The sequence below is a fragment of the Delphinapterus leucas genome, chromosome 21 (assembly GCF_059928025.1).
Source record: "Delphinapterus leucas isolate spDelLeu-1000000601 "Yukka" chromosome 21, BTC_Dleu_Yukka2, whole genome shotgun sequence".
NCBI lineage: Eukaryota > Metazoa > Chordata > Mammalia > Artiodactyla > Monodontidae > Delphinapterus > Delphinapterus leucas.
Window position 1 is genome coordinate 33,895,455 of NC_143149.1, and position 1,153,433 is coordinate 35,048,887.

General features: G+C 41.6%; 4 protein-coding genes, 1 non-coding gene and 1 pseudogene across 19 annotated transcripts; 2 read left to right on the forward strand and 4 right to left on the reverse strand.

The window, feature by feature from the left end:
* Window positions 1-2,863: 2,863 nt before the first annotated feature.
* Window positions 2,864-87,939, forward strand: CSGALNACT1 (chondroitin sulfate N-acetylgalactosaminyltransferase 1). Its single transcript, XM_022571380.3, has 7 exons — window positions 2,864-3,744; window positions 46,347-46,563; window positions 59,956-60,057; window positions 74,056-74,234; window positions 75,087-75,181; window positions 83,354-83,435; window positions 85,865-87,939. Exons 1-7 carry the CDS (start codon window positions 3,135-3,137, stop codon window positions 86,152-86,154), a joined length of 1,575 nt encoding a protein of 524 aa, XP_022427088.1. The 5' UTR covers window positions 2,864-3,134; the 3' UTR covers window positions 86,155-87,939.
* Window positions 87,940-93,002: 5,063 nt separating this feature from the next.
* Window positions 93,003-170,798, reverse strand: SH2D4A (SH2 domain containing 4A). Of its 10 annotated transcripts, XM_089903819.1 has the most exons (11): window positions 170,079-170,320; window positions 169,548-169,687; window positions 165,481-165,855; window positions 150,484-150,643; window positions 149,031-149,202; window positions 133,864-133,944; window positions 127,450-127,561; window positions 125,889-126,090; window positions 120,733-120,863; window positions 100,375-100,595; window positions 93,003-99,612 (listed from the first exon to the last, which is right to left on the reverse strand). In XM_089903819.1, the coding sequence occupies exons 3-11, from the start codon at window positions 165,659-165,661 to the stop codon at window positions 99,514-99,516; spliced, it is 1,359 nt and encodes a 452-aa protein (XP_089759945.1). In that variant the 5' UTR covers window positions 165,662-165,855; window positions 169,548-169,687; window positions 170,079-170,320; the 3' UTR covers window positions 93,003-99,513. The 10 variants fall into 10 exon arrangements, with proteins under 10 accessions (XP_089759945.1, XP_089759948.1, XP_089759947.1 ...); XM_089903822.1 differs by lacking the exons at window positions 169,548-169,687; window positions 170,079-170,320 and adding an exon at window positions 170,545-170,798; XM_089903821.1 differs by lacking the exons at window positions 169,548-169,687; window positions 170,079-170,320 and adding an exon at window positions 170,388-170,505.
* Window positions 170,799-365,045: 194,247 nt separating this feature from the next.
* PSD3 (pleckstrin and Sec7 domain containing 3) lies at window positions 365,046-937,431 on the forward strand. Of its 4 annotated transcripts, none has more exons than XM_022571390.2 (16): window positions 365,046-365,640; window positions 497,758-497,866; window positions 551,303-552,407; window positions 555,342-555,737; window positions 628,093-628,296; window positions 628,402-628,482; window positions 630,456-630,568; window positions 633,106-633,164; window positions 664,276-664,365; window positions 769,527-769,570; window positions 823,210-823,403; window positions 849,870-849,940; window positions 887,460-887,617; window positions 890,535-890,679; window positions 906,398-906,541; window positions 926,495-937,424. In XM_022571390.2, exons 1-16 carry the CDS (start codon window positions 365,317-365,319, stop codon window positions 926,711-926,713), a joined length of 3,456 nt encoding a protein of 1,151 aa, XP_022427098.2. In that variant the 5' UTR covers window positions 365,046-365,316; the 3' UTR covers window positions 926,714-937,424. The 4 variants fall into 4 exon arrangements, with proteins under 4 accessions (XP_022427098.2, XP_022427100.2, XP_089759954.1 ...); XM_022571392.2 differs by lacking the exon at window positions 365,046-365,640 and adding an exon at window positions 423,450-433,243; XM_089903828.1 differs by lacking the exons at window positions 365,046-365,640; window positions 497,758-497,866; window positions 551,303-552,407; ... (1 more) ...; window positions 628,093-628,296; window positions 628,402-628,482 and adding an exon at window positions 628,489-628,731 and having other exon boundaries at window positions 926,495-937,431.
* On the reverse strand, window positions 418,989-420,052 carry LOC111173571 (protein phosphatase 1F pseudogene; annotated as a pseudogene).
* On the reverse strand, window positions 837,572-837,710 carry LOC115803238 (small nucleolar RNA SNORA70). Its single transcript, XR_004023922.1, has one exon. It is a non-coding gene; the product is annotated as a small nucleolar RNA SNORA70 (small nucleolar RNA).
* Window positions 937,432-1,095,741: 158,310 nt separating the features above from the next.
* Window positions 1,095,742-1,109,996, reverse strand: LOC111173572 (arylamine N-acetyltransferase 1). Of its 3 annotated transcripts, none has more exons than XM_022571395.2 (3): window positions 1,109,944-1,109,996; window positions 1,099,216-1,099,294; window positions 1,095,742-1,096,737 (listed from the first exon to the last, which is right to left on the reverse strand). In XM_022571395.2, exon 3 carries the CDS (start codon window positions 1,096,730-1,096,732, stop codon window positions 1,095,860-1,095,862), a length of 873 nt encoding a protein of 290 aa, XP_022427103.1. In that variant the 5' UTR covers window positions 1,096,733-1,096,737; window positions 1,099,216-1,099,294; window positions 1,109,944-1,109,996; the 3' UTR covers window positions 1,095,742-1,095,859. The 3 variants fall into 3 exon arrangements, with proteins under 3 accessions (XP_022427103.1, XP_022427104.1, XP_022427105.1); XM_022571396.3 differs by lacking the exon at window positions 1,109,944-1,109,996 and adding an exon at window positions 1,108,155-1,109,888; XM_022571397.3 differs by lacking the exon at window positions 1,109,944-1,109,996 and adding an exon at window positions 1,106,391-1,108,095.
* Window positions 1,109,997-1,153,433: the final 43,437 nt, after the last annotated feature.

Consider the following 1,153,433-nt stretch of genomic DNA (forward strand, 5'->3'; position numbering starts at 1 on the left):
TAAAAAATAGGAGCACACACCTCCCTTCACCCACACTTCCTAACGTTGGTCACTGACAGGGCTGTATCTCGCGCTCCAGCCACCCCAAAGATGGAGCTCCTCTGAAATCTGGGTGCCTTTTCTAAGTTTTTAAAATAGTAGCACAATGCTGCTGGGATGGTACAGCTGTATTTTCACTGTCGTCTCTAACTTGTAATAGTGCTTGGTAATTACATGGTGTTCTCCATCTGCAGCTGTAAACACATTATAAAAGTTAACTCTTTAATTCTCCCAGCATCTCTGCAGAGAGCGGGAGAGGTTGTACCTTTGCGGTTTGGCTGTACGTTTGGTCAGGGTTACATCTCATTGAGGCCATTCTTTCCTGTATGTGGTAGAGCTGGGAAGGTCAGATCTTTGCTGCAGGTGGAAAACCCGATGTCTCCACAGAAGCAAGAGTGCGAAGGATGAGCCTCCTGACTCTAGCAGACAGATGTGTGGCCAGGTGTTACTATTATCATCACAGGTTAGATTGCTAGAAACATCCAAAAAACACTGTGTGTTAAAAGATCTAGAATTTTGTTTCTGACATACATTATCTGCTCTTGACATTTAAGGAGAAATCCATCACTGCTTCTTTGGCAGTAATTTTTACGGCTTTTATTGCTTTTAAAAAGTCATTTCTTCCTAGATCTGTTGTTTTCTCCTTTTACATCCAGAAGAATGGAATACCAAATAACTTTGAAATTTATACTAGTGAATTTCAAAAGCCAGACTAGACTTTCAAGAGACTTATGGAACAGAACTAATAATTGTTGTACAGTTTTAAACTTCTTTAGCCATTGCTTTAATACATTGCTTTGGTTAACCAATGTGATTTCAATTTATTATGCAAACATAACCATTATTCCGTTAAAAATATGTTAGAAAGATTGCATACTTTGTTTCCACAGTACAACAAATGGTGTTAAACCTTCCATTTTTGTTATTTGATTTGCTTATTTTGTCTTTAATGACAGTCCATTTAAAGTAAAAGTCTTTAAAGTAGCCGCATAACGTGATAACATGTCTTCACTGGTAATTTAATACTTGGATATAATGAGTTCATCGGAGCGATTTCCTTAAAAACAGCAAGGTGCCTGAATACCAAAGCTGAGATGTTTTAAATCACAAAATTATAGTAATTATACAAAGCCTGAGATTTTCATCAGACAGAAAAGGCTCCCACGGCTAAACATACACTTTAAACTCAGCACTGATAACCATGTATTGTGCTAAATTATAGGAGAGAGAAAATCCTCAGGCCAAGGGAAATATTGGAGAGAATGTTATGTGTTGAATTTTAAAGGAAAATTGGGAAATAAACTATTTTGATAGCATAGTGATATATGTAAGAGGCACATCACCAGGGAAATAGGAGAGGAACTCGAGAGTGTGGCCATAGGACATGGCAGGTGACTACTCAGACCATCAGTGAGCCTTACTGTTTACGGTATTTTCAGTGTAGAGAGGATGCCAGAAGGATCATCTCTCCCTACTCCCAGGGGTCCTGAAGTTGCTAATTGACTGGAGTCCTTCCAGTCAGTAAAGGGGACAGCCCACCAGTAAATGAGGTGAGAATCTGGATTTCTAGGTCGGGTGAAGACTGTAAAAAGTAATTTAGGGAATTCCCTGGTGGTCCAGTGGTAAGGACTCTGTGCTGTCACTTCCGAGGCCTGGGTTCAACCCCTGGTCGGCGAACTAAGATCCCACAAGCTGCAAGGCACAGCCAAAAAAAACCCCCAAACAAACAAAAAACCTTAAAAAAAAAGGTAATTTAGTTTTCATGGGGATTTTTTTAATGTTGAATTTTTATAAAATGGCCAGGACACAGTACCCTCAGGGAGGTTGTTTCAGAGAAGTGATATAAAAAGATGCATCTAGGAAAATTTTATTAAAATCTCCCTACAACAAGAAATCTTATTTGATCCATTTATCATTCTTTTTTTCAGCTCAGATGGGCAGGGGAGCTGAGGAAAGGGGATTAAGGAGGGGAGGGCACTGAGGAAGGAGTGCCGGGTGGAGGAGGGTGGGGCTTCCCGGGGGAAGGGGACAGCGGGTGAGAGCCAGGTGGCTCCTCATTTGTTTGGGGGGGCGGTGGAGTTGGATGAAAGGCCCTGTGGTCTGGCTGGGTGTTTCTGATGAGCCGCCAGGACACGAAATTGCTCCCAGAGGTTGAGCAGAGGCATCCTGGGTTTGAGTCCTGACAAAGCAGTCTTTCTGGTCTACTTCTCCCGGCTCCATCCCTTTCTGTGGTAAACTCATCATCCCCTGTCCTGGAAGCACTGTCCGGATGCATTCTGAATGTTATCATCCACACTTAGCATTTGCATATTTGGGCCTCCAGGTGCTTCTTCACTTCCTCATCAGAAAGTATGAGGACCACCCTGAGCCACCTTGCAGGCCTACCCTGGTTGGGTGGCCTCAGGAGCCCGGGATGCTCACTGTCTGCATCCAGGGGTGCTGGGAAGGCCCTGTTCTGCAATTTCATTGTCATTCAAGTTTTGCTTTCTCCTTTTAACCATGAAAATAATATGTGCCATTGTGGACAATTTGCAAGATAGAGAAAATTACAGAGAAGCAGAAAAATCACCATTAATCCTTCCACCCAGAGAGAATCCACATTTTGCCATGTTTTCTTCCAATCCTTTTTCCGCATCCTTTGTTCTTTGTGTGCGCTACTCTGCAGATGCACATTTGCATTCTGATTTAGAAACACTGAACAATATTTAATCACCTGTTGTAAGCATTTTCCGTAAACTCCATTGAATATTGATTGCCGTGGTGAACACAAGGGGGTTATTGTCCTAAGTGTTATTGTCATTGGTCTCCCCAGGTTCCCTCTGGAAGGCTATGATGGGAATGAGCGTGACAACTTGGACGGTTCCCCTGACTCGTTGCCTCTGCCTAGAAGTTCATCCTTTAGAAGTCAGGAACCTGCTGCCCTTGGTGGTGGACTCCCAGGAACAAGACGCAGTGTAGACCGAAATGGATGAGAGCAGCTCGGGGACCCCCGGATGTGTGCTCCCTGTGGTCTAGTCCAGGGACACCCCTCACGGGCCGGGTGGTCTGGGATGAACGCTGCGGCTGCTGGACGCGTGGCTGATCCCTGAGCGAGGATGGTGCGCCGGGGGCTGCTTGCCTGGGTCTCCCGGGTTGTGGTCTTGCTTGTGCTCCTCTGCTGCGTCGTCTCTGTCCTCTACATGCTAGCCTGCACGCCAAGGGGCGACGACGAGCAGCTGGGGCTGCCCCGGGCCAATGGCCCCACGGGGAAGGACGGGTACCAGGCGGCGATGCAGGAGTGGGAAGAACGTCACCGCGACTACATCAGCAGCCTCCAGAGGCAGATCACACAGCTCCAGGAGGAGCTGCGGGAGAGGAGCGAGCAGCTCAGGACCGCGCAGCGTCAGGCGGGAGACCCCGCCGGCCCCCCTGGGAGGGCCCAGGCCGACCTGCTGGCCTTCCTGCGCTCCCAGGTGGACAGGGCGGAGGTGCACACCGGCGTCAAGCAGGCCACCGAGTATGCCGCTGTGCCCTTTGACAGCTTCACCCTGCACAAAGTGTACCAGCTGGAGACGGGCCTGACCCGCCACCCCGAGGAGAAGCCCGTGCGCAAGGACAAGCGGGATGAGCTGGTGGAGGTCATCCAGCTGGCCGTGGAGGCCCTGAACAGCCCGGCCGAAAGCAGCCCCGACCAGCGTCCTTACACGGCCTCGGACTTCATCGAAGGTTGGCCCGCTTGCGAAAGGGGTGGAAGGTGGTCGGAGGGGCACCCGGGTCTGGGCCCAGGCAGAGCCCGGCTGCAGAGGCTGGCGGTGGCTTTGGGGATGGCGCGTAGGCAGCTCTGTATGAGCGACTGAAGGCAAGGCTTGGCTTTTTGTATTTTTCAGAAATATCTGCTCCCATTCACTTCCTCGTGGAAACTGCAGTCACTGAGTGGACAGGTTCATTGTTTCTTGGCAGAAAAAGGTGGAACTTCTTTCTCTCAATAAAAAAGAAAGAAAACAAAATATAAACATGAAACATTGAAACCCAAATAGAGTGTGATAGGCAGTTTTCGTTTTATGCCTTCTCCCAGGCACGTCTAGAGACCGGGCCCTGTCATCAGGCCCCGGACAGGACAGTGGTCGCGAACATGTACGTGTAGCACTTAGGTCCGTCCAGCTCTGTTCTGGGAGCTTTACACTTGCAGTGACCCCTTTTGCGGGGTTAGGGAATGGAGGCTCAGATTAATTAAGTAAATCACCTAAGGGGGCTCTGTTAGCAAGTGACGGAGCTGGGATTTGAACCCAGAAGTCTGATTCCAGCGTCCACGTCCTTAACCGCTAGGTCATATTGTAGAGGTGGTCAGAGCACATGGAAACTAGGAGGGTGAATGCCTCACCTTTCTTCATGGGCACAGAACAACCTAGTATTAATTGTGTTTGTGTCAATTTTAGAAGAAAGCAGCCTCATCTTGGAGTTTCTTGGAAGAGTCTTCTTACCAATTTTTCCATTGTTGCTGATTCAAAAATTAACTAATAATTTGGAAGAGGAACTGCCTTCGAGGGCATCCAGCTCTTCCTCCTGTTTCCGGAAAGGAGATACTTCCCAGACACATGGCTTGTCCACCTTATCCCGCTCCCTACTTGGGTTCTATAACCACCATCTCATCAACCTGTAGGCAAGACAAACCCTCTTTAGTCATACCAGAAACCCTCCCTCTGCTATTTATGCCTGTTCTCTCTGGACGCTTTCCTGTCTTATGGTTTTTTCCCCTTTACATGTGAACTGTAAATTAATGCAATTTTGGTATATTATCATTTTTCATATACCTAGAGCTAGGTAAAGAAATCTTTTGCAAGATCAAGCTTTTGGTTTGTCGACTGAAAAAAAAAAAAAAGCACAATGTGAGAGTAGTGAGTTAAATTTTATTTGGGGACAAAATGAGGACGATAGCCCGGGACAGCATCTCAGACAGCTCTGAGGAACTGATCCGAAGAGATGGGGTGGGGGTCAGCATATGTGTGACTTTGGTGAAGGGGGTCCGTGCAGTGAAGCACACATTCCGGCAGAAGGTGGCTGCCATTCGTGAGGAGCACATGTCACCAATTCATGATTTTAGTGCTTTTCTAGATATGAGAAGATGCAAGAAATTGGGCTCATAAAATCTCCTGAAAATCTCTATCTGAAGGCCTGTTCTTCCAGTTTTTCCCAGAGCAGAGGGCCTCGTTCCTGATCTCCACCCTGAACTCCTTTCAGGGTGAATTGAAGGTCAGCGGCTGCCGTGGCTAGTGACTTCATATCCTTGTAGAGGCAGATGGCAAGTGACAGTTTTTCGTTCACCGATGTCAGGATTTTACTCATTTATATGAGGTATTAAAAGTGCCTACTGCACTGGGGATCTAGCAAGTATAAACACAAGGTAAGCACTCAGTAAGCGTTTAAAGTATCATGAGGGTGTAGCATCCCATTTTATAGTGCTTTAGAGTTTATGAAACATTTCCACAACTATTACTTGCCTAGCTGACCCCCAGGGAAAATCATTAAACATCCTTGAAAAGGAAACCCTGGTTGTGGAGTACGCTGCCAGACTGCCCTCGCACAAAGCACTTTCAAGAGAACTTGATTACAAATCAGTGATTTTTAATCTGCATTCATGTTTGAAATCCCCGTCTGCTTTTCTGTGTACAGGATCTAAAGTGCAAGGCCTGTGGTTCTCGGTGACTCGGGCCTCTTGTTCCTGAGCTGAGGTGCTCTGTGGTACGTCTGACTTTCTGTCCGAAACCCTCTTGTCATGCTGCCCCGTGGGGCTTAACACAGCCTGTGTGTGAAGGCAGATCAGTCCATACACACACCTTCCAAGTTTGGGGAAAGTCTTGTCAGCTATTTTCATATGATGAGTAAATACATGCAAACACTTTAAATATGTTTCTATATATTTGACTGTCATACACAGTTGATCTCACTTTTTCATTCTTATCACAAAAGATGGTGGAGGGGATCTTTTATATTCCCAGGAATTGGGACATCATGAAAGGCTTCACTAGTCAGGGAGCTGCAGGAAGGCAGAGTTAAATTCAGCAAAAGAAATAACTGTCAAACAGTGATGTTTCGGAGCAAAGTGGGATTCCCGTCACTGCAAGGATTCTGTCATCAGCTGGATGGCCGGAAGGTGATAATTCATGACTCTAGCATCAGAGAGGTGGTTGGACTGAATTACATTTGAAGACCTTTGCAGTCCTGGCTCACAATTCTTTGACCTACACCTAGTTGAGGAGAACGAAGGGAGCGGAAAGGGTCTGATTTGAAATCTGTGTTTTATAACACGTGAGAACAAGCAATGGGACCCTGTAAGGATGAAGTGTATCTTTAACATAACGTATTTGGATTTTTAAACATAACCTTGGAGAGACCATTTTGTGTTTGGGTGTCAGTAGTCTAAACGTTGGGGCAGTTGAGTGGAAGTCCATGGGCAAACCTGGGTTCCACACCCTCAGAGAGCTCTACACGAGGGCCACGGATTCACTGAACCCTGAACTAGTGTGATAAGGATGGGGGTTCTTTGTGTTTAAACGAATAATAATAAAACCCTGTGGAATGCTTCTGGATGATAACAGTTGAGTAGACTTAAAGCCAACCGGGGGGCAGGAGGCGTGATGACACAGCAGAGGCTCTGTGACTCTGGCCCAGACCCCTCACCTCCTGGTGGCTGGGGAGAAGTTGACTTTCATGTCCCCCAAGGCCCCCCCGGCCCAGCCTTCTGCAAAATACAAATCACCGCTTTGGCTTTCTTCTTGGCTTTGCCGAGGAACTGTCCCTGAGGGGTACCCTGCCCCCCCTCTGCTGGGTGACAGGATATGCCCCACCCCTTGGGATTCTGCTCTGTGGAAGAAGGGATTCATACAGATGATCTGTAAGGTCTGCTCTGACCATGGCCACTTCCTACAGTTCTGTGAAGCCTGCGGAGGGCGAATGCCTATTGATGACCATCTAATTTATTATCCATGTTGATTGAATTATTATCTATCTCTGAAACATAGAGGGAACAACATTTGCCCCAGCTTCCCTTCACCAGATGTTTCACTGGCACTGATTCTTGCATTGGATTCTCACATAATAACATGAATTTTTTGTACAACCGTCTGGGAAAAGAAGATAAAGTAGAAAAGCATGATCAGATCCTGTGCTTTCGGAAACCTAACTGTTTATCTCCTCAAGTGAACAGAAAACCTCTCTTTGTGTTTGTGGTTCATGATTCCTGTGTGGGATACACAGACTCCTGTTTAAGTCTGAGTGGCACAATTTTGGGCTTTGATGGCACATTTAAATAGAGCTCCGGGGCCTACATTCGACATCATTTCATAAAAGTTTAGCCTCCTGAATTATTCCCCTTTTACAACGCAAACACCCAACACCGTGAGTCCTGTGTGAGGTGCTGTGTCTGCTGTCTCCATGGGGAGGTTCCGTACCGGCCTGGGCAGCTGCCCTCCTCCAGCTTTCGCAGGGTTAGTGGTGGCAAGAGTGTCTCAGACGCCAAAAGACTTGATTTTACGGTGAGATGGAGTCAAGCCACCAGCCACAAGAAGCTGAAGGTTTTGAAGGCACCCTGAGACGCGTTTTAAAACAAGGGGATACGGGAATAGCTCTAAAACCTTAGTGACCACCGCCTGCCCAGTAAGCTCCCACCTCCTGTGCTCCACAGCCAAGACCGCGTGCTTCCTGGGTGGCTGAGGCACCGAGTGAGGGCCCGGAGATTTTTATGTCCATTGTTGGTGCCTCTGCATAACCTTGAAGGATGCCCTGTGACCATGTTGCTAAGCTTTTCTAGACAAGCTGAGTCCAGTCCCAGGGCCAGATGCTTGGAGACCCGGGTGCTCGGGACCATGATGCTCGGCGTGCATTTCAGGGAGATGCTCCTTTGTGACTTGGGGAGGAAAGGTAAGGCAGGCGTTCAGGTGCATTGCCAGGCATTTGGGGGCGCCTGGGGATCTTGGTGCAGAAATAAGGGAGAACAAGTATTCTGCGCAGTGGACGGGGTGTGGAGGGAAGAGAGCAGGTGGTGCAGGGAGGTTGCTGTGGGCAGGACATAGGGCTTCAGGTCCTGAGCGGGGCCCCAGTTCTCAGCCAGCATGTCCAGGGAGGCGAAGGCCGTAGAACCCAGGACAGCCCTTCCCACCCACCCTCTCGTCACGTGCACGGAAGGACCATGCGTGTTTACTGTCCAGTTCCCACCGGGCCTGCGTGGTGTTAGTTTCCTCTGTCACCGCAGCCCGTTGCGTCTGTCTGCTTCCTCCCTGAGGTCTCCTCGTGTGTTTGCTGATGCTTTACGTTCCTAAAGAGGGAGAAATGCTTTTTATTCTGAAATCAGAGATAAGAGGCTTAAATGGCAATAAATGTTTTGAGGCTACACTATAGAGGGATTCTTCCTGGGGGGATGGCGAGAAGGAGGGTAGCGGCCTTGCCCTTCTGCGGGGGCGGGACCCTAGCCCCCCTTCTGGGGAGTGGATGAGCCTCCTGCCAGGGTAGGTGCTCTGCTGTCTCAGAATATTTTGAAATTCTCAGTAAGTTGTGAACAAGGGGCCCTACCTTTCCATTTTGCTCTGGTCCCTGCAAACTGGGCAGCCAGTCCTACCGCCGAATAGAGAGGCCAGGAGGGAGGGTGAGGCGGGGAGACGGAACTAGGACACTGTGCAGCCTGACACCATCGCTGAGGCCAGCTCTGTGGACCCGCGGCAGACCGGGACAGGCGCGACCTTGGTTTGACACCCATCCTGTGCGTGTGGAGTACTTTCTAGCAAGACTGCGGAAACCGGCAAGTCTTAACTTTGTTTTACGATAACCTTGTTGTTAGAATTTTTTATTGGACTCATTTGAAGCACTTTCGTTCCCAGGGGATTTTTCTTAAATTGAGGTGTCGGGCTTCCCTGGTGGCGCAGTGGTTGAGGGTCCGCCTGCCGATGCAGGGGACACGGGTTCGTGCCCCGGTCCGGGAGGATCCCACATGCCGCGGAGCGGCTGGGCCCGTGAGCCATGGCCGCTGAGCCTGCGCGTCCGGAGCCTGTGTTCCGCAAGGGGATGGGGCCACAACGGTGAGAGGCCCGGGTACCGCAAAAAAAAAAAAAAAAAAAAAAAATTGAGGTGTCACTGTTCTTCCTGCCTCGCGTTTCCTACTAGGGATGTGCTGTAAGAGGGAGCTGGGGATGCTGTGGGAACGTCCAGGATGGAGGAACGTGGCTGCGTTAGCGGGAGTGCTGAGCAGAGGCGTGATGGGCGGAGCCCTGGACCCGGGCCTCGGGCTCCGTGGGAGGTGCGGCGGGGAGTCGGCAGGCAAGGGGTGCAGCCCAGTGGGCCCAGTCTGTCAGCCACGTTGGGGAGGAGCTGGTGTTTGCGGAAAGGAGCCATAGTTTTTTAGCCAGACCCCGAGTTTGTCCTATGCGGGGTCGTGGATGAGGCCCGGTGCCCAGGCTTAATCGACGTGCGTGGACGGGACACCTGCTCTGCGGGCAGAACGTCCCCAGTGGCCTGAGGGGCGGGGGAAGGAGGATGAAGCCAGGTCTCTGGCCTGAAGGACCCGGTTCCCCACATGGGGAGAGAAAGCTCTCAGTGACTGAGGTTCAGTGGCGGAAAGTGGCCGTTGGTCCGAGAGTGTGAGAATCGGTGCCTGAAGGCCCCTGGGGCTCGGGAAAGACCTCAGAGCAGGTGGGACCTGAGCCAGCCTCGAAGGGGAGACGGGGTTATGGGGAGGGGCGAGCGAGAGGGGAACAGATGGCAGCAGAGGGCGGGGGCCAGAAAGCCGACTGACCAGGGAATAGGACCGGGTGGGGTTAGGGGGAGCTCAGCCCAGCCAGCAGGCGTGACCCAAGAGTCACTGGGGATGTTGGACACGAGGACCCTGAGGCCTGGGCCAAGGGCTTTAGCTCACAGAGTCGCCTGGATCTGTAGTCAGACGGTCCCTCATTTGGGGGGCGGTGGGTAGTGAGCTCAGCTCCTGAGTCCCGCTCAGCCCACGCCCGCCTCCTCACACTTGCTGTGGTTCTCAGGTGCTCAAGCAGCCGTGGCATCTTGGAGGTCCCGTGGTCGGAGATGGGGACCCCGTGGTTTATCGTAGCTGGTCTTGTGTCTTCGCACCAGGCCCTGTCCTGACATCTCACCAGCACTGGTTCATCTCATCCCCTCTTCCACCAGCACCCTGGATTCATTTTACCTCCGTTTTGTCAGTGTGAGTCTGGAACTCGGAGGTTAAGTAACAGCCTCCAGGCCACTCAGGTGGCAAGTGATGGGCCCAGATGCCAGACCTTCAGATCGTAGCTCCTGGCCATGCCACCTCGGACCTCCGAAGGTCTCTGATCTGTCCACACGCTTCTCTGGTCCCGGGTGGTATGGGGGAAACCTAAAAGCACGTCCAAGGGGTGCAGACGGTTGGGAGAGGCCCCACCCGGGTGAGCTGTGTAAATGTTCTTGGGAAGAAGTTTTTAAAGGAAGAGAAGGAAATTCACGAGCTCCTGGGGGAGACGGGCAGACAGCGGCACGGGAGGGGCCGCATCATTCAATTAAGGGGAGGAGGTCATGCGGGGCTGGGCGCCTTCAGCATGAAACGCTTTACTTGAACTGATCGGGGTGCGTTTCTTCTGAGACTCCTACAGCAGTGTGGAAGAGGGGTGGGAGCTGACGAGTCAGGAGAGAAGATGGAGTGCAGAAGAGCCAGTTGGGAGCTGTCAGGGAGCCGGGTGGCAGGCGTGTCCCGTGCTTAAGGGAAGAGACGGGGTTTACGGTCCTGTTTTCTTCAACATACGCACTTTATGTGAGTTCTGGATTGGATGAAAGCCCACGGTGCGGGCAGTCCTGTGGGCCCCCGCCCACCTTCTGATCCCAGCTTGCCTGCCAGCTCTGTTCCCGCTGCTTCTCCTGCCCTTCCCCCCCTCGCCCAGTGCCCAGCTCTCCTGCCTGCCCTGACCCTCCTCCTCCCCATGCGCCATCCTCTGCACCCAAGGCCCTGCCCCCTGTAAGCCTTTCCCCTCTGCAGTCTTCAGGTTCTTCCAGCCAGAAGTTCCCTGTCATCTTCCCGAGGCCGTGCGATGAGCTCGCGGACCCTTTTCCCTCTGTCACTCTTGGTTTATCAGACTCAGCTCGTCTTCCTCACCACATCCAGCAGCAGTGATGGGTGCACAGTGCTTTCCCTGTTCAGTGGCTGCACAGCCCTCACAGTGGTGTTTCCCATTCGGGAGCCTCGCCTGGCCAGAGTCTGACTCCCCCGACCCCACTGGCCCTGGGGGGCTCGGCCTCCCGCTCCCCGTGCCGGGTGAGCAGCGTGGGCCTGGGGCACCAGACCCGCGGCCCATTCAGCTCCTGTCTCTGAGTACACCCTGCCGGTCCGTGTGTATAAGAGAGATGGCTCGAACCTTGTGGAAGAAAGTTTACAGAAAACCCAAGGTACCCAGTTTTCACCGCGGCTCTTCAATTTCCATTGTAAATTAGCTGTTTGTGGGAGGATATTTTCCATCAAAACAATACCGTAAAGAGTACTTGGGTTCCTGGGACCCATCACAAATCAGAATTAAACTCTAAACTCAAGGACATAAATGTCAGAGGTTGGGGATGAGTGGAGAGGACGTCTTTAGAAAGTTATCTTCATTTTCTGCCCTGGGTGTTACTAGTACATTCTCAACAGAGTACCTAACACCAAAACCACTTTTAAAAAATGCTGTGTTTTGCAGTCATTTTGGAATTACAGAAGAGTTGCAGGGAACAGCGCAGGGTTCCCGCCTGCCTCTCCCCAGCTTCCCTGCGGTCAGCATTCTGCACGTGTGCAGGCAGCAGCCCTGGGGAGCAGCGCTGGTACGGCACTGTCTCCTCGGTTGTGCCTCAGCTTTGCTTCGTTTTTGTGTTTCTCCTGCCTGGTGTTCTCGGGACTGCTTAGCTGCGTGGTTTGGTGTCTGTCATTCATTTGGGGCGATTCTGAGCCAGTATTTCAGCCAGTCCTTCTTTGCCCCGTGCCTTTTGTCTCATTCTGGACTCCACCTGTGTGAATGTCTCACAGCTAGTGGATGTTCTGTTTCTTTTTTGTTTTCACTTTTTTTCCTCTTTGTGTTTGGTAACTTCCATTGACCCACCTCAAGTTAACTGATTCTTCCTCAGCAGAGAGACTACGCATCAAGGCGTTCTTTATGCCTATTACTGCGCTTTTAATTTCTAGCATTTCCATTTATTTCTGATCATTTCCACCTCTGCTGAAGTTGCCCATCTGATCGCACGTGTTGTCCACTTTTTCCACCTTTAACATATTAATCATAGTTATTTTAAATTCCCTGTCAGATGACTCCAGCATCTGTGTCATCTCTGAGTCCGGTTCTGATGATTGCTTTGTGTCTTGGATTTTTTCCTTGTCTTTTCCAAACCTCATAACTTTTGTTGAATCTGGTGTAGCTAGTAGAGACTGAGATAAATAGTGTTTACGCCTGGAAATGGCACACTTTTCCCTTTCCTGTGCTGTGTGTATGCATGCAGGGGTGCAGGAGTGGGCGGGGCTTGAGGTTTGTGGTTGCTATGGTTACCCTCAGTGCCTCCCAGGCTCCAAATTCCTCGGTCATACCTTGTGTTAGGGTGGAGGCAGTTCTGCCTGAGGGCTGTCCGTCCAGCCCTGTGACCCCTCGGGGAAGGTCTCCTTGTGCTCCTGTCCTGTCCCCTTCCAGCATTTCTGCTGTCACTTGCTATTCAAGCTTGTTAGCTTAGTGCAGGGCAGTGGGGAGTGGAGCTGTCTCTGATGTTCTGATTAAATCTCAGTCCTACCAGGTCTTTGGTTCTTGGGGTGTCTCCTGTCCCACCCCAGGAATAAGGCGTTTTATTCCTCCCTCCCCAGCTGCAGGGAGCTTTCACCACTTCCTGAGGGTGAGAATGTTTGTTGCACATTCCCCAACAATAGGTTTTGGTTCCAGAGAAGGGGACAGGAGGAAAGGGCCCCCTGACATGGCTGCTGACCCCCACCCCCGGGCCTGCACCTCGTGGACACTTCTAAGGCTCTGATTTTCTGTGAGTACCCGAGGAGGCTTCTGGAGGAAGAGCCGCGGGGGTACAGACCTCTCCATTCTCTGGAGCCCCAGGGCGTCCCTGTGCCGCCAGCCTGTGCTCGGCCTTCTTTCTTCGGCCCCATGTCCTCCGCCCCTCTGGGCCAGCGCTCCCCGCTCTCCGCTCCCTGCAGGCTCCTGTCTCTCCTCAGATTTGGGACCAGCCGTTTGTTCTGTGGCCTCAGCTCTCCCCGAAGTTCAGAAAAGTCCTGCATTTGAAGGGAGTCTGGCTCTTTTTCATTGTGAGCAATGTGTCTTAAACTCATCATACCCTGGAGTGGAAGCAGAAGTGTGAAACCACTTTTTAAAATAATAATTTAAGATCTATTGATTACTTCATCTACTTCCATTTCTCTATGAATCAGTAACCTCTTCTCACAATCTGTTGATGGTTTCACCCATCATGCTCAAGCCAACAGTTTAAAAGCACTGAATTGCATTGATTTTGCTCATGAGCTGGAAGTTTGGGACATCCCACACCTGGGTCCTCTGAGCGGAAACCTTGAATGCTGTGGTCTCTCCTCTGCGGCCATGAATCAGAGAAATGGCAGGTTGCTTAAGCCTATCTGGTACCATATGTCTATTCTTTGAGTTTTAATGTTTCAGTGTTGGCCACTTGGATTTCTTCTATCAAATGTCACACGATCATAAAAAGTAACAGTATTGTGACAATCGATCATTTCCAAGCACACTTCCCCAAACTGGCGTGTGGAGCCATCCCTGCCTTCTGCGTTGTCAGAACTTGGGGTTACTGTTTTCCATCCCTTTCTGCCTTTCACCTTGGTCTGCCTGGGATCCCCGTCACCCTCCTGCTGGTGTTGATGCGGGTCCTGTGTTAGCTGGGTGGGGGGAGTTAAGGGGAAATGGGGGAAAGGTGCTGTCCTGTTCCCACATCAAACATTTGCCTTCTTCCTGCATTCCACCCTCTCCCACACGTCCCCGCAGGCCTGGGGACACTTTGGTGGCTGAAGCTGGCACCTGCCGCCCCACCTCTTTGTCACTCTACACAGACCGTTGTTTAGGAAATAAAGCCAAGACTTGGAAGCGCTGGGAGGCTGTGCTCTCCCCTCTGTGTCCTGTCCTGCTGCTTCCTCTGGGGCTCTGTCCCTGGCTGTCACCTGGCTCCTTCCTTCCTTCCCTGCAGCCAGTGCCCCTTGTCCCCGGTCTTGTGGGGGAGGGAGGGATGGTCCCCTGTCCCATCCGATGTCTGTCGTGCTGACTTGTGGAGCCGTAACTGGGACTGGACCTCACGGCCGTGGACTCGGGCTGGTTCACAGCACTGGGTGTGTCTCCGCAGGCGCGTGGTGGATCAGGGCCCTGTGGCTGGCCCAAGGACGTCACCACCACAGATCCTAGCGTTCCTGTGCCTTCGGAGCGATTTACACGTGCACTCTTGAACGCAGCCCACTTGTCGATAGGGGATCCCCCCCCATTTCCTTTGCACTGTAAATGTTTCTGTCAGCAGCAGCCAGCACTTCCTGCACTACAAGCCAGACCCCATCCGACTCACCCAGGGAAAGGGAGCATATGGGTGACAGTGATGAGGTTATCTTTTATATTTTGCTTAGAGTTGTAAGTGGTCACCAGGGTCTCTGAACCGTCTCTCCTCTCTCTCCATCTGTTTCCACCGAGGCTGCTGATCAGAAGTCGGCATCCGCAGGGAGATGGGTTGGAAGGGCTGCTGAGCCTTTGCCCCGATGACTTTATTCTCATTGTAGGACTCATAGGAGCTAAGGTGGGGGAAGAGAAAACACCAAGGGGCGTGGCTCCATCTTGGAAACGCTGGCCTGCGTCCTGCCTGGCTCTCCTTCTGCCCTCAGCCCCCTGTCTTTGCTGTGGACGTAGATGAAGGGAAGGAATAGACTTTTCTATCCTTGGAGGTTCCATTGGTTTATCAGTTGGTCTGGAAAACACGATTTTGTGAGGTTTCATCACGTGCAGGTTCTTGTAGGGAGGATGCTGAAGGTAGAGGACAGAGCCGAGAGGAAATGAAGTTCCAAGAGGAAGTGATTGTGTTAGGCGTGACCTGAAGCGTCATAGCTTCTTAAATGTAGGAGTAGATGGGTAACGGGAGAGTTATGCTTTGAGGTTTTGAAAGACTTGAGTGTTCAGTCTGTTCATCCATTGGCCGTGCCCTCTGTGCCGGCATCGTCCGTGCTAGGGGTGGACACAGTCACACACCAGGTTCCTGCCCCTCACAGGCGATGACGGCAGAGTCACACCTTAAACAAGTGGTACAGGGGGGAGAGATTGGCTGTAGGTGGCGGGGTCAGAAAGGGCATCACGGAAAAGACTTTTGAAAGACGATTCGAGTTGTCTCAGGTCAAGAGCATGTGCTCTGGGGCGGGGGAGTGCTCCAGGCAGGGGGAGTGACATGGGCAGAACCGGAGGCGTGTGAAAGCTTGGGGCAGTCGAGGACCTGCAGGCAGTCAGAGGATGCTGGAGTATCAAGTAGGAGGATGTTGGTCTGGGTGGGAGGAGGTGTGGCCAGATGACGACCCTGAAGGATTAGGACCAACATCATCAAGGGTTTATATGCATTTTAGAGTTTCTAGTTTATCCTGCAGGCCATAGGCCTGTTGACCATTTTTAATAGTGGTTAGATTGGCTTTCCAGCTGGGTCACTATGATAGCAGGGTAGAGGGGATATTGGAGTGGGCTGGGAGTCAAGGCAGGTTTGGGAAATAATTTGGCAGTTCCTCAACATGGGAAATGTAGAGTTACTGCATGACCCAGCAGTTTTACTCCTAAGTATGAACCCAAGAGAGAGGAGAGCGTACATTCACACAAAAACGTGTTCAGGATAGCCAGATGGTGGAGACAACCCAGATGTCCACCTGTGGATGGACTAATAAACAAAATGTGACTTATCCATACAAAAGTATTTGCCGTAGAAAGAAATAAAATACTGATACACGCTACAGCACAGATGTCCCTTGAAAACATGATGCTGAGTGAAAGAATTCAAATACAAAAGACCACATATTGTATAATTCGCTTACATGAAATGTCCAGAACCACCTAATGGGTAGAGACAGGAAGTAGATTTGTGGTGGCCTAGGACTCCAGGTAGGTGGGTGGGTGGGTAGGTGGGGATGAACAGTGACCACTAACAGTGAACAGTTTCCTTTCAGGGAGATGAAATGCTCTAAAATTAGATTGAGGTAGTGGTCACACAGCTCTGTGGCTATAGTAAAAACAGTGACTTGTGTGGTTGAAGTGGTGAATTGTTTGGTATGTGAATTATATCTCAATAAAGCTACTTATAAATAAATAAAAATAAATATGACATAATCTCTGTCCTTAAAAGAGCGTGAAGGCTGGGAGACTAATGACAAGGCATTATAAACAGTTGAGGTGGTGAAGGCTCCTGCACCGAGGCTGCAGCCGTGGGACGGGAAGGCAGGGCGGGGGGTGGGGGTGGGGGGGGTTGTGGAGCTGAGTATGTTGGAAGGTGGTAACTCCTTGGGTCCAACCATAGAATCCTGGGCTCTTCCATAGGCATTTCTCCGGAGTGTGTAATGAACAAGCTACCAGGAGCATATTTACTTACATCATGGCTTTTTCAAAAGGGAATTTAAGGCAGCAGTGGTATTTATTGATGTCAAACCTCTTTCCCCCGTATGTAAGTGCTAAATCATGTCCTTCTTATATGAGACACTATTATGGGCAGACACTGGGAGGGGAAGTAGAACAGAGGCTGAAAAAAGGAAGACCCACATCTTAATTTTACTGTAAGGTTAATTCAACAGACAGAAATACGAAAAATCTCTGTTTACGTGTTTCTGACCATAGTCAACTGACTGCCTTAAAAACGAATTTCCAGTTTGGGAATCATCGTCCAAACACGCTGTCATTAGTCTGAGGCCAAACATTCAAGCATAAGAACCAAAAGTGTGTGTGCCATCGCTGGTCAGTGGCCATCAGCAGAGGCCTGGGAGCTGGGCTGCAGGGTGGACCCGCGGTGAGACCAAACCACAGCTGGGCCCCCAGCTGGTGTTGAAGGGGACAAAAGCCTTTAGGGCAAAACCTGGTCCAACTGGGGTGTCAGGCCCGATGCAGGCAAGGTTTGGCACCAGTTGGCAAGGAGGCCCAAGCAGGGCAGGAGGTACAGAGTTCAAGGGGCTCAACAGGGATAAAGGCCTGGGGTTCAGCTGGACACAGGGAACAGGCAGGAGATGCGATCTGAGTCAGGTCAGGAGCAGTGAGCTCGGCACCCTGGGACAGTTATTTATTCAACAAACACTTACTGAATGTCTACTGCGTGTCAGGCAGAGCCCAGGGGTATGTTGGCTGATCTCAGGGTGAGGGCTGTGTGCTTCTCTGAAAGGAGCCTTCACAGTTCTCATGTAGATAATATTATGTTCCTAAAATCCTCTAAATTTCTGGACATTTTCTTAGGGATTCTCACTAGTTACCAATGTTCCTAAAAGGCTGTAGTTTAAACATGTTATTATTTTCAAGTTCATGGCTGAACCTCAAATTATGAATATGTTGATGGTCAATAAGTAGAGTTTATTAATAGTACGGAGTATACTTTGGCCTTCTCTACATGTTTAATGAAATCATTAATCTCAGTAACCTCTAGCCACAAACTAAATTGCACTGGGATTCATGAAAAATAGCAGACTGTGTGGCCGCACGTCAAGTGTGTGGATATAAAAGTATGTCTTAGTACCCTTCAGTTATGTACCAGATTTATTCAGAATCAGTCATGTCCTTTGCAGATTATTGGATAACAGAGTGGCACACATCAAATGCTAAGGGTGAAATCTAAACAGACCCTGCTTTATTTGGCTAAAGGTACAATGAACCTGATATAAGTTCTTGCTTAAACTTAAGTCCAGACAAATATTATGAAAGATAAATGCACTAAAGATATGTACAGATCACAGAAGAAGAGACACGGGTGCCTGAAATACACATTAAAAAGTGAAAAACAGTTAAAAATGAAAACAAAAATTGAATATTAAATTGCCATAATTTAAAAAATGGCAATACATGGCATTGGTGACAGTGAGGTGAAATGAACATTTATACCTAGTAATGTGAATATCAGTGGGTACAACCATTCTGTAAGGCAGTTTGTATCAAGAGCCTCTAAAATGTGCATACCTTTTCCCAGTATTTTCATTTCTGAAAACTTATTCTTGGTGAATATTATATCAAGAATGTACGCCATAGAGATGGTTATAATAGTGAAAAAATAGAAACAACTCAGATGCCTGACGGTAGGAGACTGGTAAAATCATGTATCTTTAAAGTAGGATGTTGTACAGCAACTAAAAATCATTTATTCAGTAACTATTAAGTAAAATGGGACAAAGTCTATGTCATGAGCAAAACTGTAATTTTACCTGTGAAAGTAATGATAAAGTTTACACGTAACTATGTAAAGAAAAAAGATTAAGAGGATGAAAATGCTATATCAAAGCATTTATGGATTTATTCGCAAGTGGTGGAATTATAGGTGATGCTTTATTTCCAGATATTCTACTTTGACAATCTGTTGCTCTTATATTTTGCAAAAGGATATAGCAGTGCTTGAACGATGTTGACATGATTAAAAAAGAAAGTAGTGTTTGATCTCCTCAAAGTGACAAAATCTGGTAGTTGAAACAGAGAATCCAAGGTGGTGGTGGTAGTGCATTTCTGTCCTGCTTCTGTAGACTCAAGAAGAGAAAAACACATTGTAGGTCGCTTCTCAGTCTTGACCAATCGTTACCCTAAATACCAATCCTGGAGAAGACAGCCAGCCCACAGAAGTGAGGGTCGTTCTTAGAAAGGCAATGGCCAGCCTCTTGGAAGAGGCTTGAGCACAGCTTCTTCGTGCCCTGAGTTCCGTGTCCATCCTCATTATGATGGATCGCAGGTGTTCAGGCTGGAGGGAAGGATTCGGCAGGGAGCCATATGTTCACCCTCGTCACCAGCTCTGCAGGACGGTGGCCCTGGGTCCTGTGGCCCCTGGACAGCAGTTTGGCGGAGCCTGTGTTCCCGACATCCCCGCGGCTCTGGGGCTCTCCGTCCGAGTCCCTGTCCCCATGACGTCTTATTCTGTTATCTAACTTTATTTTTTTTTCCGTATCAGACAAAATAGACTTTATTTTTGTTGTTGTTGTTATTCTGTATACATAGCTGTTTTTTTTTAAAAAAAAACCTTTTATTTTATATTGGAGTGTAGTTGATTAAAAATGTTGTGTTAGTTTCACATGTGTGACAAAGTGATTCAATTATACATATACATGTACAGTATCTATTCTTTTTCAAATTCTCACTTTCTTCAAAGCCCTCCCAGGACTCCTGTGAGAGGAACAGGAGTTTCAAATATCAAGAAGGAGAACAAAACACCTCTTCTTCCTCCTCTTGGAAAAAGACCTTACTGTCAATGGTTTCTTTTTTTTAAGCCTGTCTCTCCCCTTTCCCTTCTTTTCCAAAAATACGTCTTGCAGTCAGTCGGTTTGTGAAAGACAGTGTGAGCTGCGGCAGCCTCGCATATGTGGCTTTCCATCTGTAGCTTGGTGTGTATGATGTGCCATATATTTAGCTGCCTAAATTGGGACTGTTCCGTGTGCTGTTTCAAGAGTAGCTGGAAAGTCAGATGGGAGAGCAGGGCTACTGATGGGATTGGCTGCTGAATGCTGTTGGCTCTTACCTGAGAATCCAGAAGTTAGAGATATTTCGGGACATCAAGAGAGCAGTTGGCCCGTGAAGGCAGCTGGCCCAGGCGGTAACTAGTCCGTGGATGCAATTGGTCATTTTCTGAGCTCGGCGCAGAATTTCGCGTCTGTGCCATTCAAGTTGTGGACAGAGGCTTTGGGTAGAAAATGTGTGTAAATGAATCATCACAGCTGAGAGATAACAGCTCTTCTTGGCTTCCCAAATGAAAAGTTCCTAGCAAAAAGATGGAAGGAGAGGGGTTTTGTTTGTTTGTTTTAAATTTGAAAGTAGAGATACTCAACTCTTTAATTGGGGTAGAGAAAGATGTCTTTGTCAAGGGAGCCAGCAGAAACCCAAGCTGGGGCATTTGGTGCTGACCCCATGCACTTCTCTTTCATAGCATTTGTGTCCTGTGATTGCTACGTTTTCCTACTAGCCTGAGATGAGGGACCATTTCTCATACCACTTTCTAGCCCTAAGACTAAGTGGGGTGCCTGGTACATAGACGCTGACAGGTGTTGGTTGAATGAGTAAATTAATTCACAGGAGCACAGGTAGAGGGATTAGCCTGCCCAGGAAGAAGGAGGACGCTTCCTTTGAACTGGAGGAGGGGGTGGCCCTGCAGTGTGATGAGTAAACTTTTGCTCATTTGATTTTTTTCGTCTAAGAGAGAGACTAGCAATTTAAGGTCTAAACACATAAAAATAACCACTGTACTTACTATTCAATAAATGTTTGACAGTGATGATTTCATATGCACTTTTATTCTTCCATATCTCTATGTATTTGAGTGTTTAAAGTAGAAAGCTAATTTAATGTGTGTTTGGCATTTCTATTTTAGTAACCATCCTGGTTCTTGCCCTTGGTCCATCTTCCTTCTCTTCCAAGGATGCCTCACCCCGCTGCGATTCACAGCAGTCTCTTTGCTGTTAACCTGTCTTAGGTGACCTGGCATTCTCTTGTTCATCTCCATACTGCACCAGTAGGAGATGCATCTTCTGCCCTTCAAAGGGGGGCCAGTGTGGGCCAGTGTCATAACTGCATATAACTAATTTTTTACAATCTTGGTCTATGTAAAATGCAAACCTTCTCATTCTACTGTGACTCATGGGCAGGTAAAAGGGTTCTGTGCCCAATTCCAATGTGTGTGTGTGGTTTTTCCCATACCTCCAGCAAGGAATTCTCCAACACCAGCTGGGCATCATAGAATTCAACTCAGTTCTGATACTTTCTACCTGGAGAGAACATCAGATCCCAGAGGTTGGGGGCTCAGTCCCACAAGCCTGCCCCCTTCCGCAACTTCAGATGCCAGTCGAAACCCAGGTTACCACCTGTGCTTCCGACTGGCCAGCTATAGATTGGAGGTTCCAATGCCCCCACTGGGTTCAATTAATTTCCTAGAGTAGCTCACAGAACTCAGAGAAACATTTTACTTACTAGATGACTGGTTTATGATAAAAGGATATGATAAAGGATACAGATGAACATAGAGATTGGAGAGAGATGTAGGGCAGGATATGTGGGAAGGGGCAGAGTTTCCATGGCCTCTCTGGGTGCCACCTAGCATCTGTACCTGTTCGCCAGCCTGGATGCTCTCTGAACCCCCATACGTTTGGGATTTTTATGGAGGCTTCATCACACAGGCATGATCGATTATTAACTCCATTTCCAGCCTTCCTCACTTCTCAAGAGAATGTGGAGGTGGAGCTGAAAATTCCATGCTTCTAATCATGACTCTGTCCTTCCGGTGACCAGGCCCCATCCGGAAGCCCACCCAGAGTCACCTCATCAAAACAAAAAACACTCACGTCACCCAGGAAATTCCAAGGGTTTGAGGAACTCTGTGCCAGGAACCAGGGCAGAGACCAATATATATTTTCCATGATCTCACAGCGGGAAACATGTATTGATATTAGACTATCCCATCCCTTTGCTGTCTTCTTTCATAAGTATGGCTTTGGAGTCGAGCTGCCTGGACTTAAATCTCAGCTGAAGGGACTTCCCTGGTGGCGCAGTGGTTAAGAATCCGCCTGCCAGTGCAGGTGACGCGGGTTCGAGCCCTGGTCCGGGAAGATCCCACATGCTGTGGAGCAACTAAGCCTGTGTGCCACAACTACTGAGCCTGCGCTCTAGAGCCCGCGAGCCACAACTACTGAGCCCGCGTGCCGCAACTACTGAAGCCCACGCGCCTATAGCCCATGCTCCACAACAAGAGAAGCCACCTCAATGAGAAGCCCACGCATCGCAACAAAGAGTAGCCCCCGCTCGCTACAGCTAGAGAAAAGCCTGCGTGTAGCAACGAAGACCCAACGCAGCCAAAAATAAATACATTAATTTTAAAAAAACTGTTAAAAATTTCAGCTGAGCCATCTAACTAATTGTACCTGTAGTCGTACAGACAGAAACCACTCCCGTTTCTCTTATCTGCACAGTGGGCATTACTAATACCTCATGAGATTGTTGCAAGGAATATATGGGTTAATACACATAATGCTTTTATAGTGGCCCCTGGCACAGTAAATGTTAATTATTATTACTGCTTTTGCTATTTGTTGGTAGGCCTGGGGGAAGCATTTTTATAGCCCCAGAAATTTCTTAGACTCCTTCCCTGGTTCCTCATACCCTCCTGAATTATAGTTGATTTTCTCTAAGACACCATTGAGATAGTGGTGAGTTCATTTCCCTTTCCTGACTCATCTCCAAAATATCATTTAGGGCTTCCCTGGTGGCGCAGTGGTTGAGAATCTGCCTGCTAATGCAGGGGACACGGGTTCGAGCCCTGGTCTGGGAAGATCCCACATGTCATGGAGCAACTAAGCCCGTGAGCCACAACTACTGAGCCTACGCATCTGGAGGCTGTGCTCCGCAACAAGAGAGGCCACGACAGTGAGAGGCCCGCGCACCATGATGAAGAGGGGCCCCCACTCGCCACAACTAGAGAAAGCCCTTGCACAGAAACGAAGACCCAACACAGTCAAAAATACATAAATTAATTAATTAAAGTACCCTTAATTAAAAAAAATCATTTAATGCAAGCAAAATTAAAAGTTTTCCAGTGAAGAGGTTTTGAAAAGTTCTCTTCACAAAGTTAGAGCTCTCATCTAACCCAGTGTTAATATTATGGTTATCAGTGGCCATCTTTAAATGTCAGTAGTACCCTAATCATAGTTTTGTGCGTCAGAATCTATTGAAGTAAGAGGGTGTCTCTTGGGAAAGGTGTAGTGTGGAGAATTGTGGATCTCGGATGATTATCAATACATTGATCTCAGCACATCCTGGAATGTGAGTTTGCGTTCTCTGTCATTTCTCTCTTTGGGCAGCTGTGTTCCATTCTCAAACCCCAAGCCTCCTGTTGCTGGAGAGCCCAGTGATTTCGCGACCCCTGCAGGATCTTCAGGATGAGAATCCTCTTAGGAGATGGTGGCAGAGGAGGGGTCTCGTGGTTGGCATGTGAAAAGGCACTTCTGTGCTGAGAGCTACGGTCAGCAGCGGGCGTGGACCACGCCCTGTAGCTGAAGCTGCAGGCAGATTTGTTAGTGCTGTGGCTTCTTGCCTGTTGGAGTTTATGAGTAGCTGAATCTTTCAAAGCCTGACCATTTTTCTTGTCTGGAATTTCACCCATTAGTCTTACTGACTTTCCATTCACCGTGTTCATTGCGATTAGATGCTCCTTTCTCTGGCCCCAGACTCATGTGTTCCGCCTGTTGAACTCGGTGCAGGTTCTGCCATGGCGGCCCCTCCTCCACGGGGGGCTGTGTCCAGACCTCTCTGTCACGAGACTGGGCGGCCAGTGCTCTTGGGACCTGGGACCAGTGGGACCAAGCAAGAGCAGAAATAAAGTAAATTCATTCTTTTATTTCAGTACCCCACAGCTACCGTGGGGAGGTGGAATGGTCATAACTTGGGGGTGTCGGTTGGAATAAAATTGTTTGTCTTTCTAAAGCAATACTGGGCTTTAAGATATAGTTTATTTCATAGTGCTTTTCAAATATTAACCTGATAGATAAGTCTCTGGGTCAGATGATAGGTAAATGTTAAAGCACAAGCTTTTGGAAATAAAATTTAAGCTCTTCAGAGTTGTCAGCTTGAGGGAAAAAAATGAGGTAATAACTTCAGAAAGGAAGCATCATATAGAAGTGTGAGTTGGCACCTGAATATAGGTTAACTTTCTTCCCCAGAAATAATGGTGAAAGGATTTCTCTTTACCCTGGCTTCCTGACGCAGTGTGGTAAATCCTGAGATGTTCGCACAGGCGTTAAACAGCAGACGGCCTTTCCGCTCCCGTTCATCCCGCGGCATCACTGCGCGCCTGCTGTGTGCCAGGCGCCATCCCAGGCACTGGGGGCCCAGAAGTGGAAACCCAGACACGGAGCCTGGCTCGTGGAGTTTACGTTCTAGCTGGTGAAGAGAGTCAACGTAAACCTAAAGGAGCAAATTATGCGGCAAGAGTAAAGACAGGCCCCTCTATCGGGGAAAAATACAGGAGTTTAAGAGGGGTGGGGGGCTTCCCGGGAGAGTACTGCAGTCTGAAATAAGGCGGTCAGACGAGGCCTTGCTGAGCCGGTGACAGGTGGACAGAAGCGTGCAGAAGGCGAGGGAGCTGGTCCTCCACGTACCTGGAGGGAGAGGGGTCCAGAGAGGACAGGCGGGGGGCGCTGGCGCTGCCCGGTGCCCGGGAGGGAGGTGTGGGCAGCCGGTGAGCCGGGCAGAGCTGCGCGGGAGGAGAGGGGAGATGGAGCCGGGGGGAGGGTGTGCGCCGCATCTCACGGACCGTCGTGGGGACTTGGCTTCACGTGCCTCGGTGAACTGGGGAGAGCCGGCTGGCTCTCAGCTGAAGGGTAGCACGGTCCGACTTGAGTTGTGGAAGGGTTATTTTGGATCCTGTGTTGGGAGTAGACCGTGGGGTGGGTAGAAGCCGAAGACCCGTCGGGGGCTGTCTCAGGGACCGCGCACAGGTGGAGTGGTTGGACCAGGGTGGTGACAGGGGAGCTGGTTGACAGTGGTCAGATGCTGGGCGTATTTTGAGCATGGAAGCGGCTCATTGGCCGGAGGATTGACAAGCAAAATAGGGGAGTCAGGGATGGTGCGGGGACTTCAGCCTGAGCATCCAGAGGGCACGCTGCAGTTGACGGAGATGGGCCGACTCTGGGCAGAGCGTGCATGTGTGTGTGTGTGTGTGTGTGCACGTGTGTGTGCTCGTGTGCATGTGTGTGTATGTTAGGGGGAGAAGAGGGGTCTGTTTTGCAACTTGCAGATGTCTTTCTCGTGTCTAAACTACATGAAGCTTGTTTTTGAGAAAATGATAAGAAACGTACTCTGATAATAGATTTCCCGAACAAGTACACACACGCGTGCGCACACATGAAGCCCGAAATGTTCAGGGAAGGTAGAGCCCCTTGTAACTGATGGTGGTCATTGTTGACCCCAGGGCTGCACGACAAGTACCATAGATGGGGGAGGGGCTTAAACAACAGACGTTCATTTTCTCACAGGTCTGGAGGCTGGAAGTCCAAGATCAAGGTGTAGGCAGGGTTGGTTTCTTCTGAAGCCTTTGTCCTTGGCCTGCAGGCTGCCACCTACCCGCCCTGTCCTCACACAGTTTCTCCTGTGCACACACATTTGTGTTGTCTCTGTGTGTCCTAATCTCTTCTTTAAGGGCACCAGCCTCTCTGTAACATAATCACTTCCTTAGAGGTCCTGTCTCCAAACACAGTCACATCCTGAGACACCCGGAGGTGATTAGATATGAATTTTTGGAGGACAAAGTTCAGCCTATAACGTTGGTCATCTATGGTATCTGGAAATCTGAAGGCGTGTGGTTAGACTGTTTTGCAGCCGGGAGAAATGACCCCTGGAATGAGAATGTCAATAATATTCCTTATGTTAAAGGACAAAACATTGAAATAAATGCTCTTGCTGCATATACTCATCTCACTCGCTCAGCACTGTGTTAAGTGCGTCTGACGAGTTAGGCATCGAAACAGAGATGAATGAGATAGTGCCCCTTGTCCAGATGGGCAGCCAAGTCCACAGTGATCACTGACAGTGGCGAGATTCCATAGAAGGAAGGCCACCAAGCCCACTCCTGTAGGGCGTGGGGAGGACTGGCTCCTGCAAGAGATACTCTGTGCTGAGTCTTGAGGGATGAATGGGAGCTGGGTGGGGACTGGGGGAAGGCAGACTGGAGGTGGGGGGCCAGGGCCAGTGTGGAGATATTCAGAGACCTGGGGACAGGCAGAGCTGGGTGAATTCATGGGCTGGAACCCATTTTGACTGGAGCTTTGGGTTGGGGTCAGGTGTGTTGAGATCAGGCTAGAAACGTCACTGAGAACCAGATGACCAAGTGTCTTAGCTTTACATGCCTGGGAGCTTGACCTTGATGACACTGGAAAGCCACTGGACGGGGCTAAACAGAAGGGTGATACTGTCAGAATTTAGAAGTATCACTTGCCTGCTGTGTGGAGGATGAATCAGAGGGACTCAGCCCAGTGGGACAGAGATCTGTTGTAGTAATTCAGGGCTGGGATGATGCCAGCTGATCTGTGCTAGCAGAATTGGTGATATGAGATGTGGACGGTTCCAGAGATGGTGATTGATTCCATGATAGTAATACCCGACATTTAGCTGAAGCTCACTGTGTGCCAGGCAGGGCATAGAGAGGGAGGGGTTAAGGTTGAACCTCAGGTTTGGGCAGCTCTTTTAATGCTGGTGCCATTCAGTGCTCCTCAGAAGAGGGAGAGCAAGGGGAGACGGTCAGCCCAGCTTTGATGGTGACTTTGAGGTGTCTCTGGGACCCGTGGGGGGAGATGGTCAGGACTGTTGGAATATGGGTTTGGAGCTCAAGACAAAAATCAGGTCTGGAGCTACAGAGGTGGGACTTACTAGGGTGTTGATGTCTATCCAATCTATGGAGCGGAGTGAGATGCTCTGGTGAAATACCTGAGACCAGAAGTCTGGGCACCCAAGACCCACATTGAGTGACCAGCAGAGGGAGGGCACCTGTGCAGGAGGCTAGAAAGGAACAGCCAAGGAAGTTGGCAGAAAACCAGGAGAATTTGGTACCTTGAAAGCCAAGGAAAGGAGGCAGTTTTTGATGGAGAGAGTGGGCATTCTTGTGGGATGCTGGTGAGAGGCAGGGCAAGATAGGGACTCACAGCATCCCTGAATTTGCCCCAGGAGGTCACCGATGCCCTGGGCTAACAAGAACGTTTTCAGTGGTGTGGTGGGACAGGAATAAGATCGCAGTGGGTGGAGGAAAGGGAGGGGAAGAGATGGAATCCTCGGACACAGACATGGTCTGGAGCTGCTCTGCCAGCACAGTGGCCACTCACATATGTGGCTACTTCAAATGAAAGTTGAGATGATATCAGATTAATATTCAGTTTCTCACTTTCACTAGCCACATTTCAAGTCTCCAGTAGCCACCTGACAGCACAGATTCAGAACATTCTCATCATCGCAGAAAATTCTGTTTGACAGTCATGGTCTAGATGCTGAGCAGTGAAGGAGTGGAAAGAAATGGAGCAGTGGCTGTTCTGAGCTGTGTGTGTGTGTGTGTGTGTGTGTGTGTGTGTGATGAGAGAGACATAAGATACTTAGAGCTGGGTGGGAAAGAGCTCATGTGTGAAATATATGTTTGCCTCTGCCCCATCAGGCAGCTGTAGTGAATAGAAAAAAGATCCCCTCTACTCCTGCCAGCATTGTGATACCCTTAGAAAATTATTTTGAATACTTCTAGGTGTGTTTAAAAGTTTACTTGGGAAGAGAAAACATGGTTTTATCCCTGTACCTTGATAATTTTTAGCTTTGCATGTAAAGTGGGGTTGGTACCTGTCTGTTGAGTTAAACTCTGAACTCCTCCTGGGGCATTGGTGCTGGGTGACATACTGCACGGCGTGATCACATGGCATCGTGTGCTGAGTGCGTTCTGTCCTCCAGCTCCTGAGCTGGGCGTTGAGGATGTGGAAATAAATTTTGACCATAGGAATGCATGTGTGTCCCCAGTTTTGCACTCTCTTTCCCCAGGGTGGTTTCCAGGTCCACTTGGGTGTTGCCCTATGCCATAGGTTGGGGGTCTAGAGACCTATGATGTTACATCCCTGACTACATGGCAACCCCTAAGGTCACCCCTGTCCGCACATGTTTCCTGAGCTCCTGCTAAGTGCCTACCCGTTTACTTCTCAGCCCCGGACCCTCCAGACCACAAAGTTTCAGCATCGCTGCTCTTTGCTAGGTTTGTATAAAATATACTGCTTATTTCCTACTCAGAATTAGAGAAGGAGGCAACTGAAATATGCACTGCTGTAGGTATTTGTAATTCAAATTTGAGAAAATAAGCCTGCTGTCCTGAGAATTACTCTTTAAGGCTCTGCTATCAGGTATCTGTCGTTCCTTTGTTTACATCACTCCTGCTTTTATATATATATATAAATTTATTTTTATTTTTGGCTGCATTGGGTCTTCGTTGCTGTGCGTGGGCTTTCTCTAGTTCTGGCGAGCGGGGGCTACTCTTGTGGTGTGCAGGCTTCTCATTGCGGTGGCTTCTCTTATTGCGGCACATGGGCTTTAGGCGTGTGCGGGCTTCAGTAGTTGTGGCTCGCGGGCTCTAGAGCGCAGGCTCAGTAGTTGTGGCGCATGGGCTTAGTTGCTCCGCGGCATGTGGGATCTTCCAGGACTAGGACTCAAACCCATATCCCCTGAATTGGCAGGCAGATTCTAAACCACTGCACCACCAGGGAAGTTCATGCCTGCTTTTTTAAGAGTTTCTTTATAGCTGTGGCCCTTGAGGTGTCATATTCTGTGTCAGTGACAGCTGTGATGACCTCCATTATTTTTTTTTTTTTGCAGTACGTGGGCCTCTCACTGTTGTGGCCTCTCCCGTTGTGGAGCACAGGCTCCGGACGCGCAGGCTCAGCGGCCATGGCTCACGGGCCCAGCCGCTCCGCGGCATGTGGGATCTTCCCAGACCAGGGCACGAACCCGTGTCCCCTGCATCAGCAGGCGGACTCTCAACCATTGCGCCACCGGGGAAGCCCATGACCTCCATTCTTATTGGAACGGATGGGACCCTGGGCCCAAAAGACAACTTTTGCACAAGCTTTACAGATGGGTCCCTGTCCTGAAGGATGATATTTTTTCCTATCTCTTCCCAACTGCATCTCTTCACTATGACAACCCACATCCCATAGTAGCCATCATGCATAAGACTTTTACCCTGCGGGGCTTTCATGCTGAATTCCATGTCTAAACACCATCAGACAAGCCATCTCCAGGCATTCATGGTGTCCTTGTGCCCCCAGGGTTCCCCTCCATTTCTTCTCACAGAAATGTCCACCATTCACACACTGGCACCCTAAAGTGGATTTTATAAAACGGGGAAACCCGGGGCTTCTCAAGCCCCTTATTATTACACACGCGGTGAAGATACACAGCATACTGAACAGCCATTTTAAGGAGGATGACAAGCAGTGAGGGCAGGAAGCTCTTCTTGGTTTTGGGGTTGTTCGCACCAGTTCACGTGAAAGCCAGGCCTCCAAAGGATGAAACCTCTGCCACATCAGGCCCCTGCAGCCGGGATGCTCCTTTCCTGGTGCAGTTTAGAGTGAAGCGTCAGAGCGGTTCAGGGTGGAGAAGGGGGCATCGTTCCTGTCCTTACCTCCTAGAACTGCTCTGCAGTGCAGACCCCGCTCCTGCGATGGCCTTGCTCCATTTGGAAATCACTGGCTTCTGGAAGCGCTGACGTCATAGTCCCTAAAGCAGTGCTTTCCAACCCTGGCTGCACGTTGCAATCTCTTGGGGAATCCAGGGCACGCTACAGACTAACTAAATCGGGATCTCTAGGGGCGGGGTGTGGGCATTGCTGTTTTTAAAGCTCCCCGGCTCACCCCAGTGTGCAGCCGTTGTTGTGAACCGCTGCCTTGAAGGAGTCGCCAGCCCTAGAGCTGGAACATCCTCCCAGGTAATAGTTCTCAAGCCTGTGCCCGTTTGGGGGCTGGTCTCTGGAAGTTGTGATACTCTTTGTGGAACATTATGAAATATATTTGACCTTCTCTCTGTAACTAGCACATGACCTTCATTTGGTCCTTTCCTTCTCCCCAAATAATACTCTAGCTAACACTTACTGAGTGCTTCAAGCATTTTGTGTATTAAGTGCTCTATGTGTACTTCAGTCCTCACGAGGACCCCATGAGACGGGTCTTATATTACAGTCCTGCGTATTTACAAGCGAGGACACAGAGGCAAAGAAGGCTTCAGTCGCCTACCCAGGATTACAGAGCTGGCACTTGAACCCAGGTGCCCTGGCTCTGGAGTCTGTGCTCCTGCCTCCTGCCTCTCAGTCCACGGAGAGAAAGCGAAGCACTGATTCATTCAGTAGGCATTAACAGAGCCCCTACAGTGTGCCAGGCCCTTACTCATACTTTCCATTGTCGTGAACTAGGGGTGGCTTAACCGATAACAGACCTGTGTAATGCTGTCAGAAAAAAATGACTTAAACTCAATTTCAAAATAATTATTCTTGGTTGATGTCCTATAACACCAACTCTTCTATATCTAACAACCTCAAACAGCAAGTTAACTATCTAATTGAATGTACTTTGTTTTACTTTCTTTGAGATGCCCTCTTTGACCCATGGATTATTTAGAAATGTGTTGTTTAATTTCCAAGTGTTTAGTGATTTCCTTGTTTTTCTGTTAGTGGTTTCTACTTTGAATTCATCATGATCAGAGAACACACTGTATAATTTCACTTCTTTTAAGATTGCTGGTTTGTTTATGGCCTAAGATATAGTCTATCTTATTGAATGTGCCATGGGTGCTTGGAAAATATGTGTATCATGCTATTGTTTGGTGGAGTATTCTATATATGTCAGTTAGATCCTGTTGCTTGACTGTATCGTTCACATCTTCTGTACCCCCTTTTTTTTTTTTGCGGTACATGGGCCTCTCACTGTTGTGGCCTCTCCCGTTGCGGAGCACAGGCTCCAGATGCGCAGGCTCAGTGGCCATGGCTCACGGGCCTAGCCGCTCCGCGGCATGTGGGATCTTCCCAGACCAGGGCACGAACCCATGTCCCCTGCATCGGCAGGTGGACTCTCAACCACTGTGCCACCAGGGAAGCCCTGTACCCCCATTTTTTTTCTTCTGTATCCTTTATGATTTTATGCCTAGTAGTTCTATTAGTTGCTGACAAGGGGATTGAAGTCTCCAATTATAATTGTGGAATTGTCTGTTTCTCCTTTCAGCGTTATTGGTTTTTGCTCTATGTATCTTGAGGCTCTGTTGTTTGGTGCGTATGTAATTAGGGTCATTATGTCTTCCTGGTGAATTGATGCCTTTATCATTTTATAATGTCCCTCTTTGTCTCTAGGATTTTCTTTGCTCTAAAGTCTACTTTATCTTATATGGCCACTCCTGTTTTATTAATGTTTGCGTGGTACATCTTTCTCCACCCTGTTTTCTTTCAGTTTATCCATGTCATTTGTCAAATTTGAAGTGAGTTTCTTGTAAACAACTGGAGTTGTGTTACGTTTTTATTAATCCACTCTGCCAATCTCCTTTTTAAAATTGGTATATTTAGGCCATTTAGACTTGAGGTAATTATGATGTGTTAAAGTTTGTCTCCCAAGTTAACAGTTTACATAACCAGGGTACGTTTTCTTTAGAGATCTCACCAAGAGATGAAATTAACAACAGCTGTCAGTGGGTACTTGACCAAGGGATCTTTGTTTATTTGCATGATTTTATGGCCAAAGTAAAAGTTTGATGTCATCCTCTTGAAAAGTTTTCTAAGCTAAATTTATTGAGATCACACTTAATTGCATGGGGTTTTAGCATCTCAGCTAAACTCAGCTAATGCCCATTGGTTCATGTGTTTGGTGGACCCAGAACTTTCTTCTGAGGAATATTTGGTCCCATCTGGGGACTCCCTGTGTGCAGCTCCTTGCTGAGGTCAAGTGGCCGTCTGTTCTGGTATGTGCCCTGTGTGTCATAGGAGGATGTCAGTAATACTGCAGTCATGGTGGCTGACAGTGTTTGTATCTGCTCGTGGTGACCAGCATGGTGTATTTTCGTGTCTGCACGCCCTTATCAGTTGCTCTCACTCCATTATTACTGCTGCATTGCAAACTATCCTAGAATTTAGTGGCTTTTGATCCCCATTTTCACATACTGACAGATTCTCTGCGTCCAGAGTTCAGAAAGGAGCCAGTGGGGATGACTGTCCCTATTCCAGCTCCTCTGGGGCCACATCTGGGAAGGTGGGAAGGCTGGGGTGACTCAACCCTTGGGAGACAATCACCCAAGCGTACCTTCCCTTGCAAATCTGGCAGCTGCACTGTGGTGGCGTGAGCACCAGGACAGTCCCTGGAGCTTGGCGACCCTGGGGTAGTTGACCTCTTACGTGGTGGTCTGGGCTCTAGGAGAAAATGTTCCAGAAAACAAAGTAGCAGCTACATCACTCCACGGTCCTCTCTTGGACAAAGTAGCCACAAGCCCACTCAGATTCGAGGGGATGGGCCCTCCCTTGATGGGTACCTCGTCAGATAATTTGGGGGTCATGACATACTTGAGAAAAAATATTTATGGAGTACTGCCACCTAGATAGGTTAAGTGGTATCTGTTCTTTTACATTCTCTAAGTTAAAAATAATTTATATTAACTATCATTTGAAAACTGCATAGCCTGACAGACCACCCTGTTTTGATATGCTGTGGAATTACTTTATGCTTGACTAGTAGGTCAGTTCCAGGCTATGTGAGTAAGGTTGCTGTAGGAATTCTCTAGAGGTTCATAACCCTAAGATGTGTTTCGCTGGGTGTATTGTGATTTCACGGACACAGTGAGTCATGTGCTGTTTGTTGTGTGTCCTGTGCAGTTGGAGAAACTGAAGCTTTGAGAATTGACTTTGTCCGAAGTCACAGAGCAAGTTAATCGTTGACTGGAATTAAATTCAGTGTCTTTTTCTCCTGGGGCAGTGTCTGTGTAAGAACGTCCCTGGCTCTTTCATCTAAGGTGTCCCGTTATGACGTGCCACCTCACGGGGTGATGGACACATAGCTCGGCGTTCTGAGCAGATTGTTTTATTAAATGGGAGGTTCCTATTGGGTGACAGACTTCACAGCTCCCAGTGGTTGGTGTTCCATTAGTGTGCTGTTCACCCCAGAGGAGAAGCGTGTTCACTTCCTCACAGTGTGCGTTTCCCTGATGATCAAGCTGAGGCGTGTGTCCGTGTCTGTTTCTAAGGATGGGGAAGAAAGTGGGGCATAGGATTCGTTCTTCTAAAAGAAAGCTAATCTCAACGGGGTTTTCTTCACAACCCGTTATGGCGATTAGGACATACTTTTTTACAGTTTAGGATCGAGATTGTTATATTTTAGCTAGAATGATTGTCAAAAAGTAAAAGAAAATCCACAAACCAGGATCCAAGCAAAACCAATAACCTGTGTGTTCGTCTGGGGACCCACCTGGACCCTCTCCCAGCCTTAGGACTGTCTGAAGCTTTCTGCATGGACACGTCCACCTCCTCTCCGTTACTCAGTCCCCATGTCTCCTGGACAGAGCCAGGGGCTTCTCACCGCCACCACACCGCCCCCGACCACAGTGCTCTCCAGGCAGGCCTGGGTCTTATTCATCTTCATGGCTCTAGTCTGTTACCGTGATGGAAGGTGCGTATCAAGGGACCGTGGAGTGAAGGAGCGACTGGATTGATGGTTCACAGAAGCATAACCCATCACTCACTAGCCTCTTGCCTTTCCTTCTGCCCTTGTGGCCCCAGAGTGTTTGCAAGAAATGATTCATTATTCACATTTCATTTAAAATACTGCTAAAGTTTGGGCCATAGCTCCAAACTCTCTCATGTTATGAAGGAGATGTTCAAATAGAAAAAAAAAAGGGGGGGGATTGGGGTCTGAAAAGTGCTTTCTTTCCGTGTTAGTTTTCCAGGCTGTTGTGGCCTCAGTTCCTCTCCCTTTCTGTGACCCTGGAAGCAGCGGGGGTCTCAGGCCAAGCCGTGCTCTGGGGCCTGCTCCGTGGGCCTCTGATCATGGCCCCCTCCCAACAAAGCTCCATCGATTCAGAACATTATTATTTATTGCAATGGCTACTTCTGGTGTTTACTGTCTAATGTTGGTACCAGTTTGGGGGTAAACCAGTGGTTCCCCAATTTAATAGGTCTGGTGGGGGGGCCCAAGAATCTGCCTTTTCTAAGGCTGACCAGTTCCTGCCAGCAAAGACAAATGCAGGTGGACCAGTGTCTGTTGTGGTGGAAAATGGTGACCTGTATGCCAGGCCTTCTGATTCTTTTACTCTTCAGCTTGCTGTGGTTGATCTGTCTTGTGGCAGTTCCACAGAAACATACATGCTTTCCCCCAGATAGCCAGTGGTTCAGTGTTACAGCCTATCTGTAAAGCTAAAGTGAATTCTTACCACTGACTAATTGGATAAGTTAGCCAAATAAAATAAATGCTTACAGGAGGTCCAACTTAGGATATTCCTTGAGGCACAAAGCAGTCGACATGGATGCTTTGACCTTACCCTGTGATTCGATTTTTAAGACCAGGAAGTAAGAGCTTGGTCTCGTGAAGTATCTTGTTTAAAGTGTTGTGAGGTGAGTGTGAAGCCAGGGTTAGACCGGGGTCTCTGGCTTAGGTGCTGCCAAGCACAGTGACTGTCAGGACAGCTCGGGGCCTGGACGTGTCCGCAGCGGGAAGGAGGCTGCTCTAATTGTGATGATGATGGAAGGGGTGTAGGCATGCTATGGTGCAGGGTGGTGCTAACCACCTCTGTGTAGGGGTGTAGTCAGATAAAGGGTTGTGGTATCTAATAACTACACGTCAGTGATTTGAACATTCCAGTTGGTATTATACATTAGAAATGGGTTTCTCAAGCAACGGGTAAAAAAATTCTGTGGCGATATTGCTAAGAATCTGCCTTGACTCAGATTTTATATATGCTAGCTTGTATATCACCAGGCCTTTTACCAGAATATCAAGAATCCTGGTCTCATACAGATGGCCGAAAGGCACATGAAAAGAGCTCAACATTGCTAATGATTAGAGAAATGCAAATCAAATCTACAATGAGGTATCACCTCACACCAGTCAGAATGGCCATCATCAAAAAGTCTACAAATAATAAACGCTGGAGAAGGTGTGGAGAAAAGGGAACCCTCCTACACTGTTGGTGGGAATGTAAATTGATGCAGCCACTATGGAAAAACAGTATGAAGGTTCCTTAAAAAACTAAAAATAGAACTACCATATGACCCAGCAATCCCACTACTGGGCATATACCCTGAGGAAACCATAATTCAAAAATAGTCATGTACCACAGTGTTCATTGCAGCTCTATTTACAATAGGCAGGACAAGGAAGCAACCTAAGTGTCCATTGACAGATGAATGGATAAAGAAGGTGTGGTACATATATACAATGGAATATTACTCAGCCATAAAAAAGAAAGAAATAATGCCATTTACAGCAACATGGATGGACCTAGAGATTAGCATACTAAGTGAAGTAAGTCAGAGAAAAAGACGAATATCATATGACATCACTTATATGTGGAATCTAAAAAATGACACAAATGAACTTATTTACAAAACAGAAACAGACCCACAGACACAGAAAACAAACTTACAGTTACCAAAGGTTGGAAAGGGGGGGAGGGATAACTTAGGAGCTTGGGATTAACAGATACACACTACTATATGTAAAAAAGATAACCAACAAGGACCTACTGTAGAGCACAGGGAACCCTACTCCATATTTCATAATAACCTATAATGGAAAAAAATCTGAAAAAGAATATATGTATGTGTATAACTGAATCACTTAGCTGTACACCCAAAACTATCACAACATAGTAAATCAACTATACTCCAATAAAAAAATAAAATTAAAAAAAATAAAGAATCCTGGTCTCTTGGGTCCACAGTGACTTAAGTGAATGAGTTATTGGATCCAGCTTCCAAGCATATTTGATGCCATTGTATTGATATATAGCACAGCAAGAGGAGGGCTTGCCCAAGCCCGGACCCATCTGACTGAGAGCAGTGATGCAGTCAACGACGAATGGGGCAAAGGGGCATGATGTCATAGTATTGATAATAATAGTAATGACGTCGTTATTGTTATTACCACTGCTGACATCACCAAGTGCTTCCTGGGTACCAGGCATGTTTACATGTGTTAATTTATTTAATCTTCACAATATCCGTATAAAGAAATATGGCTGTATTTTTATTGATCCCATTTCTTAAAGATGAGGAAAGTGGTATCAATGAATCAATCCATAATACGTTATCTCAATCTTCAAAAGTGAGTCTTGAGACTGACTTTTCTGATATACTTTGGACAGTTATTGTCTTTCTGAAGTATCTTTATTGATGTTTTTCTGTTCTCAAAAGTCAATCTCAAAAAGAAAGGAAGAACAGAAAAGAAAGAAGACTTGTAAACAGCCTTTTGATGGTGAAGGTTGATCGACCTTTAAGAGCTTGGGCATGACAGGCTCTTGGATTCACAGCCGTCCTGCCCATCACCCTGTGAGCAGCATGTCATTCGTAACGTGGAACAAGTTACTCACTTACCTTCTGGAAAGGCCTCCATTCTCCCGTCCGTAAAAGGACGTGGTAAAGGGCGGACCCTCTGGAAGCCTCCTTCGAATCGAGGTGGTATTTGTGAACATGGTCTGAGCAGCCACGAGCAGGCACAGCTGTTTGGGCTGCGTGGCCTCTGCTTCGGGGTGAGCTGGACGAGTGGTCGTGTACACACAGCTCACGGTCCCCAGAAAAACGGCGAGGTCACACATGCCCTGCTCTCTGACCCTTAACCCCTGCGCATTGCTGCTGCTGTATCTTGAGTTGCTGCTTTTCCCACATCCTGGACGTGCCATCCGCAGCTGGTGGGAAGCGTGATAACGGTGTCCGAATTCCTGTCCCTGGGTTTGCTCTGGAGCCTTGAGACCCCCCTCCCTGGTCCCCGCTCCAGGCCCCTCAGACTCTGCTCAGTCGGGCAGCGTCGCTCTGTGTGGCTTCCACGTTGGTTCCCTAGAGGGAGAAGAAGGGTGCATCCCCTGAGACCCCGTCCCCGCAGAGTGAGAGCTCGGGTGGGGTTGCGGTCTGTCCTGCCAGTGTGGAAGCCTGGCCTCCCCGGGAGCCCGCTTTTCCACGAAACCTAAACGTCCTCAGGAGCCTTTTCCCGTGACTCCACTGTCACTTCTGGCCTCGGCCCCTGAGCTGCGGATGCTCACTTGGCCCGATTTCCCCCCCTCCGATCCTGCATTGCCTTCGGCTCTCCCCCGCACCCTCGGCCGGACCCCAGTGAGTCCCCTCGGCCACTTTCTTCGCGGTGCCGACCCCCTGGCCCTGCACGTGTGTCCTGCAGAGCCAGCCTGGATCCACAAGTCCTGTCTCCCCGTCCTTGCTCTGCTCCTCCAGCTGCCGGGGACAGTCCCCTCGTGCACGTGCTCTGTCGGGGCTCACGGGGGCCCCCTGTGCCCTCGTGCCCGGCTGTGGACCCCTCTCACCCTGCCTTGTGCCGCCCCGGCTCTCCCGTGTCGCCCCTAAACCCCATTCTCAGCCTGGCCTTCCTCCTGCTGCAGGAGAAACTGGACATTCGTCCTCGTGCTTCCTTGAGTTCCTCGTCCCACCCCTGCGTGGTCCGCACCCTGCTAGCCTCCTGCCCTGTTCTGGGGGGTCGGTTGCCCCCTCTGTGTCCCTGGCCCTTCCCTGTGTGGGCCCCCCCTCCTTCCATCCGTGTGTCCTCGTGATCTCTTTCTGTTTTGCTTCTTCCTCTCAGCGCGTGACGGACTTTTTCTTTCTCCTACTTTTCAAGTCTTTCATGAAGGACTTCAGGGACTTTCCAACCCTCTGAGTTCCTCTGGCTGCCACTCTGCTGGGCCCGCCCCTTCTTACCCCGCACCTCCCCACCCCACCCGCCTTCTGTGCCGCAGAAACAGAGCTCTGGCTCCCGTGGAGCTCAGCTATGGGGGTGCACAAGGGCGAGGAGGGTGAACACCCTCAGGTAACGGGCGGCGACGGCACTAGAACAGGGCGCATGGAAGAGGGGACCGAGGGGGACGGGAGACGGCCTCGTGGAAGGGGTGCATTTGGGTCGAGACCTACAAGGGGGGAAGGATCCGGCGGTGCCCAGCCTGGGGAGGCATCCCAGGCAGAGGCGGAGGAAAGGGCAAAGGTCCTGGCGCAGGAAGGAACTTGACAACTTCCAGGAAACAGAAGCAAGATGCTTTCCTCACCTAGCTCACTCCTGCCCCTCGACCTCTCATCCTCTTTCAGATTTGCTCCAGACCCTGTCGCTTCCGGGAACGTCATGGCCGGGGCCACCGTTGGGCTGCTTGCCATCCAGTGGGCTTGCCCCGTCCTCATCTTACTTGACCTTGACGCAGCAGCGGGCGCTGAGCTGCCCTGGCCCACCGTGAGCTTCCCTGCCGCCCAGTCCTGCGCCTGACCTGGCAGCCTCCCTGCTGGCTACGCAGCATCTGCCTCCGGGACCCCTCTTCTCACTCTCTACACTTCCGCAGCCCCCCAAACTCTGGGGCATCTCACTCTGCAAAGGGCCCGTCTGCTGAGCTTCAGACACAAGCTCCTCAAGTCAGCATTTCAGACTTTTAACTCAGGCCTCGCCTCACCTGCAGCTCACTCCCCTCGCCTGCCCTCTCACCTCTAACTGGTTCTCTCCAGCCTTTGCCACTTGCCCTCCTCTCGCTGGCGCTGTCTCAGCTTCCTGCTGAGTCACAGGATTTCTTCCCTCAGTGCTCTGATATCACCCCCGTCCTCCATCCACACCGCTGTCAGGAGATGGCACTAATGCCACTTCGCCTCTCCCCTGAGCTCGGGGAGGGTTTGCTCCCTAGGAGGCCCTGGTGGCCAGCGTGCTGTGCCCTTACCTCACTGCCCAGCTTCACCTCCTACACCTGCCTCTTGTGCCCCAGCCTGGCTGAACTGCTGCAAGTTTGCCAAACATAACAAGTTGGTTTTGTTTGTTCAGTATCTTTGTTATCTTTCCGTGGAATGTTCTCTCTGATTTTGTAGTCTTGGCAAACGCCCAGTCTCCAGTTCTGGTGAAATATCATCTGTCAGCCTGTCCACACTCTCAGCAGGTGGAGACGCCCTCCTTTCTGCTCCCTGCACCGTGGGCAGACTCTCAGGTGCTTAGCATGTTATACGTGCCTTTTTGGTTTACCTGTCTGCCTTCTCTCTAGAATGTGAATTCTGAGAGCACAGTGATTTTCTTTTTTAATCTTTAATTTATTTTTGGCTGCATTGTGTCTTCACTACTGCATGGGCTTTCTCTAGTTGCGGCGAGCGGGGGCTACTCTTCGTTGCGGCGCGTGGGCTTCTCATTGCAGTGGCTTCTCTTGTTGCGGAGCACGGGCTCTAGGCATGCGGGCTTCAGTAGTTGCGGCACGCGGGCTCGGTAGTTGTGGCGCACAGTCTTAGTTGCTCTGCGGCATGTGGGATCTTCCCGGACCAGGGCTCGAACTCGTGTCCCCTGCATTGGCAGGCGGATTCTTAACCACTGTGCCACCAGGGAAGTCCCCACAATGATTTTTTTTTTATCACAACCCTCTTTATATCTCTAACGGAGAACACAGTCCATGGTGAATGATACCCATAAGGAAAATCAATAAGGATAAAAATAACCATGTCATGTGACTATGAATTGTGCGTGACTGGTGGTACACCTGGTGAGGAGCCCAGCCCACTGCTGCGCTGGGTTCACAACACGTCTTCGCTTCCCACTTAGTATCAGGTACATGACTGTCTTCATGGAGTTGATCTGTAGCTTTGTGGGGAAAAGATGGCTCTGAAAAGAAGTCGACTGCCAGTATCAGTGATGAAGTAAGGAGGAACCCTCAGTAAGTGAGGTTCTTAGAAATTCTTGATGGATTAAGAACGAAGTGTTGGAGCCCGTGCTCCACAACAAGAGAAGCCACTGCAATGAGAAGCCCGCGCACCGCAATGAAGAGTAGCCCCCGCTCGCCACAACTTAGAGAAAGCCTGCACGCAGCAACAAAGACCCAATGTAGCCAAAAATAAATAAATAAAAGTGATTAAAAAAAAAAAAGTACCAAGTGTTGAGTTTGTCTGCATGGATCTATAGCATGAACAAATGCAATAAATAGGAATAAAAAAGGGGATTCATGAATTGTTTCAGCAAGGACATCAGTCGGTGCAGCCGTTTCTTATCAAAAGAAATGTTTAGTGAAAGTTAATGGGGATGAACCAGAGTCAGGACGAGTACAGAAGTGGCTGTGAGCTGATGCCCTGTGATGCAGGAGAAACAAGGTGTGTGCAGGCGTCCCGTAACCTGGCAGAGGTGGAAAGCTGTAAAGTGGTTACTTTTTACTGTCTTTATGGGGAGAATTATTTACATTGTGGTCTCTGAGCATTTGGGGATTCACAGCAGTCTTTCGCAAATGTCAAATGTCTGCTACTTTCCCTAAGAATATAGAGCTGGCAACAGATGGCACTGTGATGATGTCTTGTTATCCCACGTGGCCTGAGAGTGAGACGTTTCATCTAAGTGGAATTCTCTAGATAACTGAAGCACCACAATAGTAGAAAATTACCATTGTGAAATAAAATCTTTCTCAGGTATGTCCCAGTTTCTCTTTCCGAACAGACTAAGGAGATTAGGTTCCTACGCTGATGTCTTCAAAGGCAGTTTACATGGGTGGAGTATTTTTTTTTCTTTATATTAGATGATCCCAGACATTTCTGTTAAATTAAAAAAAATAATAACATTCTGTCTCCCCCTGCTGTTAGGAGGTGACCTGTCACTACTTACTACTGTCAGCATTTCTGCCTGTTACACCTTTTCTTTCCGCATATACTTTCCTTTTTCTGGAAATTTTTTTTTCATGAAAATCCCCCCCCTTTTCAAAATTTACTACTTTTAATGTGTTGTAGACTCTGAACTCAGATAATTGTTATTTAGCAGCTGTTAGACCTATGTGTAAAAGAAAGAGAAAAGCTCCAAGGGGGCCTGTAAGGGTTATCCGAGGGTAGAGGAGCTATGAACTGTGGTTTTTACCACAGACCTTATGTCGTTTGTCTGGCTTCTCAGACGCTGCTGCTGCTTCCTTTGCTCTGAGGGGTTCGTGTTGGGTATGGAAGACGACCTCGAGGGAGGAAACAGCCTCCCTGGGTCTCGGTGTACTTGTCTGTAAAATGAGAGGCTGGAGTAGACCATGTCTGGGGGCACATGTGTCACGGGCCAGGAGGGCAGCTCCACACAGAGGTGTTTAAGCTCTCAGATCCGCGTGTCTGGAGGAGCGAGCGATCACTTAGGATTGAGAAAGCCTGGGAATCTTCCCAGGGGAGGAGGGTCCTGTTTAGAAGGGGTGAGGGGGGACCAGTGGGGACCTGTGTCTTGAGAAAGTGCCAGGCCTTTTCACAGGACAGCAGTTACTGCGGTAAAATACACATAACGTAAAATTCACCACTTTAAGCTTTTTTTCTTTTGGCGCCACACTGCGCAGCTTATGGGATCTTAATTCCTCAACCAAGGATTGAACCTGCGCCCTCCACAGTGAGAGCATGGAGTCCTAACCACTGGACCACGAGGGAATTCCCTATTTTAACCATTTTTAGGTGTACAGTTCATTGGCATTAAGTACACTCACATTGTGTGTAACTGTCATCCCCACGCATTTCTAGAACTTTTTCATTATGTCGGACTGAAACTCCGTGCCCATTAAACACTAAGTCCCCTCCCCCTGCCCCACCCTCTGGTGAGCCCCAGTCTACTGCCTGTCTCTGTGAATTTGACTACTTTAGACTCCTCGTACGAGGGGGTTCATATAGTCTCTGTCCTTTTCTGTCTAGCTGACTCCACTTAGCTCGTGTTTTCGGGTCCATCCATGCTGTAGCATGTGTCTGAATGCCATTCCTTTTTAAGGCTGAGTAACATTCCATTGCATGTATAGACCACGCTTTGTCCATCCATTCACCTGTTCATGGAGGTTTGAGTTGTTGCCACGTTTGGCTGCTGTGAATGATGCTGCTGTGAACATGTGTGTACACGTGTCTGTTCAAGTCTCTGTTTTCAGCTCTTTTGGGTGCACACCCAGAAGTGGAATGGCTGGGTCAGATTATAATTCTGTGTTTAACTTTTGAGGGAACTGCCAGGCTCTTTTCCATGGCTGCACAATTTTACATTCCCACCAGCGTTGCACTTTCGGTTCCAATTTTTCCAGGGGGAAGAGTAGTTGTATATGCTACATGCTCGACATAAACCCAGTTTCATTTGAGGCAGGGGCAGGACGTACAATTAGGACAGGAGTTCGGAGCCAGATGAGGGAGGGTTTGAAGGCTTGGCTGTAGTATCGGTGCTTTGCTCTCTGGGCTGTGAGAAGCTAGGGGGCTTCTGAGCTGGGCCAGAGCAGGAGTAGAGTGATGCTATAGGAAGCTAAGGGCCCCAGGGTATGTGCAGGATGGACCGGGCCCTGGAAGTGGGGCAGGGGTGTCAGAGGCGGCAGGTATCTAGCTGGGGGACCTGGGCTCCATGCGGGAAGATAGGAAAGGCGGGGATGAAAGTGGAGGCACCTGTGGGCTCAGCAGTGCAGCACTGGCCGCAGCCATGTCCACTCGTCCTGAGTGAGGGTGGGGACGTGAGGGCGGGGACCTTCGGCATCATGATTTCTGAGGTCCTTAAGTGGAAGGCAGGATGGAGGGGTCACGTCCGCATCTGGTAAGCTCCTCGCCTACTGAAGGAGCAGACATTTGCAGCAGACCGAGGAGCTGTATCTTGGATTCCTGGAGGTGTCCGCATCTAGTTGTTGGTCCTGGGGCCTGGACCCCTGGAGGAGAGCAGGTCAAGCACGGGTCTGCCTGAACGGGGAGCAGAAACAGCAAACTCACAGGAAGGTCGGCACCTAGTGGCGGAAAGAGGGAAAAGGCGTTAGACTAAGCTCTAAGCCAGCTCCAGAGTCCTTATTTATTTATTTATTTTGCCGTACGCGGGCCTCTCACTGTTGTGGCCTCTCCTGTTGCAGAGCACAGGCTCCGGACGCGCAGGCTCAGCGGCCATGGCTCACGGGCCCAGCCGCTCCGCGGCATGTGGGATCTTCCCGGACCGGGGCACGAACCTGTGTCTCCTGCATCGGCAGGCGGACTCTCAACCATTGCGCCACCAGGGAGGCCCGTTTGGGGTGGATTTTATTCTTTTTTTTTTTTTTTTTTGCGGTACACGGGCCTCTCACTGTTGTGGCCTCTCCCGTTGTGGAGCACAGGCTCTGGATGCGCAAGGCTCAGTGGCCATGGCTCACAGGCCCAGCCACTCTGCGGCATGTGGGATCTTCCTGGACAGGCGGACTCTCAACCACTACACCACCAGGGAAGCCCAGTCCTTATTTTGATCTTTAATTTGCATAGTGGATAAGAATGATACTGCCCTATAAAATATAACCAGGGAGGTATTCGCGTGGCCAACCTGCTTTGCCTTTGCCATTGTGCGTGCAGCTCGTTGGCTGAAAACCCAATCCTGCCGCGGTGCTTCTGCTCCCTTTCTCTCAGAGGGAGACTGTCCGACTTTCCATCCCTGAAGGTTTCCAGGAGGCACAGGCTTTGTTTAGGTGCTGTCCTTATGTCACAAGGAGACTGGGGTGGGGGGACGTACCTGTGGGTGTGGTGGACGAGGGCTGGGGCAGGGTTTTGGTGGACACAGGCTGCAAGAGAGCTTTAAGTAACTTATTTAAAATAGATGGGATTAAGGGATCTAAAATCAGGTTTCTAAGACATAATGAATTGAATTAGGCAGAGTACGGGGAAATATGCTAAAAAGTTGCTGCTGTAATAGCTGTTTCAAGGCACAGGATGCGGGTGATGCCGACAAAGCAGCTGGAGCTGTGGCTGAGATCAGCCTGGTCCACTGGCTCCTGGTGGTCCCGGAGGTGTTGGGGGAGGGTGTGTCCGGGAACCAGGAAGGCAGGCTGCTCCTGTCCCCCAGGATGCTGGTGCGGCTCCCTGCAGGCATGGTCGTAGGAATCATTATTAATAAGGACTGCTATGTTCTCTGGTTCTTTATAAATGCACGCCCATCTCTTGAGACAGGTGCATACCTGCATCTTCAAATCTGTGGATTTAGATTTTATAAGTTAATGATTCTGATCCTGGTGCTGAGAAAGAAAATGACTCCAATTCTGAGAAGCCATCCCGGCCCGCATACTTGCTATCTGCAGGTTCAGCTGTAGCAGCCTTGCGCGGGGGTTGCCATGGAGAGCAGGGGTACTTGCCGGCCCCGGGTCACAGCTGTGTTTCCGTCCAGCAGAGATGCTGTTAACTGAGCCTACTGCTTCCTGACTCAGCCCCACCTCACCTGGGCCCCTGGGAGCTGGTGGCTGCCCAACTGCTCTGGGCAGCAGAGGTGGGAAGAGCCCGTGTCCTCTGCGAGGACCAGTTGCCTGAAAGGGTGAACAGGCTTCGAAGGGAGCCACTTCACGTTTTCAGAGACATCCTCCGAGCCTCGTGAGAAGTGCCCCTCCCTTCTCCCATGAGTGGTCCCGGTGGGGATGCTGGGACCTCGTCCCAGCAGGAGCTCGGCAGACCTTCTCTCAGCTTCCCCGACCTGCACTGGGGAGCCCAGGGGGCTTCAGGTGGGAGCTCTGCCCCATCCTCGTAGCCCTGCACCCAGGTCCTCGAGTCCCCGAGCCGCCGGTGTTGGGCTGTGCGTGTGAACCTCTGGGTGGTGGCAGGTGAGGCCCCCTGGAAGATTCGCAGCCCAGGCTCCTCTCTGCGGCCCTGGAGGGAGATCAGAGAGGCCGCAGAGCCAGGGGTGTGCGGTGAACAGCTCCTGGAACGGGAAGAACAGAGGCGTTTGTGCAGCAGACCTGTGGCCCCCACAGAAGAGAGGAGAGCGGGGGTGAGGATGAAAAGAGAAGGGCTCAGAGAGGCCTGGAAACCGGCGAGCCCAGGAGGATGCCTTCTGTGGAGTCGCCTTTGTAGCTACTCAGGGCCTAGGGTGCGGCCCAGCCAAAGTAGGGGCTCAGAGGAAGGGAGGACGAGAAAGAGAAAACCTGGCCAGTCAAGAGAAGAGAGACGAGGACGCTTCTCTGGTGACTTGTCGAACTGGATGGGTTTTTCTGCCGGTAGGAAAACACCCACAAGCCCAGTGACACGGGGAGGTGTGGAACTTAGGCCCCAGCGGATGGTTGGCTCGCGAGGTGGGGAAGTTCCGTCTGGTCAGGCCTGCGGAGCCTCATCCCGTTGTTGAGCGAAACGCTGGGTCACACGGTCCGCCCAGCAATGAGACAGTGGAGTTCCAGTGATGGCGACACTTGGGGGGCCCATCGTCGCCCCAAGTAGGCTGGCTCTGAGGTGCTGGCTGTGCTGCTTCCCAGAGGGGAAGTTATGCAAGACGTGCACCTGCCGCTGTGCTGGTACTGTACATGCCGTCTGCTTTAGTGCTTCCGGAAGCTTCCTTGGGGCCACATGACCCATGGGAGCGGCCCGAGTGGCTCCCAGTGCCCCGAATGGACCACTGTGGTCACTTCATATGAAATGGCTGTCGTTTCTCAGAGATCGTTTTAACACACTTCTTAAATTAAATATAATATTAAAGTATGTATCTTATCATATTGTAGAAATGTAGATAAATAGCAGAAAAGAAAAAACACATAACCCTTCTCCACAGCACAGCCAGTCTTATTTTGACGTATTTCCTTACAGTCCTTTTTTAAATGCCTCTGAATAGTATAAATGCAGGTTTGTATCCAATGTTACAAACTTTTTTTTTAACATCTTTATTGGAGTATAATTGCTTTACAATGGTGTGTTAGCTTCTCCTTTATAACAAAGTGAATCAGTTATACATATATATGTGTTCCCATATCTCTTCCCTCTTAGGTCTCCCTCCCTCCCACCCTCCCTATCCCACCCCTCTAGGTGGTCACAAAGCACCGAGCTGACCTCCCTGTGCTATGCGGCTGCTTCCCACTAGCTATCTGTTTTACGTTTGGTAGTGTATATATGTCCATGCCACTCTCTCACTTTGTCACAGCTTACCCTTCCCCCTCCCCATATCCTCAAGTCCATTCTCTAGTAGTTCTGTGTCTTTCTTCCCGTCTTACCCCTAGTTTCTTCATGACCTTTTTTTTTTCTTAGATTCCATATATATGTGTTAGCATACGGTATTTGTTTTTCTCTTTCTGACTTACTTCACTCTGTATGACAGACTCTAGGTCCATCCACCTCACTACAAATACCTCAATTTCATTTCTTTTTATGGCTGAGTAATATTCCATTCTATATATGTGCCACATCTTCTTTGTCCATTCATCCAATGATGGACACTTAGGTTGCTTCCATGTCCTGGCTATTGTAAATAGAGCTGAAATGAACATTTTGGTACATGACTCTTTTTGAATTACAACGTTACAAACTTTTTGCCATGTGTTTTTTTGAGGTCTTCATAACCGATTTTTAAATTGATGGTATTTTCATTTCTTTTGCTATTTAAGTGGGAGCATTTTGAGTTTTCTAATAAGTATTAGGTGTGGAGGTTTAATCTTAATTTTTTAAAGTAAGGCATTTTGTGCTAGCTCTTGGCTATTAAAAACACTCAGCAGCCACGGTTAATTTTTAGAACTGTCTCTCCTTGTGTCTGTTAACAGGGATCTACCGCACAGAAAAGGATAAAGGCACTTTGTACGAGCTCACGTTCAGAGGGGACCACAAGCATGAGTTCAGACGCCTTGTCTTGTTCCGACCGTTTGGCCCCATCATGAAGGTGAAGAAGGAGGATTTGAACATGGCCGGTACGCTGGTCAATGTCATCGTCCCACTGGCCAGGAGGGTGGACAAGTTCCGGCAGTTCATGCAGAATTTCAGGTGGGCCTGTCGGCACGTGTGTGTGAAACCCTGATGGCGCGTCCTGTCCCTCCCTGGTCCCTGCCCAGCACGAAGGCCCCTGTCTCTCCCGGGTAGACTCTGTTTTCTGCCTGTAAAGTTTATCGTTGTATCTGCCTTTCCCTAAAGCAATTAGAAAGCTGCCAGATAAGCGGATTTACCTTCAGAAGCGAAGGTTAGGAGGACTGGGTTTTCATCGGGATCTGTAGGGTCACGCCTGCTGGGTTCCATTCTGACTGCAGTTGGGGGACCACAAGGCCGTGCTGTCCCCTCACTGGACTGGGCCCCTCCCAGCCTCCGAAAGGCCAGCACCCGCGTGGCCATGGACCTGTGTGCTCGGCTGCAGCCTGGCTTCCTTTGGTGTCCTGCCCTGGCAGTGGCTGGAATGCATTCAGTCAGAGTCTTTTTTATTTTAACCTGTGTCTCCTCGGAGATTACATGTAAAATTATGCCGAGAAGCCTCCCAGCACTCATTTTTGTAGCTACTCAAGAAGATTTAAGCGGGTTTTATGTTCCGACGCAGTGTGTAGTTTTTACACGTGTCTTCAAGCTCCTGACGGTGCGGTGTCAGATCTTACACTCTTGTGGACGACACTCACGCGCTGCTTGAGGTCAATCGGCTAGCTGACTTAGCCAGCTTATTTTGAAGATAGAACGTCATGTGTGCCTAATGATAAATATCAGAAGATCAAACTTATTTTTAATCTTTTATCATTAAATTCGCTTTATTAAAAGCCAGTAAGGCTCAGTATAAGGGTGTAGTTGATGCTTCTCAAAATTCTGGATAATGAACACGTTTGAAGAGTAACCCGTTTCTGGCCAGGCTTCAGAGATGGGAGTAAATGAAGTCCAGCACTTATGTATCTGGGTCCCTTTCTGTCTTGTAACCTCAGTCTGAATGTGTCCTTCAAGCAAAGATGACAGCTCCTCTCAAGATGGCCCTTCCCTCAAGATGGTCTCATTCCAGCTTCCAGAACCTTCTCCACTAGCATATTCAGGCCTGGAGATGATAACAGCTCTGCAGTCAGTAGGAGGGGATATTGCTCTCATCCCCGTGTCCTCCTTACACCCTATCATTAAGCTTTGTAAATAGGTCCTTAATACATCTTCTCCAACTAAAAAGAGTAACCCTTTTCTAGCTACATTTTAAGGTCAGAACCCAAGAGTCTTTGGGGGGCCCTCTGACCTGGTCTTCCGTGAGTTCAGAATCCCTCAGCGGCACTCCTGATACGGCTGTGTGCGTGTGGTGTGTGCACATGCGTGCCAGGGCGAGCTGCAGCTCCGGGTAGAAAGCTCGCTGTTACTTGCACCTGAAGTCTGCCTCCCTGTAATTTCTACCCAGTGGGTCTAGTTGTGGCCTTTGAAGCAATGGCTGCCTTTGTCTTCTCCGGGTTTGGGAGCTGGGCCTTCACATGACGTCCTGTGGAGCTGGCTGAGCTGATCTTCCCACACCCACACCCCATCAGTTTGGAGAACACCCTGGCGCACAATCCCACGACTGTTGGCAGCGCCCCTCTGGCTCTGGCACTGAAGTGTCTGTGTGGCTGTGGCTCCCTTCAGCCCCCCTGGGTGCGTCTGTGTCCCTCTCTGCCTTCTCTTCGGACCGGCCGAGTGCACTGGCCGATGAAGCCTCCATCCTGGGAGGACAGACCAGGCCTGAAGGCAAACCCTGACTCCCAGCCGCCAGTGTGCCTGTTCCCAGGACAAGTTTATAGAAAGTTCCCTCGGCCAGGAAGCTGCCTGGAGCCTGGGGCGGGGCCCTGAGGTTGGCTTTAGCACACAGGCCGGTCGCTAGAGAGCTGAGCTTGGCGAGATGGTGCCCCCGCCGGAGGGCTGTCTGCTCAGGGGACAGCCAAGTCCTCCTTGCAGGACTCCGGAGCCTGGAAGAAGGATTCTCTTGGGTGCATATGACTAATTATTATGACTGATTATTGCCTTAGTGTCACAAGGATGGAAAGTAATTAACAGTAGGAACAAAATTAGAAGGGAAATATTGTTGAAAAAAGAAAAACCTTTACAAGTCTCCAAAGTGGAAGTGCTGAAATGAATGTCATTCTAGTTAATGTTTTAAAAACAAAAATCCAGGGGTCCTTTCTCTTGCCTGTCACTGTTCAGATGCCTGCTGTAGCACGTGGGCAGGAGAGGGTGGTCAGGGAGACTGGTTCCTTGGGGACAAGGAGGGCCTGTGTGTGCACCGGACACTGGACCAGATGGAGGGATAAGAGGAACCTGGCTTCATGGAGAGAAGAATCTTAGTCCCACAGAGATAGAAATAGAGACCAGGACAGTGGGCCAAGAAAGGCTTTCCAGATGGAAGGCGCTTGAGCAGAGGCTGGCAGGGGGAGTCTGCTCCGTGGACCAGGGGCTTCCGAGCACGTTGAGGTCTCTGAAAAATTGGGATGATAGAGGGTACTCAAGCCTGGGGTATTTAATTCCGGGTCAGAACTTGGTAAAGGTGGCATTTCAAGTTGGCCAGCAGAGAATGGATTGTTCAGAGCGTGGCTTTAGGACAACTAACCAAACAGCAGAAAAGATTTAATTCTGACTTTACACCAAAACCCAAAGTAACCTCTGGTCAATTAAATATTTAAATGCCATTAAATTGACCATAAGAGTATTGGGAGAAAATATAAGGGGCTAATTATTCAATATTTGATGTTGTCTTTATGAAGTCCTTTCCATCCCAGGAGTGGAAACTGTTAACTGTGATTGGCACTGAATATGGAACTATGAGTGATTTTTATTTCCTTCTTTTGGATTCTCTCCGTTTTATAAATTTTTGTATTTTGTAAATTTTTATATAGTTAGCATTTTTTAATGTTTTCTTTAAAAATTCAACAAAATATATTTTTTGCTTTTATAATTTAAACCTGACTTTTAAGTTTATAAAAGTGACACGTGGCTATTATGAGATGTTTAAACAGTAGAACACAACCAGGAGTAAATTATTTAAAAATTCACTTTTGGCCCTGCTTCCCTAAATTAGCCATTTTTAACATTAATTGAACATTCTAGGCACCTTTCTTTGCATATACACAGATAGAAAAATAACATGCTTGAAATGTAATTAAGCATGAGACATGCAATATGTTCTATTTTTAATTAAAGTATTAAATTTTACTTTACTTAAATTTATAGAAGAGAATCTGAAGTATAACAGAAGAAATTGCTGATCTTTGAGAAAATGTTTCTATGCTATAAAAGATCCCTCTAAAATTAAAAAAGTGACTTTACAAACCAGAACATACTGGAATCATTATGTATTTTTACTCCATATTTTAGTTTTAGACTACATTGGTTGAAAAATTATAATAAGAAGAGGAGAGCAGCACAGTTATATTTTCTCGCTCTCCTGGTCCCATCTCCGCATTTGCTCTATCATTTTTTTTTCCTTTAAAGTACTTTTTTTTTTTTAACATCTTTATTGGAGTATAATTGCTTTACAATGGTGTGTTAGTTTCTGCTTTATAACAAAGTGAATCAGTTATACATATACATATGTTCCCATATCTCTTCCCTCTTGCGTCTCCCTCCCTCCCACCCTCCCTATCCCACCCCTCCAGGCGGTCACAAAGCACCGAGCTGATCTCCCTGTGCTATGCGGCTGCTTCCCACTAGCTATCTACCTTACGTTTGGTAGTGTATATATGTCCATGCCTCTCTCTCGCTTTGTCACAGCTTACCCTTCCCCCTCCCCATATCCTCAAGTCCATTCTCTAGTAGGTCTGTGTCTTTATTCCCGTCTTGCCCCAGGTTCTTCGTGCCTTTTTTTTTTTTTCTTAGATTCCATATATATGTGTTAGCATACGGTATCTGTCTTTCTCTTTCTGACTTACTTCACTCTGTATGACAGACTCTAGGTCCATCCACCTCACTACAAATAACTCGATTTCGTTTCTTTTTATGGCTGAGTAATATTCCATTGTATATATGTGCCACATCTTCTTTATCCATTCATCCAATGATGGACACTTAGGTTGCTTCCATGTCCTGGCTATTGTAAATAGCGCTGCAATGAACATTTTGGTACATGACTCTTTTTGAATTATGGTTTTCTCAGGGCATATGCCCAGTAGTGGGATTGCTGGGTTGTATGGTACTTCTATTTTTAGTTTCAACATTGTGAAAATGACTCTATTACCCAAAGCAATCTACAGATTTAATGCAATCCCTATCAAACTACCACTGGCATTTTTCACAGAACTAGAACAAAAAAATTCACAATTTGTATGGAAACACAAAAGACCCCGAATAGCCAAAGCAATCTTGAGAATGAAAAACAGAGATGGAGGAATCAGGCTCCCTGACTTCAGACTATACTACAAGGCTACAGTGATCAAGACAGTATAAAAACATAAAAACAGAAATATAGATCAATGGAACAGGATAGAAAGCCCAGAGATAAACCCACGCACATATGGTCACCTTATCTTTGATAAAGGAGGCAAGAATATACAGTGGAGAAAAGACAGCCTCTTCAATAAGTGGTGCTGGGAAAACCAGACAGGTACATGTAAAAGTATGAGATTAGAACACTCCGTAACACCATACACGAAAATAAACTCAAAATGGATTAAAGACCTAAATGTAAGACCAGACACTATCAAACTCTTAGAGGAAAACATAGGCAGACACTCTATTACATCAATCACTGCTCTATCACCTTTACCTCGTCACGGTTTGCAGCCCTTACACTTCGCATTGTAACCACAGCTCCTGTGTGTTAAGTGGATTTCGTGCATTCATCAGCTGTCCTCCAACGGCGGCTTCTTCATTCCTGAGGTTTGGGTTGTCTGGATTTCATGGTCAAGACATTTCTTCAAGGAGGGTCATGAGTGCTTGGGAATAGAATGTCTGCTTGTTATCTGCACAGTTTAAGAATGACGCGACTGGGCTTAAAACTCTGGATACACTTTCTTTCTTTAGGACCTTGTAGAGGTTCTTCTGCATCTGTTGATACAGTGGTCTGATGATACCGTGGAGAAGTGTTAGGAAAGCTTTATTTTGTCTCTCCTGAAAATGACGGAAGAATGCCTTCCTTCGTTGTGAATCGTGATCACTTAATCAGCATATGTCTCACTCAGCTCAGTGCCTGTTGTTCTCTCTCCTGTAATTCAGTTTCCTTGTTTGTTTTGTGGATTCTTTCATTTCAGGGAACTTTTTCTGGTGTTCTAATTTTGAGTACTTCTCCTGCTTTGGATTTGATTTCTCTGCTTCTCAGACCCAGTTGTGCATTCCATAGGTTTTCTCCACTTACTAGCTTCTCTCTAGTTTTTAATGCATTAGTCTTTTATCTGCTTTCATGTAAGCCTTTCCTTTATGTGAGTAATCTGATTTTCAGATACATCTATTCTGTACCTCGCTGTTTCTAATTTACTTCTTCTGTTTCTTTTGGTTATCACGTTATTTTTCTGAGCACAGAATGTGCTTCTTAATCATAATCTGTTATTTATATCATTTCCTCTTTGAACTTTTTTTATTGAATTCACATTTTTATTAAGAAAGTGTGAAACATTTGTAAGATGTTTTCTTCAATTAGAGTTATAGTTTCTCTCAGACTAGGTTTTTCTTTCGCGTTTTGAACACTCTTGCTTTCTGAATGCCCTCTCTTTCTTCCTTTAACTTTGCTGTTGTCCATCAGATGTGGCTCTCTGCTGTTTGTCTTCGTCCCTCTTGCGTGCGGCGTGCTTTCTGCCGCTCTGACGTTGTAGTGGTGGGTTGTCCTTGGCTGTCCCCCACCCTGACTGAGGGCTGTGTCACACTCCCAGCTGTATTTTGTGTTCTCCTCACGTTCTTCGTGGTCTGGAAGAGCAGGTGAAGGAGGAGACAGCTCCGCTGGCCTTTGTGCACCTTTCTTAGAGGCTCCAGATTCCTGCAGCCCCTCCGGGCCTTGGGGCGGGCGTGTGGTGGTACCAGCCTCACTCTACCTGGTTGTGGGTGGACCTTCGTCCTAAACGGTGGAGGGGGGATCCTTTGGCTCCCAGCAGGGGCCTCTGTTAAGGGCTGAGGCTAAAACGTCAGAGGGAATCGGCCTCCGTTTGTTTTCCTCTCTCATCTTACCCACCGGTTGTTTTCAGCTCTTTCCACTCCCACAGGTAAAAATGGGGAATAAAGATGAGGTTTTGGCCCTGTATTTGCTGGGTGGGCGGGGAGGGGTCTGGCTGTCAGTGCCCCTCGCCCCGGCTCCTCTTCCGGCTCTTATGAAGGATATTGACTTAATACGATGCCTTTTCCCCTCTGGTCCTGCCACACCTGCCTCTTTGCGGGGGTTAGTTCACCGAGCATCATTAGGATGGCCCTGCTTCCTTCGCCACTTCCCACACGATGTGGAGGGACCAGATACCCCGCTGCGGCCGTCCCTGCGTGGAGACCCCGCCCCGGAGCCGGGGCCCCTGTCCCCCAGCCTTCTCGTCTGCTGCACACCTCCAGCCCCTCTTCTGCAGCACTTGTGGAGCTGGAACCACGAGGCTCCTGTGGACTCTTCCATTTCTTTCCTTGGCCTCCTCTTTGTGACGTTTATGGCAGATTGTATCTCTTTTCTTGGCCATTTGTTGGCAAGATTTTTGCCATTTTCCACTATTTTGGGTACATGGTTGCAATGATCACCACTTGAGGTTATTTAAAACATTATTCTCCCAGTGCATCTCCTTTAAAATGTAAACAACCTTTGCTCTGACACCATTTGGCTGAGGACTTTTACAAGTCACTTCATACATCTGGGCTTTAGCATCTTCTATAACATCAAAGTACTGGTCCACATGAGTCCCTTTCACCTCTGATGCTGGTTGTTAGGTTTTTAATTTCCCACTTCAGTATCAGTTTGCTAAGTATTCAGCTAGAAAAGACCCATATGGCTAAGAATTATAACAAATATGTCTTCTTGGACAGAAGATATCGATGTAGAGCCTGGAATCCCCCAGAGAGAGCAGGCCTGGTCACAAGACACAAAGAGCTCTGAGGAAGGCTGGATCTGAGAAATCGCTCACTTGGGGTGATGACTGGGCATGGGGTGCCATCTGCAAGGACCAAGGACCAAGCTTTCCTGGTCCAGAACTGTGTCCGGGGTGGGGTGGACCCCCGTGACAAAATTGATTCCTGGGTTTCTGGAGTTCATGGCCTAAGGTATTTATTATGATTGCTCTTCTATTCTCATGATTATTAGAACCACCTCAACAAATCCTAAGAATTATTTGTGTTTATAAAAAATACAAATTCCATAAAACCATTTTTATAAAGGTCAGTGGGCAAGTACTCAATAACAGTGTGGAAGGGGGGTCAAGCACACCTGGGCGCTGGGACTGAGGGGAGCAGTGCAACTTGTCAGAAACACCAGCTCTGAACCCCCTGGCAGGCAAGGGGGAGAGAGAAAAAGAAAGCCTAGTTTCCGTCAGCCTCAGCGGTGAGAAGGAAGCTGCTATTTGTTGGGTGAGACAAGATTTTCCTAGCCCTAGACCCTAAGGGCCTTTATTTAAGAGGCCATGAACAAGAAAGAGTGATGTTCTGGGATTTACAGGAAGTTAGGAGCCTAAGCACAGGGAGATCATCTTGGTGCTCTGTGACTGCCTAGACGGGGGTGGGGGGGGAATAGGAAGGGTGGGAGGGAGACGCACGAGGGAGGGGATATTGGGATGTATGTGTACGCATAGCTGATTCACTTTGTTATAAAGCAGAAACTAACACACCATTGTAAGCAATTATACTCCAAAAAAGATGTTAAAAAAAAAAGAAGTTAGGAGGCTAAAGCTCCTCATAACTTGTCCCCTTCCTGAATGGCAATGACACCCGGATGTGCCCTGAGGAGAGGTATGGACCCTCTGGTCAGTTGCTGTGGGGCTGCTTTGGGGCCTTCGTGCTCCGGGCTCCACTGTTGCTATGGAGATAAGATGGCGCTTTGCTCCAGCAGCCTCTTCCTCCCTTGCTCTCTGGTGGTCCTGATCCCTGGATGAGCATCGCAGGCTCCACGTGCCATTTCCCCTCCCAGGACGGCTTTACGTGTGGCCAGGAGTAGAGGGGGTGCCCCCAGGAGAACTTGCTTCAGATTCAGTTCCCTTTGCCCAGTGGTGTGTTGCTTAAACCCACCTCCCCCTCCTCCTTCTCTCTTTTTTAATCCCCTCATTCTGCCTTTCTTGAAACTATTCTCACGTTTGCTTTTTGGCTGCTGAGTTTCCCTTGGCATCTGGCTTATCGGTTTTAAGCTCATCTATTGTTTTATTGTGTACTTTGTTCGCAGTAGCAGGAGGACCCTCACAGTAACAAAACTATAGATGGTCTTAGTGTCTTTGTCTCTGAGCCTCTCCTAGAAAAAAAGGATTTCTATGGAAATGATTTTTTGTGATTTTCAAAGATCTTTCTCGGTTAATTCCAAGTTTGCTTGATTTTTATTCTGACTTCTTCCAGCTGGACTGAGAACCCTTTTCTATGTTGCTGTGGGTCTTCTCAGACTTTGCTGGTTATTTCTGTTTTAATCTGTCCCTTTCTCCTTCCTCTGACACTTCTCTTGGTCCCTCCCTCGGCATTTATGACATTTAAAGGTAGTATCAGGGACATCTTTTACTTGAATTTTCTTCAGCAATTTTTAAAATCCTTTTCCTGCTTAGCACCGTTAAGATGTTTTTGTGGACACTTCTGGATCTTGAAGAAACAGTGACTGTGGACTCTCTGAGACTGAAGTGGGGCTGCAGCATGGGCTCAGCCGGCATGTGTGCTGTGGACCAGCTGAGCCCTGCCGTGCGGTGTGCTGGGCCTCACCCGCAGGCTGCGACCCAGGAGGTGCTCGGTCTTCGTTGTGTTTCCCAGAAGGAAAACTAGCGTACCTTTCCCAGTACCGTCCCCCACCCCTGCCTCGCTCCACTAGCTTTCGTCAGGCAGCCCCTTCTCTGCTCAGACCCCAGTGTTGCACCCAGGAAAGTTTTATGGTTTACATGTTTGAGAAACGCGAATCTACATCATTCACCTTATTTCCATAAAAGTTTCTCTGTGGGACCTGCTAAAAGTTGTTTTTCACTTCATTTGAGCCACAGATTATGTAGAAACATCCATTCAAGAGAAGAAAATGGTCAGTTGGCAATGGTCCCATTTGCTGTTCTGAAACGTGCAACCAGGAGAGCACGTCCCGATGGCTTGGCTGAGGGTCACTGTTCACTCCCACATCTCAGCTTGTCAGATAACGGTGTCCAGGAGTTGTGTGTCACTTCAGCGTGGGGTGCAGGAGCGGGGAGAACCCACCAAAGCAAAAGAAGAACGTCATTTTCTAAAGCCTGATGATGACAGGCCCCCACCACTTTCTGTTCCCTCCTCCGTCCCTTTGTGCCTGAACACATTTCTTCCTGGTGTCCTCGACGACCAGAGGGAGAGATGGTAGCCTGACAGGCTGTTATGTGTTATTTCATTTGCATGGGACATAATTAAAGCCTAAACAGGGTTTCTTCTCATACCTGATATACCTGAGTAGCAGATTAGAGAAGAATCGGGACGTGATTTCCTTGCATCTGCGCCTTCTCAGCCAGGAGAGCCCTTTCCCTGGTCCTCTCCAGTTGCGTGGCGTCTACTCACCTGTCCAGGCTCGGCCTGGATGCTGCCTTGGCCTTGGTACCCGTCCCCATCACCCATCAGAAATGAGTCACGTCTCCGCCGCACTCCCCTGGCTCATTAGACCTGTTACTGCCGTTATTCTGTCCCGCCTTGTCCTGTGCTCTTCAGGTGCCCATTCCTTCCTGTCAAGTCCCTGATGCAGGAAGGGTGACCAGTTGTCCCAGTTTGCTTTGAGGTGTTTCCTGGGATGTGGACTTTCAGTGCTAAACCCTGGAGAATCCCAGGCAAACCTGGATGGTCCCCCTACGGGGCCATACACGATGATTCTTTTAAAATCTTACTCCAATGAGAATTACGCATCACACAGCAAAGGGACTGAATAATGTTTGTCATTGAAACTGTGTTTCCACAGGCTACTCAGCCCAGGGTATAAGAACAGGTCACGTAACTATGAGAAACATGGTTTTCCTGCTCTCTCTCACCTTCTGTGGCGAGATGTTCAGACTCCTGTGCCCTCTGGTCTTTGTCCGACTTACCAGGGAGGTCTCACACAAGGTCAGATACACTTCAGCCTCCGCTAACTGCCGGGTCGGCTGCGTGGTGCAAACTCAGTGCTTCTCACAAGAACAGCATCGTTGGTCCTCACGGATGCTGAGGGGCTTTGGTGCTGCCATGCTCACTGCCAGCAGCATCTGTCCTCCACTTGGCCATGCCCACTACCCAGCTTTGTGCTGGGGTCCTGAGTGGTAGGACCAGAGCCATGAGGCATCCTGGGTGCATCCCTCACCCTCGCCAAGGAAACCTGAGGTACCAATACCGGGCTGGTCCTGAGGGAAAGTGGGCTGCATGCCTAGGTGTGCAGGACATTGGAACCCCTTTTCTTACCTGTACAGGTAGGGTGTGAATGACAGTCAAGGGCCTCTTTCCACGGTGCGGTTGTACAGATTAGTAGCAGAACTCAGAGACCGTGATGTGCTCTCAGCCTCTTGGGAAATAAAAATATAGGTGTTTAAGTGGCTGTGATCCATGTGTTCTGGCTGAAACGATATCTTATTTAGTCTCTATACTCTGTGTTACAATATCCTGGGTGAGAAGGAACTGTTGTTTCCTCTCTAAAGTCCTAAAAAGATAAGGTCTTGGTGACATAGAAACAGAATTTTTAGGCTTCCAGGTTAAGGTGGAAGATAGTCCAGTGCGGAGCTAAAGCAGTGGAGCCCGGCGAACCGAAGAGCTTCCCAGAGGGTTCTTAGGAAGTTGGGTTCCCTGAGGTTCGTCCCAACACCGCCACCCTGCTGTTACAGAAACGAGCTAACAGGGCACCTGAGTTGGCTCCAAGGACCTAGGCAGTGTGGGTCCAGGTACAGATAATTACACCAGAACACATCTCTGTGCCCACAGTCACCCATGTGCACAACTCTTGCTTACACATCTTTCTGGGGATGGAGTCCAGTGAGAAGTGTTTTGAAAAATATGAAAGTTACAAGATCATCAGACATTTGGTGATGGTGTTTCTCTCCAGCAGTGTGTGTTGGCTGCAGTGTAGATAGCTTTAAGCATGCAATCTCCAGTCAGACGGAGAACTACTCAAGGGTGGAAATGGCCTACTCCTTTTTTAAGATTTATTGTTTGGTTAGGGAAGGAAGGAATAAATGAATAAATAGAAAGGGACCTGGAGGTGGCCCTCAGAACAAATTCTGCTTTGCCTTTTCGGGAAGCCTGAGCTGGTGAATGAAAAGTAAAGGTCCAGTGTGTCTCTATTTTATTCCTTGAAAACAGGAAGTCCTTTGATGGATTTTAAAATGCCAACAAAGATGTTACTAGAAAAAACAAGAATGTTTTTTATTCAGGCTCAGCGGGTGACCCTCTGCTGATTCTGGGATGGATTTGTCCAACTGCCCACACTTTTAAAGCATAGTTTTTCGAGCACTTGGTGCTGTGTGTGGGCTTTTATTCTGCCCTGGCAAAGGAAGTTACAGCGTCATCTGGCAGGTTTGCAGAAGGGATCTTTTATGTACAGGGAATTTTGTGCTCGGTGGGTGGTAGCTCTGTCTGCAGGGCTGAGGCTGGGGGAGCACGCAGTTCTGAAGCAGGAATAGCACCTGGCCCCATTCCTGGTCCCTTGTCTGCTTCTCGGAGCCCCGCCCTCCATCTGCTTTTAGAATCAGCTCTTCCCTTCCTTCCTCTGGAAAGAGAGGGAATTCTCCGAGCCAAACCTCTGACCAGGTGAGCCCTGGTGCCTCTGCCCAGGGTCAGTAGAATCTTCCCCAGTACTTCTTCCCTCTGGATTCTCTCCTCCTCCTCTCTGCCGTCCCCAACCCGGCCCATCCTTCAGGGTTCCAGCCATCCAGCCCACAGGCTTGGCCGTGCTTTCTGAATTCTGTGAACTTTTTTTTTTTTTTTTTTTGTGGTACGCGGGCCTCTCACTGTTGTGGCCTCTCCCGTTGCGGAGCACAGGCTCCGGACGCGCAGGCTCAGTGGCCATGGCTCACGGGCCCAGCCGCTCCGCGGCATGTGGGATCCTCCTGGACCGGGGCACGAACCCGTGTCCCCTGCATCGGCAGGCGGCCTCTCAACCACTGCGCCACCAGGGAAGCCCTGAATTCTGTGAACTTTTATCAATGCCACGATGTGTCTGATAATTTCATTTGAGCTCATTTATTTCTCAAGTAAGGTTTTTGAGTGCAGGAACAGTATCTTCTCTGATCTTCCCAGAAACACCAGGTAGGCAGTCCCTCCTTCTTGATGTCACGATAAAAATCACTGCATAAATGGGCCTCTGCAGTTAGAGATCGGAGACCCCGAAAGACTCTGATATGGATTGTTGTCAGGGGTTCAGGGAAGTTGCAACACAGCGATAAAAGGAATGAAATGGGAGGGCATGCAGAGTATCAGCGTATCACAAATACCACCCTGCCAGCAGAATCATTCCATTCATTTGCTTTCAGAAATCTGCTAAAATCACACACACACGTACACATCTGTACACACATATGTTTTACACATAAACACATTTTTATACACATATATTTACATATACATCCATATACACACATCAACACACATTACGCACGTGATACACACATGTATATGAAGTAAACCCTCAGCAGAGGACAGGGCCTGGGCAAATAACAGATATGCTTTGGTGGGGAAGGCAGGTGTAGGCCTGGCCCCGCCCAGGAGGGCTGCTGGGAGCCTGGCGTGTGTGTGCCGGGTGCCTGGGACCAACAGCCACAGAGAGGAGCAGTGAAGGAATCTGCCTAGGGAGGGTGAGGTACAGCAGCTATGCTTTTGGACCATTGCCCCTCCACACAGCCATGACACTGGGTGTCCCCAGGGTTTCTAGGGTCCCAAACAAATAAATGTCTTTTTACCTTTGCTCGTTCAGTCTCTAAGACTGTTTGTGTTGCACACACGAGAAAAGGCAAGGATGAGGAATACAGCCTCACCCTCGCTGGACTTCAGTGTTCTCATCTGTACATTGGGCTTTGTGTCTTCTGTACTTTGTAGATTTCTTGTGGCAGAGAAGGGTACAGACCCAGGGCCATTCTAGACACTGGATCCAGGCCCTGATGGGCTGGACCTGAGGCAGGTTGAGCCTGTGGCCTCTTGCATCTTGAGTTTTCATTGACCAGATCTGCATGTTTAAATTTCATGGTTTTCTTGGTAAGAGAAATAGGAATACAGGTGATGGCGAGAGCCAGCCAGAATGTCCTGTCCCCTCTCTGCTCTCCTGGCAGCCCAGTTCCCTCCCTGGACTCTTTTGCACTTTACAGAATAGGTATTTGTTTCAGCTTTGCCTGTTGCTGTGAACACAGGACCAGACATCCATGTTTTGTTTTCTAGGGAGATGTGCATCCAGCAGGATGGGAGAGTTCATCTCACCGTCGTTTACTTTGGAAAAGAAGAAATGAATGAGGTCAAAGGAATACTTGAAAACACTTCCAAGTAAGTCTGATGTGGAGCCATGGTGGGGAGTCTGGAACCTTAACGCGGGAGGAGATACCTGAGCTCATGCAAGCCGTTTTCACTGTGGGCGACCCAACCCGAGAGAGTGACGGGCTGGCCTTTTGTGTGTGGTGGTGTCGGGGGTGGGAGTTCTGCGCCCTCCTTCCTGGGGACCACCTGCCTCACACCTGCCCTCATTGTGAGGAGTGTCAACTCGGACAGTGGAGACAACTGCCCGGAGCACCCGGGGTGGGGGGCAGGGCTCCTCCGGCCCCTGCCTGACACAGCAGGTTTGGGGACCGCACATGGCAGGGGTGGACTTGGGGAGCACAGCCATGCAGGGAGCTCCTTCTCAGTCCCCACTCGTCAAGGTTCGCTCTCATCCACTTAGCAAATGGCCTCACCCTTCTGACTGTCACTCGTTCTGCATTTTGAGAGATCGGGGCCAGTGATGCTGGGGAGGGACCCTAGATTAACAGAAGCTGTTTAACCAACACTTTTGGACCGAGAGCTCTGGATTTTTACCTCGTTCATCAGTTACGTGGAGGATGAAATGTATTCAAAAGCAGAAGAGAGGGGTTTTTCTTACGAGAAGAAATGGACAAGCACGTATTTAATGAGTACATATCTGTGGCATTTTCTACTGGTGAGGAAGCTGGCGGCACTGCCCACTCCCTCTGGTTCGCAAGCTGCAGGTGAACGACGAGGTGGGTGGTTTCTCCATAGGTGCAGCTTGGAGGGTGGTCAGAGGTACTGGGGGCAGAAGTCGTCTGAGTAGGTCCGTATGGTCTGAATATAAGCAAGTCCCTCTGTTTTGAGTCTTTGGTAAATGGTAATAGGATGATATTCAAAGGATAAGATGCCGACACTGAGTGCACTTTTTGTATTTATTTTCAGGCTTTGTTACCAATTTTGTGTTACGAGCACAAGATCAGAATGCTAATTATTATTCAAACATCTGAAGCAGTGCACTGGTCAAATTTTGTCCACACTTTTGTAAATAAAGTTTTATTGGCTAGCAGGCGTGCTCATCTGTTTCTGTATTAGTTATGGCTGCTTTCGGGCTACAGCTGCAGGGCTGAATAGTTGTGACAGATACAGTGTGACTCGCAAAGCTGAACTCTTTACTATCTGGTCCTTTACAGAAAAAGTTTGCTGACCTCTGTTCTAAAGCAATAAGGAGTTAAAAGAGTTTAAAACTAGCACCAGCTTAAAGCTATGGCACCTGTTGAAGGGAGATCAAAGGGAATAAAATAATTCAATATCCTAAATGTAAGTGAAGTAGAAATCTCTCGACTCCATTGCATTGCAATATCCTTTTCATCTCTGCTTAGGAGTGAGGAGTGTGTTATTAGAATTCACGTCCTCTGCCCAGTGGATAGGGTTTAACATCTCTGCAAGTAGCCACCCCCTGGGTGTGGACCTTTTTCAAGTTTCCCAGATGATTCTGACATGCAGCCAGGATTGAGAACGATTGTTTGGGAAAGTGGCGCCCCCCCCACTCCCCGCCCCAGGGGCTGCCCGAGGGAGGCCTTGGCTGCAGCCAGCTGCCTCCTTTCGGGGTATTTTGAAGTAGAGATCCAGGCGATTCGAAAGCCCAGCCAGGACTGAGATATCAGTCCTGTTGGCTCTGGCACCTTCCGAGGACATCAGAAGGTGATCAGATGTCTGATAGATACGTGTAACCAACTTTCCACGAGTCTGATGGACGAGTGGAAGGCCAGTTGAGACAGTGTTACAGGGAATACCCTTTCTAGTGACCGGAGCGCCCAGGATTCTATCAAGGCATTCTCCGCCGTATCACATGACCTGGCAAGCTGAATTCGCAATCAGAAGGTTGTGTGGTGAGCAAAGAATGAATCTGAACGAGAAAAGTAAAATCATTTGAGGGGTAGGGGTGGCTTGGAAAGTTTCCAGAGATGAAGCTACCCGTGATGGGGACTTCGTCTGGAGCCCGAGTCAGCACAGAAGCTTCGGCGAATTCATTGGAGCGCCATTTTCCGTGTTGATTCCTCTTTCTGTTCACTGGCGACACTGCAGTGTTGATGTCACTGATGCCGTGGGGTGTGTCCTGCCCCTTCCAGGGCGTTGCTATAGGAATGCCCTGCCCTCTGCCCCCAGCCTGAGCTGATTTCCCACGGCCGCCTGCAGCCCCACCGTCCAGATGAAGTTCCTCATCACCCACTGTCCCAGCCTGGTACCCAAGCTGGCTCTTACTTCTAACTTTGTTTTGATGACTTACTGCCCCACAGCCAGATGGGGGCGCAGTTTACCCTTTGTCTTCACGCCCATTATTCTCTCAGGTTTGGCCTTCCCTCCATCCTCCTTCCTATTTCCTCAGACCCCCTACCTGTGCGTCCGCACCCAGGTCCCCACTCTGGAGCTCATCCTGACCTGTCCTCTCCTCCCTGAACTGTAACCATACGCCCCTTCAGCATCTCTTATCTGTGGCGCTTGGCATATGATTTGCCTGCTGTCCTCACCAGATTATAAGCTGCTTAGTAGGACTGTGTCGCATGCTTCTGAAACTCCAGCCCTTGGCACTGGGCCTCACTCAGGTTTAAAATGTTCAGCGTTCATTCATCAGGAGAAGGACAATGTCAGGTGTGTAGTAGATTTGTACACATTGTAATCTATATAAAACACATATACGAAGCTTTAATTAAATACCATTTTTGTCATTCTCTTAAGATGCTAGAGCTTTTATTCAAATGCATCTTATCTTTGAATAATATAATAACCATTGTTATTAACGTGAGTGATGTCATTTAATATTCACAGCAACCCTATGAGATAGAAGCTGTTATTAACCCCACTTCTTAGATGAAGAAACGGAGGCTTAGAGAGGTTGTTACTCAGGCTGCCACCCCTGCCCAGGCAGACAGCTAGATCTGAACCTCGTCTGTAACTCCTGGACTCCCAGTCTTAACATTGCACCAAATTCTCACTCCAAAAACCGATCATTGTTCATTGAGAATAATAAGATTTGAAACCAGTTTAAATGAAATTTATTTCATTTGGCTATCAGCATTGTGATCAAACTGTTCTAAATCTAGCTAATGTATATATTTTAAGAATATCTTGAAAAACCCCGGTTTAGTGACTAGCATGCAGTGTCTGTGTCTCTCGGTTTACGCTTACTCTGTCGAGCTTTACGTCTCAGTTGATTGCTGTAGAGCAGTGTTTTGCAAACTACGGTTTGTGATTCATTAGAGGGTTGTGAAATTGATTTAGTGGGTTAGGTGCAGTGTTTTTAAAAAATCAAAGTAGAATAGAAGATTATCAGAATACATCACAAGTATTAAAGATAAATATTGTTTCATGAAACTTTAATTTCAGAGTGTGTGTGTGTGTGCACGTGTGTGCATGCGCTGTGTCATGATTTATAATATATTCTTTAGAAAGGGTAAGGGCTGTGGTCAAAATATTTAGAAGCCACTGACGTAGATAACAGTACAAATCAGTTCTCAATATCTGATTTTTATTCCACAGAGTTTTTCATACTAAGCTTCAGTTAATCTCAGATTACACCCTAGCTCAGTGGTTCTCACATATAAATGTACTTTGAATAACCTGGGGTGCTTTTTAAAATACAGATTCCTGAGATCCAGCCCCAGAAATTCTGAGTCATTAGGCCTGAGATGAAGCCTGGGAACCAACACTGAGAATGAGCTCAACCTGTGATGCTGATGTGGGTGGTCCATGGCCCACATTTTGAGGAATTCTGGCCTAGGTGGACATTTGCTTGGAGCTATGTATTAGGAAATTTTAAAAAATTCATACTGGTTGGTGGATTTGCATGAGTTATAATTTACTGCATGGTATCTTCATCTTTGTCCACTCGTCGGGACACAAAGGCATATTTCAGTAGAATCACCTCTGACATTGAAGCACTAGAACTGAGACACTGCCCTGTCCTGCAAGTATGTGTCTGAGAGAGGGTTTTTGTGTGTGTGTGTTGTCAGGAAAATGCTCTGTTGCCATGGTGCTGTCCACATTTCATGCCTCTTTGAAGGGATTTGTTTGACGTGTACCCTCAGGAACATTTTATCAGGACATCCCAAAAGAAAGTTGGGGGAAAAGTTGTCTGAAATTTGAGAATTGTTGCTTTGTTTTAATTTTTTTTTTTTTTTTTTTTTGCGGTACGCGGGCCTCTCACTGTTGTGGCCTCTCCCGTTGCAGAGCACAGGCTCCTGACGCGCAGGCTCAGCAGCCATGGCCCACGGCCCCAGCTGCTCCGCAGCATGTGGGATCCTCCCGGACCGGGGCACGAACCCGCGTCCCCTGCATCGGCAGGCGGACTCTCAACCACTGCGCCACCAGGGAAGCCCTTGTTTTAATATTTTTTCATAAACAAGGACGTTTTAGATAAGAATCTCATCTGCTAAAATGAAAAACGCTGCACAGTGAATTCCTTCCTAGAAGATAAAGAGTCTTGGACCCCAGGAAGCACCTCACAGGTGAAGGCAGCACCTAGGCCTGTGGCCATCCCACTGGGCATCTGCCAGAGAAGGGGCTAAGCATGACTCTGCTTGGTGACCAGCTTTTTGTGGAGATGTGCCTGTATTTTTAGGTATTCCAGGTTGTTCTTTGGGGGATTCAAACATGGCATATAGATTATAGTATTGTGACAGTGTTAACTTTCTTGAGTGTCATTATTACATTGTTACAATGTTATAAAGGAGAGTGTCCTGGTTCTTGGGGAGTACTTATCTTTGAAAGTGAAGTTGCCATGATGTCTGTAACTTCAAATGGTTCAGAGGAAGGAAGGAAGGAAGGGAGGGAGGGAGGGGGGATATATGGCAAAACTTTAACACTTGGTGAATCTGGATGATGGTATATGGGTACTTTACTATGCTTACAACACTTCTAAAGGTTTAAATTTTTTCCAAGTAAAACATTGGGGGAAAATATATTATGGAAAAAATTAAATGATATTAAGTTCATACAATGGAATATAATGCAACAGTTAAAAAAAGGTGATATCAGTGAAAATGGTGGAATAAAGAACTTGCAAAATTCTCCTCCATAAAAGCAGTGAGAAAATTACTAAAAATTCTCAGAATCAACTTTTTTAAGAACTATGGAAATTAAAGTTTGCAACAGTCTGGAAAGTGTTTATCCAAATGACTGAATTTTGGTGTGAACAGGGAGCTTTGTGAACTTTGACTTGCCCCATTTCACCTCTGCCCCCAGCTCTTCAGTAGCCTTGAGGACCAGCAGCCCATAAGAATCACAGCCGGGCAGACCCTGCTCACAAGGTTGTCTTCATTTGACCTGACTCAGAGGCCTCCCCGTGGAACCTTTTATCCAGGGGTATTTGACAAAAAAACAATTATAGGAAGTTTTTACCTTTGTGGCTGCCTGAGGTGTAGATAAGAGTTGGGGCAAACAGTAGACTAACCAAAAAGCTCAGAAGGTGAATCTGAGGAGTGAGATCTCCAAAGGGGCTTTGAAAGCTCCAGCACATTCCTGGGGATCCAGAGGCTGTGCTCATACTTAGGAAAGACCTGAGCAGGCCCTTACTTTTTACCTCTGACTGATCTTAAGGCTCTGTGCAAGAAGGAAGTAAAGGCTCAGGTAAGTTGTTACCTGCTTGGCTGTGTGTTGATGACATACCCCACCATGCTCACAGAGTCCCCACCATGCACAGAGTCCCCTGGCCAAGACTGGGAGACTTATTGGTTCCAGACATTTAAGGAAATCCCTGCTTAATCATTAGCTTACCACTAAGTGGTCACACACAAGAGTACACTTTACAGAATTAGTTCAGGAAAGTCACAAAACAAACAAACAGCAACAATAGCAAAACCCTGAGGGGGGTGGAGATTCTGATTTCCAGGGCTGCCACATTACATTATTTAAAATGTTTAGCTTTAGGGCTTCCCTGGTGGCGCAGTGGTTGAGAGTCCGCCTGCCGATGCAGGGGACACGGGTTCGTGCCCTGGTCTGGGAAGATCCCACATGCCGCGGAGCGGCTGGGCCCGTGAGCCATGGCTACTGAGCCTGCGTGTCCAGAGCCTGTGCTCCACAACGGGAGAGGCCACAGCAGTGAGAGGCCCGCGTACCAAAAAAAAAAAAAAAAAAAAAAGTTTAGCTTTAAACAAAAAATTATGAGGGATGCAAAGAAACAAGAAAATATGGCTCATGCACACAGAACAAAATCAATCATTAGAAATTGTTCCTGAGGAAGCACAGGTGTTGTACTTACTAGACAAAGACATTGTCAACTGTATTAAATATGTTCAAAGAGACCATGTTTAAAACACAAAGAAAAGTATGAGAACCATGTCTCACCAAATATAGAGAGATCAGTTACAAAAAGAACCAAAAAGAAAGTCTGGAGTTGAAAAGTACAATATTTAAAATAAAAAAAATTCACTGTGGGGCCTCAACATCAGGTTTGAACAGGCAGAAGAAAGAATCAGTGAACTTTAAAATAGGTCAATTGATATATGATATAGTTTGAGAAACAAAAATAAAAAAGAATGAAGTAATAGAAAACCTCAGAGACCTGCAGGATACCGTCAAGCATGCCAACATAGACACAATGGGAGTACCAGGATAGGAGAGAAAGAGGCAGGAAAAAATATCTGAAGAAATAATGGCCCCAGACTCCCTGTATTTGATGAAAACATGAATCTACACATCCAAGAAGCTCAAAAACTCCAAACAGGAAAACTCAAAGAAATGCACATTAGACATATCACAGTCAAATGGTTGAAAAACAAAGAGAGAAAGAATCTGTGTTACTGAGTCCAAGCTCGTACTGCTTACTGCACAACAGGCCAATAAATCAAGAGACAAATTGTTGGGGCAAGGAAGGAATAACGACTTTATTTGGAAAGCCAGCAGACCTAGAAGATGGTGGACTAGAGTCCTAAAGAACCATCTTTCCTGAGTTAGAATTCAGGTTCCTTTTATACTAAAAGGGGAGGGGGTGTGGTTAGTTGTTGCAAACTTCTTAGTGCTGGAATCCTTTGTTCTTGCAGCTGTCCATGTAGGTCAGGTAGGTCAGGTAACGTTGTTCCTGTAAACCTCCAACAAGACAAATGTTCTCTGTTCTGCAACTTTTTATCTCTATATGAATGGAAAAGAGTTATACCTTTAAAGGTCAGAGCCTTGAGAATGGGCTACCCTGTATATTTCAGGCTATAGCCAACGTATTTAATTTCTAGCAAAAGCAGTAGAATACAAAGAAAGTAAAAGAAACAGATCCAATATGGAATCAGATTTGTTCTTCCCTATTACATAAGCAGCAAGAGTGAAGCAACTCATCAGGTCCATGGGATCCTTAATGAGATGGAAAGTGGGGTGGCATATTCAAAGTGCTGAAAGTAAAGTACTGGCAACCAAGAATTCAATATTCAGCAAAACCATCCATCAAAACTGAAAGAAAAATTAAGACATCCTCAGTTAAGAACTGAAAGACTTTATCACTAGTAAACCTACCCCACAAGAAATAATGAAAGGAGTCCTTGAGGCTGACATGAAAGGACACTGGACACAAACTCAAATCCATGTGAAGAAATACAGAGGGCCAGTAAAAGTTACTACATAGGGAAATATGAGACACAGTATAAATGTGTTTTTTGCTTATGCTTTTTTCCTGTCTGATGTAAAAGTAAAAAGATAACTGCATAAACCAGTAACTATAAATCTGTATTGATAGACACACAACTGATTTTTTGTATGTTATTTTGTTTCCTGCAACTTTACTGAATTCATTTATTAGTTAAAATGGTTTTTCGGTGAAGTCATTAGGGTTTTCTATAGATAGTATCATGCCATCTGCAAATAGGGACAGTTTTACTTCTTCCTTTCCAATTTGGATGCATTTTATTTCCTTTTGTTGCTTAACTGATCTGGCTAGGACTTCTAATACTGTACTGTATAAAAGTGGCGAGAGTGGACATCCTTGTCTTGTTCCTGATATTAGAGGAAAAGCTTTTAAATTTTTACTGTTGAGTATGATGTTAGCTGTGGACTTATACTATATGGCCTTTATTATGTTTAGGTACATTCCTTCTATTCCTAATTTGTTGAGAGTTTCTATCATAAGAGGATGTTTGAATTTTGTTTGAATTTTTTCTGTATCTATTGAAATAATAATATGATTTTTATTCATCATTCTGTTAATGTGATGTATAACATTTTTAAATTTGTAGATGTTGAACCATCCTTGCATCCCAAGGTTGGATCTCGCTTGATCATGGCCTATGATCGCTTTAATGAACTCTTGAATTCAATTTGCTAGTATTCTGTTGAAGATTTTGCATTACGTTCAGGGATATTGGCCTGTAATTTTCTTTTCTTGTTGTGTTTTTGTTTGACTTTGGTATCAGGGTAATGCTAGCCTCATAAAATGAGTTTGGAAGTGTTCCTTCCTCTTCAATATTTTGGAAGAATTTGAGAAGGATTGGAATTACTTCTTTAAATGTTTGGTAGAATTCATCTGTAAAGCTATCTAACCCTGGGCTTTTATTTGTTGGGAGGTTTTAATCTCCTTGTTCATAATTTGTCTGTTCAGATTTTCTATTACTTCATGATTCGGTCTTGAGTGTTGTGTGTTTCTAGGAATTTATCCATTTTTACTAAGTTATCTAACTTGTCAGCATGTAATTTTTCATAGTTGTCTCTTATAATATTTGGGATTTCTGTGGTATCAGTTGTAATGTCTCCTTTTTTGTTTATAATTTTATAATTTGAGTCCTCTCTCTTATTTTTCTAGATAATGAGCTAAAGGTTTGTCAATTTTATTTATATTTTCAAAAGAAACTGGCTAAAACAATTGTATAAGCAGGATTGTATATAAGCTCAGAAACTAGAAAACTCTAAATTGTTTAAAATGCCTACTATGAACAACTGACTGAGAATATGTTTAGCCTTAAATTACTTACCGCATTCAGATCCCTTTAGTAAATAGAACTCATAAGAAATGTCAATATTCAGGGCTGTTAGATTTAAATTTTTAAGTTATACATCAAATATAATATTTCTATGTAAAATTTTTAAGGTTTTTTCTTCTTTTTTATGAAGGGTTCTTGTGGGAAGTGTCACATTAAGAGAATTTCCTTGCAGGGGTGGGAAGAAATTTGTATTAGAGTAAATCATGTTGGACAGCAAGATCTTTTATCATTGTTAAGCCAGCAGTTCTGGGAAATGCATGTCAATTAGAGAAATGAAATCTCCAGTTGAAACAGTGGCTGCCTCAGGTCATTTTAACCTCTGTCAGCATGACTACATATAACCTGGAGGAGACCCAATGCATCAGACTTATGATATAAAGGAAAGGAATTGAATGAGAGACTCAAGAGTTTCATCAGTTGATAATACAATTCAAGAAGAAAAGAGAAGAAATAATTATAAGTAATCCTGGGGCCATTTGGAACTGCAGACTCTGATTCATAACAGGAAGTTACATAGTAGAGAGTGTAATGCCCACATTCTACCGTGAAAAAGCCCATTCCTCATGAGGCCATTACTCTAGACATGCCGCTAATATGGCTAAATTAAATATTTCAAACCAAATTGCATTTTATTTTCTTCAGCTCTCTTTTTTTCTGTTACTTATTTGCCATCTTCTTAAAAGCTTGGTTTGTGCCTGTCCTTGGGAACGTGTTGGTTGGAGCCTCTTTCTGATGGGGGAGGTGGGCTTAGGATGTGTGTGGGCCTCTCCGGTGCCCACCTGAGGGGATGAGGTGGCGTCTTGGGGCAGCATCTCCCACAGTGACAGGTCTGAGACGCACTCTGTGTTTTCCATTGACTCGTCTCTTGATTCACTCAGTGTTTATTGAGCTGCACTGTGTCCCCGTGGGCGCCACTTACCGCACAGTGCTGATAATCTCTGAAGATAGAGATAAGAAAATAAGGCAGTCCCTGTCCTCCAGGGTTTAGAGGACAGACCAGGTGGTCCAGTGCACAGGGCACAAGAATGCACTGGGCCCAGGAGAACAGAGGCGGGACTGGCCCAAATGCCTGGGGGCCCAGAGAGGCCACCTTGGTCCACAGGAGGGTGAAAGGCAGTGACACTCGATATGGGCTGTGAGGATTGGGTGGGATCTTCACTGGAGTCAGGGGAGGAGGTGGATTCCAGAGAGAGACCACTGAGCTGACACAGGAGGCCCCAGTGTGTCCATGCTCTTGGTGCCCCAGGTCGCTGCAGAGGGGATGGGGATGAACAGAGAACTAAACAGGGCCCCTGCCTGTGTAGCTCTGCGGCCTGCATCTGGGGTTGTGGCCCTGTGGTCGTGTCATGCACATTCCCAAACCCCCGACCCCACGGGCCAGTCAGTGTTCCGTGTTGAAATGTGTCCTTGCTTCTGCACAGCCTCTTAGTATGCTGTCCACGTGCTGCTGGGCAGGACGCTCGGGCCCAGCGGGCAAGTCCCTCTGCGGGAAGGTCGGGGGCCTGGTTATCCTGCAGAAGCTGGTGTCCCTTCATCCCGTGCACCCTGTGCTCCGGAGCTGGGCTGATGAGTCCGAGATGGGAGGGGCGTCCTACTCCCAGCCCAGATGCTTCGCGGTGTGTTCATCTCGCCATTCTGGAGAAGAGGGGAGGAAAGTTGTTCTGATTTGGTTTCTGGCGTCTCCAGCTCAGCCCTCTTTTTCAGCAGAGATCACGTGTCAATTATCAGAGGTCCTTGCTGACGGCAAGAGAGGAGAAGGAGGGGTCCTGGTTAATTATAGGGGGTGCTGGGCTGAGTGATCAGGAAGAGGGCAGCACCGATATCCACCTACAGACAGACGTGTAACTGAGCACAGAGACCTGGCCGCCCCACTGGGAACCACAGATGGTGACAGAGTTACCCTGCGCCTCTCCAGTGCCCAGGACCACCCAATGGGGCTTCCCGGGCCAGCAGGGACTCCGTCCCCACCCTGCCTCGGTGTGCAGTCTTGTCCAGGTCCCTCATGTCCCCTGCCGGCCGGTGTTGATCAGGGTGGATGGGAAGCCAGGGTTCTGTGGGGCGTGGGAAGCAGAGACGGCCGGGGCCCGTGGGGCAGAGGGGCTGCTGTGTGGACAGCAAGTGGCAGGAACTGTGTCCTGGGGCTTTGCGTCCGGCCTGTGGACGCGCTGGAGAGTGGGTTTAAAGTGCACATTCAGGTTGGGTGGTGCCGTGGGTGTAACATGGCTTGTCTCATCCTCGTTGGGAGGTTGGACGAAGAGAGAGGAGGCAGATTGCGTGTGCATCCGGCCATGGACCTGGCACCCGTTCCCCAAGATCTCTTCCTCTACAGACCACACACTGAAGCATGGAGGCTGATGTTCTAAGACTTTAAAATAAATTCTACATCAAGGTCATCTCAAGCACTAGGACAGTGAGCTGTCCCAGCCTCCTTTCCCAGGGACGGTGACCAACAGGCAAGCTCCCTTCCCTGCCCTCCCCTCCCCCACCCCTCCCCCGCCCCTTTCCCCCTCTTCCTCCCCTCCCCTCCCCCCTCCCCTCCCCCTCTCCTCCCCTCCCTTTCTCTCACCTCCACCCACTGCAGCAGGGCAGAGAAGAGCAGTCCATCAGCAGAGTTCAGACCAGGGCTTGGGGAATTGGGGGACAGAACAAACGAGACTAAGCTCTGTGTGGGGTACATGTGTTCCCCCAGTCACCACTCTCCCTGGACCTGTAGCCCTCTGCTGCCTCCCGACTACTCACTCAGCCCCCTGGCTGGTCATGCCTTCGATGCTGTTAGTTCAGCTTCTAATGCTGCCTGTATTCTTATTTAAGTATTAAACACGACTCCACTTTGTGTAAATGTTTGATATTCTACACAGTAAATAGCAAATATACTATTTGTGTGTAAATATTTGATATGTCAACACAAATGGACTGTAAGCTGTTTGGGACAAAAATCCTGCTTGTCTTTAACACAGTGAATTAAGGACCTGCCTTCCCCTACTCTTGGCGAAAGTTTCTTGCCATTGTTCAAACGTGAAGCGTTTTTCTATTTGCAATCTCTAATGATAGACCCTGGGAAACCTCTGGGAGGAGCCACCTGAGTCATGAGTCAGATACACGTGAACAAGGATTTGGTGCTTGGGCATGTAAGCCCTCCCTGCCCTGGAAATTAGTCCCTGTGGTCTCACAGAGTATGAACTGTGAGACAGTTGAGAAAAGAGACCTGCTACAGCTGTGAGAGAAAGCCGGCCCACTGGACGGTGGACAAGTTCTGTGAGGCTAGCTTAGATGAACAGGTGAAAACCCAGGCATCTCCCAAGGGTAGAACTTGCCTGAGAACTGATCAAGTAAGGCAGGGGGAAGTGGGCTGTAGAAACCTCCAGGGGATGCAGAGGTGCTGCAAAGGTCTAACTCCACCTGGATGTCTTCTTTGCAGACAAGGGGGCAGCGCTGTCCCTACCAGGGAAGGCTGGGGCATAACCCCCAGGCGACTCACAGAAAATAGGAACTGTGGCCCGCCTACCCAGAGAGAAGAGTCAAAACGGAGTTCTGAAAGCGTAGAACCGGGTAGAGCAGTGCTGGGCTGAATCATCCAACAGTAGAACCTTAGCATGTAAAGGGCCTGAGGTCTGTATCATGAGGCTTTGCAGCAAGGAAACTGAGGCCAGAGAAGTGAAGTGACTGCCCCAAATAATGAGAGGCAGTGCTGGATTGCAGTCATTCATCTGTGGACACGTTTAGTCACCAGCATCCATTGGGTACCCAGTGGGGCTGGGCAGCTCCAGGCCCTGGACCTGGGCTCCTGGCTTACAATCCAGTTCTCCTCCAGGCACCAGGCCTTCTGCCTTAATCTGAAAAGCATGTTTGGCCTCAGACTCAGACAAGCTTGGGCCCAGATTCCCAGGATAAAAAACCCAAGCTCATTGCCAGGTCTGAAAGGAGGTGACAAGTCAAGGAAGGGGTAGCAGAGCTAGTTTCACTGATTAAATTACCAGATACATTTGAAAAGTTTATGACTGTATTTGTGGTGACCTTTACCCGAGATAGTTACAGACTTTAAACAATGGAGATGGGTTTTGAACGTCTTTTGAGGCATCAGGATTAGAGAGAATTGGGGGATGGGATAGGCTGGGTGGGGGGAGGGCTCTGAGCTGGGGGCGAGGAAGCCATCAGGACAGGAAGGGTGTGTCACGGGAGAGGGGCTGGCCAGATGCCAGGCCTGTACAAGTGGAATTGAGAGTCCAGTAGGACCCAGAGTGGGCCTCTGGGAGAAGACAGTCCCTGTCCCACTAGGTACTAGATGAATTCCTGGAATTTTTGCTCAAGACGTGCCGCATCTCAGAAGGTTCTGGGAGAGAGCAGCCAGGTGAAGAAGCACCTGGACTCCATTACCTCAGGCCTGTGCTGGTAACAGACTGGCTGATGCTCACCTGGTGCGCGTTACGCTCTTAGCGTCACTTACCACGCTGATCACTCTGAGAGCAGTTAAGGAAGGTGTCGTTATTTCTGTTTTGCAGATGAGGCAGCCGAGGCTCCAGGAGATTAACGCTTGCCTAGATCACAGCGTTAATCCACAGGGGAGCCAGGTCCCAAACGTCCTCATCTTCTGAATCCAAGTGTCATTTCCTTACTGTGCTCGGCTGTTTTACCTTCGGGTGGGGAAGGGATCCAGGTGTAAGCGTGTCTGGGGATAGACATACACCTGGACCACGCTGCCGGGTTCCTGGAGGGAATCCCGATGAGAAGCTGCTCAGTGGGGCCATTGCAGTGTGGCTTTATTTCCTTGGCCACTGGTTTCATTGGCTCCAGAGGCATTGGGATTTTTCTGGGTTCTGTCACCTGGTCTTTACTGGCTCACGTTCTCCCCCTCATGAGGAGCACACATTAGCCGTGACAGTAGTTTTCAATATGGGGAAACTGCTAGAAAAAGAAAAAATAAATTGGTGCTAAAACTTCTCGAGTGTCCTTGGTACCCTTAATCCCAGTGCCCTCGGGTCACAGAAGACACGTGGTGAGATGTCGTGGGCCTCGGTTGTGTGTTTTCCAGGGGATTCCACCGGCAGCAAGCCCGGGCACCTGAGTGACTGTGTGTGGTCTCACCTTTCAGAGCCGCCAACTTCAGGAACTTCACCTTCATCCAGCTGAATGGGGAGTTCTCTCGGGGAAAGGGGCTGGACGTGGGCGCCCGCTCCTGGACGGGGCGCAACGTGCTGCTCTTCTTCTGCGACGTGGACATCTACTTCACCTCCGAGCTCCTCAACACCTGCAGGCTGAACACACAGCCAGGTGGGGCTCCCCTCCCGAGCATCCTCTTAGCTCGCCCCAACGACCCGCTCCTGGATCTGCCTTATTTACCCCGCTGACAAAGACAAGGATGCCGTCTGCTTTGATTCCTCCTTTGGTGTCGTGCTGTGGGCCTGTCAGCCACCATAGCTCTGGGACTCTTGGTCCCAAGTTCGTGTGTACAGCCCCTTTTCCATTCTCCCCTAGGAGGTCAGCTTTAGGGGATGACCCGGGAGCAGGTGTGGTGGGGAGGATTGGGCCTGGGAGACACTACTGAAACCGAAGGGAAGGAGTGGCTATGGGCGTTTACCAGGGCAGGAGGGGCTCCAGACAGAAAGAACCCACAGTATGAAAATTGTTCTCATAGCTTTGACTCGGCAGCAAGGCCGATACTCAGCTGATAACCACTGGAATGGCCATGTCCGTTGTTCAGATACTGAAATTCTTCTGTGAAAATTGGTAAAGAGCAGCTACCCAGGGCTCCCGAAGTCTTTTCCTGCTGCCTGAGGTCACCCTGGCTGACTGCCCCACGAGCCAGCAGTTAAAGGGTTAAGGTCTGGCAGGACGGGGGCACTGGGGCCCTCTTTCACACCCACTCCCACTAGTTGTGCCCAGTGCCAGGTCCACTGGCCGTCAGAGCTTGGAACATTACCCTTGTGCTGGGAAGTCAGGAATCCGTGCGTGTCCATCTGGTCTACCTGCCGCAGTACTGCTAAGGTCTGTGTCAGAGACCAGTGGAGGCAAAAGGGACAGTGGACGCAGATCCCTAGGCTGTTTCTGACGGTCGCATATAAATGAACAAACCTAACAGCTTTATCTGTCGCTTAGCGCATATGTTTGTTTTCTGGTTTGCAGGGAAGAAGGTATTTTATCCGGTCCTTTTCAGTCAGTACAATCCTGGCATAATATACGGCCATCATGATTCGATCCCTCCCTTAGAAAAGCAGCTGGTGAGTGCTCCCCCGAGGGGCCTTGGTGGGGCTCTGTTTCATGTCTTTCGTCACCAGGGGCACCTGACCATGAGTGGAGGTGAGTGGAAACCTGTGGATTGCTTCCCAGAGTAATTTGTAAGTGTGACAGGTGTTCTGGCCTTTGTTCCCAGCGCCTCGTTGATTAAAAGGCTTGCAGTATTTAAAAGTGGAAAATAAATAGGAACAGTACCTTACAGAAAGGTAATTTCATAGTTTTCTTCTACAGTTTTGAAAACCAGTATTATTGCATTATGGTTGCAGCACATTTCCCCTTTATTATTACAATCCTATGAGGTAAGAAAGGTGAGATTTAGGTTCCCATTGGACAGGTGGAAAACGGAAGTCAGGAAGAGGTGGCTGACGGGCCCCCCCCCCCACCAGGCACACAGTGGGGCAGGGGCCAGATCCCTGCTCTCCGTCACCATTCCCACATTAGCATCAGAAGTGTCACCAGCAAGGTGGCTTTCACAGGAATATGGGAGGGACTTCTGTGCTAAGATCCCAGCCGCACAGGTGATGGGTAGGGGACCCACACAGCACCCAGGCTCTCTGGAAGCTGAGATGTCTTCGCTGGTCCCTTCAGCAGAGACTGCAGGCAATAGGAGGACAGGGTGAAGCCAACAGAAGGTCCCTGTGCTGCTGGAAGGTGTGCCCCTCCGAGGCAAAATGTCCCACTGTTTTCATCGCCAAGCTGGGCTGTGATCTTCTGTAGAGACGCCAGCAGGGCTTATCTGAAGCTGTTGCCAGCTCAGGCTGAGCCTGGGGGGCGGCGGTAGGAATTGCCTCAGCGGCTGTCTCTCCTGTTGAGGTGGCGAAGCCGTGTTTCTTTACCTCTCAGGGTGGAGAAAGGAAGCCGCTGTCTGACCATGAGGAGGTGATGGGACTCAGTCTTCCATGCTTCCCTGCAGTGGGAAAGTAAACTGATTTTCATTGAAAATGTGTTCTGTGGAATTCTTTGGGAAGACTGATTCTGTGTTGAAGCTTCCAGAAGTAGGAAAACCTGTTCTCTCCCACCCCATCCTGGGTCCCCCTCCAGTTAACCTCTGGCAGCTGATGTAATGATCTTTTCCAGCCTGGGTTCCTCTAGGCTGCACCAGGTTCATTTCTCACCATGTCTTAGCGTGGCTTCACTTGCAGCGTGAGGCGCACAGCACAGTAATAACACCGTTCTCTCTTCCCCCAGCGAAATTGTAATACCGCACATTCGTTGTGTATCTGTACATACTGTGTGTATGCATGTGCTTTATACATAAACACAGTAAGAGTTTTTCACTCCTGCTTAGAGGTGATATCACTCCTGTTGAGACAGAAAAACTTCATGTTTCCTTTCCATAGAGTTCTAAGCTTCTAATAGGGATTGAGGCGGGGAATGGGATGCAGGATTTATTTTCTTTCAGCCAATCAGAATAAAAGTTCCTTTGATTTTAAATAAAGTACTGCTTTACATTTGACATTGAATAGGATTAATGTTTCAACTTCAAATCAAGACCTTATTTGCTTTCAAGGAATTCATTTCATTTCACAATTTAAAAGTTTTATCCTTTTATTGCCATTCCTGCAGGGAAGCTCAAGGTCTGGCATGGTCCAGCCAGCTTCTCAGGTCCTCAGAATTAGTGGTCAAGTCAGAAACAGAACTCAGATTGCTGTGTCCACAGCTCCGAGGCCTCTGAGTTATCCTGCAGCCTTTACCAGTCACCTCCGAATACAGCTGAGACATTCCACAGAGCACACGGGTCTGGTATTTTAGGAGTCAGTATTTATGGCTATTTATCCTAGAAAGAGCAATTGTCTCTGAGACAAAGGGGTCTCCGTCAAAAAAGAAAAGCATCCATTATGTTCTTACTGGATGAGCCCTTTCTGGAGCACTTGCTGCCCATAGAGAGCTAGTTGAGGTGTGCGTGGGGCAGTCAGGGACTGGAGCAGTTTCCTGTGCGTGGCAGTGATGCCCCAGATCATTTCACTCACTCACTTCTTTCTCCTAGAGTCGCCCAGGGTCACACGACCAGCTAGAGCTCAGGCCAAGACCAGGATTCCCTTATCTAGTGTGGCAGAGACAGAGTTGCTTAAGTTCTAGGTGAGAGCGGAAATAGAAAGGGAAGTGGCCAGAGGAGAGCCTCAAACTCCTGAAGTTAATATGGTGGAGAGAAAACATGTGGGTGCAGAGAAGGTATAAAATAACAGGTAGTGATTGGAGGTGGGTAAATTAGGAGAGACTTCGTGCCAGTGGTTCCTTTTGGCTCAGTCTTGAAAGATACGACACATATATATTAATAATGACGGGAAAGCCCAGGTCCGGAATGCGGCTGTGACAGATGACTGCCATGTGCAAATGGGAGCCTTGGCCAGCAGCCCTGAAAATACAACCTTGGTAGTCAGTGTACCACTTATTACTTCTGGCTGTTGCCACTGACAGTTGATAACGTTTGCCTGCAGATAGAGGCGAGAAACCAAATTTACGGGGATTTTTTGTGTGTTCAGGTTACTTCTTTCTTTACATTTGAGTACAGACCGTTAGTAATCAGTAGTAAGTGAAATCATGGGATTTCATACTAATATTAATTTGTAGAGTTTTAAACCTGAGGTGAAACTTGCTGATGCTTTAATGTAGAAACAGCCTTCCGAGAAAGGAATAACCCTCATGTATGTAACTGCTAACTTTAGACATCCCCTCTCTTGGTTTGAGCCTTGTCAGTTCCTGCTGAGGCCACTGCAGGAGCCATCTAGATCCATCTCTCCCTCACACTCCAGTCTCTCCTTCACCCTTGGCCAGAGATGTGTTTCCAAAACACAGATTAATTCCACTAAAAGAAAGCCTTTGAAGGCATAAAGTCAGTGGCGTGCTCAGAAGTGTTTAAAGCCCACTCTCCGAAGGGGGAAGGAGCTGCCTCCCAGCGTTGGCTGTCTATCTTCAGGGAGTCAGTCCTCCTGCAGGGCCTGGTGCAGGCTCCCCCTGTGACGTCTCTGGACAGGGCTGGGAAGAGACTTCCTTGCCCAGGTGGTGGGCTGGTCCAGGCCATGCCAGCACAGCCCTGAATCCTGATTCTTTGGGGGATGAACTGCCCTCCACAATCTGACTCTCGTACTGATCACCGAGGAAATGTCTGCAAACCCGACCCCAGCACCTGGGCTTGACGCCAGCCGGAGCACCCCTGCCCCGTGTCTCCTGAGCTGCCCTCCCCCGAGGGCCATCTCCTCTCCGGCGCTGATGCCCACAGTGCCTGGCCGCTCCCTCTGCCACGTGGTCCTGCCCGGCACTGTCTGACGACTGGTCAGCGTACGCCTGGTCCGCGGACCCTGTCCTCACCTCTCTCTCGTTACACCCTTCTCTCTCCTTTAGTCCAAAGAGTACTTCACCACTGGCCTGCATTTCAGTTTAAATTTCTAAAAAGTGCTGGCTGGGCCTGGTCCATCCTTTTAGTCTGTTTCTGTTTGTTCAGGAAGCAGACATTCGCTGAGAACAGAAGTCACATTAACAGATGCCATGTCCAGCCGGCACTCTGCCCACGTTGTCGTATAACAGTCAGTAAGGTGAAAAGGAGTGCTACGCTCATGTCACGGATGAGAACGTTGAAGCTCAGAGGCACGTGTCACTTGCTCAGACGCCCTCAGTGCTGGGTGGCAGGTCGGGAACTCAAGTGATGGGACCAGACTGTGGCAGCTGGGGGCAGGGGCACGTTCTCCACATCCACGTGCTTCCAGGGGGCAGAGGGTCTGACTTTGGGTTGCAGGCTCCCTGGGCAGAGTCCTGGTCCAGCACGATGCCCTTCAGAAGACACTTCATTTTTTTTTTTTTAACTTATTTTTGGCTGTGTTGGGTCTTTGTTGCTGCATGTGGGCTTTCTCTAGCTGCGGCGAGCGGGGGCTGCGCTTTGTTGCCATGCGCAGTCTTCTCATTGCTGTGGCTTGTTGCAGAGCACAGGCTCTAGGTGTGCGAGCTTCAGTAGTTGTGGCTTGTGGGCTCAGTAGTTGTGGCTCATGGGCTCAGTAGTTGTGGCTTGTGGGCTCTAGAGTGCAGGCTCAGTAGTTGTGGCACATGGGCTCAGTTGCTCTGCAGCATGTGAGATCTTCCCAGACCAGGGCTCAAACCCGTGTCCCCTGCATTGGCAGGCAGATCCTGAACCACTGTGCCACCAGGGAAGTCCCAACACTTCACTTTTTCATGCAGATGCCGATGAAAGGAGACTTGTAGAAAAGTGTGGGTTAGTACAAATCCTGGAGGAGGTGGCAATTGAGTCCATTCTTAGACCAATTCTTTGAAAGCTGTGGCTTGAGAAACACCTTATTTGTCAAGAAATGGACACCATCATGGCCAGCCTGGTGCTGGTCTGGGCTCGGCCTCGACTGGCTGAGTGATCGCGGGCAGGTCATGCTGCCTCCCAGCCCGAGGCCCGTGCACACCACATGCAGCCCCTGGGATCCTGTGCATGTGACCCCTGAGCCTCAGGGCCCAGCCCACGCGGGGTGTATGGGGGGTGGCAGCCCGGCCTCGGGACCCCTGCAGCCCAGGCTGTCTGCCGCTCACTGCGTGACTGCACAGCCCGGTGCACGGTGAATTCACAGGCCCAGTACTCAGGATTTACTAAGACTTCAAGGCAACAACGGCAGAGCCTCACATCAGGCACAAGGCCTGTAAACCCGGGGCCCATGGGGTTTCCGGTGACGTGAGGAGGGCCAAACGCAGCCTCGGTTCCTGGGAGACTCTCTCCGGTTTAGAGGAAATACTCTGCCTGAGAATTTGTAACTGATTTTATTTTCCGGCCCAGATTGCTTCCCCGGCATTTGCCAAGTCAGCCACGTGGAGCCCCACAGGTGCGGCTGAACCTGTGGGGCCTCAGGGAGGAGCCTTCCCACATCTGTGGGGAGAGGCGCTGATTTGTGCTTTGTGTTTTGGTCCTGATAGGAAGTTGTCACTCCCGTCACATGACCTCCCCCAGAGCGCGTGTCTGGGGGCTCCCCGAGGGAGGGCGGGCCTGACCACTGTCCAGTTGTCCGGTTGTGATGTGTCATGCCGGGCAGAGCCTGCTGGGATCCGGGTGCAGAGGGTGCTGGGGGTCGGAAGGGGGCATGGTCTTGAGGACACAGCCCTGGAAGCAGAGGAGTGAGATCCAGGGCAGGGGGATGGTCCTCTTAGAGTATCATCTCCATCTCCTTCACGGTAGTAGACGTCACACGCATGTGTAGCTCCGTGTAGAAGCTTGGGGCAGAGGTTCTAAGAAGTCGAGCCGTCTGCTTAGAGCCCAGGAAGGGGAAAGCGTTTCTGCCTGTGGGTCCAGAGCCCAAGGTTCTGAGAGCTTCCTCAGTGGACTCTGAGGCCTGGGCTGAGCCCCTCGCTGCTGAGAATTCCCTACCCCAGCCGTCTCCGTTTCCACTGGCCGGTTGTTCCTCACCTGTTCCTTGGAGAAGGAGTGACTGAGTGCCTGCTGGGTGCTGGATTGGACCTGCACATCCAGCCTGAATGAGACCAAGGCCCTGAGCTTACGTTCACCAGCGGTGGTGGGTGAGGACAGCAGGCGGAAACAGCCCCTCGACAGGAAGGTTTCAGAGAGCCCTCACATTACAGAGAAAATAAACCAGCTGATGTGACGTGACACTGGCGGGGGGTCAGGGTGACCGCTCTGAGCAGAGCCCAGTGGTGAGCAGGAAAGGGTGACCCCAGCCGGGCAGACTGCGGGTGTCCAGCCTTGGAGACCTGTGAGCTGGCACATTCGAGGGGACAGGGGATGGACAGGGCAGACAGGGGCAGGTCACGTGGGGCCTCTGCAGGCCGGATGTTCCTGTGGATTTTATTCTGATTGCCTGGGGGAGGGTGCAGTTAACCCACCGAGGGCTCGGAAAGGGGCCGCGGCACGCTCGAGACCTCATGGGCTGTTGAGGGCACTGCTTCAGTTAGCGCCCAGCCCACCTGAGGGGCATGGACTTGGCACGCATGCCCGTCTTGCCCTCATGGTACATGCCGACGGCACCACTGGATCTCTTCCCACCAAGGGCTGAACTTCGACGTGCTGTTCAGATACTGGCTTTTCATGGCCTGCCGACTTTAAAGCCCCCGTTAGTAAGTGTGTAGCTCATTCCCCGCTCACAAGTCAGTTTGCCTCTGTCACACTGTCCCCAGGTGAGGGTCATACCTTGCCGGGCACTGTGTCCACTCAGTGGGTCCTGGGAGGCTACCTCTGCAGCCCCTCTAGGGTTTCTCCCTAAGCGCTGGCCCATTGTTTTCCCTGTGTGGAGCTTTCTCTCTTAAATGCAAGGTAGACCACTGCCAAATATTTGAAGTTCGAATGCTGCACGGCTCTTTGACTGCATTTTTTTATATATAAATTTATTTTATTTATCTATTTTTGGCTATGTTGGGTCTTCGTTGCTGTGCACGGGCTTTCTCTAGTTGCAGTGAGTGGGGGCTACTCTTTGTTGCGGTGCAGGGGCTTCTCATCGTGGTGCTTCTCTTGTTGAAGAGCACGGGCTCTAGACGCAAAGGCTTCAGTAGTTGTGGCATGTGGGCTCAGTAGTTGTGGCTCGCAGGCTCTAGAGCACAGGCTTAGTAGCTGTGGCTCACGGGCTTAGTTGCTCTGAGGCATGTGGGACCTTCCCGGACCAGGGCACGAACCCATGTCCCCTGCATCGGCCAGGCAGACTCTTTAACTGCTGCGCCACCAGGGGAGCCCTCTTTGACTGCATTTTTACTGAGGCCATGTCTGTGTCCTGGCCACCAGAAAGGACAGTGAGCCATTAGCTGTGGCAGAGACAGTGTACCTGCCATGACTGGGATGGAACAGAAGCCATTTCTAAAAAATGACTCAGTGGAAAAATTTCCCGACTTTCCTGCTCTGTGAAATCTTTCCAGTTGATACTAATGACACTTGTGGCTGGGGAGCTACCGTACAGCAGGCCTTTGTTCTGGAGTCGAGGGGGAGAGACAGGCCTCTCCCGGCCCTTCTTCTCCTTGGTCTTGATTTGTGCTAACCATAGTGTAAGTGACATCCATGTGTAGGTTGTAGTGAAATAAGACGGTTTCATAGGTTGCAGAGTACAGGAAATGTTAAGTCCATCGCCGCTTCTGCAGGCCATTTGTCAAGTGTAGTTTAGCCTGTGGTACAGGTGGAGTGAACCCTCGGGAAGGTGGAGGGCAGCGAGGGGGTGAGTATTTGGGTGTCAGGCTGGGAGAGCCCTTGGGGCGACTTGGCTCAATCTCCTCATTAAAGGAACAGAAACAGAGGGACTGAGAGGCCTGCCTGAGGCAGACATGCCGGCCAGAGGTCTCGCCCGGGCGGGATGAGCTCTCTCCAGTTAGGGGTAACAGGCAGCGCGGGGGCCCTGCTGCAGGGCCTCCTTTCCTCCTAACACCTACGCGAGCGACCAGGACAAATCCGGAAAAACAGCCATTAGGGTCGCAAACCCACTCCCAGGATTAGTGCAGCCAAAACTACGTAAACGACAAAAACCATTTTAAAATTAGTCTTGCTGCTCCAGCAAATACGTTAGAAACGTGCTTGCAGAGTGAGACATGGGGCCGGGCCAGGCCCGGCTTTTCATAGCCGGTCCCTGCCTGGAGGCCCGGCACGTGCACGGGGAGCAGCTGATGTTAAAACGGACGGCGGATGAATGGACAGAGCGTGTCCTCAGGACCTGGCCTCTCGGTGCCCTTGTCCAGGGCCAGCAGCGCAGCCTCGGGTTTTCTTTTCAGTCCCTGAGGGAGTCCGGTTCGTGCCCCGGGCCAGGGCCCCTGAATTCTAGGTGGTTCTCTCTCCTTCTCTCAGCTTCCTGAGCCCTTTGCTGGCCGCCCACCTGGCCTGTGGGCCCCAGGCCTCCTTCTTGCCGGTGCAGGTGTCAGGCCAGATGTGTAGGTGGCTTTTCCATGGCGCTGCCCCAAACTGGCTCCCCACCCCGGACCCCACTGCGCTGTGAGAGAGAGTGTGTGTGTGTGTGTGTGTGTGTGTGTGTGTGTGTGTTCAAGCCTCTGCCCTGGAAACATTCCGGCCACAGGTGCCCAAAATCACAGAGCCCCTTGGGGACGGGTGGCTTGCTGTGTCCTGACTGTTGTCCACGTCCCCAACCAGGGGGTGGCTGTGTGTCAGCGACACGCCCCCCATGTGTGACACCCCCATCCACGTTCACTCTGTCCTCCTCCCTCAAGTGATGGTGCCCTCCCTGCAGGTCATAAAGAAGGAAACTGGGTTCTGGAGAGACTTTGGGTTCGGGATGACGTGCCAGTACCGGTCCGACTTCATCAACATAGGTGAGCCCGGGGCCCTGGTCCCTAAGGAGGACGCTCTCCAGCCACGGATGTGGGCGCTGGGCTGAGGGCGCCCGGGGCAGTGGGGACCCTGTCTTCTCCTTCAGCATCTCTCAGTGTCCCTGGGGCAGGACAGAAATGAGGGCAAAGTCAGGCTGTTGCATAAAGGTGGCTTCGAAGCAAGTTGTCCAGGGCCTCCCTCCAGCCGGGCCGGGCTCATGTGTCCTCCGCACAGAACGTCCTCCACGGAGAGGGGATCCACCAGAAAGAAGGGCAGCACGGAGGACTGGGGAAAATCACACAGCAGGAGGATTCCGTTTTCTCTCTGCTGAACCTGTGAAAATTCCAGATGTCACTTCAAGTCTGGAGTGTGCAGTCACTGTCAACAGGCACACAGGCACACATACATGTACACAGATGCATGGACACGTGCACACGCACACACACGTACATGCACAAGCGTGCTCAAACACACACACACACACACACACACACACGGCTCCCAGAACACAGAGAGGAAAGGCCTTCTGGTTGCAGATGAGGGACCGAGTCTCTCAGAGGCAGATGGACCTCACAGCCATCAGGGGGCATAGTCAGGCTCAGCACCGAGGGTCTCCTGTCCCCTGGGAAATAGCACACCCCCCTCCCCACGGCAGCACCTACTCAGGTGCCTCTGGAGGCAATAGATCTGTGGATTGTACATGACCAGGGATGAGTGAACAGGCCCAAGCCTTGACCTTGGGCCCAGAGGCTCGGGTGGACCCTGAGCCTGGTGGAGCTAGAGGCCCACCCTCACGTGGAGATTCCCACCCCTGCATCCCCCTGGGGCCCCTCAGCCCCCTGTCTTGCTCTCTCCTGGCCCCGTCCCCTCCTGCCCAAGGCTTAGGGCTTCTCTCTGTAAGGTCAGTGAGTCGGTCTGAGGAGGCCAGTTTCTTTTGCTCAGAAGTGTGGTGGACATCAGGGACTACAGGACCCTTGAAGAGACCACCAAGTTAGAAAGATTAAAAAAACCCAAACATCTTGAAGTCAAGTCCTGTTAGAAGCAGCAGGATGTGGGGGACATGGGTCTCTGAGTGGTGGGTTTGCTCAGGTTCCCAGCAACTCACCACGGGTGCTCCTTGATTTTCTTAAGAAGTCATCCTAAATGATTATGTGCAAATCTAATTTCCAAAAGTGACGTATTTTTAAAATGTTCTGAAGGAAATTTCCATTTTGAGAAACTCTTGTTTCCTCGCTCTGTGTACAAGCAACGGTGATTTTGAGATGATGTACATTTATCAGTTTTGGAGTTATAACATGCTGGATTTTCCTAACGATAGAGCATAACTGTCACAACCATGGGGGTGGCAGGTGGGAAGGGGGCTCGTGCTCAGAGCCTCTGGGTCACATCTGGACCCCCGTTGCTCTTTGCCATCCTGTGCATATTTGCAGGTGTCTCACTTGTACGCCTTCTATTTAATAAGTAGTAATGATACCGGTGATGAGAAATCCATCACAGCCAACCAAGCACTGCCCCTTACCCTACTGCCTCATCTGGTTATGGCACCTGCTGCATTTCAGGGTAAAGAAACTAAACTTAAGAGAGGGAAAGTGGCCGCCGGTATGATAACCAAGACTCGAATTCAGGCCGTGACTCAGGATCTTCCTGTCCCACGTCCGGTGGCCACACGGCACCCGTGTTCACCGCCAGGGGTGCAGGCTGGGTTCCCCACTTCCCCCTCCAGTGGAGGTCTGCATCGGAGCAGCATGGCCTGGGGACTGCAGGGAATCAGGGGCTGCACGACAAAGACACTGAGTCACTTCTCCACAAAAGGTCCAAGAAATCTCCTCAGTGAGAAAGGAACGGTGATGACAGCAAGGCCAGTGCTTCTTGGTTCCGTCTGGGACGCCGTGGCTTGAAGTGAAGAGAAGATGTGAGGCCGTCTCAGTTTTCAAAGGTGACCCTTCCTCACTCTGTGAAGGAGTCACTAGAATGTGACACGAGATTCAGAACTGTGAGCCAGTCCCTTTAAAATGACTCCTTTCACCAGCCTGTGGAGGGCACACAGCTTCGGGGACCCCCTTTAGTCGATAGGAGGAACACTGCTTTAGTGGGATGTGAATTTTTCACACCGCAGGGCCCTGGTCTGCAGGAAGAGGCCACGTTCAAAGAATCCCACGAGGTTTCGTTCAGAGGTTTTGGTTGGGACGTTGGGACGCTGCGGCAGCCCTTGGTCTAAGGCTGGGGTATCGCTGACCCCAGAGCTGTTATAATTGCGGCCCGCCACGCTGCTGGGGCCTCCTGTCTGAGCTCTCTGACCCCGGTGGACGCTCGTCACTTGGCGGGGCGGGGAGACCTCCCCGAGATGCTCCTACTCTCCACGCAGCGTCCTGTTCTGGCGCGGATCAGGGGGCCCCTGGCAGCGTGTTCAGCAGTGTGTTCTCTCCCACAGGTGGGTTCGACCTGGACATCAAAGGCTGGGGTGGCGAGGACGTGCACCTTTACCGCAAGTACCTGCACAGCAACCTCATTGTGGTGCGGACGCCTGTGCGGGGCCTCTTCCACCTCTGGCATGAGAAGCGCTGCGTAGACGAGCTGACGCCCGAGCAGTACAAGATGTGCATGCAGTCCAAGGCCATGAACGAGGCGTCCCACGGGCAGCTGGGGATGCTGGTCTTCAGGCACGAGATAGAGGCCCACCTCCGCAAACAGAAACAGGAGACAAGGAGCCAGAAAACATGAGCTCCCAGGGGCCCATGTGGGGAGACGGTTTATTTTTTTCCTTTTGCAATTACCAAATGAATGGCTGCAACAAGGAAAAGATTGCCCTGAAGAGCAAGAAAAGAATTTGACTGATGAAAAGTATTTGATGAGTAAAGCAGGCGAGGGGAGAGCCTCCTGTTTCCCTCTGCCTGTTTAGCTTCTGCAACAGGAGCTGAAACCCCTCAACCTGGCTTGCAAAAACAGCCCAAACGCACCCGTCCGGTGTCTGACAAAGGCGGCCTGATCGTGAGATTGTGAGCCTAATGGTGTGTTTACAGCAAAGCAAGAGCTGTTTGTTTTCTATGCTTACTGAAATATTCATGAACAAAGACCAGTTTTGTAAAAAGTTCATTAGAATGGAAGGCCAGCACATCCCTCCCCATCTGAGTGACTATCAGCGGGGCTGTAGTGTCTGGGATGCTGAAATGTCAGGAGGCCGGTGAGGAGAGACCGTGTGAAATTCAAAGATACGCTCATCGTGATCTTTGTGACTATATCAAGCAAAACCAAATGGACTAAAAACGAAAAAGAACCCATAGCTATTGTATCATCTCTGCCCAAGATTAACCAAAAATAACCTGCTCATCCATATTTTTGGTTGTAGTTTTAACAATCTGTTAATTTTATTTAAAATGCACTTTTTTGGCTTATGAGTTATATTCTGCTTATTTAATTACCAGTTCGCAAGCCTTACTAAGAGAGCATAAGTAGCTACATTTTTACATTTTTTTGAGAAGATACCTTTAGCTGCATTGTGAGAACTTTCAGTTCAGAGCATCAGATTGTCACCCACATCCGAGGACGTGGCAGTGCCCTGCGGGCACTGGACGGCAGACGGTCACCGTGGGGAAGGCGTGGCCTGGGACTGCTGACCGAACGAGACACACGGATACTTTATCTGAAGAGTATTTCCAGAGAGGAGCAACTGAACACTGGAGGGAAAGGAAAATGTACTTTTTACCTTAACAGAAAAGGAAACATTCAGACTGGTGATAGAAGTCAGAAAACACATTTTCTCCTCAGGGGAACTGGGGACCACTTTCTTACCTGTTTAAATAAACCAAAGCTGACTGTGTGAACCAAACATTCTCTTTTCCAAGCAGGGTGCTGTTCCTGGCTTCTGGCTTCCACGAGAAGAAACGCAGGAAAATGTCTTTTGTGAAAGGTCACTCCATCTGCCGGCATCCAGCGGGACGGAGGACTGTGCTGTGTGTTCACCCACCCCAGCCAAGGGGCAGTAACTAATTATTTTTTAAATTAAGCTGTTCTACCCAGTCAACCAAGATGCTTCTGAAAATTGCCTTTTATTATAGTTTCCAACTATTTAAAAACAAAATAAACGCAGTTAACATTGAGTGGTTTCTACATTCATGTGAAAATTATTAGCCAGCACCAGATGCATGAGCTAATTATCTCTCTGAGTCCTTGCCTTCTGTTTGCCCACAGTCAACTCATTGTTTAAAAGCTTCAGGAACATTCAAGCTGTTGGTGTGTTAAAAAAAAAAAAAAAATGCTTTGTATTGATTTGTACTGGTAGTCCATAAAATTTAATTAAAACCCAGGACATGAATGGAAGGTGGCATTGGACAACTAATAAAATGTGATTTGTGGGTACGATTTCTTCTTGGATTAAGAACACCACATCTTTAGTTTTTGGAGAACGGTTTTCTGTGTGTGTAGACCAGGGTTCCCTGGCTGTGGCCCTATAGCGTTTCAGGCTAGATCACTCCCTGCCGGGGGCTTTCCTGTGCCCCCAGCATCCCTGGTCTCTCCCCCCTCGAAGCCAGGAGCACCTCTCACCCAGGGGGACACCTAAACTGGCTCCTGTCACCGCCAGGTGTCCCCTGGGGGAACTGGTCTAGAGAGAGGAGAGAACTGTAGTGAAGAACTTGGCAGTTAATACAGTCCGCCCGTCTTTTTGATTAGGAAATGTTGAGGAATGGTTTCCAGGAGCCCTTTTGGCTGTACGTGCGTTTCGTACTTCCGGAGCTGGGAGAGGAGGCTCCGGGCACCTGTCTGTCTCTCCACTGGGTCCTGGGCTTGGTGGGGCCGACCTTGCCCACTCCTTCTGTCCTCCTCTGGGTCGGGAGGTTGCTGTCCCAGCAAGGCCCGCAGCGGGAGCGAATGTCTGATTGCGGAATGAGGTCTCGGGGTCCCGAGATGGGGGCTCCAGGACGCACTGTGCGGGGACCAACCATTTGTGCGGGTTTAAATTGGATATCATGGGTGCCTCAGGCAGGGGTTAAAAATGGGATTTTTTTTTTTTTTTGCGGTACGCGGGCCTCTCACTGTTGTGGCCTCTCCTCTCTGGCACTCCCTCCCGCTCCACACTTGTAACCTAAAGACACGTTGGCAGCTTGCAGTCAGCCCCGGCAGGGGGACAGTCCTCTGCTGGCATCCACGGGGGCTGCTTTTGTGCAAGTCTCTTATGTAGGATGCATCGTATTTGCAGTTTCAGTTCAGCGTGGGAATTAGTATCAGGGTTTCCCCAGCCACATGCCTGGGTTCACATGCAGTTCTTTCACTTCCAGCCCATATGATCTTAAACCTGACACTCATCTCCACCCGTTTCCTCGTTCAGGTTCATGAATGCAATCACATTTATATCATACGACTGACCATGGAATTAGGACACGTCATGCACGTAGCAGGTATTCACATCCATTTGTTATTATCTGATACCAATTTTGCATTCACGACTGTGTCTGCTGTACTTCCCAGTGCACCCCGCACCTCTTGGGTATAATCAGACAGTGGGTCACACAGTAGAGATCATGAACCCATCATGCGTGCACCACTGTCATTTATTTCTGTCATTCCGAAAACAATTTCAGTCTATCCACAGAAGTGCTAGTAGGAGTGTAAAATATAATGAATAGTTCCTCCCTTAAATTCTGTGCTCAGTGATTTGGAGTTGGTGACCCCCTAGGCAGTTGAGAGACATTAGAGGTTTTTGAATTAAAAAGCATAGCCAGGCACCTTATATACAGAACGCCAACCTTCTAAGGCAGCTAATGTCATTACTTCCATTTTCCAGGTGCAGAAAACCAAGGCTCAGAAATGGTCAGGAACTTGCCCAGAGGCCTGGCCAGAAATTGGCATCATGTTCCCTCCCAGGACCAGCTCCAGAGGGCTTGATGGTCTCAGGGCAAGGGCAGGAGCTTTGGCCCAGGTGGAGTCCAGCACCTGTCCTCTTGTGCCTCGGGTTCCCACTGCCCCTCCAGCTCTGGGTCATCAATGGCAGGTTGGAGGCCTCAGAAGCCAGCTCTCCAAGCAGGATCCCAAGGTGTTAGATGTAAAGTCTACCTTGGGTTGGAGGGGAGGGCAGGTGGGAATTCTTGCTTTTTGGAAAGGATCTGACACTGTTTCTGAGGATTGCTGATCAGAGAGAATGCCCTTGGGTGGGCCCTTGGAAGGGTGGGTGTGTTTTACTCCCAACACCCATCAAATAGCTGGCAGCTTTGTGTGGCCCCTATTCTGATGCGCTTTGTATCTGAGTTCAAAGCTGTTTCTCTTGGCAGGACTCAGGGCTTTGCTGTTGATGCTGCCAAAAACTATGGGGCCTGTGCCAGTTGGTTGGGGGATTTGGGTGGTGTTTTTTTTCAACATAGAGAAAAAATGTTCTCTTCAGTCAGCAGAGGTGCCCTTCAAACATCTCTGCATCACTGATCCTCTGACACACCCTCTGGAGTAGCCAGCCCAGTGCCCCTTGGCTGTGTCTGCCTTGTCCACTCTTCCAGGGGTGGGGAGACGAAGTGACACTGTGCTGCCTCAGGCTGTCTATCCTCCATCATCACACAGAGGTTCAGAGAGGGCCAGGCCACACTCATGGCCTCTGCTCAAGACTCACCTGGTGGCTGGCTGTGCAGATGGCCTGCCTTCTACACACAGGCAGTACCCAGGGTGCAAGTGGGGACGCTGGGTGAACTGTACTTATTCTTCATCTACTTGAGGGTCAGACATGTTAGCTTGAATCAAGGTGAGTACGGCACCACTGGCAACTCCCTACCTCAGTCATCGATCCCCCAGCTTGTAACCCCACCACCAAAACCACCTCCAACTCCAGTGTTTACAAATCTACAACAATTAACATCACCTCTTTGGCTGGAATGTCAAACCTCATTTGAAAAGGGTAAGAAAAATAAATGAAAATTAAAGACAGACCCCACAAACATGTCTTGATAAATTTAAGAGGATTGAGATCATATCGAAGATCTTTTCTGGGCATGAAAGTATGAAACCAGAAATTAATTACATGAAGAAAACTAGAAAATCACAAATATGTGGAGATTAAGCAACATACTACTGAATAACCAATGGGCCAAAGGAGAAATTTTAAAAATACCTTGAGACAAAAACGGAGACATAATATACTAAAATCTATGGGATGCAGCAAAGGCAGTTCAAAGAAGGAAGTTCAAAGCAATAAATGCCCACCTCAAGAAACAAGAAAAGCCTCAAATAAAAAACCTAACTTTACACCTCAAGGGACTAGAAAAAGAATGAAGTTTAAGGTTAGTAGAAGGAAGGAAATGACAAGGATCAGAATGGAAACAAATGAAATTGAGACAAAAAAGATAATAGAAAAGATCAATCACATTAAGAGCTGATTTATGGAAAAGATAAACAAAATAGACCAACCAGTAGCTAGCCTCACCAGGAAAAAGAGAGGACTCAGATAAAATCGAAACGAAAGAGAAATTACAACTAATACATCAAAAATACAAAGGATCACAAGAGACTACTGTGAACAATTATGTGCCAACAAACTGCACAACCTAGAAGAAATGGATAAATTCCTAAAACATATAACCTACCAAAACTGATTCATGATGAAACAGAACATTTGAACAGAATGATTAACAAAGAGATTGAATCAGTAATCAAAAACCTCCCAACAAACAAAAGTCCAGGACCAGATGGATTCACTGGTGAATTCTACCAAACATTCAAAGAAGAATGAATACCAATCCTTCTCAAACTCGTTCAAAATATAGAGGAGAGGGGAGCTCTTCCAAACACATTTTACAAGGCCAGCATAACCCTGATACCAAAACGGGACAAAGATGTCACAAAAAAAAAACGAAAGAAAAGAAAATTACAAGCCAATATGCCTGATGAACATAGATGCAAAAATCCTCAACAAAATATTAGTAAATCAAAATCAGCGGTACATTAAAAGGATCATACAACTGTGACCAAATGGAATTTATTCCAGGGACGCAGGGATGGTTCAATACCTGGAAATCATTCAAAGTGATACACCATATTAACAAAATGAAGGATAAAAATCATATAATCATTTCAATAGATGCAGAAAAAACATTTGACAAAATTCAACATCCGTTTATGATTAAAAACTATCAATCAGCAAAGTGGATAAAGAGGGAATGTACCTCAACATAATAAAGGCCATATATGACAAGCCCACAGTTAATACCATGCTCAATGATGAAAAGCTGAAAGCATTCCCACTAAGATTAGGAAAAAGACAAGGATGCCCACTTTTGCCACTTTTATACAGCATAGTATTGGAATTCTTAAAGCAGTAAGGCAAGGAAAAGAAACAAAAGGCACCCAAATTGGAAAGGAAGAAGTAAAACTGTCATTATTTTCAGATGACATGGTACTATATATAAACCCTGGATATTCCACCAAAAAAACTGTTAGAACTAATGAATGAATTTCGTAAAGTTGCAGGATACAAAATTAACATAGAGAAATCAGTTGCATTTTATACACTAATAACAAACTATCAGAGAATTTAAGAAAACAATCCCATTTACAATTGCATCTAAAAGAGTAAAACACTTAGAAATAAATTTAACCATGGAGGTGAAACACCTGTATATTGAAAACTATAAGACATTAATGAAAGAAATTGAAGAAGACATAAATAAATGGAAATATATTCTGTGCTCATGGGTTGAAGAATTACTGTGGTTAAAATGTCCATACTACCCAAAGCAGTCTACAGATTCAATTCAATCGCTATCAAAATCCCAGTGGTATTTTTCAAAGAAATAGAACAAACAATCCAAACATTTTTATAGACCCATAAAAGACCCCAAATAGCCAAAGCAATCTGGAAAAAGAGGAACAAAGCTGGAGGCATCATGCTCCCTGATTTCAAACTGTATTACAAAGCTAAATTAGTATGGTATTGGCATAAAAACAGAAACTTAGCTCAATGGAACAGAATAGAAAGCCTAGAAATAAACCTATGCATATATGGTCAATTGATTTACAACAACAGAATCATGAATATACAATGGGGAAAGAATAGACTCTAATAAATGAACTTGCGAAAATTAGCCAGCCACGTGCAAAAGAATTAAACTGGATTACTCTCCAGCACTGTACACAAAAATTAACTCAAAATGGATAAAAGACTTGAACTTAAGGCCTGAAACCATAAAACTCCTACAAGAAAACACAGGTTGTAAGCTTCTTGACATTGGTCTTGGCAATGATTTTTTAATTCTGACAGCAAAAGCAAAAGCAACAAAAGCAAAAAGGAACAAGTGGGAGTACATCCAACTAAAAAGCTTTTGCACAGCAAAGAAAACCATAAACAAAATGAAAAAGCAACCTACTGAATGGGAGGAAATAATTGCAAGTCATATATATATATATATATATATATATATATATATATTATTTTTTTTCTGTGGTACGCGGGCCTCTCACTGTTGTGGCCTCTCCCATTGCGAAGCACGGGCTCCGGACCCGCAGGCCCAGCGGCCATGGCTCACGGGCCTAGCCGCTCCTCGGCATGTGGGATCTTCCCGGACTGGGGCACGAACCCGTGTCCCCTGCATCGGCAGGCAGACTCTCAACCACTGTACCACCAGGGAAGCCCAACAAGTCATATATTCTGATAAGGGGCTAATACCAAAATATGTAAAGAATTCCTACAACTCAATAAAAAAACAAAAAAATCTGATTTTTAAATAGGAGGTAGATCCGAATAGGTATTTTTCCAAAGAAGGTTTACAAATGGCCAACAGGCATATGAAAAAATACTTAACATAATTAATTATCAGAGAAATGCAAATCAAAGCCACAATGAGATACCACCTGTTAGAATGGCTATTATAAAAAAGTGTAGAAATAGTAAGTGTTGGCAAGGATGTGGAGAAAAGGGAATCCTTGTGCACTGTTGGTGGGAATGTAAATTGGTGGAAAACAGTACGGAGGTTCCTCAAAAAATAAAAAATAGAACTACTACATGATCTAGTATTTCTACTTCTGGGTATTTATCTGAAGAAAATGAAAACACAAAATTGAAAAGATATATGTACCCACACATTCATCACAGCATTATTTACAATAGCCAAGATAAGGAAACAACCTAAGTGTCCACTGATGGATAAAGAAGATGTGGTAAATATACACAGTGGAACATTATTCAGCCATGAAAAAGAATGAAATTTTGCCATTTGCAACATGAATGGACCTTGAGGGCATTATGCTAAGTGAAATAAGTCAGAGAAAGACAAATACCATATGATCTCACTTATATGTGGAATCTGAAAAAAAGAACCAAACAACAACCCAAGCTCATAGATATGAAGAAAAGATTGGTGGTTGCATGTGGCAGGGGGTGGAGGGGAGGATAAATGGATGAACTGTTTTAGTTTTTTTTGGGGGGTGGGCATAAAAAAATTAAACAAAAGCAAGCGTTAGAGCCTGCATATGCCTATACTTTACCCCAGTCAGGACAAATAGAATAGATAAAAGAGAAAAAAGCTCACACCCACAGTGTGTGGGCTGCCAGGAATGTAGGGAGTGGCCTGGTTAAGAAGCCTTCTCCAGAGCTCGGTCACACCATCAAGAGCACCTTCCAAAGGTGAGGCGCTCGCTGTGTTGTGGGGTGTTGAGGCCCAGTACGATGGATGGGTACCATGTCTGGACTCAGGTGGTGGGAAGACTCATGAAGGAACATCCTTTCCGTGGAAGAAAAGTAAAAGCTGATTTAGACTGACAAGAGTGTTGGGCCTTGCCCCCTCCCTGGCCATCTGGCTTAGCACCAGCACTGCCTGACCTCTTCGCAGGCAAGGCAGAGTTAACTCCCAAGCGATCTGGGTTTGTAATAAGTCTTCTGGTCAAAAAGAGAGGCAAACACTTGCGGATTTGTGACCAGGAATGCCAAGGCAGCTGAATCTGTTGTCAATGGCCAGCTTTGGGGTGAAGACAGGTGACTGCTAACTTGGGTGATGTCAAAATCAGACGTTAGAGAATGCCCTTTCCATACCATTTCAAATCCAAACTAAGTGAGCCATTTCTCTGCAAGTCGACTGGCTGATATATTGTGTGATTCATCATTAGGTCCCTTACTCTATAAAAGTTTCCCTTTCCCCCTAAATTCATCCCAGAAACTCTAGCAAAGGGGCCATTAGGATACACAGCCCATTGGTTATATGAGCTGAGCTGATAAAGGGGGAGATGGATCCTGGGCTCAGGACTCACAGGAATAACTGCTATTTGTGGAGAATTTTGTATGTTCCAGGCACTTTACAAATTTCTTTTCTAAACCTCAGAACCCAAAGGGTGACTTTAGAACTCCTGTTTCAGAGATGAAGCTGAAGCTCATACAGCTTAGCTTTTTTTTTTCTTTTAAGATTCCACACAGCTGGTTAATGAAGTAGCCAGGATCCAAACCCAAACCTGCTGGGCTTTCCCTCTACTATACCAAGCTACCTCATTACCAAATAATGCATTTTTACCACACAATAAAAAGATCTTTTATGCTTCCTGGTGGCTTTCAGTCTGGGGCAGTAGTAGGACATCTACAGATTCCCTGAACAGGAAGGTAAAGAGGCAGAGCCAGTACTTCTGGAAACAGAATTATTAATGTCCACACTGCAGGCTGTATGGGCAGAATTAACACTGCAGAGAATGTAACCTGTGAGTGGAAAAGAAAGAGTGAGCAGTTCTCCTAAAATACAAGGAAGAAGATGGAGAGAGGAAAATAATAATGAGGAGATTACAACAATGGAAGGCAAAGGAGGGAAATCTAAGTAAGGTGTATAGTGATAAATGGAATATTTATGAACGGAATATTTCCTGCCATATCAGTAAACAAAGGATGTCACAGTCACCTATGATTGCAAGCCCTGCAACGAGAGCCGGTGAGCCCGGAGGAAACTCAGGGCTGAAAAGAATACCTGCCATCTAGCAGCCAACGGACGGCAGCCACTCCCTGCGGTGAGCCCCGAGGAAACTCAGGATGTGAAAACAAAGGATACTGGCCCCAGATAGTTCAAGTGCATATCAAAGGAATGATTTCAGTGAGCCCAGACTCTTGCATCTTCCCATACATAGAAAAGCGCTAAATTCTTTAACTTGAGATATCTGGTTTTCTTTAAATAACAATAATCCTTTGACGTTCCGGACTACCTGCCCTTCGTTGCAAAACTCCTATGTGTCCTGGCTCCCCCCTCGCCTCCTTGGAGCAGTTTCTCAGAGTTATCTGAAAAGCCGTGTCCAGGGCTGCAGTCCTTATTTTGCCCCAAATAAAACTTAACTCACAACTCTCACGTTGTGTATTTTTTTAAGTCAAAAATAGTTACTCCGGAGGACGGGAACACATAATTCAAACTGAAGTATTATTTAAAGATATAAATGTAGAAAACTTATGTTCTAAAACAGAAACCTGTGCAATGCAGTCTGGAACATGTTTTTGACAAAATGAAAGCAAAGAGGCCCCATGAAAACACATCCGAGCATCCCCCACAAATCACTTCTGGGTCTTCTCTGTGCACCAAATGCAGGAGTCCCAGGGTATATATATGTGAGATATGTGAGGACATAACCAATGTTTGGATGTGTGTGCGTGAAGAAAGCCGCCCCTGCAGAGGTGGCAATTGCAAAAACGTAGACCATAATTTTAAAAAATTAATTAATTTATTATTGGCTGCGCTGGTCTAGTTGCGGCGAGCGGGGGCTACTCTTCATTGTTGTGCGTGGGCTCCTCATTGCGGTGGCTTCTCTTGTGGTGGAGCACGGGCTCTAGGCGCGCAGCCTTCAGTAGTTGTGGATCGTGGGCTCTAGAGCACAGGCTCACTAGCTGTGGCGCACGGGCTTAGTTGCTCCACCGCATGTGGGATCTTCCCAGACCAGGACTCGAACCTGTGTCCCCTGCATTGGCAGGTGGATTCTTTAACCACTGCGCCACCAGGGAAGTCCTGACCTTAATTTTTTAACCTAAAAACAGACCTCATGCCACATCAGCCATGACCTTACGCTAAAAGGATGGTCAATTCCAAAGCATTAGCTCAGAGAGGCAATTTCTGGTGCAAATGCGCCTGAGATATCTCAAGTGATCTGCCCGTGCCCCGGCTTCACTTTATCTCTGGCTGTCCCTGTGTCTTCCTCTTCTTGGTGTGAGGTTTGAGCCAACTGACACTTCTGCTTGTCGCTTAGCCTGCTGGTGATGCCAGAGTACAGAGTGACTCTCTGGTGCACCCTCCTGTGCCTTGATGGGGGTTTGGTGGGAGTGTGAGGTTCCGGCAGTGGGGAGGGGCAGCGGAGGGTCTGGGGCAACTGTAGGAGACCCACAGTCTCCCTGGGGAAGAGAAGAGTCACCACGGTCAGGGAGCGGTATTCAGCACAGTCCCACGGAGGTGGGCAGGTTGCAGCGCCTGGGGCTGGGGAGCATCCCAGACCAGGAAAGCTCGGCAGGCAGGTCTGGGTGCCGGCCTTATCGAGGCCACAGGAGGGCGAGAGCAGGCCAGAGGCTGGACGTCCTCTCCTTCAGCCTTAACCAGGCTCAGACCCTGGGACACTGAGTCTAATTGCAGAGCTGGGATGAGAATTCAGGCCCCCCCCAACCCCATTTAGTGGTAAACAGTTTCTAAGTTATGTAAACCACTCTCCCTCGGAATATCAAGTGCTACTCTTGGCCATCATATCAGCAAACACTGGACAGTTTCTTCCTCTGAATATCAATAGCCAACGAGGTAAGAGTAGAGAACTCAAGTCTGCCCCTCCTGGTAATATTAGGTTAATTCAGTCTGGTCACCTGTTTTCTAAGTCTTCCTCCAGTAGGGTTTCACTCTGTAGTTATATCCGGATAGGACTGTACTTATTTCCTCCAAAATAACTGTAGGCAGAGGGTGATGCTAGAATCTTATATGTCTTCATAATTACTAGTGGCTATAGGGTATTTTTCTATTTATTCCAGAACCTTAAGATTTCAGAGATGGATGAAAATAATAATTACCTGGTTATCCCACCTTGTTTAGCTAGAAGTGAAAAACTGAAGTTCAGAGAGGTAGAGGGACCTATCCAAGGTCACACAGCTAATGGTGGGAAGAGATGGGAATGCAAGTTTTTCTTTTCTTTTTAAAATTTTTATTTATTTTTGGCTGTGTTGGGTCTTCGTTGCTGCACGTGGGCTTTCTCTAGTCGCGTGAGCAGGGGCTACTCTTCGTTGTGGTGCGCGGGCTTCTCATTGTGGTGGCTTCTTTTGTTGCGGAGCATGGGCTCTAGGCCCACGGACTTCAGTAGTTGTGGCACGTGGGCTCAGTAGTTGTGGCGCACAGGCTTAGTTGCTCCGCGGCATGTGGGATCTTCCCCGACCAGGGCTCGAACCCGTGTCCCCTGCATTGGCAGGCGGATTCTTAGCCACCGCGCCACCAGGGAAGCCCGGTAACAGAAGTTTCTGACTTCCAGCCCTGTGTATGTCTGCAATTTTATAATGTCATGACTGCCGGACTACTGTTAGAAATGAAAGCTAAGAGACAGGTTCTCTTAGACAACTGACCATTGTCTCTCAGACAACAGAAACCACACGGAACATTTCAAGAAACACCTGACAATGATCAGTTTAAAAACTTTCTCATTAAAGCACACATACACCCATGCACACTCACACATATACGTGCACCCCACCCTCTTCTCTGGCTACATTTTACACTGTCCAGGTGTGTCTTGCGCAGACAACAACTTCACGAACAGACTGCTACAACCCTATGCGTCCTTTAAATGAATGCCGCCACAGGAACCAAGCCTGGAGTACCAGCAAACCCCATCCTCCTGCGTGATCCTGGTGGCCGCCCAGAGGCCGTCGCCCTGCTGGGCTGGCCCGGGAGCTACTGCATGAGATGCCTGACTGACTGAGCAAATCTGCATCTAGAGCCGAAGAGCCAGGGGGAGTTATCTCCCGCCTTCCCTTCCTCAGGAGGCTGGCGGGCTGTACGGCAACCAAAGGTACACAATGCACATCAGGGTCTGCAATTACATAAACGTCTATATTAGTTGCCTAGGGCTGCCTTAACAAATTACCATAAACTCAGTGGCTTAAGACAAAAGACATTTATTCTGTCATAGTTCTAGAGGCTACAAGTCTGGAATCGAGGTGTCCGCAGGGCCATGCTCCCCTCCAGGGCTCTGGGGAGTCTGCTCCATGCTGCCCCCCCGGCCCCCGGCGTCCCCTGGCTTGCGGCTTGTCACTTGGGGCCCTGCCTCTGTTGTCCCCTGGCTGCCATCCCCTCTGCGTGCGCACCTCAACTTCCCAACCCCTCTCTCCTTATAAGGACGCCGGTCGTTGGCTTTGGGGCCCGCCCTAATCTGGCCTGACCTCGTCTTAATTTGATCACATCCACAAAGACCCTGTTTCCAAATAAGGCCACGTTCACAGGTGCAGGGGGTTAGGACTTCAATGTCTCTTTGGGGGACTCGACCCACAGCACCTAGTGTCCACAAAGCTCACTCTTCTGCCCTTGTCTATCCAAGGCACGCATGTGGCTTCACCCTCCTCGGCGAGGTCCTGGGTAGAGCCCTGCCCCGCTCCCCAGAGCCAGCGAACCCCTCACACAGGGCCCCTCACCTCCTGCCATCGTCCGGAGTATTTCTGTACATGTGAAGGCTCTCGTCCTACACCTTCAAACTCCTCATTCAGTTCACAACACCCGCAACTTGTGTTCCCTGTGTGTCTTACACCCTGGCCCACACATGCACCACAAGTGAGGTGTGCAGGGCCGTGGGCTCAGCCACCAGTGCAGGCTCTTTCGCCAGTCCCTGACGCCACCGAGGAACTTCATAGGAACAGGACCCCAAGACCTTCCGAGATGAGGCAGAGAGGGAGTGCCAAGGCCATGGAGGACTTCTGGTTTTGAGGTGCCCCTTAATTCCTAAAAGGTTCCAATTTCTTCTTCGTTTATTCCATACATCACTAGGGTTGTAGCCTTCATGTTGGGAGCTGCAGAGATGGGGGTTCTTCTCCCTTTACTGCTGGGGTGCGTACAATGCAGAGGTGATTCCCTCTTAGCGTTAATTAAACTCCAGCATTTGTGCAAAAGACAGGTCGCCATGGGACCCCCAAGGGTCCTTTCACTTGATCGGGATCGGCTCGCTGCAGGGCGATGTGGCTTCATACACAAGTGTCCATCTCCACGGTGTCTGTCTGTCCAGAGGACGGCCAGCTGGCAGCTGCAGGATGACATGATGAGGCTGTCACTCAAACAGGCCCTGGTAGTCGGGCGGCTGTTCCTGCTGACCGCAGGGGTACAGAAGGAGCTCCTTCCCCAGGGAGGTGATGGGTTCCTCCTGTGAAGCAGAGGGTACAGGTCAGGCTGTGCCCAGTGACAGCAGCACAGGTATTAGGCGGCTCCTGAGTCTTATTTATAAGACAGTTTAATAGGAAGCCCTGCCCTCCCTACCCCGCCAGAGCACATAACTTCTGGTCTCCCCTTGGTGTTCACAAAGCTTTCTTGGCTTAGGCAGCCTTGAAAGAGATTTTTCTTGCCCGCAAACTGCCACGTGGTCTCCCTCCCTCCTGGGCTTGTGCTCTAACTTAAGAGTGTTCTCATGATGGAAAAGAATATATTAAAAAAAAAAGAATGTATATATATGTATAACTGAATCACTTTGCAGTACGGCAGTAATTACCACCACATTGTAAATCAACTATACTTCAAAAAAAAAAAGGAGTGTTCTCAGATGTGATCAGAGTGCACAGATTTTGTAGCATCTCCTGCATGCTCTGCCCCAGTGGGTTCTCCCTGAGCATTTGAGGAGGAACTAGGTTCAGTGATAAAGGAAATGCCATTGACAATCCTGATTTTCAGGAGGGGTCATCAAAGGCTAATCCCTCACTGCTTGTGTCAGTCATTTTTCTTGGAATTGCCTTTCACTGTCAGAGCTGCTGCAGGACCCCTATCACGAGCCAGTGAAGTCTGCGCATCGCTTCACCTTGTGGTACTCCACCAAGTCAGCCAGGCTGGCGTGCTGCAGCTGGTCTGCACCCAGGAAGCTGTACGAGTCCGTGGAGGCATCTATGAGGAAGTGTTTGCAGCCATCCTTGGACAGATAGGACAGGACGTAGCCCTTGATCCTCTCGCTGACCCGGATCAGAAAGCTGCCTGGCACGCACGTGCTCAGAAGCTCATTCGCTCTCTGTACGGTGAGAATTCCTGTGGGAAAGAAGAGGTGTTTCAGCCAAATCATTTCCAAAACTCCCCTCTGTTAAACGCAGCTGTGTGGATAAAGCTAATAAAAATCTGAGCAAGTTTAAGTCCAGTTTGAACTTCTTAGGAATACGGTATAGTATCATTCGTCATCTGGTATTTGGTGACTGGGCCGGGGTAGGTTACATAAGCAAATGGATAGTATAAACAAGAGCTGAAACGTTTACCCCTCAGAACACATTTCCACTCGCACACCCACTGACAACAGCACAGGCGTCAGGTGGCTTCTGAGTGTCGTCAGACCCTTGACGGTCGTCCTGGGAGGGTGAGCTCTCCCCAGTTGACTGATGGGGACTCTGTGGCCTGGGAATGATCCTGCTTGATCTGGAACGGTAGTTCTCACCCAGGGCAATGTCTGGAAATGTCTTGAGACATTTTTGGTTGTCCTGGGTGGGGGGCTACTTTCCTCCAGTTCGTTGAGGCGGGGATGATGCTAAACCTCCCACCGTGAACAGAACAGCCTCACTACAAAGAGTGATCCGGCCCCAAATGCCGTCAGTGCTGAAGGTGGACATCCTGGTCAGGTGTCAACAAGTTAGTGACAGAACCAGGATGGGCCCAGGCCTACCCAGTGCCCTCTGCTGTGGCTACTCCTAAATGATGCTTCATTTACAGGAATGAAGGTAGATACATAGGTATATGCATGTACATGGGTATATATATGCTTATCTATTAATATTTATGTCTTCACATACATTCAAAAGAGTGAAACCCTTCATATATATACACATGAGTTTTATACACCTATGTATACATGTGTATAGTTTGGATGCCTCATGAATTCTTACTGATTCAGACCGGCCTTTCCCCCAATGAGTCCACACTCATGACGTCTGACTCGTATTCCCGGTTCCCCTTCTCACGCCTAGTGTAATTCTTCAGATGAACCAGCAATGTGATGAGACAGCCAGAAAGCGCACAGACACGTCTTGGCAGGGTGGTGAGGGCGGTGAGCGACTCTGACCTCTGACCTGGGGAGCAGCGTTCTCTGTGCCCTTTCCAGCATCAGCAGATGGGACCCCCTGCCTTCTCCCATGCTGGTCCTCAGTATCGTTATCAGGAAAACCCAGAAAACCTCCTGGTGGAAAGGCAATGGATTATCACAGCCCTTTAGTCTAACATGACTAAAGGTGGTAAAGTTAATTGAGAATTAAACCTAATTATCCAGGGTGAAGCCTAAACTAAAACTGTTTCTATGTTCTCTTTTGTAAGCAGACGTTTAATAAAGGGAGGACTGGAAATCCGCTGTTCTCCCCCCGCCGAGACCAGCTGACCGGCCCGCCTCCTGCCCCGTCCCCCCCTGCAGGGCCCGCACCTGCACGTCCCGGTGCGTGAGGCTCAGCCCCAGGGCGACGCCAGGATGGGGGTGGGAGTCGGGGCGCTGGACAGGAAATGAGCCTGCTGCCTCTCCTCTGGCCCCAGCTCTGCTGTGTCCCTGCCCCACGGGGCACCTTCTCTGTCCTCTCCAGTCACCTTCCTGCCCTTCCCCAGTGAGACTGAGCCACTGGACACGGCAGGCACCGTGACCGTGAGGATCCCCTGGGTCAGCTGCTGGGTGTCCGCATCAGGTGCCCAAGTGACGCCCAGGTGAGCTCCCCCAGCTACGACCGCTTCTGTCTGCCTGTTGTACCTTCTGCACACACCGGTCCCACGGAGGGCAACCGGAGGCTGAACCAAGGCCACAGGTGACCAGCCTGCCCGGGGCCTGCAGGAGACCAAGGTTTGAAGACTCTGGGTCTGTCTCTGAAACCAGGGGTATTTTTCACTGACTTCAGAATCGAGCTGAGGGGCTCATTCTGAAAAGATTTCTCTCCCCTCCCCGACTTACTGACAGGCTGACTCTGAGATTCCAGATTACTTCAACAGATGGGACAGATGTTATAATGTATAATGTCTGGATTTTATCAAGATGGATTTGGATTCCTAAAATGAAAGCTATTCTGGAAAATTATAACCAGAATAAGGCAAATTCCTCCTAAAATCAGGTCATATATTAGCTGTAAATCAAACCATCCGAGAGCCTCCCAGTCTGTAACTATTCCTCATTACACACAAGTCCTGGTGCTGTCTCACCTCCAGAGACACCAGAACTTGGTCCTAATGGGGCCTCCTTCCACTCGGTGGTACCCACGGCAGGTGCAGAAGGTGAATGCTACGGGGACTAGGCTGTGTTCTTTTTGCTTTACAACTGGGTCACCACGCCTGAAGGGCATGCTCTCTTGGTGCACCTGTGATACAGGTCGATGGACAGTTTCTCACGATTCCATCGAGGGCAGCGGGTGCCTTCAGGGAGGCCTGACTGAGGTCACTGTCAAGCTCCCCCGTAAAGGGAGCTCTTGAATGCAATGCCAAAGTCCGGCATCAGATATTAATCACCACGGACTCGTGTCCCACGCACAACTCTTAAGAAATTAATTCTAGAGCAGTGAGTGGCCTTCCTCCAGTCCCTGAGGCTGTGACACCTCCAGGCCACCTCCCTCCCACCAGCTCTCCTCACACAAGAACCAAACCTGTCTGAGAGCATAGAAGGATCTCCGCACTAGTGGAAACGGATACATAAAAGCTTCCTTCTGCTTCACCAGTTTTTTGAAATGAACCAGCTCTTCACCCAGCGGTCTATTTTGGAGCTGAATCCAGGCCGGGTGGGGCAGAACGGCGGTGGCCCGGGGGACAGCAGAGGGCATTGTGCCAGGGGAAGGGGCTAAGCTCCCGAGAGCCTGGACCCCCGGCTTGGAGGGGAGCAGAGAGAAAGGTCCCACTTGTCCCGGTCGTCTGCGTGACGCCCGGCGCCCTCAAGAACAGTCCTATTCAACAGAACTTTCTGTGACGATGGAAATGTTGTCTGTGCCGGTCATGTGTGGCTACTGAGCACCTGACATGTTACTGAGGGACTCAAGTGTTAATTTTAATTAATTTTGATGTAAAGAGCCAGGCATGGCTAGTGGCTCCATATCGGAGAGCACAGCCCTAAACCCCTGTGAGTGTAGGTTTAGCGCTCCAGGCCAGGCCCAGGAAAACTGTTTTTGCACAGGAGATGATAAATGGACCCCAGGAGACCTGAAACAACTCAGAAACCCCCGCAGGACCCTCACTGGAAAGCCAAGTGACAGCGACTCCCCTACAGAAGGAGGGCAGGTAAATGGGATGCCCTTTGCCGGCCCTTCCTCCGTATTCTCCAAGATTCAGCCCAACAGCATGAAGCGTTCTCATCTCTCCCTGAGCAATTTGAGGCTCAGGGTCCACCAGGCCCGGTGAGCACTCACTCAGCCTCTCCAAGGGCTCACCTGGCCCGACCTCCACCTGGGCAAGCGCCGTCCACAGCTCTGAGGGGACCACGGCACATTCTGCTTTGTGTCTCCCTGCTCCACCGCGTGAGCAACGAGCGGGCAGCTACCACTCCTTATTTATTTTCACAGCCTCAGCACCTGCCACTCAGGATGCCCAGAAAAGGTCTAACGAATAATTTTGTCTTACTTCTTTCTCTAGGACACTTCTAGCAACCACTACCTCTGGTCTTAGAACTGTTACCATGGGGACAAGGGGTGCACTCATGTTTCTCCAAGGCACCGCTAGGTCTAGCTCTGCTGATACATGTACATCTGTGTGACCTGCTTCCAGTGTCTGGAAAAGCTGTGTTTAATAACCAGATGAAAGATAACCCAATAACAACAGCACTGAGGGTTCTTTGTGTCTGCCTGGCACTTCTCCAGGTGTGCCTTCCCTCATTTAATCCTCACGGTGGCCTGAGGAAGAGGCACTGTCACTGCCTTTCAAGGACAAACGGGAAGGCCCGTGTTGCAGAGTTCCTGACATGCGTAAGGTCTCTCGGGTGGGCCCGGAGTGCTGGCTGGACCAGGTGCCTGACCCGAGGCCAGGATCACACACCCCCATCCAGAACACCTGTCCCCGGCGGGCATGTCGGTTCTTCCAGGCAGAGCCCTGCAGACTGCGAGTGTACACGTTATCCCCAGGGAGTCTTAAGCTTGGGAGAGAGCTCCTTCCTACTTTACACTCTCTGACCCTGCAGTATGTAAAGGAAGCACATTCAGAGAGCTCTGGGTCCTGCCCTGGTCCTCTGTGTAGAAGGAATGCTGACATTCACCCTTGACGTCTCAGGCACCTTAGGGATGAGGAAAAACGGTCAGAGCTCTTAAAGTATTATTCATAATGTTTCCTTAATAATTCAAAGGTTAAAATTACATCGTTTGTTCTCACTTCATCACCATGGCTAACACTTACTAACCAGGCCTGAGTATGCATCACACACAGTTCTAAGTACTTTATGTATTGTACCTTGTTCAGACCAGCCCTGGGAGGCAGGTAACGTCGTTATCTGCATCAGACTGATGAGAGTCAAGTGCAGGAGTCGTGCGACTTGCTGAGGCCACACAGCCGGTTGGTGGGGGACCGGGAGCTGAGCACAGGCGGCCAGGCCCCAGAGTTGCGCTTGTCGCCAGCGTGCTCGCCTACCCACACCGGCTCAAGAAGCAGCGTCTAGCCTGCTCTGGCTGTGGCAGCAGAAGTCCAGGACACAAGGCACGTGACAAAGAAAGTCTGACAACAAAAGCGTGGACTTAAAGCTACTTCTCTAAAGAGTAGAATGCCCCTTTCCAGAAACGCATCCCAAGTAAACCCCCAAGCAGAGCCACTCCCCTTGGTGGGACCCACTCACTGCCCTCTCTCTTGCCTCCGAGGTCCCTCCAAGACCACAGTGGAAACCGCAAGCCCAGAGCCGAGGGCGTCAGTGATGGGAAGTGTGAGGCTCCGAGTGCAGGCAGGCCCTGACCCCGGTGGCCAGCAGCGTCAGGGTGAGGACCCAATTGCATCATTTGAAAAACTCAAGGAAGAGAGGGTTTGTGGTTAATGGACTGTTCTCGGCATTATTGGAAGAACATACTAAGCCCTGGGTAATTTATGAGAAAAGCCAGGGTCTCCCAGAAAAACAGCAATGTGTAGTATTCGCTGCAGAAAAGACAGCTCTTCTCAAATCTGAATAAATACTGTAGCTTTCACCTCTTTATGTTTCATCTTCAGGTATTTCAGAAATCTGAACTAACACTACACAGGCACATAGGAGAACCGCAGAGAATAATTTGGACAAAGTGCTTGGATGCCTCATTGTAGATGAAGCTTTGATGCTGAACGGAAGTGACTCCCAGGGCTCGTGGCTCAGGCCCTCCTGGTCCCTCCCAAGGTCAGGGCTTCCCCGTGCCCTCCCCTGCAGAGGCTGGAGATAGGTGGGCCCCAAGCCACACATTTACAACTGGCCTCCCGTTTACATTTCAGCGGGCAGGAAAAAGTGGGCCTCAGGCCAGACTAGTCTTCTGTTTGCATTTCCTGAGACAGGAGAATGATGGGTTCTAGGTTAGACATTTAAAATCAGCCTCCTGTTTGCTCTCCGCAATGGAAGTGACAACAGAAACAGTGTAGATGGCCCGACTGTCTCCTGTGGATGCCTGAAGATAACAGCCGTGGCAGGAACAGAGAGGGGCTAAACTTTGTTTGGGTAAAGGATCAAGAGGTCACATATGTCCCACCCTTGGGGCAAGGGAGATGCTGCACATGTGCAGAAAGCCTCCTTGGGGGTCAAAAAGGAGGGGGCACTACCCCATAATGGGTGATGCTAAGGCCGTCCCATAGGCCTCTGGGCTGGAATCCATCTTGGAAAAAAGTTGCGCACACACGTGTTAGGGAGGGCCCTAGGGCAGGGCAGGTGCGGAGAAAGAAACCAGATAATTGGTCAGAGGTGAACAGAGATCCAGAAGAACTGCCCTGTATAAGTGACTTCACCGCCTCTTTACTGCACTCCTCATTAGGGAGGACGCCCACACCCGTTCTCTCTGGGTGTGCATCTCTGCCTTGTTTCTGTCTTAACTAAACAAACTGTTTCCCTGTGTGCTCTCCCACTTGCTGTGCTGTGTCTCTAATAATAAACTTTGTGCCTGTTTTTACAGTTTTTGCCTCTGTGAGAAATGCATTTTTCACTGCGGGCAAGAGCCAGGGGTGTGGTGGCTTGGATTCCTGGTTTTCAGCCAGGCTCCCCAGGTTCAGTTTCTGGGCAGGGAACTAAGATCTCGCTTCACGCCACCACTCCCTGCTGCCTCTGCGAGATCACTGCCATGCACAGGCACCGACATCCTCCTGCTTCCGACCACAGCCTCTTCCACTCCATGAGGTAGCCGAATCATAGATGTAAGTGAGGCAGGGTGAATACATTTGGGTGACTTTGAAAAGTCACACAAATCAGTAATTTGTGCTTAAGACAGAAGCTTGAAAAATCCCTTTGTGAGAGATGAGTAGAATTTTGATGGCCCCCCAATTAAGAAATCTCCACTCCTCAGCAAAATAGCTGAAGGACAGATTATCGCTTATGGATGCCAGTTTCCAGGTTAATTAAGGTTTTATCCTGAAAGAAATCTAGGGAGGCTTCTGTGAGACTTTCTCAATGCAACCCATCCAGGTATATACACTCAGCCCTGGAGGACTGTGCTGATGGAGCCTGGATGGCACACTGCAGGTATAATGGAGAAGAACAAACCTGACTCCATATTGGACCTATTCCTTTAGCTCTAACCTTTGAGCTCTGTGGCCTGTGCTTAGTCATACAGGCTCTGCACCTTTGTAAAAAAGAATGCTGCCTATATCCTGAAATATACAGGGTAGCCCATTCTCAAGGCCTGACCTTTAAAGGTACAATGCTTTCCATTCATATAGAGATAAAAAGTTGCAGAACAGAGAATAACCTTTGTCTTGTTGTGACCTGACCTATGTGAACGTCCTGACCTATGTGGACAGCTGCAAGAACAAAGGATTCTGACACCAAGAAGCACACCACCTCCCCTTTTAGTGTAAAAGAAGCCTGAATTCTAGCTCAGGTAAGATGGTTCTTTGGGACACTAGTCCACCATCTTCTCAGTCTGCTGGCTTTCTGAATAAAGTTACTCTTCTCTGCCCCAACACCTCATCTCTCAATGTATCGGCCTGTCATGCCCTGAGCAGTATGAGCTTGGACTCGGTAACACTGGGAAGACAAAGACACAGGACTCCTCCTGGACAATCATCTCTAGGGAACTTAAGTTCCAGAGAATAACTGCCTCCACAGAAATGGACAGGATTTACTCCCAATGGAGGACGAAAATTTGGAGGGTGTAGCAAATATGGAAAGAATCAAAATAGTTGCAGTATGAACTGTGTTGGTAGCCCATGGATGTTAAAAGGATTTGCTTTTTAAGTAGCTTAAAATGTAAAGTTTTAAAAAAATGTAAAGCATTTGGAGGGCACGTTTGATCATATGCCACGACAGCAAAGACATCCACAAGAAATAAATCAGGTGGAAATATTTCATCAACAGTCTAAGCATTTCCAATTTTGGATAGGAAGCATAAATTACATTTCAGAGGAATAATGATCAGCTGTTGATGCATAAAGCAAGCATGTGAATTATCTAACAACAACAGAAGTAATTAGAAATTTCCTAAATCAGAAATCTGTTTATACATTTACTTCTATCTTTTTCCCACCTTCCCACTCCTAGTTCCTGCTGGTTCCTAAGCTCCTGACACTGTTGCGTATTTAACAGGAGTAGGAAAATGGACGGAATGAAGAAATGGGTCTGTGGGTTTCTGGATGGACCTTCAAACTTCAGTTTTATTTATTCCTTGGCCCTTTTCTCCAAGAAGTGGTACGATTAATTACATATCTACCCACATTGAAGACTCACAGCAGGAAACAGAATGAGTGAAATGACTTTGCTCAGAGGGGTGTTAAGTTTGGCCAGGAAGGCTCCCCAACACTTATCACCAACTGCACAAACGGTCCAGACCAAAAGGCGCTCTAATAGGGTGGCCACACACAAGAATGAAATGGATAAAAACAAGGATCATATTTGAGGGTCAAGACAGTCCTGAACTCAACACAAGCATGTGAGGAGATAAGCAGTGAGGAACAGAGAAGAAAACAATCCCTCTTAAGGAAACAAAACCAAATAGACTTAACAATTACACTAAGAAAATTATAAATCTAGAAAAGAGAAGACACTGCTTCAGTGACCCTAGGACTCACTGCCATCTCGCCACACCTCCCTCCTAACCCCACGCTCAACCCTAACTGCTTGTTATGCTGAACTTTCCACACAGCTTTATCCCGTTTGTGGGGTGGCTGTCCGTTGGTCCTTCCAAATTACTGTCACCTTCTGGGGTGACCTCCTGGGCTCTAGGCTTTTAAAGGACAGGCCCTAAGTAAATACCTGAGGAAACAGCGTAGGACGGTTTTGGCAGTAATTAAGATCTATTTTGTTGAAGTGCTGCCTCTTCCTCGTATGTGATGCTGCTACTCAAGACAGTACTTTGTGGTGGGGTGAGGGTGATGAGGAACAGAAAGGCAGGGAGGACAGGAGGTGCGAACTTCCAATAGGAAACTGATCGGTTCTGCTTACAACAGAAACACTGCACCAGGCCCTAAGCACTTCACGCACGTCACGTCAGCTGACTTACTTAGAAAACAATGCCGTGGTGTAGACATTTACAGAGGAGAAAACACAACTGAAACCCAGTGATCCATCTTGGAGTCTGGTACTAAGCCTGCACCATACTACCTTTCCGAGCTAGGAGCTAAGAAAACTCTGTGCTGCTTTGGGGCATTAAATTTTTTAAAATCAGTTTGAGATATCATTTACGTACAGTAAAATTCACCAATTTTAAGTGGCTGTAGATCAATTCTGACAAACGCATACAGTTGGGTAACTACTGCCACAATCATAATAAGACTGCACGTCTGTTACTCCAAACCCTGTGGCTTTGGAACATTTGTATGTCAAATAACTGCTTCTTGGAATCCCACCTGGAAGTGAGCAAAACAGTGTCCAGACAAAAGCGTGCTTTTCCCTTATTCTCAGAGGTAGGGATGGGGCAAGACATAACTGAATGAGGTCTCTTTGACACTCCCATTTCACCACTGACTGTGAAACTGAGTGACCTCGTTCATTTATCAGAGAAGCACATCTCTGTGGTATTACTCTTCACTGATTTAAACTTCACAGGTTAATAAAAAGCACCACATAGGTGTTCTCACTTGTCCTAGTGCAGACACACTGCGGCTTTGAAGTCAAATAGATCTGGGTGTGAATGCTGCCTCTGCCACCACAGGTGAGGAAAGAACCTACCATCTTATTTCCTGGGTTCTTCTTCTATGGAGTGGGAATGAAAGTTACCTTCTTCAAGAGCACAGTGCAATGCTTGGCCCATGTTAGCCCTCGAAATATAGCTCCAACAGAATACTCTGACAGTAGAATTAATAAGAGGTCAACAGTGTTACTGGACTCAAGATCAATATATAAAAACATAACTTCTTTACACCACCAACAACCAATATATAATTTTAAAAATCTCTTTCAAAATAGAAACAAAAAATATAAGTACATACAACTAAAGTCTGGTTTGCTTTCTTTAAAGTGCATGTCATGTATGGGGAATTTATTTAATGATTTAAAAAGAAATATAAGGAGACATTTACCATGTTCATGGGCGGAAAGATATGATAACATAAAGATGGCAATTGCCTCTCCAAATTAATCTACAAGTTCAATGCAATTCCATTAAAAATCCCAACGAGAGTTTTAAAACATTACAAATCAGTGGAGAAAGGAAGGACTATTTAAGGAATGATGTTGGGACAACTGGCCACTCGTATGAAAAAGGATAAATCAAGCCTCTATACCACATATCATATATAAAAATAAATTACAGGGTGGAGTCAAGACTAACAGCTGTTAGTTTCCTAGTCTAATTTTACTTTTTACATTTTTTTTTTTTTTTTTTGCCACCCAGTGAGGCTTGCGGGATCTTGGTTCATGAGCTGGGGGTTGGGTGGAAGCTCCTGGGGTGGGAGCTCCGAGTCCGAACCACTGGACTAACAGAGAACCTCAGACCCCAGGGAATATTCATCGGAGTGAGGTCTTCCAGAGATCCTCATCTTAGCACCAAGACCCAACTCTACCAAACAGCCTACAAAATGCAGTGTTGGAAGCCTCAGGTCAAACAACCAGTAAGACAGGAACACAATCCCAGTCATAAAACAAAGGGGAAAAAAATGAGATGCAAAAAAATATGCCACAGATGAAGGAGCAAGGTAAAAACCTACAAGACCAAAAAAATGAAGAGGAAATAGGCAATCTACCTGAAAAAGAATTCAGAGTAATGATAATAAAGATGATCCAGAATCTCGGAAATAGAATGGAGGCATGGACTGAGAAAATACAAGAAATGTTTAACAAAGATCTAGAAGAACTAAAGAACAAACAAACAGAGATAAGCAATACAATAAATGAAAAATACACTAGAAGGAATCAATAACAGAATTACTGAGGCAGAAGAACAAATAAGTGAGCTGGAAGACAAAATGGTGGAAATATCTGCTGAGGAGAAGAATAAAGAAAAAAGAATGAAAAGAATTGAAAACAATCTCAGAGACCTCTGGGACAACACTAAATGCACTACAGGGGTCAAATTACAGGGGTCCCAGAAGAAGAAGAGAAAAAGAAAGGGTCTGAGAAAATATTTGAAGAGATTATAGTTGAAAACTTCCCTAACATGGGAAAGGAAATAGTCACCCAAGTCCAGGAAGCACAGAGAGTCCCATATAGGATAAACCCTAGATAACACACACCAAGACACATATTAATCAAACTAACAAAAATTAAATTCAAAGAAAAAATATTAAAAGCAGCAAGGGAAAAACAAAAAATAACATTTAAAGGAATCCCTATAAGGTTACTAGCTGATATTTCAGTAGAAACTCTGCAGGCCGGAAGGCAGTGGCAGGATATACCTAAAATGATGAAAGAGAAAAACCTACAACCAAGATTACTCTACCTGGCAAGGATCTCATTCAGATTCGATGGAGAAATCAAAAGCTTTTCAGACAAGCAAAAGCTAAGAGAATTCGGCACCACCAAACTAACAACAAATACTAAAGAAACTTCTCTAGGCGGGAAACACAAGAGAAGAAAAAGACCCACAAAACCAAACCCAAAACAATTAAGAAAATGGTACTAGGAACATACATATCGATAATAACCTTGAATGTAAATGGACTAAATGCCCCAACCAAAAGACACAGACTGGCTGAATGGATACAAAAACAAGCCCATATATATGCTGTCTACAAGAGACCCACTTCAGACCTAGGGACACATACAGACTGAAAGTGAAGGGATGGAAAAAGATAATCCATGCAAATGAAAATCAAAAGAAAGCTGAAGTAGCAATACTCGTATCAGATAAAATAGTCTTGAAAATAAAGACTGTTACAAGACATAAGGAAGGACACTACATGATGATCAAGGGATTAATCCAAGAAGAAGATATAACAACTATAAATGTTTATGTACTCAACTTAGGAGCACCTCAATACATAAGGCAAATGCTAACAACCATGAAAGGGGAAATCAACAGTAACACAATAATAGTAGGGGACTTTAACACCCCACTTACACCAATGGACAGATCCTCCAAACAGAAAATAAATAAGGAAACAGAAGCTTTAATGACACAATAGACCAGATAGATTTAATTGATATTTATAGAACATTCCACCCAAAAGTGGCAGAATATACTTTCTTCTCAAGTGCACACGGACCATTCTCCAGGATAGATCACATCCTGGGTCACAAATCAAGCCTCAGTAAATTTAAGAAAATTGAAATCATATCAAGCATCTTTTCTGACCACAGTGCCTATGAGATTGGAAATCAATTACAGGGAAAAAACGGTAAAAACCACAAATACATGGAGGCTAAACACTGCACTACTAAATAACCAAGAGATCACTGAAGAAATCGAACAAATAAAAAAATACATAGGGCTTCCCTGGTGGCACAGTGGTTGAGAGTCTGCCTGCTAATGCAGGGGACACAGGTTCAAGCCCTGGTCTGGGAAGATCCCACATGCCGTGGAGCACCTAGGCCTGTGAGCCACAACTACTGAGCCTGCACGTCTGGAGCCTGTGCTCCGCAACAAGACAGGCCATGATAGTGAGAGGCCCAAGCACCACAATGAAGAGTGGCCCCCGCTTGCCGCAACTGGAGAAAGCCCTCACACAGAAATGAAGACCCAATGCAGCCAAAATAAATTAATTAATTAATAATTTTAAAAAAAGAGTAGCTATTATCATCATTGAAGGAAAGTAAAAACTTAAAAAAAAAATACATAGAAACAAATGACAACAAAAACACAATGACCCAAAACCTATGGGATGCAACAAAAACAGTTCTAAGAGAGAAGTTATATCAATTCAATCTCACCTCAAGAAACAAGAAAAATCTCAAATAAACAATCTAACCCTACACCTAAAGCAACTACAGAAAGAAGAACAAAGAAAACCCAAAGTCGGTAGAAGGAAAGAAATCATAAAGATCAGAGCAGAAATAAATGAAATAGAAATGAAGAAAACAATAGCAAAGATCAATAAAACTAAAAGCTGATTCTTTGAGAAGATAAACAAGATTGATAAACCCTTAGCCAGACTCATCAAGAAAAAAAGGGAGAGGACTGAAATCAATAAAATTGGAAATGAAAAGGGAGAAATCACAACTGATACCACAGAAATAAAAAGGATTATAAGAGACTACTACAAACAACTATATGCCAATAAAATGGACAAACATGAAGAAATGGACAAATTCTTGGAAAGGTACAATTTTCCAAGATGGAACAAGGAAGAATTAGAAAATATAAACAGACCTATTCCAAGTAATGAGATTGAAGCTGTAATTAAAAATCTTCCAACAAACAAAATTCCAGGACCAGGTGGTTTCACAGGCAAATTCTATCAAACACTTAGAGAAGAGCTAACAATGATCCTTCTCAAACTCTTCCAAAAATTTCCAGAGGGAGAAACACTCCCAAATACATTCTATGAAGCCATCATCACCCTGATACCAAAACCAGAAAAAGACATCACAAAAAAAGAAAATTATAGACCAATATCACTGATGAACATAGAAGCAAAAATCCTGAACAAAATAGTAGCAAACAGAATCCAACAACATATTAAAAGGATCATACACCATGATCAAGTGGGATTTATCCCAGGGATGCAAGGATTCTGCAATATATGCAAATCAATCAATGTGATACACCATATCAACAAGTTAAGGAATAAAAACCATATGATCATTTCAATAGATACAGAAAAAGCTTTTGACAAAATTCAACACCCATTTATGATAAAAACTCTACAGAAAATGGGCATAGAGGGAACCTATTTCAACATAATAAAAGCCATATATGACAAACCCACAGCAAACATCATACTCAATAGTGAAAAACTGAAAGCATTTCCACTAAGATCAGGAACAAGAGAAGGATGTTCACTCTCGCCATTCTTATTCAACATAGTTTTGGAAGTCCTAGCCATGACAATCAGAGAAGAAAAAGAAATAAAAGGAATCCAAATTGGAAAAGAAGAAGTAAAACTCTCACCGTTTGCCGATGACATGATACTATACATAGAAAGTACTAAAGATGCAACCAGAAAACTACTAGAACTAATCAATGAATTTGGTAAGGTTTCAGGATACAAAGTTAATGCACAGAAATCTCTGGCATTCCTATACACTAACAACAAAACATCAGAAAGAGAAATTATGGAAACAATCCCATTTACCATCATAACAAAGACAAGAAAATACCTAGAAGTAAACCTAACTAAGGAGACAAAAGACTGTACTCGGAAAACTATAAAACACTGATGAAAGAAATCAAAGATGACATAAACAGATGGAGAAATACACCATGTTCTTGGATTGGAAGAATCGATATTGTGAAAATTATTATACTACCCAAAGCAATCCCTATCAAACTACCAATGGCATTCTTCATACAATTAGAACAAAAAATTTTACAATTCGTAGGGAAACACAAAAGACCCCACATAGCCAAAGCAACCTTGAGAAAGAAAAACGGAGCTGGAGGAATCAGGCTCCCTGACTTCAAACTATACTACAAAGCTACAGTAATCAAGACAGTATGGTACTGGCACAAAAACAGAAATATAGATCAATGGTATAGGATAGAAAGCCCAGAGATAAACCCATGCACCTAATTTACAACAAAGGAGGCAAGAATATACAATGGAGAAAATACAGCCTCTTCAATAAGTGGTGTCGGGAAAACTGGACAGCTACATGTAAAAGAATGAAATTAGAACACTCCCTAACATGATACACAAAAATAAACTCTAAATGGATTAAAGACTTGTAAGGCCAGACACTATCAAACTCTTAGAGGAAAACATAGGAAAAGCACTCTTTGACATAAACCACAGCAAGATCTTTTTTGACCCACCTCCTAGAGAAATGGAAATAAAAACAAAATTAAACAAATAGGACCTAATGAAACTTAAAAGCTTTTGCACAGCAAAGGAAACCATAATCAAGATGAAAAGACAACCCTCAGAATGGGAGAAAAATTTGCAAATTAAACAATGGACAAAGGATTAATCTCCAGAATATATAAACAGCTCATGGAGCTCAATATCAAAAAAACAAACAATTCAATTAAAAAATGGGCAGAAGACCTAAATAGACATTTCACCAAAGAAGACATACAGATGGCCAAGAGGCACATGAAAAGACACTCAACATCACTAATTATTAGAGAAATGCAAATCAAAAGTACAAAGAGGTATCACCTCACACCGGTCAGAATGGCCATCATCAGGGCTTCCCTGGTGGGGCAGTGGTTGAGAGTCCGCCTGCCGATGCAGGGGACACAGGTTCGTGCCCCAGTCTGGGAGGATCCCACATGCCATGGAGCGGCTGGGCCCGTGAGCCATGGCTGCTAAGCCTGCGCGTCCGGAGCCTGTGCTCCGCAACGGGAGGGGCCACAACAGTGACAGGCCCGCGTACAGCAAAAAAAAAAAAAAAAAAGTTAAAAAATCTACAAACAATAAATGCTAGAGAGGGTGTGGAGAAAAGGGAACCCTCTTGCACTGTTGGTGGGAAGGTAAATTGATACAGCCACTATGGAGAACAGTATGGAGGTTCCTTAAAAAACTAAAAATAGAACTACCATATGACCCAGCAATCCCACTACTGGACATATACCCTGAGAAAACCATCTTTCAAAAAGAGACATGCACCACAATGTTCATTGCAGCACTATTTACAATAGCCAGAACATGGAAGCAACCTAAATGTCCATCGACAGATGAATGGATAAAGAAGATGTAGCACATATATACAATGGAATAGTACTCAGCCATAAAAAGAAATGAAATTGAGTTATCTGCAATGCGGTGGATGGACCTAGAGTCTGTCCTACAGAGTGAAGTAAGTCGGAAAGAGAAAAACAAATACCGTATGCTAACACATATATATGGACTCTAAAAAAAAAATGGTTCTGAAGAAACTAGGGGCAGGACAGGAATAAAGGCTCAGATGTAGAGAATGGACTTGAGGACATAGGGAGGGGGAAGGGTAAGCTGTGACAAAGTGAGAGAGTGGCATGGACACATATACACTACCAAACGTAAAACAGATAGCTAGTGGGAAGCAGCAGCATAGCACAGGGAGATCAGCTCGTGCTTTGTGACCACATAGAGGGGTGGGATAGGGAGGGTGGGAGGGAGACACAAGAGGGAGGGGATATGGGTATATATGTATAAGTATAGCTGATTCACTTTGTTACACAGCAGCAACTAACAACAACATAAAGCAATTATACTCCAATAAAGATGTTAAAAAAATAGTACATTAAAAAATATCATGGTGAATAATATTTGATTTTTTTAACCAATAAAGAAGTAAATATAAGGCTTTTCATGGAAATTAATGTAAGAATTGGAAAAATAAATTCTTTATAAACTAATTTAAAAAAGGCTAACTGGACAACAAATCAATGCTAATTGAATTAAGGTGGTTCCACCGCAGGCTGTTAGATTAACAAAGAAGTCTGGCAATACCACGTATGTCAAGTATATAGGAAGAAAAACTCTCAGGTATAGCTGGTGGGAGTATAACTTTGTATAATCACTTTGGAAGGCATTTGGCAATATTTAATATAATTAAAGATGCACATACCCTACCTCCCAGCATTTCCACTTCTAGATGTATACCCTGAAGAAATTATCATGAATGTCTACAATGAGACATGTTCAGGGTGTATACCACATCATTTTCTGCAATAGCAATAAAATGTACCAAATGTAGGAGAAGGGATGAATGAATAATGATATGTGTGTGTAATAAAATATATATCATCGTTAAACACAAATAAAGCATTATGTGTTTTATAGTGTGTGTATTATAAATATTTAAATAACATATATCATATAACACTGCACTACAGGTAAAATGAATGAGCCAGTCTACATTTATAAACAAAGAAAAACCCAGATAACATAATGTTGAGAGAAAACACACGTTGCAGAAGAATGTCTATAACATGATACCCATGTAAACGTTAAACACAATATTCTGTTTTATAGAAACATACATATACCTATGTTTTATATTTTTAAAATATATTTTATAGAAACACACAGGTATGCATATATATAATAAGAGTATAAAATATGGATGGAAAGGACAGCTTCAGAAGAGTGGCTCACCCATTGGGAAGGAGAGAATGAAACAGAATCAAAAAGGGAATAAAAAAGGATCCTTAATTCTCTCTGTCAGGATTTATTTCTTAATAAAAGCAGATGTGAAGTAAATATGGTTTTTAACATTCACTGTATCTGGAGAGTAGCTATAACATGTTTCATCACTGGCACTAGATATATTTCCCTCTGTACTGTTCTTGTTTAAAATATTTCATAATTAGAAAAATCATGTTTAGGGACTTCCCTCGTGGTCCAGTGGTTAAGAATCTGCCTGCCAATGCAGGGGACATGGGTTTGATCCCTGGTCCGGGAAGACCCCACATGCCACAGGGCAACTAAGCCCATGTGCCACAACTACTGAGTCTGTACTCTAGAGCCGTGAGCAGCAACTACTGAGCCCATGAGCCACAACTACTGAAGCCTGCGTGCCTAGAGCCCGTGCTCCACAACAAGACAAGCTGCTGCAATGAGAAGCCCGTGCACCGCAACAGAGTAGCCCCCACAACTAGAGAAAACTCACGTGCAGCAATGAAGACACAGTACAGCCAAAAAAAAAAAAAAAAAAAGAAAGAAAGAAAGAAAGAAAAGAAAAATCATGTTTAAACGAGGAGAGAAAATCCTCCATAATGTGGGTGGGCCTCATCTAATCAGTTAAAAGCCTTCACAGGACAAAGACTGACCTTCCCTGAGCAAGAAAGAATCTGCCAGGGGGTGGACAGCCTCTGGATCTGAGCCACCAATCTGGCCATTCTCCCTCTGGCTGGCCTGCCCAGCAGGTTTCGGACCCACCAAGCCTGGGACAGAGATGGGGGGGGTCTCTGCTCCTCTCTGCCACTGCGCTGAGTGGTGGCTGGCACTCCCTCAGGTTCTGTGCCTGGTCTTCCTCTCTTACCATCTTCCCAACTCACCCCTGGAAAGTCTCATCCCCTCCATGCTTTTAATTATGGGCTAACGATCCACTATTATCTCGAGGGTTGACCCATTAATCTGATTGCCAAATGGATACTTTCACACAACGGCCCCCCAAAACATTCAAACTCATCATATCCCAAACGAGTGCACGGTCCCCCTCCCCTAAGTCCCTGCATCCTCCTGGGTTCCTGTCTCACCAACAGCATGCAGCTTCCACCCACCCCACAAGCCAAAGGCCCAGCAGCCCTCACTTCCCTGGTCTCCTCCTACCCAGCCCCATCCTTACCCAAAGCTAATTAAGAGAAAGGGGTGAAATAGAAACTTCTGTGGGGTGGAAGATTAGGTGGCCAAAACAGTAATTTAGGAAGGGTGATTAAAGGAGGGTAATTTAGGAAGGGTGATTAAAGGAGTGCATGACAATGAATGGAATATGGCAAACCAATAAAGAAGAGCTTCCATGCCGCTATTTCAAAACAGGCTTCCTGATAAATAAACAATTATATTTCCAAAAGATAAGATGTGATCCATCTTCTCTTTGTGATAGAAATGTGAAATTTTGTCTTCTTAAAACTGAAGATAATGATTTACATTGACTACCTGGCTGTGTATTTATTTATATTACCTTATTTTATTGTATCATATTATTTGCTTTGTTTATAACTATGATGTTTGTATAAATGAAAATAACTCAATAACAATTAATAAATTATATGTAAAACTCAAGAGTCTTATTTTTTAACCAAAGCTTCAACTAGATTTTTAGTCCGACTGTGTCTTCCTAGCTTGTAGCAACTGTTTCAAACAGATCTGCCCATTGAAGTATCAGGATTTTTAATAACACCAACACTTTGAATTTCTCACTCCCTGCTGTTAAAAAAGCTACCACCCTTTCAATCAGGGATGACAGCATCTTCTGCCCAGTGACACAGAAGCTACAAAGTGGCTGATTTCCTCACTGCTTATCTTAAAAAGGAAAAAAAAAACAGGCAATGTGGGGCAGCGGAGTTGACCATGACAGACGGGTCACTGACCATGTTCTTTCTATTCATCTTCTGATGCTGTCGTCACTCTTTCCCCCAGTGTCTTCAGAGCAGAATGGAAAGGAAGGACCTAGTCCCGGGAGGGCTGGGCTGGGGGGCTCCTCTGGGGATGGACAATTACAAAACCTAAATCGCCAAAGAACATGCACTTTCCAGGAAAACTAGGCTGCTGTGCTGTACCTGTAAAGGCAGCCCTTTGGCAATGAGCCTACCGCAGATAACGTGGTTCTTTTTAGAGGAGTTTGCCATGCTGTGTGTTTGGGAGCTTGTTTTTGTGGCTTTATTTATGTGTGAGACGATCCTACTGAAAAGAGAGTAGCCTTAAACATAACTCAAACCGAGATACCCATTAGGACAAGTGTGTTCCATGAGAGGATGTGATCTCTGTCTTAAAGCTGTCGTTGGGACTTCCCTGACAGTCCAGTGGTCAACCCTCCGTGCTTCCGCTGCAGGGGGCACGGGTTCAATCCCTGGTTGGGGAACTAAGATCCAGCGTGCCGCACCGTGCGACCAAAAAAAAAAAAGCTTTTGTTGTCTACGGGACCAGTGAGTCCAACCCAACCACAGACCTCGTGGAAGCCAATCGAGGCAGGAAGCCACCTCCTTCTCTTGAAGTTCAAGAAACGGAGAGGTCGGTGAGGCAGGCGCTGGGTAAACAGACGTCTTGGATGAGCCTAGCTTCGAGGGTCGAATGAAGACGTGCTTTACGAGCTGACCTCTGCTCAGCCCCCAACAGACCTACTTCGCAGCCTTAACCGCATGGGTCAACTTTTAAGTCCCACCCCTTCACTTAACAGATGAGGAAAGTGAGGCTCAGATAAACGGAATCACTGCGGAGAACGATGATCTGCTCAAGGTCACTCAGCCCGAGACCTTCCGGCCACCCACAGAGGCCACACCAGCCCCTCCCTGGGTGGGGGACGGATGATAGCGCTGCCATCTGGGGCTGTCCCAAGGGGCCTGCCTTCCCTCCGCCCTGAAGATAACTACTGGCCCCACACAAAAGGAGATCTTTGTTTTTTATTTTTCCATACTCCTAACAGAGAAGGATTTTTAGTTTTTATTTCAGAGGAAAAGGCTTTAGACAGTTGTGTTTCATTAAATGAATATTTTATTTCTCTTGGTCATTTTAAATATCATCTTTCTCCACACCAGAATATGAAAAAAATCATGTAATAGCAATAACCAGGAGAAAATAATTTTATAATTAGTGAAAATAAGGGATGGGGGTTTCTGCTGTGATATCACTGCATTTTTCTTTTTTCTTTTAACATCTTTATTGGAGTATAATTGCTTTACAATGTGGTGGTGTCCGTCCGGGGTGATGAAACACCCCCGTGCTGGGAGCCACCGTGGCGTGGGCCTCTGGTTGTGAGACTGCAGCTCCCTGAGAAAGCCGGGAAAAGCTGCTCTGTGAGAACAAGGTCAGAGCCTCTTCGGGGGCAGCTCAGGTGAAAGGCAGCCCTGACCCTGCATGCCTGGAGGCCGAGCCGGCTCACCCACTACCAGGGGCGGGGCAGTGCACTCACCGTGGAACCATGGGGCGATGCTGTCCGAGGTGCCCAGGTAGCCGGCCCGCAGCGGGAGCTGCTCCTCCCGGAACCAGCGCACGATGTCCCCATGGGCCGAGCGGGACGCTGGCCTTGACACTGCCTGGTTTCTGACATTCATGAAGGGTTTCAAGTTAGATTCAACTTATTGGAAAATAATGCTTTCAAAAATCACACACACATGCAGAGAGTATAACACGTCTGAAGATCTGGCCTCGCAGCTGAGCTCACGGGGTGTGACCCTGTGCACGGCTGTCACACGGTTCCTTCAGGGCAGGGAATAGAAGGGAGCAGATCTGTCACCTGCCCTTCCAGTCCTGCAGGCTAGCCATGAGCTGCTGCTGTACCGACACACAGATTTTAATTCATTTTTAATATGAATGAGAAGCTCCATTAATTAAAATTTGACAAGGTGAGCATTAAAAGTGAAATACACCCCCAGCCATATTTTCCTGGAGAGCATGTACTTGCAAAAGGAGGAAACCAGATGCAATAGAATAAACTTTCTCCCTAACACTTTCATCAATTTCCTCATCTTTCTGTTGCCACTAACCTCTCTGACTTGCTTCCTTCTCTCCCATACTTTGAAGAGTTCTGCTAAAAGGCAGTCTCAGAAATAAAAAGTAAAAGCAAGAGGAGTGTTTGAAGATAGGTTAAGAGAAAGATACAGGCAGCAGAATGGATTTGAAATAAATTCAGTAGCAGAACTTAAGTCAATTTCCACTATAAAAACTAATACTGCAGTGTAACAAATGTATTCCCAAGTTCCAGGCCCACAAATTCTGAGCAGAATTCAATGTAAAAACAACGAGTTTGGATGAGCTACCGGAATATCCTGCCATGTAAATTGCGTTCTTTATGCTTTTTATGGTAACACATGCTACCAGGAGTTACATGTGACATACATGTCAGATATATACACGTGATGTACATGCATGTACATACATACATAGCATTTTGGAGAAAACAGCTTATAATACTTGACTTTCCAAGGGAGCAGACACTGCACACACATGAGATTACATGTTAAGTTCTCCTCCCGGCCTTCAGATTAGGCTCTTTTCTTCGGGAAATCTTTGGAGGTAAAGCAGAAACTCCAAGGACAGCCTCACAAAAAAGCACTTCATGCAAGTGGCTTAAGTTGGAAAAAATGAGCTACTGGAGCTTAAAACATCATCTTAAAACCCTCATTAAAAGGCACCTTCAGGGCTTCCCTGGTGGCACAGTGGTTGAGAGTCCGCCTGCCGATGCAGGGGATACGGGTTCGTGCCCTGGTCCAGGAAGATCCCACATGCCGTGGAGCGGCTGGGCCCATGAGCCATGGCCGCTGAGCCTGCGCGTCCAGAGCCGTGCTCCGCAACGGGAGAGGCCACAATAGTGAGAGGCCCGCGTACCGCAAAAAAAAAACAAAAAAAAACGGCACCTTCATTGCTGTCAGTCACATAAGTTGTGCTCTAAAAATACTGTGGGTGTATGACAAGCTGTATTCCACCCTTGGAGGAGCCTGGAGAGGCACATAGCCTGCGGGGACCTGCGGCCCGACACAGTGACAGGCTCGGATGTGGGAGGCACCTGCGCAGGAGTTCACACTCCGTGCCCCAGGCACAACGTTAAGGGGCCTCTCTTGTTGTCATAAGGAAAAAATCGTTCCCCAAACTGTCACTCTGTAGAACATGGTCAGTTAGTGCTGGTCCCCAAGTCCCCAGATGGAACCTTTCAACTGAGTAAGTATAAATAAGCATAGAAGAGGAAATGGTCCACCTCCTGCTTCCTCTGAGGACAGAATCCCCATTAGGAAAAAGCCCTGAAGATAACTACTGACCCCACACAAAAGGAGATCTTTGTTTTTTATTTTTCCATACTCCTAACAGAGAAGGATTTTTAGTTTTTATTTCAGAGGAAAAGGATTTAGACAGTTGTGTTTCATTAAATCAATATTTGATTTCTCTTGGTCATTTTAAATATCATCTTTCTCCACACCAGAATATGAAAAAAATCATGTAATAGCAATAACCAGGAGAAAATAATTTTATATTTAGTGAAGATAAGGGATGGGGGTTTCTGCTGTGATATCACTGCATTTTTCTTTTTTCTTTTAACATCTTTATTGGGGTATAATTGCTTTACAATGTTGTTTTAGTTTCTGCTGTATAACAAAGTAAATCAGCTATATGTATACATGTATCCCCATATTCCCTCCCTCCTGAGTCTCCCTCCCACCCTCCCTATCCCACCCCTCTAGGTGGTCACAAAGCACCGAGCTGATCTCCCTGTGCTATGCGGCTGCTTCCCACTAGCTATCTGTTTTACATTTGGTAGTGTATATATGTCCATGCCACTCTCGCACTTCGTCCCAGCTTACCCTTCCCCCTCCCTGTGTCCTTAAGTCCACTCTTTACGTCTGCATCTTTATTCCTGTCCTGCCCATAGGTTCTTCAGAACCTTTTTTTTTTTTTTAGATTCTATATATGTGTGTTAGCATACAGTATTTGTTTTTCTCTTTCTTACTAACTTCACTCTGTATGACAGATTCTAGGTCCATCCACCTCACTACAAATAACTCAATTTTGTTTCTTTCTATGGCTGAGTACTATTCCATTGTATATATGTGCCACATCTTCTTTAGCCATTCATCTGTCGATGGACATTTAGGTTGCTTCCATGTCCTGGCTATTGTAAATAGTGCTGCAATGAATATTGTGGTACATGTCTCTTTTTGAATGATGGCTTTCTCAGGGTATATGTCCAGTAGTGGGATTGCTGGGTCGTATGGTAGTTTTACTTTTTTAAAAAACCTCCATATGGTTTTCCATAGTGGCTGTATCAATTTACATTCCCACCAACAGTGCAAGAAGGTTCCCTTTTCTCCACACCCTCTCTAGCATTTATTGTTTGTAGATTTTTTGATGATGGCCATTCTGACCGGTGTAAGGTGATACCTCTTTGTAGTTTTGATTTGCATTTCTCTAATGATTAGTGATATTGAGCATCCTTTCATGTGTTTGTTGGCAATCCATATATCTTCTTTGGAGAAATGTCTATTTAGGTCTTCTGCCCATTTTTGGATTGGGTTTTTTGCTTTTTTGATATTGAGCTGCATAAGCCTCTTGTATATTTTAGAGATTAATCCTCTGTCAGTTGCTTCGTTTGCAAATATTTTCTCCCATTCTGAGGGCTGTCTTTTTGTCTTGTTTATGGTTTCCTTTGCTGTGCAAAAGCTTTTAAGTTTCATTAGGTCTCATTTATTTTTGTTTTTATTTCTATTACTCTAGGAGGTGGGTCAAAAAGGATCTTGCTGTGATTTATGTCATAGAGTGTTCTGCCTATGTTTTCCTCTGAGAGTTTTATAGTGTCTGGCCTTACATTTAGGTCTTTAATCCATTTAGAGTTTATTTCTGTGTATGGTGTTAGGAAGTGTTCTAATTTCATTCTAATTTCAACTGTAGCTGTCCAGTTTTCCCAGCACCACTTACTGAAAAGGCTGTCTTTTCTCCATTGTATATTCTTGCTTCCTTTATCAAAGATAAGGTGACCATACGTGCGTGGGTTTATCTCTGGGCTTTCTTACCTGTTCCATTGATATATATTTCTGTTTTTGTGCCAGTATCATACTGTCTTGATTAATGTAGCTTTGCAGTATAGTCTGAAGTCAGGAAGCCTGATTCCTCCAGCTCCATTTTCCTTTCTCAAGATTGCTTTAACTATTTGGGGGTCTTTTGTGTTTCTATACAAATTGTGCAATTTTTTTTCTAGTTCTGTGAAAAATGCCATTGGTAGTTTGATAGAGATTGCCTTGAATCTGTAGATTTCTTTGAGTAGTATAGTCATTTTCACAATGTTGATTCTTCCAAATCAAGAACATGGTATATCTCTCCATCTGTTTGTATCAGCTTTAATTTCCTTCATCAGTGTCTTATAGTTTTCTGCATTCAGGTCTTTTGCCTCCTTAGGTAGGTTTATTCCTAGGTATTTTATGCTTTTTGTTGCAATGGTAAATGGGAGCGTTTCCTTAATTTCTCTTTCAGATGTTTCATCATTAGTGCATAGGAATGAAAGAGAGTTCTGTGCATTAATTTTGTATCCTGCAACTTTACCAAATTCATTGATTAGCTCTAGTAGTTTTCTGGTGGCATCTTTAGGATTCTCTATTTATAATATCACACCATCTGCAAACAGTGACAGCTTTACTTCTTCTTTTCCGATTTGGGTTCCTTTTATTTCTTTTTCTTCTCTGATTGCTGTGGCCAAAACTTCCAAAACTATGTTGAATAACAGTGGTGAGAGTTGGCAACTTTGTCTTGTTCCTGATCTTAGTGGAAATGGTTTCAGTTTTTCACCATTGAGAATGATGTTGGCTGTGGGTTTGCACTGTAGTTTTATTCAGGGATTTTCCAAAACAAATTGTTCTGCCTAATTCCCCCCACAGCCTAGGAGGCAAAGGGACCACCATGGCCAAATAAAGTCTTCATTTAAAAAAGAAACATTTCCAGCTGCTGCATAGCACAGGGAGATCAGCTAAATGCTTTGTGATGACCTAGAGGGGTGGGGTAGGGAGGGTGGGAGGGAGGCTCAAGAGGGAGGGGATATAGGGATGTATTTATACATATAGCTGATTCACTTTGTTGTACAGCAGAAACTAACACAACATTGTAAAGCAATTGTACTCCAATAAAGATATTAAAAAAAAAAAAGAAAATTTCCAAATTCTCAATCTATGAGCTTGGCTGTATATCCCAGAATGAGAATTATCATCAAATCTTTAATCCTGAGCAGAGGAAATGTAGCTCTGCTCATGATGTGAAGCCTGGCAAGCCTGGGTTCCTACTGTGATGACCCCCCAGTTGTCCCCCCTCCCCTCACTGGCTGTCACCAGGTGGGGGTGAGCTGGGCTGGCGGCACAGGACCTCGCTGAGCACCTTCACGAAATTCCTGGCTGTGTTAATGGTACCCACAGCGGGGATTTTACAGATGAGGGGAGATGAAGGGCTGCCCAGGTGTCTCAGAATCACAGACTCAGGGGTGGAGCCGGATTGAATGGCACCAGTAGGCTCTCTCCCCGCAGCGGCCACGCAATTCATCTATTTTAATCAGCCATTTCACCACTTATGCTTAAAGCCACCTACATGGCTTCTTACCTGAGAGGTCTGCAGGGGTGTCCCGAAGGGCTCAGGAACTGAGGCTTGGGTGGAAGGGGGGGCCTCCGAGGCTTCTGGGGGCCGCCGGGGGGGCTCTGTGGCCCCTCACCGCCTCTCCCCCTCTGGGACAGCCTCTTGTAGTCCTCCCGCGCCTGTCTCGCCAGGGAGCGCCTCCTCTCATCAGCTGCCTTGGATTTTCGCACTAGAGAAACAGTGGGTTTGAGAAAGGCCCTCATGAGCCACGGAGATGTTCAGAAGAATCAGCACCTCAGACGGCGAACAGAACGGACTCTGGTAACAATGAACAGGCACCAGCAATGCCTAGCATTAAAGACCCTAATGCAGGATATAAGAATAAGCTTTACTGAGTGTATCTGTACTTCAGGCATTATTGATCAGAATCTGTTATGTTTGATTTCACAGAAATGCCTGAAGTCTTCCATTACACCAAGATTTCACTGCATATAAGTGATTGGATCTGGTAAACATTTTCACTTCACAAAAATTGTCATTTTAATGGTGTTCATTGTGATGGAATTCCCAACATTCTGCAAACACGGCCGCCCCTGTTCTCCTCCTGTTGCTTCAAGGGATGACCGGGCAGTTAGGGTGTCTTTGTCCAAGTCAGACGGAAGCTCTAATCCTGTTTCAAACCCAAATCCTCCCAGCATCCTCACACATGCTCTGCTCTGCCTTCATCTGCACTGGCCTCTCCCTAGGAGGACGATCTCTGGGCAGTGCTAACTCAGAATGGGGCAGGGTTGAGCCATAGGTGTGGAAGGGATGCTGACACATCCAGCCTGTTACACATGTGTTCTTCTGATTACAAAGTTAAGATGCGTTCACTGTTGAAAACTGAGAAAAATACAGAAAAACGAGAAGAATTCCAATAAATAACCTTGAATCCTGCCTCTCCAAGAAAACTAATGTTAATATGTTAACCTGCCACTTCTTTTCCCTCATATACTTAGACATTTTTAAGTAGGGATATTTTTCATACTATTTTATAATGATTTTTCTTCTCCAAGCTAAAAAGATATAAACACATTCCAAGGACTTTAAACACTCTTCCAAAACATTTTTTCATAGCTAAATACCATTTCATCATATACATACATCATAATTTTGATGGTACAAAGATGAATTGAGAACCTTTCTGCCATTCAATGTTTAGATGAGAACCTTTCTGCTATTCAATGTTTAGATGGCTCTGTAGCCTTTGAGTAATAGTTTAGTGTTAAAACATCTCTCGGGCTTCCCTGGTGGCGCAGTGGTTGAGAGTCCGCCTGCCGATGCAGGAGACACGGGTTCGTGCCCCGGTCCAGGAAGATCCCACATGCCGTGGAGTGGCTGGGCCCATGAGCCATGGCCGCTGAGGCTGCACGTCCGGAGCCTGTGCTCCGCAATGGGAGAGGCCACAACAGTGAGAGGCCCGTGTACCGCAAAAAAAAAAAAAAAAAAAATCTCTCAACAACCACTCTAAGTGCTTCCTAGATGGATCATCTTATTCTGTGAACAAACTAGCTTAGTGTCACTGTTATGGAGGCCTCTGGGTACTCACAAGAGGCCTGCCACTCCGAATCTTCTTTCCAGCTCTTATAAATCTGCTTGGTTCTCTCTTCATCTATTTGTTTTACTTCTTCATCTTGTGTTTTCTTCACAGATTCTTTCTTCTGTTTAAAAAACCAAAAACAAACACTGGTGAGGGACTCTGGCAGTTTCTGGCAGTGAGGCAGGCACTAGGCATGGTATGGGCACAAAAATGGGCATATAGATGAATGGAAGAGAATAGAAAGCTCGAAAATGAAAACACAACCTTACAAAATCTATGGAAAGCAGCAAAAGCAGTTCTAAGAAGGAAGTTCATAGCACTACAGGCCTTCCTCAAGAAACAAGAAAAATCTCAAATAAATAACCTAACCTACCACTTAAAAGAATAGAAAAAGAAGGACAAGCAAAATCCAAAGTCAACAGAAAGAAGGAAATAATAAAGATCAGAGAACAGATAAATAAAATAGAGCTCAGAAGAAAAATAGAAAAGATCAACAAAACCAAGAGCTGGTTTTTTTGAAAAGATAAACAAAATTAACAAACCTCTAGCCAGGTTCACCAAGAAGAAAAGAGAGAGTACCCGGATAAACAAAATAAGAAATGAAAGAGGAGAAATAACAACTGATACCACAGAAATATAAAAAAATCATAAGAGAATACTACGAACAATTATATGACGACAAGTTGGACAACCTAGAAGAAATGGACACCTTTCTAGAAACATGCAGCCCACCAAAGCTGAGTCAGGAACAAACAGCTAATTTGAACAGACCGATCACTAGAAGTGAAATAGAATCTGTAGCTAAAAAAAGAACTCACTGCAAACAAAAGTCCAGGACCAAATGGCTTCACTGGGGAATTCTACCAAACATACAAAGAAGAACTTACACTGATCCTTCTCAAACTCTTCCAAAAGACTGAGGAAGAGGGAACACTCCCAAATTCATTCTATGAAGCCACCATCACCCTGCTGCCAAAACCAAAGACACTACAAAAAAAGAAATTTACAGGCCAATATCCTTGATGAATATAGCTGCAAAACTCAACGAAATATTTGCACACTGAATCCAACAACACATAAAAAGGATCCTATACCATGATCAAGTTTGATTCATTCCAGGGTCACAAGGATGGCCCAACATATGCAAATCAATCAATGTGATACACCACATCAACAAAAGAAAAGACAAAAAACCCATGATTATCTCAATAGATGCCGAAAAAGCACATGACAAAATTCAACATCCATTCACGACAGAAACTCTCATCAATATGGGTATAAAGGGAACATATCTCAACATAATGAAGGCTATTTACAACAAACCCACAGTCAACATCATAGTCAATGGTGAAAAGCTGAAAGACTTCCCAAAGGAACGAGACAAGGATGCCCACTCTTACCACTTCTATTCAACATAGTATTGGAAGTCCTAGCCACAGCCACCAGACAAGAAAAATAAATAAAATGTATCCAAGCTGGAAGGGAAGAGTAAAACTGCCACTATTTGCAGATAACATGATACTCAATATAGAGAACCCTAAAGTCATAACACAAAAACTACTAGAACTAATAAATGAATTCAGCAAGATAGCAGGATACAAGATTAATACACAGAAACCTGTTGCACTTCTTTACACTAACAATGAAATTTAAACATGATTTTAAAATCATGTCAAAACAAAAACAAAAACCTAGGAGTAAACTTAACCAAGGAGGTAAAAGACCGATACACCGAGAACTATAAAACATTTATAAAGGAAACTGAAAATGATTCAAAGAAATGGAAAAATATCCTATGTTCTTGGATTGGAAGAATAAATATTGTTAAAATGGCCATACTACCCAAAGCAATCTACAGATTTAATGTGATCCCTATCAAAACACTCAGGGCATTTTTCACAGAACTAGAACAAATAATCGTAAAACTGATATGGAACCAGAAAAGACCCAGAATTGCCAAAGCAATCCTGAGGAAAAAGAAAAAAGCTGGAGCAAAAATCTTCCCAGACTTCAGACTATACTACAAAGCTAAAGTAATCAAAACTGCATGGTAATGGCACAAAAGCAGACACATAGATCAATGGAACAGAATAGAGAGCCCAGAAATAAACCCTCACACCTATGGTCAATTGATCTATGACAAAGGAGGCAAGACTGTACAACGGAGAAAAGACACCTTCTTCAACAAGTGGTGTTGGGGAAAGCTGGACAGCTACATGTAAATCAATGAAATTAGAATACTCCCTCAAACCATACACAAAAATAAACTCAGAATTGCTTAAAGAACTACATATAAGATACGACACAATAAAACTCCTAGAAGAGAACATAGGCAAAACATTCTCTGACATAAACCGTACCAATGTTTTCTTAGGTCAGTCTCCCAAGGCAAAAGAAATAAAAGCAAAAAATAAACAAATGGGACCTAACCAAACGTATAAGCTTTTGCACAGTAAAGGAAACCATCAACAAAATGAAAAAACAACCTATGAAATGGGAGAAAATATTTGCAAACGATGCAAACAGCAAAGGGTTAATATTCAAAATATACAGACAGCTCATAGAACTCAATATCAAAAAGGTAAACAACCCAATCAAAAAAGGAGCAGAAAACCTAAACAGATTTTTCTAAAGAAGGCATACATATGGTCAACAGGCACATGAAAAGATGCTCAACTTCGCTAATGATTAGAGAAATGCAAATCAACCACAATGAGCTATCACCTCACACTAGTCAGAATGGCCATCATCAAAAAGTCTACAAATAATAAATGCAAAAGAAGTTGTGGAGAAAAAGGGAACCCTCTTACACTGTTGGTGGGGATGTTAATTGGTGCATCTACTATGGAGAACAGTATGAAGGTTCCTTAAAAAACTAAAAATAGAGCTACCATATGATCCAGCAATCCCACTCCTGGGCATATATCTGGAGAAAACTCTAATTCAAAAAGATACATGCACCCAATGGTCATAGCAGCATGATTTAAAATAGCCAAGACATGGAAACAACACAAGTGCCCACCAACAGATGATTGGCTTAAGAAGATGTGATATTTATACACAGTGGAATATTACTCAGCCATAAAAAAGAATGAAAGATTACCATTTGCAGCAACATGGATAGACCTAGAGATTATCATAATTAGTGAAGTAAGTCCGACAGAGACAGACAAATATTATATGTCATATATATGTGGAATCTAAAAAGTAATACAAATAAATCTATATACAAAATAGATTAGAAATAGAAACAGGCTCACAGACATAGAAAACATATTTATGGTTACCAAACGGGAGAGGGAAGGAGGGAGGGAGGAACAAATTAGGAGTATAGGATTAACAGACATAAACTGCTATATATACAACAGACAAACAACAAGGATTTACAGTATAGCACAGAGAATTATACTCAATATCTTATAATAATGTATAATGGAATGTAATCTGAAAAAAAAACTTAATCATTTTGTTGTACACCTGAAACTAACACAATATTGTAAATCAACTGTACTTCAATAAAGAAAAGAAAAAATAAAATATACAAAAATATCTTTTAAAAGCATCCTTTTTGAGAAGGAAAAATATAGAATAAGAAACATGAGTCTTCCTTAAAAAGGAAATATCTTATTGAAGTATAGTGGTCTTACAATACTATTTACTGTGGTAAAATACATATAACATAAAATTACCATTTTAAATTTTTTAAAAATTGTGGTAAAATATACATAACACTAAGTTTACCATCTTAACCATTTTGACATGTACAGTTCTGTAGCCTAAGTACACCCAAGGGAATTTGTTTTTAACCAAAGAGAAAACTAACACACCAAAGCACTTAAAAATTCCTTTGTTTCTTTGAGGACAACCTTCTGAGTGTTCATGAGAAAAATGAATTTACAACTTGGTGCGGCAAAAAGCCTCATCAGCTGAGTCATGAAACAGGCTGAGGGGCGAGAAAGACGGGCCGTGCTTTGCTCTGCACCACAGAAATCATGGTTTTTTTCTTTTGTGTTTTCCTATAGAAAGATAAAGACTTTCTTGTGGTTAAATTATTTCACCACAAGTAAAATATGAACCTCGATGCTGTGAAACTGGTTTCAATCACCATTAAAGCACAGTTAGCACAGAAGATGGTGATAATTCATATTATGCACTTCACCTCAGATGCAACAAAACTTTTGTGGTTTCACTGTTTTCACTTTTTTTCTTACATTCTTTTCCTGCCTAGAGCTAAGCCCCCCTTCTTTAGTCAATATTATAAAACCAAAGAGCAGCTTTTGGTGTTTGAAATGACTTAAAATTTGCCATTGCCTTATTGAAGCTGTTGGCAAGCCTGAAAATATCAAAAGTGCTGGTAGAAATTTCTAAGCTCAAACAGAAAAAAATTCAAAGGGAGCTTTGTTTGTCTTCCACACACATATTTTTAAATGATTTTAAATAATTAGAAAAATATAGCTACAATATTAAACTATGCTATCATAGCATACTGTTATACTAAGGATACTGTTGCTTAGGAAAAGCAAGAAGTTTACAAAGTGAGTCTACTTAAAGAAATATATTAAGTAAATAATAATTCGGGCGGTACTTGGCTGCTAAGTTGATACTCCAGTGTCTGAGAGAGCTGTGTTTAGTAAGTCTCACTCCTTTTTCATCCACAGTGTCATCATGTATGGGCACAGTGAGAAAGGAGACAAAATTAATGTTTCACAGAGTAATAGCAGATGAGAGCTGACCCTGGCCGCTGTTTTTATTCAAAGTAGCTAGAACACTCAAGAACTTGTCCCAAGTTTCTCTAAGGATTCCTCCAGAAAATTTACTTTTAGAAAAGTCTTTACAAGTTGATCTTTACTTTCTCTGTGTAGAAAACCATCATTTCTTCTTTAGAAGTGTTCTGCTGAAGCACACAGGTCCAGGATGAAGGCCAGGGAGTGGAGGGGCAGCAGGGCTGAGCCTGGACACTGGTCCAGACGCCCAGGGGCCGGGGTGTGGAGCCAGAGATGGGAAGACGGAGCTGTCAAAGGTCCCTGACACAAAGCCGCTCGTCCCGGGCTGCTGATGCAAATACTCCCACCAGCTCCCTCATCAGCCCCTCACTCCGTCTCATTACTGACTTCTGTGCGTTCCTCCACCATGTCCAAGAGCTCTTGCCTCTGTGCCCTCCTACGTGCTGTTCCCTCTGCCTGGAACACACTTCCCCAGCCATCCCCATCACCCCGCCCTCATTCTTCAGGTGTCTGCTCCAATGTCAACTTCTCTGGCCACCTCTATAAAATCCAATTCCCACCCTCCCTGCATTCCTCAGCTCCCTTATCCTGCGTGATTTTCCTGCAGAGCTCTTAGGACCTGAGTTCACACACAGATGTATCATCTGTCTCCCCATCAGGAGTAGAAGCTTTCCGAGGGCAGGGACTTTATCTGTTTTGTTCACTGTGTCTCTAGTGCCCACAGCAGAGCCTGGCATGCAGGAGGAACTCAACATAGGTCGTCTGAACGAACACACAGATCTTCTGTCCTTTCTTCCTCACCTGCCCTCATTTAAAATGACATAATGTAATCAGGGTAGGGTCACTGGGGAGTTCCTTTAGGGACTATTGCTGCTGTTTTATAAAGAGACATGTATTACATCAGCGTCTGCACACCAGGCCCACAGCTCCAGACCTCCCCATGACTGACGCCTCAAACGTGTGAGCTCTCCAGCTCACACGTGGCCCTGCAGAGGAGTCCGGGCCTGGGTCACCACCCAAGGTAACCAGCCCCAGCCGCCTCCTGACAGCCTCCATCCCAGCCTGTGGCCCCCAGAACCTTCATTTTACAGCCTCATCTCTCGCTCCACTTTTTCAGACCATCTGTGGGCCAAACCCTACAGGGTTTCCAGTCTCTGCCTCAGTTATCCTGAGCCACATGTATGGTAACACGGCAGTAGGACGGAGGGAGCAGAGAGGTCCCTGCCCAGATGGACCCGGAGACCTGAGTGCCTGGAGGCCCTGCGGGCACCGTGGGCACAGTGACCCAAGCAGCTGCTCAGCGCAAAGGGACAGGCTCGAGAAAGAGTGAACACCTAGGGAACCTAATGTGAATTCACGATTTCCGCCAAGTTTCATGCTTCGTTTATCTCTCTCTGAAATCAGTCTCCCCAGTGTTTGCCTCTGTCCGGGATGCTATCTCACGTCAGATCTTCAGGGAGGAGTCCGATATGTCCTGACGAGCAGATACGTCCTGGTACATCCTTTCCATGATACTCAAGACTCTTCAACTCCAGATAAACAGGTAAAGATGAACAGCTGTGCTCACAAGCTTTTCAAAGATAGAGTTCACAGTCTGCTGCTTAATTTCATTTCTGCATGAGGCTAATAAAACAATTTGTGAAACATTAGTGGAACTGGCTCTGCACTTAGCCCCTGAGACGGAAGGTAAGTCTTTTACCTGGTGAAATCCATATTCCTTCATACGACTGATAGAATCTGCCAACATTTGGTGAACACTTCTTGAGGAACTGGAGGGCAACTAAAAATTAAATGAAACACAATTTTATGCCATTTAGAGCTGCAGTGCAATTCCAGAAGATAATCTGTTAATGCTTCCCTCATGTCAATGTTCCCAAATGCTGCCCCCCACACACAACTGGATCCATCCCTTTCCCACCAGCAAGTGAGCTCCTGAGCCCATCCTGACTGAGGGGGCAGGTATATGAAGTCCCAACCTCTGCACTCAGTAGGGTTAGAGATGAATCACTGCCCAGCAGCCAGGAGCTGGTGGTTTGCTCATGTCTTGCTCCCAGCTGGCCCCAAGGTCCCTGGGATGACTTTAAGACATCAACACTACTCCTTAATCTCAATTCCCTTCTTTCTCTCTTAATCCCTGCTCTACCCCAACCTGTGTTTTAGGTCGGACCAGAGAAACGCCTTAGTTTCGACCACTTAACTGCATTCGCCTCTCTCCCCTTCTAGGGCTGGAGACATACCTGGAACACCCAGTGCCTGGGAGCCCTGCCCACCCTCCCTGCCCGCTCACATTCCCCCCTGTCTCCCCACTTCCCCCACTTCCCAGTTCCGGTTTCTGCTGCTCTAGATGGATTTCCTAGGAGCCAGCTCCTGCCAATGGGATTCCTAGTTCTGCTGCCTGGATTCCCTGGGACCATCCTTGTAGGCCACCTGCCAACCCCTCTGGCTCAGTGACTGAGCTGGCACAGCACACGGGGCGGCTCGTAAGACCAGGTCAGTTACACTGGCCCCAGTCACCCGGTCCCTGGCCTGAGTGCAGTCTGGGCCAAGGCCAGCATGGCAGCCATGTGACCTGTGTGGCCGATATTAGACACCCTCAACCCACGGTACCACGACTCATGAGCCTTGTGCCTGAGGACTCCTTCCTGGGTCCTGGCATAGAAGAGAAATTGCCTGCAAAGTTTCAGCCAAAGGTCTGTACCAAGATTCAGCGTGGAGCACAGTGGGTACTTTAGGGTCACTTCTATGCCATGAAACGAACCAGCATGGCTACCTCAATCCTGCCCCTGCAGTTAGGTGCCCATGTGAATAATTATCTCCAAAATAATACAGGTGATAACTGGTATTGGCCACTTCTATCCGGGCCCTTAAAACCTCCTTCACATGTGTCTCCAGGCCATTTCCCCCTTCTTTGGGCTGGAATGGTGACAGCAGTCATGCTACTAGAAAAACAGCAGAGCCTCCAAAGCCTGAGTCCCTGAACAGCTGTGTAGACCTGAGCCTTCCTAGACCAGAACACCCATCCTGGATGTTACAAGGGAGAAAGATGAACTTCCATGATGTTTTGACCATTGCCTGTTTGTTCTATTCTATCGTAGCTGATAAAGCTGGCCACAGCAATCGCTGGCGGCCCTGGACTCCAGCTCTCTGCTGAGGTCATTTACTGATCACGGGGGTACAGTCGATGCTGATTTCCCTGATGGCTGAGGGTCACTGGAGCCTGTCCTGCCCAGGCTCTGCATCAGGGCCTTAGTAAGTATCATCTTTACTGCCCACAACATCGCTGTTGGAGGGGCAACATTACGCCCATTCTCAGGTGAAGGAACTGAATCTCAGAGGAGTTGTGCAGCTTTCTGGGATCACACAGCCAGCCTGTGCCAGAGTTCATGCTTTTTCCACTATATCAATATTGTCATGATATAATGAGTTGCAGGTCAAAAGATTTCTTATACCTATTACTTGGCAAAGTAATGAATCCTATAGGTTTCACAATTGCTACTTGCCATATTCTGTCTCATTTTTTCCTTATTCTGGTATTATAAAAGGATATGTAGCTGCCCTGCATCTAAAGCAGAATAGGACAATAACCAGTTCCTCTACTGATGAACAGATTAGAACTCTTCCAACAGGTTTTGTATGTCTGTCTGTTCAAAAGTCTGAGATGGCTTTGAAGGGCTCAGGCTTGTGGTCTCTGAATACATTTCCACTATAAGAACTGTGAACTTTAAAAACAGGCTCACTCTCCCTTCCCTCAATGATATAAGATCTGTGGGGCATCATTTTGCAAAAAGGATGTTTCTTCTATGCTGAAAATTAGGAGGCAGGTGACTGTGCTCCACGGATACCTCCTCAAGTGCTGTAGACAATGCTGCAGCCCCCGCTTCTCCACTCATGTGTTTCAGAGGGACCTGGGCTTTTGCCACTAGCAGAGCTTTGGACCAAGGTTTCATCAGCAGCACCTCCACCACGATCAGCTCCTGAACAAACTCTTAGTTGTTTCCTGAATTAGCGTCAGGCTAATAGATATCTGACGTTGTTCTTCTAAGTCATATATCCCAAAGTGTGGTCTATTTTGTCAAGCATTTTCCCCCATCACTTGCCAATTACTGTCCTCTGCTTGGACATAACACCTTCAACACACTGTACAAGTTATTCTTTGTCCCTTAGCAGTATTCCTTCAATGGAACTATCGATCTCATGTAGACACACAAAAGTGTTTTCTCACCACTTGCTTTTTAAGGAATTACACTCTGGATTTTTTCCATCACCATGTGCCCTTTCTCACTAGCACTTTCAACATGCTCACTGCTTCTTCACTTGTCAGATATTACAGGGTCATCAATATTTTTAAAAGAGCTCAAATCTAAGCACAGATGCAGGAACAAGACAATTTTCAGGACTTGGTGCCGGGGACTGAAGGGACCTCTGTGACCGTCAGCACCGCCTACTGGTGCCGCTCAGAGTTGACAGCCTTTCCTTGTCTGAAGGTTTAGGTTTTGTTTTTAGTGCATCAAAGCTCACAAGTTGGTTCTTGAGTAGATAAGATTTAGCATAAGCAGCTGATTAATTTAACAACCACCCCAGAGATCAGTACTTCTTTTCAAATCCTTCCATGTGTCCAAAACATACTGTCAACTCTAAAACCATTCACACATACTAAGAACCACATTTATAAAAATTCTCATTTTAAGGGTGAGCGAAGATGCGCTCTTATTCCAAAATGTTAAAATAATATGAAGAAGTTAATCAAGACTTGCGTAGAACTTACCCTTCCCCTCCGCATATCCTCAAGTCCATTCTCTAGTAGGTCTGTGTCTTTATTCCTGTCTTACTGTGACAAAGTGAGAGAGTGGCATGGACATACATACACTACCAAATGTAAAACCGATAGCCAGTGGGAAGCAGCCGCATAGCACAGGGAGATCAGCTCTGTGCTTTGTGACCACCTAGAGGGGTGGGATAGGGAGGGTGGGAGGGAGGGAGACGCAAGAGGGAAGAGATATGGGAACATATGTATATGTATAACTGATTCACTTTGTTATAAAGCAGAAACTAACACACCATTGTGAAGCAATTATACTCCAATAAAGATGTAAAAGACTTGCGTAGAGCAGTTCATTCAGATACACTTACATGCTTACAAATCCACAAAGCACACCATGTACAATGGAATAGACTGAAAGCAGTGTGAGCCAGATCTCCCTTACTAAAAAACAGCCAGATCCATGGCTCAAAAGTGATAATTCGCGATGTCAATACCAGAAGGAGACAGCCTCAGGAATAGCACCCTGAGCATCCCCAGCTCAAGGATGTAGAGGAGTCCTGAAGAGGGTGCCGGGCCCTCTCTGAAGCTTCCATAGGACGCTGGGTCCCAGGGAATAGACTCTTTAGCTATTCCAATTTGCAACACAAGGAAGGTTGGAAAACTACCCACCTCCCTGCATAATTTTTTCTTACAAAGAACTTTCAAGTCCATGCATCATGTGACCTTCATATCAACACCATAAGAGTATCAAAGCAGGTATTATCCCTTTACCAAAAATGTAAGGCGACCTGTTCATAGGTAGGAAAGCAGGGTCTGAAACCCTTGCCCTGCTCCTTCTGTGGGGTGTCCCGGAGAGAACATCTGTCTGCTCTCGTGCACAGAAGCCACGGCAGTCCCCTCCCACCTGCTGCGTCACAGAGACTTCTGCAGCTGCTGAAGCCCTATGGGCAGAGTTAAAGCTACTGTATCCTCTTCATATTTGTTTTATTTAAAAATGAAAACTGCCATGGAATATTTATGCAAAAGCTCCAAAAAAATAGAGAGAAAACTTGGAAGGCAATGACATCACAAGCTAGTGGACTCTCTGCAGACACCAAGTCAGAATGGTCCTCTCCAATCAATGTGGGCCAAGGAGACCTGGGAGTGGAGCCCCTCCACAATGACCAAAGGATTTTATAAGTATATATAAATTACCATTAAACTTAGAAGTATGGCCATTCAAATCTATATAAGCAATGGGTAAACAAAAGACGCTGCCAGCAACATCAATATTATATGGTTACAAACTGTATTTCCTCCAGAGACTATGTGTCATGTGAGAATTATTCTAATTATATTCACTTTTTAAACTGGTTTGAAAAATGGTTCATTCTGGCTTCTAACCTAATATTCACTCTGTTTAAAAGTAGGACTATACAATCAAACAAACGTCAAGAGCCTTTGGAATAAACACGAAAGCTCCAGTGAACAGAACATTTTTAGCGCTTATATTTTAATGGTGAAGAAGAAAATGATGAATTAAGGCAGGCGTCCCCAAACCGCAGGCCGCAGACCGCTAAGGGTCCCTGGCCCGTTAGGAACTGGGCCGCACAGCAGGAGGTGAGGAGCGGGCTAGTGAGCGAAGCTGCATCTGCCGCTCCCCATCGCTCCCCATCACCCGCATTACCGCCTGAACCATCGGCCCCATTGCTCGCATTACCGCCGGAACCAACCTCCCCACCACCCGCATTACTACCTGAACCATCCCCCATTCACCCCCCATCCGTGGAAAATTGTCTTCCATGAAACCAGTCGCTGGTGCCAAAAAGGTTGGGGACAGCTGAATTAAGGGGCTAAAATCAAGTTTTCATTTGAAAACAAACTGCTAGGTTAAGTATTGGCTCATCCTGATCTTACACCTCTTAAATCCATGTTATCCCTTGACAGACTGATGGTCAGAATAGTAACCTCTGTGAGTGCAAAGATCACATCAGCTTAATTAATTCACGATACCTGGAGCCCCAGCAAAGAGAACAGTGACTGGGCACTTACTAGGGCCTCAATAAGTATTTGGTGAATGAATGAACACACTATATATTCATGAACACGTTCTCAATCATTAAAAGATATTCAGTCTAGGGCTTCCCTGGTGGCGCAATGGTTGAGAGTCCGCCTGCTGATGCAGGGGATGCGGGTTCGTGCCCCGGTCCAGGAGGATCCCACATGCTGCGGAGCGGCTGGGCCGGTGGGCCGTGGCCGCTAAGTCTGCGTGTCCAGAGCCTGTGGCCACAACAGTAAGAGGCCCGTGTACCACAAAAAAAAAAAAAAAGATGTTCAGTCTAGTTTTAATACTAATAAGAGAGACTTAATTCAAATTCTCCAAAAATCGATGGCCTGTCCCCACGCTTTGCTAACCAGGTCGCTGGAATAATCAGATTCCTATTTCTATTCTCAGCCATTTTAAGTGAAAAGGGAATTTCCCAGTGATGACTATAATAGTAAGCTTTTGAGCATACTGGGGTTTAGCATTGTTTTTTTTTCTTTCTAAAATAGTGAGAGAGGCAGAATAATGAAACCATGCTTTGATAAAGTGACAAAGAATAATAATATAGAGAAAATGGAGATACTTTCCTAAGGCCAACTAGACTAACAGGATGAAAAAGGGACATTCAGTTTTACTGCTGAAGATATGTTGTGTGGTCCTTGTGGAGAGATTTTACTGAAACATGAACTAGGACAACGGAGAACTTAGGGAATCTTTTCCCCATTTCTCTAACATTGTTCCTAGCAAAATCTATGCACAATGACTACTGGAGAGTCCGACCTGAAAATACAGTGGACTCTAGTATGATGTGTAACTTTATGGCACCTCTTTAAATAATGCATTAGTCTTTAGTGCCTGAGTTTATTCTGAGCAGAGCAGAGCAAGGAACTGTCATGCTGCATGAAGGTCTGTCCGCCGGCATCGCACCTCACCCACGACTCCTCCAAACGACGTGCAAACAGCAGAACTGGGCAGTAACATCCTCAGGAAATGCAATAATCAGAACTAATAAGGGCTGTTAGGGCAAAGTGTTTCAGATATGAAAGAGTTTCAGAGGCCGCTCTTACAATTTCACCAGGGAGAATATGATCCATGAAGGAGAAAAGGAAGACAGCAAGAGAAATAAAGTAATTGTTAAATGTAAAGTTTAAGGATATTATAAATATATAAATATTTACATATTTATTATATTTATATAGCTGTAATATGTATAAATATAAAGTATAAGGATAGCAACAAAGATTGCTAGGAGAGTAGTCAAAGGGTCTTAAAAACATGGTTGATTTGGGAAGTCTTAGGAGCCTAACAATAAATAACAATAGAAAATAGTATTTACATATATAATATTTTACTCACATCCAACCCAGTGATTTGTAGCTACTGTAACCTCCATTTTTCAGACCAGGAAACTGAGCTCCAGAAAGGTCAGCTAGGCCCCACAGGGTTCCATATTTTTCTTCCCAGCATGCTACTCCAGTGAGGGATAAATGAATCTTCGCCAACATCACGTGCATCACACAAAATGAAGTTGTGTTACCAACTTTGTAATGTACAACTCTCAACACCAGAACTGTTTTTCTCTTTTGTAATTCACTTTATATGAAGCTTTTAATATAACATACTACTTTTAAAACTCCAACAGCTTAAAAGGCTTTTAAGGGCTTACGATTCTGTGATTCTATCTTATGTAAAATTTTATTCTACAAACTACCATGAAATTCTACTACAGTTACACAAACACTACTGGGGTAACTGTGTAACTCTCTGATTGTGGCTCTTCTCTTGAATTAATAAAATGAGCACGGTTAATTCCTCGTCTGTTTTTACCTGGTATACGCAATACTTTCATCTCTCACAAAAATAATACTGAAATGCTTCCTTCATGTATACTAGGAGGGAATATACATCAAGAGACAAACGGTTACTGGTTTGGGATTATCTCTCTTTTTCTCTTCACATTCAACTCAACCCTCAAAATTCCACTTGCATTTCAAGAATACATTTCCCCTTCTGTTTGCAGTGGTGTCCTCATTATTAGTGTGACCCCTACTCCCTCTGAGGGACTGGTAACATGTCTGTCTGCAGACAAGAGCCAGCCTTCCCAGGATGGCTCCACCAGGCCCTGGCACAGGGCGTCTACCCCTCGGTGGGGGAGGGTTCTCCACCCGCCTACTCCCCTAGGTTAAGTCACCTAAGGAGCTGTGCTCTAATACTACTTTTCACTCTTAATAGAAAGCCGGTGCCACATAGAACCCCAAACTTTGGTTGCTATGTAGAAGCACCTCGAGATGAATAAGGGTCCAAAAGTAGCAATCAAGCATATTCTTTTCCATTCTCTTCAAGTGGTCTGATCTCAGTATCTTGCTTTTGAATCTCTCCTTTATGAAGGCAAACAATCAAAATCCAGTTTTAGAGAACTGCTGGCTTCTGAGTAGACAGCAAGCTTAACAACTTCAGTCTAGAAGGGGTGAAGGAGGTAAGGAAGAAGGAAAACCTAAGTGGAAGCCTTCCATTGTGTCTGAAAATCATTACCCAGGTACCCCTTCACTGTTCTCTACTGAAGGGAACATAATGCTACAAGTTAGAATAACACCTAAAAACACAACTGAACACTACCACAGTTTCAATGCCAACTTTACAATTAAAATGCACATTTTAGTGCCATGTTTTTGTTATCAGTTGTTATAGTGAAATGACAGATGTAAAAGCAGGTGCCAGAGCCTTGGGGCAGTGTGGGAGGGGTGTGTGTGTGTGTGTGTGTGTGGTGGAGAGGTGAGAGGTCTCATGTCTAGCTCCATTTGGTTAAAGAAGATACTATGTATGACGGGGAAGACTCTTGCTCAAGGGTTTTTAATCTGCTAGCTTCGAGGTCCTTTTCGGGGTTTTTTGAACGCTTTGAATTCCAAATGTTTGCGTTCTAATTTTTTTTAATCTCCTGGTTTGCAATGTGGTCCACTTTGAAGGCCATTTCTGTTAAAAACAAGTAATTCTCTGGAAATAAAAATCTAAAAGCGAGCAGATAGTTTTATCCAAGGTCCCCTTTGGGGCAAAGGACAGTCAGTCTACTGATGAATGAGTCCCCAGCCTACAAATCACCTGACACAGAGACACACAAGGGCTTATCTCATTTTTTTTTTTTTTTTTTTTGCGGTATGCGGCCCTCTCACTGTTGTGGCCTCTCCCGTTGCAGAGCACAGGCTCCAGACGCCCAGGCTCAGCGGCCATGGCTCACGGGTCCAGCCGCTCCGCGGCATGTGGGAGCTTCCCGGACCGGGGCATGAACCCGTGTCCCCTGCATCGGCAGGCGGACTTTCAACCACTGCGCCACCAGGGAAGCCCGAGGGCTTATCTTTTAATTAGCATCCCACCCACCACCCTCAAACCTGTTCTTTTCCCTCCCAAATTCTCCTGTGGGAAGGGGTTAAACACTGAATGCTTTTGGAGGGCTGTCCACGCCAAGGGTCCCTAAGGATCTCTGCTCAGCAGAGGGGTACTCCTAGTTCTTACCCAGAATCCCCCAGGGAGGGGCGCCTGCTCACACAGGGCCTCGTCTGTCCTCTTCTCTGGCTCTTATTAACTCCTCATCAGACTTGTCTCTGCCTGGGAATGGCCTCTGCTTCCCAACCTGCATGTCTCAGAACATGGCTGGGTGACAGCTAAATTCTCATATTTACCATCACCTCCCACTCAGGGACAGGCTCCCAGCAACACTGAATGTTTGCTGTGATCCACTGAGAACAGAACACTGTCACTAGATATTAAGCAGAACGTCATTTCTGAGTTTCCCAAGTGCTGCCACTGCTGCCAAAAACAAGGAAAGGGAAGTATTTTGTAGAGGGCAACAGCTTCCAGAAAAGAAGCCATGCAGGCAGCTCTAATCCAGGGATCATTTCTGTCTCCTCAGATTGCACCAGCCACTCAGCCTCCCTCTGCCTCTACCTCCTCAACTGAAAAATGAAAAGGACCAAGCCTGGGCTCATGGTAAGAATAGCATCTCATAACTGAAGGACTTCAGGGGCAATTCTTGCTGTCTCCATCAGATGGTATTAGGCAAGCAACCTCATAAATTTTTTTCAGCTTCCTTTGTAAAGAAACAATGTTGCTAATTTAATCCCTATTTTATAGAGGGAACTGATTCCTGTAGGATGGAGCCGCAGGTCACAGAGCTGCTTCTAAGGATGGAAACCTCCATTCCCAGACTAGAGGTATTCTATGTCAGCTGCACTGTTTCAAGGTATCTGGTACTTAATTGGGCAGTCTTACTTTTGGTTATCCATTTGTTAAAATGAAAATTTTAAGGTAACATAAATATATAAGAAGTATTTTGTAAAGATTATCCTCAGTGTGTAAAAAGATGCTGAGACTGGACCCCAAGTTTTCCAAACCCTGAGGCAGGCATCAAATAACTCTTCTCAAATCCCCCAGGTTTGCTTCTTGTGGATCTAAGGGTTAAGCAGAAATTCTCTACCCTTAGAATTGGGACAAATCTTTCACTGTTCTAGAAAAGATCTGCTTGGATGAAGCCATCTGCCAATGAAGGTATAAAATAAATCACTGTTACATTGGTATAAAATAATCCAAATGCAAACCTAAAGATTGGGCTGTTTACTGTTCTGGTTCCATGGAGGGAAGGGTACACGTCTCTACAATTTTTTGTATGTGAGAAGATTAAGTAGACCCAGGTGGGTCAAGAGGTATAGTTTACAATCTGGGGCTGGAGGGCTGTGGTGAAAAGCTGAGGATAGGCTAGCCAATTGACTAAGGAGGATGTAATATGCACTTTATTTCCAGGAATGGGGCTGGGTTAACCTCAGCCCTGTACTGCTGGGCTTGGACCTCACACCCCTGCCTAATTTCTGCTTGGATGTGAAAGTCCAGCCCTGGTGATGTGATTTTTCCAGTGAAACTGCATGGAAACTCTCCTTAACAGCCATAAAGACATGAGAAAATATTCGCCTTCAGGCCACACAGGCATGGGTGTTGTTTAGGATCACCGGCATTTACAGCTGGAAGGCTAGGAGGAGTCATCTCAGCAAATAGATTCCATCTCTAGCGCTCGCTCCCAGGACTGAGCACGAGACATCTGTGGACAGGACGCGAGGGTGCACGTGCCCTGGGTCGGGGGAAGGAGAGCTGCGATCCATTAGTGATGTCTGCCCAGGTGTAGGTGCGTAAGAGGTCTTATGCTTTGTGTCTACATACCTTTTAAAAGCCTCTCATTTTATAGATAAGAAAAAACGAAATCCTGCAGACACACAGTGAGAATGAAAGCCCAGTTCTTCTGACTACGTTTACCATGCTTGCTCTCATTATGTTACCACAGGGCAAAAACCTACCATAAGTCCACAATCCCTTATTAACAATTCTGAAATCCAACAAGCTCTGAACGTACATAACTCATATTGAGGGGAAAACCTGACTTGGACTAACATGAGATCATTTACAGTATTTACAGTAACTGATTGCAGAGTGTAACCAAACCCTGCCGGGGACACTATCTTATACAGTATATACACAGCACTTCTTCTATAAAATCTGAAAAAATGTGAAATCTGAAACACATCTGGCCCAGGGGTTTGGATAAGGGAGGGTAGGCCAGTGGTACTGAGTCCACTGCCTAGAGGCTGTGGCAGGTAGAGTAGCCCCCAAATGTCTACACCCTCATCCCCTGGAACTTGTGTCTGTGTTATGTAACACAGGAAGTTTGCAGGTATTCATTATAAGCTACAGACCTTAAAATAGGGAGACTTTCCTGGATTGTTCTATTGGCCTCAACTAATCACATGAGCCCTTAAAAGCAGAGAAGTTTCTCCAGCAGGAGTCCGAGAGATGCAGCAGAAGGTCAAGTCTAGAATCTTAGCATCTCTCTAAATTCCAAGCAGGAGAAAGACTCCACCTGCCTTTGCAGGAGGGGCCACACTGGCAGCACGAGAAGGCAGGCAGGCAGCCCCAGGACTGTCCCCAGGCTGACAGGTTGACATTCGCCAACGACCTGAATAAGCATGGAAGTGATTCTTTCCCAAAGCTTCCAGATAAGATCCCTTCTCAGCCAACACCTCGATTTCTGCCTCGTGAGAATGGAAGACCCAGCCAAGCCATGTCAGATTTCTGACCTGGGGGCTGTGAGATAACAAGTGGGTATTAAGTTCATAGTAATTTGCTACGGCAGCAACACAAAACTAAACAGGACAAGCCTGATTCCTCCCCCATGATACAGCCTCTAGACACCCTCCCAAAGTGCCTTCCCCGCGTCCCAGCCAAGCCCCGCCTGGGTCAGGCCGCTCCCTCCCTGGACCCACTCAAGATGCTTTCACTCTGACACCCTCCTGGCCCCCAGGCTTCCCCCGGCCAGCTCCGCCCTCCCTGGCCAGCCCCGCCCTCCCCACCAGGAACTTGACTCTGTCCTGCCTCACTGGGTGCAGTGCTTTCCAGGGGGTGTCCCTTCTTCCTCCCAAGTCTTGAGACACCAAGACTCAGTCGGGTGCCTCCCTTATGGCCCCGTAACACTTATCACTACACGTATGGAGCCCCTGACAAGCCTTAGCTTACAGAAGGACCGATTCACCTCAGTCGGCCTCACCGTGCAGGGTGCACGCAGGGCAGGCCGGGTGTAGGACACTGTCACGCAGACCAGGCAAGGCTTTGCGTGTTTCTGGTTAAAATAACCCCTTGGAGTTGTAGTGGGATTTGCAGTTTTCCAAGAGTTTCCAAATATATTATCTCATGTAATTTTTACAAAATAAACCATGAGATAAAACAAGGCAGGTATTTTTAATTCCCAGTTTTTACAGGTGAGAAGACAGAGGCTCTAAAAGGTTCTGAGGTTTGTCCGCTAGCCCACGTGAGAAACCCTGCCTCACAGACTCAGTGCTGCCACGCGCAGGGCAAACACAACTCTGAGAATCTAGCCGAGGCAGCAGCAGGGCCACATTGCGAGCTCTGGGGACACTGCCGTGGATCCGCTCTGGCAGGTGTCCAGGCAGTTAGATCTCATTGCGTCTGTTTTCTCCGCTCTCCTCTTTCTCTTTCTCCATGTTTTCTTACAGAAAAAAGTCTACTGTTTAATTTGAAAGCCAACAACATCTGGGTCTAAAGCACTCCTGCTTTGGGGGCACAAAAGCAAAACCTCTCTTGCCAGCAGTGTGATGGTGACGATGCAGCCATGATAGCTTCCCCGGGGCAGACGAGATGGCCCAGCTCTGCCTCTAACACAGGCTCTGCACAAGCCACTGCTCTCTTCCTCCCCTCGGAGAACAGACCCTGTTTCACGTCTCCAACAGCTGCTGAGAGGATGGAGTGAGACAGTGCATCTAAGTCATTTGGCAACTGCCCAGGGATGCATGCACGTGAAGTGTCAAATTCCTCCCCCTCGCTGTGATCACCCCAGTTACCCACATGAAAGCAAATCTGCCTTCTCACCAAAGAATATCCCAGGCTCCTGGCTATGCTCTTAGGATGTGCTGTTTTCTCCTCTTGAAGCTGGCTTTGGCATTCTTTTAAGCTGATTTCATCTTATTCAAAATATTAGTGGGTAAAGAGGGAGGATAATGAAGGAATTAACTGTGGGATTGGCCCCCAAGTCCTACACAGGCCCAAAGGGGTCCCTGACTACATGTTCTCCTCCATTCACAAGATAATCAGAGCAGAGCTGAAAAGACACTGGCTGATACAAATGCAGAAACCCAGTCCACTCTTATACCCCAGTTAAATCATTAACTAAGAAGCACCACCTCCTATGAGTGACTGACTCTTACACAAGAGCTTCCACGGTGCTGAAGGCACATCAACATTTGGGTTGAATTTAACTTTTATCTCTTCTTCATAACCCTTCAGAGATTTTAGATCAGACCCGTAAGGAGTGCTTTCAGATTCAGGTCTGGAGAACTTTCTGAGCATATGGGGCACATTTTCTGGTGATGATCTGTCATGTGGAAATTCATTACAAGTCCAACAAGACCATTTTATTCTAGTAAATCTATAGCTGATTTTCCTTGAATACTTTTTATAATTCTGGAAAACTGATGGCTCTTTAAATCCTCCCATGGTTATTCAGATAAGCATTATGATCACTAACATCAATAAAAATGGCTTGATGATTTTTCCTTTTATAATAAACTTTAGGCCTTGTGTAGGCAATGCAATTTTAAAGACATGACAATATCCTTCTAGATACTATGGTTAAATTATGGCCGAAACACGGAAATCTTTACAGCGCAAGCCTGGATTGCATTTGGAAACATGCACTGGGTGACTTCCAAAGCTCCTGCCTTGGTTTCTCACTAGAGTTCTTGTCCAAGGAGCAGATCTGGAGAAGACAATCTGTTTTAAGTACATCAAAGTTATGATGGGAGTGGAAGTTCAAGTAGATATACAAAAATGAGGACTTTCTGAGATATGGGGGGCAAATCAATCTCTCTTTGGGCATTAGTTTGTTCATCTGTACAAAAGAAATCATACTTGCATTGTGTTGTAAAATGAACTAAATCCATGAGGAAAAGCTCTGTGAATGCTAAGTCAAATTGTGTGTGTTTTATTCTTTTGTATAAAATCAACTTACATCTCCACCTGGAGGAGCATGAGAAGTCCCTGATGTTTCTAAACCAGACTCATCTTCTTTAAAACCAGCAACTGCTCCAGCAGTTCGTTCCTGTTTATGCTGATGACACACCCACACCCCCAGGCATCCAACCTTGGAAACATGGGCTGTGCTAGAAACCTCACTCCCCTGCTCACTGGGATGCCCGATCAGTTCCTTTCACAATATGAATCTGCTTAGGTCAGCCCCTTGCTCAAAAATCACTGACAATTTCCAGCTGTTCTTGCACAAAGGGTCAGAACACGTAAGTCGCCCCCAAGACCCTGTCCTGTCTGGCCTTGCCCAGCCCCTCACTCTGTCATTCCCTCCGCATTCCAGCCACACAGCCCTGCCCAACTGTCCCTTTGCTGGAACCTCCAGCCCCAGGCAGCCTCTGTGGTCACCTCCAGCTCTGAGTCCCCGGCAAAGCCATTATGCACGCCCCGGTAGTGCTCACGTCCTGGGGTGAGAGAGGCACAGAAACATACCCCAGTCCTGGAGCACAGCCATCGTTTGAAATGAGATTTTATGTGAAGTCTTTCCCTGCTTCCCCAACTATGAAATTCATGACAGCAGTGATTCTGTTTTCACTCCTGAATTGTCATCTCAAGCCTAGCACATAATGGGTACTTGTTCATTGCATGAGTAAACCAATCATCTTGGGATCTTCTCTTCAATACACCTCCCACTTAACAGCCTCCAAGAGGTAGAGAGCACACACAGCGTCATAGAGCCACAGACCTAATGGAAGCCACACAGCTGCAAATCCCGTTAGTTCTCAGGGTAATTAAATTGTTGGCAGAAGAAATACTTCACCATATAGCTTCATTATTCTTCCAAACCATAATCCAAGCCGCAAATTACGTTTGAGCTTTTTAAACCACCTGACCTAAGAGAATCATCCTAGTTCTGAGTATAGAATGCTGTTGTGTTGAGGCAACAGCTGTTCCACAATCCCAGGCAGAACCTACGAAGCCAAGAGACACTGATGCTTTGTCCTCAACAAAAGGGGGGGCCCATTAGGACATATCTAGGTCCCGGAGGTGCCCGTGTTACAGGCAGGCCCAGCAAACTGCAGCCCGAGCACCAGACCGGCCCCAACCACCCTGGTGAGTAAAGTGGCCACAACCTGTGCACACCTGCGACAGAGGCCGCAGGGCCCAGGAGCTCCATGGTCCACCATCTGGCCCTTCAAGAGTCTGCCGAGCCATTATAGAAGGCACATAACACGGAAAAATAACCCCGGAAATGTCTTAAAATGCACAGTTTTGTATCTAGAGTTCTTTCCTCACACCTTCTCCCGTGGAAAAGGGTGCCTTATACTGTTTGTGAAAAGGCAGGTGAGCCAAACCCCCGAATCTCCCAACAAGGAGTAACAGCAGGGCCTTCAAGCTGAGAGGGATTTGTCCCAGAAAAGCCAGTTTAGGATCCTGACGCTCAGTGACCCCAATACCTCCATCTCCCCCGTCATGAAATTCCGCACATTTACAGACAGGAAAGACTCACGGGCGTTTTCTGCTCTTCTAGGGGTGAAGCTGGCCCGCGGCCGCGCCCGTGTCCCCCCTCTTCTGCCGCCTTCTCACACACGCTCCGAGGCTCCCGGTCACCTGGTGCCCGCACATCGGAGGAGTATGACTTTGGTTTCAAGCTGCTGGTGAATTCTCTGGACTGAGTTTTTCTGAAGAGAAACAAATGTGGAATTATCAAAGACAGTCTTCAACAAAGACAGCTTTCCCAAAGTAGAGGTCTGCATTCAAATTACGTGGAAACCAGTAATGGGTACCATTTACTGAGCGCTGATGGTAGGCTGAGCCCTTTGCTAGGTATTTAAAGACATTAACTTAATCCTCATAACAACCCTGCGAGGAAGGCGCTGTTATCCTTGCTTTGCTGTAAGAGGCTCAAAATAATGGTATCACTCATCCGAGGCCACGCAGCAGCCAGGACTGAAACCCAGGTCTGCCTGGCTCCTGGTTCGGAAGCTGAACAGCCAGGGCACACGGCCTTTGTGTCGTCAGAAGCAGAGTCCCTTTCTCTCCGTGTGCCCACTTACGGCTGTGAAGTCACAGGACCGCGGCACGGAAGAGAGGACCGCGTGTCTGTTCCTATTTCCCCGCTCGCGCGGGGCTGCCAACACTTCGCAGAGGCCACCCTGGCACCCAGCCCAGGGGACCCATCCCCTGCCTCACTGCTCCCACCCAAGCTACCTTCCTGTCTCTGCAGTTGATTATGTCGCTTCCTCATTCACCACCTCCTCACTGTCACAGAATAAGGTCCAAACTCCTAAACCTGGCCTTCCAGGCACTTCAGAGCACGGCCCCCCTCACCCCTGTGCACCCCAAACAGGCGGAAGGACTCACCATCACCCAAAGTGCCATACATGCTCCATTGAGCGGTCTTAATGATCCCTCTGCCTGCATTGTCCTGCCTGACCTTCTGTAGCTGGAAAACTACTTACCTTTCAAGGTTCACCGCCGTGGATCAGGATGATGGGCTCGGGGAGCCCTCTGCCTGACCTTAGTCCCAGCGCACACCACAGCCTGTGTCTCTGCCTGTTTCTCCTCCTGAACTGCAAGCTCCTGGCCCATCCCTGAGCTCCCAGCACCCAGCACAGACAAGCACCCTCGGGCCCGCTTCCTCTGGGCCCCCCAGAGCCTGAAGCCCGAGGGGTCCCCGCACCTCACCCCTCCCACAGCTGCACTGTTCCAGCGCGAGGCTAGGGAAGCCCGGGGTCACTGGGGAACCACCTCCACGCCCAAGCAGGAAAGCGAAACGGCCGACATGGTGGCGCTGTGAAAATGAAGGGAGTCGCCGGAAGTCTGAAGGAACTTTCCAGAAACTGGGAGTCACCGTGCGCCCTCAAGTCCCACCAGGCCCCCCACAGGGTCTGAGAGCGAGAGGCCTCGCAGCCCCATTGTGTGGTGCCTGGCCAGTCCCGCACGGGCCTGCAGGTTCATACCTGAGCTCCCGCACCTCCTGCCCCGACTTCAGCCGTGCCCTCTGGGCAAGGATCTCATCACAGAGCGTGTCGTAGGGTTTATCGAGGTGGTGCTCACCCATCACCCACACCCAGACTTCCTCGTCGGCTCCCAGTTTCCAATGAACCGATTTGCCGTTGTCTGCAGGCAAAACAGAATTTGGATGAACAAGTATCTTTAGCCATGGGTTAGGATGTTTTCCATCATTAAAGTATCTGAAAATCAGATGAGGCAAAGCCCGTCCAACCTGCTCAGAATGAGCAGCATTCCCAGGGCGGCGGCAGTGGGCTGCAGTACGTTTGTTTGAAAATATGATGAATGTGGTGCCCATTTTCTAAGTGAAGATGCAAGATGGGAAGAAAGCAGGCATTGTCTGCATTATGTTTAGGGTACCAAAGCAGCATCAGGCACCAGAACATCTACAGCCTAAGAATCTCCCTGCAACCCGGCTGCTCCAGGGCTTGGGGTGTCCACTACATTTCTAGGTTTCATTGCTGAGTACAAGGCAAACACTTGAGAGTCAGACCGGCTTTAGTCTAAATCCTAGCCCTGCCACTTAGCTGTGTGGCTTGGACAAATTATTTAATCTCCCTAAGCCTCAATTTTCTTATCTGCAAAATGGGAATGCTAACATCTACTCAGGAGGATGGCTGTGGGGAGGCGGCGACAGCTGTGCAGGCAAGTCCCCAGGTGTCTGATACACGACACATGACGGACTCACAGGAGAGGCTGGCGCCACTGTCCCTCTGTACTGTTGACAGACGGACGTGCCAGCTCAGAGACTCGGGCCAGCCCATGAGAGATGACACGCCCGAAGTGTGAGACGCGGGGAAGCTACTTGAATAACTGAACTTGCGCCTGCTCCCAGCAGGGGTTGTGTTACATTCTCTCTAGTTCCTGCTCCTCAGATGCGGCCGCACAGGTCATGTTCCCTGAAACCTGGGACGGTGGACCATTCCCAGGAGAGGGGGTGGGCAGTCCTAAACCTGAAGGCCCCAGAGGGGACTCACCAGGGCTATCATGGTCCACGGCTGGTCAAGATGCCTGGGCCTGAGGACCCACACTAGCCAGTGGTGTTGAGTGTGTGACATGGGCAGCAGCTGGCATGCAGGCCGGGCCGTGGCCATGTCACAGGAAGTAGAGTGAAGGTAAAGAGGCAGAGGCTTTGGGGCAGGAAGAAAGGGAATTAGATAGGATGTGTCAGATTCAGCGGCCCTGACAGGGGTCTCTGCTCTGAAGACACTGGGGTCCTCCAGGGGGCCCACACAGCTCCCTGAACCCAGGGAGGGGGAATCATTCCCGTAAACTGAGTGTTGGCCTGGTGCCCTCTGCTTCGTACCAAGATAGGGGGGCTAGCAGGGCCTCTGTGTAGCTCCTTCTACAAAATCCTACTGCGTTCCTAACGCTGGCAGGATGCAGAGCTGGGTGCTGCGGAGATGTGGGGTGAAACATCCTCCTGCAGGTCACCCAGAGCCTGGGAGAGAAAGAGTAGGGTGGTAGGTCACTGACTTAATGAACTTCACTGCGTATCTGCTATGTGCCAGGCCCTGAGGTAGACACGCATGAACACTTACAAACAAGACAGACCAGTCCCTCCTTCTAGCTGGGGGAGGCAGGTGCTGACCAACTAGTTACCTAGAAAAGTCGCAGTAACTGGGGAGGGGTGTTGAAGTGCTGCGGGATGTGTGGAGGGCCGGGGACATACACCGTAACCACGAGAGATTTAAGTCCATTGAGGATTCAGAGGATGGAGGATGCTTCAGAAGGACAGGGAAGAAATAAGAAGTTCTTTGTGTTCAGTTTGGGAGGATGGATATGGAATCTGGACAGAGAATAGGGGTGGGTTTGGTGCTGGACACAAGGAACAGCATGACCAAGATCAGAGAAGGGAATCAACATGGGGCCATGAGGAACAAGGGTCTCCGTCAGAGCCGAGAGGCTTTAGAAGCCACCTGGCCATGGGCTGAGGATCATGCAGGGGGAGCAGGTGGCCGCCTGGCACAGGTCCCAGACACCAGGCTGAAGGGTTTAAATTTAGGCCCTGTGTTGCATAAAGCCAGAAAGTGGTACTAAAATCCCAGTGCTTCTACCAACTCTTTACGTGACCATGTATATATCACAATATTTCTCCGAGCCAGAGTTCCCTCTTTGATAAAACAGAGGTAATGAGTCTGAACTCACAGGCCTGTCACATGACAAGTGTTCAAAAAGCATTAGCTCCATGTTCTTGGTCTGAGTGACCAAGCAAGAGTCCACACCTGTAAGACATGACACCGTAAAACTCCTAGAAGAGAACATAGGCAAAACCTCCTCTGACATAAATTGTACCAATGTTTTATTAGGTCAGTCTCCCAAGGCAAAAGAAATAAAAGCAAAAAATAAACAAATGGGACCTAACCAAACGTATAAGCTTTTGCACAGTAAAGGAAACCATCAACAAAATGAAAAAACAACCTATGGAATGGGAGAAAATATTTGCAAACGATGCAAACAACAAAGGGTTAATATTCAAAATATACAGACAGCTCATAGAACTCAATATCAAAAAAATAAACAACCCAATCAAAAAAGGAGCAGAAGACCTAAACAGATGTTTTTCTAAAGAAGACATACAGATGGTCAACAGGCACATGAAAAGATTCTCAACTTCGCTAACTATTAGAGAAATGTAAATCAACCACAATGAGCTATCAACTCACACCAGTCAGAATGGCCATCATCAAAACGTCCACAAATAATAAATGCTAAAGAGGGTGTGGAGAAAAGGGAACCCTCTTACACTATTGGTGGGAATGTAAATTGGTGCATCTGCTATGGAGAACAGTATGGAGGTTCCTTAAAAAACTAAAAATAGAGCTACCATATGATCCAGCAATCCCGCTCCTGGGCATATATCTGGAGAAAACTCTAATTCAAAAAGATACATGCACCCAATGGTCATAGCAGCATGATTTAAAATAGCCAAGACATGGAAACAACCCAAGTGTCCATCAACAGATGAATGGCTTAAGAAGATGTGACACACACACACACACACACACACACACACACACACACACACACTGGAATATTACTCAGCCGTAAAAAAGAATGAAATATTGCCATTTGCAGCAACATGGATGGACCTAGAGAACATTATACTAAATGAAGTAAGTCACACAAAGAAAGACAAATACTATATAATATGTGGAATCTTATATGTGGAATCTAAAAATAATACAAATGAAACCATATCAGAAACAGACTCATAGACATAGAAAACAAACTTATGGTTACTAAAGGGGAGAGGGATAAATTAGGAGTATGGGATTAACAGATACAAACCACATAACAGGTACATAAAATAGATAAACAAGGACCTACCATATAGCACTGTATAATTATTGTACTGTATAATTATACCTACTGTATAATTATATTCAATATTTTATAATAATCTATAATCAAACCTAATCTGCCAAAAAACCCCAAAACCAAACCCTACGCTGTACACCTGAAACTAACGCAGTATTGTAAATCACCTCGACTTCAATTATAAAGAGTCCAGGACAGTCTCTGTGCAGGTGGTGCCAGGACCAGGAAGCCCTGCAGCACGTCTGCACACAGGGAGGACCTGGACCAGGCGGTGTGCAGCGGGTGTACAATGATGTTGCAGGAGACAAAGGGTGGAGAGAAGAGGGGTGAGGCCAGCCGGGCCTGCGCGAGGGGAAGACGGACTCCAACGGGGCGATGGCATCTGGGCGGCCGAGGCAAGGAAGGACTCAAAGATGAGGCCGAAGGTTTGAGAACGTGGGATGATAAACAGTGACGTCAAGAAAATACATGTGTTTGAGGAGTTAGGTAGTGAACGTTTTGGGAAACGAAGAATAAACTATTTTCAGTTTTACTAGAAACCCAGATGGCAAGGTTGAGCACATACCTGAAACATGGAATTGAAGTTTAGAGTGAGGTGGAATGCACAATGTGAATGTGGGGATTACTTTACAGATGCCATCGTGGACACCGCTGGCCCGGAGAATGAAACCCAGGAGAGACCCTTGGAAAAGCATGTGCTTCTTCAGGACACAGAAGAAAAGACAGGGGAAGGAGAGTCCTGATTCAAAAGGAAAAAGAGGGAGAGGGAATTCTGACTCCTAAATAACTGGAAGGAGAGTGGGGAGGATGCCTTGCCTCCAGGAGAGGAGAGGTTCCGACCTCAGAGACGGTCACTTCAGACAGACGGGGCAGGTTGCATGGGGCACAAAGGACTGGGCACAAGTTACTAGGGGAGGAGCAAAGAGGGTTCGGCGGGGCTCAGCAGGCATCACTGAGCTCCTGCCATGACCTGCTGTGCCCGTGGGCAGGACAGAGCAGCCCAGGCGCTCAGGGGAACGTGGACGCTTCCACTGGGTTGCTGCGAGGGGAAGGAGTATGGACGCCAGGGACCAGGCCGGGGATGGGGACACAGGGACAGGAGAGAGCAGGGAAAGAGGGTGCTTTTGAGGAGAGAGAAAAGCTCGGCTGCTTAGAGTTGAAACCTGGCTGCACGGAACCACGTTCAGTTCCCAGTGTGCGTCCTTAAGGTAAAGGTACAAGCATGAGGGGTGTTAACAGGGCAGGCACTGCAACTCGTCCTGACTTAATGCTCTCCAGGTGTCCTGGGCCTCCTGCTGACTTCAACTCAGAGGACAGTGAGAGAGGGACCTGTTACAGCACCTCCATTGAATTATGAGCTTGTTTCCCAGTCTTCAACTCATGTTTCTATGCTGCAGTGCTCTCAAGTTTGCTCTTAGGGACTCAAGAGGCAGTGCTGTAGAATGTCACACAAAAACAGTGACGGGTCACGCACATCCTGGCAAGGCCATGGCCAGGCCCATTCCGCTCTGACGGGGGAGCGTGACGCCGCTCATGCAGCGCGTGTTGGGCCCGCAGGGGGCAGGAGGCAGCACTCGGAGGTGTGGTGTGTGTGACCTCCACTGAGGTCAACGCGACCCCTGGGGCTATGACTGTGCCTCAGAGTCAGCACCTGGTCTCCACTCCGACTGATCCACTTGGAGGGACGAGCACAGTAGCAGGTGCGCATGAGAGGGAGAGGGATGGAGAGAGGGAGAATTGCATGCTCTACCCCCACTGAGAGAAGACCATGGACTTGGAGAACAGAAGCCGGAAGAGCAACAGAACCAGGGCCCCTAACGCATCACGCATGAACTACACCAGGGCTGACGGAAGCAGGGCTCCTACCAACCCCAGGCTGCCGTGTCCATATGCTCCCTGAACTCACAACATCCCAGGACTCTCCCACCACTCTGGCCGCTCCTCTAGGTCACCCACCTCCAACCCAGAAACCAAAGGGTGAATGAATGCCTGGCCGGTGGGGCCTCCGGGACTCGGGTGCTATGGCCATGTCCCTTCTGACTGATGCCCGTGCCAGGTCTGCCTTGAAATGCTTAGAGCACCACCGAGGCTGTTACTAACCCTACTTGACCACAAGGAAATTGACGCTTAGGGAGGGTAACTTGCCCAAGATCATAGAGGCGGTGAAACTGGAACCAGAATTCAAAATTCAGCTGTGAGATGGTAAAACCTGTGTTTAGAGCCACCTCTGATGCATTGTCCAAACGGAAATACTTTTGAGAGCAAGAAAGGAAACCCGCCAACAGGAATGGCAGGAAATGAAGAACGTGCAGGCTCTGCTGAGCAAGCTGGGTGTGGGGTCACTGGCATGTGCCCTCACGGCCCTGCAGAGCTGGACAGCTCCAGCCTCATGTGCATTTAGTGAAGGACAAGGCCCAGTCCTACAGGCACTTCCTGAAGTTAACCTGGTAAGAATCCTGCAGTTACTAACACAGGTCCATCCTTTAAAACTTCAAAAATATTTATGCTTACTATAGAGACAAAAGGACAGGAAGGAAGTTGGAGAATGTGCATGGCACCATGGTCCAGGGAAGCAGGCGGTGGCACAGACAAGTGAGAAGGTGAGCCAGGAGGGAGGCCCGCTGAGTCCACAGCTCGTGGAGGTGAAAGGGAAGGGCAGCCGGTGAGCATCTGCATCCGGTGCTCAACGCATAAGACACCAAGTCCGTTACACTATCCAGCCCAGAGTGAGGGGCACAGACAGGGCTGGGACCAGTGGCTCAGAACAGACCTGGAGTAGATCTGCACCTGAGTTCAAACCCTGACTCCACCGGTGACCCACACAAGTTACTTTCTCCAAGTTTGTTTCCTTATTTGTAAGAATAAGGGGGGCAACGTTCACCTCCCTGGATTCTTGCGAGGATTAAATGAAACAACATAAATACAAGGCTTCTGGCTGGCACACACTAACAGACAAGCAGGTTGGTGGGGGAAACCTCCCTGGGATGGAGCAGGTGGGGTGCAGTGAGGTCAGGAGTAACCAGGGGACTCCCGGGTTTCTGGCTTTGGTGACTCAGGGCCACAGATCATGGTGGAGATTGAGAGGCAGGACCAGGCCTGGGGGGTGGGGAGAACCATGGTGATGGTGATTAACTAGGTTTTGCATCAAGTTTGCAGGGCCTAAGGGTCTTCTAAGCGGAGATGCTCATTGGGTAACTGACATGGAAACCAAAGCTCAGGTGAAAGGTCTGGCTTTGAAATACAGGTGTGAGAGTCTGACATAAAGAGCAGAAGAGATGCCCCAGGGAGAGAATACAGAGACCCTAACCTTAACCTAGTCTCTGAGTCTGTGAATGAGCCTCAGGGAGTCTGTGAACATTGGGAAACTACATGAAACATCCTCTGTGTGCATTTTCCTGGTCCAAGCTTTTCATAAGTTTTCCATGGAGTCTATGGGCCCCTCAATCCCACCTCAAGGTTACCAACCACCGGTGTAGAGTGAGACTCCCCTGGGGAACACGGGTATTCAGGGTCAGGCAGAGACGAAAAAGAAGCCGTCATGGAGACAGCAAGTGACCACGACACCAACAAGAGACTCTGAGAGGCAGCTCACAGGGTCAGACGCAGCTGAGGAATCGACTGACGTAAGAACTGACTCTAGCAGCAGAGGTCACCGTGCTGGGTCAGGAATGAAGGGAGGGGAGGAAGTAGACACGGCAGGTGGCACAAAGCAAGGCTTTATCATCATTTCATGAAAAAGGGAAGGTTTTGCATAAAGGAACTTGCCTGAGAATCCACAAATGAAATTTCACAAGCCCGAGTCTGTTTCAGGGGCACACGTGGAGCCTCTCGGGCACCACACACGGCGCCCAGAGCCCAGCCTCCTGCGTGAGGCTTCTGCCAGCTGGAGAGAGGTCCATTGCTAGGCAGCCTCCTTTGTGTGTGTTACCAGAGAGACTCTTACAGAATAAATGCTCCACGGCAGGACGCCGATGCAAGCACGTGTTCAGACGCGAGCAGGGCACCTGAAGACAACAGGAACTGTTACAAAGCTCCAGGTAAGCTGAACAGGTGGTATGTTTGTCAACAGCATTGGCTCCGGGAGAGTCAGACTCAGGGTCACTTACTAGCTGCTGGCCTGGGCAAGTTATTAAGGTCCCTCGGCCTCATTTTCCTCACCTGTAGAAGGTGAGCGGTAACTCAGCTCCAGGCTTGGCTGTGATCATCTAATGAGATGATATATTTAATCACAGAGTTCAGGGTCTGACATGCCGTCAGCTCAATCAGTGCTGGCTGGTGCCATGTTTACTGTCTAGAGCAGTGCTGTCCAATGGGCGCTCTGCCTGTCATTATACATTTTCTAGTAGCCCAACTAAAAAATCAAAAGAGGAGTTTGCCCAAGATGATGGAGTAGAAAGACCCTGACTCACCCCCTCTCACAAGCACACCAACGTCACAGCTATCTGCAGAACCACTGTCCATGGAAAAGACCAGAACCTTCTACAACTAAAGACATACAGAAGGAGTCACAACGAGACATGTACGCCAGGCGGGTGACCCATAGGCTGGAGAACAATTGTACTGCAGAGGTTCTCCCACAGGAGTGAGCATGCCGAGCCCCCATCAGCCTCCCCAGCCCAGAGTTCCTACACGAGGAAGATGACCCCCAGAGCATTTGACTTTTAAAGGCCAGCAGGGCTTAATCTCGGGAGCCCCACAGGAGTGGGGGAAAGAGAGGCTTCACTCTTAAAGGGCACACACAAAATCTCACATGCACCAGGACCCAGGGCAAAAAGCAGTAATTTGATAAGAGCCTGGGCCAGACCTACGTTTTGGTCTTGGAGAGTCTCCCAGAGAGGTGGGGGTGGCTACGGATCACCCTGGGCCCATAAATACTGGTGGCAGACATATTTGGGAACATTCTATTGCGAGAACATTGCTGTTGGTGGCTGCCATCTTGGCTCATGAGCGCCAAGATCTGGTCCCACCCAACAGCCTGTAGGCAGCACTGCTAGGATGCCTCAGGCCAAACAACCAACTGGATGGGGACATAGCCCCACCCATAAGCAGGCTGCCTAAAGACTTCCTGAGCCCACAGCTGACTCTAGACACACCTCTAGACTTGGCCCTGCCCACCAGCGGGCCAAGACCTAACTCCACACACCAGTGGGCAGGCACTGACCCTTCGCTCCAGGAAGCAGGCACTAGTCTCTAGACCAGGCTCACTGGCCAGGAGGCAGACACCAGAAGCAACAAAACTATGATCCCACAGCCTGCAGATCCAGCCCACCCACAGCTCACCAGACCCTACTGTGGGACCAGCTGGGACCTGGCCCTGCCCACTAGCAGGCCAGCACAAGCTTCAGGACACCCCAGACCCCAGATCCAACTGTGCCAGCAACTGGCTCCCCAACCACCAATGATTTGAAATGGGTTCTGGGATCCCTGGGCCCTGCAGCCAGACTCCAGGACCTGGCTCTGCCTGCCAGCAGTCCAGCACTAGCGCCAGGACCTATGTTCACCTGTCAGTGGGTGCACAATATCCCTGGAGTCTTTGGTACCCTGATTCCACTCACCAGTGAGCCAGCACTAGCCCCAGGGCCCCCTAGGATTCCTCAACCAGTCACCTCATGGCCAGATCCATCTACACAGCAGCCGGCAGCATCCACACAAGGCAGGGCCTGAGAACCAACCAGGCTGGGGACCAACCAAGCCCCCCAGATGGCCTGCACACTCAGCCCCTATGACAGAAGGGCTGACACAGTCCTCTTAGGGGGCACCCCTAGAGCCTATACCTTGAGTGACAAGGTGGGAGTGCGCTGCTGGGACACATAGGACATCTCCTATAGAAGGCCACTTTTCCAAGGCCGAGAAACATAACTAACCTACCACATACATAAAAATACAAATAACAACTTAGACAAAATGAGGCAACAGGGGAACATGTTCCAGATGAAGGAACAAGATAAAACCTCAGAAGAAGAACTAAGTGAAGTGGAGATAGGCAATCTACCCAAGAAAGAATTCAGGGTAGTGCTCGTAAAGATGATCAAAGATCTCTGGAGGAGACTGGATGCACAGAGCAAGAAGTTCGAATTTTTTAACAAAAGAGTTAGAAAATATAAAGAACAACCAAACAGAGAAGAATACAATAACTGAAATGAAAAATACACTAGAAGGAATCAATAGTAGACTAAATGATACAGAAGAATGGGTCAGTGAGCTGGAAGACAGAGTAGCAGAAGTCACTGCTGCTGAACAGGAAAAAAGAAAAAAGAATGAAAAGAAATGAGGACGGTTTAAGAGACCTCCAGGACAACATCAAATGCACTAATATTCTCATTATAGGGGCCCAGAAGGAGAAGAGAGAGGGAAAGAGTCTGAGAAAATATTTGAAGACATAATAACTGAAAACTTCCCTAACCTGGGAAAGGAAATAGTCACCCAAGTCCAGGAAGCACAGAGAGTCCCATACAGGACGAACCCAAAGAAGAACATACCAAAACACACTGTAATTAAAATGACAAAAACTAAAGATACAGAATATTAAAAGCAGCAAGGGAAAAGCAACAAATAACATACAAGGGAAGTCCCATAAGACTATCAGCTGATTTTTCTGCAGGTCAGAAGGGAGCGGCACGATATATTTAAAGTGATGAAAGGGAAAAACCTGCAACCAAGAATACTCTACCCAGCAGAGCTCTCATTCAGATTCGATGGAGATATCAAAATCTTTATAGACAAGCAAGAGCTAAAAGAATTCAGCACCACAAAAGCAGTTTTACAACAAATGTTAAAGGAACTCCTCTAGGTGAAAAAGGCCACAACTAGAAACAAGAAAATTACAAAATGAAAAAGGCAAACATACCGTAAAGGTAGGAGATCATCCACACACAAAGCTAGCAAGGAGGTTAAAAGACAAAAGTAGTAAAATCATCTATATCCACAATAACCGGTTAAGGGGTACACAAAACAATTAGATGTAAAATATGATATCAAAAATAGTAATTGTGAGGGAGGAAAGTACACAAGCAGGGTTTTTAAAATGCATCTGAAATTAAGAGATCAGCGACTTAAAACAATCACGTATATATATATATAGGCTGCTATACAAAAGCCTCCTGGTAACAGCAAACCGAAAACCTATAATAGATATACACACGAAAAAGAAAAAAGAATCCAAACATAACACAAAGACAGTCATCAAATCATGAGAAGAGAACAAAAGAAGAAAGGGTGGGGGGGAAGACCTAAAAATAAGAATCCAAAACATTAACAAAATGGCAATAAGAACACACATATTGATAATTACCTTAACTGTAAATGATGGACTAAATGCTCCAACCAAAAGACGTAGGCTGGCTGAATGGATGTAGAAACAAGACCCATATATATGCTGCCTACGAGAGACTCACTTCAGATCTAGAGACACATACAGACTGAAAGTGAGGGGATGGAAAAAGGTATTCCATGCCAATGGAAAACAAAACAAAACAAAAGCCAGAGTAGCAATATTTATATCAGATAAAATAGACTTTAAAATAAAGACTGTTGGGCTTCCCTGGTGGTGCAGTGGTTGAGAGTCCGCCTGCCGATGCAGGGGACATGGGTTCGTGCCCCGGTCCGGGAAGATCCCGCATGCCGCGGAGCAGCTGGGCCCGTGAGCCATGGCCGCTGAGCCTGCGCGTCCGGAGCCTGTGCTCTGCAACGGGAGAGGCCACAACAGTGAGAGGCCCGTGTACCACAAAAAAAAAATTTTTTTAATTTAAAAACTAAAATAAAATAAAATAAAGACTCTTATAAGAGACAAAGAAGGACACTACATACTGAGCAAGGGATCAATCCAGGAAGAAAATATAACAATTGTAACATTGTTACAGTTGTATATGCACCCAACGTATGAGCATCTCAAAATATAAGGCAAATGTTAACAGACAAAGGAGAAATTGACAGTAATGCAATAATAGTACAGGACTTTAACACACCACTTACAGCAATGGACAGATCAGCCAGACAGAAAATCAATAAGGAAACACGGGCCTTAAATGACACATTAGACCAAACAGCCTTAATGAACATACAGAGGGCTTTCCATCCAAAAGCAGCAGAATACACATTCTTTGCAAGTGCTCATGGAACGGTTTGCAGGATAGATCTTGTGCTAAGCCACAAAACAAGTCTCAGTAAATTTAGGAAAACTGAAAACATATCAAGCATCTTTTCTGACCACAATGCTATGAGACTAGTTCTATCAGTTTTTCACAACAGAAGTTCATTACTCCCTTAAATTTAACACTTGGAACAATACATTTTGCACCACAGTGGTTCCTCTTTGGCTACAGAAAAGGAAAAGGTCTGAGAGTCTTTCTCCACTCCCCCTATAAAGACAGGTCTCCTCTGTGTCTCATCTTGCTCTGTCTTTGGTGACCAAGCCACAGAAAGTCAAGGCCGTGTTATCATGGGTGGGGCTCCCCAGGCTGAACAAGGCCCCAGCTGCTGCTTGTCGAGCCCTCAGCATGCGTTCCTCCTCGACGGTCTGGCTGACTTAAGTGCTACTTTTCCTTAGTGGTTCATAGCTGGGCTGTGGCTTTGAGCTTGTCCTTTTCTTGGCTCATAAATATATCTATGTCCACCCCATTCCTTTACCATTCTAGCTCACCACTTAGCAGTTCTTTCACTGTCATCCGGTCATTTTTTTCTCTATATAACCTACTGTGGTGAGTTTTCAAAAAGCATCACTAGACTTTTAGTGATAACTAGCATATTGTGTATTCCAGGACCATGTCCACCTTACAGTAATCCTCAGGCTAAAGTAGGAGAGGCTAAAAAACAATCAGAAGTATGGATTTAACTCAGTAATAGATCAGAAAATCATTTCAAAATGTAGCATGAAAATATGACTGTTAGAGAGGGACAGAATTCTGGACCTCGTCTGCCTGCTGGGGCGTAACGAGAGGGCGGAAGCTGCAGGGTCCAGTCTGGTAGCCGCTGGCCACAGGTCACTACTGAGCACACGAAATGAGGCTGCTCTGGGCTTAGGTGTGCTAGACAGGTAAATGACCAGAGACTTGGTAGGAGGAAAATTAATGCAAAATACCACATTAATACTTTTATATTCATTATATATTGATATAATATTTTGGGCACCTTGGGTAAAATAAATATATTAAAATTAATTTCACCTTTTTCTTTTGATTCTTTTCTGATTTTAATTTACTTTTTAAAATTTTTATACAATTTTAAAGGTTACAATCCATCTACAGTTATTACAAAATATTGGCTCTATTCCCCGTGTTGCACACTACACCCTTGTAGCCTGTCTTACCCCCAGTAGTTTGTACCTCCCACTCCTCCTCCCCTACGTTGCCTCTCCCCCCAACCGGTAACAACTAGCTTGTTCTCTACGTCTGTGAATCTGCTTCTTTTGTTATATTCACTAGTTTGTTGTATTTTTTAGATTAGTTAAGTGATCATTTAAAAAGTATGTTGATATACACCTATTCCACTGTGTAAATCAACATACATTTTTTATGATCACTTAACTTATAAAGTAACATAGGTTTTTGAAGAGGTAGATTCAAACCCTGCAAAGGAAGAACTTAAGCAAAGAAACGGAAATTATTGTCTTAAGTCAGCACGAGGAGAACAATTCAGCAAACATGAGAAGCCCAAAGTGTTTCAAAGAGCCTGGGCCAACGATTCCAGGGGCAAGAGCCCTTCTGCTGTCACCAGGCTTCAGAGTCACGCACCACATCTGTGTGTTATGTTCACAACCAGCATGGTGCCCAGTGGCCTGGTTATACCTGGTAAACTCTGACTGAAGGATGCAAGGAAATGAAGGAGCCAGTTCGGAAAGATAAAAGCTCATGCTTCAGTTTGGACGCGTTACCTCTAGAAGGAAAAACAAGTATCTATTTGGAGAGTGTAGGGTACTGTGAAACCCAGAAGATCTGGGCACTAACTGGTGGTGTGACCTTGCATTTATTACTGAACTTCTCTGATTCTAAGATTTTCCATCTGTAAAACAGGACAACTGATACCTATTTTGCAGAAATATTGTGAAGATGACAAATAACGTATGTAAAAGTGCTTTGCGTGGTGTCTGACAAAACAGGTGTTTAATAAATTGCCATGATGATAGTAATAATAAATGAGATGCTCATATTTATTTCCGTATCACTGTAAAGGCTTGATTCTAAAAGATGCCGCATGCTGCAACTAAAGATCCCGCATGTCACAACGAAAATCCAGCACGCAGCAACGAAGACCAGCGCAGCCAAATAAATAAATATTTAAAAGAAAAATAAAGGCTTAATTGGAAAAAGGTTTTAATGAAAGGCAGTACAAGGTAAAGGTCACTAAACTGACTTCCTTTTTGAGTCTGTGTATACAAGTTAGATTCATGTTCTCAATCTTTGAAACCCTGAATGGCTTTATCAAATTTAATTTTTCCTGGCTTAATGAAAAATGAAGAGAGATTGATCTTGAATACCTCTCTGTAAGTGACCTTGAAAACTGTGTTGTTTTTTTCCAAATGATAACATTTTATTACAGAAAAAGCATCCCAAATATAGGATTTCATAAACACTGATAAGTGAACAAGTGCAACTTTAAAAGTAAATACAAAGTAAAGAGGCAAAACCTACAAGCATTTTGCCTTTAAGAGAAAATGTAATGCTCTCCTACAGAGGTGATCCCACCCAGAGCACAAATGTGGCTCCATCTCCTGTAAAGACATCAGGTTTGCTTTCTGAACTATGCCCAGTTTAACAATTTCAAAATGATAGCAAGAAGTGACACGGAATAAATCACTAAGACCAATTAACTTTCTATTGACTATTACTCAATAAAGGCTCCCCATCACACTTTGACAATTTAAAGCCGAAAACTGTGCTTTTTTTAAACAAAATAGGTATTCATCCATAACAGAATGTGCGTGTGTGTGTGGGGGGGGTGTTAATGTGTGCTTTTCCACATCTGTGTGTGTATATGCTTTAAGCCTGATGTACAAGGAATTCCTCCTCACCCATGGTCCCAAAAGGCCTTCTCAAGTTACCAGGGATTCCTTGAGTCAGGAAGACGTAGTACATCTGAAAAATAATCTCACACTAAAAAATTAGTATTATGACTTTTTTCCTGTTAGTAGTATTTGCATTTTAAGAGTGAATCTCCCTAAAAAAGAAAACTCAAAGAAATATCTCTTAGAATCTAGGAAATGCAAACAGCACTGCTACAAAGATTTTGACACAAAGACTTTGTATGCTGGTAGCAGAATATTAGTTGTCTGTGACAATATGGGGATGGAACTCTTCCTTAATTCCCCTCAGGTCCAGCTCCACGGGTGACTTTTTACTGCAGCTTAAGATCAGCCTGGTTTCGAGTAAGAGATCTGCTTTTGGCCTCACAACTCCAGGGTAATTGCCATGTGCGTGCGTGTGTGTGTGTGTGTGTGTGTGTGTGTGTGTACATGCACGAGCATGGAGACTTCAAGTCAATAAACTGCACCATTAAAATCTCAGTAACACTGAGGGTCCACCTGCCAAATTAGACCTCACACCTGGCTTGCTTCTGACTGGTGTGAAACGTGGGAAAGAGCGGGGAGGCATCCCATGTGCAGGCTCCCAGGCAAGGCGGGCTCCGCTTACCTTTCTTTGGTCTGGGTTTCACTGGCAAGGACTCCTGTTTTTCCATTGCTGCTTCTCTTTCTTTCCATCGGCGGACCTGCTCCTCCCTCATCTTGAAGAACAGGATCTGTTTCTGTTCTTCGCTGAGCTCTGCCAGCAGATCAGGATCTATGTACATCTCCGACAGTATCTGTTTCAGCATCTTTGCAAGGGTGGAGTCTTTTACACCTGTGGCAAAAGTTCTTGAAAATGGCTTCCAGGGCTGCCTTCACCTGGGCTGGCCCTGGGAGGCACCCACAGACCTTCCCCGAGACTCGAGGGGCTGGGACAGTAATTCAACAAACTGGCTCTGGGTTCCCGGCACCAAGCATCCTGTCCAAAACGCCACTCATGAACCTGCAAAGAGCAACAGGCAAAATGCAGGCCGTGTTAAAAAGTGTTAAAATGTGCAGACATGGGGCCAGGACAGGCTTAGGAATAAAGCTTGGAGGAAATACAGTATTGCTTTTCATTTCACAAGAAAGCTGAAGCAAGCTTTGTTAAGAGTTTGTGTAACCTGTATCCTGTAATTTCCAAAGATACTTTATCAAAAAACAAAACAAACCCTAACAGGTCAATCTCAGGGAAACAAAAAAATGAACAGAGGTTTGGCCTTCTCCCAACTAAGCAAACATACTATTACCTCAGAGCCCAACAAACCACTATGTCCATGGCTAAGAACAGAGTTAAAGAGACAAAGGCACAGGGAAAAATTAAAAGAAGTTATTTCAAAAGGAAATACCGTTTTTGAGATTTCTCAGAATTACCCACCCAAACCCAAACCAAACCTAAGCCATGCTCAAGGAAGGAAAAAGAAGAAATAAACATTAGACCACAGTGCCATTTTCCCATTTCTCCTTAAAAGTAGCACTAAATAAACACAATTATGTACTTTCATCTTCACAAAAGGACAATACAATGTTCAGACAACACACTAGAACCATGAAAACTGTGCAGGTGCAGGAGAGAACATTCATGTACATTTTGGAAGGTCACCAGGTTTTAGGTGTACCTCTTCCAGATAACCTAATTTAATAGGATCTAAATTTACAGACCAGATAAACTGGGGGAGTGGAGGTGACCAGGCTCATCACAAAGGGTCCTGGCTCTGTAAGAGAGTTTCTCAGAGGAAGGAACCTTGGACCTAAGCACACAGGTTGTTTCATGGGGGTGCCTACCCCACTGCGGTTTCATTCTACTTCACATGTTTCTATTTGGTCTATTTAAAAAAATATACCAAACCTTCATATTTTTGTAATCAGAAGGAAATAATGTATAGATTTCCATTCTGAAAAAAAAAAAGATGTTTATTTGGTTCCAGTATAATAGAATACACAAAAAAAGCTTACTTATTTCGACTTTCCAGGATCACCTATGTTCTAAGAAACTGACGAATCCTTTTGTGCTTACAATGCCTCAATAATCCCACCACCTAGCCACGCCCTCTCAAATATCTTTTTCTCCAAACTAAGTTCAAATGCTCTTAAACCTCAGACTAGTCACTTAGCCATACCATGGCTCTCCCAGTTCCATCACCTGGTCCTTCTCCAGCCAGACTGTGATGCTCCTCTCACCCCTGGGAGGCCCCTGCAGCTTCACCTTTTCATACTCCTCCTCACGCATCTGTTTCTCCATTTACACCCGTCTTCCGAGAGAAGCATGAGCAACAGCCCAAGAGCCAGGGTACCCAGAGTGGTTTGCATACACAACACATAGCTCGATTCACTAACGAGTCATTGTGTAGCAGGGACCTTTACTGAGGCTACCACGACTCCCGTTAACTGCATCCTACAATCTGCCACATTCAACTACCAAAACTCAAATGGAACACAACGTTAAGAGAAAATTTTAATTAAAGGCACTGTCTGACTTTAACTCAGTCAGCCATGCCCGCCCCCGGCTCCCTGGCTAGCTTTGTATTTTGCTTTGAGGTGATCTTCAAAGGCTGTAACGGCCACAGTACTGAAGTTCTGTGATGCTTTCTTGACTCTCGGGTCTCACAGCTTCTCCAGGGGTGGGCCAACTAAATCCACACTAAAGGGTGGTTTCCGGAGGCTGAGCTCTTATCTGTAGGTGTCAGAACCGCAGAAAGAATGCAGGTCCTCAGCTCACTGGACTCCGGTGCTCCCAGACCAAGTGGTAAGAAACCAAAGTGAAAGAGTCCTTGACATTCCAGTAAATGTCCTTATGCTGGCACATTCCTTGAGCAGGGGCTGACTTTCACAGAAATTAAACATGGGGAGGGGAGCAGCCCAGTGAAGCTGGAGGCTTCCACTCTGTTTCCCAGTTTGAATCGGGTGACTCCCAGCAACAGGGACAGTGTGGGTTGAGCCTAAAAACTAAAACCCTGAAAGGGCCAACCCCCCCCCCCACTTCCCCACCCAGAGCGCTCCTGGTCACAAGTGCTGACACCTGCCGCGCAGCCACTACCTTAAGCGCTTGACATGCAGTAACTAATGAATCTTTGCCATAATCCTGGAGTTCAGTCCCTCACTATCCCCATTTTATAGAAGATGGAAAGGCGTACGCCGGGCGGTCTGGCTCCAAGTCAATACAGCAGAGTCTGTGAACCCAGAATCAGAGCATCATCGGGATGCGGTACAACTGGTGAAGTTTTAGAATGAAAACCAGCAAGTTCTCGCGAGAGCGGAAACGAACCGAAAGCACATGAAGCAGGGTCCCTCTCGGGGGCAGAAGCCTCACCCCTGCAACTGCAGGTGAGCTCAGAGGAGGCCAGGTATTGAAAAGCCCCCACCCCAGGAAGGACAGCGGGAAATGACCGCCATGCCGGCCCAGGCGTGGACGATGCTGCCCACGGCATTCACCGGGCACTCAGTCTCCTTGGCTCCCCCTCCCACTGTCCCTGGGAGCAGCGCGGGCGGGCCGTGGGGTGCAGGGCTGCTCTGCACCTCGGGGATGACACGTTCAATCTCTCACAGCTTCCATTTTGTGCTGTTTCGCCTTTTGTAGCAAACATGGGTTTTTTTGGCATTAAAGATAACTAATGGCCCTTAAGGGAAAGACACTGGCTTCCCTCTGTCCTCAGAGAAAACTTGGGGACCCAGCTGACAACATGCTTGTGGGGCGAGGCTGCTGAATAATATGCACTGCCTGCCACGCTGACGCTGTGGACTCCCAGTGGTGTGAACGAACGCCTTCCTCAAATCCAGCTCAGGCCACTTACGGGACGGCCAGCTCTGCCTTGCGGGCTGTGAGTCTCTGGGCTGTCACTTCACTTCCCTGTAGGGAGTTTCCTCACCGTGAAATAAGCCTGAACTGTGACTCTTTGTAATCTGAGGTCTAGGCCATATAATCTAGCGGGGAGTTACGGAGACAAGTGGAGCCGGGGTAGAGGAAGTAGAAATGAGGAAATTAGCTGACCAGGGTTTCCCCACTTTATCCCGGACAATCAGTGCTGCTACTGATTCAAACGGGCATGACTTTCCGTGTCTAACACACTGAGGGCAGGAGGCTTCCACTTATGCAAGATCCAGTAAAAAGGAAAGCTCGGCTAACTCGGTTTTCTTCTTGTACAACACTTTTCTTAAAAGACAGAAATGACAAGCAACAAGTCCACGTCTGCTACTTTTTCCAAAAATAAATTTCTAATGGTTCACAGTTGTCTTTCAGGATGCCTAGAGATGTGGCCTAGCTCTCACACTTTCCAGAGCCACTGTCCTATTTTTTTTAATTGTATTTTTAATGACTCTGAGACCTTACCCCAAATGCCAGAGATACAGCCAAATCAATAATAAAAATAGTGTGATATGGACGGTATAACTTTAATGGTAAGAATATAGTTTGAATTCTAATTCTTTTAAAACAGCCAGCTCTGCTTTCAGACTTTCAGTTATCTTACTCAACTTTATGTTATTAATCTATCTGCACAAGGGCTATCTTTGAGGATAAAATGAATTGCCAAGGGTGACAGCAATTTGGTAAATTTTGTAAATATACACCCCTCTTCAGAAATTTGAAATCACTGTACACGGATTTACCCAGAAACTCCACTCATGCCAGATCTATGCCCGCATACGCCTTCCACTTACTTCTTCACTCAAAAAAAAAAAAAAAAAAAACCTGTATCCAAGTCCTTGTTCTATTAAGCAGGCAGTCAAACAAAGCCCTTCAGGAGGCGAGCAGGGACTAAGTTTAGAAAGGGGAGCTCGCCTGCCTCCTTCCTGTGACTCTGGCGGGGGAAAGACGACTCTGAGCGAACCTGCACAGTGACTCGCCGCTGCCCCTAACGCCACCCCAGGGGCGCCCGGCGAACCCGAGGGCGGGGGAAGGTCACCGCCAGGCCGCCTGCGGCCACCGTCCGGGCCCGTCTTCTGGGGGCGGCGCGCCCACCCCGGGCCCCGCGCCTTTCCCCCGCACCCACGGCGCCCTCGAAGGAGGGAAGCGTCCCCGCCGCCCGGTCCGCGCGCGCCCGGCAGGCCGTCCTCCCCCGCCCGTGACCCCCACGCGACCCCACCTCGCCGCCCGCGCGCTCCCTCCCGGACAACCCCGCGCGCGCCCCTCGGGGACCCGGCCCGGAGCCGGAGCTGGCCGTGCGCCCCGCGGCCCCGCGCGCCCCTCACCACGACCACCGGCCTGAACCTCGGCGCCGCGGCTCTCCCGCCGTTGCTGCGACACCGGACACCCGACACCGGACACCGCTCCGCCGGCACCTGAGCCCGCCGGGCGGAGGAGCGTGGGGCCGGCCGGCGGGACCCGGACCCGCGGGAACCCCCACGCTCGCTGGCTCCTCCCGGCCCTTCCCGGCCGCCTCCAGCCTACGCGGGGCTGGGCCGCCCGGGGCCGTCGGGCGCCGAGGGAGGGGAAGGCGTGGGCCGAGCACGTCCCCGCCCACCCCGCCTGTGGTCCAGGCCCGCCCGGGCCGCCCGCACCTGCGGCCGCCGGGGCTCATCCCTCCACGCGTGTCCCGCGGGCCGCGGCGGGTCCCGGGCGGGCGCCGGGCGTCCTGGCAGGTGGGGCCCAGGCAGGCGGGCGGGACCTTCTCAGCTGCACGGGCTGAGCTTCTGCTACGGCGTCGCTGGAGCTCACTTTTTTTTTTTCTTTCCCTTTTGTTGACCTGAAGTAAATTATCAAACTCTCCGGCGCTTGTCCGTATGGGTGTGGCTTCGTAGGGAGCCAGGACCAAGGAGGAGAAACGTTGGAAAAGATGAAGACAGCGGAGAGAGGGGAGAAAATAAAAGAAACGCGGCGAGAAGGAAAGAGGGTAAAGGAAGGCCGTGGACTGTGGCCAGGCCAGGTCGGGGTGTCGCACGGGGGAGGAGCTGGCTGCGGACGGAGAAGGAAATCTGGGAGGACAGTTCAGCAGAAGCAGAGCGGAAACGTTGGAGGGCATTTTACGTCTAGAGGAACGTTCAGAATGTGTGAAGCAAACAGCCTGCTTTGGTGACGCCCAGGTCGCAGGTGTCCGGGAGAGAGGCTGTAAACGGCGAGTGTGGACCTCGTCTACGCAGCCCACGTGACTTGCTCCTTCAGAAATGAAACCCATTTCTAGCCTCTCCAGACCTCGGAAGATACTCAAAGGTAGAACCTGGGGGCAGAGGTCAGGACTCCCTAGGAGCTATTTAAGAACTATTCTAGGGATCCTATCAGGGAAGAATTTCTGGTTGGGTTTGGTTCCCACTGCTTATTAAATGAATGGCCTGTAGGGTGTTTCTGGCTGGAGTGTCATTCCCCCCCCCCCCGCCCCCAGCTGGCTGCTGTGGCCAACTCAGAGTGAACCCTAACACTGTATGGTGGAGCAGTTGAAGAGCTACGAAGTTAGCATTTGACACATCCGAGAAGCATTTAATGAATACCTGCTGGATGCCAGGCCCGTCGTGACACTGGGACCCACAGGGAGCAGACAGCCGGGCCCTGCTGCTGTCCTCGGGGCAGCACTGCCTTGTACAGTGGCTGTGTGTATGTTTTATGCCTCGTTGAAATCATAAACGTGATGCCAGGACTGATCCCAGGCAAGTTTGAATCCTACCTGACACCCAGGCACACAACAGGCACGCAGTACACAGGTTGAATGGATGTTAACAGCCTGACTGAGCACAGACTGTACACTGCATCATTCTCTCAGTTAGGAGCCCGGCGTGTCTTTCCTTTTCTCTGCCGCCTCCTCTGCATCTTCCTTGCCATGGGCCTCGCTCCTGTATTGGTAAAATATCTCTTCTCCTCCTCTCCTTTCTCTGCTTCCCCCTTCATCCTCTTCACCTTGTCCCCCTCTCTGACACCACATTCCCTTTCTGTTCCTTCTCTCCCATCACCCGTTATTTCCTCTTTCCACTGGCATAATCTGATACAGAAAATATATTTTTTCATTAATTTCAAAAGCAGACAGTTAAAATGTTTTCTATTGCTCTAAAAACAACAATGGCTCTGTTACTTAATTATAAGGCCCTCAATTATTTTCCCTCTGGGCCCATGCCCTCAGAAGAAAGCATGTCCCCACCCCGTGATCCAAGATGAGTTGTGGGAGGGTTGCCGCCTTCACATGCCAGCAGTGCCCCTGTCGAGTGTGAGGTCTGGGCATTGGCAGGGGCTGGGGGCTGAGCCTCTCCTGCTTGCTGGCCACAGGCGAGTCACAGACCCCTCTGAAAGGAGTGTTTAGGAGTTCCCGATGCCCATCCAGGGCAGTGTTCCAAGAGAAGAGCTAAATATCTGTTTACTTTATACTAATTTTTAAAATTAGTCATTTGTTTGTAGTAATGGATACCATGAAGCAGATGGCCTATGTTTTGATGAACACGTTCCGTGGCATTCCTTTTAGAATTTTGCTTAAGATCCCTGCTTGTAGGCTGCCATGTACAGCCACGCGGCTGGCTCTGTGCAGCTGGAGGGGCGCCGAGCAGAGGCGACAAAGCATAGGTCACCCCCCAGCTGTGAGACACAGCAGCCCCAGTGCTGCCAGGAAGACCAAGAAGACCACTTTTCATAAGTGTGTGAGTTTTATAGAAAATGAAAGCTACCTTCAGATGTTTTCTTTAGAAAATAGCATAAACACCAATAATGTTTTTCCTGTCATATTTTATCATCAGTAACAGAAAGTCCAGCCATGCTTTTAATTCTCCAAGAAGTAAGCTATACATTTGTCCCTTAGTGACTGTGAAGTAGATGTGAAAGAAAAAGACTAAGAAATTTTAATTTTACTAAAAATTGACCAAATCTCAAAATAAATCTTAGTCATCAATTTTTTTTTTAAAGTATTGAAGGGCTACTTTGTCTTCAGTTTTTTGCCAGCAGTTAGATTTGATTTTGAACGATTTTCATTCCTTTATGACTCTGTGTGGCTTTTATTTTTTCATCTTCATGAATATCAAGATAAATTATTGGTCTTTACATCATTTTTAAATTAATTCGATTACTCTAATTTTTGATGTTTCTGCTGAATGACCTTTATGGAATTGTTTCCTCCAAACCCACCCTATGGGCTGGTGACAAGACCATAGCGTTCCTCATTTCTTGTGTTTCTGTAAAAGCCGTTGCTAGCATCCTGGCATCCTTGGATCTTCCCAGGCAGCTTGGAGTAGGTCTCCTAATGCAAATAAAACCAAAGTCTCATCTCTTAATCTTGGACCAGATTCAGAATCAGGTTTGGTTTCCTAACCTCTTTCTTATGTGCCATCTTTTCAAAAATTACACAGATTCATTTTAGTTTTATAAAGCTTTACTGCCGGGATCCCAGAAGTAATTCTCAAGCACATATTAAAATAACCTAAGGGAGGTTTGAAGTTTGCCCCTTTGTCCCCTCCCCCAAGGGGTTCTTTTTTTTTTTTTTTTTGCGGTACGCGGGCCTCTCACTGTTGTGGCCTCTCCCGTTGCGGAGCACAGGCTCCGGACGCGCAGGCTCAGCAGCCATGGCTCACGGGCCCAGCCACTCCGCGGCATGTGGGATCTTCCCGGACCGAGGCACAAACCCGTGTCCCCTGCATCGGCAGGCGGACTCTACCACTGCGCCACCAGGGAAGCCCCTCAAGGGGTTCTTTTGATGGGGATGAGATGGAGCACAGACATCAACATTTTTCCAGCGCATCCTAGGAGGTCCTAAGGTGTGGCCAAGGGTGAGAACCACTAAAATATGTGGGAACAAAGTTAATTGGTTAAGGGAGATTTTGAAAGAGTAGTAACGGCAGCCCCTAGACTTTCTTAAAATAAACATAAAACTAGATGTTCACCTTCTTGGTTCAGGTCTTGAAGTTAGTCCCACAACCTTGTCTGGGGATGGACAGCCTCACATTTCATAAATGCAGTGTCTGGCTCGTCACTGCTGCTCAGTAGGCCTGAGTTTTGCTTCTTTCCTTCCATTCACTACTTCCTGGTTGTGAAACCCAGATGTTCCCTCTGGCCTTTTAGTTGAGGACAGGGCTTCGCACTCTGGCCCAAAGACTCCCACCTAGGCTCCTGGCTCCAGGCGTTCTTCTCTTCACGTCCTTGCCTTTCCTGGGGATAGCTCTTTAGTTCTGCCCTCTAGGGCCATCTCCCCCATTATACTCTGTCTGCCTAAATACTCTTCTTTAGCAGCAAGGAGAGCCTTACGCTGGGGTAAAGTAAGCTACTATGCCTCTTCCCCTAAGTGTATGTTTGAAGAAGAGCCAGTTTATGGCCTCAACGGTGAATGCCATTGTTTTAAGTTTGAAACTGGAGAGTTGATTTTATTGGCATGTCAGCATTTTAACAAGGACATTTGTATAGCATCCAGTATAATGGAAGGTTATGGCCAACAGATAACAGATCATGCTTTATAAATAGGGAATATGAAAGAGGACAGACTCCCTTTGGAGAAAGGAGTCTGTATTCATAGAGTTTATATAGCCACACTGGGAACCGTCATTGGGAGTGCATGCTACAGCTCTGTCCTCACTAAAGGATAGTACATCATATACAATGTTTAGGGCTGGAAGGAATTTGGACGTTATCTGGACCTCATTTTGCAGCTGAAAAAAATGGGGGGGAAAGCAAGGTTAACCATAACAGAGCTTTATTGGTGAAAACAGAATGAAAACAAAGAGTTTCTGACATACAGTCTTTACAGAGTTATTATACTATAATAAATTAACCAGATCATTTACTTTACTGAGTTCAGGAGTAAGAATGAAGGGAACCATCACCTGTGTTTCTCTTCCAACATAAGCACCTCTGTCTGGTGATGAAGGGGCAGACAGGAGCCTCTTCGGGGCTGCACCAGCTCGAGGGCAGCTATGGGGCACAGGTCTCCCCTCTGGGCTCTGCTGGCCGTGCTCATAGCACTTGCAGAAGGAGACTTGCAGGTGCCACATCGAGATTTTCAGCCCCTCTGGAGAAGGCAGACCTGAGGCTGTGACCCTCCCTCTTTCTTCAGTGCAATAAGCAGGTACTGATGGAACCATCAATCAATTCTGAGTGTTTCCTTGGGTCAAACTCTGCCCAGAGGAAGAGATGTAAGAAGAAGGAACAGAGGAATCAATGCCAGAAGAATAAAGAGAGTGGAGGTGATTTTTTTTAAACGTCTACATGACTCAGCTGATTTCCTAAGTGAGCTTTGCTTCCCATTGGTGCTTCCTGGGGAGCCTCACGTCTGTACTCCTTCCTAGCAGGGGAGGGGTTCACACATGAGAGGGGGAAGAATGCATCCAGCATCCAGAACTTACTTTGAGTCTTTAATGGAAGAGGAGAATTTCTGGTCAATACTTGGGCTTGAAAGCATGAATTTTATTGCTAGTTTTGCTGTGTGGTGAGCAGCCCTCCCAAAATGGCTGAAAAAAAAGTCTAATCAAATGCCTGGGAAACAAAAGACTCAAATCCTACTGTTTTTTCCTTTCAATAACATTTCCTAGTTAGACTCCAAGGAAGTAACATATGTCACTAAAGAGATGACACTTAATGTCAGATAGAAATGGTTTCTAGTCCTCCGAGTGTGCACTAAATCATCATGACACCGTAAATCTGTACAGACCAACATTTCAGAGCACTTTCAAGCTATGATTTCCTTCAGTCCTCCCAACATGTTTGGTGAGATAGGCCTTTTGATCTTAATTGACAAATGGGGACACTTGGGTTCAGGGCAATTCCATGATTTGCCTGGTTTATACATTAGCTTGGGTAGTAGTGGACCAGGGCTGGGACTCGGGTCTTCCCACACCTAGTCCAAGGCCCTTTTCCCCACACCCTACTGCCTCTGTCACCCTGTCATTCTCCCTGTGTGCATAGGATGGCTGGAGCTTTGTCTCATTATTTTTGCAGCCCCCAAGCCTAGCCCAGGCTGTGATATAGAGTAGATACTGAACACATGTTTGTTGACGAGCTGAAGGAATCTAAATTTGGGCTTGCCCAGAGAGAATCAGTGCCTCCCTGCAGAGTCTGGGTAAGCTTATTTTTGGAAATTAAGGTTAAGTAGCTTTGCAGCCTAAGAACTCATCAGTGTGTTTTGAGGAATTATCTTAACCCCAGGAATGGCTCATGTAACTTGAATGTTCTGACCTGAGACGCTAGTCTGTATGAAAGGAGGGGATAATCTCATGGGGATTATATTATTATCCTGCCACAGAACCATATGCCTTATTTTTATTTTCCCTTAATGCTTTTTTATTTTTCTAACTATTATTCATTATGTGCAATGATGTAAATCTTTTATCCCTATGATGTGAATGACACACACGTGAGCAACTATTGTTTTGAAATACATAGCATTTTCTGACCCAGAAGGATGATTATTTACATGATCAATCTTGCAATTTTAGGAATGCACCATCTTGAGTTATTATTCAACTGTTTCATTGCTGTTGGTTCTCCAGCTAGATTATAAATTCCTTCAGATAGACTCGTGCATTTTATGTATTTTATCTCCCTCATGCCTAATGAAGGACCAACACAAAACATGGATTTCTGAGTACACAGATCATGGCAAAGAATGTAGATTCCCTTGATGGAGCTCTTGGTGTAGTCTGGCAATGTTTGCTAGAGAATTTTTTTTTTTTTTAGTTTTCATCTTGATCCAACTTAATATTGTAGTTGGGATGGAATTCTGTTTTATTAAACTCATCGTATTTCCTAAGAGTTATATATTTGTATAATGAAACTTTCTGTTGGTAGGGCAAAAAAAGTAGACAGAATTGAGGGAGCTGCTTCTAGGATATTTGCATTAAGAAGAGAAGCCACTTGTGACCTCACCTTCTCTTCCTGCTTTTCCCTCTCTTCCTTCTCAAATAGCACGTGAAAACCTACAGATGGGAATTTCCATTGCTAAAATGAAAAGGAAATGAACGATTGCATCTGCTGGCTTGTCAAACATTTAGTAAACACGTGTCTTTGCGGGGGGGGGGGGGGGGGGGGGGCGGGTTATGAAAAGAAACAGTCCCTGATGGCCATTAGCAAATACCTACAAGGGGGAGATGTCATGAATAAAAACAATTAAAATAATTTTAATAACAAGGTTGAAAATATAAATACTACAAAGGCCACAGAGATAAAGGTGTGAGCATTCATGAGAAGACAGATTACATCAACCTGAGGGACTTTGGAAACTCTGATGGTTATCAGAGAACTCATCGTACATTCCTTCCTCCTTCCGGTAGCTTAGTCATAGGGGATGGTAGGAATTCGTGGGACAGTCACAGAGGCACTTGGGGTTGTCAGTGAGGCTGAACACATAATAGGATTTTATGAAGGTTTTCTTAATTAGAAAGTTTTAGTCCTCTGGTCTGATCTTTCCAGCTTATGTCAGTTATCTCTTGCTGCAAAAAACAGTGACTTTAAACAATAACCTTTAACATTCCTCATGGGTCTGTGGGTTGCCGGGAGGGTTATCCTGCTGGTCTTGCCTGGACTTGTTCTTGCGGGGCAGCTGGACCCTGGGGCAGGCATGTGGCCTTTGACTCTCACGGGGTCCAGGCGGATTTCTCCACCAGCAGCAGCAGCATTCCAAGAGGCCACAGCCTGGTGTGTCACAGCACATGTGCTTGTGTCCTGCTGGCTGAGGCAAACCCAAGGCCACCTCCAGAGTCAATATAGGAGGGGCTACACTGCACAGATTGTAGGAAGTGTGACTCACTGGGACCATTACTGTTACAGTGTACCACACAGTCCAGCACAGAACTCTCTAGAACATGGACAGCTTGCCCAGGAGAGCTCCGAGTTCTATAGGAGTTTATTCCGCTGTTTCCTGCATTAGCTTGTTTCTGTAGATGTCTCATGTGGAGTGTCTGGACGACCCCTGGACTGGGATAAACCACTGGTGACACTACCTACGAGAACCTTTTCTTCCTTTTCTTTTCTTTCTCTTTTTCTCTCATTCTTTCTCCCTTCCTTCCTTCCTTCCTTCCTTCCTTCCTTCCTTCCTTTTTCTTTCTTCCTTTCTTTCTTTCTTTCTTTCTTTCTTTTCTTTCTTTTCTTTCTTTCTTTCCTTCCTTCTGTCTTTCTTTCTTTCTTTCTCTCTTTCACTCTCTCTTTCTCTCTCCCTTCCTCCTTCCCTCCCTCCCTCCCTCCCTTCCTTCCTTCCTTCCTTCCTCCCCCCCCCCTTCCTTCCTCTCACTTGCCCATGCTAACTTAGGGAGTGTTAAAGACTAGAATTCAGATCTTAGTCTAATGATCTCTGCATAAGCCACCTCCCTCCCTCTCCAGCCCCTGTGGATATCTTGTCTCCAGTTTCATTTACTTTGTAACATTTGAGGACTTCTTGTCTAATATTTTATGTGCTTTTCAATATTTATAATTAATTTATTTGCTGTTTCCTCTACTTTTCAATGCTATGAATACTCCTTATTACTTCACAATCTCTCATTAATTTCATTTTTACCATGTTTAACATTAACTAGTAGAGACACTACAGAGGAATGACCCCAAACCAGATCCTGCAGCCCTGAACCTTACATTCCCCAAACTGTGTTTCCTCCTGTTTATTATTAACTTTGATTTACTTTGCTTTAGCTGGTATTCTGACCATGAGACTATGTCTGACACTTGATAATGTCAGTTGTTTTTCAGAAAAGAGGTGATAACTCCACATCAAACTTACAAAGCTTACAAAGCTCAGCTTGTAACTGTAAGTGAATTCAGAGCACATTTCTTATAGGCTTTGTTTTTCATTAAGCCTAAGGGTTTAACTTAACAAACAGCAGAGTGCTGAACAGGGACAGGATGTTGAGTACTTCTTTCTGCTGTGCCTTTTCTCTGACTCTCAGTTCCCCAGGCTGTCAGCCACTATGCAGGGATAGGTGGGCATATCTGGGAGCCACAGTAATGCTCTCAGCTTGCTTGCACTTCTGACTCAAGCCAGGAAGTAAATTGGCATTAGGATAGCAGGTCCCTGAGCAAGGCACATAGTCTTTGTTCTGTGTGTAAGGTTCAGGTTAAATAAGCAAACAAATCCAAACCTATGGGTTCCCTTCCTCAGGAGGGCTGGTGCTGGGTCTATGCAGTGCTGTCATCCATGGGTTGCCTTGAGCCTCGTCATCACCCCCGTCATCATTATTCATATTGTTCTCCTCACTTGTCATCAGGCAGCACATTTTTGTTCAGGCTCAAGTGCATGTGAAGGGCATGGAGAGAAGAAGAGGCGGTGTCACAGGAAATGATGTCAGGGTTTTTCTTTTGGCTCAGTTTCAGGCTGTTGGAAGGAAAGTTTGACAATTTCACTGTATCCTCCTTCGGTCAGGTTGCCTTTGGGAAATTTCGTTTGAATTTGAGTGCCACAGTTAAAGGTGACATCAATCATGGACAAGTGTAGCTTTTCCAGGGAAGAATGGATAAGTACAGTTAAAGGAATTGGGGGGTGATTAGCCTGAACCCAAGAAAGCTTGGGGGTATGTGGGAACCTCCTCAAATATCTGAAGGAGTCTCACATACTAGAGATACCTTGGACAAATTAGGACATTTGAAATTTGAGGTCAGTTATTGCTCACGACATCTCATCTCTTCTGGTAATCATCATTTAGCAAATGAAGGACAATGGAAACTTACCACCACCTTCACTCTGTCCTGGTCCATTTTCTTATTTATGGCTACACTGGGTTTCACAGATGTCAGTTCCGGCTGTGTATCCTTTCAAGATATGTTCACCCACAACTGCTGTTTCCAATCTATTATGTTTCTTGCATTAAAGCTCATTTTACGGTGTCAGACTGTTTCATTAAGCTGTCCCATCTCATCCCTTTCACCACTGTCACCTACTCAGCTCCCAGGCACTGCCCCTCACTCACAGACTTTGAGACCTGTTACAAAGTCTTCCCCTCCACTCCCATTCCTGCCAGCGACCTGGAAAATCTCACCGTCTACCTAGATAGATGATCCATCCCACAGCATAGCTCACCCTTTCCCGGGTCTCTTTAATTCCGAAGACATCCACTGCTCCTTTGGCTCTGTCCACAGCCTGTATCTTCTGTACCTCTTAAATTTGGTATTTGAACATAGCAATTTCTGGCCACAGCCTGCTGTTCTCCCAGTTTTCTCATGAACTCACACTGCACTGCTCTTTTAGCTCAAAGGAACTTTTATTCCCTGATTCCTTTCATTTTATTGGCTTATCAGCTACCTCAGCCCCTTCCTTCTTCTCTTCCCAGCATAGTCCTCCTTTGCTGATTTCTCGCCACCACTTTCCATTCCCTTACTCCTCCCTCATTTTGCTGGAGAAGGAAAATCACACAGTGATGAGGATAAGGGCTACCTAGAGTCATGGCTCTAACTTCAGCTGGACCTTAAGTCTGCCGCTAGTCTTGGGTTAGCTTCCTCTTCCGCTGTTCCTTCCAACTACTCTAATAATACTATCATAATCACACTCTTCAGGCCTCCGTCTCTCAATTTCAGCAGATGACCTGCCTCCTGTCTTGAGAAAACTGATGCTTTTAGATATGTTGGCTGCATCAGTCAGGGTTCTTTGTTACAAACAATGGAATCCAATCCACTGGTTGAATGGCATGTTTGTTAGAAGTTACTTTGCAGTTCAGAGAATCTGCGGAAGGACCTGAGAGCCCTTGGAAGCTATTCGGCCCCAACCATGCCATGGGGGCTGTTATAGTAAACACCACTATCAGAATCCAAACCTTAGCTCGCACCACGCACTGACAATGATCACAACCGAAAGCCGGAAGTTCTGTTCCTACTGTGCTTGAAGAGGTAAACACTTCTCCACTTCATTTGCCGAAATATGGAGTCTGCGTGTACCTACCTCCTTATGCTGCTCCCTTCCAAGTCAACAGAAGCATCTGACCCGTGGGAGCTGGATTCACATGCCTGCCTCTCAGCAGCAAGGGATGCCAGGAGAGTGAGTTCTGGTTTCTACCTTGTGGAGGCAGGATTCATCATATGAGAAATTCTCCAATACAAGAGGGGTGACCAAAGACATTTGGCAGCTACAAACATGATAAACAGCCCCTGTGATCTTTTCACCTTTCATCCCCCTACCTGAAAATTTATCTACCTCCAGACCCATTCATATCTTCCTTCTTCCAATCATAGTGCCTCTAGTTTTGAAGGTCACCCTCTTTATTTCTGCACTTAACTCTACCCCTTTCTGCTTCCATGTCCTCTATCTATCATACCCTCTCCTTTCTTTCTGAATCTTTCTCTATTTTAACAACTATCCTCAATCAATGAATATATTCAAGCTTCTTCCATCCCCAAATCCCTCCCTAGACACCCTCAATCTGCACTCCCCTGCTTCTCAAGCTAACTTCTTGAAATAATAAATTAAATCAATCATTTCCATTTCTTCATCAACTATTCCCCTCGACCTATTGCTGTCTGGCTCTGGCCCACTCCTCAATGCTCCCAGCCTTGCCTCCACTGAAACTGCTCTTATTATGGCAAACAAACGTGCACCAATTTGTCAAACCCAAAGGACACAGATTAGTCCCTGATTCACAAGTGCGGAGCTGCTGCTTTCGACCCTGGAGATGCCTCCTCCTTCCTGAAACTTCCTGCTCCTTTAGCTCCTGTGAATGCCCTGCTGTCTTAGTCTTCCTTACCTTTCTAATCAGTCCTTCTCTGCTTCTTCATGGGCTGTTCATCTTCTGCTTTCTGTTTAAATGTTGGGGCTCCTAAGTCCACAACTTTGATTCTAACAACTCTAGTGGACTCTGCCTGGGCTCTACTTGCATTTTTTTGGACCACATATATGTGGATGTCTCCTAAACTGTACCTCTAGTCCATACCTGTTCCCTGAAATCTAGACTTGGATAGTAAAATGCCCAATGCACACTGTCACCTGAACATCACACCTGATGTCAGCTCTCATCGCACACACAGGATTAACATTTCTCCTTTATTCTAATCTCTTTTAGTTGGTGATTTCAACCAGTCCCTCAAGTTATTCTTACCATTTCCTTTTTCTTTACTATCCCCCATCCCATGTTAATTCTAATCTGGCCATGTCGGTCCTAATGCCATTTCTCGAATTCATCACAGCCTTTCCAGCTTTGCTGTCATTGGTTGAGGGTCTCATCATCTCTTTCTGAATTTCTAACTGGCCTCCTTTCTTCCCATCTCATCATCTCTAAATCCATACTCCACAGAGCCACAAAAGAGGATATATTAACCAACTGTGCTGTGACATCTCAAAGCCCATCACTGACGCCCAGGGGGTGTCCTGCCTCTCCAGCTTCATCCCTCACACTATGTGTCCCATAGTTTCGACCTCAACAGCACTAATGATTTATCTAGTTTCTTGCATTTTCATGCTATTTTTGGCTTCTCTGTCGTTGTGCACGCCCTCTCTCTTGCCTGGAATGTTCTTTCCTTTCTCCTCTCTATATTGACCCTCACCCCACCCCCCAAAACCACCATTTAACTCTCCCTCATCCTTGCATGCTCAGCTCAGGCATCAGCCCCTCCGCAAAGCTTTTTGGGCCTCCTTTTTCGTCCACTGCAGAGTTAGAGGCCCCTCTGCCTGCTCACGTAATGCCGGTTACATGCTCCTCAAAGCACTCACTGGATATTTTATACGATCAAGTTATAATAGGTCTTTTTCCCTGTGAGAGTGTAACTTTCTTAAGGGAAATAGTGGTCTCATTCCTTGCTGTAACCTCAGAACCTGGTAAAGTGCCTGACAGCTGGTAGATACTTCATTAACGTTTGAGAAACAAATGAAATAATGGATCTCCTTTACAAACCCTAGAGTCAGGTTTTGGTGCCAAGATGCTAACCCTCTCATTGTCCCCTGTCACCTCCCCGATAGCACAGGAAAAATGGTTCTACCGTTAGACAATGGTTAAGACTTGCAATGCTGCCTACACACACTTCTGAAGGTACTTTAAAAGCTAAGTTTACACAGTTGCCCCATCAGTATCAGAAGCGTGGCAGAATGAAGACCACCCTTTGTCTAAAATCATGAAGCAATGCTAACACTGACCCATGGGCTCAGTGGGTAATCAGAGCATGTCCAAGGTTGGAAGGTAAAATAAAGAGAAAGACTATGCCAAGGGAGAGGAAAATAGCTGATGTGCTGCACTGCAATCTTTGGGCTGAAATTAGAGCAGGTGAGAGTTTCAAAGACCAGTTGTTAAATATTCCAGCCTGTAAATATTACAGTAAAATGAAGATAACAAAAATGTGTTACGGTGAAGTAATATAAAGTATTTTAGGCACACATTTTATGTTTGAATTGGAAATGTATGATTGGCTTCCACTAAGGTAGCTTGAAAGGGTTGGTGGGTTATTTTAATCTACGGGATGCATAGCTCAGGGTGAACTGGCCGCTCTCGGCCACGATTGCAGGAGCCTTTGCTCTCAGCCTGTGGAATGACGTCCACTCTGGTTCTTGCTGTTTTGTTAAGCTCATTGGAACCCCCAATGGAGCCACTCCTTCCACTCCCTGGGGACATGCCAGCTCTTGGCCTGAGGCCACCGTCCCCAATTCCCTGCACTGCCACCATGCACTACCCTCTGTCCGGCATGGTGGGAGCAGTATTCACCATGGCTAGGAGCGCCCCCTTCTCCCCCCAGCTGGGTCCTCGTGTGGCCAAAGACACCACTGGGACTGGTACCCAGTGTGGCTGTGTCTCTGGGAGGGAACGGACTTCATCAGAGGACAGAAGCAGCTTTCTGCAGCCCCCCTTTTGGAAGTGGTGAGTTAGTCATTAACTAAAACACCTCTGCTTCTGGGAATCAGTCCTGACAAGATGAATGCTGTTCTCTTGTAGAAGTGGCCCGTGACTGAAAGAGGGATGGCAGCTGGGAGCAGAACAAAGACCAACTGAAGAGTGGAGAGAGGAGAAGGACCACGTGGAGACTCATCTCAGCTCTAACAGAGCAGAGGGGGCCCAGGGCCTGGCAGCTCCTCTCTCCCTCCCGTCCTTACTACATAACGAAAAGCTTATAAGGGAAGGGGCCTAAAAGTCCAAAATTCTACATATCCATGAAACTTGAGAAGCAGACAACTAATTAGCCTGAGAATCTGAGTTAAATGTAATTAAGGGCGTATGCAATGAATTTCAAGTTCCAACAAATATTCTATACAGATTTATAATAAAGAATAGATGGGGAAATTTTTGAAGATGCCAATAGTCTGTTTTTTCTGGCCCATGACAGGGTTTATCCAGTTGTCAATCTATTTCTTGTTCTTTTCATAAATCAGACACCTAATGGTTTGAGGTTCAAGTGTGGAACATTTCAAGACTAGAAAATTCGGTTGTGTTAGTCGGACTAGAGCTGTGTTCCTATAATCACTTAACTTTTTTGTTTCATTCTTAAAGATCAATCTGAAATCCAAAGACTGGCCAATTATACTTATCAGCAATGGCAGTTTGCTGGAGCCTCACTAAAAACAAGGGTCTGGGAGGAGCTAAAGGTCCTTCCCACGTTTCTTGTGAGGAGGCACCTGGATGAATCTCAAAACTACTCTGCCATCTGCCAAAGTCAAATGACATCAGATCCAGGCCCCATCACATGGCGGTGGTTAGCAAGAGGCTGGTGACATATGAGGCTTTGGAGACCAGATCCCCTGATGGGTTTCCAACACTTGGAGAGCCTTCCCAAGTGCACTGCCTGTTCCCCAGCATGTCCCCCAGCCCTTCCAAGGGAAGGGGTGCAAATGCACGGGCTCCTATGTAGACCTGAACTATTTGGATGATTCTGTTACAGGTTTTCAGGATCCGATCCAGCAGTCAAAAACTATGTGCCTAGTGCTAGCACGTCTGAAGCACAGTGCCAGGTTGGGGAAGATGTGAAAAAGCAAGAAGACAAGGCTTCTGCCCTCAAGTTTTCAGAGCAGTGGGGAAGGATGCCATTCTCCAGGTTGACGTGACAAAGATTCCAGGTAGATTTCTACGAGGCTCCCGTAGCAGAAGATCAGGATTAATTGGGTAAAAACATCACTCAGACTGTAAGTGTCCTGGTCACCACCTACTCTTCTAAAAGGCCCATTGGCCAGAGAGATAGCACGGGATTGATTTAAGAACTCAAAGCACTGGGAAGGTGGCATCTTCCCTCATCTTGCTCAGGCTCCCATGCCCCCTCTTCTCTCTTTGCCTGGCTCTACTTTTGTCCTCTGTGTACACATACTTTGAGATGGAAAACATTGACTCAATGACTGTGGTCTATTAGCTCCATCCTGGAGGTTATCTACCTTGCAGGTGGTGTGGTCCTGGATCACGTAGTGTGGGTAGAAAACAGAATGTAAACACCAGTGGACAAAAGTCATGTGTAAAGGGGATGCAGGGAATACTCACATGGACTCTGTCATTCCTCACCTTTCCTTTTCTCCAGCTGATTTATACAACTGGATGTAGTCCTGAAGAAAAGGGGTAAAAGGTCCAGAGACCACTGACCCATGTGGACCAGCGTATTCTTTACGAAACAATTCAAATAGCCTTCAGTGAAAAAACAGCTTACATCGATTGCGTGTTTACCGTGTGCCAGGCACCACATGTCTCATAGTTAAACCTTCTGTTATCTGCACGTTACAAATGAGGAAACTGAGGCAGAGAAGTAACTTGCCCAAGATCACACAGCTAAAGAGTGGTAGACTTGGGAAACCAACTCAGGCCATTGGACTCCTAAGTTTGTGTCCTTAACCATTACAGGTTCTTCCGTCCTGGAATGAAAATAGATTGGGAGTCTTCTTTGTCACATTCCACATTCCTCTTGAATTTGTGTCAACCGTGTTGCCATCTGAAGTATGCCTGGCGTCCATGGGAACAAATCAATCTGCAGCACCAGCCTCCCCTGCCATGAGGCAGCAAACATGACCCTGAGTGGGTCACAGTGTGAGCATCTGGCTGAGCTTGTGCCTTCCGGGCCAATGAGTCTGGGAGTGAAGCCGTCTAACTGGCTTTTCCACTGACATCACACAGGGAAATAATTTTTAAGGCATCTCTGTACTTTTCCAACTTCCTTGAATAATGGTGTTATTTATGTGGTTATGAAACATGGCTTGAGAATTATTCTTCTTTGATTTAAATAAAAACGTCATTAATGAAGCATGTCAGTTTTTAGCGTCATTGCATAATGTGTTGCCTTCATAAAGTGTGCTTCATAATTTGGATTGTGGAATATTCCATCAGTATCATGCTTTTGAGAGGGAACCAGTCTCTGAAAATCATAAGCAGGTTTATATAAACATCTCCTGCTTCTTGACCTCCATGGGATACAAATCTATCCATCTTAGGTTGTTATTTGATTGTTTTAGGTGAATTTTAAACTCCTTAAGGATACCTCAAGATAGCTGGGGACACAGGAAGTGCAATACTTAATAAATATGGTTGCAGAACTGCACAGGAAATATACAGGTACTAACTTATCATTAGGTACTAAAAATCAAGACTTGAATGATAAAACTTCAGAATTAATTTTGAAAACAAATATTCTCCTTCACTCCCCAAGGGACCACAAGTCTCCTTTTCTATTTCTGTTTTAAAGTTCAAATTAAATGATCCATCTTTGTGAATATAATGGAGTAGTTATTGTAAAAAGGGATCTTAAAAACTCAGAGTGAGTTTCTGAAAGACATTAAGTCCAATGAACAGATATCCTACCTTTCTCACAGAAGAATTTAAAATAAATAAGTAGTCAGAGTTTATATTTTAATCTATTCTATTTTATTATTTTTACAGAGAGGGAAGTTTCATTCCCTTCCGTGTTGCAGCCCCACTCCCCAACCTTGGTAGAGTTGGAAGCTTTGAAGGTGGCCTTGAAAGGGGGGCAGTCTAGACATAATGCCGTCCTTCAGCCACAGTCCTACAAAAAAGAAGAACTGCAAATAAAAACCTAAATCTTCCAGCTGGAAGTGTCAACTATTGTCTGTTGTTATGGAACCCAGAACTTGGCTGTTAATTTTTGGGGCCGGCAAAACGCATGCAGATCAGCGATGGAGTCTTGTTCTTAAATAGTGCTTTTCACGTTCCTGGATCTCAGCTCGGAAGCTAGTGAGCAAATGGCCTTGAAGGATGACCGGTGATGGATGGCTGTGGGGAGAGCAAGGGCAAAAGCCATAAAGGCAACGTGTTTTATAAGCTGCCTCCCTCGAGAAATAGGCCCGGCAGTGGGGGAGCGGAGTGAGGTGCAGCATATGTGCCCAAGGACAGCCCAGGCTCAGCCGGGAGGAGTGCACGGTGGCCTGTGTGCGAGCGCGCACCAGGGCGGGTGGTGGGATGTAGGCGAGGAGGGAGACGGCAAAGAGACAGGTGCCAACTAGTGCAAGAAGAGAGGACAGACCTGCCCAAGAAGGGAAAGCAGCTGTCTCCAGGCCTCGAGTTTTCCAATCTTCAAAACGAGGAGACTGGCTTATGTCTTAGCTTGATAGTAGTTCATAGGAACTCACTCTTGCTGACTAATGCAAAAGCGAGAAAATACTGGAAGGATGCTGGGGCGTGGAGAATCCAAAGAAGGGGAGAAAACCCAGGCCTCAGAAACAACAGGGACCAGGAGGCTGCAGAAAGCTAGGCCGCTGCATCTGTGGCATTTCTCTTTAGAACATTGTTGTGGACGAAAGTCAGCAGCCAGGACCCTCGCCTCAACTGCCCACCCCCACCCCCAGAGCTCCGTGTCTCTCAACTTGAAGTTTCTAGTTTCTGGGAGAGACAACTGACAAGCTTAGGTTGGGTCAGCCGTCCACGCCTAGATTGGTCACTTCTGACCAGGAGATAGGGTCTCGGGAGCACAGCCAGAGCTGTTGGGTCCCACCCTGTGTCTTGGGAGGGAACAGAGGTGGACAGAGGCAAATAGACGAGAGCTGGGTGGCCACACCCATATCTTTCAGTTCCACCTAAGGTTCTAGTGAAACTACTGCAGCTCACAGGGATATTTATGTAATAGCTTTCACGGTGCAACTAGAGCCAGGTGAGTAGATCAGGAAGGAGTTCTCAGAGGGGAGCAGGCCTGAATGGGGATTTAAAGGGCCCTGCTCGGTTCAATGGTGGGAAGAGTGCACAGACGCTCAGAGTGAACAGAGCTTACAAGCGTAAACAAGTCATGTTTGGGGAGAGGAACCACTTTGTTTGGTCAGAAAAATTAGAGACTAAAGCATTGAGATAAAATGGCTTAAAGGTGAGATCATTCGTCCAGAGCCTAGAGTTGGGAGGCAGCCTGGAGGAGAAGAAAGAGCAGTGTGGCATGGGAGCCTGGGAGCCTGGGATCCACCACAAATTGGCAGTTTCTCCTTGAGTAATCGAGTTCCCTTGGCCTCAGGTATTCACCTGTAAAAGGAGTCTATGTTGCTACCACTGGCGATCGTGTTTCATTTATTCATCCAAAAAATGTTTATTGAGCAACTACTATGTGCAGGCACCTCTAAGTGCTGAAGATTTGACAGTAAACAAAACATAGTGCCTTCTGTCCTGGAGCTGTGTACCCAACTGATAAAGTAACCATCAAAACAAAGTTTGATTCAGACCGAGGATGGTAAGTCTTGCCTTATTGTCCTGCCCCTGCATTTCCTGCACACACTTCCTTTCATGGAGCCCCTTCCTGGGGCTGCATCATTCCTTTGCTAGCTCTCCCTGTTGTGTCAGATGGCAAGTCATCATCGCAAAATATTGACCTGACTCTTAAATTGAAGTGTTTGAGGAGTCCTGAAATAACACCTTTCTTTCCTTTCCACGTTCTGAGCCATTTAAGAAATAAGACAAGAGTAAGGCAGATGGGAGAACCAATCTTAACCCCTAATCACTGATAAATGCCAGGCTTAGTTTACGTCTGCTGTGAAGCAGGCTTTCTGACACTGAGCTCCAGAACCAGACACCCCCTCCCCCGCTCCATCTGCCGGCCTGCCCTGAAAGGTCTCCTGGCGGAGGAGAGGGCAGATTCCATGCTTTCTGCGGGCAGCAGGCTCCGGGACAGGGGACAGACCCTGGCCTGGGCATGCCCAGTGTCCCTCCCCCGTCCCCCGTCAGGAAGTCACTCTTCCCCCTGAACTTACTCCCTATTGCTACGTTATTATCCATTTGCTAAATTCCTTCCTATTTGGATAAAGGGGGAATTTTGTTGCACTTTCCCAATGGAAACAAGGCAGAGATGGGGACGCCAGGAAGCAGGTCCTGTGTCACACTGCTCCACATCCCCGCCTACAGGAGGGCCAGGGTCTCATAACTACTAGGGCACAGCCTGCTTCGCCGCGTTGTCTAAACTCTCGGGTAATGTTGTTGTAAGTTCTGGGGGTTACAGTGAGTTTCCCATCAAAAACGTGGAAATTAGGAAAACTGCTTCCGTAAGAGATGAGACACAGATATGTCACCTGAAGGACAAGTAAATAACTGCCAGGCCAGCAGTAGTTGGCTGAGTGAGCGGCTGCCCTGGGATGTCCAATATGGTGGCCACATGTGGTGACTTAAATTAAAATTAATGAAAATGGAATAAAATTAAACCGTTCCCCAGTTTGACTAGTCACATTTCAAGTGCTCACGTGGCCAGTGGCTATTACGTTGGACAGTGCAGATCAAGGACATTTCCATTGTCACAGAAAGCTCTGTGGGTCAGCGCTGATCTAGAAAAGCTCCCGTGATCTGGAGAAGAGTTGGCCAGCTGATTAACCTTGCAGACAATGGAGAATCTCCAGTTAAACACTGGTAGTGAGGTTGCATCCGCCTGGGTCCTGGGAGAAGTCAGATGGCGCTTGAAGGGTTAACTGAAGAGGGTGTAGTAAGCAGATTATTGACAAAGATAGGGCTACACTGATCTAAAATCGAACCCACAGAGCTGGTGAAGCATCTGGGGCCTTTGCACAGCAGTGAGCTAGCACCACGCTGCCGATGAGAGGTCTGAGGGGGTATGACGTCACTGGGCCCAGTAGCTGCTGTCAAATTGATGGTCCTGCCATGGGCATTTTGAGGGAATACCGTGCTCTTCCTGCCCTTCATCTGTCTGGCTGGCGCCTCCTGCTGGCGTCCGACTGGAGGCCTGAGGGCACGAGAGCCTGGGGATGAAGGATGCCCCCGGGGTTGGGGGGGGCGCAGAGAAGAAAGCGAATAGAAACGGAGGGGCAAGGAGAGGGGCCAGCCCTCCCTCCAAGCGCTGCCCTGGGGCCAGGGGGTTTGACCTGGCCGAGGTGGTCCAAACCTCAGGCGGGGTTCCTAACGTGGAGATGGAAGCCGGAAGGTTGTATGATGCTGCGATGGTTTAGTTTCCATGTGGGTCTGGCTACACGGGAAAGAATATCCACAGCCTGTGGTGCTCATGCTTGTTGGTGGGGCAGTTTTCTCTCTTGCTGTGAATTTGAAGTTTGAAACACCTGGCCAAGCGTCTACAAGGCTGCAAGGCCGCAGGCCTTGGGCCAGAGTAAATTGACCAAAATGATGGGCACTGCCTTGTGAACGCTTTTGGGAAACATCCAGCTGGCCTTGCCCTGAGAAGGACTCCAAAATATCACATGGGCTTAAGGACAAACATTTAAATTCCTAAAATAACACCTGCCCCACGGAATTGCTGAGAGAGTTCCAACACATGACTTAAGTGAAGCACCCGGCACAGACCAAAGAACACAAAGGGCATTTGTTCATTCACCTGATAATGTCTGATAAGCGTTTATGAATGCCTGCCATGTGCTGGGGATGGAGCAGTAACTAAACAGGCAAAATGTCCTGCCCTCGTGGAGTTGGCATTTTAGTAGGGGAGAAGGATGGTCAACAATGTAGATAAGTACACCATATATTATGTTGGACAGTAGTAAGTGCTGAGGGCAAAAATAATGCAGGGCACAGGGATATGAAAAGGGGTGGCCTTTTATACAGAGAGATAGGGTGGCCAGGGAAGGCCTTCCTCAGAGCATGGAACTGGGGAAAAGCTAAAAGAACATGAAGGAACAAGCCAGGGAGACCTCTGGAAGAGGGTGCCAGACAGTGAGGGTAGCTTATACAGGGCCCTGGTGGGAGGGCCCTGACATGCTCGGGAACAGGGGGTAGTCAGAATGATTGGAGCAGGGGAGGGGCAGGGAAGACCAGGTCGGAGCCATGGCAGGAGGTGGGTGGAAGATCACGTGGCCTTGCAGTGGATGGGTGCTTGTGACTGCCACGTGTCAGCCTTATACCCCGCAACCTGTCCTCACATATGGGACTGAATTCTCCTGTCCTTATGTAATGTTCCTTCTGATCTCAGAGGCTCACTCAGAGTACTCTGGAAGCTAGGCTCCTGTCGTGTGTGTGTGTGTGTGTAATGTGTGTATGTGAAAGTGTATGTGTGTGTATGTATGTAAGTGTTGTGTGTGTATATGTATGTGTGTGTGCACGTGTGTGTGTATTAAACTGCTTTGTCCAGCATAGTACCTGACATCAAGTTGATGCCCTATGGATGCTGACTGACTCATGTAGAAATTCCCGTGTGGTCTGCAATTTGCTTAAAAAAAAAAAATCTGTGATGTCCCTGTCCCAGTGTCATATGAACTCCTGGAAAAGACAGCACAGCTTTTTAATCTGACAGCAGATTAAAGTAAGCTTTGCTTATCTGCATAGTAATAAAAACCCGGGCCATATCCTTCAGGAATATCTTAGGTTATCACTCAAGTAATAAAAAAACAGAATAATTTTAGTGTCTATTTAAGCTTTCAAACAATCTTTGAACAGGACCAAAGGCATCTGCAGCAGCCTGACAACAGAGGCTGGATGTGCCAGCTGAGGCCGAGATGGATGGGCTCGGAGCTGGCAGGGCAGCGAGCACACGGCTTGCGGAAGGCGGCTGCACTCATACATCACCTGTGTCTCTCAAAGAAATGACAACTTGAGTGCTGTGCTATGCTAAGGACTTGATTGAAATTTCTCCAGTAAATCAAAATGAACAAGATATGTTTGCACTTGAATCAAAATGAGGTTTCCTAGTTCCCCAAATGGAAAGCAGGACCATGAAGCCAACTAAACTAAACTCCATTTAGTTTATGTGATGCTCTTATGTCTCCAGGTTCTGTGGTCCACAGGCTCCCTATCTTCCCAGGATGTCTTTTTTATGTCTCCCAGCCCTATGGGCCCCTGTCCCTTCTCTTCTCATTTCCTTCTCCTCCTTTATCTAGTAGAACGCTGGTCTCATTCGTTCTTTTCTTGCTTTACCTTCATAGCCCCACTCTCGTAGCCCCTCCCGTCCACCCCGTCTCCCCTACCAGATGTTAGGCACTGTGAGGGCAGGTGCCTTGTTTAAGTGTCTACCACTCAACCCCACCGGAATGCCTTTGATAGTGCTGGGCATACAGTAAATTCTTGTTGTTGTTTTTTAAATCTAGATGTTTTATTTATGTAGATAATCATCTTGCTCCAGTGGGAATTTGAGATGACTTATAGAAATACACAGAGTTCCGTAGGTTATTTTTCATCAGGATGTTGTAGTGGAGATTGGAAACACTGGTCTTTATCCCACATATGATTCTTCTTTGGGTCTTTCCCACACAGCGTCCTCCCGTGATACAGCAAAACCTCGGATCCCCTGAGGCAGGTCTCCTCCTGAGCGCTGCCCTCCCTAGAATCCACCCCTCGTGGGGAAGCAGCACAGCCCCCTGGCTTGACTGAGTGGGTGTGCAGGCCGGCCTGCTCTATGCAGTGGCCGCTTTGAGACAGAATGTTTGCTTTCATTTAATTTGTTTGGTTTCCAAGACATTCCAAAAACGTTCAAGAAATGTTTTTTTCTTCTTTGGCACTGTGCCTGCAATTAAGGAAAAAAACGAACAAGTGAATAGTGATATCTGGCAGGCCAAAACTTCTTGCCTTTCATTTTTGATGTAGTTACTCCAATCACAAAGAACAAAGTATGCTTTTCTAATTCAACTTTGCCCTGATTTTACTTTCTTTTATTATACCAGGAAAAGTGTACCACATTTAGTACGGAGAAAGTCACCTGTTACCCTAACTCATAAAGTGTAATTTTTTAAACCTTTGCTTCTAAGATGTTTACTAGTTTTAACAATAGAGCCTTGTACTGTGCTTTGTTCCTTGATGTTATTTTCTGTTCAGTAATTTTAATATCTGCATAACATTCTTTCTATGATGTACTATGATCATTCTTCATTAGTTGGCGTTTAAATTGCTTCCAATTTTTCATCGTTATAAATACTGCAGTGAGCAACTACGAGCATATGCTTTTTCTTATAGTTTGGATTATTTCCTTAAGATAGATTCCCAGAGGTGAGATTATGGGCCAGAGGGCTTTAATATTTTTATGATTCTTTACAGATATTGCCAGATAACTTTCCAAAGGATTGTACAGCTTTACAAAGCCACCATTGATACAGGAGGTAGCCGACTTCATAGCTGCCTGCCAACTCTGGAATTGTATTAAATCTGTAAATTAAATATGGGGGAAAATTTACTAAATTCAGTCTTGCAATTAAGAAGTCTACCTATTGCTGTATTAGTTATCGTGCATTTTTTATTTGGCTATACATATGCATATGTGGAATATATGTATCTACATACAACTGGCATCAGGGAAATCCCTGACTCTGTTTTGGAGCAGGATGGACCCTGGCTGCCCAGAGTGTCCCCCTCAAGCCTCCACCTGTGGCCCTGGCCTGGGACTGATCCCAGGGAGCCTGGTCACCAGCCCGAGGGGAAGGGCGCATGTGCAGTTCCCTCCCTGCGCCTCCCACCCTCAGGAATCTAGTACCTCTAGGCTGTGTGAACAGGAGCAGAGCAAGCCCAGCAGGTGACACCCTGGAACTAGGTGCAGAGTGGGGAGGTCGTCGGGTCAGAGCCCAGAGGATACACAAGGCCTCCATGGGAGGCAGGTCTCCCAGGTAACTCTTACTGAAGGGCTCCCCGGGATTACTTCCTAGAGGTCCCATGAGATCTGGCATCAGTGGAACCGGCAACCCTGTTCTGGAGGCTGTGGTGGACCTTGGCGTTGCTGAGAGTCCCCAGAAGTCCCGACCGGTGGCCTGGCATATCCCTATAAGTCCTGGATCCGGAGAGGATCCCACGTTGCCTGGATGCTGAGTCACAGATGCCTGCCCATGCGCAGTTCACTCCAGCGCCCCTGCCCTCAGGCATCGTGGATGGCAGGCCTGTGTGGACAAGGGCTGCTCCCGCCCAGTGGGCGTGTTCCTGGTGCCAGCGTCCCAGCACTGAGCTCCTGATGCGGAGCCTGGAAAGGTCATCCAGGGGTGACCTCCCCTGACCCTGCCGCGGGCCGTTCTAGGGCTCTGGCCTCCCCGGTATCTCACGCGCCATCTGTGGTCCTGCTGGCACTGCATGGCTCCCCGATATCGTGAGATATGCATTCGGGCGAATTGGCATCTCTCTTCAGAGCAGGCTGGACCTTGGCAGTGTGATGTGCCCTCCAGAAGCCCCTGCCTGCCATCTGGCCTGTCCTTACCCGTCCCAGACTCAGGGGCAGCTCTCAGGGAGACGGCGCCCTGAGTTCACTGCGTGCGCTCACGGAGGTCGCTGCAAAGCCCCTGCCGCGCAGCCCGGCTCTCCCACCCGGACTTACATATGATCAGATGTGGGCACAACAAGGTCCCTGGGGCCACACACCCCTCTCGTCTCCTTGCCTTCTACGTGCTCCCTATCCTCCTGTCTTCGCCCACCAACCTCTCCATAGTAATAATTAAAACACAATAACCCACCCACCCCAAAAAACACCCCAAAACACCCACAATCACCCAGTGGCAGAGATAGTGATTGCATCCAGCCTGGTAAAGCTCGGCTAGAGGCTGACTATCTGGGACACACGTGTCTTGAGTAGGTCATGCCCACCTGGAATTAGATGGGGGGGAGGTCAGATTCACAGCACATTGGCTGGCATTGGAAACTGGCGTGTCCTCAGGGAGGTGTCCCATTGTACCTGAAAAGAATCTTGGTCCCCCTGGTGCGAACGCGTGCACAGGCTGCATGAGTGTGAACTGATGAAGGTGAGTGTGCTTCCTCAGCGCCGTGCTCTAGTCTCAGGGGCAAACTGTGTTCTGTTGGCAGGATGGCACTTCGCTGCTCTGGGCCAAACGATGAAGGAGGTCACCTTTGTGATGCTCCCATACCTGCCTCGCTTCCCCTTGGCTGGCCCCTGACTCTCCTCTCTTACTCCAGCCCAGGTAGAGAATGTCTACACAGGGCAGCATCCCAAGGTCTGAGTTGCAGAATCTCAGGGCTGAAATGTGTCTCAAAAATCACCTAGTCCAATCCTTTCCTTTTGAATAGATGAGGAAACTGAATCCAAGAGAAGTAGCGTGGCTTGACTCAGGTGAGTCTGTGGCAAAATCAGCACTAGAACCAAGGTGTCTGGGAAGAAAGGGCCTGAGATAAAGGGTCAAAAGATGGACTGGGTCTGAGCCCTGCCTTGTAGGAAGCGCATGGCTTAGGGCAAGTCAGTTACATAGACTTGCTAATTTCCATAACTGTTTTGGACCAGATTAAATAATGGATGTGACAGAGGACTTTAGAAACTGTAAAGCATCCCACCAATGAAAGGTTTTACTATGCCCGGTCAGTGGTGTGCCAAGGTCAGCCATCAAGAAGGTGCATTGTCCGTAAAGAACTTAAAAACAGCTATAAAACCAACTAAAAGTGAGCTTCCCTTTTGTTATCACTGTGTTTGGCAATTCTAAATAATGTCAGTGATAAAATACTCTTTCCTGAAAAAGTCTTTCATAGGTCTGAATTCCAAGCAATTCTTATGGTTCTATTGAATTTTAATAACATATATGAATGCTTCAACTTACCACATTTTTGTTTCTTATCCTTTAATAAACCTAGTCTTCTCCATGAAAGTTAGTCAAAGATCTCCCAGTTAGGGTTGACAGATTGATTAAAGAAAAATAGAGGGCACCACATAATTTTAATTTCAAATAACAATGATTAATTCTTTAGTATAGCTACGTCTCATGCTTACTTGGGACATACTTATACTAAAACAAATTTATTGTTTACCTGAAATTCAAATTTAACCAGGCATCCTGTATTTTGTCTGGCAACCCTACTAGTTATATGTGAGGATGCAGCTACCCGCTTAGGTTCAGAGAATGAATTCATAATGGTTTAGAATGATTTGAACTTACTTGGAGCACAGTTTGTAACTCCAACCCTGGTACCTATACACGTACTTTATTTAAACAGTAGATTTTAAATAACAATAGCACAGGAGTGGTAAAAACAAAGAAACAGAGCGTGAGTCCTTCAACTCTGTCATTCCACATGACCACTTGGAGTTTTTATACGGTTTTAAAAATTTAAGAGTAAAATAGAGTGTGAACTGCAAGGTGTAATATTTTTGTTTGGTAAGTGCAAATTTTATTTCGCATGACATGTAAGATTGTTTTAAATTAATTGATTTATTTATCTAGGCTGTGCCGGGTCTCACTTGTGGCACAAGGGATCTTTGTTGCGGCATGCAGCCTCCTCAGTTGCGGCCTGCATGCGGGATCTAGTTCCTTTACCAGGGATCAAACACAGGCCCCCTACGTTGGGAGCACAGAGTCTTACCCACTGGACCGCCAGGGAAGTCCCAACACTTAAGATATTTTACTAAATGCTATGAGTTGAATTGTGTCCTCCCAAAAGATATATTAAAGTTTTAACCCCCAGTACTTTAGAATGTGACTTTAATTGGAAAGAGTATTGTTGCAGATGTAATTAGTTAAGATGAAGTCGTACTGGAGTGAAGGTGGGCCCTTAATCCAATATGACAGGGGTCCTTGTAAGAGGAGAGAGACACACGTGGGGAGAGGAAAGCCATGTGAATACACAGACACCCACAAGGATGCCATGTGACAATGCAGGTGATGCAGGTGACGATGAGAACGATGACATTGCATGGCAAGGAACACGGAGGCCTGGGGACCCGCCAGGAGCTGGGAGAGGCAAAGAAGGGCTCTCCCCTGTGGTCTCACAGGGAGCACGGCTCTGCCCACACCTTGACTTTGGACTTCCAGCCTCCAGAACTGTGAGAGAATACATTTCTGCTGTTTTAATCCACCTAGTTTCTAGTACTTTTTTATGGAGACCCTAGGAAGCTAGTACACAGAATCGGAATGACATCTTTAAAGTTAAATGTGTTCCTCTCTTTAAAAATCCTCATTTTCTCTAATTTGTTGTTTTTGAACTTCAACATTATTTATCACATGTTCATTCCCTTAAAAAACCCATTAATATAGTTAATATGAATCTATTTTTTTTCCTTTTTTTGTACTGTACTATTTCATCTTTTATTTATTTAAAAACTTTTTAATGGCATAAATAAGTATAGGGTTCGATAAGAGACAATTTTCATTGCCTATTTCTTTTCTGGTTTTAAAATTCTTTGTTTTGTGTCGTAATTATTACTAAACATAATTTTGCCACATAGAAGAGGGGTATAAAAAATGACCCCCTCGGGAGTGTTAGGTGAGCCACATACACAGCTGTGCCCAGTTCAACCATCTGTTCATTGTGGGGCTTTGTCAAGTTTCTTAATCTACCTGAAGCACAGTTTCCTTATGTACAAAATGAAGCTACTAATACCCACCTCAAAAGTTGTTAGAATTAGATGAGATAATGCATGCAAAGGGCCCAGCACGGAGCAGGGCATAAAATGAGAATGTGAATAATATTGACCGCTCTCTTTACGGTGCTGCTATTTTAATAGCTGAAGGTGTGATTATCTAAGAGTAGCACATTTTTGAAGACCACATGCTCAAGGTGCAGAAAGATGTACCGCAGCTGGAAGAACAGGAAGAGGTGACCTGCCTATGAACGCAGCGTTGGAGAGGAGGGTCACTACCTGGACCTGAAGAGGGAGCTCTCTGACCACACGATTCTCCTTCCCACGCTTCACACAGGGCCTCCAAATTGAACAGCTTTGAGCAGTGGTTCGAAATGTTCCTACCCCCAAGAAGACTGGTTATTATGCTTGGGGGTGCCCTGAGACTGGGGAAGCCACTGGGAGAACAACATAAGCAGCATGAAGCCAGAATAATAATAACAGTAATAACATTATGATAATGAAGATGACAGCCAAAATGCTGGCATTTATTACGCTTTTACTGTATACTGTGCTGTATTAAATATATATTACTGAACTTAATCCTGCCAACAGCTCTGTGAACTCGTGACTTCCACTTCACAGATGAGCGCCCCGAGCCTCAGAGGGGTAAGTGATCTGCCGAGGGACCCAGGGCTGGTCAGCGGCTGGACCATTGCCACTCTGAGTCATTGTCCTGAGTGGCCAGACGAAGAGGAAGCATCAGAGCCGCCCAGGGCCTGGCTCTCTCTGCTCACCCTTGTGCCCTGGACCAGCGACTCCATTTACCATGTCCCACGTGTCCTGTGCCATGCCTGAAAGGACCGCGAGGAAGCCCGGGATCCAGGGCTGACCGCCGTGGCCCCTTCTTTATCCTCGTCCGGGACCCTTCAGACCTCCTACTGGTTGAACCTGTCTTTTCCTCCACCCCGTCAGCTGCTGGCCTAGCAAGCCCATGCAGGGAGAGACCAGGTGGGATCTGCTGTCTCCAAGGAGGTACCTGGAAGAGGCTCAGGGCAGGATTCAGGGGGTGGCACGTGTGCCAGGGGACCTCCTGCCTGGCCTCACTCTGCCAGCAGCTCCCAGAGGGGTGGCGCTCCGGCTTGTGTAGGTCCACCAGCCCCAGCGTGTCTCTTGACCTCTCTTGCTTCCTTGGCCATTTTGCCCAGCGAATCAGGAGAAGAGCACCACCAATTTCCTCCTGCTGTCCTGCACTAACCCCGTATGCCCCGGACCATTACCACCTTCCTTCCGCAAGCCTGGCACCAGGCTCTGCATATCATATGCTCTCTCACTGATTTCCCCAGGAAGAACTCATGAGACAGGCACCGTATTATTCCCATTTTGCATATGAGGAATGATGATGTTCAGAAAGATTAACTACTTTTGCCTGAGTTACCCAGCTGGTAAATGTCAGAGCTGGGATTTGAACCCAAGTCTCCCTGACTTCAAAGCTCACATCCTTTATGTTACCCTACACTGATATTTAGACCTGTTCAAGCTGAGAGTAGCAGAGGAAGAAAAGGAGTACGATTACACATGGATCCAACCTTTAAAGTTATTTTCAGTGGTCTGCCCTTGCCTTTTCTTTCAAGGCTGGAGTTGCCCAGCCAGCAGCAATAGGACACATCCTAAGTTTTTTTTTTCTTTACCATTTTTTAAATTGGAGTAGAGTTAGTGTACAATATTGTGTTAGTTTCAGGTGTACAGCAACGTGATTCAGTTATACATATATGTATATATCTATTCTTTTTCAGATTCTTTTCCATTTAGGTTTTTACGAGATATTGAATATAGTTCTCTGTGCTGTACAATAGGTCCTTGTTTATCTATTTTATATATAGTAGTGTGCATCTGTTAATCCTAAATTCCTAATTTATCTCTCCTCCTCTCCCTCCCCTCACCCCCCCGCTATCCCCTTTAGTAACCATAAGTTTGTTTTCTATGAGAGTGAGTCTGTTTCTGTTTTGTTAATAAGTTCATTTGTATCATTTTTAAAGATTCCAGATATAAGTGATATCATATGATATTTGTCTTTCTCTGTCTGACATAACTTCAATTAGTATGATCACCTCTAGGTCCACACATGTTGCTGCAAATGGCATTATTTCATTTTTTTATGGCTGAGTACTATTTCATTATCCACATCTTCTTTATCCATTCATCTAGGACACATCTTATTAAGTAACACCACAGAACCTGAGGGAGGTTCCAGATCCTTCTAAACAAATGAGGTGGCACAGTCTGAGAGGCTGAGGAAGCTCTTGAGAAAACAGGGACTTCACAGGAATTTCAGTCTCTGTGGAAACTCTAAATAACCGTTGAAGGGCCTTAGATTTTCCTAATGCACAATTTGAGAGCCAAAGATCCTTTGTTTTGAAAAATTCTAACATTTTCCCTCCCCAATCCACTCTATTCTCAATGGCATTCTCAGCCCAGTCTTTCGTAGTAATTCAGTTACTGTTGCTGTCCTTAGGAAATCTATGCTACTGAAACGGATAAACAGAACGAGTAACTGTAGTAGGTAAGCATGAGGAAGTAAACACCAGGTTTCAGCTCCTGCAGCGCCCAGGCCCAGATGCAGCGGGAAATAACCAGCTGTTCCAGCAGGCGGCGCTGTAGGCCGCCGGAGGCTTCGGGACCAGGTGCGCGCCCTACAGTCAGGAACGAACTCGCTTTCTGGGTTCATTCAAGGACAGGGTGGTGTGCCCAGGATTTCATCCTGGGATCCAGCAGCACTGTCGTGTGATCCTTCTACAGACAAGACAGTAGCGGCCACGTGGGGACGGGTGCCCGCAGCCTTCCTAGGACTGCAGTCCTGGAGAGGGAAGGGCACGTCAGCCCAGGTGCCCTGAGGATAATCCCGTGAGGCCCCAGAAATGCTGTGTGGACAGAAACTGCGCTAACAAGCAAGCCGACTAAACCAAACAACTTCAGGGCAAACAAAGCCTCTGGTGATGCAGCGGTTCTTAATCAGAGGTTCGCTTCAGCATCACCCTGAGAGCAAAATAAGCATCCCTGGGTCCCGCTGTTGAGCTCTGGTGGGTCCGGGCGGGCTGGGCGTCTGTGTTCTCAACCTCCACGGTGATTCCCGCGCGGGCTCCCGGCACCTCCGCAAAGCTACCCGCCGTCGTGTCATCCGTGTCCCTCGGTTAGTGTGATACAACGGGAAGAACACGTCACAGCTGTTTCCCCATCTGTAAAATGGACCAAGTGGCCGAGATGGGCTAGTTCCTCAAACCCAGAGATCAGACTTGAGCTATGATCAGGGGTCAGAACTCTTGGTGTGCCCCGCCCCCACCCTTGAAGCAAAGCTCGGCACCATGCTGAGTGGAGAAACATCGCTGTTGAGATCGCCGCCTTCCTCAGTAACCGACTGTGATATAGTGATGTCAGCAAGATGAGCTTGGTCCCTTCCCTGAGGCTGGGAAGTATTAGGAAACTGAGCCTCTTTCATTTTATAGTCTTAAAAACAGTGCTCATTCGGGTCACCCATTGTTTGATGATTTGGGACTCAGAGACTCCTCGAAGGAATAATTAAATCTGTTCACGGTAGGAGGAAAAGAGGAAAGGAGAGGACATTTATGATTTTGTTTACTCTTTTCAAGAGAACAGAGGAGAAGAAAGACTTCCTGAGGACACAGGAACGGGGACACCTCCAGCTGACGGCCGCCAGCCCCGGGCTAAGCCCAGTCCCCTTGTGAAACCGTCCTTTCGCCTTTCCTCCGCTCCCCCTACCCGACACTGGCCTCCACACCCCTCACCTGGGAGTCAGAGCTCAGCATCCCGGGGGGCCTTCCGCCTCCGCACCTCCCCCAAGCCTGGTCCCACCCATCCTGGCCGGTTATGTTGTAAAGGCGTCTCTCCCTCAGACTTGGAGCTCCCTGAGCGCACAGGCTCTGACTCATTCGAAGTAGAATGAATGAATTAATGACGCAGGATTAACAGACAGGGAGAGTTTTCCTTACCTGCAGGGAATGTGGCTGGTCATGTCAGGGCTATGCCTGAAATAAAGAGAATTTACAACACCCCCACCTCCCAGTATCCCGTATAGCAGCCTAGCAGGTATTTAATTTTGCCAATAATTTATTTCTTCGGGTTAAACATTGCCCGTGCCTGAGGGCCTCTTTGAGAATAGAAACATCCCCAGGAAGGATGGACTACCCCCTTGGAATAAGTGTGATTCCCAAATCTCAGGTGGGAGAAAGGGCTTAGGATGACTCCTTGAATCATGCCTGGGAGCCAGGGTTTGAAAGACAAGTGTCACCCGGGATTCTGCAGGGAACCAGCTCTGGGCAAAGGGATGTCCTGCTAGGAAGGCCCAGCTCTGATCCTGTGGGGCGTCGGGGGGGAGGGAGGGCCTGCAGTGGGGTTGTGAATGAGTAGGATTCCAGGTGGAAAGAGCATCAGAACCTTCATTTCGTAGAACCAGCGGCTGAGGCCCAGGGAGAGGAAGGACGTTGCCCGGGGTGGGCGTGGGGATTCAGAACCCCCAGGCAGGATGCTTACAGCAGTGGCGTCTGCAGTGCCCTTGTGCTGCCCTGGTGCCACCAGGTGGCCACGTTCCTGATGCCAGAGCTTTGCTGGGCATACCCGCAGGCTGCTCATTAGAATCCTCCAGGGCTCTTTTTTCAAAACCCAGGGACTGTATTTTTAACACAAATCTGCATTTTTAACAAGTGCTCCCAGGTGATTCTGATGCACAGCAGGTGTGGGAACTATCGGCCCAAGTTATCAGGACTGTTTGTATAGATGGCCATAGAGTTCTTTTAACTGCTTAAAAGGACCTTAGACATAGCATGGATCCTCTTTTTTTTTCCTTTTAATTACAGAAAAGTTTTTTTTGTAAATTTTATTGGAGTATAGTTATTTACAATGTTGTGTTAGTTTCAGGTGTACAGCAAAGTGATTCAGTTATACATATATTCTTTCTTTTTCAGATTCTTTTCCCATACAGGTTATTACAGAATATTGAGTAGAGTTCTCTGTGCTATACAGTAAGTCCTTGTTGTTTATCTATTTTATATATAGTAGTGTGCATATGTTAATTCCATAGTCCTAATTTATCCTCCCCCCCCACCATGTTTCCCCTTTGGTAACCATAAGTGTGTTTTCAAAATCTGTAAGTCTGTTTCTGTTTTGTAAATAGTTCATTTGTATAATTTTTTAAAAATTAGATTCCACATGTGAGTGATATCATATGGTATTTGTCTTCCTCTGTCTGACTTACTTCACTTAGTATGATCATCTCTAGGTCCATCCATGTTGCTGCAAATGGTAATATTTCATTCTTTTTTATGGCTGAGTAATATTCCATTGTATATATGCACCACATCTTCTTTATCCAGAAAAGTTATGCATTACTAAACACAGTCTACTTCCATGAAAAAACTATAGAGACCAAAAAAGGCAGACTAAAGAAGAAGTCAGAGAAAAAAATAAGCTTATGAATACTGTATCTTAGTGTCTCCTTGGCCCTTTTTTTTTTGCGGTATGCGGGCCTCTCACTCTTGTGGCCTCTCCCGTTGCGGAGCACAGGCTCTGGACGTGCAGGCTCAGCGGCCGTGGCTAACGGGCCCAGCCGCTCCGCGGCATGTGGGATCTTCCCAGACCGGGGCACGAACCCGTGTCCCCTGCATTGGCAGGTGGACTCCCAACCACTGCACCACCAGGGAAGCCCTCCTTGGCCCTTTCATTTCCCAAAGGAGAAAACTGGATTGAGAGAAGTTAATGATTTTTCTCAAAGTCACACAAGAAGCTTGTGACAGAGCTGGGCCTGGGAAGCCAGGCCCTCAGGCTCCACTCCCCCAGCCCTGAGGGGCTGTTTGAGCTCAGAGAAAAGGCCTGTGGGAAGGAGACCACGAGGTCGCAGCGTTCACCTCTGGAGGCCGAGATCACCCACGCGGCCTTTCATTCTGTCTTGTTTGACCCTAGTCCAGTTATAAGCAATGCAGAAGGCTAGGTTACCTGAAATCCTCCACTTCACACACTTCACTGGGCAGTATCGCCTGTCGCAGACAGCCCTGTCAACACAGAGCTGAGTGTGCAGAAAAGTAAAGGGATGCTTCAGCGCTGAAAACCAGGTGGATTTGCCTGGTGCCTCGCTGCCCTGGGGGTGTCGGCCTGAGCCGGGAGGTGATGCTTCTGGCCCCGCAGCAAGCAGACGTCTGGGTGAGAACCCCACACAGGCAGGCCTGGGAGGGCTGAACCCACAGGAAGAGGAAAGGTATCCCTGAGAACTTGCAACCCATGATTTATTCAAGTAGAAATTGTAGTTTATTCAGGAAAATTAGAAGTTAATAACAAAGGTATAAGTTTTTAAAAAATCCTCTATGTTTGGAAATTTAGTAAACCATTACTAAATAAGCCTTGGTTTTAAGAGGAAATAAAGTAAACGAATACATGCTCATAATTAAAGGATAATGAAAACATGACATGTTAAAATGTGTGCAATAGCTAAAGAAGTACTTTTAGGTGAAATTATAACCTTAAATATGTTTAATAGAAAAGTTTAAAAGGTTAAAAATTACAAGCTAACTGTTCAACTCAAGAGTTTGGAAAAGGAGCACTGGAATAAATACAAAGAAACATCATGAAAGAAAACAAAAATAAGGACAGAAATCAATGAGCTGGAAGAGGAAAAATAACAGAGATGAACAAAAACAGCAGCGGGTTTATGAAAAAGATTAATAAGAAAGGTATCTGGAGGTAACAAGGGAGAAAATGCAAATATGCAAAATGTGTAATGAAAAGGGGGGACACTTGAAAAATTTTAAAGGTGATTGTAAATGAATATATACAAATGAATTTGAAAAACTACCTGAATCAGATAAATTCCTAGAAATGTAAATGTGTAAAAATTGGCACAAAGAGAAATTTTAAAATTAAACCAACCACTGAGTACACAAGGTTTTCAAATGGAATTAATGAACTGTCACTCTCAAAGCACAAGTGCCCATGTACACACACACACGCACACACACACACACACACGCACACACAGGACAGGTGGGGCTAATCAAGCCCCTCGGAGTCAGCGTCAAGACTGTGTCACAGCCCCTCTTTTGTTTCCGCCGTCCTGAGACATACGGTGGTGGGTGGCCTCTGAAGTGGCCCTTGTGACCTGTCTCCTGGGATTGGTGCCCTTGAATGTGGGCTGGACCTAGGGACTCTCCTAATGAATCGAGTATGGCAAAGTGATTGGATGTCACTAGGTGTTTGGCCACAGGGAAGCTAAGGCCCATTCTGCTCCTGCTGTCCTCCTCTCCCTCTCAGCCCTGCTCTGGGGAAGCAGGGCGCCTCGCTGGGGGTTCCCCAAAGGAAAGGCCCAGAGCCAAGGACTGAGTCTCCTGCCAACAGTCAGTGAGGACCTGTGGCTTCTGAGCAGCCGTGCTATTGGGCTGGGAAGTGGATTTCTGAGTCCTGCCAAGAACCATGTGAGTGAGATGAAAAGCAGATTCTCCCTCGGGAGAGAGCTGACCCACACCACATCGACGGCTACTTTGTGAGAGACCCTGAGTGAGAAGCAAGTAGGCCCACAAAGCCGTGAAGTAACAAATGTGTGTTGTGTGAAGTCACTAAGTTCTAGGGTAGTTTGTCATATGACGAGAGATAACTGATACACGCACAGACAACACACCTGATTGATTTTCCTGGTGAATTCTGCCAACGTTCAATGAGCACTTGTCTCCTGTCTTATAAAAGTTGATCCAAAAAATAGAGAATGAAACTACGCAGTTCATTTGTGATGTTAATATCATCATTTCATTATGATGATGACGACAATGATGATAAAATTTAAGGCAGACGTGCACAGACCTTCAGTGTGCAATCAGGTGGGCGATGACGAACACATACTCCTGTGTATCGATGCACCAATTAAGACAGAATATTTCCATTACCCCAGGAAGTCCCCCTGTGCCCCTTTCCAACCAATCTCCCTTCTCATAGGCAACCCTACCCTGATTTCTATCACCATAGGTTATTTTTGGCTGTTCTTTGGAGGAATCGCATAGATATGTACTCTTTTGTGCCTGGTTTATTTTCCTCAACACAATGTTTTTAAGATTAAGCCCCATATTCCCCTCTCCTATATTAATGCCAACTTCCTTCTATTTTCCAGACCCATCTCTGCTCACAAAGCCAAAGTACCAAATTAAAACGAGATCAAACATTCAGTCCAATTGAAAAACATTTAAGCTGGTCTTTTAACTACAGACTAATGACTAAGTTGGAGATGTATAAAGAATTAAAATTGTCTGGTAGCTTAAAGTCAGGTGTAGGGGCAGGAAATTATTAGAGCAGAAGGTTAGAATTTTCTATCTTTTTGTAGAGCACAACACTATGATGAAACAAGGCAGGTTGTGTGAATAAGACTGCTAGTCAAATTATATTGAATAATTTTGTCTTTGGCATATACTAAAAGTAGCTTATCTATAGAATTTTATCTGAGAATTAGTATGTGGATGTGTATACCTCCTTGTAGATTGTTTTTTCTTTTTTTATAATTAGAGTTTTATTTTTTTAATAGATCATTGAGGGAGGTGAGGGGACCACTGATCATTGTAGAAATGTAAGTAATTAAGAGTTAGTAATCTTGTGTTATCTTACAATAATCATGTTGGGGATGGAGGATCCTGGGCACTGAGGCCACAGCACCTCCCCTTCCATGCACATGATGGACGTCACTAGCCCACCACAGCACTACACAGACGTCACTAGCCCATCACAGCACTTCGCTTTCACAGAGCTGCCTAAGAACCCTTCCCAGACAAGTGCTCCAGGCAGCCACCATCCGTCTATGGAGTTGGCACAGGGGTGGAAACCTACGGGACAACTATTCCCAAACCTATGAGAAACCTATGGGAACACACTGTGCACAGGAGTATGTTGAGATACAGGTGCTACTTCATTGAAATGTTACAGTGTAAGTGTGTCGAGGGAAAAGCAGGGACATTGGCGTCTAAGAGCCCTGGATGTGAATCCTGCCTCTGCACTTGATTTTCCAGGTGGCGTTGGCCAACCACACCCCCTCTTCAAAGGAGAAATGATCACTGTTATCTCACTGAGTTCTTGTGAAAAATGGAAATAACTTTTTAAAGTGCCGAGCAAATACTAGGGGTTCATTAAATGGTGACTGCCACTCTCATCACAGCGCAAAGAGTATAGGTTTGGAATCAGGCAGAGCTAAACTCAGATCCTGCCTCTGCTCTTTTGCTGTGACTTTAGATAAGTTACTCACTCACTCTTAGTCTGTTTCCTCACAGACAAGAAAAGGATAATAATAATGGCCTTTATGGGTTCTTTTGTAAGAATCAATGCTAATATGTGGAAATTGCCTGAAACTTGGCCAAAGCTTGGCCAATAACAGCTTTTATTTTTATTTTAATGGTACTGTTGTTATTATTCTTCCCTCCTCCCTCCCCCCAAAATATGAAAAAGAATTGAGAGGCTGTGCTAAACCGTTGATGGGGTAAGGGTGCAGGCGGGGAGGGCAGAGAACTTAGAGAGCTTTCAATATCTCCAACTGGTGTTTCTGTATTGTTTGAATTTTCAAGATTTTGATTTATATCTGAAGTTAAAACCCAATATAATAGTAAAACTTAGAAAAGTAAAATGCATATTAACTATCTATAAAGAGTTTTTCAAATATTGACTCAACCATAATAAATAAGACTCCAAAAAAGAAAAGATTAAGCCATGTTGTTGCATGTATAAGTAGTTCATTGTTTTCTTTTTGTTTTTAATTCATACGTTTTTTAAGGCTTTATTTATTTTATTTTATTTTAATTTATTTTTGGCTGCATTGGGTCTTCGTTGCTGCATGCGGGCTTTCTCTTTTTGCAGCGAGCGGGGGCTACTCTTCATTGCGGTGCACAGGATTCTCATTGCAATGGCTTCTCTTGTTGTAGAGCATGGGCTCTAGGTGCATGGGCTTCAGTAGTTGCAGCACGCAGGCTCAGTAGTTGCGGCACGCCAGCCCTAGAGTGAGTGGGCTTTAGTAGTTTTGGTTCGCGGGCTCTAGAGTGCAGGCTCAGTAGCTGTGGTGCATGGGCTAAGTTGCTCCACGGCACGTGGGATCTTCCCAGACCAGGGCTCGAACCCATGTCCCCTGCATTGGCAGGCAGATTCTTAACCACTGTGCCACCAAGGAAGCCCAGTTCATTGTTTTTTATTGCTATATTCCAAACAATTTGTTTATCCAATTTCCTCTTGATACACATTTGCATTGTTTTCATATTTTGGTTATGATGAATAAAGCTGCAATAAACATTCTTGTACAAGTCTTTTTGTAAATATGTGTTTTCATTTCTCCTTGATAAATTCCTAGGAGTTGAATTACTGGTTTATATGGCAGATGTCTATTTAACTTTATAAGGTATTGCCAAAACTATCAGTTTTCTAAAGTGGTGAAACCATTTTACTTCAGCCAGTAAAGTAGGAGAGATTTGTTGTTCTACAACGTCACCAACAATTGACGTTGTCAGTCTTTTATATTTTAGCCACTATTATGGGCATGAAGTAGTACCTCATTGTGGTTATACTCTACATTTCCTTGGTGACTAATAATATTTAGCTTCTTTTCGTGTGTTTATTTACCATACATAGATCCTTCTTTGTGAAATTAATTTCAAATCCTTTCCGCATGTTTTAATTTGGGTTGTTTTCCTTTTATTGTTGACTTAAAGCTCATCACATATTCTGGATAGCTGTATCCAAGTCCTTTCTCTATGTATATCTTCCCACAGTCTGTGATTTTCCTTTTCATTTTCTTAATGGAGAGCTAAATTTAAAAATTTTTATAAGTTCAATTTATTTCATAAAGGTCAATACCTATTTATAAGTCTTTTTTGTAACAGTAACTTATGAATACAACAGAACTTCTTTACCTTGGTGAAGGTTTTATCCAAAACCTATAGGAAGAATTACACTTAATGGAAAAACTTTGAAAGAATTCCCTTTAAGATAAAGTCCACAATCCCCAGTATAGTTCTGGCCAATACTATAAGGGGAAAAGAGGAAGTATAACCTGTGAAAGAAAAAGAGATAAATTTTTACTATTTGAAGATCATATGATTATCTATTTACCCAATGAAAACCAACAGAATCAATATACAAATTAATAAGAACCAATTAATAGAACCAATAAGAGAGTTCAGCAAAAGTGCCAAGAAAACATCAGTGCAACAAGAACTACATTCTTCACACCACTGATATAAAACTAGAAAAATATAATAAAAATGAAGTGTCATTTACATAGTAACAAAGATGGATAAAGTGTCCAGGAACTAACCAATTTATTCATACAAGTTCCCAGTAGAAAACAGATAATACACTCAAATTTGATAATTGAGAACAGATTAATAAAATGATTATTTATCAAGGTGGGAACAGAGTGTAGGGAAACCCCCAGGTTTGGTAAAACATTTTAGAGCTTGTAATATCAGGAGGCCACCACTACTCCTAGGGCTACAGTTTTTGAAGTTCTAATTTTGCATTTCGTTGCTGATATAGTTCAAGGTGGCTTATTTCCTTGTGTGTTTTGTGATTTTTTATTGTGAGTTCATGTCCCTTGGAAATTTATTTGTGAAAAATCAAAAAGACCAGGATTTGAAAATGCTTTCCTTGTTTTTGACAGACACCTGTCATCCTGAGACTTCCTTAGACTAAATTTTGACTTTTCTCCTCCATGAGTAATGTGGCTTCGGGCCCCAGATCCACAGTGGTCTGCTGTGGTTAGGGATTCTGAGTGGAGAATTGTTTTCTGTTTCTTGTTTTCTCTTTTCCTTCAGAGCCCAGACTTACCCAGGCAAATATTCTTACCCTCTCACTCTGCATGACAGATTGTTGTAATTCCCGTTATTGTGTACTTTGTTTTCTAGTTTACCAGCTGAGGGTGTGGCTGTCGAGGGGTGAATGTTCCCATGTGTGGCTTCCACCCACCTGCATGGCGGGCCCTCCTCTTCCTCATTGCCCTTTCTTGACTCCCCTCCCTGCTCAGCTTCCTGAGCTCCTTTGACAGTTTGATCTTTAGCAAAGGCTCTTGCTCAAACCTGCCTCAGTCTGGCAGCTAGTTTCCTTCTAGCCTTATCTACGTCCAAAACGTATTGATTGATTAATTAATCCAATGAATATCTGTTAACCATTCTGGGGATATAATAGTGAACAATACAGACAAAAATTCATAAATTTACAGATCTTACATTCCAGTGAGGGCAGATAGACAATAAATACATAAAAATATATAAGTAAAATAATTTCAGATACTGATGAATGCTAAATATTTCTAAAACTAAGTAATGGTATAAAGAGTGACTGGACAGGGATGGGATGACTTTAGTTAGAATATTGAGGAGAGTTCTCTCCAGGAAGATGATACTTGCTTTGCTTTGAGAAAATGATGAGAAAGAGACAGATGTGAGACAACCTGGAAGGTAAAGCTCTCTGGAAAGAAGAGAGAATAGGCAGGAAAGCACTGGTGTGTGAGGAATGCAGAGGAGACAGGTGTGGGAACCTAGTGGTGAGAGTGAGGAAAGGCCGGGAGATCAGGGGATGCTTGTGAGCAGGGTAAGGAGTTTGGGATTTTCTAGTGCTTAGAAGTAAACAGTTTCAAGAAGGGGTGTGGCATGATCTGGTTTCTGTTTAATAAGCATATCTCTTGCTGCTGTGTCTCGGAGCGTATTTGGATTGTGGTGAAAAATGGAAGATCCATCCAGAAACTCAAAGACAGCTTCTAAGTGGCTTCACAGACATGTCTGCTGACTGAGGAGAGCTGTGGAACGGGAACAAAAAAGGGGAGAGCTTCTGCTAGGTGTTGGCAGTTGTGCTTGCCCAGACACCTAGGAAGACTGCAGGAAGACACTTCTGACCGCCTTGAAGATGTATAGGAGTATGGAAGGTCATTAGGGCTGTCACCAGTATTCTGCATCTCCTCCTTCCTGACCCCTCTCATGATAGATGTGGCCATGTGACTCTGTCCAGTTAGTGGAAGTATGTGATTTTCCACAGCCATTCCTCCAACATAGTGAATGGAGGCATTCCAGACAGTGGAAGCTCTTTCACCCTGAGTCCCTGACTGAAGATGAGTATATAGCATGAGCAAGAAACAAAATTGTGTCTTTAAGCCACTATGATTCTAGGGTTCTCTGTTGTCAGAGCATAACTTGGCTTGTCCTGAATAAATAGGGAATGACAGTGATAGGAGATTTTGTTGTAGTTTGGACTAAGGGTCAGTTTTAGTTCAACAAACCCTTCTAAAGAGACAAGTCTGGGGAATTCCCTGGTGATCCAATGGTTAGGACTTTGCACTTTCGATGCCAAGGGCCTGGGCTCCATCCCTGGTAGGGGAACTAAGATCCCACAAGCTGCACAGCCAAGGAAAATAAAAATAAACACAGTACTCTGCACAAGACACAAAAATATGAGTCTAGACTAATCCTCACGGTGCCTGCAGTCTACAACTGGAGAAAGACACAAAAGCACAGTAATTGTGTTAAGTGGAAAGATTTATAACATAGCCCTGTCCCTCCCATCTTAAAAAACAGACACCTATTTATAACTCTATGTCACCCAATAGTGGTGTGGTCTACACAGCCAGATTTCTTGAGTTATTACCTTCTGTCCCCCAGCTCTGTCTTCCTCTGACTATGCTCTGACCTCTGAACTTGCTCTTCCCAAAGTCATCAATAACAGGCATTGCTAAGTCCGATGGCATTATTTTTTCAGTTTTTATCTCATCTGAGCTCCCAGCAGTGTTTAACTCTCTTGAGCACCCCTTCCTTCTTGAAATACCTTCATCTATACCACAACCCTCTCCTGCTTTATGTCCTGTCTGCCTGGCTATTCCTTCTCAGGATCCCCTGACTGTTTTTTGCTTTTGTTTTTACATCTTTATTGGAGTATAATTGCCTTACAATGGTGTGTTAGTTTCCGCTTTATAACAAAGTGAATCAGTTATACATATCCATATATTCCCATATCTCTTCCCTCTTGCGTCTCCCTCCCTCCCACCCTCCCTATCCCACCCCTCCAGGCGGTCACAAAGCACCGAGCTGATATCCCTGTGCTATGCGGCTGCTTCCCACTAGCTATCTACCTTACGTTTGTTAGTGTATATATGTCCATGCCTCTCTCTCGCCCTGTCACAGCTCATCCTTCCCCCTCCCCATATCCTCAAGTCCGTTCTCCAGTAGGTCTGTGTCTTTATTCCGGTCTTACCCCTAGGTCCCTCCTGACATTTTTTCCCTTAAATTCCATATATATGTGTTAGCATACGGTATCTGTCTTTCTCTTTCTGACTTACTTCACTCTGTATGACAGACTCTAGGTCTATCCGCCTCATTGCAAATAGCTCCATTTCGTTTCTTTTAATGGCTGAGTAATATTCCATTGTGTATATGTGCCACATCTTCTTTATCCATTCATCCGATGATGGACACTTAAGTTGTTTCCATCTCCTGGCTATTGTAAATAGAGCTGCAATGAACATTTTGGTACATGACTCTTTTTGAATTATGGTTTTCTCAGGGTATATGTCCAGTAGTGGGATTGCTGGGTCACATGGTAGTTCTATTTGTAGTCTTTTAAGGAACCTCCATACTGTTCTCCATAGTGGCTGTACCAATTCACATTCCCACCAGCAGTGCAAGAGTGTTCCCTCTTCTCCACACACTCTCCAGGATATATTTTTTCTAGATTTTTTGATGATAGCCATTCTGACCGGTGTGAGATGGTTTCTCTTTGTAGTTTTGATTTGCATTTCTCTAATGATTAATGATGTTGAGCATTCTTTCATGTGTTTCTTGCCAGTGTGTATATCTTCTTTGGAGAAATGTCTATTTAGGTCTTCTGGCCACTTGTGGATTGGGTTGTTTGTTTTTTTGTTATTGAGCTGCATGGGCTGCTTGTAAATTTTGGAGATTAATCCTTTGTCAGTTGCTTCATTTGCAAATATTTTCTCCCATTCTGAGGGTTGGCTTTTGGTCTTGTTTATGGTTTCCTTTGCTGTGCAAAAGCTTTGAAGTTTCATTAGGTCACATTTGTTTATTTTTGTTTTTATTTCCATTTCTCTAGGAGGTGGGTCAAAAAGGATCTTGCTGTGATTTATGTCATAGGGTGTTCTGCCTATGTTTTCCTCTAAGAGTTTGATAGTTTCTGGCCTTACATTTAGGTCTTTAATCCATTTTGAGCTTATTTTTGTGTATGGTGTTAGGGAGTGATCTAATCTCATACTTTTACATGTAGCTGTCCAGTTTTCCCAACACCACTTATCGAAGAGGCTGTCCTTTCTCCACTGTGCATTCCTGCCTCCTTTATCAAAGATAAGGTGACCATATGAGCGTGGGATTATCTCTGGGCTTTCTATCCTGTTCCACTGATCTATCTTTCTGTTTTTGTGCCAGTAAAATACTGTCTTGATTACTGTAGCTTTGTAGTATTGTCTCATGTCAGGGAGGCTGATTCCTCCAGCTCTGTTTTTCGTTCTCAAGATTGCTTTGGCTATTCGGGGTCTTTTGTGTTTCCATACACATTGTTAAATTTTTTGTTCTACTTCTGTGGAAAATGCCAGTTGTAGTTTGATAGGGATTGCATTGAATCTGTAGAGAGCTTTGGGTAGTAGAGTCATTTTGACAATGTTGATTTCTTCCAATCCGAGAACACGGTATATCTCTCCATCTCTTTGTATCATCTTTAATTTCTTTCATCAGTGTCTTATAATTTTCTGCATACAGGTCTTTTGTCTCCTTAGGTAGGTTTATTCCTAGATATTTTATTCTTTTTGTTTCAATGGTAAATGGGAGTGTTTTCTTGATTTCACTTTCAGATTTTTCATCGTTAGTGTATAGGAATGCCAGAGATTTCTGTGCATTAATTTTGCTTCCAGCTACTTTACCAAATTCATCGATTAGCTCTAGTAGTTTTCTGGTAGCATGTTTAGGATTCTCTATGTATAGTATCATGTCATCTGCAAACACTGGCATCTTTACTTCTTCTTTTCTGATTTGGCTTCCTTTTATTTCCTTTTATTCTCTGATTGCTGTGGCTCAAACTTCCAAAACTATGTTGAATAAGAGTGGTGAGAGTGGGCAACCTTGTCTTATTCCTGATCTTAGTGGAAATGTTTTCAGTTTTTCACCATTGAGGACAATGTTGGCTGTGGGTTTGTCATATATGGCCTTTATTATGTTGAGGATAACATCCCTCTATGCCTACTTTCTGCAGGGATTTTATCATAAATGGGTGTTGAATTTTGTCGAAAGCTTTCTCTGCATCTATTGAGATGACCATATGTTTTTTCTCCTTCAATTTGTTAATATGGTGTATCACATTGATTGATTTGCGTATCTCGAAGAATCCTTGCATCCCTGGGATAAATCCGACTTGATCATGGTGTATGACGCTTTGAATGTACTCTTGGATTCTGTTTGCTAGTATTTTGTTGAGGATTTTTGCATCTACGTTCATCAGCGATATTGGCCTGTAGTTTTCTTTCTTTGTGACATCCTTGTCTGGTTTTGGATATCAGGGTGATGGTGGCCTCGTAGAATGAGTTTGGGAGTGTTCCACCCTCTGCTATATTTTGGAAGAATTTGAGAAAGATACATGTTAGATCTTCTCTAAGTGTTTGATAGAATTCGCCTGTGAAGCCGTCTGGTCCTGGGATTTTGTTTTTTGGAAGATTTATTTATTGATTTATTTTTTGCGGCAGGCGGGCCTCTCACTGCTGTGGCCTCTCCCGTTGCAGAGCACAGGCTCCGGACGCGCAGGCTCGGCGGCCAAGGCTCACGAGCCAAGCTGCTCCGCGGCATGTGGGATCTTCCCGGACCGGGGCACGAACCCGTGTCCCCTGCATCGGCAGGCGGACTCTCAACCACTGCATCACCAGGGAAGCCCTGTTAGAAGATGCTTAATCCCAGTTTCAATTTCAGTGCTTGTGATTGGCCTGTTCATATTTTCTATTTCTTCCTGATTCAGTCTTGGCAGGTTGTGCATTTCTAAGAATTTGTCCATTTCTCCAGGTTGTCCATTTTATTGGCATAGAGTTGCTTGTAGTAATCTCTCATGATCTTTTGTATTTCTGCAGTGTCAGTTGTTACTTCTCCTTTTTCATTTCTAATTCTATTGATTTGAGTCTTCTCCCTTTTTTTCTTGATGAGTCTGGCTAATGGTTTATCAATTTTTTTTATCTTCTCAAAGAACCAGCTTTTAGTTTTATTGATCTTTGCTATCATTTCCTTCATTTCTTTTTCATTTATTTCTGATCTGATCTTTATGATTTCTTTCCTTCTGCTAACTTTGGGGTTTTTTGTTCAACTTTCTCTAATTGCTTTAGGTGCAAGGTTAGGTTGTTTATTCGAGATATTTCCTGTTTCTTAAGGTAGCATTGTATTGCTATAAACTCCCCTCTTAGAACTGCTTTTTCTGCATCCCATAGGTTTTGGGTCATCATGTCTCCATTGTCATTTGTTTGTAGGTGTTTTTTGATTTCCTCTTTGATTTCTTCAGTGATCACTAGTTCAACAAACCCTTCTAAAGAGACAAGTCTGGGGAATTCCCTGGTGATCCAATGGTTAGGACTTTGCACTTTCGATGCCAAGGGCCTGGGCTCCATCCCTGGTAGGGGAACTAAGATCCCACAAGCTGCACAGCCAAGGAAAATAAAAATAAAGAGAGTACTCTGCACAAGACACAAAAATATGAGTCTAGACTAATCCTCACGGTGCCGGCGGTCTACAACTGGAGAAAGACACAAAAACACAGTAATTGTGTTAAGTGAAAAGATTTATAACATAGCCCTGTCCCTCCCATCTTAAAATACAGACACGTATTTATAACTCTATGACACCCAATAGTGGTGTGGTCTACACAGCCAGATTTCTTGAGTTATTACCTTCTGTCCCCCAGCTCTGTCTTCCTCTGACTATGCTCTGACCTCTGAACTTGGTCTTCCCGAAGTCAGCAATAACATGCATTGCTAAGTAAGATGGCATTATTTTTTCAGTTTTTATCTCATCTGAGCTCTCAGCAGTGTTTAACTCTCTTGAGAACCCCTTCCTTCTTGAAATACCTTCATCTATACCACAACCCTCTCCTGCTTTATGTCCTGTCTGCCTGGCTATTCCTTCTCAGGATCCCCTGACTGTTTTTTGCTTTTTTTTTTTACATCTTTATTGGAGTATAATTGCCTTACAATGCTGTGTTAGTTTCCACTTTATAACAAAGTGAATCAGTTATACATATAGATATATTCCCATATCTCTTCCCTCTTGCGTCTCCTTCCCTCCCACCCTCCCTATCCCACCCTTCCAGGCGGTCACAAAGCACCGAGCTGATATCCCTGTGCTATGCGGCTGCTTCCCACTAGCTATCTACCTTACGTTTGTTAGTGTATATATGTCCATGCCTCTCTCTCGCCCTGTCACAGCTCATCCTTCCCCCTCCCCATATCCTCAAGTCCGTTCTCCAGTAGGTCTGTGTCTTTATTCCTGTTACACCTAGGTCCCTCCTGACATTTTTTCCCTTAAATTCCATATATAAGTGTTAGCATACGGTATCTGTCTTTCTCTTTCTGACGTACTTCACTCTGTATGACAGACTCTAGGTCTATCCGCCTCATTACAAATAGCTCCATTTCGTTTCTTTTTATGGCTGAGTAATATTCCATTGTGTATATGTGCCACATCTTCTTTATCCATTCATCCGATGATGGACACTTAAGTTGTTTCCATCTCCTGGCTATTGTAAATAGAGCTGCAATGAACATTTTGGTACATGACTCTTTTTGAATTATGGTTTTCTCAGGGTATATGTCCAGTAGTGGGATTGCTGGGTCACATGGTAGTGCTATTTGTAGTCTTTTAAGGAACCTCCATACTCTTCTCCATAGTGGCTGTACCAATTCACATTCCCACCAGCAGTGCAAGAGTGTTCCCTTTTCTCCACACCCTCTCCAGGATATATTGTTTCTAGGTTTTTTGGTGATAGCCATTCTGACCGGTGTGAGATGATTTCTCATTGTAGTTTTGATTTGCATTTCTCTAATGATTAATGATGTTGAGCATTCTTTCATGTGTTTCTTGCCAGTGTGTATATCTTCTTTGGAGAAATGTCTATTTAGGTCTTCTGGCCACTTGTGGATTGGGTTGTTTGTTTTTTTGTTATTGAGCTGCATGGGCTGCTTGTAAATTTTGGAGGTTAATCCTTTGTCAGTTGCTTCATTTGCAAATATTTTCTCCCATTCTGAGGGTTGTCTTTTGGTCTTGTTTATGGTTTCCTTTGCTGTGCAAAAGCTTTGAAGTTTCATTAGGTCGTATTTGTTTATTTTTGTTTTTACTTCCATTTCTCTAGGAGGTGGGTCAAAAAGGATCTTGCTGTGATTTATGTCATAGGGTGTTCTGCCTATGTTTTCCTCTAAGAGTTTGATAGTTTCTGGCCTTACATTTAGGTCTTTAATCCATTTTGAGCTTCCTTTTGTGTATGGTGTTAAGGAGTGATCTAATCTCATACTTTTACATGTAGCTGTCCAGTTTTCCCAGCACCACTTATTAAAGAGGCTGTCCTTTCTCCCCTGTACATTCCTGCCTCCTTTATCAAAGATAAGGTGACCATATGTGCGTGGGATTATCCCTGGGCTTTCTATCCTGTTCCATTGATCTATCTTTCTGTTTTTGTGCCAGTACCATACTGTCTTGATTGCTGTAGCTTTGTAGTATAGTCTGAAGTCAGGGAGGCTGATTCCTCCAGCTCTGTTTTTCGTTCTCAAGATTGCTTTGGCTATTCGGGGTCTTTTGTGTTTCCATACACATTGTGAAATTTTTTGTTCTACTTCTGTGGAAAATGCCAGTGGTAGTTTGATAGGGATTGCATTGAATCTGTAGAGTGCTTTGGGTAGTAGAGTCATTTTCACAATGTTGATTCTTCCAATCTGAGAACACGGTATATCTCTCCACCTCTTTGTATCATCTTTAATTTCTTTCATCAGTGTCTTATAATTTTCTGCATACAGGTCTTTTTTCTCCTTAGGTAGGTTTATTCCTAGATATTTTATTCTTTTTGTTGCAATGGTAAATGGGAGTGTTTTCTTGATTTCACTTTCAGATTTTTCATCATTAGTGTATAGGAATGCCAGAGATTTCTGTGCATTAATTTTGCTTCCAGCTACTTTACCAAATTCATCGATTAGCTCTAGTAGTTTTCTGGTAGCATCTTTAGGATTCTCTATGTATAGTATCATGTCATCTGCAAACAGTGACAGCTTTACTTCTTCTTTTCTGATTTGGCTTCCTTTTATTTCCTTTTTTTCTCTGATTGCTGTGGCTCAAACTTCCAAAACTATGTTGAATAAGAGTGGTGAGAGTGGGCAACCTTGTCTTATTCCTGATCTTAGTGGAAATGTTTTCAGTTTTTCACCATTGAGGACAATGTTGGCTGTGGGTTTGTCATATATGGCCTTTATTATGTTGAAGAAAACATCCCTCTATGCCTACTTTCTGCAGGGATTTTGTCATAAATGGGTGTTGAATTTTGTCGAAAGCTTTCTCTGCATCTATTGAGATGACCATATGTTTTTTCTCCTTCAATTTGTTAATATGGTGTATCACATTGATTGACTTGCGTATCTTGAAGAATCCTTGCATCCCTGGGATAAATCCGACTTGATCATGGTGTATGACGCTTTGAATGTACTGTTGGATTCTGTTTGCTAGTATTTTGTTGAGTATTTTTGCATCTATGTTCATCAGTGATATTGTCCTGTAGCTTTCTTTCTTTGTGATATCCTTGTCTGGTTTTGGTATCAGGGTCATGGTGGCTTCGTAGAATGAGTTTGGGAGTGTTCCTCCCTCTGCTATATCTTGGAAGAATTTGAGAAGGATACGTGTTAGCTCTTCTCTAAGTGTTTGATAGAATTCGCCTGTGAAGCCGTCTGGTCCTGGGATTTTGTTTTTTGGAAGATTTATTTATTTATTTATTTATTGCGGTAGGCGGGACTCTCACTGCTCTGGCCTCTCCAATTGCAGAGTACAGGTTCCGGACGTGCAGGCTCGGCGGGCAAGGCTCACGGACCAAGCTGCTCCGCAGCATGTGGGATCTTCCCGGACCGGGGCACGAACCCGTGTCCCCTGCATCGGCAGGCGGACTCTCAACCACTGCATCACCAGGGAAACCCTGTTGGAAGATTTTTAATCACAGTTTCAATTTCAGCGCTTGTGATTGGCCTGTTCATATTTTCTATTTCTTCCTGATTCAGTCTTGGCAGGTTGTGCATTTCTAAGAATTTGTCCATTTCTCCAGGTTGTCCATTTTACTGGCATAGAGTTGCTTGTAGTAATCTCTCATGATCTTTTGTATTTCTGCAGTGTCAGTTGTTACTTCTCCTTTTTCATTTCTAATTCTATTGATTTGAGTCTTCTCCCTTTTCTTCTTGATGAGTCTGGCTAATGGTTTATCAATTTTGTTTATCTTCTCAAAGAACCAGCTTTTAGTTTTATTGATCTTTGCTATCATTTCCTTCATTTCTTTTTCATTTATTTCTGATCTGATCTTTATGATTTCTTTCCTTGTGCTAACTTTGGGGTTTTTTGTTCAACTTTCTCTAATTGCTTTAGGTGCAAGGTTAGGTTGTTTATTCGAGATATTTCCTGTTTCTTAAGGTAGGATTGTATTGCTATAAAGTTCCCTCTTAGAACTGCTTTTGCTGCATCCCATAGGTTTTGGGTCATCATGTCTCCATTGTCATTTGTTTGTAGGTATTTTTTGATTTCCTCTTTGATTTCTTCAGTGATCACTAGTTCAACAAACCCTTCTAAAGAGACAAGTCTGGGGAATTCCCTGGTGATCCAATGGTTAGGACTTTGCACTTTCGATGCCAAGGGCCTGGGCTCCATCCCTGGTAGGGGAACTAAGATCCCACAAGCTGCGCAGCCAAGGAAAATAAAAATAAACACAGTACTCTGCACAAGACACAAAAATATGAGTCTAGACTAATCCTCATGGTGCCTGCAGTCTACAACTGGAGAAAGACACAAAAGCACAGTAATTGTGTTAAGTGGAAAGATTTATAACATAGCCCTGTCCCTCCCATCTTAAAAAACAGACACCTATTTCTAACTCTATGTCACCCAATAGTGGTGTGGTCTACACAGCCAGATTTCTTGAGTTATTACCTTCTGTCCCCCAGCTCTGTCTTCCTCTGACTGTGCTCTGACCTCTGAACTTGCTCTTCCCAAAGTCATCAATAACATGCATTGCTAAGTCCGATGGCATTATTTTTTCAGTTTTTATCTCATCTGAGCTCCCAGCAGTGTTTAACTCTCTTGAGCACCCCTTCCTTCTTGAAATACCTTCATCTATACCACAATCCTCTCCTGCTTTATGTCCTGTCTGCCTGGCTATTCCTTCTCAGGATCCCCTGACTGTTTTTTGCTTTTGTTTTTACATCTTTATTGGAGTATAATTGCCTTACAATGGTGTGTTAGTTTCCGCTTTATAACAAAGTGAATCAGTTATACATATCCATATATTCCCATATCTCTTCCCTCTTGCGTCTCCCTCCCTCCCACCCTCCCTATCCCACCCCTCCAGGCGGTCACAAAGCACCGAGCTGATATCCCTGTGCTATGCGGCTGCTTCCCACTAGCTATCTACCTTACGTTTGTTAGTGTATATATGTCCATGCCTCTCTCTCGCCCTGTCACAGCTCATCCTTCCCCCTCCCCATATCCTCAAGTCCATTCTCCAGTAGGTCTGTGTCTTTATTCCTGTCTTACCCTTAGGTCCCTCCTGACATTTTTTCCCTTAAATTCCATATATATGTGTTAGCATACGGTATCTGTCTTTCTCTTTCTGACTTACTTCACTCTGTATGACAGACTCTAGGTCTATCCGCCTCATTGCAAATAGCTCCATTTCGTTTCTTTTAATGGCTGAGTAATATTCCATTGTGTATATGTGCCACATCTTCTTTATCCATTCATCCGATGATGGACACTTAAGTTGTTTCCATCTCCTGGCTATTGTAAATAGAGCTGCAATGAACATTTTGGTACATGACTCTTTTTGAATTATGGTTTTCTCAGGGTATATGTCCAGTAGTGGGATTGCTGGGTCACATGGTAGTTCTATTTGTAGTTTTTTAAGGAACCTCCATACTGTTCTCCATAGTGGCTGTACCAATTCACATTCCCACCAGCAGTGCAAGAGTGTTCCCTTTTCTCCACACCCTCTCCAGGATATATTGTTTCTGGATTTTTTGATGTTAGCCATTCTGACCGATGTTAGATGATATCTCTTTGTAGTTTTGATTTGCATTTCTCTAATGATTAATGATGTTGAGCATTCTTTCATGTGTTTGTTGGCAGTGTGTATATCTTCTTTGGAGAAATGTCTATTTAGGTCTTCTGCTCACTTGTGGATTGGGTTGTTTGTTTTTTTGTTATTGAGCTGCATGGGCTGCTTGTAAATTTTGGAGATTAATCCTTTGTCAGTTGCTTCATTTGCAAATATTTTCTCCCATTCTCTGGGTTGTCTTTTGGTCTTGTTTATGGTTTCCTTTGCTGTGCAAAAGCATTGAAGTTTCTTTAGGTCGCATTTGTTTATTTTTGTTTTTATTTCCATTTCTCTAGGAGGTGGGTCAAAAAGGATCTTGCTGTGATTTATGTCATAGGGTGTTCTGCCTATGTTTTCCTCTAAGAGTTTGATAGTTTCTGGCCTTACATTTAGGTCTTTAATCCATTTTGAGCTTATTTTTTTGTACGGTGTCATGGAGTGACCTAATCTCATACTTTTACATGTAGCTGTCTGGTTTTCCCAGCACCACTTATCGAAGAGGCTGTCCTTTCTCCACTGTACATTCCTGCCTCCTTTATCAAAGATAAGGTGACCATATGTGCGTGGGATTATCTCTGGTCTTTGTATCCTTTTCCATTGATCTATCTTTCTGTTTTTGTGCCAGTACCATACTGTCTTGATTACTGTAGCTTTGTAGTATAGTCTGAAGTCAGAGAGGCTGATTCCTCCAGCTCTTTTTTTCGTTCTCAAGATTGCTTTGGCTATTCGGGGTCTTTTGTGTTTCCATACGCATTGTGAAATTTTTTGTTCTACTTCTGTGGAAAATGCCAGTGGTAGTTTGATAGGGATTGCATTGAACCTGTAGTGTGCTTTGGGTAGTAGAGTCATTTTCACAATGTTGATTCTTCCAATCCGAGAACACGGTATATCTCTCCATCTCTTTGTATCATCTTTAATTTCTTTCATCAGTGTCTTATAATTTTCTGCATACAGGTCTTTTGTCTCCTTAGGTAGGTTTATTCCTAGATATTTTATTTTTTTTGTTTCAGTGGTAAATGGGAGTGTTTTCTTGATTTCACTTTCAGATTTTTCATCATTAGTGTATAGGAATGCCAGAGATTTCTGTGCATTAATTTTGCTTCCAGCTACTTTACCAAGTTCATTGATTAGCTCTAGTAGTTTTCTGGTAGCATCTTTAGGATTCTCTATGTATAGTATCATGTCATCTGCAAACAGTGACAGCTTTACTTCTTCTTTTCTGATTTGGCTTCCTTTTATTTCCTTTTTTCTCTGATTGCTGGGGCTAAATCTTCCAAAACTATATTGAATAAGAGTGGTGAGAGTGGGCAACCTTGTCTTATTCCTGATCTTAGTGGAAATATTTTCACTTTTTCACCATTTGGGACAATGTTGGCTGTGGGTTTGTCGTACATTGCCTTTATTATGTTGAGGATAACATCCCTCTATGCCTACTTTCTGCAGGGATTTTATCATAAATGGGTGTTGAATTTTGTCGAAAGCTTTCTCTGCATCTATTGAGATGACCATATGTTTTTTCTCCTTCAATTTGTTAATATGGTGTATCACATTGATTGACTTGCGTATCTTGAAGAATCCTTGCATCCCTGGGATAAATCCGACTTGATCATGGTGTATGATGCTTTGAATGTACTGTTGGATTGTGTTTGCTAGTATTTTGTTGAGGATTTTTGCATCTACGTTCATCAGCGATATTGGCCTGTAGTTTTCTTTCTTTGTGACATCCTTGTGTGCTTTTGTTATCAGGGTGATGGTGGCCTTGCAGAATGAGTTTGGGAGTGTTCCTCCCTCTGCTATATCTTGGAAGAGTTTGAGAAGGATACGTGTTAGCTCTTCTCTAAGTGTTTGATAGAATTCGCCTGTGAAGCCGTCTGGTCCTGGGATTTTGTTTTTTGGAAGATTTATTTATTTATTTATTTATTGTGGTAGGTGGGCCTCTCACTGCTGTGGCCTCTCCCGTTGCAGAGCACAGGCTCTGGACGCACAGGCTCGGCGGCCAAGGCTCACGGGCCAAGCTGCTCCGCTGCATGTGGGATCTTCCCGGACCGGGGCACGAACCCGTGTCCCCTGCATCGGCAGGCGGTCTCTCAACCACTGCATCACCAGGGAAGCCCTGTTGCAAGATTTTTCATCACAGTTTCAATTTCAGTGCTTGTGATTGGCCTGTTCATATTTTCTATTTCTTCCTGATTCAGTCTTGGCAGGTTGTGCATTTCTAAGAATTTGTCCATTTCTCCAGGTTGTCCATTTTATTGGCATAGAGTTGCTTGTAGTAATCTCTCATGATCTTTTGTATTTCTGCAGTGTCAGTTGTTACTTCTCCTTTTTCATTTCTAATTCTATTGATTTGAGTCTTCTCCCTTTTTTCTTGATGAGTCTGGCTAATGGTTTATCAATTTTGTTTATCTTCTCAAAGAACCAGCTTTTAGTTTTATTGATCTTTGCTATCATTTCCTTCATTTCTTTTTCGTTTATTTCTGATCTGATCTTTATGATTTCTTTCCTTCTGCTAACTTTGGGGTTTTTTGTTCAACTTTCTCTAATTGCTTTAGGTGCAAGGTTAGGTTGTTTATTCGAGATATTTCCTGTTTCTTAAGGTAGGATTGTATTGCTATAAAGTTCCCTCTTAGAACTGCTTTTGCTGCATCCCATAGGTTTTGGGTCATCATGTCTCCATTGTCATTTGTTTGTAGGTATTTTTTGATTTCCTCTTTCATTTCTTCGGTGATCACTTTGTTATTAAGTAGTGTATTGTTTAGCCTCCGTGTGTTTGTATTTTTTTCAGATCTTTTCCTGTAATTGATATCTAGTCTCATAGCGCTGTGCTTGGAAAAGATACTTGATACAATTTCAATTTTCTTAAATTTACCAAGGCTTGACTTGTGACCCAAGATATGATGTATCCTGGAGCATGTTCCATGAGCACTTGAGAAAAATGTTTTTTCTGTTGTTTTTGGATGGAATGTCCTATAAATATCAATTAAGTCCATCCTGTTTAATGTATCATTTAAAGCTTGTGTTTCCTTATTTATTTTCATTTTGTATGATCTGTCCATTGGTGAAAATGGGGTGTTAATGTCCCCAACTATGAATGTGTTACTGTCAATTTCCCCTTTTATGGCTGTTAGTATTTGCCTTATGTATTGAGGAGCTCCTATTTTGGGTGCATACATATTTACAATTGTTATATCTTCTTCTTGGGTGGATCCCTTGATCATTATGTAGTGTCCTTCTTTGTCTCTTCTAATAGTCTTTATTTTAAAGTCTATTTTGTCTGATATGAGAATTGCTATTCCAGCTTTCTTTTGGTTTCCATTTGCATGGAATATCTTATTCCATCCCCTTAATTTCAGTCTGTATGTGTCCCTAGGTCTGAAGTGGGTCTCTTGTAGACAGCATATATATGGGTCCTGTTTTTGTATCCATTCAGCCAATCTGTACCGTTTGGTGGGAGCATTTAGTCCATTTACATTTAAGGTAATTAACAGTGTGTATGTTCCTATTCCCATTTTCTTAATTGTTTTGGGTTCATTATTGTAGGTCTTTTTCTTCTCTTGTGTTTCTTGTCTAGATAAGTTCCTTTAGCATTTGTTGTAAAGCTGGTTTTGTGGTGATGATCTCTCTCAGCTTTTGCTTGTCTGTAAACGTTTTAATTTCTCCATCACATCTGAATGAGATCCTTGCTGGGTAGAGTAATCTTGGTTGCAGGTTTTTCTCCTTCATCCCTTTAAATATGTCCTGACACTCGCTTCTGGCTTGCAGAGTTTCTGCTGAAAGATCAGCTGTTAACCTTATGGGGATTCCCTTGTGTGTTATTTGTTGTTTTTCCCTTGCTGCTTTTAATATGTTTTCTTTGTATTTAATTTTTGACAGTTTGATTAATATGTTTCTTGGCATATTTCTCCTTAGATTTATCCTGTATGGGACTCTGTGCTTCTTGGACTTGATTAACTATTTCCTTTCCCATATTAGGGAAGTTTTCAACTATAATCTCTTCAAATATTTTCTCGGTCCCTTTCTTTTTCTCTTCTTCTTCTGGAACCCCTATAACTCGAATGTTCGTGCGTTTAATGTTGTCCCAGAAGTCTCTGAGACTGTCCTCATTTCTTTTCATTCTTTTTTCTTTATTCTGCTCTGCAGTAGTTATTTACATTATTCTATCTTCCAGGTCACTTATCCGTTCTTCTGCCTCAGTTATTCTGCTATTGATCCCATCTAGAGTATTTTTAATTTCATTTATTGTGTTGTTCATCATTGCTTGTTTCATCTTTAGTTCTTCTAGGTCCTTGTTAACTGTTTCTTGCATTTTGTCTATTTTATTTCCAAGATTTTGGATCATCTTTACTATCATTATTGTGAATTCTTTTTCAGGTAGACTGCCTATTTCCTCTTCATTTGTTAGGTCTGGTGTGTTTTTATCTTGCTCCTTCATCTGCTGTGTGTTTTTCTGTCTTCTCATTTTGCTTATCTTACTGTGTTTGGGGTCTCCTTTTTGCAGGCTGCAGGTTTGTAGTTCTTGTTGTTTTTGGTGTCTGTCCCCAGTGGCTAAAGTTGGTTCAGTGAGTTGTGTAGGCTTCCTGATGGAGGGGACTAGTGCCTGTGTTCTGGTGGATGAGGCTGCATCTTGTCTTTGTGGTGGGCAGGTCCACGTCTGGTGGTGTGTTTTGGGGTGTCTGTTGAGTTATTATGATTTTAGGCATCCTCTCTGCTAATGGGTGGGGTTGTGTTCCTGTCTTGCTAGTTGTTTGGCATAGGGTGTCCAGCACTGCAGCTTGCTGATCATTGAGTGAAGGTGGGTGCTGGTGTTGAGATGGAGATCTCTGGGAGATTTTCGCCGTTTGATATTATGTGGAGCTGGGAGGTCTCTTGTGGACCAGTGTCCTGAAGTTGGCTCTCCCACCTCAGAGACACAGCACTGACTCCTGGCTGTAGCACCAAGAGCCTTTCATCCACACGGCTCAGAATAAAAGGGAGAAAAAGTAGAAAGAAAGAATTAGTAGAAGTAGAAAGAAAGAAAGAAAGAAAGAAGGGAGGGAGGGAGGAAAGAAGGAAGGAGGAAAGGAAGGAAGAAAAGAAAGAAGATAAAGTAAAATAAAATAAAGTAAAATAAAATAAAGTTATTAAAATAAAAAATAATTATGAAGAAAAAAATTTAAAAAAAGAAAGAAAAAAATGGACAGATAGAACCCTAGGACAAATGGTGGAAGCAAAGCTATAAAGACAAAATCTCACATGGAAGCATACACATACTCACAAAAAGAGGAAAAGTGGAAAAAATCATAAATCTTGCTCTCAAAGTCCACCTCTTCAATTTGGGATGATTCGTTGTCTCTTCATGTATTCCACAGATGCAGGGTACATCAAGTTGATTGTGGAGCTTTAATCCGCTGCTTCTGAGGCTGCTGGGAGAGATTTCCCTTCCTCTTCTTTGTTCTCACAGCTCCCAGGGCTCAGCTTTGGATTTGGTCTCGCCTCTGCGTGTAGGTCGCAGGAGGGCGTCTGTTCTTCGTTCAGACAGGACGGGGTTAAAGGAGCAGCTGCTTCGGGGACTCTGGCTCACTCAGGCCGGAGGGAGGGTGGGGTACGGAGTGCCGGGCGGGCCTGCGGCGTCAGAGGCTGGCGAGATGTTGCACCAGCCTGAGGCGTGCCGTGCGTTCTCCCGGGGAAGTTGTCCCTGGATCCCAGGACCCTGGCAGTGGCAGGCTGCACAGGCTCCCCGGAAGAGGGGTGTGGAGAGTGACCTGTGCTTGCACACAGGCTTCTTGCTGGCGGCAGCAGCAGCCTTAGCATTTCATGCACTTCTCTGGGGTCCGCGCTTTTAGCCGTGGCTCGCGCCCGTCTCTGGAGCTCCTTTAAGCAGCGCTGTTAACCCCCTCTCCTTGCGCACCAGAAAACAAAGAGGGAAGAAAAAGTCTCTTGCCTCTTTGGCAGGTCCAGACTTTTCCCCGGACTCCCTCCCGGCTATCCGTGGTGCACTAATCCCCTGCAGGCTGTGTTCACGCCGCCAACCCCAATCCTCTCCCTGTGCTCCAACAGAAGCCCGAGCCTCAGCTCCCAGCCCCGCCCGCCCACCCCGGTGAGTGAGCAGACAAGCCTCTCGGGCTGGTGAGTGCCGGTCGGCACCGGTCCTCTGTGCGGGAATTTCCCCGCTTTGCCCTCCGCAACCCTGTTGCTGTGCTCTCCTCAGCGGTTCCGAAGCTTTCCCCCTCCGCCACAGCAGTCTCTGCCTGCGGAGGGGCTTCCTAGTTTGTGGAAACCTTTCCTCCTTCACAGCTCCCTCCCAGTGGTGCAGGTCCCGTCCCTATTCTTTTGTCTCTGTTCATTTTTCTTTTGCCCTACCCAGGTACGTGGGGGGTTTCTTGCCTTTTGGGAGGTCTGAGGTCTTCTGCCAGCCTTCAGTAGGTGTTCTGTACCAGTTGTTCTACGTGTAGATGTATTTCTGGTGTATCTGTGGGGAGGAAGGTGATCTCCGCGCCTTACTCTTCCGCCATCTTCCCCTCGTCCGCTATGGTTTCTATTTCTTCATTGAACTTATTGTTTTGTTCATGCACTGTCTTCCTAATTTTGTTTAGTTGTCTGTGTTTTCTTGTAGTTCACTAAACTTCCTTAAGAGGACTGTTCTGAATTCTTTGTCCAACAGCTCATAGATCTCCATTTCTTTAGGATCAGTTATTAGCGCTTTATTAGCTTCCTTTGGTGGTGTCATATTTTAATGCTCCTTGATTCCTTACATTGGTATCTGCACATTTGAATAATTGTTCTTCTCTTCCAGACATTGAGGGTTCTCTTTGCAGAGACAGTTCTTTACCAGTCAGCTCAATTTGGGTTTCTGGACATGTCTTCTGGTAATGTCCTTGAGCAGGTGGGGCCTGCTATTATGGTCTATTTTGGGGCAAGGCAAATATTCAAGCTCTGAGATTGGGGGTAGGGGTGGGTGTCACTGGCTGAGAATGACTGGATAGGATGGCTGGCTTGGTTCTCTGCCCAAGTGAGGCTATAGGATGGTCTCTGTGGTTGCCTAGATTCTCTGGTCAGGCTCACTAGACGATTGGGACTGGGTATCGTACTCAGCAGTAGGTGACTTTTTTCCTGGGATGCAATAATAATTCAACGTACCAAATCAATAATTGTGATACACCACATTAAGAGTGAAAGATAAAAATCATATGATCCTTTCAATAATTCAGAAAAAACATTTGACAAAATTCAACTTCCTTTCATGATGAAAACTCTCCATAAATTGGGTATAGAAGAAATATAATCCAGCTAATATTATACTCAATAGTGAAAGGTTGAAAGTTTTCCCTCTAACATCAGGAAGGGTATCTACTCTCACCACTTCTATTCAACATAGTATTGAAAGTCCTAGCCACAGCATTTAAAAAAAGAAAAAGAAATAAACAGCATCCAAATCAGAAAGAAAGAAGTAAAATTGTCTCTATTTGCAAATGACATGATTCTATGTACAGAAAATCCCAAATTCTTCACTGAAAAACTGTTAGAACTAGTAAATGAATTCAGTAACATTGCAAAATACAAAATCAACATGCAAAAATCAATCAAGTTTCTGCACACTAACAATGAACTCTCTGAAAGAGAAATTAAGAAAGCAGTCCCACTTACAATAACATCAAAACCAGTAGAATACTTAGGAACAAATCTACCCACGGAGGTGAAAGATCTGTATACTGAAAACTATACAGTATTGATGAGGATTCTTGTTCAGGATGGTGATGATCGTGAACTCACCTCCTCCCGTGGGCACACCGAATCTACAGCTATGTATGGAAAACTTCCTTTAATAAAGCCCTAAAAACTGGCAGAGCAAACCTTCACACTGGGCAAACAAGAGGGAAACCACACTGAGTGGTAGGAGAGGCAGAGACACTCTCGCCATAAAGCCCACCCCACACAGTGCCCCACAATCGGGAGGGAACTCAAAACCCAGAGCTCCTCCCTGAGGAGGGAAGGATTCCTACCCCACCTCAAGAACCCCAACTTTTAAGACTGGTGCCTGAGAGAAGAGCTCCCAAAACATTCAGCTTTGAAGTTCAATGGGGCTTGTGTCCAGGAGACCCACGGCGCTGTGGTGAACTGAGGGCTCACACACAGACTCACACACCCTGGGGCCCAACACAAAAGCAGCTCTTTGAAAAGCACCAGGACTTTATGTGAAAGAGACCCATTTCCTAAATTTAAAGCATGGGTCTGTGGGGCGGGGACTGAGGGGATATTCTCCAGGGCAGGGGCTGGTGGGCACCATCTTCCTGTTCTCCCTCTGCCTTGCTACAGCCAGCAGGTGCCATCTTTTTTTCCTTTTTTTTCTTTATAGTTCCCTTTTTTCTCTTTTTCTTCTTGTTTTTTCCCTTTTATCAGTCAGTACAATGTTTTCACTCTCCCTCTGCCATGCTCCAGAGTGCCAGTATCTGTCAGAAGGGAGCATCAACACACATCTGGCGCCCTGGGTTTTATGACTACCATGTCTTGTTCTGGAGACCGGGGGGGTGGGTTGTGTTCCTGGGTACCACAGGACTGCAACAATCGGAGTGACAGTTCTTGGCAGGCTACCACCCCCAGGGCACTGCACCGAGGACTGACACACCCCCAGCCTTTCTGTGGAAGAGGTCTACTTGCTAGTCCTGCTTGGAGGCAGGCTTCAGGTTTACACACATGTAGAAGATACAGAGGTGCTCTCAGGGAACATAGGCCAAGAATGTCAACTTTGTGCTCTCCCTCTGTCTCACTATACCTCACCAGTATCTCCCAGAAAGGAGCTTGTAAGCCCATCTAGAACCCCAGTTTTTGTGACTGCCGCCCAGGGAACACCTCAAGAGCACCCAGCTCTGGGGGCCACTAGGGCTTATGGTCCCATAGGACTGTATATATTTGCTTTTTTTTTTTTTTAAGTTGCTACCTGAAGGTCTGTCTTTCAATCAGCCTGAATCTAGGTGCTGACTAAGATCCTCCCCTTTGGGGAGTGATGTTGAAATCATGACAGAGTGAGATGCTTCCTTTGTTTCCCACAATTCAACACATGTGTCTCTGCCCAACACACCAGGACGCAGGAGAATTCCATACATCTGACATACATCTAAAGGTGAATGGATTGTAACATATAGAGGAGGTGGAATGAGGGGAACAGTGGAGCACTGCCTGGAATCCTGCCCCCCACTGCCAGAAGTGGGAGCTGAGCCCACAACCCCAGGTAGCAGCAGGGGAGGTGGCATACTGGCCTACCAGCTGCCATGGCGCTCATGGCCACACATAACTGTGCAGCAGCAGCAGCAGCAGCAGCAGGACCTGTGGCCCCATCCCTGCAGCCATGGGGGCACCAAGACTCTGGCCCCCAACCCCCACTTGCAGCCGCAGCACCCAGGAACCCAACTCAGGAAGCTCAGGTAAGAGGAGCCAAAAATTTGTGCTATAGCGCCACCTACTGGAAACAAAAGCAAGCCTTCTTGCTTCTAACCTGTTGTCTCATTAGAATCAAAGGAAAACAAAAACTTTACCTAAAGAAGAAAAGCAGAGGAGCAATTCATCAAGCATCATGAAGGACCAGAGTAATACTGTATTACAAAAAGAATGACAATTTTCCAGAAACTAAACTTAAAGTCATGGGATATTGCAATGTATCTGATAGAGAATTAAAAATAGTCATCATGAAGATACTCAATGAGCTACAAGGAAACTCAGAAAGTCAGTTCAATAACCTCAGGAATAAAACTAATTAATAGAAGAAAAACTTTACAAAAGAGATTGAAACTCTAAAAAAGAACCAAACAGAAATACTGGAAATGAAGGACTCAATAAACAAGATAAAAAATGCATTAGAAAGCCTTGAAAATACAGCAGACCATATGGAAGAGAGAATTAGCAAGCTTGAAGATAGAAAGCTAGAAATAATACAGATAGAAGAGGAAAGAGAATTAAGATCTAAAATATTTCGGAAATTCCACGACAATTATCTGACACTTTTAGGAAGTGCAACATTATAATAATGGGTATCCCAGAATGAGAAGAGAGGGAGAAGGGAACAGAGAGTTTACATACAGAAATTACAGCTGAGAACTTCCCAAATCTGAGGAAGGAACTGATATACAAGCCCATAAAGCTTAGAGAAAAACCAGTTATCTCAATGTAAACAGACCTGTTTCAAGACACATCATATTAAAACTGTCAAAAGTCAATGACTGTCAAAAGTCAATGACTGTCAAAAGTCAATGACAGAAAAAAGTTTAAAGGCAGCAAGAGAAAAAAGGATGGTAACTTACAAAGGAACCCCCATTAGTCTATGAGCAGATTTCTCATCAGAAACCCTATAGGCCTGGAGGGAGTGGAATGACATTCCCAAAATACTAAAAGATAAAAATTGTCACTCTATCCAGCAAAGTTATCATCCAGATATAAAGACTTTCCCAGAAAAAAGCTGAGGGAATTCATCGACACTAACCTGCCTTACAAAATGTTGAAAGGAGCTTTTCTACCAGAAACAAAATGGCCAAAATATACAAACCTCTGAGCAAAGTGATAAATAGAAACAGAAAATTGCAACTCTTTATTAGAATAGGTTTTAAAACACTTTATTACAGCATAAAAATTAAAGGGGGAAAAGGTAGGAAAAAAATAACTATACCTATTTCAATTTAGTAATAAACTCACAACATAAAAAGGGATAATTTGGGGAAACAAAAACACAAAATGGGAAGAGGAAAAGGATGGAATCTGTATAAGCAAATGAAGACAAGATGCTGTTAGCAAAAAAAAGGACAATTTTATCTATGAGATATTTTATACAAACCTCATGTTAACCACAAAACATAAATCTAGAACAGAGACACAAAATATACAAAAGAGGAAACTGAGAAAAATACTATAGAAAACCACCAAAACAAAATGGCAGGCAGAAACACAAGAAAAAGAAACAATGGAGGGACTTCCCTGGTTGTCCAGTGGGTAAGACTCTGCACTCCCAATTCAGGGGGCCTGGGTTCAGTCCCTAGTCAGGGAACTAGATCCCACATGCATACCACAACTAAGAAGTCTGCATGCTGCAACTATGAGCCTACATGCCGCAACTAAGGATCTTGCATGCTGCCATGAAGACCCAGTGCAGCCAAAATAAATAGAAAAGAAAAAGAAAAAGAAACAATGGAGATATGGAGCAACCAGAAAACAAAAGATTAAATGGAAGTACTAAGCCCTTGCTTATCAATAATCACCCTAAATATAAATGGATTGAATTCACTAGTCAAAAGACACAGAGTGGTAGGATGAATTAAAACACAAATTCCAACTATATGCTGCCTCTGGAAGACTGATCTCAGCTCTAAAGACAAATATAGGCTCAAAGAGAAGGGATGGAAGATGATACTCTGAGCAAGCAGCAGCCAAAATAAAGCATGTGTAGCCATACTCATATCAGACAAAATAGATTTCAACCAAAAAAGGTAACAAGAGACACATGTGGACAGTATATAATGACAAATGGAACAATTCATCAAGAAAACATAACAGTTATTCATACACAGGCACCTAACATAGGAGCACTAAAATATATAAAGCAAATACTAACAGACTTTAAGGGAGAAATAGATAGCAATACAATATTAGTAGGGGTGTTAAAAGTCCCCTACATTTTTGGAGACAAACAAAAAGGGAAATACAACATACCAAAACTTACAGGATGCAGCAAAAGCAGTTCTAGGAGAGAAGTTCACAGCAATAAATTCCTACCTCAGGAAACAAAAATCTCAAGCAACCTAACTTTACACCTCAAGGAACTAGAAAAAAAGAACAGATGTAGCTCAAAGATCTGTAGTGAAGTCCTCTTTCATTTCTATTAAAGTAATTTGTGTCTTCTTTTTCTTAGTTAGCCTGGTTAGAGGCTTATCAGTTTTATTAATATCTTCCAAAGAACCAGCTTTTGGTTTTGTTGATTTTCTCTGTTGATTTCCTGCCTTCAATTTCATTGACTTTGCTTTAATTTTTATGATTTTTTTCTTACTTACTTTGAATATAATGTTTTATTCTTTTTCTAGTTCTCTAAGGTGAAAGCTTAGATGATTTATTTTAGATCTTTCTTCTTTTCTAATATATGCATTAAATCCTATAAATATCCCTCTAAACACTGCTTTTGCTTCATCCCACACATTTTGATAAGTTGTATTTTCATTTTTATTATTTCAAGGTATTTTAAAATTTCTCTTACAATTTCTTCTTTGACCCATGTGATATTTAGAAGTGTGTTGTTTAATCTATAAGTATTTGGGGATTTTCTGGCCATCTTTCTAGTATGAATTTCTACTTTAATTCTATTGTCACCTGAAAGCATATATTGTATGATTTCTATGCTTTAAAATGTGTTAATGTGTATTTTATAGCCTAGAATATGATTTATCTTGGTGAATGTTCCATGTGAGCTTGAAAAGAATGTGTATTTGGCTGTCATTGGATGAAATAGTCTGTAGGTGTCAGTTATATCCAGTTGATTGGTGGTGGTGTTGAGTTCAACTGTGTCCTCACTGATTTTCTGCCTGCTGGATTTCTGATGAGGCGTGCTGAACTATTCAACTATGATGGTGGATTTGCCTATTTCTCTTTGCAGTTCTATCAGTTTTTGCCTCACGTACTTTGATGTTCTGTTGTTAGGCACATACATGTTAAGCATTGTTATGCCTTCTTGGAGAATTGACCCCTTTATCATTATGCAATGCCCTTCTTTATCCTTGATAATTTTCCTTGCTTCAAAGACTGCTCTGACATTAATATAGCTACTTCTGCTTTCTTTTGAGTAGTGTTAGCATGGTATATGTTTCTCCATCCACTTACTTTTAATCTATATTTAGCTTTATATTTAAAGTGGGTTTCTTTATATTTTTTCTTATAAATTTATTTATTTTATTTATTTTTGTTTTTGGCTGTGTTGGGTCTTCCATGCTGCATGCAGGCTTTCTCTAGTTGCGGCGAGCAGGGACTACTCTTCGTTGCTGTGCGTGGGCTTCTCACTGCAGTGGCTTCTCTTGTTGCGGAGCGTGGGTTCTAGGCTCGTGGGCTCAGTAGTTGTGGCTCGTGGGCTCTACAGTGCAGGCTCAGTAGTTGTGGCGCACGGACTTTGTTGCTCCGCAGCATGTGGGATCTTCCCGGACCAGGGCTCAAACCCGTGTCCCTGCATTGGCAGGCAGATTCTTAACCACTGCACCACCAGGGAAGTCCCTAAAGTGGGTTTCTTAATTTATCCCTCCCCTCACCCACCTCCCACTTCTCCCCCCATATGTTGGGATTAACATACACACGCTACTATATACAAAATAGATAACCAACAAGGACCTACTGTATAGCACAGGTACTATACTCAATATTTTGTAATAACCTATAAGGGAAAAGAACCTGAAAAAGAATATATATAACTGAATCACCGTGCTGTACACCTGAAACTAACACAATATTGTAAATCAACTATGCTTCAATTAAAAAATTTTTTTAAATAAAGTGAGTTTCTTGTAGACAGCATATAGTTGGGTAGTGGTTTTTGATCCACTCTGACAATCTCTGTCTTTCAATTGATGCATTTAGATCACTGGCAGTCAAAGTGATTATTGATATAGCTGAATTAATATCTACCGTATTTGCTATTGTTTTCTGATTTGTTGCCCTTTGTTCTTTGTTCCTCCACTCTTTTTCTTTCTTTTGTAGTTTTAACTGAGCACTTTATATGATTCCATTTTCCCTCCTTACTTAGCATATCCATTATACTTTTATTTAGTGTTTGTCCTAGAGTTTGCAGTATATGTTTACAATTAATTGAAGTCCACTTTCAAATAACACTTTACTGCTTCACAGGTAGTGCAAGCATCTTATGATAAAATATATTCCATTCCTCCCTCTCATCCCTGTATCGTTGCTGTCATTTATTTCACTTGTACATAAGCATATATAGCCTAATATATTGTTTCTATTGTTATTTTGAACAAACTCTTATTTGTTAGATCAATTAAGAAAAAGAAAAATAAACATTTTCACTTATTCCTTCTCCAACACTCTTCCTTTCTTTATGTAGATCTGAGTTTCTGATCTATACAATTTTCCTTTTCTGAGAAAAACTTCTTTGAACATGCCCCACCAGGCAGGTTGACTGGTCACAAATTCCCTTAAAATTTGTTCATCTGGCAAAGTCTTATTTCTCCTTTACTTTTGAAGGATAATCGCACAGGGTACAGAATTCTACATTGGTGGGGATATTTCTTTCAATATTTTAAACATTTTACTCTACTGTCTTCTTGCTTGCATGGTTTCTGAAGAGAAGTCAGATGTAGTTCTTATCTTTGCTTCTCTCTAGGTAAACTGTTTTTCCCTCTGGCTTCTTTCAAGATTTATTTCTTTATCTTTGATTTTCTGCATTTTAAATATGCTATGCCTAGGTGTAGGTTTTTTTTTTTTTTTTCTTTTTCGGCATTCATCCTGCTTGTGTTTCCCTAAGCACAGCTTCCTGAACCTGTGATTTGGTGTCTGATGTTAGTTGCTGGAAATTCTCAGGCACTATTGTTTCAAATATTGCTTCTGTTCCTTTCTCTTTCTTCTCCTTCTGGCAATCCCATTCACATATTTACTCCTTTTGTTGTAGTCCCACAGTTCCTGGATATTCTGTTCTGTTTTTTTAAAGTCTTTTCTTTTTAGTTTTGGAAGTTTCCTTTGGAATAGACTCAAGCTCAGACATTCTTTCCTCAACCATGCCAAGTCTGTTAATGAGCACATCTGATGAACTCTTCATTTCTGTTAGTGTTTTTTACTCTTGTATGTTCTTGATTCTTTATTAAAATGTCCATCTCTCTTACATTATCCATCTGTTTTTGCTTGCTGTCTACTTTGTCCATTAGATCTCTTAACATATTAATCATAGTTTTAAAAAATTCCTGGTTTATAATTCCAACATTCTTGCCATACCTGATTCTGCTTCTGCTATTTTTTCAGTTTCTTCAAACTGTGTTTTTTCTCAGTTTAGTGTGCTTTGTGATTTTTCTTGGTGGCCAGATATGAAGTACTGCGTAAAAGGAACTGGAGTAAATAGTTCTTTAGCAATATGGTAGTCAAGTGTGTGTGGAGAAGAAATGTTCTTTAATCTTATGATTAAATAAATCTTACTCTTTTAATGAGACTGTGCCCCTGAACGTCAGACTTCAGAAGTGCTTCTCCATTTCTGCTCTTCCCGCCCTTGCATGTGACAGAATAGCTAGAGGGGGATGAAATCTTGTATTTTCTGTCCCCCATGTGGAAGAATAGAGGGAGCTGGAGTATCCCCTTCCTGCAGCTCAGTTGGGAAAAATGATTTCTCCTGAGGGCAGCCCTTGAATACTCTGGGGGGCAAGACAGAGAACTCACACATGGTTCAAAATGGCTAGCCTCCCTCCCCCCACCCCCCCCACCAGAAGCATGAGGAGGTCTTTCTCCAGTCTTCACTTCAAGAGGTTAGTACTCTTAGAGGTAAAGGGAGGCCCTCCTTGACTGTGTCCCTCTGGAGTTTTTAACTCAGAATTACTCACACTGAGCCTCCAGCAATTTGTCAATTTAAGTTCAGTTTCCCCTACCTTGGTATTGGTTCCTGAGGGGGCTTCTGCTCTAGTAAGCTGTGATTCTCAGTATCCACATGTCTGTCTCTCTGATTTGGGGAGCAGCAGGTTACTTTGTGACCTCACTTCTCTGATAGACTAAGAACAGTTGCTGATTCAGTTTGCTTAGCTGTTTACCTGTCAGAACACAGTGACAATTTCCAAGCTCCTTACATACTTAACCAGAAATGGGAAGGCTCTTCTTACTCTCAGTGCATGTATGTAATGTCAAACAATGTAATAGTCATCCCTTTAGATTTAAGCATGTCTTACAAAACTCATTGCTCACCACTGTTTCTTGTACTCTTTAGTTTCCTTATCTAAGCCCTTTGTTCAGATTTCTTTTTCCTTTGGTTAGGTTACTTCCTGAAGTGTTTTGCTTGGATAGAATATGTGGGTGGTGTGCAAGTGTAAAGGACGATGTCTTCACTGGGTATATGATCTTGGGACTTATAACTGTTCACTCAGTAGATTACAATGATTGTCCACTATCTTCTAGCTTCCCATCCTGCAGAGAAGTTGAATCTTCTTTTCTTTATAGGTATCCTGTGATTTCTGGCTAGAAGCTTACACATATTTTTTTTCTTTATCATTGAAGTTCAGAAACATTGCCAGAATATGTCTAGGGTGTGTCTTTTTTGCCCAATCCTGTTTGGAACTCCCTTTCAGTAAAATGATTCGAACACTTAAAAAAACTTTAGAATAGTTTTATATTCTATTTTACCCTTAATCATCACTTCTCTATTTGTTCTCTTTTCCCATAAAAATCCTATTATTTGTATAATAGATTTCTTAGGTTTGCTTTCCAAGTGTCTTATTGTTTTCCTTATGATTTGCAATTCTTTCCTTTTTTCCTCTGTGGTGTGAGTTGTGAATTATTTGTCCCTTTTAGTTATCTGCTCCATTAATTGAATTTTCACAACAGCCATAATAATTTTTAGTGTTTCTTGAATTTTTAAATCCGAAGTCATGTTTTGTACTTACAGCAAATCTTTTTTAAAATTGTATAATTGCATCTATTTGAGATTCTTGTTAAAGAATCTGTTAAATTTCTATTAAATTTTCTTTTGTCTTTTTTGCCTCAGTGAGATCCTCCTTCTCTTGGACTTGGCATTAATTATCTATTACTGCATAACAAATTACTCCAAAATGTCGTGGTTAGAATTCTAAACACAACTCACAGAATAGCTCACAGAAATGAGCAGAAATGCTCTAAACACAGCTCACAGTTGCTGTGGGTTGTCCAGGAGTGGCTGAGCTGGGTTGTTCTGGTTCCAGGGCTCTCACAAGGCTGCAGCCAAGGTGCTGGTCAGGGCTGCTGTCCTCTCACGCACAGCTGAGAAAGGGTCTGCTTCAGGCTCCCTCACATGGCCTCTCCACAGGCTGCCTCAGACAGGGCAGCTGGTTCCCCCAGGAGTAATCCAGACAGAGCCATAGCATGCTTCTAACCCAATTTGGAAATTATATCTCATTTCTTTTTTACATCCTATTCCTTGGAAGTCAGTCAGTAAGGCCAGGCCTTCCGCACAGGAGGGGATTACACAAGGATGTGAACACCAGGAGGTGAAGGTCAGTCCTCCCTCAAGCTATGAAGACCCTCCTTAGAAAGCTGTACCTTACCCTGTCTGTTCATGAATGTGAGTTCCCTTGAGCCTGTTCATGTCAAGCTCATGGGAGGTTCTTGGGCAATGGCAAACATGAAGAGGTTGAAGACAGGATGGTCTTTGTTCTAGAGGCAAGTAAGCTGTCCCTGGATTTCAGTCAGCCAGAATCCTGGCCTCTTATCCCACCCAGAAATAGAACCAGAGCAGCCCAGAAAGCCACAGGGAGTCCCTGAAGAGCAACACATCAGGTTTGCTTTTCAGGAAAAAAAAAATTTAGTAAAGTTATGGAGGATGGATTGCAGAAGAGGTAGGAGAATCCATTGTGGGGCTTTGGCAATAGTTCAGGTGAGAGATGATGGGCTGAATTAGTGCAGTGGCATTTGAAAGGGGTGTTTTTGATATTTAGGAGGGAAATTTTACTAAATGTGAATCTGGATGTTGGGTGTGAGGGAGAAGAAACATAAATGAATTCCCAATCATTTGGCTTCAGCAGGTAAGTGCAAGAAGGAACTATTCACTGGAAAAGGACATGCAATTAGGAGAACTCAATATTTTGTGTGGGCTGTGGGGAATAATTAATTCAGTTTATTTTTTAAATAAATAAATAATTTATTTTTGTCTGCGTTGGGTCTTCATTGCTGTGCACGAGCTTTCTCTACTTGTGGCGAGCAGGGGCTACTCTTCGTTGCGGTGTGCGGGCTTTTGGTGTCTTCTCCTGTTGCGGAGCAGGGGCTCTAGACGTTTGGGCTTCAGTAGTTGTGGCTCGCGGGCTCTAGAGCGCAGGCTCAGTAGTTGTGGCGCACGGGCTTAGTTGCTCTGCAGCATGTGGGATCTTCTTGGACCAGGGCTCTAACCTGTGTTCCCCGCATTGGCAGGCAGATTCTTAACCACTGCACCACCAGGGAAGTCCCTACTCCAGTCTTTAAAATGCTTTGCTTAGGATGCTGGTGGAACATCCAACTGGAATTCTTCAATAGGAAGTTGTGTTACAAAAACCTGCGTTTCGGGGATTCCCTGGTGGCACAGTGGTTAAGAATCTGCCTGCCAATACACGGGACACGGGTTCAATCTCTGGCCCAGGAAGATCCTACATGCCGCGGAGCAACTAAGCCCGTGCACCGCAACTACTGAGCCTGTGCTCTAGAGCCTGCGAGCCACAACTACTGAGCCCGCGCACCACAACTACTGAAGCCTGCGCGCCTAGAGCCCGCGCTCCGCAAGGAGAGAAGCCACCGCAGTGAGAAGCCGGCGCACTGCATGGAAAAGTAGGCTCCGCTCTTGGAAACACCCCACGCAGCTAAAAAACAACAACTAAAATGGAAACATCACCCCGTCCTAAAAGAGGGTTGGGGGGGGAACACCTTCCCAGTTCTCTGTGGCCGGAGGGATGCAGGCGCGGGTGTGGGCGGAGGCCTTCTTTTCCCGTCAGCTGAGAGGCTTCTGCCCTGGAGCTAGTTCCTTGGCGCTATAGCAGGGCCCTGGGGGGATCTGATTCCAGCCCCCGGTGGGGGGAAGGCGGGGGGACAGGGTGTGGGCACGTGAGGGTTATGGACTCACAGGCTAACGTCCCGCTCTGGAGGGGTCCAGACTGGAGAAAGATGGGAAGAACTGAGTCAGAATAAGAACGAGGCGGGGTCAGCGCCTCCTCCCCCACCTCCCGGGGGTTCTCAGGTGCTCAGGCGGCCGCCATCGCCCTGCGGCCCGGCTCCCCGCGCTCTCGGGACAGGCCCACCCCCCCACACACCCCGCGCACACAAACGGCGGTCCAGCAGGGCGCAGGCGCCGGCCTCGGGGCACGACTCCCCGCGGGGCGCCCCTGCGGCTGCGACCGGCTTCCCACGGCCACCATCACCGGCGCCCCCCTCGCCCGGCGCCCGCACCGCGGCCCGGCGGGGCGCGTTTCCTCACCTCCTTCCCCTTTTCCCCAGCGGCCCCCAGGCCTCTACCTGCACCCCAGCCGCTACCCCCAACTCCAAAGGGCCCCCTTCCAGTTCCGGACGCCACCACCCCACCCGCGGCACCCAGTCCTCCTTCCATTACAGAAGGCGGGGCTCAGGATGCTCCAGAGACACGCAGAGAGAAAACCCGCGGAGACCCTCCCCACCCCACCCCACCCCCCGTGAGAACGCCGACAGTGGCCGCCACCACTGGCGGCGGAGAGACTGCGAGGCAGGCAGCGGTCGGAAGGCTTCCTAGTGGACAGGAGGCCCTGACCCCAGGCTGTTGACCTGGGCAACAAGCCAAGCATTCTTCGTGGTTGATTTAGGAAGAATATTTGGGATTCCCCGGTTGTTCCAGAGTTGGAAGCACGGGACGGGGCGGGGAGGGGGGGAAGTCGGGGGCGGGACGTTAAGGAAGCTTGCGTATCTTGATCAAATCCTCACCGTTTTGGTCTGGTTGCTGCAGGGATTGCGGGTCAGAGTTGCCTATTTATATACGGTCTCCCGCCACTCATCCGCTTGTGCTTCGTCTGATCACCTACGCCTTCCCAAGTGGAAGCTGTCGGTGGGAGTTCTCACTAAGCTCCAGCCCGCTAAATAGGGGATTAGCATTTTCTTAGGATTCTCCTAGGAAGCTTCAAGCAGTAGGCATGTGCCCAGGGCTGCGTCTTCTGGGCTTTCCGCTCTGTAATGCAGATGGTGGCTGAGCTTTCTGACTTTATTATTGTGAAACCAGCACATCCTCCGCTTTGGCTCTATGGCAGGGCAGACACCCAGAGGTTACAGAAACGTTTACTGTCTATATAGAATCATCATCTTCTCATGAATGGCACCTAAAAACCACATGCCAGGCTCCCTGCTACACAAGTGGACGAGGGAGGGTGTGCTGGATGTTCTGTGGCCACCAATTTGGTATTAATCAGGTTCTGTATTCACAAAGCCTCCCAATTTCATTTTTGCTATGGTCTGCTTCCGTGCCTGGATTTTCCCCACCGTGAGATGTGCGAACGTCCTGCTACCCAGAGCTTTCGAGCACCTTGCAAAGCCTGCTAGTAATGAAGAGTGAGGTCTGTCCCTGTCTTTGCTTGCTTCCTGCGTCCAGTTAGCAGCAATTGAATGGTCAGCTGGTGAGTCACTGGCCGCTATTTAGTTTGTTCTGTCAGCTGTTTATTCATCTGTATCTTCCTGTTAAGATGCAGGGTGTGCTTTTTAAAGAAGCCTTACACAGCATAAGTTCTATTTTGGGACTGGACGTACTAATATATAAAGAGGATCTCTGAGAGTTATTTAGCCCTGTAAGCTATTTTCTTTCAGCAAAATTTTGTGGGCGCTCACTAGGTGCCAGGCACTGTTCAGGGCACTGGTGGTACAGCAATGAATGAGATGGTCTCAGCTTCCAGAAGCTTACCATCCACTCCAGGGAGATGAGCATAAGAAAGTGCTGCATAGCACAGGGAGATCAGCTGGATGCTTTGTGATGACCTAGAAGGGTGGGATGGGGAGGGTGGGAGGGAGACGCAAGAGGGAGGGGATATGGGGATATATGTATATGTATAGCTGATTCACTTTGTTGTACAGCAGAAACTAACACAGCATTGTAAAGCAATTATACTCCAATAAAGATTAAAAAAAAAGTGTGGTGAGTGCAGTAAAGCATGGTAGACAGAAAGAGGGGATGCAGTGGAGATCTGAGAGTTTCTACAACAGGAGGGGATGGTGGGAGGTGAGGAAGAGTCGAGAGAAGGTTTTTGTTTTGGACTCTTGGTTAATGGTGTTGCTGTTGAGAAGAATGGAAAAGAAGCAGCAGGTGTGTTAGGTGATGGCTGTGGAGACACGGGCTCATTTTTGGACCTGTTGCAATAGTTTGAGAAAGAGGACTGGGCAGGAAATGCAGATGTGAGCTACATGTAACCATTTGGAAATGTGTTTCTACTAAAAATAGATTGTACTTTATGTTTATGGCACCTGACAAATGACTAGCACTTCAAAAGTATACGGTGTTTATTTTAAAATGTAGTTTTCAGATAAAATGTAAGTGGATTCCAGATCATGGCTTTTTTCTTTAATGGTGTCATCTTTTATGTCGGGGATTCAGCATATCAGTTGGGAAGAGGGCAGTACAAACTGAACACAACCTACAAAGTGAACTTCAGGGTGTTAACAATGACATTAAAAGTGTTACTTGCCCTTTCAGGATTAGAGATTTAAAAAACACTCTGATGAACTATGGAAAACTGTATATTGAATTTGATCTTGAAATGCTGTAGAATGAAGGTTCTTTCCAACAGTGCCGCACTAGTTCCCCGGAAGTCGGTAAAAATGTGTCCTTTATCATACAAAGAATTTTCAAGAACACGTTTTTGTGAAATCATCCTTGTATCCAGGAATCTAGCCTAACCCTAACCTTAACTCTAACCCTAACCTGTCCCCTTAACCCTAACTCTAATCCCAACCCCCAACCTGCGTGTCGCACTGTCGACTTAAAAAAAGGCACCATCTGACAGTTGCGAGTTAAGTTTTATTTGGGGCAAAATGATGACTGCAGCCCGAGAGACAGCATTTCAGAGAGCTCTGAGAAACTGCTCCAAAGAGGTAGGGGGGAATGTCAGTATATATGTGATTTTGGTGAAGGGGAATACATGTAATCAAGCACAGATTTTTTGTAGAAGGTTTCTGCTAGTCTCGTGAAGCTTACTGCTAGTCACGAGGAGTAGATGTCACCATGAAGGATTTTAGTGCTTTTCTAGATATGAGGAGATACAAGAACCGGGCTCATAAAGTCGGCTCCTGAAAATACCTAACTATCTGAAGACCTGTGCTGCCAGTTTTTCCCAGAGCGCAGAGTGCCTCATTTCAGCTCTCCACCCTGAACCCCTTTCAGGGGGTGTTGAAAATCAGCAGCTGCAACAGCACATAGCTTAATCCTTGTAGAGGTGGATGGCAAGTGCCAATGGCGAGCGCCACTCGTAGTTGACAACACTAACACCAACTCTGGCATGCATCTGCATCTGCACATCGAAACTGACGCCTCATCCAAAGCTGAGCCTTAACTCTGACGGTAACCTGAACTCTAACCCTAAATGCAGCACTAACCCTTAACTCTAACGTGAACCCCATTTCTCGTCACTAACCCTAACCTTATCCCTAGAACTGGCTTAGACCTAGACTTATTAGGGTAAAATGTTCTTTAGGTCTCTAGAAAACAGGTAATCAAAACTGAGAAATGAATTTCAGATTAAATGAGTAATTTATGAACAGATCATCAGTGGACCATCTTCAACAGCATTTCATGGTCAGGTAGCCTGATCTTTCTGATAAAGATACCCAAGGTGTGGATATTGTTCCCGGATGTCTACAGGACATCCTTGCCTCTGTTCTCTGATGTCACTAAATGTACTTAATAAGGGTCATTGTGAAAATTCAGTGAAGATCTCTGGAGAGGCAAGATCCAAATTGAGAGTACATTTCCATAGACTCACAAAGGCGTATGCTAACCTTGATCCCAGTCTTCTAGGACTCCCCAAAGTGTAAGACTTTCCTACTCCAGAAGACCTACAGAAGCCTGGGCTCTTCCCTTTGTATCTAAATTCCACTGTGACCCAAATCCAGCTAGAATTTATGTGGATTAGACCAGCAGTCTTTAAGACAGCGTGCTGTGTTAGGCTCTGAGGGTTATGGAAGTGAGGTAAGGTACTGCCTTGCATTCAGAGACTTCACAGCCAAGTTGAGGGAAAATGATTACCGTACATGAAACAACGAGAGAGTCTGATGGGACAGGACGTAATTCAGTGCTACACTGCGTGGTGCAGACCTGGATGCTGAACTGGCCCAACGCATGGACGGTATTGCCTCACATTTGCCTAGCACTTTGCTGCTACCAGACCTTTGTGACGCACATTCCGTCCTTCCTAGGGTTCTGGGAGGTTGGCAAAGGGCAAGTATTAGTATAATCATTTATCTTTGCATATGCAAAAATGACTCAGAAAGGTTAACTCTTTCTCCCCAGATCCCCCAGCCAAAGCAGCAAAGCAGAGCTTTGACCTCAAGTCAGCCAACTTCAAATCCAATGGGAAGCTCACTCTATTTCATGGAGTAAATGAGACTTGAGCTGGGCCTTAGAGGCCTGAGTAAAATTTGAAGAGATGAGGGGAAATGAGAGTATTCTGCTTGGGGTAAAGAGTATAAGGAGAAGGCAGGGAGCCAGGAATGGGAGGGTGAGCAGATGAGGGGCGGGGCCCGTGGATGAGGTAAGACCGGAAGGGAAAATGGGGCTTTGAGAGCCAGGCAGGGGTTCATGTTTCATGTAGGGTTTCACTACCTACATGAGGAGTCAGTGAAGCTTTGAACTGGCTTAGTGGCTTAAAGAAAGACTCATCTGATACTGGTGTGCGGGGAGGTTTAGAACAAGGGGGGTCCAGAGGCAGGAAACCCATTTAGGTGGCTTTGGGGTGGCTACAAGGACAAGCCTGGAACCCAGTGGCAAGAGCTGGTATAAAATAAAAATAAATGGGTTTAAGAAAAGGCAGGTCAAAAGGACAGACTTAGTGTTTGATTGAGCATGAAAGATGGAGAAAGTGAAAAAAATCAAAGATTCTAAATTTCAAATAACCAGTTATGTGGCTTCAGGGAAGTGATAGAATCTCTCTGGGCCCCTCAACGGAAGGAAATGCAAGTGCAACCCCTCACCTCACAGGGGACTGAGGCTTGTATGTACATAGAAGGACTGGATTAATTGGTTGTTTTGACAAAGAGGGGCAATTTTATTTATTTATTTATTTAAAAAGATTGCTTTTATTTATTTATTTATTTTTGGCTGCATTGGGTCTTCGTTGCTGCATGCGGGCTTTCTCTAATTGCGGCAAGCTGGGGCTACTCTTCGTTGCGGTGCGCGGGCTTCTCATTGCAGTGGCTTCTCTTGTTGCGGAGCACGGGCTCTAGGAGCGCGGGCTCAGTAGTTGTGGCTCGTGGGCTCTAGAGTGCAGGCTCAGTAGTTGTGGTGCATGGGCTTAGTTGTTCCGCGGCATGTGGGATCTTCCTGGACAAGGGCTTGAACCCATGTCCCCTGCATTGGCAGGTGGATTCTTAACCACTGCACCACCAGGGAAGTCCCGAGGGGCAACTTCAAAATGTCTAGAGAGACATTCTCAACGACATTATTTAAAATAAGGAAAAATTGGGAAATGTCTAAGTGCCTCCCATGGGGGAAGAAGTAAATACATTATGAGTATTGTATAGAAATTAAAACCACATTTAAATAACATGGGGACATAAGTATTCAAAATATAGAAGTAGGTGGAGGAAAGAGGGCGTAATACTATCTGAATATTATGAAGAAATAAATACATGAAGAATAAATACACGTAGAAAAAAAGGACTGGGAGAGTGATTGTCTTTTGTTGATGGTAATGTGGCTGATTTGTATTATCAAGTTTTGTACTTTGGATTTTTCCGCAATTTCCAAATTTTGTGCAATGAGCCTTATCACTTTTATAATGAGAAAAAATATTTCAGAAAAAAGAACAAGAAATGAGTTCAACTACTACTGAAACTGTGCAACTCAGATTGGGACTTCAACCCATGGTCTTTTAATTAAGATCACACACCTGGTCTCAGGACTTAATGAAACTCAGGTTCTTGATGTCTCCTTGCAGAAAGAATTCAGTGAGAGACAAAGTGATAGGTAAGAAGTGGATTTATTTAGAGAGAAACACACTCCACAGAGTGTGGGCCATCTCAGAAGGTGAGAGGCCCCCAAATATGGGGTGGTTAGTATTTATGGACTGGGTAATTTCATAAGCTAATGAGTGGGAGAATTATTCCAACTATTTTGGGGAAGAAGTGGAGATTTCCAGGAATTGGGCCACTGCCCACTTTTTGATCTTTCATGGTCGGCCTTGGAAGTGTCATGGCACTGGCGGGTGTGTCACTTAGCTTGTGCTAATGTATTACAATGATGCTAACGTATGAGGCTCAAGGTCCACTGGAAGTCAAATCTTCCACCATCTTGGACCTAGTTGGTTCTAACCAGTTTTTATCTTATCCTATGGCTATGTCATTCTTTTAAAGGTTGTACCCTGCCCCATTCCCTCCTGTTTCACTACTGTTTAAAATCTTTAGATATGTTGTCTCCCTTATAACTGTTTCAAAAGAAAATAGCATATAATAGGTAGAGAGGTGGCATCCTTCTCTATCTGAGTTAAAAAATATCAGTGGAGTGGAATAGATCCTGAGACATGACAGAGAGGGAGAGGTGACCTTCATAGGAAAAAGGGAATAGGGCTGAAGAAAATAAAATACAGCAACGATAGAGCAGAGATACATGCCTTCACAGAAAGGAAATCAGAGTTCTTCCCTGTAAAGTAGTCTGACCTTTGGAAGCTGTTTACAACTCAGATAAATACAAAAGCAACTTTGGAAGTAGATAAGAATGCAGTTAAGTCACAATTGCAAACAATGCTTCATTGTACAGTATTTTATTAGGTTTGCTAACCTCCAGGAAACCTCTGCCAGGATTCCTCTTGGTTTTCCACCAGGGCTGCAAAATGTTTTCAGTGAAACTGCATTCAGGCATAAATAAAAACTGACCATCCAGTGACATCATGAAACATTTATGTGTTGAGAATTTTTTATGAATTTACATGTAACTAAATAAAATACTTCTAGGAAATAAGACCATAAATGTACCCCGAGGAAAATAATAATTGAAAACCAATAGAATAATTATCTTAAAATCTTGGATCAGTGAAGGTTCCTGGCTTTGTGCTTAATAAACAGATAATATGACATGACACGGCTACTGACTGGAGGCAATATGAGGGGGAAAACGGTCTTTGACACCAAGTTTTCTGCTAAATGTATGATCTCACATGACCTTGTATTATCACTTAAATTGAAAACCCTGGGAATTACCTTTAACAGATGAGTTTCTGACAAATGGAGCCTTCCTTTTGGCTTATCGTTTTTTTCGTTTTAATTTATTTATTTTATATTTTGGCCTCGTGGCGTGCAGGATCTTAGTTCCTGGACCAGGGATCAAACTCGCGCCCCCTGAAGTGGAAGCATGGAGCCTTAACCACTGGACTGCCAGGGAAGCCCCCTTTTGGCTTATCTTTGACTGTATTTTACAGTTACCTGTGTATTGTTGTTTTCCACCAAAGACATGCTACTCAAAGTTCAGAGAACTCCTGAAATATTTTTTCTTCTCCCTACAATTTACATTGGCCCGCGTGTCCCCTCACTGTCCTGGATCTCACTCTACCTTATCACAGGTGAGCACACGAGGGTCTGCCTGGTAGAGGGTCAGAGGTCTCTGAATAGCACGGTCCCCAAGCCCCAGTAAATACTAGATCTGAAAAGGGTCAGGGGGCACGCTCTCTGGTTTTCTTTAGGATCAGCTTGTTACTAGGTTTTGGGTAGACCCGCATGTGCTAATTTTCTTGGCTATGCTCACATTTGTAAAAATGGCATAAAAGAAAAGAAATGAACATAGCAAGGATTGGAAGAACCTGAGTTTCTCACTACCTCTCACCATCCCCCAGTGTTTGTGCTGCCTGCCTATATTTTATGTGGCAAGTGGGCAAAACTGCTCCGTGTAGAGATGGAAGATTTTTCCCGGTTATAAGATAGTTTTCAATATAGGTTGTCAAAGTAAATACTGTAATATCTTTTTCTTATGATATTCCTATGGTAGAGAATGCCAGAAACATTAGGAAAACAAAAATTCACATGTCGATACTAATTGTTTAAAAGTTAAACCTCATTAGAGTATGTTTGCATATTTAAAATGTCTCCGAGGAGGAAGGTAACACGCTGGGAAGGAAGGATGAGGATAAGAACATTATGGAACTTTTGGACTTTATTCATAAAAATGAAATAATTAGTCCTGAGATGGCTTTTCAGTTGTAGGCCTCTCATCCCGTATTTCCCTTTGAATGACTGTCACAATAAGCTACCAGTCACCACACCGTGTGTAATCAGTGTGACATCTGGCTCCATAAGAGGCCACTGTTTCTCCAGCGTTAGCTAAACCAGTGTACTTCCTGTTGTTGGATTAACTGTCAGAGCCACAGGGTCTGATTTCCCTCCTGCTGATTTAGAGTCCCTGTCCCATTCTCTGTCAGCACTTGGATATCATTCCCGCTTTGAAAAAACTTACTCCTTTGACAAATATATACAAAACAGAGAGCTAATGGGGTGACTAATCTATTTGAAGAAACTTCTACATCCTTTTGTGATCGATGATTCCTACTTGGCTTGACACATGTACATTTGGCACCTTTTCCTTGACAAGTAAACCAAGATTGTGCGGTTTTCGTTGTGGCCTACGGTGTAGAAGCGGAGAATGAGGAAGAAAATAATTTGAAGATTTGCAGAGAGAAGGGATTGGATTTCACCCTGTCGTGAGTCAGTCCATTGGGATAAACCAAGTCACTAATACCAGGCAGCGGAAGTGACCGAATTTTATATTTTGTGTCAGACACAACCTCAAAACAAAGAGGAACCACTCCAAGGACCTGGCCAGATGCAAGCCTGGTAAGTCGCTGCTTAAGATTGAAACTTTCTTGTGAGGCAAAACACCAGCAAGAATATATTTTAGGAAGAAATGTTTGGGTCTTTGAAAAGTTTTATACTTTCTATAACTGTGACTGTATTAAAATAAGAATTCTGACATGGTGGGAGATGTGATTTGGGGTATTTTGCTGGGCTGCTTTGGGATATGTTTTCCTTTGGAAGAAGAAGAGTCAGAAAAATGTTCTTGGTTTTACCAACTAAAGCTATTCTAGCATAAAGTCAAATTGCCAGAGACTTGGTGTTTGAGGATCTAGGCAGGTTGATGACCTTGAATTGTGCTTTTCTTCAATATATTCTGAAATGTCAACTGGTTGGATGTGTAGAGTTCTTGCTGAACATTCACTGACGGAAGATTGTATTGGAAGACTCAAGTCTATTCTGATTTAAAGAGCTATAGTTCCATAAAAAAAAACAAAAAACAAAACTTTGCTTTTTGCCCTTTATTTAATAATATCTTTAGTGTTAAAGAGACAAAACCATAACCAAAGCAGTTGATGGCAAATACATTACGAAGAAAACCTGTAAACAGTAAAAATGTTAGAATAAGATCGTGTATTTCCAAAGAAAAGCTGAAGATTTAAACTTCAAAAAAACAGAGATAGAAAAGGTAACTTTTTAGTTCTGCTTATCCATAAAAATTGCTGCTATTTTTGCAATCACACCTACTAAGATGGCCTTTATATGGTGTTTTTGCCCTCATCAAGCGAGGGGGGAAATACCTAAATGTGAAATCACTGCAGTTTATTAAATGTCAAAGAGGAACTTGTTAACCAGACAAATCAGATAACCAGCTGCTGTGCAGAGCAGTTGCCAACCATGGGAAATGGCAGCACTCCCTTTAGAGAAAGACAGCCGATGACTACACAAAATGCATAGTTTATAAATAATTAGAAAAAAAAGATTAGAAGGTGTGCCACTCGTGTTAACCTATATGTTCCTCAGAAGAATAAATATTAGAATGTGTCATTAATAACAATGATCAAATATGATTGTGTTAGAAAATGAGAATGTAGACTACATTTCTGCCTAATTCCAGAATCTCAATTAGATACACTGGCAGGATATGAGCAGAGGATTGAGATTTCAAGGACAAGTGTTGGGGGAGGGGAGGCTGTCCAGGGAGTGGTCGAGGCCCCTTTGTGTTTATGAACTGAAAAGACAAGTTTCCCAGGAAGGAGTCTTTGTCAGCAGATGGGATTTTTCCACTTTCTCTCCCGGGAATTTCTCTTCCCTGAAATGAGGGCAGATGGAGCCTTCCATCTCCTTTCTGGATGCTCTCTCTCTCTCTGTCTTTGAAAAGGAGGAAATAAAATTCCCAGGAACGGATCCTGGCCAAGAAACCCTAAGGGGATCTATGGGATTCTAAGAGGTGGACCTAAGAAGGCCTATGACCCCCTGCAACTTGTGCAGAATTGCTGGTTGAAGAACCACTCCTTTGCATGAGCAGCGTGTTCGAAGGGAAGGACTCACACAGGTGGAATAGAGACATGTCTTTGAACTATGCTGCCTTGGAAGCTGGACTTCTACTGCTCCGGCATCTCAGGATATTTAGGAGAAGAGCAGGCCCGGTCCAAGACCCTTGTGCTTTGTGTGCAGTGCCTGTGTAGGAGAGAGAGTAGAAAATGTTTCTTGCCCTGTGTGAACAAGTATGGGTCATCCAGAGAAATCTGAGAACCCTATAACTGGGTTAGTCTTGCCCAAGCGGTGGTAGAGAGGGTCCTGACCATGGAAGGAGCCAAGGCTTACTGAGGCATCTCTGACCTCCACCCAGGAGGGGTGAGTGGGAGACTCACGTGGAGACCCAGAACACTGAGCGTTAAGAGCACAATAAGGACGAGAGGTGCGTGGCTCTGAGGATCAGGGCGAGGACAGAAGTAACGTTGGTGACGAGTTCAGAGCAGAATGGGGCTGGTGGAAAGGAGGGAATTGTGAGAAATGACTCTGAACTTGTTCTGCTCACAGAGCCTGTGCACTGAGGCTGGGTGAGCGGGGCAGGGCCACGGTGGCCTAAAGGTGCTGCAGCACTTGGGCAAACTGGATAAAATCTCATATTATGGACTAAAAGTTACCCTAAGAAATCTTCTATTCCATGTCCCTCATTTCACTCACTTGGAAAGTGAAGCCTAGAGATGAATCCGCGATTCCATAACTAATCATGGCAGAGCCTGGCCAGAACCTGCCCATTGAGTGGTCAGCTGTGCCTTGAGGCTGTCACGACTAATCTCATTGTTCCTTTTCCCTTGTTTACATCTGTCACCACGAGGAGCCCAGCCCACAGGGCCCTAGTCCCCTCCTGGACTCTATTTACCATGTGGTTCTGCAGAGCCCCTCTTCCCCTGTCTCTCAGTCCTCCCCAACTCCTGGAACCTTCCACAATGCCTCTGCAACTCGCTGCAAGCCATCAGCTTATTTCTTTGTATCCCTCAGCTTTCCTTTTTGGATGGTCCCCTCACTGCCTAACTGAACCCAAGTCTCCCCGGAGGACCCTGCAGCTCCTCAGGTAGCAGGGGGTCGATGTCCTCTCCACCGCCCCCCATTGCTCCTTCCACACCCTTTCCCCCTGTCCTGACATCTCCCAGCCTTAAACCCCATCTCATCAGACTCTGCCACCCACTCCCTCTCATTGTCAGAGTCATCAGCTGGGGTCAAGTGTACTGTAAAGCCTAAAACTTCAAATGCTGCCTTGACGCCTTGGAGCCTCACAGGTCCCAAAGGCCTGATCCTGAGTTGCCCTGCTCTTGCCAGATATGCCTCCCACCCCAGTGGGAAAGGCTTCCTGTCAGTTGGGTCAGCTGCGCCCCACGTGGTCCTCAAGCTAACAAGTTCACTTCCCTGAAAAATTACCCAAACAAGCCAATCAGCCCCTCCCACGGGGCACAGGGGCACCACCCCCTCTTGTTATTACAAAGCCTGCCCCCAGGCTTCGCTGGTTCACTGTAATCTTGAGAGCAGCCCCCATGAGACCCTGCATGGCACGCGGTGCCCTCCTCCCCCAGCTGTGAGTGTGTGTGGCTGGTGAACCACTGCCCTCTCCTCTGTCCCGTGTTGAGCATCCTGTGTCCCATGCTATTCAGACAGGGACCCCTCCCTCACCCATGAGTGGATGGAAGGGGATCACAACAGTCAAGTCCCCTCATTTCTGGATCATTTTAGTTCCCAAATCACTATCACTCTTTTCAACACTTTTCTCATATTAACTCTTGTTGATTTCAACGTACACATCTGTGATCCTTGCAGTGCCCTGGTCTTCAGGTCCTTTCATTCTTGTTCCCTATAATCTTGTCCTCCACCCTCCGTCAGCCACTCACTTCCACGTCCTTACCTCCCATGACCTCCATCTACGCCTCCCACTTCCTGCCTCCATCCCCTGTCTTTTCAGTTACTCATACAGCACCTTGAGCCCAAAAATCCTTTGACCCCAATGGGACCTTCATTCCATCAACTCTGTCACCTATTCCCTGTCCCTCACCCCCTTTCTTCCCTCTCTGCCCAGTTAAATGGCCAATTGTTACAATCCCTCTCTTGTGCACACCCTCACCCCCCCTTGTTTTTGTCTTTTTCATCCTTCTCATTCAACAAACCTGCCTGACCCTGCCCTCGTTCTCTCTGTACTGTGTCTGCACAGCTGAGAGTGGCTCACGCACATTCACACTACACATGACATTCAAGACCACCGTCCCCAAGTGGGCCCTGATGCTGCCTTGAGAACACCCTATATTTCCCTGGTCTGTGTGCTCTCCTCACCTAGAGAAATATTTCACGCATTTTCCTCTCCTAAAACCCCCAACACCTTTTCCCTGTGCTCTGTCTCAGCTGATGGCTTTGTTTTCTACTCACTGAGAAAACTGAGGTCATTGGAAGAGAGCTTCCAAACTCCTGACACATGTCCAATCAGGAAGCATGTGACCCCATGTTCCTGCCCCTTCACAGGGCGTCCAGGCTCCTGCGGCCAGGGGCCCTCCCTGGGAGCTAGACCCTATCAGCATCACTTCTCAAGGACACTCCTCCAGCAATCGGGCCCTTTCTCTACTGGGTCATTCTCACCAGAAAGCAAATAGGTTTTGTTTCTCCCAACTTTAAAAAAACAGCAACTTTTTATTGACGTCATTTTTTCCTCATTATTTCTCTGCTCTCCTTCAAAAAGAAATGTCTCAAGAGTGTTCTCCAATTTTTCTCACCCTATTTCCTCTTGAACCTGCTGTAATCAGATTTTACTCCACTTCAGCAAATCCCTCTGGAAAATGTCAATAATAATAACTTCAAGCACAGCGGTCATCTCTCAGTCCTCATCTTACCTGACACGGTCGATCTCGGTCTCCTCCTGACATTCCTTCTTCCTTCACCTTGAACTGCGTGTGCTCTTCTGGTTTTCCTTCTATCTCACTGGTAGCTCTCAGTCTTTGGCTGTTTCCCCTCCGACGTTTTTACTGTGGAGCTCCCAGGGTCCTGGGCCTTGGACTCATCTCCTATTGGAATGCTCTCTCTTTGGGTGATCCAATCCAGTCTCAGGGCTTCAAATACCAGTCATATGACGACAACTCCCAGATTTACACATCCAGCTGGGACCTTGACCTTGAGACTCACGGCCAACACTTACCCAGCATCTCACTTGGATGCTGTAGCAGAGTCTAATCAGAAGGGCAGGACCACTATGAGTGATAGGAAATTGGCAGGGGGGGGATTCATTGCAGGGATTCGAATTTCTGCAGTTGTGGAGTTGCTGAAGGGTCTGTGAAGAGCTGTTGACTCTGCCCCTGGGGGCCTTCAGGTGCCATAGGTCAGCTGTACCTGCAGTTGGGAGGAAGAGCTGGACCTGGAGTGGGAGGGAGCCGGACGACTGGGACCACATCTGCCTCTCGCTGCCTCTGACCTGGACCACAAGCTGGCCTGCACCCCGGCCCCGGGGTCAGCAGAGCTGGGGAGGGGTGGGGCTAGGGAGGCTGCAGGACCTGCTACCCGCCCTGGCAGCGCAGTGGCCAGCGCTTCGGCCACAGTGCAGGCAGGTCGTGGCCTGACCTTAGACGCTGCCTCATCTGCACCTTCCAAACTCAGCGCAGATTTACCTGCAGCCTGACCAGGAGCCACAGGAGGGAATGGGCTCTGTCTTAGCTCAGCGATGCAGCTCAAAGCCCTCATCGTGTCTAATGGATTCTCACACGACATGTTCCAAACTTTCCCCTTAAATCTTCCCCATCTACCATCTTTCTCCATCCTTCCGAGAATCTGAGTCATTCTTGATTCTTCTTTTTTTCTCACCCCCCTCCCCCATATTCCATTTTCCAGGAAGTCTAGTCAGCTGTGTCTTCAAAAAACCCAGAATCTGACTACTGGGTCCAAGCGCCATAATTTCCCACCTGGACCATTGCAGGGACTGCTCTCTGCTCCCTCACAAGCCCCCTCCCCGTATACTTTCCACCTGGCAGGCTGGGTGGCCCCTTTGAAGCAAAAGTCAGATCACACCGTGCTGCCACACAAACCCTCCAAGGGATCCCTGTCTCACTTGGAGTGAAAACCAAAGTCCTGCCAGCGAGCCGCCTCCAAGTCCCTACATCGGCTGTCCTCCGGGCCGGCGTCGCTCCTGCCGTACTGGCTCCCGGGCTCCTTCCGGCTCTCCAAGCGCGCCAGGCACGCTCCGGCCCGGGGCTTTCACGCTGGCCTCGGCCTTGCCTGCCCGGGACCTGATGCTCCCTCCCCTCCTTCAACTCTTCACGCCCCTGCGATGCCCACCCCGACCAGCCTGTTTTCAATTGCAGTCTCCTGTCCCGGTCACCCCTGGCGAGCTCTATTTGCTAAGTAGCTCTATTTTTTAGGAGCAATTATTACATTCTAAGACAGGCTCTGTGCATTATTACGATGATTGTCTGCCTCCACTAAGTAGAACGTAACCGACTCAGGGCAGGGATTTTGACTGTTTTGTTTACTGATGTACCCCTGGGGCTTCGTCGATGTTTGTTGTATGAACTGAACGTTCTTAGTGTTTGCTTCCCCCTAATTGGAGGAGATGGATCTTGAGAAGGTTACCTTGTGCATTTCTCCATTTTTAGGAGACATTCTTTCTACATCATTCCAAGGAATTTCTGCGGGAAAGAGAATCCTCCCCATTGTTTTAGGGCTTCGATTATAAACATCTTTTCTTTTTACCTAACTAGATCTTAACTATGAGAGTTGTCATCCCTTTAACTCACCCTGGGAGCATGTGATTAAGTATTAGAGACGTACAGAGATGTAGTGGGACACACTCCTCAGCCTTCTTCTAAGGACTGAGTTCTGGGTTCCTTTCACCTAAGCCCTTGAGAGAGCTTTCAAAGTTGGGAAAAGAGGTCACTTGCTTGGGAACTTGATGGAGTTCGCTGTCCCTGCAACAGAGAGGTCTGAAGGAAGAGAAACCACTATCTGATGTGAGAGGAGGTTCCTAGAAAGTGAGGTAGGTGCCTTGGTGCCAGTTATGAATCTCCGAGATGGTGTTCTCTGGCAGCGGACGCAGAACAAGGAAAGGTTTAATCACGGAGGGTTTGCAGCTTGAAATGAAATGTTACTGAGCCTTTTTAAATGTCATGTGCCTCTCCCTTGGGGGGCTGCATCACACTGTACTCCGGTGACACCTTTATGGGACTGTCATCTAACCAGTCCGAGTGCCACTCCAGAGCTGGGGTGATGTTTTTCCTCTCACCTCCCAGAGCTGGCAGGTGCCGGGACCAGGAAGCAGCTCGCTGAGGGCCTGTTGGGTGGACAGAGAATGAATGAGACATCTCCTGGATCAGCATCAGGAAAGAACAAGGAAAGGGAAGGGGCAGGGGGAGAGGAGGTGGCCCTTTGAGAGCCCCTGTGGGATTTGTGTAACGTAATGTAACTCATGCATTCCTGGCATGTGCTAAACGGTAGCTATTTGTATTTCATTTAATTTTACTAACTTCATGAGGTGTATGTTATGGTCCCTTTTTGACATGTAAGGAAACATTGGATCCGAGGACGGGTGTGCACTTTAGCGCCACTTAACTAGCGCTGGTGGAGCCAGGATTCAGCCTCAGGCCACGCACCTTCCCTCATCCTATCTCTCCATGTGGTCCCCAGAAAGGACACCCGGAAGCACAAGGCAGTCGTATGTATGTATGTAAAACGCACACTGTGCACGTAGGCGGGCAATCTTCACCACAGACATGAATAGGAAACTGGAGAGAACTTACCTTCTTTTAATCACCAACTTCCACCTGGCCCCTGGACCGCCATGCATTGTCTTGTGGTTCCAGATGTCCTCACCCTGGGATGGAATGCAGTCGTATTCCATCATTTAAACTCCGAGCCTCAGTCCTTTCACCTGTAAAACTGAAATAATTATATCCCCCCACCATGGGTTCATTGTGAAGATTAAGTAAGAATACAAGGCAACATTATTGAGGGCTCCCTATATACCAGACACTATTCTAAGCATAGTGCGTGGATTAGTTTATTTAATCCTCACAACCAGCCTATGTGGTGGGTATAATTATTGTCATCATGATCATTTAGTGAGTGAGGGGCTGGACATCAGAGATTAAGTGACTGGTATAAGGCTACCCAGCCAATGGCAAAGATTCAGACCTGGGCTGCCTGACTCCATGGGTCCCTGTGCCATTTCACCTCTGCTGTCTTAATTTAAAAAACAACAACAAATAAACAGAACCTCTAAAATAAGATAATAATTAAAATAATAAAGATCATAATAAAATAGCTACCACTTACTAAATGCCAAGTTGTACAAAGCTCCATGCTTGCTACCCTCCCCTGGTCTCACTGTGAGCCCCCAGCACCTCACAGAGCTAGCGGGGGTAAATGACATGACAAGTGCCTCACATAATAGGACATTAATAAATATTTGGTCTGGTTTTCACCCAGAGACAACCAAAATTAATACCTTTATATAGAAACTTCTAGATATTTTTTCTATACCTATTTACAAGTAAATAAATGTGGATTGTATCATACAACCTTTTTTTTTTACTTTCCCAAATATCATAAACATTTTTCCATGTCAATACATATCAATCAACAACATGCTTTCTCAATGAGTGAGAATGAGCCCTCAAGTTGGAAAATACTGGCTCTTAGGGGTGAAAAAAATCTTAGATATTACGATGTATTGTGACCCTTCAAAGGACCACAGTACATAAACAGATGTACATCATGGTATTAAAATTTCATGGGGGCTGGGACTTCCTTGGTGTTCCAGTGCTTAGAACTCCAAGCTTCCACTGTAGGGGTCAGGGGTTCGATCCCTGGTCAGGGAACTAAGATCTCCACAAGCTGCATGGCATGCCCCCTGACCCCCACCAAAAAAAAAAGAAAAGAAAAAATTTCATGGGGGAAGGAGGTGGGTGAGAAACTATTAAGGTATTAGGGTAAAAAAGTCTGAAAAGGCTCCTTACAGGGACAATATTGGAAAGAGGTCGAGAAACAATGATCTACATCATTTTACATAATGGATAGTATTCCTTTGTATGAATGTGCCATGTTTATTGAACTGAAATATTGTTCAATCTGTTATTGAAAACTGAGGATGTTTCCAATTTTTAGCACTATAAACAATGCTGCAGTGAGCATCCTTGCAGCTAATATTTTGTACATCTTTTTAATTATTTAAGATCAATTGCTAGAAGAGGAATTACAGGTCAAAGGAGGTCTCAAAACTTCCGATATATGTTCAAGACTCTACTTCAGGCAGTTTTCAGAGAAATTTCCAATTATGTATCACTTATACAGAAACTGGAGGAAGGGGGAAGACATTTCTTCATACAACTAAGGTTAATAAATTCACTATTAGTGTGAGTCCATGCTTTAAAAAGTCACTACAAGTAAATGTTTCTCAAGATGTCTTTCGTCTGGAATGTTCTGAAATATATTTTTGCAGCAAATATAAAGGCAGACTAGTGCACTTCCGATCCCCGATCTCATCTTGCTCTCCTGCTGGGGCCCCACCTGACACCCAGAGAAACTGGTGTGACCCACCCAGGAAGAGGGGGTGAGGCACATATAAGCTTTTGTGGTCCAGCTCCAAGCTCGTGTGTGGTTGCTCTCTAAGTGTGTGGGTTCCTACAACTGAGGCCTTTTGTTGGGGATGAGGGAGCATCCATGCTTTTTAAAAGAATCTGCTCTGGGTACTTCCCACTGAATTCTGGTGAAGAGGATCTTGACTCGCCTGGCTGGTCGTTTTTAACCTCTTTTAACCCTTGGCCCCTTGATGGAGGTCCTCCTCCAGTTTGGTTCTGCTGAGGCGCCATAGGCCTGCCCCTGGAAGCAGGCCTTGGGCAAACACCCCTTTTGTCCATGACACCGTCCACTACCATCTCCGGGCATCCTGACCCACGGGAGGAAGGTGCACCTGTGCCTGCAGGCGGGGGGTGGGGGGGAGGCGCAGCGCTGCAGCATCTCTTCTGCTCAGGCCAACCCAGCGACACCATCTCGGCACCTTTGCGCTGGCGCCAAGCCCTCACGTGGTTCTGCTGGAGCCCCTCTCCCACTTGGCTTGTGGCTGGGCTGAAGCATCCTCTCCCCTTCCCCACGGCAGGTGAGGGCAGTGGAAGGGAAGCCCCCCACACACACACCTACATCCAATTGTCTTCACATTCAGTCTCATTACAGCTCGCCTTGGGGGCGGGCGAAGCTTTATAAAAGCGGTCTTCAGCTCTTATGCATCTTGTCTAGGTGTGAAATTTGGCAGTCCCTAGAACCTATGATTTCTCAGTCTTAACTAAAGCAAGTCAAGTCACATCCTAATTTTCTGTTAAAATTAAAAGTAAGAACAACACCCATTAAATATGATGAAATGTGCTGAGACTCCAAAAGCTTTCAGAAGAAAAACACATGAACCATCTAGAAGATTAAACACTTTTTTTTGAATAATTGAATTACAGCAGCAGTGACATCTAATGCCTCAGTAATTTAATGCCATTTCTATGCTCACAAGGCAGCTCACATATATATCTCCTCTGTATCAAAAGTGTATAACCCAACATTTTTATTGTTGCTTACTACTTCAGTCAAGGTAAGAGTTGGTGCTATTTTAAATACAATAGAATAAAAGTATTGGAAAATATACCCAGTGACTGTTTTGGCTCTTGGAAAATCAAATGATAGAGATTAGGGCTTTCAAAGCTTCTGTCAAGTCCCAACTTTTTAAAGATAAATTTGGCTAGTTATGCTTAAAATGGATATTTTTTGATTCACAGAATAATTTCTATCCACTGACTTCTTTAACATTTCCATTCAGAGCAAAGTTTATAATAACTGATGAATCTCTGAGAACAGTCGTTCCAATTTTGTTCCTAGAGTATGTCCGCTTTTGATAATGTTGTTCTTATTATTGGTTATCCTAATTTGTACTGACTAGATTTTTTTAAAACCTAGCTTAATTTTATGGGAACAATTGAAATCTCATATCAAGTAAATAAATGTTGACTAGAAAATTCAGGCATTAAGTCCCATCGTTGTAAATTGGAGCGTAAGGCAGTCAGATAACTTTAAATTACAGATGATGTGTAATTTTAAATTAAATTTAAATTAACCAACATCTCTTGTGCTCCAGAATGAATTTCTAAAATTTGAGCTGTTTTTCAGCCACCATTCCTGAGGGTGTTTTGTTTTGTATTAGTTTAGTTTAAATTTAGTAGAGAATTAGATTTTTTCTTACTTTGAGAGCAGGGATCAAAATCTGTTCCAGCTATCTAGTGCCCAAAATTTCGTGTCTGAAAACAAGGACTCTTGTGTAGTGTTTCTCATGGATTTTGTGGATCAGGAATTTGGGTTGGCTCAGCTGAGTAGCTCTGGTTGATAGCATCTGGTGTGGTCAGTCTGAGGGTGGCAGCAGTGGGATTAGCAGTGTGTGGAGCATCTGGGGACTGGCCAGGTGTTTCTCTCTTCACACGGTCTCTGCTTTTGACTAAAGAAGTTTGTGCTTCCTCATAGCATGGCAGCCTCAGACTTCTTACATGTGGTGCAGGGCTCCAAAAGCAGGTGTCCTGAGAGAGAGAGACAGGAGGAAATTATATTGCCTATAATGACTTTGCCTTGGAAGTCATCCTATGTCACTTCTTCCATAGTCTATTCATTGAGACAGTCATCAAGTCCCACCCAATATCCAGTGGAGGAGACATAGACTCCACCTCTTGATGGGAGAGCTGAAAAGTTCTGAAAGAGCATGTGGGGGTCAGGAGTGTTGTCATGGCCATTTTTGGAAAATACAATATGCTACAGTTTGTCCTCTGGCTACTGTCATCTGCATCCCTTCCATATGCAAAATGCATTCATCCCCTCTCAGAAGACCCCTAGATCTTGCACATTAAGGTACCAGGCTCAGGCTTGAGGTTCAGGATCAAGTTATTTAAATCAAGCTTATGTACAGCTGAGGCTTCTCAAGTGCGTTTCTTCACATACAGCTCGTTGTGTAATATTCCTCTCAATCTGAAGTCTTGCAAGCTAGAGAGAACTTACCTGCCCTCTGCATGTGCAGCCTACAATAGTGAGACAGCATAGGATAACTGCTATAGATGCTCCCACTCAAAAGGCAGTAACAGGAGAAACACAGCAATTCTAAAATCCAGTCCCGCACCTGCTGCCAGGTTCTTGGTTAGGGGTCAGGCCTATGATTCTAGGAACAATTCCTGACAGCTCTTGACTCTGCCCTCCAGGCTCTTCATTCCTCCCTGGGAGTAAAATGTAGCCCATGTTTGCAGCTGAGTGGTTTTCCCATCCTGCTTTTTGTGTACAGAAGTTTGTGGGTCCAAAGGGGTCTCTTTATTTTATAACATTTCTATGCTTTTCTGTCCCAGTTGATGTTATTTTCTGCTACCACAATTCTCCTAAAATCTTTGTGGGTTTCCTATAAATCATACTGAAGTCTATTCTATAGGAAGATGGCAAAATATTGAAACAGAAAATTCCACAGAAAAACATACAAATGGCCTTTAAATATATGAAAGGAAGCTTACCCTTGCTCAAAGTAAGAGAAATGCAACTTGCAACTCACTAAGTCAGCACGAGGGGGCTTCTGCAGTGCTAATAATTTTTCTGTTTCTTCATTGGTGTGCTGATTACAAGGATGTGCTCAGTCTGTGAAAATTTACCATCTCTGCACTTCTGATAGGTACACCTTCTGTATGTACATTGTACGTAAATAAGTTAACAAGCAAACTGCCCTGAGAAACCACATCTCACTTAGGCAGGCAAACATCCCAGAGTTAGACAACACATCCTGTAGAGAAGGTGATGGGAAACCGGCCCACTCATCCAGTGCTGGTGGGTGTGCCAGCTGCTGGCACCCCTGGGGGGCATTTCACAATATCTAGCAAAGTTATGTGTGTGCTCATCCTTTGACTTTGCAGTGCCATCTCTAGGAGTCTGTGTCAGAGACATGCAGGCAAAGTTATGACATGACAACATGCACATGGCTGCTTAATGCTGCTCTATTTGAAATGGCAAGAGATTGTCAAAAACCCAAATGTCTGTCAGTAGGCGTTGGTAGCTGTTACTTTCACACAAAGGGTCACTCTGCAGCTGTAAAAGGAATGCGAATGGTCTGTACACCCACCCTGGAGGGAGCTCCCCATGTGGTACCTAAAACCCTGAGCTATGGAACAGTGTTAAAGAGGGACAGAGTGAAACAGCATATGAGTTCACCCATAGTTTCAAAAAGAAACAAGTGAAGAATAAACAAAACTAATAAAAAATGTTTACCTTTGGGGAGGGGGGAATTAGGGTGGAGGGAACCAAGATGAACCTTTACTTCAGAAACATGAAAATGTTTTACATAATTTTAAGAAATTGAAAAGCACCTTTAAAACAATACAGAAGGAAGCAAATGAACCTAGTAATTGTATATCAAGTGCATGAAGGTTAGACTGAGTGAGTATAGTGACCATAAAATGTGTCATCCTAGTTGGGGCGCTTTTGAGAGTGAAAAGGGGTAGTTTTAATAATTATTCCCAGACAACGAGTATAAACCAGACTGACCTTGGCCAATCGGGACTGGTGACTACCCCAGGTTGGATGTTATTAAGGAATTACTCATTTCTGTTTGATGCAATAATATCACTTATAGATGCATATTGAAGTGTTTACAGGTCACATGACCTCATGTGTGGAATTTGCTTGCATACATTGCTTCTCAGACTGTGTGTGCATCAGGATTACCCGGAGAACCTGGGAAAACATAGAATACTGAGCCTCCCCCCAGAGATTCTGATCCAGTGGGTCTGCAGTGCAACTAAGAATTTGTATTTCCAAAAAGTGCCTAAATATGCTGGCTTTGCTGGGTTTTAGATAGTTTTGAGAAACTATGTATCTGCACACACAAACACATCAGCTCGTCCTCTCTGCCCCCGTGTGTGTGTGTGTGTGTGTGTGTGTGTGTGTGTTAGTGGGGGAAGGCTGCAGCGAGATTGGCAATGTGTTGATCATTATTGAAGTTGGGCCATGAGTCCATGAAGGTATTTTCCTATTCTCTCCACCTTTGTGTATGCTTGAGAATTTCCTTACTATAAGTTTATATATGTTTTTCAATTCAGGAGGTTGAGGTCCAACTCAAATGGAACCTCCTGTATTGCCTTGATTCCTTTAATTGGATCACACTGATTTTTCTTTATTATTATAAGAATCATATTTATACTTCTGCCAAAGTAAAAGCCAATAAAAATGAAACACATAAAAAATTCACCCTAAATGCTCTTATCTGTGATCCACATTTTATGATTTTACTTACAACTGTGACCCGATGCAATAAAAAAAAACTACAGAATTTAATCAGAAAATGAATTTGAAATAGATATAGAAAATCATTTTCTTATTTTTCTTTAATGCAGAAGCAACTCTTTTAATCATTCTCTTGTATCGCTTGTCTCTGTTATAACTTTCCTAAAGTTTTCTCTTCCTATACTTCCTCTTCTCTGCTTTTTCCTTCTCTTTTCTTCACCCCCTTCTGCCTCCTTTGTCTTTTCCTTCCTGCTCTCTGCCTTTCTAAATATATTTTAGATTTTGGGGCATTTTTGTTTTTAAAGTAAGGTCGTGCATCATTTGGTTTTAGTTTGCAAAGTGATTATGTTATTTTATATATTTCTCTCAAAAATTGAAATTGCTTTGAATTTATGTGAACTCTTTAATTGGTTTCTTTTCTTTTTTTTTTTTTTTTTTTGGCTGCGTGGCACGTGGGATCTCAGTTTCCTGACTGGGTATTGAACCCAAGTCCCCTGCAGTGTAAGCACAGAGTCTTTTTTTTTTTTTTTTAATATTTATTTATTGGCTGCGCTGGGTCTTAGGTGCAGCATGCAGGATCTAGTTCCCTGACCAGGGATGGAACCCGGACCCCCTGCACTGGGAGCGTGGAGTCTTAACCACTGGACCTCCAGGGACTTCCCTAGTTGGTTTCTTTTTAAACACCTGAGTATCATCAGTACACCTCCATAGGAAATAAAATCCCACCATTGCGGTGAGAGACCACATCTTCGGGCCTCTCTAAGTGGTTTGGTTTCTTCCTAGGTGTGCTCCCGGGGAGCCTGTGGTCTGACTGAAACATGTACTTTTACACTAAACCCCGAGATGCCCACTCATGACAGGCTTCACTGCCCACTCCCTGCATTCTAAAGACTGTGTAATTTAGCACAGTAAGGGGAAATGCTGCAATACTTTATATTCTTTACAAAACTTCATATTTTGTAGCAGTTACGAAAGAACAAACCATGACTCACACAGTTTTACTGGCGCCGTGTGTACTTGAGGTGAGCTCCCAAGTAACATGACCTCACCGTGTTCTTTTGGCTGAAACATCAGCAGAAGCTGATAATTTAGATACTGAGAAATCTGTTTAGGAGATAGTGGCACACATAAAGTCCCTCTGTAGCTCACAGCCTTGCAGTCTGTTCTATTCCACATACGTTTGTCTGAAGTTTTAACAGGAAATGTTTGGTTAACCACAATCCTGCTCAACTTTAAACAACTAATTTAATATCTTTAAAAATCTGGCTTTGAAATAGCTTCTCTGAAAAAAGAAAAAAAGTCATAGATTTCTTAGATAGAACATACAGGCCAACTATCAGAACAGGTGATCACTATTTTCTTAGTCAATCCTGAAATAATGGTAATAGTAGCTAACATTTTTATAGCCCTTGCTCATTTGTAAGCACTTTCCTAAGTGTTTTACATTATATGTAATTAATTTCCATTAATCATATAATTTTCACAGCTATCTTATGAGGCAGGGACTTTAAATAATGATTGGAGATAAAAATAAGTTTGCCTCAGTAGATAAATAAATTTAGAGGGAAGTAAATTCGCCTGAATGTACTCATGTGTAAAATAGGTATAGTCAACAAATTTGATGGTGGGAAATAACGGAAGGTATAGCAAAATGGCTTAAATTATTTTTTCTAAATAAGTATTTTTAAAAACTACTGAATAGCTCGGCTTAAAATACTTCTTGGGTGTGGTTTTATCTTAAAATGTTCAGAAAAACAGAAAAGGTTTGACCCATTTGGGAAGTCTCTTAATCACTTCATAATATATGAAATGAAGTGAAATGAAATCATTAGGCTGTACACTTTAAATGTATATAGTATGTCAATTACATCTCAATAAAACTGCAAAAGTTAAAAAGAAGTCTCAGCACTAAACGTTGTAAGGTTAAGCAAGGAAATTATTCGATGTAACATACAATTTGGAAATAAGAAAGACATTCAAAGGAAGTTAGTAGTGTATGCCATGGTGTTTTCTTTCTTTCTCTCTTTCTTTTTTTTTTCCTTTTTTCCTGCTAGCCATAAGGAGGTGAACACACAGGAAGAAAAGTAACTTTCTCCTAGAAAAGAAGATTCAGGGAATTTAGATTCCTGGGATAATTAGGAAATAGATACAGATAAAGTCCTAGTAATTAGAATAAGGAAGTAATTAAAGGCCTGACAGCTAAAACAATAAGCTTTCTTGTCAAGTGAGATTGTTCTGTGTGTATAATGTCTTAGGTAATTTCTGATTTTAAGAAAAGGCTCAGTCAGTCTTACCTTAAAGTCAGAAGTGTTAAACTTGAATTCTAGTTCATGTAGTACCAAAATATATCTGGGTGTTTGAGTTTCTTTAAATCTTGCTCTGTATCAGCTTATGTTGGTTATAAATGAGTTAGTAAACAGTTTTCCTCTCTTACTATATTTTTGGAAAAGAATATTTGGCTGAATTGTGACTAAGTGTATTACTTCTTAGCTAAACAGTATACCCAGCTCACCTGTGTACCCAAACTTAAAGCATCACTCTTTACCTCGTGGCAGCTTTTCCATTGGAAACATAATCAGTGTTCTAGGCAAGTGTTTGTATACTCAACCCTTTTGTGATAGTGCACATTTTAGGCTTAATATTTTATAAGGGGTGGTCGCACATGTTGTGTCAGTATCTATATGGGAAGCTGAATATTTTCCTTTTTTTTTTTTTTTTTTTGCGGTACGCGGGCCTTTCACTGCTGTGGCCTCTCCCGTTGCGGAGCACAGGCTCCGGACACGCAGGCTTAGCAGCCACGGCTCCCGGGCCCAGCCGCTCCGCGGCATGTGGGATCTTCCCGGACCGGGGCACGAACCCGTGTCCCCCGCATCGGCAGGCGAACTCCCAACCACTGCGCCACCAGTGAAGCCCCTATTTTCCTATTTTTAATAGCTTCTTGGAGCTTACTGTTTTCTGAGTGTGGCTGGAAGCACCAGAAAGCAGTGTCTGTTACCTGGTGCTCTGCCGAGACTTGTTTATTTCCTTGGGCTCTCGACTGAGGTTCGCATAGTTTTCCTCTTGCCCTGGCAGAATCCAAAAACCAGAGCCTTGAAGGAGATGGAAATGTGGCTCCTCAGTTGCCCCTTTCAAGCCAATCAAGCAGGCCAGGGACACCTGAGGTGAGGCAATGACAAGCTTCCTCTGCAGTTCTTGCCGAAAGAGTCCAAGAATGAAGGTAATAATCACCTCACCTGGCGGATGTCCCTTTGTCCCTATGAGAGCAATTGAGACAACCACGTCCCATGTTCAGACCTAAGGCTGCAATTAGCTGTTGTGTCTCTTTCAGAAAAAGTGGTGCCTGTGAATGTCACTCTGCTCTGGCCTGAGCATCACTTTTCTCCTTGTTTTAAGTGCTGTTTTACCAGGAAATGTCGTGATTGAAGGAAGAAGCTTTAAATAAATAGCAAGTTTTTTTTCCTTTTCTTAAGATTTGGTCCCTAAAAACCAGTTTCCATAGCATCTCTGGAGCTTGTTACATGAACTCAGTTTCCTCTTGTTCCCATCCCCATAAGCACATCTGCAGAGAACCTGCTCCCTGGTGTCAAAAAAAAAAAAAAATCAATAAACAATAATAGCAATAGAAGAGTTTTATTTGAGTCAAACAGGACTAGCCTGGAAGCACACTTCCCACAGTAGTCTGAGGAGCTGCTCCAGAGAAGCGGGGTTTCCACCACAGTCTTATATCTTGTCAGAACAAAGAACATTAAACAAGTCAGGGATATATTTTTTCAAGGTCAAAACTAAGCAAAACACAAGCAAACAAACAAACAAAAAAAGGTCACACAGGCCAGCACATACACAGCAAGTCAGCATGGCCTTGGCACCTGGGAAGTTGGTCTTATCATCAGGGAGGACCAGCAAGAGATGCCAGGAAGAGATGCGTTTAATCTTTATTTTTAATATGAACATTTTTTTTTGGCTGCATTGGGTCTTCGTTGTGGTGCGCAAGCTTCTCATTGAGGTGGCTTCTCTTGTTGCGGAGTACGGGCTCTAGGCGCACAGGCTTCAGTAGTTGTGGCACGTGGGCTCAGTAGTTGTGGTGCACAGGCTTAGTTGCTCCACGGCCTGTGGGATCTTCCCGGGCCAGGGCTTGAACCCGTGTCCCCTGCATTGGCAGGCGGATTCTTAACCACTGTGCCACCCGGAAGCCCTGGACAGTCTTCACTTCTGGTCAAAGTTCCCTTTTCTCTAATAATTAAAGCAGATGTACAACGTATGTTTGATAGGCCACAAACAAGCTATTTTAGTTAGCATAACATTCAAGTTAGCTCGTGTATAAGAATGACTTCCCTATCTCTTGACATGTGAAAATTTCTTTTAGCAGAAGCTATTGGGCAGCTTCGTGCCTCAGTTTTCGTCTTGTCCACTTCCTTACCCATCTTACTCTCCCTCCTACCTAAGAGGAAAAGAAATCATGTCTCTCCAAAGCCAACTGTTTTCATCTTTGCTAATGGTCTTTCTCTTTTCCTACCTTCCCTGGGGATTTATTTCATCAGTTTCCTACTCTGTTTCTCTCATCTATTTATTCCTCTCCCCCAGCCTATAACTGTGTACAACACCCCCAGGTCACACTCTCCATCCAGTTACTCCCCGCATCCTCTCCTTTGTTTCACTAAAGGGTTTTCTACTGTCTCTGCTCCCTCTCCTCTCCTGTATTTCCTGCTCCCTTGAAACCTGGTTTCCGTCCTCACCGCTCGACTGAATTGTCACAGCAAAGGTCATCTGTGACCTCAAATCCAATGTCCTTCTGAGTGGTCGCCTTACAATGTCCTTCGAGTGGACCTCTCGACAGCCCTCCCTCCTGACACCTCCTCCCTGGGGATCATGGAGCGCTCTTCCCCTCCCTCTCTGGTCTCAACTTCAGGTGTTACCATGGTTCTTTGCTGGGGTCGATTTTCCCTGGGGCTGGGGAGAGGGGCTCGGTCATGGGCTCCTGTCGTGTTCTCTCCAGTGACACTTCCAGGCATGGCTTGTCTCTTGGTTCCATTTCTCTTCTTCCCTAGGGTATTAGAGATATGAGAAGGCTTTGAAATATCTGACACAAATTCAGAAGTTGCCATTTTTGTTGCCCTGCTTGCCTTGCCCTAATAAAGGAAGGAGGCCACTTTTAGTGGCAAAGGCCTTGGTCATTCTCTGTCCTGTACCAGCTATTGACATGAGTCACAACAAAAGAGGGTTTTATGAGGACATGTTAAAACTCAGAGCAGCTCCTGTTTCTGGCCCTTTAGGTTTCTGCTGCCCCATCCACGTGCCTCAGTGCATCCCGGGTTCCCGCAGGTGAGGCCCACACTCCCTCACGGGGGAGAGTCACTGCGTGAAATAGTTTTGAGGCACAAGTACGTATCTTCTATTTAGGAAACGGCACACAGCACCCCTTCACCACGCGTTGAGAACTGTCCAGGGAAATCTTTCTGTGGGCTTGGGGTAATCCCTGAAAGGCAGTCTCCAAAGTTGGACAATTCATGCTACGGATTCTGGGCAGAGACTGTAGTTACTTGCTCACTTCTCCTTTCAGCAAAGCCTTCCTTCCTCTTCCACTTTTTTTCTTTTCTGCCCTTCCTTCCTTCCTGCTCATGGGCTGTTTTACTGGAAACCATGAATAACCCCTAAAAATTGCATTTTCATCTTTCTTCTGAAGATCAGAGGACACAGTGACAAAAATCGTGCAAATACTGAAATGAAAGTAGCAAAGGAGCCTGAGTAAGATGTGAGCTTTGTGCCCTGAGGGAGACAGGAAGCAGAGAAGCTGTCAGGTTGGCGCTGGGATGCCAAGGCCCTTCCTGCCCTCGAGGTATCGGGAAAGGGGACACACACCTGGGCCCCCCCATCCAGGGAGGTGGCTGAGAGTTTCAGAGTCTCAAAACTCAATGCCACACTGACCCTGTGTCTTAGTAAAGCTTATTTCCAGCACTCGTTAAAACTCCAATGTACTGGTTTTTGGAAGAAGAGAAGATACTGATTTTATCAGGCTCCAAACAGTCCTTTGGTTTTCTTTTCTTTAGACTTAATTTTTATAGGGATGTGAACACTTGATAATTTTCCAAGGAGCACTTATCCACAGGTACACTGTGAGGTTGGAAACGTTTATCAGAGGACTCCTCCTTTTCTTTACCTTATTTTCCACTTTTGCATATTCCAGACAATTTCAAGTGTCTACCCTGGAATAAAATGCGGCTTTAATTTAAAATGGAAGTGACCTGGGGGGAAGAGGTTGGTCCCACTAATGATACTGTAAGGCGCTGTGCTTCCCTTGAGTATCCTGAATATTCCCATCCATTTATATGCAAACAAAAAGCTGCGGAATTCCCTGGTGGTCCAGTGGTTATGACTCGGTGCTTTCACTGCCAGGGTTCGGGTTCTATCCCTGGTTGGGGAAGTAAGATCCCACAAGCCGTGTAACGCGGCCAAAAAAAAAAAAAAAAGCTGCGATTTGTTCCTGTGTTGAGTTTTGCGTCACGTTTCTTTTTGGAGTCAGAGCCCTGGCCAGTTACTGCCCAGGACAATGAAGTGCCATCCAGCATCTGAAACCACGTAACATGCATCCTTTAGAATAATCCTCAATGTTGGCAACTCAGCTGCGAAGGTTTTTTTTTGGATCTAATGTCTCTGCAGAAGCTGAAAGGCAAACAGCAGGAAATCTATTGTTTCAGAATTCCATTTTCAGTGGAGTGAGTCCAGGATTTATGTTTGAGATACATGTGGACACAGCAATTCCTAACTTATCTATCTTGCTGAATAGCAGATGTGAGAACAGACCCCAACATGTGCAACTCCGTGGTTTCCTTTTGCTTAGTTTATAATGATGTCACGGTAATCATTAATAAACAATGACAAGATTTTCCTCAAACTTTTGCCTTGTGTCAGGATCGCCTGGAGGGCTTGCTGGTGTAGATGGCTGGGCTCCACCTACAGGGCTTCTGAGTCAGGGGTTCAGGTAATGCTCAAGGATCTGCAGTCCTAACCGGTTCCCAGGTGGTGCTAATGCTGCTTGTAGTGAGACCGTGCTTTGAAAACCACTGCTCAGATTACCAAGTGCCAGTATGATCATTACACATGGGCACGGAAACCTGTTTTATTTCACTCTCTGCATATGCAAGAAAACCTGAAAAATTACTATGGGGACTGAAATACTTTTTTTTAATTTAATTTATTTTTCTACACAGCAGGATCTTATTAGTTATATATTTTATACATATTAGTGTATATATGTCAGTCCCAATCTCCCAATTCATCACACCACCACCACCATCCCCCTGCTACTTTCCCCCCTTGGTGTCCATACGTTTGTTCTCTACATCTGTGTCTCTATTTCTGCCCTGCAAACCGGTTCATCTGTACCATTTTTTAGGTCCCACATATATGTGTTAATATACAATATTTGTTTTACTCTTTCTGACTTACTTCACTCTGTATGACAGTCTCTAGATGCATCCATGTCTCTACAAATGACCCAATTTCATTCCTTTTTATGGCTGAGTACTATTCCATTGTATATATGTACCACAACTTCTTTATCCATTCGTCTGTCGATGGGCATTTAGGTTGCTTCCGTGACCTGGCTATTGTAAATAGTGCTGCAATGAACATTGGGGTGCATGTGTCTGTTTGAATTATGGTTTTCTCAGGGTATATGCCCAGTAGTGGGATGGCTGGGTCATATGGTAATTCTATTTTTAGTTTCTCGAGGAACCTCCATACTGTTCTCCATAGTGGCTGTATCAATTTACATTCCCACCAACAGTGCAAGAGGTTTCCCTTTTCTCCACACCCTCTCCAGCATTGGTTGTTTGTAGATTTTCTGATGATGCCCATTCTAACTTGTGTGAGGTGATACTTCATTGTAGTTTTGATTTGCATTTCCCTGATAATTAGTGATGTTGAGCAGCTTTTCATGTGCTTCTTGGCCATCTGTATGTCTTCTTTAGAGAAATGTCTATTTAGGTCTTCTGCCCATTTTTTGATTGGGTGGGTTGTTTTTTTAATTTTGAGCTGCATGAGCTGTTTATATATTTTGGAGGTTAATCTTTTGTCCATTGGTTTGTTTGCATATATTTTCTCCCATTCTGAGGGTTGTATTTCCATCTTGTTTGTAGTTTCCTTTGCTGTGCAAAAGCTTTTAAGTTTTATTAGGTCCCATTTGTTTATTTTTGTTTTTATTTCCATTACTCTAGGAAGTGGATCAAGAAAGATCTTGCTGTGATTTAGGTCAAAGAGTGTTCTTCCTATGTTTTCCTCTAAGAGTTTTATAGTGCCCGGTCTTACATTTAGGTCTTTAATCCACTTTGAGTTTCTTTTGGTGTATGGTGTTAGGGAGTGTTCTAATTTCATTCTTTTACATGTAGCTGTCCAGTTTTCCCAGCACCACGTATTGAAGAGACTGTCTTTTCTCCATTGTATATCTTTGCCTCCTTTTTCATAGATTAGTTGACCATAGGGGCATGGGTTTATCTCTGGGCTTTCTATCCTGTTCCATTGATCTATATTTTTGTTTTTGTGCCAGTACCATACTGTCTTGATTACTGTAGCTTTGTAGTATAGTCTGAAGTCAGGGAGTCTGATTCTTCCAGCTCCGTTTTTTTCCCTCAAGACTGCTTTGCTATTCGGGGTCTTTTGTGTCTCCATACAAATTTTAAGATATTTTGTTCTAGTTCTGTAAAAAATGCCATTGGTAGTTTGATAGGGATTGCATTGAACCTGTAGATTACTTTGGGTAGTATAGTCATTTTCATAATATTGGTTCTTCCAATCCAAGAACAGGGTTATCTCTCCATCTGTTTGTATTATCTTTAATTTCTTTCAGCAGTGTCTTACAGTTTTCTGCATACAGGTCTTTTGTCTCCTTAGATAGGTTTATTCCTAGGTATTTTATTCTTTTTGTTGCAATGGTAAATGGGAGTGTTTCCTTAATTTCTCTTTCAGATTTTTCATCATTAGTGTATAGGAATGCGAGAGATTTCTGTGCATTAATTTTGTATCCTGCAACTTTACCAGATTCATTGATTAGCTCTAGTAGTTTTCTGGTGGCATCTTTAGGATTCTCTATGTATAGTATCATGTCATCTGCAAACAGTGACAGTTTTCCTTCTTCTTTTCCAATTTGTATTCCTTTTTTTTTTTTTTTTTTGCGGTATGCGGGCCTCTCACTGCTGTGGCCTCTCCCATTGTGGAGCACAGGCTCTGAACATGCAGGCTCAGTGGCCATGACTCGCGGGTCCAGCCACTCCACGGCATGTGGGGTCTTCCCGTACTGGGGCACAAACCCATATCCCCTGCATCGGCAGGCGGACTCTCAACCACTGCACCACCAGGGAAGCCCTGTATTCCTTTTATTTCTTTCTCTTCTCTGATTGCCATGGCTAGGACTTCCAAAACTATGTTGAATAATAGTGGCCAGAGTGGACAGCCTTGTCTTGTTCCTGAACTTAGAAGAATGCTTTCAGTTTTTCACCATTGAGAATTATGTTTGCTGTGGGTTTGTAGTATATGGCCGTTATTATGTTGATGTAGATTCCCTCTATGCCCACTTTCTGGAGAGTTCTTTTTTTATTTTTTAATAAATTTATTTATTTTTCGCTGTGTTGGGTCTTTATTGCTGTGTGCGGGCTTTCTCTAGTTGTGGCGAGTGGGGCTAGTCTTCGTTGTGGTGCACGAGCTTCTCATTGTGGTGGCTCCTCTTACTGTGGAGCATGGGCTCTACGCATGCGGGGTTCAATAGATGCAACACACGAACTCAGTAGTTGTGGCTCGTGGGCTCTTGAGCACAGGACCAGTAGTTGTGGTGCACGGACTTAGTTGCTCAGCGGCATGTGGGATCTTCCCAGGCCAGGGCTCAAACCTATGTTCCCTGCATTGGCAGGCAGATTCTTAACCACTGCACCACCAGGGAAGTCCCTCTGGAGAGTTTTTGTCATAAATGGGTATTGAATTTTGTCAAAAGCTTTTTCTGCATCTATTGAGATGATCATATGGTTTTTATTCTTCAATTTGTTAATATGGTGTATCACACTGATTGATTTACATATATTGAAGAATACTTGCATCCCTGGGATAAATCCCACTTGATCATGGTGTACGATCCTTTTAATGTGTTGTTGGATTCTGTTTGCTAGTATTTTGTTGAGGATTTTTGCATCTATATTCATCAGTGATATTTGTCTGTAATTTTCTTTCCTTGTAGTATTTTTGTCTGGTTTTGGTAACTTTGTTTGTCTTTGTTTGGTTTTGGTGGCCTCATAGAATGAGTTTGAGAGTGTTCCTTCCTCTGCAGTTGTTTGGAAGAGTTTGAGAAGGATGGGTGTTAGCTCTTCTCTAAATGTTTGATTAAATTCACCTGTGAAGCCTTCTGGTCCTGGACTTTTGTTTGTTGGAAGATTTTAATCACAGTTTCAATTTCATTACTTGTGATTGGTCTGTCCATATTTTCTATTTCTTCCTGGTTCAGTCTTGAAAGGTTATACTTTTCTAAGAAACTGTCCATTTCTTCCAGGTTGTCCATTTTATTGGCATAGAATTGCTTGTAGTAGTCTCTTAGGATGCTTTGTATTTCTGTGGTGTCTGTTGTAACTTCTCCTTTTTCATTTATAATTTTATTGATTTGAGTCTTCTCCCTTTTTTTCTTGATAAGTTTGGCTAATGGTTTATCAATTTAGTTTATCTTCTCAAAGAACCAGCTTTTAGTTTTATTGATATTTGCTATTGTTTTCTTTGTTTCTATTTCATTTATTTCTGCTCTGATCTTTACGATTTTTTCCTTCTACTAACTTTGGGTTTTGCTTGTTCTTTTTTCTCTAGTTCCTTTAAGTGTAAGGTTAGATTGTTTATTTGAGATTTTTCTTGTTTCTTGAGGTAGGCTTGTATTGCTATAAACTTCCCTCTTAGAACTGCTTTTGCTGCATCCCACAGGTTTTGGATTGTCATGTTTTTGTTGTAATTTGTCTCTAGGTATTTTTTGATTTCCTCTTTGATTTCTTCAGTGATCTCTTGCTTATTTAGTAATGTACTGTTTAGCCTCCATGTGTTTGTGTTTTTTACATTTTTTCCCCTGTAATTGATTGCTAATCTCACAGTGTTGTGGTCAGAAAAGATGCTTGATATGATTTCAATTTTCTTAAATTTACTGAGACTTGATTAGTGACCCAAGATGTGATCTATCCTGGAGAATGTTCCATGTGCACTTGGGAAGAAAGTGTATTCTGTTGTTTTTGGGTGGAATGTCCTATAAATATCAATTAAATCTATCTGGTCTATTGTGTCATTTAAAGCTTATGTTTCCTTATTAATTTTCAGTTTGGATGATCTGTCCATTGGTGTAAGTGAGGTGTTAAAGTCCCCCGCTATTATTGTGTTACTGTCGATTTCCTCTTTCATAGCTGTTAGCAGTTGCCTTATGTATCGAGGTGCTCCTATGTTGGGTGCATATTTATTTATAATTGTTATATCTTCTTCTTGGATTGATCCCTTGATCATTATGTAGTGTCCTTCCTTGTCTCTTGTAACATTCTTTCTTTTAAAGTCTATTTTATCTGATATGAGTATTGCTACTCTAGCTTTCTTTCAATTTCCATTTGCATGGAATATCTTTTTCCATCCCCTCACTTTCAGTCTGTATGTGTCCCTAGGTCTGAAGTGGGTCTCTTGTAGACAGCATATACAATGGGTCTTGTTTTTGTATCCGGTCAGCGAGCCTGTGTCTTTGTTTTTTTTTTTTTTAATATTTATTTATTTATTTGGTTGCACCGGGTCTCAGTTGTGGCAGGTGGGCTCCTCATTTGTGGCATGTGAACTCTTATTTGCGGCATGTGGGGTCCAGTTCCCCGACCAGTGATCGAACCAGGGCCCCCTGCATTGGGAGCGCAGAGTCCTATCCACTGCACAACCAGGGAAGCCCTGAGCCTGTGTCTTTTGTTTGGAGCATTTAATCCATTCACGTTTAAGATAATTATCGATATGTATGTTCCTATTACCATTTTCTTAATTGTTATGGGTTTGTTTTTGTAGGTCCTTTTCTTCTCTTATGTTTCCCACTTAGAAAAGTTCCTTTAGCATTTGTTGTAGAGCTGGTTTGGTGCTGCTGTATTCTCTTAGCTTTTGCTTGTCTGTAAGGCTTTTAATTTCTCTGTCAAATCTGAATGTGATCCTTGCTGGGTAGAGTAATCTTGGTTGTAGGTTCTTCCCTTTCATCACTTTAAATATATCATGCCACTTCCTTCTGGCTTGTAGAGTTTCTGCTGAGAAATCAGCTGTTAACCTTATGTGCGTTCCCTTTTATGTTATTTATCATTTTTCCCTTGTTGCTTTCAATAATTTTTCTTTGTCTTTAATTTTTGTCAGTTTGATTACTCTGTGTCTCAGTGTGTTTTTCCTTGGGTTTATTCTGCCTGGGACTCTCTGTGCTTCCTGGACTTGGGTGGCTATTTCCTTTCCCATGTTAGGGAAGTTTTTGACTATAATCTGTTCAAATATTTTCTCAGGTCCTTTCTCTCTATATTCTCTTTCTGGGACTCCTATAATGCAAATGTTTTTGCATTTAATGTTGTCCCAGAGGTCTCTTAGTCTGTCTTCATTTGTTTGCATTCTTTTTTCTTTATTCTGTTCCGTGGCAGTGAATTCCACCATTCTGTCTTCCAGGTCACTTATCCATTCTTCTGCCTCAGTTATTCTGCTATTAATTCCTTCTAGTGTATTTTTCATTTCAGTTATTGTATTGTTCATCTTTATTTGTTTGTTCTTTAATTCTTCTAGATCTTTGTTCTTTAATTCTTCTAGGTCTTTGTAAAATATTTCTTGCATCTTCTTGATCTTTGCCTCCATTCTTTTTCCGAGTTCCTGGATCATCTTCACTCTCATTATTCTGAATTTTTTTTTCTGGAATGTTTCTTATCTCCACTTCATTTAGTTGTTTTTCTGGCGTTTTATCTTTGTTTCTTCATCTGGTACATAATCCTCTGGCTTTTCATCTTGTCTTTCTGTAAATGTGGTTTTTGTTCCACAGGCTGCAGGATTGTAATTTTTCTTCTGCTCTCTGCTCTCTGTGGATGAGGCTATCTAAGAGGCTTGTGCAAGCTTCCTGAGGGGAGGGACTGGTAGTGTGCAGAGCTGGATGTTGTTCTGGTGGGCAGAGCTCAGCAAAACTTTAATCTGCTTGTCTGCTAATGGATGGTGCTGGGTTCCCTCCCTGTTGGTTGTTTGGCCTGAGGCAACCCAGCACTGGAGGCTACAGCCTCTTTGGGGGGGCTAATGCTGGACTCTGGGAGGGCTCACACCAAGAAGTACTTCCCAGAACTTCTGCTTCCAGTGCCCTTGTCCTCACAGTGAGACACAGACACCCCCTCTTACAGACAAGCCTCTGTAGGAGAGCCTCCAACACTAGCAGGTATGTCTGGTTCAGTCTCCTATGGGGTCACTGCTCCTACCCCTGGGTCCCAATGTGCACACTACTTTGTGTGTGCCCTCCACGAGTGAAGTCTCTGTTTCCTCCAGTCCTGTCAAAGTCCTGCAATCAAATCCCACTAGCCTTCAAAATCTGATTCTCTAGGAATTTCTCCTCCCATTGCCGGACCCTCTGGTTGGGAAGCCTGACGTGGGGCTCAGAACCTTCACTCCAGTGGATAGACTTCTGTGGCACATGTGTTCTCTAGTTTGTGAGTCACCCACCCAGCAGTTATGGGATTTGATTTTATTGTGATTGTGCCCCTCCTACCATCTCATTGTGGCTTCTCCTTTGTCTTTGGATGTGGGGTATCTTTGTTGGTGAGTTCCAGTGTCTTCATGTCGATGATTGTTCAGCAGTTAGCTGTGATTCCAGTGCTCTCACAAGAGGGAATGAGCACACGTCCTTCTACCTGGGGACTGAAATTTTTGAGGAGGAATACATATTGAGAAAAGTTATATTTTTAAAAACCTACTATCTCCTGTGACCTCAAAAGTGTAACACAGCACATACAAAACACCTGGGACAAAGAAGCCAAATCACCTTTTTCTCAGTGATTTGCCGCTATGAGTCATCTCTCTGTGTTTTTGCCTTTGCAAACAGACCATAGATTTTGTGTCAGACAGTTAACTGTTGAGGCTGGATCTATTTACATAGGAAGCCTGTCTAATCAGCAGTCCCATTGGCCTTTTGACACGACAATATTTCATTCACTGCCCTCCACCCCTAACAAGCTTGAATCACTACCTCCTCTGTGGCCAAGGGACAGGGCACTACGTGTAATGCTCTGGAAATTTCGCCTTTGGAATTCAAACCCAACTAAGATTCCCTGCATCACTGTTCAAGGAAATGGTACAAGAGTACCCCAGAATATACTCTTCTTGGTTTGGCCTCACTTTTTCTTTTTTAAATTTTAGTTATGTATGGCTTTTGTAGAATCCTCAGAGCATCAGTTTTCTCTTTTAGTAACCTCCACACGATGCTTCAACTTTGCTAAAACCAAGTATCAAAGGAGGTAATTGATGGTGGAGCTGTCCAAGCTCAGCTCAGACACCATAAAGGAAGTGAGCCATGACCCCACAACTGAGCCCCAGGTGGCTGAGGGCGTCTGCAGCAGAGCAGGAGGATGAGGGCCTGGGGACTGTGCTCCCAGGGCACACTAGCTCCACAGGGGCTGATGAGCAGCAGTGGCGTTGGTCTGAGTGTTAAATGCACACAGCAGTGGCTGTGCCTAAATATTTTTCTTTTGGAACACTTGGTGTCCTGTGGCCTATAGCCTGAGTCTAAGAGAACGTGCAGCCCTACAGTTGGGCCTGGGTCTATGTTAGCAAAGTCGTCTCTGGGAAACAAACCAGCAATATTACATCTGGTTCCAACTGTCAGGTGTGTTCTTTCTCGACCTGCCTCCCTTCCCTTTGCAGTGGAACTGAGTGCCACCAGGAAGAGGCAAAGAGAGCAGAGGAAGTCCTCCCAGCCAGAGCCTCTTCCCTTCCCTTCACTTTGGTCTCTTGTTCTCTCTCCTGATTCTTCCTCTTCTGACAGAGAAAATGACTACCAAGTCTTATACTGGTTATCCCAACTGCACATGAGAAACTGTCCCTTTATCTTATAGCTGTGACTAGAATAGACCTATTCTCAATTATGTTTTCCAGGTTATTCAGTCTCATGGTTTTTATTTTTCATTTTTTCTTTTTTCTCAGTCTCAAACTGAAGTCTCCTCTGGTTCCCAACAAACTCTCAGGTCACTTTCTTTATTGCCCAAATTTATGTGCTCAAATAATGTAATTCAATACTAGCCTCTCCAAAATACAACTTTAAAAATAAAAGATCTGCAAGCATTATATGCAAAAGCCAATAAATATATGACTTTTAATATTATCTGTGATTTTAGCTTATGAGTGACTGTTCTCTATGATAATTGATAATAGATATTGCCTCATATTTTTAGTAGGCATTAAATTATTGATTGGTTGATTGTCCCTCTGTCTTACTAGTTTAATGATGCAGAAACTGAAAGAATATGAGTGTATTTTTATAATTGTTCTCAACCCAATGGTCTATTTAGTAAACCACATGGTAACAAATTTTTTTTTTTTAATGTATTGCACAGGTTCATTAACTTCAGAGTAGCTGTGCAGGAAATTCTCTAATACAAATGTAATTTATATTTATGTTACAGTACATAAATACTGTAGCCTACATCAAAGCCTATGATTATTATACAAAGATCCCAAGTGACCAAGTACTGGTACCACAGTTAACATTTGAGAAGAGTAATTAGTTGACTTTTCTCTACACAAAACAGATTTCTTGTTTTTTTTAGTTAAAAACAAATTTTAAAAATTGAAGTATAGTTGATGTATAATATTAAATAAGTTACAAGTGTACAACATAGTGATTCACAATTTTTAAGATTATACTCCATTTATAGTTATCATAAAATATTTCCTGTGTTGTACAATATATCCCTGTAGCTTATTTATTTTACATATAGTAGTTTGTACCTCTTAATCCTCTACATCTATATCCCCCTTTCTCTCTTCCCACTGGCAACCACTAGTTTGTTCTCTATGTCTGTGAGTCAGTTTCTTTTTTTATTATATTTACTAGTTTGTTTTATTTTTTGATACCACATATAAGTGATATCATACAGTATTTTTCTTTCTCTGTCTGACTTATTTCAATTAGCATAATGCCCCTAAGTCAATCCATGTTGTTGCAAAAGGAAAAATTTTGTTGTTTTTTATGGCCGACTATATTCCATTTTGTGTGTGTGTGTGTGTGTGTGTGTGTGTGTGTGTGTGTGTATTCATCTGTTGATGGGTTGATGGGCACTTAGGTTGCTTCCATATCTTGGCAATTATAAATAATGCTGCTATAAACATTGAGGTGCATGTATCTTTTCTAATTAGTGTTTTCATTTTTTTTTCAGATATATACCCAGGAATAGAATTCCTGGGTCAGATGGTAGTTCTATTTTTAGTATTTTGAGAAATCTACATACTGTTTTCCACAGTAGCTGCACCAATTTACATTCCCACCTATAGTGTATGGGGGTTCCCTATCCTCACATCCTTGCCAACATTTGTTATTTATGTTCTTTTTGATGATAGCCATTCTGACAGTTGTGAGCTGATAGCTCATTGTGGTTTTGGTTTGCATTTCTCTGATGATTAGTGATGTTGAGCATCTTTTCGTGTGCCTGTTGGCCATTTGCATATCTTCTTTGGAAAAATGTCTCTTCAGGTCTTCTGCCTATTTTTTAATTGGGTTGTTTGTTTTTTTGATGTTGAGTTGTATGAGCTGTTTATATACATAACAAAATTTCTTGGGCATGACAAAAGGTTAAATTATTTTTCTTTACCAGCTCCAAAGGCTATAGTTTTTCAGTTATTTAAAAACAATGTCCTTTGAGAGTGCTAAGACTAAAGACCAATAAGCAAATCAAGTTGAAAACAGAAATAACATGGATTCAATCTATTAATGAGATATAAATGAATAACTAATAGCCACTAGACTCACATATTAGGGCTTGAAGTAAAAAGTCAAGTCAGGAAATTCTCTTTCTTTCTTAAGCATTCCTATTTGGAACCACATAGACAACCCATAAAAATTTTCAGTCATCTCCACACAATTTGCTGCCTTGTTCTGACTTGACTTCACACCCAAACAGTGACTTTGAAGGAGTGATTGCTCAGGAAGGAGACCAACCATGAAGTTCTATTTTGTCCTGACAGTGAAGCTGAGCAAACCTTGAGCAGTGGAAGGTCTCTCCTGAGAGTTGCTGGGGCCGTGGGCCCTCCCTGGCCTGCTTAGATGCACATGGCACACCACCTGCTTGAGAAGGACAACTCTTGCACTCTTGTGAAAGAGGGGCTCTGAGTTAGGCTCAGAGGTGCAGACCAAGACTCTTTGGGGAGAGATCCCATAAGCCCTGAGAACTCTCCGAGGTGAAGGAGGGCAATGTCAGGACAGGCTGGAATTCTCCAGAAGTGACATTTTAGAGAAGGGCTCCGGGTGAGGACCAGGGGCTGAGGTCATCGGGGCCAGGTTTCTCAGATCCTGCTGGCTTAACTTGGAAGATACTGCCACTAGGGCCAGCCTTTCAGGATGGTGGCTTGTGATCTTCAGAAGTTTGAGAGTGACTTGTCAGAATGAGATACAGTGGTGGTAACACACTACATGTTTCCAATAGAAAGAAACATCTCATGAGATGAGTGTGAGGTCCCGAGTTGATTTAAAGTTACCTTTTCCATCAAGAAAAAAACCTGATGTCCACTGGTTTGATGGCCAAAAAGGGAAAATTAGAAAATCTGTTGTTTTTTCTCTGGGCTGTAGGATCGGAAGAGACTGTGGGGCAGGCTGGTGGTGAGGGACAGGGAAGGGACTGAGGAAACTTAACCCTCCGAAACATTTACATTCTGTGTTTATTTATGGGAGATGCAGATTATGATGCTGAGAAATACTGAGAGTGGAAAGGAAAGAGCAGATTTTGTACATTATTAGAGAACACTGCAAACACAGGAGCTATGCCCACTCTTACAAAGGAAAATAGCAGAAGATGTAGAGCCTAGGCTGAGGCCAATAAGGCTCTCACCTTGCATGCTTACAGGGGATGCCAGAGACCTCAATGATCAAGATAAGTAATGTCTATCTAATATATTAGACACACAGTACCTAATATCTAGTAGATTACTTATCTTGATCACTGAGATTTTGGGCACTCGCTTAAATTTTGTGCCCTATGCAAGTGTCTCAGTCCCGTCACCCTATTCCCAGTGATGGACCCTCTGAATGAACTGGAGTCATCTGCCATGGAGAGTGTTATAGGAAGCAGACTTCTCAGGGCAGGGGCCAGCGAGGCTGTCCTCAATTGGTTTTTAATTTGTAACGGGGACATCTGGGATATAAGTATGTTAAGTGTAAGTGACTCAACAGGATCTTTAAAAATGTAGCACAGAAATCCCACACTTTCAAAAATATAATTAGAAAATGTAAGCTTCACTTAATATGTGTAGTGGGTTAAATAGTGGCCCCCAAAAAGATCTGTCCAAGTCCTGACCCCTGGGACCTGTGAATGTGACATTACTTGAAAAAAACAACAAAACAAAGTCTTTGCAGATGTAGTTAAGGATTTTGAGATTAAGAGCTCATCCTGTGTTATCCTGGTAGGACATAACTCCAATGGCAGGCATCCTTATAAGGATGAGACCGGGAGCTTAACATAGACAGAGGAGGAAACCGCGAGGGGAAGAGGCAGAGACGGGAGTGAGGTGGTGACAGCCGGGAACATGAGGGCTTCTGTTGCCAGGGGGAGCTGGAGAAGGGGAAGATGGGCTCCCCTCAGAGCTTTAGAAGGGGTGCACACCAGCCCGCACCCTGATTTTGGACTCCTAGGCACCAGAACTGTGAGCCAACAAATGTCTGCTGTGTTAAGCCACCAAGTCTGTGATACTTTGTTACAGCAGCTGCAGGAAGTTAATACAACATGGCGATGAACTGACAGATGACAGCACAGACATCGAGATTTTAATGTCAGCGAAGGTGCTGCTTGAGTGTTGTCATCTACATACCGAGAGTCTTGAAGATCAGACTGATAGTGGGTCTTAAGTAGGGCGACCATATAACTTATGGACCAATCAGAACACTACTGAGAAAGGGAGCGGGACTACCAGTGACCACAAGTCCTGGACCAACTGCCCTGGGTGATTAATGGCTTAAGCTATTCATTTTCAGCAAATTGGTTGTCGCTGGTGAGTTTGCAGCTGGAGCCACAATCTCGGTTTATAAAACTTCAGATGTGCCAGGCGTTTGGGTGTGTGATGCAAACCCTTCAGGGCATTTTTGTTAAATAGTCAATTAGAGAAATGCATACTGAGTGGCCTTTAAAGTAAGGATTTCATGCTGCAAAAATCACCACACGGACATACTTATGAAAGCAGAGAATCTGACTGCTGGTGAAAAGCGCTTTGGAAACCAGAGGACCCACAGTACCTGTCTGGGGAGCTCTGGACCCACTCTCTGCTTTCTTCAGAGGTGGTGAAGCTGAGGCATTTGGGCATGTTTGTCATAAGTGGTGCCGTTTGTCATTTTAAGTCTCACAGTGATTTAATTACCCAACAGCCTGAGGAGCTTCAGCATTTGGGCAAGAAAAGTAGAACAAAAAATGTATTTTTGTAATATTAAGGAGTATACAGGATCCTTATTGGAATCCATTTAGTAGGGAAGGATTATAACCTCATACTCATACAGCACTATATACCTTGGCTATAATATTCTTAAATAGAACAATGAGTTTTAGGTTTTGGCTTAGAAACCCGAGTTCCTTATGACAACATAACACTTTAAACTTTGATCATATGTTTGGTACTTCTCTGGTTTAAACTGTGATCAGTATGCTGTAGCAATGCTAAAAATGTTTTCTACCATTCTAGGGTACATCAGTGAGGAATATCTAAGGTTCAGTAATTCAATCAAAAGTATTTCTGTCTACCGGCTGTGTGCTGAGCGCCCTGCTACATGCTGGGAATGCACAGATTTGGGCACGTCCTCCATTTGTCCTGCTCTCTGCCCTGCCCTCCCTGCTCTGCCCTGGGAGGCTGACCCTTGCCTTCTGGCTTCTGGTTAGGGTTGGCTCCTGTCGGCAGCTGTGCCCATATGGCTTTCTCTGTTCTGGAAGGGTTCCACTAACGGGTCAGGTCTGTGGTGTGTGTATGTAAATACATGGGTGGGGGGAGGGAAGGAAAGATACTGTATGATTTCTTTCTTTTGCTTAAATCCTGGTCCCATCTTTGTAAACAGTCCCTTTCTTAAACTTGCTCCAAATTATTAATTTGAGGGGCCAGGGTTCTAATAGAAGAAGATATAGACCCACCATTAAGGAACTCATTCTAGCTGGAGAGACAGACCTATAACAGCTAACTGTAACATGAAGTGAAAACTTTTAGTAAAGTCCTGTGCAAAGGGATGTCAGAGCATGGAAGGAAGGGTGACGAGTCTTCCCTGGAAAGGGAGAGACAGGGAGGTAGGGGGAGAGCAGTCTTCACCCAGAAGGTGGCATTTGGGCTGTTGGGGATTCGGAGGTCATGGAATTTCCTTGCAGTTTTATAGACCTCAAGACCTCAGAGATCTTGTGCTATTTGCGTGAAGAAAGTGGTACAGACCAGGAAGAAAGAGGAAACTCCTGGATACCCCATCATGCTGGGGTTTCCACCATCACCATTTTAGGATAATGTTACAAGGTGACACGAGCAACAAACCAAGGCAGAAGGCCATGCGAGTCCTGAAGTCACTAAATGACTGCATGGATGGAGGCAAGTTTCCTGAACCCTGTGTCTCCACTGCCCCATCTGCCTAACACAGAGGGTAATTCCTGCCCTTCCCCTTGAAGGATTGCTGCGAGCCTCAGAATGAAAGAGTGTTTGTAGACATGCTGGGACTAAAGCACTCGGCCATTGGGGCATGTGGGGTTAGTGAAGGATGGACTGGGAACAGCCATGAGTTGATAATAACTGAAGTGAAAACAAGTGAAGCTAGATCATAAGATTGTTACGAGGATTAAGTGAGATGATATTTGTAGAGAACACAGCACAGCACCTACTGGAAGTAAGTGCTGTGTATCTAGGTGTAAATTTGAATATGTTGTTAAACTAACTGTCATTTACCTCTTAGAATCATTTTCTCTCTGAATTCTGGGGTATTTCCTCAGGTCATTCTTCTCTTCCATTGTATCTGATTTGTTATTTAACCCATATTTTGAATTTTTAACTTCAATAACTACATGTTTCATTTTTAGTTCTGTTTTGATTCTCCTTTCTTTAGTGCCTGATCTTTCATATGGCTTCTATTCCCTCTTTTTAACTTTTTAATGATTTAAACATAGTATTATATAGTCTCTTTCTAATATTTCAATTCGGTGGGGAGCACATAGTTTCCTTATGATGATTCATTTTCTTTTGTGGTTTATAACTTTTCACCATGAGTTCATCTTCAACTGAAGTTGTTTGTTTCTGTGGGTGTCCCATGAGCTTGGTAGGAAAATGTCCCTACAGACTTGTTTTGCATTTTCTTTTGCCAAGTGCTCCATGGGTTTCAATGATCTGGAAACCACTTTTTTGTTAATTATATGGGTTATGAGCCCATAAATGAGGACTCTATACTTTGCGGGGGTTTCAGGATTGGATTTTCATTCTCACTGAAGAATTTTTGTTGTTGTTCATTTATTTGATTTTTATTCCAAAATCCTTTCAAGGAACAAGCTACTAGTAGAGTTTTTCTAGAACTTCTTTCTAGGGACTTAGCTGTATAAGGTATTTCCCAGTTTCAGCTCCCTCCTTTGCAGAGCCTAAGACCACATCAAAATGCCCTTCTTGGAGCATTAAAACCTCACTCTTTTGGACCTGTATTCAGGTTGATGTCTCGGGGGCCACCCAAGGCAGCTTGTAAGCCTCTCACCCTGCCCAAGACCTTTCTGCTATTGCTGATAATTGAAGAAAGTCCATTTGTTTTTTTCAATATTGGCTATGTGTTTACAATCTTTGTTATATTTTATGTTTGTAGGTGAGATGGAGCTTATTTTAGTTCAAATGCCCATGTTGCCAGAACCAGGACTCTGTCACTTAATATACTATAGATACATAGATACCTGGATATGGGTATAGATTCACAGACAGACCCAGCATGGACATCTTCTTTTTCTTTATTTATTTTTGGCTGTGTTGCGTCTTCGTTGCTGCACATGGGCTTTCTCTAGTTGTGGCGAGCAGGGGCTACTCTTCGTTGCGGTGTGTGGGCTTCTCATTGCAGTGGCTTCTCTTGTTGCAGAGCACGGGCTCTAGGCATGCGGGCTTCAGTAGTTGTGGCACACGGGCTCAGTAGTTGTGGCTCGTGGGCTCTAGAGCACAGGCTCCGTAGTTGTGGCGCACGGGCTTAGTTGCTCCGCGGCATGTGGGATCTTCCTGGACCAGGGCTCAAACCCGTGTCCCCTGCATTGGCAGGCGGATTCTTAACCACTGCGCCACCAGGGACATCTTCCTGAAGAATATGCAAACTATCCTTTTTCCTGGGTCCCCAGCTTGCTGACTGACCCTGTAAACCTCGGGGCTTAGCCTCCATCATCACATGAGCCAATTCCTTATAAAACACCTCTTAATACATATATTACAAACACAAAAACACACACACAGTTGGTTCTGTTTACCAGGAGAGCCCTAATGCCTGACTACACATTCTCCGATCTCCTGCTGGTACTTTCCACTGACCAAGTCCAACCATCGGGGGACCCAGGTGATGTCACCTGCTGGGGCTCAGAGCAGTGCCACAGAGGATGTGCATGATTCCCAGGTTTTGTGTGTGTGTGTGTGTTGAGGGGATGGCAGGGGTTGGGGGACAAATAGAGACAAATAAAATTCTATGGTGGTTCAGAGAAGAAAGAGATTGGAACCAATGGAGAAAACTTTATGTAGAGGTGGATTTTAAGGTATTTTTCTGAGGATCAAATGGGATTATGACTGAAAATTATTTAATAGCTGTAAAGTTCTGTAATATGCCAGCTCTTATGAAGATTTGGGTACATAGTATTACACACTGTAGGATAGTACTACTTACACAATAAGAATCATAATACTTATATTAATAGTTAATGGTACCTACCACTTACCATGTGCCAGGCACTGTGTTAGATGCTTTGCATTAGCAGTTGGATATTTCATTTTTAAACATTAGGTGATGATGCAGAGACATGGACCCCTTCACAGAGCCCTGGGTGTACATGTGAAGATTCGGGGGGCAGTTGGCCGGGTAGTTGCTGTCTGCCCAGGCTCCTGGGAAGCAGGGCCTCTGAGGACTGGGGACACTGTGCTGGGTTCCGTGTTTATTGGTTGCAATCTGGGTTATGCCAGAGCAACATTGCCCGGTGGTCTAGCCAAAGGCACTGCATGTATAAAGAAAACAAATACCCACACCAGCTCCAGGGATGGTTCATCTCCCCCCATTGGGTGTCCTGTTCATCACCGCCCCCCGCTGTGGCCTGAGGCCAAACCTAGGAAGTAACACAAAGAAGAAAGCTCAGAAGGACGCTAATGAAACATATATTGTCCTGGGAAGGAGATGGGAGGGCCCAGCTTTCTGCTGATATGAATTCTATTCTACCTGTTCTGTCCACGTCCTGCCAGGTCCTCGGAAGAATGAAGTGGTGTCGTCATGCTGTCAGGTGCCCAATGGAAAGAGAGAAAGTGCAAGGGAAAGGGAGCCCAGTGAAACGGACCAGGTGGTCCTGTGCTGGGTGATGATCCCGTGGCGAGGCAGGGGAGCTGCTCCTCTGTTTCTAGGCCTCTCATAGGCAGATTGCTCTGAAGGTCAGCCCAAGGTCAGCCTGAAACCAGGTCTGACTCATATGTGCCCTCATGGGCTCTCGCTGCTCACAGACTGGAAAGAAATGTGGGCTTGTTCAGGGTTCTCCAGATGCAGGTCAAGAACATCCCGATTCAGAGCTCACATGACAAATGACACTGCTTTCCAGCTGAGCCCTGACTGGGCACTTCAGAGCCACCTTTGTTGCTGTTCCTGAATTTCAGTGCACCTGTGACCCACTGGACCCTGAAGGACAAGAGGATGTCAGGCCTTTGACACCAAAATGAAACAGGAACAGAACCAGTGAGTGTAGATGGCCAACAGCCCAGAGGTTGAGTATGTCCACTGATTTAGGGCTAATCTGTTGTGGCTGTGAAGGACCTGGGACCAGTGTGCAGGTGGGGGGTTGAGGGGGCAGGTCTGGGTGCCAGGGAGCTTGGGGTCTGGTCCCAACGCTGCCTCTAAGTTGTCTTATGGCTACAGTGGGTGAAATAGCTTCTCTGGCCTCAGCTTCCTCATAATCGAAATGATACAGTTGTGTAAAAAGACCCCTAAGGCCTCCCTGTAGTGGATACGGCTCTATGGCATTCCAGAGCCTAAGGAGGGGGGCGCCTACAACATGGGTTCCTGGTCTCTTGCTCCCTTTAGGGGAGGAGCAGAGAGTCTCAGCCCAGAACCCCAGTCCTGGACGTCCACACTGCCTGGAGTGTGTTGGATCCTGACCAGTAGCTGTGGTCCAGCAGCTTTGCAAATGGCAGACAGGCTGTCGCTGGCTTGTCCTAAGCCTTGGCAGACGTCACTGATGGATCATGGTATTATCTTTCTCAACTGAGAGCTCCAAGCAAACACTACTACTAAGTTAGAGTAGGCTTGCTAGATGAAGCTTACTTGTCATCCCTGCTCTCATCTTTTTCTTCCCAGCTTGACATTCTTCATTGGACAGCATCAAATTAATTGGCTTGCATGGAAAATTCAGCTACTGTATGAGATGACTGCGTTTTAATTAGGGCTTTAAGTAATTAAACTCCCTAGTCAACAGTCTTTACATTTAAGTATTATATTAATGAAGAAATTTGTTCTCATAATTTAGCACTGGGTAAGCAAAGATGCGATTCCCGCAGAATCATAGCTTGTGGAAAAAGAAAGAGTAAACACGTATCTGGACATCCCTTTAGTGCCCTGGAAGAAGCACAGCACAGTTACTCATAACGCATGCAGTGATAATATTGTTTTTTCAGTTCTGAGTAATGGTGTTATTTGCATCTCCTTTGGGAGATTTCCATAACCTAATGGAGTTTCACAATATTTGGCCCTAATTATTTTTTACTTAATTTAATTCACTGATTGAATTTAGACTGCTTTGCACCAAGCGAAGTTATTCATCCTTTTCCTTGTAAGTAGACACAGCAATTATTGAGGGCAGCTATCACATCCCATCTCAAATGTCACAACTGGGTTAAAAATTCTTTGGGGTTTGCATTACATCATCTATGCTGACGTTTGATGCTCTTCCCAGAATCACTTACAACTTATCTACATTATGATAAATCACATTATATACTTGGGGACTTTCTTCTCTTGTCGTCAACATGCAAAGTTTGTGTAGCTTCCTAGAATTTTGCCTGAAAAAGTTTGTTTAACTTTTCATGGTCTTCGCCTAATGATAGTTTCTTCCATAACTCGGAGCAAGGACCAAGGGAGCTCTGGTTATCAGAACAGGCCAGGAAGGGACATGCTTGCATTAAGCTGTTCCCACCTGGGAGACATTGGCAATGCCATGCCGAGGTGGGAGGGGGCTTGAAGATAGGGCCCCTCCACGTTGATGAATGCTCCTGCATACAAGGAAGACAAAAGGTGCCCCCATCTGGGTAAAGGGCACAGGGGCTGGGCGAGGGATGCCCTGACACAAGGGAGAATTGAGACGTCTGGGCCAATCCTGGAACCCAGCTCAAGCTGACCTCAGAGTAGGGGCGGACCCACTGTGAAGCTAGTAAAGCTTATGCATTAGGAACCCTCACCGTGTGGGCCTCTTCCGAGACTCTGGGAGGGGCCCTAGCAGTGTGCTCACATGGTCACATGTTCTTGTAAAATATACCCACAAAAGGAAAAATAAGAAATTTTAAGCACCGTTGGTCCAGCCCTCTGTCTCTGTCCCCTCCCGCTGTGCCTCTGTGCTTTCTCTCGTGTCCAGGGTGTGACGAGCATGCAGGGAGTCTTGGTGCTCCATCTAAGGGGCAGTTGAATCGGGGATGTGTGCAGCTGGGTCGTGGCGTATATTTATGGGGCTCACTGTCACGTTTGTGCAGGGTTAAGTGACTGGGAGCTGTCCCCTGGGGTTCCCTGCTTCCACCCCGGCTTGCCTGCTGTGATGTCATGGTGCAGGGCCAGGGTCAGGTTGTGATAAGTGTGTGTCCCGCGGTGCCTGCACTGGTACAACCAGATAGCAGAGCAGAAAGTAGGATTTAAACACTTGGAGACAGAAACAGGTCCTTGGAAAGTTCTCCCAATTATCAAATGTGTAAGATGGTAGGTAGAGGATTCCACTTTCAATAGCACCTGGTCAAAAGGGAAATGTTCTTCTCTCAGGAACAGACGCAATAACCCAGTGTATAAAATGATAAAATCCCTGTGCAGTATTTTTCTTTGTTGGCAGAAACCAGTGAGAGGAATTGATCAGACTTCTTGTGCGTGAGGACACAAACCTACCCACGGGGAAACGTGTGTGTGTGAAGCCATGTGCTCATGCATCTCGACAAACCACACCCTGTGGGCAGCCTCCTCGTAGGTCTTGTCCTAGCAGAGTCTGGTTGTTCCAGAGGAAATAATGTGCCAAACAGTCACTGACACAAGTGGTCCAGTGACAAAACTCCTGAGCTCAACCATCAATCAGTCAATGTATGTAGCAGAAGAGTGATTTGATTAAACAGCTACACAGTTCAATGCAACAAAGCAGCATCATAACCATTTAAAATTGCCTTTGGGACTTCCCTGGTGGCGCAGTGGTTAAGAATCCACCTGCCAATGCAGGGGACACGGGTTTGAGCCCTGGTCCAGGAAGATCCCACATGCCACGGAGCAACTAAGCCCGTGCACCACAACTACTGAGCCTGCTCTCTGGAGCCCGTGAGCCACAACTACTGAGCCCATGAGCTGCAACTACTGAAGCCTGCGCACCTAGAGCCTTTGCTCTGCAACAAGAGAAGCCACCATAATGAGAAGCCCGTGCACCACAATGAAGACCCAACACAGCCAAAAATAAAATATAAATAAATTTATATTAAAAAAATAAAATTACCTTTGCTCTACTGTAGGCCTTGATTTCAAATTAATTAGGTATATTTCTTCAGATTTATTGTTCATACTAAAATTCAAATACAATAAGAAAGAAGTAGCCCAGTGGAAGCCCACATTGTAAGAAAGAAAAACTGACAGAGTTTAAAATGTCAAAACCTCTCTGATATAGCACATTGGGAACTAAAAAACTCCCAAAACTTTAATAATTAAACTCGTGAAGATAAGGATAAAATGAGTTAATAAAGGCAAGAAAATACAGGTAATGAAAATGACACAGAAGAATTTTTAAAGATAAAGAAGGTCAGGACACTTAAGTAGGAAAGAAAAAAAGAAGGAGGATTAAAATAAGAACAAAGTAAAACAATTTGTACAAACAGTACATAAAGGCCAACAGCAGCTTAATTTTGATGAATTCGCTGACTTTGATAAATTCTGTGACCTCAGCTTGTTACAATGAGTAATAATTTTTGACACCATTTAATGAAAACATTGGTTTTCTTTTTTCCCCCCAAATTATTGTCCCATTAATATTTACAGAAAATCAAACAGCACACACAAGCACACACACATATACACGCACACAAAGATGTTTTGAAAATAGACATTCTGGAAAAAAATTTTAAACGATCAAAACTATCATGAGACTCTGGCTGGCCTATTCCAAGACTGCATGTGTCATTTTATTTCTAAACTGCTTTGAAAGGGACAGGTATTCCCTATAGGAGACCAGTTTTTAGACTGGATGTGTATGTGAAGAAAGAACCTTCAAAAGTCGTAAAGATTCTATGAAGCACTAGAAGGCTGTACTTGGATCACGTATCAATCAAATAAGAATGTTCTCTGTCTCAAAGAACAAAGAAATACAGTATTACCTTGATTGCTTGACAGAGTTGTGTTTATTATTTTTTAATGAAAAGTTTGTTCTGATGTTGCAATGAAAAGCGGCTGTCCTCAAATAATGCAACTTCCATGGGAATTGTTGAGGTAATTACTGAATTTGATTCACTTTTGCATGAGCAATTGGCAGTTAAAAAATTTTTAAAGTGACTTCCTTATCCAAAATAGCTTACATAATATTAACAAAAATAGCTTGAAATGTATAAAAAAGAGTTAAGACAATCAAATAAATAAACCAGAAAACAAATGGACTCCATTACTATAAATTATTATAAATTCTCCATAGGAGATGACAGATGCTTTATCAGCTGCTATATTACTCTTATAATAGAAAACCCAGTGCATGATTTTTAACTTTTTTGCCAACTGAAAATCATTTATCTGTGACCTTATTCAATAAAGTAAAAGAAACGGTCAGACAACACGTAGAAGGAGAATACAACAGCTGCAAGCACTGTTTCAAAATATTAAGGATTATGTAGCGCATGTGGCATACGCAGCTGGCTTCCTAATCTCTTCAGAGAAAAAGCTGCCCCAACAGTATGACGTTGTTGATGGCTGCGGTATTCCTGTAATAGTTAGTATCTGTGCTTTCCAGGTTTGTCTGGCACAGTGCGAGCCACTGGAAATACAATGTGAGCCATAGTAAATATTTCTAGTGCCACAATTGAAACAAGTAAAAACGAAAAGTTGAGATTTTTTCATGATACGTTTTATTTAACGCTATGGATCTTAACATGTAATCAACAGAAATATATTTGAACATTTTACATTCTAATTTTTTTGTATTAAGTCTTTGAAATCTGGGGTGTATTTTACGTCACAGCACTCAATTCCGACCAGCCCCATTTCAGGTGCTCACAGCCTCGTGAGGTTAGCACCTGCCCTGTGGAACAGTGCAGGTATAGCAGGTGGTGTGTTTCAAACACAGATGACAGCTCGGATTTTTCTTTAAAGGGTTTAAAATGCAGTGAAACCGTTTGCTCATCACAAACTTGCAACTGGGGTGCAAGGTACCAGCAAGCTGAATTCACTGCCGGCAGAGCATGTGGCTGACTCCAGGGGCTGGACCTCCCCGGGGGATGAAAATGGAAAAGCGCAAGCAGCTCGGTGGGGCTCTCAGAGGAGAGCAGCGCGGGGGCGGGAGCATTAGCAGGGGGTCCCAGGGAGAGCTGGAGACCCCTGCAGCCGAGCCCCAGGCTCCCAGAGGGGCGCCCTGGGCGCTGACAAAGTAACAAGGCCGGTAGGAGACGCCGGGCTCACGGGGACCAACAGACGCCAGCGAGGGGCGCCGGGGCCCTGGATCCTGTCTGGGTGCTCCTGACCCTCGGGACAGTCCTCAGGCGCTGTCATCCTGGATTGACAGCCGACACCCGTGGGGGGGGCCTCTGACGTCCCCCGGGAGGAGCGGAATCGGGGTTTGAACAGTCGGGGAGGCGGGGCGGGGGTACGGATGGGAGGGGGCGTGGATCCCGAGACGTGCAGAGGTCGCAGAGCCGAAACACAAGCCGTACAATCCCAGCTTGACTCCCCGTCCCTCGTCCGGCGTTGCCTGAAAATCAAGGGTTTTCTTACGGCTACACTGTGCCTTTGACCAGGAGCGGCCTGGGAAGCAAGGATTAGGCACCTCCAGGTACCAACCGACGCCGCTTAGGGGCTTCCTAGAGACCCTGTGTCCTGGGAGCAGGGACCACCTCCGCGTTGCAGCATTGCTAAATTCCATTTGAACTAGGTCAGCTTTTATTTCCCTCAGACCCGTGTTTTCCAGAGCTCTTCTGAGAAAATTGAATCCATGGAGTACAATTGAATTGAATTGAATTGAAGCCTTCTCACTTTTCCCTCTTGCTTGTAGATACACTTTTTAAGCAGGAAAATGCTTCCAAAGGAAGAGATGGTAAAAGCACATGAAATGAATCTTCCTCTGAGAGAACAGCCTCCAAGTAATTAAAAGCCGATTGTCTCCTCCTGGGCCCTTTAGTTTCTGGTTTCTGCCTGAGGACTTTAAGGTTTAGGTGTGAATAAAAAGACAAAAGTGGCTTGGAGGGTCACCTGGATAACTGTTGATCTGAGCCTTCACGGACTATGTCTCCAGGGAGAGGCATGAAGAACATGGACCCCCTCCTGCTTCCCTGCTAATGAAATCAGGTAAAAACTGCAGGCACCAGTTCTGCCATTGGCTGCGACGCATGTCAGGTGGGTGACTGCCTATCCTTGACTCCGCTGTAAACGAGAAAAAATCGCCCATTCTGGGATTATCGGGCGCATTGACCGAGATTAAATGACATGGCACGTGAAGGGCCTCCAGCTGTTCCCAGCTCATGGGAAAGAAACCTCGAATGAATGAACAAATGAACATTTGGGGCTTTTCCCCCTCATCATTTAAAACCATTTAAAGAATAATTATACCAATTTATTATTAAAAATACTCAATTCATTTCCCACATAGCTTTCCTCCCTTACAATATATAGTTTATTTTCCTTGTAGGCTGGACACACTTTTGTTGAGCGCCTCTTACGGACAGGCGTTGTCAGTCGCCCTCAGTGTTGGCTATAACATTCTTTTTTTTTTTTTTTTTTGGCCACACGGTTTGTGGGATCTTAGTTCCCCGACCTGGGATGGAACCCAGGCCCACGGCAGTGAAAGTATGGGGTCCAAACCACTGGACCGCCAGGGAATTCCCGGATCTAACATTTTGATGTAGGAGAGATTCAAGGGCAGAGTTCTGGTTGTGGGAGAAGAGTACACAGAGGACTTGTCCTTTTATTATTGAGTCATAACATACAATATTATATTAGTTTCAGGGTACAACATAGTGTTTGGATATTTATATACATTATGAAATGATCACTGCAATAAGTCCAGTTACCATCTGTCACCGTACAAAGTTGTTACTGTATTCTTGACTATATTCCCTATGTGTACATTACATCCCCATGACTTATTTATTTTGTGGCCAGAAGTTTGTACCTCTTAATCTCCTTCACCTGTTTCATCTGTCCCACATCCTCACTCCCCTCTGGCAACCACCAGTTTGTTCTTTGTATCTATGAGTCTGTTTCTGTTTTATTTTGTTTGTTTGTTATTTTTTTTAATTTTAATTTATTTATTTGGCTGGATTGGGTCTTAGTTGTGGCACGTGGGCATCTCTCTAGTTGCAGCACATGGGTTCTCTAGTTATGGCTTGTGGGCTCCAGAGCACACGGGCTCAGTAGTTGCAGCATGCAGGCTTAGTTGCCCCGTGGCATGTGGGGTCTTAGGTCCCGACCAGGGATCGAACCCACGTCCCCTGCATTGGAAGGCGGATTCTTAATCACTGAACCACCAGGGAAGTCCCTGTTTGTTATGTTTTTATATTCCACATATAAGTGAAATCTTACGGTATTTGTTTTTCTCTGACTTTTTTTACCTTAGCATAATACTCTCCAGGTCTATCCATGTTGCCATAAACAGCAAGATTTCATTCTTCTTTTATGGCTGAGTAGTATTCTATTGTATATACACGACATCTTCTTTATCCATTCATCTGTCGATGGACACATAGGTTGCATCCATATCTTGGCCATTGCAAACAATGCTGAAATGAACATGGGGATGCATATAAATTTTTGAGTTAGTATTTTCATTTTCTTCAGATAAATACCCAGAAGTGGAATGCTGGATCGTATGGTAGCTCTATTTTTAGTTTTTTGAGGAACCTCCATACTGTTTTCCATAGTGGCTCTGTTGAGTTTCCTTCACCATGCAAAAGCTTTTTAGTTTGATGTGGTCCCATTTGCTTATTTTTGCTCTTGATACCCTTGCCTGAGGAGACATATCTGAAAAAATATTGCTGACACCAATGTCAAAGAGGTTATTGCCTATGTTTTCTTATAGGAGTTTTATGGTTTCCGGTGTTATGTTTAAATCTTTAATCCATTTTGAGTTTATTTTTATGTGGTTTAAGAAAGTAGTCCAGTATCATTCTTTTGCATATAGCTGTCCAGTTTCTCCCAGCACCATTTATTGAAGAGACTGTCTTTTCTCCATGATATATTCTTGCCTCCTTTTCATAGATTAATTGCCCATGTGAGTGTGGGTTTGTTTCTGGGCTCTCTATTCTGTTGCATAGATGTACATGTCTGTTTTTGTGCCAATATATTACTATTTGGATTACTATAGCTTTGTAATATAGTTTCAAGTCTGGGAGTGTGTGATACCTCCAGCTTTGTTCTTCTTTCTCAAGATTGCTTTTGCTATTTGGGGTCTTTTGTGGTTCCATAGAAATTTTTTTTTTATACAATTTTTTTTTTTTTTTTTGGCTGCACCATGCGACATGCAGGATATTAGTTCTCCAACCAGGGATTGAACCTGGGCCCCCTGCAGTGGAAGCGTGGAGTCCTAACCACTGGACGACCAGGGAATACCCTGTATATTAATTTTGTATCCTGCAACTTTACTGTATTCATTTACTAGTTCCAACAGTTTTTTTGGTGGAGTTTTTGGGGTTTTCTATATGTAGTATCTTGTCACCTGCAGATAGTTTTACTTCTTCCTTTCCAATTGGGATGACTTTCATTTCTTTTTATTGGCTAATTGCTGTGGCTAGGACTTCTAACTATGTTGAATAAAAATGGTGAGAGTGGGCATCTTTGTCTTGTTTTTGATCTTAGAGGAAATGCTTTCAGCCTTTCACCATTGATGTTACCTGTGGGTTTGTCATATGTGGCCTTTATTATGTTGAGGCATGTTCCCTCTATACCCACTCTGCTGGGAGTTTTTTTTTTTTAATCATAAATGGATGTTGAATTTTGTCAGATGGTTTTCTGAATCTATTGAGATGATCATATAATTTTTATAGTTCTTTTTTTTTAATGTGGTATATCACATTGATTGATTTACTTTATTATTTTTTTGATTGATTTACTTTAAATCATCCTGTACCCCTGGAATGGACCCCACTTGATCATGGTGTATGATACTCTTGATGTATTGTTGAATTTGGTTTGCTAACATTTTGTTGAAGATTTTTGCATCAATGTTCATCAGGGATATTTGCCTGTAATTTTCTTTATTTCTGGTGTCTCTTTCTGGTTTTGGTATTGGGTAAATAATGCCAGCCTCATAAAAGGAGTTTGGAAGTGTTCCTTCTTCTTCAACTTTTTGGAATAATTTGAGAAGGAAAAGCATTAACTCTTCTTTAAATGTTCAGTAGAATTCGCCTATGAAGTCATCTGGACCTGGACTTTTGTTTTGGGGTTTTTTAAAAATTCATTCATTCATTTACTTGGCTGCATCGGGTCTTAGTTGTGGCATGCGGGATCTTCGTTGCAGCACGTGGGCTCTTCATTGCGGCATGTGGGCTTCTCTCTTGTTGTGGCACACGGGCTCTAGAGCTTGCTGGCTTAGTTGCCCTGCAGCATGTAGGATCTTTGTTCCCTGACCAGGGATCGAACCCACGTCCCCTGCATTGGAAGGCAGAGTCTTAACCACTGGACCACCAGGGAAGTACCTTGGGGGATCTTTTTGATTATTATTTCCTTTTTTTTTTTTTTTACTAGTAATTGCTTTATTTAGATTTTCTATTTCTTCATGATTCAGTCTTGGAAGATGTATGTTTCTAGAAATTTATCCATTTCTTCAAAGTTGTCTAATTTTTGCCATATAATTTTTCATATTATTCTCTTGTGATCCTTTGTATTTCTATGGTGTTAGCTATTTCTCCTTTTTCATTTCTGATTTCTCTCTCCTTTGTTCTTGATAAGTCTTGCTAAGGGTTTGTTGATTTGTTTATCTTTTCAAAGAACCAAGTCTTAGTTTCATTTACATTTTCTTTTTTTTTTTTTTTTTTTTTAGTTTCTATTTCATTTATTTCCACTCTGATTTTTATTATTTCCTTCCTTCTACCAACTTTGGGCTTTGCTTGTTATTCTTTTTCTAGTTCCTTTAGGTGTAAAGTTAGATTGTTTGAGATTTTTCTTGTTCCTTTTTAAATAATTGTTTTTACTGGAATATAATTGCTTTACAATGCTGTACAATGAAGTGAATCAGATATATGTATACCTATATCCCCTCCCACTTGGACCTCCCTCCCACCCGCCCCCATTGCACCCATCTAGGTCATCACAGAGCACCAAGCTGAGCTTCCTGAGCTTTATAGCATGTTCCTGCTAGCTATCTAGTTTAGTGGTATATAAGTCAATTATATACATTGTATAGTATATATGTAAGTAGTATATATACACTCTACATAGTAGTATAGTAGTATATAGTGTATATGCATGGTAGTGTATGTATGTCAATTCTAATCTCCCAGTTCGTCCCACCCTCCCCTTCCCCCTCTGTGTCCACATGTTTGTTCTCTATGTCTACCTCTCTATTCCTGCCCTGCAAATAGGTTCATCTGTACAATTTTTCTAGATTCCACATATATGCATTAATATATGATACTTGTTTTTCTCTTTCTGGCTTACTTCACTCTGTATGATAGACTCTAGGTCCATCCACATCTCTACAAATGACCCAATTTTTTTCCTTTTTATGGCTGAGTAATATTCCATTGTATATATGTACCACAACTTCTTTATCCATTCATCTTTCATTGGACATTTAGGTTGTTTCCATGTCCTGGCTATTGTAAATAGTGCTGCAATGAACACTGGGGTACATGTGTCCTTTTGAATTATGGTTTTCTCTGGGTATATGCCCAGTAGTGGGATTGCTGGGTCATATGGTAGTTCTATTTTTAGTTTTTTAAGGAACCTCCATACTGTTCTCCACAGTGGCTGTATCACTTTGCATTCCCACCAACAGTGCAAGAGGGTTCCCTTTTCTGCACACCCTCTCCAACATTTATTGTTTGTAGATTTTTTGATGGTGGCCATTCTGACCAGTGTGAGGTGATACCTCATTGTAGTTTTGATTTGTGTTTCTCTAATAATTTGTGATGTTGAGCATCTTCTCATGTGCTTCTTGGCCATCTGTATGTCTTCTTTGGAGAAATGTCTGTTTAGGTCTTCTGCCCATTTTTTAATTGGGTTGTTTGTTTTTCTGATATTGAGCTCCATGAGCTGTTTGTATATTTGGGAGATTAATCCTTTGTCCGTTGCTTTGTTTGCAAATATTTTCTCCCATTCTGTGGGTTGTCTTTTCGGCTTGTTTATGGTTTTCTTTGCTGTGCAAAAGGTTTTAAGTTTAATTAGGTCCCATTTGTTTATTTTTGTTTTTATTTTCACTACTCTAGGAGGTGGGTGAAAAAAGATCTTGCTGTGATTTATGTCAAAGAGTGTTTTTCCTATGTTTTCCTCTAAGAGTTTTATAGTGTCTGGTCTTATATTTAGGTCTTCCCTCTTAGAACAGCTTTTGCTGCATTCCACAGATTTTTGAAAGTTGTGCTTCCATTTTTATTTGTCTCAAGGTATTTACAAATTTCCTCTTTGATTTCTTCATTGACCCATTCATTGTTTAGTAGCATATTGTTTAGTCTCCATGTGTTTTTGTTTTTTTCCAGTTTTCTTCTTGTACTTGATTTCTAGCCTCATACCATTGAGGCTGGAAAAGATGCTTGATGTGATTTCAGATTTCTTAAGTTTATTGAAACTTTCTTTGTGGACTAACATGTGATCTATCCTGGAGAATGTTCCATGTGTACTTGAATGTATATTCTGCTGCTTTTGTATAGAATGTTCTCTCTATAACCATTAAGTTCATCTGGTCCAATGTGTCATTTGGGGCCAGTGTTTCCTTATTGACTTCCTGTCTGGATGATCTATCCATTAATGTAAGTGGGGTATTAAAGTTCCTTACTATTGTATTCCATCTATTTCTCCCTTTATGCTGTTAATATTTGCTTAACATATTTAGTTGCTCCTATGTTGGGTGCATAAATGTTTATAAATGTTATAGTCTTTGTTAGGTTGACCTCTTTATCATTATGTAACACCCTTCTTTGTCTTTTATTACAGTCTTTTTTTTTTTTTTGCGGTACATGGGCCTCTCACTGTTGTGGCCTCTCCCATTGAGGAGCACAGGCTCCGGACGCACAGGCTCAGCAGCCATGGCTCATGGACCCAGCCGTTCCGTGGCATGTGGGATCTTCCCGGACCGGGGCATGAACCTGTGTCCCCTGCATCGGAAGGTGGACTCTCAACCACTGCACCACCAGGGAAGCCCCAGTCTTTTTTTTTTTTTTAAGTCTATTTTATCTGATAGGAGTATTGCTTTCTTTTCTTTTCCCTTTGCATGGAATATCTTTTTCCATCCCCTCACTTTCAGTCTGTGTGTGTCTTTAGATCTGAGGTCTATATGTAGGTGTAGTGTAGATTCGGTGTGTCCGAGGGAGGAGGTGAGCTCAGGGTCTCCCTATGTCACCATCTTGGGCCCCTCCCAGAGGACTTGTCATAAGCTACTTTACATAACATTCTGCTTGAGAAACATCAGTTTTACACACCAATGACTAGGGAGGGTAGACTGACAGAAACCATAGGTGCTGCTCCTAAACCACCACTGTGGCCACAATAGTAGGTTCTATAGAGAATGCATACACATGCCTATGTAACTGCCATTGTGCTAGAAAAGAATATGGTATAACATCACCTTTAAGAGCCTAAAGTGTACATGCAAATAAATCATATGGTAGGAGACTTTCTGAGGAAAAGAACTTACCAATCACTGTGGCAACTTGGCAGAGGGAGCTGACAATGTTCTGCGGTGTTGGCTTCAACATCACAGATGTCATATTTGAGTTGGGTCTTGTAGGATGTGTAACAATACGCTATGTGGAGAAATGCAGGGCCAGCTATGCAAAGAAAACAGCATGAACAAAGGCCTTACAGCATTTAAAGGACTGGGAAATTCAGGAAATGGAAACTTGGGGAATGGCCTAGGAGTCAGTGTGGCTGTAATTTAGGCTATAGATTGGGGGGCAGAACACCAGGAGATTAGCCCACAAGGATAAGTTGGACGAGATAGTCTGCTGGGGTAAGGCATTTGGACCTCACTATTTAGGCAATGGCTAGCTCCTGATAATTTTTAAACAAGGAAATGCTACGATCAAATTGTTCTTTTAAGGATATAAAAAGATCAGTGTATAGGGCCAACTGAGAGAACCCCTCCAATTGTATTAGTCAGAATATGCTAGTTTGTGCTGCAATAATAAACAAACCCCAAACTTTAAAGTCTTAAAAAATGTTTATTTCTCTCTCTCACAAGACATGTCTCACATGAGTCAACAAGAGTCTTGCAACATATAATCCCTCAATATTCTATCTTGTAGCTGCACCATCTGGATGGAACACAAGGCATCCATGTCTGCAAGGAAAGAAGGAATTAGTCTCACAGCCTTGCTTAACTGCTGGAGAGCTGGGATTGTCAATGAGCAAACAGAATACTTGGTGAGCCCTAACTGTCTCTGCCCCACCAGGAGAAAAGGAATTTTAGAACTACCCAAATAGGGCACCATAAGAACCACTGGAAAGGCAGTGGTGAGGTTGGCTGTAACACCTAGAACTTGTGGAGCTCTGCCGGGGCCAGCCAGCCATGGAAAAGTCAGTCCTTCTGTATCCCATCCACATGTCTCTGCTCTTTATCCATCCCTGCTCACAGATGGGTGTCTGCTAACCTCTACAGAGATGGTTGTGGGAAATTAAGAAATAAGCTGATCAGGATTCTAGGTTATCGGGGCTGGGAACACATGGTGTGTGGAGATCCAAGGCCAGGTGTGTGGATCCCATTGTACCCGTTCCCCTCTTTGCCCTTCTGTCTCATCTGTGAGGGAAGATGAATGAGGCAACCTCTGGATGAGAGAGTGAAAGAAGGGGACAAAAACAGAGGAGAAAGAGGTAGAAAGAGCAAAATACTTAAATGGGGAAAAATAACATGTTAATAGTGGTTGTCTGGAGGTGGTGAGATTATGGATCACCTTTTCTATCTTTTACCACCTTCCTTTTCTGTATTTCACATTTTAGGCAACTTTAAAGGTAACTTGATTTATTTAAAACACTATGTAGAAGTTTTACTGTTTATTCTGAGAATGGCTTGTGAGGTTGACACTCTCATCATTTTGATTTAATTATTTACACTATGCAAGTGAAGATTAGAAAAGATTAGCAAAGAATGCTCTCAACTTCTCTGCTAGTCACGTAGTAGGTTTGATTAAGGATCTGAGGACAGTTTGGACCCCTGCCTGAGAGGGGTATCTCCAGGGAGGGGATGGAGCCTGGCCTTGGTGCAGGGTTCACAAGCCACTGACTGTGGTACGGATGGACGAGGCTGAACCTTCAGCAACTGAATCAGACTCTGCCCCACCGCGAGCACATTTCTCAGGGCTGGGTCAACACCAAGCCCTGTATTGTCTGGAGAAACTCCTCTCCCCTCTGCTCGTGACTGAATAATGGAAATAATTGTTTTTGATTGTTAAAAATTTTATATTGATATGCATATTTTTTTAAAAACCCTTTGTAAAGATAAAAAGGATGTTAGTTATGTAATAATTAACACTGTGACAGGAATTGGCAGCATGGGGTAATATTAATTTGAACAGACGTAAAAATGAACACTGAAAGGATGAGAAGTTTGGGGCTTGTAGCTTAGTTAACGCAATTTTTCCACTTGTGAGTCAAGCCAGGGTGGTGACTTGTGGTTCTGTCACTTGAACATTCTTTCCCTCTGCATCACTGGAGAGGTTACGCAGTCATTCTGATCTTCCAGCTGTTTCTAATCAAACTAAATGAAAACTTGGAAACAGGCTCTGAATGAACCCACACCATCTCCAGACAGGTCTTGCTTCAAGGAGCCCTGGGGGAGTGGAATCTTCTTATCACCTGTTTACACACATTTATTTCATTCCTGATGCAGAGAAACACATACCAAGAGCCTTTAACTAAACCGAAGATCTGTTCTAATTGCTGTCCAGCCCCCTGTCCTTTGTAGGTCCCACTAGAGGGACTGTGTACAAGCCTGTTTGAAGCAGGCCAATCAAATATGATAACTGAGGCCTCAGAAGACACAGGCAGAGCCTAAATGTAGCTCAAACACCACGGTTAGGAAACATGTCCATTAGGAAAACTGCACCACAGCCTCACCTTTGACGATAGATGCAAACATCTAAAATAGAATGCTAGCAAAACTTCTTCTATAATATAATAAAAATAAAACAATTATGTTCCATGTAAATCGGTACAGCGTGGTGTCCAATTCCAGCTCCATTTACCAAGTACCTCTGCACAAGCAATTTCCCCTGTCTAAATATCAGTTTTCCCATCTGCATATTGGGAGTGTACTTCTCTCACTGCATCGTTGTGTGCCTGGCTTATAAGTGAGGAAACAGAAGGAAGGGAAATTCTCACAGCCAGTGAAGGGCAGAACCAGGATTCAACTTCACCTTCACCGGACTCAGAACCTGGGCTCTTAACCTCTAAGCTGTAAGGGAGCCAGGAAGCAGATATAAAAAAATATAGGGCTGCTTTTCTGAACTAGGATAGAAAGAACTTTTTAGTAATATAAACAAATGAAGAAAACATAAGGTGATTTAACAACATGAACTTTAAAAACTTTTAAATATAAAACATACTTTTTTAAAATTTAAGAAGTTAATAACAAACTGAGCAAAACATTCACAACATATATTGGTTAATATTCTAAGAATATTAAAAAGTGCTTAAAAAGATGAATATTCAATTTAAAAAAAGACAAAATATGTACACTGAAAATTCACAAAATAAGAAATACAACTGGGCAATAAACAGAAAAATACTCTAAGACAGAAAGACTCTCCAGAATAGTTCCTAGGTTGAGAGAATGTCCACGTTCCGAGAGTCCTTCTCCGGTCCCGTTTGTCCCCAGGCTCCCAGCCTGTGGCGAACTGGGGATGTGAGGCCTTTCAGCAGGACACAGCGATCTCCTGCGGTCCTGCATTTCACTTTCCCGGTGTTGACTGTTTGGGGCTGCTCTGCTGAGGCTTGAATCTGGATCACAGTCATTCAGCTGGTGAGCGAGCCTGCCTGATGCTAACATCCAGGTAGCTGTGCTTCACTGCTTCATACTCATTGTTAAGCGTTCTCATAAAGCAGTAAAAACTGTTTCTTTATGCAAAGGGATCAAGAAAGAAAGAAAGCAGCATGGTAATGAAAGTGAAGTCAAAGTGTGCAGGTTTTAGGAAGTTTCGGTTCTTGGTCAGAAGAAGAAGAAATCTTGAGTATAAAGCCTACCATTGAGCAGCAGCTAATACAATATTCACAAGCAGATATTCTAGAGGCGCCTGGACTTATCCCTTTAGCACGTTAAGGGGTCTGTTGCACTGCCCTTCCCTGAATGCATGTTCCTTCAGGATTCTGTGCCTTCTCTTTTCCTGTTTCCACCCGCCTTGCTTCCCTTCTCCACCTCAAGGCCAAGCCCACAGCACATCCTCTAAGAAGCCTGCTCTGCAGTGGGCAGAGTGGAGCGCGTCTTCTCCGTGTGCTTGTCACATTTTGTATCTGCACAGCGTAGCCGGAGGGTGACAGCCTGGACTTGGGAGCCGGACTGTCTGCGCTCAGTCCCAGCCCCGCCGCTGATCAGCTGTGTGACCCTGACCCTGTTGCTTCACCTTTGTGTCTCAGTTTCCTCACCTGCAAAATGAGGGTAAAAATAGCACCACCTCATGGGAATGTCTAAGCCTTAGACGAGTTAACGGATGCTCAGCGCTGGGGCAGGGTCTGACATGGCAGCAAGCATGGTTCTGTCACTCTCCCTCAAAACTTCCCGCGCTTCATCGTGGTTACCTGTTTACATGCAGTGCACAGTTCAAAAACAAAGACTGCCATAACTCAGTAAGGCAGATAAAGTGTAGTCTCTTTCATTTGTTTATAGATTTTCCTGGACTTCCTCATGAGCTGGCCACCTCTACCCCTCCTGCTCTGCGAGAGGAAGCTTTGTAGACCGAGTGTGATCCAGTAATTTAAACAGCCCATTGATAATGCTGTTTGGGAGGTAGTTGCTTAGACTCTGACCTGAAGTTCTCCAAACCCCATCCAGCTCCTCTGAGAGAGAGGGGGACATCCTGCCTCTGATGGGGGAGCTCAGGGGCATCCGATCCAGGCCATGCTCTCTGTTATCCCAGCTGATAGGGGCTCTCCCTCGTGCCCTGGGGGACTGCTCCCACTAGCCTCACTGTCTCTCAGCTCAGGAAGACCTAGTGCCTCTTCCCATGACTTAGCCCCACCAGCTGTGGACTTTCCAAACCTCTGTTCCATCTTCCATCCTGTCCCCTGTTCCAGGGTCTACCCCCAGCTCTTCTGCTGTGAGCTTGCTCTCAATTCACCATCCCCCCACAGGAGACGGGCGGGAAGCTTAGTTTCCCAAACTAGACACTCTCTCTGCCCTTTGATCAATGCTGGGACGGAGACACTGAACCCCTCCTGCCCCCGATTCAGGTTTCCAATTTCTATCAAGCACACAGCTGCCTCTGATGGCCATGTCATCCCCACCCCGACTACCCTTGGGAGGAGAAAGGGGGCTGTCCTCGATTCTTCCTGATGGGCTGTCTCCCACCCCCATGTGGACGCTGGGCTGGACAGCCAGCCAGGCTCTAATACAGCTTCATTCCCTTCATGTCATATTAAGCCTGTCTCGTAAGCAAAAAATCCAACTTTGAATGTTAGAATTTAAATGCTAATATTTTCTTTTCCCTTTGACATTCATGTGACAGCAATTTAAATCCCCTCAAGGCAGAGAAAGAAAGTAGGTTAAATACAGTAAACTCCATCCCCACCCCCCCAATCCCAAACATCCGCCCCGTGGTTTGAGTTGGTCTCCAAGTTTGCGCTTGAGCTCCAGGGACAGACTTTGTCCAGTCCATTGGGCTGGGCTCTGTCTAGACTCAAATTCTGACCCTGCCGTTTACCCTGAGACCTTAGACAAGTTATCTATCCTGTCTGTGTCTGTATTTTCATCTGTAAGAATATTACCTTGTGAGGTTATTTTGAGGGTTAATTGACTAATGGGAAGTTTTCAGGACAGTGTCTGGCACATAAGTACTCACAAAAATTGTGCTTGAATGCAAACTACCAATACTGTTACCTGCCCCAAACTCATCTCTACCTTTGAATCTGCCAATAAAGCTCCATGGGAATAAAAGGACTAGGCAGTGGTTTGTACTGAGCAGTCTCTGCTGAAATATTATTGCTTCTCTTCCTGATGGAAAAGCCCGCTAACTCTCTCTTCTCTGAGTGACCCACAGTCACTTGTAATCTACGGGGCAGAGTTAACTGATCTAAGAGGCAAGTCTGCAGAAGATGACGTGGTTCTTCCAGCATTGACACCCCCTTTGTGTGTGTGTAACTATAAAGATAAATTCTGAATCAACCCGTAGGAAGATGAATAAAATTAGCTCCAATGGACTTTGAACAAAACGTATGTTATTAGGAGAAAAATATTTTTAATTCTAAAGGATTCAGTCATCAAGCTATCAATCTAAAAGTTTCATGAAAAAAAAAACAGTGGAATCAAAGAGTGGCAGCTGGAAAGGGCCTAAAGATTATTTAGAGGCCCATGCATTTCAAGGATGAGGAAATGAGCTCCAGAGGCAGGAAGGGACTTGCCGGAGCCTCAGGGGAATTCCTGGTGGAGCCAGGAGTAGACCCAGGGCCACCCCAGTACTCCCCACTGGTGTTGCTGGAGATGCCAAAATCAGTTGCAAGGGATTGTACTGACCCTTCTGGAGACCTAGAGATTATCCTAAAATTGACTGAAAGAAACTGGAGAACGTATTTTCCTATTATTGTGACTTCATAAAAATGTACCGAAGTAAAAGTTAAAATCCAGACTGTCAAAAATGCCTGTATAATTTCCACCATGGTTTTGAGTCTTTCAGTGTGTGTGTGGTCTGTTTTAGTACATCGTGTTAAAGGTACATTCAGGTTTTCTTTATTACAAATGTACTTAAAAAAAAAATGGAGTGTGTGGGTAGAGATGTTTGTTTTTTTGGTTTTTTTGGTAGAGATGTTTTAATAGAAACATTTGGGAGGAACTTCCTCATTTCCAAAGCATGCCTTCAATATAGAAAAAAGCAAGGGTGTTGATTTTTCTTTAGGGTTTGATGTTTCTTCTTGGCTCTTGGTCACAGCACAATATATGGAAAACTCATCAGACTTTATTTTAGCAAATGGAATAAAATGGAATAGTTACCTAAAGGAACAAGACACCTGGGCAAGAACCCAAGCATCTGGTTCTCTGAGATTATGGCCTCATTTGGAAGAGCTGCCCCCTTCCTGTGTGCACTGTGTGACATTCAGGGGCTCAGAAACCTAACTGCCTATATTTTCCTATAATTAAAACTCAAGTCTACCTAAGCCCCCATCCTTCCTGAATCTAGAAAATCTAGTCAGTTTCAACTAAAACTATCACCACAGGGCTTTCCCAGTCACTTTATGATTTCTCTGACCCCTTCCTCCTGCTCTGAAGGGCGACATCAGCCCCAGAGGCTTGTCTACATTGTAGCCAGGGCAGAGGGCGCCTGTGGGGAAAGCAGGAGCTCTCCAGCTCTCCTCTGTCTACAGTGGCACCCGGTGAGAACAATCTATATACTATTGGGTTTTCATTTCCTAAAATAACTGATTATGGAAATGTCACCTCTTTAAAGAAGTTCTGTGATTCCTCTGAGTCAGAAATAATCTCTTTCTGCTCTACAGCTCTTACATTTTATATTTCTTGTGTCACTCACCACATATTTTGTATTTTATTTGTGTCTTTTCCTATTTTACCTTCTAGACGGAAAGGTGCCTGAGAATAGAAGAGATTGTCTTATTCCTTAAAGAATAACCATGAAATCTAATGCATGGCAGTGCTCCAAATATGTTTTCTGAATGAATAAAGTGATGGTTGTATCAGTCAGCTTTCACTATGATAATGCTGCGTAAAGAAAATGTCAGCGGATTGCAGCACTTATTTCTCCCTTGCAGTCATGGGCAGTCGGGTAGCTTCTATTCTGCCCCATGTCCTCCATCGGGGACTCATACTGAGGGAGACACTATCTTGTATGCTCACTTCCCATGGTGGTAGTTATCAGAGGGCTGGTGGGAATTCTCTCAATGCGTTTTCCAGCATCCACTTGGGATAAGCAGGAGCCACTTCTTCCCTCACTCAATTAGCCAAAGTGACCCACCCAGCCAAACCCAACTTCCCTGGGAAATGCACTTCTCCTGGCGTGGGGGAGGGATGAGGTAGGACAGACTTGGAGGTGAGAGGGAATATCTGCTGAAACATAATGTAACCCACCACAAAGACATGAGGAATATAGAATGGAAAAGAAGCAGATCCATAGGGGATATTCCTGCTGCAGCAAAGGTACCACTGAGCCAAACAACAGCCATGAAAAGGATTTTTCACATTAATTTCCCATCCTTGTAAATTTTTTGATTGGGCAGTTGTCATACATATATAGTTCTAGCCTGCATGGAAAATATACACCTAGGAACTAAACCTCAGCTGTAGAATGACATGCAGACTTTCCCAGGAGACTAAGATACAATAGCTCCTTTTCTTCTCACAGAAGAAATGGATAGGGCAGTCTTAATGGAATGAAGTCCCTTAAATTATTTCAATATCTTTATTGAGATATAATTCATATGCCATAAAATCCACCCATTTAAAGTGTACAATTCAATTCAATGACTTTAACATATTGAAAGAATTGTGCAAGCATCATCACTGTCTAAATTTAGAACATTTCTGTCACCTCAGAAAGAACCCCTGTACCCATTAACAGTCTCTGCCTATGAACCATCCCCCAGCCCGAGGCAACCACTAATCCACTTTCTGTCTCATTAGATTTGCCCATTCTAGACATTTCCTAGAAATGGAATCATATGATATGTTATCTTTTGTGACTGCCTTCTTTCACCTAGCATATGTTTTCAAGGCTCACGGCTGCTGTAGCATGTATCAGTACTTCATAATTTTTTTGTGGCTGAATAATAGTCCTTTGTGTGGATGGACCACATGTTGCTTATCCGTTCATTGGATGACGGATATTTAGGTTTTTTCACTTTGGGACTACTATGAACGTTGTGTATAGGTTTTTGTGTAGACATATACTTTCATTTCTCTCTTTTTTTTAAACAATTTTTAAAGTCTTTATTGAATTTGTTACAATATTGCTACTGTTTTATGTTTTGGTTTTTTGGCGGAGAGGCATGTGGGATCCTAGCTCACTGACCAGGGATCGAATCCGCACCCCCTGCATTGGAAGACGAAGTCCCAGCCACTGGACCACCAGGGAAGTCCCTCATGTCTCTTGATTATATACCGAGGAGGGGATTGCTGGGTCATGTGGTAGCCCTATGTTTAACCTTTTGACGAACTGCAAACTGTTTTCCTGAACAGCTGCACCATTTTACATTTTCATCAGCAATGTACAGGGCTCCCAATTTCTCCCATCCCCACTGACATTTGTAATTATCTTTCTTGATCCTAGCATCCTTAATGGTTTTGATTTGCATTCTCTTAATGGCTAATGATGTTGAGCATCTTTATTGGCCATTTGTATATCTCCTTCGGAGAAATATCTATTCAAAGACTCCTCATTTTTAGTTAGGTTGTTTATTTCTTTATTATTGAGTTCCAAGAGTTCTTTGTATATTCTTAACACCTGTCCCACATCAGATAAGGGATTTGCAATTATTTTCTCCCATTCTCTGGGTCATTTGTTAACCTTCTTGGTGGTTTCACAGAAGGAAGCCCTTTTGCCTGAACTCTTAAGCTTTTTTTGTGCCAGCACCTCTGTGCTTCCTTAACTGGACTTCAGGGCAGCCAGAGCCTTTCAGCTTAAAGTAGAAGCATCACTGCTAGCTCTCCTCAGGGTCATATCACCATCAGAACTTGCTTTCTGATGTGTTAAGAAATTATTTAACTCTCTCCATCCAGTCCCAGATAGTCTTACTGGGGACAGCACAGTGCACGTCGCCTGGACTTTATTTATTTAAATTTTGATGAGGTCCGATTTATTTTTTTATTTTTAATTTTTTGACCACGCTGTGCAGCATGTGGGATCTTAGTTCCCCGACCAGGGATCTAACTCGTGTCCCCTGCCTTGGAAGTGCAGAGTCTTAACCACTGGACCGCCAGGGAAGTCCCCAAAGCAGGGGGTTTTGTTGGTTTGTTTGTTCGTTTGTCACCTGGACTTTAAATCCAGTTCCTCCCTTGGAGTGGTTCCCAGGTACCCGAGAAATTGTCATCAATCCCAATAAATGTCCAGGACCTTACCTGCATGTTCTCAGTGCTCCTGATCTACAACCTAGAGATGAGATGACCTAACTGAAAAAACTAAACCTATAAATCTCCAAGCACGAATGTGCCTTTGTAAACCTGAACTCTACTGAGAGCCCTTTGTTTCCGACATGCAAGAAGGCTTTGGTGTGCAAAGCCTGCTTTTAGTGTCAAGCAGTCTTTCAATCAGCAAACTGTAAGTGCACACAGAGCTTTTATAGATCAGGTGTTCTTCAGTTCTCTGATAAACTGACCTGTAGCACAGAGGATGGAGGTGCCAGTTATGGGGATCTCGGAGCTGTCCATCTGTTGGCGGATTCATGGGTGTCAGTTTCACCACCATTTCTTCCCAATTTCCTTTTTTAATACATTAGAAACTTATTTAAAAACATGAAGTTGTATGCAAGTAGCCAGCCTCCATGGACGATGACAGTGCTTACTGTCTTAAGGAGGGTTTCCCGGATCATGTCCTGAGACAGAGACAGCGCTGGAAGGGAGGTTTGTAGGGAGTCTCTCCGGGGCCACTCCCGAGAGCTGTGGTCCAGTGAAACCACAGAAGCGTGAGGCATGCAGGCTCATGCACGCAGGCTCATGCTGTATCCTCAGGGCTGGGTTACGCTGAAGCTTAACCCCAGTTATAGGACTAGGGTCAAGAGGTGGGTGGGAGGAGGTCCTGATGGGACACGTGTCTTGTGGGTGGAGGTCTTTGCATTGTCTGCAAGGTGGCGGTGAGGGGGCAGGAGGGCCACTCTTTATAGGGAGGGTGGCTTGCTTCTGCAGGCCCGGAGGGTTTGGGGAATTAGGAGTTTCAAGACAGAAGGGGGAGCTGAAACCATCCCAGGGGTCCTTGGCTGGACCCTTCCCCTTCTTGGTTCTGCTGTTCCGACAGTTAGGTCCTGAGTCTGGTGGTCATCTTCCTCTGCCTTCTCTCTCTGGGAGGTGAGACCCTCGTTGCTGTTGTAAGGAGGGTCCCTGGCTTCCACATTGACTCTCCATCACCGTAAATCGCTCGCAGGTTTTCATGACGCGTGTCGACTTTGCCATAGTAATAGCTGTTGAATTCCACTGTCATTAGAGTCGCTGTTTCCTCCAAACTTTTCACACATCTGGCACTTTACACCAGCATTTCCTTCCACCCTCTCAACTGGTCCCTGGCAAAAGTTTTAACGACTAGACCAGGCATTAGTTTCCCTGGGCAGCCATGACAAACTGGGTGGCTTAAACAACAGTCATGTGTTGTCCCCTGGTACTGGGGACCAGAGGTCTGAAATCAAGGAGTCAGCAGAGCGGGCTCCCTCTGAGGCCCCGAGGGGAGAACTCTCCTCGCCTCTTCCCGTTTCTGGTGCTCCTGGCGCTCCTTGGCTGTGGCTACGTGGCTCCAGTCTCTGCCTCCATCTTCACACGCCTTCTTCCCTATGTCTCTCTGCCTGTAGGTTTCCCCGCTTCCCCTTGGCAAGGATGCCATCATTGGATTTAAGGCTAATCCTAAATCTTATTTTGAGGTCCTTAGCTAATTACATCTGCAAAGACCCTATTTCCAAGTAAGGTCCTATTCTGAGGTTCCGGGTGGACGTGGATCTCTGGGGACACTCATCAACCTACTACCAAGAGCCGCTTTGTGGCAGGGGCTATTCGTGCTTGACTCAGCACCAGTGAGAGGTAAGTCAGGTAGCAAGTGAACCAGTTCCAAACCCCACATTATTTTTGTCACCCCCGTCCTGGTACCAGCTTCATGGGGTGGGTTCCCCAGGAAGCAGACTGGGTGTTCACTGGGGAATGTGCTCAGTGCCTGCGGAAGGAGGGCAGCCAAGCCTCAACAGCCTCGACCCCACCCCACCCCCTCACCCAGGGAGCTTTGGAGTGAACATCACCTGTCTGAGCTGTCCTGGGTTGGGCCAGATTGTTGGCTGTTCATGCACCCACCTGTCAGTCACTAGGTATGGGCTGCCCTGGAAAAGGCTTGACCTTGAATGAGGTAGCTCTTTGCAGCTGAGTGACCCACGGACGGCTGGCAGCTGAAGGCCGTCTGCTGAGAGTACTCAGCAGCGGCAAGAAGTCCTTCCTTCAGGGAGGCCCAGAGGTGAGGGTAATGGGGTGAAGATGGAGTCAAGCCTCCCTGAGCACCCAGCTTACCAAACCCTGAGCCTTCTCCTCCCCTTCTGGGCCCCCCTAGCTGATGAGTCAGCCAACCAACCTCAGTCAGAATAGTTCAGTAGCTGACAAGGTTGGACACACAGCAGGAAAACCTCTGTAGAGTCAGGAAATGCAGCAGCCATGACTCTACGACTTGGGAATTAACACCGTTTAGAGAAAAATGAACTGATTCAGGAAAAGTTAATTACCTTGCCCCAAGTCATCAGCTATGGAAGTGAAGATGAATCTTGTTAATTTTTCTTTTTTACTCATTTTTTTAAACTATGCTTATTTATATGGAAGAATAACAAATGATCCCAATATTTAACAATGGAAGAATGGGTGAAATAAATTTGATTACAGTTATATAATGCTATATAGCTATAAAAAAACACATCTGAAAAAAATTTAATGACATGGAAATAAGTTAATGATAGAGTCTTAGGTGAAAAAGGCTAGTTAGAGCTTCCCTGGTGGCACAGTGGTTGAGAATCTGCCTGCCAATGCAGGGGACACGGGTTCGAGCCCTGGTCTGAGAGGATCCCACATGCCGTGGAGCAGCTAGGCCCATGAGCCACAGCTACTGAGCCTGTGCATCTGGAGCCTGTGCTCTGCAACAAGAGAGGCTGTGACAGTGAGAGGCCCGTGCACCGCGATGAAGAGTGGCCCCTGCTTGCCACAACTAGAGAAAGCCCTCGCGCAGAAACGAAGACCCAACACAGCCAAAAATAAGTAAATTAATTTTTTAAAAAGACCAATTAAAGCAGTGTATATAGTTTAATATTATTTTAGAAAGAAAGGTAAATAGACAAAATAATCTGAAAAGTTATTTATTGAACTATTAATGGTTGTTATCTCTAGGTCATGAAATTATGAATGGATGATTTTATTTTCTACATTTAATGTTTTACTTTTTAATAACAAAAATGGAAAATTATTTAAAAATAATCATTCCAAGGATTGATTTGTGTGTGATTAATGAGGAATAAGTCACTTTTGTCACCTGGTACTATGATTAGAAGATCAAAAGCCCAGAGTCTTAATGACAGAACTGAAGTCAAACACCCTTCCCGCAGTCCTCCCTCCTTATGTGGCCACTTGTCCCGATGTGGGGTTCAGAGGATGTGATTCCCATTTCCCAAGGTGATGGACGCAGAGGCTGGCTCAAACCAGGTTGAGTCTCAAGGCCACATTGTAAACCCTTTAAACCAGATTTATTTTTACAAAAGTAGGATTCAAACTTGTGTCGATGCCTGGAGTTTGGAGGTAAATGTAGGCATTCTAGCAGCTGTGAAAGATGTTTTCTTCTTAGAAAAGAGGCAGGAAGCTTCTTATCACATAGGGAATGTCATATATGATTTGAAGACATTAGCCGTTGAAAATGTTTAATAAGTAGAAGGTCCAAAGTTTTCTCCCAACCCAAATGAACCAGGTTTTCTCAAAAGCCTGACCTTTGGTTGGCTCTTTCTGAGATATGCTTTATTTTTTCACCACCAGCAAGACACACCTTCAGGATGCTTTGTGCAAAATGCATAATGCTGAAAAATTAGATATAGAATTTTAATTTTTATATTTGAAAAGTTTAAAAAGTATTTAAAAGTTCCAAGATTAACTTAGTAGATACCCAGTGGTCAATGTTAACAGCCAACTCTCAAGAGGAAAACAAAGCTCTGATTTGTAGGACTTGCTGATTTCTGTGAATTGGTGTGAATACTTCCAGCTATCACGGTGATATCACTGAATGGGGAGCTGGGAGGATCTGCACACAATCTACCCTTCCTGGGGTGATCCAGCTGTAGCTCACCACTGAGTGGACCCAACAGCCATAATTAACAAATGTTAACAATTTTCGCATGACACCTTTTCACAGAAGAAATAAAACGTTGTGAATAATGTTGAAACCTTCCTTGCTTCTCTCCACAGATCCATCTTACCTTCCTTCCCCAGAGACAACCGTCTCAAGAATCTGGTATGTGTTCTTCCAGATTACACTTTTATACTTTTACCACATATATATGTAGTCAAAGCAATACGTCTTTATGCTTTGCCTACTCTGAATTTTACCTAGTGCTATCATATTATACATATTCTTCCACTTTCTTTTCAATATTGTGTTTTTGAAATTTATTCATATTGATGCATGGAGGCAGTGCATCCGTTTTAAGTGCTGATTGTGCTCAATTATGTGAAAATATCACAACTTATTTATCTATCCCCTTATTAATGGACTTTCAGGTTGCTTTCAATTTTGCTAATAAAAGTGATGTTGGAATCACCCTACAGACAGTCTCCGTATGCAAGTTTACTGTCCCTAAAAGTGAAGTGAACAGATTGTAGGGAGCTCATTTTCTACTTCAGTAATATTGACAAATTGTTCTCCAAGTGGTTATACCAATTTACACTCCTGGCAGAGCTATATGCAGGTTTCTCATTCCCCATAGTCTTGCCGATTTTTAGTATTATCAGACTTTTAAAATGTTGCCATCCTTAGGGCATGAGATGACATCTCATTTTAACCTGAATTTCCCAATTACTAGTTAGGTTGAACATTGTATTAGTTAGGGTAAAGCTAAGCTGATGTAACAAAGAGGCCCCAGGTACAGTAGTTCTCTCTTGCGTAACCACCTTGCGTTGGGCAGTCAGGCTGGTATTCAGGGATCCTTCCCTTTGTCACACTGCCATCCCTTAGGTCATCCTCCTCGTCCCCATGGTTGAAGTTGGGTAGTTGCCACACACTAACTTTTGGAAAAAAATTAGAGAGTTTCTGAGAAAGCAATTGTCTTATAGGCAAATAAGGCAGAAGCTGCACACACTCCTTCAACTCACGTTCCATTGGCAAAAGTTAGGCACATCCTTAGGAGGCGCTGGGAGTCATGGTCCCTGGCTGGGCAACTATGTGTCCAGGAGGAAGCGGGGAGTGGGACTAGCTTTCCTTCTCAAGCAGGTATTTGTGTGGCTTCTGGGCCTCCTTTTCCATGACTCAGCTGGTAAAAGTTTTTGTCCATTTTTATTTTGTTTGCTTTGTCTTATTGATTTATAGGAATTCCTTACATATTCTAGTTTGCCTGTTTAATTTATACAATAAATTTGATCATTTAAATGCACCAGTGCACATACATCAATAAAGATCTTTTAAAATATTTTAGCATACATTTAAAGGAGTTTGTTATTTAAACAAGTCATATATTCTTTTGATAAATTAAGATTCTTTTTATAAAATGAATAATTACCATTTTAATGGCAAGATTTTTAGGCTAATATAAGTTATTCAAAGTTAAAACTTAGGGAAAGTGGTTTCTTAGACTCAGTTGAACCTACTGAACCCACAAGAGAATCTGACAACACCTATGACATTGTGGTCAGTTTCTTAACCACTCGGAGTTTCCATTTTCTTGACTGTAAGGATGATATTATTTGCTCTGCCTCCTATATGAGATTGTTATAAGGATCAACAAGGTAATATAGAGAAAATGCCCCATAGGGTGCAAAGTTTATACCATTGTTAGGAATTAGAATTACAGATAGGACTTCAGTAGATGCGTTGGATTTCATCTGAAGGTTCCTGAATCTATTTTCTGGTTCCCCTTGACACTCTCTATGCACTGTCTACACCTTACTCCCTACTCCAGACCAGGGTGGTCCTGGGTTTGTGGGCTGTATGGTTGGAGAATCCATGTGAGATTCAACGCCCCTGAGGGCAGCCTGGCAGCTTGGCTTTCCAGCCTGTTTTCAAGCAGTTCTCAGCTAAGCCTCTCGTCCAAGTGGGGCCGTGCAGTTTCTCTCACTGGTTCAGGCCAACCCAGCTTGTCATCCATTACCTCCGTCACAGGGAACAGTTTTCAGTTTCTCAGCATTTGCACCCAGCCTGGCACACACGCTCGGAGCCCATCCCGCTGGGTGAGCAGTGCCTCCACCTGATCCCCCAGCTCTTCTCCCTGTGTCTCTGCTCCAGCTCTGTGCTACATGGGGGCCCTCAGCCTCTGCCAAGGGAGTGGGGGCGGGCAGAGAGGGAGAGTATGGAGGATGCCCTGGAATGTGATTTTGCTTTATTCGTGATAAACCAACTTTTAAAAGTTAGAAAGGAAAATTTTAACCATGTGTTGAAGAAATGAGTATATAGTATAAGTCTCGATCTTTCATTGCTGTGTTTGAATTTTGTTTTAAAAAGGAGAACAGTGGTGCTTTTGTGACAAAATGCAGGACATCTTTTTACACTGTGCAGCCTAAACCTGCAGGTGTTAGGCAGGCCCGGTGGGGTAGGGGCTGTGAGCTGAGGTGGTCATGTGGCAACCAAAGAAGGGATGAGCAGGGTGGGGGTCTCTGGCCTCCCTCCACCCGGGGTGGGGTTCAAACTCATTCATTTCCTAAGCGTTTGCTGAGCAGCTCCACATGCCAAGAGATGTCCCAGGCGCTGTAGCACAGGCTGAGCAGGTGACATCCTGCTCTCATGGAGCTTAAATTGTAAGGCCAGAGACAGACAAAGACACACATGATAATGCAAATATGAAAGTGTCAGTTACTGGTAAATGCTCTGGAAAGATTTTTAAAAGAGTGATGAGAAAGAGACTGGGGTCATCAGGGAAGGTCTTTTTGAAAAAGTGACATATGAGCTGAGATCTGCACAATAAGAAGGAACAACTCATGTAAAATTGGGTGGGAGAGCACATAGGGCAGAGACTCAGCTACTGCAAAGGATCAAAACTAGGATCAAGTTTAACAGGTCCCCGTGGGATGAGGAGGGAGGTCAGTGGGCCTGGAGTGAGGGCAGAGGGTAAGGAGGTGTGTGTACAGAGGGGGCTGGGGCCAGGCCATGCAGAGCTGTCGGGGAGGGCCTGAATCACAAGTCCAGAAGTTTAGTTCAGAATGGGATCCACCTTGGGGGCGCTCCTGGAGCCATGAGGGAGCCGTGGTTCTCAGAATCAGGGAGTTGGCTCAGGGGCCAGCCTTTGGGGGTCAAGGACAGATACTGGGAAGATAGGAGCTCTTACAGCAATGGTACCTGCCCTGGAGGAAGGGACTAGCAGGTACTGGGTGAGTTGCTGATGGTCTCATGTGGCCAAAGTGAACCCCCAGGACAAGGCAGGACAGACAGACTCCCCCTGGGTGAGGACTGAGGAGGGCCCCGTGGCTCTCACCTCCACGAGCATCACAGAAGCATCAGCTCTGCCCCTTGTAGCCTGCACCACAGGCCCAGGGCAGGGAACCAGCTCCAGAGCCTGCTTGCTTGAGCACAGAGCTCCAAGTGGACTGCAAGCCTCCTCACCTGGGCCAAGCCTGACGCTGGCAGGACACTTTGGCAGGGAGGTGGCAGCTATACGGTGCTGGGCAGACTGGGAGAGACCACCAAGATGGAAAGCATCTTGCTTCTGAAGAGTCGGGATCAAAGTCAGTGTTCTACACCTTTGGGTTGAGGCACAAACCAAGCCAAGACTTTCACATCCTTTGACATTGTAGATCAACCACCTGGTGAAGGTGGTTGTTCATTTTCAGATTTGATTATGCATCTCACCTGGTGAAGGAGCACAGGTGGATGTTCACCTTAAGATTTGATTATGCATCTCACCTGGTGAAGGGGTGCACAGGTGGATTTGGTCATGCATCTCACAGGCAGATGCCCTGCATTAGGTCAGGAACAAACTGAGGCTTTGCATGCCGAATAACACCCCAGCTATTTCAAGGGCAGCACCATGTCTAACTACAAGGTCCTTAATTTTTGCAGCCAAGAACTCCAGACAGCCCCAAAGCTCATACTCTTCTTACTAGACTGTCCTGTTCTCCTGAGTAAATGTGTCCCTAAACTTTTTATTTTTTGTAGTAATATTAGTCCATGATTTAGGAGTTCAAATGAGGCATCTTTCATGGAGAGATACTATACAATATTAAATTAAAAGTATATTCCTGTTTGCTCAGTGGAAACTATATAGACAGATAATATACGTGACTATGACATCACATTAGGAACTTTCTATAAAAAGTTAACAATGGGGACTTCCCTGGTGGCACAGCGGTTGAGAATCTGCCTGCAAATGCAGGGGACACAGGTTTGAGCCCTAATCCGGGAAGATACCACATGCCGCGGAGCAACTAAGCCTGTGCACCACAGCTACTGAGCCTGCGCTCTAGAGCTCATGAGCCACAACTACTGAGCCTGCGTGCCACAACTACTGAAGCTCACGTGCCTAGAGCCCGTGCTCCACAAGGGAAGCCAATGCAATGAGAAGCCCACGCACCACAATGAAGAGTAGCCCCCCACTCACTGCAACTAGAGAAAGCCTGTGTACAGCAATGAAGACCCAATGCAGCCAAATATTAATTAATTAATTAATTATTTTAAAGTTAACAACAAAGCTATTATTATTTTTAATAGCAGCTCTCACTTCTTGGTGCCTGTGTTCTCGGCCCTGTGCTGAGCACATTTTACATGACCTCATACTCCCTCTCTTGTGCCATTGTTTCTGAGTAAAAGTAATGTACTCAAGGAATCCCAGGGCTTGGACAGTCATCTGGTCTGACTTACATCATTTGACTTACAGCAGATTTTCCATTAATGTAACCTGCTTCACCTCATGGGACTTGGGTAATCACTTATTTGTACTTCTTTCTTTTTCTTGGGAGGAATTGTGCAATAACAAATTAAGTGCTTGGATCATAGAGATAGAAGGGGCTGTGAGAGGCCTGAGCTGGCCTCCTGCCTTTAGATGACTGCGCCTGGGGCAGGGTGGGTGGCAGGCAGGAGAGGTTAACTCACCTCAAGGCCACAGTCTGGGTCTCCTTCTAAGATCCTGTCTCCTGCTCAGATCTCCGTCCCCTAAACTGAGCTTCCATGTGGCAGTGAGTGTTAATATGTGTTGAGATGTAGCACATCTGTGCCCTTGGTTCTCCTTGACAAGCTACACTTTCAGAGCATGGATTGAAGAGGTGAGGCTGAAATAAAAAATGCTTCCTGCAAATGGTATATTGTGCTTTTAACTGGCCAATTTGGAAGAATTTAGAAAAGGCAGCTAAAATTAAAGCCATAGCTCAGAATAAGCATCACCCCAGGGACAGGATCACAGCCGTCTTCTTCCAGCCCCACCTGTGACAACATTCTACCCAGATGATGAAACAAACATGCTCCCTCCGGCTTCACTTCTATTCAAGCACATCTGCTTCATCCCTCCCATCTGCTAACACCCCAAACCGCAGGGCAGGGCGGCCTGAGGATGCAGTGCAGGATTCAGGGAAGGTGTTGAGGGGACCTTTCTGCCAGTCTCAAGTGGTTTTTAAATTGCAGAAATGGTATTTAGCATAGAGAGGGCTCGTTTTATGGCGTGTGTGTGAGTGTGTGTGTGTGTGTGTGTGTGTGTGTGTGTGTAGGGAGCACTCCCTCTGATGATTGTGCCTAAAAGCTGGTCTTTCCTGACCCACTAATGAGGTTTCCTGAATGGCTGAGAAATAGCCTCTCCCGCCATGAAAAAAGCCAGTCCCAGAAAAATCTCTTGCGAGATAGAAAAATCTGAACAAACATAAATCAGACACAGATCTAATGCAGATGCTGACACCAAAAGGAGCATGAGGAAAAAGGGAAAATTTGGGGAGAAGCAGTGACATCTCCTGAAAGGAAGGAGAAAGCAAAAGAATAAACCAAAAGACCAACAACTGGTAGCACGGAATTTATCTTGTACCATTCATAACCCTGTCAACCAGAGTGTGTGCAGAAGTGACTCTGGAAGGGGTAGGGGAAGCATGGGGCTTTAGTAGAGGACAAAGAACCCACTCAAAACATGAGGTCCACTCACCCAGTCTGTGAAGCTACCATCTCCCTGCTTAGGAGGGATGAGGCTCAAACTGCACTTATGCTGGCAGATTTATTTACAGATAAATTATATCCCTGTAATTAAGCACATAGACTGAACTGAAATGTGTAGTCACAATATTACCCATCCAACTTGTTGGTTTATACTTAAAAGACCCCTTTGCGTTTAAAGTGACATTAGGGAGCTGGGTAGTTGGGTGGAGGGCAGGAGGTGGGGATGGAGAACCCCAAGGACAAGCTGCATCCTGCCCAGCGAAAGGCCATCCTAGGCTGCAACTCTCTTTACCAACCTGCTGGAGAGCAGGGTGGGACGGAGTTAACGCCCCACATGGACGTTCCATCAGCAGGTCTGGGAGGCGCTGGGGGTCTGAGTCAGTGGGTGAGTCACATCCCCACTACGCCCAGGATCAAACACACAGTGGAGCCTTTCAAGGCAAAGGTGTGAGTCATGCCTGCACGTCGAGCTGGCAGTGCACACCACGACCTCACCTCTGCAGTACTACTGGCCCACCCGACGGCTGCGGAAGCAGTGACTGAATCTGAATTAAATTCAACTCTATTAAGTGAACTTCTGCAAGGTCAACATCTGCTACTTGCTTTTTGGCCAGCCGGCAATCTCGAAATGAGTGCAGATGGCTTGGCTAATGAGGCTTTGATAATGGAAACCTGGGTCCTGATTAAATTTTGTGCAGCCTGTGTTTGTGGACACCAGTGTATCCTGCTGGGTTTCTCAGACTTGTCAATTATATATCAAAAATTATAACAGCAATTGCCCTTTTGAAATGTATCCTACAGATAATTAGCATGAAGCCTGTATATGAACAGCTTTGTGTATGTATACACATATATGCCTATATATACATATACATACAAATACATATAGTAATATGTATACATACAAATACCTATTGTACTTAATGCTAATGTATCTGTATATATAGGTATATATATGTGTGTACATACACAAAGTTGTTCACTCTAGCATCTTTTATTGCAACAGTAAATGTCTAACCGTGAATACTCAGCAGTAGGATGTTTTAAATTAGGTTATAGCCCATCTATACAGTGGGATGTTATGGAGGTATTAACGAGAAAAAAGTATACTGATATGTATTAGCTATTTTACATGCTATAACTTTTTAAGCATGCTTAAGATATGTTAAGTGAAAGAAAACTATGTGACAGAAAAGATAACGCAGTAGGGGCCCATTTATGTAAAAAAAAAAGGATAGACATAAATATAAATTATGAAGGCTTAGTTCTGAAAAAAAATGAGGAAAATAGCTGTTAACTGAGTGCAGAGAGGGACTGGAGGTCTGGTGAAGGTGGAGAGGTGTGGGTGAGAATTTGTTTGTTAAAATTAGTTATTTACTTCATGTTTCTTTTAAAATATGCCAAACACTAAAGAAAAACACGTTAAATGCATCCAATATTCAGAGGCCAAACTATCATAACTAACTCACTGGCTGCTGAAAAAATACTTTAAAATGGTTCCAAGTTTCCATAAATAAGGCTTCAAGTGCCCCCAAAGCAACTTCACTGTTCATTGTTTATACGGCCATGTGTCCTCTTTAGCACCATTTTCAAGGAATTGGGGCATTCTCTTTCCAGATAGTTCCTTTCTCAAGAATTCAACCATTGATCTAATAATAAAAGGAAGCTATTAGAGACTCTGTGTGCCAGATACTACTCATGCTTGATAAATCGCATGCCCAAGGGAATATGAAAAAAAGCACACCAACAAAAATAGAATTTAATTCACATTGATTAAAATAATGTGTGCCAAACAGCTCTTTTTGTGGGAGAGAAAAAATAGCAACATATATCAAGAAATCTAACAACTGAACATAGGAGATTATGGCCCCAATAGGTTTGAATTATTCGATAGACTTTTCTTGATTATTTTGTATCAGGCATTATGCTGAGGATGAGTAGCAGGACAGTATGATGAAAGGAAGAGAAAAGATAAAACAATAATTACAATGCAATGCAATAAGAGGTAAAGTGGAGGCCAAAAGGAAAGTGCATCTAAGCAAGTGCAAAACCCACATAAACACGAAAGAATGAGGTAAGGAGGGAAAGGTGAGAACACTGCTATTCCTGGGTGTGAAGGGGGCGCATCTCAAGCTGCCTCTTCAACATTCATCTCAAACCTAATACCCCCCGAGTTGAACTTCTTACCCTCTCCACCTCCTCCATTGGCCCATCCCATGGTCTGCCTCTTCTTAGTCATGGCAGCCACATCCTTTAGTTGCTCAAGCCACATGCCTAGGAGTCACGATGGAATCCTCTCTGTAATCCTCTCTCCAAAGTGTCAACAAATACTTTTGGCTCCACTGAAAGGATCCAGAACCCAATCACGTCTTACCAGCTCTGTTGCTTCCACCTTCATCCAAGCCACCATCATCTCTCGCAGGGCTGCCCCACTTCAATCCATTCTCAGCAGAGCGGACAGGGCAATCGATCCACGTATATGGTAAGACAGATCATGTAATTCTCCAGCTCAAAAACCCCCATGACTCCCATTTCACTAAGTAAAAGCTGAAGTCCTCACTGTGGCCGACCAAGGCCCTGAATGCCTGAGAGACCTGAGCACCCCATCCCTCCTACCCCCTTCTACTCCCCGACTGCCCACTCCCCACCACCCCCGGGAGCCTAGCGCTCCCCCCAGACTCCCCGAGCCACACTTCTCTCCCCCTCCATTTTTTATTCAATGACCCTTCTCCGTAGGCCTTCCTAATCCTCTTACAGAAACTTGCCATCCCTCCTCTTACACCCTATCCTCTTATTTTTTATTTTCTCATATCACATATAACTATCAAACACTCTATATTCTACCTATTTAGTTTATTATTTGCCACCTACAACCCATCCCCAGAATATAAGCTCCAGAAAGGTAGACATTTTTGTCTGTTTTGTTCACTGATGACTCCTCAGAACTTAGAATAACACTCAGAATATTACAGGTGTTCAATAAAAAATTTGTGAAATTCATGAATGAATGAGTGGGGTCTGAATGGGGTTTGGTATTATCAAAACTGAGGTTGAAGGGATAAACAAGGGCCCAGTTCTAGAAGGTGCCACCATAAGAGCTTTGAACCTCATCAGACAATAGAAAATCACAGGAACAAGAGAGATGGTTATACCATTTGTTTGCATGTAAATATATACAAAACATTAAGAATGCAGTGGGGTGCGGGAAAGCACGTCTGGTATTTTTGCCATAAACATCTTTGCTGTGAGCAGTTTCATTGCACAACTATCTGGCTGTAGGACAGTTTTGCTCTAAAAGATAAACCAACTGGTTGACAGTTTGGTTTCAGTGCCATTCAAGACAATATAAAAGATGCACCTAGTTATTCACAACAGTCTTCAAGAGCATTAATGATCCATTCTTTGGCTGATTTAGATACACTGCTTGTTCTCTCCTGTACTTTTAACAAAATTTATGAATATTAACAATATTAGAAGTTGGAGGCAAAAGAAGCATCAAGGTCCTCCTACCCACTCAAAAGAAATAGTTATGTGATTCCCGATGAGTGTAGGTTTCTTGAAAATGCGAAATTTTTTGCCATTTGATAATGGAGAACATGATGTAGATGGAATTTTGGTATTTGGCACAGAATGTGGCTTCCTTGATTTGGTGGAATATAAGGACTAGGCATGTGATAGAACATTTCAATATAGCCCAGCTATGTTCTAGCGGTTACATATGTTCCATATACTGATGAAAAATAGCAGTGTCCCTGTCTGTTTGTTTTACTTCCAGGAAAATCTGGAGAGACTTGCAGCAAATATTTTTATATCATAAAGAATTTATGTCTGACATTAGATCCTGAATCCTTAATGATAAACATTGAGAAACTATCATCACTTTCTCTAAGATATACCCCAATACAACATAACCCTGAATCTACACATTTTAAAGGTAGTCAAATTTTTTGTGTTTTCATTTTTTACAATAAAATCTTAAAAATTTTTGTTATTAATTTTTCATGTTTCATTATGTCCTTTTAATCTTTTTTTATTATGTCCTTCTTATCTTTTACAATAAAATTGTCTTACAGCCAACTAGTTATGCAGCAAAACTCATTGCAGCAAAGATTCTTACCACAAAAATACCTGGAACTGGGGAAAAGGCAGGGAAAAGAAAAGCTTAAAAATTATTGCAATGATATTTGACAGTGAGGATGGAAATTGTGACAGATTCCAGAGACATTTCAGAGTAGAATTCATGACATGTAGTAGCTAAATTAATGTGGAAGGTGAAGCAGAAAGAGGACCCAAGGTAACTGAGTTTCTAGCCTGGGTGAAACAGGAGGGGAGGGAGCAGGACACAACTTTTGAAAGAATGGCATAGCCCTAGGACATGACATAAAAGGATTAGAACCAAATGGGTCCAAGGTGGTGGACATGTCGACTTCCACTAGACATTGAGCCTCAGTATATGCTCATTGTAACACATCAGCAAGCTAAATGACACACCCACAGGAGCCATGACAGTTCCAAGGCCAACCATAATCAAAAAAATGGGCGGTGGCCCAATTCCTGGAAATCCCTGCCCTTCCAGAAATAGCTGGAATACTCCTCCCATTCATTAGCCTATAAAATTACCCACCACTATAAAAACTGACAACCCCATACCGAGGTGCCTTTTCTCGCCTTCTGAGATGGCCCACGCTCTGTCTGTGGAATGTGTTTTTCTCTAAATAAATCCACTTCTTACCTATCACTTTGTCTCTCACTGAATTCTTTCTGCGATGAAACATCAAGAACCCGAGCTTCATTAAGTCCTGAAACCAGGTGTGTGATCTCAGTTGGAAGGCTGTGGGTTTTGGCCAGGTTCAAGTCCTGGCCATGTGGGTTCAAGTTCCAATCTAGCTTTAAGCTGGGTTTGAGTCCTGGCACATGGGTTCAAGTCCCAATCTGAGGTGCACAGTTTCATGGGTGTTTGGGAATGTGTTTAAATGCCATTAAGTAAAGGTACAACATATGACCTGCAAGGAATGTACTCAAGGCCAATCAGGAGGAAATTCAGGCTGACAGGCCTCTGGACTTTATAATCGATTTCATGCTCTGAGTCAATTTTTACATCTTGCACAAGTGACTTCCTGTGGCAGATGGTAGACAACTGTCTGTCCTTCTGGTCCTTAAATTCATATTCTCTTATATGAACTGGAATTTAAGGCTGGAAGTGTGGGGAGGTTAAAAATAAGCAATTCACACTTAAACTGGAGACACTTGATACTTACTGGATAATACTACAAAAATGTTATGATAGAGGGCTTTAGGGTCGCAGAGGGATGTAATGACTGTAAAAGCAATTCCTATCCTGCTAAGTAGAGAGAGGAGGAGAAATAATAGATAAGGAGACGCTGACATAATATCGCTAACACTGCCTGACATGTCGAGTCCTGTCACAGTATTCAGGCTGGGCTTGTTTCATAAAGGCATCTTAGGACGTGCTTTGAATACAGATAGACTTGTTTACATAGTAAACACAGAAACATTACTTAGCTTCTGCAAAGAAACACAATTCCTCTCATTTTTTCTGAGCCTTGCAACCCTCTCAGTCTATCTTTCATTTTCTAACTTTTGATGAAGACTTGAATCTAAGAAATGCTTCACTATTTCTTCACTCCATTACAAGAAAAATAAAAACAAGAGGTGGCCCGATGAGGAGCAGTGGCCCAATGATGAGCGGTGGCCCGATGATGAGCGGTGGCCCGATGAGGAGCGGTGGCCCCATGATGAGCAGTGGCCCAGTGATGAGCGGTGGCCCCATGATGAGTGGTGGCCCGATGAGGAGCGGTGGCCCAATGAGGAGCGGTGGCCCAATGATGAGCAGTGGCCCGATGAAGAGCGGTGGCCTGACGAGGAGCGGTGGCCTGATGATGAGCAGCAGCTCTCACCTGGTCTCCGTGTTAGGTGGGCTGTCCTGATGTTCCTGCTCCCTGGAATGTCAGTAGAGGGCTGCCAAGTAGAGGCAGAAATCCAAGTTCCATATGAAAGCCTCTTTCTAAAAAGGTTAGCAAGCAGGTAAAAAATGGTAATGCATGGTGTAGGTCAACAGGGTACACGGAAACTAAACAGGCTTGAGCAGAAGTTTGAATCCGCTTTAGAGTTTACGAAACTCCTTCAGGTACGTTCTCTTGCTTGACTTCACGATGACCTGGTGAGGCAGGAATCTTATCATTTTTCTTTTCTGATACAGTGGTAACCTGAGGGAGAACAGCTTACCCCGATTACATAAATCCACCCTTCTCACATCTGAGCCTCCCAGCCCAAACCTCATGCTCTTTCCTCTACTCCATTTTGTTGTTTTAAATGTTGAAAAAGTTTGAGACAAACTTTACATTCTGGTTACCTTCCTTTTCTTTTCCTAGTTCTACAAATTATTTGAGACCAAAATAAATTGTATATTGGGAATGTAAATTGATACAGACACTATGGAAAACAATATGGAGTCTTCTCAAAAAACTGAAACCATATGACCGAGCAATCCCACTCCTGGGCATGTATCAGAGAAAAACCAACAACACTAATTTGAAAAGACATGTGCACCCCAATGTTCATAGTAGCATTATTTACAATAAGCAAGATATGGAAGCAAAACCTGTGTCCATCAACAGATGAATGAACAAAGAAGATGTGCTACATATATACAATGGAATACTACTCAGCCATAAAAAAACAATGAAATTTTGCCATTTGCAACAACATGGATAGACTTGGAGGGCATTATGCTAAGTGAAATAAGTCAGGCTGAGAAAGACAAATACTGTATGATATCACTTATATGTGGAATCTAAAAAATACAACAAACTAGTGAAATAACAAAAAAGAAATAGACTCACAGATACTATAGAGAACAAGCTAGTGGTTACCAGTGGGGAGAGGGAAGAGGGGTGGGACAAGATAGGGGGAGGGAATTAAGAGGTACAAACTACTGGGTATAAAATAAATAAGCTACAAGGATACATTGTACAGCATAGGGAATAGAGCCAATATTGGATAACTATAAATGGAATATAACCTTTAAAAAATAAGTTGTGTATGTGTAATTTCATTGAACTCACCTTATAGATTATGAGAAAAAAATAGATTAATCATGAAAAATGCAGCAAAGTTTACTATTCTTCAAAATCTTAGATAACTTGATTAGTTAAGCACTTGCTACTCTTGTCACTAGCCACAGGTAGGTAAGTTAAGTCTAACCTTAGGGGAGTGATGTGTGTTTGTCTCCTCCTGTAACATGTAGACTTATGTCTCAAAATATAAGCACAAGAAAAATAAGGTACTTAACTATCTATAGCCTGTCAAGAAGACAAATGAGAGACTTCATATTACATTGCATTAAGACTTTAGACATCCTTCCTGCATACATGATCGTATTTAATCACATTGATCCTATCTGAGGCTATTGCTGTCCCCTGGAGGGAGATGAGGAAGGTGAGGCTCAGAGACATGTGTTTGCTGAGTTCATACTGTTTGTGAGCAGAAACCAGAGACTAGACTCCAGGCTCAGATTTTCATACAAGCTCTGCCACTAAATAGCTCTATAACTGAGGCAAGACACTTTCCTCTGGGCTTTAGTCCCCTTTTAAATTAAATAACAGATTTTAACAATACAATCTCTAAGCTCCTTCGAGCACTGACATTGCAGGGTTCAATGACCAGTCCCCAGGCCTCTGATTCCTGTTCCATCCCTCTTTCCACCACCCCATCCTGCCTTCCTTGCTCCAACCTGACAGGCTCTTACTCAGCTAGGAGAACTGTGATGTCTCGGACCAAACTTGGACACAGGGGCACTGCCCTAAAACCTGAGGAGCCATGGGGTCAGGACAGTCCAAGAGGGCTTCCCACTGGCCACAGCTCAGAAGAGATATAAGTAAGATCCAGAAGAACAAGGCAGCAACGAAAAACACCGGGTTAACAACAGCCAAAACAAGATAAACACTGAAAGCCAAGGATCTCAGCTAAGACTGACGGTCCTGTGCAGCTGCCAGCCATGAGCCGGCCAGAGGTCAAGAAAGAAGGGGTCATGCAAAGAGGGAGGCAACCATGTGTCGGAAATCAAGAAAGAAAAGTGGCCAGATGGACACCAGGTGGAGAGCTGACCCGTGATGCCAACAGTCAGATGGCCAGTGTGATTCAGATGCTGGATCAGGACAAGGATGGTCTCCTCTCTGCTCTTTTATATTTTGCTTTTAATCTTTTAGAGTGTAGGGTATAAACTAAAGTGATCATGGTGACCTAGCAAGCCAGAACTTTCTGGATAAAGGAGCAGTGGAATTACAGGTGGAGAGGAGTGGGATTGCTAAATGGATGCGGTTCTTGTCGCTTCCCACACCCAGGCACACCACACCACGTGCACTATTACAGCCTTCACGTGGACGAGACTCTGCGCTTCGCGGAGCTTGGTGACGGTCTGGCACGCTGGTGACCCGTGAGATAAGCCTGCTTGCCTGCCTGCCTCTGTGACAAGGTCAGTCTTCCTTCCGCTGAAGCCTGTTTCCCCTGAAGTAAACAAGTGTGGAGAAAGGACTTGAGAATTTGGGGTTTGTGAAGAAAGCTTCGCAGATGTGACTGTGAAATTATTTACTTAAGAAGCCTACTTCTTTAGGGGCAGGGGAGAAAATCCTACATCTACTGGACGCTGTAGGGGGCGCTGTGATGCACGACGCAGACCCCGCCCGCCAGGGACTAAAGAGCTCCTCCCCGCCGCGGAAAGCGTGGGCGGCGGCAGCTAGCAGCTCACTCCGTGCCCCGGACCGCCGCCCTCTGCAGGGGCATCCTCGTCCGCGGTCACGCTCCCCTCGCTGGGGAGCCCACGTCCAGTGACTGGCTGCTGTGGGCATCTAAAAGTGCAGCCCCCTCGCTCCAGCTGGGGCTACTCTAGCTCCAGAGCCCCCCACCCCCATCCCCGGGGCTGTAGAACTGGTCCTCCCGGGCCGCCTCTGTCTGGTCCTGCCTCACTGATTTCCCCACGTGATTCTCTGCAGCAGACACTCCATCAGGTGAGGAATAATTACTTAAAACAAGATGACTGACTGGGATTTATCAAGTAACAACAACAGCAAAAAAAACCTAATAGTAATAACAGCTACTTTAAATGAGCTCTTACTATGTGTCAGGCATAGTCTGTTGTCCCATAAAATCCTCACAGCAGTGCTACTGCATAGATATTAGTATCTCCATTTTACAGATGAGAACACTGAAGTCTAAAGAGGTTGAAGTACTATTCCCAAGGTCACAGAACTGATAAGATCTGTCTGGCATTTGAACTCAGGTCTGTCTGGTCACAAAGCCTGCGCACCACCTCTATTCCAGTATCCACACTGGAAGCACTTTTGCCGTCAGATAGAACTGTGAATCCAAGCAGTTATTATGCAGTGATCACCTCGATATTCTAAGAATCGCATTGCATTGGGAAAGCAGGAAGGGTAGGAGAGAAAGGGAGTGTGAGCAGTGTTTCCTTTGCTTTGTTCTAATTGAAATCAAAGATAAACAGACTTCATTAAGTTCGATCTTATAAGGAATCTTACCTAAATCTATTCTTCGTTAGTAATTGTTGAGTTGAATTGTGTCCCCCCAGAAGCTATGTTGAAGTTCTAACCCCCAGTGTGTGACCTTACTGGAAACAAGGTCACTGCAGATGCAATTAGTTAAGAGGAGGCCATCCTGGGGTGAAGGGGCCCTACTCCAACATGGCTGGCGCCCTCAAGACAAGACAGGGTGAAGGCCCAGGGGAGAAGCCATGTGACCACAGAGGCAGAGATGGAGAGGGGCAGCTCCAAGCCAAGGAGCACCAAGGATCACCAGCCACCCCCAGGAGCTAGGATGAGGCAGTGAAGGGTTCTACCCAGACCCTCAGAGGGGGCATGGCCCTGCTGACTCCTTGGTCTCAGACTTCTAGCCTTCAGAACTGTGAGAGAATGAAGTTCCGTTGTTTTAAGACACACTCTTTCTAGTACTTTGTTATAGCAGCCACAGGAAACTAGTACAGAATCATGTAAACACAGAGAAAAATGACAAGGATATAGCATTTTCTGCCCATCAAGTTTATGTCCACCAAACTTTTTAATTGGAAAAATTCACATCTGATAAAACCACCACAAGCAGTAGTGTATCAGTAGATGTTTAACAACCAGCTCCAAAAAAGAGGTATTTGTAGGTACGTGTGTGTCAATATATATCTATAACTGATATAAAGGATATGTAACACAATTTAGAAATAATAAAATATACAGTGCTCTTTATCATCAATTCCATTTAGCCAACTGATTCTCACAGAAAGCTTTCTGTTGATTTTTGCTAAATTCTGAATCCATAGCCAGCCCGGAGTTATAACTGATGAATGAGTCATGACATGAATGTCACTGGTAAGATTATATTTAATTCAAATTCTAGTTAGTAGGCATCTTTCACTGAAGTGAAATGGGTTTTAATAAATGATTATTGTTGCTACTCTAAAATAATAATGGATAACACTTACTGAATATTTACTATGTGTCAGTCTCCACACCAGGCACAGAGGACACAGCAGCCCCCAGACACAGTTCCTCCTTTGTGGAGCTTAGTCTAAGAGAAGACAGACACTAAAAGAAAATTTAGTGTGCAGGAGATGCATGGCACCGTTCAATTTAGGATGCTAAGATACTGAGAGTTTCCTCCCCAGCTGAGGACTGAGTCAGAGGACTGACACTGCAGTCCTAAGGAGAAAGGATGGGTTGGAGATACCTTTGGTGGGATTTTTGGACATGATTTGGTGATTGGATATAAACACAAAGGAAAAAGAGGAAGGATTACATACTCAGCTTTGTGGCGTAAAGTACTTTCATTCAATTATCAATTTAACGAATATTTATTGAGCACCTACAAATGACAGGCAGCATTCTAGGTATTAAGGGTGCAGTGCTGAGCAAGAAAAGGCACCTTAGTGAGACGTGGGGAGGAGACAGACAATCAATGGGTCAATTACTCAATAAATCGTTAAGTGATGGCTGCTAAGCAAAGCATTAAAATAGGCTGATGTGATAGAAGAGGAGACTTTGGATTGGACTGGGCGGCCGGGGGGACCTGTCTGAGGAGATGACATTTAAACTAAGTTCTGAAGAACAAGAACAAGACAACCGTGCAAAGTAGGAGAAACAGCATGACAGGAAGAGGGACTATTTGCTGAAATTCTCCAAGGCAAAAATGAGCTTAGTGAAATGAGAAATTGGTAGGGTTGCCAGATATAGAAATAAAAATACAAGATATCCAGTTAAATTTGAATTTTAGATAACCAGCTATTTTTATTTTAGTATTAATATGTCCCATACAATATTTGGAACATACTTATACCAAGAAAAAAATAACTTTGTTGTTTATCTGAAATTCAAATTTAACTGGGTGCATGTAGAAAACTCCTAAAGAATCAACCACAAATTCTTAGAACTAATAGAAATTACATGAAGATTTGGGACACAAGTTTAATATACAAAAGTCAACTGCTTTCCTATATATCAGCAATGAAAAATTGGAATTTTATTTTATTTTATTCTATTTATTATTTAATTTTTAATTTTTTGGCTATACCACACGGCTTGTGGGATCTTAGTTCCCCAATCAGGGATCGAACCCCATGTCCACATTAATCACTGGACTACCAGGGAATTCCCAACAACTGGAATTTTAAATTAAAAACACAATATCATTTGCATTACCACCAAAAAAAAAAGAAAAGAAAAAGAAAAAAAGAGAGAAAAAGAATAAAGAAAGAAACACTTAGACTTAGGAATATATAAACCTAACAAAATATGTACAAGATCTATATGAAGAAAACTAAAAAGAGCTTTGATGAAAGAAATCAAAGAAGATCTAAATAAGTTCAAGGATAGGCAGAAACTATTGTCAAGATGTCGGTGCTTCTCATCCTGACCTATAGAGTCAGTGCAGTACCAATGAAAATACTAGGAAGTTATTTTGTGGTTATCAAGAAACTGATTCTAAAGTTTGTATGGATAGGCAAAATACCCACAATATCCAACATAATATTGAAGAAGAACAAAGTTGGAGGACTGACATTACTCAACATCAAGACTGTAAAGCTACAGTAATCAAGACAGTGTAGTACTGGTGAAAGAATAAACAAATGGCCAGTAGAACAGAATAGAGAGTTCAGGAATAGACCTGCATAAGTATAGTCAATGATTCTTTGACAGAGATACAAAGGCAATTCAACAGAGAAAGGATAGTCTTTCCAACAAATGGTGCTAGAACAACTGGACATCCACATGCAAAAAATTAATCTAGGCATAGACCTTACACTCTTCCCCAAAATTAGCTCAAAACGGAACATAGACCTAAATATAAAATTTAAAACTATAAAACTTCTGGAAGATAAGATATAAGAACATCCAAGTGGTGCATTTGATGATGACTTTTTAGATACAACACCTAACAGCACAGTCCATGATAGAAAAATTCGTTAAGTAAAATTTCATTAAAATTAAAAACTTCTGTTGAGGGCTTCCCTGGTGGCGCAGTGGTTGCGAGTCCGCCTGCCGATGCAGGGGACACGGGTTCGTGCCCCGGTCCGGGAGGATCCCACATGCTGCAGAGCGGCTGGGCCCGTGAGCCATGGCCGCTGAGCCTGCGCGTCCGGAGCCTGTGCTCCGCAGCGGGAGAGGCCTCAATGGTGAGAGGCCCACGTACGGCAAAACAAACAAACAAACAAACAAAAAACTTCTGTTGAAAGATATGGTTAAGAGAATGAAAGAACAAGCCAAAAACTGAGAGAAAATATTTGCAAAACATCCAAGTAAAGAATTTGTATTCAAAATAGCACAAAGAACTCTTAAAACTCAACAATAAGAAAACAAATAATCCAATTATAAAGAAGGTAAAAGATCTGAATAGACACTCATCAAAGAACATACACAGGTGGCAAATAAGCCTCTGAAAAAATGCTCAACATCTTATGTCATCAGGAAATTGCAAATTTCCTAACAACTATACAGCTATTAGAATGATTAGAATCTAAAACACTAACACCACGAAATGCTGGTGAGACTGTGGAGCAATGGGAACTCTCATGCATTACTGATGGGAATGCAAAATGGTACAGCCACTTCAGAAGACAGTTTGGCAGTTTCTTACAATGCTAATCATACTCTAACCATACAATCCAGCAATCCTGCTCCTTGATATTTACTCAAATGAGCTGAAAACTTTTATCTACAAAAAACCTGCACGAGTGTTTATAGCAGCTTTATTCATAATTGCCAAACCTTGGAAGCAATAAAGATATTCTTCAATAGGTGAATAGAAATGAAGTTTGATATATCCATACAGTGGAATATTGCTCAGCAACAAGAAGAAATGAACCATCAAGCCACAAAAACATGGAAGAACCTTAAATGTATTCTGCTAAGTGAAAGAAGCCAGTCTGGAAAGGGTACATATTGTATAATTCCAACAATATGACTTTCTGGAAGAGGCAAAACTATAGAGAATAAAATGGTCAACAATTAGCAGGGGTTGGAGGGGAATCAGAGGGGAGTTGAGTAGCTGGGGCACCTGGGATCATTAGGTCAGTGAAACTATTCTGTGTGATAATGTAACTCCAAAAAAGATAAACATGTGCCATTAAGCACATGTCATTATACATTTGCCAAAACCTAGAGAAGTGTACAACATAAAGAGTGAACTATAGACTTTATTTAATAATAATGTGTTAATATTGATTCACCAGTTGTAACAAATGTATCACAAGATATCAACAGGGAAAATTGTGTGGGAGGGTGGAGGGGGTATGTGGAAACTCTACTTTCTGCTCAATTGCTCTAAAAATCAAAGTATATTAATTAAAAAAAGAATTTAACTGGGCATCCTGTATGTTATCTGGAAACCCTAGGAACACAGAGAAACCCCTGTGGTTGGACTTAGTGGGTGAATGGAGAGTGGAATGGGATAAACTTAAAGAAGTAGAGAAGGGCCAGAGTACAGAGAGCTTTGTAAACCAGGAGTTGTGATTTCATTCTAAGTGTAATGCGATGCCCCTGGAAAGATCAGTATTTTAAAAATTCTCTCTGGCTGCCATGTGGAGAATGGATGATTCCTGCCGTGGAAGCGGGAGACCTTTCCAAGGAGCTTGCATTTGCCCAGGCGGGAAGTGAGGGCGCCTTGGCTTGTGGCAGAGGAGGTGGAGAACAGTGGTCAGATCTCGAAAGTGGGGACAGAAACAACAGAGTTTTGTGCTGGAATTGGGGACGGAGAATTGGGGATGGAAGAGAGGAGACAGACCTTTTTACGGAGATGGTAAAGACTAGGTGTAAAAAGTCAAGAGTTTTTGTCCTTTGAGATGTCTATTAAATATCCAAGTGGAGGTGTCAATTTTACTGAGCTAGGGAGTGATGTCATTAACTTATACTGGAAACAATGGCAAAGGAGCAGTTTGCATGGGAAAGGTCATAAACTGGATTTTTGACATGTTAAATTTGTGACACTGTGAGAGATCTGAATGCATGTGTTGAGTAGGCAGCCACATGTCTTAGTCTAAAGTTGAGAAGAGAAAGTTTGGCCTGGAGATACCATTTGGAAATTGCTGGCATGTAAGATACAACTGGAGTCATGGTGTTGAATGAGGTTGCCTGTTGAGGCTCACATGTCCTAATCTTTGCTTTATAACCCAAGATGGCACAGAGTAGGGTAAGCAGTCTCTCCAAGGCTGGCTACTGCTCCCCATAGGCTACAACCCAGGTCTTTTCTCCTTTGGACCCCCAAACTAGTTTCCACTGGGTCCCCACCAACTTGTTCTGGGGGGTGGAGATGGGGGCACAGAGCTTGGCCTTTACACTACTTCTCATTGTATTCTTCCTCTCATCCCATCTCTCCCTCTCTCCCTCTCTCCCTCTCCCCGAATCTTTGAGCTCTTTAAAGAGTCGAGGGGATGAAACGGGACCTGTTCCAGAGTCACCATCACCTCACTCCCAGGTTATTAGTGCTTTCACTTAAAATTTGCCTCATTTCTGACAACACTCTTCCCAAGGCAAGTGTTGGTCTGCATCACATAGTCCAAGTAGGGCTGGGGTAGAAGAACACAACAAGCTGGTTAAATCCCAAGTACAATTTCACTAGCTATCTGTTCCTTATTGTGGGTCCCTTCTCCAGTCTGCACATGTGTCTCCTTCCACCTTCTTAAACAGCCAACTGTTTTGTTTATCAGTGCACTGACAGAAGCCTCCCATCATTCTTGAGATATTTTCTCCTTTAGTTTCTTTAGAGTGAGAATCTAAGGTGAAGATTCTCTAGGAATGAGATAATAGTTAGTAGGGAGGTACAATCTGCTTTTGTTAAATCACTCTTGCTTTTATTGACCTGGACAATTACCTGGGATTTGTGCAGCTACTTATTTTCTAATTCTTCTGTCTACCAGAACTCTTTTTTATGTCCAAATTTTAAAATTACTTTTCAATTGAGGCATAACATGAATATAGTAAAGTGTCTAAATTGCCCAGTTCTTATATGTACGATGAATGATTTTTAAACTTGTATACAACTATGTAGTCCATACTGTTTTTAACCTTTTGTTTTCTTCCCAGAATAGCGAAAATAAAACATGTCACAGAAAATATAGTTAGTTATGTTATTTAATCTCTTTAGACCAACATTTACAAACTTTTGGATCTCTGGACCACTTTACACTGCTAAAAATTATTGAGACCCTTAAGAGCTCTTTGCTTGTGTTACTTGAGAGATAGGTAGGTAGGTAAGTAGGTGGATAGATGATAGATAGATAGATGTATATTAGATATATATTATAAATTAAATCTGAAAAAGTTACAAAACACAAGAGTACAAAAGCACACATTCCATTAGATTTTGTAATAATGACACCATGGGAAACTTTTCTGTATACTTGTGAGAGGATGAGGGTGAAAAGGGCAAATAATGTCTTAGAATTATTATGAAAATAGTTATTATTATTACGGAAATAGTTTTCACCTCACACACTCCATGAAAGAGCCTTTAAGCTCTCCAGCAATGATCAAGAGACAGCACTTTGAAAATGACTCTTCAAGACCTCAGTTTTTATTTCTACATAATATGACATTAGACTGGATAATCTTTAATAGTCTTTTTACTCCGATTTCTATGATCTCTGACTTCCATTTTTTGATACCCCTTTAAGTTCACAAAACACTTTCCCACATTCACTTATTTTCTTTCTCACTGCTGTGAGACAGTAGAATAACCCATGTGTTATGTAGATCACTGGGAAAGGTGAGGAGTGCAAAGCTGATATTTAGAGATCAGCTCTAAAAGCTTCCGGGACCTCATCAGATGCCATAGAACCTGATGTGCTGGAAGGCTTCCTGCATGATCAGATATGAGATCCCCATTTCTGCTTCACCGGAGCGCTTTTTATGTAGTGGCGTTCCACATAGATTTAATTTTTTTAAAAGAGGGTATTCCAAGCAAACAAACAAATGAAAAAGATAAACTGAACCTCCTCAAAATTAAAACCTTTTGTGAATCAAAAGACACAATCAGGGACTTCCCTGGTGGCGCAGTGGTTAAGAATCCGCCTGCCAATACAGGGGACACGGGTTCGATCCCTGGTCTGGGAAGATCCCACATGCCACGGAGCAACTAAGCCTGTGAGCCACAACTACTGAGTCCGTGAGCCACAACTACTGAGCCTGCGTGCCACAACTGCTGAAGCCCACGTGCCTAGAGCCCGTGCTCCACAACAAGAGAAGCCACCGCAATGAGAAGCCCATGCACCACAGCGAAGAGTAGCCCCGCTCGCCGCAACTAGAGAAAGCCCGCACACAGGAATGAAGACCCAATGCAGCCAAAAAAAAAAAAAGTCACAATCAAAAAGTGGACAGAATAGGAGAAAATATTTGCAAGTCATATATATGACAAGAGTATAGTGTCCAGAATACGTAAGGAAGTTGTCAACTCAATAATAAAAAGACAAATAATCCAATTTTTTAAATGGACAAAAGATTTGAATAGACATTTCTTCTAAAATATATATACCAATGGCCAAGAAGCAGATAAAAAGATGCTCAACATCATTAGTCACTAGGGAAATGCAAATCAAACCCACAGTGAGATACCACTTCACACCTACTAGGATGGCTATAATCTAAACAAGAGGTAATGATAAGCGTTGACGAGGCTGTGGAGAAACTGGAACCCTCCCACATTCTTGCTGGGATTGTACAATGGTGCAGATGCCGTGGAAAACAGTTTTGCATTTGTTCGAAAAGTTGAACATAGAGTTACCATATGACCCAGCAATTCCACTCCTAGGTATATATCCAAGAGAATTTAAAATATATGTTCACACAAAAACTTGTACACAAATGTTCATAGCAGCAATATTTCAAAATAGCCCCAAGTGGAAACAACTCAAATATCCGTCAGCTGATAAATGATTAAACAAATTTGGTATATCCATACAATGGAATATAATTCAGCCATGAATAAAGTCCTGATTCATGCTACAACATGGATGAACCTTAAAAACATTATGCTAAGTGAAAAAGCCAGACACAAAAGGCTACATATTGTACGATGACATTTATGAAATGTCCAGAATAGACAAATCCATACAGAGAGAAAGTAGATTAGTGGTTGCTAGGAGATGGGGAGAGGAGAGAACGGTGAGTAACTGGTAACAGGTATGGAGGTTTTTTTGAAATAATAAAAATGTTCTGGTATTATACAGTGGTGATAGTTGCATAACATTGTGGATAAACTGAAAACCACTTTATTAGTATATACTTTACTATATGAAAACTACTTTATTCGTATATACTTTAGTATATACTAAAAAACACTTTACAATGATGAGTTTTGTGTTCTATGAATTATATCCCAAGCAAGTATTGTGGAAAAAGTGTTGTCCTCCAGAAATTATTATTTGGAGCTTTAGAGACAACTTGAAACAAACTTTGTGATCCAGAAAATAAACAAATGGGTGGAGGAGACTGTAGTGTAGATTTCTGCTGAGGAGGAGTTTGTGGAGAATCCTTGTTGCCAGATTGAGTGCAGCATTGGGCTTAGTTCCTGGGTCACTTCGCTCCCAGGGCAACTGCTGTTGAGCTCAGAGTTTGAAAATGCAGTTGTCTGGGACTTCCCTGGTGGTCCAGTGGTTAAGATTCCAGGTAGGCTTCCACTGCAAGGTGCGTGGGTTCGATCCCTGGCTGTGCCGCATGCTGCACGGCACAGCCAAAATATAAATACATAAAATATTTTTTTTTAATGTCGTTGTTTAAGCTGAGTGAATACAGTGCTGGTGGGGCAGATGCAAACCCGCAAGAAGGTATAGACAAGCCAGTTTAAGGGCTGCCTACCACGCCCTAAGCCTGGGTTAGGGCGGAACTTACATGTGTTCTTGTGAAACTCAGGCAGAAATGAAAGTTTAGAAACTATTAGAAAGAAGGAAACAAGAACAAAACCCAAAACACCAGCTTAACCATGACAGCACATGGGTCCCATACGTCATGGAAAAGTCATCTGCTTCCTCATGGAGTGCCTTTTCTCTGGTCACCTGTGGAGTTTGGGAAGGCTGATCCAATCAAAGCAGCCCGCATTTGAGTTCATTCCCCAAAGAAGAGCACAAAAGGCAGGAGAATGGAGCTTAATGGCAAAAGACAAATTTTTAAATATGACAGAAACACATTAGATGGTGTGAAGTGGGGTAAGTCCAGGAGCGAATGGACAGATGAACTTTCTCCTGAAGCCATGCCTGGATCTACAGCTGGAGTAAGAACTGGGAGACGGGAGAAGCAGAGTGAGACTCAGGCTCCAGGTGGTAGCTCCACGGGGAAAAGGAGACCAACCGGTCCTAAGGTAGAGGGACTTCCAGAAAAGGACCACAAGGGCGGGTCTCGACATCCCAGGTAAGGGACCGGCCTGGTGTCAGTGGGGCTGCGTTCAGGTGTCGACTTCCTGGTGTTGCAGAGGTGCCACATCAGTAGGTACCCTGGTCTGAATTTTCAAGGCACGACTAAGATGACCCCACGCAGGTGGGAGGGAGGAGGCCCCAATAGGCTGGCGTGCAGGACTTCTGCAAGGGGCACAGAGTTTGAAAGGTATGTCATGTCTTGTGTGTTACCTAGGCTGATGATCCCAGAGTTCTGAGTTTACACTGAAGCAATGATATTCAAATGCAAACAAAGAGTAACTGGACAGATATATGACTGCAACCACTGCATAGCATAAGCTATATATAGATTTACGTATTTACACTCCCAGGGAGAGAGAAGTGGAAAGATTTCTTTAAAAAAAAAGAAAGAAAGAAAAGTATACAGCCTTTTGATTAGTTTTCTCATGTTCTGTCTTCATGTAAAATGAAATATAGGGCCAAAGGCTGTAAACAGTAACAAATATGCAACATCCATCTGGAGTGGTATATGAATAGTCACTAAGGAAACGTTTCCAAGAAAGAAACCATAAATGCTTTCACCAAAGCCAGATAATTAGAAGTGTTGTTAAAGAAACAGTGTAGGATTTAAAAAAAAAATCCCTGGTTAAGATAAAACAGATTTGATTACATTTTAGTTGCCAGGTCTCCCCCAAATCCTTAAAATCTTTCATGAAAATGAATTAAAATCGTAATTCTTAATAGGAAATTTGAGAACAATCAAGCTCTCTCAATAGATTAGAATGTTGCAAATTTCTGAAAATAATGTATAATCTTAAGAGTACAATACGTCACACATTATTTTCTTCTCCTAACTCATGGGATGCTTTTTCCCTTTGCAGTTATATGAAAAAGATCCTCTATATTCTTTTTCTGTTTAAGTAAGTTTAGAGAAGGTAAATTTCATTACTATAATTTCATGTAGGCTTGCAAACAAAGACTGGCCCACATCATAAAGAGAACCACGGGGTGTCTGAAACATATCTGGCAACTGTGGTTATCCACAAAGTGCCTTTTGAGTTGGGGCAGGATTGTGTGGATGAGGAACTAAAGCACAGAAGGGAAAAGTAACCCTGGGATAAGAGCCTGAGTCAGGAGAAAACCCTGGTAGGTGGAGAGCTCTGGTACTCCCTGCCTTCTGGGCTGTGGTACCCGCAGGTAGGCTCACAGTCCCTTCTCTGAGATTCATGGGGTCAGATGTGTTTCCAAGTTTTGAATGTTTGGGGCTTCATGAAGGTAATCTATTTTGCATATACTGTGACAGATGGTGTGACACCCCAGGGAGGCTGGGGCAGCAGCTCACAACCCAACACAGCAGCACGTCTGCAGTTTCTGTATGAACATCACACTAACTGGGATAAAGGGAGACTAAGAATAGCCTCCAGTCAGTTCAGACCAGGTTTTGCCTTCAAATGAATTCTGAAAATCTTTGGGTTTTCAGGAATTTCTTTGGAATTGTGGGCAAAAGATGGTGAACCTGTAATTAAACGTAAGAGTCTGTGCCCTCTTCCTCTGCACGGAGGGAAACCCTCTCTGGGCTCTGGGTGGAAAGTCCTCTCCAGTGGCTCCTTCACTCTGTCCCCCTCGAGCTCCACAGCAGAGCTTGAACAAGAGACAGCAGCGCCCCGACCCCTGTGCGACCCTGGCTGGACCATCAATGAGTCTTGAAAGAGATGTATTTGACTTTTAGTCAAATGTGGAGATAGATCCTCATTAGTTACACCCCAAGAGAAGGATTTTGTATTTGCTGGATCTGGTGCAGCATGGTGAGTATGTGAGTATCCAAATAAACCTGGGGAATCTTTCACTCTATTGCTCACTTTTACCTAAATTAAGTGTATCGTTTGTCTCAATAGTTGATTAAAAAACATCCTAGTTTCTTAATGAACTTAGATGGATAAGGATCCCTGTCTGTTCTCCTTCTATCTGCTCCCTTTCTCTCCCCACTGAGCCCTCTGCCCCCAATCCAAGTTCAATGGAATTAAAAGTATGAGCAAATTTTGAAAAACCTTATTTGGGATATTGAGATAACTAGCACTTTGTTTTCAAGCATAACAGATGTAGCCAGTGTGAAGTAAAGTCATCTTTTTGGCTGTGAACCAATTTTTAAGTTTGAAATGGCCAAGTGGTCAGTTTAAGAACTGAAAATGACATTTTCTTGGTCTTCAGACCTACTCAATGGAGGAAAATAATGAAGGAAAGAAATATGTGAGCTACACTTGCCACTTAAAATGTTCTAGTAGCTGCATTTAAAAATGTTAAAGGAAGCAAGTGAAATTAATTTTAATAATGTTTTATTTAAGCTAATATATCAGGAATATTAACTTAATATAAAAAATAATGAAATAACTTACATTCTTTTTTTCACACCAAGGCTTCAAAGTCTTGTGTGTATTTTTTACTTAAAGACCATCTTGAATTGTACCAACCACATTTCAAGTGTTCAGTCGCCACATATGACCATCAACTACTGTGCGGGGAACGTGAAAGTTTAGAAAATAGAGCCAGCACCCAAACCCTCAGCAATTTGTGATTCTTCTGGGGAAAGAATTGCTCCTACTTAAACTAATGAAGCACACAGGATTCAGGAAGAGAATCGCATGCCATTCCTTGGCTAAGCAGAAGTCACAATTTGAACCCCAAATTGGAGGAAACAGTGCAATGGAAAAGTTTTGCCCATCAATTTTTTTGCAAACCCAGGTATCTCTGTTGACTTTAACCCTGGTAGCAATGTAAACCGCTCTGAGGAAAGCAAACGTGAACATGGTAAATAACTGTTGCAATGGTTCAAAAGTAAAATTCAAGCGTGTTTATGCAGTTAGGCTTCCTGCCCTCAGGAGCCAGGGAATTTGGATTGTGCAATCTTGTTTTAGAGTAACCAGCTGCATCTAGATTTTCACCACTATAAAATGAGAATAATATACAGTGTTTGTTACAGGCATTGTTCTCAGTGTATTACATGCACTGATTTGTTTAATCCTCACGATAATTGTATAAGGAAGACACTATATTTTATTTCTGCTTGAAAGATGAAGAAACTGAGACCAAAAAGGTAAAGTAACTTCCTCGCAAGGTCACAGAGCTGAGGAGAAATGAATTAGAATTCAAACCCATGTTATTAATCATTATTCTCTAAACTACTAGATCTACAATGTTAAAATAAGATGAAACCTCATTATCTTAAATAGAAATTACAGTATAAATGCAATATATTAATATTCAGAAACAACCCTTTATTAATGAAAATGACATTTGTTAAAGGAAATCCTATTCTGCTTATGTTTAAATTATATGTAGTTTGTCTCATGTTGTACTCAGACAGCTAAAGTTTAAACTCATCCATTCATTTATTCTGCTCAAATATCAACTCTCAGTGAGACTTTCCCTGATCACTTAAGGTAAAGTAGTAACAACCTCCCAGCCCTTGGCAATCTCAATCTTCCTTAATTATAAATTTATACATATAAATTCCTCAATATAAATTTATATATAAATTCCTTATTATAAATTTACTTACATGTTTGTGCTGTCTCTCTCCATCCTTAATAATATAAGCTCCACACAGGCAAGACTTGTTTTCTGTTTTGTTCACTACTATATTGCCAGTACCTAAAAACAATGTTTGGATCTTAGTAAATTCTCAATAAACATTTATTAATTGAATAAATGAATGATTTTTATATTTATTCATTTATGCTGAAACAACACACATAGCAATTATGTACATAGACTGTGGAGCAAAATATACTTGTGTTAGGGGTATAGTTGCCATTTACTATTTGTAAAATATACAAATAATAATAAATATATTGACCTTGTAAGGTTATAGGGAATAGGATACCACTTTCTAAAAGTGACATAGAGGCTGACACACTGAATGTGGTTGTGTTGTTATTTTTGTAACATTTTTATTACTTATCCATTCCTTAAATAAATACAGTGTCAAACACTGTGCTGGTTGCTGAAGGACTTTGCATTGAAGAAGACATCTCTTTTGAGATACCTCGTAGATTGTAGGTAGATTGCTGGACTGATGAGAAGGAAAGGAACTCTTCAGGATGCCACAGCCCTGCAGGCTTTAGCCCTGACCCCAGCCCTTAACCACAGAGTGAGCTGAAAGCAGAGTCAGGAGCTGGGAGCAGTAAGCAAATGAGATGTGCAGTGTTTCCCTGAGGGCAAAGGCTGAGAGCTGTACTGCAGTCGGGAGCTCCAGCCTTGGGCCAGTGCCAGGAGGGCGAGGGAAGCCTGTGTTCTGACATCAGCCAGGGGGTTTCAGAGAGGACTGAAGTAGACAGTGCCAGCTTCAGTAGTAGCAAAAGGACTCACAAGTTCTCTCTGATGAAGTTTGCATGACTTCCATGCACTCAAGCAAATATGAGTTCAAAAAGTTCACCAAACACACAAATAAACAAGACATCATGTCATAGAAAAAGGAGATAAACAGACTTAGACCCCAAAGGATTTCATATTTTTAAATTCTCAGATAAAGAATACATAATTCTTAAATACAAAGTATTTATGGAAATAAAGAATGGGATCATAAATTTGATCAAGAAACAAAATGATGGGTTGATTTACAAAACAACGTAATAGAACTTTTTTTAATTTTTAGTTGATTTACAATGTTGTGTTAGTTTCAGGTGTAGAGCAAAGTGATTCAGTTTATATATATATATATTTATTTATTTTTATTTATATTTATATATATTTATATCTATATACACACACATATATAATGTATATATAAGCATCTATGTAAAGTATATATATAAGTATATATATATACATATACAAAGTGTAGATATATACTTCTTCAGATTCTTTTCCATTATAGGTTATTACAAGATATTTAATATAGTTCCTTGTGCTATAGAGTAGGCCCCTGTTGTTTTTCTGTTTTATGTACAGTAGTGTGTATCTGCTAATCCCAAGCCCCTAATTTATCCCTCCCTCCCCTTCCACTTTGGTAACCATAAATTTGTTTTCTATGTATGTGAGTCTGTTTCTGCTTTTTAAATAAGTTCTTCTGCATCCTTATTTTTAGATTCCACATGTAAGTGATATCATGTGATACTTGTCTTTCTTTGTCTGACTTCATTTAGTATGATAATCTCTAGGTCCATCCATGTTGCTGCAAATGGCATTATTTCATTCTTACTTATGGCTGAGTAATATTCCATTGTATACATGTACCACATCTTATATATATACCACATCTTCTTTATCCATTGATCTGTTGATGGACACTTAGGTTGCTTCCATGTCTTGGCTATTGTGAATAGTGCTGCTTTGAACATTGGGGTGCATGTATCTTTTTGAATTAGTGTTTTTGTCTTTTCCAGATAGATGTCCAGGAGTGGGATTGCTGGATCATATGGTAACTCTATTTTTAGTTTTTAAAGGAATCTCCATACTGCTCTCCACAGTGGCTGCACCAATTTACATTCCCACCAACACTGTAGGAGGGTTCCCTTTTCTCCACACCCTCTCCAGCTTTTATTATTTGTAACCTACTTGATGATGACCATTCTGACCAGTGTGAGGTGATAACCCATTGTAGTTTTGATTTGTAATAGAACTTTTTAAAATGAAAAGTATAATTGTTGAAATTAAAAACTCAACGGATAGATTAGTGTATTAATAGTAGCTGAAGAGAGACTATATGATTCTAAACGTATAAACTATGGGAAAGAGATAAAGGGATGTGGAAGATAGAAGGAGAAGTCCACCAAATGTATAAGCGGAGTCCCAGAGGGAGAGAATAGAAAGAGGTGATACTTGAAGAGAAAAGGGGACTTCTGATGAGAGAAAACTTACCAACAGGATAAATGAAATTATTTGGATACGCCATAACGAACTACAGAATATCTAAGCAAAGAGAAGGCCTGATAAGCAGTGAAAGAGAAAATGCAGGTTTCCCACAGAGGAATAACAACTAAACTTACAGCAGCCTTCTCAACACACAAAAAGGAGCCAGAAATGGTGGAATGGTATCATCAATAGCTGAATAACAACGTAGAAAAACTATTTTAAGAATAAGAGTGAAATAACAACCTTTCGAGATGAAGGCCCAGTGTTCCTAGGAGCAGAACTTTATGAAAGAAACTTCTAAAGAACCTACTTCAAGATCAAGGAAAGTGATCCCAGAAGGAAGGTCTGAGACACAAGAAGGAATTGCAGGAAAATAAAGTAGAAAACATGCAGTTTATAATAAAAACGATGTCTAATTGTGGAATTAGAACCAACACAAGGTTCTTGCATTTGGGGGAAAAGATTAAGATATTGACTACATTTAGGCTTTGTTTACTCCAGAAATATCATTGGCAAAAATAGTAATAGAATATTTAGCTTCCAAAACAGAAGAAGAAAAAAAGGGGATAAAAAAAGTGAATAAAAGTTCTGTTAATTTTTTTAAAAGGCAAGGAAGGGGGAAAAAGTGGCATAGAAAAAGTAAGACCAAAATAATAACGTAAGATCGTATAAACAAATCTAAATATATCAGTTATCACAATGAATATAAGTGTTATCATCTTACAAGTTAAAAACAAAGTAAACCAAAGAGAGGGGGAGGGAAAAAATTCCAACTATATACTATTTATGAGACATACCTAAAACATTAAAACACCAACAAGTTGAAGTAAAAGAATAGAAAACAATATAACAGATAAACACTTATTTAAAGCAATATTATATTCAATACCTTTTTGAATAAAGAAAACAAAACGCTGCCCCAAATCTTAACCACAATTATTTTCATTTTTATAAATCCCTCTATCTTTTGTCCCAATCTTCCATATTTTTATATTACTGTATTTGTGATATCCATTTAATTTTAATTCTGTTTTTTATTTTTAAAATTATAACATCATAATTTCCCAAGCTTTTATGTAGTTTGTATAATTTCATAATAGCTATTTTGACCTTTTTATAATTCAATTATGTTTCCTGCCCGACCTTTCTAGTAGTGCATTTTATAAGCTTACTACCAACTCAATGAAGTAAAAATTCATTTTATTTGTTGCTTAATCATTAAACTTTAGAATCCATGTGTCATGTGAATATGTCTAGATTTGGGGGGTACCCATGTTTCTCTTACACAGGCCACTCTGATTTTGTGGGTTTTGTGGTCCCTCTTGCAGGCTGAAGCCGTGCCCTCTTTTGCACATCCTCACGTAGCACCACCTGTCCTGCTGATCATCTTAACTGACTCTTCCTGTTCTTTTCGAAGAGGGTAGAGGGCTGCTCAGCTGGTTAGGAGTTCGAGTGGGGATACAGGGCCTTTGGACCAAGTCTCAAGACAGTACAAGACTGAAGCAGAGGCCCTCAAAATACCAACACCAGGGACAACAACAAAAATGAGTGTTGTCTGTGCAGGACTTCCTATGCGCTGTGCACTGTTTAATCATCTTACAGACAGCATTGCTTAGTGTGAGCCCATGAAGGCCTTGAACACCTGCTCAAGTCCTCTTTCTACTCCTCCCTTTGTTTCCAAAGAAACCAGAGCCAAGTGACTAGGCATTCAGGCCTCTTGCCTGTTTGTAGAAGCTGTAAAATTGGCATCAATACTTCCATTCATCTGCCTCTCTTCTGGGTCCAGAGGGCATGATGACAGGATGGATTATGAAACAAAGGGGTGTTAACTTGGGAGCAGAAGGCCAAAAAGAAAACTCCAAACAAACAAACCATAGAGGTCAATGCTAATGAGTAGAGAGGCTTGTAACTAAGACTCTCCCAGGCTTTGAGGAACTTAATAAAATTAGATTATGTTTCAATGACAGGCATTGCAGCAAAGCTGAATAATAATAACACATTTAGTGCAGCACATAGAAATTACTTGTGTGCATAATTATGGATTTACACAAACTAATGGACCAGTTGAACTCCTCCCTGATCTCTGACTACAAACCTTTGTTTTCCTTCTAGGAATTGGAAAAAAGTCAACGTGTCAGCAGTTCATCTATTTCTGCCTGTTGGTTCATCATGCAGAAATTAAATGAGGTGCATAATGTAAATTTAGATGTCAACATTCTGTTGAATTCTAGAAAGATGCATTAAAATGTTTAGTTTGCATCATATTTCAACAGATTTGTGTAATTCTAAGTTTGTTAATTTTGGCTTATGGAACACTGAACATTTGCATAAATCTAAATTCTACTAAGGACCCTGTGCTAATACCCTGTGCTTCATATTATTTTTCCAAAGAACAAGCTTGATCTGTTCAATCCAATCTTTAAAATCTTCATTATATACTTTGGAAAGCAATATTCTCTTCAATCTTCAGTATTCTGCCATTAAATCAATCTTGTGAACTGGTCTTAGTAGTTTTATCTTGCAGGCTAATCATTTGACACCAACATTGTCACGATGTATTAAAAACCAAACCAAATCAAAGCAAAACAAAAAAAACAAGGTTCATGTTGCCAATCACACGGTTGGTCTCTGCTAGAGTAACCTCCTGACAAAGGGCACACATCTGGGAGCAGAGACTCGCCAGGCTGGAGCTCTGGAGCTCAGCTGTGGATGAGCACGTCTAAGTGGGCTGTCCTGGGCCCTGCCCAACCGATAACGGCAAGCATCATGATTACTGTGTAAAGAAAGTGAATTTTAACGTTGTGCAGCACGATATGCAATGATAGCTTATGAAAGCAGCCGACAGCGTGTGCTGCATGAGGGCTCATGAATGGAAAGCTTACCTTGAAACTGGCCCCCTACCCTCTTAACATCCCCACGTATCTAATCTAAGCCTCATCCCCAGACTAAGGCCACTGTAACCCTTCCTTTGTTTTCTTGCTTCAGTCTCATCCCATTTCAACTGCTCTCCACAATCAATCTTCCTACAATAAAGCTACTGTCCTGTCCTGTCCCGATGGGACGACTGGAGTTCACACGTTAACCTGTTGAATCAGGTCCAAGTGCCTCGATCTGGCTTTACATCACTCTCCCTTTCTCCCTTCCTTCTTCCTTCCCTTTTTCCTTTCCTCCCTCCCTCTCTTCTCTTCTTCTTTACTTTTGATCTACTGAATTATAATCTACACGCAGAAAAGTGGACGCATCGTAAGTGTTGCCTGGCTCAGGGGATTCTCACAAACTGGACACACCCAGGTGACACCCAGATCAGGAAGGAGAGCCTGACTGGCCCCCAGAAGTCCCTCCTTGCCCCATCACGGGAGCTACTCACACAGTCTAAAGGGAAACACTGTCCCACCTTCTAAGAGCTGACATTAGTTTGGTCAGGCTTCCTACATGCAGGACTCAGGGGACGGCTCTGACTTGGGGGCCTGAGGATGCCTTGGCCCCCAGGCCTGTGGCAGCGAGTCTAATTCAAGGCCCTGCTCTGGTGGATCTGGATGCCCTGTCATCTGCCTTCATCAGAACTTGCTCAGGAACTGCCAGCCGGAAGTGTCAGGGTGACAGCTGGTGAGAGCTGGGCAGGGAGGGACTGGGGACGAGTTGGGTCTGATGAGGAAGACATGGAGCTAATGTCACAGGCAGCGTGGTCCCCTCCCACCCCCAGGCCTGCTCTTCAGCCACTTCTCTACCCTCCCACGCAATTGCACGTCCCCGAACAAAGTCACAAAAGGCACCTGCAACAGTGGCATTCAACCCATAGAGTCCCCAGTTGACACCAGGGCTTTTGCATCCCAAGTGGAATGCCTCCAGAGAGGGGCTGGGGATTCCCTAACGCTGCTCCCATCTCAACAACTGTCTTCCTGTCTTCCAGCAGCAGAGACAAGAAAATATTGTTTACCTGTGATTCTTTTTAACAGCTATTTAACAAGTGCTAACAGCTATTTAACAGCTTTTTAACAAGTGCTATTAGTTGTTGCCTTATTCTAAAGTTGAGATTTTCTTAGGCATCTATTGAAAATGTAACATAAAAATAATAAGTTAGGTATCAAAGAAAAGTCAGGAGGTTTATCATAACCCCAGCCTAACTCTACAACCACTTTAATTTGCAGATCACCTCCGGGTCCTGTCCACACCCACTCCAAGTCTTACCCTGTGGTTACTACAGGTTTACATGAGGACATTGTCTTTAAGTGGCCTTTTGTTTATGCAAACAAAAGGGATCCTTTACAGAAAATGATCTCTCTACCAAAGGGACAGTTTTAATACAGAATCATAAAATTCTGCCTTTCTTTTCTGACATAGCCTCAATCTCTGTTCAGGGAAGCTGTGTAGCTGGGGAAAACAAATGGCAATGACGCCAGTCCCTGCGGAGCCTGGGTTTTGTTCCTGTCAGTTACTGTTTAAATAAACATATGGATGTCAGCTTAACCTTCTTATGCCTCAGAATCTCCAGGAGTAAAGTGCAGAGGATGAGACCTATCCCACCCACCTCACAGGATGTTTGCTTCACTCAGTAAACCTACACCGAGTCCCAACCGCACAGGCACCAGGCCCCTCGCTGGGGACTGTGGACACGGCAGTGCCAGCACCTGCATCCACCAGGCATCGGACAGGTGCCGGCTCCGGTCCAGACGGACGATGCCCCCTCAGGAGGGGCTGCAGTCAGTCCCTGCCCGTCCTCACCCTCGTGCTCCCTGAGAGCAGCTCCCGGGCCTCAGGATGGACGCAGGCATGTGAGCTCTCGGAGAGGCCCCTGTCCCTTTCCCCGGACTCCCTCCATAGTCCCTCCCCAGTTCACCCTGACCTGCCTCAGCTCTCCTTCACCAAAGCCTCAGGGGGGGCCCAATGCTCCCTTGGCCTGGAACCCCCATCCCGGGCAACACAAAACCCATTCCCCTCCCCAGAAGGGAAGCATGGGGGCCTTAGAAACACAGGGGTCCCCCTTTGAGATACATCACCTCCCTCAAAAATGCACAGAAAAAAGGTTTTCTGCTGAGCAGGGGAAAAATTGTTTTGAAACATTCCATTTCGAATTCCATTTCATTCCACTGACATAAATCCAGAAGCCAGAGTGGTTGTTTCTGATTGGAAGTGACTTGCAGGATTTTGCAGAAAGGGTGGCTTTTGTGTCAGGCGTTGAAGACAGATGGGACTGAAATAGGGCATCTCCCATGGGGCGCTGGGGGCAGAGGGCAGAGGTGGGAGGATCCAGAGTGTGCTTGGGGACTGTGAGGACCCAGAAGCACACAGGGCACACTGGAAGGGCAGCCGCCCTGGATGACAAGGGCTGTGGCCCGAGACGGCCAGGCTGAAGCCCACCCTCTAAGAGGCCAGCAGGCTCATCGCTGTGCACGCAGCCAGAGGCCCTGAGTCCCCACCTCCCTTCACCTGAGCAATCACCGTACACCTCTGTACAGGTCCTGATGTGCCTGAGTCTGCCTTATGTTCATGGCCTCTCCTCTGAAATGGGGAGGTTCTCTGAGATGGCTCTCCCACGGACACTCAAGGCTGTTTTTCCTCCCATATGCCATGTAACCGGGGCCCACAGGAAGGGGGGTGGCTGCCTCCGTGCCCACCTCTGCTACCTCCACACAGTTGCACCCATTTTCCTGTCAGACCTTTGCCTCTGACGTTCATGTGACTCGGACATACTACCCACCCCCTCCCTGGGCTTCTCCCCGGTTTCTGTCATCTCTCAGTCACCCTCTTCACTCACTGGTTCCTGGGCTTCCTTCCACTCAAATTCCATCCTTTTTGTGACTTAGACATTCCCAGGGGAGGCCATCTAGTTTCCCCAGCATCTCGGTTTTTTCATGTCGTGTCTCAAATGGTCTTTTCTTCCCTCTCCAGCAGCTGCCCACTCTGACAGCTGCCCCCGGACACTGCCCCTGGACACTGTACCACTTCTGAAAGCTTGAAGGCCAACCTCCAGCTCCCAGACCATCCATGTCCTTCTAGTTTAGTTATTCAAGTATCCCTCCTAGTGGGCTTCCAATCTCATCATGACTCACACTTCATTGAATCTCCCATTTCTTCCCTGTCCATCAGTAGCCTCATGAATGGCTCCCCTCTTGCTTAGATTCAATCCCATTCTCCACCATTCTAATCATCGTTTACAGATGCCATAAATTCCTTTATCTGTCATGGCTTCATGCATGTGCTATGGGCAGGTATCCCAAGCAGCAGCATAAGGGATGGATTAAATCAGAAAGAAATTGGAGGCAAAGCTGCTGGGAAGAAAAAATGATTCAGCAGATAAGTATATTTATATACATATATATTCTTTGAATATATATATACACATGTATTCTTTAAAAAGGTAAATATGCTGTGTAAACATACGGTTGAACTAAGTTACATATAGTAATTAATTATATTCTTCATGAAGAATTAGCAATATTTGACTTGACCAAATAGTTCAGCCTTGGATATGTCATGTTCAAATGATCAATTTTTGAATGACTGCCCCAAATTATCTCAAAAATATTTATGCCCACAAGCTGTAAAACATTTATAGTTGTGGTCTGGGGGCTAATCGGGCCTGAAAGTATCTTTCCACAGTAATTGGAAAAAATCTCCCATATTCAGCTGGCTATTTTTAAGCACAAGCAACGTCTCACTCCTTCCAAATCAGATTGCTTTAAACTTGGAGAACAAGGGCCCTTATTCAGGACATGTGTGTGCCAGCTCTAAGGCCCAGTTTCTTCAAAGTATCTGGATTGAAACAGTGCCCGGAAAAAGTGATTAAAGTAGCTATGAGTTTTGGAAACTTCGAAAACAGTCATACAGATTTTAAAGATGTATTTAAAAACAAATAAACAGAAACTAATTCTACCCAAAGTACCTGGAAAAAGAAAAAGGCCAAGGAACAGCTTAACTCTAAGTGCCAAGAGAAATGAGCAGTGGAGAAAGAAAGGGGTTTCACTGACTCAATGCCAAGAGGCCACCTCTGGCAAAGCGCTTTAAATGGCTATTTTATTCATGTGTTGTCTCTAAATCCAGAAATGTTAAGTGAAGCCAGCACACCCCGGAGTGTTTGGTTCTACGTGGTGATGCTGAGGGCAGAGCTTGCTGAAGCTGCTGCACGGTTAGGGTACCCGTCTCATGCCCACCTCCTGGGCATCCCCAGCACGGTGGTGACCAGGGAAAGTGCTGGGAAAAGAGCAAAAATGACAGAGCGCCTGTGAAAGGCAGCTCAATAAATTAGTTTTTGTTTTAATTGTTAGGGCAGAAAGCATTATATTAATCCCTGGTAGTTCTGAGACTAAGAGTGGTTTATATGAAGAAACTGTAGTGAAAAGAAAGGGAACAAAATAGTTCTGGTAAAAGAAACTTGAGAGATTTCTACCACAGATATTCAAGATTGACTAAGTAATTTTGTGCTGGTATAAACGCTGTACTGATGACGTGCCTTTGCCACGTTCTCGGACCAGGACTACCTCCCGGGCGTCTGGATGGCAGTGGGACCTGCGGAAGTCCCCGCCGCCACAGCTGAGACGGGTTCTAGCCAGGCCTCCATCTATTTCAACTCTGTGACCTGGAACAGGTAGCCTCCCTTCGCTGACAGTTCTTTCCTCTTCTTAGACTGACATGTTGGCATCCACCCTAGGAAAGAGGAACGCCATCTCTGGAACTAATTAGGACAGAGTGTGCAGACGTGGATGTGTTAGGATGTAGCCAAGGGCCAGCCCAGCTTGACTTCATCCTTTTTGTACACTCATCCACTGGGGAAGAAGCAGGGCCCTTGAGAAGAGGAGGTTGGGACGGGGTCTTGGCGAGCAGACAGAGGGTCAGGAAAGGTTGGAAAAGCACAGTAACATTTACAAGCACAGACATGCAGTGACCCTGACGCTGGCTCCCTGAAGTGGCAGCATTTCCCAACTGTGGAGCTAGAAAATGGAAACCCTGGTGCAGTGGGCGTTCCAGAGAGGGCAGGGTCAGAAAAAGGTCCTCCTGTCAAACATGAAGAAATACGGCAGAGTGCCTGCCCTTGTTGAAGCTTCATGGAGCACCTTAGCATAATAAAGGCTCTGACAAGTCCTGCAGCAAAGAGGATTTACTATTTAATCCTGAACTTGCTGGACTATAGAAACTTTAACAAACATGTCTGTTAACATTTCATTGAACACAGTAGATAAACATTGCTCTAGGGAATAAAAATCCAAGCTCCCTAACATGGCACGTGATGCCCTGCGGGGTCAGCTCCCGCTGCTGTCTGCCTCAAACCTGACAGGGCACCGAGCCCAACCCCCTTGAGACTCGTCGCTGCCCCGCCTCGCAGTTCCGCAAGCCCCGGCCGGCCCTGCACATTGCAGACCTCGGGTTTCTTTGCATGTTTTGTTCATTGCGAACACAAATGCTGTCCCTCCTCTTTCACTGGCTAATTCCTATACGTTTTTGTTTGTTTGTTTTTTGCGGTACTCGGGCCTCTCACTGTTGTGGCCTCTGCCGTTACGGAGCTCAGGCTCTGAACGCGCAGGCTCAGCGGCCATGGTTCACGGGCCCAGCCGCTCCGCGGCATGTGGGATCTTCCCGGACTGGGGCACGAATCCGTGTCCCCTGCATCGGCGGGCGGACTCTCAACCACTGTGCCACCAGGGAAGCCCCCTATACGTTTTTAAGACTGGTGTGAGCCACGTGCAGGAGGACACATCTTTCAGGGATATATTGTAACCTTGAGTGGAGCCATCTATGCATCCGTGCACAGCAGTATCCATCCTACAAACTGCTTCCTTGTATAGTATCTCATTTAGTCCTTGCTTCTATTCCGCAAGGGAGACATCATTACCATTATCATTTTACAGATGAGAAAACGAGGATCAGAAAGCCCAGTGACTCGCCCAAGATCACCTGTCGGGTCCGGAAGGGGCAGAGCCTTCTCCCTCCGAGCCGGGGCTGCCAGGGCGGCTCCTCGGTACTGGAAACCCTCAGCCTTGAGGAGCCTCTTCCATCAGGACTCATCAGGAGGCTCTCTCTCCCTTCTCTCCTCCGACACCATCCTGCCCACACCATGGCCGCCTATCCGATGGGCCTCTGGTGACTCGGAGGACTGAGGACAGAGTCTCGGGGCGGGGGGGGGGGGTGGGGAAGGAAACTCCTTTGTACCCGGTGTGCACATCTCTTCTCACAGCTGCTGCTGTTCCCAATTTTCTGCTTGGCTGGACTTTTTTTAGTGTTAACTGTTTTTTTCCTCTTGCTAAACTCAAAACAAACCAAAAAAGCACAGTCACATAAGTGTACACGTGCGAACATGTTTCTTTCAGAAGCAAATATTTGTAATAACAAAGAGCTGGAAAGGATGAAAATTATCTTTAAAATTTTTTACGTCACTTACGCTATTTTAGAAGTAGAAAGTGACTAAAAGAAAAGGCTGCAACTACAGCTGGAAACACTGAGCTCATTAACACTTTATCTTCCTCAGCTGCCCCAGATCCTCGGCTTGCGGGGAGCTCCCTGGGGCGGTGAGTGAGGCTTGTTCCTCCAGTCTGCACCCCTGGGCCCTCCTAAGGATGCAGCCTAAGAAAACCACTTGCACCGAGACACTAGGGTGTGGTGGGTTTGCTCCTCCCAGAGTAATTAGTGCTTTAAAGGAGAATCCACCCTCACCCCCAAGGCAATGATTAACCCAGAGAAATGAATCCATGGGGATAGATCTTTTGGGTCTCTGTCACTCTGATAAGCATAACTTTTAGGCCAAGTAGGCCTTCCTGGCATCTTCCAAGTTGCTTCACAAGCAAGGACCTTTTCCTCTCCCCTGACTACCAGGTGGAGATAAGTGAAGCGAAGTTTAAAAAAAGGGGTTTTAATGCCTATGTGTGTTAAATGGAATAAACAGTCATTTTCCATTATTTAAGCAGCTGCACAGACCTAATGAAAAGCATTCTGTTTTCAAACAGTTGCACTTTTAAGTGTTTCTTGCTGCCCTCTACCCCTCACTCCTCTTGTACTTGACGTGGCCTTTCAAGATAAATAAGGCCTTTTTTCTGCTATTGCAGGATTTCCTTCTGAAATGCAGAGAGCATGGGTGAGAAGCAAATCCACGCATGCCTGGTTGGGTTGCTGATTCTGCCTGGTCCGCCAGGCGACGGTGAACCAGACCTGCACACCTGAGTCATCTGCACCTGCCTGCTGGGCATGACTACGTGCCCACCACACCTTGATGCTCCATGCTGGCTCTTATCTCACCTATTTTATACACAGTAGTTTGTGTCTCTTAATCCCATACCTGCATCGTGCCCCTCTCCCCACTGGTAACCACTAGTTTGTTCTCTATATCTGTGAGTCTGTTTCTGTTTTGTTACATACATTTGTTCTATTTTTTAGATTCCATATATAAGTGATAACATACAGTAATTGTCTTTCTCTGACTTATTTCACTAAGCATAATACCCTCTAGGTCCATCCACATTGTTGCAAATGGCAAAATTTCCTTCTTTTTTATGGCTAATATTCCATTGTATACATATACCACATCTTTTTTTTTTTTTTTAATGCGATACGCGGGACTCTCAGTGTTGTGGTCTCTCCCGTTGCGGAGCACAGGCTCCGGACGCGCAGGCCCAGCGGCCATGGCTCATGGGCCCAGCCGCTCCGCGGCATGTGGGATCTTCCCGGACCGGGGCACGAACCCGTGTCCCCTGCAACGGCAGGCGGACTCTCAACCACTGCGCCACCAGGGAAGCCCTATACCACATCTTCTTTATCCATTCATCTGTTGATGGACACTTAGGTTGCTTCCATATCTTGGTCATTGTAAATAATGCTGTTATGAACATTGGGGTGCATGTGTCTTTTCAAATTAGCGTTTTCGTTTTCCTTGCATATATACCCAGGAGTGGAATTGCTGGATCATATAGTAGTTCTATTTTTAATTTTTGAGGAATCTCCATACTGTTTTCCATACTGGCTGCACCAATTTATATTCCCACCAATTGTGCACCACGAGGGCTCCCTTTCCTCCACACCCTCACCAACATTTGTTATTTGTAGACTTCTTGATGATAACTATTCTGACAGATGTGAGATGATCTATCATTGTAGTTTTGGTTTGCATTTCTCTGATGATTAGTGATGTGGAGCATCTTTTCATGTGCCTGTTGGCCATCTGTATGTCTCCTTTGGAGGAACGTCTATTCAAGTCTTCTCTGACGCAGTTCACACTCATACTAATCTACTTATCAAACAGTCGCCTGGCCACACCCTAAGTGTTCTCTTCCAAACATGCTTTCTCATTTTCTTTGTAATATGATAATTTTTCAAATCTTCAAGTTCTAGTTCCTTTTTGCTTAATAATACCATCTTCAAGCCATTTCTCTCTTCTCACAATTTACTATAAGAAGTCAAAAGGAGCCAAGCCTTTCCTTTAACACTTCACTTAGAAACCTCCTCAGCTAGGAATTCCCTGGTGGTCCAGTGGTTAGGACTCCAAGCTTCCACTGCAGGGGGCACGGGTTTGATCCCTGGTTGGGAAACTAAAATCCTGAAAGCCATACGGCCAAAAAAACCCCTCCTCAGCTGAATATTCAATTTTATCACTCCCATGTCCTGCCTTCCACAAAACACTAGGAAACAAACACAATTCAGCTAAGTTCTTTGCCAATTTATAAGGATTGCCTTTTCTCCATTGTCCAGTAACACATTCCTTGTTTCCATCTGAGACCCCATCAGAATGGCCTTTTCCATCCATATATCTGCCAACATTCTGTACATGATTATTTATGTGATCTCTAAGGAGATGGAAGCTTTCTCTACAGCTCCCCTTTCCTTTCTGAGCTTGCACCAGCACTGCCTTTAAAAGTTCCTTTATTGCCCAGTTTCAAAGCTGCTTCCATATTTTTAAGTATTTATTATAGCAGCACCCCATTTCCGTCTCAGCTTGGGCTGCTATCACAAAATACCATAAACTGAGTGGCTTATCAACAATAGAAACGTATTTCTCACAGCTCTGGAGGTTGGGAAATACAAGATCAAGGTGCCGGCCAACTTGGTGTCTGGCGAGATCCCTATTCCTGGTTGCCCACTGCTGACTCTTGGTGTGTCCTCACGTGGCAGAAAGAGCAGGAACTGCCCTCTGGCCTCTTCTTGTAAGGACACTAATCCCACCAAAGGGGCTCTACCCTCATGAACTGATTACCTCCCAAAGGCCCCACCTCCAAACACAATTCCTCTGGGACCAGGTTTCGATGTGAATCTTGGAGGGACACAAACATTCAGCCCACAAAGGCCGTCTTCTATTGACTCTTCCCACTCTGATATGATGTCCTTTCTTCTGAGCCCTGTGGCACTTTGGTTTCACGGCCTCTAAGGACGTTTACTTGCTTGTGCAGTTTGCACTCCACAGGGTCTAAGCTGCTTTGGGCACTGACAGTGCAGTCTCACCTCTGTAGCCCTGTCACACAGGACTCACAGCACCTGGCACACAGGAGATGCTCGGTAGCATTTGTTAAAATAGTGAACTTGTGTCACTTCCTGGCAATGACATCAGTTGTTCAATCTAGTTGTCTTATCTTAGAAGAAAGCATCAGGATTCAAATTCCCTTCTATGGTCCTAACATGGTAATTATTCAGTAACACTATGAAGTAAAATATATTCAGTAACATTCTGAAGTTAAAATATAAAAATTAAAAAAAATTTTACGTGCAGAAGTTGAACCCTCACATCTGTGCTACTGGTAAGGTGTGAGGCTAGTACTGCAGTCTGGCCCATGGCTCCTTCCTCTCCATCACTCTCTCCAGACCAAAGCCTAGGTCTGTCTCTGGTAGGGGACAGTCCTTCAGCCTGAAGCTCCTGTCAAGAAGTACAGCAGAGGGCTTCCCTGGTGGCACAGTGGTTAAGAATCCACCTGCCAATGCAGGGGACACGGGTTCGAGCCCTGGTCCGGGAAGATCCCACATGCCACAGAGCAACTAAACCCGTGTGCCACAATTACTGAGCCTGCGCTCTAGAGCCCGCGAGCCACAACTACTGAGCCTGTGAGCCACAACTACTGAAGCCTGCGCGCCTAGAGCCCATGCTCCACAACAAAAGAAGCCACTGCAATGAGAAGCCCGCACACTGCAACAAAGAGTAGCTACTGCGTGCTGCCAACTAGAGAAAGCCTGCGCACCTGAGGACCCAATGCAGACAAAAATAAATAAATAAAATAAATAAATTTATTTTAAGAAACTTGAAAAAAAAAAGTACAGCAGAAGCTGGGAAATCCTAAAACTGAAGCTGGGAATCCATTGGACAAGTAAGGATCCCCAATATTATCCAGCCTTATTAATTCTAGATTTCTCCCTCCCTATTGCTTAAGTGATCACATTGTACCTTTTTTGGGACAGAGGTTCTGTTTAACACTGATCCAGGGGACTGGTTCTTGACTTCTGGATCATTCTACCCTTTCAGGAATTAGGGAGTAGAGCAAAAGATCAAACTCCCCAACAAGGGCTGAGGATCACTGTGTTTTCCCTTCAAAGCCTTCATGCAGGGCCGTTACCAGAGGGTGAAAAGAGGGTGCTCATCATATGGGTACAACTGTTCCTATTAAGACCTGATAAAACCTCCTTCACTTCTATGTAAATGGTGCCTCACTATGCAAGTATATCAGACACATAGCTTTTCAAGCTCACTGCTGAATTAGTCATAGTTCCATAGAGTCTCAATAAACTTTGTAGTCTGGTGTATATTAAAAAATTACCAATGTGTAGTTCTGATCTGAGTTTACAATTGAGCCTAATATTTTACTTATGGGAGAGGAGTTGCAACATTAAAATATTTCAGATGGCTTTTGAGACTGTGTCAGGAGTTAGAAAAAAGAAAATTTCTAAAGCCTTTTGAAAACTTCCTTCTTTCCTGTCTTTTCTTCCTTACTTCTACCATTGGCATCAGAATGAATGTTTTTGGCAGAAAGTGCTAGAAAAGGAAGTATTACTGATGGCCAGAGTGTCTAGCAAGGATGGGGAGGACAGGGAAGGGGAGAGCTCAGCCAGGGTCCGGGTGGAGGCTTTGCACGGTGGCCCCGGGGAACCTGTCCTGTCTGAGGGGACCCCACAGAGGAAGAGTGGGAGGAGAGTCTGGGAACGCAGGGATGGCGCAGGCAAACCACTGTCTGTGGAGTTGACAACGCTGGAGACACTGGGGGCCTAGGCTCATAGGCGCGCAGGCCTGCGGCTTGGAAGACGGGTGCGGAGCATTAGCATAGTCGGTTGGCCAGGATGCGATGGGGTGGCAGGGAGTGTGGCCTGGGTGGGTCTGGGAGGCACCTGGTGCCATCAGGGCCCTGTGTGCAGTTATGACAGAAGGGCTGAGGGCTGGCTTTGCCTCTGGTCAGCAGCAGTGGACAAGTTGACCCACCTCCCTGGGCCTCAGGCTCTGCATCCCGAGGACTAAACGGGAGAGCAGGTGGGAGGTGCTGGGCACGTGGGATCAAACTGCGCCGTCACCAAGTTCACCTGGAACTTACAAAATGTGCACTTGAAATCATTGCTACTCAACTAATCAAGCTTCCGTGAAGCCTCCTTCCAGTAAACTCACAGCCCTATGAGGATGGCATCCCCAAGGGACAATTACAGACCAAGTGAAGAGGTACAGCCTCTGGCTCTGGCCCGGGCCTCAGCGAACACAGACCCCAAACACACTCCTCCCTTTCAAGCCGCCCTTCTCCTCCCCCCACCCCAGTCCCTCGGTGGAGTGGTCCTGCTCCCTGCAAGGACCCCACCTCTAACTGCCCAGCGCCTCGTAGTAGAAAGTGTCTCAGAACCGTGAACGAGAGGATGGCCGTCTAAGCTCGACACAGGACAGAGCGTTCAAGTTCCTCAGGCCAGTGCTCTGATCTGTTCAAGAAATTTTTCCATTTACTTCAAAAGCATCAGCCTGTGTGATCAGATGCCAGTGTAGACACATAGCAACTTAACATACAAAGAATCGCTCAGAACACACCCATGTGTGTATGGAGTTGGGTGGCAGGCAGTAAAGGAAATAGAAGCAGGATGGAAATGAAAGCCTCTTTCTAATCAGAGCATTTCCCAAGCGTTCCCATCTGGTTCCTCCATAAATAGTCATCACAAGGGGACTATCTGACACAGTGTCATCTCCTGAAGAAATGAGCCCGGCTTGCTTTTGGAGGAGAGGAAAAAATAGTCACAGGGGACTGGGTTTGGAGAAAGTAAGGAGTGGAGGAGTTGAGGGGACCACGTGCCCCTGGAACCTGGGTAGGATGTGAGAAAATTTTCTTTTTTTAACCTCTCCAAATCTCAAGTCTTTGTCTGTAAAATGGAAGATAACATTGTCCTCTAAATATATGCATTGGGAGGCAATGTGGCATTGTGGAAAGGGCATGGACTTTGGATCCTGAAAGACCTGGGTCCACCTCATTGCTATGTCACTTTGGGAAAGCAGTTTAACTTCTGCAGATTTTGTGTTCCTGTCTTTGAGACAGAGTCTAATATTTACCTTGTTCTGGGGGTGAGAAGTCATATGTATAAAGTGCCCTTGGCCATGTCAGGCATAAAAGAGATTTTCCGTAAATGGCAGCCCTCACTGTCACCACCATCAAGCTCACTATCAGGCAAATCTCCTTATGATAACGGAGGAAACCAAGCTACAACTGTGAAGGTGCGTTTCTAACCAGTAGACAGAATATTCTGGAAAGTCCTGAAGCTTTATTTGTACAGCCTGAGCAGGAATGCTCGGTGCTGATTCCTGCCATCACTCTTGTTACTGATCTCAGGTCTAGCTGCTCACCACCCAAAAATCAATACCCGAGTATGGAGGTTCCTTAAAAAACTAAAAATAGAATTACCATATGACCCAGCCATCCCACTACTGGGCATATACCCAAAGAAAACCATAATTCAAAAAGACACATGCACTCCAATGTTCATTGAAGCACTATTTACAATAGCCAGGTCACGGAAGCAACCTAAATGCCCATCAAAAGATGAGTGGATAAAGAAGATGTGGTACATATATACAATGGAACAGTACTCAACCATAAAAAGGAATGAAATTGGATCATTTGTAGAGATGTGGATGCATCTAGAGACTGTCATACAGAGTGAAGTAAGTCAGAAAGAGAAAAACAAATATCGTATATTAACGCATATATGTGGAGCCTAGGAAAATGGTACCGATGAACCGGTTTGCGGGGCAGAAATAGAGACACAGATGTAGAGAACAAACATACAGACACCAAGGGGGGATAGTAGCAGGGTGGTGGTGGTGGTGGTGTGATGAATTGGGAGATTGGGATTGACATGTATACACTAATTTGTATAAAGTAGATAACTAAAAAAAAAAAAAAAAAAAAAAAAAAAAAAGTAGATAACTAACAAGAACCTGCTGTATAAAAAATAAATAAAATAAATTTTAAAAATTCAACAAAAACAAACAAACAAACCAAAAAATCAATACCTGAGAGACAGTGGTTGGTAGAAAGGAAAAATGCTTTAATCAGAAAAGCCCGCAATCTGGGGAGAAGGTGGACTCATGTCCCAAGACCAATTCTGAAGATTCTACTCAGCCATGACAGTTTTTAAAGGGAAAAAAAGGGGCATAATTTCAGTTAATCATTTAGATAGGGGGTCAGAGTCATCACCCTCCCCCACTTTGTGCAGGCTTCTCAACTTCTTGTGATTTTCTTTAGATGCTGTCTTGTTCACACAGTCTGTTCATAAGATTACTGAAGGGGAAGCTAGGGAAGAGATCTGATCATCTGTTAATTACTTATTCTTCATTTCTACTTCTCTGATCTAAGGAAAGAACCAACAAGTTAGGCAAGGTATTGTGTGATCACAAGATTTGAAAATTGTGCTTGGGCTGGAGATGAGCAGAGCATGGGGGTGCCTGGTTTAAGGTTAGTTACAATATATTGGCTTAGCCAAAAAGTTTGTTCGGGTTTTTCCATAAGATGCTTTGCTAAAGTAACAAGAAAGGGGGTTTCCTGCTGAGGACAGTTTCCTGCAAAGAGCTACTTACAAATCCCCCCCACCCCCACCCCCACCCCCGCCCCCATCAGATATCATTTCTTTTCTATGGGATTAGGAAAGAAGGTACATCTTCTGTAACTTCTTCCTGCTGAGAAAGGGCGTTGAGGTCTTAGAGTGGAAGATGTTGACATGTGTCTGTAGTATCTCTTTGCTGACAGTTTTGGTTGCCTGTTTATGTATACGGGCAGAGCAAGCTATAATTACTTTAATGCCCACAAAGGTATAGATGATCATGAGCAACAGTGCTAATCCCATTCTCTTGAGGCCAGTTCTTGGAATAGTGCTAGCCATAGACTCAGTACTGCTCAGGGTGTGGCAGTTATGTCATGGCTGCAGTCTGGTCATCATGCAGTGAGCTTTTTCTCTCTGGTGGCAGTTATAGTATCTGTAAAACAGCTCAGGAGTGTGCATCAGACATTGAGTCTGGGACTCTATTGTCCTGATCATTAGCTGCTTGGGCTCACTCTTTTGGACTTAGGGAGGCCTGGGAGACTTCAGCTTTTCTACAAACAAGAGGCAGGGGACATGGAGAGGCCTTTGTAATTGGGGGCCGCACAGAGTTCTGCTCGGGTCCACTCTCTCTGCCTCCCTAACCATTCAGGCTTCATTTCTGCCAAGCTCTCCCTCAGGCCCACCCCCACCTCCGCCTTGTCTCTCATTCTTTCTTGAACCAAGAATGCATTTTCCAGGAATTCCCTGGTGGTGCAGTGGTTAAGAATCAGCCTGCCAGTGCAGGAGACATGGGTTCGAGCCCTGGTCCGGGAAGATCCCACATGCCGCTGAGCAACTTAAGCCCGGGCACCACAACTACTGAGTCTGCGGTCTAAGCCCGCGAGCCACAACTACTGAAGCCCTCACGCCTAGAGCCCATGCTACGCAAGAGAAGCCACCGCAATAAGCCCACATGCTGCAACTAGAGAAAACCCACGTGCACACAGCAATGAAGACCCAATGCAGCCAAAAATAAAAAAGAAAAATTAAAAAAAGAAGGAAGAAAATTCTTGGAAAATTATTTTTAAACAGTGCATTTTCCAAAACATATCCATTGGCAGGAGAGGACTATAGTTACCACCTTCTTCTCTTCTTATCAGGCGCTAATGCCAGAAGGTCACGACCAAACTGGGCACAGGGACTCCAGAAGGCTCCAAATTTAGTTGCCAAGGACGGGTGGCGTGAACTCCCCTGAGAGAATGAGTGCGTGTGGAGAGGATGTCACTCCTGAATGGAGTATTTCCAGGAGCCCTTGGGAGCCCCGGGACATGGTCCTCTAACACTCTTTCTCTGGAATCACTACTCTTGGGAGAATTACTTTTCTTCAATTCAGACAACAGATCTTGATAAGGTACCATTTTGTACAATCTTAAATCATTTAAGCTCTTAAGAACGCTAGAGAAACAACTTTAGCGAGTAGCTCCCTGGGCAGCGAGGCAGCTCATGTGGGTGGTTGGGCCTTTCCAGGGAGCCCAGGTTTGGAGAGAAGAACAGATGGGCTGGACCAGCTGTGTGCACTGTCCACCGGTCTAGAGAGGGGAGGAGGGAGCCAGACCCGATGAAATCTCTGCTGCTGCGCCCGAGCCCCGGACCCCGGTGCTCTCAGTCTCTTTCTGCGTCTCTGGAAGGGGGCTCAGTTGCCGACTGCATGAGGTTGTCACAAGGTTGGAGAGAGAGAAGCCCTGACATCTCTCCTCAGTGCCCACTCCCCACTCCACCCGTGTTAAGTTTCTAGAATCTTCTTTTCTCTCTAGAAGTGATGAGAAGAGGTCATTAGCAGAAATGGAGTCCAGTTTAAATTATCTGTTGTTTGCCTTCACACCTTATGAATCTTGAAGGTCAGTGGTGGTGGAGAAATATGAAATCAATTTAGAATCCTTTCAGACAAAGAGATCTTGAGTTTTCAGAGAAATCAGACGATGGTTAAGTTTAGAGTTATTATTAATGATATTATTATAACAACACCCATCCTGATGTAAAGACTTAATAAATATTAATTTTGTGTTTACAGAGTACTCTTACACAGATTATCCCCCTTGACCTTCAAAACAATTCTGTAAGACAGAAAGGGCAGAAATATATTTTGCTCAGGTAAGTCCACTGAGGGTCAGAAACTTGCTGTGAGTCACAGCTAATAAGTGATCATGTCAGACCTCCAGACCCCAAACTCACTGCTAACCCTAACCTTAACCCTTCCCTCATCGCAGTGACTTCTTCAGTTCTCGGATGCTTACTCATCAGATAGGAAGCGTACAAACTTGCATATGATTGCCATTGCAGGTTAAAAAAAAAAAAAAAGATTTTATGCAACAGCTCAAATTGTTCCATTGGGTCAACCAAACTTCCTAGGCCTGAAAAGTGTGTGCATATGCATTCTAAGAAATGCTAACATTTATCGAGAAACCTTTTTGTGCCCAATACTATGCTAAACAAGGCGTTGAGAGACACTTCCACTTCATCCTCTCAGCAACCCTATGAAGTGGGTATTGTTAACGCAGAGAAGTGGAAACTGATTATCAGAGAGGCTAAGTAACTTGCTCAAGGTCACAAAGCCACACAGTGGGCTCAGAAAAATGTCTGTGTAGCACCAAAGCTCGTGCTCTCATCCCTGTGCTATTTACATCACAGCAGAAACCCATGTTTTTCTGGCACCTGCCCCTACTTCTCACAGAGAACCCCAGCTCCCTAAAAGTCCCCCCAATACTAAGGAGGTGTCTTACACGTGTCCTCCAGGTAAGTCCCTCCGCCCTCCTGTCAACCCCCCAGTGGCATCCCCGCCATTTGTTTACTCTCCTCCCAGGCCAGCCCAAAGAGCCTAGACATGAAACATTTGGCAGTAATCACCTCTGCGGCAGCCTTGCTAATAACAAGTCAGAAGAGAGAATTGTCCTGAACTCACCACCACCACAGACTTTGTGGTACATTTCTTTTTTTTTTTTTGCGGTACGCGGGCCTCTCACTGTTGTGGCCTCTTCCGCTGAGGAGCACGGGCTCCGGACGCGCAGGCTCAGCGGCCATGGCTCACGAGCCCAGCCGCTCCGCGGCATGTGGGATCTTCCCGGACCAGGGCACGAACCCGTGTCCCCTGCATCGGCAGGCGGACTCTCAACCACTGCGCCACCAGGGAAGCCCCTGGTACATTGTTTTATTTGCAGGTTGGAGCTGAAGTGAAACTTCTCTTCTGATGGTTCCTTAAGCCCCTGCCCATCTGGGGCAGTTGTGGTAAAACGGCAATCATTTCCCCTCCCCGAGCTCCACCTTCCTCACCTGTGCAGTGGAAACACTGCCCCCTGCCTCTCAAGATGGGGTTGAACTGTGAATAACAGAAATGCAGAGCACCTAGTGTGATGCTTGAACCCCTGGAAGCTAAGACAAGACAACGGTACTTCTCCCCAAATTCCTGTTCTGCAGGAAGACAGAGCTCCCCCCTGGCCTTATTCAGAGTTAATCGGTTAACCAACTAGTACGATACTTGTTGAGTGGTTACAATGTCCAAGTAAGTTCTTTTATAGGAGAGTGAGTTACATAAAAAGGCCTAGACATCACTCACATGGGATTTTTGTTTAAAATAAATATAATCAGATCAATATGTCATCATTTCAATGGATAAGTCTGAGACTTGGACATATGTTTTGCTGCAATTTTCTCTGTCATGCTGTTTGTTATAAAAGGGTTACAGCGTCCAGAGCCTGGCCCAGACAGCTCTGGACACATGTAGACTGAGTCATTTATGAGCTGTCTGGAAACAAGGAGAAGCCTCCATAAACTTGGGTGGAAAAGCTGTGTGAAGATGTTTAAGAAGGAAAGCAAACACAGGGCCCCATCTACCCAGGCTGAGAATTTCCAAGGAGCCGCCCCGGCCAGTGGTGGTCAGCCAGGGCCGGTGCCCTCGGCCACTGAAGATACACTGCCCGTGGGAGGCCATGGTCAGGAGTTGGAAGGCTGTGGCTCACGCTAGTTTGCTGCCAGCTCTCCAGGCCACGTGCCAGTTTGTCTCAGAGGATCATTTCCTGGTTCCCTCCCAGTCAAGCTCAAATTGATAAAGAAAAGACCTTTTCCACTCACTGCTATGCTCTCCCCAGGATCAAGGTCAGCAGGACTCAAAGGGCTCTTTTCCATTGTGAGGGATATTGAGCCTGTAGTAGCCCACTAAATGTGAATTACTGGATGAATTTTCAGGTGATTTCCTGTTGTTCTCACAGTTTAAGAAAACTAAAGTATTTCTTAAAATAATTTAACAAAAAACCTCCTGCTTGATTTGCCACCTGGATAGATTTTCTTATTTCATCTTTCTCTCTTTCTTATTTTCTCTTTTTCGTCTTTATCTCTTTATTTCTACTTATCTATTTGTGTGTGTGTGTGTATGTGATGCCTAGTATTTTGCTGTGGGACTATGGGACTACCCCTGGGGAATTCCTGAATAACCACATGATTTCAAGTGGAAATTCATTAAGTTGTCTACAACTGTGTGTCACTGATGCGAGAAAGGTAGATTGAAAGTGAGCTTTGAAGAGTCCTGGGGGCTCATCTTTACATGCATCCGTCTCAGTGTCAGACACCAAACAACAGGTGTCGCTAATATGGAGTTTAGGATAAGCATGGAAACTAGTAACTTTAGTGTCTTCAATTCAAACATGGGGAGGGGGCCGGATAACAGAAGGAAAGCCGTCAGACACACCAGGGAGAGGGCAGCCGAGTCCCAACTGTCCCCTCCCAGCCTCGCTCCCCCAGACTGTCTGTTCATGCACAGTCCTGACCCGCGGCTGGGTCACCTCCATCCCCACTCCTTCCCCACTCCAGGGGGAAGATTCCCCCTGGGCTGAAGGTGTATCATTTGCTTCCTCAGGCCGTCGTGGAGCCATGGGGCCAGGTCACGCCTGCCCACAGCTGCCGGCCTTCGTATCCCTGGGCACCGAGGTCTGAAAGTCGACCCGGCTGGACCAGCCGAGCCCCTGGAGGACATGGCTGAGCAGCAGCAGATGAAAACTTCCTTCCTCTCCGTGCAGCTGCGGCCCACCCCGGCGCGCGCCCGCCCCGCCCTGGCTCCCGCCCGGACTGCGGCCGCAGGGGGCCCGGAGGAGGGACGCTCTCTCTCGGGTCCCGGGACAGGCTTCTCAGCAGGCCGGGCCCTCGGGCTCCCGCGGGGCCCGGCTGGCCCTCCCCCGCAGAGGCAGGGCCGTGGGACAGAGGCACCAGCTGCTCCCATTTGCTCCGCTCCCGACGAGGGGAAAGAGGGAGAGAAGAAAACCCGGGACGTGGATGCAAGGAGGGGGCGCGCTCGCAGATCCCCTGCCTCCGGGACCCGTGGACGGCGGCAGCCCCGGCCATGCAGACCCCCTAGCCCGGCTCGCGGCATGGGCGACGGTGGTCGCAGTCCCTCCGCGGGCTGGAAGCCCTGGCCGGGCGGTCCTGCCCCGCTGCACGTGTGGGGCACGGACCCGCAGGCTCAGGACGCCGTGGGAGGCTCCCTTCCCCAGCTCCTGGCTGCCGCCGCCGCGGCTGAAAGCCACCGGTCCGGGGGAAGTGGCGAGGCGCCGGCCCCCTGCCCGGGGCGCCCGCGGAGCGCTGAGGGCTCAGGCACGTCCACGCGGCCCAGGAGCGCCAGGCTCGGCAGGCATCGTGCGCTCCTCCAGACCAGCAGGAGCTGCCCGGCCCCGCCTGCCGCCCTGCCTCTCAAGGTAAGAAAGTGCGCGTGGCTGAATCCCTGAGACCCGAGCTTTTCCCAGAGAAGCGAGAGTGGAGAGAGGGGGCCGATGTGCCCGCAGGGCCCCCAGTTCCTCACGCTGGGGTCTCCTGTCCGCTGTGGGCCTGGCTCCTTCCTCTGTGCTCCGCCACCTTCCCTGCACGAGCGGCTTATCCTGCGGAAGGAGAGAATGTATCGTTCCTTCCCAAGATTTCTGCCAAAGACTAGCGTCCTTTATGGGAAAGCGGAGAGGGAGGTTGGTGGCGGTGCACGGACACTTGTTGAGCCCTGTGCTGTGCCAGCCCTTATGCTGGGTGTTAAGCTGCATAGCCACCCGAAAAACAAAGGCTCCTATCCCCAACTCCAGATGAAGGAATTGGGAAGTGAGTAGGCAAAAATCCTCCTCTTGCTCACAAAAAGGAAAGGGCAGAAGCAAAACCTGTTCTCCGGAATGGGCGAGGGGGACTTGGGGAGCCTTCGGTGGGTTTTGTGGAGGTTTCCAGAACTGGAGTGCAGTCTTGGAACTCAGCCCCATCTGTACCCAGTGGACCACCTTCCACCCCTGCCGGCAGGTCGATGTTTTTCTTCCTGGCGTCAGCCTCCAGGCCCTGCTTCCCTTCCCACCAGAAGGGAAAGGGTAGCACTGGGTGGTTTCCAGCGTCTCTTCCAGCTCCAGTCATGGCCAAGCCTACTCTTTGCTCTTCGCATTTTATTCTCTGCATCTCCACTCAGCCTCCTCTCTGGGCTGGTGCTTGAGCCCAGCCTCCCCTCTCCACCCAGCTCAGATGTACTGATCCCAAAATGGGTGGACAAAATTAAAAATTATGCCTTTGTTTTCTCTTTCCCGATAGCACGGACATCTTGCTATACTTTGTCCATATACAGGCAATGAGGGTGAGGGAGGGGTTGGTGGGATAAGATGGAGGAGGGGCCTCTTGCTGGACTGTGTGGAAGGTCCACATGGAGGGACGCTTGGGGAAGTCACCAGAGAAATGGATGAAATTCACAGCATCGGGAGAGGGGCCTCCCAGAGGTGTGGACGTGATGCTGCATCATCTGGAGCCTGTGCCTCCCTCCTGCGTGCCTCTACACCCTCCTTCCTGCCCCTTTCCCCGTAACAGGCAGCCCTTACAGCCACAGTAGAGAATCAGGGAGAAAAGATGAGCTCAAGTTCTCTTTGGAGGGAAACTCTTGGAAGAAGAGAAATGCTAGCATGCTTCCTTAAGAAATGGTTTACATTCCATCCTAGTCCTTGTATCTTGCGTTTCCTACAGGGATTTAAGAGGAATGACATATCCGTGCGTCAGAGCCCAGTCTCTGAATGTGGGGTCACACGGTAGTTGTTTGTGTACTTTAATGCTGCTCTGATGACTTGAAAACTCCATCTCCCCTCCTTTCTCCTCCGCCTTCCAGGTATAAGAAAACCTCAGAGCTGTTGCCAGTCCTCTAGGGAGAGGCACTGTGGGACTTGTTCCAAGTGGGTGGATTTCTGCCTGTCTGCCCCATTTAGCCACTTTTGCTAATGGATCCCCAGACATCTGCCCCATCTAAAGCAAGGATGGCAAGATTCCTGGCTAAAATCCTGGAAACCCCAGGTTCAACTCCTAACCTTGAGCAAACCACCAGAGCTCTCAGTTTTCCCATCAGAAAGCCCTGAGGACGCCACCTGCCTGGCAGTCGCCACGGGGCCAATGAGGGTCCCTCAGTAGCCCTATCTTAGGGGAGAGAAGAGAAGCAAAGTCAGTGGGACAGCAGGTAGGACCGGGAAGCATGGAGTTAGAGGGGTCAATTTGGGGGCTCTGGGGTCAGGGGAGAAAGCAGGGCTAAACTTAACCTTGACCATGCTGGTCAGACTGTGTGACAGTCTCTGTCACAGCAAAGAGGGAGTTGGAAAATCAGCACCTTCAGAACTACAAGTCCCTCAGGTGCCTCATGGCTGTTATTAGCCAGGTGACCCCTGCCTGGCCTTGGGTGTTAGAGAAAGGAAGAAATCAACAAAGAGAGGTTTCCATCCGCCCAGCCCTGGGCACATGACTGTTTCCCTGGGTCTGATAGATTGGTGCGCAAGCACCGCCCTGTCCTCGCATGAGTTGGAACTTAGCTGTGTGAGTCACCGCATAGTGACAGCAGACTGGTTAAAAATGTCTTCTGTGAGCTATCAGTGAAGAGGCCTTTCACTCAATACACTCATACAAATGTGATTATTTACTACATTTATTAAAGTGAAATATTGATTACGTGGAAGCAAAATCTATTCCTACATGCGTATCATAGGATGGAGGTCCTTGTATCAACTTCTAAAAAAGTCTGGATCCTAAGTGTAGACTTTCTTCTCCAAATGGCTAAATTTACTCCCTTATTGTTGAAACAAATGGGGTCCAGAGAGAACATTGCTGATGTATCCAAGTATCACAAGGAGCGGGTACAGCAATCACTTAGTTCTTCATCCAAACCATGACTAGGCTTTAGTGAAAACTACAGCTCTCTGTGCCCTACAGAGAGCTTCCAAAGCATGATTCCTTCTTATCAGAACCTCACAACTCTGTGAGGTTATACATTATCATTGTGCCCACTTTGTGGATGAGGACACAGATGCTTGAGGACGGTCAGTGACTTGCTATGTCCTGAGGCCAGGATGCAGCAGCTTGGACAGAGCTCCTGTGGTCCATGCAGAGGCTGGAGCTCTGCTCTCACTGCCTTCTGAGAGGGCGAGGCTTCCTCAGAAGGCAGCCCACCAGCCCCGGGACTGGGGTCCTGTAAGCACTCCTGGGACATGGGAGAAGGGGCTTCAGGACTATCAGGTCTAGTGACCTAGCCTTGCTGATATGTGACTTGAGTTTGGGGCTAAAGATACAAAGACACAGAAAACAGACACAAGTCAAACGAGAGGGGAAAATAGCTTTCTCTACAATCATTTTGGGAATTTTCCATTTTTTTAACTGTCTTCCTATCTTACATATTTTATGTTTTGAAATTACAATGACTTTGGGTGTGTAAATGACATTAGAAAGACTTCTCTGGTGGTCTAGTGGTAAAGAATCCGCCTTACAGTGCAGGGGACGTGGGTTCGATCCCTGGTCAGGGAGGTAGGATCCCACATGCCGCGGGGCAACTAATCCCACGCGCCACAACTACTAAGCTTGTGTGCCTCAACGAGAGAGCCCACGTGCTGCAAACTACAGAGCCCATGCGCCCTGGAGCCCACGTGCATGTCACAGCTAGAGAAGAGAAAACCCGCACGCCACAACTAGAGAAGCCCGGGTGCTGCAACAAAAGATCCCGCATGCCTCAACGAAGATCCCGCGTGCCACAGCTAAGACCCGAAGCAGCCAGAAAAAAAAAAAAAAAAGAGCCATTTCACAGCTTCCCTTCCCAAGAAAGCAACTTAAAAAAAAAAAAAAAAAAGGAAAGAAAATTAGCAGTAAGTAATATTAAAAATTTCCCCCAAATGCCATTTCTACAAACCCCACCTGTAGCTTTAAATTTCCCAAGGATTTTACCTCTTTATTTTGGTCTTCCTCTTCTCTTCCTCTCTCATCTCAAAAACAATTAGCTTTTTGAGTTTTCATCACCAGCTGCTAGGAGTGTTCAGGGTTTAGAAGGCAGAGTGAGAATAAGCAGGGCAGAAAGGGCCTCCCTGGAGGCTGGGGGCGGGGGCACAGGGACGGGGTAGGGGGCAGTTATTCCCTGAGGTGCTGGGGGGAAGGGGGGGTCCATTTGTACACAGCAGATCAGAGAGAATAGCTTTAACCCTCTGTGTCTTGGATTGTTTTGCCTTAAAATAAAAACAGGGTCTGAAATATGTCTGTAAAGTGTATCAATTTTTGATAGATTTTATTTAGAGAAAAGGTCACTGTCACTGGGATTCAGGAGGTGAAATGAAGCTCTGGTTCTGCCAGCCAACTAGCTAAGCGCCCTGACGACTCACTGAGCAAAGCAAGGTTACCCCGTCTGACCTCTGAGGTCTTTCCAGCTCTGACCTTCTGGGATAAGTATGAATCTTCGAATCCAGAAAGGGAATGAAACTGTTTAATGAAATAAAAGTATGAAAATAATTTAATTTCATCTACCTCCGCTTGTCTCTAAATATTAATTATTTTGTCAAACGGCTCCAGGGCAGGGAAGCTACCCTCAGCGGGCTTGCATCTCTCAGGGGATATGGGATTTCAGCGGGAGCTGGGATGTTCTCTATAGGACCAGCACTGAACAATCAGTTGAATGAATGAAACTTGGAAGGGGGTTAACATCCAGTGATAGGAGTCAGTGCCATCTTTGGGCAGTAACACAAATCCCCACCACAAAATTTTAGGGCCACAATCGTTTGCTGTCTATTCCCTAAAGCCTGATATTTCTTTCTCTGACCAGATTCGAGTTGAATGAAGTTCTCTTCTGAAGTTCAGTACTGACCCCCAGGTACACCTAATCCCCAGGAGGAGGTCATTGATCTCATCTGGAGTAAATGCTTAATTTCTTAAGCCAATTTGACTTTTCTGGCCTGTTGTGAGTTTAGAAACTGTTATGCTCATAGAAAGATAAAATTCTAGATAATTCTGTCATTATATTAGTCATTCTTGGTGAGCAATTTAGAAGTTTTAAAAGAAGCTAGAACAAAGAGAGAGCTTGCACAAATGCCATATAGTAATTTGAACAGTGATGTAGATAAATGTGCAGTGGTATCCCTTTTAAAGGATTCTGGTATTTAGAAGACAGTGTTGATCAGATTCAAAAGCTTATCTTTAGTTTGTTTTACACTGCATTGGTTTTGACACAGATGTCTTGATTTATTATTTCAGTAAATAAAACCTGAGGTAGCAGAATGGGTTTCAACTCTTTTTCATCTTGTGGTTTGCCTCGGCGTTCCCATGACAATGTTCTCTTACTCTTTTTCTCTCCTTACCCCTTCCTTCGACGTTCACACAGACGTCCTGTCGTCATTGTGCAGGAGCTGCCCTCATGGCCCCATCTCACCTCCACATCTTGATGGGAGAAGAGGGCGGAGAGCACACGGACCACTTCACACATTGCCTCTGAGACTTGTAGAAATGATTCGGGGTAGGAGCTGGGACCCAGGTCTGGCCCCCTCTTTGGTTCAAGTTAGCTAAGTAAGGGCGACCTCCTCACGCTGGGTCTCAACTTCTCATCTGAAATGTGAAAAGATCAGACTGTGATTTCCTTCCCACTAGCTCAAGATTCTAAATTCTTGCCAATCCTTTTGCACCTGTGTTTGTGAAAACTCTACCAAAGCTACAGCTTTTGATGACAAATCTCTAAAAATCCATCATATTTAGAAGTCACTACTGTTGGGAAACTCCTTTATTGGTAAAATTAGATACCTCTCCAGGATCCAGAGGTTAAAAAGGAACCAAAATACATTTTTAAACAATTTACACCAATATATACCCAATTTTCTAATCTCAAGTGTTAAATTTCTCTACAAAATATTGGTAGCACGAGTTAAGTATTAGGTTTGCCCTGAGAGATTTGGACAAAATACTGAATTGAGTTTTTTATAACTATACAAAAAGGAGTTGTGTTTTGTTATTCCCCCATATTAAAAGGAAATACATTCGATGAAAGGGATTGTTTTGTATTTTTAGTCCCGTGATTTAATTACTTAGCAAAGGGAATATTGGAAATCGATTCCAGAATTAAGGCCCAGAATGAAGAAGAGGCTTGTCCGCACTCAGCCAGCTGGAATCAGTTCCAACAATTGCCTCAGTTTAACTTTCAAGTTTTGTGCCCTTGAACAAAAGTGTTCTATCACTTGTAGATTAGTTAGGATTCTTGGTTGTGTGTAATAGAAACCCTCAAGGCTACTTAACCCCAATGAGGGGGATTCATTACGAGGAGAACCCTTGCCTGTAAGTGTTGGGTGTGTAGAACCAAGGTGGGGGTGCAGCTGCATCAGGATCACCTGGCATGAGGGCTCCAGGGCATCCAGTTCTCTTTTTTGTTTCTTTTTTTAAATTTTTGGCTGCGTTGGGTCTTCGATGCTGCGCGTGGACTTTCTCTAGTTGCGGCGAGCAGGGGCTACTCTTTGTTGCAGTGCGCGGGCTTCTCATTGCGGTGGCTTCTCTTGTTGTGGAACACGGGTTCTATAGGCGCTCAGGCTCAGTAGTTGTGGCACACAGGCTTAGCTGCTCCGCGGCATGTGGGATCTTCCTGGACCAGGGCTCGAACCCATGTCCCCTGCATTGGCAGGCAGATTCTTAACCACTGCGCCACCAGAGAAGCCCCAGGTCTCTCTTTTCAACTCACTTGTTGCTCTCTGCCCTTCCCAGCACTCTTCTCTGAACTATTCTTTCTCTTTTTGCACATCTGCTTCCCCTATTCCAGGGGGAGGAATATGGTCACCCACAACTCCCAGATTTATATCTCCTCTCCTTAAAGATTGGGATTCCTCAGACCTGCTTCCCAATCCCCCTGCAAAGAGGCTTCTTGGTCCAGTGCAGGTTGGGGGTTGGTGCCCACCCAACCTACTGTGGTGGGGACAGCTCATATGGTGCTATCAGGTCTACTGAGAGCCCAAAGGTGGTTATAACCATGTAAACCTGTGTGAGGGACAGGTCCTAGAAGTTGATGGGACGTGGAGAGAAGGGGGCAGGTGTGGACGGCCAACTCAATAGATGACAAAGACACTTTCAGGGAGTTTCACTTAAAATTTACAAAGTCACTGCTTTCTATAAATGTCCTATCTGAGCCCTCTCTGATTTTAGGGAAGCCAGTTTTTATAGCTCTTAAGGAGATTTTTTTAAAAAGCATCCCTGAACAAGCAATGTATTAGAATCAAATTATTGCCTGATATGATTTATAAATAGATTTGTTTCCAGAATCTGCTACTGGGCATAATATGGTAAGTTTTCTCTTTCAAAGACTTTTTTCCTTGTAGATTTTTAGAGACTGTAAAATGCTACATGATTTACATAAATATAAGTCCTTCAGTGAAAGCAGGGTTCTCTAGCCCTTTGGGTTCTATGTGTGATCTGTTCAACATTACAGCCACTCCCTGGGCTACTCACAGAATCCGAGAAGTCAGGACAGTGAGGGGAAGCCATGTTCCTTGAACTGAACTGTATCAGTGAAAACACGAGATGGGCAAAGGAAAGAACCCTGGCTCCACCGTGTCACCACTGCTGGGCCGCTGCAACCTGCTTTGTGAGGAAGTTCGCTCTCCTTCGTTCTAAAGGAATCAGCAGCTGTGGCTCTTTTTTGGCTGCCCTTTGTGTTGTGCACATATCCTGTGATTATATTTAGTCAATTTTAACTTTTTGGAATTTAACTTTCAATTTTCAGGATGTGTGATTTTGTATTAACCTTTCAATTACCAAGTCCAGCCGATCGTGAGCTAAAAAGCTCCAGGACCCTATTCAATCACTTACAATGTTCTGTCATTTGAAAATTCCATTTTATCTGTAAGAAGCTTGGTTACTCTTGACTGAGTTCTCAATCTGATTGTATGATGAAGTAACAGTTAAAATGTCACTCCATCCATCTCATGCCACAAGCAGAGAGATCTCAATCTTTTTCCATAAAGGATTTAAAGTGCCCTACAACTATAGCACAAATAATAAAAATAATGTTGAAGGTAAATAGTAATAAAGAATCAGTTCTAGGAAAACATAAATAAGTGTCAAGATGAAGAAAGGTCAAGATCAGGAAAAGAACCCAAAAGAACATAAAGGCCAACAGAGCCAGTATGTTTGAAAGTCACATTTGGCTGTGTGCTTTCTAGCTGCTCAAGGTAAAAGAGACATGGTTAGCTACACAGTTCTGTGAGAAGGGACGGAGAGAGGGAGGGAGGGAGGGAGGAAGGAAACAAGGGAAGGAGGGAGGGAGGGAGGAAGAGGTCCTCTAACATGTTCCACAGAAATCAATTCTCTTAGAAAACTGAATTTTGCTTGCCCTTTAAAATAACAGTAAAAATAGCATTTTGGATAAAATCTTTTCGAAGGAGGACTTAACATTTACTATTTCCCTGTTTCCTTAGATACATATACATGTATACGACATAACTTAATTTTCTTGATAACTTAAACAATTACTGTAACTGCAGTATTGCTTGCTGGCAACTTCAGATCTGTGAGACTGTTTGCTTCTACACTTAATGCCCCAAATACTCTGTTTTCTCAGTTCTTTTTGCCTTTTAGTAACTTTTTAGTTTTCTCCGTGCTGGCCTATCCCTTCTTGCTGCTATTAGTGTGTCTACCTCTAATATACTTCTTTTAATCTACCACAGGCCAGGAAACTAGACAGCAGATTTGTTTAAATTGTAAGGCAAGTTTGTTAATTGCATAAAGTAAAAGTTGAGTGGCTCATCTAGCAGAAGGACTGAGTGGGCTCCTCCAGCGGAAGGATTGAGTGGGCTCATCCAGCGGAAGTTCTGAGTGGCTCATATAGCAGAAGGATTGAGTGGGCTTATCCAGCGGAAGGTTTGAGTGGGCTCAACCAGTGGAAGTTTTGAATGGGCTCATCCAGCGGAAGGATAGAGTGGCTCAGCTAGCAGAAGATCTCACAAGTTTTAGAAAGGATTTTTTTTCCTATGATATTTAAAAAATTAATTTATTTGTTTATTTTTGACTGCATTGGATCTTCGTTGCTGCTCGGGGGCTTTCTCTAGTTGTAGTGAGCGGGGGCTACTCTGTTGCGGTGCGCGGGCGTCTCATTGCGGTGGCTTCTCTTGTTGCGGAGCACAAGCTCTAGGTGCGTGGGCTTCAGTAGTTGTGGCATGTGGGCTCAGTAGCTGTGGCTCGTGGGCTCTAGAGCTCAGGCTCAGTAGTTGTGGCGCATGGGCTTAGTTGCTCTGCGGCATGTGGAATCTTCCCGGACCAGGTCTTGAACCCATGTCCCCTGCACTGGCAGGTGGATTCTTAACCACTTTGCCACCAGGGAGGTCCCTCTTCTGATTTTGTGTGTTCAGAGATGATACTGTTGCTTTCTGTGACTATGGCCATGCTAGGGATGAATAAAGTTGCTGAACAAATAACTTCCAGATTCATTCATTCAATAAGTATTTCTTGACCACCAGCTATGTGACGAGCAATGTTCCAGGCACGGGTGGTACAGCAGTGAGTTGACAAAGTCCTTGCTCCTACTGGGAATGAGGAACAAACAAACAACACACGGGCATAGGACTTCACATGGCCACAAGAGCTTGGAAGAAAATAAAACAAGGGGTGATGAGGGGAGGGTGCTCGAATGAATGGTTTAGTTTGTGTGATGACAGAAGGTGACCTCAGAGTTAAGCCTTGAGTGACAGACAGGAGGCAGCCACGAGAAGATCAGGGAGGGAAGGTTCTAGGCAGGGTTAGCAGAAGAGTCCCCTGCACCTGCAGGGTCACTGGGGAGCATAAGTTACTGTGAAGCTTACTCAGAGCTATAGGCAGGGCCAGATCACACAGGGCCTCTTAGTCATAAATTTAGCCTAGTGGTGTTTCTATGAAAATGTATTTCTCTTGTGGCTTAGACTAATATTTAAGGAGTTCCTGGGTGGCCCCGTAGCCAAAGAATTAACAGTGGTATTTCTGGCTGAGCTTGGTGACCTAGTTTTCTGGATCTGCTTTGTGAATAATCTTTATGAATAATGACCCCCAATAGCGGTAACTATTCTCCTAATGAACCAGCTTTACTCCATGCTTTAAACAACCTGTAAAATAACTTTTTTCTATTTAAATAAATCAGTCTACTTTTCGTGCCATTTTAGAAAGCTCATGGCAAAATTCTTTCCCTTCTCATCCTCGATCTGTTTTACTAAATGAGCTTTTCCTTATAGTTCTCTGCAAACTGCTCTCCTACCACCTTTATGCTGTTTTGTGAGCCACTGAGGACCGGCTGCCTTTGTTTATTGTGTCGTCTTGTTGTTCGCAGCTTCTGGAGCCCTTTGAGAAAAAAGCATCACATAAATCCAGTTAGAAGTAATGGCAGGAATTACACTGTTGACTACCTGTAAGTTACTTCAAGCATTATTAAATGTTTCTGTAGGTCCTTTATAAAGCACAAAACAGAGGCAGAAAATTCTTTTTCTGCTTTCTATAAGCTTAACGTTTGTGGTAGACAAACATATATGCAAAGAGGCATTTTTAGACATATATATACAAGAAACAGCAGAATAAAGATAAAGGTCTACTACTTTATGTAATAATCAGTGTAGGCCTACAGTGGGGTGATTTAGTCAGGAGAAGATCCTTAATGGAGATGGGCCATCTGAATGAAGGGAGGAAAGCTTGGATTGATAGAATGTAGAGAGGGTTTGAGTTTGTGGTTTCTCCTGAGTTCATGTGTGAATTTCATGATTCATTATGAAGGAACGTAACAACTATGTGGTCACATATTTAGAGAGTGAATGCTTTTCAAACTGAAAATATTTAAGGTTTCTGGCTTGTTAGTTTATATCTTTTATTCGAAAGTATAAAAAATAAATTTAAATTAGTCAACTACATTTACTGAAAAGAATAAAATATCATGAGAGAAGCACACATTCCAGGATTTAAAAATAAGCATAATTTAATGCAACACTGGAGAATTTGAAACCAAGACCAGAAAATCTGGACACAGAGTCCCATGTCTGTGCATTAGAGAGTGGTGGCTCCGCACCGGAGCTGGCCAGTTTCCTTTCCCAGGTGGCAGGTGATGATGGCAACTGAACAGGGCCACTTTGGGAGGCGTTGCTAAGAGACACAGAGATGCAGGAAAGGGCCCTGCATGCCGGACCAGTCGGTGAATCAGAAGCTATTTCTTGCAGGAAGCAGGGAGGCAGTTTGACTCTGGGACGATTCTGTGAATGAGCAAATGTGCAGGGACTGTATCTTGCTGTAGACACAAAGGATCCTGCTGTTTGGACAGCAAATCAAAGCAGGTGATCCAGGCTGTGACTCCTGAACAAAAATGACGTTTAGAAATCTGCGACGGTAACAACCTGTCGGTTCACAACAGTAACGTGTAGATTGGCTTTCCTGCCTCATTCCCACCCAGACGGAATCGTTATGATTATTAAGGCCTCTTAGGCCTCTTAATCACGAAGACCAGGCCAAGAACTTGAAGCACTCATTTCCCTCCCTTTACAACCTCACTGGGCCTGTCTATGCTTCTCCTGGAGCAGTCTTTGCCTTCTCTTAAGGGCAGGAAAAAGACAAAATAAGTTATTCCTGACTGTAGCAGGCCTCAGAATCCATCAACATGCTCAAAGAGAGAGCCATTTCATTCTTTTGTTAAAATCACGTTAAAAGCTAGCTGCAAACCCCCATCCTATTGGAACTCAGCTATGCTCAGGGCTCCCTGTCTGCTAACTTTGGGCCAAGGATCCAGAAAGGTCATGACAGGAGAAGTTAATGAAGTCTTGCCCTCACATCTGTCCTTCAGCACGTGGTCAGCATGAGCGCAGCCTTGAAGAGCTGCCCCAGGGCCCCGACTCTGGTGAGAGGCTGACTCTGCCTGCCCCTTCCTCCAGGGTGGCCTTGGTGAGTTACTTAATCTCTCTGTGCCTCAGTTTCTTCATCTGTAAAACAGAGGTTAAATGAGAACCTGCCTGATAGAAAATAAGGATTAAGTGTGTACTAACATTTAAAGTACTTGGAACCATGCCTGGCATGGAGTTTGTAGATGCTGGGGGACCCCTGCTTGGATTAGCTCTCTGTCTGCTGGAACTTTCCCCAGACTGCGTCCCACCCCAGGCCCTGTGCTGCTTCTGTGCCGCAGGCTGGGGGCTGGACTCTGCACTTCTGGAAGAATGACAGCACAGAAGTAGGGGGTGGGGTCTTCTCTCTGAATGCCTGAATACCCTCCCCCATCTCCACCCATAAAGATGGGGCTATATTTTCTTTGTTTAATCATAAATTCTGTTATATATACGCTTAATATCTGAATTCACTATCATTTCATCACCCACTATCCAGAACTGATGGGACCTTGAGAAACAGAAAATTGTTTAAGCTTAGAAATGTAGGAAAGCAAAAGAGCTCTCTGTAGTTGGAAGAGTAAAGCCATGTGCCTCAGGGTCCTGAAGACAAGGTTAGCAAGTGGGAGGTAAGATAGCAAAGCCTGAAAAACCCTGGCCAACAGCTTCATTGCGCCACTTCATAACCAGGACGGCCTCCCCTTAATTCCCGCCCCTTTTCCCCTGCTTAAAACTCCCCAGCCCTGAGCTTCCCTGGTGCCTCAGTGGTTGAGAGTCCGCCTGCCGATGCAGGGGACGCGGGTTCATGCCCCGGTCCGGGAAGATCCCACATGCGCCGCGGAGCGGCTGGGCCCGTGAGCCATGGCCACTGAGCCTGCGCATCCGGAGCCTGTGCTCCGCAGTGGGAGAGGCCACAACAGTGAGAGCCCCGAGTACTGCAAAAAAACCCCAAAACAAACAAACAAAAAAACTCCCCAGCCCTCACCCTCACCCGCGCCCCCCAGGAGTCACAGGATTCTCTTTCTGCCCCTTTCCACGCACAAGCATCCTCTCCTCCTCTCCCCGGACACTTGTTACCACTCTTCAGTGTGTCTAACCGAAGGGAAGGGTCCTGAGGAGACCTGTGCTCCTGATACAGAAACCTCCCTGGGCACAAGTGCGTGTTAATAAAGTATCCTGCCACTCAAGAATGTTTTGAAGAGGTTTTCATTGTTAGACCACATTCTAAAAGTAAAACACTTCAGCCAGGTGTACCTAGAGTTAAAAAAAGAGTTAAAGAAAACTTGGATTTTACAAAAATGTATTGGATAAAACTCTAGTGGTTCTCTGGGTTTAAGTTTGCTTGGTTAGTTCCAGTGTCCTTTTTATTTATTTTTTAAGGAGGGAATACCAACCTTTATTCATACTTGGGTTCAGGTTCAGAGGTATCTTAGAATATATAGCAAAGCAGGAAAAAGCACAGATTCTGGGATCAAGTCTCAGCTTCCAAAACAAGCATATTAACTGTGTTACAACAGGTAAATGTTACCCACAGTTTCTTCGGTAAAATGGGGGGAGCATCACCCCAGCTTCCAGCATCTGGTACAGCTGCCTCCCCTCCCACCTCAACTCCCTCACAGGCAGCCCGGGTGAGAGAGCACAGCTCTGCAGGTCTCAGCTCTGCTGGTTAGGGTGGGACTCGGTGAGTCACTGAGACTCTGAAGTAGCCCCTCACCCCAGTATTCACCAAAGGCAAATAGGGGGCTCGTGAACTGGTACAAGGACCAAGTGAGAAAACCACACATAGGTGTTCACTAAATCTTAGTTATTATGAGTCTTGCCCAGGACAAGGATGGGGCCAGAGTGTCCAGCAGTGTCCAAAGTGGGTGCTCAGGACAGTCTACTGGGTATAGAAAGAAAGAGGTGGTACTTCTTCTTATATTTTTATATCTCATCTTTAACATTTTTATTTTGTGCTTTAAAATGTACAAGATATATTAATATGAGAGTATTAACGTATCAATCATAAATAAATATGTGTATTTCGGGGACAGATGCTCAAATGATTTTGCTGATGGTGTTGAGGGGAATGGTTTAAACATTGTGAGGCTTACCACACTGAGAGCTGTTTAAAAACAAAATTCAACTTAGTAAATTTTAAAGATCTTAGTGGTTTTCTTCAATGATTCTTGAATCAGGCAGCATCCCATCTAAGCAGATAGAAAGGGGCTCCAAGGTGCTGTACAAAATGAAAGACTTTTATAGGCCCAAGGGAGTGGGAACAAGGAAGTTATACCAGCCAAGAGTGGGGTGCTTGTGTCAGGTCACTTTCCCGTAGGGGCTGCAGGGGTCTATCAGGCAGATGACCTCACTAGTGCTGACCAGGTGATCCTGATGGATGGGTTTAAGACTCCATTCCTGGGAGAGGCTGAAACTGTAGTAAAGTTAAGCCTGGGTTTGGTGATGTGAAGCTCAGCAGAAGTAATTCCATTTGGGGCCTGTTGCCTTGTGTTTAACAGAACAAATATTCAAAACAAATATCATCTACATGACAATTTTGTCTAAGTCTTATGCCTCTTGCAGCTACCACGATTCATCCAAAATAGGGCTGGAGCACCTATTTTACTATGGCCTACTTCCACTCCAAATTCCACCCTGCAGATGTTTTTCCCGCACCACCAAGCAATTCTCAGACACCAGCTGGGTGTCCTACAGTTCAATTCAATTCTGACACTACCGACATGGAGATGGCGTCAGATCCCAGAGGTTAAGGGCTCGGTTCTATAAGACTGCCCCTTCCCCCGCTTCAGACATCAGTCACAGGTCTAGACTGTCACTGGTGCTTCTGACCCACCGGCTACAGATGGGAGGTTCCAGAGGGCCCCTCCTCAGGTTCAATTAACTTGCTCAAGTGGGTCACAGAACTTAGAGAAGCATTCTACTTACTAGATCGTCAGTTTATTATAAAGGAGATAACTCAGGAACATCCAGGTGGAAGAAATGCAGAGGGGACAGTCTGGGGAAAGGGCACGGGGCTTCCATGATCTCTCTGGACACCACTCCCCCGAATCTCCAGGTGTTCACCAACATGGAAGCTGTCTGAACCCAGTCCTTTTGGGGGTTTATGGTGGCTTAATTACATGGGTATAATTGACTAATCATTGATTGAACTCAATCGCCAGCCCCTCTCCCTCCCTAGATGGGGTGACGGGGAGGGACTGAAAGTTCCAACTCTGATGGAGAGAGAATAGGTTCCTCTGGCACCAGCCGCCTTCTTTAGGAGCCTCCCCCAAGTCACCTCAATAACATAACAAAAGACACCTCCTTGGATCTTACCTTAGGAAATTCCAAGGGTTTTAGGAGCCCTGGGCCAGAAACAGGACAAGACCAAAGACATATTTCTTACTATAAATCACAATATCACATATAGGCAATAGACCATTTCACTCCTAACCAGAATTCCATACAAATAGCTTCAAAGGATGAGATTTGGAGAAGGGTTGCCAAATTTAGCAAATAAAAATAGCAATATTTGGGACATACTTTTTAGTACAATTATTTGTTGTTTATCCGAAATTCAGTCTTAAGCAGTGCCCTGTATTTTATACAGCAACACTTGTTTGGAGTTGGGTCTGGTGTTGAAGACCCATTAGCTAAGAGACCTTGGGCAAATGACTTAGCTTTTCTGAGCCTCACTTTCTTTGTGCCCGCCGTTGCTGTGAGCATCCTTTTTATAGTGGATATCAGCACTTAGCATGGTTCCTGCACAAAGGAGATAAAGGTCTAAATTATAGGTATTTCATGATAGATGGCCCTGTTAGTTGCAACTCAGATTCAAGTATTTACTATAAATCTTACCTCCTTTGCCTGAAGGTGGGATCCACATTTGCACAGACTTGCACTTAACTTGTGTACAGTTTGTTGAATTTTGCATAAGTACAGCTTCTGCCCAAGCACTTCCACTGAGTCTGGTTGACTGGCTCTTGGCTGGCCCCCTCTTCCTATTCTCCTATTCCCTTTTCCTTCCCCGTAGGAAGAATGAAGCTTTGTTCTCAAGTTATTTCAAGCAGGCTAAGCCCTTGTGGAAACTGCTTCAATCAGTTTTTATAGGCCAGTAGGTCCCACAGGATGTATAAGATTTATCGTTCACATCAAATTGAAAAACTCCCCTGTGTAAATCTTTGAAACTACAGATGAAAATGAATGGCATTCACTGCAACCACTGTAAAGATTTAATGACATTTGCATTCAAGCTGCTGAAAGTAAATGATTATGGATGCCGGGCGGCTATTCTTTTGCTGAGTTAAGACCGTTTAGAACAACTTGCCCAACGTTAGCTTGATATTAATTCAGGGTGTGTGAAGTGTCCCCCTCAGAGCTGTGGGTTGGATATGATGGAAACTTAGACATTTCTATACAGTTATGAAGCATAACAAGGGTTTGGGGGAGGGAACCCGGGACAGCGATAGGGACAGTGGGAAAGACTTCCTGGAATGCTCACCCACCCAGACCATCCCCTGGGAGGAAGCAACGGTGCCCAGGAGAGAGTGCCAGCACAGTCCTCACAGTCAGAGCACACCGGCTCCCAACGGTCTGTGTGTCGCTGCACTGAGGCACTTTGCCCGCCTTCCGCTTGCTGTCAAGAAGGAAGATTAAAGTGAGAATTAAAGACTCTCTGAGTCTGACTTTATTTTTAAAAGTCCCTGACCTTAGCTCCCCACCATTTCAACTCTGCTATTACTAAGCATCCCCCTGGGCCACCCACTCTGCTCAGGTGTTCTGGGGCCTCTGCTAGGTAGGTATCCCCCATATGCAGGCTGCAGAGGAGTCAAAATCAGGGGACTGGGCAGTCAGTCCTGTATTCCCAGTGTGTGGGCAGATGAACTGGACTGAACTTTCAGGCATGTGGAAGACCATTCTCTTCCACATCATTATCAGAAAGCATTTCCCATGTGCCAAATGATGGAGGGATTTTCCTTCGGACCCCCGGGTGTTCCACATTGGGAAGCTAAAGGGAGGTATCTGCAGTGGACAGAAGAGACAGAATGCTGGGCACGCTGCTCCAAGCCGGCTAGATGATGCACAGTGCACTGAGCTGATAAGCCCAACTGTCACCTATTGGCTCATATGAGGGAGATCAGTCACCCAGCCGCAACTGCTGCAGGTCCCTCCGGAGCAGCTCTTGCCTGCATGGCCCTGGGGGCTGTGGTCCACTTCAGCATAAGACAAAGCTCCCACCCTGGGCCTTGAGCATCACTCCTTATCTGCACCATCCAATTGTATTTCCATCTTCTAGTTCCATCTGCCCATTTTTGTGCAATTTCTTATCCCCTCACAAGTTATGATTCAAGATTTTGAGCTCATAGAACACACGGTCAGAGTCCAAGGGCTTTCCTGGTGCTCTTTCTGTAGGAGGCATTTTGGAGGATGCTGTGACTCTGGGTAAGTGACGGCTTTCTGTTTCCCTATCTCTCACATGGAGCTTTGAATGAGATGGCTCTGGAGTTTCTTCCAGCTTTCGTATTCTTTGAGCCTCTGAGATGGGGTAATAGGTATGAATACACTATAAAGCAAAGAGGGGACAGAAAACTTAGGTACCACTACTGTTATTATTATTTTTCTTCCGAATTATGTCTCAAACTGAGGTGTGGCACAATACCAATTTCTCTCAATTCCTAGTTCCTACAGATTGACCAATTTTAAAAACTGATAGTTGAATGTCTGCCCAAAGAACCCATTAGTTTTACAGCTTCAGCAATCAACTTTCACTCATTTAACAAATATTCAGTTTCAGGCTCTGTGCTAGACACCAGGTAATTAAAAAAAAAAAAAAAAAAAAAAAGACAGACCTGCCCTTGTGGTGTGTATAATCTAGCATCTAGCTGAGAAGATAGACATTGAATAGGTGATTAAAAGTATAACAAATGTTACAAGGAAGGTCAAGATGCTGTAGCAATGTGTAGTGGGAGCACCCTACCTGGTTTGAGTGGGTAGGAAAAGCTTCCTGCCAGGAGGAACTCTCCAGGTTAATAATAAGAGCTAACATATATTGAGCCCGTTTTATATGTCATCATGTTATGTGCATTATTTCATTCGGTCTTCATAAGAACTCCATCAAGTAGGGTCTATTCTTGTTTCTACTCACAGACAAAAGAAATCAAGGCACAAGCGGTGACAACCATGCCCTCACAGCTAGTTGGAGATAGCCTTGCTTGTGGGTGCAGGAAGCTGTACCCCAGTCTCGGCCGACTGGTAGGAAGGAAGCTGGACAAGCCTGGGGCAAAGGCTGGGGCAGGCCCCGTGCCACCTCGTGGGCTTCGTGAGCTGACGCTGCAAGGAAGCTCCAACAGCCTCGTTGTCCGTTTGTCCTTCAGATAGTAACGTGCTTCTGAAGGAACAACTGCTTTTCTAATTCAGGAAAGGGGCAGACGGAATGGTTCATACACAGTCAGAGGTTACTAGGGTTTGTGAGAAGTAAAATATCCTTAAAGTAAAATTTCCTCAGAAGTGGGAGGGGTTGCATAATCTAATTTTCTAATAAGCCTTAAGTGAGAAAACTCTTTAATTATTTTAATGCAGTTCCACCTGGTGTTCAATCAGGTGGCAATAATAGTAGATGTTCAGTGTTTTAATGATAGAATGATTCTAGCCACAGTTGCAAAGGCATTGATTCTAGCAGGTTATTTTTCTCCATTCTTGGAATCACATGCTTAGGGGAAATGTAGAAATAATGAGGAAATATTATAACGGTGGGAGGAGGACTTTTCGTCCTGACACTGTGAGCGGTTCTACAGGGTTAACCTGGACATGTCTTGGCTCAGGACGACTTCACAACATTCAGGAGAAGGGTCTGCTGGGCCACATTTAGATTCCTCCAGTGTTATTAAAGCGTTTCCACCTTAACTTCAAAAGAAGCAATATAAGCATGACCATGTCCAATATTACTTTATCTGGGTGCACACAAAAGCATCTTTAATTATTAGGAATGACATGCTATTAAAACTTAATTAACTAGAGTTCCGCTGCCTGGAGTTCTCAATTAACTTGAATTACTTTTTGTATTGTATCTAAGGCTTATGGGAAATTGCCAGATGATAACGGGTTAAAAGAAAAATAAAACCCAACTCAAACATTTTAAGACGAATGAATCTCACGTTGATGGGGCACCTTAGGCCAGGATTCTGGGCACACCTGTTCTGCTACACTTGGTATTGTGAACTTGGAAATCAGATGGGTGTGTCTGAGAGTCCTCGTTATGCTCACTGTTTTGTCTCCAGACGAGTTATTTCATTTTTCGATGGTTCAATTCATTCATCTGCACAAAGTGGGTCATAGTACCTGTCTCACTCTAATGTGGGAAGAGCAGAATGGGATCACATGGGTAAAGCAAAGGGCCACTCAGAACAGGTACTCAGGAAACAGAAATCATTGAAAATGATTTAGCCTGGGCCACCACAACATCACAAATCATCAAAGAAATGTTACTTACATTTGCTATTCTGTGCTAACGTTGACAGAAATTATGCCTTCATATTTTCAAAAGTTATTTTTGATAATGACTTTTGAAAATATGAAGGCATATTAAAATTCATTTAATAATGAATTTTAATATTTTTAAAATTAAAATATTTTCTGGTTAACCCTTGGTAAGCTATAATTAAAGTCAACTAACTAGAATGCCCAATTTAAAAATATTCAGATTAATAAACACTTGATTTTTCCTGTATCAGAAACTACAATGTTTTATCTATAGAGAAATAGGAGTATCTCTCAGATACTGTCTACTCTGATTTTAACAAAGTTTATTTTAACAAAGTTAAATAATAGAACTGTCAGCTCTGATTTTAACAAAGTTTAAATAAAGTGCCAGCCAGGAATTAGTGCTGTTTTTCTCTGCCTTTTAAAGCTAATTTGGAATCCTTCAAGTCCAACTGTCTCACACATGTTTTCTACTTGATGTCTTAGTTTTGTTTTTTGCTGAATACCTATTAGCATGTTTACTTTTGTAGGGCTAATAGACTTTTTTCTTGACTAATTTTGAATGGTAGCAAATTTTCTTTTCTCTTGCATTTGGGGAAAAACAGATCAAATCAAATAAATATGACTCCTTGAAAAGGTTGATTTTTCAAAGGTGGGTCCTAACATATGTATACAGTAATATCTATGTGAAATATAGGCTAATCTATCTTACTGGTCAATATGGATTTTGATGTAATATAATGTTTCCCAAAAGTGTGGACCTTAGGTAGTAACACAATTTTACTATTTTTATTTTTAAAAGTTTTGTATTTTAAAGAATATTTGTAAATACCTCCTACTTACAGAAAATGATACTGGTTTGCCATTTATTGATAAAAATTCTAAAGATTCCTTTCAAAACTATTTAAGTTAGGGACTTCCCTGGTGGTCCAGTGATAAAGAATCCGCCTTCCAATGCAGGGGACGCGGGTTCTATTTCTGGTCGGGAACTAAGATCCCACATGCTGCGGAGCAACTAAGCCTGCGCGCCACAACTACTGAGCTCGCACGCCTCAACTAGAGAGAGAAAAACCCTACGCCACAACTAGAGAGAAGCCTGTGTGCTGCAACGAAAGATTCCACATGCTGCAACTAAGACCCGACACAGCCAAAAATAAATAAATAAATAGTAAATAAATCTTAAAAAAAAAACTACGTTAAAAAACATTAGGGGGGCTTCCCTGATGGTGCAGTGGTTGAGATTCCGCCTGCCGATGCAGGGGACATGGGTTCGTGCCCTGGTCCGGGAAGATCCCACATGCCGCAGAGCGGCTGGGCCCATGAGCCATGGCCGCTGAGCCTGCGCGCCCGGAGCCTGTGCTCCGCAACGGGAGAGGCCACAGCAGTGAGAGGCCCGTGTACCGCAAAAACAAACAACAAGCAAAAAACCAAAAACATTAGGAATTGAACAGATATTATCCCTATGCAATAAAAATTGGGCAGATGGCGCATAAGGGGTGAAACTGGGGAAACAGTGGTCTCTTGCTGCATCTGAGGAAACAGGCCACGGTTTACTCATCCTCCTCCCCCAACTACCAGCACAGTGCGAGGAGCACCGCAGCGCAGCTCAAGGCAGCACTGGAAGATTCAATACCTTAACTATCCCCTCCACTTCTGCCATTTGAGGGCCCCTCTATGTCTAGAGGAATCAGCACTTTCATTTTCTTTCCAGTTGTCTACTGAGAGAGATACATCGTGTAGCCACAAGCTTGAATATTTAACAATTGATTGAGTTTATTTGTGCCTTGGACGTACAAAGTGCAATGAAAGAAACAGAGAAGTGATAGGAATGGTGACTGTCCCCAGAGGGTTTGCAGTTCCCTTGTGAAGGCACTTAGAGGGCAAGTTAGGCGTGTAGGTCAGCAAATATCACTGGATGTGGCGAATCTTATCCAGGATGAGGGAAGGAGTTATCAGTTATCGGCAAGTTTGGGGAGGAGATGGGGCATGACTTTGAAGGAAGAGGTGTTTAAAATAAGGGATAAGAAGAAGGAGAACATTCTAAGCTGGGTTAGCCATGTGTGTAAAGTCTGCAAAGTGATGTTTTTAATGCATATTTAACAAATTCACCAGCAGACAAACACAATAGTAATACCTTTCTCCTCCTGATTGAAGCCCAGTATTTATGATCTAACATACTTGTTGGTTGAGACATTTTGTTAATTTCGTCTTGCTGCCAATGATTAAATTATTGGCCATGTTCTTTTTTTTATTTTCTAAAATATTATCTAGCTGTAAGGCTCCTGACCAATTAGATTACTCTATCATCTCTTTGGCTTGTTTGTTTTGTAAGTGTGGTGTGGTCATGTGTGTTTATTTATAAAGACTGCCAACTATGATTTCACTTATTTCTTTTAGGAAGTTCTCTGCTGTGATGGGAAACTGGGAAGCAGTGAGGACAAATGGGGCATGAGCAGATGCCACTGGTGGGAGGCATGCACCTGGCTGATGTCTGGGAAGCCTGCCAAGGCTATGGAGGAAACCCAGGCTGATGAATGTGCCCTACTATGCTTTGTGGATGATTGAAAGGGGCCAAAGAAAGGGCCAGTCAGAGAAGGTAGAAGCCAGGACCCTTCAGCTAGGGGCAGTTGTCACCTTGCCAAAGAGACATCTAGACACCAGGGTGGGCACCTCTGAGCCACCTGCCATTCCTCAGCCTCAGGCCCTTGAAGGCCTGTTGCTTCCATGTATCACATGTCATGTCCCTCTTTCCTCCTTTAGTTGACTTTATAGTTGAGGATATCATAAAGCAGAATTCCATCTTAGCAGTGAAAAATAGCAGTGAGATGAGACGATGGTCAGTGGGGCTTCAGTATGGACACGTATGTGACACTGATAAGCTCTGCTGGTTGTATTGATAGGCTGATGTTGAGCTGCGTATGAAGGTCCAGGTCTCCATGATGACAGACACAAGGAATTAGTAATCCTACACATGAAGCTGCAGTTTTCCATATATTGATAAATAAGAGGTAGTGACAGCAAAATCTCTATATAGATATTCCTACACTTCTTGGAAACTCAAATTTTACAGTGTTTTTTAAAACTTTTCCTCTCGTCACCTGAAACACATATTCCTTAAATCCCCAAACTTCAAAATGCACGCACTTCCTTCAGCTGCCATTATTCACAAATAAGGAGGAAGACAAACCCCACCTCCACAAAACCTGACGTTGCAGGGAGTCAGGGCCCTCCAAGCATCATCTACAATACAGAGGCTGTCATCTAAAAGTCAGCTACATTTAGGGCTCCTCTGGTCAAAAACACTCACATCAAGCACAGGTGCGACAGCAGCCCACGTAGACTTGCTCTTCCATCGGTTCTCAAGGCAGTGGCTCGGGATGCGGCGCTGGGCACAGAGCAAGGTCAGAAGTTTCCATGGTTATAGGAGACAGAAGTCGGCTGGGCGGGTACCCTGGACGGGAGGCCGGTCACAGAGAGCTGCAGGGGACTTGGGCAGGCTGGAAAAGAGGAAGATGATCCAACAGAAAGGAAAGCCTGGCACTTTCCATGACTTGTCATTTCTTTCCCATCTCTTGCTTTTTGTTTTCTCCAGAATCTCTTCCCGAAACTTTCTGCTTTCTGTCGTGGGAGTGATTGAAGGTCTCAACTCAGCACTACACAAACACAGAACATTTTTAATGGTTTTGAATACCTGATCATCAGCTTGCTCTCATAATCTCCCTAGGTACTGGGGCAGGTGGGGAGGGGTCTGTTTCATCTCATTGAATAAAATACCTCAGTCCCATCTGATACTGGTTTAAACCCTAGACTTTTCTAAAAGCTTCAGTCTCTCCCCATCCTGCTCAGGCTAGTTTTCTGTCCTGGAGCACCTGCTGCTCTGTGTTGGAAATAGACAGTTGCAGAGCTTGGCATGCCCTGCTTACCTGGTCCTGTTTTTCCTTTGAGCTGCACTGTCTACAGAAGCAGCAATAGAGCTGGAGGGCAGGGGACCATCTTCTTATGAGGCCTATGGCGATCTACAGAATCTAGCAGCCTGGGCATGGCCACTCCTTTCTTGGCCCCTGCTCTGGTACCATTCCCTGGTCTAGCTCCCGGCACAATGATGCAGACTCGGCCACAGCTGGATACCACCTGGGTGGAGGACGCGCTCAGGACTTAGACCTTGATCATTCTGTTTTTAATGGTCTCTGCTAAAATGGAGATTTCACTGTAGGTGGCATACAGAGTGTTCATGGTCAGCATTCAGCTCCAATACAGCTAAACCAAAAGACCATTGGAGAGTAGTCAAACTTTCCTGTGGCTTCTGCCCTCAGTACGCACTATATCCTTTCAGGCCCTGCAACTCTGCTTTGCAGAGTGATCACAAGGGCAAGCTCTGGGCTCCCATCCCTCAGTTAACCTCACCTGGGTCACAGAGACCAGCTGGGTTTTTGCCTTGATCCCCAAAGCTCTGGAGAACTGGGATGGCCACGTCCTCACTTTCCCTTTCCTAAGCGTGCTCCACACTGCGGACCCCTGTCACTCTCCTGGCCTAGGTACCGATCAGCCACTCACCATCAAAAATATCTAGGTAAGGAGCCGGCACCATTCCCTAATTTCCAGAAACATCTCCAAACTTCAGAGAACTTTTATAACAATGTGCTTAACACTTCAGTTCAGGGAAAGGGAAAGGATACTGGTAGTATTTTAGTTGGGCCTCACTGGTAGAGTAGGCAACACTTTAAAAAAATTATCATAAAGTAAAATTAGCATGTGTGCGTGTTTGTGTGTAGTTCTATGAATTTTAACACACACACATATATACATATATAATACACACACATACACACATAATTATGCAAACACACCCAAAAAACACATGCTATCCCTTTATACTTACTCCTTCCCCCACCCCTAGTCCCTGGAAACCATTCATCTGTTCTTCAGTACAATGGTTTTGTCTCTTCAAGAATGTCATAAAAATGGAATCACAAAGTATGTAACTTTTTGAGACTTGCTTCTTTCACCCAGCAAATCTCAATATTTTGAGATTCAGCCGAGTGATTAGTTATTGCACGTTCAAGAGTTTGTTCCTTCTTACTGCTAAGCATTCCATTGCATGGATGATCCCCAGTTTGTTTATCCTTTTACCCTTTAAAAGGCATGTGGGTTATTTCCAAGCTTTGATGGTGTGAATAGAGCTGCTGTAAACATTCACACACAGGTTTTGTGTGAACATGTTTTCATTTCTCGGGGAAAATAATCAGGAGGGAGATTGCTGGGTCATATGGTAAGTGTGTGTTTAACTTTATAAAAATAACTGCCAAGCTGTCTTTCCAGAATGACTCTACCATTTTGTACTCCCATCAGCAATCTATGAGAGATCCAGTTTCTCCTCATCTTTGCCAGCATTTGGTATGTTCACTGTTTTTTATTTTTGCCATTCATGATGGTGTCTCATCATGGTTTAGTTTGCCCTTCCCTAATGGCTATCCTTATAACCTCTTTAGTGAAATAATTGTTCAACTACTTTGCCCATTTTTTTCTTTGTCCATTTATTGAGGTTTTTTTTTTTCTTTTTGTTGAACTTTGAGTGTTCTTTATATATTCTGGATACAAGACCTTTGTCTGATATATGGCTTGTAAATATTTTATCAGTCTGCCACTTGTCTTTTCATATTCTTAACATTGTATTTCAAGCATGAAACTTTTTATTTTTTTGATGAACCGCAATTTGTCACCTCTTAAATTTTACAGATCATGCTTATGGAATATCATGTCTAAAAACTCTTTACCTAATCCTAGGTCATGACATTTTTACTTGATTTCTTCCAGAAGTTTTATAGTTGTAGGGTTTACATTTAAGTCCATTTTTAATTTTTGTTTAAGTGTGAGATTTAAATTGAGGTACTTTTTTTTTTATAAAGATGACCTACTTTTCCAATATCATTTGCTGAAAGAGCTACAGTTTCTCCACCGAATTGCTTCTGCCTCTTTGTCAAAAAGGAAATAGCCATATTTGTGTGGGTCTATTCCTGGGTTCTATTCTGTTTCTTTGACCTAAGTGTAGCTCTTCAACAATTCTGCTCTCTTCTTATTACTGTAGCTTAAAGTCTTAAAACTGGATACTGTGATTCCTCTAACTTTATTCTTCTTCAAAAGTGTTTTAGCTTCTAATTCGTCCACCATCCATATAAATTTTAGAATCAGCTTGTCTAAATCTCCAAAAAATTCTGTTTGGATTTGGACTGGTATTACATTAAGTCTATAGATCAGTTTGGGGAGAATTGGCATCTTTACTCTGTCCTCCAATTAATGAACACAGTATGTCTCCATTTTTTTTGGTCTTTGATTTCTTTTATGGACATTTTGTAGGTTTCAGCATCTAGCTTCTAAACATTTTTTTAGACTTTTACCTAAATATTGAAATTATTTTAAACAGTATATGTTTTTTTTTAGTGCCGGTTTTTTCCTTTCTAAAATTGTCATAAAATACATGAAACATAAATTTTACCAATTTAATCATTTTTTAAATTTATTTATTATTTATATCTTGAATAAATATACACAAATATATATTAGGAGAGTTGAGTCAAACTTATTCATAGATTCTACCTTTTAAAAATTTATGTTTAGTTTTTGTTTGTTGTGGTTTTGTTTTGCTTTTTTAATATTTAATGGATTTATGTTTGTACATGGTGGGGATAGAGGGGTTGCTGATTCAACTAGCTAATTTTTATTGGAGTTCTAAATGAAATAATAATAATAAACTAATTGTTTTCCTATACTGTCTAAAACTCTTTCACTTACTCTTTAATTGTACAACTCTTTCATTTATTCTTTTTTAAAAAATTCTCATTGAAGTATAGTTGATTTACAGTGTTGTATTAGTTTCAGGTGTACAGCAAAGTCATTCAGTTATGCATATACATATATCCATTCTTTTTCAGATTCTTTTCCCACATAGGTTATGACAGAATATTGAGTAGAGTTCCCTGTGCTACACAGTAGGTCCTTATTGATTATCTATTTTATACATAGTAGTATGTATATACTAATCCCAAACTCCTAATTTATCCCTCCCCACCTTTCCCCTTTGGTAACCATAAGTTTGTTTTCTATGCCTGTGAGTCTGTTTCTGTTTTGTAAATAAGTTAATTTGTATCATTTTTTTACATTCTACATATAAGTGGTATCATATGATATTTGTATTTGTCTGAAAGGTGCATTTACTCTGCTTAGTATGATAATCTCTAGGACCATCCATGTTGCTGCAAGTGGCATTATTTCATTCTTTTTTATGGCTGAGTAATATTCCATTGTGTGTGTGTGTGTGTGTGTGTATACACACACACACACACACCACATCCTCTTTATCTGTCAATGGACACATAGTTTGCTTCCATGTCTTGGCTATTGTGAACAGTGCTGCAATGAACATTGGGGTGCATGTATCTTTTCAAATTAGAGCTTTTGTCTTTTCCAGATAATATGCCCAGGAGTTGGACTGCTGGATCATATGATAACTCTATTTTTAGTTTTTTAAGGCACTGCCGTACTGGCCTCCACAGTGGCTGCACCAGCTTACATTCCCACCAACAGTGCAGGAGGGTTGCCATTTCTCCACATCCCCTACAGCATTTATTATTTGTAGCCTTCTTGATGATGACCAGTCTGAGGTGCTACTTCATCGTAGTTTTGATTTGCATTTCTCTAATAATTAGCAATGTTGAGCATCTTTTCATGTGCCCATTTAGGTCTTTTCATGTGTATTTAGGTCTTCTGCCCATTTTTTTGATTGGATTGATTTTTTTTTTGATATTGAGTTGTATGAACTGTTCGTATATTTTGGAAATTAAGCCCTTGTTGGTTGCAGCATTCGCAAATATTTTCTCCTAGCCCATAGGTTGTCTTTTCATTTTGTTAATCATTTCCTTTCCTGTGCAAAAACTTGTAAGTTTGATTAGGTCCCATTTGTTTATTTTTGCCTTTATTTCTTTTGCCTTGGGAGACTGACCTAAGAAAACATTGCTTTAATTTATATCAGAGAATGTTTTGCCTATGTTCTCTTCTAGGAGTTTTATGGTGTCAGGTCTTTTATTTAAGTCTTTAAGCCATTTTGAGTTTATTTTTGTGTATGGTGTGAGAAGTGTTATAATTTCATTGATTTACATGTAGCCGTCCAGCTTTCTCAACTCCACTTGCTGTAGAGACTGTCTTTTCTCCATTGTATAGTCTTGCTCCCTTTGTTGAAGATTAATTGACTATAGGTGTGTGGGTTTATTTCTGGGCTCTCTATTCTGTTCCAATGATCCATATGTTTGTTTTTGTGCCAATACCACACCATTTTGATTACTGTAGCTTTGTAGTATTGTCTGAAGTCTGGGAGGGTTATGCCTCCAGCTTTGTCCTTTTTCCTCAGGATTGCTTTGGCAATTCTGGTTCTTTTATGTTTCCATATAAATTTTGGGATTCTTTGTTCTAGTTCTGTGAAAAATGTCATGGGTAATTTGATAGGCATCTCATTAATTCTGTAGATTGCTTTGAGTAGTAGGGCCATTTTAACAATGTTAATTCTTCCAATCTAAGAGCATGGAATATCTTTCCATTTCTTTCAGTTGTCTTTAATTTCTTTTATCAATGTTTTATAGTTCTCAGCTTATAAGTCTTTCACCTTCTTGGTCAGGTTTATTTCTAATGTGTTTTTTTTTTTGGATACCATTTTTAAAAGGATTTTTTTTTATTGTCTCTTTCTTATATTTCACTGTTAGTGTAAAGAAATGCAACAAATTTCTGTATGTCAATCTTGTATCCTTCTACCTTGTTGAATTCGTTTATCAGTTCTAATAGTTTTTGTGCGGAGTCTTTAGGGTTTTCTATATGTAGTATCATGTCATCTGCCTATGACAATTTTACCTCTTCCCTTCCAATTTGGATACCTTTTATTTCTTTTTCTTGTCTGATTGCTGTGGCTAGGACTTCCAGTACTATGTTGAGTGGGCATTTTTGTCTTGTTCCAGATTTTAGCAGGAAGGCTTTCAGCTTTTCACCGTTGAGTTTTATGTTGGTTGTGGGTTTGTCCTAAATAGCTTTTATTATGTTGAGATATGTATTCTCTATACCTACTTTAGTGAGAGTTTTTATTGTGAATAGATGTTGAATTTATCAGATGCTTTTTCTGCATGTATGGAGATGATCATGTGGTTTTTGTCTTCTCTTTTGTTGATGTGGCGTATTGCATTGATTGATTTGCTTATGTTGACACATCCTTGTGAACCTGGCATGAATCGAACCTGATCATGGTGTATGATCCTTTTTATGTATTATTGGATTCGGTTTGCTAATATTTTGTTGAGGACATTTGCATCTATATTCATCAAAGCTATTGGCCTATAAATTTCTTTTTTGTAGTGTTTTTGTCTGGTTTTGGTATCAGGTTGATGGTGACTTCCTAGAATTACTTTGGGGAGGGTTCGGTCTTCTTCAATCTTTTGGAAGAGTTTGAGAAGGATTGGTATAAGTTCTTCTTTGTATGCTTGGTAGAATTCCCCAGTAAAACCATCCAGTCCTGGACTTTGGTCTGCAGGGAGTTTTTTTAATTACAGATTCTATTTCATTTTTAGTGATTGGTCTGTTCAAATTATCTATTTCTTCTTGATTCACTTTTGGTGGGCTGTATGTTTCTAGAAACTTGTCCATGTCTTCTAGGTTGTCCAATTTGTTGGTGTGTAATTGTTCATAGTATTCTTTTATTTTTTTTGTAGTTCTGCAGTATCATTTGTTATTTCTCCTCTTTCATTTCTTATTTTGTTTATTTGGGTCCTCTCTTTTTTCTTCTTGGTGAGCCTCACCAGAGGTTTGTCAATTTTGTTTATCTTTCAAAAAACCAGCTTTTGGTTTTATTGATTTGTTTCTATCATTTTCCAAAACTCTATTATATTTATTTCCTCTCTGATCTTTATTATTTCCTTCCTTCTGCTGATTTTAGGTTTTGTTTGTTCTTCTTTTTCTAATTCTTTTATGTGGTAGGTTAGGTTGTTTATTTGAGATTTTTCTTGTTTTCTGAGGAAGGCCTGTATCACTATGAATGTCCCTCTTAGGACTGCTTTTGCTGTGTTCCATAGATTTTGTATGTTTGTGTTCTCATTGTCATTTGTCTCAAGAAATTTTTAAATTTCCTCTTTGATTTCACCATTGACCCATTGTTTCATTTTAACCATTTTAAAGTGTATAGTTCAGTGGCATCAAGTACATCCACAGTGTTATACAACCATCAGCACTCTCTATTTCCAGAATTTTTATTACCCCCAAAGTAAATAGTATTGTTTTTTATAGTTCAGTTTCCAACTGTATATTGCTACTATATAGAAATAGGACACGTGTGTGTATACTTTGTATCTTGTGACCTTCCAAAATTCACTTATTAGTTCTATGAGTTTTATTACAGATTTCTTGGGATTTTCTACATAGACAATCATGCAGTCTAAAAAGAAAGATAGTTTTATTGATTCCTTTCCATCCACTGAGCTTTTAAATTTAGATTGTTTTACTTTTCATTTTTTAAATTCCCACTTCGTTCTACTTTATATTTTCTGATATGTTCTATTTAATATTTCTTTCAAGAATGTTTGCAATTACTTATTTGAGCACTTTTATAATAGCTGCTTTAAAGTCTTTTGTCAAATAATTCCAGGATCTATGTCATCTTATTGTTGTCATTTGTTGATTATGAGTTGAGATTTACTTGGTTCTTTGTAGGCCAAGTAATTTGGGTTGTTTGTATCCTGGATATTTTGCATATTACTTTATGAGACTCAGATTTGTTTAAATCATATGAAGAACATTAATTCTGTTTTAACAGATAACCAACCTAGTTAAGTTCAGGCTGCAAATTCCAACCCTCTTTTTGTGGTCTGTGACTGAAACATCAGTTCAGTTTTCAAAGCTTTTGCAGTGAGCACTGATTGAATCTGTCCTATTCGTGCACCATTCATATCAGTGTGGGACCTGGGCAGAGTCTATGCTTTAACTTAGTTCTCAAAGTCTTTGGTATGCTAATTAGGACCAAACCCATATATAAGCATGTCAGGATTGAGCCTAAGAGTTCATAAACAATATGTTCCCTCTTCACTGTCTCTCTGATGTTTTCCAGTTCACTAGTCTCCCCTTCTGGTCCCTTAGCCAGAAACTCTCCACTTCCACAACTGCATCATGTCTGGGGTCATGTGGTAGGAGGAGTGGGAGTGGGGGAACTATGTATTTGGTTCCACCTCTTAGAGCTGCAACCCCACTGAGCAGAAAGTTGCCTCTCCTTGTAAATCTTGAAGTTCTTCTCAAGCCAGACCTAGAGTGCTTCTCTTGATCGCTCTCTGTCTGCACCATGGTGCTCACTTCCACAGTTCCAGCTACCTCAAGTTCAGGTTGGGGAATACTGAGGGGAAATGAAACTGTAAACTCACCACCAAGTCCAGCACTACTTTGAATTCTAGCATTTCTGCCCGATCTGCCTGCTAGTATATACTTCATTTTTAAGGTCTTCAAACAACCGAGGGAGGCACATTGTCTAGGTTTTATAGTTGCATTCAGTGAGAGAAAGTGTGGCATGCACTTACTCCATCATACCTGGAACCAGAACTTCTGGCTATTTTTTTTGCATGACATAATTTTTTTTTAACCCAACCAATTTTGTTTCGAAGAAGAACTGTCAATAAGGCATCATTATTGAATCAGAATAATAAATTACTAGATCCAACTGGAAGAAAAAAATTACTAGATCTATAATCTCTCCATGCCTCAGCTTTCTCTTGTAAAGTGGGGATAATAATAATTCTCACTTTACAGAGTTGTTATAAGGTTTAGATGAGGTAATGTATGTGTATCTCTTAGAACTGTGCCTTAAATATAGTATCATACAGGCACTTGGTATCATCACCATACAGCATTAATCAAAAAGATATTAATCATTTTTGTAAGATGAGATCTATTTTTGATATTTCAAATATATATGCAATGAGAGGTAAAAAGACAAATTTTAAGTAATTATATAGATTGTAGGAAAAATGTACAACAAACAAAATATCAATTTTGTACTTACGTGTGAAGGTTAAGCATGTAAAATTTATATGTGAAAGTTAAACAACTGAAACACAAATGAAAATTTGGAGTTTTTCCTTTACTATAGTTGCCGATTTATAAAAACAAACCATGATTTTCCTTGAAACTTACTGCATATGTGAGTTTTCTTATTAGATGAATATATAACTTACTGTTTCTCTGAAGAACAATTTAGCAAGAATCCAAAAGTCACTCAATTCTAAATGCTGAAAATATTAGGATTCCCTATAACCTCTCCCCTGATTTGGGAAAGCACTAACAGACTTACTTTTCAAATCTACAACAGTTATATATGTTCAGTTGCATTTCCCTAAAAATGTTCCGTCCGTCCATCATGTGGGTGTCGCTCTCCCCTCTGCTGATGCCCACTTTGCACCTAGGCACGGTCACAGTGATAGTTCTCTCTCCTGTCGCTCTGTCTCCTGCTCTCACGCGTTCCTGGGCATTGGTCTCAGGTCATGGACAGGGCACCGATTCGCTAACCCATAAAGTCTCCAAATTGTGCCTATAGTATGTACAGTCTTGGTGGAAAAAATGACTGGTAATGGGAAAAATTCACAGACACAGTGTGTATTTTGGAGTCTGAATGGAATGCTTGCTGCCTGTTGAAATTTTAAAATGATACTAAGTGCCTCGCTGACTTGGACTCCACTTAGCCATAGCTTGGTCTGCCCGAGCATTTCTCTCTGCTTATCAGATTGCAAATGAGGAATCTGTCCAATCTTTCCATCAGTAGCCTTCTCTTTACCTTGTAATTGTACAACAAGTCAAAATTCTGGCTTACTTCTCTTCTACTGAGAGGAACAGTTCCAAGACACATTTTAGTTTTAATACAAATGTCCCAAATAATACAAACATGCAGATTCTGCCTGGTCTGATTAATTATGGTAGAGGAGGGTCAGATTTCCTCATTTGCAAAGCTGCAACATAGCAAACTAACCAGAGACCGGAACTGGTTTCCTCTGTGGCTTCTGAGTTTTAGATTTTGCTCTGAAATAACATCTTTTGTTGGCCTGTATTTGAGAAAGATGAAAGGGAAGGAAGTTCTCCCATGAGAAAGTTGCTGTAAATGATCACATTTAAATGAGATTAAAACTCAAACAAAGAACAGCCACAAGAGGCAGTATTTAACATCAAGGAAGAAAAAAAATCAGACCAAGAAACATAGATTTTCAAGATAATAGAACTACCTTTCATAGACTGTATCTTTGATAATTCACGTGGCAACCTTTTTAGTATGAGAGCAGATGATCTTGGGAATCAGTGTGTTCTCTTGCCACATCATTGGCATGGAGACTAAAGCTGAACTGTGTTGAATTCTGTGTCTGCCTTTGTTTGGTGGAATGTCTTTCCAGTCATGTTTAGTGTAATCTGAACACAGGAACAGGGACCATTGAGAAGATTAAATCTCTGTGGCCACAGGTCACAGAATGAGGTGTGGATTCTGTTGGGTCTAAAATTTCAACATACTGGTCCTAACTGTGTAATTTTGCTTTGTCAACACCCTTTACCCTGAGCACCATCTACACTTACCATTTCTGAACCTTTGCCTTTCCTTGCTATCTCGAGACTGAAATACATAGCTTAGTTCTTTCAGCCCAGGACTAGGGATGTAGATCAGTGAAAAAGGCTACAAGTCGTCTAGGACGTACACGTGTCGTGGGTTATGTATGAACTCCCGTTTCAGCTGTTGTATTAGTCAGGCTAGGCTAAACCATTCCTTGGCAACACAGCAACCCCTGAATCTCAGTGGATCAACACAACCAAGGTTTACTTTTCGCTCATGCAAAATCAAATAGGCAAAGAGAAGAGAGATCAAGAGGTCAAGCAGAGGATTTTCACTGTTGCAAACCCAGAAGTGACACGCATCTCTTCCACTCACACAAGCTGAGGCTAATCACATGGTACCTCCTACCTGCCAAGGAGCTGAATGTGGCATCTTCCACATGCCCAGGAAGGAGGAGAAAACAGGGTAGAGAAGCTTTCAACACAAATGTTCCTTCTGCTGGCAATGTATGTAATACCACATACATCTATCATGTACAATGTATATAATATCACATACATCTACAATGTATGATATATATACATCTACAATGTGCAATGTACATAATATCACATACATCTACAATGTACTGTATAATATCACATACATCTGTAATATATAATGTATATAATATCACATGCACCTACAGTGTACAATGTGTATATTACATACACCTAAAATGTATAATGTATGTAATATTCTTGCTTTCTAAATTATTAGTTCAAAAGTCCCTCAAGCCTAGAACTGCAGATGTATCAGGATTAAAAATCGTTTGCATTATTAGATGTTATTAAGGGGAAAATTTATGATCATGATTCCTGTTTGAGAATAGGCCTTTTTAAGATCCTATTTCTATAAAATAGGTTTAGATTCATTTAATCAGCTCACAGGTATTATTAAAACTAAATTTACCAAAAATATGAATTCCCCAGACTACATTTGGCAAATGCCCAGGTGAAGATTCCTCACTGCATTTTTCAGCATAAAGAGAAGTTAAGGAGATGGGAGGAAGCAAATGGAGGCACATGGGGCAGAGGAGTTGGCTCCATGCAAGACGATTACAGAGCTCTGGGGACACAACTTCTTTGCTCCTTTCCTTCCTCCCTTCATCCCTTTCTCCCTCCCTTCCTTCAACAAATATTATTCAGTCTCTGTCACATGCCACAAACTCTGCCAGGCACCAAGGAGACAATCATCAACGAGTAGTCACTGTTCCTGGATGAGTTAGGGTAACACTGGGTGCTTAACAGATAAATCCCCAAATCCTAGTGGCTCAACACAATAATGTTTACTTTTAATTCATGTACCATCCAAAATGTATGTGCAGGGCAGGGGGAGGCTATTATCAGTCATGTGATTCACATGGCTCCACAAATAGTACATGAAGCTTCCAAGATGTGTGACTGCAACAAGCCAGCAGAAGGGGGAAGAGTGTGGATGTTTCCAGATGGGAGATTTCTACAGGCCTGGCCCAGCGGGGCTGTACACCACTCCATGTCCCAGTGCAGGTGGGAGGGTCAGAGCGGAAGAGACTTAATGGACCAGAGAGACACAACTGAAGGAGTCCACTTTTAGCTTAGGGAAACAAAAATAAAAATTTTATTCATTAGTCCAACAAAAACTCATTTGCCTTATTTTCTTTTTTCTTTTCTTTTCTTTTCTTTTCTTTTCTTTTCTTTCCCTCCCTCCCTTCCTTCCTCCTTCCTCCCTCCATTCCTTCCTTCCTTCCTTCCTTTCTTCCTTTCTTCCTCCTTCCTTCCTTCCTTCATCCTTCCTCCCTCCCTCCCTTCCTTCCTCCTTCCTTTCTTTCTCCCTTTCTTCCTTCCTTCCTTTCTTTCTCCTTCCTTCCTTCTTCCTTCCTTCCTCCTTCCCTTCCTCCTTCCTCCTTCCTCCCTCCCTCCCTTCCTTCCTTCTTTCTTTCTCCCTTTCTTCCTCCCTTCCTTTTTTCCTTCTTTCCTTCCTTCCTTCTTTCTTTCTTTCTTTCTTCCCTTCCTTTCTTCTCCTTTCCTCCCTCCCTCCCTCCCTCCCTCTCTCCCTCTCTCTCTCTCTCTCTTTCTCTTTCTTTCTTTCTTTCTTTCTTCTCTCTTTCTTTCTTTTTCTTTCTTTCTTTCTCTCTTTCTTTCTTTCTCTCTTTCTTTCTTTCCCTCCTTCCTTCCTTCCTTCCTTTCCCTTTCTTCTTTTCCAGGCAATGCTCTAGGTACAGGGGCTACTACAGTGAACAAAACAGACAAAAATCTTTCCACTGTTCCTACCCTCAAATTCTACTTTTAGGTCTTACACTCTTAAGAAAATCTTGTATATGTAAGCAAGGAACCATGTACAAAATGTTTATTACATTATTGTTTGTAAAAGCAAAAAAAAAAAAAGGAAACAAATGTCCATTGATGGGAAAAAATGGTTAAATTATAATGTGTTTATTTAACAGAATAATACTACAAAGCAGATAAACTGAAAAACTTTGAGCTACAACTATCAACATCTCAAAAACAATTTCAAAAAATCTCAAAATCAAGTCTGAAAAACGATCTCAAAAACTTTTCAAAAACAAAATACTGTGTGAAAAAAAGCAAATTGCAGTTGATTAGTAATAGACCCAGGTTACGTTTAAAAAAGTTTTAAAACCCTGAAAAACAATACCACGTGCTCTTTATGGATGTGAATTTATATTAAAAGTTAAAAACACGCATGAGCAGGATGAACACAGAATTCAGGATAGTGGCTGTTACTCCGAGGAGGAAGCAACAGAGAGAAATGGATGAGGAAGAGATACACAGAGGGCCTTAGGTGTATCTATAAATTATGATCTCCCTTAGAAAAATCTGAAGCAAATATGACATAACGTTTCGATTGGATAAAGCCGGAGGTAAGCATGTGTGTGTTCAGCATGTCGTTCTCTAGTTTGTAGTTTGTTTTTACATTGGAACTGTTTTTGGTACCCTTTTAACTAGACTCATTTCCTCCTAGCCTCTTCCCAAATTGCCCCGTCCCCAAACATCCTATGCATCCCCTGATTAGTGTCTCAACTACTGGTCCTGACCAGGGGAGATATTTTCCCTTCTTGCCCTTAGGTGATGCATCTGAGGCAGTGCAGGGAGGCCACTAGTGGGAAGGAGGGAGGACAGAGAAGGAGAGAGGGAATTTGGCTTCCAAGTGGGGAGAAGCGGGTAGGTGGGAACAGGGTCAGGCAGCTTACCTCCCCTGTCTGGCTGCAAAAAGGTCATCCAGAATCCAGCACCCTGGGTGCTTCTATAACTCTTCTAATGGGAGGGACCCCACTAATTTTATTATTTTCAAAGGATTCAACAAATTGTGACTTTAAGTGTTCCTGTCACCAGGTTGTTCTCCTTGGAATATCTATCTTTTCTCTGGGCAGGTGCCAAACCACCGCAGTCACCTTGACTGCAGGTTAACTCTTGTATCAGCAAAGTGAGTCTGGCTCCCTGATCTCTATTACATAACCGTGCTCGCCACCAGAGTGACCTTGTTCTCCTTGAGCCTAGGACAACACAAGCACAAGCCAGGTGATCCGAGGTAACTTTGTGGGCAGACACCAGTTTACCAGCTCCAGCTCCAGACATGTAGCCCTAGACTAGGATCAGCCAAGATGATCTTGGTCCAAGCTGCTTCTTAGTAAAATGGTTTCATCATGGGGTATGTTCTCTCTTGATTGTGCTTTGGGTGTTTTCCATTTTACTGTACATCTCTTTATATCCTTACTTCATCTCTTAATCTTATAAGAAACTTGCCTTTCTTTAAATAACTCTGTCCTGGGACCTGGGATTCTCTCCCATGAGGACCTTATGTTCTCCTATTCTCTCTGTCAGGAGGAGAGGACTGTGTGTGTGTGTGTGTGTGTGTGTGTGTGTGTGTGTGTGTGTGTGTGTGTGTGTGCATGTGTGCATGTGCATGGGTGGGCTCCTCCCACTTCCCATGGACCATCTCTCCCCTGCTGGAGTCACTGGTCTCCTTCCCCAGCTGGGACCCCTTGATGAGCTGTATTAACCCCGAGCCTCCACGCCATTCGTCAAGCTCTGGATTTAGGTATTGAAGCACAGCTGAAGAAATCCCAAGAAATGGTACACATATTTATAGCAAGCCAATTCTCAGCCCTTGACACTTGCTTTCATAACTAACTCTCTATAGTTTTCATGAACCTTCTGGCTTTCTTACACAGTAGCTTTCCCAGACCGTCTCTGCTCTCTTCAAGTACGTCTTTTTTCCCATCCACTCTCACTCCCACTTGAGGATCTCACCAAGGAAAGACTGGAAGGAGGCAACATAGGCACCTGGAGCAAATACCCCCATCCCCATCATCTTTATTTTTATTTCCAATTGTTCCCTCTTCCTTTGTTGTGGTATCAAGGGAAGAGACTTTCCTATTCCTTCCTGGAGTTAATCCAGCTACGTGTGCTCTAAATTTCTTGACATCTGAGCTGAGAGATCTTATTCCTGTATCATGCCATCTCTTTCCAGCATCTTATGTAGCTGTCATTTTCAGTTAGCTCTTTGTGTTTTTCCTCCTTCAACAAGTGTGTGAGTGCCTGCACTGTGCTAGGTGCAGTGCATCTAATAAAGGATAAAGTATGGCCCCTGCCCTCAGTTGAACAGGGGTAGATGGTAATGTGCTATTCACCTGATTGTAAGTCAGCATGACACAATGACAAATAGTTCTACAGGCATTCCCAGGGAGGAGCAATTATTGTGATGGGGGATTTTAATTTCTTCAAGCCCTTCTACTGCCCCAGAGCCAATCTCCCTATTCCAGCAGCAAAATAAATAGAAAAGGAGAAAAAGCATGCAAATACACTCATTAATCCATTCAAAAAATATTTATTAAGTGTCTACTATGTGTCAGCACTACCGGGGTGCTGGAGGCCCCCTAATGAGTGAAAACAAACAAGGTCCCTGCACTCATGGAGTTTGTAGATAATCAAAGACTAGCCTTAATCACACAAATAAGTATGAGCTGTGGAAAGTGCTGGAAAGGAGCAGTGCTAGGTCATATGCAAGTGCATAATAGAGGGTATGGTCTAATCCCAGAAAGCAGAGAAGTCTTCCCTGGACCTGGGACAATGGAACTAAGAACTGAAGGATGAGTGCTGGTCATCAAGGTAAAGATGGAGGCCCGAGGAGGGCCAGCCTGCACAGAGCTCTTGTGCAGGGAGGGGGCTTGACCAGGACTCAGGCCTGGAAGGAGGACAGCAAATGGAGGGGTGCAGACATGGAAGGTGAAAGATGCCAGGGAGCAGGGTCTCACAGATCAGGATAAGAAGCTGTGTGTTTATTCTAAGAGCCATGGAGCTGTTGAAGGCCTTGAAGCAAAGAGGAGACTTGATCAGACATGGGCTTAAATGAACACTCCAGCTGCAGGGTGGGTAGCAGGATGGAGGGCTTGGGGTCAACTCTGGTGAAACTGGAAGAGCACTGGATTCAGAATCAGACATCACAGGTTGTATTCAAGTCTTATGAGCCAATGAACTTGGGCAAACTCTTCCTGAGGCTTGGTTTCCTCCTCTGGACACTGAGGCAGTTGGGAGAGGATGTGTGTGACTAAGTCCTGGCTCACAGGAGGCCTTCAGCCCATTTGTTTAATCCTATACCTTTTTCAGTGTTTCCTAAGCCTCATAGCCATTATTTGTCTGCCAGGAGGGGATGTAGGTGAAGGGTGTAGACCCAGTGCATTTCTGTGTCTAGTTCAAAGAGCACACTCAGGCTCACCTCGCAGGCCCTGGGGTGGCGGGGTCACTTAAATTATATCACTTTCTTTTTTCTCATTTGCAAATTGCAGACCTCAAAGACTATCTAGAGAGAGCTGACATGGCCTCCTTGACCTGCATCCTAAGTACTGAACTCTTGATCTAAGAATTGTTGCAATCTCCATCACAAATTGGCTGGCTTGTTCAAACAAAAGTGTTATGTTTTGGGACTTCCCTGGTGGTCCAGTGGTTAATACTCCACACTCCCAATGCAGGGGACCCGAGTTCTATCCCTGGCTGGGGAATTAGATTCCAAATGCCACAACTAAGACCTGGTGCAGCCAAATAAATAAGTAAATAAATATGTTTTTTTAAAGTATTATGTTTCCAAAATCTGGGCTTCTTTAAGAGTTTCAACTCTCTGCCAGGTGCTGGCTGGAATTGAGGATTTTAATTGTTCCATCCCTTCCCTTGTCATGGTTGTTTTTCACTAATGGGTTAAGCTAATACTTGGCAGGCATAGGATTCAAATGCAGGGAGTCTGGCTTCACACCATGGGTTTTTCCAGGACACCCTGCTGTCCCACTATTCAAAGCAGGCTCAGGAGCTGAGGAGAGAAAATATCTAGGTTTCCACCTTTTAATTAGATGAGGAAATAAAGCCATCTTTGTCACCATCCTCTGTCACAGATCTTAGAGGCACAGGAAAGTCTTAGAAGCATCGGAAGCTCATCATACGTGTGATTTAGGTGTAAGGGATTCCTGGTACAGTGATGGGGGAGGTTCTCCTCCCTCCTCCTTGGAGAATGTCCCCTCCTTTTAGGGCCTGAACTATTTCTCCACACACCTACCCAAATTTGTATGTTGAAGTCCTAACTCCCAGTGCCTGAGAATGTGACTGTACTTGGACACAGGGCCTTTAAAGTGGTAATTAAGGTGAAATGAGGTCATATGGGTGGACCCTAATCTAATAGGTGTCCTTATAAGAAGAGATTAGAACACAGACAACACACAGACGAGGGCAACCCTGAGAGGACACAGGGAAAGGTGATGCCTACAAGACAAGGAGAAAGTCCTCAGAAGGAAGAAACACTGCTGACACCTTGATCTTGGACTTCCAGCCTCCAGGACTTTGAGACAACACATAGCTGTTATGGAAGCCATCCAGTCTGTGGTACTTTGTTGTGGCAGCCCTAGCAAACTGATACAGAGCCTAAGGCAGCCCTACCAAATCTTCATAAAGTGAGAAAACCTGATTGCTCTTTGCTTCCCTGCTCATATAGACTAGAGTGGACCCTAGCAGTGAGTTTTCTCTATTTTGTGAACGCAGCTGCTTACGGATTCACAAGCACCTTTCAACCCAGTATCTCACAGGTCTCACGTTTACTCACCACGCTGTTGATGTGGGGTCTCTTCCTGTCTTTCTTCCCTCCTTTCTCCACAAGGATATATGAGGATATATAGCATTCTGGCAGTTAAGCTGCTAGGAGTACATAAAGTATTAATTCAGCAGCTGAGCACCTTTCACTACTTTATCCATATATCTTTGTGAGCTAAATGGTTTTCACATGCTCAAAGCTATATACCATTTCTTCAGGAACCTGACTTTCAAAGGTGTGGGCTTTAGATGGGGAGAAAGTACACTCTGCCCTCATAAAAGATCCCATAAAAAACATCTCTAGGGCTTCCCTCGTGGCGCAATGGTTGGGAGTCCGCCTGCCGATGCAGGGGACGCAGGTTCGTGCCCCGGTCAGGGAAGATCCCGCGTGCCGTGGAGCGGCTGGGCCCGTGAGCCATGGCCGCTGAGCCTGCGCGTCTGGAGCCTGTGCTCCGCGGCGGGAGAGGCCGCAGTGGTGAGAGGCCCGTGTGCCGCAAAAAACAACAACAACAAAAACCAAAAAACGAAAAAAAACCCATCTCTAACTGCTCTTTCCTCCTAAGTGATAGGTCTGCCAGGACTCTGTGCCCTGTAGGAGAGGGCGGGGCCGCTTCTCAGTGAAGGGCCAGGAGGTTGGCTCCATCGTCCCACCAGGCCCACTGGCATTTGGGTTAATTTTAGTCCTGGGGGCGGTCATCAAGCCTGGCCTCACCTTGGCTGCCACTTCTTGTAAGGCTTCAGGAGAATGAGTTAGAGGTGTCTGCCCTGTTCTTTGGAAACTCTGGATGTGCAAACGCTACTTGTCTCCAGGTTTGGGCAAGCCAAGGGTGCTGCCAGGCCGTTCCGTGGAGAGGCTGCATAAGCAAGGATAGAAGGCGAATGTGCATGAAACTTCACTAAAAAAATCCAACCACAAGACACTCAATGACACTAGGCTGTGTGTAGGTGTTACCTACAGCAGAAACTTCAGAGCAGGAGGCCCACCTGGCCACAGCATTGGCCCTGGGGGAGATTCTGCCAGGAGCACAGGCACCTTGGGATCCTTGTTCTGATGGGTTCCTGTTCTTAGGCAGGAGAGAGCTGGTCCTCTGCCTTTTAAGTCACGTCATTCAGCACGTCCCTATTGAATACCCACCTTGTATTATGCAAGAAGCGGGGGAATGGCTGATAGACAGACGTGCTCCCTGACCCCTGGGCTCAGCAGTGTGCTTGTGCATGCAGCATAGGCTGTTTCCTTCCCTCACCACACTCTGTGTCTCCCTCTTCTTTGTCCTTTCTTCCATTCATCTGCCCCCTGCATGCTCCACCTCCCAGAGGCTTGCATCGGAGGAAGACGCTGCAGGAAGAATGATGCTTATCTCAGGGCCTGAGTCCCTAATGGCAGGATTATATCATCCGGCTAGGAGATATTTTACGATAAATGACCATTTTATGGCCTCTCCAATTACAGGATCCTGAATCCCTTGCTTGTAATGAAATCTGCACAATGCATCTTACTGCTATAGCCTGGAGGCACATGAGAGCTACCCCAGAGTGCCAAGGACTGCGCAGTTAGAGACCTCCACGCTTGCAAATCAGCAATGCATTTTGTCATTAGCATATAAACAGCTAAGTAGCACTGCATTGCTCACCTGAGGCTCTTAAGTACATCTACTCAAGCACCTAGCTTAGTTCCTGCTTCCTGCAAACAGATTCATGTCCCCACATACACAGGAATAAGAGGCCTGCTGGCAGTGAGCCCCAGGGAGGTAGTGGGGTTTGCAGAGGGTATGCTGACAAATGTAATTGCTGGCAGCTGTTGGTCCCAGGGCTGCCAACCCTAAGATTTAACCCCTAACTCTCCAGGTGCTATGTGAGCTGAGGATAGATAGAGATCACTCTTGATCAAAAGCAGGTGCTCACCTGAGGAGAGATCACTCTTGATCAAAAACATGTGCTCACCTGAGGCCCACACCTGAGAACTTTGTCCCTATTCCTATTTAATGCCTTTTCTTCTATTGCAAGACCAACCAACCATTTCACTTGCCAAGACTTGAATGATAGTAAGCTTCAGTATTAAATACTGTTTAGCAGTGTCAACAGTATTTCTTTGAAACTTCCTTTGTCAGCTTTAACAAAACCTCATCAGATCTTACTAAAAAGATTAGCATCCTGGTGTTTTACTTGGGTAATCCAATATTGCATCAAACTTGGAAGAAAAAAGAGGTTTAGCTTGCCTTGGAAATTCAAGGCAAAGTTACACTTGGGTGTTTTAAGAGGCAGATGGGAACGATAAGGGGTAGAGTGCCAGGACTGAGTGAGAAAGAGTAGGCATGGCCCTTTGCTAAGTCTGACCTCAGCCAGATGCATGGTGCCAGGAACTTACCTCATATTTGCTGAATGAATAAGTGATAGCCCAAGGAAGGAAACTGATCAATGCTAAAATCAGAGTCCCTGTCAAGTCCGAAAGTATAAGATCTAGTTATTTCATCTTTGTTCTACACATATTTTCTTGTTTCCTATTGGATAATTCCAGTAAAATTTGTACCCAAACTAAACTTGAACAAGATGTAAGGGATGTTGGTTATGGACAAAAAGAAGATTTAAAGGAAAATATTTGAGAAACTAGTAATTAGACTGATGAAAGCCCTGAATTCAACTGGGAGTAAAAATATCTACTTGGTAGGTTATTGTGAGGATTAAATGAGATCATGTGTATAAAGCATCTGGCATAGTGCTGACACCTAGAAGGTGCCCAACAATTGTTAGTAGCCTCCTCTCAACACAGCCAACCTCAGTTGATTTTGAGCTGAATCAGAGGGCTGGTTTCTTTTACTTTCTTCCATTTCTAGAATTTCCTTCCCCTCTTAATGGAGAAATGTTACGGGGGAAAGGGATTATTACCTTTCTTTTGTTATGTAAAGAGACCTCATCTTTGCAAGAGCAAAGAGTTTTCTAATCACTTGGGTAAACTTCTGTAGAATCAGTCCTAGAAAACAGCTACTGGGAACTGCTATTTTCAAGAGCTTTATGCTGTTGCTTAGAAATGCTTCTTATTTTTCCAGGAAAGATACTTGGCTGTGTTCAAGGGAGTTTGGCTACTGTCAGTCTCAACTCCCTTAACACTTCTGATATATTCAAAATAAAAGACATATAAGAGAAATACCCAGGCCCTTTGGTGAACTTTTTCAATGGAACTGTGAATCTCTTGGTTTCATTTCATTCTCTCCTTAAAATGTTCTCTCAATTACCTGTAACAAAGTCCTAAACCTCTATAATGGTATTCAAGGATTTTCACAATTTGGGCCTTAACTTCTTCAAAAGTCTCATCTGCCTGTCTCCCCGGGTCATACCTAAGCCTTCACATTTTTCTATATAGCCTTCCCCATCTCTCCACCAAACTCCTATTCATCCTTGGAGAATCTCTTCTGTGAATCTTTGTGGTACACCACAGAGCAAGGTTCTCATAGAACTTTCATAGTTCTTTGGCTTTCACAGTATTTTTCATGTTTTATTGTATTTCATGTTGATATAGTAGGCTTGTACAGTATCTAGTATCTATTTGACACTAACTCTGTGTTTGTTGAATAAATGTTGTCTTGAATTTGGTCCGAAAAGTGGGGGAATACACCAATGTTTTACTGTTTGCACCAGACTGCAAACTCTAGAGAAAAAGACCTGGTCTTGGTGACTAGATTAAAGACCATGGAATGAGTTGACAAAGAACAGTAAATATAGTGAAAAAGAACAGATAATAATTTACATTCATTTAATATCTGCTATAAACCGGGTACTAGATGCTTTCAAGGATACAATTGATATAATCTTATTTAATCTATTTGATAACCAGGTGGGGATTAACACACAAGTTAGTAAATGGGTTTAAGGGTAGAGTGACTTGGTTAGTGACTTAATTAATCATGGAGCCTAGATTTGAATCCCATCTGTTGCTCCAAAGTCCAGGCTGTTTGCATTACCCCAGTCTGGCTCAGAGAAGGGAGGCTACCATTGAAGCTATAGGCTGGCACTTGTTCGCAGCACGGGTTTGAGGGGGGAAGGCAGCCAGGAGATTGCAGGAATTAGTCCGTTGTGAGGTGATGAGTGCCTGGGCAAGAGTAATAAGCAGAGTGATCAATACATGTGATAGGCCCTGACAGGGAGGAGCCGGGTGCAGCACAGCATCTTACTTGGTCCTGAATGCAGTTGTTTGAGGTGGGGTGGGGGGACTGCAGTAGGGGCAGGGCACAGTCCTCAGCACAGATCCCCAGATGCAGCTGCTCCAGGCCCTGAGCTGGGAGACTGGCCAGCAGCGTGGGGAGAAGGAGACAAAAAAGACTCAGGTCCTGCAGAAAAATCATAATGTGGTTAATGCCTCTGTGAGTATCTGAGCCCTGACACAATATGTGGTCACGGTAGCTCCCCCCAGCTATGAACCTAAACATGGCCTGCAAAAGTAATAGGTTGGATCCCATTCTCCTCCCAGGTGGGAGGGATTGTAGAGTCCACAGCCCCACAAAAGCATGACCAGATGAGAGGATTGTGTGGGAGCTGTTTGGCTGAATATCACAGTAAATTGAAAGGCTTTTGACCCTGAGCTACCACTAAAACTGCTTTGAGATCCTGTTTATGTAGCATGATTCCATACCTGTGAATTCTTATCACAATCATTTTGGCCAAATATGCTGTTTGCCAGTCTATGATATTTGGCAAAATGTGTGGTCTGATGCTGAACATAGAACTGGCCTCCTGGTTAACATGCGTCAAGTCTTGGGTCTTTACTCTTTTTTTTTCTACTCTTTTCTGTTCCACCCATTTTCTATAAGGTCAAAGTAGTTTATGGACATGTACCAGATTCCTGGGGACAGGCGGTAGGATATGTAAGGACCCGGTCTTTTTGTAACTCCCTCCCTCCTACCTGCATTACTGGCCAACTCACTGGCAGCATATTCCTTTATTCAAATTTACCAAGATGGAAGTTGTATTTAACTGGAGATGAGAGTCATCATTCTTCTCTTGTAAAGTTGTGCTTTCTTTTTAGGAGGTATGATTCCTTTATAGGTATTTCATTCAATTAAAAAGAAAGAGAGAGAAAATTGAACTTTTGGCAGCAACATCAAGTGTTACGAATGAAATTAAAACACCCAAGCCAGTGCTCAAGGCTATTATGTGGATTTATGATATTCCTTTGAACTCTTCATAAGTTCAGTGATTTTGAGTTTCAGTGACCCATGAAAAAAGTACTTTCATGAGGTGCTTTTGTTTATGTCCCAGACTTTTTTTTAAAGAAAACTGAAGAAATTCTGTTGGTGTCTGGACCTGGTCAACTTATAGACAACCTTTGCTGGAATAGAATTGAAGGTTTTTGATATGTCAATCATTGATATTCTGCTGTTACGTATGATTTTCTTCACTTTATATATTATAGACCTAGATTTATCATGCCTGACATTTTGGTTTTAAACATACACTTAGGCTTGCTTGGAGAAGGACATGTTGGGGGCTCACTCATCTGGGAGCCTCACCCCGCATTTCACTAAGCATGTGGAGGGAAATAAGTTTGCAGAATGTAATTCTAGAAGGTGGGTCACCTGTGAAATCACTTTAGAATTTGATATCCTTTAAAAAGTGGGGGGAGGGGTGCTGTAGGGATGAAATACCATATGTTAGGTGCAAAGTGGGAATCTGAATCTTTTCCTCATTTATTATGTAACGGTTTTGAAACCACATGTTCATCCAGCTGTTTCTCATCAGATTTGTTTTGTTTCCATATAAACACATACACATAAAATAAAACAATTTTAATGAAAAGAGAAATTCTCTTTTCCCCTTAAAGTTTCTTTGATGATGAAATTCATGTAAAGGTCTGAATTATGACAATGTACAAGTTAAAGAATTCAGAAGAGAATTAGAACAAAATTCAGTTTTGATTATCTCTTGTCTCCCTTTTTCAAATATGTTTCTTCATTCCTTTGCTCTCTATAAAACCACATGGGAGGGCTTCCCTGGTGGTGCAGTGGTTAACGATCCGCCTGCCAATGCAGGGGACATGGGTTCGAGCCCTGGTCCGGGAAAATCCCACATGCCGCAGAACAACTAAGCCCATGCACCACAACTACTGAGCCTGCGCTCTAGAGCCCGCGAGTCACAACTACTGAGCCCACATGCCACAACTACTGAAGCCCGCGTGCCTAGAGCCCATGCTCTGCAACAAGAGAAGCCACCGCAATGAGAAGCCCGCGCGCCACAACGAAGAGTAGCTCCCGCACGCCGCAATGATGAGTAGCCCCCACTTGCCGCATGAAGACCCAACGCAGCCAAAAATAAATAAATAAATAAACTAATTAATTAAAAAAATAAATGGATGTTTTTTTAAAAAACCACATAGGAAAAGCACAATTTTGAAATAATATTAGAAATCACAGTTTTTGGTTTCTTTTTTGTGAGAAAAGATAAAATGGCAGAAAAAGTGTGCTGATGACATCAAAACAGAGGAATTCTGGTTCAGAGCATGTTGGGAAACACTTACTTCTTACTCTTACCCTTGTCTCATTACTGAAAATTTGCCTGGGCGTATAGTCCAGTGTGTTTGTCTGACACATATTAACTTTGTATACAAAGACACATAGCTGCCCTTGAGTCTGGCCCAGCAAGTTCAAGAAGTGTAGCATTTCCAGCAGTTACAGCTTTGCAAAGGGACAGAGCACATTATAAGACATTTTATTGTACTTTTGCACTGAATTTCATTTAAGTAAGAATAGTAACTTAGATTTCTATAAAAATTCATACTTTTTAGTAACTTAGATTTCTATAAACTTTATACATTCCCTCATTTAATCTTCACAAATTGATACCCCTTTTACTATGAATTTAAGGCTCAGGGGATTCTGACTCCACATAGATAAGTAAAATGGGTGTCATGCATTGGGGCTCATTCGTTATGGCGAATCACCCTACTACACTGGGGACCAGTCAGCTCCTAAAGGTAGGATAACTAGCTAGACCAGCTCCAGTTAGCTCTGACCTCTGCGTTAATGCCTGTCCCTTTTGTCTTCTGACTTACAGGGTTATGGGGCCATATAAAAAGTAGATAAGGCAGATTACATAAAATGGAATCAAGTCTCATAGAGTGTAGAATGTTGGCGGTAGCGAAACCTTCCATACCATGTTGTCCAAACCTGACTCATGGGCAACATCCCTGATTTCCCCCCTTTCCAGGATACTTCCAGTAATAAGGGACACAGCCCCTCACACGTAGCTTCTTCAGCAAGCTCGTCACCTGCATGGTTATTCTGGTCCAAGCCCCAAGACTCTCTTACCTGACAACTGAATCTTATAGGTCTTCCTGTCATCACTCTTGTCCTGCTGCAAACTCCATGATCTATTCTCCACATAGCAGTAGGTGATCTTTTAAAATGTAATCAGGCCAAGTTATTCTCAGGCTTAAAATCCTCTAAGGTATCCTCACCAGTTAAAATCTAAATCCAAATTCTGAGCATGGCCTTCAGGCCCAAAGACCTGGACTCCCACCTTCATGCTGAGCTCTGGTCCTTAGTGCTCTGCACCAACCACGAGGATCCTCTCACTGCTCCCATTTCACGACCTTTGCCCTCTCCCCAGGCTCCCCTCCCGTCTTTGTGGTACGTTCCCTCATTGTCAGGTCAATGCTCCAACATCATCTCCTCAGACCACCCTAACTAAAACATTTCCCACCAAGCCGCTTGCAAACCCTTGACCTGCTTTCTTTTTCGTCATGGCTCTTTTTGTTCCTTTATATTATTTAAAACGTTTATTCATGCAAATGTTTACTGTCAGCCTCCACTCACTCCATGAGGTAGGGACTTTGTCTCGTTCATTCTCCACTGTGCTTCCCAGTGTTGTCATCTTGTAGGTATTCTATAAATAAATTAAATTAAAATTAATTAATCAATTATTAGAAAAATTTCCTTTCCATTTCAAGATTGAATACATGCAGGGGTGAAAGATGACTCTAAGATTCCATCCCTGGGTACCTGAAAGAGTGATGGATGTGGGACATGAGGAGCTGTAGGAATACAGAGTGGATGGCATCTAATGCCACTCATTGAACACCCCCTTACTCGAGAGATAGGGTTCATACAGCCAGCATGTCAGGGACTGGAATCCACATCCCCTCATTTCCCTGCTTTGTGTTCTTTCCAGGACATGACATCATTTCATCAGCAGGAAGTGAGGTTGGTGTACAAATAAAGGAGAGATGATGAATTTGGCTTTGGACATGCTGAGTTTGAGGTGCCCCTGGGACGTTCACCAGTTAGATATAAAAACTGAAACTCAGAAATGAGCTCAGATACCTGCATTGATTTTGTAATTGAAATGTGGGAAAGGATGAGATTGCCAAGGTAGATAAAGAGCAAAAAACAAGAAAAGGGAGAGAAGAAGATGGAAAAAAAAAAAAAAAGCAAAGGCCAGAACATTTGCATATGGAAGAAATTTGCAGATAAAAAAAAGGATGCACATGGTCTCATGAAGTCAAGGAAGAAAGAAGGTCAATGGAGGGAAGGTCAAGTAGGACAAGGACAAAGCAGGAGGAGGGGCAGTTTCAGCAGTGCAGGGTCAAAGGTCAGATTGCCAGGGACCCAGGTCCTGAGGATGAGGCCTTATTGGTTAAGATCACTGGAGTTAAACTGCCTGGATTTGGACCCAGACTTCAGCATTAACTGTAGGGCCTCAGGAAAGATTTTTAATCTCTCTAAGTCTTATTGCCTCATATACTAAATAGGGATAAAAGTATCATATTAAAATATTATGAGAAATAAATGAAATAATCCACTTAAATTGTTAAGCCCAGTTCCTGATGCATAGCAACTGCTCAATAACTTTAGATATCATTTCTCTCTCTCTTTTTTTTTTTTTGGCTGCGTTGGGTCTTCGTTGCTGTGCGTGGGCTTTCTCTAGTTGTGGCGAGCAAGGGCTACTCTTCGTTGCGGTGCGCGGGCTTCTCATTGCGGTGGATTCTGTTGTTGCGGAGCACAGGCTCAGAAGTTGTGGGTCGCAGGCTCTAGAGCGCAGGCTCACTAGTTGTGGTGCACGGGCTTAGTTGCTCCGCAGCATGTGGAATCTTCCCAGACCAGGGATAGAACCCATCTCCCCTGCATTGGCAGGCAGATTCTTAACCACTGCACCACCAGGGAAGTCCCAGATATTATTTCTTTTGGTAAGAGTTTGGAATATAAAGGAAGAAGAAAGATAAGATATAAATTGGGGAGATTAACGGAGTTCAGGGAAGACCTCTTGAGTGAACAAAATCCTGTAAAGAAAGGAAAAAGGTTCATATATTTAGACACAGGGCTTAGTGTTAGGGAAGAGAAGATAGATGTTGAGATAGGAGCACAAAACGGATGATAAGGATGAGAAGAGAGATGGGTATTTTGATAAAGAGAAGGTCTTTCAGTGCCACCTTGTTAGATCAGCCCATGGCCCCCACTGTTGAGAGCTTGTGAGTGCCTCTTTCTCACTACGCCACATGGGGCTGATAATTCCAACTTTCTGAACTGATACTGTTTGATAAGCACTGCCAGGGCTAAGGACAGAGCTCTGTAGAGGTGTAAGAAAGCCTCTCCAAGTGGCCACTGACCAACAGTGAATCGAGCCGCCATTCATGCAACACAATCATTAAGAATCTCAGGGCTGGAGGCATCTGAAAGGCCATCTGGCCCAAGATCACCTGAATCCCCTCCACAGCATCTCCAGCAGGCGGTTACATATAAGCTGCATTTGAACAGCATCCCATTTGGTATCTTGCAAGCCAGACCTTTCTTTCTCAGGTTAGACTGTTCAGCACAGGAATTCTCCCACTGATCTGCCATAGACTTGAAATTGCCATTTTCAATCACTCCTTAGGCTTAACAGACTGAAGGATTCTTTTAAACCACAAATACATAACCTGGGGATGGAGATGCTGGTGATGCCTTTTCTGTAAGAGTCCTTGTCAGTCACAAAGGATGACTCCAAGGAGGGGTAAATCTAACGTGCAGTGGGAGGGCTGCAGATGTTAACATCTGAGAATGCTTAACACCAAGGGATGTTAAAGAGCATTAGACACTGCTACAAAAGCCAACATGCAAGCACAGGGTATTCAGAGGAAGGGAAATATTGAAGTCATGTTCATCCTTTGTCTTATTCTGGCCCCAGGTGGGCACTGGGGTGTGCCACCATCTAAAGAGGAGCCCGGGCTTCCCTGGTGGCGCAGTGGTTGAGAGTCCGCCTGCCGATGCAGGGGACACGGGTTCGTGCCCCGGTCCGGGAAGATCCCACGGGACGTGGAGCGGCTGGACCCGTGAGCCATGGCTGCTGAGCCTGCGCGCCCGGAGCCTGTGCTCCGCAACGGGAGAGGCCACAACAGTGAGAGGCCCGCGTACCGAAAAATAAGAGGAGCCCAGGCCTGAGCATTCGCTCCTTGCCCTCATGTAAACGAGGACATTTCAATTACTGGCAATGAGGTAGTCCATTGAATCCATTTAAATGGACCCAGCCAGAGGTTCATGGATCTGGTTTAAGCTAGGATAGCGGAAGGTATTCTCAGTCTACCTGAGGATAAGACTTCCAACCAGCCATGTAACCATACCACAATCCAAATGGAGCCCAGCCCAGCCCAGCCCAGCCCAACCCAGCCCAACCCAGCCCAACCCAGCCCAACCCAGCCCAGCACTCTCTCAGTTCAGCTAACTCTGAACTTTGTTTTTCCTCATCTGTGAAATACCTCAGCTATTAGAATGCAGGGAGCTAGAGTAGAGGGCCTTGGGTGGGTCTTCCCACTTCTAAATTCCATGATAGTAGCTCAGCTACAAGATCTCCCTGGAGACTCAAGAGATCATAGCAAGGAGGCAGGTAGGAAAGGAGCAACGGCAGCTCCAGAATTTCAACCTATGGCAGACCTGGAGCCCATCTGTTTGGAGGTTTGACAATCTGGAGAGCTTGTCACGTAGTTCCATCTGCATGGCAAACAGCGGTTTTTACTTCGATTGCATAAGCATTGGTGGGAGTTAAGGGAGGTTGACAAGCTCCCTGCAAACAACCCTTGTGCCATTTTGGGAAATAGGTCCTGGCGGATGATGTGGCCATTCCTCCATCTCTCACTCGGGGCAATCTCCATACCCTGCATTCAGCTTTAGGAAACGGAAAGGCTCAGCAGTGGCATTTGAGTATTGTCACCACCATCAGAAGATATTCCTTTTTCATCAGGAAACTTTGGTTATCACTAATTTTCTCTTCTGCCTGAGTGTATGATGTGAGTTGGTTAAGATTTGGCCAAAAGAAGCATAAAAGAGACTAGACAATTTGTTAAAAATATAAAGGGTGATAAAAATTTTTTTAAATCCTTTTCTTAATTCAATGATGAAATATGGCTGTTAATGGAAAACGAATTGGTCTACTCCGGCCATAAACACTTTACGTTTATGTTAATCACACTAGCGTTAATACCAAACACTGTAAATCTATTAATAGCAGTTTTCATCTTCATAGTACTTTACCAACAACTAATTAATTAAGCAAACCTGTTTTAACTGGTTGCCATGGTAGCAGAGATGCACAGAAATGGTTGCATCCATCAAATTCATTCTTAGCTCCTGAAATATAATTCAGTTTGGGCAATAAGTTATCATTATGCAGCACTATAATGTGTTTAGAATGATAATTACTATGTTAGTAATGAAAAGATTTGCGAGTACACATAAATACATGCAGTAGTAAATATTTAAAAAGATAATTTTTATGCTTATTACCTATAAAATCTTTTCCTCCACTGAATCTGGTAGCCAAAACATGACAATTTCATCTGTAATTATTACTCTGTTTATACCTTATCTACTGTGTTTGCTCTTCAGTACCCATCCTGAGAAGATGGTCATCCAGATGAAAGAGGCTTCCAAAAATTTGCCGCTGAATAAACAGTGAGGAGAGGAGTTGCGGGGCAGGGTGGGGAGATGACAGTTGCCATCTTCAAGGGTCTGAAGGCTATTGGAGTGGAAGAGGAATGGGAGTGGTGGCTTGACCGCTGGTGTCCAGACCAGCGTGAATGGCGAAGCTACAGGGAGGCATGTGTGACCTGCGGCCCCATGGCACAGGGGTTACATAGGATGCTCTGGAGTCAGGCTGGACCTAAATCCAGACCCCGTCCTTGCTGTGGTGGGGTTAGTTGCTCGGAGCCACCGGCCTGCTGCATGGGGTCGTGTGGGGATTCCCAGCTAATACACGGAGGCCTCTGCCTAGCACAGAGTAAATAGAACATGAGTGTTAGCTCTTTATTAGTGGAGGACTTTTACCTGAAGTTTGTTAAAAATAGAATGGGTTGCTTTGTGAAGCAATGACTCACTTCTCTGTCAACCGGAAGTAATGAAGCAGAACCTGGATGGCCACCTGTTAAAACTGCTGTATAAGGGCTTCCTGCCTTGAGGGTAAGGTTGAAATAGATGATTTCCAGGTCCACGATTCCATGAATTTGGGGAGGAGGGGAAGGAGGAAGGACTTCTATTTTCATCCTTCAACCTTTGCTTCACTGGATTCTTACTATAATGTAATACTTGGGTGAACTAGGTTTGTGACGTAGTGTTATTGGTAAAATGGTATTATATGGAGCAAACTGTTCTCTTTCAGAAAGAAAGTCCTGAGCTAGCCTTAATTCTAAGAAAGACACTCACTAATTTGACTGTTTAGTCTCTGCCAAGTTTTCCTCCGAGGCCCTTTAGGTCCTTTTCAAATGGAGATGTTTTTCCAACTAGTTTCCTTAAGTCTGTGGCTCACTGTGTTCTAAAATTACGTTATTTCCCTTATTATCCAGAATGTCATCTGTCTACAGTCATATTTCTCTAAATATTTGTACCTATCTTTACCTTGTCCTTTAAATCCTCATCAGTGAGCAGGCAATGAACCAGCCTAGGTGTGTTTTTTTTTAACGTCTCAGCAAAGGTGTTTTTAATAAACACAGCCTAAGCTAAAACAGCTCTGCTTCAGAGAATTCTTTCTTGACTAGAGTGGCAGCCCTGAGCTCCCGGGTGGCCGGTGGCGGGGCTCCCAGCTTACAGTCTTAGACCTGGAAGGTTTTCTGTTCAGATTCAAATGCAGCCTTGTTAATTCTGGTGAGGTCTGTGCTCAGAGCATCTGATGACGGTGCCTAACCACCCCCCCCCCCCCACCCCGCGTCTCCTCCTGCCTTGTCGACTGGGCCAGGCCTCAGCTCTCTGGGCCTGTTTCCCGATCTCAGAAATGGACACGATCTTAGTATCCACCCTGCTAGGAGGACCCCCGAGGTTCCGAGGTGAGGTTCAGTGGGCGGTAAGGTCACAGAGGGACCAATGCGTCCTTTCTTCTTTCAGAAACAAACGCGCCTCATCGCGCTAACTGCCGACACCAGCAGCCTAGTGACACCTTCCCCGTGGGAGGTGTTTGGAGGGTGGGGAGGGTCAGGTGGACCTTGTGTTGCTGCTTCGCTTTATTGCCCTTCGCAGATGGTGCGTTTTTCACAAATTGAAGGTTTGTGGCAACCCTGCGCCGAGCAAGTTTATTGGCACCATTTTTCCAACAGCATTTGCTCACTTCCTGTCTCTGTGCCGCATTTTGGTAACTCCTGCGATATTTCAAACTTTTTCATTATTATTATTCTCTGTCTTGATGATCTGTGAGCAGTCATCTTTGATGTTCCTACTGCAAAAAGATCACGACTGGAAGGCTCAGATGACGGCTAGCATTTTTTAGCAATAAGGTGTTTTTTACCGTACATGTGTTGTTTTAGACGTAATTCTGCTGCACGCTTATAGATGAGGGTACAGTGTAAACGTAGCTTTTATCTGTACTCTCGCCGGGCTTTCCAGAGGAACATATCATCGGTGCAGCGGAAGGCTGCTCGCAGGGCCCCCGCGGGGTCAGTGGGCATCTCCGGCTGGTGGGCAGCAACAGCGTGCATGTGCACAGACGCGTACCCCGCGGCGTCCACCCCTCCGTGCCCATCGAACACGGCAAAGTAGGCGCCGTCCACAGAGTCCGATAGGCCAAAGAGCAGGTTGAAGGCTGGGAGGCACACGTGCTGGTCCTCCATCCTGAGGCGCGCATTACGGATGGCATGCACGGAGACAAGCCACTGCCGCTGCGGGACCCAGACAGCCACGGGCACCTGCTTCTGCCACTGGCTGCACACTTCCCAGAGCCGGTCAAAGAGGCTCCGCACCAGGCCCGCAGCGTCCAGCAGGTTCACAGGGGCCTCCTCCTCCTCATCGCGATCCTCCTCCACCTGCTCCGGCAACTTCCGCAACTCAGAAAGGTTCGTCCGCAGCAGCCAGGCAGGCAGCAAGTGGCGGCCGAGCGCTCCTGCTGTTCAGGAAGCCCATGGCCAGCTCAGCTAGCTCGCCTTCCACCTCCTCCTGGATCAGCATTGTACCTCGGACCTTCCATGGCAACGGGCTCTCCGGGCCCAGCGGGGCTGGGAAGTCGCGGAGGAGTGCGTCCAGGAGGCTGGGGTTCTCCTCTGCCTTCTGGCTGTTCTGCTGTGGGGGTCCCGAGGCCATGCCCAGAGCATCCCCGGGGGCTGCTGCCAGGTCGTTGGTCTTCATTCTGCCACTCGGCCGCCCGGTGCCCGCTAGCCGCTCCCCCCAGCCTAGGTTTTTAACAGTGTGGGCTTCTTTCTCGTTTTTCTTTTTTTCTCTCTAACAACACCGTATGGTGACAGCTCTGGCCTAGCTGCTAAACGTCTGCCCAGAGCCGCTGAAGTCCACACAGTTACAGGCTTGTTTGTGGGACCTGGTGTCAGGTCCATCCCAACCACTCATGAGACTGCTACTCCTGGGAGTGTGGTTGTCACTATGACAACAGGCTGAGAAGACTAGGGATAGACTGAGAACTTTACAGCGAGGCTGAGAGGGAGCTCAGGGAAAAGGAAAGAGAAAATAAATCCTAGGGAGGTCACCAAGGCAAGGGTGCAGGGCTGGGTGTAAGCAGTACAGGTAGAAAGGAGACAGAAGGAGAAGGAGAGCAAGAAAGAAGAGGTTTAAAATCTGTCCTGATTCTCACTTTTAAGCCCTATGTCTACATAGATTCTTTAGATGCAATAGAAACCCTACTCCTTAGAAGAAATAAAAATTAAGGTTTGAAAAACAAAATATATTCTAAAAGAGAAAAGAAAAATGTCCTTTTACGATTAACCATTCTAGAATCAATCATTTACTATAAAAGCACCATAACAGCATCAGCAATATAAACTAGTATGGGCAATTTCTATAGAAAACCACAAAGGAGAAAAAAATTAAACGAGAAACCAATCTCATATCCAAAAATATGATGATTGTGTATCTTTAGCTATTAAATAACTTTCAGAAATCACATACAAAGTCTTTTTTTCCGAACAAAATGGATTTGAAGATGTCCTGTTGTTTTGTGTGTGTGACAACTACGTGACATTTTAACCAAATGACAAAATTTAGAGCATTAAAGTAGCCCTCCTTCTTATTGTTAAAAGTTTCAGAAGTTCTTCAACTGTAATATGTGCATATTCAACTTATATTCACAATGAAATGAGAGGCAAGTTCTACAGTCTGACATTAATGTTGAATATCCATCAACTACAAATTACTAACCTTTTTTGGAAATATTTTTCATCTGAAAAAAATCAGTAGCAGGTTAATATAGCTTAAATTACGAAAGAAATCAACTTGGCTTTCAATTTTGTTTCTAAACATTATATTTAACAAATAAACATAAGGGATAGATAAAACCACGTCTCATTTCTGAGGTGGGTGTGTGTGTGTTTGGGGTTAGTGTAAGAGGATGAAATGTTGATTTTTTTAAAATATTAAATTGCTCTACAAATCTTAAAGCATTTTATTTGTAACTCATTTGACAAGTGAAGACAGTGGCTGGAGTGAAGGGCCCAGATAGGACCCACTGCCCCCAGGTTGGCCTCCTCCAGTGGTCCCCCCCGTCTGGGGTCCAGTGGCCTGAGCATCCATCCCCAAGTCACGCTGAGCAGCAGGAAGGCCCCCCTAGAAGGTGATCATTGCTCCAAAATAGAGCAGATCATGGCACGTGTCCACCTAGGACATTTATAAAGTAAAATATTATGACGACGGTACTCAAATAAGTGTCTTTCAAGCTGTGCCAAGAGTCTGTAAAGGGTTTCCCCACCTGTAAGGCAAAGAGGTCGGGTTACATCATCTCTAGTGTTCCTCCTAGTCCCCTCTATGACACTGAGACTTTTACTCATGGTTTTATCTTCCACTCTTATTTAGTTAGCATACACAAAAGGCCAAAATTTTTTTTAAATTGGTAAGATCAATGCAATAGAAGAGAGTTCAAAAATAGACCCACACATATATGCTCAATTGATTTTCAACACGATAATTATATGAGGAAAGGGTAATCTTTTCAAGAATGGTTTTAGAACAATTGGCTATCCATGTAGGAAGAAAGGAACCTTGACTTTTAACTCATACCACATAAAAAAATTCAGTTGTAATGTAAACATAAGAGTTAAAATTATAAAACCTCTAGAAGCAAACATAGGAGAAAATCTTTGTGACATTATATTAGGCAAAGATTTCTTAGGAAACAAAAAAACACAAACCATAACAGAAAAAGTGGCAGATTGGATTTTTAAATTAAAAACTCTTGCTCTTCAAAGACACTTAAGAAATTGAAAAGACAAGCCAAAAACAGGGAGAAAATTATATGTATTTACAAATACAAATACATTTATAAATATGTATTTACAAAATACCTATCTGATATAGAACTTGGATTCAGGATATATAAAGAATTCTTACAACTTAATAAAAAGAAGACAAAAAGATTCCATTTGAGAAAATGGGCAAAAGATTTAAATAGACACTTTACAAAAGAAGACATACGAATTGAAAATAAGCACATGACAGGATGCTCAATTATTATTTATCATTAAGAAATGCTAGTCAAACTACAATGAGATACCACTCTACGTACACAAAAGGCCAAAAATTTTAAAAAACTGATAATATCAAGTGTTGGCAACAATGTAGAATACTGGAACTCTCAAACATTGCAGATGGGAAAGCAAAATAATATGGCCACTTTGGAAAACTGTTTTGCGTTTAAAAAAAAATAAACATACATTAACCATATGACCCAGAAATATCGCTTCTGGATATTTATCCAAGAAAAAAACATATGCACTATACACAAAAACTTGAATATCGAAGTTCATAACATTTTCTTTGTAATAGCCAAAAACTGGACACAACCCAAATGTCCATCACCTGGTGAATAAACAAATTATATTGATATATCCATATAATGGGACACTACTAAACAACAAAGAGGAAAAACTACAGATCCATATAAAAACATGCATGAATCTATGTGAACGCAGGCAGAAAACAAAAGATTTCATACTGCATGATTACATTTATGTGGGATTCTAGAAAAGAGAAAACTACAGCGGAGAGAAAAGCGAGTTAGTAGTTGTTAGGATCCAGGGTCTGGAGGGAGGGGTTGACTGCAAAGGGGCATGGAAATTTGTGGGGAGAGAAGGTGTGAAATGTCTTTTTTTTAAAATTTATTTTATTTTTGGCTATGTTGGGTCTTCGTTGCTGCGCGGGTTTACTCTAGTTGGGGTGAGTGGGGGCTACTCTTCGTTGCGGTGCGCAGGCTTCTCATTGCGGTGGCTTCTCTTGTTGCAGAGCACAGGCTCTAGGCGCACAGGCTTCAGTAGTTGTGGCACGTGGGCTCAGTAGTTGTGGCTCGCGGGCTTTAGAGCACATGCTCAGTAGTTGTGGCACACGGGCTTAGTTGCTCCGCTGCATGTGGGATCTTCCCGGACCAGGGATCGAACCTGTGTCCCCTGCATTGGCAGACGGATTCTTAACCACTGTTCCACCAGGGAAGCCCTGGTGTGAAATATCTTGATTGTAGTGGTGATTTACAGAACTAGATACATTTGCCAAAGCTCACTGAGCTCTGAACTTAACAATTCTTATCACCAGTTCCAACGTGTGTGGGTTTTTCCTCACACCACTAAGCCGTTCCCCAGTGCCAGCTGGGTGTCCTACAGTTCAAGTCAATTGTGACACTATCTACCTGGAGATACCATCAAAGCCCACAGATTAAGGGCTCATCCTTAAGGAACGAAAGGCAAGATTGTGTTCCTTGTGTTCTCCAACCCAGAACCTCATCCTTTTGTTTTTTTTAAGGAGGCTTCATTACATAGGCACAGTTGATTAAATCACTGGCAATTGGCATCAATTCAACCTCCAGCCCCTCTCCCCTTCCCAGAGGTCAAGGGGTTGGGACTGAAAGTTCTAGAGCTTTTTTTTTTGTGGTACACGGGCCTCTCTCTGTTGTGGTCTCTCCCTTTGCGGAGCACAGGCTCCGGACGCGCAGGTTCAGCGGCCATGGCTCACGGACCCAGCCGCTCCGCAGCATGCGGGATCCTCCCAGACCGGGGCACGAACCCGTATCCCCTACATGGCAACGGGACTCTCAACCACTGCGCCACCAGGGAAGCCCAGGTTCTAGCCCTTTAACCACAGGGTTGGTTCTCCTTGCAACCAGCCCCCACCCTCAGGTGAGATTCTAAAGTCATGCCATCAACATAACAAAAGACGCTTTTGCTCTCACCACTTAGGAATTTCGAGACCTTCAGGAGCTCTGTGTCAGGAGCAGAAGGAAGACCAAGTATATTTCTTATTATAAATCACAGTACCACAGCAATAACATTGGTGAGTTTTACAGTATGTAAACTATCCATCAGTAAAGCTGATTTTGAAGGAAAGAAACCCTTTTCTCCAGGGTTCCTGATTGTGGATTTATATGAATCAATAGGGCCAAAATAGCTGGGCTCACAGAGTTCAGAAGTAAGGTGACTCGAAAAGAGCCACTCGGTCAGAATTCAGCCCCAGAAACTTGTCAACTCTTGCAGGTAATTCAGCAGATGTGTCCAGAATGAGGGTCTTTAATGGGAAATGGAGAGAGAACGGGTAGATTTCTCTCCTTTCATGAACACAGTTACAGAAATTTTCAAATGTAAGAGTTCCTAAAGCAGATCTTTTGAGATGAGAGTTCTATTGGAAGTTCTCTTACCTGCTTTGTTGACAGTGTTCACCAACATTTCTCTCTGTAGAGCCACTGAAATCAAAGGAATCCCTAAACCACATGCTAGTCCCTCCCAAAATAAGGAGAGAGAATTCATTCATCTATGCATTCAGGGAACATTTGATGGGCAACTCCTCTGTGCTGGGCAATGTGCCTTGGGCAGGAGAAAAAAAGGAAGTAAATAAAGAAGGTGTGGTCGTCTCTGCACCTGAAGGCTAGTCTGGTCTGAGTTTCTTGGGGTCACAATTCAGAACATTTACAGATTCAGCTTCTGGGATTTGCCATTATCACTAAAGCCTTGCCAGAATGTGAGGATTGTGACAATAAAGACTGCTTTTGAACACCAGAGTACTTTTACAATGTGAACACACTCAGGCATTGGTAATTTTCATAGGTCGTTTCTACTCTGGAAAAATATTATACGTGAAATGCTTATTTCAGCAAAGTAGTTTTTATATGGAATCCCCCTTCAATACAAACACTGCTTTTGAAACAATTCCTTTTCACTGGAATAATTCTGAAAAAGTAATTTGTCTTTTGAGGGAAATAGGGACTGTCCCCCAAATATTTTCAGTAATTATTTGGACAGTAAAGCATTTTCTAGTGGAGTAGGGGGATGCAGATAGGTTTTCAAGTGTGAAATAGAAAAGCAGCTATACCTATGTACCTTGGTTTTTGTTCTTGATGGTTGAGTCAGTACTTAGTACTGTACTAAAAAGCTTTATATTCTCAGAAAAATAAACCAGGGCAATCATATGGTATTGTTAGGGAACCGTTGGCCGAAACCACTCACCTTGGCCAGGCACGATAATAACCACTTGCATGAGTTGTCTCACAATAGGAGGTCCTGATAAGGAACATGGTGCTGCCACCTAAAACCAACCTGGAGAATTCGGGAGGGGCCAAAAGGAGGGAGGAGATGCCAGCCCGTAATATGTCCTGCCGACCTCCCAGAAACCCTCGTGCTGGAAACCGTCTTGGCTAAGAGATGCACATACCATCAGGAAGGACAGTGAGTCAGACCAAATATGGGCACAAGCAAGATGATTGGCCAGAGACAACCCCCAAAGCTAACCCCCATCACCATAAAACCTGAGACTGCAAGCCACATGACAGAGCAGTTCTACTGGGTTCCCCTACCCTGCTGCTCTCCACCTGGGTGTCCCTTCCCAACAAAGTCTTTTGCTTTGTCAGTAAGTGTGTCTCCTCGGACAATTCATTTCTGGGTGTTAGACAAGAGCCCAATTCTGGGTCCCCCTTCTGGTAACAGTATCTTTGGACCAAACTTTCACTTGCCATTCAGTGCCTCCTATGAGCCAAAGCCCTTGTGAGGCCGTGCTGTCCAGCAGAACTCTGCAATGATGGAAAGGTTTTCTATGACTGCACTGTCTAAATATAGTAGTCAGGCTCAGAAACTGGGTTTTAATTTAATTTAATTCTTTTACATTTAAATGGCTACATATGGCTAGTAGTTACCAAGTTGGACAGGTTGGGTATGAGGAATAGGTAATATGAAGTGTCCCAATATGCACAATGTGGTCGTGGTGAATTGGGCTAGGTGTAGATGGAGGAATTTTTCAGTGATTTCTGTCCACAAGGGTACCAGTCTTTCAGTCATCACCTTCAAACATATAAATCTACAGTGGAGGTGATTAAGGCTATATCCAGAGGTACACTATGTAATGTATATACTTAAATGTCCATGTAAATATATGTGCACATGTATTTATAGCAAGAAAAAAATGCTTTGGCTCTTTCAAGTCAAGAAAGGTAAGAGGATGGTAGGTAGAATGGGGCTCTTTCTGTCTCAGGTTCTACTGAGGTGTCAATGCATTAGATATGAAAGTGTACAAAGTGAATGTGAAACAGACCTCCACCCCATGTACAGATTTTTAAGGAAATGGTCCTGAGATCCTGCTCCACAATCTTGGATCCCATAGTTAGATCAAAGCTGTAAAAAGAAGTGAGTGTGAGGAGATTGGGAGGACATGGTGACTAGAGCTGTCGCCTGGTTCTACTCCCCATTAGGGGAAGGTGGGAGGTTCTACTCTATGACCCCAAGACTCATAAAGGGACTTCAAAGAGACTCGTTGGAGAAATTTGAAGTTGTTCCCTGTAGCTGGAAAACACTGAGGATAGTGGCCTCACTCATGCCCCAGAAAGCTAATGGAGACTGTTGCTTTCCAGGAAACTCAGTGGGAGAGAGAGTTGAGTGCTCTAGGGGCAGGGCCTGAGATCCCCTGCTGTGTGGTTGGGATTAGCTTGCACTTCCGGAGTTGCTGAGCAAGGGCCATGAGTGTTCTTGTGGACCAGACGTGGGCCACATGCAAGAGAGTTGGCCTGGGGTCTACCTTCCTGTGGTCTATCCATTGGGGTGGGCTGGAGAGTATCAGTAAGAAGAGGAGGTGTCCCAGTGGGTACTTAGGGCTGTGGAACAGGAGCAGAGGTTGTCACCTACACTCTCCTTCCCATAGCACACTTCCAGCTAAGCAGGGAAGAAGATCTGATGTCAGGTCAAGTTTGGGCTTTCCAGGATGGGGTAGTTTAATTACTGAACTGACCCTGTGTCTAGAGTGAGCTGAACAATTTCTGGGCCTGCCAAGTTTTCATTTAATGACAGGGAAGAGTTTCCCCCACCGAATGAGATGATTGTGGAGGACAGTTTTGGTTATACCAGGAATGGAACTTATTCAACATCCTGGTTCTAATGTATATAGTCATTCCATTCGATTTTTCTTGGTATAATTCCAAGAAGCTGTGGTTGACACTTCTTTTGTAACAAAAAATACAGAAATTAAATACAAATTAATTAAAAAACAATTTCTATCAGCCTGGAAACCTATATATTAATTAAATATCTTTTTTAGTGAATTCTAGAAGTAATTATTTTTGCAAAAAATAGTAAACAAATATTAGTAACTAGGTCAGGCATAACAAATTAGCTTGAGACAAACTGAGAAATTGCTAGAACTATAGGTATAAACACTCTCTTCCATTCTTCTTGAAAATGATAGAATGAACGTGTTGATAAAAAGAGAAGTGATGATTGTAGGGTGTAGGGAGACAGCAGAATAGAGAAAATGCTAACTGAAAACTTTAGAGAGGAAAAACTTTCATGTAAAAATAACCTGACAATATTCCATTAAGAGCATCTACCTGCTCTCCTCCTATTTTTTCAACCTCCTCTGCTGGTTCTTACTCATCCCCCTAACTTCTTGGTGTTGCCTTGGACTTTCTCTTTCTCTTTATCCGCCTCTTTGGTGATCTCATCTCATTTCATGGGTGTAAATACCACTTCTACTCTAACTTCCAAATTTATAGCTCCAGCACCAACCTCTTCCCTGAATTCTGATCTCCAACTGCTTATGCAGCACTACCATTGGGTGTCTGAAAGATGCCTGCAACTCACCATGTCCACAGCTGAGCGCTGACGTCCCCCGCCTAGTCCTGCTCCCCTGCAGGTTCTTCCCAGCTCAGTTTCCCAACTCCATCTTTCAAGCAGTTCTCCCCCAAACACTTGGAGTCATCCTTGACTCTCTTTCTCTTCCACCCTCCATTGATCAGAAAATCCTGTCAGCTCAGCCTTCAAAATACGACAGAATCTGAACAATTCTCACTACCTCCTTTGCTTCCACCCTGGCCTATGCCACCCTCGTCTGCTTGGATTGTTGCATTAGCCTCCTAATTCACTTCCCTGTTTCCGACACCCCATACAAGGTGATCCCGGTAAAAGAGAAATCAGATCCCGCTACTGCTCTGCTCAAAAGCTTCCAAAGTCACTTAAAATCCCAGATCCTCTCAGTGGCCTGTAAGACCCCACACACCACACCTCCTGCCGTCACCCGTCCTCACTCGGCTCTTGGCACACTGACATCTTTGCTGTGGCCCGAACACGCCAGGCGAACCCTCGGGGCCTCTACACTCACAGTTCCTCACCTGTCTGTCTGTGAGGCTGGCGCCTCACCTCCTTCAGGTCCTCACTCAGATTTCCCCTTCTCAGGCGCATCCTTCTCCAAACACCCTTTGCAACCATCCACTCCCCACACCCACACTCCAAACTCCTTGTCCCTCTTCCTTGTTTTATTTTTCTCTAAAATGCTTATCACCATATCAGGTCTTATAAATATTAACTTATCTTGCATATTTTCTGTCTTCCCAAGGTCATTAGACTGTAAGCTTCGTGAGGACAGGGATGTTTCATTTACTGCTAAAGTCAGTGAACTATACCTAGTACAATACATGCAAATGTTCAAGAAATATTGGTCATATGAATGAATAAAAGAATAGCTATCCATGAGAAAGATAATAAAAAATAAGCTGAAACCTTTGTTATTTGTGTTTCTTCTTCTCCTTCTCCTTCCTCTTCTTCTTCTTCCCAGACATAGCCTAACTTATTTGGATCCTGGGGAAAAGGTGAACTGGGTCCAGCCTATGATCTAACATTTCTGTGCATGCAGCACAGGGAGCCAATGTCAATTCCTCCTTGATCTTCCCCTGATTCTCTGCTCTTCGAAATCACCTCAGCACAGTGACCAGATTTTTACTCTTTGCTTCTTGTCTCCCAATCCTCTTATCCATCCAGCATCCATTCAGTATTCAGTAGAGTCACATGCCAGGTGAATTTTGTCTTAGATCTGTCCTTTCAGTTTCACCTTGGGCTACTGAAATTCAAGGACAGATGATTTTAGATTGTTGTATATTTGAGTTGAATATTTGTTGTGTATGTAAGTTGAATAATTCTACCTTGGATAAGGGCAAATTTTAACTCAACAATTATTCACTGAGTCTTTACTATGGACCAAGAACAGTGCTAGAAGCTAGGAATTTGACAATAAATAAGCTAACGTTCTCCACTCTAATATATCAGTTATTTGTATACAACAGATAAATGATTAATGTGTTAAGAGGTCTTCTAATTGAAAATATTGTAGAGGTTAGAGTTTGTGTATTTCAAATAAAAACTTTAAAAATGCATGTTTTAAGACTCTTGGATTGTTTGAGAATTCGGGTAAAAACGAGGAGTGAACCGTAGAACGCAATGAGAAATTTTCTTTTTCTCTTTTGACATGAAATAACTGACATCTATGAAATGATAAAATTCACAATATTAATAAAGATGAATTTAAGAGCACTTAATGTTAATCACTGCCTAAATAACTTGAAATGTCCCCATATCCTACGGCTCACATATGAAAGAAACTTGAGACGTCTTCCTAAATTCGACAACACAGTAAAATTGTACATGTTATTTTCAATAATGAATGTGAGACAGGAACTTTTCTAAAGTGTCAATTAAAAAAACCAAACAACTTTTGATCAACTATGCTGGAGAAAAGACTTTTTATTCTACCCATCAGAAATGATGTTACAGAATTATTCTACCACTTCACACTCATTAGAACGGCTATAAAATCAAAATACAGACAATAACCAGTGTTGGTTAGGATGTGGAGAAATTGGAACCCTCATACATTGCTGATGGGAATACGAGATGGTGCAGCCACTGTGAGGCACAGTTTGGCAATAAAATTAAACAGAGTTACATATGACCCACGAATTCTACCCAAGAGAAATGAGAATATAACATCCACACAAAAACTTGCACAGGAGTGTTTATAGCAGGAGTATTCATAAAAGCCAAAAAGTAGAAACAACACAAGTGTTCATCAGCTGATGAATGGGTAGTAGAATATTATTTGGCAACAAAAGGAATGAAGTTCTGATATATGCTGGTCCCGGATGAGCACTGAAAACATTAGGCTAAGTGAAAGAAATCAGTCACAAAAAGACCACATAGTGTATGATTTAATTTATATGAAAAGTCCAGAATAGGCAAGTCCATAGAGACAGAAAGTAGATTAGTGGTTGTTTGGGGCTGAGGGGGTTAGAAAGAAAAGAGCAGTGACTGCTAAGAATATAGTGTTTCTTTTTGGCGTGATAATATTTTTATAAAATGCACAACTCTGTGAATATACTAAAACCCATTGAATTGTACAGTTTAGATGGGTGAGTTGTGTGGTGTATGAGTTATATCTCAATAAAGCTATTAAAAAAAGTCATTCCAAAGAGATGATCAAAAGTATGCAGCCAAAACACATGGGGGAAAAGTACTGTAAAGGTATTTTAGGAAGTTAATTAATAAAAATATGTGATTTTTCTGGATTTGGTGGTGTGCGTGTAACTTGTCAACTTTCAGAAATTTGTATTACAGTTTTTTTCCATTCTAAATAAATATTCACTCTTGTACAAAAAAAAAAAACCAAAAAAAAAAATCCACAATCTGGTTCTGCAAACTGGCCTTCAGAAATAGTGGGGATTGGCCTTCCCTGGTGGCGCAGTGGTTGAGAGTCTGCCTGTCGATGCAGGGGACACGGGTTTGTGCCCCGGTCTGGGAAGATCCCACATGCTGCGGAGCGGCTGGGCCCTTGAGCCATGGCCGCTGAGCCTACGCGTCCGGAGCCTGTGCTCCGCAAGGGGAGAGGCCACAGCAGTGAGAGGCCCCTGTACCACCAAAAACAAACAACAACAACAAAAAAGAAATAGTGGGGATTAATTGTATGCATGAATCATGCATGAGAGAATTTCCATTTCCTTTTCATTTCTTCTTTTGACTGCTGGTACCTAATGTCTTGCCTAAGTTATCTTTCTCTCTTTCCACAACACAATACGGGGCTCATGGGCAGAGTTCAGGGAGGGATATGGCATTGGATAAATACAGACCAGCCCATACCTCTTTCGAAGTGGTTGCTCCTCCCTGGCCAGTGTGCCTCCTTCCTACTTTTACAAGGTGGATGTCTGTGTATTCTGACACCGAACTTGAGCACAACTGTGATCTTTTGAGCTGGGTGCCTGGGATCTCTGTGGGCTAGAGTAGCAGAAATGCGAATTCATACTCTATTTCCAATATTTCAAGAAACCTAACAAAATATTTATCCACAAAATACATGCTGGCAAAATGCGATGTCAACCTTTATTTGATTTGCTTTGGGCTTTATCAAATCAAAAGTGGCAACACTGGCTAATTTATGCCGATCAGACTCTCCAACAATTATGCCTTTGATTATTTAAGGTGGGAAGAATGAATGATCATTTAATAGGTGTGACCAGCTTTGTAAGTAAAATCTTAAAACATGTTGAATTCAGGGAGAAAAAAATAAAAACTTTGCTTTGTGATGAAAATGTTTCTGTTGCCTAACTTTTGAAATGCCTCTTTATTGAACATTTACTATGGGCCAGGAACCTTACATAACTTGTCATGCTAATAATAGTTCTTCAAGCTATTATTATCCTCCTTCAGTAATTGAGGAAACAGAGCCTCAGATTATAGATGTCCATTACCACGTCCCTTAACTAGTAAGCTCATGCAAATCTCCGTCTACTCTGCCTCTTCTATGAAGAGTTATGTCTGGGCATCGTTGGTATGGGTTTAGATTCAGCTCAAAATCCTGACCTTCTTCCATGTATGAGCTGTTGGTTGATTTTCCAGGTAAAGGCCACCAGGCCAGCGGTCAAGCCCTAGGTAGCAACAGCATTTCCTACTTGGTTTTACTCCTGATTCTTTGCCAACAAAGTCATCAGACCCCCGGGTTCAGGGAAGGTAGGAGTTTATTGAGAATAGGCACACAGGGACTGTCTTCTTTGCGTCATTCTGTTAAGAGGGGAGGATCCATAAAAGAGAAAAATGCCCAAGTAATTGGGGTGCTTTAGAACCTACACATCTGACCAAACTTCTGCTCTGGCCGGGTAGCATGGACTACGACCATTTTCAGAAGCTGGACTGGATCTGCATAAATGCATCCACCCCCTCATTCTGGTTCCGCTGGTGGGCGCCGCTGGCTGACCGGCAGCTGTGAATGGGGCAAGGCAAAGCAGGAGCCTCAGGGGCCTCCTGCACCCTGACCTGGTGGGCTGCCTCCTCGGGCCACCAAGGAGCCTGACCCTCCATCCTCGACTCAACGCTTGGCCATTGTTAGCCATTTCCCTTTATTTGGGCATCTTCCACCGGTCACAGAAGCCAGATTTTAAGGCTGCAATACCCTCATACCATAGCACCGTGCAGCCGGCCACGCGGGGCTCTGCTCCAGGTGCTGAGCGCGCTCTCCGCGGGTAACGGACCTCTGGGGTCGGGGGGTCTTAGGTCTCCCCCTCCCTCGGCCAGAGGAGGGCGCCTTCCCGGCCCCGGTCTCTGCCGCAAAAGCTCGAGGCGAAGAGGAAAAAGGGCATCGGTGTGCGGCACTTCGGTTGGAAAATGCAGTTTTACGCCGAGATCCCCCGGCACGCGCATTCGGAGCCGGGACCGTGGTGGCCGCGAGCGCGGGATCTGCCCCGAGGGACTGGACTTGGAAAGGGTCGGCGGGTCGCCGGCGAGCAAACCCCTACACGGACGCCAGAGGCCCCCCGCCCGGATGCCGCGACCCACTGGGACGCGTGGGCGTGTCGGGCGCTAGTCCCGGGAGCACGCGAGACGCCGCTCCCCTCGCGGCGCTTCCTGATAGGAAACTCCGTCGGAAGCGCGGCTCACTTTCCTCAGGGAGACGAACGAAGCAACAGGCAGGCTTCCGCTGGAGGCAGGCGACTGCGAGCTCGGCGCGGGGCCCGCCCCGCCCCCTTTTTTCCCCCTCCCCCTCGTCTCTCCCCTCCCTTCCTCTGGGGCACCGCCCACCTCCCCGCTCCTGCCCGCCCCCTACCTCTCCGGCTGCCCCGCCCCCTTCCCGCTCCCCCACGGGGCCCGCCCCCATCTCCCGCGCCCCTCCCACCCTCGGCCCCGCCGCCCTCCCCCTCTCTTTCTCCTCCCTCCACTCGCCCCTCTGGCCCCGCGCCCGCCCCCGCCGTCCCTGGGCCGCGGCCCGGCCGCAGCCTCCGCCAGGGAGCGGGCCCGCCGCCCGCCGGTGTCCCGGGAGCCCGACAAAGAGCGCGCCTGAGGCTCCAGCAGCTCGGCGGGCGATGGGAGATGGAAGGAAGCGACGCCGCGGTGAGGCTCGACCCGGAGGGCGGGCGGGCGGGCGGGCGGGGGCGGGAGCGCGGGCGGCCGTCGGGGCGGCGGTGCTTTGTGGCTGCTCGGTCCCGGGGTCCCGGACCGCTGGACGTCGGGTTCGGGAACTGCTTCCTTTCTGCCCTCTCTTTGTGCGGGTGAGGAGGCGGAAGGCTCGCTCTGTGGGGTGGCTGTTCGGGGGGTTCACCCCGACCCCCGAGGCCGGGACGGCGGGGGAGGCGGGAGGGGGCCCGGCGGCCGAGTGCGCGGCGCTCTGGTTTCTGTTAGGAGAACAGGGAAGCCCAGCGCAGCGAGCGGGCGCGCGGCCGGCGGGGGGGATTCCGCACCTTGAAAGACGTTGCAGCCCTTGGGTGGTACTTGCATTTAACTTTGTCCGCGGGTTTCTGCAGCGAGTTCTGGCAGGCGATGTTGTGAGATGTTAAAAAAAAAGCAGGCACCACTTGGAGGACTTGGGTTTAAAATGCTGTCGGTTGCCTGGATGACAAATGTGTAGTGTTACCGCTCCCCTCGGAGGACGCGACGCATGCGACGTCATTGTCCACAGACACTGGGGTCCCGGGTTTCCACCCCGGAATAGCTCTTAATGGGTCCAGGTGCTGGTGTAGGGAAGACGAGGTCTGGAAAATTCCGCTCATTGGGATTCTGGGAACAAATGCTTGCAATTCATGAGCCATAGTTGAGTATCTGCAGATGATTTTGCGGAGTCCCGTAGCCAGGTGAGTGCGACAGGCTTGCTGCTGTCAAGGAGCTTGCCTTCTAGGAGGGGCGGCTTGGGCAGAGCTGTGAAGGAGGAACCCAGAGGAGGGCGGGGTTCTGGCGAGCGAGGGCCTGGACGGCCTCTGCGGGCAGGTTGGGGTGTATCTTGAAGGGGAGGGTTGGGGCGGCCGTCGCGTCGGGGGGGAAAGGATGCTCCCCGCTGGAGGAAAGCGAATGCACTTTCTAGTTTCTTCCGAGACAGGCTTTACCGTCCTTCCTTAGAGTGTTTGCAGATCAAGGGATATTCTTTTAAAAAGTCGTTAAATTCCTCTTCACCGCTTAAAAATAAGTGCGGCATGCTAAACAAAACCAGCAAAACAAAGCAAAATAAAAGAACACCTTCCCAAACAGTTGTTTAGTGGCTCGATGCATGTCCTTCTACAACTCTCTATATCCTCTCACAAGTCGTATGGCAGCTCTGTGGGTTTGTCTTGTCTGATATTTCATTAATACACACTTTTTGTGCTACAGGAGCAGAGTGGGTACCATGGAAAGTGCTTAGACACCTGGCTTGTAGGTTATATCACTGACTGGGTGAGCCTTTGCCACTGTCTTTGGCACATCCTTTAGCCCCTGGAGCTGAAATTTCCTCCTCTGTAGGTTAAGGGGATTGGGTGGATAGGTGCTCCCTCGGAGTCTTCCAGCCCCAGCATTTTATGGTTTCATGCTTAGACGTGTACATGCACTCCTTATTCAGTGATGTACTCTCAGCTTCACCTTCTGAATCGCTCTCAGTTTATATGTCCTGTGAACGGATCAACACATCCTGGCCGTTGAGTGGGGGAGAGTGATGGAAGCTGCAAAGCTAAAATAACCTTATTTTAAGGTGAAATTCCACAGTTGAATTTTATTTTTTAAAATGCAAGTGTAAGAAGCTCGATTTGCCAATCTGAATGAGTGTTGGCTTTAAAAAAGGTTTTGTTGACACTGTTCATTTCATTTGTGACCAAAGAATAATACGTGCTTTTGTGTACGTGTGTTAAGAGCTTCAATTTTGCTCTTAATTAACTACTAGCACTTAAAAAAGTGAGATATCTCAGAAATCCTTTTAGGCTAGTAAATCTTGGGAATTTGGAAATAAAAATAATATAAGACGGCAAATAGTTCCCTGAAAAAGGGAAATTCAGCAATACTTTCCATCCATGGTTCTGTTTACTTTCTAAAACCTTGGTATTTGTTTGCTGACCCTGGTGGAAAATATGAGTGGGATTTAGCCTGGCATTTTTCTAAAAAACATGTCCAAGGCATTACTCCTTTTAGAGGTGATTTTTCTTCTTTAGAAATTCTGGAGTCATCTGTCATCATTCATAAACTAAGACACCAGTGTGGTAATGGATTAGGCCCAGTCTTGATTAAGAAGTGCTGGGGCAAAAAACGTGTGAATGTTAAAATGTGTATGTACTTTGGCCTCCGGACTGGTTTGTTTGAGGTTTACCTGACGCAATGTTGTCACTTGCCAATTATGAAAAGAGCATTTCTTTGGGTTTGGGTTGGATTAAGAAATAAGTAATGGATGATGATCCTTCTCAATTTTTAGAAATGAATTCAGACACGATTGAGGTTTAGGCAGCCTGTGAGAAATAATCTGGTGATCAGTAGGTGACCAAAGCCCCCTTACCTGAGCATGTGACTCAGGCTTACAGATACCTTGGGGTCCAGGCTCACCTCCAGTCACTGCTGCTTTGATAGTTCTCAACATTTAGGACTCTCCCCATTCAGTGGTGGCCAGGCGCAGAGGTCCTTGGCTTCCCTTTGCTAAGAGTGGAGACATTTCCACCTAGGGTACTGCCTCTCAGCTCTTCCTAAGTTCTTTCACAGTTAAATCAGCTGAACCTTAGTTTAGGGTAGTGCACCATCCAGGTGAAATTCCCCAGAGCATTTGTTCATAGTGTCCATGTCTGGACAGTTTTCGTTTGTGGTATTGTTTGCAGTTTCAGAGATTTGCTGGAAAGAATTTTAGCAGTGGCATTATTTTTTGAGAGCGTTTCCCTTTGTACCTTTCCTGTGTTTCTTTTTATTTTTTCTAAATTGGAGTATAGTTGCTTTATACCTTTACACTGCTGTGCCCAGAAGGTCAACAAACTGGGGCCCTGTTCGTGCTGAGCGGGCAGGATTTTGTTGACACTCCAGGGCACAGAGGTGGCGAGGCGTTTTCTCTTTCGGGCACACCTGTGGTGTGAGGGAGTCACCAGCTTCTCTCCCCATCCTCCGTGTAAGCGCCAGGCCCTGGCCACAGCTGACCACTCATTTCTCCAGGCCTGTTTAACTGTGAACAACCATCTAGTTTGAAATTCCCTTTTCGCTGGTCACAGGCCAGTGAGATGAATCAGAATAACTTGTACATGTCGATGGACATTTTTGGAAGTTTATCCTTGGGGTTAGGGTAAGAGGGAAAATGAACATTTTGGCCTGAGCCTCTTTTCTTACCTAGTAGCTTCGTGTGGGTTGCCTGAGAAGCAGCATTTTCCTTTAAGTTTCAAATTATGACCTAACTTTTGGAAAGTGCTTATTTCATGTGATATTTTCAAGCATGATGCATTGTTACAGTCACAGCTAATATTTATTGAGATCTTATTGTGTGTTTTCACACAGGTTACCTCTAGTCCCCATGACAGCCCCATGCGGTCAGTACTGCCATTATCTCCAGTCTGAAGTCTGGAGAGGTTAAGTAACACAGCTAATAAGGGGCAGAGCTGAGATTTAAACTTGGCGGTCCAGTGGTCTTAACCACCATTCTGCTTCTATGTACTCAAAGTTAGCATTGTGTTGGGGCTTCCCTGGTGGTGCAGTGGTTGAGAGTCCGCCTGCCGATGCAGGGAACACGGGTTCGATCCCTGGCCCGGGAAGATCCCACGTACTGCGGAGCAACTAAGCCCGTGTGCCACACTACTGAGCCTGCGCTCTAGAGCCTGTGAGCCACAACTACTGAAGCCTACGCGCCTAGAGCTCGTGCTCCACAACAAGAGAAGCCACCACAATGAGAAGCCAGCGCACTGCAATGAAGAGTAGCCCCCGCTCGCCACAACTAGAGAAAGCCCGTACACAGCAACGAAGACCCAGTGCAGCCAAAAAACAAACAAACAAATAAATTTATTAAAAAAAAACATTTAGAGGCACTAAGGTCATATTTCAGAGTGTCAAACCTCACAGCCTGTAAATACTGAAACTACTGTATTTAAGAACCCTTTCATGGAATACTTTCATAGAATCAATGAGTTACCTCCAAATCAGTATTGTTCAATAGAACTTTCTGCTGTGATGGAAATAGTTTATATCTGTGCTGTCTAATATGGCAGTCAGTAGCTGCATGTAGCCACTGAGAGCATTTGAAATATGGCTAGTGAGATTTAGGAACTGAATTTTAAATTTTATTTAATTTCAGTGAACTTAATTAGCCTCATATGGCTAATGGCTAATATATCGGGATAGCACAGCTCTAGACCAGAAATGCTCTGCTAGATGGTAATGGTTGTCCTGGGCAGTCAGTTCCCACTTGACCGTCTGGTTGCTTATGGTATGTTTACTGACTGGGCTTTGCTAAGTTTTTAGTTTTGTATGTGTTTACCCCATCATGTCTGATAAATACAAAAGCAGTGAGAGTATATGGGGGCATGGGATTTTAATGGAAATGAAAGTGGAGATAGAGTCATTGAAAGTGATGAGAAGAAGAAAAATGTATTCAAGAGTAAGAACTATACTAAAAAAAAAAATTGTGTAACAGGTAGTGTGCAGTTGACAGTACTCAGCAAGATGGAGGAAAAGCTTTTGATAAAATAGAAGGACGAGTGTCTGGCTGAGATCCACTATTATATTAATTCATGAGCTGGCTGTGAGTTGTTTGAGAACTTAGAGATGGCGAGAGCACTGCCGTTGACTTTTTTTTTGTTGCAAGCTGTGGATAGTTCAGTAGCTCCCAGCTCCCTTTGAATCTGCATAGCATCACAGTCCTGGTGGGTAGTGCTGGATATTCAAGTGGCTAAGGTCTTTCCTGGGACCCCTCAAAGCTGTCTTGGAGGCCCAATAGATTTTCAAAGTAGATGAAGCTGAGTAAGATTTCTGTATTGCATGAATTTTGGCAAGGAGCATGCCTAGTTTTAAAAGTACATGTTAGTAGAGGTGCTTCAGACCACAGAATGGAGAAAAAAATCTTACTCTTTATCCCCAAATACTTTTCAGTCTGGGAGGTAGACAGCCACATTTACAGATGCCAGGGTTTCTCCAGGGTCAGGCGTGTAGGAATAGCCTTGAGTATAACAGCATGTGTGAAATCATGAGAGAATTCTCATGGTTAGGCTTCTGTTGGAATACCTGACTATTTTGAGTTTTCTAACTTGTGGTGAAAACACAATGATATCAAGGCATAACACTGCAAAAATGTGGGGATAGGAAGAGGAGAAAGAATAACATGTATTCTGTATTTACTGTGTGGCAGGCACCATGTGAAACAGTGTGTGTGTGTGTGTGTGTGTGTGTGTGTGTGTACGTGAATTTACATATTCTTTTTTTTAAAAATGAATTTATTTACTTATTTTCTTTTGGCTCTGTTGGGCCTTCGTTGCTGTGCCGTGGGCTTTCTCTAGTTGCGGCGAGCGGGGGCTACTCTTCATTGTGGTGTGCGGGCTTCTCACTGCGGTGGCTTCTCTTGTTGCACAGCAAGGGCTGTAGGCGTGTGGGCTTCAGTAGTTGTGGCATGCAGTCTCAGTAGTTGTGGCCTGAGGGCTCTAGAGCGCAGTCTCAGTAGTTGTGGCGCACGGGCTTAGTTGCTCCGCGGCATGTGGGATCTTCCCGGACCAGGGCTTGAACCTGTGTCCCCTGCATTGGCAGGCGGATTCTTAACCACTGCGCCACTAGGCAAGCCCAGTTTACATATTCTTATATGTTCTTTACAATGTTGTAAGCTAGGTAGTATCCCCATTTTCAGAGGATGAAATTGAGGCTCATGGAGGTTAAATGGGATTCCTTTTAAAAACAAGTTTATTGAGATAAAATTCACATACCACACAGCTCATCCATTTAAAGTGTATATTCATTGATTTTTAGTACATTCACAGAGTTGTGCATTCATACTCGTAATCAACTTTAGAGTATATTCATCACCCCAAAACAAACTTTGGATCCATTAGCTGTTTCTCCGTAATCCTACTATTGCCCCCATTCCCTGACCGAGGAAACACTATTCTATTTTCTGTCTCTATGGGTTTGCCTGTTCTGCACGTATCATATAAATGGAATCATAGAGTATGTGGCCATTTGTGACTGGTTTCTTTCATTTAGCAAAATGTTTTCAGTGCTCAGCCATGCTGTAGCATGTGTCAGTACTTCATTCCTTTTTATTGCTGAGTAATATTCAATTGAATAGCCAGGACATATTTTATTCATTCATCAGATAGTGGTTCCCTCCCCCCCCCCTTTGGCATTTAGGAATAATGTTGCTGTGAACATTCATGTACAAGTTTTTGTGGGGACATATGCTTCCATTTCTCTTGGGTATGTACCTAGGAGTGGAATTGCTGGGTCATATTGTAACTCTGTGTTTGACACTAGGATGAACTGCCAAACTGTTTTTCACAGGGGCGGCACTACTTTACATTTCTATCAGCAGACTATGCGAGTTCCCATTTCTTCATATCCTCATCAACACTTGTTATTTTCTTTCTGATTTTAGCCATCTTAGTGGGTATTAAGTGGTATTTCACTGTGGTTTTGCGTTTCCCTAATAATGTTGAGCATCTTTTCACATGCTTTTTGGCCATTTGTTTATCTTCCTTTGAGAAATGTCTATTCAGATCATTTGCCCTATGAAAAATTGGGTTGTCTTCTTCTTATTGAATTGTAAAAAAGTTCTTTATATTCTGGATGCAAGTCTCTTGTCAGGTATATGCTTTGCAAAAATCTTCTCCCATTCTGTGGGTTGTCTTTTCACTTTCTTCCTGTCCTTTGAAGTAAGTGAAGTTCTTTTTCTTAAGCAAAGCTTGGGTGGGCATAGCACACTTATAGGTCCTCACATATTTGCTGAAGTCAGTCACCATAATAATTTGTAAAATAGATTGTATAATGAATATCATTGTTTTGGGGTTTCTGGTTGGAAAAAAGGATGGATTTAACTTTTGCCTAAGTTACTTAAGAGAAAAGCAAAGCTCTGAGGATTTGAGACCTTTATGTGTATTGAAAGGAAAATTTCGAAGTAGTTTCTTTGGAGTCTTTTATGTACAGAAAATGCTGCTTTCCTCTTGGATTAGAGAACTGCTTGAAAGGAAAAGGACACCCTGCCTAAAAGACCCCTCTTGTAGGTCCTGTAATTTTATGATCTGAATAGAGGTTCCCAAACTAATTTATCGCAAGAATCACCTGGTTTTAGATTTCTAGGGCTGCCTGAAGGTGTGGTTCAGTAGTTCTGAGGCAGCACTTTTCATAATCACCCCACATGATTAAGAGCAGGAACACTTGAGAAACTCTGATCTAAACTGGTGATAATCATGACCTTTTAGTGGTTGCCCCTAGAACTTAATTAGACTCTTTAGTGGGTGTGGTCTCTGGGTGGCAAACATCCCTCCCTGAGGGTGATTACAGAGAGCTGATCCAGCCATTCTGGCTACTTTGCTTAGGGAGCTACAGATCTTGATCCAAGGCAACCCACATTCTCTTCCCCTCCCCTCATATAGTAGAGGTGGTTCCACTATAAAAATTTAAACCAGGTTCACAAACATTTCAAGTCATAAGGTTGCCACTACCCTCTTGAAAGTATTCCTCCCTCCCCTTTCTTCCCCTTTAAGATGTGTCCCTGTTTTCTTACCATTGCTGAATCCCTGGCGGCCTTCCGTAGCCACACAGATCTCTGTGAGACCCAGTGGTGAGAAGAGGTCATGGAAAGGAAAACAGTTCGAATTTTACATAATCCTTACTTACACTTTGCTTGTTTTGGGTGGGTGGTCAGGGTCTCCTAAAGGATTTGATAAATGTGAGGTTGGGCCAGCTTCATTTAACAGGGGATGGGGACACTCCTGTGCCTGGGTCACCAAGTGAGAGGCAGTGCAGTATATGGTTAGAATGTGGCCTTAATAATGCTTGAGAGGGGCTTAGTGCCTGCAGTAAAACAGTAAGTGGACAGTAAATGTGACCTGGATGGTAGGTTATACTTATCTGGGTAGGAGGTGGAATTATTTCCATTCTTAAAATCACACAGCTGTTAACTAGTAAAACTGGTTTTTCTTGTTCCCTATATTGTGATTGCCTGTAGATACGCAGTGTGGCAGCCAAGAGGAAAATTCTGGCACTTTGAATGGTGCTTTGGCACATAGTAGTCACTCAATGAGTTAAACACCACAGGCTATTGAATCGCTAAGCCCAGGAACCCTTCCAATCATGTGTGGACAGAATAGGTGCTCTGATACTGACCCTGGTCTTGTGGTGGAGTAGAATTTCCAGAGTCAGCAGGGTTTCTGGCCTGATCACTTTTTGCCATTGCTTTGGTGTGTGGTCTTCTTGTACCTCCTGCTTTGGGGAAGTGGAATTTCCCCCACTTTGCAGATGTTCATGGGCTGCATTTAGTGCTCCAGGTGTGTGACTTTCATTACAGCCTTCTTGCAAATGACAACCTAGGGCATAAAGGTAAGAGTAATGTGTTAACTGTGAACTTCCTCACATAGGTCTTTCCCTTCTGGCAGAGGCATTTAATAGAAGTAGATTACAGGTGTAGGCTGTGTTTGCATGGTGTGATATAACGGTCTCAGAGACCTGATTCATTCATTCTTTTGATTTTATCACTTTTTAAAATTCTTGATTCATTTCTTCCTACCTTCCTTGTGTGGCTTATATGTCAGTCGATTGTCTCTTGTATTGATAGGTTCTATCTGGGGAAAAAAATCTAATTAAATATAGTGTAATAGTCTAAAGCTGGAGCTTTAAGTAAAGATATATTTACTTAAAAAATACTTATATACTTTACATTTTATTTTATTTGTATATAAAGATATTTATATATTTAAAAGAACTTGATAGCTTCAGAGTAATTAAGGTCAATATTTTAGAAGCACTACTAAAATACATATATCTGTGATTATTTAATGAGAAAATGTTTTAATTTATAATATCATTATATACCAAAAAGTTCACAGGGGAGTTAAAAGGATAATGGTAATTTCTTGGTGTATGTAGGGATAATTGCATTATGAATCTTCATATATGACAAATATTTTATAAATTTTATTTTGCCTCTATTTAGTAAAAACAATTTAAAAATAAACCACTGTTGGTAGAATTCTTTTATGGTCATTTAACGGCTTATTTCTAAAGCATTCCATTTAGCTTTCATGGAAACAACTCTTTCTTGTTATACACATATATAATCGCTCTACATAATATTTAATTAAATTACATAATATTGGCATAAATCAGTTTGGGAGCAAACACAATTGATTCTGGTAACCATCAGTTCAGTGATCAGAGCAGAATTTCAGAGCCTTGATTACTAGCCGTGAGCCCCAGGTTATAATGGGCTTCAGCTCAGATGTTTCACAGGGTGCCTGATCATCCTGGAGCTGGCTAACTGCCGGCTGGTGAGAACTTCTGCTGTATATGTAACTTTAGAAACCTGATAGACTATGTGAGTATTGATAAGGTAGAGAAATTGGGACACTTTCCATTTTGTTGTAGAATCACTTTTAGCTGTTATCTGACTCATATCACTTCCATTTGTGTACACAGTTACTAAACTCCTAAATAATTTATTTCTGCATCTAAATGTTTTTGAAATTAGTTGGCTTTCTTTTTACCTGGAAGATACTTTTAAGTTCTTTTAAACTATGGTTTATAAAAATATGACCCACCCATTTCTTTCTGTTAACTGAATGCACTGCTGACAACAAAATAACTTTTTTTCTGTCTCATACCGTTCACTGGTTACACCCAGATTTTATACAGCATTAAAACATTAAGTGCTTTGTACTTTGTGTCATAATTTCTCTATCATTTGAAGAAATTAAAGTCCATTATATTGGCCTGGAGACTTTCACCTGCTTCAGGAAGGGTGTACCTATTGAGACCCATCTTTTCATTGTGCTCTGGTGAAGTAAGATCTAGGGTTTTGAGAAATCCTACTACCCTTGGAGTGTTTTAGAGTATCTCTCAGTTTAGAGAACTATTTCTTTACAGTTATTCAGGTTTTGTATGAGATTAATTTAATTATCAAGTTGGAGCACCTTTGTTTTTCTACAGTATCTGAATATGTATATGCATATAAAGTGCCATATTAAGATACAACCCTTTTATAAGGCTGCAAGATATACTATCATAGTTCACATGCAGCTCTGTATTACTGTAATCTTTCATTCATTCATATATTCATTAAACAAATATTTATTGAGTGCCTCCTAAGTATCAGGCATTATTTTAGGTACTGGGGATACTGTGGTCAACAAAATAGACCCCAAAATTCTAACTCTTGCAAGGTGAGACAGACTCTGTGTGTGTGTGTGTGTGTGTGTGTGTGTGTGTGTGTATGTATGTGTGCATGCTGCATGCGCGCTCCTGTATATGTGTGTATAGTACTTTGGAGAAAAATAAAACAAAGGAGGGAGGTTAGGAATTGGGAGGGAGTTGAAATTTTAACTAGGATGGTCAAGGATGGCCCCCCGGTGGTGACTTGTATAATGAAAGGCCTGCAGAAGGTGAAGGGAGTCATGTGGCTGTCTTGGGGGAAGAGGGGCCAGCAAATGCTAGTCTTGAGGCCGAGGCATGCTTCCCGCCTTCTGGGAACTGCAAGACTGGTGTGGATGGCATAGAGGAGGCAGGGAGGAGAGCAGACACCAATTCCTGTAAGGCCACTGGTCCCATAGGCTGTTGCAAGGCCTTTGGCTTGTACTCCAGTGAGCAGAGAAGCTGGTGGAGAGTTCCACATAAAGATTTGACATGATCTGGCTTATGTTTTAAGAGGACGCATTGCTGTTGTGTCTCATGAGACTAGACCTAAGTGGAGAAGGGCAGAGATAGGGAAAGCAGTTAGGAAGCTATTGTAGTAATCTAGGTGAGCGATTGTGACCGCTTGGACCAGGGTGGTCTGTTTTGAAGATAGAGTGCAAAAGATTTCATGATTGACTGGATGTGAGATGTGAGTGAGAGAAGTCAGTGGTGAATTGCAAGGTTTTGACCTCTGCATCTTGAAGGGGGTAGGGAGAAGCTGATTTGGAGGGAAGGATCAGGAGCTCAGTTTTGGAGATTCCCAGTGGGCAGTGGATATGCTAGTTTGGATTTCAGAGGAGAGGTCTGGGCTAGAGATAAACATTTGGGAGCTGTCAGAATGTAGAGACTGGAGAAATCCACAAGTGAGTGAGTGTAGATAGAAAAGAGGTTCAGGGCCAAGAACCTGGGCTACTTCTGCACTGAGGTTGGGGAGATGAGATGGAACCAGTAAAGGAGAATGAGAAAAAGCTGCTGATGAGGTAGGAAAACCAGGAGAGTGCCATGCCTTGGGAGCCAAGTAAGTGAAGACACTGTTTCAAGGAGGATGAGTCAGATACTGAAGAGGGGAAGTACAGTGATGGTCAAGGTCTCGAATTGACTTAGGGATTTAGCAATGGGGAGGTCATTGGTGAGCTTGACAGCAGCAACTGTGATGGAGTAGTGGGGACCTACAATTGATGGTGAGGACAAGAGACAACAGGAGTAGGAAGTGGGAACATCAAACGTGGACAAATATTTCAAGGATTCTTGTTGTAAAGGGAAGGTGAATAAATACGGCTGAAGGGAAATTGAGGTCAAGAAAGGTTTTAAAATGTGGAAAGTAGCAGCATGTTTGCTGATAGCAAAGACAGTGAAGAGGAAAAATGGAATGATCCTTCATGTAGCAGCATAATTCCCTTTCAGAAGAACTTTGGTTTAGTTTAAAACAGCTAAAATCATTTAGCTTACTATTGTGAACACCAATTTTTGTTAATGTAGCCTATATTTTCAACGTACAAAATTCTTATCTTCCCATCTCTATCGAGGGAGGTCCAAGCTGGAGAGGATATATACATATAGCTGATTCACTTCGTTGTACAGCAGAAACTAACACAACATTGTAAAGCAATTATACTCCAATAAAAAAAAATCAAACTTTTTCTTTTCTCTGAGCCTTTAAATAAATGTTGTTTTTTTTTTTTTGTATGGATCGTTTCTGTTCATCTTTTTCAACCTAAGGGAGTCCCTATTTCTGCAACAGTATGCATGGGCCTGAAGTATACTCTGTCCATACACTTCAGTAACTGCTGACTTTTTTTTTTTTCCAGACTTCAGTTTTTTTAAGAGCAGTTTTAGTTTCGCAGCAAAACTGAGAGGAAGGTACAGAGATTTCCCATGTACTTCCAGCCCACACACATGCATAGCCTCCCCATTACCAACATCCCCATCATATGGTACACTTGTTGCAATTGATGAACCCACATTGACACATCGTGATCACCCAAAGTCCACAGTTTACATTAGGGTTCACTCTCGGTGTTGCGCATTCTTGGGTTTGGAAAATGTATAATGACATGTATCCTTCATAATAGTAGAATATTTTCACTGCCCTAAAAAGCCCTCCCCTCTACCCCAGCCTCTGGCAACCACTGATCTTTTTACCATCACCATGGTTTTGCCTTTTCCAGAATGTCATACAGTTGGAATCATGCAGTGTATTGCCTTTTTCAGATCGGTTTCTTTCACTTAGTAATATACACTTAAGGTTCCTCCATGTCTTTCCATGGTTTGATCGCTCATTTCTTTTTAGTGCTGAATAATATGCCATTATCTTATGTACCAAAATTTATTTATCCATTCACCCAGGACAGTATGGTTGCTTCCAGGTTTTGACATTTATGAACAAAGCTACTATAAACGTCCATGTGTAGGTTTTTGTGTGGACATAACTGCTTGGGCAAATAACCAAGGAGTATTGTATGGATTGCTGGATTGTATGGTTAGAGAACGTTTAGATTTGTAAGAAACTGCCAAACTGTCTTCCAAAGTGGCTGTACCGTTTTGCATTGCCATCTGCAATGAATGGGAGTTTTTGTTGCTCCATAGCCTCATCAGCATTTGGTGTTGTCAGTGTTCAGGATTTTGACCATCCAGATGACTGTGTAGTGGTATCTCACTGTTTTATTGATCTTATCTCTGGCACAGATTTCCCACAGTCCTTTAAGCAGGTATGGAATCCTCTGGGTTTTCCAAGAATATATTTAGTCAACAAAATAGTCATTGCATGCATTATACATATATGGTCCTGTGTTTACAGATAACAGCCACAGGGCAACAGATGGCTGATAAAAAACAGGAAGAATCTAAAGATACAGATGTCTCTGGCTTTTGTGTGGATTAGTAGTGGCTTCTGTGCATGCTGTGCAAATCATCTTGAGACACTGTCGAAATGTGGATTTTGACTCTTTAGGTTTGGGGTGGGGCCTGGGATCCTGCATTTCTAATAAACTCCCAGGTGATGCCAGTGATGCTGGTGTACCTCATTTTGAGTAGAAAGATATCAGAGGTACTACTTCTGAGCTTAAGTTTTTTCCTTAAGGTTTTGCTTTTGTTCTCTTCCTACTTTCTCTTATTTCCATACTGGGTCCTCTCTAGTGGGAATTCTCAGAACATACAGCATTTCAGTATTTTCTGCTTTCTGACTTTGCATTTTTATTGATCTCTGCAAAATGCCTACTGGCTTCTGGGTGTTTGTTTAGTAAGTAGGTAGTAATGAGGCAAGTGTCATAAGTATTATCTGTGGAAGGCCAGACTCTCAGGCTCGTAAATCCCCAGGCCCTTTTTCTCCTGGGCATCTGAACATATGCTTATGTGCTTTGAAGACCCAGAGGCAGGGTCCAGCACTGGGGCCAAATTGCCAGTTCAGGTGTGTGTTCAAGCGTGGTCAGCTGTCTGATGCTCTGGACACTTCCGTGCTAAGTCTAGCTCTCCTGATGGAGGTTAGTTGCTGAGCTGTGTTATAGAAGTAAATTCTGTTAGCTTGTGGAAAGTAGAGGAAATCTCTTAAATTCAGCACATGCTGATAAAAAGCTTCTCAGACGGCTCTAGAATTGAAGAGTCACTCATCAAAGGTCATTTTTGGGGGGAGTGGGGGAGAGTTTGAAATTAATTATATGTAAACTGAAAATTTATTTAAGTTCTATGTTTCATTTCTGCTGTGATTTAGATCATATATCTTGTCCTGAATTTAATTTTCATGAGGCATATTCTTTAGGATCATCTATGTCAGTGCTGTCCAATAGAAATATGTGTTATATATATAATTTAAAATTTTCTAGTAGTCACCTTAAAAAAGTAAAAAGAAACAGGTGAAATTAATTTAAATAATATATTTAACCCATTGTATCCGAAATGCTGTCATTTCAATATGTAATAGGTATAAAAATTATTAATGAGATAATCTGTTTTCTTCTTCTTCTTACCCTAAGTGTTAGTGATCTGACATGTATATTTTATTCACAGCACTTCTGCCGTATTTCAGGTACCAAATGGCTCCATGTGGTGCTGTATTGGACAGTGCTGATCTATATGCAGAGCAGTTGCAGGTGTAATAAATACAGTTTTGTTTGTACCTTTATTTCATCATTCTCTGTGTATCTCAACATACTATTTGCTATAGTGATAGCATTTATGGCTAGCTAAATATTAAAATTGGGGTGGAATTTTTTATATTAATTTAAAAATCTACCCTAAAATGAATAGATGAATGTATGGAAAATAGAAAATTATAAATATGCAAAAAAATGCTAAGCTGCCAACTGACTTCAGCAATGGCTAACAGAGGTGAGGGTCTATATAAATTAGAAATGGCTGAGACTTTCAGATAAGTTTTAGCAAAATTATTTAGGATAATTTGCTTCTTCAGATGATTTCTGAGAGGTAGTTACAACATCAGTAAGAGTTTTGAAAGGTGAGAAGCACCATTCTTAACACATTTCTTGTCCATTTTCATTTGATTCCCACAAATCCCTATAAGGTAGGTAGGTACTGTGATGACTTGCATTTTGAAGATGGGGAACCTGAGACCAGAAAGGTGTAGTAATTTGCCCCAGGTCACCAAGTGGGTAGACTGTGGATCTAGGATTTGAACTCTAGACAGTCTGATCCCAGAGCTTACTTATTTCAAGTCTGTGCCAGATGGCTTCCTCAGCATGCCCCAGTGATGCCTTGTTAAATTGTGTGATTCAGGGGTAAAGAGTGGGGATTGCTTGATTTATGAAATCGTTGTGTTCTGAAAACTTGAGTATAAATTAACTCTTTAAATAAATCTTTTGCCATTAATTTGTCTTAATTTCAGAATTGCTTTATCTTGACTTCTGACTGATCTTCATTTTAAGTTGGGCCTCAGCACTTAATTTCTCTGCCCAACCCTGACTTGGGGAAAGAACAGCTAATGATATATAAGGGAAACCTTCCTTGTAGTAGAGGACTAGAGCTTACAGCTTGATTGGGAGGATACGGCTCTAATACTAGTAAAAGATTATTATAACTTACTGTTAAGTGCAGTCACAGCAGCATTTATTTTTATACTCATTATCTTTTTAATCATTAAAATGATGCTGTAGGGTTGGTTTTATCTTCCTCAATAAATAAGTGCCAAAAACAGTGCATTGTATCTGAAACAGACTCCATGTATTCAATTCTGGGTGTCACCTTTCAAGACAGACATTAGCAATGAAAGGACAGCTAGGTATGTGAGTGGTGGGTGAGTGGTCAGAAAGGTTGTAGAAACTTTAATCTTTAGCTTAAGGAAAGAAGACTTAGTGGCAGAATAGTTGTTTTTAAGTATTTGGAACAAGGACTGTGGTCTAAAGAGAAACCTGACTACAGAAAAGGAACATGTACACTTACTCCATCTTTCTCCAAAGAATTATGAGAGAAATTTACAGAAAAGCAGATTTTTACTTCGAAATAATAAAGAACTTTTTCACAGAGCTGTTTGAAAAACTAAACCACTTTCTGTTTACATGTGTTTGGACAGAGAATAGGTCCCTACCTGGATATTTAGATTAAATGCTTGCATTTGGAAGATTCGGATTATAGGAATTGGCTGTTGGGTGAATTGTCCAGTTGGTCAAATGAAAGACCCTTTAAGTTCTTTCCAGTCTTGGGGGTTTGTGATTTTGTTATAAATTGTGTTCTAAAATCAGATTTTTTGTAATGTAAATAATTACTACCTCAGTTTTGGAAATTAAGTTGGAGATTGGAAATTAAGTTGGAGATTGTGATTTAATAATAGAATGTCAGAGCAAAGGAAGGACCTTAGAAATCTTGAGGTCTAACCTCATTTTGCAAATGAGGAAACTGAGAAAGTTAGAGAAAATAAAGACCCAATTGGACAAGTACTCAGCTCGTATTGACTTCAGCTGCACTGCTTTTTTTTCTCACTACAATTACCAATGTATAGGTGGAACAGACTAAATCACCTATAGCACATTTTTAAAGGTCCTTTTTAATCTTCTCTAGAGCTAACAGAATAAAGCAGCCTTAAGTTCATTTTGTTCTAATTGGGGCACACTTGAGTCCTTTTTTTGTTACCTCATCTGAACTTGAAACTCAGTGATTTTCCTAAAGACAAGCTTTCTGTTTCTTCAACTTATTTAATGCCACAGTGTTTTATTTCACTGAGAACATAAGCATTTTCACATTGAAGGCAGAAAGAAGGCATACAGTGGCTCTGATAATTTATCGTTCCTTCAACAAATATTTATTGAAGGCTTCGTGTGTGCCACATGCTTTTCCAAACACAGTTGTGGGATTTTACTCTGAGTTGGGAAGCCATTAGATAGTCTAGGACAGAGGATGAGGGGATGTGCTATTTTTTTTTTTTTTACAGTATCACTAACAATCTAAAAGGATTATCTGGGAGTTTCAGCCAGCTGTAGTCTGCTTTGATTTAGTAAAACACCTTTTGTCCAGTTGGCACACGTTGGAATTACTGCAGTTAGAGCTTTGATCCTTGTTAGTTACATAAGCAAGTTATTCTACCATTTACTGATTTGAAAAACATTATAACTTCATGATGGAATCTGACAGACCTACGTTTGAATCCCATCTTTCAATGGTGATCTGATTCTGAGCAAATGTATTAATTGTGAGCTTCAGTTTTGTCATTGGTGAAATGGGGTTAAAGCCGTTTCATGGGGTTTTTTTGATGATTAAATGATTAAAAGGAGAACATGCTTATGAAGTGCTCAGCTCAGTGCTTGGAATGTTGTAAACATTCAATAAAAGCACAGCAATTACTATGATAATTTAGAAAAGGGAATTTTAAGAATGGGTAAAAGTTATTTTAAAGGTAGATTTAGGGTGCTAACTCAGCCTTTATGTTTAGTTTAGACTAAATGTATTAAATATCTTTGTCTAAAAGTCCTAACATTGAAACAGTACTTAAAATAATACCTCTGTCTTAGCACTATTTCTTTTACATGTGTATGAATTCTTTTAAATGTCACTAGCTGTTTTTGTGGTGTCACAATTTGGCACATTCTAGAACTCTCTTCCCATTCCACAGGCGTTATCAGTTTTGGACAATTCTGGAAATTTGGCTGTTGATTAAAGCAGGCAGAGAAGGTCCTGCCTGTGGGTCACAGTTGACCTCTAGCCAAAGGACACGCAGGGAAGTGGTTCACTGTGAAGCCTCCCTGGGTTTTAGGGGTGCGCGTGCGTGCCTCTGTGTGTGTCTGTGTGTGTGTGTGTGTGTGTGTACTCTGTTATGCAGGATCTTTGTCCTCCCAGAGTGTAAACACAGCATCTTATGATTCTATGGACAAGTTTACCTCTGATGTTTTTTCTTTACATATGTTTTACACCTGGAAATTCAGTCTGACTTTTACTTCAGTGTTGTATCTAATAGCAGTGTCTGGTTAAAAGCATTACAAATTTGATTTGCCAGTCTGCAAGTGATATTAGGAGAGAGTTCTATGTGTAATTGGATTGGACCTCTGTAAAACCTGTCTTTATGTTGCCCTACTTTTTTTGGGTGATGGCCTGCTCATTTCTGCATCTCATTTTCCTGGGTCTTTAGGTGTCACCTAGCTGACTTGAGAAATACATCTGGGTTATTGGGAGAGGGATAGAGGACCATGTGGACATTTTAACTGTCTTTGGAGGCAATATTTTGTCTCCCTCTCCTCTTAATTATTTGACAGTACTTTGGCAAAAATAAGGCCACTGTCTTAATGTAATATTTCAGCATTATTTTCAGTTGGCCCATGAGTGAGTGTGATCATTAGGAGAATTCTAGATCATGGAAAAGGTGGGTACATGGCAGGCCTCTGGTGAAGATGTGGGCATGTGCAGCTTTTTTTCTTGGATTGTGTAATTAATTGTTAAAATTCCATTTTAAAATATAAAATTTGAAATGTTTTTCTGATTATGAAAAAACGCCTGGCAATTGTAAACAGGTTGGGATATACAGAAATATTTAAAGAAGAAAACAAAAATCAACTATAATTCCTCTACTTAGAGATAAAACACTGTTTACCTTTTTTGAAGCATTTCTATTTCTTATTCTGAGCGTGTGTGTTTGTGTTCATACAGTATATATGGTTTTACATGTTTTACTTTGCTTAATATTGTATTACAGACATTTCCCCATGTTATTAAAACTACTTGCAAATATGCTTTTTTAAATGGCCACCTACTATTTAGTGTTAGGGCCCTTCTGTAACTTATTAAACCAGTTCTCTATTGTTGGATACCTAGGATGTTTCCAGGATCTCATTGTGATTTTATTTCTACATATATTGAATATACACACACATACTTTATATATAAACTTTTGTCTGTATCTCTGATTATTGCCATAGAATATTTTCCTATAAGAGGAGTTTGAGAGTTATAGGTGTGAACTTTTCAAGTCCTCCACATCTATATTTCTTTCTGGAAAGGTGGCACCATTTACATTTATATTTTACTCACCATACTATAGAGTCAGAAAGAAACTTTTGTGATTTTTGAGTGATACAGGTTAGGACTAGCTTTGTCATAGCTGTTATCTAAGTTCATACCTTTAGAAGGAGGTTGTGGAACCACAGAGCTGAAATCTTTAGATCTACATCTAGTACATATTAGTCCTACTTTGATATTTTACAGATGAGGAAACTGAGAACTACAACAGTTATTTAATTGATTTACCCAAGTTCATGTGGTTGGTAATTGGCTGAGCCAGATTTAGAGACTTTGACTCCTTGTCCTGCATCTTTTCTTTTTCATCTAGATCTTGATGCACCAGAGATAGTTGTCCCCCAGGACTGAATTAGAGGGTGACATAAATGTCACCAAACATTTTTTTGCCATGACATAGCCTCTGCTAGGCATATAGAACCATTCATTAATTATCATCTGGTCCAGGACATGCCTCTTCCCTATATCTCCCCCAGAATCTCGGCTTAATGTTGATAGGCCTGGCTTGACTTATGTGTCTGTCCCTGTGGCCAGTGTCTTAGCTCGGCCTGAGTCACATTCCCAGATGCATGGCCCTGGGTGAAGATGAGGGGAAGATGCCAATTTAAGCCTAACACATGGAGTGAGACTAGAGGAGAGATTATTTAAAGAAGAAAAGAGGTATTCTGTTATAAGAAGAAAGAGTGCTGGGCAGGCAGAAACAACAGCTGTCCATGGCTGATGAAATGGGGCTGGCCAGAGGAAGCGTATGCCTTATAGAGGGATAACAGTGCAGAAGGCAGGGGCAGGCAAGAGCTTAGCACAGGAGGAACTGAGGAAGGCCTGGAGCCTGGCCAAGTGAGGAGGTGTTGGGAGGGGGAGATGGGGAGGGAGGGAAGGGAATTGGAAAGGTAAGCTGAAGACAGATTGGGCAGTGAAGTAGGATGCTTGGATTTTGTCCTATGAAAATGGGAATTCAAGTCGTTGAAGGGGTTTAAGCAGTTAGCTTTTAAAAAAGGTCACGCTCCATTCCTTTCTCCTAGGCAGAAGGGAAGAGGGAGAGTGTTAGGAGGCTTTGTAGGAGAGAGATGAAGATTTCTTGGATGGGAATACAAACAAGTGGAAAGATAAGTGAGCCACAGTTTGTGTAGATTAACAGAATCTGTTGAGTGATGGGTAAGGAGAGGAGGAATGACAGATTTCCAGCTTGATTAGCACAGTGGATGGGGCTGCCATTGTTGAGATTCAGCTCTTTTATGTAAATGGAATTATTCAGTATTATATTTTGTGTCTAGCTTCTATGCTGAAAATTGGGAGGTTAATGTGAGTCATTGCATAATAGCGACACCACTGCTATTACCCTGGATAAATATTCTGCCAGTCATTGAGCCCTTCTGTTGAGGGATATTTGAGTGGTTTCCCACTTTAGCTAGCATGGCTAGTGGTGCTGCCAACACTTACGTATATGGTGCACATATATGTGCATTTCAGTAGGTATATGTATCAGGTCATAGAGTGTATGTCCTGGGTTGAATAGTGTCCCCCCAAATTCATGTCCACCTGGAACCCCTGACTTTATTTGGAAAAAGGATCTTTGTGAGTGTAATTAGTAAAGATGAGGTCATAGTGGAGTAGCGAGCCCTAATCCAGTGACTGGTGTCCTTATAAGAAGAGAAAAAGAGACACACAGACACAGAGAGGAGAAGGCCGTTTCTCATTGGATACTGCTTTGTGTTACTCAGTTCTTCCCACCCAGACTGTAAACTTCTTGAGAACAGGGGTTAGACATATCTCGTTTTTCTTCGTTGATTCTAGCACAGTGCTGAGGCGTATAATAGGTACTTGGTTGGACATAGATCAGGGGGAGCTGATCCTAAACCCCACTCTCAGGGTGGACCTTGAGCGGAGGCTTAAAGGAATGAGAACAAATCCCATTTATTAGGATATTTTTTGTTGATGGTTTTTAAACTTGTTTAAAATGGTGTAAAGTATGTGGGAAGAGGTGCATGAACTGCATTTCTTAGAAAATAAAGAAATCTGCCCTAGATAATCTTTTGATAGTGCTTTAACATTTTCTAATCCCTGGTATTCTCATTAAATCGTCTGCCCTATTTTTGTGCTTCCAGGTAATTTTTTTCTGCCTAAAATTAGTGTTTCTTTTTTCTTTGGTGTTATTCCACATAGTGAAAAGTAAAAACATCAAATAACTAGCTATGTCATCTCTGGGTGGTCTCTGCCCCTTCGATGCTGCTTTGATTCTCTCAGTTCCTTGGTCTCTTTTTTTTCTCCTTTACTAAAAAAGCTCATTCTGAAGTGCCTGTGAAAAGAGGTCAAGACTGGAAGAAATCAGTCCAGTGGCCCAGCTCCCTGAGGTTATAGGGCAAACAAAACCTCTTCACAGAATGTGCTCCTGGCCTGGAAGCCCAGTGCTTCGCTAGGCTCAGGAGATGCTCAGCGATGCTGGTTTCTCAAACTTAACCACTGCTGTGGTTTGCTTGGCCCAGACTGGCAGGTGGTTCTGCAGGCCAAATGGTGGGCTCCAGCCCAGCAGGTACTAATCACCTGGGGCAACAGTGTGCTTTTTGTTATGTCATTTCTCCATTTACTACAGATTTTAAAAACGATGATTAGGAGAGTCTCAGAAACCAAAGCTATTTTCCATACTTTATTTCCATACTTCTGAAGGACTGTTAGAACTTTTAGTTCTGTTCCTTAAGTTTCTAAGGAAAAAAGTCCCCAAACGTCAGGGTCACTTTTACACCTCCAAATCAATCCTTGCTTTTTACATGTGGTCGTGTCATTAAATGTTCCTGTGGAAGCATTGTTTAAGGAAATAGAGATGTGGAGGGGCTTGGCATATGGGGGTTGGGGGAACATTTTTAACTTGGGTAATTAGGCGGCTACAACCATGTGACAGAAGTGGTGATTAGACTGATTAGTTAAGCCATTTTGTAAGTGCCCTGTCGACCCAGGGGTAATGGCCTAGAAATGCTGCCTTTCCTGATTTATTTGATTGATGGAAAGCAGGTTTTACACTTGGGAATTTTCTTGTTTTTAAAAGTAGAGATCTTTTTGCCTGGTTTTCATCTGTTTCAATTTTGTTTCTCTGGTAACAGAGAGGCAGGCGTATCTTGGGAGTTTTGGGACAGGGCTTCTCTGCTTTTTGTTTTCCTCTCCTTCACACACTATTCTAGTGGAGCAGATTTAACTGAGCACCTTTAGTCAAGTGTATTTATCTAACATTCCTTGTTGCCTACTGTGTATCAGGCACTGTTCCATGCACAAGGTACAGGGATATCTAGCAGTTAAAAGAGTTTGTTTTATTCAGTGTTACTTCCCCAGCTGCTTGGTGCATGGTAGGGACTACGTAAATAATTTTTGAAAGAATGAGGGGGTTAACGGGTTGGCCCTTGTTTTGTGTGTATGCTCAGATTTAGCTCATGCAGTTGTAGCTCATTTTGCAAAACAGATTTTTTTTAAAAAAGGAAAACGAATTTCTGTGCACTTAATCTCATTTCCCTGTAGTTTTAAAATTTAAGCTAAGTCTTTTCAAGGAATTTGCTTCTAAAAATAATAAATAAGAGCAGGAATACTGTAGACCCTTAAACATAAAAATATGAAGTTAAAAATGTTTTGCCAAATTTTAATATGGTGCAATACTTTTTGCACATGTTGTGTTGTTTGATCTTGCCGTCATCTCTGAGGTAGGCAGGGCGAGTATTAGCATCCCTGCCACAGCACTCGTGTAGTGGGCGTGTTGTGTGGGTTAGAAGAGTTAGCTGGCTTCCTCAAGTGTCCGCAGCCAGAACATGACAGAGACAGCACAGCCCCTCCTCTTCTCACTCCTGACCCACGTTAGTCTTCCCTTCAAGGGACAGCCTCTTGTGTACCAGCTCCCAGATGGCTGGATCAGCCCCACTGGGGTTAACGAACCCTTTAAGGACGGGCATTCAGCAATAAGTAGTGTCTGACTCTTCAAAAACAGCATTAGTTATATATATACTATATGTATATATATATATTGTATATAGTGTATATACACACACACGCTAATCAGATAAACAGAATATTTAAAGATGCTTGTGAGACTTTTTACAACATAGAACATTTTGTGACGATTTGACTATTCTCCTTACCTCAGATAAGAGCTTATGGGCTTGTAATGAGGAAGTGAGCCAGAGAGACCTTTTTGAACCCTTTGATCCCTGAGTATATTTTAAAATGTATAATGGGGTAGTAATACCAACCTTGCAGAAGTGTTCTGAGTATTAAATGAGGAAATCCATGTAAGCATAGCACTACCATATGAAGCACTCAGTATTTGATAGCAAAAACAAAATAAGACAAAAACAAGAAAAAAACCCCTAAATACCAAAGGGTAAAATAAAACTATTTTCATGTGCCTTTGTATACTTTATAGTTAAAATTTTAATTACAATAACTTATCTATTTATTAATGCAGTTTCTCCAAGGACCTCTACTGTTAACCTAATTTCAATTATCCCATGTATGTGAAGGATCAAAATAATTTTCTTTTTAAAATAAAAACTCCCAATTGTGTGTGACCTTTAACAGTTAATTAGCCTTTGTTACCTCATTGCCAATTGAGTATTTTTTTCTTTTAATTTTTTGCTGTATGCGGGCCTATCACTGCTGTGGCCTCTCCCGTTGCGGAGCACAGGCTCCGGATGCGCAGGCTCAGCGGCCATGGCTCATGGGCCCAGCTGCTCCGCAGCATGTGGAATCTTCCCAGACCGGGTCACGAACCCATGTCCCCTGCATCGGCAGGCAGACTCTCAACCACTACGCCACCAGGGAAGCCCCAGTTGAGTATTTTAAAGACCTGTTGCTGCACCTACACTACATATCATGGGTTAGAGGTTTAAGACACAACTGGAATTTCTTAGTCTTTAAAATAGAACATTGGGTAATAAAATGAGGTAGATTATCAGAACAAAGCTTGATAAATGTGATTATTAATTTAGAGTTACAAGATAGTCATTAAATCAGACTAATTAGGAAATATTTAATTGGCTTCTAGGAAGAAATTGAAAATGTTATAGAGCGAATTGCCACCCAAAATCAGGAACAGAGAAATAGAATTGATTCTGAGACCTTTTCATGCTACTAAAATACATCATTCTAATATTTTATTATTTTAGAGAGAAAAGAACTCCAGAACAATTGTTTAAAATTTGTCATCTGTGACATGATACTATACATAGAGAATTCTAAAGATGTCACCAGAAAACTACTAGAGCTAATCAGTGAATTTGGTAAAGTTGCAGGATGCAAAATTAATGCACAGAAATCTCTTGCATTTCTATACACTAATGATGAAAAATCTGAAAGATAAATTAAGGAAACACTCGCGTTTACCACTGCAACAAAAAGAATAAAATACCTAGGAATAAACCTACCTAGGGAGACAAAAGACCTGTATGCCAAAAACTATAAGACATTGATGAAAGAAATTAGAGATGATACAAACAGATGAAGATATATACCATGTTCTTGGATTGGAAGAATCAATATTGTGAAAATGACTATATTACCCAAAGCAACCTACAGATTCAGTGCAATCCGTATCAAATTACCAATGGCAGTTTTTACAGAACTAGAACAAAAAAGTCTTAAAATTTGTATGGAGACAAAAAAGACCCCAAATAGCCAAAGCAGTCTTGAGGGAAAAAAACCAGAGCTGGAGTAATCAGACTTCCTGACTTCAGACTATACTACAAAGCTACAGTAATCAAGACAGTATGGTACTGGCACAAAAACAGAAATATAGATCAATGGAACAGGATAGAAAGCCCAGAGACAAACCCATGCACCTATGGTCAACTAATCTATGACAAAGGAGGCAAGGATATACAATGGAGAAAAGACAGTCTCTTCAATAAGTGGTGCTGGGAAAACTGGACAGCTACATGTAAAAGAATGAAATTAGAAGACTACCTAACACCATACACCAAAATAAACTCAAAATGGATTAGAGACCTAAATGTAAGAACGGACACTAAGAAACTCTTAGAGGAACACATAGGAAGAACACTCTTTGACATAAATCACAGCAAGATCTTTTTTGATCCACCTCCTAGAGTAATGGAAATAAAGACAAAAATAAACAAATGGGACCTAATGAAACTTAAAAGCTTTTGCAAAGCAAAGGAAACTACAAATGAGATGAAAAGACAACCCTCAGAATGGGAGAAAATATTTACAAATGAATCAATGGAAAAAGGATTAATCTCCAAAATATATAAACAGCACATGCAGCTCAATATTAAAAAAACAAACAACCCAATCCAGAAATGGGCAGAAGACCTAAATAGACATTTCTCCAAAGAAGACATACAGATGGCCGAGAAGCACACGAAAGGATGCTCAACATCACTAACCATTAGAGATGCAAATCAAAACCACAATGAGGTATCACCTCACACCAGTCAGAATGGCCATCATCAAAAAATCCACCAACAATAAATGCTGGAGAGGGTGTGCAGAAAAGGGAACCCTCTTGCACTGTTGGTGGGAATGTAAATTGATACAACCACTATGGAAAACAGTATGGAGGTTCCTTAAAAAACTAAAACTAGATCTACCATAAGACCCAGCAATCCCACTACTGGGCATATACCCTTAGAAAACCATAATTCAAAAAGAGACATGTATCACAGTGTTCACTGCAGCACTATTTACAATAGCCAGGACATCATGGAACCAACCTAAATGTCCATTGACAGACGAATGGATAAAGAAGATGTGGTACATATATACAATGGAATATTACTCAGCCATAAAAAGGAATGAAATTGAGTCATTTGTAGAGACGTGGATGGATGTAGAGACTGTCATACAGAGTGAAGTAAGTCAGAAAGAGAAAAACAAATATCGTATATTAACGCATATATGTGGAACCTAGAAAAATAATACAGATGAACCAGTTTGCAGGGCAGAAATAGAGACACAGACACAGAGAACAAACGTATGGACACCAAGGGCGGAAAGTGGCAGGGGGAGGGTGGTGGTGTGATGAATTGGGAGATTGGGATTGACACATATACACTAATATGTGTAAAATGGATAACTAATAAGAACCTGCTGTATAAAAAAATAAAATTCTAAAATTAAAAAAAAAAGTAATGTTAGAAGTTTAAAAAAATAAAATTTTTCATCTGTCTTATGGGATAATAATGAATAATTGACTTCACTATTTGGATATATTTTTGGAGAATGTGGAAATTTAAAACACTCTACACTTTTTATAGCTACAATTAAGGAATTATAATAAAATTCAGTAAGACTGCAAAATTCACAAACATATTATTACCTCAATAAAAAAATTGAAACTTGTTCCTTCAAATGCTCAAATGGTTCTTTTAGATCATATTTTGATAGAATTCTTTAAACGGTATATTATTACTCCCTTTTCTGTATTTTTAATGCATGTACTTAATGCTGTTTAACTTTTTTTAGTTATCCATGTTGATTTCCAGTATTGAATTACAGTGATGTTCTCCTCATGGGCTTATAGGTCTGTACCTAATCATGTCAAGGCGTTATGGTAAATTATTATAATGTATAAATAACCTGGTTTTAAATAATAACCTGGTTTTAAATAAAAGCCTAATAACCGTTTTAGTTACATTATGCTCTTAAACAACTAGACATTCAGCAGACATGCAGACAGAATCTTAAAAGGTATTTTAAGTACTTTTCACGTATTAGCTTATTTATTCCTTAAAACAACCTCATGAGGTTGGTTTCTTGTTATCCCCATTTTCCAGAGTCACAGGGAAGTTAAGTACTTGTGCAAGGTCACCTACTAGTAAGTGGACAAGTCAGGATTTGAATTCTTTCCGTCTGGCACCAGAGCCTGCCTCTTTATCACCATGGTGGTCTTTTTGTTTTACAAGGAGTGGACTGTTTTTCGTCTGTGGCCTGTTTTGCTTTCATCCTGATTTTTGTATGTTTTGAAACTTTCATTCACTCATTTGTTCATTCAGCAAATATTTACTGAGCACCCATCATGTGGTGCAGCAGTGATCCAGCTGGGCCCTGATCTGCGGGACTCTGGTGACCTGCAGGCCTGATGTTGCAGCTTAACGTCTAGGAGGGAGGGCAGATGGAGCAGAGTGAAGCTTACTGTGTTACTGAGAGACAAGGACCTGAGAGGTGAGCAGGATTAAGCCAGATTGGAAAGCAAGTGTGAGGAGAAGAGGAGGACATTCTAGGTAAAGGGAGCAGCCATGTGCAAAGGCCAGAGGATGTGTAAGTAGTTTAGAGAACTTCAGACAAATCCATTATGGCTGAAGTCCAGTGTTTTGAATTGGAAATGGAGTGAAGAAGGGTGTAGATAGTGTTAAAAGTGTTCTAAGATCAGACAGAAAACTGAAAGGATTGATTAACTTTATACTTTATTGTAATTTCTGACAGTAAAAGCATAGAAACCAAGTGTATAGCTTCCAAACTTGTGGGGGCATGGGATAATAAATCACTTCAAAAGGAAGCAAGAAAGGAGATTAAAATAAAATAGATGGGACAGATAGCACAAAATAAGATGATAGATATAAACCCAAATGTGTTTGTAATTACTTTAAGTGTATATGGACTAAATGCACCAAAAAAAGACAAGGATTTTCAGACTGATAAAATCCAACCAAACACGGGCTTCCCTGGTGGCGCAGTGGTTGAGAGTCCACCTGCCGATGCAGGGGACATAGGTTCGTGCCCTGGTCCGGGAGGATCCCACATGCCGCAGAGCGGCTGGGCCTGTGAGCCATGACCGCTGAGCCTGCGCGTCTGGAGCCTGTGCTCCGCGGCGGGAGAGGCCACAGCAGTGAGAGGCCTGCGTACCGCAAAAAAAAAAACCACCAAAAAACTAACCAAACAAATAAACAGATATACTTGACAGAGAATACCACAATACAGGAAATGACCAGAAGTGACCATGAGATAATATACCCCCATCTCCTCACCTCTCCCTTTATCCTGAAGACACTACCTTCCTGGGAAGGGCACTGGACGTTCCCCTGCAAGTGCAGTGGAGGTCACACTGGGAGCTGGCAGATTAGCTGTGCCTGGGTTACGCAGTACTGGCTCCCACCAGCTTGTGAGAGCTTTATGGCAGAGGGGGAGTCTTATTCACATCCCTAATGAATTATGTAGTGTTCAGCAAACATAAGTATAAATAGACCTTGACTTTATTTTGTATATACATTGATTTCCATGTGAGATTGTAAACTCTTTGCAGGCAGGGAACCTGTAATACTTCTGACTTTTCCATAATACCTGCTAAAACATATGTGAGTAAATAATAAATATTTCTTGTTTAATTAGTTCAGTCAAGGTTAAATCTGACTTCTGCATAAGGATACTATTGTACCTCTCAGTGCTTTGGAGATTTGTTTTCACAACAGAGGAAAAAAAAACATGTTTTTATACAATTAAGGACCAAATGACCTACTTTTTCATAAATACATTTTACAAGTAGAAGAGAATTCTTTTGTACTTTGAAAAGCATGATTTATTTAATATCAAAGAAATGCTTTACTCATATAAAAGCTGTAATAAAATATTGGTAGTAAAATAATACAAATATTTTTCTATTATTTGGAGGAAAAATTGGGCAGAGCATACAAAAACAGCAGTTCCTTTTCTTTGGAGTGAAAGATACTCTTGATTCTATTAGTACAAATGCCTGAAGTTCTCTTGTTAAGGAAGAATGTGCTGCTGAAGAAAAGACTCAGTTGATCTCATGTAAGAGCTTCTCATTATGAATGGAAAGAATGACAGAATTCAGTTTTTACTTACAATGTATAAAAATTAAAACATGGAGCTAGGGTCTAGTTGGATATATTTCTTTGCAATAGATATTTTGGAAACTGAGAAATAAAGATGCTGTATGCTGCTTCCCCCCAGCATCCTGGTGGTTCTCCTGTTTAGTGACCTTAGTTAGCTGTGGTGGAATCACAGAATTTTGAAGCAGGAAAAGGATCTCAGGAATCTCTTCTCATCCTATCATCCTCCAGATGAGCAAAATAGGCCCACAGTGGTGAAGGGACGAGACGTGGGTCATATGGCTAATTCTGGAAGGAACTAGGCACTCGGACTCTATCTGGCTTGCTTGCTTTGAGACTGCATTGTGTGTTGCTGCCCAGCAGTTCTGCTGTGGTTGCCGACCTTAGTGTAGTGATAAGAGGGGTGGGAGGTAGGGGAAGGAAGGGAGAGAGTCAACATCAGTGAGGGAGACGAGAGACTGGAATTGAGGGGAGGAGAGACGGAAGACCATAGAGAAAGAAGTATGCCTGCTTTGCTCCTTTCTCAGCAGTGGTACCAGTAAAAGCAATGGTCTGAAGCAGGGTCTTGCTGCATACATGAAGTGAGGGGAGACTGGTTCAGGTGGGACCTAGGAATGTCCTATACCTGCAGCATAAACGCCATTCTGAGCTTCTGTGTCTGTAGGCTTGTTGGTGTATCTCAGTCCAACAAGTAGAGCCAGCCTCTCAGGTTACAAAGAGATGTTGGGGAGAGAAGAGTCAAATCGAAATTTGTGTGGCTGATAATTTGTCAGTTTTCAGGTTTTTCTTAGCAAGGGGGTATACTCTCACATTTCCCTTTCTGTTTTCAAGTCTGAGCAAAATCCTGTGACACTTCTTGCTTAGTTAGTTGGGGTTTGACTTTTTAAGAGAAGTCAAAATGCAAACTGATTTTCAAAAGGTATTTGGAATGTTTCAGTCATCCTTTCCCAGTTCACTCAGGGTCTATTGCGGATTTGCTGGTGTAAAACAAGTGTTGAAACACCAGTGTGTGGGCGTGTGGCCCACAGTGCCCCTTGGACTTTCACCAAGCTTATGCATTTCCCTCGGGCCGGATTCAGGTTCTTAAATCCCAGCACACCTCCCTGGAGTCAGGTGGGAGCTTGGCCTGATCGAGGTCCCCAGTCCTAGCCACTGATTATCAATTGTGTTCCTTGGTATTAACGTGATATCTGACTTACGGTCCTCAGGAAGACATGTTCTGTTTACTTGTTTTTACTCTAAAGCCCGTCTTTGGTTACACCATTAGAAGTGTCTCAGTTCCATCTCTTTCTTTGTAGGTTCTATAGTTGGAAATAAATTATGACAGTTAAAATTTTATTATTATACAAGTAATGTATGTTCATTTTAGGAAAATTAGAAAATAGGGAAAGCAAAAAGAAGAAAATATAAATAATCTATAATCTACCTCAGAGAAACCACTGCTTGGTAACATTTTAGTGCATATCAAAATGCTTTTCTATGTACATTTATTTGCATAATATTAAATATTTTAATAAAAATGAGTTTGAGCTGTACATACTGTTTTGTGCTGGGATTTCTCATTTGACATGTTCTCTACATTTCTCATATCAATAAATATAATTTTGAATTTTCAAAAGATGAAGCTCTTTGTCTCTACCTTTTAAGATACAGATAAGTACAAAAAACCCCAAAAAGTCACATAACCTCACAACCTTTGTTGACATGTTCAAATGGTTAGTAATAAGACAACTAACATTAAGTGGTTGCTTACTGTATGCCAGGGACTGTTTTATCAGTTAGCTCCTTTAACCCTCACAAAAGCTATGCAGTAGATACTATTTTTAATCCTGATTTACAGATGAAGATACTGAGGCTAAGTGTTTAAATACCCTCCCAAAGCTGTAGAGCTGGTAAGAAATTAGCTTGGATTAGGACCCAGTCAGTCTTGCTCCAGAGCCCATTTCTCCACATTCTTAGCAACACCTGTTATCTCTTGTCTTTTTTTTTTTTTTAAGTGTAATCGACCTACAACACTACAACACTATTAGTTCCAAGTGTACAAGTGATTTGATATTTCTGTACTTTACAAAATGATCACCGTGGTAAGTCTAGTTACTATCTGTCACCATACAAAGATATAATTATTTGCTGTATTCCCCATGCTGTACATTTTATCCCCAACTCATTTATTTTGTAACTGAATTTAGTACCTCTTAATCTCCTCACCTGTTTCCCTCATCCTCCTCCCCTCCTCCCCTCTGGCAATCATTTGTTTGTTCTCTGTATCTATGACTCTGTTTCTGTTTGTTCATTTGTTTTGTTTTTTTTAGATTCCACAGATAAGTGAAATCATACAGTATTTGTCTTTCTCTCTGACTTATGTCACTTAGCATAATACCCTCTAGGTCCATCCATGTTGTTGCAAATGGCAAGATTTCATTATTTTTGATGGCTGAGTAATATTCCATTGTGTGTGTGTGTGTGTGTGTGTGTGTGTTAGACACACACACACATATATTAATACATACCACATCATCTGTCGATGGGCACTTAGGTTGCTTCCATATCTTGGCTATTGTAAGTAATGCTGCAGTGAACAGGGATGAGTTTATCTTTGAATTAGTGTTTTCATTTTCTTTGGATAAATACACAGAAGTGGAATTGCTGGAGCATATGGTAGTTCTATTTTAAATTTTTTGAGGAACCTCCATACTGTTCTCTATAGTGTCTGCACCAATTTACATTCCCACCAGCAGTGCAGGAGGGTTCCCTTTTCTCCATACCCTCTCCAACACTTGTGTTTCTTGTCTTTTTTTTCCCCATAATGTCAGATTTTATTATACAGCTACATTTGTCAAGAATGTGTTTAGAATAAGAATAGACATACACATCAATGGAACACAGTAGAAATTCCAGATATAGACCCATACATACTGGGTTAATTGATTTTTGAAACAGGCATTGAGGCAATTTAATGGGGAAAGGATAGTCTTTTCTTTCTTTTAATAGCTCTTTATTGGAGTATAATTGCTTCACAATACTGTGTTAGTTTCTGTTGTACAACAAAGTGAATCAGCCATATGCATACATATATCCCCATATCCCTTCCCTCTTGAGCCTCTCTCCTACCTTCCCTATCCCACTCTTGTCTTTTTGATGATAGCCATTCTGACAGGTGTGAGGTGATATCTCAATGGTTTTGGTTTGCATTTCCCTGAATACGAGTGATGCTGAGCATCTTTTCACATATCTGTTGGCCATTTGTATGTCTTTTTCAGAAAAATGTCTATTTGATTCCTTTGCATTTTTAAATTGGATTGTTTGGGGTTTTTTTGCTATTGAGTTGTATGAGTTCTTTATATGTTTTTGATACTAATCCCTTAATAGATATATGATTTGCAAATAGTTTCTCCCATTCCATAGGTTGTCTTTTCATTGATGGTTTCCTTTCCTGTGTGGAAGCTTTTTAATTTGATGTAGTCCCACTTGTTTATTTTTGTTTTTGTTGTCTTTGCTTTTGGTGTCAAATCCAAAAAATCATCACCAAGATTATGTCAGGGAGCTTACCCTTTATGTATTTTTCTAGTAGTTTTATGGTCCAGTCTTTAATCCATTTTGAGTTGATTTTTGTGTATGGTGTAAGATGAGGATCCAATTTCATGGATAGTTTTTTTATTTTAGTTTTTTTTAAAAAACGCTTTTTATGAGCTGTCTATAAAATAAGGAAATTAGCCCTTCAACTTTCCTATGCTTTGCAAATATTTTTCCAACATTAGCATTTTCGATGGCTGTTATATGATATTTTCCATTATATGGAAATACTGTGATTTATTTGAATGGTGGGCCTTTTGCTTCCAGTTTTTCATTACAGTGCTGTCAAGAACATTCACTTAATAGTTTCTTAGGAAATTTCTTAGAATTGTAAATGGTGAATGGAAGGGAATCCACATTTTTAAGACTTTGATTCCTATTGTTCTGTTTCTCTCTAGAAAGATTGTGTGCACATTGACTGGCAGTATATGATAGAGTGTCTGTGTCCCAATAACTGATGATAGTACTCGGTGTTATTAAAAAAATTTGGCTAAAGTGTACTCCTTTGATTATGAGTTAAAGTTGAGATATTTCTATATGATTATTAGGAGTTGGTAATTCTTCTATTGTGGCCTCTTTTAAGGCCTCTTCATGCCTTAAGGAAGATTTTGATCATGTACAATTTTTTCAGTTCTATAATTCCAGTTATCTACCAGTGGAGCAAATTGCCTTCCCTTCCTATCACTGATGGTGTTAAAGCTGATGTTAAAGATATTAGAACTGTTTAAGGCTGGGGAATGAATACTTATTAACTTACAATTAAAAGTCAGCCGTTAGGCCTGTTATCTCTTTAATCTTTCTGTTTTAATCTTACAGATAAAGAATAAGAAGTTTAGATAGGCCAAGTAACTTATCCAGGGTCCCCTAGTTGTAAGTGGCAGAAAGAGGACTTAAGCTCTGTTCTGCCTGACCTCATAGTACAGGTTTCTTCCACTCCTGGGCCATACCTTGTTTATAAGAAGACATACTTACTTTAGGTGGTAAATTAGCTGGTTGAAACCTAAGGTACATTTTGACCAAAAAGAGAAAATTTTCAGAAAATATCTGTTTAGAAATATTCTAATGTGATATAGAGTACTTCAGAAACTTGATGTGTTTTTATTTTTATTTTTCTGCTGACTGTTCCATAAGAACCCTGATCTGCTAGGGGTGTGTAGAAAATGAGTAGGGATTAGGCAAAAACCTTTTCCTTAGTAGCTCTGACCTCTTCCCCTTCCCCTTGCTTCCAGCTCCTGCCACTTTTGAAAGCTTTCCTTCCTGCCTGCCGCCCACCCTGGGAGTGAAACCTCTATGCCTTTTGTCATCTCCTCACTGCTGCATTTCTCTTCATGCTCTGGTGGTGGAATGCTTCTCTCTCTGTTTCCTCAGTGCTATGGCAACAGTTCACAGATAACTACTTTTCCTTGCCTTTAAGGAAAAAAAGGCTTCACCCATTTCTTTCTCTGTGACCCGGTATTTGCAATTAGCACTGTGGTCCACCCTTTCCTCCAGTGAAAAGCAAGGAAGTACTGAACTGTAGTCAAGGCTATAGGGCCTGATGGATGTAATAGCTAGCAGGCCTGCTGCACTTCTGTGCAGCTGTTTAACCCCCTTCCCCCCTCCAACAACTGGTTGTAAAACAGCACCTGCTGCATCCTCTGACCGTGTTCCCATGCCCCTTCACTCTCTGTCTTTTTGTTTTAAACTTGTCGTGTTCTATATTAGAAGTTTGTTTAGTCTCCCCCCACTAGAATGAGGGTCTGGGTGAGTGGGATTTAATCTGCTTACTGCTCTCTGCATGTTCCCTGGGACTAGCACATAGCAGGGGTTCTGTTAGTATTTGTCAGATGGGCCACAGGACTTGGTGGAGAAAAGCCTGATTTTGTTCCCTAGGGTTTGCTCTCCTTGGCTCTCTTGCCCTTGAAGGCAGGTTTGGAATATATTTGCCCCTCCCTGTGACATTTGGTCCACCCCGTCAGGTCCCAGAGCCTGAGCTAAGTGAGAGCCCAGTAGGAGTGGAGGATTATAGTTGACATAAATAATTTGCACGTGGAATAGCCCAGACTGGTTTGAGTTCTGACCCCAGATGTTTTCAGTCAGTGTATGAGTTTGAGGAAGGCTTTCTGAGTCTGTTTCCTCATCTGTGAAATGGGCATAATACCTGCCTCCTTGGTTTGTGGTGAGATGAACTCTGACAATGTATGGAAACAACTGGTATCTAGGAAGAAAAATAAGCATTGGTGGTGATGTGGTTGTTAATGTTATAGTTTTCTTCTGTGTGATTTTCTATTGATAATTGGAGTTATTTACTCAGTTGTATTTACTGTCCTTTACTAATTTAGGGAGACTGTTCAGTTTAATGTTCAAAGGTGGGTAGGTGACTTTGGCATTTGACTGCCTAGGATCTGGTGCTCCTTCTGCCACTTGCCAGCACTGTGACACTGGGCAAGAGTGAGCCTAATTTATAAACAACAACAAATGGCCATAATAGTAGGATTTACCTCTGAGTGGGTGGAAAGATTCAGTGAGATAGTACTTAACACAAAGTCTGGCCCATAGGGAGCACCCAGTAACTTATAGCCTATAAATGACAGTTGCTGTAATAGTTGTTAGAGTTGAAAGAAGCTTAGATTTCATTTTGTCCACATCTAGTACTCTTACCCTGTTTCTAATTTTTCCTTATAGAGTAATAAAGAATAAATTCGTATCATTTTCAGTCAGTCTTTCATATACTTAAGGTTGGATGCTGCTGTGGACTGAATTTTGTCCCCCCAGATTCATGCTGAAGCCCTAACTCCTTACATGACTCTGTTTGGAGACAGAGCCTTTAGGGAGGTGATTAAGGTCAAATGAGGTCATGAGGGTGGGGCCCTAGTCCTATAAGACTGGTGTTCTTAAAGAAGAGGGACAGACACCAGAGATTTCTTTCTGCAAGGGCCTTATGAGGACATGGCCAGAAGGCAACAAGCCAGGGATAGAGGCTTCACCAGAAACCAACCCTGATGGCACCTTGATCTTGGACTTCCAGCCTCCAGACCTATGAGAAAGTTCTGAAGGCTGGTTCTTAAGATACCCAGTCTGTGGTATCTTGTTATAGCAGCCTGAGCAGACTTATGCAGATCCTTTTTCTTTTCTTGCATCATCATCCATATCTTCTCTTAGTTCTCCTCCTGCGACAGTTTTTACATCTTACCATCCTGGTCACTACTGTCTAGATACTTTCTTGTGTGCACATGTCCTTTTTAAAGTGGGGAACCCCAAGATAAACTCAGGACTCCTGTGTGGCCTCAGCAGTTTGGGTACTGGACTCTACCCTTCTAATGAAATATAAGATTGGGTTAGGTAGTCACCTGAACAAGCCTTTAACACTCATGTCTACCCCATCCTGTACTTGGTCTGATATTTTAGTACAAATTCAGAATTTTATCTTGTTCACTCCAACTCTCCAGCCACCCCCCCCCACCGCCCCCAGACTATAGGAATCAGTTTTTTAGAACCCGAGTTGGATAAGACTTTAGAAGTCTGAACCAACCAGCCCACCCACTTAGTGCTGGCAGTTTTCATGCTGTTTAGTTAGTTTGGGCTGCTATAACAAATTACCATCTACTGGGTGGCTTAAACAATAAACATTTATTTCTCACCATCCGGGAGGTTGGAATTCCCAGAGCAAGGTGCCGGCGTGGTCAGGTTCTGTTGAGGGCCCTTTAACTGGTTTACAGGGGCTGTCTCTTGCTGTGTCTTCACATGGTGGAAAGGGAGCTACCCAGCTTTGTGGCATCTTCTTGTAAGGGCACTAATTCCATTCTTGAGGGCTCTACCCTCATGACCTAATTACCTCCTAAAGGCCCCACCTCCTAATACCGTCCCACTGGAATTAGGGTTTCAACCTATGAATTTTGGGAGGACACAAACACATTGCACTGTGTTTCGAACAGTAGCTGCCTAATCTGCTCCTATACTTCCAGTGGTTGGGAGCTTGCTACTTTGCTATGGAACTTATTCATTCCATTGTTGGGTTCCTTCACGTATTTGGAAGAATTATGAATGTTGAGTCAAAATCTGACTCTGTAGCTTCTATTCTTTGATCACACCTTTGTTCTCTGGAGTGTCAGAAAATGTCTGTTCTGCCTGCACATGACAGTTTCTTATATAGATTGCCCCCTTCTCTCCTGTTATTTGCTCTAAATATTATAACAATATTTTACTTTAGTATCATTGGGGAAAATCAATTCTGCTTGGTCTTCACATGCCTGAGTTAGATAGGTAAGTGAATCTATAAACACATAAATAAAGGAGGAGCCTAATTGACAGAGGAGTACTGTATTTCATTTATTTTAGTGAGTAGCTTCCATTAGATAATTCTCTATGAAAATAGATTGAGGAAGTAGGCTATTCATTCTTCATTATTTGAATCGGTATGATTCATATCTTTCTTCTCTGTTTAGTATGATAAGCATTAAATCTTTATCTGAACTCTTCATAGTATTTTAGTCCTGGAAGGTACCCTGTATACAACCTTGATACCGCCTACTCTTTCCAGTGACATATGTACTTCATATTGCAATAATGTGACCTTTATATTTTAGCCATAGCAAAGCCTTAAAAATACTGCTATTTCATTAAGTTTGGAGTGCTTTTAATAAGTTATTTATACCTGAAACATGGCTACTGTCTATTCATTTCTCCCACCCTTTATTTCTTATTTGTTCCAAGTTATGTTATGTAGCAGAAATTCCTGGGCAAGATGAATGTAAGGAACTAATCAATGATTCTGATTTTTAAATGTTTTGATGGTCTCTACTTACCTTTCCGAATAATTTTGAAAAAAGAGAATTGAATTTGTCTTCTTGATGCTTTGTATTTTGTTTCTTGCTAGTCAGGTATGTATAAAATAAGAAGAAAAAACAACTAAGGTTCATAAACTGGGAACCCATAGAGAATGTGGTATGTGCCTAAGAAAAGTTTTGAAGGAAATTTTTAGTTTCAGAAGCAGAAATTAGGGGGGTCAAGTTCTCTGTGGTTTGTAATGTTTGGGAATACATATGGTATCTAAGCATAACTTTTCCAAAGATCATGGCAGATCTTGGCTCCACTGGGCCTGCTGTGGCCTTTAACCTTTCTATGTCTCCTTGTCTTCGAGACAGGTGTGACAGTAGAACTCAAGGGTTTGTGAGGGTTAAGAAGATAATTCATGTAAAGTTATTAGACAGTGCCTGGCTCATAGTCTGCAATCATACATAAATCTTTTTAATTAAAACATATTTTTTAACTAATAAAAGCTGTCTAGGCTAGTCAGTTCTTCAGCATTTGGAGATATTTGAACTTTGGGATGCTGTGGAAGGATTCAAGCACCAGCTTGATAGACCGGAATAACTGCATTACCCTGTTAAAAAAAAGAGACATCTCGCTGGGGATACATTAGCAATATGATTTGCCATTTTTCTACAACAACATTATTTCCCCCCCACCACCTGGAAAAAAAATCCCTTTTGCTGTATGTCTGTATTGTCATAGATTCCCAATTTGAAAGCAAACCAAAGATTTCTAAGTTTTTTAATCTTGGAGAGGTTTTTTTTTTGGCTGCTTCACCCAGCATGCGGAACTTCCCCATCCAGGGATCAAACCCATGCCCCCTGCATTGGAAGCACGGAGTGTTAACCACTGGACTACCAGGGAAGTCCCTTGGAGAGTTTTAAAAGGGAATTCCTGATAGGTATGATGGTGATGATGGAAGTTGACCTATCTTCGTTTTGAAACTAACATAAAAGTTTTGCAAAATGAAACTCAGTGTCCTAGATTTTACATGATTTCATCAGAAAAGCAGGCATAGTTTGGGGCTTGAAGGCATGAGCTCCAGGCAGTGGAGGAAGCACATACGCATTGACTAGGACTTAGAAATAGTTTTGTTAGGCAGATATCTGATTTATCATGCTGTTTGACTCAGGACAAATAAAATACCTTTACGGCAATTTTGAAGACCGATATCTCTAGAGGACTATTTATATCTACAGATACCTTCTGTATATATTTAATTTTTATGACTTTTCTATTGTTGTGTTTTTGTCTTTTGTCTTTAGATAGCTTAAATTGTAACCTTCTCTATCTTATGTTGCTGTTCCATCATGTTGACCACTGTGTAGACTCCAGTACTGAGTTGACTAATTAAAAAAGATAGTGTTGTTTCTATCACTGCTTCATTAACAGTGCTTACACTTAGTTCCTCCTTCATATTTAGCTAAAATTTCTCTGTTCCTGAATTTCTCCATTTTTCAGTACACTTGTAAAATGTCTAATTACTATGTTCTAACTGCTAGTCTTCAGTAGTATGATTACATCTCAGAAAAGTTTTTATATTTGCTAAACCTTTTTACTCCCTCCAGAAGTCTCATTTTCACCTCCTTAAATCAGCGATCCCCAACATTTCTGTCACCAGGAACTGGTTTTGTGGAAGACAGTTTTTCCACAGATGGGGTGTGGGGAGGGGCGGAAGAGGGGGGATGGTTCAGGTGGTAATGTGAGCGATGGGGGGGATGCGAGTGCATTAAACAAGCATTTAATTTGAACATGCCAAGGTTTATTTAATACAAATCCAGTATCTCCATTTGCAAGACTGCTTTACAGAGGTTCAGGGTTTGCTCCTGGAGTGTTCACCAAACATCTCCTGGGAGGGCAGTGTTGTCCTCAAGCCCTACGGCGGGGGGTGGAGCACACCGGCCAGGAGGCTCAGGTCCCTGCGTCCAGCAGCCCTGGGCTGACATGGGCCCGGGGCTCCGCCTCAGGTCCAGGCCCAACATTGCAAGAGAAGAGCAGAACCGGAGCGCTGGCCTCACCAGCTGCCGATCCCAGACTGGCATAAGCTGGCCTGAGAGTGGCCTTCACTAAGCTCTGGGCCGGCCTCAGGGGAACACCAGGAGAGGCCTGTGGAGTGGTGGCTGTGGATTCACGGACCTGCCAGCACCTCCTCGGCATGTGTGCACTAGGTACAGCCCCCAGGGGAGGTGAAGTTGCAGTCCTTCTCCCTCTACATAAGGACCTCCCCCTGTGCCAGAATGAGGCAGTGGTCGTTTCTTACAAAGATGAGCAAGATGGGCATCTGTCTGAATTCCTAACACTGAAAGGATGGGACAGCTGACACCATGGCCTGGCCCATCATCTTGGGGTCCCTGAGAGGGAGGGCTCAAGGCCTGCAGAGCAAACACACACCTTACACGCCCTGGGGGCAGGGACCACCCATGCTCCTGTCTGCCAAGTACTCGGGATGGTGACAAAGCGGGACACACAATCAAATCACACTCACTCTTCAGGGATAAGTTGAATCTGGCTTCAGTAAAACCTGACTATTCTTAAATCAGCAGTCACTGAAAAGGGACACTTTTCTAGATTTAGCCTACTGATAGAGTCTGGTAAACTTTTTGCCTTTTAAAGAAAATACACAAATCCTAAACATCCTCACTATTCTAAATTGTATTTGCAACAAACCCTGAACAACTTGAATGAAATTCACTATTGATATCATTAGATGGTTGCTGTGGAGTTCTAGAAAGCCCTAAAATCAAGATGGGAACACGTGTGAACAGAACAGGAAGGCAACACAGATGTAGGTCACCTCGGTGCTGACTGATGAGCACGAGCTCGTGCGCACGAAGCACCCTGTCCGGCGAGTCTGGAGGCCTCTCCACAACTCTTCAATGATGAGCCTTGAGAGATGCAGAATTCTTTTGTATTTCAAACTGATACCCAAACACGTCACACTTATCTTCCCATTACAGGATGCAAGGGGGGATGGTTCAGGCGGTAATGCGAATGATAGGGAGCGATGGGGAGCGGCAGATGAAGCTTCACTCACTTGTCCATCGCTCACCACCTGCTCTGCAGCCCGGTTCCTAACAGGCCAGGGACAGGTACTGGTCTGCGGCCCTGGAGTTAGGGAGCCCTGCCTTAAATCATCTTCATTATTCTTTTCAATTAGGCTTGGAACTCTAATAAGGATCTAATTGGGATCTGTTAGATATATACTTAGAGAGTATAACAATGACTTATTACCCTCCATTTTTAACAGCCCTGTTATGTTAGCAACATCATGGAAGCAGCATTTTATTGTCAGCTAGTGACCCATGGCAATCCTTAGTGTATATATGTATTTCCTAATCTGTTTTCATGATTTGCTTTTATTCAGCTGTTCTTCATTGGACAGCTTTCCATTATTTTACGATTTCTGCTTTAACTTAGTACTCTGATATCTGAAGAACCTTTTCCAGATCACAGGTAAATAGCTGTAGTTTCCCTCTTGCTGCTTCTTTGTGTCTTGTATTCTAGCCAGATCTGCCATTGAATATTAATGTTTAGAAAACACTTCTTGATTATGTTTCCCCCTTAACTGGGATTCCTTCTTACCTATCAAAGACTGCACTCCACATTCTGACAATAATTTTTCAAAATCAGTGGATAGCTGAGTGTTGTCTTTGTTCAGTGGAGGTGAGAATTCAAAGAGAGATAAAATAGAGTCTCAGGATCAGGGGACTTACTGTCTATTTTATCTTAATAGACTTCTCATTAGTACAAGAGATGTTATTGTAAATGTAGAAACAAGAGAGTAGCACAGGCATTAAGTGCTATAGGAAATCCAAGGAAAGGATAACATGGTAAGTGTTGTGTGGGATGGGATGGTTTTCAGGTCAGGGTGGGATGTGTACTGTGCCTTGAAAAAAAAGCAGTTGATACTAGAGCTAATCAATGAATTTGGTAAAGTTGCAGGATACAAAATTAATGAACAGAAATCCCTTGTACTCCTATACACTAACAACGAAAAATCTGAAAGAGAAATTAAGGAAATACTCTCATTTACAATTGCAACAAAAAGAATAAAATACCTAGGAATAAACCTACCTAGGGAGACAAAAGACCTGTATGCAGAAAACTATGAGACACTGATGAAAGAAATCAAAGACGATACAAACAGAAGGAGAGATATACCATGTTCTTGGATTGGAAGAATCAACATTGTGAAAATGACTGTACTACCCAAAGCAATCTACAGATTCAGTGCAATCCCTATCAAACTACCAATGGCATTTTTCACAGAAACAGAATAAAAGATTTCACAATTTGTATGGAAATACAAGAGACCCCGAATAGCCAAAGCAATCTTGAGAAAGAAAAACAGAGCTGGAGGAATCAGGCTCCCTGACTTCAGACTATACCACAAAGCTGTAGTAATCAAGAGAGTATGGTATTGGCACAAAAACAGAAGTATAGATCAATGGAACAGGATAGAAAGCCCAGGGATAAACCCATGCACATATGGTCACCTTATCTTTGACAAAGGGGGCAGGAATATACAATGGAGAAAAGACAACCTCTTCAATAAATGTTACTGGGAAAACTGGACAGCTACATGTAAAAGAATGAAATTAGAACACTCCCTAACACCATACACAAAAATAAACTCAAAATGGATTAAAGACCTAAATGTAAGGCCAGACACTATAAAACTCTTAGAGAAAAACATAAGCAGAACACGCTATGACATAAATCACAGCAAGATCCTTTTTGACCCACTTCCTAGAGTAATAGAAATAAAAACAAAAATAAATGAGACCTAATGAAACTTAAAAGCTTTTGCACAGCAGAGGAAACCATAAACAAGACGAAAAGACAGCCCTCAGAATGGGAGAAAATATTTGCAAATGAATCAACGGACAAAGGATTAATCTCCAAAATATATAAACAGCTCATGCAGCTCAATATTAAGAAAACAAACAACCCAATTAAAAAATGGGCAGAAGACCTAAATAGACATTTCTCCAAAGAAGACATACAGATGGCCAAGAAGCACACGAAAGGATGCTCAACATCACTAACCATTAGAGAAATGCAAATCAAAAGCACAATGAGGGATCACCTCACACTGGTCAGAATGGCCATCATCAAAAAATCTACAAACAGTAAATGCTAGAGAGGGTATGCAGAAAAGGGAACCCTCTTGCACTGTTGGTGGGAATGTAAATTGATACAGCCACTATGGAGAACAGTATGGAGGTTCCTTAAAAAACTAAAAATAGAACTACCATATGACCCAGCGATCCCACTACTGGGCATATATCCTGAGAAAACCATAATTCAAAAAGAGTCACGCATGGAAATTCCCTGGTGGCGCAGTGGTTAAGAATCCACCTGCCAATGCAGGGGACATGGGTTTCATCCCTGGTCTGGGAAGATCCCACATGCCGTGGAACAACTAAGCCTCTGTACCACAACTACTGAGCCTGTGCTCTAGAGCCCATGAGCCACAACTGCTGAGCCCACAAGCCACAACTACTGAAGCCCTCGCACCTAGAGCCCGTGCTGCACAACTGGAGAAGCTACCGCAATGAGAAGCCCGCACACCGCAACGAAGAGTAGCCCCCACTTGCTGCAACCAGAGAAAGCCTGTGCTCAGCAATGAAGACCCAACACAGCCAAAGATAAATAAATTAAAAAAAAAAAAAGTCACGTACCACAATGTTCATTACAGCACTGTTTACAATAGCCAGGACATGGAAGCAACCTAAATGTCCGTTGACAGATGAATGGATAAAGATGTTGCACATATATACAATGGAATATTACTCAGCCATAAAGAGAAATGAAATTGAGTTATTTGTAGTGAGCTGGATGGGCCTAGAGTCTGTCATACAGAGTGAAGTAAGTCAGAAAGAGAAAAGCAAATACCGTATGCTAACATATATATATGGGATCTAAAAAAAAAAAATGGTTCTGATGAACCAAGGGGCAGGACAGGAATAAAGACACAGACATAGAGAATGGACTTGAGGACACGGGGAGGGGGAAGGGTAAGCTGGGACAAAATGAGAGAGTAACATTGACCTAGATACACTACTAAATGTAAAATAGATAGATAGTGGGAAGCAGCTGCATAGCACGGGGAGATCAGCTCTGTGCTTTGTGACCGCCTAGAGGGGTGGGATAGGGAAGGGATTTGGGGATATATGTATGCGTATAGCTGATGCACTTTGTTATACAACAGAAACTAACACAACATTGTAAAGCAACTATACACCAATAAAGTTGTAAAAAAAAATGAAATAGAAAAAGGAAAAAAAAAAGCTATGTACTTAAAAAAAAAAAAAAGAAAAAAAAAAGCAGTTGAATAATTAGTGAGGCAGCCTTCGTTTGCCTGGCCTGGTGTTTCTAGGCAGAAGGATCTCCATGGAAGTGGAGTTGCTTGTCTGATTGGGGAATTGGGAGAAAAAGTGAAGATCTGCAGCTCATTGCCTGCCGGCCCTCTCTGTTCAGAGTCAGCCGGCACTTGGCTTTTTCTGCACTAACAGACTTGGCCCTGCTGGGGTGGCCTGAAGTTGTCTAGCTGTGCCAGTGACTGGGGAAGTCAGGTTGATTCTTGCCACAGGTCTGTAGCTGTTTTCTCTTGTCTACTTCATCAGTGATAAGGATGGTGTCTTGATTCCCATTTCGCTCTTGGTTGGATGAGAGCTTGGAGAGGGTTGGAAGGACAGGTTTGGTGGAGTTACACACAGTAAACCCTTGAATGGATGAACACTGTTGTTAGTGTAGGGGCAGTGCTGTAGCTCACTACAGGTTGGAATGGAGATTGGAGTCAGATTGTGCAGGGCTGCAGAATGTGTCCTTTATTTTGTAGGCTGAGGACCCATTCCAGTTTTTTGAACGCTTTAAGAGAATAGTTTTGTTTTAGTAACATGAATCTGATAGTGCCGTGGAATGGGTTCCTCATTTTACAGTTAAAAAACCCTTTTTTAAAAACCTTTACATTAAGGCTTCTTCAGTTGGGATACATGAAACTTCTGGCTTTGGAAGTTCTGAAGGAAGATGCCATGAAATCACATGTAGGGTCTTTTAAAGGTTTATCTGCCAAAAACTGGTTAAGAGCTACCAGTAAACACTTTTGTCTTGTTTACTTATAGGACGTCTAGGAAGGGAACTTCACCAGTAAGTATGATGTTTATTCTGGATTGTGTTGTAGGGCCTTTATCAGATTATAGAAGTTCCTTTTAATACCTAGTTTGCTAAAGCTTCTTTTAAAAATAATGAATTGATGTTGCATTGCATCAGATAGTTTTCTGCATATTCTGATAATCATGCAGGTTTTTCTCCTTTGATTTGTCAATGTGATGAATTATATTGAGCTTTAAAAGTAAAACAGCTTTGCATTCTTGGGATAAAGCCAAGTTGGTGGTAATGGATTATTTTTTTAATATATCGTTGAATTCACTTTGCTAATTTCTTGTTTAGGATTTTTTTTTTTTTTTTTCCTGGTACGCGGGCCTCTCGCCGTTGTGGCCTCTCCCGTTGCGGAGCACAGGCTCCGGACGCGCAGGCTCAGCGGCCATGGCTCATGGGCCTAGTCGCTCCATGGCATGTGGGATCTTCCCAGACCAGGGCATGAACCCGTGTCCCCTGCATCAGCAGGCGGACTCTCAGCCACTGCGCCACCAGGGAAGCCCTAGGATTTTTACATTTAGTTTTGTGAGATTGACCTGCAGTTTTTCTTCACATGAAAACATGTAAATGTTTTCTGTAACTCCTGAATGCTCAGAAGGAATCCATGCTTTGGGGAAAAAAAACAAACAAACCAAAGAACCTCCAAAATTGGAAATAATAATACATGGTGCATGATAAATAAGTAAGTAAATAATCAATAAATACAAAAAGGTAGGAGCTATAAAATGAAAGTCTTTCTCTAACCCCAGACACCCAGTTCCCCATGCAATATGTTACCAGAGATTTTGTGTGTGTGTGTACGCACATGTGTGTATGTGTGTATGTACACACCTCCTCTCCCATATATGTTGCATATTCTAGATACTGTTTTCCATTTTACTCTTTTTACTTACTAATATATCTTTTATATGTTTCATTTTTTTATTAAAATTAAAAAAAATTGAAGTATAGTTGATTTACAATATTGTGTTTCAGGTGTACAGCAACTTACTAATATATCTTGGAGATAGTTCTTGGACAGTACATGAAGTCTTCCTCATTCTTAATATCTCTGTTGTGTTTCATTATATCCCAGTAGAGTTAATTAGGTCCTTTAGATAGACATTTAAGTCGTTTCTCATTTTGCTGAAATGAACATCATTTCACCATCTTATTTGGCATGTAGATTTTTTTGTGGAATAAATTCCTACAAGTAGAGTTGCTAAAAGGATATGCACTTTTCAGATTTTGATAGAAATAGTCAAATTATCTTACAAATGGGTTACATCTCTTTACACTCCAACACTGTTTGAGCTTGCCATGGCAAACGTCTGAAGTGTCGTGGCCTCATAAGACTCCTTTACCACTGCACAGGTCACTCGGTTTCGTGGTCATGCTGACTGCACCTACACTTCTGCCCACGTGCCAGTGTGTTCATCATTAACTTTGTGATCTCATGAGCTTTGGCAGGCAGGGATTTCCTGCTAGAGAGCCTCACGAGAGCCTTGGAAACTGCTGTGTGTTCTGAAGTATTACTGTGAAGATGAGAGGAAGTCCAGCAAAATGCTGAGATCAGGTGTTGAGTTCAGCCTACCTACCTATCTCTCTCTCCTTTACATCCCCCCCGCACCCCCTTTCCAGGCCATAATGGAGTAGTGGAGAGAAATTCAGCAAGTGCTGGCTTCTGTCCCTGTCATCTCTCCAGTGCTAGTGATGGATGGAGAGGACAGAGGAGGATGGGATGGCATGGAATGAGCTCTTGGGGATTTGGACTCTATTGAGGCCGTTCTTATCTTTGTGTTTCCCTGAGTTAGATTAATTTCTTTGGTTGTGTGCAGTCAATCACTCTTCTTTCCTGAGTTATTACTCACTCTGAGGCTTAGGCATCTTGAGGTGATATGTGCTCCAAGAATTGGCACTCATCTCTTACTGAATTTGAAGTAGTTGTAGTTGTAGTCATGGTTGGGGTGTGGGGACGTGGTAGGGGAGACTTGACTGTTGGTTTACCCCTGTGTCATTTTTATAAACAGGACCCCTGCTTGCCACCAGAAACAGTCATAAAGCAGTGACCAGGAGCTTTGGGGTATGGTCTGTGCTGAATGGGCCAGAGAAGATAGGGGTGGGGAGGTAAGAAAGAGCAAAACCCTTCATCCTTTTGCTTTTATTTGTTGATTGTCTCTTCCATTATTAAAAAAAAAATTAATCTAGAGAGGGATATATGTAAAGCACTGATACTTTGCCAAAATAGCCTCAAGTTTGTGTACAATGTTAAGCAAAACTGAGAAAATATTAAAGTGACAAAACAAAACAAGCCATCTCCTAAGAAAGACTTGGTAGGTAATTTGGTATAAGGATTTTTCTTACTTGATTTTTGTCTGGTGATTAGATCTCTCTTGCTCAGAAGCTTCTAATATAACCCCTCCCTTAAACTGATGACCAAATAATTGAATACCAAAGTCCAAACTGTTAAACCTGACGTTTGAAACTCTAGTGCTGATCTGCCTCTTCACTGCTTCTTTCTTATTTGAAGTACAGTCCATGGACTAGCAGCATCAGCATCACCTGGAAGCTTGTTAGAAATGCAGATTCTCAGCCCCTACTTGGATCTGTGGAATCACAACTAGAATTTTAGCAGATCCCCAAGTGTGTGGAAGCCCACTGCAGGGTGAGAAGCACTGATCTGCCTCATTCTTCTCAGCCTCCATTTTAGTCCTACAGTCAGCTTGCCTGGACTAGCTGTCATTTTCTGAACACGTTCTGCACTTCTCCAGTGGCCTGCCTTTCTTCAAATTATATCATTTTCCCAGAAATGTCCCTTTCTATCAACTTCCTGTCTTTCCTTCCATTCATCGGATTTACTAGGTGTCTAAATGTGCCAAGAACTGTGATTTGGATCAGGTTTCGGACATGGCTGGACACACAGTTCCCCCCACTGCTTGTACAGGCTCCCTGGAGGACAGCTCCTTTGACCCCAAAATTCCACTTCTAGAAGAGTTTCCTGAAGTAATCATCAGAAAAGAATGTAAAGAAATGTGTAGAAAGTTAATCACTACAATATTATTTATAATAGTAAGAAATAGATAAATTAATAAATTCTGTTAGTCATATGGTAGACTTACATATTCAAGAAAGTAAGATATATATTACTGAAATGAGAATATATCAACAATGTTTTTGAGTATCAATTATGTTATTAAAGAATACACACTTAATTCCTGTGGTCCAAGGGCTTATAGTTGAATAAGTAAGAGAGATGTATAAACCAAATAATACAGAAATACAAATGTAGTAATAATGATAATGATGACAGTAGCAACTAACATCTCTTGGACACTTGAAAAGTTCCAGACACTTCTAAGTGCTTCACATGTTATCTTCCTTTATCCTTTCAAAAACCTTATAAAGTCAGACTACTGTTAATTCCATATGAGGAAATTATGTTATTTTCATATATTTTAATCTTTGCCAATATGATGGGTGAAGTTTGGTAACTTTTGTTTTAATTTGTATTTCACTGATTATTAGCAAGGTTCAACATCTTTTAATGTATATTGGTCATTTGTATTTACATTTCTCAAATAGTCTTTTTATCTTCTGTTTTTCTGTTGTTTGTCTTTTTCTTATTGATATGTTGGAATTTGTTATATTTTGGATATTTAAATATATGTTGCAAATATTTACTCCCCAGTCCATGCTTGCCTTTTATCTTTATGTTGTCTTTTATTATTTGTCTTTCCTGTCAGACTTGTGGTTGTCATTTTTTATTTTTGATAGTGTCTGCTTGCTGTTAGTCCTTCTCCCTAATAAACTGTTTGGAGTCTTTTAAGAGTTAGAAAATAATGAAATTTCCCCAAATTGTCCATTTTTAAGGACCCCCCCCAAGGGGAGAACCCTTGGGGCTCTCCTGAATTATATATATATATTGCATGGATTTTTAAGATATGTACTTTGACCATTCTGAAAAATCTACTTTCTATGTTCTGAATATATGTTTGCTGGTTTATGGTGTTCCAAATAAAGGAAGTGTTAATAATACTACCATTCCTTATGTTTTTAATTAATTTGCTCTTGTACAGAAGATGACTGTTCTCGGCTCCCCCAAGCAAAATTAGGGATCTGTAATCAGAGTCACATGAGTAGTCTTTGTTCATCAGTTGATGTGAGCTGTCAACCTCAGTTAAATGTATAGGTAAATAAAATGTGTAGGTAATCTCTAACTTTCATATGTGAATTTCAAAAGTTTATAGTTTAATTAATTGGAACTTTACTTTTATTTTTGCACAGAAACAAGTCAGTTTCTAGGTTTCCAGCAAGCCCAAACGAGCATTCTTAAAATTAACTCCTAACAATATTTAATAAAGCACTGTTACTTGAACTTAACATAAAAAATATAGTGTACCACATTAATTTCATATTCCAATTATAGATGTAAAAATAGCACAAACCTCTCATCTTCAGACGCTCTGGTGATCAGACTGTGGGATGTGTGGGTGGGTGTGTGGGGAGTAGGGTAAATGCCTTTAAAACTCTAAAGTGCAGAAACCTTTGGTGAATCATTTATTCTCCAGTGTTCTGCATTTAGGAACAAGAACAAAGGTAATTTGCATTTACTCATTATTCTTTAGCTCATGCACTGTCTGTTGAAAATCCAGCGTTTTTGAGGATGATTTGGCCTGGTTAGTGTAGCAGGAGCATTTCCTCATGCTGTATTCCTTGCATTGCTTGGGTCCGAAAGCAACTTTATGACTGATAGCATTGTTCTCACTCACTACACAAGTTTAAGGCCATTGGTAAACAGCTTTAACATCAGCTGTAAAATGCCCACAATAAGCCAGGAAGCTTGCTAGTACATTTTCCCAGGTGTTTTGTGGTTGTGGTTTGTGTTGTAGGGATGATGGAGGTGACCTAAGAGGAATGGGCTTCTTCATTCCTTGCTCTCAGCTGTCCTGCTGTTCCTTAGTCTTTTTGAGGACTCACTTGTATACCTCATAGAGCTCCAGAATAGTAGTGCTCAAAACTTCAGCATACCTGAGAATCAGCTAGAGGAGTTAGGTACAAAGTCAGCTTCTCCTGTGACCCCTTCAGGAGTCTGATTCAGTGGGCCTGAGGAGTTCAGCAGCCTGTGGTTTATCCACAAGCACCCTGGGGACTATGTTGCCAGACATCCCTGGGCCAGCAGAAATAATGCTCTAGAGTGTTTCATTCCTCCTGTGTTCTCTCTCTCAAGTATGAGTCAGAGTAAGACAATTCTCAGATCCCTTGCTTCTGTGAGTGAGGCTGATGAACTGTCAGGGCACCAAGCATACATAGTTTGATGTCTCCAAAGAGGTAATTGACCAAATGGGACCTAAAAGTCCTAAAGTCCTGGAAGAATTTTTATCATGTTTACGTAAGCAGTTTGTTTCCGAGAAATTTACTTATTTTGGCTTATGATGAATAGTTTGTGTCTTTTTTTTTTTTAAATAAATATATTTATTTATTTATTTTTGGCTGTGTTGCTTCTTCATTGCTGCGCGCTGGCTTTCTCTAGTTGTGGTGAGCGGGGGCTACTCTTTGTTGCAGTGTGCAGGTTTCTCATTGCGGTGGCTTCTCTTGTTTCAGAGCAGGGGCTCTAGGTGCGTGGGCTTCAGTAGTTGTGGCGCCCGGGCTCAGTAGTTGTGGCTCATGGGCTCTAGAGTGTAGTCTCAGTAGTTGTGGCGCATGGACTTAGTTGCTCCGCAGCATGTGGGATCTTCCAGGACCAGGGCTCGAACCCGTGTCCCCTGCATTGGCAGGCGGATCCTTAACCATTGCGCCACCAGGGAAGTCCCAGTTTGTGTCTTTATTAAAGCTAAATATGTAAAATGGGCACATTTTAGTATTGCAGGTAGTGTGGGTATCCTGACAATATTTAAGTTTAAAGAATGGAGATCTTCTGAAATCAAAATACAGGTCACCGTGTCAGTTTGTGCCTTTTACCTATTGACTGCCCCTCGGACTTGCCTGAAGCTGGGATGCTGAGAAATCTTCAGTGGAAAATCGGGCAAATGCCTTGTCAGGTCACTTTGAAGAAATGGCTTTACTGGTAATTAACAGGGCTATTAGGCACCCACATAATATATTTCACTTTCTGTATCATTTTAAATTAAAATTAAAAATTTTGGGTCTTCCCTGGTGGTTCAGTGGTTAAGAATCTACCTTCCAGTGCAGGGGACACGGGTTCTATCCCTGGTCGGGGAAGTAAGATCCCACATGCTGTGGGGAAACTAAGCATGCATGCTTACAAGTAGAGAGCCCACATGCTGCAGCGAAGATCCCGTGTGCTGCAACTAAGACCTGATGCAGTGAAATAATAAATAAATAAATATTAAAAAAATTAAATCAAGACTATAGATAACTAGCATTATTTATCTGAAAATTGACTTGGAATTTTTGTTAAATTTTTATTTTTAGGACCTTATGCTATGTTCTCTTTGGTGTCCTTCTTTACCTTGATATGACAGATACGTGTTATATAGATCCTTTTACCTTAGTGCATGCATATTTCTTCATAATAGACATCTGTTAACACCAGGATGAGATGCTTGTATCATCTGGTCAGGGTTTATGTCCTGCAGGCAGAACCAGATGCTTTCCAGGGGGATGACCTGACTCTTCTGATTTTCTTTGTGATATCAAACTTGTGGTCATTTGGTGTTTTTCAAGAGGGGCCTGTACTTGGAGATAGTTTACTTTGGTAAAATTTCGGTGGATTGTATATTTTCTTGTAGAAATTAATGCAATGATTATATTATTTCTAATATTTCATGTGCTGGTTTAGCTTAAATTACAGCCTGGATTTTATGACTTTCAGAATGTTTGTGTTTGTCCTGAGACACTTTTTTCTCCATACATGCAGTAATTTTCTATATACATACAAACATAAATATGTATATTGGGTAAATGACTTATATTTTGCACATAGAAACTAATTTATTTGATCACTCACATACCTTCTTTGAGAAGAAAATTATGGCTGGTTTTCTTACCTTAATCAAGAATAGTCTTTAGCATGTCTTACTGCAAGATCCAGTTCTAGGTATTACATGTTCTACTAAAACACAGAGCTGCCATCCAGGGGTGACTTTCAAGTTAAGGGAAATAAAGATGTAGCAAACCAGGTGAGAAGACACTTACTTTTCATGATTCCCACCCCGAATTCACAGTTAGCACCTATTTTTCCTTCTTGGCAAAGTACCAAATGACATGTTTTTAAAAAATTAGAGTAGATTTAATTTTGTTTCAGAAGTTAGTAGAAAATTTGAAAAAACTGAAGATACTTCGGTATTTGTGAAGCTTAGATTTTGGTGAATAGGCTGATACTTAGTTTTCATTTATGTAATTTGTGGTATTCTGCCAAAGTTTCAAGGCTTTTTTGGGTTGCTGAGTTTATGAGGACTCAGCAAAAATATTTATGAACGCTCACTGTGAGCCTGTAGTCTGTGTCAGCTTTGCTACCACTTGTTCTGATTGTTCTCAGTACCTAGCCTTCCTCCGTTGTTTTTTGAGTACACAGAGGAACATTTGTGAATGTTGTTATTCAAAGTCTGGTTGATTTCCTCCCAGGGATCCTGGTTATGCTGGGCTGACTTTTAAAGTTCTCTGTGGCTTTCCATCATTCCCTCTTGTTTACCCAACTTAAATCCTGACTTGCTCCAGCCTCCTGGGTGAGAGCTCTAGCAAGTAAGGACATGTGTTCTGAGGCTTACAAATGTGTGTTTTTCTTTTTAAAACCTGGACCTTTATATTGTCTGTTTTGTTTATTAGTTTTAAGCATTATCAGAAGCACACAGATCCAGAGCCTGAGGAAGGTAGAAAGGTAGGTAGTAGTAGGCAGGGAAATGAGAAAAGCAGAAGGAAGACTTAGATCACTGGGTCTGTACACTTGCCATCAAGGGTCTCGACCTCTGTCATTATGGATTGTGAAATGGTGGGAAAGGCAGAGGATGTATTGTGAGTGCATAATATATGATTGCTAGTTTTCTTTTAAATTCTTTCTTTGAAGCTCTCCCAACACTTTAGTCCCTTGGTGCCTTAGTGAAGGAGTCGTCAGGAAAACTTGATCCCTGTGTCTTACACTAGTTTTATGGGAGGCTTTGCTACAAATGAATGTTTATCATCCTAGTTTCTTAGCCCCTAACTTTCTACATCACACTCCAAAAAAAAAAGGCACTATCACCATTTGTAATAAGCCATAGAATATATTGTGAATAAGCCAGGGAAGGCGCAGTTCCTAAAAGGGCATATAATCTTTCCATTTGGTCGGAAGACAACTATAAAATGGGTCCAAGATGCAGATTATCAAAGAAGGCGCCTTTGCATTGGCCAAAGGCTTGCTGTCATACCCCTCCCTCTGCCTTTACATGCATGTCAGTGGCAGGCGGGGTGGGGACTCTGTGTCTCTGCTCTGGTGCCTCCTGCACCCTGCCCCCCAGACTGGCTTCTGTGTCTGGAGGAGCAGCAGAGCCCCCACTTGCCCTTCCCAGGGGAGTGTGCTTTCAGGAAATGGGCTGAGTAGATGGATGGCAGCTGGTGGGAAGATGAGAATGGACCTCCAGGGGCTTTTAAAAAAGCTGTGAATTCAGCCCTTGTCTCTGCGCTCACACAGTTAAAACAGACTGGCAGCAGGTCTGGCTAGTGATGAGATGAGTCCTGCCTTTTCCCCCACAGTCTTCTCCTTAGCCTGGTAGTCCATTCCTGCTTTGCCCTTTGCTTTGGATGCTGTCTCTAACCTTTAGAAGTCAGGATTTGGATGTTCTGTTATCCCATTTGTCCCCTGGCAGTTTTTGGACTCTTTCTGCTCTTGAGAGGCTCTCAGTCCCAGTTTTAATTGGTTACTGTTCCTGGCTTTTGGATTATCTATCCAATTAGCCTTTCAAGGGAGTAGGAGCTGGTTTTAGGGAATTTCAAATTATGTGGGCCATCCCCTTATTCTCAAACACTGGTGTTTTTTCCACTTGTTTATGTGCAAGCGTATGTCAAATATATTTTTAGAGGGAAAAATGCTGCACATGACAGGATTTGAATCTCTCTCTTTATAGCCAGGCAAGCTGAAGGAGTGGATAATTTTGCTTGTTTGTCTTTCAGCTATACAAATTTCTTAATTATAGTGGAAGAGCAAAGTATATTTGGATGAACTTCAATAACAGGGAACAATATAGGTGGAATAACAATTACTCATTAAATCTTTGATTATTTAATTAATAACTCATTTGTACTTGAAAGCATTACAAATATACTTACAGTATACGTGTCAGTGTGAACTCACGGTTTTTTTATTGGATAGATACAGAAATAAACAGATATAAAAGTATGTATTTGTATATACATATTTTCTGTGTGTCTGCATTAATTTCCTATGGCTGTTAAAGCAAAGTACCACTAACTTGGTGGATTAAAACAACAGAAATTTATTCTCTCATAGTTCTGGAGGCCAGAAGCTTGAAATGAATTGTATGGGCTAAAACCAAGGTTCCAGGAGGGCAGTGGTTTTTCTGGAGACTGTAGGGAGAGTTTGTTTCCTGGCGTTTCCAGCCTGGAGTTCCATTCCTTGCATTCCTGGGCTCTTAGCTCCTTCCTCCATCCAATAGCGTGGCATCCTTTCTCTTACTCTGCTTTCCTCTGACTTTTCTTCTCTCCTGCCACAAATCTTGGCCCACCTGGGTAATCCAGGTATGAAAGAACTTAATCACATTTTGAAAGTCTTTGCCATATGGTGCAGCACTCACAGGTTCTGAGGATTAGGATGTGGACATCTTGGGGGACCCTTTTAGCCCACTGCAGTGTGTGAGTGTGTGCGTGTGTGCACACGCACGCACACGTGCACGCATGTGCAGGGTCCTATTTAAAATTTCTTAGGTCTGTCCCCTGAGCTGGTCGACAAGCAGGTACCCCCAGTAGCAGTGGGCACACCCAGCTGCTCAATGTCCAGTTCTTTTGTATCATACTAAACAATATTCTTCATTGAAAGGGACCAGGTTTTTGGGTTGGTTTTTGTTCGTAGAGAAATGGCTGATTCCAGGGAGAGGCCTGGAACGTCCTGTTGTACCAGAAAGTGAAGAGGTGCTCAGAGAATACAGGGGATGTGTCAAAGAGAACAGAAGCCAGCTGGAAAGAGCTTTCACTGGCCAAAATCAGGCAGCTTGAACATTGAAGTAAATAACGAAAGTAGTGGATCACAGCTCATTGGATAAAATAGTAAATTCAGTCCTTATTGATAAAAATAAATTTATAATTTGCAGGTTTGATGAGGAACAGAATATTTATAGTAAGTCCCCTACATGCGAACTTTCAGAGATGCGAACGTGCGTTCCATCAACGGCAGGCGTAAGTGAAATTGCAGCTTTCCCTCTGTCTCCTATTGCTGACTATCCTTCAGCTCTACCATCTCCCACCTCCTCTCCCTCCTCCAGTCAGTAGCTCTTCTTGCCTGTTCACTTGATGCCAGCCCCTGTATGCCAGCTGTTGTACTGTACTACTATAAGATTAAAAATGTTTTCTTTACTTTTTGTTTTGTTTGTTTGTTTTTTATGTATCATTTGTGTGAAAAGTATTATAAACCTATTACAGTACAGCACTGTATAGTCGATTGTGTTAGTTGGGTACCTCGGCTAACTTTGTTGGACTTACGAACACATTGGACTTATAGATGTGCTCTCAGAATGGAACTCGTTCATATGTAGGGGACTTACTGTACATAGTTTCTAAGTCTTTCCACAGAATACTGATTAATTACAGAGAGAAAGTTCTCAGTTGACAGTAGAGAGGCCTGGCAGATCAAAGTGAATATGATCAGGAATGGGACAAATTGAAATCCTGTGTCTCTAAATAGGATGCAGAGTGGATAGCATCACTTCTGTGACATTCCTGTCAGAGATGCATAATCTGAATGTAATCATGAGGAAATGCACCAAAAACACCTTAAATTTTGTATGGAAACACAAAAGATGTCAAATAGCCAAAGCAGTCTTGAGAAAGAAAAACAGAGCTGGAGGAATCAGGCTTCCTGACTTCAGACTATACTACAAAGCTATAGTAATCAAAACAGTATGGTACCGGCACAATGACAGACTTATAGATCAATGGAACAGGATAGAAAGCCCAGAGGTAAACCCATGCACCTATGGTCAGTTAATCTACAACAAAGGAGGCAAGAATATACAGTGGAGAAAAGTGAGTCTCTTCAATAAGTGGTGCTGGGAAAGAATCTAAAAGAATGAAATTAGAACATTCTCTAACACCATACACAAAAGTAAACTCAAAATGGACTAAAGACCTAAGTGTAAGGCTGGATACTATAAAACTATTAGAAGAAAACATAGAACAGTTTTTGACGTAAATCGCAGCAATACCTTTTTGAACCCACCTCCTAGAGTAATGAAAATAAAAACAAAAATAAACACATGGGACCTAATTAAACTTAAAAGCTTTTGCACAACAAAGGAAACCATCAACAGAATGAAAAGACAACCTACAAAATGGGAGAAAATATTTGCAAATGATGTGACCGATAAGGGATTAATATCCAAAATATACAAACAGCTCATGCAGCTCAATATAAAAAAAAAACAAACCCAAACAACCCAATCAAAATCAAACCCAATAGACATTTCTCCAAAGAAGATATACAGATTGCCAGCAAACATATGAAAGGATGCTCAACAGCACTAATCATTAGAGAAATGCAAATCAAAACTACAATGAGGTATCACCTCACACCAGTCAGAATGGCCATCATCAAAAAATCTACAAACATTAAATGCTGGAGAGGGTGTGGAGAAAAGGAAACCCTCTTGCACTGTTGGTGGGAATGCAAAGGGATACAGCCACTATGGAGGACAGTATGGAGGTTCCTTAAAAAACTAAAAACAGAACTACCATATGACCCAGCAATCCCACTACTGCGCATATACCCTGAGAAAACCATAATTCAGAAAGAGTCTGTACCACAATTCATTGCAGCTCTATTTACAATAGCCAGGACATGGAAGCAACCTAAGTGTCCATTGACAGATGAATGGATAAAGAAGATGTGGCACATATATACAATGGAATTTTCCTCAGCCATGAAAAGAAATGAAATTTAGTTATTTGTAGTGAGGTGGATGAACCTAGAGTCTGTCATACAGAGTGAAGTAAGTCAAAGAGAAAAACAAACACTGTATGCTAACACGTATATATGGGATCTAAGGGAAAAAAAAAGGTTCTGAAGAACCTAGGGGCAGGACAGGAATAAAGATGCAGACGTAGAGAATGGACTTGAGGACACGGGGAGGGAGAAGGCTAAGCTGAGACGAAGTGAGAGAGTGCCATTGACATATATACACTACCAAATGTAAAATAGATAGCTAGTGGGAAGCAGCCGCAAAGCACAGGGAGATCAGCTCGTACTTTGTGACCACCTAGAGGGGTGGGATAGGGAGGGTGGGAGGGAGAGGCAAGAGGGAGGGGATGTATGTATACATAGAGCTGATTCACTTCGTTATACAGCAGAAACTAACACAACAATGTAAAGCAATTATACTCCAATAAAGATGTTAAAAAATAAATATTGACCTTTAGGTGATTATATGCATATTAAATTTTTTAGAAGGAAGTGTACTTGATGTCTACAAATATTTTTTGAAATATACTGATATAAAAGGAAGGATTGAACTATACGTAGATGGAAGGATAAATAATAAAGTGAGTATAGTAAAATATTAAAAAAAAATGGGCAGAAGATCTAAATAGACATTTATCCAAAGAAGACATACAGATGGCCAAAAAGCACATGAACAGATGCTCAGTATTGCAAAGTGTTAGAGAAATGCAAATCGAAACTACAATGAGATATCATCTCACACCGGTCAGAATGGCCATCATCAAAAAGTCTAGAAACTTGTTTTTATTTATTTCTAGACGAAAGTCTAGAAATAAATGCTGGAGAGGGTGTGGAGAAAAGGGAACACTCTTGCACTGTTGGTGAGAATGTAAATTGATACAGCCACTGTGGAGAATGAACTTATGATTACCAGCAGGGAAGGATGGGGGAAGGGAATAGTCAGGGAGTTTGGGATCGACATGTACACACTGCTTTATTTAAAATAGGTAACCAACAAGGACCTACTGTATAGCACAGGGAACTCTGCTCAGTGTTATGTGGCAGCCTGGATGGGAGGGGAGTTTGGGGGAGAATGGATACATGTATATGTATGGCTGAGTCCCTTTGCTGTGCACGTGAAACTATCATAACACTGTTAATTGGCTATACTTCAATATAAAATAAAAAGTTAAAAAAAAAGTCTACAAACAGTAAATGCTGGAGAGGGTGTGGAGAAAAGGGAACCCTCCTACACTGTTGGTGGGAATGTAAATTGATAACAGCCACTATGAAGGACAGTATGGAGGTTCCTTAAAAAATTTAAAATATAACTACCATGTGATCCAGCAGTCCCACACCTGGGCATGTATCCAGAGAAAACCATACTTCAAAAAGATACATGGACCCCAGTGTTCACTGCAGCACTGTTTACAATAGCCAAGACATGGAAGCAACCTAAATGCCCATTGACAGATGAATGGATAAAGAAGATGTGGTACATATATACAATAGAATATTACTCAGCCATAAAAAAGAACGAAATAATGCCATTTGCAGCAGCATGGATCAATCTAGAGATGATCATACTAAGTGAAGTAAGTCAGACAAAGACAAATATCATATGATATCACTTATATGTGGAATCTAAAAAAATGATACAAATGAACTTGTTTACAAAACAGAAACAGACTCACAGACATAGAAAACAAATTTATGGTTACCAAAGGGGAAAGGTGTCAGGGAGGGATAAATTAGGAGTTTGGGATTAACATATACACTACTCTGTATAAAATAGATAGTCAACAAGGACCTACTGTATAGCACAGGGAACTCTACTCAATATTCTGTAATAACCTATATGGGAAAAGAGTCTGAAAAAGAATGGATATATGTATAACTGAACCACTTTGCTGTACACCTGAAACTAACACAGCATTGTAAATCGACTACACTCAATATAAAATAAAAATTTAAAACAAAAGTATATGACTGTAATCATGAGGAAATGTAAAGACAAACCCATGTTGAAGAACACTCTGCAAAATAATGGGCCTGTAATTTTCAAATAGCTCATAGTCATGGAAGTTAAGGAATCTAATGTCATGTAATAGTGGGTCTAAATAGCCAGTTGGAAGTTCTGAGCTTCACTGTGGGGAGGAGCTGGTTAGGCCATTCATCAGTGGACCCCTGACATAACTGTTTAGGTCTTTCTTCGTGAGGTGGTTGCTTTCTGCAGAGAAAGCTCTTCAGATCTCTTGCCTGCAGGGTAAAGTCCAGGGTGCAGCACTCCATAGGTTGGGTGAAATAAAAGAACTGGATGTTGAGTGGCTGGGTGTGCTCATTGCTACTGGGGGTACCTGCTTGTAGACCAGCTCAGGGAACAGAGCTGGAGAAGTCTAAGCATCTTAGCATACAGCAAGCAAGTCCCCTTGCTACTCTGGTGTCCTTGTATCAGTTGTGCTTGGTGTCCCCCAGGCCAGAGATGTTCTGTGAAAAATCTCACTCATGAATAAAATTCCAGTCTTTTGCCTGGATGAAGTGGGGGGTGGCAAATTTTCCAGTGAAGCAGATCTGGGGATCTAACTGCTTGAAAACCTTTCCTTTTCACCAGTCCTGCTTGTGTTGACCCCTCCTCCTTCCACCTTCCCCCTTCCCCCTTTCCTTTGCCTTTGAGTATTCTTTGGTGTGGCTTGGTTGGTTCTGTTCCCTTTTAACAGACCTAAGTTACCTGTCATCTTAAACAACTTCCCATTTGCTCTTAACTCTTTCAGCTTTCCCTGATGATAGGCTGCTGTAATAAGGTACCACAGACTGGGTAGCTTAGCCAGAGGGAAAATTATGCTCTCACAGATCTGTAATCTAAGAAGTCCAGGCTCAAGGTGTCAGTAGGGTTGGTTTCTTCAGAGGCCTCTTTCTTTGGCCTGCAGATGGCTGGCTGCCTTCTCCCTGTGTCTTTGTATGGACTTCCATGTGTGTCTGTATCCTAATCTCTTATAAGGGCACCAGTCATATTGGATTAGGGCCTACCCTAATGACCTTATAGACCCTGTTTCCAAATGCAGCCACGTGTAAGGTGCTGGAGCTAGGACTCAACATATGAATTTTGGGACACAGTTCTGCCCATAACACCCAACCATTGTCTTTGGCAGCATTGGCACTAAGCTTCTAGTGCTGCCTGTACTTGAGTTGCTGCACTCGGTGCCCTGCTTCCGTGGGCCTGACTTCTGGGTGATGGAATCAGATGGCACTGGGTGGGATCAGGCATGGAATGTGAATGTTGGAATCATATTAGTTTTGAGTGAGTTGTGAAACATTTTTATAGTCGTTAGTTTAGCTTTAAATATTCTCTGGCTTAAAGCACTTTATAATATTCAGCCCTGACTGACTTTAGAGGTCTCATATCCTCTGAACATGATCCTGGAATTGAAATGATAAGGATGTGAAGGAGCATGCCACCCTCCTCAGACTACCCTCAAGCCCTGTCTCCACCTCTCCCACCCCTGACCCCATACGTCCCCTCCCAAGTCAACTGAAATTACTTCTAAAATTTGCTTGCAGCTTTCTGCTTTCTCCTCTTGATTTTTTATACTTAGGCAATTAAAAAAATTATTTTACGTCAGTAGTGTTTCTCTTGTATCTGAAATTGGTAATTATAATCAGCAACATCTTGAGACTTGGATGATATTAGGTGAAAACTCTTTGTAAATTTGAAAAGCCATGTAAAATGTAAGGTTGAGATTTTACTTGTCCTGTGCATTTAAAGATGGACTGCCGACTTACATATTATGGTGACCATGTCATTGTAACTTCAATACAAGGAAAAGACTTGTGTTATTCCTCCTTAATGAAATATCTGTGAAGGTGGCTCAGAAGTGTGAAGAATCTTTGTGCTTCAGAATTAGAAGGGACCTTAGAGATGAATTTGAATATCTCTTTTTACCAATAAAAAGAAGCTGAAGTGTAAGACGGACTGAACATTAGTGTGATTGAGTGGGAGTCTCACCTGGGATTCAAGTCTGGATCAGCCGACAGTCCCTTTGCTAATGTTACTTCATATCCCATACTTTATCACAGTGGCTGTGATAAAAAAGAATATATATTTTTCTGTTAGTAATACAGAAGAAAAAGAAGTGCTGAGTATTTCAAGTAAAATTTTTTTGACCTGCAAAAGTTGTTGTGGAGATAGGTGGGTGAAGAATTGTAACCCTTGCCATGGGAAGGGCAGTGGGGCACCTAGCTTTAAGAATAACTAATATAAGCCGAGTGAATTTTATTTCACTGGGCAAGTCAGGGGAATGGTGGTGCTTTGACTGGGCCTGAATGTTGGGTTTTGGGGTTGCCCACAATTTTCAGAGTATGGAGTGCTTTATTAGAGTGGAGCCCTGTAGTATCTTTTACTCTTGGTTAGAGCATCCTTTTCACAGGTGTTTCTCTTCTGTGAGAGTCTGTGCTTTGAACAGCGCTTCACTTCCAAACCTTAGCACAAGTGTGCTCTGTGGACCAGCATCAGCATCCTCTGGGAACTTCTTAGGAATGCAGAGTCTCAGGCCCCACCCCAGACATGCTTGATCTGTGTTTTAACAAGACTCCCAGGCAGTTCATATATACAGTAAAGCATGGGAAACACTGGTCTAGAGCAGTGGTTCACAAAATGTGGTCCCTGGACCAGCAGCATCAACATCGCCGGCAAAGTTGCTAGAAAACACACATTCTCAGGCCCCAAATCCCAGACCCCCTGAACCAGAAACTCTGGGTGAAACCCCAATATGTGCTTTAACAAGCCCTGTAGGTAATGCTAATTCATGCTTAAGTTTGAGAACCACTCTGGAGCACTGTGTTTCCACAGTTTTGATCTGGACTCACGGTGAAAAACATATTTTACATCATGACCCAAAACACACACACACACACACACACACTCTAGAAGTTTCATAAAACAATGGTTATCTTACCAAGTTCTATATCTACTTTGGTATTTTCCATTTTATTCTGTTAAATATATATGTGTGTGTATAAACTTATTTATAAAGAAAATCTGGCCATAACCCACACAGCTGATTACAAAGCCACTAATAGACCATGCACTGCAATTTAAGGACTGATGCTCTTGAACAGGGTCTCTTAACCTTCTTCTGTGCTGTGGCCCCTTTTGACAGTCTGGTAAAGCTCTGGATCTCTTGTCAGAGTAATGCTTTTTAAGTGTATACAGTAATATACATGGAGCTGTAAAAGAAACCAATTATATAGGGTACCAAAATATTAAACAAATGTGTGATATGGTGATATATTGTATTTTCTTATTCATAGTGAGATTTAGTGGTGGGTCTTGTAACTACTGTCATTTCAAAGTAGGGATGGGTATAAATGATAGTTCAAGTTATTTGCAGTCATTGTTATATGAAGTGAAAATGGCTGTGATTTCAATTGGTGACAAAGTTACGGTTACTGATAATAATACTGTGGTTTGTTGAGTACATGCATATTTGAAAAAAAAAGCTACATTTCGGTTTAAGTTAAGTGAAAATAAAGATGTAATTTTTTTCCCTGTCTAACTTCAGACTTCCAAAATTCTGAGGTTAAGCACTCTTGCTCAAGAGGAACCTTTCTTTGGAGAATAGTTCCCAGGCTTTAAGACTGTGTGTCAGAAAATTACCTTCCTGGAATTCCTTAAAACTGCTGCTTCATCGATGGCATTTCTTATTTTCTAGCACCATGGTAATGGAGTTCTGTTTTGTTTTTTTCCTCACCAACAGGGTAGGAGGTTTCCCTTTTCTCCACATCCTCACCACCATTTATTTTTTGTGTTCTTTTTGATGTTAGCCATTCTGACAGGGGTGAGGTGATACCTCATTGTGGTTTTGATTTGCATTTCCCTGATGCAGAAATCAGCATTTTAAAATTTAATTTAATTTTTGTTTTACTTTGGAGTATAGTTGATTTATATTGTTGTTAGTTTCAGATGTACAGCAAAGTGATTCAGTTATACATATACATGTATCCATTCTTTTTCTTTTTTTGTTTTTGGCCACGCTGTGCAGCTTGTAGGATCTTAGTTCCCTGACCAGGGATTGAGCCCCAGCCCTCAGCAGTGAGAGTGCAGAGTCCTAATGACCGTCGGGGAATTCCCCATATATCCATTCTTTTTCAGACTCTTTTCCCAAGTAATGGAGTTTTCCTTTAAAATCTTCTTCTCTATTGTTTTCCTGAGGTTACCTCAGGCCCAAATGCAATCTATTGACAATGTTTCTTCTCTAGTCTCCCCCATCTCAACACACCACCCAGCTGCTCAAACCAGATTCCTGGGATCATTCTCTGGGCCATGGGTTCTGGATTCAGGTTCTGAATCTGGGGTCCACGGTTTACTAGCTGTGTCACCTTGGACAAGTGACAAGCCTCCCTTTCTCTGCCTGTGAGACTGGGATGGCAGCAGTGCCCCCACCTCATAGGACTGTTCTGAGTATTGCATGAGACATCCCAGGTATTGCACTGGAACAGCCTGGCATGGAGTTAAGTGGTTAGTAAATGTTATCCATTACAGTTATGCTTGATTTCTTCCTTTCCCTTATTCCTTAAACCCAGTTTGTCAGAAAATTTATATAGAGTCTCCCTACAGGTATATTTCATATTTATCTACTTCTATCTGTTTCCATTGCCGTCATCCTACTCGAAACTTTCATGCATTCTCATTGGCACTTCTGACTGGTGTCTCTCCTTCCTCTTGACTGACTCCAATCAGTTTCCCCTATAACAACCGTATGATTTTTTTTAAAGTGTAAGTGAATGATCTAATCAAAACGTTAGTGACCACCGTACATTTAGAACAGTCCAGTGGCTTCCCGTCAAGCCTTTCCCTGACCTGCAGCCTGTGTTTTTGGCCCCTGCCTCCTTTCAAGTGTTTGCTCGTGCTGTGCTGTTTCTCTGGTCTGCCTCTGAACTTGCCCGTGTACCCACTGTTCTGTGGCCACGTTGGCTTCCCCTCAGTTATTTGGGTAGCCTGGTCCTTTCATACTTTGAGGCCATTGTGTGTGACCCTCCCTCTGTTCAGCTGCATGTTTCTGCCCTTCCTCAGCTCCCATCCTTCTCATCTCTGTGGGTATTGGTTCCTTAGAGAGCCTTTCTTAACCACCCCTACCTAAATTAGGGCACCAAATTCCTCCTTTATCAGCCTGAGGCTCCCTAAACACATCAACAAGTGAATATTGCCTCTCCATCAGGGAAAAGGATAATTAACAGCCTGTGATTATGAAACATGCAACTCCAAGAGGAGTGGAATAATTTTACACATTGTGAACATTAAGTGATTGTAGAGCTATTTTAAGAAATTGCTATCTTGAAATTGTTCGAGAAGGTCTTTGATATTGTTATTCAAGAACAAAGAGAGGCCGGCCCACTGAACCTGTCTGCAGAGGGTGATGGAGGTACTCATAACCCAGCCATGCGCCTCCTCACTGCTGTCAATCATTTCTGCTCCAAAGGGTAAAGCAGATGTCATAAAATTTCCCTCCTTGAAGTAGCTGCCTGGTTGCTGATAGAACCCTTCGTGCTCCTCTCTCCTAAAGTGAATGGTCAGTTGCTGCTCAGACATGAGAAAGATGCCTCATGATTAGACGGTAGAAACCAGTGTGGTAATATCTGGATCCTGGTTTTAATTTTTGAGTTCGGAGTGAAGAGGCAGCATAATGACTCCCTGATTGGACTCGGTCAAATTTCTTTGTGTTTTGAAATTTCTGCCTCGTTACTTATTTTTAATTAATCCTAGGCCAGAGAAAGGAGGCACTCCTGATTTTTGGCAGTTGCCTAAAGCAGCCAGGAGAAGGGTGATAGGAGTTGAGAATCATGTTGTGAACCACTTCAGTGACCTTTTTAGTTTTTCTTTCAAATAAGTGTCCCAAAGGACACTGGGACAGATGCTTGAATTTAGGATAATAAGTATAAACGCCTGGTACTCCTGTTTGGCTAAATGGTGTTCCTGATTAAATAAAAATGTGGTCTCTTTTGGGGAAAGACTACTTTTTGTTGACATACTTTAGCAGAACCCATGCACAGAAGTATTCCTGGTATGGACTGTGGGTAATGATAATCATTTGGAAAATGATGTGTCTAAAAATAAAATACAGTTTTTTTATTGCAAAAAAGTAACATATACTTAATTTTTAGAAATTCTACCATAATTCTGCCCTCCAATCAAGCCAAACTTTTCATATTTTTCTTGTTCCCCTATAGATGTTTATATGTTTATCTTTCTATATAGTTGTAATCTTGCTGTGATCATCTTGTATTCTGACTTATGTTATGTTATGATTTTTATGTTTCATTTTTAATGGCTGTATAGCATTCTATCAAGTAGAAATGTCATAACCATTCTCTTGTTGGTTGATTTGCTTTATGATGTATTTTTTATGATATACTTTTAATGATGTCTTTGTTTTGCTCTAATTTTGCAGGCAGAGACATTTGTTTGGGTTAACAGTGCATCAGCACATTCCCAGAGTGTTGCCAAGGCCAAATATGAATTTTTATTTGGCAGATCTGAAGAGAAAACTCCAGATACTAGTAAGTGTTTCCCTACCTTCCTCTTTCAGGTAACAGATAGGAAGTGCTATTGAAATTTCAAATCTCAGAAGCTGAGAATTCTTCAAATCAAGAAGTGACTTGAAATTACCTAAAGCAGGCTACTAGAATCACATCCTGTATTTCTGAGTTCTACACCTTAGGAAGAGGTAGAATTATTAGTGAATAATTAAAGCAAACAGGTTTCACAGAGGTAGGAAGGCAGCAGTGCGGATGGAGAAAAGGTACTCAATCAGCAGGAGATAAAGGCCATAGGAGTCCTGGGAGTCAGGCAGAGAAGGGTACTGAATGTGGTTAAGAGCTTTGGCTCTTTAGCTAGGCTTCTTGAGCGTCAATTCTGGCCTTGTAACTTATGAGATGCGTGACCTTGAGTAAGTTGTCCAAGCTATTTTTGCCTCAGTTTTCTCATCTGTAAAATGGGATTATAATGATATATGTCTCAGAAATCTTTTGAGGATTAGGTAGATTGACGTATGTAAGGATCTCAAAACCATACTTGGCATGTAATAAATGATATGGAAGTGTTTGCTGCCATTATTATTTATTATGATCATTATCATCATCATATTCCTGACCTTTGAAGCTGACATTTAGAAAAAATACAATCCTGACTCTCCTCAACTCCATCACTGACACTGATTTTCTGTTTTGGGTAGACAAGGAATCTGACCTAATGTATTGGTAGCTGTTGTTCAGTTGAAGAAGTCAAATGCTAACTATTCATTTGGATTTATGTGTTAGATGGGATTATATAATGGGCTCCCTAATACCTGGGGCTAGCAAGAATGCAGTGTATATCAATAATTCCTTTTATCTTAATAATGAATATTTATTCGATATTTCAGTAGTTGGGGACTCTTAATGAAGTATAAAACAGCTAAATTATTTTAAAAAAATCATTCTGCTTTTATTATGTAGCATAAATACCTAACATTCTAGGCTAGAGGTTTGGGGCACTTAATCATTTATTCACTTTGTCTCAGGGAGTACTGACTGTCATCACCCCGAGACTGTGTAAAACTCCTCCTTGGCATAGCCTTAACTTTGTGATTTTGTGCTAATTAAGCTGTTTTTAACTTTGATAAAACATGATTTTTACTTCACTATATAGAGATACTATCAACTGTCTACATAGTCCTTTGACTTATTGGTGGGTGAGTTTGGGTCTACCTTACTCATAGGTTTTGTAGTTTTCCAAGTGTACCTGAGGAGAATCAAAATGACATTTTAAATCTCCTGTTCCTTATTTGCCTTGGTAAAAATGGTTGGTGTTATTTATTTCTAGTGTGATGTTATTCTGCAGGCGTGTAAGTGTGCATGCATTTATTAAACAAATCTATTTAATGAACACTTATTATGTGCTAGTCACCTGTGCTGGGCACTGTCGTGGTACAAAGAAGTAGAAGACAGTCCTTGCCACATGGGGGCTAATTCTTTGGTCAGAGAGAGGGAATGATCATTTTCAGCTGTGCTGGTGATGGCTTCATGGAGGAGGTGAAAGTTGCACTGTTCTTTATTATTATTATTATTATTATTTTTTTTTTTGCGGTACGCGGGCCTCCCACTGCTGTGGCCTCTCCCTTTGTGGAGCACAGGCTCCGGACGTGCAGGCTCAGCGGCCATGGCTCACGGGCCCAGCCGCTCCGCGGCACGTGGGATCCTCCCAGACTGGGGCACGAACCCGTGTCCCCTGCATCGGCAGGCGGACTCTCAACCACTGCGCCACCAGGGAAGCCCCGCACTGTTCTTAAAGAATGACTAGTATTCTGATTAATTGAGTTTTGGGGAGGGCATTTCAGACTGAGGGAAGGGTATGACCAAGGGTGTGGTGGCAGAAAATAACAAATTTTTTGGAGAACATGGAGGAAACTGCCCAGGTTTGGTTTGCAAAGCATATCTGTGAGAGATAGGTTTAGAAAGATAACCATTTAGAAAGGGGCAGAATCATGGAGGGTGAAGAGTGTGCATTTTAATTTAGGTATGCAGAGATGAAGTGCCAGGTATTGTTTTTTTTAATCTATTTTTTATTTTTATTTTTTTATTGGGGTATAGTTGCTTTACAATGTTGTGTTAGTTTCTGCTGTAAAACGAAGTGAATCAGCTATATGTATATATATTTCCTCTCCCTCTTGGACCTCCCTCCACACCCCCTAATCCCACCCATCTAGGTCACCACAGAGCACTAAGTGGAGCTCCCTGCGCCATACAGCAGGTTCCCACTAGCTATCTGTTTTACATATGCTAGTGTATACATGTCTCCCAATCTCCCAATTCATCCCACCCCCACTTCCCTCCCCCCTTGCCCCCCCGCCCCCCGGCCTGTGTCCACACATGTGTTCGCTATGTCTGTGTCTCTGTTCCTGCTCTGCAGATAGGTTCATCTGTACCATTTTTCTAGATTCCACATATATGTGTTAATATACATAATTGTTTTTCTCTTTATGACTTACTTCACTCTGTATGACAGTCTCTGGGTCCATCCACGTCTCTGCAAATGACTCAGTTTCATTCCTTTTTATGACCGAGTAATATTCCATTGTACATATGTACCACATCTTCTTTATCCATTCCTCTGTTGATGGACATTTAGGTTGCTTCCATGTCCTGGCTATTGTAAATAGTGCTGCAATGAACATTGGGGTGCATGTGTCTTTTTGAATTATGGCTTTCTTAGGATATATGCCCAATAGTGGGATTGCTGGGTCATATGGTAATTCTATTTTTAGTTTTTTAAGGAACCTTCATACTGTTCTCCATAGTGGCTGTATCAATTTACATTCCCACCAACAGTGCAAGAGAGTTCCCTTTCTGCACACCCCCTCCAGCATTTATTCTTTGTAGATTTTTTTTTTTTTTTTTGCAGTACGCGGGCCTCTCACTGTTGTGGCCTCTCCCGTTGTGGAGCACAGGCTCCGGACGCACAGGCTCAGTGGCCATGGCTCACGGGCCCAGCCACTCCGCGGCATGTGGGATCTTCCCGGACCGGGGCACGAACCCATGTCCCCTGCATCGGCAGGCGGACTCTCAACCACTGCGCCACCAGGGCAGCCCCTCTTTGTAGATTTTTTGATGATGGTCATTCTGACCAGTGTGAGGTGATACCTCATTGTAGTTTTGATCTGCATGTCTCTAATAAGTGCTAATAATAATTGCTAATAATTAGCAATGTTGAGCATCTTTTCATGTGCCTCTTGGCCATCTGTATGTCTTCTTTGAGACATGTCTCTTTAGGTCTTCTGCCCATTTTTTAATTGGGTTGTTTGGTTTTTTGATGTTGAGCTGCATGAGCTGTTGGTATATTTTGGAGATTAATCCCTTGTCAGTTGCTTTGTTTGTAAATATTTTCTCCCATTCTGAGGGTTGTGTTTTCATCTCGTTTATGGTTTTCTTTGCTGTACAAAAGCTTTTAAGTTTAATTAGGTCCCATTTGTTTATTTTTGTTTTTATTTTCATTACTGTAGGAGGTGGGTCGAAAGAGATCCTGCTGTGATTTATGTCAAAGAGTGTTCTGCCTATGTTTTTCTTGAAGAGTTTTATAGTGTCTGGTCTTACATTTAGGTCTTTAATCCATTTTGAGTTTATTTTTGTGTATGGTGTTAGGAAGTGTTCTAATTTCATTCTTTTACATGTAGCTGTCCAGCTTTCCCAGCACCACTTATTGAAGATGCTGTCTTTTCTCCATTGTATATTCTTGCCTCCTTTGACATAGATTAGTTAACCATATGTGCGTGGGTTTATCTCTGGGCTTTCTATCCTGTACCATTGATCTATATTTCTGTTTTTTGTGCCAGTACTGTCTTGATTACTGTAGCTTTGTAGTGTAGTCTGAAGTCAGGGAGCCTGATTCCTCTAACTCTGTTTTTCTTTCTCAAGATTGCTTGGCTATTTGGAGTCTTTTGTGTTTCCACACAAATTGTAAAATTTTTTGTTCTAATTCTATGAAAAATGCCATTGGTAATTTGATAGGGATTGCACTGAATCTGTAGATTGCTTTGGGTAGTATAGTCATTTTCATAATATTGATTCTTCCAATCCAAGAACATGGTATATCTCTCCATCTGTTTGTATCACCTTTAATTTCTTTCATCAGTGTCTTAGAGTTTTCTGCATACAGGTCTTTTGTCTCCCTAGGTAGGTTTATTCCTGGGTATTTTATTCTTTTTGTTGCCATGGTAAATGGGATTGTTTCCTTACTGATTTTTTGTTGTTAGTGTATAGGACTGCAAGAGATTTTTGTGCATTAATTTTGTATCCTTCAAGTTTACCAAATTGATTAGCTCTAGTAGTTTTCTGGTGGCATCTTTAGTATTTTCTCTGTATAGTATCATGTCATCTGCAAACTGAGAGTTTTACTTCTTTTCCAATTTTTATTCCTTTTGTTTCTTTTTCTTCTCTGCTGTGGCTAGGACTTCCAAAACTATGTTAAATAATAGTGGCAAGAGTGGACATCCTTGTCTTGTTCCTGATCTTAGAGGAAATGCTCTCAGTTTTTCACCATTGAGAATGATGTTTGCTATGGGTTTGTCGTATATGGCCTTTATTACGTTGAAGTAGGTTCTCTCTGTGCCCACCTCCTGGAGAGTTTTTATCATAAATGGGTGTTGAATTTTGTCTAAAAGCTTTTTTCTGCATCTATTGAGATGATCATGTGTTTTTTTTCTTTAATTTGTTAATATGATGTATCACATTGATTGATTTGCTTATATTGAAGAATCCTTGCATTCCTAGGATAAATCCCACTCGATTGTGGTGTATGATCCTTTAATGTGTTGTTGGATTCTGTTTGCTAGTAATTTTTTGAGGATTTTGGCGTCTATGTTTATCAGTGATATTGGCCTGTAATTTTCGTTTTTTGTGATATCTTTGTCTGGTTTTGGTAGCAGGGTGATGGTGGTCTCCTAGAATAAGTTTAGGAGTGTTCCTCCCTCTGCAAATTTTGGGAAGAATTTGAGAAGGATCGGTGTTACCGCTTCTCTAAATGTTTGATAGAATTCACCTGTGAAGCCACCTGGTCCTGGACTTTTGTTTCTTGGAAGATTTTAAATTACAGTTTCAATTTCATTACTTGTGATTGGTCTGTTTATATTTTCTACTTCTTCCTGGTTCAGTCTTAGAAGTTGTACCTGTCAAAGAATTTGTTCATTTCTTCCAGGTTGTCCATTTTATTGGCATATAGTTGTTTGTAGTAGTCTCTTATGATCCTTTGTATTTCTGTGGTGTCATTTGTAGTTTCTCCCTCTTCATTTCTAATTTTATGGATTTGAGTCCTCCTTTTTTACTTGATGAGTCTGGATAAAGGTTTATCAGTTTTGTGTATCTTCTCAAAGAACCAGTTTAGTTTTGTTGATCTTTGGTATTGTTTTCTTCATTTCTGTTTCATTTATTTCTGCTCTGATCTTTATGATTTCTTTCCTTCTACTAATTTTGGGTTTTCTTTGTTCTTCTTTCTCTAGTTGCTTGAGGTGTTAGGTTAGATTGTTTATTTGAGATTCTTCGTGTTTCTTGAGGTGAGATTGAATTGCTGTAAACTTCCCTCTTAGAACTGCTTTTGCTGCATCCCATAGTTTTTGGGTCATCGTGTTGTCATTATCATTTGTTTCTGTGTATTGTTTTATTTCCTCTTTGATTTCTTCAGTGATCTCTTCATTAGTAGCATTTTTTAGACTCCATGTGTTTGTATTTTTTACAGTTCTTCCCTGTAATTGATTTCTTTTTTAAAAGAATTATTTATTTATTTATTTATTTATTTTGGTTGTGCTGGGTCTTCATTGCTGCATGTGGGCTTTCTCTTGATGCAGCGAGTGGGGGCTACTCTTTGTTGCGAGCTAGTCTGCACAGGTGTCTCATTGCAGTGCCTTCTCATTTTCGTGCAGAGATCTAGGCACATGGGCTTCAGGAGTTGTGGCATGTGGGCTCAGTAGTTGTGGCTTGCTGGCTCTAGAGCGCAGGCTCATTAGCTGTGGCACACAGGCTTAATTACTCCGCGGCAAGTGGGATCTTCCTGGATTAGGGATCAAACCCATGACCCCTGCATTGGCAGGTGGATTCTTAACCAACCACTGTGTCACCAGGGAAGTCCCTGTAATTGATTTCTAATCTCATAGCTTTGTGTTCAGAAAAGATGCTTGATATGATTTCAGTTTTCTTAAATTTACTGAGGCTTGATTTGTGACCCAAGATGTGATCTATCCTGGAGAATATTCTGTAAGCACTTGAGGAGAAAGTGTACTCTGCTGCTTTTGGATGGAATGTCCTATAAATACCAATTAAGTGTGTCTGGTCTGTTGTGTCATTTAAAGCTTGTGTTTCCTTGTTGAGTTTCTGTCTGGATGATCTATTCATTGGTGTAAGTGGGGGGTTAAAAGTCCCCCACTATTATTGTGTTACTGTCAGTTTCCCCTTTTAAGCCTTATGTATTGAGGCAGTCCTCTGTTGGGTGCATAAATATTTATAATTATTATGTCTTCTTCTTGGATTGATCCCTTGATCATTATGCAGTGTTCTTCCTTGTCTCTTGTATCAGTCTTTATTTTAAAGTATATTTTATCTGATATGAGTATTGGTACTCCAGCTTTCTTTTGATTTCCATTTGCATGGAATATCTTTTTCTGTCTTCTCAGTTTCAGTCTATGTATGTGTCTCTAGGTCTGAAGTGGGTCTCTTGTAGACAGCATATATACGGGTCTTGTTTTTGTATTCATTCAGCCAGTCTATATCTTTTGATTGGAGCATTTAAACCATTTACATTTAATGTTATTATCGATATCTATGTTACTATTACCATTTTCTTTATTGTTTTGGGTTTGTTTTTGTAGGTCTTTGTCTTTTCTTGTGTTTCCTGCCTAGAGAAGTTCCTTTAGCATTTGTTGTAAAGCTTGTTTGGTGGTGCTGAATTCTCTTAGCTTTTCCTTGTCTGTAAAGCTTTGGATTTCTCTGTCAAATCTGAATGAGATCCTTGCTGGGTAGAGTAATCTTGGCTGTAGGTTCTTCTCTTTCATCACTTTAGGTATATCCTGCCAATGCCTTCTAGCCTGCAGAGTTTCTACTGAAAAATCAGCTGATAACCTTATGGGGATCCCTTTATATGTTATTTTTTGTTTTTCCCTTGCAGCTTTTAATATTTTTTCTTTGAACTTAATTTTTGTTAGTTTGATTAATACGTGTCTCGCTGTGTTTCCCCTAGGGCTTATCATGTATGGGACTCTCTGCACTTCCTCGACTTGGGTGACTATTTCCCATGTTAGGGAAGTTTTTGACTATAATTTCATCAAATATTTTTTCAGACCCTTTCTCTTTCTCTTCTTCTTCTGGGACCCCTGTAATTCAAATGTTGGTGTGTTTAATGTTGTCCCAGATGTCTGTGAGAATGTCCTCATTTCTTTTCATTCTTTTTTCTTTATTCTGCTCCTCGGCAGTTATTTCCACCATTCTATCTTCCAGCTCACTTATTTGTTCTTCTCCCTCAGTTATTCTGCTATTGATTCCATCTAGTATATTTTTCATTTTAGTTATTGTGTTGTTCATCACTGTTTGTTCTCTAGTTCTTCTAGGTCCTTGTTAAACATTTCTTGTATTTTCTTGATCTGTGCCTCCATTCTATTTCTGAGATTTTGGATCATCTTTACTATCATTACTGTGAATTCTTTTTCAGGTAGGTTGCCTATTTCCTCTTCATTTTTTTGGTCTTGTAGGTTTTTACCTTGCTTCTTTGGCTGTAACATATTTTTTTGTCATCTTATTTTTCTTTTGATTGGTGGGGCTGTCTTCCTGTCTTGCTGGTTGTTTGGCTTGAGGTGTCCAGTACTGGAGTTTGCCAGCAGTTGTGTGGAGCTGGGTCTTGGTGCCGAGATGAGGACCTCTGGGAGACCTCACACTGATTAATATTCCCTGGGACCTGAAGTTCTGTTAGTCCACTGGCTTAGACTTGGTGCTCCCACCACAGGAGCTCAGGCCAGAGCCCTGGCCTGAGAACCAAGACCCTGTAAGCTATACAGTGCAGCAAAAAAAAAAAAAAAAAAAAAAAAAGCAACAAACAGAAAAGAGCAGAACAATAACAAAGAATAAAAAATAGAGTTAGAAAAGTTAAAAATATATTAGAAAAAATAATAAAAATGAAACAACAAAACAGAACCACAATAGCAAAAGCAAAAAAGAAAAAAGAAAATAAAGAAAAAAAAAAGAGATAAAAAAAGTAAAAAAATAAAATATTCCCTGGTGCCTTCTCTATCAGTGTCCTTCTCCCGATTGTGAACTACAGCCAACCCCCACCTCCCCAGTGGGCCCTCCAAGACCTCTGCGTAGGTCTCTGGACTCACTATGTCAGCCCTACGTCTGTGTGTGTTCCTTTCGCCAGCGTCTGTTCCTGGAGCTGGCCTGGAGCACACGTGCCAATGCAGGCCAGCTGGGGCACAGGTGTTCACAGGCACACCCACAGGGGCTGGAGGAGGCCTTGGAGGGGGGCAGCGTTTGGCCCACCTGGACCCACGCGGCCAGAGGAGGCTTTGTCAGGGGCGGGCCTCAGACCTGGGACCCGTGCAGTCGGAAGAGGCTTTGGCCGGGGCCACTCAGGTCCGGAACTCATGCGGCCGGAAGAGGCCTTATGTTGGGGGCTCAGGCCCAGGACTCGTGCAGCTGGAAGAGGCCTTGGTGGGGAGGAGGAATTCAGGCCCAGGAACTGTGCCACCGGGAGAGGCCTTGGTAGGGGCAGGAGTTCAGGCCCGGGACCCCAGCAGGCTCATGGGGGCCCGAGGGGCTGGGGGAGATGCTGGCCGCATTACCCTCCAGTCCCCTGATTCTGTGAAGGTCCCTCTCCTTCCCTGCTGATCCTCTTGCTGTGAGTCGGTGCCTCTGAGCGTGGGAACCTCTCCCCTCCCCCAGCCCCCCCACAGGGGTGCCAGTCCCATCCCACCTCCACTTTTCTTCCCCCACTCCTTCCTTCCCGTGTCCAACCTGGTCGATTGGGGATTTCTCCCATCCTTTTAGGGGTCCAAGGTCCCTCACCAGTGCCTAGTTGGTGCCCTTTTTGTGAGGAGATGCGAACTCTTTGTCTTCCTACTCTGCCATCTTGACTCCACCTTTCTTGTTGTTTTTCTAACGCTCCAGCCTGGGGTAACTGTATTTCTCCAGGTGCCATTTTAGAGAGATAAATCAAGATGGGTTGATCTGGAAATTGGAAGGGGCAGCAGAAGTTGTTGCTTATCGTAGGAGGGGTGTAAGATGCAAGTTTATATTGACTTTTGGAAAGTACTTTTTTTTTCTAATCTTCACAAAGAAATGATGGCACATTTTTATCATTTCAAAAATACTCTTGAAGTTTCATTATATTGACCATTCATCTATTGTCAAAACACTGCCCAAACTCAGAAGACCATAGGGAAAGGTAGTAGAGAGAATAGGACAGTGTTTTTATTTGAATTTTATTGATAGGCATACCTCTTCCCACTTGTTTTTGTTTTTCCAAGTGGATTAAATAAGTTACTGAAACTGACTAAGTGCTCCAGAAACAGCCTGCTGGAGAAATGGAAATGCTGACATTGCGTTTTGAATGCATCCCCAGTAATGTTCAGGTGGTAGCCTCTTAGTAATGCAGCCAAATCAGTGAAGGTCAGTTGACTCATGACTCCAGTTAGGCCCAAGGAAAGTGTCGCTGCTCTAGGGACAGGAGGCTTAGGCTTTGCCACTCAGTGGGGACTTAACATGGGCTGTGGGTGGGAGTTTCTAGGGAAGACAATACAAGATAATTTGCAAAGTGTTGCTTATTGCAGGGGTTTTGAATCTGTGACAGAGTTTGGGGGTGTTGGATGGGGTATGGGAGAACATGAGAACAGAGGAAAGAGTCCCTTGACTGGGAATTAAGGTCTGGATTCTGTGATCTGTTCATCAGTGTAGTGAAAGAGGTGACCTTGCTTCTCTCTATTCCCTGCTGCTTTCTGGGAGCTGTCGCAGCTTTCAGGAGCTCTTCAAGGGCAAGTCCGTAGTTGGTAATTGCTGAGAAGCTTTGAGCTAGTGTGGTATCAGTTGTGCTGTGACTTAATGAGGAACAGGGAGGCGAGTCACCAGAGGTTCCCCTCTTCCATTCTGATCAGCTCTTGGAATATTTGTGGAGCTGCATTGAACTACAAAGAGGTAAAAAAGAGGTGCCACAGGAACCCACCTGGGGCCACCTGTGAAGCAACACCTCCCAGACTTACCCCTTGCCCCTCGTTTTCTCTCCTGGCTGTTGCACTGAGGCTGCTGGCTTCTCTCAGCTAGTCAGATGGAGTCCGCTCTAACAGGAGGAGGCTTCATTTGGGGGAAGTACATTCTTTGAGGTGTTCCTAAGGCAGTGTCAGATGGCTGAGGTTGGCATGTCTTTTGGGGCGAAATCCAGAGGGAAGAAATGCTTGAGAAAGTCTTTGAAGAAGAGTGAGACTGTTCCTTGGCTTGTGGGGAGGACACATGACTTGTGGAAGCGTGTGAGGGGGCAAAGGGCCCGTGGTATCCTGAGAAAGGGAACAGACTTCTCGTATTAGCTCTTGGAAATTTACAGACTCTCACTCCTACCTTCTCTACTGATTTTTAAACTTTGAGATAAGTAGGTAGGAAATAAGCTTCAACAGTATTGAAGAAATTGTCCAAGGGCATGTAGTTTAGATGCGTTCAAGTCAGGTGGAGGCCAGGGAAGAGGTGGGGGGTTGGCGGTTGATGAACTGGTTTTCCAGAGCTCTGATGGGCAGAGTCACTCGTGTGGAATTGAAGCCCCAGCCTGCAGCCCAGATGGGGTAGACGTCCAAGTGTATCGTCTCTTGACATCTGGAAATTGACACAAACGTGCTGGGCTGGTGAAACCCCACGAGTTACTGCTGAAGTACATGCAAAACCGCCCAGAGGGGCTCTTTCACAGCCCAGGACATAGAAGACCCTCATATTAATGAATAGATCAGTGACCCTAAAATGGACAAGCTCACAATAAAGTGGTATAAACTGCAGAAAGGAAGGAGCTTCCATGGGAGGGAAGGTCAGCATACACAGCAAGCAGGGAAATCAAGACCCACAGAGCCAGAGATAGTAGAATATTCTGAAACTATAATAGGTTTGTTTAAAAGATAAAAGAGGGAACCATTATGATAAAAGAGGAAAGTATGAAGTAGAGAACAGACATATATGAACAAAAAATAACTTACAGAAAATGAAAAATATAAAGAGTGAAATTTATTTATTTATTTATGTAAAAAATTTTATTTATTTATTTTTTTTGCGGGCGGGCCTCTCACTGTTGTGGCCTCTCCCGTTGCGGAGCACAGGCTCCGGACGCACAGGCTCAGTGGCCATGGCTCACGGGCCCAGCCACTCCGCGGCATGTGGGATCTTCCTGGACTGGGGCACGAACCTGTGTCCCCTGCATTGGCAGGCGGACTCTCAACCACTGCACCACCAGGGAAGCCCCATAAATAGTGAAACTTAGGAAAGCACAATGGTTGAGTTAATTTTACTTTTGGTGGGGGCTGATGAACTTTTTTCTGATCCCTGCTTTTTTTTTTTTCCTGCTTTTCAAATGTTATCTGCAGAAAAGTGAAAAGAAGGAAAAAAACGAGCATTCGTAATTCCAAGCAATATGTTCTCATCTTGGCAAAGCTTACTTCCGATTTTTTTCTGTTTGTCTGTTCCATCCCCCAAAGGCACACACATTTCTTCGTTATTTAGTAAACATACAGGCGGTTACTCTTTGTCAAGCATTGTTCTAGGTCTCGGGGTGGAGTGTTGAACAGAACTAAAATCCTGGTTTGACAAATTGCTTAACAAAGATTGTTCCAATTCCGAGTCTCCTCTGTGGTACAGGTGTCACCTCCTCTTCCTCATATTACTGTCTGAGACAAAGCACCGCACCACATTTAATAGGGGAAAATGCACTGGTTAGGCTTTATTCCCCCAGATGTAGGTATTTATTTTTTATTTTAAATATGAATTTAAAGTTTTTATTATCAAAATAATATGAGTGTATAATCTGAGAAATATAACTGTTACTAAAGTATGCACGGCCCATGTGCGGGTCCCCCGCCTTGCTTTCTTCCCCTAGTGGCAGTGACTTTTGACTGTTGCTGTTTTCTTCTACTCTTTTTCCTTCTACTTTTGCTTTTGTTTCTTAAGCTTTAATGGTAGTTGCCTTATAGATAATATGCTTGCACCTGTATTTCTTACTTATTCAGAAAAAGTATAATAAAAATGAGGAATTTGGCTCACTTTCACCCCCTCCCCCCCCAGCACCACAGGTTGTATTCTTACTTTTAGGTTTTTACTTGGTTACATTATGGTTGTTAAATCTCAGGACACTCTTGTGTAAGATAAGAATGCAGCACCCCTGCAGCCTGCCTAGCTTTCCTTCCCCCAACTCGGCCTCCTTGCGTCTCACCTTTACTTTTACAAGGCTGTAGGCATTTATATACTGTTCTGTAACTACAGGATAGCAAAATCTTTTCTGCTTTTACTACAGGTTGATTCTGAAAATTAAAAACCTGGCATCAGCATTTACAGAGTGCAGAATCCAGGTGGTGTAGTTGGAACTGAAGTGAGAGAAGCGAGTCCTATTTCCGTGACCTCCGCTGCTCAAGGGGTGATACAGTCAAGGAGAGCAGAGAGGAGACAGAGTGAGGTTAGCTGTATTATTTGTAACAGGCAGGTTGTTTTCATCTTGAAGGCTTTCTTAGAGTCTTCTGACAACCTGTTCTCAGTTGTGCCATAAGTTTTCTAGGCCTCTGTACAGCTGTTCCCCTTTGACTTTGACAGAATTCTTCATTGCATTCTTGATTAGATGCACTGTATCTTGGATTACATGCCTCATTCTTGGAATCTGTTTTTTTTTGCTAGAGTATATCTATCCTTTAGTAATACTTCCTGAGAGGTTCTGGGGTTGGTAACGTTCCTAAAGCTTTGTATGTCTGGAAACGACCATTTTGTTTTTATGCTTCATTGCTCACTCCCCTGGAACTGAGTCTAGATCCAGCTCAGTTCCCTTCAGAATTCTGAAGGCGAGCCCGCTTTCCTTGGCATCCACTGATCCTGATGTGACTCTGAGGCTTGCTTCCTTGTGCGGGACCTGCTCTCCTTAGACACTTTTGAGGTCTCCTCACCTCAGCCCTCTGAACTGTCAGGAGGCACACATCGTTAATTGTTCTTTCTGTGCACTTGGTGAGCCCTTTAGGTCATACCTTAGCTCTGGAAGTATATGTTCTATTTTTTTTTATTATTATTTCCCCTCCATTAAAAAAAATGCTTTTTACTTCTAAAAGTCCTGTTCATTTTTTTTCTTTTTTTTTTTTTTTTAAAGCAGCTGTTGAAAGCTGAGGAGCAGGATTTGACTTTCTTGAGATCAACTTTGGAGCAGCACTGCAACAGTGCATCTCAATTAGACTAGAGAGCTTTTATCTCCAGAAACTTGCGGCACCAAATGTAATTGAGGTCAGACTTTTTAATGTACATATTAGCTATCAAGGCTTTGTTTAAGATTTTCTTCTTCATGTGTTTTTTATTGGAGAGCTAGTCTTTCCTTGACGTACAGAACTCTTTGAGTGCCGTGAGGGTGTTTTAGAGTAAATTTGGGTCCTCAAGATGGGTCCCTGAGCAGAATTTTTCATTTTCAGGTGTAAGAACTACTTTTCTTTTTCCTTTTTAAAATTTTTTTTTATTTTTCCCCTTTCCTTTTATTGGTGCACCATGTGGCTTGCAGGGTCTCAGTTCCCTGACCAGGGATTGAACCCTGGCCACATCAGTGAAAGACCAGAATCCTAACCACTAGGCCACTAGGGAGCTCCCAGAACTACTTTAGAAAGTCTGCTTTTAGCAGAACGTCCCTTCACCATTCCTAAATCAACTATCCAGTCTTAAGTTTCCTTTTATTTTTAGGTAGGAGGTATCTTTTCCCTTTTATTTTGTAAAGGGGAGGTCATATACTGGCATCTTACATGCATGTTTTATTTGACCTGGCCAGTGTTTTAATGAAAAATTGAGCTGACCTGAAAAAAACGTTGGGGGATTTCATGTAAAAATCCAGACTTCAAGCGTCTGTAGGGAAATCTGGGGTGCACCACTGTGTGGGTGTTGCAGCTGGCCCTAGATAGAACTCAGGTGCTGCAGGCTCCTACTTTGCCTGCTTTCCGTTTGTGTTGCCTCCTGAAGCTTGTAGGCGTTTGGGTTTAAGGTCTCTCTGCTTTAAAGTCATACTAGTGTATGGCTTGTTATTTTGACATGTTTTCCAGTAATAATTCTCATTATGTCCTGCTTTGCAACCCTGACTAGCATCCAAAGGTGGATATATCATGAAGTATGCCTGGGAACTTTCCAAGGCCTTCTGAGGCCTAGCAATTTTTTCTTCTTTCGCTTAAAGAGAACATCCCAAATTTTGTAAATTTCAGGAGCCACAAAACTGGATTTGCCCCTGCCAGCATGAGAACCACCTGTAGACTTTTTAAAAGAAAAAAGATTCTTGGGCCTATGCAATCACAATCTGTGGGCAAGGGACCCAAGCATCTCTCAGTTTTTAGGCAGCTCCCCAGTGGAAGATTATGATGCACATACAGGCTTAAGAACTTCTGTATTTAAAAAGGTAGTCACCTGAGCTATTTGTAAACTATTTTAATATTAACAAGATTCATTGTGGGATCCTTTAATACATTTGAACTATAGTTTGATGTATTTTACTGACATTCGAAACTGAAGTGCTTAGGAACCACTCCCAACTGAAGATCAATCAGATAAGTTAAGAGGGCATCTCTGAAATTAAAATTGTGATGTAAGTATGAAAACATTGATTTGATTGTTAAGAAAATAGTGTGCATTATTAGTTTTTCAGGAATTTTTGAGGTTTCCTATATCTGTAATGTTTGTCCACTCATGTGGAATTTCACTGGCAATTTCTGTTATCCTAGTAGTCACGTAAATATTTGCTTTGGAAAACATTATTGTATAGGTGAAATCAGGCAGAGATTCTGAAGTCATTATAATGAAGATACAGCAGACAAGGAGATATGATATTGCAGCCTGATACAAGTGCCTCTGCTCTTATTGCTTGGGTAGGTTGAATGCTTGTTTTAAAGCAGTGGTTTTGGAAATTTGTGGAGATGATTTTAATTGTTACAGTGACTGGGAGTGAGGCCTGGCTACTGGCCTTTAATGGGTAAGTGCCAGGGATGCAAGGCATCCTGTAGGGCATGGGATAGTACTGCACAAGGAAGAATTGTCCCAAGTGCTCATGACTTCGAGTGTCCTGTTAGACATTCTCGTAGGGGAAAAACATGTTTCTAACGATCTGGGCATAGGATATGTAACCAAAAGGTTTTTCATGTCATTTTAAATATCAGTGAGTTTTCTAGAACTATAACTACCATGTGAATCGAGGGAAGATTCTACTTCTTTTTGTTTGGAAATTCACTAAAAATTGTTCACCATTTCAAAAGTCATTACCACAAGGTAATGACTGTGCTGTTGAGTTGTCAGTTCAACACACCTGCGGTCTGTGCTTGAGCCTAGCTTTCAGGGTGAGGCTGCATGTAGATACAACCTGAGCATGTACATCATGAGGAACATTTTAATTCTATTTCTCCTTTGTGTTACGTTTAGTAAACCACTGAAGGCGCACCTTTAGTAAGTCATGATATTGATTTTTTTTTTGATATTGTTTTGATTTTTATATTTAGCTTTGAATTTCACTTGAGGATAATAAAGGAGGCATTGCCAAATATTTGTTGTGAAAAGGTATTTTTGCTCTTAAAAAGTTGAGAATTGCTATTTTAAAGCAATGGCTCTTAACCAACAGTGCACATCACGTTGACCTGTGGACGTTTTGAAAATGATCATTGTGAAGCTCCCCTGGCAGTACTAATTTAATGGTTTCCTAGGAAATTCTAGGAACTCTACAAACCGTTTCCAGTTCATGGCATACTTGGAAAATGATATTCTTCATATCGTACACTAGGGGGAATGAAAGCAGCTGCTTAAGGCTGCAGGTGACTGCCTGGGGATCCTGGCAGCTCCCGCCCTGCCCTGCCAGCAGAGATGTACTGACACTTTGGAAGCTTGGGATGCTTATTAAAAATTCAGATTTTTCTTTGCACAATGTATATGTATATCAAATCATCACCTCATACACTTTAAATTCTTAGGATTTTATTTGTCAGTTATACCTCAGTAAAGCTGAAAAAACAATTTGGCTTCTTGACCCTCACCCCAGTAATTCTGATTTTGGTGTGTGACCCAGAAATCTACTGTGATGAGCTCCCCAGGTAATTCAGACCGGCAGTCTGCTTGTAGGGGTAGGTGCAGTAGCCATGCGTTGTCTGATGGACACAGAACAGGAGGGGCTAGGCTCCTTTCTGAGGACGTGTGAGGTGATGGTCAGAGATTTCTGAGAGAAAGTGGGGAAGTGAGACCCCTGCTGGAAACAGTGGAGCAAACACTGCTGAGAAGCCCAGGGAGAACTCCCCTTGCTCCTTTCACATGAGGGAGCTCTGAGGGAGCTGAGCACATCGACAGGTGAAGAACAGACCCCCTCAAGGTACTCTTCAGATGTCAGGAAGAAAGGGGTAGATGCTAACATATTTTGAGAGATAAAACGTCTATTTTTAGAAAGGAGAATGGAGAAGATTGTAGAGACTGGTGAGTTTAAGGATGATCTTTAGCCAAATTTTAGAGGATTATTAGAAGTATGGGAGAGTAATGGTCCTCCCCAGGTGAGAGCTGGCGCTGGAGTGGAAAGGATGAGAGGTGGGAACGGGGGTGGGGGTAGGGCGCTGAGGTGATAGGCCTTCTGAGGGTGAGGGACTTGGGTGGGTTGGTGGAACTGAAAGTTGTCGGGGGTGGCTGGAAACCCACGTGTTATTAACGTTATTAACATTCCCTAAATGGATGTTATTGGAACACAGTTAGGGAAATGCTGATATACTAGCAACAGGCCTGGGCAAACAATCTAGAGGCCTGGGTTTTCATTTATGTCAGGTATCAGATGCCACAACTTGCTTCAAGATGAGTGAAGGCACTCCTGAAGGTGTTTACTTTTTCAATATACAGCAAATACCTGTAGTTGCTAGGCTGGAGGTGTGGAGATAACAGTGTACAGTGTGACTGTGAAGGCTGGTTGGGGAAACAGACAAGTAATGTGATGGTTCTAACATTATATGATTCCTGCTACAGTAGAAATAAAAACAGGGAGTTTTGGGAAGCTGGGACAGCTTCCCAGGAGAGGTGATTATCTGAGCAGAGTTTTGTTTTTTGTTTATTTTTGCGGTACATGGGGCTTTCACTGTTGTGGCCTCTTCCATTGTGGAGCATAGGCTCTGGACGCGCAGGCTCAGCGGCCATGGCTCACGGGCCCAGCCGCTCCGCGGCATGTGGGATCTTCCCGGACCGGGGCACGAACCCGTGTCCCCTGTATCGGCAGGTGGACTCTCAACCACTGCGCCACCAGGGAAGCCCTGAGCAGAGTTTTTGAGGCTCAGGTGGAATGGGTGCTGGCAAGACAGATGTTTCAGACAGTGGAAGAAGTATATGTAAAGCTATGGTGCTGTGAAAACCATGGATTGTTCAGAGCAGCTGGTGTCAGTGGGCGTAGAGGGTGGGTGTGAGGGAGAAGGCTCGGGACAGGCAAGGGCCAGGCTGTGCACAGTGTTATGTGCCCTGCTAAGGAGTATGTGTTTCATTGGATTTTTTAAAATAATGGATTGATTCTTTATGTTTGGGATTTAGGGAATCAGTCTGAAAGCAGTGTGGAGATTGGATTGCAGTTATGGAGAGGTGAGATTGGAAGCAGTGTGCCTTGTTAGGAAGGTGCGTGCGCGCACACACATGCACACACACACGTACGCACACACGCACATACAGCGCACACATGCACGCGCACGTGCACCACACACACACGCAGCACACACACGCTCACATGCGCGCGCACACACCCCTGTGGCTTAAAGAAAATACAAGTTTACTCTTCTCTTCCGTGAAAGGGATCCAGACAGATGATAGAGAGCTCGGGCGGTGGTTCTACAGTGTCAAATGAGCCACACTCCTGTGGGCTATTTGGTCTGCCATCCTTTAAACATTTCTTATCTTCTAATGTGGTTGGTTGAGTTCCAGGCAATTCCCGAGAGCACAGAAGAGGAAGAGGGCAATCAGAAGGGCAAAGGGGCATGTGTCATCTGTACTTTAAGGATATTTTTGAGAATATCCTTACCACAGAACATTTTCAGTTACAGCTCATTGCTTATAGTGTGGTGCCATGGAAAATGCAGAAAATGTAATCTTTAGCCTTGTGCCCAGCTAAAAATTGGGAGTTCTGTTTGTAAGGCAGGGGAGGTGGGCAGTGGGCTCAGACCACCTGTGTGATTGCCACAGAGAGTAGTACAGGGATGCAAGGGGCTCATGATGATGACGGGGCTGAGGCAGTGGCAACAGGGAAGAAGGCAGAGTGCAGAGAGGGAGGCGCTGCTCTCGGCACCTGATTGGGTGTGGAAAGTAGGAAAGAGGGAGGCACTGAGGGTGGTTCTGCTTTGGGCAGCTGGGTGGATGGTGGTGCCTTTCAACAAGGTACAGGCTGGAAGGAGGAGCAGGTTTGGGGTGGTAAGGAGAATGGTGACAGCCCACTATGCTGGGTTTCGGACACTGGCACTTTCATGTAGGGATGTCCGGTGGGCAGGGGGTGTGTGGGGCTCCTCCAGGGAGAAGAGACTTTGGAAGTGGATGTATTGCCCAGGGAACATGTGCACCATGGGAAGACTGCAAGTGGCACCTTGAAGAAGATAAATATTTAAAGGGTGTTTAAAAGGAATTCAGGATGATGAGCCAGGGAGATAGAAGGAAAAGCAGAACAGAAAGGTATTGGGAAATAAGAGGGAAAAGATTGTAATAAGAAGGGAATAATTGGGCCCAGTAAATAAAGGCTGAAGTGTCTAGCAATTAAGAAGTGATTGAATGCAGTAAAATAGAGAAATAGATGTGTGTGTGTTTCGGTATCTCTGTCTATATGTATCAGATATGGGCGTGTGTATATGTGTAAGGTTGTTTAGATCAACACATGATTCAAAATGATCATAATGACTGTTAAAATCACTCAGGGTAGATGGCTGCTGAGCTGATCTCTAGGAGTAGAGTCTGCATATCCTGTGCCCCCCCTTCCCCCTTGGCAGCCCACTTTGGGTTTTTGTCACTGTGATAGGGCAGTAACTAGGTCTCTCAAGCTAAAATTCTGTATATATTTATTGCTAAGTGAGAATGTTTTTATGGGCAGAGAGGGGTAGATATTTAATACAAGGACTGGTGTGCCTTGAAAAACATGAAATGGTTTAAAAAATGTGATGAAATTAGGGTCCCAGCTGCCACTGTTCACCCCTTCTTTGAGCTTTAGCATCAGGCTGTGAGTGAGGATGGGGGACTGCTTAGGACTGCAGCGGCCTTGGTCAGGTGGAGCTGGACATGATGTTTTTTTTTTTTTAATTTATTTTTGTCTGTGTTGGGTCTTTGTTGCTGCGTGTGGACTTTCTCTAGTTGCGGCGAGCCGGGGCTACTCTTCATTCCGGTGCGCGGGCTTCTCATTGCGGTGGCTTCTCTTGTTGCAGAGCGCAGGCTCTAGGTGCGTAGGCTTCATTAGTTGTGGCACACGGGCTCAGTAGTTGTGGCTTGCGGGCTCTAGAGCACAGGCTCAGTAGTCGTGGCGCACAGGCTTAGTTGCTCAGTGGCAAGTGGGATCTTCCTGGACCAGGGCTCGAACCTGTGTCCCCTGCATTGGCAGCCGGATTCCTAACTACTGTGCCACCAGGGAAGTCCCAACATGATGATTCTTTGTTCCTTTTAGGACAGTCCTACATCTAAAGGTATGACAAGTTCACCGGCACAAGTGATTTTGAAAAGTGTACTGTATTTTATGGTATCATTTTAACCTGATTTACAGATACCTAATGGCAGATTTCTGCATTTTCCTTCAATAAGTATATATATGTTTTTCCCTGAAAGCTTGGAAAGAAATTGTTGGGTTGGCCAAATCGAATTTTTTTGTACAAAATTCTATGTTTAGGTTCTGCTGATAGTTAGACAACACTTCCCTCTGGTGGACGGAGTTTGCGACACTTTTTAATTTTTATTTATTTATTTATTTATTTATTTTTTGATTGTTTATTTTTATTTTTTTTGCATCTTTATTGGAGTATAATTGCTTTACAATGGTGTGTTAGTTCTGATTTATAACAAAGTGAATCAGTTATACATATACATATGTTCCCATATCTCTTCCCTCTTTTTTTTTTTAACATCTTTATTGGAGTATAATTGCTTTACAATGGTGTGTTAGTTTCTGCTTCACAACAAAATGAATCAGTTATATATATACATATGTTCCCATATCTCTTCCCTCTTGCGTCTCCCTCCCTCCCACCCTCCCTATCCCACCCCTCCAGGTGGTCACAAAGCACCGAGCTGACCTCCCTGTGCTATGCAGCTGCTTCCCACTAGCTATCTACCTTACGTTTGGTAGTGTATATATGTCCATGCCTCTCTCTCGCTTTGTCACAGTTTACCCTTCCCCCTCCCCATATCCTCAAGTCCATTCTCTAGTAAGTGTGTGTCTTTATTCCTGTTTAACCCCTAGGTTCTTCATGACATTTTTTTTCTTAAATTCCATATATATGTGTTAGCATATGGTATTTGTCTCTCTCTTTCTGACTTACCTCACTCTGTATGACAGACTCTAGGTCTATCCACCTCATTACAAATAGCTCAATTTCGTTTCTTTTTATGGCTGAGTAATATTCCATTGTATATATGTGCCACATCTTCTTTATCCATTCATCCGATGATGGACACTTCGGTTGTTTCCATCTCTGGGCTATTGTAAATAGAGCTGCAATGAACATTTTGGTACATGACTCTTTTTGAATTATGGTTTTCTCAGGGTATATGCCCAGTAGTGGGATTGCTGGGTCATATGGTAGTTCTATTTGTAGTTTTTTAAGGAACCTCCATACTGTTCTCCACAGTGGATGTATGAATTTACATTCCCACCAACAGTGTAAGAGGGTTCCCTTTTCTCCACACCCTCTCCAGCATTTATTGTGTCTAGATTTTTTGATGATGGCAATTCTGACTGGTGTGAGATGATATCTCATTGTAGTTTTAATTTGCATTTCTCTAATGATTAGTGATGTTGAGCATCCTTTCATGTGTTTGTTGGCAGTCTGTATATCTTCTTTGGAGAAATATCTATTTAGGTCTCCTGCCCATTTTTGGATTGGGTTGTTTGTTTTTTTGTTATTAAGCTGCATGAGCTGCTTATAAATTTTGGAGATTAATCCTTTGTCAGTTGCTTCATTTGCAAATATTTTCTCCCATTCTGAGGGTTGTCTTTTGGTCTTGTTTATGGTTTCCTTTGCTGGGCAAAAGCTTTGAAGTTTCATTAGGTCCCATTTGTTTATTTTTGTTTTATTTCCATTTCTCTAGGAGGTGGGTCAAAAAGGATCTTGCTGTGATTTATGTCATAGAATGTCCTGCCTATGTTTTCCTCTAAGAGTTTGATAGTTTTTGGCCTTACATTTAGGTCTTTAATCCATTTTGAGCTTATTTTTGTGTATGGTGTTAGGAAGTGATCTAATCTCATACTTTTACATGTAGTTGTCCAGTTTTCCCAGCACCACTTATTGAAGAGGCTGTCCTTTCTCCACTGTACAGTCCTGCCTCCTTTATCAAAGATAAGGTGACCATATGTGTGTGGGTTTATCTCTGGGCTTTCTATCCTGTTCCATTGATCTATATTTCTGTTTTTGTGCCAGTACCATAGTGTCTTGATTACTGTAGCTTTGTAGTGTAGTCTGAAGTCAGGAAGCCTGATTCCTCCAGCTCCGTTTTTTGTTCTCAAGATTGCTTTGGCTATTCGGGGTCTTTTGTGTTTCCATACAAATTGTGAAATTTTTTGTGCTAGTTCTATGAAAAATGCCAGTGGTAATTTGATAGGGATTGCATTGAATCTGTAGATTGCTTTGGGTAGTAGGTTCATTTTCACAATGTTGATTCTTCCAATCCAAGAACACGGTATATCTCTCCATCTGTTTGTATCATCTTTAATTTCTTTCATCAGTGTCTTATAATTTTCTGCCTACAGGTCTTTTGTCTCCTTAGGTAGGTTTATTCCTAGATATTTTATTCTTTTTGTTGCAGTGGTAAATGAGAGTGCGTCTTTAATTTCTCATTCAGATTTTTCATCATTAGTGTATAGGAATGCAGGAGATTTCTGTGCATTAATTTTGTATCCTGCTACTTTACCAAATTCATTGACTACCTCTAGTAGTTTTCTGGTAGCATATTTAGGATTCTCTATGTATAGTATCATGTCATCTGCAAATAGTGACAGCTTTACTTCTTCTTTTCCGATTTGGATTCCTTTTATTTCCTTTTCTTCTCTGATTGCTGTGGCTAAAACTTCCAAAACTGTGTTGAATAAGAGTGGTGAGAGTGGGCAACCTTGTCTTGTTCCTGATCTTAGTGGAAATGCTTTCAGTTTTTCACCATTGAGGACAATGTTGGCTGTGGGTTTGTCATATATGGCCTTTATTATGTTGAGGAAAGTTCCCTCTATGCCTACTTTCTGCAGGGTTTTTATTATAAATGGGTGTTGAATTTTGTCAAAAGCTTTCTCTGCATCTATTGAGTTGATCATATGGTTTTCCTCCTTCAGTTTAATATGGTGTATCATGTTGATTGATTTGCGTATATTGAAGAATCCTTGCATTACTGGAATAAACCCCACTTGATCATGGTGTATGATCCTTTTCATGTGCTGTTGGATTCTGTTTGCTAGTATTTTGTTGAGGATTTTTGCATCTATGTTCATCAGTGATATCGGCCTGTAGTTTTCTTTCTTTGTGACATCTTTGTCTGGTTTTGGTATCAGGGTGATGGTAGCCTCATAGAATGAGTTTGGGAGTGTTCCTTCCTCAGCTATATTTTGGAAGAGTTTGAGAAGGATAGGTGTTAGCTCTTCTCTAAATGTTTGATAGAATTCGCCTGTGAAGCCACCTGGTCCTGGGCTTTTGTTTGTTGGAAGATTTTTAATCACAGTTTCAATTTCAGTGCTTGTGATTGGTCTGTTCATATTTTCTATTTCTTCCTCATTCAGTCTTGGCAGGTTGTGCCTTTCTAAGAATTTGTCCATTTCTTCCAGGTTGTCCGTTTTATTGGCATAGTGTTGCTTGTAGTAATCTCTCATGATCTTTTGTATTTCTGCAGTGTCAGTTGTTACTTCTCCTTTTTCATTTCTAATTCTATTGATTTGAGTCTTCTCCCTTTTTTTCTTGATGAGCCTGGCTAATGGTTTATCAATTTTGTTTATCTTCTCAAAGAACCAGCTTTTAGTTTTATTGATCTTTGCTATCGTTTCCTTCATTTCTTTTTCATTTATTTCTAATCTGATTTTTATGATTTGTTTCCTTCTGCTAACTTTGGGGTTTTTTGTTCTTCTTTCTCTGATTGCTTTAGGTGCAAGTTTAGGTTGTTTATTCGAGATGTTTCCTGTTTCTTAAGGTAGGATTGTATTGCTATAAACTTCCCTCTTAGAACTGCTCTTGCTGCATCCCATAGATTTTGGGTCGTCGTGTCTCCATTGTCGTTTGTTTCTAGGTATTTTTTGATTTCCTCTTTGATTTCTTCAGTGATCACTTCGTTATTAAGTAGTGTATTGTTTAGCCTCCATGTGTTTTTATTTTTTACAGATCTTTTCCTGTAATTGATATCTAGTCTCATAGCGTTGTGGTCGGAAAAGATAATTGATACAATTTCAATATTCTTAAATTTACCAAGGCTTGATTTGTGACCCAAGATATGATCTCTCCTGGAGAATGTTCCATGAGCACTAGAGAAAAATGTGTATTCTGTTGTTTTTGGATGGAATGTCCTATAAATATCAATTAAGTTCATCTTGTTTAATGTATCATTTAAAGCTTGTGTTTCCTTATTTATTTTCATTTTGGTTGATCTGTCCATTGGTGAAAGTGGGGTGTTAAGTCCCCTACTGTGAATGTGTTACTGTCGATTTCCCCTTTTATGGCTGTTAGTACTTGCCTTATGTATTGAGGTGCTCCTATGTTGGGTGCATAAATATTTACAATTGTTATATCTTCTTCTTGGATCGATCCCTTGATCATTATGTAGTGTCTTTCTTTGTCTCTTCTAATAGTCTTTATTTTAAAGTCTATTTTGTCTGATATGACAATTGCTACTCCAGCTTTCTTTTGGTTTCCATTTGCATGAAATATCTTTTTCCATCCCCTTACTTTCAGTCTGTATGTGTCTCTAGGTCTGAAGTGGGTCTCTTGTAGACAGCAAATATATGTGTCTTGTTTTTGTATCCATTCAGCCAGTCTGTGTCTTTTGGTGGGAGCATTTAGTCCATTTACATTTAAGGTAATTAGCGATATGTATGTTCCTATTCCCATTTTCTTAATTCGTTAAGAAAATGGGAATAGGAACATACATATCAATAATTATTGTAGGTCTTTTCCTTCTCTTGTGTTTCTTGCCTAGAGAAGTTCCTTTAGCAGTTGTTTTAGAGCTGGTTTGGTGGTGCTGAACTCTCTCAGCTTTTGCTTGTCTGTAAAGGTTTTAATTTCTCCATCAAATCTGAATGAGATCCTTGCTGGGTAGAGTAATCTCGGTTGCAGGTTTTTCTCTTTCATCACTTTCAATATGTCCTGCCACTCCCTTCTGGCTTGCAGAGTTTCTGCTGAAAGATCAGCTGTTAACCTTATGGGGATTCCCTTGTGTGTTATTTGTTGTTTTTCCCTTGCTGCTTTTAATATGTTTTCTTTGTATTTAATTTTTGACAGTTTGATTAATATGTGTCTTGGTGTATTTCTCCTTGGATTTATCCTGTATGGGACTCTCTGTGCTTCCTGGACTTGATTAACTATTTCCTTTCCCATATCAGGGAAGTTTTCAACTATAATCTCTTCAAATATTTTCTCAGTCCCTTTCTTTTTCTCTTCTTCTTCTGGAACCCCTATAATTCGAATGTTGGTGCGTTTAATGTTGTCCCAGAGGTCTCTGAGACTGTCCTCAGTTCTTTTCATTCTTTTTTCTTTATTCTGCTCTGCCTTAGCTATTTCCACTATTTTATCTTCCGGGTCACTTATCCGTTCTTCTGCCTCAGTTATTCTGCTATTGATCCCATCTAGAGTATTTTTCATTTCATTTATTGTGTTGTTCATCATTGTTTGTTTCATCTTTAGTTCCTCTATGTCCTTGTTAAATGTTTCTTGCATTTTGTCTATTCTATTTCCAAGATTTTGGATCATCTTTACTATCATTATTCTGAATTCTTTTTCAGGTAGACTGCCTATTTCCTCTTCATTTGTTAGGTCTGGTGGGTTTTTATCTTGCTCCTTCATCTGCTGTGTGTTTTTCTGTGTTCTCATTTTGCTTATCTTACTGTGTTTGGGGTCTCCTTTTTGCAGGCTGCAGGTTAGTAGTTCCCGTTGTTTTTGGTGTCTGTCCCCAGTGGCTAAGGTTGGTTCAGTGGGTTGTGTAGGTTTCCTGGTGGAGTGGACTAGTGCCTGTGTTCTGGTGGATGAGGCTGGATCTTGTCTTTCTGGTGGGCAGGTCCACGTCTGGTGGTGTGTTTTGGGGTGTCTGTCGAGTTATTATGATTTTAGGCATTCTCTCTGCTAATGGGTGGGGTTGTGTTCCTGTCTTGCTTGTTGTTTTGCAATAGGATGTCGAGCAGTGTAGCTTGCTGGTCGTTGAGTGAAGCTGGGTGCTGGTGTTGAGATGGAGATCTCTGGGAGATTTTTGCGGTTTAATATTATGTGCAGCTGGGAGGTCTCTTGTGGACCAGTGTCCTGAAGTTGGCTCTCCCACCTCAGAGGCACAGCACTAACTCCTGGCTGCAGCACCAAGAGCCTTTCATCCACATGGCTCAGAAGAAAGGGGAGAAAAAGTAGAAAGAAAGAATTAGTAGAAGAAGAAAAGAAAGAAAGAAAGAAAGAAGGAAAGGAGGGAGGGAGGGAGGAAGGAAGGTGGGAAGGAAGGAAAAAAAGAAAGACGATAAAGTAAGATAAAATATAATAAAGTTATTAAAATAAAAAACATAATTATTAAGAGGAAAACCAAAAAACAAAAAAACGGATGGATAGAACCGTGGAACAAATGGTGGAAGCAAAACTATAGAGACAAAATCTCACACAGAAGCATACACATACACACTCACAAAAAGAGGAAAAGGGGAAAAAAATCATAAATCTTGCTCTCAAAGTCCACCTCCTCAATTTGGGATGATTTGTTGTCTAAAGGAGGGAAGGAAGGAAAGAAAGAACAAAGATAAAGTAAAATAAAATAAAGTTATTAAAATAAAAATTATTAAGAAAAAAGTTAAAAAAAAAAAACAGACAGAACCCTGGAACAAATGGTGGAAGCAAAGCTATACAGACAAAATCTCACACAGAAGCATACACACTCACAAAAAAAGGAAAAGGGGAAAAAGTAATAAATCTTGCTCTCGAAGTCCACCTCCTTAATTTGGGATGACTCGTTGTCTATGCATGTATTCCACAGCTGCAGGGTACATCAAGTTGATTGTGGAGCTTTAATCCGCTGCTTCTGAGGCTGCTGGGAGAGATTTCCCTTTCTCTTCTTTGTTCTCACAGCTCCCAGGGGCTCAGCTTTGGATTTGGCCCCGCCTGTGCGTGTAGGTCGCTGGGGCGTCTTTTCTTCGCTCAGACAGGACGGGGTTAAAGGAGCCGCTGATTCGGAGGCTCTGGCTCACTCAGGCCGGGGGTAGGGAGGGTCACGGAGTGCGGGGCGGGCCTGCGGCGGCAGAGGCCGGCGTGACGTTGCGCCAGCCTGAGGCGCGCCGTGCGTTTTCCCGGGGGAGTTGTCCCTGGATCACGGGATCCTGGCAGTGGCGGGCTGCACAGGCTCCCCGGAAGGGGGGTGTGGAGAGTGACCTGTGCTTGCACACAGGCTTCTTGGTGGCGGCAGCAGCAGCCTTAGCGTCTCATGTCTGTCTCTGGGGACCGCGCTTTTAGCCGCGGCTCGCGCCCGTCTCTGGAGCTCCTTTAAGCATCGTTCTTAATCCCCTCTTCTCGGGCACCAGGTAATAAAGAGGGAAGAAAAAGTCTCTTGCCTCTTCGGCAGGTCCAGACTTTTCCCCGGACTCCCTCCCAGCCAGCCGTGGCGCACTAACGCCCTTCAGGCTGTGTTCACGTTGCCAACCCCAGTCCTCTCCCTGCGCTCAGACCGAAGCCCGAGCCTCAGCTCCCAGCCCCGCCCGCTTCGGCGGGTGAGCAGACAAGCCTCTCGGGCTGGTGAGCGCCGGTCGGCACCGATCCTTTGTGCAGGAATCTCTCCGCCTTGCCCTCCGCACCCCTGTTGCTGTGCTCTCCTCCGCGGCCCCGTAGCTCCCCCACTCCGCCACCAGCAGTCTCCGCCCGCGAAGGGGCTTCCTAGTGTGTGGACACTTTTCCTCCTTCACACCTCCCTCCCACTGGTGCAGGTGCCGTCCCTATCCTTTTGTCTCTGTTTATTCTTTTTTCTTTTGCCCTACCCAGGTACGTGGGGGTTTCTTGCCTTTTGGGAGGTCTGAGGTCTTCTGCCAGCGTTCAGTAGGTATTCTGTAGTAGTTGTTCCACGTGTAGATGTATTTCTGGTGTATCTGTGGGGAGGAAGGTGATCTCCGCTTCTTACTCTTCCACCATCTTCCCGGAAGTCGCGACACTTTTTTAGTAGCAGTTCTCGAATTGTCAAGTGCTGTTTCCTTTTCCTGCTACAGATTTCTTTTACATTTGTTTTGGAGGTCAATTAATATACTTTTGCTTAATCTAATCTGAAGGTTTATAAAAATTCCAGTGGTGTACAAATATGCCTTAAATATGTGATGCTTTAATCTCATTATGATGTTATGAAATTAAAGATTTGGAATTTTCATGGCAGAAACATTCATGTGGTTGAAATAGAAATGTTAACCACCCGTACTCTCAGATGGACATTTTGGTATGCCTCTGATAATTATAATGCTTGAATATAAGATGCATTAAAATAATATATGAGCCATGGCCGCTGAGCCTGTGCGTCCGGAGCCTGTGCTCCGCTACGGGAGAGGCCACAGCAGTGAGAGGCCCGTGTACTGCAAAAAAAAAAAAAAAAAAAAAAAAAAAAAAAAAAATATATATATATATATATATATATATATATATATATATATGAAAGCTAGTCTGGAGTGTTCTTTTTTCTTATATGTAAATTTTGCAGAAACTTCTGAAGAAGTCACTACTACTGTAATAATTGAAAGACTAATGTGGAAGGTCCTAAATTGGCTGTTTCTTAACTGATAGTTTTTTAGTTGCTGCATTTGTTTGTCCTGTGTTAAATTATGGCTGACAAAGTGAGTGGGACATTTTTATTAATTTTTTGGTTCAATCCTGAGTTCTCTGTTTGCTTTATATGTGTATACACACACACTTACTACGTAACAGGTACTCTGCTAGGAAATTTTTATGTTAGCTATTCTTTAGACCTCAGAGGAGTCCTCTGATGCTAGGTCCCCAGTAAGGTTTAAATAATTTAACCTCAGGTTACACAGCAAGTAAGTTGTGGAACTGGCATGTCCACTCGAGTGTGACTTCGGAGCCCAAGTCTTCCCACCACATCCTACAGTATCACAAAGAATCAGAGTGAGATGCCACTGTACCCCCATTGCCAGCCTACTAACTTCAGATGAAAGTGGGCTGTAATTCTGACTTTGTCATTAATTGGTAGTATGATATTGAGTAATTGACTTTCCTAGCTCCACTTTTTAAAAAAATCTTTAAACCAAGGTCTTTGTGTCTCCCTGAGGGTTGGGGAATGAGGAGATAGTGGTATGAATCCATGCCCCACTCCAGTCAACTAAAGGCTCCCCCTCTTATCTGTTTTACATATTGGGCTTCTATGTCAGACATCATTTGAAGGCACAATTTCTCTGCTTAAAAAAAAAAAATTAAACTGTTGGTCAATATGATTTCCCAGGTCTTATCCAGCTCATTCTTTCTTGAGGGATGTTGATCAGCACAACAGCTCCTTGTTATTTTTCCTTTGGCAGGGAAAGCAGGTGTGGCCTGAGGCACCGGATTATTTAGTACCTGCTCCTTTCACTTGACAGCATTAGGGTGCTGAGGACAGGGCCATTAAATTAGGAGGAAAGCAGGCTCTAGATGGGCAGTCCTCCGAATCTCAGAATACTGAAGCATTTAAATTCTTTACCCACTGTAATCAGAGCACCCAGCTGCCCCTTTACTTTGCAGTGAAACTTTCAACAACGCACTTCCCACATCCGAGCAGAGGGAAATTATAATGCGAGGAAGATGACAGAAGTAAAAAATACATAAAACACTGAAACATAAATTTCTGTTTGCATTCAACATTGTAGAATTAGAGAAGATTTCTTGGCAACATGCAAAATAACAGTGAGCAAGACCCAACACTCTTTCATCCATAGCTACGTTGTCTCTGCCTTCCTGAAAATTTCTGTTCCTTGTTGTCCTTATGCTGTTCATATATTGAAGTATGCAGTCAGCCTTACTTCACTGATACAAACAGTGGTATCATTGAGGACAGGGTCAAATCTTAACTTTTATTTCAGTACACCAGGAACATTGCAAACTATTTAAAAAAATGTTTCTGTTGGTTAAAAGGGAGTCTAGCAAATGAGTAGGGACCACTTAGTGCACTATCCAGCTGTACCAGGAAAAGCAATTTAGAGAGCTCGCCCTTCCAATGACAGATTGTTAAATATCTTAAATTGGGCCCCTTAGCTGTCCTTGGAATAACTGCATGGGGAACTCTGATCAAAATGAATAGAATGAAAGAAAGAAGATTAAGAACCTGTTTTAATTTTGTGGTTAAAGGAAAAATGATTAGAGATTCTTTTTTTTTTTTTTTTTGTGGTGGGAGGCTCCCCAGAATTTTTTGGGAACTGAGATTTGTATAGGTTTGGTTCTTATATCTAGGTATAGTGGGGGAGAAGAGGAGGGGCAGGAAATAAGTTTTTCTTGTTTAATACACTTAGTTAATTTCTACAGATAGTTACTATTTGCTATGTACCCAATTCTGCTAATCACTGCTTATGAGAAACTTATGAACTTATAGGCAAGATAACATTCATACTAGGAGCCATTAAATAGATGATGATGTGTGATTGAGTGCCAGATAATTAGTATAAGTCTCATGAACAGATGACTAATTCCATGCTAATGATCCTGCATGGTGATAGACATATGTTCTTATCAGGAGACGGACTATTGAGATCAGGAGCAGCCTGGGAGGTCAGGGGTATGTGGTCATCATATTAGGTACAGTAGAGGGGAGAGCACAGCAGGGTATGAAGGCACACTCAGAGGCTTCTAGGAGGGATGCTCGTTTGTTCTGTGCCTGGCAGGGTAGGTAGTATTTGAATATATGGAAAGAATAGGCAGGATGTTCTGTTCTAGGAGGAGATGAGAGTGATGTTGTGGAGGACAGCAGAAAACTGGCTTAGCTAGAGAAGTGGATTAAGATGTGATCGTGGAAGACCTTAAATCAGTTCAGCAAGTTGCCATTGGAAGTGTATGTCTTGAGAAGCTTTATTTAATCCCTATCAGTTTGATTGATGACCCCTTTCTTTGGGGGGTCCCCACTGTACCTTAGAGTCTGCCTCTGTTATTGAACCAGTCATTCTGAAAGGCTCAAATTTATTTACAGGTTTTTCTTTCACTGAATGTGACTGAGACTGTACCTGGTTACCTTGATTGGAATTTGGCTCTTTTTGAAATTCCATATTCATAAATTTACCTATCAGAGTGGGTTACTTCTACAGATAGTTTGATTTTAACCATTTTATTTTCAATCTTAAAATTTAGATTTTTATGACATCTTGCTTTCATTGTCATATGCTCAGCACAAAAGACATAAAAATTAAATCCTATTTAGCAATACATTTAACAAGTTTGTTTTAAATAAAAAGATTAAATGAAAGGGAATTAGAATTCAGCAGCTATGTATGTATCATTAATATTATTGTGTTTGTCACTTATGTGCTGTTGCATTCACAGTGTGTGTGTATTTATTTTAGGAACTCATTTTTATTTCCGAATTTGAGTTTTATTTATTTAAAAAATTTATTTATTTATGGCTGTGTTGGGTCTTTGTTGCTGTGCGCGGGCTTTCTCGAGTTGCGGCGAGCGGGGGCTACTCTTTGTTGCAGTGCACGGACTTCTCATTGGAGTAGCTTCTCTTGTTGCTGAGCACAGGCTCTAGGCGTGTGGGCCTCAGCAGTTGTGGTGCGTGGGCTCAGTAGTTGTGGCTCGTGGGCCCTAGAGCGCAGGCTCAGTACCTGTGGCACACCGGCTTAGTTGTTCCGCAGCATGTGGGATCTTCCCGGACGAGGGATTGAACCCGTGTCCCCTGCATTGGCAGGCAGATTCTTAACCACTGTGCCACCAGGGAAGTCTCCCGAATTTGAGTTTTAAAGGACATTTTATAATTAGTTGCTCATGCTGATTTTCTTAGCATGAGTGTTTTAGGATGTGAAATTGCCACTTCTGCTGTGCGAGGTCTTATGGTGACGTGTGCTACCCTAGGAGCCCGGGCTGATGCTCCTCCAGCGTGGACGTGTGTCCAGGCCACCAAGTTTTCCTTGCAGGCAGTGATGTGAAATTGAAATCTCTGTCATTGCTGATATTTCCCCCTCTCCCCTCCCACCCACTTGCTCTTAACCATAAATTTCCCCATTTCCGCTGTTTATGATCTTTGACATCTTCTAATTTGGGTGTGAGTTTGCTCTATAAAAATAAAAAAAATTGCTGCCAGATCCTTTTGGTGCATTGAAATTTATGTGAATAACTTGAATTAAAAGGAAAATTTCTTAGGTGAGTGAGGGCTGTGAGTGCCCAACATGAGACCCTCTGAGAGGGTTTCTTAACTTCAGAGCGTCTGTGAGCCCCCAGACATTTAATGTGAAGTTTGTATGAATATTTATCTGGATTTTTTTTTTTTTGGCTGTGTTGGGTCCTTGCTGCTGCAAGCGGGCTTTCTCTAGTTGTGGCGAGCGGGGGCTACTCTTCGTTGCGGTGCACTGGCTTCTCATTCCTGCGGCTTCTCTTGATGCAGAGCACGGGCTCTAGGCATGCGGGCTTCAGTAGTTGTGGCACACGGGCTTAGTTGCTCCGCGGCATGTGGGATGTTCCCAGGCCAGTGATTGAACCCGTGTCCCCTGCATTGGCAGGCGGATTCTAAACCACTGTGCCATCAGGGAAGCCCCTATCTGGATGTTTTTATTGGGAGAGGATCCATAGCTTTCTCAAAGAGGTCCATGATGCCAAAAAAGTTAAGAACCACTTCTCTGAGGATTATATTTTCCTAGTCCTACAGATTCAACTATTACCCTAAATCAACTACATTAATGAGGTGTTTACCATAAAGTAAGCTCTTTTAAGTACTTGAATTAGTGAATCTATTGATATATTGTCATAATTGTTTTTGCAAGATGTACCCCATACCAGAAAGGTCAAAGGGATTAATTTATATTTTTAGTTTTTTTCCCCATTAAATTGACATATTTACTGTACAGAGACCACTTGACATAATCTTTATAAATATGGGGTGTGATGAAAATTATTTTAGGTTCATATATCCATGGATTACCTTGTAAGTTAACATCATCATCCTAGTAAAGAATTAATGAATCCTAGTAAAGAATTAATGAATATCTTTTAACTTCTGAACACTATGATACTTGTCTAGTCTATAGAAAATGTAACATAAGAAGTAGGTTGGGAAGCCAGTATGAAATCATGAGTATATAAGGACCCAAAGAAAAGTACAGGCAATACATGTTTTAAGAGTAGAAAGGAGGGAACGGTCACTGTGAGTTGGGTCAAGCATGCAGGACTTCAGTGAGAAGGGGGATTTGAGCGGGGACTTGAAATATGGGTAAGACAGAGTTTGGGGAGGAGGGAATAACTGGTTGAAGCAAGGTCCACAGGCGATTTTGCCCCTTAAGGGGACACTGAGTTGACCAATGGAGAGGCAGCAGTGGGTAGTGGCTCTTTCCCTGGCTTCTAGTCCTGGCTGGAAGCTGCTTAACCACTCTGTTCTCAGTATTTTAATTTGTAAAACTAGTACTTTTCTTATAACATTGTTAATTTATTTGGTATGTGTTATATTTGAAAAGAAAAACCTAATATACAGAGCCATCAAGATGGCAGTATGGGAATAAGGTGAGAGTAGTTAGTGGCCAGATTGCTAAGGGTCTTGAGTAACAGGGTTAAGCAGGAGCTGGCAAACTATGGCCCTTGTACTCATTTCTTGTCTTTGTAGATGACGTTTTATTGGGACACAGCCATGGGTTAATTTATCATCGTCTCTGACGACTTTTTATACAGTGGCAGAGTTGAGTGTTTGCATCATGACTTTATGGCCCATGAAGCTTAAAATATTTACTCTTTGGTCCTTTACAGAAAAAGTCTGCTGACTCCTGAGTTAAAGAATTACAGCTTTAATTTAGTTGCATTGGGGATCCATTTAAAATTTCTGTTTTGTTTTGTTTGGGGGAAGGAAAGGTATATAGTAGACAGTAGTAACAACAATGCCACCGGAAAAGTGTATTAGGAAGATTAATCTAGTGAAGTTGCCTAGAATGCGTTGGAGGGTATGAATTCGTGTTGAGGTGGGTAGGCTGTTTAGGACCAGTAGTTAATTCCTGAAGCAAGCTAGAGAAGAGATGGTATCCACTGTAGGAAGAGATAGTAATAAGAAGAATGTAAATGGAGGGATAGATGCATGAGACTCTAAGAAAATAATAATAGTCTTGGAGACGATATGGGGAGATACGAGGGAATATATGAGGATCTAAAGTATGTCACTGAAGTGACCGGAGGGGTTAGTGGTGCATCTGAAATAGGAGCTAGTTTTATAGGGAAGTTCATCACTATGGTTTTGGCATGTTGAGTGTGACAATACATCTGTCAGGTAGTTAGAAGTTATTGACTCTTTGCTTTTTTCTGCTTCTCTGGCCAGACCCAACTTTCTGGGAATGGTAGGCACAATTCAGAGAGTAGGCCGCCCTTAATCACTCAGAACCCCCCCTACAGGGTCCCAGGAAAGAGAGAATCTGTTTCCTTAGTCCAGTTTTTCTTCTTCCTGGTAGTGCCTTCCAAGAGTGACGGTGGTGGGTTGCATGGTGAAATAATGTGGATGTGTAGCACACGGCTTGTAAATGCCAGCGACTTGATCACTGTCTGTGGGAGAAGCACGGGGCAGTTCCCAGAGGCTCTCTTGAGCATGTTGGCTCAAGTTAGTTCTTCAGACAAAACTCACAATCTTCCCTTCCACTCTTAGCCTGAGACACACATCCCTTCTAGACTCCTGAGACCTCCACCAGAGGTGAGCTAATTAGACTGTATGTGAGCTGCTTCTGGCTGTGGTTTACTTTGTATTTTTTTCTTATTATGTTGTCATTATCATAAGTTGGGTGGTTCTTTTGCCAACACAGATCGGAATGTAGCCTTGACACCTTTAACTTGGTAAGATTTATTTTCTGTTTGGCTTTCTTGAGGCTTGTAATTAAAGGATACAAACTGGTCTAGAGTTACTTTGTTTTTTCTCCTTGTTCTGTCATCCCAGTCCAACTCTAGGCCCTTGCCTCAGAGGTCTGGTCTGGCCAATTACATTTTCTTCTGAATTAACTAAATTCTTGACATCTTTCCCTTTTCCTGTATAGTAGTCTCCGTCTGATGAGCACTTCCAGTCAATGGAAGTGTGAGGTGGACTGAAGCTCAGGGCAGATGTCAGATCTGGGAACCTGGAATGATCAGGGCAGAGCCTTCCTTTCAAATACAATTTTGTAGTTTTCAGTTAACTTTTCAGGCAACCTTCTCAGTTTAATCTTACAACAGCCCTGTGAGGTAAACATCTTGTAATTAATTGTTCAAATTATGTTGAAAATTAATTGCAAATTTTTATTTTAGTGAGTACAAAAGGCTGGATAAGTTGACTTTTAGTGAGAATTTTTAAAGTAATAGATGAAAGCTGAGGCTCAGGAAGGCAAAATTACTTGTCCCAATCACATGGTAAGTAATGGAACAAAGGCCGATCCCCAGTAGTAGTAGTAGTGACATCAGCTAGATCTTACTGACTGTTCCCTAAGTGCTGGGCACTGTTTTAAGTATTTTATGTGTATTAACTCATTTAGAATACTTTTGCCACAATACCAGTTTGTCTGTTGGGTGATAGATGTTCCTTCCAAGCTCTTGCATTTTAAAAGGTGAAGAATACAAAGTGAGAAGAGCAGTGAGCTGAGAACTAATCAATTTTTGGGACAACCTATAATTTAAGGGCAGAAGAAATGCCAGAAGCCGGGGAAATAGCAGAATGGCAGAAGCGATAGAACAACGACTAGGGTAGCATATTGTCACACGAGCCAGTGGATTAGAGGGATTGTAGAAGAAATTCCTACCCTTCCATCCCTTGACTGACTGGACTGCACTCTGCTCTTAGGGCTGGATCTAGAGTCCATGTGATCCTGCTTCCCTGCCAAGGGGTGGGATGTTACATTTTACTGTAACATAGCTGATACAAGGTGAGAGTTTATGAACAGAATCTCTTACTGAAAGAAAGAAAATAAAAAGAAACGGCAAATAAATAAAGGAGTTCTCATAGGAGAGAGAATTATAATCCTAATTTAACTAAAGGCTAGCCAGAAATCGGCTTGAAGAGTACAGATCCTAGGGCCCTCTGGCTACTTCAGTTGCCCACTTCAATGTCGTTTGGATAATTATTGACTTTTCTACTTTGGGGAAGATTCAGTTCCTCCTAGAATTTGCTTTCAAGTTTTACCTTTGGGTATGGTGTCCCCTTTAGCCCAAGACTCTGGAGCATTCTTTCTCCTCCAGTGCTATTCTTGCACCCTTGGGTTCTGATTCCATCCCAGGCCCCATACATGAGGATGGCAGTTTCCTGACTGACCATAGAAATTCTCCTTGCCTGTTACATGCAACCTGAGTTTTATGCCATCTTAACCTGACTTTGCAGTTTGACATTTGTGCTTCCTGGGTATCTCAGTGATATGGGGGTACAGCAGTGAACAAAACAGATACAAATCATTTACTTCGTGGAGGTTTCCTTTGAGTCAGTGGGGCTTATAGTTTGATTACATTCTGAATAATATTAATTAGCCAGTTGTCAATATAAGAATCTACCTAAGATAATATTGGGAATAACCAGAGTAGTCAACAGTAACTGAATTATATTACTAAATGGCATGTTGTATGTTCATTATAACTGATGTTTACATGGTTTATATAATAGAAAATAACATAAGTATTATTGTAAATAAGTTAATATGCACAACAAGGGAAAAATGTTTAAATTCCCAAACTGTGGTAGAATAAAAGACAGGAATGAAGTACAGCCCAGTGTGGAGTAGAAGCTTTGTTTCCTTCTGCTCTTCTTAGACTCACATTTGGGCTGCCAACTAAATTCCTTTCCTTCTTTTTTTTTTTTTTAATTTGATCTGAGGGATGTTTCTTGCCCTTCTTATCTTCTAATTGTATGTTGGCCAGGTGGCTTAAACTCTCTCTATGCTCTTATCTGTAAAAAAGGAGTTAATATTCTCCATACCCTGAGAACCCTCTTACACTGTTTGGTGGGAATGTAAATTGGTGCAGCCACTCTGGAAAATAGTATGGAGGTTCCTCAGAAAACTAAAAGCAGAGCTACCGTAGATCCATCAATCCCACTTCTGGGCATATACCCAGACAAAACTATAATTTGTAAAGATACATGCACTCCTATGTTCATAGCAGCACTATTTACAATAGCTAAGACATGGAAACAACCTAAATGTCCATCGACAGATGAGTGGATAAAGAAGATGTGGTACATATGGAATGGAATATTACTTAGCCATAAGAAAGAATGAAATAATGCCATTTGCAGCAGCATGGATGGACCTAGAGATTATCATACTAAGCAAAGTAAGTCAGAAAGAGAAAGACAAATACCATATGATATTACTTGTATGTGAAATCTAAAAAATGACACAAATGAACATATCTACGAAACAAAAACAGACAGGTGTAGAGAACAGACTTGTGGTTGCCAAGGGGGAGGGGAGTGGGGGAGGGAGGGACTGGGAGTTTGGGATTAGCAGATAAAAACTGCTAATAGGGTGGATAAACAACAAGGTCCTACTGTATAGCACAGGGAACTATATTCAGTGACCTGTGTTAAACCATAAAGGAAAAGAATGTGAAAAAGAATACGTATACATATAACTGAGTCACTTTGCTGTACAGCAGAAATTAAACACAGCATTGTAAATCAACTATGCTTCAGTAAAATTTTAAAAAATTAAAAAAAATATCCTCTACACCCCCAAATTATCAGAAAAGGAGGAGTGGCTTTATATTCAAGTTTTTACCATTTCTGAATTAGGGATGTTTGATTGTTTTTGAATAACAAAGAACTTTTGGAAAATACGTATTAGCTTGAAATAACTACAGATAATTCTAGTTGGGATGCTTACAGAGATCACTAAAACAGGTTTAAACAAAGAGGAGGAAACAAATTTAACACACATTTATTAATTATACCTGAAGAAATGATCCTGGAGTTGCAGGTGTTGGATGTCACTGTAAACTGGCTTTTAAAGGTGACTTTTAAAGGTCAGACAGTGAGTGTAGCACTGAATGGATTCTGTGCATTAGGATAGAATTTCCAGCTACAGCATCACACAGATTTAAAAATTGCTGAATCTCAGCTTAAAGCAGAACCCAAGATGTAATATAACTGAAAATGAGACTGTAGTGGTAGCAAAGATTCTAACGACAATTGCATGTGAAAAGCTTGACTCTGATAATTCCCAGAAATGTAAGTCAGAGCAAGTATTTTTATTGTTTTATGTAGTATGTTATTTTATATATGTACACAATTAACATAAAATATTATGAGAAGCTATTTGTTTATTTAATGTACATCCTTAAAGTGTAGCCGATGACTTTTTGTCCATTGGGTTGCCTTATATTTAGGTATACCTGGTCTTTACTTCTTAGGAGATTTTAAGGGTTAAATGAAACAGTTAATTGGGTGTCTGCTGTGTAGTAAGCACTGGGTAAATAGGGACTGACAACAAGACCTGCTGCAGTTCTGTTTCCTGCTCTTTCCTTGTCAGCACAGCTGGTGGGGGAGCAGGAACACAGTGGGGAGTAGCTTGGAGGGTGACAGGGTGGCTTTATAGGTAAATAGCATCTTGCCCGGTCTCTCCTCCTCCAGGTCTCCACCCCCACCCCCCACCCCGCCGCCTCCCCACACAGTCTGTAGCGCAGAGAAGGCGCAGTGGTTCTGCACTCTGAGAGGGCTCACCCTCTCCTCACCAATGCAGACCCTCAGGTCCACTGACTGTGGTCGTCCTGCCAAGCAGTCCTGGGAGAGTTGGAGAGTTTGTAGGTGATTTTAAATTATATCCTTACTGAACAGGAGGTTTCAGACATACACACTTTTTGTAAGGTATGTTTCCCTACAAGCTTACTAGGAGGGCTGTGTATATATTTCTTATAAGTTACAAGTGAATTTTTGTTTTGTTTTTTTTTTAAAACAATGTTCAGAGTATAAAGCTCTGGCATAACTGTCATTATTTCTAGTCTTGGTGTGCACACCTGTCCTCTCTCCTCACTTGGATTTATTTTCATGTTATGTCTTCCTGGATTCTGTTTTCTATGTTAATCTTAAACATTCAGATGTACCTTATAATAGAGACAGTAGACTAATATGTAAAAACTAAATTTTTATAATCCTGAAATTGGCACTGAGTATGTTTGTTAACATCTAAGAACCAGAATTAAAAAATAAATAACTTGAGATAGGAAAACTGGCTTCTTTTTTTTTTTTTGCGGTACGCGGGCCTCTCACTGTTGTGGCCTCTCCCATTGCGGAGCACAGGCTCCAGACACTCAGGCTCAGCGGCCATGGCTCATGGGCCCAGCCGCTCCACGGCATGTGGGATCCTCCCGGACTGGGGCACGAACCCACGTCCCCTGCATCGGCAGGCGGACCCCCAACCACCGCGCCACCAGGGAAGCCTGGAAAACTGGCTTCTTATTTGTTGAAATTTGCTCAATAAAACGAAGTTATTTCAAATAAGGAACTATTGTTACCAGTTCTTCTGATAATCTTGTCTCCTCATGGATTTAGTAAGTAATAAAGGCAAATAATAAAATATCATATGTTGTGATAAAATTGGCATTATACAGTCTTTATTTGTAAAATATCTTTAATTCTAAAATTTTGTACTAAATTGGATAACAGTAGTTTGCTTGCCTGTTTGTATTACTTTGTTGGAAATTTTTGAGAAGTAACACGTTATATCAAATAGCAATTTATTACCTACAGCTTGTCAGTGCTAGTGACAATAAAGTCTAGAAATACATTACTGATTTGAAATTTTGTTATTCAAGAATAACTAATTATTCATTTCTCTTAAAACTTTCTTACAAGATTTGTATTTAGGATTTGATTTAATCAGGTATGGTAAGTCACACAGACACGGGAATAATTGTCATGAAGAAAGAAGTGTACTCACAGATCTCTAGAAACACCTGCAGGGCCACATGGGGATAGAGGGGGGTGGGGAAGAGCACAGCCCAGCCTTTAATGGAGTTTTTGCTGGAAGGAATGGGTAAGGCAGGGTAGATACCTACATAAGCTTAAGATTATATAGTTTGAATAATTTCAAGGGTTAAAGCCTAGGGGTAGTTCCTAGTTGTCCCATGCCAGGCCCTTGGGTGATTTAGAGCCGGGGAATATTGGCTTAGGTGGGAGAGGTTGAGGAAGGAGATGCATGGGGTGTGGCTCTGGATCGGTTGATTGGTGCATCAGAAGTGTACTCCCAGGGGAGTCCTTTGCTCTCTTCAGGAAATAGCTAGCCCTGGGAGGGGCTGCCTCTCCAAGATCAAGGCCCCAAATGCCAGAGCATCAACACAGAAAATAAGAAGATACAGTCAATACAAACTTTATGTTAACACTCAAAATACTTTATAATTTAAATTTCATACTTTCATTAAAAAACATTGGTTGCAGTTGGCTGTTGTATACTTTTGTTTAGAAGATCTTAAATTTTAATGAAAAAGTGTATTTTATAAATCTAGCTTTTTTGATTGGTACAGTCTGTCCGTGATATTTCTAGAAAAACAAATTATCTTTTACAGAGGAGATATAAACAGAATATTGGTTGGTAAATTTTTTATTGGTTCTCTCATCTGAATATTATTGATATTATCTGTCTTTCAAGCAGCTTTATTAGGTTACATTTCAGAAACAAAACAAAACCAGACAGTCAAAGACTTCAGGATGTCACTGCCAACCCAGTCGTAGACTCAGGTGCTGTTTCCATATGTATATTTTTTAGAGATAGTGTACATGAGAGACTAGAGAATATGTAATAAATTTATTTTCAAGCTTTACTTTTTAAAATGGTGAGTTGTAGGATGTCTGTCAAAGATATTGTTAATTAAAGCCTAATGTGAAATGCTAGACATTTGGAAATGAGACAGTTGTGTGGTTGAGACAGTTTCATTTCCTCACAGTCACTGGTAGATGCATTTAAGGGGATCATCTTAGTTATGCAGCCTTTTTATAATCTCAGTAACTTTATTCAGCACCCTCATTCGTGTATTTGAGTTTTTTCCCCTTGTAAGGAGCTTTCTTGGAAAGCACACCCAACAACTTCAGCTTATATCTCACAGAGAGTTGGTGATTCATGGGTTGGTTAATGTTTGTATGACACCAGCAAAGGTTGTCCTTTCTGCTTTTCCTACCAACTCTGGAAAAATCGCAGCTCTTCCTGGAGAAGTTTTTGAAGAGGGAGGAAGCTGGCAGTTGTAGTTTAAAAATGCAGTAATAATGCTAAAAGTAATGATGATTATAGTAACAATAATAATAATCTTGAGCTTTTATTATATACTAGTTGCTAGTATGAGTGCTTTATATATTTATATGAATAGTTAATTTAATTCTCAGAACAACCTCATTGTTTTCCTCATTTTTTTTGGATGAGAAAATTGAGCCCCTCAGAGGTTAAATCTTGCTTGAGGGACATAATTGGAAAGTGATGGAACCCAGACTACAAATCTAGATTGTGCGCTTTAACCGTGCTTTTATAATTTAAAAATCTATAGCTCAGAAGTAAGGAAACTAAAGCCGAAAGATTTAAAGCCATTGGCCCAAGGTCGCTGGAGCAGTCAGCACTGAAATTCCTCTCCTGGGTGTCATTTTCACTATCTTCGTATGCTTTCTCTAGGTGTACTCTCTGCCTTTATCCTCTTATATTTGGGTGAATCTTCTTGCTATTTTTGACTTGCTGTGGTTCCAAATTCTGAAAATTATATTCTTCCTTTGGAATTGTTTTACTTGACAAGGAAGCCCCCAGGAGTCAGTGTAGCTTTATGGACTGAGAGGGTGGACTTTGCAGCCTTAGTGCCTGTAATTGAATCCTGCCTGTGCCGGTTTTAGCCATGTGAACTCATACAAGTCAGATACTTCTTGCGTTTCAGTAGTTTTATCTGTAAAATGGGTTAATTATGGTAGCTATCCCACAGGGCTGCTGGTAGGAATAGATAAGTTAATACAATAAAGCTGCTTAGTGTGGTGCCTGGCACATAGTAAGCATTTTATAAATATTTTCTATTCTGGCTATATTATTTATGAGAAATGTATACCCCAAATTAAACCCAGCACATTATCTCACACCTATTAGGTACTCAGTAAATGCATATGGAGTGAATAAAAATACTCATCAATTGCTTTGTATTGGCCTTTGCTTTTCATACTGGTTGGAAAATTAAGGTTATAGAAGATGAGATATTTTCAATGTTTGTATTAACCTCTGTTACTAAGACTAAGGACCAATATTACATTATGCTCTTCATCTCGTGCTATTTTTCACTTCACTTTTCTCATCTACAAAACCATTAGTTTTTCATTTAGTATTTTTATTGAGATTGTGTAGAAAGGTATTGCATACATCTGAGGTACCATTGGTGATGTAAAAGTTTATGTCATCATATTTAAAACTAAATGTTAATGTCTTCGAATTTTTTCATGTCACATTTTCCAAGTAATATCAGCTACCCATTAAATAAGAATTTAATTGCAGGAATGGTAATGCAGTCGTCAGTAAAATGACTTTAGTTGGCAGCGTCATTTAGCCGTGAGATGAGGACCGGGAAAGCAGGATTGAGATCCTCCCACAGCAGTTGTTCAACATTACATTTGCTTTTGCCTTTTCTGGTTAAATAACACAAGAATTAAATCCTCTAAAAGGGAGCCCATCCATCTCCTTTCACGCGTGTCCTTCTTGCATCAGAGAAAATGCTGCATAATTCTGAGATGACAGCCCCACCTCTGATGTCACTCGGGGTGGTACAGTCCTCTCCGAGGCTTTGCTGGGGTTCCTGCTGCTGCACTGGGGAAATGGTTACATTAAAGCTCACTCCCGTCATCTCCATTATCTCCTTGGAAGTAGTTTTCACAAATATAGAAAGGCCCTACGGTGGTTGTTTTCGGTAAGCTACCAAGGTGGAGAGCGCAGAGGCAGACGGGAGCGTGAGGGCAGGCTGCTGTGCCTTTGTGACACAGGGAGAGGCGGCAGCTCGCTCAGCCGGGCTCCTGGTGCTCAGAGCGCTTCCATGGACATCACCCTGTGCATTGCAGGGCCACAGGGGCTGCCAGGAAATCTGAAACTCATTTGCTTCCAGTTACTAGAACGGCAGATTTTGAATTAGCCAGCTTCTTTTCTAGCTAACTTTTCTCAAGCGTTAAGCTGATGAACTGGGCATTTTCTATGATCAATGGGTAACTGCTGGAGCTACAGTAATCTCTGTGAGTAACCTCTATTTGTAGGTCTATGCAGGCAAATATATTTTTATATATCTTTTGTAAAATGCTGCTGTAAAATGATCCGTCTGTATTATTGACTGCTTTTGCTTACTAGTCTTGTCTTTTGACCATCCCAGTAGGAGACTGCTGGGGCTGGATGAGGTTTTGCTGAATCCTGACTAGAGAAGCACATACTGCATTTATCCGGGGTGTCCACGCCAGCCGTTCTTTAATTCCCCAGCCGCCAGAAAGATACCACCTGCCCTCCGAGTGCTGTTGCCCAGAACCTCCCCTGGCTTTAACGTGGAAGGTTTATTTTAGCATCTGACATTGGATTTTTCAAAATTTTTATTTTTAAATAGAAAACAGAATATTATTCTTACCTGTAATTTTATTTCCTTTCATTGTTTTTTGTTGTTGTTCAAACGGCTTTCCTGGGAACACAGAATTCTATCATCCTGTTTCTCCCTGTTTCTGATGTATTATATAGAAAGAAAGAGGAAACCAGCTACCCCTGTAGTTTTAGAAAGCCATCATGTTGTGGCACTGGATGGGAATGGGGAGGAGTTTCTCTTAAAGAGCTCAGACTGCTTTCCCCCTGCTCTGCCGGAGTCTCTGGAGGAGAGCCTGGCTAGCCCCAGGCAGCACCACAGCCGCTCCTTGAGCACTGTCCTTGAGGCTGAGGTGGTCTCTGCTGGAGGTTTATTTTTCCTCAGTTTACACATGGGGGTGTGTTTTTCTGATCTGTGGAAAGTGTCACTTTTAGAGTAGTTCAAGATTTATTTCTCTCTCGCCAGGGAACTTGACTTCGGTGAAATTTGCATTTTCAGAGACGCTTGGAATTATTGCTCATGTCAATTTGCAGCCTGAATCCTTAGCAAAACTGTGGGTCTCTTATTGAGCATGAAAACTACTGAATGCAAATATGGATCAGCTGAGGCTTGTGACAGGCTGGAGGCTGAGTGGAGCTGTTGTTTTCCACTGCACTTGACATCTGTCTTGGCACACAGCGGTTTAGGGAAGTCCACAGCTGTAGTGGATCATCACTGCTAGGCACTCCAGCTGCTTGGCATTTGTGATTTTTAAGAAAAAGAATTGTATAGTATTTTGAATTTCAACTTAAGTATTAAATTTCTTTAATATTTCAATTTTAAAATATTAAAATATTTAATAAAATATCTTAAATAAGAACTTATATTAATACCACCACATCTGTGTTAACTTTAGCAGAAGAGAGCCTGCTATAAACAAGACTGTGGAGTTCTTTAAAAGCTTAAACTTTTGCTTTTAAAAATAAAGAGAAAACAAAAAAAATCAGTGAAGATCAGAGAAATTTAAAAATTGGGTTTTCAGAGAGTAAAGTGGTGGTGACCAGGGGCTGTCAGGGTGGGGAAAATGGGGAGATGCGGGTCAAGGGTACAAACTTACAGTTACAAGATGAATAAGTTCTGGGGCTCTGATGTAAAGCATCGTGATTATAGTTAATAATATTGTATGATGTACTTTGAAGCTGCTAAGAGAGTAGATCTTAAATGTTTTCACCACAAAAAAGAAGTAATTGTGTGATGTGGCGGAAGTGTTAGCTCAAGCTATAGTGGTGATCATTTTTCAATCTGTAAGTTTATCAAATCAACACCTTGTATACCCTGAACCTACACAATGTTATATATCGATTACATCTCAATAAAGCTGGAAAAAATTAGAACGTAAAATTGGGTTTTTAAAAGTGTGGATTCCTAACAGGAGGAGGTAGAAAAAGGATAGAATGGGTGAAATCAGAGGAGCAATGATGATCAGAAGCGCTAAGACTGGAAGGAGAAGCACAAAGTGTGGATATAAGAAGAAACAAATCAGAGTGGATGATAGGTCAAAGTGGAGAATCCTACTGATTGAGAAAAGGAAACCAGCTTTTAAAAACAATGATTTTAAAGATAGGTCTAAATTCAGCTCTTGCAGCTTAGAATTTCTCCTCCGTGATGAGTGCCAGGTCTCTGCATGCTGGCAGAGGCCTGGGTTAAGGTCGCTGGGCTGCTCCTTAGCGCACTTGTCTTACCTTCCGTGTGTTGTGTGCTGCTGCTCCTAGCCCACAGAGCTCCTCTGCGGTTGACTGGAATGGAAAGCTAGTCTCATTTCCCCAGGGACTAGAATTGAAGGAGAAAAATTGGGTTCTGAATCATTAGTATGTGAAATTTAGTTTGTGATGAGCACAGCTGCAACTATTAATCACTTGGGGAAAGAGTGTCCAATTAATAGAACTGTCTCGTGTGCACATGCTAATAGCTTGTGTAGTGGTTGGCAGACCTTTTCCTGGGTTTTGTAACATAAATACCTTAAATATCTGTGCTTTTAGAGAGTTATTAGTGACCAGGTAATAGCCAGCATCCTCAGCTACATACTGTAGCCATCTCCAAAGTGGGACTTTTATTAAGAGTGTGTACCAAAATATAATGTGCTTATATTACTAATTTAGCAAATTATCATTACTCATACTCATTTTATATCACCTTTATCATACTAAATATATTTTCTATTGCTTAGTAAAAATGGATTATTCTCCTGTTTGTTTCCTTTTTTTAAGTAAAACTTTTTCTACTGCACTGCAAATCGAAACCATGCATGCATCACTGTGATACTGGAGGGGTTTATTGATTGTTAGAGACATTGATCATTGTTATTCACAGTTAAGGATTATGATTACTTATAGATAAAATGTATTTGAGATTTTTTACTCTGCAAGGCTTACTTTTTATGTTGCTTTGTAAATTGGACCTTTGTCTTCAATTTATTTTTATTGATTTATGAAATTTCAGACTAAAGGGGACAATCAGGCACCCTTCTGTCCATGGGATTGAATTCCTTCCTGACAGGTCGGGGGCAGTGTGTCTTTAAGGTTGTTTCTGAAAGTTTTCCAGTGTTGAAATAACTTAAGAACTTATAGTTCTTTTATCACACTAACTGATTATATACGTTTTAATATGTTTGGTAGCTGATATTCATTAGGGAACAGAGAGCACCAAGGACATTACTGCATTTATGAACAACCTACAAGGGAAGGAGAGAAACTGACTTCTAGTGGCTGGGTTAGCCATGATTTATAAAGGATTGAAAATGTGCTCAACTGTACTTATAAAAAATAGTGCTGTCTTGAAAGTGCCACACGAGAGTGAATTTGCCTATGCATTTTTATTTTACAAGTGATATATCCAGTGACATGAATCTTGAAAGTCTGGGAAAATCTCCCAGTTTTTAAAAACAGAAAAACCTTACCTTTCCCTCAGCTTCTTTCTTTTAAGCTACAATGTAATTTCTTTAAGGCTATGTACAGATGTTAATGTACAGGCATTTACTAATGCTCAGTTTTACATTTGTAGGTTTTTTTTTAGGACTTTATGGTCTTTTGCCTAAAGGTAGAGTCATTGACCATTCACTGTGGGAGAAATTCACTGTGAGCTATAAACTAAAGACAGGTCCCATCACAGTCGAGGTGGTTCTCTTCCTCTGCTGAAAGGATCCTGGATCAGCTGGATGGCAAACCCAGACCAGAATGCACAAGACTTTCTCTTGATTGGAAGGAGAGGCTGCATGTTTTCTTTACCTCTTGTTTACTTGATTGAACACTTGGACCTTTCGGTTAGGAGGTAGGAACTCTTAAGATTATCTTTCAGAATAAAAATTAACCATTTAAATGTAGTCAGAACAACTTCTAGATATTGTTGTAGTTCTCTGGAGAAGTACTACCATATTTTAGAGTGTATACAGATTACCTGGGGTTCTTTTTAGAAATACAGATTCTGATTAGGAAGGTCTGAGATGGTCCTTGAGTCTGCATTTTGAACAGACTCCTGGGTGATACCTATGCTGCTGTCCCCTGGCCACATTTTGAGTAGGAAGGTTCTAGGGCAGTGCTTTCAAACAGACTTCTCTGTGAGCATGGAAAAATGTTCTGTATCTGTGGTGCAATATGATAGCCACTAGCAACATATGGTATTGAGCACTGGATTTTCAGTTTAATTTTAATTAATTTTTAAGTAGTTATATGTGGCTGTGGCTACCATATAGGGCAACATAGCATTTAGAGAGTAAGATAAACAATTGAGAAATTAATGTTTAATGGTAACAGCCCATGTAGGATCATGGTGAATTCTAGAACTATGGCCAAGGTTGTCCCCACTTAACTTTACCACTGCTTAAACTTTGTCTGCAGAGAAAATATATGCAGATAGAGTTGCTGGACTGCAAGCTCCTTGTTAGGAAGGACGACCCCGCCCCCCACCCCCACCCCCCGCAATGTTTCCAGCATTCTCTTCAGCCTGTACTTGGGAGTAGGGGACAGAACTTAGGTGGCATTGACGTGTAGTATTTTGCTTGGGTTTTGGGAGGCTTCTTTCTGTTTCTCTTTTGAGGTTCTATTAAATGGTATCCTGTTGGTTATAGGACATTCTTCATTCATTCATTGATTCAACAAATATATCCATTTTGCTCGGTACTGTTATTCTAGGCTCTGGGGATATAATGGTAAAGAAATCAGACAAAGTGCTTTTCTTTTGGAGTTTATATTCTAGTGGCAACAACACAAAATAAGATAAAACAAACAAAGAATCTTTTCCTAAAAATGACTGGGCCTAGTTCCTAGGGAGTGTGTGTATGATTCGTAATTGTGGTTTCATGGACGTGGCCCCCATAGTCTTTTGGGAAACCTATATCCAGTTGCTCAGAATCCCTTATGATAAACTTCTTTACTTCACATTTCTACTGTGAAGCTGTGACCAAGTCTGCAGAAGACTTGCCAAATAGTTCTTTTTCTTCTTCTTTTTTCTTTTTTCTTTTTTTCCTTCAGCCATTTTCTTTTAAGGAGTTTGCTACTCAGAGTAGAAAGAAATCCATTTCATTTACTGGGCCTCAAGCCGGGTCAGTCTTAGAAGGGCCACGGTTTTTCTGAAGCTCATCTTTTGGAGCAGGCTTGTTTCTCCATAATTTCAAGAATTCTTTTTTGAAGTATAATTGACATACAATATTATATTAGTTTCAGGTGTACAATGTAATGATTCATTATTGTATATGTTGTGAAATGATCACCACAATAAGTCCATCACCATACGTAGTTACAGAAATTATTTTTCTTGTGATGAGGACTTTTAAGATCTACTCTCTTATCAACTTTCAAATATGCAAGACAGTATTATTAACTATGGTCCCCGTGCTGTATATTACATCCCCATGATTATTTTATAGCTGGAAGTGTGTACCTTTTTAATCACTTTACCTGTTTCACCTCCCCCCACATCCTTCTGACAACTTCCAGTCTCTCTTCTGTATATGTGAGCTTGTTTTTGTTTTTGTTTTTTTTTTTAAATTCCACATGTAAGTGAGACCATTCAGTATGTGTCTTCCTCTGACTTATTTCATCTAGCATAATGTCCTCAAGGTCCAATCATATTGTTGCAAACGGCAAGTTTTCATTCTTTTTTATGGCTGAATAATATCCCATTATATAAACTATATATAATATATATATACCACAGTTTCTTTATCCGTTCATCCATCGATGGGCACTTAGGTTGTTTCCGTATCTTGGCTATTGTAAATAATGCTGCAGTGAACATAGGGGTGCAGATATCTTTTCTAATTAGTGTTTTTGTTTTCTTCAGGTAAATACCCATAAGTGGAATTGCTGTATCATATGGTAGTTCTATTTTTAATTTTTTGAGGAACCTCCACACGCTGGAGGTTGCACTAATTTACGTTCCATCAACAGTGTACTAGGGTTCTTTTTTTTTTTTTTTTTTTTTTTTTTTTTGCGGTGCGTGGGCCTCTCCCGTTGCGGAGCACAGGCTCCGGACGCGCAGGCTCAGCTGCCATGGCTCACAGGCCCAAGATCTCCGCGGCATGTGGGATCTTCCCGGACCGGGGCACGAACCCGTGTCCCCTGCATCAGCAGGTGGACTCTTAACCACTGTGCCACCAGGGAAGCCCTCAGAAGATTTTTTTAAATTTCAGGGAAAAGATTGAAGACACATACTAGGGTATCTCAATACCAATAAAGATGGAGGGCAGGGGAGGGATGTAAAGCTTAGTAGAGGTAAAATAGATAAGCTCTGGTTTTTATTTGTTGTATCATGTTGGCAAGTACATCATTCCTTTGAGCCTGTTTTCTTGCTAATTATGTTAGGTAGCCAAATTAATTCTTTGATTCCTTTGACTTTTGCAGTTTTATATTCTGTGATCCTCATTTTTTGTAAAGGCATACGCTAACTTAAATAAAAGCATTATAACATCTATAGGAAATATTTCCCACTGTGATCTAAGCACTTCTCTAACAATTTAAAGCTATTTTACTAAGTTAAAGAAAAAAGCCCATGCTTTTGGATTGTATACTTTTTTCTTTCATTGCATGTTAACAATAAATTTATAACTTTTAAACTATGGAGGAAATTAAGTCCCCTGAATTATTAAGGAAGAGAAAACTGATAAAAGCCTAAAAAGTGTAAAATATGAAAAATGTTTTTTAAAAAAGGTGTAAATAAATGCCAATATAGAATATTTCCCAATTCATTTTGTTAAGCCCACATTACTACCCAAACCAGATATAGCACAAGACAACTACAGACCAATATTGTTTATGAATATAGGTGCAAAAATACTAAAAAGCTGAATCTAGCAACTTTTAAAAAAGGATTATGCACCATGACCAAGTGGTATTTATTCCAGGAATGCAAGGTTGGTTCAGTATATAAAAGTCAGTTAATGTAATGCACTCTTACTAGATTAAAAGACAAAACCCACATGGAAATCTCAATTGACAGAGAAAAAACATTTGACAAAACTTGGCACCCTTTCATGATAGAAACACTTGACAAACTGGGAGTAGAAGGGATCTTCCTTATGCTGATATATAGGGCGTTTGTGAAAAACCCACAGCTAATATCATACTTAATAGTAAAAGACTGAAAGCTTTCTCTTAAGATCCAGAACAAGACAAGGATGTCTAGCTCTTACCACTTCCTGTCAACATTGTACTAGAGGGTCTGGCCAGTGCAGTTAGGCAAAAAAAAGAAATAAAAGACATTCAGATAAGAAAGAAAAAAAGTAAAATTATCTCTGTTCACAGACAACATGATCTTATATATAGGAAATCCTAAGGAATCCACAAAAAAGCTATTAGTACTAAATAGTAAGTTCGGCAACCAGTTGTATTTCTATATGCTAGCAGTGAATAATCTGAAAATGAAAAAATTTCTGCATACTATAGTATCAAAAAGAAAATACTTAGGGGAGTAAGTTTAACAAAAGTAATGTAAAACTTGTACATTTAAAACAAAAACATGTTAAAAGAAATTAAAGAAAATTAAATAAATGGAAAGACATCCTATAGTCATGGATCAAAAGACTTAATAGTATTATTGTTAGGATGCAGTGCTACAGATTCATCCCAGCCTCTATGAACATTTCAGGTGTCTGGCAAGCTGATCCTAAAATTCATATGGAAAATGCCAGGGTCCCAGAGTAGCCAAAACAACCTGGAAAAGGAAGGACAAAGTAGGAGGACTCACACTTCCTGATTTTACTTCTGCAAAGCTACAGTAATCAAGATGGTGTTATACTTGCTGCTAGCTCAAAGGAATAGAATTTAGAGTACGGGCATAAACCTTTACGTTTATGGTCAGTTGATTTTCTATGAAGGTATTAATGCAGTTCAGTGGGGGAAATAATAGTTTTTTTCAACAGTAGTGCTGGGACAGTGGATATCCACATGCAACAGAATGACGTTGGAGCTCCACTTTACCCCATATACAAGAGTTAATTCAAAATGGATCAAAGGTCTACATGTAATAGCTAACACTGTAAAACTCTTAAAAAAAAAGGAATAAATCTTTGTGACCTTGGATTAGACAATAATTTGTTGCATATGACACCAAAGACACAAGCAACAAAATAAAAAAATAGATGTTGGATTTTATTAAAATTTTTAAAAATTGTGCTTCAAAAAAAACACCATCGGGCTTCCCTGGTGGCGCAGTGGTTGAGAGTCCGCCTGCTGATGCAGGGGACACGGGTTCATGCCCCTGTCCGGGAAGATCACACATGCCGCGGAGTGGCTAGGCCCGTGAGCCATGGCCGCTTGGCCTGCGCATCCAGAGCCTGTGCTCCGCAATGGGAGAGGCCACAACAGTGAGAGGCCCGTGTACCGCAAAACAAAAAAACAAGAAAACAAAACACCATCAACTAAGGGAAGAGACAACCCACAGAATGGGAGAAAATGTTTGCAAAGTATGTATATGATAAGGAACTTCTGTCCAGAATATACAAAGGACTCTTACAACTCAATAATAAAAAGACAAGTAACCCAATTATAAAATGGGCAAAGGATTTGAATGGATATGTCTCTGAAGAAGACATACAAATGGCCAACAAGCATGTGACAAGATGCTCAATATCATTAATCACTACCACAGTGATTAATGATATTGAGCAAAATCAGAACCATAGTGAGATAGCATTTCACATCTACTAAGACAGCTATAATAAAAAATATGGGCAGTACTAGAACCCTCAGACTTTGCTGGTAGGAATGTAAAATGGTGTAGTTGCTTTGGAAAACTGGCAGTTTCTCCAAACATTAAAGAGAGAGAGTTACCATGTGACCCAGAATCCACTCATAGATATATAACCAAGAGAACTGAAAATAAATGTAGACACAAAAACTTGTACACAAATGTTCATTATTTATAATAGCTAAAATGTGGAAATAACACAAATGTCCATCAGCAGATGAATGGAAAGAAACTGTGGTATATCCATACAATGGAATATTATTTGTCAATAAAAAGAAAAGAAGTTCTGATACATGGTACAGTGTGGATAAACCTTGAAAGCATTGTGCTAGGTGGAAAAAAAGACAAAAAATGCCACATATTGTGTGATTCTGTTGATATGAAGTAGAACACGTGAATCCATAGAGACAGAAGGTAGGTTGGTAGTTACTAGGGGCTGAGGAATGGTGGCTAATGGATTGGATATAGGTTTTATGGTGGTGGTAGGAGGTGATGAAAATGTTCTGGAATTAGGTTGCGGTGATGGTCACACAATTTTGTGAATATATTAAAGACAACTGAATCTTAAAAGTCCTATCACAGTCTTTATTGAAAAATTTAAAATGTCAGTGTGCCACAGGAAGAGGAATCTTTATTGCTTTTAACTGTCTTCCTTTTCAAAATCAGGGTTTGAAAGTTGCTTCCTCCTCAGATTTCAAGCAAGCCACATCCTCTTACTTCTGTCTTGTGAAGGTACTATCAATACTACAATCACAGAGAAGTGCTTCTTGGATTCCATCAATACTGATTCAAATTTAATTTAAAAAATATATTTCAAATTATTTCAAAAATGAAATATGAAACTGAATACACTCTTAGATGTATTATTATTTATCAGATTTTCCACACTGTGGGATACTATACATTAACTTATGTTTCCAAGTTACCTCATTTTGTACATGCCTTGGAATCAAGTCTTTCATGTCATTTCATTGTATATATTCAGACAGTCATCAAACATTTCACTGAATAGGAAGGTGGTAGCTGGCAATGCTTTAAAAGCAATAACAAAAACAACAGGTGTCCTCTGTCATAAAGTTATCCAAGTGAGGACCCTACATTTCCAGGGTAGATGAGGATATTCTCAATACAAAGTAACCAAGACCAAGTTCAGAAGGAAATTGGATCCTGGGGTGATAGGACTGTAACTGTTATCCATAAATCCTCAATTTAAAATTCTGTTATCAGAATGTCTTCATTTTTCTCATTGACTGCCATTTTAATAAGAAAAGGATGTAAATTTGATCCTACATAGTAAATATATGCTAATTGTTTTTACTGCTTCATATATTGGGGTTCTGCATATGATACCATTTAAATTTTATTCAGTTGGGATCCCAGAGATCTTTCTTAACATACTAAGTTTCCTATTCCATTTTGACTTCAGTCTCATTCCCCAGGGATGTTCTGAAAGCATTCCCCCCCACAACAGAAATCCAACAGTGAAGGGGAAGCTTCCAGCCAAAAAAATATTTACTGACTTTAAATAGATCGTATCTTTTTTCTGAGGCTTCCATCTCAGAGATTGCACTGCACAGATATTGTTGGCTGGATCGTAAGACTATTTGTTGTTGTGCCCAATATAAATACTTTAGTTGCTATTTCATGAGTGGTATTTGGAAAATGATACATATCCTTATTTTCATCTGTTCTTGCATATGCAGCAACCGAGGTGCATATGTGGGACTTCATCAGAAGCAGGGTTGAATAGGGCATGTGTCATTAGATTGTCTCTGTCTGTGCCAAAACCTTTGTGGGTACTCTCGTGTAAGCTAAGTGGAAGGGCCCACCGGCAGGATTATGAGAAGCAAGTGTTGCAGAGGTGGGGGCAGGAGACAGTGAAAGGATCACATAAGGATGACTGAATGCCTAATGCGTATGGAGATTTATTAACACACATTGGAATCTGTTGTTCAGAACAAGTCATGTGTCCATTCTGTTCTCTTTGTAGGTGATCATGGAGGAAGCACTTTACTCCCCCCGAATGTCACAAATGAATTTCCAGAATATGGGACCATGGAGGAAAGTGGAGAAGGCCTAAGAGCCTCTCTCGAGTTTGATGCCGAGTCTCTGCCGTGCTGCCCTCAGGTGCAGCAGAGGGTCCAGTCTCTTGCTGGCCATCCCTCTGGGCTTCTCAGTGTTACCGGAGGACCAAAAGATGTCAGAGAGGTCCCCTCTCAGAGTCATCTCAAGGAACAGAGTTTACAACCCATTGACTCTTTGATTTCAGCTCTGAAAGCCACAGAAGCCAGAATAGTTTCAGGAACATTGCAGGCTACAAAGGTACTGGATGGAGATGCGGTTTCTACTTTTTTAGTTCAGCAGGTGGAACAAGAACCAGACCCTGCCAGTCATAAAACACAGAGAGCCAACACACTGTTCCCTGCTGGCCGAGAAAAGTCACCCGATATACCTCTTTCAGCTGAAGTTACGACTGAGGAAAGTTTTTATTTGAGCATCCAGGAGGACCTGACTGCACTATTAACTGGAGAAACTCAAGCAGAGCTTTCCCTAAGAGCTAATAATGGGAGAAAGGGGGCTGTCCATGTGCAGGAGCCAGCTTGTCCAGCATCCTCCGTGGGGAGCCCCGTGACCCACAGCTCAGTGGGAAGTGCTGGTTTATTGAGAGAGAGGAGATCTGATCAGGGGAGAGAGCACCCAGAGCAATGTGGTCGAGGCAGCTCCTCAGGACGCCCAGGCCAGGTCAAACATGTGGAATTTCAAGGGGTGGAAATATTGTGGACAGGAGGGGAGAAAAGAGGGACATGGCAACCTGTGGATTTTCAGACATCATTGGAAAGGACAACCCCTCCTGAAAGCAAAGAGTTTTCTAAAGTGCCAAGCCATCTCGTCTCATCTGCTGGTTTGTGGGATTCAGCTGGTTTAACTGAGAGTGTTTGGGATGACACCTGGAGAGCTCCTTCAGAGAGGCTGGCCACTGGCTCAGGGCCATTTCTGCCTGAGCCTCTTCTTGAGAGTGGAGAGGATGAAGTCTTCCTAAGGGAAAACAAGGAACATCTTGAGATGAAACCTGAATTGGAGAGAGACAGGGAAAGGTGAGCTCGCATAGTATCCTGCTGTCTGTGATGCCAGTGAGAACTCGATTCACAATATCCTGGGTCCTTGTTTACCACAGAATGGAAGAGAAGTGACTGTAAGCTATGTTGCTTCTAAGGTTCCGAGATGTTAAAGTGGTCTTGTTATAAAGTTGTCCATATGGGGAGACTGTGAACTCTAAACTAGGTGAATCCATTTCTGATGTTTTATTGTATTTGACAGGTTGCAACTTCTCCAACATCAAGGTAACTAAATACCCCACGATTATCTTTAACAATGTGGAAAGGTTTGAACTCTTTTTGACATCCTGTAGTCGTTACATCTTAACTCAGGCATTTCTTCTGGGTGCAGCACTGTTGCCTGCATACAGCCTTATACATGTAGGAACACAGAGGCTGGCTCAGTTTTCTAGATTGAAAGAGGAGATCAGGAGGTCAGAATTCAGTTCTTCCATGGCACTCACATGGGTCTCCCTTCTCACAAGCAGCATGTTTTGATTACAGCCCTGATGAGTAAACTTGGCATCATATGGTATTTCCTGGTCTCTCCCTACATTTCTGGCATCCATACCGGCTGAGAGACTGGAAAAATGGAAGCCATACCTGTCTGTCTTCACTTCCTTTGCTTGTAGTCTGACTGTAGAGTGTTCCTTTTGGCAAAGTCATTTCAAATGTGTGCCGTCTTGTCAGTCCTCCACCTGTAGTAGTTCACATGGGAAAACATCTGTGTCATGCCTGAAGGGTTTTGTTTGTTTGGTGTAAGGAGATGCCATTTTCTCCACAGTTAACTAACAGATCCACGAAGAGATGCTCCTTTAGGTTGGCTGTCAGGACTCCTCTCCCTCCTGTCCCCATCCCCCCTACGAAAATCTCCAGACTCCTCTCAAAAGGAGCCCTGATATGTGGCACATGGCTCGGTAATTATATTCCCACTGGGGTATGCACTTCTGTGCTTGTGCAGATTATTAATTCATTCCTCCTTTCCTCCCACCCTCCTTCCCTTCCTGTCCTTCCACAAATGGTTTTCAGTTGTCTGCTCTGTCCTTGATACGGCTAGAGATGCTGGGCATAAAGGAATGTTCAAAATAGACATGGCCCTGGGAATTCCCTGGCGGTCCAGTGGTTAGGACTCTGTGCTTCCACTGCAGGGGGCATGGGTTCCATTCTTGGTTGGGAAACTAAGATCATGCAAGCTGTGCGGGGAGGGCAAAAAAAAAAAAAAAAAACAGTGGAAAATAGACATGGCCTGAGGTCACTGACCTCATGGAGTTTACTTCTGAAGATCAACACATTAATAATGCTGGGACCTCTAATTGTGCTGGGTTCCGTAAAGGAGAAGAAGGGAGACATACTAGAAAGAATAGTTTTGTTTTGTTTTAAAGTTTTTTTTGATGTGGACCATTTTTAATGTCTTTATTGAATTTGTTACAGTATTGCTTCTGCTTCACCTTTTGGCCCTTTGGCCCCGAGGCGAGGCACGTGGGATCCCAGCTGCCCAGCCAGGGTTCAGACCCTCACCCCGGCATTGGAAGGCGAAGTCCCAACCACTGGACCGCCAGGGAGGTCCCTAGAAAGAATAGTCTGAATGCAGGAGAGAGGCTGATTCGGTTGATGGCTTGGGGAAGGCCTTTCTGTGGAAGTGATAGTTACGCTGAGACTTCAGGAATGAATACGTGTTTGCCCAGCAGAGAATGGGGAGGAGGATATTCCAGGCAGAGGGAACCACCTGGGCAAAGGAGGACTGCTTGTCGCTAATGGAGCATGCTTCCTGGATGCTGGGAAGCAGAAGCCTCCAGGTGCCTTTTAAGATGTGACCCTCCGTCCGCCCTCCTCCCCGTGTGGCTGGAGCCTGGGGGCTGGGGGAGGGTGGGAAATAGGTGAGCAGAGGTAGGGAGAGGCCTCATCCTGAGCTTCCTGTTTCACTGCAAGCGCCCTGAGGAGCCATTTAGAGGTAGAACCCACAATAGTACTTGGTGTGGGGTAGGCCTTCAGTAATTTAAAAACAGCAGAGACAACTGTACTGTTGAACGTGAGTCCTGGTAATACCTAGAAATGTGGGTTACCTACCAGGTAGTTTTATTCCTATTTCTGTTTTGTTCCTGAGGCTCAGCTAGTAATTGGCACATCCAGATTCAGCTCCACGTTTTTCTGTCTCTTGTCTTCTTTCTCTTACTGAGTTTTAAAATTTTATTTAGTTATTCTAATGTTCATTTTTAATATTTGAAGAACATGCTGCATATTAATTAATTAACGCCCCAGGTATATTAACTTGTACGTTTTTTGTAGGTTGTCACTGTTTTGGTTAGCCCTGTAGTAAACACGTTTGTTGGCTCTTACTTATTTATTTTTTTAAAAGGTCGTTTACTGGCTGGCTGTTTCTGGACCTGAACCCTCTCTGCAGTGCTGTCTTATTGTCACCAGGGGACGGCCCTTGGATTATAGAATATTTATCTTCTTGAGGGCGTTTGGTCTTTTTTAAATCAGAAAATATTAACAGACTGATGAAAGTTTAGTGTATTTTTCGTCCATTAAGTTTACACAATATATTTATCTTCTAACAGGTCATTTACCTGTTAATGACCTCTTTCTGTTAAAATTAAGAATGACAGTAGCTGTTAATTTGGATTTTTGGAGTTTAGTTGGCTAGATGAAAATTCATTATTTTAACATTTTATTGAAATATTCTTTGGACCTGATTCACATATTAGGAAATAGTTCAAAACTATATTAAATTATGTAGAGGGTAGCATAGCGTATGTATGCTAAAGAGTTTTTTCAGCCTGAATATGTTTCTATGAAATCTTCCTTCCCAAATGTATTGACATAAGCCCACTGAATACAAGTGTTAGCTCTATAGAATGTTCCCTTTTTTATATGGTTGGAGGGGAAAGAATAACCTGATATTGAAATTCGTCCGTTTTATGTGCTTTCCAGGATTCTTGAGCAAGAGGAGCACTTTCGGGCCAGAGATGATGATATCCTTGGGTCTGGTTGTGCAGAGGACTCCACTGATGTGTACAGCTCCCAGTTTGAAACCATTTTGGACAACACTTCTTTATACTACAGTGCTGAGTCCTTGGAGACTTTATATTCAGAGCCTGATAGCTATTTTAGCTTTGAAGTGCCCCTCACTCCCATGATACAACAGCGCATTAAAGAAGGTGGTCAGTTCCTGGAGAGGACATCAATGGGAGGACAGCAGGACGTCCTGAGCATCTCTGCAGATGGTGGAATAGTGATGGGCTATTCTGGTGGGAACACCAATGGGCTGAGTGGCTCCAGTAACTCCACCTACGCGAAAGGCACCCCAGAGATTGCTTTCTGGGGAAGGTACTGGTCCCATTCTCTTAATTTTGTGCTGGTGGTTTTTGTAGCAGTTTTTCTTTGGGAAATCTGAGTGTGGAACATATTTGAAAAGCATTTGGCTGGTTTCTGTGGATATAAGTGAATGATGTGAGTGAAAAGTAATTTGGGTTTTGGGGGCAGGTAGAGTACAATTTAGTGGTTTGCCAAATTGGCAACCTGTGGACATTCTATTTGGCAGTATTTCTTGTATTACCGTATGTAAATTGGATCCTGAACAAATACTTGTGGGTGATGAGTATGTATTGGCTCCCATGATGCAGCTTTGGTAGCAGTGGCCTGGTGCTGGGAAAAGGACACTGGGAGATCTTGGCTTTCATTCTGCCACTGGCATTGGTTGATTACTTGGGGCAGGTTGTTTGATTAGGCCAGAGATTCCTTGACTGTAAGTAGAGGGTGTTGGATTAGATGGTCACTATAATCTCTTTTGGCCGTTTGCTCTGTGAGGTCCCATTCTGCTGGGAAGTCTTCATGTTCCTGAGATGGTGGGGGAAGATCTAATTATATGGGTGCTTGGTAGAGCTGATCCCTTGGTCAACGCCATAAATACTTATTTTCTCTCTCTACTTTAGGATTTAACTCTCCCTAGAACACAAAATCACAAATTATGTAGGTTTTATGTGCTGTACCTGTCATTTAGTGATTCCCTGTCTCTTTATGGATTATCCAGCACTTCATCTCTTGTCATTCATCGTTCTAGGGTCATTTACCTGTCCTTCAGCATCTCCATAAGTGGGAAGAGAATGCTAAACTTCTTAATCATTTTATGAATTTAGTTTTAATATGTTTTTCCTGAATTAAAATGTGTCAATTCACATGTTTGGGGAGGTGCAGGGGAGGTTAAATGGGGATAAACTATTTTAAAGTTGTATGAAAAAATGTCAGTGTTTCTTTTTTTTAAAAGTCAGTATACATATTACAGATTTCTTTTTTTTTTAATATATAAATTTATTTATTTATTTTTGGCTGCGTTGGGTCTTCGTTGCTGCATGCGGGTTTTCTCTAGTTGCGGCGAGCAGGGGCTACTCTTCATTGTGGTGCACGTTCTTCTCATTGAGGTGGCCTCTCCTGTTGCGGAGCATGGGCTCTAGGCGTGTGGGCTCAGTAGTTGTGGCATGTGTGCTCAGTAGTTGTGGCTCGCAGGCTCTAGAGCCGCGGGCTCAGTAGTTGTGGCGCACGGGCTTAGTTGCTCCGCAGCATGTGGGATCTTCCCAGACCAGGGCTCGAACCCATGCCCCCTGCATTGGCAGGCAGATTCTTAACCACTGCACCACCAGGGAAGTCCCCATATTACAGATTTCTAATGAGCCTGTTTTTATGATCAGTCTGTTCTATGTTAAGTGTTTCCTATAAGCAGTTTATAGGTTTATAGTTCATTGGCTGAGCACATTCAAGACTGGCACATGGTAACGTTGCAGCTATGCATTTCCATGTGAAATAGACCATGGATGTTGGTTGTCTTCTTGGGTCACACAACTCTCAGAAGCAGAAGACCTTGGTCTGAATTTCTTGGACAAGCCACTTATTCTTTCTGAAACCCCCTTTATTTATTTGCACAGTAGGGTTAATGATACTTAGTATGCTGTGTGGCCATGTGATTTAAAGAGTTAATATAGATTAAAGCACCTAGCACAGTACCTGGTACCAAGTAAAAGCTGGAGCAAATGTGTGAATCAGAACTGGCTGATAAACCCGCATTTATACCCGATCTCTAAGAGGTGGTATCCCTGAGGGAAGGGGGGCATCCCTGAGAAGGGGGTGTTTCTAGAAGGGGCCAGAGAGAGGGGTGTCTCTGAGGGGACATCCTTGAGAGGGGGTGTCCCTGGGTGGATGGTGCTACTTTAGTCGTTTAGTTTCACCATCATCTCGGGTAACTGTAAGTTGTGGTAAAATGCAGATAATTTCATTGAAATTCCAATCCAACTTGCTGGAGTGAGTTGAAGTTGTCGGGGACCTGAGGTGTTTTTGGCTGAGAGGCCTTGCTGCAGAAGCCACAGGGAGGGTAAGTAAGTAAAGACAAGAAGTAAACATCAGCAAGTCAGAACAGGAAGGTGAAAGGTTTATCAAAAGTGTGGTTTGCACACTCAGAATAGGAAGCAGCCATCATTGGGGCCAGGGTGAGTGCCAGTCATTAGTAGGGCAGAGCTGGGTAGTTAAGAGAGAGTATTGGGGTAGGCTATAGTATTTTAGCATCTCAGATGTGGACAGTGGTATACTTCAGGCCAACTTGAGATAAGGTTTCAGCTGTGTTACCTGCATTGTCAAACCATGAGATCTTGCCCAGCCATGAGACCGAATTCCAGTACTGAATGAGAAGCATGTTAGATATGGGCTCTGGCACTGTCCACATGATTCCTGACCAGTGGTCATTCACCCTTCCTTGAGCACTGCTAGTGATGTGGACAGACCAGCTTGGCAAGGGCACGCCATTTGTGTTCTTCGACTTGGCATAAGATAATAAGCAGTTACAGGTGGAGGAGGTTTTTTGTTTGGTGATTCACGGTTAAAAATTAGGATGGGCTCAATCATTCTAAGAAATTTTAGGGAATCGGGAATAATTTTCATATTTTTCTCTACCTTCTCTGCCTTCTTGGTGCTTTGGAGAAGTTGTAGCACCAGAGGAATCGTGGGTTGAAGAATAATGATATTTTCCAGCTTAAAGGGGGTCTTAGATAACCCTGTTTTACAGTAAAGAATCTGAGTCCCAGTTGGGTGGGATAGAATTACCTGGTGACAGATCTTGCACCAGAATTCAAATTGCGTGACTCCTAGACCAGGTACATTGACTGTTCTAGGCTGCCTGGTTTCATATCTGTATTCTTTCTTTCGATCTAATTTCTCTCATGCCATATATTCATGGAGCCGTAAGTCTGAGTTGGTAATTGTAGAGCTGGTGGTTGTTGTTGGTGTATGTGTTCAATTTTAGAAAAAAATTTCCAAATTGTTATCTAAAAAAATGGTTCTGAAGAACCTAGGGGCAGGAGAGGAATAAAGACGCAGATGTAGAGAATGGGCTTGAGGACACAGGGAGGGGGAAGGGTAAGCTGGGACGAAGTGTGAGTGGCGTGGACATATATACACTACCAAATGTAAAACAGATAGCTAGTGGGAAGCAGCTGCATAGCACAGGGAGATCAGCTCTGTGCTTTGTGACCACCTAGAGGGGTGGGATAGGGAGGGTGGGAGGGAGATGTAAGAGGGAAGAGATATGGGGATATATGTATACATATAGCTGATTCACTTTGTTATATAAAGCAGCAACTAACACACCATTGTAAAGCAATTATACTCCAGTAAAGATGTTAAAAAAAAGAGAAAAAATTCCCAAATTGTTAATAAACCTGTCTCCATAAATTTTTTAATGTAATCAATGATCAGGCTTTTAAAAATTTCTTCTGCATTAAAACATCCCTCTGCAGAGGTAAGGAGTAGATACTGAGGTACTGAGTCTGTTAAGGAAGTCCAGACTAGGACGCTGACTGCACAACTGTCACCCCGATTGACTCCCTTCTGTTAGGCACTCAAGGCCAAAGTGTTTGGCTTCAAGGAGAAAAAAATTCATTTATTAATAAATGTTGTGATAAAGCAACACAGCAAAAGTGATAAATAAAACAAGTGCATGTGCTTAGCATTCCACCTGTACTCACTGGTCTCTCCTGTTTCCTTGGCAGTGGACTGGGGGGTCTGACTGTGTTGGATAAAGTGAACACTGAGGAAAGCACAAAGGAAAGGGAATGATAAGACTAATCTGCGCTGATAATGCTGCTTTGATTCTAGCTGGACTTGAACCAAGAAAATTAAGCCCATTCCTATTGAGGTACTGCTTTTGATGTATAAAGTATTAGACAGTATTATAAGATCACTTTAGGTTGTTTCTAAACACCATCTTATGTCCTATGCATCATATGTATTCCATAGGTTTTCTTTCTTTAGTAAAGACATGGTGCTTAATTCACACAATAAGCTAAGAGAAAGGAACATTAATGTTCTAATTTTCCAGGTAAGGAAACTGAGGCTCAGAGCAGTTGAGTAACTTGCTCAAAGTCACACAAATGGTAAGTGCCACACCCAGTATTTGAACCCAGGCAGTCAGGCTCCAGAGACCATTTATTTTTGATCTCAAAACAAAAATATTTTTGCTTGACATTGCCTAGGTATATTTTTAAATACTTTTCTATATCAGTATATGCTTTTACATCATTAAAGATTATTTCAGTGGGGGTATCTGACAGTGATTTCTTTTGAACACAGGATGACACTGTTCTCAATTGTGTTGCTTCCTGTAAGAAAGGTGGAGTGGTTGGGGAGGGTGACGAGGACCTGTGGCACTTCAACACACCTTAGTTCCCTCTCAGGAACACCTCCCAGGCCTGGATTTAGCCAGGCTTTGTGGCCAGAGCGGGACTGAGCTCCACGTAAGTCAAAGAAGAAAATACTTCAAATCTGTAATATTCTAGAATAGGGTTGGAAAGGACGTTTGTAGAGAGTATGTGTGCTGACTCTGTCTTTTAAAGGGTTATGTACCTTTGCAGTATCAAATAGATCGCTCATTATAAGCTGAAAACACCTCTTAAGATCCTGGAATCAGTTTGGCAGGAATAGTTAATTCTCTCAGGTGCTCTGAACACTGATGTTGACCAGAGAGCCGCATGCCAATGCGGAAATAGCTCACCCTGTGAATGTAACACAATAGTTTAATGAAGGAGCAAAGAGTAGCATCCCCTCCCTTTGTGGTCCAGCTGCAGAGCACTCAGGCTAGCTAGCGGGTTCAGTGGTGCTGTGTGGAATCCAGTCACGTGGCTCCAAAATTAGAAAGGATAATTAGAGACTTACAGATACCCAGGGCCAATGGGTTCCTTTGTGTCTGGGTGCTTCTCCCTCTCCGGCCCATCAGCTGAAGACTGCAGCTCCAGTCAGTAAGTCCTGACCTGAAGCCTGCAGGGCACAAATGTGGTCACTGTGACCATTAGCAGGGCTGAATATTGTTTATTTCTATGGAGCTTGGGTTTGGACAGATGGGAAAAGGGACAGCAAATACAGCCATATGGCAGGGATTTCTCTTTTGATTCTCTGAAATACACACAACTGCCTTTTAAGATTACATTTTTGGTGTAACAGATATATATACTCCACGTCTAGGCTTCCCAGTTTTTCTTTCGGAGAGCGCTCAGGATCCCGAGGAGCCCCGCAGAGGGGGTGGATTACGTCTGTGTGCAGCTCTTACGCCTGGGGAGTGCTCCGCTCAGTTGGGTCCACTCCAGCTGGTAGTTGCCGGTTTTCTGCCTTCTCACCTTTCTCAAATGAAGTGCAGACATTGGAAGTATCTTTTCTCTTCCTGTTTTTCTTTTTCTTTAGTGTCTTTCTGTCTAGGAAAAGTCACATGAAACAAGATTAGTACTTAGAGAAATTTGTTGAAGTGTGATTTCAAATACATTTTGACATCCCAACTTAAAACCTGCAGGTATTTAATTAAGTAATTAACTAATTAATTAATTATTATTTTTGGCCAGGCCACGCAACTTGTGGTGTCTTAGGTCCCCAACCAGGGATTGAACCTGGGCCCCGGCAGTGAGAGTGCTGAGTCCTAACGACTGGACCGCCAGGGAATTCCTTGCAGGTATTTTAGTATAATGTAAAATATTAAAATCATGTGACATTAGTTAAGCTGGTGACAGGAAAAGACCTTGATCTTGTGAACTTGTTTGGGGGGATCTGGCTGACCTCCTCTGTCCTCCAGGTGGGGAGCTCCTGCCTCTCAGGTTCATTCCTGCTGCTCTGGTGATCTCTTCAGGCCTTTTCTCTCATGTTTTAAAACTTGTTCTGTAGAAGATAGGTTCTTATTTTTCTCTTTCTAGCTTTCTGAAGCAGTTGTGATGATGATTTTTTTTTTTTTTCTTAACTGCAAAGGAGCCCCTGCTCATTGCTGAGGGCAGGGGCTCTCCTGGCTTCAGAGCCGGTCATATCTGGGTTCAGATCCTGCCTCAGGTACTTACTGGGGGTGTGATCTTGAGTAAGTTACAGAAAACCTGGGAACCTTTCCAAGTGTAAAATGGAATGAATAACACCTATTCAAAAGCAAATGAGATTAAGTGAAAAAAAATCAAGAATAGAAAATCAAGTGGTTTCACAATGCCTAGCATGTAGTAGGAGATAACTGTAAACTAATGATAATACGAACAGCAGTGGTAACCTGGAGAAGAGTTGTTATGCCAGTCTATCGCCTGCTCAGGCCCTGGGTCAGCCTCTGAGCTGTCTGAAACACCTGGTACTGGATGTCCTGAATAAAATTCAATGTACTGTGGTGGGGTGGCATAAATATGGGGATTTGGGATCAGAAGACAGGAGGTCAGATCATCCTCTCTACTGGCTGCTTGGTCCAGGGTAGGTTATTTCACTTCTAGGAACCTCCCATTCCTTACTGGTAAAATGGAAATAACCTTATCACCCAGTTTACAGTTCTGTTGTAAGAATTTGCTAAGTTCTAGTTTGTGGATATTCATTTTTATCATGAGTTTTGCAGTAGTCTGAGTAATAGTCTAAGGAATATAAGAAAATAAATAAGAAAAAGCCTGATAAAGAAGGAAAGACGCAAGAATTTGGTGAGTGTTTGAATCTAGGACACGGGGGCTGCATCAAGGTGACTGTGAGATTTCCAGTGTGGATGACTTACCAAGTCAGGAAACAATCAGCGGGAGTTGGGGGGAGCAGCAGGGTTTGTAAGAGGGCGCCTCCCAGTGGTGTCTGTTTACACAGATTGAATTTGAGGAGAGGGAGGACCCTTCATATGCAGAGACATGGAGTCACCATTTGGAGGGGAGGCTCGCAGTGAGCTCTGGGAGGGCGAGGAGCGGCTGAGGCCAGGCTGGAGAGAGGTGCACACGGGAGCCCTTTCTGATGCCACCTGGGTAGGACGTATGCCTCTGACCGGAGTTTCCAGGCGGCTCTTTGGTGCTCACCTTCAGTCCCCAGCAGTGTCCAATTGTCAGGGAGCCGGTGTGGCTGTCCTGTCAGGCAGGCCTGGCTCTGGCTCTGTGGGTTTGGCCTCTCCCTGTTTGCTGGGGTCTCTTGTATAACTCAGTGATGACTTCAGGAAATGGTCCTGGATTTGAAACAGGGTTTCCCAGAAGCATTCTAATTCTGTAGTTTAAACCTTAAGACATACAAAGTAGTGACCTGGACGTTGGTGTGAAGGGTGCTGTGGAGTGCTGGCTAAGTGGGTGATCTTTCATCCAAGACTATATTGCAAGACCTCAAATGATAGAGGACGTTGGAGTTACATGTTATTACAAGGAGAATCATAGCTCTAAATAAAAACTGGATTGGCGGTTATTTTAACTGGTCAGGGTGATGCAGCAATCTTTCTATTCATATATCAGTGCAATATTTAACTTTTAAAGGCAGCAATAACGTTTTCTCTCAGCAGAGGTCACTTAACACAAGACTTGCAACATTGGATGAGAAACGTTATCCATTGATCCGCTGGGGAAGAAAAAAGACAGAGACCTTCTCCAAATAAAGTTCTCTGAAAGTCTTTTACATAGAAGTACCAATTTATCAGAGCCCCAAATGGGTATCTTTCCAGTGCTTTAATCTTGTTTTTCTTTTTCTCCCGTGTGTCTTAGACACTTTCTGTAAACTGTATTAAATTGGCACAAGCTCCTAGCAGAGCCCTGCTATTCAGTACCATAGGGCCATGGTGCCAGGCAAGTTGAACATAATCTTTCTCATGCATGCTAATGAGGATTAATGTAAACTCCATCTAAACCATCTAGCGTCTAAATGTTAGAGAAATCCCTTGACAGCTTCTCATGCCCTTGTGCTTGGGCCTCTGTCCCCAGGCACTTTTCTCTGAATCTGGAATTAGGAGGCACTCTCCATGCTTTGCCACCACAGATTATGACTCTGCTGGTCGAGGGTGGTACCCAGGCAGTGACAGCTTCGGAAGCTTTTCGTGGAAAGATGCTCATGTTCAGCCTAAGTTGTCAACCTCTCATTTTTGAGCTTGTTAGAAATGTGTAATGCAGACCTCATCCCTGACCTACTCAGTCAAAATGTGTATTTTTTTAACAAATTGCCAGGTGATTCATGAGTACTTTAAAGTTTGAGAAGCACGGGAAACTGTTAAAGGCAGAATAAAAAGCTGAGTAAGACAGTCCATGTTCTCGGGGGCGGGGGGGGGGGCGGCAGGCCTGTTATATGTCACTGTGCTACTGACGGAGAAATTTCTTAACAGAGGTTCATAAAAGTGAGTGGCCCTGGCTATGAACTTTGAAATGATTTCTTGTGTCACCTTTGGTGTAGTGATCACAGGGTGCCCATTCCTGCTCTAGAAATATAGAGGTTGACCCATTTTCCTGCTAGGAAACAGTATGGTTTCCTAGTGAAGAGTGTGGGTTAAGTCAGACTGCTTTGGCTCATATTTTGTGAATTATCTCTACTAAACCTCAGCTTACTTATCTGGGAAAAGGGATAATAATTTACTGTCACTTGATGATTACTCAGAAAATGTTGGCTCTTATTTTCAGTAATAACACTGCTTGAACTGTTCTCTTTAAAACTTCCTCAGAGTCACCTGCTGTGAGTGTACCATGGTCAGATCAACTTAGGATGTTGTTTATCTGTAATAATAATTCTAAGAGCCTTAGATTACTTGAAGGTGAGGAGTTTTAATGATAGTTTATTTTCTTCATAATTATATAGCAGCTGCACCTCGACACAACGGTGACATTTTCTAGTCAAGAGTAGTAATATGAAATCTTTAGTATAGAGAAATTAAGAGGTATTGAATAATTATTATTGCGAAACAAAATTATAAATGTTCATTATTCACACTCCATTCACTTAGCAACTATTTTAGGGTTCATCATATAATATTACACTTAGGTCTGAGCCTGTCCCTCCTATTAGGCAGTGAACTTCACAAGTCTTTAGATTTAAGACTCAGAGAACCTGTTACAGAGTCCAGCACATGCTGGGTGCCCAGTTTTTGTTGAATGAGGAACTCAGTTAGCAGCTGCTCTATACTAGGTACTAGGTGTCTCCCAAAGAGGGGGCAGATAACTTACAGATCACCCTGGAACAGGGCCTAGTGGGTGGGGCACTAAGGTTCCGAGGCTAGGACTATTCCAGCATTGGCTTTGGAGGACCCGGTGGGTGTGTGGACATGGCTGTGGGCTGGGGGAGACTTTCCAGGTGGAGGTAGAGTTAGGAACATCTGCTTGGATTGGGGGCTTGAGAGTGGGGAGTTGAGGGCTTATTAATCTCTTTGCCTCCTGTTGTGTTAATTTTCTAGATTGAGGCCACTGAATCCACTTGAAAGGCAGTCATCATGCAGTTGACTTTTACAACTTCTGCACGTCCTAGGCACACCCAGAAGTGTAAAAGTTAATAAACACCTTCCATCTCGCCAGCCAATTTGAGAAATAAATTGTTGCAGTCAGTGCCTCTGTGGTCCCATCTCTCTTGTTCTCTTCCTAAAGGTCACCATGACCTGTGGGCGTGTATTGTGCCTATATAGGTGTGAACCCATAAACAATATATGATATTCTTTCACATGTTTCTGAACTTTATATAAGTGCTATCTTGTTTCCTTTTGTAACTCACTTATTTGCTCAACATTTCAAATTCATTCTTACTGATTCATAAAGCCCTAGTGTATTAATTATTTGGTGAATAATATTCATTGCATGAATATACACTGTAACTAATTTTCCCATTTGTCTAGTTATGAACATTTTGGCTGTCTTGTATTTTTGTTATTTTAAATGGCATGGCAGTGAACATTCTAATTAGTGGTTTATTGTGCACATGTGGAGAGTTTCTCTAGGCTAGGTATATATTTAGGAATAAAATTGCTGGACAGTAAGTTATAATCATTTTCTGGGTGAACCAAGGCATTCTTGAAAGGGCATATTACATTTTCTTTGAGAGTATGTAATTTTATCTACTTCTGTTTATAAAGTAATTTTTAGTTATTTTACCTCCTGATCCTTATAATTCCCAAATCCCAACAAAAATAGCAGGAGCTTAAAGAGAAAGCATGGGAAAAAAATGAAGCGAAACCAGTCTCCTCTCCCTTCAGGAGCTCTGATGTGGACTCTGTTATCCATTAGTTAGGCCTGGTGCGCGTCCATTCCGTCCGCCCCGCCCCCGCCCCCCACCCCCAAGTCCCGTAGGTTGCAGTTTCTCAGATGCCTTGGTGGCAGTTGTTGCCTGCGTCTGACAGCCCTGAGTGTTGTCTGTCCCCTTCTGGCCGTCTAAAGCAGGGTTTGAGCAAAAGGCCAAATGAGTCTTTTCATTTAAGGATAGCAGAAAAACAGAAACAAAACTAGAAAATAGGAAAACACAAATCACATAAAATTAAGTGTGAATTTTAACACAGGTGAATTTTATATAATATAAATGAATCAGATCTATTTATTGCCTATTTCAGCCATTCCCTTATAGCCAGAATGTGTGTGCTGTAGGAAATGATGGTCTTTAAAAATAGGACCTCAAAAACTGTAGTGCTACTTAAGAAAAACAATGCTGAGATTAACACTTTTTTTCTTCTTTTTCAAATGATGTTTGAAAGACAAACTCTCTTTCTCACATAAGCAGCAACCACTCCAGATAAGCTAGCACAGTTGTCCTTTCTCCCTGTAGTCAGCTGGCCTCCTGGCTTCTAAAGAGTTAAGCTGGAGGTTTGTGAGGTCATGCGTGGCTTCCCAGGATCTGGACTTCTGAAGCTCTCTTGGAGGGGGGCTGCCTGCGGAGAGGGGAGGCGGGGCAAGGGGAAGTACTCCTTCAGCTTCTTCAAGTTCTTACCCCGCAGCCCTGAGGGAACAGTGGCGTTCTGGGAGAATGTCGCTGCCCAGTCAGGGTGCAGCAGTCTGCGCTCCCAAAGGAAGCAGCTGTAGAAGTGCATTGAAAGAGCCCTTTCCGATGATGAAGTTCTGCTAAACAAATGGGACCAGGGGATGTTCTTTGTATTCGTGACAAAATTACGGGCAGGCTGTTTGCTGGCAAAGGTAACTGGAATTGACTTTATGTTCTTTGTCTGGTCCCAGGCAGTGCTGGATTATGTGTGATTGTACTTACAGAAAATTCCTTGGATTTTAAACTTTTATTTCAAGTGAAAAACATTGTAAGAAAGTCTTAGAAGAAACTTAGGAAAATGATAATTCCTGTATATTGTTTTCTAAACAAGGATGTCCGAAGTGCGGAGGGTGTATTTGTACAGGGCTGTGATGTTTGGGCAGTGAGATGCTCCCTTGATGGAGCTGTGCTGCCCTTTGAGGCCAGCAGGTGTTGCTCTGTGCTCCTGCACCCAGGGCGGTGCCAGCCGCCTTCTACTAAACTTCAGGCGTCGGGAGGTCACCAGCTTGAGCTTTGTCATTTCAGTGGAGTCCATTCTGACTGCTGCGCAAGGCTCCCACTCTTATTTTGGTGTATCACTGCTCTAAAGGGAAGTTGGCTGTGCTGTTAGTGTAGAGACATGATCTGTCTTAGAATTTGGCGTTGGTTTTGAAACTTCAAAGACTAGTCCGTTATCTAAAGAAAAAAGGTAAAGGGAGTTTTTATCTGGAGCTGAGGGAACGAGCTCCACAGTTCTCTCTGGGAAGGTCTCTCTTCATGTTCAGGCCAGGGCATATGCTGGGCAGCTCTAGGGTCAGATGGTGGAGAAGGGCCAGAGCCAGTGCGTTGATATTACTTCCATTCTTGAGATGCTTGGAGTTAAAAGATTCATGGACACCCCAAGGCCGGTGAGAACCTCAGGGCTTGGATGTCTGGGGTAGTCAGCTGAGTGTAATTGGTGTGTTGGTGAGTATGTATGAGCCTGGACTGAGGAGTCATAGTCTCAGCGGTTTAAGTTTTACCTCCGTTTCTTACCGTTTGACCTCTAGTGAGTTACTTCACTACCCTGACCCTCAGTCTCTTCACACGTGAAGTATGAACGGTGACCGGAGCGAGCACGGGGTGGCGGTTGTGAGGGTTAACAGAGGTGCAGTGCGTGGGCGAGTTCAGCAGCCTTTCTCCTGTCTTAGTCAGAGCTCAGCAAGTGTGAATAAAGCACGGCTATTACTGTGTTTAAGTCGTTCTCCCTTAGATCAGACGTGAGAGGGCCTGGGCCTGGGCCTGTAGACCGGTGGTCACAAACATGGACTTGTGGGTACGCTCACACAGTAAACGCGTCAGGGCTTCTTTGCGCCAGGGTTCCAGGCGGTGCCTCCTCAGCGCCTGTGGCCCCTTGCCCCGCCCTGCCCCCCTCCCCCAGTCATCTGTCAGATGGAGCCTTTGTGGAAGGCTCCACAGAGGGAGGGAGGAAGATGGGTAGATTGGTACAAAACCATCAACACTGTGAAAACGTCTTTATGCTCAAGTCCTTTCAGTGAGGGTTAGTTTCATCATCTTTGAACGGGGAGAACAGCACTGAGTGCACTCACGTGCCACTCAGGGGCCACGCAGCCCACACTGGGAGTGCAGTGGAAACGTTGTTGGGACCTGGCCGCTCCTTCTGGTTCTTCCTGTAGGTGCAGGTCGTGCTCTGCCTGGAGCGGTGGCCACTCTTACCGGGTTTTTCTATGTTCACAGGTTGACCCGCTCTGTCTTCATGCTCCAGGAGTTAGTGGCTGGGCGAAGCTCCTTAGCTCCTATTTCCTGGACTATAGCTTGTGGATGATGTCTTTTTTCCGTGGTTATTGAAGACATTAAATGAGATAAAATATGTGAAAATGCCTAACAATTTGTTTGCTCCTTTAAGAATTGCTCTATGTTTTTCCGTTACTATGAGGGGAAAAATCATACAATTTGTAAATGAGTCTCTTTTCCCCTGTTTTGCTTTTATAAAGGTTTCATGTCTAGATTAGTGTTTCTAAGGCTTTTGTTTAATTTAAAATAGTTTAGTCAGTTTCTGTTTGCCTGCATGACTTTCCAGTGCAGCTAATCCTTATAGCTTTTAAATTTAATTTTGAACTAGTTTTCAGAAATACAAAAGGAATATGTGCCGATGGTAACAATTCAAACTGAAGTCCCTGTGGTCCCACTTTGCCGAAGAGACCTCCTGATGGTTCGTAGGGTGTCCTTGCAAGGCATGGTCTGTGCAGCTCTTTGGGGACCAATTTTAAACTACCTTACAGTGTGAAAGCACAAACGATGGAAAGTTCTTTCGGAGTTGCCAGCCTCCTGAAACGTGGTTCCTCCCTACAGCTCTACCACGCAGCGCTGGAGTGTTTAGCAGCCCCTTGGAGGGCGCGCGCCTGCACAGCTGGGCTGTGTCACCAATGCTGAGTGCATTCGACAGGGCCAGCTGTAGCCACACCGTGGTTCCTGCCATCAGGCCAGAGTTCCTGCAGGAGAGTGAGCCATGGGCCTCTCTCAGCAGATGCCAGGGCTGACCCTGCTCTGAAAATGCCCAGTCCTGACGTTCTAGGGAGGCAGAGCCTGTGTTGGGTTCCAGCAGGGATATTAGTGATTATGTAGCTGGCCTGAGGGTGTGGTTCAGTCACCCCACTGGTGTACGGTTGTGTTTGGCTTTTTGTCATTAGTAACGTTGGGTTGAGGGAGCGTCAGAGAGGTGTGCTGAGTGTGGGCTTGGAAGATACGGGCTCAGCTGCCAGCCTGGCTGATTACCAGCTGTGAGCCGGGGCAGAGCTTCCTTGGTCCTCAGTTTCTTTACTTGGAAACTGGGACCATTGTGAGGTGTGAAGTAAAATAATGCACGTGACAGTGCTAGGTAGACTACGAAGTGCTCTGTGGATTCTTTAAGTCTCTTAAGTGTTTGGTGTCCTTGACCTTACCCAACCTCTTTGTGAGTATCGTGTGTCCCATCTGCTCCTGAGTGGTCCCGGCATGCCTACAGCCTGTCTTCAGAAGCAGGGCGGGCAACAGTTTCTGCGCTCAGCATGTTCTTCAACAAGCTACTCCCTTTTGTTGATTCAGCTGGTCCTCTGTGGAGGCCCTGCTTTTCAGCCAGGGAGACACTGGGGACTGAGGCCCAGAGCACCTCTGTTGGCCCAGCTCTGCTACTGATCCTGAGACCCAGTCACTTCCTCTCTTGATCCCTGCATGTCCTCATCTTTAAGACATTTGTATTTGACATGGAAATGATGATTCTCTTCCTTTTTCTGTCTTTCCTCAACCTTGCTGTGTCCATCAAATTACTGAACAATTTCTGCTTCCCCTTTTAAACAACTTGGGACAGTTATCCTCAAAAAGATAAGACAAGTGAGTAATGAGGCTGTGAACAGCAAGTTGAGGAATGCTGTGTTGACTTTTGAGCCCTAAATGTGGAAAAGGGTGATGGGGTGTTCAGGGTAAGTATCAAATTGTCCTGCCCATAAGCCACTGACCTTGACATTGGTTTGTTTTATATTCATCCAGAATTGGTCACCTTTGATTAGGGCTTCTGTGTCTCAGACCTGTTGTTATGGGAGCTGTGAGAACCTGAAGGGGAAGAGAAGGATGCCCTGGCAGCTGAAATGGAGATGCCACCAGGGGAAGAAATGGAGAATGAATTTCTTGGAGCTGGAGACAGTGATCCCTTTGGGTCAGGGAGGGCCTTTGGCCAGGCTGTGTGTGCGAGATGTTTGCGTTGCTGTGGTTTGGTTCTCAGTGCTATTCATCCATCCTGGTTTCCTAAGTTCTTTGTCTAAATCTTGTTGAATAGAGGAGCACATCTAGCAGGTGTGGACATTTTAGTCTGGCTTTCCCAGGACAAGACTGCATTTCTGGGTGACAGAATGACAGGGAAACATTTGTATTTCTTCAGTGTTTTGCTGCTAAAAGATAAGCAAAAAGACAGTTAAAAACTATCTCTGCAGCTTACAAATCAGAAGGCTCAGGACTGGCCCAGGTAAGGGGAGACAGTCACTGACCGCTGGAACTTGTATCTCTAGTGAGTCCCTTGGGGGACCCATCAGATGAGCCAGCTGTTAGAGACTCATGAGTTGTCCTTCTGGTTGAAATAGGTCACCTAGAGAGTTCCAGCACTTCTGGCTTTTAAGGCAGTGGTTGGTAGGAGGAACACAGATTTGTCTGTGATTGGCTGAATGATCTGAGTGTGTGACTGTGTGTTACAGGAATTATCTCTGCTCTAGACCCTTTCAGTTGCAATGTGAGTGAAGATTCTGTTGCTCAAGGCTTGACACTTCTTGCTAAATTCTGAAGGGTGGGGTCTCACAAACTGACCTACCATAAACGTTGTAACAAGCAGATCAGTATCTATTTAAGTGCCAGGTGTTATAAGTGCTGCTTCAGGATTGGAGGTGGGGACATGGCCAACAGGTTTAGAAGGTAATGGAGAGTACCAAAAGTAATGGAAATAAAAACAAAAATAAGCAAATGGGACCTAATGAAACTTAAAAGCCTTTGCAAGGCAAAGGAAACTACAAACAAGACAAAAAGACAACCCTCAGAATGGGAGAAAATATTTGCAAACAAATCAACAGACAAAGGATTAATCTCCAAAATATATAAACAGCTCATGCAGCTCAATATTAAAAAAACAGACAACCCAATCAAAAAATGGGCAGAAGACCTAAATAGACATTTCTCCAAAGAAGACATACAGATGGCCAAGAAGCACATGAAAAGCTGCTCAACATCACTAATTATTAGAGAAATGCAAATCAAAACTACAATGAGGTATCACCTCACACCAGTTAGAATGGGCATCATCAGAAAATCTACAAACAACAAATGCTGGAGAGGGTGGAGGGTGTGGAGAAAAGGGAACCCTCTTGCACTGTTGGTGGGAATGTAAATGGATACAGCCACTATGGAGAACAGTATGGAGGTTCCTTAAAAAGCTAAAAATAGAATTACCATGTGATCCATCAATCCCACTACTGGGCATATATCCAGAGAAAACCATAATTCAAAAAGACACATGCACCCCAATGTTCATTGCAGCACTATTTACAATAGCCAGGTCACGGAAGCTACCTAAATGCCCATCGACAGACGAATGGATAAAGAAGTTGTGGTACATATATACAATGGAATGTTACTCAGCCATAAAAGGAACGAAATTGGGCCATTTGTTGAGACATGGATGCAGCTAGAGACTGTCATGCAGAGTGAAGTAAGTCAGAAAGAGAAAAGCAAATATCATATATTAACGCATGTATGTGGAATGTAGAAAAATTGTACAGATGCACCGGTTTGCAGGGCAGAAATTGAGACACAGATGTAGAGAACAAACGTATGGACACCAAGGGGGGAAAGCTGTGAGAGGTGGGGATGGTGGTGTGATGAGTTGGGCGATTGGGGTTGACATGTATACACTGATGTGTATAAAATTGATAACTAATAAGAACCTGCTGTATAAAAAAATAAATAAAATAAAATTCAAAAAAACCTGACAAACATATGTGGCCAATGGTAACTTTTACACATACAGAATCTAGTCCTGTGGCAGCCATGAAAAAAAGAAAAGACACATGCACCCCAGTGTTCACTGCAGCACTATTTACAATAGCCAGGTCACGGAAGCAACCTAAATGCCCATCGACAGACGAATGGATACAGAAGATGTGGTACATATATACAATGGAATGTTACTCAGCCATGAAAAGGAACGAAATTGGGGCATTTGTAGAGACGTGGATGGATCTGGAGACTGTCATACAGAGTGAAGTAAGTCAGAAAGATAAAACAAATATCGTATATTAATGCATATATATGGAACCTAGAAAAATTGTACAGATGAACCGGTTTGCAGGGCAGAAATAGAGACACAGATGGAGAGAACAAACGTATGGACACCAAGGGGGAAAGTGGCAGGGGGGTGGCGGTGGGATGAGTTGGGAGATTGGGATTGACATGTATACACTAATATGTATAAAATGGATAATTAATAAGAACCTGCTGTATAAAAAATAAAATTCAAAAATTCAAAAAAAAAAAGGTAATGGAGAGTAAACCTAAGGAGGAAGTTGGTGTAAGGTGGATTTTGCCTTGAATTTTCTGGCATCTTGACCTTGCGAAGCTGGTGTATCCCATCCTTGGCTGTGACTTTGAATTCACCATGGAAATTGCATAGCTGAGCATTTTCTGAAGTTTAAAAACGAGGGAACTCAAAAGCCTCCACCTGAAAGACAGCCGAAGAATGTCACTTGTGGCATTTAACATAATGACAGACTGCTGAGCCCACGGCCCCACCTTCGCTGTGGGATTCTGTCATCCTGGGCTCCTCAGTTGGTAAGCAGTGTGGATTTCACAACCCATTCCTTGGAAAGAAACCTTTTCTTTTGAAATGAGAAAAACATTTTTGCTAACAAAATATTTTACTGGGAAATTTAGATTGAACAAAACAGATACCCACCACCACACACACACACACACACACACACACACACACACACACACACACAGATACACACAGACACACACACACCCCCCTCAGGCAGCCTCAGTGCAGCGTGTGAAGTGTCATCTTGCCCTGCTGCTCCTCCTGGGGAGCTGCCCCTCCTGAGTCAGTCGAGCCCTTCCTGTGGCGCTGGGTCTTCTTGGGAGGCTGCGAGGTCCATCTGCAGGAGCTGGGCCGAGTGCCCAGGGTGGGCCTGCCCCGCCCAGGGTGTGGTAAGGATCCCGATCCACCCAGGGTCGGCCGGTGTACAAGTAATATTTATCTTGTGTTGCTCTCAGTTTTATGAAAACAGCTGAGGATAGCAGCCTGCTGTAACTGTACACCAAGTTGGTTAAAAGTGTCATTATAAAGGAAGTAACAGGATTTAGGGATATTTTTTTCTCACAGTACTGTATATATTATGTGACCAGTGGTTGTCCTTTCTGTGCTTGGATGCCATTCTTTTCACCTGTTTTCTTGATGGCGTATTTTCTTTTCCTGCTTCCTTTCCCTCTGTCTTCAGTGCCTTTCCATCATGCTGAGCCTCCACAGGCACAGATGGACAAGGCCTTTAAGCTGCCGTGTTGCCGTGGCCATTGCACACGTGAGGCCAGCCTGACTCTGATGAGCCCAGGGGTTGTCTCCTGACCCGTCTGTGCAGGGTGGGCCTCTGAGGTTGTCCCGTGTCTGCTGGTGATGCCGGGGGGCCGTAGGAAGAGCGTCGTGCTGGGAGTTGGGAGGCGTGGGCTGTGGCCCTAGTTCTGTTCATATCCAGATTCTTAACCTCCCTCCGAGGCCTTCCTTCACTCATCTGGGAAATGAGATTAGATTTAGCAATTCACGAAGCATATTCTCAACTCAAAAAATTCATTATTTGGCTCTATGAAATCGTACTAATTCTGGCTCCTGAGATTAGCTCTTTGTGACCAGTTAGGATTTTCTACCCAAGAACAGATTGAAAAGCAGCTAGGAGACTGGAATTGGAGCGGGTAGAACTACTCCAGGGCTGAGCACCGCATATGTCGCTCTCTGGCCGGCTGGGAGGCCAGAAAGCAGATGCATGAGGGAGCAGGGTCCACTCTTCCCCGACTTTCTTGGGCGGCTTTGCACAGCCTGACTTTCTGCATGTTCTTCCATGAAAGCAACAACCACTCGTTACCCTTCCTCAGTCTGAACTGCTTGGGAAGAAATACTTATTCTGAAACCCAAATGCCCCTCTTCTAGGAAGGCGAGTGCAGAGATGGTAGGAGACTAATTCTTCTTCTCTTGGCTGAAGTAAGGAACTAAAGATTGCGTCTTTTCCGCCCCTTATCAGAGGGTCCCTGTTTCTCACATGAAGGCAGAAGTGTGGGCCCCAGCGGCTGAAATGAAACCAGGACAGTCCACGTAATCCTCTCTGGAGTCTCAGTGTTCAGTGCGTGTATGTTGCAGGCCTACACTTAGGGGACATATTCTCTCCGTTTGGAACTGAAGAAGCGTGGACGTGACCATCTGGAGCCTGGGTTTTATCGTGCCTCACATTAGCTCTGTGACTCCGGGCATGTCCCTTACTCTTTTTTTTTTTTTTTGTGGTACGCGGGCCTCTCACTGTTGTGGCCTCTCCCGTTGCGGAGCACAGGCTCCAGATGCGCAGGCTCAGCGGCCATGGCTCACGGGCCCAGCCACTCAGAGGCATGTGGGATCCTCCCGGACCGGGCCACGAACCCATGTCCCCTGCATCGGCAGGCGGACTCTCAACCACTGCGCCACCAGGGAAGCCCCCTTACTCTTTTCTGAGCTGGTGTCATGTTTAAAATGAGGGAGTTGGGCTAGGCAGGGCAGTATTTAGGGTTGTTTCCAGAGCCAGTGTGCCAGGAACTTGAGATCCCCCTCTTCATTTGCAGGATGTGGGAGGGGAGTGGCCATGTGGGAAAAGGAGAGGAGCAGCCAGCTTGTGCGGATGCCTTGTATCCAGCCTGCAACCTCCTTGGGCAGAGGCTGTCTTATAATTTTTGTGCAGCACTAACTCCCAGTTACCACAGAGCGTCTTACAGTTGATGTTGTCTTTGGTCAGTGTGCAGATTTTGGTGTTTATTTATCAAGGTGTCACAGCCTGAGGCGCCCAGTTAGGAGCACAGCCGCCCAGGAACAGGAGAGGCCTCCCCGTCTGAGTTGTTCCTTTGTGGCCATGGAACTTTTGAACTGTCTGTCCCTTCACAAGGAGTGTCTCCCTCCAGGGGTGGCAGAAATGTTTCTGTCCATCTCCCTCTTTCTGTTTCTTTGTTTACCTTCAACATAAGCCTTAAGGACACTCGTCCCCCAGCCCGTGTTAACTGCCTGTTCCCATTCAGGTTGAAGAGCTGCTGGTGCCTTTGAACCTCGAGGGGAGGTTTAGCAGGGACAGCCATGCTTCTCCAGGGAACTGTCTGCCTTTGCCTTCTTGTTTTAATGGTAGTGCCAGTCAGAACGCTTATATTCCATCCGTAAGGCCCAGCACATGCACTGAATGGCTTACTGAGCATATTTTCTGGTCACGATGGGATCTGAAAATCTCCTTTTCCTATCCTTATTCTTTCAGTACCGCAGGGCAACTTTAGAGTTGGCAAATTACCTTGTTTAAAATACATCCCAACTTGGTGAAGGATCTCACTCTTCCCAGTCCTGGAGAATTCTTTTATTGAGGCTCATCCCACTGACTTAACTGAAGGAGATCAGTACGAGTGCAGGTCATTACAACTGCATTTAGTTATCTGTGCTGGTGGTCAACAGAGTTATAAAGGATTCATTTATATATGTTTATTTTATTCAAAACAATAATTTTAGTATTCTCTCCTGTCAGATTTTTAGACAAGGAGATAGTTTGATTCATCTGAGTTTCTCTCTTCTGACATTTCCTAACTGATGTAGTAATGAGACCTTGGAACTTTCACCTGTGGGCAACAGGGAGGGAGAGGAGAGAGTCAGAGGGCTCATGGAGCCCCCAGCCACCCCACGGGCACAACTGACAGGGTGCTGATGTGGTGATTCCAGAGCCCTCTCAACTTGGAGTACTTGAAACCCTGAAACCCTGTCCTGTGCCCCTGGAAGTGATGACTGAGGAGAGAGTTGCCACCCCGCTTATGTCACTAACTTTGGGACCGCAAGCAGGACTGTGTCGGTGGGATGGCGCAGCTGCCGAAGGCCCCGGGTGTCCACTCCAGGAGACTGTGCGAGCCCGGATCGCTCCTGCTGTGATGGCCTCTCCCCGCCAAGGTGGTGTCTGCCTCCATGTGCCAAGGACCTCCAACTAGTATAGTCTCAAACCAGAATGGTATTAGTGCAATATGCTGTTTACTTCTGAGGAAATGTTCTAGTTTACTAAATATCATATTCTTACCTCCTGCTGTTTTTACATTTCGAACAAACTTACCCTCAAGTTAAAACTTTAAGCAACAAGGTTTTAGAAAATCTAGGTTAGTTTGTGAACTCATATGATGTGCTTTGAGCCTTCCATGGCTGTACATTCTTAGATTTGAGTGCAAACCTTTCCCCACCAATTTGGAATGAACTGGGCATTGTAGCTGGTTTTGTATGGAACAGTTATTTCAGATCCCAACCCTGTAATGACGTCATTTTCTTTATACCCAAAGTAAATGCTGTGCAGACTAGATGATTCTGGAATTTGACCTCCCTGTATTTCTCCTGATTAAACTCTTCTCTTGCAGAGGAGCCACGCTAGTGCACAGGTCCTTATACGTTATTGTTTTTGTGCCTCTAACTTCTTTGGTAATAAATCTTATTTTTCTGTGAGAAAGCAGCCCATCCTCGTTGAGGGGGCATAGGGGTTGTGGCTGAAATTGCAGATGCATCCAGTGTTCTGTTTTGATTTTCTAACTTCAGAGTGCCTTTTCAGTGGAAGTGATTCAGTCTTAATTGTTATTATATTTAGCCAAGATAAAGCATACTTCAAGTTGTTTACATGTAAGGCCTTAAATTAGAGAGAGGAAAAGTGCTCGAGCCCCAGGGAGTCATTCGTAGAGTTTTCAAGTTTCTGAGGGAAGACAGAAGTGTATCTACCTCAGATTTTTTGTATGTGCTTGAAAAAGAATAGGGGAGAGATCAACCTGTAGAAAATTCCATCCTCTCTAGAATTCTCAGGGGCCTGAAGTAGGGCCATTCCTTTACTTTCTTTCTATGATATCTTCATATTTTAAGAATAATTACTCTTGTAGTTTTTCCCTGTGTAGATTTAGATCTTAATTATGGGTAAATTGTATGATTCAAAGGGTATTAATGCAAGTCTTCCTATGATTATGTTAACATTTGTAATCCCATCAAGCTAACTGCTGGACCTCTTTTAGGGCCAGAACTCTATCTATGCAACGGATAGAATTGTGTGTAGGGTTAAGAACCTAGTTCTTTACCAGCGGATTTGTCTTCCCAGCCTAACTTGTCCATTTCCTGTTAGTGTTACCTTGGGCAAAAAACCCTCCTTTCTGTCCTTTTTGAAGAGGTCGCAGTAATACCTACTTTCTAGAGGCATTACCAGGATCAGTTGAGATATAATGCTTATGAAGTGCTTGACACAGTGCCTGGAGCTAGTAAGTGTGCAGGAGATGTTGGCTGTCATCAATGTCTTCACTGTCACCGTCACTGCCAGGTCCTTCCACAGAGGCACATGTGCCTCTGCTTTTTTTTTTTTTTTTTTTTTTTTGCAGTACGCAGGCCTCTCACTGTTGTGGCCTCTCCCGTTGCGGAGCACAGGCTCTGGATGCGCAGGCTCAGCCGCCATGGCTCACGGGCCCAGCCACTCTGCAGCATGTGGGATCCTCCCGGACCGGGGCACGAACCCGTGTCCCCTGCATCAGCAGGCAGACTCTCAACCATTGTGCCACCAGGAAGCCCGTGCCTCTGCTTTTATCATGCGTTTTATGTTAACCCCATCAAGCTCAAAGCTCAGTTAGCAACAAGGGACAGTGTCCCATGCTCATCCCTTTCCTACTTCTCCTCTCTACCTTCTGCCTTTTTTGGTGCCCTTCTGTCAGGGATGCTAGGTGAGGACTGAGGTTATATCTCAAAGCTATTATTAGAAGAGGAGAAAGAACTACAGATCCAGAATACGGAATGTCTGCAGGTGTCCCTCCAGGAAGAAGAAACTTCCTAATGCCTCTTTATTGTACAAAGGGAAAAAAAGAAGAGAAATTCGAATAATGTCTGACTCTTGCTCAGAGTTTTAGGTACGGTGATTCTGATTCCTCATGCTGGAAGTTGGCTGTATAGAAAATTAACTTTCAGTAAGGGGTCACTATAATCCTTCTGATGATTTTATTTTTTTATTAACAACTGTAGCAGAGACATAGTCTTCTAGAGAGTTGCCTTGACAGTGGAAAAACCAACACGGAAACTGAATATCTCCTGATAAAAGTTAGAATAATAGGAAAATTTATGGTTCTCTGCTTAAGTGAAATCCGTGCCTAGTTCCACATGTTCTGGCAAAAAGGAACATCAGAGGAAGGCTTCTGTGCCTTCACATTGTACCAGATTTTCTTTAGTGAATGTCCTCCTTCTCTGATATATGTTATATCTAAATCCTTTGCTGAAGAGCTCTCATTGACTGGATATTAACAAAGTCTTTGTGTAAATAACACCACACAATTTTTGTGAGGTCTAACTCATCTTAAAAGAAGACTAAACAAAACATCTGCTAGCTGTGAAGAACCAAAAAAGTTTTTTTCCACTTAAGCCCCTGGTGGGAGCATTTTTATGTCAAAAATAGATCAGCTCCGTGCTTTGTGACTACCTAGAGGGGTGGGATAAGGAGGGTGGGAGGGAGGGAGACGCAAGAGGGAAGAGATATGGGAACATATGTATGTGTATAACTGATTCACTTTGTTATAAAGCAGAAACTAAGACACCATTGTAAAGCAATTATATTCCAATAAAGATGTTAAAAATAAATAAATAAGGGCTTCCCTGGTGGCGCAGTGGTTGAGAGTTCGCCTGCCAATGCAGGGGACACGGGTTCGTGCCCTGGTCCGGGAAGATCCCACATGCCGCGGAGCGGCTGGGCCTGTGAGCCATGGCCGCTGAGCCTGCGCGTCCAGAGCCTGTGCTCCGCAACGGGAGAGGCCACAGCAGTGAGAGGCCTGCGTACTGGAAAAATAATAATAATAATAAAAAATAAATAAACTACCTTTGATAGATGGCCTCTAAGCAGTCTCTGCAGCACAGAGGAATTACAAAAAGGCGTGTAACTTTGGCGTTGTGTGGCCTTGAGCTGCTGTGGGCTTATGGGGATTCACACAGTGATGCTGCAGAGAGTAGCTGTGGTTTAGGTAAAGGAACCCTGGCTGTGGGCTAAACACTAGCTGGGGTGATCCTCAGTCAGCCGGCTCAAGTCTCCTTGTGTATCCAGCAGTGGACTCTAGGTACTTCTCCCTTACTGAGAGTCTTAAGAATTTCAAGTACTGGCTAAAATGGGAGAAGAATGGGGAAGTCCATTGTATTGTTGGAAACAGCAGAAGAGGGCTCCCTCAGTTGCCCTTCTGCTCCTGTGACTTGTAGGTAGGTTTCTTTATCAGCTCTACCTTTTCTACCCCTGCATTGGTCTCAAGTCCTCTGCTTACAGATAGAGCAGGTTCTGATTAAACAAAGGAAGGGACAGGTACCCTTTGTTGGTTTATGCTTTTAAATTCATTCTGTTACCCTCCTGCACTGAGTTAGGCAGGGCTTCCATCCCGGTGGTGCGGCTCAGGGTGGCAGACTGCCTGCCCTGCTCTTAGACTTCCTGAGGGTAGCAGCAGACAAGGGTCTCTCGAAAAACTTAAAAGAATTTTGGCCTTCATCATTATTGAGTCATCTGGGCATGACTGGTTGATACCAGCTGGCTGGGTGCAACCCAGAAAAGCCTACCCACTCACCAGCATCCTTCCTCCTACCCAGTTCAGACAACGCCCGTACTTCCTCTCTTCCTAACGTGTGGCATCCAGGCAGCCCTTTCTCTTTATAGCAAGTAAGGGCACTTACTCCATGCTAGTGGGTGTTAAAATTCGTGTGCTTGTGTGTGTGTGTAAATAGACTTTTTTTTTTCACTAAGGGATTACAAAGAACTCCCAGTTTTATCACACGGTTGGAAGTGGACCTGCTTTGTCAGAAGCTTGACTGGGGGCGATACTGTGCTCTACCCTGGGCACCCCCAAGGGGCTGCTTTAGTGGGTTATCCTCACTAAGAACACTCCGTTTCCGTGCTGTGCCATGAGCATGCACAAAGACAGGTACCAACAAGTAGCACATCCAGTTAGTGTGGGCATGGCCAGGGGTTCACCAGGCAGTTTAGGTTGTAAACTTGATTTTTATCCAACAGAAATCATGAGACTTGTTTTGCTTTCTCTTCCCTCCTTAGGTTCTTGTTTATTACTTTTTAAATGTCGTACAGTAAGTAATATAATAACCTTATCAGGTGTAGTAGGCTGTTGTGGAATTTTAGAGGTAGAAGGGATATTCATCCAGCCCTGCACCCCCCCAGAGCTGTGCAGATGAATGAATATACTGAGGCCAAGGAAGTGAGGTACTTGCTCCGAGTCTCATGGTTAATTCACCTCTCTTGGCTTCCATATACGTTGTGCTCTTCCAGAGCGTCTTTGCCATGTGCCTCCCGTCTAACCACTGTTGGTGAGTCTGCGGTACTGCACTGGCGCCACGGACCTCTCCCAGGGAGACGAGGCAGCAGTGGCGCACAGTGTGGTATATGGAACTACACTGCCTGGATGCACATCCCAGCTCTGCCATCCTGCTCACGCGTACCTCAGTTTCACCATCTGTCAAGAGGACTTGTTAATACTACCTACTTCGTAGGGTTGATATGAAGATTAAATGCGCTAATTAATGCCTGTAAACTTCTCAGAACCATGCCTGGAACATTGAAAGTGCTTAATACATATTAACTGTCGTTTTTGCCTGAATGCTTTGAATGGCAGTGGAGAGGAATTAAGTAGAGACCATTATGGCCTGAACACTGAAGTGTTTACCTCAGCCTGGCAGACCAACTGGGGTTCATTTAGTAGCAAAATATACACCAACCGCCCAGGTCGTCTCTGGGAGGCCACTGTGTTTGTCACAGGTGTTCCAAGACATTTTGGCTTAGCTTCTCCTCCAGCAACCCCTCCCAGGGGGAGTGACTGGGGGCATGTGACTTAGCTGTTAGCATGATATCGCAGGACATTTCCAGGCAAAAGGTAGTTCTCACTAAGTTCTTCTGGTTTATTCACTTGGTAGTCACATTCCTTTGAAATAATGCAGGCTCATTTTGTTCAAGATCTAGAGGACAAAGGGATCAGCAGTAGGATTCCTAAAGGCCCATGGGATGATTATTTTCTGCTGACCTCAAGCCAGTGTTTTGTTCCTCAGTGTAATAATGTAAATTATCATGTGGAGTTTAACAGTGTGTGGGCGGAGAGAGAGAAAAGTTTTTATGGAACGATGGCACAGCGTTGTCTGTGAGTGACGTGGGGTGAGACGGCCACCGGGAGCTGGGGAGGCACCGCGTGCGTTGGCTGTGCCATCACCGCGTCACGGGGGCCACAGCCAGGCTCAAGCCTTGCTTTGAGTAAGACACTTGGAGACAACCCGTCGCTACTTTGGGCTCAGTGTTGAGTTGATTTACAGCAGGTGATGGCTGTGGAAAGTGATGTGTTCCAGAACCACTGGAACTGCAGAACCTTCTTAGGAAACTGTTTTTCTCCAGGTGAGTAATTCTGGTTCCCACACCATTTGCGGAAGTGACTCCTTGCAGCAGGCCCCCTCTGGGGCTGGCCATAGCCTGTCACTGTCTTTGCTTTTCTGTATGGAACAGAGGCTCCAGCTTTAAGGGCCAGGAGCTGTATGAGGAAAGCCAAGCTCAGGGTCCTGGGGTGGAGAGCTAATGCTGGGGGCTGGAGGGTTGATCGAGAAGCCAGGGAAACTTGCTTTTTGACAAAGGATCTTTTAAGAGGAAAGCTTTTGCTCTGCTGTTTTTGGTCTTTTTTCTCTTTCGTGCTTAAGAAAATATTTTCCCTTAAAAGTACAGTTAGATTTGTGTATAAAAGTTCAGTGGAGAAAATGTATTTGGACTAGGGGTGTCTTTTCTGCCTATGCTCTGATGAAATAACAACGCCAGAAACTGATGGACTAACCTTTGGAATTTGTGTTTCTTCTGGTTAGAATATCGTTGAGAGAGCTGAGCGCAGGAAGTGGTGTTTTGAGATTTAGTTCCCTTTTCAAGGACCTCTCCCTTCTGTTTGTTTTAAAGTGGGTTTTGAGTTTTCCATTTCTATGATAAGCCCATTTCCTCTGGGACATTTGTAGAATATTCAGACACAGATTGAAATTACTGAGAAACAAATAGGGCCTAGAGTCAAAACATTTTTGAAATGCAGTTAACTGAAATAGGTTGTCAGCCACTGAAGGCGTACATTTGTTTTACTGAACATTATTATTTTAAAAAATTGAACTTTGGTTTGCACTTTCTTAAAGTTTCACAAAGTCCATTCAGTTTTTTTTAATTTTTTATTTATTTATTTTTTTAAAAGAGGCCAGGACACATTTATCAAATAATTAGACTTAACCAATATACAGAAATGCTTATGGAAAGCAGAACTGAGGAAGCGAGAGTCAGACCATTTCCTTTCCTGGAAACCCACGTTCTCTCTCTTGCCCAGAGTGGTAAAACAATGCAGACCTTTAGGTAATTTTTTATACTTAATGTTTCTTGATCATACCATGAAGCTATGGCTTTACATGAAATCAAAACGAAATCTCTAGTGTTATTAGCAAAATACTGTTTTAGAAATAAAAGCCCTGTTCAGGGCTGTGAGGTGATTCCATGTATGAGCTTTGTCAGATGGCATTACAGGATTAACTAGCTGAGCCATATGATTCATTCAATACATGAGCCAACTTAAACCCATTCATAATTATGTTCTTTATTAGAGAGATGGGAGAGCTGTGTCTAAACACGACAGGCATTTAGAACAGTCCTCTATTGTGTCTTTCCCAGAGTGACTCTCCTGTCCCCAGTAGCTGTCTGCCTGATGTACAGCAACAATGTCTTGCAGACAGAGTTGTGGATCTGATTAGGTTAGAGGAGAGTCATCCTAGCTCTTAAGGTGGAGGATTACTTGAAAACCTCAGAGCTTTACCAGAGCACTTTTAAAGTTTAGTCTCATTTCATTTACTGTGTACATTTTATGGTCTTTTGCTAGTTAATAATAGAGAGTCAGGAACAATGACACTTTGATAACCCAGCTAAGCGGTTTGACCTAAAAACCTCCACTGAATCCTAGTTACCTATGCCAATATACCATTAGGACAGAGAGGGGAGGCACAATCAATTTCTTTTAGAGCCCACTCTGATTTTTATTGAGCTTGCTCTACACCTCTTGAGGTCTGTGTATGCATACTTATGTTTATTTTACCTGGGTAATGTTTTAGATGATGTTTATGTAGAAGAATTTGAGCAGTTTATTAAAATATGCTGTCATGGGTCAACCGTGTATTAAAAAATCCCATCCACTTAAAAAGGAGTCTCATTATAGAATTAAAGTATATGTTCATTAAAGACAATTTGAAAAGCACAAAGAAGTAAATAATCTAGGAACCACCACTGAGAAATCAGTTACTGTTGCCATTTTGGTATATGCATTTTCAACGTGTGTGTGTGTGTGTGTGTGTGCGCACGCGCGCGTGCGCATGTGTGCACTTCAGGTTTATTTAAATGAGTGCTTCCAAAAGTCTGGTGCAGACACTATTGGTGGCACATGAAATAATTTAGGAAATATATGAATGAGCATGTTTTGTTAATGGTTATATATTCTAATATATATTATAAAATTATAACAACACATCAAACCTATGATTTCATGGTTACAGTTACTCTGGATGACCTTTAGATGTTGGGAGTCCTCAGCCCTTCTTCAGCACCTCACTCATTAGGTGATTTCACTAGGTCTTCAATATCCAGCACATCAGTGATCTGGTCAGCTCTACCATCAAAATCTGTTCCTGATTCAACTCTTCACCACTCCTAATGCCACCAGGATTCAAATGATCCAGGTCACCATGGTTTATGACAATATCCGTTTTTTAAAAAATATATTTATTTATTTGGTTGCGCTGGGTCTTACTTGTGGCAGGCGGGCTCCTTAGTTGCGGCTCACTGGCTCCTTAGTTGTGGCATGCAAACTCTTAGTTGTGGCATGCATGTGGGATTTAGTTCCCTGACCAGGGATATGACAATATCCTTTTAACTAGTGTCCTACTTCAGTCTTTTGTCAATCTCTGTTGGCTTCCCATCTCAGAGTAAAAGCCTGAGTCCTTACCACCAACCCACAAGTCCCTGCATGGTCTGCCTCGTCCCTGTCCCGTACCTCTGTGACCTCATCTCCTCCTATTCTTCTTGCTCACCTGCTTCTGTCACATCTTTGAACATACCAAGCATGCTTCCACCTTGGGTCCTTTGCTCTTGCTATTACATCTTCCTGGAATGCTTATCCCCCAGGTACTCCCATGGCCAGCCCCCCAACTTCAGGTCTTCAAAGGTTCCTTTCTAGCAAGCATTTACCTGGCTACCTTCTTTAAAATTCTAACTCCTTCCCCCACAAGCCTCGTGTTCCTCTTGCTTGTTTTATTTTTTCTCGCTAACCATGTCACTAATATGGTTATCTTATTTTATTATGTTTCCCCACTTAAACGTAAGCTCTTCCAGGTCAGGGATTTTTGTCTGTTTTAGTCATTACTGAATCTACAGCACCTAGTATAGTTCCTGGCATATAGTAGGCATTTAGTAAAAACTTGTTGAAAGAATAGCTTAAATAAAAGTCATGGGCTGACTTAATGAACAATATTAAATAAATCAGTACCTCTAGTACAGGGATATGCAAAAGTCATGAAAGTGATGAATGGATAATGTTTGAGAAACACTGATTTAAATAATCTTTGAGTCTTTTTCTTTTGTGTTATTATAAATAGCACTGCAGTAAATACCCTTTAGTAATTTTCTTGTATATATTTATGATTATTTCTTTAAAATAAACACTTAAAAGTCTCTTTGCTGATTCTTAGTATATACATATTTTTAAGACTTACTGAAGCTAGACAGCATATTGGTTCATACCCCTCTCCAATCTATGAGCACTTATATTTCTTCCTAAACCTTGTGGTGCACTATCTCAGTGCCTTTTTATCTTTGCCAGTTTGATAGCTGAAAAAGCTGAGTGCCTGAGCTTGTACTTCATCGATAACTTATATGTATGAGTATTTTCCCACCTGTTTAATTCTGATCTTTTAATCTTTTTTTTGTGACTTGCTTGCTCTTGTCTGTTTGGGCTGGGCTCTGATTGCAGGGGACTGAAAACCTCCATGAGCTGGTTTTATTGGATGGATGTCATAGGCACTCTGGTTTATGTACAAGGAAAGAATACGAAGGACAGGCAGACCTCTCAGAGACAGGAAGGGGAGGGTTCCTGCTTCCTATCATTTCCACTCCAGCTTTTCTTTCCCTACTGGGTTTCCCTTTCCTCGCTCTCCGCAGGGCCTCTGCTTTTCTGTAACTGTTTATACCACCTGGCTTTGGTTTGCCATGTCACTCAGTTCAGCCCTGACTCTTAGCAGGACCTTTCAGTTCAGATACCCATCATCATCCAGGTGCCATGGGCATGTGTGTCCCAGATTTCTAGGAGTGAGCAGTCAGTTGGCTCCATTTCATTAGGTGGTTGCCTCTGGTCCAGCTAGCTGAGATTAGGGTTGGCGGCGGGGGTGGTTGAGGCACTTGGGGACTGTTCTGTCCAGGGGCTGTGGGTGAAATAGCTTCTCTAGGAAGGATGAAGTGACTGGAATGTTCAGTACCATGTCTTTTGCCCATTTTTTCGTATGATGTGTTCATCTTTCTCTTATGGGTACACAGAAGCCCATTACATACGAAGACTAGTTTTGTCTTTTGTCTCATGGGTGTTTTTCCCTCTGATTACCATTTTAATTTTGCTTGGTGTTTTCACCATTTAATTAAAATAGTCAATTAAATCATGATTTTTGCTACTGTAAAGTTTAGAAATACCTTCTTTATGAGGAAATTATATATTTAGCTATACCTTCTTCTAGTTCTTTACAGTTTTATTTTTTATGTGCCCCTTGAATTACATTAAATTTTAGGGGAATTTGGGAGAGAAATAGTATCTTTGCCTAATTCATTCTAGGAGCATAGTGTTTATTTAGTATTAATTCCTTTCAGCAAAATTTTATAGCTTTTTTAATTCTAGTTCTGTACCTTTCTTAAGTTTAGTCCTAGCTACTTTATAAATTTTATTCTTATTATGAGTAGAATTTTTCTCAATTATGTTTTCTAACTGGTCCTTCGTGGTTTATTGAAGCTATTGTTTTCATATTTTTATTTTATAACTGACCACTTTACTAGTTCTAATAACTTTTTTACTTAATACTTTTGGGCTTTGTATGTAGACACTTACAACATCTGCAAATAGTTATTTTATTTCTGCTTTCTTCTATCTTTTCATTTTTTTTTCTCATTTTACTGTAGTAGATCTTTTAGAATGAGGATTTTGGTGATTGTAAAGGAATGTAAAACAATGTCTTATACTGTTGTGTTTTGTTAGGAATAATTGTTCTGATTAGATAGTCAGAATATCTGACTGGTGGCGCACAGTGGATATTCCCTGGTGGCGCACAGTGGATAAGACTCTGCACTTCCAATGCAGGGGGCCTGGGTTTGATCCCTGGTCAGGGAACTACATCGCACATGCATGCTGCAACTAAGAGTTTGCATGCCACAACTAAGGAGCCCGGGAGCCGCAACTGAGGAGCCCATCTGCTGCAACTAAGGAGCCCACGTGCCACAACTAAGGAGCCCAGAAGCCAAAACTAAGGAGCCTGCCTGTCTCAACTAAGACCTGGTGCAACCAAATAACTAAATTAATTAAAAAAAAAAAAAGCAGTAGTTGTTTAACAACTTTTAGATAGTCAGAATATTTGGGAATGTAGAGGTAAATGAAACTAGTGGAAAACTGATCTTGACCCAAAAGATGATCTACACTGGCTTGTCTTGGAGCCTGAATGTTTCACTTGTTACTCTCTTTCTGACCAAATCATTGCCTCCAGAAAGTCCCTGTTAAAATGCCCATGTGATCCTCCCATTAACACAGACTTGCTAATATAGCATGTCACTGATGTGGTTCTCTGATTTTCTGGTAATTGATACTGGTCTACTATTATGGAAAATGAGAAATGGACCTTAAAGAGATAGGATAGAAAGTGTTTAAGGTGGTGATGGCAGCATGAGCCCATGTAGTTAGCAGCTGCTTACTTCAGCTTCAGCTTTTCTCTGCTTTGTGTTCTGTGTACCTCCCACCTCCACCCCACAAACTCAACCACAGTGAACTTCTTTTGCTTTCTTAAATATGTTTTATTCTCTTGTCTTGAGCTTTCCTGTTCTTACCCCCCAATCTTAGCATCCTCGTCCTCAGGGTCAACTTCAGTGTCACTCTTCTCTAGGAGACTCATTTCCTTAGAGTAGGTTATGGTCCTACCATGTACTCTGAATGTACCCCGTATTTTCTTTAAAATGACATTATTATAATTGCTTTGAAAAATAATCTCTTTTAAAAATGTTAGAGCTATTTAACTATAACCTCAAATTGCAGTGCCAGAGAGCATGTCTCCCTTACTGATCATTGTGTCTGACACCTAAGTAGTCACTCAATAAATGCTTCCAAAATTAATGATGAACAGGGGAATGGAGGACAGTGAGCATGGGTGAGAGACTGCAGGGAGCTGCCTTGATTAGTGAAAGTGATAGCAAGAGGGAGTTGGAGGAGTTGGAAGGGAAGGTATGGTGTATGCCTGTGCCAGAAACACTTAGTTTCTGAACCTGTGTGGAACTGAAGGGAAGGCCTGCCTTCTGTTACTGAATTTGAGCAGAGTTCTGAGAGATTTGAAATGGAGTTTCATATACAGGTGAACTCAGTGTACCCTTGGACACGGAGAAGAATACAACCCTATACTTCATGCTTTTACCCTTTAATTTCTTTGCTTTTCAGGGTTGAAGTAGTACAGCCACTAGGATTTTACAACATCTAAACTGGCAGACTGGCTCATAAAGTTTAAGACCCCACCTACAATGAAGACCATATTTAAAAAGCTAGAGTGGTAAAAGGCAGTAGGAGGAAAAAACAGGAGTCTGTAAAAAAAAAACAGGACTTGGTGCTTTTTCGTTGGCAAAAGCAAGGAAAGTTTGCTTTTGTGAGCCTGGATGGTACCAGTTCATGAATAAAGAATTACCATACAGTTTTCACTGCTTCTCAAGTTAGAGTAAACTTGTATTCCTATACTTCTGTTTTTTATATTATCATTCTATTATAAATTATAAACAGTGAACTCAGAGCCAAATGTAAATAGGAGACCAAATACATTTATTACTATTATTTTCTTTATCTCATTTATTCAAACTATGTATTCCCGAGGAAAACTGCTCTTTGACATAATGTTGAACTGAGGGTTGAACTTTGAGTATTAATACTTGGAGTATTAAAAACAAATCCATGTCAATTGAGCTGAGTTTTCATGAGATTACTATATGACTAATAAAATTAAGCAAGTTGAGGTGCTAATTTTGGTAGATTGGGTTGTAGTGATACTGCATTTAAGTTTAGAGTAATCTGGCCATTTTTCATATCCACTTGAAGTCTTCCTCTGGCTCCCTTGCCTAAGTACTCACACTACTGCCCTTTTTCCTGTACCCTGTACGATGCCACTGGCCTCATGCTTTGAACAAGCCCTGGGGTCTTACACCCCTGCGACTTGCTGTGCATTGCCTGTGCTGGGAGAGCCTTTCTTTCATCACTGTCCACCTGGCATACGCCTCCTTTTAGTTCAGGATTGTGCAGGATGTACTCTTCTAACAGTTGGAACACTGATTGCTCCGTGATTTCTGTCTTGTTTGTAGTTATTTCTACAAACTTTGTCTGCACTACCTAGACTTTAAAATCCATGATGTTGGGAGCTGTGCTTTGCTCTTTATTCACCTTTGTACACGCTGTACCTACTGTGAAGTCTGGGTGCTCAGTAATTGATGTCAGTGAGGGAACTTTGTAGGTGGTTAGGCATCTCTGTCCTCCTCTTAAGCCTCTGCTCTTTATTTATTTAATTGACATACAGTTGGTTTACAGTGTTGTGTTAGTTTCTGGTGTATGGCAAAGTGATTCTGTTTTACATATATGTGTTTACATATATAGATATATATTCTTTTTCAGATTACTTTCCATTATAGGTTATTACAAGATATTAAATATAGTTCCCTGTGCTATACAGTAGGCCCTTGTTGTTTATCTATTTTATATATAGTATTGTGTATCTGCTAACCCCAAACTCCTAATTTATCCCTCCCCTCTTTCCCTTTGGTAACGATAAGTTTGTTTTCTATGTCTGTGAATCTGTTTCTGTTCTGTAAATAAGTTCATTTGTATCAATTTTTAGATTCCACATATAAGTGATATCATATGACATTTGTCATTCTCTGACTGATTAGTATGATCATCTCTAGGTCCATCCGTATTGCTGCAAACGGCATTATTTCATTCTTTTTTATGGCTGAGTAGTATTCTATTGTGTATATGTACCACATCTTCTCTATCCATTCATCTGTCGATGGACATTTAGGTTGCTTCCATGTCTTGGCTATTGTGAATAGAGCTACTATGAACATTGGGCTGCATGTATCTTTTCAAATTATAGTTTTCTCAGAATATGTGCCTGAAAGGGGGATTGCTGAATCATATGGTAACTCAATTTTTAGTTTTTTTTTTAAAGGAATCTCTTTACTGTTCTCCGTAGTGACTGCACCAATTTACATTCCCACCAGCAGTGCAGGAGGGTTGCCATTTCTCTGCACCCTCTGCAGCATTTATTGTGGTCTTTTTGATGGCCATTCTGACTGGTGTGAGGTGATACCTCATTGTAGTTTTGATTTGCATTTCTCTAATAATTAGTGATGTTGAGCAGCTTTTCATGTGCTTCTTGGCCATCTGTATGTCTTCTTTGAAGAAATGTCTATTTAGGTCTTCTGCCCATTTTTTTGATTGGGTTGTTTAGTTTTTCAGTATTGAGCTGTATGAGCTGTTTGTATATTTTGGAGATTTATCGCGTGTTGGTCACATCATTTGTAAATATTTTCTCCCATCCTGTAGATTGTCTTTTCATTTTGTTGATGGTTTCCTTTGCTGTGCAGAAACTTATAAGTATGATTAGGTGCCATTTGTTTATTTTTGCTTTTATTTCTCTTGTGTTGGGAGACGGACCTAAGAAAACATTGGTACGATTTATGTCAGAATGTTTTGTCTGTGTTCTCTTCTGGGAGTTTTATGGTGTCATGTCTTGTATTTAAGTCTTAAGCCGTTTTGACTTTATTTTGTGTATGGTGTGAGGGAGTGTTCTAACTTCATTGGTTTACATGTGGTGTCCAGCTTTCCCAACACCACTTGCTGAAGAGACTGTCTTTTCTCCATTGAATATTCTTGCCTCATTTGTTGAAGATTAATTGACCATGGGTGTATGGATTTATTTCTATGCTATCTATTCTGTTCCATTGATCCATATGTCTGTTTCTTTGCCCAAAACACAGTGTTTTGATTACTGTAGCTTTGTAGTATTGTCTGAAATCTGGGAGGATTATGCCTCCAGCTTTGTTCTTTTTCCTAAGGATTGCTTTGGCAATTCTGGGACTTTTATGGTTCCATGTAAATTTTAGGATTATTTGTTCTAGTTCTGTGAAAAATATCATGGGTAATTTGTTAGGGATAACATTAAATCTGTAGATTGCTTTGGGTAGTATGGCCATTTTAACAATATTCTTCCACTCCAAGAGCATGGGTTATCTTTCTGTTTCTTTGAATCATCATTAATTTCCTTTATCAATGTTTTATAGTTCTTAGCATGTAACCTGAGAACCTGTAACATGTAAACCTCCTTGGTCAGGTTTATTCCTAAGTATTTTATTTTTTGTTGCAATTTTAAAAGGGATTTTTTTTAACTTTCTCTTTCTGATATTTCATTGTTGGTGTAAAGAAATGCAACAGATTTCTGTATGTTAATCTTGTATCCTGCTACCTTGCTGAATTTATCAGTTCTAGTAGTTTTTGTGTGGAGTCTTTAGAGTGTTCTATATGTAGTATCATGTCACCTGCATATAATGACAATTTCACCTCTTCCCTTCCAATTTGGGTACATTTTATTTCTTTTTCTTGTCTGATTGCTGTGGCTAGGACTTCCAATAGTATGTTGAAAGGAAGTGGTGAGAGTGGGCATCCTTGTTTTCTTTCAGATTTTAGTGGGAAGCCTTTCAGCTCTTCACCATTGAGTATTATGTTGGTTGTGGGTTTGTCATAAATAGCTTTTTATAATGCTAAGATATATACCCACTTTGGCAAGAGTTTTTATCATGAATGGATGTTGAATTTTATCAAGGGCTTTTTCTGTATCTGTTGAGATAATCATGTGATATTTATCTTTTCTTTTGTTAATATGGTGTATCACATTGAGTGATTTGTGTATGTTGAACCATCCTTGTGACCCTGGAATGAATCCAAATTGACCGTGGTGTATGTATGTATTTTGTTTTGTAATGTATTGCCAGATTCGGTTTGATATTTTGTTGAGGATTTTTGCATGTGTATTCATCAAAGATATTGACCTATAATTTTCTTTTTTGGTGGTACCTTTGTCATATTTTAGTATCAGGGTGATGGTGGCTTCATAGAATGAATTTGAGAGTGTTCCCTCCTCTTCAGTCTTTTGGAGGAGTTTGAGAAGGATAGGTATAAGTTCTTTGTATGTTTGGTAGGATTCCTCAGTGAAGCCATCTGGTCCTGGGCTGTTGTTTGCAGGGAGATGTTTTTGTTTGTTTTTGTTTTTTTTCATTATAGATTCTATTTCACGTCTGGTGATCAGTCTGCTCAAATTATCTGTTTCTTCTTGATTCAGTTTTGGTGGGCTATATGTTTCTAGAAACTTCTTCATTTCTTCTAGGTTGTCCAGTTTGTTGGCATATAATTGTTCATAGTATTATATTTTTTTGTATTTCTGTAATATCAGTGGTTATTTCTCCTCTTTCACTTTTTATTTTATTTATTGGGGTCCTCTCTCTGTTCTTGGTGAGTCTGGCTAGAGGTTTGTCAGTTTTGTTTATCCTTTCAAAAAACCAGCTCTTGGTTTTATTTCTTCTATTTTTTAAATCTCTCTATTTTATTCATTTCCTCTCTGATCTTTATTTTTTCTTTCTGCTCACTTTAGGTTTTGTTTTTCCTTGTTTTCCTAATTCTTTTAGGTGGTAGGTTAGGTTGTTTGAAATTTTTCTTGTTTTTTGAGGAAGGCCTGTATTGCTGTGAACATCCGTCTTAGGACTACTTTTGCTGCATCCCATAGATTTTGTATGGTTGTGTTTTCATTGTCATTTGTCTCAAGGTATTTTTGGATTTCCTCTTTGATTTCATCATTTACCTGTTGGTTTTTTAGTAGCATGTTGTTAAGTCTTCATGTAGTTTTTTTTCTTTTTTTTTCTCATTTCTCTTTCTGTGGTTGATTTCTAGTTTCATGCTGATGTGGTCAGAAATACATGCTCGAAATAATTTCTATTCTCTTAAATTTGTTGAGGCTTGTTTTATGTCCTAATATGTTGTCTATTTTAGAGAATATTCCATGAGCATTTGATAAGAATATGTATTCTGTTTTTTTTTTTGTTGTTGTTTGTTTGTTTTTTGATGTAGTGTCCTGTAGATATCAGTTAAGTCTAACTATTCTTTTTTGTGTCATTTAGGGTCTCTGTTGCATTATTGATTTTCTGTCTGGAAGATCTGTCCATTGATGTCAGTGGGTGTTAAAGTCTCCTATTGTTATATTCCCATCAACTTCTCCCTTTATGTATGTTAGTATTTGTTTTACGTATTTAGGTGCTTCCATATTGGGTGCATATATGTTAACGAGTGTAATATACTCTTCTTATATTGATCCTTTTATCATTATATAGTGTCCTTCTTTATCTTTCTTTATGATCTTTGTTTAAAGTCTATTTTGTGTGATATGAATATTGTTTTAAAGTCTGTTTTGTCTGATATGAATCCTGCTTTCTTGTCATTTCCGTTTGGATGAAATATCTTTTTCCATCCCCTCACTTTCAGTCTGTGTGGGTCTCTTGTATGAAGCATATTGTAAGTTCTTGTTTTATTACACAGTCTGCCATTCTTTGTCTTTTGATTGGAGCATTTAGTCCGTTCACATTTAAGGTAATTATTGATAGGTATGTATTTATTGCCATTTTTAACTTTGTTTTCCAGTTGATTTTTTACTTCTTTTTTGTTCCTTTCTTTTTGTTTTTCCTTTTGTGGATTGATGGTTTTCTTTTGTTTTATGCTTGAGTTCTCTTCTTTTTGGTTTTTATGAATCTGTTATGAGCTTCTGATTTGTGGTTACTGTGGTTTTCAAGTATGTCAGTCCACCACTATATATACTTGCTCATATAAGCTCAAACACATTCTGAAAAACAATCTACATTTTCTTACTCCCCCCCACCCCCGTTTTTATGATTTTAATGTCCTATTTTACATCTTCATGTTTATCATTTTGCTGGTCATTGTAGTTACAATTGCTCTCACAAAAATTGTTTTGATTGCTTTTTTTTTAATCTATACACTGGTTTATTTAAGTGATCTACAATGCTTTTACATATTTGCTTTTCCTGTTGTAATTTTGTTTTTCCTATAGATTCTCACTTCTTTTCTATTTAGAGAAGAACTTTCAATATTTCTTCTAGGATAGGTTTAGTATTGCTATATTCTTTTTGTTTTTGCTTATCTAAGAAATTCTTTATCTCTCCTTCTACTCTAAATGATAATCTTGCTGGGTAAAGTATCCTGAGTTGCAGGTTTTTCCATTTTAGGACTTTGAATATATCTTTCTACTCCCTTCTGGCCTGCAGCATTTCTGTAGAGAAATCAGCTGATAGCCCTATGGGGGGGTTCCCTTCTAACTAACTCTTCATTTTTCTATTGTGTCTTTAGAACCTCTTTTTATCTTGAACTGTTGCCATTTTAATCATAATATGTCTTAGAGTAGGTCTGCTTGGGTTCATCTTGTTTGAGACCCTCTGTACTTCCTGTACCTGGATATCTGTTTCCTCCTTTAGGTTTGGGAAGTTTTCAGCCATAATTTCTTCAAATACATTTTTGATTCTTTTTTCTCTTTCTTCTACCTCTGAGATCTGTATTATGTATAGATTGGCATGCTTTATATTATCCATAGTTCTCGTATATTGCTTTTATTTTTTTTCCATGTCTTTTTTTTATACAGCAGGTTCTTACTAGTTATCCATTTTATACATATTAGTATATACATGTCAATCGCAATCTCCCAATTCATCACACCACCCCACCCCCCGCTTTTCCGTCCTTGGTGTCCATACGTTTGTTCTCTACATCTGCGTCTCAATTTCTGCCCTGCAAACCAGTTCATCTGTACCATTTTTCTAGGTTCCACATATATGTGTTAATATACGATATTTGTTTTCTCTTTCTGACTTACTTCACTTTGTATGACAGTCTCAAGATGCATCCACGTCTCTACAAATGACCCAATTTCATTCCTTTTTATGGCTGAGTAATATTCCATTGTATATATGTACCACATCTTTATCCATTCGTCTGTCAATGGGCATTTAGGTTGCTTCCATGTCTTGGCTATTGTGAATAGTGCTGCAGTGAACATTGGGGTGCATGTATCTTTTTGAATTATGGTTTTCTCTGTGTATATGCCCAGTAGTGGGCTTGCTGGGTCATATGGTAATTCTATTTTTAGTTTTTTAAGGAACCTCCATACTGTTCTCCATAGTGGCTGTATCCATTTACATTCCCACCAACACTGCAACAGGGTTCTCTTTTCTGCACACCTTCTCCAGCATTTGTTGCTTGTAGATTTTCTGATGATGCCCATTCTAACTGGTGTGAGGTGATACCTCATTGTAGTTTTGATTTGCATTTCTCTAAAAATTAGTGATGTTGAGCAGCTTTTCATGTGCTTCTTGGCCATCTGTATGTCTTCTTTGGAGAAATGTCTATTTAGGTCTTCTGCCCATTTTTTGATTGGGTTGTCTGTTTTTTTAATATTGAGCTGTATGAGCTGCTTATATATTTGGAGATTAATCCTTTGTCTGTTGATTCGTTAGCAAATATTTTTCTCCCATTCTGAGGGTTGTCTTTTTGTCTTGTTTGTAGTTTCCTTTGCCTTGCAAAAGCTTTTAAGTTTCATTAGGTCCCATTTGTTTTTTTTTGTTTTTATTTCCATTACTCTAGGAGGTGGATCAAAAAAGATCTTGCTGTGATTTATGTCAAAGAGTGTTCTTCCTATGTTTTCCTTTAAGAGTTTTATAGTGTCCCGTCTTACATTACATTTAGGTCTCTAATCCATTTTGAGTTTATTTTTGTGCATGGTGTTAGGGAGTGTTCTAATTTCATTCTTTTACTACATGTACCTGTCCAGTTTTCCCAGCACCACTTATTGAAGAGACTGTCTTTTCTCCATTTTATAGCCTTGCCTCCTTTGTCATAGATTAGTTGACCATAGGTGCATGCGTTTACCTCTGGGTTTTCTATTCTGTTCTGTTGATCTATATTTCTGTTTTTGTTCCAGTACCATATTGTCTTGATTACTGTAGCTTTGTTGTATAGCCTGAAGTCAGGGAGTCTGATTCCTCCAGCTCCGTTTTTTTCCCTCAAGACCGCCTTGGCTATTCAGGGTCTTTTGTGTCTCCATACAGATTTTAAGATTTTTTGTTCTAGTTCTGTAAAAAATGCCATTGATAATTTGGTAGGGACTGCATTGAATCTGTAGATTGCTTTGGGTAGTATAGTCATTTTCATAATATTGGTTCTTCCAATCCAAGAACATGGTATATCTCTCCATCTGTTGGTATCATCTTTAATTTCTTTCAGCAGTGTCTTATAGTTTTCTGCATACAGGTCTTTTGTCTCGCTAGGTAGGTTTACTCCTAGGTATTTTATTCTTTTTGTTGCAATGGTAAATGAGAGTGCTTCTTTAATTTCTCATTCAGATTTTTCATCATTAGTGTATAGGAATGCAGGAGATTTCTGTGCATTAATTTTGTATCCTGCAACTTTACCAAATTCATTGATTAGCTTTACTAGTTTTCTGGTGGCATCTTTAGGATTCTCTATGTATAGTATCATGTCATCTGCAAACAGTGACAGTTTTATTTCTACTCTTCCAATTTGTATTCCTTTTATTTCTTTTTCTTCTCTGATTGCCGTGGCTAAGACATCCAAAACTATGTTGAATACTAATGGTGAGAGTGGACAGCCTTTTCTTGTTCCTGATCTTAGAGGAAATGCTTTCAGTTTTTCACCATTGAGACTGATGTTTGCTGTGGGTTTGTTATATATGGCGTATATTATGTTGAGGTGCCCTCTATGCCCACTTTCTGGAGAGTTTTTTTATCATAAATAGGTGTTGAATTTTGTCAAAAGCTTTTTCTGCATCTATTGAGGTGATCATATATTTTTTTCTTCAGTTTGTTAATATGATGTATCACATTGACTGATTTGTGTTTATTGAAAAATCGTTACATCCCTGGGATAAATCCCACTTGATCATGGTGTATGATCGTTTTAATGTGTTGTTGGATTCTGTTTGCTAGTATTTTCTTGAGGATTTTTGCATCTATATTCATCAGTGATATTGGTCTGTATTTTCTTTTTTTGTAGTATCTTCGTCTGGTTTTGGTATCAGCGTGATGGTGACCTCGTAGAATGAGTTTGGGAGTGTTCCTTCCCCTGCAATTTTTTGGAAGAGCTTGAGAAGGATGGGTGTTAGCTCTTCTCTAAATGTTTGATACAATTCACCTGTGAAGCCATCTGGTCCTCGACTTTTTTTTGTTGGAAAATTTTTACTCACAGTTTCAATTTCACTACTTGTGATTGGTCTGTTCATATTTTCTATTTCTTCCTGGTTCAGTCTTGGAAGGTTATACCTTTCTAAGAATTTGTCCATTTCTTCCATGTTGTCCGTTTTATTGGCATAGAGTTGCTTGTAGTAGTCTCTTAGGATGCTTTGTATTTCTGTGGTGTCTGTTGTAACTTCTCCTTTTTCATTTCTAATTTTATTGATTTGAGTCCTCTCCCTCTTTTTCTTGATGAGTCTGGCTAATAGTTTATCAATTTTGTTTATCTTCTTGAAGAACCAGGTTTTAGTTTTATTGATCTCTGCTCTTGTCTTCTTTGTTTCTATTCTGTTTATTTCTGCTCTGATCTTTATGATTTCTTTCCTTCTACTAACTTTGCGTTTTGTTCGTTCTTCTTTCTCTAGTTCCTTTAGGTGTAAGTTTAGGTTGTTCATTTGAGATGTTTGTTGTTTCTTGAGATAGGATTGTGTTGCTATAAACTTCCCTTTTACAGCTGCTTTTGCCGTATCCCATAGGTTTTGGATTGTCGTGTTTTCATTGTCATTTGTCTCTAGGTATTTTTTAATTTCCTCTTTGATTTCTTCAGTGATCTCTTGGTTATTTAGTTTGTATTGTTTAGCCTCCGTGTGTTTGTGTTTTTTACGTTTTTTTTTTCCCTGTAATTGATTTCCAATCTCATAGCATTTTGGTCAGAAAAGATGCTTGATATGATTTCAATTTTCTTAAATTTACTGAGGCTTGATTTGTGACCCAAGGTGTGATCTATCCTGGAGAATGGTCAGTGTGCACTTGAGAAGAAAGTGTAATCTGCTGTTTTGGGATGGAATGCCGTATAAATATCAATTTGTCTGGTCTGTTGTTTCATTTAAAGCTTGTGTTTCCTCATTAATTTTCTGTTTGGATGATCTGTCCATTTTTGTAAGTGAGGTGTTAAAGTCCCCCACTATTATTGTGTTACTGTCAATTTCCTCTTTTATAGCTGTTAGCAGTTGCCTTATGTATTGAGATGCTCCTATGTTGGGTGCATGTATATTTATAATTGTTATATCTTCTTCTCGGATTGATCCCTTGATCATTATGTAGTGTCCTTCCTTGTCTCTTGTAACATTCTTTATTTTAAAGTCTGTTTTGTCTGATATGAGTATTGCTACTCCAGCTTTCTTTTGATTTCCATGGAATATCTTTTTCCATCCCCTCACTTTCAGTCTGAATGTGTCTCTAGGTCTGAAGTGGGCCTCTTGTAGATAGCATATATATGGGTCTTGTTTTTGTATCCATTCAGCGAGCTTCTGTCTTTTTTTTTTTTTTTGGTTGCACCGGGTCTCAGTTGTGGCAGGTGGGCTCCTCAGTTGTGGCATGTGAACTGTTAGTTGCGGCATGTGGGATCCAGTTCCCCCACCAGTGATCGATCCTGGGGCCCCTGCATTGGGAGCACGGAGTCCTATCCACTGCACCACCAGGGAAGTCCCGAGCCTGTGTCTTTCGGTTGGAGCATTTAATCCATTCATGTTTAAGGTAATTATCGATATGTATGTTCCTATTACCATTTTCTTAATTGTTACGGGTTTGTTTTTGTAGGTCCTTTTCTTCTCTTATGTTTCGCCCTTAGAGAAGTTCCTTTAGCATTTGTTGTAGAGCTGGTTTGGTGGTGCTGAATTCTCTTAGCTTTTGCTTGTCTGTAAAGCTTTTGATTTCTCCATCGAATCTGAGTGAGATTCTTGCTGGGTAGAGTAATCTTGGTTGTAGACTCTTCCCTTTCATCGCTTTAAGTATATCGTGCCACTCCCTTCTGGCTTGTAGAGTTTCTGCTGAGAAATTGGCTGTTAACCTTATGGGAGTTCCTTTGTATTTTATTTGTCATTTTTCCTTTGCTGCTTTCAATAATTTTTCTTTGTCTTTAATTTTTGCCAATTTGATTACTGTGTGTCTCAGCGTGCTTCTCCTTGGGTTTATCCTGTATGGGACTCGCTGTGCTTCCTGGACTTGGGTGGCTGTTTCCTTTCCCATGTTAGGGAAGTTTTTGACTATAATCTCTTCAGATATTTTCTCTGGTCCTTTCTCTCTCTCTTCTCCTTCTGGGATCCTTATAATGCAAATGTTGTTTCGTTTAATGTTGTCCCAGAGGTCTCTTAGGCTGTCTTCATTTCCTTTCATTATTTTTTCTTTATTCTGTTCTGTGGCAGTGAATTCCACCCTTCTGTCTTCCAGGTCACTTATCTGTTCTTCTGCCTCAGTTATTCTGCTATCGATTCCTTCTAGTGTAGTTTTCATTTCAGTTATTGTATTGTTCATCTCTGTTTGTTTGTTCTTTAATTCTTCTAGGTCTTTGTTAAACATTTCTTGCATCTTCTCGATCTTTGCCTTCATTCTTTTTCCAGGTCCTGGATCATCTTCACTATCATTATTCTGAATTCTTTTTCTGGAAGGTTGCCTATCTCCACTTCATTTTGTTGTTTTTCTGGGGTTTTATCTTGTTCCTTCATCTGGTACATACCCTCTGCCTTTTCATCTTGTCTATCTTTCTGTCAATGTCGTATCTGTTCCACAGACTGCAGGATTGTAGTTCTTCTTGCTTCTGGTGTCTGCCCTCTGGAGGATGAGGCTATATAAGAGGGTTGTGCAAGTTTCCTAATGGGAGGGACTGGTGGTGGGTAGAGCTGGCTGTTGCTCTGGTGGGCAGAACTCAGTAAAACTTTAATCCACTTGTCTGCTGATGTGTGGGGCTGAGTTTCCTCCCTGTTGGTTGTTTGGTCTGAGGTGACCCAACACTGGAGCCTACCCGCGCTCTTTGTTGGGGCTAATGGTGGACTCTGGAAGTGCTCACGCCAAGGAGTACTTCCCACAACTTCTGCTGCCAGTGTCCTTGTCCTCACGGTGAGACACAGCCACCCCCCTGCCTCTGCAGGAGACCCTCCAACAGTAGCAGGTAGGGCTGGTTCAGTCTCCTGTAGGGCCACTGCTCCTTCCCCTGGGTCTTGATGTGCACACTACTTTGTGTGTGCCCTCCAAGAGTGCAGTCTCTGTTTCCCCCAGTCCTGTCAAAGTCCTCTAGTCAAATCCCGCTAGCCTTCAAATTCTGATTCTCTAGGAATTCCTCCTCCTGTTGCTGGACACCCAGGTTTGGAAGTCTGACGTGAGGCTCAGAACCTTCACTCCAGTGGGTGGACTTCTGTGGTATAAGTGTGCTCCAGTTTGTGGGTCACCCACCCAGCAGTTATGGGATTTGATTTTATTGTGATTGCGCCCCTCCTACCATCTCATTGTGGCTTCTCCTTTGTCTTTGGATGTGAGGTATCTTTTTTGGTGAGTTTTAGTGTCTTCCTGTCTATGATTTTTCAGCAGTTAGTTGTGATTCCCATGCTCTCACAAGAGGGAGTGAGAGCACATCCTTCTACTCCACCATCTTGAACCAATCCCTCCCCCCACTCCATTTGTCTTTCTGTCTGCTGTTCTGATGGAGTGGTTTCCATTATTCTATCTTCTGGATTACTTATTCGTCGTTCTTCATTACTTAGCTTGCTATTTATTGCCTTTATCTTTATTTTCGTCTCAGCAGTTGAGCTGTCTATTTTTGATTAGCTTCCCCTTATAGTTTCTAGTTCCTAGTTACAGTGGTCTGCATTTCTATCAACAGCCTTTCTTAATTCCTTCAGCACTTTTATTATCTCCTTTTTGGACTTTGGGTCTAGTAGACTGGAGTGGTCAATTTCATGGTTATTTCAGGGGCATTCTCTTGATCTTTTATTTGGGTTGGTTCCTCTGCTTCTTTATTTTACTCATTTTTCTCTCACTGTATAAATTTAGAAGAAACAGTTATCTACTGTGGTCTTGAAACAGTTATCTACTGTTTTTATGTGGGAGCTTCCCTGGGTAGCCTGTGTGACTCTAATATTTTTGGTGTGAGGGTGGTTTTTAGTATGCATGCCTGCCACATCTTTCCTCAGGGCGTGCTGGCTCTTATCCCCTTGAGAGTGGGTGTGATTAGTGTTGTGACCAGAGCCTGCCCTGGACTTTGGGTGCGTCCTCCTCTTTCCTCTGTGGTTGCCACAGCCCTGTCAGCAGCAGGGTCTGCTTCCCAGTTGCTGGAGTAGACGTCCCTAGATCCGGTTCTGAGCTGCCGTGTGAGGTAGGCAGGACTGGAGCACTCCCGCTGTGAGAGGAGCCACTGAGTATTCCTCTGCAGGAGTTGTCTGTCGGGAAGTGTACTCTGTGATGTCACCTGTTACCTCTGTGTGTGCTCACAAAGTACACTGTTCTTGCCATTGCCCTCGGCCCTGCCTTAGTCATGAGAATGCTGGCAATCGGCCCAAATGTCCCTCAGGTGCTGCGCTCAGAAAGCTGCAGATGCAGATCTGCCGAAGTCCGGCACCTGGACACACTTTAGTGGTGCACCTGGACCTGCTGTGGTAGTGCAGGGAATCAGCCCAAACCCCAGCCCCGCCTTTGCGTTTGCCTACCATAAAGCCCACCACTGCCGACACTGGTCCTGCCCCGCCCAGGGGGGTGCCTGTCATCTGCTTGGACGTCCTGCAGGCGCTGCGCTCACAAACCTCCTGGTGGCATAAATCCTCTGAAGTTGTGCAACTGGAAGAATTGGCTCAGATTTCAGCCCTGTCTTCGCGTGTGGGCAACCCGCCTGTGCTTGTGTGCTCCCAGAGCTTGTAGAGGTGGAGCCGTGCCTGCCCATGAGCACACTGAGAATGAGGCTGCTGTGACTGCACCACGTTCCACCCCTTCCTGCGTGCGTTGACAGTGGAGCTCCTGTGGTGCACCTAGGCTCTGTCCAGCACACCCCCCCACCTGCAGCCTGGACCACACTGTGGGCCCTTTGGTTTGTCTCTGCACAGCCAACCCCAGTCTCGTCCCTGGGTCTGTTAGCTGAAGCCGGAGTTTCGGTCCCCAGCTGCTGCGCAGCAGGCACGTGTCTCGGGCTGGGGAGTGCAGCAAGGTGGCCAGGACCGTCTGTGCTGGTCTCTCTTTGTCCTGCCTGCTGCAGGCCAGCTGCAGCACTCTCCTCCGAGCCTCTGAGGCTCTGTCTGTCCCAGCTGATCTTCCAGCTGTGAAGGGGGTTCAGAGGGCGAGGGAACCTTTCTTCTCTCACAGCTCCCTCCCAGAGTCATAGGTCCCGTCCCTGTTCATTTCTTCCTGCCTAGTTAGGTGGTTTTCTTTCTGGCAGCTTTGGTTTTGTGAGGTCTTCTGCCAGTGTCATTAGGTGTTCTGTGAGAATTGCTCCACAGGTAGATGTATTTCTGATGTATTTGTGGGAGGGGGTGAGCTCCACATTCTTTTATTCCACTGTCTTGATCTCTGCAAGGCCTTAAGCCTCTGCTCTTAACCGTGATGTTAACATTGTATAAAACAGTGTCACAGCCATCATACTCTTTCTGTCACTTTAGTGTGAGCTGATGTTAATTGTCTTACAGTGCTTATAGCTCAGAACTTACAGTACATCTGAAAGATAGAAGACATACTCTCTCTGAATAGAAATATTCATATCAGAGTTGTGAGTATAAAATGGAATTTGACCCTTGGGTATGTATAGCCAGAATAGGATTTAAAAAAAATACAAACCAAAACCTTGAAAAATTTTCCAAAGGGCCTTTGCCCAGGCTGACATTCATTCTCATACTTCAGTGATAACACAGTATGTGTTTCTGGAATCAGATTTGTGTAATATAACTCTATTCCTCCTTAACAGTAACATTTTTATTTCTTTAAGAGAAAGGTACAGAAGGAACTCATTTACATCACAAGGAATATAAAATAATAAGACATTATACCATTTGGTGAGTCCTACAAGAAGTCGGACTTAAGTTAGAAAGAAAATTGCTGCTATTAATTTGTTTGGATCCAACAATTGTACCAATTCATGTTGAGTGTAGTGTACCTTTACTAATCAGGGTTCTTCAGAGAAATAGAATCAATAGAATCTCATGTAAAGAATGAGATTTAGTATAACATATTGGCTTGCTGAGAAATTCCACGATCTGCCGTCTGGAGACCTGGGCATGCTGGTGGTGTAGTTTAAAGACCTTGGAGCTGGAGCGCTGATGCTGTACATTCTAATCTGAGTTTGAAGTCCAGGAGTGATGGGGCAGGAGAATACTGATGTCCCAGTTCAGCAGTCAGGCAGGGGTGGGTGAAACTCTGCCTTCTTCCTCCTTTTGGTTTTATTGAGGCCCTCAGTGGATTGGATGATCTCCTCTGCCCCACATTGAGGAGGGAAGTCTGCTTTACTCATTTCACTAATTCAAGTGTTAATCCCTTCCAGAAACACCCTCACAGACACTCCTAGAAATGTTGAACCATGTATATGGGCATCCTGGGGCACAGTCAAGATACATAACATTAAACAATCACACAGTACCTTTTGCTATAATGGGAGAAAATACGGAAGAACCTAGGCATCTGACCAGACGAAGTGGCTGTATATCAACTACACAGACCCTGTCTGATATTCTGATTCTGCCAGTAGTGTTAAAGACAGCAATGAGCTGCCCATGGAGGCTAGGAAAGAGATCAGATTTCCACAAGTCATTCTCAGTCCATCAAAAATACTGATCAGTTAAAGTGTAATGTTCAAAGTATGAATCATCATTTCTTATCCTAAAGCAAATACTGAAATCATCTTCATTCAAAATAATATTGAAACTCTTTGAGTTATTGATACTTCTTCCCCATGAACAGGGCTCCATTCCCCTCAGCACGCATATCCCTAATTGTTACTTACCCTCACAGAATATAAAGGTTAGGGTGAGGATGCTTATAGCGAGCAGACATTGAACTTTCAGTTAAACTTTCTATAGGTGTGATTCTCAAACCAGACTGCAGCCCAGAGCCTGTCAATCTGAATTTTTAGGGGTGATGTCCAGTGATATGTGTTTTTAAATGAGCTTCCCAGGTGACTCTAACAGATATTGAATTTTGAGAGCTACTGGTGGTCTTTACAATGAGAGATAACAGATAATGCTGAAACTACTGGTACAGCAGTTTAAAATTTGTTATAGCCTGTGATGCTTATTTGAAATATAAGTAACCCTTTGGTTCTCAAACTTTAGGTCTGGGGTAGGGCTGGAGAAGTTGCCTTTATAACATTTTCCCGGGTGATTCTAATGCACACATACGTTTGAGAAACTGTGCTAGTATATGACAGCATAGCAGTAAGTCAGGGTTTTCCGAATTGTATTTCTCTAGGTGTTAATAGACGTTCTTGGCACAAAAGGATTCATGTCAGATAACTTTGAGAAATGCTGGAACGGTAAAAAGTGTCTTTGTTTTTTGTACAGCTCTAATTTTCATAGCCTGAAGCACTAGGGTTTTGTGGAATACTGTTTTGGGGGACACATGGAAAGAGGGTGACTCTTGGCCCTTGTTTGTTGAAAGTCTTGGTTAAAGAGGTGGCGCTGGATTGGTGTAAGCCCGGGCGCACTGTATGTTACTGGTGCTCTGACTTGGGGCTGGTTTGCTGCTTTCCAGTGTCCGCATCACAGTCAGGTATGTGTTGAAGAAACCACCTATCTCGTTCTTCTTTTATGAACTTCTCCCTCCAAACACTGCAGATTTCTTTGGCAACGTTTATCATGGATAATGAAGTGTGTGCTTTAGTCATTGGTACATAGCTCTTAGATTTATTCTGGTGAGTTGTGGGGAACTTTTTTTCTATTTCTATTTTGTAAAGTTAAGAATTCTGGGAAAGAGAAACCACTGAAATCTTTAAAAATTTTTAATAGTAAACACTATTTTTGAGTGACTGATTTTTAAGGCAGGTATTATGATCCTCATTATTTGCAGACGAGGAAACTGAGGCTGAGAGAGGTGACACAACTTGCTGGGACTGAGACCTGAGACTAGGTCTGTTTGAGACTCCAGACCCGTAATTTTTTTCCTCAGTGGCTTTGCCTTTCAGTTTTATTCAAGGTTTATATTAGTGCAGTGGATTGTTTACTGTGGAAAGTATTCTAGGATTGAAGACAGATGTGGGTTCAATTCCAATTTTGTATCTAAGCAGCTTTGTGTCTTTGGGAAAGTCATTTAGTCTCTCTGAGCCTCACTTTTTTTCCATCCATTAAATTGATATGTAGTGCTTTCCAGGCCTTATCCCCAGATATTAGTAAACATTTATGAACATGGGTGTGTATAGTGTAAAGCACCATCTGTAATTGTAAGGGGAGAGAGCAGGTAGTGGTATCCACATTTTTAATAACGAGCTTTCCCCAAACTTTGGCAAGTTTTAAGTGGTATCAATGGGAATTACTTCTGCAAGTCTTTTGGTTGCTCTGAAGTGACTAGCATGTGACAACACTGTGACAAGGTGCAGAAGCGTCAGCTCTTCGGTGACTTGGGGCTGGTGGCATTGCAGCAAATTGCAGAATTTAGGATCTCCCGTGGCAGGACCGAAAAGCCAGGCTGATCTCCGGTAGGGCAGGACCTTTAGCACCTCTGGTGCATAAAGGGGAGGGGAGAAATCACACCTTTGCTATTTTTGCTACTTGACTGGTATTTTCTTACTTTAAGTGATTGGGGTAAAGATCTTCTGAGAGGACTGGCGAGATTGACTTAAAGTGTATTTAGGTTTTATTTTATCAGCCCTAGTTCCAAGGATAGGAATTCAGAATGTGAAAGTAAAACTGTCTAGGTGATTTGACTCTGTAGTTGAAGGAGAAATTTAAAAATGAATTTTAAGAGTGGTGCCAAAGGGCATTCTGTTTTCTTCAGACCCCAAAGGAAGGAGTGTGTCCTCCAAATGGAAGTTCCAGACTGGTAGGATTTTTTTTCTTTTTGGCTTCTTGGGAGTTTTTCTGGCTCTTGGCTTAGTTTTTTCTTTTCTTTGTCCTCCTTCCCTCCGTCCCTCTTTTTCTTACTGCTACATAAAACCAGAGTGATATTACTTATCATATACTTCAGAAATAAAATTAAAGAATAAGGCATAAATAAAAACTTCATAGAGCTGAATGACTGGGTTGAATGATCATCTTTGAGTGAGCTTATATGCTGAGATAGGAGCTCAGAGGTGCCAGGACTCAGGAGAAGGGTGGTCAAGCACATGCTCTTGTTCTCTAAACTTTAAAATATCTGAACTGGGTCATCTGACATGTTTTTTTTTTTTTTTCAGATTTACTTATTATTTATTTATTTTATTTACTTTTGGCTGCGGCGGATCTTAGTTGCAGCACGTGGGATCTTTGTTGCAGCGTGCGGGATCTTTTGTTGTGGCACGTGGGCTTCTCTCTAGTTGTGGCGTGTGGGTTTTCTCTCTCTAGTTGTGGTGCATAGGCTCCAGGGCACATGGGCTCTGTAGTTCTGGCACGCAGGTTCCAGAGCACGTGGGCTCTAGTTGAGGTGCGTGAGCTCAGTAGTTGTGGTGGCATGTGGGATCTTAGTTCCCTGACCAGGGATCGAACCTGCGTCCCCTGCATTGTAAGGTGGATTCTTCACCAGTGGACCACCTAGGAATTCCCTGATATGTATTTTTTATTTTATAAAAGAGACAAGATCTATATGAAGTTAATGTACTAGTGAGGACAGTATATTTTATATTTCTATGGTGAATTTCATTCTGAAATGGCTGTGTTCTCTGAAAGTCACAAAATCTAAGTGCATGCTGCCTTCTGGGTTCATCTCTGATATGCAGCTTCTTGCAGCAGGTAGTTGGGAATTGCTAAGTGCATCACATCCGCACCTTATGGTATTTAGGTAAGGAAGCAGAGGGACTGTCACTAGGGGGATATTGGCCCAGGACATCACCGCTAGGTCATTCCCTCTTGCCATTTAAAAAGTTGAGTTTGAGGATGTTTCTGCTTTTTTTCTTGCACCGTGGCATGGGGTATTGCTCTTAAGAGTGTGGTGGGGTGAAAGGGTATTAGGAACACACTCTGGGGGATGGACTGTAGTACTGAAGAAGGGACACAGGTTTGCCCCCCTCCTCTCAAGCGATGCCCAAGTGACACCGTCCGAGGAACTGGGCTGGATAGACAGGTGCTGTCTGGGGCTCTGCGTGGTGATTCCTTTTTAAGAAGGCGTATATATGACCAAATCTTCTCCCTCTTTGCTTTTCTTCTTTGAAGTCTAATGCTCACTCAGCCTGGGCCATCTAGTGGTTTCAGGCCACTGAAGACCCTCTCATGGCCCCTCCCAAACCTAAGTTTTTCTGGTAAAAAAGCATCTTATTTTGTAAATTGAATAGCTTAGTGAAAGTTTGAATGCATGTTTCACAGAGTGTGTGTTCCATGTAGGATAGAAATTAAAAGGGTAGTAAACAAAACAAAACAACAAAAGTGATTTTATCAAGGTTAAACTCTTTTCTGAAGAACTTCTAAGTCTTTAGTATGAAGAGTACTCACCTGCATTGTGAATCTGCAAGGGGTGGTTTTAGAAGTTAAAGAATACTCAGCTTACTGGCCATTCCTATTTTTTATAGTATGGAGTGTATTTGTCCTCGAGGAAAATTTTCTTTTCCTGCTATCCCTTCCTCAAAATGAAGTTTGAAGTGATGGAATAGATTATGGTTCAAAAAATTATTTGAAGCCATGAGCATAGAAGTTCATAAGCCATATGGAGTAAGCTGTGTGTGTGTGTGTGTGTGTGTGTGTGTGTGTGTGTGTGTGTGTGTGTAGGGGAGTTATTTGTTTGTGTATGTGTGTGGAAAAGTCCAAAAGTTTGGTATTAAAGCAATATGAAGCAGTGTTTGAATTACCGGGGGAAATATTCTTCATTTCCACAGAAACTGGCCAACAAGTGAGAGAAATTGTTAATATTCAGTTTTTTTCTTTTTATTTGAAGTGAAGTTGATTTACAATGCTGTATTAGTTTCTGGTGTACAGCAGAGTGATTCAGTTATACATATATAAGTTACATATATTTTTTCAGATTTTCCATTATAGGGTATTACAAGATATTGAATATAGTTCCCTGTGCTATACAGTAGGACCTTCTTGTTTATCTGTTTCATATATAGTAGTGTGAATTTGTTAATTCCAAACTCCTAAATTATCCCTCCTCCCCTTTCCCCTTTGGTAACCATTTGTTTTCTGTGTCTGTGAGTCTCTTTCTGTTTTGTAAATAGGTTCATTTATATCACTTTTTTAGATTCCACATGTAGGTGATATCATGATGTTTGTCTTTGTCTGACTTACTTCACTTAGTATGATAATCTCTAGGTCCATCCATGTTGCTGCAAATGGCATTATTTCATTCTTTTTTATGGCTCGGTAATATTCCATTGTATATATATACCACATTTTCTTTATCCAATTATCTGTCGATGGACACTTAGGTTACTTCCATGTCTTGACTATTGTAAATAGTGCTGCTATGAACATTGGGGTGCATGTATCTTTTCAAATTAGAGTTTTCATCTTTTCCATATGTATGCCCAGGAGTGGGATTGCTGGATCATATGGTAACTCAATTTTTAGTTTTTTAAGTTTTAAGTTTTCCACAGTGGCTGCACCAATTTACATTCCCACCAACAGTGTAGGAGGGTTCCTTTTTCTCCACACCCTCTCCAGCATTTATTATTTGTAGTCTTTTTGATGATGGCCATTCTGTTTGGTGTGAGGTGCATACCTCATTGTAGTTTTGGTTTACATTTCTCTAATAATTAGCGATGTTGAGCATCTTTTCATGCTCCTGTTGGCCATATGTATGTCGTTTTTGGAGAAATATCTATTTAGATATTCTGCTCACGTTTTGAATTGGTAGCTTTTTTTTTTTTTTTTTGATATTGAGCTGTACGAGCTGTTTGTATATTTTGGAAATTAAGCCTTGTTGGTTGCATTGTTTGCAAATATTTTCTCCCACACCATATGTTGTTTTTTCATTTTGTTGATGCCTTCCTTTGCTGTTTAAAAGCTTATAAATCTGATTAGGTCCTATTTGTTTATTTTTGTTTTTGTGTTGGGAGATTGACCTAAGAAAACATTGGTATGATTTATGTCAGAGAATGTTTTGCCTATGTTCTCTTCTAGGACAAGAAGACATGTTGTCATGTCTTTTATTTAAGTCTTCAAGCCATTTTGAGTTTATTTTTGTGTATGGTGTGAAGGAGTGTTCTAACTTCATTAATTTACACGCAGCCCTCCAGATTAACATTCAGTTTTGTTAGAGAAAAATCAAGAGTTTTCATTCGATTTTATTAGGTATTGATTATAAATACTGGTCTTAAATTCATGTAACCTCCCTTTACTTTGTAATTTTTCTCACAAGGAATATTTACCCATAATTTTAAAGTTTAGCATTTTGGAACTTGGTATGATTGTGTTTTCTTGAAATTGGAGAAGGAAAATTTTAATACTAATTATCTTAAATGTTTTCTTGGTGCACTGGGATATAGCAAAGCTTTAAAAATATTAGATAAACTTAAAAATATTATTGTAAAAGGCATTGGTTAGAGAGTGTCTGTGACCTTTTGAATGGTGATGTTCCAGGAGTTGGCCATAAACTTCTAGAATTAACTGTAAAAACCAGGACTTCAAAAAAACTCTAGTCTTGTCTAAAACAGAGGGAATAAAAAGCAAAGAATTTCGTGCCATCATTATTTTACTATAAGGCACGAGGCGGATGTGCCAGCAGGACAGGGGCCTGGGGGCTGATGTGCAGTTCTGAGTGCACCAGAGAGGTGCAGCCAAGCTGGGCACGGATGGGACAGTGGAAACAGGTATTTGTAAGAATTTGAAGAGAGGGCAGAAAGCACTAATAGAGATGGTAAAAACTGGATGATATCTAACCACAGAAAGTATCCGTAAAGCCTCTTGTTCTTCACAAGATGGAACAGTTAGAAGAGAGAACACAGGAGAGTGGAACCCATATGGTTCTCTGGCTGGATAATGTTATTTAGAACCTTGACATGCGAGGGGCAGAGGTATGTGGCCAAACTAACTTCATGTTTACAAGTATACTTTTGAGCACTTGTAATGTTTAGTTTAGGGGTAGAATACTTAAGTTTAATGAGTTAATTTTTACTTGTTTATTCCTAATGATTGCTATTCTTAAGCAAATTAAATTAAAAAGAAGTAAGTTCTAAGTTGAGACCTCTAGCAGGGGTAGATTAAGAAAAACAACAGCAACACACACACACACACACACACACTCAACTGGAATTAGGATCTGTCTTCTAACTTTTTGGCTACTGCTTGTGAGGTAGAAGAGGCCAGCTATCCCAGCTTCCCAGACCGGCTTGGGTGCATCTTGACCTGTGTTCTGGAGGAAACAGGGATTCACAGGAATGGAGTAGGTACACCAACTCTTGATATGACACTATGTAGCAAACTGCTTACAATATTAACTTAGTAGTCATTATCTATGGAAGGATTATCTACTTTGTAGAGTATCTGTTGAAAATTATGTTGGTCAGAGTTCAAACATTCCCTCGCTGGCCAGTCCTGGACCACCTTCTGTTGCCCAGCTTCTGATGCCCAGTGAATATATACTAATACTAATTCAACTCAGCACAAATGTGGACAGAAGAGAAATTTTTGCATGAAAATTATTCATTGCATTCTAAAATGTATGGAACAATCCATTTATTATATTTATTTATATTTATTATATTATATTTATTATACTTATTTAATACAAATAGTTGGAAGACGGTTTGAGATCTGATTAAAGGTAATTCAGTGCTTCATATTTTTTAAGTTGAAATTAAGCATTTTTTCTCCTTAGGGGTAGGAAGGGCCAGAATATGGTACTTTAAAACCATTATTTTTTAGCCATAACTTTTCCTCAATAATATAACCCTAGTGATAGAAAACTGATTATTTTCAAGTATCAGATAATCACACATGCAAAAAAAAAACCTGTAAGAAACCAGAAAAAAACTAGATAATTAGGATTTAACCAGTAATAATAAGGTGTGTCTTGAGTCTTCAGATGGCTGTTTGGGAATTTATTCTTTTTGAATGACTTTTAAAATGATAGATTAAAATGTGAATCTCTAAGGAATAATGTTGTTATAAGCATTACACCAAAACAGACATTGTCATTAGTTTTCTTATATAGGAATTGTATGTGACTATTATTTATCTGTCTGTTCCTCTCTTTTTATTTGGTAGGAATTTCAGAGAGAAAAAGCAAAGAGGAGCTAGCCCAGGCAATTTTTTAACTTTAAAAACCCGTGATAAACCATAATGGAAAATAATATGAAACAGAATGTATATATATGTAACTGAATCACTTTGCTGTACAGTAGGAATTAACACAGCATTGTAAATAACTATACTTCAATAAAATAAATTTTTTAAAATCTGATGTTTCTTTCTATAAATTTTCTTTGGAAGGTAGACTTGATCTCATTCTGTGCTATAGTGAGTATTCTGCCTAAGGGTATTAAACTTTCTTGATAATAGTTGTATTGAATTAAGCAATAAGAGTGTCCTTTCTGAACCCCAGCAGGGAGATTGCTGGGCTCTGGCAGTTAGAGCCTTTTACAGAATGTCCTTCTTCCTGTGTTGTGAGGCCAAGTAGCACCTCCTTTCTTCCGCCTCATTCAGAGGAGGGAGGTTTTTGGTGAGTTGATGATTGATTGATTGATTGACTGATTGGTTTATTTATTTATTTATGAATAATAAATTATATCTTCCTTTAAATAAAATATTGTAAAATTAGATAACTTGAATTTGGAGAGACAGGAAGGGATGTGATATCTTGGCCTGGATAAGCAAGTGTTTTTCTGTGTAGAAATACGGGTGTGTTGTCTAAATTCAGACTGTTTTGTTTCCTGAAGAGTGTGAGTGTGCAGTGTATTTTTTTTAATAGATCTTTATTGGAGTATAATTGCTTCACAACACTGTGTTAGTTTCTGTTGCACAACAAAGCAAATCATATGCACACACATGTCCCCATATCCCCTCCCTCTTGAGCCTCCCTCCCACCTTCCCTATCCCATCCCTCTAGGTCATCACAAAGCACCGAGCCGATCTCTCTGTGCTATGCTGCTGCTGCCCACCAGCTAACATTCGCTAGTGTATATATGTTGATGCTACTCTCACTTCGCCCCACCTTCCCCCTCCCACCCCATGTCCTCAGGTCCATTCTTTATGTCCTCCTCTTTATTCCTGCCCTGCAGCTAAGATCATCAGTACCATTTTCTTTTCTTTTTTAGATTCCATATATATATGCTAGCATACGGTATTTGTTTATCTCTTTCTGACTTACTTCACTCTGTATGACAGACTCTAGGTGCATCCACCTCACTACAAATAACTCAATTTCGTTTCTTTTCATGACTGAGGAATATTCCATTGTATATATGTGCCACATCTTCTTTATCCATTTATCTGTCGATGGACACTTAGGTTGCTTCCATATCCTGGCTATTGTAAATAGTACTGCAGTGAACACTGTGGTACATGTCTCTTTTTGAATTATGGTTTTCTCAGGGTATATGCCCAGTAGTGGGATTTCTGGGTTGTATGGTAGTTCTATTTTTAGTTTTTTAAGGAACCTCCATACTGTTTTACATAGTGGCTGTATCAATTTACATTCCCACCAGCAGTGCAGGAGGGTTCCCTTTTCACCACACCCTTTCCAGCATTTATTGTTTCTAGGTTTTTTGATAATGCCATTCTGACTGGCGTGAGGTGATACCTCATTGTAGTTTTGATTTGCATTTCTCTAATAATTAGTGAAGTTGAGCAACTTTTCATGTACCTCTTGGCCATCTGTATGTCTCCTTTGGAGAAATGTCTATTTAGGTCTTCTGCCCATTTTTTAATTGGGTTGTTTGGTTTTTTTTTTGATATTGAGCTCCATGAGCTCTTTGTATAGTTGGGAGATTGATCCTTTGTCCGTTGATTTGTTTGCAAATATTTTCTCCCATTCTGAGAGTTGTCTTTTCGTCTTGCTTATGGTTTCCTTTGCTGTGCAAAAGCTTTTAAGTTTCATTAGGTCCCATTTGTTTATTTTTGTTTTTATTTTTGTTATTCTAGGAGGTGGGTGAAAAAAGATCTTGCTGTGGTTTGTGTCAAAGAATGTTTTTCCTATGTTTTCCTCTAAGAATTTTATAGTGTCTGGTCTTACATTTAGGTCTTTAATCCATTTGGAGTTTATTTTTGTGTATGGTGTTAGGGAGTGTTCTAATTTCATTCTTTTACATGTAACTGTCCATTTTCCAAGCACCACTTATTGAAGAGGCTGTCTTTTCTCCATTGTGTGTTCTTGCCTCCTGTGTTGTAAATTAGGTGCCCATATGTGTGTGGGTTTATCTCTGGGCATTCTATCCTGTACCATTGATCTCTGTTTCTCTTTTTGTGCCAGTACCATACAGTCTTGATTACTGTAGCTTTGTGGTATAGTTTGAAGTTGGGGAGCCTGCTTCCTCCAACTCCGTTTTTCTTTCTCAAGATTGCTTTGGCAATTCGGGGTCTTTTGTGTTTCCATACAAATTGCAAAACTTTTTGTTCTAATTCTGTGAAGAATGCCATTGGTAGTTTGAGAGAGATTGCATTGAATCTGTAGATTGCTTTGGGTTGTATAGTCATTTTCACAATGTTGATTCTTCCAGTCCAAGAACATGTTATATTTCTCCATCTGTTTATGTCATCTTTGATTTCTTTCATCAGTGTTTTATAGTGTCCTGAGTACAAGTCTTTCACCTCCTTAGGCAGGTTTATTTCTAGGTATTTTATTCTTTTTGTTGCAGTGGTAAATGCAATGTTTCCTTAATTTCTCTTTCTGATTTTTCATTGTTGGTATATAGCAATGCCAGAGACTTCTGTGTACTAATTTTGTATCCTGCAACCTTACTGAATTCATTTAGTAGTTCTAGTAGTTTTCTGGTGGCATCTTTAGGATTTTCTACGTATAGCATCATGTCATCAGCAAACAGTGACAGTTTTACTTTTCCAATTTGTATTCCTTTTATTTCTTTTTCTTCTTTGATTGCTGTGGCTAGGACTTCCAAAACTGTGTTGAATAAGAGCAGCAAGAGTGGACATCCTTGGCCTGTTCCTGATCTTAGTGGAAATGCTTTCAGTTTTTCACCATTGAATATGACGCTTGCTGTGGATTTGTCATATATGGCCTTTATTATGTTGAGATAAGTTCCCTCTATGCCCATTTTCTGGAGAGTTTTTGTCATAAATGAGTGTTGAATTTTGTCAAAAGCTTTTTCTGCATCTATTGAGATGCTTATATGGTTTTTACTCCTTAATTTGTTAATGTGGTGTATCACATTGATTGATTTGCTTATATTGAAGAATCCTTGTATCACTGGGATAAACCCCACTTGATCATTCTGTATGATCCCTTTAATGTGCTGTTGGATTCTGTTTTTAGTGTTTTGTTGAGGATTTTTGCATCTATGTTCATCAGTGATATTGGTCTATAATTTTATTTTTTTGTGATATCTTTTTCTGGTTTTGGTATCAGGGTGATGGTGGCTTTGTAGAATGAATTTGGGAGTGTTTCTCCCTTTGCAGTTTTTTGAAAGGGTTTGAGAAGAATTGGGGTCAACTCTTCTGTGAATGTTTGATAGAATTCGCCTGTGAAGCCCTCTGGTCCTGGACTTTTGTTTGTTGGAAGACTTTTAATTACAGTTTGAATTTCATTACTTATGATAGGTCTGTTTATATTTTCTAATTCTTCCAGGTTCAGCGTTGGAAAATTATACCTTTCCAAGAATTTGTCCATTTCTTCATGGCTGTCCATTTTATTGCCATAAAGTTGTTTGTAGTAGTCTCATAATCCTTTGCATTTCTGCAGTGTCAGTTGTGATTTCTCCTTTTTCATTTCTAATTTTATTGATTTGCACCCCCTCCCTTTTTTTCTTGATCAGTCTGGCTAAGGGTTTATCAATTTTGCTTATCTTCTCAAAGAACCAGCTTTTAGTTTTATTGATCTTTGCTGTTGTTTTCTTCATTTCTATTTCATTCATTTCTACTCTCATCTTTATGATTTCTTTCCTTCTACTGACTTTGGGTTTTCTTTGTTCTTCTTTCTCTTGTTGTTTTAAGTATAGGGTTAGATTGTTTATTTGAGATTTTTCTTGTTTCTTGAGGTGAGATTGAATTGCTATAAACTGCCCTCTTAGAACTGTTTTTTGCTGCGTCCCATGGGTTTGGGGTTGTTGTGTTTTCATTGTCATTTGTTTCTTTGTATTTTTTAATTTCTTCTTTGATTTCTTCAGTGATCTCTTGGTTATTTAGTAGTGCACTGTTGAGCCTCCATGTATTTGTGTTTTTTACAGTTTTTTTCCTGTAAGTGGTTTCCAATCTCATAGCGTTGTGGTCAGAAAAGGTGCTTGATATGATTTCAATTTTCTTAAATTTAGTGAGTCTTGATTTTTGACCCAAGATGTGATCCATCCTGGAGAATGTTCCATGTGCACTCGAGAAGAAAGTGTATTCTGCCACTTTTGGGTGGAATGTTCTATAAATATCAATTAAATCTGTCTGGTCCATTGTGTCATTTAAAGCTTGTGTTTCCTTATTTATTTTCTGTTTGGATGATTTTTCCATTGGTGTAAGTGGGGTGATAAAGTCCCCTACTATTAGTGTGTTACTGTCGATTTCCCCTTTCATGGTTGTTAGCATTTGCCTTATGTATTGAGGTGCTCCTGTGTTGGGTGCATAAACATTTATAATTGTCACATCTTCTTCTTGGACTGATCATTTGATCATTATGTAGTGTCCCTCCTTATGTCTTGTAAGAGTCTTTATTTTAAAATCTATTTTATCTGATACAAGTATTGCTGCTCCAGCTTTCTTTTGATTTCCATTTGCATGGAATATCTTTTTCTATCCCTTCACTTTCAGTCTGTATGTGTCACTTTCAGGTCTGAAGTGGGTCTCTTGTACATGGCATATATTTGGGTCTTGTTTTTGTATCCATTCAACCAGTCTGTGTCTTTTGATTGGGGCATTTAATCCATTTATGGTCAAGGTTGTTATTGATATGCAGGTTCCTATTACCATTTTCTTAATTGTTTTTGGTTTGTTTTTGCAGGTTTTTTTCTTCTCTCATGTTTCACGCCTAGAGAAGTTTCTTTAGCATTTGTTGTAAAGCTGGTTTGGTGGTGCTGATTTCTCTTAGCTTTTGCTTGTCTGGAAAGCTTTTGGCTTCTCTGGGTAATCTGAATGAGATCTTTGCTGGGAAGAGTAATCTTGGTTGTGGGTTTTTCTCTTTCATCACTTTAAGTATATCCTGCCACTGCCTTCTGGCCTGCAGAGTTTCCACTGAAAAATCATCTGATGACCTTATAGGGATTCCTTTGTGTGTTATTTTTTGTTTTTCCCTTGCTGCTTTTAATGTTTTTTCTTTGAATTTTGTTAGTTTGATTAATATGTGTCTTGGTGTGTTTTTCCTAGGGTTTATCCTGTATGGGACTCTGTGCTTCCTGGACTTGGGTGACTATTTCCTTTCCCATGTTAGGGAAGTTTTCGACTGTAATCTCTTCAAATATTTTCTCAGACCCTTTCTTTTTCTCTTCTTCTTCTGGGACCCCTATAATTCGAATGTTGGTGTGTTTAGTGTTGTCCCAGAGGTCTCTGAGGTTGTCTTCAATTCTTTTTTCTTTATTCTGCTCCTTGGCACTTATTTCCACCATTTTGTCTTCCAGCTCACTTATTTGTTCTTCTGCCTCAGTTATTCTGTTATTGATTCCTTCTAATGTAGTTTTCACTTCAGTTATTGTGTTGTTCATCTCTGTTTGTTTGTTGTTTAGTTCTTCTAAAATGTTAAACATTTCTTGTATTTTCTCAATCCGTGCCTCCATTCTATTTCTGAGATTCTGGATCATTTTTACTATCATCATTCTGAATTCTTTTTCAGGTAGATTGCTTATTTCCTCTTCATTTATTTGGTCTTGTAGGTTTTTATCTTGCTCCTTCATCTGTTACACATTTTTTTGCCATCTCATTTTTTTTTCTTTTTCTTTTTTTTTTTTTTTTAATGAATGGTATTGCATTCCTGTCTTACTGGTTGCTTGGCCTGAGGCTTCCAACGCTGGAGTTTGTAAGCTATTGGGTAGAACTTGGTCTGGGTGCTAAGATGAGGATCTCCTGGAGACCTCACTCCGATGAATATTCCCTGCGGTCTGAGGTTCTCTGTTACTCCAGTGGTTCAGACTTGGAGCTCCCACTGCAGGAGCTTCGGCCCAGGCCCAGCTCGTGAACCAAGATCCCGCAAGCCGTGTGGGGTGGCAAAAAAGAGAACAATAACAAAGTAGAAGATAAAATTAGACTAGGAAACTAACAGATATATTGAAAAGAATATAAAATTAAAAATATAGATGAATCAACAACTGGAAGGTACATCAGTACCACAATAGTAAAAAAGAGGGGGAGGGAAAAGAAAAAAAATGGGAAAAGGCCTTGGCTGTGGAGGGTGGTGCCTAAGCAAGGGCAAGGTTTGGGTGGTGGGCAGGTCCTATGCTCAGGACCCACAGGGCTGGAAAAGGCCCTGGGGGCTGTGGGGGGTGGGGCTTAGGCTCAAGGAACAGAAAGGGCCCAGGCATGCCCCCCACCCCTGGTCTCAGAGGGCAGGGGACCCAACCTGGGAGCCCAGCAGGCCTCCTGGGCTCGAGTCCGGGGGGGCAAACGCCCTCCTCTCCTGCTCCTCCTGTCCTGGATGGTTCCTCCCGCCTGCCTCTTCTGATCTCCCCAGCCTCCCTCCTGTGCCCCCAGGGACCCATGCGGCCTGAAGGGGCTTTGGAGGGCAGGGGATCAGCCTGGGAGCTCAGCCGGCTCTCTGGCCTGACTGGGCCAGAAGATCGCCCTCCACTCCTCTCCCACTCCTCCCGGAGGGTCCCTCCCCCCTGCCTCTCCAGATCTTCCCAGCCTCAGGGGTGCCGATCCTGTCTGGCCTCCACTTCTCCCTCCCTCAGTCCCCCCTACCTCCTACTGGTTCACTTGGAGGTTCCTCCCGTCTCCTTGGTCGTCACAGTCCCCCCCAATGGCCGGCAGGTGCCCTAGTTGTGGGGAGACTCCAACGCCGTGTCTTCCCATGCTGCCATCTTGGCTCTGCCTCCCTGTGCAGTGTATTTTAATCACATTATTAAAGGAGATGATCAGCTTCAGACCATCTACTGATTAGTTTACAAGGGAGTGGAATGCAGTTGCCCCTTTATTTTCTTTTGTCAGGGTGGAGAGTGATATGGTGTTATCAGAAATTTTTAATGCCATATCAAGGCAGTGAAGCAACATAGGCAAAAGCTGTTTCTCATGAAAGTTGTAAACTCAGAATTCCAATGACATTTTAAGAGTATCTCAGGAAAACAAGTTAGTCTATCTGCAAATGATTCACTCTTCCTTTCCTGCCCACTGGAATTGGGATTCATTGATCCCACTTTGCACAAAGAAGCTTCTGTGCAAAGAGTGAACATGTAAATGTTTTTGCATCATTTTTTTTCTCCTTAGTTTTCACGCTCAGCATTTAGAAATAGTTGCTTTGCAAATGATTCATTTCAAATTTTTATAATGTGGTTGTATTAAAGTTGATAGTATTGCAGGTATTACATGCTTATTTGAGAGCTGGCCCAGAAAAGCTGCAGCCTAGTATAGAAAAACAAAACAACCCCAAAAAGCAAAAAACTGAAAACCCCCATCTTCTGGATCATGCCCAGAGGAGTCTGAACCTGTAGAAGGGTGACGAGTCCAATTGTTTCCTGGAAATTAGTGCTACTAAGGCACGTTCAGCCTGTCTCATTCTGTTGGTGAGCTTGGTCGGTCTCTGTACACTGCCTCGCACACGGGTGCCCTCTTCTGGAACACCGAAGGCAGGGACTGAGAAAAATGAGTGAGGTGAAAAGTTCCCTGAGGAGGCAGACCTTCTAGGTGACGCTTACTAAAATTCATCATTGGTAAAGACTGAATTTTGACCTCTGTGCTGAGTTTTGATTATTAGGTTTTGTTTATGGTTCTCTTATAAGGGCCCTGAAATCATTTGTAGGTAAGATGCAGTCCCATCTAGAGAAATCTATTCTATATAAACATCAAAAATGTGTTCATTTGAGGCAGTTTTCTTTAGAAAAATCAAGTATTCATTGATACTGAGAGCTAACATTTGTATATGATTACTAATAGCAGTTTACATTTAATAAAATGCTGATCTCGCCTGATCATCCAAATAACCAAGTAGTAATCTTAGTGGTGCAAGGGGTGGTGTAGTGATGAAAATGGGTCTGGTGATGGCAGCTGACATTTATTGTTTACTGTGTGCCAGACTCTGCCCTAAGCATTTACACAGATCTTCTCATTTAATCTTCATAGCACTTCGTTCTTTCCATTCTGTAGATGAACAAACTGAGGCTCACGGAGAATAATGAACTTACCCACAACTGGTGGCTGATGGAACCCATGTTTGAACTTGGCAGTCTAACTGGAGCTTTTCAACAGATACTCGCTTTTAGCATCTTCTAAATTTATAGTTGTTCCTTACTGGCAAACTGAGTGCTTGCCTGGAGAATCTCATTAATAAATTAAGGGGACCTCCTAATTCTTTCACTGTAATGGAGTTTTATTCAGATGAATACTCTGCTAGACACATTTTTCGGGTGGCACATTTTGGAGTTCCTTGGTCATGTAGACTCTCACCCTGTGAGGGCACCCATCAGTGTGTGGGCAACTGCTGTGCCTGTACTGAGTTCCCACAGGTAGCTCTGCCTGGATATACTGTCAGCACCTTATACTTATCATGTCTTCAAGTCTTTGAATCAAACTCAGGGTTTTTCTCCTCTGTCTCCTGTTTTTCCCCATATGCTTGCACACTCTCTGCTCTCTCTTTCTCTAGCTCCCTTCCTCTCTTCTTAACCCTCTCACCCCCTCCCTCTCCCTCCTCTCCCACCCCCTCTCTCCCTCCCCCTCCCCCTCCCCCTGGTATACATTCCTTCTTCTTCCTGAGGTAAGAAGAGTGCTGAGGCCTGTGTCAGGCCAACACTCTGCCTGAGACAATCTCTAGAAAGCACTACTCCCAGGCTTAACCAGTATTAGATACTATTAGGTAAATGGCACCACTGGAGGTGCTGTAGCTGTTTTGAATAACCTCATTTACGTTTCCCTCAAGATTAGGTGTAGAAAACTGCTAGAGCTCATCAATGAATTCGGTAAAGTTGCAGGATACAAAATTAATATGCAGAAGTCTGTTGCATTTCTATACACTAACAATGAAAGATCAGAAAGAGAAATTAAGGAAACAATCCCATTTACCTTTGCATCAAAAAGAATAAAATACCTAGGAATAAACCTACCTAAGGAGGAAAAAGACCTGTACTCTGAAAACTATAAGACACTGATGAAAGAAATCAAAGATGATACAAACAGATGGAAAGATATACTGTGTTCTTGGATCGGAAGAATCAATATTGTCAAAATGACTATATTACCCAAGGCAATCTAAAGATTCAGTGCAATCCCTACAAATTACCAATGGCATTTTTCACAGAACTAGAGCAAAAAATTTAAAAATTTGTATGGAAACACAAAAGACCTCAAATAACCAAAGCAATCTTGAGAAAGAAAAAAAGAGCTGGAAGAATCAGGGTCTCTGACTTCAGACTGTACTACATAGTAATCAAGACAGTATGGTAGTGGCACAAAAACAGAAACATAGATCAATGGAACAGATTAGAGAGCTCAGAAATAAACCCACACATCTATGGTCAATTAATCTATGACAAAGGAGGCAAGAATATACAACGCAGAAAAGACAGTCTCTTCAATAAGTGGTGCTGGGAAAACTGGACAGCTACATGTCAAAGAAGGAAATTAGAACACTTCCTAACACCATACACAACGATAAACTCAAAATGGATTAAAGATCTAAATGTAAGACTTGATGCTATAAAAGTCCTAGTGGAAAAAGTACACAGAACATTCTTTGACGTAAATTGCAGCAATATCTTTTTGGATCCATCTCCTAGAGTAACGGAAATAAAAACAAAAGTAAACAAATGGGACCTAATTAAACTTAGAAGCTTTTGCACAGCAAAGGAAACCATAAACAAAACAAAAAAACAAACTATGGAATGGGAGAAAATATTTGCAAACAATGTGACCAACAAGGGCTTACTCTCCAGAATATACAAGCAGCTCATGCAGCTCAATATCAAAAAACCAACAACCCAATACAAAAATGGGCAGAAGATCTAAATAGATGTTTCTCCCAAGAAGACATACAGATGGGCCAGAGGCACATAAAAAGGTGCTCAGCATTGCTAATTATTAGAGAAATGAAAATCAAGACTGCAATGATGTATCACTCCACACTGATCAGAATGGCCATCATCAAAAAGTCTACAAATAATAAATGCTGGAGAGGGTGTAGAGAAAAAGGAACCCTCTTGCATTGTTGGTGGGAGTGTAAATTGGTACAGCCACTATGGAGAACAGTATGGAGGTTCCTTAAAAAACTATAAATAGAACTACCATATCCTGCAGTCCCACTCAGGGACATATATCCAGAGAAAACCATAATTCAAAAAAGCCACGTGCACCCCAGTGTTCATTGCAGCACTGTTTACAATAGCCAAGACATGGAAGCAACCTAGATGCCCATCGACAGAGCAGTGGATAAAGAAGATGTGGTGTATATAAACAATGGAATATTACTCAGTCATAAAAAAGAATGAAATAATACCATTTGCACCAACATGGATGGACCTAGAGATTATCATACTAAGTAAAGTAAGCCAAACAAAGACAAGTATTGTATCGCTTATATGTGACATATAAAAAAAAAGTGGTACAAATGAACTTAATATACAAAACAGAAATAGACTCACAGCCGTAGAAAGCAAACTCAGGGTTACCAAAGGGGAAGAGGTGGAGAGGGATAAATTAGGAGTTTGGGGTTAACATATACATACTACTATATATAAAAAAGATAACCAAGAAGGGCCTACTGTATAGCACAAGGAACTATACTCAATATTTTGTAATAACCTATAAGGGAAGAGAGTCTGAAAAAGGATAGATATATACGTATGTATTACTGAATCACTTTGTCATACACCTGAAACTAATACAACTATTCTTCAATAAAAAATAAAATAAAATAATTTTTAAAAAATTTTGATAAAAGGAATATGTTTTTAAAAGATTAGATTAGGTGCTATCTCTACTCTGCCTGAGAAATAAAGGCCATAGATAATGGTGGCCAAGAAGATTTCCTTTCCTTTCTTAGAGGCGATTTATGCTTCTGGGTTTTAAGTGTATCTCACTTACGGTGTTGTACTTAGAGCTCTTCTTGACTGACTTTATTCTGGCTTCCCTGAGTCTGCTGGTTTCAGGCCTCTGTGACTGCATCCTCAGCTTGCAGAATGGCAGCCGGGTCATAGTGCTCCCTTCCAGTCCTTTTATTCCACTTGTGACTGGAGTTGTTTCTTCGCCCTCTTTGGGATTCTTCTGACTTGCCTCTGGCTAGCTTATGTATGAAATTGAACTAGGTGACTGTGGTTGTTTTCTAAATGCAGGGCGCACACCTTAGCCTAGTTTATTTTTTTATCCTAGTTTTATTACCACAATTAAATAAAAATTTAAAGACATTTAAAAAATTTAAATTCAAAGAAAATATGAACTAAGACAGTGTATCTGGTACCCTCTGCTGATGTCAGTCTCCTTAGAACTTTTCGGGATCGGTTATACTGAACTAGAAAGTTAGTGCCCCATGTCATTGCTGGCAGAACGCAGAAGACCTCAAAGGAAGTGGACACAGCTGCTTGCTCAGTTCTGCATCCTTTCAACAGATGGCTGTTGAATAACCTCAGCCTACTCTTCTGATGTGGATACAAAGTGAAGTTTAAGATAGTGGTAGGTGAGAGAGGTGGGACTTTAAAAAAGCAGAGCTGTAATATCCAGGTGCTCTGAGAATGCAGCCGGGGGGGTTGGAGTACGAGTCTTAGAAAAGCTGTTATTTCACTTGGGTTCTTGTAGGATCATTGAGTTTGCAGAATTTTTGGGAACCCCAGGATTTTAGGGTGGGGGTGACAGGAGCGGCAAAGGGAAGGACGTGGGAAAGGGGTGTAAGAGCACAGCTTACATCTCTGTGCAGCCCAAGCATGAAGACGATGGAGGTGACCAGTCTAAACGGGCAGTTGGGGTTGGCTTGTGAAGGGCCTTAACGACATGTGGCAGAGCATGGGCTTTTACCTTGTGTAGGATATTTGTGAGGGAGACGTTTTATCACATCCATGGTGGCAGTATGCAGGCTGGGAAGGAAGGGTGAAAATACAGAGAAAAGAGGGTTTTCCTTTTGTATTTGAAGGACATTAGGGAAGAATCAGCAAATCATAGTCAATTGAGAGAAGATCTTGGTAAGACAATAGAAAAATAGTAGGAATAAAAATTAAATCACAGAAGCAAGTTGAAACAAACCCAGAAGGAGTCTGATCGAGAACAAGCATTCAGGAGATAGGGTTACCAGATAAAGTCAGGATGCCCAGTTAAATTTGAATTTTAGATAAATAATAAGTTTTTTAGTGTCAGTATGCCCCATGCAATTTTTGAGACATACTTTCACTAAAAACTGTTTTTTGTTTATTTGAAATTCTGATTTAACTGGGTGTCCTATTAATTTTTTTGGAAAACGCAGTAATCAGTATGATAAAAAGGTTATGAAAAGGCTTGGTGGTCAGACTCAGTGATCTGATCCTTCTTTTGATGATATTGATGATAGAGTGTAACCACATATGTTTGGAGGTGTGAGGTATAGGCCTTAGTGAAGCATTTATATATATCACAGGGAGAAGCTTTTGGGAAGTCTCTTCTATATTTAAGTGACTGGTAAGGATTTCACCTTAGGAGATTTAAGTTACTTGATCAAGAAGAAAAGCGGAACTGTAGAAAAGAAGGGAAAATTCAAACTATTGAAAGCATCTAACACTCAGCAGACTAGATGGACAATGTCTTGTGTATTCCAGGAAACAAAACAGGGGTGTCCCTCCTGCTGAGAGGGGCCATCCGGTTTGCTTTATCAAGTGTGAACAAGGCAGGGCTGCCATTGTTGTGTATGCTCTTGGTATACAGTGGACCCTGTGTTCTGGCTTCTGTTTTTATTAGTACTGTAAAAACATACAGAAACCCCAACAGTAAACACTTGCAAGAGTGTGAGGTCATAGTCATATGACCTCACAGGGAGCCAGGTCCTTGGAAGCCCTAGTGGACCAGCAGACAGTGGAGATGGGGGATGAAGAGTCCTGGGAAGGGGCTTGTGAGAGGAAGCATGGCCCAGGCGCACCCTTGGCTCCAAGATATGGGTTCTTGGTGTCTGTCGTACTGCTGGTGAGTTGGTATTGCCATCATACTGCCAGGCTTTCTGACTTAAAAGGGGCAATCTCTATTCTTGTTCATGTTCTTTCATAAATTGTGAATGGGGCAGAATGAAGCCATCTAGGAATGGAAGTATTTATCTTCATTTTATTCCTTATTTTCCTTTTTACTGAAGGTTTTCTCAAGAAGGTCCAGAGAAGTCTGATCCATACACATTTTTAAATTGCCTCCTTCTGGTGAATGTGAGGAAAATGAGGTGAAATAGGCTGGGCAGGATAGGAGAAAGAGGCAGCAAACATGAGGAATGAGAAACATAAGGAATAGGAATCAATACCGCATTTAAAAAATACAGTGTCGTTAGGGTAAGTCTGTTGTATTTGAACAACATCTTTGCAGTACTATGTATGTGGTACAATTACTTTTTTTAATGGAGTGATTAAATACATGCGGTGAATTTGCCCTGAGAAGTGAACAATGCTAAGTAGCAGTTTAATTGAGAAGAAAATCCTTTCTTTGACATTGTTTTTTCTACACAATAGCTAATATGCAGAGTAAGAGAATGCGCGGGAGCACAACTCCAGGGATTTTCTTTTCATAATTATAAAAACTACTTGATTGTAACTCAACTAGTTCTTAGAGTAAATATTTTACATTTTCACCACTTATTTAGGAAAACACAAAAGTGTGAGCTGGCCTTTAAAAGAAGTGTCCTCTATGAATTTACTTACAGGTTTGCTGTATATAAAAATTAAATACTCAGTTTTCTGAAAGTGTAAATTTCACAAAACTGGCTGGTAATGTGAACTTTATAAAGGAAAGTTTAAGATGAAAAAATATTTAAATGTATTTACACGAAGAATTCATCATAATGAAGCAAGTTATTTTAATTGGTGGGTATTTCTTTTGGAAAATTGTTTAAGGTGGCTGATTGCTTAGGGAGGGTTACCAAACATCTTGGTTTGCCTGGGTCAGTTCCGGTTTGTGTCTGTTGTCTTGGTGTTGACTATGGTTTAGCATTTGACTTTGACTTTAAAAAAATGAAGTATTATCATTAATAGTTGCAGTAGAATAAGTCAGCATGGGTTTGTAACCCTCCACTTTGTACTTGCCGCTTCTCCACAGTCTCATCTGGAATGCGTGAGTTGACGTGTGCATTGAACAGAAATTTCACATAGTTGAGTCTAAAAGACTATGTGGGATACTCTCTCTCCCTTTTCCCTCCCCTTAAAGCTCCTTTCAGAGATAGCTTGTGCAGTGCTTGCTGATAAGTGAGCTTGGAGAGGGGCTGCTAGAGTCTGGCAGTGGTTGGGGACTCCGGGGACTCTGCAGCCCCCAGGCGCTCCTTGGTGCACCAGCTGGTTGTGCAGTAGCCCAGCTGCACTGAGTGATAGTGAAGCTGCCAGGCTACCACTCAGTTGGTGGATCAGTGGGAAATGGGAAATTGTAAGTTAGGTAGAACAAGTGACAAAATAGAGATTAAGCAGTTCTGTTTAAAAATGTCTTCACTTTGCTGTAATGATTTTTATAAGTTTACAACTATTTTTTTTTATTGGTAATGCTTTTTTTTTTTTACCTTGTAACAATTATAACTACATATTTAATGATTTTATCATCCCTGTTTCCTTTTCAGAGTGTCCTTGTTTAGACAATAAATTGTTCTCTACTTACAATTTGGGCCAAGTTAAAGAGCTATGGGATAGGGCAAGGGCCTGCAGACTAGGATTCAGTGTAGCCTGGAATGGCTTTTACATTTTTAAAGGTTGTGAAAAAACAACAAAAACAAAGAAGCATGTGTGACCAGGGTCCTTATGTGGCCTGCAAGTCTGAAATATTTACTCTCTGGTTCATTGCAGAAAAATTCTATGTCTGCTTTACAGTCTACAGTAAGTGTGTTGGAAGGCTACTTAAGCACAAGTAGTTTACCACGAACATAGCTTTGTTCTGTTAGAAGTCCAAAGGAAGGTCTGGAAATCACAGTGTTATTGGTTTTAGTGTTACAGATGCATGCTGCAGCACCTGGCTAGAGCAGAGGTTCTCACAGTGTGGTTGTGCGGCTTCCTGAGACCCTTTCAATGGGTTTGTGAGGTCAAAATTATTTTTATAATAACAGTGCAGCATTGTTTTCCTTTTTCAATGTGTTGATACACACTGATGGTACAAAAGCAATGGTGGGGGCCTTAGCACAAATCAAGGTAGTAGCACCAAACTGTTCTAGTTGTTACATTCTTCATTGCCATGCATTCAAAATAAAAATAAAGGGCAGTTTCACCTAAAGATGTCCTTGATAAAGCAGTACCAATTAATTGCTTTTCAACACTTGGGTATCAGCCTTTTTAATTTCACATGCAATGAAATGGAAAATATGCATGAAGCGCTGTCTAGGAACAGCACTCATGTAGTTTGAGTTGTGAGCTATAAACTAGTTGCTTTTTTCATGGAAATGCCACTTTCCTTCAAAGTCTGACAAACTGTGGTTTTGGCAAACATTTTCTTGAAAATAGAGTTACTTAACTACTTTAAGGAAAACAACCATCAATTTTTGTTGCCAATGGTAATACTTAAGTTTCAATCAAAAATTAGAATTTTGGAAAACTTGTATCTACCACCAGAAGTCTGGCAGCTTCCCAGTACTTAAAGACTTTTCTGAGGATATTAGTGGTGACATTAATAAATGTTATTTTTTTAAATAATAAAATGTGTCAACAGATATTTTGCAAGTGACCAGTTCATGTGGCAGAATCATGCCTGGGTAAGATGCATTCAAAGTGTGAGACTTTTTTTTTTTTTTAATTAATTAATTAATTTATTTATTTATTTTTGGCTGTGGTGGGTCTTCATTGCTGCACGCAGGCTCTCTCTAGATGCGGCGAGTGGGGGCCACTCTTCATGGCGGTGCGCGGGCCTCTCACTGTCGCGGCCTCTCTTGTTGTGGAGCACAAGCTCCAGATGCGCAGGCTCAGTAGTTGTGGCTAACGGGCCCAGTTGCTCTGCAGCACGTGGGATCCGCCCAGACCAGGGCTCGAACCCATGTCCCCTGCATTGGCAGGCAGACTCTCAACCGCTGTGCCACCAGGGAAGCCCATGTGAGACGTTTTTAATATGAGTACAAAAAGTTCATTGGTACAAGTTTAGATTCTATATTGCAGCTAACTTTTAAGAGACTACCACTTGTTTTATTTTGGCATCATCATATGAAAAAAGAATATCCACAATTAAGGATATTAAAATGCTCCCTACTTTTCTAACTAAATATTTCTGTGAGGCCAGATTTTCTTAATACTTTCAACCAAAATGATGTATTATTACTGAGTGAATGTAGAAATGGCTGTGAGAATCCAGCTGTCTTCTAGTGTGCCAGGCATTAAAGAAATTTGTAAAAGATGTAAATCACTGTTGCTTGTCTCATTAAATATTATGTTATTGTTTTGGAAAATATAGTTATTTTTAATAAAAATGTATTATATTCATGAAATGGATTTATTATTTTTAAATGAATATTTAAATTTTTCTGTTTTAATTACTCATGCAGTGAATATCACTAGATATAACTTACATACATAGAGGTCTTTGGAGTTCTCTATACTTTCAAGAATATAAACGTCCTGAGACCAAAAGGTTTGAGAACTGCTCATCTAGGGTTTAAGTAATCACTTCTCTAGTATGTTAAAATATAGCAACTGAAAATATTTTTGTGAATAATTAAGCATAAGATGCTATCATTTAAAATAGTTTTTTCATTTGTTCTACAATATTGTGATAATTTCATTAGCTACTTTCCTTTTTGCCACACAAGAACAATCTTTTCTATTCTTTTGTTTCCTTCTTTATCAGTTCTCACAGCAATGCTGGGGTGAAAACAACACTGCTAGAGGCTCATTCTGAAATGGGGAGTACTGAAATTCTGGAAAAGGAAACCTCAGGAAGTCTCAGTAATGGTACCAGCAGCAACGTAGAAGCAGCCAAAAGGTTGGCCAAACGTCTTTATCAACTAGACAGATTCAAAAGATCGGATGTGGCAAAGCACCTAGGCAAGAAGTATGTCCCATTCCAAGGATGGTGTCTGAGTGTATCCTTGTAGGGGTATGTGTGTGTTCTGATGGCTTCAATTTTAATAACCAAGTCTATTCTGTTTTCTTATAGCAATGAATTTAGCAAACTAGTTGCGGAAGAATATTTGAAGTTTTTTGATTTTACAGGAATGACACTGGATCAGTCTCTCAGGTATGATTAAACATCACTTCTGTTCTTTTTTGCTTCTAAATAATTAATTCTGAGAAGAGAAAATAATGTGCTGAAGCTAAAATCTGATTTTTATTTTTTTAAACCCACAGTTACTTTGTGATCTTAGCTCAGATTGTATTACAGATATTAAACATGGTGGAAAGTGGGAAAAATATATTGTTTTTATGAAATCACACATGAACTCATATCCTGCACCAAATAGACGACCTAGTAAAGAATGGTGGCAAAGTAAGTCTTGGAGAAATGGAATCTGTGGGAATCTGGTTTTTGAATACCTTAAAAAGGCACAGTTTACAGACTGTAGAATTAGATTTTCCCTAATCATTTTTTACAGTAGCCAAATAGCCCTTTAAGACAGTACTTTGGAATTAACTAATGAATGGGATAAAAATGAATATCAACATAATAATCAGCAGAAAGTATCTGTAAAACTGTTTCGGACAGTAGCGCCTTTTGCTGATCTGTTCAAGTGAAGGTGTTGGAAACACACTGACCCTCACATCTCACACGATACCATAGTATAAATTTCTAAGGGCAGCTGGAGGTAAAACCCAGTAAGCACTTAATCTTATAAACTTTATAACGTGTCACAGCCTGGAGGAATTCTGAGATCATCTTGTGTAATGCTCTAGTGTTACAAATCAGGAAACTGAGGCCTGGGAGGTGAAGGGAGGATGTTCCGTTAGAATGCACAGCAGTGAGTTAGTCTCTGGCTCTTTGCATGAATCAAGGGTACTAATAGGTTTGTCAGTGAAAACAGGTAAGGGTGGGGGAGGGATCTGTATTTTTGCTTTGCTCTCTCATGTGGTTTATAAAAAAAAGTTAAGAAAAATTAAAGTTAGATCAACATAATTTAGATTAGCTACAGAAAAGGAAGACAGCAACACTTTCATCATTGAAATATGTTTTATTGTATGTTTCTTTCAAAAGTAAGATTCTTAGGGCATTTTAAATGATTTTTTCCTTCCCATCTCATGTTTAGGTAAATGCATCTACTTTGTCAAGTGAGGGCCCTGGATACATCTATAATAGACAGTACTCTCAGTGACTCTGATCTAGATTGATCTAGATTGGTATTCCTAATTTAAGAAATAAATTAGGGTTTTATTTTCCAATTTCTTCCTCATGTAGCAAGTTAATAATATATGGTAGTGATAATAGGCAAAATAAAATTAACAGAAATCTACTGTGCTAATGGAAAACTGATGAATTCATAAAAGTGCTAACAAAAGTTCAAGATGAAAAAAAAATAACATGGGACTGAGTGAACTGATGAGGATCATTATAATTTTTGCAACTTTCTGTTTGAATAATAATAAAAAAAGAAATCTACTATGCATAAGACGATATAATTGTAATTTTAATAGTGGGTCGGTGGTGATTACAGTCAAGTAACAAAATGAAAAAAACCTGTGATCTTTGTCAAGCTTTAAAACATAGTCTACAGGGGACTTCCCTGGTGGTTCAGTGGTTAAGACTCCACACTGCCAGTGCAGGGGGCGTGGGTTCGATCCCTGGTTGGGGAACTAAGATCCACATGCTGCGTGGCATGGCCAAAAAATTAAAAAAAAAAAAAAAGTTTAAAACATAGCCTACGTGGTTATGCATCCAGACTTGTGTTCTTTAGTTTTTATCCGACTGATCTTTTAAAATGGCTACTTGACACTTAACATATGTGGAAATCACCCACCTTCCCAAGGCTTTTTTTGATGTATTGGCCACCATGTTATTGCTCTGTCATCTTTTATATTGACAGTTCCTATAATATGAGCATCAATATAAATTTATATTGAATGGCCATCTAGTAAGTGATTTTTAAAAAATAACTATAGAATATCTTACTTTGTATTGTTAATTTCTTATGTTTAAGTGAATTAACTTTAACTATCAAACATAGAGAGTATGGTAACATTTTCTAAAAATTCACCTTTTCCCCCTTAATTCTTTTTTAGGTACTTCTTTAAAGCATTTTCTCTTGTGGGAGAAACCCAAGAACGAGAGAGAGTTTTAGTACACTTCTCCAATAGATATTTTTATTGTAACCCAGATACCATTGCTTCACAAGGTAATCTGATGGAAATGCTTGAATTTCTTTCTTATAACAAGGGCTATTTTCCTCAATGTGTGAAGGTTACATTTTATTATGGAAAATATGGAAACTTATACAGAAGAAAATGAAAATCACCTAGTTATCTCTAATTACCTAGAGATAACTGTTACTAACAGTTTGATTTACTTCCTTCTAGTCTATTTGTACAATATTTTATGTCAAATTGGAATCATTAGAGTTTTGTTTCCTACTGTCTTTCCCTTTCATTGTGAGCATTTTCTCATGTTATCAAATATTCTTTAAAAGCCATGATGTTTAATGACTGCATGATATTCTTTACTCTTGTTTTAGTTACTTTTACTCCATTTTCCAGTTCCATAGTATGACAGTATACTTTCTTTAAATTGCTCATGGTTTGTCACTGAGATTTTATGTCAGTGTGCATTGTAATAAGTAAAATGCTAGTTTTCTTCTTTCTCCTTCCTATACACCTGATCTCTAAGCTTCTTGATGAAGGGCATGTATAGTTTTATGGTTAGTTTTGGAAACATTTGCAAATCTCACTGGAGTTTGTGGTGTGTCTCTGGTGCTCTTTTTGGACATTCATTATTACAGCACTGACCACTGACTCTGATTTATGATTTTAATGATCTATATTTGTATTTATTATTTTAAAAAGCAACTTTAAACTATTTAATTTTTGATATACCCTATGAAGATAGGTCATTTCTCCGTTTCAATTCTTATAATAAAGCAAAGTTTTCAGGGTTTGAAGTCAAGCATATTCACTTACAATTGGAGTATCTTTCATAAACTTACAAGTTCTGGAATAAATCACTGAGACTAGATGCACTAGAAATTATAATTATCTCTTAGCTTCCGTATTGCCAATTAACATTGTGTCAGTGTACTTTATATTGACTAAAGTGATTGCTCCTGCTGCCTCTGCCCTGAAGGCTATAGCTAAATTAACTGATTGTTAAAGTCACATTCCTATCCGTAAAATAGGAACTGTCTTTATTCCTTTGACTATATGTAGACCATTTATTCACTGTCTGTATCACTGTCGGCCTTGACTAGAGAATGAAAGGTATAGAAGTGGATTGTTTGTATTAGAACCTTCTTCAAATCTAAGAAGACATTGACATTACTAAGTGAAACAAGGACTACGGATTTGTGTACTCAATTGGCTGTTGATAAGGATATTTGAGAGTTAGCTGCTGAGTTTTATAAATACATTCAAGAATTTGTTTTATATGTATTTAGAATATTGGAATACATACACTTTTAAGCATTTAGTAGCATCTACTTAGAGATAGTCCACTTAGAGAAATCACCTACTCAGAGGCATAGTTTGGAAGATAAGCTATCTTTAATTCATGAATTCACTAGTGGGACAAGCTTTTTTGTACATTTAGTATAAATTAATAAGATTTTTCTGCATCTGCAGCTGCTATTGTCTACTTTACTTGGATTGAGAATTGCAGGGAGAGAATAAGGAGAACTAATCCTAAGGTTTGGAAGTAAGAAGCTTAACTCTTAGTGCTTTTTCTTTTCCTTTGTAAAGTAAGAAGAGAAAGTGATGTTTCCATATAAGTGTGAAATGACCTTGCTGGTTTGGATAACGTTTTTCCCCTAAATATTAATTTTTAAATCTTCAGTGATTATTTCAGTATTTCACTTTTGTCTGATCCATAGCATCCTGGACCAGTCAACCTAAATGTTGCCTTTAAAGAATGGCAAGAAAAAGGATAACTATTTCTGTCTATATATTTTTAGCCAGAGAACTAATACCCAAAGAGTAAACATTGGAAGATGCAAATCTTGGTTTTCTTTAACTTTTGCTTCTTTCCTAATTCACTTTCTTAACAGAAAATAAAAAAGTAACAGTATTAATTTATTTTCATTTCTATATCTTATAGAAAATTGAGAAACTTTAAATAAAAAAGATAAAAATTATAATTTTACTATCAAGAGATAATAATCTCTTAATATTATACATCATTCTAGATGTATTATATTTAAATAGAATCATACTGCATATAATGTGTTTTTCATGTAATACTTTATTGTAAAATATCTTTCCATTTCAACATGTATACTTGGACCACATTTTTAATGACTTCAGCATAACAGAATTGTGTTTTAGGTGGGTTGTACTTACTCATTCCCCATTGTAAGCAGTCTTTCTTTAGATATCCTTGTGTTTTGGGTAGCTCCTTATTTCATTAGTATAAAGCCCTAGAAGTAGGTTTGCTGTGTCAAAGGACACTGTTTCAAAGTTTTAGATATATACTATCAAATTGTCCTCCAGAGGTAGGAATAATTTCCTTCATCACCAGTAGAGTCCAAATCTGTGCATTGAGATCCTTTTAATAACTTTTTCTTTATCTATTTTGTGTTGCCCCAAATGAATATGATTAATTTTGCCTAGCCACCGTATTGCGTTTTCATAGGTTCTTAATTAAGCATAGGTATGCTATTTTAATGATACTGAGGAGTCCAACAGGAAATAGTGAATTAATGCTTTCTGTCCTTGTCTCTTTTGTTAGATGGAGTCCATTGCCTCACCTGTGCAATGATGCTTCTTAACACAGATCTCCATGGCCATGTAAGTAGGTGTGTGAAGAGCTGTCTTACAGAGCTCCAAAATATTTTGGGCTTATCTTTGCTTTTGTGTTTATCCTCTGCCTCCCTTTACCTCATTCTCTACATGGCAGGTAGGTAAACATAAACCTTTGGAAAAAGAAATAACTTATTCTACATGCTAGCACTGAACATAATTTTAAGTGAATTCCGTATGCCTACACGTCTGGAGTTGTTCTAGCTGTAATGTGTGTTCTGTATCTTCTTTCTCCACTAGGTGGCAGAGACAGAGCTTTTACTTATGTTTTTTGTTTTTGTTTTGTTTTTTGGTTAGCTACTAGGGTTGATATAGAATAGTGGAAAGAGGATATAAGTTAGATCTGAAAGTGTCAACTATGTTTTCACTAAATATAGTAGTATTAAAACTCAGACTTCTTTACACTCCTCAACTTACCTGGTCTCTTGCTAGTTGAAATATGAAGGTAATCTACTGTCTCATCTTCTCTTTAAAGTATAGGAGGAACTTATAGAATTTAGAATTATATGTAAACTTTCACCTTTCATAGAAGTGGAATTTTAGCATTTACTTGAACTGTTCATATTAGAGAAAATGTTTTAGTTAAATATAGATCAACATGTACTTAGCACAAAAATTATTTCATAGTCCCAGGTCCATTTATTTTGAAGAGAAAATCATGTTTCTTATAATTAAAGAGTCTAGATCATCCCTTGATTTGATATATGATTTATCTTACAATTAAGAAACCACATTAAAAGAACTAAAACTTAGATATTGGTCCTAATTTGTTCTACTATTCCAAAAGGTCACACCTTATTTTAAACATGGTGCTCCTCTTTAAGAGAGGCAAAATGGAGCTGTATGGGGTCATTAAGATGGACTGGGGGGGGGGAAGAACGGTTCTACTGTCAAGAAAGTGAAGGAGAAGATACAGTGATAGAATCATAATTTCAACGTCGTCTTCACAAATCTCACAATACTCAACTAGGAAATTCCTTCTGCAGTTTGCAGGAGGTGAATTTAGAACACGTTAGTGACTTGTAGGCATATGTAACTTGTGTCCTGAGATTATATAGACTGAAAATGTAGATGTTCTCAGGGGACATTTGTGGATAATATGTCTTGTGGAAATGAAGGTACTGGGATTCCCACAGTGTGAGCCTTGAAATGAGTGTTAGAGTCTAATATTCATTCAACTTGATATGGGGATGACCGATCAGTGTACTGTCCTAACCTCTGTTTTCCTGTTAACAGTGAAGCACGTTTTCATTGCTTTCTTCTCTGTTCATCTTGTGATAACAGCTGCAAGTCTGTCCCTTTCTTTCCCTCCCACTCAATTTCTTAACCAACTATCAACTGAAGGAAACACTTTTGATTATGCTTGTCCACATATAAACATTAATCCAAGCCAGTGCGTCCCAGCACGAGGAATCTTCTTCACATTGGATATCTTGAGGTCCCATCCACATATGATAGTTGTGCATTTACTCTCTTTTGACTGAGAAAATGTGTAATAATGAAAAAGAGAATCCAGTAATAGTTCGATTCTTATTTAAAGGTTGGGGATGTCACAGAACGTCTATGGAAGTTGCTAGATTTGTGGGGATTTATTTCTATTACAAGCTGGATTGCTTTTTAAAAAGCTAATATTGCTTTAATAATACTTTCAAATAAGCATGTGTCTTATTAATCACAATAATTTGAAGTATAACAGTAAATAAAGGTGTGAGGTTTGTTATTTATTCAGATAACTCTGCATGCTTGATGTCCAGACAAGCCATGGGCACCCCAGGGCCTCTTGTACACAGGTTCAGAACCACAGATCTTGGGTTTGCTTTTGTCTTCCACATTTGAGGAATTGAAAGGAGATTAAATGATGCGTCGCACTTCTTTTTGGCAACTAGGATATAAGAGACAGTTTATATAAATGAACAGTTTAATATTATCTTGATTTATGCCAATCGTACATAATAACAACTGGCTATAGTGGCAGAATTACATATGAGGGAGAAAATTGTGAATGCAAGTAAATCCCTCTGTATCGCCTTCAAAATCATGTTTTTATTGATTATTAGTTCTCAGGTTTGTTTTTAAAAATGTGTGCTACATACTTCGGATTGTCTGTTGTTTAAGTTTTGTATATTAGACTTTTTTATTCTTATATACAATGCATGCTGTTACAAGTCTGTTGAAAGTATACTAGCTATCATAAAAACTAACTGTGTGAAAATGTGTTTCTCTTCTTTTCCTCCTCTGGATTCATTTTAAAAATAAATTTTCCTTCTAGGTGGTAAGTTTTTAATTCATAATTCTGGATATAACTTCCCTTGCACTATGATTGCCTGAATTATGTTACAGTGTCTGACTTATTGAAAGTGAATCATTCATGAAGAGTATACAGTGAATTATTTCTAGCATCTTCCCCTTTTCACCTTCTCCTTATGCTGTGCTGCCTAGGTCATCCCCTCTCATTACTTAGTCCAAAGCCAGAGTAATCCTCTTGGGAAATGAACCAATAAACCACTTCCCTTTTCTTCCCTACCATTGTGTCATAATAGCAGTACAACAGCATGACCTTTCTAAGAAGTGCTGAGACAAGCTCATCCCTTCCTCATGCTTTCAGTGGGGGAGGTATAACCTGGGAGGTTCACTTCTTATAGCTGTTCTTTGTGAATCTTCCTGTGCTTAGGAATGATGTGTTGAAAATGCACTGGAATGGGCCTTTGTTCTTCCTGCTAATCTTAGTAATAGAATGGTAGAAGGTATACTAATATAGTGAGTCTAATACAGTGTCATATGTTGGAATGTCTTTCTAGCTTCCTTTTTTCTAATTTATTCTGTCGTTAAAGAAACACTTGTAGGGCTTCCTACAGTGGTGGTGCAGTGGTTGAGAGTCCGCCTGCTGATGCAGGGGACACGGGTTCGTGCCCCTGTCTGGGAAGATCCCACATGCCGCGCAGTGGCTGGGCCCGTGAGCCATGGCCGCTGAGCCTGCGTGTCCGGAGCCTGTGCTCCGCAACGGGAGAGGCCACAACAGTGAGAGGCCCGCGTACCGAAAAAAAAAAAAAAAAAAAAAAAAAAGAAACACTTGTAGCATGTACACTCCATTCCAAGTTCCCTGCCATCTGGGTAAGGATCAGAGGCCATATCTCACTCTGGTAGTGCTGGTGAGGCTAACCTCCCTTAGTCAGGTTAACTGCAGAGGTGGTGGTAGGTAACTAAGGTGCTGTGGTGGAAAAGCACTGGGGGTCTCTTAATTCCACACCCTTCACTAAGTGGGCTCAGATGTTTTAGTCATTTCACTGGAGCTAAGAATGGTGATTCCCTTCTGAACTTACTTTAAAAAATACGAATGATTTATCATTAGTTATCATTATTTTAGCAATAGTATGGACTTGCTTTTACTTTTCTGCAAGTGGTTTACTCAGATTAAATAAGTATTTTATAATTGTGGTCACATTTGCTAAGTAATCTCTTATTTTTAAAATGCCTCTTCATATCTGAAATCTATATGTAAGTTAGACTTTTGCACATACAGATCAATATCTATCAAAACAAACTCTAAGGTTTATTTTTCTCTTGCTATGTTGGAACTAAGGTGTATTGAATATTGTAACTATCAACAAGGAAAGAGTTGAAACTTTTTTTTAAAACCTTGTATTTTATTGGAAAGGCATGAATAAAATGATTTATCATTTTAGAATAAACTCAAACCTGTTCCTTTTCTGGACTTACCTTCAGATGTGCTCTGCTAACTAAAAGTAGCTCTCTTGTACTTCAGTCCTAGTCGAGCTTCAGCCTCCTGAATCTGAGGCTGAGGCTGAAGACAGGTAGCAGGGCCAAGACAGTAGTCAGGAGCTTCTTACCAGGACTGGATCCTGAGATGGGAGGAAGTTTTAGAAATAGAACTGAGTTGCAGCAGAGACTGGGGTGGATAGGGGCACAGTAGTTGGCCAGTGTCACAGCTAAAAGTTGGAAGAGATCCACAAGATGGTGCTGCCCAGGTCAGGCCATGGTCAGAGGCAGTAGCCAGGGCATTATTTTAAGTCAAGATTTTGTGACAGAATCTACCCTTTAACACTGAGACCTGGGATTTTGAGCAGCAGTTTTATCTGAGGTGTGTCTCCGCTTTCTAGCATTGACAGAGCCAGCCCACCCTGTGCATGGGGTGTAGTGTGTAGGGTGTGGTTTCTCTGGAGTGGTGGCTTCCTGTCTCGGGCTGGGCATCCTGCAGATGCTCTGTCCTTGGGATACTTGGCATGCATCATCTTCAGTAGTCTGGCTTTGTTGTATGAGGCCGGACCTTACTGGCTCTTTTTGGTGTTGGGTTATAGGTTGGATAAGGGGTAAAACCAAGGCAAGTATACCATACTGGTAGGGGAAAGAAAGAAGTCAAGGAATGAAGTATAGGTTTTGTAACAGAATAATGTTAAGAAGGTGTGTGTAGTGTGTAGTTCAGTTTGAGATAGGTCATAGGAATTCATTATTTTTCAATCTGTAAACTGCATTGATAATTGTGAGTTTCTAATTCGTAGATTGGCTTTCTAGGATGCTAGAATTTTGAATGGTGGGTAAAATATTTGGTTTATTATCAGAAGTGGAAAATGACTGTTGTAAGAATTGTGATTAAAGACTTTTAATGCTTTTACTTTTCATATTGTGCTATCTTATATTTCCACCCTTAAAAGCAGCACAGATCTCCATGAGGTTGCTAGGGATTATTTAATAACTCAGGGATTCTCTGTGGGTTTAATAACTCAGGGACTCTCTGTGGGTTTCTGCGGCCGTCATCATTGTAACTGGCATCGGCTGTGAGTGCGTTTTGCTTCTGCTGTCCCTCCCTCCTGCAGAGCTGTCTTCTCTGTGGACTCCTCTTCGAGTCCATGCTACCCCATTTCCTCAGTGTCCTCTTCCAGAAGAGCCAGCCCTGGCTCTGAATTCTTTTTCTATCTGATTTCCAGCTGTGGGTGGTATTTATTTCCATAAACCTCCTTCTCTTGGAGTCCTCTTTTACACCTCCCTGATGTGGAGTCTTTCTTTCACCTCGTGGGGGCTCCCCAGCCACAGTGACTCCACCAGACTCTCATCACTGTCAAATTGGCAACTGCCGAGATTTTAATAGGAATCCTTATTTAAGCATGTCAGAATTAATCATGCACTGGTGGATTTTCTTGGCTTCCAGGACTCCTCAAAATGAAAGCCTTCCTTTACTTTTTTTCTTTCCTCCATTCCTTTCTCCCTGCCCTTACCCCCTTCTCTTTCTTTTTTCACCATTTTTTTTGGTAGTTTTACTTTTCTTAGAATCAGTTCATACTTATAAAATACAACAAGGATAGCTTTTATCAGTTGAGTCAGTGGGGCTCATTTAGGGGCCTCGGATTATCTCATTGATACATTATTCAGACACTTCATCCCTTCTCTTTCTTACCATTATGAGCTTCTCACATTTGCACTGCTCATTCGTAGATGGTGATAAAGGAAAGCAGATGAAACTCTGTTAAGTCAGGTTTTGCTCTTTCTTCCTGCAAATAGTTTGGGGAGGGAGGGGGAAATGAGGATGAGGAAGGTGACTGAAACCTCTGACCTCTAATCCCATTATTTTCTTTAATGCCTGTCTAGACAATCAAGTTAGAAGTAGAGGTTAGTCTTTGTAATTTGGTAATGAGGGCAGTCTTTTCCTTTATCTTCTCAAATTTTAGAGAAACTACTTTCTATGAAGCAGTGATAGAAGATGCTACTAAATACTTCTCAGTGTTCTCAGGATTCCTTTATACTCTTAAAATATTTTGAGGACCACCAAAAAACTTTTACTTATATCTGATTTACCATATTAGAAACTAAAATGGATAATTTAAACATTTTATTAAATCATTTAAAATAGTATTAATAAGGGCTTCCCTGGTGGCGCAGTGGTTGAGAGTCCGCCTGCTGATGCAGGGGACACAGGTTCGTGCCCCGGTCCGGGAAGATCCCACATGCTGCGCAGCGGCCGGCCCTGTGAGCCATGGCCACTGAGCCTGCGTGTCTGGAGCCTGTGCTCTGCAACGGGAGAGGCCACAACAGTGAGAGGCCCGTGTACCGCAAAAAAAAAAAAAAAAAAAAAAAAAAAATAGTATTAAGAAGCCAATTAAATGAATAACATATTTTTTATGAACAATAATTATACTTAAACAAAATTTAGTGAAAAGAATAGCATTTAAATTTTTTTGCCAATCTCTTTCATATTTGGTTTAATAGTAGACTGCTAGATTCTCTGCTTCTGCATTTTGTCTTTTGCAGTATATCACAAGTCATGTAGCTTCTAGAAAACTCCACTGTAACTTGTGAGAGACTGAAAAACGTTTTTATTATTATTATGAAAATAGGTTTGACCTCATGGACACCCTGAACAGGATCCCTGAACCACACTTTGAGAAGCACTGTGTTGTAACATTATTTTCAGTTGCCATATATCTTTTTCTTCTTTATGCCATTTCTGGCTCCTTTTTCAATGGCAATGTGTTACACAAGTGGTAGGAAAAATCCCAGTAATATTTCAAATATATCTAAAAGTTGAACTTTTAACACTTACATTAGCCTTGTGTTTGGGGTTTATTAAAGAATACTTTGAATATTATAGCTATAGTTTCCTGGCTTGGAAATTTACAAAGGATCCTGCTTTGCCAACTAATCATGTATTCATGTATAATTTAAAAAATGGACACCTGAGGGCAGCAGAACACAATTAAGCTTATTTGATAGAGATGCATACAAAACAAAAGCAAAATAGGAGCTTTTAGCAGAGCTCCAGAAGTAAAGTAATTACCAGATCAGTAGTATGCTTTTTCAGCACTTACTGTAACATGTTGCAGGAGGTGGAGTTGTCATGTGGGAGGGTATGCCTGCTGTGTTTTAATATTTCAAGATTTATGAAGCCAGATTTTACCAATGGATCATGAGAGCTTTTAGTTTCTCTGAAAGCATGTTTTCCACAAAGTTTCCAGACTTTACGCTATTAAAAATGAAAAATGTTAGGATTATTTTGCTAATTCTTCAACCTTTCCATCAGAGTATATGCTGTGGGCTGCTTCCTGGTGAATGTGCAATTGAGATAGCCACCCTATCAGCAGCTTCCCCTTAGGGCTGAGTGTGGGTCAGGTCTTGGCTGGAGCTTGGTAGAAGGTTCCATTCTCCTAGTTGTCAGGGAAGCATGCTCAAAGCAAAGACTTGGTCACACTTATGCTCAGCTTTAGATTATAGTTTGTGTGGTGTCTAAGTGACATTGTTAAGAATGAAACTCTTCTTCTTAACTTTCCTCCTTTGCTGTCAGTTACCACTAAAGTTGGGAGTTGATTATCTGCTGGGGTGGGAAAAAATGCCACAACTTTAACAAAGGGAAAACCTGAAATTAAGGCACAGAATACATCAGGACGCCTAATCTGCTTGCATGCCCACTTGTGGTTTGTCCTCAGTACCAGTGCCGCTCCTTTTCCTTTTCTCATAGACTGGGCCGGCAAAGTGTGACCCACAAGCATGGTCGCGCTGATTTTCCCAACTTTTATTGGAACACGGCCACACACATTTGCAAACTAAAATGACGATGTTCAGTAGTCACAGGGACCTTATGGCCTGTGAAGCCTAAAATATTTCTTATCTGGTCCTTTACAGAAGTTTACAGAACTTGTCTCTTCCAGATTCTTGCCCCTTAGTGTATGAAACCTTCTACTCCCTCTCCCAAACATAGTAGGGTTATGTTGAGGATGATCTTTTTACCTAACGTTCTAAATGTGAAACGTGTCCGAGTTACGTTTTTCAGACATGATAAATTCATCAAAGAATTTCTCTCTAAAAGGAAACAAATGGATAAAAAAAACTCTTTCTTTTGTAAGAAAATATATTTGTTAATGGCAGTATAATGATGTTGGGAGAATAGCCTTAAATTTGTTTGGGAATGTGAACCCCCAGTTTTGGTTTTTTTTTTTAACTTTTTGATTAATGTTTTGTCTCATTAATAATGGTACCTTAATTGGCTAAGTAGTCAAGATTTGGGCCTACCTGGTATTTTGGGATTTCAAATAGAATTCTTTTTGTGGCTTTTCCATTTTATATTTGGTTAAAAATGCCTCCTGATTTTAAAGATAATGATCTACAGATTTATACTTATTGAGCATCTCAGATTTGATTGGAAATGTTGCATTGATTTCAAAGGATAATTTGTGTGCCTCTTAATGCATAAGGAGGCCTTTTCAAATCTCTCTGCTTTATTCATTTAATGGGAAGGAATTCAGAATATAAGAAAGTTCTATGAAAACGCTGCCTTGGCATGCAACTGCCAGCGTTTGTTTCAGAGCAGGCCTACTATTTTCCAAAGTCATGATTCAATTTCAAAAGAAAACAATAGAATAGGAAGAAGAGGATAGAACCATGATACTGTGTCTTTGATACCTATGAATTGTTGAGATACAAAGTCAGTGATTAAAGTTCACTTTGTTCAGTGGACAGTATTTGTTTGAATAACAGTCTTTCAAATTAATTGATACAATTTGGTATAACAAGGAGAAAAAAAAAATCCAGGTCTCATAAGGACTGTTTCTTGATGATAGAGACTTCATTTTATTTATTTTTTATTTTATTTTATTTTATTTTTTGCGGTACGCGGGCCTCTCACTGTTGTGGCCTCTCCCGTTGCGGAGCACAGGCTCCGGACACGCAAGCTCAGCAGCCATGGCTCACGGGCCCAGCCGCTCCGCGGCATGTGGGATCTTCCCGGACCGGGGCATGAACCTGTGTCCCCTACATCAGCAGGCGGACTCTCAACCACTGTGCCACCAGGGAAGCCCCATTTTATTTTTATTCCCTGATAAAAGTGGTATAAAAACATGGGGAGTGTTTAAACACTGATGTCAGTAACACGCAAAATGGACTGACCTGACCCTTTGCTTTTGCTCCTAAACCTTACCTAGAAGAATTACCAGTGAGTCAGAGGAGGACAATAAATGGCAGATTTAAAGAGCCTCAACTAACCAAGTATTCCAGAAGTTGTTGGGCATCTTTGACCTATAGAAAGCCATGTATTTTGGTTATCTTTATTCCCTGCGTTGGTCAGACAAATCAAGGCATATCTTTATTCCCTGCATTGGTCAGACAAATCAAGGCAAATTGTTCCAGTTGATTGCACCCAGAACACTACCTTACTGTGGAGGACCCAAAGTGTTTGAATTATCTTTTCTTGGTCTGACTTTACATACCCATTTCCCCCGCTAATTTCTATTTTCCTAATCGCTGTTTCAAAGTCCATGTGAGTCAAATTGATATCTTTATACTAATGTAGGCAATGTTTAGTTACTGTGAAAGTATACTAAAGGCAGTACCAAACAAGCAACTGAATGAAATAAAACTGAATTTAGAATGAGTGTGATTTTATAAACTAAAATAACACCAGGGACTTTACCATTATTTTTAAATGTTGTAAAACATAACAATTGTTAATTAAATGATGAAAGTTTTATTTACACCTTATAATAGAAATTCCTGGTGTCCTAAAGAAACATTTTTGACTGAGTGATCTTTACACATACTGCTCATGAATCTTCCAAAAGAATTTGGAAAAAACTAGTAGCTTCTCATCCAGTTTAAAGTTGTCATCTAAATATTTTATTGTGTTAAGTAAATAAAACTTATGAAAAGAGATGATTTTTGATGTGGATGTTAATTATTGATATTAAAAATTGTCTTTCATTAGGGTCTAAAGATCACAGGGAGAAATATTTCTAAATGACAGTACTTCTGAAAATCCGTTCCTCCAAAAAACAGTGAGAACACTAGCAAAAAATGACCAAAATAAACATTTTCAGAACTCTGGATATTAACCAGAATGCTTGTAACAATCTAAAGACTTTATTGGAGGAAAAAAATAAAACTCAGCTGAATTTCCATAAGAACAGAAAGCTTTGTGCTGTTTTCACTTATCCTGTTAACCATTCCCCTCTCCCCCGCTCCAGAGTAATCTTGAAAACCAATAGCCTCACAGTCACAGTAGCTTTGAAAACCGAAAGCCTAGCATCCACTGGAATGGGCAATTTGGAGCTCTCCTCAAAGCCCCATTCCCAGGGAATTGTCATTACGTGTATGTGACTTGTCTGGCAGTTCCCTGGAAAATCGTCACTTGCATAGCTTGTCTTTCTTTGATCTGACTCTGCACTCACTCACTGAAAGACTTTTCCCCAGAGTATGTGGCAGTTGTTCAACACTGCTGCTGCCTGGGATGGTGGTAAACAAGAGGCTGACAAACAAGAGGCTGACCAAAAAACTCAAAAGGAAAAGCTGGGAAATAAGATACATAAAGGGGGCTTTGGTAAGCTCTGAATATTTGGGAATCTGTGTCTACATGCCCAGGAAAAACTTGAGAAGACCCTAAGTTCTCACTTCTTCTTGACTTTGAGATTTTGCACAAGCAGAAAGTGAAGCCTCAAACCAGATTTGTGAACGACCTCCTGGAGCCTCAGCACATGCAGAACCCCACGGCACAGGCTGACTACTTCCTGATTCAGAGTGTTTAGGGAACCTCTGTCCAGTAGTAGGTTGACTGCTGAGCTAACTGAGCAGAGACTTCAGTGGCCACACACAGCAAAGAATATAGACTTTATAGAATTAGTTCAGGAGAAGCAAGTAAACAGTGACATCAAAAGCTGGGGAGGGGAAGGAACCTGATTTACAGAGTGGCTGTATTATGTTATTTAAGATTTCTAGTTTTCAACAAATAATTTTGAGACAAAGAAATAGGAAAGTATGGCCCATACATAGTATGAATAGCAGTCAATAGAAACTGCCTCTAGGAGAAGCCAGGTATTGGACATGAAAGATTAGAAAAATGGATTAAAAGCATCTAACTATGTCTACAAAAGACACACTTTAGATTCAGAGACAAGTAAGTTGAAAGTAAAAGAATGGAAAAAGTACTCCTGGGCTAACAGTAATTGAAAGACAGGTGGACTGGCTCCATTAATATCAATAAAATGTATGTTAAGACCAGAACTGCTAGAGGCAAAGACAGACATTTTATAATGATAAAAGGGTCAGTCCACCAAGAGGATATAACAATTCTAATTCTAAGGTATAGGCACTTCGTAACACAGCCCTGAAATACATGGATAAAAAGCTGACAAGTGGAAGGGAGACTACGTACTCAGCCCCAGAGCACCTACACATATAAAGCAAATACTAACAGAGCTAAAAGGTGAGAGAGTGATTCAGCTGACTCTTGAAACAACGTGGGAGCTGGGGCACCGACCCCTGCGCGCAGCTGAAAGTCTGTGCATAATGTTTAACTTCCCCGAAAGTTAACTACTAATAGCCTACTGTTTGACCTGAAGCCTTACCAATAACGTAAACAGTCAGTTAACACATATTTTGTATGTTGTATGTATTACATACTTTATTCTTACGATAAAGTAAGCTAGAGAAAAGAACATGTTATTAAGAAAATCATAAGGAGAAGAAAATGCATTTACTGTACTGTAAGTTTATGAACTTAGTGGTATCAGTAAATACAGTACAGCAAATATATTTTCTCCTCCTTATGTTAAACTTATAATTATCATTAAGCTTATCACCTGTTTATAAGATGAATCCTCTGTCAGTACCTACATCAATATTGTCTTATGTGGTACAAAATGCTATAGGTGTTACATGTATTAATAATGCCAGACATCAAAATTAAAAGATAATGTGGAAAAGAAATTCATATTTATTTACAGGTGTAATGATTCATGCATTGATAACAAAGAAGCAGCAATAAAATTGCTTCATGGTAGCCTAGCCTGTACACTAATGAATAAATTGTTATAAAATTTTTATGGCATACAGCATTATAGTCATTTATAATATAGTATTAGAAACATTGCTACATTAAAAAAAAAATCACTTCTCTGTGATGATAGGCTGTGAGCCATGTGGTTTGTCTGAGTTTTTTACAAATTGCTGCAAATCTCCAAAAAATTTTCCAGTGTATTTATTGAAAAAAATCCATGTGTAAGTGAACCCATGGAGCTCAAACTCATGTTGTTCAAAGGTCAGCTGTATAATACTACTTGGAGACCCCACTCTCACCAATGGATAGATCATCCAACAGAGAATCAAAAAGGAAATAGTGGATTTGAACAACACTATAGATCAATTTGATCTGACAGACATATATAGAATATTCCATTAAACAACAGCATGATACATATATATTTTTAAACACACATGAAACATTTTCTAGGATCATGTTATGCACAAAGCAAGTCTCAACAAATTGAAGATGATAAAAATTATATCAGGTATCTTTTCAGACCACAAAAGTATGAAACTAGGTATCCATTAATAGGAGGAAAGCTGGAAAATTCACAAACACATGGAAATTAAACAACATACTTCTGAGCAACCAATGGATCAAAGAAGAAATTGAAAAGGAATGAAAAAGTATCTTGAGACAAACAAAAATGGAAACACAACATACCAAAGTGTATGGGATAGAGCAAAAAGCAGTTCTAAGAACAAACTATAGCTATAAGAAAATAGGAATATCTCAAACAATCTAACATTACACCTCAAGTTTGTTCTAAGAACAAACTATAGCTATAAGAAAATAGGAATATCTCAAACAATCTAACATTACACCTCAAGGAACTAGAGGAAGAACAAAGTAAGCCAAAGTTAGCAGAAGGAAATAATAAAGAGTAGAGCTAAGATAAGAGCAGAAATAAATGAAGTGGAAAATAGGAAAACAATAGAAAAGATTAATAATACTAAGAGTTGGCTTTTTGAAACAAAATTCACAAACCTTTAGCTAGACTAACCAAGACAAAAAGAGGACTCAAATAAATAAAATTATAAACAAAAGAGGAGACATTACAACAGATAACACAGAAATACAAAGGATCATAAGAAACTACTGTGAACAATTATATGACAATAAATTGGGCAACCTAGAAGAGAAATAAATTCTTAGAAACATATAACCTATCAAGACTGAATCAAAAATAAATAGAAAACCTGAACAGACCAGTAATGTGTAAGGAGATTGAATCAACATCAAAAACCTCTCAACACAGAGAGGCCTAGCACCAGATGGTTTCACTGGTGAATTCAAATATTTAAAGAATAATTAATGCCAGTCCTTCTCAAACTCTTCCAAAAAATTCAAGAGGAGGAGGGACTGCTTCCAAACTCATTTTACAAGGCCTGCATTACCTTGGTACCCAAACCAGATAAAGACACTACAAGAAAATCACAAGACACTGATGAATATAAATGCAAAAATTCTCAACAAAATACTAGCAGACTGAATTCAGTAGCACATTATAAGGATCATACACCATGATCAAGTGCCTCATCCCTATGAGGCAAAAGTGTTTCAGCATACACAAATCAATAATCATTAATAGACTGAAAGGTTAAAAATCATACAAATCATCTCAATAGATACATAAAAAGCATTTGACAAAATTCATTATCCTTTCATGACAAAAATTCTCAATAAATTGGGTATAGAAATGTACCTCAACATAATAAAGCCCATACATGACAAGCCCACAGCTAACATCATACTCAGTGGTGAAATGTTGAAAGCTTTTCCTCTAAGGTCAGGAACAAAACAAGGGTTTCCATACTCCCCACTCCTATTCAGCTCAGTAATGGAAATCCTAGCCAGAGCAGTCAAGCAAAGAAAAGAAATAAAAAGCATCCAAATTGGAAAGGAAGAAGTAAAATTATTTCTTTTCTTAAATGATATAATCTTAAAGATAGAAAACCCTAAAGACTTCACACACAGAAAAAAAAACTGTTAGAATACAATATACAAAAATCAGTGGGTGTTTCTATACACTAAGGATGAATTCTCTGAAAAAGAAATAAAACAATCCCAGTCACAATGGCATCAAAAACAATAAAATACTTACGCATAAATTTAGCCAAAGAGATGAAAGATCTATACACTTAAAACTAAAAGACATTGAAGAAAGAAATTGAAGACACAAATGAATGGAAAGATGTCCCATGTTCATGGTTGGAAGAATTAATATTGTTAAAATATCCATACTACGCCCAGCCATCTATAGGTTCAGTGCAGTCACCATCAGAATTTTAATGGCATTTATTTTTTTTAACAGAAATAGAGCAAACAACCCTAAAATTTGTATGGAACCTCAAAAGACCCCAAATGGCCAAAACAGTCTTGAGAAAGAACAACAAAGCCATATGCATCACACCTCCCAGACTTCAAATTATACTGCAAAGCTGTACTACTCAGAACAGTGTGGTACTGGCATAAAAACAGACACATAGACCAATTGTACAGAATTAAGATCCCAGAAATGAATCCACACATCTATATAATCAATTAATATTTGAAAATGTAGCTAAGAATGCTCAGTGGTGTAAAGATAGTCTCTTCATTGAATGGTGTTAGGAAAACTGGATAACCACATGCTAAAGAATGAAACTGGACCCTTACATCACTCACAAAATTAGCTTGAAATGGATTAAAGACTTGAATGTAAGACCTGAAGCTATAACACTCTTAGAAGAAAACATAGGCAGTAAGCTCTTTGACATTGGTCTTGGCAGTGGTTTTTTGACTCTGACACCAAAAGCAAAAGCAATAAAAACAAAAATTAATAAATGGGACAACATCAAACTTAAAACCTTTTGCACCGCAAAGGAAATCATCAACAAAAAGAATAGGCAACCTATGGAATGCGAGAAAGTATTTGTAAATTGTTTGTCTGCTAAGTGGTTAATGATCAAAATACATAAAGAGCTCATACAACTCACTAACAATAATAATAATCTGATTAAATGGGCAAAGAAACTGAATTTTTCCAAGGAAGATATACACATGGCCAACAGGTACATGAAAAGATGCTCATCATTATTAATCATCAGGGAAGTACAAATCAAAACCTCAGTGAGTTATTACCTCACAATGAGCTATCTCTTCACACTTGTTAGAATGGCTGTTCTCAGAAAGACAACAGTTAACGAGTGCTGGCAAGGATATGGAGAAAAGGGAGCCCTTGTGTACTTTTGGTGGGAATGTAACTTGATACAAGCCATATATGGAAAACAGCATGGAGGTTTCTCATAATTAAAATAGAACTACCATATAATCCAGCAGTCCCAGTTCTCAGTATATAGTCAAAGGAAATGAAATCACCATCTCTAAAAGATACCCATGCTCCTCTGTTCACTGCAGCGTTATTTACAATACCAAGGCATGAAAACAACTTAAGTGTCCATCTACGGATGAATGGGTAAAGAAAATGTGAGATAGATAGGCAGGTAGGTAAGTAGATAGATAGATACGCACACAATGAAATATTATTCAGCCATAAAATAGAAGGAAATCCTACTGTTTGTGACAACGTGGATGAACCTTGAGGGCATTATTCTAGTGAAATAAGAGAAAGACAAATATTGTATGATCTCATTTATATGTGGAATCTAAAAAGAAAATGCACACATATAGAAACAGAGCAAATTGGTGGTTGCCAAGATCAGGTATGTGTGGGGAAAACGGGTGAAGCTTGTCAAAGGGTACAAACTTTAATTTATAAGATGGATTAGTTCTCAGGATCTAATAATGCACAGCATGATGACTACAGTTAACAGCACCGTATTTGGAAGTTGTCAGGATCTTCAAAGTTGTCACCACACACACAAACATGTAAATATATGGAGAGCTGTATGTGTTCATCTTACTGTGGCAGCCATTTTGCTATATGTACATATGCTATATGTACATATGTTAAATCATTATGTTGGACACCTTAAACGTATAGAATGTTATATGTCAATTATATCAATAAAGCTGGGAGAAAAGAAAGAAAACGCACTCATAGAAACAGAGAGTAGATAGGTGATTGCCAGGGGCTGCAGGGTGGAGGAAATAGGTAAAGGTGGTCAAAGCTTACAAACCTCCAGTTATAAGATGAATGTGTTCTGGAGATGGTGCAGTATGGTGACTACAGTTAACGATACTGTACTGTGTACTTGTAAGTTGCTAAGAGAGTAGATTTTAAAAGTTCTCATCACACACACACACCAAAGGTAACTATGTGAGGTGATAGATGTGTTAACTAACCTTACTGTGATCAATTTGCTATACATGTGTAGAAAAACATCACTTTGGACACCTTAAACTCACACAATGTTACATGTCGGCTATATCTCAGTAAAGCTGGTGGTGGTGGGGGGAAGAATTAAAGGGAGAAGTAGACAATTTAACAACAATAGTTTGAGACTTCAGTACCCCACTTACAAATATCTTTAGAATAACTAGGCAGAAATCAACAAAGCACACTCTGTAGCACACTCCGCTCAGCAGCAGCAAAATATGTATTCGTTTCAAGTACACATGGAATATTTTCCAAGATAGAACAAAAACTAAGTCTCAGTAAGTTGAAAAGGAGTGAAAATATACAGAGTATGTTCACTGAGTACAATGGAATGGAATTATGTCATTAACAGTGAAATTTGTGGAAATTGAATAATACTGAATAACAATACTGAATACTGAATAACTATGGGCCAAAGATGAAATTCACAAGGGAAATTAAACAATACTCTGAGACAAATGAAAATTAAATGCAGCATAAAATGTATGAGATGCAGCTCAAGCATTGCTAAGTGGCATATTTGTTGCTGTAATCGCTTATATTTAAAAAGAAGAATGATCTCAAAGCAATAAAGTAGCCTTCCAGTATAGGAAACAAAAATAAAGCAAACTAAACCCAAAGAAATCAGAAGGAAGGAAATAATTTCGAGAAGAAGCAAATAGAGAATAGAAAAACAATAAACATTTTAATGAAACTAGTTTTTTCTTTGAAAGGTCAACAACACTGACAAATGTCTAGCTAGCCTGACCATGGGGAAAAAAAAAGATTTAAATTACTAAAGTCAGTAATGAAAGAGGGTGTCAGCAATTGTATGTTAACAAATTAGATTACCCAGGTGAAATGGACAGATTTCTAGAATGATAAATATTGTTGAAACTGAATCAAGAAGAAATAGAAAATCAAAGTATTTTTCAAAGTATTCTATGAGGACTGTATTACCCTGATACCAAAGCCAGTCAAAACTATCACAAGAAAACTAATATCCCTTATGAATAGCCCTTGTGAACATAGACACGAAATCCTTAAAAAAATAAAAAGGAAACCTAATCTAGCAATATATAAAAAGGACTATACATTATAACCATTTGAGATTTATTACGGGCATACAAGATTGGTTCAACATAAGAAAATCAATCTAATCACCTTATTAATGGAATAAAAGAGAAAAGCCACATGATTATCTCAGTAAACACATAAGAAGCATTGCCAAAATCCAACACCATTTCATAACTAAAAAGAAAACATCTAATAAGCCAGGATTAAAAAGGAATTTCTTTAATTCCTGAAAATGAGCTCTATGAAAAACTCATAGCTAACATCATACTTTATGGGAAAGTTGGAAAGCTGTTTCCAGATCAGAAACAAGACAAGAATGTCTGCATTTGCCACTTCTTTGTAACGTATTGAAGATTTTATCCAGGGTAATTAGTCAAGGAGAAAAATAAAACATATCAAGATAAGAAAGAAATAGGTCAAATTTTCTCTGTTTGCAGAAGACCTGATCTTTTATATAGAAAATCCTAAGGAATCTACAAAAAAAGAAAAAAAAATCCAAAAATGATTAGAATCTAAAAAACACATTCAGCAAGGCTGTAGAATAAAAGTTGAATATACAAAGATCATTTGTATTGCTGATACTAGCAATGAGCAATATGAAAATGAAATTCATTTCATTTACAATATCAGTCAGAAATACTAAGATACTTAAGAATAAACTTAATATAAGATCAATACATTGACATTGAAAACTATATAACATTGTCGAAAGAAGCCAAATAAGTGGAAAGTAATTTCATGGTCATGGATTGGAAGGCTTAATGTTAAAGTGTCATACTCTCCAAAGTGATCTTCAGGTTGAACACAGCCATTGTCAAAATCCCAGCTGGCTTTTCTCCCCCCCCCCAGAAATTTGATAAGCTAATACTGAAATTCAATTACAATTCCTATCAAAATCCCAATGACATTTTTTGCAGAAATAGAAAAATTCATCCTAAAATTCATATGGAATCTCAGGGGACTGTGAATAGCCTAAACACATTTGAAAAACAACAAAATTGGAGGACTCACACTTCCTGATTTCAAAACATATTACAAGTCTACAATAATCTAAAGAGTGTGATGTTGGCATAAAGACAGGCAATAGACAAATGGAATAGAATACAAAGCCCCCAAATAAACTCTTGCATATATGCTTTAACAGTCTTCAGCAAGGGTGCCAAGACTACTCAATGGGGAAATGTTAGTCTCTTCAACAAATGGTGCTGGGAATAAAGGATATCCACAAGCAAAAAAATGAAGTTGCACCCTTATACCATATAAAACATTAACTCAAAAGAGATTAAAGACCTAAATACAAGACCTAAAATTACAAAACTCCTAGAAGAAAACATAGAGAAAAAGCTTTATGACATTGGACTTGGCAATGATTTCTTGGATCTGACACTCAATGCACAGGTAGCAAAATTTAAAATAGACAAATGGGGTTACATCAAACTTACAAGCTTTTGTACACCAAAGTACACAATCAACAAAGTGAAATGACAACCTACAGAATGAGATAAAATATTTGCAAGTCATATATCTGATGAGGAATTAATATCCAGAATATGTAATGAACTCCTACAACTCTACAACAACAACAAAAAGTCAAATAACCCAATTAAAAAGAGGGCAAAGGCTTTGAATTAGACATTTACCTGAAGATATTATACATATAACAAAGAAGCATATGAAAAGATGCTCAACTTTCACTAATCATCGGAGAAATGCCAGTCAAAACTACCTCACACCCATTAGGATGGCTACTATAAAAAAAAAAAAAAGAGGTGGCAAGTACGTGGAGAAATTGGAACCCTTATACACTGTTGGTGGGATTGTAACATGGTGCAACCCTATGGAAAATAATATGGCAGTTCCTTAAAAAATTAGAAATACCACATGATGCCTCTATCCTATTTCTGGTTATATATCCAAACGATCTGAAAACAGGATCTCAAGGAGATGTTTGCACACCCATGTGCATAGCAGCACTTACAATAGTGCAGAAGTGGAACCCCCAAATGTCTACCAGTGGATGAATTGTTGAACAAAAATGTATACGTACAGTGAAATATTCAGCCTTAAAAAAGGAAGAACTTATGATGTATGCTACAACATGGATAAACTTTGAGAACACTATGATTTCACTTTCATGAGTTACCTAAATATTCAGATTCATTAGAACAGAAAGTAGAATGATGGTTACCAGAAGCCTGGGGGAGAGAGAAAAGGTGAGTTATTTTTAAAATTTTTTAATTTTTTGTGGTACGCGGGCCTCTCACTGTCGTGGCCTCTCCCTTTGCGGAGCACAGGCTCCGGACGCGCAGGCTCGGCGGCCATGGCTCACGGGCCCAGCTGCTCCGCGGCATGTGGGATCTTCCCGGACCAGGGCACGAACCCGTGTCCCCTGCATCGGCAGGCGGACTCTCAATCACTGCGCCACTAGGGAAGCCTGGTGAGTTGTTTTTTAAATGAGTATAGAGTTTAAGATTTGCAAGATGAAGGAGTTCTGGAAATCTGTTTCACAGCAGCGTGAATATACATAACCCTACTGAACTCTGCACGTAAAAATCATTAAGGTGCTTAATTGTTCATGTGGTTTTCTTAACCATATCAAAAAGAATGCAGAGGTGTAAATAACATACTACAAATGTACAAGAATCAAGAGAGTATTATACTGGCATCAAACCAAACATCTAGATCAGTGCAATAGAATTATGAGTTCAGAAGTAAACCCTTATATTTACAGTCTTTTGATTTTTGACAAGGATGCCAAGGCCATTCAGTGGAGAAAGAATACATATAGTGCTGGGACAACCGTATAGCACATGCAAAAGAATGAGGTTGGATTTGTCTTCCCTACCTTGTACAAAAATTGACGCAAGGGCTTCCCTGGTGGCGCAGTGGTTGAGAGTCCACCTGCCAATGCAGGGGACACGGGTTCGTGCCCCAGTCCGGGAAGATCCCACATGCCACGGAGTGGCTGGGCCCATGAGCCATGGCCACTGAGTCTGCGCGTCCGGAGCCTGTGCTCCACAATGGGAGAGGCCACAACAGCGAGAGGCCTGCGTACTGCAAAAAAAAAAAACGCAAAATGGATCAAATATCTGAATGTAAGAGCTAACAGTATAAAATCTCTTAGAAAACATAGGAGTAAATCTTTGTGACTTTGGATTAGACAATAATTTGTTGCATTTGACACCAAAAGCACAAGCAACAAAAGAAAAAATAAATTGAATATCATCTAGGTTAAAAATTTTCTCTGCTTCAAAGAACACCATCAAGTGAAAAGACAACTCTCATAATAAGAGACAGTATTTGTGAAGTGTGTATATGGTAATGAGCTTGTATCCAGAATATATAAAGGACACTTACAACTCAACAATAAAACACAAGTAATAAGAAAAGGGCAAAGGATATAAATATGCATTTCTCCAAAGAATATATACAAATGGCCAATAAGTGCATGAATGGATGCTGAACATCATTAGTCATTAGGGAAATGCAAATCAGAACCAGAAGATACCAGTTCACACCCACTAGGTTGCCTAAGATAAAAAGGGCAGGTAAGTGTTAGTAAGGATGTAGAGAAATTGAAACTCTCATACACTTCTAGTGGGAATGTAAACTGGTGCCATCAGTTTCTCAAATGATTAAACATAGAGTTACCATATGACCCAGCAGTCCCACTCCTGAGTTATACACATAGAGGAATGAAAACATGTCCACACAAAAACTTGTACACAAATATTTTTAGCTACATTATAATAACCAAAATTTGGAAACAGTCCAAGTATCTACCAACTTCTGAATGGATAAACAAAATTTAGTATATTTATACAATGGAATATTATTTGGCAATTCAAAAAGTTAAATACTGATTAATGCTACAGTATGGGTGAACCTTGAAAACGTTATGCTAAATGAAAGAAGCCAGTCATGAAAGACCACATTTTGTATGATTCCATTTATGTGAAATGTTCTGCATAGGCAACTCCATAGGGTTTAGTAAATAAAAAGTTTGTCAGTGGTTGCCAGGAGATGGGTAGTGGTGATGGGAAGAGAGATTTGGGGAGTGACTACTGATGGATATGAGGCAGCTTTTTGGGGTGAAGAACATGTTCTGAATTTAGGTAGTGGTGATGGTCATACAACTTTATCAGTATACGAAGAATTATTAAATTATATAGCTCAAAAGGGTGAATGTTATATGAATTATATTTTAATAAAGCTGGTATTTTTTAAAAAGTTATAGTAAGTTGACACTCCATCATATTAAAAAAACCCTCTTTTTTGCTCCTTGCCCACTTTTCCATAGTTTTATTTTTATGTTTTTATATTTCAGTCTTTTATTGATATTGTTTTATTTGATACTTATTTTAACAAAAATTATGTAAGTTGAAATGAAAGTTTCAATTTCTTATGACTAAAACACTTCAGGTGTTTAAATATAAATCATTCTAAAAGAAATTTTTATCATTATTTGCAATGCAAAATTGATTAAAAGCAGATAATGTTACAAGTATTTGAATTCACCAAATCATATATTAAAAAACATTTTTGTTCTTAACTGATGATTAAATTACGTCCTCTTTTAATTTTCTTAAAAGCAAAGAACTGGAATCACCTGACGTGGAAAATAATTTTTTACCTGGTCATTATTCATTCATTTTCTTGAATCCTTGAAACATATCCCAAAAAAGCATTGCAAGTCATATCAAAATGACTATTGATTATACTTGTTACGTTTTACCTTGGGGCACGTTGTTTGATCTGATATACTAGATAAGGATTGGGAAAATTGAGACATTGCTTTTTCAAGACATTTTCTTTTTCAATATAATGTTATTTTCTATTATGTTGTCTATTTCAGTATAGTGTATTTTCCATTAAAGTTCCTTTCTGTGCTTTAAATTTTCATCAAAACTTAGGACTGCAGATGCAATTTATTCAAATTATAGGAATTATCTACCAAATACATTTAATTGGCAAAGCTAGTTATCATTGTTAAAACATTCATCCAGTCTTTCATGTAAGTGTGACTATATGCCCTCTTTGCTGATGGAAGAGGCAAAGTTTTTAACAAAAGTTATTTACACGTTCACTATAATTAATTAGCTAGCACATGTTGGACAGATTGTTCCATGTTGTAAGGCAGAAGGGCAGTTGTGAAAGGAGAAGTGGGAAGCGATTACTTTTTTTTTTAACATCTTTTTTGGAGTTTAATTGCTTTACAATGGTGTGTTAGTTTCTGCTTTATAACAAAGTGAATCAGCTGTACATATACATATACCCCATATCTCCTCCCCTTTGTGTCTCCCTCCCACCTTCCCTATCCCACCCCTCTAGGTGCTCGCAAAGCACCAAGCTGATCGCCCTGTGCTATGCGGCTGCTTCCCACTAGCTATCTGTTTTACATTTGGTAGTGTATATATGCCTATGCCACTCTCTCGCTTCGTCCCAGCTTACCCTTCCCCCTCCCCATGTCCTCAAGTCCATTCTCTACATCTGCATTTTTATTACTGTTCTGCCCCTAGGTTCTAGAGAACCTTTTTTTGTTTTTGTATTTTAGATTCCATATATATTTGTTAGCATATGGCATTTGTTTTTCTTTTTCTGACTTACTTGACTCTGTATGACAGACTCTTAAGTTCATCCACCTCACTACAAATAACTCAATTTCGTTTCTTTTTATGGCTGAATAGTATTCCATTGTATATATGTGCCACATTTTCTTTATCCATTCGTCTGTCGATGGACACTTACATTGCTTCCATATCCTGGCTATTGTAAATAGTGCTGCAATGGACATTATGGTACATGCCTTTTTTGAATTATGGTTTTCTCAGGGTATATGCCCAGTAGTGGGATTGCTGGGTCATATGGTAGTTCTATTTTTAGTTTTTAAAGGAACCTCCATAATGTTCTCCACAGTGGTTGTATCAGTTTACATTCCCACCAACAGTGCAAGAGGGTTACCTTTTCTCCACACCATCTCCAGCATTTATTGTTTCTAGATTTTTTGATGATGGGCATTCTAACTGGTATAAGGTGATACCTCATTGTAGTTTTGATTTGCATTTTTCTAATGATTAGTGATGTTGAGCATCCTTTCATCTGTTTGTTGGCAATCTGTATGTCTTCTTTGGAGAAATGTCTATTTAGGTCTTCTGCCCATTTTTGGATTGGGTTGTTTGTTTTTCTGGTATTGAGCTGCATGAGCTGCTTGTAAATTTTGGAGAGTAATCCTTTGTCAGTTGCTTCATTTGCAAAAATTTTCTCCCATTCTGAGGGTTGTCTTTTTGTCTTGTTTATGTTTTCATTTGCTGTGCAAAAGCTTTGACTTTCATTAGGTCCCATTTGTTTATTTTTGTTTTTATTTCCATTTCTCTAGGAGGTGGGCCAAAAAGGATCTTGCTGTGATTTATGTCATAGAGGCTTCTGCCTATGTTTTCCTCTAAGAGTTTTATAGCTTCTGGCCTTACATTTAGGTCCTAATCCATTTCGAGTTTATTTTTGTGTATGGTGTTAGGGAGTATTCTAATTTCATTCTTTTACATGTAACTGTCCATTTTCCCATCAGCACTTATTGAAGAGGCTGTCTTTTCTCCATTGTATATTCTTGCCTCCTTTATCAAAAATAAGGTGAGCATGTGCGTGGGATTATCTCTGGGCTTTCTATCCTGTTCCATTGATCTATGTCTCTGTTTTTGTGCCAGTACTATACTGTGTTGATTACTGTAGCTTTGTAGTGTGGTCTGAAGTCTGGGAGCCTGATTCCTCCAGCTCTGTTTGTCTTTCTCAAGATTGCTTTGGCTATTCAGAGTCTTTTGTGTTTTCATATAAACTGTGAAAGTTTTTGTTCTGGTTCTGTAAAAAATGCCATTGGTAGTTTGATAGGGATTGCATTGAATCTGTAGATTGCTTTGGGTAGTATAGTCATTTTCACAATGTTGATTCTTCCAATCCAAGAACATGGTATATCTCTCCATCTGTTTGTATCATCTTTAATTTCTTTCATCAGTGTCTTATAGTTTTGTGCATACAGGTCTTTTGGTTTTTTATGTAGGTTTATTTCTAGGTATTCTATACTCTTTGTTGCAATGGTAAATGGGAGTGTTTCCTTAATTTCTCATTCAGATTTTTCATCTTTAGTGTATTAGAATGCAAGGCATTTCTGTGCATTAATTTTGTATCCTGCTACTTTACCAAATTCTTTGATTAGCTCTAGTAGTTTTCTGGTGGCATCTTTAGGATTCTCTATGTATAGTATTATGTCATCTGCAAACAATGACAGCTTTGTTTCCTCTTTTCAGATTTGGATTCCTTTTATTTCTTTTTCTTCTCTGATTGCTATGGCTAAAATTTCCAAAACTATGTTGAATAATAGTGGTGAGAGTGGCCAGCCTTGTCTTGTTCCTGATCTTAGAGGAAATGATTTCAGTTTTTCACTATTGAGAACGATGTTGGCTGTGGGCTTGTCATATATGGCCTTTATTATGTTGAGATAACTTCCCTCTGTGCCTACTTTCTGGAGAGTTTTTATCATAAATGGGTGTTGAATTTTGTTGAAAGCTTTTTCTGCATCTATTGAGATGATCATATGGTTTTTATTCTTCAGTTTGTTAATATGGTTTATCACATTGATTGATTTGCGTATACTGAAGAATCCTTGCATTCCTGGGATAAACCCCACTTGATCATGGTGTATGATCTTTTTAATGTGCGGTTGGATTCTGTTTGCTAGTATTTTGTTGAGAATTTTTGCATCTATGTTCATCAGTGATACTGACCTTTAGTTTTCTTTCTTTGTGACATCTTTGTCTAGTTTTGGTATCAGGGTGATGGTGGCCCCGTAGGATAAGTTTGGGAGTGTTCCTCCCTCTGCTATATTTTGGAAGAGTTTGAGAAGGATAGGTGTTAGCTCTCCTCTAAATTTTTGATAGAATTTGCCTGTGAAGCCATCTGGTCCTGGGCTTTTGTTTTTTGGAAGATTTTTAATCACAGTTTCAATTTCAGTGCTTGTGATTGGTCTGTTCACATTTTCTATTTCGTCCTGGTTCAGTTCCGGAAGGTTGTGCCCTTCTAAGAATTTGTCCATTTCTTCCAGGTTATCTATTTTACTGGCATATAGTTGCTTGTAATCGCTCATGATCCTTTGTATTTCTACAGTGTCAGTTGTTACTTCTTTTTACTTCTAATTCTACTGATTTGAGTCTTCTCCCTTCTTTTCTTGATGAGTCTGGCTAATGGTTTATCAATTTTGTTTATCTTCTCAAAGAACCAGCTTTTCGTTTCATTGTTCTTTGCTATTGTTTCCTTCATTTCTTTTTCATTTATTTCTGATGTGACCTTTATGAGTTCTTTCTTTCTGCTAACGTTGGGGTTTTTTTGTTTTTCTTTCTCTAATTGCTTTAGGTGTTAAGGTTAGGTTGTTCATTTGAGATGTTTGTTGTTTCCTGAGGTAGGATTGTATTGCTATAAACTTCCCTCTTAGAACTGCTTTTGCTGTATCCCATAGTTTTTGGGTCATCGTGTTTTCATTGTGATTTGTTTCTAGATATTTTTTGATTTCCTCTTTGATTTCTTCAGTGATCTCTTGGTTATTTAGTAGTGTATTCTTTAGCCTCCATGTGTTTGTATTTTTTACAGATTTTGTCCTGTAATTAATATCTAGTTTCATAGCATTCAATCGGAAAAGATACTTGATAAGATTTGAATTTTCTTAAATTTACCAAGACTTGATTTGTGACCCAAGTTATGATCTATCCTGGAGAATGTTCCATGAACACTTGAAAAGAAAGTGTATTCTGTTGTTTTTGGATGGAATGTCCTATAAATATCAATTAAGTCCATCTTGTTTAATCTATCATTTAAAACTTGTGTTTCCTTATTTATTTTCATTTTGGATGATCTGTCCATTGGTGAGAGTGGAGTGTTAAAGTCCCCTACTATGGTTGTGTTACTGTCAATTTCCCCTTGTGTATTAAGGTGCTCCTCTGTTGGGTGCATAAATATTTACAATTGTTATATCTTCTTGGATTGATCCCTTGATCATTATGTAGTGTCCTTTTTTGTGTCCTGTAATAGTCTTTTTTTTAAAGTCTATTTTGTCTGATATGGGAATTGGTACTCCAACTTTATTTTGATTTCCATTTGCATGGAATATCTTTTTCCATCCCCTTACTTTCAGTCTGTATGTGTCCCTAGGTCTGAAGTGGGTCTCTTGTAGGCAGCATATATATGGGTATTGTTTTTATATCCATTCCGCCAGTCTATGTCTTTTGGTTGGATAATTTAATCCATTTACATTTAAGGGAGTTATCAGTGTGTATGTTCCTATTACCATTTTCTTAATTTGGGGGGGTTTGTTATTGTAGGTTTTTTCATTCTCCTGTGTTTCCTGCCTAGAGAAGTCCCTTTAGCATTTGTTGTAAAGCTGGTTTGGTTGTGCTGAATTCTCTTAGCTTTTGCTTGTCTGTAAATGTTTTAATTTCTCTGTCGAATCTTGCTGGGTAGAGTAATCTTGGTTGTACATTTTCCCCTTTCATTGCTTTAAATATGTCCTTCCACTCCCTTCTGGCTTGCAGAGTTTATGCTGAAAGATCAGCTGTTAACCTTATGGGGATTCCCTTGTATGTTATTTGTTATTTTTCCCTTGCTACTTTTAATATTTTTTCTTTGTATTTAATTTTTGATAGTTTGATTAATATCTGTCTTGGGTTGTTTCTCCTTAGATTTATCCTGTATGGGACTCTCTGTACTTCCTGGACTTGACTGAGTATTTCCTTTTCCATATTAGGGAAGTTTTCAACTATAATCTCTTCCAGTATTTTCTCAGTGCCTTTCTTTTTCTCTTCTTCTTCTGGGACCCCTATGATTCTAATGTTGGTGCATTTAATATTGTCCCAGAGGTCTCTGAGCCTGTCCTCAATTCTTTTCATTCTTTTTTCTTTATTATGCCCTGTGGTAGTTATTTCCACTATTTTATCTTCCAGGTCACTTATCCATTTTTCCACCTCAGTTATCCTGCTATTGATTCCTTCTAGAGAATTTTTAATTTCATTTATTGTGTTGTTCATCATTGTTTGTTTGCTGTTTAGTTCTTCTAGGTCCTTGTTAAACTTTTCTTGTATTTCCTCCATTGTATTTCCAAGATTTTGGATCATCTCTACTATCATTATTCTGACTTCTTTTTCAGGTAGACTGCCTGTTTTCTCTTCATTTGTTTGGTCTAGTGGGTTTTTAACCTTGCTCTATCATCTGCTGTGTATTTCTCTTCCTATTTTGCTTACCTTACTGCGTTTGGCGTCTCCTTTTCACAGGCTACAGGTTCATAGTTCCCGTTGTTTTTGGTGTCTGCTCCCAGTGGCTAAGGTTGGTTCAGTGGGTTGTGTAGCCTTCCTGGTGGAGGGCACTGGTGCCTGTTTTCTGGTGGATGAGGTTGGATCTTGTCCTTCTGGTAGGCAGGACCACATCCAGTGGTGTGTTTTGGGGTGTCTGTGACCTTACTATGATTTTAGGCAGCCTCTCTGCTAATGGGTGGGGTTGTGTTCCATCTTGTTAGTTTTTTGGCATAGGGTGTCCAGCACTGTAGCTTGCTGGTCGTTGAGTGCAGCTGGGTCTTAGCCTTGAGATGGAGATCTCTGGGAGAGCTTTCACTGTTTGATATTACGTGTGGTCGGGAGGTCTCTGGTGGACCAGTGTCCTGAGGTCAGCTCTCCCACCTCAGAGGCACAGGCCTGACATGTGCCTGGAGCACCAAGACCCTGTCAGCTGCACGGCTCAGAAGAAAAGAGAGAGAAAAAGGAAGGAAGGAAGGAAGGGAGGGAGGGAGGGAAGGGAGGGAGGGAAGGGAGGGAGGGAGGGAGGAAAAAATAGTTATTAAAATTAAAAAATTATTAAAAAATTAAAAATAATAAAAAAGAAAGAAAGAGCATCCAAACTAAAAAACAAATCCACCAATGATAACAAGCTCTAAAAGCTATACTAAAAAAAACAAAAAAAAGCAAAATAAAAAAATCTGACCGACAGATCCCTAGGACAAATGGTAAAAGCAATGTTATATAGACAAAAAGCACACAAAAAAGCATACACATACACACTCAGAAAAAGAGAAAAAGGAAAAAAAATATATCTATATATATAAAAAAGCAAGAGAGTAACTAAATGAATAAATATACCAATGATAATAAAGTCTAAATACTAAACAAAGGTAAACAAACCAGAAACAAATTAGATGTAGAAAGCAAACCCCAAGTCTACAGTTGCTCCCAAAGTCCACCCCCCTTAATTTGGGATGATTCGTTATTTATTCATGTATTCCACAGATGCAGGGTACATCAAGTTGACTGTGGAGATTTAATCCTCTGCTCCTGAGGCTGCTGGGAGAGATTCCCCTTCCTCTTCTTTGTTCACACAGCTCCTGGGGTTCAGCTTTGGATTTAGCCCTGCCTCTTTGTGTAGGTTGCCTGAGGGCATCTCTTGTTCTCTCAGACAGGGCAGGATTAAAGGAGCAGCTGATTTGGGGGCTCTGGCTCACTTAGGCTGGGGGGAGGGAGAGGTATGGAATGCGGGGTGAGCCTGTGGCAGCAGAGGCCAGCGTGACGTTGCGCCAGCCTCAGGCACGCTGTGTGTTCTCCTGGGGAAGTTGTCCCTGCATCACGGGATCATGGCAGTGGCGGGCTGTACAGGCTCCCAGGAGGGGAGGTGTGGATAGTGACTTGTGCTTGCACACAGGCTTCTTGGTGGCTGCAGCAGCAGCCTTAGCATTTCTTGCCCGTCTCTAGTGTCCGCGCTGATAGCCGCGGCTCATGCCCGTCTCTGGAGCTCGTTTAGGGGGTGCTCTGAATCCCCTTTCCTCGCACACCCCAAAACAATGATCTCTTGCCTCTTAGGCAGGTCCAGAATTTTTCCTGGACTCCCTCCCTGCTAGCTGTGCTGCAGTAGCCCCGTTCAGGCTGTGTTCATGCAGCCAGCCCCAGTCCTCTCCCTGGGGTCTGACCTCTGAAGCCTGAGCCTCAGCTCCCAGCCCCCATCTGTCCTGGCTGGTGGGTGAGCAGAGAAGCCTCTCGGGCTGGTGAGTGCCGGTCGGCACCGATCCTCTGTGCGGGAATCTCTCCACTTTGCCCTCTGCACCCCTGTGGCTGCGCTCTCCTCCGTGGCTCTGAAGCTTCCCCCTCCCCACCCAACCCCTGTCTCCACCTGCGAAGGGGCTTCCTAGTGTGTGGAAACTTTTCCTCCTTCACAGCTTCCTCCCCGAGGCGCAGGTCCCATCCCTATTCTTTTGTCTCTGTTTTTTCTTTTTTCTTTTGCCCTTCCCAGGTGCGTGGTGATTTTCTTGCCTTTTGGGAAGTCTGAGGTCTTCTTCCAGCATTCAGTAGGCGTTCTGTAGGAGTTGTTCCACATGTAGATGTATTTCTGATGTATTTGTGGGGAGGAAGGTGATCTCCACGTCTTAACTCCTCCACCATCTTGAAGGACTCTCTGGGAAGCGATTACGTTTAAGACACACAGGTGAATCTTTTCTCAGGCAGATTTGTATTTTTTAAGTTCTGTATAAATACTCCCTTAAAACTATCTGTGGTTTTGCATTCCTTTTAAAGTCTTTGTCTCCAGAAATATTCTCCACCAACTTGAAGAATACTGTTCTACCCTATTCTTATTCTTTTATGCATAAAATAGCCTTGCAGAGCATGCCTTTTATTCATATGTGTATTGTGTGCAGGGATGTTACTGTGTTGGTGAACTTTGTGTTCAAGTGAACTTGACCACCCCACTTGACCACGTTTACCAGAAACTCCCTGCCTGTGCATTTGTGTTCTATCAATACATCCCTCTCCTGCACGCATGATGGGTTTCTGTTGGTGCCCATATTCAACCTCAGAATACTTCACAACTGGCAACTTATACTAGTTGATTGGAGCTGGCATTGGAGGCAATTCTCTGTCCTAGCAATTTTATTAGTTTTCTCAGTCAGCACACTTGTATCTTTTCTCTTTTTACAGTTCAGATTTTTAAATTTTTGTTTATTAATGAGGTTTTCTTTGGTTAAACTTATTATCCTTAAGTCAGATTGGAAATGTGTTTGTAGACAGTCCTCCATGGGTCTCTTGCTTTTCTTATATTTTGTGAACTGAAGTTTGGTTGCCTTTGATCTGGTTTTTTTTTTCAGTGTAATTCCTATAGTGAGCAGTATTGGAAGACTTAGTGATTCCCAGAGCAATGGTTAGATTTGCATATGACCTTGGAAGATAAGAGCTGGTTTCTCACTTTAGAGCAAAGGGGTAGGTATGGTTACTGCCCCACTGCAGGGATTCATGTTCCCAAATCTCAGGGTTTCTGCTGTGTGTGTGCAGGTGTCAGCTGGCCCCACTTAAATTGCTCTGTGAAAATTGGGACTCAGGGAACTGGAGCAAGAAAACACTGGGATTCTGTCCACTTCTGTTGTTGTGATAAATTCCTGTGGTCCTGCTTCTGACTGCATTCAGCAGGTTGTGATAGACTAACTTGTTAGCTTGAAGTAGTAGGCTAAAATCTCAGGTCCTTCATCGTTCTTGGCAATAGGTAGGAAATACAAATAAAGAAGCAAATAAATAGCTATCAGAGTTCAGTTCAGAAATGTCATTTTATTCATGTTTTTCCTTTAAAAACTACATTATATATTATTTTTATAAAAGCATAGATTTTTCAGATTTTATCTTAGGCTAAAATAAAGCTTTAACATAATTTTGCTATTCATATTTAATGACAGTTTTAAAAGCATAATAAGCCATCTGTTTTTTCATATGCATATAAACTTGTATGTATATATATGCATATATTGGGGTGTGTGTGTTTGGTTTTGAAAAACCAAATCAGTCTTGCTTTGCTTTATCACATTTTCAAGAAATAATCTTAATTCCACATATGCCATCATGATGTATTATTTGCCTCTATTACAGAATATTGGAAAGAAGATGACCTGCCAAGAGTTCATTGCAAACCTCCAAGGGGTAGATGAGGGTGGTGATTTCTCCAAGGATCTACTGAAAGTAAGCATTGAAATACTGGTATTTATTTATTTATTTATTCATATATTGAAGTATAGGTGATTTACAATATTATATTAGTTTCAGGTATACAACATAATGATTCAATATTTTATAGATTATACTTCATTTAAAGTTATTATAAAATATTGACTATATTTCCTTTGCTGTACCATATATTCTTATAACATTATTTTTATGCTTAGTACTTTGTACCTCTTAATCCCCTACCCTTAAATACTGGTTTTTAAAATATGCTTATATTTTCTACTTACCTTTTAATCTAAAATAGGCTAAGATCACTTAAGTACTTTGTTTTTTTCTTTTAGTTTTATTGGTGATGTTTCTGTTGGGCATTGTCCTTGATGCGTCAGACTGCAAAGTACCCTTTGATTAATAATTCCTAAAAGTCCACATTGTAATTGATAATACTGAGATAATAAGTAGATTTGGAATAATTGCTGATACAAATAGTGGGCATTTTTTGATTTACTTGACTGTCAGAACTTGAGAAAGATCACAAAGGTATATTCCTTATGGAAACAAAAAGCATTTGCAGACACTAAAGGAAGGAGTTCTGACTCTTCAGTTCCTAGTCAGAAATCCACTCAGGTCATCTCTGGAAAGAGATTAAATTAAATCTGAGTAATTGTAGATTTCCTGAATTATTTGCACTCAGCTTTATTATTGGTAACAATTAGCATCTTTTCCCCTCTAGTCAGATTGTTTTCTAGGAGACAGAAACATCAACTTTGGAATTCATAGCATCCTGCAGCAGTATAAATGAGATGTACATTTGATCAAGTGATTGATAATGGATGTGAATATTTTAGAAGTTCAGGATAAGATGTGTATGTTGAGAATGTGATTTTTACAGATTTCTGTTTGATTCTAACTTTCTTTTTAAAAACTTTGTACACATGTATATTTCTTTTGGATTCAGTTATTTTGACTGAATTTGCTAAGAAGGGCAGCACATTTGAATCATGGTATAATATGGAAATGTACCAGCTGAAAGATAAGTCCTTTATTATGTTTTTTTGTGAGTTTTAAACTACATAATATGTAGAATCAAGTTCTGCCAGATTTGGAAAGACATATATACTTTGAAAAATGAAAGAAGGTGTAAAAATGGTATTATGAGATTCCAAGTCTTACTGGCTTTAATTGCAGCTCATTAAAAAATTATATTATGAAAAAAGCAGGAAGAAATGTATCTTCAGCTTACTATATAAGGAAGGTATTTTTTAAGCTTTTTCTTTATAAAATAAATGCTGCCATTTCTGAAGCTACAATTCCAAATGGGAATGGGAAGTAAAAGGTGTTGGATTGAGACTTAATAAATATGTTCTGTGCATCCATGGAAGTTATACAGTAGACACATATTAACAGGTCTTTTTTCAGTCTAGTGGTACTAGCATGGAAAATAACAGTCTTTCTAGGAGAGGATTTGTGAGGCTTTTATCAAGTTATGTCAGAAATGAAAATTGACAGGTATAATTTTTACAGTGAAGCTCTTAGACTTTAGTGGTAGGCTTATGGTAACGTTTGTGACTGTGGGTATGTAGTGGGCAGATTTAGAGCATGTTTGATGGAGCTTTCTGAACCAAATGTAGTTAATGTACAGTGCAGTGGCTACCATTCTCCTTGGGGTAAACATGTTCTTTGATTTAGTCAGCGAAGAATTTGCTGGCTGATTTGTCACAGTTGTACAGTTTGAGATCACGTTTACAAATCTCAGGGAAAAATATGTGTTATACTGTTCTCTATTTACTGTGTGGGAAGATGACAGTGAAGTGACACTGAAAATGACAGTGGCATTTAGCATGGAAATTGTCAAGTAAAATATTGATTCCTTTTTATAACAAACCCCAGCCACTCACCCATCCAAGAGGAGAGTTTTCCATTTCAGTAGGAATCTGGATTTTATTGCAGTTTCTTCAAACCGTTGGTTTCATTTCACTCTTCTGTGTGGCCAGCCCTCTTCCCTGCTCCTTCTCCCTTTCCCTCCCTTTCTGCCTCCCTCTTTCTTCCTCTCTGTTTCTCTTTACTTCTGTCTTTTCCTTTCTCCTTTGTTTTCTCTTTGTCTCTTTCATATCTTTCTTTCTCTCCTCCCCTCCCACCAAAACTCACTCTCTCTCTCTCTCTCTCTTTCAATAGCTAACTCTTCGTTCCTTGTTGAGATAAATTATTGGGTGGAATATTAATTGGCATTTAGGGGGACAACATTATACACATGCCACACAGACAGATACATACGTACAGATAAACACAAACATGTTTGGTATCACCTTACAAGTTCTGACTAACCCCTTTCTGTCTTCTGCCACCCCCTCCCCAACTTAAAAAATTACAGGCATGTCCTACATGCAGTTTAATTTATGACGTAAGATATTTAAAGTTACATGGATCAAACCAATAAATGGTTATTGCTACATATTGACCATATATTACTTTTAGATTTCTTTGGATCAAAAGTAGCATTTGGATTTATGTCTGTTGTTCAGATTTCTTTGGACCAGAAGTAACATTTCGACTTACGTCTGTTCAGTGTGGTTGTGTAGTCAGGAATATTTCTTGAAGGTCCACTGTGTGTTCAGGTGTGGACTTGGAGAACGTGTCAGAACCAAATGGGCGCTGTCCTCAGAGATCATAAACTACTGAAAACGATGGAGGATCCTTTCTCCCTTAACATGGACAGTTATTCCATATTAAAATAAAAATATAAACTGAATTCTGCTGTTGTCAATGGAAATGGTTACAGAAAAATAGACCTTAACGTACTTAAAGGTATGCACAATGAGGAACTTGTTTCAAGCCTTCAAATTCAGAGACTTGAGTTAATATTTTGCTTTAAATTTGCCTTAAGGTACATGAAAAGGATAGATAATGGTATATTGAGCCCTTTTTACAATTTACAATTCCACTGCTGTTTCCCTTTTCACTCAAATGACCTAAAACAGATACATGAGTATATGAGTGCTTTGTGCAAATAAGAGTTCTCCCCCGACAAGTTGCTTAGAGCATAAGTTATAGATATCTATGGTATAAAATGGAAGAAGTTGGGTACCAAAAGACAACCAGTGATAGCATATTATTTAGGTTCTTTAAACTTGAAACTGGCTGGGAGGATGTGATGTTTGAGATGGGTCTTCATTTGAAAAATAGGTACAGTTTTAGTAGGAGACTTATTTTGATTTTTATTTAGGTTAATATTCCACTTCATCTCCCCCCCGCCCATTTCCTCTCCATAGACATTAATGTTCTTTCTTTCTTTCTCATAAGCACCACTGACTATTTCCTCACCAAATCAAGACCAAACTATGCCAAACCATCTGGCGTGTTTTATGGCTCCACAGGGCCTCCCCATCCCAATGCTTGGATGTGGTTTGCCTTCAGGCATCATTGGGGATGAGGTGGAAAAAGTTCTGATAGATTTAATAGGACATCCCTAAAACTCTAATAAAAATCTTCAGGACATAAATAGAAGGGGATGAGAATGTGAAATGTGGGCCAGCTCTGGGTTGGAGGCTGAACTTCCTGAGAGACATGAAAGCTTGAGGATTATGACTATGGTCTTGGGAACTGTACGACTGGGTTCCAGTCCCAGCTCCTCTCTCTGATTAGCCCAGTGATTGTGAGCAAATTCACTTAAACTTTGTCTCTTGATTTCCTCATCTATGAAACGGGTGGTTTTATTAGCACCCACCTCATCTAGTTGTTTTAATAATTGAATGAGTTAATAATATATAAACTCTTTAGAGACCTAGCATGTGTTAGGTATTATAAGTTTTTATTTTTAATATTACTTTATTCTTTACCTATCTCAAAGTGGACTGGACAAGGACTCCACCCCTTCCTGTGAGTATTTGGACCCAAGGTGTTTTACATGTCCTAGGGTTGAGTGGGATTAGTGTCAGTAGACAAGACCTCTATCCCCCATCCCTTTTCAGCCTAAACACACACACATCATCTTGGTCTTTAACAGGAAGCATTTGTGACCTTGACCTTGAGCATTGCCTCCTTTTGTGGTAAGATTTTTAATCCTCGTCATTTATGGCTTCCTTTCTTTCTAAAGACTTGTTGGTTCCAAAGAATGGCCATTTAAATCCTTCACGGGAGGCATTGTTCAGTGAAGTCTGTCTTGACATTCTGTAGGCACCTGACAATGAACCTTGGTTAACCCTATGTTTTCTGCCTTTTTACCTTGTTAGCAACAGTGCCTTTCTCTTGCACCTTATCCCTCTTGGAACATTTTTATATCTTAGGTTTGGTTTGGGTCTTGGATGCTGCAACAGCAGAGAGACTAAGGAGAGTTTGGAATTAAACTGGTCCTGAGATCATGAAGAAACTTTGAGGAAGCAAATAAGTTCTGGTCCTCTTAAAGATCCCAAGAAAATCCTGGGATATTAATGGGGATGTGAATTATTTGAAGTGACTTCAAATCCCTGGGGAAGAAGTGTTGCTGTATGTCTCCCTGCTCTGTGCGTTCTCCAAATAGAGAGCCCTGGGTCAGAAGGCTCATCGGTTTAACGGTCTTGCCCGTCAGTTTTTATAGATTCTTGACTGTGTTATCCTGGGGATCTCTTCCACCCAGTCTCATCAGGGGCAGATTCTAAGAACTAGTGAGAGTGTTGGCATGTAATCATATGCATGTTTCTGAAGCGCTTTGTAGGATAATCTTTAAAAATTTTCTTGATCGTCCTCTATCTCATGCTCCAAGTGTAGCACCTTGCTTCTTTGCCTTTCTGTTTCCCAAGTTTTTTTCTTCTGAGTTTCCTATGAACCTCTATTCTTGATTTTAACAGAAAAGCTACATTTGAATCTTTAGTCCAGTTTGCATTTCATTTCTAACTTTGGTTAGAAATGGTACATTACATGTTGGAAGAGACTTCGGGACTTTGGGTGTGACTACCAGTTATTTACATGTCTAGAGGGGAAGTAGCCATTTCATAATATACTTACATGAAAGAAGAGAAGAAACAATAGGAAATAAGAGAAAAGGAGCCAGTGAAAAGTAGCATAGGAGCACACTGGGTGAAAAGTCAGTCAGTTATTGGCTGCACAATAATATCATTTTGAAGAGCTCCAGACTGAATATTTTTGGCAATGAAACATGAAACCCATGTTTTCTATCCGAGCTTCCTTATTGCCCCCTACCATTTGATACTCAGACAATGGTCTCCTTAATATTTTTATCCTGGTCATGGTTAGGTTTATATTTTTTTTTCCTTGAGCAGCAGTTGAATTCAGTAGGTGCCAACAAGAATTACAAGAAAAATAAGCCAAATAATCGAATTTAGGAGTTTTTACATCATCTTAATTATAGAGAGGGCAAACAAGAAAACACCCAAGTCTTTCAAAATGATTTTAATATAACTAAAAACAAAACTGAATACATTTTGCAGAGTATTTTAAAACGTACCTTCTCCTAAATCAGCTTAAATACACAGGTAGCTTTAAGAATAAAGCAAGGTAAATAATCTTGCTCTTGGTAAGTCAATGACATGTCCCCCTTTCAGGCTATTGCTTATGATTATATGTTTGGCTTCAGAGTATTTTTCAGAAATTTAATTTTTTTTTAGAAATTGTTTGCTTCCATCTTTCTTACTTGGGAATTTATTAACTCTGAAATTAGTTGCAGTCTCTTAAGGGAGACCAAAAGTTTTTTCACTCTCTTAGGTTTGTAGTTAATGGTGAAGTGTGTGTGTTGGGGACTTAGGGGGTGTGGGGTAAGGGGGAGTAGTAATTAAATTGAAATAGTGTAAATCAGTGTGCCTGGCTTAGTGGAATTCACATGATTCATTCCACTAGTGGAATGATAATAGTGAATTAAATTGTTACATATTCCAATTCAAGAACATGGTATATTTTTCCACCTGTTTGTGTCATCTTCAGTTTCTTTCATTAGTGTCTTAGAGTCTTCGGAATACAGGTCTTTTGCCTCCTTAGGTAGGTTTATTCCTAGGTATTTTATTCTTTTTGATGCGATGGTAAATGGGATTATTTCCTTAATTTCTCTTTCTGATCTTTTGTTGTTAGTGTATAGAAATGCAACAGGTTTCTGTATATTGATTTTGTATCCTGCAACTTTACCAAATTCATTGATGAGCTCTAGTAGTTTTCTGGTGGCATCTTTAGGATTTTCTATGTATAGTATCATGTCATCTGCAGACAGTGACAGTTTTACTTCTTCCTTTACAATTTGGTTTCCTTTTATTTCTTTTTCTTGTCTGATTGCTGTGGCTAGGACTGTGTTGAATAAAAGCGGCAAGAGTGGGCATCTTTGTCTTTTTCCTGATCTTACAGGAAATGCTTTCAGCTTTTCACCTTTGAGTATGATGTTAGCTGTGGGTTTGTCATATATGGCATGGCCTTTAGTATGTTGAGGTTTGTTCCCTCTATGCCCATTTTCTGGAGAGTTTTTATCACAAATGGATGTTGAATTTCATCAGAAGCTTTTTCTGCATCTATTGTGATGATCATATGGTTTTTATTCTTCAGTTTTTTAATGTGGTGTATCACATTGATTGATTTGTGAATAATTGAAAAATCCTTGCATCCCTGGGATAAGTCCCACTTGATCATGGTATGTGATCTTTTTAATATATTATTGGATCTGGTTTGCTAGTATTTTGTTGAGGATTTTTGCACCTATGTTCATCAGTGATATTGGCCTGTAATTTTCTTTTTTAATCAATATTGTTAAAACAGCCATGCTACCCGAGGCAATCTACCGATTCAGTGCAATCCCTGTCAAAATAATAACAGCATTTTTTCGCAGAGCTAGAAGAAATAATTTTAAAATTTATATGGAAACACGAAAGACCCCACATAGCCAAAACAATCTCGAGAAAGAAGAAGAGAACTGGGGGAATCACATTCCCTGACTTCAGACTATACAACAAAGCTACAGTAATCGAAACAGTATGGTACTGGTGCAAAAACAGATACATAGATCAGTGGAACAGATTAGAGAGCCCAGAAATAAACCCACACACCTATGGTCAATTAATCTATGACAAAGGAGGCAAGAATATACAGTGGAGAAAAGACAGTCTCTTCAATAAGTGGTGCTGGGAAAACTGTACAGCTACATGCAAAAGAATGAAAGTAGAACATTCTCTAACACCATATACAAAAATAAACTCAAAATGGATTAAAGATCTAAATGTAAGACTGGATACTATAAAACTCCTAGAGGAAAACCTAGGCAGAACACTCTTTGACATAAATTGTAACGATATGTTTTTGGATCTCTCTCCTAAAGTAAAGGAAATAAAAGCAAAAATAAGCAAATGGGACCTTTAAACTTTTTCATAGCAAGGGAAACCATTGAGAAAACAAAAAGGCAGTATACTGAATGGGAGAAAATATTTGCAAATGATATTATCAATAAGGGGTTAATACCCAACACATATAAACAGTTCATACAACTCAACATCAAAAAAACTAACAACTTGATTAAAAAAGGGTGGAAGACCTGAATAGACATTTTTCCAAAGAGGGCATGCAGATGGCCAGTAGGCACATGAAAAGATGCTCGATATCACTAATCATCAGGGAAATGCAAATCAAACTACAATGAGATAACACCTCACACCTGTCAGAATGGCTGTCATCAAAAAGAACACAAATAACAAATGTTGGCAAGTGTGTGGAGAAAAGGGAACCCTTTGTACATTGTTAACTGGAATGTAAATTGGTGTAGCCACTGTGGAAAACAGTAGAGAGGTTTCTCAAAAAACTAAAATTAGAACTACCATATGACCCAGCACATCCACTCCTGAGTATATATTTAAAAAAAAACAAAAACACTAATTTGAAAAGATACATGTACCTCACCATTCATAGCAGCATTATTTACAATGGCCAAGTTATGGGAGCACCTTAAGTGTCCACCAGCAGATGAATGGATAAAGAATACGATGGAATACTACTGAGCCATAAAAAAGAATGAAATTTTGCCATTTGCAGCAACATGAACAGACTTGGAGAGCGTTATGTTAAAGTGAATAAAGTCAGACAGAGAAAGACAAATCCAAACACTGTATGTTGTATCTAAAAAAGACAACAAAGTAGTGAAAAAAGCGAAAAAAGAATCAGATTCGGGCTTCCCTGGTGGCGCAGTGGTTGAGAGTCCGCCTGCCGATGCATGGGACATGGGTTCGTGCCCCGGTCTGGGAAAATCCCACATGCCGCAGAGCGGCTGGGCCCGTGAGCCATGGCCGCTGAGCCTGCGCGTCCGGAGCCTGTGCTCTGCAACAGGAGAGGCCACAACAGTGAGAGGCCCGTGTACGGCAAAAAAAAAAAAAAAAAAGAAGCAGATTCACAGGTACAGACAAGAAACGAGTGGTTACTGGTCGGGGGTGGGGAGGGCTGGCAATATGGGGGTGGGGAGTGGGAGGTACAAACTGTTGGGTGTAAGAAAGGCTCAAGGATGTATTATACAATATGGGGCATAGAGCCAATATTTGGTAATAACTGCCAACGGAAAGGAACCTTAAAAATTATATAAAAAATTTTTTTAGAAAGTTAAAATAATTGTTACATATTCTATTAGTTAGAATCCCAATAAAATGTTACTATTCAGATGCGTTTGCTTTCCCAAAAAAACAGAATTTAGATGTGGTTCATTTAAAAGAAGTTTCTGAAAATGCATGTATCCATTACTTAACATATGTAGTTGGCTGAAACCATTGTATGTTTTGTTTTAAATACAATTTTCTTATTTGCTATTCTTAGGGAACAGTAGCTTGTGAAAATGATGGAGAAATTAGCCAGGAGGGTAGCACTTAAACAAACAGATCCAAAACATCAAAAGAAAAAAGCACATTTTAAATAAAGGTTAATGTATCTTGTTGGAAAAAGGAAGAAACGTAATTAGGAAATATAAAAATTATACTATGCAGGTTCATAACCATTAGGCTTTTAATCAATTACAGTTGTATATAGGGGTAAGCAAAAAAAAAAAAAAAGATTAAACCATTAAAGATGGTTTAACCAGCCATTAAAGATTCAAACAATTTTGTAAAAGCTCGAACTCTGAAAAGTACCTGTTTGCACGTAGTGACAGCAAGAGCTGTAGGATTTTTCTCAAAAAGAGAGAGCAAAGCTAGCTCAGCTTTCAGAGTTCCACTGACCTATCTAATTTGACCCTTTCAGCTAGGGAGAAGATTAACAGTTTAACACTGACAATTGCCCTATTTTTCTTTCTACCAAAAGGCTGACCCTAAGCAGCATTTCTCCCCCATTTTGCTCTCTCCTCTTTCATCTTTGCTTCCAGTGTTATCAAATTAGGACAAGTATAAATGGGGAAATCTGAGTAAGATCGGGGTTTTCAATGTCAGTACTCTGGTTGTGATATTGTACTGTAGTTTTGTAAATGTTACCATTGGGGGAAGCTCGGTAAAAGGTATAAGAAATCTATTATCTCTTATAACTGCATGTGAATCCACAATTATTTCAATAAAACTTTCAGTGAGAAGGAAGTTCCATTTCTCTCCGTTCAACCAGAGATTTAGGCATCATATAAGGATGAGTTTCATGAAGTTTTCCTACTCTTTCAAACTTTACTGCTCTTTCATTACTCTTTCACAGCAGTGAGTGTCACGATGCTTAAGCTTAAGCTATAATGGTGTAGCAGCATTAAAAACAGTGCTTTTAAGAAAAAGGCAATGGGGAATTATTTTAAAGAGCTGAAAGCCAGAAAGTCACATGAGTCCATTTAAAAAGATTATTATTATTACTCTGGGATCTGTGGAGAATTGTTTGAAAGGAAGTGGGAGTGAAAATGGGGAAGATGGTGAAGAAGTGGTTGCAGTTGTCCACGCGAGAAGGGATGGCGGCTAGGACGTGGGTGGCGACAGTAATAAGGGAATGATTTTAAATTGTTTTGAGATGTTATTAGCATTTATGTTACTAAATTATTTTCCACGTTGCCCCTCTGTCCCTTCCTATATCACCTGTGTTCTAAACTGCATGAAATAAAGAGCAGTAAAAAGTAGGAAGAGCCTGTCTGCTTCTTCTGAGTTAATGCTTGGTCTTTGTGCCGCTTTGTGCCTCTGTGAAGACCTCGGCCTGGCCACGCAGGCTTTTCAGTTTTCTCGTGTGTAACGTGGGTAGTAAGGCCTTCCTCCAGGAGTGATTGTGAAGATTGGCAAGTGCATCCCCGTGTTGTCACATGGCTCTCGTCTCTGTGACAGGGTTGTGGGAGTCCTGGGCTCCACACCTGTCCTCTTGCTGCTGCTGATGAGTGATGGCGCCTCAGTCATGGTTTCTTGGTTTGTAAAATGAGATATGTGGGCCGTGCCCATAATTTTCAGGTTTTCAGTTCAGGCTCCTTTTAGCCCACAGTATCTGGGGTCACCTTGCCCTGTCCCCACTCCCCACTGGGACCAGAACTCCTTGCTCTGTTTTTTTGTTGTGCTCAAACTTACTCATGTACAGTGTCTTCTGAGCAAAATATTTTGTGGCAAAGAATAAGCTGGAAAAACTCTATACGTGGTCTTTACGGATTCTTTCAGTCTAAGTATTAGGAGTGTTCTTAATGTCATTTTTTTTCTTTGTAAACTCAAATCACATCACTCAAGTTTTAACTTTTATGTTATATTTATTGGTTCAGACAAGTATGTATTTAATAGTGAAAGTTCAGATTTAAATTCAAGAAAATTACCTTTGTTGTGTCAGCATTCTCAAAGGATTACTCCTAAAGAATTATATGAGAGGAAGAAACAGGCCACAGTCTGAAAACAGTCTGAATTTTTTATAAATGAAAAGCCTGAAGTGAATTCTCAGAAATACTTGATCTGAGTTATATTTGGAGTTTGCAGTTGAAAATAGGAACTGAGGGGTGGTATTTAAGTGTAGCTAAAAAAAGAGCATCAACTGTTGCCTGGAGTAGGTGAGCTCTCTCCAAGAGAAGGTCCTGGAGACCTGGTAGCAACAGTCTCTATGGAGGAAACGGGCTTGAATGCTTATTCTGGTATAAGCAGGAGAGGCTTTTAAGAGAAAAGCTATGTTAGCAGCTTTTTAAGAGAAAAGCTTTAGAGGTTCTGGCTTAAAATATGGAATGTAGCTTTGTTCAGTAAAACGAATCAAGCTGAGGTGTGATACAGGGTTCGTGGTGTGTTTCTGCTCTGGTTTCCCTGTGGAGAGATCTGGTTGCAGTCGCGTGCTGGCCTGGACAGACAATGCTGCTGCTTCTGGTGTGGTTCAGACCTTGAATGGAAGACGGTGACGATGAGGAAGATAATACTTGGAAGCTGCTGAAGGTCTATATCTCGTGTTCATGCTTTAAAACAATCTATTAAAAAGAATTCTCTTAGAACATTTTGACAGAACAGATGCTGCTTGAAGAGTACAAACAGATTTTTAACCAAAAAAAAAGAAGAAGAAGAAGAAAAGAAAAGAGTTTGAGTAGGGGAAAGGGGAGGTAGTCATTAAGGGTCCTGTAATGGAGTATTAATGATTCCCAGATAGATTCCATTTTAATTTGATCATAAAGTGCTACAGAATTTCATATTCAGATGCATCCATAGACGTTAGAATGGTCATATGTTTGGAACATTTTTAAATTTCATAATATAGTCCACCAAGGTTGGTGCTCCTGTCACTCAGGCATGAACATGTGGTATTGATATGAATGTAATGGGTCACATTGTGAATTTAAACTGTCCTCCTTTTGCTTATGATATACCAGATGGGGACAGTAGTGATGGGCTTCTTTTAACAGGCCTGCAATTCAATGGCAAATGAAGTATCACAGCAAATAGTCCATCCTAAACACAGGGTTTACCTGTCCATTGAGGACACAGAGACACAGATTTTAATTTAAAGGCATTTGTAGCTGTACAGTACAGAATTTCACAAAGGAAAACAATTTGTTTTGTGGTTGTATTAATGCTTCACTTATGTAAAGGTCAGTTGTCTGGAAAAGACTCAGAAGTTGAAAACACAAAAAAATTAAAGTAACTCTGAACAGCCAGAATAAATGGGTGTTATACAGAGTCTGTGCAACAACCTTACAAATTTTACTCAGACCCTCATTTATGGTCTATTTTCAGTAATAACCAGAATTGTTACTTCTTCAAAATTTTGGCCTAATCTTCCTCCCTGGCGTATCCTAAGCCAATGGCCACTTAGATGCCATTATACAGACAGCTGCCTAAAACCGCACGCTGTACCTGCCACTGCTCATCTCAGAGTCAGCTCACCTTTTCTAAAACAAATTTAATAAAACACAGTATTCCAGGTTGTTATTTAAATTTTTAAATTGAACTTGTTTTGAAGAAACAATTGTTTTCCCAGTTTAGCCAGGAATTAAAAGGATAATGTTGCATGGAGTGCTGTCAGTTGGATAGATGGACCTTAGCAAGAAGTGATTTGATGATGAGGTGAAGAGAAAGAGAAAACTTAAAAAGCCCTGGGTCTCCACATGGAGCAGCTGGAGTTGTTTTGATGAAGGGCAGGCAGAGCTGAGTAGGCAGCAGCTTCTCAGAGTGTGTTACAGCCCAGCGGAGTAATGGATGGACTTAGAGAGCCACCAGGAACGTTACATCATGTTTACTCAGTTTGATTAAGGAGACAGCAGTGTGAAATGATTTGGAAAGATTGCCAGCAACTATTTTATAAAGGTTTTTCCATTTAAAGAAATTAGCTTCAATCAGAAAATCCACTAATATAGAATAATTCATTTCTCTACTGAAAAACATTCTTGAACTTCATTTTTGGTCAATGTTGGATTTTTATTGTTGCTATTTTAAAGCTTTTTGTTTATTCTAGTTGTTTTAACATTCACCCTCCTCTCACACTTCCCCCAGATAGCGGCATAGTTTTTGTGCTGTAATGCTGCTTTTTCAGAAACACCAGGAAACACCTCGCAAGGAGGTATCTCTGGATGGTGCAGTGCACTGTGCCCCTGACCAGTGGAGGCACCTTCTCCTGTGGGGAGGCCCCCTCAGCACCTAATGAGACCACCAGTGGGGAGGTCCCATCCCTTCCCGCTCTTTCCCAGATGAATGAACTGCTGTGCCTGTCCCCACACACTGCCACGTGAGGATGACCACCACGGACACCACACCTACTCCTGGGGCAAGTCATTTCACCACAGGGTCTCTTAATGCTGGAAGCAACCGGAAGCATTTATTCCTTGAGAGTGCAACATAGATAAGTTGTTACTCTTCTTCCCCTCTTTTTCTTTCTTTTTCTTTCACTTCCAGAAACACAAGTCAAAGGTAAATCTCTATACCCAAAATATTACCTTGAAGGGTTATTTGCATTTCAGGTTTTTAGTCATATGTTGTAGACTTGGGCAAAAAAGTCATCTTTGGAAAGGGTCATGGATTCTGAGATGCCTGACTTTGGATTATATGGTATTGCTTGTCATTTGCGTGTGACCTCCTCCCTGCCTCTATTCTTAAGGGCGGGGACTATGTCTTGCCCTTATACCTAGTATAATTCCAGGACAAATCAGATACTCAACAAATAATTTGTGAAAGAAATGATTGCAGTTTTATATAAAACCCAGTACTGTGATTTCTGACCATGTGAACACCATGTGACCACTTGATGTTGTATGCAGAACTGTCAATGTATACATACAACCATCTTTTCTTGTCTTTTATTTTTGGGGGGGGGAATCCATAGTTTTACTCAGATTTTCAGAAGGATCTTTGTTCCCCCCAAATATTGATAGCTATAGACCTAGGACTCTCCCAGAGTGTAGACTTGTACCTTGTTGTTTCAATTAAAATAAACAAAATATTTAGGAGAAAGGATTTTTCTTTCCCGTCTGTACTTTATTCATTCATTGAGGCCCTGATATGAGCCCAGTCTCTGTGCTGGATTCATGGGTGCAGCCCTTAATAAGACAGACACAGGCCATGCCCTCTTGGAAATTAGAATTGGCAGAGAAAACAAATATTGAACCCATGATTACGCAGATCATGAAATGCTTTACTCAAAATTACACACTTATTGTGTTTAGTTACGGAGGGCAGACTTAGTAGATTTGCTATATATGGCGAAAGTCAGAAGCTGGATCAAGGTGAAATCTGAGATGACTTCGTTGGCATCAGCTCTCCTTTGCTGCTTGGGTTTAGCTGCCATGTGGAAATTGGCGGCATTTGGCACCTCGGGGGTCATGGACAGTCAGGCCTCTGTGCGTGTTTCTTGAGCACTACCTCTACGGTCAGCGCCTTACGTTTGTGGGTGAAAAGCCTGGGGACGCGGAGAGGGAGCGGCCGGCGGGGTGCAGGGATGTGGTTTTGCCCGAATCAAAGATGGCCGCCGCGAGTGCAGCCCCGCGCAGTTTCACGTCAGGTTCTGGAGCTGGGGGAGCCTTCGGGTTGCCCTCAGCGCCTCTTCACGAAGCTGGCGTAAGGCAAAGAGGCGCCTCTGTATAGAGGCCAGGCGGCGGCCGCTACGCTCTGGGCGGGGGCCGCGTCCACGCCTCCGCTCCTAGCTGCTGACCTGGCGGCCTTGCGAGTGTAAGTGGAGAGAGGCTTTGAGGCAGGCGTCTGTGCTCCCAGTGCGTCCCCGTTTCCTCAGCTTCCTTGACTTTAGGAGTGAAATGTGAGATTAGGCCCTGGTTGCCCCGACATTGCCCTCGCGCTGTCACTTTCCGGTGGCCAGACACAGCCAGGAGGTCGGCGGCTGCAGCTTCCACTGCGGACTCTCCACGGTCACACTCGTATTGGCTCAGCGTGTTGGTGCCCGGCTCGGTCCTCCTGGCGCTCACACTCTAGTTGCGGAACTGAATGGACACACGTGAACTGTTGGGTATCAGTTAAAGAGTAATTAAAGGTTAAAAGGTGTGGTCTCGTACTGTTAATTAGCAGTGAATGTCGCTTGGCCGTTGGAGCCATCCCCAAATATTTTCTAGCGAAAGTAGTCTCGTATTGCTCAGAACAACCCGTGACCTTTTGTACCTTTCATAAAAACTAATCGCTGCCTTCGTTGTGTAGATCATGCACACGTATTATCTTTCCTGTTAAACTGCATGTTATGGAATATATACATATGTAGCTATCGTGAGCCCACACGAGAATGTTCATAGCAGCATTGCTTATATTAGTGAAACAGTTTAAATGTCCACTTACAGGAGAATGGATGAACAAGTTACATTATTGGACAAATTGCCGTACACAGAATGCTAAAAGATGGAAATTAATGAACTAAAACTATTAGTAATATTGATTTAGAGTTCATTAACATAATATTGAGAAAAAAAGCAACTTACAGAAAGAGGTATATGGTATACCATAGATAAATAAATGTTTAAAAACAAAAAAAAAAGGTGAAATCTGATAGGATTCATGAGTTCCTACTTTGCTAAAGACTGTGCTAAGTATATTGGGGGAAGCAAGGATGAGTAAGATGTGCAACCAGCCTTTGAGAAATTCTTAATCTAGTCTAGTGGTTCTCAACTCTGGCTACACATTAAGATCGTTTGAGACGAGGGGAGAAAAAGTCGGCGACTGACATATTCTCACTCAGGTAGGAACTCTTAAAATGGTATAGACACTTTGGAGAAAGGTCTTTAACTAAACATACATTTACCCTATGATCCAGCAGTTCAAGAGGAATGAAAGCACGTCACAAGAATATTCATAACAGCTTTATTCATAATAGCCCCAAACTGTAAACAACCCAGACATCCATCATCTGGGAATGGATAAACTATGGTATAGCCTTACAGTGTGATAATCAGTATAAAGGAGTGGAGTACCAATATACACAACATCATGGAGAAAGAAACCGTATACCAGTGTATGCAATGCATGATTTTGTTATATGGAATCCTAGTATAGGCAAAACTAATGTACGGTGGAAAATAAAAATCAGAACCATGGTTTACCCTGGGGATGTGAGGATGGGAATTACCTGGAAATGAGCTTGCAGGAACTTTCTGAGGTGATGCTAATATTAAAAAATGTTGGGAAAAGTGTCACTTGCAGAGCTATAAATAAAAATTCGATGTTTTCTTCCTGCTCTCCCCTCTTCTCCCTCAGAAATTTTAACTGGGAATGGGGTCCATATGCATTTTAAAAGCTCCTCCGATGATTCTGATGTCCACTGAGATTTGAACTGTTAAATAGATAAAGTACAAAAGAAAGCTGTTGTTAACAAATTACCACAAATTTAAACAACACAGATTGATTATCTTACTATTTTGTAGGTCAGAGGTTTGGGTTGGCCTGGATTCTTCTGTTCTGGGTTTCACAAGAACAAAATCAAAGTGCAGGTAGGCCTGTGTTTCTTTCTGGGAACTCTGAGGGTGAATCTACTTACAAGTTCATTCAGGTTGTTGGCAGAAACCAGTTCCATATGGTCGTAGGACTGAGGTCACTGTTTCCATGTTGGCTGGGGGTCATTCTCAGTTTCTAGAGGCCACCCACATTCCTTGGCTTCTGGACTCTTTCCTACATCTTCAGACCCAGCAATGATGGGTCAAGTCACTCTTTGTATCTCTGTCACCACAGCTTTCACCTCATTGTTCCTCTGCTCTCTTCTTTTGGCACATCTCCTGAGTGACCGTTCTGCCTTCTTCTTTGCTTTGAAGAGCTTACCCACCCGGGTAATCCAGAATACTCATCTTATGTTAAGGTCAGCTGATTAGTAACCTTAACCTACCTGCAGAGTTCTATCGCAGCAGCACCTAGATGGACGTTTAGCTAAATAACCAGGGAACGAGAATGCTGGCAGGATGGCGTCTTTAGCATTCTGCCTACAGTAGAGAGTTACATGGAAAATGCTGGGTTTTCAGAATGAAGAGAAAGGACTTTCAACAGGAGAGCCTCCAGGGAGCCTCTTTCGAGGAGGTGGCGTTTAGTCACTCAAGGCAGTTCTAATGGATACTGCAGAGCCAGAATAGGAGAAAGAACTGGAGGTGGGCTAATAGTTTGAGTGCCAGTGTGGAGAAAGGAAGCGCGACGAAGTGTGATCCCCTCAGAGCAGCCTTTATTCCATAAACGCACTCCGTGTGTGTTAGTTATTATTTACACTGAGTCATTCAGGCCACTGTCAGATTAACATCAGATATTTTTAGATCAAAGTAGAAAAATAGGAGGAATGTCAAAAAGTTACCCACTTAATGGGTAGAAATATTTTTAAAAGGACTGGGGGAATTTCATAATGTGATTTATCTATCACCTTCTGTCTGGCTGTTAGAACCCAGTAGAATTACATGTGAAAGTCCAAAAAGTTATTTAAGTATTTCCAAGCATTTTAAAACTCCATATCTACTGATGAAAACCAGAGAATGTGGCCTTCCTTTATATGCCCCCACAGTATGTACCTCTCTGACCATTTTTAGTGGACTTTGTACCCTAAAGTACAAAGCTTGGGTGGATGATGACATCAGTACCATTGCAGCTTCTGTGGAGAGATGCTGTGGCCTAGTGGCATCTATCTAAAAACTGCAACCTTATCAACTGATTTTTATAATAATCCACATAAAGGAAAAATGCTTTTTGTAAGCATTAACTACTCTATACCACTTATCTTCTTTTTTACTTTATTTATAAGCTGTTAGAAAGGATTGTGTATACATTTTTATTTTGAAAGGCAGGCATGCATCTCTACAAAAAGTCTTAACAATACTTCCTGCCAACCTTTTAAAAATACAAAGGTTTTAACTGCCTGTGGTCATTTTTATTCACCCTTCTAAAGGATGTGTACATAAAGGCTAAAATACTGAAATCAGCAAGGTAGTTATTTTATTTTATTTTTTGTTTTAGCTAAAGCTGGATATGAGAAATAGAGTTCAAAAGGGAAGGCTTGGTGGCAAAAAGCTGAGGCGTCTTTTAATGAGGATCAACAAATTACGCTTTTCTTTGATGACTCGAAGTTTGCTCTTTAAACTTCTAGAGCAACTAAGCATTCCAAACCTGTGAAAGTCTTTCCAAACCTGTCTTCCTATCCCTTGCCAGGGTTTGTTTTCTTTCCTTCTCTTCCCACCTTGCACCCACCCCTGAAGAGTTGGTCATGATGATCAGAGGCCTGCTAAAGGAAGCCCATCCTTTCTTGGAGTTGCTTTGTGCATTCTGAGTAAGTAGTGAATAGGCAACTCGACAGCAGTTGACTGAGCTGTCTGCACCTGCACAGGAAGCCCTGCTTTCTTCACCATGCTGCCATCCTGCCATGATCCCTGCTGCCTGGTGTTCTGGTTAAAGCTTTGTACTTTCATATTCAAAGATACTGGGAACTGTTTCTGATTTCATCTTTTTCCATTCATTTTCCCACCTTAATATGCTAAAATATATTTTCTGATAGCTCTAAGAGATTTCTGTTGTTTCATTTATTTTTTCCTCTTCATATTTCCACAATGCTGTTGACTTTGAGGATATATATATATATATTTTTTTTGCCTCTCTACTGTATCAGTTTCATGTTTTTCTTTAGGAAAAATTGAATTAAAAACATGTGAAAACAAACCTTTAGAAACTCAGACAGTTTCTTCAGGTTCCTAGGTTCTTATATTTTCCTTGTTTGTAACACTGAATTAAAAGCTTACTGTAAAGATCCTTCCAGTGCTGTTAACTTCCAGTAAGTGGTATCAGTACTCTGGGGTTTTTTTGTGGTACGCGGGCCTCTCACCGCTGCGGCCCCTCCTGTTGTGGAGCACAGGCTCCAGACAACGTGCAGGCCCAGCGGCCACGGCTCACAGGCCCAGCCGCTCCGCAGCACGTGGGACCCTCCTGGACCGGGACATGAACCCGTGCCCACCCCCATCGGCAGGCGGACTGCCAACTACTGCACCACCAGGGAAGCCCTGTGTCAGTACTCTTATAGGTACCCACATACATTTTCATGAAAAGGTCAAATTCAGATTTATGTTGTTTTTATGTTATTATTAAAAAGTAGAGAATTATTTGGCAATATTTGCATCTGAGGAGAACTTTTCAACCTTAAAAAGTCAGTAGATTTCTAAACTTCACTTTATTTCCTGTGAGCAAAGGAGGCTATGAGCTGGCAATTCTGAGACTGTATAACTTTATGAATATACTAGGATTAGCAAATAAGCAAATAAAGTGTATGTGATGAGAGCCAGGTTTCTCTCTATAGGAGAAAGAAATTACAAATCAGGAAAAGGAGGAAGGTTAAAATGAACCTGTGGTGTTAGATTGGAATTGGAGTTTTAAGTGTGTATTCATAGTTTCTAATGTGTAGACGGATACAGAGGTGTACTGAGTGATAGGTGTGAGTCAGTGTACAGACAGAGGTTTCCTAGCTCTGCCTGCTGAGAGTTTCTAGAAACAATGACACCCAGAAGCCATGACCAGTCTAGCATCCAGACCTGGGTTTCTAAATACCATTCGCCAATAAAAGGACCAGGGCTCCTTGGAGAAGTGTTTGGCTCTAGGTCTGGGGCAGGGAAAATACAAGAGGCACAGAACATCTGTGGTGCCAGAAAGCTACGTAAGTGCTCAGGAAAGGGGAGACCTGCCGAAAGGGCACTCTGGCCATCTGGAGGGGCTGCGAATGGCCAAGCCTGGGCAGTTAGAGCAGAGAGTGATAGTCTTGGATTATGCCCCATGGAGCAAGAAGGGACAGCTTTTTCTTACAGAAGAATTTCAGTTAATACCTGTAAAAGCAAAGAGGGAAATAGAATATCACCATTAGGCAAATACCACAGTAATTCTTGAACACAAGGTCCAGTGATGGGTGCTCAAATTTGTGGTGAAAGTTTGAGGAGAAACAGAATATTTGCATAGCCTCAAATTGTCTCTCCCAGATATTAACTACAAAGGGAAAAATAGGAATTTTACAGTGTAGACACCAGCACATACCACCTTAACCAAGTGATCAGGGTTACCCTGCCAGTGGTAAGACGTGGATGTCACAAAGCCTGTGATATGACACGCTGAGAAGGACACAGCATCACTTCTGTGCTGTCCTGCCTCAAATGCCTAACCTCACTGTGAACATGAGAAAACACCAAGCACACTCTAACTGAGGACTATGCCACACTATAACCGATCAGCCCTCCTCGGAGTGTCACGACCATGAAAGACCGAGCAACTGTCACAGATTGGGAGAGACCAAGAAAACACAACTACTAAATAGAGCATAGGATCCTGGATAGGGTCCTGGAATAGAAAAGGACATTAATGGAAAACCTGGTGAAATTTAAATAAGATCGGTAGTTTAGTTAATAATACAGTACCAATGTTAATTTCCTGGTTTAGATAATTATAGTACAGTTATATAAGATGTTAACATCAAGGGAAGGCTGGATGAAGGGTATACAGGAACTCTGTACCATTTGTACAACTTTTTTGTAAGTCTAAAATTATTTCAAAATAAGAAGGATGCTGGATACTTAAATGTACAAAGGTGTGTGTTCAAGGACATTAATTATTGTTGACTATAGCAAGAAATTAAAAATAACACAGATGTCCATACTCAGGGATTAGGTAAATTATGTTATATTCATGTAGTTAAGAGTTATTAGAAAGAACCACGTAGCACGGTGTGTACCTGATATGGATGTCACAGTGAGGAGAGGGGTGCAGAGCGTGCCAGCATGACCCCGCCCCACTTTGTTTGCCTGGACTCTCATCCCACCTCCAACACTTAGCGTGAATTCTGTGACCCTTGGGAAAATTATTCCTCTTTTCTCTGTTCATCAGTTTCATCATCTATAAATTGGGAATAATAATAGTATCAAGTTATGGACTGGCTGCGAAGATTAAATGTGAAAACCCCTATAAAGCACTCAGGATAATACTTAACATATAGTATTGATAAAATATTAATACTTTATTATTTTCTAGGAGTAAATGGGGAAAACCCCCAATATAACATTAAGTATCAAACGATGCCATTTCTGTTAAAAAAAATCTTGTATGTATGAATCTTGGAGATTAGATACTAATGTGTTTAATGGTGGTAGTGTTGGAGGTGGGCAGTAAATCAGGGAAATTCCACTTTCTGAGTTAAATATTTAAAGTTTTCCATAAAGTACACAGTTAGAGAAGTATACCTGGCAGCTTTTTAATAGAATCCTGCTATTAAATAGAAATTATTAAGAAACGAAAATGGTATCTCTCAGGCTGACAGAATTGGGTAGTCATTCTAGATGGGGGTCCAAGATCATATGACTTGGCGTCTTCATAGTGGAAAGTACAAGGGCCTGACTCTGCTCTTGGCCAGTATCTATAATTGCCTGGAACATGATTCTTAATTTGGAAAGTGAAGAACTTAATGACTCCAGCCTATAATTCTAGGCTGTGAAAGGTTATTGTGAGAATGGGTGTAACAAGCTCTTTGTCTTTGTGGGAAATAAACCAAAAGGCCTAAGTTGTGGAGTTGAGCCAGAAATAAGTAATTCTGATCATTTTCATTAGAATGATTTAAACCCTGGAGTAGAGCACCAAAATGATGTACTCTCCAGGCTTATAGTTATAAATAGGATAGATTTCAATTGCTTTTTGACCCCTGGGTCAAAAAGCCCTCCCGAGTTATGGTGGGGGCCAGAATTCACTACTATCTTAACAGAAGCCTTCTATATTTATGTATAGCATAGACAGAATATATAGAAATGGACATGTAAGTAACTACATATTTTTAGAGATATGCCTAAGTTCACAATTTGGCTATGACATCAGTTTTTTTGTGATTATAAAGGTTTTTGTTTTTGTTTTTTTTTCCCGATGCTTGCTTCAATGCTGGTGGTTCTTTGTAGTGCTGGAGCTCTAAGCCTGGCCATTCTGATTTAAGTGTGTAGAGGTCTCTGCAGCAGATTGAAGACCCATCTGTCTTTGTGATTTTGAACTGCACAGGGTTTCTGAAAGGACCATGAGTGGAACTAGGATGAAGTGTCAAGTGTAAGTGTATGCTAGGAATATAGGAAGACCATTCCAAGAAATGAGAATAAGAGGTAAAGTGATCTGCTGTTCTCTTGCATTTGTAATTCTCTTTCATATCTTCCCTATGAATAGGCCTCTCAAAGTTGAATCACCAAAGCTTTCCAAGGAAAAAAGTGATAATGTTGAAAGCATATTTTCCTCATTTGACTCTTGGTAATGTTTTAACACATCTTTTATCCTTTTTTCCTTTAATACTTTTGTTTAAATATACAGTACTGGTTGACCTGCTATTTTAAAATCATTTAGATTTCATTTACATTCCACATTTTCCTTTGGGACGGCACCTGCTTTTTCCTTCTGTTTGCAGTCTTCACTGATTCATCTATGGTAACTGGATGTCAGAGCATTTTCCTTTTATGATTAAGTTAGATGCAGTGCATTGAAGCCCATATCGTTATACTGTAATCTCTGGAGAGCTTAAAGTAGATGAGAGAGGGGAACCCAAAATTTATTGTGCCACGAATACTGGTAGATAATTTTAGCACAAAATTGGGTTTTAGAATATTCCATTTTAAAGGTACTGCTATATATAGCAAGTGCCTACTTGTAAGTGTAGAGACTATACATTGAGTAGCACAGTTCCAGTGTTTGTGGAGTTTTCCATGTTTTCCCAAATACTTTGGTTTCTTAAATTCTAGGATTTTAAAATCAGATAAAATTGACGAGCTGCAGTGGACACTGCTCTGAAGGTGGATCATGACAGTAACAAGCTTCAGGGAAAGAGCAGTGGACTCTTGGAGTCACACCATCTTGGGTGAAGTTCTGACCCTGCCATTTACTGGCTTGTGACATTGGGCCAATTAATGAAGCTTTCTGAGGCTCCTTTCTCCAAGTGCAAAATGGAGATAACGTTACTTCCTTTGAACAGTTGTTATAAGGATTAAATTAGGTTGCATATGTCAAAATGTTTAGCACATCCTCTGGCTTATAACTAGTATCTACAAGCCTTTCCCCCCACCTGACTTGTTCTAGTCTACTTTTTGCTCAGCGTTTTCTAAGATTTAACACACAGACAACAGAAAACATTCTTTAATGTATTTGGGTCTGAACATTTTTATGAGTTTTCACTCTTCCTTTCATTGCCTTATTCATTGTTCACTGTGCAGAACATCTTTCTGGAGAATGAGATCAGCCCTCTGCCCTAAGGAGGCACTCAAGCTGGTTCACACTTAGGAGACACTGGGGGAGGCCCAAAGCAGAGAGAGCTGGACCCCACGGGGGCTACAAGGTGTGGGTGCATTACGGCCAGCTTCACAGGGGAGGTGGAAGTGATGTCTAAGCAAAATCAGGAGGAATCGGAGACAGAGTAGAAGGGATGGAGGGAGTAATGTGCTCACTGGCTCTGGGGATGCATGAGAGAGAGGATTTCCAGGTGACTCCTGGGATTTAGGTGTCTGATGGTGCTGTTTCTCTGAAATTAGGAATGCAGGAGCACTTTTATTAGAGCTGGAGGTAATGTTAAAGGTGGTCTAGTCTGATATCCCTGAATTTTTAGGTGAGAAAACCGAGGAACTTGTAAGGGTTGGCTCAAAGAAGAGCTGAGGCTTGTTCAGGGTCGCTCAGTTCAACTCTCCCTGCTTTAATAGGAGTGCAGTGATTTGATTGCTGAAAGAGGCCCTAAAAAATAGGACTCAAGGTGTGCTGCATTCTACTTGAGAATTTTACACATGAAACAGCAAGGCATTTCTGTCTCTGTAGCAAAAGAAGGTCACTGCAAGCTGTCAGAATTGAGGGGGAATAGTGAAGTGGAAAAAGGGTACAGGTGAGGTCAGAATTCTTAGGAGAGAGTGACTGGGTTGCCAAAACCTGGTGCTGGTAGAAGCAGTGTGGGGATCCAGGCTGAGTGAACACAGCAGGAGCCGTCAGCTTAGGGCCAGTCAGAGATCAGAGTCGGGAACAGAAGACAGTAAGCAGAGGCACACTGCGTGGATGAGGAGTCGGTCCAGAGACACCGCCTGGACAGAAGCTGTGGAGTGGCCTGAGGTCGGACCCCTCCTGAGGGCTGGCCGGCCTCCACTGCTCTTGCACATTTGGCTGATAGCTCACACCTTGCACTTTTGTTCCTCTGAGCTTTTTCATGAAGAAGAATGTTACCAAGCACTCTGTTATCCCAGATTTGATGTTACATTATGAGCGGTGTCTTAAATTTTCTTTTGGAAAGAACCTGTGTTCTAAAATTAGCTGATAGTGTTAACTTCGTCTGATATTCTTTAAAAATATTTGGCTTATACTTTTGCTACTAAAAAATGGAATAACTTAGAGTTCTATGACTATGTTTATTAATGGTGCAAGATACGGTATTTATAAAGTGGACCCCTTATCTGTAGACTATTAGACACATGAAAAACGGAAGTTTAAAAAATAAATCTCAAAGTATATCGTCCTCTTCTTCATATCCAACCCTGTAATAAAACACAGGTCTTTTAGGACATTTTATGGTTCACCACAGAGTTCAAACAAATGCACCGTATTTACGTTTGATGTTTTCCAGGTTTGCCCAGCCCTCTGTTTCTTTAAATACTCATGGTATTTCAACAGTGAGCCTATAACTAATAATTAAGCAAAGGAACACCCATTTTTTTCCCCTTATATATCCTAGTCTTCTTTCTTCCACAAAGATTTGTTTATTGCCTAAAGCCTTTATTTCTGCTGGAGAGTCATGTGCCTTCTTGTTACTGTTTATAACTGAGCATAGTTTTCAATCTAACTTGAGTTTTTCAGTTGTTTAATATTTTCTTTCTTAAAGATATTTATCACTAAATTTTCATCCATTTGAAGTTTTCCTAGTTTTCCTTATGTGCCTTCCAAAATGATTTTTGAACATTGAGCTTATTTATTAATTAAATCACCAGGTAAAATCAGCATTTAGTTTGAGCTGTTCTGAATAATCTGTGATACCTAGGTGCCTAAGGATCTTCTTAAAAGGAAAAAATATCATCCTTAGGGTAGTTTTTATCTTACAAATATATTAAAAGACACAATTTTAGAAAAAAAATGACTAACATTTCTTATAGAACACTTTTGGGGGGTTGGTTAGAGAATTCCTATTTTTGAGTAGAGCTTAATCTTGTCTGCTTCTTAGCAATCCAAGAAAACCATTTCTGGAAAATGATCAGTTCATTAAAGGCTAATCAGCCCTTTAACCCATGTGATGTTCATACGTCTCTCATGGGGTCATCCTTCTAGCGTCTAGTGTGAGTTTTCATTTTGGAGCTGAGAGAAAGGTGCCCTATTGGCATTCAAACCTATTCATGCTGTTGTTTAATCTGATGAAATTTACATTTCCAATAGTGATTAGAGTTTTCCAAGTTTAATGTGCAGTGTGTTTGGTAAGCACCCTTTATAATACAGGTTTCTGTGTGGATTCAAATGTATCGTCTGCGGGATTTGTATCCCCAGAAAAAGCAGCTATGTCCAGTTAAACATGGTAGACCAGCCCTGTTGATCTTGATAATGTGCGTGTTATCTAATCATAGACCATTAGAGTTAGACGTCAGCCTTGAGATGCTCCTGGTGAACCCCTTCATTTGACAAATGAGAAAACAGGTTTCCGGGAGCAATAGTGACCTGTTCAAGACTCTGGTTAGTGTGGACATGTGAAACCAGAATTGAGACGAGTAAAGCTAATTTTCCTTCCCCCTGCCATGGTTTTTGCACACGCCAGGATACCTCCAATTAGACGTATCATGCAAAATCGGTTACTAGAAAGTCAGGATCATTGTCTGTGATGCACATGCTGAGACAGGGAATGAACACTCAGGTCCTGGTTTACTGGGCTTTGCCAGTGACCCGAAGTCAGGGATTCATATTTCCCGATTCCCATTCCGTTGCCCTCCTTCCAATATCACATTGATTTAAGACATTTAAAATGAAGCAAAGATAGCTTTTAATATTTTTCACCTGTAGGTAGAAAAATATTACAAGCAGTTTCTCTTGGTCACCAGTTTGAGTAGAAGGAGCAGTACTAGTAACATGTGATAAGGCTCTGTGCAGGGGGCCACACACATCGAACAATAAGAAATCGGATTCAAGCAGATCAAAATCAAAGTTAAAAGTTAACCCCATGGTATGAGATTAGTTTTGTGTGTCTTTTTTTAACTAAAGTTCAGTGATATCATGGCTATAAAATTAGAAAAGGCAAAATAGACCTGTACCCTGGGAAAAAAATTTAAAATATCAATACATACTTTTTATCCCTCTCAAACCGATATCTGCAAGACTGATTTATAGTCTTACACACCTCATAACGCCGTACACTTTTTGAGTAATGCATTGAAAATACCTGAGTTCAAACAAGAGTTCCATCATTTTCTAACAGTGAGCCCTAATTTTCTCATTTGTGAACTAATACAGTGTTTCTCAACTCTATGCATGTTAGGATTGTCTGGGGCAACAATATAAAGGCAACACAAGGCAAACTAAGGAGGTAGTACAAGCCCCCACCCCCAGAAAGCTCTGATTCTAATTGATCTGGGTTGGGACTGGTATTGTTTTTAAAGCTCCCTGGGTGATTCTAATGGACTGAGCCACTAGGCCAGATAACTTTGAAGTCCCTTTAAGTTCTCATATTCTGCAATTTTGAGAAGTTTTAATGTCATTTAGTCCAACAGCTCACTCAGCATAACCATCCCTGGGTATTTGAAAAGCAGTCTCTAGTTTTTGTGTCAACATTCATGTTGAAAGAATACTCATTATCATCAGAATCTTATTATTCTTTAAGAGTTTTTCCGGATAAGCAGGCAAATTTTCCTTGGGGAAACAGATAATAAATCTAATTCCTAATATATCTGATGACCTTTCTGATATATGAAGATTACTCTTATGATTCAGCCAAGTTGTCTCTTAGGGCAGAATACCCCCAATTTTTCATCTCTGTTCATGTGACATTATTTCTGTATCCCAGCATCGTGCTTATCCTGCTCTAGGGATAAACTGGGTTGCCATCATCTCTGTGAAGTGTGTTCCCCAGAAATGAACATGGTCCCTTGATGATCAGAGTAAGAAGCCTAGAGGGCTTTGGTGATTGTCCTCCTGTCAGGCTCTTACTGAGTCCCTAGTTTGGATAAATAGCTAATTATTTACCAATACTCACTGATCTATAGATACTACCCCAAGCAATCTACAGATTCAATGCAATCCCTGTCAAACTACCACTGGCATTTTTCACAGAGCTAGAAAAAAAATCTCACAATTTGTATGGAAATACAAGAGACCCCGAATAGCCAAAGCAATCTTGAGAATGAAAAACAGAGCTGGAGGAATCAGGCTCCCTGACTTCAGACTATACTGCAAAGCTACAGTAATCAAGACAGTATGGTACTGGCACAAAAACAGAAATACAGATCAATGGAACAAGATAGAAAGCCCAGAGATAAACCCATGCACATATGGTCACCTTATCTTTGATAAAGGAGGCAAGAATATACAGTGGAGAAAAGACAGCCTCTTCAATAAGTGGTGCTGGGAAAACTGGACAGGTACAAGTAAAAGTATGAGATTAGAGCACTCCCTAACACCATATGCAAAAATAAGCTCAAAATGGATTAAAGATCTAAATGTAAGGACAGAAACTATCAAACTCATAGAGGAAAACATAGGCATAACACTCTATGACATAAATCACAGCAAGATCCTTTTTGACCCACCTCCTAGAGAAATGGAAATAAAAACAAAAATAAACAAATGCGACCTAATGAAACTTCAAAGCTTTTGCACAGCAAAGGAAACCATGAACAAGATGAAAAGACAACCCTCAGAATCGGAGAAAATATTTGCCAGTGAAACAACTGACAAAGGATTAATCTCCAAGATTTACAAGCTGCTCATGCAGCTCAATACCAAAAAAACAAACAACCCAATCCAAAAATGGGCAGAAGACCTAAATAGACATTTCTCCAAAGAAGATATACAGATTGCCAACAAATACATGAAAGAATGCTCAACATCATTAATCATTAGAGAAATGCAAATCAAAACTACAATGAGATATCATCTCACACCGGTCAGAATGGCCATCTTCAAAAAATCTAGAAACAATAAATGCTGGAGAGGGTGTGGAGAAAAGGGAACACTCTGGCACTACTGGTGGAAATGTAAATTGATACAGCCACTATGGAGAACAGTATGGAGGTTCCTTAAAAAACTACACATAGAACTACCATACGACCCAGCAATTCCACTACGGGGTGTATACCCTGAGAAAACCATAATTCAAAAAGAGTCATGTAGCAAAACATTCATTGCAGCTCTATTTACAATAGCCAGGAGATGGAAGCAACCTAAGTGTCCATCATCGGATGAATGGATAAAGAAGATGTGGCACATATATACAATGGAATATTACTCAGCCATAAAAAGAAACGAAATTGAGTTATTTGTAGTGAGGTGGATGGACCTAGAGTCTGTAAGTCAGAAAGAGAAAGACAAATACCGTATGCTAACACATATATATGGAATCTAAGGAAAAAAAAAAAGGTCATGAAGAACCTAGGGGTAAGACAGGAATAAAGACACGGACCTACTAGAGAATGGACTTGAGGATATGGGGAGGGGGAAGGGTAAGCTGTGACAAAGTGAGAGAGTGGCATGGACGTATATACACTACGAAACGTAAAATCGATAGCTAGGGGGAAGCAGCCGCATAGCACAGGGCGATCAGCTCGGTGCTTTGTGACCACCTAGAGGGGTGGGATAGGGAGGGCGGGAGGGAGGGAGACTCAAGAGGGAAGAGATATGGGAACATATGTATACGTATAACTGATTCACTTTGTTATAAAGCAGAAACTAACACACCATTGTAAAGCAATTATACTCCAATAAAGATGTTAAAAAAACAAAGAAAAGACTTCAAAGCTTTTGCAGGGCAAAGGAAACCATAAACAAGACCAAAAGACAACCCTCAGAATGGGAGAAAATATTTGCAAATGAAGCAACTGACAAAGGATTAATCTCCAAAATTTACAAGCAGCTCATGCAGCTCAATAACAAAAAAAGAAACAACCCAATCCAAAAATGGGCAGAAGGCCTAAATAGACATTTCTCCAAAGAAGATATACAGAATGCCAACAAACACATGAAAGAATGCTCAACATCATTAATCATTAGAGAAATGCAAATCAAAACTACAATGAGATATCATCTCACACCAGTCAGAATGGCCATCATCAAAAAATCTAGAAACAATAAATGCTGGAGAGGGTGTGGAGAAAAGGGAACACTCTTGCACTGCTGGTGGGAATGTGAATTGGTTCAGCCACTATGGAGAACAGTATGGAGGTTCCTTAAAAAACTACAAATAGAATTACCATATGACCCAGCAATCCCACTACTGGGCATATACCCTGAGAAAACCAAAATTCAAAAAGAGTCATGTACCAAAATGTTCATTGCATCTCTATTTACAATAGCCCGGAGATGGAAACAACCTAAGTGCCCATCATTAGATGAATGGATAAAGAAGATGTGGCACATATATACAATGGAATATTACTCAGCCTTAAAAGGAAACGAAGTTGAGCTATTTGTAATGAGATGGATAGACCTAGAGTCTGTCATACAGAGTGAAGTAAGTCAGAAAGAAAAAGACAAATACCATATGCTAACACACATATATGGAATTTAAGAAAAAAAAATGTCATGAAGAACCTAGGGGTAAGACAGGAATAAAGACGCAGACCTACTGGAGAACGGACTTGAGGATATGGGGAGGGGGAAGGGTGAGCTTTGACAGGGCGAGAGAGAGTCATGGACATATACACACTAACAAACGTAGTAAGGTAGATAGCTAGTGAGCTTTGACAGGGCGAGAGAGAGTCATGGACATATACACACTAACAAACGTAGTAAGGTAGATAGCTAGTGGGAAGCAGCCGCATGGCACAGGGATATTAGCTCGGTGCTTTGTGACAGCCTGGAGGGGTGGGATAGGGAGAGTGGGAGGGAGGGAGACGCAAGAGGGAAGACATATGGGAACATATGTATATGTATAACTGATTCACTTTGTTATAAAGCAGAAACTAACACACCATTGTAAAGCAATTATACCCCAATAAAGATGTTAAAAAAAAAAAAAACAAAGAAAAGAATGTTAACTTCTAAGTACCTTGCCACCGCCAAATTGTTTCCATTCTATGTAAATATTCTAATAAGAGTATATTTATACCAATCACTTTAATGTAATATATCCAAATAAAACAGTCTTCAGCCCCTTAGACCTATTTCTAAAGTAATAAGAAAGCCAGGGGATTTCTCATTTATTTTATTCTAAATCAGAAATACTATTGAATTTTCACAAGAAAATAGCCTTTTTATTTTATAGCGGTACATACATGCATATGTACATAAAATAAAGTAATTTAGGTTTTATTCATTCATCTGTCACCTCAGAGTCTGAGGGAGTCTGGTTTAAACATTGATGTATTTCACAGAATTCTAGAACTCTAGAGTTTAAGCCTTGTGACTCATAAAGTCAATTACCCTTGCTTCATAACTTCTTCAACCCTTGGAAGTCCAGGGTTGAAGAAGTTATGTGGAGGGATAAGGTTTCTGCTTATACTTAAATAGGTAAACTAGATTATAGGAGATGTGCTCAAGTTTGTTATAATTACATGCCGTTTTAAGAAACCTGGAGTATTTCAGAAGCTGCTTTCCATAAAAACAATTTATATGCTAATTTTGTTATTTTTATTTATTCTTCAAAGTAGATTTTTAATGAATTCTGCTAGACAATCTTTGTTTAATTTGCCAAATAAATTTCCTGAAGCATAATTTTATTATTCAGACGGGTGTTCCTTAAATTGACTCAAACAGAAAGTTTCTGACTACATTGAAAAATCGTTTGAAGAACCCTTGTTGATATCCAATAATCCTTTGTGTTCTCACAGTTTCATCAGCCTGAAAAATCTGTACCGATTCTCTTTATGAATATTATATTTTAGTCCTTGTCTGATTCATTCTGAAAGGTCAGTCTTTCTGTGTAAGGCTTATACAAGGGAGCTTGCCAGTAAAAACCGTGCTGCAGGGGCATAGAAACAATTTCAGAGAAAAATTGACCTTGTAAACCCTACTCTCCATCTGATTGCTTTTAGCTTCAGATATGTTTGTATGACTATAACAGAATATAAAGTATACAGGCTGCAAATGAAGCATTTCTCTCCTCTGTGAATCTTAGCCTGGAGGGCAGTATATTTGCCTGGGCTCATCTGCGGTCCATTCGCCAGCTCAGCTTAGTTTTTTCTTGAACTAGTGTTGTGAGCAGCTCAGCCATCGGTTGTGATTGTGTATGCTAAGGCTTGGTGGTCAGTATTACTCTCTAAATTACTGGCTTTAGGGGTATAAAGAAAAGCATAGTCTTTGATATGAAGATCAGATTTTCCCTTTAACAGCAAAGGCTTCCCTTTAACAGCAGAATTTTAAGTTTTCGTCTCAAATGAGGACTGTTGCTTTTGTAGTACAGAAGGACTTCATAATGACACCGCTTTTCTTTAGAAGCCTTTGATTTTTAGTTTTTGTGTGTGTGTGTGTGTGTGTGTGTGTTTTTTTGTGGTACGCGGGCCTCACTGTTTTGGCCTCTCCCGTTGCGGAGCACAGGCTCTGGACGCTCAGGCTTAGCGGTCATGGCTCACGGGCCCAGCTGCTCCGCGGCATGTGGGATCTTCCCGGACCGGGGCACGAACCTGTGTCCCCTGCATCGGCAGGCAGACTCTCAACCACTGCGCCACCAGGGAAGCCCTGTTTTTAGTTTTAGGAAGAATGATTTAACACCTAACAAAACTTCAGAATGAGAAATTATGATCTTCCTTTCCTTTTGTTGACTTTCATTGTTACAGTCATAGATTCATACACTTAAATCAGAAGGGGGGGGCTTGAAGATACCTAACCCAGTCACCTCCTTTTATAGATGACACTGCCCAGTACTGTGCATTTGTTTCTTTTACGTCTTCCCGGGACAGGGAAAGCTCCATGAGGGCAGGGACTTGCTTTACCTTGGTGGCTGCTGTGTCTGCAGCTGGTACACATTCAGGTTCCAAGCACTGAAGAACCTAGGACGTGGGGAGAGAAAAGGCTGAACCAGGACTGTCCAGTCAGTGAGCAAAATCTGACCCAGTAACTTTATCTGCTGACTACAAATTTTGTGCCTTTTTCATGATGTAAAAAAAAAAAAAAAAATTGGGAATCTTAATTATTTGGGAGCTTTAATCTGTAAAAAATGAGAATCATATACAGTTTATATTTATTGGGTACTGTTTTTCAGGCGTATAAACTACTTATTTCTTTGAACCCACATAGTCTGTAACTCATGATTGAAGGTATTTTTAATCCATATTTTTTTATAGATGAATGAACTTGGGCCTTGAAATATTAATTTACCAGGGGTTATGCAGAGTTAAAGCCAGGATTCAGGTCTCTTTCTTCTGCTTCCAAGTTTAGTGATCTTTCTACCTTTGCCTTTTATGTGGGGATCGATGTTTGTCAATATGAAGAATTACCCAGGCCCACGGTAGCAGTTATTTAGCTCAGTGCCTTCCGTACTGCAGACTTTAATGCCTGTAGAATGTAAGTAAGTGCTGGCTTAGCTAGAGGTCTGTATTTAAAAGGCAGCAAAGGAAGCATTACTTCCCACTTCCTTTCATCTGCGGTGATCGGTCTTGGCCCCCTGTGGGCTTTGAGGGGCTTTTCTCCTGCCTTACCTTTTTCTCATTTTTCCATAATTGGACTTGGATTTCTCAGTTTGGTCCTAAATGATTTGCAGGCTTCAAAGCTTTCCTGCTAAATTTTTAGTGGATACCCCTGAGATGGAATGGACTAAGACTTAGTTGAGGATTAACATCTATAGCTGGAAGAAAGACACTGCCTTTTTTTGTTTCTATTAAGGAGAATAGAGAGGAACGATGACAAACTAGGAAATGGGTAGATACCACTGTAAGCAGGATGCATTTGTCCACCTTCTGTGAAAGCGATAAACCTCCTCTTATCCAGTGACATTTTTGTCCAGGCTCAACTGGACTAGTTTCTTGGGACTCGGGATAGTGCCATCACATTGCCACTTTGGTATATAACTCACCTGCCAACCACTTTCTGGCAAAAGTCATGCATGAGTAATACCACTGTTTCCTATACATGAAGAGAGGAGATTTAAGAGGAGATGGTGTTCTGTAGCACTGCAATTCAGTGCAGGAAAGAAGCAGCTGCCTGTCCACAGCAGGATATACCAAGTTACTACCTCCATTTCTCAGTTTTCTCTTTCTCTCTTTCTCCCCTCCCTCCCTTCTTTCCTTCATATATATATATATTTTCATATATATATAAGTTTGGGTTGTACAGCATCATAATTCAACCTGTGATTACCATCCATCACCATACAGTCGACCCCCTTCACCCATTTTGCCCACCGTCCAACCCCCTTCCCTTCTGCTAATCTGTTCTTTGTATCTCTGAGTTTGTTTTTGTTTTATTTTGTTTATTCATTTGTTTTGTTTTTTTAGATTCCACATCTGAGTGGAATCATATGGTATTTGTGTTTCTCCATCTGACATATTTCACTTAGCATAATAGCTTAAGGTCCATCCATGTTGTCGCAAATAGCTGGATTTCATTCTTTTCTATGGCTGAGTAGTATTCCATTGTATGTGTCTACCATATCTTCTTTATCCATTCATCCACTGATGGACACTTAGGTTGTTTCTATATCTTGGCTATGGTAAATAATGCTGTAATGAATATAGGGGTGCATATATCTTCTCAAATTAGTGTTTTTGTGTTTGTCAGATAAATACCCAGAAGTGGGACAACTGGATCATATGGTAGTTATACTCTTAATTTTTTAAAAACCCTTCATACTGCTTTCCATAGTGACTTGACCAATTTATATTCCCACCAGTAGCGTATGAGGGTTCCCTTCCTCCACATCTCTCCAACATTTGTTATCTCTTGTCTTTTTGATAATAGCCATTGTGACAGGTGTGAGGTAATATCTCATTGTGGTTTTGATTTGCATTTCCCTGATAATTGGTGATGTTGCACATCTTTTCATGTGCCTGTTGACCATCTCTGTGTCTTCTTTGGAAAAATGTCTATTCGGGTCCTCTGCCCATGTTTTAACCGGGTTGTTTTTGTTGTTGAACTATGTGAGTTCTTTCTATATTTTGGATATTAACCCCTTATCAGACATATGATTTGCAAATACCTTCTTCCATTCAGTAGGTTGCCATTTTGTTTTGATGATGTTTTCCTTCTCTATGTGGAAGCTTTTTGTTTTGGTGTACTCCAATTTGTTATTTTTGTTATTGTTTGCTTTTGTTTTTCTTGCCTTTGGAATCAGATCCACAGAAACATTTCTAAGACCAATGTGAAAGAGTGTACTGTCTACATTTTCTTCTAGGGTTTTTATGGTTTCAGATCTTACATTCAAGCATTTAAATCCATTTTGAGTTAATTGTTGTGTATAGTGTAAGATAGTGGGCTGTTTTCATTTTTTGCATGTGGCTGCCCTTTTTTCCCATCACCATTTACTGAAAAGATTATCATTTCTCCAGTGTGTGTTCTTTGCTCCTTTGTCGTAAACTAATTGTCCATATATGTGTGGGTTTACTTCTAGGCTCCTAATTCTGTTCCATCGACCTGTGTGTCTCTTTTTGTGCCAGTACCACACTGTCCTGATTCTGACAGCTTTGTAGTATAGTTTGAAATCAGGGAGTGTGATACCTCCAGCTTTGTTCTTATTTCATTTTTCAACTGTGGGTATTCCAATGTTTATTTCTTCTAGAAAGATATGTTAGAAACTTTGACCTTTAAAAATCATGACACTTAAGAAGTAGAACTTACCATTTTTTAACAACAACTTTTCTTTTTTTCCTAACGGTGTATATATTCTTTACCTCGTACCAAATCCTTTTATCCTTTTGGGTAAAGTGTACATTTAGCTAAAGGTACTAAGAGATTCAGTGGTGGTTCTATTACTTCATTCTTTTGTTCTCTATGTATATATTTTTAAATATCCTAATTAGATGTTGTGATCAAGGTTGCTCTCTACGAAGGTACAGTCTTCACTGCATTTCCATTCTGTTCTTTCTTTTATGTTTTTCATTGGTTGAAGAGTCAAGGGCAGAAGATGGAGTGTATTGGCAAGTAAAGGCACTTAATTTGGATCATCTTTTCTTTTCTTTCTCTTGACTTCCTTTGTGTTGTTGTGGTTTCCAGTACTGGGGTTTGTGGTAGATTGTCTGCAGAGATGGTCACCTGTAGTTCTTCCATCCCCGTGTGCACATGCTGTCCTACCCATCTAGAGGGTGGAATTATCCCCACCTCCCTCCCCCTTGAAGGCAGGGCTGGCATAGTGTTACAGAATGTGGCAGAGGTGATGCTGTAACAATTACAGATCTTAAGAAGGGGCGGTTCTGAGCCCCTGTGTAAGAAAGGAAGTGCAGGCTCTCCTGCTGCAGAGGGAAGCCTGTTGTGGGAGCATTGAGGCTCTGCAGCCTGCAACCGACACCATTCCCAGATGTGGGAGCAAGGTCCTCGAGCTTCCAGCCCCATGGGAGCCCCGCCAGTGCTATGAGGGCAGGCAGAGTGGTCTCCTGAGAGTGGCCCCACTCTGCACACCCACGGAGTCACGGGCAGATTCAGTAGTACATGGTGTAAGCTGCTGACTTTGGGGCAGCTTGTACAAGACTTTTATGTCTATCTCCTTATGTCTGGTGACTGTCCAAGTACACCAATGACCCTGTATTTCTGAGGGACCTTCTAGCTGATCAGTATTTTTTGTTGTGATAAAAATTTGTTAAACATTCTTTAGCAGCTGTTTCTCATTTTGTTTTCACCAGCTTTGTATTTGTCCTCACTTGGAGCAGATTCTGTGTCTTTTGAAATGCCCCTAGATGTCATTTCTCTGGGGCATTCAGTGACACCACTTTCTTGTAGTTGTTTTCAGGAAACAAAAAATTATTACTCTCTTGCAAAAGAAAACCAATGAAAACAAATTGACTGATTTCCTCTGAAGAGTAAATTTCCTGCTACCAGACTAGAGCATTCTCACTTCTCAGACTCTACATGTAGCTGGTGGACAAAGAGCAAAACAGAAGGCTCTGAGATAAAAAACTAAAGCGAAGGCCAAGATCCAGAGGGAGTTTGTAATGTACATCTTCTGTTCAAATTGTAAGTATTCCAAGGAAACACCAGAAGGTAGTTATTTCATTTTATTTTAAATTTCTGGAAGGATCTGAAACCATTTTTAAACGTATGACTTTTAATTTCCTGAGTAGAATGAATGCTTGTTCTGAGGTCCTTGTATCAGCTTCTGTAAGCAATTTCCTTTGAAAGCTCAAGGTAGTATTTTTCTCATTTTGTTGTTAGTGTTTGTACTTTACTTAAAGGTTTATCATTTTTCCTGTTGTCTTTCTGCCTAACAGTTCCTTTCCTCAAACTCTTCCAAACAGTTGCATAAAGGAATCACTGGGATTATATTTCATCCAGGGATGTAAAGTTTAAGTATCAGACAGATAGAAGATGCTGGGTTCAGAGGATCTAGTTGCTTTTTTTAACTTAACAAGAATCACATCAAGCCCACCTTAAAGCTCTGCTTACTGTTTCCAAGCTTGTGTCATTATTAGTGACACTGATTCCTGAAGTCATTAGTCAGTCGTTAGAATACGTGTTTTGCTGTGTAATGAAGAGGCTTTTTGAGGGGTTGGGGGGAGGAGAGAATTTTCTAGAGAGGACGAGGGGAATCGTTTTTAGGAGCGAGTTCTTTTTCCTTAGTTTCATTTAAGAATACTATTTTCAACCTTAACTAGGTACATGGGAATTTCTACTTGGTTGTCACCTCTCTAAACCAAAAATGCTATTATAAGCCATTTATGTATTTTTTCCAGCATATTTCAAGTATGTGTATCTTTTCTTTCAGTTGTGTTTTGAATTTCTGAAAAATGGTGGCTACATACTCTTAGCTTCTGAGACCGAGGTTCCCACAGGACACTGGGCACTGCTTGGAGGTGTTCTGGTTGTTGGCACTTTGGGCAGCACGCTGCTCAGCCTTCTGTACTGTGTCGTGTCTGGCACACAGGAGGTGATCAATAAGTGCTTATGCGTGCGCGGAGGAGAGGCCAGTGCATGTGACAGTAGATATGGGGTGTCTTTTTTTCTTTCTCTTTCCTCAAAGGTACTGAGGGTGGGCTTTGTTAAGATCAAGTTGATAGTTCAGATATAAACTAAGGTGGTCTCGTTTATATGCATATATACAGGGTTTTTGCATTTCTTCCAAACAGTGACAGAGATCAAAGCTAGATAAGTTTTTAATTATGATCTGGGGTGTGTGTTTATACTGGAGAATACTTGCTGCTTAGCCTGAGAGAGAGAGACGCATTGACAGATGAGAATTACGGTGAGGTTGATGATCACGCCATGTGTCTTTATCCCTAAAACGTCAGGTCCTCATTTTGTTGTCCTGTGGTTGCGGAATGAATGTGGTTTGCAGAGTTGTTCCAAAGTAACATTCCATATTAAGAACATCTCAAAAGAAGTGGTACACTTGGAAAAAAACACAGTGTACTCCTTGTAATTAGAAAAAAAACAATACTTATTGTATTGCTTACTTTTGAAAGTGAAGGACTAGAATTCCAGATAAGGCCCCTATTTTAGGAAAGGGGAAGTTTCTTTGCTTTATGATGCTTTCTTTTCTAGTCTCCATGGAATTCAGGTTTTGCTATTTTAATGAAAGAGGAAATGAATAATGAACGAGATAAATAATGAGAGTTGTTTTTACTGGGGGGAAACATCTTTTAAAGCACGGTAGCAACAATACTAAGAAAAAATGCGTTAGCAACTTCCTCACAAGGAAGGTTTAGCAGGGATTTATTTCCCTCTCCTGTGTGGTAGGCTAGAGATAGGTATATGAAGGATTTCCCCCCAGAATGGCATGTATGGTTTTTCTTAGTGCCCTGATTTTGTTCGTGGCTCAGAGTGAGTGCTAGCTGTTTTGAGGAAGAACAGTGTTTAAAGGTAACGTATGAGAGAAATGCTGGGTAGCTCTTCTTAATACACCATTACTACAAATTGTCCCATGAAAATCCATACCTTTTCTAAGCCATACTTAGAAAACTAATTAACTTGAAGTAAGCGGAAGGGAAATCAAAACCAGTTTGAGCTTTTTCTTTAGCTCATTCCTTAAGCTTTACAAATTGCCTGGTAACTGTAAGAACTTACAGGATTGTGGATTCTGAGGAGAGTCCAGTTCAGAAATCTTGGCTGTCTAGCAAAGGAAGTTCAGAGTCTCAAAGGGAAAAACCAATTAAGAACTTAAGGTTCATATAGCTGATGAAATCTCCTGCACTTAAAATTGTTTATTAGTCTCTTTGTTTAATGGCTACATTTTAAAGTTACTCTTTTTTTTTTTTTGCTTTGGGATGGAAAAGGGGCAGGAAGAATCAAAGTTTTCAATCAGCTTTTTGAACACTGCATGTTTTGAACAGGGAGACACAAGGAATTTATCTTCTGTTTTTCTTACAAGGAATTTATTCTCTAGACTGAGAGACAGAACGGACACATAGGCCCTTTCCTGTGCCCCTTCCCAACTTCCTTTTCATATTCGTTTTGATGGCTCATACTTCTTTTTCTTCTTCAGACAGGAAAGGGTCACCCAAAGGTGATTTCAGGCCCTCAGACTCCTGTCCCTGCCAACCCTGCAGCTCTGTGCTCTGGACTTCTTAGCTCTGAAACACTTCCGCTTTCCCTTCCCGCTCTTCACCCACGCTACTCCCTCTGCTTCCAAGACTCCTCTCTGCTGCTCACCGGCCAACTCAGACTCCTCCCGCACGTCCTCCCTTAGATGTCCCTTCCTGAGAAGCCTGCCCTGTTGTTGAAGATCAAATTAAGCATCCTTTTTGTGTGTACTGTAGCATCTGATTTGTAACTGACTCTAATGCTTACACTAGACTGCGGGATTGGAGAAGGCAAAGGCCCTGTCTGTTGTGGTCACCACACCACCAGTGCCTGACACAGAGAGCTTGGCACACAGCAGGCCCTCAGCTACTCACTGGACACTTGGAATGAGTATTTTTACATGCTGAATTGTGTGACCAGAGAAACCAGTGAAGACAGAAATGATCAGTGAAAGTGGGTCCTTGACCTGAATGATAAACTCCTTCATGGGAACATTTCAACACACACACTCTACCTTCCTCCTTCCCTTCTGTTTTTCTCTTTTTCTTATAATAACTAATCATCCAGCGAATATTTTTTGAGGGCCTAATATGTTTCAGTATTATTCTATGTGCAGAAGATAAAGCAGTGACAAGCCCCTGCCCTTGTGGAATTTACATTTTAATGGACTAAATGGATAAAAATGGGTTAAATATGAGTATAGAAATAAGCTGGTAGGGCATTGAGGAGGCCAGCTTGGTGGGTAGGGTACGTTGCAAAGTCAGACTTTGAATGGTTCCCCTTAAGAGCATAATTTTACTTTGGAAAGTAGGTGGGTAATGGAGAAGTATATATAGCTTTCGAGCAAAGGAGACTTTTAGTCTCTAATTAGTATGCAGAAACTGAAAGTAAAAAGGCCAGTTTACACAAGATTGCCAAAATAGGGGAAATGATACCCAGCTTGGAATAGGGCAGTGGCAGAGAGGTAAAGATGACTAGAAGAGACATTCTTCTGTGGGGTGTGTGTATGTTGTGTGTGTATGTTTGGATTTCTTTTAAATTCAGCAATATAGTTTCTAAAGAAAATTTCCTAGATGGTGGACTGTCTGGATAGAGGTGATGAAGGAGAGATAAATTAGGACTATTTAGCGCCCTACATTTAGAGCCCAGACGAGCAGCAGGAACACTGAGAAAGACGGGGCAGTAGTTTTGGATGGAATTAAGATATTTTGCATAAGTTGCATCTGAGATTTCATCAGAGTAGGTTCATTCAGTTGATGCTTATTAAGCTCCCAGGAACTCTTTATCAGGCTCTGGGGTCACAAAGACACAAGACAGACGAGACCTCTGCTGTCATGAAGTTTACATTGTAATGGGCACACAGAGGAGAGGATGGGATTGCAGGTCAGAGTTGGGAAATCTTCTGTGACAGCATGACTTGAAGTCATGGGAATGGATGGGCGTTTGGGTCTACGTAGCAGATAATCCTGAGTGTATAAATCTTTATATCTAGGGTTTGGTATAATAATGCAATAATTGTCATCAGTTATGCAGCAATTCATAGCACAATAAAGAAAGAGATAAGAGAAGATCAGGGAATTACTGTGGCTCTTTTAACCAGCTATATTCCTTTTCCATATGTGGAAGAAAAAACATATTTCTTTGTCTTTAAGTTCTAAGCTGTCATGTTATTAAAGTTCAGTAACTTAATGTTTCTGCCTGCTTATTACTTGGCAACATCTCACTAACTCACCGATGTCAATTTAGGCTGGTCTCCAACGAATGCATGAAAGAAGTAGAGGCCAGCAATTCAGATGACTTTTTAAACAGATTTAGCATGTGAGTACATCTCTGGGTTTGGGGAGGTGGTGCTGGAATCAGGAGAGATCTGCATCATAGCTTCCCCTATCATCCTTGTCTCTCAGTAACAGTCATGAACTGCGAGGTTAGTGTCTTGGCTCAGAGATAAGGATGCTTTTGCACCGACTCTTCTGTTGCCATCTCAAGCTGGTTTTTTTTTGTCCCCAAGAACAGCACTTTCAGTGGGTGTGGAAGTGGGCGGGACGTGAAGCAATGGTTTGCATCGCATTGCCTGGCTACAGCTTGGCATTTCTTCCTTTTTTCTTTCTCTTTGCGTCATTGCCACTGGTGTCACTAATTTTACTTCCCCCTCACCCTTGTTTCTCTGGGAGTATCCCAGAGTCTCAGCATGATGTTTTCTTTCGAGTTGTGGCAATGTTCTCAAGCAATAACCTCGGAGCTGTTATCTGTCCCATCTTACAGGCTGAATACTAGAGGAATTCATAAAAGAAATAAAGTTCCCCTCGCTGGAACTTCTGCTTTCTCTCTCTGGTTGTCTTTTACCTTTGGACATATCCTAAATGAATATGCACTAGATGCCCCAGTCACCAAAAGGAGGGGAAATAGAACATAAGGTAGGAAGGTGGTAGAAAGGAGTGCCGACCCCATTGCCTCGAGTGATTCCAGAAATCAAAAGCCACCCTCCTTGAAGGAAGTATAAAGGATTTTACCCCCTTAGGACACCGTGTGATAGAGAGACCTGGTTTTCATCCTTCTTCAGGTCGCAACCAAGGAAATCTGTAATATTAGTTTCTTCCAAGCTCTGTTCCTACTTACATCTCCTCCTTTATCTATTTCTGTCCCTTGTCTGTAGTGTCTCTTTTCAAAGCTGACTGTTTTCTGAGTTTCCTAAAGAAGAAAGAATTCTTGGGGCTTGTGTTGAGTTAGACCTTAAAGGATGGATAGGATTCGGGTGTCATAGAGGCTTATGCCAGACATGGTTTCAAAAGAAGTAACATGATTGGGAGCCAATAAATAGAACATGTTTTCTATACTGAGAGCTTAGTGAAAGGTTACTTGGCAGAAAAGAACTAGGAAATTGGGTTTTGCTTGATGACCTCCTACATGGGAGAATTCAGTTCACTTTGTCTGTGTCTCTTATGAGTTTTTAATATACGTTCCCCCCACCTCAAGCTGGTAACTTTGCCCGAGCCCACCTGCCTCTCCAGGTCTTATCAGTGTTCCTGTCCACTGGTCAGGGTTGGTCTTTGTCCATTTACTCCTCCTTCTTCCAGGAGCTCACACTACTAGCCATTTGTCCCCTCACTCCTTATTTTATCCATGCATTCATTTATTCCTCTCTCCATTCATTCATATGTTCATTCATTCTAGAGTCGTTTGTTAAGCAGTATTTACCTTTCTTCCACTGTCCATTACATGCTCACATTAAATTTTATACCCACCCTGGAAGGAATTATAAGGAGATTTCTAGCCTTAACATTATTGCTCTTTGTTTTGGCTTCTCAGTATATTGTTGCCTCATTTTTCTTCTTCTGGTAATAGACCCTGTAACAGTCCTTGAGAATAGACGTGCCCCTCCAGTTGTCCTGATGCCAGGATCTCCGCTCCACGTGTACTTCCAGCCTCACTTACTTGTTTATGACCCAAACCCTAGGCTCATTTTTTGTCTTCTTTTAGTATATCCATTCTTTTTATGTCTATTATCATTAACTTTTAAAAGAATAATTTTCCGTGTAACTTTCAGTCCTTTACTTGTATTAATATGGCTGTGATAGCAAATCACTGCTGTAGGAACAGCAGGCTTCCAGAGGTATTCTGGTATGTATAGATACAGAAGTTGCCTCTCAAATTAATTTCTGCTTCAGGGAACATGAGAGGAGATTTAAAATCAATAAATGGTTTTTCAGTGACAGTGTGTGGGAGAATCAACTCTCCTCCAGTAATTAAGTCAGAAGAAAAAAATGTGTTCTTAAAATATATTAATTTATTTTTATGTACTTGGCTTTCATATGATTGTTTATTTATAAAGGGCTCCTGTGCTTAGCTATGTTTATACCTACAAATTTCATTATTTCATAAACAATGCCATGCCCCTGACACACTGTGAGCTATTACTGTACGTGCAGTACCAGAGGAAGTGGTGTTGGACATGCCGAAGGAACGAGCTTTGTTCCTTTCCTTGAGAACTCTGTGTGTGTGTGTGTCTGCCTGCTTCTTACATTTGAGAATTAACAAAATAAAAAGGGAACTCTGTTGTGTGTCTTGTATTTCTTTCAGGATGTTGCTTGGTGCTGGGCATTTAATAGATCATCAGCAGAGAAATGCCTATGGAACTAACTTGCATTACATTGAAATAGCTAACTAAAGGATCCTCTTAACAACCTGCTGTAAAATGAGAAAGTGCACTGGATGATGAAATACAGAAAAGAAAGAAAAATTACATCCATATATGCACAAAGGCACTTGAGGAATGTGTGTGACAACTCGTGCCTAAGTGTTCCTGTTAGGCACTGAAGATGAAGATGAATAACAGCCACAGTAGTGTTGATGATTATATCTAGTCTTTTCAAAGGAGCTGGAGCATAGGTGTAATTTATAGCCATACACCTTCCGCTCGCACATGAGTTCATGCACAAAGGAAGAGATGTTGTGGGTTAGTCCTGAGAGGCAGGGCATTGACTGTGTTAATTCAACGCAGCAGGATTTTTCCCAGGTGCCTATTTGTCTGCTTGCATGCTAGTGCAATGGAAAACATTTTAAAAGTATGAGTTCTAGTGTGTGCCCTTAATCTTACAGTTTAAGTGGGAAAGCAAAACTGCTAACATACATACGGCAACCAGCAAAGGACACAAGACATTTTGTAATTGGTGCAAATTATGGAATTTGCATAGCAATGTTTAAGAGTTCAGAAAATGAGAGGCTGGTGGGTATATAGCACTCCAGGGGAGCTCTATGGGGGGCATGAATTTGGACAGGGCCTTACAGTTAGCTGAGATTTAGACAGATGGAAAGGCTACCTATGGCAAGGAGGGAAGGGCGTTCTCAGGTTAGAAAAGAGCAGGATGGGGAGGTAGGAGGGAGTGGGGTGTGAGTTGACGGCACCACCAAGGGGACGTGGTACTGGTGGGGACACTGGGAGAGCCCCCCAGGGTGAGGAGGCCGATGTGCTGTCCTGACCCGGGCACAGCTGCTGCTGCTTCCTCCTCCTTGAATGAGACTGACTCTGTCTCCACTGATTATATTTAGATACATTTATTCACATCTGTACTCCCTGTGAGGATAGGGAGGATGAAGGGGGAGGAAATGGAGGGAAAGATGTAATATTTGTCCATTTCTTAAAGATTAAGTTTATTTTTAGGGTATCTCACTTACTACCCAACTGAGGGGAAACTTTCTAAGGGACTTCTCGGTAAGAGAAATCTCAGGCTATCAGGTGTGACTAGTGTTTTTACTGTGCTGGAAAGAGAATATGTGCATTTTAAAATTCGGATTATCTTTTTACTTGTAATTGTCAGCTCTATAAAGTAGATCAGGCAAAGGAAGGGCGAGTGGTGCTTCTTTGAAAGAGGGAACAGCCCGCTCCTCGTCGAGTCAGGGCATCTGTGAGCCTCTGCCGCATATATCTCAGTCCTCCTGGCATATAACCCCCACGTCCTTGTGGGTAGTAAAGTTAAAATTTTAAAAATGTTCTTTGATCTTCCACCCACTGATTTAGTAGACATTTAAGTTCAGTACTGCAGCTGGGAGAAAGGGAGGTTGAAATATAATTTCTCCTGTAAAAAAAAAAAAAGCCTCAAAAATCACAGTCTCTATGTACTGGTTTAGAAATTATAACAATAAAGTGGTTTCTGTTTTAGAAGGTGTTGTTAGTCATCACGCTTTAATCTACATGGCGTTACTATTTGTGACCTACTTAAAACGGTTGTCTCTGCAGTGGGAACAGTAAGTATGTAGCCCTCTGTTGACTTGTAGGCCTTTTTCAAAGCTGTCTTTTAATTGCAACCAAGAGGTTAAATACATACTGACTATAATTTTCTGTGGGCTGGACTTTATCGGGTGAAGACGTGTGATAAGTCTTAGTCCAAGGGAACCACTTCGTAAACAGTTACCCTAGTAATTAAATAGCTCCTCCCCATTCTGTGTTAAGATAGGACACGTTGTCCAGAGTGATCTTCTATCTATGCAGAATGATTCCTGGAGCAGGAGTCAAGAAATCCAGGCCCTGTGTTGGCCACGCTGGTGCACTGCTCCGCGGCCTTGGGCAGGTCACACACAGCTTCACTTTCCTCGTGTGTAAAATGAAACATTGCATTACCATCTCACTAAATGTCAGTTTTTTAACTTCTAAGGTTTTTATGATCCTAACTATGCTACAGAATGTGCAGAAATATAAAAGGATAAATACAGTGGTCCTTGGTCTCCTAGTTACCTGGGGCACAGTTGATTCATCCAGGTAGACCTTTGTAGGCATATCTCAAAATGAATCTTATATCAAATAGCACTGTTGCTTCCCCCAACCCCTTTGGAGCCTCTATAGAACTTTGGCAGATTTTAGTCCGAAATAATTGATCCTGAAAAGGAAAATATTAAGATTACTTGAAAAACATATCAGAAATTGCATACACCTTGTTTTGCCAGAGTGAATGTTCTGAGAGAGCGCCTGCCGGCCGGCGGCAATAACATAATTCACTGGGGCTCCAGTGCCAGGAGGACTTTGTTCTAGAGGGACATGGACAGTGGGCAAAGGCTTCTTTCCCCAAGAAAACCAGTACAGTGTTCGTGATTTGATCTCTTTTTTCACATTGACTGATGAGGCTTACCCCTCAGTATGAATATTTCTGTCTTCATGCTTTCTTTTAAAATAAAGGCTCATTTTGGTTTCCCCAAATCCTGGGGAAGAGTGATATAAAGTAAGAAAAATCAAAACCTTTAGAGGTTTTAAAACATCACTACTACTAATAAATCACTGTATTTGAAAGTGACCTTTGAACCTTCTTTTCTTTTCTGGAAGATGGTTGTTGTAGCCATGTGTGTGTTTAGAGTGTCATTACACGAGTGTGTCTGCACCCCTGTGATGGGTTGTAAGCCATGTGCAGAGCACTATGGAGCTGGTCAGGCAGGGGGCGGGTTCTGTACTAAAGGCCGGATTTCTCCTTCAATCTTCCTGGCAGATTTAATATGTACTTCTTTAAGAGTCTTTCACTATTCATCTCTTTTTTTGGTCAGTTTGCATATGATATTTTATATTTCTGTCCCAATCAAGAGCTGCTAATTCTTGCTACTTTTTGCCAATTGTAAATAGCTGTAAACATATATAATTCCAGGTAGTTTGAGGATGTGGATACAGTTTTTTTCTTTTCTTTTTTTTTTTTTTAAGTTTTGCTTCCTGCATCGCTTGTCCTTTACTCAACAAAACTGTTTTCCTTTTTCCAGATGTTTTATTAAACATCTGGAAATTCAAAGAGTCTTCCTAAGAGGCTCATAGAACGCAGTTGTGCCCAAATGTGTGATCCAGGAAACACCTGGTGGCTTAGGTAGGGAGGAGTGATGGGAATGTGCCTGGGTATTTGATGCCCAGTCCAACAAAACAAGGTTATGTTTTTGTATCCAAAGCCAGAACTTTGGCCCTCCTTGCAGGGACTATCTCTGTAGGTTTTCTCTGTATGAATCAATTCTGCTCTACTCGGTATGGCAGTAGTCCTTAATGGACGTGTCACAATGGACAGTCATAATTGCATGTAGGTTTTTATTTTACACTATCTGGGCATTAAGGATAAGAAAACTTACATATCTTCACTTTTCTGTGTTTCAGTGAGAGAAATACACTACTTGTATCACTATGAACACAAGAAGTATGAGTAGTACTTTTTAATCCTGTGTTTATGGTATACAGAATGCTTTCTTAACTATTACCTCAAAAATGTTTGGCAAAACAAAATATAAAATACTGAGTTTTGCTGTACACATGTGTGCTATATTCCTGAAAAGCTGTTTGGTTAAAATGAAACCACTTGACCATAAAATAGTAGATGCAGGCAGTTTTAGGAATGGACATAAAATATCCTGGAACAAGCAAGTCAGTCTTTCTCTAGAAGGTGTCCATAGATGAGATCTACCACCTCACTAAATAGTGCTTCCTCGACCTAAAGGTGTTCAAGCAGTAACTGGGCAGTTAGTCTGAATATTGAACAAGGGGTTCAGCTAAAAGAATATTTGGACTAAATGACTTTTAAAGTCTTGCTCAAATGAGCTTCTGTGGTATATATTTTGTTATGGTTTAGCACAGATATGAATGTTGTTTTAAATTAAGATGACCAGTAGCATATAATAAAGGAGGAGATGCCTTTGAAGATTGCTGCTTCTGCCAGTGTTGCTTATGTGACTTGAGAAAGTGCTTTTCTTTGGAGTCCTCTAAAAGTGAGTAATGCAGAGGCCTGGGTTTGGTCATTTTTTCAGGCCAGACACTCGATTTCAGATTTTTTTTTTTTTTTTTTTTTTGCGGTACGCGGGCCTCTCACTGTTGTGGCCTCTCCCTTTGTGGAGCACAGGCTCCGGACGTGCAGGCTCAGCGGCCATGGCTCACAGGCCTAGCTGCTCCGCGGCATGTGGGATCCTCCTGGACCGGGGCACGAACCCGTGTCCCCTGCATCGGCAGGCGGACTCTCAACCACTGTGCCACCAGGGAAGCCCTTAATTTCAGATTTTTAAATTTTTCATAAGGACTTTGTCTTTTGTCAAATACCCTAATAGAGTCTGGTTCAGAGGAACTTTATATATGCTACAAATCGAACTTATTACTTTGGCGGTCTCCATGGAGCCCACTCATACTCCTCTTCCAGGTGCCTTCCAGAAACTGTTTGATCAGGGAGAACAGGGCAGAGTGGTGTGAAGCAGGCTTCCTGACAATCGGAAGTCACAGCCACCTACATTTCAATCTCTGTCTTCATTCTTCCCTTGTAGCCTCATTCTCCTGGCCTAGAATAACTCTGTTACCGCTCACATTCCTTTATCCTTTATGCTCACAGGATCTCCACGTCAGCTGCCTGACAGTTTTACAGATGTCTGTGGCAGTTGGGTGGATCCTGAAGTTCTGTGATATCTGTTTTTGCACATTGTCTAAGGATTTGTGCTAAACTCCGCTCTCCTCACTTGCCTTTTTGTTTTTAACCTGCTTTTCCCATTTTAGTTTTTTGGTTTTGGGGTTTTTTTGCATCAAACCCCTTTGCTTTCAAGCTCATTATATCTCTAAATTAGAAAATTTTTCTGACTTGCTACTTTCTTCTACCATCATTTCCTGTTTTCCTCTTACCATCATATTTCATCTCCTCAGGGATTTTAGGGATTTTAGCTCCAATTGAATAACATTTCAGGTCCTGGAAGAACTTGTGCCCAAGAACAAGGCTGAGACATGAATACATGCTGTAGCCATACTGTGTTTCTGTTAATATATTTTCTGATTATAAAATTTATTAAACACTTGATATAGAAAATCTTTAAAGTATTAAAAATGCTTTCAGTTTTCCTGTATCCCAGAGAAAATTAAAATTTTTGAATATTTTCTTCTAGTCCTTTTTATCTGTCTGTGATGCTAAATGATCTGACCTCTTTGTAATCCCTGTTCCTGCCTGCTTCCTACAAAAACAAAAAAGAAAACACACATAAAGAGTGTGCTAAAGCTGAAAATCTTCTTTTATAATTTCTTGTGGGGGAGAAAAGTAATGTGAGCATGGAATGGATAACATGGGAAATAAGTAAATGCTGCTCTCTGATTCTAGAGAAATGGACATGTGTGAATGGAGGAACAGATGAAATAAGGAGTGTGAGGGTAAAAGGCTGTTAGCTGCACAGGAACCTTGTGAGGGTGCTCTGTTAGGAAATGGGGGGGGTGGTGAGCAGCTGTAGGCCAGCTCACAGGGGAAGGTGCATCAGGGCCACTGGAGCAGATATGAAACAAATCTTCGTTCTACCAGATACACTTGAACAAAGTCTATTAAAGCCGGGTACAAAAGTGGGAAGTGACATACAAGGCAGTGAGTCCCCAAGGCAAGACTCCTGGGTGCCCTCTTGGAAGCTGACGGCCACACACCCTTCTGAGCTGTCTTTGGCCTTTTGTCCAGCCCTGTGGAATATTGTTTGGTGTCCTTTTATTTACTGGATCTAGTAGGGGAGCTGGAGCAGGTGAAAGTTTGTGAAATGGAAAGAGAAGGTTTGGTTCTGATTTAATGTAAAAAAATCACCAAGGCAATCTGTATGGAAAGAAAACAAAGGAAGTAATGTTTTTTTTAATCTTTCAAACTCAGTCATAATGGTAGGAATTCATTAAAGCCAGTATTGTGGCAGCTTTGGAGAAAAACCTAAAAGAAATTATGTAAATAACTAATATACAAATACTTAAAAAGATAATATATCAAGCATATTTAACACTGAAATTGCAGTATGTTTCTGCAATTTTGCTTCATATTTTCTTTTAAAATTCGAGCAAAATATGTTTGGCTCAAAAGCTCAAAACATTATTATTGTGAAAAGAAAAGCACAGTTAGAGTGCTTAGGCCACGGTTACAATGCGTGACCTCCAACCTGGCCGATGGCAGTTGCTAGAATTGCACTGTGCACTCGCTGCCAGCTCCCCTTCCTCCCATTCTGGAGCATTTAAAAATTTTTTCTTTTAAATGGCTCTTTACAAAAAGTAGGCCTGTTGTAGATGGACAACACGGAGTGAAATGCTTACTCTCTGAAAAATAGTAGGGAGAAACATGGTTTCCTTTGGTGATTTGTTTATTTTTATTTCATCCTGTTGTTCTGGTTTTAAATTAGATATTGGAGAAGAAAACAAAACTTCCTAGATCTTGGGACTCCTTTAAAAATGTCTGATTTCAGTGCTGTTGGCTAACTTTCATTTTCTCTTCTGACTAGCAATATTTTGTTCACATTTGAAGAACCTCAGGTTAAGTCCAGAGGTCTGAATTTTGTTCTTAGAGGAAGGTGCATCCTTGATCGGCCTCGTCTGTTTGGAGTCTGGCAGGAGAGGGGTGCCTGGGGCTTGGCCTGCTGCCGCTGTGCCCCCAGCTCGGTCCTGGAGAAGGCGGAGATGGCTGTGCTCACACACTGTCTGCGCCAAACACAGAAATGGAGAGATGTTACCTTGGGGGCCTTTGTTTTGATTTATAAAATTCTCATTCTGTACAAGATCAAATTAGCTGTTTTAAAACTGTGTATTTTTAAGCCATTGATTCAAATCAGATGAAGAATAGTTTCTATAACTAGATTGGTCTGTCACAAAGGTTCGTCTGATCATGCTACTCCTCTGCTTAAAACCCTTCATCCCATAACTTCCCTCAACACTTAGAAAATAAATTTAGACTCCTTACCAAGGCCTACAGGGCTTGCAAGGTCTGGTTCCAGCAGTGTCCCCCGCTCTGCCTCATCTCTTGCCAGTTTTTCCCTCACTGCCCAGGGTGAGCCACCTGGCCTTCTTGCCGCTGAGTGAATACCCGCAGCGCCTTCTGCCCTAGGCCCCTTATTGCTGCACACGCCTGGGACATTCTCCCTTCGTTGGCTGCTCCTCCTTAGGAATACGTTGGCCTGCCCACGTACTCCACTGCATCTGTGCCACTGCAGTGCCTAGAAAGGTGAAAACTACTTCCCTCAGCCCTTCTGCTGCGGTTTCAGTCTGTGATTTAGGTTTAACCATCAGAGATGCCATGTGAAATGTGCCAGGTGAACCTGGGCCACAAGGAGGCCAAGTCCACTTGCGGTGACGCTGCCGTTTCTGCTGGCGGTTCATTTTTCTGTGGCTTCTGTGGCAGATGTCTGCATGCATCTCTGAGGCAGGATGTGGGGTGCAGGTTATGTTGCAGTCCAGGTGTTCTGGTGGCAGCTCCAACCTGATCGTGGTGAAGCCGGTGGCTCCGTGGCAGTCCACTTCTGCACTAGAGCTCTGGAGGTATTTCCTGGACACGCAGCCTGGACTTTTCCTTTGGCCTTTCCAGCAATCTGTGAACTAATTAATGTCTGATAAATCACAGTCTTGGACTAGCTAAGCAGGTCCGGTTCTCCCCACTGATGCTCTGACCAGCGTTGGCGCCGTGCGTCCCCTCCCAGCCAGCACTTACCCCTGCCCTCCCCGCCCCGTCTCCCCCGCTGCAGTTCTTCAGGGCACTTTGGCATCCTGGCATTATGCATGTTCTTGCTCATTCTCTTACTGGCTGCTTCCCTCACTAAAATGTATGTTCCCTGAGGGTAGGTGCTTTATATTTTTACAGCCATGCCCAGCCAGACCTAGAACAGCGCCTGCACGTAGTAGGGTCTCAGTACATACTTATTGAATGAACTTAAGTGCCAGCTCTAGTTTGGGGGTACCTACCTAGAGAAATGAGATAGACACTGAAGACTGACTGCATGGGGTTCAGTGGAAGAACAGGGTTATTAGTAAGTGGTACTTGTCACGGGCTGTGGAGCAGCAGCCAGGCTGATTACAACCACTGAGGCAGCGCATGGATTGATACCTGTGTCCAGAAACACTTCCAAGTGATTTTCCTTTTAAAAAAATTCTGTTATATTTAGCATATAAGACTAAGACTCTAGAAATAAATTTCATTTTAAAATTATTGTCAGTTTACAAGCTAGGCAATTTAGAATTTGTAGAGCGCTTACCTTTCTTGAACAATCTGAATTCAGATGATTCAAAGAATAACAGATTATTGTCTTTCCTTAAAGTGTTCAAATTTGTAGGTGAACAATAAACAAACACATACATGAATACATTAATAAAATAAATGCCCTAAAATTGAGTTTTTTAGATCTGATTAATCTAGACCAGTGCTTTTCAAATGGCAGGTTAATATCCATTATTAATGATCCATTAAGTTAATCTAGTGTTTTGTGGCTAGCATTTCTTTCATTAAAGTGGAATAGAAAAAAAATGTAGTCCACATAGGACAGGTAAGTATTACTTCCTGAAACTTTTGTTTCAGATACATATGTGTATCTTACATATACCAGGTCATGATGAAACTGTAATTTCTTACTGAAGATTGGAGTAAAAACTCTATTCTAGTTGCGTCTCTATTGAAAAACATAGAGACACAACTGGATTATTTACAACTCATTAATGATGGCTCTACCCAGAAGTGCTGCTAAGGTTGAAAGTTAGAAGTTTATCTACGGAGAGACCTAACTTACTGTTTTTTAGAACCCTGGGCCTGGAGCCAACACGTGAAGCCATGGTCAGTGCTTGCACAGTGGCAAGTGAGGAGAGAGCAGTAGGCCCCCCTGTAATCCACTTTAAGAGTAAATATCCACTTAAAGACAAACACTAGACATTACCAAATAAACCCAGTGCATTTGGAGAAAATTCACCTTGACAGATTGATGTGTATATCCTTTTAAACATCTTGGAATTTATTTGTTGTGCTCTATTTGGAAGCTGCTTTGTGTCTTCCTACAGTAAAGGACTTAACTCACATGGTGATGACATTAGCACACATGTATTTGGTTTAACTGGACTGTAATATAAATGATCAGCTATACTCTACTGATAATCGTTATGATTCTGTTTTGTCCTGTGTAGGAGGTTCCTTGCTATACGCTAGGTTTTAAATTACGGTCTTCACAGAGGGGCTTGTTAAAATAGGTTACTGTATATGGGTTTAAAATTTATAGCAAGCTGAATGAACCTTGTTTTGTCACTGAAATTATTTATGCCAACTCAAGATATATGTCATGTCCTCTGACCAAAATATCTTTATAGTTACAGTATTTAAGATAAAATGTAATTTTATGAAATTGTAGAACTTGAAACCTGCAAGGACCTTAGAGCTCCTACTTCTGTACCGATGAGTACACTCAGGCCTATACTGAGTTTCGCTGGAGATTTTCTCACTCTTTTCTTCAGGCCTTTCACTGCAACTTTGAGGAATTGCTATTATAATTATTTTCTCATTGCCTTAAGTGTAAAGGAGGAAGAGAGTAAGCCTGAGGATTAAAGTGAGCCCATTAAACTGTGAATTAGACGTGATTCCTCAGTCTCTTTCCCACTTCCCCTACCTCCAGGGTGAGGCTGGGCACCTTTGCCAAGATTGTAAATAAATATTTTTTAAATAATTGTCATTACAGCAGCAAGGTTGTTTGTTACCTGGGCCAGGAGCAGAGGAAGAGGATGTTGGTGGCAAAGCCCCGTCTGTCCTTAGAAATTAAGCTCTAGCCCAAAACTTTCCTGTTGTGCTCGACCAGACCAAAACCACAGTCCCTGCCCTCTGTAGGCCATCGCAGGTAACTGACTTTGTTTATTCAAGTATGCCTCTTTGGGGCTCTTACGTCCTGTTCCAAATTTTCCAGCCTCACACTGTATTCTTTTGGGGAGGAGTGTAATAATTCTTCTCTATCTTATGACATTTCTAGTGAGTCTTACATTATTATAATGATCTAGAATTAGCAGAAGGCAATACACATAAGACCAATAAACCTGTGGGCTCTGAATTCCAGCTGTGCCACTTCTGACCTTGGGAATGTTGCAGTCGTCTGAACCTTTCTGTCTCATCTGGAACTATGGAGTGATGATCATTATCTATCTCACAGTCTTGTACATTTTGTCTTAATGAGGTCATTCATGAAACAGTGCTCATAACTCTGCCTGGCAATAGTAGTAAATGTGTTTGCTGCAGGGCTGCTGCCTAAAAACCCTAAACCTCCCTGGCCTGAAACTGCCAAATTACTGTTGTCAGCAATCACTTGCACAGCTGTTTTTTGAGGATCTGCTACTCACTTGTTGCTGTGGGGAATCCAGGAGAAGGTTTCTGGGAGCTTCTGTACCTCTGTGTGGGGAAGTCTTAAACTTGACCCATGAGCAGAGCAGTGTGCCCGGTGGTGCTGCTGTGGGTTAGGAAGGAGGGTAGGTTTCCTAGGAAAGGGAGGACGAGGAGTATGAGGAATTTTTTTTGAATGATCTCTCGTTGCTCTTTACTAAAAAAGAAATCTATGCCAATTTATTAACTCAAGGTACTTCTTATCTGAGCCTATTTTATCAGCACATTCTTTCCCACTTGGTGAAACTACGAAGAAACCATATAGTACTCAGAACATTATTTAGCTGGGGTGGCATCAGGACAAAGGGAGTTATTTAGATGAATGTTTCATGTCATTGGTCTAAGGCAGCTCAGTGTAGCCATTTCCCATGGAGATGAGTTTGCCAATGGACCACCACCCTCAGAGTTCCTGAGTTGCCAGGAGATTGCCAGCTGGGCCAAAATATATCCAAGCCCATTAGCTAAGGCTTCTCCCCGCCTGGACTGTATGTGTATGGGCACTGCCAATGCTCCTGCATGTGGCTTTTTTGCTCTTCGTCCTTGGCTGACAAATAGCTGACAATGAGTATTTCTTTAGCTATTGTAACATATTCAGTCAAGTTAAAGTGAATCCTTCTAGCTTGTTGAGCTATCCTGTTTCTTTTTTTGAACTACCATGTGATTAAGTTATACATAGTTATGATAGAAAAATTAGGAAATGACAAGCAAAATAAGAGAAAAAAATTCTCCCATAATAACATTTTATGGAATAGCATTGCATCATGTATTTATATTATTATATATTATGGAGCGTATAATATAATATTGGGATATAATATAATCCCATTATATTATGTAATTATACATTATTATGTAAAACATTATGATATTATACTATAATATTATATATTGTGTTCCTTACATAGCTTTGCTATGTAACAAACACCCCCAGAATCTCAGTGACTTAAACTAGGTATTCGTGTCCCTTTGGGATGGATATGGCTGAGTGTTCCAGTGTCGTCTCTTCGGAGGCCCAGCCTGGAGGAGCTGTCCCTCTGCAGACAAGCCCATTCCTGTGTTAGAAAGAAGAAGAGGAGAGGCTGAGCCAATCACACAATGCACTGAACGCTCCCCGTGCAATGTGCATATCTACTCTTATTCTGCTCGCCAGCGCAAGCTACACGGCTACGGCCACATCCGTGGAGGGGTAGGAAGGTTTCCTCAGAAACCTTGGAAGTAGGTTGCATGGTAGGCATTTTGTGAAAACTAACACAGTCTGTGATAGTTTTGGTCACAGATACTCCATTTCTCCACACAAAACACTCGTGTGCTGTACTACAGCAACCATTCTTCTCTTTCCTGTTTCTGAGGGCTTCCCTCCTCCTACAGGCAGGGTGCACTCACCCCGCCCCAGAGAGATACAGCACATGCCGCCTTCTTTAGGGCTTTACAACAGCTGTAATGAACCTGGATACAGTGGTTGTGGTCTGCTTTTCCCTTTCGTGTGTGTGTGTGTGTGTGTGTGTGTGTGTGTGTGTGTGTATTTCATTAATTTTTATTGGAGTATAGTTGCTTTGCAATGTTGTGTTAGTTTCTGCTGTACAGAAAAGTGAATCAGCTATACATATACATATATCCCCTCTTTTTTGGACTTCCTTCCCATTTAGGTCACCACAGAGCACCAAGTAGAGTTCCCTGTGGTATACAGCAGGTTCTCATTAGTTATCTATTTTATACATGGTATCAATAGTTTATATATGTCAATTCCAATCTCCCAATTCATCTCACCCACCCCTTCCCCCTTGGTATCCATACGTTTGTTCTCTACATCTGTGTCTCTATTTCTGCTTTGCAAATAAGTTCATCTGTACCATTTTCCTAGATTCCACATATAAGCGATATTATATGATATTTGTTTTTCTCTTTCTAACTTATTTCACTCTGTATGACAGCCTCTAAGTCCATCCATGTCTCTGCAAATGGCACAATTTCATTCATTTTTATGGCTGAGTAATATTCCATTGTATATGTGTACCACACCTTCTTTATCCATTCCCCTGTTGATGGACATTTAGGTTGCTTCCATGTGCTGCAGTGAACATTGGGGTGCATGTGTCTTTTTGAATTATGGCTTTCTCCGGGTATATGCCCAGCAGTTAGATTGCTGGGTCATATGGTAAATCTTCACATGTCAATATATATTTCAATAGAATGTTAATGCTTGCACTGTACTTCATTATATATGCTATAAGTTATTTAACTTATAAGTTGGGATTTTTATCTTTTTTCTAATGTCTAGAAATTTGTATTTTAAGGATTTTTTTTACCCTTGTCTGTCATATATGCTGCTTATATTTTTTCTAGCTTTCCTTCTAACTTTATGTGTGTTATTTTTTTAAATTTCAGCTTTTAAATATTAAGCAGGACAGAGATACTATGGATGGTATATTGTACAAAAGCAAAATGGGGTAGAATAGAGGTAATGGAAGCAGTAGGACTGTGTAGGAGGCCTCTCAGTAACTGGGCAGGACTGAGATGGAAATGCAAAAAGTGCAGGAAGCATTGAGATACACTTATTTTCCTTTACACTTAGTATTTAAGGTTTCCCACTGTTGAAGTTCATCTTCCCAGAACCGGCCCTCTCCTAAAGGGAAATTCTCCGTTTATAGTCTAGTAAGAGAAAAAAATGTTCGGAATAAAGCAAATGATCTTTATTTCAGTGACAGTAAAGTCAGTGTTTGAAGGGAAGACATAAATGTATTTGTTTTCAATTGGGAAGCAACATTTTGCTACATTATGCTTTGCTTTGCTTTTTGCTTTTTCATCTTTTTGGCATCTTTGTTTTAGATCTTATCTGCCAGGAAGTTCCCTTTTAATGAATCAGCTGCTTTTTGAAATCATCACCACAATTTTAAGAACAGGCTAGTGATATTGCAGTATTTTCAGGGTTAAAAGCACTTTGATTAATGTGAAATTCATTGTCAGTATACTTCAGGCCAAAATGTGAAAATGATTGCTTTGAGATTCAATTGCATTCATTTCTATTCATGTAGTTTTCAAATGCAAGGTTTACTTACTAATTTTTAGGCTTAGTGTTATATATTCTTAATAGAAACACACTCGTGTTTTTTTTACTTTTTGTAAAAAAAAAAAGAAAAAAAATGGAAGATTAGCAACTGGCCTTTTAGAAATAGCATCTATTGTACTATAATCACCTGTTCTTCTGTGGCAGTCGTTTCATGTTGTTTGTTTTAACCAGTAATTCCACTTCCAAGGGAATTCTCTATGTGGGAGTCTATCTTCTGTGGGTGATTATTTACACCAACAAAAAAGACACATTAATTGTTTGTATTATTAGAAGTTTGTTTCAAACTTTTCCTTGAAATGTAAATATTTGATCCCCTCAGATTTCAAACATTCTAGTGATAATGAAGAATTGAAGGAAAGCAGTTTTGATTTCAACCTCTTGAAAATCTGATTGAGCATCTTCAGGTGCCTTGGAGGGGACAGTAATACAGTCTAATTCTAGGTAAGCCCTTCCTGAGTGGATGGGTCCGTGTAGCTGCAGAGTCATTCACGTGTTGGTCAGTGAGCTGCATTCTGTCTTACAAGCCACAGAATGCGCACCAGAAAAATCTCTGCCTTGGTCCGTTCTTCAAGGGGAAAAGACCCTGTAGCCAGAGGAACAGTGAGGGAGCTCAGGCCCTATGGTAGTATTGCCTTCTGATTGGTGCAGTGCTAGCAGCAGAGAATTAAAGGACATTTCACCCAGCTAGTGACCACTGGCAAATAAAAGAGTTTTCCAGCTAGGATTTCTCACAGTTCTTGTCCTCAGAAAAGCACGAAAATCAAGATAGTCTCAGAAAAGAGAGAAAGACATTTTAGAACATGAAAATTGCCCTGGCAAGCAGTGCATGAAACAATAGAGTGCCTCTTGTAAAGAGTATCACTTAAGGTATAGGAGTATATACCTTAACATTTTAAGTGATTTCCATCTTGTAACTCTTAGAAGAACCTGTAAGTAGTTTACTTACATATACATACACGGGCACATAAAATATGTCTATTTTACAGAATTGAAAACTGAAACTTAGAGAGCATAAGTAGCCAGAGGTTCCCCAGACAGTTCCCCCTCCATCTTTCATCACTGCTGTTTCTATGGGCTCAGGATAGTTTACTGAACTCTCCAGGTCATGTTTTGAAGTTACTGGGGAGAATATGGATCAGAGAAAGAGACTTACAAGTAGTTGCATCTTTTTCCAGATGATCTTAAACAGTAGAAAGAACTGTTAGTTACAAGTAGGTTGTCTCAGCTTCCTCTGCAGATGGATGAGTGATAGGTAGCACAATGCCTGGCAGTGGTATGTGCCACTCCAAGTACTGGAAATCAACCTCAGGATTCCTGGGAAATATTCTGCCTCAGGAAATAAAATGTTAAAATGAATGGGATCTGAAAGAGTTTGTTTTTGCTTTTATTTTCAGTTCTTTCACATAATTTTCATATAATTTGTAGGCAAAAAGTCCTACCTTCCATAAATGGTCCTGTGAACATAGTGTTTCACATTCAAGACATGTTCGTGATTGTTTTTTGGTTAGATGGAAGAAGGTTGAGATGAAATATTGTTTATAAGTTTCTACTTCGTAAGAAGATGTTTACACCCTTGGGAAAGCTGTTGGCTATGCTATTGTAAAAGGTCTTGCAATTGGTGAATAATTCCACTCTAAGAGTAGATATCCACTTAAAGACAAACACTAAACATTGCCAAATAAACCCAGTGCATTTGAAGAAAATTCACCTTGACATATAGATGTGTATATCCTTTTAAACATCTTGGAATTGATTTGTTGTGCTCTATTTGGAAGCCACTTTTTTGGTCTTTCTACAGTAAAGGACTTAACTCACATGGTGATGACATTAGCACATATATATTTGGTTTAACTGGACTATAATATAAATGATCAACTATCCTCTACTGATAATCATTATGATTCTGTTTTGTCCTGTGTAGGAGGTTCCTTGCTATATGCTAGGTTTTAAGTTACAGTCTTCACATAGGGGCTTGTTAAAATAGGTTACTGTATATGGGTTTAAAATTTATAGCAAGCTGAATGAACCTTGCTTTGTTATTGAAATTACTTATGCCAACTCAAGGTATGTATAATTTCCTGTGACCAAAAAATCTTCTTAGTTACAGTATTTAAGATAAAATGTAATTTTATGCAATTGTAGAACTTGAAACTTGCAAGGACCTTAGAGCTCCTACTTCTGTACAGGTGAACAAACTGAGGCCTGGGGACGTGAAGGGGCCTACAAGGTTGTGCAGCAGGATGGTGGCATTGCTGCAGCATTACTCAGGTGTTCTGAGCTCTGTTCTACTGTTTCCTCAGACATAGGCAGAGGGAAAGACAGAAAAGACAAGAAAGGCAAGCTGTTTATGCCCTTGTTTTGGTGTCTCGGGAAAGTTATTTAACTTTTTGGCCTTGTTTTCCTCTTAAATAAAAATGAAACTGCCTTTTCTGCATCGTATTATGTATCTAGTCTGTTTTTGGGTTTTTTTTGATGCGGAAATGAGCCTTTGGATATATGTGTACATATAGCTCATTCGCTTTTCTCTACAGCAGAAACTAACACAACATTGTGAAGCAACTACACCCCAATTAAAAAAAAAAACATTCTTTTTTATACAATGAAGTTTCTTTAAGTCCTTATGCTCCAGAGTTCAGATAATTTATAACAGGTGACCACGTCTGTTGATATAATTACAGACCTAGAAGCTGTCACCCTGTCTTTCAGGCCTGCAGGGGGAAGGCTAAATGACCAAGCTGTGCTCATGCTGATGGTTAGCTTCCAAAGCAAACTGCTGATTTCCACAAGTGTAGCAGAAAGGTTTAAGGTGATAAGTGTGGCATACAGCCTTTAAGCAATGTTCATACTGTTCATGAGGTGTTTTATATCTTTAAGAGCTTGATCTAAAAGAAAACAACCATGCTCTAGAAACTACATCATGTTCCCTATTATTAATATAAATATATACTCTTTTGATGACTCATCCATGGGAATCTATAAAATATTCATACTTCTAACAGCCTATAATGAATTCATGGATTGTAGGTACCTTTTATATTATATCTAATTAAGTGCTTAAATTAAGAAATCTGTTTCCAAAGGGAAACACGGAGAGTTGCTGCATTGTTATTTGTTTTTATTTTTTCACTTTTTATTCTTTTAACGTCTTTATTGGAGTATAATTACTTTCCAGTGTTCTGTTAGTTTCTGCTGTATAACAAAGTGAATCAGCTATATGTATACATATATCCCCATATCCCCTCCCTCCTGTGTCTCCCTCCCACCCTCCCTATCCCACCCCTCTAGGTGGTCACAAAGCACCAAGCTGATATCCCTGTGCTATGCGGCTGCTTCCCACTAGCTATCTATTTTACATTTGGTAGTGTATATAAGTCCATGCCACTCTCTCACTTCGTCCCAGCTAACCCTTCCCCCTCCCCGTGTCCTCAAGTGCATTCTCTATGTCTGTGTCTTTATTCCTGTCCTGCCCCTAGGTTCATCAGAACCTTTTTTTTTTTTTTTTTAGGTTCCATATATATGTGTTCGCATATGGTATTTGTTTTTCTCTTTCTGACTTACTTGACTCTGTATGACAGACTCTAGGTCCATCCACCTCACTAAAAATAACTCAATTTCGTTTCTCCTTATGGCTGAGTAATATTCCACTGTATATATGTGCCACATCTTCTTTATCCTTTTATCTGTCAATGGACACTTAGGTTGCTTCCATGTCCTGACTATGGTAAATAGTGCTACAATGAATATTGTGGTACGTGACTCTTTGAATTATGGTTTTCTCAGGGTATATGCCCAGTAGTGGGATTGCTGGGTCATATGGTGGTTCTATTTTTAGTTTTCTAAGGAACCTCTATACTGTTCTCCACAGTGGCTGTATCAGTTTACATTCCCACCAACAGTGCAAGAGGGTTCCCTTTTCTCCACACCCTCTCCAGAAGGGGTTCCCTTTTCTCCACACCCTCTCTTTTTGATGATGGCCATTCTGACTGGTGTGAGGTGATACCTCATCATAGTTTTGATTTGCATTTCTCTAATGATTAGTGATGTTGAGCATCCTTTCATGTGTTTGTTGGCAATCTGTATATCTTCTTTGGAGAAATGTCTATTTAGGTCTTCAGCCCATTTTTGGATTGGGTTGTTTGTTTTTTTGATACTGAGCTTCATGAGCTGCTTGTATATTTTGGAGATTAATCCTTTGTCAGTTGCTTCATTTGCAAATATTTTCTCCCATTCTGAGAGTTGTCTCTTCGTCTTGTTTATGTTTTCCTTCGCTGTGCAAAAGCTTTTAAGTTTCATTAGGTCCCATTTGTTTCTTTTTGTTTTTGTTTCCATTACTCTAGGAGGTGGATCAAAAAGATCTTGCTGTGATTTATGTCAGAGAGTGTTCTTCCTATGTTTTCCTCTAAGAGTTTTATAGTGTCTGGCCTTACATTTAGGTCTTTAATCCATTTGGAGTTTACTTTTGTGTATGATGTTAGGAAGAGTTCTAATTTCATTCTTTTACATGTAGCTGTCCATTTTGCCCACAACCACTTATTGAAGAGGCTGTCTTTTCTCCATTGTATATTCTTGCCTCCTTTATCAAAGATAAGGTGACCATATGTGCATGGGTTTATCTCTGGGCTTTCTATCCTGTTCCATAGATCTGTATTTCTGGTTTTGTGCCAGTACCATACTGTCTTGATTACTGTAGCTTTGGAGTATAGTCTGAAGTCAGGGAGCCTGCTTCCTCCAGTTCTGTTTTTCTTTCTCAAAATTGCACTGGCTATTAGGGGCCTTTTGCGTTTCCATACAAACTGTGAAAGTTTTTGCTCTAGTTCTGTGAAGAATGCCATTGGTAGTTTGATAAGGATTGCATGTAAACTGTAGATTGCTTTGGGTAGTATAGTCATTTACACAATGGTTATTCTTCCATTCCAAGAACATGGTATGTCTCTCCATCTGTTGGTATCATCTTTAAATTCTTTCATCAGTCTCTCATAGTTTTCTGCATACAGGTCTTTTGTCTCCTTAGGTAGGTTTATTCCTAGGTATTTTATTCTTTTTGTTGCAATGGTAAATGGGAGTGTTTCCTTAATTTCTCTTTCAGATTTTTTCACCATTAGTGTATAGGAGTGCAAGAGATTTTTGTGCATTAATTTTGTATCCTGCTACTTTACCAAATTCATTGATCAGCTCTAGTAGTTTTCTGGTAGCATCTTTCAGATTCTCTATGTATAGTATCATGCCATCTGCAAACAGTGACAGCTTTACTTCTTCTTTTCCGATTTGGATTCCTTTTATTTCTTTTTCTTTTCTGAGTGCTGTGGCTAAAACTTCCAAAACTAGAGTGGGCATCCTTATCTTGTTCCTGATTTTAGAGGAAATGGTTTCAGTTTTCTACCATTGAGAACAATGTTGGCTGTGGGTTTGTCATATATGGCGTTTATTATGTTGAGGTAAGTTCCCTCTTATGCCTACTTTCTGGAGAGTTTTTATCATAAATTAGTGTTGAATTTTGTTGAAAGCTTTTTCTGCATCTATTGAGATGATCATATGGATTTTCTCCTTCAGTTTGTTAATATGGTGTATGACATTGATTGATTTGTGTATATTGAAGAATCCTTGCATTTCTGGGATAAACCTCACTTGATCATGTTGTATGATCCTTTTAATGGGCTTTTGGGTTCTGTGTGCTAGTATTTTGTTGAGGATTTTTACATCTATGTTCATCCGTGATATTGGCCTGTAGTTTTCTTTCTTTGTGACGTCTTTGGCTGGTTTTGGTAACAGGGTGATGGTGGCCTCGTAGAATGAGTTTGGGGGTGTTCCTCCCTCTGCTATATTTTGGAAGAGTTTGAGAAGGATAGGTGTTAGCTCTTCTCAATGTTTGATAGAATTCGCCTGTGAAGCCATCTGGTCCTGGGCTTTTGTTTGTTGGAAGATTTTTAATCACAGTTTCAATTTCAGTGCTTGTGATTGGTCTGTTCATATTTTCTATTTCTTCCTGGTTCAATCTCGGAAGGTTGTGCTTTTCTAAGAATTTGTGCATTTCTTCCAGGTTGTCCATTTTACTGGCACACAGTTGCTCGTAGTAATCTCTCATGATTCTTTGTATTTCTACAGTGTCAGTTGTTACTTCTCCTTGTTAATTTCTACTTCTGTTGATTTGAGTCTTCTCCCTTTCTTTCTTGATGTGTCTAGCTAGTGGTTTATTAATTTTATTTATTTTCTCAAAGAACCAGCTTTTAGTTTTATTGATCTTTCCTATTGTTTCCTTCATTTCTTTTTCATTTATTTCTGATCTGATCTTTATGACTTCTTGCCTTCTGCTAACTTTGGGGGTCTTTTGCTCTTTTTTCTCTAATTGCTTTAGGTATAAGGTTAGGTTGTTTATCTGAGATTTTTCTTATTTCTTGAGGTAGGATTTTATTGCTGTTAACTTCCCTCTTAGAACTTCTTTTGCTGCATCCCATAGGTTTTGGGTCGTCATGTTTTCATTGTCATTTGTGTCTAGGTATTTGTTGATTTCCTCTTTGATTTCTTCAGTGATCTCTTGGTTATTTAGTAGTGTATTGTTTAGCTTCCATGTGTTTGTATTTTTTCCAGATCTTTTCCTGTGACTCATATCTAGTCTCATAGCATTGTGGTCGGAAAAGATACTTGATATGATTTCAGTTTTCTCTAACTTACCAAGGCTTGATTTGTGACACAGGATATAATCTATCCTGGAGAATGTTCCATGAGCAGTTGAGAAGAAAGTGTATTCTGTTGTTTTTGGATGGAATGTCCTATAAATATCAGTTAAGTCCGTCTTGTTTAATGTGTCATTTAAAGCTTGTGTTTCCTTATTTATTTTTATTTTGGATGATCTGTCCATTGGTGAAAGTGGAGTGTTAAAGTCCCCTACTATTGCTGTGTTACTGTCGATTTCCCCTTTTATGGCTGTTAGCATTTGCCTGCGTATATGGAGGTGCTCCTATGTTGGGTGCATAAATATTTACAATTGTTATATCTTCTTCTTGGATTGATCCCTTGATCATTATGTAGTGTCTTTCTTTGTCTCTTGTAATAGTCTTTATTTTAAAGTCTATTTTGTCTGATATGAGAATTGCTACTCCAGCTTTCTTTTGATTTCCATTGGCATGGAATATCTTTTTCCATCCCCTCACTTTCAGTCTGTATGTGTCCCTAGGTCTTAAGTGGGTCTCTTGTAGACAGAATATATATGGGAGGTCTTGTTTTTGTATCTATTCAGCCAGTCTATTTCTTTTGGTGGGAGCATTTAATCCATTTACATTTAAGGTAATTATCAATATGTATGTTTCTATTACCATTTTCTTAATTGTTTTGGGTTTGTTATTGTAGGTCTTTTCCTTCTCTTGTGATTCCTGCCTAGAGAAGTTCCTTTAGCATTTATTGTAAAGCTGGTTTGGTGGTGCTGAATTCTCTTAGCTTTTGCTTGTCTGTAAAGGTTTTAATTTCTCTGTCGAATCTGAATGAGATCTTTGCTGGGTAGAGTAATCTTGGTTGCAGGTTTTTCCCTTTCATCACTTTAAATATGTCCTGCCACTGCCTTCTGGCTTGCAGAGTTTCTGCTGAAAGATCAGCTGTTAACCTTATGGGTATTCCCTTGTATGTTGTTTGTTGCTTTTCCCTTGCTGCTTTTAATACTTTTTCTTTGTATTTAATTTTTGTCAGTTTGATTACTATGTGTCTCGGTGTGTTTCTCCTTGGATTTGTCCTGTGTAGGACTCTCTGTGCTTCCTGGACTTGAGTGACTAGTTCCTTTCCCATGTTAGGGAAGTTTTCAACTATAATCTCTTCAAATATTTTCTCAGTCCCTTTCTTCTTCTCTTCTTCTTCTTCTGGGACCTCTATAATTCGATTGTTGGCATGTTTAATGTTGTCCCAGAGGTCTCTGAGACTGTCTTCAATTCTTTTCATTTTTTTTTTTTTATTCTCTGTGGTAATTATTTACACTGTTTTATCTTCCAGGCCACTTATCTGTTCTACTGCCTCAGTTATTCTGCTATTGATTCCTTCTAGAGAATTTTTAATTTCCTTTATTGTGTTGTTCATCATTGTTTGTTTGCTCTTTAGTTTTTCTAGGTCCTTGTTAAACGTGTGTTGTATTTTCTCCATTCTGTTTCCAAGATTTTGGATCATCTTTACTATCATTATTCTGAATTCTTTTTCGGGTAGAATGCCTATTTCCTCTTCATTTGTTTGGTCTGGTGCATTTTAACCTTGCTTTTTCATCTGCTGCATATTCCTTTGTCTTCTCATTTTGCTTAACTTACTGTGTTTGGAGTCTCCATTTTGAAGGCTGCAGGTTTGTAGTTCCCGTTTTTTTTTGTTTTTTTTTTTTGGTGTCTGCCCCCAGTGGGTAAGGTTTGTTCAGTGGGCTGTGTAGGCTTCCTGGTGGAGGGGACTGGTGCCTGTGTTCTGGTGGGTGGGGTGGATCTTGTCTTTCTGGTTGGCAGGGCTGCATGTGGTGGTGTGTTTTGGAGTGTCTGTGAACTTAGTATGATTTTAAGCAGCCTTTCTGCTAATGGATGGGATTGTGTTCCTGTCTTGCTAGTTTTTTGGCATGGGACATCCAGCACTGGAACTTTCTGACCGTTGGGTGGAGTTCGGTCTTAGTGTTGAGACGGAGATCTCTGGGTGAGCTCTTGCCGATTGATATTACGTGGGGCCGGGGGGTCTCTGGTGGTCCAGTGTTCTGAACTCGGCTCTCCCACCTTAGAGGCTCAGACCTGACATAAGGCCGGAGCACCCAGAGCCTGTCAGCCCCACGGCTCAGAAGAAAAGGGAGAAAAAAAGAAAGAAAAAACAATTAAAAAATGAAATAAAATAAAATAATTAAAATAAAAAAATTTAGAAAGTTATTTAAATAAAAAAATTAAAAAGTAATAAAAGAAGAAAAAGGAAGAGAGCAACCAAACCAAGAAACAAATCCACCAGTGATAACAAGCACTAAAAAGTATGCTAAGATAAACATAAAAATCAGAAACAAGTAAGTCACAGACAGCAAACCCCAAGTCTACGGTTGCTCGCAAAGTCCATCGCCTCAATTTGTGATGATTCTTTTACTATTCAGGAATTCCACAGCTGCAGGGTATATCAAGTTGATTGTGAGGAATTAATCCACTGCTCCTGAGTCTGCACAGAGAAATTTCCCTTTCTCTTCTTTGTTTGCATGCCTCTTGGGGTTCAGCTTTGGTTTGGCCCTGACCTCTGCGTGTAGGTTGCCCTCAGGTTTCTGTTCCCAACCAGACAGGATGGGGTTAAAGCGGCGGCTGATTGGGGGCTCTGGCTCACTCATGCCAGGGGGAGGGAGGGAGGGGTTATAATTGGAGTGCAGGGCAAGCCTGCAGTGGCAGTGGCCAGCGTGACGTTGCAACATCCTGAGGCATGCCGTGTGTTCTCCCGGGAAAGTTGTCCCTGGATCACAGGACCCTGGCGGTGGCAGGCTGTACAGGCTTCTGGGGTGGTTATGGATATTGACGTGTGCTTGCACACAGGCTTCTTGGTGGCTGCAGCAGCAGTGTTAGCGGTTCATGCCCGTCTCTGGGGTCCGACCTGATAGCCACAGCTTGTGCCCATCTCTGAAGCTGGTGCTTTCCCTTCTATGGGCAGTCAGGGAAGGAGTCCCCTCTCCTCACGCTCCCAGAAACAATGGTCTCTGGCGTCATATGCAGGTCCAGACTTTCTCCTGGACTCCCTCCCATTTAGCTGTGGTGCACTAGCCCCCTTCAGGCTGTGTTCACGCAGCCAACCCCAGTCCTCTCCCTGCAATCTGTCCTCCGAAGCCCGAGCCTCAGCTCCCAGTCCCCTCCCGCCCTGGCGAGTAAGCAGGCAAACCTCTCGGGCTGGTGAGTCCTGGTCGGCACCGATCCTCTGTGTGGGAATCTCTCTGCTTTGCCCTCTGCACCCCTGTTGCTGCGTTCTCCTCCATGGCTCCGAAGCTTCCCCCCTCTGCCCACCCCCCTTTTTCCACCAGTGAAGGGGCTCCCTAGTGTGTGGAAACTTTTCCTCCTTTGCAGCTCCTTCCCAGAGGTTCAGGTCCCGTCACTATTCTTTTGTCTCTGTTTTTTCTTTTCTCTTTTTCCCTACCCAGGTACGTGGGGAGTTTCTTGCCTTTTGGCAAGTCTGAGGTCTTCTGCCAGCATTCAGTAGGTGTTCTGTAGGCGTTGTTCCCCATGTAGATGTATTTTTGATGTGTTTGTGGGGAGGAAGGTGATCTCTATGTCTTACTCCTCTGCCGTCTAGAAGTTCCCCCCTGTTTTTTGTGTTTAGAAGATATATTATGTACAATTTTCTTTTTGAAAGAATTAATTTATGTTTGGCTGTGCTGGGTCTTTGTTGCTGCACGTGGGATTTCTCTAGTTGCAGCGAGCGTGGGTTACTCTTCGTTGCAGTGCACAGGCTTCTCATTGTGGTGGCTTTTCTTGTTGAGGAGCAGAGGCTCTAGGCATGTGGGCTTCAGGAGTTGTGGCACATGGGCTCAGTAGTTGTGGCTTTCAGGCCCTAGAGCGCAGGCTCAGTAGTTGTGGTGCACGGGCTTAGTTGCTCCACGGCATGTGGGATCTTCCTGGACCAGGGCGCAAACCTGTGTCCCCTGAATTGGCAGGTGGATTCTCAACCACTGCAGCCCCAGGGAAGCCCAGATATATTATGTTTAATGTTAATATGAGAGCCCAAAAAGATGGTGGTTGATTTCAGATCCCATTTCTCTAATTCTTGGCCTAGGAAAATGAAGCACATTTGACTCAAGCAAGATTCCATCAAATGTCCTTGCAAGTGAGGAAGCCTCGCATTATCACAGTTTTCCAGGAATCTGGTTGTTGATTAACTGCCTGTGGGGAGAATTTTATTCTTAGAAATAAGTAGGAAAAGTTAACCATTTGCCAATGGGCTTAGTAAAGAAAGGAGGGAACTAGAGCAAAATCTATAGCTTGATTTTTGTTTTTTAAGGTCTCCTTACAATTTGTGCAATCTGTAGCACTGGAACTTTGATTTAAATAATGCAAATGAACTTTGATTTAAATAATGGAAATAATTAAAATACACCACATATCACTTTTTCCCTGTCTTACCACACACCCATTCTATATCTCAGTATACCTATACAAGAGTTTATGATAAATTTACCTTTCACACTGTTTGAATTCCCTTTATTTTTCTCTTATCATCATATATTGCCCAGAAGTACTGACACTACTTTAAATTTTTTACCAGGATTTATAAACATCTCAGCAAACATTTTCTGAGGAAACTATCCTTCATATAGAGTAATTGACCCAGTGAGTAGAAGATTAGTCAGTTCACTGCACACAAAGCTACAATTTTTACCACATACAATGAATTTGTCACCATGGAAGTAAACTCAACAACCAAATGTTGGGTCTCCTTTCTTAAATGTTAATAGATGTATCAGTCTGAGTGGGCTAAATTGCTATAGTAAATGATCCCAAGTTGCATCGTGGCTCAGACACAGTAGAGATGTATTTCTTGCCTATCCAGTTGTCTGAGGCACACATTCCTGGTGAGTAGGTTCTTCACAGAAACATAGCAGCCTCTTTGCATTCTGTGCCTTCATCATCCCCAGAGACATCTTAATCGTTCTGTGTCTGGCTTGTAAAAGGAGAAGGAGCATGGAGGGGCCAGTGATTCTTGAAGGACCTGGACTGCAGGTGGCATAGGTTCCATCACTCACACTCTGTTGGCGGGCGTCTAGCTGCAGATGGGGCTGGGAGCAGTGTTTGGATCTTCCCAGCAACAACCCTGTACCATGGAGAAGAAAAGGGATTTTGATTGACAGCAGGATATCTCTGCTGTACCAGATAATCTTTTTATCCATTTCCTGAGGAGCCTGTTTGAGATTTTTTTTGGGGGGGTGGGCAGTGTGGATCTTCAGATGCTCTTAGATGCCTTGTTTTTTTTTTTGTTTTTTTTTTGCGGTACACGAGCCTCTCACTGTTGTGGCCTCTCCCGTTGCGGAGCGCAGGCTCTGGACGTGCAGACTCAGCGGCCATGGCTCACGGGCCCAGCTGCTCCGCAACACGCGGGATCTTCCCGGACTGGGGCACAAACCCGTGTCTCCTGCATCGGCAGGCAGACTCTCAACCACTACGCCACCAGGGAAGCCCCCGATGCCTTGGTTTTAATATAGACTTGCTATCTTCATTAATGGTAATTTAAAATTTTAATATTTCTGCACATTTTCCAGAAAGAGGAAGTGCTATTTTTATTGAAACTTATATACTGTTATTGTTCTCACATATAAGAACCAACATAAAACCTTTCAACCCTAATGAAATAGGAAGATTAGTTAGAAATCAGTACATCTACTCCTAATAAAGAAGGCACATAACATGCCATCTGGGATGATACTAGCATGATATATTAGGTGTATTAGCTTCCTGTTGCTGCTGTAACAAATTACCATAAATTTAGTGTCTTAAGACAACACAAATGTGGTAAGCTCTCCTTCTGTTGTTACATGTCCTCTGACTCTGACCTCCTACATCTCTCTAAGAACACTTGTGGTTCCACTGTGCCCACCAAGATAACCCAGGGTAGTCTCCCCACCTCAAGGTCCTTAACACAATCACAACTTCTAAGTCTCTTTTGCCACGTAAGGTAACATATTTACAGAGGAACATAAAAATCTCCTAATCCAGGGATTAGGATGTAGACTTTGGGGACCAATATTTAGTTTAACACTGATAGGTAAATAATGTGCAACTTTTTCTCAGGAAGAAGCAAAACAACGATGAAATGAATTTTTGGTTGCCTTTCAGAAGACAGTTTGTTCATCACACCCTGCCATGTAGTCACAAAATGTTGGTTCTGGAAGGAACTATAGAGATTTCTCATTCAACACCCATATTTCATAGATGAGGAATGCAGGTCCCTAAAAAATTGAGACTTGCTGGAGGTTATTCAGACCATCAGAGGCAGAGCTTTGGGACATTCTGGGGATTTTAAGATAAAGGAAGAGACAAGGTACCTTGTTTCTTTCTTGGAACCCTCCATTTAAGAGGGTTTTTGTTTGTTTGTTTGTTTTAATAATACTAATACTCTGAGATGACAAAATGGTCCCAAGTCTGCTGATGGCAAAGAAATGATGTCTTGGTCCATCAAGGACCTCAGACCTCAGTAATATAAATAAATGAAAATTCTCTCTTGTTTAAATAGATCATCAAGGAGACAGGCTTCATATTTGAGAGAAAATTTTTTATGACAAGTCTTACTGAATGTCAAGCACTTTTATTGTTGCCTGGAAAGGAGTGGAGAGTAGAAATACTAGAAATTCTCACATCTCATCATTAGCCCTTTGTTTCCAACTCTTCTACGTGCTGAGTCGAAACTGAGATGCTTGTGAGTGTAAAACATACACCAGATTTCAAAGACTTAGTATACAAAAAGGATTTTTATTTATTACAAATTTTATACACATTGAAATGATAATGTTTTAGATAATGTCGGGTTAAGTAAAATATGTTTTTAAAGTTAATTTCACCGGTTTTCTTTTTACTCATTTTAATAAGGTTACTAGAAAAATTTAACTTATATATGCACTTTTCATTACATTTCTTTTGGACAGTACTGCCCTAAACTTTGCCCCGTAACTAACGATGGTGTGATGTGAGGCTGAGCAGCTCTCCCTTATCCTGGTCAGAATGATTAAAGGTGGTGGAGCCAGATTTCTCAGAGCTAGCTCAATAAAAATTAAATATTTCTTATTTAACCTTATGTTCATAAACCAGTAGTCTCATCATGACTTGGTGAGCGATTGTGATGCTGTATTACTGTAATATGTAGTAAAATATATTTATAGTGTAATATATAGTAGATATATACTATTTTATATAACTATATAGTAAAATGTAAATATATAGTAAAATAAATACATATATAAATATATAGTAAAATAAATATATGCTGTAATATATTGTAAAACCTTGATAATTCTGGGGAAAAGTTACAATTAGGACTTGAATCAAAGAATACTTTAAAAGAAATGCAGTTCTCTTTGCTTCTAGGAATGTATACAAAGACAAGCTAAGCTCAGGCCCCACAGAGTAATAGTAGGAGCATAGCTTTTAGGAAACTAGTAGAGTCAACATTGATTCAAGTCCTGATTTCAGCTGAATGACTTTAGGCAATTTAGCTAACTTCTCTGAAACCCATCTCTAAAGTGAGATTAACAGTATCTACCTAGTAGGGCTTATCCTAAGGATTACAAGAGTAAGGTAAGTGAGGTAAGTGAGGGCCTGAGTAAAGATCCCTGGGCAGCAAACTCTGAGTCACATATTAACTCATAGGGAGTATGTTGGGGAGTGGTCTCCAGATGGTACCCGGGAAGGGTGGGATGCACTTTGGAGGAGAGAGGAAAAGAAGCTAGGCTGTGATGCAGTCTCCCCAGAGGCCTCCGCTGCCTCAGCAGAGGTCTGAAGCAGAGAGGTGTCCCTTCAGAGCTGTCCTGCAGTGCAGCACAGTGTCCACCAGGAATGTTCCTTACCCTTTCCCTCACAATAGGAAGATATGCTGTTGTGTTGTACGAAGTTACCATAATTAATTTAACCATTTGAAGGGTTTCCCATGATTTCCTGTTACAAACAATGACAGTTTTTGAACTCATCTCCTGGAGCATATATGTAAGAGTTTTTCTAGAGTATAGTACTGGGAGAAGAACTGCCAGGTCATAAGGTGACAAATTCTACTTTACGAGATAATGCCAAATTGTTTTCCAGAGCGTTTAGATGGAGGAACAGCAAAACAGGTGGAATGGGACCCCAGGAAGCTTTAATGGCCCTGTTATATTCTATTTCACATGTTGGGGGTGGCGGTTTGAAGAGTGTTTACTTTGTATTATTATTAGTTTAATATCTTGCATGAACATTACTTTTATGTTTTTATGTGTTTTTGTGTGGTTTGTACGTATACAAAATGTGTTTTATGTATTTTATATGTTATTTTGTACATATCAATGATTACTTAGTAAAAATACCCCCAACAAGAGAATAGACAGAAGTTGCCCATTAGTTCTGTGCAATCCCTCTGGGTCTTCTAAAGTACGTGGAAGGGGACTAATAGTGTGTTTTTAAGGTATTTGATATCTTACCCAGTTGAGTTTCTAACATATTAGAGCAGGAGGCATGAAAGATGCTGTTGACCTCTTACTTTTTTACCTCACGCTTGCACTTTCCTGTCTACCAGGCTTATTTGGGGCTGTCAGGTGTCAATGACTGTGTGTCTGCAGCTACCTCTAAGAGACATTAAGATTTACTTTAGATTGTCAACCCAAGTTGGGATCTCAAGCTCACTGTCATACTAGCTCTCATCAGCCCTTGGTTGTTGCTCTTCTTTGTAAGGAGGTTTTTTCCTTCTGCTAGAGATTTTTAGTCTTCTTAGGAGTGGTTTTGTCCCTAGAAAATTTGAGAATTGAAAGCCTAGCTCTGATCCCTTTTGAATGCTATTTGCCTTAGATTCTGTGTTTCCATTTATTGGTTCCTCTTACATAAAAATGTGTATTGGACTGTTTTTAACATCTAATAGTTAGCGTCCCCCATAAAAATGCTACTATAAATTTCTAGCACATACTTGGCCAGCGCTGAGGATCCCTTGAATGAGCACTGCTAAGTTGAAAACCATTTCATTTATCAGAATAATTTTAATTTATTATCTAAGTAAGAAAGGAAAGATTTCATCTAGAGAAGGAACCTCACTTTCTAATTAACTTGCATTGTGCAGAATGTTTTCTCCAGAGACTTGGAGAGCACTGTGGTAGTGGGAACAGATGAGCAGACACCGCTGTGTGGAATAGGGTTGGGGTAGGAGTGGTGGATAGATGTTTAAGGCACAGGAAACACAAACGTTTTATTGATGATTATTTGTATTTGGCCCCTCAGGCTTAAATAGGAACCAGGATCTTCTTAATCTTTGTTACTGAAGTGAAGCTCTAACTTGAGCTACTTTATTGTTTGTTTCATGAAACTCGGACAGGAGTATTTTCAGATCTCAAAATCACAAGTCTTATAGCATATCGGGATCTAGCTTTACTACCCAATTATCACAGATATGCCACTTACATATCAGATGCTATGCTAAGTGCTTCATCTGTGTTTCCTCTCCACTGTCTCCAATAATGTCATTTCTTATAGCCAGGATTCTTGGCTACAAAATAAATGGAAACTGACCCTGGATAACTGAAGCATAAAGGAATTTATTGGAAAGTCATCAGGTAGCTCACAAACTGGAGGGGGAGGCTATTTAAGAATCATAGTAGGAAAATAGGTTCCCACCAAGGAATGCTGACAGCAGAGGAAACACCAAGCGGCTTCCATGGGAAAGGTGTGGTGAGGACCCTACAGCTGCCACCACTTCTGCAACAGGGATGCTCTGACCCTGTGTCTGTGTCATTTCCTTGGCAGCATCAAGTGGCTGGCTTAGGTCACATGGCCTTCGCTGCTAACTTACAGGGACAGGGACTATTTATCCCCCACTCCGGCACACAGTGGGAGTTTCCCCTAAAGTAGGAAGTTCTTGGTGAGTAGCGTGAAATCAGCAAATGTCCATTGAGTTATGTTTCCTCCATTTTTCATTGAGATTTAGAAAATTTAAGTAACTTACCCAAAGTCATACATTCAGTCAATGACAAACCCAAGATGTAAACACAGGTCTGTTTGGCTCAGAACCATTGCACTTTGCTGCCACCTTAAGTGCTATTAACCTTGGTGACGCCACCGTTACTGTCTTGGCCACATTGAAATTTGGATGAGGCAGAGAGTATTAAGTAGAAATCTGCTGGTTTTGTTTGTTTAGTTTGTTTTTTTTTTTTTTGACTAGGTCAGAACCCGTGGAGACACAGAGTACCTCATAGTGGCGCATTACTGTTTTGCATTTGCTTGTGTGATTATTTGATTATTTTCAGTGAATGGTTCTTTTGTTGATGTCTATCTCAGCGTAAGCTCAGTGAGAGCAGGAACCTGTCTGGTTTTGTTTAATATTCTGTTCTTAGTGCCTGACATAACAAATGAGGGAAATCATGGTGGTGAACAGAATTAAACAGGTGTTTTGTCTTTTGCACTATAGAGCTTATAGTTACTCTTATGTAACACCAAGTGGTGACCATTTTTGGTGAAATTATAAATATGATTTGAAATTATTAAGTACAGATAGAAACTGATAAGTGACCCAGACTACCAAGTGAACTAAGTAAAGAAATGGAAAATGAAAATTTGTGGGTTTAGAGGACTTTCTGATAAATGAAAGTGAGGCAGCAAATGCTCTCTCTGTACAAATCATCTTTTTTTGGAAAAAATGCAAGTACAGTCATGTACTGTAATTGGCATCGTTTCTTGCTTAGAGAATAATTTGCCTTTGGCGTGAAGCTCCACGAGGGCAGCGATATCTGACCATTTTATTTCCTTCTGGACAGTGTGTCTGGCATGACTTAGGTACTTAGGGGATATTTGTTGAATTGACACTAAATGAGATTATTATGGGTGGGTTTATTGGATTGGCTTCTGGGACAGAATATTTTCTCAGCACTTACCATCCCATCTGTAATTACTGGTTTACTCACTGGTGTTGGTTCACAACCTGGCCCCATATGAGGAGGGCAAGGAGAGACCGAAGAAAGAGGCAGTCACTCCGGACTGGTAGGTGGCAGGTTTAATACGCAAGAGAACTTATGAGGCTTGTCTTGGGCATCTGAGACACAGCGGATCTCTGCACCAGCCCAGGGTCTTAAAGTTTATAAGCAGCCTTAAGTGGGTTCCAGTCAGGTAGGCCATCCAGATGGTCCCAACACTACCTTACTGTCTCAAGGCCGCGTCCTTGAGCAGCTCCTAGCACGGGGAAGGCAAGTGGAATGCACATTCCGAGGGTGGGGGCTGGGTGAGGAGCCTCTGGGTGCCCAGGTCCGGCTCCAGGGTCAACTGGTAGACGTGTCCTCTTGATGACTTCCTCCAACAGCTAGAAGAACAGCTCTGGGAGGTCTGAAATGATACCACTTCTGTATCTGCATTTTGTATGTACTTTGGGATAGAATGAAGAGGACCTTCTTCCAGCACAGAACAAGGTTTTAGTGTCTTAGTGGTACATGAGAGGTTTTCTGCCCCTCCAGAAGGTCTAGTGACTTCAAGACAAAGTTCTGTGTTGCTTTTCCATGTGATGGTTTGAAAAGGTCTGAGCTGAATGTGGCAGTGTCAGTTACACAGAATTATGTCTTATGAACACAAAGATGCAGTTTTCCTTCTGTGTTTCTGGGCTTCTAAATAGCAAGTCTAATATATGACTCTTGTCTAAATGTCTTACATGACTGGATTTGGTTTATGAGGGATAAATAATGTTTTTTTCAAGTTTGGAACTATTTCATGCTTACAGGGTGGTTTCTCCCCCCGCCTCCCCCTCCCCCCAGCAAGAATGTTATTTAATTTTAAATGTAAGAAGGTTCTATTTAAAGATTTTTTTCCCATCCTGTTCCTTTGTGTGTTTAAGGAACAGATGGAACTAGAGCCTGTGAACCTACAGGCGAGGCTGAGGGCCGCTGGAGGGAAGCAGCACATCCTCGTGGGTTGAACGAGTCAAAAGACAACTTCGACCTTCAACTGCCAATTACCGAAGACAGCGATTGTTCATTAAAATTGGGCTTAGTTTACATTTCAGATAATGACTTATGAGTGAAGGAAATCTTTAGCCCCATGGCTAGACAAAACTTTTCACTTTTGTGTCCACCTGAGATGGGTAAGGATAAGCATTATCATACCTTTATGAAAAGTATTAGTGGACAAAGGGAATGGGTTGTGAAACTAGCTCCTCAGGCTGCGATTGAAGGATAAGGGACCAGAGAGCAGGTCCAGTCTGTATTCCGAGAGAAGCTGTATGAGTTCTGTTTTGGAAAGTAGTCTGTGAGGTGTCTAATCCATTAAGGTGGTAGATTGGTGACGCGTGGCAACAGGGTTCTGGCTCAGACTCTTAGCACAGAACAGAGGCAGGGGAGCCTGCGTGAGGTCTCATGTGGCTGGACCACCTGGGGATCAGGATCTAGTCCTGCCATGTGGGACGCTAGATGGCTGCCACCCTCTGCTGGGGTTTAAAATTGGTCCTCAGATTAGAAAAGGATCAGCTGGGAAAGCCTAGAAGAAGACAGGAAAAAAGCAGGGAGTTTTTATCTAATTTATCTCTTTTTATTATTTAAAACCATTTGTTGTTTGTATGTACTCTCAATGACTGTGGTAAAGTAGATATTGTTCTCTGGAAGGTTGACTAATTTTGTGATCATGTTGCTGTATGGAAAGGAATAGTACCCAGAGAATGGAACGATACCTACCTCACTCCTGCCATGTTAGGGGCAGGAAGCTTCCACACATTTTTCTGGCCCCCCAGACTGTTCCTAAGCTGCTGGTAGAGTTGATTTTTCAAGCCTCCTCTCTGCAGTTATTACATGAGTGGCTGGCCTCCATTCACTTCTGGAGTCAGTCTCCTCATATTGGATTTCAAGGTAACCATTTTAAGCCTTAAAGCAGTGTGAAAAAGATGTGTGGTTGTGGAATGTTTAGCTTCAAGAAGCAAATAGCACAGGAGAAAAACAGCTTCTATTGGAAATTAAGAAACCTGGACACAAGTCTCAGTTCTGTCACTTAGTTATGAGGCCCTGGACAAGCCGCTTCATGTTTCTTGGGCCTCAGGAATCTTCATCTATAAAATGAAGAGACTGAAGGTGATTATTTCTAAGGTTCCTTCCAGCTCTCCCAATGAGATTAAGTGCAAATGAATGGCCTAGAAAAGAAATCATTTATTAGCACCTTCGTGACAGTAGCACCAGCCTCTTGAAGATGTCGGGCCATGTGACTTTGACTCCCAGGTCATATTCGCTCACTTTACTCTGTTCCATACAAGCCAGTGTGACCTAAAGAACCTAGGAGAGCCATGAGATCCTTTTACGGCCATCATTCTGTTCTGAAAATAAACTGAAGCTGGTTTCCTCTTGCATCTCATGCCTCTCTTCCCTCCCCTACTGTGTTAATTGTACCTCTGGACAGTTGATATTTAGAATTCATTACCACTTTGGCTTCTCTCCAGAGTGCCTAACTCAGTCTTCGGCCTTTTCTGCTAATGGTTCCACAGTGGTTTTTTGTGTTTTTTTTTTAACATCTTTTTTGGAGTATAATTGCTTTACAATGGTGTGTTAGTTTCTGCTGTATAACAAAGTGAATCAGCTATACGTATACATATATCCCCATATCTCTTCCCTCTTACATCTCCCTCCCGCCCTCCCTATCCCACCCCTCTAGGTGGACACAAAGCACCAAGCTGATCTCCCTGTGCTATGCGGCTGCTTCCCACTAGCTATCTGTTTTACATTTGGTAGTGTATATAAGTCCATGTCACTCTCTCACTTTGTCCCAGCTTTATAAAGAGGAAGGACGCACCTGCCTAGAAGCCATTGTCGTCCTCCCAACTATCTCACTGGAGTTCTGCAAGTCTTTAGTTCATGGGTATCCAGAAGGTACCATTGTAATTGTGGCAGAATTTCCTGCTGACCCCGCCTCCCACCCCCAACTGGGTGCCAGCTGCACGTTAGGGCCTTACGGTATTGGTGCTGTACGTATCCCTGGCACCTGGTAGGCACACATGAGCAATGTATTAGATGGGGTTCAGTTCTCTGGGACTCTGCCTTTTGAGAGGTTTAGAGAGTTTTTCTTTTGACCATTAACTGGGACACTTTTTAGAAACTTGTTAGGGCTTGTGTACCAAATAGTGTCTTCAGTAAGAGAAAGCATCAGAAGGTACAGTATGGATTCCCAGCCTTCCAGTTAATTTGCGTAATTAAGTTTCTTCTACAATTTCTATTTGATATGGAAGTCACCTTTATTTTCTGCTAAAGCTTTTATGAAAAGTTATTTTGTACTTTAAACAGCTGCTGCTCTCCAGGAGGTCTGCCTCTATTTTATAGCAAGCAGGCTCCTCTGCACAGGCTGGCTGATGTCTAAAAACGGTCAAGCCTTCTCAGAGCAGGATGGGGCAGGACGGGGCCATCATTAAATATTGAATCTAGTTGTGAACCCCATATGTACCTAACACCACAACTGTGGGTGATATAAATGTAAGGGGAGGAAAATTAGACTTATTCAGAAAACAGTTGGAAAACCATATTGTTTAAATGTTATTTAAGGTGTGCTACATTACAGGCATATTCACTGCATCCTTATTTATGAAGCAAAGGACTGCAAACTAAATGTCCAGTAATAAGACCCAGATACATCTGTATGCTGGAATACTGTGTAGCGATGAATCAGAGTGAGGGAGATTTATGTGTGCTAATGTAGAATGATCTTGATGGTAAGGAAAAACAAGAAACAGAAAGAATATATATCATGCTTTCATTTGTAGCCCATAAGAAGAAAAAGGATACATATACACACTCACACAGTGTCCATGGATGGACTGTCTCTGGAAGGATGCTTAGGAATCTGGCAATATTGCTTCTTTCTGGGCAAAGGGACTGGGAAACTAATGTGGGAAGGAAACTTAAAATTCACTGCATGCTCTATTTTACCTTTAGGAAAGAAGTTCATTTTGCATTAACTATAGTCATTTTTCAGAAAAAAAGATTATGCTTAATTTTCTTAAAAAGAAAATGACATGAAATACAATAGAGAAGGGAAACTTCCTGTACATTTAAGGAGTTTATTTGACAAGTAGTCATTGAGCTCCTGCTCTCTGCAGATGCTGTTATAGTCTCTGCGACGCGGAGGACTTCAGACAGCCAGGGATGCCCTACAGACAGGAGACGGCAGTCGTGATGGAGAGTGACTGGGGTCGGGGTCGGGGCTGTTTCAGGAGGGTGGCCAGAGAAGGTCCCTTGGAAAAGGTAACATTTGAGCTGAACCCTGAATGGTGAAAGCCAGGATCAGGGTGCAGCAAGAGAGTGCCCGGCGGGAGGACACCAGCGGGGACCATTCAGGAGAGCCTCGGCAAGCAGGCAAGCATGTGTTGTGTGTGCAGGTTGAGTGAGAACTGCAGTCCTAGGGAATGAAGACACAGGCCTGACTGAAGGGGATGGTGGTGCTGGGAAGAAGTGGGACTGAGTTCAGGTCGGTAGCGTGGGGTCAGAGCACCCAGGGGTCCTGAGTACTAGGGGTCCCCGCCAGCTTCCTCACGTGTTCCCTGTGTTGTTCATCCTGACCCTGGGGAGGCATGGCTCTGTGCTCTTCACTCTGTCCCGAACAGTATGAGGAAACTGCGTGGTGTGTGGTGTGGCTCACAGTGAGGATTTGAATGCGGCTCTGCCATCACCTCCCGAACTGACTTCTGCCGCCTATGAAGAGGGGGTTTTACAATCCCCACTCACCTCGACCCCCTCACAACGTTTTCAAGCTGAGAACCCAAATGAGAACCTTTGCTACTGCTGTAAAGTATAAGGTGTTAAACAGGTGAAAGTTGTTATTAGGAATGACATTACAGGAGGAATAATACCAGCTGGGCAGTCTTTGGATAAAGGTAACATATTTGGGTAAAGGTAGGATATTTCTGCTAAACGTCCCAGAAATCAGGTTGTATATCAGATTCCATTTCTGTACATGGCAGCACATGGTTTTCATTCTTTTTATGTAAGCTTTTTGGTGGGGAAAAGGAAATTAAGTTCATCAGGAGGTGTGTTCTCACTCCTCATTATTCTGCCTGGCAAATACCCAAACGATGTGCTGCTTTTACAGCATGTTCCCTGTTTCTGACACGTTGAAGCAGGGTCTCGTGTCTTCCACTAGTACTTTTTGAATTTTTATCTTGGCTCTGCTGCTAGTTCCTTCATGGGTTCTACCTCAGGCTTATTTGTGTTAAATGGAGATATTGCCCTATAGAATCACCATATGCTTAAGTTAGAATTATGCATGTTCTAAACGAGCGACTTTATCATCATTTTTTATGTCTTTGGAACATGCTTTGTAAAATATAAAGTCACTGCAGATTTTTTTTTTTTTTTTTTTGCGGTACGCGGGCCTCTCACTGTTGTGGCCTCTCCCGTTGTGGAGCACAGGCTCTGGATGCGCAGGCTCAGCGGCCATGGCTCACGGGCCCAGCCGCTCCGCGGCATGTGGGATCTTCCTGGACCGGGGCACGAACCCATGTCCCCTGCATCGGCAGGCGGACTCTTAACCGCTGCGCAACCAGGGAAGCCCCACTGCAGAATTTTTTTAATTTAAAAGGTTCAGTAGCTTCAGATTACCTGGGAAGAGAGGAAAGTTTACCTTAAAGTAGCCAAAAATGATGTAATAGACTCTAAACTCTGCATTCTTAAAGCAGAGAAGATCTCCAGGATCGTCCAGAAGCGATCATCTATTATCATTTTAGACCAGACTCTACCAAAGTTCTCTAATGTCTTTGTTTCGCTCGTAGCAGAGTTGAAGCATCATGGGCTTCAAGGGTGGGAGATGGGAAGTGGAGAGGCCAGAGGAGGTAGGAGGTAGCCCCCGACGTGGGGTGCAGCCCAGCCCAAGTCCAAGCATCACCTGCCAGGCTCACTGTCAGCAGAGGAGACAGCCCACATTCCTGAATAGTGCTCAGGAGCTGTGCCTTGTACTGTACAAAGTTTGTAATCCTGAGTCATCAAAGAAAAGATCAGATTTGAGGAGTGGGGTCGGTTGAGGCAGCACTGTCTTCCGGATTGGCATTTTACAAACTATTTTAAAATTGTATTTATATTAACACTAAGCCCTCCTTTATCTGGAGGCTTCTGTGACTGACCCTGTATACCCCAGGGATTCCAGATAAGTGAGGTATTGCAATCCTGAGTATTATACTCAGAACTTCACACATCAGGAACTAAAATTCTCTGGTCTTCTATTAGCTTCCAATTTGTAATTCTCACTCAAGGGGCTGCATGCATTCTTGTGCCGACAGAGCATTTCTAGCTCTTAGAAAAGCTTCTTGCTCCTTCTTGGTTAGAGTTGGCTTTATGTGTCTCACTCTAAGCCATATTTAAAGCTAACATGTGCTGACCGATTGATTTTTTTTTTTTTTTTAAGTTTTCAGTATGAGAGGGAGGTGACACACCATCTTTATTCTGGATTTCTCATACGGGCTGACCACATCCCTGGTTAAACGTCTGGCTGTAGTAGTCTGAGGCTGTAAGAAACATTTAGTTCTTCAAAAGGCAATGCAGTTTGAATTACTGTTAAATGATATGTGGCCTGGAACAGGAAGGGGAGAGGAAAATAAATGCTCATTGGGATGGCTTTGTGGCTGTCATCCTTTTCCTTGCTTGGAATTGACTGAGCCTTTTGATGCCCATCGTATTTTTTTTTTCTTTTTGAAAATTTATCTCTGTTCCCACCCCACATAGTGCCTGACAGATTACTTGAGACTTTTATTTGTGGTCTATTTTGTTGTTGACATTAATAAGCTTGCTGCACAATCACAAGAGAAATAGTGTTGCTATTTGGAATGTTAATGAATTGCTTGCCTGGCCAATTGCCATTTGTTCCAGTGTGAATATGGTGTGTGTGTGTGTGTGTGTGTGTGTGTGTGTGTGTGTGTGTAACAGAGAGACAAGTAGCAGGGCTGGGGTTGCTTTTTTTCCTGTTCGCAGCCAGTGACGTGAGCTGTGCCTGGAACAATCAGACTCTCTGCGAGCAGGGTAGTTGACGCTGGAGGAAGCAGCCTGGTGTTTCCTGGGCTAAGGCGATCTCGGAGCTCTGAGCTGCTCAGGCGCGGCCCAGCGGAGCTCCTCCAGCATAAGAGCCTTGCAGTGGCTGGAAAGTGCCTTTGTATTTCTCCAAGCCCCTTCCCCGGTCAGCCTGCAAAATGATTGGCGTGAACAGTGTTCAGAGTGCCAGCAAGGTGCGGGTGAGGACCTCAGGCTCTGTGAAATATTCCCGGGAGGATTCCATCCGGCGGCAGTCACACCGGTCAAAGTCTATGAAAATTTCCAACTCCTCAGAGTTTTCTGCCAAGGAGACCAAGGTAAAGAGACACCACGTTCAAGCATGTTGACAGTTGTATGTTAGGATAATGAAATTTGGTACAGTTTTTGCCAGCGTCTAATGTGCAATGACAAACTGAGAAAGTACGGTGCATAAAATGGCTCTAAGATAATAGGTGAGAGGGGTGGTATCTGAACTCTAGATATTAAGATTGTGGCATGGGTCAGTTTGCTAAAGAGCCAGTTTGTGGAAGACAAGGGTGAAGCAGGGCTCAAAATGAAATGATAGTGGAGAAGTGTTGGTTGGCACATTGATCGCGTTTTAGTCTCAGAAAGGTTGCCTTGACAAATGACTTGTCGGTGCAGTGTATTTTTAGAACATCAGGAATACAGAGACAGTGTGTGTGATTTTATCGTTCAGATAGGTCCTCTTGCCTTCCCTCCCCTGCTTTCCCCCTAATATGTGGAGGGCAGACCTGGTCCTATTACACTACATCCTTAGCTCATTCAGAGCCTCAGGTGTATGTAATTGGGAAGAATTTCTTCTTTCATGTTCCTTACACATATGTATGCTGATGCTGTGCTGCCATTATTCACTTGTCTTTTTGTGACTGTCTGTAAGATAACATCATCTCTGCTCATATGAGATGTGAAGGGGGTGATTACGTAGTGAAATGGGCATTTACTACATGCAGTATATTCTTGAGATTCTTCCCACCACCATCTGTGTGAGCAGGGTGCTCAGAAACACTCCCACTCCACAGGTTTAAAAATGGAATAATGGAATCATGGGATCACAGAAGTCTGGGGCTGTAGATGTAGATGATTATGCTGGAGACTCAGAGGTTTGATGTGTGCAGGGGAAGCTTCAGGAGCAGAGCTCGGTGTCACCCGGTCTCCTCACAGGTCCCTCCCAGCCGCCGTCTGTGACATTTACCTATTGAAAGACTTTGGTAATAACTGGGTGCCCTCGAAATATGGTGGGGGTAAAGGGAGGGGGCAGAATACCTCATATGACTTTAAGAAACATGTTGGCTTCTTACGCACTCCCTTAGGCTGTGACACAGTGGGATCTAACACCATCAGTCATTAGCAGATTTTCTAGCTAGAATGTCTTCAGATGTAACTCTTTCCTCCTTGTATTTTTTTTTTAAAGCTGTAGCTTTAGGAAGAAACATGTGTTTCTTCGTCCATGTGTTCACTGTCCTGTTAATGTGACCTGCCTGGGGATGTATTGGTTTCTACTGGAACTGTTAGGAGACCTCCTGTGGTGTGATGACTACTGTTTCCTGCTGAGATAGACCTGGATGGCTTATTATATTTTTAAGTAGCTAAGTGTATGTGGGCAGGTATGTGATTCTTAACATGGCTCTGATTAGCTTCTATTGAGAGTGCTAAGAAGCATGTTTAGGTTTTGTTTTGATATGGATTGTACCTACAGTATCAGACCATCATCATCTACCAACAGTCCTGATGATAATTTAAGCATTGTAATATTAGTCTATTTTCCCAGAATTATGGTTGTGTACTGTAATGTAGGAATCTAGCATACATGCCAAATGGAAGGACGCTCTAACTATCTTCTCTGTTTGTCACACAGTACAGGTTCTTCTGTTTGATTTGATTCTGTGCAAGAGAAAGCCAAGCATTTTGGCGGGGGAGGGGGAGTATTGCAAACATAGCAAGGAGAGAACAGCATAAAAGACCTCTGGTAGAATTGTAGGCAATAGGCCATCACATGGTACTTTGGAGATTATAGTCAAATTTTTTTTAATTATATTTTTTGAGGCATAGGAAGTTCTGGAGGGTGCATTCACCCACTATCTCACAAGAGATATTTTTATAGCATAATGTAGTCTTTTAAAATTAAGCCCCAGAAGTAGCTAACAGAAAATCATTAGAATGGGAAATTAGATAGATTAAACATAATCTTTCACTAACCATTTTTGTTCCCTAAATGAGGTAAACTGAATAACACTATAGGCTTATACCCTAAATGTACTGAACCAAACTATATTATAGATGTGTATAAATACATATCAACATGAATTCCTGTCCACAGTGTACATGGTTTACTCCGGGGGTTAATAATCAGAATTTTCATTCACCTTACTTTTTTAGCACTTAAAAAAGTGCTTCTTTTTTAAGAAGCTTCTTTAAAAATGGAATAATGGAATCTTGCTTCTTCCTGCTAATCATGTAAATAACACGTTTTCATTATCTGACTCTTCATCCAAAATGCAAGATATCTAATCTAATGATTAGAAGAGATACCATCACCACTCCCTGAAAAAAAAGCCAGTAAGGTACCATTAACTTGGGGTATGCTCCTGGGACTTACTTTTGTGTCTCTGGAACTCTGGCGTTTTCTAGAATAGGTGCAGTCATTGTGGTCCCTTGTCAAGGAGCTGGAGCTATGTAACACGTTTTGTATCCCTTGAAAGCTTTAGAAGAACACGTACGCGTTTTGTGGAGAACACATGCGTTATTTAAATGTCTTAGTGAAGTCTGACTTTGATGTGGCTATCCGCTAAGGGCCTGCTGGTGGAAGGGTACCCATGAGCTCCTGGCCATGAGGGGGCGGACCAGCTGCTCGCTCTGCTTCTGACCCAAGGAGCATTTCGGGTCGGTGTCTAAAGACAGGCACTCCTGAGTCAGGCATGCGCCATGGAAGAAGATGCCGATCAAGCCTTGGTTCTGCCACACGTTTCCACATCCCCCTGGAAATATAAGTTATTTCAGTACTGTGCAGTTTTCAACTTGAGTAAGCCAACTATCGGTTTAAAACATAAACCTGTAAAAGCTCATGTTGACAATATCGCTTTCTCCTTCCCTGTCTCTTGCCAACAACACTATGCATTATAGATGAGGGGGTCTCAACGGGACGCTTTTCTATTGTGGCTGTAGGTCAGTGTGACGCGCATGGTTGACTCTTGAGGCATTTTTTGAGAAATAGTATGAGGCTAGAGATTAAACCAAGAGTTCTTTGGTTGGTTATCATCTGGATTCAAGCGAGCTGTTTCAGGCTATTCAATAGTACAGCAAAGAAATCAACTTCTCCAACAGTCAGATTTCAGAGCAGAACCCCTGGCACTTTGGGTGGTGCCAACTGAAAACGGGGGCCTTTTGCTCTGTGCTGTGACAGCATCCCTGTGGCGGGCCGGGGTTTTGCTCACTAGTCAGCAGTGTGCACCTAGACAAGTCACTTCTCCTCCCTGACACTCACCCATAAAGAGCAGGGGTTGATGAAATGATACCCTAGTTCTGAGCAATGTTAATTTTAGAAACCTTGTGGGGATTGGTGATGGTTATCCCTCTGTATGAGGAACCTAAAGACTGAGCTACATTCAGGGAAGGTGAGTTTATATATATTTTGAATAAACCTCTTCCTGTGCTTGGTGTTAACCGTAAACACATGAAAGGAAAGTGGAAGGGCCTAATTCATTGCTTTGCAAAACTCGCTGCAGTGGTGTGAAAGACACCATCAACTCTGTCCTCTCCCTTCTGCAGAGGCTTTGCTGTAGTATTGTTAGGTACATGTTAATCATTTCTCCCTCTGGGAGCCAAATCTATACACGAAGGAAACCGGAAGAAATCATTACCGTGCCCCTTTGTGACCTGAAGTTTTTCTTGAGAGGTTTGTGGATTGTCATTCTTGACCAGATCTCTTTTTGTTCTTTAAACTAAGGCTTAGAGCCCGGGAACGAGATTCTGGTTCAGTGGGTCATTTATGTCTGCCTATTCAAAAAATGTATTTCTCATATAATATGGAGAAAATCCTTAGTCATAATTTGGAAAATTTCCTGCAAATGTCTTTTTGTATTTTTTTATTCTTAAATTGAAGTAGAACATCTTTTAACCTTGTAAATTCATCCTTCAGTTGGATCCTTTCAGAAGGACAGTAGATCTAAACTATTAGAGCCAGAATATGAAGAACATCTCCCATTACTAGTTATGACCCTGGCACATGAGAGAGTCTGAGAGGAGGTGTCTTTCACAAAGTAAATCTGGTTGTGCAAAGATAAAAACAGTTTTATCTCCAGACTCTCTTTTTCTTATATCGGCTCTACTCTCTTAACGCTGGAATCACTTCTTGTGATCCAAGAAGTTACGCTTTTCCCTCAGGTGTGATTCTGACAAACTAATACATTTTGATATTTTAATGTGGTCTTTACCCAGAGGAGGCCTTAAGATACCTGGCCCTTCTGGAAGGTAATGCTGCAGACTACGTAATTATCAATAGTTGTTTAACCCTTTTCAGACTTGACTCAGCCTTGCCTCCAAATAGAAGCTTTCACCACTTTTAGTTTTATTTTAAATTCTAAAGCTAGCACAGTGATACTGGTTTTTGTTGTTAGGTTTGTGTTTTTGGATTTTCCTCCAGCCCCTAACTCCCCCTCCCCTCACCCCAAGTTGTTTCTGAATTTTTCAGATCCTGCCAGTACTTTCATGTAAATTAGTACCTTTTTAAAGGATGATTATTTAGGATATTCAGCAAACTATGCTCATGATGGGGTGACACTTGTTGACCCTTGAATGTAATTAAAAGCAGATCTTCACTATCCTCCTATTTACCTATTTTCATTTGCTTAAGGTGCCCGTGGTTTTGTACTTGGTTTGAGTGTCCTTAGAATAATCCCAGTGTCACACTGCATCCAGCTCTGCTGCACTCGTGCCTTTCTGTTTGAACACGTTCTTCCAGGGATGGTGTACTAGGCTGGTGTTTCAGAGCTTCCAGGAAGTATTTGAACATTGTAAAGAAGATGCTGGTCTGTGCCATCATTCCTGGCAAGCTAGTATATTAGCCTTGTCAGAATCAAGGGAAGGGAAGAAGAGAAATCTGTGAAATAGTGTTAAGATGGGAGTTATGGGAGAAAACAAAAAAAAACTTGCATTTTTAAGATAGCCTTTGTTGAAGATGCAAGGAGGTTAGCATGCGATAACCTGAAGTCAACCCTCAGGAGCCCTTGTGTGGGAACATGCATGGCGACCAGATGTCCTGTGTTTCCCAGGACGATGCCTTCCTTTATTGTAACCTGTTGTTAGATTATGCTTGGTTGCCTGGTTTAGATTTCAGGGGTTGCATTCCGCTTAAGGACTAACGGGAAAATTTTGGAGAATGTTTTTTATTTACTCATGCATAGCGATACAGAAACCATGAGCAGCCGGGCAAAGTAGCTCCTCCTCAGTAATTTATTATGGGGTTTCTCTTCTATCTTTGGCTTTTAATTAAGATTTTTGAGCATTATCTTATCTTCCAAGCAGTACACTCTTTGAAAAGATCTGGTCTACCACGTTCTGATGGTACAACATTTTGGTTTACACACAGATCATCTGATTTCAGTGGGATTTGTTTTTCTACGTAGATTACTCGGAATGCTTCATGTCAGAATTTTCAGGAAAGTACTGGGTGAGGCCCTCTTCCTAGCCTGGCTCATCCCCTGACATGACAGTGGTTGCAGCCTGCAGTGAAGTGTTGGAACATGAGGTACCCAAGGCAGCTGGAGACATCAGTATACTTGTAATCGCTCTATTCAGATCTGGCAAGCCAAGTTTCTTTTTGACTCCAGTAAATCAGGCGAGGGTATGCAGCTCTCCCAGGCCCAATCGCTGGTCTCCTCCTTGCACCCAGGTGCGGTTTAGTGGTGTCAGCCTCAGGTCCACAGCTGAGAAGCTGACGGGGGTCTGGAGGGGCTGACAGCGGGCAGGGGAGCCCCTCCAGACCCTGCACCCGCAGTAGCCATGACAAGGGCGTCACTTCCTACTGAGCTTTTTATTAGAGCTGTCTCCTGAGACTTCACAGCATAAGTAAACCAGGAGGTTTGAGGTCTAGTTAACTAGCTAGACCTAATAGACAGAAAAGGAAAGTGCTTTGAGCGAAGGTCTTTCCTGTCACTTAGAGGCACTGATAAAGTACCAGCTTTGTTCTGATTTATGACAGTTTTCTTCCTCAGAACACTTTTTGAAAAGCAGTTAAAATAGAAAGCTCTCCAGAATGCTTTTATTATGATTGGGCAGTGTTTTGAGGGGGTTTTTGTATGCCTCATCAACCCCCTGCTGTGACCTCTGAGATCATGATTAAATGGTATTTATATGCTGCAAAAGCATAACTCTTAAAATTAAAATTTAAGATAACAAATGTGCTTTTATCCCTATGCCTACATAACCCCACTAAAATGACAGTAGAACTCATAGATCTTCAAGGACACAGAGAATGAGATAGATTCCCTGAAGATGTCAACAAAATTCAAAAGATGGAAAGACTTGTTAACCACAGAGAGAGCTGAAACTCAGGTGCCTGCAGACCTGGAAGCCCGTAGAACACAGGAAAGGCGTAGGAATCAGAGTCACTGGCTACCTCTGAGGGCAGTGGGTCAAAACAGAACAATCCCTTAAGTCCTTTAAAATTGGTTACTGGACCCTCTAGACGCCTTCCCCTGCTTTGCAGAGCCTAGTGACCATATCCCCCATCTTCTGCAGCTCTTCTCAGAGACTTTGGACTTAGGAAATCAGGCTCAGTTGAGGCCAGCAGTGGGATTCCCACATTGAAAATAGGCGGGTTAAGTGAAAAGTACACACATTTCACAATGGGCAGTCTCTTCCTTCTCTCCTCACCTATCTTACTTGAAGTTACTGGAAGAAGAGAAGGCATGGTGTCCAGTACACAGAAATCTAATAGCAGAGAGTCAGAGGGGAACCCCAGGATGATAGTAAAGGGGAAGCCCCAGAACAGCAGCTCTGCAGGAGATAGAAACCGACCAGTTTGTTTGTTTGTTTGTTTATTATTTTGGTTGTTTTGGGTCTTAGTTGCGGCATGCGGGCTCTTTGTTGGCAGCGCACAGGCTTCTCTAGTTGCAGCGTGCGGGCTCCAGAGCGCACAGGCTCAGTAGTTGTGGTGTGCAGGATAAACTGACCAGTTCAGATTGGAGTGGGAGAGTAGAGGATTCCAAGGATGCTTCCAGCAGTGTCACTGAGAGAATACGTGAAGTGTTGGACCATATGGAGAGGAGATTCCCCATGTGGTGATGAATTAGAGATAGGCTCTTAGAAAATGAAGTCAGCAACAACAAAATGAGGTCATGATTAACATTGGGAAAAACAAAAAGTTCACAAAGAAGCAACTGTGGCCTACTGCACACATAGCTCAGCAGTGAATTACATCTGCCTAGTCATAACAAGGTAGGCACTGAAAATTGATGTACCTCTAAATTGTGATTGTGGTACAATTTTAGTGGGAGGATCGGGAGTGGAGGGGGGAGTAAGAGCATACTGTGTGTGTGTGAGAGAGAGAGAGATGGAGGGGGGGAGAGGGAGAGATGGAGAGATGGAGGGGGAGAGAGGGAGAGATGGAGGGGGGCAGAGGGAGAGATGGAGAGAGAGGGGGAGAGAGATGGAGAGAGAGGGGGAGAGAGATAGAGAGGAAGAGGGAGAGATGGAGGGAGGGAGAGGGAGAGAGAGGGGGAGAGAGATGGAGGGGGGGAGAGAGATGGAGAGGGAGAGGGAGAGATGGAGGGGGGAGAGGGAGAGATGGAGGGCGGGAGAGGGAGAGATGGAGAGAGAGAGGGAGAGATGGAGGGGGGGAGAGGGAGAGATGGAGAGAGAGGGGGAGAGGGGGGGAGAGAGATGGAGAGAGAGGGGGAGAGGGAGAGAGATGGAGAGAGAGAGAGATGGAGAGAGAGGGGGGAGAGAGTGGGGGGGAGAGAGAGAGAGGGAGAGAGATGGAGAGGGAGAGGGAGAGATGGAGGTGGGGAGAGGGAGAGATGGAGAGAGGGAGAGAGAGAGAGATGGAGAGAGAGAGGGAGAGAGAGAGAGAGAGAGAGAGAGAGACAGATAAATGCTCTTTTCCAGAGCTCCACAGTTGAAAGTCAGTAGTTCATACTGAAAATAGAAAAAAAAAAAGGAGTTGAAAGAGATTAGCTCTGGATAACAAAAATCTGAAGTAAATAAATCAAAGGATTGTTATTCATTACATGCCTTTTAGTAATTTTGATTATGAAAATGATAAACATATTCCTTTGATAAAAGTTTAAAAATGAACAGCAAGGAACATGGACAACATATACAAGTACACATGAGACTGGAATAATTTCCATTGACCAGAATGGTTTGTGTATCTTAACTTTGTGTTTAGCAAATACCAAATAATAGGGACTTCTTTTTTAAAAATTTCATCTTTTCCCAGACACTGTATTCTAGCAGCTATAGGACTAGACCGTGTTCTGCTGCTGGTTGCTGTCAAAGTTTTCAGTCTATAGTGAAAATGTTAGTGAAGGTATGGTCCTTTCTTGGGAAACAGTGCTTTGTCTTGAGGTTGTCCTTGTTAATTATTTTGATGGAATGATGGCAGTAGAAGATAGTGTTTTGTTTTATTTCCTCACGTGACAAAATGAAAATCTGGCAGTTCTAGGTGGGTTCCCAAACCTCTTTTCAAAATTTTCCTATTCATGAAATCCCAAAGCCTGACAGCCACTGGATTAGATTATTTAATTTAGCTGTATTGATTGTTTTGGATGAAATCTGTTTCCATTTGGTTTGTCTTCATTACTTTGTCTAATGCATGGAAATGACAGAGAACAAATGCCATGCCTGATGTTCTCTCTAAATGTCAGAGTCCCCCAGGAATCATTTTTATAAGCCATTTATAAAAAGAACTCTGCATGTTACTCAGCAAGCAGTTTTTTAACTGTGTACATTAACTTTATCATCATGTCCATAATCATTAAATATAATTGATCATTTTCTCAGGTGTTTAAAAACTTACTGCATGTAATTTACGAGGTCATTTGGAATTTATGTTTTCTCTATGTACTAAAATTATGAAGCTTCCTTTATTATGGTATGTGCCTGCCACTTCCCAACAAGTAAGGCTTATAGCAAGAGGGTCTAATAACAGATATGGCAGGTACAATCCAGAATCTTCTTTGAAAATATTGGTTATTGTTGTATTTTTCAAAAGTATGGCCCAGCTATCCAAATCCAGACAAGTTTTTGATAGATAAATCAGAGGATTCGCGTATAAGAATTAAAAGCAAAATCAGGAGATGGCTATGAAGGCAATGAATTTGAAAATCATGATGCTTATACAGGTCAGAGAATAGTTACATATGCTGAAGAATAGTTTGGAAGTTAACCTTAACTCTTATGGAAGAAGGTGGTGATTTAGTAAGACTAACATTACATTAACTTTTTCCAAGCTATCAGGCTCTGACGATTGCTACATTAAATCACATCTACATAATGTTTTTGGACATTAGTTTTTAATGCCCACATTTGTTTGAAGATGAAGATCTTTTCAGAATATATGTTGTAATCTTTCCATTGGTACTTCAGTGAATTCCTCTTCTACCTGAGATACATATCCTCTTCCCAGGAGGGTTTTGACGTAGTCACAGCAAGTCCATCTTGGGAAGGACAAGAGGTGTAAAGCAGTGAATAAAAACCTGAGCTCTGGAGGCAGATGGTCCTATGTGTGAGTTCCAGTTTTGCCACTGGAACTCTGTCACCGGGGAGAGTTGCCAGATTTAGCAAATAAAAATACAAAACACCCAGTTAAGCTTGAATTTCAGGTAAGTAATAAATAATGTTTAGTATAAGTATGCCTCATGCAAAGTTGGGGGGTGGTAATACCTATGCTTGAAAAAAGTTAGTCATTGTTTATCTGAAGTTCACATTTAACTGGCCTCCTGCATTTGATCTGGTACCCTACAACCTGCAGCAAGTAACAATCTGCCTACTCTATAGCTTTGAGATCAGTGAGATGGAATAAGTCATACTTATTTCATAGGTTGTAGAGAGTTAAATGAAATAGTACATATAAGTGCTCAGCATGTAGCAGCTCAATAAATGTTACCTGTATGGATCATATCTTCTCAGTTGTCAGACACCCAGCCTGGCATGTCCTAAAGCACGACTGTAGCTGCAAACAGTTTTAGCCATCCAGGTTGGAGTTCTCTTGGGAGAATAGTATACTAGTCTGAGTGGTCAGAGACGTGTACTCTTATTGTTGTAGGTTTTAGAGGGAAAATTATATAACAGATTCAAGCTCCTCTGCCCCGAAGTGAAGACAGGAAGTGAAAGCCTAGATTTTTCAAGGGAAAAAAAGTCAAGGAAAAAATGTGAAAGGCTTTGGAATCAAACTGCCTATGATTCCTTTTTGAGATCTCCCACCTAATAACACTCTCTTTACCCTCTCTGCACCCCCATTTTCCTCATCTGTAAAATGGGAATAATACCCATGGGTGGTGATGAAGAGGGAACAATGTCATACATGTACAGGTCCCGGCACTTGTTAACTACTCAGTAAATGTTAGTTGTTGACATGTTTGTCTATAATGCCAAACTGCCAATTTGATTCAAAATAAGTGATTCTCCCCAGGCCCAGCATGCTTGGCATGGGGAATGGAATGGATGGATTCTGGATGTTTACTTCAAGTGTCCTGTAAAGTCTTGAGTAGGACAAGCATGGGCTGTATGTAACAATAGTACCTTTCATTCATGTGTTGCTTTACAAAGTACAGATGTTTTCATATTGACAATTTGATTTCATCCTCACGATTCTATGAGGTAGATTGTTGTTATCTTATCTTTACTGATGAAGCAACCAAAGGCTAGTGTTAGTGGCCTAAAGTCACACGGCTGATGGAAGGGGCAGGTTCGATACAAGTGAACTGATTTCTAGTCCACTGTTCTTTGTTCTGCGCTGTGGCCTCCCTGATGGGAGTCATGGTGTCAGGGTCATCATCACCGAGGTCTTTGTCTTCTCAACACCTGTTTCTTTAAAACATGCCGTGGTCAAGACAATTTATGAGGTATCGTGGGGACTAAAGAGAGGCAGAGTCTTGATCACATGTGTGAGGAGTTTAAAATATAGTATCTAGATTTTTAGTTGAAGAAGTAAAGCATTTATGGTGTGGTAAACATTCAAATGGTACAGAAGGTTATCCATAGAAAATTCTCTCTACCACTCCATTCCCCCAGTTGCCTTCTACAAAGGAAATCTCAGCAGTGGTTTCTTCTGTATACTTTCAGAGATGTAGTGAGAGCAAACGTAGATACATTTTTTCCACAAGGTAGGAACATACTAAACAGACTGTTTTGCACCTTACTTTTCCCCTTTAATTGCATATTCTAATATAGCTACCCCAGTTTTAGCTTAAATGACTTTAAATACTAATGGAGAGCAATCTGTCTCTGGTGCCACTGTTGAAACTGTCTTACCCAATTTTTTATTTGTGCTTGAGGTGTGGGAACATGGGCCATCCTTCTCCCACAATTTAGGAAAATGGTCTGATACATCCCCAGTCTGCACTGCTACCCCCCCAAGCCCAGTCACACCACCCCTCACCAGACACCGCCAGTCTCGATGCAGCTTCCCTTGCTCTCTTCCAATCCTTTCTCCACTTGGTGGCCAGGGCGACCTTTAAGTACATGAATTAGAGCAGGTCACTCTACTGCTAAAATCCTCCAGTGGTTGCCCAACACACGTGAAATTAACCCTTGTTTTCTCGTCAAAAACCCTGTGTGACGTGGTTACCTCTTTGTCCTTGTCAGGACCCACGTCTCAAGCCACCGTGCTCTAGCCATGGTGGCCTTGTTTGTTTCTCAGACCCACCAGGCTCAGTTATGCCAGGAGCTCTTTCCCTTTATCTTCCTATGGCTGTCGCTTACACCCTAAATTTCCTTGCAGAGAGGCTTTTTCAACCATCCAGTCTAAAGCTACTTTTTGAGTTATTGTTACCTTATTTTAGTTACCTTATAATAATTATTTGGCAGCCTCCCAGAAAATGAATAATCTTTATTTGTTTTCTTATTCTTTTACTGTCTGTTTCTACCCCCACTAAATCTAAGTTCTATGCCTGTGTTGTTCACCACTGGGCTTTCAATGCCTGTATGAGTACCTGACAACCTGCCCACCTGACAGGTAGTAGAGACTCAGTTGACTGAATGTATGAATGAATGAGTGAATAGTTTTAAGAGATTTATTTATACAGTATCGTTACAGTTGTTAACAACTGTTATGTTATACTATACTGTTCATGTCCCAAACATGAACTAGTCTTCTAATAGTTATTAAAAAATACTATTCTGTATAAGTACTTATACTGTATACAATACTATTATAGAAAAAAATGCAATCTTATCATTGTTTATCAGTTATAAAAAATACTTTCCCCTGACCTATCAGCCTATGTTAGGATAAAATATTTGTTGTGGTTACTGTATGCTAGGGCAATACAGTGAGTCAAGCAGGCATGCCACATAGGCAGTTGGAGCACACAGGTGACAGAGATGCATGACAGGTTAAACGAGAATGGAATGAATAACCGTCAGCACAGGTACACTGTTTTCTCAGGTAAGAACTCAGGATCTTGGATATCTTTCCTTGTGAAAACATTACTTTTAAATAAACTAAATAACAAGTCCTGAGCTGATATAACAGAAAGTAAAAGGCAAAGAAATGGAAGAATCTGAACAGCGTTGTTTGTTTTTAAATTTGTAAACTAGCGTCTAGTAAGTTTTTAACAACAAAGCATTTATTGAAGTTGTAAAATCTATTGCTCAATCTATGTTAACTTAAAACATTTTATATATACTGTATATATACTATGTTATAGTATGTTATATATGTCAGTATTGCATCAGGATTAAGGCAGACTTTACAAGCACAGACTTTGGCTTCAGACAGACCTGTCTTCAGATCCCCAGCTCTGCTCTATGACCTTTGGCAGATTACTTAACCTTTATGAGCATTAGGTATGTCATTTCTAAAGCAGGGATAATAATACCTCATTCATACAGTTGCTGTGAGGACTCAGTGAGGTTAAATAGAAATAACTCTCTTAGCACGATGCCTCACGTAGTGTGGCCTCATAGATGGCTATATTATTATCTATCATCAGTGGAATATCAGCCATTGAGAAATGGCTAGAGCATCATCACAGAGTTAGAGAAATCTCATCAAGTGAAATATCCAATATCCAGAAGTGTTAAGTCTCTAAATCATAAACCAGGAAGTTTTGCTGTATCTATTCTCTATTTGGGATTCTCATTGTTCTTTCCCAACAGTTTTCTGATAACTTCATTCTAATCAGAATTTCAACCCTGATGTCCTGTTGGATAACAGATGTGTTTAGTTTGGCCCACAGTGGGGTTTTTTTTTTGTTTGTTTTTGTTGCTCTTTTTGTTGCCACACTTGAAAATTTGTGAGCCTTGAGTAATTTGTACTTCTGAAAAATAATAAGAGCTAGGCATAGTGAATCCACACTCCCACCTGATTGAAATCAGGCTACAGCTGAGTGTCACCCGCCCCTCGAGATCAGGCTTTCTCTAATTCCCAAGAGCATCTCCCTGGCTACTGTACTCAGCTGTGTTACCTGCTTGCTGATGAGTCTTAGTCAGTTTTTTGATATTGGACCAGCATTTAGACTTGATATTCAAATCAACTCACTAGGATATGTTTACAGGTTTTTTTAAATTGAGGTATAATTGGCATATAACATTATGTTAGTTTCAGCATACAACATAATGATTTGATCTTTGTATACATTGTGAAATGATCACCCCATAAGTCTAGTTAACACCCATCACCGTACATAGTTACAAAAAATTTTTTTCTTGTGATGAGGACTTTTAGGATCTCTGTTAACAGCTTTCAAATATGCAGCACAGTACTGTTAACTATAGTCACCATGCTGCACATTACATCCCCATGACTTATTTATCTTATGATTGGAATGTTGTACCTTTTAACCCCCTTTGCTCATTTCTCCCACTCCCCCATCCCTACCCCACCCTTCTGGCAACCCCACCAATCTTTTCTCTATATGAGCTTGGGGTTTTTGTGTGTGTCTTGTTTTAGATTTCACGTATATGAGATCACATGGTATTTATCTTTTCCTTCTGACCTATTTCACTTCGCATAATACTCAGAAGCTTCATCCATCTTATTGCAAATGGCGAGATTTCATTTTTTATGGGTGAATAATTTTCCTTTGCGTGTGTGTGTGTGTGTGTGTGTGTGTGTATTTGTGTAATGTGTGCATGTGTGTATGTGTGTGTGTGTGTATGGGTGTGGAGAGAGAGAAAGAGAGAGAGAGAAATGAAGAAAACAATTCCATTTATAATTTCATCAACAAGAATAAAATATGTAGGAATAAATTTAATAAAGGAAGTGAAAAACCTATGCACTGAAAATTATAAGACACTGATGAAAAACATTGAAGATGATCAAATAAATGGAAAGATATTCTGTGTTCATGAATTGGAAGAATTATTAGTGTATAGAAATCAACAGATTTCTGTATATTGATTTCATATCCTGCAACTTAATTGAATTTTTAAGTTAGTTTTAGAAGTTTTTTTTTGTGGAGTCTAAGTTTTTCTATACATAATATCATGTCATCTCCAAATAGTGACAATTTTACTTCTTCTTTTCCAATTTGAATGCCTTTTATTTCCCTCTCTTGCCTAATCGCTCTGGCCAGGATTTCCAATACTATGTTGAATAAAAGCAGTGAGAATGGGCATCCTTGTCTTGCTCCTGACATTAGAGCAGAAGCTTTCAGTTTTTTAATGTAAATTGATGCAGGCACTTTGGGTGTTAGCTGTGGGCTTCTCATGTATGGCTTTTATTGTGTTGAGGGATATGTTTACAGTATTAACAAGGAGAAAAAAATTCTTTCTACTTAAGTTTTTGCTCAAAAAGGAGCTTAGTACAAATATCAAATCACTATGTGGTGCACCTGAACCTAATATAATGTTATATGCCAATCATGCTTCAATTTAGAAAAAGGAACTTAGTGGCTATTTTGTATTTAGCACATAGTGATGCTGCTAATCAATAACCATGGGGAAAATAAGTGAGGGACACAGGAAAAGGGAGTAGGGACTAGGGAAAGAACTAGTTTGAGAGTTTGACCAGGTGATTTCTAAGATCCTTTTGAAGTGGAATTATAGAATGGTAGATCTGGAAGGGGGTCAAAAAAGGTAACCTTATGCAACCCTCTCATAGCACATATTTAGAAAATGAAGGCCAGGTAAATGAAATTATTTGTCTTGAACGGGCAAGTTCATGATTGTCGAACCCCCTCCTCCCCTCAAATTCTTAGATCCTGAGACTGGATCTGTTCTCTCTTCTATTAAATATTTCTCTAAAAATTACTTGTAATATGATGTCACATATTAGATACTATGTGTGAAAGTGTCTTGCACATTGATGGCAGGAAATAAAAAGTTGATTCTGCTAGCTAATTCTCCATTAGGTCAAGTTCAGTCAGGATTAGCAGTACGTTTTGTTATACTTACATAAGAGGCCCCAGAAGGCAGAGTGGATTCTTCTACACCTAGCATAATGCCACAATGGCCTATAGATGTACTCACAAGTGTTTGTTATGTGATGAATCATGCATATTAATTGTACTTCAGATTCCCTTTCAGTAAGGCGAGTGCTTTTATGTTACTGTCGTGGTATCTGTTATGGTTTGGCGTTGGCTCATCTCCGCAGTAGAGTCAGACACTTAATGGTTAGATGTTTCTGCCATTGCTGGCTGGGTTTGTAAGTGCGCCACAACCTGTGGTAAGTTAACGCTCCAGGATATAGATTTTGACCCTGTTTACATGGTGACTTGATCCAAAAAATAGATCTGACTATAGATGTGGGGAAAAGCCAAACTCAGAATAAGTTATTTATATTGAGCATGCTTTTGTCACCCTGAATGAGAGCTAAAGAGAGGAATGCCTGCAAGGTTGCTTGTTAATATGTGTTCTTTAATGTCGTGTTCTTTAAACTTGGGTACATGAAAACTTTCCACTGGATACAGGAATCGGTTTCCAGAAACTCATCTTTTATATGTTTTTCTCCCTAAAATGGATCTACCTATGAATACTCTTGTGGTCAGAGTTTCAGGCTGTTTATCCTTTTTTACATCTGGTTGACAATTGCCTTCTGCCACTTAAGAAAAAGAAGGCGGCGGCACAGTTCTCACCCATAACTTTATTTGGTATGTTGCACGGGTGTAGCAACTTCCACGGGTAGAAGGGCAAACAAAGAGTCAATTCTAAATATTGGTTTTAGGGAAGCCCTCTTTAATGAGGTAGTAATGCAATTTCTCAATATTATTTTAAGGTATAAGGAAGAAAATAAAAGTTGAGGGCCATTGCTTTAAGATATTTTGAGTTTTTCTAACCAATTTGAAATTCATATGGTAACTAGATTTATTAATTTTTTAAAATAAATTTATTTTTATTTTTGGCTGTGTTGGGTCATCGTTCCTGCGTGTGGCCTCTCTCTAGTTGCAGCGAGCGGGGGCTACTCTTCATTGTTGTGCACGGGCTTCTCATTGCGGTGGCTTCTCTTGTTGCAGAGCACCGGCTCTAGGCGCACGTGCTCATTAGTTGTGGCTTGCAGGCTCCAGAGCGCACGCTCAGTAGTTGCAGCTCACGGGCTTAGCTGCTTCGTGGCATGGGGGATCTTCCCGGACCAGGGCTCAAACTCGTGTCCCCTGCACTGCCAGGTGGATTCTTAACCACTGCGCCACCAAGGAAGCCCCTAGATTTATTAATTTTTAACCAATGTCTTTTTCAAACACAGTCTTTCTCTGATAACATTTTCCAGAGTGTTGCATATTTAGTTCTATACTTAGAAGTCTGCTTGATCTGAATATCTGCATGAAGCAGCATTGCACTTGAACAAGATAGCCATGGTGTTGATGGTGTCATAATTCTTGGGTACAAATTTCACTGTGGTCACTGTCAGTCTCACGAAGGGAAACTGGAAGTTGTGTTATCCCCTATACTTTTCCTAGTAATTCAAGGAGCACAGAGAAAGAAAAATCATTGGAGTTGAGAGATGATTGAACAAAAATACATGAATTTCATAGATTGCAAAATGTGCTTCTGGAGAGAAAGAGACTCATGGTTACCTGATGCATGGTAATAGGGAAAGCTTCAGAGAACCGTGTGTGGGCTGTCAAAGATGGTGCTAAGCTTTGAATAAAATTGCATTTTATCATCTCGATGAGAAGCAATTAAAAGTTGAAGAACAAAGACTTAAAAGTAAATTTAGACCAAGATACCTTGATCTCTGTAATTTAAGCAAGTTACTTTGCTTTCTCATTCTTAAAACTGATGAACTTCAACTTTGAGGAATCATTCTGTCCTCTTTAGTCTCAGTGGAGGTATTTGATTATTGTCTAGCTCCTGGGTTAAGTTGCAGGAATTTCAGTTTGAAGAAGACAGGTAACCTCACAAAGCAGTGATTTTTAACCAAGGGTTTGTATCAGAGTTATGTGTGGATCATTTGGAAATATTCATGTTTAGGTTCCTAATCTGTGAATCTGATTCAGTAGATCTGGGATGGGACTCAGTGATCAATATTTTAAAAAGTTCATTGGCTCATTCTGGCACATACCCTCATACTTTCAGTTGAGAGCACTCTGGTAGACAACTGTGTTTTACCTGGGGATTGACTCTGGAAAAGTTTCTGGAAGTCAACCTGTGGGTATGATCATTCTTTATTCAGATATCTGTCTTCCATTTATACCTCGTGTGTTAATTTCCTAGGGCTGCTGCAACAAATTACCACAAACTTGGTGTTCTAAAACAACAGGAATTTATTCTCTCACAACTTTGGGGGCCAGACGTCTGAAATCAAGGTGTGGAGAGTGCTGCGCTCCTCTAGAGGGTCTAGGGGAGGATGTCTTCCCTGGTTCTTCCAACCTCTGGTGGTTGCCAGCATTCCTTGGGTTGTGTCTGTATCACTTCAGTTTCTCTGTCCATCTTCCTGTTACCTTCTCTTCTGTCTTTGTTAAATCTCCCTCTGCTGCCTTCTTATAGAGACACCACTCAGCCCAGATGTTCTCTCCCATTCAAGATCATTAACTTAATTGTGTTTGCAAACTTTTTGTGGAATGCAGAAACATTTGCAGGTTCTGGGGTTTAGGACCTGGATGTCTTTTGGGGGTCCATTATTTAGCCTGAGACAGCTGGCTGTAACCTCACTGCATATAATTTATATGGGCTGCTCTGGCCCATTGAGATTGATTTGGTCCCTTTCCCCACTTGTCTCCAGCTACCAATTCATGGCCACAGGGAAATGGAAGCCTTCTGTGACAGTGTTTACCCACAAATCTTGCTTTCTTGGACCTAGATCAGATAACCCCTCACATAGCTAGAGATAAATTATTTTACTAAGTTGTCAAATACACCTCCAATTTCAGCCATTTGTATGGCAAATACCTTTGGTCATAAGTGGAGTGGGAGTATACGATCAGTGCAGCAAACCATCATCCTCACTGACGAAGGCATCCCAAGCATATGCCCCAGCAACGGTGGCTCTTGTTTAAAGCTCATCTTTAAGAAGAGAATATCACAGTGACCAGCATTACGTGACTCGATTCCAGGAGAGGCACGAGCCTTCTTCCCTTTCACGTGAGCCTTGACCTAAGCCAGGCATTTACGATGCTGTCAAGTTTGGTTTTAGGAGAGAGAATGTAGTTAGCTGTAGTTAGCCGATAGGAAAGAATTTAGTTAGTTGAAAGGATAGAATGTACTTAGTTTAATGTAGTCACTTGATTTCTGAGAGAAATGTAATTTCTGAGTCAAACTTTATGAAAACTAGCTATAGCACCTTAAGAGAATTTTTTAAACACAGGGCTTCATTTTCCCCATCTACAAAAGGAAGAATTGATTTCATGACCTCTAAGGCCCCTTTCAGCTCTGAAATTCCATTTTGTTGTTTCTTGAGTTTTAACAGTTTGTCCTAAAAACACTATTACTAAAAGGCTTGTTCTTGTGCCATTAGTAGGCAGGTGCAAGATTGGTAGTAAAGATGATTTTAGCCTGGAGCTTCCTTGATTGTGTGGTAGAAATATATGTAAAAGTATTTTGAATGGAACAATTGATAGAAAAATTTTGGCATTCCTAGGATTCTGACTCGGGCATGTTTTATATCACCATAAACTACCCATCCTTGGGCTTTATGTGTAGTGTTTCTGTACTCCAGTAATTGAATGTTTTATATCAACGGGGTTTACTAAGATTGAGAGTACACTTTCACTATTGGGCCTTCATGTACTAGTTAGTTCCTTTTTACGGAGTTTGTGATGCTTTGTGACACATGAATCTGAACTTCACAGGAGTTCACGTGGGCTGAAGATAAACCCTTAGGTTCAGCCACATTTAAGGGATAAGATGAGGAAGATATGAGTAAGGAGAAGGATTGTCAAAGGAGATAGGAGAAAATTCAGGAAACTATGTATTGTGTCACAGAAAATAAGGAAGAATATATTCAATGTTTGAGAGTATTCAGTGCTGCTGAAGGTGAAGAGATACAGAACACTAGAGTGGCCTTGAACGAGGAAAGCTGATGAATTTGTTGTGATAAGTTTTAATGGAGGAACAGGGATGGAAACTAGATTGAAGAGAATAGATCAAGCAGAGATAAGAATTGCTGAAACTTCTCTCAGGAGAGGTTCTGAGGAACAAAGCGTGGCAAGTAAATTGCAGAGATGGGGTTTGGAGAGACCTGCACAGGTTTGAAAGCTGATAGAGAGGAGCAGGTAAAGGAAGAGCTGTTACCCCAGAAAGGGAAGGTCAGGACCTGTGTTAGAGGCTTAGCCTGGCAGGCATGTACCACTCCTTCCCTTCCTGTCAGAAAGGAGGAAAGAACAGATGCCAATGCAGATGCATTTTAGGGAAAATGGCAAAAAAGTTAAAAGAGACTCATGAATGAATGCTCTGCGGAAGTGTGAGATGTTAGTGTGTACTGTTGTTAATGTTCTCTATTAATGTTGAATTAGTCACCTACCAGGAGCTCAGGAGGTCTGCACTTGCAACCAGTCAGTGCCACCCCTCTGTAATAGAGACCCCAGCCCCCTTGACTGCAGGGAAGGGCCGAATCATAACTCCTCATCTCCCAGGCACATGGATTGATCAGTGGGGAGGACAGGTGACCTACATCATACCAGTTGGAATCTTTTCAAACTGGAGCTGGGAGAAAAGAACTGTGGGTTTCTCTTATTCAGAGATACAAAGATGTGAATGGGTGCTGTTGATATGGACATGTTTATTGTTTCTTGTGTAGCAAAGAAACAGGGAGTGGGGATGTTTGGGATGGAAAGAGAAGAGTTGAAAGTAGAGGGGGCAGAGTTTATGTTTTTTTCCCAATTTTATTGAGAAATGGTTGACAAGGGGGTAGAATTTTAAATTCCTGTGTCCCTGTGGCCAGCTCCATCTGGATCTTTGTTATGGTTTGGCTACATAAACGTTAGGTCCCCCTTACCCTTAAGGTAGAGTTTAGATTTTTGAATTTGGAACTAAAGAAACCTTAACTAATATAATGCGAAGTCAGAATAGGATTGATCAAGAGTTACAGTGTTTCTTTTCAGGTACAACAGAAAGGCCATGGGACAAAGAAGTGGAAAGTACCATCAAGACTGGTTGAGGTGATGGGCTGCCTGGGAAAGGATGTGAGGACTGTTGGCTGGAGATGAGGGGGAATCAAGGGACTTCAGTTCCTAACGAAGTGAAGTAGATACAAGGGTAGGCAGTTGTGATCAGGGTATATGAGTGTTGGATGCATTTGCAAAGCAGATTTTCCTTTTTTAAGAGAAATAATGGACTATCATAAAGCACTAAAAAGATTCAGGAAAATCCCTTTGTAATTTTTTCATTGAAAAGGATAAGGCTAACATCCCGTGTTTAGATTTGTTGCGTTATCATTTACACAAAGAGGACTTGACCTACAATATAGCAAGTTTGTTGAATTTTACAAGACCCTTTATAATAGAGTTTGTTGTGTGATGTGCAGCTGACAGGGAAACAAGAATCTTCTCATTTGAAGCTCAGTTCTTTCTTCAAGAAAATATTCTCACAGGCAAAAAATTTGAAAAAAAATGTGATCTAAGGCAGAATTGAATTTATTGGAAAATTTCTAGTTGCTTAGATATCATTTTCTACCTTTATGAACAGGTAGTATTTTATCTTTACCATATTGTTAAATTACTCTGGTTAGTATTGAGTGTGATAGTGTATAAAAAACCTTTAATGGTCTGTCTCTTCTGAAAAGCCCACTATTACTTGTGGGCTCAGGACGGCTCCTGCAAGGAATAGAATTAATGTAAAGACGCTTATCAGCAAGAGTCTCCTGAGGCTGGAGCTAGACATTGACTCTGCACTTCTGTACATGCAGACTCAAGAGACATTAGCTATATAATAGGTTGTCCTAGTTCTTGAGTGAATTTGAGTTCTTCGAAAAGAACATCCAATTTATAGCATGGTCTTTGTGCCTTGATTTACCCCTTATTTTCTTTTGATGTTTTACCATTTCTGTATTTGAGGACACGTTTTACCATACCCTGATAGTGATGAAATGTGTCCTAAATTTTATTAGCTCCCATAATTATACAGTAGGTAAACTGACTACTGTAGCCACACTGAAGAACTCCCACGGAGTCTGTCAAGACACTGGCTAAGGATACATGTATCGCATCTTAAATAATATAAAATCTGTAACTAAGCATCTTTGTCCTGAATTGGGATGTGCTTTGCTAGAAAGGGAGTTCACTAGCTGGATGCAGTCTTTTTGATCACACACATGTAGACTTCCTCTCACACTTAGAAGATAGATCTACAAGGCAGTTCTGCCTCTGCTCTGCTGTGCTGCCTGGGAAACGTTATGCACTTACCATTTCCTCATGTGGAAGATGAGGGGTGGGATGGCATCTGGTCCCCCTTTTCCCATCTCAGAGTGAATGAGATGAGTCTCATAAATCCAAATCCTTCTTTAAAGAAAAATGTTCCAACTGCATCATGTTATTAGACACATAGTCCTCTCTTCAACACAATTTGCTGTTATATCTTAGAGATGCACTTGTGTTTTCTTTATAACATCTCACTCAAAAGTAAGAAACTAGAGGTGTGGGTAGCATTTCTTGGATTAGCTGTAGTGGAACAACGTGATTACAAGGAGCTTACATGTGACGCCAGAGCTGAGAGGTGTGGTGGGGCAGTCTTCTGCTGCCTGGACGGAGCCTTGGAGGCTCCAAGGAAGCTTTCTGTCTGCTGCACCACCGCACCCGCCAGTGCGACACTCACCAACTGTAAAGCAGAGCCAGGAGATGGGACCCATAAAAGCTGCTTAATCCATTCCTCTGTCCATGGACACCTAGCTCGCTTCCAGGACCTGGCTATTGTGAATAGTGCTGCAGTGAACACTGGAGTGCATGTGGCTTTTTTTTTTTTTAATTTTTTTAACATCTCTATTGGAGTATAATTGCTTTACAGTGGTGTGTTAGTTTCTGCTATATAACACAGTGAATCAGCTCTACATATACATATATCCCCATATCCCCTCCCTCTTGCGTCTCCCTCCCACCCCTCTAGGTGGTCACAGAGCACCGAGCTGATCTCCCTGTGCTATACAGCTGCTTCCCACTAGCTATCTGTTTTACGTTTGGTAGTGTATATAAGTCCATGCCACTCTCTCACTTTGTCCCAGCTTACCCTTCCCCCTCCCCATGTCCTCAAGTCCATTTTCTACGTCTGCATCTTTATTCCTGTCCTGCCCCTAGGGTCTTCAGAACCATTTTTTTTTCCTTTAGATTCCATATATATGTGTTAGCATACAGTATTTGTTTTTCTCTTTCTGACTTACTTGACTCTGTATGACAGACTCTGGGTCCATCCACCTCACTACAAATAACTCAGTTTCGTTTCTTTTTATGGCTGAGTAATATTCCATTGTATATATGTGCCACATCTTCTTTATCCATTCATCTGTCGGTGGACATTTAGGTTGCTTCCATGTTCTGGCTATTGTAAATAGTGCTGCAGTGAACATTTTGGTAAATGACTCTTTCTGAATTATGGTCTTCTCAGGGTATATGCCAAGTAGTGGGATTGCTGGGTCGCATGGTAGTTCTATTTTTAGTTTTTTAAGGAACCTCCGTACTGTTCCCCATAGTGGCTGTATCAATTTACGTTCCCACCAACAGTGCAAGAGGGTTCCCTTTTCTCCACACTCTCTCCAGCATTTAATGTTTGTAGATTTGTTGATGATGGCCATTCTGATACAATGGAATATTACGCAGCCATAAAAGGAATGAAATTGGGTCATTTGTAGAGACGTGGATGGACCTAGAGACTGTCATACAGAGTGAAGTCAGAAGGAGAAAAACAAATATCGTACATTAACGCATATATGTGGAATCTAAAAGAGTGGTACAGATGAACCTATTTGCAAAGCAGAAATAGAGACACAGATGTAGAAAACAAACATATGGACCCCGAGGGCGGGAAAGGGAGGGTGGGATGAATTGGGAGATTGGGATTGACGTATATACACTACTGTGTACAAAATAGGTAACTAATGAGAATGTGCTGTACAGCACAGGGAACTCAGTGCTCTATGGTGATCTAAATGGGAAGGAAATCCAAGAAAGAGGGCATATACATGTACATATAGCTGATTCACTTGACTGTACAGCAGAAACTAACACACCATTGTAAAGCAACTTTATCCCAATAAAAAAACAAAACAAAACAAAAAGCTGTTTAAGTCATTGGCGTAGAAACTCTGAAATTATTCTGTGATAGCCTCCCATAATTGGGCTTCAGTCTCCCTTCCATGTATCTTACTCATTAAGTTGTTATGAAAACAGTTATATTTATTCCATTAATGAAAAGGTATGAATATTGACATTTCCAAAGCAATGAAACTATAAGACCATATTTTGAATAAGAAAAATAGAGTACATGGTCTAATTTTAATCATGTCCTATATTTTACTGTGGTAAAATGTAGTACAGTGTTGTGTGTCTTACAAATGACATTTTTTACTTCATGAAAAGTCTCTCTCTTTCACAGAGCTCTACCTGCCCTGTGCTCCTTAGCCTCACCTGTGTTTTCTTCATTTCTGCAGTACCAATAGGATGACCCACAAGGGCCCTGGGAGTTGCTTGCTGACTCAAGCCTTTTGGCTTTGGTCATTTGCTGAACGCAAAATGTGAAACAGGATGAAAAGAATAATTCCATCTTGTTTTCTCTCTTTACAGGCTCTGTACAACTCAATCAAGAATGAGAAGCTTGAATGGGCAGTGTAAGTATGCTGCATGTCAGCCATTTAGTAAATGAACTACTTGCTCTTTTCTTACTGTCTTTCTTTGTGCCTTAGCGGTGACGCTGGAAAAGGGTTAATTGCACCAACTGTTCTCATTTTACACCGGTGTCTTACCTACTTTGTATAAGACACATAAACCCTGAGTATCCCATGTCTTTTTCTTGGTACCCAGCATGCTCCTATTCTTATTTTAAGCTGTTTGCTATGCCTGTATGCAATCAATTATCTTTTTATAAAAAATAGCATTCAAAAAGAAAATATGGTAACATTACATAAATTCCAGAATCTAACACAGATGATTTGGGTACCATACACTGATTCTGATTATCTCCTTCTTATCATTATAGCAAGGTTTTCTAATCCTGTTTCCTGTGACACTAATTATACCAGGATATTGATAGATAAGCTTAAGAAATGGTGGATTAAACGAAGCTAATTTTTTTTTTTAACTGAAGAACTTCCAGGTGCTTGTACAGTGCTGATGTTTATTGTCAATCTGTAAGAGAGAAATAGAATTTGCAATGTTTCCTGAACCTATTTTGACAGTAAAATGTAAGGTTTCAAGGTACATACTTTGGGGGAGATAGTATTACAGATAAATTATAACTAACTCTATGTAGACCAAGAAAACCACCCTTGTTAAATTTCTGCTAATCAATATAGCAGTTAAGAATTTAATTTTTTAGAAATTGTTAGAGCAGAATCTTTGATAAATTTTTAATCAAGTTACCAAGAAAATTAGGGCCAAATATGTTTTTAAATTAGAGATACATGTGAATTTTATTTTTGATTTTCACTGATATTAAGCTTTCATAAATATTTTTCTGACATGTTACCTAACATAGCCATCTACAGTGAACTTAGGTTTACAAATCATAACTTGGGGGAATAAATCTTATTCTTTCATAACGCACACTGTGGAAAAATGGTTTACCAGTTGACTAGATCTTACATATTACATGCTAGAATGAATTAAAAAATATCAATACCACTTAAATTGTTTGACTAATTGTAAGGGAATGTGGTACTATTTTAAATTGGGGATTCAAAGTATGAGACTGTAATATTTGCAAGTATATGTGATGGCCTATGTTTCTGTGTATGTATATCACCAGACTCAAGTAGAGATAGTGTATCATTTCAAGGAAAACTCATTAAAATTAATATGAATTCATGGCCTGAGGTCCAAAGCGATTATTTTTGGACTTATTTCTCATGAATGAAAGTGAGTTTCCTAGAAAAATTTCATAAATATACTTAGACCCTTGCTGAAATATGAAAGGCGTATCTCGACCTATGCAGGATGTCTACTCTCGAAAAATTTAATAGAATGAAATAATTGTAAATATATTCATATTGTGAGAGAGAATATCTTGATGATTCTTTTATAAATTTATTTTTAAAAGCAAATAAATATACTCCTGAGGACCTGTTTTGTAAATCTAGATTTTTGATATATTGAATTTGCTACATTAGGTTTTATTTACATTTATGTATAGTGGCAATTCGGTATAAGAAAGCTTTATCTTGGGCCCTATCCATGGATGAGGGTAGATGTTTACCCAAGAACTGGATTCTTCTTTGGCCCTCTTGTCAGGTCAACAGGGCATTGTGTTCAAGAGCCCAGATTTCAAGAGTAAGACAGATTTGGGTTTGAATTCGAGCTCTGCTGTGTACCAGCTGGACCACTGGCCATGTGATCCTTGAGGCCTCAGTTTCCTCTTCAGGATGACACTGTGAAATATTCTAAAACAATAAGCATAAAGCAAGTTACCTCTCAAATGGTAACTAATATTGTAGCTTTTAAAGCTCAGATTTTATTTTGTCATTTCCCTTTTTATTTCTCTCTTGTTCATACACTTTCCTATCCACATTTATTCATCACCTACCAAGAATAAGGCAATACAGTAATTTATCATATAATTAACTTTCTTCTCGTATAAAATGAAGCGATTGGAAGAAATGATCACAGCTGTCCTTTTCAGTTTTAATATTCTGTGAATTTTGAAACATTACGACGTATCAGGATTTCTCAAGCTGGCTCCTTGTCTAGATACACTGCTGTATCTAGAGGATATAAAACAAAAAGGGTTTATGGGTCAGTGTGATGGACTCTTTGAATTTCTTCAGTAGATAAAGGGCCAATATCCTAACCTTTTTGATCCCTGAGTCCTGTTTTGATCATGAAGTACCTTTCAACAGCTAATAAAACTAGTGTTCCCTAGAACAGTGGTCCCCAGCCTTTTTGGCACCAGGGACCGGTTTTGTGGAAGACAGTTTTTCCATGGATGGGGGCAGAGGGGGGTGGGGAAGGATGGCTCAGGTGGCAGTGCGAGCTGTGGGGAGCCGTGGGGAGTGATGGGGAGCGGCAGATGAAGCTTCCCTCACTCTCCCGCCACTCACCTCCTGCTGTGAGGCCCGGTTCCTAATAGGCTGTGGACTGGTATCCCCAGGGGTTGGGGACTCCTGCCCTAGAACACACTTTAGAAAACCCTGCTGTCCATATATCAACTTATGTGATCTTCAGATCAAGAGCTAAGCTTTTTCATTCATAAGTAAGTATATATGCATGTGTGTAACTGTATGTAATACTGTGCTCCCCCAGTTTTCCTTGTATCTCTCCAGTCACACCTTCTCTGATTCATTTTCCTCCTATTAGCCATTAATGTTAGTATTTCCCGAAGATTAGCACTTAGAATTGTCTTTTCACTAAAGTCCCATTCTCATCAGTCTCATTCAGTCTTAAGAGTTCATCTGCCGTATCTAAAAATTCTTACCTTATATGCAGCTCTGCCCTCTTTCCCAGATTTCAGTTCAACATTTGCATTTTTCTGCAGGACATTTCCTCTGCACTCAGCACTCATCATCTGTCTCTGGACTTCGTCACATGTTCTCCACTTCTATTAATGGCACCAGTATTTCCTAGATTCTGGGCTCCCATCATCCTTGAACCTCTCTGGCCCCTCGTTCGCTCCTGCGGAACTGGCCCCACCAGCAGCCCCACACCATTCCTGCTGCGGCACTCCGGGTTCAGACATCCCTGCTTCTGCCTCCTGACTGTCTCCGCCTCCAGCCTCTTTCCTCTACTTTAGCCTGTTTTGAAGCCCTCCTCTGCTCTAAAATGTCATTAAGCTCTGCACATTGTGCCAGTAATCTATTTTATTCCCCGTACTTGTCTTCACACACCCTGTATGTCAACAAAGCTGCCACTAGATGCCATTCCCTGCACTTGCCCCATGGCTTCTGGCTTTTTGGACAGTGCTCATAAAGTAACCTCTGCTTAGAATCTACTTCCCTGCCATTCTTTACAGCCCAGCTCATAACATGCTCCATGAATTCTTTCCTGATCTTACCAACCAGAAATAATCTCAGCCCTTAAACATCCACTTTACTTTATCTGATGACACAGTGATTTCTATTCTCAGTTATAGTTATTGATAGGAATGTTCCATTAAAACTGTAAGCTTAAGGAAGTTATACATGTCTGGATTTGTCCCTTTATATCCTCCTTTGAGGAGCATAGTGCTTATATGTAATGAAGTCTATATAAAAGTCTATAGAAAGAATAATAGCAACAGTGCGAGGAACGCATTTCCTGAGAGATTTTCTACAGTTGTATAAGTTTAGATAATAGTTATAGGAAAGGGGTTGCTACTTCAAAGTTTGTAGGATTTCGTAGTATATACTTGCATGGGGGAGATCTTGATATTGATTTATTTTATTTTTACTGAAGTATACTTGATGTACAATGTTATATACATTACAGGTGTGCAGTATAGTGAGTCACAGTTTTTAAAGGGTATACTCCATTTATAGTTATTATAAAATATTGGCTGTATTCCCCATGTTGTACAATATACCCTTGTAGCTTATTTTGTACCTAATAGTTTGTACCTCTTAATCCCCTCCCCCTATATTGCCCCTTCCCCCTTCCCTCTCCCCGCTAGTAACCACTGGTTTGTTCTCTACATCTATGAGTCTGCTTCTTTCTTGCTGTATTCACTAGTTTGTTATATTTTTTAGATTCCACATATAATTGATATCATACAGTATTTTTCTTTCTCTAACTTATTTCACTTAGCATAATATAATGCCCTCTAAGTCCATCCATGTTTCTGCAAATGGCAAAATTTCATTCGTTTTTATGGCTGAGTAGTATTCCATTGTATATATACACCATATCTGTTTTTATCCATTCATCTGTTGATGGACACTTAGGTTGCTTCCATATCTTGGCAATTGTAAATAATGCTGCTATGAACATTGGGATGCATGTATCTTTTCGAATTAGTGTTTTTGTTTCTTTCAGATACTTACCCAGCAGTGGAATTGCTGGATCATATGGGAGTTCTATTTTTCGTTTTGTGAGAAACCTCCATGCTATTTTCCACAGTGACTGCACCAATTTACATTCCCATACACAGTGTATGAGGGTTCCCTTTTCTCCACATCCTCACCAACATTGGTTATTTGTGTTCTTTTTGATGATAGCCAGTCTGACAGGTGTGAGGTGATATCTCATCATGGTTTTGATTTGCATTTCCCTTACGATTAGTGATGCTGGGCATCTTTCCATGTGTCTGTTGGCCATCTGCATGTCCTCTTTGTAAAAATGTCCTTCAGGTCTTCGGCCCATTTTTTAATCCAGTTGTGTGTTCTTTTGATGTTGAGTTGCATGAGCTGTCTGTATATGTTGGGTATTAACCCCTTATTGGTTATATCATTTGCAAATATTTTCTCCCTTTCAGTAGATTGTCTTTTCGTTTTCTCAGTGGTTTCCTTTGCTATGCAAAAGCTTTTAAAGTTAAAGGACCCGTTTGTTTATGATGTTTTTCTTTCCTTTAGGACCAGATCCAAAAAAATATTGCCACAATTCATGTCAAAGAGTATTCTGCCTATGTTTTCTTCTAGGAGTTTTATAGTATCCAGTCTTACATTGAGGTCTTTAATCCATGTTGAGTTTATTTTTGTATGTGGTGTTAGAGAATGTTCTAACTTCATTTTTTTACAGGTAGCTGTCCAGTTTTCCCAGCACCACGTATTAAAGGGACTATCTTTTCTCCATTGTATATAGTCTTGCCTCCTTTGTTATAGATTAATTGACCATAAGTGTGTGGTTTTATTTCTGGGCTCTCTATCCTGTTCCATTGATCTGTGCATCTGTTTTTGTGCCAGTACCATACTGTTTCGATTACTGTAGCTTTGTAGTATAGTCTGAAGACAGGCAGTGTGATTTCCCCAATTCTCTTCTTCTTTCTCAAGATTGTTTTGACTATTCGGGGTCTTTTGTGTTTCCATATAAATTTTGAAATTTTTTCTAGTTCTGTGAAAAAAATGCCATTAGTATTTTGACAGGGATTGCATTGAATCTGTGTGGTCATTTTAACAATATTAATTCTTCCAATCCAAGAACATGGTATATCTTTCCATCTGTTTGAGTCATCTTCAGTTCCTTTCATCTGTGTCATACGGTTTTCCAAATACAGGTCTTTTACCTCCTATGTTCCTTATTCTTTTTTTCCTTTCTTTCTTTCTTATTAGTCATCCATTTTATACACATCAGTGTATACATGTCAATCCCAATCGCCCAATTCATCACACCAACAGCCCCCCCTCCCGCCTCTTTCCCCACTTGGTATGCATACGTTTGTTCTGTACATCTGTGTCTCAATTTCTGCTCTGCAAATTGGTTCATCTGTACCATTTTTCTAGGTCCCATATATATGCGTTAATATACGACATTTGTTTTTCTCTTTCTGACTTACTTGACTCTGTATGACAGTCTCTAGATCCAACCACGCCTCTACAAATGACCCAAATTCGTTCCTTTTTATGGCTGAGTAATATTCCATTGTATATATGTATCCCATCTTCTTTATCCATTCGTCTGTCGATGGGCATTTAGGTTGCTTCCATGACCTGGCTATTGTAAATAGTGCTGCAATGAACATTGGGGTGCATGTGTCATTTTGAATTATGGTCTTCTCAGGGTATATGCCCAGTAGTGGGATTGCTGGGTCATATGGTAATTCTATTTTTAGTTTTTTAAGGAACCTCCATACTGTTCTCCATACTGGCTGTATCCATTTACATTCCCACTAACAGTGCAAAAGGGTTCCCTTTTCTCCACACCCTCTCCAGGATTTGTTGTTTGTAGATTTTCTGATGATTCACATTCTAACTGGTGTGAGGTGATACCTGATTGTAGTTTTGATTTGCATTTCTCTAATAATTAGTGATGTTGAGTAGCTTTTCATGTGCTTCTTGGCCATCTGTATGTCTTCTTTGGAGAAATGTCTATTTAGGTCTTCTGCCCATTTTTTGATTGGGTTGTCTGTTTTTTTAATATTGAGCTGTATGAACTGCTTGTATATTTTGGAGATTAATCCTTTGCCTGTTGATTCATTTGCAAATATTTTCTCACATTCTGAGGGTCGTCTTTTCATCTTGTTTATGGTTTCCTTTGCTGTGCAAAAACTTTGAAGTTTCATTAGGTCCCATTTATTTTTGGTTTTATTTCCATTACTCTAGGAAGTGGGTCAAAAAAGATCTTGCTGTGATATATGTCATAGAGTGTTCTTCCTATGTTTTCCTCTAGGAGTTTTATAGTGTCCGCTCCTACATTTAGGTCTCTAATCCACTTTGAGTTTATTTTTGTGTATGGTGTTAGGGAGTGTTCTAATTTCATTCTTTTACATGTAGTTGTCCAGTTTTCCCAGCACCACTTATTGAAGAGACTGTCTTTTCTCCATTTTTATCCTTGCCTCCTTTGTCATAGATTAGTTGACCATAGGTGCGTAGGTTTATCTCTGGGCTTTCTGTCTTGCTCGATTGATCTATGTTTCTGTTTTTCTGCCAGTACCATATTGTCTTGATTACTGTAGCTTTATAGTATAGTCTGAAGTCAGGGAGTCTGATTCCTCCAGCTCTGTTTTTTTCCCTCCAGACTGCTTTGGCTATTTGGGATCTTTTGTGTCTCCATACAAATTTTAAGATTTTTTGTTCTAGTTCTGTAAAAAATGACATTGGTAATTTGATAAGGATTGCATTGAATCTGTAGATTGCTTTGGGTAGTAGAGTCACTTTCAAAATATTGATTCTTCCAATCCAAGAACATGGTATATCTCTCCATCTGTTGGTGTCATCTAAATTTCTTTCAGCAGTGTCTTATAGTTTTCTGCATACAGCTCTTTTCTGTCCCTGGGTAGGTTTATTCCTAGGTATTTTATTCTTTTTCTTGCAATGGTAAATGGGAGTGTTCCCTTAATTTCACTTTCAGATTTTTCGTCATTAGTGTATAGGAATGCAACAGATCTCTGTGCATTAATTTTGTATCCTGCAACTTTACCAAATTCATTGATTAGCTCTAGTAGTTTTCTGGTGGCATCTTTAGGATTCTCTATGTATAGTATCATGTCATCTGCAAACAGTGACAGTTTCACTTCTTTTCCAATTTGTATACATTTATTTCTTTTTCTTCACTGATTGCTATGGCTGGGACTTCCAAAACTATGTTGAATGATAGTGGCAAGAGTGGACATCCTTGTCTTGTTCCTGATCTTAGAGGAAATGCTTTCAGTTTTTCACCATTGAGAATGATGTTTGCTGTGGGTTTGTCATATATGGCCTTTATTATGTTCAGGTAGGTCCCCTCTATGCCCACTTTTTGGAGAGTTTTTGTCATAAGTGGGTGTTGAATTTTGTCAAAAGCTTTTTATGCATCTATTGAGATGATCATATGGTTTTTCTTTTTCAGTTTGTTAATATGGTGCATCACATTGATTGATTTGTGTATATTGAAGAATCCTTGCATCCCTGAGATAAATCCCACTTGGTCATGGTGTATGATCCTTTTATTGTGTTGTTGGATTCTGTTTGCTAGTATTTTGTTGCAGATTTTTGCATCTATATTCATCAGTGATATTGACTGCAATTTTCTTTTTTTGTAGTATCTTTGTCTGGTTTTGATATCAGTGTGATAGTGGCCTCATAGAATGAGTTTGGGAGTGTTCCTTCCTCTGCAGTTTTTTGAAAGGGTTTGAGAAGGATGGGTGTTAGCTCTTCTCTAAATGTTTGATAGAATTCACCTCTGAAGCCATCTGGTCCTGGATTTTTGTTTGTTGGAAGATTTTTTTTTTTTTTTTTTTGCGGTACGCGGGCCTCTCACTGTTGTGGCCTCTCCCGTTGCGGAGCACAGGCTCCGGACGCGCAGGCTCAGCGGCCATGGCTCACGGGCCCAGCCGCTCCGCGGCATGTGGGATCCTCCCGGACCGGGGCACGAACCCGTGTCCCCTGCATCGGCAGGCGGACTCTCAACCACTGCGCCACCAGGGAAGCCCTGTTGCAAGATTTTTAATCACAGTTTCAATTTCATTACTTGTGATTGGTCTGTTCATATTATCTGTTCCTGGGCCTGGTTCAGTCTTGGGAGGTTGTACCTTTCTAAGAATTTGTCCATTTCTTCCAGGTTGTCCATTGTATTGGCATACAGTTGCTTGTAGTAATCTCTCAGGATGCTTTGTATTTCTGCAGTGCCTGTTGTAATTTCTCCTTTTTCATTTCTAATTTTATTGATTTGAGTCCTCTCCCTCTTTTTCTTGATGAGTCTCGCTAACGGTTGATCAATTTTTTTTATCTTCTCAAAGAACCAACTTTTAGTTTTATTGATCTTTGCTATTGTTTTCTTTGTTTCTATTTCATTTATTTCTGCTCTGATCTTTATGATTTCTTTCCTTCTGCTAACTTTGGGTTTTGTTAGTTCTTCTTTCTCTAGTTCCTTTAGGTGTAAGGTTAGATTGTTTATTTGAGATTTTTCTTGTTTCTTGAGGTAGGCTTGTACAGCTGTAAACTTCCCTCTTAGAACTGCTTTTGCTGCATCCCATAGGTTTTGGATCATCGTGTTTTCATTGTCATTTGTCTCTAAGTATTTTTTGATTTCCTCTTTGATTTCCTCAAGAGATCTCTTGGTTATTTAGTACCCTGATGTTTAGCCTCCATGTGTTTGTGTTTTTTACATTTTTTTCCCTGTAATTCATTTCTAATCTCAGAGTTGTGGTCAGAAAAGACGCTTGATATGATTTCAGTTTTCTTAAATTTACTGAGGCTTGATTTGTGATCCAAGATGTGATCCATCCTGGAGAATGTTCCTTGCGCACTTGAGAAGAAAGTGTAATCTGCTGTTTTTGGATGCAATATCCTATAAATATCAATTAAATCTATCTGGTCTATTGTGTCACTTAAAGGTTCTGTTTCCTTATTTATTTTCATTTTGGATGATCTGTCCATTGATTTAAGTGAGGTGTTAAAGTCCCCCACTATTATTGTGTTACTGGCGATTTCCTCTTTTATAGCTGTTAGCAGTTGCCTTATTTATTGAGGTGTTCCTATGTTGGGTGCATATATATTTATAATTGTTATAACTTCTTCTTGGATTGATCCCCTGATCATTATGTAGTGTCCTTCCTTGTCTCTTGTAACATTCTTTATTTTATTTTATTTTTTTATTTTTTTGCGGTACACGGGCCTCTCACTGCTGTGGCCTCTCCCGCTGCGGAGCACAGGCTCCGGATGCGCAGGCTCAGCAGCCATGGCTCACGGGCCCAGCCGCTCCGTGGCATGTGGGATCCTCCCGGACCGGGGCACAAACCTGTGTCCCCTGCATCGGCAGGCGGACTGTCAGCCACTGCGCCACCAGGGAAGCCCATGTTAACATTCTTTATTTTAAAGTGTATTTTATCTGATGTGAGTATTGCTACTCCACATTTCTTTGGATTTCCATTTGCATGGAATATCTTTTTCCATCCCCTCACTTTCAGTCTCTATCTGTCCCTAGGTCTGAAGTGGGTCTCTTGTAGGCAGCATATATATGGGTCTTGTTTTTGTACCCATTCAGCAAGCCTGTGTCTTTTGGTTGGAGCATTTAATCCATTGACATTTAAGGTAGTTACCAATATGTATGTTCCTATTACCATTTTCTTAATTTCTTTGCGTTTGTTTTTGTAGGTCCTTTCCTTCTCTTGTATTTCCCATTTAGGGAAGTTCCTTTAGCATTTGTTGTAGAGCTGATTTGGTGGTGCTGAATTCTCTTAGCTTTTGCTTGTCTGTAAAGCTTTTGATTTCTCCATCGAATTGAATGTGATCCTTGCCGGGTAGAGTAATCTTGGTTGTAGGTTCTTCCCTTTCATCACTTTAAGTATATCATGCCACTCCCTTCTGGCTTGTAGAGTTTCTGCTGAGAAATCAGCTGTTAACCTTATGGGAGTTCCCTTGTATGTTATTTGTCATTTTTCCCTTGCTGCTTTTAATAATTTTTCTTTGTCTTTAATTTTTGCCAATTTAATTACTATGTGTCTTGGCATGTTTCTCCTTGGGTTTATCCTGTATGGGCCTCTCTGTGCTTCCTGGACTTGGGTGGCTATTTCCTTTCCCATGTTAAGGAAGTTTTCGACTATAATCTCTTCAAATATTTTCTCTGGTCCTTTCTCTCTCTCTTCTCCTTCTGGGACCTCTATAATGTGTATGTTGTTACCTTTAATGTTGTCCCAGAGGTCTCTTAGGCTGTCTTCATTTCTTTTCTTCCTTTCAGCTTTATTTTGTTCTGCAGCAGTGAATTCCACCATTCTGTCTTCCAGGTCACTTATCCGTTCTTCTGCCTCAATTATTCTGCTATTGATTCCTTCTAGTGTAGTTTTCATTTCAGTTATTGTATTGTTCATCTCTGTTTGTTTGTTCTTTAATTCTTCTAGGTCTTTGTTAAACATTTCTTGAATCTTCTCGATCTTTGCCTCCATTCTTTTTCCGAGGTCCTGGATCATCTTCACTATCATTATTCTGAAATCTTTTTCTGGAAGGTTGCCTATATCTCCACTTCATTTAATTGTTTTTCTGGGGTTTTATCTTGTTCCTTCTTCTGGTACATAGCCCTCTGCCTTTTCATCTTGTCTCTCTGTGAATGCGGTTTTTGTTCCACAGGCTGCAGGATTGTAGTTCTTCTTGCTTCTGCTGTCTGCCCTCTGGTGGATGAGGCTATCTAAGAGGCTTATGCAAGTTTCCTGTTGGGAGGGACTGGTGGTGGGTAGAGCTGGCTGTTGCTCTGGTAGGCGGAGCTCTATAAAACTTTAATCTGCTTGACTGCTAATGGGTGGGTCTGGGTTCCCTCGCTGTTGGTTGTTTGGCCTGAGGCAACCCAACACGGAGCATATCTGGGGTCTTTGGTGGGGCCAATGGCAGACTCTGGGAGGGCTCATGCCAAGGTGTACTTCCCAGAACTTCTGCTGCCGGTGTCCTTGTGTCCACAGTGAGCCACAGCCACCCCCTGCCTCCGCAGGAGACCCTCCAACACTAGCAGGTAGGTCTGGTTCAGTCTCTCCTGGGGTCCCTGCTCCTTCTCCTGGGTTCTGATGCACACACCACTTTGTGTTGCCCTCTAAAAGTGGAGTCTCTTTTCCCCCAGTTCTGTCAAAGTCCTGCAATCAAATCCCAGTAGGCTTCAAAGTCTGATTCTCTAGGAATCCCTCCTCCCGTTGCTGGACCCCCATGTTGGGAAGCCTGACGTTGGGCTCAGAACCTTCACTCCAGTTGGTGAACTTCTGTGGTATAAGTGTTCTCCAGTTATGGGACTTGATTTTACTGTGATTGTGCCCCTCGTACCGTCTCACTGTGGCTTCTCCTTTGTCCTTGAACGTGGGGTATCTTTTTTGGTGAACTCCAGTGTCCTCCTGTCAATGATTGTCCAGCAGCTAGTTGTGATCCTGGTGCTTTCACAAGAGGGAGTCCTCCTTATTCTTTTTGATGTGATGGTAAATGGGATATGACGTTGATTTTAGAGCCTTAGAAGAAATCAAATCATAGAATTATGGGATGCTTTAGCTACAGGGAACTTAGAGTTCATTGGCTATCTAAATGGGTTCCATGGAGCCTTAGCGTTCAGGGAGATGTCTGGAGGCCTCCCTAGGTGATGTGAATGAGGGAAAAGGGGAGGATGACAGGGACACAGTTCTACCTCACACAAGTGTCACAACTGTTTCGAATGACCAAAGCAGCCCCGTTTTTATCCTTTTAAAAGATGTATTTGGTGCTCTACTTCTTATTGCTTTTCCTAAGTAATCAGTACTGAAGAAAAATTTTTTGAAAAATACTACTCCAGTCCAGTGTTCTCCTTTCATGTATTAGGCAAATGAAGTCAAGAAGCACTTACTAACAGATGCAGAGTCACACAATCAGTGTAGGAGCAAAGCGCAGATTAGTTTTCCCAGCCACCTCTCTCCCCTTGGCATCGCCATGCTGCTTCACTTTTCTGTAGCCACATAACTCTTATCAAAGTCTTTTCTGGGCAGGTGTCACATCTGAATGTGTATTAAGAGAGATTTATATTAAAGTTTTAGTCTCGTGAAATGCTCCTAGAATTACTAATCATTCATCTATTCCACAAACAACCTTTGAAGCAGCTGCTTCTGTGCCTGGCCCAGTACTGAGCTCTAGATACAAATATGAAAAAGAGAGAGGTTCTCTGCCTAAGAAGAACACAACATGGGGGCGGTTGGAGGGGGCAGACTGTACAAAGACTAAAAGGTAAAAGCTGTAGTGAGAAGTGCAAGTAGCCAGACTGCCTGTGGAAGGTCTCGGCTCTCTTGTGCAGGAGAATCACCATTTCTTCCCCACTTCCTTTGCTCAGTTATTCTTTATTCATAAAGCTTTTTTGTGCTAAGCGGTATGCGGGAAATTTGCAGAGAAGAAAAGGCATTAAGACATTTTCCCTGGCCTTAAGAAATCTTACATCCTAATAGACATGTTTATCTATTTTTAAGTGAGGAGTGGTTACTCTGTCTGATTGGGATGGGATGGTAAGGTGAGTTGAAGTGGATACAAGCACTTATAACTTATGTTAGACTTGCTTAAAATTTAGCTACCTGAGGATTTTCAGAGAATACAGCAGTTAACAGAAAAGCAAAATAAAAGTGCAGTATTATTCATTAGGAAAATTAATGGTCTTCTTCTACTTTGGACTTTCATGTGTACTGCTTTATTGTATTTTATTGTATTTAGGATTGTAGGAAATCTCCCTTACCCTAGTTTTAAGAAATATTAAAAATTCGCATATCCAGCTTCATTTTTAAAAGACCCAACAGTATTTAATGTAAATAATATACTTTTGGACCCCTCCACTCTCATGCTTCTTCCCTCATTGTGTAGGTTGCAGCGTTATTGACCTTGCTTATCATTATGCATAGTTGTTCTTTTAGCTCTGAATAAGCACTTTTACAACGCCTGTATCATGGAATAATTTTTGCTATTTTATGTTACTCTATAACTCAGTTTAGCAGAGCAGTTTAATACCTTTGCCTTTGCTTCTGAATTAAATTGTTTTCTATTTGCCCTCTTATATCAAATTGTCCTGGCTCTGATAGGTGATATCCTGGCACATTGGGGCCTTTCTGTCTTTCAGATCATGTGTTATGGAAGCCCTCAGCTTGCAGAAGTGTGGTTTTAAATACCAATAGTTCGTTGTTTGGCCTCTTTATCATTTTTTAAATGAACTTTAGTTATGACTAGTCTTTTCAGGAAACCAGTGCTACCCGTTTATTGGTTGATTTTAGGAAGTAGAGAAAGCTCTGCAAAGATTTTCTCCCTCTTCTTTACCTGGGTGACACTGCCTGTGAGTACCTGTGGGTGTGTGTACCTGTGTTTATGTCTGTGTGTGTTGTTAGAGAATGATAAAGGCAGTGGGACTGCTTTGTCTTTTATGTGGTGCTTTAATTCTTTGTCCAGTCCAAAGGTCTGAATCCAACATTAACAACTGCTTCCAAAGTCTCTTTGCTATGTAGTCTCTGATAAAAGCCTTTTTCTAAGAAAAGAACTCTTCTAGAACTCTTTTATTTTTATTACCTGGTCCCTTTTTGTATTTTATTTAACACAGTGTTGATTCTAATTTTATTTTAGTAATACATATCAGTTAAAATGTAGTCTCAATTCTTGCTCTTTAGGAAACGGCCATCTCAAAAGGATAGTTTATTTTCTCTCAACAGAGTCTTTCAAACTTAGACTGATTTAGATAAGGCACCTTTAGCTGATGAATATAATTTATCACCTTGCATTTAAGTTTTATCATTTTCTCATGTTGCAATTCTCCCTGATTTTTTATTTGCCAACATTAGAGTTCTCCAGGAAGAAAAATTGAAATTTCCTATGTATACCTTTTAGGTTTGAACTTGTATCCTAAAGAAAAGGGCATTTCTTTGTCTTATTCTAAATTTTCTTTTTACCTTGAAGTAAAATTGTTTTATTTCTGTAAAAGAGATAAATCATGGTAATTCATTTTTGCAGTTACTTATTCTGTTAGATAACTTTATTATCCTAATGTCCTAGTGAATCTAGATGTATGAAATTGTTAATCACGATAGTGTTTCTTAATAGTAGATGTAGATAAAGGAAAACTTTCTTACTCAGACAAGTTATTTTGGATCAAGACATTTATGTGGCACTTTGATCTAAGATGTCCAAAGATTAGTTCTTTTTTCAAACTTCAAAATAGCCATTTGTAGGTTGATCGTAATTACTAGTGAGAAAACTAAGACAGAGAAGTTGCCATAAGTTGGACAGTGGTTGTACATACAGTGAGTATAATAAGTATATAAAGAAATATTGGAGTGTGTATATTTGGAGAAAGAGGTAGGAGAGTTGGCATGAGGAATTATTGGTAGAGAGAGAACTAACCATGGAAAAATTAATGAAACTGTTTGTGTGAGATATTTGACTATAAAAAAGGGTTAAAACTCAATTATCCATTTGGGGTGCTCATACTATTAAACATTGCACTCATTAAAATACTAGAAAAGAATAAGATTTGACAAGTCCACCATCATTGCTCGGTTAGATCACCCTAACATTCCTAACTGGAGAATACAAATCATGCTGGACTCTTAGCGTAACAATAATTCTAATGTTAATATTAGGTGGAATTCACAAATTTAGAAGACAACCTATATGAATATTAACTAAGGGTAAATGTGTAAGGGGTGTGTAAAGGTTTTATTGGTTTGATTGTTCTATATATAAATTCATTGAAAATAGTTTGAATATAAGATAAGGAAAGAAAAGCAATGCCTTAGTTATAAAAAGGTGATCATTAACTTGAATTAGATTTTGAGGTGAAGAATTGATTTCACTTAAAAATTTGTTGGCTAAAAATGATATTGAACATGGATCAGTCTCCTGGATTTTGGTATTTGAAGGAAGATTTCAAGGTTTAGAGTTAGGGAAGAGTCTCTTACATAGCTCTGTGAAGTATAATTTTATTAAGAATCTGAATCATAGTTCACACTTAACATTTAATCTGTAAGAACCTTTTTTTTTTTTTCAGTCATCTCGAATATGGTGAACTCGGGTAGATAGGAAACTGGACACATTTGTCATCCAATGTTTAGCTTTAAAAGGGCAAGTTAAAAAAAAAAAAAGTCCACCCTCTGTGTAAGTGGCATCTCAGTGATGAGACTGAGATGGATACTTAGAATTTTTAAGGATTTTATTGTTTTAACAGCATTTATATCCACAAAGATTATGATGAAATTGATGTAATTTACAAATATTATCTTTAACTGCAGAATATGCTGAGCAGACAGGTTGGAGAACAAATGGAATGTGGCTGTAATGTTAGTAGCCCACTCATCCCAAAGCAATTTAAATCCCTAAGGTGCAAAAAGTTATAAAGGCTGGGGTATAAGGAAAGTGTTTCTTCCTAATATGCTGATGATTTAGAATTTTATATCATCTATATCAATTGCTAAGCCTTTGCTTTTTGTTAAAGAATGATACAGAGGAAAATACAATAAACATAATTTCTACATGAAGCATAATATGCATACAATGGCTCACATAGTGCCTGGGACATTTTAGACCATAGGTGTTTGGATTTCATTGAGCATTTTGCATGTGTGCATTGTGATATACACACAAACCTACATTTTCATAGTTGAAAAATTTAGCCTGATCAGTAATAAGGAAGTTATTTTTAGTTGCCCATTAAAAATTTCATAGTACATCTTCTGAAACATCTGACATCTGTCTTGACCCCAGTGTATTTCCAACAACTTTTTGTTAAAACCATATTAACATCTACAGTTAAGTTTTTCTTAGTTTGGAAGGGGTGCTACAGTCATCAAACATGCAGTCAGATCCTTTATTCCAGAAAGCCTACATCCTCCTCCCAGCTGGCAGCATTCTTGTTAGTGTTAAAGGGCTAATGATGAAGCTTGACATTTTTAATAAAAGCATATTCTCCTTTTTACAGTTAAGATGCCTGTGTCAGAATAACGTAATATTAGAAAATAAAATGTATTTCCTGTTTTCATCAAAATTTTAAAATTTAACTTCATGGTTGTTATTTTTTATTTTTGGTAAGTGACTAAGACAGATCCATTTTAAACTCATCCTGCCTTGTGCCATATGATGTAAAATCGAAGCCCCATGACAAGTCAGCACATTTTTTATAAGTTTATTCTTCACTTTATTTTCCAGCAATCACCTGTTCACAATATTGGGTTGATATTCAACTTAGTATTCTTTGCCTGCACTCAACCACTATATTCATTTTTTAAAAGCAAATTTATTGAGGTATAATTTATATACTATAAAATTCACCCATTTAAGTGTCTGATTTCATGGTTTTTGGTAAATTTACAGAGCTGTATAATTACTGTCACAATCCATCACCCCATTAGACTCCATACAGATTCCTTGTGCTTGTGATTCAGCATATTTGATATGAACTCTTCCCTCTTCTCTGGTCCTACACTGTTTTGTGCTCAACTCTATTGAGGTGCATATTATAATACTCCTTTTTATAAAAACATTACCCATTATTATTTGTATTTTTTTCCCCTACTGGGCTATGAGTCCCTCAAAGGGTCTTAATCATTTTGATCTTCCCACCACCTAGTGCACTGCCTGGCAGCTAAAGGCTCCTTGTAATCATTTCTGAGCTGGCAATGACTCCCTCCTATAGACAAGAAAGGGCTTGGCCACTTGCAGCCTACTGTGCTCAACAGGCATCCCTGTGGATGGTGCAGTGACTTTCAAATCTTTTTAATCAGGGAGGCCCCCTGTTACCTGCCATGTGAGGTTGACCTGTCTGAAGCTTGGTTTTTCAGTGAGTTGATAACCTCTATCTTTTTAGGGTGGTTGTGAGGTTAAGAAATTAAGTTAGGATGATATGGTATTGATTAGATGCTCAAGGTGGATGACCTGATTCATACCCCACTCCTGTCTTTAATGTTCTGGCAAGAGAAGTATGTACACAAAATACTGAGTCAAATGAACTCAGTCATCCACTGTGTAACCCAAAGTGCAAGGCACCCTAGAAAGTTAGATTGGAAAATGCAGTGGGAACCTGAGTGACTGCCAGGCTTGCTGAGCTCAGCCCACCTAACTTGAATACAGACTGAGAAACCAGAACTAAAGGAGCAGAGGAAAGCCTGACCCTCTGGGTTTGCGACACAGTTAGGCAGAGGGTAGAGGGTGTTCCGTTTGATGCTGGGGGTGGGTACTGAGACGCTCATGTGAAGTTCACAGTTCAGAGCCACAGGCTGACGAAAGACTGAGACCAAATCAGAGAACTGTAGAATGCTTCCCTTCCCCACCTTACCATTACATTACTAAAGCCCTATTTATAGCAGTTCCTTTTACTCACTACATTGATTCTGACTTTCAAGAGAAAATTACAAGCCATACTAAAAGGTAATAAACATGGTTTGGAGAGACAGAGCCAGCATCAGAATCAGACGCAGATATAGCAGGGATTTGGAATCATCAGACCAGGAACATAAAGCAGCAATGATTAATATGCCAAGGGCTCTAATAAGTACAGTACACAGCATGCAGAACAGATGAACCATGTGAGCAAAGAAATGGAAATCTAAGAAGAATCAAAAAGAAATGCTAGAGATCAAAAACACTATAACAGAAGTAAAGAATGCTTTCTATGGGCTCATTAGTAGACTGGTCACATCTGAGAAAAGAATCTCTGCAAGCTTAAGAATATGTCAGTAGAAACTTCAAAAATGGAAAAACAAAAGAGAAAATTCACTAGGAAGAGGAGAAGGAACAAAATATCCAAGAACTGTGGGACGACTACCAACGATTAAAAACAGATACATAATGAGTGCCAGAAAGAGAAGAGGAGAGAGAGAGAGACACAGGGTGGGGCAGGGGGGGACAAAGGACACACGTGAAGCAACAGTGATGGAGAATTTCTCCCAAGTTAATGTCAGACACAAAGCCATCGATCCAGGAAGCTCAGAGAAAACCGAGCAGGATAAAAATTAGAGGTGTGACAAAAACTACACCTAGGCATATCATTTACATACGGCAGAAAATCAAACATAAAGAAAAAGTCTTGAAAGAAGCTAGAGGAGAAAAGCACCTTACCTATGGAAGAACAAACACAAGAACATCTGACTTCGCAGACTGGTAAGCAGGAAGAGAGTATCGTGACACAGCTAAAGCGTTGAGAGAAAAAACTCACCAACCTAAAATTCTGTATTCTGAAAAATTACTAATTCAAAAAGATACCTGCACCCCAGTGTTCGTAGCAGCATTATTTACAGTAGCCAAGATATGGAAACATCCTAAGTGTCCATCAACAGATGAATGGATAAAGATGTGGTACACAAACATACACGCTGAAATACTACTCAGCCATGGAAAAGAATGAAGTTTTGTCATTGGCAACAACGTGAATGTACTTGGAGGATATTATGCTTAGTAAAATAAGTCATACAGAGAAAGAAAAATACTCTGTGATACCACTTATATATGGAATCTAAAAAATAAACTAGTGAATATAAAAACAACAACAAAAAAACAGACTCACAAAGAGAAAAACCTAGTGTTTACCAGTGGGGAGAAGGAAGAAGGGAGGGGCAACAGAGGGGTGGGAGGTTAAGAGGTACAAACTACTATGTATAAAATAAGTAAGCTACATGGATATATTGTACAGCACAGGGAATATTACCAATATTTTATAATAACTATAAATGGAGTATAACCTTCAAAAATTGTGAATCACTATATTGTATACCTGTAACTTATATAATATTATACATTAACTATACTTCAATTTTAAAAAAAGACATCACCCAGATGGCAGCATAAGTTGTTCCTGACTTTACTCCCCCTCACAAGAACAACAAGTAACAGCTCTTCGAAAAAGACACCACTGAGAGATTCCTGGAACATAGAGGGGAGTCTGAAGCACCTCTGTGCCTCAGAGACGAGACAGACTGTATTAGAAGGGTAAGAGGAAAGGCTACAGGCCGACTGCATGGCCCTTCCCCCAAGCCAGTGCAGCACCCACCATGTAGAAGTGTCTCCCCTGAGCCTGTGGTTCCCCCAGTGAGAAAAGAGAACCAGTGGCCGACCAGAATCCCCCGCCCCCCAGCATTGTGCATTTCTTTTCAGGAGCCTGCTCTGATCTCGCACCTGGGAATCACCTGCGAGTCTTGGGTCTCGATACTGGGCATCTAATTGAGATGGGAAAGGGTCAGGGGCTTCCAATAACCATCACAAGGATCTTGGCAGACTGAGTTCCTACCTGCAGGGCCAATTATTAGTCCCAACCAGCAGCTTTGATCATCTGCAGAACCAAGTCAGTGGCTCAGCCTGACCAGGGCAATTCAGCAGGTCTGCCTAAACGAGGTCCCCAGAAGAGGAATTCTGCGGCCCTGGAACCTGGTCTGCTCAAGCCCAGGCAGAAGAGCTGAGTCCTAGTTGCACCTGCTGCAGAGTGTGGCCCCCAGCCCCATCTGACAGGAAGGGCTGCTGAGAACACCTGGAAGCTGCATAACCCACCAATGCTCAAGCCGAGAGGAGGAGGGTAAACAGAACTGATCACCCCCTAGAGCAAAGCCATTGACCCTGTTGGGCCAGGGAACTTGGGGCACAGGTCAGCTTGAGTCAAGTCTACACACAAAGAGCATCAGTGGCCTTGGAGCTTCTTTTCCTGCTGAGTTCAGGCAGAGAAACTAATTCATAGCCCCAGTTTCTGCTGAAGACAGCTTTCAGCCCACCCAACCAGGGAACCTTACCAGAGCACCCAGGAAACTGTACAGCCCATCCACAGCCCTGCTACAGTGGTACTGAACACGGAGCGTAGCCCAAGGCTTCCTCCACCCACAAAGCAAAACCAGTAACTTCATCTAACTAAGATTTTCAGGGCACACTCTTGACTGATTCAGGGTCCCAAACAATGAGCCTTGCAGACCCTGGGTCCCATCCTGCTGCCCCTCCAGGGAAGGGAAGCTAATTCATAGCCCCATCTACTATGGAGTATGGTAACCAGACCTGACCACCTAGTGAGCCCAGCCAGAGAATCCAGGCAACTGTGAAGCCCATCTGATAGCCTTGCTCGGGCAGGGAACCAAGCCAGCCATCTTATCCAGCTGTTCTCAGCCAGTGACACCCATCCCCTTCCCCAGTCTCAGAGCTCAGGTGGCTCGCCTCCAAATAGGCCATAATAACAGCCCCCACCTGCCTGAGGATGTTACCAGCAGACATGTCCAGAAATCAAACTGAGCTGACTAATGAAGAACTGTCTCTGCCAAAGTGAATCTGCAAAGTCTGAAAGAGGAGACGACTTACTCAAATGTGCAGATACCAACATGAGGAATCAAGGATCATGAAAAATCAGGTAAATATGACATCACCAAAAAAAACTAATAAGGCTCTAATAACTGAGTCTAAAGAAATGGAGATCTATGAACTGTCAGGCAAAGAATTCAGAACAGTCCTCTTAAAGAAGTTTAATAAACTACAAGAAAACACAGACAACTAAATGAAATTAGGAAAACAATGCATGAATAAGTTCAACAAAGAAATGGAAACCCTGCCCCTTAGTCCTGAGCCACAGGTGCACGGCACCAAGAGAGGTTGTGGGCAAGCTGCTCCCTCCATGGCACCAACAGTCCCAGTGGGCAGAAGGTTCTGAGCCTGACCCTGCACGGCCTGCATGTGGCACTGACAAATGTGGAGGGCGAGTAGCCTCCTGCCACTTGTGTGACCCAGCCAGAGCCAATGAACAGACAGCTCCACCACCCCACACCATTCACACCACCCACCAGAGCCGATGGGCACCCCCAGCCCACACAGGAGACATACCTTGAACGACAGGCTCAGCCCAACAAGGGGCTGTGTTTGTGGAACCCCATGGAGCTGACACAAGCAAAGACATAGTTTTAGAGACAGCTGAGAACTAGGGCAAGATTATAGAATAAAGTTCATCTCCCACGTGGGGCCAGTCTTTCATGACAGGGAGAAATAGCTGTTTTGAATAACAGAAATAGGGAGTCAAGCAAAATAAGGAAATAGAGCAATATGTTCTAAATGAAGGAACAAGTTAAAAGCCTGGGGGAAAAAACCTGCAATGAAATGGAGTTAAGTAATATACCTGTTGAAGAATTCAACGTAATGGTCATAAAAATGCTCAGTGACCTTAGGAGAAGAATGGATGAACACAGTAAGAAATTCAACAAACAGAAAATATTAGAAAGTTTCCAACAGAATTTTAAAAGCTGAAGAATATAATAGCTTTCTTGAAAAATAAACTAGAGGGAATCAACAGCAGACAAGATGATACAGAAGAATGGATCTGGAGGACAGGGGAGTGGAAATCACCCAAACAAAACAGAAGAAAGAATTTTTAAAAATGAGGACATTTTAAGACACCTGTGGGATGACATCAAGTGCACTATAGTCTGCATTGTAGAATCCCAGAAAGAGAAGAGAGAAAAAAAAGGAGCAGAAAACAGATTCAAGCAAATAATGGCAGAAATAGCTGAACAGATATTTTTTCCAAAGAAGACATATAGATCATCAACAAGCACATGAAAAGATGTTCAATATCACTAATTTTTAAGAAATGCGAATCAAAACTACAGTGAGATGTCACTTCACACCTGTCAGAATGGCTAGTATCAGAAAGTCAAAAACTGGTAAGTGTTAGTGAGGATGTGGAGAAAAGGGAACCCTTGTGCATTGTTGTGGGACTGTAAATTGGTACAGCCACTATGGAAATCAGCCTGGTGGTTCCTCAGAAAAATTAAAAACACCATACAATCCAGCAGTTCCACTTTGGGGTATTTATCTGAGGAAAACAAAAACACTAACTCACAAAGATATGTGTACCACCATGTTCATTATAGCATTATTTGTAATAACCAAGATATGGAAGCAATCTGAGTGTCCATTGATAGAGGAATGGTTAAAGAAGATGTGGTATGTATGTATGTATGTGTGTGTGTGTGTGTGTATATATATATATATATATATATATATACACGGCAGACTATTATTCAGCCTTAATAAAAAATAAAATTTTGCCATTCGTACTGACTTAACATGGATCTTGAGGATATTCTGCTATGTGAAATAAGTCAGACCAAAAATGTTAAATACTGTGTGATTTCACTTATATGTGCAATCTTAAAAATGTAAAATGGACAAAGACTCATAAATGCAGAGAACAGATTGATGGTCCCCAGAGTTGAGGGGTGATAGGAGGTATGATAAATGGAAGAGGGGATCAGGAGGTACAGACTTTCACTTATGAAAGGAATAGGTCATGGGATATAATGTACATCATGGGAAATATAGTCAGTAATACTGCATTAATTTTGTATATTGACAGACGGCAACTAGACTTATTGTGAAAATTGTATAATGTATATAGACATCAAATCACTAAGTTCTACTCCTTAAACTGACATAATGTGCATGTCAATTATACTTCAATAAAAAAGAAATATTAACCATCAAAACCAAACAAATCCTAGAGTGGAAAAACACAATAACTGAACTAAAGAATTCAATAGAGAGCTTCAAAAGCAGAATTCGCAGTGCAGAAGATAGTATCAATGACCTGGAAGATAGGAAAATTGAAATTATGCAGTCAGAGGAGCAAAAAAAAATGAAAAAGAGTCAAGAAAGCCTGTGGGACTTACGGGACACAATGAAAAGAAACAATATTCTTATATGGGAATTCCAGAAGGTGAAGAGAAAGAGAAAGGGACAGAAAGCATATTTAAATCAATAATAGCTGAAAAGTTCCCAAGCCTGTAAAGACAAATAGACATCCAGATCTTAGAGGCCCAAAGGACCCCAAGTAGGTTAAACCCAAATAGGGCTACCCCTAGACAACATTATAATTAAATTATCAAAAGCCAAAGACAATGAAAATTTTAAAAGCAGTGAGAGAAAAGAGAGAAGTTACAAGAGAACCCCCAAAATACTTAGGCGGATTTCTCAACAGAAACTTTTCAGGCCAGAAGAGAATGGGATGGTGTACTTAAAGTACTGAAAGAAAAATGCTCAACCAAGATTACTGTACCTGGAGAAATTGTACATACAATTGAGGATGGATTAAGACTTCCTGAAACAAACAGAAGCTGAGAGAACTTGTTACGGCTAGATCTGCCTTACAAGAAATGCTAAAGGGCGTTCTTAGAATGGAATTTCATGGATAATATCATTAAAACTCATTGGTAATTGTAAATATTTAGTCAAATTTGGATTCTGTAATACAGTAATGGTGGTGTATAATTCACTTGCAACTCTATTTTAAAAGTTAAAATACAAAGGTAGTAAAAATCATTACTGCAGTAATCTGTTATTAGTTATGCAGTATAAAAATATGTAAACTGTAACATCAATAATGTAAAATGTGAGGGGGAGGAAAAGTAAAAGTGTAAAGCTTAGGAATTCTATTGAATTCATGGTTAAAGCGCTCAAAAAAGTTGGTGTAGAAGGAACCTATCTCAACATAGTAAAGGCCATTTATTCAAAACCATAGCTAACATCACACTCAATGGTGAAAAGCTGAAAGCTTCTCTAAAATCAGGAATGAGATAAGGATGCCCACTGTTGCCATTTCTATTTAACATGGTATTAGAAGTCCTAATCATAGCAACAAGACAAGAAAAAGAAATAAAAGTCATCCAAGTGGGAAGGGAAGAAGTAAAACTGTCACTCTTTGCAGATGACATTATGCTAAATACAGAAATCCTGAGAGTCTCTATACCAACTTTATTGAGAACTTTTGTCATGAATGGGTGTTGAATTTTGTCAAATGCTTTTTTCTACAGCTATTGAGATGATCATATGATTTTTATCCTTTGCTTTGTTAATGTGGTGTACCACATTGATTGTTTTGTGGATACTGAACCATCCTAGCATCCATAGAATAAGTTCCCCTTGATCATGGTGTATGGTCCTTTTAAATATATTGTTGAATTTGGTTTCCTAATACGTTGTTGAGGATGTTTGCTTCTGTGTTCATCAAAGATATTGGCTTGTAGTTTTCTCTTTTTTTTGTAGTGTCTTTGTCTGGTTTTGGTATCAGGGTAATGGTGGCCTCTAAGAAGAAATTTAAGAGTGTTTCCTCTTTAATTTTTTGGGAATAGTTGGAGGACTCTTCTTTACATGTTTGATAGAAATCCTCTGTGGATCCATTCAGTCCTGAACTTTTCTTTGTTGTGAGTTTTTTGATTACTAATTCATGTTCAATACTAGTAATCTGTCTGTTCAGATTATCTATTTCTCCCTGATTCAGTACTGGAAGATTTTATGTTTCTAGGAATTTATCCATTTCTTCTAGAAATTTGTCTAATTTGTTTACATATAACTGTTCTTAGTATTCTCTTATGATTGTTTGTATTTCTTGCATATTGGTTGTAATTTCTTCCTTTCACTTCTTGTTTTGTCTGTTTGGGTCCACTCTCTTTTTTTCTTAATGAGTCCAGCTAAAGGCTTATTAATTTTGTGTATCTTTTCAAAAACACTAGCTCTTGGTTTCAATGGTTTTTTTTCTATTGTTTTTCTTCCTTGTTTTGTTTGTTTCCACTCTGATTTTTGTTGTTTCCTTCCTTCTGCTGACTTTGGGCTTTGTTTGTTCTTCTTTTTCTTATTTCCCAAGATGGGAGATTAGGTTGTTTATTTGAGATTTTTCTGGTTTCTTGAGGTAGGTCTGTATCATTGTAACCGTCCCTTAGAATTGCTTTTGCTGTTTCCCATATATTTTGGAAAGTTGTGCTTTTGTTTTCATTTGTCTCAAGGCATTTTCTGATATCCTCTCTGATTTCTTTGTTGAGCCATTGGTTTTTCAGTAGCATATTGTTTAGTCTCCATGTATTTGTGTATTCTCCATTTTTCTTTTTGAACCTCTTAAATTTGTTGGGACTTGTTTTATGGCCTAGCATGTGATGTTTAAAATGCAAATGTTAGTTTGCTTGATGTTGTCTCAGAGGCCCATTAAACTATTCTCATTTTAAAAATTTGTATTTCTTTTTGCTGTTCTGATTGGGTGATTTCCATTATTCTGTCTTCCAGATTGCTTATGTGTTTTTTCTTTATCACCTAACCTCCTGTCAATTCCCACTTGTGTATTTTTCATTTTAGATATTGTATCTTCAGCTCTGATTGGTTCTTTTTTATATTTTCTATTTCCTTTTTAAAGTTCTCATTGTGTTCATCTGTTCTTTTACCAAGTTCAGTTAGCATTCTTATTGCTACTTCTCTGAACTCTTTATCAGGTAAATTATTTATCTCTGTTTCATTAGGGTTTTTTAGGGTACTTTTGTTGTTCTTTCTTTTGTAACATATTCCTCTATTTTTATGTTGTTTAACTTTCTCTGCTCTGTGAAATTAGGTGAAACGTTTACCTATCCCAGTGTTGAAGGCATGTCCTTGTGTGGGAGCATCCCTCTGCAGTCTGAGTGTACCCAGTGGCTTTGGTGACAGAGCTAGATCTGAAGTGAGCTCAGACCTCATCTTCTTCTGGGGTCCTCTGGCAGATACCATCTTGGTAGGAGATAGTACTGGAGTTGGAGGGGCTGGAGACAGAGCCAGTTGTGAGCCAGCTTTTTTCCTCTATTCCATGGCAGTCACATCTGTATTGGAGCCTGGGTCAGAGCCTGTGGGGCTGGAGCAGGAGCCCTGAGGTATTTGGATTTTTCCTGGGTATGATGGTGGTCTCTGTCTTGGGTGGGGTCATTTCCAGGGCTCGAGGGTTTCAGGCTGTACTTCTGGGCTTGTTTCACTTTTTCCTCTTGGTGTGCTTGCTTTGGTTCAAGGCTTGGTCAATGCCAGAGAGGTTGATGCCACACTGCTGAACTGAATCCTCCCTCCCAAGTGTGTGCAGAGATGCGTGCTCTGCCAATGGCAGTCTCAGCCCTGGAGCTAACCTCACTTACTTCTAAGTGTGTACAGTGATGCATGCTCTGGTGGTGGCAGTCTCAGCCTTGGAGCTAGAGCTAGTGTTGTTCCCTCCTGAGTGTGTGCACCAGTGCATGCTCTGGCAATGGCTACCTCTGCTCTGGTCAGAGGCAGGGCCAGGGTCCATGCTGGCTCCATTCCCTCCAAGTGTCCTCTATCATTGGCAGCAGTGGCCTCCCCCTTTGTGGAATGCAGCTCCAGAGCAAGAGGGGCTGGAACCAGAGCCTGATGCCGGTTGGTGGGTGCACTGGGGCAGTGCTGGAAAGCCAGCCGGAGCTCCAGGCAGTTTTCAGTCTGCTGTCCTCATTCTGTGTCTGAGAGTAAGCAAGTCTACACGTGTGGTATTTAAGAGTGGAGTCTCAATTTCTATAAGCTGGTAAGCTCCGCTTGTTTTCAAACCAGCAAAGAGAGCTTGTCTTCCTGGTGTCAGACCCCAGGGCTGCAGCGGCTGATATGTGGCTTGAACCCCTTGGTCCTCAGGTAAGATCCCCAAGCCTGTGATATCCCCTCCTTTTCTCTGTCCCCCACTAGGAGTGTGGGTCCTGACCAGATCGCTCCTCCTCCCTTTTACCAGACTCCATGTGGATCTTTCTTTATAGCCTTGGTTGTAGAAGTGCCATCCTACTAGTCCCCAGGTTGATTTCAGCAAGAGTCATTCTGTATGCAGTTGTAGTTTTGATGTGTTTGTTGGGGTAGCTGAGCTCATCCTCCTCCTCCTATAATTTTAAGATATTTTATGTAAGTTGCATAACCACAAGGGGAAAACCTGTAGTAATTACACAAAAGAACATGATAAAGAAGTAAAGCTTATTGATACCACATCAAAACACAAAAAAGACAGCAGTATAAAAATCAAGGAACAGTGGATCTACAGTAAAACCAGAAAGCAATGTACAAAATGCCAGTAGTACGTCCTTACTTATCAATAGTAATTTAAACCTAAATTGATTAAATTCTCCAATCAAAAGACATGGAATGGCTGACTGTATTAAAAAATAAGATCCGGGCTTCCCTGGTGGTGCAGTGGTTGAGAGTCCGCCTGCCGATGCAGGGGACACGGGTTCGTGCCCCGGTCCGGAAAGATCCCACATGCCGCAGAGTGGCTGGGCCTGTGAGCCATGGCCGCTGAGCCTGCATGTCCGGAGCCTGTGCTCAGCAACGGGAGAGGCCACAACAGTGAGAGGCCCACGTACTGCAAAAAGTAAAAAAATAAGATCCAACAATATGCTGCCTAAAAGAGACTCATCTTAGCCTTAAAAACACACATAGACAGAGAGTGAAGGGATGGAAAAAGATACTTCAAGCAAATGGTAACCCCCTCCCCCCAAAAAAAGCAGGACTAGGTCTATACTTCTTTCAGAAAAAATAGAGTTGAAACTAAAACTTGTAAAAGTATATAAAGAATGTTATGTAATGATAAAGTAATACCTCAAGAAGATATAACAGTTGTAAATATTTATGCACCCAACATCAGAGCACCTAAATACATAAACCAAAAACTATAACAAGAGAGCTAAAAGAGGTAAACAGCAACACAATAATAATTGGGGACTTTAATGACTCAACCTGTCAACAGTGGTTAGATCATCCAGACAGAGAATCAATAAGGAAACAATGGATTTGAGCAACATTATAGATCAGATGGACCTAACAGACATACATAGAATATTCTTTCCTACGGTGGCAGAATACATGTTTTCCTCAAGTGCACATGGAACATTTTCTAGGACAGACCATATGTTAGGCCACAAAAGAAGTCTTAGAGATTAAAATCATATCAACTGTCTTCTCTGAACACAGTGATATGAAGTGAGAGATCAAATAACAAAAGGGAAATTGGAAAATTCACCAATATATGGAAATTAACAACACTCTCCTGAACAATGAATGGATCAAAGAAGAAATTGGAGGGGAAACAAAAACGTTCCTTGAGACAAGTGAAAATGGAAACACAACATACAAAAACTTGTGGGATGTAGCAAAAGGAGTTCTAAGAAGGAAGTTCATAGCAATAAATGCCCACATTAAGAAGTAAGGAAGACCCCAAATAAAAAACCTAACTCTGTGCTCTAATGAACTAGTAAAAGGACAGCAAACTGACCCCCAAGTTAGTAGGAGGAGGGAAATAGTAAAGATTAGAGGAAAAATAATTGAAATAGAGAATAGGAAAGCAATAGAAAAGATTCCCCTAACTTGGCATTGGTTCTTTGAAAAGATAAACAAAATTAATCAAGGGAAAAAGAGAAAGGACCAAATCAACAAAATTATAAATGAGAAAGGTGACATTACAGCTGATTCCACAGAAATACAATGAATTGAAGAACAACTATATGCCAACAACTGCACAACCTAGAGAAAATGGAAAAAAAAACTTAGAAACATACAAACTACCATGACTGAATCAGGAAGAAATAGAAAGTCTGAATATATCAGTTACTAGTAAGGTGATTGAATCAGTAATCAGAAATCTCCAGAGAAAATCCAAGAACCAAATGGTTTGACTGGCAAATTTTGTGAAACATTTAAAGAAAAGTTAACGCCAGTTCTTCTCAAACTCTTCCAAAAATTCAAAGAGAAGGGGACACTTCCAAACTTATTTTACAAGGCCAGTATCTCCTCAGAACCCAAGCCAGGAAAGGACAATTCCATGAAAGAAAACAGACTAATATCCCTGATGAATATAGATACAAAAATTTTCAATAAAGTATTAGCAAACTAAATTCAACAGCACCTTAAAAGGATTATTTAACATGATCAAGTGAAATTTATACCTTGGATGTAAGGATGGTTCAACATACAGAAGTCACTCAATGTGTTACATCACATTGAATGAATGGAAAAATGTAATATGATCATCTTACAGATGGTGCAGAAAAAGCATTTGACAAAATTCAATATTCGTTTATGATAAAAATTCTCTTAAATGATTTAGGTATAGAAGGAAAGCACTTCAGTGTAATAAAGGACATATAAGCCAAAACTAATATCATAGTATTGAAGACTGAAAGGTTTTCCTTTAATCAGGATAAGAAAAGGATGGCTACTCAAACCATTCCTATTCAGCATACTACTGAAAGTTGTTACCAGAGCAATCAGGTAAGAAAGGGAAATAAAAGGCATTAGAATTGGAAAGACAGAAGTAAAATTGTCTCTTTTTGAAGATGATGTGATATTATATTTAGAAAATCCTAAAAACTCCACCAAGAAACTGTTAATTCTAATCAATGAATTCAGTAAAGGATACAGGATTAATATAGAGAAACCATTGGCATTTCTATAAACTTACAATGAATTAATCTGAGTAAGAAATTTTTTTAATTATACCATTTAAAACAGAATCAAAACCAATAAAATACTTAGGAATAAGCTTAACCAAGGAGGTTAAAGATCTCTCCTCTGAAATCTCTTAAGACTGATGAAATGAATCAAAGTGGACACAAATAAATGGAAAGGAACTTATATCAGTGGATTGAAAGAATTAATATTGTTAAAATGTCAATACTACCAAAAGCCATCTATAGATTCATTGCAAACCCTGTCAAGATTCCAAATGGCATTTTGAAGATGAAAATCTTCACAGAAATAGAAAAAAATTTATATGAATTCACAAAAGACCCTGAACAGCCAAAGCAATCCTGAGAAAGAAGAACAAAGCAGGCAGCATCACACTTCCTGATTTCAAGCTATACTATAAAGCTATTGTAATGAAAATAGTATGGTAATGGCATAAAAACAGACAAATAGATCAATGGAACAGAACTGAGATCCCAGCATAACCCAAGTATATACGGTCAACTAGTAATTTACAAAGGATCCAAGAATACTCAATGGGGAAAAGTCTCTTTAGTATGTGTTGCTGAGGAAATTAGATATTCACATGTTAAAGAATGAAATTAGACCCTTGTCTTACACGACTCACAAAAATTAAGTCAAAGTGGATTAAAGACTTGAATGTAAGACCTGAAACCATGAAATTCCTAGAAGAAAACATAGGAAAAAATCTCCTTGATGTGGGTCTTGGCAATAACTTTTTGGATATGACACCTAAAGGACAAGCAACAAAATCAAAAACAAGTGGGAATACATCAAACTAAAAAGTTTCTTCACAGCAAAAGAAATAAAGTGAAAAAGCAAATATAATAAGGTAAATCAACTAGACTTCAATTAAAAATAAATAAACTTAAAAAATAAAAGGTGCTAGAGTGAAGAACAGAGATTCAGCCATTTTACTTAGTAACTTGTTCTGAATAGAATAAAATAAAGTAAACCAAAAACAAAACGCAGCCTGCAAAGGGGAAAAAATATTGCATATGATATATTCTGATAAGGGACTAATATCCAAAATACATAAAGAACTCTTGTAACCCAGTAGCAAAACACCAAACATTCCAATTAACAAATGGGCAAAAGACTTGCATAGACATCTTCCCTAAAGAGGTTATCTTAAACGGCCAAGGTACATGAAAAATGCTCAACATTACTAGTCATTAGGGAAATAAAAAAACACAATGAGATATCACCTCATGCTTGTTAGGGATGGCCGTCATCAAAAAGGCAAGAGATAGTAAATGCTGACAAGAATGTGGAGAAAAGGGAACCCTTATGCTGTGTTGATGGGATTGTAAACTGGTACAGCCACTATGGAAAACAGTATGGAGGATTGTCAAAAAATTAACACTAGAACTACCATAGGATCTAGCAATTTTAATGCTGGGAATATATCCAAAGGAAATGAAGACAGTAATTTCAAAAACTATCTGCACTCCCATGTTTGAAGTGGCACTATTTATGATAGTTAAGACATGGAAACGACCTAAGTATCCATCATGGATAAATGGATAAAGAAGTTGTGGAATATATATAATGGGATGTTATGCAGCCACAAAAAATGAGGAAATCCTGTTATTTGTGATAACACAGGTGGACCTTGAGGACATTCTGCTAAGTGAAATAAGGCAGTCACAGAAAAACAAATGCTTTCCACTGATATGTGGTGTACTGAGTGAGAGTCATCCAATTCATAGAGACAGAAAGTGGAATACTGGCTGCCAGTATTTGGGGGAGGAGGGAATGAGAAGTTGTTATTTAATAAGTTTAGAATTTCAATTCGGATGTTGAAAATTTCTAGAGCTTACAGTTATTGTCCAACTCCACTATCACAGGAGTCCCCAACCCGCGGAACCGGGCCACACAGCTCGAGGTAAGCAGCGGGCAAGTGAACGAAGCTTCATCTGCCGTTCCCCATCACTCACATTACCACCTGAACCATACCCCACATTGCTCACTCGCATTACTGCCTGAACCATCCCTCCCCACCTCGTCTGTGGAAAAACTGTCTTCCATGAAACCAGTCCCTGGTGCCAAAAAGGTTAGGGACTGCTGCACTATCATATTCTTCATGATTATTTCTCATTGAATTCAGCATAAGTAAATAATCCAGTTCTGCTCTGGAAAATGTTTTTGTTTTCTTTTCAACTGTTATTCCCTCCCTTCCCCAAACACACATACAAACAAACACACACACACACACACACACACACACACACACATTCACAAAAGCCCCACCAATTTATATTTAAATTCAGAATTTGGATTTCATATAATTCGGTCCCTTGAAGATAACATAATTCTTGAGTTTGGTGCTAGCTTAAAAACTTTGGTACACCTGAAACACAACTATACTGAGACTTGCCAAAATGGGGTATTTTAAAATCTGTTCAGTGGCTGGGTCAATGTAATAATATTCAGCTCTTGTCAATCTTAAGAAGCAGTTGTTGGATTGGTTCAAGATGGCGGGGTAGGAGGACGTGCGCTCACTCCCTCTTTTGAGAACACCAGAATTACAACTAACTGCTGAACAGTCATCAACAGGAAGACAGTGGAACTCACCAAAAAAGATACTCCACATCCAAAAACAAAGGAGAAGCCACAATGAGATGGTAGGAGGGGCACAATCACAATAAAATCAAATCCCGTAACTGGTGGGTGGCTGACTCACAAACTGGAGAAGACTTATACCGCAGAAGTCCACCCACTGGAATGAATGTTCTGAGCCCCACATCAGGCTTCCCAACTGGGGGTATGGCAACAGGAGGAGGAATTCCCAGAGAATCAGACTTTCAAGCCTAATGGGATTTGATTGCAGGACTTTGACAGGGTGGGGGAAACAGAGACTCCACTCTTGGAGGGCACACACAAAGTAGTGTGTGCATCAAGACCCCGAGGAAGGAGCAGTGACCGCAGGGGAGACTGAACCAGACCTACCTGCTACTGTTGAAGGGTCTCCTGCAGAGGTGGGGGGTGGCTGTGGCTCACTGTGGACACAAGGACACTGGCAGCAGCAGTTCTGGGAAGTACTCCTTGGCATGAGCCCTCCTGGAGTCTGCCATTAGCCCCACCAAAGTAGGCTTCAGTGCTGGGTGACCTCAGGCCAAACAGCCAACACGGAGAGAACTCAGCCCCACCCATCAGCAGACAAGTGGATTAAAGTTTTACTGAGCTCTGCCCACTAGAGCAACACCCAGATCTACCCACCACCAGTCCCTCCCATCAGGAAGCCTGCACAAGCCTCTTAGATAGCCTCATCCACCAGAGGGCAGAGCAACACCCACCTCTACCCATCACCTGAGCAATACCCAGCTCTACCCACCACCAGTCCCTCCCATCAGGAAGGCTACACAATCCTCTTAGATAGCCACATCCACCAGAGGGAAGATAGCAGAAGCAAGAAGAACTACAATCCTGCAGCCTGTGGAAGGAAAACCACATTCACAGAAAGATAGACAGAAGGAAAAGGTAGAGGACTATGTACCAGATGAAGGAGCAAGATAAAACCCCAGAAAAACAACTAAATGAAGTGGAGATAGGCAACCTTCCAGAAAAAGACTTCAGAATAATGATAGTGAAGATGATCCAAGACCTCGTAAAAAGAATGGAGGCAAAGATCAAGAAGATGCAAGAAATGATTAACAAAGATCTAGAAGAATTGAAGAACAAACACCTAGAAGAATTAAAGAACAAACAGAGATGAACAGTACAATAACTGAAGTGAAAAATACACTAGAAGGAATCAATAGCAGAATAACTGAGGCAGAAGAACAGATAAGTGGCCTGGAGGACAGAATGGTGGAATTCACTGCTGCAGAACAGAATAAAGAAAAAAGAATGAAAGGAAATGAAGACAGCCTAAGAGACCTCTGGGACAACATTAAACGCACCAACATTCTCATTATAGGGGTCCCAGAAGGAGGACAGAGAGAGAGAAAGGACCTCAGAAAATATTCGAAGAGATTATAGTCGAAAACTTCCCTAATGGGGGAAAGGAAATAATCACCCAAGTTCAGGAAGTGCAGAGAATCCCAGGCAGGATAAACCGAAGGAGAAACACGCCAAGACACAGAGTAATCAAATTGACAAAAATTAAAGCCAAAGAAAAATTATTAAAAGCAACAAGGGAAAAATGACAAATAATATACAAAGAAATCCCCATAAGGTTAACAGCTGATCTTTCAACAGAAACTCTGCAAGCCAGAAGGGAGTGGAGGACATATTTAAAGTTCTGAAAGGGAAAAACCTACAACCAACATTAACCAGCAAGCATCTCATTCACATTCAACGGAGAAATTAAGAGCTTTACAAATAAGCCAAAGCTAAGAGAATTCAGCACCACCAAACCAGCCCTACAGCAAATGCTACAGGAACTTCTCTAAATGGGAAATACAAGAGAAGGAAAGGACCTACAAAAACAAACCCAAAGCAATTAAGAAAATGGTAATAGGAACATACATATTGATAACTACCTTAAATGTCAATGGATTAAATGCTCCAACCAAAAGACACAGGCTTGCTGAATGGATACAAAAACAAGACCCATATATATGCTGTCTACAAGAGACCCACTTCAGACCTAGGGACACATAGAGACTGAAAGTGAGGGGATGGAAAACCATATTCCATGCAAATGGAAATCAAAAGAAAGCTGGAGTAGCAATTCTCATATCAGATAAAATACACTTTAAAATAATGTTACAAGACACAAAGAAGGACGCTACATAATGATCAACGGATCAATCCAAGAAGATAAAACAATTATAAATATATATGCACCCAGCATAGGAGCACCTCAATAAATAAGGCAAATGCTAACAGCTATAAAAGAGGAAATCAACAGTAACACAATAATAGTGGGGGACTTTAACACCTCATTTACACCGATGGACAGAACATCCAGACAGAAAATTAATAAGGAAACACAAGCTTTAAATGACACCATAAACCAGATAGATTTAATTGATATTTATAGGACATTCCATTCGAAAACAGCAGATTACACATTTTTCTCAAGTGCACATGGAACATTCTCCAGGATAGATCACATCTTGGGTCACAAATCAAGCCTCAGTAAATTTAAGTAAATTGAAATCATATCAAGCATCTTTTCTGACCACAACACTATGAGATTAGAAATAAATTACATGGAGAAAAACGTAAAAAACGCAGCACATGGAGGCCAAACAATACATTACTTAATAACCAAGAGATCACTGAAGAAATCAAAGAGGAAATCAAAATATACCTGGAGACAAATGACAATGAAAACACAATGATCCAAAACTTATGAGATGCAGCAAAAGCAGTTCTAAGTCAAGCTTATAGCAATACAATCCTATCTCAAGAAACAAGAAAAATCTCAATCTGACCTTACACCTAAAAGAACTAGAGACAGAACAAACAAAACCCAAAGCTAGTAGAAGGAAAGAAATCATAAATATCAGAGCAGAAATAAATGTAATAGCTGGTTGTGAGGGCATCTCACCCTGTCGGCCGCAGCTGGTTGCAGCCTCCACCTTCTTTCAGCACTTCCAGAAGCAGCCTACTGGGAGGTGCCTCCTTAGGAGCCCCTTCTCTAAACCTCTGGACCCCACAACAGCCGGGTAGCAGCACTGTCTCCTCCATAGCCATGTGGCTGACAGTGTCTTGGTGGTCTGGCTGGGTGTCAGGCCTGTGCCTGTGCAGTGGGAGAGCCAAGTTCAGAACACTGGTCCACCAGAGACCTCCTGGCTCCACGTAATATCAGACAGCGAGAGCTCCCGGAGATCTCCATCTCAGTGCTAAGACCCAGCTGCACTCTACCACCAGCAAGGTACAGTGATGGACACCAAATGCCAAACAACTAGCAAAACAAGAACACAACCCCATCCATTAGCAGAGAGGCTGCCTAAAATCATAATAAGGTCACAGACACCCCAAACACACCACCAGACGCGGTCCTGCCCACCAGAAAGAGAAGAAGCAGCTTCATCCACCAGAATGCAGGCACCAGTCCCCTCCACCAGGAAGGCTACACAACCTGCTGAACCAACGTTAGCCACTGGGGCCAGACACCAAAACAACGGGAAGTACAAACCCACAGCCTGTGAAAAGGAGACCCCAAACACAGTAAGGTAAGCAAAATGAGAAGACAGAGAAACACAAAGCAGATGAAGGAGCAAGGAAAAAACCCACCAGACCAAATAAATGAAGAGGAAATAGGCAGTCTACCTGAAAAAGAATTCAGAATAATGTTAGTAAAGATGGTACAAAATTTGGAAATAGAATGGAGAAAATACAAGAAACGTTGAACAAGGGCCCAGAAGAACTAAAGAGCAAATAAACAATGATGAACAACACAATAAATGAAATCAAAACGTCTCTAGAAGGAATCAGTAGCAGAATAAATGAGGCACGGATAAGTGACCTGGAAGATAAAATAGTGGAAATAACTGCCGCAGAACAGGATACAGAAAAAAGAATGTAAAGAATTGAGGACAGTCTCAGAGACCTCTGGGATAACATTAAACCCACTAACATTTGAATTATAGAGCTCCTAGAAGAAGGACAAATAAAGAAAAGGACTGAGAAAATATTTGAAGAGATTATAGTTGAAAACTTCCCTATTATGGGAAAGGAAATGTTCAGTCAAGTCCAGGAAGTGCAGAGAGTCCCATACAGGATAAATCTAAGGAGAAACATGCCAAAACATTTACTAATCAAAAATTAAATAAAAAGAAAAAATATTAAAAACAGCAAGGGAAAAACCCAAAGTAACATACGAGGGAATCCCCATAAGGTTAACAGCTGATCTTTCAACAGAAAATCTCCAAGCCAGAAGGGAGTGGAAGGACATATTTAAAGTGATGAAAGGGAAAAACCTACCACCAAGATTACTCTACCCAGCAAGGTTCTCATTCAGATTCGACGGAAAAATTAAAAGCTTTACAGACAAGCAAAAGCTAAGAGAATTCATCCCCACCAATCCAGCTTTACAACAAATGATAAAGGAACTTCTTTAGGCAGGAAGCACAAGAAAAGGAAAACACCTACAATAACAAACCCAAAACAATTAAGAAAATGGTAATAGAAACATACATATAGATAACTACCTTAAATGTAAATGGACTAAATGTTCCAACCAAAAGACATAGATTGGCTGAATGGATAAAAAAACAAGACTCATATATACGCTGTCAACAAGAGACCCACTTCAGACCTGAGGACACATACAGAGTGAAAGGGGAAGGAAAAAGATATTCCATGCAAATGGAAATCAAAAGAAAGCTGGAGTAGCAATTCTCATATCAGACAAAATACACTTTAAAATAAAGACTATTACAGAAGGCAAAGAAGGACACTACATAATGATCAAGGGATCAATGCAAGAAAAAGATACAACAATTGTAAATACTTATGCACCCAACAAAGGAGCACCTCAGTACATAAGGCCAATGCTAACAGCCACAAAAGGGGAAATCGACAGTAACACAAACATATTAGGGGACTTTAACACCCCACTTTCACTAATGAACAGATCATCCAAAATGAAAATAAATAAGGAAACCCAACTCTTAAATGATATACTAAGCAAGATGGATTCATTTATATTTATGGGACATTCCATCAAAAAACAACAGAATACAGTTTCTTCTCAAGTGCTCCTGGAACATTCTCCAGGGTAGATCATATATTGGGTCACAAATCAAGTCTTGGTAAATTTAAGAAAATTGAAATCATATCAAATATCTTTTCAACCACAATGCTATGAGACTAGATATCAATTACTGGAAAAAAATCTGTAAAAAATACAAACACATGGAGGCTAAACAGTACACTAAGAAATAACCAAGAGATTACTGAAGAAATCAAACACGAAATCAAAAAATACCTAGAAACAGATGACAATGAAAACACGATGCCCCAAAACCTATGGGATGTAGCAAAAGCAGTTCAAACAGTTAAGGTTATAGCAATACAATCCTACCTCAGGAAACAAGAAACATCTCAAATAAACAACCTAACCTTATACCTAAAGCAATTAGAGAAAGAACAAAAAAACGCCACAGTTAACAGAAGGAAAGAAATCATAAAGATCAGATGAGAAATAAATGAAAAAGAAATGAAGGAAACAATAGCAAAGATCAATAAAACTAAAAGCTGGATCTTTGAGAAGATAAACAAAATTGTTAAACCATTAGCCAGACTCACCAGGAAAAAAAGGGAGAAGACGCAATAGAATTACAAATGAAAAGGGAGAAGTAACAACTCACTGCACAAATACAAAGGATCATGAGAGATTACTACAGTCAGCACTATGCCAATAAACTGGACAACCTGGAAGAAATGGACAAATTCTTAGAAAAGGACAACGTTCCGAGACTGAACCAGGAAGAAATAGAAAATATAACACACCAATCACAAGCAATGATATTGAGACTGTGATTCAAGATCTTCCAACAAACAAAAGCCCAATATCAGATGGCTTCATGAGCAATTTCTATCAAACATTTAGAGAGAGCTAACACCTACCCTTCTCAAACTCTTCCAGAATATAGCAGAGGGAGGAACACTCCCAAACTCAATATACGAGGCCACCATCACCCTGATACCAAAACCAGGCAAAGATATCACAACAAAAGAAAACTACAGGCCAATATCACTGATAAACATAGATGCAAAAACTCCTCAACAAAATACTAGCAAACAGAATCCAACAGCACATTAAAAGTATCATACACCATGAATAAGTGGGGTTTATCCCAGGAATGCAAGGATTACTCAATATACGCAAATCATTCAATGTGAAAAACCGTATAAAAAATTAAAGGAGAAAACCATATGATCATCTCAATAGATTCAGAAAAACCTTTCAACAAATTTCAACACCCACTTATGACAAAAAACGCTCCAAAAAGTAGGCATGCAGAGAACTTATCTCAACATAATAAAGGCCATATATGACAAACGCACAGCAACATAGTTATCAATGGTGAAAACTGAAACTATTTCCACTAATATCAGAAACAAGACAAGGTTGCCCACTCTCACCACTATTATTCAACATAGTTTTGGAAGTTTTAGCCACAGCGATCAGAGAAGAAAAAGAAATGAAAGGAATCCAAATTGGAAAAGAAGAAGTCGAGCTGTCACTGTTTGCAGATGACATGATACTCTACATAGAGAATCCTAAAGACGCTACCAGAAAACTACTAGAGCTAATCAATGAATTTGGTAAAGTACCAGGATACAAAATTAATGCACAGAAATTTCTGGCATTCCTATACACTAATGATGAAAAATCGAAAAGTGAAAATAAAACACTCCCATTTACCATTGCAACAAAAAGAATAAAATATCTAGGAATAAACCTACCTAAGGAGACAAAAGACATGTATGCAGAAAATTTTAAGACACTGATGAAAGAAATTAAAGATGATACAAATAGATGGAGAAATATACCATGTTCTTGGATTGGAAGAATCAACATTGTGAAAATGACTCTACTACCCAAAGCACTCTACAGATTCAGTGCAATCCCTATCAAACTACCACTGGCATTTTTCACAGAACTAGAACAAAAAATTTCACAATTTGTATGGAAACACAAAAGACCCTGAGTAGTCAAAGCAATCTTGAGAAAGAAAAACGGAGCTGGAGGAATCAGGCTCCTGGACTTCAGAGTAAACTACAAAGCTACAGTAATCAAGACAGTATGGTACTGGCACAAAAACAGAAATATACATCAATGGAACAGGACAGAAAGGCCAGAAATAAACCCACGCCCATATGGTCACCTTATCTTTGATAAAGGAGGCAAGAATATACAGTGGAGAAAAGACAGCCTCTTCAATAAGTGGTGCTGGGAAAATTGGACAGGTACATGTAAAATTATGAAATTAGAACACTCCCTAACACCATACACAAAAATAAACTCAAAATGGATTAAAGACCTAAATGTAAGGCCAGACACTATCAAACTCTTAGAGGAAAACATAGGCAGAACACTCTGTGACATAAATCACAGCAAGATCCTTTTTGACCCACCTCCTAGAGAAATGGAAATAAAAACAAAAGTAAATAAATGGGACCTAATGAAGCTTCAAAGCTTTTGCACAGCAAAGGAAACCATGAACAAGATGAAAAGACAACCCTCAGAATCGGAGAAAATATTTGCAAGTGAAACAACTGACAAAGGATTAATCTCCAAGATTTACAAGCTGCTCATGCAGCTCAATACCAAAAAAACAAACAACCCAATCCAAAAATGGGCAGAAGACCTAAATAGACATTTCTCCAAAGAAGATATACAGATTGCCAACAAATACATGAAAGAATGCTCAACATCATTAATCATTAGAGAAATGCAAATCAAAACTACAATGAGATATCATCTCACACCGGTCAGAATGGCCATCTTCAAAAAATCTAGAAACAATAAGTGCTGGAGAGGGTGTGGAGAAAAGGGAACACTCTGGCACTACTGGTGGGAATGTAAATTGATACAGCCACTATGGACAACAGTATGGAGGTTCCTTAAAAATCTACAAATAGAACTACCATACGACCCAGCAATCCCACTACTGGGCATATACCCTGAGAAAACCATAATTCAAAAAGAGTCATGTACCAAAATGTTCATTGCAGCTCTATTTACAATAGCCAGGAGATGGAAGCAACCTAAGTGTCCATCATTGGGTGAATGGATAAAGATGTGGCACATATATACAATGGAATATTATTCAGCCATAAAAAGAAACGAAATTGAGATGTTTGTAGTGAGGTGGATGGACCTAGAGTCTGTCATACAGAGCAAAGTGAGTCAGAGAGAGAAAAACAAGTACCATATGCTAACACATATATATGGAACCTAAGGGAAAAAAAGGTCATGAAGAAGCTAGGAGTAAGACGGGAATAAAGACACAGACCTATTAGAGGTTGAACTTGAGGATATGGGGAGGGGGAAGGGTAAGCTGTAACAAAGTGAGAGAGTGCCATGGACATATATACACTACCAAACGTAAAATAGCTGGTAGGAAGCAGCTGCATAGCACAGGGAGATCAGCTCGGTGGTTTGTGACCACCTAGAGGGGTGGGATAGGGAGGGTGGGAGGGAGGGAGACACAAGAGGGAAGAGATATGGGAACATATGTATATGTATAACTGATTCACTTTGTTATAAAGCAGAAACTAACACACTATTGTAGGGCAATTATACTCCAATAGAGATGTTTAAAAAAAAGAATGTAAATGGAAACTTGATAATTGATGGTGGAGTTATAAAAATAACATATGCCATACAACCACATAAAACAGAACGGTGTCATTATGAAGAGCTTTAAAAATCTTTCAGAAAAAAGACAAGAATGTCCACTCTTGCCACTATTATTCAACATCATTTTGGAAGTTTTAACCACAGCAATCAGAGAAGAAAAAGAAATAAAAGGAATTCAAGTTGGAAAAGAAGAAGTAATGGTGTCACTCTTTGCAGATGACATGATACTCTACATAGAGAATCCTAAAGATGCTTCCAGAAAACTACTAGAGGTAATCAATGAAGTTGTTAAAGTATCAGGATACAAAATTAATGCACAGAAATCTCTTGCATTCTTATACACTAATGATGAAAATTTTGAAAGAGAAATTAAGGAAACACTCCCATTTACCATTGCAACATAAAGAATAAAATACCTAGGAATAAACCTACATAAAAAGACAAAAGACCTGTATCCAGAAAACCATAAGACACTGATGAAAGTAATTAAAGATGTTAAAAACAGATGGAGAGGTATACCATGTTCTTGGACTGGAAGAATCAACACTGTGAAAATGACTATACTACCCAATGCAATCTACAGATTCAAGGCAATCTCTATCAAACCACCAATGGCATTTTTCACACAACTAGAACAAAAAATTTCACAATTTGTATGGAAACACAAAAGACCCTGAGTAGTCAAAGCAATCTTGAGAAAGAAAAATGGAGCTGGAGGAATCAGGCTCCTGGACTTCAGAGTAAACTACAAAGCTACAGTAAACAAGACAGTATGTTACTAGAACAAAAACAGAAATATAGATCAATGGAACAGGATAGAAAGCCCAGCGATAAACCCAGGCACTTATGGTCAGCTTATTTTTGATAAAGGAGACAAGAATATACAGTGGAGGAAATACAGCCTCTTCAATAAGTGGTCCTGGGAAAACTGGACAGCTATGTGTAAAAGAATGAAATTAGAACACTCCCTAACTCCATACACAACAATAAACTCCAAATGGATTAAAGACCTAAGTGTAAGGCAAGACACTATAAAATGCTTAGAAGAAAACATAGGCTGAACATTCTATGACATAAATCACAGCAAGATCCTTTTTGACCCACCTCCTAGAGAACTGGAAATAAAATCAAAAGTAAACTAAAGGGACCTAATGAAACGTAAAAGCTTCTGCACAGCAAATGAAAACATAAACAAGACAAAAGGACAGCCCTCAGAATGTGAGAATGTATTTGCAAATGAAGCAACTGACAGAGGATTAATCTCCAGAATTTACAAGCAGCTCATGAAGCTCAATGTCAAAAAAACAACCCAATCCAAAAATGGGCAGAAGACCTAAATAGACATTTCTCCAAAGAAGGTATACAGATTGCCAGGAACACATAAAGTATGCTCAGCATCACTAATCATTAGAGAAATGCAAATCAAAACTACAATGAGATATCACCTTACACTGTTTAGAATGGCCATCATCAAAAAATCTACAAACAATAAATGCTAGAGAGGATGTGGAAAAAATGGAACTCTCTTGCACTGTTGGTGGGAATGTAAATTGATACAGCCACTATGGAGAACAGTATGGAGGTTCCTTAAAAACTGAAAATACAAGTACCATATGACCCAGCAATCCCACTACTGGGCATATACCCTGAGCAAACCATAATTCAAAAGGAGTCATGTAGGGGCTTCCCTGGTGGCGCAGTGGTTGAGAGTCTGCCTGCTGATGCAGGGGACACGGGTTCGTGCCCCGGTCTGGGAAGATCCCACATGCCGCGGAGCAGCTGGGCCCGTGAGCCATGGCCACTGAGCCTGCGCGTCTGGAGCCTGTGCTCCGCAATGGGAGAGACCACAACAGTGAGAGGCCCGCATACCGCAAAAAAAAAAAAAAAAAAGAGTCATGTAGCCCAGTGTTCATTGCAGTTGTATTTACAGTAGCCTGGACCTGGAAGCAGTCTAAGTGTCCATTGGCAGATGAATGGATCAATAGGATGTGGCACATATACCCAGTGGAATAATAGTCATAAAAAGAAACGATATTAATTATTTGTAGTGAGGTACTGGACCTAGACTCTGTCATACAGAATGAAATAACTCAGTAAGAGAAAAACAAATACCGTATGCTAACACATATATATGGAATCTTAAAAAAATTGTTCTGAAGAACCTAGTGGCAGGACAGGAATAAACACGCAAATGTAGAGAATGAACTTTAGGACATGGGGAGTGGGAAGGGTAAGCAGGGAAGAAGTGAGAGAGTGACATGGACATATGTACCCTACCAAAGGTGAAATAGATAGCTAGTGGGAAGCAGCCACATAGCACAGGGAGATCAGCTTGGTGCTTTGTGACCACCTGGATGGGTGGGATAGGAAGGGTGAGAGGGAGATGCAAGAGGGAGGAGATAGTGGGATATATGTATAGCTGATTCATTTTGTTATAAAGCAGAAACTAACACACCATTGTAAGGGAGTTATACTCCAATAAATATGTTACAAAACAAATGAAGTTCAAATGTAGAAAACAATAGCAAAGATGAATAAAACTAAAAGCCAGTTCTTTTAGCAGATAAACAAAGTTGATAAACCTTTACCCAGATTCATCAAGGTAAAAAGGGAGAAGACTCCAATCAACAGAGTTAGAAATGAAAAAGGAGAAGTTACAACTGACACTGAAGAAATACAAAGGATCATAAGAGACTACTACAAGCAACTATATGCCAAAAAAATGGACAACCTGGAAGAAATGGGCAAATTCTTAGAAACGTATAACCTTCCAAGGCTGAACCAGGAAGAAGTAGAAAATATGAACAGACCAAACAGAAGTAATGACATTGAAACTGTGATTAAAAATCTTCCAACAAGCAGAAGTCCAGGAACAGATAGGTTCACAGGTGAATTCTATCAAACATTTAGAGAAGAGCTAACACCCATCTTTCTCAAACTGTTCCAAAAAATTGCAGTGGGAGGAACACTCCCAAACTCATTCTATGAGGCCACCATCACCCTGAAACCAAAACCAGACTACAAAAAAGGAAAATAACAGATCAATATCATTGATGAATATAGATGCAAAAATCCTCAAAAAAATACTAGCAAACAGAATTCATCACCACATTAAAAGGATGAGACACCATGATCAAGTGGGATTTATCCCAGGGATAAGGATTCTTCAATATACACAAATCAATCAATGTGATACCCATCTTAACAAATTAAACAATAAAAAGCATATGATCATTTCAGTAGATTCCAAAAAAGCTTTTGACAAAATTCAACACCCATTTATGATAAAAACTCTCCAGAAAGTGGGCATAGAGGGCACCTACCTCAACATAATAAAGGCCATATATGACAAACCCACAGCAAACATCATTCTCAGTGGTGAAAAACTGAAAGCATTTCCTCTAAGATCAGGAACAATACAAGAATGTCCACCCTCGCCACTAGTATTCAACATCGTTTTGGAAGTACTAGCCACAGCAATCAGAGAAGAAAAAGAAATAAAATGAATACAAATTGGAAAAGAAGAAGGAAAACTGTCACTGTTTGCAGATGACATGGTGCTATACATAGAGAATCCTAACGATGCCACCAGAAAGATACTAGAGCTAATCAATGAATTTTGTAAAGTTGCAGGATACAAAATTAATGCACAGAAATCTCTTGCATTCCTATACACTAATGGTGAAAAATCAGAAGGAGAAATTAAGGAGACACTCCCATTTACCATTGCAACATAAAGAATAAAATACCTAGGAATAAAACTACCTAAGGGGGTAAAAGACCTGTCCTCAGAAAACTATAAGACACTGATGAAAGAAATCAAAGATGACACGAACGGATGGAGATATATATACCATGTTCTTGGAATGGAAGAATCAATATTGTGAAAATGACTATACTATCCAAAGCAGTCTACAGATTTAGTGCAATCCCTATCAAATTACCTATTGCATTTTGTACAGAACTAGCACAAGAAATCTTAAAATTTGAATGGAGACACAAAAGACCCCAAATAGTGAAAGCAATCTTGAGGGAAAACACAGAGGTGGCGGAAGCAGACTCCCTGATTTCATACTATACTACCAAGCTATAGTAATCAAGACAATATGGTACTGGCACAAAAACAGAAATATAGATCAATGGAACAGGATAGAAGGCCCAGAGATAAACCCACACACCTATGGTCAACTGATCTATGACAAAGGAGGCAAGGAAATATAGTCAAGAAAAGACAGTGTCTTCAATAACTGGTGCTGGGAAAACTGGACAGCTACATGTAAAAGAATGAAATTAGAACACTCCTTAACACCATACACAAAAATATTCTCCAAATGGATTAAAGACCGAAATGTAAAGCCATGCACTATAAAACTCTTAGAGGAAAACATAGGCAGAACACTCTGACGTATATCACAGCAAGACCTTTTTTGACTCACCTCCTAGAGTAGTGGAAATAAAAACAAAAATAAATGGGACCTAATGAAGCTCAAAGCTTCTGCACAGCAAAGGAAACTATAAACAAGATGAAAAGACAATGCTCAGAAAATATTTGCAAACAAATCAATGGACAACGGGTAATCTCCAAAATATGTAAATAGCTTATGCAGCTCAACATTAAAAAAACAAACAACCCAATTAGAAGATGGGCAGAAGACCTAAATAGACATTTCTCTAAAAAAGACATACAGATGGCCAAGAGGCACATGAAAAGCTGCTCAACATCACTAATTATTAAAGAAATGCAATTCAAACCTACAATGAGTTATCACCTCACACCTTTTAGAATGGGCATCATCAGAAAATCTACAAACAACAAATGCTGGAGAGGGTGTGGAGAAAAGAGAACCCTGTTGCACTGTTGGTGGGAATGTAAATTGATACAACCACTATGGAAAACAGTATGGAGATTCCTTAAAAAACTAAACATAGTACTACCATATGACCCAACAATCCCACTACTAGGCATATACCCTGAGAAAACCATAATTCAAAAGGAGACATGTACCACAGTGTTCATTGAAGCACTATTTACAATAGCCAGGTCATGGAAGCAACCTAAATGCCCATAGACAGATGAATGGATAAAGAAGACATGATACATATATACAATGGAATATTACTCAGCCATAAGAAAGAACAAAATTGGGTCATTTGTAGAGATGTGGATGGACCTAGAGCCTGTCATACAGGGTGAAGTAAGTCAGAAAGTGACAAACAAATATCGTATATTAACATATATACATGGAATCTGAAAAAATGGTACAGACTGGTTTGCAAGGTGGAAATAGAGATACAGATGTAGAGAACAAACGTATGGACGCCAAAGGGGGAAACTGGGTGGGGGGATGAATTGGGAGATTGGGATTGACATATATATGCTAATATGTATAAAATAGATAAGTAATAAGAACCTGCTGTATAAAATAAAATAAAATTCAAAAAAAACAGCAGTTGTTTTCTGTTCTTTGTGGAATTCCAGTGAAATATAAGACTCCAGTGGACTTGCATGGTTCCTTATCTATCTCTTTCGTTTAGAAATAAAAGCACACCTGTCATAAGTAACATAGGATATAGGAAATTTGTGATTTACAGTTGATCTTTAGAAAGAACAGAGAAATAGAAAGATTATCTTCTGATAGCACCAAAGCTTTTGTTCTCCAAATAGACTGCATCTTAAGCTGTGGACTTTGACCACCCAGTGACTCATACATGATTACACAGTGGACAGATTAAAGAATGTTTTGGGGAATTCTGTAGGTTGTAAGATGTTAAGATGTCTGGAATCTCAGTAGCATATACTATTCTGTTTTTGTTTTTTTATTTTGTGGTACGCGGGCCTCTCACCGCTGTAGCCTCTCCCACTGCGGAGCAAGGCTCTGGACACACAGGCCCAGCAGCCATGGCTCATGGACCCAGCCGCTCCGCGGCATGTGGGATCCTCCCTGACTGGGGCACGAACCCGTGTCCCCTGCATCGGCAGGCGGACTCCCAACCACTGCGCCACCAGGGAAGCCCTACACTGTGCTACTTAATGACACAATAAAAAATAAATTGAATTTAAGTGTAAGGTGACATGGTCATTTCATTAACCTTTGTAATTTGAAGAATACTTGTTTCTCAGGATTTAATATTTTCAGCCCTCACTTATTGTCAGGGTTTTAGTGAGCTGTACTTTGTTGAACATTTCTCCAATTATTCTTCTTCTATTTTTGTCTTTGGTTTTAATATGTCTTAGAATATACAAGCCTCTCTAACAACAGCCTTTCTAAAAGAAATATGATGCATGCCACATATGTAATTTAAAAATGTTTAGTTGCTACATCATCAAAGTTTAAAAATGGTAAAATTAATTTTACAAAGTATTTTTAACTTATCCCAGTTTATCCAGAATATTATCATTTCAATATGTATTTGGTAGAAAAATTATTGGAGTATTTTCCTTTTTTGTACTGTCTTTTGAAATATGGTGTGTATTTTTAAAATTTATTGTACATCTCAATTTGGACTACCCACATTTTAAGTTCTCAGTAGCCATATGTAGCCAGTGGCTACCATGTTAGACACTGTAACTGTACTTCTTTTGCCTGATGTTTATATAGAGAAAAATAATTTCATCCCCAAAACTCAGCAGAACGTTTTAAACAAACCAGTATAGAGACTCAAATAAAGAGGACTCAGATAAATTAGAAATGAAATGGGAGACATTTAACTTATTCCACAGAAATACAAAGGATCATAAGAGACTATTATATGACAACAAATTGGACAAAGTAGAAGAAAAGGATAAATTCCTAGAAACATACAACCTACAAGGAGTGAATCATGAAAAAAAAAAAAAAAACCTGGAAAACTGATGAGACCAATTACTAGTAACTACTTGGACAGGTATTTGATTACTGATTAAATAAATAAAACAAAAAATAAAAGTCCAAGACCAGATGGCTTCATTGATGAATTCTAGCAAACATTCAAAGAAGAATGAATGCCAATCCTTAATCTATCCATACAATGAAAAGGAGTGATTCTGCCAAACTCATTCTACGAGGCCACCACCACCCCGATGCCAACGCTAGACAAGGATGCTTCAAGGAAGGAACATCACAGGCCAGTAACACTGATGAACATAGATGCAAACAGTCCTCAACAACATACTAGCAAACAGAGTCCAACAGCACATTAAAAGCATCATACATCAAGATCAAGTGTGATTTATTCCAGGGATGCAGGGGTGGTTCAACATCTGTAAATCTATAAATGTGGTACACCACATTAAGAAAATGAAGGATAAAAATATAATCACAACAGATGCAGAAAAAGCATTTGACAAAATTCAACATCCATTTGTAATAAAGACTCTCAAAAAATTGAGTATAGAGGAAATGTACCTTAACATTAATAAAAGCCATATGTGACAAGCCCACAGCAAACACCATATACTCAACCTTGAAAAGCATTTCCTCTAAAATCAAGAACAGTATAAGGATGACGTGGCAATTAGGCAAGAAAAATAAAAGGCATCTAAATTGAAAAGGAAGAAGTAAAATTGTCTTTATTTGCAGGTGAAATGATACTATATGTAGAAAACCCTAAATAGTCCACCAAAAAACTATTAATAAATGAAGTGCACAATATAAAATCAATATACAAAAATCAGTTACATTTCCGTATACCAACAATGAACTGTCAGAAATAGAAATTAAGAAAACAATCATTTTTACAATAACATCAAAAACAACAAAATACTTAGGAATAAATTTGACCAAGGAGGTCAAAGGTCTATACACTGAAATCTATAAGACATTTTAAAGGCCTATACACTGAAATCTATAAACATTGATTAAGAAATTGAAGAGGACACAAATGAACAACATTCTGTGCTAATGGATTTGAATAATTAGTATTGTTAAATGTTCATAATACTCAATGCAATCTAAAGATTCAGTGCAATCCTTACAAAATTCCAATGGCATTTTTCACAGGAATAGAACAATGCTAAAATTTGCATGGAACCGCAAAAGACCTCAAATAGCCAAAGCAGTCTTGAGAAAGAAGAACAAAGCTGGATGCATCACAATTCCTTTCAAACAATAAAATAAACAAAACAGTATGGTATTGACATAAAAACAGACACATAAGTCAGTGGAACCCAATAGCCCAGAAATTAACTCATACAAGGCAGCTAAGAATGTACAAGAGAAAGAATTGTCCCTTCAATAAATGGTGTTAGGAAAATTGATAATTTACATGCGAAAGAACAAAAGTGGACCTCATCTTACACCAAACACAAAAGTCAACTCAAAATGTATTAAAGCCTTGAACATAACACCTGAAACCATAAAACTAGAAGAAAACATAGGGAGGAAACTTCTTGACATTGGTCTTGACAGTGATTTTTTTTGATTCGGCAACAAAAGCAAAAGTGGGTCTAAGTTAAACTAAAAAGCTCTGCACAGAAAAGGAAACCGTCAACAAAATGAAAAGGCAACTATGGAGTAAGAGAAAATTTTTGCAAATCGTATATCTGACAGGGGGTTGATATCCAAAATATACAGTGAATTCCCACAGTTCATTAGCATAAAATCAAATAACTCAGTTTAAAAATTTGGAAAGGACCTAAGTAGACATTTTTTTCTAAAGAGACATAAAAGAGGTCAACAGGTATATGAAAAGGTGGTCAACATCACAAATCATGGAAATGCAAATCAAAACCACCTGAGATATCACCTCATACCTGTTAGGATGTCTATTATCAAAGAGACAAGAGGTTGCAAATGCTGGCAAGGATGTGAAGAAAAGGGAACCCTGGTGCACTGTTGGTGGAAATGTAGAGTGGTACAGCCACTATGCAAAACATTATGGATGTTCCTCAAAAACTTAAAAATAAAGCTACCATATGTTCCAGCGATCCTACTTTTGAATATGTAGCCAAAGAAAAGAAATAATTATTTCAGAGTTATCTGTACTCCTATGTTCAGAGCAGCATCATTTACAATAGCCAAATACAGCCTAAAGTCCATCTGTGGATGAATGGATAAAGAAGATATGATACACACACACACACACACACACACACACACACATATACACACACACTGGTATACTATGCAGCCCTAAAATAAGAAAGAAATCCTGTCATTTTTGATAACATGGATGAACCTGGAGGGCATTATGCTAAGTGAAATAGATCAGATAAAGATAAATACCATATAGAATCACTTATATGTGGATTTTTTTAAAAAAGTCTAACTTACTGAAACAGAGTAGAAAAGTGGTTGCCAGGGCATATGGTGTGGGGGAAATAGGGAGAGTTTGTTCAGAGGGTACAAACTTGCAGCTGCAAGACTAATAAGGTCTGAAGAAATAATGTAAAACATGGTGACTACAGTTGATAGCAGTGCATTGTATAACTGGAATTTACTAAGAGAGAAAAACTTAAATTTCTTACCAAAAATAAATATATAAATAAATATGTGAGGTGTTGGATTTGTTAACTCAATGTTGGGGAACCTTTCATGATGTATGTGTATATCAAATCATCAGGTTGTACACTTAAAATACCTTACAATAAATAAATCAATTTTACCTCAATAAAGCTGGAGGTGTGGGGTAGGGGAAAGTAAATGCATAAATAAACTAGTATGTCCATAAAATAAAATAGTACTCAGCGATGAAAGTGAACAAACTATTGATTCTCACAACAATATGGATGAATCTTAAATATGTTTTGCCAAGTAAAATAAACCATTTATGTGACATTTTGAGAATGGCAAAACTATTGGGAAGGAAGGGAGATAAATAGTTTCCAGGAATTGGTCAGGGAGAGGAATTGACTAAAAGAAGGCAGCAGAAGGAATTTGGGGGTGACAGAACTGTTCTGTTTGATATTGTGATGGTAGATACATGATGCATTATGTATTCCCATAGAATTGTACATCTCAAGGAGTACATTTTGTGTATGTACATTTCTTAAATATCAGCCACAGTATGGGGAATGCAAGATATATTTCAGACTGTGTGAAATTAATTTGTTTTCCAAATGAATTGCATAACCGTTGTTATATATAACAAACAACCTGTTGTTTACTCGGGTTGAACATATAAATAAATAAATATATTGTAGGTAAGAAAGCCAGTTTTCTCACTGTTGAAGAAGTACAAATAAGCAAAAGGCAAAGGCTAGAATGAATTTTGTCTTGCTGGCTTGGGTTGGAGATAACAGTATGAGCTCATGGGAAGGGAGGGAGGATAGCTGGACCATATATATATATATGCAATATCTATGTATTTCCCTAGGTGTGTCTGTTGAGAAGGCCTAGAGGCAGTGAGCACACCTAGCACCTGGATTTGGTTTCTAAATACCATTCTCCAATAAATAGAACTGGAACTCCTTGTAGAGTAGTTGCTTCCAGGGCTGAGACAAGGAAAATACAAGATGAGCTTGGAGGTAGCATCTTGTGGTACCTGAAAGAAAGTAAATACTTACAAAACAAAAAGGAAAAAGGATGAGGCATGATGAAAGGACACAGAAGCCTACTTGATAGGACTCCCAATGACCAAAGCTGGAAAAATTTGAAGAACAAATTAAATAATGGTAGTGTTTGATTACAATCCAAATAATAAAATAAATATCCATGTGTCCATACTTACAGAAGAATACAATGAATAATGTAGAAGAAATTAGGGAAATTAAAAAAATCACCATTAAATCACTACAGTATAATTGTCTTAGTCAGAATACACAGATGAATGCTAAAATTGGTGAATATCTCCCCCAAATCATTTGCAAAGGAAAATAGTAACTTTACAGTATAGAAACTTGACAGAAACCACCTTAACCAAATGATCCAGGTGCATCTCACTAATAATAAAACACATACCTCCTGACCTGGTGTACTGAGAGGGTGTATCACCCATGGTATCCTTCCCGAGAATGTATAACCTCAATCTAATGATGAGAAGACATCAAACGAACCTACAGAATCACTGGCTAGTACTTTCTAGCTCATGAAGGACAAGTAAAGGCTTAAAAGTTGTCACTGTCTGGAGGCGACTAAAGAGCCATGACAGCCAAGTGCACTGTGGGGTCATGGATAGGATTCTGGAAAAGAAAAAAAATTAGTTAAAAAAAAATGGGTGAAATCTGAATAAAGTCTGAAGTTTACTTCTTAGTATTGTATTGTTAATTTCTTAATTTTGACACTCTTATTATGGTTATATAAGATGTTAACATTGGGGGTAATTTCCTGGCAGTCCAGTGGTTAGTACTCTGCACTTCCACTGCAGGGGCCCCAGGTTTGATCAGAACTAAGATCCCACATGCCACGTGACATGGCCAAAAGAAAATAAAAGTTGTTTACATTGGGGAAACTGGATGATGAGCATGAGGGGATTCTGTACTATCTTTGCAAATCCAAAATTATCTAAATATAAAATTAAAAATAAGGTGTAGTTGCCTGAGTTCAGTGTTATTTTCATATATCTCACAATTATTTATAAAATACCAATGGGGAAAAATGTCTGTTTTACTCTGATAACCAGATAAACACTTTTTTTGTTGTTGTTGTTGTACGCGGGCCTCTCACTGTTGTGGCCTCTCCCGTTGCGGAGCACAGGCTCCGGACACGCAGGCTCAGCGGCCATGGCTCACGGGCCCAGCCTCTCCATGGCATGTGGAATCTTCCCGGACAGGGGCACGAACCCACGTCCCCTGCATCAGCAGACAGACTCTCAACCACTGCACCACCAGGGAAGCCCCCAAATAAACACTTTTGATGATTGTTAAGCTTGTGGTTTATTTTAAATATATTTTGGTGGTGGTTATTTTGGTTTAAGTTTTATAAAAAGATTCAGTATTCAAAGCTTAATAAACAATGAAACCAGAGATGATTCAGGACATTAAAACTGGAGAACTAAGACAAATGCTCTTATTCTGGTTATGTGTTTTCCAGCAGTATATCAGAGCTTATTAGCTTTCTTCTAATCTTCCCCACTCTTTATTAGCTGAATGTGACCACCTCCTTCATACTTCATGTACATTATAACCTCAGCGTTCAACTTTCCCTGCTTGAAGGAACGGGGATTCAAAAGGGGGGCTAGGCAATTAGGGGTTTTCTCGGTCAGTGATAGGGTGCACCAAACTTTAATGGCGATTGGAAAGCTGTAAGATGCCAAAGCACTGTGGATGGCACTCCCATCCTAACCCATTGGTAGCTTTACCTGAGGTTTTGATATTAGAGATTACCTGGTTATTTGGCAGATATAGTCCAATATTGTTTACTGGACTTAATCTGTACTTGTCGTATTCTGTATGCTTGATACTATTCTAGGCCATGCAGAAATCAAAATCAAAATCATGATCTCTGCCAAAGAACTTGTACTTGTTTGAAAGAAGACAAACATGAAGGCTCTGTAGTAGGTGTAAAGACCAGAGGCTTTAGAGTTTTGCAGTCATATCCTCACTGTTTCTTCCTTTAATTCCTAGGCCTGTGCTTTGGCATATTTATTTAAACTTTGAGTCTCTTTCCTTACCTGTGGTATAGGATACTAATATCAGTCTTACAAGAGTGTCATGGTCATAAATACCTGGCACACAGGAGATGTTTATTGAACCGCAGTTATTCTTATCATGGTCGTTGTTATTAAGACTGATAGACCATTAGAAAATATGATAGTTTATTACACCAAATAACTGTTCATTGAATATTGTGTTACTCACAGTGTTCACATTGAATATTGTGTTACTCAACCTGTGTGTTCAATCTTTGTTTTATCCTTTTAGAGATGATGAAGAGAAAAAAAAGTCTCCGTCAGAAGGTACTGATGAGAAGGCTAATGGAACACATCCAAAGACCATCAGCCGTATTGGGAGTACTACCAACCCATTCTTGGACATTCCTCACGACCCAAATGCTGCTGTGTACAAAAGTGGTTTCTTGGCTCGGAAAATCCATGCAGATATGGATGGAAAGAAGAGTAAGCATCATTTGTTGATATTTTCTATTTCATTTATTTCGTCTTTAAGATAGGCTCAAAATTTAAAGTGAATTTATCTGAAGTAAAGTGAAGGGATAAAGAAAAATTGTATAATGTTTATTTAGAAAAGTATTATTGAAATTTGGTAAAGCCTCTAACCCTAAATCTGAAAACCATTATGCACCTTATCTTCTGCAAGTAGAATTATAGAATTTCAAAACTGGAAGATTTCTTACAGACTATTTGTTTCTAACCTCCTATTCATTTATTTATTCTTGCCTTCAACAAATAGCTTTTAGTACCTGCTATGTGCTAGGCATCAAAAATACAGTAGTATATAGAATGGACAAGGGCCCTGTCTTCATGGAGTTTACATTTTCTGGTGGTTGAAGGAAAGGTTGGATTTATAACACATAGAATGATAAATAGTGTGAGATCCTTGAGACAAAGCAGGGAAGGTTAGAATTGAGATCCAAGCACACGTGGAATGCTGACCTCTGTGGAAGATGGACGGGTGCAGTGTAGGTGAGTGTAGTGTGCTTAGTCCTAGGAAATGGAAGGAGGCCCATGTGACAGGATTATCTACTGACACATGATGTTGGAAGTTTGAGTGGAATGGAGTCTCTTTCTATGTTTAGAATAGCCCTTGCAGAGTATGAAATAGCAATTGTATATAGTTGGATAGACTAAGATAGCTGTTAATGCATGAATTAACAGCTTTCATGCAGAATTAATGCAGAATTAGGCTATAGCTCTAGATTATTTCTATCCACCTCCAGACACAGACATGCAGTGCTGGGATGGACAGTCCTGCTGTTTCCTCCTTTGCTGGGCCCTTTTTTCTTAATGTATTAGCATATTCTATTAGGGTACAATCAAGAGAAACGTTGTAACAGTGTAGCTTTACACTGACTTACAATGCTGAGCAAGCCTTGCTGTCCCCAGTTCTGTAGGAGCACCCCACCATGTTTCTGGGCAGTCTGTACACTAGCCCACTAGGCTATGTCATTTTCTCTGTCAGCACTCCAGTGGCTGCAAGGGACAGTGAGTCTAACAGCTTAGGAGAAAAGGGCAAGGAGATGCCTCAAGATGAAGAATTGTCTCCAGGACATTTTCTGCATTTCTTTCTCTTTATTGTTTTTGCATATCATATTTATTCTTTTTTTATTGAGGTATAATTGATTTACAATATTTTATTAGTCTCAGGTGTACAACATAATGATTCAAAGATTTTATAGATTACACTCCATGTATATCAATAGTTATTATGAAATATTGGCTATAATTCCCTGTGCTGTACAGTATATCCTTGTAGCTTGTTTATTTTATACATAGTAGTTTGGATCCCTTAATTCCCCACCCCTATTTTGCCTCTCCCCCTTTCCCTCTCCCCACAGTAAACACTAGTTTGTTCTCTATATCTGTGAGTCTGTTTCTTTTTTGTAATATTCATTCACTTGTTTTATTTTTTAGAGTCCACGTATAAGTGATGAAACACAGTATTTGTCTTTCTCTATCTTGACTTATTTCACTAAGCATAATACCCTCCAGGTCCATTCATGTTGCTGCAAATGGCAGAATTTCATTCTTTTTTATGGCTGAGTAATATTCCATTGTATGTGTTTACATTTATATATATCACATCTTCTTTATCCATTTATCTGTTGATGGACACCTAGGTTGCTTCCATATCTTGGCTGAAAAGTTAGCTGATAGCCTTATGGGAGCTCCTTTGTAAGTAACTTGTTGCTTTTCCCTTGTTGCTTTTAATATTCTGTCTTTATTTTTAATTTTTGCCATTTTAATTACAGTGTGTTGGTGTGGTCCTTTTTGGGTTTCAGACTCTCTGTGGATTTTCAACCAAGAAGTCTATTTCCTTTCCCAGGTTAGGGAAGTTTTCAGCTATTATATATTCAAATATGTTGCCTTCCACTTTCTCTCTTCTCCTTCTGGTACTCCTATAAGGTGAATGTTAGTACATTTGATGTTGTCCCAGAGGTCTCTTGAACTGTCCTCATTTCTTTTTATTCTTTTTTCTTGTTTTGCTCAGCAGCAGCGATTCCCACTGCTCTGTCTTCCAGCTCGCTCATCCGTTCCTCTGTATCATTTAATCTACTGTTGATTCCTTCTAGTGTATTTTTTCATTTCAGTTAGTGTATTCTTTATCTCTGTTTGGTTGTTCTTTATGGTTTCTAACTCTTTATTAAAAACTTTTAATTTCTCACTCTGTTCATCCATTCTTCTCCCAAGTTCTTTGATCATCTTTACGATCATTACCCTGAACTCTTTCTCAGGTAGGTTGCCTGTCTCCACTTTGCTTAGTTCTCCTTCTGGGGTTTTATCTTGTTCCTTTCTTTGGAATGTGATCCTCAGTCACCTCATTTTGCCTTATTTGCTGGTTTCATTTCTGTGTATCTAAGTTGGTTACATTTCCTGACCTTGGAGAAATGGCCTTCTGTAGGAGACATCCTGTGTGCGCTGGCAGCACACTCCCCTCGGTCACCAGGGCTGGATGCTCTAGGGTGCCCCCTCTGTGGACTGTGGGTCCCCCTGTTGTGGTGGGCTGACTGGTGTGGGCAGTCTCATAGGCATGGCTGGCCCGTGGTCTGGTTGCTGGCCAGGTCCTCCTTGTGTAGAGGTTGCTGGTCATTGGTTGGTAGGCCTGAGTCACAAGGTGGCTGGCAGCCTCACTCCTGGTGAGCCCCAGAGCTTGTGCTGGCCCACTGGTGGCCGGATCCAGGTCCTGGGGTCTAGCTGCAGGACCCAGGGGTGCCAGAGCTGGTATCGGACTGCTGGTGAGTGGGGCTGGACCCTGGGGCAGCTGGCTGAGGGGCTCAGTGTGTCTCAGAGCTGGTGTTGGCCTGAAGGTAGGTAGGGCCATGGCCCAGCTGGTGTGTGGGCTGGGTCTGTAGGCTCCAGGGCTGAGGTTTTCCTTGGGCATGTCTCTGCTGCTGGTGGGTGATGCTGGTCCCAAGGCTAGAGCAGGCTCACTGGTGGGTGGGGTCAAGGTCCAGGAGATTCTGGGGCTGGTGCCTGTTCACTGGTGTGTGGAGCTGGGTCATGGGGTCTTTGGCTGCAGGGCCCTGGGGTTCCTGGGTCTAGTGCCCATGTACTGATGTGTGTGGCCGGGTCCTGGACCCTCTGGTGGACAAGGCCGTTTCCAGGGGCAGCTGTGGGCTCGAGGGTCTTAAGGGAGCCTGTCTGCTGGTGGGTGGGACTGTGTCCCCACCTAGTTAGTTGCTTGTCCTGAGGTGTCCCCGTACTGGTTCCTTCAGGTTGGTGGGTAGAGGTGGGGCTGGGTCCTGAGGCTAGTAAGTTAGAGGGAGGATTCCAAGAGGTGCTCGCTAGACCAGCATCCACATGGTGGAACGAGCTCCCCAAATAGGTGCTGCCAGTGTCTGTGTCCCCAAGGTGAGCTGCAGTTGCCTCCTGCCTCTCTGAGGGGCTCTCTAAGATCAGCAGGTGGGTCTAACCCTGGCCCCTTTCAAATTACTGCTTCTGCCTTGGGTCCCAGAGCATGTGAGATTCTGTGTGTGCCCTTTAAGAGTGAGGTCTCTTTCCCACAGCCCTCTGGGCAATCTCCTGAAAGTCAGCCCCACTGGCCTTCAAAGCTAAATATTCTGGGGGCTCATCTTCCCAACGCAGGATCCCTGAGCTTGGGAGCCAGATGTGGGGCATGGACCCCTCACTCCATGGGGAGAACCTCTGCAGTTGTAACTATTCTCCCGTTTGTGGGTTGCCCACCCCAGGGTGTGGTCTTGGCTGTACCGCGACTCCACCCTCAAACCCATCTCACTGTGGTCCGTTCATTATGTCTTTAGTTGTAGAATATCTCTTTTGATAGGTTCTGGTCTTTTTCGTAAGTGGTTGTAATTTGGTGTGTCTGTGGGAGGAGGTGAGCTCAGGGGCTTCCTGCTTTGCACTTGTGGGAACCCCGCTCAGCTTTATTCTTTGGAAGGGGAGGCTTTCATGTGGCTGGATGCGTGATTACTAGCAGCACGGCAGAGCATGTGTTCAGTTCTGTCTCCTGACCTCCACTGTAGTGTATTCTGCGGCACGACTGTGACCTGTGTGACTGACACCCACGTGGTTGCTCTGGTGAGAGGAGAGTTCCCTCCAGCAGGGGTGAGATACAGTTCTCGGAGAAAGGGTGATCTTCTTGGTAGACAAAGCCAGCGACGTTCATCTCTTTGTCCCCAGCACACACACACACCCTTTCTCCATACATTGAGTTCAAACAGTGCTTTTGCCCAACATGGCAGTTTCCCATCTCTAACCACAGATCTCCTCACCTCTGTCCCATGTGTCTAGCTGTGGCTCCCGTCTCCAAGGCTGGTTGGTGTCCATTCTCTTCAGGTAGGGATGTAACTTAACTCTACAGGCTAACTGAAAAATACAGAATATCTGACATACTTCATATAAAGTACTAGGGGCAAAAAACAGAATAACTGCAGTTTAAAATGCCAGTTCTAGAAAAGGTAAAAAAGGCAGAACAGCTGTCGCTGATTCAATGTCTGTTGCTACATCAAGCAGGATGGGCTGACCAAGCTAATGTACTTCAGCATCTTTTCACTGAGTCACTTCCCTGGGTAACTTATTCCAGAGCATCCCCAGGTTCAACCTGTTGACATTTGCTTTGTCCATGTTTTCCTGGGCCACTTCTGAGAATTTTTGGAGAGAATCCCCCTGCTGGAAGCTCTGATCGCTTAGCAGCCCCATGAGTAGGAGCACAGGCCCAAACCATCGCAGTCCCCTTGCACCAGGCCAGAGGTTTTCCCGCCAGTAAAACTCCTTTAAAAGCCTTAGTTATCTCCTTTGAGAACTTCTGGCTGGTTAGGGCAGTTTTAAGTGTCACAGGGCTTTTTTTCTGTTTAGCAGCTTAAGAAGTTCTGCCTGTTACCTGCCTCTGCTTCAGTCTCTATTTCTGCTCCTGCTTCAGAACGCAAAATAGGTGGGAAAACAGATGGATCAGGTAAGATGGGGCTAATTGGGCCCAGTCTCCAGACTTCACTCCAGCCGGTTGCTTTATCACGGAGGGCTTCTTCACTTCTGCCTTTGAGAGAGGGTTTTGGGGAGGAGTCTTGAAGTTTCATCCTTTAATTCCTCAGGCTCTTCCTAGATATTCCCATTTCAGTTTTTTATGGTTTTTAAAATCACATAAGTATGGGCAGATAATCCAACTTTTTCAGTAGAAAGTGCATAGTTTCTAATGATAATTTACATACACTAAAATTTACCAATTTAAATTACATAGTTTGAGTTCTGGAAAATGAATACAGTTGTGTGACTACCATCACTATCAAGATACATAACATTTCCATTACCTGAAAAAGGTCTTGCTGTTAATTCCTTCCACCTTTACTCCCAGCCCATGGCAACCACTTATCTGTCCTTGGGCACTGAGCTTTTTCTTTTCTATAATTTCAATAAATTGAATCATGCATATTTTTTTGTGCTTGGCTTCTTTCACTTGGAAGTGTTCTTTGCAGATTCATCCATATTGTGTGCTGCGTTAGTTTGTAGTTTGTGTCCTTTTATTGCTGAGTAGTATATTCATTCCATTGTTTGAATATCTTACAGTTTACACATACACCAGCTGGGCATTTGTGTTGTTTTCAGTTTGGGGCTATTATAAATAAACCTGCTTTGGATATTCTCAAACAAGTCTTTGCATGTACATATGTTTTCATCTCTTTTCAGAAGGTACCTAAGAGTGAGGGAGTGAGCTTGCTGGGATGTGTACTAAGTATATATTTAACTTTATAAAAAACTTCCAAACTGTTTTCTAAAGTGTCTGTAATGTTTTGCATTTCTGCCACCTGTGCATGTTATGTCCTCTTGATAAAATGATCCCTTTGTCATGAAATGACCTTCCTCATTCCTGGTCACATTCCTTATTTTGAAATCTACTTTGTCTAATATTAATATAGTAACTCTACCTTTCCTTTCAGTTTTTGCTAGGAATTTTTTCTAGCTTTTTAATCTTATTCTGTGATCTTGTCTTTAAAATTGTTTTCTACAGCATACTTGTGGGTCTTTTCAACCAACAATCTTTTGATTGGAGTGTTTATACCATTTATATTTATAGTAATTACTGATATACTTGACTTTATAGTAATTTATAGTAATTACTGTTATAGTTGACTTTAATTCTGCCATCTTGCTCTTTGATATTTACTTACTCCGTCTTTTATTTTTTCCTCTTTTCCTGACTTGTTTGGGCTTGTGTGTGTTTTGTGGCATCGGGGGGGTCGGTCTTTCTTCACTGTTGGTATATTAGCTGTACCTCTTTGTTTAATCATTTTAATGAGTGCTGGAGGGCTTACAGTGTAGTCTTTAACTTGTCACAGTCTGCCTTCAAATTTTACCACTTCATGTGTAGTTTGGAATCTTTATAACAGGTTACTGTGCTATTGTCATACATTTTAATTATGTATATAAAACTCATACTCCATTGTTATATTTTTCCTTTAAACAGAAAGGTATTCTTTACTTTTACTCACATATTGACCATTCCTGGTGTACTGGGTTCCTTTTTGCAGTTTCACATTTCTATTTAGTATCTTTTTTTTCTGCCTGAACAATTTCTTTCAGTATGTCTTATAGTAAACTGCTGGTGAGAAATGTTCTCATGTTTTATTGTTTTTTAAAATGATATTAAGGCTGCACCTTAATTTTAGGAATTTATGTTCACTTGTGTGTAATTCCTTGGCAGTGTTTTCTTTTTTGTTTAGTAATTTTAAAATGTTCTGTTGTTCTCTACCCTGCGTGGTTTCAGACAAAGGGTCTGCTATCATTTTCTGTTCCTCTGTACCTAGTGTGGGTTTCTCCCCCTCTTGCCACTCTCAAGATTTTTCTCTTTATATTTGATTTTAAGCAGTTTTATTATGAGGTGCCTTACTTTATGTTTTCCTTGTCTGTTTTTTTTTTCTTTTTGAAGTTCTTGGATTCATTGGTTTACGTGTTTTACTAAGTCCGGAAATTTTTCAGCCATCATTTTTATAGCACCCACCCCTCTTCCTGGGACTCTAGTTTCCAGTATGTTAGACTATATTACACAAAAGGTTCGTTCAGACTCTGCTCAATTTTTTTCCTACTCTTTTTTTGTTTTTTTCAGTACTTTAATAATTTTTGTTGCTATATCTTAAAGTTTACTACAGTATTTTTATTCCATATATAGTATTTTTATCTTAGAAACTGCAATGTGAAACTTTTATATCCTTCATTTCTCTCCTTATCGAGTTTGTATCTTTCTTAATATCCTTGAGCATATTTTTCATATTTACAATAGCTGTTTTAAGGTTCTTCTCTTCAAATTTCTTTCTCTCTGTGCTTTTCTGGAACTGTTACATTCTTTGCATTTCTAGTAATTTTTGTTTTCATGCCAGACTTTTTGACATTTTTGGGGGGTGGATTTGGTTTTATTCCTTTAAAGAATGTTGTATTTTATTCCATTGTCCAAATGAGTAACTTGCAGATTAGCTGAACCCTTTAGAGGCTTGTCTTTACCCTTTGTCATGGTGGATCCAGAGCAGCCTTTATTTGGAGACTTATTTAGCTCCATTACTAAAGCATTATTACCCTTCTTTAGACTCTCTTCAATGCCCTGGTGTTAATGAAGTCTTTCTACTCTGTCTGATAAGAGCACAAGCTGTTCTTAGCCCTCTGTGAGCTCTTAAAATTACTCATTCCACTACTTATTTCTGATGAATTGGACCATTTCCGTTCACCTGTGTTCAGATCAGTGCTCCAGCCAAGACCTGGGGATTCCTCTGCAGAGCTCCAGAGCTGTCGCTTTGTGCAGCTTTTCTCTCTCTTTTATTCTGCTCCATAAATTCTAGCCACCTCAGCCTCACCACACTCCCTCTTCAGCTCCTCAGCTCAGCACTACTTCCAGGCACCTACTTTTACTGCTAGATATTAGACACTGCCTCCAAGCAGTAATCTGGGCTTACCTTATTTGTTCCTTTCTCTTCTAAATCACAGTTCAGATCTGCCTATTGTACAATGTTTGAAAACTTTTGCTTTACATATACTGTCCTATTTTCTAGTTGTTATGATCGGAGGGCAGTTTCTATAGCAATTAATCTTTAATGAGCATAACTAGAACTAAACTGATTATTGATCCCTGTTGTTAAGAAATTTCTTTCTAGTTGCCTCAGACCTCAAGACCTAATATTTACTGAGTTATGAAAGTGATAAGGAATTCTAGGTATTTGAGTATGACCAGGTGTGTATTTGGAGTCCCAGAACAGGATTTGTCTTCTTCCCAGCTGATCTTTTCCATGCTTCCCAAATCCCTTTTGTTGGACTTCCAATCATATCTGGTTGAACTGGTTTATCTCACTGCTAGATGGCTACTGCTTCTTGGAAATGCACCAACACCTGACCTGCTTCTGAATGCATCCTTCTGTTTTGAGAGGTAGTCACCATAAGCAAATTTGAAGTATGTTTTATATTACTCATATCTAATGTGCTTTAAAATATATCACTTTTCATTTCTAATACATTAAAAAAGTAAAAAACAGCAGTGGAGCTTTTCTGGAATAGGAGATCCAATTAATTTTTGAGAAATTTGTGTAATGATACCTTTTGGGCATATTATCCTGCTAATAAGTCTGTAGAAATTTATTCGGATTCATCGTGTTCATTATAGCCAGCGCTGTATTACATTTGCATGTATATGTAAACATGGGGAGGTGATCTGACGACAGATATTACTAAAAGTTTTTCATAAGTGAAGATTTGGGTCAAAACTCTATGGAAAGATTAAAACCCTGATTAACTTGTCTCCAAAAGACCACTTGTCCAACTCAAGGTTTGTATATTTCATTTTTTTAAATTAACTCTAAGTACTAAATTTGTCAGAGTATTTCCATAATTCCTCATATAAACATTTTTTAAAACTTGGAGATATTCTTTGCTCTTATTTATTTATTTATTTAGTCTTTTAAAGATATGGTCAGCTCGGGCTTCCCTGGTGGCGCAGTGGTTGAGAGTCTGCCTGCCGATGCAGGGGACGGGGGTTTGTGCCCCGGTCCAGGAGGATCCCACATGCCGCGGAGCGGCTGGGCCCGCGAGCCATGGCCGCTGAGCCTGCGCATCCGGAGCCTGTGCTCCGCGACAGGAGAGGCCACAGCGGTGAGAGGCCCGCATACCGGAAAAAAAAAATATATATATATATATATGGTCAGCTCAAAAATTTGTCCAGGAGACAAATCATCATTAAAAGCAAATGTTTTATCTCATAGAAGTATAGGTATTTGCCAAACCCATTAAATCTGACATTAAGCAAAAGCTTTGAACGGTCAAATTTAGAAAACAAAATGTATCTTCTGCATTTTGTCAGGTAGAATGAAAAATATAGTTCAATATAAGCTCTTAGCTTTATTAACCTGATGCATGATATTTGTGGAAATCAAGAAAGTGATTGGAAACAAGGTACTCAAAATATGAATGTTCTAAATCATGATGAATAACGAGATAATTAAGTGATTACTCAATATTAGTACTTTTTCCTAAGCACTTCATGCATTGCTTCATTTAATCTTCACCTTATGAAGCAGGTATTATTACTATTGTCCCCATTTTACTGAGGAGAAAATTCATCTTAAATTTGTTAGCCAAAGCTGTAATATAGAATATCAGGATATCTCGTGGGACTAAAATCTGATTATACCAAACTAATTGTGGCACATTATTAAAAGCAGTGCCCATGAGAAAATATGTTTAGAAAACATTTAAGTTCTCCATGTTTTGTGCAATCAGTACCATCTACTACAATGTAGCATGTATTTAGATGGCTAGAGGTCTCAGTCTAGGGCCAGTGGGGCCTGAACATTTCTTTTACTTAGCCAACCTAGCACTTTTTTGTAAATTGAATTGTGTGAATTTAGTTAGGCATTTTCTGGTTAACCATAGTTTCCGCAAGCCCCTATATCATTATGCCAGGCCTCCTTACACAATAATTGCTACTTTTCTGACCCCAGAGTCTTTTGAGGTTGTGACCCACCTCCCCTCACCCCTGCCTCCCATTTAGACTGAGGTAGCCTTAAGGAGATGGGGGCAGACAGATGGGCAAGACCATACCTAGTGCTAAATTTGTACTTCAGTGGTATCAATGTGGCAAAAAACGAAGTGCTTATCTAGTTTTACTACCACAGCCTATATAAGCTGAGGTGCAAGAAATTAATTTTTTCCCTACATGAATTAAACACTCCACAAGTACCTAAGACTATACATGTACAAAGACTGTGTTAAATATAGCCTCTCTCCTCTTAGGAGCTAACATTTAGGTGTACCATACAGAGAATAATTACCATCTAGAATCCGCAGCACAAGTTTCTAAATACATATATTGTTAGCTAAGGTACCATATAAAACATTCAAAATTGAGTGGGAGAAGTACAGTTAGGACCATGCTGACATTCTCCCAGATAACAAGATATCCAAAGAACAGTGGAATAGGTAAGAGGGCCCAGAAGCAGCAGTGTCCAGTGTTTATGGTAACTTGATTATACAACAGAGGAAGTGATTCAGATATTGAAGACAACAGAACTATTTCAGTAAATGGTGCTGAGGGTGTGGGCAGTGATATGTGTGGTCGGGGGAGGTATGTGGTGTCTGTGGAGGGGGTGAGGTGGGTGTGGTGTGTGTGCTTATGGAATGAGGGTGGGGTGGGTGGTATGTGCGTGTCTGTGTATGTTCCCCACCTCAGCCCAACCAGAAAAATCAGTTTCAGGTAGATTAAAGGTAAACATTTGAGAGAGAAAATCTAAAATGTTTAGATCAAAATGTGAAGCAACATCTTAATGACCTTTGGGTAGAGAAGGCTTTCTTAAGATTTAGAAAAACAAAAACAGTGAAAGGATATATTGCTGTATATGATTACATTAATGTGAAGACTCCTCTTTTAAAAAGTTAGAAGATAATCCACAGTATGGGAGAAGATACTTTGTAGCATATTATATTACTAATAATGGATTAGTATTGTGTGTGTGTGTGTAAAGGAATCTTAAATTAATTAGAAAGACGACATAACAGAAAAATGGACAACAGTTGGAACAGACCATTCACAGAAAAATAAATTGCAGTGATCCATAAATATATATGAGGAGATACTTAGCCTCCAGTAATCAAGGATATTCAGATTAAACACACAGTGAGATATCATTTCACATATGTCTCATTGGCCAGAATTTGAAAGAGTGATAATACCAAATGCTGGCAAGGATTTTAGAGCAGTGAGCACTCTTCCACCCCGTGCATGTGAGTGTCGGTGGTATCACCACTTTGGAAGACAGTTGGCAATAATCAATAAAGTTGGAAGAGCCTACACCTGTGTCTCAGTTAACCCAGTCCTAGGTACGTATCTACAGAAACTCTTGCCATTTTACAAGGAGGGGATTGTTCATAGCAACATTATGTTAGATCAAAATAAAACAACCTAAATGGCCCTTAATAAGAGATTGGAAAGGTTTCATATATTCATATAGTAGAAAACTATGTAACAGTGAAAAGCAAGTAACTAGAGTTACAATTTTTAACATGAATGACTCTCACAAAAGGTAATGTTTAATGAAAAAAAGCAACTTGCAGAAGAATGTGCATATATGGTAGCATCTTAAAGCATGCAACACAGCACTATTTTGAATAGGAACACATCCACATAGGAATCATTAAATATGGCTTAGTGGTTACCTCTGGAAAGGGGAAGAACATGCAGTCAGTGAGGAGTACCTAGCAATTCAACTATATTGACAATTTTTAAAAATTAGGTACACATATGTTTCTTGCTCTTGATAGCCTTCTGATCTCTTAACGTTTCATTATAAAATTTTTAAAACTTGATAGAACACCTGATTGCATGGGAAATTTAGAAGCAGTTGGTATTTTTCTTGAAGTCTGTGCAAGAAAAATAATAATTATAAAACCGAAAACCCCAAAATTAGTATTCACCTCGTAATATTTTAAACCTTCACCACAATAATAAAATTTTGGTTTTTTTGTTTTTCACATTTAGAAATGTAAAAGATTTAATTATGGTTACACAGTGGAATGTAAATATTGTCCACCTTGACCCTGTAAGAATACAGATGAAAGAATTTGGGGTGTAAAAGTGGAGAGGGGAGAGCCCAAGGGAAACAGAGATAGAGCCATCATGCTGCTCTTAGAGAGAAGTGGAAAGGGACTACCTAATACCCAAGAAGCAGGAAATAATGTTGTTAGCATGCTCTTAAAACTACTGGGACAACAAATAAGATGCAGATAAAAAGCCATACAAATGTACTGGGCAGGTGGAATGGAGCAGTCACATTTGCTAGTCCTCATCTCTCACAGCAGAAAATCAATAGAGAATTTTACAATCTATTATCACAGCACATTGTTTAGGGATATGATGCAAATTAACTACCCCGAGAAACAGTAAATGTTAAAAAGTGGTTTCTTTTGGAAACTGGTATTGGAGGAGTTGGGAAGAAGTGAATCAAAGAAGCTAATTATGTGGACATACCACTTTAGTAATTTTGAAATATTTGAATCACATTTCCAGTATAGATCCTTCATTGATTTTACCCACCTGAGATCTGTTTCTATTTGAAATATTGAAATGTTAATTGCTTTTTAAGGGTGTGGGAGCCATATTTGTTTCACATTTTAGATCTCATTTTAAACGCTTTGGATGTAAGGAGTGTTGAGTAGTGTCTTGAGAAGGTTAGGGGGTTTCACTCACTTTAGAGGGGTTTACACATTGCCTGTCAGTGAAAGTTTTGAAAATTCAGTCCCACATGTCAAATTTGAGAGAGTAGATGATATTCTGAGTCACACTTACTGAAAATAGAGTTTATAATGGCACTGCAGGCAGAATTCTTTGTTATTGTATAACACTGGGAACAGCGACACTGTAATTAAGAGATAATAAAAGTGGAATATTTTTTCCCCAGAAGACAGTGTCTCCTCCTATTAGAGAAAGACTCTTTAAGTGGAGGCAAAGCAAAGCAATTATTTTAAAACTAGGCTAAGTTCCCCCTCCTTGCCACTTTGCTGTTCTGTGGCAGCAGGGTTGTATAATGAAGCCCTTTGACACAAGGCCAAAGAGCAGTGCCTTGAGGGTGGCCATTTGAGTCCTCAAGTAGGAGCTTGGTGGCGGTCTAGTTCTGGTGGCATTTTATCTGTGTTTGATGAGGAGTGCCTCTTCACAATTCTACATTTAGACTAAATAAGTTTTAGGTTTTTAAGTTCCATTTTGATGGCTCCTGTCTTTCATTTAAAATCCACCCTTTCCTTCATTAGTGTTGGTTAAAAGAGGTCACCCACCGTTCTCAGAAGCAATACTTTTGACAAGGAATGTGGAATAGAAACTATAATCTTTTAGCACCAAAAAAACTCTGTTCAGAATCTGAATATTTCTTTCTGAAAGAAGAATGCACAGTTTTCACTACATCTGATTTTTAGAAATTATTCTGTTTGTACTGTTGACTCATTCTATTTATATTTTCAGTATAGTTAAAATTTAGGAGAAAGAAGAAAATAATCTTCATTTCTCTATGTTTGTTTATTACAGTTTATCAAAGTCTTCAGTAACCTGATGTAAATTTGAAATTCAAAATGCAATACTGGTTTCCTAAAGGAAATAATTATGGTGATGGAAATTTATGTACCAAAATTTTATCACTGGATAGTACAGAATTAAGAATTTGAGCTTTGAAACTAGATAGATCATTGATTCATTTTAGAATTTATTTTTTCTTTTTTGGACAAGAAAGTAGAATTTATTGGTGGGCAAGTAGGGAGGGGACAGTGCCAAGGCTTTCGCGAGTGCAGGGCCCGCCATGTGTCCAGGGGCCACGATTAGGGATGTATTTGACCTCACAGCCATCTGGGATGGGCCGCTTTTCTGCCACCATGCTTTCAAATTCATCCTCATTAAACTTAGTAAATCCCCCCTTCTTGGAGATGTGGATCTTCTGGCAGCCAGGGAACTTGAACTTGGCCCTGAGGAGGGCCTCAGTCACATGCTCCTTGTTCTGCAGCTTGGTGCAGATGGACATCATGACTTGGCCAATGTGGACCCTGGCCACTGCACCCTGGGGCTTTCCAAAGGCACCTCACATACCTGTCTGGAGCCTCAACTGGGGACAGCATACCAGTCACAAATGTCCACTGGAAAGGGCTGAATCCAACATCCCTTAGGGCAACCCATACTGGCAACAGGCTCATACACTACACTACCAAGGAGCCTGTTGTTTGCAGCCACTGCACACCAGGCCCCCATGGGGAAAAGAGCACAGTCGGCTTAATTGGCTGCAAAGTAGAAATTCTTTCGAGCACCAGCTGTGTGCCAGTCCATTCACTCTTGATAGGAAATAAGGAGAGGGAGGGGATATACCTGAGCAGGTGTCATTCAGCTGAAAGCTGAATTGCAAAAGGAAGTCCGTAACATCTTTGGATACAAATGGCGTATATAAGAGTATTCCAGTGAGGGAAATAGGTAATGCAAAAGCCTCAAAGGTGAGATTGCCACCTTAAGGTGCTTATTAGCACAGTGTCTGGCACATAGAAAGAACCTAATTGTTATTAAAGAACTTAGTTATTGTTTTAGATAATATTAGCAGCAGCAGCAGTGTTATTGCCATCATCATCTTGGAAACAGCTGAATGACCAGCAAGAGCAATACAGTGTCACTCTTGCAGTCATTTTTAAAATGACATATGATATATAAGTAGAAATGTTTAAAGGAAACAAGTATGATATCCCAATTTTGTGGCAGATGTGTGCGTAGTAAAATGATTAGGAGCTTATATACTGAAATGCTCTCTGGTGGTTAGACTGGTGATTTTACATATTTTTTCTATGTGTGGTTTTTTCTGTTATTTTCCATATTTTTTATTTACTTTGAAATTTTTTGCCATTGACACTGGATGAATATAACTTACATTATCAGGGAAAATCAGTGTTTTATGTTAAACATTTGTTATTTAAAATATAACATCAATGCAATAGAATATTTAAAGGCCTAATGAAATATAATGATGTCTAAAATATAGTAAAATGTTTTCAAAATAAAGACAAATGGAAAAAGGTATAACAAACACTTAAGCATGATTACCAATAAAAATTGACTGTTAAATAACAAAAAATGCAATAAAATAAATTTAAAATATATAATTGGCTTTATTAAACCATCAGTCAATTGGGCAGCATCCCACCTTGCAAGCAGAGAGGAGCTTGGAGGAGCCGTACAAAGTCAAGGCTTTTATAGGCAGGAGGGAAGGGAAAAGGGGAGAGTGGTCACCTTATCTTCTTCTGGGGTATGGAAAGGGCCTGTGTAGCATATTTCCTCATTGCTGCTGACAAGAAACTTCCAGACTAGTTGGTTAAGACCATTCCTGGAGGAGGTTGTACTGCAATTACTGCAATAAAGTTAGTTATTAAGCCTCGGTCTGGTGAGGTGGGCTGAGCACAAGTGACTCCATTTGGGGCCTGTTGTCTCTTTTTTAAGATGACTTATGATAAGGTGGTGGGTATTAAACCTCCCTTTTAAAAATCTGCTAATGGCTGTTGTGGTACTGTTCTTACCATAAATAAATTGGGGATGGGGATCGTTGACAAATGTTTCATGTTGTTTTAGCAGCACTTAGTAATTTGTATCAAGGCTGCTTGTTGCAGTCCTCTTAGGAATGCAGTCCTGGTTACAAGGTGGGAAGTCCCAAGGTGGGAAGGGGTGAAGCTCTTCCAAGCCCTGGCAGTCTAAACAAATGGAAGAGTTTGGCCTGACATGGAAAAGCTAAGAGTTACACACATGGTGGCATCACTTCAGATGCAGTTCATGGCAGTGGGCTGTTTTCTGGCATCTGTGTCAGCGGTCTTGTAGGAAGGGTTGGGAACCGTGTTTTAGAAAGGGGAGCTGGCAGTCTCTCCTGAAGCTCCTAAGTTTGGGGTAAAACAGTCAGACTGCTGTCATCTCCCCTGAGAACAGACTCTGCCTGCAGGCTGCTCTTCCTTGCCACTAGGAATTATTTTTGTTGACCTGTAGTAGCTTTTGCCCAGGGGCGTGTTAAAGGTGCCAATGGGGCTTGGGCTATTTTACAATTAAGGTAGCCTACTTGAATTCTATTTGTAGAAATGCATGCTCAGCAGCATCTTAGACTCTAAAGTTTATTGGTCATAAGGTGCTTGTGAAGTTGAAGAAACTTGATTTGGTGTCACTTGATGAGCCAGATTCAGGCTTATCTGATTTAGCAGTTACCTGCGTTCCTCAGATAGACTGTAATAATTTACCCTTACATTTTATTTTAGTATGTTCCTCTCTGTAAGTTTGATAATTTATCCTGTAAATTACTCAAAAACTTATGAAAAAACATAGTATGCTTGATTTTCTTGGAGTTCAGTGTTCATACCTTTCACATATAATGAAGTTATTGAACTTCAGTAACATTTTGCTATTGTCCAACTTTTTAAGGTGGTTATTAAAATAGCAAGTTCTCCAGCATCTTCCTTCAGTTTATAAGAATTATGAACATGGTGACTATGGTTAATAACACTGTATTACATAATTGAAAGTTGCTAAGAGGATAGATCTTAAAAGTCCTCATCACAAGAAAAAAACTGCGGCAATGTATGGTGATAGATGTTAAGTACACTTACAGTGGTCACCATTTTGCAGTATAGACAAATATTGAATCATGTTGTACACCTGAAACTAACATAATGTTACATGTCATTATATGTCAATTTTTAAAAAAAAGAATTATGGGATGGCGTTTGTTTCCTAGAATTTAAAGTCCCTTTCCACAGATGTCCATTCTTTAATAATTATTGAAAACCCATAGCAATTTGTCAAGCTGTGTTTGTTCCTTATGAGCCTGGGTCTTTACTGATATCCTATTTCCATATCCAACATCCTCTTGTTGAAATAATCTGTATGAAAATTTTGTCCTGCCTCTTCTTTGCTCTTTAACCAACCTGAGTTTTCAAATGTATTTCACCTAAATGATGGAGACACTTTTTAAAAAAATTATCTTCAATGTTTGTTGAGTTGCCTCATCTACATGCCTATTTAGGACATCTGATGCTTTTCTTCTTTTTCGAGTTTTTAATCTGTTCTCTGGACACAGTAACAAATAATACTTGTTTGGAGATTCCATTCTAGTATAGGGGGAGCTCAATAATAAATAGGTGGTATTTCAGGTGACTGTTAAGTGATCCAGAGAAAAACAAGGCAAGGTGAGGAGAGGAAGCCCTGGGGGAGGTGACATCTGAGCAGCGACCTGATTGAAGTGAAGGGGCAGAGGTCATGCTGGTATCTGGGAAAGCAGCAGCCAAGAAAATGTGCGGGACGTTCCTCTGTCAAAATGCTAAAAAAGTTTATATGACTCTAGTATTTGTTTTTCCTGAAAAAATAGCTATATATTCTGGGTTATTTTTGTCTTTCTCGCTGCCTGCACACTTTTCCCGTAACCTTAGCTCGTGATGATATGTTCTTATTATGTCCTGCCCTCTTCTCCAACCTCAGCACAAGTCCTTTACATTCTCCCTGTGCTTCTAGCAATGGCTAGCTGTGAAACCATCTCCTAGCTGAGTGGAGGAAGGTATTTGTTTACAAGTTGGGTTTGTACATTTTTATGGCTTATTACTTGGGTAAAAATTTCTCCATCAGCTTTTGTTCCTCCTCCCACTGTTCACTTTTACTGTTTGCATTCATGTTTGATGTATCCAATGTCAAGACAGGACAGGACCTGGGACAAAACAGAAACAATAAATATGTTAATGAATGTGCTGTACTCCATCCTCCCCCCAATTAAATTAAGGGTGAAAGGTTACCCCTTTTCTATTAAAAATGCATCAGGAATGTCTGGGGCCGGGGTGGGGGTTCTTCTCAAAATATTGACTTTAACAAAGAAAAATTTCTGAATACATGAATGATGTTTAAAAAGTAAGTCTTTGTGTTTTAGCATGGAAATTGGATGCATTTTCTTTTAGAAGACAGTATCCCTAACAATAAAAAATACACTTTTAAAAGATTCACATATATTAACTCATCTGATTTTCAGAATAACCCTATGAGGTGTAGGTAGCATTTTATTATTGTTTTACAGAGAAAGTAAGTGACGCATGGGGAGGCTGACTTGCCCGAGGTCACTTAGGTGAAACCAGAATTTCAAATCATGTGCTCTCTGTGGAAAATACTATGTTGGCTTTTGTCCAGAGGCCATCCTGATAAAGGATGGTGGTGATCAGTATTATGAGTCTTCTGTAATTGAGATCCATGTTTTGATTCAGTCTCTTAGTCCAGATATACTGTAGAGAAGGTGGAGGGCCAAAGAAAACCCCCCTTTTCTATCTGCTGAAAACGAAATCCTCATTTAGAACCTTCTCTGACTTGTAAACCCTACACATGGGTAGAATTAGTGACTTCCTCCTCTCTTTACCTGCTTGAAACCTCCACTGTGGTTGCTTTCGGTTAGTGCCATGCTACCGGTAATTTGGTTTATACAACTTATCATGTTGTATTAAGTTTCACTGTTAATGTGAACTGTTTAGTGGTAGGGTTTGTGTCCTAATAACCTTTATGAAACAACACTGTAAAGTAATTATTGTATGTTGTAGTGTCATTTTATAGATTTATAACCAGAGATGTTAGGCAACTTGTTGAAAGTCAGAGAAATAGTAGACAGCAGGGTATGAATAAAATCCAAGTTTCCTGGTTCTTGGTCCAGAGTACTTTCTGCCATTCCAGAAAGATCAATTTAGGGTAAGAGTCTTGACTTCTTAAAGGAATAGAATCACATCCAGTGTGAACATCATCCTGCCAGGGGCATCCTGGGGAGCATATTCTTCCAATTCTCTCTTGTGTTTCATGTTCTGTTCTCTACCAGTGATGTAAACCTATTTCTATTATAAAAAGAAGGAAGTGTTTTTCAGGGAAAAGCAATCTGTATAGGTTGTACTTCTAGTTCCTGTAAGGCTGCCCCAGTTTTTCCTTTTATAAAATAGAGTTGACTGCAGGTAACAGCTCCCAGTCGTAAAGAGAAAGATTATAAAGATTAACTGATTTTTTTTAAATGTGTAAATTGCCTTAACTGTTTCAAAGGTAAATGATTTAGAAATATAAGATAGTAATAGTACTGTTTTATTTCTACCACTCTGTTATAAACCTGGAGATAATTAACACTATGATTTGCTTAATATTGTGTGAGTTTTCTCCCAAAGGTAACTTCTGTTGTGCGCAGCTGGGATTCCATTGCTTCAAGCAGTAATCTGAGTGTCTCAGTTACTCAACTAAGATTTAATGGTACTTCTTGTGGTGGTGCCTGAGAATATTTTATGAAAGGAAGTTAGGGATAAATATACAAAGATTACTGTTAACTTCACATAATGATTTGTAGGGAGAGCTGTCATCCATGAATTTATCTAAATCCTTTGCATACCAGTCATAGAAAGTAAACTCCCCCTGCCTGGGGTGCACCTTCAGCTGCCTCAGTGATGTAGAATTGAAGAGCTTGCTTCCTACCAAGGTAGCATATCTCTTCATCCTATAATAGAGATACTTTAAGAATTTTGCCCAGTTTTCAGATGCTGTCACTAGGGAATTAAACTTTAGAAATGTCTTGTGCCTTTTACAAATCTCGTACAGACATGTCCCAATTGTACAGTGTAGAAGGGCTTTTGCTGAGCACATCTTTGTTTCCAAGTTCAGCAAGGTGTTAGATTTATTTTGGAATGCCCTCGGTGGTGTGGCATTATATTTTAAATGTCTTTCTCCCATTAACATAGAGAAATTGAAGGTATTTTACATGGAGCTTATTACATCCTCACATTTCCCTTGTTTCCTAGCCTGGCAGGGCCTCCATTGTTAGCTTTCAGGCCATAACTTAAGAATTGTTTCTAATTAGTGTGGATATGGCTTACTGACCTTCTCTACCATTTGGGGAAAAAATGGTATTTTTGTCACTTTACTGGAGCAATGGAAGAATATTTTTCAGGCCAACAGACAGGAAAGAAAGGTTTGTGTATTAAAGAAAAAATAGACACTGTCCATACTATGTCTTTCTATGCTTCTTAAGTCTTTCTGATATTAAACTTGAAGAAAAGAAAAAAGTAGATAATCAGGGAACCCACAGTGAGGAGTGTTCAAAAACAGGCCAAGATTTTGATGAAAATAGAAAAATTGGAACAGTAAGATCTTAAACGCAATCTGTTCCCAGTTCGGTTCAGAAGAAATTAAAGTTGGAGAGTATAGCATGCAAATAAAAACCTTTGCATAAGGCTTATACCTTTTGGTGAATTAAAAAAATAAATATCTTTATTTTCTGGCATATATCCATCATTACTCTTTACTGAATATTTCATTGCTCAGGAATATTTTATACCTTCCTCTTTATGAAAGAAGGGTGACAGGCTGTGCTTTCATTCTCGGTTGTGCATTTAACTATTCTTTAAAGATCAGTGGTAGTAACTGAAGCCAAAATATTGTTCATTGTACTTCATATTTTCAAGAAGACTTCTTCAAATGTATAATAAAGATAAGATCAGAATATTAATAAGAAATGGTTTATAATATTGAAGATTTAATGATAGTTTCACTACTGCTCAGGTTTGGAACAACTGCGAATTTCTCTTTTGCAGAAATGTGTTGTGTGTGTGGTGTAAAAAGTCACAGAGGCCTGTTGACTTTTTTGTTTCTTGTTTTACTTTGAATATCACCCCTATATCTCAGAGTCAACCAACTCAGTGTGGATGAGTCTAGTTTGACTGCTCTTTCCCTGCATACAAACCAGAGTGAAAGTGGCCAGTGCGATGGGGAACCTAGTGCTGCAGGTTAGTGAAGTCTCAGAGTCCACATCTGTAAAATGAAGAATATAGAAGTGGCTCCTCACAGAGTTGTGGGCTTTAGTTAACACACATCCAGTTTTGGAACAGTGCTTAAAACAGTATGTTCTCGATAAATGTTAGCTGATGCTATCACTACTGCTACAATTATTACTGCTATTAGCCTTGTTACTCTGCAAAATGCTAGGTGAGCTAGGGGGCAGACACAGGATCGTGGCTCAGTTCTGAGCTGCATCGCCATGAGCAGGGGTGCTTCTGAAGGCATCAGCGAGATCAGAGAACACACCTGACTTGCATTCCTCTGCTGTCCTATCTTCTCATTCCCTGCCGTCTGTGCTTACCTCACTGGAGTAGTACGCCTGACTATTGCAAAGGATTGTCACCTGGAGAGTTTCCCCTTAATGTATCCATAGAACATGTTTCCTCCTCCGAGTTGCACTAGACAGTAGCTTTGAAATCCGTATGTACGTAGCCCCCTCAGTAGCTTACACCACCTCTCAGAGCTGCAGATGTAGTTATAATGGAGACATCAATGTGAAATAGAGGCAGTGATGCCTAACTGAAAGGATCATTTGGATCAAACAGAACGTTTATAATGCTTGCCCAGTGCTCAGAGCACTGTAGTATAGGTGCTCAGTTAGCACTGCTGCCTTCCCCTTTCTTTCCAGTTCTTTGTCTTTACTGTGCACCTCTATCCATATTTTGGGCTTTTTCTCTCATGTGGGCGATTGTAACAGCCTCCTTCCTTGTTCTAGTTCCTCTCATGCTGTCCTCCGCTCCTATCTCCTTATCCTGCTTCAAATGAATTCTAGATTATAAAATTTGTGAATGAATTCTTCAAAAGAAAAGAAAAAATGAGAAACTCTTTTTTGGCAACACGATGGCCTACAAATTCCAAAACTCGTACATTATGAAACATCTAAAAGTGATTAAAATATTTTTAAACACCTTTTAAATGAGTGGATGAACCTGTAACAATGAAAGGGAAATGAGTACAAATCTAGGAAGTGAGCTAGCCCTGGGACTGCTAATCCCTCAGGGCATCTGTGGATCTGGGTGCCCAAGGAGTACTGGAGATAAAACTACCAGCTTTTAGCACAGAGGACAAAAAGATAGAGTATGAAGGAGCAGTGAAGCCTTGCCTGTGGGGTAGACTGAGAAGTTAGAGTATCAGAAGTTTCAATAGCGGAGACAATGGAGAGACAGTATTCAAACATATGATGACTGCAAGTGTTTGGAAATGATACCTGAGAAGCCCAGAGCTGGATAAACGTGAAGAAACCTGTACGTAAACAACATGAAGTAATGTCTTCATGAGAAAAGGTAATTGTCCACCTAGACTTTTTTTTAATTAATTAAGTAATTAATTTTGGGCTGCATTGGGTCTTTGTTGCTGCGCACGGGCTTTCTCTAGTTGTGGCGAGCTAGGGCTACTGTTCTTTGCGGTGCTTGGGCTTCTCATGCCGGTGGCTTCTCTTGTTGTGGAGCGTGGGCTGTAGGTGCGCAGGCTTCAGTAGTTGTGACACACGGGCTCAGTAGTTGTGGCTCGTGGGCTCTAGAGCACAGGCTCAGTAGTTGTAGCGCATGGGCTCAGTTGCTCCGTGGCATGTGGGATCTTCCCAGACCAGGGCTCGAACCCGTGTCCCCTGCATTGGCGGGCAGATTCTCAACCACTGTGCCACCAGGGAAGTCCCTAGAATTTTTTATGAAATAAAGACATTTTCATATGAAGATAAACAGAAAAAGATTTGCCACCAAAAGACCCTCACTAAAAGAACTTCTAAGTATAGATTTCAATAAGTAATTGAAAATGGCCTCCAAAAACAACCTGAGTTACAGAAGTAACAAATAAAGGTAATATTATAGTAAACATGAGGGAAAATCTAAGCAGACAGTGGCAATTTATACAAAATGTCTACTTCAGTAGTATTAAACAAGACAAAAGTAATAGCCACTGTTATCATGTAAGGTTGGAGACAGTTGATGAGTTAAAATACACCAAGATTCTTTTATTTTCAAGAAGAAGGAAAGCAGTCTTTGGACTCTGGGTATGCATGTTAAAAATAGCCGTGGAAGCGTAGTCTAGTGCACAAAACGGTATCTTTTGATCAAGTTTGGCAAACACCTTTTCACAGTAGGCACCCAGATATTTGTTAAAATGCATCTACCTACCAACCCGCTACCACCCTTGTAGTTAGAGCCTTGCAGTAGGATACATCCAGTTTCCAGTCAGTAATTTCACTGATTCCTTCCACCATGTTCATTATGTAACTACAGTTATAGCTCTTTCCCCAGCCTTCTGTACTTAATAATGAATGTGCTATGATGTCAGATTTAACTCCCTCTACAGTTGTCATTATGAGGGACAATCCTCCTCATTCAGTGGGGTCCAGCCCTTGTGTTTCACATGGCAAGCCTCACCGAGGGTGCAAAAGCCATAGCCACACTGTGTGTGTGTGGCTTTAAAATCAGGGCCACTGAGGCTGCCTCTACAGCCTTCCCATCCTGTTTAGTGCACAGTGGGCCCTTTCTTCCCTGAATTCCACTGTAAAATGGAGGTAATACTAGTGTCTTATTTTTAGCATTGTGGTGTGCGTTAAACAACTAAGTTATAATTGACCAAAAACAAGATTAAGTTTTACACTTCTGTGGGAGCTGGAAAAATAGAGCATGGCACACAGGGTTAATGCTCCCTGACTCAGCATTGGTCACCCACAGGTGACTTGCGATCAGAGTTTGGTTGGAGAGATCTTTGGGATCCATTTCTAGGAGGCTTAGTGTGGTAAAGATGAAGATCTGTTAAAAGTTTTTGTGAACATGTACACGAATTTGTTACCAAATTGGTGGACTAGACCCACACTGGGGTCCTAACCCGGGTGGAGACTCCTTGTCTCCGTCAAGGAGGTTATTTTTCTGCTCGGATTCACACAGCCACTAATGAAACCAATGAAGAGCCTGGGACAGCACAGCCTTTATTCAATGGCCAAAGAATGGAAAGAAGCCAGAACTCGGTTCCCAAATCAACTTCTCAACCCAATTCGGGCAGAGACACAATGTACATAGGAGGGTCCAGGTGAAAGGGTGGGAATTGGAAAGAGAGGGAGGAATATTCATGAATAGAGGTGTGGTTTGGATCTGGACCTGATGCAACACTCCTCTTCAGTCCTTGTATGGGCTTTCCCAGTTGTTGTCATGGCAGTTGTCAACTATCCTGGTGTCATTGGGTGTGTCGATCAGCTAATCTGGCTCAAGGTCACTGGAAGTCAAATCTTCCCCCATCTTGGGCTTAGTTGGTTCTGACCAGTTCTTCTTTTTCTCCTTGCAGCTTCCTCCTGAAACTTAGATAAGAGCAATTGGTTTGCATTTGAGGGAGGGGTGGGGTTATGATTCTGGGGCAACAACCTTGGTAACAGATTAATAGATTTCTACTTGAAAAGCAGAAAACTAGATTTGTAAACCTTTAAACTGAAGGAATCTCAAGATGCCACTAAATTAGTTTTAGGGCTTTGGGGAAAGCCTTTCAAATCCAGGACCTGTGTTCCTCCTATAGAAAACAGAAGGGTTTCTCTAAGTTCTTCTCCAGCATTAGCCAGTGCTTTGCCTTAAGTTATATGAATTATCCACATTTTAAAATGAAGCAGCTGAAGTCCTGAGAGGTTGGGAGACTGGTCGGGAGTTACCGAATTAGGGTTAGTGGGTGAGAGGAGAGGTTTGAGACAAGGTCTAGAGACCAGCTGGTCTGCCTTCCAGCAGGTACCTCCACCACACCGCTGCCTCTGTCCTGCTCTGCAGCAGCTCCTGCAGCCCGGGGCCACTTCTGTGTGCCCTGCTCTCACATGGCCCCGATCAGAATTTGACATCTATTGAAAAAGGCAGTCAACATTTATTTCATATATATATATATATATATATATATATATATGATGATCTATGGCTTTCTTTATAGTAGCCACTTGTTTTTCTTTATAAAGAAGGTTATGGAGCTTCCCTAGTGGCGCAGTGGTTAAGAATCCACCTGCCAACGCAGGGGACAAGGGTTTGAGTCCTGGTCCGGGAAGTTCCCACATGCCGCGCAGCAACTAAGCTTGTGTGCCACAACTACTGAGCCTGCGCTCTAGAGCTGCGAGCCACAACTACTGAGACCACGAGCCACAGCTACTGAAGCCCACACTCCTAAAGCCCATGCTCCACAACAAGAGAAGCCACCGCAATGAGAAGCCCCGGCGCCGCAACGAAGAGTAGCCCCTGCTCGCCGCAACTAGAGAAAGCCCACGTGCAGCAACGAAGACCCAACACAGCCAAAAATAAATAAATAAAATAAATAAATTTTTTTAAAAAAGAAGATTATGGTATACGTTTTTTGATCATTTATTTTTGAGTACACACTTTAAAACCTTACGTGATGGAAACAGATGGGATGAAATTTTTTTATTTCCCCTGGAAACCTACAGAGTGGATGTTTTGAGTCCTATTTTGCCAGGTGGATATCTCAGTATGGTGTTGGCAGGAGCACCCGTGTTCTGTAGGTGGCTATTCACCTACTTTCCAAGTCTAACGATTCTTCAGTCAAAGGAGATTTAAAAGATTTACTTAAGAATAATGCACTTCCTAATTTAATCAGGCATCCAGGTTAAAGACAGCCTAAAGACAGCCAAATAGTTGATAACAGAATAAGAATAAATGGCCCTTCCTGCATATTTGGTAGACATTAGAGAAATGGTATTCAGGTAATAACCTTTTCCAGTTACAGATTTTAATTTTATCAAGATTAAGAATAAATAGTAAACTGTTTTGCTAATCTGTGCTTTTACTTTAGGACAATCTGTAAAGTTTTATATAAGTCAATAGAGAAATTCTACTTTATACTCCAGGAAAATATAAATAAAGGAAATATAAGGACTTCCGGAAGAAACTTAGTTTGGAGAATTTTTATAAAGGTGCCTAATGTCTGCCTTGCACTATGCTAGGTTCTGTGAATTCTGAAGATGAAGGATATCTGTTCTCAGGTTATTCACAGTCTACTGAGACATTTAGAAAAAAAAAAATTATGTTACAGGGCAGCATGATCTGCAGCAGAGGTATCACAAATTGCCACAGGAGTAATAATAATTAAAGTTACAGTCCAGCTGATGGATGTTTGGGAGAAAGGCCAAGAGGAGTCCTTTTGTATTCCGGGACTTTTTTCTTATGACTCCTGGAAACTTTGACGAAGCCATGAAGGCTCTGGTTCGTGAGCCCTTAGATTAATGTGTATTTCCAATATGCCTCTTGCTTTTTCAGTCTTTTAGTCACCTCTACTGGAGCATGGACCGCAGAGCCTTGCTGCTTGGACTCAGAATCCTGCTTCTCCTCTTCCTAGTTATGTGACCATAAGCAGAGTACTTCTCTGTGCTTCAGTTTTATAAAAAGACAAGAGTAATAGTACCTACCTCACAGTGTTATTGTGAGGATTAAATGAGATAATACTGCCTGTTATACAGTAAGGCTCAAGAAAATTTTAGTTCTCATTATTATTAGTCTCGGTAGCAAATAAACCAGGAACATTGAAGCATAATCACCATGTTGACCTTTTAGGTTCTCCTTCGAAAAACGCAAATTTCCATCAAATAAAATTTTTCAATTTTTTTCCCTTTCTAGCTCCAAGAGGAAAGCGAGGATGGAAGACCTTTTATGCTGTACTAAAGGGAACAGTTCTTTACTTGCAAAAGGTAAAAGTAGATACAAAAAAATGAAGCCTGTAAAACTTTATGAAGTGATAATTAGACAGGTTACCTAGAAAATACTCACTTTGTACAAAGAGGCCACATCAAACACCCAAAAGACTGTTTAATTGATATCTAAATTCTCTTTTAGATTTTTTTTTTTGTTTCTGGTGCAAAAATTGTTTTGGAAATTATTTATATATATATGTATATATATATTACATTTTATAAATATAAAAGGTTATATACATGTATATGTGAGTGTATGTGATCAGAGGGAGTGGATGAGCTGTGTTCTAATTATATTCAATTAGAAATGTTGAATATAAGTTGATAAGTTAGACTTCATATTGTCTATTCAGGTTCAGATTGTGGTAACACTTGTTTCAATGGGTATTTATACTATAGATTAGTTTTATCCCTCATTTATTTAGTTATTTATCTTCATTTAGATCCTACCTAAATCTAGAAACACATTTTCTTTCAAGTCCTGGTATTTAACACTGCAAATGTATTCCAGTTACCTGGGTAAGTGTTTGACCATACCATTTCCTGTCAGGGTCCTTTCTTCTAATCCCCAAGTCTGGAAATTAGTTTGGTATCAAGTTTATATATTCTGGCCTTTGAAGGCTAGTCCCTGGAGCTTCTGCCTCCCTAGCTCTGTGTGCGTGGAGATGGGAAAGTTGTGTCTTGACTGGAATAAGTGAACCACGTCCCAGGGCCCAACAGGACTCTAGCTCCCACCTCAAAGGAAAGCTTGGAAATACTTTTTTCTTTTTAATGTGATAAAAAACATAATGGGAGATCTCCCTCAATAAAATTTTAAGTGAATAGTACAGTATTATAAACTTTATAAGCACCATGTTGTACAGTAGATCTGTAGAAACTTTCCGTCTTGCATGACAAACAATACCCCATGAACAGCAGTTCTCCCATTTCCCCCTCTCCCCAGCCCCTAGCAACCACCTTTCTACTCTGTTTTTGTAAGTTTGACTCTCTCAGATACTTCACATAAATGGCAACAAGCAGTGTTTGTCCTTCTGTGACTGGCTGATTTCACTTAATGTAAAAGGTCCATCCATGTTACAGCATATGACAGGATTTTCCTCTTTTTTATGACTGAACAATATTCCATTGTTTACTTCATTTTCTTTTTCCATTCATTCGTCCATGGACATTTATGTTGTTTCCACCTCTTGGTTATTGTGAACAATACTGCAGTGAACATGGTGTGCAGATATGTCTTTGAGATCCTGATTTCAGTTCCCAGAAGTGGAATTGCTGGATCATATGATAGTTCTACTTTAAATTTTTTGAAGAACCTCTATATTGTTTTCCACAGTGGCTGAATCATTTTAAATTTACACCAACAATGCACAGGAGTTCCAGTTTCTCCAAATGCATGTCAACATGTTTTATTTTCTGGGTTGTTTTAAAAAAAATATTTTTTAATAATGGCCATACTAACAGGCATGAGATGATACTTCCTTGTGATTTTGATTTACATTTTCCTGACAATTAGTGATGATGAGCATTTTTTCATAGCCCTGTTGACCATATGTGTGTTGTCTGTGGAGAAATGTTTATTCAGATCCTTTGACCATTTTTTAATCAGGTTATTTGGGTTTTTTGCCCTTGAGTTTAGGAATTTCTTATATATTTTGAATATTAATCCCTTATCATATATGTGGTTTTCAGGTATTTTCTCCCATTCTGTAGGTGGCCTTTTCACTCTCTTGATTGTTTCCTTTGTTGTGCAGAAGCTTTTTAGTTTTACGTAATCCCGTTTCTCTATTTTTGTTTTTGTTACCTGTTGTTTTGGTGTCGTATCCAAGAAATCATTGCCAATGTCAATGCCAAGAAGCTTTTCCTCTGTGGTTTCTTCTAGGAGTTTCATAGTTTCAAAGCTTAAACATTTAAATCCGTGATGAGTTGACTTTTGTGTATGGTGTATGTTAAGGATGAACTTGCATTCTTTTTCACGTGGACATCCAGTTTTCCTAGTAGTATTTGTTGAGGAGATTATCTTTTCTCCTTTGTGTTCTTTTGGGACCCTGTGGAAGATCAGTTGATAGGATTGTTTCTGGGCTGTCTATTCTGTTACATTGGACTACATGTATGTCTTTATACCACTACCATAATTTTTTGATTACTATGGCTTTGAAATATGTTTAGAAATGGAGAAGTGTGAGGATTCTAAATTTGTTATTCTTTCTCAATATCATTTGGAGCATTCAGGATCCTTTGTAGTTCCATATGAATTGTGAAGGTGAATTTTTCAATTTCTGCAAAAACTACCATTGGGATTTTGATAAGGATTACATTGAATCTGTAGGTGACTTTGGATAGTATGGGCATTTTGATAATATTAAGTCTTCCAATCCATGAACATAGGGTGTCTTTCCATTTATTTGCGTCTTTAAATTCTATCAGCAGTGTTTCATACTTTTTATTGTATAAGCTTTTCACTCCCTTTATTAAGTTTATTCCTAAAGTATTTTATTGTGTTTAATTCTGTTGTAAATGGAATTGTTTTCTTAATTTCCTTTTTGGATTGTTCATCATTAGTTTATAGAAATGCAACTGATCTTTACACGTTGACTTTTGTATCCTGCAACTTTGCTGAATTTATTTCTTAGTTCTAACAGTTCTTTTGTGTAATCTTTAGAGTTTTCTGTATTTAAGGTCATGGAATTTGTAAACAAAGATAATTTTACTTTTTCCTTTCCTATTTAGATGTCTTTAATTATTTTTTCTTCTCTGATGGCTGGGCTAGGACTTCAGTACTATGTTGAATAGAAATGCCAATAGTGAGCATTTTTGTCTTGTTTCTTTTCTTAAAGAAAAAGCCTTCAGTTTTTCACCATTGAGTATGATGTTAGCTGTGGGCTTTTTATATATGATCTTTATTATAGTGAAGTAATTTCTTTTTATTCCTAGTTTGTAGAATGTTTTTATCATGTGAAAGGTTGTTGAATTTTTATTAAATGCTTTTTCTGCATCTATTGAGATGATCATGTGATTTGTAACATTTGTTATGTTAATATGGTTTATCATACTAGTTAATTTTCATAAGTTGAAGCATTCTTGCATTCCAGGGGTAAATCCCAGTTGGTCATGGTGTATGCACCTTTCTTTTTTTTTGCGGTACACGGGCCTCTCACTGCTGTGGCCTCTCCCGTTGTGGAGCACAGGCTCTGGACGCGCAGGCCCAGCGGCCATGGCTCACAGGCCCAGCCGCTCCGTGGCATGTGGGATCCTCCCAGACCGGGGCATGAACCCGTGTCCCCTGCATCGGCAGGTAGACTCTCAACCACTGCGCCACCTGGGAAGCCCCTGCACCTTTCATAATATGATGTTGGATTTGGTTTGCTGATATTTCGTTGTGGATTTTTGAGTCTATATTCATCAGAGATATGGCCTGTAGTTTTCTTTTCTTGTAGTATCGTTTTCTGGTTTTGGTATCAGGCTAATGCTGGCCTCATGAAATGATTTTAGAAGTGTTCCCTCCTCTTGAATATTTTATAAGAATTTGAGAAGGATTGGCGTTAATTCTTTAAGAGTTGGGTAGAATTTACTTGTGAGGCTGAATGGTCCTCGACTTTTCTTTGTTGGGAGGTTTTTGATTACTGATTTAATCTACATGCTAGTTATAGGTCTATTCTGATTTTTATTCATAATTCAGTTTTAGCAAATTGTGTTTCTAGGGATTTATCCATTTTTTCTAGATTGTCCAATTTGTTGGTGTATAATTGTTCATAGTTGTTTCTTATAATATTTTTATTTCTCTGACATTAGTTGTAATGTCTCATCTTCCATTTCTGATTTTACTTATTTGAGTCTTCTCTCTGTTTTCCTTAGTAGTCTAGTTAAAGGATTGTCAATGTTATTATTTTCAAAAAACCAACTCTTAATTTCAATGCTTTTTTTCCCTCTACTGTTTTTCTGATCTCTATTTCATTTATTTCTGTACTAATCTTTAGTTTTTGAGGGAAGTGAATTTTATTTGAGCTGCTGGCGTTTTGAAGATTTACTCTTTTCTTCTGTTACAAATAGGTTTTTAAGACAACTAAGGAGAGATTATCACCCTTGAGGTATGATACTAAAATTAGTGTTTTCACATCTAAGACATTATTACTTGTAAGTCAGTCAAAATTACTGCTATTTAATTTTTTTTTTTATTTTAGCACATAAAGATAGGTTTTTGTTTTTAGGACAAATTATCTGAAATGCTTGTTTTAAAAATGTAGTTCTTTTTTTTTAAATTTATTTATTTTAGTTATTTATATTTGGCTGCACTGGGTCTTCATTGCTGCTCTTGGGCTCTCTCTTGCTGCAGCAAGCTGGGGCCACTCTTCATTGTGGTGTGCAGGCTTCTCATTGCAGTGGTCTCTCCCATTGCGGAACACGGGCTCTTGGCACGCGGGCTTCCGTAGTTGTGGCACATGAGCTCAGCAGCTGTGGCCCGCAGGCTCCAGAGCGCAGGCTCAGCAGCTGTGGCACACGGGCCCAGCTGCTCCGCAGCATGTGGGATCTTCCCAGACCAGGGCTCAAACCCACGTCCCCTGCATTGGCAGGCGGGCTCTCAGTCACTGCGCCACCAGGGAAGCCCAAAAATATAGTTCTACTTTGTACCAAACTTGAAATATTTAGCAAAAATTAGCATCATGATCAGTATTCCAGCTTACGTCTTCAGAATTTCACAGTTGATGCAAAATGTTTATTATTTTTCTTATTGTTATGTTGATATGAATCCTTTATGTATGTAAAGTCCACTTGCTAACAAGGGCTACACTGAAGCTATGTAAACTCCCTAATAATTGGATCTGTGTCCTAGCATGTGGCACACCAACATTTTAAAAAAGGGTCTCTGAGCAACTTTGACGAATATTGTTTGCTATCTTGTTTTTTTGAGGTTCGTCTCCCATTTATTATTTTTCCTTTTTTTTTTTATTTAAGTATAATTGACCTACAACACTATGTTAGTTTCTGGTACACAACATAGTGATTCGATATTTTTTATATATTACAAAATGAACACCACAATAAGTCTAGTTACCGTCTGTCACCATATAAAGTTATTATATTATTATTAACTGTATTCCCCATGCTGTACATTTAATCCTTGTGACTCATTTATTTGGTGACAAAAGTGTGTACCTCTTAATCTCCCTCACCTATTTTATTCACTCCTCCACCCTCCTCTCTCTGGCAACCACTTGTTTGTATTCTGTATCTATGACTCTTTCTGTTTTGTTATGTTTGTATTGTTTTTTAAATTGTACATGCAAGTGAAATCATGTGGTGTTTGTCTTTCTCTGACTTATTTCACTTAGCATAATAACCTCTAGGTCCATCCATGTTATTGCAAGTGGCAAGATTTCATTCTTTTTCTGTTGCTGAGTAATATTCTGTTATAAATGTATATATGCCACATTCATCTATCAGTGGACATTTAGGTTGCTTCCATATCTTGGCTATTGTAAATAATGCTGCAATGAACATAGGGGTGCATGAATCTTTTTAAAATAGCATTTTTGTTTTCTTCAGAAAAATACCCAGAAATGGAATTGCTGGATCTTATGGTAGTTCTGTTTTTTAAATTTTGAGGGACATCCAAACTGTTTTCCGTAGTGGCTGCACCAGTTTACATTCCTGCCAACAGTGCACAAGGATTCCTATCTCCACATCCTTGCCAACACATTGTTTATTGTCTTTTGGATTACAGCCATTCTGACAGGTATGATGTAATATCTCATTGTAGTCTTGATTTGCATTTCCCTGATGATTAGTGATGTTGAGCATGTTTTCATCCATCTGTTGGCCATTTGTGTCTTCTTTGGAAAATGTCTATTTAAGTCCTCTGCCCATAATTTCATCAGCTTGTTTTATTTTGTTTTGATGTTGAATTATATGGAACCTTTGTATATTTAGGATATTAACCCCTTATCAGATATTATTGCTTCAGAGATCTTCTCTGATTTAGTAGACTGTCTTTTCATTTTATTAATAGTTTTCTTAATTGTGCAAAAGCTTTTTCGTTTGATGTAGTGCCATTTGTTTATTTTTGCATTTCTTTCTCTTGCCTAAGGAGACGTATCCAAAAAATATTGCTTAGACCAATGTCAAAGAGCATACTGCCTGTGTTTTCTTCTAGGAATTTTATGATTTTACATCTTCCATTCAAGTCTTTAACCCATTTTGAGTTTATTTTTTATAGGTTGTGAGAAAGTAGTCCAGTTTAATTCTTTGGAATGTAACTGTCCAGTTTTCCCAGCAACATTTATTGAAGAAGCACTCTTTCCCACCTTTTCCCTAGATTTATTCTGAGATATTTATCCTTTTTGTTGCAATTGTTAATGGGATTGTTTTCTTTCTATTAGTTTGTTGTTAGTGTAAAGAAACACAGAATTGCTTTTGTATCCTGTAACTTTACTGAATTAATTTATTAGTTCTAATAGTTTTTTTTTGTCATCTTTAGGATTTTCTAAATATAGTATCATCTGGAAACTGTGACTTTTACTTCCTCCTTTCCAGTTTGGATGCCTTGTATTTCTTTTTCTTGCCTGATTGCTGTGGCTAGCGCTTCCAGTCCTATGTTGAATAAAAGTGGCAACAGTGGCCATTGTTGTCTTGTTCCTGATTATAGAAAAAATGCTTTCAGCTTTTCACGGTTGATAATGATATTGGCTGTAGGTTTGTCATATGTGGCTTTTATTAGGTTGAGGTATGTTCCCTCTGTACCCACTTTGTTGAAAGTTTTTATTACAAATGGACGTTGAATTTTGTCAGAAGCTTTTTCTGCATCTATTGAGATGGTCATGAGTTTTATTCTTCAGTTTGTTACTGTGGTGTATCATTGATGTTTTGTGGATATTGAACCCTCCTTGCATCCTAGAATAAATTCTACTTAATTGTGGTGTATGATCTCTTAATGTATTTTTGAATTCAATTTGCCAATATTTTGTTGAGGATTTTTGTATCAGTGTTCAGTGGGGATAGTAACCTACAGTTGTCTTTTTTTTTTTTTTTTAAATCTTTATTGGGGTATAATTGCTTTACAATGGTGTGTTAGTTTCTGCCCCATAACAAATTGGATCAGTTATACATATACATATGTTCCCATATCTCTTCCCTCTTGCGTCTCCCTCCCTCCCACCCTCCCTATCCCACCCCTCCAGGCGGTCACAAAGCACCGAGCCGATATCCCTGTGCCATGCGGCTGCTTCCCACTAGCTATCTACCTTACGTTTGTTACTGTGTATATGTCCATGACTCTCTCTCGCCCTGTCACAGCTCACCCTTCCCCCTCCCCATATCCTCAAGTCCGTTCTCCAGTAGGTCTGTGTCTTTATTCCTGTCTTACCCCTAGGTTCTTCATGACATTTTTTTGTTCTTCTTAAATTCCATATATATGTGTTAGTATACGGTATTTGTCTTTTTCTTTCTGACTTACTTCACTCTGTATGACAGACTCTAGGTCTATCCAGCTCATTACAAATAGCTCAATTTCGTTTCTTTTTATGGCTAATAGTCCATTGTGTAGATGACCCACATCTTCTTTATCCATTCATCCGATGATGGGCACTTAGGTTGTTTCCATCTCCGGGCTATTGTAAATAGAGCTGCAATGAACATTTTGGTACATGACTCTTTTTGAATGTTGGTTTTCTCAGGGTATATGCCCAGTAGTGGGATTGCTGGGTCATATGGTAGTTCCATTTGTAGTTTTTTAAGGAACCTCCATACTGTTCTCCATAGTGGCTGAACCAATTCACATTCCCACCAGCAGTGCAAGAGTGTTCCCTTATCTCCACACCCTCTCCAGCGTTTACTGTTTCTAGATTTTTTGATGATGGCCATTCTGACTGGTGTGAGATGATATCTCATTGTACTTTTGATTTGCATTTCTGTGATGATTAATGATGTTGAGCATTCTTTCATGTGTTTGTTGGCAGTCTGTATATCTTCTTTGGAGAAATGTCTATTTAGGTCTTCTGCCAATTTTTGGATTGAGTTGTTTGTTTTTTTGTTATTGAGCTGCATGAGCTGCTTGTAAATTTTGGAGATTAATCCTTTGTCAGTTATTTCATTTGCACATATTTTCTCCCATTCTGAGGGTTGTCTTTTGGTCTTGTTTATGGTTTCCTTTGCTGTGCAAAAGCTTTGAGGTTTCATTAGGTCTCATTTGTTTATTTTTGTTTTTATTTCCATTACTCTAGGAGGTGGGTCAGAAAGGATCTGGCTGTGATTTATATGATAGAGTGTTCTGCCTGTTTTCCTCTAAGAGTTTGATAGTTTCTGTCCTTACATTTAGATCTTTAATCCATTTTGAGCTTATTTTTGTGTATGGTGTTAGGGAGTGATCTAATCTCATACTTTTACATGTATCTGTCCAGTTTTCCCAGCACCACTTATTGAAGAGGCTGTCCTTTCTCCACTGCACATTCCTGCCACCTTTATCAAAGATAAGGTGTCCATATGTGCGTGGGTTTATCTCTGGGCTTTCTATCCTGTTCCATTGATCTATCTTATTGTTTTTGTGCCAGTACCATACTGTCTTGCTTACTGTAGCTTTCTAGTATAGTCTGAAGTCAGGGAGCCTGATTCCTCCAGCTCCTTTTTTCGTTCTCAAGATTGCTTTGGCTATTCGGGGTCTTTTGTGTTTCCATACAAATTGCGAAATTTTTTGGTCTAGTTCTGTGAAAAATGCCAGTGGTAGTTTGATAGGGATTGCATTGAATCCATAGATTGCTTTGGGTAGTATAGTCATTTTCACAATGTTGATTCTTCCAATCCAAGAACATGGTATATCTCTCCATCTATTTGTATCATCTTTAATTTCTTTCATCAGTGTCTTATAATTTTCTGCATACAGGTCTTTTGTCTCCTTAGGTAGGTTTATTCCTAGATATTTTATTCTCTTTGTTGCAGTGGTAAATGGGAGTGTTTTCTTGATTTCAATTTCAGATTTTTCATCATTAGTATATAGGAATGCCAGAGATTTCTGTGCATTAATTTTGTATCCTGCTACTTTACCAAATTCATTGATTAGCTCTAGTAGTTTTCTGGTAGCATCTTTAGGATTTTCTATGTATAGTATCATGTCATCTGCAAACAATGACAGCTTTACTTCTTCTTTTCCGATTTGGATTCCTTTTATTTCCTTTTCTTCTCTGATTGCTGTGGCTAAAACTTCCAAAACTGTGTTGAATAAGAGTGGTGAGAGTGGGCAACCTTGTCTTGTTCCTGATCTTAGTGGAAATGCTTTCAGTTTTTCACCAATGAGGACAATGTTGGCTGTGGGTTTGTCATATATGGCCTTTATTATGTTGAGGAAAGTTCCCTCTATGCCTACTTTCTGCAGGGTTTTTATCATAAATGGGTGTTGAATTTTGTCGAAAGCTTTCTCTGCATCTATTGAGATGATCATATGGTTTTTCTCCTTCAATTTGTTAATATGGTGTATCACGTTGATTGATTGGCGTATATTGAATAATCCTTGCATTCCTGGAATAAATCTCACTTGATCATGGTGTATGATCCGTTTAATGTGCTGTTGGATTCTGTTTGCCAGTATTTTGTTGAGGATTTTTGCATCTATGTTCATCAGTGATATTGGCCTGTAGCTTTCTTTCTTTGTGACATCCTTGTCTGGTTTTGGTATCCGGGTGATGGTGGCCTCGTAGAATGACTTGGGGAGTGTTCCTCCCTCTGCTATATTTTGGAAGAGTTTGAGAAGGATAGGTGTTAGCTCTTCTCTAAATGTTTGATAGAATTCCCCTGTGAAGCCATCTGGTCCTGGGCTTTTGTTTCTTGGAAGATTTTTAATCACAGTTTCAATTTCAGTGCTTGTGATTGGTCTGTTCATATTTTCTATTTCTTCCTGATTCAGTCTTGGCAGGTTGTGCATTTCTAAGAATTTGTCCATTTCTTCCAGATTGTCCATTTTATTGGCATAGAGTTGCTTGTAGTAATCTCTCATGATCTTTTTCATTTCTGCAGTGTCAGTTGTTACTTCTCCTTTTTCATTTCTAATTCTATTGATTTGAGTCTTCTCCCTTTTTTTCTTGATGAGTCTGGCTAGTGGTTTATCTATTTTGTTTATCTTCTCAAAGAACTAGCTTTTAGTTTTATTGATCTTTGCTGTTGTTTCCTTCATTTCTTTTTCATTTATTTCTGATCTGATTTTTATGATTTCTTTCCTTCTGCTAGCTTTGGGGTTTTTTTGTTCTTCTTTCTCTAATTGCTTGAGGTGCAAGGTTAGGTTGTTTATTCGAGATGTTTTCTGCTTCTTAAGGTGGGCTTGTATTGCTATAAACTTCCCCCTTAGAACTGCTTTTGCTGCATCCCATAGATTTTGGGTCGTTGTGTCTCCATTGGCATTTGTTTCTAGGTATTTTTTTATTTCCTCTTTGATTTCTTCAGTGATCACTTCATTATTAAGTAGTGTATTGTTTAGCCGCCATGTGTTTGTATTTTTTACAGGTCTTTTCCTGTAATTGATATCTAGTTTCATGGCGTTGTGGTCAGAAAAGATACTTGATATAATTTCAATTTTCTTAAATTTACCAAGGCTTGATTTGTGACCCAAGATATGATCTATCCTGGAGAATGTTCCATGAGCACTAGAGAAAAATGTGTATTCTGTTGTTTTTGGATGGAGTGTCCTATAAATATCAATTAAGTCCATCTTGTTTAATGTATCATTTAAAGCTTGCGTTTCCTTATTTATTTTCATTTTGGATGATCTGTCCATTGGTGAAAGTGGGGTGTTAAAGTCCCCTACTATGAATGTGTTACTGTCGATTTCCCCTTTTATTGCTGTTAGTATTTGCCTTATGTATTGAGGTGCTCCTATGTTGGGTGCATAAATATTTACAATTGTTGTATCTTCTTCTTGGATCGATCCGTTGATCATTATGTAGTGTCCTTCTTTGTCTCTTCTAATACTCCTTATTTTAAAGTCTATTTTGTCTGATATGAGAATTGCTACTCCAGCTTTCTTTTGGTTTCCATTTGCATGTAATATCTTTTTCCATCCCCTTACTTTCAGTCTGTATGTGTCTCTAGGTCTGAAGTGGGTCTCTTGTAGACAGCATATATAAGGGTCTTGTTTTTGAATCCATTCAGCCAATCTGTGTCTTTTGGTGGGAGCATTTATTCCATTTTTATTTAAGGTAATTATTGATATGTATGTTCCTATTCCCATTTCTAAATTGTTTTGGGTTCGTTATTATAGGTCTTTTCCTTCTCTTGTGTTTCTTGTCTAGAGAAGTTCCTTTAACATTTGTTGTAAAGCTGGTTTGGTGGTGCTGAACTCTCCCAGCTTTTGCTTGTCTGTAAAGGTTTTAATTTCTCCATCAAATCTGAATGAGATCCTTGCTGGGTAGAGTAGTCTTGGTTGCAGGTTTTTCTCCTTCATCACTTTCAGTATGTCCTGCCACTCCCTCCTGGATTGTTGGGTTTCTGCTGAGAGATCAGCTGTTAACCTTATGGGGATTCCCTTGTGTGTTATTTGTTGTCTTTCCCTTGCTGCTTTTAATATGCTTTCTTTGTATTTAATTTTTGACAGTTTGATTCATATGTGTCTTGGCGTATTTCTCCTTGGATTTATCCTGTATGGGACTCTCTGTGCTTCCTGGACTTGATTAACTATTTCCTTTCCCATATTAGGGAAGTTTTCAACTATAATCTCTTCAAATATTTTCTCAGTCCCTTTCTTTTTCTCTTCTTCTTCTGGAACCCCTATATTTCGAATGTTGGTGCGTTTAATGTTGTCCCAGAGGTGTCTGAGACTGTCCTCAGTTCTTTTCATTCTTTTTGCTTTATTCTGCTCTGCAGTGGTTATTTCCACTATTTTATCTTCCAGGTCACTTATCCTTTCTTCTGCCTCAGTTATTCTGCTATTCATCCCATCTAGAGTACTTTTAATTTCATTTATTGTGTTGTTCATCGTTGCTTGTTTCATCTTTATTTCTTCTAGGTCCTTGTTAACTGTTTCTTGCATTTTGTCCATTCTATTTCCAAGATTTCGGATCATCACTACTATCATTATTCTGAATTCTTTTTCAGGTAGACTGCCTATTTCCTCTTCATTTGTTAGGTCTGGTGTGTTTTTATCCTGCTCCTTTATCTGCTGTGTGTTTTTCTGTCTTCGCATTTTGCTTATCTTACTGTGTTTGGGGTCTCCTTTTTGCAGGCTGCAGGTTCGTAGTTCCCGCTGTTTTTGATGTTTTTCTGCAGTGGCTAAGGTTGGTTCAGTTGGTTGTGTAGGCTTCCTGGTGGAGGGGACTAGTGCCTGTGTTGTGGTGGATGAGGCTGGATCTTGTCTCTCTAGTGAGCAGGTTCACGTCTGGTGGTGTGTTTTGGGGTGTCTGTGGCCTTATTATGATTTTAGGCAGCCTCTCTGCTAATGGGTGGGGTTGTGTTCCTGTTTTGCTGGTTGTTTGGCATAGGTTGTCCAGCACTGTGGCTTGCTGGTCGTTGAGTGAAGCTGGGTGCTGGTGTTAAGATGGAGGTCTCTGGGAGATTTTCACCATTTGATATGTGGAGCTGGGAGGTCTCTTGTTGACCAGTGTCCTGAAGTTTACTCTCCTACCTCAGAGGCAGAGCCCTGACTCCTGGCTGGAGCACCAATAGCCTTTCATCCACATCACTCAGAATAAAAGGGAGAAAAAGTAGACAGAATTAGTAGAAGTATGAAGAAAGAAAGAAGGAAAGGAGGCGAGGAAGGAAAGGAAGGAAGGAAGGAAAGAAAGAAAGAAAGAAGCAAAGAAGGAAAGAAAGGAGGGAGGGTGGGAGGAAGGAAGGAGGGAAAGAAGGAAAAAAGACAGAAAGAAGATACAGTAAAATAAAATAAAGTATAATAAAGTTATTGAATTAAAAAATACTTATTTAGAAAAAAAAAAGGGACGGATAGAACCTTAGGACAAATGTTGGAAGCAAAGCTATACAGACAAAATCTTACACAGAAGCATACACATACACCCTCACAAAAAGAGGTAAAGGGAGAAAATCATAAATCTTGCTCTCAGAGACCACCTCCTCAATTTGGGATGATTTGTTGTCTAAAGGAGGGAAGGAAGGAAGGAAGGAAGGAAAGAAAGAAAGGAAAGAAAGAAAGAAGAAAGAAAGAAAGAAAGAAAGAAAGAAAGAAAGAAAGAAAGAAAGAAAGAAAGAAAAGTATAATAAAGTTATTAAAATTAATTTTAAGAAAAAAATTTTTTAAAAAACCATGGACGGATAGAACCCTAGGACAAATGGTGGAAGCAAAACTATACAGACAAGATCTCACACAGAAGCATACACATTCACAAAACGAGGTAAAGGGGAAAAAATCATAGATCTTGCTCTCGAAGCCCACTTCCTCAATTTGGGATGACTCGTTGTCTATTCAGGTATTCCACAGATGCAGGGTACATCAAGTTGATTGTGGAGCTTTAATCCGCTGCTTCTGAGGCTGCTGGGAGAGATTTCCCTTTCTCTTCTTTGTTCTCACAGCTCACAGGGACTCAGCTTTGGATTTGGCCTTGCCTCTGCGTGTAGGTCGCTGGAGGGCGTCTGTTTTTTGCTCAGACAGGACGGGGTTAAAGGAGCCGCTGATTCGGGGGCTCTGGCGCAATCAGGCCGGGGGGGAGGGAGGGGCACTGCGTGCAGGGCGGGCCTGTGGCAGCAGAGGCCGGCGTGACGTTGCACCAGCCTGAGGCCCGCCGTGCGTTCTCCCGGGGAAGTTGTCCCTGGATCCCGGGAACCTGGCAGTGGCGGGCTGCACAGGCTTCGCGGAAGAGGGGTGTGGATAGTGACCTGTGCCCGCACACAGGCCCCTTGGTGGCGGCAGCAGCAGCCTTAGCGTCTCCCGCCCGTCCCTGGGGTCCATGCTTTTAGCCGCGGCTCGCGCCCGTCTTTGGGGTCCGCGCTTTTAGCCGCGGCTCGCGCCCGTCTCTGGGGTTCGCGCTTTTAGCCGCGGTTCGCGCCAGTCTCTGGAGTTCCTTTAAGCAGCGCTCTTAAACCCCTCTCCTCGCGCACCAGGAAACAAAGAGGGAAGAAAAAGTCTCTTGCCTCTTCGGCAGGTGCAGACTTTTCCCCAGACTCCCTCCCGGCTAGCCGTGGTGCACTAACCCGTTCAGGCTATGTTCAAGCCGCCAACCCCAGTCCTCTCCCTGCGCTCCGTCCGAAACCGAAACCCGAGCCTCAGCTCGCAGCCCCGCCCGCCCCGGCAGGTGAGCCGACAAGCCTCTCGGGCTGGTGAGTGCCGGTCGGCACCGATCCTCTGTGCGGGAATCTCGCCGCTTTGCCCTCCGCACCCGTTGCTGTGCACTCTTCCACGGCTCCGAAGCTCCCCCCTCCGCCTCCCGCAGTCTCCGCCCGCGAAGGGGCTTCCTAGTGTGTGGAAACTTTTCCTCCTTCACAGCTCCCTCCCACTGGTGCAGGTGCCGTCCCTATTCTTTTGTCTCTGTTTTTTCTTTTTTTCTTTTGCCCTTCCCAGGTATGTGGGGAGTTTCTTGCCTTTTGGGAGGTCTGAGGTCTTCTGCCAGCCTTCAGTAGGTGTTCTGTAGGAGTTGTTCCACGTGTAGATGTATTTCTGGTGTATCTGTGGGGAGGAAGGTGATCTCCACATCTTACTCTTCCGCCATCTTCAAGGTCCCCCTCCCCCAGTTTTCTTTTTTTGTGGTGTCTTTGTCTGGTTTTGGTATCCAGGTGAGGCTGTCATCGTAGAATGAGTTCAGAAGTGTTCCTTCATCTTCAGTTGTTTGTAATGGTTGAAAAAGATAGGTGTTAACTCTTCTTTATATCTTTGGCAGCATTCACCTGTGAAGCCATCTGGTCCTGGGCTTTTGTTTGCTGGGAGTTTTTTTGTTTTGTTTTGGTTTTGGTTTGTTTGATTTTACTAATTCAGTTTCAATTCTGGTAATTGGTCTGTTCCTGTTTTCTATTTCTTGCTGATTCAGTCTTGAGAGATTCTGCATTTTTAGGAATTTATTCATTTACTCTAGGTTGTACATTTTGTTGACATATAATTTTTCATATAATATCTATGATCCTGTGAATTTCTGTCCTTTTTCATTTCTGATTTTATTTATCTGGGACCTTTATCTTTTTATCTTGACTAGTTTAGCTAAAGGTTTATCAGTTTTGTTTCTTTTGAAAGAACCAGCTCTTAGTTGCATTGATTTTTTTCTATTGTTTTTTAAGTCTCCATATTATTTATTTCTGCTCTGACCTTTATTACTTTCTTCTACTAACTTTGGGTTTTGTTTGTTTTTCTTTTTCTAATTCATTTAGGTATGAGCTTAGATTGTTTATTTGAGATTTTTCTTGTTTGTTTTTTTGAGATTTGAGATGTAGGCTTGTATTGCTGTAAACTTCCCCTTAGAACTGCTTTTCCTGTGTCCCATAGGTTTTGGATTGTTGTGTTTCCATTTTCATTTGCCTCCCAGGTATTTTTTTTACTTCCTCTTTGATTTCTTTAGTGACCCATTGGTTAGCATATTGTTTAGCCTCCAAATGTTCTTTATTTTCGCAGTTTTTTTCTTGTAGTTAATTTCTAGTCTCATACCACTGTGGTGTGAAAAGATAGGACTTTATATGGTCTCAGTCTACTTAAGTTTATTGTGACTTGTTTTGTGGCCTAATGTTTGATCTGTCTTAGAGAATGTTTCATGTGCACTTGAAAACAATGGGTATTTTGCTGCTTTTAAATGGAATGTTTTATATATATCTTTTAAGTCCATCTTGTGGACTTATATCATTTAAGACCAGTGTTTTCTTATTATTTTCTGTCTGAATGATCTATCCATTGATGTAAGTGGGGTGTTAAAGACTCCTACTTTTATTGTGTCACTGGCAATTTCTCCCTTTATGTTATTATTATATGCTTTATATATTTAGGTGCTTCTGTGTTGGTGCATATATATTTATAATTGTTATATCTTCTTGTTGCATTGATCCCTTGATCATTATATAATGCCTTTCTTTGTCTCTTGTTACAGTCTTTGTTTTAAAGTCTATTTTGTCTGATATAAGTTCTGCTACCCCAGCATTCTTCTTTTTATTTTCATTTGAGTGGAATACCTTTTTTCATCCCCTCACCTAACTCTGTGTGTGTCTTTAGATCTGAAGTGAGTGTCTTGTAGGAAGCATATACATGGGTCTCTCTCTTTTTTAATCCATTCAGCCACCCTGTGTCTTTTGATTGGAGTATTTAGTCTATTTCCATTTAAATAATTATTGATAGGTTTATACTTATTGCCATTTTGTTAGTTGTTTTCTGGTTGTTTTTGTAGTTCTTTCTTGTTCCTTTCTTCTTTTGCTTTCTTCCCTTGTGATTTGATGACTACCTTTAGTGTTATGTTTAGATTCCTTTCTCTTTTCTGTGTGTGTATCTGTTACAGATTTCTGCCTTGTGGTTACCATGAGGGTCATATAAAATGAATGTGTATATGTGTGTGTGTGTGTGTGTGTGTATGATTATTTTAAGTTAATGATCACTTAAGTTTGAATACATTCCAACAACTCTGCACTTTTATTCCCCTCTCACCACATTTAATGTTTTGGACATCATTTTACATCTTTTTATGTGTGTATCCCTTAACTACTTATTGTGGATATAGATGATTTTACTACCTTTTCTTTTAACCTTCCTACTAGCTTTATAAATGTTTGAATTTTTCTTTCATAAATTTCATATTTCTAGTTGTGGTATTTTCTTTTCTGCTTAGAAAAGTCTCTTTAACATTTCTTGTAAAGCCAGTTTAGTGGTGCTGAACTGTGTAACTTTACTTGTCTGTAAAACTCTTTATTTCTCCTTCAAATCTGAATAATAGCCTTGCCAGGTAGAGTATTCTTGGTTGTAGGGGGTTTCTTCTTCCCCCTTTCATTACTTTGAATATATCGTGCCACTCCCTTCTGGCCTGCAAAGTTTCTGATGTAAAATCAGCTGATAGCTTTATAGGAGTTCCCTGATACATAACTAGTTGCTTATCTCTCTGCTTTTAAGAATCTCTCTTTATCTTTAATTTTTGCCATTTTAATGTGTCTTGGTACGTTCCTCTTTAGTTTCACCTTGTTTGTGAATTTCTGTGCTTCCTGGATCTGAATGTCTGTTTCCTTTCCCAGTTTAGGGACGTTTTCACTCATTTCTTCAAATAAGTTCTCTATCCCTTTCTCTCTCCCTTCTCCTTCTCAGACCCCTATAATGAGAATGTTAGTATGCATTATGTTGTCTCAGAGGTCTCTGAAACTATCTTCATTTTTAAAAATTCTTTTTTCTGTTCAGCTTGAATGGTTTCCACTACTCTGTTTTCCAGTTTACTTCTCCATTTCTCTGTGTCATTGAATTTCCTGTTGATTCCTTCCAGTGTTTTTTTTATTTCAGTGACTGAATTCTTCACCTCCTTTGGCTCTTCTTTGTATTTTCTAACTTTTTGTTAAACTTCTTACTGTGTTCATCCATTCTTCTCCCAAGTTCATTGATTATCTGTATGATCATTACCTTGAACTCTTTATTGGGTAGATTGTCATCTCCACTTTGCTTAGTTCTTCTTCTGGGGTTTTGTCTTATTCCTTCATTTGGAATATATTCCTCTGTCTCCTTATTTTTCCCAATTCTTTGTTTATTTCTATGCATTAGGTAGGTTGGTTACATTTCTTAATCTTGGAGAAGTGGCCTTATTTAGGAGTTGTTCTTTAGGGCCCAGGAGCACACTCCTTTCTTGTCACCAGAGCTATATGTTCTAGTAGTTCCCCCTATGCAGCTTGCATGGGCCCTTCTTTTGTGGCAGGGTCGAGTACTGTGGGTGAACTGGAAGGCAGGGCTGCCCCTGGCCTGCTTGGCTGTCCAGCCCTGCCTTGTGTATAGCTGCCAGCCTGCTGGTTGGTGTGGCCAGGTCCCAGTGCAGCTGGCTGCAGAGCCTGGAGGAGTCCTAGGGATAATGCCAACCTGTTGGTGGGTGGGGCTGGGTCCCAGGGTGGCTGGCTTTGGGACCTGGGTGGCCTGATTTTTTGCTCTAATCTTAATATTTCCTTCCTTCTGCTAATTTGGGCTCAGTTTGTTTTCATTTCTTGATGTGTAGTTAGGTTGTTTGTTTTTTATCTATAAACTTGCTTCTACTGTATCTCATATTTTGTTATGTTGTGTTTTCATTTTCCTTTGTCTCAAGATATTTTCTCATTTCCCTTATGATTTCTTTTTTGACCCATTGATTATTCAAGAATATATTGTTTAATTTCCACATATTAGTAATTCTGCAGTTTTCTTTCAGCTGTTAATTTCTTGTTTCATCCCATTGTGATTAGAAAACACTGGGTATGATTTCAGGTGTCTTAAATTTGTTAAGACTTGTTTTGTAACCTAACCTGTTATTTGTCCTGGAGAATGTTCTATGTGCACTTGAGAAGAATGTGTATTCTGCTACTGCTGGATGAAATGTTCTGCATATGTCCTTGAGGTCCATTTTGTCTACAGTGTTTATCACGTTCTTTGTTTCCTTGTTCATCTTCTGTTTGGATTTTCTGCTATTATTGAGAGTATGGTAGTGAAATCCCCTAATATTATTGTATTGCTGTCAATTTCTCCCTTCAATTCTGTCTATATTTGCTCCATATATTTGAGTGTTCTGATGTTAGGTGTATAGATATTTATAATTGTTACATCTTACTGGTGAATTGATCCTTTTATCATTATGTAATATCCTTGTCTTTTTTTACAGTTTTTGACTTAAAGTCAATTTTGTCTCTAATAAATATAGCTCTCTTTTGGTTACATTATGCATGAATATCTTTTTCCCTTTCTTCACTTTCAGCCTATATGTGCCTTTAAACATAAAGTGAGTCTTGTAGACAGCATATAGTTGGGTCTTGTTTTCTTTTTATCAATTCAGACACTCTATATATTGATTGGGGAGTTTAACTCATTTACATTTAAAGTAATTATTTTTTTAAAGTAATTACTGATGGAGAAGTACTTACTCTTAGCATTTTGTAAATTGTTTTCTCCTTTGTAGTTTTCTTGACACTTTTACTTTGTTGCTCTCTCCCTTTGTGTTTTGTTGATATTTTGTAAAAGCATATTTTGATTTCTTTCTCATCTTCTTTTGTGTGTGATCCATCAGTATTTTCTTTGTGGTTACAATTTTTTTTTTTTTTGGCGGTACGCAGGCCTCTCACTGTTGTGGCCTCTCCTGTTGCGGAGCACAGGCTCCGGACGCGCAGGCTCAGCGGCCATGGCTCACGGGCCCAGCCGCTCCGTGGCACGCGGGATCCTCCCGGACCGGGGCACGAACCCATGTCCCCTGCATCGGCAGGCGGACTCTCAACCACTGCGCCACCAGGGAAGCCCTAAGCTGAAAACAGTTTAACTTTAATCACATACAAAAACTCTACACTTTTACTTTTCCCTCCTCACACATAACTTATTATTTTGATGTAAGAATTTCTTTTTATATTGTATATCTAATAGCAAGTTTTGTGTTTACAGTTGTTCTTGATACTTTTCTATTTTAACTTTTGTGCTAGTTAGATGTGATTTGCAAACTGCTACTACCGTATTTCATTATCCTGTATTGTCTATATATTCACCTTCCCAGTGAGATTTGTATTTCATCTTCTTTCTCTTATATTTCCAATGTTGCTGTTTCATTTCCTTTCATTTCAAAGTCTTGATTTGTTTTCATTACACTTTCTGTAAGACAGATTTAGTGGTAACATGCTCCCTCAGTTCTTGCTTATCTAGGAAATTCTTCATCTATCTTTCATTTTTAAAGGAGTAATTTTCTGGGTATAGTATTCTTGGTTCACAGGCTTTCCCCCTCTACCCGCCAGCATTCTGAATCTGTCATCCCACTCTCCTAATCTGGAAGGTTTCAGCTGAGAAGTCCTATGATAATCGTAAGGAAATCCCTTGAATATGACAAATCACTCTTCTCTTGCTGATTTCAAAATTCTGTCTTCACTTTTTACTTGACAATTTGATTATAATGTGTCTTTGTGTAGATTGTGGGGGGGTATCATAATTTGAGACCATTGGACTTCTTGGATCTGGATGTCCATTTTCCTCCTTAGATTTGGAAAGTATTTGGCGATTATTTCTTTCAATAAGCTTTCTGCCCCTTTGTTTTCCCTTCTCCTTCTGGGACTCTGATAATAGGTATATTGTCCAGTTGATGGTGTCCTGTAAGTCCCTTAGGCTCTCTTTACTCTTTTATGTTCTTTTCTCCTGTTTGTTCCTCTGACTGCATAATTTCAATTTCCCGTCTTCCATTGCTGATTCTTTCTTCTGCTTATGTGTGCTGTTGAATGATTCTAGTGAATTTTTCAGTTTGTCATTGTATTCTTTAGCTTCAAAATTTCTGTTTTAGTTTTTTAAATCTTTTCTTTGTTGATATTCTCTTTTTGTTCATGCATCATTTTCTTAACCCAATTGAGAATCTTTATGATGGTTATTTTTAATTCTTTGTCAGATACATCATATACCTCTCTTTCTTTAGGGACAGTTTCTGGAGATTTATTTTGTTCCTTTGATTGGGCTATATCCACTTGTTTCTTCTTTATTCTGGTAAATTTGTGTTGGGATCTGTACATTTTAAGGGGTAGCCACCTCTCAGTGTTTACAGACTGCTTTTGTACAGTGGAAGACCATCATCAGTCTACTTGGCTAGAGATTCTGGGGGCCTCTGTAACCTTTTTTTTGAGGGGTGCAACTTCTCTGGGCCTGTGCATGCAACTTCTCAATTAGAGAGGCTTGCATGTTTCTTTTTCCAGAGCTCATAATATTTTTTCTTTCTGATATCTGTCTGTGGCACTGCAAGTTTTCTGGTTCTACAGCAGCAAGCCACCCAGCTCTCCCTTATTCTGAGTGGCAACTAGGCATCCAGAGTATGCCAGCTCCCCATCAATGCCCCAGGTCAGGCGAGACTGATAGCATTTCCCTTGGGCAGCCCTCTGATGAGCCAGAATGTGAGATGCATACTTCACTCCTCTTTGTCCCTCCAAGAGAGAAGACTTAAGTTGTGTACCTTTCTCCCAATCTTGACAAGCCCTGCCAGCTGCAGCAAGCCGCCCACCTTTTTCCTTGGTCTCAGCAGCCTCCAGGCATCCAGTCTATGTTGATTCACTCCGAGGTCTGAGTGAAGCAAGACAGAAACCCATTCCTCAGGCAACTTTGCAAAAAGCCAGGACGTTGGAAGCATGCTCCACTCTTCGCATTCCCCGCACTGACCTGTTTCAGGGAGGGGCTGGCATGGTTAAAGTGAAGTTGCTCTTCTCATACCCATCTTATCTATTTTGGTGAAGCCTTCTGTTCAGTTGGAGTCCTGCTAGCTCTTGACTGCATTCTGGCATTCTTGTAAAGGTATTTTAATCCGTGTAGCCTTGTTAAATGGTGTTTCTGTGTAGGAACAAGAACTGAGACTTCCTGTTCTGCCATCTTGCTCACGTCACACCTAGGAAAAGATTCTGAAATTTGCTTGGGCAATGATTTCCTTTTCTTTTACTCTATTTATTATCATAAACATTTTTAAATTAAAAATTCTTCAGAAGTATATTTTTTGGTCAGTCTAGTATCTGGTGACTGTGAAATGATAAGTCATATAGTTTTAATTTTTCCTTTTAATAGGGTTTACAAAAACATTCATTTTTAATTGCTTACAATATTTTCCATTAAATAGATTTATCATAATTTAATCTTTTCCCATTTTCAGACATACCCTCATTTCAGTTTTTTACAGTTATAAATAATGGTATATTGTGCGCATGTCTGTTTATTTCTTAAAGGTAGATTTCTGGAAGTATCATGGGTCACAGGGACAGGGTAGGAACTGTTTAAAATTATTGAGACCTATTGCTTAATTACTTCTGGGAAGGCTGAACCAACTTTCACCCACTACAGCAGTTTCTAACAATACCTGTCTCACCACAGCCTTTCCTTGCCACACTAATTACTAATATTTGCATATTTAAAGAATCAAGGTCTCATTCATTTTGGGCTTTTTGTTTTCAGTGTACAAACGCATGCCCTTACACACTTTACACATTCCAACGCTGCCTTTCCACACTTGTGTTTCTCTGGGGAAGAAAGTACATTTGAAATAACATCAATAATACTGAATCAGATGGCAGCCCCTGCGTGATGGCGTCCACACTTGCACTACTGAGATAATAAACTGCTTTGGAATGGAAATATAATTATTGAGGAAGAACATATTTGATTTATTTTTATTTTAAACATTTCAAAATGTTATAATAATGCCCTATGTAATAAAATTGAAAGAATTATTCTTTTTTAAAACCACCCTTCCTTAAGAGTCACCCAGATCAATATTTAAAAGGACCTTGACTATCGTATGTCAACATTTTACCTACTGCCGGAGCAGCTTTAAAAGGAGCACTATTATAATTCTCTTTCGTTCTATTTCTTTATTGGCACTTTTTTCCAATGTCTAGATTGAGAACTATATCTAATGTTAACAAAGCCTTTTGTCTTCTTCCTTTTGGAATAGATTAGGTAAGGAATGTTAGAGTATGGGATGCTTCACCTTGGACTAGAGCTCTTTTTGTGGCTAAATTACCTTTGCAGAGAGATGCATGGAGATAGCTGAAACCCAGAGATTATAAAGAAAATGATCTGTGGCATCCTTCTAAAATTTACACATTACTTTGAAGGATCAAACAACTGGAGAAATGGAGACTGTTGTTGATGTTAGGAGATCATCCATTTTCTTAGGTGGCCAGATATCTTGTATTATCTTTATTTCCCTATGGAGCCAGCACAGCTTCTAATTTATAAGTCAACTGCTTTGGCCTCTGCCAAAGCACCATGTTGTATTCATGCTGGGCCTACATTGGTCCTTTCAGCTAGATTTGTCTCTGCAGGGAGCAGCCCTTTGAAATTAAACTTCACATATCACAGCTGTTTCCCCAGCATAAATCCTATTCTCTTGGCTTACTTTTTCATTTTCCCTAAAATCTCTATGAGGGACATGGTTGTCTTTGGCAAAATCATTTCATTGAATACCTAGTCACAGGATTTCCACCCACTCCACCCCAGGGTAAGCCTGGGAAGGGAGAAAAACACTCTTGCATTCAACATTTGACAGAGGTGATGCAAAGAGAAATGCTGTTTCCAAGTCAACTGCTTTTCCTTTCTCATTGTCCTCTCCCTCAGATAAGTGAATTGGATTGAATTTGACTCATCCAGATACAAAAGAGAATGGGCTAAATGTTGACAAGGGAATGACTTTGTAAATTCTGAAGTGTCAACATCAGTTTGGATTAGAGCTACAAAATTAGATTGCACCTCCATATTTATGGTACCTCTGGAGTGTGGCCCATGTGCACTTAGGGAAAATTGGATGAGATTCCTTTTGTAAAGTGAAAAATGGGACACAAAGGAAACGATACATTTGTTTAGGACAGTGCAGTTAGAGCTGTGGGTTATCTCTCAGTTTGCTGTTTCATACTGAGATGGAGAGTAAGGCTGAGCAGGGGCAGCCGGGTTTTGTATCCAGGCTTTCCTCCCTTGTTATTGTTGTTAGTGCTCTTTAAAAGAAAAGAAAAAGGAGGGGCTGGAAAAAATGTGACAAGTGATTAAAATCTCAACATAGCAGTCAGCCAATATCTATTCCCAGAACTTTGCACAGATCCTAGAGACTAGCTCATCAATCAGCGGAAGCTTCGTCATACCAGGCCAGGTTCTTCTGTGGCTATGTCTACCCTGGTGTTTTAATTAGGTTCTTCCTGATTTGTAAAACTAAGAAAACAAAAAGGCAGAGAGGCAATAAAAATATGAAGACCCTATGGGCCCCTACATCTGAAAATGCCAAGGACTGTAAGGTTAACAGGGCACTGTCTGATATCCACTGCTGTAAGGGGACCTCTGGGATACTGAGCTGCCTACCAGAATCAGCAAGCATCGGTTCTTAGACATCTTCCCCTTTAAATTACCTCTGGATTGTAGTGTATATCAGAGGCTCAGTACTGATACAGCATGTATCCTACAAAGGGCTCTAATGTCCCATTGCTGGCTAATCCTTAACCTTGCCGGAGTCCTGATTTCCCAGCACGTGATGGCAGATGCTACACCAAAAGTAAGTTATATGACTGCAGGGTGATTTGGGGTTTATACAATTTGGGGGTTATGTCTTCACATAGACATTTAGAGCTTATCACGTCAAGGACTCTGCTAAATGCTGGGCTTCCAATGATGACTAAGACACAGTCTCTGCCACATGGAGCCCACAAAGCAAGAGGGGAAACAGGTACATTGAACCTTCCCCAGACAGTGGTATTAACTAAAGGAGGGATGCAAAGTCTTACAGAGTAGGCCCTAGTCATACTTGCAAAGGTCAGAGAATGCCTACCTAAGGAATTAACATGCCTTGAACTGATACCTGAAGGGTGACCAGACATTTGCCAGGCAGGCAAGGTAATAAAAAGCATTTTAACCGGAGAGGGGGAAATAACAGATTTAAGGGAATTGGCGTGTTCAGAGAATGGCAAAATAGTTTTTTCCATTTGGAGTACAGGATGGACGGAGGGTAGCCAGCAGTAGAAACATGATGAAAAATTATGTTTCAAGTGCTAGTGTATCATGAAAATGAAAAAAATGGGGTCACAATGTCATAAACTGTCCACTTCATCAAAGAAGCAGTTTTCTTCCCCAGAAGAATTTCAAACCCTTTCAGTGTGAGTTGGGTGCTGCTCCCACTGACACCCAGGTCCCCAAAGGATTTAGACAGCATCATCCCGAGCGCTGGGCAGTCACTCTCACAGGACCTGCTGGCTGGTGGTGCTCCCGGGAGGGGCGTGTTGCTCTTTCCTCTGTGCCCTGAGAATGCCGTGCAACCTGCTGGGATTCAAAGCAGAGAAAACAGTAGTCACCCCTTCCTCTCCTTACCTCCTGCCACTCTTTGTTGTTTGGATGATGGGTAAGGAGAAAGGGCACAATTTTCCTCTAGCCCGAGATGGGTTTGATTCAGACTGGCAGGGACTTGCTCAGCCAGGGGTCAGGATCGGGGTTGTGCCAGGTCTGGGGTGCAAAGATAATAGGACCAAGCATGTTCTTACAGGTCCGGCTAGCACACAGGCTTTCTGCCGCCATCCTGATTTTGACGCCTTTCCACCCCATGTCAATTTCTCAGCATAGAAGATTCCTGTCCAGAGGCTGCCAGGATTCCTCCCTCCTGCATCCCTTGTTCTCCTCAGGCGGGCAGGTGCTGCATGTCTGCTCCACACCCACCGTGGCTGCCAGAACTTGGCTTCTAAAAGAGGGAGACGGTGTTGCCCTGAGACAGAAGGGAGCAGGACCTCTGCTCCCCTGATTAAAGGAATCCAGTCAGTCTTCTAAAGATACCGTAATGGCTGGGAACTCACCCTCCCTTCACTCTAAACACATACACGCCACACACATCTCAAAACCCCTCTGCCATTGGAGTAACAGTCTGTTTGGGGTCTCATTCCATGATCAGTTGCTCATCAATTACTTAAAACTTTTCATCAAGATTTCTCAATTATGAAATAGACAAATGATTTTTACCCAATTAGTATTTCCTCATTAAGAGTGAAGAGTGAAGAATTATAGTAAAAACCACCGCCACCTCCAGAAAAATACACAGTCACCAGAAAGAAAACCGGGCACAGCTGAACCTACACCGGGCAGGTGCTCCAAGTCCTCTTAGTCCCCACTCACCCAGGCTTCTCCCTCTTCTCGTCCCAGGCACAGAGAGGCTTAACACAAAGCTTTTCAGTGACTGCTCTAGGAAACTGAAGAGATAATAAAGATCTCATGCCTCTAAAGTTCATAACCCTACCTGTGTGCTTACAACCCTCTCTGTTGCATGCCTGCTGACCACACACACACACACACACACACACACACACACATATCCTTACAGGGCATTGCTTTGTATCTAATATCTAAGAGAATCATCATCCCAGATCAGAGCATCCCACCTCACAAAGTTAGGAAGGGGCTGGCAGACTTATTGAGCCAACTTAACTTGAGTGATCATTCAGCCAGAAATAACATGGGTTTGTTAGTGTGATACAGTTTTTAGGATACTTTTTATATTTGAGCTCCACAACTTCATAGGAGGATATAGTTCCCATTTTTTAAATTAAGAAGCTGAGGCTCAGAGGTTGGTTAACCTCCTCAGGATTGTGAAGGGTGGTAGGAGCCATGCTAGTATTTTTTCCATTAAACCATTCTTGTATAAACACTAAAGCTCTATTTTATGACTTTCTTAAATACTAGAAGTTTAAAACAAGTGATTTTGGAGAAATGTTTCTTTTACCACCTCAACCAGATTCAATTAACTTTTGTCTAATATGAAGCAAGTATACAATAGCTTCTTTCCTACAGGTAGCTTCCTGCTTTGGTCAGGACTGATGGTTAACCTGTCTCAGCAGTCTCCTGACTGCAGCCTCTCCTCTATTGCAATATGGGACTGTGTCTAATCACCTTCCATAATTAGTGTAACTAACCTTTTAAGATTTTCTAATCCAGACCCACTTTCAGATATTCTTCCTTATTGTTCCCAGAAAACGTGGTAAAGGAAATGTCAACATTTCAATCATTTCATGGTTCCCAGATTGGCACTTAAAAGTAACCCCAGCATCTATTATCAGCTGAACTTAGGTTAACAAACTACCATCCTGACACAGAGGACCATCATGGGAAGCAAATCAGTATCTATCTGAATGTATCTATTAGGTTAGGACTCTGGCAGTTTTTCAGAATGCTGTGCACTGCAGATCTGACCGAGAGCAAAATATAGTCCCTAAAGGAGCATATGCTTTGTCTGAAGAGATCAACAAATAAAAAGCCATTTCAATGCCATTTAGTATGTGCTACCAAGAGGGAAGTGTTCTATGGAAACACTTTGGAAGGACAGTTACCTGAGCCTCAGGAAGAGCAGAGAAGATCATGGAAGAATTCATGAAGGAAGTGATGTCTACACCTACACTTAAAAGGCAAATGGAAGTCACATGGCGGATTTAGACAGAGAGGAACATGTATGGATGCCCAGCTGTGAGAGACCATAGCACATCCAGGGAGCTGTGGGCTCAGCGGAGCATAAAGGGTGTCCAGACCAGACTGCAGAGCCCAGAAAACCAGGCTTAGGAGTTGAGCTCTGAGAGCAGTGTGGGACTGTCAAGCATTTTTAACGGGGTGTGACATAATCAGATTTATATTTTAGAAAGATCAGTCTGGCGATAGGATGGAGTATGGATTGGGGGTGGTGTCAGTCAGAGACATAGAGACCAGACTAGCTTGACGATGGTAGGGGTCACAGGAAGGGGGAAACACAGTCTGACTGGACAGTTCAGTTTGTGGTGTTGAATTCAAGGTGTCTGTGGAATAATAAATGGGCATGTCCAACAAACAATTATAGATATTCAGATCCGGAGCTGAAAAGGGAGCCTGGAGAGTCATCAAAAAAACATGAGAGTAGATGATGTCACTCAGAGGCTGTAGGGTGAGGAGAAGACGCAGGGTAGGACAAGTGGGACACAGACATTTCATATGTGCCCTGTGAGGAATGCAGTGTGACCAGACCCAGGGGGACAATGGGGGTCGGCGGGGGGGAGCTGCTACAGACTTCAAGAGGTGGCAGAAATGTTCCATGTTGTAAAGAGGTCAAGTAAGATAGGAGTTGGAAAGTGACACTTGAATTCAGCAACAAGGAAATTATTGATAAAGCAGCTCCAGTGGAGTGGTGGGCATGGAAGCCAGATAGAATGAGTTGAAGACACAGGCAGAGAGTGTACAGACAGCTGCTTTCAGGAGGCTCCACTCTGATCATTCCCCCACCCCCTGCCTGATATCCCCCTTCCTGTGACTTTTGCAAAGAATGGATCCCCCGTGTCTATCTCATTTCTACTGAACCTCTTTTCTTTCCTGTTATTGATTTCTCTCTCAAGTAAAATAAGTCCTTTTCTCTCTTTCCATCCCTTGGACAGTTTCTGATATTATCCTGAGCTCTTGTTTTGCTTCTCCAGGTTATACACAGCCTTCCTCATGACCACCTCATTTCCTTTTCTGGCCCCCTCGCTTAATGTCACTTAATCACATTTGCCTCTAACTTTCAAGCAGAAAGGAAACCCATAGAGAATTGCAATAGTAATGTCAGAACCATTTACAAAATGTCATCTTGGGAGGAATAAACTTGGTCTCTATCCCCAAAAAGAGCTTGGGCTTACGGTGGTGGGTGAGAGACAAGTCTTAGGCCGTGAATGACTAGTGACATGATATACACCAAGGATATGGGTGAGCTGGGAAAGCATCAGTGAAAAGGGAATACCGCTGTGCGGGTAGTGGGCTGCAGTCTCTGAGAACTCTCTTGGGCAGGGCACTGCGAGGCACCTGCGGTGGAGTGAGTGGCTCTGTTTTCCAGCGGGGCAGGAAAGCACTCCTGTCCTTGTTTGGTTCCAGTACTTGCAGTGCCCCTGAGCCCCCATGCTTGGGAAATATATTACCTGATGGAGAGTTAATTATTATTATTGGAATATAAAGCCTTTGTGGCAGAGGAGTCTAATATCATTTCAATATAACACAGTTTATATATGCTTTGAAATTTTGAAATTGCTATGGATTGATGATAAAATGATTAAATTTTTGGTGGTGAAGATCCATCACTGTCGACATTCAGATATCAGCTTTATATCCTTTTGTTAACCGAGAGTGAGTCATCTGCTGGCAAATGCTGAAATAAGCCTTTGCTGTCACATAGCTTCAGAAATTCTGTTGGTTTCAGTCAAGGGCTTTGTGTCTGACACTGCTAGTCTCTGCCTTTTTCTTGAAAGTATTTTTTGGTAAGCTTTATGATGGTATTTTTGTTACAGGTCTGGTTGTAACAAAAGTTAACTATGTTATCCTTAAAATAAATTGTCAGGTGATTGATGGAATGGTTAAGAGAGATGGGTGCGGGTGGCTGGTTAGTGCGTGGCCGTGAATTACTTGATGATCGTATTCTCCACGCCAGGCTCTGGATAATGTTCTAATGCCTTTTATCTCTAGAGTGTAGAAAATAGGTATTCAGACCTGAATTTATTTGCCTTTACCATGTCTTTCAAATGTTAAAAAATGTTTGTTAGCTAAAAATTTAGTTTCCTGTCATAGTATACTGGGGACTCTATGTCCTCGATGCAAAATCTTCCATTCTTTCCTCGATTACTGAGATTTGTTCCACCTGCCTGTAAGGTTTTTGGATTGGAAGGGGAGTTGTTTGTTTGTTTGTTGCAGTGTTTGAAGTATAGGTGGCAACAATAGAGTGAGCCTGGACCAGGCAGAAGGAAGTACTGAAGACCAGGCCTTCCAGACTGTGATGATGGCAGCCTGGGCTGATGTGTCAAATACCAAGTGCCAGGAGCTGGCTGATCCTGGCCTGGGCCCCTGATAGCAAAAAGCTTCCCTGTGTGCTCAGGGCATTTGTATTTCCTTTTGTGAAACTGCTGGCTCTGTGCCCTCTCACACACTGAAGAGACCATGTGAACACTCTCTCATTCTCCAAAACAATGGAAAGTGCAGAAAACAAAAGTTAACTAGGTTTTGAAGCCTTAGGAGAATAATGATCATATCAAAGTTTTCATTAGTTATAAGTTAAATGAATGACCCAGTTCAGCAGAGCAATGTAGCCATTATACAAGGTATATTTAGGACATAAGCATAATGTTTTAAGACTATCAATTCATGAAAAAAACATTGCAGCTGGAAACACCTGGTCTCTGGATTTTAAGACACATAGGCTGTGCTCTGAAGGATTCTGTTTAAAAACACAATTCTCGGGCTTCCCTGGTGGCGCATTGGTTGAGAGTCCGCCTGCCAATGCAGGGGACACGGGTTCGTGCCCCGGTCTAGGAAGATCCCACATGCCGCGGAGCGGCTACACCCGTGAGCCATGGCCGCTGAGCCTGCGCGTCCGGAGCCTGTGCTCCACGACGGGAGAGGCCACAACAGTGAAAGGCCCGCGTATCGCAAAAAAAAAAAACAACAACAACAACAACAAAACACAATTCTCATTCAGGGGTCTAGCAAACAGAAACTAGTTTATTCCTATGAGTTGTTTTGTTCCCACATGAAGAGGCGCTGCAGTGTTTTGTGGCTTCTTCTAAGTTATTCGAGGGTAAGAGAGGTCCAGAACTCAAACCTCTTTTCCTGTTTGCTACTTGGGTCCCTAGGCAGTGCCTTTCTCTCCCTCTCTGTCTCCCTCTCTCCCTCCCTTCCTTGCAGTAAATATTATACCCATACCAATCCTGTGAAAGTCGTAGCAGGAAACATATGAATTAGATACTAACTTGGTCTCCAGGGCTCTGAACTGAGTGGTGGTGGGTGAGTGCTGGGCAGACACTTCAAGTGGTCCAGACAGTGCCAAGTGCAGCTTTAACAGAACGTTAGTGAGCCTGGAACTGAGAGGAAAGCAGGAATAGCCTCCTATCAATCAAAACCCTGATCATTATGTTAGTTAGAAATATGGAAGAAGTATGCAAGGGTGATAAGATGTTTTTTCTGCTTAAAAATGTTAAGAGCTCTTACGTTTCTTCAGATACTGAGTCATAGAATCCTGTAGTCTTTTTCTAAGGGCTACTCATGGTTGTCTGTCTGCCCTAATTCTCTTCCAGTTCAGCTGTGTAATCATTAAAAAGATAGATCCTAGCTTCCTGGTTCACTCACCAGATTTGTCCTAGAAAATGTCCTGTGTCTCACTGAAGTCTGAGGCCTGACTGAGAAAGCATTTCAAGTCCTTCAAGTCCTACTGTGTCCGTAAGTGCTCCCTCTGTATGTGGACCATGACGGGTTCCCGTGCTAACAAGGAAAGTCCTCCGCTACCCGCCCATGTGGGCCATCATCGCAACATGGAAACGGCACCATGTCCACCGTAACAGAACAAACTAATATAAACAAACATTAATCCTTTGACTTTAACTGGCTTATTCTTTCTTAATTCTCCTTACAGAAATATAGGACATATTTTTCTGACTTTAAAATTGTTTAGCTAACATGAGAAAATTAGTTGAAATGATCCTTTAGGCTCCTTTCAGCTTTAACATTCTGTGAATAAGTGATTTTCAAATATCTGATTATGTGAGTGATGGGCTAAAACATGCCTCCATTGGATTTCCTATTATGCCTTGTTCCCAGATTTATGGGAATACAGCGCACTCTGAGCTCCCTGGTAAAAGAAAAATGAAGCTGAATAATTTTTAGAAAGATACCTAACCAGAAATACTCAGAATTTTTAAAAAAGATAGTCATCAAATTATGAAAAATGTTTTAATGCCTTTTTTAAAATCAAGAATTAATGGACAGTTTAGGATCCAGTTTATTTTAATTACTGATATTTTTATTAAATCCTCATAGCCTCTCAAGGCTGTCCTCAGTTTTCCCATCTATATTCGCTCAGTAGAAATCAAGACTATTTCAGCTTTGTTTTAAATTGTTTTAATTAGGTATAGCAATTGTGCCTTATGCTTTGAAAACTGGAATCTGAGCATTTTTTAATTGACATTGATGAATTTCAGTTTAGATTTGGTCACTTTCCAAATTGGACTTTACATTCACCTGAGGGTACAGATTTTCAGACTTGATGCCAACCAATTATTTGTACATATGTAGATGATCTGTGTGTTATGATCCGACTTCACAAGACATTTAATTAACAAGCTTCTTAAGAAAAAGAAGAAAGTTTTTCATTTCATGCTTTAAATGAATTTAAAATAAATAGCATATTGTGAAATCAAATTCTTGGTGCTTATTAGGGGGGTAGAGTGCTCTAATGAATCATCCTAGATAAAAAGACGTAGATTGCAGTGAACACAGAGGAGAGTAACATGTTTTTAGGCATCATTTTCACCCTTCATTTGAGAAAATAGATAGTAATTAGGTGTCATAGAGCATTTTCTTTTCTTACAGAATTTCTTGATTGAATTTACCTTGCTCTCTTTTCTCATTTAGTTTGCACAGCCAAGAGTCTTAGGTTTGAAATGGTTTGATTACAATAATTTATCCCTTATTTCCTCCTTCCCAATACCGTCATTTAAACCATCTTCAATTTTAAGTAGTGAAAAATAAAGATGTCAGAATGAACTCCGTAGGATAAAGTCTTTTCTTTTTATTCAATTGTCAACTCTAATTTTTCCAATCTACCCTGAGTTTTGCTCATTTTTTTAATGGACTTGGAGCTACATTTTCTAGTAGGAATTCAGAATGCCAAACATGTTTTGTTTATATTTTGCCTTTTTGTTTTAATGGTAAAATAATATTACTATCAACTAAAAGAGTGGAAGCCCATGTTAGACTTGAAATTCCTAGACTTTGGTTTTATCCTAATTAAATAGATCTTATCGTCCATTTTTGGCCTGTGCAGTATTTTCCTTCCAATGTTAGGTACCTTAAGAGTTTAGGAAACTGTCTTAGAGTCCTCTTCAGAAACCATGGTGCAATTCTTCCAAGTTGATAATTACTGTTCACTTTTACTTAGAGCTATAATAAATGTTGCATTTTAAAATTCTTCGCACTTTTAGAGAGGTCTAAGAATGTCAACCTTTAAGCTTGGTTTTAAAGGAAAATAGCAGCAGAGAGAATATGCTCCAAGAATATGTGTAGTTGCTCCAAAGGTCTAAGTCATCCAATATTAATAGCTAAGGATTGGTCTTGGGTTTCTTATTCATCTGCAGCAGTTTGTTAGGCATCATGATATAGGTGGGACTTCAACTGATAAGAGTAGATTTGACCCTTGAACAACACAAATTTGAGCTGCACAGGTTCACTTTGTCAGCAGATTCTTCAATAGTAATGCACTACATACTACATGATTCATAGGAAGTTGAATTCGCTCACGGAGAACTGTGGATACAGAGGAACAGAGGTTAGGGAGGAACTTCATAAATGGAAGGCAGACTATAAGTTAAATGTGGATCTTCACTTGCCCCAACCCATGCGTTGTTCAAGCGTCAACTGTAGTTGTAATCATCCCAAGACACATTTATGGGATGAGAAAGGATGAAGGCCAGTGGCAGAACTGACAGCTGACAAACAGGCTAAAGAAGAGATAGCAGAGTCATGGTCAGAGTATAGGGGAGAAACCAGGAGAGAATTGTAAGGAGAAGCCATGGAAGAATTTCAAGAGTATTGTTGACTTCCTTTAGTGCTATAAGACGAAAACTTAAAAGAATCTATTAAATTTTGCAGTGAGGAGGTCATTGCTGACCTTTGCCAGAGCAGTTTCAATGAAGTGTAGAAATGGACTCTAGGTTCCAGTGGGTTAAAGGGTAAACTGGAAATTAACGTATAAAAGTAGTTAATGTGGACTCCTAACTCATTTTATATAAAGGAAAAAGAGAGGTGACAGCTAGAGGTGACAGCTAGGAGAAAGCAATATTCAGGAGGGACTATTATCTTACAAATAATAGAGAGACCTTGAGGGTATTTATAGGCTGTGGGGAAGAAGCCTGTAGATAACGAATGATTTAAAATATAGTGGAAGGATAATAACCAACGCAATAAGATCCTAGGAAGGGTTGGTGTAGGTTGATTCTGGAGTACAGGATTAGCCTTGAGCAGGACTCCTCTGTGTAAGGAGGAAAGAGGATAAAGGTGGTCACAAAATATGCATTTACAGGGCATGTAAGCAGAAAGTTTGAAATTTACAAGCTTGACCTTATAAAATACAAGTTCAAGCTATATGCTACTAAAAATTATTATTAGGGATTATATCAGCTAACATCTAAGTGCTTACTGTCTGCTGTGAGCATTATTTAGAGTTTTAAAAAAATAGTATCTCATTGAATTTCATCCTACAGCTCTATGAGGAAAGTATTATCACTACTCCTCAGTCAAAGAAAATGAAGTTTAATGAGTTTAAATAACTTGCCTCTGGTCATAGAAATGTTAAGTACCATAACAGAGCTAGACATTGGAAGAGATGGGTCTAACCCCAGGCACCTGTGCTCTTAACCATCTTTGTCCTGGGATAGGAGTGTTGAAGAGAATGGTGGATGTTTGGCAGAATGGACCAGAGGGGTTATCGTGGAGGAGTAAAAGCATTGTCGGTCGGCACTGGGTGCAGCCATAGCTGGAGACCATACATCTGGGTGGCACACATCTGCATAGCTGGGTTGGTTGTCTTTAGCAGCTGTCAGCAGTGCAAGTGAGTGATCATATAAGGAGAACTAGGGTGGGATTTTTTTTAGTTCCAAATCAGATAGATGAGAATGTTAGGGCATAGCTGAGCAAAAATTCCTAAATTCTAAGGATAAAAATAAAACTCTATGAGATTCCTGACAGAAAATACAAGAAAAGCAAAAGAGAATCAGACTGGTGTTGGACTTTAGTAAAACTGGAAGCTAGAAGACAGAATAGCATCTGCAGAGTACTGAGTGGAAAAAGACTGCAGCCCAATGCTCCATACCCAGTTCTCCACCTGAGAAAGAAAGCAAGAGACACTTGAAAGTAAGGACTGGAGGACATCACCCACCTGAGAAAAGTACTTGCAAGAGGAGAGAATAACAAAGGGATGAGAAAAGAGACCTCAAGATGGAGAAAAGATAGAAAGTAGGTGAGCAATGAAACATGGACACAATTAAATCTAAAAGAATAGGGAGAGATTCAGGGAATATGTAATGTAAGTGCAAGATAGGATTTCTTGAAACAGAAAATACATAATACAAGATAATTTTAATAAGCTTGCAGAATAAAACATACTAAACTTTTATCAAAATTTAGGATTAATGGGAAGGGTAGGGAGGGAAGTGAAACTATTTTAAAAGTCTTGTTGATACAGAGAAATAGAGTGTTTGGTGGGAGAAGAGAGCCTTTTAAGTTTCCATCTTATGTAAGTAAGCACTAACGTGGATAAAGAAGAACATTTTAAAATAATAAATAGCACACAGAACATGGTAGAAAAATACTGTAAGAACATAGAGGAAATGAATCAATAAACTTGAATATAAATACACACTCATCCCTCAGAGAATAACTTTTTTTTGCGGTACACGGGCCTCTCACTGTTGTGGCCTCTCCCGTCGCGGAGCACAGGCTCCGGACGCGCAGGCTCAGCGGCCATGGCTCACAGGTGTAGCCGCTCCGTGGCATGTGGGATCTTCCCAGACCAGGGCACGAACCCGTGTCCCCTGCATCGGCAGGCAGACTCTCAACCACTGTACCACCACGGAAGCCCAGAGAATAACTTTTTTTTTATGTCCATGGAGCAATAACAAAAACTAAACAAGTTGTTGGAAAACTTTGAGAAATTAACCTTAGCGAATTTTAAGTAAATAAAATAGATTTTACAGACCACATTCTCTGGTCACAAACCAATAAAATTGGAAATATATCATGATAAATAACTAAAAACTTTAGGTGCTTTAAATTTGAGAAACATTCTTTAACATGACTAAGATTGAAGAAGAGAGAAAAAAATAAAACTACAAATCATCTAGAGAACAATGAAAAAATACTCTTCATTCCCAAGCTATGTGTATCCTGTACTCAGAGGAAAAATTATAGTCTTAAATTCTTAATTAAAGAAGAAATATGAAAAATAAAAAACTAATCGTTTTAAATTCAAACAACAAAAAATTAACCAAAAGAAACTAGTGAGAAAGAATTAAGATAAAAACCCAAATTATGGACCTGGAATATCAAAAAACGGTGCATACAAATTTCTAGGCTGATCTCTGTGCAAACTCAAATATCAGGTGTGTTAGAGATCAGTATGTACGGAAATGGACTTAGTGTATAAACTCTCTGAAGACAGTTTTGTCCCTGATCACTTATCCCCATTCCCCATAATTCATCCACACCAGATTCCTATCTGGAGCTAAGTGGGTAAGCTGAGCTCACGGCCAGCCATGCAGGGCTCTATTGCAGTCTAATTCTGAGGCCGGGGGGAATTTGTTGTCATGCTGCCTCTAGCTGATACTCCTGCTCTAATAACAGTTTCCCTGGAAGGAGATCTGTGAAGTTTTCACTAAATCTAAATCACTAAGAAAAATCCCATGTAGAAAAGACAAGACCCCAAAACATAGCTAGATTATAGTTTTTTGCATTAATGGAAATTGTAGAACAGATACATGTAAATATATTGTATTTATTTTAAGATTTTAAAATAATTCTCCTTTATTCCTCATACTTCTCTGGAAAATGGTTGTCCACAGCAGTTCTTAATCTCTGAAGCTTAAGAAAATTGAGCTAGCAATCTTAAAGTAGTAATTTTATCATTTAGTATTATAAATTGTGTAATTTTTATATTGCTGTTGGCATTTACTGAGTATCTTAGGTTTTCCCACCTTTGTCTCAGCACTGTCACTGACAGTGATCACTAAGGATCAGCAGCTGCTGTTTATTTCTGACTCACTTTGAATCTATGGCAAGAGTACCTCTGAAGAGCTCGATTTGTGCTGGGGCCACGGGGAAGGGAGGAGGAGGTATGGGAGATTGTAATTATCATTTTGAAAATTTGTAAAACCAGACTGCGATAACAGAATAAACAATGTCTTCCTTTAGGCTTTTAGTACTAATTAGAAGGTGAGGACTTGTGTGTGTGTGTGTGTGTGTGTGTTCTTTACAGAAGAAGTGCAAGTTTATTTAGCATCAAGTCTGATAAAATATGGGAAGCGGGGAGGGGAACTTAAACATCTGAAAACTAAAAGACATCTCCTACAACACTTTGTAATGTCTACTATATTGACATTAGTTTCCAGGCCTTTTTTATTCTTATGGACCCAAGGAAACTACTAGATATAATAATAATATCACATTTGTTTTAAATTCTTATTTTTCTACTAGTTGGGATTTTTTTTTAGTTACATTTGGAAGGAAGCCATACAAAAGAACCTTTATAAATTCTATGAATTGTGTCTGGATCATGCCCAAAGATAAAATTGCATCTATCCATGACACCCTCCTTTTTATGTAATTTTACCCATTTTCCAAATTTATGATAATAGAGCTAAGCTTTCTCCTGATTTAAGATTAAACCGATTTTCCTCTTTTCTTTCAGAGAACAGCTGGAGAAATTGTTTTATTTTACTGTTCATTTTTCTTTTAATAATATTTGCCTCAAAAGAAAGTATTGGGAAAATGTAGTATCTTTTGGGCAAACACAGTGGCATGGGTTTTCACCATCAGTACAGTTCTGCTGATGCATCCTGGGGGCTTTTGCATAAGTCCTTTAGCTCCTGAAACCAAATCACCCTATTAGACCTAGCTTCATTTCAAATCACTATAAAACATGTGTGATAGATATTTTGTCTTTGATCTTCCTTAGCTCTTTACTTTAATTATTATATACCAGCTTTTTCAAAAGTGCCCCTTTGGTAAATGTGTATTTTCTCATTCTGAGCATACTTTTCAAAGAACAGGATTTTTTATGACATTTATGAAGTAGCAAGGAGTTGTTTCTACCCACCATTCATTTCACTTTTTTCATGCACCTTCATGGATTCTCTAAAATGTTTCTTATAGTCTTAGATTTTAAAAAGAGAAGATGAAGTCTGAACATGTCTTTGCTTTCTTCGTATCTGCCCACAGGATGAATATAAGCCAGAGAAGGCCCTGTCGGAAGAGGACCTGAAAAACGCTGTGAGTGTGCACCACGCACTGGCGTCCCGGGCCACGGACTACGAGAAGAAACCCAATGTGCTCAAACTGAAAACTGCTGATTGGAGGGTCTTGCTTTTTCAAGCCCAGTAGGTTTCGCTGGTTGGTTTGGTTTGGTTATTTAGTTTGCAGAGCACCACTTTACACCGAGAAATAGAATCGGGATCTGCAGGGGAAACTTTTTGAGTTGGAGTCAAAGTCATTAACTGGTTGCAGTAGAGAGACAACTGTCTAAGAAAACTAGAATACGAAATAGAAACCCTAGGGCAAGCTTTTTGTTTGCTGCAAAGTAGCCCTGTGACCCTTTGTCAACCACTTACCACCTCTAGACTGTAATACCCTCGTAAATAAAATACAAGGGTGTTAGTATGCAAGTTCTGTCACACAGTGAGTAAAATAGACCTGGATTCAGATTACTGTTTCCTAACTCTTTGTCCTATCGTGTAAATTTAACCTCTTTGAACCTCAGCTGGTGGCTAGTGTAGATAATGATAATAATAATGTTAATAATGTTTATTTCTCAGGGTTCTTGTGGAAGCAAATGAGATGAAGCATGTAAAGAGCCTCACACAGTGCCTGGCACACAGAGGCTGTTCAAGAGGTGTAGATTTTCATTTTGCTCTCTCTCTTCTCTCTCCTTCTGAGCCCTAATAGTTTGTGATTAAACTAGAAGGAAAATATAAAATCATATTGTGGGCAAGGAAATGGGATGGAGTGCCATTTTAATAAGGGGTCTGTGACAGCCTTTAGATTAAAAATGGAACACTCCACGTGGAGAATTCTGGATTTATGAAGTGAGAAACTTTGGATGTTTAGAACTGAGCCTCTAGAACAGGAATTTTAATAGCACACATAGCATCAGTGTCCGTGGCAGGCAGTGTTAATTATTCATGGCATGCCTTTTACAGCCTGAGCTTGACTTCAGAATCACTCTCAACACAGCACTACCAACTGGCTGCATTAGGCACTGGCATTAAATTTGACATCAATAGAGTAAACACAGGTATCTGCAGGCTTGCTGATCAAAACAGTGGAAGACTAGCAGAGGAAATGAGAACAAGAACCAGGTACTCTGGTGATTTGGGGATGCTGAGCTTGCAAAGGCATGAGATTGCTGACATCAGGTGAGGAGGAAGTTGTAAGGAAACCCAAGTCACACAGGAGTTTTTGGTGTGGGAGATGGCTAGCAGCACAAGGGAGCCACAGCCGGATGTGTAATCACAGCCATTAGTCATAAAGGGCCCCCACGTTATTCTGTTCCCCAGCATTATTGTTTTTAAATGTCTAAAATGCTGGATACGGTAACTAAGGAGAGCTAATTACTCCAAGTGGGATTGATGCAGAAATCAGTCGATTGAAATAACAGGTTGGAGAGGCACACGGGTCAGAGAGGCATGCAGGGCATGATGAGGGTGACACCTGGGTGTGGTGTCAGGTTAGGGTGGTAGCTTTCAGAGTATTCAGTACAGGAAATGATTTTAGATGGGCTGACTTCTTGTCCATCTTTTTATTGATTATATACATGGTAGGTATCTCACCTAGTTCAGGACTATTTCTTCCATTGATTTATGAGTTCACAAGTGCTGTCAGTGCTGGGCTCTGCAAACATGACATATAAGTTAGAAGTATGATACCGACATCAGGAGATTTCCACACCCTCTCAGGTGGATTTTTTTATGTCCTACTCAGGTATACTGTACATGCTTTTAAGTGTACAATGATGTTTAGCAAATTTGCAGAATTGTGCAACACACTCCAGTTTTGGAACACTTTCATCACCCCACCCCAATCCCCTGTGCCATTCTCACCCACAGCCCAGACACCACTAGTTTCCTCTTTGTATTGCCCTTTCTGGATTTTCCATATAAATGCAGTCACAGAATACATGGGCTTTTCTTTAACTCAGTATGAAATTTTGTGGTCATCCATGCTGTAATCTGCCTCAGCACTCCATACCTTTGCTGCTGCGTGGTATTCCACTGTACAGATATAGATCGTGGTTTTGTTTTTGTTTTGTTTTTAATTTTTTTTTATTTTTGGCTACGTTGGGTCTTCGTTGCTGCACATGGGCTTTCTCTAGTTGCGGCGAGCGGGGGCTACTCTTCATTGCAGTGAGCGGGCTTCTCATCGTGGTGGCTTCTCTTGTTGTGGAGCACAGCTCTAGGGGCGCGGGCTTCAGTAGTTGTGGCACACAGGCTCAGTAGTTGTGGCTCATGGGCTCTAGAGCGCGGGCTCAGTAGTTGTGGCGCACGGGCTTAGCTGCTCCTTGGCATGTGGGATCTTCCTGGACCAGGGCTCGACCCCATGTCCCCTGCATTGGCAGGCAGATTCTTAATCAGTGCACCACCAGGGAAGCCCTAGACCATGTTTTGTTTATTCATTCACTAGTTGATGGACATTTAGAGTGTTTATCCTTTTTGATGCTTATAAATAGTGCTGCTATGAACATTCACATACAAATCTTTTAGTGCCTATATGTTTTTATTTCCCTTGAGTGTATACCTAGAAGTAGAATTGCTGGGTTGTATAATAAATTTATAGTTTATAGTTTTTAAGAAACTGTCCAGACTACTTTCCAAAGGGGGTGTATATACCCTTTTACATTCCCTCTATCAGTTTATCACTCAGTTGCATTTTAAAATCAAATTATGTGATTGGAAGAGATGAGTTAATTTTTAAATTAATTTTTGACCTAGCCTAGTATCAAATAGAAAGTAGGGGGTTTAGTAAATATTTATTGTGAAGTGATTTTGCTTTATTTCCTTCTGTATCCTTGGGGGAAAATCATAGCCTTACACTATGATGATCCTAGGTTCCAGGGCCTTTTATTACCATGGTGATTGCTTTTGAAAATGTTAGTCTCCAATGAAGTTTTGTCAGGGATTATTTGTACCAAGAAGAATAAATGATTTTATATGCCATTTTAGATCAGTAATGAGAAATGGGCAAGATGTGATGCACTTAGATACAGAAATACCCTAACGTAAATATATCTGTTTCTCATAGGAGTCCAGAGGAAATGCAAGGGTGGATAAACAAAATTAATTGTGTTGCAGCTGTATTTTCTGCACCACCATTTCCAGCAGCCATCGGATCTCAGAAGAAGTTTAGTCGTCCACTTCTGCCTGCCACCACTACAAAATTGTCTCAGGTTAGTCATTTTGATCGTGCTTTGACCTTGGAAAAAAGCACTTTGTAAAATAATCTTCTTAATATTTGTATTTGAATAATACTCCATATTTTGGGGGCAGTGATGAGACCTTGCCCTGGAGGACAGTGTTGTACAAGTGGGGCAAAATGCAGTGTGCTGGCTTTTACACTTCATGTGGGAAGCTGACACAATTGAGTCAAGGTTGGTAGGACACATACTTTGAATTAGTTTCTAAAATTCATATTAGTTTACTACTTAGTCATTCCAGCCTCATGTTTTATTTTTATTTTTGTTTTTACTAACAGTGCACATTTTTTAAATAACTGGCTAATGTTAGACATCATGGCTTGGAAACAAGCTTTTTATTCATTCATTCATTCATTCAACTTTTTATTTTATTGAGCTTTTCCCATATCCCAGACTGTATCTGATGCTGAGTACATAAAAATACTCCCAGGGATCCACTATTCACAGTGCAGTGGGGCAGAGCCTTCCCTACCTCTCAGGGAGGATCTAAGTGAACCCTGGTGATTTTCCCAGCTAATCCAGACAAAGCATGCTAGAACTCTCTTCAGATGTATTAACATGAGCTGCTCTCCTTTTGTAGGAGTGATCTCTCTAAAGACCACATTTTATTGTGTTCCTTTCTTACTTAAAACTCTGTTCTAAGATATTGCATACAAGCCACGTTTGCCAATTTTAAACCTGTCTGCAGTGCCTCTATTGCCACTGATTAGTTAAGGATTTTGGAAGCTACTTTGATGTCTTTGTGAATTTCTTATTGGTGCAATAATAGAAATAGTTTCACCTGGCTTTAATCAACCAAGTCTTGATATTAGCTAGCTCCTCTACACATCTGACATCATGAATGGAACATTTATTAATAAATATGTATCATGTGCCTGTTGTACCTCAGAGACTATTTTTGGCACTGGAAATAGGAAGGCAAGTGAAACCCAGGCGGTCTCTGGGATTGAATTGGCAAATATAAACAAGCAAGTAATTGTAACGCAGTTTGATTAGAGGTACATGAAGGATAAGTCCAGAGTACTGTTGGGGTGCAAGTTAGGGCCTGGCCTTGGAGGAAGGAGGAAGTGTGCTAGCTAATATGAAGCTCACAGGATGAGCAGCAGGTAGGTGTGCTGTGGGAAAGAGAATGATCCAGCAGAGGGTCCGAAAGGCCTAGAGGAGAAAGCACTGGGATGTAGGAGGTAACATAAGTTATCAGATGTGACTTGAGTACAGAGTGTTGTGAAAAGGCAAGAAATGTTCCTCTGTGGAGGTAAGCAAATGCCAAATGATGAAAAGTCTTGTTTGTCAGGTGTAGGATTTTGGTTGCTTCACTGGTTCCCAGCATCCTTAGGATAATAGTATAAGCAGGAAATTAATGTGATCAAATCTGTGCTTTAAAAATTATTCTTGTTACAATAGGAAGAAAGTACTAGAGGAGGAAACTGCTAAAGCAGGAAGGCGCTTTCAATAATGCAGGGGAAAACTAAGTTAGTTAAAGAGGAGGTGGGCAGAAGTGGAAGGGTTTGGGGCACGTTGATGGTCCTTAGTGCTCCCTGAAGTGAGGAATAAGGGCTGTCACCTGGGCTTGGACACTGAGGACTGTGGTGTCTGATCTGGCTTTTGGGACCCCATGGTCTCCTGCTTTCCCTCCTGGTGCATCTTCCCAGGGTCCTTTCCTGTGTCCTTTTCCTCTTTCTACCTCCAAATATTGCAATGAGTGCTCAGAAGCAGACCAAAACAGACACTTGAGAAACAATAGTTTTTAAGTTAGTCAAGAAAAAACCCAGGGAGAATGTTATGCCAAGAGAAGGGGGGAAAGATCAGATACAAATAGGACCAAAAGATCTCCTGTGAAGTGGCAGGAGGTGACTGGGTCCTACAGTGAGAGCAGTTTCGGGAGTGATGGTGGAGCGGCCGCGTTGGTCATCCTTAAGGGGGATGGAAGGCAGTGAGGATGTGGAGGAGGGGACGTGTGCGAGTCCTGCCTGAGTTCATAAAGACAAGCTGGCGCTGAGAACAGAGGAGGCATGGTTTCAGTAGAGATTCTTTTGTTTCTGTAAGTTCATAATTATTATGAACATGATTTGGATGCTCCCACGTAAGCATTGCTATTCCTGTCTAGTTCATAGACTGACTACTGAAAAAGCTGTTAAGAATAGAAAGGACTGAGCCAGCTCACTTTACAAGGCAGAATGGCATTTAACTTTCAAGGAAAATAAATATTCTAAGAGAAAAGGAAGGTTTTACCTCTTATTGATGACCAGAAAGTACGTTGGCAGACCTCTCCATCTACCCAACTAAAATACGAACTCTTAAAGCAAATGCATTTCCCCACTATAATTTTGGGTACTTGACATAAATAGTAAGCCACATTACATAAGGTAAGAGGAGAGAAAAGCAATTGAATAACTAGAGGCAAAAAAATACTTTCAAAAGTTGAGTTTTATTTTATTAATTTCACTAGGAATTTTCCAATCGTTATCTTTCAATAGATTGGTCTTTCTCACAACTACTCCTATAAAAGATCCGGGGGGAAAGGTGATCTGAAGTTAAAGAGGAACATTAATAAGTATAGAGCAACATGAGAGCTTTTCCTTGTTCTTTCCTCACTGTAGAACCTACATTTCTGTTTATTTTCTACTTTGAAAAATGTGTTACTATCCTACTTATGTATGGGCTGTACATTAGTTAAGTCACTTATACGTGAAAATGAATGTGTTTATCTATTTGTATATTTTTACCACAAGACCATACCACCTTTATCAAGGCAGAATCTCTTATTTTAAACAAATGTCCTACATTGGAATTAAAAACAGAATGCATAACTTTTTTGATATTTTTCCTCACTTTGAACATGGAGGTGCAAAAAATGCATATGTAATATGATCAAAATGATGGGTTCAAGATTTTAAATACGCAAGTAGTAACCCGAAAGAAGCATCCTCTTTTGTCACATAAGATGACCAAACCCTTCTGGGAATTTAATTTCTTTGTAAAAGAATACGATGACTTCCTCCCAGACAAGTAAGTCACTGAGCCTTTGTGGGCCTCAGTTTTCCATCTGGAAGATTAGGAAGTTTTCTAGAATGTTTTTTAGAATGTTTTTTAGAAAGTTTTCTAGAATGTTTTTTCTAGCTCTGTATTTTTTGCCCAGGTCGTCGTGTTTGTTTACTAAAAATGAAAAATGTGCTTTACCTTTGAGAGTAATAGGACAATTAGAAACGAATATGTAGAACCAAGCACATGATAAAGAACAGGTTAGAAAGAGGGAGAGAGCGTTGGTTTGCACACAGCCTGGTGCAGGTGTTTGGGGTACCGTCCGTTTCAGATGGAGACTCTTGGGGCATGTCTTGGCTGGAGTCACAGTGCACCTTCAGTGAACCTGGAAGGTGTGTCTGGATGCGCCCACAGGGCCTCCAGTGCCTTGAGGGTGAGGCCTCCTCCTTTAGCCCGGGCATTCTCAGTCTCGGCCCTGCTGACCTTTTGGCCTGGGTAGTTCTTTGTTGTGGATTGTAGGATGTTGGGCAGTATCCCCAGCCTCTACGCACTTGATGCCAGTATCATCCCCCTAGTTGTGACAACCAGAAATGTCTCCAGACATTGCCAAATGTCCTGTGGGGCCAGTCCCTGCTGTTGGGAGCCACTGCTCTAGCCTGGCCGTCTTTCCTTTCTCCGCATGCCCACAGCCTGGCTGCAACTCCCCTAAATGCCAGAACACTTGGATAATTTCAGTTTACAAAATAATGTATAACAGTGTGAGTGCCCTGCTGGAAAAAAGTCAAACAGTGTTAGGAAAAAACTAAACATTCAATTAGAAGATTGTTTGGTGCTTTTAAAGACACACTGTTCACCACCGTGTCATTTGCAGGCTTTTCTTTAATTTATTCTTGTCTTCTCTCCAAACCATATTAGCCGTCGTTATTGGAATTGATTATTGTCAGAGCAGCGTGGTTCTTTCTGAGCAACTCTGCTGTGTGGGAAGAGTTGCCTTCTTCTAGTTGTTTTTCATGACCATGTTGCCAGGGCACATTTTTCTTCCTCTGTCGCAGGTAGAGAGACTAGTATGAAAATGTAAGTTTTGTTTCTCCTTCTGGCGTAGCACTCCAAACTTAGGATTTCATGGTTGGCCGTCTTCAAGATCTACTGGACCTCCTTTTCTACTCATCAAAGTAGTCATTTTCAGACATTAATGTGCATAAGAATTATCTGGGGACTTATTTAAAGCGCACATTTCTCATCCCCCGGCCCCCCGCCTCGATTGATCAGGTCTGGGCCAGGGTCCCGGGGAATATGTGTGTTTCTGAGACACACCGGTGTCCTGCTATACGCAGTGCAGACCAGAGACCCTGCCCTGTGACAAAACCTGCCTCCGTTTCACTACTTCTCTGGAGACCTGTACCTCATGACAGTGTCATTTCCTCAGGTACCTTGTCCTGTTTTCTGCTTTGAATTCCAACCACTGTTCTGTAGAAGTTTGACTCAATGGAAGATCACTAAATGCTAACTACTGAGGGCCAGCCTTGTGATTAACCCAGTCGCAAACAGGAGATTCTGTGTTTGCTTCTCACCCTCGTGCTATCCTGTGCTTTGACCACATGGCAGTAGTGCTAAGGACAAGGTGAGTGGGGCAATGTTGGTTCACAAACTGGCCCCATATGAGGAGGGCAAGGAGAGACCGAAGAAGGATGCAGCCACTCCGGACTGGTAGGTGGCAGGCTTAATAAGCAAGGGAACTTGCGAGGCTTGTCTTGGGCATCTGAGACACAGCGGATCTCTGCACCCGCCTCCAGGATCTTAAAGTTTATAAGCATCCTTAAGTGGGTTCCAGTCAGGTAGGCCGTCCAGATGGTCCCAACACCACCTTACTGTCTCAAGGCCGCGTCCTTGGGCAGCTCCTAACACGGGGAAGGCAAGCGGAATGCACATTCTGAGGTCGGGGGCTGGGTGAGGAGCCTCCTGGTGCCCAGGTCCGGCTCCAGGGTCAACCAGCTGACTCGCCCTCTCAACGCCCCTCTCCACAGGCAGACGTTAGGAGCAGAGCTTTCAGAGGATGAAGGCATTCTCAGAGTGTGTCCTGGCCAGAACCACACCCTTCCCACCCCACTCAATGTCATACTTTCAGTCCTGTCACTTCTACTTCCTACACATCTTTCATATCCTACCCACATCTCTTAATTCAGACTCTTATTATCTTGTACTCAGATCACTGGTGTCCTAATTTTTTGGTCATTTACCTTATCAACACTAAATATTTGAGCAGATATCCTTCAATATGTGTATTTTTTAAATAAAATATATTACATGTCTTACTACCAGTATAACATGAAAAAGTGCTGAACATCATTAGTCATTAGGGGAATACAAACCAGAACCATGAGATACCATTAGGATGGCTATGAGTTTTTAAAAATTTTTATGAAAAGTAATATATTGGTGAGGTTATGGAGAAATTAGAACTCTCATATATTGCTGACAGGAATATAAAATGAAGCAGCTTCTTTGGAAAACACTTCAGTGGTTTATCAAATGATTAAACATAGAGTTAGCATGTGACCCAGTAATTTCACCCCACTTTGATAACAAGAGAATGAAAATATACATTCCCATAAAAACTTTTACATGAATGTTCACAGCAGCATTATTCAAACGGCCAAAGGTAGAAATGGCCATCAGCTGATAAATGGATGAATAAAACGTGATATATCCATACAACGGGACTTTATTCAGCCATAAAACACTGAAGCACTGATACATCCTACAGTGTAGATGAACCTGGGAAACCTTGCTAAGTAAAAGAAGCCAGTCACAAAAGGAACGTGTTGTGTGATTCTATTCCAAAAGGGTCTCTTTTAGGGGATCTAAAATGTCATAAAATTAAATGTGGTGATGGTTGCACAGCCCTGTGAATATATTAAAAAACTCTGAATTGTACATTTCAAATGGGTGATTTGTGTGGTCAAGTGTGAATTATATCTCAGTGCTGATTTTAAAAATTCTTCCCAGTGGATCACCTTGCCTGGGGCGCATGCCCTGCCTTGGAAAACTCTGGCAGACCCTTCCTAGAACCACGGGAGATCTCCCTTCCTCTCATCTTGCTTCTCTTCAGTCCATCCTGCACAGTTCTGGCTAAAACATGATTGCTTTGATGTCACTTAACCTTAACTGGCTCACTATTGCCAACAAGATGCAGTCTAGACTCCTTGGCATGAACTTGGACCACACTTTGAGAATAGACAGCTTTCGTATTCATTTACTAGAGGGTTGAATTAAATAGTTAACATATACTAGATACTCAATAAAACAATTAGGTTATTATGCTGAAGCTCACTAAACACTGCTTAAGGTCTTTAAAACCGTCTTAAACGTGAAATGATGAAACAAAATCTTTCTGATGGTGCTTTCAGCAATAGCCCCCCTCGGGCTGACTTGAAGGCAGGTGTTCTTTAGTCTAAATTCCTGCGGTTTGGGTTTGATGAAGCTGCAGTATTTAGCAATTTGACTTGTTCATTGCCTAGCAGATTCCTAGAAATGCCATTACCTTCTAAATCATGTCTACTTTAAAACAGCACAAGGAAACAGTCTGAGGTTTCCCTCTTTACCTTCCCTTTTTTTAAATAAGTAAGTCAATTTATTCCATTTTTAAAAAGTAAGTCAGCTCCTGTTTCCTGAGAGACCCATATATCAGGTACTGTGTGAGGTGTGTGGACATTACAAAAATAGCTCAGACCTGGTTTTGGCTCTCAGCTAATGGAAGCTGAAGGGGTCAGTTGATGTTAGGCAGGTCATGTCTACAAGGCAGAACGGTGCCTCTCGTTCTCTCCCCCGCCCAACACCATGCTAGACACTGGATGAGTTGAGAGAAGGGAAAATGAACTTGCTCTGCCTCCAGAGAGCTTATAAACAGTAGAGGAGATGAAATTCCCGCAGGGGTCAGGGTATGTTTTGTACTGAGCATGTGGTGTAGACCTGTAAGTGCTGTACACGCAGCAGAGGAATCGGCTGTGAATCCGGGGAACTCTGGCTTTGAGTGGGGTTTGCAGAAAGGACCTAGTTGTTAAAACCGGGTGTCTAAGAGCCACGGGAGAGAAGGCAGTTGAGGACCAATGCGTTTACCAAGAGCCTTGACGGCTCAGGTTAGCACTGATCCAGCAGGGAGCAGACTCTTTTGAAGCTTGTGTTTTCAGCAGCCCTTTGGATTTTATACAGTTGTCTGGAGGCTCAGAGTTGGGAGAATGGGGCTGCTGCCCCTCTGCCTTTACCTCTGGGGCCTCAAGCAAGGACTTGACCTTTCTGGATCTCCATGGCCTCCAAGAGGAAGAGGTTAGAGGGGCGAAGGCCAGGTTCTCTTTCACTTTAGAATTCCTGGGGTTCTGTATTCCACAGTGGGAAAAAGCACCCAGCACAGCACCTGTCAACCTAGTACGTGTCCAGTTAGAGTGCGGGCGCACAGCTGTGTTCTACCCACCCACCCCCAACCCTCTGCCGCCTCCCTCTGGTCTTCTTCCTTCCTCCCCTCCTTAAGTCTTATGCTTGGTATAAAAGGATGGAGAGCTGACTTCTGTGCCTGGCTGGTGGCTGAACCATTGGGCTGTGCTTCGGAAGGGAAGGCTCTTGCACTGTCTCAGCCCTGGACTCACTGTGAGATCTTGAACACTGTCCCCATTGCCAAAGCAGCTAAGAAATACTTTCTTCATGAAATTAGAGTTTGGTATTTTTTTTTAACATCTTTACTGGAATATAATTACTTTACAATGGTGTGTTACTTTCTGCTTTATAACAAAGTGAATCAGCTATACGTATACATATATCCCCATATCTCCTCCCTCTTACATCTCCCTCCCACCCTCCCCATCCCACCCTTCTAGGTGATCACAGAGCACTCAGCTGATCTTTCTGTGCTATGTGGCTGCTTCCCACAAGCTATCTGTTTTACATTTGGTAGTGTATATATGTCCATGCCACTTTCTCACTTCATCCCAGCTTACCCTTGCCCCTCCCCATGTCCTCAAGTCCATTCTCTACCTCTGTGTCTTTATTCTTGTCCTGAAAGGTTCTTCAGAACCTTTCTTTTTTTTTTTTTTGTAAGATTTCATATATATGTGTTAGCATACGGTATTTGTTTTTCTCTTTCTGACTTACTTCACTCTATGACAGACTCTAGGTCCATCCACCTCACTACAAATAACTAAATTTCGTTTCTTTTTATGGCTGAGTAATATTCCATTGTATATATGTGCCACATCTCCTTTATCCATTCGTCTGTTGATGGACACTTAGCTTGCTTCCATGTCCTGGCTATTGTAAATAGAGCTGCAATGAACGTTGTGGTACATGACTCTTTTTCAATTATGGTTTTCCCAGGGTATATGCCCAGTAGTGGGATTGCTGGGTCGTATGGTAGTTGTATTTTTAGTTTTTTAAGGAACCTCCATACTGTTCTCCATAGTGACTGTATCCATTTACATTCCCACCAACAGTGCAAGAGGGTTCCCTTTTCTCCACACCTTCTCCAGCACTTACTGTTTGTAGCTTTTTTGATGATGGCCATTCTGACTGGTGTGAGGTGATACCTCATTGTAGTTTTGATTTGCATTTCTCTAATGATTAGTGATGGTGAGCATCCTCTCATGTGTTTGTTGGCAATCTGTATATCTTCTTTGGAGAAATGTCTATTTAGGTCTTCTGCCCATTTTTGGATTGGGTTGATTGTTTTTTTGATACTGAGCTGCATGAGCTGCTTGTAAATTTTGGAGACTAATCCTTTGTCAGTTGCTTCATTTGCAAATATTTTCTCCCATTCTGAGGGTTGTCTTTTTATCTTGTTTATGGTTTCCTTGGCTGTGCAAATGCTTTGAAGTTTCATTAGGTCCCATTTGTTTATTTTTGTTTTTATTTCCATTTCTCTAGGAGGTGGGTCAAAAAGGATCTTGCTGTGATTTATGTCACAGAGTGTTCTGGCTGTGTTTTCCTCTAAGACTTTTATAAGTGTCTGGCCTTACATTTAGGTCTTTAATCCATTTGGAGTTTATTTTTGTGTATGGTGTTAGGGAGTGTTCTAATTTCATTCTTTTACATGTAGCTGTCCAGTTTTCCCAGCACCACTTATTGAAGAGGCTGTATTTTCTCCATTGTATATTCTTGCCTCCTTTGTCGAAAGTAAGGTGACCATATGTGTGTGGGTTTCTCTCTAGGTTTTCTATCCTGTTCCATACATCTGTATTACTGTTTTTGTGCCAGTACCATACTGTCTTGATTACTGTAGCTTTGGAGTATAGTCTGAAGTCAGGGAGCCTGATTCCTCCAGCTCTGTTTTTCTTTCTCAAAATTGCACTGGCTATTCGGGGTCTTTTGTGTTTCCATACAAATTGTGAAAGTTTTTGTTCTAGTTCTGTGAAATATGCCAGTGGTAGTTTGACAGGCATTGCATGGAAACTGTAGATTGCTTTGGGTAGTATAGTCATTTACACAATGTTTATTCTTCCATTCCACGAACTTGGGATGTCTCTCCATCTGTTTGTATCATCTTTAATTTCTTTCATCAGTGTCTTATAGTTTTCTGTATACAGGTCTTTTGTCTCCTTAGGTAGGTTTATTCCTAGGTATTTTATTCTTTTTGTTGCAGTGGTAAATGCGAGTGTTTCCTTAATTTCTCTTTCAGATTTTTCATCATTAGTGTATAGAAATGCAAGAGATTTCTGTGCATTAATTTTGTATCCTGCTACTTTACCAAATTCATTGATTAGCTCTACTAGTTTTCTGGTGGCATCTTTAGGATTCTCTATGTATAGTATGATGTCATCTGCAAACAGTGATAGCTTTACTTCTTCTTTTCCGATTTGGATTCCTTTCATTTCTTTTTCTTCTCTGATTGCTGTGGCTGAAACTTCGAAAACTATGTTGAATAATAGTGGTGAGAGTGGGCAACCTTGTCCTGTTCCTGATCTTAATGCAAATGGTTTCAGTTTTTCACCACTGAGAACGATGTTGGCTGTGGGTTTGTCATATATGGCCTTTATTATAATGAGGTAAGTTCCCTCTGTGCCTATTTTTTGGAGGGTTTTTATCATAATTGGGTGTTGAATTTTGTTGAAAGCTTTTTCTGCATCTATTGAGATGATCATATGGTTTTTATCCTTCAGTTTGTTACTGTGGTATATCACATTGACTGATTTGCGTATATTGAAGGACCTTTGCATTCCCGGGATAAACCCCACTTGATCACGGTGTAAGATCCTTTTAATGTGCTGTTGTATTCTGTTTGCTAGTATTTTGTTAAGGATTTTTGCATCTATGTTCATCAGTGATATTGGCCTGTAGTTATCTTTCTTTGTGACATCTTAGTCTGATTTTGGTATCTGGGTGATGGTGGCCTCGTAGAATGAGTTTGGGAATGTTCCTCTCTCTGCTATATTTTGGAAGAGTTTGAGAAGGTTAGGTGTTAGCTCTTCTCTAAATGTTTGATAGAATTCACCTGTGAAGCCTTCTCATCCTGGGCTTTTGTTTGTTGCAATATTTTTAATCACAGTCTCAATTTCAGTACTTGTGATTGATCTGTTTATATTTTCTATTTCTTCCTTGTTCAGTCCTGGAAGGTTGTGCTTTTCTAAGAATTTGTCCATTTCTCCCAGGTTGTCCATTTTATTGGCATGTAGTTGCTTGTAGTAGTCTCTCATGATCCTTTGTATTTCTGCAGTGTCAGTTGTTACTTCTCCTTTTTCATTTCTAATTCTATTGATTTGAGTCTTCTCCCTTTTTTTCTTGATGAGTCTGGCTAATGGTTTATCAATTTTGTTTATCTTCTCAAAGAACCAGCTTTTAGTTTTATTCATCTTTGCTATCGTTTCCTTCATTTCTTTTTCATTTATATCTGGTCTGATCTTTATGACTTCTTTCTTTCTGCTAACTTTGGGGTTTTTTTGTTCTTCTTCCTGTAATTGCTTTAGGTATAAGGTTAGGTTGTTTATTTGAGATGTTTCTTGTTTCTTGAGGTAGGATCGTATTGCTATACACTTTCCTCTTAGAACTGCCTTTGCTGCATCCCTTAGGTTTTGGGTCATCATGTTTTCATTGTCATTTGTTTCTAGGTATTTTTTGATTTCCTTTTTGATTTCTTCAGTGGTCTCTTGGTTATTTAGTAATGTACTCTTTAGCCTCCATGTGTTTGTATTTTTTACAGATTTTTTTTTCTGTAATTGATATCTAGTCTCATAGCATTGTGGTTGGAAGGATACTTGGTACGATTTCAATTTTCTTAAATTTACCAAGGCTTGATTTGTGACCTAAGATATGATCTATCCTGGAAAATGTGCCATGAGCACCTTAGAAGAAAGTGTATTCTGTTGTTTTTGGATGCAATGTCCTATAAATATCAATTAAGTCCATCTTGTTTAATGTATCATTTAAAGCTTGTGTTTATTTATTTTCATTTTGGACGATCTGTCCATTGATGAAAGTGGGGTATTAAAGTCCCCTACTATTGTTGTGTTACTGTCAATTTCCCCTTTTATGGCTGTTAGCATTTGCCTTATGTACTGAGGTGCTCCTATGTTGGGTGCATAAATATTTACAATTTTTATATCTTCTTCTTGGATTGACCCCTTGATCATTATGTAGTCTCCTTCTTTGTCTCTTGTAATAGTCTTTATTTTAAAGTCTATTTTGTCTGATATGAGAATTGCTACTCCAGCTTTCTTTTGATTTCCATTTGCATGGAACATCTTTTTCCATCCCCTCACTTTCAGTCTGTATGTGTCCCTAGGTCTGAAGTGGGTCTCTTGTAGGCAGCATATATGCTGCTCTTTTTTTGTATCCATTCAGCCAGTCTGTTTCTTTTGGTTGGAGCATTTAATCCATTTACATTTAAGGTAGTTTTCGATATGTATGTTCCTATTACCATCTTCTTAATTGTTTTGGGTTTGTTATTGTAGATCTTGGAAAAGTTCCTTTGGCATTTGTTGTAAAGCTGGTTTGGAGGTGCTGAATTCTCTTAGCTTTTGCTTGTCTGTAAAGGTTTTGATTTCTTTGTCAAATCTGAAGGAGATACTTGCTGGATAGAGTAATCTTGGTAGTAGGTTTTTCCCTTTCATCACTTTAAATATGTCCTGCCACCCCCTTCTGGCTTGCAGAGTTTCTGCTGAAAGATCAGCTGTTAACCTTATGGGGATTCCCTTGTGTGTTATTTGTTGTTTTTCCCTTGCTGCTTTTAATATTTTTTCTTTGTATTTAATTTTTGATAGTTTGACTAATATGTGTCTTGGCATGTTTCTCCTTGGATTTGTCCTGTATGGGACTCTCTGAGCTTCCTGGACTTGATTGACTATTTCCTTTCCCATATTAGGGAAGTTTTCAACTATAATCTGTTCAAATATGTACCCAGTCCCTTTCTTTTTCTATTCTTCCTCTGTGACCGCTATAATTCAAATGTTGGTGCATTTAATCTTGTCCCAGAGGTCTCTAAGACTGTCCTCAATTCTTTTAATTCTTTTTTCTTTATTCTTCTCTGTGGTAGTTATTTCCACTATTTTATCTTCCAGGTCACTTATCCATTCTTCTACCTCAGTTATTCTGTTGATTCCTTCTAGAGAATTTTTAAATTCATTTATTGTGCTGTTCATTGTTGGTTTTTTGCTCTTGAGTTCCTCTAGGTCCTTGTTAAACATTTCTTGTATTTTCTCCATTCTATTTCCAAGATTTTGGATCATCTTTACTGTCATTACTCTGAATTCTTTTTGAGGTAGACTGCCTATTTCCTCTTCAGTAGTTTGGACTGGTGGGTTTTTTCCTTGCTCCTTCATCTGCTCTGTTTTCTGTCTTCTCAATTTTCTTAAGTTACTGTGTTTGGGGTCTCCTTTTCGCCATCTGCAGGTTTGTAGTTCCCATTGTTTTTGGTGTCTGCCCCCAGTGGGTAAGGTTGGTTCAGTGGGTGGAGGGGACTGGTGCCTGTGTTCTGGTGGATAAGGCTGCTTCTTGTCTTTCTATGGGCAGGACCCCATCTGGTGGTGTGTTTTGGGGTGTCTGTGACCTTATTGTGATTTTAGGCAGCCTCTCTGCTAGTGGGTGGGGTTGTGTTCCTGTCTTGCTAGTTGTTTGGCATAGGATGTCCAGCACTGGAGCTTGCTGGTCGTTGAGTGCAGCTGGGTCTTAGTGTTGAGATGGAGATCTCTGGGAGAGCTTTCACCATTTGATATTACGTGGAGCCAGGAGGTCTCTAGTAGACCAATATCCTGAACTCGGCTCTCGCTCGTCAGAGGTACAGGCCTGACACCCGGCTGGAGCACCAAGACCCTGTCAACCACACAGCTTTTGGGAAGTCTGAGGTCTTCTGCCAGCGTTCAGTAGGTGTTCTGTAGGAGTTGTTCCACATATAGATGTATTTCTGATGTATTTGTGGGGAGGAAGGTGATCTCCATGTCTTACTCCTCCTCCATCTTGAAGGTCTCCTCTAGAGTTTGGTATTTTAAAGGAAAATATGAAATTTTCTTCAAAGTCAAAATATTATATAAGTAGGAAAAAAATTAAATATTAAGTGACATCATCTGAAACTTGCCTTTTGGATAAAATTTCATTGTATGTGCTATCACAGGTACTACCAATGTACATCACTTGACATATAACAGTAGTTTTTCTTGCATCTGTTACTTTAATGCCACTACTTAAGCTGTGACTTCCTAATTTAAAACAGTTTAAACGAGTACATGCCATTTGCTATCTCTGTTCCTTTTCTTTGAACTTTGTCAGGTGTATTTCTCTGCCTTCTGTGAAATCCCCTTTGTTAGCGTTGTCCCATGAGAATGGTCTGCACGCTTCCCTAATGGATTCTAAGGGCAAAGACAAAAGGGAGGAGAACAGCAAGCTTCCTGATTGGTCTTTCTTCATGGTGGATATTACAGATTTAATTGCGTGAGCCTAAGAACATGCTGCGTCTTGTGGCTCCTGCCTTCCTCCTTCTCCGTTTTTACATCCACTTTTGTTAGGAAAGTCTATGTGTCTCCTGTATGGTGGGATTCTAGCATTGAAATAATTTGCGTGGTCTGTATCCATGTATGGCCGTAAGAACCACTTGGAATTTTTATTTCAGTGGTGAAAATAGACAGATTTAAGAGGCATGATTTTAAAATGCTTCTATTTTGAGATTATCTCCTTGATTCTTGCTTCATGAAGATGATGAAGCTGGAGTAAAGCACTGCACGTTGAATTTAGACATTTATTTGACTGTGAATAAACTGTACACTATAAACTATAAACTGTGAGTCATTGTACTTACAGATCTGGACTCAACAGAAAAATGGGTCCAGTGTTTCAGCAGCCAGTTCACAGAAGAGGAATTCCAGTAAACATACGAAAAGATGTTCATCCTCACTTGTAATCAGGAAGATGTAAATCCAAATCATTTTATACCCATAAAATTAGCAAAAATTTGCAAGTGTGATATCAAATTTTGGCAAGGATGTAGAAAAATGGGAAGTTTCAAGCCTATTGTGGAAATGTAAACTGGTGGAAACACTTTGGAAAACAGTTTAGTGTCATTTTAAAGATATACATTTTCTAAAATCCAGAAATTTCAGTTCTTGATGATCACAGGCAGACTTCAGAGACATTGTGGATTCAGTTTCAGACCACTGCAATGAAATCAATATCTCAATAGAGCAAGTCACACAGATTTTTTTGGTTTCTCAGTGCATATAAAAGTTATGTTTACACTGTACCCCAGTCTACTAAGTGTGCAATAGCATTCTGTCTAGAAAAACTATATACGTTAGTGAAGAAATGCTTTATTGCTAAAAAATGCTAACCACCATCTGAGCCTTCAGTGAGTTGTAGTAGTAACATCAAAGATCACTGATCATAGACCACCATAACAAATATAATCATAATGAACAAGTTTGAAATATTACGAGAATTACCAAATGTGGCACAAAGACACAAAGTTAGCAAATGTTAGAAAAATGGCATCGATAGACTTGCTTGACACAGGGTTTCCACAGACCTTCAGTTTGTAAAAAACACATTATCTGCTAAGTGTGATGAAACGAGATGTGCCTGTATGCTATAGGGAAATTCTTGCTCATATTCACTAGGTAACATGCATAAGAATGTAGCATCATTTATAGCAGCCCAGAGAAACCTGAAAACAACTTAAATATCCTTCAGTAAAATTTGAGGTTGAGGGAAGTCAGAACCTCTACTATTTTGGAGGGAAAAGCATAGGTCACTACATTTTTTAGAATAGCAGCTTTCAGAATAATTATTTCTTGATGGCATTGCTTGTCTCAAAAAGGAAAAAAAAATATGCAGGTAGGTCTTCATCTGTAGTGGCAGACAGGACAGCACTGCTGAGGACGTGAAAGGGAGAAGCCAAATTGTGCAGCCCTCAGGATGGGTGCTTGACTCTGCAGCCGGTGCCTTGCCTGCTTGAGTATCTCTCAGGAGGCCTGGTCTCAACTCCATGGCAGTTACTCCTGACACAGGGCTATGAAAGCATTTGCTTTTGTGACCAGGGGCCTAGTTAGGGGGGCTGGCCTTGGCCTTGCTGTTTTTCGAAGGTACACGTGGACCCTGGCCTGAGAAAGTTGGTAAGATGTGGCAGTAGAGGCATGTTGGACTGTTTTGATGAATTAACGTCATTCATCATACGGGATTTTTTAAAGTGTGCTACAGTTGTTTATTGATTTTTCTGGATGCTAAATGGCTTAATACTTTCCTGCAGGAGGAACAGCTGAAATCTCACGAGAGCAAGCTGAGGCAGATCACCACAGAGCTAGCCGAGCACCGCTCCTACCCACCTGACAAGAAGGTTAAAGCCAAGGAGGTGGATGAGTACAAACTCAAAGATCACTATCTGGAGTTTGAGGTGTGTTGAACCTAAATGTAATAATTGCCTGTACCTGAGCTACTTTATGATTTTTTCCATGAGGCAGGTTTTTTTTATACTTACTGTAACTGTGGGCAATGTACCTTGACCCTGCCTCTCCCTGGGGAGCTCTGTTCAGGGTCTAGGTCACGGTGGCCCCTCATGTTCATGGTTTTGTTTAAGCGTCAAACAAGCATCAAGGAATAATTGGCAGTTTATGCACTTAAAAGCAAATAGCCTGCCTGTCGGAATAGCAGGTGCTGGCTGCAAGACAAAAAAACAACAAGTAGATGGACATGCCAGGGTGGGCAGCTGCTTTCTCTGTTTCTGCACCTCTTCCAACACAGTCTTAGTCAGAAAAAGTACCGCAGAGGAAATGAGCTACAGGGCGACATGATGCCTTTTCCTGCTGCTAGGCAACAGATGCATTTTTCCTCTTACCACTCACTGCCCTTCACAAGGAGGCTAGTTGTGCACATCCATATACTATAGCAAGTGTGGTCACTAAAAGGGATAGGGAGGATCCATAAACTCTGGAAAGACAGAAAATTTAAAAGCAAGTTGAAAGCAGTATAAATAGTAAATATTACCTTTGGCTAAATTTTCTCCCAAGTTAGCATCAGGGTTATGCAGGATCCTCTGACTCTCCCCCTCCAGCTGCCACTTTAAGACACTTAAAGTATCTCTTTTTTTAAGTTGATAGCCTGTAGTCCAAAATGAAGAACAATTATCTTTAAATTATTTACAGTCTTTTTCTGTTGAGTGTGTTGAATCCATCTTTAACTCTTCTTTTTCATTGTAGCTCTAGTCTATTCTACTTATTCATCTCCTTCTTTCCCATCTTACAATCATGTTTCTTCCTTGGGCTTGAAAGGTAGCATCATCTGAGCACCCTCGCCCTGGCCCCTGCCATCCCCCAGGATCTGATCAGGAGCCAGATCCCAGTGCTCTGCCTCTGCGATGTCCCTCCTGTCCCTTGCTTGCCACCAGTGTTGTTTTTATGCCTCTCTGCCCAAGTGCTGGGTTTTCATGTCTCACCTGAGCCTGGCGGCTGCTTCCTGTCATCAGTTCATCCTGCATGCTCCTGTCAGTTAGTTTTCTAAGGCATGCTTCTGCTCGACAGCTGCCCTTGATTTTCCCCACAATTTACCTTCAGATAAAGTCCAATCCTTAGTCTGAGAGGATTTGGGTTCCTTCTGCCTTTCCACAACACGGGTCTTCCCACCACGACCTCCATGTATATCAGTCACATTTCTGCCCACTCTGCTCTCTCCAAACACGCTTTTTATGCCTTTGTTCATCTACTTTATTCTGCCCCAAATGCTCTTCCCCTTATTTCATTTCTGAAAATGCTGTTCATCTTCCAAGATGCAGCCCAAATCCCTCCTACGAAAAGCCTGCTCTAAATCTGCTGGTTACCGTCCTGCACGGTGACTCCCGTTATGGTGATTTCAGGAAGTCTTTGTATCTATGGCTTCCGCGCCAAGGCTGTGAGCCCTTGGAGTGCAGGGGCCTCAGGTCCATTTCTAATCTCTGCTCTGTGCTTGCTTTTGGGCTGCACAGGATTTCATGGAAGCTTTTAAAAGTCTTTTTCTGAGTTATAAAATTTCTGTTACAAAATGTAACATTTGGTCCCCTGCAGATCCGTGTACTAGTTTTCTTCATGGTTAAGCAGGTCCTTGCTCTGGGCAGATGAAGAAAAATCTTTCTTTTATTAAAGGAGAAAGTTTATTAGCTAAAACTTTGGAAGCCTTACCAGCAAAAGACTTGAAAAAATACCTTTTAAAAAACTAAGCAGCTCATCTCTCCCCACACTTGTTCATTCTTGGGAGATGGGAGTTCTCAAAAATCAATCACAATTCTTCACACATCTGGAGTGGCTTTCAGCTGTAGGCCCTTTTAGTTTCACATGTGCTAATTAAATTTCCCAGCACCTCAGGCCCCTGCTGCCAGCTCTCAACACCTTGCCCTGAGCCCTTGGCTCAAAGGCTACAAGTCTCTTCCCAGGAGGCAGGGGCGGTGGCAGGACCATAGAAAGGATGCCACTGCTAGAAGCACTCCCTGCTTTTGCATCCACTGTGGTGCCCCTTTTCTGAAAATGTAACCCAGCAAAAGCTGGCATTTTCATTTCCTGACATGAACTTAGACCAACCTCTGTGGAGATAAGTCTTGCTTTGATCAAATTATCACATCAGGGCTTCCCTGGTGGTGCAGTGGTTGAGAGTCCGCCTGCCAATGCAGGGGACACGGGTTTGTGCCCCGGTCCGGGAGGATCCCACATGCTGCGGAGCGGCTGGGCCCATAAGCCATGGCCGCTGAGCCTGCGTGTCCGGAGCCTGTGCTCCGCAACGGGAGAGGCCACAACAGTGAAAGGCCCGCGTACCGCCAAAAAAAAAAAAAAAATCAAGGAGCCTGAAGATTGCATTCAAGGACTTTGGCTCATTAAAATCTTCTCATATGGTAATATGTCAGGCATGCTGGATTGTCTGTCGAACTGTGTTGACCTGTGTCACCAGAAAGGCAGACGGGCACCTCACTTCATAGAGGTTATCTCAAAAATTTTTTGTAATCTTTTTTTTTTTAAGTGAATCATTATTTTTCACTAACTTAAAATTGAAGTACTATATCTTTCGGGGTCCACTTTGCTGTTATTTCAGCCACCAGAATTTGTCTTGTGTGTGTGCCTTAGAGAGGCTCTGCAGAGAATTCAGTGCTTGGCTTTTTACAGCCTTCCCTAGCAGGCTGCTCTATTTCCTGAACAGGAGGTCTGAGTGTTACTGACCGTCCCATGTACTTTGTTCATTGCTCTATCCCAGCTTCTGGAATATGGACTGAGTGCTTGATACATATTTGTTGAGTGAATAAATGGAATTTTGTTATTGAGTATAAAAGATAACATCAGAGGAAGTGGTTCCCCAAGAAAGCTTAGTAGCTCCCCTGAAAACTAATGTGATAAGCAGACAGCAGTGTCTGCAGTTCATTGTGACCTCAGATGGGCAGTGACAGGAAGGGGAGCTTGAATCCCATCTGCATCCTTGTCACCAGGGAAGAACACAGGCAGGAGCCTCTTCTCTCACCTGTTCCTGTAGTAAAGGGACTCGCTGTGGTTTCAGAGCAGTTCTTGTAATTTTTACATCTTGGTAAGAAAAACACCTTTATTTTGTTAGAATATTAAGCTGTTGGTAATAACACTGGGGTTGTTTCTAACTTAATGCGTTTCAGTTATTTATATTCCAAGTTGCTTTCAGTACAAACAGTTCTTCGTAGTGCGCCAAATTCACAGCTCTTTCTACGACTTAGAAATTCTCCAAACCCTGACTGACAGTAAATGATTAGAAACTCTGGTAAATAAGAAGGTTCAGTGGTTGTTTTTTGTTTGTTTGATTTTTGTTTGTTTGTTTTAACATCTTTATTGGAGTCTAATTGCTTTACAATGGTGTGTTAGTTTCTGCTTTATAACAAAGTGAATCAGTTATACATATATCCCCATATCTCTTCCCTCTTGCATCTCCCTCCCTCCAACCCTCCCTATCCCACCCCTCTAGGTGGTCACAAAGCACCGAGCTGATCTCCCTGTGCTACGCGGCTGCTTTCCACTAGCTATCTATTTTACATTTGGTAGTGTATATATGTCCATGGCACTCTCTCATTTTGTCCCAGCTTACCCTTCCCCCCCTCCGTGTCCTCAAGTCCATTCTCCTGTTTGTTTGTTTTTGAAGTCTATAAAAAGTCTACAGAGAACAAGGAGACTTCCATCAATCTCAGCCTTAGCCTGTAAGGATATTCACTATTTCTGTAGGCAGCAAACTCCCCTCAGAATGGCTGTTAGTTGACCAAGTTCATGCCTGTCTCTCTTTATTGCGTATTCATAGCGGGTGGGGAGGGGTAGCATTGCTTTGTTTTTGATTGAATTGGTTCCCCCAAGCTGTGGCTGTTACTTGTTTAGAAGAGTTCATGTGGAGTCTGATCTCAGTTTTGAAAGGGTTGTTAGGCATCATAAGTCTGTGTAAGAAACTCGCCATCATTTCCCAGTTTCAAAGAATAAATATCAGAAATGGCCTCACTTCCTTATAACTTATTTCTACTTTATTCAGTTCCCTTTTCACTTAAAAATGTTTAACTGATCTCCATCTTCCTAGTACATTAGGACATTTATCAGGATGTGGGACAGGTGGGTGGTTTGTGTCACATATAAAAACTTACAAAGCTCCAGCCACTCGAAGCACAGTAGGCTGGGCTGTGCCCGATACTCCTGGGCCCTTTAAGAAACAGCCCTTGCTAGCACTGTACTTGGGCCCAGAAATTTGTCTTTATGTCTCTTTAGCAGTTAAAGTGAAAATACTGTTTGATCCAGGATGTTTTTCATGTGACATTTAAGATGTTTTCAGTGGCATAAGTTATTAATTCTTAGACCTGAGTAGGGAAAGGGAGACCATAGCAACCCAAACCTGTGAGAAGCGTGACTGGGCTGTAAGAGGTTTGCTTACAGGAGGGAGGGATTCCTGAGGGCAGGCTAACAGAGGCTCCTGGGTTCACTGCAGAGCCAGGGCAAACCCGGCGGGCAGCACCAGACCAGTGCATTTCATGGGCCAGCAGACCTAAGGTCAGAATGTTTTCTTTGGCCATCGCAGTGCTGGATTTGTTTTCACTGAGATTTGAATGCATTTAGGGAAGACCTACAGGGCCCTCCCCACCACCCCTTAGTATATCAAGCCTAGCAGGCATCCACATTTGTGTTGCTGGCCTGGCCCCTGGGGGCGGTTCAGTTTGCCATCCCTGTACAGAGGCTGCAGACGGTTGGATATGCTTTGTGTCTTAGATCTTTGAACATGGGCTTTGGAATCAACTGTCTCTTTGTGGTTAGAAAATGGATACTTCCAGGTACATGTGTTCTCAGGTTCCAATCCAGCAGGAAAAGAAGTCCACATCCCTGATGGCTCTACCCAGATGCAGAATAAGTCCCCTTGGCTGAATGGGCTAGAAATCAGCCACGTGCCCACTCCTGAATTTCGACCTGGAGTAGCACATGCTTATGGCTTAAGGCAGGCAGGGCCCACACGAGCCACATGGCTGGAAGCTCAATTTTAGAAACAACAAATGTCCATTCTAGTAAGACATGTAAATCTCTTGGGACGGAATATTTTAAATCTAGAAAATCTAGGGCATCCTTGAGGCGTGATGCATCTTTTTCTGAATTTCTAATTTTTGGTGGCATGTAAAATGGCGCGATTCCTTCTGAAATTGATGTATTTGAAATAAGAGCACATTCCATACAGTGCTGTTCAGGAAATTCAAAGCATCTCATATCAAGGAGCGCACGTAATATGAATTTCTGGGTGTAAGCCCTCAGTTTTATCGTTGGGCTATTTGTTGCACGGTGGGTAGGTGGTGGTTTGATGTATTTCTTTTTGAACAGATTCTCTGCTTGTGATCTTAGCCCTGCTCCCTCAGATCGCTCAGTCTTTGTCAACATCAGATAAATAATTTTCATGTGACGGTCCACTTTTTCTCTCACAGGAGAAGTGCAAGGGCATATTTCAGTGCACTGCCAGCCGCCACAAGGCTAATCCATCTCTGAAACAAGACAATCTAGCTGTTAATTTGTGAGTCGCCTTGTTTGTAAAAGTACAGAGATAGCTGTGATCACCATCTTTCTCCCTAGCGAAGGGAGAGTCTCAGTTGAAGGAGAGTCTCAGTCTCACTTGAAGAAGAGTCTCAGTCTCAGTAACAGGGTCTAGCCTGGAATCCAGCACTGTCTCCTTTATAGAAAACATCACAGAGGTGATCCCTGGTCTGGATCTGAGAAGCTAAGATGTGGCAGGTTAATAGAATTCTTGGGGAAGTTTAGGAATTTTCTTTTTCTAATAGAAGACTAAGTGTTAGGGTCTAGAGACCCAGGTTCAGCATCTGCCCAGGCATACAAGTCCAGTTAACTACAGAGACAGGAGTCTTGCATTGCCGTTTGGAGTTGCATTTTGTATGACACAATGAGCGAGGTCTGCAGAGCGCTGGATTTTCATCTGTAAAAGATGACGCACGCTTCTGAAGGGAGGAGAAGCTTAGCAACAGGATCCTTTGAATCACATTTTAAACAGATGATTGAGAAGCAGAACAAACAGCCAGTCACAGGACCCACAGTGACTCTGTCCCTAAATCCCTCCTTACACCTGAAATGTCTGCTCTGAGGAGGGTCACTGCTTTGGGTGAATGTACTGTCTGCCAGAAAAGGGAAAATACTTGCAATTATAAAATAGTAAAATCAGGAAAAGGGATGGACTGGAAGTTAGGAGGCCACTTTAGTCTCATCCTTGATGTGTTTGGTACTAGTTATCCTCTCTGGACCTCAGTTTCTGGCTGTGGAGATGAGATGGGATTGGGTGAACTAACCTATAAGGTCGCCTCCAACTCTTTATTTTTGATGCGAGATACATACTAACAGCAAATAGTTTATTAGATTAACTCACTCTCATGATGATCCCTAAGAGTGCTGTTAAACGTAAAACAAGAATAGTTCAATTTGGGGATATCAGGGGATCTGGACCAGCTCTGTCCAATAGAGATATAGTGCAAACCACATATATAATTTTAAATTTTCTAGTAGCTACACTTAAAAATAAAAGGAAACTGGTAGAATTAATTGTAATAAGATTTTTCAACTTAACACAATATGTCCAAAATATTATCATTTCTACATGTAATCACTATAAAATATTAAGATATTTGATGCTCTTTTCTTCCTAAGTCTTCAAACTTTAGTATACCTTTACACTTAGGGCACATCTCGGTGTAAGGTGGCCACATTGCACGTGCTCAGGAACCGCCTGAGGCAGTGGCTCCTGTGCTGCTCAGTTCCCCTAAAAGCCAGCTGGGACTGGGAGGCCTGGTCACAAGTGGGGTGCAGGTTTCACGCACAGTGGAAGATGTGCAGCTGTTGTGCACCGTAGGACTCTACAGTAGTTTGTGGACGGTGTCGCTTCTGCCTAGCTGCCTGTGCTGTGCCTGTAGTTTACTGTTTTGATTGTTACCTCTGGGTGGGGATTCAGTAAAGAAGAGGCCCACCTGGTGTGAGTGCTGTCACCACAGCGACCTGTGAGAAGGAAGTGCCCCTTCAGTCTCCCCACAGAGCTATTCTCATGTAGATAGCGTGAGCGGCCTCCTTAGCAATTCCCTTGGACCTTTTGGTAAGTGACCCTCCCATCCGTTTTTTTGCAGACTGCTGGTACTGTCCGCCCTTTCCTGTGCTAACTCTGTTTTTTTCTTTTTACCCAGAATACTTTATCTCTGTCTAACTACTTTAGGTTTCTTCCTACTACTTTCCATAAGAACCTGTATGCTTTTGATGTAAGAGTTTTAAAAACTTGTGTGCTTGAGCCCCTGCTCTGAGATGCAGAGGCTTGTTGGAGCAGGCTACTGTGGTTCTTTAGGTGTATCTAGTTCAGAATTACTCAATAGACTTATAATGAAAACTTAAAATGTTTTCAGAAATGTTCTTCTGGAAATATTAGGGAAAAATCATATGCAAAAATCCTATGTTTGTACTAGCCTTCTCAGTACAGCCCTCACTGGAAGGCTGGAAGCAGGTCCCCTGGTCACGGACTTCTTGCAGGAGCACCTGTCTGCCTGGACAGCTCCTGGAGGTGTGGCTCATGTGCACGAGGGACACGTCCGGGCCTCTCACCTCAACCGGAGGTTTCCTGCCTGACCGGGTCTGGCCTTTGGCCAGTTTGTGGACAGAGTCAACCACAGCTGGTTTCCCATGTGCCTTCCCCTCCCCGGACCAGCACTGCGTCTTCATCCATGTGTCATGCTTCCCTCCTTAGAGAGTCCTGGGAAGTTTATAGCTGCCCCTCATTCTGCCACTTGTGGAGCCTGAGACTGGAGGGGGCGAGGGACTTGCTGAGGCCTGGTCGCTCAGTGTTCTGACTCCACGGGTCAAAGATACTTTACCAAGACAGGCTCAGAATTGGACACAGAACTGGTGAGATGGAAGAGAGATATTTGAACTGGGCCTGCAGAAGGTGCAAAACTGCTTTGAGCTCAAAATCAATCAATATATCTTAGGTATGAAGTGTCCTGGGAAGTCAGTGGGGAAGGTAGTTTACCTTCAAAGCTTCCTCAAATCCTACTTTAAAAATTTCCTAGAAAGACTGACCTGTCCCCTTATGACAGGCGTTGGCGTTTTGGGACCTGTGCACGTGACAGGCCAGACGCCACAAAGAATCCCGGGAGCGTATTTCTGAGAGAAAGTGCGTGCGACTTTAGGGAATCCCAGTACAGCCAGAAGCACAAACTAAATATAAACCAAGGATTAAGAGTGTGGCCTGTAGGTGTTTCCCTGGTGACACAGTGGTTGAGAGTCTGCCTGCCGATGCAGGGAACATGGGTTCGTGCCCCAGTCCAGGAAGATCCCACATGCTGCGGAGTGGCTAGGCCTGTGAGCCATGGCTGCTGAGCCTGCACGTCCAGAGCCTGTGGTCCGCAACGGGAGAGGCCACGACAGTGAGAGGCCCGCGTACTGGGAAAAAAAAAAGTGTGGCCTGTATAAGAATGTTGTCATAACAAACTAAAATTTTGTTTTAGATGTGAGTTCCCTAAGGAAAAACTTAGTGAGAGACAAACTTTTATCCCATAGGAGTTAAATTTAGCCTCTTATCCAGATAAGTAGTATTTCTCTAGCTCAGATTACTTATCTTGGGTATGTAGAAACTTGACTTCACATCTCTGTGTTTCAAAGGACAATTTTTTTTCCATTAAACTTTTTAATCCCATTGATCCAGAGTTAATTTTCTTTTTCCAGTTAATTTTACACTCAGCTATTGTCAAAACCCTCATGCAAGGCCACGCTGGTCAGGGCCCCCAGAGCCAGGAGCCTGGTGCATGGCAGGTCTGCAGGACTGCCCCATGGCTAGGTGGGAACTGGACAATTCTTGAGTTTTCCACCTAGAAAACAAACTGTGTTCTGTTTTCTAAGTGAGCTTTGTGGACTTTTAAATTGAGAATTTCGCGTTTAATTTCTAAGAAGAGAAAAAAAATCTGGGTACTAATACAGACTGGGTTTATAGAAAGGGTTTCGAGAGCTGGAGAAACAAAGTGTGAAGAGTGAGAAAGGCAGCAGCGTTTTAAAAATTAGCTCTCAGAATTGGGAAAGCTCTCCTTGACACCGAAGTCCTGTTCTTCTCCACAAAGATGTTGCAAAGGGAAAAGCACTGCAGGGGATCTGCCTGCCTGGGCCTGGCAGCTGGGGGCCCTGGGAGGGACAAGCACGACAGGGGTGGCCATTGAGCCCTCGCTGCTCCCTGAAGGGCCTGTGGGAGCTCTGGGGGCAGAGACCAGACGCCTTAGGAGCATCAGACCAGGACCACAGGATGGAGACAAAGACACGTTCAAAATGCTTTCTGCAGACCCAGTGCTTTTTGTCCTTATTAGAGTTTTTTGACCTCTTCTGCTTACATTATTATTATGAGTAAGCTTTTTATTTTAGTTTTGTTTTTAATTGAAGTCACAAAGTTCATTTAGAGAGCAGTCGAGCCAAAAGGTAGACTGAAATAAAACAATAGAATTCACACTGCCTCAGGTTTTCCCAGAAAGCCACGAATACAAACTATACAACCTAAAAATGTGTGTATTTGCTATATTTTGGTAGTGGGTTACCATTACATGCAGAAGCCTGTTAGGGGAATGGCATAGGGAAAAGACGTTAAAATTTCCTTTTAAAAATGTAAGTCCTAGCATAGCTTTCAGATAAGAACTTATAGAAAGCTCTGTTTTTAATGTATTGCTTTCTTAAGTTAGCAGGTAGAGGAGGGTGAGCCAGCCGGGCAAGGAGAAAGTCTGCAAGTCAATTCTGCATCGTCCTATAGAATGCAGAGTGGAGATGAGCAGTTTCTTCCAGAGCTCCTTGTTTTGTTGGCTTGTTTTAATTGTTTTGGTTTGTTTCTTTGTTTTCCAATGTAGAGATCTAGGAGTAAAAAGTGTTTTGCTATGTGCATGACATTATTGGTGTTCTTCTCCTTTCATTTTAATCTGGCCTTTTACCCTTCCTGCCTGAGAAGGGGAGATGTCAGGAGGAAATGTATTCAGGACTTGACTGCTGGTGCAGTGAGGTCTGAAGGCAAATGGCAGCGCTAAGTTAGAATTGCCGTTGCAGTTTTCTTTTCCTTTAGGCTGTTACTATTGTATTCATGTATCAGAGGTCAAAAGGAGATAGTGTTATATTAAATGAAATAAAAAATGGTATGCAGAACTCATACTCAAAAAAAAGAAACTGCTCCATCAGATGTGGATGTGATTAAACTTCTTTTCAAATAATAACAATACTCAGGACTTTCTTTTTTTAGCATTTAACATTCAACCTAAGCCACAGCTTACTTGGCCTTGGATACTGTATTGTTTTGTTCCTCCCTAGTAAGCATTGCTGCTAGTGAAAGGGATATTTTTCCTACATGTTTGAGAAGTATTCTTACAGGTGATTAAAGACCAACTTAATAAATTAACGTTGCAAAACAATGTAGTAAGGAGGGTACAGAGTGAATAAACAACTTGATTTTAGGAGAAAAAGAAGCCATTAAAGCATTTGAATTGTCTTTGGCTCTCAGTGGTCACAGAAGGTTTTATGGAAAGCGCAAATCTTACGAAGGAAATTAAGGGAGAGAGCTTGCTGAATGGACAAAGCCACAAAAGCAGTGTTCAGATGCTTCTCTGCAGAGAGTAGCCACTGAGCTTGGATTTGGTAAAATCCCATCTCAATTTTCTGATAGTGGGATCAGCTCACACAGTTATACTGCTATGAATCTATTCATACTGTCGGAGAATCTCTGAGCAAGGAAGCTGAGCATACAGCTCTGAAATTTTTAAGAATTGATCTGAGAATGAATCCACAGAGACTACGACAAAACCTTTAATAACGGGGCTTCCCTGGTGGCACAGGGGTTAAGAATCCGCCTGCCAATGCAAGGGACGCGGGTTTGAGCCCTGGTCCGGGAAGATCCCACATGCCACGGAGCAACTAAGCCCGTGCACTACAGCTACTGAGCCTGTGCTCTAGAGCCTGCAAGCCACAACTACTGAGCCTATGTGCCACAACTACTGAAGCCTGTGCACCTAGAGCCCATGCTCTGCAACAAGAGGAGCCACCGCAATGAGAAGCCCACGCACCGCAACAAAGAGTAGCCCCCACTCAGCACAACTAGAGAAAGCCCACGCACAGCAACAAAGACCCAACGCAGCCAAAACTAAATAAATTAAATAAATAAATTTTTTAAAAAGCGAACAACTGTGAAAATGATTTTAAAAAAAAAAAGACCTTTAATAACGTGACCAAAGGCAGTAACTGTCCCCAAAGCACATCGCATTCTCAGGCTCCCTCTGTCCTTCCTAATGAAAGTACACCCTGGAAGGGCCACGTAATGAAAACTAGCAAGGATTTAGGAAAGTGAATCAATGCCATAGTTAGTGGCCACCTGCCCCCAAGACTGCTCTTTTCACTGTCACATTGCTTCCCACAGACTTGCGTTCTGCAGCCCATCTCATCTTTAACGTGCCCAATCAGGAGCTATGTTCATGCTTGCACAGTGGTTACTTTGTGGCATGAATTATGTTAATTAAAACATTCATGGTTTTTTGCTGTTTCTTCTTCCCTTTTTACTATCTGGTTATGGACATTATTGTCAGAGCAAAAGTGTAAAACCTCCATATTGTTATTATTTACTTGTTTAGTGTCAGCAGCAGTTTCCTTCCCATGTTAATATTGATGAGGCTGCTACTCTGACCCACAGAGCTTAGAATCTTAGGTGAGTGTTGAAGTATTTACCCAAGGGTAAATGTGATCCTGGTGCATTACATATAAGTCACATGCAAGAGCCATCAGGCAAAGGAATTCACATATAAATGACCATTGACAAACTCTTATCTTTTTAATGGATGCTTTTGTTAGAAGGTAAATTTAGAGGCTGCCCTTCATGTCAGAATGAGATCTAGTCACTAACAAATGAAGAACCACCACACTCCACACTCCAAAAGTCCAGTTTTTCACTTTTTTTTTTTAAAGCTCTAAGTGGGTAATAAAATTTGGTCTTCATGTACTACTAGATAAGAGACGCTCAGAAAACATGTCTCTGTTTTATGAACCTCAAAAGTATGATATAAACTACTTTTCTTTCTCTGTAGAGAGAGAGCCCCAGTCTTAGTACACAGCCTCAGCACACTCTGCAGGGTGTGCGCGGGTGGCGTCTTGACAGCCATGGTCTGGATGTGGGGGCATAGATAAGTCTTTGCTGAGGGGTGCCGCTTAGGGTCAGACCATAGCATTTTTGTAGAAAACATGGGAATGGGGAACACTGGAGGTGAAAGAGCATTCCCTAGATGCTACTGACAGAGGGGCTCATCAGGCATCTACCTCTGCATCTATATCCATGGTTTTATTTTTCTAGAATTTGCCACATTAAGAGTTCAAAATATGTTTTCTATTAGACATGAGAAATTTATTTTCTCATTTGTTCCTTCTTTCCATTTATACACTCATCAAATGTTTACTTAGTGTGTACTCTGTGTTCTCTGTGCTGGGGATATATTAACAAACTAAAGCCAAGTCCTTGCCCCCATGTGATTGCGTTCTAGGATTGGCAGGGGGAAGATAGACAAGATTGTTTCATAAGCAAACTCTAAGGCTCATGGTGAGAATGCTAAGGAGAAAAACAATGCAGTGACCAGTGCGAAGAGCAGGTGTGGCAGTTTTAGGTCTGGATGACCAGGGAAGGCCTCTGCATAAAGGAGACATTTGAGTGAAGACTGAAAGGGGTGACGGAGGCCAGGGAATATGCCCTGTGGGCTCCTGGGGCCATGCTTCTTGGGCAGAGAGAGCAGCAGGTACTAGAGGTCTAGAGCCAGGAGTGTGTCTGCTATGTTCAAGGACAGCCAGGAGGCAGGATGACTGGCACACAGCATGCCCGGGGGGAGCAGTAAGACACCAGACTGGGGGGCGGGGGTGTGGCACTGATGGGGGTTTCCTAGGCCAGTGTAAGGATTTGGGGTTTGGAAGGATTTTTAAGGATGAGAAGCCGTTGGAGCATTTTGAGCAGATGACACACTCTTACAGTTTAGCCCATGACTCTCTTTCTAGAAGAGTATGCATGGGGGGCAGAGAGGGAGCAGGGGGACCAGAGAGGCAGCTATTGCAGTTATCCAGGCACAAGGTGATGGTGCTTGGTCCAGACTGGAAGTGGTGGCAGCAGAGAGAAATGGTGTGCTTCTGAATTTATTCTGAAGATGGAGGGACACATGGATGTGGGATATGGGAGAAAGAAGGATCAAGGAGCAAAGTTTTTATTGTCAAATTTCCTTCCTCAGGATTTTAGAAGTATCTCCAGGCTGCTCCCTAGTAAATACTAGTATACTAACTAATCATTACCCAGATCCAGAAACTGCTGTAGGACAATTTGTTGGCTAACTCTTACAATCTTGATATCCTACGTGTTGTAGGCTTATAGGGGAGGACCAAGAGAACTGTACTCTAGCACCCATGGCGACCAAACAACTGGTATAAAACTATTAATGAAAATAATAAAATGGTCAATGGATTTAATACTTATTATGTGACCACAGTATGGCTTAGAGTGGAATAACATCCATCAATAATTCGTTGAATATTCAGAGAAAACCCAACAAAACTATGTTGTACCAAAGCCTATTAATTAAGCATACCTTTTGCTAAATAAAATTATGACAGGAAGTGCACGAACAGCTCAATTGAGATACTGTTTTTTATTGAAGTACAGTTGATGTTGCATTAGTTTCTGGTATACAGCAATGTAATTCAGTTATAAATATATATTCTCTTTCATGTTCTTTTCCATTATGGTTTACTATAGAATATTGAATATAGTTCCCTGTGCTATAAAGTAGGTCCTTGTTGTTTATCTATTTTATATATAGTAGTTATATATAATATTTGCTAATCCCAAACTCCTAATGTATCCCCTCCCCCTTTCCCCTTTGGTAACCATAAGTTTGTTCTCTGTGTCTTGTCAGTCTGCTTCTGTTTTGTAAATAAATTCATTTGTATCATATGTTAGATCCCACATATAAATGATATCATATGTGTGTGTGTATGTGTGTGTGTGTACCCCATATTTTTAAATCCATTCTGTTGATGGACACTTAGGTTGCTTCCATGTTTTAGCTATTGTAAATAGTGCTGCATTGAACATTGTGGTACATGTCTCTTTTTGAATTATGGTTTTCTCTGGGTATTTGCCCGGTAGTGGGATTGCTGTGTCATATGGTAATTCTATTTTTAGTTTTTTAAGGAACTGTCAAACTGTTTTCTATAGTGGTTGCACCAATTTACATTCTCACAACAGTGTAGGAGGGTTCCCTTTTCTCCACACCCTTTCTAGCATTTATTATTTGTAGACTTTTTGATGATGGCTATTCTGACCGGTATGAGGTGGTACCTCATTGTAGTTTTAATTTGCACTTCTCTAATAATTAGCGATGTTGGGCATCTTTTTACGTGCCTCTTGGCCATCTGTCTGTCTTCTTTGGAGAAATGTCTATTTAGGTCTTCTGCCCATTTTTTGATTGAGTTGTTTGTTTTTTTTGTTATTGAGTTTTATGAACTGTTTGTTTATTTTGGAAATTAAGCCCTTGTCAGTCAATTGGGATGTTGTTTCTATGAGTGAGTCCAAGCTGAGTGTTGACCATTTTATTAGTCTGCAAATAATAGAAAACTTGACTAAGTTTTTAAACAGTATGAACATTCTTTATCTCATCTAAGAAAACTTGAAGTAGATGGTCACTGGCTGCTTGAGAGTTGCCACCAAAGATATATGATCTTTCTAAACTTCTGATTTGCTATCCTTAGCACATTGGCTTTTTTGTTTTCATGCTTATTGTTTCATGGTTTCAAAGTGCCTGCCATAGCTCCGAACATTTCATCTCCCAACTTTTATCAGAGCACCAAAAACTGCTTCCATGGAAGTACCCTAGTCGGCTCTCCTTACATGTCACTGGCCAGGTCTAGGTCACAGGGCTGCAACGTTGACTGGCAAGGGGATGAGGGTTATCCCTTCTGTGTTAGACCACGATTCCTGTCCTGAGGTTAGGCTAGAACATGATACCCTCAGTGAAAAGCACAACTCTGTCAGCTGCAAGAGGAGGCTGCTAGGGAAGCAGCAAACAGTGTTTGCTGCTCTGTCCTCTACCAGCTTCTTTGGCTGAGATTGACCATTGGAACATGACCCTCAGGTTTTCAGTCTCTGAACTGGCACATCAGGTTAAAAAGTGATTGAGAAGTACACTTCCTGCTGTTGCTCTGCTTTTCCCTAAACACCAGCTCTAACCTAAAAAAAATTTCAGGATTGGTCTTAGAAAAAGAGTCATGTCTTCTCTGAAAGGAAAAAAGGAAATAAACCCTCCCAAAGATGGCACATGGTTGCATTGTTAGGAAGAAGTCTGACTTTGCCACCCCAGAAGGGAGAAGTCAGGAGAGGTCTTGGAGAAGAATTTTGCGGGCAGTCCTAACCCTTCACTCCTCGGGCTGCATTCAGAGCTGCCTGTCTTTGCTCAGAGGCAATCTTTTTTTGGCCCCAAAGCCTCTGGATAGAGGTTTACAAATTTGGTGAGTCTGTAATCCCAGAAGAACGTAGATCACAGTCCTTCCAGTAGTACTGAAGAGTCCTGAGATTAAAGATAAGTTTTTCTAAAATATTTTAAAGAGGAATTTGGCTTGGCCACAGAGAATGGTAGAAAGCAAAGCTGTATTACTGGGTTTAGTAGCCTGTGTCCCTGTAAGCCCTTATAACTCAGAAATAGAGCACAGCCATTGGAAGTTCCTAAGCAAACCCACATTATTTTTTTCCTTATTTCTCTCAACATGTGAGCAGTCCTGGTTGCCGGCCCCCTTTCACCCTTTGCTTTGCTTTGCCTTTTCTTCTCATCTGATGATTCATGTACTGCCACTCCTCTGTGCTCTGCCTTTTGTTTGTTGATTGACGCACTGATGTAATTTATGGGGGCAACAGATTTGCAGCTGGAGCTGTAAAATGAGTGGATGAAATTGCTTTAATTTATGCATTTTTTGGTGAATTTTCCCAATAATGTCAGTTTCTTCAAAAGCTAGTAGAAAATGGCCCAGTCACCTTTTCTTCTTTTGTCCTCTTTCAAGTCATCTCAAAAAATTGTCCTTCATATCCCTTTTATTGTATAAATGCCCTAGTTTTGTGAAATAGTATGCCTTACATTGATTTTCTGAATGTATTTTTAAACTGTCTTTAGATCATTTTACTAAACCTTATTCATATTAAAATACAGTTCTTTCCTGCATTTTATTCTTGCCACCAAGGCAGTTTAGAGACAGATTAAGTCTCTAAATTCCTAGAATGAACATGACTTTAGATTTCACTGATGCATAGACTACTGTGTAATACTTATGACATATTTTTTATTAGCATGTGCCCTTATTAAACCCTTATGTATTGATAGCTTTCTGAGAAAAGATTAATATTTTATTCCTTTGTTACTTCTTTACTAAAATTGGAATGTGTATCAATTAGTGATGCTTTCATCTGCAATTAACAGTACTTGAGGCACATGAAAAGGTGCCCAACATTGCTAATCATCAGGGAAATGCAAATCGAAACCACAGTGAGATATCTCCTCACACCTGTCAGAATGGCTATCATCAAAAAGAACACAAATAACAAATGTTGGCGAGACTGTGGAGAAAAGGGAACCCCCCCTACAGTGTTGGTGGGATTGTAAATTGGTGCAGCCAGCGGGGAGGGATAAATTAGGAGTTTGGGTTTAACGGATACACACTACTATATATAAAATAGATAAACAAGGACCTACTGTGTAATAGCACAGGGAACTATATCCAATATCTTGCAATAATCTATAAAAGAATATATATATTCTTTTTCAGATTTATATAAAACTGAATCACTTTGCTATACACCTGAAACTAACACAACATTGTAAGTCAACTCTACTTCAGTTAAAAATAAAATTGGTGCAGCCACTGTGGAAAACAGTATGGCAGTCCTTCAAAAAACTAAAAACAGAACTACCATGTGATCAGCAACTCCCCTTCTGTGTATATATCCAAAGAAAATGAAGACACTAATTCAAAAAGATAATGCACCCAATGTTCATAGCAGTATTATTTACAATTGCCAAGATATGGAAGCAGCATAAGTGTCCACCAACAGATGAGTGGATAAAGAAGATGTGGTATATATACAATTGAATACCACTCAGTCATAAAAAAGAATGAAATCTTACCATTTGTGACAACATGAATGGACCTAGAGGGTGTTATGCTTCATGAAATAAGTCAGAGAAAGACAAATACAATATGATTTCACTTATACATGTAATCTATTAAAAACAAAACAGATGAACAAACATAACAACAGAAACAGAGTCATAGATACAGAGAACAAACAGGTGGTTGCCAGAGGGGAGAGGTGTAGGGTGGGGAGAGAAATAGGTGAGGGAGATCAAGAGACACAGACTTCCAGTGGCAAAATAAATGAGTCAAGGGTATGGGGAATATAGCCAGTAACTATGTGATATCTTTGAGTGGTGACAGATGGTAACTAGACTTATCATGGTGATCATTTTGAAATGTATAGAAATGTTGAATCACTATGTTGTGTAATAGGAACTAACATAGTGTTGTAGGTCAATTATACATCAAAAAGAAATAAACGAATAAACAGACTCATAGAAAAAGAGAATAGATTTCTGGCTGCCAGTTGGGAGGGGGAAATTGGATGAAGGCAGTCAAAAGGTACAAACAGCCAGTTATAAGATAAATAAGTAGTAGGGGTGTAATGAAACACATGATAAATATAATTAGCACTGCTGTATGTTATGTATGAAAGCCATTAGGAGAGTAAATCCTGAGTTCTCATCACAAGAAAAAAAAAATTTTTTCGATTTCTTTAGTTTTGTATCTATATGAAATGATGGATTTTCACTAAACATTTTGTGATCATTCTTTCATGATGTATATAAATCAAACCACTATGCTGTATACCTTAAACTCATACAGTGCTGTGTGTCAATTATATCTCAAAAGAAACTAGAAGGAAAAAATGTGGCAGAAAAAACCATTACCTGATTAACAGTGGCTTAACCCCAAAGGGTATTTATTATTCATACTTAACAAGACGGTCAGAGGCAATAAGGACTTTGAGAGTTGGATCCAGCTCATTGTGTCATCAAGAACCCGGGCTCTTTCTGTCTTTCCATTTCCCCCCAGGCCTAGCATGCTGTCCTTTTGCCTTCACGCCTGCTGCCTCATTTCACAGGGTTACAGCTTTAGGAATCACATCCATGTCAAGGAAGGAATAAGAGTGAGGGGCTGGCACCAGTGGCTTCTCCTCTCAACCTGCCCCTTTCATCAGAAAGCAAAATCGCTTTCGCAGAAGTCCCCCAGGAGAGTTCTCCTTATATCTCAGTGACCAAAATATCACACAGCCCATCTTAGCTGCAAGAGTGTCTGGGAAAGTAAGTATTTGGTTTTATCAGCAGTGGGAGGGACATAGGAGAAGAAGGGCTTGAAAATGGCTTTTGATTGGCCAAACCTACAGAGTCTCTGAGTTGTCATCCTAAAATACACATTCCTGCATATATTTTCATACCCAGGAAGGAAATGCAGCTTAAGAGTATGGGTTCTAGAGTCCATATCCCAGCTTCACTTCTTTACTGTCTTGGACTTATCTCTGCCTCTATTTCCTTTACTGTAAAACAGGGATAATAACGTACCAATTGTATATGATTCTTGTGTTAATGCCCTCAAGTTAGCCTGTGGGCACCCCATAATGTAATCATTGTCAACCAAAGCTTGGCACCTCAACATGGCTACTGACCAAACCCAGAGCAAGCTTAATGACTAGCAGCTTTTCCCTACTTTTGAGCAAAACAACTTGAAAGAGTAGCTTCAAGTAGATTCACCTTCATAATTATTAACTTAAAACAGATATATAAAATCTCAATTTGACCAGAAAAATCCCTAAAAGACTTAGAGTTATAAAAGACTTTGCTGCCTTTGTTGGAACAATTTATAACTGAGCTGTTCTTTTGCTGAGAAAGAAAATACTTTAGGCCTTCTACAGATCCTTCATGTGTTGAAGCAGTATGATGAGAGACTTATTTTGACTAGAATCTATCAAATCGAGAATCTGAGACCCTTCTGTAATTTGCACTATGTACACAATAGCTCTATATAGTGACTCAGATACAAACTTAAGAAAAGCAGCACCAGTAAAGGTTAGAGAAAACAAATCTCTGCAGTGTTCTTCTCAATTATTCTTAGAAAAAGATACCCAGAGACAAGAAAATCAAGGAGCCGTTCAAAACATAGTAGACACTCAATGAACAGTTGATGAAAAAAAATGTGTAGAATAAAGAACAACATCAGGGAATAATTTGAAGTTTTGCAAGAAACCATAGTACTCTGAGAAGTTGGTAATCCTAGCAGAAAAGCCGTAGCAGGAAACCCAGAGCAGCTTCTAGGAAGTATTAGTGGTCCCGTAGGGGACAAGAGTACAGGTTCACCACCAACTGCTTCCTCAAGTTGGGAGTAAAGAACCGCACCCCAGCCAGGTTCAGGGGAGGCCTTGGCCACGGCCTTGTGGGGCGGCCCCAGTGGCTGCAGGCCTGAGCCTGAGAGCCATCTGGTCCCCAGAACCGGAGGCCACAGCTCTTCCAACTCACACTTTCTTGTGCTGAGTGTTCAGGAAGCAGGCTTCCTCCATCTCACAGCCATTCCTGCAGAATGCAGAACGAAGGAGAACTCACATTCTATCTTTATGTCTTACCGAATCAATGAAACCATCAGTCAGCCTCCTGAGCTGCCAGCCCTGCCCTTCGGGAAGTGAGCTCGCTGGCGCCTTGTGCCGTGTGCCTGTGACAGTATACTGACCCCTCTTCTCTGACTCCCTGCAGAAAACCCGCTATGAGATGTATGTCCGCCTTCTGAAAGAGGGGGGCCTGGAGCTGCTGAGTAGCAGTGGTGGAGGGGGCGCCGCGGGCCTGAAGAAGTCGCACTCCAGCCCCTCGCTGAACCCAGATGCATCTCCGGTCACCGCCAAGGTCAAGAGAAACGTGTCGGAGAGGAAAGACCACCGACCTGAAACTCCAAGCATTAAGCAAAAAGTCACTTAGAATCCATCTGCGGCCAGGAAGTGCTGGTCGTGGAGCAAAATAGAGTTTTTCAAGATCTTTCTGGTGAATCCGTGAATATATTTAAAACAAAGTCTGTGACTAAATGGTGCATTAGTAACCTTTCCTATTGTATATTTTTGTTAGTTTCTGTACAGATTGTCTCTTTGCTCTTGATTTCTTTGCTTTGATGATTTCTGCTACCTGATAACTAATGCACCTTTTGTGAGGGGAGGGGATCATGATTTCAGAATGGATTATGTATCGCTTCTCCCTCAGGGTTCTCTCATTTGCACTCTGCTCAGTTGTTTTGTGTGTTCTCAAATCAGCTGTTACACTTTTTATAAAGGTTAAAGATTTAATCCATTGTGAAACACTTAACTGGACAAACTTTGTAGTTTAGAAAATTCTAGCCAGAGTTAATATAAGCCTTTTCATGTGAAATCTTGCCCAGTCACAGAGGTGGAATCCAGCTCTCGCGCTCGCAGAAGTTCAGTTAAGAGTTACACTCACGGGAGGTGCCACTCCCCTGTGAGGCCTCATGCATCTGAGTGCTTAGTGTTGAGTCCGGCCCTGCTGGTGGGGGTAGAGGGGGGCAAGGACCTCAGGCCTGGGGAATTTAAGAAGCACGTTAGCTCGCTTGAAGTGTAGATTCCATTTCAGCCAAGCAAGGAAGGAGGAAGTGGCGTCTTTTGAAGGCTGAGGCAAGGTGGCCCCAAGTTCATTTTGTTTTCTAAAGGATGGTGGCAACAATGGACTCTTGGGGGCTGCAGCAGCGAGCTGTGATTTTGATCTGCAGGAAGTTGTTACCCCACTCCCACAGGGTCTAGACAAGGAATCCAGAGCCATCTGTGGTGGATACCCTGCCATCCGGGAATTAGGTTATTTTATATATATAGGCATGGTGTTGTCTCCTGGTTGTAAGAATTTGGGGTCTTCCTAACAAAATAATATCAAAATGGAGCCCCTTTCATTCTTTCCTTAATAAAGCAAAATAAGGAAGGAAAAAGTTGTTTTTCCCTATAGTTGTTTGGCAATAGAATGTTGATTCTTTACAATAAATCTGAAAGGAATAAAATCTGAAGGAATTATGGCTGGAAAACTGAGGAATCTCCTGGTGACAAACACAGAGTCCCTTAGTCTGTTCTTGTCTCTGTCTCTGTGAAGCCGCTTCACCCTGCTGCACTGAACTGTCCCCTAAAATAAATCCTTGATTCTAAATCATTTCTTTGTATCTGCTCAGAGCAGTCATAAGCTTATTCCAGGGACAATCCCTTTGAAATTCAGGGTGATAAACAGAACATTCTCTTACTGAGGAGAAGAAAGGAGTGAAAATTGAGCCCACTGTGAGTTAGAACTTTCTGATTTTGGAACCTGAAAACTCTGTGATCCTTAAACCTAGAATCTCCACAAGTTCAGAGCGAATGGAATTACTTTGAATGTTCTTTTCTCTCCCACAGAGATTTGCTCTTTTCTACTCGGTTTACTAGTTAAGGTGCTGTGTGACTAGAGGCTCAGGGACTCTGTGTGGGTAGCATGGCTCCGGGGAATTAGAGAAAACCTGCTCCTGAACCATGGTACTTTCTAGTGGTATTTTGTTCTGATGCACCAGCATTTATACAGGACTATTTATTAACATGCACTTCCTTCAGCTGTAGAAATGCCCATAGTTGCTGGTGCCCAGAAAAGGGAAACCCCTCCGTAAGGTTGTAGCTGCTTGCTTTGTGGTGTTTTTGCCACACATTTGAAAAACTCCCTCTAACCCTCTATCTTCTTTATTAGGTAAAGGCAGTGACTAAATTTGTTTCAAGACCTAGAAACAGGGTAGTTACCAACATGGCCCATGTACCTGATTCTTTCTTTGTAGCTTCTGACTGAATCCAAGGTTTCTACAAGGGAATCCAAGGTTTCTTCCTAGAATCTGAATCATCAGTGTGTGTGCTTTCTGCCTAGATCTTTATCCTAAGCAGAGGGGAGAGAGGTACCTAGACCATATCATCTCTGAGCTTCAATAACTAAAGAAGAATCAACATCCCTGACTGGCTTGAATGTGTGTGCTCCCAGTACGTGTGTGTCTGTGTATGTCGAATGTCTCCGTGTGTGTCACTTAGAGTCTGTACCAGACATGGAATGGTACCTTGCTGCAGTGTTTAGACACTCGAGCAGCTCTGAAATGCCCAGTGAGCGTCAGCACCACGACGGCGTTGTGCTCACTGTGTGACTCACTAATGTTATCTCCAGGAACTTCTGGATATGCTAATAGAGAGACAGATGAGAAGGGCACTTTTGACGCTGTGGTATATACTGCGTTCCCATAGTTTATCTTGAAAAACAACTGCAAAGGTTATTTTGTGAGCCATGATCCCAGACTGCCATTGTTAGGGGATGGGCTGAGAACATCTCCCCCTGAGGCCTCTGGACTGTCTGTTGCCAGTGCTCCTTGCAGGCCAAGAGCTTATCCTGTAGGAGACAAGGCCCCTTCTGTGACAGGATCCTGAGAGCCTTGCCCATACCCAACCAGGGTCTCCTTTGTGATCATTTCTTTCCCATGGTGTCTAGTCAGGAGACATGACTGAAGACCTTCCCCTTCACAGTTCCTCCACGTCTGCCACCCAGTTCACGGTACAGGGGAGCCCCCTCCTTCCCTTCTGAAGGTACTGCCCCCCATCCCTCACCCATCCCTTAGTACCAGGAGCCTTGCGATCTCTCTCCATCTAATAAGTTATTATTCCTCTTTGCAGAAATACACCTAATATTAATTTTTAGTATAGAAAATCTTAAGAGTCATCAAAATACCTTGGTGACGGTCTTGTTGCCGAATTGTCCATAGAAGCAGCCGTGTGTGGAACCGGAACCAAAGTGTCTCAGGGTGTGTTCCCCCACCTCACGTGTTGACATTTACAGGGAGGGGTCAGGATTTCCTTGTTAGCAATTGAAACCTAATTACTAGCATGCAAGAGTCTTTATTTTATTGCCAGCCATAGACATTATTTGAAGTATGCTTTTTACAGATATCATTTGCTGACTCTTAGTAATGCCTGATTAAACCAAGCAACACTTCTGCACATTTTAATTACCTCGTGTGGAGAGTCGTCTGGGGGACTGCAGTCCTGGACCATGTGAACCTTTTCTGTTGCTCTTGCGTAAAGAGGATGGAGAGCACCTGTGCAGGACCGTCTTTGCTTCTCCGGCTGTGATCCTCATTCCAAAGATGAGTGTTTCCTGGTCAGAAGTGACGTAAGGGAGTTAATTCTAGGAGAGAAAAATTGGCTGGCTCTCCAAGGCCAGTCTAGGGTTGGTCTCTTGTGTTTGTGTTTCACCCTGTGGCCAAAGCACAGAACCCCTGAGGCTGGAGAGGGGTTTACATACCCAGCAGGGAAGGAGCCTCCTGCCAGCCCTGGCCTGTTGTCCTTCCAGCACAGAAAGAGCCGGGGAAGACATTCTTAGGTAGGGCAGGGCTTGCTTTGGCCTTGAGCTGCACCTCTTCTCTGCCTTTATCCCTAATCATAGACAATTGGAAGAAAATTGACCTTAAAGAAGTTTCTCTATTGTCTTACTTTGAACACTTTCTTGGGTTTAGTTAGTGGTCACTGGAATTTGATTCTTTGGCATTTTTCCTTGTAGTCACCCGTTAAGCTTTTTTAAGGCCAAGTTCACAGGGCGTTCTCAGCCTTGTGGTCCAAAGCTCTGTAGTGTAGCTGTTGTGGACCGGGCCAAGGGTTCAGCAGGTGGGGAGCCACCTTCCTTAGCTGCAACAATGGACAACCTCCTGATCCCTTCACTTTTCAATTGTCAGAATTTTTGCAATTATAAGATTAGCGCTGTTAAACAGGAATCAACGTGGCACCCAGGACTTGTTCACAGTAGAGCCTGGTTAATGACTAGTGTGACTTGGGCTTAACTAGCACCTGCTTTTCTCACGGAGCATCTGAGTTACTCTGACAGAAGATCAGCTTTTGTAAGGAGATGAGCCTCTGGGCCTTCCTGGTTCCAAAGCTTTCTGGCTGTCTCTTCTCCCAGGCCAACAGTCTGCCCCGGGCAACAGGTGTCTCCATTGGCCTTGGACATCTTATAGTACCAAGTTACCCAGAGGACTTCAGAGACCAGTAGCTCACACAGAATAACCCAACAGTGATGAAAGGTGCTTTGTCACCACTTCTGCTCTCTTTTCAGTGTCTCACTCTCAAAAGGAGGACCAAGGTCCAAAGCCATTGCCATTTTCCTTTTGTGCCCAGAGTACCCAAAGCCCGAGCGGGAAGCCTCTGCCTAGGACAGTGAGTGGCCAGTGCCTGCAGAGAGAATGTCTTCAGAGAGAGAGTGCCAGTAAAGATGTGAATCTGCATGACAGTCTGTGAACTTGACTGCAACAGCAAGAAAATATCGCAAGTTAAGTAGTTGTATATACAGTAGGTTTCCTTAGGTCTCTTTGGCTCATCCTTTGTAATTTACGTGTGTATCTGTAGTGTTGCAGGCTTTTGGAGAATATTGATAGTATGTCAGGCATCAAAGAGTATGCCTTCTGTCACCTTCCAATGTCATAATTGTGGGTATTTATAGTTGTATGTATCTATATTGTATCAATGTGTAGATTGTACATCAGTATATGGCATATGTACATCAAATTTATTTTTGTCCTTAACCAGTGTGATATGAAAAGCAAGTAAAAACCTCATAGGATTGAATATATAATGCAGTTTTTGAGAGTCTATACAGTGGTACTGTTTTATTAAACTTAAATTCAAATGATATTTTGATTAATTTTTTTAATGATAAGATTTTATGCTAGAAAATTTCGTCTGTGAGCTTTGAATCACCAGAGCAAAAATGGCTCTGAACTAACTTTGTTAAACTATTTCAGTGTACTGTGTACAGTACCCGGGGTGGGGCTGTAGCTCATTATAATTTGAAATATACAGAAAGAAAGGGGAAAAAAAAAAAAACACAGGCAGCCTGTGCAGTCTTAGCAACTTCAGTATTAAGAGCACTTAAACATAAAGTCAAACTGACAATTTGGGGCTTATTACAAAATGTGATGCTTTAAAGCACACGTTCTTTATTGTTGTAATTAGTCCAGAAAAATAGAGCTTTCAGAACAATTAGCTAAGTGCCCAGCGTATCATTTATGTTCCTGTGTCAGTTTTACAGCAGCCCAAACCACCCTCCTAGCACTTCGTCCTCATCCTCTTCACCTTAAAGAACTGTCGCCAGCCCTGCAGCAGATCAGGGCTTCCAGAGATCTGGGACTGCCCTCCAGGCCTGCGGTTGCACAAATTAGCATCTAGACACAGGTAAAAGAATTTTAGGACAGGCTATGGACCAGGTTAAAACTTTAGTATTTTTATACTTAGGTCTCTTTTCTGGCCTCTCCCCAAAGAAGAGCCACTGGCCTTAGTTGTCTGAGCTTACTGCCTATCTTAAAGTATATAAGTATTAGATAACTAGAGATTAAAACTTTATTAGCCAGCATGTTGGTATATTTAAAGCAAAACTGAGTGTGTGTGAGTGAGTGGTTGAGTGCAGTGTATTCGTCTACGCACACTGCCTGTCGTTCCTCGTGTCCAGAGGGTGGGAGTCGTGGGCTGGGAGGCTCAGCTTCAGCTCCAGGCTGCAGTAGTAGTGGTGGTTACACTTGCGTTTTTTTAATTAACTCTGCAGTCTCAAACCGTTTTTGCCAATGTATCCTATTTCCTAATCTGTTTTTGACCGCGCTGTGAGTTGGCTCTGTGGCTGCGCAGCAGGGTCTCTGTTCCACAAGAGTGTGTTTCCTTCTAAGAACTATAGTGATTTGCAAAAGTGTCCATTTGACTCAGAAATCATATACAAAAGGAATATCAAAATTTAAAAGTTTCACTTTGGGGCTTAATCATTTGAAATGTTTGGACTTTTAATATAAAGCCAAGTAACCATTTGGCATGGATAATAACATCTCCTCTGCGGAGAGGATGCATGCTCATTGATTTTTAATGCCATTAGGACCCTTTCTTAAGCTGTAGGAACAAGAGTCAAAGTGAGGATGTGGGGAGTGTGTGAGCCTCTTGCCTTCCGCTGAGGGAGACGTGCTGTGGCCTGTCCTCCGCTCTGAGAGATCTGGCGCACGTGGAGCCTCGGCAGTGTGTACATGCACTTGCACACGTGTACACAGCGAGTGTCCTAAGTGACATAAACTTGAGACCCAGAGCGCCCGAGTGTTGCGAGAGGTGTGGACCGAGGTGACAGCGGCCCGCAGGCCCCTCCCGGGCGGGCAGGAGTTGGAGCCCCGCATCTGACCTTGAGATGCTGTGCGGGGAGGCAGGTGGCTGGCAGTTGGGGGATGCTCATCTCCTGTCTGGTGGACCTTCGCTCCCCAGCGTCCCGCAGTGGCTGGCGTGGCCATCGTCCCCAGTGGCGCTGCTGCTCGCTCCCTAGCTGGTTCCTTTGAGAAGGGAGTACGGGGAGGAGGGGGAACAGCCTTCCCCCCACCAGGCTCCCCTCTGAGCTGGTGGTGGGGCTGGAAAGGGGAGGAACCTGGCCACGATGGGTTTCCCTTCGCAGGGTGGAGGCTCAGCTTTCACGAATAGTGCTATAAAAATAAGCACCTTACTGTCAGTTCCTGAAAATGCTGGTTACTAGGGAGAATTTTGGAGTTTCCCTTACCATTTCCCCGAGCACCCCCCGGGGAGCCCCAGGCACAAGCTCAGTTCAGGACCCACTGTGGGCCTGGGCTCCTGCTGGGACGCCCCCTCAGAGGCCGGCATGCACCTCTCTGCAAAGAGGGTTTCCTCCCAGCCTCCCTCCTCCTGGGCTCCTAGGAGCCCAGGGTTGGTCCATGTGCGCCTTCCCTGGCTGCAGGGATCCAGCTGTCCTCATTGGCTGACCCTGCTGAGGGTGACCAAGTCACTGCAGTGACGCTTGACAAAAGGTATTAAACAATTCTCTGACTGAAGACAAGACTGCATATTTTGCCTTTGCAAGAAACAAGATGGCAGGTTGAACTATAACCGGGGATGGATGATCTCTTTGCCTTTGCACCTGGATTTCTGGAAATGGATAAGGTTTCGCTGCCGCGGAAGGGTCAAGGGACGCAGCCCGCTGCCGCGCGGTTCTCCCCAGGCCCCATGAGCCCTGCTGGGCAGAGGCCTGAGTGCCTCCGTGCATTCCTCCTCCCACCCCCGCCACCGGCTTCGGAGCCTGTTTCTAGAGCAGAAGTTGATGCAGTGGAGAGCTGGAACCGCAGCCTTGATTACTGTAGGGCAGGCAGAGGGCAGAGGTTTGTATCCTTTAATATAAAACAAGCTTTGAACTTTTCCAACCTATTAACTGGATTATGTTTACTGGGGTTCAAACTAATTGGCAGAGTGGGTCAGTCCCTTACCTTCAGAGCTTTCTCCACCAGTCACTTCAGTTTCATTGTAGTCCCGGTGCCATATGTCCCTGAAATCGTGAAAGTAATTAGTGATAAAATAGCAGCCTGCTCATTTTCAGTGGCCAGACTGTCAGCACTGGCCGACTTGGGTGAGCCCGTGGCACCAACTCCTTAGGAAACCTGTTCCTCCTCGCCCACCAGATTCGAGAAATGCTGTCTCCTAGAGAATCACGGTATTTATGGTGGTCATCTTTTGAATGGAACAGTAATTTATGTGGATACTGTTAAAGTGTTTAAAGAATATTTTGAAAATTAAGTTTACATTTTATGATCGCTTTATTTTTTATTAAAATGGTTGTATATAAATATTACCCTATCTCACCGTTGTTGAAGGAAAGCTAACCGTGCAGACCAGTGAGTCACCTGATGTGTATAGAAGCTGTGATGTATAGAGTACATTTCTCTACTGTATAAATGCTCATGAATATAACTCTTCCTGTGTTTTTATAAGTTGGGGATAGTTTGTTGTTTTACAACAACAAAATTTATTGCATTTAAATGGTTTTTATGTAATAGAAATCATGCAAAATAGTGAAGGATTTAAAATATGTATATGATATATGTAAATGTACAAACTTTAGAAAGAAATAAATCCAACAAATTTCAGTCATTTTGGGGAATGTTCTTATTTGCTTATTTATTAAACAGCTGGTTTGAACCCGAATTAATTAACAACTAACACAACACAGTACATACACCCCCTCGCATAAAAAGCCAACCACAAGCCCCACAGTGAGAGTTGGCTGGGGAGGTGAGAAAGTCACATTGTCAACCCTGCCTCCCTCCGCTGGGCTCTGTGAACCTGTGTGTGCGAAGCCTGCTGCTGCCTTCGTCAGGGGCTCTGAGGGGGGAAGGATGAAGCTTTTTGAAGTAATTTCAAGAATCTACACGAGTCCCACTGCAGCCTTCCCACCAAGGCAGAGGGGCCGAGGGGTGATTGTCACCCTAACGTGCAGTGCTCACCCCTGCTCTGTGGAGCCTCGTGTGTGCATGTGGGTTCTCTTAACCTAACTTGATGCCCAAAATAACATGTTAACTTGGAAAATGAGAAAAATAAAATTCCACCCCAATCACTTAACTTCTGCATATTGGAGATATTGGAGACCAAAACCCTGAGGAGTGACTCTCACAGGGATGGATGGATGGGGGGCAGAAGAGGGCCTGGGCTGCCACCAAAATCCCTCAAATGTGAATCGCCTTATACAAATACTGAATCATGTCGCACACATGGAAGTAATATGTCATATGTCAGTTACACCTCCATTTAAAAAATCCCTCAAATGTGAATCGCCTTATACAAATACTGAATCATGTCGCACACATGAAAGTAATATGTCATATGTCAGTTATACCTCGATTTTAGAAATTCAAAAACAAAACAAGCCATGAATCCTCACTGCCCAGTTGTCTGTCCTCTGGAGCTAGGAGTCTTCTGTATCTTGTCATATTGTTTGTTGCACAGTTAATAATATTAGAACGAAAGGAACTAAAGAGATCATTTTTGAAAGATGACATTCATAAGAGGAAACTAAAACACAGAGAAAATTAATATACTATAATGAAAAAAGTAGCAAGTCTAAAAACATCTTGTCTCTAGACTAAGTCCCTTGCATACACTGTGGGATTTTCCGGTGAGACTGCTGAGTCACTGTCAGCTTTTATTGAGAGGCTGTCAGCAGCAGGAAATACCTCTCTCCTGTTAGAGAAGAGTGTGAATTCTGGATGCTGTGCACAGTGAGCTTGACTTTAACTCTGGTCGTGGCTTTAGCTTGAGTGATAAGGAAGCAGCGGTTCCTGGAAGCCAACGTGGTTTCCCAAGGACAAACCATTTCAGACACATTCATTTCGAATTTTGTAAGATTAGGTAGATTAGAAAAATGCAGTAGGCAGAATATCTGAGCCATATCATCAAAGAATTTAACAGGGTCTTTAATGAAATACGTCTGGGCAAAATGGAGAAGTCTGATCTGGACTTTAGTACAGCTGGTGAGAGTGTCACCACGTGAACGGTGCTAATTAAAGGCACACGTCCACCTGGGCGATCCTGCTGCGAAGCTTGCCTTTTGGCCCCATCTGTTGAACATTTTAATTAATAACTTGACTAAAGCTACAAAAGGCGAGTTTATTAAAAATGTGTATGTCATAAAGCTGGGAGAGAATGATCATACTGAATGACAGAATCAGGATTCGAAAAAAATCTCATCAAGCAGGGAAATGGTGCAGATTAACAATGTAAACTGTAAGAGTGAAGATCTTACACTTCAGTTATTAAAAGAACAATTATCAAGGCCAAGGTAGGCCCTGGTGTTGCATAGTGTAGCAAACACCTGGAAAAGAAAGGCTGCGGCCTCCATCCCAGCAAGCTGGGCACCAGTGCCAAGGGTCCCGGGCACCCTGTGCCGGGACACAGTGTGGTTCCTAAGACACTGCCCTCCATCAGGGAGACGGCGCCTGCAGAACTTGCCCCGAAGCATGGGATGCGAACACAGCAGAGGGCGTAAAAGCAGCAGCCAGGATGGCAGAAATATGAACAGTGACGTGCAAGGAGAACCGGACATGCATGAGCTGGGGACGGCCAGCCCATGACAGACCAGGGATGTTTAAATGAGTCGCGTGTAGGAGGGAAAGGAGAGTCATGCTGCAGCAACCTAAGGGGTGACTAGGATTGGTTAGTGGAACTTACAAGGAGAAACACAACAGTGAACCCAAGAGAGAGCTGTCCACTCAAAGCTGCCACGACAGACAGGTCCTCCGCCCACAGGCGAGTTGGGGCGTGGGCTGGCGCCGGGGCAGGGGCTGGGGGCGGGCACTGAAGACCCAGAAAAACTTGCTGCGGAGGTTGGGTTGTAGAAAACACGGTAAGGGATGCCATTACTCGGAATACCCGGCGCTCAGGTGCGCGGCACCCTGCTGACCCCTCCGCACCCGCCCCTCCTTCCATCTCCACGGGGCTGGGTGCCCGAGCACCGACGTCCCCCACTTCCAGGGGAGGAAAGCCTGCATCAGGCCCCATGTCTTCAGGTCCTCCGCGGCATTTTAACACCTCAACAGCGTCCATCTCCACCTGCAGGAGGAACTGGCAGCAAACGGCCCGCGCTGGATCCAAACTCCCAGTCCCGCGGGGCATGTCTGACCGAACCGGTCTGGGGCGCGGCTGAGGCCCCGGGCTCACGCTCGCCCGACTGTGCCGCGCAGCCGGCTTGAGAACCGCCGTCCGCCGGCCCGGCCGCGCGTCCTTGGCCCCACGTGGACGCGCCCGGCCTCGGACCCTCCAGACCCGGGGAGGCGGAGGCCTGGGCGTCTTCCCCGCGCCCGGTGCTTGGCGCGCGCTGGGGCCTGGGAAGCCCTGCGGCCGTCCCGGAGGCTGAGCCCACGGGTGACGCTGTGCGCAAAGCTGGGACCAGAGGACTGCTGCTCCGGTCACTCGCGAGGCCACGGGCAGCCATCCGTCTGCTGCGTCGCTGGGCTCGGTGCACTGCTGCCCTGTGCCCGCACCTCTCCCTGTCCCCACCGAGAAGGGAGGCCGGGCCACCATCCCCGCGTAGGGAAATGTGCGCTGGCGGCGCCGCGGTGGCGGCGGCCAGGGGGCCCCTCGTACGTGCACGTGAACCCGGAGCCCCGCTCACAGTTCTCTGCGTCCTCGGCCTCGCTCCCCTGAGGCCCCCAGACCCAGCCTGAGGCCCGCGGCCCGGCCTGACCCACGCTCCCTCTGTCAGTCCCCTTTCCCACCCTCGCTGTCAGGACACCCTGCCCCTCCTGCCCCGACTAGAGGTACTTCGACCTCAGCTACGACGGCATTCTGGCCGTGCCACCAACATCCCTGAGAGGGGTTTGTGGCCTGGAAGAGTGCGTCCGGGGGAATCTTCCCCGCAGCCCGCCAGGGATGCGACTGCCGGATGGAATACAGGATGCCCAATTATATTTGAATCGCAGATAAATAACAATACTGACTGTAAGTATGTCCCATGCAGTATTTGGGACACACTTAGGCTGTAAAAGTATTCACTGTTTACCTGAAATTCAAATAGAACCGAGCATTCTATATTTTATCCGGCAGCCCTACCCGGGGGTTCCCTCTGGGTAGCATTTCCTCATGGAATTTACCCTTTCTTGGCCCAAAAGAGGATCTTGCCAATATCTTTGAGTTAATCAGACCCGTGGAAGCTCATTCACGCTGACCAAGCTCACGAGGGATGGGACGTGTAAAGCCAAGTGCCAGTGTGGCCTGGAACGCTGCTGTTGTGGAGACAGACGCTTTCTTGCTCAGGCAGATCTGCAGTGGAGTCAGATTATAATCTGTGTTGCACTTAGCCCCTCAAGGGCGGAAAGCTGTACCTTGCTCAGCTGCGTGCCAGGTGCTGGCCATGTACCTGGCGGCCAGAGCAGCTGTTTAATAAATATATACACGTCTGATGGACTCAGAGAGGCAGCGGGTGCCATTAGGTGTTCTCGGCCGAGGCCTCCAGCCGAGGTCATTTGCAGCACTTCTCCCCACTGAGGGGCCATGTCGCCAGCAAAACCACAGGGAACCACAGGGTCTGGGGTGGACGCTACCCTGGGCAGTGCTCAATGTACATGGCCTCACAAGACCTCTGTTCTTAAATGGTTAAGAACAGGGATTCTGGAGTCCAGAGGAGCTGCCTTTAACTCCCTACTCTGCCACTTACTGGCTGCATGACCTTGAGAAAGTTACCTAACCTTGCTGTTCCTGTTTCCACAATTTAAGAATGTGAAGAATAATATAATAACCAATTCATAGGCTTTTTATGAGGCTTAAATGGAACAATACATATAAAATACCTAGCACATCACTTGGCCCTTAGCAAGCCCTGTAATAATAATAATAGATAATATTAACTAACATTACCTTACCTACAGTATTAATTCCATTAATGATAATTGCCAGCTTGTTCATCCTGCTTCTGACCCAGGAAGAATTACGTTTTACCATATATCTTGGCTCACCCACTATGCACTGATTTTGTAATGTAACTCTTAGAACAATTTTGAAGAAGGCTGCTTTGACAACCTCCAGCCTGCATGTAGAGATCATTTAGCACTTATGCTGTCTACTTGTGTTATGGTCTCAGTCCTCTAGAAAAGTGGCTACTGATGTGGTAGCCACTAATCACATGTGGCAATTTAAATTCAAGTTAAATGCAATTAGAAATTCTGTTTCTTAGTTGCATGGCATACATGTCTCAACATTTCCATCATCTATTGGACAGCACTGCTCTAGATTCATATTAAGTTGAGATTTTCCACACATTCACATAGCACGTGATATCGTATCAATGAAAACTCATTTACGGATCAAGACTCAGGCACACCAACCACCCAGACATGATTCATTCATCCAACAAGTATTTCTTCTGCCAGTAATACCAACAAACAATACAGCCAAGCATTACTTGCACCTGTACATACAAGACACAATACTGCCGAATAGCTTCAGAGGAAAATTCCAGTAAAAATGATATAAAGTATAATAGGGATCTAATTGAAAGTTAAAAACTAATGAAACTTACTGGAAAAGAGTGTACGGTTTGACCCAGTGAGCAAGTCTGTTCTGAATTTTTGTTTTGGCTTCTACCTTTGAAATCTGGATCTCGATTCCTCTTCTTGCTCCCCCAGAGCAAGGTGGGGATGACAGCCTGGTTCTCCTTCCTTCCTTTTGTCCCCTGGGAGACCTAGAAGCAGGGCTGCCCCCTGCTGGAAATGAAGACAATTCGCAGCCCCGTTGTCCTTCCTTCCTTTTGTCCCCTGGGAGACCTAGAAGCAGGGCTGCCCCCTGCTGGAAATGAAGACAATTCGCAGCCCCGTTGTGGAGTTTGCAACCCGAAGACGCTGGCTGTTGGGCAGTGTGATCTGTGGCTCGCCACTGTGTTTCCTGTTTAGGTGACCCCACGATTCCCAAACAGGTTCTGCCCCCATAATGAGGGACATGCCCATGGACGGGGGTAGATGAAAGCTCAGATCTGGGAATTTTGGTTCTGCCTGAAAGTATCCTCAGCCCCCCTTCAAGGCAGCATATTCGCCTCAAAGCCCAGCTCAATTCTAAAGCTAGACAGTTGTACCTGCCTGGGAGTCCATTTTCCTGAGGGGAACTTTCAGTCTTGACTTTTGGGGCTCAGTAAGCTTGTTGGATAAAAATAATGGTTCTGGTAACAATGGTGAAAACTAGTACTTATTGGAAACAATCTGTGCTAAGCACTTGGATGTATTATTTCATTTAACCCTTACAAATGACTTGCCCCAGGTCACATGTAAGTGATGGAGCCAGGATGTGAGCCCAAAGTTCCATGCCCAGAGCTGAGGCAGGAGCTAGATGGGCTCCAGTCTAGACATTTACAGCAGGCCTCCTGTTCACACTCCCCAGGGTGAGAAAAAGATGGGCTCCGGACATTCACTACCAGCCTCCTGTTTACATTTCCTGAGGCAAGAGACGAATGGGCTCCAGGCTACATATTTATGACCAGTCTCCTCTCTGCATTTTCAGATCTGCACTTTGATATAAGAAACAACAGGAATAGGGTAAATAACTGGACATTGGACACTTGTATGGCAGGAACAGAGAAGGGCTAAAACCTTCTGAAATATCAAGAGGTCAACACTTCCCATCCTTGGGGCAAGGGAGACATTACACATACACAGGAAGTCTCCATGGGGTCAAAAAGGCAGGGGATGCCAGACCATAAAAAGTCTTGCTATTCTCCCTCCCAGACACCCTTGCGATGAAATCCATCTTGACTGAGGGGTGCGTGCGCACCTAGGGGAGGGTCCTGAGGCAGATTAGCCAGGGGGGACAAAACAATACGATTGGCCAAAAAGAAGACAAAGACCCAGAAGCCTGTCACCTTATAAAGGATTTAAACTTCCCAAAGGCGCAACTGTCGCAACTCTGTCGCTGAGTTCACACGTGCTTCTTTCTGCCTGTACTCTGCTTTTCTAATGAACGGTTTACTTTCCTCTATACCTTCTGGTTCCTTGTCAGATTCCTCCTTTCAAGGTAGACAAGGACTGGGGATTTAGGTTCTAGACACTGCCCACCCTGGTCTAGTGGTTAAGATTCCTGGCTTCCACCCAGGCGACAAGGGTTCGATTCCCGGTCAGGGAGCTAAGGTCTTGCTTCCAGCCGCTGTTCACTGCAAGCTACCGCTCACAGTTGGGTGCATCTGAAATCAGAGCCACAAGGCTAACTACTTGTATCAGACAGGGTCAAATCAGGAGAGAAACCGCACAGTAATTTCATCAGGGAGAATTTAACATTTAAAAATGACTAACTGTAACAGAGGATTGAAATAACACGTAAAAGGTAACGAAAGCACAAAAGAAAACAGGAGTTGCAGATGTAAGGTGCAGCAACTACCCCTAGGGCTGAGAAAGGGCACCCAGGGAGGAGTCCTTGTCTCCCCCAGGGCTGAAATCCAGACCTTAGGAAGATACAGTACTGTGCCTCTGTGCCAGTGGACACTGCTGGATGTATGTCTCTAGAACATGCTAGACATCTGTCCTCTGGACTGCCAGGGAGAGCGTCTCATGGGGAAAACTGCCTGCCCAGGGGGATTTAGGAAGAAGCTGCTGCTCACTACGTGCTGTGACTGCTGTGCGCTGCAGGAGCCTGACACTGACAGGCCACCCATCCTGCAGGAGCCGGGTGCATCCACTGCAGGAGCCAGGCTCGCAGAAACCGAGAGCTGGAGGAGATTCAGTCACCAGAAGGTGAGCACTGGGGCAGCGCGTGAGCAGGAGCCTGCGGAACAAGCCCATCAGATCCGGAAAGGAAAGCCCCGCCCTCTGGAATCTTTCTCTGGCACCTCCCCTGACAAAGCTTTGTGCCACCTGGCAAAGAAAGACATTTCAAGGACTCAGACCCGTTTGCACAGAGCAGGCGGTGAAGGTGAATTCAGACTGGAGACGAGCACGGATAGCTGGCTCACTGCTGAGTCGGAAACCGTCTTCCCTGAGAGGAGCAACATGGCATGACGGCCAAGAGCTTGAGCTCGGAGGCCAGAGGGACCCAGGCCGACTCCTGCCTTCACTATTCACTGTTCCTGCTCTGTGGCTCTGAGCAGAGTACTTTTCTATGTGCTGATTCAGATTCTTCTTCCTCCCAGCATTTGTTTGCTTTGAAAACTTTTAAATCTTTGGAAATTTGAAAAATTAGCACAGTGAACACCTGCCACGTGATGGCTTCTCTGGAAGCAGAAGCCGAGACAGAGTTTGTCTGCGAGGTATTGATTAAGGTTCAATACCTGTGGAGGAGGGAGGAGGACGAAGGGCGGGCAGAAGAGGAGCCCACCTGTGGTGGAGCCTGACGCCTCCCTGTACACCCTGTGGAGCAAGCCCCACGCTGGGCCAAGTGGCTGGGCTTTGTACCCTAACCTCGCAGCACCAGGAAGAGCAGGACCACTGGGGCCAAGGTTGGGGGGGGGGGCTCCCTGCAGCCCGCAGGTCCTTCCTGGAGGAGGTGTCAGTGGTCCACATCCGTGCTCCCAGATTCACCAAAGGCTAACATCTTGCCAAACTGCCTTTCTACCTTTCTCTCTATAACCACTCACTCATTCACACACACAACACTCACACTTATTTTAGATGAACAGTTAGAAAGACATTTTTTTCCCCAAGCCATTTGCAGACATCATGAAACATCACCCTTTAATACATCAGCATGCATCTCCCAAGGACAAGCACATCCTCCTACATAGCCCTGTACCATTACACTCAAGAAATATAACACTGATAAAATTATATTACCTGATATCTAGTCCATATTAACATTCCTCAGATGTCCCAAAAATATTTAAAGCTTTATATAATTTTTATAGAAAAATATTTACACATTTATAGCATTTTTTTTTCTTCTAGCCAGGATCAATCAAAGGTCAAAGCAATTATATTTTCAAGTATTTATTCTGCCCTTTCCTCTCTCTCTTTCTAGGGTTGTGCTTATACATATGACATACTTGACATTGCCCTCTAGTTCTCTGACTTTGCTCTGAGTTTTGGTTTTGTTTTGGCTTTTTACTCCTTTTTCCTTTGTGTTTTTGTTTGGGTATTTCTATTGACAACTTCAAGTTCACTGATTCTTTTCTTGGATGTCAGGTCTGTTTGATGAACCCTCTGAAGACTGTTCATCTCTGTAACTTTAGTTTTTATTTCTAGCACTTCCATTTGATTCTTAGAATTTCCATCTCTTTACTGAAATCTCATTTAATCTTACATATCGACCCCCCTTTTCCTTAGGGGCTTTAGCGTGATAGTTATCACTATTTTAAATTTCTTATCTGATAATTCCTACATCTGTGTCACATCTAGGATTGCTTCTGCTCATTGCTTTCCCTCCTAACAATATGGTTTTTCTTCTGACCTTTTCTTATGTCTCAAATTTTTTGTTGTTGAAAGCCAGAAACCTTATGCAGGGCTGTAGAAATTGAGGTAAATACTTTCTATGCCAGGAAATAGTCATGCCTTTCTTTCTTCTAAGAGAAAGAAGCAGGTTGACCCAAGTCAGGGGTTGAGCTGGTTTGGGGTTTTGTGTTGCCGTGGCCCCAGGACACCACTGGCTTCCAATGCCTCCAACTCTGCCTTATGGATGACCTGGGAACCGCTGGACCTGAGGAGTTTCTCATTGTCCGTTTCCCTTTGTGCTGTGCCTCCGATGGGGTGTGTTGGGAAACTTCTCCATTCCATGCACAAGCCAGGACTCTGAAAGCTATTGATTTTTGTGTGACAATTTTATACCCCAAATTTCCTATTCTGCTACTTTACTGAATTATATTATTTTTATCAGTGATTCTCTTCAGTTTTCCAAGTATATGATCATATAATCCAAAAACATACTTTTACTTTCTCTCCAGTTTTTATGCTTCTAATTGTTTCCTCTTGCCTTATTTTGTTGATTAATACCTGTGGTTGCAGGACAGAGCAAAGAAAAATACAGGATGCATAGTTACATTTGAATTTCAGACAAGAAACAGTTTTTCAATATGAGTATGTCCCATGCAATATTTGAGAATTCAAATTTAACTGGATATCTTATACTTTATCTGGCAGCTCTACTTACTAGAACACAGTAATGTGGTCTGGGAGCACCTTTTACTTTCCCCTCACAAATGTTCCCACAATAACGCAGACGTTGATTTTAATACCAACGTGTATATTTTCTATCATGTTAAAGAAGTTTCTGCCATTCCTATTTTATTGTGTTTTTATCAACAAGCAATTTTGTTGAAGCCTTTTACATACACATGGAGACAATCACAGAATTTTTCTCCTGAGCTTTATTTACATGTTGTATTATGTAGACAGATTTTTAATCATTTTGTATTTCTAGGTCAAACCTAGATAACTTGGTCACAATTCATTATTTTTAAATAAGCTGCTAGTTTCTGTGCTAATTTAAAAAAAATTTACATCAATGTTTATAAGTGAAATTGGTTTGACTCTGTTTTGTGTTTATTCATTAGTGTTATCCCTGGATTGTAAGAAGAATTTGGAAGCTCCTTCTTTTTCTATATTTTAGAATATTAGAGTTATCTGGACTTTGAAACATTCCTGATGGAACTATATGGTCCAATACTTCTTTGTGGAATAGATCTTTGATAAATTCCTCTATTTCTTTTATGGAAAATGGTCACATACAATGTTCCAAGTCTGCTGGGGTCAATGTTGATAAATTGCATTTTCCTAGGAAATTATATATTCTGTCTGCATTTAAAATTTTATTTGCATAAAGCTGTACAAGGTAAGCTCTTATGGTTTTTGTTTACTATCTTTGATGGCTTTTTACCCCTTGACACTTCTTATTTTATATATTTGTGCTTTTTTTCCAGGTTTCCCTTGATTGGGTTAGATACTGGGTTTTATATTTCATTGCTTTTTTCAAAGGATTTGTGTTTTGATATATGTTTTTCTGTTTATTTCTGCTTTAATTTTAAAATTATTGTCTTTCTTTTGCTTTCTTTTTATTAGTTGATTTTTCCTTTTCTAGCTTTTTGAATTGGGAATCTAATTCCTTTTATTCTCAAGTATTTACCCTTATTTATTAAGTATTTAATGTTGTTAATTTTTCCTCTGATCACTACTTTAATTGTGAAATACATGATACCTAGTGTTTTCATTATCATAATTTAAAAGAAATTTTGCAGTTAAGATTTCCACTTCTGCTCTAACCAAAGACTTATTTGTTATAGGTATTTTAAATTTCCAGGTTGAAGGACCTGTTAAATGATTGTGAAATGTTTGTTATTAATAAATGTTTCTTATTAACGTCCTACTTCATGCATTGTTGAATCCCCTGTGTGACACAGTGTGGGCAGCGTTCATGACGGTTCCACGTGCTGAGAAGAACGGATCTCCTCTATTTTAGGGTGTAAATTTAAAAAAAATATTTCAGTTGAAATACAGTTGATTGGCAATATTGAGTTAGCTTCAGGTGTGCAGCACAGTGATTCAGTTATATATGTATTTTTTTCAGATTCTTTTCCATTATAGGTTATTACAAGATATTGAATATAGTTCTGTGTGCTATACAGTAAGTCCTCGCTGTTTGTCTGCGTTACATATAGTAGTTTGTATCTGTTAATCCTATACTTACAATTTATCCCTCACCCTCCTTTCCCCTTTGTTAACCACAAGTCTGTTCTCTATGTCTGTCAGTCTGTTTCTCTTTCATAAATATGTTCATTTGTGTCGTATTTTAGATTCCACATATAAGTGATATCATATGGTATTCATCTTTCTCTGTCTGATTTACTTCACTTAGTATGATAATCTCCAGGCCCATTTATGTTGCTGCAAATAGCATTATTTCATTCTTTTTAATATCTCAGCAATGTTCCATCGTACATATATACCACATCTTCTTTATCCATTCCTCTGTCAATGGACACTTACGTTGCTTCCATGTCTTGGCCGTTGTAAATAGTGCCGCTATGAACGTTGGGGTGCATGTATCTTTCTGAATTAGAGTTTTCATCTTTGCCCAGGAGTGGGATTGCTGGATCATATGATAACGCTATTTTTAGTTTTTTATCTGGGTATAAATTTTGATATATAGCTATGCCTTCTACCTGATTGATTGTGGCTTGCTTGTTTTAGTTCTTCTAAATTTTTAGATATTTCCCACTCATGATCTGCCTTGGACTATGAATAACATATTAAAATCTCCTATTAGTGCAGTTTCTGCTTTGTGAAGGTGGTTGCTGTTTTATTGGTATATAGTTATTCATAACCATTAAATCTTCATTGTGAGGTTGAACATTAGCATTTAAAAAGGTTTAATAATTTCCCCCTGAATTCTACTGTTTGCTCTAGGAATCATAACCCTTCTTCCTTACCGTTTGCAATTGCCTGATATAACCTTTTCCTGGACCTTTATATTCAACCTTTCTAAATCACTTTGCTTTCAGCGTGATGTGCACATCATAGCATTCGGTTTGCTTTGTGACACACTTGAAAAACCTTTTTCTTTTAATAGGTGAGCCCATTCCATTTATATTGATTGATGTGACTAATATCTTTGGTCTCAAATCTGTCATATTATTTTAGGTTATATTTATTGTGGTTATGGTGTTATATATGTACTCTGTTTCAGTGTGATCTGTTTCTTTGATCATTTTTACATCTAATTTTTAGTTGCTTTTAAAAATTGAGGTAAAGTTCACATAATATAAGATCACCCATTCCTCCAAAGAAGACATACAGATGGTCAATAGGCATATGAAAAGATACTCAACATCACTAATTGCTAGAGAAATGCAAATCAAAACTGCAATGAAGTGTCACCTCACACCGGTCAGAATGGCCATCATCAAAAAGTCTACATATAATAAATGCTGGAGAGGGTGTGGAGAAAAGGGAACCCTTGTATACTGTTGGTGGGCATGTAAATTGGTGCAGCCACTATGGAAAACAGTATGGAGGTTCCTTAAAAAACTAAAAATTAAGTTAACATATGATCCAGCAATCCCACTCTTGGGCATATATTTGGAAAAGATGAAAACTCTAATTTGAAAAGATACATGCACCCCAATGTTCATAGCAGCATTATTTACAATAACCAAGACATGGAAGCAACCTAAGTGTCCATCAACAGATGAATGGATAAAGAAGATGTGGTACATATATACAACAGAATATTACTCAGCCATAAAAAAGAATGAAATAATGCCATTTGCAGTAACATGGATGGACCTAGAGATTATCATACTAAGTGAAGTAAGTCAGACAAAGACAAATATCATATGATATCACTTATATGTGGAATCTAAAAAAATGGTACAAAGGAAGTTATCTACAAAACAGAAACAGACTCACAGACATAGAAAAACTAGCTTACAGTTACCAAAGGGTACGGAGGGGAGAGATAAGTTAGGAGTTTAGGATTAACAGATACAAACTACTATGTATAAAATAGATAAACAAGGACTGACCTACTGTATAGCACAGGGAACTATGTTCAATATCCTGTAATAATTCATAATGGAAAAGAACCAGAAAAAGCATATATATATGTATGTGTATATATATGTATGTGTATATATATACATATGTGTATATATATATATATGTAACTGAATCACTTTGCTGTACAGTAGAAACTAACACAACATTGTAAATCAACTATACTCCAATTAAAGGAAATAAAATTGGGGTAAAACTCACATAATATAAAGTCAGCCATTGGAAAGTGAACAGTTGGTTGGCATTTAGTGCACCTCAAGTGTTGTGCCACCACCACCTCTGCCCAGTCCCAGACGCTTCATCCCCTAAAAGGAAGCCCTAAACTCACCAAGTGCTTACTCACCATCTTGCTCTCCCTCCAGTCCCTGGCAACCTCCAGTCTGCTTTCTGTCTGGATTTTAATTTGCTTCTGTGAGTGTGCAGTAAACTGCATATTAACAGAAAAGTTGCCATTTTAATCGCTTTTAGGTGTACAATTTAGTGGCATTAATTATGTTAACAGTGTTGTGCAACCATTGCCAGTATTTCCAAAGCTTTTTCAACATCCCACATGAAAACTCTATACCCTTTAAGCAATAACTCCCCTTTCTCCTCTCCCCCAGCTCCCATTACACTCTGTTCTATTGTACTCTCTGTCTCTATGAATTTGCCCATTCTGAATGCTTCTAGTGGAGTCATACAGTGTACATCCTTTTGCATCTCATTTATTTCACTTAGCACGATGACTTCAAGGTTCACCCATGTTGTAGTCTGTGTCAGAACTCCATTCCTTTTTATGGCTGAATAATATTCTATTGTATGTATGCACCATATTTTGTTTATCATTCATCTCTTGATGGACACAGGTTTTTTCCACTTTGGGGCTATGGTAAATAACACTTGCATGAACATTTGCATGCAAGTATCTATTTTAGTCATTTTCAGTTTATTTGTGGTATATATGTAAGGGTGGAGTTGCTGGGTCATATGATGATTCTATGTTCAACTCTTTGAGGAACTTTCAAACTGTTTCCACAGAGGCTGCATTGTTTTATATTCCCACAAGCAATTAAAGATTTCTCAGCAGAAATTGAGGGTTCCAATTTCTCTAAATCTTTGCTAATGTGTCATTTTCCATATTTTTGTTTATAGTCATCCTGGTAGGTATGAAGTGGCATCTCATTGTGGTTTTGATTTGCATTTCCTTAATGACACTGAGCATTTTACATGTGCTATTGGCCATTTGGCTATATCCTCTTTGGAGAAATGTCTATTTAAATCCTTTGCCCATTTTTTTGTTTGTCTTTTTGTTATTGAGTTGTAGGAGTTCTTATGTATTGTGGATATTAAACCCTTATCAGATATATAATTTGGAAAAAATGTTTTCACATTCAGTGGGTTATCTTTTCACTCTCAGGATAATGTATATTTATTTTTATATTTATGGTATTTAAGTGTTTTTTTATTTTAGTAGTGTTCTTTATAAGAATAAAAAATGTCTCCTCTCCCCTTGGCTAACTTTGATATATTGTATTTGATTTGATATTTCTTACTACATTTCCTATGTGGCAATTACTAAACTTATTTTACATTTCCTTTTCTCTCTCCCTCCTCCTAGGTTTTTGGTTTTGTCATTTCTTTGTCATAGCATATAAGATTCATATTATTTCCCCATGCTTGTCCTTATGTTTGTCTTGGTCTTTATGCAGAAATAAATTCAGTGCTCACCAACACATTTTTTGCCAAAATCTCCGTAGTTATCTCTTGGTTAGATGAAGTTCATGTTTAAGTGGACTCCTTAGGCAGGATTCCTGAATGTTGTGTTTCTAGAATTCTTGCATTTTAAAAACTTCTTCAATACCTTTGATATTTGAAAGACTATTTGGCTTAATATAAAGTTCCTTGGCTCACATTTTCTTGAGACTTTAAAGATATACTTTACTTTTGCTGTGTGTATTGCTGCCAAGAAGTCTAAATCCAAATGATGTCCTCTGCTTTATAAACAGCTTGACCTCTAACCTTGAGAACTGAAGGATTTTCCCCTTTATCTTTAAAGTATGTTTGTTTCAATGAAGTATGTCTCATAGTTGGCTACTCTGGTTCAATATTTTAAGGTAAGCAGTTGGTCCTTTCAAGGTATATATTTTGTTCTTTTATTTCAAGAAAGTTTCCTTGGATTATAGTTTTAAAGATTAGTGCTGTTTAGTTTTTTCTGTTTTCTAGGACTTCAATTATATGTATGTTGGATCTTCTTTTCTTACCTTTACGTCTATCTCACTTTCTCTCTGATCCCTTTTACATTTTCTTAATTCCATTTTCATCGTTTTGGCTATATTTATTCCTTTCCTCAGTGCTTCTCATTATATTTACAATAAAATATTTTCCCTTGTGCCCCTTATAATTTAATCTTAATTTTTGAGATTATTTTCAGTTTCTTTCCTGAGTTTGATCAACTCATATTTCTTTCTGTCTTGGAGGAAGTTTTTTTTGGTTTCCAAATTTCTTGACACATATTCAGATATTTTTAGTACCTTCAAAATTTTGTTCAAGGATATCTATGATACTTGATGTTGGTTGACAGGTTGAGTTTTCCTCTGCTCTTTTGGGGAATTGGGAGAGGACTGGACAATTTTTATCAGATTCTCATGTTCCGTTTTCTTCTTACATGTTTGTATAAGAATTGCCATTTTCTGTTATTTGAAATGCATTATATTTTCCTGGACCAGCAATAACAGATGATTTTTTTTTATGTCAGGAGTAAGGCATTTGCATGGCTTACTAAGTTTCCTAATACCAGTGTACCTCTTCTCTTAGTGTAGTGAAGTTCAATTTCTTCAACAAATGTTACCTTCTGGAGGAGGGGATGTTACCTGATTCTGTGATTTCTTTTTGTTTCTATAGGATCCTTAATTTCTACCTCTTGCTTCCTCCCTCCCCCTCACAATTAAGTTCTTCTCCCTCTTCTAGAATGTGCTTTCCCCAAATTTCCATCTCAAATTCCAAATACTTTCAAGTCCTTTCTTTCCTGTCCCTTTTAGCCAGTTCTCAGATCCACCAGGTCTCAGAGCTGTTCTCAGAATTTCTTCAACCAGGGTGGATGCATCTCTCTGGGGGTGACTTTATCCATGTTCTCCCACAACTAGGCAGTCTCCTACTATTCTCTTCTATTTCCTGTGTAGTTTCTCTCTGATTCTCTACTTCAGCATGGATTCTAGGGCTGTCTCAAGTTTGTTTCTGATACTTCTTTTCCTACTTACATGATAATTATAGTTTTAGGACTTTTCTCCTTTTGAGGACGACATGCTGTATCATGTTTTTAAGGGTAGTTTCACTTGAACTCCTTTGTTATTTGTATGTTTTTGTCAGATGTGTGGATATACTCTTATCTGGACAGCTGCAGTTATCCCATGAGAACCAGGAACTCTCTGTTCTTTATCCTTTATCTTATTCTTTGTCCTTTATCTTAAATGAAGGATGTCCAGAACTTAGCCCTCAGTGTTGTTTCAGGATCAAATGAGGTAATGCAGATAAAATTCCTAGCCTAGTACATAGCATATTATGTGCTCAGCAAATTTTAGTTGCTATTATTATTGTTATTGTCCTTGCTATTCTGATTCACGTTGTGAGTCTTCCGCACATTGGATGTTTCACAGGATCCTCATGCATCAAGGATCCCCAGGGAAGGAGAATCTGACTTTTAGTTCTAGATTCTCTCTTAGTAGCACGTGTTTTCCTTCCCAATTCGAGTTTGACAAGCATCTACCATTTCTAGAGATGTAAATATTTTTAATGTTCCAATATTTTTCTACTGAGGATAAATGCTTCTTCAAAAGCAATTAACCATAAAAGGAGATGGGGTGGTGATGGATACAAATGCCTGTGGATCCCAGCAGGATGACCAGGGTGGTGGCCCCGCCTCTCCCTCTGCCTGAGCTGCCTGCACGTGGTCCCCCTGACATTTGGTATTTTATAAGATTCTCTTTTCTAAACCGAGCTGTTCCTCCTGTCTTCCACTTTGCTCTTGTCTCTCCCGTTCCCCAATGCCTCATCCTTTTCTTGCTCTCTCTCCCGTTCTCTGCCCTCTCTTGCACCTTCCCCCACAAACAGGTGATTGCTCTACAGTGTGTCACTTGAACAAATAGCTTATATTTAGAACATCCCTCCTCCCAGACTGGAGTTTACATGTGCCCTCTCATTTAGTTTCCACTTCTCTTTCCAGCTGCCTTGGCTAAACCATCCCTGCCTCAGGTAAAGACTGTAGAACATGGCACATCCTGGCTAAAGGACAGGCTTAAGGTGGGGCCCTGGGAAACACTTGCCCTTGGACCTCAAGCCTTTAATGAACAATGTTGGTTCTCGTAACGCCCCTCAGGCAATGACATGTACTATGTACGGAGCAGTTGTGGCAGCACAGAAGTAAAGAATACTCAATTGTTATTGCTCAGGAATCCATGGAAATCATTCCAGTCCAACTTGCTGACTTCAAAGCAGGAGCTGCTCTTCGCAGTGCTCTTTCCCCAGGACTCAGTTGGGTGGTGAACATGCCCTGAGTTCCTGGGCAATGTGGTAGCTGAGTCATGGCCTCAGAGATGCCCAGTCCTAGTCCTGGAACCTGTGGATGTTACCCTACATGTCAAAGGGGACTTTGCAGGTGCGATAAGTTAAGAATCTGGAGAGATTATCCTGGGCCATCTGCAATCATGAGGACCCGTGTCAGGGGGAGGCAGGAGCTCAGACAGGAAGTGGGGGGTTCAGACAGAAGCAAGAGGGTTGCAGTGATGTGAGGAAGGGTCACAAGCCAAGGAACACATGTGGCCTCCAGAAGCCAGAAAAGCAAGGAGACGGGTTCTCCCCAAGGGTTTCCAGAAGGAACGGGCTCTGCCAATACCTTAACTTTAGCCCAGAGAGACTGACTTGGGACCTCTGACCTCCAGACCTGTAAGAGATACATTTGTGTTCTTTCATGCCAATGAATTTTTGCTGATTCATTGCGGCAACAATAAAAAACGAATACAGGCAGTGTTAGTTCCCCGTTGACAAAATGCATTTATTCTTCACTTAAGATTCAATGCCAGCAGTTAAGGACTCGCCCAAGTTCACAGGGACAGCTATAGACAAAGTGCTGATTAGAACCTAGAGTGACTGTTTCTATCAGTTGCTTTTGACGCATAACAGATAACCTGGAACTTAGTGATTTAAAACAGTGAACATTTATTCAGCTAACCACCGTACAGGTCATAACAGTGAGCTTGCTCAGCTGCGTGGGGTTTCTGGTGTTGACTGGACTGAACCACGCATCTCCTGGCAGGCGCCAGGTCCTCTGGGGCTTGGTGTGCTGGCAGGGCCTCAGGCGGGAGGGTTTACCTCTGCACCACCAGATCTTTCAGCCTCCGGAGGGCTTCTTCAGGCTTGTTCTCATGGCAGCTGGGCAGGGCTCCAAGAGAAACAGTGAAAACATACGAGGTAGGCTGAGGCCTCGGCTTGGAATGCACACATCACTCACATTCCCTCTGTGTTTTATTGGCCAAAGCCAGGTGGTAAGATGAATCTGGATTCCAGAAGGGGAAAAAGATGCCATGTTTTGATGGAGAAACTGAAAAGTCACATTGGAAAGGATGTTGAGACAGGGAGGATTTGGGGTTTTTACAACGTACATCTTCATATAATTTACATCTCAAAGACTGGGTCACTTTGAGAAGAAAAGGGGATGCTTTTAGGAATTACATCAAGACAGCAGATATAAACCAGGGCTGTCCCAGGTGTTAGGCTGTTAAGGCCCTTACCTCCTGACTTCCAGCCCGAGGCTCTTTTTGCTCTGCACACTGGTATGATGCTGCTTTGCTGACCGAGGGGCAGGGAAGCCACAGAAGTTTGCAGAGGTCAGACCTCAAATCTGAGTCCAGGCCAAGGTTAGCATGAATGCTATTCCTGGTGGTCAGGTAAACACCCATAAAGAATTTGTTTTCCCGTTTCTCCCTATAACCAAGGAGTGTCTTCTTCTCCCCTGGGACCCCACACATCCAAATGGTCATCAGAGTCCCATGGTCAATACCCATGGTCGCCGCACTCAGCTTGGCTCTTGTGCGCACGGCAACCATACATTTTATAAATATAAATAATTTATAGAGTTCCCACCCGAAGCTCTTCCTGTAAGCATGAATGTAGCAAGCTCGCCTCTGGTACTTTGAACCTCGGCATAGATTTTTGTTGACCTGACCTATAGGGAATCTGGCCTTTTTTTCTAATCCTGCCATCCCTTTCAAAGCTTATTTCAAAAGCCTATTTTATAGCTTGGTTTATAAAAAGCTCTATTTTTCCTTCAAATAATATAGTACTTTTGAAACACGGAGAATTTCTCCATCAACTTTAGAAATTTTTGTCCTGTGGTTTGAAGTCATGAGCTGGAGCATTTGGGAACTTATTTAGAAACCTAGAAATCGTAATATATGTGTGGCGGCTTTTTAATAACCTCCCAGCAGGCAGGCCATTCTTGGAGGTCATTGAACTGATAGCAGCTGACGTGTCTGGTTCCATCTTAATGTTCCCAGATCAGATTTCTGGAGAGCACTCACTTCCCCCTTGGTTAAGTCTAGAGGCCTCTGCTGGGCTTTGCAGCCCCTCTAGAGTCATCCCTCGCCTGCTTGTGCAGACTTATCCTCGCTGCTCTGAGACAGGTAATCTGAGAAGTGCCTCCCCGAAGGATCTGTTGGTGCAGATGACATGATGGCCTGGGACGGGCTGGGCCAACGCCTCCCAGTGTCGTGTATGTGGGGCCTCTTAGCTCTTTCCTTCCCTCCGTCTCACTCCGTCTTCTGCCAAACCATCATCCCTACCCATTCCTCACATGCTTGTTTTTGCGCCCCTTAAGGTAAAATCTACAAACAGAAAGCGTAGACATGGTAAGCACGTGGACCCTCCATTGTAAGCAGCACTCAGATTGAGAGGCAGACTATCACAGGAGCCCGAAGGCCCCTCCTATTTCCTTCCAGGCTCTCTCCCCTCACCTCCAAAACTAACTACTCTCCTGATTTCTGTACCATAGATGAGTTCTGTCTGTTTTCTACCCTTTAACAGGACATCGTGCAGGCCGTGCTCTTTTGTGTCTAGCTTCTCCTGCTCAGTGGTCATGCATGGTTGTAGGCTGTTCCTCCCTTCCCTTCAGGATATTCCTTTGTGTAAACACACCACAGTATTGACTCATTCTGTTCTGTTAATGGGCATTCCAGTTGGGGAGTGTTAAGGATAGTGCTGCTGGGAGCTCCTTCTACATGGTTTCGGTGAGCATGTATGTGCATTTCTGGTGGGTGCAGGCCTCGGAGTGGGGCTTCTGGGTCATCTGGGCTGTGTGGCTGCAGTTTTATTAGATTCTGCCAACAGTTTTCCAGGGTGGTCATACCCATAAGACAGCGTGTGAGAGTTCTGTTTGACCCACATCCTACTGATACTGGGTATTTTCTATCTTTTTATTGCAACCATCCTCATGGGTGTGAGTGGTATGACACAGTGGTTGTAATTCTCCTTTCCCTATTAGCTGATGAAGTTGGGGGAACTGAGCTCTGGAGCCCACACCACCAGGCCCACAGGGTCCCCTGGAGCCCCCTGGGGTCTGATGCGGAGCTGGCCTGCTCCCCACCGTGCTGGGGGCAGCCTCGTGGGAGTGGAGGGGGGCCAGTCAGCCAGGCTTGAGCTGTGGCTGAGGAAAAACCTACACCCACCCCAACTCTAGGACCCAGAGCACTTCGGACAGCCCTGGAATCCTAAACCCTTCACGGCGGGCCACCATCCCTGTGGCAGGGGCAGCAGGCTAGGAAGACCAGAGGCCATTCCAGAGAGATACTGGTGGCTACGGGCAGTGTCCCCCTCAAGGTGCCCCCCCCTCCAAGAGAGCCGAGTAGGTTAGAGGGAGCCAGCTGCTAACTGAAACATTAGCAATGCAGCCTCTGCTGCCCCTGGAAACACACTAGCTTAACCTCTGACCTCCATCCATAAGGCTGCCCTACTATGGGGCCTCATAAATTTCCTGACAATATTCCTTCCTCATTTTGCCTAGGAAGAGACCAAGCTCAGAGGAATGACTCCATTTAGGTCTCACTAGCCCCATGAAGTAGGTGCTGTCATCATAAGCACCTGGCCGACAGAGCTCCACCAGGGTAGTTGTTATGATTCCAACAAGGCTGTCACGCTCAAAACCCTGTCATGCTCCTCCTTTGAAGATGGATGAACAAACTGGATAATCGTCTTTGCAAGAGAAACTTGAAGTGCTGAGATTATTTTTCTCGGATAGGCCAAAGAAAAGCCAAAAAACCTCTTCCTTTTCCACCCTCCTCTCCCTATCCGCCGCCAACCTCCATTTCCAAGAAGATTGCTCTGGAGACTGACTCTCTTGTGGATGTTTAATTTCCATATGTCCTTGGAAAAAGCATCAGGCTTCCCCCTTGTAGGCAGCGTCTTGTCTGGAAGTGGAGGAGGTACATCCCTCACCTGGAGTCCCATCGGTTGCCTTGTCCTCCTGTGACTTGGCTCCAGCCCTGCTCACCTGTCAGAGCTGAGCCCTTGGTTGCTCATAAAGCCCTCATCGACCATAAGTCTTCCTGAACTACAACCTTAAGGATTCAGATTGAACAATTTAGCTCCCAATGGCCTTCTGTCCTTCATAGATGACCCTTAGATGCATGTTTTCCTTTCTATAGCCAACAACGGGATTATAAGCTTCCAAGGGCTGGAGCATCTCACTCAGCCATATACCCATATGGGTCACAGACTAGATGCTCCACCCTTTCCTACTGGTTATTTCAGCTGTGTTCTCAATCATATGAGTTAAAACATTTAGCTTTTTAAATATCTGTTCCTTTGGTATGGTCATTTTTGTGTGTGCTGAATTTTTTCTGCTGAATTTTTTCCTTACATAAAATATTTTTCTTTGGGTCTCAGGGAAGGTGGTACATCCTTGGGAAGGGGGTTTGGGAAGGGGGTTTCTGCCCTAGTTAGATGTGATCTGTGTTTTCCCTTTAACTATTGCACAGCTCTGCCTTCCACATGTTTCTGGACATCTTCCATGCTGATGGTTCCAAGTCCCTAAAGCAGACCTTAGTAGCTGCTCAGCAGATCTTCGACTGCTGTGTGGATTCCGAGGAACAGCAGGTTTACAACAGTTATAGTCAATTCACGAAACTGTCAAAATTCATGCTATTGACAATGTAAACACTCTTCCCCAGCTCTCCAGACCCTTAATCAGAGAGGCTAACATTTGGCTGATGTGCTTTGTGCATGGTTGTTCACCACCAGGTAAAGGGCCTATGAGCAACAAATTTCCCCAAATGCAGGAAGAACTAGGATGAGAGGCAAGGTCTAGGCCATCTAGTCCAACCGTCAGCTCCTGGATAATTGAAAGCTAACTTCATTACCTCCATAGTTTACCCTTACCTTTGGTGATTTTTGTCATTTTTCAAAGGCATAAACCCAGCTGGCCCACGACAGCTGAGGACAGTTCTGTCTCCCAAGCACATGTCTCAGGGGAAGAACCCTGGGTCTGGGGCCTCAGACCTCACCTCTGCCCACCCACCTCCGAGCCCACGTCACTTCTCTTCTGCTGGTCCTTTGGCTTTTCTCTTCTTTATAAATTTCAGTTTTCCTTGCACTGAACATATTAAAATTTAATAGTCACAGGGTTCTAGTTCATGACACACCAAAGCTTTCCCAATAACTTCATTTCCTTCTGTCACTGAAGAGGCTGTTCTCAAAGTCTCTATGACCTAGAATAATCCCCACATGATGGTTCTTTGATTCTATTTGCACAAGGTGATTTTTATTCTTCACAGACATGGTAGCTTTATCTCCCTGATTATGTTCCCCTTGTGCTGATATTAATAATGTAAGTGGGGAAATTTTTAAATGTTCTCATCTAAGAAGAGGCCAGTTCTGTAGAAAGAATACTTGCTAAATCAGACCTCACCCACTCTGCTTCATTTCTCTCTATTCCTCCCCAAGTGGCTTCCAAGGAGAGGAAGGGTGAGCAAGCTAAGTGCCTGGCCTTTGCTTTTTGAGTGCAATGTAGCAGCTGGAGCAAGAGTAGAATCACTTTGGAGGTGACCTGAGAAACAATGTGGGTGTTAAAGGAAAAATCGTCCATTGTTAAATTGTTAAAAACAGAGTCAAACTGTCGCTTGTTAAAGATGGCAATACAGACTTTACTCAGGGCCATCGCGATGGATATAGGGATCACTGTAATGGGATTTTATGGTGGGGAGAGAGACTGGGCTCCACCAGGAATTCGGCGTGGTCAAGTGGGAATTTACAGCCAAGGAGCAGAGAGGGTCAGTGGATGGAGGATTCCTAAGAGGAAACACCAGGAGTGAGGGGAATTCTGTTTCAACTGACCTAACCCGATCTTTGCTGAAGGCAGGCCTGGGCGACCAGACATCACCTGGAGGATGGCGGGGGAGAAATCTGACCAGAAATCAGGATGGAGTGTGGTCAGATACTGAGGTGGGGCTCTGTAAACGCCTGGTGGAGTTGGGCGCTTTGGGAAGGAAGTGGTTTAGTGCTGGGTGTGACTTCAAGCATGAGGAGAGTTAGGTTAAATTGCCCCCCGGCACTTGACCAGGAAGCACAGAGGAGTCTGCAGCAGGAGTTAGTCTGACGTGAGCACCCTACTGTCCCCAGAGTCTCTCCAGCCTGGGCGCACCGCGGGGTCTGACAGGCGCCATCTGCTGTGTCCAAACGGCTCACTGTAAAGGGTGCTCCTGCCGTGCTGGTCTTCACTCATCAGACATGAATCACACATTTCTGGCTGTGCCCGAATGGCTGGATTTGGTTTATGTGACCTTCCTGTCACTTGCTTTGTAATTGTTCTACGTGTGCTGGCAAAATGAAAAGGGAAGGGTTCCAGGGCAGCGATGTCCAGTTGAGTCGTGACCTGGATTCCAGTCTCATATACACAGAGTGCCTGAAATTCGACAGTGAGAGGCTGGGGTGTTGCTGAAGCGCATTTCTTGAGGATCTCAAGAAATGATCTCCTTGGTCTTTTTGCTCTTCCTGGTGTCCTCATCAACTCCAGGCAGGAAGACTGTCCCCGGGCACCTGGGGTGAGGGGAGCGTGGGGGGGGCAGCCTTCCTGGTGATCCACACTCTGCCGGGGGCCTTGCAGGCTGCGGGGAGGGGAGCAGTGATGCTGCTGCCCGAGAGCGTTGCTCCACAGCTTGCTCTCTCTCCCTCTCTCTGTCTCTTTCTCTCTCTCTCTCTCTCTCTCTCTCTCTCTCTCGGCACCAAAGTTGGTTTGCCCATGAAAGGAAATGAGGAAATCAACTTGGAATTAAAAGATCCATAGCAAGTAGTAAAACTTGGAACGGTCAGACTGAAGACACCTGTGAAAATATTTCCTTTGGAAATACTGATTCATATGAGGCTGCTAAGTTGGCTACTTTTTGATTTCATGGTTCAAGCTCCTAGGATGCTTCCCCTTCTATGGCCTCCCACTGCATGAGGACAGAGACCAGCCCCACTGCCAGCTGTCCACCTCGGCTCTCCCGGGGTCCTCCTCGGGCACTCTTGCTGGGAACCTGCTGTTCTCCGGGCTGTCCCCTCACCACCAGTTCCTCTGAACATCCCTCCTGAGCCCCTCTCTTTTCACCTGTCACTCTTCCTCCAGGTATTTGTTCAATGTCAACTCCATAGGAAGCCTTTCCGACAAGCTGCTTCTGCTCCTCTCCTCTCCCTGAGCACCTTGAGGAGCCATGGTCACGGCTCGGGTTCGTGGTCAGTGTCAGCTTGCCCCACCCGCAGGGGTCCTGACGGTCCTCCCCTCTGACTCATTGTGTGGAAGCTTTGCCTTTTGGACAAAGGTCTGCAGATACCCTGTGGACGTCAGGATTGGTGCAACCCCATGAGAAGGCATTCTGCTCCCTGTGTTCAGTAGACGCTGGACAGCAGCCCTCAGACATGCAGACTCAGGGAGGCCCTGCCTTTCTCTGCAGCCCCCAGGTCCCCACTGTGCTCCTGGCGGGCTCGCTGGACTGGGAGTTCCTGTTGTGGGGGCTGCCTGCCACCTGCGGCCAGGCTGCAGCGTGAGGGTGGTGGACATGTGCACTCAATGAGTACCTGTGAACGAATGAATGAAACCTCCAAACAGGAGCAGCAAGGAGATTTACTGGTTCCGGGCTCAAAAGGCATCAGCAATCCGGGCCTGCACAGCTCCCCGCCGCAGCTCTCTTCTCCCTGCCTGGGGGCCAAGTGGGGCGGTGAAGTCCCTGAGCACACTTTCTTTTCTTCAGAAGGAAGCGTCCTCGCACGCCTTTCTTGTTTCTGGTTGTTCACCACTGAGCTGCTGCTCTGCAGTGGCCCATGTGACAGCCACTGGGACCCCTGTGAGAGCCCTGGCCGTCCTGGGTCTTAGTGGAAACTCATTCCTGGGTCCTCTGCGACCCAGGCGAGGGAGTCTCCTCCTGGGTCAGTTTCTGTTGCCGCCAAAGTTCAGCCTCGTGAACAGCTGCCAGGATGGGTGACTCTAGGACAGAGAAAGACAAATATCCTCTGATATCGCATATCTGTGGGGTCTAAACAATGATACAAATGAGCTTATTTACAAAACAGAAACAGACTCACAGACATAGAAAAAACAAACTTATGGTTACCAAAGGGGAAAGGGGGTTGGGGAGGGATAAATTAGGGGTACAGGATTAACAGATACACACTACTATATACAAAATAGGTAAACAACAGGACCTACTGCATGGCACAGGGAACTGTACTTAATATCGTGTAATAACATATCATGGAAAAGAATCTGAATATATTCAGATATATATACATATATCTGGATCACTTTGCTGTACACCTGAAACTAACACAACATTATAAATCAACTATGCTTCAATTAAAACATGCAAAGTTAACAATAACGGGAGTGTATCAGTTGTGAGTTGGTACAAGGATACATAGAGCTGATTCACTTCATTGTACAGCAGAAATTAACACAACATTGTAAAGCAATTATACTCCAATAAAAAAAAAAGAGAGAGAAAAGAAGAAAAAAAAGGTCATGAAGCGGGTGCCTCATGTTCACAAATAGCTCAGTGCCCTGTCCCCACTCCCTCACACCAGCGTCCCCAGCTCAGTCCCATGTGGTTACTGGCCCCTAGGAGAAAACCACTAGGAAAGGAGGAGAAGAGCAGCCACTGTCAATTTGGGACTTGAATTCTTACAGTAATCCCTTGAGGTTGGTGCTGGAACTCCGGGCTGACCCCAGATGGAGGCTGCCTCCCCCACCCCGCCCTGCCCCCTGCAGCTTAGTTGGGCTGCAGTCAGAGGCACAGTTCCAGGTACCAAGAAGGACCTCGGGTCCGGACTGCTTCTCACCCCTTCCAGCACTTGTGCTGGGAATGCCTGCCAAGTCTCAATCCTTTGGGCTAAGGCAACATTTTCCAAGCTACTCTTTGGAAGAACCCTCCATAGGAGGTTAATAGCTATTCTATGGGGAGAGAGGGGTTCTATTTTCAAACGTTTGGGGAAAGTAACACATCACGATAAATGGACAAATGTGAGAAATATGTGAAGTCTTTAAAGGTGCTCTCCTAAATTCTCACCCAGCTCCTGTAGAGGATCTGACCTCAATCATTGACATTAGGTAATCACTACATCAGGCTTGTTTTTTTTCTCATTGTGTTACCACTTCCTGGAACACTCACTTTTAAAGATGCTAAGGGGTGAATTAAAGTCAGATTTTTCTAAGGATATACAGGCACTGGGTGGAGGTATTTCAGGGAAGGACTTGGAGGGAAGACACCTAAAATCACATCCTGCAGGAGACCACCTAACCATGCAAGCCCCTCTCCCTCTTCCAGAGCCAGCCTCCCACCCTGGAAGCTTGACCCACCACCCTGCCACCTGTGAGCAGATGCTGCCCCCACCCCGGTCCAGGTTCCTGGCCAATCACCCACCATCTTCCACACACAGGTGTCCAGCTGCTTACTGGACTCCATTCAGCTCAAATTCAGCTTCTCTAAACAGATAACCTCTTCTGCCTGCCCACTCCACAGAGTTGTATTGGGAATGGCATAATTTCCTACCCAGGTGCCCAAGACAGAAATGAATTTTAGGTCCAATCTACTGAGTTATGATTTACATACAGTAAAATTCACCTTTTTAGCACATCGCTCTATGGGTTTATTAAGAACACACAGTGGTGTAACCACTTAAAATCAGGGTGCAGAGCAGTTCCACCACCCCTAAAACTGCCCTCACACCTTTGTCATCACACTGTGTCCCAAGCCTGGCTCCTGGAAACCACTCATCTATTTTCAGTCCCTATAATTTCGCCTTTTCCAGAACATCATATGAATGGAATCACATACTCTGTAGCCTCTTGAGTCTGGTATCTGTCATTTTTTTTTAACATCTTTATTGGCGTAAAATTGCTTTACAATGGTGTGTTAATTTCTGCTGTATAACAAAGTGAATCAGCTATAAATATACATACATCCCTATATCCCCCCCCCGCGTCTCTCTCCCACCCTCGCTCTCCCAACCCTCTAGGTTGTCGCAAAGCACCGAGCTGATCTCCCTGTTGCATCTGTCATTTAAGGTAACATATTTTCAATTCATCCCGTTATTGTGGGGTTTGGTGTCTTCCTTTTTTATTGCTAAGTAATATGCCATCTAAGCCAGCGGTGTTGAGTTGCATGAAATTTTTCTTTCTCTTTCATTCCCTACCACATCCCAGGTCCTGGCAATTCTACTTTCTAATCTCTCTCAGATTTGTTCCTTGCCATCCTTTCTGCCCCCCACCCTCAGCTGGGGCCATCTCAGCAGCTCCCCTACTGATCACCCCCCCATTCCCCTCAATGCCCCTCCCCTCAAAGGCACGTGGGGCCTCACACTGAGGTTGCTGCCCCACTGCAGGGGCTTCAGTCACCCCCCCACTGCTGGTCTTTAACCTCTGAACTCCTTCCAACTCCGGTGTTCTGTCTAGTTCACAGCCCTCCCCACACGCTGGCTTCCTCGTTCGCGTTCCAGTCACGTGCTATGTCTGATGACCAGCCCACAGTTCTGCCCTTTGGACATCAGCCCTTCCAACCTCGCTTGTTCCCCAGAGTCTGGACAGCCCGGGGAGAATCTGCTCATCTGAGTCCTAGAGGGAACATCTCAAATGGCCGTGAGGGCAGCATTCTATGAGCATCGTCACTGCTTCCATGCCTTGTAATTAGAGGGAGTTTAACTGACAGAATGTCAGTACACTTGATCAGAGCTTATAAAAAAAGGAAGGTTAATTAAACTGCTTTACTCATTCAGACTTTCATCTTCTCCCAGGAATTCATAGTGACTTCTGGACCCTGACCTTGCATTTTCCTTCCTTTGGGTGTTGATGAGGACTAGAAATGTGCTTGGTGGGTGTACAGGTGGGGTGGACTGGCCCTGCCTCTCCTTTCTCCCCCTTTCCATGATGCGAGCCTTTCTGGAGAACACCCAGAGCCAGTCTGGAAGCCTGGTGCTGAGCCAGCCTCTTGGGGCGTACATGAGATCAGCCAGTCTTAAAAGGAGGAGACAGAGAAGGTGTCTGATTATAGAGGGAGAGGCCCCTTTCAGCTCCTCTTTCTGAGTTTCAAAGTGGTCTGCCCCATAACGCCCGCAGTTTTTAGAACTACTGAACTCGATCCTTAGTGGTCTTTTTTCTACAAGTCAGGCCTGAACAGCAATCTGCGTCTAATAGCACTGGGGGCTTCTTCCTAAAACACCTTTGTCTTTGGGTGGAAAGGTGTGAAGAAATTTGATTTTTTTGATTGGCAGGAGCTGATAACTTGTAGAGTTTGGAGTCGTTTGCTTGTGATTTTTAAAGGGGAATGCTTCATTATTAGCGTCCACTTCTAATAATTAGTTTTATTAGGATTATTTATTACTGAGGGCAGAGTGTTTGGAGTGAGTGTAAGCAGAGGGCATGTTTCCATCTTGCCGTTCCTCAGCTCAGGCTACTGTGCAGAGGATGTTTGCAGCTGGTGAAGGCCAGTACTGATCCGGCCGTGCTGGGCCGTAGGGATGGCCCCCGTCTGATTGTTAGTGCCTGTGACATTCGTGGGGTTTATGAGTTCAACTGCCACCTCTGCTGCTACTGAATGGCGTGGCTCAAGGAGGATCTCAGCTCTTCCTTCTTGCTGCTAAAAAACATGCAGCCATCCACTGACCTTTGTCTATCCCTTTAGTTTAAGGTTTCTTCCCTCGTAGGACACAGATCCCTGTTGAAGTGAGGGATGAAGGGACATATAAGCCTTCCCAGTAATTTATACAATCAGTAGATTGAACAAATGAAGGTTCAGAAAGCAGAGCTGGATTGAGGGTTTTAGAAGTCTTTTCTATGCAAGGTCAAATCCCTGTTCCTTCTAAGTGTCAGTCATGTGCCTTCTGGAACTGGAAAGCCCAGTTCTCAGGCCAACCTAAGGTTTGTGGGCACAGTAGCAAGAAGGTGGAAAATGCAGTAGGAGAAGAATGTGTGACCTGCAGAAGCCTGAATTCTAGGTCTTTCCCAAGCACTGCCTGCTGGGCGTGGGAGGTTCTGGCACTCACTCTGCTGTTGATGGGGCCTCTCAGAGAGCTGCTTGTCCTGCCAGTGCTGCTGAGGGTCAAGAAGGTGATAGTGCGAAACGCTCTGTTTCATCTTCGGTCTTTTCTCCTCATCATGATTAGTTTGTTCATTCTCAGACTTTTTAGTTTTGAGACAGGCTTGGACCTGGGACCCTTTGTTGCAGTGCTTGCACCTGGACAAACAAAATACAAAGAAACTATAAGGGACTAAAAATAACTGTGTGAATGCACATTTGGGGCAAATTATGGACAACAGGATACGAAAAGACCAAAAAAACCCCAACTGCCACTTCTGAAGAGCAGGGAGCAAAAGCAGGGTACTGCACATGCCCCCAGCACTCAATGCCACCAAGGGGGTAGGCAGACCACCTAAGTCACCCCTCCGCCCCCCCAGACACACCCCTACCCTCACCCCATATAAGGAACCAGTTCCCCCCACCTAGGGGAGTGAACAAGGAAGCAAGGGAGGGGCCCCAGTAAAGCCTTGCCTGAATTTCTTGTCTGACCTCTTAGCAATTTCTGTCGATTAAAGAGGCCAAGAACCCTGGTCAGTAAAAGTTTGATTTGGGTAAGGTATTTTTCAAGTTTTTAAAAATTCAGGTTTATTCAGGTTTTTAACGTGAACTTCCAGTAATTAAAGAAAAGTATGCTCCATGTGCAACCACCAGTACAATCAAGATAGAAGATTTCTGTCACCCTGAAACCCTAACCCTAACCATTGGCCCTTGGCAATCACACATGTGATGTTTGTCCCTTTGGCTTTGCCTGCTCCAGCTTGCCATACAGATGGAAGCAACAGTATACAGTGCTTTGAGTCTGGCCTCTTTCTTGTAATGTCTTTGAGATTCATCGTGTTGCTGCATGTGTCAGTACTTCATGCATGAAGGTACCGCAATTTATTTATCCATTCACTAGCTGATGGACATTTGGGTTGTTTTCTGTTTTGAACTATTGTGAGTAAAGCTGCTTATAAATAGTCACGTATAGATTTTTGTGTGACTATAGGTTTTCATTTTACTTGGGTAAGTATCTCAAAGTGGGATTGCTGGGTCGTATGGTGAATGTATGTTTAAATTTGTAAGAACCTGCCAAAATGTTTTTCAAAGTGGCTGTACTATTTTTAAAATTCCAACCAGCAAAGTATGAGTTGATCATTTATTTTTATTTCTTAATATTATTATTGGTTTGTCTCATATGTATAACTTTAAATACATCCCTTATGTTTTCATAAGCAGTATACTGGTTGGCATTTTCTAAATAGCTTATTACAGTTTTGAATTACTCTCTTAAAAAACCACTCTCATGTTAAATAGTGATATAAAATTAAAGGTGTTTGGGATTTTATAACAAGTTTTTGTTAGTAATTTTGACTTTTAGGCCATCATGATCTGGGAATGTGTTCTGTGTCACTTTTGTTTTTTTGTATTTTAGGGTTTCCTTGTGGCCTGATATAGTAACAATTTGAATGTTCCAGGCATTCAAAAAGATATATTTTCAGTGTGTAATTCATATATGTGTGTGTGTGTGTGTGTGTGTGTGTGTGTATTTTTGAGGTATAATTGACATACAATATTATATTAGTTTCAGTAGTACAACATGATTTGATATTTATATATAAGGTGAAATGATCATCAGAATAAGTTCCATCACATACATAGTTGCAAAATTTTCTTTTTCTTGTGATGAGAACTTTTAAGATTTATTCTCATACAAACTTTCCAATGCACAATATAGAATTATTAACTATAATTGCTCTGCTGTACATTACATTCCCAGGACTTATTTTATAACCGAAAGTTTGTATCTTTTGACCCCCTTCACCCATTTTGCCCACCTGCTCTCCCCTCACCTCTGCCAACCACCAATCTCTTCTCTGTATCTATAAGCTTAGTCTTTTTTTTTTTTTTTAAGATTCTACATGTAAGTGAGATCATATAGTATTTGTTTTTCTCTGCCTGACTTTTTTCACTTAGCATAATGCCCTCAAGGTCCATCCATGTTGTCACAAATGGCAAGATTTCATTCTTTTTTATGGCTGAATAATATTACATTTTATATATATGTAAAAATATATAAAGTTATATATATATATATATATATATATATAATATTTTCTTTATCCATTCTTCCATCAATGGACGCTTAGGTTATTTCCATGTCTTGGCTATTGTGAATAATGCTGTTATGAACATGGGGGTGCAGCTATCTTTTTGGTGCAGCTATCCTTTCCTGTGGATAAATACCCAGAAGTGGAATTGCTGGATCATATGGTAGTTCTATTCTTATTTTTTGAGGAAACTCCATACTGTTTTCCAGAGTGGCGGCACCAATTTACATTCCCACCAACAGTGCACCAGAGTTCCCTTTTCTCCACACCCTCTCCAACCCTTGCTATTTCATTCTGAGAGCTGTGAGGTGATACCTTATTGTGGTTTTGATTTGCATGTCCCTGATGATTAGTGGTGTTGAACAACTTTTCATGTACCTGTTGACCATCTGTGTGTCTTCTTTGGAAAAATGTCTATTCAGATCCTCTGTCCATTAAAATTTTTTTTTTGCTATTAAATTGTATGAGTACTATATATGTTATCAGATACTTAATTTGCAAATATTTTCTCCCATTCAGCAGGTTGTCTTTTCTTTTGTTGATGGTTTTCTTTGCTGTGCAGAAGTTTTAGTTTGATGTAGACCCACTTACTTATTTTTCCTTTTGTTGCTTAGTCCCATTTGTTTTTTGTTTTTTGTTTTTGCGGTACACAGGCCTCTCACCGTTGTGGCCTCTCCCGTTGCAGAGCACAGGCTCCAGACGCGCAGGCTCAGCGGCCATGGCTCACGGGCCTAGCCGCTCCGCGGCATGTGGGATCTTCCCAGACCGGGACACGAACCCGTGTCCCCTGCATCGGCAGGCGGACTCTCAACCAGGGAACTCTTAACTCTCAACTCTCAACTGCGCCACCAGGGAAGCCCCCATTTGTTTACTTTTGCTTTTATTCTTTTTGATGAATTATAAATGGGATTTTTTTTCAATTTCTCTTTCTGATAGATTGTTATCAGTATATAGAAATGCTACAGATTTCTGTTGATTTTGTATCCTGCAACTTTACGGAATTCATTAGTTATTTCTAACAGTCTTTTGGTGGAGTCTTTAGGGTTTTCTATAAATAGAATCATGTCATCTGCCAATAGTGATGATTTTACTTCTTCCTTTCCAGTTTGGATGTCTTTTATTTCTTTTTCTTGCCTAATGCCATGGCTAGGACTTCCAATGCTATGTTGAAAACAAATTGTTATCCTCTTGTTGGATTGACCCTTTTACCATTATGACATTTCTTTGTCTCTTATTACAGACTTTGTTTTAAAGTCTAGTGTGTCTCATGTAATTATATCTACCCCAGCTTTCTTTTGGTTTCTATTTGCATGGACTATCTTTCTCCATCCCTTCACATTCAGTCTGTGTGTCTTCATGTCTGAAGTGAGTCTCTTGTAGGCAACATAGATGGATCTTGTTTTGTTGTTGTTGTTGGTTTAAATACATTCAGCCATTCTATGTCTTTTGATTGGAGAATTTAGTCCATTTACATTTAAAGTAATTATTGATAGCTATGTACTTATTGCCATTTTATTAATTGTTTTCCATCTGATTTGTAGTCCCTTTCTTCTTCTCTCGCTCTCTTCCTTTGTGGCTTAATGACTTTCTTTAGTGGTGTGCTTAGATTCCTTTCTCATTATTTTTTGAGTATCTACTATAGGTTTTTGCTTTGTGATTACCATGAGGCTTATACATAACAACTTTCTGTTATTACCATGAGGCTTACACATAACAACTTTCTAGCACTCAATTTTAAGTTGATAACAACTTGAGTTTCAATGCATTCTAAAGCTGTACATTTTTACTCTCTTCCCCATATTTTATGTTTTGATGTCACATTCTAATCTATTTATCTTGTGTACCCCTTAACTAATTATTGTAGCTACAGTTATTTTATTACTATTGTCTTTTACCCTTCACGCTAAGTTTATAAGTGATTAATTCACTAACCCTACTATATATTTACCTTTACCAGTGAGATTTATACTTTCATGTGTTTTCTTGTTACTAATTAGTGCCCTTTCTTTTCAGTTAAAGAAGTCCCTTTAACATTTATTTTAAGGCCAAATTAGTGGTGATAAACTTCTTTAGCCTTTTCCTTGTCTGAAAAACTCTTCTCTCTCCTTCAATTCTGAATGATAACTTTGCTAGGTAGAGAATTCTTGTCTGGAAGTTTTTGTTTTTGTTTTTCTTTCAGCGTTTTGAATATATTGTGTCACTCCCTCTGCCCTCAAAGTTTCTGCTGAAAAATCAGATGCTACTCTTATGGGGATTCCCTTGTATATAACAGTAGTTTTTTGCTTTCTGCTTTTAAGATTCTCTCCTTGTCTTTAACTTTTTATATTTTAATCATGTGAGTCTCTTTGGGTTCATCTTATTTGGAACACTCTGGGCTTCCTGGATCTGTAGGTCTGTTTCCTTTCTGAGGTTAAGGACGTTTTCAGCCATTATTTCTTCAAATAAGCTTTTTCCCCCTTTGTTGCTCTTTTCTCCTTCTGAAAATCTCATAATGTGATTGTTAGTCTGCTAGATGTTGATCCAAAAATCTCATAAGCTATCCTTACCTTTTTCATCCTTTTTTATCTTTTTGCTCCTCCAATTGGGTAAGTTCCTCTGATCTGTCTTTGAATTCACTGATCCTTTTCTACTTCATCTACTGTGCTGTACAACCCCTGTAGTGTATTTTTCAGTTCAATTATTGTATTCTTCTGCTCTGTGACTTCTGTTTGGTACTTTTAAATATTTTTAACTCTTTGTTGAAGTTTTCACTGTGTTCATCCATTCTTCTCCCAAGTTTGGTGAGCACTATAATGGCCATTACTTTGAATTCTTTATCAGGTAAATTTTTAATCTCCGTTTCATTTAGGTTGTTTTTTTTTTTTTTTTTTTTTGCTTCTGACATTTTATCTTGTTCTTTCCACGTAGTTGAGGGGGTGCCACAACTAGTCAGTTTCCCAAAGGGAAGGATCTCAGTCAGCACCTAGATTCAGGCTGATTGGAAGCCAGACCCTCAGGCAGCAGATTTTAAAGAATGCAAATATTTAGATACAGTTCTGTGGGACTGCAAGCGTACACCTGCTGGCCACTAGAGCCAGGTGATCTGGAGGTGTACCCTGGTGGCAATTAAAAAAATTGGGGCTCCAGATGAGTGTATAAGCTCCTTTCTGGACAAACAATTGAACTGCAGTGAGGCAGAGGGAGAGCACAAAGATGGCATTCCCCAGCCCATGTTCCCTGAGCATACATCTGTAGCCTTCTGGATGTGTGCAAACCTGAGGAAGCCTGCCTCTAAGACCAAAGATTCAGGACAAGCAAGTAGGCTTCTTCCACAGAAAGGCCAGAGGTGTGTTTTAGTCCTCTGTCTGTCAGTGCTGTGGGAGTGGTAGTCTTCTGGGAAATGTCTCTCCAATTGTTACAGTCCCATGGAACCCAGGAATGCAAGACACTCTGGTTTTCAAAGCCAGGTTGTCAAGGGGTGTCCCTTGGGCCACAGCCACAAAAACGGGAGCACCAGATATGTACAAGAGCTCCCCTCTGAGAGATGCTGGTGCTCTGGAGCATAGCAGGGGGAGAGAATGAGGGTACTGCCTGCCCTCTGACATCTCAGGAAGGGCTTATGGTCAGCTTTCAGTTGTGAGTTTAATTGCAGTTATGACTGTGACAATAAATTAATAGACCTCTTTCACAGAAGACTGAGCTCTGGGTCTGCTGCCTCTTGCTGTGCCTAAGAGGGGTGGGGCTTAGATCTGATGAAGAACTCTTTCTCTGTTGGTTACAATCTTGTGGGATCCACCAGTAAAAGTCCCACTGGCCACTAGAGCCAGACAGTGTAGAGGTGTCCACTGGCAGCAGCCACAAAAATCAGGGCACTAGACAAGGGAATATGCTCTTTTCTGGAAGATACTGGTGAGCTGGAGTGAGGCAAGTGAGCACACAGATTAAGTCCATTGGTCTTCACTCCCTGAGAGCAGCTCTGTAGGTCTCCTGTGAGTGTGCCAAAGAAGTCTTTCCCTCAGACCAACCTTCTGGACAAGCTAATAGGCCTCTTTCTCAGAAAGACCAGGGATGTGTCAGTCTGCTGTCTGTGCAGTGCCCTGGGCTGGAAGTCTGCCAATAACTGTCTGTCTGGTAGTTAGAGTCCCATGGGACCCATGATTACAAGCCCCCTGGCCTCCAGAACTAGGTGCTCAAAGAGCATCCTTTGGGTGGCAGCTGCAAAAACTGGGGCACCAAACATAAAAACTGGGACAGCAATGTAGATGCTCCCCTCTGGGAAACACTTGTGTTCTAGAGTGTGGCAGAGGGAGAGCATGAAGATGATGGCCACTGGCTGGAGCAGGCTATAGGGGCAGTGTGCAAAAAATTGCACCTGTCAGAAAAGGAAGGAAAAAAAAAGAAAAAGAAAGAAAATTTTAAGAAAGAAATAAAAAAGAGATGGCACCTGCTGGCTGTAGCAAGGCAGAGGGAGAACAGGAAGATGGCACCCACCAGCCCCTGCCCTGGAGAGCATCCCTACAGGTCCTGCCCCTCAGATCAATGCTTTAAACTTAGGCAGTGGGTCTTTTTCACATAAAGTCCTGACACTTTTCAAAGGGCTGCTTCTGCATTGGGCCCCAGGATGTGAGCCTGTGTGTGAGCCCTTAGGGCCATTTCTCAGTTCACCACAGCCCCGCCGGTCTCCTGGACACAAGCCCCATTGAGTTTCAAATCTGGATGTTTTGGGGGCTCTTCTCTCAGGCTCCAGTGTTAAAAGTTGGGGTGCACAAAGTGGGGTAGGAACCCTTCTCTCCTCAGGGAGAAGCTCCATGTTTTGAGTTCCCTCCCGATTGTGAGACGCTGTGCAGGGTGGGGTTTATGGTGAGAGTGTCTCATCTCTCCTGCCCACTTCAGTGTGGTTTTCTTCTCCTTTCCCCAATGTGAAAGGGTTGCTCTGCTAGTTTTTAGGTTTCTTTTCAGAGAAAGTTGTTCTATATATAGCTGTAGATTTGGTGTGTCCACGAAGGAGGTGAGACCCTCCCTCAAGTTGCCCTCTTGTACCGGACTGTACATATTTTTTAAATTATTTCTATCATTAAGATATTCTACATGTTTATTTTTGCTCACTTACTCCATCAAAGACTGAGAGAGATCCATATATATATAAATATTTCTAACACGTATTGCTTTATATATTTCAATGTAATATAATTTGATGCATAATATCCATGAGTATTATATCTTCTATGTTTATGATATTTAAAAAATCAATATAAAATGACTTTTTTCTATTTAATTATATTTGCCTTGAATCCTATTTCCACAAATAATATTTTATTCACACTATTTGAGGTTATATTATTTGAAATTATATTAGGAATTGTTTATATCCTCACTGTCAAGGACTAGAATTCTGTCTGTATCACCAGCACATTGAGTAGGACTGGACACAGTAGGCTCACAGTAAATATTCTTGAACAAATGAATTCATTAGTTTATATTGCACTTCTGCTTTCTTTTTAGTCTCATTCAATCTGTATCCATCCATGCTTTTATTTTTAATTTACATCTTTTTTTTAATAATGGCTCTTGGGATTTGTTTTTCACCTAATCAGAAGGTCTTTGTGTTTTTAATAGAGTATTTCATTCATTTCTAATATGGTTATGGATGCTCTTAGGTCATTGTTAGGCTGTGCCCCACAGGTCTACAAGGCCAGCACTTGCCCAACCTTAAGACCAAAGAAAGAGCCTGGAGTCAGCAACAGGGACATCAATGGTCTAATGGATGGGGGAGCTTACACGTCTGAAGCAAGGTCCTGGAGCGACACCCCACCATGTGCAGGGAGATGGCTGGCAGGAGGTGGTGGCAGTCTTCCTTCTGGGAGGGTTGGGGGTAGGAAGGGGAGATTTCCAGTTACAAGAAGAATTGTTGTCAGGTTGACTCATCAGTTACCAACCAGCAGAGAGGCATGCCCTCACTGTCCCTTTAATAAGAACAATCACTAACTGGGGCCTGGGGCAATTAGGCAGGAAGGTCAGTCATGTGAGTGGAATGTAGGTGAAGCAGACACTGGTCAAGCAGGGGATGTACAGAGAGCAAGAGAACAGCCATCTTGAGTGGTCTGACCATATAGTCATCTCCTTTTGTCTATTATCTATTAATATCTATTAATTAATTAATATCTATTAATTTTGATTAATTCTCCCTTGCTGATTTTTTTTATCTCTTTCTCTCTCTCTCGCTCTTGCTCTCTCTCTCTCTCCATCTTCTCTCCTTCTCTCTCTGCTTCAAATGGACAATGTCCTTTTTGATTTCTCTTTTCCAAGGTTTGGAAAGTGTGTATCCTGGTTACAACTTTTCTAGTGGATACTTCTACTTTAAAAATTCATTTAAAACTTATATGTTTTTAATTAACAAAGAATAGAACTGTGTTAATTGAGTTGCCCTTGTTTGTGTGGCCGTCAGCTCCTCCTACGACAAATTTCCTGACTTTGGAATTAAAACCCCAGGTATTAACAATACATTTTGTACATTTACATCATCGCTTCAAAGGATCTTTTCAGTTTTGAAGCCACATTTCTTGTAATTATTTAAACACTTCCATGTTTATCTGCTATCACTCCTCACTACCAGCTTATTTATTGCATGCTTTTCTCATTCACTTTATGTTATCACTTCATTGATTGATGTATGTCTTCAAGTAACATTTTCAAGAAATGTACAAAAAGTCATCTTCTATACTGTTTTTTAAAAACAATTCATATTGTTTTGTGCTTTATGCTTTTATATCCTTAAACCACATTTAATTCTCTGAATTTTAGTTTTAGTAAATCAAATATTTAAGATACTATGTAGCTTAACTGCCTGCTAACTAGACACCCCCATTTCAAAGTCTTTGACAACTTTGACAATGCAGAAATGTTTTTGGAGTTTTTCACTATTTTGATGGATTTTGCCATTCTTGAATACAATTGAATGGACATTTAAAGATGGTTTTACATCAGTGATCTTTTAAAATTTACTCCTGCCCCCCTTTCTAGTGGCTTCATTCAGTATGTCTCTCCTGTGCCAAGGAAGGTATCTCTTTGCCTCTCTTTCTGCTTTTCTGATACTCTGACCCAAAGGACCAGTTTCCTACAAGCACCTCCTATGAGCACTTCCTGTCTCTCCATCCATCTGCAAGGCTTTGTTCTTTGGCATCAAACTTCCTAGTATGCAGTATGTGGCTATCCAGTCCCTTTCTTCCCACTCTTGGAGTCACACTCTTGGAGATGTAGATAGATGTGGGAGAGAGTGGGAAACCATATTTTGACTGCCTCAAAAGCAGTGCTCAACTAGTAGAGGGACAGTTAGCCCTGTTTTCTTTCTACTCTACTAGCTGTACTCTCTCCCCAACCTCTATTTTATGATGAAAATCCTGTTGGAATCTTGTCAATATCTAGCTGATTCATAATTAATAGAATTTCTTCCAAGAATCTGGAAATACATTATATTATTTTTTGTGTTGTGATGTTTCTTTTTTCCTCATTTTCACTTTTGTTAGTGGTGTTTAAATGCCAGCCACATATTTTAAACTGGAAGTGTCATTATGTTGCTGTCAATAAAACTATGAATAGGTGAGTCTTTCTTGGCTAGATGAAAATATTTTTTAATTTCTTTATGTTCCAAAAGCTGTTGTTATAGAGAAGTTTTATCTAGGGCCATTACACAGAATGGATTCAAAGGACAATATTGAAATGAGATTGGTTCAAGATGATGGCAGAGTAGAAGGACGTGTGCTCACTCCCTCTTGTGAGAGCACCAGAATCACAACTAACTGCTGAACAATCATTGACAGGAATACGCTGGAACTCACCAAAAAAGATACCGCACATCCAAAGACAAAGGAGAAGCTACAATGAGACAGTAGCAGGGACTCAACCACAATAAAATCAAATCCTGTAACCGCTGGGTGGGTAACTCACAAACTGGAGTACAGTTATACCATAGAAGTCTGCCCACTGAAGTGAAGGTTCTGAGTGCCACGTCAGGCTTCCCAACTTGAGGGTCTGGCAATGGGAGGAAGAATTCCCAGAGAATCAGATTTTGAAGGCTAGCAGGATTTGATTGCAGGACTTTGTCTGGACTGGCAGAAACAGAGACTCCACTCTTGGAGGGCACACACAAAGTAGTGTGCACACTAGGACCTAGGAGGAAGGAGCAGTGACCCTGTAGGAGACTGAACCAGGCCTATCTGCTAGTGTTGGAGGGTCTCCTGCAGAGGCGGGGTGTAGCTGTGGCTCACTGCAGGGACAAGGACACTGGAAGCAGAAGTTCTAGGAAGTACTCCTTGGCATGAGCCTTCCTGGAGTCTGCCATTAGCTCCACCAAAGAGCCCGTAGCCTCCAGTGCTGGGTTATCTCAGGCCGAACAACCAACAGGCAGGGAACCCAGCCCCACCATTCAGCAGACAAGCAGATTAAAGTTTTACTGAGCTCTGCTCACCAGAGCATCACCCATCTCTACCCACCACTAGTCCCTCTCAACAGGAAGCCTGCACAAGCCACTTAGATAGCCTCATACACCAGAGAAGACAGTGGAAGCAAGAAGAATTACAGTCCTGCGGCCTGTGGAACAAAAACCACATTCACGGAAAGAAAGACAAAACGAAAAGGCAGAGGACTATGTACCAGACGAAGGAACAAGATAAAACGCCAAAAGAACAATTAAATGAAGTGGAGATAAGCAACCTTCTAGAAAAATAATTCAGAATAATGATAGAAAAGATGATCCAGGAACTCGGAAAAATAATGGAGGTAAAGATTGAGATGATGCAAGAAATGTTTAACAAAGACCTAGAACAATTAAGGAATAAACACCTAGAAGAACTAAGGAACAAACAAACATAGAAGAAAAATCCAATAACTAAAATGAAAAAATGCACAAGAAGGAAGCAATAGCAGAATAACTGAGGCAGAAGAATGGATAAGCTACCTGGAAGACAGAATGGTGGAATTCACTGCTGCAGAACAGAATAAAGAAAAAAGAATGAAAAGAAATGAAGACCTCTGGGACAACATTAAGTGCACCAACATTCACATTATAGGGGTCCCAGAAGGAGAAGAGAGAGAGAAAGGACCTGAGAAAATATTTGAAGACATTATAGTCGAAAACTTCCCAAACATGGGAAAGGAAATAGCCACCCAAGTCCAGGAAGCACAGAGAGTCCCATACAGGATAAATCCAAGGAGAAACACACCGAGACACATAGTTACCAAACTGACAAAAATTAAAGACAAAGAAAAATTATTAAAAGCAACAAGGAAAAAATGACAAATAACATAAAAGAGAACTCCCATAAGGTTAACAGCTGATTTTTCAGTGGAAATTCTACAAGCCAGAAGGCAGTGGCATGAAATACTTAAAGTGAAGAAAGGGAAGAACCTACAACCAAGATGATTCTATCCAGCGAGGATCTCATTTAGATTTCATGGAGAAATCAAAAGTTTTACAGACAAGCAAAAGCTAAAAGAATTCAGCACCACCAAGCCATCTCTACAACGAATGCTAAAGGAACTTCTCTAAGTGGGAAACATAAGAGAAGAAAAGAACCTACAAAAAAAAAAAAACCCAAAGCAATTAAGAAAATGGGAATAGGAACATACATATTGATAATTACCTTAAACGTGAATGGATTAAATGCTCCAAACAAAAGACAGAGGCTCACTGAATGGATACAAAACCAAGACCCATTTATATGCTGTCTACAAGATACCCACTTCAGACCTAGGGACACATACAGAATGAAAGTGAGGGGATGGAAAAAGATATTCCATGCAAATTGAAATCAAAAGAAAGCTGGAATAGCAATACTCGTATCAGATAAAATAGACATTAAAAGAAAGAATGCTACAAGAGACAAGGAAGGACACTACATAATGATCAAGGGATCAATCCAAAAAGAAGATAGAAAAATTATAAATATATATGCACCCAACATAGGAGCACCTCTATAATTAAGGCAGCTGCTAACAGCTATAAAAGAGGAAATCGACAGTAACACAATAATAGTGGGAGACTTTAACACCTAACTTACACCAATGGACAGATCATCCAAACAGAAAATTACTAAGGAAACACAAGCTTTAAATGATACAATAGACCAGGTAGATTGAATTGATATTTATAGGATATCCATCTGAAAACAGCAGATTACAGTTTTTTCTCAAGTGCATATGGAACATTCTCCCGGACAGATCACATCTTCAGTCAAAAAGTAAGCCTCAACATTTAAGAAAATTGAAATTGTATCAAACATCTTTTCCGACCACAATGCTATGAGATTACAAATAAATTGCAGGGAAAAAGCCATAAAAAACACAAACACATGTAGGCTAAACAATACGTTACTAAGTAACCAAGATATCACTGAAGAAATCAAAGAGGAAATAAAAAAATACCTAGAGACAAATGACAAGGAAAACACGATGATCCAAAACCTATGGGATACAGGAAAAACAATTCAAAGAGGGAAGTTTATAGCAATACAAACCTACCTCAAGAAACAAGAAACATCTCAAATAAACAACCTAACCTTACACCTACAGTAATTAGAGAAAGAAGAACAAAAAAACGCCAAAGTTAGCTGAAGGAAAGAAATCATAAAGATCAGATCAGAAATAAATTAAAAAGAAATGAAGGAAACAATAGCAAAGATCAATAAAACTAAAAGCTGGTTCTTTGATAAGATAAACATAATTGATAAACCATTAGCCAGACTCATCAAGAAAGAAACGGAGAAGACTCAAATCAATAGAATTAGAAATGAAAAAGGAGAAGTAACAACTGACACTGCAGAAATACAATGGATCATGAGAGATTATTACAAGCAATTATATGCCAATAAAATGGACAACCTGGAAGACCTTTTGACAAAATTCAACACCCATTTATGATAAAAACTCTCCAGAAAGTTGGCAGAGAGGGAACTAACCTCAATATAATAAAGGCCATATATAACAAACCCACAGCCACCATCGTTCTCAATGGTGAAAAACTGAAAGCATTTCCTCTAAGATCAGGAACAAGACAAGGTCGCACACTCTCACCACTCTTATTCAACATAGTTTTGGAAGTCTTAGCCACAGTAGTCAGAGAAGAAAAAGAAATAAAAGGAATCCAAATCAGAAAAGAAGAAATAAAGCTGTCACTGTTTGCAGATGACATGATACTACACATAGAGAATCCTAAAGATGCTACCAGAAAACGACTAGAGCTAATCAATGAATTTGGTGAAGTAGCAGTATACAAAATTAATGCACATAAATCTCTTGCATTCCTATACACTAACAATGAAAAATCAGAAAGAGAAATTAAGGAAACAATCCCATTTACCACTGCAACAAAAAAAATAAAATACCTTGGATTAACCAATGTAAGGAGACAAAGGACTTGTATGCAAAAAATTATAAGACAATGATGAAAGAAATTAAAGATGATACAAACAAATGGAGAGATATACCAGGTTCTTGGATTGGAAGAATCAACACTGTGAAAATGACTCTACTACACAAAGCAATCTACAAATTCAATGCAATCCCTATCAAACTCCCAATGGCATTTTTCACAGAACAAGAACAAGAAATTTCACACGTTGTATGGAAACAAAAAACACCCTGAATACCCAAAGCAATCTTGAGAAAGAAAACCGGAGCTGGAGGAATCAGGCTCCCTGAGTTCAGACTATACTACAAAGCTACAGTAATCAAGACAGTATGATACTGGCACAAAAACAGAAATATAGATAAATGGAACAGGATAGAAAGCCCAGAGATAAACCCACACACATAAGGTCACCTAATTGTTGATAAAGGAGGCAAGAATATACAATGGACAAAAGACTGCCTGTTCGATAAGTGGTGCTGGGAAAACTGGACAGCTACATGTAAAAGAATGAAATTAGAACACTCCCTAACACCATACACAAAAATAAACTCAAAATGGATTAAAGACCTAAATGTAAGGCCAGACACTCTAAAACTCTAAGAGGAAAACATAAGCAGAACACTCTATGACAAAAATCACAGCAAGATCCTTTTTGACCCACCTCTCGAAAAATGGAAATGAAAACAAAACTAAACAAATGGGACCTAATGAAACTTAAAAGCTTTTGCACAGCAAAGGAAACCATAAACGAGATAAAAAGACAACTCCCAGAATGGGAGAAAATATTTGCAAATGAAGCAACTGACAAAGGATTAATCTCCAAAATATGTAAACAGTACATGCAGCTCAATATTAAACAAACAACGCAATCGAAAAATGGGCAGAAGAACTAAATAAACATTTCTCCAAAGAAGACATACAGATAGCCAAGAAGCACATGAAAAGCTGCTTAGCATCATTGATTACTAGAGAAATTCAAATGTAAACTACAATGAGGTATCACCTCACACCAGTTAGAATAGACATGATCAGAAAATCTTTTTTTTTACATCTTTATTGGAGTATAATTGCTTTACAATGGTGTGTTAGTTTCTGCTTTATAACAAAGTGAATCAGTTATACATATACATATGTTCCCAAATCTCTTCCCCCTTGCGTCTCCCTCCCTCCCACTCTCCCTATCCCACCCCTCCAGGCGGTCACAAAGCACCGAGCTGATCTCCCTGTGCTATGCGGCTGCTTCCAACTAGCTATCTATTTTACGTTTGGTAATGTATGTATGTCCATGCCACTCTCTCACTTTGTCACAGCTTACCCTTCCCGCTCCCCATATCCTCAAGTCTATTCTCTAGTAGGTCTGTGTCTTTATTCCCGTCAAACCCCTAGGTTCTTCATGACATGTTTTTTCTTAGATTCCATATATATGTGTTAGCATACGGTATTTGTCTTTCTCTTTCTGACTTACTTCATGCTGTATGACAGACTCTAGGTCCTTCCACCTCACTACAAATAACTCGATTTCGTTTCTTTTTATGGCTGAGTAATATTCCATTGTGTATATGTGCCACATCTTCTTTATCCATTCATCCGATGATGGACACTTAGGTTGCTTCCATCTCCTGGCTATTGTAAATAGAGCTGCAATGAACATTTTGCTACATGACTCTTTTTTTTTTTTTTAAACATCTTTATTGGGGTATAATTGCTTTACAATGGTGTGTTAGTTTCTGCTTTATAACAAAGTGAATCAGTTATACATATACATATGTTCCCATATGTCTTCCCTCTTGCGTCTCCCTCCCTCCCACTCTCCCTATCCCACCCCTCCAGGCTGTCACAAAGCACCAAGCTAATATCCCTGTGCCTTGTGGCTGCTTCCCCCTAGCTATCTACCTTACTACGTTTGTTAGTGTGTATATGTCCATGACTCTCTCTCGCCCTGTCAAAGCTCACCCTTCCCCCTCCCCATATCCTCAAGTCCGTTCTCCAGTAGGTCTGCGTCTTTATTCCTGTCTTACCCCTAGGTTCTTCATGACATTTTTTCCCCCTTAAATTCCATATATATGTGTTAGCATACGGTATTTGTCTTTTTCTTTCTGACTTACTTCACTCTGTATGACAGACTCTAGGTCTATCCATCTCATTACAAATAGCTCAATTTCATTTCTTTTTAAGGCTGAGTAATATTCCATTGTATATATGTGCCACATCTTCTTTATCCATTCATCCAATGATGGGCACTTAGGTTGTTTCCATCTCCGGGCTATTGTAAATAGAGCTGCAATGAACATTTTGGTACATGACTCTTTTTGAATTATGGTTTTCTCAGGGTATATGCCCAGTAGTAGGATTGCTGGGTCATATGGTAATTCTATTTGTAGTTTTTTAAGGAACCTCCATACTGTTCTCCATAAGGACTATACCAATTCACATTCCCACCAGCAGTGCAAGAGTGTTCTCTTTTCTCCACACCCTCTCCAGCATTTATTGTTTCTAGATTTTTTGATAATGGCCATTCTGACCAGTGTGAGATAACATCTCATTGTAGTTTTGGTTTGCATTTCCTAATGATTAATGATGTTGAGCATTCTTTCATGTGTTTGTTGGCAATCTGTACATCTTCTTTGGAGAAACGTCTATTTAGGTTTTCTGACCATTTTTGGATTGGGTTGTTTGTCTTTTTGTTATTGAGCTGCATGAACCACTTGTAAATTTTGGAGATTAATCCTTTGTCAGTTGCTTCATTTGCAAATATTTTCTCCCATGCTGATGGTTGTCTTTTGGTCTTGTTTATGGTTTCCTTTGCTGTGCAAAAGATTTTAAGTTTCATTAGATCCCATTTTTTTATTTTTGTTTTTATTTCCATTTCTCTAGGAGGTGGGTCAAAAAGGATCTTGCTGTGATTTATGTCATAGGGTGCTCTGCCTATGTTTTCCTCTAAGAGTTTGATAGTTTCTGGCCTTACATTTAGGTCTTTAATCCATTTCGAGCTTATTTTTGTGTATGGTGTTAGGGAATGATCTAATCTCATACTTTTACATGTAGCTGTCCAGTTTTCCCAGCACCACTTATTGAAGAGGCTGTCCTTTCTCCACTGCACATTCCTGCCTCCTTTGTCAAAGATAAGGTGACCATATGTGCGTGGGTTTATCTCTGGGCTTTCTATCTTGTTCCATTGATCTATCTTTCTGTTTTTGTGCCAGTACCATACTTTCTCGATTACTGTAGCTTTGTAGTATAGTCTGAACTCAGGGAGCCTGATTCCTCCAGCTCCGTTTTTCGTTCTCAAGATTGCTTTGGCTATTCGGGGTCTTTGGTGTTTCCATACAAATTGTGGAATTTTTTGTTCTACTTCTGTGGAAAGTGCCAGTGGTAGTTTGAAAGGGATTGCATTGAAGCTGTAGATTGCTTTGTGTAATAGAGTCATTTTCACAATGTTGATTCTTCCAATCCAAGAACATGGTATATCTTTCCATCTATTTGTATCATCTTTAATTTCTTTCATCAGTATCTTATAATTTTCTGTATACAAGTTTGGTCTCCTTAGGTAGGTTTATTCCTAGATATTTTATTGTTTTTTTGCAACGGTAAATGGGAGTGTTTTCTTAATTTCACTTTCAGATTTTTCATCATTATTATATAGGAATGCCAGAGATTTCTGTGCATTTATTTTTTTATCCTGCTGCTTTACCAAATTCATTGATTAGCTCTAGCAATTTTCTGGTAGCATCTTTAGGATTCTCTATGTATAGTATCATGTCATCTGCAAACTGTGACAGCTTTACTTCTTCTTTTCTGATTTGGATTCCTTTTATTTCCTTTCCTTCTCTGAATGCTGTGGCTAAAACTTCCAAAACTATGTTGAATAAGAGTGGTGAGAGTGGGCAACCTTGCCTTGTTCCTGATCTTAGTGGAAATGCTTTCAGTTTTTCGCCATTGAGGACGATGTTGGCTGTGGGTTTGTCATAGATGGCCTTTAATATGTTGAGGAAAATTCCCTCTATGCCTACTTTCTGCAGGGTTTTTTATAATAAACCGGGGTGAATTTTGTCAAAAGTTTTTCTGCATCTATTGAGATGATCATATGGTTTTTCTCATTCAATTTGTTAATATGGTGTATCACGTTGATTGATTTGCGCATATTGAAAAATCCTTGCTTTCTTGGAATAAACCCCACTTGATCATGGTGTATGATCCTTTTAATGTGCTGTTGGATTCTGTTTGCTAGTATTTTGTTGAGGATTTTTGCATCTATGTTCATCAGTGATATTGGCCTGTAATTTTCTTTCTTTGTGACATCCTTGTCTGGTTTTAATATCAGGGTGATGGTGGCCTCATAGAATGAGTTTGGGAGTGTTCCTCCCTCTGCTGTATTTTGGAAGAGTTTGAGAAGGATAGGTGTTGCCTCTTCTCTAATTGTTTGATATAATTCACCTGTGAAGCCATCTCGTCCTGGGCTTTTGTTGGTTGTAAGATATTTAATCACAGTCTCAAGTTCAGTGCTTGTGGTTGGTCTGTTCATATTTTCTATTTCTTCCTCATTGAGTCTTGGCACGTTGTGCATTTTTAAGAATTTGCCCATTTCTTCTAGGTTGTCCATTTTATTGGCATAGAGTTGCTTGTAGTAATCTCTCATGATCCTTTGTATTTCTGCCATGTCCATTGTTACTTCTTTTTCATTTTTCATTCTGTTTATTTGAGTCTTCTCCCTTCTTTGCTTGATGAGTCTGGCTAATGGTTTATTAATTTTGTTTATCTTCTCAAAGAACCAGCTTTTAGTTTTATTGTTCTTTGCTATCATTTCCTTCATTTCTTTTTCATTTATTTCTGATCTGATCTTTATGATTTTTTTCCTTCAGCTAACTTTGGGGTATTTTTGTTCTTCTTTCTCTAATTGCTTTAGGTGCAAGGTTAGGTTGTTTATTCGAGATGTTTCCTGTTTCTTAAGGTAGGATTGTATTGCTATTAACTTCTCTGTTAGAACTGCTTTTACTGCATCCCATATGTTTGGGGTCGTCTTGTCTCCATTGTCATTTGTTTCTAGGTATTTTTTGATTTCCTCTTTGATTTCTCCAGTGATCACTTCGTTATTAAGTAGTGTATTGTTCAGCCTCCATGTGTTTGTGTTTTTTACAGATCTTTTCCTGTAATTGATATCTAGTCTCATAGCGTTGTGGACAGAAAAGATACTTAATACAGTTTCAATTTTCTTAAATTTACCAAGGCTTGATTTGTGACCCAAGATATGATCTCTCCTGGAGAATGTTCCATGAGCGCTTGAGAAAAATGTGTATTCTGTTGTTTTTGGATGGAATGTCCTATAAATATCAATTAAGTCCATCTTGTTTAATGTATCGTTTAAAGCTTGTGTGCCTTATTTATTTTCATTTTGGATGATCTATCCATTGGTGAAAGTGGGGTGTTAAAGTCCCCTACTATGAATGTGTTACTGTTGATTTCCCCTTTTATGGCTGTTAGTGTTTGCCTTATCTATTGAGGTGCTCCTATGTTGGGTGCATAGATATTTAAAATTGTTATATCTTCTTCTCGGATTGATCCCTTGATCATTATGTAGTCTCCTTCTTTGTCTCTTGTAATAGTCTTTCTTTTAAAGTGTATTTTGTCTGATATGAGAATTGCTACTCCAGGTTTCTTTTGATTTCCATTTGCATGGAATATCTTTTTCCATCCCCTCACTTTCAGTCTGTGTGTGTCCCTAGATCTGAAGTGGGTCTCTTGTAGACAACATATATATGGGTCTTGTTTTTGTATCTATTCAGCCAGTCTGTGTCGTTTGGTGGGAGCATTTAATCCATTTACATTTAAGGTAATTATCGATATGTATGTTCCTATTCCCATTTTCTTAATTGTTTTGGGTTTGTTATTGTAGGTCTTTTCCTTCTCTTGTGTTTTTTGCCTAGAGAAGTTCCTTTCGCATTTGTTGTAAAGCTGGTTTGGAGGTGCTGAATTCTCTTAGCTTTTGCTTGCCTGTAAAGGTTTTGATTTCTCTGTCAAATCTGAATGAGTTACTCACTAGGTAGAGTAATCTTGATTGGAGGTTTTTCCCTTTCATCACTTTAAATATGCCCTGCCAGTCTGTTCTGCTGAAAGATCAGCTGTTAACCTTATGGGGATTCCCTTGCATGTTATTTTTTGTTTTTCCCTTGCTGCTTTTAATATGTTTTCTTTGTATTTAATTTTTGACAGTTTGATTAATATGTGTCTTGGCATGTTTCTCCTTGGATTTATCCTGTATGGGACTCTCTGTGCTTCCTGGACTTGATTAAATATTTCCTTTCCCATATTAGGAAAGTTTTCAACTATAATCTCTTCAAATATTTTCTCAGTCCATTTCTTTTTCTCTTCTTCTTCTGGGACCCCTATAATTCAAATGTTGGTGCATTTAATGTTTTCCCAGAGATCTCTGAAATTGTCCTCAGTTCTTTACATTCTTTTTTCTTTATTCTGCTCTGCATTAGTTATTTCCACTATTTTATCTTCCAGGTTACTTATCCGTTCTTCTGCCTCAGTTATTCTGCTATTGATCCCTTCTAGAGTATTTTAAATTTCATTTATTGTGTTGTTCATTGTTGCTTGTTTCCCCTTTAGTTCTTCTAGGTCCTTGTTAAATGTTTCTTGCATTTTGTCTATTCTATTTCCAAGATTTTGGATCATCTTTACTATCATTATTCTGAATTCTTTTTCAGGTAGACTGCCTATTTCCACTTCATTTGGGGTTTTATCTTGCTACTTCATCTACTGTGTGATTTTCTGTCTTCTCATTTTGCTTATCTTACTGTGTTTGGTGTCTCCTTTTTGCTGGCTGCAGGTTCATAGTTCCTGTTGTTTTTGGTGTTTGTCCCTAGTGGCTAAAGTTGGTTCAGTGGGCTGTGTAGGCTTCCTGGTGGAGGGAACTAGTACCTGTGTTCTGGTGGATGAGGCTGGATCTTGTCTTTCTGGTGGGCAGGTCCACGTCTGGTGGTGTGTTTTGGGGTGTCTGTGGCCTTATTATGATTTTAGGCAGCCTCTCTGCTAATGGGTGGGTTTGTGTTCTTGTCTTGCTAGTTGTTTTGCATAGGCTGTCCAGCACTGTAGCTTGCTGGTCGTTGAGTGAAGCTGGGTGTTGTTTTTGAGATGGAGATCTCTGAGAGATTTTCACCATTTGATATTACATGGATTTGGGAGGTCTCTTGTGGACCAGTGTCCTGAAGTTGGCTCTCCCACCTCAGAGGCACAGCACTGACTCCTGGCTGCAGCACCAAGACCCTTTCATCCACATGGCTCAGAATAAAAGGGAGAAAAAGAAGAAGGAAAGAAAGAAAGAGGATAACATAAAATAAAATAAGATAAAATAAAATAAAGTTATTAAAATAAAAAATAATTATTAAGAAAAAAAGTTTTTTAAAAAGTAAAAAACAAGGGCTTCCCTGCTGGTGCAGTGGTTGAGAGGCCACCTGCCGATGCAGGGGACACGGGTTTGTGCCCCAGTCTGCTAAGATCCCACATGCCGTGGAGCGGCTGGGTCCGTTAGCCATGGCCACTGAGCCTGCATGTCCGGAGCCTGTGCTCCGCAATGGGAGAGGGCACAACCGTGAGAGGCCATGTACCACAAACAAACAAACAAACAAAAACCCACAAAAAAGAACCACACAAAACAACAAAAAAAACGGATGGACCTAACCCTAGGACAAATGGTGAAAACAAAGCTATACAGACAAAATCTCACACAGAAGCATACACATACACACTCACAAAAAGAGGAAAGGGGGAAAAAATAATGAATCTTGCTCTCAAAGTCCACCTCCTCAATTTGGGATGATTCGTTGTCTATTCAGGTATTCCACCGATGCATGGTACATCAAGTTGATAGTGGAGATTTAATCCGCTGTTCTTGAGGCTGCTGGGAGAAATTTCCCTTTCTCTTCTTTGTTTGCAAAGCTCCCGGGGTTCAGCTTTGGATTTGGCCCCGCCTCTGCATGTAGGTCATCTGAGGGCGTCTGTTGTTCGCTCAGACAGGACGGTGTTAAAGGAGCAGCTGATTCAGGGCCTCTGGCTCACTCAGGCCGGGGAGAGGGAGGGGCACTGAGTGCGGGGTGAGCCTGTTGCAGCAGAGGCCGGTGGGACGTTGCACCAGCCTGAGGCATGCCGTTTGTTCTCCCAGGGAAGTTGTCCCTGGATCATGGGACCCTGGCAGTGGCGGGCTGCACAGGCTCCCGGGAGGGGAGGCGTGGATGGTGACCTGTGGTTGCACACAGGCTTCTTGGTGGCTGTAGCAGTGGCCTTAGCGTCTCATGCCCATCTCTGGGGTCCGCGCTGTTAGCCGTGGCTCGCGTCCATCTCTGGAACTCCTTTAAGTGGTGCTCTTAATCCCCTCTCCTTGCGCAACAGGAAACAAAGAGCCAAGAAAAAGTCTCTTGCCTCTTCAGCAAGTCCAGAGTTTTCCCCGGACTCCCTCCCGGCCAGCCGTGGTGCACTAACCCCCTGCAGGCTGTGTTCACGCCGCCAACCCCAGTCCTCTCCCTGCAATCTGACTGAAGCCCGAGCCTCAGCTCCCAGCCCCCTCCCACCCTGGCAGGTGAGCAGACAAGCCTCTTGGGCTGGTGAGTGCTGGTCGGCACCAATCCTCTGTGCGGGAATCTCTCCGCTTAGCCCTCCACACCCCTGTTGCTGTGCTCTCCTCTGCAGCTCCGAAGCTTCCCTCCTCCACCACCTGCAGTCTCCGCCCACGAAGGGGCTTCCTAGTGTGTGGAAACCTTTCCTCCTTCACAGCTCCCTCCCACTGGTGCAGGTTCCGTCCCTATTCTTTTCTCTCTGTTTATTCTTTTTTCTTTTGCCCTACCCAGGTACGTGTGGAGTTTCTTGCCTTTTGGGAGGTCTGAGGTCTTCTGCCAGCGTTCAGTGGGTATTCTGTAGTTGTTCCACGTGTAGATGTATTTCTGATGTAGCTGTGGGGAGGAAGGTGATCTCCGCGTCTTACTCTTCCACCACCTTCCTAGTTGTCCTCAGAAAATCTTTTAACAACAAATGCTGGAGAGGTTGTGGAGAAAAGCGAACCCTCTTGCACTGTTGGTGGGAGTGTAAATTGATACAGCCATATGGAGAACAATATGGAGGTTCCTTAAAAAACTAAAAATAGAACTACCATGACCCAGCAATCCCACTACTGAGCATATACCCAGAGAAAACCATAATTCAAAAAGTCCCATGCACCTCAATATTCATTGCAGCACTATTACAATAGACAGGACATGGAAACAACCTAAATGCCCATCAACAGATGAATGGATAAAGAAGATGTGGTACGTATATACAATGGAATATTACTCAGCCATAAAAAGGAATGGAATTGGGTCATTTGTAGAGACGTGGATGGACCTAGAGAGTATCATACAGACTGACATAAGTCAGAAAGAGAAAAACAAATATCGTATATTAATGCAAGGCAGAAGTAGAGACACAGATGTAGAGAACAAGCATATGGACACCAAGGGGGGGAAAGCAGGGGTGTGGGGCTGTGTCAGATGAGTTGGGAGATTGGGATTGGCATGTATACACTAATATGTATAAAATAGATAACTAATAAGGACCTGCTGTATAAAAATAAAATAAAATTCAAAGCAAAACCAAAGGGCAATATCAAAACAAAATTCCAACATTAGCTTTAATAAAAATTTATCCATGAAACATTTTTCTAGGTGCTCTTATATACACTGTTTCATTTAACCCCTGTCAAACAACTGCATCATGCAATACTATTATTTTATGCAATTATAAAGAATGGATAATGAAGGTTAAAATGATTAACTAACTCACCCAAGGACACCTAGTATTTTTAAGAGAGGGATTGGAAAGCCATTAGAGCAGAAGGACCATAGCCCTGTGTGCACATTCGACAGAGAATAGATACTGGATGTGTGGCTATCACATCCATCACTGTGTGTGTTTTCTCCTGCCAGGATATTAGAGAATCTCAAGTAACTGAGCAGATGTAAAATTACTCTTATTATTAATTAATCTTTGAGAATTATGCTGTTCCAATATCAATTTGAAATAGATCTTAAAATTTGCTGCTAATGAGGTTAGCATGAAATAAGCAAATGCAGCTGTGAATGTGATATTCCACATGGGCTGAGAAAGGATGTGCAGGGTTCAGAGGGACCATAGTATCCCTTCTTTGGTGAAGGGATTTCTTTTTGTCTGTTTTAAACTGTGAGATCCTGTTTTAAATCATTGCTTTTATTTGCTTGTTCATATTTGAAGCAGCCTTGCTTCCCTCTTCTGAAGTCTACACTTGTCTCTCCATCCCTCTGCCTGGTCTGGCAGCCTCCCAGATTCTTGCTAATTTTTCCTCTGTTGAATTCAGCTCACATGTGTACTGAACATTTCCTGGACTCTTCTCATTGTTGCAGATACAGAGGTGACTGAGTGGACAGCCCCCACTCTAGGAAGCACAATAAGCACCGTGAGAGAGGTGTGTATTCCAGAGCTCCAAGGAAGTGTCCACTTGTCACCCAGGCCTGTAGGAAGGGCACTCCCAAGTGGAGGGTCAAGCACAGCAGTCAGGTAGAGAAGAATCAGATACACGTGTGCTGAATTCCTAATCCACCACTTCCCAGGTGACCTTGGGCCAGTGAGGAATGCAGAAATCCTGATGGGAAGGGTTAGCACAGGTCCTGGCCTGTAGCAGATGCTCAGTGAATGTCAGAGTTGGCATCAGGTGACAACGATGAATGCTCCTTTCTGGCATAGCTCCAAGCCTGAGTAGGAGCCACGCCTAGCAAAGTATCCCACATACATGGGCATTTCCATTTGCCGTGACACACATCCTTATTTTAGTTTCTCATTATACAAGACCCAGCTCTTCATTTTTCCATCTCAAAATCCCCCAATTTTCTCCTGTCACTCATCCTCAATTTCCTTCTTCCAGGAGCCTCTTCCAAGGGGAAAAAAAATCTCCCGGTGTCTCAGTACTCCACTGAGACCTGCCTATAAAAACACAGGGAGAAATCTCACTTCATTCTAGCCTCTGCCCACCGAGAAGCCCAGGAAGAGTGCTAAGGTGTTCAACTATGCATCTGTATCCTCTACTTCACTTCAGGGAACTCTTGAGAGAAATGAGGATAAAAAGCACAGGGCTAGTGTAGACAGTCAGCATCCCCTATGTACTGGGGGCACGAGAGACTCTGCTGCCCTTGGAATCATATAATCTCTGAAAGCAATTTTAGATGCCAGCTAGTGACTGCTTAAATGCCTTGCCTATACTTAAATCTCCTTCACAGCCATCCCTTGTGAATGACTATGCACTTCAGCTGGACCCCAGTGCTCCACACACCACCACTGGGATTGTGATTAAAATAATATGGCCAGGACTTCCCTGATGGTGCAATGGTTGAGAGTCCGCCTGCCGATGCAGGGGACATGGGTTTGTGCCCCGGTCTGGGAAGATCCCACGTGCCGTGGAGCGGCTGGGCCCGTGAGCCATGGCCGCTGAGCCTGCGTGTCCGGAGCCTGTGCTCCGCAACGGGAGAGGCCACAACAGTGAGAGGCCCGCGTACCACAAAATAATAATAATAATAATAATATGGCCAGACTCTCTGTTACCTGGAAATGGAATTCCTGCTATGCCGTCAGAGCCTAACCATTTATATCTTTCAACCAACTGAAATTCAGTTGGTTGAAATTACCTGGAGCAAAGATCCTATTTTCACATACTACTTTAGTGAACACCTGGGAAACTACAAGTAGTTCAATGTTCTTATCAGTGGAAGGAGAGATTGGGAGTCAGTTGGATGTGAATTTAAGGAAAAATAATCAGTAACATAGAGTTTGGCAGCATATATTTTTATAAGCCTGGAACATTCATAATTTGCATCATTGGAACATTTTTACTGTGTGTACCAGTGATGACATGTGTTAAATACTCCAGTATATTTGTTTATCGTGTATGGAAATGGACCCATAATAAATTTAATGTTGCAAATGAACCTAGAAATAAAAAGTTTGTATCCAGTGGGAAAAGGAGCATCACTTTAGACATTATGGTCCTTTGGATTTTTGTTTCTGAGGGAAAGGAACATCTAATTATTATCTGGATTTACATTTCTATTTAATAAACCACTTCATGCTTAAAATTTATCTTATTAGAAGGGAGGTAAACATTGCAGATTTGCTCAACAAACATTGGGCCTCAAGAAAAACAAAAACTAAATTCAGGTGTAAATTAAACTGTGTCAGAAGTAATTTCAAATAAACATCATTTCAACTACTCTAAGTTTTTTAAAAAATTTTTTTCAAAAGGCACCTTTATTGCTCTTATGATGGAGGAGATTCCAAAGGTTTTAGGAGCTCTGTGCCAGAAATGGACAAACACCAATTTTTTTTTCTTTCTTTCTTTCTTTTTTTTTTTTTTGGTTGCACCACACAGCTTGCGGTATCTTAGTTCCCAGACGAGGGATCAAATCTGTGCCCCCTGAAGTAGAAGTGCAGAGCCCTAAGCCGTGGACTGCCAGGGAATTCCCCCAGTTTGTTGTTAAAAGCAAAATACACCTTCTGGGAGGGTAGGTAAAGGCTGGTAGACAACTTTGGGATCAACAAGATCAGAATTAAGGAGGTGTCTTTTATTTGTTTCCAGAAATATTTGTCCACTGCCAAATAATGACATTCTTTCTAAGCATGCCACTTTCAGTTAGTGAGTTTTCTTTAATGTCCAAGGAATTTACCCAGGTCCCCAGATAATGTGTATGAGAGCAATCTGTAAACCCTGAAGCACTATACAAATGTAAATGGTTATTATTTTCTAAAATCACTTTCACAGTTTTTCACAAATCAGAAAGCAAGGAAATGGCTGGGGAGATGGCAAAGGAGGCATGGGAGCAAGCCCAGGGAGGAGATGACCAGGACTGGGTGGTACCTGCTTAGAGTATGGGCCATGTTCTGCCTGGTTCAGGAGCATGTAGACAGAGCACTGGATGGAGACAGGCAGCAAGCATAAGGATTCAATGTGAGGACCATTAGGAAATATCACTGCCTCATTTCCCTGCTTGCTTCCTGTTTCTGTCAAATGCTGACTGAAATAAAAACATACAACGTGAGTGCTGTGAGTTTCAGTTTTATTTGGGGACTCACTGAGGGCTATGGCCCAGGAGACAGCCTCTCAGAGAGCTCTGAGGAACTGCTGCCATGGGATAAGGAGAGAGGTCAGTATATATGTGATTTTGGCAAAGGGGGTATGTGTAACCAAGCACACATCTCAGGAGAAGGTTACTGCTAGTCAAGAGGAACAGATATCTTAGTTAACGGTTTTAGTGCTTTTCTAAGTATGGGGAGATGCAAGAATTTGGGTTCATACAAAATTTTCTACTGAAAATACCTAACTACCTGGAGGCCTATTCTGCCACTTTTCCCAGAGCACAGGGTGCCTCATTCCTGATCTCCACCATGAACTCCTTTCAGGGTGTGTTAAAAGTTAGTGACTGCGGGCTTCCCTGGTGGTGCAGTGGTTGAGAGTCTGCCTGCTGATGCAGGGGACGCGGGTTCGTGCCCTGGTCCGGGAGGATTCCACATGCCGCGGAGCAGCTGGGCCCGTGAGCCATGGCCGCTGAGCCTGCGGAAAAAAAAAAATTAGTGACTGCGGTGGCTAGTGACTTCATTCTTGTAGAACCAGATGGTGAATGACATTTTTCTAGCTGGCAGTGCTCTCACATGGTCATAAACTCGACCATGGTTTGGGAGGCATTTCATGACCACTTGTCCCATGGTGTTAGGAATTTTCATTCCCAGGTCAGGCCAGGTTTTCACTGATAGGCCACTCAATGTGCTCTTACTAAACTAGGCCCTATGAATCAGTAGCCAAAAGTCTCTGGGTCACCTGTATTACTAGTCTATTATTGTTCAGGAAATGATTCCATCTTGTTGTTTCTTCCCATATCTAGAGTTACACTATTACAATCACTGGTCTTATATAGAACTATATATTTGTTCAATCATTTCAAGTCACCTAGTCATCATTTTATCAGAGAATCTGTCACATATTTGGTAATGTAAGAAACAACAGTCTTGAAAAATAGGCAGAATACAAGTTATAAAGCTAGTAGCATTAGTAAGGTAAGAATTAGTAAGATTTTAAGCCAAGAACTTCCACTAGGTGTGACCCAGTATATTCCCAGGTCATCTGACCTGGTCTGTTCCATACCAATCCCTAACTTTAAGGGAAATGATATGTAAGCATTGTTCATGAAGCACTCAGACCAATTTCCTAGTGTTGTTTCCTTACTATGGTTTAATTCTTCCCAACATAAGGGGGAGGCCTTTCAATTTAAATGACCATAGCCTAGTGTTAACCATATAAATCCATCCCATTACTCAGGGAGGTTATATTATTTGGTTGAAATTTGGCTCACTACTCTGATTGAGTAACTTAAAAAAAAATTCATATTTATGATGATGGTCAGAGCAAGTGTGATTAATTATCCAAGTGAGGGAGTCCCATCTAGTAATATCAATAGTGGCCCAAACAGAACTATAACTTCTTTCTTCTAGAATACATTTCCTAAGGGCTATCCAATTAGAGCCTTGGAGAGGAGAAATCCACCAAGGTAACCCAGAAGTACTGGACATAGGTAATTGATCATAAACCCACAATTGGATTAGTTTTTAAACTCTGCATGGTATTGTGCTCATGATAGAAAAATATATTAGATTTATATGCAAAAGTTCAAGAAATTAAGAAAACACTATAAATTATCATACGGGTCAGGTCAGCTTCTTGGGATTGCTGTCTACCTTTGATGTTGTCTTCTCTTTGCCCTGGTGTGGGTGTAGTTTCTATTCTGCTTGAGCATTGTTTTAAGGTAATTTTGAGGTCAGTAGTCCTCTCTAGAGACCAGTCTGGTGCAGGAGCCCTTTCTAAGTGGGAAATATGAATCCAAGAGTCAATTCCCTTCAGTTTTGCTGTGCATAAACTAGTTAATAGTACCTGTTAAGCATCCTTCCATGTAGTTTGGAGACAGTCTTTAGATGATGTCTTTTTCAGTATACATAATCTCCTGGTTACAGGTCATGGGGCATCTGATCTTCATTCACAGATAGATTACTGTGATAAGCTTAAGAAACAAACTTAGAGTGTCTTTTAATAATTCAGTCAAATTTTACAATGATGTAACCTAGCCACAAGTAGCCATCTAGGAAGTGAGTCTTAGATAAACAATGTTAGAATTTAATATCCACAAAGATATATTGCTGAAACATATTTTTTTCTCTCTAAAATTACCCTGATTTCTACCAAATATAACCAAATTAGGACATTTGTTTGGAAAGTAAGTCTGGTTTCAATAAAGTTGGCCTGATTATTTACTTAAGTGTAATTGAGCATACAGGCTCTTTTAAATTTGGCTTTCCTGGAGTTTTTTTATAAGGAATCTCAGATTGAATTTTTAAAATTCCTCTCAAGGCAAGGAAAGCCATTTACCGTCAAGGGTTTACCGTCAGATTCTGCCTGCAATATCTATAGATTTGGTGAATTTCTCTCTTCTCAAGATTCCCAAAGTATCTTGAGATTCTTGCACCTGTCAGGGGGTGGCCTTCTTGATTCACCTGATAAGGCTGCGGGGAACCTAAGAGTTTCCAATATTGAGAGGGATCAGGTAGAGAGAAAAGATAAATGTTTCAATTCTTCTTACAAAGGTATAATTTGCCAAAATGCTGTAAGTCAAAATTAGCTTGAGGGGAAGAGTTTCTTTATATCTGGAAAACACAGATTAAAAGGCAGTAATATTTCAGACAGAAGCCATAAAAATTATAACCATAGTCATCAGTTCACTCAGTTTTATGTAACTAATTATCTCTTGTAACTGTTTTATGAAGCCATCAGTGTTTCCATTAAAATTCTTTAAATTTTTACCCAGTTCAGTGGTATGATTAGAAAGTTATCAGAAACCTATATTTGTCAAAAAGTCCTTTCTATGAACCTTCTTGAAGATGAAGCATTTTTGCAAAGACATCAAAGTAAAATAATAACTGTCTATGAATGACAGTTCAAAAGAGTTCAAGCATGATTAAAGACCTGATTACAATGCAATTGACAAAGAAACTTGTTTACTGTTGTGACAGATAATTTAAGATTGTAACTGATAATATTTTACCAGGACATAACAGATTTTTAGGAGTTCCATATAATTTCTAGAATATCTATTAATATTTACCCATACAATATAACCTAGGAAGGTTTATCACTCATTTGACAATGTTTCCTATGTGATTTAACATACCAAATAAGCCTAATTAACTTAATATCTTTTTGATAAGGAGAGAAAACAAATCTCTTGTGGTGTTCCAGGGGCCCACTTGGAAAAACCTCAGAGTTGGCTAGAGGTCACACAAACTTCATTTAGAATTTGACCTTTGGGAATTTTGTCAAAGATATCATAAAAGTTTTAAAACACTTGGTCAAATAAGATCATAGGTCGCTATGAAATAATACTTATTCACTTAATCAAGGTGACAATAAAAGAGTTCAAAGGCAAATACAGAAAGTAATAACAGATTGCCAGCTAAAGGTAAAGAAAGTTTACAATTTGTTATTAAAAGCAGATCAATATTCCAAGAAAACTCTGTCCTCCTAACAGAGAGGAATCAAATTCTAGTTTTGTGCCAACTTATTTTTGATATTAAAATTCATTCCCTCAATTGAATTTATTATAATCTTAGTTCTAACCACACATAGAACTGTTTTTCCCCCCCTCATGGTTTCTTTTCCACAAAACTTCTATAAATGCCTTTTTTACATTCAGATTTTGCCCTATGCTTTCTCTCTCTCTCTAACCTCTCTTTAGGACAAAATTACTTTATTTTCCCTTAGCAAAATTAACTTCTATTCCTTATGCCCTGTTATTTTTTGTTTTGTTTTTGCGGTACGCGGGCCTCTCACTGTTGTGGCCTCTCCCACTGTGGAGCACACGATCCGGACGCGCAGGCTCAGCTGCCATGGCTCACGGGCCTAGCCACTCCGTGGCATGTGAGATCTTCCCGGACCAGGGCACAAACCCGTGTCCCCTGCATCGGCAGGCGGACTCTCAACCACTGCGCCACCAGGGAAGCCCCAAACACGTTTTTTCTTATTAACTTACTAGTTTTATTTACATATACTAGTTGGAATTCTCAACTCTTAAAAACCTTAATTTCTAGTGAAAACTAACAAGTAGCAATTTTGAAATGTCTTTTACATTAGCATCTTGCAGATTGGCAAACTTATAGATACTATTCATAATTTCTTTTAAAAAATGTGCTTTCTTAAAGAAAACATCTCAGTGTAGCATCAAATATAGTTATTAATCATCCTAAATTTCTTTAGTTTCTCTGTAAAAGGAAGCCAATGTTCAGTAAATAATGTTTCAGTATCTTATTTTATTTGGGAATGACCTAGATATTTAATAAACTTCCATTATTTAACTTAATTTAGCAAAACTCTAAAGTTTCAAGTTACCCAAATCGGGAGAATCTATTTTTATGTAGATATTCTTGAAACATAATTATTCCTAAAGAGTTTGCCTAAAAACTCTTAACTTATTTACATTTGATTTACATATAAAAATTGTATCATAGCAAGTTATTTTCCTTGCTGACAAATTTGCATCAGGTATAATAAGATCTTATTTAACTTCTAGTAAACTTAGGTACATAAAAATATTATACTTAGTGTTGATGACTCTAAACGCATGTCTGTATTAATTAAACCAACAAACTTCAACTAACTCTAATATCAAACATTAATTTAATACTGAGTTTTTCTCAGTTCACATGGACCTGAAATTCATTTGGGTTAGTCTCTTTTATATTTCTGAGAGTAAATATGAGTGCTTATTTTCCCTTAAGGACATTAAATAGCTCATTTACAAATTAATTTTGATAATACCATCTGGAGGTAGAGACATATCTTATCTATAAGGTACACCCAGTCATAGATACATCCATATAGACACAGATAGAGATCTCACAGTTTAATTTTTAAACTTAGTCGTGAATCAGGTGTTACAATATAAAACTCACTAGTTTATAAATAACAGTTTAAATAATTTAAGTTTACATGTTGAGTTTAAATAAAAAGGCTCTTTTCCTCCTTTCCCCCCTCAGTCTCAGGAATTACAGTTGGTCTACACATATACTGACCTCCCCCTTATCCCATGGCAGCAGTTCCTCAGAGCTCTCTGAGAGGCTGTCTCCTGAGTCATAGCCCTCAGTGAGTCCCCCAATAAAATGGAAACTCACAGCTCTCAGTGTGTGTGTTTTTTTCTTTTCAGTATAGACAGTTTACAGAACAAAAGTGTCCACTATGTTCCAGGTGAAAATCAACAAAGAATGCCCCAAATATGGTCATACTGTGGCAAAATCTTTCAAATTTAATGTCAAATAGAAAATCCTATAAGCATTCAGGCAGGAAAAGTAGTTTATCAATATATGATCAAAATCAGACTAATTTCGGACATCTTTACAACACTTAACACCTGAAAAAATTATAGTAATTTATAGTTTGAGAAAACATGATATTTATCCAAGAATTTATTCCTTAGTCATGTGATGTGTGAAGGCAATTAAAAGATAGGCATAAGAAAATATACAAAATCAAAAAAAACTTGGGGACTTCCCTGGTGGCACAGTGGTGAAGAATACACCTGCCAGTGCAGGGGACACGGGTTCAAGCCCTGGTCTGGGAAGATCCCACATGCCGCAGAGCAACTAAGCCCGTGCACCACAACTACAGAGCCTGCGAGCCACAACTGCCGAGCCTGCATGCCACAACTACTGAAGCCCACACGCCTAGAGCCTGTGCTCCACAAAGAAAAGCCACTGCAATGAGAAGCCTGAGCACTGCAACAAAGAGTAACCCCCGCTCACCACAACTAGAGAAAGCCCGCACACAGCAATGGAGACCCAACTCAGCCAAAAATAAATAAATAAAAATAAATTTATAAAAACAAAAAACTTGGAGACACACACCACTTAAGTAAATTAACTCAAGAACAGAAAGACACATATAAAAGACTCATGGTCTTCTCTTCTTTAGTTCAAATACAAATTCAGTGGATGCTGTTGTCAGGGTGAGTTCTCCTTCAGTGCTTCTTTCAGGATTTTGTTTGATTGTTTGTTTTTCTTTCGCCATCTCTGTTTTCCTAATACAAGTAAATTTCTTGACCACTATATTCAGTTGGAATTTTTCCCTCATATTTGATTACTATTTAAAACATGAAACACTAAACTACATCACTAGGACAGTTGTTCCAGCATTCGCTTAAAACTAAACCTGCAAGCTTGAGATGTTTTCCAGAGGAATCACTAGTCAGAAAGATTAATTATTTGATATTTTAAAGTGTCAGAGTTTTCCAGAACAATTTAATTTAACCTTGGGATAGGCAAAAATTTCTTAAGACACAAAGAGTGCTTAACATAAAGGAAAAGATCAATACACTGAACAACATTTAAAATCAAGAAACTGTTTTCATTGAAAAACTACATGAAAAGTCACAGAGTGGGGAGAGATTTTTACAACACAAATAACTGACAATAGACACATATCCGGATTATATAGCAATTTATTTCAAATTAATAAGTAGGAGACCACTTAATGTAAAACTGGGCAAGAAATGTGAACTGGACAGTCCAAAAGAAAATAACCAAATGGCCAATATATATATGAAGAAATGCTCTCCTTTATTAGTAATAAGGGAAATGGAAATTAGAAGCACTATGAATACCACTACAGACTTACCAGTAGAGCAACAATTGAAGATGACTTCTCACAGAAGTCACCCACCTGAGGAATGTGTGGAATCACGGAGCTTGCACGTGCTGCAGAGAGTGTGGAGTGGTGCTGCCATCCAGTAAACTGTTCGTATTTAATGAAGGTGAACATGCAAATACTCTGTGGCTGACAATTTCACTCCTAAGTTATTATATCGATAATTTTGGGGTGAGAGATGCCAAAGACATAAGAATGATATTCTGTGATTCCATTCATATAAAATGTGAAGACCAGAGTTCAAGTCAGCGTAGTGGTTGCCTTTGAGGAGGAGGTGCTTCTGTGGAAGTTTGGGAGGATGCTCCAAATGCTGTTAGTATTTTATTTCTTAAACTCAGTGGTAGGTACAAAGTTGTGTTTGGTGAGTTATACACTTGGGATTTTTACACTTAAATTTATAGCTATACTTCAATAAAAAAGTAAAAGAATAAAAACCAAATATACATTAAAAAGTTATACATTTTTTTCTTTATCTCTACTCAAACATCACACTAGCTTCCCCATTAGCACTCCTGCAGATGTCTTCTTTGAGAGACACAATTCCACCCTCAAGGCTTCACTGCTTCTCTGTCTTCAGGGACCCTCATTGCTCAGAGTCCTGGATGTGGCCATCTAGGTGCTCCCCACACTGACCCCACAGTGACATACTTGCGATTCTCACTCTCTCTCCATCCTCCCTTCACACTCCACGTACCTGCTAACACCTTCTTGTGCATGCTTACCCATGGTGCAAGGCCTAGATGAATTTTCTTCATGCACATGAAACTTCTTTTGATAAACTGGGCAGGTGCAAGTAATGTCTTTCAAGGTGTTTGTTTCTATGGTTTCATAGCACTTTGTACCTGTTTCATGGCTTTCATCATGTTCTACAGTTATATTTTATTTTTTATTATTTTTAACTGAAGTATAGTTGATTTACAGTATTAATTTCAGGTGTACAGCATAGTGATTATTTATTCTGATTATATTATTATTTTTTCTGATTATATTCCATTATATATTATTATAAGATATTGAATATAATTCCCTGTGCTACTCAGTAAACCCTTACTGATTATTTTATGTATAGTAGTCTGTATCTATTAATCCCACACTTCTAACTTGTCCCTCCCCACCTCCCTCTCCACTTCACAGTTATATTTTAAATGCTCTGCTAGATTAAATGTTTTTTATGGTCAAGTGCTATGTCTTCTTTTTCTCTTTCTTCTTTTTTTAAGTCCTGAAATTTTTTGAATTTAAATGTTAGAATTATGTTTTTCTTTCAAGTCTGGCAAAATTAACTAATATTTTCTGCACCCATCTACCCACCCTCAAGACTCTTTGCAAATGGAAAAAGAAATCATTAAAGCCCTCCCATCAGGATGTAACACAGAAACATAATTTCATTCACAGAACTCCTTAAAAGAAAAAAGCAGATATAAATGACCACTTGAGCAGACATTACATGTTCCTACTGTTTAAGCATCACATCTAATGTCACCTTCTGTGTAATTTATTTTCCACAGTTGATTTAACCATTTTACTTTCTCTGCTTTTAAGTTTTATATTTTGAAAACATGATGAGTTATTGAACTGTTTTCCAGTTGCTGTAGCTGTATTTCATTTTGAACTCTAACATGATCTAATTGCACATAAGCAGAAGCACTACAAAGACATTTGTTTTCTTGGCCATTTGTTTTTAACCTAATGGCTGTTCTAAACCTTTTTCACTTTCTTTTTGGCTCCAAACCGGCCATTATCTTCACTTGTCTTAACAGATGACCTTGTCTTCTTCCTTATTGAAGGGATCAATGCCATCTGTCTTGAAATCTCCCTGTTTCTAAATGTCCCAAACTTCATGCATTCCATTGATCCAGGGAACAATGTACCTGTCTAAGGGAGTGGTACTTAACCCTGGTTACACAGGAAAACATCCCAGTGCCTTAGTCACACCCCACAAAGACTCGGATTACATTGGCTGGAATGAAGCTTGTACACTGGTATTTTTTACAGCTTTGCTGGGTGATTCTATGGCAGCCAGTTTTGAGAACACTAGTTTGAAGGGAGCCCTTCCACTCTCTCCCTGGACCTCACCCCATGGAGAATGGGTTCCATCTGATCTCCTGGCACTCCCATCCTCTCTCAGGCAAGAACACTTTCCCTCCTCAGACCTCTCTTTGAGCTACTGTTCCATCTCTGTTGTTCCCTTTTTGCCAAAGCAAAAGAGTACACACTTGCTACCACTCATGGACTCCTGGATTCATGCTAAAGACTCCATGCCACTCTAGTGGAAATGCTCCCTCAAAGTTGCCAAACACCCTCTTAATCATCACTGATGAAGTGATTTTGTTACAGTTCTTACTTATTCTGTCTGAAGCACTTTACACTGTATGTTAGGTAGCTCTTTTCCTTTGACTTCCTGGTGTTTGCATCTTCTCCTACCTTACTGACTTTGTTTTCCATCGCTTCTAACTTCTTGATTGGGTTTTTTTTTTAAACATCTTTGTTGGAGTATAATTGCTTTACAATGGTGTGTTAGTTTCTGCTTTATAACAAAGTGAATCAGCTATGCATACACCTATATCACCATATCTCCTCCCTCTTGCGTCTCCCTCCCACCCTCCCTATCCCACCAGTGTTAATACTTAGCTGTAGTGATAAACTCTTAGAGATAAGATCACCTAGGCCTGAACCAGCCACTTAGATTTTAGATTTTAAAGTGGACAAAAATGTGGCTCAGATTACAAGGAACAAACAATAATAGTGAGAAGTGGCCATTTCCAGTAAGACAAACTCCTTGTCTCCTGCAATTGGCACTTTATCTGAGAAAGTCATCCCTTCCCTATCTCAGTTGCAAATGATAGAAACCCAAATTAAATTAACTCAAGCAAAGTCATAATGGAGTTGTTGGTGTATGAAATTTGTAAGGCTAGGTGTACACTAACTTCAGACACAGGTGGAACCAGGTATTCAAATGATGTTATCAGGACTATTCTTCTCTCCACCTCATAGCTCTTTTTTTGCTCCCTCACACCAACTGGTGAGAGAGACGGCTGCCAGCAGGTCTAGTATTTTGTTCTACCAGCTCAACTACCCCAGAGAACTGAGAGCCTCCTTCTCAGTAATACCTAGAAAAGTTCCAGGTCTGATTCTGATCATACTGTGTTGGGTTACATGCTCATTACTAAACTCATCACTGAAGCTCTAGTTGGGCAGTCTTGAGCTGTGAGTTGAGGTCTTCCCACACTCGAATGACATGGGCTAGGAATAGGGAAGGATCATTTCCAAAGAGAAACCAGGGAGCTGTTAACTGAAAATATAGACAGGCCAGGCAAAAATAACACATATCCTCTCTAGTATCCAACCAATCTCCTTTGAAAGATACTGACTCTGCTCCATTGTCCCCCTTCTTTCCCAGGCATGATCATCTTGAATGAACCACAACCATTCTCCCTTCTCCTAATGAAACAAGATTTTTTAAAAAAATTATCATGTCATGTATTCCTGGAGTTTTCTTAGAGGGCACATCTTTGAATGTTAAGATTAATACCTGGGTTTATATCAGAACAAAAGAGAAGCCATGTGTCATAGGCTGCTTTAAAAATTGCTCCCAATGATCCCCTCCTCGGGTGTTCATTCCCTTGCAATGTCTCCTCCCTCGAATGTGGATGTGATTTCTGACTTGCTCTTAATCAATAGAATACAGTAAAAATGATGGGATATATGGATTATGGGATTATGTTTCATAATATGGAAGCACCCATCTTGCTGGTGTCTGTCTCTCTCTCACCCTGTTGCTGGCTTGGAGGAAGCCAGTGGACATGTTAGGAAACCCCAAGTGAGAAAGAACCATTAGTGACCTCTAGGAGATGAGGACAGCCTCCAGCAGACAGCCTGTGATGGCCTATAGGTAGCAGCTGATGAGAATAAGGGCCCTCAGTCTTATAGCCATAAGGGCTGAGTTCTGCCAACAATCACAAGAGCTTGGAAGCAGAGCCTTCCATTATTGAGCCTCACATGAGACCACAGCCAAAGCTGCTCTTTGGTGGCAGCTTTACAGAGGACCCAGACTCCTGACCCACAGAAATTGTGTGATACAAAAATAAACTCAAAATGGATTAAAGACCTAAATGTAAGGCCAGACACTATCAAACTCTTAGAGGAAAACATAGGCAGAACACTCTATGACATACATCACAGCAAGATCCTTTTTGACCCACCTCCTAAAGAAATGGAAATAAAAAATAAACAAATGGGATCTAATGAAACTTTAAAGCTTTTGCACAGCAAAGGAAACCATAAACAAGACGAAAAGACAACCCTCAAAATGAGAGAAAATATTTGCAAATGAAGCAACTGACAAAGGGTTAATCTCCAAAATTTACAAGCAGCTCACACAGCTCAATATCAAAAAAGCAAACAACGCAATCCAAAAATGGGCAGAAGACCTAAATAGACATTTCTCCGAAGAAGATATACAGATTGCCAACAAACACATGAAAGAATGCTCAACATCATTAATCATTAGAGAAATGCAAATCAAAACTACAATGAGATATCACCTCACACCAGTCAGGATGGCCATCATCAAAAAATCTACAAACAACAAATGCTGGAGAGGGTGATGAGAAAAGGGAACCCTCTTGCACTGTTGGTGGGAATGTAAATGAATACAGCCACTATGGAGAACAGTATAGAGGTTCCTTAAAAAAATGAAAAATAGACCTACCATACGACCCAGCAATCTCACTACTGGGCATATACCCCGAGAAAACCATAATTCAAAAAGAGTCATGTACCAAAATATTCATTGCAGCTCTATTTACAATAGCCTGGACATGGAAGCAACCTAAGTGTCCATCACAGATGAATGGATAAAGAAGATATGGCAATATATACAATGGAATATTACTCAGCCATAAAAAGAAACGAAATTGAGTTATTTGTATTGAGGTGGATGCACCTAGATTCTGTCATATAGAGTGAAGTAAGTCAGAAAGAGAAAAACAAATACCATATGATAACACATATATATGGAATCTAAAAAAAAATGGTCATGAAGAACCTAGGGGCAAGACGGGAATAAAGACACAGGCCTACTAGAGAATGGACTTGAGGATATTGGGAGGGGGAAGGGTAAGCTGTGACAAAGTGAAAGTGGCATGGACGTATATACACTACCAAATGTAAAATAGATACCTAGTGGGAAGCAGCCGCATAGCACAGGGAGATCAGCTCGGTGCTTTGTGACCACCTAGAGCGGTGGGATAGAGAGGGTGGGAGGGATGGAGATGCAAGAGGGAAGAGATATGGGAACATATATATATGTGTAACAGATACACTTTGTTATACAGCAGAAACTAACACACCATTGTAAAGCAATTATACTCCAATAAAGATGTTAAAAAAAAGAAAAGAAAAAGAAATTGTGTGATAATTATTTTTAAGCCACTAAATTTGTGATTATTTGTTATGACGTAATATAAAACTAATATGTTGGTGCTGCCGCACCCCTTCCCTCCACATCCATCTCCCTTCCCAGCCATCCCTATTCCCAACTGGGGTACTCGAGGCTTTCAGGTTCTAATAGAAAATAATAACCACCCCCAAATTAGTCTTTCTTGAAATGTTATCTTGAGGGTAGGTTTAATGCCTTCCTTCCACACCTCTTTGAGCCCTTGGAAGGTTCTGTGTGGGCTTTGGTATCCTTTTTTACATATATAAGGACTAATTAGAGTGATGAAGTAGTCATATGTTTCTTGGCATGTATTGCAGGTGATTTTTAAAAATCAATGTTTAATTACAGAAATAATACATAAATCCCTTTCTTCACAAAATATTAATACCTTTTAGATCAAGCTGAATTCACCTTTACTTATCTTCTCCAATAGTTTCCTCCTCCCCTTACTCAGAAAAAAACAGCATAAGTTTAGCATAGGTTATTCCATACATTTTTCCTATGCATTTAAATGCATTTAGTATATACACTTATAGAAGTATGTAGTATCTTTCTTTTCGAGAAAAGGCATCATATTATATATTTTACTCAACAATAACATGTTGACATATTTCCATGTGAGTCCTTGAGATCTACCGTTTTTTAAACTGCTGCCTATTTTTGCACAGTATCTGTAAACTATATCACAGTTTCCCCTTATCAATGAATATTTATGCTGTTTCTAAATTTTTGCTACTCTTAACTAAGCTGCCATGAACTTCTTTAGCCTTGAATCCTTGAATGCATGAGTGATACCAAGAAACATCTATCAGTCAAGAAGTAGAATTCTGAATAATCAGCACTGTCTACCAGTATAATAAGATGTGTCCCCCAAAGAATATGCACTAGTTTAGTGCACCATATGCACTAACATTGAATCTTGTCAACACAGTACTATCAGACTTCTAATTTTACCAGTCTGATGATCTGATGAATGAAAACACCTATTTGGTTAATTTGCATTGCCTCAACTACTAGTAAGACTGGGTATCTTTTCACATATTAATAGCCATCTGTAGTTATAGCTCTGTGATTTTTTTTCTTTATATATTTTCCCCCATTATTTTACAGATTGTCTCTTTTTTTTCTCTGGTAGAACCTTTCTACATATTTTTGGGTAAAACATTTTGCTATTATATATACTACAGATATTCTTCCCAATCTGTGTTCATTATACAGTTAGTCTTTAGGTTTATGACTTTTGCTCTCTGTGAACTAAACGAGAAGTCGTTTTCTAATTAAAGGTGATAAATATACCCATATATTTTAAACATCCTTTAATAGTTTTGTTTTAATATGGACCTTTAACATAGCTGTACTTTATTAACTATTCAGAAAATAAAGTTGTGGAAAGGATAAATTTATTTTTTCTTAATGTCTAGAAACTTGCGTTAACCTTGTTTATTGAATAATCTGTCCATCCCTCCATTGTTTTGAGGTTCAACTTTCTTATTTACTAAATTCCCACATATACATGAGTTACTTTCTGGACCCTTTATTCTATGCCATTGATCGGTTTATTCCTGGGATGACATTACATTATTTAATTATTATTTCTTTATACAATTCTTAATATTAGGTAGGGAAAATGCTTTTATTTTTCTTTCAAAATTGTATCTTACCTATTCTTTCATGCTAATTCTTCCATTTGAATTTTAGTCATCTTGTCAAGTTCTTTGAAAAACACTGTAGGATCTAGATTTGTAGTCTGTTAAATCTATGGATTAATTTGCAGAGAATGGACCCTACAGTATTGAGACATTTCATCCATAAAACTGTTCTAGCGCCTGTTTGTTTTCTTTTTTTGTTCTTAATAAAGTTTTACAGTTTTCTCCCCAAGGGTGTTATTCATTCGTAGTTTGGTTTATTTCTAGGTACTTTTTGTTGCTGCTGAGATTGACTTTATTTTTTCTATTTTATTTTCATATTGACATATGACTTCATTTCAACGTCTGTCTCTGTGCCTAGCTGGCTTAGCTATTCTGGATCCTTAGTTTCAAATCCTGAGAGCAAATCTGATTTTTTAAGGTACTGGACACTTTTACCCTCCTGGTTTTTTTTTTTTTTTAAGATACCTAAGTTTTATTGGTTAATTTTAAAAGAATGTAAAACAGAATACATCATAGGATTTCATTGGTAAAATAAGAACCATAACAATGTGAATTAGTATATTCACAAAAAATAACCTGAAATACACCATACTGTTAACAGTGGTTATCTCTGAGGTTATGGAAAAAGTTCAGTTTCTAAAGTATTTATTCCAAGATTTAATTTTCTTATTTCCCAGAAGAAAGTCCTCTGTAATTAAAAATTCAATTACATGTTTTACCTTTTCTAAAAAACAGATTTATTGAAGTATAATTGTCATAAAATTTCTGTACATATTTAAAGCATACAGTTGGAAACTACATTCAAGATGATGAACATTTTCATCACCCACAGAAATTTTATGGGAGTTCCAGTTGCTCCACATCCTCAGCAACATTTGGTATAGTCAGTCTTATTGATGTTAACTGTTCTAGAGGGCAAGCTGTTCCCTCTTTGACTCTCTCATCATTTTTACCCAGTGACTGTGTGTTTTTTTTTAAACATCATTTTTTAAAAATATGTATTTATTTACTTGGTTGCATTGGGTCTTAGTTGCAGCAGGCAGGCTCCTCATTTGCAGCTCCAGGGCTCCTTAGTTGTGGCATTTGGGCTCCCAAGTTGTGGCATGCAAACTCTTAGTTGCGGCATGCATGTGGGATCTAGTTCCCCGACCAGGGATCAAACCTGGGCCCCCTGCATTGGGAGCGCAGAGACCTATCCACTGCACCACCAGGGAAGTCCCCACCCGGTGAATGTTTTGATCCCACACTTCAACCTCATGATTGTTTTGAATACAAAATTTTAAATACTCATTATTAGTGGTATGATAAGTTTTGGTCAATGAAATATTCTCTGAAACAAACTCCATTAAACCACTTAGAATACTGAATACATTTACTTTGCATCATAGTCAGCACCAACATTTATTTCTTTTCTTTTTTGTCTTGCTGAAATTATTTTTACTGGCATCAGTTCTTCTCCTTTTATATTTTACAGTGATGAGGTTTTTTATAAATTATTTTTTCCCACATAGAATTTTTTTAGGCTGCTTGTTTTATTTCTGAATTAACCTGTGAATGAAGGAGAAAAGAGGTGAGGGGAGAGGCCAGCAGAGAAATACACAAATAACAGAAAAAACAGGCCCCCCAAAAAGCAGCAGAACAGCCAGGAGAAATGTGGCAGCTGCTCTGGTGTAATGACTGCTAATATTTTGAATGCACAGTGGAGTCAAAGCATTCCAGGGGTGGATGTGCATCAGTATTTAGGATGGAGCCTGCTCATCATCAAGGCCCAAGCAACAAGTCTGTTGTGATCTGTTTTGTTATGATAGGATGTTACCTGTTGCTTCAGGTAAGTGTGTGTGTTTGTGTGTGTGTGTGTGTTTTGTGTGGGTGTGAATGAGGGGTAGTGGTAATTTATCTTATTAAAGTCTACGGTTGAGCATGCTCAGAAATTTACAATGTCAGTAAAAATGTATACATACTACAATCTAAATCTTTATATATTTAAGGTTATATAGAAAGTCTGAAGAAATTATGCTAAAATACTGCCTGGGGGTGATTACTGCTTGTTGGGACTATTGGCCTTCCTTTTTATTATCTGTATTTCCCAAAATAATGTGTATTATCTTTAAAATTAATAATGCATGGGGATTGGAGGGTGTGGTCCACAATGGTGGCATAAGAAGACCCAGAACTCACCTCCTTCCCCAGACACACCAAGTGTACAACTGAATATGAAATAATTCCCACCGAAAAAACCCCTGAAAGCTAGCCAAACAGCCTCTTCCTCCACAACAAGCAATAAAAAGGCCACATTGAGATGGCTAAGAATGGCAGAGATGTGATCTCACTAAAACCCCACTCCCAGTGTGACAACACAAAATAAGGAGAGGCCTCACAGACTGGAGTTTCTTCCTGAGGAGAAAGGGGTTTGTGCCTCACTTTGGGTACCCAAATCCTTGGAACCTGCACCAGAGAGATGAGCCCCCCAAAACATCTGGCTTTGGAAACTGGCAGCGCTTAGGTCCAGTGAACCTGAGGGTTATGGGGATCTCAGGTCCTCCTGCTGAGGGGCTCACAAGCAGACTCACTCCTCCTGGGGACCAGCACAAAGGCATCAGTTTGAAAGTGACTGGATTATGAATGAAGGAGATTCAGTTGCTAATCTTAAAGCCTTTGAGGGAAAGGGCAGGGATTAGTTGGTGTTTTCCTCAGGGATAGAAGTGCTGGAGAGCACCGATTTTTACCCTCCCCTCTCCCTGGCAAGTGCAGACAGACATGCGCAGACACAACCTTGCTAAAGCCATAGCATGCCCTGTCCTCAGCACTTTGCTCCAGCCTCCCTAAAACTTGTCCACCCCCCAGCGACATTCTGCAGCTTTGCTAAAACTGTGAGCGTGCCCAACACCAAAGCTATTTGCAGGCCTTGCTAAAGCCTCAGGCGTGCCCGACTCTCCAGCAGCCTTGCTAAAGCCAATGGGCAAGCACAGTCCACACAGGGAACCACATTTGATCACCTGGATTTGGTGGCCAGGGGGGCTTATGCTTCCTCTGAGACTGGAACAATTGGAGACATTTGTGGGCAAACTACCACACCCAGGATACCACACCCAGACCAGAAAACATAATGTCCAAGAAGAAAACATATGTGTTAATCTCCTTGACATTGGTCTAGGTGATATTTTTTGAATCTGACTACAAAGGCAATGGTAATGAAAGCAAAAATAAACAAATGGTATCACATCCAACTAAAAAGCTTCTATATGGTGAAGGAAACCACCAACAAAATAAAAATGCAACCTATTGAATGGGAGAAAATATTTGCAAATCATATATATGCTAAGGGGCTAATATTCAAAATATGTAAAGAACAAATGCAACTTAGTAAGAAAAAGCCAATCAATCTGATTAAAGAATGAACAGAGGTTCTGAATAGAGATTTATTTTTTTCCAAAGAAGGCATACAGATGGCCAACAGGTACATGAAAAGATGTTCGACATCACTAATCAGGGAAATACAAATCAAAGCCATAATAAGATATTACCTCACAACTATCAGAATGACTATCATAAAAAAAGACAAGAAATAACAAGTGTTGGAGAGATTGTGGAAAAAAGGGAACCCTCTTGCACTATTGGTGGGAGTGTAAATTTGTCTGTTATAATAAAGGACATCTTGCCATTTGTGACAACATGGATGGAAGGAACTTGAAGGTATTATGCTAACTAAAATAAGTCAGTCAGAGAAAGACTAACACTGTATGATTTCCTTATTTGTGGAATCTAAAAAAACAAAACCAAGAATAAATAAAAGGAAAGAAAACAAACTAAAACTCACAGATACAGAAAATAGATTGGTGCTTATCAGAGGGGAAGGAGTTCAGAGGGGCAAAAAGATTTAAGGGGGTCAATTGTATGGTGATGGGACATTAACTAGACTTATTGTAGTGAACACTTTGTAGTGTATACAAATATCAAATTATTCTGTTGTACACCTGAACTAATATAATGTTGCATACCAATTTTACCTCAAAATAAATAAATAAATAAATAAATAAATAAATAGGAAAAAGTGTTTAGTGAAAGTATATTAGAAAGATATTTACAGTTGGATCCAAACACACACACACACACATACACACACACACACACACGCATACACACACAGAGATATATACATATATTTACTTATTTAGGAAACTGACTCAAAAGAAAGCCATCAAATGTTAACAGTGTTTTCTCAAGATGGTAACATTATGGGTGTTTAATTTCAACACTGAATATATATTTTATAATGAGAAAAAGTAGTATGAAATAATGGTGAGTGATTCTCTCTTGCCTTCAAAATAAAATCTCATCATCTTAACATTCTCTCCAAGCTTTTCCAGTGAATCTGAAGCTTCTTCTCCTACTACTAACTTATCTGTTTTCCACAGTGGTGCCAAACTGAGCAATTTGCCACTCCGTATAAGCAGCCACAGTGGTGCGGTGGTTGTTGGCACACTTTGAATGTTATTTGTTCCTGGAATGCATGTCCTTCCCATCTCTGCCTGTTGAGAAAATGTCCTCTTATCAATACCCAGCTATCCTGACACCAACTGTTGTAGTCCAATTCAATCCTTGCACCAAACACTGAAGTTAGTGTAGACCACAGAAGGTAAAGTATATGGTCCCCAACAAGACTTCCCTTACATCAGACACCAGCTACACTTTAGGGGTTCCCAGGCCATCACATTTCTGACCAACTGGGCTATAAAATCTGAGGTTCCCCAAACCTCTCAGGTCCAGTAATTTGCCAAAATGACTCAGAATTCAGGAAAGCACTATACTTGGGATACAGTTTTATTTTAAAGGATATAAACCAGAACAAGCCAAATGAAGAGAGGGTCCCAGACATGGAACTTCCATGTCCTTTCCCTGTGGAATCAGTGTATGTCACCCTCCAGAACACTGATGTGTTCACCAACAAAGAAGCTCCACTGAGCCTTGGTGTCCTGAGAGTTTATTGGAGTTTCATTACATAGGCATGACTGAATCACTGGCCACATGACTAAACTCAATCTCTAACCCCACCTTCTTGGAGGTTGGGTTGATATCATTTGGCTCAAAGTCCCATCCCTCTAATCACATGGTTCGTCTTTCTGGTGGCCAGCCCCATCTTGAGTCATCTCTTCAACATAAACTCAGGAGTAATCCAAGGGTTTAATTTAATAATTTAATTTAATCATGAATAACATCACTTAGGAATTTCCAAGGGTTTTAGAAACTCCATACCAGGAACCCAGGACAAAAATTAGACTAATTCTTTATTATATGATACCTGCTCAGATGTCACCCTCTCCTGCTCAGTGTCCCCTGGGACTCTTGATCCAATAGTGTTTTGCACTTGTCACCCTCTACCATTTATTAGAGCTATTCATGTACATACCCTTCTTCCCTTTAAGCTAAAAGTTCTTTGAGTGCAGAAAACATGACTTGTCCATCTTTCTAATTCCCTCAGTGCCAATGTAGTGGCACTGTGCTTTGTTTTTAACCAAAGTTAATTAGGAGGCAGCATTTCTCTCAGAAACCTTTGTCCTCTTCCAACCAAATGTTAAGAACTTTTGTGAAGATCCATTCTTTTCCAGTGATGTTGTGAGCAGAAATGAAAGCCATTATTTTTCATCTTCTTGAGGATTACTTGTGGATGAAAAATTTTTAATTCATACTTTATACTTTGTCAATTATTAAGTTAGATATGCAGTCAAATGCTTAAATCAATGTAACTGAAACAATTCTTGTATTTCCTTTTGAAAGTAACATCTTTACAATCGTATCATTTTCATTTCAAAGCTTTTTGAGTTGTTCTTAATTCTCCAATTGTGGATAGTTCATCATTTAGGCCTCTTGGATGGATTCCTAGATTTATTGCAAGGAATCACTAGATTAAAAAAAAGATATTCTCAAAACAATGTATAGATTCAATGAAATTCCTATCAAAATTCCAATGGCATTTTTCAAAGATAGAAAAAACAACCCTAAACTTGTATGGAACCACAAAAGACCATAAATAGCCAAAGCAATCCAGAGGTCTTGCCGCATTTGTCCCTGTCAATTTGTCATTTCTCTAATTTAAAAATCTACCCATAAATGATGAAAGAGGAAAAATTCCTGTGTTCTCTCCTCCAGACCATGTTCATAAATATTGTGTTTATTTTTTATGCCTTATTCATTTGTTCAAGACATGGGGAGTGAATTTGAATTCCTACAGAGGCGGGAAGTAATGTGAATGAAAGAAATGCACAGGGTGGGGTGACAGGGAGTTGTGGGGACTGCAGAACGTGGGCCAGCTAGGCCCGAACTTCCCATTTTTCAAGACCAACCCAAATTCAATTTTTTTAAATAAATTTTTGAATCTTTAGGATTCTGTGTGAACCAGACTAAAATATCTGCAGGCAGATCAGACCTGCAGTTTCCAACCTCTGATTTTAGCCATTTCCTTATCTTTGACTTAACTTGCAAGCTCTATAATAATTTAAATGTTTCAATAGCCCTTTTTGGTGAAATCCTGTAACACATTTTTCGAGGCTAAATATATTATGTGTACCTGTTTGCCATGGTCTTCAAGATAACTTTTAAAATTCTAATGAGGTGGAATTCCTTTTTATCAAAACAACATTGCCTTTATTTTAACAGTTATGTTGTATTGTCTTAATCATTTAAGCATTTCCAAAATGGTGTGACCTCCCCCAAATACTCTGGGTAGCAAACCTACCAAAGATAGGTAGCAAAGACTTAAGAGACTTTCAATATAAAAGGGCTTGTAAAAGAGGAATATGTTTTGGCTACTGCTGCAGAGACACCAGATGTTTACTTTGCTCAACTTGACTAATGTAAATAGAATGTATGACTCAGGTGTTTACGTAGATGTACCTGAGTGATAGATACTTTTTCTATGATAAACCCAGCTAAAAATTTTATAGGCTCAAATAATTGTCCTTAATCTAATGCCTTTTGACTCGTGGGTAAAATCACACAATAGTGGACTATGAGAGAAAGCCACTGAAATCATTTAGTGCAACTCACTCATTTTTAAGCAGCAGAAAGTGAGGTGCTGATGGGGAAAATATGTTTGTCAAATGATAAATCTAGTGATAGGGCCAGGCTAGAATCAGCCTAGAACCCAGGTTTCCTGGCTCCTTTGACTCTCATGTGTCTGAAAATACATGCTTATACATTTATATTTATATAAAACATAAACATATGTCATTCATAATTTTTGAAAAGCAATATATTGAGATGTGAAAGTGACTTTCTCGATTATAATGTTCTTTAATTATTGGATATAAACTCAAGATGTTGGGGTCTTCTGTGTCTAAGAATGGGAACATTGGGAAGAAATCCCGGTTGTGGTAATTCTCCAGTCCTGCATGCTACATAAACGATTCAACAGAAAGCAGATAGTTTTATAGAATGATGTCAGCGTTCCTAAATCAAAATAATTTTCATTTTTTGTCCTTCATAGGCCAGAATGAATTTTTTCTAATGCTTTGAGTTTACACTGCACTGTCATAATGCCCCTTGATGAACAGGGACAGAACTGAACTGGATAACTTTAAGGGCACTGTGACATGAAAGAGAAACTGAAGTTGGTTTAGAGACACCCTGTGCTAATACTGGTCAGGGATCTTCTTTGTCGCAGAAAATTGCTAGTTTCATAAGGGAAAGTCAAATAGGGATGAAATGTAGAAGTATAAAAGTCCTTTTGTTAAAGTTAATGAATCTTGGGAGTTCCTGGTGGCCTAGTGGTTAAGATTCCAGGCTTTCACTGCTGTGGCCTGGGTTCAATCCTGGTGGGGGAACTGAGATCCTACAATCTGCACAGCATGGCCAAAAAAAAAAAAAGTTAATGAATCTCTTAAGCATATTTGAGATGATAATGGCAAAGCCTTGGTAAGTATGGCACAGATAAACCATAACTGGGAGTAGAGATTTGGGTGTAGTTTTCTCTACTGGACATAGTGAACTATTTTATTCTTGTGTCCAAGTCTCTCAAGCTCACTCGCCTACCTGCAAAATTATACATCATAATTTCTGTAACCACCTCAAAATGAATGCATGGGATTCAAGCTTCATACCTAATCTCCCTTCTTAGAACATACATCCTCATCTGAGTGAACTGCAATTACACCCGAGGCATGGACTTCAGAGAGAGGAGTATTGCTATTAGTAGTTGTTTCCTATTGCCTGTAGTATTTCCAGACAGGCTTGAGTGCTGTGGAGGACTGGCAGTTCCAACACAGAACACAGGATGTGGTAACTGAATGGTAGCCCCAAAATGTCTAGTTCCAAGTTCCTGGAACTTGCATATGTTATATAGTAAAAGAGGCTTTGCAGATGTGATCAAGTTAAGGCTCTTGAAATGGGGAGATTATACTTTAATATGTGGGTAGGCCCTAAATACAATCAAATTTTTTTTCTTAATTTTATTTTATATTGGAGCATATAAAATTGATATACTGATTAACAATGTGTTAGTTTCAGGTGTATAGCAAAGTGATTCAGTTATACATCTACATGTATAACTATTCTTTTCCAAGTTCTTTTCCCGTTTGGGTTTTTACAGAATATTGAGCAGAGTTCCCTGTGCTATACAGTATGTCCTTTCCTGTTATCTATTTTAAACATAGCAGTGTGTATATGTCAATCCCAAACTGCCAATGTACCGCCCCCCCGACCTTTCCCTCCTGGTAACCATAAGTTTATTCTCTAAGTCTATGAGTCTGTTTCTGTTTTGTAGGTAAGTTCATTTGTATCATTTTTTTAAGATTCCTAATATAAGCGATATGATATGTCTTTCTCTGACTTCTGACTTACTTCACTTAGTATGATAATCTCCAGGTCCATTCACGTTGCTGCAAATAGCAAAATTTCACTTGTTTTTATGGCTGAGTAGTATTCCATTGTATATATAAACACAACATCTTCTTTACCCATTCACCTGTTGATGGACATTTAGGTTGCTTCTATGTCCTGGCTATTGTAAATAGTGCTGTAATGAACACTGTGGTACATGTCTCATTTTGAATTATGGCTTTCTCAGGGTATATGCCCAGTAGTGGGATTGCTGGGTCATATGGTAGTACTATTTTTAGTTTTTTAAGGAACCTCCCTACTGTTCTCCATAGTGGTTGTATCAATTTACTTTCCCACCAACAGTGTAGGAGGGTTTCCTTTTCACCACACCCTTCCCAACATTTATTGTTTGTAGACTTTTTGATGATGACCATTCTGACAGGTGTGAGGTGATATCTCATTGTAGTTTTGATTTGCATTTCTCTAATAATTAGCAATGTTGAGCATCTTTTCATGTGCCTCGTAGCCATCTGTATGTCTTCTTTGGTAAAATGTCTATTTAGGTCTTCTGCCCATTTTTTGATATTTTTTTTCCTATATTGAGCCGCATGAGCTGTTTGTAAATTTTGGAGACTAATCCCTTGTCAGTTGCATCATTTGCAAATATTTTCTCCCATTTTGTGGGTTGTCTTTTCATTTTGTTTATGGTTTCCTTTGCTGTGCAAAAGCTTCTGAGTTTAATTAGGTCTCATTTGTTTATTTTTGTTTTTATTTCCATTACTCTAGGAGAAGGCTTGGAAAAGATATTGCTGCAATTTATGTCAGAGAGTTTTCGGTCTATGTTTTCATCTTAGAGTTTTATAGTATCCAGTCTTACATTTAGGTTTCTAATCCATTTTGAGTTTATTTTTGTGTATGGTGTTAAAGAATGTTCTAATTTCATTCTTTTACATATAGCTGTCCAGTTTTCCCAGCATCATTTATTGGAGAGACTGTCTTTCCTTTATTGTATAGTCTTGCCCTCTTTGTCATAGGTTAATTGACCATAGGTGTGTGGGTTTATTTCTGGGCTTTCTATACTGTTCCATTGATCTACCATGCTGTTTTGGTGACTGTAACTTTGTAGTATAGTCTGATGTCAGGGAGCATGTTTCCTCCAGCTCCATTTTTCTTTCTCAAGATTGCTTGGCTATTCAGGGTCTTTTCTGTCACCATACAAATTTTTAGAGTTTTTGTTCTAGTTCTGTGAAAAATGCCATTGGTAATTTGATAGGAATTGAATTGATTCTGTAGATTGCCTTGAGTAGTATAGTCATTTTGACAATATTGATTCTTCCAGTCCAGGAACACGGTATATCTTTCCATCTGTTTGTGTCATCTTTGATTTTTTTCATCAGCCTTTCATAGTTTTCGGAGTAAATGTCTTTTGTCTCCTTAGGTAGACAATGCTAATTAAGTTAATGCTAATTAAGTTTTAAAATATCCTTGAAATGGATGGTTACGTTTTTAGGAAAAGACAAATTATCACACTGACCAAAGAGTAGAAAATCTAAAGAAGGCACCAGCCATACTTTGTATGTTTTCTCACATGTGCACCCAGGCTGGTGAGGGCCACTGCAGAAAATCCTGCAGCTTAAGGTTCTGTGTCTCTTCATAATCATGGTCCTAACTTCAGTTAGGCTGTCAGTGTGGCCCCTTCTGTGTTTCTCTAATCAGTTCTTGCTCCTTTTCCACAGAGACCATTTCAGGCCTTCTCCACTAGCCTCAGTCTCCTCATCCCACTCCTCTTAGCTGATGGGCTTGCCTCCATTTTTTTAAAGAGGAGCCATCAGATGTCCTCAATCCCCTATCGCCCAAACCACAGATTCATTTCCTTCCCTATTGGTTTTCTGTTCCTCCTTCTATAAGGGAGAACATATCCCATCTCCTGGTCCACGTTCATCCTTCCTTCTTCACTTTGGGTCCCATCTGGCTTTGTCTTCTTAGGGATTTGGTCAATTGATTGTCTCCTTTTTTTCTTATAAATCCAACATTTTCCTTTTTACTGGCTCCTTCCTGTTAACTTGTGAACATTCTCAATATTTATATTTCAAAAAGAAACTCTTCAAACTCAAGTCTGCCTTAGGTACTCCTTCCTTTCTTTTACAGGAAACTTCTTGAAAGAAAAGTTTATTTCTGCTTCCTCACCCTGTATTCACTCTTCAAATGAATGTAATATGAATCCCACCTATGTGACTTTACTGAAACTGCTCCAGCTGCAGTCACCAATGACCTTCTGTTCTTGAATTAACTATCAATTCTGAATCCTGAATATATGTTTTCCAGTGGGACATGATACTTTTGCCCTCCCCTTCTTCACTGATGTTCTGTTTTCCCACTTCTCTCCCTGTGTGGCCAGCCTCTTGTAAGCTCCTCTTTATCTGAACATCCCTTAAAGATTTATTTTATTGCCTTTGGCCCTTGACTTTTTAAATTCTTAGGTAATACCATAAATGACTTCCTACTTTTTCACTGCTGAAGTTACCATCAGCTTATGGGCCTCATGTCTTTGTTTCCAGCCAAGATATTCTCAACCTCAGGAGTCACATACTTACCTTCTTACTAAACTTTTCCTCAGCTACTCTCAACATCAAACTGGCTCAACACAGAAGTGATTAACCTATGTGCCCTCCTCTATTCCTTCTTAGTGAATGGTGCCACGCCAATTTTGGTGGCTTCCTTCTCTTTCTCCCATAAGAAGACATCAAATATTCTCCCATTCTGTCAGGTTTCCCTCATATATATGTCTCAAGTCTGGCCATGTCACCTCATCACCACAGCCTGGTAGACTCTCCTTCAGGCTACTAGACTCTCTTACATGGATCATCACAATTGCCTCTTAATGGGAAACCCTCCTTTCCTTTCACACTAGTCAAGGTGAACTTAAACACAAGTATGATCACACCACTCCCCTCCATGAGACATTTTTTAATTGAGGTAGAATTGATTTACAATATTAGTTTCAGGTGTACAACATTGTGATTCAATATTTTTATAGATTATACTCCATTTAAAGTTATTATAAAGTAATGACTATATTTCCCTGTGCTGTACAGTATACACTCGTTGCTTACTTATTTTATACACAGTAGTTTGTGTCTCTTAATCTCATACCCCCTTCCCCCTCCCCTTTGGTAACCACTACTTTGTTCTCTATATGTGAGTCTGTTTCTGTTTTGTCATATTCATTCGTTTCATTTTTAGATTCCACATATAAGTGATAAGATACAATATTTGTCTTTCTCTGTCTGACTTATTCCACTAAGTTTAATACCCTCCAGGTCCATCCATGTTGTTACAAATGGCAAAGTTTCATTCTTTTCTTATGACTGAGTAATAGTCCACTGAGTAATAGACTGTTACTCAGTGGACTATATATATGTATCATATATATATATATATATATATATATATATATATCTCACACCTTCTTTGGCAATTCATAGATTATTTCCATGTCTTGGATATTGTAAATTATGCTGCTATGAACATTGGGGTGCATGTATCTTTTCCAATTAGTGTTTCTTTTTGTTTTTTTTTTTAGGATATACACCCAGAAGTGGAATTACTGGATCATATGTAGTTCTATTTTTAGTTTTTTTTAAGAACTGACATATTGTTTTCCATAGTGACTGGACCAATTTACATTTCCACCAATGGTGTACTAAGGATCCCTTTTCTACACGTCCTCACCAACATTTATTGCTTGTGGTCTTTTTGATGATAGCCATTCTGACAGGTGTGATTGTGGTTTTGATTTTCATTTCTCTGATGATTAACAATACTGAGCATTTTTTTAATGCCTGTTGGCCATCTGCATGTCTTCTTTGGAAAAACATCTATTCAGGTCTTCTGTCCCTTTTTAAAAAAATACATCTTTATTGGAGTATAATTGTTTCACAATACTGTGTTAGTTTCTGCTGTACAACAAAGTGAATCAGCCATATGCATACATATATCTCCATATCCCCTCACTCTTGAGCCTCCCTCCCAACCTCCTTATCCCACACCTATAGATCATTGCAAAGTACCGAGCTGATTTCCCTGTGCTATGCTGCTGCTTCCCAATAGCTATTTTACATTTGGTAGTGTATATATGTTGAAGTTACTCTCACTTCGCCCTAGCTTCCCCCTCCCCCACCATATCCTCAGGTCCATTCTCCATATTTATTCCTGCCCTGCCACTAGGTTCATCAGTACCATTTTTTTTTTTTAGATTCCATATATATGCGTTAGCATACAATATTTGTTTTTCTCTTTCTGACTTACTTCACTCTGTATGACAGACTCTAGGTCCATGCACCTCACTACAAATAACTCAATTTCGTTTCTTTTTTTAGCTGAGTAATATTCCACTGTATATATGTGCCACATCTTCTTTATCCATGCATCTGTCGATGGACATTTAGGTTGCTTCCATGTCCTGGCTATTGTAAATAGTGCTGCAATGAACACTGTGATACATGACTCTTTTTGAATTATGGTTTTCTCAGGGTATATGCTTAGTAGTGGGGTTGCTGGGTCATATGGTAGTACTATTTTTAGTTTTTTAAGGAACCTCCATACTGTTCTCCATAGTGGTTGTATCAATTCACATTCCCACCAATGGTGCAGGAGGGTTTCCTTTTCACCAGACCCTTTCCAACATTTATTGTTTCTAGATTTTTTGATAATGGCCATTCTGAGAAGTGTGAGGTGATACCTCATTGTAGTTTTGATTTGCATTTCTCTAATAATTAGTGAAGTTGAGCAACTTTTCATGTACTTCTTGGCCATCTTTGGTAAAATGTCTATTTAGGTCTTCTGCCTATTTCTTAATTGGGTTGTTTGGGTTTTTTTTATATTGAGCTCCATGAGCTCTTTGTATATTTTGGAGATTAATCCTTTGTCCGTTGATTTGTTTGCAAATATTTTCTCCCATTCTGAGAGTTGTCTTTTGTCTGGCTTATGGTTTCCTTTGCTGTGCAAAAGCTTTTAGGTTTAATTAGGTCCCATTCATTTATTTTTGTTTTTGTTATTCTAGGAGGTGGGTGAAAAAAGATCTTGCTGTGGTTTGTGTCAAAGAGTGCTTTTCCTATGTTTTCTTCGAAGAGTTTTATAGTGTCTGGTCTTACATTTAGGTCTTTAATCCATTTAGAGTTTATTTTTGTGTATGGTGTTAGGGAGTGTTCTAATTTCATTCTTTTACATGTAGCTGTCCAGTTTTCCCAGCACCACTTATTGAAGAGGCTGTCTTTTCAACATTGTATGTTCTTGCCTCCTTTGTTGTAAATTAGGTGACTATATGTGTGTGGGCTTATCTCTGGGCTTTCTATCCTGTACCATTTCTATCCTGATCTATATTTCTGTTTCTGTGCCAGTACCATACTGTCTTAATTACTGTAGCTTTGTAGTGTAGTTTGAAGTTGGGAGCCTGATTTCTCCAGCTCCGTTTTTCTTTCTCAAGATTGCTTTGGCTATTCAGGGTCTTTTGTGTTTCCATAAGAATTGTAAAATTGTTGTTAATTCTGTGAAGAATGTTATTGGTAATTTGATAGAGATTCCACTGAATATGTAAATTGCTTTGAATAATATAGTCATTTTAACAATATTGATTTTTCCTATCCAAGAACATTGTATATCTTTGTTTATCTTCTCAAAGAATCAGCTTTTAGTTTTATTGATCTTTGCTATTGTTTTCCTCATTTCTATTTCATTTATTTCTTCTCTGATCTTTATGATTTCTTTCCTTCTACTGACTCTGGGTTTTCTTTGTTCTTCTCTCTCTAGTTGCTTTAGGTGTAGGGTTAGATCATTTATTTGAGATTTTTCTTGTTTCTTGAGGTGAGACTGAAGTGCTATAAGCTTCCCTCTTAGAACTGCTTTTGCTGCATCCCATAGGTTTTGGGTCATTGTGTTTTCGTTGTCATTTGTTTCTATGTATTTTTTAAATTTTCTTTGATTTCTTCAGTTAGCTCTTGGTTATTCAGTAGCACACTGTTTAGTCTCCATGTATTTGTGTTTTTTACAGTCTTTTTCCTGTAAATGACTTCCAATATCATAGTGTTGTGGTCAGAAAAGATGCTTGATTCAATTTCAATTTTCTTAAATTTAGTGAGGCTTGATTTGTGACCCACGATGTGATCTATCCTGGAGAATGTCCCATGTGCACTTGAGAAGAAAGTGTATTCTGCCACTTTCGGGTGGAATGTTCTATAAATATCAATTAAATCTCTCTGGTCTCTTGTGTCATTTAAACCTTGTGTTTCATTATTTATTTTCTATTTGGATGATCTGTTCATTGGTGTAAGTGGGGTGTTAAAGTTCCCTGCTATTATTGTGTTACTTTCAATTTCCCCTTTCATAGTTGTTAACATTTGCCTTATGTATTGAGGTGCTCCTCTGTTGGTGCATAAACATTTATAATTGTTGTATCTTTTTCTTGGATTCATCCCTTGATCATTATGTAGTGTCCTTCCTTATTTCTTGTAACAGTCTGTATTTTCAAGTCTACTTTATCTGATACAATGTTGCTACTCCAGCTTTCTTTTGGTTTCCATTTGCATAGAATATCTTTTTCCATCCCCTCACTTTCAGTCTGTATGTGTCCCTAGGTCTGAAGTGGGTCTCTTTACTGAATTAATTTGTTAGTTTTAGTAGATTTTTGGTGGAGACTTTAGGATTTTCTATATAGAGTATCATGTATCTGGAAAGAGTGACAGTGTTACTTCCCTTCCAATTTGGCTACTTTTTGTTTCTTTTTCTTGTCTGATGGCTGTGGCTACGACCTCCAATACTATGTTAAAAAGAAGTAATTTTCTTCTTTGTAATGTCTCATCTGGTTTTGGTATCAGGATGATGGTGGTCTCATAGAATAAATATTGGAGTGATCCATCCTCTTCAATTTTGGGGAATAGTTTGAGAAATATAGGTATTAGCTCTTTTGTATATGCTTGGTAGAATTCTCCTGTGAAGCTATCCAGCCCTGGAATTTTATTTGCTGGGAGTTTTTAAATTACAAATACTATTTCACTGCTAATGTCAGGTCTGTTCAGATGATTTATTTATTCTTTTTTTTTTTAACATCATTATTGGGGTATAATTGCTTTACAATTGTGTGTTAGTTTCTGCTTTATAACAAAGTGAATCAGTTATACATATACATATGTTCCCATATGTCTTCCCTCTTGTGTCTCCCTCCCTCCCACTCTCCCTATCCCACCCCTCCAGGCTGTCACAAAGCACCGAGCTAATATCCCTGTGCCATGCGGCTGCTTCCCACTAGCTATCTACCTTACTACGTTTGTTAGTGTGTATATGTCCATGACTCTCTCTCGCCCTGTCAAAGCTCACCCTTCCCCCTCCCCATATCCTCAAGTCCGTTCTCCAGTAGGTCTGCATCTTTATTCCTGTCTTACCCCTAGGTTCTTCATGACATTTTTTTTTCTTAAATTCCATATATATGTGTTAGCATACAGTATTTGTCTTTTTCTTTCTGACTTACTTCACTCTGTATGACAGACTCTAGGCCTATCCACCTCATTACAAATAGCTCAATTTCGTTTCTCTTTAAGGCTGAGTAATATTCCATTATATATATGTGCCACATCTTCTTTATCCATTCATCCGATGATGGGCACTTAGGTTGTTTCCATCTCTGGGCTATTGTAAATAGAGATGCAATGAACATTTTGGTACATGACTCTTTTTGAATTTTGGTTTTCTCAGGGTATATGCCCAGTAGTGGGATTGCTGGGTCATATGGTAATTCTATTTGTAGTTTTTTAAGGAACCTCCATACTGTTCTCCATACTGACTGAACCAATTCACATTCCCACCAGCAGTGCAAGAGTGTCCCCTTTTCTCCACACCCTCTCCAGCATTTATTGTTTCTAGATTTTTTGATGATGGCCATTCTGACTGGTGTGAGATGATATCTCATTGTAGTTTTGATTTGCATTTCTCTAATGATTAATGATGTTGACCATTCTTTCATGTGCTGTTGGCGTTCTGTATATCTTCTTTGGAGGAATGTCTATTTAGGTCTTCTGCTCATTTTTGGATTGGGTTGTTTGTTTTTTTGTTATTGAGCTGCATGAGCTGCTTGTAAATTTTGGAGATTAATCCTTTGTCAGTTGCTTCATTTGCAAATATTTTCTCCCATTCTGAGGGTTGTCTTTTGGTCTTGTTTATGGTTTCCTTTGCTGTGCAAAAGCTTTGAAGTTTCATTAGGTCCCATTTGTTTATTTTTGTTTTTATTTCCATTACTCTAGGAGGTGGGTCAGAAAGGATCTTGCTGTGATTTATGTCATAGAGTGTTCTGCCTATGTTTTCCTCTAAGAGTTTGATAGTTTCTGGCCTTACATTTAGGTCTTTAATCCATTTTGAGCTTATTTTTGTGTATGGTGTTAGGGAGTGATCTAATCTCACACTTTTACATGTACCTGTCCAGTTTTCCCAGCACCATTTATTTAAGAGGCTGTCCTTTCTCCACTGTACTTTCCTGCCACCTTTATCAAAGATAAGGTGTCCATATGTGCGTGGGTTTATCGCTGGGCTTTCTATCCTGTTCCATTGATCTATCTTTCTGTTTTTGTGCCAGTACCATACTGTCTTGATTACTGTAGCTTTGTAGTATAGTCTGAAGTCAGGGAGCCTGATTCCTCCAGCTCCTTTTTTCGTTCTCAAGATTGCTTTGGCTATTCGGGGTCTTTTGTGTTTCCATACAAATTGCGAAATTTTTGTTCTAGTTCTGTGGAAAATGCCAGTGGTAGTTTGATAGGGATTGCATTGAATCTGTAGATTGCTTTGGGTGGTAGAGTCATTTTCACAATGTTGATTCTTCCCATCCAAGAACATGGTATATCTCTCCATCTATTTGTATCATCTTTAATTTCTTTCATCAGTGTCTTATAATTTTCTGCATACAGGTCTTTCGTCTCCTTAGGTAGGTTTATTCCTAGATACTTTATTCTCTTTGTTGCAATGGTAAATGGGAGTGTTTTCTTGATTTCACTTTCAGATTTTTCATCATTAGTATATAGGAATGCCAGAGATTTCTGTGCATTAACTTTGTATCCTGCTACTTTACCAAATTCATTGATTAGCTCTAGTTTTCTGGTAGCATCTTTAGGATTCTCTATGTATAGTATCATGTCATCTGCAAACAGTGACAGCTTTACTTCTTCTTTTCCGATTTGGATTCCTTTTATTTCCTTTTCTTCTCTGATTGCTGTGGCTAAAACTTCCAAAACTATGTTGAATAAGAGTGGTGAGAGTGGGCAACCTTGTCTTGTTCCTGATCTTAGTGGAAATGCTTTCAGTTTTTCACCATTGAGGATGATGTTTGCTGTGGGCTTGTCATATATGGCCTTTATTATGTTGAGGAAAGTTCCCTCTATGCCTACTTTCTGCAGGGTTTTTAGCATAAATGGGTGTTGAATTTTGTCAAAAGCTTTCTCTGCATCTATTGAGATGATCATATGGTTTTTCTCTTTCAATTTGTTAATATGGTTTATCACACTGATAGATTTGCGTATATTGAAGAATCCTTGCATTCCTGGAATAAACCCCACTTGATCATGGTGCATGATCCTTTTAATGTGCTGTTGGACTCTGTTTGCTAGTATTTTGTTGAGGATTTTTGCATCTATGTTCATCAGTGATATTGGCCTGTAGTTTTCTTTCTTTGTGACATCCTTGTCTGGTTTTGGTATCAAGGTGATGGTGGCCTCGTAGAAGGAATTTGGGAGTGTTCCTCCCTCTGCTATATTTTGGAAGAGTTTGAGAAGGATAGGTGTTAGCTCTTCTCTAAACGTTTGATAGAATTCACCTGTGAAGCCATCTGGTCCTGGGCTTTTGTTTGTTGGAAGATTTTTAATCACAGTTTCAATTTCAGTGCTTGTGATTGGTCTGTTCATATTTTCTATTTCTTCCTGATTCAGTCTTGGCAGGTTGTGCATTTCTAAGAATTTGTCCATTTCTTCCAGATTGTCCATTTTATTGGCATAGAGTTGCTTGTAGTAATCTCTTATGATTTTTTTTCTTTCTGCAGTGTCAGTTGTTACTTCTCCTTTTTCATTTCTAATTCTATTGATTTGAGTCTTCTCCCTTTTTTTCTTGATGAGTCTGGCTAGTGGTTTATCTATTTTGTTTATCTTCTCAAAGAACCAGCTTTTAGTTTTATTGATCTTTGCTATCGTTTCCTTCATTTCTTTTTCATTTATTTCTGATCTGATTTTTATGATTTCTTTCCTTTTGCTAGCTTTGGGGTTTTTTTGTTCTTCTTTCTCTAATTGCTTGAGGTGCAAGGTTAGGTTGTTTATTCGAGATGTTTCCTGCTTCTTAAGGTGGGCTTGTATTGCTATAAACTTCCCCCTTAGAACTGCTTTTGCTGCATCCCATAGGTTTTGGGTCGTTGTGTCTCCATTGTCATTTGTTTCTAGGTATTTTTTTATTTCCTCTTTGATTTCTTCAGTGATCACTTCATTATTAAGTAGTGTATTGTTTAGCTTCCATGTGTTTGTATTTTTTACAGATCTTTTCCTGTAATTGATATCTAGTCTCATGGCGTTGTGGTCAGAAAAGATACTTGATACAATTTCAATTTTCTTAAATTTACCAAGGCTTGATTTGTGACCCAAGATATGGTCTATCCTGGAGAATGTTCCATGAGCACTTGAGAAAAATGTGTATTCTGTTGTTTTTGGATGGAGTGTCCTATAAATATCAATTAAGTCCATCTTGTTTAATGTATCATTTAAAGCTTGTGTTTCCTTATTTATTTTCATTTTGGATGATCTGTCCATGGGTGAAAGTGGGGTGTTAAAGTCCCCTACTATGAATGTGTTACTGTCAATCTCCCCTTTTATGGCTGTTAGGCTTTGCCTTATGTATTGAGGTGCTCCTATGTTGGGTGCATAAATATTTACAATTGTTATATCTTCTTCTTGGATCGATCCCTTTATCATTATGTAGTGTCCTTCTTTGTCTCTTGTAATAGTCCTTATTTTAAAGTCTATTTTGTCTGATATGAGAATTGCTACTCCAGCTTTCTTTTGGTTTCCATTTGTATGGAATATCTTTTTCCATCCCCTTATTTTCAGTCTGTATGTGTCTCTAGGTCTGAAGTGGGTCTCTTGTAGACAGCATATATAAGGGTCTTGTTTTTGTATCCATTCAGCCAATCTGTGTCTTTTGGTGGGAGCATTTAGTCCATTTACATTTAAGGTAATTATCGATATGTATGTTCCTATTCCCATTTTCTATATTGTTTTGGGTTCGTTATTATAGGTCTTTTCCTTCTCTTGTGTTCCTTGTCTAGAGAAGTTCCTTTAGCATTTGCTGTAAAGCTGGTTTGGTGGTGCTAAACTCTCTCAGCTTTTGCTTGTCTGTAAAGGTTTTAATTTCTCCATCAAATCTGAATGAGATCCTTGCTGGGTAGAGTAGCCTTGGTTGCAGGTTTTTCTCCTTCATCACTTTCAGTATGTCCTGCCACTCCCTTCTGGCTTGTAGGGTTTCTGCTGAGAGATCAGCTGTTAACCTTATGGGGATTCCCTTGTGTGTTATTTGCTGTTTTTCCCTTGCTGCTTTTAATATGCTTTCTTTGTATTTAATTTTTGACAGTTTGATTAATATGTGTCTTGGCGTATTTCTCCTTGTATTTATCCTGTATGGGACTCTCTGTGCTTCCTGGACTTGATTAACTATTTCCTTTCCCATATTAGGGAAGTTTTCAACTATAATCTCTTCAAATATTTTCTCAGTCCCTTTCTTTTTCTCTTCTTCTTCTGGAACCCCTATAATTCGAATGTTGGTGCGTTTAATGTTGTCCCAGAGGTCTCTGAGACTGTCCTCAGTTCTTTTCATTCTTTTTTCTTTATTCTGCTCTGCAGTAGTTATTTCCACTATTTTATCTTCCAGGTCACTTATCCGTTCTTCTGCCTCAGTTATTCTGTTATTGATCCCATCTAGAGTACTTTTAATTTCATTTATTGCATTGTTCATCATTGCTTGTTTCATCTTTATTTCTTCTAGGTCCTTGTTAACTGATTCTTGCATTTTGTCCATTCTACTTCCAAGATTTCGGATCATCCTTACTATCATTATTCTGAATTCTTTTTCAGGTAGACTGCCTATTTCCTCTTCATTTGTTAGGTCTGGTGCATTTTTATCTTGCTCCTTCATCTGCTGTGTGTTTTTCTGTCTTCTCATTTTGCTTATCTTACTGTGTTTGGGGTCTCCTTTTTGCCGGCTGCAGGTTCGTAGTTCCCGTTTTTTTTGATGTCTGTCTCCAGTGGCTAAGGTTGTTTCAGTGGGTTGTGTAGGCTTCCTGGTGGAGGGGGCTAGTGCCTGTGTTGTGGTGGATGAGGCTGGATCTTGTCTCTCTAGTGGGCAGGTTCACGTCTGGTGGTGTGTTTTGGGGTGTCTGTGGCCTTATTATGATTTTAGGCAGCCTCTCTGCTAATGGGTGGGGTTGTGTTCCTGTTTTGCTAGTTGTTTGGCAAAAGTTGTCTAGCACTGTGGCTTGCTGGTCGTTGAGTGAAGCTGGGTGCTGGTGTTAAGATGGAGGTCACTGGGAGATTTCCACCGTTTAATATTATGTGGAGCTGGGAGGTCTCTTGTTGACCAGTGTCCTGAAGTTGGCTCTCCTACCTCAGAGGCAGAGCCCTGACTCCTGGCTGGAGCACCAAGAGCCTTTCATCCACACGGCTCAGAATAAAAGGGAGAAAATGTAGAGAGAATTAGTAGAAGTATGAGGAAAGAAAGAAGGAAAGGAGGAAAGGAAGGAAGGAAGAAAGAAGCAAAGAAGGAAAGAAAGGAGGGAGGGAGGGAGGAAGGAAGGAAGGAAGGAAGGAGGGAAAGAAGGAAAAAAGACAGAAAGAAAGAAGATACAGTAAAAATAAAATAAAGTATAATATAGTTATTGAATTAAAAAATATTTAGAAAAAAAAAAAAGAGGGACGGATAGAACCTTAGGACAAATGTTGGAAGCAAAGCTATACAGAGAAAATCTTATACAGAAGCATACACATACACCTTCACAAAAAGAGGTAAAGGGGGAAAAATCATAAATCTTGCTCTCAGAGACCACCTCCTCAATTTGGGGTGATTCGTTGTCTAAAGGAGGGAAGGACGGAAAGAAAGAAAGAAAGAAAGAAGGAACGACGGTAAAGTATAATAAAGTTATTACAATTAAAATTAATTATTGAGAAAAAAAATTTTTTTTTTTTAAAAACCATGGACGGATAGAGCCCTAGGACAAATGGTGGAAGCAAGAGTATACAGACAAGATGTCACACAGAAGCATACACGTACACATTCACAAAAAGAGGAGAAGGGAAAAAAATCATAGATCTCGCTCCTAAATTCCACCTCTTCAATTTGGGATCATTCCTTGTCTATTCAGGTATTCCACAGATGCAGGGTATATCAAGTTGATTGTGGAGCTTTAATCCTCTGCTTCTGAGGCTGCTGGGAGAGATTTCCCTTTCTCTTCTTTGTTCTCACAGCTCACAGGAGCTCAGCTTTGGATTTGGCCCTGCCTCTGCGTGTAGGTCGCTGGAGGGCGTCTGTTTTTTGCTCAGACAGGACGGGGTTAAAGGAGCCGCTGATTCGGGGGCTCAGGCTCACTCAGGCCGGGGGTGAGGGGGGGGAAGGAGGGGCACTGCGTGCGGGGCGGGCCTGCGGCGTCAGTCCCTTTTTTTCTTGTTGAGCCTGGTTAATGGTTTATCAATTTTGTTTATCTTCTCAAAGAACCAGCTTTTAGTTTTATTGATCTTTGCTATCGTTTCCTTCATTTCTTTTTCATTTATTTCTGATGTTATTTTTATGACTTTATTCCTTCTGCTAACTCTGGGGTTTTTTTGTTTTTCTTTCTCTAATTGCTTTAGGTGCAAGGTTAGGTTGTTTATTCAAGATGTTTCCTGTTTCTTAAGGTAGGATTGTATTCCTATAAACTTCCATCTTAGAACTGCTTTTGCTGCATCCCATAGATTTTGTGTCATCGTGTCTCCATTGTCATTTGTTTCTAGGTATTTTTTAATGTCCTCTTTGATTTCTTCAGTGATCACTTATTAATTAAGAAGTGTATTGTTCAGCCTCCATGTATTTGTATTTTTTACAGATCTTTTCCTGTAATTGATATCTAGTCTCATAGTGTTGTGATCCGGAAAGATACTTGATACAATTTCAATTTTCTTAAATTTACCAAGGCTTGATTTGTGACCCAAGATATGATCTATCCTAGAGAATGTTCCATGAGCACTTGAGAGAAATGTGTATTCTGTTGTTTTTGGATGGAATGTCCTATAAATATCAATTAAGTCCATCTTGTTTAATGTATCATTTAAAGCTTGTGTTTCCTTATTTATTTTCATTTTGGATGATCTGTCCATTGGTGAAAGTGGGGTGTTAAAGTCCCCTACTATGAATGTGTTACTGTCGATTTCCCCTTTTATGGCTGTTAGTATTTGCCTTATGTACTGAGGTGCTCCTATGTTGGGTGCATAAATATTTACAGTTGTTATATCTTCTTCATGGATCGATCCGTTGATCATTATGTAGTGTCCTTCTTTGCCTCTTCTAATAGTCTTATTTTAAAGTCTATTTTGTCTGATATGAGAATTGCTACTCCAGATTTCTTTTGGTTTCCATTTGCATGGAATATCTTTTTCCATCCCCTTACTTTCAGTCTGTATGTGTCTCTAGATCTGAAGTGGGTCCCTTGTAGACAGCATATATATGGGTCTTGTTTTTGTATCCATTCAGCCAATCTGTGTCTTTTGGTGGGAGCATTTAGTCCATTTACATTTAAGGTAATTATCGATATGTATGTTCCTATTCCCATTTTCTTAATTGTTTTGGGTTTGTTATTGTAGGTCTTTTCCTTCTCTTATGTTTCTTGTCTAGAGAAGTTCCTTTAGCATTTGTTGTAAAGCTGGTTTGGTGGTGCTGAACTCTCTCAGCTTTTGCTTGTCTGTAAAGGTTTTAATTTCTCCATCAAATCTGATTGAGATCCTTGCTGGGTAGCGTAAGCTTTGTTGCAGGTTTTTCTCCTTCATCACTTTAAATATGTCCTGCCAGTCCCTCTGGCTTGCAGAGTTTCTGCTGAAAGATCAGCTGTTAACCTTATGGGGATTTGCTTGTATGTTACTTGTTGTGTTTCCCTTTCTACTTTTAATGTGTTTTCTTTGTATTTAATTTTTGATAGATTAATATATGTCTTGGTGTATTTCTCCTTGGATTTATCCTGTATTGTACTCTCTGTGCTTCCTGGACTTGATTAACTATTTCCTTTCCCATATTAGGGAAATTTTCAACTATAATCTCTTCAAAAATTTTCTCAGTCCCTTTCTGTTTCTCCTCTTCTTCTGGAATCTCTATGATTCAAATGTTGGTGCATTTAATGTTGTCCCAGAGGTCTCTGAGACTGTCCTCAGTTCTTTTCATTCTTTTCTCTTTATTCTGCTCTGCAGTAGTTATTCCCACTATTTTATCTTCCATGTCACTGATCCGTTCTTCTGCCTCAGTTATTCTGCTATTGATCCCATCTAGAGTATTTTTCATTTCATTTATTGTGTTGTTCATCATTGTTTGTTTCATCTTTAGTTCTTCTAGGTCGTTGTTAAGTGTTTCTTGCATTTTGTCTATTCTATTTCCAAGATTTTAGATCATCTTTACTATCATTATTCTGAATTCTTTTTCAAGTAGACTGCCTATTTCCTCTTCATTTGTTAGGTCTGGTGGGTTTTTATCTTGCTTCTTCATCTGCTGTGTGTTTTTCTGTCTTCTCAGTTTGCTTATCTTACTGTGTTTGGGGTCTCCTTTTTGCAGGCTGCAGGTTCGTAGTTCTTGTTGTTTTTGGTGTCTGTCCCCAGTGGCTAAGGTTGGTTTAGTGTGTTGTGAAGGCTTCCTGGTGGAGGAGAATAGTGCCTGTGTTCTGGTGGGAGAGGCTGGATCTTGTCTTTCTGGTGGGCAGGTCCACGTCTGGTGATGTGTTTTGGGGTGTCTGTGGACTTATTATGATTTTAGGCCACCTCTATGCTAATGGGTGGGGTTGTGTTCCTGTCTTGCTAGTTGTTTGGCATAGGGTGTCTAGCACTGTAGCTTTCTGGTCGTTGAGTGAATCTGGGTGCTGGTGTTGGGATGGATATCTCTGGGAGATTTTCGCCGTTTGATATTATGTGGAGCTGGGAAGTCTCTTGTGGACAGTGTCCTGAAGTTGGCTCTCCCACCTCAGAGGCACAGCACTGACTCCTGACTGCAGCACCAAGAGCTTCTCATCCACATGGCTCAGAATAAAAGGGAGAAAATGTAGAAAGAACGAATTAGTAGAAGTAGAAAGAAAGAAAGAAAGGAGGGAAGGGAGGAGGGAGGAAGGAAGGAAGGAAGGAGGGAAGGAAGGAAAAAAGAAAGGAAGAAGAAGATAAAGTAAGATAAAATTAATAAAGTTATAATTAAAAATAATTATTAAGAAAAAAATATTTTAAAAAAACCGACAGATAGAACCCTAGGACAAATGGTGGAAGCAAAGCTATACAGAGAAAATCTCACACAGAAGCATACACATACACACTCACAAAAAGAGGAAAAGGGGAAAAATCATAAATCTTGCTCTCAAAGTCCACCTCCTCAATTTGGGATGATTGGTTGTCTATTCTTGTATTCCACAGATGCAGAGTACATCAAGTTGATTGTGGAGATTTAATCCACTGCTTCTGAGGCTGCTGGGAGAGATATCCCTTTGTCTTCTTTGTTCGCACATCTCCCGGGGTTCAGCTTTGGATTTGGCCCCGCCTCTGCGTGTAGGTCGCCGGAGGGCCTCTGTTCTTTGCTCAGATAGGATGGGGTTAAAGGAGCAGCTGCTTCGGGAGCTCTGGCTCACTCAGGTCGGGGTGGGGGGCGGCAAAGAGTGTGGGGTGGGCCTGCAGCGGCAGTGGCCGGCGTGACACTGAACCAGCGTGAGGCGCGCCATGCATTCTGCCGGGGAAGTTGTCCCTGGATCCTAGGACACTGGCAGTGGCGGGCTGCACAGCCTCCCCAGAAGGAGGGTGTAGATAGTGACCTGTGTTCGTACACAGGTGTCTTGGTGGTGGCAGCAGCAGCCTTGGCGTCTCATGCACTTCTCTGGGGTCCGCGTTTTTAGCCGCGGCTCTCACCTGTCTCTGGAGCTCCTTTAAGCAGCGCTCTTAATCCCCTCTCCTCGCTCACCAGGAAACAAAGAGGGAAGAAAATGTCTCTTGCCTCTTCGGCAGGTCCAGACTTTTTCCCGGACTCCCTCCCGGCTAGCCGTGGTGCACTAACCCCTTCAGGCTGTGTTCACGCTGCCAACCCCAGTCCTTTCCCGGAAGCCCGAGCCTCAGCTCGCAGCCCCGCCCGCCCCGGCGGGTGAGCAGACAAGCTTCTTGGGCTGGTGAGTGCTGTTCGGCACCGATCCTCTGTGCGGGAATCTCTCTGCTTTGCCCTCCGCACCCCTCTGGCTGCGCACTCCTCCACGGCTCTGAAGCTTCCCCTCCGCCACCCGCAGTCTCCGCCCACGAAGGGGCTTCTAGTGTGTGGGAACCTTTCCTCCTTCACAGCTCCCTCCCACTGGTGCAGGTCCTGTCCCTATCCTTTTGTCTCTGTTTATTCTTTTTTCTTTTGCCCTACCCCGTTACGTGAGGAGTTTCTTGCCTTTTGCGAGGTCTGAAGTCTTCTGCCAGCGTTCAGTAGGTGTTCTGTAGGAGTTGTTCCACGTGTAGATGTATTTCTGGTGTATCTGTGGGGAGGAAGGTGATCTCTGCCTCTTACTCTTCTGCCATCTTCCTCTCGTCCCAATCGATCATATGCTTTTTATCCTTCATTTTGTTAATGTTGTGTGTGGATGGGTTCTTAAGGATGGTGTATTCTGATTGCCTACTGAAGTGCTTTGAGTAGGGATATCATTGTCTTTTATTTGAATCACAGCCTATTATCCTATCTTTCATCATGCTATTAGAAGTTTCTGAGGGTGTTTTGGAATTAAAACAATACTGACTTTTTTTGAATGTATTCTTTTTTTACTTTCATTTATCTTTTCCTTTTTAAATTCTAGAATAATTGACTTCTGAAAGGAAAAATATCATGGAGTATTGAGGGATGAAATTTTGATTATCGAATGATTTAGGTGGTATAATGCACATAAGAAATATTACTATATTAAAAATCTCTGGAGAGCCTTGTCAGCTTTTCCAGTCTTTATTCAAAACAAGGAATAGAAAGGTCTTAAATGATCAAACTGAATCCTCAGGGTGAATCACATCAATACGAATATTTTTCTGTGTTGGAAGAAGAAGATGTCACAGGCAAGAAAAAAATCTAGGTTGAAATAATACTGGAATGTAGAGATTAGGTGAAAAAGAGGCAAAATATTCTAATTTGTTTCATGCCATAAAATACTCTTCCATGATCAGAGGTCAGTCTGGCTCAGAGAGTAAATCTTATCTTGATGGTGAAATTCTAGTTATTGCCAAGTTACCCTACTAGCTCATAAGATGGTGCTAATTTAATGAGATAAATATTGATTTCCCATCATTACATTAACTTCACTCAACTGTATGATTGCAGAATTTGTCCTGACCTCAGGCCAACTGTTTGAAAACATTATAGTTTCTAGTGACCCAGGCAAGATTATGGGTTGAAAACAACCCAAGGAACTTTCCTAATAGGTCATGTTAACTAGAGTATTCACATCTGTTTGAGTTTCTGTTTCCTTATGTATGAGAAATATTTATTGGTTATTCTCTCCCACCCTCCCCCACTCTTTTGACAAAATCCTTCACTCTCCCACCTCACTTTCCCCTTCCCTATACAGTACAGACTTGTATTCCAAACACTGACTATGACAAAACTTTTTAATCAGCAGGGATCTTTCAGGTTAGAAGTAGTAAAAATGACCTTTAGAAGTATAAATCTACATTATTAGAAGATGACAATTAATATTAGGAAGATGAAAATTATTAGAAAATATTAGAAGATGACAATTAAACAAACCACTTAGGATTCTCTTGGCTATAAGTAAGAGAAAGCTCCAATTCATTTAATGAGAAAATTTACTATCTCACAAAACAGGAAGGCTAGACATAGCAAAGTCTCCACAGTCGATGGAGTCACTAGTTCAAAGAAAAATATCAATTGTTCTGTCTCTCCAATCTTCTGGGCAAAGCATTAACTTTCTTCTAATGTTGTGCATCCTCATGGTTACAAAATGATGCCCAGAAGCAAATGGTTCAACATGCTTTCTTATTCCCATTCAATAGAAGCAAGAGAGAAGTGGTCCAAGCCTGGGGGAGAGTCTGGTTCATCTTAGGCAGGGGCCCACCCTTAGACCAGTAAGAGTGGCTGGGTGAGATGCCTACTTCAACTGGTTGAATCAAAGGAATCAGGCTCCCTTCTGGAAGTGGGAGTGAGGAAGGTAGGAAAACAAAGTCAAATATCTGTTAGGAAGAACAAAGAAAAATTGGATATTAGATTGGCAGAAAACTATAACATAGGGCATTTGCTGGCAAAATACACAGTTATTCTAGTAATAAAAACACCTTAATTAAATTTTATTCACACCAATGGAAAGGACAGATCCATTCATTCACAAAATTCTTTATTGAACTCCTGGGTGCCACACACTGTCCTATGGGTTCAGTACACATAAGTATATAAGGCAGTCCTCACTCTAAAGGAATTCATTCTGTGTCTGTTTTCCCAATTGAACATGGGTTCCTGTTTGCTTACCACTTGAGAAAACTGTTGTATTTTTCTAGGCAAGAAGGAATGAATGTCTAATGTGTAGTAGATGTGATGAAACATGTTTGAAAAATATTCAGGAAGAAAAATCCACATCATTCGATGCCTGAAAAGATATGAAGGTAAAGGTAAATATGATCCCCATGTTTCTGTCTTGCTCAATGGTGATGCTGTAAACTGGGATAAAAACTATAGAATAATGGGTCCGATAGTGTGGAAAGAATCAGGGTCAGAATTTTTTCCCCAATTCCCCTACAGACCTTATTATTGTAATTCTCCTTTGCATGCTTATATATTTGATTAACATGAAAAATAAAAACAAATGCTTAAATGCTTTATACTACTACAAAAGTGCCCCAGTCCTCACACCTTGTATGATTTATAAAATGATTCTTGATTACACATAGGATATATAGATAATCCAAATGTTGTGGGCAGGAGGAGGTTAAAGGATTATTAATGTTAAAAGGATTTCTTCTGGGACAGTGATATTTGCTGTAAGTGAGGAAAGATACTTCCTTGTTCATTGCCTTGTATGTGTGAAAGGAAGAAGCTATGGAGATGGAGAAATTGGACACATCACAGAGACAGGTTGACTTCTTTCTTGGGGCCCTTTTGTGAGGGGTGTTGGATATTTACCTGTTCTCTTTCAGTCCCCCAATTATCCTTTGATACTTTTTTGTAATCTGTTGTGGGAATCTGCAAAATGTAGTTCTCATATTCTTTACCAGTGGTTTTCTATTTAGTTTCACCAAGAGGAGATATTGGTAGGTGATTAGTAGATGGGAGATGAGGAGAAACTATAATTCTTTCTTGCTCTTTTTCTCTTCCTTCTACCTCTGTCTTTTTAAATTCTTGTTCTGGAGGAATCTCCTCCAAGTTCCCGTTCTGAAGCAGTAGCCTCTTTTGACTCTTTAGGTTCTCCCAGCCCTAGGGGTGGTGCCTATTTCCTGTGGCACCTAATTACTGGGTTACCTCATCTTCTTCTATTTGATGCTTCCAGCTCTACAGCTGGATAGGAAGTGTTCAGAAAATGGAGAATAACTAACATACAGGTTTACATAATCATTATTCCAACAACCTACTGAGGGATGATTGTACATGCTTATTGTAAAAGGCTGAAATATCAACTCTAATTGTTTAGTTAAAGCTACCCACAATTTATTAACTATATAATTCTACTATTCTCAAATAATTTCTTCATTCTGAATTCCTAGTTTAAGGGCTCATATAGACTATCTGGTCTGGAATAGCAACACCTAAACTTTAGCAGACCCCAAGCTACTCAGATAACATGCTGAGGTCTGTGAATGCTGTACTAACAGGAACTCATGTTATGAAATTACTTTCCAATAAGACTCTTCTACAAGAATTGTTTTCAAAAAAAAATACAATTAATATCAGAAAAGCCAATGCCAAGATTTCACTTGTAACCATCTACACCATTGTCATGATTACAGGTTGTGCTGCTGTCCTTCCTCTTCTCCTTTTCTGAACTTTTTTCCCAACTCATGGCTGCAGGCTGATTCTCCGTCTTCAGTGTCCAGGTCTTCCTGTCCAAAGTCTCTTAAGGAATCAGTTCTCTGAGGTTTGTTTCTCTAAAGGATTATCTGGATTTTTATCAAAAATAAAACAATTTTGAAAACAAATTATGTCAGTAAATTACATTTAAGTAATATTCTTTAATTTTCAAAGGACATTTTAATATCTTATAATACACATCCCTGGGAAGCAGGGTGAAGCATTTAGCAATAGGCATCACTGAAGTCTTTGGGGCAGGGGATGGCGTGATCAGACCTGGAAGAGGCATCTGCCTGCAGGAAGATGCTGGAGTAGAGACATCAATGAGGACTCTCGTACCACAGTCCAGGTGAGTTGAAAACAGGGCCTGAACTAGAGTGGTGGGAGTGGGAATTGGAAGGAGAAAAACAATGGCAGAAGCACTGTGGTGGTTGAAAATTTAGGACCTGGTGATGGATATTGTAAGGGGGAAAAGGGTAGAATTTAAAGGCACTTATAGGAGTTCTGATCATTGGTGACTGGAAAAAAGCACTAAATTACGAAGAGGAGCTGGCTGAGGGAAGGATGATGAAGGATTGGATTTTAAACATAATTGAGTTTGAGATGCTTGGCAAGATGCTCAGGTGTGAATGTCTGGTGGACAGTTATAAATGAGCTGTCAAAGATTAGGGGAATATTTGAAGCTTGAGATGTAGATTTGAGGTTTATCTGCCTCAAAGCAATTGTTTAAGTTCTGGGAAAGAATGAGGCAGTTAAATACAGGTCTGTTACAGGGCACAGCGGAGTCATTTCTAGGGAGAGTGGTCTGAAGGAAGTACTTGTGAAGGCTTTATCTGAACAGCATAAAATTAAAATCATATGGTCTGCTGGTTTCACTGTTGATATTAAAATGGAAAAGATTATTTGTTCTCTTAGGTCTGCAATGGTTTCAATAATAATAATAACACCTGGGTAATTACTAGAACTCTGCATACTTAATTTTGTACCAAATAAAATTTGTACCATACAAAGTTAATATTTTTACATCATGACATTAAAAGTAGTAATTATATGGCTCATGATATTTTTAGAAATTCTAAACATACTTCATTTATGAATGTACAAGAAAAATTCAACCTATGTCATGAATTTAGACTCTATAAAAACTTAGATGGGTCCTCTCCAAAAAACCTAGTTACTCTGAAGAAAAAAGATATCAAGATAGTATTTCTGTCTTATCACTTAGCCAAGCACAGAGCCAAGTAAACGTATGTGGCTATGGTCATGTGCAAAGCAACATTTGAGGAGCGGTAGAAAGAAGTAGAGTGTAAATGACCCTCCCCTCATCCCTACCCCATGCCTGAAATGCTACTGTTTACTTAACACATGACTCCCTTTTCAGCATTTTCTAAACCCTGGCGCTATTGACATTTTGGGCTGAGTAGTTCTTTTGGGAGCCTAGCTGTGCATTGTAGGATTTTAGCAACATTCCTGGGCTCTACAATCTGCATGCCAGTAGTACCCTCTCCCCCAGTTGTTTTCAAAATTGTCTCCAGACATTACCAAATGTCCAGTTGGGGGCAAAATTAGCCTGGGCTGAGAACCCAGGTTTCCTCACTTCCTTGAAGGTAAATGGCATTATGAGCTGTCATAAGTCTCTTTGTGCAGGAAGGACCAAAAAGAACAGAATTGGCTTAGGTTATGGGAAGATTGAACAAATGACACTGATGCCTCAGGGAGACTTCACAGAGCCATCTTACAGAGAAGGTAAAAGGAGAAAGGGTCAGGATGGCTGCGGTTGACAGGAGAACTTCCCAGGATGGCTGTTGGATGACAAGAGAACAACTGCATTGTTTGCCAAGGATGTGTGCTGTATTGGGACATTAATGTGATGTGGCTCACTGCTAGCTGGTTCACCCTGTGTTATACTTATAGACAATGTTGCATTGTGTATGGTGGATGTTATGAGCTACCTTCATATAACCTTAGCTTTCCGTGTGTAGACTGGTGGGAATTTCTTGGCTCATTTGGGTGGCATTTTTTAATTGAAGCACAAATAGTGGTATACTGCAGAGATTGGGATTACACCAGTAAGAACTGGACTGTCTGGTTTTCAAATCTCAGCCCTGCCACTTAACAATTATGCCATACTTGTGCTTAATTTCCATGTCTGTGAAATGGAGGAACTAATTGTACCTACTTCTCAGTACTGCTTGGGCCACCATAACAGAATACCACAGGCTGAGTGACTTGAATAGCAGTGTGATAATGTGATTTATAATATGAAATATATATTTGGTCTCTGTCCCATTTCTGGCACAGAGCTCCTAAAACACTTGGAATTTTCTGTGATGAGAGCAATAATAGGTGTCTTTTGTTAAGTTAATGAGGTGGTTTTTGGGAAACACCTAAGGATGAGGGCTGGTTGCCAGGAAAGCCAACCACTGATTAGAGGACTGGAATTTTCAACTTCTCTCCAGGAAGGGGAGATGGGCTGGAGGTTGAATCAATTGCCAACAGCTGATGATTTAATCAATCAAGTGTGGGTAATGAAGGCTTCATAAACACCCAACATACAGGGTTCAGAGAGCTTCCAGGTTGGTGAACATGAGGAGATTCAGGGAGAGTTGTGCACCTGGAGGGGGCAGGGAATCTCCTTGCTCTTTCTCCATACTTTGCCCAGTACATGTGTCCCACCTGGTGGTTCCCAAGTTATATCCTTTTATAATAAACTGATAATCCAGTAAGTAAATTGTTCTGAGTTCTGTGAACTGCTCTAGCAAAGTAATCAATCCCAAAGAAGGGGTCTCTGATCTATAGCCAGTTGGCCAAAAGCATGGGAAACAACCTGGATTCGTGATTGGCATCTGAAGGGGGGAGAACAGTCTTGTAGGACTGAGACCTTAAACTGTGGGATATGACTCTATTTCCAGGTAGTGTCAGAAATGAGTTGAATTGTAGGACACTCAGCTGGTGTAGAAGAATAGCTTGGTGTGGGGAAAAGAAACCCACACATTGGAATTGATGTGAGAATGTTGGTTGGAACCAGAATTGGAAACAAAAAATTTCCCACAGTTCTAGATGCTGGAAGTTTCAGATCAAGATCCATCTGGCAGAGTTGTTTTCTGGTGAGATCTCTTTTCCTGGCTTACAGGCAGCCACCTTCTCACTATGTCCTCATGTGGTCTTTCCTTGGTGCATGCACATGAAGAGTGTGCCCTCTGGTGTCCCTTCCTATAAGGCCACTAGTCCTATTGGATCAGGGTTCTACCATTACAAACTCCTTTAACCTTAATTACTTTATTAGAGGCCTCATATCCAAGCCAGATGAGTCAGGAGCTGAATGGCTTCTCTTAAACATTCTCAGGCGCAATTCCGAGAATCTTGACTCTGATAAGGGGAGGGATGTATCTTCTGGGAGAAGGAAATAAATGTTAGGGTAGGAAAGGGGAGAGCTTTGAGGATTAATTTACCTTAGTTGATACTCTCTTAATACATCAGATAAATCTTTTTGATAAGAAACAAATGCATTCTGTTTTCTTCTATGACATTCATGTTTTCTCCAGGAACAAACAAGCTTGGAAGAGTTCTGTTATTTGAAGTACAGAAAACCAGATTGGTGTCACAAAAATCTCTTGAACAAGTAGATATCCTTGGTTGCAAACTTTTTCTATCCAATTCAGGACACAAGGTGGTATGATTTAATGACTAAAGAAAACCCACTCAAAAATGTCCCTGGGGCTTAGCATAGGATTGGAAATAATTCCATCAGTAACTTATCTTTTTGTTCCTGTCACAAGAGCCTGAAAATTCTCCTGGGTCCAGCTTTAAGTCCCTAACACCTTTGTGCAAATTGAAATTTCCTCCCTGATTAAGTCATTGGATCTGCTCAAAACCTGTGGCCCTCTGAAGATGAAGTTGGGAAAGGACAGAGGGGATGTATCTGCAGGAGGCTAGGTTTGCCAGCTTCACAATTTACTTAGGGAAGTTGGCCAGTTTTGCTTCTCTTTTCCCCCTAAAGAAGGGCAACGATTTAAGGCACTTGAATTTTTAGAGCGGCTTTGGATGCAAACTCTCAAGATTCTGACCAAGGCCAGTGTTTGTGCCCAATTACAAATTCATGGGAAGGCTCTCCCCAATGCTCTGGGGGTATTTTTGAAGAATTTAAGGAGCAGGTCCTCTCCAGAACTGAGGGTTACCACATGGCTCTCAGTTTTCCTACCTTGGCAACCAACAAGATTCTCCAGGTCACTTCAAATTATACTAGGGACAGAGAAATCTTATCGAATAAGCTTGTCCAAGGGTCATCTAATTCCCTTGAGAAACGTAACCGTGTTTGACTAATTGTTTAAAGTTAATTATGGTCCAGACAGTTTACAACTCTGTCACTTTAGGTAGACATATTTTAGGTTGATTCAGATTTTGGGGCACCCTAATCAGCACAGAGGTCACCCAGCATAATATCATTGAGGTTCTCTCATCTTTGGGGCCATGAAGCTAGAGAAGCATTTAGTGAACCTCAAGTGGATTGAAAGAGCTAATGTTCTTTCAAGTGTCCACCTGCCCCCACAAAGGAAGACTCCAGGAAGAAGTTGTTTAAATGAGAACCACACCAGCATCCTAATGTTGGGGCTGGGGCCAAGGCTGATGACTGCTGGAAATGCCACACTATATCAACCACGTCAACTTACACCTCCCCCCATCAAATGACAAACAACAACAAAACCTTCGAGATGGACATACCATTATCATTCCCATTTTATAGATGACAAAACTGACACAAAAGTAACTTGTCCAAACCCACACAACCTGCAGTGGGGAGCCAGGATTTGAATCCAGACATTGTGGTGCCAGAGTCTGCCCCTGTGGCCAGAGCTTCCTAAGGCATGGTGCTCGTAGACTATAAGCATCTTCATTGGTCTTCCCCTTTCATACTCTGCTCAGCAAATGTGAAAAGGAAGGGGACAAGTAGTTTGGGGCTCTCTTCTTGGTTCCTGGCAGGAGCCGTTGTCCTCACTTTCATAGGATCACTCCTGCACAATTCACCACTAACAAGTGAGAGGAAAGCAGGGGGAATTTCTGTGGAGCTCAAAGGAACAAGTTGTCCATGAAGTGGCTCCATCTTGAAGTGGCTTAAACATTTTGGGGGAGAAAGGTAGTTGTCTTATGGAGGAATGATAACTAGAGGACTGTGTTATTGGTACCATAGTTTAGTCTGTCTATTCACGGTGAGGGGTCCTACATTTTCCATCTGTCCTGTGGGGACTCCACTGACTTCCTCTGTATTCTAAGCATCCTGCCATGATGGAGGGCTCTCACAGGTCTCTTATTCCAGCCTCCAGCTTATGCTCCAACTTCAGAACATTTTCAGCTTTTGTCCTTCTAAGTTAAATAATCTATATCAGTGAATATACGTACTTATTTGTATTAATATGGATATATGTTTTATGACATTACTTCTTATTTTTATATATTGATGTATAATATTCAGAGACAGTATTTCTATAAAGTTCATGAACCAGATGTGGAAGGTATTATAATTTCCTAACTGACAGGTGGTAAGGAAAAATATCCTCTAAATATCTCCCATCCTTCTTATAATTCCTCTCAAACTCACTGCCATTTTTATCATTTCAACTGTACAGGGATCTACATTGGAGTCAACATAAAAAAGAAGAAATGAAAATAAGAGGTAAGAAAGAGTGTATTGTGTATTCACCAGAATGACTACGTTGGAATCCCAGTTCTGGGAAACTCCCTGGTGGTGCAGTGGTTAAGATTCTGCACTCTCAATACAGGCAGCCTGGGTTCGATCTCTGGTCAGGGAACTAGGTCCCACATGCATGTCACAACTAAGAGTTCACATGCCACAACTAAGGAGCCTGTGTGCCACAACTAAGGGGCCGCCTGCTGCAACTAAGAACCAGTGCAACCAAATAAATAAATATTAAGAAAAAGAAAAGAATCCCAGTTCTACACTTAGTTTGTGAACTGGGCAAGCTACTTAACTTATTGGTGTCTCAGTTTCCTCATTGTAACATGTGAAGATATTAATGGTACTTCTTAGCCTAAAAACTTCTTTCTGTTTTTGTTTTTTTTCAGACAAGGGATCCTTCTGGAAATCTTTATAGAGTTTCTGTGAGGGTTAGCTAAGTTAATAGATGTGAAGCAGTTAGAATGGTGCCTAGAGCATATTATTATTACTTGAATAGAGGATGAAGAATACTACTACATGATGCAGATATAGTTATATACCTAGAACAGCTGTAATTCACTAAAAAAATAATAAGTGAGATTAGTAAAACAATCAAATCCAAATTAAATCTCACAAATTAAACATTTATAGGAAAAAAATTATTTTTATAATTCAGCAGTGTTATGGATGGAATTGTGTTCCTCCCATATTCTTATGTTGAAGTGCTAACCTCCAGTACCTAAAAATGTGGAGGTGGCTTTGGGACTGGGTAATGGATAGAGGCAAGAAGAGTTTTGAGGTGTATGTTTAAAAAAGACTGGGTTGCTTTGAAGAGACACTTGGTAGAAATATGGGCATGAAAAGTGCTTTTGGTGAGATCTCTGACACTGGAAGGAAGATGAGTCTTTTTGTAAAGTGGCAAAAAACTTGACTAAATTCTGTTCTATAGTTTGGTGGAAGTGTTGACAGAAAAAAAGAATACACAACCTATATTTGTAGTGAGGTGGATGGACCTCGAGTCTATCATACAGAGTGAAGTAAGTCAGAAAGAGAAAAACAAATATGGAATCTAAAAAAAAAAAAAGGTTCTGAAGAACCTAGGGGAAGGACAGGAATAAAGACGCAGATATAGAGAATGGACTTGAGGACACGGGGAGGAGGAAGGGTAAGCTGGGATGAAGTGAGAGAGTGGCATGGACATATATACACTACCAAATATAAAACAGATAGCTAGTGGGAAGCAGCCGCATCGTAAAGGGAGATCAGCTCCTGGGTTTGTGACCACCTAGAGGGGTGGGATAGGGAGGGTGGGAGAGGGGTGGGATAGGGAGGGTGGGAGGGAGGGAGATGCAAGAAGGAAGAGATATTGGAACATATGTATATGTATAATTGATTCACTTTGTTATAAAGCAGAAACTAACACACCATTGTAAAGCAATTATACTCCAATAAAGGTGTTTAAAAAAAAGAATACACAACCTAAATGTTGAGAGTTATGTTTTATTTGGTGGACAAAACTGAGGACTTAAGCCTGGGACACAGCCTCTCAGATAGCTGCAAGGGACTGATCCAAAGACATAAAAAGGAGGCAGGATATACAGGTAGTTGGAACATCAAAAGATTACTGTTTTTTTTTTTTTAACATCTTTATTAGAGTATAATTGCTTTACAATTGTGTGTTAGTTTCTCCTGTATAACAAAGTGAATCAGCTATATGTATACATATATCCCCATATCTCTTCCCTCTTGCATCTCCCTCCTTCCCACCCTCCCTATCCCACCCCTCCAGGTGGTCACAAAGCACCGAGCTGACCTCCCTGTGCTATGCAGCTGCTTCCCACTAGCTATCTATTTTACCTTTGGTAGTGTATATATATCCATGTCACTTTCTCGTTTTATAACAGCTTAGCCTTCCACCTCCCCATTTCCTCAAGTCCATTCACTACTAGGTCTGTGTCTTTATTCCTGTCTTACTCCTAGGTTCTTCATGACATACTTTTTCTTAAATTCCATATATATGTGTTAGCATATGGTATTTGTCTTTCTCTTTCTGACTTACTTCACTCTGTATGACAGACTGTCGGTCCATCCACCTCATTACAAATAGCTCCATTTCGTTTCTTTTTATGGCTGAGTAATATTCCATTGTATATATGTGCCACATCTTCTTTATCCATTCATCCAGTGATGGACACTTAGGTTGTTTCCATCTCTGGGCTATTGTAAATAGAGCTGCAATGAACATTTTGGTACATGACTGTTTCTGAATTATGGTTTTCTCAGAGTATATGCCCAGTAATGGAATTGCTGGGTCATATGGTAGTTCTATATGTAGTTTTTTAAGGAACCTCTATACTGTTCTCCATAGTGGCTGTACCAATTCACATTCCCACCAGCAGTGCAAGAGTGTTCCCTTTTCTCCACACCCTCTCCAGCATTTTTTGTTTCTAGATATTTTGATGATGGCCATTCTGACTGGTGTGAGATGATATCTCGTGGTAGTTTTGATTTGCATTTCTCTAATGATTAATGATGTAGAGCATTCTTTCATGTGTTTGTTGGTAGTCTATACATCTTCTTTGGAGAAATGTTTTTTTAAGTCTTTGGCCCATTTTTGGATTGGGTTGTTTGTTTTTTTGTTATTGAGCTGTATAAGCTGCTTGTAAATCCTGGAGATTAATCCTTTGTCAGTTGCTTCATTTGAAAATATTTTCTCCCATTCTGAGGGTTGTCTTTTGGTCTTGTTTATGGTTTCCTTTGCTGTGCAAATGCTTTGAAGTTTCATTAGGTCCCATTTGTTTATTTTTGTTTTTATTTCCATTTCTCTAGGAGGTGGGTCAAAAAGGATCTTGCTGTCATTTCTGTCATAGAGTGTTCTGCCTATGTTTTCCTCTAAGAGTTTGATAGTTTCTCGCCTTATATTTAGGTCTTTAATCCATTTTGAGCTTATTTTCTTGTATGGTGTTAGGGAGTGACCTAACCTCATACTTTTGCATGTACCTGTCCAGTTTTCTCAGCACCACTTATTGAAGAGGCTGTCCTTTCTCCACTGTACATTCCTGCCTCCTTTATCAAAGATAAGGTGACCATATGTGCATGGGTTTATCTCTTGGCTTTCTATCCTGTCCAATTGATCTATCTTTCTGTTTTTGTGCCAGTACCATACTGTCTTGTTTACTGTAGCTTTGTAGTATAGTCTGAAGTCACGAAGCCTGATTCCTCCAGCTCCATATTTCATTCTCAAGATTGCTTGGGTATTCGGAGTCTTTTGTGTTTCCATACAAAATGTGAAATTTGCTGTTCTATTTCTGTGAAAAATGCCAGTGGTAGTTTGATAGGGATTGCATTGAATCTGTAGATTGCTTTGGGTAGTAGAGTTTTTCTCACAGTGTTGATTCTTCCAATCCAAGAATATGGTATATCACTCCAACTGTTTGTATCACCTTTAATTTCTTTCATCAGTGTCTTATAATTTTCTGCATACAGGTCTTTTGTCTCCTTAGGTAGGTTTATTCCTAGATATTTTATTGTTTTTGTTGCAATGGTAAATGAGAGTATTTTCTTGATTTCACTTTCAGATTTTTCATCATTAGTGTATCGGGATGCCAAAGATTTCTGTGCATTAGTTTTGTATCCTGCTACTTTACCAAATTCATTGATTAGCTCTAGCAATTTTCTGGTAGCATCTTTAGGATTCTCTATGTAGAGTGTCATGTCATCTGCAAACACTGACAGCTTTACTTCTTTTCCAATTTGGATTCCTTTTATTTCCTTTTCTTCTCTGATTGCTGTGGCTAAAGCTTCCAATACTATGTTGAATAAGAGTGGTGAGAGTGGGCAACATTGTCTTGTTCCTGATCTTAGTGGAAATGCTTTCAGTTTTTCATCATTGAAAATGATGTTAGCTGTGGGTTTGTCATATATGACCTTTATTATGTTGAGGAAAGTTCCCTCTATGCCTACTTTCTGCAGGGTTTTTATCATAAATGGTTGTTGAATTTTGTCAAAAGATTTCTCTGAATCTATTGAGATGATCATATGGTTTTTCTCCTTCAATTTGTTAATATGGTGTATCACGTTGATTGATTTGTGCATAGTGAAGAATGCTTGCATTCCTGGAATAACCCCACTTGATCATGGTGTGTCATACTTTTAATGTGCTGTTGGTTTCTGTTTGCTAGTATTTTTTGAGGATTTTTGCATCTATGTTCATCAGTGATATTGGCCTGTCGTTTTCTTTCTTTGTGACATCCTTGTCTGGTTTTGGTATCAAGGTGATGGTGGCCTCATAGAATGAGTTTGGGAGTGTTCCTCCCTCTACTATATTTTGGAATGTTTGAGAAGGATAGGTGTTAGCTCTTCTGTAAATGTTTGATAGAATTCGCCTGTGAAGCCGTCTGGTCCTGGGCTTTTGTTTGTTGGAAGATTTTAAATCACAGTTTCAATTTCAGTGCTTGTGATTGGTCTGTTCATATTTTCTATATCTTCCTGCTTCAGTCTTGTCATGTTGTGCATTTCTAAGAATTTGTCCATTTATTACAGGTTGTCCATTTTATTGGCATAGAGTTGCTTGTAGTAATGTCTCATGATCTTTTGAATTTCCACAGTGTTAGTTGTTACTTCTCCTTTTTCATTTCTAATTCTATTTATTTGAGTTTTCTCCCTTTTTTTCTTGATGAGTCTGGCTAATGGTTTATTAATTTTGTTTATCTTCTCAAAGAACCAACTTATAGTTTTACTGATCTTTGCTATCGTTTCCTTCATTTCTTTTTCATTTATTTCTCATCTGATCTTTATGATTTCTTTCATTCTGCTAACTTTAGGGTTTTTTTCTTCTTCTTTCTCTACTTGCTTTAGGTGATAGTTTAGGTTGTTTATTTGAGATGTTTCCTGTTTCTTAAGGTAGGATTGTATTGCTATACACTTCCCTCTTAGAGCTGCTTTTGTTGCATCCCATAGGTTTTGGGTCGTCGTGTCTCCATTGTCATTTGTTTCTATGTATTTTTTGATTTCCTCTTGGATTTCTTCAGTGATCACTTTGTTATTAAGTAGTGTTTTGTTTAGCCTCCATGTGTTTTTATTTTTTACAGATCTTTTCCTGTGATTCATATCTAGCCTCATAGCGTTGTGGTCGGAAAAGATACTTGATACAATTTCAATTTTCTTAAATTTACCAAGGCTTGATTTATGACCCAAGATATGATCTATCCTGGAGAATGTTCCATGAGCGCTTGAGAAAAATGTGTATTCTGTTGTTTTGGGTTGAATGTTCCATAAATATCAATTAAGTCCATCTTGTTTAATGTATCATTTAAAGCTTGTGTTTCCTTATTTATTTTCATTTTGGATGATCTGTCCATTGGTGAAAGTGGGGTGTTAAAATCCCCGACTATGAATGTGTTACTGTCGATTTCCCCTTTTAGGGCTGTTAGTATTTGCCTTATGTATTGAGGTGCTCCTATGTTGGGTGCATAAATATTTACAGTTGTTATATCTTCTTCATGGATCGATCCGTTGATCATTATGTAGTGTCCTTCTTTGTCTCTTCTAATAGTCTTTATTTTAAAGTCTATTTTGTCTGATATGAGAATTGCTACTCCAGATTTCTTTTGGTTTCCATTTGCATGGAATATCTTTTTCCATCCCCTTACTTTCAGTCTGTATGTGTCTCTAGGTCTGAAGTGGGTCTCTTGTAGACAGCATATATATGGGTCTTGTTTTTGTATCCATTCAGCCAATCTGTGTCTTTTGGTGGGAGCATTTAGTCCATTTACATTTAAGGTAATTATCGATATGTATGTTCCTATTCCCATTTTCTTAATTGTTTTGGGTTTGTTATTGTAGGTCTTTTCCTTCTCTTATGTTTCTTGTCCAGAGAAGTTCCTTTAGCATTTGTTGTAAAGCTGGTTTGGTGGTGCTGAACTCTCTCAGCTTTTGCTTGTCTGTAAAGCTTTTAATTTCTCCATCAAATCTGAATGAGATCTTTGCAGTTAGAGTGACCTTGGTTGTAGGTTTTTCTCCTTCATCACTTTAAATATGTCCTGCCACTCTCTTCTGGCTTACAGAGTTTCTGCTGGAAGATCAGCTGTTTACCATATGGTGATTCGCTTGTGTGTTATTTGTTGTTTTTCCCTTGCTGCTTTTAATGTGTTTTCTTTGTATTTAATTTTTGATAGATTGATTAATATATGTCTTTGCGTGTTTCTCCTTGGCTTTATCCTGTAAGGTTCTCTCTGTGCTTCCTGGACTTCATTAACTCTTCCTTTCCCATATTTGGGAAGTTTTCAACTATAATCTCTTCAAAAATTTTCTCAGTCCCTTTCTATTTGTCTTCTTCTTCTGGAACCCCTATAGTTCGAATGTTGGTACATTTAATGTTGTCCCAGAGGTCTCTGAGACTGTCCTCAGTTCTTTTCATTCTTTTTTCTTTATTCTGCTCTGCAGTAGTTATTTCCACTATTTTATCTTCCAGGTCACTTATCCATTCTTCTGCCTCAGTTATTCTGATATTGATCCCTTCTAGAGTATTTTTAATTTGATTTACTGTGTTGTTCATCATTACTTGTTTCACCTCTAGTTCTTCTAGGTCCTTGTTAAATGTCTCTTGCATTTTCTCTATTCTTTCCAAGATTTTGGATCATCTTTACTATCATTATTCTGAATTCTTTTTCACGTAAACTGCCTATTTCCTCTTCATTTGTTAGGTCTGATGGGTTTTTACCTTGCTCCTTCATCTGCTGTGTGTTTTTCTGTCTTCTCAGTTTGCTTATTTTACTGTTTTTGGGGTCTCCTTTTTGCAGTCCGCAGGTTCGTAGTTCCTGTTGCTTTTGGTGTCTGTCCCCAGTGGCTAATGTTGGTTCAGTGGGTTGTGTAGGCTTCCTGGTGGAGGGGACTAGTGCCTGTGTTCTGGTGGATGAGGCTGGATCTTGTCTTTTTGGTGGGCAGGTCCACGTCTGGTGGTGTGTTTTGGGGTGTCTGTCGACTTATTATGATTTTAGGCAGCCTCTCTGCTAATGGGTGGGGTTGTGTTCCTGTTTTGCTGGTTGTTTGGCATATGGTGTCCAGCACTGTAGCTTGCTGGTCGTTGAGTGAATCTGGGTGTTGTTGTTTAGACAAAGAGCTCTGGGAGATTTTTGTCATTTGATATTACATGGAGCTGGGAGATCTCTTGTGGACCAATGTCCTGATGTTGGCTGTCCCACCTCAGAGGCACAGCACTGACTCCTGGCTGGAGCACCAAGAGCCTTTCATCCACATGGTTCAGAATAAAGGGGAGAAAAAATAGAAAGAAAGAAAGAAAGAAAGAGGGTAAAATAAAATGAAATAAAGTAAGATAAAATAAAATAAAGTTATTAAAATAAAAAATAATTATTAAGAAAAAAATTTTTAAGTAAAAAAAAATAAAAGACGGAGAGAACCCTAGGACAAATGGTGAAAGCAAAACTATACAGACAAAATCTCACACAGAAGCATACACTCACAAAAAGAGGGAAAGGGGAAAAAATAATATATCTTGCTCCCAAAGTCTACCACCTCAATTTGGGATGATTCGTTGTCTATTCAGGTATTCCGCAGATGCAGTGTTCATCAAGTTGATTGTCGAGATTTAATCTGCTGCTACTGAGGCTGCTGGGAGGGATTTCCCTTTCTCTTCTTTGTTCACACAGCTCCTGGGGTTCAGCTTTGGATTTGGTCCCGGCACTGTGTGTAGGTTGCCTCAGGGCGTCTGTTCTTGGCTCAGAGAGGACGGGGTTAAAGGAGCAGCTGATTTGGCGGCTCTGGCTCACTCAAGCCAGGGGTGGGAAGGTTACGGATGTGGGGTGAGACTGCAGTGGCAGAGGCCGGAGTGACGTTGCACCAGCCTAAGGCACACCATGTGTTCTCCCGGGGAAGTTGTCCATGGATCACAGGCCCTGGCAGTGGCGGGCTGCACAGGCTCCCCAGAAGGGAGGTGTGGATAGTGATCTGTGCTTGCCCACAGGTTTCTGGGTGGTGGCAGCAGCAGCCTTAGCATCTCATGCCCATCTCTGGGGTCTGCACTGATAGCCATGGCTTGCACCTGTCTCTGGAGCTCATTTAAGCAGCGCTCTTAATTCTCTCTCCTCACGCACCAGGAAACAAAGAGGGTAGAAAAAGTCTCTTACCTCTTCAGCAGGTCCAGACTTTTCCCCGGACTCCCTCCTGGCTAGCTGTGGTGCACTAACCCCTTCAGGCTGTGTTCACGCCCCCAACTCCAGTCCTCTCCCTGCGATCCAACTGAAGTCCGAGCCTCAGTTCCCAGCCCCTGCCCACCCCGGTGGGTGAGCAGTCAAGTCTCTTGGGCTGGTGAGTGCTGGTCGGCACCGATCCTCTGTGCGGGAATCTCTCCGCTTTGCCCTCTGCACCCCTGTGGCTGCGCTCTCCTCCGTAGCTCCAAAGCTTCCCCCCTCCACCACCTGCAGTCTCCGCCCACAAAGGGGCTTCCTAGTGTGTGGGAACTTTTCCTCCTTCACAGCTCCCTCCCACTGGTGCAGGTCCCGTCCCTATTCTTTTGTCTCTGTTTTTTCTTTTTTCTTTTGCCCTACTCCGGTACGTGGGGAGTTTCTTGCCTTTTGGAAGGTCTGAGGTCTTCTGCCAGCATTCAGTGGGTGTTCTATAGGAGCCGTTCCACGTGTAGATGTATTTCTGCTCTATCTGGGGGGGGGAAGTTGATCTCCGCGTCTTACCCTTCCTCCATTTCCTCAACTCGAGTGCTTAGTTATTGATCAAGTGGTCATTATGTCATTCAAAATTCATTCTTCCCTCTCTCAGCTAAGATAATTTCACATCTGAGGTGTTTCAATTCACACCCTTTAAGCGCAAACCAGTATGGCTTCCTTCAGTCGTCCCCTTACAAGATATACTTGATGTTTGTGCATAATACATTTAGTGATCTAACAATTTTAATATTTAAATAAAATATCTAGGGCATAATTGACTCCATGATTTCTTATTTTGTTGCCCAAACTCTTTCCTTCCCCATCAAGACCTTCTTGGACCTCCTACTAAATTACTACTAAATAACCAGTTAACACTTTGGTAAGAATTGGTTTATAGGTTGTGAATGAAAATTGTTGCCTGCCATATCATCAAACAAAGGGTGCTGCAGCCATCAAGCCATCAGCAACCTCTGCTGCTAACGGTGGACCCTGAGGGAACTCGGGATGGGGAAGAACAGGATACTGGCCTTAGATAGCTAAGGTGTATATCAAAGGAATGGTTTCAAGGAATCCAGACTCTTGCATCGTCCCATACATAGAAAAGTACTAAATTTATAACTTGAGATGTCTGGTTTTCTTTAATTAACAGTAATCCTTTTTAAAAAAATTTTATTGGAGTATAGTTGATTTACAATGTTGTGTTAGTTTCTGGTGTACAGCAGAGTGAACCAGTTATATATATATATATATATATATATATATATATATATATATATATATACACATATATCCACTCCTTTTCTTTTAGAATTTTATTTTTTAGATTCTTTTCCCATATAGGCCATTACAGAGTATTGAGTAGGGTTCCCTGTGCTATACAGCAAGGTTTTATTAGTTATCTATTTTATATATAGTTGGGTGTATATGTGAATCCCAATCTCCCAATTTATCCCTCCCCTGCCCCCGGCCTTAACTCCTGGTGACCATAAGTTTGTTTTCTACATCTGTGGCTCTATTTGTCTTGTAAATAGGTTCATTGCATTTTTTTTTTTTTAGATTCCACATATAAGTGATATCATATGATATTTGCCTTTCTGTGTCTGACTTACTTCACTCAGCATGACAGTCACTAGGTCCAACCATGTTGTTGCAAATGGCATTATTTTGTTGTTTTTTATGGCCGAGTAGTATCCCATTGCATCTATACACCACATCTTCTTTATCCACTCCTCTCTTGATAGACATTTAGGTTGCTTCCATGTCCTGGCTATTGTAAATAGTGCTGCAATGAACATTGGGGTGCATGTGTCTTTTTGAATTATGGTTTTCTCTGAGTATATGCCCAGAAGTGGGATTGCTGGGTCATATGGTAGCTCTATATTTAGTTTTCTAAGGAACCTCCATACTGTTCTCCATAGTGGTTGTATCAATTTACATTCCCACTAACAGAACCCAAGAGGGTTCCCTTTCCTCCACACCCTCTCCAACATTTATTTCTGTAGATTTTTTGATGATGGCCATTCTGACCAGTGTGAGGTGATACCTCATTGTAGTTTTGATTTGAATTTCTCTAATAATTAGTGATGGATTAAAGATCTAAATGTAAGGCTGGACACTATAAAAATCTTAGAGGAAAACATAGGCAGAACACTCTTTGACATAAATAGCAGCAAGATATTTTTTGATCCACCACCCTAGAGTAATGAAAGTAAAAACAAAAATAAACAAATGGGATCCAATTAAACTTAAAAGCTTTTGCATAGCAAAGGAAGCCATAAACAAAACAAAAAGATAACCCTCAGAATGGGAGAAAATATTTGCAAATAAAGCAACCAACAAGGGATTAATATCCAAGATATACAAACAGCCCATGTAGCTCAATATCAAAAAAAGAAATAATACAATCAAAAAATGCAAAGAAGGAGGTGGAACCAAGATAGTGGAGTAGAAGGACGTGCTGTCACTCCCTCTTGTGAGAACACTGGAATCACGACTAGCTGCTGGAAATCATCGACATGAGGACACTGGAACTCACCAAAAGGCATACCCCACATCCAAAGATAAAGGAGAAACCACAATGAGACGATAGGAGGGGCAAAATCACAGTAAAATCAAATCCAATAACTGGTGGGTGGGTGACTCACAGGCTGGTGAACACTTATACCACAGAAGTCCACCCACTGGAGTGAAGGTTCTGAGCCCCATGTAAGGCTTCCCAACCTGGGGGTCCAGCAACGGGAGGAGGAATTCCTAGAGAATCAGATTTTGAAGCCTAGTGGGAATTGATTGTAGAACTTTGACAGGACCAGGGGAAACAGAAACTCCACTCTTGGAGGGCACATACAAAGTAGTGTGTGCATTGGACCCAGGGGAAGGAGCAGTGACCCCAGGGTAGACTGAAGCAGACCTATCTGCTAGTGTTGGAGGGTCTCCTGCAGAGGTGGGGTTTGGTTCTGTTTCACCATGGGGACAAGGACACTGGCAGCAGAAGTTATGGGAAGTACTCCTTGGTGTGAGTGCTCCCAGAGTCTGTCATTAGCCCCAAAAAAGAACCCAGGTAGGCTCCAGTGTTGGGTTGCCACAGACCAAACAACTATCAGGGAGGGAACCCAGCCCCACACAAAAACAGTCAAGTGGATTAAAGTTTTACTGAGCTCTTCCCATCAGAGCAACACTCAGATCTACCCACCACCAGTCCCTCCCATCAAGCTTCTTAGATAGCCTCATCCACCAGAGGGCAGACAGCAGAAGCAAGAAGAACTACAATCCGGCAGCCTGTGGAACAAAAACCACATTCACAGAAAGATACACAAGATGAAAAGGCAGAGGGCTATATACCAGATGAAGGAACAAGATAAAACACCAGAAAAACAACTAAATGAAGTGGAGATTGGCAACCTTCCAGAAAAAGAATTCAGAATAATGATAGTGAAGATGATCCAGGACCTCGGAAAAAGAATGGAGGCAAAGATCCAGAAGATGCAACAAATGTTTAACAAAGACCTAGAAGAATTAAAGAACAAACAAACAGATGAACAATACAATACCTGAAATGAAAACTACACTAAAAGGAATCAACAGCAGAATAATTGAGGCAGAAGAACGGATAAGTGACCTGGAAGACAGAATGGTGGAATTCACTGCTGTGGAACAGACTAAAGAAAAAAGAATGAAAAGAAATGAAGACAGCCTAAGAGACCTCTGGAACAACATTAAATGCAGCAACATTTGCATTATGTGGGTCCCAGAAGGAGAAGAGAGAGAGAAACGACCTGAGAGAATATTTGAAGAGATTATAGTCAAAAACTTCCCTACATGGGAAAGGAAATAGCCACCCAAGTCCAGGAAGTGCAGTGAGTCCCATACAGGATAAATCCAAGGAGAAACAGGCCGAGACACATAGTAATCAAATAGGCAAAAAATAAAAGACAAAGGAAAATGATTGAAAGCAGCAAGGGAAAAATGACAAATAACATACAAGGGAACTCCCATAAGGTTAAGAGCTGATTTCTCAGCAGAAACTCTACAAGCCAGAAGGAGTGGCATGATATACTTAAAGTGATGAAATGGAAAAATGTACAACCAAGATTACTCTACCCAGCAAGGATCTCATTCAGATTCGATGGAGAAATCAAAAGCTACAGACAAGCAAAAGCTAAAAGAATTCAGCACCACCAAACCAGCTCTAAAACAAATGCTAAAGGAACTTCCCTAAGTGGGAAACACAAGAGAAGAAAAGGACCTACAAAAACAAACCCAAAACAATTAAGAAAATGGTCATAGGAACACACATATCTATAATTACCTTAAACGTGAATGGATTAAATGCTCCAACCAAAAGACACAGGTTTGCTGAATGGACACAAAAACAAGACCCATATATGGGCTGTCTACAAGAGACCCACTTCAGACCTAGGGACACATACAGACTGAAATTGAGGGGATGGAAAAAGATATTACATGCAAATGGAAATCAAAAGAAAGCTGGAGTAGCTATGCTCATATCAGATAAAATAGATTTATAATAAAGAATGTTACAAAAGATAAGGAAGGACAGTACATAATGATCAAGTGATCAATCCAAGAAGAAGATATAGCAATTATAAATGTATATGCACCCAACATAGGAGCACCTCCATACATAAGGCAACTGCTAACAGCTAGAAAAGAGGAAATCGACAGTTACACAATAATAGCGGGGGACTTTAGCACCTCACTTACACCAATGGACAGATCACCCAAAATGAAAATAAGGAAACAGAAGCTTTAAATGACACAATAGACCAGATAGATTTAATTGATATTTATAAGACATTACATCAAAAAACAGCAGATTACACTTTCTTCTCAAGTGCGCATGGAACATTCTCCAGGATAGATCACATCTTGGGTCACAAATCAAGCCTTGGTAAATTTAAGAAAATTGAAATCATATCAAGCATCTTTTCTGACCACAACGTTATGAGATTAGAAATGAATAACAGGGGAAAAAACGTAAAAAACACAAACACATGGAGGCTAAACAATATGATACTAAATAACGAAGAAATCACTGAAGAAATCAAAGAGGAAATCAAAAAATACCTAGAGACAAATGACAATGAAAACACGATGATCCAAAACCTATGAGATGCAGCAAAAGCAGTTGTAAGTGGGAAGTTTATAGCTATACAAGCCTACCTCAGGAAACAAGAAAAATCTCAAGTAAACAATCTAATCTTACACGTAAAGGAACTAGAGAAAGAAGAACAAACAAACCCAAAGTTAGCAGAAGGAAAGAAATCATAAAGATCAGAGCAGAAATAAATGAAATAGATTCAAAGAAAACAATAGCAAAGATCATTAAAACTAAAAGCTAATTCTTTGAGAAGATAAACAAAATTGATATACCATTAGCCACACTCATCAAGAAAAAGAGGGAGAGGACTCAAATCAATAAAATTAGAAATGAAAAAGGAGAAGTTACAACAGGCACCACAGAAATACAAAGCAACGTAAGAGGCTACTACAAGCAACTCTATGCCAATAAAATGGACAACCTGGTGGAAATGGACAAATTCTTAGAAAGGTATAACCTTCCAAGACTGAACCAGGAAGAAATAAAAAATATGAACACACCAACCACAAGTAATGAAACTGAAACTGTGATTTTAAATCTTCCAACAAAAAAAAGTCCTGGACCAGATGGCTTCACAGGTGAATTCTATCAGACATTTAGAGAAGAGCTAACATCCATCCTTCTCAAACTCTTCCAAAAAATTGCAGAGGAAGGAACACTCTGAAACTCATTCTATGAGGCCACCATCACCCTGATACCAAAACCAGACAAAGATACTACAAAAAAGAAAATTACAGACCAATACAACTGATGAATATAGATGCAAAAATCCTCAATAAAATACTAGCAAACAGAATCCAACAACACATTAAAAGGATCATACACCACAATCAAGTGAGATTTATCCCAGGGATGCAAAGATTCTTCAATATATGCAAAGCAATCAATGTAATACAGCATATTAACAAATTGAAGAAGAAAAACCATACGATCATCTCAATAGATGCAGAAAAAGATTTTGACAAAATTCAACATCCATTTATGATAAAAACTCTCCAGAAAGTGGGCACAGAGGGAACCTACCCCAACGTGATAAAGGCCATATACGACAAACCCATAGCAAACATCATTCTCAATGGAGAAAAACTGAAAGCATTTCCTCTAAGATCAGGAATGAGACAAAGATATCCACTCTTACCAGTATTATTCAACATAGTTTTGGAAGTCCTAGCTACAGCAATCAGGGAAGAAAAAGAAATAAAATGAACACAAGTTGGAAAAGAAGAAGTAAAACTCTCATTGTTTCCAGATGACATGATACTATACACAGAGAATCCTAAAAATGCCACCAGAAAACTACTAGAGCTAATCAATGAATTTGGTAAAGTTGCAGTATACAAAATTAATGCACAGAAATCTGGTGCATTCCTATACACTAATGATGAAAAATCTGAAAGTGAAATTATGGAAACACTCCCATTTACCATTGCAACGAAAAGAATAAAATACCTAGGAATAAACCTACCTAAGGACACAAAAGACCTGTATGCAGAAAACTATAAGACACTGATGAAAGAAATTAAAGATGATACCAACAGCTGGAGAGATATACCATGTTCTTGGATTGGAAGAATCAATATTGTGAAAATGACTATACTACCCAAAGCAACCTACAGATTCAATGCAATCCCTATCAAATTACCAATGGCATGTTTTATGGAACTAGGACAAATCATCTTAAAATTTGTATGGAGAAACAAAAGACCCCGAATAGCCAAAGCAATCTTGAGGGAAAACAACGGAGCTGGAGGAAACAGACTTCCTGAGTTCAGACTATACTACAAAGCTACAGTAATCAAGACAATATGGTACTGGCCCAAAAACAGAAATATAGATTAATGGAACAAGATAGAAAGCCCAGAGATAACCCATGCACCTATGGTCAACTAATCTATCACAAAGGAGGCAAAGATATACAATGGAGAAAAGACAGTCTCTTCAATAAGTTGTGCTGGGAAAACTGGACAGCTACATGTAAAGGAATGAAATTAGAACACTCCCTAACACCATACACAAAAATAAACTCAAAATGGGTTAGAGACCTAAATGTAAGACCGGACACTATAATACTCTTAGAAGAAAACATAGGAAGAACACTCTTTGACATAAATCACAGCAAGATATTTTTTGATCCACCTCTAGAGTAATGAAAATAAAAACAAAAATTTAAAAAATGGGACCTAACGAAACTTCGAAGCTTTTGCACAGCACAGGAGACCATAAACAAGACGAAAAGACAGCCCTCAGAATGGGAGAAAATATTTGCAAACGAATCAATCAGACAAAGGATTAATCTCCAAAATATATAAACAACTCATGCAGCTCAACATTAAAATAAACCAACCCAATCAAAAAATGGGCAGAAGACCTAAATAGACATTTCTCCAAAGAAGACATACAGATGGCCAAGAAGCATATGAAAAGCTGCTCAACATATCTAATTATTAGAGAAATGCAAATCAAAACTACAATGAGGTATCACCTCACACCAGTTAGAATGGGCATCATCAGAAAATCTACAAGCAACAAATGCTGGAGAAGGTGTGGAGAAAAGGGAACCCTGTTGCAATGTTGGTGGGAATGTAAATGGATACAGCCACTATGGAGAACAGTATGGAGGTTCCTTAAAATACTAAAAATAGAATTACTATATGACCCAGCAATCCCAGTACTGGGCATATACCCAGAGAAAACCATAATTCAAAAAGACACATGCACCCCAATGTTCATTGCAGCACTATTTACCATAGCCAGGTCATGGAAGCATCCTGAATGCCCATTGACAGATGAATGGGTAAAGAAAATGTTGTTCATATATACAATGAAATATTACTCAGCCATGAAAAGGAATGAAAATGAGTCATTTGTTGAGACGTGGATGAATCTAGAGACTGTCATACAGAGTGAAGTAAGTCAGAAAGAGAAAGACAAATATTGTATATTAACGCATGTATGTGGAACCTAGGAAAATGGTACAGTTTGCAGGGCAGAAGTGGAGACACAGATGTAGAGAACAAACGTATGGACACCAAGAGGGGAAAACTGCGGTGGGGTGGGGATGGTGGTGTGCTGTGTTGGGCCATTGGGATTGACATGTATACACTGATGTGTATAAAATTGATGACTAATAAGAACCTGCAGTATAAACAAACAAACAAAAAACAAAACAACTAATACTAAACTCTCTTTTGGTTATTTGTATGGAAATATTTTAATATAATTGTTTCAGATATTACATGAAATTTCTAAAATCTTATATGTTCTGGTATAATGTTATAAGTCATAATTCTAGTTATTACTTTAAAATGTATATCTCAGAAATAATTAAATTTCCTTGTCAATTGCATTATTATGAACTTTCATCAAATCTTTAGCCGTGGTGATTTTTAAGTCTTTCGTCATTTACAGACAATTCTGGGTGTACTCTGATGCTTTTGAAAATATGTTCCTATAAAAGGGTTTCATCTTTAAGGAATTCATGGAAAGGACTCTGACATGCTCAGGTTTCTAGTAACTGACTATACTGCTGAACTGAATGAATAAGCATTTTCAGAACTCTGATGGAAAACTGATGAATTCATAAGAGTGCTAAGATCAAGATGAAAAAAGATCAAGATAAAAAAAATTAATTACATGGGACTGAGTGAACTGATGAGGATGATTATAATTTTGTGACTTTCTGCTTGAATAAGAAAAAAAATCCCACAAGGACTCAGAGGCAAAAAATATACAAATCAATTTTCACTGCAAAGTAAAGGAGCTGTTACAGTGGAGGATTACTGGACTGAATGTCAATATTATGACATAGTATGAATGTGTTTCATGTTTGGTAATTGCAATCATTGTTGCTTTTGTTGTGGTCATCCATTAAAAAAAAGATTAAGGTGGAACATGTATTTTAAAGTGAAATGAAGAAATTTGGAATATGTAAATTATGTTAACTAGGTATATTGGTAGTGCAAAATTTGTGTCTCCTCAGTAAACAGAAAATATTTTCAAGCAAAGTATAAATAAAGTCATATGTTCTTTACCTAATCTATGATTTCAATGATTAAATATCTTTTTTTTAAATGACCATGGTTAATAATTTGATGAAAGTTCATAATAATACAATTGACAAGGAAATTTAGTTATTTCTGAGATATACATTTTAAAGTAATAACAAGAATTATGACTTATAACATTATACCAGAACATATAAGATTTTTAGAAATTTCATGTAATGTCTGAAACATTTATATTAACATATTTCTATACAAATAACCCAAAGAAAGTTTAGTATTAGTTGTTTTTTGGTTTGTTTGCTTTTTGTTACTACTAAAGTAAAAAAAAAAAAAATGGAAAGAAGATCTAAATAGACATTTCTCCAAAGAAGACATACAAATGGCCAAAAAGCATATGAAAATATGCTCAACAGTAATCTTTTGATGTCCCAACTACCTGGTCATTGTTGCAAAGACCCCTGGCTCCTGCCCTACCTATTTGGAGCAGTTCCTCAGGGCTATCTGAGAGGCTGACTCCCAGGCTTGAAGTCCTCAGAGAGTCCACCAAGTAAAACAATTCTCAACTTTTAGGTTGTGCATTTTTTTTAGTTGACAAGGTAAACCCTTCACAAGTGCATCCATTGTCAGATGTTGCAAACTGACCTAAACTAATTTGGCCAATCACCTATCCCTATCTATCTATGTATCTATCATCTATATAGCATCTATTATTTATACATACATATATATTTTAAAACATTTAAAAATAGCTTATATAGACATATAATTTAAAATTTAAAAATACCTTATATGGCATATAATTTATCACTCATTTTAAGTGTACAATTCAATGATTTTTAGTAAATTAATTACAGAGTTGTACCACGATTTTCACAATCCAATTTTAGTACATTTCCAACTCCCCAAGAGATAGTTTCCATTCCCATTCCCAGCCACATGCAACCACTGATCTATTTTAGGTCTCTATAGATTTAGCTTTTTTAGACATTTCACATAAATGGAATCATACAATATGTGGCTTTGTGTCTAGTTTATTTCACTTAGCATAATGTTTTGAAGTTCATCCATGTGGTAGCAAGGATACTCTCCGTTCCTTTTTATTGACAAATAGGCTGTTGTGAGAATATGACACATTTTGTTTATCCATTCACTAATTGATGAATGTTTAAATTTTTTCGAGTTTTTGTCTATAATGAGTAACTCTGCTATGACCCCATATACAAGTTTTTTGTGGACATAGGTTTTCATTTGGGAGGATGCCTAGGAGTAGAATTGCTAGTTCATATGGTAAATTTATGTTGAACTTTTAAAGAAACTGCCAACCTATTTCCCAAAGCAGCTACACCATTTTACATTCCCACAAATAATGTATGAGGATTCCAGTTTCTCCACAACCTCACTAACACTTATTATTTATTTATTTATTTATAGCCATTCTATTAGGTACGAAATGGTAGACTTTTGGTAAATATAGGTAGGATCCAATGATTAGAAGAACTTGAACTATATCTGTCTTCTCCCCTAACTGGTGGTATATGAGAATGAAAGCAAGCCTTAGATCAAATTCTGTCAAATTGTAATATTTATTATCAAGAACAAAAACCATCATACAGCTTATTGTTATGAGTTTGAGAAATCTCTAACAAGTACCTTGAATGAGAGGTTCATTTTGAGGAAAATATAGCAAAATTCTTATGTCAGGACCAGGCCTTTTCTATTCAGATCAGAAAGCAGACCCTGTCCTGTGGTCAGAGGGGACACAGGCCATACAGAGCTCCAGGCCTCCAGCCCTCCTCTGAGGGTGAGGCTTCTGGGCCTCCAGTTGCCCATAACTTGTCCACAAAACAATGGTGATGGTATCTGTATGATATTTCTACCTAACAACATACCTGAGCACCACTCATTTTACTCATGATGAAGCATTGCATATTTTTAACATCTATCATGCTAGTTACAAAACACTCGGGTAGATTTTGATAATGATATGTCAAACCTTTGCAAAGCTATCTCTGACAGCTTGTTTATTATTGACTAGGGAACTTTGAATGCTAACTAATTATTTTCATGATGGGCTGGAAAATGCTTAATAGGATTTCAAAAAAAAAACCCACCAAGATTTATAGCAGATTAAAAAGTTCAGCGCTTCCCTGGTGGTGCAGTGGTTGAGAGTGTGCCTGCCGATGCAGGGGACACGGGTTCGTGCCCCAGTCCAGGAAGATCCCACATGCCGCAGAGCAGCTGGGCCCGTGAGCCATGGCCGCTGAGCCTGTGCGTCCGGAGCCTGTGCTCCGCAACGGGAGAGGCCACAATAGTGAGAGGCCCGCATAATGGAAAAAAAAGTTCAAACTCAGGAATTCAACATAATATACAGTCCTTTTTTAGATTTTCTTTCCAGCTCCATCTTCCATCATGATGCTATGCACTAGCCACACTAAAGTAACCATTTTCTGAAGCACCCCATCTTCCTTATTATCTGCATGTCTGAGTACAGTGTTGTTTTTATAGCTTAAGCACATCCAATTGTGCACTAATTTTACAAAAGTGTATTCATCTCTATATCCTTTTATCAAGCAAAGGCTAAACACAAATGTGGATCAACTAAAAGCATTCACAAACTAGTCAGAGATTAACTAAAGCAAGCAAATAAACAATTCATCATGATAGATTCCAAAACAGCCATGCATGCTAGTTATAATCAGAACAAAAAGGGGGGGAACCTTCAAGATGGAAGAGGAGATCACCTTCTCCCTACAGATACATCAAAAATATATCTACATGTGGAACAACTCCTACAGAACACCTACTGAACGCTGGCAGAAGACCTCAGACTTCCAAAAAGGCAAGAAAATCTCCATGTAACTGGGTAGGGCAAAAGAAAAAAATAAGACAAAGGAATTGAGGGGGGTGAACCTGCACCTCTGAGAGGGAGCTGTGAAGGAGGAAAAGTTTCTTCACACTAGGGAGCCCCCTCACTGGCAGAGAAGGGTGGGGGGAGCTTCAGAACCTCAGAGGAGAGTGCAGCAACAGGGATGTGGAAGGCAAAACAGAGAGAATCCTGCAAAGAGGATTGGTGCCAACCAGCACTCCCCAGCCTGTGACGCTAGTCTGCCCACTGGGTTGGATGGGGGCTGGGTGCTGAGGCTCAGGCTTTGGAGGTCAGACCCCAGATAGAGGACTGGGGTTGACTGGGTGAAGACAGCCTGAGGGGGCTAGTGTGCCACAACTGAGGGAGTCGGGGAAGAAGCCTCAGCCTGTCAGAGAGGCAAGGGACCATTGTTGGGGGTGTGGCAGGAGAAGGGCAGGTCCACATAGGAGCTTCTTTCTCCACGTGCTCACGGACAGCAGAGACCTACATGAGATCCAGGGGTGAGCATGAGCCACGGCTGCCACCTCGGACCCCAGAGGTGTCTCCTTTACCACTCCTGCTCCTGCCACCGAGGGTCCTGTGAGCAAGCGCAGGTCACTGCCCACACCTTCCCAGGAGCCTGTGCAGCCAGCCACTCCCAAGGGTCCCGCGATCTAGGGCCAACTTCCCCAGCAGCGTGCACGGCACACCCCAGGCTGTTGCAACTTCCAGCTGGCCTCTACCGCTGCAGGCACTCCCTGTACATCCCAATTGTGACTGCCTATTCCCTCCCTCTTCCTGGCCTGAGGGAGCAAGTGAACCCTAAACAGCCGCTGCTTTCAGCCACTCTTGCCTGAGTGAGGACGAGATGCCTGAGGGTGGCCCACATGCAGAGGCATGGCCAAAGCCAAAGCTGGACTCCAGGGGCAGTGCAACCAAACAACAGGAAGGGAAATCTCTCTGTGCAGCTGCAAGAGCAGCTGATTAAGTCCCCGCAATTGGCTTAGTAAACTCTGCATCTGTGGAGTATCTGAGTAGACAATGAGTGTTCCTACAATTGAGGCTGTGGATTTGGGGGGCAACTGTGGACTCTGGGGGCAAGTACACGTGGAAGTAAGGCCAGGTCAGAGTCTGAGCTGCCCCAAAGTGCCCACAGAAGGTCTAGAGACCTACCCAGAGGTATGAGAGGACTTTCTGGGTAGGCAGGGATTGGGGGTGGCTCACCGTGGAAGCAAGGACATTGACAGCTGAGGACCCAGGAAAATATTATTATTATTGCTATTATTTTTTTGTTTCATTTTGATATGCTGTTGTTCTTTTTATAAATTATTCTTTTAATTTTTATTTTTTATTTATTTTTTCCTTTCTTCTCTTTTTATGCTTTTATTTTTAATATATTTTTCCATTTCTACTTTATTTTTTGTTATATTGTGTTTTTTCCTTGTTTCTGTTTTTTTCTTTGCTTTTATCTTTTTTAAACTATATTTTCTATTTTTCGACTTTACTTTTTTGTTGTTTTGTGTCTTTTCCTTTTGTTTTCTACTTTCTTCTGTTTTTATTGTGTTTATTTCATTTTTGGGTTGGTTTATTTCTATGGTTGATTACTTTTTTTTTTGCAGTACATGGGCCTGTCACTGCCGCGGCCTCTCCCACCGTGGAGCACAGGCTCCAGAGGTGCAGGCCCAGCAGCCACGGCCCATGGGCCCAGCTGCTCTGAGGCATGCAAGACCCTCCCGGACCAGGGCACGAACCCGCGTCCCCTGCATCGGCAGATGGACTCTCAACCACTGCGCTGCCAGGGAAGCCCAGATTACTTCAGTTTTTAAATATTTTATTTTATTTTATTTATTTTTAACATCTTTTTTGGAGTATAATTGCTTTACAATGGTGTGTTAGTTTCTGCTTTATAACAAAGTGAATCTGTTATGCACATACATATGTTCCCATTTCTCTTCCGTCTTGCATCTCCCTCCCTCCCACCCTCCCTATCCCACCCCTCTAGGTGGTCACAAAGCACCGAGCTGCTCTCCCTATGCTATGCGACTGCTTCCCACTAACTATCTATTTTATGTTTGGTAGTGTATATATGTCCATGCCACTCTCTCACTTTGTCCCAGCTTACACTTCTCCCTCCCCATGTCCTCAAGTCCATCCTCTAGTAGGTCTCTGTCTTTATTCCCACCTCACCCCTAGGTTCTTCATGACCATTGTTTTCTTTTTTTTTTTAGATTCCCTAATAAGTGTTAGGATATGGTATTAGTTTTTCTCTTTCTTACTTAACTCTGTATGACAGACTCTAGGTCCGTCCACCTCAATATAAATAACTCAATTTCATTTCTTTTTATGGCTAAGTAATATTCCATTGTATATATGTGCCACATCTTCTTTATCCATTCATGTGTTGATGGACACTTAGGTTGTTTCCATGTCCGGGCTATTGTAAATAGAGCTGCAATGAACATTTTGGTACATGACACTTTCTGAATTATAGTTTTCTCAGAGTATATGCCCTGTAGTGGGATTGCTGGGTCGTTTGGTAGTTCTTTTTTTAGTTTTTTAAGGAACCTCCACAATGTTCTCCACAGTGGCTGTATCAACTTACATTCCCACCAACAGTGCAGGAGGGTTCCCTTTGTTCCACACCCTCTCCAGCATTTATTGTTTCTAGATTTTTTCATCATGGCCATTCTGACAGGCATGAGATGATATCCCATTGTAATTTTGATTTGCATTTCTCTAATGATTAAAAATGTTGAGCATTCTTTCATGTGTTTGTTGGCAATATGTATATCTTCTTTGGAGAAATGTCTATTTAGGTCTTCTGCCCATTTGTGGATTGCGTTGTTTGTTTTTTTGATATTGAGCTGCATGAACTGTTTGTATATTTTGGAGATTAATCCTTTGTCAGTTGCTTCATTTGAAATATTTTCTCCCATTCTGAGGGTTGTCTTTTGGTCTTGTTTATGGTCTCCTTTGCTGTGTAAAAGCTTTTAAGTTTCATTAGGTCCCATTTGTTTATTTTTGTTTTTATTTCCATTATTCTAGGAGGTGGGTCAAAAAGGATCTTGCTGATATATATGTCATAGAGTGTTCTGCCTATGTTTTCCTCTAAGAGTTTGATAGTTTCTGGCTTTACATTTAGGTCTTTAATCCATTTTGAGCTTATTTTTGTGTATGGTGTTAGGGAGTGATCTAATCTCATACTTTTACATGTACCTGTCCAGTTTTCCCAGAACCACTTATTGAAGAGGCTGTCCTTTCTCCACTGTATATTCTTGATTCTTTTATCGAAGATAAGGTGACCATATGTGCGTGAGTTTATCTCTGGGCTTACTATTCTGTTCCATTGATCTATATTTCTGTTTTTGTGCCAGTACCATACTGTCTTGATTACTGTAGCTTTGTAGTATAGTCTGAAGTTAGGGAGCCTGATTCCACCAGCTCCGTTTTTCGTTCTCAAGATTGCTTTGGCTATTCGGAGGCTTTTCTGTTTCCATACAAATTGTGAAATTTTTTGTTCTAGTTCTGTGGAAAATGCCAGTGGTAGTTTGATAGGGATTGCATTGAATCTGTAGATTGCTTTGGGTAGTAGAGTCATTTTCACAATGTTGATTCTTCCAATCCAAGAACATGGTATATCTCTCCATCTGTTTGTATCATCTTTAATTTCTTTCATCAGTGTCTTATAGTTTTCTGCATACAGGTCTTTTGTCTCCTTAGGTAGGTTTAATCCTAGGTATTTTATTCTTTTGGTTGCAATGGTAAATGGGAGTGTTTTCTTAATTTCACTTTCTGATTTTTCATCATTACTGTATAGGAATGCAAGAGATTTCTGTGCATTAATTTTGTATCCTGCAACTTTACCAAATTCATTGATTAGCTCTAGTAGATTTCTGGTGGCATCTTTAGGATTCTCTGTTTATAATATCATGTCATCTGCAAACAGTGACAGCTTTACTTCTTCTTTTCCGATTTGGATTCCTTTTATTTCTTTTTCTTCTCTTATCGCTGTGGCTAAAACTTCCAAAGCTATGTTGAATAAGAGGGGTGACCTTGTCTTGTTCCTGATCTTAGTGGAAATTGTTTCAGTTTTTCACCATTGAGGACAATTTTGGCTGCGCATTTGTCATATATGGCCTTTATTATTTTGTGAAAAGTTCTCTCTATTCCTACCTTCTAGAGGGTTTTTATAATAAATGGGTGTTGAATTTCGTCGAAAGCTTTCTCTGCATCTATTGAGATGATCATATGGTTTTTCTCCTTCAATTTATTAGTATGGTGTATCACATTGATTGATTTGCGTATATTGAAGAATCCTTGCATTCCTGGAATAATCCCCACTTGATCATGGTGTATGATCCTTTTAATGTGCTGTTGGAATCTGTTTGCTAGTATTTTGTTGAGGATTTTTGCATCTATGTTCATCAGTGATATCGGCCTGTAGTTTTCTTTCTTTGTGACATCTCTGTCTGGTTTTGGTATCAGGGTGATGGTAGCCTCGTAGAATGAGTTTGGGAATGTTCCCCTCTCAGCTATATTTTGGAAGAGTTTGAGAAGGGTAGGTGTTAGCTCTTCTCTAAATATTGATAGAATTCGCCTGTGAAGCCATCTGGTCCTGGGCTTTTTTTTGTTGGAAGATTTTAAATCACAGTTTCAATTTCAGGGCTTGTTATTGGTCTATTCATATTTTCTTTTTCTTCCTGATTCAGTTTCAGAAGCTCGTGGTTTTCTAAGAATTTGTCCGTTTCTTCCACGTTGGCCATTTTATTGGTATAGAGTTGCTTGTAGTAATCTCTCATGATCCTTTGTATTTCTGCAGTGTCAGTTGTTACTTCTCCTTTTTCATTTCTATTTTTATTAATTTGAGTCTTCTCCCTTTTTTCTTGATGAGTCTGGCTAATGGTTTTTCCATTTTGTTTAGCTTCTCAAAGAACCAGCTTTTAGTTTTATTGAACTTTGCTATCGTTTCCTTCATTTCTTTTTCATATATTTCTGATCTGATCTTTATGATTTCTTTCCTCCTGCTAACTTTGGCGTTTTTTTTGTTCTTCTTCCTCTAATTGCTTTAGGTGTAAGGATAGGTTGTTTATTTGAGATGTTTCTTGTTACTTAAGTTAGTATTGTATTGCTGTAAACTTCACTCTTAGAACTGCTTTTGCTGCATCCCATAGGTTTTGAGTCGTCGTGTTTTAATTGTCATTTGTTTCTAGGTAATATTTGGTTTCCTCTTTGATTTCTTGAGTGATCTCTTGTTTATTTAGTAGTGTATTGTTTAGTCTCCATGTGTTTTTTTTTTACAGATTTTTTCCTGTAATTATATCTAGTCTCATAGTATTGTGGTCGGAAAAGATACTTGATATGATTTCAGTTTTCTTAAATTTACCAAGGCTTTATTCGTGACCCAAGGTATGATCTATCCTGGAGAACGTTCCATTAGCATTTGAGAAGAATGTGTATTCTGCTGTTTTTGGATGGAATGTCCTATAAATATCAATTAAGTCCATCTTGTTTAATGTATCATGTAAATCTTGTGTTTCCTTATTTATTTTCATTTTGGATGATCTGTCCGTTGGTGATAGTGGGGTGTTAAAGTCCCTTACTATGAGTGTGTTACTGTTGATTTCACCTTTTATGGCTGTTAGTATTTGCCTTATGTATTGATGAGCTCCTATGTTGGGTACATAAATATTTACAATTGTTATATCTTTTTCTTGGATTGATCCCTTGATCATTATGTAGTGTCCTTCTTTGTCTCTTATTATAGTCTTTGTTTTAAAGTCTACTTTGTCTGATATGAGAATTGCTACTCCAGCTTTCTTCTGATCTCCATTTGCATGGAATATCTTTTTTCCATCCCCTCACTTTCAGTCTGTATGTGTCCCTAGGTCTGAAGTGGGTCTCTTGTAGGGAGCATATATACAAGTCTTGTTTTTGTATCCATTCAACCAGTCTATGTCTTTGGTTGGATTATTTAGTCCATTTACATTTAAGGTAATTATTGATATGTATGTTCCTTTACCATTTTTTAAGTTGTTTTGGTTTGTTATTGTTGGTCTTTTCCTTCTCTTGTGTTTCCTGCCTAGTGAAGTTCCTTTAGTATTTGTTTTAAAGCTGGTTTTGTGGTGCTGAATTCTCTTAGCTTTTTTTGTCTGTAAAGGTTTTAATTTCTCTGTCGAATCTGAATGAGATCCTTGCTGGGTAGAGTAATCTTGATTGTAGGTTTTTCTCCTTCATCACTTTAAATATATCCTGCCAATCCCTTCTGGCTTGCAGAGTTTTTGCTGAAAGATCAGCTGTTAACCTTATTGGGATTCCCTGTGTGTTATTTGTTGTTTTTCCCTTGCTGATTTTAATATTTTTCTTTAATTTTGGTAGTTTTATTAATATGTGTCTTGGCATGTTTATCCTTGGATTTATCCTGTATGGGACTCTCTGTGCTTCCTGGACTTGATTAACTATTTCCTTTCCCATATTAGGGAACTTGTCAACTATAATCTCTTCAAATATTTTCTCAGTCCCTTTCTTCTACTCTTCTTCTGGGACCCCTATAATTTGAATGTTGGGGTGTTTCATGTTGTCCCAGAGGTCTCTGAGACTGTCCTCAATTGTTTTCATTCTTTTTCTTTATTCTGCTCTACAGTAGTTATTTCCACTATTTTATCTTCCAGGTCACTTATCCGTTCTTCTACCTGTTATTCTTCTATTGATCCCTTCTTGAGAATTTTTAGTTTCATTTATTGTGTTGTTCATCACTGTTTGCTTGCTCTTTAGTCCTTCTAGGTCCTTGCTAGACATTTCTTGTATTTTCTGCATTCTATTTCCAAGAGTTTGGATCATCTTTACTATCATTATTCTGAATTCTTTTTCCCGTACACTGCCTATTTCCTCTTCATTTGTTAGGTCTGGTAGTTTTTTGCCTTGCTCCTTCATCTGCTGTGTGTTTCTCTGTCTTCTCATTTTGTTTAACTTACTATGTTTGGGATCTCCTTTTTGCAGGCTGCAGTTTCTGGTTCCCATTTTTTTTGGTGTCTGTCCCTAGTGTCTAAGGTTGGTTAAGTGGGTTGTGTAGGCTTCCTGGTGGAGGAGACTAGTGCCTGTGATCTGGTGGATGAGGCTGAATCTTTTCTTCTGGTGGGCAGGGCCACACGTGGTGATGTGTTTTGGGGTGTCTGTGGCCTTATTATGGCTTTAGGCAGCCTCTCTGCTATTGGATGTGGTTATTTTCCTGTCCTGCTAGTTGTTTGAGATAGGGTGTCCAGCTCTGTAGCTTGCTGGTCATTGAGTGGATCTGGGTCTTGACTTTGAGATGGAGATCTCTGGGAGGTTTTTGCCATTTGATATTTCATTGCACTGAGAGGTCTCTTGTGGACCAGTGTCCTGAACTTGGCTGTCCCACCTCAGAGGTACAGCCCTGACACCTGGTTGGAGCACCAAGAACCTGTCATCCACACAGCTCAGAATAAAAGGGAGGAAAAAAAGAAGGAAAGAAAGAAGAAGATAAAATAAAATGAAATAAAATAGTTATTAAAATAAAAAATAGTTATTAAAAATAAGTTTTTAATTAGTAAAAGAAAAAGAAAGAAGGAAAGAAGAGAGTAACCAAAACAAAAAATAAATCCACCAATGATAACAAGTGCTAAAAACTATCCAAAACAAACAAAAACTAAAAACAATAATGGACAGATAGAACCCTAGGGCAAATGGTAAAAGCAAAGCAATACAGACAAAATCACACACAGAAGCATACCCATAGACACCCACAAAAAGAGAAAAAGGGAAATATGTATCATTGCTCCCAAAGTCCACCTCCTCAATTTAGGATGATTCGTTGTCTATTCAGGTATTCCACAGATGCAGGTAACATCAAGTTGATTGTGGAGATTTAATCCACTGCTCCTGAGGCTGCTAGGAGAGATTTCCCTTTCTCTTTGTTCGTACAACTCCTGGCGTTCAGCTTTGGATTTGGACCTGCCTCTGTGTGTAGGTCACCTGAGGGTGTCTGTTATTTGCTCAGAGAGGAAGGGGTTAAAGGAGGAACTGATTTGGGAACTCTGGCTCACTCAGGGCAGGGGGAGGATGGGGTACGGAGTGCAGGGCAAGCCTGCAGTGGCAGAGGCTGGCGTGACATTACAACAACCTGAGGCATACTGTGTGTTCTCCCGGTTAAGTTGTCCCTGGATCACGGGACCCTGGCAGTGGCATGCTGCACTGACTCCTGTGAGGGGAGGTTTTGATAGTGACCTGTGCTTGCACACAGACTTTTTGGTGGCTGCAGCAGCAGCCTTAGCATCTCATGTCCGTCTCTGGGGTCTGCACTGATAGCCACAGCTCACGCCCATCTCTGGAGTTCCTTTAAGTGGCGCTCTTTATCCCCTCTCCTTGTGCACCAGGAAACAATGAGGAAAGAAAAAGTCTCTTGCCTCTTTGGCAGCTCCAGACTTTTCCCTGCCTCCCTTCCAGCTAGCTGTGTTGCACTAATCCCCTTCAGGCTGTGTTCACGCAGCTAACCTCAGTCCTCTCCCTGGGATCCGACCTCCAAAGCCCAAGCCTCAGCTCTCAGCCCCAGCCTGCTGGCAGGTGAGCAGACAATCCTCTCGGGCTGGTGAGTGCTGCTCGGCATCGATCCACTGTATGGGAATCTCTCCACTTTGCCCTCTGCAACCCTGTGGCTGTGCTCTCCTCCGTGGCTCTGAAGCTTCCCCCCTCCGCCACCCACAGTCTCTGCCCACAAAGGGGCTTCCTAGTGTGTGGAAACGTTTCCTCCTTCACAGCTCCCTCCCACTGGCGCAGGTCCCGTCCCTATTCTTTTGTCTCTGTTTATTCTTTTTTCTTTTGCCCTACGCAGGTGCATGGGGAGTTTCTTGCCTTTTGTGAGGTCTGAGGTCTTCTGCCAGCCTTCAACACGTGCTCTGTAGGAGTTGTTCCACACTAGATGTATTTTTGAGGAGGAAGGAGATCTCCACGTCTTACTCTTCCGCCATCTTGAAGCTCCCCCAGATTTCTTCTTTTTTTCTCTTTTTTGTGTGTATGTGTTTTTGTCTGTTTGGTTTTGCTTTCACCATTTGTTTGGGTTTTTGCTGTCTGTTCATTTTCTTTCTTTCATTTTTTTTCCCTTTTCTTCTGCACCGTGCACCTTGCAGGTTCTTGGTACTCTGGCCAGGTGTCTGGCTTGAGACTCTGAGGTGGGAGTGCCAAGTCCAGAATGTTGGACCACCAGAGAACTCACAGACCCAATGAATATTAATCAGCAAGAGCTCTCCTAGAGATCTCCTCCACAACACGAAGACCTGGCTCCACCCTATGGCCAACAAGTTCCAGTGCTGGATGCCTCACACCAAACAGCTAGCAAGACAGGAACACAACACAACCCATTAGCAGACAGGCTGCCTGAAGTCATACTAAGGTCACAGATACCCCAAAACACACCACTGGATATGGCTTTGCCCATCAGAGGGACAAGATCCAGAACAACCGATCAGAATGCAGGCACTAGTCCCTCCCCACCAGAAAGTCTACACAAGCCACTGGACCAACAACACCCCCTGGGGGCAGACACCAGTAGTAACAGGAATTATGACTCTGCAGCCTGCAGAAAGGAGACCCCAAACACAGTAAGTGAATCAAATGAGAAGACAGAAATATGCTGCAGATGAAGGAGCAAGGTAAAAAACCCACAAGACAAAACAAATGAAGAGGGAAACAGGCAGTCTACTTGAAAAAGAATTCAGAGTAATGATAGTAAAGATGACCCAAAATCTCAGAAATACAATGGAGAAAATACACGAAAACTTTAACAAGGACCTGTTAGAACTAAAGAACAAACAAACAGTGATGAAATTAAAAATATTGTAGAAGGCATCAATAGCAGAATAACTGAGGCAGAAGAACAGATAAGTGAGCTGGAAGATAGAATATTGGAAATAATTGCTACAGAGGAGAATAAAGAAAAAAGAATGAAAAGAATTGAGGACAGTGTCAAAGACTTCTGAGACAACATTAAACAAACCAACATTCGAATTATAGGGGTCCCAGAAGAGGAAGAAAAAGAGAAAGGGTTTCAGAAAATATTTGAAGAGCTTATAATCAAAAACTTCCCTAACATGGGAAAGGAAATAGTCAACCAAGTCCAGGAGGCACAGAGAGTCCCATACATGATAAACCCAAGGAGATACATGCCAAGACGCATTAATCAAACTATCAAAAATTAAATACAAAGAAAAAATATTAAAAGCAGCAAGGGAAAAGCAACAAATAACACACAAGAGAATCCCTATAAAATTATCAGCTGAGGGGCTTACCTGGTGGCACAGTGGTTGAGAGTCTGCCTGCCAATGCGGGGGACACGTTTTGAGCCCTGGTCTGGGGGGATCCCACATGCCGCAGAGCAACTGGACCCATGAGCCACAATTACTGAGCCTGAGCGTCTGGAGCCTGTGCTCTGCAATAGGAGAGGCCGCGATAGTGAGAGGCACACGCACTGTGATAGAGAGTGGCCCCTGATTGCTGCAACTGGAGAAGGCCCTCACACAGAAATGAAGACCCAACACAGCCATAAAAAAAAAAAAAAGATTATCAGCTGATTTTTCAGCAGAAATTCTGTAGGCCAAAAGGGAGTAGCAGGATATATCTAAAATGATGTAAGGGAAAAACCTACAACCAAGATTACTGTACCCAGCAAGGATCTCATTCAGTTTCTATGGGGAAATCAAAAGCTTTACAGACAAGCAAAAAAGTTAAGAGAATTCAGCACCACAAAACCAGCTTTACAACAAATGATAAAGGAAATTCTCGAGGCAGGAGACACAACAGAAGGAAAAAACCTACAAAAACAAATCCAAAACAATTAAGAAAATCATAATAGGAACATACATAACAATAATTACCTTAAATGTGAATGGATTAAATGCTCCAACCAAAAGACACAGACTGGCTGAATGGATACAAAAACAAGACACATATATACGCTGTCTACAAGAGACCCACTTCAGACCTAGGTACACATACAGACTAAAAGTGAGGGGATGGAAGAACATATTCCATGTAAATGGAAATCAAAAGAAAGCTGGAGTAGCAATACTCATATCAGATAAAATAGACTTTAAAATAAAGAATGTTACAAGAGACAAGGAAGGACACTACATAATGATCAAGGGATTAATCCAAGAAGATAGAACAATTATATAAATATATATGCACCCAATATCAGAGTACCTCCATACATAAGGCAAATGCTAACAGCTATAAAAGATGAAATTGACAGTAACACAGTAATAGTAGGGGAATTTAACACCTCACTTACACCAATGGGCAGATCATCCAGACAGAAAATTAATAAGGAAACACAAGCTTTAAGTGACACAACAGACCAGATAGATTTAATTGATATTTATAGAATACACTTTCCTCTCAAGTGCACATGAAGATTTCTCCAGGATAGATCACATCTTGGGTCACAAAACAAGCCTCACTGAATTTAAGAAAATTGAAATCATATCAAGCATCTTTTCTGACCACAATAATATGAGATTAGAAATCAATTACAGGAAAAAACTAGTAAAACCCAAAAACACATGGAGGCTAAACAATATGCTACTAGATAACCAAGAATTCTCTGAAGAAATCAAAGAGGAAATCAAAATATACCTGGAGACAAATGACAATGAAAACATGATGATCCCAAACCTACAGGATGCAGCAAAAGCTGTTCTAAGAGGGAAGTTTATAGCAATACAATCCTACCTCAAGAAACAAGAAAAATCTCAAATAAACAATCTAACCTTACACCTAAAGGAGCTAGAGAGAGAAGAACAAAAGAAAATCCAAAGTTAGTAGAAGGAAATAAGTCATAAAGATCAGAGCAGAAATAAATGAAACAGAACAAAAAAACAATAGCAAAGATCAATAAAACTAAAAGCTGGTTCTTTGAGAAGATAAGAAAAATTGATCAACCATTAGCCAGACTCATCAAGAAAAAGAGGGACAGGAATCAAATCGATAAAATTAGAAATGAAAAAGGAGAAGTTACAATGGACACCACAGAAACATAAACAACTGTAAGAGAAAACTACGAGCAACTATATGCCAATAAAATGGACAACCTGGAAGAAATGGACAAATTCTTAGAAAGGTATAACGTTCCAAGACTGAACCAGGAAGAAATAGAAAATATGAACAGACAAATCACAAGTAATGAAATTGAAACTGTGATTAAATATCTTCCCACAAGAAAAGTCCTGGACCAGATGGCTTCACAGGTGAATTCTGTCAAACATTTAGAGAAGAGCTAACACTGATCCTTCAAACTCTTCCAAAATATTGCAGAGGAAGGAGCACTCCCAAACTCATTCTATGAGGCCACTGACACGCTGACATCAAAACCAACCATATCACACACACACAAAAAGAGAATTACAGACCAATAACACTGATGAATATAGGCCCCCAAATCCTCAACAAAATACTAGCAAACAGAATGCAACAACATATTAAAAGGATCATACACCATGATCAAGTGGGATTTATCTCAGGTATGCAAGGATTCTTCAATATATGAAAATCAATCAATGTGATACACCATATTAACAAATTGAAGAATAAAAGCCATATGATCATCTCTATGTTTAGAAGCAGAAAAGTCTTTGACAAAATTCAACACCCATTTACGATACAAATCCTCCAGTAAGTGGGCATAGAGGGAACCTACCTCAATATAATAAAGGCCACATATGGCAAACCCACAGCAAACATTATTCTCAATGGTGAAAAACTGAAAGCATTTCCTCTAAGATCAGGAAAAAGACAAGGATGCCCACTCTTGCCACTATTATTCAACATAGTTTTGGAAAACCTAGCCATAGCAATCAGAGAACAAAAAGAAATAAAACAAATCTAAATTGGAAAAGAAGTAAAATTGTCACTGTTTGCAGATGACATGATGCTGTATATAGAAATCCCAAAGATGCCACCAGAAAACAACTAGGTTTCATCAATGAATTTGGTAAAGTTACAGGATACAAAATTAATGCACAGAAATCTCTTGCATTCCTATACACTAAAAATGAAAGATCAGAAAGAGAAATTAAGGAAACAATCACATTCACCACTGCAACAAACAGAATAAAATACCTAGGAATAAACCTACCTAAGGAGGTAGACCTGTACTCAGAAAACTATAAGACAGTGGTGAAAGAAATTAAAGATGATACAAACAGATGGAGAGGTACACCATGTCCTTGGATTGGAAGAATCAATATTGTGAAAATGACTATACTACCCAAAGCAATCTACAGATTCAATGCAATCCCTATCAAATTACCTATTGCATTTTTCACAGAACTAGAAGAAAAAATCTTAAAATTTGTATGGAGGCACAAAAGACCCCGAATAGCCAAAGCAATCTTGAGAAAGAAAAATGGAGCTAGAGGAATCAGACTCCCTGACTTCAGACTATACTACAAGGCTACACTAATCAAGACAATATGGTACTGGCACAAAAAGAGAAATATAGATCAGTGGAAGGATAGTAAAGTATAGAAAGCCCAGAGTTAAACCCATGTTCCTATGGTCAACCTATCTATGACAAATGAGCCAACAATATACCATGGAGAAAAGTCTCTTCAATAAGTGGTGCTGGAAAAACTGAACATCTAAGTGTAAAAGAATGAAATTAGAACACTTCCTAACACCATACACAGAAATAAACTCAAAATGGATTAAAGACCTAAATGTAAGACTGGACACTATAAAACTCTTAGAAGAAAACATAGGAAAAACACTCTTTGACATAAATCACAGCAAGATATTTTTTGACACACTTCCTAGAGAAATGAAAATAAAAACAAAAGTAAACAAATGGGACCTAGTTAAACTTAAAAGCATTTGCACAGCAAAGGAAACCATAAACAAGATGAAGAGACAACACTCTGAATGGGAGAAAATATTTTCAAATGAGTCAACAGACAAAGGATTGATCTCCAAAATATACAAATAGCTCATGTTGCTCAATTTAAAAAAAAAACCCAATCCAAAAATGGGAGGAAAACCTAAATAGACAGTTCTCCAAATGTGGCCAAGAGGCACATGAAAAGATACTCAACATCACTAAATATTAGAGAAATGCAAATCAAAACTACAATGAGGTATCACCTCACAGTCATCAGAATGGCCTTCATCAAAAAATCTACAAACAATAAATGTTGGAGACCGTGTGGAGAAAAGGGGGCCCTATTGCACTGCTGGTGGGAATGTAAATTGATACAGCGACTATGGAGAACAGTATGGAGGTTCCTTACAAAACTAAAAATAGAATTACCATATGACCGAGCAATCCCACTACTGGGCATATACACAGAGAAAGCCATAATTCAAAAAAATAGATGCACCCCAGTGTTCATTGAAGCACTATTTACAATAGGCAGGTCATGGAAACAATGTAAATGCCCATCATCGGATGAATGGATAAAGAAGATGTCGTATATATATATACAATGGAATATTACTCAGCCATAAAAAGGAATGAAATTGGGTCATTTGTAGAGACATGGATGGACCTAGAGACTGTCATATAGATTGAAGTAAGTAGAAAGAGAAAAACAAATATCTTATATAAATGCATATATGTGGAATCTCTTAAAATGGTACAGATGTACCTGTTAGCAGGGCAGAAATAGAGACACAGACATAGAGAACAAACGTATGGACACCAAGTGGGGAAAGGAGGGGTGGGATGAATTGGGAGATTGGAATTGACATATATACACTAATATGTATAAAATAGATAACTAATGAGAACCTGCTGTAAAGCACAGAGAACTCCACTTCACTGTACAGTAGAAACTAACATAGCATTGTAAAACAACTATACCGCCCCCACTAAGAAAAAAACACAAAGGAGGGAGCTATTATTTTTGCCTGGGAGACCAGAAAATGGCTTTACAGAAAAGAAGAATTTTAACAAGGATGTAAAAATAAATGGGAATTTAAAAATACTTCTCTAAACCTTAGCTGCCTTTCTTGGGGGTGTAAAAAGCATAAATAAGGATCAGAATCACCATTTGGGGACTGAGCTGGTGTGACTAGAGAGACTGGGGGTATCCTCTGGGGAAGTGATAGGAGAGTGTTTTATTTACCATACAAGAGCCACTGCAGGCTAGGCAACAGGGAACACCAAGGGAGCCACAGTTCTTCCTTAGTCTGTAATTTTCCATACTTCTTGAGCCTGAGCTTGCCTGCCACTCCCTGCAATGTGGTATGACCTGGGGGTAACAGGTCAGTCTGTTTGTTTATTTATTTATTTAAACGGTTTTTTTGTAACATCTTTATTAGAGTATAATTTCTTTACAATGGTGTGTTAGTTTCTGCTTTATAACAAAGTGAATCAGCTATACATATATATATGTATTTAAATATTTTAATTGAACTATATTTGACATACCACATTGTGTAGATTTAAGTTAATTAAATTTTGTTAATTTGATTTATATATTGTAATATGATTGCCATGGTAGAATAGTTAGCAACTCTATCACATCACATAATTATCATTTTTCTTTAGTGGTTAAGTTCTAGTCTTTTAGCAAGTTTGATGATTATAATGCAATATTGTTTATATTCACTATACTGTGCATTAGATCTCCAGTACTTATTATTGCTCCTTGCAAGTTTGTACCTTTAAACAACATCTGTCCTATACCTCAACTCCCATCTTCTGGTAACCACCATTTTACTCTCTGTTTTTATGAGTTTGGCTTTTTTAGATTCTACATTTGAATGATATCATACAGTATTTGTCTTTCTCTGTCTGCCTTATCTCAGCATAAGGCCCTCAAGATTCATCCATGTTGTCACAAATATGTTGTTACAAATAGCAGGGTGTCCTTTTTTCTCTTGGCTGAATACTACTATATATATATATATATATATATATATATATATATATATACATTTTCTTTATCCATTCATCCACGAATGGGCACTTAGGTTGTTACCACATCTTGGCTATTGTGAATAATGCTGCGATAAACAGGGAAGTGCATATATATCTCTTCAATATCCTAGTTTCGTTTCCTATATTCTCTCCCAGAAGTGGAATTGCTGCATCCTATGGTAGTTCTATTTTTAATTTTTTGAGAAACCTCCATATTATTTCTCATAGTGGCTGAACCAACTTACATTCCCACCAAGAGTATATAAGGACTATGTTTTCTCCACATCTTTGCTAACACTTATCTCTTGTCTCATTATTGGCATTCTAAGAGATGTGAGGTGATATCTCACTGTGATTTTGATATGCATTTTCCTGATTATTAGTGATTTTGAACACTTTTCATATACTTGTTGGTCATTTCTTTGGAGAAATATTTATTCAAGTACTCTGCTCTTTCTTAACTGGATTTTTTTTGGTTTTGTGCTACTGAGTTGTACGAACTCCTTATATATTTTGGATATTAACCTTTTATCAGGTATATAGTTTGAAAATACTTTTTCCCATTCTGTAGTTTACCACTTCATTTTGTTGATAGTTTCTTTTGCTGTTAGAAGCTTTTTAGTTTGATGCAGCCCCACTTGTTGATTTTTGCTTTTGTTGCTGTGCTTTTGGTGTCATGTACAAGACAGGTGTCAAGGAAATTTCCCCTAAGTTTTCATCTAGTAATTTTACAATTTCAGGTCTTAAATTTAAGTCCTTAATCTGTTTTAAGTTAATTTTTGTGACTGGTGTAAGATAGGGAGGTGATTTCATTTCCTGGTATGTGAATATCCTGTTATCCCCAAACCGTGTATTGAGGGGGATTTTCCCATTAAGCACTCCTGGCTCCATTGTCAAATACAGTTGCCTTATCTGTATGGGTTTAGTTCTGGGATGTTGATTCTGTTCCATTTGTCTACGTGTTCATTTTGATGAAAGTACCATACTATTTTGATTGCTATAGCTTTATAGTAGTTTGAAATTAGGCAGTGTGATACCTCCAGCCTATGTTCTTCTTTCTCAGGACTGTTTTTGTGGGTTGTTTTCTATTTCTGTGTAAAATGTCATTGAAATTTTGAACCTATTGACCTTGAGTAGTATGGATGTTTTAAGGATATCAATTCCTCTGATCCATGAACTCAGTTTAGCTTCCCATTTATTTATGTCTCCTTCAATTTTTAAAAAATTAGTGTTATTGTTTTCATTGTGGAGATCTTTCACTTCTTGGTTAAATTTATCATTGAGTACTTTGTTATTTTCAATGCTATTTTGCATTTTTTTCAGATATTCTGTTGTTAGTGTTTAGAAATACAATTGATTTATTATATCGATTTTGTATCATGCAACTTTACTTGTTTATTGTTTCTTGTTTACTTGTTTATTAGTTCTAACAGTTTTTTGGTAGAGCCTTCAAGGATTTTCTATATACAAGATCATGTCATCAGCAAACAGAGACACTTTCACTTCTGTTTCAATTTGAATGTCTTGTATTTGTTTTTCTTATTTCACTGCTTGGTTAGGACTTCTAGTACTATGTTGAATAGGTGTGGTGAGAGTGGCCACACTTGTCTTGTTCCTGACCTTAGAGGCAAAGTTTCATATTTTCACCACTGAGTATGTTAGCTGTGACTTTACCATATATGGCTTTTATTATGTTTATGTATGTTTCTTATATACCCAAACAACTAGGCACTTTTACCACGAAAGTTTGTTGAATTTTGATGAATGCTTTTTCTGCATCTATTGAGATGACCATATGATTTTTGTCCTTTTTTGAATTAATGTGATGTATTACATTTATATATTTGTGTATGTTAAACCTTTCTTGCATCTCAGGGATGAATCTCACTTGAAGATAGTGTACAGTCCTTTTAATGTGGTATTAAATTTGGTTTGCTAATATTTTGTTGAGATACATTGCATCTATATTCATCATGTATATTGATCTGTACTCTTCTCTTCCTGTGGTATCACTACATAGCTATGGTATCAGGTTAATGTTGGCCTTGGAAGTTGAGAAGTGCTCGCTCCTCTTCAAATCAACATTTGGTAGAATTCATGGGAGAGCTATCTGATCCTAGGCTTTTCTTTGTGGGACGTTTTTTGATTACTGATTCAGTCTCTTTACACATTATTGATCTGTACAGACTTTCTATTTCTTCATGATTTGGTATATGCAGTTTGTATGTTTCTAGCAATATCTATTTTTTTCTAGGTTGTTGAATTTTTTAATTGTTAAAACTAGCTTCTTAGGTACTTTTGTAATCTGTGGCATCATTTGTAAGGTTTCTTCTTTCATTTACAGTTTCATATACTTCAGTTCTCTCTTTTTTTCTTTGTAAGTGTAGCTGACTACTTGTCAATTTTACTTATCTTTTTTAAAAAACCAACTCTTAGTTTTCTTGATATTTTCTATTGTTTTTCTCTTCTTTATTTTACTTATTTCTGCTTTGATCTTCATTATTTACTTCCACATACTAAATTTGGGCTCAGTTCGTTCTTATTTTTTCAGTTCCTTGAGGTATAAATTTAGGTTGTTTGTTTGCAATCTCTCTCTCTCTCTTTTTTTTTTTTTTTTTTTGGCGGTACACGGGCCTCTCCCTGTTGTGGCCTCTCCTGTTGCAGAGCATAGGCTCCGGACATGCAGGCTCAGCGGCCATGGATCACGGGCCTAGTTGCTCTGTGGCATGTAAGATCTTCCCAGACCAGGGCACGAACCCATGTCCCTTGCATCGGCAGGCAGACTCTCGACCACTGCGCCACCAGGGAAGCCCCTCTCTCTCTCTTTTAAATGTAGGCATTTATCTCCATAACCTTTCCTCTTAGAACTGTTTTTTTGGTATGCTTTAAGTTTTGGTATATTGCTTCCAGTTTTGTTTGTTTCAATATATTTTCTAATTTCACCTTTAATTTATTCTTTGACCATTGGTTGCAGTACTCTGTTGCTTAATTTTCACACATTTATGATTTTTTCCAGCTATCCTCCTATTACTGTTTTCTAGTTTCATGTGATGTGTTTGGAAAATGTACTTGGTATGCTTTCAGTCATTTAAATTTTTTTGAGATAAATTTTGTGACCCGACATATGATCTATTCTATCCTGGACAATGTTTGTGTCTACTTGAGAATAATGTGTATTCTGCTGCTGTTGGATAGAATGTTCTATATATGTTTATTAGGTCCATTTTTTCCAATGTTTCTTTAGTGATTTTCTTTTTGACAATCTATCCATTGTTGAAAGTAGGGTACTGAAATCCCCTACCATTTATTGTATGGTGCCTATTTCTCCCTTCCAGATGCATAAACTCTGGAAGAGGTGACTGCTTCTTCAAATGCACAGACACCTGTGCAAGACTACATGTGTCACATAAAATCAGAGAAATAGGACACCACCAAAGGAACAAAGTATACTTCCAATAACTGAACACAAATAGAGATACACAAATTTCTCAATAAAATTCCAAAATAATTTGTGTAAAGATGTTCAAAGAATTACAAGAGAATGCAAATAAATAATTTAATGAAATCACTAAAATAATACAAGAACAAAATGAGAAGTTGAACTGAATTAAAAAAACATAAACAAAAAAACAAAATTTTGAAATTATGGGGTGACCTGTTAGCTTTATAAATTTGGATGTTCAAATTTCTCCCCAGGTTTGGGATGTTCTCAACCATTATTCATTTAAATAAACTTTTTGCCCCTTTCTCTCTCTCTTTTTTTTGGGGGAGTCCACTGACGTGTGAATTGTTCCTTTTAATGGTGTACAATGTCCCATTGGCTTTCCTCATTCTTTTTGTATTTAGTATTTGTTTAATGTATTTACATGTTATAGTGTTGGGCACATATATATTTACTACTCTTATATCTTCTTGATGAATTGAACCCTTAATCAATATATAATAGCCTTCTTTGACTTATCATTTTTAGCTTAAAGTCTATTTTGTCTGATATAAGTATAGTTATCCCTACTCTCGTTTTCTTTCCCCCCACTAGTGTGGATTATCTTTTTTCCATACCTTTCCATCCCTTTATGTTAAGTGTTCGAGAACTGGAAGTGAGTCCAGTTGCAGGCAGCATATAGTTGGGTCTTGTTTTTATCATCTGTCCAGTCACTCTATCTTTTGGTTGGAAAATTTAATCTATTACATTTAAGTAATGATTGATAAGTATTTATGCCATTTTGTTCATTGTTTTCTGGTTGTTTTTAGTTCCTTTCTTCCTCTCTTGCCATCTTCCTTTGTGAATTGATGATTTTCCATAGTGGAATACTTTATTTCCCTTCTTTTTCTCTTGGGTGTGTCTTCTATATGTTTTTATTTTGTGGTTACCTTGAGGCTTACTTGATCGTTTTAAAGATGTATCAGTCTGTTTTAACTGATAATAACTTGACTTGATTACATATAAGAACCCTATCCCTTTCCCCTACACAAAAATTTTATGTTTTTGATGTCACAATTTACATCTTTGTATATTGTGTATCCACTAAACTATTATTGTAGCTATAGCTATTTTAAATACTTTTGTCCTTTAACATTTATACTAGAATTAGTGGTTAACACACCACCATATTACAGTATTAAAGGATTTTGAATCTAACTGTATACTTACCCATATCAGTGTGTTGAATATTTTCATGTTTTCATGTTACTAACCATCATCCTTCATTTTCAGCATGAAGAATTCAACATTCCATGTAAGGCAAGTATAGTGGTGATGAACTCCCTCAGCTTTGTTTTCTAGGAAGTGTTTATCTCTCCTTTATTTCTGAAGAACAATGTTGCTGGTTAAATTATTTTTTGTTGACATTATTTTTTCCTTCAACACTTTTTTTTAAAACATCTTTACTGGAGTATAATTGCTTTACAATGGTGTGCTAGTTTCTGCTTTATAACAAAGTGAATCAATATATTCCCATATCTCTTCCCTCCCACCTTCCCTATCCCACCCCTCTAATTGGTCACAAAGCACCGAGCTGATCTCCCTGTGCTATGCGGCTGCTTCCCACTAGCTATCTATTTTATGTTAGGTAGTGTATATATGTCCATGCCACTCTTGCTTTGTCACAGCTTGCCCTTCCTCCTCCCCATATCCTCAAGTCCATTCTCTAGTAGGTCTGTGTCTTTATTCCTGTCTTACCCCTAAGTTCTTCATGACATTTTTTCCCTTAAATTCTCTATATATGTGTTAGCATACAGTATTTGTCTTTCTCTTTCTGACTTACTTCACTCTGTATGACAGACTCTAGGTCCATCCACCTCATTACAAATAGCTCAATTTCATTTCTTTTTATGGCTGAGTAATATTCCATTGTATATATATGCCACATCTTCTTTATCCATTCATCCTGTGATGGACACTAAAAAGAGTCATGTACCAAAATGTTCATTGCAGCTCTATTTACAATAGCCCGGAGATGGAAACAATCCTTCAACACCTTGAATATATCATTCCATTCACTCCTGGCTTGCAAGATTTCTGCTGAGAAATCCATTAATTGCCTTATAGGGTCACTTTTTATGAGAGTTTTTTTTATCCTCGCTCCTTTTAAAATTCTCTCTCTTTTTAAAATTTTTGACAGTTTTATTATAATGCACCTTGGAGAAAACTGTCTTTGGATTGAAATTATGGGGTGACCTATTAGCTCTATAAACTTGGATGTCCAAATTTCTCCCCAGGATTGGCATTTTCTCAACCATTATTCATTTAACTAAACTTTTCCCTCCTTTCTCTCTCTCTTTTCTTTCTGGGACTCCACTGATGTGTGGATTGTTCCTTTTAATGACATGCTGTAAGTCCCATAGGCTTTCCTCATTCTTTTTGTTATTTTTGCTCCTCTGTATGGATAATTTCAAATGATTTATTTTGAGCTCACTGACCCTTCTGTTGGTCCAGTCTGTTTTTGAAGCTCTCTATTGAATTTTTCAGTTCAGTTTTGCATTCTTCATCTCCAAAATTTTGTTTTGTTCTTTATGTTTTAAAAAACATTCAGTTCAACCTCTCATTTTGCTTTTGTATTATTTTACTGATTTCATTAAATTGCTTCTTTGCATTCTTCTGTAATTCTTTGAACAACTTTACACAAATTGTTTTGTAATTTTATTGAGAAATTCATGTATCTCTATTCATTTGTGTTCAGTTACTGGAAGTTTACTGTGTTCTTTTGGTGATTTCCTGTTTCTCTGATTTTATGTGACTCATGTAGTATTGCACAGGTGTCTGCATTTGAAGAAGCAGTCACCTCTTCCAGAGTTTATGTAAGGAAAGACTTTGGTAAGGAAAGACCATCATCTGCTGGTAGGGGGAATGCTAAAATATGTTGTGATCCCAGGTCTAGTAATGTAGGGTGCCAAGTGCAAGGGCATGTAGCAACTCATCTGGGGGTGTCTTGATGTCTTGTTGGTTCAGGCTTCTAAGGCCCAGAGTGTCAACGACTGCATTGTCCTTGCTGAGTGATACAGGGAATCTGTAGTTGCTGTCAGGACTGTTGGAGTCTTTAGCGTGGTACCCAGTAGGTACAGACTAAGGCAAGACAAATGGTGGCCAGAGCCAGTGGTGTGCCCACACTCAGCTACAAGTGTCTGTGTTGTGGCAGGGACTGGTTACAGACACACATGTAGTGGTGGGGGCCAGAGACAGCAGCAAGGATCAGGGACAACTCTGGGCACACTGGCAGCTGCTAGTGCCCTGGCTGTTGGAAGGTATTCTGTGGTTTCAGGGTCTCTCAATAGGTGCACACATGGCAGTGGAGGTCAGTGAAGGGAGTCAGCCTGGCAGCATGCAGGTGCATAGTTGGTGGTGCTAAGTGCAGTTTAGCCTCCTGGTGCAGACCCTAACCCTATTCCTAACCCTAACCCTAACCATAATGTATAACATTAACTGACATAAATGACTGTGATATGTAGTAGCTGTTTAAACTTGGGTATGTTAATCGGTCTCTATGAGTCTCAGGACTCTCATCTATAAAGTGGAGATAGGAAAATATTTTGCAGTGTTGTAGGAGAATTAGTGATAGTATACATAGCCCATTGTTAGAGACCCAGATGGTTGTTTTTCTGGCTATGCCAACCCAAGGCAGAGAAGAGGGGTGGGCATAAGTGAATGAGATAACAAGCCTATTCAGAGACTTGCCTGGCTGAAAATCTGTCAAAGACTACATTCATGAAAGATTAAGGAGAAAGCAGAATATCTGTATCTCAGAAGGAAAGAACTGTTAAGGACAAAGAGTATCAAAATATGCAATACCTACCACATCTTGATTCTAATTGGTTTAATTGATCCTTTGTTCTGATCAACTTGAATTTGAAATGTGTATGTTAATTTTTGATGGAGGCAGAGTTAATAATTTCCCAGTGGGTGAGTGACAGTTACAGGAAGATCAGCAACCGGGGATTTAGACAACTCACCCTGATTTCGCTTGGTTGTGGAAAAGCAGCAGTGACATACCCCGTGTATAAATGGCTTCTGAGCTTGAGGTTTCAGGTGGAGGACGTGGATGTCAGCAGATTGAAGGAGGTCAGAACTAAAGTCAGTAAGAGAGAAAGTAACAACAGCCAAGCAGCCACATTTATTCATCTCTAAAATCCTGCCTAGCTGAGAAAAAAAATAAGAATTTGAATGTTAAAAAGCAGATATTTGTTAATATATCTTAAATACTGTTGCAAATGAAATGCTAATGGTTAACTTCACTTGGAAATAAAACTTGAGTAGTAGAATATGACAGCACTGGCAGGTGAAATAATTTTTTTAAATTTTTATATTTTGGCACCTATTTGGGCTTCATGATACCCTTTTATTCCTATAAAGTGTTGGATAACAGGCTTTCTTTGCAGCAACTGAAATTAATCTCCAACCAGAATGACTGATTCCAGAAGTTGGGAGTTGTCTCATGTACTAAACCACATGGAAGAATGAACACACAATTAGAGTTTTATTTATGCGTCTAACTGCCAAAACTATGTATTCACTGGTTCCATCTTAGATATTCTTTTTCCTAAAGGATCTCCTAGTTTAGTGGTGTAGATGAAACAAGTGGTTGAGAAACCCCTACCTGCCGGCTGCTGGGTTCGGGGAAGAAGGTGCAGTAAGGATGCCAGAACAATAGTCATGGGTCTGACCTCTTGGTTATCCTGTGGCAGAGGTTACCCTGGTATCCCCCGAGCCTCTGGTGCTGAGACCAACTGAGGGGCAGGGTGAGGCTGATGCCTGCTTGCTGGTATTTGGCCTCGTGAGTTGTTTTGCAGCCAAAGCCTCCAGGATGGATCCCGTCCTGGCCTTAGCAGCAAAACCAAAGTAGCCATGCTGGCAGCTTTGTTTCCTGTCACCTTCCTCAGCATGTTGGCACCAACCAAATGATGTTGCTGACAAGATCCTGCCAAGATGCAACTTTTCCCAATTCCTCAGTGAGGGCTATTTGGTTTTCAGTGCTGCCTCTCTCTCCTTGTCATGGAAGAAAGAAAAAAATAAGAAGCAAAACCAAAAAATAAAAACCTCTTCCAGGTGTATACACAGTCTTCTGCTTCTTACTTCCAGGAGTTGAGAAAGCAAGGGACTCCTGAATTTTGGTCATTTCCGTTATCCCTTTGGGGAAACTACTTTCCATCTTGCCAGGGTGGGGTAGGACTTAGGAAGCCCAGCTCCTTGTCCAGAAGCAGAGAAGTACTTACTGCAACTGTGGCCAAAAATTCAGGATCCTGCTTAATGTGGGTGTGGCAGTGGGGAAAAGTAGACCCCAGCAGCATAAGAAACTGTGTGTGAGCTCCTTTCCAAAAAAACATGTGTTTATACCTCATGCCATCAGTCAACAAACAACTTTTGAGCACCACTATTTGTCAAGCATTTTGCTAGACACAAGCTGAAGCTATTCATGCATTAATTCAACAAGTATTTACTCAACATCTACTTGATAATTGAATATGGCAGAGTCCGTGATGACCATAAACCTAGTTTAAGCTTCCATCAGGAGGGAAACTTCTTTCACACTTACAGTCTCCCCAGATCTCTCTTCACAGTTCTCCAGTCATATGTGGACCTGTGTGTATTTACTGAACCTCCTGGAGAAGAGGCTTTGCTCATCGCGCAACATGATTCTGACCTCACAAGTTCCTCATACATATTTTTGTGTAAAAAAAAATCTTTAGGCATTTTATCCTCTTCCAAATTTTTGTGCTTAAAGCAGCTGTTCAGAATCTCTCTTTTCATGTAATTTGGCTATACATGTGGTGCTAGTCATAGAAGATGACTAACATCTAGGAAAATAATAAAATAATCTAAAGGAGTTAGACTATTTGTCAAGGAAGAAGAGACAAAAAAAGCATACCCCTTTATTGCTGCTCCACGTAGTGTTGATTTATTTTAAAGCACTTGTCAGGGTAGGCTAGAGTGTGCTGCCATAACAAATAGCCCTAAATCTCAGTGACTTATAGAGTGAAAGTTTAGTGCTAATGATGAAACTATAACTATCACAATTATTCTGAAAAACATCCAGAAAAAATTCCCCACAATTATTGACAGAGAAAGCTGCTGGATATTGTTAGAGATTAACAAAACATCATATGGACTCACTGTTCCTTAAAGACCTGGAAGATAAAATAGTTCTTTCTAGGATCCTGTTTAGCAGTTCACCTTTCTACTATTAGAATGACAGCTTAGACATATGGGGATATATGTATCTGATTCACTGATTATAAAGCAGGAAGTAACACACCATTGTAAAGCAGTTATACTCCAATAAAGATGTTAAAAAAAAATGACAACTTTTCTTCTGCTCCATAGGTTCTCTGTGTGTTTGCTTCTTTCTTATTTACATTTATGTCTAGTGTTTACAAATCATGAAAAAAAATGGTTAAACATTTGTCCCAAGCTTGAATACTAATCCCAGCTTGGCTGCTCTGATAATTCAGGGAGATTTGGGGGATCCTGCCTCCATACCCAACCTGTCTTTATCCCTCCACCCTACACTACCATCTGTTTTGGTCAAGTCACTAGTCCAGTCGTGTGGGCATTTGATGGCTTACTGCTGGCAGTGTCCTGACTCATGCGTATACCAGATGTTCTTGCTTCTTGCCACAGGACTTCTCCATGGATGCCAACAGAAGCCCACTCTCATGTAACTCCTTTGGGGGAACTCTCAACCAATGGGAGATGGGAACAAGTGGACAAATGCTCCTACCACTTTTTCTTTAGTGGAAAATGCTGGAAGGCATTTGTATATGTGCTTTTGTAAGTCCTAGTGGCACTTAGTTCATGTTGCCCACAGCAACAAACTTAATGAACCCTCTTACTGACTTTTCATGCATGTCCTCACTTTCCCTGTTCCCTCTCCTGTTTATTGGTATCACCTCCCAAATAAATACGTCTCTGAGTCTTAAACTGCTACATCTAACCCCAATGCTCCCGAGTATTCTTCTTTTCTTACCTCACATTCTTTCATTCCAGTCCCACCTTCTAAGTTGACCTCACTGTTATGGTCACAAGTTGAAGACAGCTCTGTTTTCAGGGTACCCAAACTGAGGACACCACTTTTTCAGAAACATTGCCCCATCATATTAATGAATACCTGCATATTTAATTGCATAAACCCATACTCATCCTTCAGGTCATCACACATCACTTGAGTCTAGAGTGTCTTGCTGTTTCTTGGGAGGGCTGTGGACAAAACTGCCCTCACCCTGGAGGAAAATCCTTAGATAAAGGTTTATTAGCTCCCATGGGGCTGTAATCTCCTTATAAGAAAATAAGGTTTTTGTCAATTTTAGCCATTATGAAAATTATGGCAGAGACATGTGGTGAATCCAAAAGCCTAGAGAATAAGGTCAAGAATAATGAAAAAACTCACAGGAAATAGGACTGAGCCCTAATCAAGGTACTGGCCACATGGGCCCCTTGGATTTCACACCTATTATGGACTGGGGTCTGCTGTGTGTTCCTTGTTTACCTTGCTCTGAATGGAACTGTCCACAGTGATCATTTTTCACTTGTTTCACTGTTTTGTGTGGGGTATGTGGGGAAAGGTAATTTGTCACAATGGTTTACAAGTGCTCTGATCAAGAAGAATGATACTCAAAGAGATGTACTCACAAAACTGCACCTGAGGAGCCTTATCTGTACCTGCACCTGATGACAAGATCCTGGATTTCAAGTTTGAACCTAATGCCAAAATGGGAGGGGACTTCAATGTAAATTTTTGCAACCAGAGGGTTGACTGTGTCAGATTATATTTTCCAAAGATGACCATAAGAATATCTTCCATACCTTTCCATTTCTACATCAAGAAGTGAAGTCTAGTTCTTGCCCCTTGAATCCAGAGGACTTGTGAGTTACTTATAACCAACAGAATGTGGCAAAAATGATACTATGTGACTTTGATGCTAGGTCATGACAGGTGATTTAAACAGCTCAATGGGTTTGAGGTTTTATTTGGGAGTAATGAAAATATTGTGAAATTAGATGGAGGTGATGGTTGCACAACATTGTGATTGTACACAAATTTCACTTCACCTGAAAACAATAATTTTTTAAAAGGTGCTTTAGTTTCCAACTTATAAGCTAGAACCCTCAACATAGCATCCTGAGTCACGGTTTAGAACTATGACTGCCCTGAGGCCACCATGCTATGAGGAAGCTCAGACCACTTGGAGAGACCACATGTATGTTCTCCTTTTGTAGGCCCAGCTCAGCAACACAATGCCAGTGAATACGCTTCTAGCACATAGCCATCAAATAACCGTGAGCCACTGGAGTTCTCTCAGCTGAGACTGGACGTTGGACAGCAGAAAAGAACCATTCCTCTGTGACCTTCTTAAAGTACAGACCCAGAGGCCTTGTGAGCAAAATAAAATGGTTGTTTTAAACCACTGAGTTTCAGGGCAGTTTGTTAAGCAGCAGTAGTAACAGGGTCAATAATCATTAAACCATAGAGACCACTCATTTAATTTTCACTGGAGAGATGTTAACATTGCACAGAAAGGCACATCTGTTCAATCTGGAAGATAAATTTTATATCTCTAAGTCTCTTTCAACATATTTTGGGTTTTCCCCAACTCCCCCCACCCCATGTCATATTTGTATTTAAGGCAAAACAACTGCATTGGGTTTCAGGATACTCATTATACAATATGACTTTGACTCATTTGTACAAACTGCATTTTTTCCTTGAGCCATATATTTTTTTAATTGGGGAGCAGCTACAGCAGCATTTAATTAATAATTTTTTAACATCACTTTTTCTTAACATCATTATTGAAGTATTATTGCTTTACAATGGTGTGTTAGTTTCTGCTTTATAACAAAGTGAATCAGTTATATATATACATATATGCTCATATCTCTTCCCTCTTGCATCTCCCTCCCTCCCACCCGCCCTATCCCACCTCTCTAGGTGGTCAAAAAGCACTGAGCTGATCTCCCTGTGTGATGCGGCTGCTTCCCACAGGCTTTCAGTTTTACATTTGGTACTGTATATATGTCCATGCCACTCTCTCAATTTGTCCCAGCTTACCCTTCTCCCTCCCCGTGTCCTCAAGTCCATTCTCTACTAGGTCTGCATCTTTATTCCCATCCTGCCCCTAGGTTCTTCAGGACTTTTTTTTTGGATCCCATATATATGTGTTAGCGTATGGTATTTGTTTTTCTCTTCCTGACTAATTTCACTCTGTATGACTGACTCTAGGTCCATGCACCTTACTACAAATAACTCAATTCCGTTTCTTTTTATGGCTGAGTAATATGGCATTGTGTATATGTGACACATCTTCTTTACCCATTCATCTGTTGATGGGCGCTTAGGGTGCTTCCATGTTCTGGCTATTGTAAATAGAGCTGCAATGAACATTGTGGTACATGACTCTTTTTGAATTATGGCTTTCTCAGGGTATATGCCCAGGAGTGGGATTGCTGGGTCGTATGGTAGATCTATTTTTAGGTTTTTAAGGAACCTCCATACTGTTCTCCATAGTGACTCTATCAATTTACATTCCCACCAACAGTGCAAGAGAGTTCCCTTTTGTCCACACCCTCTCCAGGATTTATTGTTTGTAGTTTTTTTGATAATGGCCATTCTGACTGGTGTCAGATGATATCTCATTGTAGTTTTGATTTGCATTTCTCTAATGATTAAGGATGTTGAGCATTCTTTCATGTGTTTGCTGGCAATCTGTAAATTTTCTTTGGAGAAATATCTGTTTAGATCTTCTGGTGAATTTTGGATTGGGTTCTTTTTTTTTTGATATTGAGCTGCTTGTAAATTTTGGAGATTAACCCTTTGTCAGTTTTTTCATTTGCAAATATTTTCTCCCATTCTGAGGGTTGTCTTTTTGTCTAGTTTATGGTTTTCTGTGCAAAAGCTTTTAAGTTTCATTAGGTCCTATTTGTTTATTTTTGTTTTTATTTCCATTTCTCTAGGAGGTGGGTCAAAAAGGATCTTGCTGTGATTTATGTCATAGAGTATTCTGCCTATGTTTTCCTCTAAGAGTTTAATAGTGTCTGGCCTTACATTTAGGTCTTTAATCCATTTGGAGTTTATTTTTGTATATAGTATTAAGGGGTGTTCTAATTTCATTCTTTTACATGTAGCTGTCCAGTTTTCCCAGCACCACTTATTGAAGTGGGTGTCTTTTCTCCATTGTATACGCTTGCCTCCTGTATCAAAGAGCTGACCATATGTGTGTGGGTTTATCTCCTGGCTTTCTCTCCTGTTCCAGGGATCTATATTTCTGTTTTTCTGCCAGTACCATACTGTCTTGATTACTGTAGTAATATAGTCTGAAGTCAGGGATACTAAATCATCCAGCTCCGTTTCTCTTTCACAAATTTTCTTTGGCTGTTCAGGGTCTTTTGTTTTTCCATACAAATTGTAAAATTTTTTGTTCTAGTTCTGTGAAAAATGCCATTGGTAGTTTGATTGGGATTGCATTGAATCTGTAGATTACTTTGGTTATTAGAGTCATTTTCACAATGTTGATTCTTCCAATCCAAAAGCATGGTATATCTCTTCATCTTTTTGTTTCATCTTTAATTTCTTTCACCAGTGTCTTATAGTTTTCTGCATACAGGTCTTTTGTCTCTTTAGGTAGTCTTATTCCTAGATATTTTATTCTTTTTGTTGCAATGGTAAATGGAGTGTTTCCTTAGTTTCTCTTTCAGATTTTTCACCATTAGTGTATAGGAATGCAAGAGATTTCTGTGCATTAATTTTGTATCCTAATACTTTATCAAATTCATTGATTAGCTCTAGTAGTTTTCTGGTAGCATCTTTAGGATTCTCTATGTAGAGTATCATGTCATCTGAAAACAGTGACAGATTTACTTCTTCTTTTCTGATTTGGAATTCTTTTATTTCCTTTTCTTCTCTGCTTGCTGTGGCTAAAACTTCCAAAACTATGTTGAATAATAGTGGTGAGAGTGGGCAACCTTGTCTTCTTCCTGATCTTAGTGGAAATGGTTTCAGTTTCTCACCATTGAGAATGATGTTGGCTGTGGGTTTGTCATATATGGACTTTATTATGTTGAGTAGATTCGTTCTATGCTTACTTTCTGGAGAGTTTTTATCATAAATAGGTGTTGAATTTTGTCAAAAGATATTTCTGCATCTATTGAGATGATCATATGGTTTTTCTACTTCAATTTGTTAATAATCAATCACATTGATTGATTTACGTATATTGAATAATACTTGCATTCCTGGGATAAACCCCACTTGATCATGGTGTTTGATATTTTTTATTGTGTGGCTGGATTCTGTTTGCTATTATTTTGTTGAGGATTTTTGCATTTATGTTCATCAGTGATATTGGCCATAGTTTTCTTTTTTTGTCATATCTTTGTTTGGTTTTGGTATCAGGGTGATTTTGGCCTCATAGAATGAGTTTGGGAGTGTTCCTCCCTCTGTTATATTTTGGAAGACATTGAGAAGGATAGGTGTTAGCTCTTCTCTAAATGTTTGATAGAATTTGTCTGTGAATCCATCTGTACCTGGGCCTTTGTTTACTGGAAGATTTTTTTTTTTTTTTTGGTGGTACGCGGGCCTCTCGCTGTTGTGGCCTCTCCCACTGAGGAGCACAGGCTCTGGACATGCAGGCTCAGTGGCCATGGCTCATGGGCCCAGCCGCTCCACAGCATGTGGGATCATCCCGGACCGGGCACGAACCCGTGCTCCCTGCATCGGCAGGCGGACTCTCAACCACTGCGCCACCAGGGAAGCCCTGTTTACTGGAAGATTTTTAATTTCAGTTTCAATTTCAGTGCTTGTGATTGATCTGCTTATATTTTCTCTTCCTTCCTGTTCAGTCTGTGAAGTTTATACCTTTCTAAGAATTTGTCCATTTCTTCCAGGTTGTCCATTTTATTGGCTTGTAGTAATATTGCTTGTAGTAATCTCTCATGATCCCTTGTATTTCTGCTGTGTCAGTTTTTACTTCTCCTTTTTCATTTCTAATTCTGTTGATTTCAATCTTCTCCCTTTTTTTCTTGATGAGTTTGGCCAATGGCCTATCAATTTTGTTTATCTCCTCAAAGAACCAACTTTTAGTTTTACTGATCTTTACTATCATTTCCTTCATTTCTTTTTCATTTATTTCTGATCTGGTCTTTATGATTTCTTTCCTTCTGCTCACTTTGGGTTTTATTTTTCTTATTTCTCTAGTTGCTTTAAGTGTAAGTTTAGGCTGTTGATTTGAGATTTTTCTTGCTCCTGGAGGTAGGATTGTATTGGTATAAACTTCCCTCTTAGAACTGCTTTTGCTGAATCCCATTGACTTTGGCTTGTCGTGTTTTCAGTGCCATTTGTTTCTAGGTATTTTTTGATTTCCTCTTTGATTTCTTCAGTAATCTCTTGGTTATTTAGTAGCTTATTATTTAACCTCCATGTGTTTATATTTTTTACAGTTTTTTTTTCTGTAATTGATATCTAGTCTCATAGCATTGTGGTCATAAAAGATACTTGATACGATTTCAATTTTCTTAAATTTACCAAGGCTTGATTTGTGACCCAAGTTATGATCTACCCTGGAGAATGTGCCATGAGCACATCAGAATAAAATGTATTCCATTGTTTCTTGATGGAATGCCCTATAAATACCAATTAAGTCCATCTCGTTTAATGTGTCATTTAAAGCTTGTGTTTCCTTATTTAATTTTATTTTAATTGATCTGTCCATTGGTGACAGTGGGGTGTTAAAAGCCCTACTATTATTTTGCTACTGTCGATTTCCCCTTTTATGGCTCTTAGCATTTGCCTTATGCATTGAAGTGCTCCTATGTTGGGTGCATAAATATATACAATTGTTATATATTTTTCTTGGATTGATCCCTTGATCATTATGTAGTGTCCTTCTTTGTCTCTTGTTATAGTCTTTATTTTAAAGTCTATTTTGTCTGATATGAGAATTGCTACACCATCTTTCTTTTGATTTCCATTTTCATGGAATATCTTTTTCCATCCCCTCACTTTCAGTCTGTATGTGTCCTTAGGTCTGAAGTGGGTCTCTTGTAGACAGCATATATACATGTCTTGTTTTTGTATCCATTCAGACAGTCTGTGTCTTTTGGTGGGAGCATTTAATCCATTTACATTTAAGGTAATTATTGATATGTATGTTCCTATTCCCATTTTCTTAATTGTTTTGGGTTTGTTATTGTAGGTCTTTTCCTTCTCTTGTGTTTCTTGCCTAGATAAGTTCCTTTAGCATTTGTTGTAAAGCTGGTTTTATGGTGCTGAACTCTCTCAGCTTTTGCTTGTCTATAAAGGTTTTAATTTCTCCATCAAATCTGAATGAGATCTTTGCTGTTACAGTAACCTTGGTTGTGGTTTTTCTCCTTCATCACTTTAAATATGTCCTGCCACTCTCTTCTGGATTGCTAAGTTTCTGCTGAAAGATCAGCTGTTAACCTTATGGCATTCACTTCTGTGTTATTTATTGTTTTTCCCTTGTTGCTTTTAATATGTTTTCTTTTTATTTAATTTTAGATAGTTTGATTAATATGTGTCTTGGCATGTTTCTCCTTGGATTTATCCTGTAAGGGACTCTCTGTGCTTCCTGGACTTGACTAACTATTTCCTTTCCCATATTAGGGAACTTTTCAACTATAATCTCTTCAAAAATTTTCTTAGTCCCTTTCTGTTTCTCTTCTTCTTCTGGGACCCCTATAATACGAATGTTGTGGCACTTAATGTTGTCCCTGAGGTCTCTGATACTGTCCTCAATTTTTTTCATTCATTTTACTTTATTCTTCTCTGTGGTAGTTATTTCCACTATTTTATCTTCCAAGTCACTTATCCGTTCTTCTGCTTTATTTATCCTGCTATTGATTCCTTCTAGAGGATTTTTCATTTCATTTATTTTGTTGTTCGTCATTGTTTGCTTGCTCTTTAGTTCTTCTAGGTCCTTGTTAAACGTTTCTTGTGTTTTCTCCATTCTATTTCCAAGATTTTGGATCATCTTTACTATCATTGCTCTGAATTATTTTTCAGGTAGATTTCCTATTTCCTCTCCATTTGTTTGGTCTGGTGGGTTTTTACCTTGCTCTTTCATCTGCTGCGTATTTCTCTTCTCATTTTGCTTAACTTATTGTGTATTCCTTTGTGCAGACTGCAGGTTTGTAGTTCCTGTTGTTTTTTTGTCTGCCCCCAGTGGGTAAGGTTAGTTCAGTGGGTTGTCTAGGCTTCCCATTGGAGGGGACTGGTGCCTGTGTTTTGGTGGATGAGGCTGCATCTTGTCTGTCTGGTGGGCAGGACTATGTCTGGTGGTGTGTTTTGGGGTGTCTGTGAACTTCTTATGATTTTAGGCAGTCTCTCTGCTAATGTATGTGTTTGTGTTCCTTGCTGGTTGTTTGTCATGGGGTGTCCAGCACTGCAGCTTGCTGGTCATTGAGTGGAGTTGTTTCTTAGTGTTGAGACGGAGATCTTTGGGGAACTCTCAGTGATTGATATTACATATGGTCAGGATGTCTCTGCTGGTCCCACGTCCTGAACTTGCCTCTCCCACCTCAGAGGCTCAGGCCTGACATCCTGCTGGAGCACCAAGTCCCTGTCAGCCACACGGCCAGGTACGTGGGGATTTCCTTGCCTTTTGGGAAGTCTGAGATCTGTCAGTGTTCAGTAGGTGTTCTGTAGGAGTTGTTCCACATATAGATATATTTTTGATGTATTTGTGGGGAGTTGACCTCCATATTTGAGTCCTCCGCCATCTTGAAGGTCCTCTCTTGAGCCACATTTTGATCTGGAATGTATCTCTTGCCTACATCTCCTCCCTTGGCATTGTCTTTTCAGAATGTGAGAAAATCCTTTCTGTCCAACAGTACCATACATGACCTAACCATGGTGCAAGATAGCAGCAGAGCTGAACAAGGCCAACGAGAGGGAAGGAAGATGGTGCTTTAGGTTTGGCACTTATTCATATAAGTATTGTCCCCATTTTATCCCTGAGGAATGGGAGCCACAGATTCATCAATTAATTCACCTGGTGTCCACAGGATTTGAACTCAGAACTGTATACTTTGAAGCACATACTCTTTCTTTTACAACAAAGTGTAAAAGGAAGTAAAAGAATAGAACTGGGAGACAAGAACGAGGATTCAAGGAAGACTCTACTGCAGGGAAAAAAAAAAAGAAACCCCATAATAACCTAACTCTGCCAAACAAAAATTTTATGACTGATATTGTATTGGCCAACATGTTTTAACATACTTTTCTAATATGAAGTTTTTAAATAATAAGTATTTTTAAATTTGCAGTACTTATTACTTTTAAGCAAAAATACTGAGTTCCAAAATTTGAAAATTATAAATAGTAGTGTTCCCATATTAAGAAAAATGGTACTTGAAGATCTGTGGTTGCAAAAAGAGCCATGTAAGAAATTATTAGTTGTGTCCCTCTCTTGGTACTTGATCACATGCTAACAAGTATTGGTTTACACTTTGTCTTGAGAAATATTAGGTTATTTGGAAGAAACGTCATGTCTCTTTCTTTTTGGTTGAATTATAATCCCATTATACATGTGGTATTTCTGCACAAATATGACATTGGATATACACTGGTAGAATTTAATAAAAAAGTTTCCCTCAAGGTTCTAGTTACTGAGTTATAGGTAAACATGTTTTGTGAATTCAACATTAACCAATGTGGAAAGTTTTCTAGCATAAATCACTTTTTCCTCAAGAAAACCATAGGCCATCATTAAAACATCTCTGCTATTATTATTTTTGAAAAGGCATATGGTTATGTTTTTTAAATGTTATCTAATTATATATGTTGACATTTTTAAAGGCGAAATGATTTGATATCTAGCATTTTCTTCAATATAATGTGGGAGCATTGAGAAAATATGATAGGCCTCTAGTTTATAGCTGATAAACTGAGTGATAAACAAATGCAGGTTTATTATTTCATTCTCTCTACTTTTATAGACATTTAAACATTTTTATAATAAAAAGTTACAGCACCAGAAGTAATACTGAGACCATTTTTACTGCTTACACTATATAGTAAAAAATTTATCACCATGTTTGGGGACAAGCTTTTTCTCCAAGGAAATATTAAATATATTTTTTAGATTTTCTTTAACTTCTTCTTCATTCAGTGTGTTAAACTCTACCAAATCTGTATTGTCCTTATAATTGAATCTCCTGTAGGTGAGGGTGAAGCCCACTAAACAGTGAACACCTTCTGGGGTCTGCAAGGAACAAAATGACTTGCTTGTAAAGACAGATGCTGGAGATTCCTGAAGGTATATATTCACAGACTCAAAGTCTTCAATTGTTCGAGGTTCAAGAGTAAAAGAGTAGATTTTCCGATATTTATTCTTTTCCAGGAGCTCAGAATTAAGAAATTCTTGGTTTGGGATATACTGCTCTCTTCTGATTTGGTCTAGGTACCAGATTCCTCTCTCTTCTGTCAAGCAGAAGGTGCAAGGCACCTGGGGCTGATCCTTCCCAGAAATTAACTCTAGAGGCTGCCACATCTGGTAAGAGCGTCCAAATCCAGCATCAGCTAGGTAGTTCCTGCCATCAATGGTCACCTTCAGCAGGAGGTGAATCATGGCATTGCTGTATTTGTTTGCTGAAGTGTTGTATACATACCCTCCCAGTATAGTGGTCTCAAAACCAATTGTGGTCAGAGCCCAGTACAGAAGATGATTGACTTGGAGACACCACCCACCTCGGTTCCTCCTCACAATTTGATCAAAAGTGGCCTCTAAGCCCAATTCCATGGCTTCCCCACAATGGATGTTAAGATTCTCAAAGGGAATGGCTCGGATCTGGTGCTGAAGAATGTCAGTTAATGTTTCCAAGTCCAACTTGTTCCTATAGTGCTTATAACCAATTCTTTCAAAATATGCTTCAATGTTCATGATTCCTTAAGGCAAGGAAAACAAAACAAAAATATTATTTTTGTACTTGAATTTCTTTGATTAGCCTAATGATAACAAATGTATTTTAAACATGTAAACACAAACAATGGTTATAAATAACTGTAATTATAAGCCTTTTTTTGTGTGTGTTTTTAGTGTATTAGTAGCTTTCACATGCATAAGTTCAGTTAATGGTGCGAGTAACCCTGAAAGAAAAGTATTATCACTTCTTCCATGTTTTGAGCATGAGAAGTTGGAAATCCAGATGAAGTGATGAGTAAAATGATAAAAAGCTTACATGTGGTTTTTTTGGTGATGAATAAGGAGAGGTACAAGTTGCTATCAATTAAAATAGAGTTTACAAACAGTTTCTAATACAAACAGGAGAATTATAATATAGTACTTTCATTCATGGTACTTGACCAACTCAATATCTTCTTCAGCTGAACCTTACACAAATTTCCCCACTCAAAGATTCATATTCATTCACAAACTGATTTATTGATTTATTCAATAAATAGTTTACTGAAAATCTATTATGTATATGTTACTGACCTAGTGGTTGCTAATCTTAAAGAATCTTACAATTTAGTGGGGTCTGGTATGACACAGTGAATTAAATGAATTTAAAAAACATGCAATTTCTTAGATAGTGATAAGTATCCTGGGAAAAATAAAGCAAAGAAGGTAGATAAGATGTGCACAGAGAGAGCTTCAGTTTCCAATAAGGTGGGAAGAGGAAGCTTCACTATGACTTTAAGGATGTGAGAGAATGAGCCATGTCCACAAATGTGAGACGACAATTTAGGAAGAAGGACCAGAGGGTTAAAAAAAAAAAAAGCCCTAAACTGGAACCTGCCTAGAGTTTCCAAAGAACATTCAAGGAAGACAAGATGAAGGGAGCAGAGGGAGTAAGTGGAAGCATGGATTGAGATGAGATCTGACCTTTTGTCTTTTACTCAGAGATGAGTAATCACTGTAAGAAGGGCAGTAGGGGAAGGCTGAAGTTTGGGCAAAATGCACCATCATCAAATTGTTATGTCTGGCTTGTATGGAGAGTGAGCTGTACATACTGAGCTGAATGAATAGACATATGACCAAGGTAGGCGCAATTCAAAGCACATTTTCTCTAGGACCAGTGTTTTGCGCGTGGATGGCATGTGGTCCAAGTCAGTTCAATGATACTCTGTTGAGGAACTTTTGCTGAAACCTAAGCAGATGCTTCTACTGCAGGGCCAGAACCTGGTAGGATATTTGCTCAAATCTACTAGGAGAACTTGCTGAAGAATAATATCAACAAAGAATTTATTGAGTTGAAGAATGAAAAGCAGGAAAAGGAAAGATGAGAAAAGACAACAATCAAGTTTTAAGCTATATCTTGACTTTATTGTAAGGTGAACCAGAAGAAAAAAAAAAGAAGTCCTTATTTTGTAAAATCTCATATAGGAAATGTTTCTGTCCCCTGATACCAGAGTCATAATCCAGTGTGAACACTGATTGTAACAGTGGTGCATTACTATTGATAAGATGACATGGCCTGAGGTGAGAGGTTACAAAAGGCCCTGCCCCTAGGTTAATGGTGATAAGTTATGTATTCCTGTTGTCCTTCTTAATGTCATTTCTTTCAGATTCACCTAATTCTCTTTTTTGATCAGTTATTCTTCCCATTTTGCTAGTGTTTCAACTTTTTCTATTCTTGATGTCTGCAATCTGATATCCTCCAAATCTCTTAAGCTTATTTCATTTCTTCTCATCTTTACATGCATCAGCACAAGCCAAAAACTCTACGACTCAGACACCAAGAGAACAACTGGTACTTAGCCAGACCACCACAGACCCTCTTCTGCTTCTGTATCCAGAATCAGTGCTGGGTAAGTAAGGAGGGCAGGTGATGTGGAACAAAAGCAATATGATTTGTAACTGCCTGGCCATTTCATTTCTGGGTTAACCAACATCTTTTTATTTGGATATTAATGTATATTTTTTAAAGCTATCTTTTGATTTTAAAGATTTTTCTTTGTTCCTCTGGAGGGGATATGGGGATATATGTGTACATATAGTTGATTCACTTTGTTATACAGCAGAAACTAACACAACAATGTAAAGCAATTATACTCCAATAAAGATGTTAAAAAAATATTATGTTACTTTAGAATTTAGTAACTTCAAGTTCATTGAGAAGAAGCCAGGGTCTGGATGCAAGCAACATGTTATAACCAAATTATATCTGCATATTCTGTGACTAAATATAAGAGATTTTGTACTACTGAAGTTATGATAGAAGGTGAAATATGGAGGCACTAGAAAGTAGTTGTCAGGATAAAACTGGGTGAAAACACTGCAAAGTTTATATATTGACTTGTAATTTAGATGTGCACTGATATACCATTTCATTTTCCTTGATCATAAATATAAGAAAAGAATAAAAGGAGAGAGAGTGAACACACTTAGGGATCCAGCTGAGATGTCTCAGAAAAGCATACCTTTCTGAGGAAGTTCAATGTAGACTGAGTCTCAGTTTTAATTCAGAAGACTTAGGATAGTTCTTCTTCCTAGTTCACTCTGTAGAAATAAAAGAAAAAAGTTTTAAATATATCATATTCTTTCTTGAAAACAAGGACAGTAGTTCTCATTGGGACATGAATATGAAGAGTATTTTAAAATCACAACACAGGAGTAAAATGGCCATTTGGGTTGCACAGAGAAGAGAAGTGAATGTACAGTGATGGGAGATGGGAGCAAAACGGATGGGTTCTAAGCCTGGAGACTGTGGAAGTCACCAGCAGGGGGCTCAGACACAACAGACCAGATGAATATTTGTCATACAATCAGCAAGGAGGGGTGAACCCTGTCTCAGGCCCCTGATTGCTACTACAAGATTTACCAAACACAGAAAAGACAAGTATGTAATGGTAGCCCCTGTCTTCCTTTAGGTGTAAAGTATAATTGGGGATGTTGGAGCAGAAAAATAAGGCAATATTCTTAGTGTATGGTGTCACCAGAAAGGACGAAGAACCATCCATACAGAAGACCAGCCATCAAAATATCTCGTCTTCAGTCATCTTCCCTCATCTCCACTGGAAAGATTGCAGAGTCCAAGGTCCACTCCAGCCAGACATCTCACCAGTCACATTTCATTCAAGAAACAAATAAAAGATGGAGACAGAACTATACATGCATGAATATGATGAAAAAACAGAATGCAAATACACTATGAGATGGAGATCAGAAAAAAAGGACATAATACACAAAATATAGGGGGAAATGACAACCAGCTCAAGAAGAAACATAAACTGAACAATGGAAAGATATTCTTCACAGGTACTTGAAGAGATAGAACATTTAAAATGGACTCATACCAAAAAGCCAAAAAAATGAGGTGATAAAATAACACAGCATTATCAAAAGAACTATTTATAACTTAGGAAACTAATTAAGAATAACAACAATGATAATATATGAGTAATTATGAACAATAGGGGAATATATACATATAGCATAATATCAAATGACTTATGTAGAAGGAAAACTTAATACTCAATGGTTTCAATGAAGAGATAAAGCCATTAAGGAGTTAAAGAGAAGTTAATAGACATAAAACCAGTCAAAGACAATCCAATATAAAGATAATTGGTATTTCTGAAGGAAAAGATAAAACTCAAAAAGGATAATAGAAAAAAAAAATATATATGTATATATTCTAATAGTGTTACCTCTCCATCAGCCTATGAAGATGTAAATCAAAATGAAAAACTAAGGAAGAGAAAGGCAGAATTGACTCCTTTTATTATAGGATAGAGTAGAAAAGTTATGAGAATAATGGCTGAAGTAATTTTAAAACATTTTAAAAGTGTGACTTAAGTGAAAGCCATTAGACCTATTGACCTCTGCCTCAGGTACAGAGGGTAAAAACAGAGCATGTTCAGTGTACCTTGAGAGGGCACATGACACTGGTGAGGATTAGGTTATCTTTTGACTCTCTGGTAAGGTGAGCACCCCACCCCCAAAAGTCTGTATTTTGTAAAATCCTATGTAGAAAAAAATTTCTGTCCCCTGTTACCAGAGTTCTAATCTAGTATGGACACTAATTGTAATAGTGGTGCATTACTATTGGTAAGATGACATGGCCTGAGGTGACATGGTACAAAGAATCCCACCCATAGGTTAATGGTGATAAGCTATGTATTTCTATTGTCTTTCTCTTTTGTTCAATTAGACATTTACTAAATGAGAAAACTACACTTAAAAAGTGCTTTAAAACAAAATGGAATTAGAAAAAAAGACGTGCATTTGAAAGAACTTTGCACTCTGCTGAAAATCAAATCTCTTGCAGTAATACAATATGCCTATTCTTAAAATATAAGTTAACAGAATTTTCAATTTAATATTTTCAAAGATGATATTAAGGTCAAGAATTTCACATCTACAGTAACCCTTATAGAAGGGCATTTATAAATATAATGTCCATCCCTATGAAGCTTACAAGTTTGGCAATGCTCAATAAAAGCTTTAGGAATCACATCCAAGTGTCTCATCTAATGAATCACAAATTTGTGTCCTGTAAGTTCTCCTTCTAAAATCTTTATGTAGACTTTTCTATTTCCATCATTTGTTAATTTAAATAAAATATTTTTTTTAAAAAAAAAGGAAAAGAAATGCTGGAATAAATCCTAGATCATGTACAGAAATTATTGCTACTATAGTTCACTACAAAGCATGTCTATACAATATCATATGAATTTTGATCATGAAAAATCAGAATAAAAATCTTTAGTGACATAAGCCTTACAATCATATATAATATTCAAATGGTAACATTAGACAGTTAAGCACCCAATACCCATAGCTGACAAATGTCTTACTGACCACCATTCATTTAAATACATCCTTCATATAGAGGGAGGAAAAAAGAGATAGTGTCAGGTTTCTAAGCCTTGTCAAAAAAGGATTTTCATGTTCTTTGGATCTAAAAACAAACAACAAAAACAAACCCCCAAAACAAAACTGGTGCAGGTGAGGGTGTTATCAGAAAGTTAAGCATGCTGAAAGGTGTTTTGTGGGAATTAAAAATCTAATTCCTTCTTAATGTCACAAAGAAAACAATAGCAACAGTCAATAAAACTAAAAGCTGGTTCTTTGAGAAGATAAACAAAAGTGATAAACCTTTAGCCAGACTCAAGAAAAAAAGGGAGAAGACTCAAATCAACTAAATTAGGAATGAAAAACGAGAAGTTACAACTGACACCACAGAAATACAAAGGATTGGAAGAGACTACTACAAGCAATTATATGCCAATAAAATGGACAACCTGGAAGAAATGGACAAATTCTTAGAAAAGTACAACCTTCCAAGACTGAACCAGAAGAAATAGAAAATATGAACAGACCAATCACAAGTAAAGAAATTGAAACTGTGACTAAAAATCTTCCAACAAACAAAGGTCCAGAACCAGAAGCCTTCACGGGAGGATTCTATCAAACATTTAGAGAAGAGCTAACACCCATCCTTCTCAAACTCTTCCAAAAAAATTGCAGAGGGTGGAATACTTCCAAACTCATTCTACGAGGCCACCATCACCCTGACACCAATACCAGGCAAAGATATCACAAAAAACCTACAGACCAATATTACTGATGGATATAGACACAAAAATCCAACAACACATTAAAAGCATCATACACCATGACCAAGTGGGATTTATCCAAGGGATGCAAGGATTCTTCAATATACACGAATCACACCATATTAACAAATTGAAGAATAAAAACATATGATCCTTTCAATAGATGCTGAAAAAGCTTTTGACAAAATTCAAGACTAATTTATGATAAAAACTCTCCAGAAAGTGAGCACACAGGGAAACTACCTCAACATAATAAAGGCCATATATGACAAACCCACAGCAAACATTATTCTCAATGGTGAAAAACTGAAAACATTTCCTCTAAGATAAGGGACAAGACAAGTGTGTCCACTCTTGCCACTATTATTCAACATAGTTTTGGAAGTCCTAGCCATGAGAATCATAGAAGAAAAAGAAATAAAAGGAATACAAATTGGAAAAGAAGTAAAATGCTCACGGTTTGCAGATGGTATTCTACTATACATAGAAAATCCTAAAGATGCCACCAGAAATCTTCTAGAACTAATCAATGAATTTTGTAAAGTTTCAGGGCACAAAATTAATACACAGAACTATCTTGCATACCTATACACTAACAATGAAAGATCAGAAAAAGAAATTAAGGAAACAATCCCATTTACCACTGCAACCAAAAGAATAAAATACCTAGGAATAAACCTACCTAAGGAGGCAAAAACCTGTACTCAGAAAACTACAAGATACTGATGTAAAAAATTAAAGATGACACAAACAGATGGAGAGATATACAATTTTCTTGGATTGAAGGAATCAATATTGTGAAAATGACTATAATACCCATAGCAGTCTACAAATTCAATGCAATCCCTATTAAATTACCAATGGCATTTTCCACAGAATTAGAACAAACTATTTTACAATTTGTATGGAAACAAAAAAGACTCTGAATAATCAAAGCAATCTTGAGAGAGAAAAATGGAGCTAGAGGAATCAGGCTCCTGGACTTCAGACTATACTACAAAGCTACAGTAATCAATACAATATGGTACTGACACACAAACAGAAATATAGAGCAATGGAACAGGATAGCAAGCCCAGAGATAAACTCATGCACCTATGGTCTATAACAAAGAAGAAAGAATATACAATGGAGAAAAGACAGCCTCTTCAATAAGTGGTACTGGGAAAACTGGACAGCTACATGTAGAAGAATGAAATTAGAACACTCCCTAACACCATACACAGAAATAAACTAAAAATGGATTAAAGACCTACATATAAAGTCAGAAAGTATAAAACTCTTAGAGGAAAACATAGGCAGAACACTCTATGACATAAATCACAGCAAGATCCATTTTGACCCACCTCCTAGAGTAATGGAAATATGGGGAGGGGGAAGGGTAAGCTGTGACAAAGTGAGAGAGTGGCATGGACATATATACACTACCAAACGTAAACTAGATAGCTAGTGGGAAGCAGCCACATAACACAGGGAGATCAGCTCGGTGCTTTGTGACCACCTAGAGGGGTGGGATAGGGAGGGTGAGAGGGAGGGAAGAGGGAAGAGATATGGGAACATATGTAAATGTATAACTGATTCACTCTGTTATACAGCAGAAACTAACACACCATTGTAAAGCAATTATACTCCAATAAAGATGTTAAAAAAAACTCAAATGGGACCTAATTAAACTTAAAACCTTTTGCACAGCAAAGAAAACCATAAATGAGTTAAAAAGACAACCCTCAGAATGGGAGAAAATATTTGCAAATGAAGCAACTGACATGGGATTAATCTCCAAAATATACAAAGGGCTCATGTACCTCAATATCCAAAAAAAAAACCCAGTCAAAAAATGGGCAGAAGACCTAAGTAGACATTTCTCCAAATAAGACATACAGATGGCCAAGAGGCACATGAAAAGATGCTCAATAATTTTTAGAGAAATGCTGATCAAAACTACAATGACGTATCACCTCACAGCGGTCAGAATGGCCATCATCAAAAGAATCTATAAACAATAAATGCTGGAGAGGGTGTGGAGAAAAGGAACACTCTTGCACTGTTGGTGTGAATGTAAATTGATACAGCCACTATGGAGAACAGTATGCAGGTTCCTTAAAAAACTAAAATTAAACTACCATATGACCCCACAGTCCTACTACTGGGCATATGCCCTGAGAAAACCATACTTCAAAAGACACAGGCACCCCAATGTTTATTGCAGCGTTATTTACCATAGCCAGGAGATGGAATTAACCTAAATGTCCATCGACAGATGAAGGGATAAAGATGTGGTACACAGGGCTTCCCTGGTGGCACAGTGGTTGGGAGTCCGCCTGCCAATGCAGGGGACATGGGTTTGTGCCCCAGTCCAGGAAGATCCCACATGCCTTGGAGTGGCTGGGCCCTTGAGAGATGGTCGCTGAGCCTGTGCATTCAGAGCCTGTGCTCCACAATGGGGGAGGCCACAGCAGTGAGAGGCCTGTGTACTCCAAAAAAAAAAAAAAAATGTGGTACATATATACAATGGAATATTACTCAGCCATAGAAAGGAACAAAATTGGGTCATTTGTAGAGATGTGGATAGACGTAGAGTCTGTCATACAGAGTGAAGTAAATCAGAAAGAGTAACTAAATATTACTTGAGTATTCTGTGATTAAACAAAAGAAATTGCTATGACTAATTGTGATTCACAGTGAAATACTAGCAAAACTTAGAAAACAGTTGCCAGGAAAATAGCTAACTGAAAACACAACTAGCCTTATTTCTTGATATATAGCATTTCTGTGCAGATATATCCTTTCCTTTCAACTTCATGATTAATATTAGAGAAGACTCAAGGGATATATAAAGAACACACTTAGAGCATCTACTGAGAACTTCCAGAAAGGCACTTAAAACATTTCTAAGCAAATGGAAGCAAGTTGATGTTCAATTTTAATTCAGAAGTCTCAGAAATTCCTTTCTCCTGGACTGAACTCTAGAAATAATAGAAGAGATAGTAAAATGTATACTGTGACTTCCTTTGAAAACAAAAAGATAGTTTCGTGTTACATGAGTTGTGAAAAGTACCTAAAAATCACAAAACAGAAGGGAAAGAACTGAAGAGTAAAGTGGGCATCTGAGTTGCATAGGGGAGGGTGTAGCAAGTGCAACCACAGGAAATGACAGCAACACTGATGGGTTCTGAGCCTGGAGGTTGTGGAAGCCAGCACAAGGGGGCTCAGAAGGAACCAGTCAGATGATTAGTTGCCCTAGGATCAGTTAGGAGGGGTGAATCATGTTCTGTGTCCCTGATTGCTACTACAAGAATTACCAAACATAGCAAAGACCAATATGTAATGGTAACACATGGTCTTCCTTTATGTGTAAAGTATAATTGGGGATATTGGGGTAGAAAAATAACGCAGTGTTCTTAATATATGGTGTCACTGGAAAGGAAGAAGAACCACCGATATACAGAAGATCAGCCATTAAAGTATCTCTTGTCATCAGTCATCTTCCCTCGTATTCACTGGAAAGATTGGAGTCCAAGCTCCACTACAGCCAGACATCTCACCTGTAAACTATATTCAAGAAAGAAATCAAAGGTGGATACAGAACTATATATAAGGAATTGTTTCTTTTTAATATAGAACAAAGAGTAGAAATGTTATGAGAATTTGGCTAAAGTAGTTTAAAAACATTTTAAAAATGTGATGTAATGGAAGCCATCAGACCTATAGATTTCTACCTCAGGTACAGAGGGTAAAGAACAGAGCATGCTCAGGGTACCTTGAGAGGGCACATGGCATTGGTGAGGATTCAGGACTGAGGCTAATGTGGGGAGAATGCTGTCTTTAAGCCACCCAGAAACCTTTAGATGTCTTTGACCACTTTTCTTTGCCTCTGACTAGCATGGCTTCTGTGTCCTTGTGCTCAAGGAGCTGCATTGTGGACTCTTTGTAAGACTTCTTGGGGGTTCCTGGAGCTGCTTTGCCTTCCTATGTGAAAATTGGAAGTGCCAGGGACTTCATGTCCTGCCAGGGCAGCCCTGCATCAGTGACTTACTGGTGAGATGTTCTGAAAACTCAGCTGCCTTGCCTTGAGTCTGGAAAGACTTTGAGTTATAATTCACATTCAAGCTGACACTGGAGTTCTCCCAGGAGCACATCATAAGCCACTTGCACATGGTCCTGGCCTCAGCATCTAAATCTGGGGAACCTGACAAGTCATATCAGTGGTCATTTTGGAGAGCTGTGTGAAAGAAAGGTAAGATGTAAGGGATGAGGAAACTTCCAGAGGGCCTTGAAAGTCAGGCAAAAGAGACTTCTTCTGTCACCAAATGAATGCTTGTTATTTTGTTGAATGGTCAATAGTCAACTGGCTGCTTTGATTTATCCCTAAGTGACATGGTACTTCAGTTACAAATTACCTTTTTGATGTAGCCCTGGAGAGCAGGTCAATATGAAGAACTCATTGTCCAGCTCGCAGTCTAGGGTCTCTACCTCTTTCACGTACAGCAGTGTTTTTCTATTTTATTTTATCTTATCTTATTTCATTTTTATTATTTTATTTTTTATTTTTCAACTAAAGAAACCCTTATTCATTCCCCAAATAAAGTTGTAAGCAAAAGTCTAAAATAGAAGAATTAAAAATAGGTTGATCCAGAGGTAGTTCACCCCTGAGATGCTGCCACCACAAGTACAGTTATGGACTGAGACGAAATCTTCTATACCTACCTCCTGAACTTCTGGCACGACTGAATAAAAGAACCTTAAGGAGTGCTAGTGAGTGGCTTTTCTTTGTGTGTGTGTGTGTGTGTGGTGTTTGTGTTTTATTTCCTATACTTTTCCTTCTTTTTCCTTTTCTCTGTCTCAGTGAAGGATATGGCATCCCACTGGATTGACACTACAACCCTCCCTGACCCCAGGGCAAGTGGGCATCTTCTTGATTTCTGGCTGGAAAGGGAGCTGCTAGGCTAGCCCTACTCAGAGGCCATTGGACAACAGGGCTTTACGTACTGAAGGCCTGCAGCTCAGCCAGGCCTCTGAGCTAAAGCTCTCAGAGTCAGGCAGGTATTGTGAGGACTACCAAGCAGGCCCAGAGGGAACACAGCTGCTCAGCTGAAGATAGAAAAGCCAAACAAAATAAGTCTCTGGGACAGAAGTACTAGGGAGCTGATATTAAAAAAACAAAAACAAAAAAAACTCCTTTTGAGGGAAGGAATGGAGTCCTCTGTTTTATGCTTCAGGAACTAAAATGAGGGCCCAAGGGAAGGGAGTGAAATGCTGATGACACACTCAGGTCTACAAGCAGCATAAATACACGTTTGGACAGAGGTGGAACTTTCTGTACCTACTGCCAGCATATCTGTCATGACAACAGATTTATAAAAATTGATGTGAAATTTACGTGACCTAAATAAACCATTTAAAGTGAACAATTCCGTGTCATTTGGTACATTCACAACTTTGCACAACCACAACTTCTATCTAGTTCCAAAATATCTCACTACCCCCAGTAAAACCCCAAACTCATGAAGCAGTTACTCCCCATTTCCTCCAGCCTCTGGCAACCACCAGTCTACGTCCTGTCTCTATGTTCCGCTCCACCTTCGGCTGCTGTGAACAGTGCTGCTGAGAACATTTGTGGTCAAGTACTTTTCTCTGTATCTGTTTTCAATTCATTGGGTATATGCCTAGCATTAGAACTGTCCAAATGAATAGTAGAATTTTAAGAGGTACTTCTAAGTGGCTTTTCATTCTATATGCTGTGATTTTCTTTTCCTCTCCTTCCCTTTCCCTTCCCTTCCCATCCCTTCCCTTTACTTACCTTTTTTTGGTGCCGAGGCTCACTGCAAGGACACCACAACCCAACCCACCCCCAGGGACAAGTGGCCAGCCCAGTGATCTTCTGGATGAAAACAAGAGAAGTTGCCATGCAAGCCGTGCCCACAGACCATCCTTCACAGTGCTTACTGCACAGAAGACCCATGGAAAACAGCCAAAAAAGTTACACCCAGGCAGCAGGAAGTTCTGAACGTTTCTTTGTTTCTCTTTTTTTCCCTGTCTTGAGGAGCAGAAACTCAGAGTTGTGGGTGAAATCTGCCTATTTTTAAAGTTGGCTCTGAACTATTTAAACCTGTAAAGGGCAAACAAAATAAGTCTCTGGGCAGGATGCAGCTATATACATAGTTGGCAGTTAACAACTTCCTTCTGAGTGAGAGGGGGCAGGGTCAGCCACTTTGTGGTTGAGGAACTAAACTGTGGCTTGGGGGAAGGGAAAGGTCAGTTCATCAAAGAAGAGCCAACAGGTGTGTTGTTGTTGTGGGCATCGGGCCAGGGCAAGGGAGCAATGTCCGGAGGGGAGAGTCCACAGTCCCCTTGCTCTGGGGCCGTCAGCCTCCACAAGCTCCTCTCTCCTGTGGAATTCTAAACATTTGTGCTCAGGGAGTGGTGTCCTCAGCCTGCCTGACAGTGAAAGAGCTGGCTCTTGTCATTTATGGCTCCTGAAGACCTTCCCCTTAGGGTCTTCCTTCCATCAGGATAAAATGTCCTCAAGAATTCCCTTAAACTGTGCAGACAACACAACACAGCCTCCCTGGAGTTTGGGGATGATCATTAGAGAATTTCTGATCAGCTAATGCAGGAGGAGCAGGAGTGATCATGAATTTGATGACTGCAGGACTAACTGGGCCCTTTGGGACACACCCAGGTGGGGGCAGAGAAGGTGGACATTGCTGTTTCAATTATCCAAGAGGGAAATCCTGTCCCCTGAATCATGTGTTGTACACATTAGCTATATTTTATATACTTTCATCCTCGCAACAAACTTTTAAAGTAAGCTCTCTTATTAGCTCCAATCTTCTGAGGGATAAACTGACTTTTAGAGATGCTTAAATGACCTGCCCAAGTCCTCACACCTGGGATGTCACATGGCTGTTACTCTAACCCTGAAACTGAGCAGGGCCCTGTGAGGCACCCAGGTATGGAGGCTTGGCCTTTTATTTTTGTCCCCGATTTCTTGTCGGCAAGACTACAGCCTCCATGACCTTCCCTGAGTTCCAGAGAGCAGATTCAAACAGTTGCTAATCAAAGGAGGGGCAGGCAAGAAACCACCCAAAGCAAGATTAAAGGGACCAGAGACGCTCATCAAGATTAGAAGACTTACCACCTGAGACCCTACACACATCCTCATCTTGTCCGCAATCCCACCCTTTGATAACTCCTTTGATAAGGAGTTATAAAACTCCTTATCAAACCTTCCTGGGTTGGGACACATAGTTTTTCGAGGCAGGAGCTGTTGTGTACCCCTTTGCCTGGCAAAGTAATAAAGCCCTCCTTTTCTACTTTACCCAAAACTTTGTCTCCAAGATCTGATTTGGCACCGGCGTACAGAGAAGCTGAGCTTTTGGCATCAACCCCGACAGTTTGAACTGGGGTGTGTTATCTCCTCCATTATCCTGTACAGTAATTACAGCATAAGGGTTCAAGTTGTATGTCAGCCAAACGTTCTGAACTGGCTTAGGACCTGACATTCTGGTGTGTGTAGTATCTAGTTTCCTGGACTCACATTTGAAATAGGATTAAACCCCGATTTCAAAGCACAACATGTCACTTACCGAGCTCCCCTGGGTCCCACAACCAGGAACCGGGCTGACTGCCGTCCTCCCACTTCCTGGACAAGCCCAGGAAGAGACCTCATTGGTTTGCAAACTGCTCCACCCCTTGAATCTTGTTAGAATTACCAGGGCGCTCTGGGAAATGTAGTCATGGGAACTTGGGTTGTCCTTGTGCACCTCTTGTTCAAATGTACTCTGGCGAGACCTGGCACCAGACTGAGAGTGGAGTGACCTTGTAATCCATACAGTTCCTACTCTTAGGGCGGCTGAATCCAGGTATCCTAAGTATAACGTGGGAGGTTAGGGTTTTAAGGGGATCCAGGAAAAGCAGGTTCATTAACCTAGAGGAGTAGAAGGAGATGGATATTTTAAGTCACTCCCTCAGGTTATGACAGCATTTCCTCATGAATTTCCATGAGGCCCCTAAATTTCTTCCCCATCTTCAGTCCCATTCACCATTCCACCCTGAGGCACTGTATAATGTGTCCTAAATTTGTCCACATATAAGTCACGAGTGTGACATATATAATGTGCTTTTGTTTCTGCATGTATTTTTAATTTATGTTAATGGTATAGGTCTATCACTCTTGCTGTTTCTAATGCACTTCCCTCTACACTTTTCTTTTTTAATTAAAAAAATTTTTTATTGCAGTATAGTTGTTTTATAATATTGTTTTAGTTTATACAGTACAGTGAAGTGAAGCAGTTATACATATACATATATCCCCTGTTTTTTGGATTTCCTTCTCATTTAGGTCACCACAGAGCACTGAGTACAGTTCTCTGTGCTATACAGTAGGTTCTCGTTAGTTATCTATTTTACACATAGTATCAATAGTGTATATATGTCAATTCCAATCTCCTAATTCATCCCACAACACCCCCCCCATTTCTAAAACCATCTTCATGACACAAGTGTTGCCTTGTGCTCTCTCTTTGGCACTAACAGTTCTAGTCCATGCCTCCTGTATTATGCTGCATGAACTTGGGACTCTCTACCTGAAGGCTTTCTCTTGGCCTGTGCTTGGGCCATCCAGATGGACCTGCAACTAATGGCCCTGCAACACCACTCAGCCTGGAAAATGTGAGTGGGTGCATAAATGCCCCTGTGTTCCACCTACTCAGGTGGGGTTACTCTGGGGTCATGGCCAGCACTGCCTCCCTATGTTCTTCAGTGAGAGGAAGCTTCCATTGTCCTCTGAGGTAACGTGCTGATCATGTATCCTTCTTTGAGTCTCAAAGAGCCGCTGCCTCACTTTTCTACTCCCATGGTGGCGCTCCCTTAAATCACCTCCCAAGTAAGCTACTTGAATATAAATCCTCATCTCAGGGTCTGGTTTTGGAGGAAACCAACCTAAAACCATTTAACCTACCGATACCACTGGTGAAGGACACTTAGGTTGCTGCCAACTCCTTGTTACTACAAATACCACTGTAATCAGCACTTTCCTACATGTGCCCTGGACACGAGGACTTTGCTTGGATAGACATCAGGAATAGAATGTGCTGGAGGACAGGGCAACAGTGTATTTAATTTCACTGAGCATTTCTGTCCTCTTGTGTAGAAAGTTTCCTGCTTTCCTCATATCCTGGTTGATACTTTCGGTTAGCAACCTTCAAATGTCGGCCAATCTCATGTGTCTAAGGTGATAGCTCAGTGTAATTCTCATCTGCACTTCTCTGATTCCTAGTGAGTTTGAGCAACACTTCATATTCCTATTGACCCATCACATTTACTGGTGGTGAATTAAATGGCAAGATGTCGAGGAAACACTCTTCTGCCATAGTAGCCAGGGCACAACAGAGATGAAGGATGGATAGCAGAGGACATCTTGCTAGAAAAATATTGCTGGAGAAAGATATAATCTCAGAATGCAGGTCTGGGCCTGGGTCATTTTGACAGAAAGTGTGGAAAGGCTTCATTCAATGGAGTAGGGCTATTGTCCCCTGATCTTGGGAAATGTGACACCTGGAATTAAGATCCAGATGGCAAGTTTGTAATTCTGAGATTGATTGCTTCCATCATTCTAGCCAAAGTAACAGAGACCCTTGAGGATCTCCAGCAAGAATTGTTACAGAAACCTGAAGTCAGGAGGCTGTGGCTAAGGGAGAGTAAGACCAGAGTCATGGATCCTGGGGTCTGAGGGCAGGGACACCAGAGAATGTAGTCCTGGGATCAGAGTGGCCATCTGAAATGCCAAGCCAAATTCTGACTACTTCCTAGACTTTCCATGAGGAAGGAGAGCAGAAGTAGGAAATACTGGAACTGTCACTGAGCATTCTTCTCACCATAAAGGACGTGAGTTAGGTGTAGTAATAAACTTCCTCTTTATTCCAGTATGTACAAGTTGGAAAAGTTTAAGCATTCTGCTTTTTAAAAAATAAATATACTTAATACAATAGAATTAATTTGTATATGGTAAATATTGTAACTTGTTCTAAAGTGTTTTCTTTCAAATATTAAAGCATATAAAGAATTTCTTATTTCATTGCTAAAGAAAAACAAAGAGACCTACATTTTTGCAAAGATAGGAAGTTTGAACTAAAACTCCCCCTCTTGATGATGGAATCTGTGGAAGACAATGACCTCTAATTTAAGATTTTTTGTTGTTGAATAAATCTGTTTTAAAATTTGCTTGCCAAGCCTTCTGGTTTCTGCTCCAACAGGTAAAAGTTATCAGTTCTCTTTCTCTCTCTCTCTCTCTCTCTCTTTTTTTGGCCTTGCCTCATGTGGGATCCCTGACCTGGGATTGAACCCACACCCCCTGCATTGTAAGTGTGGATTCTTAACCACTGGACCACCAGGGAAGTCCCAATCCTCTCATTCTTATTGTAAAATCAATGTCCTGAAAAATCAAACAGATCCATTAGTGTATCAACATCATGAGGAAAAATGCTGCTTTAACTGAGCAAGACTCTATAAGCCCTTCCCAGAATAGACCCCCACCCATGTTCTCTTCCTGCCTTTTGTCTGTAGAAAAACTTTAGTCAAAGAATAAATTTAATCAGAGAAGTGAGGAAATGCAGAACGAAAGGAAAACAGTCAAGCAAGACAAAATAATACTTTAGCCATTAAACAACGTCAAGGATCTTTAGTTCTTCCTCAAGGACTACAGATAATATTCTCAGCCATGTCCTTTCAGTTGTTTTGCAGATACTGAAACCCCCACCAAGCAGAAGAAGTTAATTGTATGCTACCCACAAGCATGTAGACCCCAGACCAGTTGGAACCAGAAGGCTGATGATGCTGATTCCCGCTTACCTCACCACCAACCAATCAGAAGAAATTCCATGACCTGATCACACCCTGCGCCTTGAGCACTATAAGACTCCTTGCTACCCCCTCGAGAGTGGGACACACAGTCTTGAGGGCATTACCCACTTTTGCTTGGCAGAGAAATAAAGCTATTTCTTTCTACTTCACCCAAATCTCTGTCTCCAGGATTTAATCTGGCATCAGTGTACAGAGCCCAAATTTCAGCAACACTGATAAAAAGTAGAGAGACAGACAGGTGCATACATAGAATTGGAGATTACTGTGAACTGAAGTTCAAGATTAGAAGCCCTAGCTGAAGCCAGTATTATTAAGAACACTTAAAAACTTCGATGAACTCCTGGAGACTCAGTGTAGATGAGCGTGAAAGTTACAAACTTTGGGCTGTCTCAGTCTCATGGAGTCGTCCACACTTTTGTGAATTTTACCACCAGGAACGCCACCCAAGTTCTCATTGTGAAGACCACAGAATAATCTCTATGAGCTTCTGATAGAAGGAGGAAAATGTAATCATTTTGAAATAAGGTCACAGAATTCTCTTCTCTCCCTTCCCTCCAGGGAAATTAATTTATAACAGCCTAGTCAAAGTAAGGTAAGGAAAATACCAAACTCCAATCATCTCCAGCATTTCTGCCTTACCTAAGGGGAGGAAAAGTTGAGATGCACTTTTGAAGGTCACACTTTGGGGCAAAACCCAGGCTTACTTAAAACTTGAGACTAATGATAGGACTATAAATATACCTATCTCCTCACCATCCCTTATAATCACATCAACAATTCTACTGTATATAACAGGATTACAGATGAAAAGCTACAATTTTCAGACACTATTTAATGAGGGATTTCCAGGCAATCCTAAGAAAAGAGAGAGACTAAAACTAGGATAGTAAAGGAAATTGAAGACTTGGACATCTATAGCTATGGAAAACAGTAAACACAGCATAATTCCTAGTGAAATAAACATAAACCCTCATACTAAAGGCCCCTGCAATACCTCAGTTCTTATTACCCAATACATCATGTCTAGCTTCCAACATAAAATTGAAAGGCATGCTAACATATGAAAAAACACAGTATGAAGAAATAAGGCAAGCATCAGAGTAAGATTCAGATATGGCAAGGATTTTGGAGTTATCAGACCAGGAATTTAAAATAACTATGATTAATATGCTAAAGTTTCTAATGGAAAAGCAGACAACATGCAAGAATAGATGGGCATTGTAAGCGTAGAAATTAAAACTCTAAGGAAGAATCAAAGGAAATGCTAGAGGGACTTCCCTGGTGGTGCAGTGGTTAAGAATCCACCTGCCAATGCAGGGAACACAAGTTCGGTCCCTGGTCTGGGAAGATCCCACATGCCACGGAGCAACTAAGCCTATGCACTGCAACTACTGAGCCCTCATGCCGCAACTACTGAAGGCCACGTGTCTAGAGCCTATTCTCCATAACAAGAGAAACCACCACAATGAGAAACCTGCACACCACAACAAAGAGTAGCCCTGGCTCACTGAAACTAGAGAAAGCTTATGTGTAAAAATGAAGATCCAACACAGCCAAAAATAAATAAATTAAATAAATAAATTTATAAAAAAGGCCAAAATGCAAAAAGAAAACCAAGAAATAATAGAGAACATTCATGAACTGCAGGGCAATTGTAAAAGATACAACATAAATGTAATTGGAATACCAGAAGAAGAAGAAAGAAAGAAAAAAGAAAGAAAGAGAAAGAAAGAAAGAGAAAGAAAGGAAGGAAGGAAGAAAGAAGAAAGAAAGAAAGAAAGAAAGAAAGAAAGAAGAAAGAAAGAAAGAAACAGAGAAATATTTGAAGTAATAATGGCTGAATATGCATTTTCCAAAGTTAATGACAGACACTAAAACACATATCCAGAAATCTCAGAGAATAACACACATAATAAATATCCAAAAGTGGACACCTGCAGAAGAAACAGAGACAAAGAGAAAATCTTGAAAGAAGCTAGAGGGGGGAAAAAAACACCTTACACACTAAAGAAAAACAAGAATTATAGTGGACTTCTTTTCAGAAACCATGCAAAAAGTAAAGAAAAATATTTAATGGTTTGAAAGAATAAACCCACAAATCTAGAATTCTGTATCCAGCAAATTTATCCATGAAAAGTGAAGGAGAATAAAGACGTGCCCAGAAAGACAAAAACTAAGAGAATTTGTCACCAGTAGACCTGCCCTGCAGAGACATACTGTGTTTGTGGATTGGAAGACTCAACATAGTGTCAATTCTTCCCAGATTGATATATAAGTGTAATGCAATTCCTATCAATATTTCAGGAAGTATTTTTTGTTGTTCTTATTTTACCTTTATTTTATGTAGATACAGACAAGCTTATTCTAAAATTAATATGTAAATTGATAGGCCCTAGAATAGCTAAGACCAAGAAAAAAAAAAGTAAAGGGATGAAGAAATATCCCTTTACTAACATAAATCATGCTAACATAAATCAAAAGAAAGCTGAAGTGGTAATATTAATATTAGACAAAGCCTGCTCAGAATAAAGAAAATTATCAGGAATACAAAAGAACATAATGATACAGGGGTCAATTCTTTAAGTAAAGCTGTGCATGTGCCTAACAACAAATCATCAATATATATGAAGGAAAAACTGATAAAACTGCAAGAAGAAATAGAGAATCTACCTATAGTTGGAGACATCAACTCCTTTCTATCAATAATTGACAGATCCAGTAGACAAAAAATCAGTTGAACTGAGCCACACTATCAATCAATTGGATCTAATTGCCATTAATAGACTATATCCAATAATAGCACAATATGCATTGTTCTGAAGCTCACATGGAACATCCACCAAGAAAGACCACATTCTGGACCATAAAATGCTCTTCATTAATTAAAAAAAAGGGAGTCAATATATGTTCTCAAACCATAATGAATTAAACTAGAAATTAATAACAGAAAGACAGCTGGAAAATCTCAAAGCCTTTGAAGGTTAAATGACACACATTTAGTTTATTTTTAAAAATTTTTGTTTCATATTGGAGTATAGTTGATTAACAATGTTGTGTTTGTGTCAGGTGTACAGCAAAGTGATTCAGTTATACTGAATACATGTAGATATTCTACATGTATCTATTCTTTTTCAAGTTCTTTTCTCATTGAGGTTATTACAGAATATTGAGCAGAGTTTCCTGTGCTATACAGTAGGCTTTTGTTGGTTATCTACTTTAAATATAGCAGCATGTATATGTCAATCCCAAGCTCCCAATTTATCCCTCCCCCCTACACTCCTCCCACACATAACCATAAATTCATTCTCTAAGTCTGTGAGTCTGCTTCTGTTTTGTAAATAAGTTTATTTGTATCATAAATGACACACTTTTAATAACATGAGAGCTAAACAAGAAATCTTAAGAAAAGTGGAAAGTGAAATACAATCTATCAAAATTTGTGGAATGCACAGTGCTTAGAGAGAAATTTATAACACTAAATGTAGAAAAGAATAAAGATCTAAAAACAATAACTTAAGTTTTAACCTTAGGAAACTAGAAAAAGAATAGCAATACTAACCTACAGAAAGCAGAAGAGAAAGCATAATAAAAATCAGGGCAGAAATCAATGAAATTGGAAACAGAAAAACAATTGAGAAAATAACAAAACCAAAAGCTAGCTCTTTGATAAAAATTAGCTCTTATTTTATTTATAGTTTTTTATATCTCTGCAGCTATCAACATTATCTATCATTTCCTTCTTGAAACACACTTTTTTGTTTGTCTTCCATAGCCCATCATCTCCTGATTTCCCTCCTAACACGTTAGCTATTTCTTCTTTGTCTCCTTACCCAAAATTGCTTTCTCTCTTTCACTTTTAAAGAAAGGTTGTGGTGCCTTAGTCTTGGGACACATTCTCTTCTCAATGTACACATTTTCTCCTGGATGATCTCACTCATTACCATGACACTACATGCCACTCAAACACTATTTAGGTTTCTCCAGATATCAGAACCTGAGGCAAACTGTTAAAAGCAAGTATTAAGTAATACAGTCATTTTCACAATGTTGATTCTTCCAATCCAAAAGCATGGTATATCTCTCCATCTGTTTATATCATCTTTAATTTCTTTCATCAGTGCCTTATAGTTTTCTGCATATAGGTCTTTTCTCTCCTTAGTTAGGTTTATTTCTAGGTATTTTATTCTTTTGGTTGCAATGGTAAATGGGAGTGTTTCCTTAATTTATCTTTCAGATTTTTCATCATTAGTGTATAGGAATGCAAGAGATTTCTGTGCATTAATTTTGTATCCTGCTACTTTGCCAAATTCATTGATTAGCTCTAGTAGTTTTCTGGTAGTGTCTTTAGGATTCTTTATGCATAGTATCATGTTATCTGCAAACAGTGTCAACTTTACTTCTTCATTTCCGATTTGGATTCCTTTTATTTATTTTTCTTTTCTGATTTCTGTGACTAAACCTTCCAAAATTATGTTGAATAATAGTGGTGAGAGTGGGCAACGTTGTCTTATTCCTGATCTTAGTGGAAATGGTTTCAGTTTTTCACCATTGAGGAGGATGTTGGCTGTGGGTTTGTCATATATGGCCTTTATTATGTTGAGGAAAGCTCCCTCTATGCCTACCTTCTGGAGAGTTTTTATCATAAATGGATGTTAAATATTTTTGAAAGCTTTTTATCCATCTATTGAGATGATCATATGGTTTTTATACTTCAATTTTTTAATATGGTTTATCACATTGATTGATTTGCATATATTGAAGAATATTTGCATTCCTGGGATAAACCCCATTGATCATGGTGTATGATCCTTTTAATGTGCTGTTGGATTCTGTTTGCTAGCATTGTGTTGAGGAGTTTTGCATCTATGTTCATCAGTGATACTGGCCTGTAGTTTTCTTTCTTTGTGACATCTTTGGCTGCTTTTGGTATCAGGGTGATGGTGGCCTCGTTGAATGAGTTTGGGAGTGTTTCTCCCTCTGCTATATTTTGGAAGAGTTTGAGAAGGATAGGTGTTAGCTCTTCTGTAAATGTTTGATAGAATTTGCCTCTGAAACCATCTGGTCCTGGGCTTTTGTTTGTTGGAAGATTTTTAATCATAGTTTCAATTTCAGTGCTTGTGATTGGTCTGTTCATATTTTCTATTTCTTCCTGGTTCAGTCTCAGAAGTTTGTGCTTTTCTAAGAATTTGTCCATTTCTTCCAGGTTGTCCATTTTATTGGCATATAGTTGCTTGTAGTAACCTCTCATGATCCTTTGTATTTCTGCAGTGTCAGTTGTTACTTCTCCTTTTTCATTTCTAATTCTATTGATTTGAGTCTTCTCCCTTTTTTCTGGATGAGTCTGACTCATGATTTATCAATTCTGTTTATCTTCTTAGAGAACCAGCTTTTAGTTTTATTGATTTTTGTTATTGTTTTCTTTGTTTCTATTTCATTTATTTCTGATCTGATATTTATGATTTCTTTCTTTCTGCTAACATTGGAGTTTTTTTGTTCTTCCTTCTCTAACTGCTTTAGGTGTAAGGTTAGGTTGTTTATTTGAGATGTTTCTTGTTTCTGGAGGTAGGATTGTATTGGTATAAACTTCCCTCTTAGAACTGCTTTTGCTGCATCCCATAGGTTTTGGGTCATCGTGTTTTCATTGTCATTTGTTTCTAGGTATTTTTTGATTTCTTCAGTGATCTCTTGGTTATTAAGTATTGTATAGTTTAGCCTCCATGTATTTGTATATTTTTCAGATTTTTTCCTCTAACTGATACCTAGTCTCATAGCCTTGTGGTCAGAAGAGATACTTGATATGATTTCAATTTTCTTAAATTTAGCAAGGCTTGATTTGTGACCCAAGATATGATATATCCTGGAGAATGTTCCAAGAGCACTTGAGAAGAAAGAAATCTACAGATTCAATGCAATCCCTATCAAACTACCAATGGCTTTTTTCATAGAACTAGAACAAAAAAGTTCACAATTTGTCTGGAAACACAAAAGACCCTGAATAGACAAAGCAATCTTGAAAAAGAAAAATGGAGCTGGAGGATCCAGGCTCCAGGACTTCAGACTATACTACAAAGCTACAGTAGTCAAGACAGTATGGTACGGGCACCAAAACAGAAACATAGATCAAGGGAACAAAATAGAAAGCACAGAGATAAACCCACGCACATATGGTCACCTTGTTTTTGATAAAGAAGGCAAGAATATAAAATGGAGAAAAGGCTGCCTCTTCAATAAGTGGTGCTGGGAAAACTGGACATCTACATGTAAAAGAATGAAGTTAGAGCACTCCCTAACACCATACACAAAAATAAACTCCAAATGGATTAAAGATCTAAATGTAAGGCCAGACACTATAAAACTCTTAGAGGAAAACATAGGCAGAACACTCTATGACATAAATCACAACAAGATCCTTTTTGACCCACCTCCTAGAGTAATGGAAATAATAACAAAAATAAACAAATGGGACCTAACGAAACTTAAAAGCTTTTACACAACAAAGGAAACCATAAAGAAGACGAAAAGACAACCCTCAGAATGGGAGAAAATATTTACAAATGAAGCAACTGACAAAGGATTTATTTCCAAAATTTACAAGCAGCTTATGTAGCTCAATATCAAAAAAACAAGCAACCCAATCCAAAAGTGGGCAGAAGACCTAACTAGACATTTCACCAAAGAAGATATACAGATTGCCAACAAAGACATGAAAGAATGCTCAATATCACTAATCAGTAGAGAAATGCAAATCAAAACTACAATGAGGTATCACCTCACACCAGGTCAGAATGGCCATCATCAAAAAATCTACAAACAATAAATGCTGGAGAGGGTGTGGAGAAAAGGGAACCCTCCTGAACTGTTGGTGGGAATGTAAATTGATGGAGCCAGTATGGAGAACAGTATGGAGGTTCCTTAAAAAATTAAAAATAGAACTACCATATGGCCCAGCCATCCCACTACTGGATATATAACGTGATAAAACCATAATTCAAAAAAGTCATGTACCACAATGTTCATTGCAGCTCTATTTACAATAGCCAGGACATGGAAGCAACCTAAGTGTCCACTGAGAGATGAATGGATAAAGAAGATGTGGCACATATATACAATGGAATATTCCTCAGCCATGAAAAGGAACGAAATTGAGTTATTTGTTGTGAGGTGGATTGTCCTAGTGTCTTTCAAACAGAGTGAAGTATGTCAGAAAGAGACAAACAAACACCGTATACTAACACATATATAAGGAATCTAAAAAAAAAAATTATGAAGAACCTAGGGGCAGGACAGGAATAAAGATGCAGATGTAGAGAATGGACTTGAGGACATGGGGAGGGGGAAGGGGAAGCTGGAACGAAGTGAGAGAGTGGCATGGACTTATATACATTACCAAATGTAAAATAGATAGCTAGTGGGGAGCAGTTGCATAACACAGGTAGATCATCTCAGTGCTTTGTGACCACCTAGAGGGGTGGGATATGGAGGGTGGGAGGGAGATACAAGAGGGAGGAGATATGGGGATATATGTATGCATAATGCTTTGTTATAAAGCAGAAACTAACACACCATTAAAACAATTATACTCCAATAAAGATGTTTTTAAAAAAAGCAGGTATTAATTGGGGAGGGTAATCAGGTTGCAAGAGTTAGTGACATGGGCAGCAAAACAGGGATAGCTAGTAGTTTCCAAGTTGGCCACTTGTATGGAACACTCATTCTTCCATCTCATTTTATCATTATCATCCATCTTTATTGGTTGAAGTTTACTTCCTGGTCATTACTCGCTAAGACTTGAATGAGAGCTGAAGTGCATTCAAATGGCACCTGCCCAAAGCTGGCCAGAACCAACAAAGAACTGATTTCTGCCACATGGCTATAATTAGTAAAGAGGCCAAAAATGTTTAAGGTGTTGCCCTACAGGTGTCTCATATAGTACCTGCAATGCCCACATTTACATCTTCAACTGAAATCTTTCCACTAGTGTCAAGACATCAGGTGCAAATAGCACCTTAAGTTTATATCCAAAGTGAAACTCTTGATACCAAACTCCATACCTGTACTTCCCTAAATCTCTTTCAGCACGTCCCACATTGGAAAACTTATAGGCTTATGTCACTTGCTGTTCACTTGTTTACGGTTCATCTAAGAGTGAACATCTGTTGGTGCCCTCTGGGTGAAAGGAACTTTCTTGGGACATATTTGTTGGCTCTCCAGAGCCTACCCTTCTCAGTCCTGTGATATAGGAGTTCTGGTACAACCTTAGGTACAACCTCCCTCCCAACACTAATTTTATTGTTGCTGGGTTCCTATAGCTGATGGCCTTCTTGAGTACACACCTGGCAACAAGGTTCAGGCCTAACTCCCTTCCACAATGTTCCCTTGATCCATGGGAAATACATATATTTTTGCTACACTAATAGGTGGACATGCAGGTGCTTCCTGGCATGCCCTCTTTCTTCTATGCTACCTCTAGTCTTCCAATTTCTTTAAACCCTAATGACATCGAGCACTCAGCTTGCACAGGGCTTCAGAAACTTTTAGCTAAGAGGCTTTACTTGTCCAGTACTTAGTGTGTGAAGGAAGAGCATTTGTACTCTCATTTGTTAGGAGTGATTTTCTTGGGAATTCCCTCAGGAAGCAAAGCCACACTTTCCCATAAGTGATCTAGGAGAGGGGGAGAGCCTTGTTTCACAAACAGTGTTCTCAGGAATGGAACACATTCTCCTATTCAGCTCTCCTATTACAAATGCTATTGGGGAATAGTGGCAATTCTGCTGGCTGCAATTTCTCAGCATGTCAGGGTAGAAGGATGGATGATCCATCCAAGAGATGGATGATCCCTGAACTGAGAAGCCTGGGAAATTTGAATCTTCTTACCTGAGAATCTCAGTTGCCTTTTCCAGTAGTCAGCATATAATTATATCCTATTACACATGTACAGTATTGTTTTTTATAACAAAAGAGAGTAAGTTGCATATTATGTTTATAACTTAACAGCATATGGTGAATATTTTTCTACATAAAGATTTATATATAATTCTTTTACAACCCCTACTTTTTTATTATAGAAAATTCTAGACATATACAAAAGTTGATAAAAACTTAATTATTCCCATTTTCAACAATTATCAACTCATTGCCAATCATGTTTCATTTATACAGCACCCATTCTTCACTCCCATATGATTTTGAATCCAAGATATTTTAGATATCACATTTTATAAATATTTTTAATTGAAGTATAGTTGATTTACATTATTGTGTTAATTTCAGACATATAGCAAAGTGATTCAGTTACATATATTTTTAAAATTCTTTTCCATTATAGGTTATTACAAGATACTGAATATAATTCCCTGTGTTATACAGTAAATCCTTGTTGTTTATTTTATACATGGTAGTGTGTTTCTGTTAATCCCTAATTTATCCCTCCATTCTTTCCCCTTTGGTAACCATAAGTTTGTTTTCTATGTCTGTGAGTCTGCTTCTGTTTTGTAGATATGTTCATTTGTACTATTTTTTAGATTGTACATATAAGTGATATCGTATAGGATTTGTCTTTGTCTGACTTACTTCACTTAGTATGATAATCTCTAAGTCCATCCATGTTCCTGCAAATGGCATTATTTCATTTTTTCATGGCTGAGTAATATTCCATTGTATATATACACATCTTTATCAATTCATCTGTTGATTGACATTTAGGTTGTTTCCATGTCTTGGCTATTGTAAATAGTGCTGCAATGAACATTGGGGTGCATGTATATTTTTGAATTAGTTTTCATCTTTTCTCACTCAGCCAGGAGTGAGATTACTGGATCATATTATAACTCTACTTTCTGTTCTTTAGGGAACCTCTATACCATTTTCCATAGTGGCTGCACCAATTTACATTTCTACCAACAGTGTAGGAGGGTTCCCTTTTGTCCACACCCTCTCCAGCATTTATTATTTGTAGATTTTTTGATGATAGCCATTCTGACAAATGTGAGGTGATGCTACATTGTGGTTTTGATTTGCATTTCTCTAATAATTAGTGATATTGAGCATATTTTCATGTGCTTATTAGCCATCTGTATGTTTTCTTTGGAATAATGTCTATTTAGGTCTTCTATTTTTTGATTGGGTTGTTTGTTTTTCTGATATTGAGTTGTATGAGCTGTTTTTATATTTTGGAAATTAAGCACTTGTTGGTCTCAGCATTTAGAAGTATTTTCTCCCAGTCCATAAGTTACATTTTTGTTTTGTTTATGGTTTCATTTGTTGTGCAAAAAGTTTATACATTTGATTAGGTGCCATTTATTTATTTTTGATTTTATTTCTTTTGCCTTGGGAGACTGATCTAAGAAAATATTGTTATGATTTATGTCAAAGAATGTTTTTCTTATGCTCTTTTCTAGGAGGTTAGTAGTGTCATGTCTTATATTTAAGTCTTTAAGTCATTTTGACTTTATTTTTGTGTATGGTGTGAGGGAGTGTTCTAACTTTATTGATTTACATGTAGCTGTCCAGCTTTCCCAACACCACTTGCTGAAGAAAATTTTTTTATCCATTGTATATTCTTACTTCTTTTGTTGAAGATTAATTGACCATAGGTGTGTGAGTTTATTTCTGGGCTCTCTATTCTATGCCATTGATATATATGTCTGTTTTTGTGCCAATATCATGCTGTTTTGATTACTGTAGCTTTGTAGTATCATCTAAGTCTGAGAGAGTTAGGCCTCCAGCTTTGTTCTTTTCCCTCAGTATTGCTTTGGCAATTCTGGATCTTTTGTGTTTCCATATAAGTTTTAGAATTATTTGTTCTAGTTCTGTGAAAAAAGTCATGGGCAATCTGATAGGGATTGCATTAGACCTGTACATTACTTTGAGTAGTATGGCCATTCTAACTATATTAACTCTACCCATTCAAGAGCATGGGATATCTTTCCATTTTCTTGAATCATCTTTGATTTTCTTTACCAATGTTTTATAGTTCTCAACATATAACTCTTTCACCTCTTTGGTTAGGTTTATTCCTACGTATAATCATTCTTAGTCACTGAAATTGCTTACATTAAAGCATTATTTATTCATTCTTTATCATAGGACATTTGAACTCTTTCCAACTTTTCATTATTACATGTGCAAAAGCATCTTTGTATGTATATTTATAACTAATTACTCTTTATGATTTGCAATTCTTTTATTTTCTATACCAATTTCTTAATAATGTCTTTGGAATAAAAAACCTTTGTTTGAGGGAATGTTTTCTTTATTTCTGTGACTCTATACAGTTATACCATAATATAAAATAACTAAAGTCATATAAATCTATTTACTAGGACATTTTATGCCTTGTTTGAAAATTTAGAAGAGCTTCTTACTAGTTCTTGTCTACCATCTTCCTTACTGTGAAAGAACATTATTAAAAACCAATATGGAGTTCTGGCTCAATATGGCAATGTTGAACTCACCTCTTCCCATAGACACACTGAATATACAATTACATACAAAACAAGTTCCTTTGAAAGAAATAAAAAAAATAGCTGACTGACTCCACATCTGGTGAATGAGAAAAACACTGACATTGAAACATGTAAGAGAGGCTGAGACATAATCTTTCCATAAACCCCACCCCTAATGCAAAACCCCATAATTGGGAAGGAACTCAAAATTCTGGGCTTCTCCTTTAAGAATAAGGGTTTGAACCCCACATGTGGCAACCTAACTTTTAAGACCTGCACCTGAAAAATGAGCCCCCAAAATATCTGACTTTGTAAACCAACAGGGCCTGTGTCCATGAGACCCACAAGGCTGAGAAGTAGTTCTTAAAGTGCTGCTGAGAAGCAGTTCTTAACGGGCTCAATGCAGTTAAGTTGGACTTACAGCAGTTACACCCTAGGGCCTAATGCAGAGGCATTTCACTGAAAAGTTCAGGCTCTGTGTGAAAGAAGCCTATTGGCTTATCTTAAAGCTTTAGCCTGAAGGGCGGGCATTAATTGAACACACATCTAGATGCCTACTGAAATACTTTCCAAAGACCAGGGAGAATAGTGAGCACCATCTTTGTGCTCTCCCTCTGCCTTGCACCATATCACCAGTATCTCCTAGAAGGGAGCTTGTACATGTGTCTGGTGTCCAGGTTTGTGGCTGCTGCTCAGCCCTTGATTCCCTTGCTCTGGTGGCCAGTGGGCTTACATTTGTAAGTCCCACAAGACAGTAACAAATGGAAAAACTGTTCTTAAATGACTAACATCCAAGGCATGGTGCAGTGACAGCTGACTGAAACACACTGCCGTCTTTCTGTGAAAGAGACCTACTTGCTTATTTAAAGTTTCAACCTGAGGTTTAGGCTTCTAATTTAACAGTCATCTAGAGACCTACTGAAATGCTCTCTGAAGACCATGGAGGTTGGTGGGTGTCATCATTGTGCTCTCCCTCTGCCTCACTCTAGGTCACCAGTATCTCCCAGAAATGAGCCTGTGCATATGTCTGGAGTCCTGATTTTTGTAGCTGCCTACTCAGAGGATGTTTCTTGATTGCCTGACTGTGGTGGCCAGTGGAGCTTGTGTTCATGAGTTCAATGGGATGGGAGCACACAAACAAATAATTTTGAATTGGTTATCACCCCAGGGATCAGTGCAGAGGGAGCAGGCAGAAGTGCCCTTTTCTCAGTTTTCCCCTGAAATAAGTATATTTGCATAATTTTAAAACTGCTGCCTGGAGACTTCCCTGGCAGTCCAGTGGTTAGGAGTTTGCTTTCCAATGCAGGGGGTGTGGATTTGATCCCTGGTCAGAGAGCTAAGATCCCACATGCCTCTTGGCCAAAAAACCAAAAATGAAACAGAAGCAATATTGTAACAAATTCAATAAAGACTTTAAAAAGGGTCCACACACACAAAAAAAAGCTTCTGTCTGAAGGCCTGGATTACAATCAGTCTGCACCTGGGTGATGTCTGCGACCCTCCCCTTTGGGACACTGACAGATCTTGGCACGTCCTCAACTATTGGGAGCCACTAAGAACAAAGTAGCCTGCTTGTACACTTAGAGATTTGAGAAGCAACAAAGAGTAAGGACAGGGTTGAACAATAAGTTTCATCTCCTACATGAGGCCACTCCTTCAAGACTGAGAGAGGTGGCTGTTTTATTTAATGCAAAAAAAACAACACAGAGAGTCAAGGAAAGTGAGAAAAAAAACAGAAGAGAGAAACAGAAATATGTTCCATATAAAAAATAACAAACCTCAAAAAAAAAAACCTTAATGAAACAAAGATAAATGATTTACCTGAAAACAGTTCAAAGTAATGGTCACAAAGATGCTTATCAAGGTTAGGAGAATGCATGAACAGAGTGAGACTATAATCAAAGAGATAGAAAATATAAGAAAGTACCAAACAGAAGCCACAGAGCTGAAGACTATAATACCTGAACTGAAAATTCCCATTAACAGGTTCCACAGAAGACTACATGAAACAGAAGAAAGTGTCAATGAGCTTAAGAGAGAACAGTGGAACTCATCCAATCAGAACAACAAAGGAAGAAAGAATGAAAAAGAGTGAAAGCAACTTAAAGGACTTATGGGAAAACAAGCGGATCAATATTTGCATTATAGGAGTCCCTTAAGGAGAAGAGAAAGAGAAAAAGGCAGAAAATTTATTTGAAGAAATAATGACTGAAAACTTCTCTTAGCTTTTCCAGGACATCCAGTTTTAGGAAGCCCAGAAAGTTTCAAATAATTTGAACCCAAAGATACCCACACCAATACACATTATAATTGAAGTGTTAATAGTTAAAGACAAGGAGTGAATCTTAAAAGCAGCAAGAGAAAAACAATGTGCTACATACAAGGTAAACTCCTTGTATGTAACACATTGAAGCTCTGCAGACAGAGGGAGTGGTACTATATACTGGAAGTGCTGAAAGAAAAAAGTACTAAACAAGAATACTTAAGCTGGCAAAAGTGTGATTCAGAATTGATGGAGATAAAGTTTCCAGACAAGCAAAAGCTAAAAGAGTTCATCACCACTGGATCAGTTTTATGATAAATGTTAAAGGAAATTCTTTAATCTGAACAGAAATGGTACTAATTAGTAACAAGAAAGCATTAAAAGCATAAAGATCACTGTTAAGGTAAATATACAGTGAAATTCAAAATAGTCTAATATAAAGTATAAAATATATAAATATAAATAAAATATAAAGTCTAATATAAATATAAAATGAGTTAATCAATTTTAAAACTATGAAGTTAAAAGATAAAAGTAGTAGAAACAACTATGACTATAATAATTTGTTAAAGGAAACACAAGATAAAAATATGTAAATGGTGATATCAGAAACAAAACGTGGTGGATAGTAAAAATGTACAGATTTAGAATGCATTAGAACTTAAGTTGTTAGTGACATAAAATAGACTGTTAGAAATATAAGTTGTTCTATGTAAGCTTAAAGGTAATCACAAAGCAAAGATCTATAGTAAATACACAAAAGAGAAAGAGAAAGGAATCTAAGCACACCACCACAGAAAATGACGAAATCACAAGAGAGTAAAGGGAGAGAAAAGGAGCAAAGGAATTACAAAACAGCCAGAAAACAATTAACAAAATGTCAATACATGTGTACTACATAATTACTTTAAATGTAAATGGACTTAATTCTCTGATCAAATGACATAGAGTAGCTGTATAGATTAAAAAATATATTCTGCCCGCAAGAGACTCTTTTCAGAGTCTGAAAGTGAAGAGATGGAAAATGATATTCTATGTAAATAGAAACCAAAAGAAAGCTGAGGTATTTATACTTATATCAGACAAATTGACTTTAAGACAAAGATTGTAATAGGAGCCAATGAAGGAGAGTATATAATGATATATGGGTCAATCAAGATATGACACTTCTTTATGTTCCCCTCAAAGAGTCCTTAAATATATAAGGAAAATATTAGTAGACCTAAAGGGAGAAATAAACAGCAATGCAATCATAGTAAGGGACTTCAATACACCACTTTCATCAAAGGATAGATCACCTAGAGTGAACATCAATAAACATTGACCTTAAACAACATGTTCGACCAGATGAACTTAACAGACACATACAGAACATTCCATCCAAAGGCAAAATAATGCTCATTCTTTTTTAAGTTGAAGCACAGTTGATTTTCAATATTTCATTAGTTTCAGGTATACAGCATAGTGATTCATTTATTTTTTTCACATTATATTCCATTATAGGTTATTACAAGATATTGAATGCAATTCTCTGTGCTACACAGGAAATCCTTGTTGTTTATGTATTTTATGTACAGTACTTTGTATCTGTTAATCCCTTACCCCTAATTTGTCCAACCCACCTCTCTCTCCCCTTTGCTAACCATAAATTTGTTTTCTGTGTATGTGAGCCTGTTTCTATTTTGTATATAGATTCATTTGTATTATATTTTAGATTACTCATATAAGTGAAATCATATAAGGTTTGTCTTTCTCTGCCTGATTTACTTTACTTAGCATAATATTTTCTAGGTCCATCCATGTTACTGCAAATGTCAATATTTCAGTCTTTTTATGGCTGAGTAATAATCCATTATATATATATAATCTTCTTAAGTCAAACATCTGTTGATGCACACTTGGGTTATTTCCATGTCTTGGTTACTATAAATAATGCTGCTGTGAATATTAGGGAGCATGTGTCTTTTTAAATTAGAGGGGTTTTTTCCCCCCTCTGTATATATATACAAGAGAAGGATTGCTGGATCATATGGTAGCTCTATTTTTAGGTTTTAAAGGAACTTCCAAAAAATCTTTCTATAGTGGCTGCACCAATTTACATTCTTACCATCAACAGTATACAAGGGTTCCCTTTTGTCCATATCCTCTCCAGCATTTATTATTTGTAGTCTTTTTGATGATGGCCATTCTGGCCAGTGTGAGGTGATACCTCATTGTGGTTTTGATTTACATTTCTCTAATAATTATTGAGTTTGAGGATCTTTTCATGTGCCTGTTGTGTATCTGTATGTATTCTTTGGAAAAATGTCTATTTAGGTCCTCTGCCTACTTTTTTATTGTTTTTTTTGATATGAGTTGTTTGTATATTTTGAAAATTAAACCCTTGTCAGTCTCATTGTTTGCAAATATTTTCTCCCGTTCCATAGGTTATCTTTTCATTTTGTTATGGTTTCTTTGCTGTGCAAAATGTTTTAAGTTTAATTTAGTGCCATTTGTTTATTTTTGATTTTATTTCTTTTGCCTTGGGAAACTGATCTAAGAAAATATTGCTATGATTTATGTCAGAGAACATTTTGCCTATGTTCTCTTCTAGGAGTTTTATGGTGTCTTATATTTAAGTCTTTAAGCCATTTTGTGTATAGTGTGAGAGAGGTCTAACTTCATGGATTTACATGTGGTTGTCCAGCTTTCCCAACATCACTTGGTGAAAAAACTCTTTTCTCCATTGTATATTCTTGTCTCCTAGACTAATTGACTGTAGGTGTGTGAGTTTATTTCTGGGCTGTCTGTTCTGTTTCATTGATCTATATGTCTGTTTCTGTGATAATACAGCACTGTTTTGATTACTGTAGCTTTGTAGTATAGTCTGAAGTCTGGAAGGGTTATACCTCTAGTTTTGCTCTTTTTTTCCTCAGGATTGCTTTGGCAATTTGGGTCTGTTGTGGTTCCATACAAATTTTAGGATTATTTGTTCTAGTTCTGTGAAAAACCTCTTGGGTATTTTGTTAGGGGTGACATTAAATCTGTAGATTGATTTGAGTAGTATGCCCATTTAAAAAAATTAATTCTTCCAATCCAAGAAGATCAGATGGACTGCAGTGAGGTGGCAGCCACCAGCACAAAGCTCTCTCCACCTGATTGTTGGTGAGCCATCATGTATGCACTCCTCACGAGTAGAATCTAGGTTCCTCCAGCCTTTCTGTATGTCCCAGCAGTTCTCCTAGCAGTCAAGGGGTCTTGTCCTCTACACACCAAACCCCAGGACTGGGATGCCCAGATTGTTTCTAGTCCACTCATTTTGACCTTCACTTCCTTTCAGATCCCTCCTAGGGGTGCAGGTCCCAATGTGATACTTTTTTTTCCATCCTATCCAGTTATGAGGTGATCTTTCTTTTTTCTTTTTTCTTTCTTTTTTTTTTTTTTTTTGCAGTACATGGGCCTCTCACTGTTGTGGCCTCTCCCGTTGCGGAGCACAGGCTCCAGACGCACAGACTCAGCGGCCATGGCTCACGGGCCCAGCCACTCTGCGGCATGTAGGATCTTCCCAGACCGGGGCATGAACCTGTGTCCCCTGCATTGGCAGGTGGACTCTCAACCACTGTGCCATCAGGGAAGCCCAAGGAGATCTTTCTTGAAGATTTGGTTGTGTAGGAGTTCTTCTGCTAGTTTCTAGTTAGTTTTCCATGTGAATTGTTCCACATATAGATATATTTTTGATGTGTTTTTTTGGGGGGAGGATGGGAACTCCATGTCCTCCTACTCTTCCATCTTGATCTCCCTCAGAACACACATTCTTCTCAAGCACATATTGGTTGCTCTTCAGAACAGATTATATGTTAGGTCATGAAACAAACAACTTATGGAATGCAGCAAAAGCAGTTTTAAGAGGGAAGTTGATAGTGATAGATGCCTACATTAAGAAATAAGAAAGATCTCAAAGAAGCAACCTATTTACCTCTAAAGGAAGAAGAAAATAAAAGTAAAGCAAACTAAACCCAAAGTTGGTAGAAGAAATAAAATAACAAACATCGAAGCAGAAATGAATAAAATAGAGACAACAAAAGCAGTAGAAAAGATCAGTGAAACTAAGAGCTTGTTTATGGAAAAGACAAACAAAACAGGCAAATCAGTAGCTAGATTCACCAGGAAAAACAAAAGGCAGAACTCAGATAAATAAAATCAGAAATGATAGAGAAGAAATTACAACTGATACATCAAAATACAAAGGCTCATAAGAGACTACTATGCAAAATTATATGCCAACAAGCTGAATAAACTATTTTAAAAAATGGTAAATTCCTAAAGTCATACAACCTACCAAGACTGAATTATGAAGAAATGGAAAATCTGAATAGACTAGTTAGGAGATTGAATAAGTAATCAAAACCCTCCCAAGACACAAAGTCCAGAACCATATGGCTTCACTGGTGAATTCTCCAAAACTTTTAAAGAATTAATACCAATCATTATCAAACTTTTCCAAAAATTGAGGAGTAGGAAACATCTCCAAACTCATTATATGAGGCCACTATTACCCTGCTATCAAAATCAGATGAGGATATTATATGAAAAGAAAATTATAGGCCAATATCCTGGATAAATTTAGACATAGAAATCTTGAATAAAATGTTAGTAAATTAAATTCATATTTTCTGTACCATATTGACAAAATAAAGGATAAAAATATGACCATTTCAATAGACACAGGGAAAAAATTGACAAAATCCAACATCCATTTATTTTATTAAAAACTCTCCAAAGGGGCTTCCCTGGTGGCGCAGTGGTTGAGAGTCCGCCTGCCGATGCAGGGGACACAGGTTCGTGCCCCGGTCCAGGAAGATCCCACATGCCGTGGAGCGGCTGGGCCCGTGAACCATGGCCGCTGAGCCTGCGCGTCCGGAGCCTGTGCTCCCCAACAGGAGAGGCCACAACAGAAGCCCGCGTACCGCAAAAAAAAAAAAAAAAAAAAAAAAAAAACTCTCCAAAAAGTGAGTGTAGTAGGAGTATACCTCATAATAAAGACCATACATGATAAATTCACAACTAACATTATATTCAATGGTGAAAATCTTCAAACTTTTCCTCAAAGATCAGGAACAAGACTACTTTTATTCTATATAGTATTGGAAGTCCTAGCAAGGGCAATTAGGCAAGATGTAAGGGCATTCAGATCTGAAAGGAAGTAAAACTGTTTCTATTTTCAGATGACATGATATTATATATAGAAAACTCCAAAACCACAAAATATTGTTAGAATTAGTAAATAAAGTTGCAGGATACAAAATCAATAAATAATAATCTGTTGTATTTCTATACATCCATAATGAACTATCAGAAAGAGAATTTAAGAAATCAATCCCATGTATAATTGCATCAAAATCAATAAAATAACTAGAAATAAATTTATCCAAGGAGGTGAAAGATCTGTACTCTGAAAACTATAAGACATTGATGAAAGCAATTGAATAAGACACAAATAAGTGGAAAATATTCCATGCTGATTATTTGGAAGAATTAACATTGTTAAAATGTCCATACTGCCCAAAGCAATCTACAAATTCAGTACAATTCTTATCAAAAATTTAATGGTATTTTTTTACATAGATAGAAAAATCAATCCTAAAATTTGTATGGAAGCACAAAAGACCCTAAATAGCCAAAGCAACCTTGAGAAAGAAGCAAAAAGCTGGAGGCATCATGCGTCCTGATTTCTTTATATTACAAACCTATAGTATTCAACAGAGTATGCTATTGACATTAAAACTGACTCATAGATCCATGGAACAGAACAGTTCAGAGATAAATCCACACATATATAGTCAGTTAATTTACAATAAAGGAGACATGAATATACAATGGATAAAGCACAGGATATTCAATAAGTGGTGCTGGGAAAACTGGGCAGACACATTCAAAAGAATGGAGCTGAACCACTATCTTACAACATACACAAAACTTAAAGATGGATTAAAGACTTGACTGTAAGACAAGAAACCATAAAACTCCTAGAAGAAAACTTGGCAGTAAACTCCTTGACACTGATTTTGGCAAAGATATTTTTGAATTTGGCACCCAAAGCAAAGCCAACAAAAGAAAAATAAACAAATTGGACTATATCTAACTAAAAATCTTCCTTTTTTTTTTTTTAAATCTTCCATACAATAAGTAAACCATTAGTTACATGAAAGGGCAACCTACTGAATGGGAGAAACTATTTGCAAATCATTTATCAGATAAGGGGTTAATATTCAAAATGCATAAAACTCATACTACTCAATATCAAAAAACCAAACTATCCAAATAAAAATGGGCAGAATATCTGAATAGACATTTTCCCAAAGAAGACATACAGATGGCCAACAGGTACGTACAAATGTGCTCAACATCACCAATCACCAGGAAATTGCAAATCAAAACCACAATATTATCTGTTATATTGTCGATTATGAAAAACAGAAGAAATAACCTGTTAATGAGAATGTGGAGAAGAGGGAAGCCTTGTACATTATTGGTGTGAATGTAAACTGGTTCAGCCACAATGGAAAACAGTATGGAGGTTCCCCCAAAAATTAAAAACTATTCATAACAATTAAAACATGTCTGTTCAGGGATGAATTGATAAGCAAAGGTGGTGTATACACATAGTAGAATATTATTAATCTGTAAAAAGGAAGGAAAGATGACATGTACTACAATATGGATGGGCCTTCAGGATGTTATGTAAAGTGAAATAAAACAGTCACAAAAAGAGAAATACTGAATGATTCACTGTATAGGAGATAGCTAGAGTTAAAATCATAAATAAAACGTATAATTGTGGTTTCCACAGACTGGAAGGAGGGGAGAATGGGAAATTAATTAATAGGTTTAGAGTTGCAGATTCAAAAGATGAAAGGAGTTGTGGGGAATGGATGGTGATGATGGATGCACAACAATGTGAATGTTTATTTTAAATTAAAAAAATTTTTTAACTTTTTGTTTTATAGTGGAGTATAGTTGACTAACAATGTTGTATTAGTTTCAGGTGTATAGCAAAATGATTCAGTTATACATATACGTGCATCTATTCTTTTTCAAATTCTTTTCCCATGTGTTGTTACAAAATATTGACCAGAGTTCCCTGTGCTATACAGTAGGTCCTTATTTGATATCTATTTTAAATGTAGCAGTGTGTACATGTCAATTCCAAACTCCCTAACTATCCTTTTCTCCCACCCTTCCCCCCAGTAACCATAAGTTCATTCTCTCAGTCTCTGAGTATGTTTCTGTTTTGTAAATAAGTTCATTTGTATCATTTTATTTAGATTCAGCATATGTGATATCATACAATATTTCACTTTCTCTGACTTACTTTACTCAGTATGACAATCTCTAGATCCATCCATGTTGTTGCAAATGGCATTATTTCATTCTTTTTAATGGCTGAGTAATATTCCATTTTATGTATGTACCACATCTTCTTTATCCATTCCTCTGCCGATAGACATTTATGTTGCTTCCATGTCTTAGCTATTGTTAACAATGCTGCAATGGTGCATGCATCATTTTGGGCCATGTTTTTCTCTGGGTATATGCCCAGGAGTGGGACTGCAGGATCATATGGTAGCTCTGTTTTTAGTTTTTTAAGGAACCTCCATACTGTTCTCCATAGTGGCTGCACCAATTTACATTCCCACCAACAGTGTAGGAGGGTTCCCTTCTCTCCACACCCTCTCCAGCATTTATTGTTTGTAGATTTTTTGATAATGGCCACTCTGACAGGTGTGAGGTGATATCTCAATGTAGTTTTGATTTATATTTATCTAATAATTATTGATGTTGAGCATCTTTTCATGTCCCTCTTGTCCACCTGTAGGTCTTCTTTGGAGAAATGTCTATTTAGGTCTTCTGCTAATTTTTTCATTGGGTTGTTTATTTTGATGATATTAAACCTCATGAGCTGTTTGTAAATTTTGGAGGCCACTCCCTTGTTGATCACATCATTTGCAAATATTTTCTCCCATTCTGTGGGTTGTCTTTTCATTTTATTTATGGTTTCCTTTGCTGTGCAAAAGCTCTTGAGTTTGATTAGGTCCCATTTGTTTATTTTTGTTTTTATTTCCATTATTCTGGGAGATGCATCAAAAAGATATTGCTGTGATTTATGTCAGAGAGCGCTCTGCCTATGTTTTCCTCTAAGAGTTTTAAGGTGTCCAGTCTCACATTTAGGATTTTAATCCATTTTGGGCTTATTTTTGTATATGGTGTTAAAGAATGTTCTACTTTTATTTTTTTACATGTAGCTGTCCTATTTTCCCAGTACCATTTATTGAAGAGACTATCTTTACCCCATTGTATAGCCTTGCCTCCTTTGTCATAGATTACTTGACCATAGGTGTGTGGGTTTATCTCTGCACTTTCAATCCTGTTCCATTGATCTATATTTCTATTTTTGTGCCAGTACCATACTGCTTTGATGACTATAGCTTTGTAGTATAGTTTGAAACCTGGGAGCCTGATTCCTCCAGCTCCGTTTTTCTTTCTCAAGATTACTTTTGTTATTCAGGGTCTTTTGTGTCTCCATACATATTTTAAGGATTTTTTTGTTCTAGTTCTGTGAAAAATGCCACTAGTAATTTGATAGGGATTGCATTGAATCTGTAGATTGCTTTGGGTAGTATAGTCGTTTTCACAATATTGATTCTTCCAATCCACGCGCATGTCTATCTTTTGATCTGCTTCTGTCATCTTTAATTTCTTTCATCAGTATCTTATAGTTTTCTGCATACAGGTCTTTTTCCTCCTTAGGTAGGTTTATTCCTAAGTATTCTATTCTTTTTGATGCAATGGTAAATGGAATTGTTTCTTGAATTTCTCTTTCTGATCTTTTGTTGTTAGTGTATAGGAATGCAACATATTTCTGTGTATTCATTTTGTATTCTGCAACTTTACCAAATTCTTTGATGAGCTCTACTAGTTTTCTGGTAGCATCTTTAGAATTTTCTATGTATAATATTATGTCATCTGCAAACAGTGACAGTTTAACTGCTTCTTTTCAATTTGGATTCCGTTTTTTCTTTCTCTTCTCTCACTGTGGTGGCTAGGACTTTGAAAACTATGTTGAATAAAAGTTGTGAGAGTAGACATCCTTGTCTTGTTCCTGATCTTAGAGGAAATGCGTGAATGTTTTTAATACCACTGATTTGTATACTTAAAGATGGTTAAAATGGTCAATGTTAGGTTATGTGAATTTTAACACCATAAAAAGTTGAAAAAAAAAGAATTCCCATATTATCACTTTGGGGAATTTATCCAAAGTAAACAAAGACACTATCCTGAGAAGATATCTTCACCCCTGTATTTATTGCAGCTTTATTTAAATACAACAGCCAAGACATGGAAATAATGTAAATGGCCAGTTGGTAGATGAATAGATAAATAAAATGATTCCATTTGACCATTCAGTGTGCTCTAGGTGGCTTCTAACGCCTGGATATGCACAAAACAACCCACCCTCAGAGCATGTCTAAAGTCCTTAAGTTACAATGTGTCTCTTTCCACCCAATTATCTTTGTTAATTTACTGAGTTATTGCTTCCAGACTGTAGCAAAGTTCATGATGAACTTCATATTATTAAATGACTGCAACAAATCTTCCCTTCCTGCTGATTTTTTTCTCCTATTTTCTCAACTATTTCCTTGAAGGGCCTTCAGTGCACCATAAAAACCTGACTTTTAACATCCTGAGATCTCTTCTTTTATTTCATCACTTCAAGTGCAGTACTATCAATCACATACTGTTTTTCTGTGTGTGTGTGGTAAGAATATTTAACAAGAGATCTACCTTCCTAACAAATTATTTTGTGTACAATAATGTATTGTTAACTATAGGCATGATGTTTTATGGCAGAACTCTAGAAATTATTCATCTTGTATAACTGAAACTTTATATACGCTGAATAACAACTCTCACTTTCTCCTCCCCCTTGCCCCTGGAAAGCACCATTATGTTCCCTGCTTCTATGAATGTGACTATTTTAGATATCTAATATAAATTGTATCATGAAGTATTTGTTCTTCTGTAACTGGCTTATTTCACCTGGCATAATGTCCTCAGGGTTCATTCATATATGGCAGGATTTCTTTCTATATAAAGGCCAAATAGAATTCCACTGTATGTATATATCACATTTTTATAATCCACTTATCTCTCAGACGTTTTGTTGTTTCCTTATCTTGGTTACTGTGACTAATACTGCAGTGAACATGGGACTGCAAACATCAAGAACCTGACTTTATTTTAATTTTTGGATATATACTGAGAAATGGGATTGATGAAATCATATCATATAAAAAGAATCAAGGTTCTTTTTTAAAAATTTTTGAGGAACCTCCATAGTGTTTATCATAGCATTTGCCTCATTTTACATTACCACCAACCCTTTTTACATCACCACCAACCCTTTTCTCCAGACATTTGTCAATATTTATCTTTCTTTTTTTAAATTGAGGTATACTTGATTTACAATATTATGTTAGTTTCAGATGTACAAAAGACTGTTTCAAAATTTTTGTAAATTATATTCCATTAAAAGTTGTTATAAAACATTGGCTATATTCCATGTACTGTACAATACTCTAGTAGCTCATTTATTTTGTACATAGTTTGTGCCTCTTAATGCCTTATACCATCTTGTCCCTCCCATCACACTTCTCCTCACTGGAAACCACTAGTTTCTTATTTATATCTGTGACTCTCTTTCTGTTTTGTTATATTCATTCGTTTTATTTTTTGTACTCCACATATGTGATGACATACAGTATTTGTCTTTCTCTATCTGATTTATTTCAGTAAGTATAATGCCCTCCTGGTCCATCCATGTTGCGGCAAATAGCAAAATTTAATTCCTTTTTATGGATATTAGTTTTCCATATTTATACTACATTTTCTTTATCCATTCATTTGCTGATGGACACTTAGGTTGCTTTCATATCTTTGCCAGTGTAAATGATGCTGCTATGAATATTTGGGGTGCATGTATATTTTCAAATTAGTGTTTTCAATTTCATTGGATATATAACCAGGATTGGAATTGCTTGATCATATAGTAGTTATATCTTTACTTTTTTGAGGAAACTCCATAATGTTTTCCATAGTGACTGCACTAATTTACATTTCCACCAACAGTGCAGGAGTGTTCCCTTTTCTCCACATCGTCATCAACCTTTGTTATCTGTAGACTTTTTGAGGATGGCTGTTCTGACAGGTGTGAAGTGATACCTCATTTTTGTTTTGATTTTCATTTATCTGATGATTAGCAATGTTGAGCATCTTTTCATGTAACTGTTGGCCATCTGTATATCTTCTTTGGAAAGATGTCTATTCAGGTCTTCCGCCCATTTTTGAACAGGGTTGTTGTTTTTTTGATATTGAGTTGTATGAACTGTTTATATATTTTAGATATTAACCCCTTATTGGTCATATCATTTGCAAATAGTTTCTCACATTCAGTAGGTAGTCTTTTCATTTTGTTATGGTTTCCTTTGCTGTGCAAAAACTTTTAAGTTTAATTAGGTCCCATTTACTTATTTTTCCTTTTTTTAAAAAAAATTTTCCTTAGGAGATAGATCCAAAAAATATTGTTGTGATTTGTGTCAAAAAGGGTTATGCCTATGTTTTCTTCTAGGAAATTTCTGGTTTCCAGTATTACATTTAGGTTTTTTGAGTATATTTTTTATATGGAGTGAGAAAATTAATTTCATTGATTAAAATGCAGCTGTCCAGAATTCCCAGCACCACTTACTGAATAGACTGTCTTTTTATCCATTGTATATTCTTGCCTCCTTATTCATAGATTAATTAATCATAAGTGTGTGGGTTTATTTCTAGGCTTTCTATTCTGTTTCATTGATGAATCTATTTTTGTACCAGTACCATACTGTTTTGATTACTATAACTTTGTAGTATACTCTGAAGTCAGGGCTCCTGATTCCTCCAGCTCCATTTTTCTTTCTCAAGATTGCTTTGGCTATTCGGGGTCTTTTGTGTTTCCATACAAATTGTGAATTTTTTTATTCTAGTTCTGTGAAAAATGTCATTGGTAGTTTGATAGGCATTGCATTGAATTTGTAGTTTGCTTTGGGTAGTATAGTCATTTTCACAATGTTGATTCTTCCAACCCAAGAGCATGGTATATCTCTCCATCTGTTTGAATCGTCTATAATTTCTTTCATCAGTGTCTTATAGTTTTCTGCATACAGGTCTTTTGTCTCCTTATAGGTTTATTCCTAGTTATTTTATTCGTTTTGTTGCAATGGTAAATTGGAAAGTTTTCTTAATTTCTCTATCAGATTTTTTAGCGTATAGGAATGCCAGAGATTTCTGTTCATTAATTTTTTATCCTGCTACTTTACCAAATTCATTGATTAGGTCTAGTGGTTTTCTGGTAGAATATTTAGGATCCTCTATATATAGTATCATGTCATCTGCAAACAGTGACAGTTTTAATTCTTTTCTGATTTGGATTCCTTTTTTTTTCTTTTCCTTCTCTGATTGCCATGGCTAAAAATTCCAAAACTATGTTGAATAATTGTGGTGAGAGTGTGCAACCTTGTCTTGTTCCTGATCTGAGGAAATAGTTTCAGTTTTTCACCATTGAGAATGATGTTGGCTGTGGGTTTGTCATATATGGCCTTTACTATTTTGAGGTAGGTTCCCTCTATGCCTACTTCTGGAGTGTTATTTTTTTATCATTAATGGGTGTTGAATTTTGTCAGAAGCTTTTTCTGAGGTGATCATATGGTTTTTATCCTTCAAATTGTTAATATGGTTTATTACATTGATTGATTTGCATATATTGAAGGATCCTTGCATTCCTGGGATAAACCCCACTTGCTCATGGTGTATGATCTTTTTAGTGTGCTGTTGGATTCTGTTTGCTAGTATTTTGTTGAGGACTTTTGCATCTATATTCATCGGTGATATTGGCCTGTAGTTTTCTTTCTTTGTGATATCTCTGTCTGGATTTGGTATCAGGGTGATGGTGGCCTTGTAGAATGAGTTTGGGTGTGTTCTTCCCTCTGTTATATTTTGGAAGAGTTTGAGAAGGATAGGTATTAGCTCTTCTCTAAATATTTGACAGAATTCACTTGTGAAACCATCTGATACTGGGCTTTTGTTTGTTGGATGATTTTTAATCATAGTTTCAATTTCAGTGCTTGTGATTGGTCAGTTCATATTTTCTATTTATTCCTGGTTCAGTCTCGGAAGGTTGTGCTTTTCTAAGAATTTGTCCATTTCTCCAGGTTGTCCATTTTAATGGCATATAGTTGCTTGTAATAATCTCTCATGATCCTCTGTATTTCTACAGTGTCAGTTGTTACTTCTCCTTTTTCATTTCTAATTCTATTGATTTGAGTCTTACTTTTTTTCTTGATGTCTGGCTAATGGTTTATCAATTTTGTTTATCTTCTCAAAGAACCAACTTTTAGTTTTATTGATCTTTGCTATTGTTTCCTTAATTTCTTTTTCATTTATTTCTGATCTGATCTTTATGATTTCTTTCCTTCTGCTAACTTTGGGTTTTTTTGTTGTTGTTCTTCCTCTTCTTTCTCTAATTGCTTTAGGTGTAAGGATAGATTGTTTCTTTGAGATTTTTCTTGTTTCTTGGGGTAAGATTGTATTGCTATAGACCTTCAAGGTGGCACAGAAGTAAGACGTGGAGATCACCTTTCTCCACACAAATACTTCAAAAATACATCTACATGTGGAACAACTCCTACAGAACACCTACTGAGCACTGGCAGGAAACCTCAGACCTCCCAAAATGCAAGAAAATCCCCACGTACCTGGGTAGGACAAAAGAAAAAAGAAAAGCAGAGACAAAAGTATAATGATGGGACCTGCACCTCTGGGAGGGAGCTGTGAAGGAGGAAAAGTTTCCATGCACTAGGAAGGCCCTTCACTAGTGAACATGGCTGGTGAGTGGGGGAAGGTTTTGGAGCCATAGAGCAGAGTGCAGCAACAGGGGTGCAGAGGGAAAAGTGGACAGATTCCCGCACAGATGATCAGTGCCGACTAACACTCACCAGCCTGAGAGGCTTGTCTGCTCACCCACTGAGGCGGGTGGGGGCTGGCAGCTGAGGCTAAGGCTTCAGAGGTCAGATCCCAGGGAGAGGACTGGGGTTGGCTCCATGAACACAGCTTGAAGGGGGTTAGTGCACCACAGCTAGCTGGGAGGGAGTCCGGGAAAAACTCTGGACCTGCTTAAGAGGAAAGAGACCATTCTTCTGGGGTGCATGAGAACAGTGGATTCCTTCTCTGTCTGCCCACAGAAGGCAAAGCACCACCTAAACGAGCTCCAGAGATGGGCACAAGCCGCAACTATCACCACGGACACCAGAGACAGGTATGCAACGCTAATGCTGCTGCTGCAGTCACCAAGAATCCTGTGTGCAAGCACAGGTCACTATCCACACGTCCCTCCCCCACTCTCCAGGACCCTGTGCAGCATGCCACTGTGAGGGTTCTGTCATACAGAGATAAGTTCCCTAGAGGAACACAAGGCACACCTCAGGCTGTTGCAACATCATCCCGGCCTCTGCCCCCACAGGCTCACACTGCATTCCAATGATAACTACCGTACTCTTCTCTCCCCACAGCATGAGTGAGCGAGAGCCCCCTAATCAGCCTCTGCTTTAGCCTCGTCCTGTCTGGGCCTGAACAGAAGCCTAAGAGCAAACTACACGCAGAGGTAGAGCTAAAACCAAAGCTGAACCTCAGCAACTGTGCAAACAAAGAAGAGAAAGGGAAATTACTTGGTGCAGCCTCGGGAGCAGAGGATTAAACCCCCACAATCAACTTGAGGTACGTTGCGTATGTGGAATACCTGAATAGACAAAAATCAACCCAAAATTGAGGTGGTGGACTTTGGGAGCAACTGAAGACTTGGGGATTGCTGTCTGCAACTGACCTGTTTCTGATTTTAATGTTTATCTTAGTATAGTTTTTAGCACTTGTTATCATTGTTGGATTTGTATATAGGTTTGGTTACTCTCTTCTTTTTTATTGCCATTTTAATTTTTTTATTTAAAAAATTTTTAATTATTTTATTTTATTAAAAATATTTTTCCTTACATTTTTTCTCCCTTTTCTTCTGAGCCATGTGGCTGCCAGGGTCCTGGTGCTCTGGCCTGGTGTCAGGCCTGAGCCTCTGAGGTGGCAGAGCCAAGTTCAGGACATTGGACCACCAGAGACCTCCCTGCCCTATGTAATATCAATTGGCATGAGCTCTCCCAGATATCTTCATCTCAATGCTAAGACCAGCTCCACCCAATAGCCAGCAAGGTTCAGTGTTGGATGCCCTATCTCAAACAACTAGAAAGACAAGAGCACAAACCCACCCATTAGCAGAGAGGCTGCCTAAAATCAAACTAAGTTCACAGAAACCCTAAAACACACTACCAGATGCAGCCCTGCCCACGAAAATGACAAGATATAGCCTCACTAACCAGAACACAGGCACCAGTCCCCTTAAACAGGAAGCCTACAAAACTCGCTGAAACTACTTTGCTCACTTGGGGCAGGCACCAAAAACAATGGGAACAACGAACTTACAGCCTGCGAAAAGGAGACGCTAAGCACAGTAACTTAAGCAAAATGGGAAGACAGAGAAATATGAAGCATATGAAGGAGAAAGGTAAAAACCTACCAGACCAAACAAATGAAGAGGAAATAAGCATTCTACCTGAAAAAGAATTCAGAGTAATGATAGAAAAGATGATCCAAAATCTTGGACATACAATGGAGAAAATACACAAAACGTTTAACAAGGACTTAGAAGAACTAAAGAGCAAACAAACAATGATGAACAATGTAATAAATGAATTTAAAATTCCCTAGAAGGAATCAATAGCAGAATAACTGAGGCAGAAGAATGGATAAGTAACCTGGAAGATAAAATAGTGGAAATCACTACCACATAGCAGAATAAAGAAAAAAGAATGAAAAGAATTGAGGACAGTCTCAGAGACCTCTGGGACAACATTAAAAAAAAACAACATTTGAATTATAGGAGTCCCAGAAGAAGATGAATAAAAGAAAGAGTCTGAGAAAATATCTGAAGAGATTATAGTTGAAATCTCCCATAACATGAGAAAAGATATAGTCAATCAACTCCAGGAAGTGCAGAGCCCCATACAGGATATATCCAAGGAGAAACATGCCAAGACACATATTAATCAAAGGATCAAAAATTAAATACAAAGAAAAAACTACTAAAAGCAGCAAGGGAAAAGCAACAAATAACATGCAAGGGAATCCCCATAAGGTTAATAGCTGATCTTTCAGCAGAAACTCTGCAAGCCAGAAGGGAGTGGCAGAACATATTTAAAGTGATGAAAGGGAAAAACCTACAACCTAGAATACTCTACACAACAAGGATCTCATTCAGATTTGATGGATGAATTAAAACCTTTACAGACAAGCAAAAGCTAAGAGAATTCAGCATCACCAAAGCAGCTTTACAACAAATGTTAAAGGAAATTCTCTAGGCAGGAAACACAAGATATACAAAACGAAACCAAAACCAATAAAAAATGGTAGTAGGAACATACATATTGATAATTACCTTAAATGTAAAGGGATAAATTGCTCCAATGAAAAGAAATAGACTGGCTGAATGGATACAAAAACAAGACGTGTATATATGTTGTCTACAAGAGACTCACTTCAGACCTAGGGACAAATACAGACTGAAAGTGAGGGGATGGAAAAAGTTATTCCATGCAAATGGAAATCAAAAGAAAGCTGGAGTAGCAATTCTCATATCACACAAAATAGACTTTCAAATCAAGACTATTGCAAGAGACAAAGAAGGACACTATGTAATGATCAAGAGATCAATCCAAGAAGAAGATATAACAACTGTAAATATTTATGCACCCAACATAGGAGCACCTCAATACATAAGGCAAATGTTAAGAGCCATAAAAGGAAAATTGACAGTAACAATAATTGTAGGGGATTTTAACACCATACTTTCACCAATGGACAGATCATTGAAAATGAAAGTAAATAAGGAAACACAAGCTTCAAATGCCACATTAAACAAGATCGATTTAACATATTCATAGGACATTCCTTCCAAAACCAACAGAATACACTTCCTTCTCAAGTATTCATGGCACATTAACCAGGATAGATCATATCTTGGGTCACAAATCAAGCCTTGGTAAATTTAAGAAAATTGAAATAGTATGAAATATCTTTTCTGACCACAATGCTATGAGACTAGATATAAATTAAAGAAAAAACCCCATAAAATATACAAAGACAGGGAGGCTAAACAATACTAAATAACTAAAAGATTACTGAAGAATTCAAAGGGGAAATCAAAAAAACCTAGAAACAAATGACAATGAAAACATGATCACCCAAAACCTATGGGATTCAGCAAAAGCAGTTCTAGGAGGGAAGTTTATAGAAACACAGTCCTACCTCAAGAAACAAGAAAAATATCAAATAAACAACCTAAACTTACACCTAAAGCAATTAGAGAAAGTTGAACAAAAAACCCCAAAGTTAGCAGAAGGAAAGAAGTCATAAAGATCAGATCAGAAATAAATGAAAAAGAAATGAAAGAAACAATAACAAAGATCAATAAATCTAAAAGCTGGTTCTTTGAAAAGATAAACAAAATTGATAAACCATTAGACAGACTCATCAAGAAAAAAAGGGAAAAGACTGAAATCAACAGTATTAGAAATGGAAAAGGAGAAGTAACAACTGACACTGCAGAAATACAGAGGATCATGAGAGATTATTAAAAGCAACTATATGCCAATAAAAGGGACAACCTGGAGAAATGGACAAATTCTTAGACAGCAAAACCTTCCGAGACTGAACCAGGAAGAAATAGAAAATATGAACAGACCAATCACAAGTACTGAAATTGAAACTGTGATTAAAAACCTTCTAATAAACAAAAGCCCAGGGCCAGATGGCTTCACAGATGAATTCTATCAAAGATTTAGAGGAGAGCTAACACCTATCCCTCTCAAACTCCTCAAAAATATAGCAGAGAGAGGAGCATTCCAAAACTCATTCTATGAGGTAACCATCACCCTGATACCAAAACCAGACAAAGATGTCACAAAGAAGACTACACGCCAATATCACTGATGAACATAGATGCAAAAATCCTCAACAAAATACTAGCAAACAGAATCCAACAGCACATTAAAAGGATCATAAACCATGATGAAGAGACGTTTATCCCAGGAATGTAAAGATTCCTCAATATATGCAAATCAATCAATGTGATACATTGTATTAACAAATTGAAGAACAAAAACCATATGATCACCTCAATAGATGCAGAAAAAGCTTTCAAAAAAATTCAAAACCCATATATGATAAAATCCCTCCAGAAAGTAGGCATAGAGGGAAGCTACCTCAACATAATAAAGGCCATATATGACAAACCCACAGCCAACATCATTCTCAATGGTGAAAAACTGAAACCATTTGCACTAAGATCAGGAACAAGACAAAGTTGTCCACTCTCACCACTATTATTCAACATAGTTTTGGAAGTTTTAGCCATGGTAATCAGAGAAGAAAAAGAAATAAAAGGAATCCAAATTGGAAAAGAAGAAGTAAAGGTGTCACTGTTTGCAGATGACATGATATTATACATAGAGAATCCTAAAGATGCTACCAGAAAACTATTAGAGCTAATCAATGAATTTGATAAAGTACCAGGACACAAAATTAATGCACAGAAATCTCTTGTATTCCTATACATTAATGATGAAAAGATATGAAAGAGAAATTAAGGGAACACTCCCTTTTACCATTGCCACAAAAAGAATAAAATACCTAGGAATAAACCTACCTAAGGAGACAAAAGACCTGTATACAGAAAACTATAAGACACTGATGAAAGAAATTAAAGATGATACAAACAGATGGAGAGATATACCATGTTCTTGGATTGGAAGAATGAACATTGTGAAAATGACTATACTACCCAAAGCAATCTCCGGATTGAATGCAATCCATATAAAACCACCACTGTCATTTTTCACAGAACTAGAACAAAATAATTCACAACTTTTTATAGAAACACAAAGGATCCTGAATAGCAAACGCAATCTTGAGAAAGAAAAATGGAGCTGAAGGAAACAGGCTCCTGGATTTCAGACTATCCTACAAAGGTACAGTAATCAAGACAGTATGGTACTGGCACAAAAACAGAAACAGATCAATGGAACAGGATAGAAACCCAGGGATAAACCCACTCACATATTGTCACCTTATTTCTGATAAAGGAGTCAAGAATATACAGTGGAGAAAAGACAGCCTCTTCAAGAAGGGGTGCTGGGAAAACTGGACATTTACATGTAAAAGAATAGAATTAGAACACTCCCTAACACCATACACAAAAATAAACTCGAAATGGATTAAAGACCTAAATGTAACACCAGGCACTTTACAACTCTTAGAGTAAAACATAGGCAGAACACTCTATGACATAAATCACAGCAAGATCCTTTTTGACCCACCTCTCAGAGAAATGGAAATAAAAACAAAAATAAACAAATGGGATCTAATAATGCTTAAAAGCTTTTGCACAGCAAAGGAAATGATAAACAAGACGAAAAGACAACCCTCAGAATGGGAGAAAATATTTGCAAATGAAAAAAAAGAGAAAGGATTAATCTCCAAATTTACAAGCAGCTCATGCAGCTCAATATCAGAAAAACAAACAACAAATGCAAAAATGGGCAGAAAACCTAAATAGACATTTCTTCAAAGAAGATATACAGATTGCCACCAAACACATGAAAGAATGCTCAACCTCATTAATCATTAGAGAAATGCAAATCAAAACTACAATGGGGTATCACCTCACAGCAGTCAGAATGGCCATCAAAAAATCTACAAACAATAAATGCTGGAGAGGGTGTTGAGAAAAGGGAACCCTTTTTAGGTTTTTAAGATTTTCCTTAAAAACCTAAGAATAGAACTACCATATGACCCCCATAATCCCTTTACTGGGCATACACCCTGAGAAAACCATAGTTGAAAAAGAATCATGTACCACAATGTTCATTGCAGCTCTATTTACAATAGCCCAACATGGAAGCAACCTAAGTGTCCATCGACAGATGAGTGGATAAAGAAGATGTGGCATATAAATACAATGGAATATTACTCCATAAAAAGAAACGAAATTTAGTTATTTGTAGTGAGGTGGATGGACTTGGAGTCTGTCATGCAGAGTAAAGTAAGTCAGAAATGGAAAAAAAATGCTGTATGCTAACAGATATATATGGAAACTTTAAACAAAAAGTTTATGGAGAACCTAGGGAAAGCATGGGAATAAAGATGCAGACCTACTAGAGAATGGACTTGAGGACACGGGGACGGGGAATGGTAAGGTGGGACAAAGTGAGAGAGTGGCATGGACATATATACACTACCAAATGTAAAATCGATAGCTAGTGGGAAGCAGCTGCATAGCACAGAGAGATCAGTTTGGTGCTTTGTGATCAACCAGATGGGTGGGATAGGGAGAGTGGGAGGGGGGGAGATACAAGAGGGAAGAGATATGGGGATATATGTAAATGTATAGCTGATTCATTTTGTTATAAAGCAGAAACTAACCCACAGTTGTAAAGCAATTATACTCCAATAATGAAGTTTAAAAAGAAAAAACCCTACAGCTAATTTCATACTTTTAGTGAAAGCCTAATGACTTTTCCCCTAAAATAAGGAACAAAGGAAGTCAATGTGATAGCCTCTGAATCTTCCTCTGGCTTTGCAATTAGATCCCATATTTCCCTTTTCTGTCTCAATAAAATTATGTTTATCCTCAAAAAATATAAAAACTCTTAGAGGAAATCATAGGAAGAACACTCTATGACATAAATCACAGCAACATCTTATTTGACCCACCTCCTAGAGAAGTGGAAATTAAAACAAAAATAAACAAATGGGACCTAATGAAACTTAAAATCTTTTGTGCAGTGAAGGAAACTATAAAAAAGATGAAAATACAACCTGCAGAATGGGAGAAAATATTTGCAAATGAAGCAACTGACAAAGGATTAATCTCCAAAATATACAAGCAGCTCATGCAGCTCAATATCAAAAAGCAAACAACCCAATCCAAAAGTGGGCAGAAGACCTAAATAAACATTTCTCCAAAGAAGATACACAGATTGCCAACAAACACACGAAAGGATGCTCAACATCACTAATCACTAGAGAAATGCAATTCACAACTTCAATGAGGTATCATCTCACACCAGTCAGAATGGCCATCATCAAAAAATCTACAAACAATAAAGACTGGTGAGGGTGTGGGGAAGTGGAAACCTTCTTTCACTCTTGGTCCGAATGTAAATTGATTCAAACACTATGGAGAACTAAGGACATTCCTTTAAAAACTAAAAATAGAACTACCATACAGTCCAGCAATCCCACTACTGGTCATATACCCTGAGAAAACCATAATTCAAAAAGAGTCATGTACCACAATGTTCATTGCAGCACTATTTACAATAGCCAGGACATGGAAACAACCTAGGTGTCCCTCAACAGATGAATGGATAAAGAAGATGTGGCACATATATACAATGGAAGATTTCTGAGCCATAAAAAAATCGAAATTGAGTTATTTGTAGTGAGGTGGATGAACTTATAGTCTGTCATAGAGAATGAAGTACGTCAGAAAAAGAAAAACAAATACTGTATGCTAACACATATATGTGGAATCTAAAAAAAAGGTTATGAAGAACCTAGGGGCATGACGGGAATAAAGACACAGACCTACTAGAGAATGGACTTGAGGACAGGGGGAGGGGGAAGGTGAGAGAGTGACATGGACACTACAAAATGTAAAATCGATACCTAATGGGAAGCAGCCACATAGTACAGGGAGATCAGCACTGTGCTTTGTGACCACCTAGAGGGGTGGGAAAGGGAGAATGGTAGGGAGGGAGACACAAGAGGGAAGGTTTATGGGGATATATATACATACATATAGCTGATTAACATTGTTATACAGCAGAAACTAACACAACATTGTAAAGCAATCATACTCCAATTAAGATGTTTGAAAAAAGAATATACTGTACAACACAGGGAATATAGCCAATATTTTATAACTAGAGATGGAGTACATGCAATAAAAATTGTGACACTATAAAAAGAAAAAAGAAAACAAAGGCTAGCCTGAAGGGAGGCACTTGGTGCAAGGTTACACTTATATGGATAAATGTGTTTTATAATAATTTATTATTTCATTGGTTTATTCATTCCTTTAATAAATATTTAATAAGAATCTTCCATGTGCAAAAAAAAAAGATTGTATTGTTATAAACTTCTCTCTTGGAACTGCTTTTGCTCTATCCGGTAGGTTTTGGGATATTGTGTTTTCATTGTCATCTGTTTGTGGGCATTTTTTTATTTCCTCTTTGATTTCTTCAGTGATCTCTTTGCCGTTTAATAGCATATTGTTTAGCCTGCATGCATCTGTATTTTTTTAATAATTTTTTTCCTATAATTGATATCTAGTCTCATAGCTTTGTGGTAGGAAAATATACTTTTTACGATTTCAATTTTCTTAAATTTACTGAAGCTTGATTTGGGACCCAAGAGATGGTCTATCCTGGAGAATGTTCCATGAACACTTGAGAAGAAAGTGTATTCTGTTGTTTTTGAAAGGAATGTCTTATAAATATCATTTAAGTCCATCTGATCTAATGTGTCATTTAAAGCTTGTGTTTCCTTATTTATTTTCTTTTTCTTTTCATTTTGAATGATCTGTCCACTGGTGAAAGTGAGGTGTTAAAGTCTCCTGTATTATTTTCTTACTGTCAATTTCCTCTTTTATGGCTGTTAGCATTTGCCTCATGTATCGAGGTGCTCCTGTGTTGGGTGCATAAATATTTACAATTGTTGTATCTTCTTCTTGGATTGATCTCTTGATCACTATGTAGTGTTCTTCTTTGTCTCTTGCAATAGTGTTTATTTTAAAGTCTATTTTATCTGATATGAGAATTGCTACTCCAGCTTTCTTTTGATTTCCATTTGCATGGAATATCTTTTTCCATCCCCTCACTTTCAGTCTGTATGTGTCCCTAGGTCTGAAGTGAGTCTCTTGTAGACAGCATATATACAGGTCTTGTTTTGGTATCTAGAAGCCAGTCTGTGTCTTTTGGTTGGGACATTTAATCCATTTACATTTAAGGTAATTATCAATATGTATGTTCCTATTCCCATTTTCTTAATTGTTTTGGGTTTGTTTTTGTAGGTCTGTTCCTTCTCTTGTGTTTCCTGCCTAGAGAAGTTCCTTTAGCATTTGTTGTAAAGCTGGTTTGGTGGTGCTGAATTCTCTTAACTTTTGCTTGTCTGTAAAGGTTTTGATTTCTCCATTGAATCCGAATGAGATCCTTGATGGCTAGAGTAATCTTGGTTGGTTTTTCCTTTTCATTACTTTAAATATGTCCTCCTACTCCCTTCTGGCTTGCAGAGTTTCTGCTGAAAGATCAGCTGTTAACCTTATGGGGATTCCCTTGTATGTTATTTGTTGCTTTTCCCTTGCTGCTTTTAATATTTTTTCTTTGTATTTAATTTTTGATTTTTTGATTAGTGTGTATCTTGTCATGTTTATCCTTGGATTTATCCTGTATAGGATTCTCTGTGCTTCCTGGAATTGATACTATTTCCTTTCCCATGGTAGGGAAATTTTCAACTATAATCTCTTCAAATATTTTCTCAGACCCTTTCTTTTTCTCTTCTTCTGCAACCCTATAGTTCGAATGTTGTTGCATTTAATATTGTCCCAGAGGTCTCTGAGACTGTCCTCAATTCTTTTCATTCTTTTTTGTTTATTCTGCTCTGTGGCAGTTATTTCCACTATTTTTTCTTCCAGGTCACTTATCTGTTCTTCTGCCTCAGTCATTCTGCTATTGATTCCTTCTAGAGAATTTTTAATTTCATTTATTGTGTTGTTCATCATTGTTTGTTTGCTCTTTAGTTCTTCTAGGTCCTTGTTAAACGTTTCTTGTATTTTCTGCATTCTATTTCCAAGATTTTGGATCATCCTTACTAACATTACTCTGAATTCTTTTTCAGGTAGAATGCCTATATCCTCTCATTTGTTCATCTGGTGGGTTTTTACCGTGCTCCTTCATCTGCTGCCTATTTCTCTGATTGTTATTGTCTGGTGCCAGGAAGTCTCTGGTGGTCCAATGTCCTGGACTCAGCTCCCCCACCTCAGAGGCTCAGGCCTGACACCTGGCCGGAGCACCAAGACCCTGCCAGCCACACAGCTCAGAATAAAGGGAAGGAAAAAAAGGAAAAAAATAAATAAAAAGAAGAGAGCACCAAAACCAATGAATAAATCCACCAATGATAACAAGCACTAAAATCTAAATTTTGATAAACATAAAAACCAGAAACAAATCAGATGCAGAAAGAAAACCCCAAGTGTACATTTGCTCCCAAATTCCACCATCTCAATTTTGGGATCATTCATTGTCTATTCTGATATTCCACAGTTGCAGGGTTCATCAAGTTGATTTGGGGATTTAATCCTCTGCTCCTGAGGCTGCATGGAGAAATTTCCCTTTCCCTTCTTTGTTAGCCCAGCTCCTGACGTTCTGCTTTGGTTTTGGCCCTGACTCTATGTAGGTCACTCTCAGACATCTGTTCCCCTTCCAGACAGGAGGGGGTTAAAGCAGCAGTTGATTAGGGCTCTCTTGCTCACTCAGGCTGGGGGGAAGGAGGGGTACAGAATGTGGTGTGAGCCTGCAGTGACAGAGGCCAGTGTAAGTTTGCAACAGTCTGAGGCATGCTGTGTGTTCTCCCAGGGAAGTTGTCCCTTGATCTCGGGACCCTGACAGTGGTGTACTGCCCAGGCTCCTGGGGGATGTTGGTAGTGACCTGTGCTTGCACACAGGATTCTTGGTGGCAGTTGCAGCAGTGTTAGCATTTCATGCCCTTCTCTGGGATCTGAGCTCATACCCATGGCTCATGCCTATCTCTGGAGCTCGATTAGGTTGTGCTCTGTCTTCTGTGGGCACATGGGGAGGGAATCCCCTCTCCTTGAACACCCTGAAACAATGGTTTCTTACCTCTTCGGCAGGTCCAGACTTTTTCCCAGCTGCCTCCCAGCTAGTGTGGTGAGCTCACTCTCAGGCTGTCTTCATGCAGCCAACCCCAGTCCTCTCCCTGAGACCTGACCTCTGAAGCCCTAGTCTCAGCTCCCAGCCCACACCTGTCCCAGTGGGTGAGCAGACAAGCATCTCAGGTTGGTGAGTGCTGGTCTTCACTGATCCTCTGTTCAGGAATCTCTCCACTTTGCTCTCTGCACCCCTGTTGCTGCACTCTCCTCCATGGTTCCAAGGCTTCCCCCCTGCCCACCCCCCATCCTCACCAGTGAAGGGGCTCCCTAGTGTGTGGAAAATTTTCCTCCTTTGCAGCTCCCTCCCAGAGGTGAAGGTCCTGTCCTTATTCTTTTGTCTCTGTTTTTTCTTTTTTCTTTTGCCCTACCCAGGTATGTGGGGATTTTCTTGTCTTTTGGGAACTCTGAGGTCTTCTGTCATTGTTCAGTAGGTGTTCTGTAGGAGTTGTTTCACATGTAGATGTATTTTTGATGCATTTTTGGGGAGGAAGGTGATCTTTACATCTTACTCCTCTGCCATCTTGAAGGTCTCCCTCAAAACTGAGGACTTAAGCCTGGTGCAGCCTCTCAGATAGCTCTAAGGGACCACTCTGAAGACATAAAGGAGGAACCAGGATATATAGCAGTTTTTACAACAAAGACCAGGTAGTTGAAACATTAAAAGATTACTGTTACGTAAAATAAAAGATATCTCGAGTGAAAGGAATTAGTGCCCTTCTATGTGTGGGAAGATGCAAGAGTCTGGGCTTATTGAAATCATTCCTTTGATATGCACCTCGGCTATCTGGGGCTGGTATCCTACGACTTCTCATCCTGAGTCTCCTCAGGGTGCACTGTTAGGGGTGGCTACAGAGGCTGATAGCCTGATTGTGGGCATCCTGTTTCTATCCTGAGTTTCCTCAGGGCTCACTGTTGGGCTGGCTATAATGTGATGGCTTGATGGCTGCAACATCCTTTGTTTAGTGATATGGCAGGCAACAATTTTTTCAATGAAAGAAGTTTGCATTTCTGAGCATCCCCTTGAAGATTTCCAACCTGATACCCATCCTAAGTAGTTTATCAAGTGATTCCTTAAAACTCTCTTGAAGTGTTCTAGTAATTTTAACTTTCCTCATTTGTATGAGGCCACCAAAGATGGCTGTTTGCTTGCTCTCTGTACATCCCCTGCTCAACCTGTCCCTGCTTCACCTACATCCTAGAAGCATGACTGACCTTCTCCCTTAATTGTAGAGCCCAATCAGTAAATACTTACATACTTGACCCCCTCCTCCTCTAGTGATTGTTCTACTCTTTAGATCAGAATTGCTCCCCTTTGATAGTTTAACAAAAGGA

What these genes read in the sequence shown, in the direction of transcription:
- CSGALNACT1 (XM_022571380.3), top strand. Translation starts at nt 3,135, where the DNA reads ATGGTGCGCCGGGGGCTGCTTGCCTGGGTCTCCCGGGTTGTGGTCTTG. An exon ending in CAGTTCATGCAGAATTTCAG is followed by an intron (nt 46,564 to 59,955) that starts GTGGGCCTGTCG and finishes TTTGTTTTCTAG; the next exon opens with GGAGATGTGCATCCAGCAGG. An exon ending in ATACTTGAAAACACTTCCAA is followed by an intron (nt 60,058 to 74,055) that starts GTAAGTCTGATG and finishes CTCACCTTTCAG; the next exon opens with AGCCGCCAACTTCAGGAACT.
- SH2D4A (XM_089903822.1), bottom strand. Translation starts at nt 165,661, where the DNA reads ATGCTGAAACAGATACTGTCGGAGATGTACATAGATCCTGATCTGCTG. An exon ending in CAGGAGGTGCGGGAGCTCAG is followed by an intron (nt 149,203 to 150,483) that starts GTATGAACCTGC and finishes GTTTCTCTTCAG; the next exon opens with AAAAACTCAGTCCAGAGAAT. An exon ending in TAGAAGAGCAGAAAACGCCC is followed by an intron (nt 133,945 to 149,030) that starts GTGAGTCTTTCC and finishes TTTAATTTTTAG; the next exon opens with TTGCCCTCCAGTTCCTCAAG.
- PSD3 (XM_022571392.2), top strand. Translation starts at nt 432,521, where the DNA reads ATGCAGTTTTACGCCGAGATCCCCCGGCACGCGCATTCGGAGCCGGGA. An exon ending in TGGAAGGAAGCGACGCCGCG is followed by an intron (nt 433,244 to 497,757) that starts GTGAGGCTCGAC and finishes CTAATTTTGCAG; the next exon opens with GCAGAGACATTTGTTTGGGT. An exon ending in TTGGAGAGAGACAGGGAAAG is followed by an intron (nt 552,408 to 555,341) that starts GTGAGCTCGCAT and finishes TGTGCTTTCCAG; the next exon opens with GATTCTTGAGCAAGAGGAGC.
- LOC111173572 (XM_022571395.2), bottom strand. Translation starts at nt 1,096,732, where the DNA reads ATGAACATTGAAGCATATTTTGAAAGAATTGGTTATAAGCACTATAGG.